This window comes from Bicyclus anynana, chromosome 13, assembly GCF_947172395.1.
Source record: "Bicyclus anynana chromosome 13, ilBicAnyn1.1, whole genome shotgun sequence".
Classification (NCBI taxonomy): Eukaryota; Metazoa; Arthropoda; class Insecta; order Lepidoptera; family Nymphalidae; genus Bicyclus; species Bicyclus anynana.
The window spans coordinates 11,900,174-12,862,172 of NC_069095.1; the positions used below are offsets into that span (position 1 = coordinate 11,900,174).

Genomic DNA, 961,999 nt, shown 5'->3' on the forward strand with positions numbered 1-961,999 from the left:
TGTATCCAAAGAGTATTATGGGACCCTTTTACTAAGACTCCTTTAAGTCGGTTCGTCTGTCGTCAAATTGTATCTCAGGAATAGTGATAGTTGGACAGCTTTCACAGATAATAACAACAACAGGACTTAAAGTAGATAGAGAAAGGTTTCCAACTTTTTCCGGCCTCTGTCTATAAAGCTGAGGCGACGCGACATGGACCTGCATTGAAGCAGCGTGGTGGATATACCACCACGCTGCTTCAATGCAGGTTGACGGGCTTCAGCGGCAGGTGATAACTGATAATGTTTCACTCTTTAACGATCTTTATTAGATCAACACCAGCGATTTATACCAAGCTATTTTAGAATCGCGCTATACACAGCACAGCGACAAGTATAGCTGTATAGGTTTATGTAAACAAGCGGTGCGTCCACTCTTCGTACACACTCAGCTAACAATCTTTCGTTACCAATAGTCCACCACGCTGGCTCAATGCGGATTGGGAGACTTCACACACGCAGATAATTCAGAAATTCTCTGGTGTGCAGGTTTCCTCACGATGTTTTCCTTCACCGTTTGAGACACGTGATATTTAATTTCTTAAAATGCACACAACTGAAAAGTTGGAGGTGCATGCCCCGGACCGGATTCGAACCCACACCCTCCGGAATCGGGGACAGAGGTCATATCCACTGGGCTATCACGGCAGTAATAAGGTAATAAGCGATTTAGTGTGCCGGTATGATGTCGTGCAGAAACCGAAAGGGGTGTGGTTTTTCATACTCCTCCTAACAAGTTAGCCCGCTTCCATCTTGGATTGCATTATCATTTTTACCATCAGGTGAGACTGTAGTCAAGGGATAACTTGTAAAGAATAATAAAAAATAAAAACATTTACTAAATTAGCTCAGTCTGATCTGGTGGTAGGTATCGGCTGATTTTTAAACTTTTATTAAGTCTTCGAAAGCCAAGATCACCTTTAGAAACTTAGACCCGCAGCGAGGCAACTCAAACTTTCTGCCCCAATGTGGCATAGACTACCATTGTCGTCTATTCCCAATTCCCACACAAAATACGTCCTTGATCAAGTATTTAGGTTAGGAAAATTACCTACTAACATGGAGGGCGGTTGATGCGACGCATATCGAGTGTCTATTGTCCGATTTATATGGTGCGACAATCAAAAACATACGCCCATAGCATTCGGATCACGCTCATGTATTCGTTCCAACATACCGTAACACGCATATGGTAACAATATAGAGTAGGTATATGATTTCTGAACGATATTATTGTATTGTCCGTGAACGTTTAGTCACAGGACGACGCGTTTGATTTCAGAACGCTCCCAGAACAGGAGCGCGCGAAAAAAAAACAAAAATATTTCGAACACTCTTTCAAATAATGGTGATCTAAATTGGCGCGCAAATATCACTTGTATTTTTTTATTAAGAGCATTTCGTATCATAGACAAATCAAACTTTCTAATACAAAAAAAACACCGCAATAAAAAACAAAACATTCAGTCTAATGACCAAGATTTTTGCTTAAATTATTCAGAAAGGCGTAATTAAATTACGCGCTGCGGTATTTTTTTTTTTCGAGTAAAATTTGTGCGCCGCAGTACTTACTCGTAATATGTTTTTCTGTATGCATTTAGTTTTAGCACGTCCGTGAGGCGTAGATATCGTCTTCTATTCGTGTAGTGTTGTACCGGTTTTTTTTTTTTAATTTTGTGAACTATGGACCGATATGTGGTGACCCGGCACTCCAAACGTAGAAGGAGCAACGATGGGATGCTCGCGAGATGGAAAAGGAAGTACGTTGGAGGTCTCCTCACCAGGCATCTGTGGCTGAGCACCGGATACGATTTGAACGTGAGTTTTAATCCGTAACCTTGACTGTTTAGATTTGTCCAATTAACGTGATAGGTATATAATTTCTTAAAATGTACATAACTGCAAAGTTTGAGGTGCGTGCCCCGGCCCGGCATTGAACCTATACCCTCCAAATCGAAGGCTATCACGGCTCATTGTAGTATTCATCATTATCATCATATCAACCGATGGACGTCCACTGCAGGACATAGGCCTTTTGTAAGGACTTCCATAGACACGATTTTGAGCCGCCTACATCCAGCGAATTCCTGCGACTCGCGTGACGTCGTCAGTGCACCTGGTAGGGTATCGACCAACACAGCGTTTTCTAGTGCGGGGTCGAAATTCCAGCACCTTGGAACCCCAACGTCCATCGGCTCTTTGAGCTGCAGCACCTGTGTTTATTTTGGTAGCTGTTCCAAGGATTCATATTCCTACATAATTTGTGCACTATAATCATACTATAATGGTCTTGCTCTCTTATTACCTTTAGATCCACAGAACATTAAATAGAGACCTTATTTTCTATTTCTTAGCCGTTAGGCCCATATAGGCACCCTAAGACTGGCGGACGAGGCTCTGGCGGTATAACCATTCGGAACTAGCTGGATTTTAGAAGTGGCACATGGCGCGGAAATATCCAGCCTTGCGAATGACCAACACGCATGCCCAGCGTTGTCATTTTTGGGCAATACCTTTATGAGGCCTATGTCCTACAGTGGACGTCCATCGGCTGTTAATGATGATGATGAATGAGGCCCATGTGTTTTAGATCCAAACATTGTGACATTATGGGGCTAATGGCTAGAGCTCTAATTTAGAGCACATTCGAAGAACTGTTAGTGCTGTAATAGGAACTACCCTCCAAATTCCAGGTTTTTACGTTTGGTTGATTCCAAGTCTATGTAAATTTCAATCGATGACTCAGATCAATTACCATAATTTGGCCACCACCAAGTGATTTAACTTGTATGATGCTACAAACTCAGACCTTATTACCTTAGGACCTGCCTCGCTACACGTTACCCCTCTGTCAAAAGTATCACGATTAACGTGTTTAGACAAACTGCGTCTATAGAATAGATGTTTCATTGTGTTAAAACATGTGTGTATTACTATTTAAAGTTATATTTGCGTGTATTGTACGAATAACTGTTAAATATTTTCGATGTGTAAATTTAGTTCGTCCCCCTCAAACAACGACAGAAAATTTTGTTGATGAATTTGAGGTAATTGGTCTGTGTTGATGATGATGATGATCGCTATCGTGAATAGCCACCGAGGCCGAAATTTGGCCGAAGGTACATTATTATTATTTTTACTAATTGTACAGAAACTAGGTATTCTAAGTATGTGTTCACTTTCTCCTATAAAGCCAGTGCCTCCGAATTCGGATCCGAGCGTTTGCCGACGTGTTTACAGACCACCGGTGCGTGACAAAACGCTTCCTTATTTAGCCAATTTGCATACCCACTTACTTGCCAGCTGTTACGAGAGTTAAGATGGTTAGATTGTGGGTGTATACTGTATAGACGAGAAGTACGTAAGATTAACAAATTGGATAAAGTCAGGTATGCCCGGTAGAATCGTCTGCTATTTTAATTAAACGTAGAGTACAGAGATATTGAAAAGATTACCTAATTAGGTTTAAAAAAGCCTGACCTACCTCATGATATGAAGTGATGAAATTATTAGATTTGAATGAAATGAAATGAAAATACACTTTATTGTACACCATAAAGAAACATACAATATAGAAAAATAATGAAAAAAAGAAATGCACAGTAGGCGAAGAAACTAATAATAAATATATAGGCTAGGGTGTACAGAAGTAATATAATATATAAGGAAGTAACATTCACGCTTAAAATAAGAAAATAGTTAAATATGTACAAAAAACTAAGAAATATCAACATACCTATATAATATACAATACGATACATATGCCATATAATACATATTGTATATTTACAATATTTATACATACATATAATACGAGTATATATACTATATACTTATACGAGTAGATTTGTTTAACAATATCGAACAAGACGTAGAAATTTCCAAAAATTGATTCAAAAATTAATAGGTAGGTAATAAAATTGACGGCAGTCGACCAAAACCAATTATTTTGCAAATGTTTACATAGGGTAGAAGAGAATTTTAGGAGATCTGTCAACAGAGGCTAATTAAACACTCATTAGGTAATTATGTTTATGTACATAATATCTACAATGTTTCTTTTTAATTTTCTCAAAAAAGTACCAGGCTAACAAAACCTGTTAGGCGGTCTTATAAATATTAACACTTTCCCTGCGGCACTGATTTTTCTGTACTTTCCTCTGGTGCGGTACGAGGTTCTTTGAACTCATACTAAAACTTTATGTAGTGCGGTACGAGGTTCATCGACCTCGTAACTCTTGAACACGTTAAACATACGAGGTCAATTGACCTCGTACCGCAGCGAATGTGTTAAACTTCAATGTTTATGTAAGCTTAGTTTTGCTACAAAACAGGCGAACGAACTTGCGTCAGACGAACTTTCTTATTACCTTCTAAAAAATAAAATATAAACTTGCCCGGTTGGTGGTTGCCACAAATAAACTGCAGGCGTCTACTATTTATAGCGCATTCAATGGAAGCGCAGTCTTTCATTGCAATTAAATCTATAAATGGCGATCTGAGATTATTTTCCTTACTCGGATCCATTGATCTATGATCTACGTTCTATATTCCCAACTGCCTATACGTATGTGTTTAAGGTCAAGGCTTTTATATAAACTGGTTTTTCTATTTAATAAATATACTTACCTCAAAAGTAAAATCGCGTTAAAGAAGATGGGTATTTTTTTATTAATTATTAATCTTGAATAACTCGTTACTAGACTTATTTCAAAATTTTCATTTTTAATTACCCAGTTTACAACATTTTCTTTCATGATTTTTGCCTTATACACTGGCGGATGTCCGCGACTTCGTCCGCATGGAAATCGATGTAAACTTTCAACCCTTATTTCACACCCATCTATTTATATTTTGAATAAAAAGTCCAATAATCATTTTACAAAACTATAACTAACATGAACGATTTATATTAAAAAAAAACTTCGACCATTTATTAACCCTTTAGAACATTATTTTTAGTGTTTTTCCAGTAGTACACATACCAATTTTTACACATGTTCTGAAGGACTTTCCATACAAACTTTCAACCCCTGTTTCACCCCTTTCTGATTTAATTTTCGCGACAAAATGTATAGCCTTCTTCGCACTATGGTCTCAAACCGTGCTAAGTTTCAATCGAATTCATTCAGTAGTTTCAGCGTGATGCCCGGTTAACATAAAATACCGACAGACAGATAAAAATTAAAAAAAAAACATTTTTGGCTTCAGTATCGATTAATAATGCCCTCCAACTAAAATTTTAAATATATTTTCAATGTACAGAATTTGACCGGTTACAGTTTTATTATAAGTATAGAGTATTGAGAGGTATAGATAGATTACAGAGGTATTTAAACTGGAGGTAGGATTGGAATCTTTATCCGGTATACACAACATTTTTTACAGGAAATTTTACAGTAAGTTGCTCTTCCTATGTAATACTTAGAAGTATGTGTCTTTATCTCACAATAATTAAGTAATTATCTACTTAAATGTTATCTCTATAATTCTGTCATTATCCAATTATGTGTTTATTATATAAGCAAAGATAATCTTACAGTTTTATCAACATGTTATGCATAATAATATAACATTCTTTCACGCTGAATCTTCTAATTTTCAACCGACTTCAAAAAGGAAGAGGTTCTTAAGTTGTTCGGTATGTTTTTCTACAGCTCGTATCTATATGTATATATTTTTATTATTATTAGAAAATTTGCGAAAGTGCCTCTCACAATTAATTTTATCGTCTCTCTATTATCTATCTATCGGTACTCTGCTATATGCTCCTATAGCATGCTGCCTACTACATAAAACAGTGAAAAGAAATAGACAAAATGTCAACCAATAGCGGCGTAGTTGTCACAGTCCCATCTCTTTCGCTCCAACGCAATGAAATAGAAAGCGTTATTTCTGTTTCTACTATTGTTGAATTTTTGTCTATTATTTCTCTTTACGAGATATTATGTCGTTGTTCATATCAATCCAAAAAAAAAGCCAAGTGCGAGTAGAACTCGCGCACGAAGGGTTCCGTAGTACCATTATTTCTAAATAAAATCGATAAAAAAATCATGTCTGTTGTATGAGAGCCCCCATGAATATTACGAGTATGTATATTTTTGGTAGGTATTTGTTGTTGACTGAAGACGTTCACTATCAGAATCTGGTAATAAACTTCATAATCATTAACATCAGATGTTATAATCTGATGAAAATAACCCGGACCGTCTCATTGAGGTATTCTCTAAGGCACGAGGATATAGCACTAACAAGTCCCGACCAAAAACCTCTTTTTTAAGACCTCGGGACACGAATCTTAGCCATGTGTTACATCGATTCTCTTTCTACAAACGTTAACGCTTCGAAAACTAACAAAATGTACGAAAATGAATCGCCAACTTGATGCCGGGACCTGTCGACAATGAATGTCATCACCATACATTTTTTCATTTTCGAAGCGATTACGTTTGTAGAAAGATAATCGATGTGGGCCACAGGCCCAGGATTTTATGATGTGATCTTCCACAACCAAAGACTCGAATCCAGGACCTCACAGACCACCGAGGGCATTGCTTTATTTATACACGCGGTATTTTAAGACCTATTGAACTGTTTATCTAACATTGACCTGAGGGTTGCAGCAATAATTATATATATAAAATCGATTAAATATTAAACTGATAACGAACGTAAATTCACGTTGTTTATCTGTCTGTCTGTCCGCTCCTTATTTAGTGTGTCGCGACGTTTAATTGATTTGCGATAAATTACCTAAATAGCAATAAGTCAGCAGTCACTCGTTACATATAATGTAATATATTATTAGGGAAAAGACAATATATATACTGCTTCGTTGGTCCAATGGTTAGACTTCCGATTTGAAATCATGAGGTCCTGGGTTCGAACCCTGGGTTTCACTATGAAATATTAAACGTTCAAATATAATATGGAGTTACGACCAACACTGCGTTTTCCATTTCTTGGATAGAAGCAGGCGTTACTTTGCGGAAGTTCATCATGATTATATAATGATTTATTTATTTTGCTATCATCCGCGAAAATTCGGCGAACCCATGCGACAACGTCACCCAGGTCCGACAAAATACTCTCTACGTACGTTTCACCCCGAAACCGGAGCATCCTCAGGAGATGTTGACTCTACAACGTGCAATTGCAAAGTCAGACTTTAAAACGTAACGTACGTAGAGAGTATTTTGTCGGACCTGGGTGACGTTGTCGCATGGGTTCGCCGAATTTTCGCGGATGATAGCAAAATAAATAAATCATTATATTTTCCATTACTATTGTAGGTTATTCAGACATAATTATTGAAAGTGACTTCACAGATGTACTGACACGTTATCAACTCATATTCGACTCATTGCTGAGATCGAGTCTCCTCTCAGAATGAAAGGGGTTAGGCCAATAGTCCACCACGCTGGCCCAATGCGGATTGGCAGACTTCACACACGCAGAGAATTAAGAAAATTCTCTTGTTTCCTCACTATGTTTTCTTTCACCGTATGAGACACGTGATATTTTAATTTCTTAAAATGCACACAACTGAAAAGTTGGAGGTGCATGACCCGGACCGGATTCGAACCCACACCTTCCGGAATCGGAGGCAGAGGTCATATCCAATGGGCTATCATATCACGGCTCTAATATGTGCTGACATAGAATACCTTTTACAAATAATTATTACTACTTTGTAGAGTCAGGTCTTGGCTTACAAAACGTGGTACGTACATAAATTCATTGAAGCTCCATAACTTAAGAACATTCAAAGCTTTTAATATCGCTCTAAGATAAAGTAAAAGCTACACCAAGGAATAGGACTTAAGTAGTAAACTTATTTGTGCGGAAAATGAGCTATTCGCTGTAAAAGTAAATTAATCAAGATTGGATCTCAAACCGTATAGGTGTATTGCATTTACGCAGGCCAAATGGTAATCAATGTTATTTTGCAATAGCCAATCTATTTTGTAGCTTATGGTATATGAAATAGTGATGAAAATAGTAAATAAATCAACCATTGCGACAGGCCAGTTCTCGTGCAAGTCAATGTTTCATACTTATAAACATTATACTGGTTTTGTGGCTTAGTTGAGTGCACAGAGTTAGAACGCAGAGTTCTGTATTTATACACTAAAATATTCACCGAAAAAATATATAATGTATAAAAATAATTAAATTAAACGCCATTTTATAGTTTCATAATCTGTGCATTAATTTTTGAAAGCAGTGATTTATAATCTGTGTTAAAATTTTAAAAGAAATTCGCGCCCAAAAATGACATTTACGAGTTAAACTTGAGTGGCTGTGACATTGTGTTAATCTGCCTAAAAAGTGACAGTTGAGCTTAAAATACTTGATATTTTAAAAAAGGAATTCTTTTTTTTAAATATTCACAGCAGTGGAGGATGAGTTAATTTTTTTTTTCAATACGAGTGCAAAGGTCGCCGGTGACATTATGCCGCAGATTTTCTTCAAAAAAGTAATGGTTGTGCGAGACCGTGGCAATTTCGAGGTAAGTGACTTTCACTTTCGGTAGTTGCTCGCTATATACAGATTATACGCCATACCATAATGTCTTTGTTTTTAAAGGTCAACCAAATTATGTTGGATTTTCTGAAATAGTTTCTACTTCTAGTGTTTGTAGTTGTAAATAAGTAAGGTAATATAGAATCTATGAAGCTTATTTATTTTCTAAGATGGAGCGATTACAATATTAATTATTATTGTACAACGAATAATTAATTTATTTTGATCTCAGTGAAAAACTAACGAATTGAAGATTCAGAACCAAACCCACATTTACTTATCATGAGTTTACCATCAAAACCAGAGCATCATCAAGGGATGTTGACTCTAAAATGGTTAGCTGCAAGACTTTAAGATTAAATCTTATACAAAAAATATAAATGCTTAGTAGTTTAATATTTTCTATTAGGTTCACTTACATAAATAAATATATTTTCTTTAAAACATCATCGCCTAACAACCCTAACCTTAGAGAAGGAACTTATATTGTTTTCGATAAATAGTTTTTTCCTTAAGTTCTTAAAGTCCAGCGTATTGTACTTTAAGTACCTATACATAATTACATTCTTAAGGCATCTTAGATATTATGTTTACTTATTGCCAGTCACTCCGTATAATGTTTCGTAGTACTTTTAAATAATTCACCAATGAAATTCCAAAACACATGTTTGGATTACAAGCAAAAAAATGTCAATAAATAGTTGAAGTGGCGTGAAAGCTATCACTCCATAGCACAAACTTTACATAACACCCAACTAACTGGTGTTTTATATCCGTGATTTGTGATTAGCATCCGGGTGAAGCCGGTAAACGTATTTAAATAAAACTAGTCTTTTGTATAATTTAATCTAGCAAAAAATACCAAGTCAAGTCTAGACATACCTTTACATAAAACACCGGCTAAGTGTTTGCGTTTCGCAGCATAGGGTTCCGCAGTTGTACTTCACTAATGCAGATTAAGAATCGTGGTTTTCTGTTGGCAGAGGACACGACAACTCTTCTACTAAGCTGTGGCCTGTGATGTGTCATCATCATCATCATCATATCAGCCGATGGACGTCCACTGCAGGACATTTTGTAGGGACTTCCAAACATCACGATACTGAGCCACCTGCATCCAGCGAATCCCTGCGACTCGCTTGATGTCCTCAGTCCACCTGGTGGGGGGTCGGCCAACACTGCGCTTATTAGTGCGGGGTCGCCATTCCAGCACTTTGGGACCCCAACGTCTATCGGCTTTTCGCACTATGTGCCCCGCCCATTGCCACTTCAGCTTCGCAACTCGTTGAGCTATGTCGGTGACTTTGGTTCTTCTGCGAATCTCCTCATTTCTGATTCGATCACGCAGAGATACTCCTAACATAGCTCGTGCCATCGCCCGCTGTGTGACTCTGAGCCTTCTTATGAGGCCCATAGTTAGCGACCAAGTCTCGGAACCATAGGTCATCACTGGCAACACGCACTGTTCCCCAACGACTGTGATGTGTGATTGTGTTGAATTTCTGTATTGTACTTCTGTACATTTTTTCACGTAACTTGGCAGAGTGGCGGTCACTTGAGTCTTAACAAAAATAGCAATTTTATATAAAGATCTGTTTGTGAAATATTTTATTATATCTTATTTTACGACTTTGTTAACATGACGTGGCGAAATAATAAAGTGTTGACTACGGAACCCTAGAAAATACCTGAGGGTAATTTCAAGTTAATAGTTTGCCTTGGGCATATGTATTATGTGCCTAGGGCTAGAAGACCAGTGATAAATATGACCTCCGATTCTGGAGGGCAAAGGTTCGAATCCGGTCCAACTATACAACTCTATATACACTTTAAGAAATTAAATATCACGTGTCTCAAACAGTAAAAGAAAAACATCGTGAGGAAGCATATCTGAGCATTTTCTTAACTCTTCGTGTGTAAAGTCTACCTTTGGGCCAGCGTTGTGGACTATTAGCTCCTCTCATTCTGAGAGGAGACTCGTGCTCGTACAACAGTGAGTCGAATATGGGTTGATAATGATGAATGATGATGAGAAGAACGTGGTGAGATATATTGATCGTACGGTCTCTTTATGGTTGTATCCTGTGACTTTGGGACTGATGGGACACTCATATAGTACCTGCCCCTATAGCCAAGTGGCACGTCGATTCTCTGTCTACGATCGCAAACGCTTCGAAAACTAGAAAAATGTATGGGAATGACAGATCTTAATCACGTGACCTGTCGATAGCAAATGTCATTCCCATACATTTTTCTAGTTTTCGAAGCGTTTGCGATCGTAGAAAGAGAATCGAAGTGCAATTTGGCTACAGGGACTGGTTGGGTATAGGTTATGGGCCATAAAATTCTGTGACTTTTAAATAAAATATTTAACAAATATATAGTAATATAAGTACTTAATGTATCTAGGCAAATGTAGCAAACGGAAATATAACTGGTCTATCTTATTTGAACCTTGCAGTTGGGCAATATTATATTATTAGCTAAATATTTAAAATCGTTTGACTCGATTCCGCTCCGACGTTGAGAATATTTAGCAATATCCTGTATTTCGAATAATACTCGTATTTCTTATAAGGCAGTTTACTTTAGCTATTAATAAGCAACGAATCAACAAATCTAGGAAATAGGTAGAAACTAAAAAGGTAAAATATTAAAAGTAAATAATACCTCATTCGTATCATATATCGTACAGTAGTTTTACCAGCTTTACTTTGCAGTAGTTTGTATTTATATACTAAACTCTTAAAATATATAATCCAGAAAAGCGTACAAATCTAGTACTTTTAGAGCCCTCGGTGACGGCTTCTTTATAAGCTGCATATACTAGAAAATACCTACAGCCATATTAAGGCTATAAGTTTGTGTCTAACCACCAATGATTTATCAATATAGATATTGTGGTTACGTTACGTGCCTCTAAACACACAACTCGACAACGACATTGTAGTAAATTTTAGGCATTATGTGTTTAAATAACATTTCGTATCGTCATCAACCCATATATGGCTCACTGCAGAGCTCGAGTCTCCTCTCAGAATAGGAGGGGTTAGGCCAATAGTCCACCACGCTGGCCCAATGCGGATTGGCAGACTTCACACACGCAGAGAATTAAGGCAATTCTCTGATATGCAGGTTTCCTCACGATGTTTTCCTTCACCGATTGAGACACGTGATATTTAATTTCTGGAAATGCACACAACTGAAAAGTTGGAGGTGCATGCCCCGGACCGGATTCGAACCCACGCCCTCCGGAATCGGAGGCAGAGGTCACATCCACTGGGCTTTCACGGCTCTAAATAAATTACATTTAATAAGCGACTAAATGAAATTAAGAAAATTATGCACATTTTTTTGTCCGTTTTGATGTGCTAGTGCCCTATAGCTTAACACGTTCGCTGCGGTACGAGGTCAATTGACCTCGTACATCTAGCGTCTTCAATAGTTGCGAGGTCGATGGACCTCGTACCACACTACAAAGTTTTTGTACGAGGTCAAAAAACCTCGTACCGCACCAGAGGAAAGTACACAAAAATTCAGTGCCGTAGCGAACTTGTTAAACATCATTGCTAACCTACGAGGGCCGACAACAGCAGTATATCTAAACCTCAGTGATTTACAAATTTTAGGACGTAGTACCTACTTTATTGCAATCTCTAATTGAGAGTTTACGCTAAAGTACCGTAAATCCATTCTGTAACAACTTGATTGTTGTTTGTGATTGCTAAATGTTGTAAATTATTTGCTTTCTGTCTTGGCTTCTTTCGTCTTTCTTTCTCAGTCGATACTAAGTAAATTTATTCAACGACTTTGAATTAATAGAACGATTACAAACCCTTAAGGCAGAGGCGTCTTTACCTATGGTACAGAGGGTGTGTTGCACCCGCGTTGCACTTCGTCTGCGTGGAACTTTCAACCCCTATTTAATCACTTTAGCGGTTGAATTTCAAAAATTCTTGAATCACATTATATTTCGTATTGTTTTTATGATTAATAATTTTTTTTTTAAATCCATATAAACTTTCATCTCCTATTTTATCCCTTTAGGGATGGAATTTATAAAAATCCTTTCATAGGGGATGCCTGTAGTAGCTTCATGCATGCAAAGTCTCAGCCTAATCGATTTAAAATTGAAAAGTTTCATACAAACTTTTATCCCCTATTTGATTTATAATATTTATTCCTTTTGGGGGTAGAATTAATCAAAATCCTTTCTTAGCGGATGCCTACGTCATAACATCTACCTGCATGCCAAATTTCAGCCCGATCCGTCCAGTGGTTTGGGCTGTGGGTTGATAGATCACTATGCCAGTCAGTCAACTTTGGGTTATATATATTTAAGTAGTGTCCTCTATACATTCACATCCTGATTTTGTTTTCTTTTTATTCTTTACAAGTTAGCCCTTGACTACAATCTCACCTGATGGTAAGTGATGATGTAATCTAAGATGGAAGCGGGCTAACTTATTAGGAGGAGAAATGAAAATCCACACTCCTTTCGGTTTCTACACGACTTCGTACCGGAACGCTAAATCGCTTGGCGGTGCGTCTTTGTCGGTAGGGTGGTAACTAGCCACGGCCGAAGCCTCCCACCAGCCAGACCTGGACAATTTAAGAAAATCTCAATCTGCCCAGCCGGGGATCGAACCCAAGACCTCCGTTAAAAAGTCCACCGAGCATACCACTGCGCCACGGAGGCCGTCAAAAAAACCGTGTTTAATAATGAAACAGTTTTCGAACTAGTGACAGAAAAACAATATACCAAGCCTTGGTCCTACGATTGGCAGTCAATAGTGGTAAACTGGTAGTGGTAATACAGTATTGAGGCCGAAGTTTCGTAATGCATATCTCACGATTTACCGAACTACACTGTTTTATTGCCATTAATCACGTCTACTTCTACTCTATTCTTGACTAATATTACTATTAATCTATTACATACCAAGAAGTTTGATAGCGCGTTTATAATACATCGTAAGTGTTACGTATTACTAATTCGTTGGAATACCTGTATTTTTTTTTTGTACTAGCTGACGCCACGCTGTTTTACCCGCGTGGTTCACGTTCCCGTAGGAATACAGGGATAATATATAGCTTATAGCCTTCCTCAATAAATGGGCTATCTAACACTGAAAGAAAGTTTTAAATCGGACCAGTAGTTCCTGAGCTTAGCGAGTTCAATCAAACAAACAAACAAACTCTTCAGCTTTATAATATTAGTATAGATACATAGTAGGTAAAGTAAATTCTAAAGAAAGCCGTAATAGCCCAGTGGATATGAACTCTGCCTCCGATTCCGAAGGGCGCGGGTTCGAATCCAGTCCAGGGCATGCACTTCCAACTTTCAGTTATGTACCTATGTGCATTTTAAGAAGTTAAATATCACATGTCTCGAACGGTCAAGGAAAAGCATCGTGAGGAAACCTGCATACCAGAAATGCAGGCAAAACTTAAAAACTGGCCAATTTTAAAGGCATTTAAATATAGTCCAATCCAATATTCAATAAAATCCCAAATTCAGAGAAAATTCAACCTTAAGGATTGTGTTTAAGGTTGAATTTGCGAATGCGGCTACTTGAATTGAGTGCCAAGAAGTTGTGTTTGGCACTCATTGATTTCAATCGCTGATTGTGCATCCACTTTTGAATAGGAGATCGATGGTTACCTCGTAACCGCATCTCCTTTTACAGCAGAATGTGACAGAACGGTGCTACTGCGCACTGTTACGCAACGGGGCCGTTCCGCTCTGTTACACAGATCGCGCGGATTCATGACAACCGTTCTAAAACAATCAATGACGACGAAACGAGAGCTTGTCATGGTCATATCTTCCTCCATCCTACCATAGATACAAAAGACATCTACGGATTTTGGATGTTGATAAAAACTTTAACGTTAAAGATATAAACTTAAAACTTCTCCAAACTACATACACGAAATTCTAATAGGTAGATACAAAATATTGCTTACCTTATTATTGTAGGAGCAGGGACTTCACTACCCTTACCCTACCCCTACCCTACGCCTACCCCTGCCCTACCACTTTTTCTAATTAATAAACTATTTAAAGTTATATAATAAAGTTATATATTATATTATATAGATTATAGATACGAGTATGTATCCAATCGTATCTATCCTCCAAAAATCTCTATAAAACATAAACTATAAGCATGTGACTCCAAGTTTTCCTATTCTATTTATAATAAACGAAATGAAAGCAACCACTCCTACTAAACCTAAAAACCACGGACTACCTACTAAGAGTAACCTTCCCTAAATAAATGTTTTTACGAGTAAGTAACGGAAACACGTCATATCGGATCAGTAGTTTTTGAGAATTTTATAAAATCGCAAACATGTATATTGTAACATATATGTACACTGTACAGTATACGAGTTGAGATCATAATCTCTTTCTATGTCTTATAAACGTGTATAGACAAATGATATTGTATACTATAGATATGTTACGTGCCTACAAAATCACCGCAAAAAGTGATCCGAATTTAGCTGCTCCACTGAGCGCACACAACTCGACTTTGATTATATTTAGGTACTATTTGTTTATACAACTTACGTCGTTTACTATCAATGAAATTAGGACAATTAGCCGCTTTTGTTCGCCTCTGTTTTGACGCGCTAGTGACATATCTCTATTATAAAATTTTTATATAGACAAACAGACAGAAATTTTATAATCAACGAATAAAGTCACGAATAAGGTATAGTTAATGTAAGATACATCATAATCTTTCTTTAGAAGATCATCAACCGCCGACGTAACAATCGTAAGACCTTTTATATTTTTTGCTCGACGACTTTTAACCTTAACTCTATTTAATTAAGTGATATAAGTATTAGTTAAATTGTTTTGAAAATATGAATTAAATGTACTTAAGTTGAAAGGTCGGCTGTGAGAATGAAGGCTTTTACGCAATAAGCTTTAAATGGTGGCTTAAGTAAAAAGCAATCAGCGATTTTATTTTTTTACATTTTTAAACTAATTCGTAGTTAACACTAAACTAGACTAAGGTTAGCCTATGTGGTTTCGCACCACGGGGTCCTGGGTTCGAATCCCAAAAGATTTCTTTTTCTAAGAAATTATTAGTTAAAATTAGTGGTGCCCCCCGAGTCTCAAAGAGCAGTTTTTGTCATCAGTCATTAAAATCTAATAGTGGTTGTTAATGACATTAACACTATCACCCGCCAATCCACATTGGAGCAACGTGTTGGGTTTAAGCTCCATATCCCCTATCTTAATCGGAGAAAGGCTTGGCCATGTAGGCCGTTAAGACTAAGACTGACAATAATGATGATGCTGTATGCTACACCGAAGAGTTAGAGAATCTCACTAATACTTTAAAAGTGAAAGTTTGTGTGTAAGTATGTATGTTTGTTCCTTCTTTGTCCTGCGGCTACTGAAGTGGGCTGGCTGGAAATTTGGAATGATAATAGATTTTACTCTGAACATAGGCTACTTTTCATTCCGGAAAAATCCTTGTTTCCCGTGGGATTTGTGAAAAACTGAATTCCACGCGGAGGAAGTCGCGGGCGTCCTGTAGTATAATAAAATACTGAAAAGGAGTTTTCGTATAGAGAATAAGTATACCAAGTTCAGACCTATCAATTTTCTGACGAGCAAAAATATGATTAGTCTACATAATTTTCACGGAGTCGCCCGCTTATAAATTTCGCCCAGTTTCCGTCTCCAGGGGTCACTAAATGGAAAGAATATTTCCCCGTTTACTCTTCCGCTAAGCTATCCGCTTTCCGCTTATGTTATAAACCGTGTTATGGGAGGTCGAATAGTGTCACGTTTGGTTATATCAAGTTACTAATACTTTAGATTTCTCTTTCGGTAACAAACAGGTGACTAAACGAATTTTGTGTGGCGCCTTTTATGAAACATCGCTGCGTGCTTACATAACTTTCCCTTTCGAGGATGATTATATAAATAATCTCCAGAGTATCATCATCATCACTCTGAGGCTCATTTAGAGGCGTTTAATACATGCAAAAGCCATTGCAGTCATAAATGTATGTATGTATGTATGTACCAATAAGTCTGTGTCTCTTTTTTTATTCTTTACACGTTAGCCCTCGATTACAATCTCACCTGATGGTAAATGATGATGCAATCTAAGATGGAAGCGAATAATTTCATCCTCCTTCTAACAAGTTAACTAACTTGTTAGGAGGAGGATGAAAATCCACACCCCTTTCGGTTTCTACACGACATTGTATCGGAACGATAAATTGCTTGGCGGTACGTCTTTGTCGGTAGGTTGTTAACTAGTCACGGCTGAAGCATCCCACCAGCCAGACCTGGATCTATTAAGAAAACCTCAATCGGCCAGCCGGGGATCGAACCCAGGACCTCCGTTTTGTAAATCCACCGCGCATACCACTGCGTCACGGAAGCCGTTTTTTTCTTATAAGAAATTCTATTCGATAAAGTGTCAAACATTATCACGCTAAGCCTACCCGCATTGAAACAGCGTGTCTGTAACGTCAACAAATTACAGTGCAAATAATAGTGCTCTGTAATTTGTTTAATTAAAAATTCTAAAAAAATGTTCATGTACACTTGAACTTGGCACTTCCAACTTCAACTCAGCAAACCAAAGGTCATGAGAGGTATTACATCGCCAGACAAATGCCTGCGGGCCGTCACGGCTTACTATTCCACCCAAAACCTCCGCGGACCTCAAGGTCTAACTAACGGAACGGATCGGACACAAAAACAATCAAGTGAAAGTGACGTTTTCACTTTATTGCACGGACTATGCTTGCATACTATTATATTTAGGCGTGTAAAATATTAATGTTTGTTTATTTAGAACTAGTAAAACCCTCGCGGTTTCACCCGATTACGAGTAGGTAGGTAGAGAACCGTGATAGAACAGTGAATATGACTCCTGCCTCCGATTCCTGTGGGTTCGGGTATCCGGTCTGGGGCATGCACCTTCTTTTCAGTTGTGTGCATTTTAAGAAATTAAATATCACGTGTCTCAAACGGTGAAGGAAAAACATCGTAAGGAAATCTGCATACCAGAGAATTTTCTTAATTTTCTGCGAGTGTGAAGTCTGCCAATCCGTATTTTGGCCAGCGTGGTGGACTATTGCCCTAACCCCTCTCATTCTGAGAGGAGACTCAAGCTCAGTAGTGAGCCGAATATGGGTTGATAGCGACGACAACGAGCAGGTCCCATTCTTGAGTGAATACGGGGAAGAAATATAGCCTATGCTAATCGCGGATAGTGATTTTTTTATTCTTTACAAGTTAGCCCCACCACCACCAAGTTTGACCACAATCTCACCTGATGGTAAGTGATGATGCAATCTAACATGGAAGCGGGCTAACTTGTTATGAGGAAGATGGAAATCCGCTCCTCTTTCGGTTTCTACACGTAACGTAACGCTAAATCGCGTTGGGTGGTGATTAAGAAAACCTCAATCGGACCAGCCGAGTATCGAGAACCCAGGGCCTCCGTCTTGTAAATCTACCGCATATATCACTGCGCCACGGAGGCCTACCATAGGTGAAAGAATTTTCAAAATCAGTTTATTAGATCCAGAGATTACCCCCTACCACTAAACAAACATTAATTACCTCTTTGTAATAGATTCTTTGTTATTTATATGCAAGAGAGAAGTATATGAAGAGAGGATTGGGTATTTATGATTTGTAACTAACTTTAAAAAGGAACTTTTTTTTCTAAATTCGGGAAACGAACCTAACTAGTTCTGACGACCACAATAATTAGATATTATCATTATCTAAATACAGGTAAATCTGCATACTCATAAACATACGTAATTAATGTACAATTTAATATTTATATAAAAAGAAAGTTTTAAGATAGCTCTCATTAAAACAAAGTTACGTAATAATTTCACATTATAAAATACTAGCCAACGTCCCACGGTTTCACACGCGTTGTCCCCATTCCCGTGAGATTACGGGAATAAAATATAGCCTATGACACTTATAAATAACGTGGTTTTCTAATCGTAAGAGAATTTTCAAAATCGGTAGATCCGGAGATTACCCCCTATAACATCACAAACTTTACTTCTTTATTATAGAATTAATATTAGTATATAAAAGAGTTGATAAGTAAAAAAAGTTTTGGTCAGAAACCGAAAAACGAACTTCAGAAAAAAAAAATATTCTGGTTTCTCGCACTATTGCCAAGTTAATTTGAGACCTGTAAATAAAAACATAATAAAATGATTTTAATGTTATTTTCACAATTGATTTATTTCAATTATTTCACGTAGATTTTTTAATATTAGTTATTGTTTTTGGTAATAACTCCTCTTGAGTCTTTATTAAGTCTGTTAAATATACGTACAAACACTTTTACGTATATTTAATTCCTTCGTAGCTATTCGCTATACAGCAACACGCCAGCATAATATTTTGATTGTACAATAATTTGTCCTCCATTTTCATTATCGTGAGAAATCATCACAATATGAAGTCTTTATTTCCTAAAACTGTGTTTTGTCTCGTTACTTCTATGCGTTTTTGATATGTTTTGCCTTTTTCACAGAAAACCGTTGCAAAATCTGTAAAATTTTTAACCTGTATGAATGAATTATCTAGCGGGCTATATTTTTACTACTAGCTGACGCCGCGCGGTTTCACTCGCGAGGTTCCCGTTCCCGTAGGAATACGGGGATAGTTTATAGCCTATAGCCTTCCTCGATAAATGGGCTATCTAACACAGAAAGAATTTTTCAAATCGGACCAGTACTTCCTGAGATTAGCGCGTTCAATCAAACAAACAAACAAACAAACTCTTCAGCTTTATAATATTAGTATAGATAATACTCCTTTTAAAATTCTTTAACCCTATTTATATTATTTACCTACGAGTACATAGATATAAAAGATAGTACACACTATCATTCATATCAATAATTGATGATTGATTGTTTTACAAAACTATAGTTACGTATTGGTATATAGTAAAATTATTGGTAGTGGCTCTACAAAATGTCTTTTTTTAAACTTGTGCTTAGCCTTAGTAGTCCAGTAATTTTAGGCATTTAAAACTCCAATCTGGGGAAAAATTCCTACTGAGCTGAATTTTTGTATACACCTTTATTACGGTGTTATTATGAAGATGTGAAAAATCGACATTACAAACGTCAAAAGGTTACGAAAATCAGTTTTTCGCAAATATTTCGCGACCTATTGCTCGGAGGTCAATAGTGGTCGTTATAAAAATAGTTCCTCATAAAATTGTCTACAAAAAATGTCTTTTGCAGTTTTTCTGTAAAATTAACGGTTTTCGGATTAAAGCGCTAATTAGGACTTCGATTGATACAGTCATATTCTGTGTTGTATTGTAGTTCATAAGGATAGGGGAGCCCATAGGGTAAGGTTGCTTAGGGCATCAAGTTACCTTAATCTGGCACTGGTAGTGGAATCTTAGAATTGGCTGACAACACTGATACAATATAGGTATGTGGAGAATAATGTGTGGGAATTACCCATACGATTACAGACGAAGGTAAAAAGCAGGCCGTTTGCAGATCCGTTATTATCATACGAGTAGCTGTGATGCAATGCACTCGTATTGGTGGAGATCACGAAATTCCTAACTATACACACGCTACTAACACATCTAACGACATTCTGTCGTGACATGGCGCGGGCCTTGGTTTATTTCCTACAGTAAACGTTGTACCTACCACAAACTGCCTGTTTGTTGATCCATAGTTAATTAATCGCAAGGCCTGGGGTTGATTAACGTTAGACTGTTGATGTATCCACGCAAGCAAACACAGGCGTCTCGACTAGGATAAGCACGAAATTTTGACGACCTCCGTGGCGCAGTGGTATGCACAGTGGATTTACAAGGAGGTTCAGTGTTAGATCCCCGGCTGGCGGTAGTTACCCTACCGGCAAAGACGTACCGCCAAGGTACGATGTCGTGTGGAAACCGAAAGGGGTGTGGATTTTCATCCTACTCCTACCAAGTCCCAACAAGTTAGCCCGCTTCCATCTTAGATTGTATTATAATTTACCGTCAGGTGAGATTGTAGTCAAGGGCTAACTTATAAAGGGTTATCTTTAGGGTATGCTATGCATGTATGTAGTTTCGAAAGAGCTTGTAAACTAAGCCTATTTGAAATAAATGAATTTTGACTTTGACTTTGATTAGAATGTAGGAGGTTTTAGTCCGTAGGCGCCGTGTATCGGTGAAGTGGGACATCGTCATCCAGGCTACCTGGATATCATCCATGAGGATATCATCCTTCTACAATAAAAAAATGTTAAGTGATGAACAATCCTACTAATATTATAAACGCGAAAGATTGTATAGATGTTTAGATGTTTGACTGAAGCGATTTGGCTGAAATTTGGAATGTAAATAGATTTTACTCTGAATTAACGCATAGGCTACTTATTATCCCGAAAAAATCCATGGTTTCCCGAGATTTGCGAAAACTAATAATTTTGATGATATGATTGTTTGTTATTCTTTCACGCCTCGACTATTGAACTGAATTAGCTGAAATTTGGTATTAAGATATATTATATTAATTAACACATAGGCTACTTTTATTCCCGAAAAATCCATGGTGCCTGAGGGATGTGTGAAAAACTAAATTCCACGCAGACGAAGTCGCGGGCGTCCTCTAGTGATTAATAAAGAAAATATTATGCTAACCTTAAAAAAGGAATGGCTTTTTATTTAATATCATTTTGGTTTCTTTAACTAATTGTTTGGGAATGGGAAAGGTATAAATAATATTTGTAAGAGGAATTTATAGTATCGGAGATCATACGAGTACATAGAGGTGCGACAACCAGTTAGAAATAACGCGCTCGCTGACCTTTCTTGTCTTTGAAGTCGGTTAAAAATGAAAGGAATTCTGCTGTATTTCTGTCAATGCGATCAACTAGTTCCAAGAAGCAGTGGCCTAGAATGCCGCTTATGTATGTATCTATTAGTGAAGTTATAGAATAATAAATATGTAACCGGATCCGTTGGTTTTCCATTTAGTTGGGTCCATGGCCCGGCGGTAACTAGAACTGGTCCCTTAAGGAAGCTTTGGTTGTTAGAAAGTGATATTTGGATCGAGTTGCCAAGTAAAGTTAATTTGTTCACAGCTTGGGGCATTGGCATAGTATGACTATATTATTTGTAAGTTAAATCAGGACGGAAGAAATTATATACGACTAAACTTTTCTAGAAATGGCTCCTTCTCGTAAACAAACCTTAATCCTAAAATATCTTTTTCATTATTTTAAAGTCAACGGTACAAATAGATGACCCGCCGGGTGTTATGAAATAAATCTTCGTCTAATCTTATAAATTAGTAGAGATTTTTGTGGCAGAGATAAATAGATATATTCTTTATTGCACAACAAAAAATATAAAACTACAATATTTATTGAGAAATAAAATAATGCTTAAAGGCGGTCTTATCGCTAATAGCGATCTCCTCCAGACAACTTGCCTTGTAAGATTGAAGCTCATTAGGATACTACTGTCAAGAGTATTTCTGCAACCAAGCAGCATTGCTGTATTTCTGCCTGAGGGGCATGGTTGCCAGTGCCTCAGGTTGAAAGACAAGGTGGTCCCGGGTTAAAATCAGGTCAGTCTCGTTCAAAGAGAGACTTATGGTCACATTGTGCATACCCCACTTAAGCTCACCGCCGATTTTCACTTGAGTTGTAATCAGGAAGCTTTGGTGTTACTGGTGATCAAGCCAGTATAAGTACTGAGATAATATGTGGATTCAGATTTCAGAGACAATTTCACATAACTTGTAAAAAAGTTTTCTTAGACCCATTAGACAATAAGTAAAGAGTGTAACTATGGTAAAATTACTTCTGCAGTAAAGGTTAACTTGTCAATAATAAACATCAAGTAAAAACGACGGTCACGTGAGTTTTTTTGTCGGAATATGCTTGCTGACTCAGCCACCCTATAAACAGATAGTCTTGGCTAAAAATGGATGAACGTAGTCACTAAAAACCCTTAAAAATAGTTTGAGTTCGGCGGAATTTGCTTTCCGAACCTAGTGATAGAGTCACTAGTCACTATTAACAAACACAACTTTAAAAGGTGCTTGTATAAAAGCCTACTTTTTTAAATAAATGAATGTGCATCTCTTTTCAAAAGATCGCATTTTAATACCGACCACAACGTTCATATAGCAGAATCATTGCAAAATATCGTCTCTCAGGTTACCGACCCATTTGCCTATAAAAATAATAGCAGCCTCTCTGTCTCGTATGCATTTCCTACAGGCTGTAATCTTCGTTCGCAAACTGCCTTGAAAATTGCCTCTCAGTGTTTGTTCGCGCGCCAGCGGAGCGCGTCGTTTGTAGCAGGCGCCATTTATAAAAAGTTTCTACGTCACGAAACCGCGTCCGAAAAATTTTTGGATCCGTGACGAAAGTTCAATTAGAGAAAATTGTATCTGGTGACAGTTTTTGTGCAGTGTTTGCAGTGTTTTACTTTTTCTGAGGATTGTTGAATCTTTTATGGTTGCATTTTGAATCAAACAATGAGGTAAGGTTTTTGATTGTTTTGTGGAAACACCTTGAATGTAATAAAACTTAAACTTAGCGCTGTAAAATATGCTTGCAATCATATGGTTTTCTAAGGCACATGATTGCTAGAATGTTAAACTACCTACTAGAAAATAAAATCTTTAAAATGGTTTAAAACTAATTTGCGGCAGAATAACATTTTGATTTAAAAAGCCACGACCGTACAGTACATTTCTTTCCCAAAAATTTCCTTGTATCAATATATGATAAAGATGATAAGCAAAATATCACCTGCCTACTTCTATGTGTTTTATAATACTGTTAGGCATTGCTGTAGTTTGGCAGCTAAGTCTAAACCGGTTATTTTGGTCGCTTAATAATAAACGAAGTTGTTCCCGTAACTGTAAATCTTTCACCGGTATAGCTTAATCATTATACAGCTTCTACTGTTTCAAGTAAAGTTACTCGTAGTTGTAGACCTTTAAAGACACGTCAATTCCTGTACTTTCGACGTAGGTTCCTATATTTCCAGGCAAGTGAAAGAATAACTAGTAAACAATTAACTTATTATTAATTTCCTTAATTGTGTTGCTATAGCCTGACTTATCTCCTTTTATCAAGTCAGAAAGCTTGTCAGCCTTGTTTTCCTATATAGGTAAGTGCGGTAATTTGGCTGTTTAGACCTTGGTGGCAAAAGATTATTAACTAGGGTAAGCATTATACAAACAAATTGAACTACTTATGTCGTAAATTCCTTCTTCAATGCAGATTATTCAGGGTAGGCGCATTTTTGCATCTATGAAGTGCACGCCACTGCCTGGTGGCTTTATAAAGTAGCAGGTTTCAAGAGTCCAGATCATCAACGGAGCATAGGTTGACAACAGAGGTCCTGGGTTTGATGTCCAGCAGTTTAGAATTTTATATTTTCTAAATTGGTTCAGGTCTGGCCTGGTGGTAGGCTATGGCTGTGGCTAGTTACCACCCTACCAGCAATGATTTAGCGTTCTGGTACGATGCTGCGTGGAAACCGTCAGAGGTTATTAACTAACTTTACTACACATTCAGATGGACGTCTACTGAAGGACATAGCATTCTGTAAGGAGTTCCAAAAATTACAGTCTACCAGGCCCCAGACCACCAAACGTTTGGGGTCTAGAGTCTCAACACATTTGACATTGAGACCCTACTTTAGCTATTTGTTCTCTAAACTTCTTTTGCTTCTGCTGTTACCATTTCAACTTCGCAACATGTCATCTTCCTAAATAGGTATAGTTTCAAAGGTGAAGTGGGTCAACGAATTTCTATTGTATTTTGTTTGATCAATTTGTTTTATATACTTTCTGACTAACAATAACTCGATATGTAGTTTTGTTGCAATTCCAATTGCTATTGTGTCTTAGATTGAATGAGCATTGTGTTCTGAAAATATTGTAGTTACACGTACACACGTACACGTAGGGACTACACGTGTATAACTGTAGCTATTGCAATTATCACTTCATGTTTAGTATTGTTTTCCTTAAAACACAATCACGGTACAAGTTCCATGTTATTTATTACCATGCTTATGATGCTTAACCTTATCGGCGTATAATTTTACAGTGATTTTTCGAAACTTCAATTTATTAAACCATTACTGGATGTTAAGTCTTTTATTATTTTAACTAGCGGACGCCCGCGACTTCGTCCGCTTTCGTCTACCCCTACCCTACCCTACCCCTACCCTACCACTACCCCAACCCTACCCAACCCCTACATCTACCCTACCCCTACCCTACCCTACCCCTACCCCCACCCTACCCTACCCCAAACCTACTCCTACCCTACCCTACCCCCATCCTACCCCTACCCCCATCCTACCCCTACCCTCCCCGTACACTATCCCTTTCCTACCCCTATCCCACCCGTACCCCTATCTCACGCCTATCCTACCCCTACACTACCACTTCCCTATCCTACCCGTACCTCTACCCTACCACTACCCTACCTCTACCCCTACCCTACCACTACCCTAAACCCGGCCCTAAACCTACCCTACCCCTACCCTACCCTGTAACTTCTCTATCTTACTCCTACCCTTAGCAAAATCGGTTCAGTCCTTCGAGAGTGGTGGTATGACCAAGAGAAATAGAGACTTCTATGCTAATAATATAAAGAGGTAAAGTTCGTGTGGTTGTAGGAGGTAATCTCTGGAACTACTGGACCAATTTGGAAAATTGTTTTACCAATAGAAAGCTACGTTATTTGCGAGTGTCATAGGCTATGTTTGATCCCAATATTCACGCGGGAACGGGAACTACGTAAATGAAAGCACCGGGCGTCATATAGCGGAATTTCTGCGTCTTTTAGAAATTTTGTATTATCTCCGAAACTATTTAAGTAATTAACATACTGTAAAGGGCAAATCTTATCTCCATAATATCCTTGTGATTATTAAATAATTTATTTTAATAAGGATTAAAGTTTAGTTGTATAAATAATGACGTAAACCTAAGTATATAAAATTAATAATTTTTAAAACACAAAAGGTACTATATCTGCTGATATATAGAAGATAGATATATGGTGTCGCGGATTTTTTTGTAGAACTTTTGAAGATACATAAAGTCTCCATACATTAATTTCAATTTTACACAATAGTTAAGGCAGCGCATGCGAATAAGTCTGTTTAAGAGGATTTTCAGTCCGACCTGTATGACAAAAACTGTGATAACTCGGCTAATATATATGATACCATAAAATATAGCCTATAGCACTCCCCGATAATGTAGCATTCTACTGGTGAAAGAATTTTTAAAATCGGACCAGTAGTTCCGAAGATTACCCCATTTAAAAAATGTGACAAACTTACAAACTTTACCTCTTTATAATATTAGTATAGAGTATAGATGAGCAGTGATAGCCCAGTAGATATGACCTCTGCCCTCGATTCCGGAGGGTGTGGGTTCGAATCCGGTCCGGGCTTAGACCCATGCACCTCCAACTTTTCAGTTGTGTGCATTTTAAGAAATTAAATATCACGTGTCTCAATCGGTGAAGGAAAACATCGTGAGGAAACCTGCATACCAGAGAATTATCTTCATTCTCAGCCAGCGTGGTGGATTATTGGCCTAATTCTCATTCTGAGAGGAGACTCGAGCTCAGCAGTGAGCCGAATATGGGTTGATGACGAATTATTTAGGACCTATTTAATTCGTACCATCATTGTAAGAAACCAGGTGGGTTTCCAATCTTATGTTATCGATCTCTAATGCTTAGACGCTCCAATGAGGGTTGATTATTATCGGAATCCGAGGCACGGATACCACCAACTTACCAAGTTTTAACTGGTTCTGATCTATCACGATCCTCTTTGCTTGACCTTCTATACCTTACTAAACATCATCAATCCAATCAACCCATAAAAAGCACGTAGAAACTGTTTAAAAGTGACCACGTTAGTCTCTATTATCGAACCATGTTGTTTACGAAGCATTTTTTTTTCATTTGACCTACAAATCTACAATAAATAACTCGGTGTAGGCAAAAAGCAATCGACTTCACCGCTACTCGATGTCCTTCGCACCTTACATTCCTATTTACTTTATGGTTCGTGAGCATTTAAGTTATTCTACTAATCATTTTGTTTAGCAATAAGCGTATTATAATTTATAATAAAAAACATTTTATTAATCCAAAAGAAGCAGTTATACATTTCCAATTATTTGACATCTCTACCACAATACCCTCATCTGTTATTTATTTGGAATATGAAATAAATGATAGAAAATATTTAAGAATCAAACGAACTTACCTTGTGAAGTTTGATATCTAATTATACGAGCGTCTTGACCGAAGATGATTAGGTTTACTAAGCAGCATGTGGCAGATTATGCTGTCCTTATCACACTTTTAAAGATTCCTATTCGATAAAAAGAATCTTTATTTAACACTGGTAACACCTCCCCATTTGCGCTCCCACGCCGACCGGTGACCATTACCACAGTAAAGATATCTTTTCTGTGCCATTACTGTCATTACGGGATTTTGTGTTGTTTGTTGAGAAATAAATGATAGAAAATATTCACTTTGACACATTGCAAAAAGGTTGCCTAGTTAAATTGCGGCCGAACACATTATTCATACAAAATCTAGTAAACTATGAGCTAGATCAAAATGCAACATAATACAGTCAAATTAAGCATAAAATGATGTTTAATGTGGTATATTAAACGACTAGTTATATCTGAGTCCCTATTGGCGTTTGCGTTGTTAATTCTGTACGGTATATTAATCATATTAGTGTACAGTTTTTATTAATTAATCAAAGAGGGAAGTAAATTAAATAAAAAAATATCATTTAATACTCACCGGGCGCAATTTCACTAGGCAACCTATTTGCAATGTGTCAATGTGAACATTTTCTATCATTTATTTCTTATCACAAATAAATAACAGATGAGGGTATATTCCTTATGACAGATCTCGTACCATTTCTTTATAATTATACCAGCGCATATCTTCGAGCTATGGAGCTATATTAGGAGTATCTCTGCGTGATCGAATCAGAAATGAGGAGATCCGCAGAAGAACCAAAGTCACCGACATAGCTCAACGAGTTGCGAAGCTGAAGTGGCAATGGGCGGGGCACATAGTTCGAAGAGCCGATGGACGTTGGGGTTCCAAAGTGCTGGAATGGCGACCCCGCACTAGTAAGCGCAGTGTTGGCCGACCCCCCACCAGGTGGACTGACGACATAAAGCGAGACGCAGGGATTCGCTGGATGTAGGTGGCTCAGTATCGTGATGTTTGAAAGTCCCTACAAAAGGCCTATGTCCTGCAGTGGACGTACATCGGCTGATATGATGATGATGATGATGATGATACCAGCGCAGATAACCGTTCAACTAACTTGCCGTGTCCTATACTTACCTAATAAAAGTAGATAGGGTATCTATGTGTTATTATCGTGGTCAATATTCCAGGAAATCACACCGCACCCGGAAAGAAAGCGTGCGGTAATGTTCAGATGTTGATCAATGCAAATGAACGGGCTGGAACTCTACCGCCCGCTGTTACAATTCGATTATGCAAAATTATTAATGGCCATACTTTTATTACTTTCATCGTAACAAATTACGTGGCTTAAAAACATCTAATCAATCAAAAAAATACACTGAATTTCTATTTAGAGTTCCTTATAACGTCTGAATAAAAAAAAAATGTACAAAATCGTCTTGCCTATTCTCTTGATGATTACTATTTTATATTGTGGCGTGAACAGAGTTTTCGTTTATGGTAAGTTTCAGTACGAAAACAATATTAAATCTTTTGTATTATCGTTCGATAAAACCTTCGTTTCGGCTGGTGGAAGGCTTCGGCCGTGGCTAGTTACCACCCTACCGACAAAGACGTACCGCGCTTGGCGGTACGTCTTTGTAATTATAAAGCTGAAGAGTTTGTTTACTTGAACACGCTAATCTCAGGAACTACTGGTCTGATTTGAAAAATTATTTCAGTGTTAGATAGCCCATTTATCGAGGAAGGTTACAAGCTCTATCTGATCGGGATATAAATACGACCCCCGTATTCCAACGAGAACGGGAACCACGCGGGTAAAGCGCGTGGCGACAGCTTGTGTACCTAAGGAAGGCGGGCATATGCCTTATAAGAAAGTACAACATACATCAAAGCCACTCCAAAAAATAGGTTAGTGATAAAGTAACCCGGTTTTGTGAAAAGGAAAAAATGTTGAAAATATCTGAAGATTTCATATCTTTAGACATTTCTTATATTATTGTTATCACTTATCAGTCACCCATCTCATGGGAACTAGAATCTCTTCATCGTTATCAAAATTATCTATCTCAACTAGATAAAAGAGGTATAGAAATTTCGTTGTTTACTTTCCAACAGAAATGTTTACACTTTGTTCGAGTTTTCATTTTCCTTTGTAAACTAACAGAGATCCGTGACTTCATCCGCGTGGAAATTACGATTTTTCACACTTAGCCATCATTCGCACGAGAGTTTTTTATGCAGTGTTGTATTTTAAATTTTGGGCGTTGGCCAAAATCGGCGCTGTGTCCTGGTATGCGCAGTGGACTTGCAAGACGGAGGTCCTGGGTTCGATCCCCGATTAGGCCGATTGAGGTTCTCTTAATTGGTTCAGGTCTGGCTGGTGGGGCTTTGGCGGTGGCTAATTACCACCCTACCGACAAAAACGTACCGCCAAGCGATTTAGCGTTCCGGTACGATGTCGTGTAGAAACCGAAATGGGTGCGGATTTTCATCCTCCTCCAAACAAATTAGCCCGCTTCTATTCATTGCATCATCACTTACAATCAAGTGAGATTGTAGTCAAGGGCTAATTTGTAAAGAATGAAAAAAAACAAAAAAAATCCATTCTTACCTTGATCTAAGCTGGGATTCCTCACCTCAATACTAAGGATTAATAAAGTAACACTCCAGCTCCAAATAAATATTTTTAGATTTTTTTTAACTATAGAGAGATTTAGATAGATTGTACTTAGAGAAAACGCCGTGTTGGTCGACCCCCCACCAGGTGGATTGACGACATCAAGCGAGTCGCAGGGATTCGCTTGATGCAGGTGGCTCAGTATCATGATATTTGGAAGTCGCTACAAAAGGCCTATGTCCCGCAGTGGACGTCCATCGGCTGATATGATTATGATAATGATGATGATAAACGAGTAGATAAAGTTTATAGTTAGAAGTTAGACATTATTTAGATTACATTAAAAATGCTTGCATCGAGACACGTTAACAAAAAAGTAGTTATAAAAAACAATATCAGATTAATTAATTAAAAGTATGTGAACCAACTATTTGTTTCAAGAAATCCGGTCTGCCGCATACCAGTGCAAAGCCTACCAACCAATCATGAATACGCAGCGCTTTGATTATAATAATTTATTATTGTTAGGTAGATAAAAATAAGTTATAACCTACATTTTTTCATACATAAGTACCCTAGATACTGCCTCCAGTATGAATAATGAATACATTGCAATGGAAATAAATAAGAATATTATTGTGTAAAATTTTTCCTGTTTTTATGACCCATTTTTTTCTATCTATGGTATCTATCAATACTTCTAATTAAAAAAACCGGACAAGGGTGAGTCGGACCGTAGACCTGAGTAGGTATAGTATAGGGTTTCAATTTCAAATTCCCTTGTTGAGTGATATTATAAAGGTTCCGTTTTTGTTTTTAGAGTTACGGAACTCTAAAAAATGTTAAACTCTAATTTAATGTCTCATAAAACTCATTAGACAAAAACTAGCACAATAATAATATCAAATATACCTTTTGAAAGTATGTTGGGCTCGTTCGATTGGTAATTTCTTCTCATAGATATATGCTTCTTTCAGTCCTTTCAAACAAAGCCTGCAGTATGCCGGGATCGCTTGATTGACTATTTATTTTCATAGATGTGTGCTTATTCTGAAGCAGTGGTGGTTTACCTTTATTTGCAACACACTGACACCACGCGGATTCACCCGGTTCCCGTTCCTGTAGGAATACGGGACTATAGTCTATAGCCTTCCTCGATAAATGGGCTATCTAACATTGAAAGAATTTTTCAAATCGGACCAGTATTTCCTGAAATTAGCGCGTTCAAGCAAACAGACAAACTCTTCAGCTTTATAATATTAGTACAGCTAAGTTGTACAATGTATTTAATAAATCGTAAAGTAAATTAAGGGGACGGCGAATATCAGTTGGCTCCGGGAGTCGTAAACCGACTTTAGAAGCGGAAAAATAAATTAGTAGACATGGTAGAGTTAGAGCATTTTGTAACATACTGCGTGTGATGGACATGGTTGTCGGTGTAATTAAGGGCACACAAGGCCTAACACTTCAAGAAACATGCATTACAAGACCTGCGACGTGTTTCTGGTATTAAAGGTGATTCTCACTTACCATCAGGTTCAGAGGTTTAACCGAGAAAAGGTAACAGCCAGAGTGACACATGGACTTTTGAATTTGTAATGTTAGCGTGTATACCTTTAACATAAAGTCTGGCAGAGCAGTTCTACCTACTTTCAACCTTGAAACAGCACAAAAACTCCATGACCTAGAGAAGTCCGACCGCGGAATGCCACGATTCAAAATAGCATCCATTACTGGTACAATACCCGACAATATACGTCAATCAGCGAGACAAAGAGGCTAACCAAGTAGGTAATTACTAATCTATATTGATGGAACCCACGGATGACTTTGAATTTAAGTTCCTGTATCTGTAAAAAAACTGCATTTTTTTATATGCTAACTTACTCATATACTGCTTTATTCGAGTGTAGAGCCAATTATGCCATATTAATATTGAAGACAAGGTTTTTACTCATGAGGAATGAGCGAAAAGAAATCTAGAATCCATCACTGAAGCTATAATTAGGACAACGCTACCTATAGTTAAGTTGAATAAAAAAAGTTTGAAAATCCCTGACATTGAGAAGATAAGAAAAGTTTGATTGAATTAAATAAGGAGATTTGATAAAAAAATATGAATAAATGCTTGGAGAGCTTGGAGGTAATTGAAGCAGAATTTATCTCACAACAAGAAGGAATAACATTCATTTCTAAATAATATCTAATAATTCATGTGACGATTATTGTATTTATTACTGGTTTTCTTGTCATCTCTTCTTAACTAAATTTCCTCGGGTCATTCCAGAAGCTTTGCGTATGATAAAAGATAAAGCGAAACGCTTTATATGAATCCTCGAAATATTAAAGACGGATGAAATCCCACTCGATGTAGGTATAATTTGCGAAGGTAAAACAAGGTACTACGAGATCAAATAGCTCCTAAACACTCTGTCCGAAATATATCCTGTAAAATACAGACAAACTAGCGACCACCCTGCGATGAAGGCTTTGTAGTTTTGCCAGGATATAGAGATATAGAACGACAATTTTGATACGGCTTACCCATCAATCATTATTATAATTTACATGGAACATATTTCCCATCAATTGTTCCACCCACAGCTGTAATAACCTATCAGATTGGTTATAGATAAATATTTAACAATGTTGTAACTTGTAAGGCGCCATTTAACGTGCTACTTAGAAAACAATTTAGAATTAGAAGGGTACAAGGACGTTCGAGATATTACATACCTTACTTGTCGGAGTTCAGAAATATAAAGTACAAAGGTACTAGCAGTCGTAAATGAGATTCTGAATAATGTATAAAAATAAGTTTAAGAGTATATTCTACCTGTATATGTTTGGAGTATATGTACGTGAGGCATATTCTTTGAAGACTGACATATGATATTCTGCAATGAATAATTCAGAGCAAGGTGCAATGAAAAAGTGGTATAGGAACGAGAAAAACAGTAACAAAATAAACATAAATAACAAAATAAGAAAGGACAGAGGAGAATATATATTAGAAAAGATTTTATTTATAAATAGATGAATGAGGGGAAAATTTAAATATAACTCAAAACAAACAGAAATTTTGAAAATGAAAGCTAACGTACGCCATTGAAGCTATTTCTGATGAGCTTGTTATTTCCAATTAGGGGGATACGGACATCCTTCACATAAAAGAGATCAATGGTAAAGATAAAAGTACAACGAACACCAAAATGTATTTCAAATTAACTAATGACTTTCATACAAAAATAACCCACATGGATGATAAAACACGTACTATAATCGCTTGTATGTTTTTGGTTTAAGTGCTTTCGTCTGATGGATGTATTAGTGAAAATGGTAATAAATTAGTCTGATTTAAATTTAATTTGAGTGAGTGATGTCCATTGTTTTTGGTTTTAAATGGCCTTAATCGTTTGTGTGGAGTAAAGGACTACCAGTCCAGTGGGTTAGTCTTTGTGGTTCGAATCAGGAGTCCTATATTCGAGTCATTCAAAAAAAATCCCAGCAGTAGCCCAGAGTTGAGAAAATAACTTAATACTAAGAGTAACTCTGGACTACGATTGCGAATTTTACTATTTTACGATGAATATTATTAATGCAAAAGTTTCTCTGTTTATTTACATTTTTTGCAGCATCTGATAAACTTTGATGACTTGTTACCTGACTGGTTACAAAAACGCTTTAAAATTCATTTATTTCAATTAGGTTTAGTTTACAAGCACTTTTGAAATGTCAAGTTATGTCATCATTTAATGGTGGTGAGTAAAATCGAATTTAAAATTAAAGATACGAAGGTTCCAAATGCGCCTTGGTCCGAGAAGAGTCCACAACAAACTCAGCCAAGTTCAGAATAGGTACCTAATTAAAAAAACATTATTTATTGTGTTTAACACCTTGAGGCACTTCAAGTTCTTGCTTGTGTTATTTACTCCCATGATTTTCGATTGCTGAACGAAAAATCTAAAAATATTTTATTTATCTAAGAAGTTCTACTTACGGCTTACCGAAAGGAAGATCCAATTTGAGTGTACTTAAAAATAGGTGCATAGAGGTGCGGCCGTGAATGAAATGCATTCGAAAGAAAAACAGATGGTGAAGACAAACAGAGGGAAGTTACTAATTAAGTTTGGGTAATTGTAGATCAGTGAAACCGAGGTGTAGTATTGACTATGACGAGTAACTACTGTTTTATGGTTAAGTTTGTTATAGGCTCATCAGACTATTAATACACGTTTAGGAAAAATACCTATATTTTTAAATTTTGCGATTTGTATCACTATTATTTTACAGTAATAAATTCCTAACAAAATCATTGTTAAACTCACTGAATATTTTTATTTTTCGCTGAAATTGAAAAGGAACGTCAGCACAACAAAATGCACAGTTAAAATATTTAGAGTGATAGTAAAAAATCTGTACAAATCTGTACACCTTACAATTACAACCAATGCCAATCAGTCTTTCGACATTCGCAATACAGCAAAAAGCTGTGCTTTTTCAAGGTTGTGCCAAATATGACAAAGTGGTGCTTGATGCTTCTACTACTTGGTTTTTAGTTTCGACATGCATTAAGGCATCAGAGAGTACAATATTAGTGTAAGGCATTGTACTAAAATGATGTAAAAATACTTTCGTCTTTCATTGCTTCATGTATCACGATTCATATTTATTTTAAAAATCGCTGCCGATATTTTCTCTTAACCTAGCTTTAGTTCAAAAAGAAAAAGCCCGTTTTGTTGCGTTTTTATCACGATATCTCGGAACTTTTTGTACCCGCCGGACACGGTTCATTAGGCCGACTTCGGCTCTGAAGGTTAACCGAAGAATGTTAATAAAAAAACTTCATTTTTTAACTCGCTGTAAGGTAATATTGTCGTGTTTTTAGAGCACGGTAATTTAGCTTTGAATGTGGCTTGTTTGTAATGTTGCCAGGTATCAGAAACACCCAATTTTCAGAGATCCTGTGATGGTTTTTCATTGTATGCTTATAACAAGCACCTCATTTTATGAACCAAGCTCTAACCAATAATGTCAAGTACGGAAGCCAATAATAGAATTTGAACCGTGCTTCAAAAGGTAGCAGATTCAGAACAGGCATTTGGACAGCGGAAGGTCGCTTGAAACCTGTTTCTTAAAGTATCAAAGTCTTTACCTCTTATAGTCTTAAATTATTTAAACAATGGAAGCATAGACTGTAACACTTTTAGCTTTTATAAAATGCTATCCATGCCCTATCCATGTCTGGCAATCGCTTATTCTCAGTCCATAATCGGTATTGTCGACTGTCCCGAATTTTCAGTATCACTCTAATCTTTATCTATACTTCATTGCCGTTTAGCAGACAATTGACAATTGAACAATTAAGCGACAAAATGTTGGAAAACAATTACATAAGAAAAAAAAACGTTATTAGAAATTACTTGAAAAATGTTCAGATTTGGATTTGTTTTATTAAGACTGTATTAGTATTATATAATATACATACAGGCAAAATGCATGTACATAGCTCCGTAAACTTATAAATGTTTTCGTCATCTAATAAAATGTTCTTTCGCAAAAACCTAGTGGGTGTCTGGATTTGAGTACTAATTTCCCATTTATGTTTACCTTCAGTGTTGAAATTTGACACGCTGTATATGGCAACATTAGGTATTCAGTGACGCGAGAATGGTGGGAATTTAGAAGTTATATGTACTGACATTGACTGTTGGCTACTCGTACTTTGATACCTTCACGAAACTCAATATAATATTATAGCTGTAACCTGTAACGGAGCTTTATTAAGGAAAACTATATTCAAGTAAAAACCACGGATTTTTCATGTTAAAATAGATTTTGCAGCCCTGGAACGATGAATCTATTTATTTTATTCTACCTACTTGTTTTTATCATCAAATAAGTTGAAAAGGAGGTATAATCAAATAATTATTAGGCAGCATTTTTCCGATATGCGTCAACGTGAATCATTATTACAAGAATTAAGTGCTGAAGTAGAAATTTGAAAGAGTACATGAAATCTATGAAATCATCAATAATCAAAACATTCGTAAATATTTCCAATAGGTCCATGCGACAACGACATTTATTATTATCATTACGTGAAGAGAATAAGACTTGTCGACCAATAGCGGCAGAATCGAAAACATCGCGCCTTCTTGCTCTTTCTCTTCATCGGTTATCTCATCACAACTTCCCAACAACCCATAGGTAAATACTAATATTAAAGAGAGGTAAAGTTTGTGGTATTATAGGGGGGTAATCTCTGGTTCTACTAAACCGATCTTGAAAATTCTTTTATCAATAGAAAGCCATGTTATTTGTTAGCTCATAGGCTATATTTTATACTCGTATTATCACGGGAACGTTAACTACGCGGGTGAAACTATAGTAGCGTCATAATTGTCTTAGTGACATAGGATATTATTTCTAGATTTTACATTAATTATGAGAGAGGTTTTTAAATTTTGAAGCTTAATGTTTATTTATGTAAAAGTTGTTATTGTAACGCAGCACGAATCCTTACACGTACAAGCAAAACAGCGTAGTTCCGTAAAAAAAACAAGGAGCGGTGTCCAGCGGGCCGTAGCGAGACGCTACTAAGACAAACACTTTCCCACGACAAATTAGGTATTTTATGTAGTAAATATCGGATTGTAGGGTTCCGTGCCACATAAATAAATAACATGAAGGTCTTTCACCTTAGATTACGTGATTCTCCGTCCATCTGTCATCATCCAACTGTCTGTCTTTTAAATATATGTCAAATGCTCACCTGGCCTTTTCACTATTTCGGTATGTTTTATCAACCTATTAAAATAAAAATCAAATAAATTGACAAAATGTTATAATTATCTACAATGGTACACACCCGTAATCACCTGATGACATTTGTTACATAGAATAACAATTTCGTACATGTCAACTAGCACACGTCAAAGATTGTGAATTAGCCTGCTGGTCTGACATAAACTATTTGTTTGTTAACCAAAAACGAAGGTTATCGTTGTTTAACAGTGGAGAAGACCCCAAATTCCATCAAACTATTTACCCCGCCTAATGCCACTTCAGCTTTGAGAAATCGTTAACTTGGTTCTGGTACATATTATGTTTTCTGTGGTTCTGCTGCGATTTCCTCCTAGCATCGCTCCATCGCCTGTTGAGCGACTCTGAAAGATCCATTATGTCGTCAATGACAGTACGTACTTTAGAAAAACTTTCGTCTTTAGTCACAGACATTGAGGAATTTTTGGCGAAAAGATGCCGCAAAATAGGTTACTCGCCTGCTGTACAAAACTAAGAAGATTTTTCGCATAGAGGCAGTTTAGATGCCTAAAAACTCTAATCACATTTTTATTTGTGAAAATAATCTCGTAATTGTAATATTTTTAACCGACTTCTTATAAAATAAAATTGTATTTTTATCACGTCACCGCAAACGCCAATCAAAAACAGTAACGTCATTCGCTACATGGCATCGATTTATGATTGGCGCTTGTGGTGACGTGATATAATCACACCACTGCACACGCCAATCACGCTGTCATCTCTATGAATGACGTCACTTGCTAATGTGTTGTGTTTCGGCGGCAAAAATTTTACGTAGATATTTTTTCATTTATAATAAATTTTTTACTGGTTATTATTGACGGGACAAAATAAAATATAGCTTATAATACTTCCATAATTCAGTTTAAACACTGTTTACAAAACAGGCAAGTAGCCTATTGAAGCTGTAGAAACTGGAGTCATTTACATTTTTTTTTACTTTTTTATTCAATAAGCAATACCAATTGTACCAGATAGTTCATCCTATATACCTACACATACATGTATATGACAGGACAAGGAGCGGTCTCCACCGGGCCGTGTCGACTCGCTTCTTTGATTCACCGTGAGTAGCTATCCCACGCCTACATCCGCGCATCGTACGGCAGGCTCATGTCTCGTACACGAGTGGCCAGTGGAGCCAGACCATAGACTCAATAAATAACTATAGCTTACACTAATACTTACGTATGGAAATTAACTATTATATGCACTTAACTACGAGTAACTTGTTCGCTCAACGGGACTCATTAGTAAGCTCAAAGTCACTCAGCGGGCGATGGAACGGGCGATGGAACTTATAATGACAACAATTTTCAGAAAACTGATTGAGTAGACTCACAGGTATCAATCAGTTATACTTATTCTATAAAGAATTGATGCCTCAATAGCTCAATGGTGAAGGGGCTGGACTCATCACCGAAAGGTCGTGCTTCGATCCCCGTCCGCTAGACTTTTGTCATGCCCGTCCCAATATACTCCTTGCCGAGTAGTTGGAGGAAAATGGGAATATTGGTCATATTAGAAACATATGACAAATATTCTGTAATTAAAACTGCCACAAGCCATGCCGCATACAGAATGGTCGCGGGTTCGATGAACCTGGGACCTGTCTAACCGGCACCTTGCATCATTAGACAGTGAAGGTGAAGTATAAGACTATAGTTTCGAGAAGCTCGGAACATAGTGATGAATTAACACTTAGTCCAAGATTGTGTATAAAATGACCTCTCTGGACAGCTGGCCTATTTCCTATTATGGTTTTTATTATCAACCCATCAAAATTAAAAACAAATCAATTGACAAAATGTACAAATTACACATACACATACAAATACACAGTACAAATGTCATCCGGTACTTACGGTGTATATCATACAGTATGTAGATGACACTTTGTTGTCCACTTCAATCAGTTGATAATAGAGACCAAATTAGTGAATTAGACCACTGGTGATAACGCTTTGGTTGTCAACAGTGGTGTTCCTAGACGTTGTTGGAGCCCTCCAGGGGATATTTCATCCGCTTGTCAAATTTCTCAAACAAATAGAGGTTAAATTCGACTCTCAGTGGCTGAATAATCCCCTGGTGGTGCCTCTACTCTCTCAACGTCTATGAATTCCACTGTAAGAGGTCCTGCAGGCGTATTCACTATCTTTGACATAAGCTGGTTGACCACGAAATTGAGATTCTATGTAACAAATAATGTCATCCGGTGCCTACTGGAGGATATCATTCAGTATGTGGATGACATTTCTCAAATTGATTTGACGTTTATTTTAATAGGTTGATAATAAAGACCAAAATCGTGAAATCCATCTGCCATCTAGTGAATTTAGAAATTTTATGTTTAATTTATTTTTAATTAACTTTTTTTATCTGTTGCAGGTAAGGATCACTTTTATCCATTTACGTACCAACTAACGTAGGACGTGAGTAAAATGACCAACGATTTTTGGATGCTCTATTCTTATTTCGAGTTTTGGCAAAGGATATGTATTCTATGCCAAAGAGCACTTTTTTATTTTTTAAGTACATGTTAGCCCTTGACTGCAATCTCACCTAATGGTAAGTGTTGATGCAATCTATGATGGAAGCGGGTTAACTTGTTAGGAGGAGGGTGAAAATCCACACCCCTTTCGGTTTCTACACGACTTCGTACCGGGATGCTAAATCGCTTGGTTTTACGCCTTTGCCGGTAGGGTGGTAACTTACATAGGTATTTTTAGCTGTCGTGAAAATAAAATAATAATTAGTATGAGTATCAACAAAACTCTTCAAAATTACTTGTATATTGTTAGTAAATAGTCACTTGCACAAGTAATTTAATTTAATAATAATTAATTAAAAAAATAACACATAATAACGATGTGTAATGTAATTATTTGAAATGCACAGCAAGAATACGCGCATCGCGGTCGACTGAATGTAAAGCAATATTTGCAAGTGTAATTAAGCGATTTACGCAAGAAAGAAGAAATTTACGCAACCCACCATCTGTCTTCGTTGTGTAATGTTGTTGATATAGACGGGACGATCTAGGCGATTCGCTTGATTCCTAGACTTTTTCATAGACCCTAGATTATAATAGTACCAACCAAATATCCCTCATATTATAGTAGCCAGTGGGCAAAAAAAACCATTGCATAATACTTATAGAGATAACACTTCGCAGATAACTTCGCAGATTTTACGGCCTCCGTGGCGCAGTGGTATGCGCGGTGGATTTACAAGACGGAGGTCCTGGGTTCGATCCCCGGCTGGGCCGACTGAGATTTTCTTAATTCAGGTCTGGCTGGTGGGAGGCTTGGGTGGGTTTTCATCCTCCTCCTAACAAGTTAGTTTCCATCTTAGATTGCATCATCACTTACCATCAGGTGAGATTGTAGTCAAGGGCTAACTTGTAAAGAATAAAAAAATAACAGTAATATTATTAACAACATATTAAAATAAACAACAAAACAATGAGTCAAAATGTCATCTACCTACTGTAACCACCAGTAGACATCGTATAATATGTCACCTAACATACCTACGTAAGAGTTAGTGAATTAACCTGCTGATAATAATAAGACTTCTCGACTTATACTCACCTTCTTGTCTGTCGACTTTCCCAGTCATATGAAGCTATTGCTCTCTCTTGCCTCCCATTTATCCTTAGAGATCTCTACCTAGTCTATGTCCACATTGTTCTTTTCTTCTAGAATCAGACTAGAGTCGTACATTTTTCCAGACATAATTTTCTTTTGATTTTCGAATTACATGACGATTCGAATAATCAGCTATTTCTGCAACCATAAACGTTTTATTATTTCTAAGTGAGACTTATATGCAAGCAAAATAAATCTTGTGAGCTTTCGTCGAAATCAGAAATGACATTAATATTCATGTAAAATTATAAGAGATTCAGAATTTCAATTAACACGTTCAGTGCCACCGACTCGCCCGGAGAGTCCACGTAAATTTTATTCCAGCGCCGTAGACTCGCCTCGCGAGTTCAATGTTTTTGCAATTTTTTTTCAAAATGCATGTGTATTTTCTGCTTAAAATAATACTGAAGACTAAATATACACTAATCTAATGAATAACGTGGTGGGCCGGGTGTGCAGACCCAGTTTATAATCGAAAGAAAATAAACTATTCTGCAATGCCTTGAACTCGCTAGGCGAGTTCACTAACATAGATTCTCAAACTTTTATAAATGAAATATATAAAAGGTAGATACTTTTATTTTCATTTTACCAAAAGTCACATTCACTCGTAAAACAACGGCGGATTGTGTTCGACACCTTGTAGGGGCTCGAATTTGGTGTTCACCAAATGGGTACTTCTAAGTTTTTGAGTCTGTCCTTGCGTTTTTGTTAAACGAACGGTGCAGAAAACACAAACTCAACTCTCGGTCTATTACTTTAAGAGTTACAACTGAAAGAGGATCCCTTCAGAGGATTGTTAAAAATTGCCGGCAAAACAAAAGGAACCGGTATTTTTTAACATGAACGCTCTGGTTAGTAAGCAATAAAAGCACTGATAACATTGTTTTTGCCAAGCTCTCATTGGTCAATCTCGAGTGAAGTGTTGTAACAAACCCGACTTTCTTTATATATAGATTAGTGTTAAGCACGACCCTTTCCTTATCGCACGCGTATATTTGTTTTTTATCATTGTGACTTGGCTTTCGATTACTGGACCTGTTGGAGTACCTACTGTTTTAACCCCTGGCAAACGTTTTCTGGACTTTGAGATTCTTGTGTTCTATGTTATTGTGTTTTGTGGTGGCCTGAAAATAAGGGTCAAAAGTTGCCGCAGCTTGACTTACACTATTTAATAAATTTCGAAAGTAATTAAAATGTAACTTTACTCAAAACATCTATACATATAATAAGAAAATCTGTTTATAAAAACAATATAAGATATCAACAATAATCAGTATTTGTAAGATTGAGAGCCACTGCATAAATTACGAAACAAACTTATACATATACTTTTTCGTTTATTTATAGTGTTTCTTGCCATTTTCTTTTTGTTAAATTACACCATATACTAGTTAATTGCTTTAAACACGTAACGTACACTGTCACGGCCACAAAAATAACAGAACATAGTTTTTACCCTAACGCAATGCCACTGAACTCGCGTGGCGAGTCGAATGATTCGTATCGCAGCGCCGGCGACTCACCTAGCGAGTCCAACGTAAAATGTAGGCGGCTCCCGAGAAAACATCGTGAAAATCGTAGCGGTAATGAAAGTGTTAATTGTCTACTAAATTACATAATCCTCGTCCATTAGTTCCGTTAATTTGTTTGTTTAGCTCCATTTAATTAATTGTAGGTAGTTCGAACCATATACGTTCGAATCCTACTAATATTATAAATTCGGATGTTTGTTTGGATGTTTGTTACTCTACAACGCCGCTTTTACTGAAGCGATTTGGCTGAAATTTGGAATTAAAATAGATTTTACACTTTTTATCCCGAAAAAATTCATGGATTCCCGAGGTTTGCGAAAACCTGACGATTTTGATGGTATGAATTTCTTTTGATAGTATCTTTCACGCCTCGGCTTTGAACCGAATTACCTAAAAATTGAAGTAGAGAAAGATTATTGTCTGGATTAACACATAGGCTACTTTTCATCCCGGAAAATTCCATTTTTCTCGCGGGATTTGTGAAAAACTAAATTCCACGCGGACGAAGTCGCGGGCGTCCGCTAGTTGCTAATATTGTCCTTAGATGCGGCTTTTATGATCTTTAGATCCTACAAAATAGTGCCCTTATAATATAATATAATAATGAATATGTAATTTCATCTGTTATTTGTTTGGGTTATGAAAGAAACTATTCACATTGACACATTGCAAATAGATTGTATAGTTTAATCACGGCCAAACACATTTTTCATACAAAATCTAGGAAACCATGAAATAGATCAAAAGCAACTTATACAGTAAAATTAAGATAAGCTAATTCAAATTGAGTACAAGTAAAAAAAAAATCGGTTGTCTATAAAGTCGGTTTACTGACGATAGTTGAACGTGACAACGTCATAAGAAAATACTGATGGAATGGTTGCATTTTTCAAAAGAAAATGTTCGTTTTTCTAAAACACTATTTAATAATCTTCATAGATCAGAATATACTTTATTTCTTGTAAAAAAGTTGACAACCTTAGAGCGAGGGAACGACGCATGACGTCATCTTTTTTCGAGTGTGCAGCCGGCTCCATCTATACTAATATAAAAAAGCTGAAGAGTTTGTTTGTTTGTTTGATTGAACGCGCTAATTTCAGGAACTATTGGTCTGATTTGAAAAATTCGTTCACTGTTAGATAGCCCATTTATCGAGGAAGGCTATAGGCTATATATTATCCCCATATTCCTACGGGAACGGTAACCACGCGGGTGAAACCGCGCGGCGTCAGCTAGTCGTATTATAAGACGTCACGTCAATACGGGATTTTTAGTACATTCTTCATTTCTGTATGTACATGCAATAACAAATCACTTCCGACAACGACAGTGAAATATTTTTCGATCGAGTAGTAATAAGCTATCCACGTAACTAGGTTACGGTACAAAGTAGATCGCGTCACTTGAATCATTAACCACGCGATACATTGATGTAAGCGGTTTTTGTCGCACTTTCTCCCGAGCACATTGTTCGGATCGAACATTGATCGAAAAACATGTGTTTCGTTAGTAAGGGCCACAAGTAAGTTACTAGCCATACAGTAGCACACTATGCTCCCGATCGAAATGTTTTTTTTTCTTTTATCGGCCACAGCGGCCAATCTCACGCCGGAGATATTATAGTGCACAAGTGTGTGCGCAAGCACAGGTGCACTCTCTTTTTCCGTAAACTCATAATCCGATGGGAACGAAGACCGATACGACCGACGGCTTTACGTGCTCTCGAGGAAATGTACCAATACCGGCAACTTCCCAACTGCAGGCTGCTATTAAGATTTTTCTTGTTAGAAAAATCGAAACTTCATTGTCCTAGCTGAACCAGCTAACCACGGGACCAATAAAACAATCACTATAAAGTGTCAGGTAGTAGTACCTGACACTTTATAGTGATTGTTTTATTGTCAGGTAAAAGTCTGTAGCCACATTCTCTTCCAACAAACGCTAACGAAAACTAAAAAATGTATGGGAATGACATATTTGATAGACAAATTGATCACGTGACTAATCGGTAAAGAATGTCATCCCTGAACGTTTTTCAGATTTCCAATTCCAAGCGTTAGCGTTTGTAGTAAGAGAATTGATCCGAGTCTCACGCCCATAGAAAGAGGTTTCATCCCTTTACATCTTTCTTAAGTCTAGAGAGAGATTGTGCGCCTAATGTGACTGATCAAACGTAGTACTTATTCATTTACGTGGCTATATTAAATGTTCATCTCAAATACAAGCTTAATATACTGTAAAAGACAACATAAACAAAAGAATCTATAGACAATAAACTCTATGTATGCTCTGATACCTACTTAGTCCAAAACTCCTAAATAATAATCTATGGCTATAGATGCCATCTTGTTTATATTGTGATAAAAAAAATTTGGGTCGGCTGAACCGATTTTAATAGGAACCTTTTACACAAGAAAATAGAGGAGATTATTGAGCAACATATCGGCTATTTTTTGTCCCGGAAAAAATTGTGAAAAACTGAATTTAACAAGGACGAAGTCGCGGGCGTAGTTTATAAATATTTAATTAGAGGTATGATTTGATACATTCTACGCATGATATCATGGTGGTGACCAAGTCGCCCGTTAAATCGTTCAGCGCGTTTGCAATTAATTTCGGAAAACAGGAACAAAAAGTTGTTGTCTAATCTTTTTTAGCGAGTTTACAAACTTTTCCCGGTATTTCCATGTCATTCATGAATCAGATTGTGTATCGTGCCAAATGGGTAGCGTGTTGCTGTACTAGAAATAGTCTTACTCACTGTCTGGAGTGACCACTGGTGCGCGATGACTATTTTGCTGGACAAAAAAAATATTTATTTGAAGGTAGGTAGGTTGGTTGCTTTTATTAGTATAAGTATACCCACAGTGTAACCAGAGTGTGTATTTACAAGCAACGTAGTAAAGCCGGTAAATTCCATTAAAAACACGTCACGCGTCTCCTTAAAAACCGCATATACTACACACTTTTTTCATAATTTGTATTTTTTTCAAAATTCAACATTAACAAGTACATTTTAATTAATTAAAAAGGGAAATTGATTAATTTCAAAATAATTTTTAGAATTTAAAAAAAAAAAAAAATCATATCGAAGGACTGCATTCGTATTTTAGTTATACTCTGATCTGTAGAACATCTAATTAATTTTATAAACTTAGTACAGCAGCAAGCAAAATTAAATTGAAGTAACGAATATGACGGCATTCCTCGACAGGTTGTCACATAAGTAACACAGATTGAAATTAGCATCATCATAACAGTAAACTATTGGACCGCTTCCTCGTGGGCATAGCTTAAGAATTTGTTTATTGACTTTATTAATAAGAAGTAAACTTTCACATGCATTATAATAATTATAATACGATATTACAATTTTTAATTAATATCCGTTTCCTCTTACACTCATTACATACTTATCTGTACGTGTGATAATATTATCGAAATATTTCCATTTAATATTATCTGTGGTATATATTTATACATAGGTATGTAATATGTATAGGTACTTACATAATACAGACCACAAAACTTTTACGTCATACGCAGCCTGTTTTTCTGATTACTTGTAAAAGCATATGCTAAGCATATATTGTAATTAATAATCCTAAATATGTTGTACTGGCTTATTGATTTAGTTTCTTTCTTTCATTTGAATTCCTGTGGAAAACTACTGTTAGAAAAGGGTCATAATCTAGTTTTTAAATACTTCGTATTATTGTATAGTATTGTTGTATGTATATATATTATATATATTACTTACTTTATTAGTGTAATGTAAAATTTAAATTAATAACATATTCGGTAATCGGTGATTCAATTATATTTAATTAATTAATCATAAATCTTAATTTATCGATTTATTCATTAAGTTACAAGTTTTAGTTTAGCATAACCATATTCTGTGAATCCTGTATAATAGGTACTTTCAAATTTATATTCCTATGTGACAACAGATATTTATAATCTATATTGAAATAATATAATGAATATTTTTAGATATTTTTAATTCACATGCAGCAAATGACTTTAAGCCGATGTAGCATTCTCTTTTTTATCATTCCTAACCAGTTCGTTACGCAATTGCCATCAGCATCCTTCGTAAAGACCTGCCTCACCATATTTGGACCAACGTAATAGTTGTAAGCAAATCTAGATAGGTGCAAGAACATATTAGTCTCTGTCCTGAGGTGAACGGACGGCATACTTCACAGAACACTGTAAAAGTAACCTTGTGTCATGATTTCTACTCTAACTGGCCGTAATTGCATCGACAGTTAGGTCTCTCACACACGGGCCACCGGTCACAACCAACAAGTAGTTTTCATACATTTTATATGGACTCGCCCACACGATTGACGCCGGTGGCCACCACATGCTACAATCATCGCTGCTCGCTTCTTGTGGCCCACACCGACCAATAAACGCCGCCACACGCCACTTGCGCGATTATGATACTGCATGTATTTTTTTTATTCTATGTATTTACAAGTTAGCCCTTGACTACAATCTCACCTGATGGTAAGTGATGATGCAGTCTAAGATGGAAACGGGCTAACTTGTTAGGAGGAGGATGAAAATCCACACTCCTTTCGGTTTCTACACGACATCATACCAGAACGCTAAATCGCTAGGCGGTACGTCTAAATATATACTGCATGTATGGGTTTAAAAAATTAGTAACCACCGACCACAAGTGTCGACCACCGGCCACAAGATGTCGCGCGCTTCAGCTATTTTTGTGGCCCCTTCTTGCTTCTTGTAGCAGCGTTTGTAGCTGTCACGTTTGGCCCGTGTGCGGCGACACTTAGAAGTTACTGCCTACTTATGCTTGAATTCCTATGGAAGGGTCAAACGCAAATTGAGCTTATAATTAAAGCCTCTATGGAGCGTTTAATTACCTCTCTATGATATATGTGAGCTACTGCTTAACGATTAATGTGTCGAAATCGAATTTTCTTAGCCTCTCCTGGCCCATGATTTTCGCTTAGTTAAACGTAGAAATAAAATGTAAAATTCAAGTTCTTGTTTAAAACTTAAGGTTTTGTTGCCTCTAATTCTTGTCTATTTGAAATCTTATACATCCATATCCAATATCCATCTATAATAATTGCTAATACGTTAATAACACATTACAAAGTAATCATTGTATGTATGTAATACGAGATATATAAATTAATACAAAAAAAAGAAACACAATTAAAGAAACATTCTCTATGACACGTAAAAATATAATTTACTTGTAATCAACAAGTGTAATGTTGAACTTTTTCATCGATTTCTAATTTCTAACAAAAAACCTATTGAAAAGCAAACTTACTGGTTATAAATATATCTACCTACTTTATTCTATATCTACTAATCGAATTCATAAAATCAATTAATATATACGAGGAGATAAATGTACATCCATCAATATAATTTATATCTAATTTAAAACCTGTTTTTTATTGAACGAAGTTCTAAATCTGTTGGGTTTTATTATGTAAGAACAAAGATACTATATCTCTTCATATTTTCGTTCTGCAGAAAACAACATAACATTACAACCTAAGTGTTATACAAGCACTTTTACATAATAACACAGAATTATAATTATCTTAATAAATTTAAATTCAAAATTCATTTTATCATTCTATTACTAATATTATAAAGAGGAAAGTCTCTGGAAAGTAATTATCAGCGAGTAACATAGGCTTTATTTTATCCCCGTATGGGGTCTGCTAGTACAAGATAATATTTAAATTTTGTCCAAAATGTGTACACGTAGCATTAGTGTGCAATGCGGAATAGCTACCTAATATCTGCGTTTCCCGTTACCTACTCACATTATCACATTACTGCAAATTCTGTAAACATTAAACATAGGTGTTTGAACTCCATAAATATAACTCTACTGTCATATAATTTGACGAAAGGAGATGGTCCATTTCAGGTCCACTCTTATACCCCGTATCATTAAAATTTTAAAAATACAAGGATTTTATTAAAATTTATTTAAGAGAATAAATCTAACTAAATAAAAAGAAATAAATAAAATAAAAACCCAAGTTTTTGAGTTATATCAAGATCTATGACATGACAATTGACAGCAAACGTCAAATCGATTAATGCATTGAAAACGTCGTCTATCCGCCATTATTACCCATAATTAATGTTGCATTTATTGGGAGATAATGAATTATTTCGAAAGAATTGAAGTAAATTCATAGATTTTTATAATCAAAAATAGTTAAAAAAATATCTTCTTTTATTTCCGCTAGGGTACAATGACTGATCCTGGGCTCCATACTATTTTGGACTTTCTAGCTTTATTACCGAGTAGGTTTGATTTCCAAACTTTTGGAACTGGGTTTTGGGTGAACTTTGCACAGGTGAACTACTGACCCGATTTCGCTGAAATTTAAAAAAAAAGTTAAAGATCCTATAAAGAATAACACATAGGCAATTTTTTGTCCCAAACTAGCTGACGCTGCGCGGTTTCACCCGCGCCCGTCAGTCCCCGTAGGAGTACAGGGATAATATATAGCCTATAGTTTCCTCGATAAATGGGCTATCTAACACTGAAATAATTTTTCAAATCGGACTAGTAGTTCCTGAGATTAGCGCGATTAGATTAGATAGCGCGTATAGATATATCCCAATTTGGTTTTGCGAAATTTACGAAAAACTAAATTCCACGCGGTCGAAGTCGCGAGCGTTCGCTAGTATTCATAATATTTTCGACGTAGAGCCCAATATAAGAACTAAGTATACGTTTGCAAGTCTTCTCTTATGTGAGATTGGTTGCCAGGAGTTTTGTGACCACTTACCATTAGGATGTCAGATCTTTATTACTCAATCCACTTGTCTCAATAACGGTCAGAGCTCGCGAATATACTTTATAGCGAGGCGCAATGATATTAAATACTGTTAGATATGTTACTAACGCATGAAAAATGTGGCGCTCAAAAGAGGAAATTTATACACAACTCAATGTTAGTTGTGGTCTACAATGAACGTTATTTAAACATATAATACCTAAATATCGTCTTCAATGTCTTGTTGTGTTTAGGAAATGTAAAAACTATATTATACATAAATATACAATGGAATCAAGACAATATTGTGCATGTGTTCACGCTCAATGTTGTAGCGTATTATTCGGATCACTTTCCGCTGTGATTTTGTATGGTCGTAACCGATCTATAGTATAAAATTATCATTGGCGAGGCGCACGTCCGGGCTGCTGGTTATGCAATTGTTATTGAACTGGCGCAACCAGTATTACTTCCTCTTGTGTTTAATTATATTATTTTATAACTGTTCAATATTCATGGACAGATAGAATGTACAGAATAGCGACCGACCGACCGACTTCCAAAAAAGACCGTTAAATGTTAGATGGTAGAGTCTCTATAGTAGGGTAATTGACTTCGTATCTTTAATATAAACATTATTACTTTAATTAATTAAGTTAAGGATTTCTTAAGAGAAGTGATAGCAAGTGGATATGACCTCTGCCTCCGATTCCGGAGGGTGTGGATTCGAATCCGGTCCGGGGCATGCACCTCCAACTTTTCAGTTGTGTGCATTTTAAGAAATTAAATATCACGTGTCTCAATCGGTGAAGGAAAACATCGTGAGGAAACCTGCATACCAGAGAATTATCTTCATTCTCTGCGTGTGTGAAGTCTGCCAATCCGCATTGGGCCAGCGTGATGGACTATAGGCCTAACCCCTCTCATTCTGAGAGGAGACTCGAGCTCAGCAGTGTGCCGAATATGGGTTGATGACGACGAAGGATTTCTTATAAAACTTAATTTAAAATTCATGTATTTTTAAAAATAATTGCAAAATAAACATGATTTTGCAAGACAGCACTTACGTTATTTGATGTAGGTCAATAACTAACCATAAACGTTAAATATTCAAAACATTAAACTTATGTATTGAATGTACTTCTTGTAACATATTTGCTCGTAACTTGAAATCGTAAAAGCATTAACTTATACACGTGTGAAATATTCTGAAAGTTAGGGTTGTCGATTTGCAAATGATCCTAACTTATAAAAGCAAATGTCACTTTGTTAGCATTATGATATTACCATCAATTATCATCGTATTATACCGTAATGCGATTTTTTTCATTTGTTACTGCAATAGATGCTCTGCTAATTTTTAACAAGATCTATATAAAGCCCAATGTAGTCATTTGAAATTAACTTATGCAACAAAACATAGCCAAAAGTAATGGACGTTTTATTTAGAATTTAACGAAATTCTTGCAGTTTTGCGATATGACGAGTATTTTACATATACCGCTATTGAATATTACTTAGGATTATAATAGGCCTCGCGCTTTTAAAAAATATCAGTCTTTTAGAGGAATTAATATCATTGAATGTTTAGGCACAGTAATAATTATAATACATATCGCGTATGGTAACCCCTTTTCATAGATTTTTGTAGGCCTTCTCGCCACGAGGAGACAAAAAGGTTATAATGGATTCATAACGACTAAAACTTCGTGGTTTTCCAACACGTCGCCTGATGACTTGGCAACAGGATAGTTTTCGCACACAACGACAATCGCTTGTGCCAACCCTAGGTCAGAGTAACGGGACACGTGGTAATTTTAACCTACTTCCTTGAAACAAATTGAAGCTTCGTGCAAAAGTAATTGGGAGGTACTAATCATTTTGGAGTATGATTTAGTGATTTACTGAGTATACTAAGTTGAGGTGACTCGCTTTAGACCATCGATTCCCAAAGTGGTGGACCCCAGGGTTCTACTAAAAATGAGGTTTCACGATACGTATGCGGGGGTCCAGGAAGATTTATCTCATTTTTCATACCGAATGGGGTGAGTTTACTAAATAAAATAATTTGTGAATTGATTGCTTCATTGTGCTGTGAGTAGCTATCAAAAATTAAAGTCGGCTGAGATAACTCACAGCACTTCAATTAATTAACTAAATATGTAATCAATTCTCACTATTTTTTTTTCATGGTAGCTGCAACGAAAATTTCCATAGGCGAATATACATTTTTTGTCGAGTTTTAGATAGAAATTTCCCAGAGAGTCCACCAGAACCTGTTAAATTAAAAAGTGGGCTATGAGAAAAAGACCCTTATTGCGTGTCTGTATTTCCTGCCAGATATAATTTTGAATAACTTCATTGCAAGAGGCAAGGAGGCAAGTGGTGAATTGGCATTTTCTAGACAAGCGCGCTCCATGTTAGAAGATTATTTGCTTTCCATCATAGAGCATAATTTGTATTCTTTTAACTACTTATATTGTTTTTCAATTTGCATTTGCTTTTTTTAATAAAATGATGAAGCAAGAAATACATACTTACTACAATACGTTGAAACTATCAATGTCAAAAATGCATAGATAAAACACACAAATTGCAGAGTTAGTTAATTATCAAATACCAAAGACAATACGTATATTGTCTTAGTAAGTGGGCATGGAATAAGTAGGTTAATCCAAAAGGGCTTTTAACAATCCCAGACAATTTGGCTTCTCTTCTTGAGACAAATTTCTGTGAAGACATAAAAGGTCATTCACGTCAGTCAATTGTCTAATTTATAGAAACGACCGAAGGGACCATAATGTAGGGTGACCAAACATCTAGATTTTGTTGTCTTTTCCTATTTTATTTTACTACCAATATAAGGAATATAATGTATTATTTAGAGTAGAATGATCATTAAAGGTTAATATATTGTTTAAGATAATGAAATAGACAGTGAACAGACAGTACTAAGAATAAATTAATTAAAACCCCTATCGTCTAAATGTACGAGCTAAGATCCAAGTGTTATAGAAGATACCCTTAGAGCGACTTTCATCTATTAGATTCAGACAGAGCTTTTGGGTTTGCCAAAGCCACACAAAGATGCTACTGCACTTTTCAAAGAGCTTCTGGCAAATACACAATTAAAAAAAAACAGAGATTAATGTTAAGTCTTGGCTGGTTTTAAGTCACTGAATTATATGGTGACTCTACGCTGAGAGGACAAATTGATGTTGACCCTGCATGCCGGAATAATTGTCAGTTAGTTACTTTTAACTGAGCTTACTCGCTGTTAAATGTAAAGCGTTTAGTAGGAATTGAGTTCTGTTAATTGGATGACTATTATTGTGTTAACTCTTCGTGACTAAACTGAAGTTAGGGTTTGTTAGTTTAATCTAAGCAAGTATTAATTTTGGGCTGTCATTGTAAATAGACATTAGTTGGTGATTTAACAACTTTTGAATAATTAGTAACTCTATAAAGCATAAAAATACTACCTAAAGAGCTGCTTAAAGATTTTCAGAATTTGTATAATTTGCTAATTCAACAAAAAGACGTATAAGTCAAACCTTACATTAGGTTAAAGTTTATATTACGCGCTACAGTTATTACACCATCTGATAGAATCTGGTAAGTCCAATATTCGGAGTAATACTTATAAACCGTTGTCTGAAAAAAGATTTCAGTAGTAATATTAACAACCCATATTTGCTCGTTGTTAAGCACGAATCTTCTCTCAGAATGAGAGGGGTTAGGTTAATTGCCCACCACGCTGGTGGCCAAATGCGGATTAGCAGACTACTTCACACACGTAAATAAATCTCAGGTATGCAGGTTTCCTCACGATAGTTTTCCTCAACCGTAACTCACGGTTTAACTCAAAAGTCACGGCTCTTAATAAAGATTTACTACTAATGAAACCTTGTTTACCTTATATTTTATCCACACATCTAATTGAAACAGAATGTTGGATTTAAGGTCTATATCAGCTACGATGGTAGATGGTGCATCAAAGAATTGGGGGATAGCTGCATCGGGATATTACTAAGACATCTAGATCATCAAAATACCTAAAACTCGTAACCTGTTTAAAATTAACATTAACCAATATGATTAATATATTTATATATTTAGCATAACACAAAGATACATGAACGACTAAACTCTTGACTGTCGGAATATTCTCACAAACATAACGAATCGCTTATTTATATTTTTGTTTTTACTTTTAAACTTATCACAAAATGTCAAAATGAATTCAGTTGAAGACAAAAGTGATTTTAAACGATTGCCATCTAGTTTTTTGTCATCCCTTTGACTACAAATGCCTGCCTATTGTAAACAAATCGGTTTCGCTCTGTAACGCTCGCCGCTGACTCGGTGTCGGGTTTTACGCTCGTTCTTCGAAAGCTGCACAAATATTCATTGAAACCTGAGCTTTGCAGTGAGTAAGCGTGCAGCGATATGACTGCGGCGTATTACGACTTGAATTACGACATTTTTTTGAAAACATACAAGTTTGGAATACTAATGATGAATTGTACAAGATTTGCAAGGCTATATTTCATGCATTCGACACATTACATGACGCAATTCTTTAGATAAATCATCTATTCTCAATGTAATTTATGGTAATTCTTTTTCATTGTAGAACAAAGCGATGTAATTTTTATTTATGATGTTATTTGCTAAAAGATCAAAAGTATCCTTGAGTACATTCCCGAGAGCAGTTTTAGGTCTCTTATCGAAAGAGTGCTGAAGAGTCTGAATATAAGTAAAAAGTAATAAATCTTGAGGCTAAAGGTAAGAATCAGTAGGTTTACCTGTTAATGATGTTGTTAGATTCTCAAAACATAATGTACACTGGTTAAGACAAAATATTATTTATTACAAATATAAATTAAGTTATATTTCGTAGCATATTATTTAAAATTATTTAGGTATGTCTATTTAGTAATTATAAAGAAAAATATCGCAGAATGCATTGAAAATGGTTATAGCAACGAAATAATTTGCTCTACTTGCAAAATACATTTGAAATGACCGTAAACATACGATCATTATTTGTTCACATCTGTTGAGCAAGCTACACTCGCAACTTCCTCTGCTTGTCTCGAACATGTGTGAGATTAACGTCAGTTTAATAGACTGTGGCATTGAGCTGAATGGAATCGATGATTATCAGGATACCTAATTACTTACCATCAACCGGTCTGGGTCTACACAATTAACAAGTTAAGCTCTTTATTATGGTTAGACGTGTTTTGCAAATTAGATCAATGATTGCTTTGAATTTCAAGATGCTCAATGATGATCAAGAAATACAAGTTTCAAGTAAAAATAAATCTTGTAAAAATTGTGAAGTTATCTGAAATGTTATTTTGGGATTACAATTTTAAGTTTTTTTACATAAAACAATTAAAAATAAAATCAAGATCCAAAACTTTATTGAATAAAAGAAACAAAATCCACAGTAAGTAAAATAAAATTATAAAATATCTCTAAGCATCATTCTCATTCATCATTCATCATTAAATGTTTGTTTTCGCGGATTTAAGGTATCTGTAATTATTTTGATAATATAAATTATCACATGAATACGTTGTTTTATGACGCTTGACTTTTAAACAAACAGACGTATTTTAATTTTTTTAGATATTATGATGTCTATAAAAGTAATGCTAGTCAAAAGCTTCCCATAGTCAGTTGTCTGTACCAACATAACGGTAATCAAAACGTGACTTCTGCATGAGATGCTATCTTGTTTAGCCGGCGACCTAATACCGGAATAATTACCACTATGTCGATGGAAAAATATGTTTCCGTACAAAGAATTCCGCAAGTAGTAACGCCATTTTTAATACCCAGTGTATAGCCTAGATTTTTTAATGATTGACTTTCACATTAATAAAAATTTTAATAAAAAAAATACAACCGACTTCAAAACCTAAAAATGTACCCGCTAAACTAAAAAGCGAAAAATAACATCATAATATGTTCTACCTGCTGATCAGTATGAAGGCGGTGCTAAGCCGGTGATGTATTAATTCAAGCCATGTGAGAATATCTTATAGATTTAGATTTTGCAGACTGTTGTTTCATGTGGTCCTGTCAGAAATGGCTTTAATTAAGACAACACCGGCTAAGCACCGCCTTCATACTGATCAGCAGGTAGAACATATTATGATGTTATTTTTCGCTTTTTAGTTTAGCGGGTACATTTTTAGGTTTTGAAGTCGGTTGTATTTTTTTTATTAAAATTTTTATTATTTTTCCATTTTTAGTGTAAAATTTCATCTCAAACGAATACATCAGACCCCTAATGACAGTCACAACCCATCTTGGTACAAAATTCTCAGCAATACAAATTAATCAAGCCCAAGCACAAGGTAGCTACCGTAAACCGTTAAGGAGTTCCCTTAATTGACCTTGGTCTTCATCATCAGACCCCTAATAACAGACACAACTCATATAGGTAGATAGTTCTCAGCAATACGAATTAATCAAGGCCAAACACAAGGTAGTTACTGTAAACTGTTAAGGAGTTCCCTTAATTGTCCTTGGTCTTCATCACCAAACCCCTAAATGACAGTCACAACCTATCTATGTGGAAAGTTCTCATTAATACAAATTAATCAAGCCCAAACACAAGGTAACTGCTGTGAATCGCCGAGGAGTTCCCTCGTCTGTTTTATGGCTCCATCATCAGATCGACTTTAAACCTTCATGAAATTGTAGTGCTTAAAAGTACTAAATGGAAAAGTATACAAACACACTAGACACCCATATAATTTTCGAAAGTTCCCCTCAATTTCTCCAGGATTCCATCATTAGATCTTGACATGATGGCAATGGGACCAAATGGGGACTATACCGTTTCAAACAAAAAAAGAATTTTTGAAATCGGTCCAGGCGTCTTTGAGTAATCGGTGTACATACATAAAAAAAAAAAAAAAAAAAAATACCGACCGAATTGAGAACCTCCTCCTTTTTGAAGTCGGTTAAAAACATATTTATCCAATAACAACTTGTGGTAACCATAATAATTAGTAAATAGCAAGTTAAGAATATTATAATTTAATTATTCGTAGTTTGAGAAAAGCTGTTTAGTATGAACCTAGCTACTATATTAAATCTAAAAAATGCAAATAGATAGGTATAAAAAATTCGTAAATTCAATCATATTTATCCATATGCCTGATGCGACCGACCATACAAATTAATAGTACATCTGTGCAAAACATTGGGAATCAAAACCCGTAAACTGTTAGGTTTAACAATATTTACAACTGACATGATCGCACAATAATCATTTAATTTTATTACCACAAACATTGATATAAACAGAGAACCTTTATAAGGACCAGAGGCAAAAAGGTCTCAATAAGACATAACTAAAGTCGTTATACTGAAAGCAACTGTATAGAATAACCGCAACCATTCATAAGTGTGTATGAGCGAGATGCAAATGGACTAATCTTTACGTGTTAGAGTGAGAGAAGTATTGCATTCCGACGGGCCGGGCGCACGGTCTCATGCGCCTATGCAACGCGGAGTTGCTAGCCTGCGACCTTTTAACCTCCCTTGAAGTTGAAGGTTAAATAAAATATTAAAACACCCCGAAGAAGGTACGCTACGTACAACACTAATAACTTGTTACTGAATAGCAGAACCCCGCGGTTTACTTGTGTAGTTCCGATTCCCGTGAGAATAAGGTGATAAAATACAGCCTATGTCTGTATGTAGCCTATATATGTATGAAGCATATGCCTCATTATGTAGCTCTCCATTATCAATATATTTTTTCAAATAGATTTAATAATTTTCTAGTTTCTTCGTTACATAACAAATACAAATCTGAACTTAATATAATATTAGGCTAAATTAAAATATTTCAATGAAGGTATGCTACGTATCAAACTGATAACTTTGCTTATGAGTAACTAGTAAAACTCCGCGGTTTCACCTGCGTAAGAATATGGGGACAAAGTGTAGCCTATGCGCTTCCTCATAATGTAGTTTTCCATTGGTGAAACATTTTTTTTAATCGGTACAGTAGTTTCTGAGCCTATTCAAACAAGGAATAAATATTGTATTAAAGAATAATTCCCCAAGATAAATTAACAAGTTAGTAATATTTTGTCGTAAAAGTGTATTGGATTCTTTAAATTGAAGCCACTTTTTCGGGTGAATAGAAAAAAGCTGGTATTATTTCGTCTCAGCTGCGTCTGCGCCGCTCACTGCTTCGCTCGCTCCGCTTGTGGTTGTGTTGTGTCAATCGCGTACGCGCATCGAATCGAAGCGGGCGTGCGTCACGCATTGCAGCCACAATACATCGGCGTTATGACGAACGATCCAAAACTATCCCCAATTCCATAACCAAATTTATGGTGTTTGTACTACAAAGTGACGTCATAGCCGAAACGAAATCTGTGTACTGGTGAAGTGTTGTGTTTTGATTTTTAAAGTGAGAACCACCGAGGGTACTTTCACTGGACTGAAAGTTTTTAAAATATTCATTCGGAGTTTCTTATTGTAAGGATGTCACAGGAATGCGGACTATGTTGAGGTAAGTCATGAAGGTTCAATAAAAAATTGTCACCTTATATGATAGAGACTGTAGAGATCGATTGTCGTCGTGTACGTTATGGATGTCATTGTTTTAATGTGGCATACATTCTTATCCTACTTTTGAGAGAAAACAATTTTACTTGTATTAATTTTGGGTCATAGGCACTTCGTCTTGACCCTTTAAGGACCAGATTTTTTTTTGTGAATGACAAACAGTACCATTTCAAGGTATACCTATTTGAAACTTGTTCAGTGAATCGTTATAATTCGATAAATGTAAAATCGTCTAAGCTTAGATCTAAAAGATTTAAGATTTGGATTACATAATTTGAATTTTTAAACTTTCTCGCTAATGCAAAAAGCCACTGAAAGGATATGGAGATTCCGAAGTTTTTAAATTTAAGAGATTGTTTTCAATAAAACCAAAATACATATACCTACATTATAAAGGGTAAGGTATAAAAAATCACAATCGAGATCAATGAATAGCCTTTTTCTGCAGTACCAAGGTTAAGTAAGTTAGTAGCCAAGTAAAATGTACACGAGAACATTATATACATTCTCTATATGTATATCTTAAGCAACGGTACAGATATCTACTAATCTAACCATTGATGTATTCATGACATCAATGTTTCTTATTAACAACAGTTCCCACGTTTGATTACCCGTTGGGTCAGCTTAAGTTCAGCTTACCGCTATGGTAGGTGCGTAAGAGTTAATCTTAGACCTGTACAGGTATACCATCAAATCATTTAATAACTCCAGGATTATTTAGGATCCCATCTTAAATCTGCAATCCGAGCGAAAGATCTGTTTGATGCTGTCGTACCCAATCTTGTCAAAGGCCTTTCCCATAGTTAGAACGGAAAGGGGAATTAATCATGTTTGAAAAATGGCTATTTTTAATAATATTTATGTTACACATAAATTACTTATTAGGTAACACAATGTGGAAAAATGTTTTTTACAAAATTCGGGTGTGTAACAAGATAAAGTTTTTAATTTGTTTTATTTAGATACACATTTAGTAACATACCTACCTAAGTAATTGGGAAGTTCATATAACAATGTAATTTTCAACAGGAAAATTGCACGTCTAAAACTAAAATTAACATTAAAGTTACAAATCATAGTAACACACAATAACAACCTAATTACCTATTTACCTCATCTCTTAATTACAAGTACAAAAAATGAACAAATGAAAAGTGATTTACCATAAATGGCTCGAAGTGAAGATTCTTCTTTAGAAACCGATCGTGTAATAATTACATGGTTTTATGAAGTCAGTGAAAAATCACGAATCATTAATATCGCTCGCAACTGTGCAACGAGACGCGTAAATCTAGTTTTTCTTCTGCACAACAATGTACCTATCAGTTATGTACAGAAAGTATACAATAGATAAGCGCTATTATAGTAAAATATAAACAATCACGGGGAACATTGTGACAAAAATAACTTTCCCTTTTTTAGTGAAATATATTATTATCTTTAAATAATATTAAATATATATATATTTTTTTATAATATGAATAGTAATAGAATTAATTAGCTCTATCTTTTTAACATGATCAATTTTAACCATTCCCTACTAACGGAGCAATTACTCCGGGCAGTGGTGAGCACTTCATAGAAACAAAAATGTACTGCCTGCTTTACGAACAAGAATTTAAGAAGGAATTAATCTCAATTTTGTATAATTTGTAGCGCTTATCCTAGTTATAAACCTCGTGCGCGCCATTGAGTCCGAATTATTAGTGGACACGACAATAGTCCAACGGGAAAACCAAAGATTTCTTGACTTTGAGTCTGTCCTCTCAACCGTAGAGCTATTGACGCATTCATTTTATATTATTTTGTAGAAAATGATAGTCTTATTTATTATTATGTATATTATATGTATATTATATATATATATATTTAAGTATATATTTAGTATTTAATTTAATAATAATTAATGTGTACAATTTTAGTGCCCCACAAGCATTAAATTTATTGAATCACTCACACATAATATAGTAAAACGGTGGAAATTGCAATTGTTTTTGATTGATTTGATTTTTATCGCGCTTAGACTGACAGACGCACTCCTTTTATATGTAAATAATACGATTACGAGTATGTAGTGATAAGTAGATATATTATCATCATAACAATATCTAATTAAAATATTGACCGTAACTGGAAGCTTTTATATTGAGAGTAGCATTTCCGTTTCCGTCGATTTCATACCAGTTTTCGTACTTTTATTGACGTCACGTCTGGCTATGTGGCGCCACCTGGCGGTGTCGGGCTCGGGAAGTTTCGTAAATCGCTGAGCGCGACTTTAGCTCATTGGCGTTTTGTTTACCGTCGAAGCAACATCTTGCAATCAGTTGGTACCCGACATTGCAAGATAAAGTGTAATAAGTGAAGTGAATTCGCTGTGAGTACTTTATATTTTATTACGTTGTAATTATTACGTTGTTACATACAACGTTAATGTAATTAACGTTAAATTATGTAAAATTTCAAATTTCATTTGAAAATAGTACGTGATCATTATTTTAACGGTTTTTCCGTTCGGATCACTACTTCATGTGTTTGAAAGTCTTGCTTTTTTGCAAATGTTTTCGTACTTGCATGTATATAATAATATTTTCTTTGTAGTGATTTTTCAACAGTTAAAATAGTATTAAAAGTGGCGGGGCCCAGCGGGCTTCCTAAAAATGTGAACTCAGAAACGTGAACGTTCTAGCAATAGACTGTTGTCTAACATATATACTACAAAACGAACGCGTGGCCAGTGGCTTTCGTTTCAAAGGAGTACATAAATTACGAATGCTCGAGGACAAGTTAGACAAAGAGTTTTTGGAAGTTACTCAACCATATTGTTACTTCAATTCAAACCGGCATTGAAAAAAGGTTCACAAATCCCGCCAGAATTTAGCACAGAAATTTTGATTAGATGTAAATTACTGGCCTTATAAATCGCCACCCCACGCAGGGGCAAGGCGTAGACACTGTTAACGTCGCTGGACACACTTGCAGTCAAATATAGGTCTAATAGATTACCGCCCCTCGCGGGGGCAAGGTATACACAGTTTTTTAACGTTCCTGGACGTATTTGCAAAACCAACTTACTGAGTAAGGTATAGAAAGTTTAGATATTCCTAGACGTATTTGCACAGTCAAATACCGGACTAATAGATTACCGCCCCTCATGGGGACGAGGTTATAGAAAGTGTTACAATTCCTAGACGTATTTCCAGTCAAATACTGAGGATCGCCGCCCCTCGCAAGGGCAAGGCACGAATAGTGTTGAAATTTCATCACGTAGAACACACAACACGGAATATACATACAATGCGCAAACGCTCATGCACAGTCATGCTTGCATGATAATTACAACCCACCCTCGCGGGGTGTTTATCTCTTTATATAAATTATTCAAATACCGGTGTCCTTGATCGCCACCATCGCGGGCGTATGCATGAAGAGTAATGTTCCATCGCGTGGAACATACAACACGGAATATACATATCTGTAATGCGCACACGTTCATGCACAGCCTTGCTTGCATGATCAATACAATCCACCCTCGCGGGGTGTTTATCAACGATGTATGGATACGAATATCTTATCTATCTATATAAATTATTCAAATACCCGTGTCGATGTCGTGTGTGTGATCGCCACCCCTCGCGAGGGGAATGCATGAAAAATGTTAAGATTCCATCGCTTGGAACACTTGCGCCGCCTTGCTTGTATGATCATTATAATCCACTCTCGCGGGGTGTTTATCAGCAATGTACAAGAGACTAATGTCCTAAAGCCCTTGCAGGCTGACTCACTATCTTTTACGTTTGCTAGTTGACATATACAAAATTGAGTTTCTATGTAAAAATGTCATTTATTGCTTACTCGTGAATATCCCACAGTAGGTAAATTATATTTTTCCGATTGATATAGGTTGATAATAAAGACCAAAATAGTGAAAACCTACTAGATTTGTAACCAATGGGGGAATCAATTACTTTGTAACAATGGCGTAAAAATCTGATGAACGAAAGCGTCAGATTAATCATCATGCGTGCATGCATGCATTAAAGCGTCATGTACATTTTGGTATAGAGGTTAAAGGCAGGAAACTTATTTTTCCGAATACATCAAAATTTTCTAAAGGTATTACTGGATGTATACAGTTTATTATTTGCAAAATTTATAACCATACTTCAGGTTTCATAAAACTTAGAAACAAACGAAAAGGTAAAACATATTATGATACCCTCCGTCACCTAGCAAATGTAGAAAAACGCATAAGCGGTAACATAAAAATTTCTATTAAAACAAAGGATTCTAAATGAATTCTTTTTCAGGGGCTCGAGGCCCATCAAGGGTATTATGTATGCTTTAAAGTTTAATGCATCCAGAAAACCTAAAGTATTTTGAGATAGACTTCATTTCAAGCGGTCTTTTTAGCCACCTTTTCACCACTTTTTTCAATGGGAGAAAATGGTGGCACCAGAAACGTACAGAGGTTATCTCCTACCGTTCTCTCGAATAACCTCGTGTTTTTCTTAATCTATATGGAACGTCGTTCCACACTCCTGTTTTGGAAGAAATATCAACAATTGTCTACTTTATGAAATACAAAGGATCATAAAAGCACCATGCTCTGTTGTTAATACTGAAGCCGGACCAATATTTAACCTCATTTCCACTTGCTAAATACGCACAGCATCAAAAACTCAGTTTGAAGAATAGACACAAGCCTACTTGCATGTGTATGTAATAAAATCCCAAAGGTGCTTCCTACGTTTTGTATACAGGGAATTGTTGGACATTACTTCCTTGTCATTTGAACTATGCATGTCTCTTTCTCAAATACTTTCTCAATGCTATCGAATTCACAGAATGTTTTGTAAGAGATATGTAGAATTAAGAATCGACAATTTTATCATTTACTAAGGAAATAATACGAAGCGTAGATGTAGACTATATCGAAAACTTGCCCGTTACCATTGAATGAATGAATGACCTTGTTTAATATAATCAGACTGCTAGCTACCTACTTCACTGACACCCTCAGCCAGTGTTTTTGTTAGTAGCAGACGCCTTTGACCACGCTTGGGCAGCGTTACTAAACATTCACCCTCTGAGGTATTCATGGTCACGAGAGGAATAGCTACTGCATTCCAATAAAAAGAAAATGTATGTCATACTACTCGTATATGCCCCTAGAATCAAGCTCACCTCCTAAGCAACATTCAATTGGACAAAATGACTGCCGTTACATATTACGGAGGAAAAGAGAAATGAGTTTAAATATAGAATATAACAGTTAAAATTGCAAAATCTTTATGTCTAGTAACCTTAATTAGACTATCACTAAGTTCACAACAGTACACAATAGTATACGCGGCAGGAACAACAAGCATGCAAAGCACATGTTATACAACATCGCCATCTTCCATACTCGGCGCTTTCATTACTGTAGCATAGAAAAAGTGATTGTGAAATAGGCTATGTCGGTGACTGATCTATTCTGATCTGACTCATTAAATAAGGTACACGTAGTCCATGATTACTTGTACATATGCCGAGATGTAACTTACGCTCAAGTTGTTTTATACGATGTGTACAGTGTGTATAGGGAATTTCCCACTTGCTTTATGGTATCGCCACCACTTACACTGATTCTCAGAGAATCATCAGAATCGGTTGACAGGAATATATTTAATAGCCTTGATAAGAGTAAGTCTTATGTCATTTGGATCTCAGATTCCGAGTGCTAGCAGTACCGATAATTCTATAGAATGAAGACAAATTTATTATAATCACGACAACGGACTTAGCAGTTACAAAACTGTTAGAGGTAGTCTTCAAGAAATATGGGAAAACCTGAAATTATTTTTAATTTCCTGTCAAAATTTAAAAATCGGCTTGTGTAGTGTTTGTCTAAAAGTAAAAGTTTTAGTACATTATATGACCTAATGTCTAAGAACTGACCCAGTTTAAGTTTCTTGAATCTTCAAGTAACCTACTTAAGAAATCAATAACTTTGCAAAGCATATCCTTAAATTCATGCCAAATTGTTAAGAAAGCCTAAAAATTCCATGCCACCAGTTTGGAATGTCAGTAACTTCTTAATAAGTTATTTTTTCAATAGTTATATTTTTGTAGGTACACTCTGAAAGGCGTGTATATGACCTAACATTACTTATTATAGGGATAACATAGTATAAAATCTGATGATTTTATTTAATTGTGGCCGCAATTTGGCTCAAAATCCGATAGAAGTATTTACTCTGGCTGGAAATTATTTGTAAATAAAATAATCACTATCATAATTTTTCTTTAGGAAATAATAAGTCTATTTCATTATTAAATAAAATAACTATCCACTACGACTAAATGCAGTAAGAATTAATATTAATTTCTTTGTAATATTTTTTTTTTTTTTTTTTAAAAACCGCCTCGCATATGGTTATAGCAGAATGAGTGAACGTCACGTAAGAAATCTTTATAACGACTATATCGGTCAGCAGTGTTTTTCCTAAATAATTTAGTGTGAATATAAATTATATGATGAAATCCCTAAAATTAAAAGTATTGAACTCCAATCCAAAAAATGTATGGTATGTTTTTAGTTCATTGATTTATTTTTGAATGTGTTGAGAGTTGGAGTCGCGAGATGAACGAAAACACGTTAAGCACTGCTAACTTTTCTATTTATTAATATTTGTAAAATATAGTAAATGGCTGATGACATATTATGACACTTGAATGTCAAAGAGTTGACAGTTTGAATAAATAATATCCACAGACAATAGATACTTATTACTGGCTACCATTGTACCGTAGACATGTATTTTTGCAACATTCCAACAAAATGGAATATTGTATTATGCACAGACACAGTAAGTCAAACTTCGTTACTAGCTTGTTCTCTAAATAAAGCCTAATCGAATTAGAGATAATATTGTTATAAAAAGTTTTATTTTAATAATCACATTGGCGAAATAATACCATAATGTGGCGTCACCAGGCGAAAACAAACAGGCTCTCAATATAAAAGCTTCCAGTTACGGTCAATATTTTAATAGCAGCGTTTTACCTGAAATAAAACGCATATTAAAATACTTACCTCACTGGAAGCTTTAAGTAATTCCTGCCTGGTGATATATTGAGCCAATGAGCTAAAGTCGCGCTCAGCGATTTACGAAACTTCCCGAGCCCGACACCGCCAGGTGGCGCCACATAGCCAGACGTGACGTCAATAAAAGTACGAAAACTGGTATGAAATCGACGGAAACGGAAATGCTACTCTCAATATAAAAGCTTCCAGTGAGGTAAGTATTTTAATATGCGTTTTATTTCAGGTAAAACGCTGCTATTTTATTCCCTATTGTATTCTTTCTTAACATGTTCGTATTTTGTGGGTTGATTTAAAAAAAAAAATAAATAAAAAAAAAAAATATAACCAAAATTTAAAAAAAAAAAATTATTTTATAATTAAATAACTAAAAGAACTAAAAAAGTAAAAAAAAACTTTAACTAGTTTCAAACCAAAGGTCCTGGATGTGTCCGCAAAAATTTAAAACTTTCAAACACCCTACATATTTTATATGATAAATTATTACTTTTTTATTTTGATTATTTTTTTGTATCATGAATAATTTAGTTTTTGGAAATTATTTAAAAATAAATATGTATTTGCGTGGACTTATTTATTTAATGCGGTTGACTTTACCATGTTGTTTATAGTTCATCATATATGTTATCTCGCATAAATTGTTAACTCTATATCACCTCAGTGATCTGTGTATTTGCTCTCATATTTATATCGTAGATAAAGTTATTATCTGATATAGACCTGTGTTAGGTATCTCTGTGTTTTTTCCCCTGTAGTGCTAAGCAAACATTGGCCTGTGAAAATGTACTTAATCTGTATGACATGAATAAAACCAACAGTGGCTTATAAAGATATTCGTCAAGGTGTATTTTTACTGACAATCACGTTAACAAAATACATCGATGTGCAGAAGATATAATCATCACTATCAACCCATATTCGGCTTACTTTTGAGCACGAGTCTCCGCTCAGAATGAGAGGAGTTACGCCAATAGCTACCCCATGCTACCCCACTACCCCATGGCGGATTGACAGACTACACTCTCGTAGAGAATTAACAAAATTCTCGAGTAAGCAGGTTGTTTTTCGTCACGATGTTTTTCCTACACCGTTACCTGATATTTAATTTCTTAAAGACCACATAACTGAGGTTGGAGGTGCCTACCCCGGACCGTATTCGAACCTACACCCTCCGGACCCTTCTACAATCGGAAGCAGAGGTCATATACCTAAAGAAACTTAATAGAACGGTAGCCTGATACACTCCATTTTATGAAGGACCACTAGCTATGCCCCGCAGTTTTACTCGCGTAAAATTATCGCGTATAAATATAGTCTAATGTTAGCCTATAGCCTTCCTCAATTAATGGACTGTCCAACACTGACAGAAATTTTCAGACAGACAGAAAAATGTATGGGAATGACATTTGCTATCGAGAGGTCACGTGATCAAGAGCTGTCATTCCCATACATCTTTCTAGTTTTCGAAGCGTTTGCGATCGTAGAAAGAGAATCGACGTGCCACTTGGCTATAGTGGCAGGTTTGGTTTCAGGTCAGTAACTAGCCGACGCCCCGTGGTTTCATCCACGTATTTCCCTATATGAAATATAGCCCATGACACTTACAAATAAGGCGGCTTTCTAGTAGTAAACGAATTTTCAAAATCGGTTCAGTGGATTCAGAGATTAACCTACAATACCACAAACTTTACTTCTTTAGTATAGAAAATATAGATAAAATGTAATAAAAGCTCTTTTAAAATCAATTTCTGATAATAACAAAAAATCAAAATCGATTAATGCAAATAATACGTATCAAACGGCGTGTGTTTCCTGTATAAAATATCAATGGCTGACCCCAAGGTTAAGAATGTCGATAGATCGTGACTTACAATTCGAAATTATACTTATTGCATGTGACGTAACGTAACGTACGAAATGCTTTGAATTGATTGGATAAATATTTGGGTTGGAGAAAAAGAAATCCGTTTTTTGAATGGTTGTGTTGAAAACCTAGTGATCGATATGTCGAGTAAGTCGTAAAAAATCGATCAAACAATTTTAGATTTATGCAGTAAAACGAAAGTTAAAATTTTATTGTCCATTTCACTCTTGTTTGTTGTTGAGATAAAGGGATGTTAATGAATGCGGATGCGGATTGGCTAACTATTTACACGTTGAGAAAATTCTCTCATGCTTTTCCTTCATCGTAAGAGACATTATATTTAATTTTTTAAAATGTACATGACTGAAAGTTGGTCATGTCCTGGACCGGATTTGAAGGCAGAGATCTTTTATTCACTGGGCTCTACTAGTAAAAATGTTTAAACAATTTCAATTAACAAAACAAAACAAAAGCATTATCCGTCGAAGAACAAATAAAACGTGCGACTTTAACACTTGCAAACGATAAATAAACTTTAACAAAGTGGTTTGTAGGAGTTTTTTGTCTCACGCTGGGAAGGGAACCATTCGCCGCCATGTGGTACAGACGTGTCGAGAACCGATGATAGATGAATACTCTCAAATGAGTTTAGGATTTAGGAAACTCATTTCGACACTTCCGCGGTTATTTACTGCTCTAAACCGTGGTCTGGCTTTTGAAGTTCGTTAAATACTTACATTTCATTGTCCGTCTATTTAAATAGCCCTGAACAATGATTATTTAATACGATAGATATGTTACGTGCCTACAAAATCACGGCAAAAAGTGATCCGAATTTAGTAACTTACCTACATTAAACATATATTTATGTATATATTATATTTTTTACATTTCCTAAACACACAACTCGACATTGTAGACAATATTTAGTAATAAGCGACTAAATAAACTTGAGAGCCGCGATAGCCAAGTGGATATGATCTCTGCCTCCGATTCCGGAGGGTGTGGGTGCGAATCCGGTCCGGAGCATGCATCTCCATCTTTTCAGTTGTGTGCTTTTTAAGAAATTAATTATCACGTGTCTCAAACGGTAAAGTAAAGCATCGTGAGGAAACCTGCATACCAGAGAATTATCTTAATTCTCTGCGTGTGTGAAGTCTGTCAATCCGCATTGGGCCAGCGTGGTGGACTATTGGCCTAACCCCTCTCATTCTGAGAGGAGACTCGAGCTCAGCAGTGAGCCGAATATGGGTTGATAATAATGATGATGATTCACTACGAGTATTGATCGTTATCAAATCAATCACGATAGTTACCTTAACCCTAAACCTTTTAGGGACATAACGATAGTTCATTGTTAAAGACAAATACCACATACCATAGTCATCATCATCGCTGTGTAGAGTCGAGGAAATGGTGTCACGAGTGACGTCACCAAGTCCTTGTTGTGCACAATGATGCCACGAAAATGCATGGGAATCGAACGTAATGACTTGTACCTGTATGTAATTACATGCAACTCATTCATTATCACTATGTTACATTGTACAAAGCGCAGTGTTGGTCGACCCCCCACCAGGTGGACTGACGACATCAAGCGAGTCGCAGGTATTCGCTGGATGCAGGCGGCTCAGTAACGTGATGTTTGGAAGTCCCTACAAAAGGCCTATGTCCTGCAGTGGACGTCCATCGGCTGACATGATGATGTTATATTGTCGCGAAGCTGAAGTGGCAATGGACAGGGCACGTAGTTCGAAGAGCCGATGGTCGTTGGAGTCCTAAGGTGTTGGAATGGCGAGCCCGCACCGGAAAGCGCAGTGTTGGTCGACCCCTACTAGCTGGAACGAAGACATGGGTTGCAGGGAGCCGCTGGATGCTGGCTCGAGACCGTTTTGTTTGGAAATCCATGCAAGAGGCTCATGTCCAGCTGTGGAGGTTCATCGGCTTATAATGATAATGATGTTACAGTTCTTCACGCGCATTTCTATATTTGTTTGTTTGTAGTAGGTAAATAAGCTCCGAAAATACTAGAACTGTAGTAATCATTCCTTCACCAGTGGAATAACATTTGACAAAAAAAAAACATTTTAAAAGTAGTGTCTCACAGTTATATTGATTTTTTAAACGACACCTATGTATATGACAGAATACATATTTTTTTATAGTAATTACTATTTTAACATATGGTCGAAATTTTCTTAGAAGTCTTATGAACAAAACAAACCCGTCTTGTCACTAAAATCACATATTTCACTTACGTTATACATAATTTCTAAAGAACAAAGTGTCTAAATCCTTTATTATACGCGTACAGTACGAATTACACCAAAAACTACACCGAATTTACGATTTATTCACATTTATTTTCTGAAAAACAAAATCACAACGAGATTAATTTGCACAGCTTAACTACGATTACGGCAATTTGACATTTCGTAACGCTAGATTGTCTATGAAAAGCAAGGATGGGTAAATAACATCGAGCGTTAACTTATCGATAAATGATAATGAATGATTCTTTAATAATTGATATGTTGTTAGTTTAAAGATGGAAAATTGATATTTTATAATCATTTTATTTTAAAAAATAGTTTTTTAATGAAAATGTTATACAATAAATATGCTCAGGTTATTCTATAGCGTAAAAGATATCTTACGAATAGTAGCATTATTCAAACACTGGTATGGATAACATTAAGTTGTAGCTGTAGAGTAATAATTATGAAGAAAAGTAAATGAGTTTTTTTTTCATGGAAACGATAAGTATTTTCGTAATAATTAACTTTTTTTCTGACTATTTTACATACCTATTTCAAAAATATACATGCAGGGCAGAGTCTACAGTTTTAGTTTATTCAAATACGGTTACCTATACTGGGTGTAAGGGGCATGCTAACGAAATCTTAATCCAGTGGTTCAGTACATGATTCTGAGTCTCTCAGCGTTGAAATTTTTTGTCGGTCTTTTCACGATATTGAAATTTTTTTTACAGTTTTTTTTAACTAATTACAGCTTAGAAGTACTTATTTCATCTATCTCAGTACGATTTTTAATAAAAATCGTCAAATCAAGATTTTTAACAAAAACTAGCAATGTAAATTTAATTTGCAAAATGCGCGCGATCAGCTGTTTTCCAAGAGGTCAAATAGGCAGGTCACGACTAATAGGTATATATACAAAGTCACAAACAAACTGCGCGACGTTGTATTGCCGACCGCCGCCGGTGCTGAGGAAAATAATTGCTATCTCTCTCTAACCTAAGCCACGCGGCGCGGTTAATAGGTATTTTCAAAATATTGAAACTTTAGGTCCTTTCGCTAGACGCTACGCTATTTTTTCTTTAGTTCGTGTTCGGCGGTCTGTTGACAAACAAACCAAAATTCAAAAACTTTTGTGTATGTTTTATGTTCTGTTAGTAGTGATTTTCTGTAACGAATACTCATACAATTGTGTCGTTTGTATTGTGTGTGTTTGTGTGTGTTGACTGAGAAGTCTTGAAATGCTTAGATCAAATCAATTCAGTACTCATGAATATCGTACCTACTACGACGACATAAAGTCTCGTAAACGAGAAACAACCTGAAGTAAGTTAACTACCTGTACCTAGTTAAAAACTTGTAAAGTATAAAAAATAGGTATTAGATAGGTAAGTGTAGCCAGCCGATTTGCTGTCGATGCGTACGTACCTACGTGTACGTACGCAGTAGATTGCGGAGCGTTGTTATCGCATTATTCGCTGTACATTGCGTGCTCAAAATTTTCAAAATCTGAATTTTCTTATTTCCGACGTAATTGGTATTTAAAATATCGTTGTGGAAACTAAATTTAACCTCTTCATGCAGTTTTCGGTATCATGTCCCTTACACCCAGTATGTACGTGGATACGTGCACACTTTTTTGAAGTATAAGCAAATCTTGGACGTTAGTACGTCCCCAAAAGATTAAAGAAAGAGACGGCCGCGTGGCGCAGTGGGTAGTGACCCTGCTTTCTGCATCCACGGCTGTGGGTTCGATTCCCACAACTGGAAAATATTTGTGTGATGAGATTGAGTGTTTTTAAGTGTCTGTGTGTATTTATACATTATATAAGTGTATATGTAGCGTATTTATACATTATATATTTATATGTAGTATATAATTGTATATTAATATTATAATATCTTATATATTATAATATATATTATAATATATATTATAATATATATATATATATTTATTCCTCCCACCGCGAGTCGCGTCGAGCGCGGCAACCGTTACACAAAAATAATCCTTACAGCATGAATTAGTATTCACGCGCGATGGCTTAGCGTATTTCATGTATAACTTTGGTGTTTCTTTACCGATTTTTATGATTCTTTTTTTATTGAATAGGTAATAATGTTAACTTTCTTCTGATCTGACTGATGAGTGTTATAAACATAAGAGTAGACAAATGTAATTAGAAAGCTCCGAACTGCTAAGCTATCGGGAGTTACACGTGTTATTGTGAGTCAACCATAAAAGATAGACATATATATGCTGTTGTGTTTTATAGATAATTTTAAGGAGAACATTTCCGTCATACATGATTTCTATGTAGCTTTGACCATTAAGGCTGTACACACGACGGAATCTTAAAAAATTTAGTAACTTCTCCCGTTTTCTCAACATTTCTCTTCACTGCTCTGCTCCTATTGATGGTAGCGTAATGAAAAGTATACTATAACCTGCCCAGGAGTATGTTGAATAATTGTACCAAGTTTCGTTAAAATCCGTCCAGTAGTTTTTGTTTCTATAAAGAACATACAGACAGACAGACAGACAGACAGACAGACAAAAATTTTACTGATTGCATTTTTGGCATCAGTATCGATCACTAATCACCCCCTGATAGTTATTTTGGAAATATATTTCATGTACAGAATTGACCTCTCTACAGATTTATTATAAGTATAGAAGATAATTATAAAAAAAAGATTACCCCATTTCTTAACCACGCGTACCCATAGGCATAAACCGTGCACCGTTCACCGTTTGTGACACGTGATATTTAATTTCTTAAAATGCACACAACCGAAAAACGTTAGTATACGTTCCCTTTTAAGATAACGTAGTATAGTAACGGATATTTTAGTTTAGGTATTTCAGTTATAACGATACCTACTTGATATCGTTCCGATGCCCGCCGTTAACTTCTCAACCCTACTGATTGTCTTTGATTCATAGTCGGCCATTATTGTTGTGTAAAAAAGTCATCTAAGAAAATTTCGACCATAGATACATGTTAGAACACTTGAGATGAATCTAACAATATCAATCAATCAATCAAAATTCATTTATTTGAAATAGGCTTAGTTTACAAGCTCTTTCGAAACGTCATAATATTAAACTTAACATAATGGTGATAATAATTATTCGAAAACTTAAAATTTAAGTTACGAGGGTTCCATACGCGCAATATCTAAATTAGTATAAGTAAATCTGTCCAGTGGTTTGGGAGTATTATAGAACTCAAAAGTAATTACAAAAATAAGAAAACTAATGTCGAACAAAGGTTATGATTCACAACACTTGTCAGGACAACTTAATTAACAAATCACTGTAACCAAAATAAGACCCTAGAATGGCAGAGAATGACCTTGAATGGAGTCACGCACTTGTGAACGATGTGTGAATCCTTTGACTGATATCAAACACTCCCCTTTTCCACTCAAGTCACTCTCCCCGCCTATCCTAAGTAACCCATAAAGAATTACACAACAAGAGATGTGGACGGCTCGAACGCCACGAACACACTGAAGTCAACACGAGATCGCGCGACGTCATATCCGTCACAGACTACTATTTCCTACACTATTTATTAAAAACAAGTAAATTTAAAAGCGGCCAAATATAAAAATTTAAAGATAACAGGAGATATAAAAATTTAAACATACTTACAATACACGCTGTTCTTGGGAGATAAAAAAGATGAGCTTATTATATGAGTAAACAGACAGTACGTGCAGCGAAAGTACTCGTATCTTGTATGGAAAATGTGAAACTACCGTCTAGCGGGACAGGCGGGTACGCAAAAAGTTACGACCATAACGTTGTTTACATCGTTAACCTACTTCTTACTTATCAGATCGCTCATACAACTAATAGCATCTCTCTGTAATCCATTAAAATGTAATTTAGTAACGATCCAAGGTAGTAACAGAACAACTAATTACTGAGCTTACCTATACCGCTATAGCTATACGTTGTTTTGTGGCTCAACTTCCTCTGATGGATACCAAAATCGAATCTAAACGTAGCAAACTTGTCTATAGCTAACTTGTCGACTTCAAAAAAGGAGTAGGTTCTCAATGCGACGCATATTTTTTTTCATGTTAGTTAGTAACCTCATAACTTCGTTATTTATTAACCAATTTTGAAAATATTTTTTTTGTTTGAAAGAGTATTCTTCCAGATAGGTCCTGTTTAATTTTCATGAGAATCGATTCAGTAGTTTTGTGTTAAAATCAAAATAATAAATAAAATAGGTGAACGAAATTGCCCATATTGTGGCGTTTGCGTTCACTAAAGCATACTAAAAACAGAAAAATAAAATCTTGTTGTTTTATGGCTACTAAAATTTAATTAAGATTCATAAACAAGTTATTCATTCCTCAATAACATTTCTTTATATTCTTGTTCATAAATATTTACACAAAATCATCATCATCATTATCAGCTCGTATCGTATCCGATGGATGTCCACTGCCGGACATAGGCCTCTAGTTGAAGGACTCCAACCAACCAAGGTCACTAGCTGTGACATGTCATCGGTCCACCAAGTTGAGGATCACGCAAAATACTCACTAATTAATTATTTTTCGACGACCGCGACTTCGTCCGCGAGGAATTACAAATCACGCAGGAACCATGGAACTTATCGGGATGAAAAGTAGCCTATGTGTTAATCCAGAGAAAAATCTATTTCCATTCCAAATTTCAGCCATATCGTTTCAGTAGCTGCAGCGAAAAGGCGGAACATACACAAACTTTTACCTTTGTAGTATTAGTGAGATTTCACTTTATTTACATTTTAATGAATCTTGATCATCATAAATAGCTCACAGCCTACCAGAGATCTTTGTCAGTTATCTAACTTCTTTTTACCAATTTTTCTGCTTAGTTAATTTTTTTTTCAGTAACTTAAAAAGGTAACTTTTTTCTCCCTACATTTAAATGTATATTGTTCTCTCAATAAAAACCCTCTTGATGTCCCTCGTGTTAAAAATCAAAAATCGGCCATTGTTTTCTCGTACATATTGTTATTAATAAAAACACGGAACATTAAACCATTAATGCTTACAATATTAAATTCTGATTCATAATTATTAAAAGAAACTCGTATAAAGATCGCTAACCCACTTTTAAAGTACCGATTGATCTTTAAGAGGTTTTTATTGAGTACGTATTTAAAACTGAGCTTTTTATGGAATCTCATTCAGTATAATGTAATACACATAAAGCGGAAGTCAATACACAATAAAGTTTGCCGGGAACTGAAGTCAATACGACGTATTTAGTGGTGGGGAGTGGGGGGATCGGGTCAATAACTCCACTCTAATTATAGTTTATGTGTTAAGTATTTATAAATACCTAGTCGCTCTACAGTTAGGATGGGCGTAGGGCTGCCAACTCTGTGAAAAGTTTTGTTTCTTATACAAAAAAAAAAAACAAAACTTGTAAAACGTTTAATAAACTTTGCGTTACGGTGAAGAAATACGCATAAGTCACTACATTTGTTTATGATGAAAATACACAAACCCTGTATTCATCTATAAAAACGGATATTGACCTAAAATTTTACCTCCCGTTTTAACACATAATTTAAACCTATCCAAGAAACCAAATGTATGTTTCACCTTGAAAGATAAATGTCTGACACACCTAATACGAACCTCGCCGCATTTATAAAGTTAAAATTTCCAAAATGCGTATTCCAAAATTTACTTCGCGTTTTAAAAATTCTTTGTCGAGGATGCTTGTAGGTACGTAAAGCAATAAACCTATATTCTAATTTTTTGCTTTCTAAAGCCTTGATGAATCATTCAGTGACCACATGAACTACAAATATTTTATAATCTGTATCAATAGGAAGTGTAATCAATAAAATAAATGAAATATTCATATAAGAATTACTCGTTTTAAACTTAGGTTATTTGTTTCATGCTTGTTTATATTTAGATGATAAATGGACCTAAAATGTACTACGTACGAGTATGCTACCTACTTTGGTTCTGATAACCCTAACAGGAAACGCATTGTCCTGCCCCTATATTGTACTCGTATGCAGCGATTGACGTAATCATTGTACTGCTGGTCTGCTGGCAGCTATAGAAATTGAAAGCTATGGTAGCAAACCTAATTTATGTTATTTTTGCCTTGTTAACATCCTCAGAGTTAATAGCAATTTGTTTCTGCATGAATCTGAAACTAAATTTGATAGGCTAAACCTTACTACTTTTCTTATGGTAGGTTTATTTTCGTTATCTGTCAAATTGTTACCTACTCTTTTTCAAATAATTGTATTATGAGGTTTTAAAGTTATTAGTCCTACTTCTAAGCTTAAATTAATTAATATTTTATAGATTTCAGCCATCACAAAACTAGTTATAAAATTAGTTCATTTGGCGAAAATCCCCTTCTAATTAGGTATTTTTAACTTATAACTTAAACAGGAAACCAGGTAATGATATAGATAGAGGTACAAATTATTATTTACAACAAATTAAGTAGGTACTATTACTAATTGATATTGTAATAGAAAATCCCCTAAAGTCTAAAGGAAGAATCGAAACAATCCTTTGCAATATTTTAGATACAAAACTGTCGAAATAAAAGAGAGTATAGCTGGTATTTTGTTATATATAGGTAGTTAACACATAGTTTAGAAATTTGCAAATTAATTATACATATATCTAGTGTAAGGTTAATTTTGCTTCATCTATATAGTTTTCTATATAATAGTTATTATAGTTTTCGTCCTAGTACTTTGCAAGTAGAACATTACGCATGCACTTCCGATAGCTTTTTATCGACTATTATTCATTAGATAATAGTATTTGAACACGTATAATTCTTGGATATTTTTTATCAAAGACATCGAACTCGAAAACGCAATATTGACACGATGACGATTTTGATCACAAGTCATCCGTTATGTTGAAATTAGATTAATATATCATCCACTCATATGATTTTATTGTGAAATTGAAGGAAATAAAATCAATTTCATTTATTTAACGTACGTAGATTATTTTAGAAACACTTTTGCAACGTTAGGTTAACGTTGCAAAAGATTAATACATTATTATCTGTATGTATAATGACTCTACTAACTGGTACAAAAAGCAGATTTTACTGAGAGTAGCCAACAAGAAATTAAGATGTTGCTGTATTTTAAAATATAGTAAATATATTGATTATTATTACCATCTACAATTTTTTTATTATTACCTAAATAGATACCTTCTTTTCTTTGTCTTGTGTAAAGATCAAAACCGTTCTAAATACTTCCAATCATCTTCGTCATTAATTATTTTTTATTTAAAAGATATAAAAATTTTTAGAAATTTCATTTTGTTGCAAACAATTGCACTTTAATTATGTATTAATAATATTTTATCCACACTCAATTCCAATTTCAGTTTCATTTTAGATGACAAAGAAGCGCAAATCAATAATGTATGAGTTAAAGATAATCATGATTTAAGAGCCGCGATGCTAATTGTGTGGCATGGTGGAAACGTGCTGTATACAAGAAATCATAATCACTTCGAGTAGTCTGTGACTCACTAACGTAATCACCTATGAAGTAATTATCTGTTCAATCGACTGAACGACTTATTACTTCGCGATGGACAAATCGTTTAAGCAGTAAAAACAACTTTAGAATCAATACAATCGAGTTAACAAAATCGTGATACAGTTAAATGTGGAACATTAGTTTCTTATCAAAAAAGGACAATTTTTAACCGATAGTGAATATAAATAAAGAGTGTAGTGATTACGATTTACTAAAAGACCAACTCAATAGAGTGTGATTTGTGAAAAATGGCGTTAATAAAGAAGTGTTTTGGATTAGTGAGTATTATACATAATTACTGTACATACTGATGCCTAATCATCTAAATAATTTCTTTAAATCTGCTTCTTAGGAACACGTAAAATAATCAATAAGAATTTCTAAAACTTATAGCTTTAAGATGTTAGTTAGAATTAAGTTTTAAGCAATATTTGGTTTTAAGCCGAAATCTTCCATTGTGTATAGAAATCTATAATTTAATTCTTTTACACATTGAATCATTGTCTCCGTGCACTCAGATTATTCTAGCATAAGTTTTATTTCGATAGAATATACATTACATACTTAAAACACATGACTCGCTCTTTTTAACTGAAACAACTCATCATTATTAGATCTCCAAAAACTACAGATACAGTTTTCTAAATGCTTACCGCCAAGCGATTTAGCGTCCCGGTATGATGTCGTGTAGAAATCGAAAGGAGTGTGAATTTTCATCCTCTTCCTACCAAGTTAGCCCGCTTTTATCTAAGATTGCATCACCATTTACCAGGTGAGGTGAAATTGTAGTCAAGGGCTAACTTGTAAATAATAAAAAAAAATGTCTTCATTAACATTTAACACCAGAATCCTCTTAACATTGTTGCAACTTTAGTGGTTTCAACAGAGATTAATAGATACAATACCTAAAGGAGCGATGGATGAAAAGTACCCTATACTTACAACTGTTATTTAAACCATTAATTAACTTGAAGATTTTTCTCTTATAAGACACAAAAAACAATATATTCTTTAAGAAACACACTTCTACCATCTATGTCTCGAATCTATAAATACATATTAACATTTCAACTTTTTTCACACCGCCCTAATAATTAAAGCACAGTAATAAAATATGGCAGTAAACGTGGGCAAAGCTTAAAAAGGCGCTTCTCGCATGGGATTCAAAATCAAATAGGTCGTCGGAACTTACAACCAGTTTGCGTTTGCCGTTATCGTCTCGACTCGACTGTGCAACCCGATCCGCCTAGATTTTATATCAAGCGATTGCTTTACATCAAAACCGGTTCTACATATCAAAAGTTTCTAGAAATCTAATCTTAGCTTGTGGTTTTGGATCTTTTAAATTTGATTTTTTCATTTATTAACACGCACATATTAGTTTCACTTAACTAACTATGTGTGTAAGAAAATCTTGGGATCTTAATTTGACCCACAGGTCTTTGATTAGGATGAAATTTTGCATACGCTCTGAGTTCTGATAACAATAGGTACATGACTATTTAAGAAACGTCATTATAAATCCAATATGACGGCCTTCCCAAAATGGCGGATAGGCTGTTAGAAATCCACCCCCATGACATGGATATCAAATGAAAGGGTTTGCTGTCAGGAATACGAAAAATGTAGTCACGTGACTTAAATCCAATATGGCGGATGTTCAAGAATGGCGGGCAGGCAATTTAAAATGGCCCAATGTTATGGGTATCAAGTTTTTTAGTTTTTTTAAACTAGTCATGTTACTTTTATATGTACAAAAATATGTTTAACTTTAACTAAATTTCGTATGTCTGTTACAAGTTCTTTATTCTGGAAGATATTATTCCTTGTAAGATCATTAATTGTACCACCAGAAAAAATTAAAAGCTTGATTTTTCGTCCGTTTTCAATTTGTGGCCATTTTCATGAATATTCTCTAGCTACCAGCTATTCTAGCTGCCTGCAATGATTTACGTACTACTAATTAAGCGTTCCGGTACGATGCCGCTCAATGATCTAGGCTTTCCACTTCTAAACACTTACAATCATTGTGAATTTCGGATCATTATTTAGCACCAAGCGAAATAGCAGTTAAGTACCTTGACATTAAATAAAAACAACTTATAACTTTCAGGATAAAAAAAATAATATAAATTACCTTTTGAAAACATTTTGAAGTTCTTTATTAAGTAGTATTCTGAAAATAAATAAAAAATAGATTTGCAATAATATGTTTAAAGGTGCATGATTTTTGACAAATCATTTTTACAAACAATACCCACGACAAAAGAAACAAAAAAATCAGTGAAACTAAAACTCAACGACTGTGAAAGAGTTGAAGCAATTTAATAACTCAAATTTTGCCGAATCTAATTCGGTATTTAAAAAAAAACACGTAAAAAACAGCAACTTCGCGGAACGTTGAATGTCACAAAGTTTGTGCTCCATCAACTATCAAGTTGTAAAAAGTGCACTGACCTTGCCTCCACAGTTTTTACACCATGATGTCATGTTGTTTGTATGTGTATACTAATACATACTATACAAATATTATAAAGCTGAAGAGTTTGTTTGTTTGATTGATTGAACGCGCTAATCTCAGAAACTACTGGTCCGATTTGAAAAATTCTTTCAGTGTTAGATAGCTCATTTATCGAGGAAGGCTATAGGCTATATAGTATTAACCCCGTATTCCTACGCGAACGGGAACCACGCGGGTAAAACCGCGCGGCGTCAGCTAGTTATGCACCTGCCAAACTTTATCGAAAGCTTCAAATGGATGTTTTAACCAATTCTATAAAATAAACATGTTTTACGCGTTTTACAGTAAAATAGGTTGAAACTAAGTTTAGTTTCTGTATTTATTTTCAAGTTAGCCCTTAACTACAATCTCACCTGATGATAAGTGATGATGCAATCTAAGATGGAAGCGGGCTAACTTGTTAGGAGGAGGATGAAAATCACACCCCTTTCGGTTTCAACACGACATCGTACCGGAATGCTAAATCGCTTGACGGTACGTCTTTGCCGGTAGGGTGGCATCTAGCCACGGTCAAGTCCCCCTGGACCGACCAGCCAGACCTGGACCAATTAAGAAAACCTCATTCGGCCCAGCCGGGGATCGAACCCAGGGTCTGTCTTGTAAATCCACCGCGCATACCACTGCACCACGGAGGCCGTCAAGTTTTGGTTTTTAATCTATACTAATATTATAAAGCTGAAGAGTTTGTTTGTTTGATTGAATGCGCTAATCTCAGGAACTACTGTTCCGAAATATTTAGTAAAGGTATTGAAATATCAATGTAACTGCACACCATACATTTCTTGCCAACACTGTATAAAATCAAAGAAACTTAATTGAATATTATAATACTCGTGTATGAAAAGTGGAAGAGACAAGGGAAAATGTTTGACGTTGTAATCTAGAAGGCTAACCTGCTGCGTAGTCATCATACAAATCAACGCGTTTCAAACCTTGATCTGGTTATTTTGTTATATCGTACTCGAAAAACCGGTAATTTTATAAAAAAAAAAAACAGTCAACAAAGAACAGCTTTATTGTGTTATTTTTGGTGAAACGTGATAAAAATTATCTGTAACTAGCTGACCAAGCAAATATTGTTTTGCCTTATAAATTTGACACATAGGGGTGTGAAAAATTGATGTTGGATGATTCTCAGACTTACCCGAAATGCACACATAATTTCATAAAAATCGGTCCAGCAGTTTCGGAGAAATGTGGTAACAAACACCGCGACACGAGAGAATTAGTAATCTAATATAGGTACATACAATATTAGAAATTAAAGTGGAAATATTTGATTGTTTGTTTGAATTGAATATGCTCTGAAACTACTGGATCGATTTAAAAAAATATTTCACTAATGGAGAGTTATATTATCTAGGAGTAACGTATATCCTCATATTCCCAAGGGAACAGGAACTACGCGGGGTTCTGTTATAGCTTTAATTTTCGATGGTTGAGAATCTGGAGATGTTGCTGACCCTTGATAACTACTACCCCCCCAAACCGAAGGTCCCGACTACAGTTTCCTACCGTACTTTCCTATTAACAAAGGTACCTAAGTGTGGTAAGCATTGGCTGACATCATCATTAACAACGCATATTCGGTTCATTGTTGAGCACGAGTCTCCTCTAAGAATAAGAGGAATTAGGCCTTAGACCACAGACTTTACACACGTAAAGAATTTAGAAAATTCTAGGTATACAGGTTTCTTCACGATGGTTTTCCTTCATCGTTTGAGACACGTAACATTTAATTTACTTAAAATGCACATAACTGCTCCGGACCGGATTCGAACCTACGCTCTCCGAGTCGAAGGCAGAGGTCATATCCACTGGGGTAACATATTCAACACAAAAAGGGCCGCATTTCATGGATTTTAAAGTCATCTAATTACTGTTTTTTCTGAAAGAACAAATGACTAATGCGGATTCTTGATGCCACGTAAAGGAATAAAGTGCAACTATTGGCAATGTCCTGCAAGATAACCTTGTGATATAACGCCAATGGATGTCGAAGCTTCTTAGAAATCCATTCGCAGTGTGAATACAAAGTCGATTGTTGAAACAATGCTGCATGGAGACGTGTCATATCTTTAACATATACTGTTCCACACATACCAACTTCTAAAATTATATTTTTCAGGCTAAGTTGATGCCTGATAGGTCATCATCATCATCATCATCGTTAACAGCCGATTATGATGCGAAATAATCATCAATAGCCACTTGACATAGGCCTCTCGCATGGACTTCCAAACAATACGGTCTCGAGTCTGATGTCCTCAGTCTATCTAGTAGGGGGTCGACCACTGCGCTTTCCGGTGCGGGGTCGCCATTCCAGCACCTTGGGACCCCAACGTCCATCAGCTCTTCGAACTATGTGCCGTGCCCATTGCCACTTTAGCTTTGCGACTCGCTGAGCGGCGTTAGTGACTTTGCTTCTTCTGCGGATCTCCTCATTCCTGATTCGATCTCGCAGAGAAACTCCGAGCATAGCTCGGTCCATCGCCCGCTGAGTAAGTTTGAGCCTTCTTACGTATTGCCGCTATCGTCAGCGACGAAGTCTCGGATCCGTACGTCATCAATGGCAACAGGCACTGTTCGAAAACTTTCGTCTTCAGGCATTGATTTTGGATGTAAAGATGTCGCAGAGTTTCCCGAACGCTGCCCAGCCGTGTTGGATTCGACATTTCACCTCTTTTTTCTCTATAAATACCTATAAAATACTCGGCAATCCCCTCGGCCCTCAGTCCTTACTCTAAGAATGCCTTTGCAGCATCCTACTAAGCAATTAGCGAAGAAACTATCATAAATTCATGTCAGAACTTAAATATTCTCAAACTGCAAAGTTGAAACACCTTTTACATGGAAATAAAAACAAATAATACCACTGCTGCTAATTTTTGATGATAATATTAAAAAACCCTTCACACAGAAACATCCTTTTTGTTTTTGTTGTTATAGAAAGGAAGTGTTAACTATAGTTTAAAAAGAATTCCTTGGAATCCCTTGGTCACAAATCCAGGGCTCTGTTCAGAGCTTTTCTCTCTACCACGCGATGGACCCGGCATCCGCACGGTGAATCCATAGAATGCTAAGATATTCGTCTCTATCTCGTATTAGCTGTAAAGTGTAGAAAAAGGAAGTTTCTAAGACATGTCAAAAGCCATTAGATACGATTTGGTGAGTTGGAACCGACTCATCAGTATATCTGTAGATGGCTTAACCCAAAACTGAAGTATTAATAATTCATAAAACATTAATACAATACGTACACCGTTGTAGTGTAGCTAATGGAAAGTGATGGACGCATTGTTAACTTGACAGACATTTTAAATTAATGCTGTTGCTTACTTGTTTAGTTTATAATTCCTCATTCGTGCTAATTATATTGAAGAATTTCATGAACTGACTCGAGTTACATTTAAAAATTTTTCAATTCATGTGCAAGGTGTAGACACGAAAACATCGTTATGTCAAACACAACAAAAATGTCAAAAAAAAATAACAACATTATGTCGTTTAATGGTACTATAACAAAATTGTTGTTCTAGAAGTATGTTCACCTAATTGGTAGTTATTATTTCCCTATAAATACTTTTATAGTTCTTATACTGTGTATTGAATTTATTAGGTTATCTTGGTCTATTTTGTATTTTTTTAAACCATGGCCAAACCTTTCGTCTATCTACTAAGTGAAGCTATAGGAGTGAACACGGCAAATAGTCCAACGGGCCGGAATCTGAACTTACCTATCGAGATTAAAATAAGTAGTCATGGAACTATAGATTAGTTTGTTTATTAGGCTAATCTCAGGACCTACTGGTCCTATTCGAAAAATTATTTCAGTGTTAGATAGCCCATTTATCGAGGAAGGCTATAGGCTATATATAATCCCCGTATTCCTACGGGAACGGGAACCACGACCACCAGTTTAAGATATTTGGAATAATCAGTACCTAAAATAATTTAATATTTTGACGCTTGATTTTGTCTCTTAAATTACAATGTTTAACACACGAACACGGAAATATACAAGCTTAGATGTTATTTTTGGCCCGTCCAGTGACCTATGTAAAATACTAGACAAAGAATGTTTTTTTTTTAAGTTTTTTATAAATTTTATAGCCGTCGACTGCGGTAAAACGTGACTAGGATCAAAACAGCTGTCTGTTTATTATAATATAGAGACAGGATCCTGCATAAAGCCGGGTACACATTTGTATCATTCGACCTATCCGATCAACGTAGATTCCATAATGAAATACAAAACTATGGTGAAATACAAAATGATTATGTGTGTATACACGTATCGTATTCTTTAGTTAGATTTGTTCCACTACAAACTACAAACTACAGTGACCAATGTCACCGACGGATCTTCGTTCTAGATTGTGGAGTGTAAAATTACTATGTAACGTCAATTTATTTTCAAAATAAGGCACACTCCAGATGTTATTGAACTTAAGACGCAATATCATCATCTTTATCAGCCGATAGATGTCCACTGCAGGTCATAGGCCTTTTCTAAGGATTTCTAAACACCACGATCTCGAACCGCAATGTCAAAACAAAAGTCATACACGGAATAAGTTTTTTTTTAAATTTGGATTTGGAGGTCACCTAGGCGACAAGTTAAAGCGTACACACCATTTGTTATTATGGTTATAATGGATGATACGGACGCTACATTCGATTGATGCAAATGTAGACACGGCTTAAGAATAGCGAAAGAATAATAAATTCCAATTTATATGGCGCTTTGTGTAAACAAACCGAGTTTATGGTTACGATGGTGCATTGCATACGTAACTTTTTTATACTAATTCTTGACAGAACAAGTATTGAAAATACTGCTAGACGAACCAAGTGACGTCTATAGCTAGTAGGTATGCGCTAAGAACGGATTTTGCGACAGGGCCGGATTAAGGAGGTCTAAAGGCGGGCGATGCCGCGGGCATCCGCTAGTGTCTTATAACTTAAGGTCAATGACCTGATTTACAAATTATTATTTTGTAGGGCGTATATTTATTAGTGCTATTACAGACAGGTGACTTTTAACCTGTTCTAATGATTACGTAACATGTGACTGTATCGTGCGGTGAATCACTGATGAATGATTAACTAGCGATCAGTGGGCGAGGCTGCTAAACGTGTTACATGCTTGCCTTCAGTGGCGTGCACAAACTCTGTGACTAGAGTATGCACTGAACTTACAAATTGTATGAAATGGAAAATTCTTTCTACAGAACAGGTTCGTAAATAGAAATCAGGCAATGCATTTTTGCATATATGAGGCGCACACTCCTTGCCTTATATATTTTTTCGGGGTGTAACACCACCAACTTTCCAACACCGGGCTGAGAAGTTTCACTGACTTATAGGAAAAATTAAAAGCTTAGTATTTTATAGCAACAACCAGGATTCGAACCCAAGACGTCGTGACCCAAACAACATAGGCTAACCACTAGACCATCGATCCAGTTACTAAATAAGTATACCTCTACGATCGATGAGTACCAATATAAGTATAAGAATACCAATGGTCCAATCTACTTTTGTACCCACTATCTACAATCTTATAACTAGGTACATTTCTTAAGCAGAAACGTAAAAAAGACGACATTTACTTTCACGGTTAAGTATGGATTTATTGACTAGTTAACTCCGAGAAGCATTCGCCATAAAAAGAACCTTGTTAATCTCGCTGAGCGCCATCAGTAATTTAATTAAACTATTTGAAAGCCTACAACATCAATTACGAAAGCGATCTTCAAAGATTATTCCCACGCGATAACGTTTTTACATTGTACGAGTACGACACGATAATCGTATCGGATAGTAAAAGCAATGCGATATATTTTTCTAAAACAATATTTTTAGTAATCATCATTATCAACCCATATTCGGCTCACTGCTGAGCTCGCGTCTCCTCTCAAAATAAGAGGAGTTAGATTAGTCCACCACGCTGGCCCAATGCGGATTGACAGACTTCACACACGCAGAGAATTAAGAAAATTCTCTGGTATGCAGGTTTCCTCACGGTGTTATTCCTTCAACGTTTAAGACACGTGACTCCCGGTCCCGATTCGAACCCACGCCCTCCGGAATCGGAGATAGAGGTCATCCAGTGAGCTATCGCGGCACTATTTTTAGTAGTATTTGAATAAATTTAGAAAGGTAAAATTAAAATTATTTTTACTTACCTTCATCTCAATTTAGTCACACATCCCGATTTCGTATTATTTGCATACAAGATGTCTTTGTCCCAAAGTGCTGGAATGCTGACCCCGCACTAGTAAGCGCAGTGTTGATCGACCCCCCACCAGGTGGACTGACGACATCAAGCGAGTCGCAAGGATTCGCTGGATGCAGGTGGCTCAGTATCGAGATGTTTGGAAGTCCCTACAAAAGGCCTATGTCCTGCAGTGGACGTCCATCGGCTGATATGATGATGATGGTCGTTATGTATTCATTTTTAGTATGGTCGTTTATATAAATACAGAATCTAATCATTCCAATCGAATGAGAAAAACATTAAAAATAATTATAAACAAGACAACTAATAGAAAAGCGTTTGAAAATAGCCTGCAAAGCTTTCCATGTAAAGGTAGACTGCTTCATTTTTCTCGCCATAAAGCGGCGGACTTTCCCCTGGAAAATGTAGTTTTTTACCACATTCCGGCGACTACAAGTGCCCACACGTAGTCGTGTATGTAGCAGAACCTGTTGCTGTTATGTGACAGCTTTTACATTTCTGTAACAGACTACCTAGCTCGTAAGTTAGCTAGTAAAAATGGTTTTTTTAACTGCCTTGTTCGTGTAATGGTTAGCCTAGATCACGAGGTCTTGTAATATCACAGAATACATCATCATAATCATCATTAGCAACCCATATTTGGCTCAATGTTGAGCACGAGACTCCTCTCAGAGAGGAGTTAGAGTTTAGACCAATAGTCCACCACGCTGACCCAATTTGAATACATAATAATACAAGTAATAGTGAGCCTTTCTTCTAAAAAAATTGCGGTACATTTTTTTTATTCTCTACAAGTTAGCCCTTGACTACAATCTCACCTAATGGTAAGTGATGATGCAATCGAAGAATCTATATAACTTGTTAGGAGTAGAATGGAAATCCACACTCTTTCATTCTTTTGTCATTAACATCTGACAGTGATCGTTAAATAGATAAACATCATCGTAATCCCGCCAACCCGCATTGGAGCACCATGGTGGGTGTAAGCTCCACATCCACTCTCTTATAAGGAGGGAAGCCTGGGCCTGTAGTAAGCCATCAAAATAGGCTGATAATGAAAACAACGCTAAAACAACAACAAAATTGAAACATACTCGTAGCTGTAAGTCTAAAATCAACATGGCAGGTGTGAAATTCAATACACTCTTTTATTTACTACGGTTGTATTGTTCGACATAAAAAAAGAATATGGATTACATTTTGTGAAGTCAACGTAACGAATCTAACAAACAAGCCTTGAGCTAACGTTTAAAGTTAAAACCAGTTTATAAAAACTGTATAGACAATCAAATAAACTTATGTACCTACATATAAAAAATGTCAACATAACCTTGTCGTGTATGATATGTTTTGACGCTACTGCTAAACCAATTTTGATGAATGTACGGGACCTTGGAGAAGTACATAGCTAACACTTTATCTGTATATCTGTGTGTATGTGTGATCACGGTAATTGCCCAAAATCATTGGCGTAAACTACTTTGTGGTTTATTGTGTGGTTTTCGCAAGATTTAGCTAGCTGGAGCAAGAGTAGCTGGAGTACATGATTTTGTTTTATTTCGGAAGTGAAAAAAACTCAGGAAACTCACTCTTCTCTAATCGAAGAGTTTGCAATTTTTTTGTCGTTAAAAACTCTAATGTTTCCTCCATTTAATACGTTTTAACTAAATTGTTTTCTTAATTTAAAGTTTGCGACTTTATTTTTTATTATTATTTTATAACTTTGTAATTGTATGTGGCCTTGTTTATTTCATATTTTTTGTACATATTTTGTTAAACGCTGTTTGTTAGTTACAAATAAATAAATAAATAAAACAACTAAGTAAAAATGTGTTAACAAATTACCTAAGAACCTACTTATTGATTTATACGGAATAAAGTCAAAGTCAATTAAAGTGAAAATTCATTTATTTTAATTAAGCTTAGTTTACAAGCACTTTCGAAACGTCAAACACGCTAGGTAATAATATTATCATGGTCATAAAAATTGGTTAATTAAAATTAAATTTACGAGGATTCCAAATGCGCCTTGGTCCAAGAAGAGCCAGCCCATGACAAAATGAGCCAGTTCAAACGAAATTTCATTTGGATTCTTAATTTTAACTTTTAATCTAACTGTTACATTTAACTTTAAGCATTAGGATTGTTACAAATGCTAAATGTTAAAATGTAACTTGTTGTGAGAACTAAGAACTCAACTACCATCACACTAACAATTACTATTCTGGGAAATTTTGCCCTTTCACATAAAAAGCTAACGACCTTTGGAGGAAACATAAAAGTTTATTAATTCCTAAAACCTCTAGCTAATGAAAACTCACTTAATAGTTAGTTTTAGAGCTCATTTAAGCAGCATTTATAGCTTTATTACTTCCTTCAAAATATTATATGGAAGTGATAATAAGTTCATTAATTTGTACCAACTGGTTTAGCGAAGAGATGTTATATCACCAGTTTTAATCATCCATGGTAAAAGAGCTGATAACTTTTCCAAACATCATGCTAATATTATAAATGCTAATATTATAAAAAAACGAAAGTTTGTGTGTGTGTAAGTATGTTTGTTACTCTTTTACGCATTACCTACAAAATCGATTTGGCTAAATTCTAGAATTGATATAAATTTTACCCTGCCTGGATAGTCTGCTAGTAGTTTTAGATTTAAACTTACTAGATTTTTGGTTATATTTAAAAATATGGCAATGGCTATTCAATATTAGTCTTTTTTTTTACTGCGCACTAGCCTAGCCTAGCCTAACTAGAAATAATCCTACATACGCCAATGATCTTAGTCATTGCATAAAACTAAAATAATTGTTTCTAAACGTTCTTGCTTAGTGAGTATGAGTCATACGTAATGGTAATTAGCGTTTCAAATTAATTACGTTAACACCTTACTACCAGTGATTTACTGACTAACCTACATTACTCGTAATGTACAAATTTGTTTTTTTATTGACTCTACCAGCAAGGTCACAGAACATAATGATGACAGTAAGGTTCTACAAAATCGCACTTGTGAAAAACTCTCTTTTCGATAACGATTCGATAAAAATATTGGCAAAACAATATAATAATATTATGTATATTGTGTTGCAATATACATCATATATTGTGCTTAACACAGAAGAAAAAGAACTACAACAGAAAAAATACACGTGAGCATACAAAGGCGGCCTTATTGCTAAAAACAGAAGAAAAAATCTAGCATTTTTATATCTTAAATTGCATATTGCAGGCATAGGTAGTTAAATTTAACTTCATTGAAGCATTAACAGAACACAAAAAAAATAACTCTTTAAATAATTTCGACTTTGCAATTAAACATAGAGTCAACATCTCTTGAGGATACTCCAATTTTAATTCTATTTAATATATCATAAATTAAATTCCTGCTATAAAGTGAAATTTTCGAAATGTTAGTCTAAGAGCAAACCAGTTTTTTACGTGAGCGAATGACATCATCACATTACCGAGTTAATTATGTAGTCGTAACAGTTTTTAAGTTAAATCTTCTCATCAAAACGCCTTTCACGCTGTCCTTTATCATATACCAGATGTTATGCAAAGAGAAAGGCGATAAAAGTCGACAAATATTATGCGTATAGCATTCAACGGCCACGCGGTGTATGTAAAATAAATATTTGCAATCAATTTTACTTTGTGATTTACGTAACTGCGTACGACTTTCGTTCGTGGTTTTTTTTTCTAATGAATTGTTAAAATTTTCTATTCACTTTGTAGTTGCAAAATAGAAAACGTTAACATACCTACCTAATACCTAAGCCACGTACGTTTATGTACACGTATTGTATTGTGTTGTGCTTCTCAGACTACGTACGTTTGTTACCCAGGAAAATCGCCGTTACAGTTCTTTTTTTAATTTAATGAATTTACTTTCTCCTTCACTTTAATTAAAAATAAACAAATGTATTAGGGCGTAATATACTATTAAAAGATATTTTTACTATAAAATAAAATGAAACTCAACCAAGTCAAAGATTTTTCATCACTTAAGAATTCGATTTTCGTTCATTTCTGCATAGGATTTCTGTTTTCATTACACAAACAAACACATATGATGATTTTTTTTTAAGTATAGCAGGAAAATATTTTTGGAATTCTAACCTAAGCAATTTTTGTTGTGTAAAATATTGTGCGAAATACGAATCACGGAAATGCCAAGTGAGTTAAATTTTACATCGAGTCCTTGTAACACAAAACTGTGTCTTATATGGTGTTTCGCGATAGGAAATACACATCAAGATCAAAGATGGGAGTTTTGTATTCATAGGTTTCCTGCCTTTCTTAAAAAAAATCCATTTTTTTTTTAATTTTTAAAAATCGATATAACTATGTACCTGTACCTGTTACATAATTAATATACTGTGTGGGGTTTATGCGAATATTAAATAACATGTAAGGCTAACTTTAAAATCTTTGCGAGCCTTGAACTCGTGACATTCGCATTATGATGTCATTTTGGTTCTCTAAATATGGTAGCTGTGATATTTTATTTTATTTTGCAGTCCACCACTTTACCTGAGTATGCTAATGGTGTCATAAAAACTCCCGTGACTAAAGGATTATTTATAAAAATATAGATATTTAATGTTATGAATCGAGTTTTACAAAGCATCCAATCAACTAATATGTAAACAAGTTTGTTAATTTAGTCTAAGAAGGTAAAAAAGGATATAAAATGAAAAAAAATCTAAAAACTGGTTCCAACGAAAAATCTAAATGCTAAATAAAAGATCTTAAGTCGGAATTCAGAATCTTGCTCTCAAGATTTGTGATTATTACCTAATCATAACACGGTTATTAGTCATTTATTTTAATGAAGCTGGATTTAAAATTAATTATTAGCTTTTGTCCTCAGCTTTGCTTGCGCGTTCACGTAATTTGTCAATCAATCAACTTACTTTCAGGCAACTACAATCTTGTAAGTCGAAGAAAAAATAAAATCAAGCACACCATCTTGATTTCTGCAAAATCGACCAAATCAAGCGACAACATCTTTTGCAGATAGTCTTTACTTGCATACTAATATTATAAAGAGGTAGTTTGTGGTATTGAAGGAGGTAATCTCTGCATCTGTAGAACCGATTATAAAGATTCTTTTACCACTATAAAGCTTCGTTATTTGTGAGTGTCAAAGGCTTTTTTTTATACCCGTATTTGCACGGGAACGGGAACTACGCGTGGAAGTAATAAAATAAATCAATTATAATATTTAGTATTTTTAATGAACTTGACAAGGATAATCACAAAAAAGTTTTAGACTTATTTGACATGTTGTTTCAGATAAAACTTTTGGTATTTATTATTGCAATGTGTCCAAAAATTCAAATTCCTTGCGAATGAAGTCAGCAACTGTAGTTTTATTATGATAATGATAATATTTCACCTAAGTGTGAACCATTCATTGTTTTCTCGATGCCGCGTTGTCAAAAATTCATGAAAGTGTGACCAAATTAGGCGATTTCATGCCTCGATTTCATGCAAAATGAGTAGCATTATAAAATATATATATACTAGCATACGCCCGCGACTTCGTCCGCGTAAATTTCGATGTCAACTTTACTACTACCCCTACCATACCCTACCACTACCCCAACCCTACCCAACCCCTACATCTACCCTACCCCTACCCTACCCTACCCTACCCCTACCCCCAGCCTACCCCAAACCTACTCCCACCCTACCCCTACTTTACCTACACCCTACCCCCATCCTACCCCTACCCCCATCCTACCCCTACCCTCAACAAACAAACATAACAATAACAAACACAACAATACATAACATAACATAACACAACAATAACAAACATACAAACAAAGTTTTCCTCTTTATAATATTAGTATAGATAAATATATATATAAATGAATACAATATATGTAAATATATATAAATATATATAAATGAATACAATATAATATGTACTTATGTTTTGCCAGTGTTTGGTTACGTTCAACATATTGACAATTGTAATTCAAATAAATTAATGTACCCTATACCTATAAAAAATGTCGTAGGTAAATCTTTCAAAACAAGTAATTCTGTAGCTTATGAGTAAGTAATGCATTTTACAAACATGTTCTTTGTAATGTTGTTGTTAGAAGAAACTAATTAATAAATATATCGTAATCGTCCTGAATAATTAATATAATATAATAGTTGACGGCCTCTGTGGCGCAGTGGTATGCGCGGTGGATTTACAAAACGGAGGTCCTGGGTTCGATCCCCAGCTGCGCTGATTGAGGTTTTCTTAACTGGTCCAGGTCTGGCTGGCGGGAGGCTTCGGCCTTGGCTAGTTACCCTACCCTACCCTACCGGCAAAGACGTACCTCCAAGCGATTTGGCGTTCCGGTACGATGCCGTGTAGAAACCGAAAGGAGTGTGGATTTTCATCCTTTTCCTAACAAGTTAGCCCGCTTCGATCTTAGATTGCATCATCACTTACCATCAGGTGAGATTGTAGTCAAGGGCTGACTTGTAAAGAATAAAAAAATAAAAAAAAATAATAATAATAATTCACGTTTTTGCACTCTAACAAACGCTTTAGCTTTATTTATACCAGCTGCGCATCGAGTATGCAGTACCTATCACTAGGGCCTAACGCACGACGATTCTCTTTCTACGATCGCTAACGCTTCAATAATCAAAAAATGTATGGTAATGACATTTGCTCTGTACAGGTTACGTGATCAAGTTATCCATCGGATCTGTCATTCCCATATTTTTTTTTTATTTTTCAAAACGTTTGCGATTGTAAAAAGAGAATCGACGTATCAGATGGCTACAGACCCTGAATAGATCTCAATCTCGTAAGGTATTGAGAAAAAAGCATTTGTGCTATTCCATACTACATAAATAGTTATTCATCTGTTGAGTTGTGGCTTTTGATTAAAAAACAAACATTCATCAAACTTTATTTTTATAATATTAGTTATACCTATATCATAAACACGTGGACGACCCAAACCGAAGAGACTAGTAATTAAAAACACAATAAACGTTATTGATCGAATTTGCTCAAGACGCTCCACATATCTATTGATTCAATATGTTCCTCATACAAACACACATAAATGACTTGTTGATACAACACAAAAGATGTAGGTCCCATCTGAAAGACATATTATAAGATACGGTTGACACAAAACGTGTGTAAGAAATGAAAAGAGGACATTACTTAAACAGTAAACTATTGTACGAGTAAATGTAAATAACATTATATTGAATTGTTTACGGGGCAAAGACTGAATTGTTTATATATTTTTTTAAGGGTATTATATTTTTCTAACGGTTTTTTTATAGTCAAACGAGTCAATGTACCTATATAATAAGAAACGGTTATGTCAGAATTTTTTACGTTGGTATGAAAAAATAAATATAATCTTTTCGTAGGCATGTGCCTGTAAAAAAAAATAAACAAAAAATATTTAATAAGCTTTCGCTATACATTTTTTCGCCTGCACACTTTTAAATATATTTTTAATGATGTATTTCCTAATTTTTAGTTCAAAATTTATGGTTGCGGAAATGTCTGCCTTTTGATGTTTAATTAACCTAAATAGACAATATTTATAATTATTATTATTAGAAATATTTAGTAATTATTGTCATATTCCTAAAACATTCATCATTCATGATTAAAAATAAATCAGCATGTCCATCCATTGACGACCATTTATTCTGAACCGAGTTTTTGACGGCTCAAGTAATCCACGGTTTATCCATGTATAAGTGCCTTGGCAATTCTGTCGACTGGCTCTTGGCCTGCAAGTAAATAGCATATCGCCTCAATTTCACCGAGCCGGAGCCAGGTGTTACGCCGACCTAAATACCTGCCAACTACACAATGCCTCAGGGCTCTTACTGCTCTACTTGCAAGTTTATTAAACTTACGTTCATATTAATAACTAATATTAAGTATATTTTAATTGAATTAAGTAAATATTTTAATTTAATTTTAATATCCGCATAAATTATTTTGTCACTAGTGCTGGTAAGGAATCATCATCATTATCAACCCATATTTGGCTAACTGCTGAGCACGAGTCTCCTCTCAAAATGAGAGGCGTTAGGCCAATAGTCCACCACGCTGACCCTCTTCGAGACACCGGGATGTAGCACCATTAATTATGCCACTCCCGGCTGAGAATTTTCTATAAATTTCAACGAAGAAAATAAAACTCAGTATACCTAACACAATTGAAAAAAAAAATACTGTGGCAGACGGACATATAATCTTCTTATAAGGGTTCCGTTTTTTCCGTTTACATTCGGGACCCTAAAAATGAATGTGGAATAAAAATCGAAAAATTTAGCACGTTCCTTTTGCAAATAAATTGATTCTAAAGCATTCGAAGTCACGGGCGCCTGCTAGTTGAAAATAAATTAAGGTTTAAAAAGGTAACAAAGAAAAATATTTCTTAAACAGCTTTTAGTCGACATTTTGAAAGAATTTTTACCTCACCTTTAAGTGGTCAGTCTGGCCAAGGATGCGGTGCGATGACCTCCATACTCGCTAACAAAGAACGCAATGTGTAAATATCTCCAACTCTGACCTTGTGATACACATTTCCATTCCGGACTAGAAGAAGAAGAAATACTTTATTGCACTCAAAAATAATTTAAAAAAAAAAACATAAAAAAAAATATTTTGGCTCACCAGCCAAAATTATTGGTGGGTGCCTTCGGCCGTTGGTGGTTACCACCCCACCGACAAAGACGTACCGCCTAGTGATTTAGCGTCACAGTACGATGTCGTGTAGAAACCGTAAGGGGTGTGGACTTTCATCCAACACCTAACAAGTTAGCCTGCTTCCTGCTAGATTGCATCATCATTTACCATCAGATGAGATTGTAGTCAATAGCTAACTTGTAAAGAATAAAAAAAACTCTAGTCTATAACTTGTCATACGTGATCGTCTAAACTAATAAACAACACACTATATACTTACATTAGATTTATCTTCATAGGTATAGTCCAGGAAATAAACTATAATAGAAAAGTTAGTTAAACTAATTTCGAGCATGTATATAGTCGTCATATAAAGTCCAGGTTTCGATGAAAACTAAATGAATGAACACTAATTGGTTTACGTAAGATTCCATTTGAATATTTACACGCAATACTGTTAATGTAACACGCTTTTTACTTTTTACATCAAGTAGATAATAGTAATGGTGATCGCATATCAGTTAAGACAAAATATACTGCTTTATTAAATGTATCTGCAAAACAGTATATAGGTGTCGTAGAGAACATACTCGTAAGTATAGAAAATTAAAATAATTTGCCACGGCTTTGATCGTGTAGAGGTAGAACTTTTCAGAAAATCCTTTATCTTTTGGTGAAACCTCATCCAGAAAATCTTATCTATTCTCTAATACATGAAGCTAGTTTAAATAATCTCTAAAATTAGATTTAAGACGATTATAAATAAACTATTTTAGGTATTAAATATTAATTAAACGCGTGCTGTAATGTGCGAACAGTTTTTAAAAAACAAACAAAGACACAAACTAGATTTGCTAGATTGGCTACAAGTCCACAACTGCCAATATACCTACAGTACTTACATCAATTGCATAGAAAATAAAAAGCGAGTGGCGTTAAATTATAGATCATAATCGTGTATCTAATTAAACATTACATGATCACGTTTACGGTTCGACAGTTATGTTCTTCGATTTCAATATATAGGCTAAATTATGCAAATTATAAACCACTAGCTAACGCCGCGCGCTTTTACCCGCGTGGTTCCCGTTCCCGTAGGAATACGGGAATAATATATAGCCTATAGCCTTCCTCGATAATTGGGCTATCTAACACTGAAATAATTTTTCAAATCGGACCAGTGGTTCCTGAGATTAGCGCGTTCAATCAATCAAACAAACAAACTCTTCAGCTTTATAATATTAGTATAGGTTTGAGTCTATCAATCATGCAGGTCCCTCTTATCTCATGGGCATAGCGCACGTGCCGTGAGCGATGGGAACTTTTAGTTCCTGCCTACTACTCGATAGTCTCCCCATTTATACCTGTTCCAGTTAAAAATAGTCTTCTGTCAAAACGGCCCAATTATTTTAAATCCTCCAAAAAAACACCTTTAAAACACGACCCTTAAATCTTCCACAGTCACGGCAGGTATAAACAGGTTCAGTGTTGACAGGGTAGACAGCTTATACTTAAAATAATATAGTATTGTTTATTTTAACGGTGTAAATATGACTTTTTATTATTCATGCTGTATATTTAGACTGCCGATAAATAGTAACACTTGTTTATTTCTTGTTTCAGGATGCCAGTTATGTAATCAACAGACGCTACACGAAGAGTAAGATGTCACCGGTCTGCCACAACTTCGTACAGAATGCGTGGAAGAAAGACTTCTGCTCGAACTGTTTTAAATCGCGCGAGGAACATGTTAAGCAGGAGAGGCCGACGGAAACCAGCAAATACTCCGTGACTCCGTTCCAGAACAGAAGCACGTTCTTCAAGAAAACTCCTTCCAGTATCCTTAAAATACACCCAAAGAAAAAAGGAAAACGAAACGTACGATTTCCCGAAGAAGTTTGTAGTGTTATAGGATACGGAGGCGATGATTGGTCAGATGGTGAAGAATTTGAAATATCAGAAGAAAATGGCGACGAAGATACCTTCCCAGACACAGAAGAAGAAAGAGAACTTCATAGAATTACAAAATCTAACACTGACTTTAACACAGTTAAAGCTAATTTACTAGGCGAATCTCTCACGAAATCGTATACCTCGTTATTATTAGGGAAAGTCCAAACTGATTCCGATGGTAAAAAGAAGACATTAATGGTGTCGGTAACCCCTTTTGGCCAGGAGAACAATGGTAAGAGTCCAAACGTAAAAACACATATTAGAAAGCCAGCCGTAATTAATTTAGCAGAACAAACAGAAGAATCCTCCAGTTATAAAACAAATATTATCTTGTCCACGTACATGAAAGAATCTGAAACTATTATAACCACAGACGGGTCTAAGCCGCCAAATGGTATTTTATGTACTGAAAAATCATTATTGGAAGAAATATCGGAAACGTTACAACAAAATAGAATAAGTACAGATCCTAATTTAGTTCAAAGCGAATGTAGTAAACCTTCTATCGTGGAAGGTAAAATGAAACAAAGTATGCAAGATGAGTGCGAAAGAAAAGAGATGTGTGAAACTAAAAAGAATAGTATTGTAAGAAAATCGCCATTAAACAAAACCCAAGAAAGACCAAAAGTGAATCTTAGTCGATCAGAGTTCAAATTTTGTAAAATAAACATTGAAAATAGTAGTGTTGACTCTGCAGTAGGCACCCTCAACTCGACGGCAAATAACTCGTTAACATCAGATGATGAAAGTTTTAGTGGACGTGCAGATTCTGATAATGAAGACAGCGGACATTTCTCAGAAGGCCACAAAATTGAAGAAACTGTTAAAATAAAAGTATTCAATGAAGATAAAAATATTAAAATGTCTCCTATTGGCCAACTACGCAAAGTAGACGGGCAAGCAAGTAACGGGTATTCTACATTCCAAAGTCCGATCATTGACATGCCGCCAATAATTCCGAAACAACCGGAAACGATATTCTCAGCTGATGGCAGTCGCGAGTTAGCGGGTGAGCCAGATGGCAGGGCAGACCCTGATGACACAAGCGAGGCACCAGCCTTACCTAGCAGCCCTGTCCCTACTATGGATCCACGACCATCATTTTTGCACGGTATGATAACCGATATAATGCCTATAAAACCGGTCCCCCCTGAAAAACCTAAACTTCCTGTCAAACCGGTTATGAAACAAAGTAAAAAGGTTACGTCACCACCGCAGGTTGTTATGCATTTGCAAACATCAAAGAAAGACGAGGAAGAAAATGGTATTAAATACTCAAATGATCACACAAAAAGTGAAATTAATGAATACCGGTCAGACTCCGTTTATTACGCGAAACCAGTGCTCACGAAACAGGACAGCGATACGTCTTTGAATAGTTTGTGCAAGCGCAAAGCACCCACACCTCCTCTGTCACCTACCGAAGAATACTCTAGTAATCTATACCAAAGAAATCCAAACGGCTTTATGAAATCAGACTCGCCTGTTGTTAGAGAAATGGAGAAGCGAGAAAGAGCCGTAATGTCTTCCTTACCGAAAAATAGATCTTTGGATGACGATAATAAAAAGGAAGTAACTCCGGAACCGGCCCCAAGAAGAAACATTTCACTATCACACGACAATCTACTCTTGGACGAAAAAAGGAAAGGCAAGATAAAGTTTTCTATAAAAAAGTTACTCCGTATCGGATCTTCCAAGGATTTGGATAAGAAAGAGCTAAGCGTTGCCCAAGTCACAAAAGTTACAGCCAAGACCGAAGAAATATACGATTTGACCCCGAAACCTAAGCCGCGTCTTGTCATCATACATCCTTTAGACATCAACGGATCAAATGTTGAAGTTGTGAAGTCGAATTGTGAAATTTCTGAGAGCTTACGTCGCTTGAGTCATGAGGATGTCTCGTCCATATACAGCGGGAGTAATTCCGCAACAGATGACGCACCAGCGAGGGTAGTCAACAAACCACCTCCTCCCCCCAGGATATCCAGCGAAGATTATAAGACTGCGACCAATGTGCCAAAACCTGCGAGACCGCCTCCTCCAAAATCGATTGCCTTGCAAAAGAAACAGAAACAACAAGCTTGGTCAAATACTCCAAAGCAGGATGACAACATTTATGCTAATTTAGGTAAGCCAGAATCAAATTTCCTTGCATCAGAATGTTGTTAATGAGTTGATCACATATTCTTTGACCCACTCGAATTCTTTTAAACACACATGAGTCATTGTCTTTCTTCATTGCAGAATAAATAAAAGTTTCGCTTGCCCATGTACTGTACAAATCAATATTCAAACACAGAGAGGGTTCGCTAATTAATATTCCATTCAAACTAAACGAGCATTTTATTCAAAATAGCTGAAACTTTGGACGCACTCAGGGTTTAAATTGCACAAACATAACTTCCTTATACAACACACACAAGTAGATTTGAATTTATTTCACAAACGCGTAATCGATATGAAATTTAATTAAGTTAACTAAAATTCTTATACTAGTAAAAATAAAACATAAAAAAACTGTATGGAGATCGTATGTTTGACGTCATATTCGTGCAAAGCTATAACTAGCACGCTCAGTGATTAGGCACGTCTCAGGGCATTAATTTATTGCATAAATCTTCCTATCATTATTTTAGTATAATCAGTAGGCACCAAGGCCACTTCAAGTGATGCGAGCCGAGCCGCAGCGCAAAAATATTGTAGGATGACTTATGCAATAAATTGCAAAACAGCCTACTCATATCACCTTTGTAAATTCATGGTTCCAATGTCCTAGTTTTTCAACTCCTAACAATTTTGAAAAAATGGGTCCAACATGGCTATTACCACGACATAAGTACTGCTATATACAAAAACTATTATTCTGCCTTTACATACTACATTACTTAACGCTAGTACCCGAGGAGGGCACGGCATAAAAAACCAAACCAATTTCACTGACAAATAAATTAGTTATAGATCGTGATTCATTGATTCCAGGAGAGATCCGATCGGCGCTGGCGCCAAGGAAACCGGAGCGGACGGCGAGTATGCGCGAACGTGAGACTCATCTCGAACTAGTCAAGCGTAGGACTTCACTGGACGATGAAAAAGATGACGTGGACGAACCACAAGAACTCGTACAAGCTACCAACGATCCTGTAATACACAGTTATGACGACGTTTACAACAACGCGAAATACGACGAAGAGAATTGTGATTCAGCCAAAAATAGTGACAGCGATTATGAATACGTGAGCCACGCGAGATCTAGCTCTCCCGAATGTGATGCAGCCATCAAAACAAGAGCAGAAGAGAGAACTGAACGGAAAGCTGAAGATACAGTGGAGTTCCCTAAATACAACTTCAGATCTTCCCTCCCATACTGCGGCAGCGAAACTGAATCTGAAATATATTCCCCGTACAGTTTCTATAGCACAGATAATATCGACAGTCCTACGAATGACGATTACCAGAATGACATGACTCCGAAGAACACTACCAACAAATTGAGAGTAAGGAAGGGAAGGAGCGTGGTGCACAAGAATCTGGAGGATAATTACGGCGCAGTGGTTATAGCTAATCACGAGGCGCTGGCGCAGGTTTTGGAACAGGTAAATTGCTTCGTGCCTTACGGCGCTTGGGAAATCGGTCTTAAGTACGTAGATTGCTTTGTTTTGATTTAAAAGCCTGTAGTCTTAAACTGTCTTATTGCGATTGTATCTACGAAGCTTTGAAATAGAATTTATATCTACCTATTCAGACTATTGTAAAAATGCTGGACTTTAGGTTGTACATTAATTTACCAACATTTTTATTAGACATTTTTTCCTCTACTTTAGATGCCTAAGAGTAGATGAGTAGTACATATTATAGAATGTTGATAGAGTTTTACATTGTAAGAAGAGGTGTTGAAGTCGTAATGTACATGACACTTCATCAAAATAAAGTTGGGCAAACAAATGAATTGAATATCAAAATGCTAGTAAAAATGCAATTACGCAACCTTACGCTGTTTATAAAAACAAAAGAAACGTTCAAATTACCTAGAATATTGTATAATTAAAAACCTTACTTGCTCATATTACAATTTTCAAGAAACACACGTAATCATTAGGTTTCTAATAATTAAATAGTTCTATGCAATTTAGGTGTAATATTTTTCATAATTTATATACGAGTAAGTACCTATATACATTAGACACTTTACTAATCATTTTTAAAGTTAGGTATTGGGTGTTTTTATAATAATCTAGGTGATGTTATTGTTACATGTTACTAAAGGCTACTTAGTATTACATTGCATTTTTCACAGTTAAGAAATATAATTAATTTCATTCTATTTAACACAGGAAATTCGGGTTATACATTAATCTTAATAATAATGGAAATCACTGAAGCATAGACAGCAATGGGGTCTTGTCTGTGATACCAGAGCACAATGCAGGACTGGAGCATTGTCTGGTATCACAATGTGGGATCACAATATACCTAACTACTTTTTTATCAAACCAACGCCTAAAAACAGAATACTTCATTGAGCAAAAAACTGCGATACTGCGCTCCTGAACTATCATCAGTATCGCCTGTATCGTCTCTTACTTAAAACACATCGAGTTCCCAAATCCTGTAAAAATGCTAAAAAGCTTACAACGAGGTGGCAAAATGAAATTTCAATAAGAGCACCCAAAATTTTACCCATTTTCAAAAACCCTTTTTTGGACAACTTGGCTAGAAAGTCTACAAAAAATACTTAGCTTCCTACGTGGCCTATTAACTCAACGTACAAACTATTTCCTAGGTCCAACAAAGTGCAGCCATGCAACCATCATTACGAGGGCTCAAGGCGTCAACGAATCTCCGTTGGAGCGACTTCACCATCCAACAAAGCAAAACCCACACCAAAGCTGGCAAGAGGTTCTTCTACCCAGCGCTGTGGAACTCTACCCAGGGTCCGGCGCATGTGACCCTGATGCTGTATAAAGAGCAGATGGTCTCGCAAATGGTCTGCCAGTCCGTTCAACCGACGACCCTCAGTTTGAATGCCATTACGGAGTTCTGTGACTTGGTGCCGCTGCAACAGTTTGGGGAGGATGGTGAAGATTTGGTACAAGGTGAGGATAAAGAATGATTCAAATTTATTATTTACACACCTTTTTTTTTAAATTTTCATAATGTTTATAAATGAAAAGTATAGGTAATGACAAAATGCTATTTATAAGCTTTTTGCGATTTAGACCATGGTATTGTTATTCCAACGGTTAGCCTATTTGGCTTTGGATCAAGAGGTCCTGGGTAGGATTCCTGAGTCAGGCTACGAAATATTGAGGTTTTCTTTGCACCACGCCAGCGTGGTGGACTATTTGGCCTAGCCCCTCTCATTCTGAGACGAGACTCGAGGTGAGCCAAATATGGGTTGATAATGACAATGATGGCTTACAATTAAACTACTGTACAATGTAAAAAAAAAATAACAAATAACTTGTATAACTTTCCAGCTACAATAGTCGTTCTGGCACACGCGCAAGTCGACACGATCCAGTCCTATGGGGAAGACCTGCACTCGACCAAAGACCAGCCCCAGAGCGACCAGATCCACGAAGCCATCTTCATGATGCTCCAACTCATCAACGGGCTGAAGTGTCTCCAAGCGCGAGGAGTGGAGGAGATCCCAGAGAGCTTGGCCTCCTTCATCGTGCTGAGAGAACTGCAGCCATCCCACGGGAGTACGCTGAATCTGCCTTCGCCTGATGATAGACTTACCTCCCTGTCTGCGCCCAAGACTAATTGTTATGGACGGCTGTGTATATTGCAAGGGTAATTTATATTTTTTACTTCTTTTCTTGAGCTTTGTTATCAATCATTTTCATCAAACTTCTTTTAACAGTTCTGTGGAGTAGATATGATTGATGTCACAATACAAAATCTACTACTAAAGTGAAAGTCGATATGCAATCTTTATCAACAAACAAATTAAAAATCAAAGTTAACCCATTTCCTCCAAAAAGAAAAGCACAATATTGATTAAATACCTACTTGTATTAAAAATTACAAGTAGGTATTAATCTATATTGGGCTTTTCTTTTTTCCAAGAAATCCTCAGGTAAAAATTCTCAGCTCGGATTTGGAAACCTAGTGTTACAGTCCCATTCCACTGAGTAAAGACGTCGCGTCGGCCTGTTCATCATCATCACATCTGATACTGTTACAGGAGTAAAAACATTATGAACCTAATTCCGACAATTCTAATTGAAGCAGCGAAGTGAGAATGAGGAGAGAGGGTCAGGTTGAAATAATCTGATAATGATGACAAAAACCCCTTTACCTAAAAATAGAATAAGCCCGCAAGAGACCTATACCTCTAAAAGTGATGCGTAAAAAGTAACAGGCAATTCTTCTTTCAGACTGACAGACGACATGAACTGCAGCAAATCAACAGACGAAGACCTCAACTCTCTGTGCAAATGTGCCACAAAAGCCACCGAAATTCTTCTGCCAGGAGACAAGCTAACGCCACTCATCAAGGAGATACTTCTAGAAGAAAGAGCAGTTTCCTTGAACCAAGCGAAATCAGTGCTAGAGTTCATGCTTTGGGCACCTTTTGACGTCGTTCAAGGGGTACCTGTCGAAGAAAGGGAACTTTCTCTACAGAGATGGTTAGATCTGGAAAGGGCAACAGTTTTACACGGTTTGGTTAGAACAAGAGTTCAACTAAATGTCTTCGAACAATTGCACTTGATGTTCTTAGTACGGTCCACTGCTAAAGCAATGTGCGACGCTTCGGTGTTACTTGAGAAAGCCAATGTTATATAAGTTGAGTTATAAAACTTGTTGAGTTATAAAACATATTGAAATAAAAAATGGTTAAACCCATGAGAATATTTTCCCATTTGACGTTTTGTTTGACACATTGCATGAACAAGCTTATAACTAAGAACCGTATACGGGCATAAACCGATGATACTCTTGTAAGTTTATCCATTTTGCTATTTCGGTGTTAACTTAAGTTGTGAGAGTAGGACAGCGCCATAGGAAGTAGAGAGAGACGGTATGCTTCTGAGTATAAGCTACGACTTACGTGTCCGACCGCTCAGAGATTGCGTTTCTGATAGGTCGTGATCGAATGGGCGATGTAACTTCAAACTGGCATACAGCGCCGTTAAACTGCGCTGATTCAAGGTCATGCCAATTGTTTGTCTTTGTAGTGATGAGACAAAAGACGAGGCAATTATACTTGAAGATGTTTGTCCCATTCAATCACGACCTGTCAGAAAAGCAATTTCTGAGCGGCCGGACATTACCAGAGATATTATATATCAAATTAATCTATGTGTGTAAAATAACAATTAGTACGTACGTACTACGCGAGAGTAAATCTATATTGGTGTAATATAAAAAGATAAATAACAATAAATTCCGGCCATTAGAAGATTTCGCATAACTTTTTGAAATTATTATGAAACGGATACCTAATTTTATAATTATTTACCTATACGTAGGTATCCCTGTATGTATAGTCGTCTAATATTGTAGTAAGTACCCGTACCTAGAAAAATTATGTTGTGACCGATTTTTCCTTAAAATAGGTCATAATATAATCTGTCATCGAAAACGCGTTGCTCGCTTAGACTAAATAGGATCTTATAATTTATGTATTATAATTTTCCTTATATTTTTGACATAAAATAGTTTTTCTTTTCTCACATCTACAAGATATTTCGAACTAAATTGGTAGTTGTAGTATTGTTTCTTTAGTCGTCAAGTGTATGATTAATACATTTAAGCTTTACTCGAATTATTTATATGTGCGTGTGTATAGCTATTTCAAATTAAATTGTATTGTTTTACAAAAGTAAAACTAGAAGTCTCTTAGTACTAAAAACCACTATTAAAATTTTCTAAATTGTCAATAAAGTTACTTCGTACCTCATAAAATTAAAAAAAAATTAAAAAAGAATGTTTTAGTCACACGCACACAAATTTATATTAAATAATTTGTTATTTATAAGATTTTATTTAAATTAGGCACCAGTAAGAAACCGATATTTATTGACGTAAAGAATTGGCACGTTTAAATATTTATTGTTATTTCATTTTACGTCATTTGTTATGAATTTCATTTTGGCCTTCACTTTTTATCAAACGACACAAAATTCTTGCCAATTTTTGCATATCGAAAAATGTATATCCGGTAACACTCGGCAAAAGTGGTAACTAAACATGGCCGATAATAAAAAAACGATTATTATCGAAAAATCGATAAAATTCGTCTACAAGCAAAACAGTGCCAATAGTATAAGCTACCTACGTCACGCACCGATTTAATTATTGGCGCGCCGATTTTTCTTTAACTTAATTAAAATGACGCGAAAATTCGTGATAAACTCAAAATCAGGGACTGATTTATATATACTCACATACGTAACCGGTGCCTTATGTATTATACACATCTAAATGTACATTTTAACACTTGTAATTTATATTACTTATAGTTATTTAGTTCTGTAAGCGATGCTACAGTTCAAATGTTTAATTCTCTATTATAAGAATTCATCGAATATAAAATAAACAAATTACATATGAACTTTTTGATTTTTATTTATAAAACGCCATGTTTGTGTTAATTTAACGTTAAAATATTCACTTGCTTTAGACAATAGACATAGGCCTCTTGTAGAACTTCCGATCACAAACATTGGTCTACCTATTTCGGGCTGGGGGGGTCGACTAACACTGATTTTTCGGGTGCGAGGTCGCATTTCCAACTCCTTGGGTTCCCCACGCCCATCGGCTCTTCAAGAATTGGCCCCGCCTACTGCCACTTCAACTTTGCCGCTCGTTGAAAATTGTAATGCGGATTGTAAAGCATAATTTTGTCACACACTGACTAACCAATGAACAATAATGGATGATCACAACTCTTGTGTTATCTACCTATCTACTTCTAGAAAACAAAACCACCAAAAATTTACCAATTTGTGATTGACATTGACCATTGATTTGACCAACAAAAATTGTTTATTGTATGCCTAAATAGTATTATAAACAACCAGGCGAAGCCGGGAAAAATCTATGGTTCCCGCGGGATTTGCGAAAAATTAATACCACGCGGACGAAGTAACGGGCGTCCGCTAGTAGTAAAATAAAACAAGACACAAAACTAATAACTATTTTTATTGTCTCTTTAAGCGTTTATTGTCTCTTTGCAATACAGAATTTTAAACAAATCTAAAACTAATTATTATATAAATAACAAATCTTAACTTTCATTTTATAGACATTTCGTCTTTAGCCAACAAACACACAGAAGCCGGAACTGAAAGATATTGGGTGAAATGTTTCATACAAAACTTGAAAGAAAGAAAGAAAAAAAACGACTTATTTGCAGTTAGCATGGAAAGTCGTCTTTACAGCAATAAAAATATTGCTAGAAATTGTAATATTACCAATAATTGATAAAAATGTATGATACCGAGTCTGTTCTGATGCGTCAAGACAATACGTCAGACAAATGTAAATCCGGCTTTATACTAGTGACATCACTGTCACCTTTAATTTTTTTGACGCTGGAAAATACGTATCCGTGAAATACGTCTACTTCTTCGTCTTGAGGATATTTATATTCTATAAGATATTTCTATAGACGGATGTTAGACCATATCTAAGATGAATCTGGGATTCAAATCGGCTATAACATAAAGCTTGAATTTGGATCGATCCGAATTTTTTATATCACATTTTCATGGATTCGGATTGGGTGCAGTAAGTGGTCTTAATATATAATAACAACATTGACCTCTTATAATGAAAGGACGCACAATCATGTCGAAAATACCATTTCAAAACTGGCCAATTTTGCTTTGACAGTTTTAGAATTATTGGTAAAGAAAATTATACCTAAAGGCCTTTAAATATAATCCAATATTCAATAAAAGCAAATTACAGCAAATTCAACCTTAAGGATTTAGTTGAATTTGCAAGTGCGACTACCTGAATTGAGTGCCAAGAAGTTGTGTTTGGCAATCATTGAGTGGGGACCGTTTTTTGGTCGCTGATTGTGCATCCACTTTTTAATAGGAGATTGATGGTAAACAAGTTAAATCACACATTATTTTCTTACCATCTTACTCATCCTTCTTAAAATAGACAATAAACGATATCAAAGCATAAAAGTATAGACATAACTTATAAACCTATGAATTGAGATTTTTTATATGATTCCTTTTTATCACTCACAATAGGTAATTTATATTATGCCTATAAAAATATAATGGGGAGCAAACTATCATAACAACCTATACATATTAAGCACAATCAAAAACAAAAATACTAAAAATATTTTTTTTTTTACATCACAGAACATTTTGTTTTGAGCGAATAAAATATATATTTCTATTTACTCAAGACGCAGTATTATTATTTTAAGTAAATTGCCATTAAATCTTCGTCACAAGTTTAAAAAATAATATGGCAATGACAAAAAAACAAAATGAGGAAAGCAATTAATAATAATCTTTTTAATATTAAAAATTTAACATAGTAAATAGCAAAAAAAAAATAATTTACATAATTTAAATGAAATTGATAAAAATTAAAAAAAAAAAAATACTTTAAATGGCACAAGTTATAAAAAAAATCGAATAAGCTATACAAACATTCTTCAAAAGGCTGAATTATTTACATAATAAAGACTTAAGTGGAATGTGCATAGTGAAAAATATGTTAATTATTATTTTATTAAAAGTCACTCACTTAAATAAACATTATTAAGCATGATACACACAGGATCATTACAAAAAAATATTATTCCTTACCTTTAAATATAAAATAAAAATTGTAAAGAGTAAAGAATGTCTTAAGTGTGTATAAATTAAAAAATGAATATAACATTTTAACTTACTTAACAAAGGATATGTCCCATTTATAATTTATAAGGTCGATATTATTTTTTACAGATAGAAGATACAAATTGCTGTTTAGAAAATAATTTTCAGAATTTTTTGAATCCGCATTAATTAGATAAATATATTTTTGTTTCACTACCTCGTCTACAAATAAAACAAACACAGACAATACAGTAAGTGTTCAAAACAGCCAATAAAAATAAGTGGAATTGATTTCATATTCCGATGTATGCTGTCAATGTCATGTAATATTGTCAAATGTCAATATGACATAAAGTAAAAAGAGATATTAGATTAATGTTGTCAGCTAATAAAAAAATTTTAATTTTTTTAATTTATTATATAATTTTATATAATAAATTTAAAAAAAATGCGGGTACCAAAAATTTATTATTTTAGGTTTTAAGCCTAAAATAATAAATTTTTTTTTATAAAAATAATTTGTTCTGCTTACTTCACACTCGGAATAAAGGCCCAGCCTCCATACAAAATTGGGACATATCCTTTCGTTTAGGCTTATCTATCTGATTTTAAAAATATAATAAAAAAATACTGCAATGTGATTATTTTACATTTCCACCGTAATTTCAGTATGTAACACTATGAAGTAGGTATTATAGTTAAGGCAGTGTATGAATTATAATTTACAGCACTTTTTAACCCACATCAGCCTGAAACTATTTTTAATCGAAATTATTACAATAAATTGTTTTATACTACTACTACTGTTTTATACTAATACTCTTAAAATAGATGAGAAAATTATAAAAAAGAAAAAAAAATCCATGAGGCTTTCAGGGATATTGCCGTCCTATTTATAGGACAGTAGGCTAATATAGATTAATCTATGTTATAACAAGATAATATACACAGAGTGTTTGTACATTGAATAAAATAGGCAATCAGATCAGGTAATTCCTCAGACCAATTATAGAAGGACCTGTATCACACTCATAGTCACAAACAAAATTGTCTGTCATTTTCTGAAGAAAACGATCTTAGATTTGGTATATATCTTATACTAAACTAGAAGTTTTGTCCGTTTTTCACACCATTCAACTACACATAAAAGTATTTTTACGGAGCTCTTTAACCGACGAACACGATTACAACTATTTAACATTGATTCTATAGAGACAGCTTTTATAATCGCATTAGATCATTGATCATTTACTTTGACAGAAAAGTAACATCTAGCGAGGCAGGTCCTATACAATAGTTGGTCTGAGGGTAATTCAGATAGTAATAAAGGAATAAAATCAAAATTTTGCATTTCTGGAACATCAGAATATTATTCAATGCACATTTATTAATATTTGTAATTATTATTATTAGTAATTATTTGTAATTTTAAAAAAATGAATAAATTTTGAAATTTATATGGCAAGAATAAAGGCTAAATAATTTATGTGAGAACTGTTTTTCGACATTTGCTGAATGCAAATGCAAGCTTGACTTGACTGAGTTATTTTAGCTTTAGATATTCTAATTCGGTCTCGGTCTAAATAAAGAAGAAACTCTTTTTGTATAATTTAACATAATAGACGCCAATAATCATATTTTTGTGTTCCTACTTAATTAAAAAAAAATCTTGACGTCTGGATACAAAAACCTACTTTTAAGCTAAAAATCCAAAAAATACACTGCGGAATCTCTGAAAAACCTAAATCGTGTGAGGTTCGTGAAAATATAACGTCTTTAGCTAAATTACAAATAGATGGTTATCGTAAAATTAAATGCTGCTACTTTCACAGAGCAAGTGCAGTATCTACACTTAAAATTGACACAACTACCGAAGGCAGTGAGATGTTATGACCCCTTTATAAGTGATTTTTGAGTCATTCAACGTAACGTAGACTCTTTTCAAGTTCAAACTTATTGTCACTTAATACAATATGACATTCTACAATTTTTTTTTTCGCGTAGTTTCAAACTTTCATATTAAAGTGCAACTCAAAATATAATATTTATCGTTATCAGTAACCTAATAGATTGATTAATAGAACTTGTAATGAAGTAGAAACAAAATTATAAAACTAATATATCATAGAATAACTTTTTTTTAAGTACGCTAAAATACGATAGTATTGTCTACAATTCAACCATCTGTATCCCAGAACTAATAACATCTCACTGACCTGACTACAACAATGTCTTCAATACTACCCAAGTCACAAATCAACATATTTACAATCCCTTGTTGAAGTAAACATATTGCGGAGGTTTTCCGTCTGTGTTCTTCATTATCTCTTCGTAACGGTCCTTCTCGAAACGTTTGATAGTGTCGATAGACAGTTTACTGAAAAAAAATACAGGTTTATTCAGTGTTACCAACTCTCAAAAATATTTATCCCCAAAGTTTGTGTCAAAATCCCCTAATATCGCCTTAATTATTGAGTTGTCACCCTAAAAACTATAAATTCATAATAATTTAGAAATAATATCTTTCAAAAGTCTTTATATTTTAATACATAAAATATTACGTCTACATTTGAAGATTCAGATTTTTTGAAATCATACACGTTGACATTGAATAAATATAACAATTTTTTTTATTGGATAATAATTGCACACGCTCTGAGTTCTGATGACAATACATGACTAGCTAAGAAACGTCATTACAAATCCAATATGGCGGCCTCCCCAAGATGGCAGACTGGTTATTTGAAATCCACCCCCATGATATGGAAATCAAATGAAAGGGTTTGCTATCAGGAATACGAAAAAAATAGTCAGGTGACATAAATCCAATGTTTGTAATTTTAGTGCGTGTTAAAAGCGTGTTTTTTAGTTTTTAAAATTATTTAAAGTTATTAATTTTGAAATTGGGTGAAAGTTCAGTTCGATTGAGATTTTCTGGTAAGGACTTAAGGGCCCCCTGAGCTTGAGGGGCACTGCACCGACTAGCCCCTGGGTAGCTACACCACTGGACTTGATATTTTATTCATTCGCAGGATACTTACCATTTTTGTGGGAAAATCGCGCAAGCTGTCGGCACCATGAATGTAAGGCTGAAAAAGAAAAAAAATATTAAAAATCTACATGGTTTTATCTAAAATTAAATCTAATTAACGATTATATACTCAGAGGCACAATTATCCGCCCACTTTAATATACTCGCGTCATATTAGACTTAAGAGCCTGCCATGTCTAGACTATTGTAAGAGTCTGTCTAGAGTATTGTATTTTGACGACCTCCGTGGCGCAGTTGTATGCGCGGTGGATTTACAAGACGGAGGTCGTTGGTTCGATCCCCAGCTGGGCCGGTCGAGGTTTTCTTAATTGGTCCAGGTCTGGCTGGTACCGCCAAGCGATTTAGCGTTCCGGTACGATACCGTGTAGAAACCGAAAGGCGTGTGGATTTTCACCTTCCTCCTGACAAGTTAGCACGCTTCCATATTAGACTGCATCATCAGTTACTATCAGGTGAGATTGTAGTCAAGGGCTAACTTGTAAAGAATAATACTAAAAAAAATAAAAAAAAAATACAGCTTCTTTACAATGGAAAATTCATCTATACCAATATTATAAAGTGGAAAGATTTGTTTGTTTGTTTGTTTGTATGTTTTGAATAGGCTCTGGAACCAATTTGAAAATTTATTTCACAGTTGGGAAGGTACACTATCCCTGAGTGCTATAGGGTATATTAACCACGCGTAAAACCGCGCGGCGTCTGCTAGTAAATAAATATATTTGGACAATACACACATTAGCATCTAGCCAATAACGTGCATAAGGTTGTTGATCAGGATATGCACTAGTGAGACAATTTAACCAAACTGGGAAAATGTGCATTTCGTTATGTATCCGCTTGCCAACGAAACTAAATAAGTGGCGACTAGGGAAATAATTTTTCAGATTACGCCATGAACAAGAAAATGTACAAAAATAACTAAAACTATTAAAGAATTTTTCTAAATTTTAAAAATAAATATCAAAAATTGCCAAACCGACGATCACCGATGCCATTTTGACTACTTCGGCTAGATAAATTATAACTATTGTCTGTTAGGAATTAGGATACAGGGTGTCCCGTAATAAATGGAAAAAACGCAAACAGTAGATACAACACCTAATTATCTAAAACTATACTATGCACAAAAATTAAGGGAGCAGAAAAAAAATCCAAATTTTTGGGGGATTTTCAACAGGCTGTAACTTATACAAAAATGGTCGTACAGCAAAAAAAAAAAGCAAATTGTAGCTCTAAGTGTTTAGTTTTTGGATCTGAGTTTGAAAATTTTTTTTTGAAAATATTTTTCGAGTAATCATAAGAAAATCACCGAAAAAAAATTTTTCGAAATTTTTTAGGTTTTTTTTTTTAATCTACGGACGTGGAAAAAATTTTTTCGACTCAACCTCCATATGGACCGGATAGCTTGTTTATTCAGATTTAATTTCGTTTTTTTTAAATCTCGATACGAGCATTTCTCGCTGAGATATCGATGTTTGAATGGAAAAAGATCATTTTGTCTTTGATTACCAATATCTCAGCAACCAATGATCGCACAGAAATTTTGAGGTTGGTTTTAAAAACTTGAATAAATTCTCTACAAGGATTCGCAATTGAATTTTGAAAAAAAATTTTTTTTCAATCATTACATGAATTTGAAAAAGCATCCAAAAAAGGGCTTTTTGTCGTTTTTTGGAAAATCTAGCGACCAATAAAAAATATTGCGGAAACCACTGACGTTAAGTGTGCCTTTTACTGTTCAATATACCCACAAAAACCCTACAAAGTTTCAATTAAATCCAGCCAACCGTTTATTTTTCCCACTTGATCGAATTTTTGAAAAAATTAAAGGAGCAAGAATGTCGCTCTGAAAATGTCATAATTTTTATCAAAAATGAAAAATTTTTTTTTTTTAATTTTTCTCTCAATTCTGTATTAGTGACTTGAAAAATTTAAGAAAAAAAAAATCGAAAATTTTTGAGAAACAAAAAAAAAATTTTTAATTTTTTTTCAATTTGCCCAAATCAAAAAAAATAAAAAAAATTACTGCCGACATTAGCGTTACCCAAAGCGTACCACGTGGAGGTTGCACGGCGGATTTACGCTTTTGTGCTTGCGCACGTGTATGTGTGTGGTTTTATCAGAGATTGAGACCCTGTGGTTCGTCACTTCCACAGTATTTTGTGACTCCAAACTCACTCTCCGAAGATGTGTGTGTGTGTGTGTGTGTGTGTGTGTGTGTGTTGTGCTAATACCGCGTATTGCCACCTCTGCTCGTGATAACAGCCCGCATTATAAAAATTATGACATTTTCAGAGCGAAATTCTTGCTCCTTTAATTTTTTCAAAAATTCGATCAAGTGGGAAAAATAAACGGTTGGCTGGATTTAATTGAAACTTTGTAGGGTTTATGTGGGTATATTGAACAGTAAAAGGCACACTTAACATCAGTGGTTTCCGCAATATTATTTATTGGTCGCTAGATTTTCCAAAAAACGACAAAAAGCCCTTTTTTGGATGCTTTTTCAAATTCATGTAATGATTGAAAAAAATTTTTTTTCAAAATTCAATTGCAAATCCTTGTAGAGAATTTATTCAAGTTTTTAAAACCAACCTCAAAATTTCTGTGCGATCATTGGTTGCTGAGATATTGGTAATCAAAGACAAAATGATCTTTTTCCATTCAAACATCGATATCTCAGCGAGAAATGCTCGTATCGAGATTTAAAAAAAAACGAAATTAAATCTGAATAAACAAGCTATCCGGTCCATATGGAGGTTGAGTCGAAAAAATTTTTTCCACGTCCGTAGATTAAAAAAAAAACCTAAAAAATTTCGAAATTTTTTTTTTCGGTGGTTTTTTATGATTACTCGAAAAATATTTTCAAACTTAGATCCAAAAACTAAACACTTAGAGCTACGATTTGCTTTTTTTTTTTGCTGTACGACCATTTTTGTATAAGTTACAGCCTGTTGAAAATCCCCCAAAAATTTGGATTTTTTTTCTGCTCCCTTAATTTTTGTGCATAGTATAATTTGAATAGGTTCCCAAAAATCCCTAGGGTGACCAAGTAATATTTTTTTTTTCAATTTTTTCTAATTAGAATCAGTTTCTTCAATGCTGTAGCTGCCGTAATTCTGATTTTAAAGATCCGATTTTTGTTAAATACTCCATCCATTAATTACTTTCCATGCTCTTAAATGAAACAGCAGTTTTAAGGTTAAATATAGTAGGTACCTACTTATGATAAAAACACTTAAATACGACGATATCTTATCAAAAACAATAATAGCTCATTCAATTATGTGTAGATTACTGAACACTGCCAAAATTATCCTTTTATCTACTTAATAGTCTATTTCCTACTGATAAACAATTAAAACTAGTTGTTTTTTCTTTACAAGTTAGCCCTTGACTACAATCTCACCTGATGGTAAGTGATGATGCAATCTAAGATGGAAGCGGGCTAACTTATTAAATCCACACCCTTTTTGGTTTCTACACGCATCGGTACCGGAACCCTACTGGCATTGACGTACCCCTAAATCGCTTAGCCGTACGTCAATGCCGGTAGGGTGGTAACTAGCCACGGCCAAAGCCATTCACCAGCCAGACGAGGTAAATCTCTTGGCCGCCGAGACTAAAAAAAATAGTTATATTAAATTACCTTAGATAATAAATATTTTATATATATGTATATTGTAGCCAATAGACCTGATATAGTGCTAGTCGATCGGTCAGTGCGTCGTGCAATAATTGTTGATATTACAGTTCCACATGACGATAATCTGGTTAAAGCCGAAAAGGAAAAAGTATCAAAATACTTGGACCTTGCTCACGAGATTACCGCCATGTGGAATGTTGAGTCAACTATTATTGTTCCGATAGTTGTTTCAGTCAATGGTCTTATAGCGAAAAGCTGCGACCAACACCTTAAGAAGCTTTCGCTTAACTGTTGGAGACGGTGCGTATTGTGAGGAGGTTCCTCACTCTGGAGCCTTGACCACCGGTTGCTTGGACACTCAAATGTCCCGCAGCGGGAGGGTGATTTTTTTTTTATAAATTTTTAATAATGTTTTGTATTTTATACTTATATTGTTAAAAATTTAAAAAAAAGAAGTAATAAATAAATAAGAGAGTAAATTTTATATATGAAAAGCATTTTTTTTTATCTTTCTCACTAAATATTTTTTGTGAAAAGGAACTTTCCTATAAGTGATCTCATCAACATCTTGAAGTTATGGGAAATATTCCCCAGCATCCTGTATATTACAACAATACAAAGAACTCACAAGATGCCGACGATGCCGGTCTGTATGCCGATGTGCGCCCACTTGATCCTCTGCATCCACGCCTTGGGCTCCAGCCTCTCCATGATGACCGGCAGCAGGAGCATGCCGGGCGCGCACATCACTATCCTGTAATACCATAGACAACTATGTCATAGACAATAAAGTGAAAAGGATTAAATCCTCAGACCAATTACCTTCTATTGGACTTATCGCACACAAAGACAACAAAATTGTCTGTCGTTTTTTGAGGGGGACGAGGTAAACTCACACATCGAAAATATTTAACTCTGTAGAGTCATTCTATCAAAAATTTGAGTATTGCCTTCGCCTTACCAAAGCATGACATGACTTTACTAGACCGACTGACGGACAATGGACTTTATTTGACCTATTTCTACATAATAAAGCAAATTATTTAATAAAAAAAATATTACTAAATGCAAAAAAGGCTAAATGCAAAAAAGCTATAATTTTTAAGATACGGAACCCTAAAAAACAGCGTCACTCCTTATCTTTGCGCTATTTAACCATATTGGATATTGGTGGAAGTCCCTACAAAAGGCCTATGTCAAGTGGACGTGTGTCGGCTAATATGATGTCGAGGACGATGACGATGACGATGACCATGACGATGACCATGACGATGACCATGACCATGACCATGACCATGACAGACAAATAGACAGCATTTAAAATTGTTCATGTTTTAGCATCTTGAAAAAAACTATAAGCACTTGAGAACGGTTACTTATTTACAAATCACAAACAAACACTTCAGCACTATTTATATCTATTGATAATGTTTGATTTGTTAGATTATTATTAATGTAACTCACCTAGAAGTGACCACTTGTGAGATTCCTTTGACGGGAGCTAATTGAGATTTGCCTATTATTTTACCATTCTCGTCGGTTACATCTAAACCTGTACAGATAATAGATATTTATTTATAAAACATTACGTTTAACTTTGTTAAGTTTTGCATATAATAGGTAATAAAGGTTTTATAAACGTAATTTACAAAAAACATTGTTTGCATATACCTACATTATACAACGTGTCCCAAAATTCAACGATAAGCGGGCGCCAAAAGATTGACCTGCTCATGAGCACTTAAGGAAAAATAATAAAAAAAATATACCTAAATTTTTTTTTTAGTTACAAAATAAATTTTAAAATTCTTTGAAAATTTACACCTTGTATGATATTTTGAACTACCGCAGCTACAATTTCTTAAATATGCTTAAGATTTTTTTTGTATCGGAACCTAAGTAGTACTACTATTCACCACAACTCTTAAAAACACCACAATGCCCGCAGTTTTTACACAAAAAAATATCAAAATATTTTTTTTCCCTCAAATTTTTAAAGATTTTTACTTTCAGTCTACTTTGACTCATGGTCTTGCAAAAAAAAGTATGAACACCGCTATGGCAAGTTATTTTCAAAGTTGACGCAACTAATCAAGATTTCAAAATAGTATAATACCCTAGGATAACTAGTCGCAAAAAAAAAATATGCGTACCATTTGTAAACAAGAACTAAATTTCTAAAATGTTTTTGCTCCTAGAAATCACTTTTACTTTATGCACAAAATGATGTGAGTCATACGTTGCAATTTCCTAGAATTTTAATGGAACGAACGATAACATTTAAAAATAAGAGAGAGAGAGAGAGAGAAAGATAGCGATAAGTATACGTTAGAGAGGGATAGACAGATGTTCTTTGTTGAATGACAATGATGCAGGTAAAGAAAATCCTGTTCCCAGCAAGTCAGTACGCTCTGCTCCTTTGTTTACTGCGCAACTTTCCGTATTCAATTGACGTGGCTCTCGTACTAACGACTTTTGGCTTTGCATTTTGGACTGGACTTAAGTGATCTGCAAACTGAACTGACCTGGCATTATTTTGGACTGTGCCTGTGTTTTGTGAATTGGACTTTTGGTGTATTTTGGACTGTTTAGCGTTATCATGCCGCAACCATACACGCCGATGGAATACGCTAACATGCATCTCATTTATGGAGAATGTCGGTGCAATGCTAACGCTGCTAGCAGATTGTATCGAGAAAGGTACCCAAACGCTCAAAGATATCCAGATTATCGGGTATTTATGAATGTGCATCAAGCGTTTTCGGAGGGTCGTTTGCCGTCAGCTAGAAGAAACGCTGGAAGACCTAGATCGGAATGCGATGAAGAAGTTCTCAATGAAATAAACATTGATTCAACTACCTCAGTGCGTGCCATAGAAGCAGCTACGGGAATCCCAAAAAGTTCAGCACATCGAATACTAAAACGTCATCGGCTACACCCATATCATTACAGACGTGTACAAACGTTACTATCACGGGACTATCCACTGCGGATCGCATTTTGCCGAGTGATGCTTCAAAAGCATCGGGAAGATCCTCAGTTCTTGGATAAAGTACTATGGTCGGATGAAACAACCTGCAAGAAAGATGGCTATTTAAATCTTCACAACCTACACAGCTGGAGCAATGAGAATCCGCACCTGATGAGAGAAGACAAATCCCAATATCAATTTAAGGTCAACTTATGGACGGGCATTTTAAATGGAAAAGTGATTGGGCCTTTTGAATTACAAGGAAACTTAGATGGGGACAGTTATTTGAACTTTTTACAAAATGATTTGCAAGAATTACTAGAAGACGTCCCCCTAAGCGACCTTCAAAATATGTGGTATCAAAATGATGGTTGCCCAGCTCACTACGCTCGTCCTGTGAGACAATACCTAGACCACGAGTATCCGGGGCGTTGGATCGGGCGACTTGGTCCTATCCTATGGCCACCCCGATCACCCGACCTAAACCCCCTGGATTTCTTTTATTGGGGTTGTCTCAAAGACAGGATCTACGCAAAACCGATTACGACATTGGACGAGCTTCGGCAAAAAATCACTCAGGCTGCGGCACATATCAATGCTAGAAGATATGCGCGAAAAATAAAACGGTCGTTTTTAAGGCGATGTCGTGCCTGTATTAATGCCGGTGGAAAACAATTCGAACATTTACTTTAATGTTGTGTAATTAAAATAACAAACACATTTTTGGAACATAGTAAAATTTATTACTAACAACAAGAACAATTAAGAAATTTGGTTCTTGTTTACAAATGGTACGCATATTTTTTTTTGTGACTAGTTATCCTAGGGTATTATACTATTTTGAAATCTTGATTAGTTGCGTCAACTTTGAAAATAACTTGCCATAGCGGTGTTCATACTTTTTTTTGCAAGACCATGAGTCAAAGTAGACTGAAAGTAAAAATCTTTAAAAATTTGAGGGAAAAAAAATATTTTGATTTTTTTTTGTGTAAAAACTGCGGGCATTGTGGTGTTTTTAAGAGTTGTGGTGAATAGTAGTACTACTTAGGTTCCGATACAAAAAAAATCTTAAGCATATTTAAGAAATTGTAGCTGCGGTAGTTCAAAATATCATACAAGGTGTAAATTTTCAAAGAATTTTAAAATTTATTTTGTAACTAAAAAAAAAATTTAGGTATATTTTTTTTATTATTTTTCCTTAAGTGCTCATGAGCAGGTCAATCTTTTGGCGCCCGCTTATCGTTGAATTTTGGGACACGTTGTATAAGTATTTATATGTAGTATACAATTTATACGATAAAATCAGCTATCTTAACACGCAATATGCTTCTTTTGAGGCTACACAGTGATGTGTGTATTGTTCAAGTATATTTATTTACTAGCAGACGCCACGCGGTTTCACCCGCATAGTTCATGTTCCCGTAGGAATACGGGTATAAAATATAGCCTATAGCTTTCGGGGATAGTGTAGCTTCCCAACAGTGAAAACATTTTTCAAATCGGTTGAGTAGTTCAGAAGCCTAATCAATGCAAACAAACAAACTATCAAATCTTTTCTCTTTATAATATTAGTATACGAGTAGATAACGGACGCCCGCGACTCTGTTCTTATAAAATTCTGTTTTGTACAAATCCCGCAGGAACCATGTTTTTTTTTTTTGGACAAAAAGCCTATGTTCTCCTCCAAAGTACAACTTATCACTATACCTTTCATCCAAATCGGTTCAGCGGTCTATCCGTCAAAAGGTAACAGACCGACAGACTTAAGTACTTTCGCATTGTACTAGACCTCCTTAATTCGTTCTTAGCAGACGTCTACTACCTAAAAACTACATCCCTGCCAAATTTCATCTTTGTACGTCAAGCGGTTTTCGAGATTTTGTGATGAATGAACCTTTCGTATTTTTATATTTAAATTTCCAAAAAAAATGGGTTTATTTATAGAAATGCATGTAAATACATCTTCTCAGCAGAAACTGTCTTGAGTTGGGTTCTGTCTTTATAAATATTTAAACTTGACGTTTCAAAAGTGCTTGTACACTAAGCCATTTTTAATTAAATGAATTTTGATTTTACATACTTGTTTTGTCTTGTGCCAAAAAATGTCACAATCTTACCTAATAATATTTCGTTTTGCCTCATTAGTGGAATGTTGACCCAGTTAGCAGCTGCCACAGCTGCGAATGGCACGAACCTCTACAAATAAATTAATAGAAAAAAATATTAAATCATAGCTTTTTACGCAATTGATTACTGTGTAGAAAGTTCTGAGACATTTGGAAATTGTGTGTGAGCATGAACTGCATTATTATTTGCATCTCGTGTCATTGAATCCCTTGCTACCCTTAGGATTCTATTATGGAAGCTAAGAATCCTACGCTTCTTATGTATACGACGTCATTTTTAATTTGTTCTTTGATAAATTTTAGTTTTGAAATATGTTTTTGACAATACGAGCCAAAACGCCTGTCGCCCATGATGGTACATATTACAAAAAATAAAAAAAATTAAAACAATACGTGATATTTAAATTATGTTTTATAAGAAATCCTTAACTTTTAATATTTGTTATCGATATATTTCGGACTCTTATTCCATGTACAACACGAAATTAATATTGTTTATATCAAATTTGATATGAGTCAACTACCCTATTAGGTGCCATAATTAGTCTGAAAGAAGAAGAAGAAGAAGAATCCCCTCTCCTATGAAACAGTGCACAATTAATGGCTTTTGCTAAATACATATAATTAGGCTGATAATGATGATGAAATAAAGATCGTACAAAAATAAACTCACAGCTAAAATGGGATTCTTAGCACGCTTCTGTATCCCAAACTTGAAGGTGAAGGCGGTAATCATGGCGGCCGACGTGGCGGAGATATAGGCCACGCCCATCTGCGTGGTGCTGAGCGGAGACGCGGCGTTGCGGTTAGTGTAGTTGACCAACGCGTTGAACGACTGGTTCACCCACTGCCAGAACACCACCGCTGTCGTCGTTCTAAAGGAGACAATCTTACTTTTAAAGAAAGACACCGCTTGGATAACGAAACAACAATAGCTAAAGGCAGTAATCATGGCGGCGGATGTGGCAGAGATATAGGCCACGCCCATCTGCGTGGTGCTGAGCGGAGACGCGGCGTTGCGGTTAGTGTAGTTGACCAACGCGTTGAACGACTGGTTCACCCACTGCCAGAACACCACCGCTGTCGTCGTTCTAAAGGAGACAATCTTACTTTTAAAGAAAGACACCGCTTGGATAACGAAACAACAATAGCTAAAGGCAGTAATCATGGCGGCGGATGTGGCAGAGATATAGGCCACGCCCATCTGCGTGGTGCTGAGCGGAGACGCGGCGTTGCGGTTAGTGTAGTTGACCAACGCGTTGAACGACTGGTTCACCCACTGCCAGAACACCACCGCTGTCGTCGTTCTAAAGGAGACAATCTTACTTTTAAAGAAAGACACCGCTTGGAAAACGAAACAACAATAGCTAAAAGCAGTAATCATGGCGGCGGACGTGGCGGAGATATAGGTCACGCCCATCTGCGTGGTGCTGAGCGGTGATGCGGCGTTGCGGTTAGTGTAGTTGACCAACGCGTTGAACGACTGGTTCACCCACTGCCAGTGGTGTTCCCGCTGTCGTCGTTCTAGGGGAGACAGTAATTTTATCATATGCTGACTTCTGACGCCATGCTAATTTCTGATGACGCGCTAGTTTCTGTTGTTGTGCTAATTTCTAATTTCTAAATTCTTCCAACAAGTGTTGCTATTTCTACTTGGCATGAGTAGGTAAAGTTGTAGCAACAGACATATACTTATGTATATAGGAGATGCTGCTTGGACAATGATACAACACTATCAGGCAGATGGCAAATACATAAGCCACGCCCATCTGCGTAGTGCTGAGCGGTGACGCGGCGTTGCGGTTAGTTTAGTTGACCAACGCGTTGAACGACTGGTTCACCCACTGCCAGAACACCACCGCTGTTGTCGTTCTTGAGAAGTCACTTTCAGAATTTATCAGCATATTATCAGAAATTACCATGGTGATACCATGCCAATTTCTGATCTAGTGAAGGATATAGATAGGACCTGAAAGCGCAATGTTGGTGGAACTCGAACTAGGTGGATCGATGATATTAAGCGAGTTGCAGGGAGCCGCTGGATGCTGGCGGCTCGAGACCGTTGTGCTTGGGAGTCCATTGCAAAAGGCCTATGTCCAATAGTGGACGTCCATCAGCTGTTAATTATGATGATTATGATATGAATAGGTGGTTTTGAAGGATATGGATGTTGTAACGGTCTATAGAGATACGAGAACGATAGATAGTGGCTAAATACCACTTGAACATTCAATAATATTGAACAATAATTAATTTATATCCGCGAAAAACCAACAAATGCTTACGGCAGTGCCACCCAGTATTGAAACGTCTCAACATAGATTTCACTCTAAAACCTGTGCCTCTGGCAGTTTTTTACATTTTGTAATATTCCCTGTGATGAAAAGACTTGGACTTGGTAATTGTGCTTCGTTTCCATGAAATTCGATTTTATGTACATAAATGAATTTCATATTCGAAATGACGTTGTCTACATATAATTCCACGTCCACTCATTTTTATGTACAATACCTACCTAAATAACAGATAAATTTCGGTGTTTTCCGCGAAAATCTAACAAATAGGCATATACAATGGACATATTATTGTGGTAACGAAATTTCCTTGACGCTTGTACTCGTACAATATTCATACAATATTCATTTACATAGTCAACAGCAAAATCAATTTTGTTGTTTATTGTAGACCTTGGTTTGTAAAACCTGCTTGACCTCGTAGACACAATGGAAACTACTTGCTTTATAATCGAGAAGTTCTAGGTTCGATTCTTTTATCTATATACTAGGTATATAATACAATACAGGTATACATAAGAATACAAAGTTTGTATATACTTGAAAAAATATTGGATTGATGTCAGTTACATTCTGTTTGTCTAAATTGATAGCACTAATCTCCGGAATTATAGTATTTGGTCCTAGATTAGCCCATTAAGCTATTTAAGCAATTGCTTAGGGCATTACGTTTAGGAGGGCACCAGAGACGAGCACAGGAAAGTTTAAGCACGGAGGACTGTATGGAGGCGGGTATGGAGTCGTGCGCGCGGGGCAATGCTACCCCCCTCCCAACCTCCGCGGACCATCGGGAGCAGTGGCGTGCACTTAATACATGCATTAAAGTACTGCATACCCTTAAGAGTTGTGTTCTTCATCATCATCATACAGATATTTCCAGTTTGCTTAACTTTGTTACTAGTGCATACCCTGATCGACAACCTTATGCACGCCACTGATCGGGATTGTTACGAACTAATTTGCCAAGCTACAGAAATCAAATGACATTTCAAATCACATACCTATACCACTGTAACATAGCACCAGTGATGAGACAACCGCCCGGCATCTGGAATGACATTCTGCCAAACACATTCTGCAGCTCCCCGCTGTCGGGGTGGAATGCTGACTCGTACAGCTGCTTGGCTCGCACCACTTGAGACAGAGGAGTGCCTGCAGGCTCTTTACCTTCTCTGGAATATTGAATAAACACTGGTTAAGTTATATTGTTTGTCTTATGTAAGTATTATCAAACCCAGTCAAGCTTCGCTTTCAATTATGTGCGCTTCTTCACTACCTACCCTACCCCTACAAAAGCTCCATACAAACTTCCACCCCCCATTTTAGGGAAGTGAGGGGTTAGACAAAAGTAGTATTAGTAGTCACTCTACATCCTTTCAACTATATCCACTTAAAGTGAAAGACAGACAGACACACACTTTCACATTTATAATATTAGTATGGATCTAACTCAGACAATATACATAAAGAACAATTCTTGCAAATAAATAATGATTTAATTTGATTTTAAAATAATAAGGATAAACCAACTTCTTCTTCTGAGGACTTCTGGAGGGCATTCCAGGCTCTAATGGCATTTTGATTTTTTAAAACAATATTTGCCAGATTTTTTAAATATAACCAATATTCCTGTTCCCCTCAAATCATTTAGAAAGATTGTACTGGTATAATCCAGTAGGAGGTGATCAAACCCATGATCTCACAGACTCTGGCATTTTGACTGTTGAGCTATTGAAGCCCTAAATGAAGACAATGAGTGTAACAACACTTTTAAAATGTAATTTCTTTTCTATTTGTTATTCTTTCTAACTAGTACACTGTATTTTTAAACTTACTTATATTTGAAATACAGCTCCTTCGCCTCGTATAGTTCTTTCTCTGGCGCCAAGGACAGCAATGGGTTGGAAATGAAAGCAAAATGCCTGAATCTGCCAGCAAATGTACTCTGGTCCCACAGGGGCTGTGTTATATCTATCCTCTTCTCAGTTGACATGATCTAAAAAGGTTTCAATATTAAATAGTGGTAAAGTGTATTAGTAATAGTGGTAAAGTGTATTAGTAATAGTGGTGAAGTGTATAAAGTGTTTTTCAGATAGCATGAGTACTGTGCCTTATGACGTTCATAATATGTACTATTATCGTAAATCACAGCAAACTTTCAACAGTGAAATGAACTGTCACCGAACCCATGCTATCTGAAAAACACTACAGTGTATAAGCAGTGGCGTGCTCAAGGATTTTAACTATGATAAGCAGTAGACGTAAAGATTGTACAACATGGAAAATTCCTTCTCCAATATAGTTCTGTAAGGACTCCACAGGGTAGGCAGTGGATGTTTGCATGTATGAAGTGCATACCACTGTGTATAAGTGTATAGGGCTACAACCCTTTCCTATGTGCACACCCACACACAAATTAGAAATTAAGGTGGAAAACGCATATCATTTCATAACTTATATATTTTAAATTATGTACGAATATGTTGGTTCATAAAATGTTATTCAAAATATATTAACTATATATAATTGTTTGAAGCTTATTAATCGAATTTATTTACAATAATTAAAGAACAAGTAAAATAAAAATATTAAGTGCTTTTGTAAATTATCAGTGATTTAAACACTAATTTTTAATTTGTTTGTTGGTAAACAGTACACATTGAGGGGGGCTGTAGTAATTTAATTGAAAATTTACTTTCGACATCTAAAGAGTTGCAGGGATTCGATGGATGCAGGCGGCTCAGGTCAGGTCAATTTAGTTCATTAAAAACAAGAATACTTTTCACACATAAGTTAATTTTAATATTGATTGTTTTATTGATTTTTTTTTTTAATATGTAAATTAGTAGCTTATACGACATTATCCGATAAACTGATTTAATTTTAATATTGATTGTTTTATTGATTTTTTTTTTTAATATGTAAATTAGTAGCTTATACGACATTATCCGATAAACTGATTTTTATTGATCTTCTGACTATGGAATTAAAGTCTTAAGTACTTTGAAGATTTACAAGTGTAAGTTGTAGGTACGAATGCTAGAAATAATTTTCCATAAGGAATTTAAACTGCACTTTTGTGTGTATCTATTTAACCGACTTCCAAAAAGGAGGAGGTTCTACGTTCGGCTGTATGTATGTTTTTTTAATATTTACCCTTCTACGTCCTTGAGTATCAAGAAATATGAGCTGTGTTATATTAGACAAAAACTCATAATTGGACGTATTAGAGACGGAATATATTATGTAAGCTTACATTAACAGGTACTTTTGAGTCTATAGAAATTATAACAAATAAATATAAATACTTACTTCCTTGTATAGTAACGTTAAAAGTAAATTTCAAATATTTAAAAATTCTTATCGTAATTATTTTAAATACGATTGCGAAGAACAAATTCGTGCCTTCACTTTGAACGATTTTCTAAAATAAAAAAAAACTGTATCTTTATCTCTGTGCCAAATGTCATATGTCAATGTCACTGTCGGTGCGGACATTGACATTTTGACGTAAAATCATTAAAAAAATCTGTGCTTTTGCGATTTTATTCTACTCATAGTCAACGGAAAATCCGGGAAAGTTGGAAGTTAGAACTGTCTTTTTGTATTTTATAGAAGAAGTGGTAACTTTCTAGTAAAAAATAGATTGAAATGTTTGTTTATAAATTAAAGCCTTATCAGCGAGCTCTTTAGAACCACATGTAAAACCTTTGTAAAACTATTAACGAATCAAAATATAAAGTGGTAATATTTGAATTTGAAATTTATAATTTGTCTATGGCAGTAAGAATATGGCGGCTGTCGCTGCAACAGCCGATATGACGATTCAAAAGAATTCACAGATTTTAGTAAATGTAGAGGAAGCTCTAGATGATCTAATTGTGGTATCTTATTGTGCAGAAGATAAAAAATTCCAAGGCGTACTTTTGGACTCGAACAAGGGGTTGGTATTGCCTCAGCAGTAGTACAGTATTGTTATCGATTATTTCTCAACCATACCATTTATTTATTAAATAAATATTTTTTACAGTAATTTACCATTCGGAGTGTACAGCCTTAATCCAGCTTTTTCGAAACAACCAGAAAATGCAGATACTAAAGACGATAAGCTACATTCCGTTAGTCAAAGATTCACCTATCAAGAGCCCCAATACGCTGTGGAGGGTTTACAAAAATCAAAAAAAACCTCTAGAAAGACGAAGCCCCAGCCTCGACAAAAGATGACAGTGCGTTTAAGGCCTAGAAAAGTATTATGTTCCAATTGCCAGGGGATTTGCAATGAAAATAGCGAAAATGTAGACGTGTCCAAGAAACGTAAATTAGATTCGGATGACGACGTCCCCAAGGACGGGTCTGAGTCATCGAAACTTGAAAAGAAGTATTTAATGGGCAGCATGTTGATTCCTAAACTGGCCAGGCTACAGCCAAGTGAAATTTCGAGTGCAATTAAAACCAAAAGTGTTTCAAAACCGATTGACAAAAGTAAAAGTGCGAAAAACATAAAGTCGTGCGACAGCTCTGAACAGGCAACCAGGGAACTCGCGTTCGTGAGTGTATCCGACAATAGTGATTTATGTGATAGAGAAGACCTTAAAGATGGTGAAAGTTCGTTTAGCAATTTATTTTCTAATGCGCGAACACTCAAAATATGTTTTGGTGAAGGTGAAGGTACTGTTGTTAAAATACCGCCTTTGAACAGCGATTATAATGAAGATTCAGGTGTTTCTTGTGATATGTCGAAACCTACCAAACCAGACTCTAAAGCTGTGAAAAAGGCATTAAAAAAAGCAAAAAAAGAAGCAAGGAAAAACAGCACCATAGAAAAGACTGTCGATATATGGATAGGTCACTCCCCTAAGCACATAGGCGCATTGTCGCCTCGTAATAATTTATCGCAAACCTCTACTAGCATAGATTTACTAGAAAAGAAGCATAAACATAAGCTTAAACATAAAAAGAAGCATAAAATACAGAAGCAGCGTGATGAGAATACATCCAAATGTGAAAGTGATATAGAGTACTTTGGTGATATTAAAAATGATTGTTTAAAGCAGAAACTGTCTATCAGTTTGCGTAGACTAAGCAGTAACTCGTATGAGCGCAGAGAACAGGATGGTTTTGACGATGGTGAGACAGAAGCTGTGCCAGACTTCCCTGCGAACAGCACAGAAGGCATTGGTGGCAAACTGTTAAGGGTTTCCCCAGGAGACATTGTTTGGGGGAAGGTAATCCTATTTTTTTTAATGAATATTTATTTATTGATTGATGATAATAACTGATATAAAAAAACTATTCAAATCAAGCTGCAAGATCGAGAAATAGAGCTAGCATGTAACACTTCCCATCCCAAGGGAAGGGATCTGGTTCCTTCTCTTGCGGGATAGAGGACATCTAACAAGAATTTGGGAAGATGCCATCCACATAACTCTGGGGTCTTGCTGGACCAGAGTTGTGGCCGACAGGCTGCAGAGGAAATAGTTGTAGGAGGCCTATGTCTGGCGACAGTCACACTATCCACATGTGATTCCATACTGACATATAACTTATCTTCATTATCAACCCAAATTCGGCTCATTGCTGAGCCGAATCTCCTTTCAGAATGAGAGGGGTTAAGCCAATAGTCCACCATGATGGCCCAATGTGGAATGGCAGACTACACACATGATTTAAATTATGAAATTTGTTTTATAGGTAGTAGGGTTTCCCTGGTGGCCAGGAAGGGTTTTAAGTGTGACACCCACGGCTAGGGCCCATGTAGCGTGGTATGCTTCAACCACCTCATCTCTAATGTCATGTGATAGCTTGAGCCCCTTCCTAGAAGACTTCAAGGTAATTTACAGTTATTAATTAAAACTGAAAGTAGTTTTCCAGTTAGTTGATTAAGCATAACATAAAGATTAATTAGATCTTTTAGCAATAGTCAAGGATCCCTAGAACATTTTGTACACTGCTGTGTAGATTACTAACAAGCTAATTTTTTGTGAGTAGCTCAATGTAGTCATCTCAATGAGAACAAAATTTTTTTATTTAAGAAAATTCTTGATTCTGTTAGCTAACTGAGTTACCAGGAAATGAAAATTTCAGAGCGTCGGTACGACATAATGGACCACGCAATCTGTAGGACAGTGTGGCTGTTAAATTAATTACTATTAATTAAGCAAGAGTATAAAAACATTTTTTTACTCTACCTTCCTCCCAACTTAATCCTCCTCAATAACAAGGTTTTATAAAAGTTGTTACTAACCAGCTGTTTTTTTTACTGTACTGTACAAAATGTTCCAGTGATCCCTGACTATAAATTTAAATGATGATAAATGGTTGTGATAGACTTGATCACACAACTCACAATGTCTACTTTATTTAATCATTAATGAATATTAATATTTTTTCAGACTCGCTTCAATAAAAAGAAAAGAGGTCCTTACAAGGAGGCTGTCAAACAAGCGACAATTGAGGCAAAGAGAATAGAATCTCTCTCAGATCCACTCGGCAGTCCCACCCATGTGACCCTGACCGTCTCACCCCACCCCATTGATGTGTTCTCATAATTATACTAAATTAAGCATCATATTAATGGTATGTGTGGTATTTTACTCTGTTTTATTAAAGGACGTCTCAATTTTATTAAGGAGGCTGGGCCTTTATTCCATGTCAAGTAAGCAGAACAAATTATTTTTATCTTAAAAGTACATGAAATATATGGCTTAAAACCTAAAATAAAAATTTATTCAGTACCTGCATTTTTTTTTTAAATTAATTAAATACAATTTCTTTCTCAGTGCGCTCATGGCGCAGTGGTGGATTTTCAAGACTAGTTTCTGGGTTCGATCCCCAGCTGGACCAATTGAAGTTCTCTTAATTGGTCCAGATCTGGTTGGTAGGAGGCTTTGGCCTTGGTTAGTTGCCACCCTGCCGGCCAAAACGTACCGCCAAGCGATATAGCGTGTGTCAAAAGGGGTGTGAATTTTCATCCTCCACCTATCAAGTTAGCCTGTTTCCATCTTAGATTGCATCACTTACCATCAGGTGAGATTGTAGGGAATAGGTTAACTTGTAAAGAATAAAAAAAAACATAGATGGACTCCATTTCAAGACACACTATTGAACTACAAAAACATTACAGAATATTAAGCTGATTTCACTAACTGCCTAAATTTTATAGGTTATTTTGTTATTATTCATCAAATTAAAATAGAGTAAAATACCCTCTTGTGTTTAGCGACTAGTAGACACTGCCGATGCAGATTGAAAAAAGATAGACAGATAAACTTCAAATTGATATTGATATTTTAAATTAAATTATTTATTTATTATTTTAAACTCACAAGTTACAAGGTATCATTGTTATAACACTTATAATTATTACTGATAAACAATTTATAATGAAAAAAAAATTACTGCCGATAAAAGTGAAATTTGGAACTTTTATTCTAAAATTTAATAATGTATAGCTACTGATGTAAGCATTTCGGTGACGCGAACGCACGAGATTTCACCCATCTAGAACCTCCTCCTTTTTGGAAGTCGGTTAAAAAAGTGTGCCAGTAGGCTTGTCGGTAGGGTTGCCAACCGTACTATAATATATAGTATTGTATTATATTTTGGGTCTGCGTACTATTAAGTGATGAAGAAATATATAGTACGCAAAAATATTATATTTTTCTACATTCATTTGCAACAGAAGAAATAAGGGTGCAGATTATCCGAACGTGTCTATTTTATTGTGTGTTTTCATTAATATTAAAATTAAATGTGAAAATCCATGTGACACTCATTTTAGACGAAAAATTTTAGAAAAATTCAAGAGATGCTAATTGCCGACAGCGTTTTTGGGTCGCATTTCAATCTAGTAGAACGCTTAACAAATATAAGACCCTTTAAAAAAGTGTCAACTAACCTATAAGCAAAATCAAGAAATGAATAATTATGTGTAGGTACATAAAGCATCCCATTTTCTGTCTATCTTTTCACTTCAGTCTGAAACTGCCGAATTAAAAACAAATTGATGTGATATTAAATGTCTGCACAAAACTCATTGACCATTAGCTTGTAAGATTATAATATTATTAATCAGCCTTTGTGGTATAGTCGGATGCAATTTTATGATGTCCAATACAAGCTGTAGTTGACCCTACGCGCAGGTCATACAAAAATCAACACGCGCTGGTTACCGTGCCGCCGCGCCCTTTCGTAACCGGTGATACCTAAAATCTTGTATAACACAGCTTCACGTACGATGTTCTAAAACGTCATAGACATTGCATCCAGCTATTAATTATATAAGTTTTGACATTTGCCATGCCTGAAAAGTTTTCTGGGAGTAATTAAAATTGGTGATTTTACATAAGATTTTAATGTGCTCGTTTTAAATTCTATCTGTTCGCGCCGCCATATTGGAAAAATGTCGTCTAAATAGTTTTTTTTTTACAATATATCCCTTACGGTGTAAGATAAAATAATGAAGGACTAAAGAAAACTTATCCATTGTTTTTGGGTTATCTTAACTCGTCAACTGCCGGTCCGCTGACAGTGGCGTAGCTAGGTGACCAAGGGCCCAACAAATAAAAAAATGGGATCCCCCCTACTATCTTAACTGGTTAGGTTTGTTTTAAAAATATCAAATATACAGAATATATTTTTAAAATGATGTGTGGCAGGTAATAACAATAATATTAAACAGTAACGACATGAAATACAATTAATACATGATGTAGGTATTGGGTTTATTTTAGCTGTCATGATTAAAGTCAGATTGCAACCTGTCATATTTATTTTGAAATAGGAGAAATTTTCAAAAATTCATTTCAATCGATATTTTCTGGGCCCCCTGAGCTTTTGGGCCCGGTACTGCCCCTAGTAACTACGCCACTGGCCGCTGATAAGTATTTGTTGACTTCCACCAACTTACCGAAGTCTTACACAATCAGGAAAAAAAAAACAACAAGTACACATAAGACATTCACATTCCACAGACTAAAAACATAGAAAGGTCTAGTGTCGTTAAAAGAATTTTTCCGAATTTGAATGTAACACTAGCCTAACTAGCTAACTCTCTCTATCTAGAAAATCCTTAAAATGCTCATATAAGATCTTATTTGAAGTTTGTGCCAGTTCTTCAGTAGAACTACTTCAGTGATTATGTCATTATGATTATCTTTTAGTACATTTTCCAAACAATCAGTATCCATTATTTATATAGTTTTGCTTGGGCTTTCAAATAGCAATAGATATAAGCAGACTTAAAAACTCAATCAAAATAAATTTATTATTTTTTGGATTTTTTACTTAAAATAGCATATTAGCAGACTTAAAAACTCAATCAAAATAAATTTATTATTTTTTGGATTTTTTCGCTATGCCTAACAGATAAACGTCGACAGTAAATTATTTCAAAATTAGAGATGAAAAGCATCTAAACTTCGATAAGTCCTTACAGTGGATACATAATTTTGATGTTTTGGTTGGGTATTCACTGACTTTCTTATGATATGAAAATAAATCGTTTATTTAGTTTCATTTTTTAACTGTTTATATTTTTGACATTAATTTTTATTGTCCTATAAAAAGTTGTATATATGTTATTTTTGTATTATAGTTTAATTTAAAACATGTTATGGCCATTCCTTTACTTATTTATTGGTTTTAAATGAAAGAAATATAATAACCAAATATTTGTATACATACTAATATTTTTTAGAATGTATTTTATGCTTACGAACTGTCACAATGTGAAATTAGAAGCTCAGTATGATATATTCACGAAATAAAATCCTTTTTCATTGAAAACCAATCAATTAGTTTATAACACATTTGTTATTTATTTTTAAGGTTTATAAATGTTTTTTTTTATATGGTAAGCTGCCACAGCAAAATACATACATAAAATTTAAATTAAAAAAACAATGTTTTCTACCAAACCTGAGATGAAAAGAGTTTTTAACCGACTTCCAAAAAGGAGGAGGTTCTACGTTCGGCTGTATGTATGTTTTTTTTTTTTTTTTTTATGTATGTCCAGCGATAATTCCGTCATTTGTGGACCGATTTTGAAAATTCTTTTTTTGTTGTGAAGGGTTTGATTCCAGGGTGGTCCCATTTTTTTCATGTCAGGATCTGATGATGGCATCCTGGAGAAATCGAGGGGAACTTTTGAAAATCGTAGAGACGGCTAGTGCGTTTGTTAGTGTTTCCATAAGGTATTTTAAACCACTACAATTTTATGAAGGTCTGGAGTTGGTCTCATGATGGAGCCGATACACAGACGATGGAACTCGTCAACGATTTACAGCAGGTACCTTTTGTTTGGGCTTAATTTATTTGTATTGATGAGAACTTTCCACCTAGATAGGTTGTGACTGTATTAAGGGTCTGATGATGAAGACGAAGGACAGTGAAGAGAACTCCTCGACGGTTCACAGTAGCTACCTTGTGTTTGGAGTTGATAAATTTGTATTGATGAGAACTTTCCACCTAGATGGGTTGTGACTGTATTAGGGGTCTGGTGAGGAAAACGAAGGATAGTTAAGGGAACTCCTCGACGGTTCACAGTAGCTACCTTGTGTTTTGACTTGATAATTTTGTATTGATGAGAACTTTCCACCTGGATAGGTTATGACTGTATTAGAGGTCTGGTGATGAAGATGAAGGAGAGTTAAGGGAACTCCTCGACGGTTCACAGTAGCTACCTTGTGTTTGGACTTGATAAATTTTATATTGATGAGAACTTTCCACCCATATGGATTGTGACTGCATAGGGGGTCTGGTGATGAAGACGGAGGACAGTCAGTTCACACTCAGTAGGTGTGCTAACACTAAAAATTAAAAAATAAAAATTTTAATAAAAAAAATTCAACCGACTTCCAACTCAAAAATTAACCTAAACTAAAAAGCAAAAAATAACATCTTACCTATGTGCTACCTTCTGATCAGTTTGAAGGCGGTGCCAATCCAGTGTCATGTTTTAATTAAAGCTGTTTCTGAAAGAACCACAGAAATTGTGTAATTTAAACGGCTTGAATTAAAACATCACTGGCTTGGCACCGCCTTCAAACTGATCAGAAGGTAGCACATAGGTAAGATGTTATTTTTTGCTTTTTAGTTTAGGTTAATTTTTGAGTTGGAAGTCGGTTGAATTTTTTTTATTAAAATTTTTATTGATAAAACAGATGTCTTTCTACTTTTGGAATACTGTTCATTTGTGGATGTTACATATGGCGTGTAAAAGAAATTATAATCTGCCTGTAAGTAGTAAGTAACAGGATTTTGAAAAAAGGTCTTTTTCACCCTCTGTATCATCTTTAAATAATGTGACAATGTATCTGTGAGGTGTTTTAGTTTACACACTATCAAGTCACTACTTAATCCAAAGGCAAATCGTCTTCCTTCCTTTTTATTATTGTTCCTTCTATTCCCGATAGAAGGAATAATAATAAATAGCTTAGGAAAGAAAGAATTGATGAAGGGAATAATGCATTTTTATGCATACAGTTTGAAACAAGTCCGAACCAATCAAACTGTGACTGACCGACCGATTTTAGTAATGGGAAAAAAACTCAAGGTTTTGGTTTAAAAACTTGGTTCTTTTTTTTAATCGGAATAAAACTTGGGTTTGCTAGTACCTTATGGTGTGCAAAAATCCAGGTCAACATCTGGTGTAAAGTCTCCTCTCGCTTAACTTAATCGTAGACTGAGAAGTAAATACTAAATAGACAATCGTTATTATTATAAATGAAAGGATATACGATTTTGACATTTTAACACCCTACACTGTACCGTTTTTTCACCTTATGTTAATTTAACTAAAACTTATATATTTTTTTTTAATTTGGGAAATCTCTTATTAATTGTTGTTTGGACCATCGTAGTGCCTGAAAAAAAAGGACGCGTGACACCAAATACCGAATCTTTAAATGCGATGGTCTTTCTGTCTATTTATTTGTCTGTCTACGACATTCTAGGTATTAGAAGTGCTTTAAATATTAAAAAAGTCTCTAACAGTGCAATGTGGGCCCGTTGGTATTCTCATTTTTTGTTTTAGTTACTAAAGTTGAAAAAATTAGGCCAAAGATATTCGATCTTTGTCGTAATTATAACTATTACAAATTATTATTTACATAATGGTTAACTAATATGAATATGGTAAGCTAATGCTACATTCAACCGTGTATCTATTATTACAGGAATTGTATTTTTAAATAAACCTAAGTGTACAGTATACTATAGTTTTCTTTAATTACCTACCTCTAAGCATAGGCATTGAATGCCATTCCACTTGGAACAAGTTTTTTTTCTAACGACTTCAAAAATGGAGGATCTTAGGTAATTTAACGCGTATATATTTTTTATGTTTGTTATCTTACAACTTTGTCATACGAGTAGGTATAATAACCAATTTTGGAAAATATGTTTTGTTTTGTTCAAAAGAATTTGTTCCAGATTGAGAGAAAAAACAATTGAATTTTCAAGAAAATGGGTTCTAATGGGGTAATTTTGTGTTAAATTTAAAATATTCAAAATAACCGAAATATGTGAGCAAAATTGTGGTGTTTACTGTCAAGTCCCAATGAACATTAAATTATGCTAAGACACTAAAAACCGAAAAAATGAAATGTTTTTATCAAAAAAATTTAACCGGGGTAGCGATGTCCCGCGCGCACGACTTCATACCCGCGTAGTCCCCCGTCGCCCGCAAGCAACAAACTTGCCAAGCTATATTTATAAATTAAAACTATTTTTTATTTACTTACGTAATATTGTAAACTATTTACGTTATATTATGAATCCTCATTTGTCCCGTGGTTGGTTCAACTATGGACAATAAGATCTAAGATTCGAATCCCGGATCAGGCCGACAATAAAATATTGGTATTTTTCTTATAAGTAGAATTTTAATAGCAGTCTGGAGTAAGGAAGTTGGCGGTGTTGGTACACCGTGCCTCGGACAGCTCGCTTAACGGTACGTTTTTGTCGGTACGGTAGTAACTAGCCACGGCCGAAGCCTCCCACCAGCCAGACCTGGACCAATTAAGAAAATCTCAATCAGCCCAGACGATCGAACCCAGGACCCAGGACCGTAAATTGTAAATCCTCCGCGCATATCACTGCGCCACGGAGGTCGTCCTGCGTCTGATCTTTCACTGGTTGTGTCGGTCTGCCGTCTCATGGAACTATGATTTGATATGGGGGAATAGAGAGTTCACCTGTGCTTGCGCACACACTTGTGCATATGTTATAATAACTTCTGCGTACATGGTTAATCTCATCGTTATCAACCCATATTCGACTCACTGTTGAGCTCGAGTCTCATAAATGACCATGGCCTGTCATGAGCATATTATTATTCAGACTAAGTCCAGTATCAATAAGCAAATAAAGGATACTGATACTTACGTATCTCTATCTACTGATACGTACGTACCTACCTAGTGACGTACATACATAACTGCATCATTCTTGTGATAAATAGATATTTTAAAGGTCATAATTATATTAAGTCGCACTTAATGACGTTGGTAAACGTAAAATTAATTACGTACGTACCTATCTATTTACTATGTTGGTAAATACTTATTCAATTTATTATGCAATATTATACGGAATATAGTAATAAATATTTCGTATCAAGTAAGCTTATATAAAAATCCTACACTATACTTAACGAATATAAAAGAATAAAATAGGTACCTATGTAGATACACCTACCTACAATAACAACATCTACCCAATCTACCCTCAGATTATTAAATTCTCTGTTCTGAGCATTTACATAGATTAATGATAATATTATGTAGCTACGTATTCAAAGTCTTGCTTGGCAAATATATTGAAATATTATCAATATGCACCGCCGTCATAAACTAGGCTGGGGCTTTTGGGCACACAAGAATTTGGGGCCCTTTTGAAAAGTAAAAAAAGCGAATTGTATTAACATGTTTTTAACTAAGGTAGGTACCTACCTACCTATGACCGTTTATTATTAGGTATTGAAATACAGTATAATAATTGATATAGTTAATATGTCATCCTAGAATCCTGCTGGTTTTTGGTTACGATTACGTTAATGGTTTCTTTTGAGATTTCTGTTGAGCATAATCTTTTATTAGGTATACCCTTAACGTCAATAATTGAAGAATACCTATTGATATTGTCAGTCCCTGGCCCCTGGGCATGGGCCCAGTTATGAAACTTTTGACACAGATAGGTATACCTTGCTTTAGCCCAATCCAAAGAATATATTACTCCAAGGAGGCCCAATCATAGAACACATTATCGAGGAAACACTTTGAACACACTTTCTGAAAATGAATTTGCATCTTTGCCTGTTTGACAATAATTGATCGTCAATGGTGTGCATGACGGTCTGCCGATACACACACGTAACGTTTCACTTGTAAGTATTTCTACCTTAATTTTATCAAATTTGTAATAAAAACAATTTCTAAAAAGAATCGATTCTTTTGACGGCAAAGCAAAAAATCGATTAAGTAATCGAATATTCTATGTATATATTCTGTGGATAGTCCAAGCGATGTGTTTGTGAGGCTGTGTAACTTAGACCATTAATTATTAATTAGTTATTAATGGTCTAAGCTGTGTAAAAATTACGCGTGTGTGTATTGCGAGTCAAATTTATAGTTGTGTGTCGTGTATTGTATGGACACAGAATATATTTAATGGTGTGAAATATTTTCGATGTTTGAGTTTACCTCGTCCCCCTCTAAAAACGGCAGACTTTTTTGTTGATGAATTTGGGTGCGAAACAAGTCCATAGTCTACTAAATAGTCAAAGCGTCCCCCTCAAAAAATGACAGACTTTTTTGTTGGTGAATTTGGGTGCGAACCACGTCCAGTTATTAATGGTCTAAGGTAAAAGCCGATAAAGCCGTATCAATTTGGCCAGTATACTATATCAACGTGATATCAACTGTCTACTCCTTTGTTATTTTTATTATAATCTGTGGTCCTTGTCAAAACTCAAAAGTCTATTTAGATTTAGCTATGATTTGAAAAACGTTTGTTTTTGAAAGTTGCGGAAACCAAAAAAATAAATAAACCAAGTTTTCCAATTAATTAATTATGAAAAGAACGTATAGATCTAAAAAAGAAACCGGCGGTGGTTTAGATCCTCGTGATGTTGTACTTGCATTGGATGAAAAGGCTTCGGCCTTTGATGCTTTCTATATACAAAATATTAAACAAACTAAGCGAGAAATGTCTATCGGAGCTTCGATGTTTGCTGCATCGAATAAAGTTCGTAAAAGGAAATATGTTAAACGGCTAAAGGACCAGGAACCTATCAGGGAGGCTAGAGAATCCACGTCGACATCTGCCTATTTAACTCCGGACAAATCTTTAAGATTAAAAAGAGCTTTGGATCCGTTTGATATGCTTCTGAATTCGCCGTCAAGTAAAGTATCTTCACAACCAGTGTTTAGTCCGATGTATGCCAAAAGGTTAGTTAATTTTGTTAAATTACTATGACAAAATGGTATGCCTTGGTAACTTGAAATCGTTAAAATTTTAGTAAAGTTTTTTATATAGTTTACAAGTTTTATTTGTTTGGAATCTAGTCCTTTTTTTATTTATTTGAAATGTGAATGTGCAAGCTGCTTTACAGGAGGATCTGACTTAGTCTATAATATAATTAATATGTATGTATATTATTTACTGAATTAACTCAATTTTGCTACAGAAATAACTGTTTGACTGTATAGTTACTATTTCTGATTGTGTAAGTGCTGTAGGCTCCTTAATGAGACTTCAGTAGTGTCAGGCTTTGAGTGAGCACAGAAGACCTCCGTTTAGAGAGCTGTTCTGGAAAGGTGTTTTGGCCTGAATGTATTAAGCTTAGAGTCCTGAAGACTTAAAAAGCCCACGTCTGAGTGATCGCATCTAATATTGGGATATAGATATATTACACTTACACACAAGACTGTATAGTGTTTTTACCCAACTACTTTCTACAAATCAAAAAGAAGTATTATGATTTTAACAGTCTTTGTATGACCTCCAAAACTTTTTTCCACATGGCTCAGGAGGCCTTTGTCCTAGGGCACAAACAGAATGTATATACAAACTCTAAATAAAGGCTTTTATTATATGTACTATTATATGTATGACCTGTAAATTTTTTTTACCTCACGCATCCTCACACATTAACACACACATTCACTTTTTATATGTTTTGGGTCACAAGTATTTTATGAATATTCAAAAACATTCATATAACACTTCTGATCCAAGATATATATAAAAGTAAATATTGACTTCTAAAGCCTCAAGGCTCAATTCATAACTCTTGTATGCATTTACTTAGTTTTTTTTCATAATTATTAAGAGAGAAGGCTATATTTAGACTTATTCAATGGATGAATGTAATGGACATTTACTTTAATAAGATGATTGATTGTCCACAAAAAACCATAAAGCTGATCTTAATATGTTTTTTAATTTAAATAATATTTGCCATGTCTTTTAAAATAGACTAATATTCCCGGTCTATTCCAAATTAGTCATAAAGACTATTAGAGTGTCTATTAGTGGGCATATAACATACCATTGGGCAGGGATTGAACCAATGACCTCTCTGTGTTGTATCTTGTCTAGCTTTACTGTGATATTGCAGCTTAATCTATTTCATCATTTAGCAAAGATACATTGAAATGTAGCTAAACAAAAATGTTTATTCTAATGAAGTGATTATTTAAAGGAAAGGCAAGTCATACAGAAAGAAGGCATCAAACAAGAAAAAGTACAACTATAATACCAGTGAATCAGGTCAGAGTACATACAACAATTGAAATTACATCTTGAAAGTGCAATATATACAGCTAATATATTGAAATACATATTCTTTATTTCAGATTCAGAAAAAGAAACTCACCAAAGCATTAGTGATGTAACACATGATGCATCAAATGTCCTCAGTTATAAATTGGATATTGTAGAGGAAAAGGTTATGCCAGCAGTCATAAATGATTCTATTAATGATATTAAAATTGAAGATTTATCTTTATTAAAAAATACAGTTAGTCCTTTGTCAATGGATCTGAAAGATAAATTTAATACCTCATTTGTGAAATCTCCTTTATGTAGTACTCCATTTAATAAAAAATATAGAGGCAAATCTATTTACAAATTTTCACCTATATCACTAAGTATTGATGATAGTGAATATGGTACAACTACAACTGAGTTTCAGAAAAGTTGCAATAACCAAGAAGATGATAGAATATATAAAATTGTTCAAAATACAACATCAATTGTATCACATGAGAACAATGTTAGTGATTCTCCAGTATTGCAGACTAAAGATGTAATTAATAAAACTAAGCTAAAAGATGTAGAAACATTTAAGCGCTATCACCATCTACTGGCATGTAAGAATATATCCCAACTAGAAAAAAGTACAGAAGAGCCTCTTCTAGGTTTCTCAAACGCAATAAGCTCAGAAAATATATTCATGCAAGCAATCAGAAAGAGATATAAAGAAATCACAGAAGACACTCACAATGATGTACAAAAAAGCCAGCCATCCAGTTTCTCGGGTGATTTGGGCATTGTAAAAAATTGTCATGGTTCATATTCAAGTAATTCTAATGATGATGATTCAACAACAGACAATTTTAAGGCTAAAAATAATCATCACGAAATTAATAAAAGCCAAAACAATATTAATCTAGAAGTCTCAATAGATCAATATAACGAAGAAAAATATAATAATGAAAATGAATCTATTCATAAAACAACAAGTCATATATCTTTAAAAGAAAACAGCATGGATCCAAATAAACAAGTAAATACTTTGGGATTTAGTCAAATAATTAGTGGTATCGGAAACGAAATTAGCATAAATGAACATTATCTTTTAGAACAAAGTGAGACTTATACTGATAAAAATAGTGTAATAGAAAATGAGAATAGTTTAGTATCAAGTCCACATCGGAAGGAATGTGATGTTTATGAAAATCAACTTAATGCAAATGAAGAAAGTACTTCAGAATTAAGTCATATATATTTAGAACAAAATAGCAATATATGTAGTGAAAAAGATAGTATTGTTGAAAATAGTAATTGTTTAACACCACAACATTTGAAGGAAAGTAATACTGAAGAAAATCAACTTCATTTAAATGAAGAAAGTATTTCAGAATTAAGTTATATATATTCAGAACAAAATAGCACTATAAGTAGTGAAAAAAATATTATCGTTGAAATCGATAATAGCTTAGCATCAGGCCCACCACTTTTGATGGAAAGTTATACTGAAGAAAGTCAACTTCATTTAAATAAAGAAAGTATTTCAGAATTAAGTCATACATATTCGGAGCGAAATAGCTCTATAAATAGTGATTATAGTTCAAAGGCAGATTCAAGTACGTCAGGCAACAGTGACTCTCATTATGAATCTTGTAATAGTGAATGTGAAATCTCAGAGATTAAAACAAATAAAAAAGAACTTGTAGTTGAACTAGAGAGACTTAATGAGTCATTAATAAGTAAATATTACACAAATAAGAATGATTCGATAAATGGTGCATTAGAAACTGAAAATATGAAAGATGCGTTGTACTGCGGTGAGATTAGTAGTAATAGTTGTTCTAACGATAATGAACGAGAAAGCACTACAAGTAACGAAGAATGTGATGTTTCACAAGAGTCATCCAATGCTGATAAAGATGTAGCTTCTATTGATGAAAACAATAAATCTGACGAAGATATATTTGATAGCTTTGTTACAAGAAGAAAGAGGAATGAAGTAACAAAAGATTCATTCATATTGTCATTCGAGAACTCTCTTACTAGTGGCAGTAGTGGCGATTATGATAAGACTGTAATTAGTAATTATAAAAATAGCTTAGGTAGCTTAAAAGAATATAGTAATAACACTCTTACGATAAGTGATGTTCAAATAGACAAGAATGGCAAAGTTGATGAAAGCCAAATTGAAAGTGAATATTTATTACAAAAAGAAAAATCTATATTAGAAACTAATACTCAGACTGAAACACCATTACCAAAAATAAAACGATCAAGTGAAGTATTAACTTCTGTTGGAACTAGAAAGAGTTCAAAATTCTTAAACAGGGTATCTTATGATAAAGAAATTGATGGAACTTCAAGAAAATCCTTAGCTGCTGGAAAAAGAACTGTAAATACTAGAAAGAGTAAACAGCAATATATATCTAGTCCCAATATTCTAGCTATTGATGAAGATAATTACTTGAGTTCAAGAAATAGTGTTGTACCTCATACTGATGTTGTAACAAGGAGAACTTCTAGGTTGTCTAGAAAAAGTAATGAAAACATAAATTCTAGTGCTCATAGGGTACCAGCACAAAATTTCGATAATCAAACATCTTATAACATAGATGATGATAAATCTGAGTTAAAACCTGGTATAGTCCTAGAGCCAGGCAAAAGATGGGAAAGATCTCTCAGTATTTTCAGACGAATGACGACATTGGGTGGTAATTTAGATCAGTCAGTTTCGGAGGAAGAAAAAATTAGCAATAAAGGGCGGATGTATCGTCAAAGTGTCATCCATACTATGGAAATTCAGGACATATCAGGTATCTTTAAAAATTACTCTGCCAAATCTCCTAGCAAAAGCCTAGGTAGGCAAAAATTTTTACCGCCTAAGCCAATGATATTAAATACTGTTAGATGTGTTACTAGCACATGAAAAATGAGGCGCTCAAAAGAGGAAATTTATACACAACTCATTAAAAGTTGTGTATAAATTTTCCAGGTCAACAATGACTGTTATTTAATAATAATAATAATGATAGATGGCACTCTAGACATCTGTCGAGCGTGTCATCGTCCTGGGGATATTGTGTCCGGGTGTTCTCACCTTGCTAACGGCGAATACTTGCATAGATATAATCAAGTAGCCAAGATAATCCACCAACAGCTTGCTCTTCAATATGACCTTATCGATTTTGAGATGCCTTACTATAGGTACGACCCAGCGTCAGTTCTTGAAAATAGCAGTGCATTGCTCTACTGGGACCGAACGATTATCACTGACAGGTATATTGTAGCCAATAGACCTGATATAGTGCTAGTCGATCGGTCAGTGCGTCGTGCAATAATTGTTGATATTACAGTTCCACATGACGATAATCTGGTTAAAGCCGAAAAGGAAAAAGTATCAAAATACTTGGACCTTGCTCACGAGATTACCGCCATGTGGAATGTTGAGTCAACTATTATTGTTCCGATAGTTGTTTCAGTCAATGGTCTTATAGCGAAAAGCTTCGACCAACACCTTAAGAAGCTTTCGCTTAACTGTTGGATCAAGAGTCGGATACAAAAGGCAGTGATTCTTGAGACGGCGCGTATTGTGAGGAGGTTCCTCACTCTGGAGCCCTGACCACCGGTTGCTTGAGCACTCAAATGTCCCGCAGCGGGAGGGTGAATTTTTTTTATAAATTTTTAATAATGTTTTGTATTTTATACTTATATTGTTAAAAATTTAAAAAAAAAGAAGTAATAAATAAATGAGAGTCGAAAACATAATGATAATACAATTAGAGAAAAAATTGTGCATGTGTGGCGTGTGCGCTCAGTGTTATTATTCAGATCACTTTTAGTGGTGATTTTGTAGGGATGTAACCAATCTATAGTATAAAATTATCATTGGCCTAGGCAGGTAAAGTAACTTTTTATTTCAAATTTCAGCTAGATGTATTCAGTAGTTTTAGCATGAATGAGTAACAAACTTCCAAACATAAATATTGGTTTATAATATGAGTAGGATTCTTTAACAATTTGTAGATTGGAAACTTTTTATTCAATAGTAAAAAAGAAGTAAAACAATTTCCAAGTCAATTTGACAACAACAGTCAAAGTTTCAGTGTAATGTCAGGTTATTTTTGCATATGATTATTTTGTTATTATTTAATTTAATATTCAAATAATAATGACTTGAAGTATGTTTCAGTATCACTACACAATGAATCAGTTAGAAGTCGATTTAGTGACATCCATTCTAAACCTAGCAGGTCTACTATTAAAATTGTGAGGGTATGTATTATTTACGTCAGTGGAATATCTATTGATAAAGGAAATCGACCATTAAGTATGGGCCCAGCACATTATAAAAAAAATAAATGAAGCAAAATCCTTGATTAAAAAAAAATCTAAATAACTAAAAATAATAATTAGAATGTTTCCAGGTGTTAAAATTATTTGAAATGTGTGTTTTCTGTTGAAATTGTGCATTTTATAATGCTTCTTGCCGAAATCTGGGTTGTGTTAAACTGGAACTAAAGCAGTCTAAAACTGATATTATTATTTTATAAATTACAATAATTGGCCATTTTAATGATTAATTCATCAAATCTGGGCCCAGAAATGTATGAAAATGGATGATTCCTTTATTGATTATGAATAAAAAACACATTTAATGTGGTGTTTGCATCTTTCCTTTTTTAATATTTTTATAATTTCATAGAAATCAAGGGATATTAATTCTTTTTAATATTTTATGAAAAACCGTTGAGACTGGGTTGTCATATTAAAAAATTACAAAATTCATTAAATATTAATATTGTTTCAGGAATCTAATGCATCCAGAATCAGTTTGTCTTCTACTTTGACATCTGAGGATTTAGGTAAGGCACATGTCAATGTCAAGTTTTATTTATTGAGTTATTTATTAACCACTAGTAACTGTTAGAGTTTTTACATTATTACAATTCGGAAATACAAATAAAAGGCTCTGCCCAATCTTATAAAACAGATTGATAAATCAGACATTGCATGCTTATTTCTGCTGTAATGATGTTTTTAAAAGCTAATTAATCTTAAAGTAGTAAAGAGACCAAACCAAGAACTAGCAAGAATATGTCAATAGATGTTGCAGTTTTTATGTAAATTATAACATAGTCTTACAGTGCTACAGTGTTGTGGCATATTATATCACTGTAGCTGCTTTATTTTATGTCCAATATTTGCACTATAATTTTGAGACTTTATTTGAATTTTTTTGAATTTGGCGGGCGATTTCAGTCTACTTTCATTAGGCAAACTGTAGTAATAAATAAATTTTATACAAAAATAAAATATTTTATTCACATAATTTCATTGGTAGAAATCTAGAATTGTTTCTGGCAACACTATTTTTAATACCACGTCGTTCCATCAAATCAACTTTTGTCTGTGGCGCAGTGCATCTCGCTCTTCATTCATTCGCGGAAGCGGACGCAGACGTTGGCGTCGCACCTTTGTCGTTAATTTTTATTTTTTGTTATTTAAATAGTTATTGCTGTATAACTATAATATTTTATAAGTGTTTTTAAGTGCTGCTATTGATAAAGCAATAGTAGGACATTGTTACGTAGTGTAAATCTTTGTGTTTTGCTCGAACTGTTTGACTGCCATTCATTATCCCTGTAACGGGATAATAGCTTGGTTTGGCCTTTGTTCCAACAAAAGTCTCTAAAGCAGAGTGCATGCATCTTTCCCTGCAATACACAGGTTAGTTTTGTTAAAAAATATTACAATTATTTTCAGGGTTTTTTGTTTGCTTGCGTAGTCTCGATTCTACGTAATCCGATTACTCATACAAGGGGAAAGTTCGCCAGTCCATTTGTCATTCACTTCCTAGTACTGTGGATGTCATTGTTGTATTGTGAAACCGTGTGATGATTTGTTTTCAGGATTTTTGACAGAAGACTGTGATGATACGGTTGTCGAGTTATCGAAACTCTCGATCATCGGCTCTGACCACGAGGTCACTGTGCTAGACAACTTTAATGATTCGTCGAATCGGATAACTACCGCGCGCGATTACGTCCTGCGACGGTGCAATCAAACAGACGTTATACTGTTTGATGAATGCTATCCAGATACGTGAGTGATTAATTTCTATTTATTTACGCACAATTTATATATAACATTACCTTGTAACACTTTACAAATGTGTGTTTTCACCAATGGGTCAAGTGAAAAGCAAGATGGTGGCATGTTAAACACATGTTATTTTTTCCATGATGATAATTTGTTTGGTGTTATATTCATTAACAATTACTTTTTTTTCTAGAATGATGTCAGGAATTGTTTGTTAAAGGTTCTTAATTATTGTAATTTGGTAATTCATTGCAAATAAGTATTTAATGAAATATTTTAACCTTATTAAGTAATAGCTCATTTATATAATTACCCTCTTATTTTCAATCATAATATAATGACTCGCAGATGACGCTAGTTACTTTACTGTGAGGGGTAGAAGTTGTATTGTGGTTTAATATAAATCAATGCTTAATTTTTATATTTTATAGCGAATATTAAGAATTATTTGCATAACATGCAAGCTGCCTTGGTTACTTTTGAGTATGCTTTCCTGCCACTATAAATAAAAATAGGGTTGACTAACTAAAGAGTGAAATAATCTTTCAATAAATTTTAAGAAATTAATAAAGTATTTAAGAATAAACTTTCTATGGCTACTTTCATCTTTAAAACTTTGTGGGGCGCTTATAACACTTACACCAAAATGGTATAATCGCCGAATATCCAGCGCCTTGCCGAATATCCTGTAGCTGGTATCCCATCTATCTGTTTCATCTCTAATAAACATGATACATTCATTCATATCACTTGTAAACTTATAATATACTCCTTTTATGCACATGTCCTATTTCACACACTCCAACCTTCTCTTTTTTTTATATTCTTTATAAGTTAGCCCTTGACTGCAATCTCATCTGATGGTAAGTGATAATGTAGTCTTAGATGGAAGCTGGCTAACTTGTTAGGAGGAGGATGAAAATTCACACCCTTTTCGGTTTCTACACAGCATCATACCGGAACACTAAATCGCTTGGCGGTATGTCTTTGCCGGTAGGGTGGTAACTAGACACGGCCGAAGCCTCCCACCAGCCAGACCAGGACCAATTTAAAAAATCTCAATATGCTCAGCCAGGGATAGAACCCAGGACCTCTGTTTTGTAAATCCACCGCACATACCACTGCGCCACGGAGGCTGTCTTCTTTGGCCTTGTCTTGTGTCCGTCCACTTGCAATGTAGTTACTGCAAGGTGTTACTGTTATATTGAATGGTTACTTCACAGGGCTCTGAAGAATTGCCGCAAGATCGGCGAGGGTGTGTACGGCGAGGTGTTCCTGTGGCGCGCTGGCGACGGCCGGGCTCGCGTGCTGAAGATTGTGCCAATCGCGGGCGACACCAAGGTCAATGGAGAGAGCCAGAAGGACTACCACGAGATTATATCGGAAATTGTAATTGCTATGTGAGTATTCACTTGTGAGACGCACGTCATTCGAAAAAAAAGATATATGTCGGAGTTTCATGTTGATAGAATAGCAACTCTGCGGGCTAATCCACCACTCACCTGATGGTAAGTGATGATGCAGTCTGAGATGGAAGCGGGCTAACTTGTTAGGAGGAGGGTGAAAATCCACACCCCTTTTCGGTTTCTACATGGCATCATACCGGAACACTAAATCGCTTGGCGGTACGTCTTTGTCGGTACGGTGGTTGGTAACTAGCCACGGCCGAAGTCTCCCACCAGCCAGACCTGGACCAATTAAGAAAATCTCAATCGGCCCAACCGGGGATCATCGAACCCAGGACCTCCGTTTTGTAAATCCACCGTGCATACCACTTTCACATTTTTTAACTACCTAAAGTGTTTTTCAGATAGCATGGGTAGGACTGTCAGGTTCAGTTCAGTCAACTGTTAAAACAAAAGTGAACTACAGGACAATGCACTGCTAATGTATCTGTATAGATAAGAGACCCTTCACACTAGTTTTTTTTGTATAATCATGTGTAATTGTCAAATATTGGCACAGACGTCGCGCTGAGAAATTCAGGAGGTCGTTAACTTCAATACAACATACAATTCACGTTTTCCCCAAATAAAAGAATTTATATATTTTATTTTATCATCAAAAAGTTTTTGTGTAAACAATTTTATTCTTTGATGCTGATTCTTTAATGTTTATTGCCTGTTTTATCTGTATCTGTTTATAAGAACAGTTTAGCATTGTTTATACATACAGATAAAGCTTTCATTTCATTATGATTAGTTCACTGATGGTTTTAGATTAATGCTCCCAGCTGGATAATTATGAATTCTACCATCTAAATCCTACAAATATTATAAATGCAAAGTTTGTATGGCTGTGTGTTACTCTTTAACGCCGCAACTACTAAACACATAACCTTTTAGGCACACTTTTCATCTCGGAAAAATCCATGGTTCCCGAGAGATTTGTGAAAAACTAAATTTCACGCGGACGAAGTCGCGGGCTTCCGCTAGTATTTATATATTTATTTATTTACACTTTCAGATTGCATTAATTTTTATATATCAATGTTGTTATAATTAAATTTATTTGTTTCAGGGAATTGAGCGCCCTACGCGCTCCCATAATAGATATTGAAAAACATTTTGATGAAGGGCAGACTAACGAAACATTGGATTTACATTGTGTAGAGAATGCCACGGATGTTTTCAATGAGGTAAGTAACTTTATACGTATATAATATTATTAGCGGGCGCCCGCGACTTCGTTTGCGTGGAATTTAGTTTTTCACAAATCCCGCGGGAACTATTGATTTTTCCGAGATCAAAAGTACATCTTTGTATGATAGTATCATATCTTTGATATGAAGTATGTGTTAATCCAGAGTAAAATTTATTTTCATTACAAATTTCAGCCAAATCGCCGCAAAATTGACAAAGTTTCATACAAATTTTCATCCCCTATTTCATCCCCTTGAGGGGTAGAATTGATCAATATCCTTTCATAGCGGATGCCTACGTCAAAAATCTACCTGCATGCCAAATTCAGCCCGATCCGTCCAGTGGTTTGGGCTGCGCGTTGATAGATCACTATGTCAGTCAGTCACCTTTGTGTTTTATATATTTAGGCTAGCAGACGCCGCGCGGTTTCACCCGCGTGGTTCCCGTTCCTGTAGGAATACGGGGATAAAATATAGCCTATAGCACTGGGGGATAATGTAGCTTCCCAATGGTGAAAGATTTTTTCAAATTGGTTCAGTAGTTTCAGAGTATTTAACGCAAACAAAAGTGACTTATTGTGTGGTGACATCAAGTCATGAAAATTATGACTTCATTTTGAAAGAATTTTGTATAAAAAATTTCGGAAACAGCGTTTTCTGTAATTTCTGCCCCTTACGATAAATTCTTACCCGCTACACACGCTCCACGAGTGGTGTGGAATATAGACGTGTCACGTTACTCGTCCTGCTCATATTCGGCTCACTGTTGAGCACGAGTCTCTTTTCATAATAAGAGGGGATAGGCCAATAGTCTACCACGCTGGCCCAATATGGATTAGCAGACTTCACACACGTAGAGAATTTAGAAAATTCTCTGGTGTGCAGATTTCCTCACGATGTGTAGTAGTTATTATAATTGCACCTTGCTAGAGTTAATATTGCGCAATGATTTCATATCCTTTCTATACAACTAGAGTATAAGATAAGAGATAAGGTTACGCGCGAACCTTACGAGCAGGCGGCGAACTTTTCATTCATTCTTTGATACTACACTAGCAGAAGCCCTGCGGTTTCACCTTTTTACCCACGTTTGACGTAGTTTTCATTCCCGTGGGAATAAGGCACACGTAGAGAATGTTACTCGCTGATAGTAGCTTCTTATAATGAAAAAATGGTTAATACTGACCAGTATACTATAAATGCTTGTACAAACAATATTTCCTTTTTGTAATATTACTAGCAGAACCTCGCTGTTTCACCCGCGCAGTTTATGTTTCCGTGAGAAAACGGGGATAAAATATGGTCTATGACACTCACAAATAACGTGCCTTTCTAGTGGTAAAAGAATTTTCAAAATAGGTTTAATAGGTCCACAGTTTACCTACCCACATAAATTACTTTTATAAAAGTTTAATTAGACTAGAACCCCATCTTGTAGGGTGTTGTACCCCCATGAAACAAACAAGTAATCAAAGTGAAAGCAAATAAGTAGAATTTTCAGGGAACATTTTTAAAAAATGTGTAGATTGTACGGTCATCGATCTTTGCCACACAAATGAAAAAAAAAAATACATTTTGATAATCCATTTCCTGGTATTATTGTATTTGTACAAACGGGAATTACTGACGGAATCTTATTGAGTGAAGTCGTCATAGTTTGAGGATGTTGTGACAGTGCTCTCTGCCAAGAAATCATTGACATTGGCAACTGAATACGATTTGAATAATTAATTTTCTGTTTCCAACTTCCTTATATACAAATCTAGTTGGTTCCCGCGACTTTGTTGCTAAGTTTATTATTAACAAGCATTATTGCAATTAACAACTTTTTTAAATACTTTCGACTTTATAATATTAAGCTAATTTTTATAACGGTCTGTCTTATTTTACTATTATTTAGTCAGTTAAAAGATAAAAAAAGCAATTTTTCTGCTATAAATTACGATTTCTTTATTTTTAGTAGTTTCGTAGACATTAGACCTACTTAACTATCGTTTAGTTTTAAAACATTAAAAAAATGCGAGTGTCTTAGTATAAAGATGAAATCGTCTATCTATCTAGAGATCTAGATTTCAATCCTCATTGCTTTTGTCGTACTGTAAGAGGAATAATAGATATGAGTAAATTAAATGATTCTTCATTAAAAAAGCCAGTCTTCTATATTAAGATAAAGCCATTGGGCCAGCGTGGTATTCGCCTAACCTCTCACATTCTAAGAGGAGACTCGAGCTCAGGAGTGAGCCGAATTTTCCAAAAAGCCGAAACCGTGGTTAATAGTCAAATCGTAAGGCAGTAAACGTGTTGGTTCAAATAGGCCAGCCCACTTCTAAAACTAAATGCTTTTAATATAGCAATACTTAAATACTGTTATCATCAAAACTATGACAAGATGTAACAAATAGATAACATTATTATCATACTTATTATTTATGACGAATCAATACAAAAACCGGCTTTGTATGTATATGTATGAAATGTGTGTCGTTAACATTCCTTTTAATTAGTGAATCATACAATACTAGCTTGTCTGTAGTTCATACAATATGGCAATGTGGAAAATTTCGCGTATTTTCTTATCTTTAAAACTGGATATCTATTTGGGAAGTTGTTATCTATTATTTAGATTTTAGGTAATATGTTCGTTTCTCACGCCTTATTGTTGGCATAATCGTCAATTTAAATTTATTTATTGGATGTCATTATTGAAAGTGTTTTTATTTTATGACAAAGAAAAGTATTAATAGATTAATAGTAAGATTGTGGAATAGGGTATGTGACGGTTTTTTTTTGTTGTGTTTAAATGTAAAACTAAAAATAAAGCATATTTGTAGAAGTAACTGCGTGGTTCCCGTTCCCGTAGGAGGTACAGGGATAATATATAGCCTATAGCCTTCCTCGATAAATGGGCTATGGACCAGTAGTTCCTGAGTTTAGCGCGTTCAACCAACCAAACAAACAAAACTCTTCAGCTTTATAATATAAGTATAGATTATTAATTCTGAAGATACAGGGACATCTTCAAAAACGCCCTATGGTATAATATACAGTTATGACGTCACAATGACGTAAAATGGTTATATTTGTATGGGCGGTTAAGATAAATTACAAATATCTTTGTATATTGTTTTGATATAGGATATTACCCGCGTGTTTCGCGTTCCCGTAGAAATACGGGAATAAAATATAGCCTATAGCACCCAAGGATAGTGTAGCATCCCAACAGTGAAAGAATTTTTCAAATCAGTTCAGTTGTTTCGGAGCTTATTCAATGCAAATAATCAAATCTTTCTTCTATAGAATATTGCTATAGGTTGACTCAATTTTCCCGAAGGTCACATAAAAATCAATGTGCTCAAAGGCAGTCTATGATAAAGGTGATTACAGTTCGTTTCATGTAGGATGGTGCGGGTGACAGTTCGTCTCACTCTTGGAAGTTTGCCGCGATTCATGATAATAGTACGTATTATGAATGTCATACAGGCAACTGTCACCGAACCCATGCTATCTGAAAAACACTTTAAAGCTACTCAACTCCATAATATATATTACTTCAATTAATGAAAAACCAAATGTTTTACTGATATTCCTGATTGACGTCAGAGTGAAACATCTGTTGAGATTATTTCGTTGAATCTGTGTTTGTCACACAGATTGGTCAGGTTTTGTGCGGAATAAATTATCCTCATGGAGTATATTGTTTATTTATTTAGTTTTATTGGATCACAAACAGATATATTTATGTTGATTCAATGATTATTACCATTGTGATTTAAAATTGTGTTTCAAGATGTGTTGTAGTAATAGGGTGTGGAAAATAAATGTTTGCTAATATAATATAGAGGTAAACTTTATTATTATTTTTATATAGAGGTAAAAAAAAAATCTTAACAAAAACTCGAACCCTGGAGGTGATGATGTTGCAACAAACTAACTACCATGCCAATGAAGTAGTTACAATGAAGTGGATAACTATCTTGTTGCAATAAATTGAACTTTGTTGTAGTGATGCCATTACAAGATAGGGTTTGATTGGTCTGGCCCATTTCTGTTATCAACTACAATGAATAATCTATTACGTACATTAGGTTAGGTATGCTGTATGAAGTACATATAATGTGTATGTTGGTTTTTCAATGTCGAGCTTACTGTTGTTCTAAACTAATATTATAAAGGGGTTAAGTTTGATTTTTTTTTACCTTGAACCTTGTACTGGACGGCTATTCTCTAACGATGTTTTGTGTAACTCGCAAGTGTGAGTTTCGAAGTCACCGCTATCTTTCTCATTCTAAAGTATCGTGTTAAACAGAGAGAAATAGAGGTGAATTCGAAACTCGCACTTGCGAATTATAAAATTATCGTTACAGAATAGCCTAGCAGCGCTCAAATTCAACCACAAAATTGTCTGTCGTTTTTTTTTGAACTCACTCATCGAAAATATTTAACCAATAAATATATTTTGTGTCCTTAAATATAAATTCAAATCGTAATACACACTCGTGTAATTTTAATACAATGCAACGTCGATTCTATAGACGCAGTTTGTATAATTCGTTCTCATATACTTTTGACAGAGGGGTAACCTCTAGCGAGGCAGGTCTTAAGGTAATTGGTCTGAGTTTGTTACGAGTAAGTTCAGATACTGTTGAAACGATTCACCATTCAAATAAGTCACTACATCATTTTTCATCGTATTTTCGTTTTTGTAATCATCTAACAGTTATTTCTACGAAATTACCTTGACTACTCCATTTTACATCAAATGACATTGATTTTTTGTTTTAATGATCATCCTAAGAACAAAAAATCACTGCCACATGAAACGTACAACAATGTACTGATGATTACTTGAGTGATACACTGATATATATTTAGTAACACAGAAATATAGTGGTTTGCGTTAAAGACATGCATGTTATTATAAGTATGCCTTTCACAATATAAATATACTTAAACAATACACACCACTATCTAGCCCCAAAGTAAGCATACAGAGCAGCTTGTGTTATGGGTACTAAGATAGTTGATATTATAATATTCATATACATTTATATACTACATATAAATACTTATATAATGTATAAATACACACAGACGCTGGAAAAAACCTATGTTCATCACACAAATATTTTCCAGTTGTGGGAATCGAACCCACGGCCGTGGATGCAGAAAGCAGGGTCACTACCCACTGCGCCACACGGCTGTCACTTCTACCTCATGAGCAGAGAATGGGGAGTGTTGATCAATCGTCAAGGAATTCCTTAACCCTACATCCTGTAGTCACAAGTTCAGGACTCTGCTCGGAATTTTTCTCTCTACCACATGAAGGACCCAGCACCCGCACTGTGAAGCCATGGAATGCTAAGATATTTGTCTCTTTCAACGATAATGATTTTTTATCATTAGTATTGTTACTCGTATTGTCACTTGCAGGTTCTAGCAGTGCGCTGCGTATACGGCAACTATCCGTCCCGCCTGCTCGACCTGTGGGAGCTTTACGACGAGTGCAAGGGCTCTGACAACGACAACCCAGCGGTGCTGCCTCCGGACCAGCAGTTCATGGTGTTGGAGTTGGCCAACGCTGGCCAGGACCTAGAGGGCTACCAGTTCCATAACGCTGAGCAGGCCTATGCTCTCTTCAAGCAGGTAAATTGTCATTCTAAGGTCCCTCGTACTCGACAATTATTGTCAAGACTCTGACGACATTACATATTTTGACAATAATTTAGTGTTAAGGGATCCACCGAGTAATGTTGCTGTTTCAGTAGTACTTTTAGTATGGTTTTAAAATCTCTTATTTTTAACCATGGTTAAATTATTTTTTAAAATATGATTTGCAATTTTCTGTAAGCCATGCTACAGATGTGCAGTTTTAACTGAATTGGATTGTTCGTTTAAATTGTATGTGTATACAATTTTAATTAACACCTTGTTCTAATCATTTTAATTTACATTTCGACTAGATAACTGTCTAGACTAGATAAGTGGTACAGTTAAAGCAGCACAAAACTTAACATCTGTAGTGTTGGTAACTTCTAATTATATTTCATTAACATAGTTTGTGGTTGGAGTGACTGGTAGAAATGACAATAAATTAAAAAAAAATAATAGAGAGAAAGATAACCCCTTTACAAGAAAGTGATGAATCAACAAACTTAATAATATGGTCTCAAGATCTGACATAGAAACATACTCTCATCTGTTATTAATTAGTGCTATGAATTAAATGATAGACAATGTTCACAGTGACACATTGCAAATAGGTTGCCTAGTTAAATTGCGGCCAAATACATTTTTCATACAAAGGAGATGGGTCTATTTGGGGCCACTCTACCCCGTATCATTAAAATGAATACAAGCAATTTTAATGAGCGCCATATTTGTTAGGTGATTTCTTGATCCTTTGACCGCATACCTGTATTTTTATTTTTGTTTTTGTGTTGTGTTTTTTGTTCCTAATTGTTTTTTATTCCAGCACAATGACTGCATGAGTGTTCAAGATGGCTGCGCGGGATGAGTGCATCTCTAGTGTCAAGTTGTTGTAATTCTTGACTAGATTTTCACTTATCCTTCGCGGTTGTCTCTGCCCGCTTTTGGTGTTCCTGTGTTTTTTTTCTCTTTACATTTTTGAAGCACGTTGATGTGTATTTTTTTTTTTGTAATTTTGTTTGTGTGTACTTTTATTTTATTTTTTGTAAAACTTTTTGTTTATGCTGTTTTTGATATTGTGTACTTACGGATTGATGTGTGAAATATTTTTAATGTGTTTTTTAGTACTTACCTTTTTTAGTTTATTTCAATGTACAAAACTCAATTTTTAATCTACAAAGCCAAACACCACTCTGTCAGAGAAAAAATTGACTTTTTAATTTTTGTTAATGAAACTAAGCCTATAGTATGTTGCCCTAAAAACTGGCTATCTATAACATGAAAATGCATTACTAATTCCAGAGATTAATATGAACTGCTGTTTATCATCCCAATTCAATTAATCTTAATTTTATTCTAACTCCACTGTTATTATAATAACCTCTTAAAAAGTATCTCAACAAGTTATTTTTCAACATAGTATTAGGTCATATTTTTTCATAATTACTAAAAAGTTGCCTAAAAAGCATTTGTTAAATAAAATAGATATAAATATAGTATAATATTCGTATATTTGTATTATAGTAGTAATACTGTAAACTTAATGAGATGGTTCCAATTTCTACCATCATTGACAACCCATATTCTGAGATTCCCATATAATGAGAGGGGTTAGGCCAATAGTCCACCACGCTGGCCCAATGCGGATTGGCAGACTTCACACACGCAGAGAATTAAGAAAATTCTCTGGTATGCAGGTCTCCTCACGATGTTTTTTCTTCACCGTTTGAGACACGTGATATTTAATTTCTTAAAATGCACACAACTGAAAAGTTGGAGGTGAATGACCTGGACCAGTTTCGAACCCTCACCATTCGGAATCGGAGGCAGAGGTCATATCCACTGGGCTATCACGGCTTCCAACTGCCACTCACTATACTGATATGTAAATCATAATTTTTATGTAATCTTTAAAGAAGTAATAAACAATTTGTTCCGCAGGTGGCTTTTGGTCTTGCGGTTGCAGAGGAGGCGTTCCAGTTCGAACATCGCGATCTTCACTGGGGCAACGTGCTCATTGCGCCCACAGAGCAGAAGGTACTTTACTTTGAAAAATTTGATTTTGAAAAACCTTTTAATTGTACACCGAGACAGAACGAATATTTTTATTGTTCCATGGATTCACTGTGCAGGTGCAGTCCGTTGCGTGGTAGAGAGAAAATCTCCGAACTCCGGGACTTATTGAATTCCTTGATAATTTATTTTATTCTTTACAAGTTAGCCCTTGACTACAATCTCACCTGATGGTAAGTGACGATGTAATCTAATGAAAGCGGGCTAACTTGTTAGGAGGAAGATGAAAATCCAAACCCCTTTCGGTTTCTACACGACATCATGCCCTAACGCTAAATCGCTTGGCGGTACGTCTTTGTCGGTAAGGTGGTAACTAGCCACGGTCAAAGCCCGACCTGGACCAATTAAGAAAACCTCAATCGGCCCAGCTGGGGATCGAATCCAGGACCTCCGTCTTGTAAATCCACTGCGCCATGGAGGCCGTCAATTTTTGAAGAAAAAATTCATATCAAGTGGTATCATAGGCCACACTTGCGCCATAGACTTGCTTGACTAACATTAAAAAAATGTTCGTTCCAGTACGCAACGTTCGTGCTGCGTGGTCGGGTGCACCGAGTAGCGAGACGCGGGGTGGCGGCCACCGTGATAGACTACTCGCTGTCCCGTCTGTCGCTGCGGCTGCCGAGCGCGGAGTCGGCGGCGTTGTACAACGACCTGAGTGCCGACGACGGGCTGTTCGACGCCGTGGGCGACTACCAGTTCTCGGTGTATCGCCTTATGAGGGACAAGCTCGGGTGAGTCATTTTTTTTTTTTTAATTCTTTACAAGTTTGCCCTTGACTACAATCTAAGATGAAAGCGGGCTAACTTGTTAGAAGAGGATGAAAATCCACACCCCTTTCGGTTTCTATACGACATTGTGCCAAATCTCTTGGCGGTACATCTTTGCCGGTAGGGTGGTATCTAGCCACGGCCGAAGCCTCTTACCAGCCAGACCTTGACTATAAAATAAATAAAATTAAAAATAGCCTTTATTCTCTGACTGCTGAATACATATGATATACCTAATACTATTACTTAATTTATACACCAGAGCAATCAGGTTGTCCCTTCGACATAGGTCCCTCCAGACTTTTTCACTCTACTCAATCTCTGGCCTTTCCTCGCCATCCTTTCGGCAGGTCATCCTCCCATCTCTTATGTGGTCGTCCTTGCCTCCTTTTCCCATTCCCATTTCTGGGGTACCATTGCATGACCTCATTGGACCATTTTTCTTTTGAGGATCTCAGCACATGTCCCGTCCAGCGCCACTTCAGCCTTTTTATTTTTTTAAAAACATCTGTAACATTTTCTTTAAACTCCACTTGTCCTTTAGCTTTATATGCAACATGCTCCTTTCCATCCCATGTTGGCATACCCTCAGCTTCTGTTGGTGGCTTTTTGTCATTCCCCAGGTTTGACATCCATAAGATAATATAGGGAGGATGCACATGTTAAATACTTTGCATTTGGTAGGCATTGGAGTGTCTTTGTTTTTCAGAATCTCTCTAAGAGACCAGACCTTGACTAATTAAGAAAATCTGCCCAGCCGGGGATCGAACCCAGGACCTCCGTTTTTGTAAATCCACAGCGCATACCACTGCGCCACAGAGGCCGTCAAATAAATATAAGGCTAAATATAAAACTAGAAAAATGTATGGGAATGACACTTGCTATCAACAGGTCACGTGATCAAGATCTGTCATTCCCATATATTTTTCTAGTTTTCGAAGCGTTTGCGATTGTAGAAAGAGATTCGACGTGCCACTTGGTTAGGGGGGCTGGTCGTTATCATTTGCATCTGGCCTTTTACCTTTAGACCGCCAACGCACTAGCAGTTAACCGCGCGGCTAGCTGCTTTTCCAAGTTGAATATGCAATAATAATAATAATAATATAAAGCATGAAAATAGATATAAAGCATGAAAATAGCGACTGAGGAAAATATAAAATAAATGCAACTGTTTGTGATTGTATAGATTTTATGGTAGACGTCTACAGATCCGCATTGTACGTATTTTACGGATCGCATCAAACTGATTGTAGTGTTCTTTGCATAGAAAGTTTTACAAGTGCGTCCACTGAGCCACATAGTACGGATTTTATTTACCGTAAAATTATAAATCCGCTTTTTGTGATGCGACCAATACGTACGATGCAGATATGTTGTCGCCTACGTTTAACCGCCACAAAATATCATATTATAATGGGCAGTAGCGGGCACTTCATACATGCATTAAAGTATTGCATACCCTAAGAGTTTTGCTCAAGTTACTAGTGCACACCCTGATCGACAACTCTATGCACGCCACTTATACTGGAAGTTAACCGCCCCCGCGGTTAACTGCTAGTGCGGCCACAAAATATCATTATACTGGGCAGTAGCGTGCACTTCATACATGTATTAAAGTACTGCATACCCTAAGAATTTTGCTCAACTTTATTACTAGTGCATACCCTGATCGACAACCCTATGCACGCCACTGATACTGGGAGTTACAAAATATCATATTATACTGGGCACCAGCGTGCGCTTCATACATGTATTAAAGTACTGCATACCCTAAGAATTTTCCTCAACTTTATTACTAGTGCATACCCTGATCGACAACCTTATGCACGCCACTGGTACTGTGAGTTAACCGCCCCCGCGGTTAACTGCTAGTGCGGTATCCAAATCGCATTGGAGCAGCGTGGTGCTGGCGGGTTTAAGCTCTAAATCCCATCTGGTAATAGAATAAGAACTAACCTATTAGAGACACAGAAAAAAACATTTTTCTTTTTAATTTTGTTACAGTAACGATTGGAAGAATTTCGAGCCATACACGAACATACTCTGGCTGCATTACATTGTGGATAAAATGATAACAGCTCTGCGCTACACCAGGACCAACACTAAGATACACAAGCACTATATTGCCAAGCTGAAGGAGATCAAGAATCGAATCCTGGACTACGGAAGCGCCGTCCAATACGTACTAACTGACAACGAACTATAGAAGAATCGAATTAAAACTATGCTAGATTAACATAAAAAAAAATTTAAATGTAATAATAAACCTCATGTAATATTTAAAATGGACGTCATTACTCTCAGTACTGTATGCGATTGTTATAGAATTATTGCTGACGCATCAAATTTTGTGAATTATTATGATGTAAATAGAAATGTTTGCTTTGATAAATTTGTTGAAGTTTTAGCTAAAGGTATTATTTACAACATTGTTGTCGCATTGGAACAATATCAACAGAAAGGGGCCTTCTTAGATATGCCTTTGTTCAAATTAAATAAATTCATGTACTATATACTAAGCTGTGATTTTATTTATTCTCTTTTTTCCTGGATCCTAAAAGAGTACCCAGTTTCATAGTTTTTTATGCCACTGTCGTGTAATGGTATGTAATGTTGTAGCAAGTGTTTTTTTGTGCAATGACAGCACGAGTGCTACAATCGCTATTTACGTGCAGTGGCATACAATAGTTTTCTGGCATGGAACTTAAAAAATTAATGTAGCACGGCACCTTTGTCTTTATGACCATTATCAAGCGACCTGTAAGAATGAATAGCTTTGTGATACTGATATGGTATGAGGTTTATAATAAAATAAATTACGAAAATGTGTGCAGTAGTAACAAAAAATACATCATCACATCTTGCCATTCAAAGCACTGTAACTGATCTGGAACTTCTGACTATGTAAAATAAGGATTTATTAGAATTTATCTCTCTCTGACCGAATTCATTTATTTCTGCACTGATCCGATCTCTGATTTAGACCCGATAAAAAAACCGAAGCTCGGACAAATTTAGGTATGCGTCTGAACTCCTTTAGTCAATGTAATAAAGGGAAAGAAGCAATAATATAAGTATATCATCTGAAGGATCAAGGAACTTCAAGGCATGTCGCTTCTCCAAAGATATAGCACTTTTCGGTAGGAGATTTACCTATTGCAAAGAGGTACGTGTTAAACACCCCGTGACCGCTCAGGGCTTGAGTCAGCTACCGGTCCACCTCCCCGTGATTTGTTTGATGCCATCTTTTTAAGTCCTTTATTAATTACCTCGTCCACGTTCCTTTCCCACTTGCGGATCATTCAGTTCTCGCAGTTCATGACTTCATGTGAACTCAATTCTTTGTCCAAGAAAGATTGCGCGCGTTCTCTTAGGAGTTTGTCTATGGGGACAAGGCCTGCTGTAACAAGTGCTGCGGCTGTTGAGATTGTTCTGTAAGTATGCCCCGGTTAAGCCTATTGTCATTCGCCTCTGTACTGCCTCTAGCTTTTTCCGGTACAGTTCGACACTCATTGCTTTTTCGTAAACTGGCGCTAGAAACTAGGGGTAGAAAACGGAGCCCTAGTTTTTAAAAAAATATCTAATCTGTGTCTACTCTCAGACCAATTATTGTATAGGATCTGCCTCGCTAGACGTTACTTTTCTGTCAAAGTATATGATCAACGATCTAATGCGATTATAAAAACTGTCTATAGTATCGATGTTAAATAGTTGTAATCGTGTTCGTCGGTTAAAGAGCTCCGTAAAAATACCTTTTTGTGTAATTGAATTGTGTAAAAAAATGGGCAAGAACTTCTAGTTTAGTACAAAATATATATCAAATCTAAGCTCGTTTTCTTCAGAAAATGACAGACAATTTTGTTCGTGACTATGAGTGCGATACAGGTCCTTCTATAATTGGTCTGAGGTGTCTACTACACATCTATTAATCTGTGGTCTACAACTCATTATTAATACTCTGTAAGCATAGATATAAGACTACTTTTTCTATGTCTACGAGTAGTCTGTGAATCTGTGATTCTCTCTGTAGTCTGTGTCATTGTCTGTGGTTTTACGTTTTTCGCACATTTATTTTTGCAATTTCCTTCGCCCGTAATAAAATACAGCAAAATAAATTTTCGCTACCAAAATTCAATTTATTTCTAGTTAGTTGTGTTACTATATAAAAGGCGCACTTACAATAGTAACGATGCTGTCCTAACTCCTAATTATTATCATATAATAGTCAAGAACAATAGTGTTAAAAGAAAACATATTTCTATGGAGATTTAATGTAATTCCTGTGTTTAAAATTGGCTAAAAACGTTTATTGTGTAAAATGCAGGGCAGTAGTGACTCACTGTCTGGTACGTTTGTAGTTTCTAATGAAATATTAATCAAGAAAGAAGGTTTAGATCGTAATTTAAGTTCATTGATATTTTCTAGTCATGACACCAAATATGGGTGGCTCGCCTGCTGTTTTACTTACTCCTGGCCGTACAAGGAACATAGCCCAGGATATGGAAGCTTTACGGCTCTCAAGACAAGATAATCCATATTTACAGGTACTTGAATACATGTACATTACTTATATAAGTTCGTGTTTAAGTGTTATGTGTTGAGTATGTAATTAACTGATGATATAACGGTTCCAGCAAGTAATGGCCAGCAGGGAAAGTTTGATAGACAGTCACGCTGAAGAATGTGAATCTGATGATACAATACTAATGTCGCAGGTAAGTCAACTATTTAATTTTTTTATTTATATTAGTAATAATGTGAGTGTGAAGGCATATTTGATGTGATTGGTGTTCGGCTACTAAACTGAAATTTAAAGCACCTTAGGGCTCCAAATAACCAAGTACAAAAACAGAACCCTCATAGGGTCACTCGTGTGTCTGTCTGTCGGCCAATTTTTTAATTTAAAATTTAAAGTGACAATGAATGTGGTAAATTAGTTACCCGTTCACCCGCGTGGTTCCTGTTACCGTAGGAATACGGGGATAATATATAGCCTATAGCCCTCTATAAATGGGCTATCTAACACTGAAATAATTTTTCAAATTGGACCAGTAGTTCCTGAGATTAGCATGTTCAAGCAAACAAACAAACTTCAGTTTTATAATATTAGTATAGATATCAAAGGATCCAAAATAATATATTATGGACTATCACTGACACCCCTTGGTTTACATACTACAAAATCTAATAAAATTCAACATTATTAGATGAAAATTCATGCATTTTCTTTTATATATAAAATTAAACGCCCAAATAATAAAGATATTTGTAATTTTGTTTGAACGCCCATAGAAATGTAACGATCAGCGAAACAACAACATCATTAATTCATACCATTTTGTATGGAGCATTTTTCAGGGATCTGCCACAAATCCCTGAAAAATGCTGCAAATCCGATCCTTTAAATCCCTTTAGCTCCAAAAGTAAGGATTGCAGATATCCTATTACTTTTAGAAAATTGCTTTACTATTAGCATCTTCTTCTTATAGTGCCTCTCCATTACTGAAGGTCGGTGGTCAGCTTTCTAAACTTTTCCTTGTCCATGGCTAGGCGGAAAAGTTCTTCGACGGTCTTTATGCCAGTCCACTCCCTTATATTTCGTAGCCAGGACTTCTTTCTTCTTCCTACACCTCTTTTGCCTGCAATCTTGCCCATCATGATGGTTTGAAGCAAACGATATCTTTTGTGTCGCAAAATATGCCCTAGATATGATATCTTCCGCTGCTTAATGGTCTTAACATATATATACTATTAGCATACTCCTAACTTATTTACAATTTAAGAAATTGTCATCATCCCTATTTCCAGGAATTTGGCAGCACAGCCTTGAGTTTTGTGGAAGATGACCCTATGACTCTCAAAGAAGTTCACGAGCATCTTATCAGATCACCTCCACCAACCAGTTGTTGGCCGCATGGTATGAATACAAAAACAATATATTTTTTTATTAAAGAAAACTAAAAAATTTTTGAAGAAACATTTCATGTCACTTGATATGCCATTTTATAAGTTTCACTATGTAATATGTAATAAAGTAGTAAATTACCACAATTACAGTTTTAAAAATTGTATTCAGACCAAAATTTGAAAATACTAAACCGATTTAAGTTAAGTTAAGCATTACAGAAGTAGAGATATATATACAATATCTAAGAAATTATAATTATTATTTGACACAATCAATTGTAGAATAAAAAAGACAATAAATATTCTATTTACCATCTAGTTCAACCATACCAGCAGTCCCTAACTACTGTAATTTAATTTGCTTATTTTCACTAATAAATCATAGCCTAACTAAAATAACCTTCTGATTAATTTTCATGAAACAATTAATTAATTTCTTTGTGATTCACATTGATATAAAAACAATCTAAGCTACCTTCTATCTAGGTCAAAGGAATTTTTTTGGACAGTAGGCAACCATGTTGCGAAAGTATCTTGGTTATTTTTATATCAATTTTCAAATTAAAACTGCCCACTTTAATACTCATCATCATCACTCTCACCAATATAGCTTGGTATAATATTGTTTGACTTTTGAATATTAAAAAAGTTAATAAGATGAACAAGAGACAGAATATAGGTTACTATTGGTGAAAGAATTTTTAAAATCAGTTCAGTAGTTTGTAAGCCTATTCTCTATAAACAAACATCATTCCTCTTTATAAATATTAGTTATTAACTCCTGTTCCCGTGGGGATAACATATAGCCTATGACACTCACTCTTAATGTGTGTCTAGTTTTCAAAATCTGTTTAGATTCCAGAGATTACCCTCTGCAATACCACGACCACGACTTCGTACACCCTTAAATCTCTTTAATCTAGCCCTTACAGTAGTATTGTTGTAAAAATGGATTACTGCTCCCATTTTCCCAACATTTCCCTTCACTGCTCTGCTCCTATTGATTGTAGCGTGATGAAAAGTTTACTATAACCTGCCCAGGAGTATGAAGAATAATTGTACCAAGTTTCACTAAAATCCGTCTAGTAGTTATATATTAGAACGAGTATCCAAAGCTGCTCTAATCTTACCAAATTTGGCTAGGCAGGGAGAACAACATGAGCAGAACGGAGAGTGTTGATGATCGTCAAGGAATTCTTTAACCCTACATCCTGTAGTCACAAGTTCAGGACTCTGCTCGGAGTTTTTCTCTCTACCACGCGATGGGCCCGGCACCCGCACGTTGAATCCATGGAATGCTAAGATATTTGTCTCTGTTTCTATAATGAACATACAGACAGACAGACAAAAATTTTACTGGTTGCATTTTTGGCATCAGTATCAATCACTAATGACCTCCTAATATTTATTTTGGAAATAAATTTCATGTACAGAGTTGACCTCTCTACAGATTTATTATAAGTATAGATATAGATGAAATAAAGTGTGCAGTTTTAATGTATACCATCCATAACTTACAATAGCATAAGATCTAACGCATATTAACATTTCTGTCGCTGCTTCGATGAAGACTCACTGTCGTTTCGTGCGTCCAGCGCTTTCGACTTCACGACCGACGCGCCGGTCTCCTATAGCGCTTACTCGGTCAATTCGCAGGAAAAGGTTACTAACATATCTTTTACTCTTGTGTTGTCCTATTTCTTGTTTCTATCTACCTGTAGTCCCAACATGCGACCAACGTCTCATGAACAAATTGGCCAATTGATGCAGAACTGGATTTCGTTCTCTTTTGTCCCAAAGCAAGCAACCAAATGAGCAATATTTCAGTTCCAGCATTATTGGTTGATTTGTCTTCAATAGATAATGTCCTAGGTTTTATCACGCATGTTAGGCTTATTAATGTTGTTATATTCCAGCTTGTATGTATTTATATTATTCACATAGTTTTGCTAAAATGGTAGTATATAGTATAGACACCAGCGTCATACATCGATCATGTCTTGAGCGTCACTTGATGACCTATGCACATTTTATTGGAAACAGTTTTATATTCATGCTATGGTACACACCGCGAGCGTCGTACGGGATTATGTTACCAAAATCGGTATCTCCATTATGGAATGGCCAGCAAGAAACCCAGACATGAATCCGATTGTACATCTATGGGATGAATTAAACAGATGTATTTTAGCAGACTCAGCAGTGGATTACAAAAATAAGAAAACTAATGTCGAACAAAGGTTATGATGCACAACATTTGTCAGGACAACTTAATTAACAAATCAAACTGTAACTATAATAAGAACGGCACAGAATGACCTTGAGTGAAGTCACGCACTTGTGAACGATATGTGTTGGGTTAAAGGATCCTTTGACTGTTAACAAACACTCCCCTTTTCCACTCAAGTCGCTCTCCCCGCCTATCCCAAGTAACCCATACGAATTACACAACAAGAGAGGTGGACGGCTCGAACGCCACGAGCACACTGAAACCGTCCGTACTGCAAATCGTTGCAACGCGGCGATAGCATGAATTTGTGCAAGAGATGAGAGATTATATCAGAAACACAGCCAGCTGCAAAATGCAATACAAGAGGAATGCAATAGAATGCCACAACAGTTGTTCATGACTCTCATCTGATTGATGAAGAACCATATGAAAGCAGTAATAAGAGCTCGGGAACGGAATACAAGTTATTAAATAATGCATATTGGTGATGTAGCAATAGCAGGGTCTACTACCCTACTATTAGGTTGAGGAAAAAGTTTCTTTGCATTTTGTATAAAAAATCAAAAGGTTTATTTTATTTTGGTTACTATTCACTTTCATGTGGGTAATGAGATGTTTATCCCGCTTCTGATTTTAGCAGAAGCTTCAAAAGTGGATTTAAAAAATAAGAAAACCAATGTTGAACAACAATTCTGACCAGTATTTCAGACAGAATTACGCAATTGAAATAACAATAATGCTTTTGCATGTCACACTGGTGTCAGAACTTTATATCGTAGCGCCATTTTAGCATTTTTTTTATTAATAAAGCTGTCAAACTTATCTACGTTACACAATGATGTTAGAAGAATAAAAGAGGTAGATAGGTTATACGCGGACCGCAAGTGGCACGTTAAAACTATGCTAATTAGCAAACCTGAACTCAATTGCCTGCCACTGTCATCTCGCCGTTGACATCGTCATTATCAACCCATATTCGGCTCACTGCTGAGCTCGAGTCTCTCAGAATGAGAGGGGTAAGGCCAATAGTCCACCACGCTGACGCCGTTGACAACGCCTCGACAATCGAATGTGGTTTATGTAACCTGTCTATCTCTATTTTCTTCTAACATCATTGATGTTAGAGATATTTTTTATAAAATCATAAAATTTTATTATAAAAAGAAAATTTTGAAGTACCTATGTTACATATTTCCTTCTTCATTGATTCAATTTCAACCGATATTTCATTTTACATTTATTGTAAAGGAAATCTTGTTAAATGTACCTACTCTGTGATGGGCATCCATTAGACAATCTTAATGTGAAATATCTTACTGTGAAAATATGAATTCCATTATTAGTGTATTTTCCTTTTTTAATTAAAAAAAATAATGCAGGAATTACTTCCGAACCGGTCTCCACGACGTGGTATAAGGAATGAGGAGAACAAAAATAACAACACTCCAAGCAGACCCAGGTCTTCCAGATCCGTGTCGCCGAGGTCACATGACTTGAGCTTATGTGGACGGCCATTGTCTTTACCGGGTAAGTTATTTAACACAACAAACAAACACATCAGTAAAAATGCCTGGCCGGTCCGGGGCATGCACCTCCAACTTTTCAGTTGTTTGCATTTTAAGAAATTAAATATCACGTGTCTCAAACGATGAAGGAAAACATCGTGAGTAAACCTGCACACCAGAGAATTTTCTTAATTCTCTGCGTGTGTAAGGTCTGCCAATCTGCATTGAGCCAGCGCGGTGGACTATTGGCCTAGCCATTAAGAGAGGAGACTCCAGCTCAGCAGTGAGCTGAATATGGGTTGAGATAAAAAAAATCAGTCATAAAATAGGGTATAAATCTCGCAAGTTACAACTTTAGACCGTGCTAGACGTGTGGCGCTGACTATAACTACAAATATTAGTCGAAAGTAAAAATTTTGTAATCTTTCGTAGCTTAATAAACAACCTGCCTGTAGCCGCGTAGCACGTCGATTCTACAGTTGCAAACGCTTCTAAAATTAAAAAAATGTATGGGAATGACATTCGTTATCGACAGATCACGTGATCAAGTTGTCGATCGAATCTGTCATCGCCATAGATTTTTTTAGTTTTCGAAGCAATAGTGATTAAGACAATCAACGTTCCATTTAGCTATGGACTAAGTGACAGAGATCTTTGATTTCGCATTTTGATTTTTTTTTAATCTAGCTTTTGTAAGTGGGTTTTTTTTTATTCTAGGTGAGAGTCATTTACGCACAGCTCTGAGTAAAAAGCCGAGCGTACAACAGACAGAAAGATTTTCCATATTACAACACCCACGACCTCTAAGAAGACCTCACACCAGCCGACGCGATGAGGACAGTGTCAAATTGGTGCAAGACTACAAATAACAGACTCCATAGAGAGTCCCTTGATAAATTTCCATAAAAATCATGATTGAAAGTAGAATACTTGTCATGGAAAAGTACCATAATAATTGCGAGTAGAATTTCTGACATGGATTTTGCTACTAAGTAAAATCTGACGTCTAACTCCGTTAAATTGGTACAGATCTCATTTTTAAGGAAAAAGAATGCTTGCCATGATATATTTGCCAGTAATATAATATTAGGTCATAATATAGTAGGATTTGTGTCATGGCAAGTATTCTAGACGTAAAATAATATGTCATAATAGAATACTTGTCACCAAGTAGAATTGTTGCAGTAGAATTCTTGTCATGAGTCATTTCCCTTTTTGTCTTGAAATACTTGCAAATAAAATTAAGCCTTAATAGCTTTGCAGTTTAGGAGCCATGCCATAAAGGTCTTGGGTTTGATCCCTGCCCAATTACCCATTGGACTGTAGTCATGCCCTACCTGACTATAGGCTTTACCTGGCTTTTTGCGTAGTCAGAAAGGGATTATTGGTTATGTTGAAAAATAACATTTTAAAAATAAATTATGAATATTTTGGATTGATGATTCAATATTGTGTTAGGTACTAATGTAAGTTTTGTCTTGTTTTAATATAATTGCTAACTCTTGCTTTAGTATCAGTGCAAGTAGAATTATTGACGTATTCAAATACTTGCAAGTAAAAAAAAAACATACATACAGCCGAACGTAGAACCTCCTCCTTTTTGGAAGTCGGTTAAAAACAGTTGACAACTTGGTGCAATTTATATTGTTAAAATGTCTGGCCGCTCAGAAATTGCGTTTCTGACAGGACGTGATCGAGGCGATGTAACGAACTGGCGTACAAGGTTGTTGAACTGCGCTGTTTCAAGGTTATGCCAACTGTTTGTCTTGGTAGTTATGACACAAAAAACGAGGCAATTGTAATTGAATGTTTGTCCCATTCGATCACGAGCTGTCAGAAACGCAATTGCTGAGCGGCTGGCTAATAATATTGTGTTGTAATAATTACTTTTGTTACTTTTACTATTACTTTTATTTGTTGTTATTTATGTCGTGCAATTATAAAAATACTATACTATGGCCTTTCTTGATGAATACTGTTTACCAACAAACAATTTAAAAATGAGGGTATAAATCACTAGTCATTTCACACCTTATAATAATTATAAATAACTTGTTCTTAAATTAATGAAAATAAATTTGATTAATAAGCTTAGAACAATTAGATATGGTTAATATATATTGTATAACATTTTATAAACAAACAATACCTAATTTAAAATAAATAAGCTATGAAATGACATGCGTTTTCTACCCTCATTTCTAATTTGTTTGTTGGTGAACAGTACTCATCAAGAAAGGCTGAAGTATAGTTTTAATAGCTTGCTTATTGTTTTATATCTACTTTGTTTTTGTTAACTACATGATTATGTTCCTCTTTTACATTCCTGCCTCTATAGCCAAGTGTCACGTCGATTCTCTTTCTACGATCGCAAACGCTTCGAAAACTAGAAAAATGTATGCGAATGATTTCGTACATTTGATATCAACAGGTCACGTGATCAAGATCTGTCATTCCCATACATTTTTCTAGTTTTCGAAGCGTTAGCGATCGTAGAAAGAGAATCGACGAACCACTTTGTTATAGGAGCTTTAGTCTTAATGGCACAAAATTAGCCATAGACAATTTGCATGCAAATATTATAAAGAAAAATACAGTCGTGTGTAATATAAGTAAAAAAAAAAACAATGTCTCGCGACATTGATGAGAGATTTTAAGGAATTGAATTTTGTCTTCAACTTAAAAGTGAGAATTAACAAAACAATTTACATTGAAAACTTATTTATATGTTATTAATTTATTGTAACTGTTGGTATATTTTAATTTTGAATGTATGAAAATTATGAATTTACCTATTGTAAAAATTGTAGGGGCTATCCATAAATGACGTCACACGATTCTGTATTTTGCTAGTGGACATCTGCGACTATGTCTGCGTAATATTCAGTCTATCACAATAGTAGAAAATTCGTATTAGAAACGATCTTCACCCATCTGTTTATTGGATGAAAAGTGTTTTTAATCAAATTTAGTAGGTTAGGTTGCCTGACAAATTCCTGGCCACACTATTATAGTATAGCTTGGCAAATTCGTTCGTAGCACTCCCAATGGTACGCGTGCGTACACGACTTAATACCCGCGCAGTCCTTTCCCCCGTCGCCCGCATATCAGAAAGGCCCTGTATTTTTTAATGCGTTCTTAAAATACGTAATTTGTTGTGTATGTTGCATTGGTTGTGCGTGAGGCGTGAGTAACATCGATGATCGATTATTGATTCCGTTAACATCGATGTAACGAAAGTTTTCGTATAGCAACATCGATATTAAAACACCGATGTTTTTCCTTTCAACATCGATGATCATCGAGCATCCCTAGTATCAAGATCACCCAGTTACTAACTCCAGGCTTCTATTAATATGTTCTCCAAAGAAAAATCATGTACCTACGCATATTATGGATGGCTCCTCATGTTTAATAATATAATGTACGAGTTTATTGTAGTAAAATAAGTAAAGGTTTTAGCCAAAAACACTTTCAATACATTCAAAGGATATATCTAAATGATTTTTACTTGGCACCTCAATGCTTAAACACATTGAGATTCATTTATATTTATAGATCCGCAAAACCTAACATTTTTAACTCCAAACGTAAGCCGCTTCTGTGACTATGTGAGCGTAAGAGCTAAGCTAATTCGCTGACGCGCACACAAGCGTACTTATCGTAGCGTAGCGATGTGTCAAGGGCTCCCATTTCGGGGCACACAGATCGGCTTATGAATGCTAAATTTATGCGCAAGATATGATTTTTAGTCACTTCAATGTGACTCGCGTCTTTGGACTTTGCAGCATTATCGGTTTTTTAACAGATACTCTTTAGAAAACTCTTCTCTGTCTACCATAGAACAGCGAAACGTCTGGAATGGTGGCAACTTTGGAGGCATACATTTATAATTCGTACAGCAAAAATACAGCACCGGATTAGCCATAGGGCGGTAGGTATAACAAAAAAAACATTCAGAGAAAATTTACTATGACGGATACGCGATTTGTTTCTTTTTTCAAACCTTAAAAGATTTACATTTGCTACAGGCCCTGCGCCAGCTCAAAATATGGAACGCCTTTCCAGATTATAATTAATGCTATAAACATGTCGAGGTGCTAGGTGATAATGATTAAGATACACTGAAACCATGTAAAAGGGTCGAAAAACTACATTCCTAAATGCTCATCTTAGAATAACAAATTATTCCTAAAATTGTAGTAAATATACTTCGCGTGTGGCAGTCCTGTTATTTTAGTAAACAAAATAAAATTAAAAAAAAAATCTGCTTGTTTATGGTCTTCGGATATTGGTCGCTCAAAATGGCTAGAATCCAGCCGAAAACCAAGTTAAAATTATTCACTTTAAGCTCCTAATTAAAAAAATATAAACTCAATTTTAAGATTTAGTATCAAGATCAGTTAGTTAATTTTGAAAAATTAATGCAAATTCTAATAAATTGTTTCATTATAATTTTAAAGGAATATAAATTCTACCAATTACGTTAGTTAATTTTAAAAATTAAAAAGTAAGATACATCAGACCACAGACTAACCATGTGGTTTTTTAAAGCGAGCTTATAAATGAGACGCATATTAAAAAGAAAGAAAATATTACGTGATTAAATATTTATGTTACAGTTATTAAATATGTTGATATTTAAAATTAATACTCATTTTTAGGAGGAATAATTTAGATGTAAGATTATTAAGGAAAGCACAATTATTTAGTAGTTGGTCACATATAAAAAATGTAAAAGAAAATGGCGAGAAACCAAGATGGCGGAACTATTAAAATATATTGTCAGTTGAGATTTTTTGAATGAAAAAATTGGTCAAGTAAATATTTTACGCGGAGATACGATAGTTTACTCGTTTTAGATTTTTTCCAAAATTTTTATTTTTGTTGTTTGAAAGCAATTATATAGTTCCGCATCTAGTGGTATAGTTAGGGACACGAATGATTAATAGATCGAATTATATATTATTGACATAGTTTGCGAATTATAGGTATATTTGCCATTCTGAAGTAAGGTTTTCTATAAATCCCGCCTGTTTTCTCTAGTTATTTTGTTTACTGCACAAATTTTGAACCAACTTCAGAATGGCAAATATATTCTATCCATGTAAGTAATTAATTGAAAAATAATAATTTACTTGCACAAACTTGACTTCCATTTCAAGATTACAGATGGGCTCAAGTATTATTGAAAATTAAATTACCATTCAAATGAATATTAATATTGAGAAATTTTAATTTTTCAACTTGTACAAGTCAAAGATTTGGCAAGTAAATCGTTACGTGTGTATACTGGATGACAATGATTATTTTATACTATAGATATGTTACGTGCCTACTAAACCACCGCAAAAAGTGATCCCAATTGAGCGACTCCACTCGATATTTATGTGAAGTTTTTACACTTCCTAAACACAACTCGACATTGTAGACAATTTTGAAGTAATACCTAAGTGTCTAAATAACTTTCGTTGTTCAATATGCGATTAAATGAAATTTGCATATTTGAATCCGTCTCAGAATTGATGTGCTAGTGCCATACCTCTAGTATAAAATATCATTGATGCGAACTGTATTAAAAATAAATGCTTCTTTATATACTACTAGCTGTCACGTACTACTAGCAGAAACGTAAAAGTCGTCAAAATCCTTTACGTGTATACTAGAACGTTGGTACAGCAGAAATCCGTTGTTTTTTTTAGAAATATACAGCGGAAAGTGTGTGGCATAGAAACCCGTTTACAAAAAACCGTTGCTTTTTACAGACATGATAGTTAAAACATATTTCTTTTTTGCTGACACTTCATTGGTTTCACACCTTACCAATACAAGCTAACTGTTTTCCGAAAGTTGAAAACCTTTACCAGTTTTTCCATCTGATGTTACTACTGATTGAAAATATCGAAACTGCGAATTTGTAATGTCATGTGATGTCTAATAGTATGTATAGAAGTTCGATTGCTTAAATTACCTGTGGTGCGTGCCATTTCTACATTCTATATTCAACATTTAGTTGAGGTCTGATTATGTTGGCTGATTGTGCCAAATTTTTTTCCAAATCATCCAGGAAGTTTTATTAAATAACACGCATATTGCACGCACTCTTTGATTTGATATCCATATCATGGGAGTGGATTTCAAACAGCCATTCCGCGATCTTGGGGAGGCCGCCATATTGGATTTGTAATGACGTTTCTTAGCTAGTCATAGTTATCAGTGCAAAATTTCATCCTAATCGAAGACCGGGAAGTGGGTAGAATTAGGATTCCAAGATTATCTTACATACATAGTTAGTTACAAGTGAAGCACATAAGCGTGTTAATAAAAAATGATAGCCAAATACCAACATAATAAATGAAGACCTCGACTAAGTGAATGTACCAAAGAAATCTTTATTGTATCTAACATTTTACTGTGTACATAAATAGTGGTTGGAGTCAACATTTAATCAATATCATTTACTACTTTATTATAGTAAATCTATTCCGGGAAGACCAAATTTGGCTTTTGAATGGCTTTGGAGTGGCAAAATGACAGACCTAGCATTTGTATGTCACCGTAAAATTGTAAATACGGTTAGATTATAATCTATCTCGCGAGATTGTGAACTGTCGAAAGATTGTAAACCGCAACATACTGCTTTAACGTGTTATTATTTGGTAGATTGGAAGGAAGAACGGTATAATCTAACGGTATTTACAATTTTATGGTGTCATATATGAACTGAAGGTTCGTTTTGTTATCTATCAACTGCCGGGAGCAAATGTTTGTTGAGTTCTGTCAGCCCGCCTAAGAGGCCGTACAGACTACTTTAGTGTTATAGTCGAGTATGAACAATTTTGCGCGGTAAATCCAAAAATTGTTCGTACTCGAGTGTCGAGTGTCGAGTCTAAAACTACTTGAACACTTGCACTCTTATTTATAAACATTGATTAGGATTTAAATCTCAAATTTCTTAAAAGGAAAGTGAACTTTCAACAGTAGCGATTAGGTCCACTTTACTTTGAAGAAAATTGAGGTTTAAATATCAATCCATGTTTTGGAATATGGGGATTGAAGGGTAAAAGAACATTCCTTCAGTTTTACACACCGTCGCGCTGTCTGACAAACGCTCTGTACACCTAACCTCTACATCCAAAGCCAAACAGATTTTCAAAAGTATAATGGACGTTAAACAAGATTCGATCAGAAATGTCAAATGACATTTGCTATCGACAGGTCACGTGATCAAGATCTGTCATTCCCATACATTTTTCTAGTTTGCGAAGCGTTTGCATTCGTAGAATCGACGTGCCGCTTGGGTACACGGGCAGTATTTATTATACACGTAGAACTTTAGAAAGAGATAAATAATTGCTCCTAAGTGTCTCCTTACAAGTAAGATAAATAAATACATAAATATCTGTATATATATCACAAAAAATATAATTTCACAAAATTCATATCCACAGAGAGGGAGGCATTATAAAAATAAAAACCCTCACTAGTGCGGCAGAATCCGATCTCCTTGAATTAATGTCTTTCATAAATATTAGCGCTAGTTCAGTTCAGTTCTTCACTCTCGAATGGATAATAAATTATTTATCTCTTTCTAAATTAGTTTATGTACCTAATATTTACCTACTGTCATGTATTTCTAATTTTTCACTTGCTCCAACCACACTGTTTTGTTGTCTTAGCTGGCCATCGCTGGACGATGTGTTAGTATTGTATAGAAATATGTATGGAAATAAATGAAACTGATAATAATCACTTTTTTTTTTAATCCTGACACCATTTTTTACATTAATAACAGTACTCATCAAGAAAGGCTGTAGACGCTGTAGTATAGTTATACATGTGTGCATAACTAGAGCCGTGAAAGACCAGTGGATTCGACCTCTGCCTCAGATTCCGGAGGGTGTGTGTGAGGGAGAGGTGTATTCGAAAATCCGCTCCGGGGCATGCACCTCCAACTTTTCAGCTAAGTGCATTTTAAGAAATTAAATATCACGTGTCTCAAACTGTGAAAAACATCGTGAAGAAACCTGCATATAGGAGAATTTTCTTGATTCTGCGTGTGTGCCACTCTGCATTGGGCCAGCGTGGTGGAATATTTGGCCTAAGCCCTCTCATTCTGAGAGGATACTCGAGTTCAGCAGTAGTCAAATAAGGGTTGATATTGATGTGCATAAATATTGCATACTATTATTATTGATATTAGATTGAAATCGATAAATTTCTTTAATAATTTTAATTTCTGATTAGGTAAAAGGTTAGAGGTTAAGGAATAATAGACAAAAAATATTTTTTTATTTATAATTTTATTAAATTAATTCTATAACTTTTTTACATATTGTAAATCATTATGTGCTTTTCTTCAATTATTACACAGAATAATGCTGCCAGACCATTCGGCAGTAGTACCTAATGTTTTGCCTCTACGATCGGACAACGATGGACTGCATTACGACTTTACAGTTATCAAACACTTAAAATATCTGCACTATACCATAGACAAGTATTAAAAAATATACGCAAGCTTTTGGTAGGAATATATGAAATAAATCTTTAGATCACTCATCACAATAAATTGTCAGGCACAGCTTGTCTTTCACATTTTCTGTAAAAAACAGCGCGTAGTATTTTAAGACTTGTCAATTTAGAGATCTCCAGGAATAAAATAATTAGACCCTTAGTACTTACCTATTGTATTTCCTTATTATGAAAAAATGTATATTTTGACTAAAATAGCTTTATGGTATATTAAAAACATTGATTACAAGATCTAGGTACGTATACTTCACAATCAAGGAAATGCAATAGATTTTACCAAATATATTATGAGGGCTGAAAATATTGCGTACCTATTTTATTAATTTTTACTTTATTACAGCTATATTTTAAGTGTTTGTTATAGCCACTCCTTATATATAATAAACATCTATAATATTGTCGAATATAAAGAAAATAGTCATTCAAAACGTTTAAATTTTTTCATCATTGTCATTCTAAAATGGACCTAATGCACCTTATCTTTTAAACTGTACGTTAGTGCAATGAATTTTTTTACAGAAAGTATCTGCTTGGCTAGATTGTTTGGACGAAGTTAAACTTTAAGATTAGAAGCATTAGATTTATTTTACGTTACAGTGTTTTGGTACTCGAAAACTTCATAAATACTAATGACCTATTTTCTTTTTACTCGGAGTAGACAAGTTCTAAAGAGTGGTGTGCAATTAAGTTTTCTGCAGTCCCACCGTCCCTTCTCGCCGCTCCCCAGCTAACTTGGTCCAAGAATATAATCTATGAATTTGTATAAAAATTTTGGTTCCAAATATTTACAATCAGTGATATATTTTTTTTACAATACCGGACTAATTTTACAATTTACAGCTCGACCAGTTGCGCGTATCTGCGGAGCGGCGAGATTTGACGGTTTATTGCAATTTTTGCTAATGCGCCAAGAGCTAGTGGGAATTTTTAGGAGACTTTTACTACAAACTAAATGTTTGTAATATAGTGTAACTTGTGACATGACTGGCTTCTCTGAGTCGAGGTAGCTTGCTAGCAAGTGGTTGAGTTTAGACTGAATCCTTAAAACTACTAACTTGATTACAAATTCACGATATTTTACAAACATCCACTTGAATAAAATCTACTGTAAATATCCCATCAGGACAAATTATTCGCTGTGACATTGAAATTGTAATAACTGTGCCATTAAAGACAGTCCAGTATATCAGGTATCAAAATTAATGTCACTAAATACGCAATTACAATTCCAATGTCACATGGCGAACTTCGTCCTTGCTCTATGGCTATAATAACACTTTTCTTATCTAATGAGGTGCGCGCGCTTACACTGCGTCGCACCAATTCTAATACCCTATCGTTACAGTGGTACACCTGTATTTTATATTGTACGTCTACGAGAGGAGGGTAGTCAGAAGATATAGCAAATCAAACACACTGTAGCAATAGGATACAGATAAAATTTAGTTAAGGAAGAGACAACACCAAAGGCAGAGCTGCACCGTAGGCTACGATCGCCCGCGCGCTTTTCATTTGTTTTTTTATCTACACTACTTTACGTAATCCGGAATCACGTAGTACTCTGACAATACCTTCTCCCTGTTTCGTGGTGATTACTGGGTGCCACGTGCATAGAGTCTTGATGTTACAGCTTTAATAGAAGTGTAGAAAAAGTCGTAATAATGAAGGAACCGCTGAACGTCCCGATTTGAAACCTTCACACAAAGTTCACTTAATGTTTAAATGCACGTTGGTTCGTTGAAATTGTATTGAAAGTGACTACTAAATATTTTGTATGAAGAGCTTCTTCCGTGGTTAAATTATTGAGAGAAACATATTATAGCACAAAATATCGACTTTAGTTTCTCTTAATAAATAATCGAATTGTAATAGCTCGTTAGACACGTATGCTCGTGGCACCCAGCTTAAAATTAACGTTTAGAATTAACATTCAAGTAGGGGCTTATACAGAATTTGTACTCTTATAGCGTCCCGTCGCCGCTTCTACCCATTTTTTTTTAAACACGGTAGCGAAACTGAACGTGGCGAAGGCTAATCACTTCGAGCTAGGATTTGCAAAGTGTTTCATTTATTTAAGACACTTTAGAGAAATTTTATACCAAAATCTTTTTTTATTTAGCGTTGTAAAATGTATCATAAGTGACCAAGCCGACTTTTAATAAATAAAACCTTTTCATACTTAAATTTTAAAATTAAACTTGCATTAAAAATTAAAAAAATGTGGAACTGACGGCGATCGAGCCCCTGTATCTTTGACTATATGTATGGAACATATTATTCCGAAATGTAGAAATTACCCTCCAGTGTGGGAAATTTATTAACTTGAAAATATATACCAAAATAGTTAAAATAGTAGGCGTGGGTATTTAATAAAATTTTATTAATATATACCATATATATACTAAGTAAGTGTAAAATTCTAAAAAGTGTACGTATGTAATTCGTAATTGAATTGTGAACTAAATTCATACAAAATTATATATGATCGACACATGAGTTTAATCGTTCATATTACGTATTTCATTACTTAATATACAAGGTTTAGTTTTATAATCAATGTTTAATAGATACAAATTAGTTACCTAAGTATTTTTTAAAAAATCTTTGTTTATAGACGTACCTAAATGTACGGTCTAAGTGCTAGCTGCAATTAATGTTTTCAAAACCCGCTAATTAACGTCACTTGGACCATACACTCCAGTATGTAGGTAACTACCTATCTAAAATTGTAAAAATGATTTGTTGTCCCATAATTTCGCTAAAACTTGAGAACGGCTTGACCAATTGAAACAAATATTTTATTTATTTTGTTTGCGGCGAACGTGGTCTATGGCAGGTTATCTTGCCATAGACCACGTTCGCACGTTAACTGACGAATCAGCTAAATATTTTTTATTTTTATTTTTTGTGGTTTAAAATTTCATGTCGCAAATATAAAACACTTTGTATCTACAGAATCCGAGTATGAATGAAGAGGCGTGCGTGAAGCGAAACACTAGTTGGTACGGTTCGAACGAAACATCGACAGAGCACTGCCTAAATATAAATAAAATAAAAAAGTATTTGTGAAACATTAAATAATTTTCGAAATAAATATATAATATAATAATATACATTTGTTTATTGACATAGTCGAGGCAGGATATAACGGACGCAGATAAGACCTCAGACATGAGAATATAGTTAGTTAGGTAGGTACACCATTGATGTACCTATATGCACAAGGTAAGGTAAGTCGGCGCACATAATGTTGGCAACTTACTCATTCTCTTTTATCCACCTAGAGAGAGATAGAGAGATAGACAATAAGATGGCGGCACTTGATTAGTTCCGATTTTGGCCACACGCAAACCTATCTTGCGCGTATTAACAGTGAGGTACAGAGAGGAATTACTGACCAAGGTAAAATGATAGACTTTAAACAGTAGTTCTAATGTATTCTTAAACAGTGACCTTCTAATGTACTTAAAGATATCTCTCTTCTAGACCTAGCATGCGGCAACGACATGACTCGTGGAGAGAAAAAAAATATTGTCAACTAACAGCGGCGCTTCGGAAATAAAGTTTTCTTTCGTCCCATCGCAACGAAAGGGAGAGCGATATTTTAATTATACGTGGCGCGCATCGTAAGCATATTGTGATTTATATTCCTTAGTCTGAGGTTAAGACAATCGAGTATCAAACTTCAGTGATGCATTGCTTGACCGACATAGACACGCAATTTACCGATTTATGAATAGAAAAATTTCAGACAGTATGTATGTACAAAATGTTTATTTCGAAATTTTAATATGCAAGTCCATATTATATTTTTTTCTAAATTTTGGCAATATTGTAATAAAACAAACGGATGATAGATATTGGCTGAAAATATGTATGGTTACGGTAAAAGTATTTGAAAGTAAAAAAAGTAAATCACTGTGATTTACTTTTTTTACTTTCATTTAGATTCCTAGCAACTATACGGTATGCGTAGATTAATTTTTGTATTGGTTAAAATATTTATCGTGCCGTTTAAACATCGGTAAATGTGCGCAAAATATTACGGCTTTTACTGGCCCAATACATTTCAATGCAACATCGAGTCGATTTACGAAATGCCATATTTCGCAAAAAGATGACATAAATATCGGGCTACAAACTTATATTACGTTGAAATCGCGCCAAAACTTTATAGTTGAAATTTATTTCAATAAAATATCTTTATAATACAGATTTAATTAATAATATGTAGACTAGATTTACTCGTTGATACAAAAGACCAATAAATTGAAATATATTCTATTATACATAATATTAAATATAACAATAATAATTAATATTCAAAATAATTATTAACAATGTGAAAATCAACACCAATAATTTTTATATGACAACTCAAAAGACTGGACTCCAGCCATGACTAATATTTTTTTTCAGTCGCAAATTATCATAAAACTGTCATAATGACAGAAGCGTTAACTTGTCAACATGGCAGTTATGTATGAGATGACCTAATGCGACCTCGGAAGCATTGCTTTGAAAAATCCTTCGTGGTCTCATCAACGTAAACTTATTTTGGCGCGAATTTCTAACGTAATATTTAGATTATGGTTTCAAATGTCAGAGGCGCCCGACGGTCATACACGGCTCAGCCGCTCGCCGATAACGCATTTATTATAAGAGATCAGACTGTCATTTCAATAATCATACGTTAATAACTATACTTATTACAACATCCATACCTAAAACAATTTACAACGCGAATTTTCAAAGAATAAAACAAAGCAACGGTGTCGGTATTACGTAACTTTAAATGGTTTAAAACTGTTTTATTTGTGGTATGATTCATCAGAAGAGTTAACCAACTGAAAAAAGAATCCGGAGCTGAAGAGCTAGTAGGTCCATTTTACTTACCAATATTTTTGAGCCCTCGTGTCTTCTTAGAGCAATAAGACGGTTTTGGGAAGATATTTTTTTTGTAATAGTACCTATTTTTTTTAGATTACTCTAACTCGAAAATTGTTATTTTTATTCAGCACTTGACTGTGATTTTATGTGCTATTAAGTGATGTTACGCATGACATGATGAAGTATTTTTCACCTCATTTCGGCTTTTCGAAGGCTTCGAAGTTATTTTACTACGCTTACAGGAGCGTGAAGTGGCAGAAATCGTCACGAAACGCAAAGGCGTCAAACAAAGTACCAGGGTAACATAGCAGGTTGATATATGCTAGTTACAATGTTTTTTTTCACACTGTACAAAGTATGTCTCTCAAAAATTTAAATTAAAAAAAAATATATATTTAAAAAAAAATCCAGTATTTTAAAATTTAGAGTTTCAAAGTGCTAGAGTAACTTTTAAGAGATTTATTATTTTACCGAAACGACGAAACGAACGAAAAACTACAATGTCTACGTAAGAATAAGGCTTGGTTCACAAAACTTTTTTTTGTTACTATTATCAATAATAATTAAAGTAACATAAAATTCGCTACTTTATTTTGAGAGCTTCGTTTTTAGACGGAGATTCGTGTAATTTATTTCTGGTCAGGTTTTAATAGCAACCATAAAAGTTACGTAATAAGTTACGAGAACCGATGCAGTAGTTGAGATTGTAATCGAGCGTAGGGGCCACTTTACAAAATGGATTTCAAACAATATGCAATGAAACCATTCACTCATCATAAAATGAATTAACAATTTATTATTATAAGATACAATAGTCATAACAAAAATATATTGTGTAATCTTCTCTAGGCGATACAGTTACCGTCACTTAAGTGAGTTGTTTTGAGGTCTACCCACACACATCAAAAGCTAAGTATAGTATACTTAGTAAGTATAGTGTACTTAGCCAGTATAGAGTACTTAGTAAGTATAGTGTACTTAGTAAGTATAGTATAGTGGAATCTACTCTGGTTTTTTGACAATGAAAAATATTAAGAAATCTTTGCTCTTTTTTAAAATTTAAAGGTTATAGGGCAGGTTGGGATTTTATACCTATATGTAGGCACGAGTACCTATAGATAATATATTGCCCGATTTTAAATGACACAAATAATTATCTACATAAGAAATTAATTTAACATTTTAAACAAAATCTATTGCCATTCTAAGTTAAAGATATTGGGATTAGTGGTAATACTAAATTAAAACTTAGTTTTTGATTTCAAGTATCATTATAATCGGATTTATAATATAGGTAAGCACATATTGCGTATTATTTTTGTGTTAGTGTTTGTACTTCAGTGTATTTTTTTCATTATATATAAATATATAGGATTAGCTCTTTTATTTTTAAATTGCAGTCTCTTTTATAAATAAATAAAATAATGATTAGAAAAGGCAATAGAAATGGCAAACTTTGAAATATTTTAAGTAATATCGCCGAGATATTATAATTGTATGAACCTTGTTATATCTGGATAGACCTTAAAGTAACATTACTTTCGTGACGTGTACTGCATCTTGCATTTGTTTTTATCAACACATTGTATTGTCCAGATTTCCATTCCATATAATATTATTTTTGGTATGTGAATGTCCACATAAATAAGAAACCATTGGAGTGAATGTGTCAATAACGAATATTATTTCAACTTTGATTGATTATTCAAGTTGTATGTAAAAATGTACAATTGTTTTTTAAGTTGAAGCAATTTTAAACATTATTGATATAACAACTAAAATTTGATTTTATTTTTACCACAACACATTAATTTAGATTTTAGAACAACTAAAATATGTTTTTTTTTATTCTAAACTATTTTTACCTGTCATCACAACTTATCGCTCTTGTTTATTGTCTATGAATGAACGCAAGATGTCACTTTCATTGCTTCATTGATACTACACCAGGTAAAAATAATTCAAAAATACAAAGTTGTTAGTAAAAGAAAAGCTAAGTTTCTACACTGGCCATTGTTATTTAAATGTCAAAAGAAAAATAAACTATTGTTTAACATATTCTATGACACATTACTCTCAGCGGCCTGTGACAATGAAATGAGATCATAAAACATTGAATATTAATACTTAACAATACGGTGTTAGTCAGCGATGTTGGACATAATTACAGAAATACATACACACGTAACTTGTACTTTTTCCTAAATATTCCTTGCCGCCATTTTTATTTTTCAATAAATTGAAAACATTAATATCTTTGGCTCATTAATAATATCTGCGGCACGATGGAAGTTATTTTGACATTTATTAAAAAATATTTTTGTAAGACTTTCAGCTTTGTTATGTATGTTTTTTTTTTATTTTTTTCATGTTTGTTACTGCATAACTTCGTCATTTATCAACCAATTTTGTTGTCGTCATTAATTAATATATTAGAAGACAAAAATATAGGAAATATTTTGATTTATCATAATTATTTTTAATATTTATAATAATTATAAAAAAATATTTAGATACTACTCCCTGGCTAGTAAGTAATTATTTTAGCCAGTTGTATTATTTTTATGTCTAATTTGGGCAATAAACTTGTAAAATTCACTGCTAAAAAGTTATAATAATAGATAACGCAGAACGCACGGATGTAGGTGCTTGAATATATTTATTTTATATCCATATTTCTACCAATGTAGCCTGTAGGTGTCGGTAAGTATATATCTGATTTTAAGGGCATATCTAAAAACTCAAATAGACAGTACCAAAGGGCATATCTAAAAACTCAAATAGACAGTACCAAAGTTTCGTGTGTACGTTCTGTAGGTTACATACTCTTTGGAAATCGTTTACGCCATTTTGAAAAGTAGCGTCCACAAAATCTATAGAGACAGTAACACAATATAAAATGAGAGGCACTGAAATCAAATACATGCGATCTATGCGATTTGTTACATAAAATTCACATTCTCATGTACCTTTATTAAATAGATGTTACAAATTTTTTTTTTTGGTGGGTTGCTATTTTTTAAAATAACCCAAACATACATTGTTTTATAATTTGACCAACACGCACAGATCTACAGCTATTTGATTATTTTTACAAGCAAAAGAAATATAAATTATATACAAAATATAAAAATGATATCTATACAACATTCGCTGAGCGACAATTATTATTAAAATTATTAATTTTTTTTTGTGAAAATCAGTAACAGTAAGTACCTAATAAGGAATTATAATTTAAATGTACATAATATTAGGTATTATTTAATTATAAACATATTATTGTAATTTTATAAACAAAAAATGTCGAATAAAACTTAATAAACAAAATGTGTTATGTTTTTGCTTCAAACTATTTGGGGCGAAAAAACAATATATTTCCCGCAAAATGTCACTATTTTAACACTTTTTAAATTTTAATAAAGCCCCTTGTGATGATTTCGTTGATTCTGGAAAGCGGGTGACGTTAATTCATCTTCTTTTTTTAAACACTTAAAAAGTCCAACTTTTAAACACCAAACGAGTCTAATGTGTTTTGTAACTTGTGATAGAAGACAAGAAAAATATGGTTGTTTTTTGGCAATTTTGTACTCGGTAATGGTCGCGGAGTGTTTGTGTGTGTGAGTGCGGAGTCACTGGGCGGCGCGGGCGGCCACGACGGCGAGTCACTCACTAACCACATTCGCCTCGGCACTCATAATAACAAAATGTCCTACGAATGTTTTGTTTCTTACGAAGATAGCCGCGCGCCGCGCACCTCTCACCTGCAACAATGCAATGAAACATGAATATTATGTTAAACCTCACCATTTGTGTCGATAAGAAAGATTTATTTTGTCAAAAGAAATAAGCGCAATGATAAATATAAATGGAAATATAGAACGTTGTCTACAATATCTATATATTTTATTAAAACTTTATTAAACTGTGACTAGATCCGTGTACTTACTTATATTGGTTCTGAATCCATCGAATCTTAGATCTTGATCACGAATCTGTCGCCGCTGTGGCCAGACACCAGTGACTCGCTGTCGCTCTGTTCACGTGTAACACTATATTCTTACCTAGACCCTGGTAAACCGCGCGCGCGCAGGCTTGCTACAATACCGCGGGCGGCCGCGCGCGACGCCCACGCCGCTGTCGCCGCTGTGGCCAGACACCAGTGACTCGCTGTCGCTCTGTTCACGTGTAACACTATATTCTTACCTAGACCCTGGTAAACCGCGCGCGCGCAGGCTTGCTACAATACCGCGGGCGGCCGCGCGCGACGCCCACGCCGCTGTCGCCGCTGTGGCCAGACACCAGTGACTCGCTGTCGCTCTGTTCACGTGTAACACTATATTCTTACCTAGACCCTGGTAAACCGCGCGCGCGCAGGCTTGCTACAATACCGCGGGCGGCCGCGCGCGACGCCCACGCCGCTGTCGCCGCTGTGGCCAGACACCAGTGACTCGCTGTCGCTCTGTTCACGTGTAACACTATATTCTTACCTAGACCCTGGTAAACCGCGCGCGCGCAGGCTTGCTACAATACCGCGGGCGGCCGTGCGCGACGCCCACGCCGCTATCGCCGCTGTGGCCAGACACCAGTGACTCGCTGTCGCTCTGTTCACGTGTAACACTATATTCTTACCTAGACCCTGGTAAACCGCGCGCGCGCAGGCTTGCTACAATACCGCGGGCGGCCGCGCGCGACGCCCACGCCGCTGTCGCCGCTGTGGCCAGACACCAGTGACTCGCTGTCGCTCTGTTCACGTGTAACACTATATTCTTACCTAGACCCTGGTAAACCGCGCGCGCGCAGGCTTGCTACAATACCGCGGGAACCGCGCGCGACGCCCACGCCGCTGTCGCCGCTGTGGCCAGACACCAGTGACTCGCTGTCGCTCTGTTCACGTGTAACACTATATTCTTACCTAGACCCTGGTAAACCGCGCGCGCGCAGGCTTGCTACAATACCGCGGGCGGCCGCGCGCGACGCCCACGCCGCTGTCGCCGCTGTGGCCAGACACCAGTGACTCGCTGTCGCTCTGTTCACGTGTAACACTATATTCTTACCTAGACCCTGGTAAACCGCGCGCGCGCAGGCTTGCTACAATACCGCGGGCGGCCGCGCGCGACGCCCACGCCGCTGTCGCCGCTGTGGCCAGACACCAGTGACTCGCTGTCGCTCTGTTCACGTGTAACACTATATTCTTACCTAGACCCTGGTAAACCGCGCGCGCGCAGGCTTGCTACAATACCGCGGGCGGCCGCGCGCGACGCCCACGCCGCTGTCGCCGCTGTGGCCAGACACCAGTGACTCGCTGTCGCTCTGTTCACGTGTAACACTATATTCTTACCTAGACCCTGGTAAACCGCGCGCGCGCAGGCTTGCTACAATACCGCGGGCGGCCGCGCGCGACGCCCACGCCGCTGTCGCCGCTGTGGCCAGACACCAGTGACTCGCTGTCGCACTGTTCACGTGTAACACTATATTCTTACCTAGACCCTGGTAAACCGCGCGCGCGCAGGCTTGCTACAATACCGCGGGCGGCCGCGCGCGACGCCCACGCCGCTGTCGCCGCTGTGGCCAGACACCAGTGACTCGCTGTCGCTCTGTTCACGTGTAACACTATATTCTTACCTAGACCCTGGTAAACCGCGCGCGCGCAGGCTTGCTACAATACCGCGGGCGGCCGCGCGCGACGCCCACGCCGCTGTCGCCGCTGTGGCCAGACACCAGTGACTCGCTGTCGCTCTGTTCACGTGTAACACTATATTCTTACCTAGACCCTGGTAAACCGCGCGCGCGCAGGCTTGCTACAATACCGCGGGCGGCCGCGCGCGACGCCCACGCCGCTGTCGCCGCTGTGGCCAGACACCAGTGACTCGCTGTCGCTCTGTTCACGTGTAACACTATATTCTTACCTAGACCCTGGTAAACCGCGCGCGCGCAGGCTTGCTACAATACCGCGGGCGGCCGCGCGCGACGCCCACGCCGCTGTCGCCGCTGTGGCCAGACACCAGTGACTCGCTGTCGCTCTGTTCACGTGTAACACTATATTCTTACCTAGACCCTGGTAAACCGCGCGCGCGCAGGCTTGCTACAATACCGCGGGCGGCCGCGCGCGACGCCCACGCCGCTGTCGCCGCTGTGGCCAGACACCAGTGACTCGCTGTCGCTCTGTTCACGTGTAACACTATATTCTTACCTAGACCCTGGTAAACCGCGCGCGCGCAGGCTTGCTACAATACCGCGGGCGGCCGCGCGCGACGCCCACGCCGCTGTCGCCGCTGTGGCCAGACACCAGTGACTCGCTGTCGCACTGTTCACGTGTAACACTATATTCTTACCTAGACCCTGGTAAACCGCGCGCGCGCAGGCTTGCTACAATACCGCGGGCGGCCGCGCGCGACGCCCACGCCGCTGTCGCCGCTGTGGCCAGACACCAGTGACTCGCTGTCGCTCTGGTTCGACGTGTAGCCGATCACGTCCACTTCGTCTGAAAAAATATAAAAACCCACGTGAATATTTTGAAAATTTACCTCTACGTTGTTTAATATAGGTGGTTGTTGACTGACATTGACTTTCGTTAAAAAGTAAAATGTAATGGCGTTAAAAAGGGGACGAAAGTCGAAAGCTTCCACAAATTTTCTCGTGGATGAAGTCGGGAGCGTCCACTTAGTATTATTAAGAGAAAAGAAAATATTTTTTGTTTATTTAAGTGTTTGAAGAGTATGAAAAAAACCTTCAAAACCATTGGACCGATTTAACATTATCAGCGAGAACCACAGGCACGGGAACGCTAACTACGCGGGTGAATCGGGGCGTCTGCTATTATAACATAAATGTGCGGTAAATCTAGATTATGAACATAAATCTAGGTTACCCTCCTATATTCACTTCGGGATGATGGAATCGATAAGTCGATCCTTGGGGAACAGCGCCTGCTCTGTGTAACCTGAGAGATGATTCGATTTTATCTCAGAGCTGATATAATCATATGCAAATATTTCGCCTTCGCTTATGATATAACACTCTCGTGGATAATAATATTACCTTGCGGCGGTTAAAATAATCGAATTTACTTTAAATAAGAAATTATTATCGTTAATTAAGAAGTTCAAAAGACAAGAAGCTAAGAAATAAGAAAAAAGACAAAACTGACAGATGCTTTACATCAAGCTCTGAAACTAAAATGGAGCTGGGCCGGCCATGTAGCGAGGTGCTCAGACCAACGCTGGACTATTAAGACCACAAAATGGATTGGTCCACAAGGAAAAAGAAACGTCGGCAGACCACAGACGACAGCCGGGAAAAGCTGGATGACAATAGCGCGGGAAAGAGAGAAATGGAAGAAATTGGAGGAGGCCTATACCCTACCAAGGGATTCCTATAAGTAATACAATTGTAAAAATGAAACAAATAACCTAAATATTACTTACATAGAATTAAGAAAATATATAATATTTTGTAATTAGGTTAAAGTTTATAGGAAATAAAAGGCTTTATTATTATTGTTATTATAATTAAGAAGTTAATTAAGGCCCAGGCTTATCCTAATCACCCGGCAAGTTACTTATATATATCTAAAAAAAACTTGATAATTTGTAATTTAATAACGAAATCATTACTTTAACAAAAAAAGTTTGCTACAACGTTTTACGATATTTTTAATTCATCTTTAATTTGTCCATATCGGGGACAGGCTAAATCGTTGATTGACGTTTTACGATATTTTATGAAGACTTATTGGTAAGGTTTGTTTGTTCGTTTTCTTGTTAGTTAAAGAAAAAAATAATACAAATTCAGTTTTTATAAAATAAGAAAGGTCTGGTTCACTCGGCTCTAAGCCTATTAGGATTATGCACATAAATCTAGCCTAGATACAACGTTATCTGCTCTCAAAGACTCAGGGACTGAATCGATAACTTAATCCCAAAGGCATAGTGTTGTAGGTTGGTAAGCAATAGGAAAGACTATCCATACTTTATTTTCTTTACTGTGGAATATGTGAGCACTGCCTTGTACCTTTTAATACATAACAATGGAAATTATGAAAAAAGTTTGTATATGCGGATGTCAAGCATACGCGTGACGTTTGACCCGTAAATATGGGTTTCACCGGCTTCATCACGCTAGTTGTAAAGACCCACTCTGTATGATCTGTGGTCTGTTCTGTGGTCAAAACAAAGTCGATAAGGCTAACGCTGAGCAGAAACTAATTTATTAATGACGCTATCAAATTTCACTTCACCTTCAACGCAAAGTTAAGTCCTCTGCAATCTCTATCAATACTAAATGAAGGTAAATTTGCGTGGCCGATTACAACTGCCTTCATAGTTAATGGAATGTTTATTGTCTAAGAACTCTGAGGTAATGCCATGAATAAGTTAAACACAGGCTTAGCAGACAGACTTTACTAGCACTTGTCCTTTTTGTTGTAATGTGATCTGTGTTAATACAATAATGAGTCTGTGGTCATCATGGCTATGAATGTATATAATATGTCTGTGGTACAGTTGAAGATCTGCAATAACAGGACTTCGATTTTTGGCGGGAATCGAGAAGCGCGATTTTAAAATTGAAAATTTTATTTAAAAGTTGGGTTGATAATGTAATAGCGCCAAGAAATATAGCGCAAAGAAGACTAAATAGTTTAATTTAGTAGTCATATACTACCTGTAGTGTATATGACTGCAAATTAACAGCCTACAGACTGTTGACATGAAAGAATTCAGTATTGTTACCGGATGTTATTAATATTCTGACAGCCGGATACAGTCTGTGACGAACACGATGTCAATATACCAACTATTGCATTGACTAGTCTAGTATTACATTAGTATCGCTTATTGAAAGTTCAGTTGGTAGCGATCAGGAAGTTAAGACTCGCATTAAAATAGCTCGAAGTACTTTTAACAAAATGGACAGTAAAAGAGGACATCAGGAAACGTACAGAAGCGTTCGAAATGTGGGCGTTTAGACGCATGCTGACTATCAGTTGGACTCACAAAGTGACGAATGCCGAAGTTCTGCGACGCGCCAATCAGGAGCGTGAACTTTTGCAGACCGTCAAGACGAGAAAAGTCGCGTATCTAGGGCACGTGCTACGAGAGATACGAGCTTCTACAGCTTATCTTGATGGGAAAAATTGCTGAGAAGAGGCGTTGGTCGAAGGAAGTCTTGGCTGAGAAACATCAGAGAGTGGGCCGGGATCGCGAGCGCCGCACAATTATTTCGCCTCGCGTAGGATAGAGACGAGTTCAAGAAACTGAATTGAATGCCAACCTTCGCTAGTCGGAGAGGCACGCTTAAAAGAAGAAGAATTAGTCAACTAATTCTTAACCACTAGTTTGTTCACTTGAGTAATGTGTAAGGTTTTGTAAATATTATTGACTAAAATGTGGTTTTTCTAGTTAAATTTATATGGAATATTACATTGTTGTACAAAATGGAATTCATAAGAACAATAATATTAACACGTCCGGCAGTATGGCCGAGTATTTAATTTAAATAAATAAAGTATTCTATGGCTGTACGGTGTAATGCCTTTGCCTTTTGGCATACAAAAAAAAGAAGGAAAAAGGGGGACGCAGGCGCGAGATATAAAATGGGAACGACGAAATTAGATTATCGATTTAATTACTAAATTACTAATCATTGAGTGTAAATGAAATATCAATGAAAATGTACGACAGTTAATGTTTACGAGATTTCATGATATTGTCAATGTCGAGATTTACTGTACCTATGGTGAAAATGGAATTAAAATGTATACATGAGAAGTTGGACTTTAATTCAATATCATTAAGTTATGGACGTCTCTTACAAATGTACACGCCCACACTAGTGATTAAGTGAATCACTAATGATTAAGTGCACGCACACACTAGTGATTAAGTGAATCTTTAGTGTGTGCGTGTACATTACACTACCCATAACTATCGTGTTGCTGCAACTACGAGTAACTCCAACAGACAGATAGTTGGAGTAAGTCAACGCCGACTAGGAATTAATGAACGTAAGTCAATACACCCATATCATGCGGCGGGGCCGACATACGAAGCGCCTCTACGTTACGTCTCATTTCCAATTTGTCCCTGAGCGCTGCCCGTCAGATGCAAGCGGGGATCAATTCACATCTCACGCTGAGATATTTACCCTAAAGCCGCTTGTTATAACATGGAATAACATTTCATTTATCTATAATAATATTAAATAGGGGTTCCCTTTTTGTACTACGTACGTTCGGAACACTAAAAGATGCAAATTTAAGGAGTTATATAATAATACTAGCGGACGCCCGCGACTTCGTCCGCCTGGAATTTAGTTTTTCACAAATCCCTCGGAAACCATGGACTTTTCCGTGATAAAAAGTAGTCTATGTGGTAATCCAGGCTATAATATATCTTAATATCATATTTCAGCTAATTCGGTTCAGTAGTTGAGGCGTGAAAGAGTAACAAACTTTCATATCACCAAAATCATCAGTTTTCGCAAATCTCGGTAAAACATGGATTTTTTCGGGATAAAAAGTAGCCTATGTGTTAATCCAAAGTAAAATCTATTTCCATTCTTGCATTATGTTATAGAGTAACAAACATCAACAACTTTCGCGTTTATAATATTAGTAGGATTTATCAATTGTCTATGATTTTTAAAAAAGGAAAGTGTTGATTTTATCTCTCTCTCTCAGCAAAACCTGACTTTCGAACCAGTGGTAGAATTTACAAATAGTGCTTTAAAATTAAGCGTAGGTACTTGAAATAAATGATTTTTTTATTAATTTAATTTTTTTAAAATGCAACTGAAAAGTTGGTGGTGCATGCCCCGGGCCGGATTCGGACCCACACCCTTCGGAATCGGAGGCAGAGGTCATATCCATTGGGCTATCACGGCTCTATTAAAACAATTACTCGAGCAGAAATAATAGTTCGCAGCAATTGAATATCTTGATATTTAGTATTTTCATCCATATTTAGATTCAGACTCCGTGTACAACAATCCGCAGAACTAATTATTACACAAACTGCTCCCTCTGCCGCGATGCCAATGCGCGCCAATTTCCTGTTGTACATGTAAATGGCCGCCAATCATACCCCCCCTACCCTCTACACCACCCCCCCCCTTCCTGCAATCCAATTGTCTATGCTCACCATTCTGGGTAACGAAATTCAATGATATATCGTCATAGATAACAAATACCTTTATTATTACTGTGATCATAGGTATTTTAATTGCATAGAAGTTTAAATTGTTTACTAATTTCATTGTTATACTGTGGAAAATGGTTGCTTAGTTTCGGTATACTGTTTTATATAGGCCAACTAGGTTAGGTTTTCTTTGTCACAATTACTAAAAATTATAAAAAAAAAAAAAATATTTTGTTGCCAGAACCATAACATACTAGTTGGACTACACTATATTTACAAAACAGAAATCAAAATGAAATGTAATTAAAAAAATAATGTAATTAAAAAAAACAACAACACTTTTAAATCGCAAAGACATCGCAAATATTTACTAATATGTTGGTAAAAATATAAATCGCTTCTATGCTTCAATAACATAATACAATAACATCTCAAAAAAGAAAATTTTATAGGAGGCTATTTTTCATTTAACTTTCAACAAATTTTCGTATAAACCTAATATGTTTTACAAGTAAATTAAAATTTATAATACTTTAAAAACACAGTACTTTTGACGCGAAAAATTTTTGAACATTTAAAAATACCTTTTGTAAAATTGTTTCTCGAAATATTACATTACTAGCTGACACCGCGCGGTTTTACCCGCGTGGTTCCCGTTCCCGTAGGAAAACGAGGACAATATATAGCAAGCCTTCCTCGATAAATGGGCTGTCTAATACTGAAAGATTTTTCAAATCAGACCAGTAGTTCCTGAGATTAGCGCGTTCAATCAATCAAACAAACAAACTCTTCAGCTTTATAATATTAGTATAGTTTATTACATTATTGAAGCAAAGTAGCAAAATACATATAGAACAACATTATGTAGGTACCTACATTGACCAAAACAAAATTCACATTGAATAAAAATCCCGAGTTAGAGATAGATACAAGTTGGATCTAAAATAGATGGCAAAAGTGATTGAAGTGTATTCAAGCGAAATCTTACAAATAGCTACCTACTTTATTGAGAGTCGTTACATTACATTTTATTCGATATATAAGAATAAAATCTTAATGTATCGACTGAGTTTTGTTCAGGTAAAATATTTTATCGGGGAAAATGGCTTCCAAATGTATTTACTGTTTAGTTGCTGTGTAGATTTTTTGTGCTAAGATTGTTGACGGCAAAATGTTTACCTTGGTTTTCTGGTTCTAACATTTGTTTTAATTTAATTTTCAAGGAGGATTTCAATGAAAGTCTTTGGGAAAATATAATTTTAAAAAGTTTATTAAAACTAGACATGAACATGAGTCGAGTTAAACCTATACCTATTTCTTTATTACATTTTAAATCATGTAAATACTGTAAAAGATACAGATCATGTAACAATCATCATCTTGCTATCAGTCTCAGGTCAAAACTCATTATTACTCAAATATGCTTTTATTTAAAGAAAAAGGGAAAGTTTATTAAATTATTTTAATAATTAAATAAACTTTATCTAATTATTATTTATGTGAATAGGCGTGTTTCACCACAAACTGCATCATTGCTTAGGCATGCATGCTAACAAGCGATTGCTAAAAAAATGCACGCAAAGTGTTTCGTTACTTATAATATGTACCTATAGACGATAGTTTGCATAGGGTTTTGCATCATCATCATCATCATCATATCATCCGATGGACGTCCAAGCAGGACATAGGCCTTTTGTAGAGACTTCCAAACATCACGATACTGAGCCGCCTGCATCCAGCGAATCCCTGCGTCTCGCTTGATGTCGTCAGTCCACCTGGTGGGGGGTCGGCCAACACTGCGCTTACTAGTGCGGGGTCGCCATTCCAGCACTTTGGGACCCCTACGTCCATCGGCTTATCGTCGGGTTTTGCTTAATATTATGTAATCCTTCTGCTTTGAACGGCTTAGTTGAAGAACACGTTAAAGAATTAACCTGATTATTATGTGCATACCTACTCGAATAATATTAACCTCCATCGGAAATCAGGGCAATATTTAAAATTTTCTTTGATTATATTAAAGAAAATATACAATTTAATCGCAAACCTAGCAACATATACCTAACTCTAAAATCATGTAACAGCGTTCTGACCACATAAAGATATCCTTCGCCAATAGATATGCTCGTAAAAAACTGCTGGCTCACAGTTTTCAAACTAAATTTCACCGGAAAATTTATTTTCAGCCGAATTTGAATGGGAAAGCAGCCTGCGTTCGCTTCAAGTGTATTAACGTATTAAACTCGGCGAGACGATATTTCGTGGCACAAAAATATATAAAATGTCTGATGCGAGATATGACTAAATATTTATATCTCGTAAAGGATTATTAGGATAGTGATATTCAACGACATTTTAAAGTATACAGGGTGGCCGGGGAGTTGACGTTCAAAGCTAAAATTTGGGGACCTTGTAACGAGGAGATGTGAATCACCCCCATGTATATTCTTACTTTGCTTAGTTTAGGAGATATAATTTTATATGATTTTTTTCTCATTGTACTGAGTACTTTTTGTATAATCAGGAGTTAACTTCAAAGTTGACCGTGCGGACCATGTGACCAGTGGGACGTCTGTAATAACTCAAGGACAGTCTGCACGCACTTAAATCTCATCATTTAATATTTAAATTGTCAAAATCTACTGCGTTTAAAATACAATTGCAATAAAATATTTTATCTTTTAAAATGCTTTAATTTATAAGTCATAAATTAAAGGTCAATTACAGAAAATAAATGCCAAAACATTTCAAAACGTAGACACGACGATTTGAATCGCCAGAACCATAGAGCTTTAAACTATAACGTGTGAATTCGAACTCCTTTACAAAAGTCACCTTTCAATAGACAAGTAAATATACAGAATAGTGTGACGGAAGTTCCTCGGAATGAAATATTGGATCGCAAAAATGCATATTCGTATCTATTGTTGGTGTGAAGGAGAAACTGCAAACACTTATTGCGTTCGACAGGAACTTTACTTCGTTGCCAAGTTGAGACAAATTGACAATAGGGACACGGCCATGTTGGAATTTACAACTCACAAACGGTTTTTGAGCTAGTGGGAATATCGAAGATACTTACGAGATAGTCAGATATGTAGTAATTTTGATTGAATGATTTAATTAGGTATTTTGAGTAATCTTAATCTTAATATATAAATGCGAAAGGTCATCATGAAATCTCGAAAACCACAAAACGTACAAAGATGAAATTTGGTACGGAGATAGTTTACATTTAGTAGACGTTTGCTAAGAACGGATTTTGCAAGAGGGTCGGATTAAGGAGGTCTAAGGGCGAACCAAGTCGCGGGCGTCCGCTAGTCCTCTTCGAACTATGTGGGGCCCGCCCATTGCCACTTCAGCTTCGCGACACGTTGAGCTATGTGGATCTCCTCATTAATGATTCGATCACGCAGAGATACTCCTAGCATAGATCGTGCCAGCGCTCCATGCTCTGTTTATTTTAGGAGTATATATGTATGTATTAAGCTGAGTTGGGTCCCTTTACTGGGTTATGCAAATTGTGTTGTGTGTCATCATTCTCTAATAAATCTTTTTTCTTTCTTTCTCTTTCTTTCTATCGCCCGCTGTGTGACTCTGAGCCTTCTAAGAGCGTCAACACATTAACCTTGCTGCTCATAAGAAGCCCATAGTTAGCGACAAAGTCTAAAGTAGATTGTGTACAACTTAATATTATTATCAAAGCTACACCGTCTTCCGAAAATAGAACCCCCATACCAGCAATACGGTATAATATAACCATACGGTCTAAGTTAAGTTTCCGACAACCCGAACTTTTCCGAACGAACTCAATCGGGCGGTATATTGCCCCAATGCGCACGTAATCCCATTACAAAACAAATACTGAACCCTAAAAACAAACTTTGGTAGCCCTAATTTTTGTATGTCCGTTGCTCGTTCTACATTATTTTTTGTGCCGGAAAAGTTAACCGCAAATTAAATTGAATGGCTTACGTAAATAGATAATTCTCTCTGATTATCGTTTTTTATTATCCTAATAGCAAACATTTTAATAGACAAATGAAGTAAAAAATAAGCTAAAATGTATGTTTTTTTCATCTAATTACGTTAAAATTACTATTTTATTACAAACATTCGTATTCTTTTATGTATGTAATTTGTTTATATTGACAGGATCAATGAGGCAGTTAAAAGTATAGTAAAGGTAACCTAAGGCAGTCAAATACTCAATAGTCTATTTGACACTGTTTTTAAATGGTCTTAAATTTCATTATCGTTCTACTAGACTGATTTTCTTTTTTATATTTTTTGTGCGACGTGATTATTCGAAAAATTATCAAATTTATTAAATTAAATTTGATACGAGTCAAGTATTGGCTACCGTACGTAAGTATGGTTCGTATATTGCATATGCTGACAAACTGTCAGTCTTACTACTATACTAATTGGTACTATATTGTACAACGAACTCACTTGTTTTAGAATTTAGATAATAATCATTATTAATTCCCTCGCTCGGTTCGAAAATAAATTAAATTATGTACTCCGACACGCTAATTTGATTTGAATAAATACGTGTCTGCTCGCGTGATTTGATTCATTATAATTAATGATTGAATCCACGTAACGTTTACGAATTAAAACGAATTAAAGTCTATTTATATATTCCAGTTTAATATTAACGGTTATCTATCCCTGAAATCAAATTTTCAGCTATGCCCGTGAACGGTGAAGAAACTGCTACACAAATATAATTCTTATGTGCGTAGATATAAAGGTTATAATAGAATCAACTCTCGTGAACAGGCCAGATTTGTGCTTTACAAAAATAATTCTTATGATACGTAAATATAGAGGCTAAATTGGAATAAAAATGCTAACACGATATTTTACCCGTTCCGATGAAAAAAAGTAAATATCATCTGCCTCGGAGATTGAAGGGAATATGAAATGCGATTTCATAATAATATATTTTATGGACTAAATATTTTTCAAAGAGCAAGTTTTAATCTCCGTATAAACCTTAGATTTATAGATACATTTTTACTCTAAGGTATGAAATGTAGATTTAAATAACTATACTTCTAACTGTACTTCTCTTGTTTAATCTATACTTATAATAAAACTGGTCGAGCTCTGAACATTTGAGATTTTACATAAACCATTTGTAACACCAAACGTTACCGTGGCATAACGGACGCCAGCACCATTTAGAATCTATACTTATAATTCGAGTTCTGTGCATTTTGTACATTTTGTACATTGAAGATATTTTGAAAACTTTTGTTGTTATTTGCATTATACAATCGATACTGAAGCTAAAATATTTTTTTTCGATTTTTTGTCTGTCGCTGAAACTACTGAATGAATTCAAATGAAACTTGGTACGGTTTAAGACCACAATACGGAAAAGGTTATAGGATTTTTAGCGAAAATAAAATAAGAAGGGGGAAATAGGGGATGAAAGTTTGTATGGAAAGTCCTTAATTTTTAAAGCTACAGTAAAAAATACGAAATATAATGGGATTCAAAAAATTTAAAATTCAAGCCCTAAAATGTTGAAATAGGGCTTGAAAGTTTACATTGATTTCCACGAGGACGAAGTCGCGGGTGTCCGCTAGTATGAGAATAAAATGACACTTTTGACGGCCTCCGTGGCGCAGTGGTATGCGCGGTGGATTTACAAAACGGAGGTCCTGGGTTCGATCCCCGGCTGGGCAGATTGAGATTTTCTTAATTAGTCCAGGTCTGGCTGGTGGGAGGCTTCGGCCGTGGCTAGTTACCACCCTACCGGCAAAGACGTACCGCCAAGCAATTTAGCGTTCCGGTACGATGCCGTGTAGAAACTGAAAGGGGTGTAGATTTTCATCCTCCTCCTAACAAGTTAGCCCGCTTCCATCTTAGACTGCATCATTACTTACCATCAGTTGAGATTGAAGTCAAGGGCTAACTTGTAAAGAATAAAAAAAAAAAACTCACAAATCACGTAGCTTTCTATCGGTAAAATAATTTTTAAAAATCGAATCAGTATATCCAAAGATTACCCTACAATCTCACCAACTAGATGGACTTTTATTTCGGGTGTCGAGTGGTTGTTTGCTGCATCTGAAGATGAAATTTATGCATCTCGGACAAGACGCTCACGGGCCGACGGGTAAATGGGTCAAACTGTTCTCCGTTTGACTATCGAGTGGGGTCAGGGCGTTCGCGCTTGTATTATTACCATCACTGACATTATAACAAGTCCAAAGGAGGAAGCTCGAATACCTGGGTCATATAATGTGAAACTCCAAATAATGTACAGAATGTACAAGATGTACAGAATTCGCACTATAAGTATAGATTCTAGATGGCGCTGGCGTCCGTTATGCCACGGTAACGTTTGTTACAAATGGTATAAGTAAAATCTCATATGGCGAATAAATGTATAGAATTCGACCAGTTTCATTATAAGTATAGATTCCCACAGGAAATGGAACTACGCGGGTGAAACCGCGCGGCGTCAGCTAGTCTCATAAAAAAATCTCGTGTGACAAGTTGTATGTCTAATAAACGATTTCTATATATTTAAATTATTTTTCACCTCATAGTTTGAATCGCTATTTTTGTATGAAACTATGTTGAACAATAGACACTTAAGCTGCGCTTTAGCGGGTTGAAAAACGTTTACTTTAACATAGTTATACCAGTGATATAAAAATTGGAATATAGTTGCACGCTTTTTTTCTTAAAATAGGAGTGCAACTAAATCACCTTCTACCGATGCCGAGAGGATAGCTGTCACCATAATCAATTTACTACCCGTTTCCCTCATAGTTAGCGAATTCTATTGTTTTTCTATTCAATTAAATTTATCGAACGTAATAGTCAGGGATCCTGTACACCTGATTACTAACAAGCTAATTTTTCGTAAGTAGCTTCATCTCGATGAGACGATCAACTTTTTTATTTACGAAAATTCTTGATTCTGGTAGCTAACTGAGTTACCAGGAAATGAAAATTTCAGAGAGTCGGGACGAGATAATGTACCATGCAATTTGTAGGGCAATCTGGTTGTTAATTTGTATAACTACTAATTAAGCAACAGTAAAAATAACAGCTGGTTAGTAACAACTTTTAATAACCTCGATATTGATACAATGGAAGGAGGGTAGTGTAACAAAAGCTATAAAGTAACTTAATAATATCACAATTGGAATATATATTAGTTGCACTGTTGTTTCAAGTAAATATATTCTAGAAAAAGGATACTGTTTCTAGTACATATATTCTAGAAACAGGAGTGCAACTAAAATCCAATCATCTGCTACGGATGCCGAGAGGATAGCTGTCACCATTATCAATTTACTACCCGTTTCCCTCATAGCCAGCGAGTCCAATTGTTTTTCTATTCAATTAAATCTCACGAACAAATTGAATTGGCGATGCTGCCGGCGTCTACCTTTTAGTCGGGATGTAAAATATTTATGGACGAGTGTGAATTATTTATGGCACAACTTTGGGCATTGTTCACACTTAGACGCATACTTTCGTATTCTCGTTTTGTTTTAAGCAATATGTAAAAGAAAATTTTCATGCTATACATATAAGTTGAATGTCTAGGTAATTCAATAATTTTAAGATCAATACATGTAGCATTAATAATGATTTTATTTGATTTATTTGATTCGTGTTATCATTAATTTACACTACACCCACAACTGCTACCCGCGTGGAAATCACTGAAATCATCCTTCAGCTTTCCATTTACCGCATTTTGCGTGAAGTTTTTTTTAGAGTAAAAAATTGCCGGCAGCGTTTTTGATAAAAATCTCCCAGGCAGCTTATCCTCCGTTGCGTCTGTCTATCTGTTCGCGATAAACTCAAAAAAACTCTAAGTTTCAGCGGTTTTCACCCATACTTAGTGGTTCATGAGGATGGTTTAAGTATGTAATTTGCAATAAGTGTCTTAAAGAAGCAGAACTTTGTATGAAAGTTAGTTCATTGAAGTTAGAAGGGTTCCACGGGGGCAAAGTCCTGGGGCGTCTGCTAGTTTATGAATAAAAAAAACAAAAGTGTATCTAAACGCAAAAGCTCCCGGCGTCGGAGATATAGTTATATTCTAGCAACTTAACGTTTAAGTGTGGTTAGTCCCCCGCAGCCGGTCGGGGCGACGTCACCTGACTCGGGGAAGACCCTATAAATCTCATCTCGATAATTTAGGATTTCTACGCAATGGAGTGTCGAGCTCGATATAATTTTAGATATTCTCAGGTTTAAATATTTCGGAATTTTGCCTCCCTTTTATTAGATGAAATATAATCTTAAGATGGAAGGATTCTTATCATTTAATTTTTATTTATGACGTCATATCCTTCATATTTATAAATTGAAAAAATATGTTCCGAAATATTTACATTGTTCTTCATATTTTTATTTATATAAATTCGACTCTTTCAAGCAAACACCACCACGTGCTTATTTACGCGGAAGAAAGTGAAACTTAATTACCCAACCCAGGACTCGAACCCTGGCCTTCATGACTGAATCCCACATAGGATAACAACTGGACCAACAAGACAACTTTGACCACAGTCTATATAAATGTTAAACAACCACAAAATAATTGATACCAATAAAGAAATCAACCGAAGAGTTACTCGTATAGATTTATGCTCCGTCCGATCGAGCCCTTACATTTTTCACGGCTCCGTCCCATAAATCCCGGGCTTCCTAGTGACGTCACGTCCCCGGGACCCCTGTCTGTGTGTGTGTCACCCACTTCCACTTAATCTCCCGAAACTCTGTTATTTATATGTTTTCCGTCGCGCAAATTATCTAGGTGCGAATCAAATTGTTATCCACCATTAGTATTGGCGATAATTAATCCAGATGGTAATAAATTAGGATGTTATCTGCTACTCGCAAAGAGCGGCGCGGTTGAGAGTTGACATGCAAAACAAAAACATTTCTATTGTATATAATTTATTTATGCTTTGTGCTTTGATGTCCTCCGTGAACTCACAATCACTATTGGAAACGATTTTCATATACGAGTACGGTTACCGGTATAAAGATTTCATAAATTATTACTGTTCTATGAATAAGAATTTATATAGCTGAGTTAGTGTTAATTAAGTATAAATTGAAGTTAAAACAGAAAGGCACATTCGATCAGCGAAAAATCTCTTTAAATAAAGAAAAAAAAAACGAAGTGCAACTTGTTTAATCTATACGTTTTTGTGTGAAACGTCCCTCGCGCACTTTTCACTTTAAGATCATATTTACACATGTGTATACAACTATACAGTAAGTCTCAATTAATAGAAAATAAGTAACTGAGTTGTAACACCACCACGTGGTTTCACCAGCGTAGTTCCCGATCCCGTGAGAAGACGGGGATAAAATATAGCCTATGACACTCACAAATAACGTGGCTTCCCATTGGTAAAAGAATTTTCAAAATCGGTTTGGTAGATCCAGAGATTAATCTCTACAACATCACAAACTATTCTTTATAATATTACTATAGATATAGATGGAAAGATATATGATAAATAGGTATTAGATATAGCTTCAATAAACAACACTGAACATATATTTTGATGAGATATACTCTGTAGGAGTCGTAGGTCGTTCTAAGATAGTAGATCTTTTAGATTTATATGGGCCAAATATCGTCTGCCCTCTGGCATACTTTCACCAAATGGCAGATCCCAAGATTTATTAGCCTGTCGAAACAATGACCTATCTATCGAGAAGATTCATATCTATATAAAAGGATCCATTATTACGCAACCGTTAAAGGAAAATGGTGATTAAGATTTGGTAGTCCAGGATAAAAATTAGTTTATTTGTTTGAAACGATATCATTATGTACTATGATAATATAACTAATATTCAAAACATTTAATTTCTAGAAATGCTAAATTAAATATTAATCAGAGCAGTGATAGCCCAGTGGATATGGTCTCCGCCTCCGATTCCGGAAGGTGTGGGTTCGAATCCGGTTCGGGGAATGCACCTCCAACTTTTAAATCGTCCATGAAAAAAACTCCTCCAAGAAATTAAATATCACGTGTCTCAAACGGTGAAGGCAAAACATCCTAAGGAAACCTGCATTCATGCAGAGAATTTATAAATAAAAAAGAATTTTCTGGATAAAAAGTAGCTAAAAGCCCTAACCCATTCACTTGCACAGTCATATTAAATCAGTACTTTTTGCGTGAAAGAACAACAAACTCCATAAATTAATCTATAGATTTGTTATGTTAAATACATAAAAAATCTAAGTTTCTAAAAAATCTAAGGTAATCAAGGGACAATGTTTAATTTAGATTTCAAGAGATTTGGAATACAGATAAACGGAACGCAGCTAAATTCAAAAGAAGAATTCTAATTTTAAAATAAGATTATCAGAATACAGTTGGGTAGTTCAAAAATAAAATCCGCAAGAGAAAATTACCAAACGTATCAGCTACGTTCTTTTTATTATATTTTACACTACCCTCCGTTTCAGTACTAAGGGTAACCTATAGAATCTAATTTGCCTTCCAATTTCAACGGAATTGAATCTCCTCACGCGTCAAATGTCTCATGAGATTCGGATTTTAGCGAGATTACACTCTGATTTTTTTCATTTCCCATCGATGTCAGTAATCAGTAATAATAATAATTAAGTTTTGAATAATAACAGGCGCTACTTGGCATTTGAATCTTAAAACCTCTTTTAAACCTTAAGGTTGCCTTTTTTGTAGGATACCACACTTATATCATGTACTATTAATGTTTCTGGCAACCACGGAGCATACATCTAACACTTTTATTTATAACTAGCTGACGCCGCGTCGTTTTACCCGCGTGGTTCCCGTTCCCGTAGGAATAGAGGGATAATATATAGCCTATAGCCTTCCTCGATAAATGGACTATCTAACACAGAAAGAATTTTTCAAATCGGACCAGTAGTTCCTGAGATTAGCGCGTTCAATCAAACAAACACACAAACTCTTCAGCTTTATAATATTAGTATAGATTGTACCTGCGTAGACAACCGTAATTTTGATACAACTTACTTACGGGGTCTATGGGGTCTATTTTAATTGAACAGTGCACCGTATTTTAAAGGCCACGGTTGACAATTACCATTAGATGTGATGAGAGTTATGCTACCTCTATCGTAATCATCAACCTAGATTGTCTACTATAGGGCCAGACTTTTTGACGGCCTTCGTGGCGCAGTGGTATGCGCGGTGGACTTACAAGACGGAGGTCCTGGGTTCGATCCCCGGCTGGGCAGGTTGAGATTTTCTTAATTTGTCCAGGTCTGGCTGGTGGGAGGCTTCGGCTGTGGCTAGTTACCACCCTACCGACAAAGACGTACCGCCAAGCGATTTAGCGTTCCGGTACGATGCCGTGTAGAAACCGAAACGGGTATGGATTTTCATCCTCCTCCTAACAAGTTAGCCCGCTTGCATCATCACTTACCATCAGGTGAGATTGTTGTCAAGGGCTAACTTGTAAAGAAAATAAAACTAAAAAAAGACTCCATCTTTTTAATAGAGGGTATAACGGCTTAGACCCACCACGCTTTTTCAGTACGGCTTAAGGGATGTAAATATTCGACTTTGCTCCGGAACTAATGGCTTACCTCACTGTCCGAGATTTGAGATGTATCACCATCAACATCCCAACTCGAAAATTCTTACTAAGAAAAGAAAAGCTAGATATTTCACAGCTGACCCAAGACTTGAATCCAGAACTTCGTGATCCAAAGCTAAATTGGGACTTGTTTACTTTGTATCGGGGTTTAAAAACTAAATATAAAATGAAATCAACTCTATGAGTCTTAAATATGTATTAGATACTTGAACTACGTACTCATAAAAAAAATGAAGCAAGGTACATATACTTTTACGTCCTTATTTCCATTTTTTTTGAAGATGCACAGTTTACGGCTTTTATCAGCGAAATTTTGCGCCTAAAAATGGATATTATGCAAAGTGCTGGCTCATCGCAAAACTTAAGAACTTTGACCTTTTTTAAATAGCTTTCATACGTAGGTAGCCACATAGAAATAGTTAGGTTACCTTTCTAAACAAAACAGCATGTATCGAACTTTACTTTGCATATGTAGTGTATCTATATAGAGAACTATGTCTCTTTTTAGCAGACTCCGCTTTGTCACTTTTTTTTTCATAGAAAATTAAATACTATTACTATTTATACTGCTAAAACTTAACTCTTTTAAGTTTTAGCAGACTCAAAAGTGATTACAAAAATAAGAAAACTAATGTCGAACGAAGTTTATGATTCACAATATTTGTCAGGACAACTTAAATAACAAATCAAACTGTAACCAAAATAAAACCCTAGAATGGCAGAGAATGACCTTGAGTGAAGTCAAGCACTTGTGAACGATGTGTGTAGGGTTAAAGGATCCTTTGACTGTTAACCAACACTCCCCTTTTTTACTCAAGTCACTCTTCCCGCCTATCCAAAGTAACCCATAAAGAATTACACAACAAGAGATGTGGACGGCTCGAACGCCACGAGCACGCCACGGTCGGGGATAGTACTACTACGTGTTTTTTGGTTCCGCCAGAGAGTATTGCTGTATCGGTGCGAAACGGTTAACGTATCGTAAAGGATGTCTTTTCTATCAGAGTCTATAATAATCCAACGATAACAAAGCGATATTTTCGTAAATATCGCTCAGATCGGGCCCTGACTTTACAGAATGCAGGGGCAGAAGCTACCGAAGAGTGCGCCGTAACCTCAACACTGTATCTGTAGCAACCCAACTCTACGCGTTAATTAAACTTTGATAGTGGCGAAGTAATTAGAACACCCCCCCTTTAGGCTTCCCCCCAACTTCCCTGATAACAGCGAAACACGGAAGGCTTATCAACACCCACCGCAATATATAAGCGGGATAATCTTTATGCTTTTCGTGAACACTGTATCGCTAAAAGCAGAACAGGGATTTTTCGCTCCCGTTGGTAATTGCATTGTTAATCAGTTACAGTGCGGTGAAACTGTTGAGGCGCCATTTTTTCAATATGGCGGCGGTAGCAAAGATGGATTCGCAAAGAGCATGTCAAAATCTATCATCATTATCATCATAATCAACCTATATTCGCCTCACTGCTGAGCTCGAGTCTTCTCTCAGAATTAGAGGGGTTAGGCAAATAGTCCACCACGCTGGCCCAATGCGGATTGGCAGGCTTCACACACTCAGAGAGTTAAGAAAATTCTCTGGTATGCAGGTTTCCTCACGATGTTTTTCCTTTCACCGTTTGAGACATGTGACATTTAATTTCTTAAAATGCACACAACTGAAAAGTTGGAGGTGCATGCACCGGACCGGGTTCGAACCCACAACATCCGGAATCGGATGCAGAGGTCATATCCACTGGGCTACCACGGCTATCAGTGAGTAACACAGGCTAAATAATTCCTATATTCCCACATCCGATAGTATGTAACTAACCTCAAAGCTTGACCCAGAATTCGAACCTAGGAGCTCAGGATCCGTTGCCGCATAGGCTAATAACTGCACCAACGAAACAGTTAACAAAGCAGTCTTTATATTAACCCAACAGGCTGAATTTGTAATAATTTTTGTTCTAAAGCCTCTATTTCGAAGACAATTTTCGCTTTTAAGCTAAAGACTTTGAAGAACGACCGACTCAACGCTTTTAGGTTAATTGGCGAGGCACAGGCGCCTTTCGCGACTCGCTTTCGACTCGTGATTTATACCTACAATAAAAACCTTTAACGCGTCGTAAAACACACGTTTGTTTGTTGTAGACGGAGGCATACTTTCGTTATATTTTTGACAATGATATATGAAACCTAAGAATGGATATATTTTTAAATGCTATAAGAATTAGCGCTTCTACTCACGCCTGATAAGCGAAGATGGCGTGCTTAGAAGGGTGTTTATTAGTCTTGACTTAGATACCTACTTATGTTGTAGTTCTTAGGGAAAACAGAAAGAGTAGATGAATCAAAACGTTGTATGCGTTTAAGGGATGTTGACTACATAAGGGAGCAGAGTGCATGATTAGACCAGAATGGCGTCTTGCCAGTTGGACATATATGGTCAAATTAATAGTAAATAGAATGTGGCGTTACATCGCGAATGTATGGGAATTATAGATCCGATAGATTCACCTGGACCTTAACAACTCGTAGATAACAAGTGTCATTCTAATATATTTTTTACCTGACTGCAAGAAGGTTTATTTGTTTGAAGTTTTTGCGATTGTAGAAAGAAACGACGTGCCTGTATATGGCTACAGGCCCAGGTCACGTTTCACTTTTTCGGACCTCTCAAGTATCCGTTAACTAAAAGAAACCTGGACAAAGTTCAATTGAAAAGTGATTCGACGCAAAAATGTTCAAGAGTAGATGGAACTCTTAAAGTTTCTAGTTTTCGCGTTTCAAAATCGACAGAAGAAGTAGCAGTCGTGCAGGCTGTACATCTTTGGATGTTAAATATCAACGATTTTTCCTATATAATAAGTTATGTTCATAAAATGGAAAACTCAATTTCCCTTTATGGCCCTTTCGCGAAATATACCAAATTAGACGCTTCCTTTGCTTCTTTTATTCACAAACAGATTGCCAGTGACGTGTACACATACGAACATACAAGGTTATTAAGTAACCGTGATTGTTGGGCCTATGTGCGACGAGCGAGGAAAATGAGGAAAGCGTACGTTTAAAGCTTTTACTTAGATTGCCCTTTTATAGAAAGTGTAGGACAAACCTTTAAAGGTAAATTGGAACTGCCTCTGTAGTTCTGTCGTTAGCCTATGTGGTTACCGATCACAAGGTCTGGGTTCCTTGAAATACTTTTTCTTAATAATACTATTCTTTCTTAATGAAAATTTTTAGTAAAAATATTAGGTTCCAGGGCCGTATTAGTGATACGGGGTCCCGGATTACAGGGGCCCCTTACGTGTAAAAGCACAATTAAGTAAAATGTAATCCATAATCTGCATAAAGACTTTCACTTCAAGAATGACAAAAATAAAAAAAAAATCTTTGTTCCTGGGTATTGGAAACATCCTGAGGTTACTTTCATATTTATTTTAAGCAAGCATATTTGTTTCCTTTTTGAGAAATTTTTACCCTTTACTGGCCCCCCCAAATAATTTTGATACAGGACAACCTAGGTTCCAAGACATTTAAAAAGACCTTAAGTAAAAATGGTCACCCTGGAGTTTGGTACAGGCTTTACGTGCTCTCTTTCTCTCTTTATTTCGTAACCCGACCCAGAATTCAAACCCAGGACCTCTGGTTCCCTAACTGTATCGGCTACATACACGAGTAACGAGACAGTTATGTCGCGTAACTCGATATAACGATTGATTCGACCGTTTTTGGGCGTCTATTTGCGCGATCGGTTCGTAACTTGGTTAGCGCGACGGAAAATGTAATTACTACCCCAAAATGCAGTTAGCGTATAACTGCGTTATAATCTATTTGTGGATAATTATCGATTTTGAAATTTTCCGTACTCCGGTTACTAGTTAAATTAATTATTGTAACGAATATTAGCTTTGTTTACATTTGCGGCTTGTGGGCGGAGGTTCCGTTCGCGTATTACGTTACGTAACAAATGTGTAAACAAATTACTGCCGAATGTTATAAATGCGAGAGTTTACATTTAACTATTTAATTGATTTACTAATGAATGATTCATTTATTTTGAGCAAAAACAGCGATGAATTCTATCAAGCCAAAAGCTCTTTTTTATTTACTTCGATACTACTTCTGTATTTTTAGGAGAGATTGATTCTACGCTATCGTAAATCAATTCGCCTTGTGGATTTTCCGCGGAATAAAACAAAAAAAATAAATATTTCTTTGTATATTTATTTATTTTAATACAGTTTACAAAGTGAAATAAACTACCGATTTTTTTTCGTCTCTCATTTATTTATTACTTCTTTTTTTTTAATTTTTAACAATATAAGTATAAAATACAAAAAAATATTATGAATGGGGATGATGACTAGGTTTAGATACGAATGAATAATAGGGAAATGTTGGGAAAACGGGAGAAGTTACTCCATTTTTACATGAATACTACTGTAAGGGCTGGAAAGAAAGGCTTTAAAGAGGTCTAAGGTCGGACGAAGTCGCGGGCATCCGCTAGTTGTAAATAAAATGAAATCGAATTGTCAAAATAAAAAACTAAAAATTCATTTGGAAATGCAAGTGTTCCTGAGGGTTATTAATATAATTTTCATAACACCACCGGCGGCTGAAACTGTTAAAAGATGAGAGATTTCGTTTTCAAAAAAACGAATCACAAGGGTGGGGGTTATTGCATTGTATTTAAGCATTTTGAGCGACGACAGCGCGGATGCGGGTGTAAAAAGAAATATTTGCATATCAATTGCATGGGGAGCGGAGTGCTCTTTGGTTTTGATACACTTTTTATATCGGAGATTTTGAATTTTCGTGCGGTGGCAAATTATGGTTATTAAACCTTGATGTGAAAGAGGGTGTTATAGTCAATCAAGTCCGTTTGGTTTAAGAGACCAAGCGTTATGTGTATAACCTGCTGATTATACACATAAAGCCGGATTTATATTTGTCTGACGTGACGTGTCGTGACTCATCAGAACAGAATGGACAATATAGTGTCATCTACATACTATAAGATATACACCGTAAGTACCGGATGACATTTGTAATTTGTATCATAGTATGTGGATGACATTTTGTCAATTAATTTTGTTTTTATTTTGATGGTTTGTTAATAAAAACCAAAATAGGCCAGCAGTTCAATCAACTGTTGTCGCCACGTTGCAACGCCGCCGCCGCATTTTAATTTACATGTTTTTGATTAGTAGATTATTAGGTTAATTATAAAATATTAAATATAAATGTATTGTATAAGTAAAATAACAATATTAATAAGATTAATATAGACTAAAAACACTTGAGTCAAATTGGCAGCACCGTCTAGTGCACTTGACAGCTTGCAGTATCGCTATTGGTTCCCGCCAAAAGCGCTGAGTCGCGATTGGCTGCCGCCAAAAGTGAATGTTGATAAAAAGAAGTATGGTGGGAGGGCGCGACGGAGACGGTCGGGACCTCCGATAATTTAGTTAGTTGAGTGTCGACTGTCGTCGAGTATACGTGTTCAAGTAAAAGTATTTCATAGTTAAACTAAAGAAGTTAGGTTGTGAAAGTGTTGTTTATAGTGTATAGTGTATCCGAAATATATAATTAAGTCAATTAAATGTAGTGATGAGTGGCTAAGGATACTGTGAAGTAATGTTGATATGGTTAAATGTTTAAATAATATAATTCTGTTTCTAAAGTGCTAGTTTTATTGAGAGTGCGATAACATCAGAAGTGGTATAAAGAACTTGTGCCCGCATAGTGAACAAAGATAATGACGTAGTTTAAAACTACCCTAAATCAGGCCAAATGTTTTTCATTTCTTTGTTATTCTAGTATGAGAGAGCACTTTTCATAAAAAAGAGGGTAACAAATTAATTGAGTATAGTACGCCGATGAGTTTTACATTACGATATTGGTAAATTCGAATGATAATAGTGTGTGAATCGTGATTTTAAGTTTAAAGTAAACCAATGAGTTTTACATTACGGTATTATTAAATTCGAATGATAATAGTGTGTGAATCGTGATTTTAAGTTTAAAGTAAACCAATGAGTTTTACATTACGGTATTATTAAATTCGAATGATAATAGTGTGTGAATCGTGATTTTAAGTTTAAAGTAAACCAATGAGTTTTACATTACGGTATTATTAAATTCGAATGATAATAGTGTGTGAATCGTGATTTTAAGTTTAAAGTAAACCAATGAGTTTTACATTACGGTATTATTAAATTCGAATGATAATAGTGTGTGAATCGTGATTTTAAGTTTAAAGTAAACCAATGAGTTTTACATTATGGTATTATTAAATTCGAATGATAATAGTGTGTGAATCGTGATTTTAAGTTTAAAGTAAACCAATGAGTTTTACATTACGATATTGGTAAATTCGAATGTTAATAGTGTGTAAATCGTGATTTTCTATCAAGTTCTAAGTATTGACGGAAACAGTTTAGAAATTGTGTTACACGGTATTCTCGTTGAAACTTTGCGTTTTAATATTATGACATGTTGCTGTATAGATTTCGTGTTAATTTAATTGCGACTTATTTTGAAATTTGATGAAAATAATTTTAATTGCAACTACCTTCAGTCAATTCTTACCGGTTTTTCTTGTGGTAACTAAGTTGGTCTTAAAACCGTAAAATGATTTTGACAATTTAATAGCAGACAGCGTCGTTGAGTTAATGTGATGTCTGTAATCAAAGTGTTTTATTACTTGTATGCCTAAACGCGTGTAACTAGGGTTGAAATTTTAATTCATTTAATATCGGAGTATAATCGTGCAAAGGTGATCTTATTGGCTTAGTATAGAAGAAATGATGAACGTGTTGATCAGTTAACGTGTGCAAATGTTATTTGACAAGTAATTCGTCGTTTGCGAGTAGAGTAATTTTAATTTAAAATCGCGATGGTTTGAACGGTGTGCGATAGTATGCCAGATCGGTGTTCGTTATCGATAAATTCAGGATAAATATTGAGTTGCGTGGCGTACGGCATTACGAAGTTAGATTGTGTCTCTTACATCTCGTTTAATTCAGTAGTAGTATACTTTGGCAACTTGGTGTTACTTGGGTCTACTGTAAGTAGACTAATTTTGCGTGACCGATGGGACAAATGTGGTAGTGACCTCTAGTGTATAATTTATGTACGGCTTAACAAATCCTGTTTCTTGTATGGGATTGTTTAATATTTCGTTCGAATTTGACAATACAAAACTTTTCATTTGGTAAAGTAAAATTTTAATTTAAGTTTGACGGCGTTTAAGTAACATGTCAGATAGGCTTAACTTTGCGGCTTGTTCAGCTTCTCTAGTATGCTAACATATTAGAGATTGTGATTAGTGCGTAGCAAAGAGTTAAAGCTTTTCACATTGAAGGTTTTTGAGCCAAAAATAATCATTGACTAGAATAGAGAACAAGTGACATAGAATGTAGATAAGTATTAGTTTCATGACATTGTGAAAATCAATTTCGATGTTGCGTTTATTTAGTTTTGATTTGAAATGAAAACTGTAATTTACCAAGTGTGATAATGAAACTGATGTTTCGGAACAATTAAAGTAATTTTTATTGACTCATTTGCTAAACATTGGTCACGGGGATGTGTTTATATTGTCACAGAGATGACAATTAGTGTTTGATCATTTAAGTCACAGCGTTGAGTTACGTGTGTGTGGGTGCACAATGTGTCTAAAATATTTGGTTTGCATTAATTAAATGCACAGAAATTTCAGTGTTGTTTAGTTACTTATTTTCTGTGTTGAGGAGTTTCAATAATTATGTAACAAAATATTTCTCGTAAACCGTTTTTAAGATACATTTGTTAGATGTGAAGATGTTACTTAGAATTTGTTTGAGTTACTTAAACAAATTGATCACACACCATGGCTGTATGGTAACAGGACATGTTTTAGTGTTTGTCGTTACTATTAATTTCTTCAGAGTGGTTCAGGAAACAATAGGCTAGCTGACTTAGCTGCAGTGTAGCTAAGACTTGAGTCTTTGAAGAAGACTATTGTTGTATGTCGGTCTTGTTAGAGTTACAAAGTTTGGGTAAAGTGAAGTATAATTCGCTAAGAGGTGATGACGATATAGTCAGTAATGTGAAAGCTGTCTATAATTGCCGTGAAAGCCATGAACGTTGTGTATGTTATTTCAGTAATGACAAACAGTTTGTTTAACTTTGTAGACTTTTATCTTGAGATATTAGAGAACGTTTAATTTAAAGTTTGGTATGATGTAGTATGTGAGTCACTTAGAGAGCGATAAAGATTGGCTTGAGGAAGCAGGTAGTCGTTGTGAATTTTGGTTACCGTATTGAAGTAGACTCATGAGTGTGAGTTGCTAGATGGAGGCAGCGTTTTGTGAGTTTTGGTTACCGGATTGAAGTAATCTTATGAGTGTGAGACGCTGTATGAAAGCAACGTTTTATGAATTGTGGTTATCGGATTGAAGTAACTTTATGAGTGTGAGTTGCTGGATGGAGGCAACGTTTTGTGAATTTCGGTTACCGGATTGAAGTAACCTTATAAGTGTGAGTTGCTGGTTGGAGGCAACGTTTTGTGAATTTTGGTTACCGGATTGAAGTAACCTTATAAGTGTGAGTTGCTGGATGGAGGCAACGTTTTGTGAATTTTGGTTACCAGATTGAAGTAACCTTATAAGTGTGAGTTGTTGGATGGAGGCAACGTTTTGTGAATTTTGGTTATCGGATTGAAGTAACCTTATAAGTGTGAGTTGCTGGATGGAGGCAACGTTTTGTGAATTTTGGTTACCGGATTGAAGTAACCTTATAAGTGTGAGTTGCTGGATGTAGGCAACGTTTTGTGAATTTTGGTTACCGGATTGAAGTACCCTTATAAGTGTGAGTTGCTGGATGGAGGCAACGTTTTGTGAATTTTGGTTACCGGATTGAAGTAACCTTATAAGTGTGAGTTGCTGGATGTAGGCAACGTTTTGTGAATTTTGGTTACCGGATTGAAGTAACCTTATTAGTGTGTGTTGCTGGATGGAGGCAACATTTTGTAAATTCGGGTTACCGAATTGAAGTAACCCTACTGCCATCTGTGTTTGACTCCCTGCCATACGATAGTTAATACTGCTTTCCATCTAATAGTATCAGCGTTATATTTGATGGCCACTGGTGTTGTCAGATGATGCTGAATTGTACTTGCTCTGATAGATTAATATTTTCAACATGGGTTTTATCTTCACTTATCTTCTTAATGTCTAGTGCATTATGCTTCGAACTTGTATGCCTGTACTTGGACGACACTTTGTAACGGTATTTATCCGTGTAAAATAAATACGTTACAATTAAAAGTTAATATTTATAGCGAGATGCAACTAGGGTTGGCCAAAGGCATCGCCTAGGGGAAGCTATGATATTAACAACTGACCGTTGATGGAACAGTTTATAATAAGCCTAAGGTTCAGGTATACAATATTAGATTTTCGTTAATCCCGTTCTTAAATTATTTCAGTGTTTTGAAAAGTATTGGTGAAGTTGACCTCTAGTTGCTGGCCGTTGATGGAATAGTAGATTGGGGGCCACTTCCTTTGTTAAATTGATTTGAGTGTTTGAAAAGTTTTGGTGGAGTGGACCTCCGGTTGCTGGCCGTTGATGGAATAGTAGATTGGGGGCCACTCTCAGAAATTATGCGATCATCAAAAGAATTTGTGAATATGACGTTCTAATATGTTGTATTGTTCTCAGCAACTGCACCAGACACAAACGCTATCCAGGGACGGATGCGTCACCAGGACGGCCGAGTGTTGTCGCCACGTTGCAACGCCGCCGCCGCATTTTAATTTACATGTTTTTGATTAGTAGATTATTAGGTTAATTATAAAATATTAAATATAAATGTATTGTATAAGTAAAATAACAATATTAATAAGATTAATATAGACTAAAAACACTTGAGTCAAATTGGCAGCACCGTCTAGTGCACTTGACAGCTTGCAGTATCGCTATTGGTTCCCGCCAAAAGCGCTGAGTCGCGATTGGCTGCCGCCAAAAGTGAATGTTGATAAAAAGAAGTATGGTGGGAGGGCGCGACGGAGACGGTCGGGACCTCCGATAATTTAGTTAGTTGAGTGTCGACTGTCGTCGAGTATACGTGTTCAAGTAAAAGTATTTCATAGTTAAACTAAAGAAGTTAGGTTGTGAAAGTGTTGTTTATAGTCTATAGTGTATAGTGTATCCGAAATATATAATTAAGTCAATTAAATGTAGTGATGAGTGGCTAAGGATACTGTGAAGTAATGTTGATATGGTTAAATGTTTAAATAATATAATTCTGTTTCTAAAGTGCTAGTTTTATTGAGAGTGCGATAACACAACTCATTGACATATCAAATGTACATTATAGAGGAAAAAGAAACATGAATTTTACATGGTGATAATTTTACAACGCCCAACGCAACCGGCAGTTAATCTCAACAGTTTACCGCCAACTATTTCAACCCCCCACTGAACCGTATTTACTGTGTCCAATATAAGAGCGTAGGAAGTTTTTCGGTTTGTCCGTGCGTCTGACAGTTAAATTGCGAAAGTTAATGCATAAATAAAAGGCAACAATACAGCCTCCGACAAAAGCCCGACGCCCTTTGGATTAAAGGCTGTATAAAGGCTGTATAACACGAGTGTAATTTTCAGGATAGTGAAAGTTTCTTTATACAAAGGTCGGTAGCTATTGCATTCCAATTTTGTTTATTTTTATTTATTTATTATTTATTTAAAACAGAACACCAACAGGTAACAATAAAATCTTACAATAAAATATAAAGAAATACATAATTTACGGCAATTATTGCAGACTCACTTATTGGTTGTCACAGTATGCACTAAGGATAAGGCCTAGTTCGCAGTTACGGCTTTTGATAACATATTCTGAGCATAATGCTTTTTTTTATTTTAGCCCTTGACTGCAGTTTCACCTGTAAGTGATGATGCAACCTAAGATGGAAGCGGACTAACTTGTTAGGTGTTGGTTGAAAATCCACATTTAATTCGGTTTCTATACGACATCGTACCGGAACGTTACATCGCTTAGCGGTACGTCTTTGCCGGTAGGGTGGTAAGCAGCCAGACCTGGACCGATTAAGAAAACCTCAATCGGTCTTGCCGGTGATCGAAACCAGGAACTCCGTCTTGTAAATCCACCGCGTATATAACGAAGCCACGAATGCTCGAGGCCGTCAAACGTAGGAGTTGTTCTTAGAGAATCTGAGGTCCAGATCTTGGTAATTTTATAAAAGGTGAAAGTTCGTCATCATGCATATTGTCTACAATGTCGAGTTGTATGTTCAGGAAGTGTAAAAACTATGTATACACGCTCAGTGTTGAAGCCTACTATTCGGATCACTTTTTGCGATGATTTTGTAGGGACGTAACCAATCTATAGTATAAAATTATCATTGGTCACTTTACGTCTCTTTATTCTATGATAAGTGTTTAAACTAAACGCTGACCTCACAATGCGTTGTATAATTATTGCGTAATTCTCGAAACTATTATCCAATTAGCTTGCGCAAGTGACCGTCGGCAAGTCGCTAAGCCGACAGAACAATCGGGGCCATTTGGGCCCCGTTCATTATGCCCCGGAATACTATTCACGGTGCAAACAATACCCAGACAATACGCGGCTTAGGGGGGAAGGGTTTAGTTGTCTAAACAATTGCGCTGATAAAGCAACGGTAGCGAAGAATTGTAAATGGATGGGTGACCGCCTTGATCCGAATACAAGCCGAGATATAGTCTAGTGAAACTAGAAGCTGTTGATCTAGATTCTAGACATATTGTGAGCGCATACAATTTGCATTACATTCACCAGCATTTGTAACAGTGGATATTCTGGTCCTTTGGCCGACGCATGCCACGTGAGGGTGCAGTGAGTAGCCGTGGTGCAAAGAAACTTATGCATCTCACACGAGATAAGTTGAGAACAGTAGTTGGCCTAGTAACAGGTCACTAAACAAACACCTTTCAATTCTAGGTATGACCGACAGTCTTCTGTGCAGAGCCTGCATGGAGGAAAACGAGACACCGCTACACGTTATGCTCAGTTGCAGAGGCGTAACGGAACAACGAGCAACCTACATTGGTTCCTCAGCGACACTCCATGAGGCTATCGGCGACCTGGGCGGCCTGCTAAGCTTCTGGAGAGAGCTCGGCTGGATGGAATAAATCCAGCGGGAACCTACACCGAGGGACCCTCGCATAACGGGAAATCACATGGCTAGGCATGGTGAGGTCCACCAGGCTACATCCAAATGCGTTGGCGTTTTTATGTGCTATCTTGCAGGTATTGGTTAAAGAGCAGATGCCACATGCATGTACTGTAAGAATGTAGATGATGCGATGCACACCATCTTCCACTGCGTAAAGTGAGAACATGAAAGACGAGAAGTTTCTGCAAAGGTGGGCGACATTAGTGTACAAAATTTGATATCTAAAATGCTGGAATCTGATAAAAATTGGAATGTGATCAGTAATTTCCTTGAGGATATTATTAAGGAAAAGGAGGAAAGACGAGGAAAATAACAAGAACTTAAGACAGACAAAAATGTTACCGTGTTATAGGTTGAAAGGCGGGTACACGGCTAACAGGGCGACAGGAGGGGTTTTTTTTAGCCGGTAGGAGTCCGGTACTACACTTTAGGGTGTCCATGAGGATTTCCCCTCCTGAGGAAGAAAAAAAAAAAAAAGGCTACATCCAAATCTGTATAGAGGCGAGCAGTAGCACTCACCACTCTCGGAGACGGAGGACGGCGAGCGCTCGGCCGTGGACACGCCGGACGAGGACTCGAGCGACGACAGCGAGTCGGTGCGCGTGGCGGGCGCGTGTACCGCGCTCTCGGCCAGCGCGCGTGCGTTGCGCGCGGCCCGCAGCTGCGCCAGTCGCCGCCGCAGGAAGCGCTGCTCGCGCGCCAGCTGCTCCCGGTGCCCCGAGTGCCGCTTCTCTCGCTCCTCCAAGCTCTGCGGACAACCGTCTCTGTCATTACCATCTGACAAAAAACGCCTTCTTGTTACCGTCTGGCGTATTCACTAATTTGGTCTTTATTAATTATTTTAACCTATTAAAATAAACATCAAAATAATAATAATAATAAAATTAATAATAAAATCTTTATTGACCAAAAATAGATACAAAAAACCATAACATTGCCTGTGGTCTCCACACTAGATTGATCTGTATCGTGGAGACCAGGTAGGATTTTCTAATGCTTTCCGTTGGACTAGGACTAATTACAAAAAGAAATACATTACAACAAAAAGGAAAGTAAAGTAAAACAGTAAGCAGAAACGTTAGATATGTGTACACAATTATTTTAGCTTGTGTACACCTATCTAACGTTTCTGCAATTAACGGAGATATCCACGAAGGGTTGAGAAAAATGAAAATATTAAGTTTGGTGAGTCTATACTGATATCTATAAATAGGGATGATAACAACAGTTTTTTTAATTGTATATAAATTAAGTGTATACTAATAGCAAAGCAATTTTGTAAAAGTAACAGGTTATCTGCGATCATACTTTCTATACTTTACTTTTTATACTTTCGGAGCTACAGGGATTTAAAGGGTCAGATTTGCGGCGTTGCCGCGGATCGCTCCATACAAAATGGCACGATTTAGTGACGTCGTTGGCTCGCTGATCGTTAGGTTTGTATGGACGTTCAAACAAAATTACTAATATCGTTGTTATTTGTGCGTTTATGTTTATAGTTCATTTATTGAAAAATGTCACATTTAATGTAAGGAAGCTAAAACTGTATGAATTTTCATCTAATTACGATAAAAAAAAATTAATACATTTTGAAATTTTATAATCTTATTTATTTTGCAAATATTCAGACAATCTTTGCTTTTTATGTATAAATCAGTTACGTCATCAACCCATATTCGGCTCACTGCTGAGCTCGAGTCTCCTCTCAGAATGAGAGGGGTTAGGCCAATAGTCCACCACGCTGGCCCAATGCGAATTGGCAGACTTCACACACGCAGAGAATTAAGATAATTCTCTGGTATGCAGGTTTCCTCACGATGTTTTCCTTCACCGATTGAGACACGTGATATTTAATTTATTAAAATGCACACAACTGAAAAATTGGAGGTGCATGCCCCGACCGGATTCGAACCCACACCCTCCGGAATCAGAGGCAGAGGTCATATCCACTGGGCTATCACGGCTTTATATAAATCAGTTAACATTGACCTTATTTATCCGAATGTATCATAAAAATCAATATATTCAAACCTAGTCATCATCCTCATTAGAATAGGTGCCAAAGACTATACAGGCAAGCTAATTCACTAACTTTGGTAGTTGTTAGTTGACTTATACGAAATTCAGATTCTATGTAACAAATGTCATCCGGTGCCTGACAACCCTTTGTGGATAATATCATACAGTAGGTAGAGAAAATTAATAATAATTAAGTTTTTTACGCAATCATGAGAGATACAAAATTTAAAGCATAAATATTAATTAATTTAAATCGGATATAATTAATATCAAAATATTTGTACGATAAACTGCAGCATTACTTGCTTTACACTGTATTTGAAACCGATGCTACGTGTAATTAAACACGAAAATTGAAACCCCTATGTTACTGGCCAAGTTCCGAACGTGTGCAGAGTTCCAATAACCCGGGAATAGTATGCACGAAAGTAGTTTGCTCAAACGTGGTTGGGCAGAATTGGTCGAATACTAATAAAGCTAAGAGCCGTGATAGCCCAGTGGATATGACCTCTGCCTCCGATTCCGGAGGGTGTGGGTTCGAATCCGGTCCGGGGCATGCACCTCCAACTTTCCTGTTGTGTGCATTTTAAGAAATTAAATATCATGTGTCTCAATCGGTGAAGGAAAACATCGTGAGGAAACCTGCACTCCAGAGAATTATCTTAATTCTCTGCGTTTGTGAAGTCTGCCAATCCGCATTGGGCCAGCGTGGTGGACTATTGGCCTTACCCCCCTCATTCTGAGAGGAGACTCGAGCTCAGCAGTGAGCCGAATATGGGTTGATGACGATGACGACGACGACTAATAAAGCTTGAATTGTATTTATTGAAGGCTTTTACCTTCATACAAAAAGTAGAATCAATTATAAAAAAAATAATATTATTGCATATTCGAAATATTGGTCACTAGCGGAAGCCCGCGACTTCGTCCGCTCTTAGACCTCTTTAATCTGGCCCTATCACAAAACTACCTTCCTGCCGAATTTCAGCTTTGTACAGCGTTTTTCGAGATTTCATGATGAATACCTTTCGCATTTATATGATAAGATATGATTGTTCTGATTATGACTTTAAAAGAGCAGTCACTTGTATCTAACAATAAAAAAGTAAAGTAAAAGTAAGTAAAGTATATAAAATAAATGTAAATGTAACATTTAAAGAAATAATATGTGAGATAAAAATTACAGTTGAAATTTATGTATATTTTATATTTATACATGTAGTATACATAAATATACTATATATATTTTTTTTTGTTGCACTATCCCGAATTTAATTACGTTAATTCCTTTATCCAAAGATTGGTAGATATTGCTATAAGCAATAAGACCGCCTTTGCACTTACTGGTTATCTATGTTTTCTTTTGTTATTTTTTATTGTTTTTGTTTTGTGCAATGAAGTATAAATAAATAAAATAATATAAATTTAGTTTGGTTTGTGGGTAGTATTGAATTCGTCCATAATTCCCGCTTGGACCGTAGCGGGCACATAATCAATCCGGTTATTAAAGCCTACCGCGGTTGCCTTTAGCCTTTATGACTGCGCTCAAATCGAAATCGGAAATGTTCATTAAACTTTGTACGGGTTGCTTCAATATTATTGGAGAATTCCGTTTTCGTATACCAAAATATAGAATGATATATGACATTCCGTAAATTGCGAAAATTGTTAGTTTTCCATAAGTTTGTTTTTTCTAAACCTAACTAACGGACGCCAGAAACTCCCAGTTTGCGTGAAATTCCGTTTTTCTCAAATCCCGCGAGGAAATTTCATTTTTTCGTGAAAAAGTAGTCTGTTTGTGTTTTAACAGCCCAGGGTATAATTTATTTCCATTTAAAATTTTAACCACATTTGTACAGTAGTATGTATAATTTTTATACCGGAAAATCCATGGCTACCATGAAATTTGTGAAATAAAGAATTTTGTCAATATACTGGTGTTAGGTTGCATAAGTAAATACGGCATAAGTTGTAGTTATCGAATACTTGCAACCTCTCATTAACAACCCATATTCGGCTCACTGTTGAGCACGAGTCTCAGAATGAGAGGTTAGGCACTAGTCCACCACGCTGGCCCAATATCCACATTGGGTCAGCGTGGTGGACTAGTGCCTAACCTCTCTGGCAGACTTCACACATGTAGAGAATTAAGAAAATTCTCAGTTATGCAAGTTTCCACACGATGTTTTTCCTGCACTGCTTGCACGTTTTATTTAATAACTGAACTACCACGGTTCTCGGCCTCTATTACACTCTTAGAAAACAACCTTACACAATACATTATGTCATGTTATAAAATGTGAGGGAACATTTATATTAAACATACAAACAAATTACGAATTCCGTTAATAAATTAAAATACACGTGTCAAACATAATAGCACACAACTAAAACATGCACCAAAAACATCGTTTAAAACGATCGTCCGTGTCATACACGGCGGTATCAACTTAATAAACGCCTAACAGCATTTTATTTAACATCATGGGATGAAAACTCGATGTCCGTCCGATGCATCTATATGCAAAAACGTGAAAAACATCGTCGCTCCGTGTCCGATCACGAGAATCGCCGGGAGGCGGTTTAAATACATTTTTTCCGCGCCACCGGCTGCTGTGACATGTGATGAGGGATACACAGACATACACCTACATCTCACCTTTATATAGAACACTAGCTATAGGTATCGGTCTTTTGCGCTGCGGCTACTGAAGCGATTTGGTTGAAAGGTGATGGTCCATTTCAAGTCCACTCTTGTACACCGTATCATTAAAGTTTTAAAAATACAAGGATCTTATTAAAATTTATTAAAGTGAATAAATGTAACTAAATAAAAAGAAATAAATAAAATTAAAACCCAAGTTTTTGAGTTATATCAAGATGGCGCCCATAGAGCATCAATGACATGACAATTGAAAGCAAACGTCAAACCGATTACTGCATTGAAAACGTCATCAATCCGCCATTCCCTTAATAGTGTTGCATTTCTTGGGAGATAATGAATATTATTTCGAAAGAATTAAAGTATATTCGTAGATTTTTATAATAAAAAAAAATAGTTAAAAAAGAAATATTTTCTTTTATTTCCGCTAGGGTAATGACTGGACCTGGGCTCCATACAATTTTGGACTGACACATAAGACACTTCCCGGAAAAATCCGTGGTTCCTGCGGGAATTTGGAAAAACTGAATTCCACGCGGACGAAGTCGCGGGCGTCTTTTATATACTCTTGTCGCTATGGCAAAGAGGTTTTTGTATTTGAAATACACCTTGTTACTTTGTCGGAACTATGATATAACTTATAATCATACTCGACTGCCTTTTATAGGTAAGATGTAGGTAAGAGAAAATATATTTTCTGAGAATTTTCGTACAAAGAGCTTCCGTAAGGCTGGCCGCACATTGGGCGTAGTGTATGGCGAAAAGGCCACGGCTGAATGAATCACAAGATATTTCATATAACATGTATTATATGAAGTATCTTGTGATTATATATAACCGGTACGAGTAGGTATAAGTTAAATTTACCTTTTTAACCGAGTTCAAAAAAAGAGGAGGTTTCTCAATTCGACCATACCATATTATATAACCATATTCCACAATACGTTTTTTCAAGTTTAATATGTGAAATATAACTATATGTGTTGAGATATAAACGGTATTATATGAAATTAATTATTGTGTTTTTCTTATAGAATAATTATTAAGTTATGGTGTTTCTCTTATAGAATAATTTTCTTTAAATATGATCTTTACTCTTACATGACTAGAACAAAATTGAATAAAATTTTGTTTCTTCATTAATTTTAATATACCAAAGAAAATAATGATTTTTTTGTTTTATTGTAACATTTTTTTATTATTTTTATTTTATTGATTTAAAAATAAGTAAGAATAAACTCGTTATTATACGTTCAGTGTTTCAACTTTCAACTTCAAAGACACACACATTTTTTGCGTCATTGAGTCGATGTGCGATGACCCTTACCGGCAAAGGAATTCTTTTAAGAAAATGAACTTATACATTTTCCCGTTTATTTAATACATAAAGAAAACATGAAATAGATCGCCGGAGACAGCGGGAGGCAGATTATAAATTGTAATACAGTATCTTCCTCCGCGTGCCTTTTATATTAACGTCTTTGTTTATAGCACACGGTGAGGGTACTTAAGGATATATTGGCGGCGCTTTTTTGGCAGAACGATGACATTTTCCGGGTATTAATAATGATATTGTTTACTTTTGTGAGACGCAAATTGTGTCTTCCGACTGTCCGATGGACGTTGGGGTCCCAAGGTCCTGGAATGGCGACTCCGCACCGGAAAGCGTGTTGGTCGACCCCCACTAGGTGGACCGAAGACATTAAGCGGGTTGCAGGGAGCCGATGGATGCTGGCGGCTCGAGACCGTTTTGTTTGGAAGTCCATGCAAGAGGCCTATGTCCAGCAGTGGACGTCCATCGGCTGACAATGATGATGATGAAGTTGTGTCCACATTTGGAGTAATGTCTCACGACCGACTTTGAGACCACAGAGGGCCTAGTGGCAGTTTGATACTGTTGCTATCGCGATAACGTAAACGGGAATTTCTAAGGAATTGAAACAGCGCCATCTAGTGGCACTACTGCACAACTGTTTCAATTCTATATAAATTCGCGTTTACGTTATCGCGATAGTAACAGTATGAAAATATTGAAAACTCCCACTAGGCACATAGCAGATAGAACGCTAAAGCTAACTCTGAGAGACAGTAACGATAAGGTGCTGATTGAGTTGAGCATTCACTTCAGAACATCGACCAATCAAAAAAATCAAAAAAAATTTTGACGGCCTCCGTGGCGCAGTGGTATGCGCGGTGGATTTACAAGACGGAGGTCCTGGGTTCGATCCCCGGCTGGGCCGACTGAAGTTTTCTTAATTGGTCTAGGTCTGGCTGATAGGAGGCTTCAGCCGTGACTAGTTACCACCCTACCGGCAAAGACGTACCGCTAAGCGATTTAGCGTTACGGTACAATGCTGGATTTTCATCCTCCTCACTTCATCACTTACCATTAGGTGAGATTGTAGTCAAGTTCTAACTTGTAAAGAATATATATATATATATATATATATATATATATATATATATATATATATAAAACCGCTGAATTATACGATGCCTCCGACTTACTTTAAAATCAGTTAACATTAATGGTATCTCGAAACAGAAATACAAAACTGTGAAGATAATCGACCCAAGAAAATAGCAAAGGACTCGCTAACGAACAACTAAACCAATATTAACCTCAAAAAAGACTCAAACTTCCGCAGATTGAGAAACTTGAAATAACCAATTAAGCGCTAACCAAGAATTTCAGATACAATGTTTAAAATTCATCACAAATTTGCATTTTATTGTAACTCAGTTTGAGGAGTTCGCGAATGTCTAGGTTTTGTTTGTTTTACTTGACTTATTGGTTGATGCCTCAAGATAATCTAAATAACTTACAACCCTATATTTTTTTATTATTTACAAAGTTAGCTATAGACTACAATCTCATCTGATGATAAGTGATGATGCAATCTAAAATGGAATGGCCAACTTGTTAGGAGAAGGATGAAAATCTACAACCCTTTCAGTTTGTTTGTATGCATTTGTAGTATTTGAACGTTTTTTTAATGTCCGTTAAAAAAATCTAGTGCGAATGAGGAAATAACGCTATGCCCGCCAATGCTCGGTTTTAACGCATCGCTTTTTTAACTATCGTGCGAATGAGGCCTTAATGTTTTCACACATATGCGTTTTTCCCAAACTGTAGAAATATGATAGTTAACTCATAAACAATATTAATTTCGTATAGTAAGTACATCGATTAAGGGTCTGAAATATACCGATTTTAATTAATAAAAGTTAAGGATTTCTTAAAAAACTTAATTTAAAAATAATGTATTTTTCAAATTTTCCAAATGTCAAAAATGCTGTCGTCCTTTTTGTGACATCACAATTTGTAAGGGATTTGTTATAGTGACGTCATGGAACAGTTGAATTATAGACCATCATGGCCGACAGGCGTTTTGACTCGTATTGTCAAAAACATATTTAAAAAACTAAAATTTTCATGTAAATACTTAACGACATTTGTCAATTTTTAAGACCATTTACAAAAAATAGTGACAACTATTGTAATATCTCACGGCATATTACAACAGAGATAAAAGATATTTCACACCGTACAACCCAAATCCGGCAACAACCAAAAATAGCGATAAGGAAATAAGAGCAATATTTGTTGTGTAGCCAAAGCTTATCGTAGTAAATCGTAATGGACGAATCAATTCGTTGCCGCGTTTTATACATTAGATACATTCGAAACATTTGATGTAGGGCTGCCATTTGTTTTTATATCATCCCCCCTTTTATGCTATGTTCCGAATTAATTAATTATTATATGAGCACTTGTGTTAAATTACCAAGGTTCAATTAAAAATTTAAAGTATACCACAAGATAAGTGTTCATTTACTTAAAAAAAAGCTTTCGTACGCTTTTAATTTAGAATTAAAGTATTAATTAACACACTTTTATAGAAAATGACATCGAGTCTATCTCGAATATATATTCTATACATCATCATTATTATCAATAGTTTTAATTTGCCAGACAAAGCTCAAAAAAAGACTCTAATAATTTCTGATAAGTTAGGTAAGGATTTTGGCTCCATTATGAGCCATTACTTAAACCATTCAGTGACTAATAAATGTTTTCCGGGGGCTAGTTTTAGTTATTTAATAAATAGCATAAGTATAGAAAATGTAGTTGGTTACTCAAATGTAATTTTGATGTTAGGGAACAGTTCAAATATTAAAAGGCATCAAATTATAAAATGTATTGAAAAGCTTTTGGTATTACATAATAGAACCAAATGTAAATTTACATTATGTGCATTTCCATACCTTAAGTCAATTGCTAAAGAAAATAAGCATATCCATAACTTGAATCTTATGTTATACAACTTGACATACCATCACAGCGATGCATTTTTTTATTTTGACATGAATAAGTTTATCTCATCTTATTCGTTGACTAAAGATAATTTATATCTGCCAAAAAAATGTAAGCAGCATGTTGCCTCTCTGTTGGCTTACAACTTAAACGAGTCAGTTACAAGTGTTGTAACACAGTCTATTGACATTAATATGACATGTAATAATAGTAGTTATGTTTCTATTGACCAGAGTACGAATGATAGTACTGTCTCAATTGTTAATTGTAATTTAACCGATCCAGTTACAAGTATTGTAACGCAGTCTTTTGACATTTTTACAACCTGTACTAATAGTACAAATATTTCTATACCTGACCGCAGTACCAATCCTGGTACTGTTACAATTGAAAATTTTTTAAACTAGAAGATACGACAACGGAGATGCACTGTAACATTAACCTTGTACACCAAAACATACAGAGCATCAACGGCAAGGAGTTAGAAGTTGAACTATTTGTAGAAAAATTCAATATACACATATTATGTATTACGGAGCATTGGCTCACTAACTCACAGCTGTCAGTTCTTAATATTAATAATTATTCATTGTCAAGTGTGTTCTTCAGAAGGGCTGGTCATGGTGGCTCCTTAATTTTCTTACATAATAACTTAAAATGTAAGGATAGAAAAGATATAGTTCGTCTTTCTGTGGAATGCATTGTTGAACTTTCTTGTGTGGAGTTGGAACAAATTATTATAGTATGCGTGTACAGACCCCCTCCTGCTGACTTTGATCAATTTGAAGAGGTAATGGAAGATGTAATGAGGCGATTGTGCACATCTTCCAAACAAATACTGATTTGCGGCGATTTTAATGTTGATATTCTAACAGAAAACTCAAAATCTGTTAGATTTCTTAACTTATTTAAATGTTTTGATTTGATGCATGCTTTTAACGAACCTACTAGGATAACCGCAACTTCAGGTACCTGTCTGGATAATATATTTTATAATTGTGTGCTTGAGAGAAAGAAGATAATAAATAAATTAAGCTCTGATCATAGTGGTCAAATAATTACTATCTTAAATAATAAAACCAATAGCAATCAATGGGTAAAGTGTAGGCCAATAACTGAAAGTAAATTAAAGCGATTCAAAAACACAATTATTTCTAAAATTCCAAGTCTTGCATTTGAAAATAATCATCCAGACATGCTCTTTGGTACACTTTTCAAGACAATAGACAGAGAGTTTAGTAAAATTTTTAACTTTAAACGCATTAATGCTAGCCAAAAATTAAAGTTTAGCGAATGGGCTACTGTAGGCATTTACAAAAGTAGAGACAAACTGTACGAGTTGTACGAGCAAAAACAATATACTCAAACGCGAACTTATTTAGATTATGTCAAAAGTTACTCAAAAATTTTCAAACGTGTTTGTATTCTTGCGAAATCGTTACACATCAAACAGAAAATAATTGAGTCTGAGAACAAGATACAAACCACCTGGAATATAATTAATAGAGAATCAGGAAAAATCAAACCGCGGGATATCAGTTTTGAATTAATTGTCAATGACAAAAAGGTAAACACTGATATCGAGGTTGTTAATGCCTTTGAAGATTTTTTCCAGAATGTTCCTATCTTGTTAACTGATTCACTAGATTCGTCTGCTACGGAAGCCCAGAGACTATTAAGAGGCAATGTTAAAGAGTGCAACGTTCTTTTTGAATTTCACCACATAACTGTATCAGACATTAAAAAATCTTTCAATTTGTTAAAATTAAAAAGAACCGGAGATCTGTGGGGCATGTCAGTGAAAGTAATATCTAATATAATTGATGTAATTGCTCCCCACTTAGCTATTATTTTTAATGAATGCGTGGATTTGGGTATCTTTCCGAACCTAATGAAACATGGCAAACTGTTACCACTTTTTAAATCAGGTGACAAAACTGATGTTAATAATTATAGACCAATTACAATACTGCCAACACTTAGTAAGGTTTTTGAAAAAATCATTTTAAATCAACTTTTAAGTCATTTTAATTTAAATAATTTATTTCACCCTGAACAGTATGGTTTTACTAAAGGTCGCAGTACAACTGATGCAGGTGCTAAACTTTTAAAACATATATATGATGCATGGGAAAATGCTAAGAATGCTATTGGTGTATTTTGTGATTTGTCCAAAGCATTCGATTGTGTTGACCATAACATTCTTTTACTTAAGTTAAGCCACTATGGCATAAAAAGTGTTGCACTTGATCTCATCGCCTCTTATCTTAGTGATAGAACACAAAAGGTATGCATAAATGATTCAAAGTCTCGCGGTTTTTCTAACACAATGGGCGTCCCACAGGGTTCAATTCTGGGTCCTTTTCTATTCCTAGTGTACATAAACGATTTACCACACCATGTTAGCGGCATCTGTGAGATAGTACTGTTTGCTGACGACACATCCCTAATTTTTAAGAGTGACAGAAGTAAAGATAATTCCGACGATGTAAACCGTGCCATATCGCATGTGTCGCGTTGGTTCACTGTTAACAACTTACTTTTAAATGCAAAGAAAACTAAATGTATTGAGTTTTCATTACCAAATGTTATAAAATTAGATAAGTCTATAATGATCAATGGTGAAACACTAGAAATAGAGAATTCCACAGTTTTCCTGGGAGTGACCTTGGATTCTAAACTTCAGTGGGGTGCTCATATAGAAAAACTGTCAGGTAAACTCAGCTCAGCTGCTTTTGCAGTGAGAAAAATAAGACAGTTTACTGATGTTGATACAGCTAGACTTGTTTATTTTGCGTACTTTCACAGCGTAATGTCTTACGGTATTTTGTTGTGGGGCAAGGCTGCTGATATACATTCTATATTTGTACTTCAAAAAAGAGCAATTCGAGCAATATATCAACTAAAATCACGCGAGTCCCTTCGTCAAAAGTTTAAAGAAATAGGCATTTTAACAGTAGCCTGTCAGTATATATATAACAGTATAGTTTATGTAAGACAAAATATTAATTTGTACAAACGAAAAGGAGATCTAAACCCACGTCTTACTAGACACGGGCATAAGTTAGTTATTTCTGCATATCGTCTCCAAAGAGTTAAAAAATCTTTTGTGGGTTTGGGTGTACTCTTCTATAACAAGATCCCCAAGACTGTGATGGACTTGCCAATGCACAACTTTAAGCAATGTGTTAAAAAACATTTACTTAGTCGAGGTTACTACACTATTGATGAGTTCCTTAACGACAAAGGTGCTTGGAGGCCATTGGATCAGCTTCCACCTTCACACAGGAAATAAAACTATAAGAAATTGTAATTTAATTGTTATCAAATGTAAATTGTAATACTGTATGACTTTTTTCAAAAGAGCAACTGTTGAGTTTCTTGCCGGTATCTTCTCAGCAAAACCTGCCTTCCGAACCGGTGGTAGAATCTTTACAAATAGTTAACTGACGTGTCAAAAGTGCTTGTAAACTGAGCCTACTTGAAATAAATGAATTTTGAATTTTTTTTTTTTTTCAACCCATATATGTCTCACTGCTAAGGTCTACTCTCAGAATGAAGGGTTAGGCCAATAGTTCACCACGCTGGCCCAATGCGGATTGGCAGACTTCACACACGCAAAATTCTCACGACATTTTCCTTCGCCTTCAAATGACTTCGAGTCTCATACATAAAACATACTTAAAAGATAGAAGATCAATTACAAGATAGAAGTTACACCTACTTTTTCAAACAAAAATACTTTTACGTAGTCAGTTAAAGAATACGGTTTTTTTCTAGATCTACCACCCCTGATGTGAAAGTAAACCCAGTGATTCTCTCTCTCGAATATTATTATGATATATACGTGAATATCCGCTACCATTACATGATAAATGTGGCACATTATTTTTTCAGGGCTGCCTCGAAATAATTTTCCAAGTGGGACAAAATAGAGACAGAGGACAATCGGCCGCGGCGGTGAGTTCTGGCAGATTTATGGAGGGGATATTTCATTCTCGGACCCCCACACCTCGGGGGCTACTATATAGGGGGTTTACTAGGTATCTACCCGATCGCACCCCGTGGCGATGCATGTGTAATTTTTGCACTTAATGCGATATCGATTCAGGGTGTTACATTATGCTTATTTTAACATTAATTCATCATAGCTGTAGCGTTGGGAAAAGCTGCAGCATTTTACTGAATATTAGTCGTATAATTGTGATTACGAATTTTTGCAACTGTTGAGTTTCTTGCCGGTTCTTCTCAGCAGAACCTGCCTTTCGAACCGGTGGTATCTTTACAATCTTTACAAATAGAAAGCCTAGTGGCAGTTTGGTACTGTAACGCCCGCGTTGACGTAAACGCGAATTTCTAAGGAATTGAAACAGCGCCATCTAGTGGCACTACTGCACAACTGTTTCAATTCCATATAACTTCGCGTTTACGTCAACGTGATAGTAACAGTATGAAAACATTGAAAACTCCCACTAGGCACACTGACGTTTCAAAAGTGTTTGTAAAGTGAGCATACTTGTAATAAATGAATTTTGAATTTTAATTATTTGCGAATGTCATTAGCTATGTTTTTATACCTGTATTTGTACGGGAAAGGGAACTACGTGGGGGTAGCTAGTTATTAATACACCAGATTTAAACCAAGTAAGAAAACACGAAATTCTAAGTTGACTTTGGCTGGGAATCGAATCCAGAAACTCTTTACTTTATAAAAACACTAGCTGACGCCGCGCCTTTTCAGGAAGGGGGCGGGATAATATATAATAGCCTTCCTCAATAAATGGGCTATCTAACACTGAAATAATTTTTCAAATTAGACCAGTAATTCATGAGATTAGCGCGTTCAAACAAACAAACTCTTCAGCTTTATAATATTAGTATAGATTTACAAAATGGTGAGTTGTCAATTCTTTTCTTTGTAGATGTAAAATGTAACATTATAGGGGACCCCCCTCCACTCAGCAATGCTTCCCAGCGACAAAACACACGCAGATAAATCGCTAATGCGCTAGTCAATTTGATAGAATACGTAATAACTCGTGTCGAGGCAATTTGGTGGGACGCGCCCGCTCGCTGACGACGCGGTGGAAAATGAAGGAAAAGCGATCACAAACGAAAGTGGAGGGAAATATAGCAGAGCTGGAAACCAAAAAAAATGCTTATTTGTTTTTTTTTTAATGTAACAAAAATTTTATTTTACTATCAGATTATCAGAGCCCCGCGGTTTCATCCACGTAGTTCGCGTTCGTAAATTTTAGAGAAAATCTCTGCTAATATAATAAAGAGCCGTGATAGCCCAGTGGATAATACCTCTGCCTCCGATTCCGGAGGATGTGGGTTCGAATCCGGTCCAGGGCATGCACCTCCAACATTTCAGTTGTGTGCATTTTAAGAATTTAAATATCACGTGTCTCAAACGGTGAAGGAAAAACATCGTGGGGAAACCTGCACACCGGAAAATTTTCTTAATTCTCTGCGTGTGTGAAGTCTGCCAATCTGCATTGGGCCAGCGTAGTGCACTAATGGAATAAGCCCTCTCATTCTGCGAGAAGACTTGAGCTCAGCAGTGAGCCGAATATGGGTTGATAATGATGATTATAAAGAGGCATTGTAAAAAAAAATGAAAATATTTTTACCATTAGAAAGCGAAGCAAGAAACGCGAATTTCTAAAGAATTGAAACAGTTGTGTGGTAGTGTCACTAGATGGCGCTGTTTTAATTGCTTAGAAAATCTACGGTTATGCGATCGTCACAGTATGAAAACATTGAAAACTCCGCCGCGTTGCAACGACTTGCGGTACGGACAGCTTCAGTGTGCTCGTGGCGTTCGAGCCGTCCATATCTCTTGTTGTGTAATTCTTTATGGGTTACTTGGGATAGGCGGGGAGAGTGACTTGAGTGGAAAAGGGGAGTGGAGTGTCAGATATCTGTCAAAGGCGCCTTTAACCCTACACTCAATGTTCACAAGTGCGTGACTTCACTCAGGGTCATTCTCTGGACTCTGGACAATTCATGACATTGCAGTGTAAACGTAGCCTACTAAGCAACCAAAAAATCAAATAATGGTTTTTCAAATCAACGCTGGGTGAATTAAATGCAACATTTTCGAAAAAACATCGCTCCCACGGGGCCATTACGATATTTATAGCCCCATAACTTGCCCCAACCTTATAATTCCGCGGCAAATTTCGCCTCTGTGAAAACAAAAATAAATCACCACGTCAATACCGCAGTGACGGAGGAAAAACATAATGTATTTTGCAAGCGAAGATTGCGAAATATTGTCTTTATATATCCGACGGTTACCGACATCGTAACAAACTGGATTATTGCTATGAATATATCAAAATAACTTTATGAACAAAGAGATAAATTACTCGTAAAGATATCAAAATGTTTCCTCTACTCAAAGTCTTTTGTACGAGTATATGCCTTCGTTCTCATAAGATATGGTTATTTTATATTCATTATTGCTTACATTATTAAGTATTTATTTATTTATTTATTTATTTATACTTTATTGCACAAAATAAAACAAAAACAATAACAAAGGAAAACATAGAAAACAAGTATGTGCAAAGGCGGTCTTATTGCTTATAGCAATATCTACCAGACAACCTTTGGATAAAGGAATTAATGTAATTAAATGCGGGATAGTGCAACAAAAAAAATATATATATAATAATAAAAATAGTATATTTATATATAATACATGTATAAATATAAAATATACATAATATATAATATAATAAATATATAAATATACCTGAGTAATAATAAATAAATTAATAAACGACTTTTAAAAGTTCCCAGTGTCTTTGAATTACGTATTTCATAAGGAAGACCATTCCAGAGAGTAATTGATGTACGTGTAAATGACTTATTATAGAACTTAGTGTGGCTATGAGGAACATGCAACCGACTGTTTGTACAAGCTCTCAAATTTTGGCGCTCAGTATTTGAGCCATGAAAAGAAAATTTCTGTTTTAAATAAGAAGGAGTGCAAGGATGATAAAGGATGGAGTATAAAAGAGACAGAATATGCAGTTTACGACGTTGTCTGATAGGAAGCCATTTCAGACGAGCACGATATTCAGATATGTGATCAAACTTGCGTAAACAGAAGATGAATCTAATACACATATTCTGAAGACGCTCAAGTTTGTTGAGCTGTTCTTCAGACAAGTCAGGATAGGAAGAGTCGGCATAGTCTAAGAGTGGAAGAATAAGAGAATGCGCTAAGGAAATTTTTGTTTTAATAGGAAGAAAATTCTTCCAACGTCTAAGGCATCCGATAGTGGCAAAAATTTTTCGGCTCACCTCAGCAATTTGTGGGCGCCAGGATAATGTATTGTCAATTAATAATCCTAAGTTTTTCACAGTCGGGCTAATGCTGACAACTGCATCGCCAAGTAGAATGGGAGGTAAACTAATCGACGCAATCTTTTCAAGTTGTTTGGAACCACCCAGTATGGCAACCTGGGACTTTTTTGGATTAACACTTAGACCGTAGGATGCACTCCAAGTATTAATTTTACTCAGATCACTATTTAGATTTTCAATAGCAGTACATATATCATAAGACGGGGCAGCAGTGTACACTTGAAGGTCGTCAGCATAAAGATGATAGGAAGAGGAAAGAAATTGAGTAATAGTGTTAATGTAAATAGCGAAAAGAAGAGGTGATAAGACGCCACCCTGTGGTACACCTGCCGTGAGTGGGCTGTACGTTGAGAATGAGCTATCTGTTTTAATACATTGCTGGCGACCGCGCAAGTAACTGTTAAACCAAGAGACAGCACTGCTAGAAATGTTAATTGACTTCAGTATGCCTAAAAGAATATCAAAATCAACAGTGTTGAACGCATTACTAAAGTCAAGTAACGCCACAACGCTGAGTAGTTGGTTGTCCATATTGTGTCTGATGTCGTCACAAACCTTCACAAGAGCAGTGACGGTACTATGTCCGGGTTGAAAACCTGATTGGTATGGGCTTAAGATGTGAAATTCAGAAAGGAAATGTTGAAGTTGCTGATGGACAATACGTTCAAGAACCTTAGAGAGGAACGGAAGAATTGAGATAGGCCGAAAATGAGAAAAAGAAGTAGGATTTTTTATTTTGGGTATAGGAATTACAAAAGCATTTTTCCATGCACAAGGAAACACACTAGAAATAAGTGAATAATTAAAAATATGACAAAGAACGTGTGTGATATTATCAAGTAAAAGAAGTAACATTTTTCGATTAATGCCATCATAACCAGCTCCACAAGTAATTTCCAAAGAAAATATTTGATTTAAAAGTTGAATTTCCTGCTTAATTTTTTTCATATAAATAATAAAAAAAACATCATACAATCTGAGAATAATAATAATCAATGAAATTGAAAATGTTAGCTTGAATCAAATATTGACCAATTTAGAACCGATTTCTTGACAATTTTGAAACTATACGGTTTGTGTGTTGTTGTAGGAACTAATTTCTGGATCTACTAAACCGATTTTGAAACGAATTGAAATTCTTCAAAAATTCAAAAGTTATTTAGCTTTAACTACAAATTATAAACACGGCTTTGACCGTGGCTGGTTACAACCGACCGATTCGATAACATTCCCGTGCGATGTCGTTTAGAAACCAAAAGATTTATATCCTACTCCTAAAAAAAATCCAAAATACAGTATCTATTTCCCACTTATATCCTTATTTGGTTCACGAAAATCATTTGGGACATTTCGCCTCGCAACAAAGATTGAAAGGCCATTTGCATGTACATTTCAGGGTGACAATGCAACTGCACACAGAACGGATTGCCAATAGGTATCGTCTCAGTGGTTCGATCTCTTACAATCGCATCTGACATGAAGTGTTTCACCGTGCAAATTGTGTTGCATTTCGGTTGCATAAAGCAGGGTTTCTCAAACTTTCGGCTCCACGAACCCCTGTTCAAATTTCAAAGTAACAGCGAACCCCTTACTAACTCAAGGCACCCAAAAGAAAAAAAAATTGACTGTTGAAGAAAATAAGGTTTTTATTTGAATAAAAGGTAGCATATAAAGTACAAAAGAAATGTCTTTGTAATATTAATGTGATGGGTGTGCTTGTTTCTTGTCGCAAATGGATTCAATGTTTTAAGTAATGTTGGACAATTTTAACCTTAATTCTGTCTTGGTATCAGTTACGTAAATATTGTTGCGAATTCCCTGCCGTCGAATGGCGAACCCCTAGGAGTTCGCGTTACCCCACTTTGAGAAACCTTGGAATAAAGGATTGTGGAGATCTCTATGCATGGAAGGTGGTCTTTCTTTAACAAAGTGATCTGCTATCAACTATATAACCCCGCGGTTTCACCCGCGTACTTCCTGTTTTCGTTACAAAACGAGGATAAAGTATAACCAGCCTATGACACTCACAAGTAAAGTGTGGTTGACTTTCTAGTGGTTGAGAACCCGTGTACCTAAATGTACATTTTATTATATGTAGGTAGGTACTCGAAAATAAAATATAAGTACCTACCTAATTTTATCCAAATCGGTGTAGTGCTTTTAGCCGTGACAGACTTACTTTTGCATTTATAATATTAACTAGCGGACGCCCGCGACTTCGTCCGCCTTTAGCCGTTCTAAGCGGACATCTACAAACTGTAAACGTCCTCCCTACCAAATTTCATTTTCGTACTTCAAGTACTGGTTATCGAGAATTTGTGATGCTCATTTATATTATATATTATCGACCGATATTATGTGTAAATTGTAATTAAATTGTTGACGCCCCCGACTTCATCCGCTTGGAATTCAGTTTTTCACAAATCCCGCGGGAACCATGCAATTTTCCGGGATGAAAATTAGCCTATGTGTTAATCCAGAGTAAAATCTATTTCTATTCCAAATTTCAGCCAAATCGCTTCAGTAGCCGCAGCGTAAAAGAGGAACAAACATACTTAATTACTTACACACAAACTTTCGCTTTTATATTGTGATTTGTTAATTTGTTTTAGTAAGATAATATTCCTGTTAGTCTCTAATTTACAATTTTATACCGCTTTTGTAAACAATACAAATGCGTTTCAAAAAATCTAAAGTTAGCTCGCTTCCATCGTAACTAGACGATGTTAGTGTGACTTGAGTTTCGATTCTATCTATACTTTTGTTAGCGACACTTGATAGCGCGTTATAAAAATCAAAAGCGCCATCTATCGACGAGAGGTGAAACTAAGACAGCATGATGTGTTCCTGCTAATGGGCATGATTGCCTATGTAATTACAGTCACGTGATTTATCATTTAACACGTTCCCTCAGGTTAGTGGACACATGGAGATATTTTTAACGAAGTACTCCTTGCTTGCACTATGAAGTGATGCTTTGTTTATATAGGAGGTAGGTATCCACTTACCATCTGCTCTGCTTAGTCCGTTAAATCTATATTTATAATAAAACTGTAACAGGTCAAATTCTGTACATTGAAGATATTTTGAAAATTTTAATTTGAGAGCATTATGTAATCGATACTGAAGTCAAAAATATTTTTTTTCGATTTTTTGTCTGTTTGTCTGTATGTTCGTTATTTGGAAATGTCCTAAATAGTTTTTGAGATTTAAATAAAACCAAACCCCTTATTATTTTTAATTAATTGGTTACTTTTGCAACTTTTGCTTCAATTTTTTGAATAATTCCGATTCCGAATCGAATAACCTCAACCATAGTTTTAGGAGAAGGAAAAATAATGATCCAGAATGACAAGACTATATGTTCTGGCGTTCTGCTCTATGGTTCTATTTATATATACCTAATTTTATTCAAATCGGTTTAGTTAATGGGTACTGATTTGTGCAGCCGTGAAAATAAACTTAAAAAAAATAACAAACCGACAACTTACTTTCGCTATTTTATATTATTATAATTATTAGGATTTAGTATTGTATTATATAGGATATGTGCCAGATAAAGCGAAAAGTAACTAAAAACCATTGTCATTCATCTAACGTAGAGTATCGATATTGTGACTATAACAACGGCTATCAAATAGCTAAATAACAAAATTTACAGATAAGTACTATTATGACCTAACCATCTGTAGCGACTAGATATCGCTAACGTGTAGTTCATTAGTTAGTTAACGAAAATAATTATGCTTTCTTCCTCTAACTTCTAAGGGGGTAAAAGAGATAGATTGGTTAGCGCATAAAGTGCCGTTTATAATTATTTGCCCTCTCAGAGTTCAAGTCAGAGCAAAATGGACTTTATGTATAAAGTTATATGGTCTTGTTTTGAGCTTTACAATATTTTATAAAATATTAGGTATTAGTTGTGTTTATGAAAAACCGATTTTACCAAAATCCGTTTATATCGATATTTAACGCAAAATCGCAAATAGCGGTTAGATATTCGTTGCCTTAAAAGACTGATAATTATCATGTCCACGTCAAGTATTATATAATATAATATATTATATAATATGATAGTACATATTTACATAAAGTCTAAACGCTTTTGAGAACAATGCGTACAAATGCGTTGTCAAAAATATCTAAGTAAAACTCGCTTCCATCTTAACATGTAACATGTTACGATGATATCTATACTTTTGTTAGCGACACTTGGTAGCGCGTTATAAAAATCAACAGTGACATCTGTCGACGAGAGGTGAAACTAAAGCAGCATTGATGTGTTCCTGCTAAAGGTATTGATTGTCTATGTAATTATAGGTTTTTTTTTTTTTTTTCTGTCTGAGTAGGTGCCGATAGCTCCCTGCGGAACCACTACGGCGTCACCGGGGGGGTTGGGCGAGCGCAGAAGCATCGCCTGATGTGACCCGAAGGCTGAAAGAAAGATAGAGGACGGAACGGCTCTCTAAGGGCGTCTCCTATGAGACTCGGACCTCGGCTTAGAAGGCCATTCTGGAGGAGGTAACCGTGACCTGAGTGAATCAGTCCGGACGCCCCCAAGATCGTGAGTTAGAAAACCCACGTCCGGGTGACGTTAAATATCGGGGACCTCGTCTTCGCCGGCGAAGACGCTGTGTAGCTTGTGATTGTGTTACCTGGGAAGCATTGTCGGTTGTTATGTCATCGTCTGGATCGTAAAGGACGTTCTTGGGACGCCTCTGCTTGCAGTTAGCGTTTAGGTTGGGAGTGTAATTTCAGGCCTCAACCACTAGTTGGTTGGGATGGATGGCAGCTCTGTCAAAATAGTTTTGAGAGAGCTGTTTCATGTACTTAGCTATTGTCGGTAATTCTAGATCTCTATGGAGGTCATTATTGCGTAAAAACCACGGCGCGCCCGTGATTTGACGCAGAAAACGATTCTGTAGCGTTTGAAGCGGCCTAAGGGTCGCTTTGGGACGGTGGGCAAACACTACACTAGCGTAGGTTAAGATCGGACGGATCGTAGTTTTATAAAGCGTTAGCTTTGAGCGGAGGGACAATTTACTTTTCTTATTTATCATAGCGTAAAGGCGGTGCATTACGTATGCGGCCTTTTTTCTCGCTTTGTTAACGTGCATGGAGAAGCTCATGCGGTTATCGAAGGTAACGCCTAGGTACTTGGCAGTACGTTGCCAGGGGATGGGTGCTCCGTAAAGGGAGACTTCTTTGAGTCCGGACTTGAGACGGGAGACCGCTTTGCCGGTGAAAAGCACGGCTGCGCTTTTCTCTGGGTTGACTTCTATACGCCAAAGGCGGAACCATTTACCTATAATGTTTACCGCCTTCTGGAGGCGGGCTCTAATGTGGACCCGGTTTACTGCCGTCGCGTACAGTGCGGTGTCGTCCGCAAACTGGGCGACGTGTACGCCCGGGTGGTCGGTGGGAATGTCGCTTGTGAAGAGCGAGTATAAAAGCGGGGAGAGCACGGAGCCCTGAGGGACTCCTGCGCGAATCTGTCTGGGTGAAGAGAGAGTGCCGTCTATACGGTACCTGAAGGTGCGGTTGGACAGAAAGCTGTGTAGCAAGCGTACCATTTTGTTTGGTACGCCGAAACGGTTTAGTTTGAATATCAAGCCTTCGTGCCAGACGCGGTCAAACGCTTTAGCTACGTCAAAGAAGAGCGCCCCGGTGGCGATGGGGTTATGAAATGTATTAAAACCGGTTAGAATGTGCTCCGTGAGGCGGTGCACTTGATGAACACATGAGTGTTTACATCGAAATCCAAACTGTTGTTTGATGAGAAGTTGCTTTTCATCGCAAATGGCTTTGAGACGATTCAAAATGATTATCTCATACACCTTGCCAATGGTGTTGAGAAGACTAATTGGGCGGTAGCTAGTCGGGAGGTTGTAATTATAGGTACGTGATTTAACATTTAACGCATTCCCTCGGGTTGGTGGACACAGGGCGACAGTTTGAAGGAGTGCTCCTTGCATTTATAGTGGGTAGGGGTCCACTTGTCATAGAAGCGGCTAGGCTTGTTATTTCTTTATAAAAGTACCTATTCGTCAAAGTTTTAACCGAATAATAGTATCTCAAGCGGCGATAAAACAGGGAACTCCGTGGAGCCGCCCAAATGTTGTTTTTTAAGATTCGTTAGTAAGTTTTTTAATGCGAAAACTTTTTTTATTACGCAACTAAGGAGAAGTGAGTCGTGAGCGGGAAATGATTTGCGGTTGATGGACGCCCGGAACTTTGCACCGTTTCCGGGAGAGAGGCTCTTTTTCAGTTGTTATGTTCTCAATTATAAGACCACAGGGTCGTACAAATAGTAATTTTTAAATTTTTTTTTATTGCCTTCGCCTCAAATTTTTTCGTCTATCTAGTGTATATATCGCATGTATGACTATCGCATGTTGCATTCGCATATCAAATTACAGCTGAGCGCGTCACTGAGTAGGAATAAAGTAAACGGCACTCGGCATAGCAGCGTGCACAGTGCACTTCATACATGCATTAAAGCTCATCATAACCTAACCAATGATTTGTTATGATGTTTGACCAATGATCCAAAGCACTTTCTCCCAGTTTATTTAAATTATCCTACTAGTGCATACCCTGATCAATAACCTTATGCACGCCACTGATAGCAGCCGACGCCAATAAGTGTACCCATAGTTTCATTTGCATCGTGATTTTTGTAAATTGAGCATTTTACGTTTTAAAGAAAACCTTTATGAATTTTAGAATACTTTATGAATTTGATTAGTATTTCAGACTTTGATTACAAACTTGTGTGATCTACCACACTTATGTTCATAGGCATGAACATAATTGACCCGTTTTACTTGCGGTTTTGCTCACTTTTTCATGTATAACATGAAAGTTACCATTTTTATTTTGCTTATCTATCTTCTTATTAACAACCTTTGTCAATTTTTTTAATGGACTTTTAAAACTTTTAAAAGTCATCGTTCTCGGGAATAGAATTTTTATATTATGGTAAAAGAGTACTTATTGCCTGTTTTATGCAAACAGGGGTGATTATATTTTTATGTCTACTCTTAACTTTGGCGCTTGACGTGTACGGCGTTTGTTGGATGGATTTGTGTTTTGGACCAGAAATTGGATTAAGGCTCGATCATGTCCGATAACGGGTGTTTACTTTGCTTGTTTATTTTGCTGACGCTACCTGAATGATATTATTATTATTATTGTCAGTTTTGTGGACGTTAACTGGCATTGTGTTATTTGTGTTGAACATAAAAGGGTACGTGATAAAACAAAAATTAAGTATGAAAGTCATAAAAGATTTTTTCCTTTTTATAGTCTGAATAGTTGTTTATTCATTCAAATAATCTTGAATGAATAAACTTAACCGTAGCAGAGTTCGACGCCTAGTTGACGGTGAGGCGATATGGATAGGATGCCTTAGTAGATATAATTGCATGTTCCCGACAAGTATATAAGTTGCCGACGTCGCCAGTTATTTGCGGTGCCGTGTGGCAGAACTAAAGTAAGCCAGCATGCACCGCTGGCTCAAGCGCTGCGCCTGCTCAATGATCTCACTAGTAAAAATTTAGAGATTGACATTTGTCACACTCCTGTCTATCAGATTGTAAATAAAATAAAATTGTTATTAGAATAGATTTTATGTATATGACATTTTTAATTTTGTTTTTTGAATAGTTAATTTTGATTGTTATTATTATTATTATTATTATTATTATTTTTTTTTTTTGTTTTGTGTATTTTAATTGTTGACTATTATTATTAATTTATTTGAATTGTTTAATTTTAATGTATTTGAATTGGTTAATATTAATTTATTCTTAATTTTTAATTTGATTGAATTTGAATTTATTATTTTTAATTTTTTTTTTTTTTTTGCTTAATATTCATTTTGTAATTTAAGATTTATTGTCGTAATTATTATTCCAAATTGCTCAATCAGATTGTTTCTCTGGGCACTTGTCATGTATATAAATAAATAAATAAATAAATAATAATGTGCTATGACCTTTACTGTCAGCGTATCTTTATCTTCAATAATAACAATGCCTTTAATTGCGATTCCTCGGCCGCGGCGCGGTTATGGCTACAATTCACAACTCGCGCGATAGCAGGAACCCGGCCATTTGTATGGCGACCAGCGTTTCTGTGCAGTCAGAGACATTTCTAATAAATTCATACAAAATACTGAATAAAAACAACGCTTGCACGTTTTGAAACCAGAGCATCCTCAGAACTTGAATATTTAGTGTTACCTATGTCGAAGACCAAAACATAGACTTCGAGGCGCCAGCACCTGAGGGATGCAGCTGCGTCTTGAAAAAGTGACAAGCAACCTATTTAAAGATTACCTAGAACCTTGCATTTACATTGACACTTCGCTAGCAACTGCGAGCTAGTGAACACGCATTTCAGTTAATATCGGGTTTAGTCTTTGTTTTTATGAAATGTAATGTCCTTGTAAGGGAAAAGAGTAGAAGCTGTTTGTTCATTTGTTTGTTAGTTTGTCCTATGTGGAAATTGTATAGAGCTCTGAAATAATCTGAAAAACACGTGTGATCCTATATTAGTTTATTTATTATTATTAAATATTTAAATTTATCACAGAAGAGACAATTATTCAGTGTTCATTTCATTTACGAGGTGGGTTAAAAAAATGCAGGCAGGCAGTGTTTCAGTGTTAAACGCCACCACTGTCCAAACTTTTTTAAACTAATTATAAAATTGACTACTGTTTTATAAAAGGCTGACAAATTTCAAGGCTTATTTCATGAGGTATGTGTATATGCAATGCATAAATAAAAATTATAAGCTTTTACACGTTACAAGACAAAGTACCCTACTTATTTGTGTTTCTCAGTGTTTTGTAATATTTCCCTTGTTATCTCTAAAAGTATACTTATTTTATTTTGTACTAGCTGACGCCCCGGTTCACCCGCGTAGTTCCCGTTCCCGTGGGATAAGGGGATAAAACATAGCCACAAATATTCACAAATGACCAGCTGGCCTATTCACTATATTGATCTTTATTATTAACTTGTTAAAATAAACATCAAATCAATTGATAAAATGTCATCTACATACTGTATGCTATCCACCAGTAAGCACCGGATGACATTAATTACATAAAATCTCAAATTCGTAAATATCAACTAGCATACGTCAAAGAATTAGCCTGCTAGCTTTTCTATTGGTAAAAAATCCAGATTACCCCCTACAACCTCACAATTTTAATCTCTTTATAATTTATTTATTTATTATGTTTGCTTATTTATTTATTTATTATTTATTTATTTATTATTTTTACATAGTTTTACACATACAAAAAAAACAACTTATTAACTAACATGCTTAGCTTATGCAAAATCGTATTAAAGCAAACATTGCTTGCAAAACCACTTTTATCTAATAATGTTACAAAACAAATTACTTATATTTTACAACTTAATTATAAATCTAATGTATCCCAATTAAAAGCAAAAAAAAAATGAAATATGTAATATGTATCTTAAACTATATAATCAAAAATTAAAAATTAAAAGATAAAACTAAACAATAAATGGTGAAAAAACAAGGTAACTAATAAAACAAGCCAGTCATACTTGGCTAACCAGGTTACTAATGATTAACCTACGAAAAGTGTTTGGCGAATTTAAATTGACATCCAGTGAACCACTAAGCTTATTATACTGTTTACATAGCCGAGGGAAGATTTAGTTGGTAAATATAAGTATAGATAGATTAGATCCCTCTTAGCTTGCCCGCATGGTCACCCTACGGACAGGGCGATTTCCCCTGGATATTAATGACGGTATCGCCATTGTGTTGATATTAATTTACGCGGAGCAGACAATGGATAGTGTTTGTTTTATATCACTCCCCGGTGAGGACTGCCGGGTATTGCTGGCCTATTGCCGGGTATTGCCGAGCTGTTGCCGGGTATTGCTGAGCTGTTGCCGGGTTATTGCTCGATACTTGCTGTGCTCTCTTCGCAGAGCAATTTCTTCGGTCTACTTCTTTCTCATACTCGTGGTAAAGTAATAAGTACTTAGCATTTTTTATTTACAGTGTAAACTCTATTAGAACAATCTTTCGCTACTTCAGGAGTCAAACTTAGTAAGGTCATCTGACCTGACTGACCATTGCATAAGTAATTATTTTAGTATATATCTATTTGCAATCAAGTACATGATATAGGCGAAATGTTGCTAAAAACTTCTGCTAGTATAAATGGCGACACTAAAGGGACTGTACATTTTATAGCGTTATAGAGAGTGGTCGTTATATGGAAAGGAGAAATATGTATCAGTAAAACTTTTCCGTCAATACACAGTGATTATCTTATACTAACCATGTTTACTATTTGAAAGTTTGTGAGCAACTATTATTATGATAACGTATTAAGACCATGACTTCTACTTATTAGTCATGATCAACAGCAGAGTATACGTGCAATCCCAATTTGTAAACAAAAAAAACGAATTTCTTAGATATGTTAGTCGAGTTTATTAGTTTATTACGGGCTAGGATAATAAAACGACAAAAGAACGTTCACAGTTGTGTGATTTACACTAATTTTGGCAACAAATAACAAAAAAAGGTACTTTTATTTAAATTGTTGACGTTAAAGAGAGTGGGTGTAACGCTATATAGAGTGAATGGGAAGTAAGCTAAGCCAAACAAAGCCATGTGATGTCGACGCTTTAGGGAGTTTAGCGTCAAATCGAGTGTCGTTATTAAAAATAGACAGCATTTATAAATTTCGTTTATTTATACAAATGATTTTATAAAAGCATAATATTAAAACTTTAAAAAGCATTTGAGTTTATAGCTTTTTTACCAGTGAGCTTTTTACGATTAAAGTGCTTATGAAAAAATAAAAGCACTTTGCATTTTTATTTATCATCAAAAAATACTTTAGTTGCATTACCATAAAACTGTCGCCGTATAAAATATAGGAACGATTTCGCAACGTAGTAAAAGGTAAAAAGGTGGACATACATTTAATACTGCTAGACTAGTGATGTTTTTATAGAAATTAAGAGTGTGCAATATGTAATTTGGTGGTTACAAATGGTTCTGGATCTCAGATTCTGGAAAAGTTAGGAGCCTGATATTTGGGTAAATGATATTTCAAAGTGTTAGCTTCGTTATGACTATACAAAATACACAATTTGTAAAACTTTTCTCGATAGTTTATTTTTTTGAAAAATACATGTTTTGCTTTCTATCTCAAGAAAAGCAAACTTATTTTCTTAAATTTTTGTTTTGTATAGAAAATTAGGTATATATCTTGAACATGGCCATTTTGTTTTTCGTTATGTTGTTTAATTTACTTGCAATTAGGTAAAAATGGTTTTGGCGCTCACGTCATAAAATTTGCATCGCGCGTCAGTCGCTCCGTGCTTTTCACTCACGTGAAAGTCATAATTCGGCGTCTCGTTTGCGCTTCGAATTTTATCCATATCGTACCGACGCGCTGCGCGCTCTTAACGATACAAGTAGATGGTCCACCAGATGGTAAGTGATCATCGTTTATACAGAGTGTCCAATACAGTACAGGATGATAGCTAGGCCTACTAAAATAACGAAATATATATATGATAGCCGAAAATTACGGTTATCAAGTTATATTGTATTTTCTATAAAATACAAAAATCTTTACTTTCAGTGCAATTTAGTCGTACCATATGCTTGTTAATTAATTATTATACCACTTGTTAATTATTATACCATCAACCTCCCAATGAAAAATTTCACTGAAAATTAGAAGAAAGGAAAACTCAGTATCTCCGGCCCAGGATACTTCTCTGGACGAGCTTTCTCACAAAAAGCAGAACATATTTGCCATGTCTATAAAATATGACCAATATTTCTGTTCCCCTCCGATAAACCGGATAAGACTGTGTTAGGCTACGACCAGAGATGCGGGGATCGAATCACAACATCTCAGTGACGATCCCGGCCCCTTTACCACTGAGCTATGAGGTTTCTTTCTCCGAGACTTTGGTCTTGACTTGTTTGAGGTAGCAATCACTAATGTTAAGTGTCTTACAATTTAAAAACGTTTTTATTTCTTTACTTTTGACGACCTCCGTGGCGCAGTGGTGAGCGCGGTAGATTTACAAGACGGAGGTCCTGGGTTCGATCCCCAGCTGGGCCGATTGAGATTTTCTTAATTGGTCCAGGTCTAGCTGGTGGGAGGCTTTGGCCGTGGCTAGTTACCACCCTACCGACAAAGACGTACCGCCAAGCGATTTAGCGTTCCGGTACGATGTCGTGTAGAAACCGAAAGGGGTGTGGATTTTAATCCTCCTCCTAACAAGTTAGCCCGCTTCCATCTTAGATTGCATCATCACTTACCATCAGGTGAGATTGTAATCAAGGGCTAAGTAACTTGTAAATAATAATAAAAAAAAAAATACACTTCTAAAATTTACTACTATTTATTACAATGTTCTGATATGAAATCTATTAATATTATAATCTTTACCGCCGGTTATCGAGTTATAGCGAGTGTAGACAGTAAACCGATTCGCGCCGCGTCTAACAAGTGGCTCCGTTATTTATTATCCCCACTCGTCATAAATTTTCATCGATAGTTATCGGCGGACGCACCTCGTAAACATGACGCACTAAACTGTTAGGGTTGTCATTAATCGATAAACGAGATATTTGGAAAAGCTTGGTGGAATAATATAAATTTTAATAAAAAAAATACAACCGACTTCAAAACCTAAAAACGAAAAAGTGAAAAATAACATCATAATATGTTCTACCTGCTGATCAGTATGAAGGCGGTGCGAAGCCGGTGATGTATTAATTCAAGCCATGTGAGAATATCTTATAGATTTAGATTTTGCAGACAGTGTTGTTTCATGTGGTCCTGTCAGAAATGACTTAAATTAAGACGACACCGGCTAAGCACCGCCTTCATACTGATCAGCAGGTAGAACATATTATGTAGTTATTTTTCACTTTTTCGTTTTTAGGTTTTGAAGTCGGTTGTATTTTTTTTATTAAAATTTATATTATTTTTCCATTTTTAGTGTAAAATTTCATCTTAAACGAATACATCAGACCCCTAATGACAGTCACAACCCATCTTGGTACAAATATCTCAGCAATACAAATTAATCAAACCCAAGCACAAGGTAGCTACCGTAAACCGTTAAGGGGTTCCCTTAATTGACCTTGGTCTTCATCATCAGACCCCTAATAACAGACACAACTCATCTAGGTCGAAAGTTCTCGGCAATGCGAATTAATCAAGGCTAAACACAAGGTAGTTAATGTAAACTGTTAAGGAGTTCCCTTAATTGTCCTTGGTCTACATCACCAAACCCCTAAATGACAGTCACAACCTATCTATGTGGAAAGTTCTCATTAATACAAATTAATCAAGCCCAAACACAAGGTAACTGCTGTACATCGCCGAGGAGTTCCCTCGTCTGTTTTATGGCTCCATCATCAGATCGATTTCAAACCTTCATGAAATTGTAGTGCTTAAAAGTACTAAATGGAAAAGTATACGAACACACTAGACATCCATATAATTTTCGAAAGTTCCCCTCAATTTCTCCAGGATTCCATCATCAGATCTTGACATGATGGCAATGGGACCAAATGGAGACTATACCGTTTCAAACAAAAAAGAATTTTTGAAATCGGTCCAGGCGTCTTTGAGTAATCGGTGTACATACATAAAAAAAAAAAAAATACCGACCGAATTGAGAACCTCCTCCTTTTTGAAGTCGGTTAAAAATGGGGATGATGACTAGGTTTGAATATATTGATTTTAATAATACATTCGGGTAATAAGGTCAATGTTATACATAAAAAGCAAAGACTGACTGGATATTTGCAAAATAAATAAGATTATAACATTTCAAAATCTATTAAAAATCGTTTATCGTGCCACGGGTTGCTCAATACGCTCGTATTGATGACGTCTTAATTATGATTGATTTTGAAATTTTAAATATTTTAAAATGTTATTTATTTTACAAATATCCCTACAATCTTTGTTTTTTGTGTTTTAGTTAGTTAATATTGACCATATTTATTCGAATGTCTCATAAAAATCAATATATTCAAACCTAGTCATCATCCCCATTGCTGTTGACAGCCCTACACTGTTACGTGCCACTTCGGGCCACTATCGCTTTTCAATCGATACTTTACGATCAAAATCCTGAGGAGGTTCAATTAAGGTCTCTGTGTCACTGTTTAGGATTATTTGTATCAAAGAAAGGTTTGTTCACGGTCATACCGGTTAAATTTCGCAAGATTATGTCAAAACTAATCACCATCATAATTAACAACCCATATTCGGCTCACTGTTGAGCACCAGTCTCCTCTCAGAATGAGAGTGGTTATATACTAATACTAATAGTCCACCACACTGGCCCAATGCGGATTGGTAGACTTCTCACACGCAGAGAATTAAGAAAACTCTCAGGTGTGCTAGTTTCCTCACGATGTTTTCCTTCACAGTTTGAGATATATTTAATTTTCTAAAATGCATATACACGGCTCACTGTTGAGCACGAGTCTAACTAATCTAACTGAAAAGTTGAATGTCTAGGAAGAATTAAAGGCAGAGATCATAATTCCGGTCCGGTAAAATATCCGGTCACGGATCACGCTCAAAATAAGATTATTATTTTACAAATAATAATTAGGTATCAGATTTTAATGTAAATGATCGGTATGATGATCTGCTGGTGTATTTTTAAAGGAGATGGTCCATTTCAAGTCCACTCTTGTACCCCGTATCATTAAAATTTAAAAAATACAAGGATTGTAATAAATTTATTCAAGTGAATAAATCTAACTAAATAAAAAGAAATAAATAAATCAAATTCCAAGATATTGAGTTTTATCTAGATGGCGCCCATACACAACTATGACATGACAATTGACAGCAAACGTCAAATCGATTACTGCATTGAAAACGTCATCTATCCGCCATTATTACCCTTATATGTTGCATTTCTTGGGAGATAATGATTATTATTTCGAAAGAATTAAAGTAAATTCGTAGATTTGTATAACTAGTTAAAAAAATATCTTCTTTTATTTCCGCTAGGGTACAATGACTGATCCTGGGCTCCATACAATTTTGGACCATCTCTTAAAAATATTGATTAAAGCCACCGTCAACACAAATTGTCCGCAAATCCGGTTTGATTATACGAATATATTTGGAGCATTGAATGTCGCTCAAACCTCCCCATTGACAAACTAATTGTATTAATACCATTTAAACGAACCTTTGACGACTGTGGCTTAAAATAACCCCAAATGTCACGTCTAGTTACGAGTTAATGAATTGAAATTGTATTCCTAATTCCTATTGTTTAATATAATTATGTTTGTTTTACCAGATTATTTTTAGACTACATGTAAAAGTATTGTAAAAGATCCTTAAATTTTTTCCATTTTTCGTAGTTTAGGAAAAATTAAGTAACGTAATCAGGGCATCATCCTTTTTTTAATTCTTTACAAGTTAGCTCTTGGTTAAAGTTAACTCTTTTGGTAGGAGGAGGATGAAAATCCACACCCATTTCATACCCACACGACATCGTACCGGAACTAAATCGCTTGGTGGTACGTCTTTGTTGGTAGGATGGTAACAAGCCACGGCCATAACCTCCCACCAGCCATACTTGGACCAATTAAAAAAACCTCAATTGGCCCAGCTGGGGAACGAATTCGAACTCAGGACCTCGGTCTTGTAAATACGCCATGCATACCACTGCGCCACGGAGACCGTCAAAATCTGAATGATGCCTTGCGTTGAAATTTACTTAGCTTCGGATAACACTACGAGTAGGTATAACTTACGTAACGACATCTCACACACACAGACAGACAGGACAGACGCAATAGGCCCTGGGTTTAATCTTTACCCGTCATCGTTCACAAGTGCGTGACTTCACTCAAGGTCATTCTCTGCCATTCCAGGGTCTTATATTGGTTACAGTTTGATTTGTTAATTAATTTGTCCTGACAAATGTTGTGAATCATGTTTGATATTAGTTTTCTTATTTTTGTAATCACTTTTGAGTCTGCTAAAACTTAAAAGACTGGACTTAGGTATTTAAGTTTTCATGAAAAAAAAGTGAAAAAGCGGCATCTAGATAAACACAAGTCCGCGAGTGTGAAGCAGAAAACATAGGCTATCGATGTCCCCGGCCTCTAATTACGCCGGGATCGTGTTCACGCGAAGGGTTGCACTCGAGGCGCCCCGGGGTTCATTACGAGGGTTATTAATAACGGCATCGATCCCGCAGACCAGACGGACTGGCAAGGGTTGAAAAGTTCTCTTTTTAAAAAAGAAAGAAAAATTAAAACACTTCCTTCGGAGAATCCTATGTAATGAATGTTGTAAAATGTACGGTCTATAGTTATTTTATTCAATACGGTATTTGATGATGCTAAGCGGACAGCCCTTTGTGTAAAGTAAATTAAATAGAGTACATAATAACAGAAAAATAAGGTTAATTGCTAGTTTCTAAACTAATATTATAATATTACCCATTATAAATACGTAAGTTTTGATTTTTCGTTTGTTTTATGCTTTGAAACTTTTTAAAATTTCCGACCGATTTTAAAATTTCTTTCACTAATGGAAACCTACATTATTTCCGATTAATATAAAGTCTATATTGCATCCTCATATTCCCATGGGAATAAGAACTACGTGGTACGTGGGACTGTGAGGTTTGCTAATATTTAGTAAAATAAAAAGATTTTCAACTAATGAGCACATTTTTGCAGAATTACTAGAAAACGATATTTCAATCAAGTGGCAAACTCGTCGGTGAATATTCATGCGGTTTATTTGTTGTCAGACGCACCGAACTCTGGAAGATGGCTGCAAGATGGATGCAAGATGGATGCAAGTAAAACGCGCCATCGCCATGGTCCGTTACTTTTATACTTTAGTTCGATTCACCATGAATCTTACGTAGTAGAAGTATGATCAGCACGGCTATTCTCCAACTCGCAAGTGTGAGTTTTGAATTCATCGCTATCTTTCTCATTCTAAAGTATCGTGTTAAACAGAGAGAGATAGGGGTAAATTCGTTATAAAGATATCGTTACAGAATAGCCTAGCAGTACCTATGGTTATGAATAAATACTCTGTTCATGGACCCAAAGATACATGAAAACGGTAAAAAAGCGTTGATAAATTATTTAGAATTATGAAATTAAATATCACGTGTCTCAAACGGTGAAGGAAAAACATATCCGAAGAAGGCAGGAAACCTGCATACCAGAGAATTTTCTTAATTTTCTGCGTGTGTGAAGTCTGCCAATCCGCATTGGGCCTGCGTGGTGGACTATTGGCCTAACCCTTCTCATTCTGAGAGGAGACTCGAGCTCGGCAGTGAACTGAATATGCATTAATAACAACAATTATGTGAAAAACCGTTCACCATACAATCCGTTACTTATTAAACATTTACAGATTAACAGTAATTTATAAACATATTTTTATTTTGTTAACGCTCCTTCAAGCAACTATCAACCTCCTGTCTAAACTTAGTGCTACAATCAAATCCAAACAGTCTTCCGAAAATAGAACATCTATACATTCAATCAATGAAACATATCTCCACAGTTAGCACGGATACTTATCCGATTCGCAAGCCACGCCTTTCTCTTATATTAATCACCAGTATAATTAACCTCTAGGTCGGTGGAGCCAGGCCTGGACCTCGGCCGGCAATAAATATCATCCCGCTGTAATTAGAGGCCGGGAAAAGAAATGGCCTCGCTGCCTATCTAGACCTACGGGTTGCAAGGAATATTTGGCCCGTTTACTAAATGTTTGCGGCTGTATATTTCTTATACTTTACTAGTGGATCTCCGCAGCTTTGTTAACGTGCAATTCTGTTGATCTTTGTTACTTTCTTAAACCATATATATTTATTTTCTTTTTTTCGATTGGTTGTCTGGAAGAGATCGCTCATTAGCGATAAGGCCGCCAATTGTACATTAGTTTTCAAGTTAATTTCTTGCCTGTTATTATTATTTTTGGTGTACAATAAAGTATATTTCATTCATTCATTCATTCATTAATTCATTTATTTCATTCATCCATTCATTTCATTCATTCATTCATTTCATTTATTCATTCATTCATATTTCTAATGCAACACACGATTATGTTTATCGTTAAGTCTGGCGTGAGTTTGTTTATGCGGATGTCAAGGGGACGCGTGATGTTTGTTTATTTTTTATGGGTTTCAGCGGCTTCACTACGCTGCTTGTAAAGGCTTACTCTATGTGATCTTTACTCTGTGTATAAAGCCTCAATAGCTCAACGATAAGAGCGATCGGACTCATCACCGATGTCGTACCCACTCTTAATACAGTCTTTCCCGACTAGTTGGAGGGAAATGGGAATGTTGGTCATATTTAAAAGATATGTCAAATATTCTTTTTTTTTTTAAAAAAAAAAAGCTATAAAAGACTGGCACCGAGTGAGGCCACAGTTAATCTAAGTGAACCAGCGAGTAAAACATTACAATTAGCCTACGGTACTTTCGTATGGTACGTATGGGCAGGATAATGTACATACTATTACGACGATCAGGCCATTCGTCCATTAGTATTTCCAATACAATAACAAATCAAATCCTTCACAGACGTATAAATGGCCTGCCGTGAGTCAAAACAGTATCCGGGCTCTATTTCACACTGGCGTATTTTTTTGCGCGTCGTTTTAGCACATGCGCTTACACGCGCGTTACATTACGCGCTTCAGAAAAACCGGACACGCGTAAACGGGCATGTTTCGGCGTGATCGCTCGAACCGGTGATGTCGTGTCAGTATCAACATAACATATAAGCTAACTATAGGCCTTATTAGAAGGCTCAAAGTCATTCAGCGGGCGATGGAGCGAATATGCTTGGGGTTTCTCTGCGTGATGAATCAAAAATGAGGAGATCCGCAGACGAACTAAAGTCACTGATATAGTTCAGCGAGTCGCGAAGCTGAAGTGGCAATGGGCAGGCCACATAGTTCGAAGAGCCGATGGGCGTTGGGGTCCCAAGGTGCTGGAATGGCGACCCGCACCGGAAAGCGCAGTGTTGGTCGACCCCCCACTAGGTGGACCGAAGACATCAAACGGGTTGCAGGGCAGGTGCTGGATGCTGGCGGCTCGAGACTGTTTTGTTTGGAAGTCCATGCATGAGGCCTATGTCCAGCAGTAGACGTCCATCGGCTGATAATGATGGTAAACAAGCTTAGAAGCGCGTCAAAGTCCGTACGAGTTGACCGTGTGCAATAACGCGCCTATACCTCATACGCGCGTATTAAACGCTAGTCTGAAACCGCTTTCAGCATCGGAAAATGTCGCGTTCAATTACATGCGGGCAGAGCGGCGTCACATATTGAATTTCAGCTAAGCCCGTCGGCCGCTGCCCGGAGCGCCGCTCTCATTAGTTTAATGAATGGCTTAAACCATTTCACCGAGGATATCAGCAACGCTGTGTCGTATATGTGATTGTAAGTTATACTCGTGTGGTGTTCTTCATTATAATAATAATAATAAGCCTGTTTATTTCCAATCCAAATAAAAATAACATAACGTACAAGCAATTTTTAAACTTAAAAACTAACATAATATTATAAACAAACAGAAAAAAAATGCATTAATATATTAATTGCTGTCGCTTTCTTCGTTACCATTGATCGGAACCCCTTCTCGGGTAAAGGCCTCCTCCAGCTTTTTCCAGACCTCTCTGTCTTTAGCTTTCTTTATCCAATCATTTCCTGCTATTGTTCGTATAGCATCTATCCACCTTTTTTTGGGGCGCCCTCTTCTCCTTTTTCCAGTTGGTCCTTCCCATACAGTTGTCTTTAAAGTCCATCTTTTGTCCGTGTATCTTGCTATATGACCTGGCCACCTCCACTTCTGCTTTAGAGCATATTGTAAGGCATCTATAACTTTTGTTTTACGTCTTATGTGTACGCTCCTGACTTTTTGTATTCTTCTTACTTTCATTAATCAGTGTTCTTCATTATTATTATGATTTTCAGGTATCAGCAAGATTCGGTGTCCCAGCAATTTGCCAAGTGGAGACCCTTTTCAGTTGTAACTTAAAGTTCAAAGTCTACTAGTGTCACACATTGGCGTCCCAAAATGCTGGAAAGAGGACACTACAACGAAAAGCGCATGCATTGGAGGGAGCAGGCAACTCAAGAAGTCGTCAAGATGATGATGATGATGATGGTGATGATGATGATTATGATGATAGATTACATGAATCTCTTAGCATCGCAACTGGAGAGCTGTTATTTTTAACTATTCATTATGTACATAATTTGTGTACATGTCTAAAAATCGCAAAGACATTTTCTTTGATATTTTTATACAATTAATAAATAAATATTAGACGTAGGTAATAAAAGCTTGTTTATATAAATATTGTTTACGTAATTTTACTGAGAATTTATTTGCTCGTGTATTTCTCCGTATGGAAGGACATTATATATCCCACTAATGATGTAGTTATTTCATCGGGAGTTGCCTTCGATAAATAGGGGCTTGTTATTGATAAATTACGTCTAGTTATGAAGGAAAATGATGCTTCTATTTCATATATCATAAATTATGTTCTGAGAGGTACAATAATAAATATAATGAAGAAAAAAACATGCACATTAAACCATGAAGATGTTTTCATCAAAGATTTTATACTATAACTAGCTGACGCCACGCGATTTTACCCGCGTGGTTCCCGTTCCCGTAGAAATACGGGAATTATATATAGCCTATAGCCTTCCTCGATAAATGGGCTATCTAACACTGAAGGAATTTTTCAAATCGGACCAGTGGTCCCTTAGACTTGCGCGTTGAATCAAACAAACAAACAAACTCTTCAGCTTTATATATTAAGTATAGATATAGATATAGAAAGAAGTATAGACATAGATCTTCTTTTCTTCATTGTCACAACGCATTGAGATCGAATAGCATGTCAGCCACGACACGAATTTCGTCATGTGGATGTTTTACTGTGACCACAACGCGTTGTGAGCTATTTTTTCGCTCACTGAACGTTTTCGATCTTTGAGCCCAATATATATACATAAATAAACACAAAACACAAAATGCAAGTAAACACAAAACTGTGCATGTGTGCGCTCAGTGGGGTAGCTAAATTCGGATCACTTTTTGTCGTGATTTTGTTGGCACGTAACATATCTGTAGTATAAAATATCGTTGGTTTTCATAATACCTCTCATATATATAGTATATATAGTATATGTAGTAGTAGTAGTAGTAGTAGTAGTAGTATAGGATTATGTACTCATAATATACATAGTATTGGAATGAAGAAAATATCACAACATAATACATAGATTATTACGTGTTGCAGTTTCATAGAGATTATAATTTATAATCAACTAGCGGATGCCCGCGACTTCGTTCGCGTGAAACTCGATGTAAACTTTCAAATACCTCTACCCTACCCCTACCCTACCCCTACCCTACCCTTACTCTACCCCTACCCTACCCCTACCCTACCCCTACTCAACCCCTACCCTACGCCTACCCTACCCTACCCTACCCTACCCCTACCCTACCCTACCCTACCCCTACCCTACCCCTACCCTACCCCTACCCTACCCGTACTCTACCCTACCTCTACCTTACGTTGAAATTTTTCCTGAATTTTCTTTGCTATAAACCTCACGGAGCCTGAGACCTTTCCAACGAATGCAAAACCGTGGAAATCGGTTCGTGCGTTCTGGAGTTATAGCGTCAGGAAGGAAAACCCGACTTATTTTTATATATTAGAAGATAACACACACAAAATTTCAGTAGTATAGTCATAAATAAATAATCTGTTCCTGGGCCTAAGACAATAAAGAAATGCTTGTAAAAACAAATGTTGCTACCTCATTGTTGTTTATTCCGCTAATCGTTACGCAGCAGAGTTTGTGGTTAACAAAAATAATTATAAATCTTGGGCCCTTTAGCCCAAAAGGCTAATAAATTCCCGTAGAAGCAAGATTTACTATTTCCTCACCCTTGCACCTACCGTGGAGGTAGACGGTAGGGTGGTTGAGTCTAACTTACCCACCTTTTATCCGCATCTTAGTGTTTCTTTATGATTACAGTTAGTATATTGATACAGGAATAGTTATTTATGCGCTAATTACGTGCAGTGGCATACAATAGTTTTCTACGACCATGAGAAAAGAATTAACAAAACTTACTAAGTAATATATAATTGGGGTTGGGTAGCCTCCTCGGCTTTTGTATCAGTGGGGTCTCTTAGATTTGTCTTTTAGAAGGAAGCTTGAATTTTTGTAGAATTGGCTACAATATGGAATTAAAAAAAAACATTGTAGCACGGTTAAATATGGGTTGTTAATGATGCCGGGGTAAGACATAAGATTTCGAGATCGTGAGTTGAAAAACCCACGTCGCGGTGACGAGGATCGAGGATCTTCGCCGGCGAAGACCCTGTTGTAATTTGTGTTTGTGTTGCCTGGGAATCGTTGTTGGTTTTCTTAGTGCATTGTCACTTAATGACTTAACATCAAGAGAGACTCGCATAAGCCAGGCGTTAAATCTATACTAATATTATAAAGCTGAAGAGTTTGTTTCTTTGTTTGAAGGCGCTAATCTCAAGAATTAATGGTCCGATTTGAAAAATTCTTTCAGTGTTAGATAGCCCATTTATCGAGGAAGGCTGTAGGCTATATATTATCCTCGTATTCTTACGGGATTGAGAACCACGCGGGTGAAACCGCGCGGCGTTAGCTAGTCGTTAATCTATACTTATAATAAATCTGTAGAGAGGTCAATTCTGTACATGAAATAATATTTCCAAAATAACTATCAGGGGGTGATTATTGGTCGATACTGATGCCAAAAATGCAATCAGTAAAATTTTTATCTGTCTGTCCGTCAGTCTGTATGTTCTTTATAGAAACAAAAACTGCTCGACGGATTTTAACGAAACTTGGTACAATTATTCTTCATACTCCTGGGCAGGTTATAGTATACTTTTCATCACGCTGCGATCAATAGGAGCAGAGCAGTGAAGGGAAATGTTGGGAAAACGGGAGAAGTTACTCCATTTTTTAAGCTTCCGTCGCGTGTGCAGTCTTTAATGGGTAGGGTAGGGTAGGGGTAGGGTAGGCGTAGATAAAAGTTTACATCTACTTTCACGCGGACGAAGTCGCGGGCGTCCGTTAATAAATTAAATAAAATAAAAAAGCAAAAACATGTATCCTATACGAAGTCAGCATTAATATGACATGCGAAGGGCATTTGCGATATATATAAGAGCAAAAGGTTCTGTACAATATCTTGGCAAGGGTACGTAATACAATTATTTTCTTTCCGAAATACTGTAAAAATGATCAAGTTAATGTAAGAAACCAGCGTCTAATTGAATATAATACCATTTGTTTCGTATTATACGGATACATTAGTACGAGTAAAATAATCTTTTCCCCGTTTGTTAACCACAATATATTAAACTACTAGCGGACGCCCGCGACTTCGTCCGCGTGGAATTCAGCTTTTCACAAATCCCGCTGGAACGATGGATTTTTCGGGATGAGTACTTCATAACCTTACAGAAATAGGACTATAGCCATAACAGGCACGTCGATTCTCATTCTACAATCGCAAACGCTTCGAAAAAAAAAAAAAATATGGGAATGACATTTGCTATCGACAGGACAGGTGATCGAGTTATCGAACGGATCTGTCATTAGCATACATTTTTTTAGTTTTCCAAGCGTTAGCGTTTGTAGAAAAAGAATCCACATGGCTACAGGGTCTGGTGTTTTGTAGCTACATGAAATCTATATCCTCAACATTTATAATATTAGCATGAATATACAATTAGATCACACTAATAATATAAAGGCGAAAGTTTGTGTGTAAGTTTGTTCCTCGAACATTCGAAATGGAAATAGATTTTACTCTGGATTAACATGTAGGCTTTCCTTTCCACATTAGACTTTTCATTCCGGAAAAATCTATGGTTCCCGCGGGATTTGTGAAAAACAGAATTCCATGCAGACGAAGTCGCGGGCGTCCGCTAGACTACCATAAAATTAAATTGAATGCGATCCGTCCGACACTTAGGATGTGGATGTGTGGACGAATATCTTTATACGGAATGTTTAATTATTACGAAGCTAATGAGCTCGCGCTTATCAGATGTCGCGATGTTTCATTGTAATTGCTCGTTTTATTTAGTGGTTATGGAGACATTCATTCCGCTGACCATGTCGTTCTGCGTGATGGAGAACACGCGAATACGAGCTTGAATACGTGAGGAACTGTGACTTTTGACGGTGTAGTCTTTGTTTATTTTATGCCGGATATTCATGGTTGCATACTGTACTTATCTATGGTATGGTTATGGGTTGATAACTCTTGCAAAACGACAGAGACCATCAAATGCTTTCAGAACCAAAGATTTTATACTATTAGACATGTCCCCAGCGATGATGATGAGGCGGACAAAGATGGCTAATTGTCTTAATTTCATCTAGTCGCATAGTAAACAACGAAAGTTATTTATACTAATAATACCTAAATATTGTCTACAATGTCAAGTTGTGTGTTCAGGAAGTGTAAAAACTATATATATAATGTAAGTAAATACAAAATTGTGCATGTGTGCGATCAGTGGAGTAGATAAATTCGGATCGCTTTTCAGTGGTTTTATAGGCATTCGTCATTAAACATAAAACTTTACATTCAGATAAAGTTATGAAAAAGGCTCATGTTTGAACTTTATTCATAGGTATACGAATGTTGTCAAAGGAAGTCTGTCTATTAACGCTAAATGCTTTTAGTCCTTTAAGGCTATCAATGGTATAAGTATTTAAGTAAACCCATTTGGTGTTTTGCTGTGCACAAAATTGTGATGGGATGAAAGTTCCATTATATGAAAATATGTACCTTAATAAACAACAAATAATAAGCATATTTTGCTTAAATAATCACGAAACTGAATGGGCGGGGCATATAGTTCTATGAGCTGATGGACATTGGGGTCCAAGGTGCTGGAATGGCGACCCCGCAGTAGAAAGCGCAGTGTTGGTCGACCCCGCACCAGGTGGACTGACGACATCAAGCGAGTCGCAGGGATTCGCTGGATGCAAGCGGCTCAGGATCATGATGTTGGGCAGTCCCTACAAAAGACCTATGTCCTGCAGTGGACGTCCATTGGCTGATATGATGAAAGAGGCCATTTGCAGATAAAAAATATCTTGAACAAAGAAAATATATTTTAAAAAGGCACTATCAGAGCGAATTCACAAATAGTAGGCACCATTTTGTTTATTATATCATAGCACCCAACTCCCAGTCATATGTAACTCTAACTGCCGGCTTTTTGGGTCATTTGTAAAGCGTTCCCAGACCCAAAATATTAAGTTCCACAATATTCGGTCATAAAGTCCGAATATAGCTGTGCGGAATACACGACAGAGGGCGTCCGTGGCATGAATGATGGCCGGACGCAGGATACGGCGGCATTCGTCACCGCTTTGTGAACGGCATCACAGCTGTACAACCGGCGAAACACCGAAACTGTACACACAACTATCGCCTCTATATCTCCACCCTTTGCTGCTATATTACTGTGCATGTATTTCCTGTATGCTTTGCTGAGTGTACCTGAAAACTCGCAGTATTTACCTTTGTGCGCCGTTCGTATGGCTGGCGCGTCAAAGACTATATTTGTTCGTCCTCTCTAGGGGGCATATGAAAAGGTAGGACATACTTGTAGGCTGTATGCTTATGTTGTGATGTTATGAAGTGACTTTGTGTGTGTTAATTACTTACAAAATCCATATAGAACTTTAGTACCTCTTTACTAGCTCGCCTGGGTAAGTATTTTCTTCTACCATTTACCTTCTGTTTGTCGATCTGAGGGGATTCTGAAGGATCTAAAGGGTAGGAGAAGGGATGCTTACAGGCACAAAAGGCTTAATAACCCTTTGTGTCAGTTCGATGTACGTAGAGTAGTACACATCACACTATAAAGGACTATACCCAGTCCTAACTCGGAATTTTGCGGAAAATGTAAATGTACTAAAAATATCCAATTTTTAAATAATTCTTTTTTATTAAACCATTTTTACTGTTAAACTCCGGAATAAAAATCTGCCAAAAAAAGTAATTCAATCCATTACGGTATTTCCTCGTAACAGACATTGTTTAATTATTTTTAAAAAACCTTATTTCGACTTTGGGTTCGAGCCCTTTAAAGCGTTTTTATTCCATTTTAATCACTTTAGGTTCAAAATAGCTAGAATCCAGACCTGCGAAGTCCGATCAAAATGTAAAAGTAACTGTCATAACACTGTCAAAACATGTAATAGAGACCTCGGAGTAATTTGAAAATAATAAAATCACGCTTGTTGTAATGTAATGCGATACATTAAAACAAATACGTGTGTATTTACGCGTGCCAAGGGCCTGTGTATTTACAAAAGGCCAATCACGACGCTTTATATTTATCTATTTTATTCTTGATAAACTGCTTACTTAACCTTAAAATTAAACTTCAACTTAGATTTATTTTTATACCCCTAGTTATAAAGGGTTAATAGATAATATTTGTTTAATGGTACAAAAAATCCAATAAAATGATATATAATATGTTGTTGCAAATTAATTTTTTTTAGTGGGTTAAACTTCTATACATTGTCTGGCATTGTCCTTTCATGCTTCTTCTTCGTGTTAGGTAAGGATAAAGAGAATTCTTTTAATGTTTCAAAATTTTGACAATTTTTTTTATTACGATATATCTTTCTAGGATGACAGAATCCAACTCAGATATACCAGTTAGTAGTAACTGGCTATTGTAAAAGAATGAAGCAAAAGTAGTATTCCATTTTCAATAGTAAAATTTTCAATGACTTCACAAAAATCTTTTAAATGACCGAATCTATAAGTTAATATCTTAATTAATTCACAAAGAGCTACTAAGTCTGATTAAGTATACGCCACGGCACCACCACATAACTTGTTCCAACAAGTTTACTAAAACTGAACGCTACCACAGTTCTAATCCTCTTTAGACAAGTTGCTGGAACTTCGCCTTAGACTACAGCGATGAGTTGCATACAGCTAATTCGCAACTTTTGTTTATTACTCGACTATCCCACTGTGGTGTAATTTGAATAAGGGCACACATGCTTCGTATACATTATGGAAGAGCCTGCTATAGCCAGATGCACCGCATTTTAAGTATTTCTGTGTCTACTGTACAAGTCATTTATTGATATTTATGTTTTAAATCTAGTATATCTATCTAAATATCATACTAACAGACCCGGTCACGGTGACTTATGTGCACTTCTTTCCTATCCCTACCATACACTACTCTACTCCTACTCCCACCCTACCCCATCCTACCCCTAACCTATCCCTACCCTACCCTATTCCTGAAATATTTTTTTACATAAAATGTAATTAATGAAGAATCGCTTTCATGCGATTTTGTGCAAATTTCACACAAACCATCTACTAAATCGTACGAACAAAGCCTAAACATTTGGTTTGGATAAGTAAGCCCTTATTTTTTGTGTTATTAAATGACAACTAAAAGTGGCATTGATTTTTATATATATAGATTATGTTAATATTTTGTGTCCATAAATGATCTAGGCCTGTCTAAATAAATAAATGAATTTTATGAAGGCTGAATATTTGTTTCAGCTCATTCCTCAAGTAAGTACGGTAACGGTAATGCGTATATTTTGAAAAGTATTCCATCCCATATGCTATTCCGTAAAAAATATCAAAAAATGCATTTTTTAACTGGCTGGTGGGATGCTTCGACCGTGGCTAGTTACCACCCTACCGGCAAAGACGTACCGCCAAACAATTTAGCTTTCCGGTACGATGCCGTGTTGAAATGAAACCGAAAAGGTGTGGATGTTCATCATACTCATATCAAGTTAGACCGCTTTCATCTTAGATTGCATCATTACTTACCATCAGGTGAGATTGTTGTAAAAATACTCAATAGGAACGTGAATACAACCAATAAATTAAAAGTATTATAAATTTGTAACAGTACTAAACACAGATATTAACTAGCGAACAAATCAAACGAAGCTGCAGGCGAGCTCATTACAAGTACGTGTCAATAGCAGCCTTCGTACCGGCAGGGGAGGGGGGAGGAAGTGGTGGTCCGGAAACGGCGGCGGCCGGAAACGCAGGAGCCCTTTGCCGCGCTTTGTTTGCCAAAGGTTACCCAACCCTGGCAAGGCCTCACTGTTGCCGGTTTTCTTTTTGCGAATGTTTAATTTTTAAAGATTCCTTCCAAGGAATTCTTTCTTCTTAACTGATATTTTAAAAAGAGAAATTCGACTTATTGTTTGTTTATTACGAGTATGACTTATTGTAAAAATTTCAACTGATTTTCTATATCCGAGTATTCTTGCCAATATCCACGTGGGCAAGAATACTCGGATATAGAAAACAAGTTGATTATATTGTTGATCATATTATTATAAGGATAGGTCAGTTTATGTTTCGTATTGTATTCTTTCTCATGTATAAGTGAAGTCTATATTATACTTGTAACTTATAAAATATGTTGTTAGTATTACTCGGCATTTAGGAATACTAAAATAAAGAAAATATAATATCTAAATACAACTTGTTATTCATTATTATTCTAAGAATCAAAAAAGATCTTGTTATAATTTTGGATCTTAACATTTTTTTTTGATGCAATATAGGCTTGCGCTTGACTACAATTAAGCCTGATGGAAGAATTATTGCGGTTTAAGTTGGAGCGTGCTTACCTAGAAGATGCCTATTCACTCTTGCTTTGAAGGTGTTTAAATTATAAGTGTCAGGAAACACAAACACGAATGTTATTGCGATACAAGTAATATTGTTTTTATCTTAACCTTAAATTGGTTTGGTTTGGTTGAATAGTCAAAAACACATGTTTTTTGTAATCAGATAAATAGATAGTCTAAGCACATACCTTTATAAACCTTTTCGCTTTTGTCAATAATCCTAATGTGGTGTGTCGGGACGCTTCTGGGCCAAGGGGGACCATGTCCTTGAGCTTCTCCAAGCAGCTTCTGAGATGTGCTCTTCTGTAACAACAGAACATAAGCATTGAAACACGAACATATTTCAATGTAATCTTGTTGAATATAGTATGGGAGCACGCAGTTCATTTTCGGTTATACTAAAGTGCTGGAATGGCGACCCCGCACTAGAAAGCGAAGTGTTGGTCGACCCCCCACCAGGTGGACTGACGACATCGAGCGAGTCGCAGGGATTCGCTGGATGCAGGTGGCTCAGTATCGTGATGTTTGAAAGCCTCTACAAAAGGCCTATGTCCTGCAGTGGACATAGGCTATAGAAAAATAATAAAAAAAATTCGTTGTAGCTATAGAAAGTCTTCTCGACAAGCCAAGCTTTCAATTTACTTTTAAAAGTATTAATATTCGTTATATTTTTTATATTTTGTGGAATCCTATTAAAAACTTCTGGACCCATCCCTGTTACTGTCTTTGACGCTTTCTTTATCTGTGATATTTGCTTACAAGTATATTGGGGTATCGCATTCGCAAGTTACTTAATTCCAAACGCATATCCGGGGCAACAAGCCAGTGCAAAACGCTGACTAGATATTTCTACTGGGATTGAACCAAAAAGCTCCCAGCTAACGGTGTTTGAAATGCAAAAGCGTAATTTGCATAACCAGTACAAGTTGACGGATGCCTTTGCCAACTTCTCTCCGGTGTCAACGGGTTATCTCTATAACTTGACTACTTCGTATGTGTCTAGAATATCTAGCTTTCTATATCTGAGAAACGGTATGAAGGCTGTTTTGAAGGTTTTTATAAGTTTTGCAATAAAGCTACTTAAAAATAATTTATTCTAGCATTTTACTGGTCATACGACGTGTTTTTTTCTTTTTTTTTTAATAAATAATGCATAAAAATCACGAGAAATAAAAAATCTATAGCATAGTTTCTCACAATTAGACGAATAATTAACTTAAGAAAATCCATTTATTAGTTATTATTCAGATTAGAGATTAGAAACATATAGACAAACAAACAATTAAAATTAATTATTTAGTGTTCCGCTGTTATTTTTTTAAACGTGAAATTTAGGTTTATGTCAATTCGCTTTTTACTTTGTAAGGTAAGTGATATTTTCATCTCAGAAAAATGTGTTTTAATAAATTGTTTTTACTACACTTAATAGACGACGCACTTTATTAAGTTTGATTAATAAAACCGCATTAAAAGGCCTTTTTATGGTGTCTCAAGTATAGTGCTAGTGCAAGCTAGATATCTAGCTAGCGTCTGATTTATAGCCGTATGTGTCTAGACCCGTCTCGCTTAACTTGTGACGTTTTAAAATTAATTTAGTCGTAGTTTAATCATGTAGATTTACTAGATAATACTAAGTAATATTTATAGCATATTATTTTATAACCATCTGTATAATAACTTTGGACTTGTAACGCACTCAAATTCACCAACAAAATTGTCTGTCGTTTTTTTGAGGGGGACGAGGTAAGTTCACACATCAAAAATATTTAACACCAATAAATATATCATGTGTCCTTATACTACACACAACTATAAATATTAATCGTCACACACACATGTGTAATTTTATCACAATGATACGTCGATACTATATCAGGTGAGGTTCTAGTCAACGGCTAACTTATAAGAATCGCATCAAACGGATTTATAAATTAACGGTAGATAAAATTCGTTCAATGCGAACCGTACGATGCGCATCGGTGGATTTGTATAACTTTTTACACAAAGAATACTAAAATCTATTTGATGCTATGCCTACGATCCGGATCAGTGGACGCCTACGTTTAACCTGAGGCGTAGGTGGCAACATCATATGCCTGTCACAACACATTACATCATAGTCTCTCTGACTATTCAATTTGCAGTGTTGATGCGAATGTCATAGACCCTCCAGTACACAAAGAGCCCATTGTACAAAGCTGACAGCTTCGTATCAGGTTATCGCCATTAGAGCATTATGTAATTCAATAATGCTGTCTTAGAGAATTACGAGTATATTATCGGATCAGGTTTTGACGGTTAGCGTTGAGAATGTCTTGCTTGTAACAGCGAGGTCGCAGGTTCGATTTCAATCTTAGCTTAGGACAATTTTGGATTTGTACGGTTTAATATTTTTAATTGTTTAAACTTTGCTCTGCTGGCCTATTCACTAATTTGGTCATTATTCATTATTCTCAACTCATATTCGACTCACTGCTGAGCTCGAGGCTCCTCTCAGAATTAGAGGGGTTAGGGACTTCACACACGCAGAGATAAATAATACTTTGTTTAAACATTTAATTTCAAAACATAAAAAAGATGTCTGCCTGATGAGCTATCTAAAACATAAAAAGTTTTTCAAGTAATACGATCCAAAATGTCTGAAACATTCTGAATGTATGTTATGTACATTGTCAGGAAGATCGTTTATTCATCGTGATGTTATTCTGAGAGTTAGAGACAAAGCGGGGAGAGAGAAAAATATTAATGCCGACAAAAAAGAACAAGAAACGAGTGCGGGTCGGTGAAACGGACGTAGGGAAAAACCCGCCTTCTCTTACAAAAAAATTATGAAAAACAAAGTATAGCGGTTCGTTGTATAATTAAAGAGATAGTGGAAAGTTTTTGGAAGGCACTCGGCTATTTAAGCCTCAATATGCTATTTCTAACCAACATTGTGATAAGTGATAATTAGTTTTTAGAAATTAATCTATACTAATATTAAGCTGAAGAGTTTTTTTTATTTGTTTGGTTGAACGCGCTAACCTCAGGAACTACTGGTCCGATTTGAAAAATTCTTTCAGTGTTAGATAACCCATTTATCAAGGAAGATTATAGGCTATATATAATCCCCGTATTTATATGGGAACGGGAACCACTCGAGTGAAATCGCGCGGCATCAGCTAGTTATGAACCTCAACCTGCATACCTGAGAATTTTCTTAATTATCTACGTGTGTGAAGTCTGCCAATCCGCATTAGGCCAGCGTATTGGTCTAAAACCTAACCCCTCTCATTCTGAGAGGAGTCTCGTGCTGAATAGTGAGCCGAATATGGGTTTTTAATGATGATGATGATGTATATATAGTCATACAAGTACGTCAATGGAGTTTGTCTACCGTAAAATTAAAAATCCGTTTGATGCGATGCTTTCAAACGTACGATGCGGATATGTGGACGCCTACCATAAATCGCAGCTACATTTCTGAGACTACATGTATCCATAATGGCATCTAGCCGACACCGAAGCATCTTACCAAGCAAAAGTCATATCAAAGCTGAGCTATTGTGAGATACGGGCAAATTTATCAAGTACCACTTCAAAATTTTCCATCTACCCTCCGCCTATTACAGCGGGTGTATTTTTATAAAGGTGCTTCTAACAAATTGAATTAACAAGTATATCGCTAATTGGTGGAATTAAACGAGTTTTCCCGAAGGAAAATACGGCTTTTCACAATTAGAAAGAATTAAGTTATCCAGGGCTCGCTAATATTTTGTTATTACAAAATTCTATTTGGGAATTTTCTTTTTTATAAATATCTCTGTTATATTTTGCGCCGCGTTTTATGAGAGGGATTATTTTACAGAATGTTCAAGTGATATTAAAAATAAAAAAATCAAATATCTTATTTTTTTTTTATTCTTTACAAGTTAGCCCTTGACTACAATCTCACCTGATGGTAAGTGATGATGCAGTCTAAGATGGAAGCGGGCTAACTTGTTAGGAAGAGGATGAAGGAATCCATACCCCTTTTCGGTTTCTACACGACATCGTATCGGAACGCTAAATCGCTTGGCGGTACGTCTTTGTCGGTAGGGTGGTAACTAACCACGGTCGAAGCCTCCCACCAGCCAGACCTGGACCAATTAAGAAAATCTTATGTAAACTGTTTGTTTAGAGCAGTGGACCTTATTGTGACAAGTAACAAGATTTATTTCCATTTTAGATTGCATCGTTAGATTTCGACGGCCTTCGTAGCGTTGTGCTAAGCGCGATGCATATACAAGATGGAGGTCCTTGGTTCTTGGCTTGGTTTCTCGGCTAACATTAGGTGAGATTGTAGTCAAGGGCTAACTTATAAAAAATATAAAAAAAAGAAACAAGATGAGGGTCCTGGGTTCGATCCCCGGCTGGTTTGATTGAGGTTTTCTTAATTTGTCCAGAGTTTGTAGAAACCGAAAGGGGTGACTCCTCCTAACAAGTTAGCCCGCTTCCATCTTAGATTGCATCATTACTTAACATCAGGTGAGACTGTAGTCAAGGGCTAACTTGTACAATAAAAAAAGATATAATACTAACCAATATAATGAGATTTTGGAATATAAGAATAAAGTTTGACACGAATAAATTGGATAAGGTCAAAGTTCCCGCAAGTTGCAGCGACATGACAAGAACTAATGCGTGCAATCAGCCACGAGAGTGAATTATTTACTTGGAGTTTGGTGACAATGTCCAGTTATTTACTTTTATTTAACTGCCTCTATGGTTCAGTGGTTAGCCCGTGTGGTTTAGGATGAGTTCCGAAGTTTGAATCCTGGATCAGGCTGTGAAGTGTTTAGTTTTTCTTTCTTAAGCCAGCACGGGTTGGGAAAATCGGTGGTGTTGTAGACACTCGTGTCTCAGATAGCACGATAAAGGTAGGCGTCCACAGATCTGCATCGTACGTATCGGACGTATCGCATTAAGAGTGTGCAATATGTAATTTGGTGGTTACAAATGGTTCTGGAGATTCTGCAAAAGTTAGGAGCCTGATATTTGGGTAAATGATATTTCAAAGTGTAGCTTCAACACTACACACACTGACTATACAAAATACACAATTTGTAAAACTTTTCACGATAGTTTATTTTTTTTAAACTACATTAGTTGCTCACATTTTGCTTTCAATCTCAGGAAAAGCAAACTTATTTTCTTAAATTTTTGTTTTGTATAGAAAATTAGGTATATATCTTGAACATGGTCATTTTGTTTTTCGTTATGTTGTTTAATTTACTTACAATTAGGTAAAAATGGTTTTGGCGCTTACGTCATAAAATTTGCGTCGCGCGTCAATCGCTCCGTGCTTTTCACTCACGTGAAAGTCATAATTCGGCGTCTCGCTTGCGCTTCGAATTTTATCCATATCGTACCGACATGCTGCGCGCTCTTAAAAGTATTTTTAATTATACGGTAGATTCGTGCGATCCGTACGATGCGGATCAGTGGACGCACTTGTATGACATTCTATACAAAGAATACTAAGATATGTAGGTTGTAGATCTGTGTATGGCTACCATACTAGTACAATATTTTTATTAGGTCTATAGTTTAACTCATTTTAGTTCCTTTTTGGTTATTTATTATTAAGTTTATTTTTCAGTTTAATGTCAGTTTAGGTATTAGTTTAGATTATAAGGTTGTGTTGGCTGTGTTCGTGGCGTTACCCAATCTGTGGTTCCAACTGAAAATCAGCGCTACGTGTCCAAATTCAAATGGTCACGTAGCATTATGCTGAGCTGGGGCCATTTTCTGGGTTATGCCACACATCCTGGGTACAGGGTATTGTCCTGGATGTCCTGGTGTACTGGAGATATTGTGATGTGTGGCATAAATAAATAAACGCATTTTTCTTTGTTTCTTTCTATAAGCCGTAATGATCTTAATCATTAAGATTTGACAGTGATTGTTAAGAATACCGCAAACCCGCATCTAAACAGCTCGGTGGAATTAAACTCCATAGTTAACGCGAAAGTTTTTTTTATCGACATTCGCTAAAAAATTATTATCTTTAGAAATGATATATCGCTGAAAAATCCCATTAAGATGTGATCAACTTTGTCTGCGTGTATTCTGTAGGTACGGACGGAATAAAAAATAAGCAAGTAATTTTTCTCCGCGGCTAAGAGAAAAGAAAACCAGCTCGGCAATTTATCACTTTTTTGTACTTTTACCGAGGAAACTCCACGTTGGCGATTTCGGAACTTGAAAGCTAGTTGTAACCTGGTTTTATTTGGCTATTAAGAGTACATGTGGTGGGGATTGTAAAAGTAAAGTATCTGAAATACAAAATAATAATAAAAAAGTGGTGTCTATGTCAGTCTTATGACGTACTAGCTGACGCCACGCGGTTTCACTCGCGTGGTTCCCGTTCCCGTTAGAATACGGGGATAATATATAGCCTGTAGCCTTCCTCGATAAATGGACTATCTAACACTAAAAAAAAATTTCAAATTGGACCAGTAGTTCCTGAGAATAGCGCGTTCAATCAAACAAACAAACAAACTCTTCAGCTATATAATATTAGTATAGATGAAACGCGTATGCAGCTGAGCTCTCATTCGTACAAGAGTTTATTTAACGGACGTTAAAAAAAGCGTTCAAATATACTAGAAGTTAAATGAAAGTCTATTTCCAATGCCCGAAATTGAAAATGAAACACTGCTCGAAAAAAAAAACGTCGTGTTTTATAAACGCTGTCGTGTGAACATATACTTGGAAATGCATTTGTTGTATTTGAACGTATGAGAGCCTTTTTAATAGACGTTAAAAGGGCTCTCTATATTAACTAATTAATACGCAAAAAACAAAGATTATTAAATTTCAAAATCCATTAAACAAATAACAAAGATATTTATATTTTCGGTTGAACTCTCATACAAATCTAACGATCACTAACTGATCAACATCGTCATCAACGACGTCATTGATTCGTACCGTTTTATATGAAGCGTTTTTCAGTGATCCGTAGCAGTGCCACAAATCCCTGTAGCTCCTAGAGTAACGATCGCAGACACCCTGTTACTTCTACGAAATTGCTTTACTATTAGCGTACTCTTAATTTTTAGGCAATTTAAAAAAAAAATCATCATCCCTATTCTTGTCGTCGCTACCCGCCCTATTCAGTCAGGTAAGCGTTTTAAACGTTGGAAGGACACACTCGTGGACTATATTGTTATCAGAGAGCCGCCGCGGTTTACGACGCCCGTAAATTACGTACGAGTGGAAACTCGTAAAAAAGTCGTCAAACGTAAATTGGGCGCACTCCGCTATGATAATGCCGGCAATCGGCGTAATTAGGCCGGCTACTGGTTACGTCGGATCCGACCGCAGAGCCGTCTTTATCAGCGAATTTTGAACGTAAAAACTGTTCGTCGGATACTTTTTTTTTATTTATTGCTGAGAATTTTGGAGCAGACGTTTTCGATTTTGTTATACGTTATAAGTTTCTAAATGCAATTATACGTATGTTACGGTACGTAGTTCCCATTCTAGTAAGAGTATGGGGTTTTTTTTTTTTATTCTTTACAAGTTAGCCCTTGACTACAATCTCACCTGATGGTAAGTGACGATGCAGTCCAAGAAGGAAGCGGGCTAACTTGTTAGGAGGAGGATGAAAATCCACACCCCTTTCGGTTTCTACACGGCATCGTACCGGAACGCTACATCGCTTGGCGGTACGTCTTTGCCGGTAGGGTGGTAACTAGCCACGGCCGAAGCCTCCCAGCCAGACCTGGACAAATTAATAAAATCTCAATCTGCCTAGCTGGGGATCGAACCCAGGACCTCCGTCTTGTAAATCCACCGCGCATCTTGTAAATCCACCACTGCGCCACGGAGGCCGTCAAAATGAAAAAATGGGGATAACATAAGTCAATGTTAATTGAACAACAGCTGGCCTATTTCCTATTTTGGTTTTTATTATCAACTCATCAAAATAAAAAAAAAACAAATCAATCGACAAAATGTCATCCACATACTATGATACAAATTACAAATGTCATCCGGTACTTACGGTGTATATCATTTAATGTAGATGACAATTTGTTATTCACTTCAATAAGTTGATAATAAAGACCAAAATAGTTAATTAGGCCACAGGTATCTAGTACTAGAGAAGATGGGGGTCCAACCGTTTCAAACATTAGCCAAAAAGAAATACAGAGTATATAATTTCACATACATTTAGTGAGAGCTGTTAATTGAAGCTGTTAATTTAAAATTACATATTGGCACTTTACATTTCATTTGACAGTTCGTTTCACTCTTGAAAGTTTGCCGCGATTCACGATAATAGTACATATTATGAACGTCATAAAGGCGACTGTCACCATACCCATGCTATCTGAAAACCATTATAATTGTGTTGTATCTACGAGTATGTGGATAATTGGAATAAAATTTTGTAAATCAGCCGAAAACTACACATACATATCAGACGTAGGTAAGCGTAAACCCCTCCAACATAATTCACTGCCATTTAATTCCAAATATCGTATTTTAGCTGTGCGACCGTTTTATTGGTAGTTAGTGAGTGAATGAGTTCGCTAATTGCAATTACAGAGTAGATGCAGCGCTGCACAGCGTATGTATCATGGGTGATACATACAAGAAACGAATACGTAATCATACTACACCATGCATCATGGGTTAATAATCCATATTCGGCTGACTGTTGAGCACGAGTCTCCTCTCAAAATGGATGCTCTCACCATGCTGGCCCAATGCGGCTTAGCAATTTCACACACGTAGAGAATTAAGAAAATTGTCAGGTAGGTAGGTTTCCTCGCGATGTTTTTTCCTTTACCGTTTGAGACAAGTAATGTTAAATTTTTGAAAATGCATGAAAAGTTGGAGGTGCATGCCACGGTCTGGTTTCGAACGAACGCCCTCCATTTGGAGGGCGTTCGTTCGATGGCAGAGGTGATACATATTATGTATGCCTACCAGTATCATTATAATAATAGGTGTATATAAATCAGATCAATGAGCAGACCTTAGTTGAACGTTGGGATCCAAAAGTGCTGGAAAACGCATTGTTGGTCGACAGACTAAAGAAAGAAAAGAAAGGAAGAAAAAAACATTTATTTCCAACATTGTGCCACATTTAACCCCCTAACACTACTGTAGTGCCTGATATTCAAACTACTTAGTTACTACTACATCAGAACACCACTATGTCATATGCTGCATATACTTAGCAATTATTGGACATACAGCGCTGATTTTCAGCTGATAACCTCGAACCAGGTGACACCACGGAAATGCGTAGTCACATAGTGAAATAAAACTAAACCTAAAAGGAAAAAAAAGCAAACTAAAATAAATGTTAAATTCAAACTAAAAATACATGATATGATAATAATTAATGTTACTAATCTAAAGTGTTGTGTTAAATTTTGTGTTGTAAATTATACAACACAAAATTTAACTACAAAATAAAAGTAAAGACTAGGTAGACAACATAAAATTGGGTTGCAAGGAAACGCTGGATGCTGGCGGCTTAACATCGTATATACCAGAGTATATGGATTCGATTTCAACTCGATACCTCCACGCGTTCGGGAGTTTAAGGTTTTGACAGGCGGACACTAGCTGTTCCTATTACGGTTCCGTTTACTTACTTTTGAGGAACAGAACGCTAATAATACCTCAATGGTCTAGAGTTTTTCCTAAAGTCCGAAGAAGTCCTAGAGTTCGAATTCTAATACATAACAATACAGCACCGACATACAAATAGTTACCTTAGTTTGTAACAAAAGGTTATTTTTACAACACAAAGTGGGGACAGGGGGGGAGGCAGTTAATTCTACGCGCATGTATTTTATTTGTTATTGTCACGAACCAGTAATGGCGGCCGTACGGGTGGTCGTAAAAAATTCGGACAAAAGTTAGCGATTGCGATAACGAGCCTTTACATCGTTACGAATACGACGCGGATAATGTAAACGGGATTTACGATTCCGAAAATAAAGGAGAGTGAGAAAACATGAGAACTCTAACTGTACCTTCTCTATCTCCAAATTTTTTTACGACCTGTTTGGTGTAACAATTGTTTTACGATCCTACGACGTACCCATTGGATTTGATTTCAGATTATACATTCGTGGTTAACAACCCATATACGGCTCACTGCTGAGCTCGAGTCTCCTCTCAGAATGAGAGGGGTTAGGCCAATCCACCACGCTGGCCCAATGCGGATTGGCAGACTTCACACACGCAGAGAATTAAGAAATTCTCTGGTGTGCAGGTTTCCTCATGATGTTTTCCTTCACCGATTGAGACACGTGATATTTTATTTCTTAAAATGCACACAACTGAAAAGTTGGAGGTGCATGACCCGGACCGGATTCGAACCCAAACCCTTCGAAATTGGAGGCAGAGGTCATATCCACTGGGCTATCATGCCACGATTTTTTTGGTACTTTTTTTTTTTATTTATTTTACCAGTAGGTACTCCCGGGACTCAAAGTTAATAGCGATATTCTGTTTTTCACAAATTTACCATGAATTTATCTGGGATATAAAGAATCTATGTGTCATCAAGAATAATTTCTATCAAGTGTTTCATTATCGTAAAACTAGCTGACGCAACGCGGTTTCACCTGCGTGATTTCCGTTCCCGTAGGAATACGGGGATAAAATATAGCCTATAGCCTTCCCCGATAAATGGGCTATCTAGCACTAAAATAATTTTCAAATCGAACCAATAATTCCAGAGATTAGCGAATTAAATCAAACAAACAAACTCTTCAGCTTTATAATATTAGTATAGAATATGGCAGGAGTTCACAGATCCGCATCGTACGGATTTTATCTACCGTACGATGCGGATCTAAATAAAAAATCCGTTTGATCCGATACGTACGATGCAGATCAGTGACCATTCAGCCATTAAAAAGCTAGTTTTAGGGTTCCGTAGTCCACAAGAGACCATGTTTATATTACGGACCAAGCAGATGGCCCACCTGATGGTAAGTGGAAAACAATCGCCTATAAACAGAGCAACACTTCACAGGGAATGCAAGTCTTAGGGTATGCAGTTTGACAACCTCTCTTGCGCAGTCGGCGGTACTATGGATTTCAACAGGGAGGTCCTGGGTTTGTTTCCCAGCTCTGGTCAGGATTATATAAAAGTGGTAGGTATTCGTAGGCACCAGCTGTGGCTAGTTACCACCTTACCGGCAATGACGTACCGCCAAGCGACTTAGCGTTCTGGTACGACGTCGAGTAGAAAACATTAGAGGTAAAATAAGCTTGTACCTCTTCCAAGTAAGCTCGCTCCATCTTAGACTGCATCGTCACTTAATATTAGGTGAGCTCGTAATCAAGGGTTAACTTGTCATCTTATACTTATAATAAATCTATAGAGAGGTAAATTCTGTACATGAAATATATTTCCAAAATAACTACCGATGATTAGTAATCGATACTGATGCCAAAAATGCAATCAGTAAAGTTTTTGTCTGTCTGTCTGCATGTTCTTCATTATAGAAACAAAAACTACTCGACGGATTTTAACGAAACTTGGTACAATTGTTCTTCATACTCCTGGGCAGGTAACAGTATACTTCTCATCACGCTATGATTAATAGGAGCAGCGCAGTGAAGGGAAACGTTGGGAAAACGGTAGAAGTTACTCCATTTTTACAGCAATACTACTAAAGGGCTGGATTGAAGCGGTCTAAGGGTGGACGAAGTCGCGGGCGTCCACTCGTTAAATAATAAAAAAAACAACACGTCTTACAATGTGCAACCACGCTTAATTAATGTACATTGAACTGCAGGCATCAATATCTACACAGGTGTTGCATATAAAGTTATATGGCGCTTAAAATATGCGAAATTCACAATACACCGATATCCCCCATACAGTTTTTAACTCATAGCGGACATGCAGACAGGTTGCTGATAGCAATTCATATGCAAACCAGATACGTTTCCCGCCCTTCAACGTCAATGTCCAACTGAAAGCCGCGCCCGCATCGAATAACGCATGCTTGTATGCACAGATTATGTTTGATACACCCTCAATGGGAAAATATGTTGTTATTTTTTTCAAGTTCAGACGCTCAAAAGCAATTGTTCTGCATGTTATCCACTCGTATGAGTCCTTTTGAATGCCCGCATGTACTCGTAAAAATGCATGCGAAAGTTTGATTACTATCTCTATTTTTTTTTTTTTTTATTCTTTACAAGTTAGCCCTTGACTACAATCTCACCTGATGCTAAGTGATGATGCAGTCTAAGATGGAAGCGGGCTAACTTGTTAGGAGAAGGATGAAAATCCACACCCCTTTCGGTTTCTACACGGCATCGTACCGGAACGCTAAATCGCTTGGCGGTACGTCTTTGCCGGTAGGGTGGTAACTAGCCACGGCCGAAGCCTCCCACCAGCCAGACCTGGACAAATTAAGAAAATCTCAATCTGCCCAGCCAGGGATCGAACCCAGGACCTCCGTCCACTGCACCACTGCGTCACGGAGGCCGTCAAAAGCCGTCTATTATTCTTTTACTAAAACAAAGTTTACTTTTAAAACGAGTATTTTGACATACGCTATTATGAGGCTAGATTTACTGCACTGTCCTGCAGGCTTATTCACTACTAGCTGACGCCGCACGGTTTTACCCGCGTGGTTCCCGTTCCCGTAGAAATACGGAAATAATATATGCCTATAGCCTTCCTCGATAAATTGTCTATCTAACACTGAAATAATTTTTCAAATCGGACTAGTAGTTCTTGAGATTAGCGCGTTCAATCAAACAAACAAACAAACTCTTCAGCTTTATAATATTAGTATAGATATTTGACGTATGCTTGTTGACATGAGATTATATGTAAAAATGTCAACTGGTGCTTACTGGTGTATATCACACAGTAGATTAATGACAATTTGTCAATTGGTTTGATGTTTATTATAAACTAGCAGATGCCCGCGACTTCGTCCGCGTGAAAATCGATGTTCATTTTCGACCCCGTCGCCCCTTCTAATTATATTTTCGTATGTTTTATATATAAAAATTACAAAATCACAACCACCGGCCGAAGGCCGGTGTACAATAAAGTGCGCGTTTTTTGTGCTTGGGTAAAATGCAAAGTCGTAGCTATCGTCGGAGGCCCTATCCAACCCCCGGCGTGCAATTAATTGTGTCTGCGTAAAATGCCCAGCCGTAGTTACGGTCGAAGGCTGTAATACAAACTTCCGGCCGAAGGCCGGGCCACAATACGTTTTCCGTTTTTTGTGCATCGGAAAAATGTCCAGCCGTAGCCACGATCAGAGGCCATATTACAAACCCTCGGCCGAAGGCCACGCTTTTTTGTTTTGCTTGGGTAAAATACTCAGCCGTAGTCAAGGTCGAAGGCCGTATCATACACTCCCGGCCGAAGGCCACGCGTTCCGTTTTTTGTGTTTGGGTAAAATGTCCAGCCGTAGTTACGGTCCAAGGCTGTATCACAAACTCCCGGCCGAAGGCGGGGCCACAATACGTTTTCCGTTTTTTGTGCGTCGGAAAAATGCCCAGCCGTAGCCACGATCAGAGGCCATATTACAAACCCCCGGCCGAAGGCCACGCTTTTTTTTTTGCTCTTGTAAAATACTCAGCCGTAGTCAAGGTCGAAGGCTGTATCATACACTCCCGGCCGAGGGCCACGCGATCCGTTTTTTTTAGCTTGGGTAAAATACCTAGCCGTATTCAAGGTCGAAGGCTGTATCATACACTCCCGGCCGAAGGCCACGCGATCCGTTTTTTTTTGCTTGGGTAAAATACCCAGCCGTATTCAAGGTCGAAGGCTGTATTATACACTCCCGGCCGAAAGCCACGCGATCCGTTTTTTTTTGCTTGGGTAAAATACCCAGCCGTAGTCAAGGTCGAAGGCTGTATCATACACTCCTGGCCGAAGGCCACGCGATCCGTTTTTTTTTGCTTGGGTAAAATACCCAGCCGTAGTCAAGGTCGAAGGCTGTATCATACACTCCCGGCCGAAGGCCACGCGATCCGTTTTTTTTTGCTTGGGTAAAATACCCAGCCGTAGTCAAGGTCGAAGGCTGCATCATACACTCCCGGCCGAAGGCCACGCGATCCGTTTTTTTTTGCTTGGGTAAAATACCCAGCCGTAGTCAAGGTCGAAGGCTGTATCATACACTCCCGGCCGAAGGCCACGCGATCCGTTTTTTTTTGCTTGGGTAAAATACCCAGCCGTAGTCAAGGTCGAAGGCTGTATCATACACTCCCGGCCGAAGGCCACGCGATCCGTTTTTTTTTGCTTGGGTAAAATACCCAGCCGTAGTCAAGGTCGAAGGCTGTATCATACACTCCCGGCCGAAGGCTACGCGATCCGTTTTTTTTTTGCTTGGGTAAAATACCCAGCCGTAGTCAAGGTCGAAGGCTGTATCATACACTCCCGGCCGAAGGCCACGCGTTCCGTTTTTTGTGTTTGGGTAAAAAAAATGCCCAGCCGTAGTCACGGTCGAAGGCTGTATCAAAAACCCCTTGCCGAAGGCCGGGCTACAATACAGTGCGCGAAGGCCCTATCACAAACTCCCGCCCGAAGGCCGGGCCACAATACGTTTTCCGTTTTTTGTGCATCGGAAAAATGTCCAGCCGTAGCCACGATCAGAGGCCATATTACAAAACCCCGGCCGAAGGCCGCGCTTTTTTTTTTGCTTGGGTAAAATGCCCAGCCGTAGTCACGGTCGAAGGCTGTATCAAAAACCCCCTGCCGAAGGCCGGGCTACAATACAGTGCGCGAAGGCCCTATCACAAACTCCCGGCCGAAGGCCAGGCCACAATACGTTTTCCGTTTTTTGTGCATCGGAAAAATGCCCAGCCGTAGCCACGATCAGAGGCCATATTACAAACCCCCGGCCGAAAGCCGCGCTTTTTTTTGTTTGGGTAAAATACCCAGCCGTAGTCACGATCGAAGGCTGTATCATAAACTCCCGGCCGAAGGCCGCGCGTTCCGATTTTTGTGCTTGAGTAAAATGCCCTGCCGTAGTCACGGTCAAATAATCACAAACTCCCGGCCGAATGCCGGTCTATAATAAAGTTTAAAGCGCGTTTTTTGTGCTTGGGTAAATTGACCAGGAAAAGAGGAGGACTTTTCGTACAAACTTTCAACCCCTATTTCACCCCCTACTGATTTTATTTTCGATATAAAAAGTATTCTATAACCTGCTCCGTATTATGCCGTGCCGTTATTATATACCGTGCTAAGTTTTATTTGAATTCATTCAGTACTTTCAGTGTGATGACCGGTCAACAAAAAAAAAGGGACAACAGACAGAAAAATAATCGAAAAAAAATATTTTTGGCTTCAATATCGATTGTATAATGCCCTATGATAATTTATTTTTTAACTAATCAAAAAGTTCTGTAATTTGACCTGTTACAGTTTTATTATAAGTATAGAGTATAGATAAGTATTTATTAGCTATTGCGCCAAATTCGTGCTCTTTTTATAGTAATAAATTTTGCATAACATTAAACGATAAAAAAGTAGACAATGTGACTATTTAAACACAAAAAGGATTATTCAGTTTGAACCTGAACTTTTAAGTAGTTCCTGAGATTAGTTTCGCGCGTTCAACCAAATAAACAAACAAATTGGTCAGTTAAGTATAGAATATGTGCCTCAATATCGATATTACACAGTTTTAGTGGAAAACTCGTTTCTCCAAATAACGCCTGCAAATCAATTTGAGCAATCCGGTTTTTTTAAGATAACTTTTTTTCTATCTGTCCGATTTTAATGAAACAAAGCCTATATGTTGCCTTGAACTTTGCTTAATCTATTTGTGAAATCCGCGTCAAAATCCGTTCAGTAGAACCAGAGAATAGCGCAAACATACAGACAGAAGGACAAACAGACAGACAGACAGACAGACAGACAGATAGACAGACAGATAGACAGACAGACAGACAGACAGACAGACAGACAGACAGACAGGCAAAAAAATCAAAAAAAATATTTTTGTATTCCATTGCCCTAACTTGATTTTAGTTAAATTTGGTCAAAGTACAGACACTCGATTTCTACTCTTTTATTATAGTATAGTATAGATATATAGATAGATAGATATATGCTGTCGCGACAGTTGTTGTACATTATTTTATTCTAACATCAATAGTTTTTGCAGCGCACGCTGGTAAAGAAATACTTGGAGAAGGTTGAAAAGGTTTATTGTAAGTAAGGTTAGGTCCGATGACAAATTGGCAAGTTACAACCGTCTCGTGCGCATGTTGGTTGAGAGTGAGGTCATTTCACGGTCGAGTGAATGACGCTGCTGTATTTGCAACCCCTTGGCCTTTTGAATAGCAATCACAATGTTTGAGGGCATTAGCAGACTTTTGGGAAGGCGCGAACACACGCCATGTACACCTTGGGTTACATTATTGGAGTTTCAGGAAGGATCCCTAATCTTTTTGAAAATAAAATATAGCCTATAGCCTTCCTCGATAAATGGGCTGTCTATCACTGAAAGTATTTTTCAAATCGGACCAGTAGTTCCCGAGATTAGCGCGTTCAATCAAACAAACAAACAAACAAACAAACAAACAAACAAACTCTTCCGCTTTATAATATTAGTATAGATAGTGGCATATAAATTGTGCATAGAAGGAAAGAATTGAAATATTTAATTGGAGGTTGGTTTTTTTGTTGAACTATCGCAAAATAATATACGACAGAACTTTAGCATAGATCGTAACGTGATGTTATAAAGTTTATGACACTCATAGATAACGTGGCTTTGTATTAGTAAAAGAATTTTTAAAATCGGTACAGTAGATCCGCATATTACTCTTACAACCTCACAAATACACAAACTTTACCTCTTTATTGATAGTAAAGATGAAAAAGTGTGTTTAATGTGATATGAAAAAAAAAACCAAAACACTTGTAAAAAAAGAAAGAATATTTCCATATTTTCAGAGAATGTCTTTCGATATTAGTTTCCCAACTTATATTTCCATATTACAAGTTTATACAGAAAACCATTACAGCCAGGTCTGGCACTGAAGCCGCGTAAGCACTTTATTTACGACGTGTTTTAAGAAATTCACTATATTGCCGCCATTTTGAAATAACAACGACTCAAAATGGCGGAGAATATTTCATGGCGGCAATTCCCTTGTTTACATTAAGGTGACAATTCGTGCACTTACATTTACACAGCACAGCGATTTATAATATTTCTTTTTCCGCGTTTTGTTTGGTTCCACTTACTTGCTGGGGTCTATATCTATTTATATAAATCCATATTAACTGGAGCATTATCATTATCATTAACAACGCATATTAGGCTTACTGTCGACCACGAGTCTCCTCGCAGAATGAGAAGGATTAGGCTAATGATCCACCAAACTGGCTTAATGCTGATTGGCAGACTTCACACATGTAGATTAATTGAGAAAACTATCAGGTATGCAGGTATCCTTCCGGTGTTTATCCTTCTACGTTTTGAGACATGTCATATTTAATTTCTTAAAACTGAAAAGTTGGAGGTGCATGCCCCGGACCGAATTCGAACCTACGCCCTCTGAATTGGAGGCAGAGGATCTATTTATCTATAGATATCCACTGCGTTATCACAGCATACTGAGACACTATCTATTTTTCCCGTCTTTTATTCGTTTAATATAAGTCACTTTCAGAACGTATACTAGTATATTACACAATGTTGTATGAAAACTATTACTTGAACCATTTGAAACTTATTCAAATCTCCTTCTCAAGAAAAAGAGATAAAACTCTTTTACGCTTCAAATAAAACGAACATAACTTTCATTTTACATTCAAAAGAGTTTTATTAACAAAAACAGCGGTATATCAATGTTGCAAGTAGTTTAATTTACCTCCCCCGTATGTTTAAATAAAACAGTTCGACCATAATTCCTGAGCGCATCTGCATTTTTGTCTGCACGTTTTTATGTTTACATGGCGATGTATTGTAACATTGAGCTGCGAATATGAGAGTAGATATGGCACGATTTCTTTCACGAAGCTTTCACGTAATTGCTTAACTGAACTTGATGATCATCTAAATTAGAAGGTTTAACATTTGAATATAAGGTTCAAAGAATATAAAGACAATTTATTTTTTAAAAGAAGATACGTTCAATAATCACTCGAAATTAAATCATTTTATCGAGATTCTCTAGTCGTAGTAAGTAATCTTCCAGGCAAGTTCAATTCAAGTTATATAGTAGACTGCATCTTCACTGAACAGCGTATTTACAGCCAAATGCTTACTTATGTGCTTATATGTATAACACGTGTAAGTGAGTGGTGGTGTGAAAAACATCGAGTGAAACATCTCTACCGAGAAGAGTGTTCTATGCACTGTATGCTCAAACACAGGCATTTAACTCGTGAACGTGAATATAAAAGAAATCGTGAGTGAAATTTTTGTTATAAGACCCTGTGGTCCGCTACAGTGAAAAGTCGTCAAGTAAGACTTCTCTACCGACAAGAGTGTTCTATGCACTATACGCTCAAACACAAGCGGTACTCGTGATATATACGTTAATTATGCGCCGCCTCATTTACATTTAATGTTTTTAATAGTTGCGACGTGAAAAATGAGATTTTGACTGCAGAACAGTGGGAAATTATGTTAATGTTTAATTTAAATTTTAACACAATCTGCTTGTAATATAACGTGGCATATTTTTTAATACGTTATTTTTATTTATTTGTCCAATGATAAGAAGACTTTTTTGATGACTGATGAACGAGTTAACTCATAATTAAACACATCGCACATCAAATACGACATCCGCCAATGACGTCGAAAACCAAATTTCGAGTTATTGTAAACATAAGTGGTATCAAATGTCGCTTATCCGCCGTTCTCTGTTTGGCTGATGCACTATCGTGCGTCTCGATAAATAAAATGTGTAGCTAAATGCTACGACATACTTCGCTACGGGTTACGAACTTCGTCTACGGTTACGTGCTACGATCAAGGCTACGATATTACTACTGTGGAAGTTTGAGTTTCTCGCTAGAAAGCTATTAAACGCACATATAAATGTCTATTAGGAAGATTTATATGATTGAAAAAGTTTTTTACACTAGCGCGATATTCACTCGTATGAAGCAACAGACATTATCGAAAGTGACAGAAAATTACATGTCTCTTTAATTCAGCTGGCCTAATTCACAATTTTGGTCTTTATTATCAACCTATTAAAATAAACATCCAATCAATTAAAATTGCCATCTGTATACCGAATGATATCCAACAGTAAGCATCTGATGATATTTCTTACATAGAATCTTAATTTCGTATATGTCAACTAGCATACGTCAAACATATGACTTAGCTTGCTGAAAATACATACAATGTACGAGTGCTAAAGTTTGGTGCCACATACATACAGACATACATAGCTATTCAACTTATGACCTCTTTTTGCTTCGGGTGATATAAAGAAGAGAATAGAGACATAACTTATTAACAAAGTCCTTAGACACGAGTAAACTTTGCTTGCAAATACAATACCCGGTTCTTGGTACTTTCTAAGAACTGTAGTACCATGTTTGTTTACGAGAAATTTTCTAAGGTTATATTGAACTTAAGCTAGGACGGTAAGAGATTAGCGTAAACTTACGACTTGGCTACTATTGGGCACCTGTGCTTCTATACGAGTACGTGTGGGTTCGATTATATCGATAATCCGCTGGAACTTATCGATCGATATGTATGGTAAATACATATCGATATAGTCAAATATACGTATATCAAAAAATTTCGAAACCATGAAACGAAAGAAATTATACCTAACTACCTACAATGTTAGAACGCTATCATCACAAGAACGAATAGGTAACAAAATGGCGAGGACCGCCAGGCAATCCAATCCAGGCAATCTGACAAACTGCTGTTGTATAGGTAGACCCTACATTCGCCGCAATGGAAACAAAGTTAGTAAAAATAACAATCCTTGGAAGAGGCCTTCACCTAAAAGGGGTTCCTAATATAAAAATAAATAAGTTATAAATGGTACATTGTAAATATTTTCCTTTCTTTGTCTGTTTAAAAAAAAATCTTTTTTTAAAATAACGTACCAAATTGTAAATTCTATTTAGGAAATAAAACGCTTTTTTATTTTATTTTTATTTTATTTATTTATGTATGGTAAGGATATTATATATCCTTTATTCTTTTCTATATCTTGTGTTCTGTCAGTTCTGCGATCTTGTTGAGTGTTATTTACTATCTCACTTTCTGTCTAGATGAGTATCTCAATATGAAGTAAGCCGCTGATTCCGAAACTTGGGAGGAACTTTGGAATTTATATATTTTTTAATATTAGCTATAACGTCATGCGGGACATTGCTGAAAATCAGCGCTATTATGCTTCTATGTAATGTATGTATGTATTCTATATGATGAGCTGTACATCATTAGGGTAGGGAATAACTGTCTGTAACTCCTACATTTGAATAAATTTATTTTCTTTCTTTCTTCTTTACATTATTTTCATTTATTTCAATTAGGCTTCGTTTACAAACATTTTTGAAACGTCATGTAATAATATTATTTATTATATTAATTAGATAATGGTTAAAATAAGTAATCGAAAACTTAACGTTAATGTTACGAGGGTTCCATTTATCCATGTATTCCATGTGGACGCGTTTATTCTTTTTTGTGTATCACCATTTTACAAATTTATCTAGAACTAAGTTTACAATCGCATATTGCAATTGAATACCAAGCTTCTGATGATAAGTTTTTCTTTTGGAATAAGAAGAACTTATCATCAGAATTTCATCAGCCGTTGAACGTCCACTGCTGGACATTGGTCTCTTGCATGGACCTCCAAGCACAACGATCTCGAGCCGCCAGCATCCAGCGACTCCCTGCAACCAGCTTGATATCCTCGGTCCACCTATTGGGGGGTCGACCAACACTGCGCTTTCTGGTGCCGGGTCGCCATTCCAGCACTTTGGGACCCCAATGACCATCGGCTCTTCGAACTATGTGGCCTGCCCACTGCCACTTCAGCTTCGTGACTCGCTGAGCTATGTGAGTGACTTTGGTTCGTTTGCGGATCTCCTCATTCCTGATTCGATCACGCAGAGAAACTCCAAGCATAGCTCGCTCCATCGCCCGCTGAGTTACTTTGAGCCTTTTAATAAGGCCCATAGTCAGTCCGAGACTTGGTCGCTGACTGACGAAGAATATACCTAAGTGTATTTGCGACAGTATTGTCGCAAGTATGCGCTGAGCTACGGATGGAGTTTTCAAGCAGAGCAGAGCAAGTTTAGGCTTGTACGTGGTAAAAGGTAAGTCACCGGAGTTATCTTAACTTCAGGAAAGCCCTGCAACTTCGTTCGCTGTTCGCTGCTCGACCATTCTCTTTATATAAATACCAAGTTTTATTGTCTGCAGTTTCTATAGCTTGCATTTTGAGGCGTCGTATTATATTTTAGTTTTTGAAATGGTTTTGCTTTAGGTATTATAAACGCGTTTTATTGCGATAACTGACTGACTGATATATCAATCTACTAACATTATCACGTACTACAATAGCGCTAGTATTGTGTGTGGACCAATTTTAAACAAACGTTTTTTTTCTTTCATCTTTTTCTATATCCTGTAAGAATATCAACATATTGTTTTTTTAATCTTTATTCAGAAGCTTTATCACAGAGTGATACTGTTGCTCCCAATATATTGTTATAGTTGGACAATTGAGGTTTTGGAAACTTCCATTGGCTACCTTAATTACCTATGGCAATTAAATTCATAAAATTAAATATAATGATAGTAAATATTGTAAAAAATGCTTTAAATATAGCAACTGTTGAATTTTTTACCGACTTTTTTCGCAATATCAGCCTTCCGAACTGGTGGTAGAATCTTTACAAATAGGTAATCTTGACGTTACCTAATGCGGTCTACAGATCTGCAGTTTTACCTGAACTGTTCAGTAAAAACGTCCATTTGTAGTTATTATATATACTCATGGACGATAACGTGAACAAAGTGACCTTAAGACGTAATAGTTTGTGAAAGACTAAGATTAAATTATTGGACCTAATCTTAGTATAATAATAATATATTATAAGTTTAGGTTAAAGTTAAATTACTAATTAGTCACACAAGATCATAATTTTATGAAGTACCAAATTGGGTACTTTACAACAGAGAAAAAAAAATTGTAGTTATTCTAACAATAGTGATTGAAATTATGAGATAAAACTGTACAGATAAACTGAAAGACTGTAGACCGCATAGCCTACTTGAAATGAACAAGTTTTGATGATGAGCAGTGATAGCCCAGTGGATATGACCTCTGCCTCCGATTCCGGAGGGTGTGGGTTCGAATCCGGTCCGGGGCATGCACCTCCAACTTTTCAGTTGTGTGCATTTTAAGAAATTAAATATCACGTGTCTCAATCGGTGAAGGAAAACATCGTGAGGAAACCTGCATACCAGAGAATTATCTTCATTCTCTGCGTGTGTGAAGTCTGCCAATCCGCATTGGGCCAGCGTGGTGGACTATTGGCCTAACCCCTCTCATTCTGAGAGGAGACTTGAGCTCAGCAGTGAGCCGAATATGGGTTGATGACGACGACGATGATGATTCTTGTTTTTTTGAAAATTATTGCTTATATCAGAAGCCACATAATATGGCCTATTTATGTCACAAATACCCTTGCAGCAGCTACAGGATGCTCCAATTCCGCCTGTGATGCAATATCCGCCGGCGACTGTTTGCGATGCGTTTTTCGTTTGAAGTGAGATTGATTCGGACACGGCGGGTAACGAAAGCTCATTTCCTTTGGCGAGGTACATACACTAAAATTATCAGTATATCTAGTATACATCAGTGTCTTAGCCTAGTTAGACTAGTAAGTTATATCTCAGCTGTGCGCGTTTGGGACCCTCAAAAGTTTTAGTTTTAAGTTTATTTATTACTTTAATTATCACCACTACTTAATAATAATATAAAAAATATTTATTAATTGATTATGAAACACGGCTAAAACTCACGTGATATTAGGTCGGAGTATGCCCGACTAGTTTCGAAGCCATACGGGGCCCTTAGTCATGAGCTGGTTCTTGCATCGCGGCACGATCCAAACTGCGAAGCGGCTGCGCGACGCGCTGCTGCACGCATTGCGCGCGCGGAGAGGGGTTCAGTGGTGGGGAGTGAAGGTTCCGTTACACTCTCCGACGGTTCATTAATGTCATCTTCATTAGACTCGTCTTCTTGTAAGCAAACCGAACTAACGCTATCTTGTTCCAAGTTTGTTGTATGTGACAATGAAAGAAATAGCGGTTTCTACGCTGTGGGCGTGATCCCGATTAAAATTCGGGTGATTCGATTAAAATTTCTATGGCAAATAAAATTTGACAGGGAGGTAGATTATAGTTGAAAGATGTCCGCTAAGAACGGATTTTGCGAGGGCGCCAAATCAAAAAAGTCTAACGACACACGAAGTCGCGGGCGTCGCTAGTAGCACCTAACCGTAATACCTACGCTGTGGGAAACATTTTTCCCCCCGGCACCAGTTTTCCGTGCAGAATTTTCCGCCAACTAACGAATTACAACAGTTCGACTTCGCAAAGGTCAATACCGACCGCTCCGTTAATTTAACTTCATAGGAAATTGGATTCAGTGCCAACGAGTCAAACAAATTGAAATATTAGGGTTACGCGGCGGAGGGGCGGGTACGGAACCCGGGGACGGCGGCTATCTTTGAAGTATTATTAACTTTAATTAACAAGACTTGCTGGAGATCGTTCTTCAGTTTGTTTCTTTCAGTTTCAATTTTTTAATTGCAAAATATCTAATATACATACTATTCTAATATACATACTTATTATTCTTGTTTTTTAATTGGAAATGTTCACTTATTAGGGTTCTTTATCCAGAGGATAAAACATGACCCTATTACTAAGATCAAGAAAGAAAGAAAGAAAAAAAATATCTTTATTGCTACCATTATGCCACACATCACAATTATCGTAGAATAATAAATACCCTGCGATATGTGGCATAACCTAGAAAAAGGTCCCAGCTCAGCATATTGCTGTATGCTCCCCAAATGCAAAAAAAGCATACAGCGCTGATTTTTAGCTAGGACCCCGTTCCCAGTGCCACCACGAAAACAGGCAACATAAACCCGTATTTAAAGCTTTTAACTACATTAAAACTTATAACTAGCTTTAACTACATAAAAACTTATAACTTATTAAACTAGTGTCCATTCAAAAAGTGTCCGCCTGTCACCAGCTGGCCTATTCATTAATTTGGTCTAACTTAACAATCTATTAAATTAAACATCAAATCAATTGAGAAATGTCATCTACTGTATGATATCCACGAAGGGTTGTCAATAGGCACCAGATGACATTCGTTACATAGGATTTCAATTTCGTATATGTCAAATAACATAAGTCAAAGTTTGAAATTCTCACAGGTGATGTGTTTCTGATGACGCTATAACAACAATATAAATCGTAGGCTAACTTAACTTAGAATTATACTAGGTATATGAACTTACGAAACTGTAGCTTTAATAAATGAATACACAAATCTGTCACTCATATCGAAATTGGTGCGTAAGTAAATTCATTTATTATTAAACGAAAGCCTGTGGCAGCCAGACCTTTTTCATTTTACAAAAGTTGAAAATATGTCAGTCCTTGCTCGTACTATAGATAAGTAACGGTGAAGCTCGGACCGAGGCAATTTTCGGAGGTAGCAGATTTCAAGGGTTATCCTACAATTAGTACGAGTTTAAATAGTTTATGTATGTTTTTCCAGCTAATATACCTACTTATCAGTCACATAGCTTCACAACAAGTTTCTAAAAACACCGCAAAAGATCAGTTCTAATTTTTTTATTAAACTATAATATACATTTTTAACTTTTATTAATGTAACTTAACGGTGTGACATTTCTCGATTGAGTGAAATATAGAAGGTCTGGCTACCTCAGGCCCCATTGTTAAAGGCCAAAGCCGCGAAGTGTCATTTATCTAACTGTTTATGTTTACGTACGCACAGGGTAAACAGAAAGCACTCAGCCCTTAGCAGCGATATTGATTTTAACGCTAAGGTATTATTATTTATTCATTGACTCACTGATTCCACTACACTGTTACACTGGGGGATAATTACACCGAGGAAAGTATGGTGATGTTGTTAAAGATAGTATTTATCAAAATGTTCAATACTATAAAAGTCTGGTGGCGCCTTCTAATACATAGGTAGTTTTACTACTCCTAAAAGAAGGTTCCAAACTCGCATTAATTTATGTAAATTTAGAAAGTGAAATAAACGATTTTTATAAACGATCATATTAAAAAAAAAAACAAAATGATGGCAATGGGACCAAATGGGGACTATACCGTTTCAAACAAAAAAAGAATTTTTGAAATCGGTCCAGGCGTCTTTGAGTAATCGGTGTACATACATAAAAATTGAGAACCTCCTCCTTTTTGAAGTCGGTTAAAATGAGGTTTAATTAAATTCTTCTTTATGGCTTTCACTTGTGCCAACTGGACACAGTTTACCTCACCAGTAAAAAACAGTTGCTATGTTTAGAAGTGAATGATGATAAGGTGCGTTTCTTATTAAAAATCTCAATAGCTCAGCGGTAAAAAGGCCATATTTTGTACCGAGAGGTCATGGGTTCGAATCATCAGTCTTTTCTGCGAATTGAAGGGGCACGGGAATATGTGTCATATTCAAAATACCTATATGACAATGAGTCTTTAAAAAAGTGTGGTGTAACTTATTAAGGCTTTTCCAGGAAAGTATATAAAACAGCATTGCTGTATGAAGTGTCGGTGAAATTACACTCAAATGTTTTGAAGCTTACGCTTCAGGTCGACGGACGCAAGACAGTAAAGTAAGTCTATTTAAAGGCCAGAGGGCCTAATGGCAGTTTGATATTGTGACGATCGCGTTAACGTAAACGCGAATTTCCAAGGAATTGAAACAGCGCCATCTAGTGGCACTAATGCACAACTGTTTCAATTCCATATATCCGTTTACGTTAACGCAATAGTAACAGTATGAAAATATTGAAAACTCCCAGAGGCCACCCTTCATAGAAGAGATATGGAGCTGCAGGCCTATTCTGTAACGATGTCTTGTATAAATCGCAAATGCGAGTTTCGAATTCACCTCTATCTCTCTCTATCTAACACGATACTATAGAAAGAGAAAAATAGAGGTGATTTCGACACTCGCACTTGCAAGATACACATAACATCGTTCCAGAATAGCTCTCCCGATGCTCACTTCAGCTCATTCACTATGTTGCTCCAATACGAGTTTGCAGGCTCAGGATTTAAATAGTTTTGGAGATGGCAACATATAAACGATCTCCATTAGTAAATACGTAAATCACAATCGGCCTGAAAACTTAGCCGATTCGCTTAACGCCGGGTTTAAATCGGCTCAATTTCAACTGCGAACAGAACTTTGCATGTTAACAAACTTTTATAATGAATGAAGTTAAACACCAATTTGTGTCATTAGTAATAACCTTCTACACACGCTGTCTTGGGGATTGGAGGAATGGGAGTTTTCTCTTGTAAGTACCTACGTAAGTACTTACGGGAAGTTACGGGACTATTCTACGTCTTTAGATCTTAAACGTGGATACATATACAGGGTGTCCCGTAAATATTACGATATACTCTACAGATTGATAGCTGATATTAAGACCTACTAAAATAACGCATATGTTAGCCGAAATGTTACGGTTTTTAAGTTATATTGATTTTTCTTCAAAATACAAAAATCACTACCATCAGTGCAATTTAGTCGCAATTTGTGCTGAAAAATTACTTAAACGTACATGGCAATTATTTTTAAATAGTAGTTTTAAGTATGAAAGTTTAATTTTTTCTACCGCAAAGAAAGATTATTCCAAAAGACGGAACTTTTTCATGTTTATCGATGTTTTTTCATGTACATTTAATGGTCACATTGAAAAAAACAGTGTACTATTAAAAGCGTTATTTAGCTATCACTCTGTAGAGTATGTTAACGCAACATCCTGTATAACTATTTCAAACGTTTCACGGCTAAACTGCTGAATCGATTTAAATAAAATAGACGATTTAAATTGGTAAAAAGAAAAATTGTACTTTTAGAAAAATAAAGACGAATTCGAAAATCACACTGTATAACTGAAGAAAACATTCTTAAAAAATTGCTGCGAGATGCGAAATTATCAATGTCAAGGGCAGAATCGATCTACCATCTTTCATTTTATGATGACATCGCTTTTTTTCTTGGAAGTCATACGACGTTCTGTTAATTTATAAAATTCTATGACCGGTTCCGTTCTTAGGTAATTTATTAGTTCTTTTTTTTTAATTTTTAACAATATCACTATAAATATAAAATACAAAACACTATTAAAAATTTATGAAAAAAAAATCAACCCCATCGCTGCGGGACATTTGAGTGCCCAAGCAACGGGCGGTCAGGGCTCCAGAGTGAGGAACCTCCTCACAATACGCGCCGTCTCAAGAATCACTGGCTTTTGTATCCGACTCTTGATCCAACAGTTAAGCGAAAGCTTCTTAAGGTGTTGGTCGAAGCTTTTCGCTATAAGACCATTGACTGAAACAACTATCGGAACAATAATAGTTGACTCAACATTCCACATGGCGGTAATCTCGTGAGCAAGGTCCAATTATTTTGATACTTTTTCCTTTTGTACTAAAAGAATCACAGATTTTTATTGAAACGTATACAGTTGGCAGCATACTATTTACGTCATCCTAATAACGCTCTTATAACATTTATAATAACAGCTACAATTGGTTGAATTTTATTTGAGCATGGGCAGAAGCCATTAGGATGATTTCCACACAATTGCGCTCAAATATCAAGCGTAATGCAAGCTGTCATGAAGCATTACGTTATCGACGCGTGTCGGTTCTCTGTACTCTTTGTTTGGATGCTTTTATTCACATTCAAATTTCATTGTTCCCAAAAATGTTCTAAGGATCAAAGCCAAGCCTCATTTCAAGAAGGTTTGTCCATGCTTCCACTAAAGGTAAGCAGCCAATTGTGAACTTTGGGCCGTGGTTTTGTAAATTAGCATGTTTCAGTCTTCTAGGCTTGCCATAAGGCATCATGGCAGCCAGCCTATGATGAATCTATACTAATATTATGGACCTCAAAAAAGGCTCAGAGTCACACAGCGGGTGATAGAACTAGCTATGCTAGGAGTCTTATCTTAGTGATAGAACACAAAAGGTATGCATAAATGATTCAAAGTCTCGCGGTTTTTCTAACACAATGGGCGTCCCACAGGGTTCAATTCTGGGTCCTTTTCTATTCCTAGTGTACATAAACGATTTACCACACCATGTTAGCGGCATCTGTGAGATAGTACTGTTTGCTGACGACACATCCCTAATTTTTAAGAGTGACAGAAGTAAAGATAATTCCGACGATGTAAACCGTGCCATATCGCATGTGTCGCATTGGTTCACTGTTAACAACTTACTTTTAAATGCAAAGAAAACTAAATGTATTGAGTTTTCATTACCAAATGTTATAAAATTAGATAAGTCTATAATGATCAATGGTGAAACACTAGAAATAGAGAATTCCACAGTTTTCCTGGGAGTGACCTTGGATTCTAAACTTCAGTGGGGTGCTCATATAGAAAAACTGTCAGGTAAACTCAGCTCAGCTGCTTTTGCAGTGAGAAAAATAAGACAGTTTACTGATGTTGATACAGCTAGACTTGTTTATTTTGCGTACTTTCACAGCGTAATGTCTTACGGTATTTTGTTGTGGGGCAAGGCTGCTGATATACATTCTATATTTGTACTTCAAAAAAGAGCAATTCGAGCAATATATCAACTAAAATCACGCGAGTCCCTTCGTCAAAAGTTTAAAGAAATAGGCATTTTAACAGTAGCCTGTCAGTATATATATAACAGTATAGTTTATGTGAGACAAAATATTAATTTGTACAAACGAAAAGGAGATGTAAACCCACGTCTTACTAGACACGGGCATAAGTTAGTTATTTCTGCATATCGTCTCCAAAGAGTTAAAAAATCTTTTGTGGGTTTGGGTGTACTCTTCTATAACAAGATCCCCAAGACTGTGATGGACTTGCCAATGCACAACTTTAAGCAATGTGTTAAAAACATTTACTTAGTCGAGGTTACTACACTATTGATGAGTTCCTTAACGACAAAGGTGCTTGGAGACCATTGGATCAGCTTCCACCTTCACACAGGAAATAAAACTATAAGAAATTGTAATTTAATTGTTATCAAATGTAAATTGTAATACTGTATGACTTTTTCAAAAGAGCAACTGTTGAGTTTCTTGCCGGTATCTTCTCAGCAGAACCTGCCTTCCGAACCGGTGGTAGAATCTTTACAAATAGTCAACTGACGTGTCAAAAGTGCTTGTAAACTGAGCCTACTTGAAATAAATGAATTTTGAATTTTGAATTTTGAATTTTGAGTATCTCTGTGAGATCGATTTAGAAATGAGGAGATCCGCAGAAGAACCAAAGTCACCTACAAAGCTCAACGTGTCGCGAAGCTGAAGTGGCAATGGACGGGGCATATAGTTTCGATGGACGTTGGGGTCTCAAAGTGCTGGAATGGCGACCCCACACTAGAAGGCGAAGTGTTGGTCGACCCCCCACCAGGTGAACTGACGACATCAAGCTAGTCGCAGGGATACGCTGGAACAACAAAAGGTCTATGTCCTGCAGTGTCGTCTTTCGGCTGATATGATTATGATGATGATGATGATGATATGATAATACTATAACAAGATAAAGTTTGTGGTGTTGTAGGGGGGAATATCTGGGACTACTGAACTGATTTTAAAAAATATTTTATCACTAGAAAGTCAAATTATTTCTGAGTGTCATAAGCTCCTACTAATATTATAAACGCGAAGTTTGGATGAATGTTCGTTTGGATGTTTGTTACTCTTTATCGCCGCAACTACTGAACCGATTTGGCTGAACTTTGGAATGGAAATAGATTTTACTCTCAATTAATACATAGGCTACTTTTCATCCCGGAAAATTTTTGGTTCCCGAGGGATTAGTGAAAAACTAAATTCCAAGCAGTAGTCGCGGACGTTCGCTAGTAAGCTATATTTTACCCCCGTATTCTCACGGCAACGGGAACTACGCAGGTGAAAACGCGAGCGGCGACTAATACAAAATATGTATATACAAGTATCGATCAAAATATGTATATACGATCATCATCATCATCATCATCATCATTATCAATTCATATTCAATTCATATTCGGCTCACTGCCGAGCTGCGAACCAGCGCCACAGCTCGCTGTGGCATCGTGCTGAGGTGGATACCTTCTTTGTCCACGACCATATAGATTTATGTATATTCTGTTTGTTTCTTTTATTACTTGTGTGTGAAAAAATAAAAATATATTCTATTCTATTATCTATACTTATAATAAATCTGTAGAGAGGTCAATTCTGTACATGAAATATATTTCCAAAATAACTATCAGGGGGTGATTAGTGATCGATACTGATGCCAAAAATGCAATCAGTAAAATTTTTGTCTGTCTGTCTGTCTGTCTGTCTGTATGTTCTTTATAGAAACAAAAACTACTGGACGGATTTTAACGAAACTTGGTACAATTATTCTACATACTCCTGGGCAGGTTATAGTATACTTTTCATTACGCTACGATCAATAGGAGCAGAGCAGTGAAGAGAAATGTTGAGAAAACGGGAGAAGTTACTCAATTTTTAAGCTTCCGTCTTCGCGTGTACAGCCTCAATGGTTAAAGCTACATAGAAATCATGTATGACGGAAATGTTCTCCTTAAAATTATCTATAAAAACACAACAGCATATATATGTCTATCTTTTATGGTTGACTCACAATAACACGTGTAACTCCCGATAGCTTAGCAGTTCGGAGCTTTCTAATTATATTTGTCTACTTTTATGTTTATAACACTCATCACTCATCCCTAATAAGAAAGTTAACATTATTACCTATTCAAGGGTAGGGGTAGTGTAGGGTAGGGGTAGGGCAGGGGTAGAGTAGGGGTAGGGTTGGGATAGGGTAGGGTAGGGTAGAGGTAGGTTAGGGTAGGGTAGAATAGGGATAGTTGAAAGTTTACAACGACTTTCACGCGGACGAAGTCGCGGGCGTCCGCTAGTATTCTAATATAAAAGTAAAATTTTATAAACGTATTTATTATAATAAACCATCAAGTATATATTAATCTTTCGACAAATTGTAATGATATTCCTCAAAGCCTGTTCACTAAGAGCTTGTATTAGCATGACAAATCAGTTTAAACGTAATGTGGAAAACGTAGGGAAAGTTATTTCCTTAAGCGGCAACTTCACGGGCCATTTGCGGCGCCTTCATAAATAACATCCCATCGCACTACTCCTGACGCGTTTAGCATGTTCACTTTCTTATCTTCACTTTTATACTCACTATCGAGAGATGTGATAGCCCGTGATACCTTTGCCTACGATTACGGAGGGTGTGAGTTCGAATCCGGTCTGGAGAAAACCTCCAACTTTTCAGTGTACATTTTAAGAAATTAAATATCACGTGTCTCAAACGGTGAAAACATCGTGAGGAAATTATGAATTTTATTTAAAATGGTTCCGTCGTGACCACGATCCATGCAACTGGGTCGAAATATCGACATTAAAAATCTCGTCGTTTTATCATGGTATGTACCCGTTTAAATAAAATTCATAATGAACAACAACGAAATAAGTTTAAAATCGTGAGGAAACCTACATACCAGAGAATTTTTTTAATTCTCTGCCTGTGTGTAGTCTGCCAATCCGCATTAGACTAGCGTGGTGGACTATTGGCCTAACCCCTCTCATTCTGAGAAGAAACTCGAGCTCAGCATTGAGCTGAATATGGGTTGATAACGACGTATAGAGACATGTAAGCCGTATACCTACGAGAGAGCTCAAACTTCAAGGGGCATAGATTTAACTTGAATCTCTGTAACAAACACCTGGCACATAATTATATTCTACTTTACACGCGCTCACAAAGCTTCACCGCAATGTGCCATTATATCATTATCAACATTTGTATCGTTCAAAGTTAAAATCCTGTTAACCCTGTTTGTTACCACAACTTCGCCATTTCTTAACCAATTTTAGAAATTCTTTTTTTGTTTGAAAGAGTATACTTTCAGATTGGTCACATTTAATTTTCATGAAAATCGGTTCAGTAATTTTGTGTTAAAATGAAAACAACGAAAGTTCCCGTAATGTTCCCGCCAAGCGCAAAAGTACGGGCCATTTCCGGTCTTTACACCGCCTTCAAAGTGACCAGAAGGTAGCACATACGATGTTATTTTTCACTTTTTAGTTTATTTTTGTGATTTTGAAGTCAGTTCAATTTTTTTGTTAAAAATATTTTATTTATTAGATACGTGCCTACATCACAAAAAGTGATCCGAACTCAGCTACTCCACTGAGAACACACATGCCCATTTTTATATTTATTTACATTTTATATTTATGTATTTAAATATGAGGCTTAGGAAGTGTAACATATAATAAATGTATGCAACTTACAAGCACTGCGTGCGGAGTGCGGGCGCGGGGAAACGAAACAGAAGTCGTACCACACTTGCGTTCCGTGACGTGGTGCGGGGAAGACGCATACTGTGTAACTGCATAGTGTTTTATTCTAACCTAACTTATTACGGCCATAAGAGTAACCTGTACAGGAAGATAGCAGATTTAAAGAGTCCAGAGCTTCTATGGCCTTCGTGGCACAGTGGTATGCGTGGTGGAGTTACAAGACGGAGGTGCTGCATTCGATCCCCAGCTGGGCCGATTGTGTTTTCTTAATTGTGGCCAACCCTACTACAAAGCGATTTAGCGTTCCGGTACGATGTCGTGTAGCCGATAGGGGTGTGGATTTTCATCCTACTCCTAACAAGTTAATTCGATTCTATTTTAAATTGCATCATCACTTACCATCAAGTGATTGTAGTCAATGGCTAACTTGTAAAGAATAAAAAAAAAGTCAATACATATATTTTACTAAAATGTTGACAAACCTATAACAGAGTACCTACTTAAAATTCAGACAAAATATTGTTGTTTAATGCAAATTGCTTACACGCTTGACTGCTATCTCACATGACGTTAAGTGATGACGAAGTCTAATATTCTATAGTTTACTTGAACGTGGTTGAATATATCACAAGTTTGTTCAACCTTTACACCTGACTGGGTTCTAGGCGCCATGATAACGGAATGCTAATTCGCGGCTGTACTTTGTTGCCTACGAAGCTGCCTACGCCAGACCAGCCCCCCTAGCCAAGTGGCAAGTCGATTCTCCTTCTACGATCGCTAACGGCCTCCGTGGCGTAGTGGTATGCGCAGTGGACTTACAAGACGGAGGTCCTGGGTTCGATCCCCGGCTGGGCTGATTGAGGTTTTCTTAATTGGTCCAGGTCTGGCTGGTGGAAGGCATCGGCCGTGGCTAGTTACCACCCTACCGACAAAGACGTACCGCCAAGCGATTTAGCGTTCCGGTACGATGTCGTGTAGAAACCGAAAGGGGTGTGGATTGTCATCCTACTCCTAACAAGTTAGCCCGCTTCCATCTTAGATTGCATCATCACTTACCATCAGGTGAGATTGTAGTCAAGGGCTAACTTCTACAGAATAAAAAAAAAAAAATAACTCTTCGAAAACTAGAAAAATGTATGGGAAACAGTCTGTACACACGTGAATATTTACCTTAGTGAGTTAATTGTATTTCTCATATAAGCGAATTTAATGTAATTATTTTGAGATAAATAAAGATCTTAAACCAGGAATGACATTTGCTATCGATAGGTCACGTGATCAAGATCTGTCACTCCCATACATTTTTCTAGTAATTAATTAATTAATTAATTTCTGCTCTAAGATCCAATTTATATCTTTATCAAATTGTACACTTAATCTACACTAAATCGATTTAGTGGTATAACCTTGAAAAGGTAACAGATAGAGTTTCGTATTTAGAATATTAGTATGGATTATCGTATTTATTTCCTTTCTTAAGTTTTTTCTACACATTTATTTAGTTGTAAAACATCATTTTTCACCCTGTTCATATCCCAGTATTATAAATTCGGATGTAACTGGTCTAAGTCGTGTATCCCACTTGAAAAGCTTGTGTCTCATAAGGCCGATGTTCCATTTGAGGAGGAGGAGGAGACAGAGAGAGAACTTTATTATATATTCTAAATTTGTATATTTTAAGTAACCTTAATTTACAAGCACTTTAGAAGAAATATTGTCTATTACAAGTGAAACTTTACTAGACGACCTAAAATGCAGGTTTTGATAGTACTTAAATATTGTAGTAGGTACAATATTGTAATAAGACATTATAGGGTTTTACCACGCTATTCCTATAATTCCTATGCTCAAAAACGCAAGATGTACGAGACAAAGTCATGGAAAACGGTTTTTTTTTGTCGTCTAAAATCCCATAAACATAGTGTTACGTACTACAGTCCGATGATTTGGAATGAGACACCTGATGACTCTTGTGAGACTTCAGTCAGTCATCAGATGTCATTTGACAGCCGCGTGGCGCAGTGGGTAGTGACCCAGCTTTCTGCATCCACGGCCGTGGGTTCGATTCTCACAACTGGAAAATATTTGTGTGATGAGCATGGGTGTTTTCCAGTGTCTGTGTGTATTTATACATTATATAAGTATTTATATGTAGTATATAATTGTATATTAATATTATAATATCAACTATCTTAGCACCCATAACACAAGCTACTCTGTATGCTTACTTTGGGGCTAGATAGTGATGTGTATTGTTTAAATATATTTATTATTTATTTATTTATATTATAAGGGTGTGATGTACCTACCTACTCCTTAACACTAGTTTATTAAAAAATTTATAAAAAAGGGATGAGTAGTGCTTACTAAAAGTTGTTACCAACCAGATGTTTTTTTTGTACTGTTGTTTAATTATTAATAGCCACAATGTCCTACAAATTGCGTAGTACCTACATTAACTCATTACGCTCAGAAATTTTCATTACTTGGTAACCCACTTAGCTATTACAATCAAGAATTTCCGTAAATATAAAAGTTGAGAGTCTCAACAAGATGAAGTTAGTCACGAAAAATTAACTTGATGGTAATCAATTGTAAAAATGCTTCACGGATCCTGGGCAATAGCAAACATAACTTTGTATAAATAGAAAAATTCTTTGACTTATGTCTAGGACCTACTAACCAAGGAAATAAATATTTTTATAGCTTGGTATTTTCCCTCTGTTAGCTTAGCTTGCTTGCAATATTCCGTGGAAGGCAACCTTGCGTTAAAGTCGCTTCAAGTACTCGTGTTTTGGTGCCTAGGCTCGCATTTGTTTCAATAAAACTATATAAAGCACGCCACAGTTGGCCGCTTGCGAGATTTTTCTTCATGATCATACTTGGCTTTGAGAATTTATTTATGGTGGCCAAGTGCTCTAAAGATTTAACTTTTAAAAAAGCATTCTGTGTTGTGTTGTACAACTTTATTGATTGTATTGTGTGTGAGTCAGGTGAGGAACGCGTAGCTGAGTCCATGTTGGTTTCTTTTTTTTCTCTACAAGTTAGCCCTTGACTACAATCTCATCTGATGGTAAGTGATAATGCAATCTAAGATGGAAGCTAGAAGGAAGGGCTAACTTGTTAGAAGGAGGATGAAAATCTACACCCCTTTCGGCGATTAGCCCTTGACTACAACCTCATCGGATGGTAAGTGATAATGCAATCTAAGATGGAAGCGGGCTAACCTGTTAGGAGGAGGATGAAAATCTACACTCCTTTCGGCGGCATCATTTCTACACATCATACCGAAACGATAAATCGTTTGGTGGTACGTCTTTGCCAGTATGGTGGTAACTAGCTACGGCCGAAGTCTCCCACCAGCCAGACCTGGACCTATTAAGAAAACCTCAATCGATTTAGATTATCGATTAGATTCTGCATAGCAGCATAATATACGTATGTTTACTTTTAGTAAACATGACCTACAATATTTCGTGATAGTCTAGTGGATATGACCTCTGCCTCCCATTCCGGAGGGCGGTTCAAACCAGGTCCGTCCAACTTTTCAGTTATGTGCATTTTAAGAAATTAAATATCACATGTCTCAAACGGTGAAGGAAAAACATGCATACGTGAGAATTTTCTTAATTCGTGGTTGATTAAGACCTAACCCCTCTCATTCTGAGAGGAGACTCGTGCTCAACAGTGAGCCGATTATGGGTTATCAATGACAATGATAAGTACACATTAAAGATATATAGATAGAGAAAAACTTGCCATCTACTAAAGTAAAATAAAAGAAAGCATTCTTCAAGTAATTTGGAGCAGATTTTTCCGTCGACCAACCTCCTTTTACAGTACGTCTAATGCAGTTTCATTTCATTACTGTGACAAAAGAGAGTCTCACTAGAGAGAGTCGCTTGTGGATGTCCGTAATTTCAGCTTTATATTTAAGCTTAGTTAGCGTTAAACTATTTACAGACACACTTAAACTTAAGAAACGTTTGTTCAGCGCTTTATGGCACGAATGAATGAGTGAATGAACGAACTGAGTGATCGCTCAATTACAGTTATTGTAAGTTGATCGACTAAATCGCAGAGTAAACTAATAGGTATAGTGATATATGAGACCCCACACTGATCCAACTTAATGATCCAACTAATAAATTAGACACCGATCGCATCAGAATTCCGGTTCCCTTATGACTAGATGTTCAGTTAAAAAGTTGTCCGACTAAATTGTCAATCAATCAATCATTATCAACCCATATTCGGCGGAGCACGAATCTCTTCTCAGAATGAGAGGGGTTAGGCCAATAGTCCACCACGCTGGCCCAATGCGGAATGGCAGACTTCACACACGCAGCGAATTAAGAAAATTCTCTGGTATGCATATTTTCTCATGATGTTTTCCTTTACCGTTTGAGACACCGTTTAATTTTCTTTAAATGCATACAACTGAAAAGTTCGAGGTGCATGCCCCGGACCGGATTCGAACCCACTGCCCTCCGGAATTAGAGGCTAAAGGCTATCACGTATCTCGCTTTTTAATAGTTTCATCTATTTAAAAACATGTTTTTAAAGACTGTGGTTTGACAGGTAACCGGTTCCAGATATTTTCAATTATAAGATGTATTTCTTTGTATTTGGTACAGGATATCATGATAAACCCATTCCGCAGTCGCTAGAAACTTAGCTCCATGTCATCTCTTCCTTATTCGTGTTTTTGAATGGGTATTTACGTAGATGGTATAGGTAGACTGGTGCCTGGTGACTCATATTAATCCAAAAAAATATATAAAAAAATACGCTTAATTAAGTAGCTAGCGATATGGTGAAATTATACCGAAAGAAATATAAAAAATACGCTTAATACTTGGACGGTTTAGGGTTTGGAAAGTTAAAACCTTCTATCTCTCAAAGCCACCTTGAATTAATTACTGTACTGGACTTATATAGTAGGAACATTGTTTGACAAACTTACAGCCATTGTAGTAAAATGGAGATATACATATAACAAGCACTCCTAACTCAAGAGTTGCTCTCTCAAATATATGCAAAACGAATATCACAGGATTATTTCGACCCGTCGTATAAAATTTTAAACGAGTCACAAATAAAATTCAAAAGCTAACGCCGATCTCTAAAGCCAGTTTTATTTCATTACGTCGGACAAAAGACTTTTTTCACAAGAAAGACTTTCCACCCGAGGTCTATAATGCCCGCTTTAAATTAAGGGTTTAAACTATTTACAGACTTACTTAAGGCTAAGAAACCTTTGCTTTGACTTGCGCATGGGGGATTTAAATAGTGAATGTAAGGCTGACCCTTTCACAATGAATTACAGTTCAGCTTTAAACTTTTTAGTATTACATTGATGTAATTTTTAACGAGGTCTCTCTGACGAACTAATTATGTACAAACTCAAAACTTAAACAGACTTTTACAAGCTCCTTTGAAAGCTCGTAAATGTTTTTACTTAAAATGGTTTCAAATATTTATAACTTCGTATTTAAATTTTATTATAGTTTTTAAGTGAACAATTTAAAAAGTTTTTAAACAAGGGATTGTTAGATAGTCATTTAAAAGTTAATATAATGTTAACACGAACTGTTGGTTACATTTAAAAATGAATTGCTAGTTATTCTCGGGAATATTATACAATGGCTTGACTGATTTTTATTATTTAAAAATATTTTACCAAATACGTCAAAGATGCATTACACTAAAAGCGAAAATAATATGCAAAAGTTCATTATTTTTTTGGTAACACCTTCAAACCGATCAATACAAAGGCCCGATCGGCTGGATCGATTAAGGTTTTCTTAATTAGTCCAGGTCTGATTGGTGACACGTTTTGGCCGTGGCTAGTTACCACCCTACCGACAAAGACGTACTGCCAAGCGATTTAGCGTACCTGTACTGTGTCGTGTAGAAACCAAAAGGGGTGTGGATTGTCATCCTCCTCCTAACAAGTTAGCACGCTTCCATCGTAGATTGCATCATCATTTACCATCAGGTGATATTGTAGCCAAGGGCTAACTTGTAAGATTAAAAAAAAGTAAAGGATTTTTTTTTAAATCGGTTCAGCGTAACAAACATGCTCACATTCATAGTAAGATGTTACAACGTCCGTGCTAAGTTATCAGGCAAGAGATAATGGCCGCCTCTCACACCGCACTGTAATTGGAGTCGTCCAGACGCTCAGATTTATCTCCGCTCGCTCGCTCGGAACAATTTGCGATGCTCCGCAATGTGATAAACTTACGCCATGTTTTAATTCTGCGAGCGTTTTAATGCTTTCCAACTATAAGCGTTTCTCATTCAAACTTGTTACAGTTTTGATTATTTTGGTGGTCCGTATGGTGGTTTGGTTCAAAATTTATCTTTTTTCCCTAACAAATAAAATCAAAAATCATTTATTTCAAGTAGGCTCAGTTTACAAGCACTTTTGACACGTCAGTTGACTATTTGTAAAGATTCTACCACCGGTTCGGAAGGCAGGTTCTGCTGAGAAGATACCGGCAAGAAACTCAACAGTTGCTCTTTTGAAAAAGTCATACAGTATTATAATTTACAATTGATAACAATTACTGTTTACATTTCTTATAGTTTTACTTCCTGTGTGAAGGTGGATGCTGATCCAACGGCCTCCGGGCATCTTTATCATTAAGGAACTCATCAATGTTGTAGTAACCCTCGACTAAGTAAATGTTTTTTAACACATTGCTTAAAGCTATGCATTGGCAGGTCCATCACAGTTTTGGGGATCTTATTATAGAAGAGTACACCCAAACCTACAAAAGATTTTTTTACTCTTTGGAACAAAATGTTGTAAGCACACTTGACACTATTTAGAAAATGATTTGTACTAGCTGACGCCCTGATCATATTAAGGAAAGGAGAAATATTTGTAATAGTTGGATACGCCGTCTGCCCTGCTATTCCTGGACACAGAGCAGTGCATTATATAATTTCCATGCATGTTATAGAAAGTTGAGCACTTTCCAAATTAAAATATTGTTGAAAGCTTTTGAACTGAACTTTTGCTTAGTGGTTAATTACTGTGAGGGATTATCAGAAAATGTTCACTAATGCACTCTTTATTTTAACCTCTTTCTTTGTTATAAAAAGCCTAACTGTTCTTACTTACCATCGATCGTAGATCGTTAGATGGGCCTCAAAGCGTCGCGGAATTGTCATTGGTTTCGCACATTGAGTACATGATCACTCGTAACACATTTCTCTTTAAACATGTTGTGGCTTGTATTTTTACACTTCCAAAATGAACACGAAGGGATTAAAACAGTTAATATTTTATTAAGTCCAGTGTTACGTACTAAGATAAGATGTGCGTGCACGTCTTTGGGTAATTACATAAAATTGAGTGTTTTTTAATATGGAGGGGCTCATCTAACGATTTATATCGATGTTACTTACCATACTTGACTGTTCATAGTGACCGCTTTACAGGTGAAAATCTAGTTTTGAGACGTACCTGAAAATAAGACAAAAACAAATTTATTAAATAAGTTAAGTCTTCCACTATAACTATTTTTTGCAACATGGATTACAAACATCAGTTATAATTTGAAAAAAAAAACATTTTGTTTTTTTCTGTGTTTCGGTGTGCAATATAGTGTATTTTCATTTCATCCGAACACGTTTTACTATACAGGATGCTCTGAAGTATTTCCTATAACTTTAACCTTTTGACTCCTAAATGGACGACCGGTCGCCCATCGTATCCGTTACATGAAATGTAAAAAAATATAAAGTAAATTAAGGGCAATAGGCGAGCACAGTATCATGCTCCGCGCGATAGAGGAATATAAAGATTTTTTAAATGGCTCACAACGGTAGATTAAAACAGCATTCCTTGACTGTCGGCTTCTTCAACGCAGACGGGCTTTTCGATAAAATAATCGCGGGCAGCAAATGGTTAAGGTGTTGACGAGTCCACTTATAGAGTCCAATCACATAACTAAAATTTTTTTAACAAAAAAAAAAATAAAACTTTTTATTTTTTCATACAAAGTAATTAAAATAATTTCGACTATCCATGTAACACACGCCTTTATCCTTTCATATTAACATACGTAAAACTTGGCTACGTCATAATTTTAGAATAAATAAAAATATAAGGAACACATTTTAAGGTCTAATTACAAAAAAAATATTATTTTTTTAACGTATATTTCTTGAACATTTTTAATTAATTTTCGGTAAAGAATATAACCCCAGAGTTATAGCAAATACTCCCCAGCATCCTGTATATACATGAAAAATATTCAAGTATATAGTTAGTCGAAGTAATCTAACAATCTCATTCCCAGATATACAGAAGATTATACAATTCCTATACCAACACGGAAGCACCGAACAGTCAATACCAAAACTTCTGCCACACGTACCCACTCGGTGCCACTTCAGATAACAAGTGTTCGGGCGGGAATCGAAGCTGGGAAGTCACGTACTGTACTCCTAACGACCACTCAGAAGCGCTGCTCTCTTACATTAGCATCTAAATGGATTTCGATACGATGTTCCTGGGAATTTAGGTAATAGACCGATCTGTGTTACATACGCCATTATTATTCGAGATTTCTACTAGTAAAACGGCTAGAACGCAGAACTAACCATAGAGAAAATATTAGAATACTAGCGACTTCGTCCGCGTGGAATTTAGTTTTTCACAAATCCCTCGGGAACCATGGATTTTTCCAGGATAAAAAGTAGCCTATGTGTTAATTCATGCTTTAATATATCTCAATACCAAATTTTAGCTAATTCGGTTAAGTAGTCAAGGCGTGAAAGAGTAACAAACATTCATATATATATATATATATATATATATATATATATATTTGACGGCCTCCGTGGCTCAGTGGTATGCGCAGTGGATTTACAAGACGGAGGTCAAATCAAATCAAAAATCATTTATTTCAAGTAGGCTCAGTTTACAAGCACTTTTGACACGTCAGTTGACTATTTGTAAAGATTCTACCACCGGTTCGGAAGGCAGATTCTGCTGAAAAGAAACCGACAAGAAACTTAACAGTAGCTCTTTAAAAAAAATCATACAATAATATTATAATTACAATTGATGACAACATTACAATTTCTTATAGTTTTACTTCCTGTGTGAAGGTGTAAGCTGATCCAACGGCCTCCAAGCAACTTTATCCACAGATAAAATGTTAGAATATAATAAAGAGATTAGTGTGGTGTATTTTTGTTTTTCTTTTTATTAACTTAAGAATTTTTGCCATATCTTTTACGAGTATGAGCCTATTCAGACCTAGCACAGATCTCTCTACTTTTGAAGAGGGGATCTCAAAATAGGTGTTGAGGTCTAAATCGTCCTTTTTTAACTGCTTTAGAAAAAGGAGGAGGTTCTCAATTCGATGCGTATGTTTTTTTTCATTTTAATTTAGTTTTTTTCATTTTAACACAAAATTACTAAACCGAATGCTAGGATACACTAAAAATAGAAAAATAAAATCTTTTTAACAAAAAAATTGAACCGACTTCAAAATCACAAAAATAAACTAAAAAGCGAAAAAAAATAAGCGCCTTTAGAGTGATCAGAAGGTAGCACATACGATGTTATTTTTCACTTTTAAGTTTATTTTTGAGTATTTGAAGTCGGTTAAATTTTTTTGTTAAAAAGATTTTATTCGTATCAGAGGCTTATGCAATCGGACAATTAAGACAGCCGATCACCCGATGTTAAGTGACTCCCGAAAAAGTGACAGTGATCAAAACTACCATGATGAGTTTATTCGGGTATTATTCATTACCTTTATTAAGAATTCGTAATAATTAAAAGTTCGTAACTGAATAAAATATTTGTTAAGCCACTTTCACATTATCAATATGTTAAGCCCATGACGTCACATTATAGGAGCTAAATATACATTTTATTTGTGAAAGCATAATATATCAAAAGGATTATCATAATCGGCTCACGCGTATTATTACGGCGCCGCCACTGACCGGTGCCGCCTTTGTGATAATGCGATATTTATGGTTTTCCAAAAGTCACCATTTACCAGATTTTCGTGTCTTTATTGCTTTTCAATGGATTTTTATAGTCGATTATGTATGGACGGATGGATCTAAATATTTTTCACTCCTATTCTCAGAAGTTTGTCAAAAATCGGACATGACCTGATACTTGTATCAAGCTTTAGAAGAAATAGTATAAATTACTAGTAGACGCCGCGCGGTTTCACCCACGTGGTTTACGTTTCCGCAGGAATACAGAGATAAAATATAACTTATAGCCTTTCTCGATAAATGGGCTATCTAACACTGAAATAATTTTTCAAATCGGACCAGTAGTTCTTGAGATTAGCGCGTTCAATCCAACAAACAAACAAACTCTTCAGCTTTATAATATTAGTATAGATTATTTTTAACAGACTTCCAAAAAGGAGGAGGTTCTACGTTCGGCTGTATGTATGTTTTTTTTATGTATGTCCAGCGATAATTCGTTCATTTATGGACCGATTTTGAAAATTGTTTTTTGTTTAGAAGGGTTTACTTTCAGGGTGGTCCCATTTTTTTTTATAGGTTCTGTTTGTTTTATACTCTTGTCTGTTACATTGTTTTTTAGGCAAAAAACGTATAAATTGTCGGGAAAGTTTTATAGTCGTAACTTCTTCTATGTTCTTCGAGTTCTTATAGAGGTTATTATCAATTATAAATTATCGTGTCGTTAAGCTTGTAAATTAAACAATTTGCGTTACCCTAGTTTATAAAATAATTACATTCAGTGTACATAATATGAGTTTGTAAGTGGTTCAAATAAATAAATATGTTTGTTTTAGATACGTTAAAGATACAGAAGTCCAATTAGTTTGCTGGTGGGAAAATAATTATGTACCGGAATGACCCTTTGGTTATTTTGTATACAAATTTTTGAATAATGGAGTAGTAGTAGAGCTTGCAAGGAAGCTAACATAAATCACTTGGAAGTTACTAGAAAAGAAAGAAAGAAAGAAAGATTTTTATTTGGCAAAACACAAAAAAGGAAATCATAAAACATAAATACAATAGAAAAGTATTAATATTACTATGAAATTTTGTGAGTGCCCAGCTATCCGAACTAGTTAAAAATTGTATCTCGGAAAGCTGGGACTTCCCAGTTATAATACAACTAGACACGCAAAATAGAGACTGTAATTGATATTATAGATATATTGAATACGGACGACCAGTCTGTCTCTACCTTTATTTGTCCTACATTCTAAATGCTTTGATCATTTTAGGTGCTATTTTAGTACGACCTTTACGCCCTGTTAGATTCACAGAATATACGTAAAGGATTATAGGTATCCTATCGATGGGCTTTACTATTTAACAATTACTAGCTCTTTCTTGTATGCCCTTGTGGTTGCACAAGATTTTTGACTAGGGTATGCGTAAAAAATTACAATTCTTTCTCCACTGTAAGGTCCTTAGGGTAGGTCTAGTATTTTTGTTACCATGAAGTACACTGTTTTTATACCTCTTGATGATAATTTACGATGCATTACATGGTAAGTACGTAGCAATCATTGCAAGCAACGTTATCATTTAAAAAGCTCACAAGTACTGTGAGCTCATAGTATATTTCTGAATTTTCTTTCTATTAAGTGGTGGTGGTAAGATAATGTTGTATGGGGACTGTAAAGGTATCAAGCTACAGCTATTAAATTGATTTTTGTACAAAAAACGTTTTACATTTCATTTCGTTTTCGACATTTCAGATTCCAATAGCTAATGTGTAATGCAATTCTACATTAATGTCTCCTAAGGCTAAGGCCTAGTGCAATATGTAATTTGGTGGTTACAAATGGTTCTGGATCTCAGATTCTGAAAAAGTTAGGAGCCTGATATTTGGGTAAATGATATTTCAAAGTGTTAGCTTCGTTATGACTATACAAAATACACAATTTGTAAAACTTTTCTCGATAGTTTATTTTTTGAAAGTCATAATTCGGCGTCTCGTTTGCGCTTCGAATTTTATCCATATCGTACCGACGCGCTGCGCGCTCTTAAGCATCTATATAAAGTAAGAAGGAATTTTCAGGAATTCTACGTTGTTTAGCAAACTCTCACAGACATACGATAATTTATAAACATGGTTCTATGTTCCGCTCTTACATTTTTTTCCTTATATTTACCACTAATGTCTTGCGAAAACAAAAGGCCTATAACTATTTTTCTTTGGATGAACTCGTCTCCTTGCAGCTTGTATCAATAAAATACCGAATTTATCAAAAATTTTTACCAAAAAGGTGTTTATTTTACTGTTGCTTAATGAATAGTTTTACAATTTAACAGCCATATTGTCCAAATTGCGAGGTAAGTCATCACGTTTCTATGCTCGGAAATTTTTACTACCCAGTAATCCTGTTAGCTACCAGAATCAAGAATTTTCGTAAATATAAAATTTGAGCGTTTCATCAAGTTGAAGCTACTCACGGAAAATCAACTTGATAGTTATCAATTGTCACAATATTCCCCGGATTCTTGACTATTAGACTCTATTATTATATTAGACTAGCTGACGGCCCGCGGTTTCACCCGCGTTATTTCCGTTTCCGCAGGAAAACTTAAGCTTTATGATATTCTTCTTCTTCTTCTTCTTTGTCGTTACACTCTTGACAGAGTGGTGGTGGTCGTCATTTGGGTGTGGTGGCAAGCCTCACTATCCGTCGCCATTCCTCTCGTAAGTATAGATTATTTTCTTATAACCATGACTCTCATCACTCACATATTTGTGTCTCACGACACAGATCTAATAGTGACGTTGTCATAAAACTGACTGGAAGTTTCCTACAAAACAAACTCTTTGCCAATTAACCGTTTCCACAGCCGGCCGTGATTTATAATCTCAGTTGACTGGCGGAATTTAGCCTTCCAAAAATTAACCTTTGCGAATTAGACACCGACGAATTGTGCCAAGAATTTTAATATCATATTCAAAAACAACGTTCATATTTCATTTCATAAGCGAATATGTCCCAGGCGACAGACGAGAGAGAATAAATTCGTCAAAAACAAGTCTTTTAATCCGTTTCATAAACGAAGACATGTTTGCTTTAATTGCATAATACTTTGTGAAGTAAGTTTTGTGTAATAATCATCCATCATCAACAACCCATATTCGGAACACTTTTGAGGACGGCTCTCCTCTCAGAATGAGAGGGGTTAGGCTAATAGTCCACCACGCTGGCCCAATTGGCAGACTTCACACACGAAATAAGAAAATTCTCAGGGAGGTTTCCACACGATATTTTTTCTTCACGTAATATTTAATTTCATAAAATGCACATCAAAAGTTGATCATGATAATTAGAAAATGTAATTTATTATGAAACACGTCTAAAACTCACGTCATATCGACTAGTTAGTACCCGACGAGTAGGGATCATGACTAAGGGCCCCGTATGGGTTCGAAACTAGTCGGGCATACTCCAACGTCGTGTTACTAGAATGTTAGCCGTGTTTCATTATCAATTAATATGAATAACACTCTTTCTAAACAAAGCTCATTAGTAAAGCGGTAAACACATGGATCTTTTAAAGTCGTTATTGTTATGCTGGGGCCACATTAGCTGAATTTGGCGAATGCGTTATCGCAACGTATAGACGAGTGGTTCGTCGAATTGCGATGAATTCGCGCGAACAGGCTTATCGCGGATATGTAGGTAAAATGGCAGCTTCAAAGGAAGCTTGAGGTTAGGGAACAAGTTTATTTCTAATGTAATTTTTGTAACATTTTAGTAATAGAAATATAGGCTTTTATAAACAAAGAATCTCAAATGATAGTAGAAAAAATTATATAGCTTTACAAGATGTTATTATTACATTTCAATTAACTTAAACTAAAAGTCTATGGTTCAGAGATAATTTAGCTTATCACTTATGTATAATATATAAGTAGGTCAATAGTCTACCACGCTAGCCCAATCGGCAGACTTCACACACGCATAGAATTAAGAAAATCTGGTATACAGGTTTCCTCACGATGTTTTTCCTTCACCGTTATGAGTTAAATTGCACACAACTGAAAAGTTGTATTGGTTGGACCGGATTAGAACCCACACCCTCCGGAATTTTAGGCACACGTCATACCCACAGCTCTATAGTGCATACCCTAGTTAAAAGCCTTGTGCACGCAACGATAAAGGGCGCAGTAGTCGAATCCCTCGGACGCTGAGCGTTAATTAAGATAACTCGGACGGGGGAACTAAATTTGTTTTAACAAATTGCTCCAACGGCCTTCAGAGATAAATCTTAAATGTGCTAATGATTTTCGGAACAAAATCTTATGGCGGGCGAATTTCTTTTTCTGAAATCGTAATGAACTGTCTAGAGAATTGGTCGGCTAATTTAAGTTTGCGAGTCGGCATTGGCTTGACTTGACTTTATTAATTTCTTTTGGTATTTTTGTACAGAACAAAATAGTATTTTTTGACGAAGTTTGTAATGACTTGGTTTATAACAGATAGGGTTTCGACCCAAGCATGTAATTAATTTATCATCACAAGTTAGCCCTTGACTACAATCTTACCTGATGGTAAGTGATGATGCAATCTAAAATGGAAGCAGTCTAACTTTTTAGGAGTAAGATAAAATCCACACTCCTTTCAGTTTCTACACGACATCTTACCGGAAAGCTAAATACTTGACGGTACGTCTTTGCCAGAGAAGAGCGGAGAAGGTTTCCAACTCACATGTATTTATGTAATTTTAGAAACTGATATAAACGATTTTCATTATTTTTTTAGGTTAGGCACTGGACCAACAAGGCAGTATAAGTCGATATTAATTAATTAATAAACGAATACCGGGCCGACCGCAAACCGGCAGCTAAATGAAAAGCTATAAAAGTCAGTTTCCTTGTAATTTGAGCGGCCAGTAATTACAGACAGAAGGCAACGTTCACGACGAGGCGGATAATGAGTCGCCGTGAGCATGAGCGTACAAGGAACTGAGCTATGATAAATCACATTCTTATTATGTTATATTAAAACTAAGACAAATATTCGTTATCAACCCATGTTCGGCTCACTGTTGAGCTCGAGTATCTAATAGTCCGCCACACTGGCTCAATGCGGATTGGCAGACTTCACACACGCAGATAATTAAGAAAATTCTCTGTCTTCACCGTTTGAGACACGTGATATTTAATTTCTTAAAATGCACACAACTGAAACGTTGGAGTTGCATGTCCCGGATCGGATTCGTATCCATGCCCTCCGGAATCGGAGGTAGAGATTATATCCACTGTGCTATTATGGTCACAAATGTTAATAATTACTAATGAAAATAACACTTGGACTGGTCCTTGCTCACGATATTTCCGCCAATTGGAATGTTAAGGCAACTGTTTAAGTTCCGATAGTTTCATTCGATGGTGTTATAGCGAAAAGCTTCGAGAACACCTGCTTGATTGATGGACCAAGGGGTAGTGTAGAAGGCACCCTTGTGACCGCGCGTCTAGTGCTAGGTTTTTAGAAGAGGTTTTTTATTCTGAACCTTGACCGCCGGTTGCTTAAGCAAGTAAAAGTCAAAAATTTGCATTCTGTCTGATTTGCAACTAGCTCGTTTTAATGGGTCCATATGAAGCTAAATATCTATGTCTTTTTGTATATCAGTGTTAGAAAAAAAGACCTTGGTAGCTCGTTTATGACATAAAAGCACCTACTCCTTTCAACCCACAGTCAGACGAAACATTAAGTTGGGTGGCGTGAAATTGCACACCCCAGCACAGAGACATGTCATCAAAAGTTGTCTAATTCCGTTGACAGCATCAAAAATGTGCGAAATTTACAATTTGGCTGATTAGGAGCTAGCTCGTTTCTTTTTGATCGGCACTGTTGGAAAAAAGAAACTCAAGATGACACAATAATAAAATTCACAGTCACACGAAACATTGAATTGGGTGGCGTTAAATTGCACAGAGACAAAAGTTGCCTAATTCCGTTGGCAGCGTCAAAAATGTGCGAAAATTGCATTTTCATTGATTTCCAACTAGCTCGTTTTAATGGGTCCATATGAGGCTAAATATCTACGTCTTTTTGTATATCAGTGTTAGAAAAAAGACCTTGGTAGCTCGTATAAGACATAAAAGCACCTACTCCTTTCATCCCACAGTCACACGAAACATTAAGTTGGGTGGCGTGAAATTGCACACCCCAGCACAGAGACATGTCATCAAAAGTTGCCTAATTCCGTTGGCAGCGTCAAAAATCCGCGTAATTTGCATTCTGGCTGATTTGCAACTAGCTCGTTTCAAAGGGTCGGCGGGGGGGTGCGGCGAGGGGCGGGAGTGACCCCGTTACGCTGAGTGCACATTGGTGACGTTCAAATGGGTGTATTTTTTGTGGGAAATGTAATACTGACTGACTGACTCGTGAAATCTGTGATTTAAATTTCGAATGTACCTTATGTTTATCTTGTTAGCTGAACGTATATTGTAGAAAATCTTTCTGAGAAATTTTTTAATGCCAACCCGCATTACCTCCCATCTCTAATGAGACGGGAGGCCTTCTGGTCTATTCACTATTTTGGTCTTTATTATCAACATATTAAAATAAACATTTACATTTACATACTGTATGATATCCACCAGTAAGCACCGGATGACATTGTTACATAGAATCTCAAATAAGTATATGTCATCTACCATATGTCAAAGATAGTGAATTAGCCTGCTGAGTGTGCCGTTAAAATAGTCTTATAATGATGAAGGGATGATGATGATGGTCAAATAGGGGTTGAAATATTTGATCAAGTTCTGTGATTTTTCAAGTTAAAATTAGCAATGTAATGGGGTTAAAAAATGGGATGAAAATGTACCATGATTTTTCCAGGAGTTGCGATCGTTCACTGGCTTGGATATAAAATGCCTCCAGAACTTCTACATCACACATAGTGCCTATTTATTTGTGAAGTACTAACGCTGTGCTACTGTACACAAATGTGTCGTCATCAACACATATTCGGCTCACTGCTGAGCTCGAGTCTCCTCTCAGAATGAGAGGGGTAAGGCCAATAGCTACTCTACCATGCTGGCCCAATGCGGATTGGAAGACTTCACACACGCAGAGAATTAAGATAATTCTCTGGTATGCAGATTTCTTCACGATGTTTTCTTTCACCGATTGAGACACGTGATATTTAATTTCTTAAAATGCACACAACTGAAAAGTTGGAGGTACACAAATGTGTACAGATAATAATTTACACGGAAACGCGAATAAATAAAAAAACCCCCAATGTACACTTGCCCCCGACGTAAGCGTGGCCCCACAAGACGATTGCACCCGCCGGCTTTTATCCCCGGGCCCCATTTAAATTCATCGGGACATTTCGCCGGCTTTGTCTCGGCGTAACATCGCGATTTTAATCACTTAGTCCGGCGTCGCGCGACGCGTCGCTACTGTATCTTTCAAAAGCCGGCCCTTTAAGGGCGCTTACTGACGGCGCGTGGTAAAAAACGCAAAATACTCTTACATTAAAGTACAGAATAATCGGACGAACAATATTTTGTAATAATATATTTATATTTTATTTCTTGATCTCGGAATCGATGGATGACTTTTTCTAGAAAATGATAAACTTTGTATAAAAATAATTTTGCATTTTTTTTAAATATGATCATTATTCCCTGTCCCCTTTAAGTAGCTGTAAGATTGAGTGGAGAAGGAGAGTGTTAGTTAACTGTCAAGGATATCCTTAAGCCTACACCCTTTGGTCCTGGGCTCTGCTCGGAGATTTTCTCTTTGCTGCACCCGCACAGTGAATCCACGGAATGCTAAGATAATTCATCTCACTGTTATGAGTGGGTATAATGTCAGTCTAAAGGGTGGGGTCCGAACTAAATACTTTTTGTGTTGAGTCTGGGCATGTTTGAGAAGAGAGAGGCTCTCTAAAATAGTTATTTATGCCACTGTTCTGTAATGAGGGCCATAAAAATAGTAATTAATAATTATAGCATAGTTTACCCGTGTGGTAATGAATATTACGATATAACGATAAACGACCTGTTGGAACGAATAGCTTTGTTATATGGTTTCAGGTTTTATATTGAGTAGATTATGAAATGGGAGTAGAGAAACATATTTTTAAAAGTATTTATCATTTAGTACTAGTGGTGCTATTTCGTAAATCATAAGATGTGTAAGGTAAGCTTGTTATTTTGTAGTATATTTAATGGTAGCACGAATTTAAAAAAAATATATTATATTGTATGCACGGTCACCCATTATTCTGTTAAACATTGCTATAAGTGCAAAGAGATAGCAGACACGTGCTTACACAACGCGTTTGTGACGGGCGTGAGTAGCCGCCCTAACAGCGACATTTCAAGCAAGCCTTTAATGGCGACCTTTTTTTAAAAAAGCCAAAAATCACGCCACCTTAATATTTCTCACAGCGTTTTTGGGCGAAACGAGGTTGCCTTTAGTTGATTCGGTCGTTTTTTTAATTACAGCCGCGTTTCAGCTTTTCCTCGCGTTGCTTTTCAGGCACCTATTAAGAACGTTATTAAAATTAAAATCGGGCTGTGCGCCTACATATATGCTCTTCGTTTGTTAGGTGGAACTAAATTTAATTTAACGCAAATTGTTTTCAAAAATTCACCTCCAAACGAGCGGGTATTTTGCGTTTGTCGTTTGGTCGTTTAACGGTAGATGACCTTATAAAACGGGTAAATTAAATTTATGAAAAGAATATCGTATATATTTCATATTTACATATATACAATTACGAAGTTAATGAATAGTTTATAAAAGTAATTTTAGCCAGGCAGGTACCAATGAAGACTGAATAAAAGCGATGAATATTGCTTATGCGTAACCGGTCTATTAATACTCGAATTTCACCTTATTTTGCACTCAATAATTCGCACGCAAACGTGGTAGGAGAACAGTTAATATCTGTACCTACCTTTTTACTCTCTACTCAAACATAAATAACTACTTATTACAAAATTATCAACATAGTTATCAGTTTATTTTGACGCTCCACTGGCCTATTTTGAGGCCAGGCTTCCTTGCTTGTGGAGGAGGAGGAGGAGAGTAATAATAATCGTTTATTTGCAAGAATTATTGTTCTTTACTACTTTCATCTAAATTAATAGTATGTAAATATTATACGTGGTGAAAAAGAAAAAATACAAACAATCACAATTACCAAAATAAATGAAATGAAATTACAAAAAAAAAACCACCAACAGTCATAATTACTAAATTTAATGAAAAATAAAATAAAGTTACAATTGCAATTTAATACACAAAATAAAAGTATATAGGGAGTTAGGGAGGGAGTAGCGATCATTATAAAATAAAATATCATCATAATCAACCCATATTCGGCTCACTGCTGAGCTCGAGTCTGCTTTCAGAATGAGAGGGGTTAGGCGAATAGTCCACCACGCTGGCCCAATGCGGATTGGCAGACTTCACACGTGCAGAGAATTAAGAAAATTATCTGGTATGCAGGTTTCCTCAGGATGGTTTTTTCTTCACCGTTTGAGACACGTGATATTTAATTTCTTAAAATGCACACAACTGAAAAGTTAAATGACAATTTCTCCTCCCGAAAAAGACGCGAGCGACTGCTAGTAGACTTTATATATGGAACCTACTTCAATTGAATTAATAAGATAGTGAATAATAAGATTAATGAGGGTAGTTGCATTTGATCAGATCGCCCGTCTGTCGGAGCCCTTACAAGTGCACAGAATCAATCGCGGGCACGTAATCGGCTCGCACGCGCGATTAGGTGCGCTTTACATGCCCGCGCCATAACTCGCAACTATTTTATGTAATGACTATTTTTAAATACGAATATAAATGTTGCATGATCACAGACTGCCCAAAACTGCCTTTTGTTTTTAAATTGGAAGTTTTTAATTTAAAAAATAACTTTTGTTTTAAATTATTATCATCATTAACAACCCATAATAAGAGGAGTTAGGTATTAGTCCACCACGCTGGCCCAATGCGGAGTGGCAGACTTCAAACACGCAGAAAATTAAGAAAATTCTTAGGTGTGCAGGTTTCCCCACGATGTTTTTCTTTCACCGGACCGGCCGCTACTACTGAAGCGATTTGGCTGAAATTTGGAATGGAAATAGATTTTACTCTGGATTACCTACTACTTTTTATGCCGAAAAAAATATGGTTTTCCGAGATTTGCGAAAACTGATGATTTTGATGATATGAATGTTTGTTACTCTTTCACGCCTCGACTACGGAACCGAATTAGCTCAAATTTGGTATTGAGATATATTATAGCCTGGATTAACAAATAGGCTACTTTATATCCCAGAAAAAATCATGATTCCCGAGGGATTCGTGAAAACTAAATTTCAAGTGGACGAAGTCGCGGGCGTCCTTTAGTCATTATTAAAATGAAGTAGTAGTTCCTGCTCTAACTGCCAACTTAACTGTTATGTCGAGCCGTCAAAATAATAATGTCCCGGAAACTCCGTCAAACCGTTTATATCATCATAATCGAGTTCATCACGCCGCATTAGAGCGCGCGTTAAAATACTACGTAAGCGGACAACCACTAATGAAAATAAAGACGCCTTCACACGAAACGCGGCGGCGACGCGACTTTAAACAGTAATACAAGTTGAAGCATCTAGAAAACTTAAAAGTAAAGTAAAAAATAAAAACTAATTTACGTAACTGTCTGAACTAAAATGAATATTTTTTTTTAAATAAGTATTAGGGTAATTGATCAAAAAATACAATAATTTTATAAAACGTTGAGAAGTATGTAATAAAATATATCCACTATGATCACCGTTATAACATTACCATGTCAATGAAATCTATTTACATATAGTGATTATATCAGTTCGCAAAATGCAAAATGTTTGGGCATGCAATTGTAAGCGATCCTCTAACACCGAGAAAAAATTTTGAGCGCGCGCTTTTTTACTTAATTTTGTGTGTGGGTACGCAACTAGAAGTTCTTATTTCAACTGAGAGTTAAAATAACGAAATGGACATTCTATGTATAAATGTCATCCGGTACTTGCTGGTGGATTTCACAGAATAGCTAAATGACATATTGGAAATTGATTTGATGTTTATTTTAATAGGTTGATAATACCAAAATGATGAGTAAGCCAGAAGGTGAAAAGCGGAAAACAGCCCATAACGACAAGTCTATTAAAACGTCGCTTCAAAAGCTGTCAATGTGAACAGCCCTAAGTGGTAATAGATGCTGAAGCTTCTATTCACATATTATCGTAGCGAGTTCATTAGTGACGGCTTATGACGTCAAACTTGACAGCTCCAGACAAGCATGGCGCGGGAAATAAATGACAGTTGTATCACTCACAATGCATACACGGATATAATTAATTATCTAATCTAATCTTATTTTAAGAGGATTATAGAGATTTTTTGTTTGTTTGTTTGTTACACTTTAATATAAATTAAATCTATCTTTACAAACAAATTCGACCGATATTTCCCTATTAAAAAGCTACAGCTTTATATTTTATCCCGTACTAGCTGACGCCGCGCGGTTTTACCCACGTGGTTTTTGCTCTCGTAGGAATACAGGAACAAATTATAGCCTACAGCCTTCCTCGGTAAATGGGCTATCTAACACTGAAAGAATTTTTCAAATCGTACTAGTAGTTCATGAGATTAGCGCGTTCAATCAAACTAACAAACAAACTCTTCAGCTTTATAATATTAGTATAGATTCCTAAAGCGACGGGAACTATGCGGGTGTCAATTAATATTTATTGACTTCTAATAAAATAAATTATTATAAAGTGATACGGAACCACAGTTCTTTTGAATCTTCTACTGCTACTTCCGCTATTTCCCTACTTTTCACTGCAAGGGTGTAATAATCTCTCGGGCGAAATTACGCAATTACAGCCGCATTTCAAATTGCCCGGCAACACAGTTCCACAGAAGTATTGTGTATTTACGGTTTTATGACGTTAACCAGTGTATTTTAGTTTTGAAACAAAATATACACTACGATTTAGACTGAAAAGTACCATCATATGAGATTTTCAAAATTTCTGTAACTGTTTAAGTAAAAGTTGATTTTATAACGTTATTTTATTGTTAAATCCCATAACTTAAATATTTAATCAGTTTTAAAGCAATTTTATATCATTTTCCTCAAAAAAAAAATGGCATATAGGAGCTTGTGAGACTCCACGTCCACAGTAGTGTTAAGAAAAAATAACGTCCACACTTAAAGGTTATAATTAAAGGTAGGTACTGTTACACATGCTCTAAAATAGCATGCTAAAAACGTGCTGTTAAGTATGCTCCATACGAGCTTAGCATCAGTTTACATTTGGTTGCAATAAGCATGCTATTTTTAAGTATGCTCCTGAATAAGCATGCTCAAAGCAAACATACCAATTACACATGCTAATTTGTATAGTATCGTGTTAGACAGTGAAAGATGAAGGTGAAGAGAATACAGAATAGCAATGCTGATCGACTAGCATACTCAATAAGCAAACCAGTTCAGTAGCATACTCATAAATCGCACGACTGTTAATTCTTGAGCAAGCTCGAAATAGGCATGCTCATTATTTGCAATGTTGCGATGCACATACTAATAAGTAGCAACTGCTCAATAGTAGCATGCTTTCGTGCTTGAAATGAGCATGTGTAACAGTAGCTTTAAGTTACGATGGTCCAAACTTCGCCTTGTATTGTTTATTATAGTAACATCGCCTAGATAACCCAGATATAGTATAGCTATAGCGCCGCATACGGAACAGTATAAAGTAGTTATAGCGCGCCTAAGCCCAAAGCAAACGGTCTCGCTGCGGACTATTTGCGCACGTGCCCCCAGACTATCACGTAGAGCGCCCGAACATGCTCTGAAATATGGATCAGCTGTTTGTTTGTTTGTACAGCCATTTTGTAAACGAATTCGCTTCAATCTTACGAGAGTATTGTATTGAATGTAGCGAGGTTTTATTTTTATATAGATAAATCGTCATTTATCTATATTTTTCATTTCTACATGCATTTTTAGAAATTAAATATCACGTGTCTCAAACGTGAAGGAAAAACATCGTGAGGAAACAAACATACCAGATAATTTTCTTCATTCTCTGTGTGTGTGAAGTCTGCCAACCCGCATTGGGCCAGCGAGGTGGACTATTGGCCTAACTCTTCTCTTTCTGAGAGGAGATTCGAGCTCGAATGCGACGAATAATGGAATGGTCACACCGCATTGGAAAGCGCAGAGTTGGTCGAACCCCCCGTTAGGTGTATCGAGGATTAATTGGGTTACAGGATGCTGGCTCGATATTGGTGGCAATTGAAAGTCCATATTTTTCCGTTTTTGCCACTTTGTACACTGATTCTTCGCTCCTATTGGTCGTAGGGTGATGATATATAGCCTATAATGGACTAATTAACACAAAAATAATTTTCCAAAATTGTATTATAGATGCCATATTTTTTAAATATGACCAATATTCCAATTCTAAGAGAGGGTACGACAATTATATCAACGGGTCGGGATCGAACCACCATCCCGGTTATGAGTCCAACCGCTTTTACCGTTGAGCTATTGAGGCTCTATTCGAACCAACAGTTCCTGAGATTAACGAGTTCAAATTAACAACCAACCAAACAAATAAACTATTCCGCTTTATAACATTACTATAAATAAGTATGCTCAAACGTAGTGCCTCTGCATGAAACTTATCTCGTAAATTTAACTTAGCTATACCGCACATGTTTAGTGTGCAATCACCCTTATTATTCAGCCTTACTCAATACTTGCAGCTCAATGCCGAACATTGAAGCCGCAAAAATGTTAAATGGACATCGCGGGGTGGGGTCACACTGTTAGCAGAATGTGAAATATTTTATTATTTTGGTTCAGAGTTATACTAAACCAATACTTACGGCGCCTATTCGTAACAAACAAACAAATCTTACCTCTTTATGATATTTTTTTTGTTTTTGTTTAAAATAATATTTGCCATATTTTTTATAATATGACTAATATTTCCATTCCCCTCCAATTAGTCGGGAAAGACTGTGCTAGGTGTGGGTACGACAATATACCAACGGGGCGGGGATCAAACCACCACCTCTCGGTGATGAGTCCAACCACTCTTACCGTTGAGCTATTGAGACTCTATATTAGTTTACTCGTAAATGAATCAATACTCACTAAGAGTGTAATAAAATCAGCGGTATATTGAACCAAAAATTCACAATAACGCTAGACTATAATTAAAGCAGACATTTGTGAGATTGAATCTATAAAATAAACACACAATCATAGCGTGAGCTTCCATTCCACGTCCAATGACGAGACATGAACGCAACCGCAGATGTAATTACGGCCTGTCACTGCACAATCGCATTGCAAACTTCTATTAGAAGATCCGCTCACAATCGCACCGCAATCTAAGCGATATTAGAAATAGCGGGTAGTCAGAGCAGTTGAAACGGCGAGTTTATAGAGGTCCGTAACTTCACGGGCATCGTGCGGTCGCTCCCAACCATTCCGAGTGCTAGGGCTTACAGAATGCCAATATTACGTGGCTTGACCCTGACTGTACTGCGTGTGTTAGCCCTTTACGTCCGGCCTAGCAACTAATATAAAGTTATTGGACGTTTATTGTAAACTAGCGGACCCGCGACTTCGTCCGCGCGGAATTCAGTTTTTCACAATTTCCGCGGGAACCATGGATCTTTCCGGGATGAAAAGTATGTGTTAATCCAGAGTAAAATCTATTTCTATTATATTATAAATTTCAACCAAATCGCTTCAGTAGCCGCAGCGTAAAGAAAGAACAAACATACTTACACACTTATACACTTTCACACTTACACACAAACTTTTGCCTTTATAATATTAGTGTGATAGTGTGATATTAGTGTGATACTAACTATACTAAGTGATTGATTATTATTGCTCGTGGAGGCATTTTGAACCGTCTCTATAGCTTGGCAAGTTTGTTTATGACACTCACATGATATGCGGGCGACGGGTCTGTTAATGATGATGATGATGATGATGATGATGATGATGATGATGATGATGATGATGATGATGATGATGATCTAAAAATAAGTTCACGAATGGGACCTAAATTACCCAAAAAACAATCAGATACAATAAACCCCGCTGACACTGAGACCAAACACTAAATCCAAATTGAAATAACTGGTGTTCGTAATCCAGAAGGCTGAATTAACTGCATAGTGGACTGCGTTCCGTGACTTAAGCGATGGCCACACAGCGTCCATTCGCTTCTTTTCTATAAGCGAATAGTTCAGCAGAGACCTAGCTTTCCGTGACGTGTAAATGAATAGCCCACTAGAGACCAAGCTCTCCGTAATAAATCAGCGAATAGCCCAAGGCCTTTTTCATCAAGAAAAGAGGCTTTTTGTGTTGTATTAACGAAAAATCTAACAAATTTAGGTGGCTTTAAGTACCGAGTTAACGTATAGTCTATCCAGCAGTGACAAAACATATCAAGTCAGTAAATAGCGTAGATTGGCTCCTGTACGTGCCACAGGAATAACCCAGCCGAGGCCCATGACTTAGACGAAGACGACATGACAGTACCGAGCTAGCAAAAAGCCCAATTAGATTGTAGATCTAGACGCCCAAAAAACGTCCTTTACGATGCTGACTATGACATAACGAACGACAATGCTTCCCAGGCAGCACAAACACAAGCTACACAGCGTCTTCGCCGGCGAAGACGAGGTCCCCGATATCTGACGTCACCCAGACGTAGGTTTTTTAACTCACGATCTCGGGGGCGCCCGGACTGATACACTTAGGCCAAAACACCCTTCCCGAACGGCCCTCTAAGCCGCGGTCCGAGTCTCAGAGGAGACGCCCTTAGAGAGTCGTTCCACCCATCTATTCTACATCTGCCTTCGTGCCCCATCAGGCTTCTGCGCTCACCCAAACCCCCCAGTGATGCCGCTGAAGTCCCTTAAGGAGCCTACTAGTAAAGCATCGAGTCGACATGGAAAGCATTACTAGACCCGATAAGACAATGGTTTTAAGTGTTTTGGAGTTAGAAAAAGACATGACCACTTCTATGACATACAACACCCACACATTCAAGCGTATGTGTGGGTGTTGTATGTATATTAATACACGTATTCATCTTTTTAACATAAAAATGGAACCGACTTCAAAGGCGTATTTCAGATATTTTGATTTTAACACAAAACTACTAAACCGATTTTCAAGAAAATTAAATGGGGCCAATCTGGAAGAGTACTTTTTTAAACAAAAAAAGAATTTTTAAAATTATGTAACAAATGACAAAGTTATGAGGTAACAAACATTAAACAAAAACATTCGCGTCGAATTGAGAACCTTCTTTTTTAAGTCGGTTATAAATAAAGAAACTTTTTAAACTCAATAAGAATCAAAAACCGTCTCGGCACAGTAGATATAATAAGGTCTCGGCTTAAGAATAGTCGAAACTATTGAGTCTTTACAAGTTAGCTTTGTAAGAGCACAGAACATTAGTCATAACAGAGGATGAATGGAGCCGCCTAATATTAATTATCGTCTTTTAGTCACGTTCTCGTTTCCGGTGCTGTTCCACAAATTAAATGTATGTTCCTTGTTTAAGCTTAGGATCATAGACATCCGAAGGTTTTGGGGTACCGTAAGCAAAACACCAAATTAATTCTATAAAAATCCATATTGAAATTGTATAGTTTAGTTGAAGTAAGCGAACACATAAAAAACAGACATAAATTTATCTACATTCTATACCTATCTATACTTATAATAACACTGTTCGAATTCTTTACATTTATTCCCAATTTGAGATTTAACTTATACCATTTGTAACACTAAACGTTACCGTGGCATAGAGTACTACTAGCGCCATCTAGAATCTATACAATACGAATTCTGTACATTTTGTACATTCTGTAACATTGTATGTTTGCCGACGCCAGAATATTTTATAATTTGCAGATTATTTCGCTATCGTGAGATCGCGAATTGCGTCTTTTTGGTCCCGTATCCGAAATAGTCGTAATGAAATCCTCAGTGTATGCTCCGAGTATCCTGAAAACTCTATTCTATTTTACATACATTGATACTTTCTTTGTTTATCAAGTGTAAAACTAAGAGGGAAATAACGTTGTATTCAAATAAAATAATTGTTAGGCCAGCGCCGGACCGAGGTAAATTTTAGAATGGAGCGAGATCCAATTATGGCGCCTTTCGCGCACGTAAATTCATCACACAAATTTCTTTTCGATCTTGTCTTTACCATTTCGGCGCCCCCTAGGATTTGGCGCTTGGAGCGACCGCTCCTTTCGCCGTATGGACTCCGTCCCTGTGTTAGGCAAATTAATTTAGATACTAAGTATTTTTAATTAAGTACAATATTGAAATACGAAAATATTTTATGTGGTCTGTACCTACTTTTGTTATTTGATCCAGGCCTGTAAATAAAGTGACTAAGCTTAAAAATAATTGATTTCTTTTGTAGTCTGAAAGTTAAATCATTTAAGTTCCTTTGTCTGGCTTTTAATATGAATCATTTAATGTCTACTCCATTTCATTCCTGTTCATATCGCGTTAGTTTAAATAAAATATAATATTAACATTATAAAAATATGAAGCATTTTCATATTATAAAATACCGAATTTCAAAAACGAGTTAAAAATAAATAAACATTGAAAATGGCGTTGAAAACGCGCGCGAATCCAACCTTATTAATTTACAACCGCACCTCACCGCACCTTCAACGTGTAACGTATACATTGCCCGCCGAGAACAAGTCACGCGGTAACACATTAACGACCAGCCAGCAATGTACATGTGTGTTCAGTGTTCGCACCATTTACCTAACTCGTATAATCGCGTCGAGTCGCGGGGGTAATGGAGCGTAAACGAGATACCATCGACCCAAAATGCCTTCCTCTCCAGAGGGAGACGCCATACGTAGCGTTTCGTACCGGACCGCTGGGACCATAATTGTTATTGTCCATAATTGTGCATTATGGTCAATTCTGAGGATTTAATAGAGCTATGTATTTCAAAATAAAGCAATACCTTGCACGAATTATATAATTGTGCCTTAACGGAACGATTAAAAGTTCTATATTAGCGGGCTACCAGATGCCCGAGACTTCGTCTTTTTTTTCTTTATTTTAATCTCCGCTTCGTCGCTGTTGGTATGTCGATAAATGGATTATTTAACACAAAAATATTATAACTAGTAGTTACTGAGCTCTTTAGCTTTATAATATTAAGTATAGATAACAATCGCCGCACTAAAGTCGATTTTTTCAACAGGTTGTTTTAGAAAAGCTCAAGACGATTAAGATTAAGAAAAGCCAATTATAAATACCAAAAATATATTCATCATGATGATAGGAGGCTATAGGGCTGTTTATGAATAAAGTCTTACCAAATAAACTGAAATAGATTTTTTAAGAAATAAATAGTCTATTCGTAGGCGAGTCATTCGACGACATCGACCTGAATCCGCTATATTCATCCTGCTTGCACTTCATGACGCCCCATACGCGCGAAGGGAGCAACAATCGTAATTAGTGAAGTTCGCTATCGATAGCTCAAGTTGGAGAGATCGATATCATTATCGAGTGTTGTAATGGATTTTGAGGAAGGAAATGCAAAGTTTTGCAGGTGTTATTAACTTATTTCCCCTCTGCGTGAAACATAAGGAAATCGGTTCAACTCTAAATAGAATTTATTAGTAGGTAGGTAGATATCGGAAGTTATTTTGATGAATTCATGAAAATCGTTGGTCAAGTGATCAAATCGTATGTTGAATCGGATCTTGAGGTCCTGAGTTCGAATCTTGGTCAGGCTCCGAAACATTGTACTTTCCTGTCTACTGCCAACATACGTCGTGAGACCTAACTAGAAAGCTGAAAAATTGTATATTAATGATTACGTCTATAGTGATCAAAAAATAAATTAAAAAAAAGTATTTTGGGCCTACAACATTTGACGGCCTCCGTGGCACAGTGGTATGCGCGGTGGATTTACAAGACGGAGGTCCTGGGTTCGATCCCCGGCTGGGCAGATTGAGATTTTCTTAATTTGTCCAGGTCTGGCTGGTGGGAGGCTTCGGCCGTGGCTAATTACAAACCTACCGGCAAAGACGTACTGCCAAGCGATTTAGCGTTCCGGTACGATGCCGTGTAGAAACCGAAATGGGTGTGGATTTTCATCCTCCTCCTAACAAGTTAGCCCGCTTCCATCTTAGACTGCATCATCACTTACCATCAGGTGAGATTGTAGCCAAGGGCCAACTTGTAAAGAATAAAAAAAAAAAAAAACCCAACTGGTGAGTATATTTGCAGGCCGATTTTCATCAAACACGTCTAAGAACTCAACTTTAACTCAACTCAACTCAAGAATAAGTCAACTTTAATACAAAAATAAAAATCGCTTCATCCGTTCGGGAGTTCTGGCACAGACAGACAGACACGTCAAACTTATAACACCCCTCATTTTGCGTCAGGGGTTACAAAATGAATAAAATTACATCTCATGTATGAAAAATTGACGATCTGGAATTTTGTAAACTCCTACATACCAAAGCAACAATGGTCCAAACTCTATAATTCTATATCATGCGAGATGTTGTTAAGCACATAGGAGGATCATAAAAAATACGATTTTACATAAAAACAATGGTCACTCAAACGTTAAAAAGTAACGAGACACAGTAACAACAGTTTGTATGACATCTTGTAAAGTCCTCATGAAACCATCCATACAAAAATATAATAAACCGGTCAAGCGCGTGGCCACGCACTGTGTAGGGTTCCTTAGATTAGGTTAGCATTTTAATCGCTTATGCAATGCCGATAACGATACCCCACACCATGTTATAACAAAAAAATCATCCTAATGATGCAGGGAAATAACCCCCATTTTTTTAATTTTTACCTCTTCATAGACGTAATTAATTAATATACATACTCATATGGGATAAGACGATATAAAAATCATCCTTATGTTGCAGGGAAGGAAATCCAAAATACTTTTTTAATTTTTTTTTTTTAATTTTCAGCTTCCATGTTTTAACAGACTTGAGAGTTGTCTTACTGGCAACTTCATCTTTTTAACTAACAACGGAATTAGTATGCAATTTTCGAGTTAAAATTCGGACTGACGGACATGGCGAAACTATAAGTGTTCCTTGTAGATTACGGAACCCTAAAGGTGTATGGAAACAATGAAACTGCGCGCGCCCTCTCGAGCCGGACCCTCACTCTGTTTTGACTCTGTTTACAGTCAGTGATTCTGAATTTGTACTGATGCGTGTTTAACGAGCTCTCTTAATACAAGTACTAGCGAACCCACGCGATTTCACCCGTGTTGAAAAATAAATACGTGTATAAAATATAGTCTACATTACTTGTTAATAATGTTGCTTTACATTAGTGAAAAAAAAACGGTTGTCTGTAAGGCGGTTTACTGACGATAGTTGAACGTGACAACGTTATTAAGAAAAAGTTCGTTTTTATAAAATACTGTTTAATACTCTTCAAACACTAGAATATACTTTATTTCTTGTAAAAAAAGTTGGCAACACTAGAGCGAGGAAAAGACGCATAACGTCATCTTTTTTCGACTGTGCAACCGGCTCCATAGTATTATAAGACGTTGTCACGTCAAAAAATCTAAAATAAGTTTAGTGGTATAGACTTGAAAAGCTAACAAATAAACTCGCATTTGCGTATAATATTTCTAAAGGCTGCTCGCGATTTAATCCACGTAATTCCTGTTCCCATGGGAATACAGGCGTAAGGTGAAGCTCATGTTACTGGCTGATAACGTAGTTTTCCATTGGTGAGAGAGTTTTTAACCTTCCTTGTCCTAACCTCGAAGAGACTCGTACACAGCTGTGTACGAGTCTCTTCTTAGACACTCATCTAAGAAGAGACTCGTACACAGCAGTTAGTCGAATATGGGTTGATAAAGAAGAATAATATATCTATACTATAAAATATCGTTGCTTACACGTAAGCTTTAAGTTCAGATAGTACGAACACTTAGCTTAGTAGCAGTAAGCTAAGATGTCCTCGTATTTGCCATATCGTTAGCGATATAGAAGGCCGTTTAACGTCCATTACGGGAACACATTTGAGAGGCGGTACACTCGTACAGATTAAAATTCGGGGCGGGTAATGACGTCACGCGCCATTAGCCGCCCGGGCATTCGCCGTTCAGCAATTATTGCAGCTGTGTGTACGGAGACAGCGTCACAGTGTAGTAAAAGCCTACTATCTACTGTCATTTATACATTTGGATTTTGTTAAAAGCACAGTGTTGGTCGACCCCCCACCAGGTGGACTGACGACATCAAGCGAGTCGCAGGGATTCGCTGGATGCAGGAGCCTCAGTATCGTGATGTTTGGATGTCCCTACAAAAGGCCTATGTCTTGCAGTGGACGTCCATCGGCTGAGATGATTATGATGATGATGACAGATATAAGAAGTGTTTGCTTATGTTTTTTTTAGTCTTTACAAGTTAGGCCTTGACTACAATCTCACCTGATGGTAAGCGATGATGTAATCTAAGATGGAAGCGGGCTAACTTGTTCGGAGTTGGATGAAAATCCACACCCCTTTCCGTAAATAGCGTGGCGGTACGTCTTTTGCCGGTAGGGTGGTAACTAGCCACGGCTGAAGCCTCCCACCAGCCAAACCTGAGCCAATTAAGAAAACCTCAATCGGCCCAGCCGGGGATCGAACCCAGGACCTCCGTCTTGTAAATCCGAAGCGTATACCGCTGCGCCACGGAGGCCGTCAAAGTTGTATATCTGTCTAACCAAAGAAACCAAATAAAACACTACTACACCAAAAGAAAGTCACCTAAATCACCGATATAGCTAAACGAGTCGCAAAGTTGAAGTGGCAATGGGCGGGGCACATAGTTCGAAGCGCCGATGGACGTTGGGATCCCAAGGTGCTGGAATGGCGTTTCACTCGCACATAAGTCTCCTTTATTACAAAAAAAAAATCGCTTTATCAGTTCGGGAGGTATGGCGCCACAGATACACTGACAGACAGACACGTCAAGTCTATAACACCCCTCTTTAAGTCACTAAGTTAACCTACCCCTATGGGTGAAATTTGTTTCTTAAGTGAATAAAATGGTAAAAAAAATATAGTATCGGAAAACACGTTTAAACCTACTTTAAAATGCACTCTAAAGTTCGCCATCGATCCAATAATTTATTTATTTAGCTTGCGTGCAGATCCACGACGGATTAAACTGCACATTGGGGGTAGGGGGTAGGGGTGTATAAATATATAAATGATGCTAGTTACCCATATCCCGCTTAAGGATTTCTTTTCGGAGGCTTCTTGTCGCTCTTGTAAAAAAGGGGGAAGGCTAATAAAACGTTTATTTCAATTTCTTGATTTCACCATCATATAATATTAGCGATTCTTTTGATAGTTAACACATAATTTCACATTATTTCAACGTAACACGATTATTATTTGTAAGTCAAAATAAACATTAAATTCGTAATAAAATCTGACCCTTTAAATTGCCTGTAGCTCCGAAAGTAATGATCGCAGATACCCTGTTACTTTTACAAAATTGCTTTACTATTAGCATACTCTTAATTTATATACAATTTAAAAAACTGTCATCATCCCCATTGGGCCAGCGTGGCGTTAAGGATGATGATGATGGAGCGGGATAAATCTGTGATATAGCTACATGTAGCTAGTGCCCACTGTATCTATGACACGTAGCCAGGCGGGTCATATCTGCCCACAATTAGAGCCGGGCGGAGCGGATAATTCCGCTATAATCCCCCGTCCCGACCGACGGAACACTTCTCCGAATTGATTTGATCTGAAACTTGTAAGCTTACGATACTCCCGTTGGCGACAGGGATGCCGCAAAAATATACTATTCTATTTTTTTTTATTGAGAATGAATACAATAAGAAACTTAAGCTTGTTTATCCTAATAACTATACAAATCATGCCCATGCATGCATGCATCATGGCTGCATTTCCGCGCTGGACAGCCAGGCTGATCCTTTGCGCAAAAAAAGATGCCGTGTAGAATCCGAAAGGGGTGTGGATTTTCATCCTCCTCCTAACAAGTTAGCCCGTTTCCGTTTAGTCTCCATAATCACTTACCATCAGGTGAGATTGTAGTCAAGGGCTAACTTGTAAAGAATAAAAAATAAATCCTTTCTGTCACCAGTCGAGGCAACTAGCCGCGGTGAAATGATTCGGTGAAATTTTTTGGCACTGCGACTCCATGGCCCAAGGGTCTCCACGGCAAAGGCATTTGTAACTCTCAGTCAGAGAGGCATACTTGAACCACTCACCGGTTTCAGTTTTTTCTGCTGCGGCTCCCGGTCTTGATTCTGTCTCCCTGATTTGACACGGTGCTAATGTGTCCCACATTAGAGCCCGCCCCATTTTTTTAAATATTTCTTTAGAAATATACCTAACTTAAGTCTGAGTTTGATCATGTAACGAGATTTAAATCAGACTAAATATACTTAATAATAAACAAAAAAAGTTACATCTATTGTCTTGATCAACGCAGAGAGATCAAATCAGAGTTACATTTCATACATACATAGTTTTGTTATATAAAATAATTTTATACGATTTGTGGATTTATAAAAGTGTTTGTGTGTGCGTGTGTGTGTATTTATGTGTGTATGTCATTCATCATCATCATCAAATCAAGAAGACAGAGTACCCTATTAACCTCATAAACACCCTCGGAACTCATGGCGTTTGCTCAATTCGCATGTGTGAAAAACTAAAGTTCTCTGGTAGCCCTGTTTGAGGAAAATGTTGGATTTCACCATTTTTCTGCTTCGTTTCTTATATTTCGTGTTATTCTACGGAAGTGCGCCGTTAGTCTGAGAATTCATTATAATGTAAGCCTCTTACGGAGGGACGCAAGTGAGAATATTTTAATAATATATAAATAAATCGATTTTGATTCCAACTTATGTTGGACACTTCTATCCATTGATTAATGTTTTGTTATAGAGGAGCAAACAATCAACAAACAATACATAACACAGGATATAAGCTTATTTTGGGGCTAAGTAAATGTGTATTGTGTGAGTAAGTATATTTATCCTATCCTACTAATATTATAAACGCGAATGTTTGTATGGATGTTTGGATGAATGTTTGGATGTTTGGATGAATGTTTGGATGTTTGGATGTTTGTTTCTCTATAACGCCGCTACTACTGAAGCGATTTAGCTGAAATTTGAATGAAAATAGATTTTACTCTGGATTAACACATATGCTACTTTTTATCCCGAAAAAATCCATGGTTTCCCGAGATTTGCGACAACTGATGATTTTGATGAAATTAATGTTTGTTACTCTTTCACGCCTCAACTACCGAACCGAAATAGCTGAAATTTGGCACTAAGATATATTATAGCCTGGATTAACACATAGACTACTTTCTATCCCGGAAAAATCTATGGTTACCGAGGGATTTGTGAAAAAAACGATGTTTTCCTTCGCCGTTTGAGACACGTGATATTTAATTTCTTAAAATGCACACAACTGAAAAGTTGGAGGTGCATGCCCGAGACCGGATTCGAACCCACACCCTCAGGAATCGGAGGCAGAGGTCATATCCACTGGGCTATCACGGCCAATTACGGCAATTAGCATTAGCAGTCACATGTTATTTGCTACCAAATGATATACACCACAGAATTCAAATTCAAAATTCATTTATTTCTAGTAGGCTCAGTTTACAAGCACATGCATTGGCAATATAATCCTCTGTATATATCACTTAGCAGCAAATAACATACGACTGCTAAGTACCATTAATTGGCAAGAGAAACTCAATGGTAAGGGGTATGTCAGATCCACAGAAGCATTAGGTGTATAATATATATCCACAGACGTCTTCATTATACCAGTTGCGTTGCGCTCCAGGCGGGTTCCTTTTGATACTAAAGACAGCTTACTCCTATTATATTTCCTTGAATTCGACATGCCAGTCTCATACAAGGGTATTACATCACTAAAACCTATACGTTAGATCATACTCTACTATGATGAGCCACTGTATAGAGTAGTAGTATCTACTAAGCTTTTAGTATAGTTGCAAAAATACCTTTTAATAAGGCCTAATACCAGCTGAGACTTCGATTCGGTGTGCGTGGGTTTGAATCCAGACAGGGCATGTAGCTACTTTTGAGTTATGTGCATTTTAAGAAATTAAATATCACTTATCTCAAATGGTGAAGGAAAAACATCGTAAGGAAACCTGCATACCAGAGAATTTTCCTTAATTCTCTATGTGTATGTATTCTGCCAATTTTGAAAATTGGGCCTACGTGGTGGGCTATTGGCCTAACCCCTCTTATTCCGAGAGGAGACTTGCTCAGCAGTGAGCCGAATATGGGTTGATAATGATGATAGCAAAAACTTGGTACTGCCCTGCACCCAGCGGTTTCCCTTGTGTAGATATATCCCGTAGTTACATGTATCTATATTTTGAACGTTTAATAGCCAAACAGTTACCGGTATCTAAACTAGACTTATAATAATTATAATTAGCGTTGAACCTTCAATAGCTAAACAGTTACCGGCGTCTAAACTAAACTTATAATAATTAAAATTAACATTTTAACATTAGAGTAAGAAATTCTTACTCTAAGTTTGTTAATAAACCGTACAATGCCATAAAGAAGAGGAGTTATGGAGCTTAAACCTACCACACTGCAAATTGTAAAAAGGTCATCCAAACTAGATGAGTATACTTTGAGAAAATTACAAAAATACTTAATATTTTTATCAATATTTTAATATTGTTTTCTATATATTTTTATTTGTTGAGCGAATAAAATATACGTACTAGAAATTGTTATTCTAAGTTTTATAGTCGACTGTACAAGGCCAGGCCTCCCTCCACATAGAAGAGGAGTTATGGAGCTTATACCCACCACACTGCAAATTGTAAAAAGGTCATCCAAACTAGATGCATACTTTTTGAGAAAATTACAAAAATACTTAATATTTTTATCAATATTTTAAATTTTTTGTGCTGAGTAAATAAAACATACGTACCTATGTGTCAATAATACAGGACTACCGTTTTTAAAGTCGATTAAACCTTTCCTTTTGGCTTTGATATAGTAAAAAAAAACAATCTTCTGGCTACGCATCTCTGCTACGAACAAAGTCGATGTCTTATAAACTAGAAGGGCTAGAAACTTTTTGAGCAATAAATCACTGCGCACCGCTTTTACCACTTAAAAGCGAGTCCAATGCAGTAAACTACCGCCGATAAATTCATCTAAAGAGTTTCACATTCACGGAATTACATTTAGGCAGAGACCGCACGTTCATTAATATCCAAGTTTGAAATAAGAGTTTGCATTCCACCTATTATTAGTTGCAAATTCACGGACTTACATTTTGGCAGATACCACACGTTCATCTCCAAGTTTGAAATAAGAGTGTGCATTCCACCTATGACAATTAGTTGTCATAGATAATGAACGTGATAAGATAAATTGGATATAATTGTGAGTTGTTATCGTAGGTAGCATAAAAAAAAAATTATAAAAAAAATTCAACCGACTTTAAAACATAAGACGTAACGTAAAAAACGTAAAATAACATTATATTATGTTCTACCTACTGATCAGTTTCAAGGTGGTGCTAACCCGATGATGTGTTAATTCAAGCTATGTAAGAATATCATAAAGATATAGGTTTTCAGAGAGTGTTCTTTTAGTAACAGCATATATTAACACGACACTGGCTTAGCACCTTTGGCTACAAAAGATCTTCTAGCGTTATTTTTAGGTTTGGCGATCATAGAAGCTTCAAAAGGTCCTAAGAAGGCTAAATGAAGAAAGTAAGAGTTGTTCCTCCAATCGCTCCTGTTATCCATGGTTAAAATTTATGACTACTTAATTTATATCGGGTCTGCCACACGCTCGAGGCATGGGAAGTAGCGTGGGAAGAAAGCAGAGACGTAGCGCAGCCATTTGCACGCCCTGCCGCATGTCATGCCGCTCGTCCTGCCCATCGCTTCCTATTTTGTCGGTTTTGAGCACGAGTCAGAGAAAAAGTATGTCGCGGTTAATTGCACGAGTAGAATAGTGTGAGTAAACAGCGCGGACAGTATCAAGAGAAGCAAAGTGTGGCTACGACATAAAATACGGAGTCTAGCTAAACATAAGTCCGTGTTCACACTAGTCCGTCACCACGCGGTCGTAAATCGCGGTCCGTTCACCGCAGCGCAGAATTAACATAATAAAAAGGGCGAGCATTCATACTTCGGGCAATAAATAAAGTTTTATGGGCACCGCTCTAATGCGCCCGAAAGCGCGCGAAAGGACAGCCCGTGATTTCGTGCGGTTCACACTGGCCCTTTGTGCGTGCGTGTTATATACCTCAGCGGTATAGTGGTTAACTTTTTTAACTTCGTGAGGTGCCATAAACTTATAACAGATAGATAACGTGTAGTCGCAGGATTCGTAAGCCGTTTTGTGTGCCCCGAAATGGGAGCCCTTGACGCATCGTTGCACAACGATAAGCCCCTACATTCTGTATAGTTGATGGGACATCGCTCGTTTCCATGGCAACGTCGTTGTTATTGGCATTTTATTTTTGGCATCCCATAAAAATAAAGTTCAAATTGTATTATAACTTGTTATAGGCCAATATTACATAGACGAGTATAAAGAGCAAAAATCGATCTCCAGTACGCTTGTGTGCGTGTCGGCGAGTGTAATTAGCTTAGCTCTTACACTCACATAGTCACAGATGTGGCATACGTTTGGAGTGAATAATTGTTGTGTTGCGGGTCTATAGGTTATTAGTCTAAGTGAGGTACTTCGTTCCTGAGCCTCCTAGCTCGGTGATCCACCGTGTCCAGAGCAGCAAGCTGGTATTTAGCTGATCCATCCTATAAATGGGAGAAGTCCAGTATTCCATGCACGAACGCACCTGAGCTTGGTATAGAGTAAGAAGCTGTTCCAGCGTAATTAGCACGTGAAAATAATTGTTATAAAATTCATAATTATCACCTTAACCCATCGACCTTATAACCTCACCAATGTTTGTACGAAGAGATTTTTGAGGGCAGAATCATTCCACTAGACGAGGTGTTAGCTAATTTGGAAAAATCTACTGTAATAAAAATAAACCATTATTAAAGTGTTTTTCAGATAGCATGGGTACGGTGACAGTCGCCTGTACTGTATGTATACCAACGTATTATTATCGTGAATCGCGGCTAACTTTCAAGAGTGAAACGAACGAATCACCTGCACCATCCTCACGAAACGAACTATAGACTTAAATTACCAAATTGATCCTCGAACGATGACTCGAAGTCGGCAGCACAACTAAATTACAATAAATAACTAAAAACGGAACAGTACCGATAATATCTACATTACTTAAAAAAAAAGTTAAAAGCAGGCACTTTAGTAGCAGACTGGTAAAAAATCCACTAGGTATTTGTCACTTGGTACAAATGAGTCATTTAAGAACCTTAACAAGCACCCGACCGCCTTCCTTATATCTCAAAGTCAAACCTCACGATAGCCACTTCACAGTTCACAGGATAATAGCCTGTATTTCTTTATAAACACGTTCCAGAATAGCGTCCACTAATTTGCAATGTGAGCCCTATTTGAACAACCGCACCGTACTTACACGAACATGAATTAAATTTGTGCATGCCAAAATAGTTCGTACTGCATTCACTTAAGTGCTTGAATAGTTTGTTGTAATTCGACGTATGTAAACTTTGGTGTGTGATCGACCGTACGAAAGAGGAATTTTGTGTCAGGGTTGTCAAAATTAGGTTTTAATTTTCTCTCTTACTAAAATGTACATTTTTAAGTGGTGAAGAAATAAAATAAACTATTATGTTATTTTTAAAGAGATCTACAAGTTTTTGTTTTTAATTTACATAAGTCTTTTTAACATGACTAAGTAATAATATTTTTCTGCGTGATCGAATCATGAATGAGGAGATCCGCAGACGAACCAAAGTAACTGTCATAGCTCAGCGAGTCGCGAAGCTGAAGTGGCAATAGGCAAGCCACATAGTTCGAAGAGTCGATGGACGTTGGGGTCAAAAAGGTGCTTTATGGCGACCATGCACTGGAAAGTGCAGTGTCGGTCGATCCTTCACAAGGTGGACCGAGGATATCAAGCGGGTTTCAGGGAGCCGCTGGATGCTGGTGGCTCGAGACCGTTGTGCTTGGAGGTACATGCAAGAGGCCTATATCCAGCAGTGGACGTCTATCGGCTGATAAGTAATGTTATTATTCTTTTTGACGGCCGCGTGGCGCAGTGGGTAGTGACCCTGCTTTCTGCATCCACGGCCGTGGGTTCGATTCCCACAACTGGAAAATATTTGTGTGATGAGCATGGGTGTTTTCCAGTGTCTGTGTGTATTTTTACATTATAAAAGTATTTATATGTAGTATATAATTGTATATTAATATTATAATATTAACTATCTTAGCACCCATAACACAAGCTACTCTGTATGCTTACTTTAGGGCTAGATAGTGATGTGTATTGTTTAAGTATATATATATATATATATATATATATATATATTCTACCAACGAAGCGAAAAGCTTGTTCGCATAAACGCGAGTTATCACAGCCGTGCCGTCGAGTAGCGTGTTGTAAGTATGTCTACAGCCTTATCGTTTCCTTCGGGAGTTGGCGCGCGGTGGAAACTTGTATCGAATAAGTTGTTGCCGAAGATTTAACAAAGGATTACATGGTTATTTGTCTTTTGCAGACATTTCGTTCGTGTTGGTATTGTGCGTTTTTGCAAGGAAATTCATTATATTACGGTTACACCTAACTTTGGACGACTTGAGGAATTTAATTTGGCATATAAAAGTAGATTTACAATATATTATAGCAAGGGTGGTAATGCAAAATAGTATTAGCAAATTATTATCATTTTTATTCTTTACAAATTAGCCCTTGACTACAATCTCACCTGATGTTAAGTGATGATGCAATCTGAGATGGAAGCGAGCTAACTTGTTAGGAGGATGAAAATCCACAACCAAGCGGTTTCTACACGACATCTTACCGGAACTCTAAATCGCTTAGTGGTACATCTTTGCCAGAAGGGTGCCACTAACTAGCCACGGCCATAGTCTCCCACCAGCCAGACCAGGGCCAATTAAGAAAACTTCTGTCCAAATCTGCCCAGCCGGGAATCGAACCCAGGACCTCCGTATTGTAAATCAACCGCGAGTAGTAGTAGATACTCTACTGCCATGTTTATGTTTTGCCCTCGTAGTAAGTTTATTTTTAAGTTTTCGTCTAATTATTATCACCATTATCTTATAATATTAGTATTAAAAGTGCTTGTAAACTAAGCCTAATTGAAATAAATGAATATTGACTATTTGACTGTTGACTTTATTTGATGCCTAACAAGATTAAGATTAAAATTCCGGTCTGAAGGGTTGCCAAGTACTGTAAATGAGCCTCTGTGAACTGATTCTCTGTTTACTATACAAGCAGATGGTCCACTTTATACTATAAAGTGGACCATCTGCTTGGTCCTTCTTTGTGATTTCATTATCATCATATTAGCCGATGGACGACCACTGCAGAACATAGGTCTAGTGTACTTCCAAACATCACGATCCTGAGCCGCCTGCATCCAGGAAATCCCTGCGACTCGCTTGATGTCGTCAGTCCACCTGATGGGGGGTCGGCCATCACTGCGCTTTCTAGTACGGGGTCGCCATTTCAGAACTTTAGGACCCCAACGTCCATTCCAGGCTCTTCGAACTATGTGTCACTTCTGTGATTTACATTTCCTTACATACAGTACACCGTTATTAGAAAACCGGTTAACGGTTATTTAGTATCATATGTAATACATACTCGTACTGATATACATACCTATACAGTGAAACCTCTCCATATTGTTATATTTCACTTTTAAATTTAAATTACATTTATTCAGTCAAAAATGCATGTTCATTTTGTAACCAGAACAAACAGTACCTTTTTACATTATTAAAATCAATCAATCAATCAATCAATCAATTTTTATTTCGCCAGAATATGTTACATTTACATGTATCAAAAAAGGTATCATAAAAAAAATTATGAGAATTAAAGTCAGAAACTAAAAATTAAATCTTCAGAATAAATTGCATGATTTATTACCGCGTGACAGCCCTAAGGGTGGGGCGATACGTTTCTTCTACACACAATTTGCGGAATTTCCACATCCGCTCCGAACAATTCCCGGGCGGGCCGCGCGGAGGTCCAATGGAAATCTATATCGGGTGGTATTTGCGCCTCTAAATGTCTCAATACATACAGATCGTTGTCTCAATACCACGAATAAGAGAAAAAAACCGCAACCACACCCTACTTTGTTGTGTAGGTTTCGATTGTACTTATTCTGGGTAAGTTTTTAATTTGTATTTTTTATGTTTACTTTTAGTGAAGAATCTTATAAGTAACTAATACCCGTTTCCGTGGTAATACAGGGATAAAATACAGCCTTTGACACTCACAAATAACGTGGCTTTCTAGAATTTTCAAAATCGGTTCAGCATATTTTTTTTTTTAATTTTATAAAAAGAATATTTGCCATAGCATTTATAATATGATTGAAAGATTAGACAAAACAAGGTAAGGCAAAAAATATAAAGACAAAATAGCCGGAGTAAGGGCAATCTTCAAACATGCACTGGCCTAGAAAGTTTCCATTTTATAAGCTATGTAAACACAGAATAAATAATGATCCAGAATGAGTACACTTTACTTTACAAGCGGCGTGGTGAAGCCGGTGAAATCCATAAAAAACATACGTCATGCGTTTGCTTGAGATCTGCATACATACAAAGTTTTTTCAAAATTTGTATTTCAAGATTTAACACTAACTTCAATTACGTAAATTGATACCATAATAGACTGATAATCAATAATTACCTATAAAAAAATATTTCATCTCATTTTTTTAATTTTTGTGAACAGTTTTAAAAATATTTTTAAAACATAAAACGCCACTTTTTTGAATAATATGGAAAATTACTGATGTGCTTTGTGTCGTACTGACTTGAGTATGTATTCGTTTTTGGATTTTGTATTTGGAACGGCTACGACACCGTCGTTTTCTGTGCTCTCTCGTCGTTATCAACCCATATACGGCTCACTGCTGTGCTCGAGTCTCCTCTCAGAATGAGAGGGGTTAAGCCAATAGTCCGCCACGCTGGCCCAATGCGGATTGGCAGACTTCACACACGCAGAGAATTAAGAAATTCTCTATGTGCAGGTTTCCTCACGATGTTTTCCTTCACCGTTTGAGATACGTGATATTTAGTTTCTTTCTGTGTTCTCTGTCTGCTATGTAAAGTATACAAATACATTCATGTTTGCTTGTCTGTCACAATTTCTTCTAAAAGTATACTTTTGTTATCCATATTTTATATCATCAACGTTCTACAGTCGTATGTATAAATAGTAGTATAATTTCATGTACATTACATGTTTAATTGTGTATACCACAGGGAACCAACCGTTTGATCAAAGTTTTTTAATTACGATTCCGCGCTAAGTATATTTATTAATAGAGGGAGTGAGGCACGAGCATCATAATTAACAAAATTAATACTGAAGATAAAACGAAGCTAATTAAAATCGAGCGACATCTGTGCCCCACTTGGTAAATCTGGGGAAGTGAATTCCTTCAAGGGTTGTAAACGGGATAGATTATTGGCAATGTCTAGACGCAATTGTAGCCGGCAGGTCGCTTTTACTATAAACTAAATAAAAATGCTTTAGTTCTAGCACCAGTGTTTGTACAAGACGAATAAGCTCCAACTTGTATCACTTAGGAATTCCTCTGATTTCCATCCAAATCATAATTCCTCATCTTTACAAATAAGACTTCTTAAAAGCAAGATTAATTTTCTAGACAAGTGCGTTCTTATCATCTTATATTGAATGATGTGAATGATTATTGCTGAAACTTTTTTGTACCTTGAAAATTTTAGCGAAATTTCCGGTTGCGCTGCTATTGGTTGATACATAGAGGTAGGCTTTTGATTATTGCTCATCACGAGGAGCGTTATTTGGTCGCTTATTATGTAGATAGCAAAATTTCCGGCTGCGTTGCTATTGGTTGACACATAGAGGTTGCCATTTGACTATTGCTCATCACGAGGTGCGTTATTGGTTCGAATATTATGTAGATAGCGAAATTTTCGGTTGCGCTACTATTGGTTAATACATAGAGGTTGACATTTGACTATTGCTCATTAAAAAACCATTAATATATTGGTAACATTGTTGCAAATATCCACTCAAAATGCTTCAAATTTATAAGATAAAAAGAAAAATTATTACTTGCTCGCTTTGCTTTAACGTTATTTCAGCAATACGCAATTTATATAGCCCGTTTCCGACCCGCCTTAAGGAATACATTTTTTTTTATAATATCTAAGGCATTTTCCAAAGGTGGCGAAAATAATTGGACAGCAGAATATTACATCAAAGGAATTCAAACAAAGTAGCGAAAAACATTTTTCGTTACAAAAAAAGAGGTCTCAATAGTAATTTTAAATATTCACTCCGTTAAACAAGTTCCGAAGAGGGATGGTAATTTTTGTTTTTGGAATTTGGAAAATTTTTAATTGGGGTTGTATTTTAAATTACATAACATTCGTTTTTTATATAATAATCTGTCCTCTATATTTACTGGCAGTATTTAAAGTACTAGCGGACGCCCGTGATTTTGTCCGCGTGGAATTTAGTTTTTCGCAAATCTCTCGGGAACCATGGATTTTTCCGGGATAAAAAGTAGCCTATGTGTTAATCTGAGCAACATCTATTACCATTCCAATTTTCAGCCAAATCGGTTCAGTAGTTGCGGCGTTAAAGAGTAACAAACATCCAAAGAAACATCCATACAAACTTTCGCGTTTATAATATTAGTAAGTAGTAGCCGTGATAGCCCAGTGGATATATGAACTCTGCCTCCAATTCCGGAGGGTGTGGGTTCGATCCGGTCCAGGGCATGCACCTCCAACTTTTGCGGTTATGTGCATTTTAAGAAATTAAATATCACGTATCTCCAACGGTGAAGGAAAACATCGTGAGGAAACCTGAATACTAGAGAAATTTCTTATTTCTCTGCGTGTGTGAAGTCTGCCAATCCGCATTGGGCCAGCGTGGTGGACTATTGGCCTAACCCCTCTCATTCTCTCAGAGAGGAGACTCGGGCTCAGCAGTGAACCGAATATGGGTTGTTGATGATGATGATGATGAATATTAGTAAGATAGTTCAGTGGAAAAGCCGTGGCCCAGTGGATATGACCTGTGACTTCGATTCAGAGAGCGTTGGTTCAAATCCGGTCCGGAGCATGCACCACCAAATTTTCAGTTATTGTGCATTTTAAGAAATTAAATATCAGTTGTCTCAAACGGTGAAGGAAAAACATCGTGAGAAAACCTGCATACCTAAGAATTTTCTTAATTCTCTATGTGTGTGAAGTCTGCCAATCCGCATTTGGCCAGGGTTTATCCTGATTGTGTAAGTGCCGTAGGCTCCTTAATGGTACCATGGGTTACCAGGAGTTTTGACGCAGAAGCATCGCCTGATGGGGCCCGAAGGCAGAAGCAGAAGATGTGGGTCGAACGACTTTCTAAGGACGTCTCCTCTGAGACTCGGACCTCAGCTTAGAGGGCCATTCTGGAAGTGTGTTTTTGCCTTAGTGTATCAGTCCGGGTGCCCCCGTTGGCCAGCGTGGTGGACAAGTCTAACCCCTGATTCTGAGAGGAGACTTGTGCTTAATAGTGAGCTAAACGCGCATTGAAACAGCAGGTCTAAGCTTCATATCCCTACACGTAAGGAGGCAATGTAGTAGGCTGAAAATAATGAGATTTGTAACAACTATTTAACAAAATTATGCCTGGTTGTGCAGCGTTGCAAGAACCAGCTCATGACTAAGGACCCCGTATGGGTTCAAAACTAGTCGGGCATACTCCGTCGTTGTATCACATGAGTTTTAGCTGTTTCACAATAAATTGACATGTATTGTTATTTATTTACATACATAATACGATATAGACTATTTAAAACTAAGCCAAACCATCCCAAACTTGGGGAGTCTTATTATCATGTAATTGCTGGAGATGTAAGTATAATTATAGAGGGAGGGAGGAAACTTTGGGGGGTGGTTATTTGCTCGAATTGTTGGGCTATTATTATACAATAGCAGAACGGCACCAAGTTTATCGGACTTACGTATTTACTTGTTTAATTGATTACATAAGGTTATTGTAGGTATTAGGTAAGTTTGGAATGTCCTTGTTTACTTTTAAGGTCAGATTCCAACTCATTTAGGGAGTTAAGATCATTAAGGTACCTAGACCATGAACAATAAACCACTGTGCTATGAATGAACACTTAATCCTACACAACAAGGAATGTGGACGGCTCGAACGCCACGAGAATTCTGAAGTACGACGAGCGCTATAAATTGAAAGTCGTTTCCGCCAACCGATCGCTACCCCTCTCTAACTCCCTACTCTTTACGGAAACAAGTCGCGCCACCTAGCGTCGGCACGAGTCAACACGAGATCAAGCGACGTCATATCCATCTCAGACTACCTACTATACTATAAAAATCTATACTAGTAAAATATCTTCATGGTAAAATAAATGTATAATAGCAACCCAGAGTCGTCAGTAGGTACAGGTCTCCGTGCTCTCGGAGATCACGTAATGATGTCGGGTTCTTGGCTTTATGTCTTCCCTGTGGTGTCGGTTTGCCGTTCCATTCCTATGGAATAGAGCAAAGAAAGAAAAAGTGCACATGTGGCATGTACATAGTTCTGCACTAGAATACACAACACATGTGCAATAGGTATTCTCTACATGAGATTAGATTTGATAAAATCGATTGTTTTAGTTTTTAGGGTTCCGAACGTACGGAACCCTAATTTTTTTGTAAAATAGCATTTGCCGTATCTTTTAAATGTGACCAATATTACCATTCCCGTCGTTATAGTCGGGAAAGACTGTATTAGGAATGGGTATAATAACTCGACAAAAGGCTACGCCCAATCTGGGTATCCATAACTTGCATTATGTAATAAAATGTAAATTGTATAATTATTATTATATCGTATAATGTAATGTGTGGTATTGCTTGATTATTAAATAAATAAAATAAATAATACGGGTACGACAATAGACGGGGCGAGAATCGAACCACCACCCCTCGGAGATGAGTCCGACCGCTCTTACCGTTGAGCTATAAAGGCGTTTTCCAATCATTTCTTATATTGTAACCTGTGGCTTACCGTGCCCATAATTCGGCCGACCGTGGGAACGATGATTGGGCATAATTCGAGAAGGCTTTCCTATTATTTTTTTATGAACGCTTTTTGAAAGTCACTCCCGAGTTAAGAGACGGTAGCAGGGTTGGCAACGACGAGTAAAATAATAAAATCTACGGAGATTTTTTTGTCAATTGACATAATTACTTAGACAATGCTTTTGTTATTAGAAAATCTTTATGCATCATGTGATTAGTTATAATTACGATTAGGTACATGTAATAAATTATCTTATTAACTAAGTTAAATAAATAAATAAAATAGGTTCTCTAATAATGGGTATATGTATAAATAAATAGGCATATTCTATTATGTAATCAGAATAATTAGCAAATATTAAAAAAAAATTGACATAATTATATACTACCTACCTTACCTTTAAGAAATTAAATATCACGTGTCTCAAACGGTGAAGGAAAACATCGTGAGAAAACCTGCATACCAGAGAATTATCTTAATTCTCTGCGTGTGTGAAGTCTGCCAATCCGCATTGGGCCAGCGTGGTGGACTATTGGCCTAACCCCTTTCATTCTGAGAGGAAACTCAAGCTCAGCAGGGAGCCGAATGTGGGTTGATGACGGCGACGACCTTACCTTTATTCAAAAAATCTTTTTTTCCCGAAGATTAGAAAAAAACCTACACGCTGGCAACTATAACTAATATTTTCCCATGAAAGCTGTTTTTCTACTAGATAAACAAAGCATATAAGCAACGATGCGTTAAATAAATTCATAACTCACACAAATCGCTAAAAATTAATCAAAAAGTATTCCCATACCCTGAAGTTTGTGACGGACGGTATATTCGTAACGTTCGCGTAAAAATGACGTCACCCTAACACCATTAATAACCCGAAAGCATCTTCCAAACGTCACACCACCTATTTCGCGGTGAAATAATCGCGTGGCAACCCTAGCGGGGTTATTTTTGTGGAGTGACTTGCATAGAGCGAGCATTTGTTTGAAAGTGAAATGAGTATTAACTTGAGCTTCAAATAACCCAATACACGAACGAACCATTTTAATAGATAATGAGTAATTGGAGCAGCATGGTGGGTTTAAGCTCCAAATCCCTTTTTTTATAATGATACTACCGGACGTCCGCGTGGAATTTAGTTTTTCATAAATCCCGCGAGAACCATGGATTTTTTCGGGATGAAAAGTACACATAGGGTATGTGTTAATCCAGAGTAAAATCTATTGTCATTCCAAATTTCAGTCAAATCGCTTCTGTAGTAGCGGAGTTAAAGAGTAACAAACATCTAAATAAACATACATTCATACAAACTTTCGCGTTTATAATAATGATACTCACATATAACGTGGCTTACTAATAGTAAAAGAATTTTTAAAATTCGTTCAGTACACCACAAACTTTACCTCTTTAAAATATTTGTATAGATTATATGTATTATTTTGTTTCCTTTGGTACTAAGCAAATAAACAACTAAATTATCTTATACATAAAATTCTTATATTCCTCATAAACAGCTTGACCGATTCTTATGAAATGCATATTCAGTAGGTTTGAGAATCGGCCAACACAATTTTCAAACCCCTTAACCCTCGGAGAGGGTAGGGGTAGGCTAGAGTAGGGTAGGGGTAGGGTAGAGATAGAGTAGGGGTAGGGTAGGGGTAGTGTGGGGGTAGGGTATGGTAGATGTAGGAAAGAAATTCACATAAGTCAAAGCGAAGCTTGACCGAGTCCGCTAGTAATAATTGTTATAAAATATACAGTTATAATTTTAATTAATTACTGAATTATTTATATTCCCCTCTTTATTGGTAGTAGGTACAAATGCAAGTCTAATCTACTAAAATCTGCCAAGTCACGCAGCGCTAATGTTATTGACCCACTGAGATGGAACCTTCGTGATTCCGTAAGGCTGTATTGCAACATCGGGTTTCAATGAAGGTGCCTATAATTTTATACTTCATTTAAAACTTAATAGGTTGCTGATGATGATTATTGGGACTTACTAACATTTATTAGGGTTAAAGAATCATGGATAACCCTTAAATTTTGATCTGTAATAGTGTTTCTAAAGAGTGTGCAATATGTAATTTGGTGGTTACAAATGGTTCTGGATCTCAGATTCTGGAAAAGTTAGGAGCCTGATATTTGGGTAAATGATATTTCAAAGTGTTAGCTTCGTTATGACTATACAAAATACACAATTTGTAAAACTTTTCTCTATAGTTAATTTTTTTGAAAAATACATGTTTTGCTCACATTTTTCTTTCAATCTCAGGAAAAGCAAACTTATTTTCTTAAATTTTTGTTTTGTATAGAAAATTAGGTATATATCTTGAACATGGCCATTTTGTTTTTCGTTATGTTGTTTAATTTACTTGCAATTAGGTAAAAATGGTTTTAGCGCTCACGTCATAAAATTTGCGTCGCGCGTCAATCGCTCCGTGCTTTTCACTCACGTGAAAGTCATAATTCGGCGTCTCGGTTGCGCTTTGATTTTATCCATATCGTACCGACGTGCTGCGCGCTCTTAAGGGTTGCCACAAGCTAAATGACTTGTGCCTGGGTTTTTTATACAAGATAGGCTGTCATTTGACCATGATGCTACTGTAATACTGATACTACATGATACTACTGTAAGGGCTGGATTAAAAAGGTCTAAGGGCGGACGAAGACGCGAGCGTCCGCTAGTAAAAAATAAGAAAAAGCGTAAAAAAATAGTATAGTTTCAAATTTACTAAAAATAGTTTATCTTTGACGTAGCAGATTTTTTTCTTAGAATCTATTTTTTTTTTTTTAGAATAGAAGTGTTCAATCTAGAAATGGACCACTGATAAAGACCTCCAGATTCTGAGAAAAGAGATATTTATAGAAAAAAATTAAAGTAAGATATAACAAGAGATTCTAGGAAAAGCAAACAATCTTCGAATATTTCAAAAACAAAGGAATAAACAAACGATCAGGATAACGGAAAATTGCCAAAGCACGTTGTCCTAAAAACGGTGAATTTACTTTTTCTACAAAACACCGCCGGCATATTCAATCAGATTGAGGACTGTAGTGTAAGAGTCAACCAACATTATTTCTATATATTTTAACTACCTAAACTATTGTAATAAAATACTACTTGCAAACAAGAAGTCTCCGATGTGCAGGTTTCTTCACCATGTTTTTCCTTCACCGTTTGAGACACATGATATTTAGTTTCTTACAATGCACACTACTAACTAAAAAGTTGGAGAATTTTCTGATTCTCTGCGTGTGAAGTCTAACAATACGCATTGGGCCAGCAATGTGGAATAATGGCCTAACCCCTCTCATTCTGAGAGGAGACTCGAGCTCAGCAGTGAGCCGAATATGGGTTGAAACAGAATTAAACAAATATTAGGTACTAGTTCCAACTGTTAACAATTGAAACTAGTACCTTGACGTTTTTAAATTAAAGGCAAAAAAATGATGGAACAACGAAATGGATAAATAAACAGATAATCTTAAATATCAGATTTGCAAAATAGAAATACATAGAAATGCAAAATAAAAATTCTTTCACAGTTGAGGAGCCCCTAAAACTCAGTCAGTAAGGGTTTACCAAAGATAAAACAAAGTGATAATTCGGTGGCTAGCTCTCAGACTACACGTACTGCCGGTAACAACGGAAAAGTGTCTCTTTCGGTGTAAATATGAATAATATTCCAATTTCCGTGCCGCATAAAAAACTCGTATGCAGTCGGACAGTAGTAAATATCCAAAATTTAGAGTGGATTTAAATCCCGGCTTGCGTAACGCGGTGAACGACGTCCAGCGAGAGCTTTTATATCCGACGATTACGACATATCGTATACTTATCTTTATCATCATCATCATCATCATCGTCATCATCATCATCGACGATGATGCCGATGAAACGTTTAAATATTCATAACTATTTTTATCACCATCTTTACATTGTAAGCCCATTTCTCTGTTATCTTTAAGAATTGCATAAAAGTATATAAGTAGACGTTATATGACACTATTTTGGATATTTTTTTTCTGTCTGAGTAGGTGCCGATAGCTCCCTACGGCGTCACCGGAGGGTTTTGGATATATTGATAAAGTTCATTCATCAATCAATCAATCAAAAATTGTCGGACAAAATTGCCATCAACGTATAATTTTTTTTTGTTTTGTTTTGTTTGTAAATAATGTAAAATTCACGCTGATTTAAACAGTAGATTGTGTTATGTTTTTTCTGTATAGTAACAACCATTGTAACCCACAATGCAGCAAATAAATTATTTTTATTATCAGTAAACCTTTATGTATATTTTTTAAAATAACCTTCTTTGAAAATTAAACATTCAGTGTGCCTAGTGGGAGTTTTCAATATTTTCATACTGTTACTATCGCGTTGACGTAAACGCAAATTTATATGGAATTGAAACAGTTGAGTCACTCGATGGCGCTGTTTTAATTCCTCAGAAATTCGCGTTTACGTTACGTGACAGTAACAGTATCAAACTTCCACTAGGCCTTCAGATCAAAAACTGCTATAGGTAAGTCGTATGTTGTAAAATCCTTCATTGTTTCGTCCATATGAAGCGAAATATTGGTTCAGATCGATCGCGCGGCCATTGACACCGTAGTGTCAATCTAATGTTTGATGCAGCGCCGACACTACACAGGAAATAGACCACATACTGTTTTTTTATTACCTTCACAATACAAATCGTATCAATCAAAATATTCGATAGAGATTTTATTGGATGTAACTACTCACTTGTAGTATATTATGTATTCTGTGGTATTACACATGTTTACCTATTATCGCCAAGTACCTCGTAGGTTAACTGGTTATAGCCCATGTGGGCTTTGTTAAATCACATAGTGCTGGGTTCGAGTTTTCGGTAAATCGTTAGTTTTCTTTTTTCCATGAAATTGTCAGAAATAATCTCATTTTCAGTTTGTTTGTTTACCTTCTTGTCTCGAAAACGAGTGCTGATGCTCTCAGTCATTACCATTAGCATCTGATTGATTGTTACAGTATTAAACATTATCACTCTCAGACACCATGTCGATTTGAAGCGGCGTAATGGGTTTAGGCTCCATATCCCCTCCTATAAGTAACGAAAGCTGGGAAAAGGAATACTGTCTGTACTGGTAAAATATTGTAAGGGTGAACCCTCACCTTGGGGGTTACACACAACGAGTAAAAAAAATATCCATGCTTTAGTACCTTACCCTTTATACCCTAAAAATATTATTCAAGATTTTATTATATGACTTTCATTGTAAGCTTAAGCTACAGCTTTCTTGTAGTAATAGTCTCTTTTTTAGAATTTAAACTATCGTGAGTGTTATTCATATTAATTGATTATGAAACACGGCTTAAACTCACGTGATATTAGGTCGGAGTATGCCCGACTAGTTTTGAACCCATACGGAGCTCTTGGTCATGAGCTGGTTCTTGCATCGCGGCACGATCCAAGATTTAATCGGGATCATGGATGGTTGCTGCCCACAGCGTGTAAATCGCTACTTCTTTCATTGTCACATACAACAAACTTGGAACAAGATAGCGTTAGTTCGGTTTGCTTACAAGAAGACGAGTCTAATGAAGATGACATTAATGAACCGTCGGAGAGTGTAACGGAACCTTCACTCCCCACCACTCAACCCCTCTCCGCGCGCGCAATACGTGCAGCAGCGCGTCGCGCAGCCGCTTCGCAGTTGGATCGTGCCGCGATGCAAAAACCAGCTCATGACTAAGGACCCCGTATGAGTTCGAAACTAGTCGGGTATACTCCGACCTAATATCACGTGAGTTTTAGCCGTGTTTAATCAATTAATAGTCTCTTAGCTAAATCGCAGACAGACGAACCTAGCTATACGGATTCCTTGTTGACTGCGGAACCCTAAACGCTATCTGTGAACATGTTCAGTCACACAAGCATCGATAGATAGCCGCGCACGTGCCGCAACCAGCCACAGCGCCGGTTGCGGTTGACGATACTTGGCAACCTTTTGTTTTTCATTTCCCATGCGACTGAGCGTGGTGAATATTTTTGCATACTGTATAGCATAACTCTTTGAACAATGAGAAAATATTTATCTAGTATAAGGCATTGTTTCATTCATCATCATCGTATCAGCCGATGGACGTCCACTGCAGAACATAGGCCTTTTATAGGGACTTCCAAACATCACGATACTGAGCCACCTGTATCCAGCGAATACGCGCGACTCGCTTGATGTCGTCAGTCCATCTGGTGGGGGGTCGAACAACACTGCGCTTACTAGTGCGGGGTCACCATTCCAGCACTTTGGGACCCCAAAGCCCATCGGCTCTTCGAACTATGTGCTTCGCCCATTGCCACTTCAGCTTCGCAACTCGTTGAGCTATGTCTGTGACTTTCTTCTGCAGACCTCCTCATTTCTGATTCGATCACGCAGAGATACTCCTAACATAGCTCGTTTCATCGCCCGCTGTGTGACTCTGACCCTTCTTATGAGTCCATGTGTTTTCATGTACGACAAAACAACCTCCGTAGCGCAGTGGTATGCGCAGTGGATTAACAATACGGAGGTACTGGGTTCGATCCCGACTGGACGGATTGAGATTTTCTTAATTGGTCCAAGTCTGGATGGTGGGAGGCTTTGGCAGTATCTAGTTATCACCCTACCGACAAAGAGGTACCGCCAAGCGACTTAGCGTTCCGGTACGATGTCGTGTAGAAACCGAAAGGGGTGTGGATTATCATCGTACTCCTAACAAAATAGGGCGCTTCGATTTTCATTATCCATCACTTACCGTTACCATCAGATGCGATTGTAGTCAAGGGGTTAACTTTGAAATAATATTAAAAAGATTTTTTTTTTCAATATACCGACCGCACCGCACCGACTGTATATGGTCTAATGTGATTATGCCAGGAACACGTCTATTTTACTCATATGTACATGTGAGGTACACATATATCTAATGGGTGCGACCACGGCTCTACCGTGACCATTTTTGTTTCTATGCATTTCTCTATTTCAATCTGAAATATTTTCTTGTTTAGTTCTTTTTAGACCCCTTTTTACGTAGTCGGGTTATAGTTTTTAAACTTTATTTTTTTTTTTTAAATGTCAAGATTGACTATTTTGTAAAGAGATGGACGGCAGGTTCTGCTGAGAAGAGCCAGTAAAAAAATGAACAGTTGTTTTTTTCAAGAAATCATACACTAGTGTAGGGGCTGACGCAGCGCTTAGTTTAACCACAGTAGATATAACAAGCAGTATAATAACTCGGCCGTATTTTTGTAATAAATACCTACAGCCGCGCGGTACGTAAACATGTGATAGGGCTGTCCGCTTTCAGCATTTTAATTACATTTGCCAACTTTGTGTTTCCATTTAGTTATGTGATTGTAAATATATTTTTTTTTAAATAAATAAATAAAATACTTTGTAAATTGTAGTAAAATAGGAAGTGATCAATAAAATGCGTGTTGTTTTTTGATTGGTAGATTTAAATAAGGCTGATACTAATCAATGATCTTGAAGGACCTTCATATATTTATTTTGGTGATGCCATCTAGGTATTACCACCACACTAGGTGACCAAATAATAAAAAATCGGTCAAGTGCGTGTCGGGCCACGCGCAGTGTAGGGTTCCGTAGATTATGTTAGCACTTTAATCCCTTATGTAATGCACAAAAATACCTATAACGATACCCCCACACTATAGAATAGACGATAAAAATTGATCCTGACTTGGCATGTAGGGAAAGAACTACAAAAAACAAATTGAGATTGACCGGGTTCGCTAGTAGTTTAATAAAAAAATCTGGATAGGAATATTAATATCAGCTGGCTCTTTACTCTTTTTATTCAAATACATTAAAGTATGAGCAACACAATAATGTTGTTAAATTCAAACAACTTCTTTACTTAACTTCTTTATTACATTAAAATACACGTATACAAAACATACATGTCATAAGATTTAAATCTATGTATTACATAATAATCAAAGAAAACAACCTAAATGAAGAAGTTAATAAATAATCATTTAATAATACTATATTACCGTTTACGTCATTTACCTATTTACACAATTTTATCATTGAAGCATTTATTTATATATATATATTTTAAATTATGCCTTTAGAATACAAAATATTAATCAAACTTTATAAAAATAATAACTTTTTTCCTAGTCGTCATAATTAAAAAATTCCAATACACTGCGTTCGTCACCGCGGCACAGTCGCGACTGTCTTCACCCCACGATCACCCCACGTACGAGGTACGTAGGTATAGCTCGCGTTTCGACCTTTAGTATGAAGTCCACCTACTGGTTATACTGTGGTTTAACCGCCATGTAATGCGAGTATCCGGGAATTGTATGAATCAGTCCTTACTGTACCGGCTACGCATAAGACATATACAATAAAATTCACAGTAATTGAACATAAAAGGACTCTTATTTCTCACCCCGCCAGGTCAATCGAATACGCTGATCGTTATTGTGGATTACCAACAACATTCAACATTGGCATCCAACACTAGACGCGGCGAAGAATCCTTGTAGGACTGGATATTTTAAAAGTTTATTCCGAGTGACCTGTACGCATATATTATTAAACTTATATTTAGCGGTGTCATATCAAAAGGACAGATCTAGGGGACGCGCTTATAAATTGTGAAAGGGACGGAAATAGCGGATGGTGAAATGGTCCGGATGTGATATATGGCGCGAATATGACTTCGCCTCTCTTCGTGCGGTGGCTGAGCGAACTGGGAACTGAAGTTGAAACTTATGGCAACCTACTGTAGCCCCAGTAGACAAGTGGCACGACGATTCTCTTTCTACGATCGCAAACGCTTCGAAAACTAGAACGGGTACATACCACTATAAAACGACGAGATTTTTAATGTCGATATTTCGACCCAGTTGCATGGATCGTGGTCGCGACGGGACTGAAGTTGCGAAATGCGAAGTTGACATCAGCTGTTCGGGGCAGAATCGATCTACCCTCTTTCTAGTTGATCACGTGACTTGTCGATAGCAGAATGTCATTCCCATACATTTTTCTAGTTTTTGAAGCGTTTGCGATCATAGAAAAAGAATCGATGTGCCACTAGGCTACAGGGGCAGTGCTGAAGACAGAGAGCCCGTGAACCCTAGACCTTCGTCATTTATAAAAGCTGAAAGTTTGTCAGGTCATGCTCCCACCATAAGTAGGTAATAGCAGGTTTTAAAGATCCAGACCTTCTAAGTATAAAGCGTAATTTTTTCCTGTTTTCCTCGAATATGAGAAATTATATCCCCAGTCGACAGTCAATTAGCTTCGCAGCAACCTTTCGAAAAACACTATTTAATTTGAAACTTCAAGGGTCTCTAGCGAAGGGTTGCCATGAAGCCAAGTGTCTGGCATATGGGGATATAATTTCTCATATTATGCCAAAGAAAACAGGAAAAAAATACACTTTATACTTAGACGGTTGAGGGTCTGGAATCTGGATCCAATCTTTTGGTTTTTCTTTTTAAGTTAATATGTATGTTTTGTTTTAATTTATTCACCTTTTATTTACTTTTCTTCTTTATTCCATGATGTGTTTATTTGTAAATAATTACTACACTTATATTGAATTACTAGCGGACGCCCGCGACTTCGTCCGCGTGGATTCTGTTTTTCACAAATCCCACGGGAGCCATGGACTTTTCCAGGATGAAAAGTAGCCTATGTGTTAATGCAGAGTAAACTTACACACAAACTTTCGCTTTTATAATATTAGTGTGATTATTTAGTTAAATTTTATTATTTGAGTTCGTTTATGTGATTGAAAATAAACCTAACAAATAAATAAATAATAAATAAATGAACCCTAAACCTGTCGTATCTGAATCCAGCCTCTAACCGTAAAGCTACTATGGCTCTAATTGTAAACAACAAATCCTACTTGAACCTTAATCTATACTAATATATAAAGCTGAAGAGTTTGTTTGTTTGTTTGATTGAACGCGCTAATCTCAGGAACTACTGGTCCGATTTGAAAAATTCTTTCAGTGTTAGATAGCCCATTTATCGAGGAAGGCTAAAGACTATACATTATACCCGTAATCTTACAGGAACGAGAACCACGCGGGTAAAACCGCGCGGCGTCAGCTAGTACCGTAAGATCTTCCCTTTATAAACACATATCTACAATTATAAAACATGTCAGTTAAATAATCTCACACGCCTCAGCATCCGATCCGTACGATTTATCTAAAGCGACCCAGATTAATTCCCCCGGGGGTGTGCAGAGGGGGTCGATCGGGGTAATCCCAGTCACGAAATGTAAAGTCATCGCTAATCCGCTAATAAGACTCTTCCAACACTACTTTGTTGCCCCCGTGCTAGAGATTAAACTCTATTTGTTTGTTCTACTAATATTGACTTACCCGTAGTCTAGGAGTTATATTCTTTTAACTAGCTCTTATCGGCATTGAGTTAGCATTAATTAATTGCATCTTTGCTGTGTTAAATTTGGAGGATATATCTACTTATATGGTTATTAATACCAATAGATGCACATTACGCATCAGGTTGTTTGACGGCCTCGGTGGCGCAGTAGTTGTGCGCGGTGGACTTACAATTCGGAGGTCCTGGGTTCGATCTCTGGCTGGGCCGATTGAGATTTTCGTAATTGGACCAGGTCTGGCTGGTGGGTTGGCTGACGCGATTTAGCGTTCCGGTACGATGTGGTGTAGAAACCTAAAGGGGTGGGGATTTTCATCCTCCTCCTAACAAGTTAGTCCGCTTCCATCTTCGATTGCATCATCACATACCATCTGGTGAGATTGTTGTCAAGGACTAACTTGTAAAGATTAAAAAAAAAATATCTGGTGTGTAATTTTGTTTAATATTGTAATAATATTATTTTTATTTCAAAGTCACATAGAAGTATCAATATGCTAAAAAAACATTGGATAGAAGCAGGCGTTACTTTGCGGAAGTTCATCATGATTATATAATGATTTATTTAATTTTGCTATCCTTCACCAAAAGCCGACGAACCCATGCGACAACGTCACCCAGGTCCGACAAAATACTCTCTACGTACGTTTCACCCCGAAACCGGAGCATCCGGAGTATTTTGTAGGTCCTGGGTTGTCTCATGGGTTCGTCGGTTTTTCGCGGAAGATAGCAAAATAAACAAATCATTATATAATGCTAAAAAACAACACGTGAAACGCCAGACAAAATATTTCATTTGTAGGCGGCGTTTAAACATGATTGTTTTTGTATAAAATATCCTTTAACGAAATTTAAAGTAAAACTCCAAGTTAACACAAACAGAACCAGTCGTCGTGTTACAAGATTTATTACAAATTCCTCGAAAATAAGATTTCCACGTCCGATTCCGGTCACCAAGTTGGCAAGGGCGACCACGAAGCCCTGCAGGAGCCAAGTTATCCAAGCACCCGTTCGTGTGCCAAGTTGTTTAAAAGGGTGCGCTATTGATATAGGAAATACTAAAATTGTTACCATTCAATCTTTTGGAAAAAAACTGCATGTTGTTATAATTTAAATTAAGAGTAAGATTTAAAAGAATAATAAAATGTAAATTTTAAATAAATAAAAAAAATATAAAAAATACACACCATATAATAGAGCAATCAAATCTATACTAATATTATAAACCTGAAGAATTTGTTTGTTTGTTTGATTGAACGCGCTAATCTCAGGAACTACTGGTCCAATTTGCAAAATTCTTTCGGTGTTAGATAGCCCATTTATCGAGGAAGGCTATAGGCTATTTATATATTTATAGGCCATATTCCTACGGGAACGGGAACCACGCGGGTGAAACCGCGCGGCGTCAGCTAGTTCAATATAAACAATATTAATTTCGTGTAGTAGGTACATGGCATAAGGTTCCGAAATATATCGATATTAATTAACAAAAGTTAAGGATTTCTGAAAAAACGTAATTTAAATATCACGTATATTTTTAAAATTTCCAAACGTCAAAGACGCTGTTGTTCATTTTGTGACGTCACATTATTGTTATAGGTTTTATTTTATCCCCGTATTCTTAGAGGAACGGGAACTACGAGGAAGTGTTAAACAATTGGTTTCAACCAATTAACCTAATAGACATCGTTGAGGGATAAGGGTAACTTTGCATGGTTAGTGAGTTCCGTAAATGAGGAGATTCGCAGACGATACAAAGTGACTGACATAGCTCAGTGAATCGCAAAGCTTATGAGGCAATGGGTAGTTCGAAGAGCCGATGGACGTTGGGGTCCCAAGGTGCTGGGATAACGACCCCGCACCGTAAAGTGCAGTGTTTGTCGACCCTACCGCTAGGTGCTTGAAGCTCGAGACCGTTGTGCTTGGAAGTCCATGCGAGAGGCCTATGTCCAGCAGTGGACGTCCATCAGCTGTTAATGATTATGATGAACAATTTATTTACTTTTCCCAGACAGTTCTACATCCATTGTCTATGGTTTCGTATATCAACGGTCTGAAGTAAAAACGGTTTTAAATAAAATACCTAGCAAGTGGAAATTAGCTGTCCGTCTGTCGTGAATTCGCTTTATTTGCGAAGCCTATTTAATTCCAAGTGAAATAAAAGTGACTCGAAGTTTGTAAAGGACTGGCGATAATTAAATACACGAAAGGATAAAATGTTGACACGGCAGTTCTTGAAACAAAGTATTAACAGACCTTTTCTGTTATGTATAGAACCACTTATGTATTATGTACCTTCTACCTACCTTCTATAATATATTTCTCTTCGCATTTATATAAATGTGAAAGAGAAATACCATATTTTTAATAAAACTAGTAGAATTCTATACATCTTATATTCACAATTTGAGATTTTACTTATACTATTTGTAACAACAAACGTTAGCGTGGCATAAAGGAAGCCAGCGCCATCTAGAATCTATACTTATAATACGAATTCTATACATTTTTTACATTCTGTACATTGAAGATATTTTAATTTTTTTTTGTTAGGGGCATTACATAATCGATACTGAAGTTAAAAATATTTTTTTTTCGATTTTTTGTCTATCTGTCCCTGTTTTTTTTTGTTATTCGGGAATCATGAATGACACTACTGAATGAATTCAAATGAAACTTGGTACGGTTTAAGACCATAATACGGAGGAGATTATAGGATAGACTTTTTAGAGTAGGCAGGGCATTTTTGCATCTATGGTGTGCACGCCATTGCCTGGGATCCATTAATTTACAACTTTGTAGCTTACACCTAAATTTTAGTGGCTTATACGCTTTATACTTATAAAATCCGTTCTGTACTTTCGGAGATATAATAATTTATTTATTTTGCTATCATCCGCGAAAAACCGACGAATCCATGCGACCACGTCACCCAGGTCCGACAAAATACTCTCTACGTACGTCTCACCCCGAAACCTGAGCTGATCATCACATGTGATGATGAAAAGCGGTGTAGTGACTCATCATTTAAATTATACACTGAGATACATAATAACCCTGCAGCTCAGTATATACATACAATTAATACCAAAAGGTGTCCCCAAAATAAATCAACTATTTTTTTTCTTTCATTTTTTTTCTTTAAAAATTAGCCCTTGATTACAATCTCACCTGATGGCAAGATATGCAATCAAAGACGAAAGCAGACTATACGATACAAAATAGTTACATTTATGTAGAGTTGACAAAGTATTTATTTGCAAAGCAATTTCAATACAATAGTGTTCGGTCGAATCCGTACAAAGTTAACATCCTGCGAGTGCTTAGTTTCCCTTTGATGTGTTGTAGAGGGTTCCGCACCACCCTACATATATCCCAATACCCTACACCAATAATGTATCAATTTGTCTCGACAACCTAGCGCCTTCATTAATCATTAAATCCATAATTTTACCAATAATTTAATACTACTTAAAATCCCGTTGGTGTGACGACCTTATACATGTAGCTGGAAAACAGTGGAGGTTCATGGCAAAGGACAGAAATAAGTGGAAGGAATTGGGGGAGGCCTATACCCTATGAGGGATCCTTATAATTTTAAAAGAAGTTAATCTAATACTACAAAGAAAAATAAATAAATAAAACAATGTATTTCTAAAACTAACAAACTAAATAATGTTAACATTAAATGTACTAACACTAGATTTCGCTTTCTCTGTCCCTATATCCCTATGTATGCTTAAATCTTTAAAACTACGTTTGGCGCTAGTCTTGATGCTTGCTTTAATACTTTTACTTGGGAATAAGACGCCTGTAGGTTATAGCATAATATATATTCCACAAATTAATAGTACATAAGTAATGGAGGCGGTGAAATAATAATATATAGTTATAAGTATAATTCAGGCTGTTGTTTTGATATCAGCCGCTTGTCTGTACCACCCAAAATAGTCATGACGGCCCGATTCTACCCCTGCGCACCTCCGGTGCGCAGCCAGGCAGAATCGTGTTCTAAATTCGAAACATGCGATGAGACAGCCAGTCTTATGTAAAGTGAACTCCTTGGCTCGCCACACCACCCCCCTGCGGAGAGAGAAAAAGAGCAACAAGAGAAAAATTTAAAACAAAACAAAAAAAATCTATTTACATTGGAAAGGAACTGTGAAACGAACTCTACGACCTGATCGAGTGGTAACCGCTGGTGACAATAGTTCGGGTTGATCAGGCTGTAACACGAAGGCTGGTTTTAGGCGATCAATGGTAACGGAGATGGGTTTTCCTTTTGATTCGATCTTAAAATATTTCTCGCTTCGTTCCAATACCTTAAAGGGACCCATGTAAGGCTGCTGTAATGCGGATTTTGATACGGTTTTTTTTAAATAGATACTGTGATTAAAGGAAAGGTATATATGTATAATAACATCCATTAAATAGTGAAAAAATACTGTTATTTTGATGTTTCTAATGTGATGTTAGATGAAAATTACAGTTTTTCGCTTACATTGTATAAGCTGACTGAACCATATGAGATTTATCAAAATAACGTATTAAGTATTGTACATGTGGAAAAGGTCTACAGAAAACTGCGCTATTATATATGTCTATCTCTTATGGATATTCCACAATAATATTTTTTTTCCTTTACATTTTACGACAAATAATTTTCGAAGCGATTTTAACTAATACAGCGTTAATCCTTATCCAATTATATCTGCCGGATCGGCAGATATAATTGGACCAGCGTGGTGGACAATTGGCCTAACCCCTCTCATTCTGAGAGGAGACTCGTGCTCAGCAGTAAGCCGAATATGGGTTGATAATGTCGACGAGGATTGAAGCAATATTTTAAGTTTAACCACATCCAGTTAACAAGTATCACAACACATAAAAAATCAATTTATAAACATCAAGTCGTAATGCATAATGCTTGGGGCGCTTTGATGAAGATAAATATTGACGTAACGTAGCGTAACGTAGCGCAGCTCGCTCACGCTGACGAAGAGGTTTCGCTTTGATGTGAGGGAATGTATGCATTGACTTACGTGGTGGTTGCTTATACAGCCTTTGTTTAACATCATGTTACTTTTAAAAAGTGTGTGAGGCGTAGACAGAAAATTAAATAGACAAGTAATTGGTGTGCTGTTATAGGTCACACTGTTTTGTAACGTCTAAATCGTACATTTTATGATTTACAAAGACAATATTTCCAACAACATATTTTTGAAATTGATTAAGTATTACTAGCTTCAATTGTAGGCTGAAATTTCGTTTTCACAATATTGTTATTTTAAATTTGTTTAATAAAAGCATAAAAAATCAATTGCTAGTTAAAACTCTTGTTTGGACCACAGTTGTGCCTGAAAACCGACATGTATCATGACGCCAATTTGCTTAATTTAATTATGAATCGCTTAGTCTCTCTGTTTGTTATTACAAAGTCCACGCATACGTTCCCTTTTTAGAGGGAATGCGATGGATATTCTCTGTCTATTTACCGTCTACGCCTCTACGGTAGTTGAAAGTAATTAACCTTTTACGTCCACTGTGTCGGTCTAAACTTTTCCTGACTTTCCCTCACAAACATTAGCGCGGTTCACATTCGCTCGTGGATTCATAGAAATACGTCATAAACATTTGTCATTGAACACATTGTCGACCAATAGCCGCAGAAACGAAAATAGCTTTAGAGAGTGAGAGAGAGACGTATGTATGTAACATGTCTTCTCTCGGCTTTAGCGAGCTATCTCGTAGCGTGAATAGATCACAGACAAATATTAACTTATAGACAAAAAGGAACAAAACAGTTAATATAGTAGTTACTTATAGTTATACTAAAGAGAAATTCAAATTAAAATGTCGCTAGTAAAGGGCGAGTTTAGATAACAGCGCACAGCGCGAGTCTCTGCCAAGCTATTTCCATAAACAAGGCTGCCACTAGCGGTTACCTATCAGTGTTACAACTTATCCCAGTTGGGGAAGCTATGGGTAAAACTTGGCCATACCACTAATTCATACTAATTTTAGATGTAGTAGCTTTTTGTGACAGATATCATCTAGCATGTCTGGTATGCGACCAAGGACATTTCCTGTGACGAGAAATAGACAAAATGTCAAATAGACATCATATGTTGCTCCCTGATAATGTAGCTTTTGAAGGCCTCCGTAGCGCAGTGATATGCACAGTTACAAGACGAAGGTCCTGGGTTCAATCCGGCTTGGCCGATTGAAGTTTTGTTAATTGCTAAATTGAAACAAACGCGGTTTCAACACAAAAAAAATGTAACTTAAAAAAATCACTGGTACCTACCTCTTTACGTATTTTTCAAAACACATACATACACTATCGATTTCTAAACTTGCCAAGGACAAAGTAAATTGATAAAAGTTAATTACTTGTATTCCAAAGCTCTTGCCTACCAAGACATACTTGTAAATACTATTTATTTATTACCTACCAATTGTACATTAAACATTCACTATAAAAGTCTTCTCAGAATTATCTAGGTTCAGTAATTAACTCTTAATTAATTCTAATTCAGTAAAAGGTTTCCAGCTAGTAACGGCGAATTTCTGTTGAAAAGAATAACAGAATTCGTTAAGTTTTATTTACTTTTTATTTAGAACTTTTATTTTGCTTTAGATGGCTCGCTTATTTTATTTTTATTTCTTAGGGATAGTTAACATTTACATATTATTTCTTAAATCTAAAAGTAAACGTAAAAATAGTTTAAACATGTAAACAACAATACTATCCACGAATACACATACGAAAATAATGGCGTCACAAAATACACAAACAAATCTATTACAAAAAAAAAAACAAACAAACATAAATCTATATAAAAAAAAGAGAGAATTATAACAATAATAATTAAAAATACAATGAAACACAAATAGGTAAGAAAAAAAAAAGTAATAATAATTATAATAAGAGATCTAATAATAAGAATTAAGACACTATTACTACTCAGGTACTTAATTTTTGAAGAGTGATTGAGATGGCCTTTTTATATTGGGGTTCGGACAAGGCAAATACGTCCACATCGTCATCGTCGTATTTATTATTTATCAGCTTCTTGTATATAAGGGTTTCGCAAAAATGTATCTGTTATTTGATCTACATATTATCTGGCACTAGCTGATGCCGCGCAGTTTGACCCGCGTGGTTTCCGTTCCCGTAGGAATACGGGGATAATATATAGCCCATAGTCTTCCTCGATAAATGGGCTATCTAACACTGAATTTTTTTTAAAATCGGACCCCTAGTTCTTGAGATAAGCGCGTTCAATCAAACAAACAAACTCTTTAGTTTTATAATATAAGTATATATTTTGTTAGTCTACAGATCGTAAATAGTGAGTCCTAGAAAGTTAGCTATGAATTTTCAAGTAAATGACCGTGATTGGGAAATTGGTAGTGGTGGGTCATTAGACAAAACATAATCACCATAAATATAACACATTAACACGCTTTGGTGCTACGTGGTGGGTTTAAGACCTATCTCGTGCATTATCTCAGACCAATAATAGAAGGACCTCGCACTCATAGTCACGAATAAAATTGTCCGTCATTTTCTGAGGAAAACGAGCTTAGATTTGGTATATATCTTAAACTAAACTAGAAGTTTTTGGCCGTTTTTTATACAATTCAATTACACAAAAAGGTATTTTTACGGAGCTCTTTAACCGACGAACACGATTACAACTATTTAACATCGATTCTATAGAGACAGTTTTTATAATCGCATTGATCGTTGATCATATACTTTGACAGAATAAAAATTTTAATAAAAAAATTCAACCGACTTCCAAGTCAACAATAACTTTAACTAAAAAGCAAAAAATAACATCCTACCTATGTGCTACCTTCTGATCAGTTTGAAGGCGGTGCCAAGCCAGTGATGTTTTAATTAAACACGTTTTAACTACAAAATTTCTGTGGTTCTTTCAGAAACAGCTTTAATTAAAACACGACACTGGCTTGGCACCGCCTTCAAACTGATCAGAAGGTAGCACATAGGTAGGATGTTATTTTTTGCTTTTTAGCTAAAGTTATTGTTGACTTGGAAGTCGGTTGAATTTTTTTTATTAAAATTTTTATTTTTTTATTTTTAGTGTTAGCATACCTACTTCGTGTGTACAGTCACAACCTATCTAAGTGGAAAGTTCTTATCAATACAAAATTATCAAGTCCAAACACAAGGTAGCTACTGTGAGCCGTCGAGGAGTTCTCTTCACTGTGCTTCGTCTTCATCACCAGACCCTTAATACAGTCACAATCCATCTAGGTGGAAAGTTCTCATCAATACAAATTTATCAAGTCCAAACACAAGGTAGCTACTGTGAACCGTCGAGGAGTTCTCTTCACTGTCCCTCGTCTTCATCATCAGACCCTTAATACAGTCACAATTCATCTAGGTGGAAAGTTCTCATCAACACAAATTTATCAAGTCCAAACACAAGGTAGCTACTGTGAACCGTCGAGGAGTTCTCTTCACTGTCCATCGTCTTCATCACCAGACCCTTAATACAGCCACAATCCATATAGGTGGAAAGTTCTCATCAATACAAATTTATCAAGTCCAAACACGAGGTAGCTACTGTGAACCGTCGAGGAGTTCTCTTCACTGTCCCTCGACTTCATCACCAGACCCTTAATACAGTCACAACCCATATAGGTGGAAAGTACTCATCAATACAAATTAATCAAGCCCAAACAAAAGGTGACTGCTGTAAATCGTTGACGAGTTCCATCGTCTGTGTTTCGGCTCCATCATCAGACCAACTCCAAACCTTCATAAAGTTGTAGTGGTTTAAAATACCTTATGGAAACACTAACAAACGCACTAGCCCTCTCTACAACTTTTGAAAGTTCCCCTCAATTTCTCCAGGATGCCATCATCAGATCCTGACATGAAAAAAATGGGACCACCCTGGAAGTAAACCCTTCAAAACATAAAAAGAATTTTCAAAATCGGTCCATAATTGACGGAATTATCGCTGGACATACATAAAAAAAAAAAAAAAAAAAAAAAAAAAAAAAAAAAAAAAAAAAAAAAAAAAAAACATACATACAGCCGAACGTAGAACCTCCTCCTTTTTGGAAGTCGGTTAAAAATAACGTCTAGCGAGGCAGGTCCTATACAATAATTGGTCTGAATACATTATAAATTGGTTTTTGATGATTTTTCATCAAATCAGATAATATCGCCGGCGTTATTAATATAATATCTGTTTGCTGAAACACAGATTAACAATATATCTCAGATAAAAATGGTAATATAATATATTTATCTTAATATATAAATGTAAAAGGTCTGAAAACCACTTTACGTACAAAGAAATTTGGTAGAGAGGTAGCTTACAGTTAGTAGACATCTGCTAAGAAAAAAAAGGGCCGGAATAAGGAATGAATGAATGATATTTTATTCATGAAAATGTAGGTTTAACATGATGGTACATTTATAGAATTGAGCCTTTATACATTTTACCATAACTGGTGTATGAATTATCTTAAATAATTAAATACATTTTTAGGAGGTCTAAGGGCGGACGAAGTCGCGGACGTCCGCTAGTTCAGTCATATTTATCCATATGCATATATTTTACAGGGTTAGTACTGTATGAAGTTTGACATAGAGGTAGGAACACCTTAAAGGCATAATTTTATAGTTAGATGCCCGAAGCAACGGGATCAACGCGGGCGAAGCCACAGCGCAGAGCTAGTGTATAAATAAATAATGTGTATCGGCTGGCAGTAATCAAAGTTAAAGCCATTACAGGCGTGTCATTTAAACGCGCCGTTACTGAATATTTGATGCAAATCGTTTGGCACACGCGCCAGCTATGACGTGACACGCGGCCTGTAATGGAGACTGTACACTTGATAAAAAAACGCGGATCTATAATACACTAGCCGACGCTTCGCGGTTTTACCCACATAGTTCCCGTTCCTGTGAGAATACAAATATGACACTGAAGTATAGTCTACCGGACATCCGCAACTTTAACCGGCCTTATACCTCCTTAACTCGACCATGTCGCAAAATTCTGAAGAGGTGCGCCTCGTTATTTCTATATTCCGGTCTTTAGAGTTGCTGATGTAATAAAATTTATATTAGGCTTAACATTACTACCTTTGATATACATTCACCAATATTGAACAACCAATTAATAAAAAGTTGGTATCGTCGTCGTCATCAACCCATATTCGGCTCACTGCTGAGCTCGAGTCTCCTCTCAGAATGAGAGGGATAAGGCCAATAGTCCACCACGCTGGCCCAATGCGGATTGGCAGACTTCACACACGCAAAGAATTATGAAATTCTCCGGTGTGCAGGTTTCCTCACGATGTTTTCCTTCACCGTTTAAGACACGTGATATTTAATTTCTTAAAATGCACACAAATGAAAAGTTGCAGGTGCATGCCCCGGACCGGATTCGAACGCACACCCTCCGGAATCGGAGGCAGAGGTCATATCCACTGGGCTATCACGGCTCCAAAAAGTTCATAGCAACATTAAAACAATTGACGCCGGGATAGCGCCAATGTATCAGCTCCTTTACAACGAACCGCCACGTTATTATACGTACGAATATAGAGATGTAGCGTTTTTATTTATAAAGGCACCCACTCCATTATCATTGTCACACAATGTAGCAGTTTTTAATTATAATTAACATTGCTCGGCATCCGCGCCAGAATGACATACTCGTATAATAAATGACGAACCCTCACTCTATTTGGTATTCGTTCCTGGGGTCCTGGGTTTGATTTAGTTTGATTTATTTTTTATGAATTTATAATTTTCAATTCGAATGAAAGAAAAAACGTTTATTCTTTAATGCTTATGCATTATTGTAGTGTCTGATGAAATCAATAATAAAATTTATTTTATTCTGTTTTGTAGTGTTTTTTGTTAGCTATAATTACAAAAAATACTAAAAACAGAACAGTACTAAAAATATAACTAAAAATACCAAATAGATCATCTGTCAAAATTTCTGTTTATCTATCACGGTTCCTGAGATACAGCCAGGTGACAGACCGACGGACAGCGGAGTCTCATTAACAGGGTCCCATTTTACCCTTTAGTTACGGAACCCTAAAAAAAGTGCAACAGTATATTAACTCCCAACATTCCGTCTGCGGCACGGAACGTCGGTGAACACTCGTGGAAACGCGAAAAGCAATTAAAATACTGTAACAGTAGAAGCTTGTTAGTTGCCAGTGTTGTAACTACCCCCTCCTACCCCCTTACCCCCCTACACCCTATCAACGGGACTCATTTTAAAATACCCCCACAATACGCTGGGAAGGGCCTTGAAAAAGAAAGACACGTTTATTACAAGGTCAGGTTTATTGTACGTTGTTTCGCGGAGGTTTTTTTTTTCACCCCTCACGAAAGAGGTGAGAGGGACAAGGAGGGGTGTTATTAGTTCGACATGTAACTATGTGACTGTCTGATAAACTGACTGACTTGTTAACTAATGGTAATTAATAGTGTGTGTAATTTTTCACTACTTCAAGGTTTTTCGAAACCTTGTATACTATAAACAAGTATTTGGAAATGTAATTTTGTAACATTTGCAATAGTCACTAGTAGACCTTGTAACTAAATAAATAAATATTTAACCCCGATGTAAAAAAGAGGGTGTTCGAAGGTTGAAATGTTTGCCTGTATATCTGTGTGTTTGTCTGTGGTATCGTAGCCTCTTAGCTTAGAAGATTTGGACCGATTATAATACAGTATTTATTTCTTATTGAAAGCTAACATGACCGAGATGGCTCTTAGCTATAAGCGATGACGATCCGTTAAGCCAAAGATGTCTGCGTTTTTGTTATTATAGAAAATAATTCCGACATTAAAGTCTAAAGTTGAATCAGCTGTATACGGAGATTTTCAAAACTTGAAATTTTACATACATACATTATTTTTCCGAAAACTTTAGTATAGATTTCATCATCATTTCCTTACCCTCATCTCACTTAAGTGGAGTCGGAAAAATATGTAAATTTTTTCCATTCGTCTCTATTACACACAATCCAACCATCTCTTCTTTGGCCTTCCTCTCCTCTTATGTCCTTCCACTTGCACATTCAACATTTTTCTAGTAATATGACTTTCCTCTCTATGCTAACGTCACTAGTGAGTGGCGGCAATTTTCCAAATCCAAAAACAAAATTTCCAATAATACACTATAATCTTTGAGTGGCGGTTCGAAAAAAACCCACAACTCTAAGGATTCTTAAGGAGGGTTGACGTCAGGCAGGCGGTAGGTCACAAAAATTACTAGCCAAAACATTTAAAATAAAAAATATGTCAAAACCTTAGTATAGACAAACCCCCGAAATTCAATAAATAATACCACGACAATAATACGATTTATTCTGAAGTGAGGAACATTTGAAACCCCCAGTATTTGCCGACAGCAATCCGCGCTAAGTATTCTCCGGTTACAGATGAAACTCGCGAGAGAACCGTTTGTTCAAGTAATGCTTGAGTCAACATCCACGCGTTACCCTGGAAAAACTACCAACATAATTATACTGGCTGATGCCGCGCGGTTTCATCCGCGTGGTTCACGTTCCCGTAGAAATATGAGGATAATATATACCGCCTTCCTCGATAAATAGGCTATCTAACACTGAAAGAATTTTTCAAATCGGACCAGTAGTTCCGGATATTAGCGCGTTCAACTAAATAAACAAACAAACTCTTCAGCTTTATAATATTAGTATAGATATAGATTTCTAACGAGCTGGTGTCGAAAGCGTGCGATAAAAAATGGACTTAACCAGATGGCCACTAACTTTGGTCTACTATAACCACCTAACATATGAATATATGCTAATATTATAAAGCTGAAGAGTTTGTTCGTTTGTTTGCTTGAACGCGCTAATCTCAGGAACATTTTCTAGCGAAGGGTATATAAGGGTCTGCAATTGGAGACATGATTCCTTATAATATTCCAAACTACAAAAATTCCATTATCATTGATAGATCTTTTTTTTTAACAAGTTAGCCCTTGACTACAATCTCACCTGATGGTAAGTGATGATGCAGTCTAAGATGGAAGCGGGCTAACTTGTTAGGAGGAGGATGAAATCCACACCCCTTTCGGTTTCTACACGGCATCGTACCGGAACGCTAAATCGCTTGGCGGTACGTCTTTGTCAGTAGGGTGGTAACTAGCCACGGCCGAAGCCTCCCACCAGCCAGACCTGGACAAATTAATAAAATCTCAACCTGCCCAGCCGGGGATCGAACCCAGGACCTCTGTCTTGTAAATTCACCGCGCATACCATTGCGCCACGGAGGCCGTCAAAACCAATATATCGAAACCAATATATCCGTTTAGGAGTTACAATGTGACAAGACACATACAAGTATTACACACACAGTACAAACACACTTTAGTGGTTTAAAAACTACGGCTACACGCACAAAAAACCCCACGCGTTTGCCGAAGTAATGCTCGAGTAAACATTCGCGCTTGCGTTTACTGTTATCCGGGTAAGGGAACCCTCCTCCCCCACTCCCCGCGGGCATGGACTCCCCCGGGCACGTCTTTATAGGTGTCAATAAACAAGGCTTCCCAAAACTGCGCGTGAAAGAAATGTACGATCGAAACTGGCCAACGTTTTTCACAAAAAAATCAAGCTTTTTTTTCATACACAGGTTTAGGTTTACCAATTGTAAACCTAAACTGTACTCTCACCATCTGGCCTATTCACTATTTTACCTACCTATAATCTATTAAAATAAACATCAAATCAATTGACAAAATGTCATTTACATGCTTTGTGATATCCTCTAGTAAGCACCGGATGTAATTTTTAGGTTGACGGCCTCCGTGGCACCGATAGTTACCACCCTACCGGCAAAGACGTACCGCCAAGCGATTTAGCGTTCCAGTATGATGCCGTGTAGAAACCGAAAGGAGTGTAGATTTTCATTCTCCTCCTAACAAGTTAGCCCGCTTCTATCTTAGATTGCATCATCACTTACCATCAGGTGAGATTGCAGTCAAGTGCTAACTTGTAAAGAATAAAAAAAATGGTAGAATCTCAATTTCGTACCTATATGTCAACTAGCATAATTAACATGAAATTAATAACAAACACATGCGCATTGCACAAAGCGCAGCGTTGGTTTTTATTCAAAAGTTAGCCCTTGACTACAATCTTACCTGATGGTAAGTGATGATGCAATCTAAGATGGAAGCGGGCTAACTTGTTAGATCCTTCTAACAAGTTAGCCCGAAAATCCACACCCCTTTCGGTTTCTATACGGCATCGTACCGGAACGGCAGAAGTGGGGAAGAATAACCGACTGTCTGAAAATATAAATAAATAAATATAAATAAATATACTTAAACAATACACATCACTATCTAGCCCCAAAGTAAGCATACAGAGTAGCTTGTGTTATGGGTGCTAAGATAGTTGATATTATAATATTAATATACAATTATATACTACATATAAATACTTATATAATGTATAAATACACACAGAAACTGGAAAACACCCATGCACATCACACAAATATTTTCCAGTTGTGGGAATCGAACCCACGGCCGTGGATGCAGTAGGCAGGGTCACTACCCACTGCGCCACGCATATATTCGAGTGGGGTCTCAAATGCAAACGCACTGAAAGAGAATATGGATGACTTGTTTCAAAATTTTAAATTTCATGTTATAAAAGCAAAAAGCAAAAAAATGGAAGCAATTTTGGCATTCAAGATTTAACTCATGTACATAAAGTAACAGATCTAGTAGATAAAATAGTAGCTAGCTAGTACTCGTAGATAAAAGGTTACAATAGGAAATACCTAAATCTCAACATTTTTGATTCAAAAACACAAAGCGCAATGCATTTTCGCATTCAAATCAAATAAGAGCAGCGATCCAGGGAACATTGCTAATCCATTTACAGAGTACACCGTGCCAGCGCTCACCGTGCCAGCGCTCACGTGCCATTGTCGGCCAGACGTGCCAAGGGGCGTGCCATGCCTATGTACCACTATATCGACATAACACACAAACTGAATGAAGTAAAATTCATACATTGAATTACTACGTACGGATCATAAAATATACATATGAGATCACGAATCATAAGAATATACAATCTAATCTATATATCTGTTTATATAATTATTTAATATGTTATCTAAGTTTAATATATCATTTACTTTTTCTTAATAATATGTGTAAATACACCCATACATTATTATTATTATTATTCGTATTTATTTTCTCTTTTTTGATTGGTTCTCTGGAAGATATCGCTCATTAGCGATAAGGGCGCTAATTGTACATCCGTTTTCTAAGTTAATTTCTTGCTAGTTATTTTTTTTGTGTACATTCATTGTGTAGGTATATTATATAAAGAGGCGAGATTTATGTTTTCGTACAAGTAAACTCAAAAACTATTACAACGATTTGAAAAGCTCTTTCAGAAATAGATAGCTACATTATCAGTGAATCACATAAGCTTATTTTATATTAGCGACTTCGTACGCGTGAATTCTGTTTATTAGAAATCCCACGCGAACCATATACTTTTCGAGATAAAAATATGCATATGTGTTGCTACATATTCTCCTCTGTCTTCCAGAAAAGTCATTAAAATCAATTCTGCCCTTTCAGAGATTAGCCCGGAGAAACGGAAAACTAATATACTTAATAGACAGATGTAAAAAAAACTCTATCTCTTTTATCTCAACTCAACGTGAGACAAATTGTCGTCGAATGTAAAAAAAATACTCCTAAATATGTTGTCAGCTATATATCCGCCCAGAAGGCTTAACTTTTTCAAAAAGACATCGTTTATCTTCCTCTCAACAATAAATCTCTAAAAAAACTAGTTGAAACAAAACTTCGTATAGTATAAAAAGCAACGCTTCATTGGAAATGAAGCGACTCTTCTATTCAGAAAACTATTGGACCACTCGGTCCTATAAATATCATAATTAAAGTATATGTTTATTCTTCATTTATTTTTACACCACATGGAAATTTTAATACAGAGAATAACGTACGATTCTACTAAGAAATACAAGCTAGAAACTCAACAGTATTTTTTTTCTTAACAATCCGCATCAATTATAATTCAATTGTGTGTGAGTGCGTGTGTGAAAATAAGGTCTATTGTTTCTAAGCATCATTGTTAGGAATACAGTTTGATTTTTTGCAAACTATTTAGACATACGCATGCTGCATATATACAGATCCATTTACATAACTTAATTAATTACTTCATAGTAATTAATTAATTACTTCATAGTAATTAATTAAGTCCACATTATTACTCTATTTTAAAAATTTCTGACAACTTAGTCGCCGAGAAATTCGATGTATGGTTAAAAAACTTTCGTCTTTCCAGTTTTATTGAATGAACTAAATATAAACATAAATAGCGTACTTTAACACACTTTGAAGATTAAAGTAAATGGACAGACAAACAGAAATAACCTATTGTATTTTCTACCTCTTCCACACAAATTTATTTTATTTAGATATTGTAATCAATGTATCCAAACATGAGATGTTTAAGTATCATAGTTAAGGGGGCCAAGTTTAAAGAGTCTACAATTCGACATAGATTAGATAGATATCTTAGACATCTTCTCGTAGCCATGTCGCTTGGCGTATGAATAAAAAGCTCGAGAAAGCCGAAGCTAAGCGAGCGGATGAGCGGAATGAGCGAAATGAGCGAGCGATCGATTAGCCGACGAGCGAATGATCAATCACAATCCGGAACGCGACGCGATTTTGTAGTACTCGAGGAAATGGAATAACAATTTGAAGTAAAAATATAGGGAACGCTCCATTGATTCACATTACTAGAAGAGCTGATTGTTATAAAGCTCGGGGTATATTCGTTCGCTGTCGTTATCAACCAATATACGGCTCACTGCTGAGCTCGAGTCTCATCTCAGAATGAGAGGGGTTAGACCAATAGTCCACCACGCTGGCCCAATACGGATTGGCAGACTTCAAACACGCAGAGAATTAAGAAATACTCTGGCGTGCGGGTTTCCTCACGATATTTTTCTTCACCGTTTGAGGCACGTGATATTTAATTTCTTAAAATGCACACAACTGAAAAGTTGGAGGTGCACGCCCCGGACCGGATTCGAACCCACACCCTCCGGAATTGGAGGCAGAGGTTAATTCTCTGCATGTGTGAAGTCTGCCAATCGCATTGGGCAAGCGTGGTGGACCTAACCCTTCTTATTCTGAGAGGAGACTCGAGCTCTGCAGTGATCCGAATATGGGTTGATAACGTATAGATATAGATAAGCTCGCACTTGACCATCATCTCACCTGATTGTAAGTGCATGACCTTACGTAGAACGCGCTTATTTAGAAGACACCTATTCACATATAGCAAATATTATTATTTTTTAAATAAAAAAGGAAAATAAAAGAAAGCATCTATAATCCCAAACATCCACTGGGAGCATCAAAAACTTCAAGAGTTGTTTATGCTAAACAACAAAAAGAAGTAAAGTTCGCCATACTCCCACTGGGAAGCATAGGAGCGGCTTTTTAATGAAATCAGGTGGAAACTCGGCTTCAGTTTTCCGTAGTTAGGATCAGTTGAACTACAGTTAAGTGAATACCTTCAGTAGTTTTAGATTGCTGTGGTAACCAACACTTATCTATAATAATATTATGAAGAGGTAAAGTTTATGGCTTTGTGAGGTTGTATGGAGTAATCTCTGGTGATATCTACTGAAGCAATGTTGAAAATTCTTTCACAAATAGAAAACCTTCTTTATTTGTGAGTGTTATAGGCTATATTTTAACCGTAAACCGTATATTCACGGGAACGCAAACTATGCGGGTGAAACCGAAAAATCCATGGTTTCCCGAGATTTGCGAAAACTGATGATTTTGATGATATGAATGTTTGTTACTCTTTCACGCCTCGACAACTGAACTGAATTAGCTGAAATTTGGTATTAAGATATCTTATAGCCTGGATTAACACATAGGCTACTTTTTATCACGGAAATATCCATGGTTTCCGAGAGAGTTGTGAAAAACTAAATTCCACGCGGACGAAGTCGCGGGCGTCCGCTAGTAATATTATAAAAGTAAACTTTGTAAGTTTTGAGTATAGGCGAAAGTCTTTAATATTATTTCAAAATTTTTGCGCTTTTTACTATCTACTATCCTTGTGTACTAAAAACTTGTTACTCTTAGATCTTCATAATTTCACAAAGTTGAAATATTTGTGAAAGATTTTGTGTCCCTCAGTAGAGAGCAATGGATCACGATAACTTTTGGAAGTGACAGGTTTTAAAGATCCAGAACTCCTTACGCTAGTAAATAAAACGTAAATAAAGTAAATGTTCTTTGAAATTCATCTAAGAACGTCACTGGCAAACCAGCATGCAAATCCAAATCGGTTCACCCGTTTTACGGTGTCACAGGCATAACTTACACATTTAGCTTTCAATTATCATCCCTCTATTTTGTCAAGGGGTTAAAAAACTAGGAACAATATAGCAAGATACAACGTGTAGTGTGAATATTTTAAAACGCCGCCGCGGTGTCTCGGTGGGAGGCAGCCGCTTCGGAAAAAGGCTTCTCAGGTGCGAATGACGTTGTCTCTTATTATGAAATTCTTTTCAAGTTTATTGTTGGAGGTACAAATAGAATTGTCGGGGTGTCGGGTGAGGTTTATTACGAAATGCATATTCCGCGTCTACCCTCGTTTTACATTTTTCACGAAATACCTCATGGACTTATGGTACAGTCACATAACCATTTTCATATTTAAATAGGCGACAATTTTTGAAATTAAACTTTCTCCATTATCTCTACATTCTTCGTCCATTTATCAGTGTGCCTAGTGGGAGTTTTCGATATTTTCCTATTGTTACTATCGCGTTAACGTAAACGAACGAACGAATTTATATGGAAATAACACAGTTGTGCAGTAGTGCCACTAGATGGCGCTGTTTCAATTCCATAGTAATTCACGTTTACGTTAACGCGATAGTAACAGTATCAAACTGCCACCGGGTCCTCAGAAAAGCCAGCAAAATGACGCTTGGCATAGCAGTCAAGGCGGTGCCCCTAGTTTCACTTGAATCATGATTTCATATGTGCTGAACCCAGTCTAAATATAAATGGTCTCGGCTGAATACTTACAAAACTGAAACTATGGTCCAAACTTATAAAACTGTTGGCCTACCTGAAACAATTACAAATCAAAATTAATTTTATAATATATTGTCATAGATACTTTTATATATTAGTGTAATAAAAAACTACTATTTACTCTATTCGAGTATGTAGAAATTTTAGTATTTTTTTTCCTAGTAGTAGAGTATAGTGACTTTAAAATGTAGAAAAAATGTACAAATCAGATAAATAGTTTTGTGTAATAGGCAGATAAAAAAATCTTAAATTATTGATATTAAAATACCATTTACCTTTGATCATACTTGACGAAATTAAATTACAAAAACGCCTTTAAAAAATGGAAAACCAAAATACAAAACAATTTCATAACTTCAAGTTACTAAGTTATACGTAATCGTAGACTTTAGTATAACATAAAAAAACGTTTCATTCTGGAATTCATGATACAATTGACCCATCCGTTTGTTACTCAAATAAACCATAAAGAAAAATCCCAAGAAAATCTACAAAAGACAAATCACGGCCGTGAAACTACTGAAACAGTAGTGGGAATACGTCATAAATTTTATTGTAATTTTACATTACCCCATGCAAGAAAAACAAGGGCCGGCGAATAAATCAATCTGGTAAATGATATCAACATGGGAATGGGGTTATTAGGCGTCGCCCGTTACATTGGACGTGATGGATTGGGGAGGATGATGAATAGGCTTCGTACAGACTGCGCGTTTTAAACGCTCACTGATAGAAGTGTCTTACTAAGTTACTGATTTAGTTTCATTTTCTACAATGATAGTTGTTGCATACGGGTGATCCAAATAATATTTTTAACCTCGATAGTACAACGGTAAGTGGGTCCGACTCAAATCTGAGGTCTACTAGATTTTGAGTCCGCTGAATTATGTCGAAACCATTATAAACTTTTTGATTAGTTGGACAGGAACACGGGAAAATCGTGCATATTTTTCATTGCTGTGTTCTGATCTAAAGATATGCTTTTCTATGAAATTCGAGATACATTAGGCTTGTCTTAGGTCAACGGGTACAGAGCTTGTAGCCCAATGGCAAGTCGATTCTGTTTGTACCATCGCAAACGCTTCGAATATTAATGAATGACATTAAGGAATGACATACATTATCGACAGATGACGGGGTCAAGTTTTCAATCGGATCTGTAGTAGTCATCTATTTTTTTACTTTTCGAAGCGTTAGCGTTTGTAGAAAAAGAATCAACGTGGCACAGAGATACTATTTGACAATACTGATATGAATGAATCCGTTACATTAGTTGCCCATACTAGAGCAAAATCTGAGGGGAGACTCGAGCTCAGCAGTGAGCCGAATATGGGTTGATGACGACGACGACGACGACGACGACTAGAGCAACTAATGCAACGGATTGCAAATGGGCCAAAAATGTTGTGTCTACTATTACTATAATCAATATATTCTGGGAAATCTGCTTGGCTTTGGGTATCATGTAAGAAGACATACCAAGCGCGTTTGTGTCTATAAACTGAAGGAGTGTTTGTACTGTGAACACACACACCACACACACATTGTCTGTACACCTTTTCACTACATCAAAATGAAACGGACTTCCCGGCAAAGAATGACTATAAAAAATTTAGCCTCAAGCGTTTAACACGCTCGTCCGTTCTAGCCCTAACAAGAACTTCAATAGTTCTAGTTGTTTCAAGACATAAGTTTTACGACTTCATCTGTCTAATGTAATGAATACTAACATTGACGTCGGTCCGTCTGTTTATACGATGTCTATTGCCTTCTGCATCTTTTTTTTACAACTTATTATTGAAGGGGTGGTGACTGGTGTTTGGTGATATACCGTTAGATGTGTTTTTCTATTTGAAAATTTGCGTTTGTTTATTCTTGAACGAAAGTTACTGTTATCACACACTGATTATTTGCCCATCATCATCATCATCATCATCATCATCATCATCTTCATCCATCATCATCATCATTATCAGCAGATGTATGTCCACTACTAAACATACGCCGCAAGGACGATCCACACTTTAGCGATTCTAATAACAAACGACGGCGGCCTTTGACGTCCTCCGTGGCGTAGTGGTATGCGGGGTGGATTTACAACGGTCCTGGGTTCAATCCGGCTGGGCCGATTGAGATTTTCTTAATTATTTTTTAAAGAATATTTGCCATATCTTTTATAATATTAGACCAACGGGGTGAGGATTGAACCACCACCTCTCGATGATGAGTCCAACCGCTGTTACCGTTGAGCTATTAAGGCTTTAATTGGTCCAGATCTGGCTGGTGGAAGGCTTCGGCCGTGGCTAGTTACCATCCTACCGGCAAAGACGTACAGCCAAGTAATTTAGCGTTCCAGTACGATGTCGTGTAGAAACCGAAAGGGGTGTGGATTTTCATACTCCTCTAATAAGCCCGCTTCCATCTTAGATTGCATCATCACTTACCATGAGGTGAGATTGTATGGCTAACTTGTAAATAATAAAAAAAAAAAACTGGAGCGAATCGTTTGGTGTGGGTCATCTGAATGTCAACGTCGTAGGGATACCATGTACGATGTCTTGCTGTTGAAATGAAATGAAATGAAAATGTCCTTTATTGTACCTACACCACAAAGAAACATACAATACAGAAAAATAATGGAAAAAAAGAAAATGCACAATAGGCTGTTCTGTGGTAGAAAGTAGAAGGAAGAACAAGATCTTAGAATTCCTGAGCACACTCGCCAAAGTATATACGGTGCTGCAAAGTTTACCACATACAGCCAGTTTCTTCATGTAAAGCTAAAGTAAAAGTAGTAAGTAGTAAAGAAGACTTTATTTTTCAGTAAATAAGACCGTCACTTTTGATTTATGACGTTACTTTATAAAAATAAAAATAATAAAAGTAGTTTATTTCAGTAACAATAATCAGTAAGAAATAATAAATGGCTAGAGTCTTCTTTTAAGAGTTGTAAACTCCTGTGACAGAAGACTCCGCTCTTCCATAACAAGCAGTAATACAATTTTTTAAATTAATCATAGTGGGTAAAAATAAAACTAATAAAAACATGTGTATGTGTGTGTGTCGTGTGTGTGTGTGTGTGTGTGTGTGTGTGTGTGTGTGTGTGTGTGTGTGTGTGTGTGTGTGTGTGTGTGTGTGTGTGTGTGTGTGTGGAACTTTGACTGTTACTTACGATGATGAAACTGGCAGTTAGACTGCACACTGCATGTTCATATTATAAGACTAGAGTATAGCTTTTAGGATCACACCTCATTAATAACATAATAGAGTGCTTCGTATCGCAGATGTGCCCGCCGCTAAATTAATTTAGCGGTAATAAATTCGTACGGGAATTATGAAGGCAGTATAAATTACGGGGGCTTTGTCCAAGGTGAGATTAAGTTTGGAGGCAGATGAGTTATGACTCTCTTTTTATTAGCTCGCGTCACGCTTTTGTGGGGTAAAGGGCTTTTTGTTTTAAAGTTTTCTTTTTGTTACTGCAATAATTTATATTGTAACTAGCGGACGCCCGCGACTTGTAACTTCAGACTTTATGATACTAAAAAATATTAGTGTGTTTGTTGTGGGATCTTCTCGGACCAAGGCGCGTTTGGAACCCTCGTAACTTTAAATTTAAGTTTTCGAATAATTTTTATCACCATTATCTTAAGTTTAATATTATTATCTGACGTATCGAAAGAGCTTGTAAACTATTTGAAATAAATGAATTTTGACTTTGACTAAATTTTATTTATTTTACTCTGTCTGTTTGTTTGAATAGAAGATAAAGGTTATTGAGAAACATATATGCTACGTTTTATACCAGGAAAAAATATGGTTCCCGCGGGATTACTGAAAAACTGAACTCACGCGAACGAAGTTGTTATAAAATAACTATAGCCGACGTCGCGCGGATTTACCCGCGTGGTTCCCGTTCCCGTAAGAATACGGAGATATATATAGCGTTCCTCGATAAATGGGCTATCTAACACTGAAAGAATTTTTCAAATCGGACCAGTAGATCCTGAGATTAGCGCGTTTAAGCAAGCAAACAAACAAACTCTTCAGTTTTTACCACGATATACCTTATAAGTAAAAGGCAAAACTTAAAATTCCGGATTGAGCGTTCCAAAAACTCACCTTGCAAAATGCTCGTCACAAAAACCTTGAGTTTATAACAAAAATACCCATATGACCCCTCTTCTATTAACCTCCCACGTACTATAAGATTATCTCGTACTACAATAATGCAATGTGACTCAGGATCTGTTCGTATTGTAAATCTGCAAGTCATCATTACTCGTTCAACAGGAGCACAAAATAGCGCGTATTTTCTGAACGGTTGAATTTTCCTCTATTGAAGATCACGAGTGAATTCTTGGCGTTAAAGTGTTTATATTCTTCTCTGAATTCCTCGTTTAAGTGTATTGTTTATGCCTATTCTTTTCTGAATTGCTCTTTGATATAGGTGTGAAGTAAAAGTAATGAGTATCACCTTAATCGGTCTAGAAATTCAGATTCTGTTTTTTTATTCGGACGTAAGGGATTGGATAGAAGCAGGCTTTACTTTGCGGAAGTTCATCATGATAATAATAGATAATAATTTATTTATTTTGTTGTCAACCGCGAAAAGCAGACGAACCCATAAGACAACGTCACCCAGGTTCGACAAAATACTCTCTACGTACGTTTCACCCCGAAACCGGAGCATCCTCAGGAGATATCATATATAATCATCTCTGCAACGTGCAATTGCACGTAGAAAGTGTTTTTTTGGACCGACGGTGACGTTGTCGCATGGATTCGTCGGATTTTAGCGGATGATACCAAATTTCAGCTAATTCGATTAAGTAGTCGAGGCGTGAAAGAGTAACAAACATTCAAATCATTAAAATCATCAGATTTCGCAAATATCGGGAAACCATGGATTTTTTCGAGATAAAAAGTAGCCTATGCTTATAAGTAGCTTTAATCCAGAGTAAAATCCATTTCCATTTCAAATTTTAGCCAAATCGCTTCAGTAGTAGCGGCGTTAAAGAGTTACAAACATCCAAACATCCATACAATTTTTCGCGTTTATAATATTAGTAGGATAGGATTTGTGTGTAAACTGCAACACAAGCCGAAATACCTCGCGCTCTTACATATTCGGTAACAACCCCTATTTTTGTTCAACAACATCTAGAGGCGATCTCTATCCGAGCGGTGCAAGGCCGCGTGACGTCATCGCTGCATGCAACAAGGGTTGATGCTTGAAAACAACCCTACAGTTTATCATAAAATACCTACTTGAAAAAATGTATAACCATATCTTTTTAATATGACCAACTAGCGGACGCCCAAGACTTCGTTCGCATAAAAGTCTGTTTTTTATTAATCCCGCGGTAACCAAGGTCCAATTTATACCTATTTATACCAAATTTAAACGAAATAGGTTTAGTGACTTAGCTTTCACATTTATAATATTATTGCGGATTAGTATAGATATTCTTATTCCCCTCCAAATAGTCGGAATCGGAAGACCGTGTTAGGAGTGATTACGACAATATCCCCGCAGACGGGGTTTGAACCACGACCTAGCGGTGAAGAGTCTGGACCCCTTTACCGTTAAGCTATTGATACTATGACATCCTTCTTGAATTTGTGGTTAATTGTAGCTTCAGAAAAAGAGATAAGTCCCATACTGTACAATAAAAATTTCAAAACTAACAACAAACAAACCAAAAATCTAAACCTCTGTATATAATTAGTTAAGATCATCACAAAACATATATGGTAGACAGCCCTGCAAACGTCGCGTGGCTGCACCAATATAACGATATTGGGGCATTGAATAAATCTCCATTATTTATTGCTTTCTTGTGCATAAAGTCAAGGCCGATTTACTGCTCTACAGTCAGACGATTTATTCTTTAAACAATAAACCAGTTTTGTAACAACAATCATCGTCAGTATAGCATTCCAGTTTAATGGCCCACTAGAAAGAAAGAAAAAAAAATACATTTCACTGAGAGCCGTGATAGCCCAGTGGATATGAACTCTGCCTCCGATTGAAAACACCATTGATTCCAAACGGTGAAGAAAAACATCGCGAGGGAACCTGCATACCTACCAGAGAATCTGCGTGTGTGAAGTCTGCCAATCCGCTTTGGGCCAGCGTGGTGGACCCATTGGCCAAACCCCTCTCATTCTGAGAGGAGGCTCGAGCTCAGTAGTGAGCCGAATATGCGGGAACGCGCTAATCTCAGGGACTACTGGTCCGGATTGAAAAATTATTTCTTGTTAGATAGACCGTATCTAACACAGAAATAATCGTACATAAGTCGAGCCGTCATGCACGCAGCGACCAATACACGACTAGTTATAATCGTGAGTGCTGCAGAAACGTGAGAATAATTGATCGTCAATGGCGTGCATTAGACGATGCACGTCTTTCAACGCTGCACCACTGTGCCGGTCAGAGTGTGGTGTTAGGTTTATTTTCGTTACGGAATTTCTTGATTCGGTCGCGCTAAAAGCCCGCGATAAAAGCTGATTAAAAACTACATACAGTAGGTAAACAAAATCTGCTATAATAAACATTAAAAAAAAAAGAAAATATTAAAAGGCTAAGGTCAGTCGTCATTCTAAGCATACGTGGCTCGAAGGGGAAATAAATTAAAGCTTTTTTTAAATGTCACTCGTTTGAACAGATGCGTGGAACGGCCTCGACATTGACATTGAGCTGACGCTACTATTGGCTTTAAACTCGATTCATTATCACTTTGTATTTTGGTTTTAGGGTTCCGTACCCAAAGAGTAAACGGGACCTTATCAACTAAGACTTCGCTGTGCATCCGTCCAGGCTGAAATGTGATAGTTATACGGTTGAAATTATCAGATGAGATGTATTTCTTTTTTTTTTTTAAAGCAGATAGGCTCGCGTTTGACCATGATCTAACCTGATGGTAAGTGTAGATACAGTCTAAGATGGGACATGCTTGCCTAGAAGGTTCTGTTGCCGCTATAACCATAAATGGCACCTGAACTAGGTCCTAACTGAAAATCAGTGCTGCATACTTTTTTTTTGGATAGGAAGTATCTAGCAAAATGCTGAGTTAGGGCCTTTTTCTAGGTTTTGCCACATATTGCAGGGCGTTCTTCTTTTTTTGTTTTAGCTATAAGTTATATATTTAAAATTTATTATTGTAATGTGCGGCACTGCCTAAAAAGAAAGATATTTCTTTCTTTCTTTCTAAATACTAAGAGGGGTCCTATGTAACAAACGTAATATTTTGCCTTTTTTTATATACGTACGGAATTAGTACGGAATCCTTCTAAATGGTACGGAACTTTTAAATTGGCTCTGAGATGGCATAATCTATTGTTGATTAAAAAAATATTTTTCCACATGGTGAAGGGAAATAACGAAGTCTTCAGTTTGAAATCGATCATGCGCTTGTTATTTAAGTAATGTAAGGTATATCTAAACTAATATTGGAGGTAAGATTTGATTGTTTATTGTTTATTTGTTTGTTACGAGTACTAGTAGTATGATTTTAATAACTGTATCACCATTAGAAAGCTACTTTTTCACCGAGTAGCATAGGCTTTATTATATCTCTGTATTACCATAGTAAAGGGATCTACGCGGGTAAAACTATAAAATAGTTATTTAAGCCACTTTCATGTAATGAGTTGGTTATTGTTCATTTTTGATCAATGAAGCTAAGATGAATTAAACAATAGACAGGACGAGTGTTAATAAACAATACCAAACGTAAGAATGAATAGCTTTGTGATATGATTTGGTGTTATATTTAGTAGATTACGAAAAAATAATATATAAGAGTATTTTCTATTTCATTCGTGAAACTAAGGTCACCTGTCAAACTTTCTACGTACGCACGTCTTAAACAAAAATTAATTGAAGTATTTTCGAATGTCGCTTGTTAGAACAGATGTATGTAGTGACCTCGACATTGACATTGGAATTGTCGCTACTATTATCACCAAACTCGATAATTTATCATTTTCATCACTCGATAGCGAGATATATAATATGTGATCGATTGTTATTGGTAACTTTAAAGTAAATATCACGGTAAATCCGTGATATTTAAATCAAATAAATAAATCCGTGGTATTCGAGATAACGATTACATCACTTGACCGCTGGTGGTAATACAATGTCATAATCACTACACATTGGATTATGGTAATGATGATTAGTTAGGTTATTCACTAACTCGGTGTCTATCAGAAGATATATTAAGCAGAGCTATTTATTAGTATGTTTTACATTGCAAGTTTATTAATTGATAGAAGAAAATATGCCATTGCTTATCGTAAACTGAAAATCAAAAAATATCAAAAGTTTGATGGATTTTGTTTTGTGAGAGCGACAGAGTTAACGATTTACCCAGCTGTTTAAACTCAAAGACATTAGGAACATTACTTAAAATCTCAAAAACAAAATTACTTAACTCAAAATCACAAAAACAAAATTATTTCTTCTAAGATGTTCAGGCCCGTCTTATATGTTTTCTGCTTTTTATAACGCTCAAAGATATGTGTAACCGTTTCTATTCAATTTTAAAATAGCAATCGTTTACATAGTTGCGGCTGTAGTGACCTCGACATTGACATTGAGCATCGACGTTTGACGACTACTATTTATCAATCTCGATACATTTTCACGTTCGACGATTGTGATTTTGATAACATTTAAAATCACGATCGGACAATACACATATATTTAGTATATATATGATATATATACTGTATGATGTATTCTGTTACTACGATTTAAGTAGGATTTTTAAATGCATACATAAATACGAATATCATCTTGCTTACATTATCACTCACAAATCAGAATTATATTGATTTCATTTTTGAATTATATTGATTTCATTTTCATTTTTGAATTATATTGTTTCATCATCATCATTATCAACCCATATTCGGCTCACTGCTGAACTCGAGTCTCCTCTCAGAATGAGAGGGGTTAGGCCAGTAGTCCACCACGCTGGCCCAATGCGGATTGGCAGACTTCACACACGAAGAGAATTAAGAAAATTCACTGGTATGCAGGTTTCCTCACGATGTTTTTCCTTCACCGGTTGAGACACGTGATATCTAATTGCTTAAAATGCACACAACTGAAAAGTTGGAGGTGCATGTCCCAGACCGGATTCGAACCCACACCCTCCTTTCCAATGTATAACTTCTAATAGCTGAAGAAACTATAATATATCAGTGAAATATCCAAATAGTAGTTATTTATACTAAGAGAAGACTTAATTGCTGTAACCACTTCGATAGATTGATAGGCTTTGATAGATTAGTCAATTAATCCATAGTCAGAACATTATGCACTACACTCTTTCTATTTGCGTCCTGTACGTATTTATTATCGTATATGTTTTATCGTAAATGGATCCGTGCTCGTAATCGATACGGTTCGAACACTATTCAATTACGATCTTAAGATACGAGCGTGTTTATGTTTAACAACTCGCTCGGCTATTTATAATCGCCATTCAAGCGAGTTTCCACAGTAGTGGCTAGTGTTTATTTTGATTGAGATTTGAAGGACATTTCAATGTTATGTAATAATAATTCATTAGGTGTGCAGATTATCAAACTATGTATTACTCTACTAGTGGATATCCGTGACTTAACTCGTAAAGGAAACCCTAATTTACGACAATATTCAATATAGGTATTTGTCATTATGTATATGTTCATATGTATATTACGCGTTAGTAAAATTTCAGTTGATACCTACTTAAAAGCTCGATAACACTTTCATACCAAGAACCACTCCCGATTTATTTCTTTCTTAAAAATTCTAAAAGGGTATTTATTTATTAAAGTAAACCTATAGGCTATATTTATTTAAAACATCTTAGACTTTAAACTTTTCTTCGTCTAGCATTAATTCATCAGTCATACATAGGTAATAGAGCCGTGATAGCCCAGTGTATATGACATCTGCCTCCGACTCCGGAGGGTGTAGGTTCGAATCCGGTCCGGGGCATATACCTTCAACTTTTCAGTTGTGTGCATTTTAAAATATCAAATAAGCACGTTACTCAAACGGTGCAGGAAAAATATCGCGAAGATTAAGATTTAATTCTCTGCATGTGTGAAGTCTGCTAATCCGCATTGGGCCAGCGTAGTGGACTATTTGGCCTAACTCTTCTCATTCTGAGAGGAGACTCGAGCTCAGCAGTGAGCCAACTATGAGTTGATAAAGATGATATGATGATATCAATAGCAATAAGTTTTCGTGGGCATATCGGAATAAAATTATCCGCTACTCTAAATAAAATACAAACTTATATATTTTTATCAGCCGAACTTCATCCACGTGAGTCTGAAATTCAGTTTTTCAAAAATCCCACGGAAAGAATAATTTTTTCCAGGATAAAAAGTAGATTGTACCAAACTCCAACCATACCAAATTTCAGCAAAATCCATTCTAGTATTTTCGTATGTAAGTGTATCAAACATCTATACCAACCGTCCAATATATATTAGTAAAATATACCTAGATGCATAGCATTGTGCAATTATAATAAATACAAGGCTATAAACAATATTTATTTCTTTAATAGAAATATTAATAAGACATCGGCATCAATAAAATTATTATTAAGGTAGGTGCGAATACGTGCATCGTACCACGTCGCAGCGAATGCAGTATATGACGATCTGACCTTGAATAACATACTGTACTGTACTATAAACTATACTAGATATAACTAGCTCGCGGCTTAGTCACTGCGAACATCTGATGTTTATTCTATGAATTATAAAATGCATGTGTATTTTATCAATTGTCTTCTAAATGGAAAAATACTGGCTAGTGCGTGTGCCACTTTTCTAGATATTTCTGTTATTAGCAGGCTATATTAAATAACCCATTACAGGGCCTGTTTGTCTGTCCTTGTAGTTTCTGAACCGTACTTTCTGTAGGTAGTAAAGTAAAACTTGACGTTTTAAAATTGCTTGTAAACTAAGCCTTGAAAAAAATGGATTTCGATTATGTTTTTTTACTATTATTAATCTTTAAAGGTTCGGTTTAAAGATATTTGTTTTATCCAAAAAAGAACGTACTGTTCACTTAACTTAGAGTTAACATATCGTCATTTTTGCAGACAGCATGCATTATTGTAACAAAATTTAAATTACATTGTTTTTTCAATACTTTGTCCAAGTTTGTGAGGATGTAGGATTTAATCGATTTCTTGAATGCTTTTATGTTACCTTTTAAAGGTTACCTTGACTACATCTCACCTGATGATAACTGATGATGCAATATAAGATGAAAGCAGGCTAACTTGTTATGAGGGGGGTGAAAATCCACACCCCTTGTTTTTACGACACAGTACCGGAACGCTACAGCGCTTGGCGGTACACTTTTGTCAATAGGGTGGTAACTATTCACGGCCGAAGTTAGACCTGCATCAATTAAGAAAACCTTAATTTAGCCCAGTCTGGGATCGAACTCAAGACCTCCGTCTTGTAAATCTACCGCGCATACCACTGCGAAATGGAGGCCGTCAAAATAAAACTGGTTTTGACGATATGGGGCTTAGACCCATTAAGCTTCAAGCTACTTATAATGAGAAAATTTAATATCAAACTCAAAAAGGCCCAGACCTTTGTCTTAGTATAAGGGGGAGGAGAAGCGATCTGAAGGTAAGTTCTATTATGATGCTTCGGTTTCAGGGTGACACGTGGACTACATACATTTAGAGGACTGTCATATGGTAGACCTTATCGTAGGGATTCATCAGGTTTTCGGGGGAAAATAGCAAAGTAAATTTGTCACTATTTATAATAAACCTCCGCATAACGCCTACTTCTATTCAATACATCGGCTTGGCTTCAACAACATGAATCAAGTTATCGAAGTTAATCTATATACATATAAAAGAAAATGGGGTTTGTTACAACACTTATAACTCGAGCTGTGCTGGACCGATTTGGCTTAAAATTGGTAAAGAGGTAGCTGAGAACCAGGAAAAGGACATAGGATACTCAGGGTTGGGTGGGAGTAGAATATAATAGGGGTAGGGAATGAGTCAAAGCTAAGCTTGACCGGGTCCACTAGTAATAAGTAACATAAAATTCTTTATTAATATCAATTAATACAGGTAGTTCTCTCGGAGATATAACATTGCAATTAATACAAATCTAGTTTCCTTAGCGACTATATTTATTAAGGAAAACAGTACACGTAATGTACACAAATATTAAACATAATAAACATATTATGTTTACCGATAGCGTTTATCACTGCTAGCCAACAAGAAAGTAATATATTACACCTATTTACTGTGTGCTATCTATAATCAGAGGCACAAATATCCGCCCACTTTAATATACTCGTGTCACATTAAAGAGGGCGGATAATTGTGCCTCTGGGTATATAAATATCATTCGTGCTAAACAAATATTATATAAATATACACTCGTATTAGATGATACCTACTTGAGGTAAGCATAGAAACAGAAATATACCCGTAATTGTAAAATATAATTTTAAAAGCCCACCAACCCGCATTTTAGCAGCGTGGTGTGTCTGAGCTCCGTATCACCTCTACTGTAAGAAAGAATCAACTTATATCAATAGCTAGTTAACGCAACGACCATCATTGTAAAGTTAGCCATTGTTGGTCAATTATTCTCGCGTTTCAGCGAAGACGTTTCATAAGTCGAGCCGTCATGCACGCAGCGACCAATACACGATCAGTTAAAGTCGTGGGTGCTGCAGAAACGTGAGAATAATTGATCGTCAATGGCGTGCATAACTTCCACCAAATTGCGTTTTACGTTTCATAACATTAGGAATGTACCGTTCTATATAAAGAAATGTATATTTGGGATTTGAGTTAAGCTAAGGAGTTTTAATAAATAAACCAACATGTGTTTATGTTAAATATATATTGAGTTTTTAAGGAGTCAAAGGTGGCTCTAAATGTTTCGTTTAAAGATAAATTTGGCGTTCGCTCAAATTTGGCTGATACGCTACCGCGTATCCAACACGCTGCGTAGTGTACCTGTAATATTTTTTTTTTCTCTTTATTTGGTCTACCAACAGACATACAAATAATACAATTATTAAACATAAATATTATGGGGTGTAAGGGGGAGGCTAGTACCAGTCTGTCTCCCCAATTGTCAACCTCACCTGCTCGTGGTGCACCCTGCAGATGGACCGACGAGGCTCTGGCGACCGGCGAATGGCGGTATATCCATTCCCACAGGCTAGATTAAGAAATGCCTCAGGCCGGTGTCGGGCAGCAGCGACATCGGCGCGAATAATCTAGCACTGCGCTGACCAACCCGCATGCCCAGCGTGGTCAGTATCGGGCAAAACTTTGTATGGATCGAACAAATATAACACAGCCCCTAGTCCCCGGCAGCCCCGCTATTCCTGGCTCTGGCAGCGGTTACGGTAACGGCGGGGCAAGGGGTGTTAAGAATCTCCGGCAGAGATTCCGCTGCCAACCCCGACGACTCCGAGACTTGGTCGCTAACTATGGGCCTCATAAGAAGGCTCAGAGTCACACAGCGAGCGATGGAACGAGCTATGTTAGGAGTATCTCTGCGTGATCGAATCAGAAATGAGGAGATCCGCAGAAGAACCAAAGTCACCGACATAGCTCAACGAGTTGCGAAGCTGAAGTGGCAATGGGCGGGGCACATAGTGCGAAGAGCCGATGGACGTTGGGGTCCCAAAGTGCTGGAATGGCGACCCCGCACTAGTAAGCGCAGTGTTGGCCGACCCCCCACCAGGTGGACTGACGACATCAAGCGAGTCGCAGGGATTCGCTGGATGCAGTTGGCTCAGTATCGTGATGTTTGGAAGTCCCTACAAAAGGCCTATGTCCTGCAGTGGACGTCCATCGGCTATATGATGATAAACATAAATGCAAGGAGCAGAAAGATAAAATGCAAATCTAATTAAAGGTAAACACCGCATGCAACTGTCTAAATTCCGTAATAAGTAAAGTCTTTACTAATATTATAAAAAGGTAAAGTTTGTGGTATTGTAGAGGTAATCTCTGGATCTACTGAACCAATTTTGAAAATTCTTTTACCACTAGAAAGCCCAGTTATTTGTTTTTGTATTTGATCCACGTATTCTCACGAGAACGTGAACTACGCGGGGCGTTCGCTAGTATACTTTTGGTCTTGGTATTAAGATATCTGTGAATCCATTTGTATAGGGAACAGTATTTTCAGTTGTTCATCTTGGGAACAAAAACAAGGAGCCGCAATAAATTGGCCGGTGTAATTGAGGGGCGGGGCAGTAAGGGGCTATGCATTATGCCCCGTTACATTACCTACGAGATGAAGGGCGACCGCTCGTGGCCCTAAAACTTATGTTTGTGTAACTACCCACATTGCCCATTAGTACTATCGTTTGTTCTGTCTAAATGTTATAAGTTATGTAATACTTTTATTTACGTAATAATTTCGAAGAAGGTGTGTAGCAGTAGCGAAGACTGAAATTTTCTAGTAGGTAACCTCTTTTTTTTTTTATTCTTTACAAGTTAGCCCTTGACTACAATCTCACCTGATGGTAAGTGATGATGCAGTCTAAGATGGAAGCGGGCTAACTTGTTAGGAGGAGGATGAAAATCCACACCCCTTTTCGGTTTCTACACGGCATCGTACCGGAACGCTAAATCGCTTGGCGGTACGTCTTTGCCGGTAGGGTGGTAACTAGCCACGGCCGAAGCCTCCCACCAGCCAGACCTGGACAAATTAAGAAAATCTCAATCTGTCCAGCCGGGAATCGAACCCAGGACCTCCGTTTTGTAAATCCACAGCGCATACCACTGCGCCACGGAGGCCGTTACAACCTCATGTGTTACTTAGAGATATTAATATGAAGTTACTGCTTTTTAGTTGCGCGAAGGCGTTTAAAGATTGTAGAAAGGTTGTTGTAATTTTAAATACCTATTTCGAGCATATAACAGTACATTATGATATAAGTGCGGTAGGTTGAAAATTACAGCCGAGGCGATATTGAAATAGTAAGGAAGCAGAGGCTGCAATTGTCAAAGCGCACGTATGTCATACGACGTTTTATAACACATCTGTGAGGAAACACACTTTGAACACACTTTCTGAAAATTAATTTGCATCTTTGCCTGTTTTCCATAGGATGACATAAAAATGTCATCGTGACAAAACAAAACATATCATATCATTGTCATTTTTGCACAGATAGCGAAGTGCGTGCGTTTTTTTTTTCGGCAAATGCACCAAACACAGCCAGTATTATTAATAAAGGAAATTAATATTTTGTGTTTCTGTAACAAATTTATTGTTGTCATTTATTGTCAAAATTATTACAATGATAGTTAAGTATTTATTTATAATATTTTATCTCACAAAGTTAATTTTGTTCATAAAATGTTAAGCACTTTTTCTGACAAAAAAAACTCTTTGCTAATATTATTGATCATCTAAATCAGCTGATAAAGGTTTTATATACATATATTTTGCACAAAACCACTAACGCAACTAGCAGCGTGACGGCGTTCACGGAAGTGATTTGCCTATTTGCACTATCGCTGTCGTAACAACTTTATACAAATACCTCCTTAATATAATACCACCTTTACTCGAGGAACTCGTAACATTATGGTAGGAGCATAGTATGACATACTCTCCACCTTCACACAATGTAGTATATATGGCTAGAGCAGTCTCTTAGTCCATAGTTATAACTAATGATCAGTGACCCAGCAACCTTTAGGATCGTGTATCCGGTCGACCCTCGCGCTCGGCGTTTCCGCGAACCGTTTCCACGAAGCCATGTAAATATAGAATCGGAATGGAAAAATGAATTTGCGCTTCCAATGAAAATCATAAACCGAGCCTCGGTTTCTGTTTACAGAGCCTCCGACTGAGCCATAGTGCGCAATGCTGCTATGTTTGAATAGAGAATTGAAATTTATTTATAACGTCGAGAGGAAAATAGTGCCATATTATTGTAGTGCATTTTTAACCGACCTCAAAAAAAGATGGAGGTTCTCAGTTCGTATGTTTTTTGTTTTTTTCGACGGCCTCCGTGGCGCAGCGATATGCGCGGTGGTCCTGGGTTCGATCCCCGGCTGGGCAGATTGAGAGTTTCTTAATTTGTCCAGGTCTGGCTTGTGGAAGGCTTCGGCCGTGGCTATTTACCACCCTACCGGTAAAGACGTGCCGCCAAGCGATTTAGCGTTCCGGTACTAGGCCGTGTAGAAACCGAAAGGGGTGTGGATTTTGATCCTCCTCCTAACAAGTTAGCCCGCTTCCATCTTAGACTGCATCATCACTTACCATCAGGTGAGATTGTAGTCAAGGGCTAATGTGTAAAGAATAAAAAAAAAAATGTTTGATACCTCATAACTTCGTCATTTAACCAATTTTGAATATTCTTTTTTTTTATTTGAAAGAGGATACTTTCAGATTGGTCCCATTTTATTTTTATGAACAAAGAAAAGGAAACATAGTTATCTTTTTCTCAGGAACTAGGTGGTATCACAAACCGTCGGTCTCGGTCAATATAATCAAAATCTAATAGCAGTCATGATTTAGCTTAACTTTAGCCCTAAGACCAACCTACATTGAAGCAGCGTGGTAGGTTCATATCTTGTCAACCTTCGTGGCGCGGTGGATTTACAAGACGGAGGTCCTGGGTTCGTTCCACGGCTAGGCCGAATGAAGTTTTCTTAACTGGTCGCTAATTACCACCCTACCGGCAAAAACGTACCGCCAAGCGATTTAGCGTTCCGGTACGATGTCATGTAGAACTCATACCATACTCATGTCATTCCATGGCGAGCACTACGTCAAATGGTTTTCAAGATATTGTGATGAGTGACTTTTCGCTTTTATATAATTATGTAGATACAGTGTTATGTAGATACAGTATCACAAAAACAGCCTTAGTTCACCCTTCCCCACGTCTCTCACTCTTTTACACTCGCACTCAATTATTTCTGTCCACTCAACTGAAATAATACGATATTTTTTTACAGTTACAATGGTTCCAGTAATACGAGAGTCGTTAATTTTTTTTCGAGAGCCAGTGGATTTTATTTACGAGGTGCTTAATAAGTTTCATTTTCATTTATTTATTTGTCACTTGATTACTATGAGTTATGATACTGTTAAGTTGATGATGAGTTAAGTTATGATGATGATGTTAATAATACGAGAGAATGATTAAAATAAAGTATACAAAAGTGTTGAAAATCTTGTAATGCAGCATCTGTACTCTTATTAGAAAGCTGAAGAGTTCGTTTATTTGGTTGAAAACGCTAATCTCAGGAACTACAAGTCCGATTTGAAAAATTATTTCAGTGTCAAATAGCCCACTTATCGAGGAAGGCTATATATTGTCCCCATATTCCTACGGGAACGGGAACCACGCGGGTAAAACCGCGCGGCGTCAGCTAGTCTTAAAATGTAGAATTTGTTAGATAATGTTCGGTGTTGGATTTAAGACAGACATACTCTCCTAATTACGAAAGAAATACGACAGAATTTTAAAAAAATAAAAAAGAATTATGAAATTTGGCGTATTTTATCAATCACTCTTTGAAAATTTTCCACAGTCTCTCGAGCAAATGGATTTCGTTACTGCACGTAGTTATTAGTGATTTCCGGCGAAATATTGGAAAATGTGATAAAGATTTTTTTTTTCACTTAATTAAAGGGATTTCCACTAATGATCTGCTATAGCTGCTTCAACCGAAAAAGTATATTATCTTTTTTTGTTTTATTAATTATTTACTAAAACCTTTTTTACGTACTTCGTTAATACAATGTTAGTAAATATATGGTCCTTCTAAATAGATGCTACTTCTTGTACTACAAATACTTGTACTAATATCTATACCATTTGGCAGCCGCATGGTGGGCAGTGACTGCTTTCTGCATCGACGGTTGTGGGTTCGATTCCCAAAACTAGAAAATATTTGTGTAATGAACATGAACGGGTGTTTTCCAGTGTCTACAACGGTGTTTTATACAACTCGCAAGATCGAGTTTTCAATTCATCTATATCTCTCTCTGTTTAACACGATACGAATACGATTTTTTTATTCTTTACAAGTTACCCCTTGACTACAATCTCACCTGATGGTAAGTGATGATGCAATCTAAGATGGAAGCGAGCTTGCTAGGAGTAGGATGAAATCCACACCCCTTTCGGTTTCTACACGACATCATACCGGAACAGTAAATCGCTTGGCGGTACGTCTTTATACGTCTAGGGTGGTAATTAGCCACGGCCAAAGCCTCCCAGCCGATCCTGGACCAATTAAGAAAAACTCAATCGGTCCACCCGGGAATCGGACCCAGGAACTCCATCTTGTAGGTCCACCGCGCATACCACCGCGCCACGGAGGCTGTCGAAACCTAACTGTCGACGAATTAAAAATTTGTACCCCGGCACCACCATTTTAGTACGGCACTAGGTTTTTCGACATTTATTTTTAGAAAGAAAGAAAGAAAGAAAATTATTTTATTTGGACACACACACACAATACACAAAAGACAACAAATACCTAAAACAAAAGACAGAAATTTTAAAAATATAGTAAACTAATAATTTAAAGATATTAAACTAATGATTAAATTAAATCCAAAAAAAAAAAATGATGTGTGTGGTACCAAAATGGTCTCCACTCAGCATGTGCTACGCTAGTGATGAATGCACCAGCGTAGCGCTGGTCTTCCGTGGAGCCATGTGGTGACGCGGGCGGAAACAACAAGAAGAAGTGTTACTAATTGATAATTAATAATAAGAACATAATAAATAATTATATATATATACCTTTATAATTATATTTATATATATATATATATATATATATATATATATATATAGTGTGTTAAATAAATTATTAGTAGTTGTCAGTGAGAAATATAATATAGAGTAGAAATAAATAAAATTAAATTTTTAATCATCTATAACACTACAAAGCCGTACATTAATAATTAGTCGTAATTCATCATTTGTACCTGAAAAATTCCATTAACTCGCGTACTCACCTGTACTGCCCAGAAGTGACGGCATAGTGCTCACAGGTATTTTCAGATATACCTTGTAACAGCCTTCTAAGCATTATTCACGTTGTTTCATTTCACAGGTAAATTTTTTTTCAAGGGCTTGTAGTCTATTATACTTGCAGTCTCGTTTTAAATTAAAAAAGTCGTTTTAATGATATTTAAAATAAATGACACACGAGTCGAGTACATATTCCTTTAAGGCTTCTAAGTCGGCATGGTGATTAGACAAGCGCGCACCAAATCGATTCGCTTCCGGCCGATATGAACAAGTCGTTACTCTTTACGCACTACTCTGATGTAGGCTTTGCGCTAATCTTGTGCTATAGCCTGTTATACCTTTGCCTCTTTTTAACTGCCTCATTGGTCCCTAGTTGGTTCAGCTACGGAAAATGAGGTCCAGGGTTCAAATCCCAAAAAAAAAATTAGGTTATTGGGATGTTTCTTATAAGAAATCTCCTCATAAGTCACCCATAATTTGAAATTCAATATTATTATTGTTTTTATATTATTGTAAAATTTTATAAAATTTAAATATATCTACTTCGACGACCTCCGTGGCGCAGTGGCATGCGCGGTAGTTTTACAAGACTGAGGTCCTGGGTTCGATCATCGCTATTGAGGTTTTCTTAATCGGCCCAGGTCTAGCTGGTGGGAGGCTTTGGCCGTGACTAATTACCACCCTACCGACAATGACGTACCGCCAAGCGGTTTAGCGTTCCGGTACGACGTCATGTAGAAACCGAAAGGGGTGTGGATTTCATCCTACTCCTAACAAATTAGCCCGCTTCCATCTTAGATTGCATCATCGCTTACCATCAGGTGAGATTGTAGTCAAGGGCTAACTTATAAATAATAAAAAAGCAGCTTATTTGTAATTTTCGTAGGGCTAATACAAAGGTACTCGTAAGTATTAAGACTAGTAATAATTAAGGTGATGATATTAGGTATGTCAAGGAAAATAGAAAAAAAAGATACGCATTGTACTTGGACGGTTAATGGTCTGGACTCTTGAAACGTATTACCTCGTATATATCGAATTGTTGCAATTACTATGGACCGTTTCTGGTGCTACAAACCTTACACGTAAATTGGAAAAAAAAAAAACATTTTTTTCAGGGTTCCGAACGTATTCTTCGTTAAAGTTCTTTTTAACTGATTTAAAAAAGGAGGAGATTCTCAATTCGGTTGGTATTTTTTTTTATGTATGTACACCGATTACTCGAAGACGCCTGGACTGATTTCAATAATTCTTTTTTTGCTTGAAACGGTATACTCCCCATTTGGTCCCATTGCCATCATGTCAAGACTTGATGATGGAATCCTGGAGAAATTGAGGGGAACTTTCAAAAATTACCACCGCCTTTATACTGATCAGCAGGTAGAACATATTATGATGTTATTTTTTGCTTTTTAGTTTACTGGGTACGTTTTTAGGTTTTGAAATCGGTTGTATTTTTTTTAATAAAATTTTATTATGAATATTTTAGAAGAATTTAATAGTAAAAAATACTAAAAACGTAACTCCAACACAACACACAAGGAAAATGTGGAATCGTCACAAACGATTATGCAAATGCATTAGCTGCAAGCATTGTCTCCGACACGTGAACTGGATCGACACGCCAATTGCGCCGGCATGCCTTTTGTGTAAAGCAATCTGACTCTTAATTATGTACAATAGAGTCTATTATTGAGTAAAAGAAATTGTTACCATGATCTCGATCAGGTACAAGTTATGTACTTTATTAAGTAGTGGCTAGTTAATTGTTGCAAATATTTTTTTTTATGTGAATATATTTATAAAGTTGCTTTAAACTGTTTTGCTGCGAGTTGTGTGTTCAGGAACTGTAAAACTATATCGTATCGTATCGTTATCAACCCACATTCGGCTCACTGCTGAGCTCGAGTCTGCTCTCAGAATGAGAGAGGTTAGGCTAATATTCAACCACGCTGGCCCAATGCGGATTGGTCGACTTCACACACGCAGAGAATTAAGAAAATTTTCTGGTATGCAGGTTTCCTCACGATGTTTTTCCTTCAGCCCTGTGGCTATGACCTCTGCTTCCGGAGGATGTAGATTCGAATCCGGTCCGGAGTATGCTCCAACTTTTCAGTTGTGTGCATTTTAAGAAATTAAATATCACGTGTCTCAAACGGTGAAGGAAAATCATCGTGCGGGAATCGACATACCTGAGATTTTCTTAATTCTCTACGTGTGTAAAGTCTGCCAATCCACATTAGGTGGTAAGGCCTAACCCCTCTCATTCTGAGAAGAGACTCGTGCTCAGCTTAGCTGTATATCTATAGTAATATTATAAAGCTGAAGAGTTTGTTTGTTTGTTTGTTTGATTGAACGCGCTAATCTGAGGAACTGCTGGTCCGATATGAAAAATTCTTTTAGTGTTAGATAACCCATTTATTGAGGAAGGCTATAGGCTATATTATCCCCGTATTTCTACGAGAACGGGAACCACGCGAGTGAAACCGCGCGACGCCAGCTAGTGGGTTGACAATGATGTTAATGATGAAGGTTCAAGGAAGGCAAGGTCTATTTTGACCGCACCAACGATGTTTTATTCTATTTAAAGAATCTGTAAGTGTGTTTACCAATCAGGTACAGTAGGGTGGCGTGCGGTATAGTGTGGTATTTTCACCGCGAGATGGGTATCGTTTTAATTATAGATACAAACTAATGTTTATTTTACGGCGGTAATAATACATTTATGTTTTACTTTGATGGGGTGTGGTTTAGAACCGTGGTTTGTTTGTAGCATACAATTGGGAATTTTGAAAGGGAATATTATTTATATTTAGTGAAAGTGCGAGTTTAAATTTATATATTTTAGAATTTAAACTATCGTGAGTGTTATTCATATTAATTGATTATGAAACACGGCTAAAACTCACGTGATATTACGTCGGAGTATGCCCGACTAGTTTCGAACCCATACGGGCCCTTAGTCATGAGCTGCTTCTTGCATAGCGGCACGATCCAAACTGACCAGCTTATGACTAAGGGCCCTGTATGGGTTCGAAACTATTCGGCCATACTCCGACCTAATATTACGTGAGTTTTAGCCGTGTTTCATAATCAATTAATATTTTATATATTTCAAGAAAGCACCGTTGTTAGGTAGTTGACTTTTTTATGTTTACTCTAGGATTAGAACTCTGTCCAATGGGCGCGGATTGAATTCATGCCGTCCCTTGGCTGGACATTCGTCATGTATGTCATGTAACTGAGAACCTAAGTTTAAAATTCCACGCTGGGTTTGTTTTAGTTACAATTCGATTTGTTAATTATGTTGTGTTTTCTAACTTTTGTAATCCACTTCTGAGTCTGCTAAAAATACCTAATATTCTTGTTTCTAAAAAACAAAGCGATTCGCTTTACAGCACGATATCCAATTACACACAGAAAATTTTCCAAAAGAAAAATACAACAACGAGAACAATTATATGAAAATACGTACATACAAACATTCGTGCAACATCAATGTTTAGCCACGCTAACAGCATTTCTCAAATGTTTCTTCAAAAAGCGCAAAAAAAGAAATACAAATAAGGAAAATACCATTATTACTTGCACGCAAAAAAGTGTACACGAAAACTTGGTAAAAATTAAACAAACGGCTTGCATTTCCGCCGTTTTGCTTTAAAAAGCGCATTCGGTGCTTCGCTAAAGAGCAATGAAATGTTTGCTCGGTATTTATTCGACGCGCTTTGCATCGCATTAAACTGTTCGCCGTTTAGGTAGCTCCTGTGTGAACGAGGAAGCGGTTTTGAAAATGTGAAATTCCCTCACTTTTCAATATTTATAATACTAACTTTTTTATTTAAAAGTTATTATCTTTGTGATATAAGATATCTGTTGAAAAGCGAGCGGTATTTCTGCCGTCTAAACGATTTAGTTGGGGTCCCAAGGGAGCCGCTGGATGCTCGCGGCTCAAGACTGTTTTGTTTGGAAGTTCATGCAAGAGGCCTATGTCCAGCAGTGGACGTCATATTTTGACTCCTAAATGGACGATCGTATCCGTTACGTGACATGTAAATAAGCAATAGGCGAGCACAGTATCATGCTCCGCGCGATTGAGGAATATAAAGATTTTTTAAATGGCTCACAACGGTAGATTAAAACCGCATTCCCTGACTGTCGGCTTCTTCAACGCAGACGGGCTTTTCAATAAAATACTCGCGGGCAGCGAATCGTTAATGATGATGATGATGATGAAACGATTTAGTTGGAGGCTTAAAACCTGTGCCCTGAATTGTTATGCTCAGGGAATACAGTATGAAGTTCACAGTAGTTAGTAATAAAAGTAGTACCTATCTATGTACTCAAGAAAACATTCAAAAACGAAATCATGTCTGTTAAAAAACAGGCAAATAAATTTTATTCTAGCTCGGATGATAACAATATGAATAGCTGAAAATTTAATTTTGTCTGCAATTTTTTACTCTCTTCATATCTAGTTAACACTAATAGTATCATACTCGTATTACCATCGCTTTATGTAGAGATCTTAAAGAACATACATGCGTACTTATATCTCATACATAACAAGATAAAATAATACACAAACATAATTACGTAGTGGCGGATTAAGTAGATAAAGGTCAAGTCAAATTTAAACTTACTAGTAAGTTTTTTTCAATTATTTTACAATTCAACTTTAATCAATCAAATCAAATCCGCCCCCGCTTGCGCTTATGCTCGAGTTAACCATTATTGGAAAGCGACGAAAACACGTAGTAGTAAGAAGTAGTATCTATAGCTAAATATTTCAACCGCAAAGCCTCCGTGCAAGCCTTCACTATGTGTCTCTGATTAGCCACTCCACTGCATCGCTGCTAGCTATTTGAAGTGCTTGCGAGTTACTACTGGTTCACGATTGGAAAATGGAAGTATATCTCTACTAATTTTTATTCAGGACGAAGGTTAAATGTTTTTTATGAATTAGATTTTGGAAAAAGTGGGATGGATTTTTTTCTAAATTGGGTTTTGTCTGTTGATAGATAGGAAGGAAACTGGAATTTAAATTAAAAACAAACAACCTCATAATGTAGCGGAATACCAGCAAACTACATCGTCAGTTAGAATCAGCTATTCCGTAACGATGTTTTTGTAACTCAACAGTGTGCGTCTCGAATTCACCTCTATCTCTCTCTGTCTAACTCGTTACTATAGAAAGAGAAAGATAGAAGTGAATTCGACACAAATTCTATAAAATTTTATACTAAAGTACCACTTCTCATTACTTTAAATACTAGTGCTCCTAACCGAGCTCACAAGCTGGTGTACCTAAATTACATAACGACATTCATTGTTAAAAATAGGGGGATCGCAACAAAAAGACCTCTAAAGTGCACATAATTAAAAAAAGACTGAAGGACTATCAAAAATGTTACGCAGGCTCATACAAAAATATAACAAAAAGAAATAATTAATGTTTTGCTATTGTCCTCTTTGACTAAAGTTACCTTTTAATATAAAATTTTAGTTAAATTAGGAAAAAAATTTTAAAATTTGACCAACAATTAGTCTTTAGTAACAGCAATCATTATAGTTTAATGAAACAATCAAATTCAAAAACACAAACTCCTTAAGAATCGACTACGAGTAACTCATTTGAAAAAATAATTTATAGACATGACAAAATTTTAACTGCAGGGATATTCAGTAACAATTTATTTTAAGTTAATGTATGTACTTATGTAATGTAAACAAATAATAATTTTCCCAAACAAAATGAAAAATGCACACGTTTTGCCCAATCTGTTTTATTATTTTGGTTATTTATCGAGGTCTGTCTAGTTGTATATATATTTTATGTGTCAAATTTTTGCCACCTAATGCTCCAGGGAGGAATTGCCCATTGGTTGGAAACTCCTGATAGATAGACTCGTAGAATTTAAACTACCGTTATCGAATCGATAGTACAGATAGACTCGATTCGATCGATGCATCTAAAAAAACGAGAACAAATGGTAGCCCAGGTGCGGCAATGCAATGTAATATCGAAGTGCACATTTATTATTGGCCGTACAACAACTCCGCACCACAATGGAGTCGGGATGGATAATATCAAATTATTTCCTCCGCCCGCCGCCGTGCCTCTGTGGAGCTTCCTTTTGTGTTTTACGTGTGCCACACACACATGTGTCTTATCTATCTATTTTATGTGTATTTGTTGTTTTGTAATTGTGTTAGATTTATTTTAAGTGCGTCTGTGTTATTGGCTGTCTTATTCGTCGGTGGATCATCATCTGGAAATGAGATTGCGCTTTTCTGTACAGTTTTCTCGTCACTGTAGCTTCGGATCTTTATTTTGGGTTTTACGTGTGCCATCACACACACACGTGTCTTGTCTATCTGCTGTTTGCGTGTTGTTTTGTAATTTTGTTAGCGTCTGGCTTATTCGGTGACGGATCATGGATTATCAAATTGTGTGTCGAAATAAAGAATTTATATCTTCGATTGGAACTTATAGCGAACTATCACTGCTGGACATAGCAAGAGGCCTATGTCCAGCAGTGATAGAAAACGGTCTCGAGCCGCCAGCATCCAGCGGCTCCCTGCAACCCGCTTGATGTCTTCGGTCCACCTAGTGGGGGTCGACCAACACTGCGCTTTCCGGTGCGGTCACCTTGGGACCCCAACGTCCATCGACTCTTTGAACTATGTGGCCTGCCCACTGCCACTTCAGCTTCGCGACTCGCTGAGCTATATCAGTGACTTTAGTTCGTTTGCGGATCTCCTCATTTCTGATTCGATCACGCAGAGAAACCCCAAGCTTAGCTCGCTCCATCGCCCGCTGAGTGACTTTGAGCCTTCTTATTAGGCCCATAGTTAGCGACGAGTTAGTTTTAGTTAAATATTTTTGAAATTATGAGATAAAAAGTTTTGTTTTAGATACATTATTTTAGGCAGCGATGTAACTCTGTGTTGTAGCGAACCCTGGGACACAGTGTAAGTTTTCAACGTCCAACCATTATTTATGGTTGAACTTCCACAAAGTTAGACGTCGAAGCGAGTGCTGGATTTAGCCGAGCTATTTCCGATCAGGTATTCCAGCGACGTGACCTTGACATTATCGTCAACATGTTTCCATGTGGCTAACGCTGTCATTCAAGTCCTTAACAAAGTAATGAAGAGGACACAATTACGCATTTTTTTTTAAATTGTAGTACAAAAATCTTACGATAGTGTTATGGATTATTCAGACAATAAAAAAGCTTGGTATTGAAGCACTATACGATTGTGAGAGATGTGATAGCCCAGTGGATATCGAAGGCAGAAGATACGACTTCTGCCTTCGATTCGGAGGGTGTAGGTTCGAATCCGGTCAGGGGCACCTCTAACTCTTCAGTCATGTGCAAATTAAGAAATTAAATATACAATATACAAATTAAGAAATTAAATATACAAACACTTCTAAAACGTCAGGTACGAGAAATAATGGTGATAATAATTGGAAAACTTAAAATTAAAGTTACGAGGATTCCAAGGGCGCCTTGTTCTGAGAAGAGCACACAACAGGTTTATTTTTTGTTTCCCTATCACCATTTTCCAAATTTATCTAGAACTAAGTAGCTACGCAATCGTATCATTATCAACCCATATTCGGTTCACAGCTGGACTCGAGTCTCCTCTCAGAATGAGAGGGGTTAGGCCAGTAGTCCACCACGCTGACCCAATGCGGATTGGCAGACTTCACACACGCAGATAATAAAGAAAATTCTCTGGTATGCAGGTTTCTTCACGATGTTTTCCTTCACCGTTTGAGACACGTGATATTTAATTTCTTAAAATGCACACAACCAAAATGTTGGAGGTGCATGCCCCGGACCGGATTCTAATCCACACTCTCCGGAATCGGAGGCAGAGGTCATATCCACTGGGCTATCACGGACCCACTTACTACCTTAATTGAATACATAAAAATCAGAAGACCTGCATGCTCATTGGAAAAGAGATCCTCCGCTCCGTTACGAAAAAGTTTTGAAAATGAGTTTTAAATCACAGTCAACCCTGTAACAGTATCAACTTACTAAGCCTAACTTCCAAAGTACAGGCATTATTTACGAGTAAACTTTCTCAAAGTTAGAACATACACCGAGCAACGAAGCGCGCGCTAGATTTAGCCGAACTATTTCAGATCGGCTATTTGTGAGGCGGCCTTGACATTGACGTCATGTTGTTCTGAGTATTACAATGTAGAGAAGAGAGAGAGTTATGTAAGCGTATTATAATTAACGAGCGGACGCGGAATTAAGATTTTCAGCGGTAACCATGGATTTTTCCTAAATCAAAAGCCTATGTGTTAATCCAGAGTAAAATCTATTTTCATTCCAAAAGAGATGGTCCAAAATTGTATGGAGTTCAGGATCAGTCATTGTACGCTGGCGGAAATTAAAGAAAATATTTTTTTTTAACTATTTTTGATTATACAGATCTAGGAATTTACTTTAATTCGTTCGAAATAATATGCATTCTCTTACAAGAAATGCAACACCAGTATGGGTAATAATGGCGGATAGATGACGTTTTCAATGCAGTACACGATTTGACGTTTGCTGTCAATTTTCATGTCATAGTTGCTCTAACGGCGCCATCTTGATTTATCTCAAAAACTTGGGTTTTAATTTTATTTATTTCTTTTTATTTAGTTACGATTTATTCACTTATTTAGATTTTTATAAAATCCTTGTATTTTTTAAATTTTACTGATAAGGGTACAAGAGTGGACCTGAAATGGACCATCTCCTTTCAGCCAAATCGCGTCAGTAGCCGTAGTGCAAAGGAGCTACAAACATACATACTCACACACGAACTTTCGCCTTTAATATTAGTGTGATTTAAAAAACAATGTTGTGTTATAACGTCTTTGTTGGTCTATAGTATGCGCATTATCATCTGAGTCGTCCGGTCATAAAAGTCAAAAAAGATAGGAATGTGCAGCGCGCCTACCTGCGCACCCTAATTATCGATAAACGGCTACCTGCGCACGTGCTAATGATGAGTCAATAATGATTTGGACGATTCTGATTGGTCGGTTTCTAATGTAATTGCATTGCGTATTTTTTTTGCTATAAATGTGTTTACTGCAATTAAATAAATACATTCATGTGTTACTCGTTGCGCACTATGGATACTAATATATAATAAATTTGGCAGAAGACGAAGATTCTGATGATGAAGACTCAGATGAAGATTAATTTTATTTAGTTAATAATTATATAATATGAAATATGTATTATATTAAATCAAATATTGTTAATTTTTTTAATTTTGTGAACAAGATACGATAATAAACTTTACTTATCGATAATATGTCTTTCATTGTTACACCCTTCACTAGACGGCTCCATAAGACCCATAAGTGCAAGCGAGATAGATATAGAGAAATGATTTATGGCCCTAAGACTCAGTTGTTAATGCTATTAGTATAGTAGCTAATTTGTTCAACATCGAATTTTGAAGTTATTGTATTTAGGAAGTTGATGTTGTTATACGTATATTTGCCACAACTGTTTAGATTACTTATCCGTTAATTGTTTAGTGATAACAAAGAGGAATATTAGTTGTAGTGGCTACACATACATGATACTTACACTACAACTACTGCAACGATATATCATACTATGGATAGGTATGTTGCGTGCCTACGAAATCACCGCAAAAAGTGATCCGCTCTTAACTACTTCATTGAATACACACATGCACAATTTTGTGTTTACTTGCCATATATGGTTTACTTGACGTTATAGACAATATTTAGGTATTATTTGTTTAAAAATCTTTCGTTGTTTACTATGCGACTAAATGAAATGAAGACTACATTTGTTCGCCTCAGTTTCGACGCGTCAGTAACATATCTAATTGTATAAAATCTTTGACCTACAGTCATTCTATTGAAATTGAATGCCATACACGAATGTCATCGCATAACACATTCAGACATCGCTGGGTAGTCTTAGAGAGAGATTATTAAAGATAATAAATCAGTCTGGTGTGTACTCATTTATTACGTAACTACTAACTCTATACAAAGATCTAATCTTCAAAATGTAACAAGCTGTTACATTTTGTTGGTTAATAGGTTAATATATTAGTCTTCCAAGAGTTAACTAACTAAACTAAAGACGAAATGTAGGTATTAAGTACCATTATCCTCCAAATAAGCGAAAGATAGGGGGACCGAACCCAAAATCTTTCAGATTTTGTCCAGCCTCTAAAACCAAGGAGCTCTCGTTGCTAAATTGACACCTAATAAAGGAAGGCAAGTAAAACGTTGGGAGCATGATTTTAAGAAGGTCGCTGGTCCCGAATGGATGAGAATGGCAAGGGACAGAGAAAAGTGGAGATCGATATACAAGCTGCTAACTAATTAAGAACTATATAAATGTAAATAACCGGCAGTAATAAAGGCTTATTTTATTTTTTATTACTGATAGTTATGACAGTCAAAATATCCTAAACCCTACAAACAATGCAATTATACTTAAATATACGTAACCCTAAAATAGAACATACACTGGACAGTGGCTTGTAGAAATCATTTATGGAATTTGGGATTTTATTATCAAATAAAATTAAATTAAATTACTTAATATATTTTATCTCTACAATGTAATATTATTATTATTATTAGCAACGCCCTGACAGGGCCCCTTTGTGACATGCATGCTAAGCATATGTATTAGTTTGTAAGTGCGTGGATGTTAAGTAAAAATAAATAAATAATTAAATGGCCCAAGAAGAGCATACAGCTAACTTAGGTTTGTTTTTGTTTATAACGATTTTACTATATTCGAGTCGAGTTGTAAAAACATTCTAACAGATTAGAGCCGGCCGTGGCGCAGTGGTATGTGCGCTGGATTTACAAGACGGAGGTCCTGGGTTCGATCCCCGGCTGGACCGATTGAGGTTTTCTAAATTGGACCAGATCTGGTGGGAGGCGTACAAAGACGTACCGCCAAGCGATTTACCGTTCCGGTACGATGTCGTGTAAAAATCGAAAGGGGTGTGGATTTTCATCTTTCGCATAATAAGTTAGCCCGCGTCCAAATTAGATTGCATCATCACTTTTGAGATTGTAGTCACGGTATAACTTGTAAAAAATAAAAAAAATAAATAAAATTTTAAAACTTTTGTGTTCGAAGCTTTATAAATTGGCATAGTATGGTCGCAGCCTAACGTCGGCCTTGACATTGTGCGTCACGCCTCGCCGAGCCACTCCCGCGCACCGTCCCACCCTGCGCAGAGCAGGCAAACGTAGACGCTGCATTAGTTTGCATTAATCACCCGATTACGTAACCTTGTGTTTATTACTTGTGATAGCGTGTTCTCAACCTATATGTAATTAATCCATACTAATCACACTAATATTATAAAGACGAAAGTTTGTTTGTAAGTGTGAAAGTGTGTAAGAAGGTTTGTTCCTCTTTTACGCTGCGGCTACTGAAGCGATTTGGCTGAAATTTGGAATGAAAATAGATTTTACTCTGAATTAACACATAGGCTACTTTTCATCGCGGAAAAATTCATGGTTCCCGCGGGATTGGTGTAAAACTGAATTCCACGCGGACGAAGTCGCGGGCGTCCGCTATTATTATTATTATTATATATGCGAAAGTCCATTTGTCTGTTTTTTCACGGTTAAACCGCTAAACTTATTGAGATGATTTTTTGTATAATGATAAACGGGACCTTGGAATAGATCAAATCAAAAAATCAAAATCAAAAATCATTTATTTCAAGTAGGCTCAGTTTACAAGCACTTTTGACACGTCAGTTGACTATTTGTAAAGATTCTACCACCGGTTCGGAAGGCAGGTTCTGCTGAGAAGATACCGGCAAGAAACTCAACAGTTGCTCTTTTGAAAAAGTCATACAGTATTATAATTTACAATTGATAACAATTACTGTTTACATTTCTTATACTTTTACTTTCTGTGTGAAGGTGGAAGCTGATCCAACGGCCTCCAAGCATCTTTATCATTAAGGAACTCATCAATGTTGTAGTACCCTCGACTAAGTAAATGTTTTTTAACACATTGCTTAAAGCTATGCATTGGCAGGTCCATCACAGTCTTGGGGATCTTATTATAGAAGAGTACACCCAAACCTACAAAAGATTTTTTTACTCTTTGGAGACGATATGCAGAATTAACTAACTTATGCCCGTGTCTACTAAGACGTGGGTTTAAATCTCCTTTTCGTTTGTACTTTTCGTTTGAACTTAAGGTACTTTTTATTCTTGTATTACTTGTTTCTGCGGGATTTCTAAAAAACTAATTTTCACGGAAACGGAGTCGCAGGCTAATATTTATATGCTTTGAGATTTGAGGGATGGATGTTACATACAAAATAGCTACATTCAACATGTGTATGTTTTCATAACTTGACAGTGTGAGCTTCGATTTCGTCTCTGTCTTTTCTATAGTACAGTGTTAGACGGAGAGAGAGAGGGAAATATAACAATAAAATATAGAAATAACGTAAACAATACATGGCAAATTACAATTATATTAATTACAATTTAATAATTCTTGTTATGTTAGTGAAATACCCGTATTTTGCTAATAGAAAAATAAATTAAGGCTGGAACGGCTGAAAATTTTAAATTAACAATATTCATTGGAAGTTGTTATTCCAGTTATTTGTCAATAGATGGCGTTAGTCAACTTGTATTAATGATCGACTTCTATAATGAGGATTATAGAAGTCTCTATCTGTCAGCTGCTCTGCGGCAGTCCCCAGAGGAGCAAGGTCGCGGTTTGACCGTCATGCGATCGGTATTGTATTGCGAGGTACCATAATAACTCACTCTACTATCCTTAACGCAAGCTCAAATACAAAATCTATACTAGGAACTAGGAACTGGTCTGATTTAAAAAAATATTAATAAATCAAATATACATAAAATCAACCGAGTGGATCAAAGTATGTGGATTTAGCTACTATATAATAGAAATTTGGAACTACATGATAAACTTTCGACATACGTGAATGGGTGTAGTCACGGGCGACAGCAAGTATCTCGTAAAACCAATGAAATAAAAACTTTCACCGTAAAAATGTACGGGCGAACAAGAAAAAGTTAAAATATAAAAATCGTTGCAATAAATAACAAAGTGTGAAAGACATTCAGATGGGATAAAATTTTAGCACCATCCGAGCTTATCACCACAGACTAGAGGAAAAGATCGGTTCTTTTATGCCAAAAACTAATGTAAACAAAACATTTATCCCAACTTCCCAAAAATATAAATAACGTAAACCCCATAAAAATTGGATCATCAATTTTTGAGTTTATAGCATTTGTTTTTGAATGTCAATTACTATTATTATTGAACAAGAAAATCGAAATTAAATAAGAAATGAGAATCTTAACCAAAGAGATCTTAACTAAATTAAGAGTAGGTATCATTTAAAACATAATTTATAAACGTTTTGTTAATGCAAAAAACCATAAGAAAAAAGATTTAGGTATAAGCTTACAAAAGCTTGAAAAATAAGAAAAACGTTTTAGGTATATTAGCTTAGGTTAATCGTTTACGGTTAAAGATGAAAATTTTGCTGTAGTTTTATATTTTTAAATCTGTTATTTATTTTTATTCTCTTAGACCTTAGACCATATTTTGATCTGTACTTCTAATAGCTTTCTTTGTTTGAAGATAACACATTTAAAGTATTTGTTAGTCAGTTTTCTGATATAGTCTTTACTTTTAAAACAAAAACTAATTTTTCTGAGCTCTATTTCAAAGGCAACTTTACAGGGCAGAGTTCCGTGATCCGTCTACGTGTTTCCCTTAGTCTGAGCTTATGGGATAGTAAAATAAAAATATCTCCATTAATATATATGGGATTTGGAAAAAAAATGATTGCAACGAGTACCAATATAGTTTTACGAGACAGTTTCCGGGATAGATTTCGATCAAGCTGAACAACGTTTTAGTTGCCTTTCCATAGACCAAGAGCTACGTCACATACGGCCGTATATTTATAAGAAATTGTGTCGAGAACACACAGTATAAAGTCGTTAACAATTTACTATACATTTGACAAATGTATAATAAATTAAAGGACATGTCTCAAAATGGGCCTTTAATATTTATAATTTGTAAGCAGGTTGATAGTATTTTTTACGGATAGAAGATACAAATTGCTGTTGAGAAAATATTTTTTTAGAATTTTTGGAAGCCGCATTAATTAGATAAATATTTTATCTTGTCTACAAATTAAACATAGACAATACAGTAACAGTGTTCTAAACAGCCACTATAAACATCTGGAATTGGTGTAACCTGTCAATGTCATGTAATATTGTCAAATGTCAATAAGACATTTAAAAAGAAACATTAAATCTTAAATTGCTTTAAAAACGCCTTAAAAGAACACTAATAAGCGAAGATCACTGACAATCTGTCAGGGTGTGAGTTACAAGCATGTTGCCATAATAAAAATGTTTAATTAATGTTTATATTTATGTTCTTTTAAGATAAAAAATAATTTGTTCTGCTTAGTTGACACTCGGAATGAAGGCCCATCCTCCCTACAAAATTGTAGGTACTCTTGTAAAATGAACTCACGCGTGTTTACTAGTGTTTGTACAAGTGCTCACCAACAAGGTGGTGACCCGCTCTTTGACTATAGCAGTTCGCGTTTGGAAACGTTTTACGAGCTATACAGAGAGGCTGTTTTACGATTCGTCAGCGAAGGCGCCTCGTCCTCCTTCAGCCGGTGCTCACGACTCAGGAGCGTAGATTTTATTGTACTTTAATACACATCAAACGGACGATAAATTAAATGTGCCTACTTATTGATATTTAATATCCCTACATTGACCAAAACGTAATCAATACTTAAATTTATTTATTTACTAGCGCCGCGCGGTTTTACCCGCGTGGTTCCCGTTTCCGTAGGAATACGGAAATAATATATAGCCGTTCTTGTTACACCCCACTTTAGAGAGCATGTTAATCATTCATCAACATAAACATCCCATATATTACCATCGTCGTTAATATCAACCTAAGCCCGCCAACTCGCATAGGAGCAGCGTGGTGGGTCTTAGCTCCAGATCCCTTCTCCTATAAGGACAGAGGAGTGGCCTTGTAGTAAACAGTAAAAATTAATAGTTATTGTCCGCACAATGGTCAAAATGTTTAGGCACATTGGTCACTTTTATCACAGTGGTTATTTTTTTCTACAACCATTTCGTAATCTACCTACTCAATATAAAACCTCAAACCATATCACAGATCTATTCATTCCTTCAGGTTGTTTGTTCATTTTGCCACACGAGTAAGCCATGCTACAATGATTTTTTTTTATTTTTATAGTTCCATGGCAGTAGCTCCAAAAAAATTGTTAGATACTCCAGTGAGCGCACGACATTTGTGCAATTTCGTGTTTACTTACATTATTTATTTATGTATTGTATATAGTTAATGCACTTCCAGCCCCCCCTAGCCAAGTGGCACGTCGATTCTCTTTCTACGATTGCTTACGCTTCGAAAACTAGAAAGATGTATGGGAATAACATTTGCTATCGACAGGTCACGTGATCAAGAGCTGTCATTGCCATATATTTTTCTAGTTTTCGAAGCGTTTGCGATCGTAGAAAGAGAATCGACGTGCCACTTGGTTAGGGGGGCTGAACACACAACTCGACATTGTAGACAATATTTGGGTATTATTTGTTTAAATAATACCCAAATATTTATTATGCGATTATATGAACTTATGGCAATTAGCAAAGTTTTTTCACCTCAGTTTCGACGCGCCTGGTGACCTATCTAATAGTATAAAATCTTTGCAGTTAATAGTAATTGGTACAGATAACTAGACACTATAAACATCCAAGCTAATTACTCTGATTGTATACAGTTACAGTTACGTAAACAAACGTATTTTCCTAATTGGAAGGAATAACATATCAACACACTTGAAACTCTATCTTCGTAGCAAATGGCGTAACAGAAACTTGCTAACTTTGCAGATGAGTTTTGAGTCGTAAATGTTACGGAAGCGCGGATTTATGATTAGGGGTAGGGGGTAGGTGGAGGGGGGGCGCCTCGACAACTCTTACACAATATTTGATAGCTGGGGAGTTTCGAGGGACATTTTTAAGTCATTATGCTAATAAGCTCAAGTCATTAAATGCCTCGACAGACATGGTAGCCCAGCGGATATGACCTCTGCTCAAGCTTGGGCTCAAATAGTCCACGCTGGCCCAATGCGGATTGGCAGACTTCACACACACTTGGTATGCAGGTTTCCTCACAATGTTTTTCCTTCACCGTTTGAGACACGTGGTATTTAATTTCTTAAAATGCACACAACTGAAAAGTTTGAGGTGCATGCCCTGGACTGGATTCGAACCCACACCCTCCGGAATCGGAGGCAGAGGACATATCCACTGGGCTATCACGGCTCTATCTCCATACGTCTACAGTAAAGTAATCACACTAATATTACCAAGGCGAAAGTTTGTGTGTATGTTTGTTCCTCCTTTACGCTGCGGCTACTGAACCTATTTGGCTGAAATTTGGATGGAAATAGATTTTACTCTGGATTAATACATAGGCGTTACTTTTCATCTCGGAAAAATCCGGTTCTCGCGGATTTTTGAAAACTGCATTCCACGCAGACGAAGTCACGGGTGTCCGCTAGTTATTAATAAAAACTCCGCGGTTTCACACCTGTTCCCATTCCTGTGGAAACACAGGGATAAACTATAGCTTATGTTACTCCCTGATAATGTAGCTATCCATTGCTTAGCAAACAGGAGGAATTACAGGATTATGTGGCGGAGTTTTCACTTCTTTAGTGAATGAAATTTCCTAGTAATCTTCATAGATTTCGTTATTTAGGTACATACTACAGTAGTTTTGTAAACTAGTTAATGCAAAAAAATATTTTCTTTTTGTTTTTATTTTTATTTTATTTCCTCATTTCATGTTTCAATTATTAGACTCGTAGATTGTTAGATATAAGGCTTATCATTATTGTGTATGTGTGTGTGTGTTTTATTTATACCTTTTAATTTTATATTGTTGCTTAATTTGTTGAAACACTTTTATTTGTTTAGCGTAATCCTATTATTTAGCATATTAATTCAAGGTTGTTTGTTTTTAATTTAAAGGTAATATAGCATATTGTCACTGTGGCTATGTATATCCGTGGTGTCACCTGGATCGAGGTAGCAGCTGAAAATCAGCGCCGCTTGGCCAAGTACTTTGCTTGGTTTATGCGGCACAATGCTGAGCTGTTACCTTTTTTCAAGGTTGTGCCAAACATAACGAAGTGGTTTTTGATGCTTCAACTACTTTAGTTTTGATTTTCAATTGATCAGGTGGTTGAAGCATCAGACACAACAATAGTGCTTAATTAGGCATTGTGGTGTATGGCACAATTTTTTAAATAAATGTTTTTTCTTTCTTTCTTTCTTCATTGGTGAAAGAATTTTTCAAATTGGTCCAGTATGTACTTTTTGAGTTTACAATAATCTTTTTAACATAAAAATGGAATCGACTTCAAAGACGCGTTTCAGTAATTTTGATTTTATTTTAACACAAAATTACTAAACCAAATTTCATGAAAATTAAATAAGATCAATCTGGAAGTATTAATTAAGTATTAGTAGTACTCTTTCAAATAAAAAAAGAATTTTTAAAATTGATTAGTAAATGACGAAGTTATGAGGTAACAAACATTGAAAAAAGACATATGTCTCAATTTTTTTTTTGTTCGCAAATTGAGAAAACCTTCCTTTTTTGAAGTCGGTTAACTATACTAATCCTTCCTCTTTTTGTAGATATTATTATAATAATTTGTTATATTTACTATTATGTTAAATTGGTATTAGTAGCCGTTTTCAACTGCATTTTCACTAGCGGTCCATAACCGCCGGATACTTTGCCATCTCGCTGTATGTAATTTACGAGCAAAAGCGTTAGTTGGGGCATAAATTCACGGAACGTATTGGAACAGTTCCCCGAAGCGAGGTGTACGCAACTTTAATTCCTCCAAAACCCATTACTCAAAGCGAATTATTAAGAAAACGTAACTGCAGTGGCGGTAATTTATAATGGCGGACATATTTTTTTTATTATGTTTTTATGTAACTGTGCATTTTAACATCCAAGTTTCGAAAGTTGTTAATTAATTTTCAAGATTTTGTTTAACTTGCTTTGTTTGTATGGGTGAATCGAAATATAAAATTTACTCGTTTAAAAATAAATTTCTGTTTGAAATTTTGTTTTGCACAAATGCCGCTGAAACTAAAAATATTAAAAATGTTTATTTATTAAATATAATATGTATATATTCTAAATTTCATCTAAATCGGTTCAATAGTTACGACGTCAAGTATCAAATATACACCTACACACAAACTTACACTTTTATATTACTGTAAATAGCAGCGCCCTTCCATTTCACCGCGAAGTTTTCTCGTAGGAATGACGCAATAAAATATAGCTTAATGTTACTCAATGATAATGTAGCTTACCATTGGTGAAAGAATTTTGAGAATCAACTTAGTGGTTTAGGCGTAACAAACAAACAAATAAAATCACATTTGCATTTAAAATATTAGTGAGAAAGAATACAATGGTAACTTCAGCTTACTTATCCTAATAACTACAAATCATGCCCACGTGGAATGGTGAAAAGAATACTGGCTGCATTTTCGCGCTGGGCAGACAGGCTGATCCTTTGCGCAAAAAATGAGCCAGCCCTTTAATCACCAGAAGTTAGGACAGTGTGATATTAACACCCCGATCCCAACGCTGATTGTATATCTAGACACCCAAAAGACATCCTTTACGGTCCTAACGATGACATAAAGAAACGGTAAATCTTCCCAGGCAACACAAACACAAGCTACACAGCGTCTTTGCTGGCGAAGACGAGGTCCCCGATATCTGATGTCACCCAGACGTGAGCTTTTTAACTCACGATCTCGAGGGCGCCTGGACTGATGCACTCAAGCCAAAACACCCTTCCTAAATGGCCCTATAAGCCGAGGTTCGTGTCTCAGAGGAGACACCCTTAGAGAGTCGTTTCGCCCATCTACTCTGCCTTCGAGCCCCATCAGGCAATGCTTCTGTGCTCGCCCAGACCCCGTCAGTGACGCCGCTGAGGTCCCACTAGGATAATAAAATCAATTTAAGAACCTTAATAGCAAACCAAGGCACTTAACCGCGTCATTGATCGAGAAATAAATCGTCGAAAGGTGTTTAACTATTAACTCTTGATGAATGATAAAATGATTTATTAGAATCTAATATCGGAGGGAATAGCGATCGTCAGCGTCATATCAGTTGGTTATTTACGCGTTACGACACTTTGATTGGCTCATAAACATTTTATGTCGACTGTCGATATCGGGACGACTTGATTTGTCGTTACGCTCAGACCAGACGTTGTGATTGGTGCGATTGTTTTGACAATCGGGATCGAGTTGCTTAGCAGAGCAAAGATTATAATGATGATCTTATTGTGACGCAGTGGCGTAGCGTGTCTTGGAGGGGCCCTGTATCAAAATACATCGAAGGGCATATAGTTTTCTCACAAAAGAAACAAAAATGCTAAAACTATGACATTGACTTAACCTATTAAATAGGATGTTTCCAACATTGGATTGGGCGCATGCTTAACCCGGGCACAGAAAACGTAATATGTCGGGAAAAAACTCATTTTTTTTTACTTTTGTCATTTCAAAGTGAAAACTTTATGGTTTTTTTTCGAGAAGCACCCGATAATGTGAGATTGTGGATTAAAATTTACTAATTTTTCTACTCATTTTACTAATTGACTAACCTTCACTAAACCTAAATCGTAAGGGACCTAGGGTCGGGGGACCCGTATTATTGATTCGGCTGATACAGCGGTAGCTACGCCCCTGGATACGTACTTAAGTGTACTATGATTAGTTGAAAATTCTTATTTTATTAAAAAGTAGTTAATTAACTTTTTTAATAATTTTTTCAACAATATTACATATTATAATTATCTTGATATAAGTGAATTGATATGTCAATACAATCGGACCGGACGTTGTAATTTGTGCGATTGTTTTGTCAATCGGGATCGAGTTGCTTATGTTTAGCCGAGCAAAAATTGCAATGTACAAAATGGTTATGAACACGTCTTGTTATTTTAACGTACCTACTTGTGCTATTGATTAGTTGACGTTTGATTTTTTTATCAAATTGATTGTAAAGTTAAGGATTCACATATTATTGGAAGTAAAAAGTAACTTAATAACTTCTTTAATTACTATCAATTTTCAACAATATTACATTTAAATAATGTTGTAATTGGTGCGATTGTTTAGACAATCGGAATCGACTTGTTTTAGCTGACTAGAGCGAACAATTTTTTTAAAAGGAACACTTCAAAGTTCTTTCAGAATTTCTTATAATAAAGAATATTTGTAATACCTTTTTCATAACGACCAATATTCCCGATCCCCTTGAATTAGCCGGAAATAATATGAGAGATGACCCATTACCTCTCGGTCTGAATCCGGTTTTACCACAGAGCTATTGAGGCATAATAATATTGGGCAAAGAGCCTTCGATAGCCAACATTTTTAGGCAGAAAGTAAGGCCTATGCAAGGCATTACCCACTGTACTAAACTAGAAATATATCACACAAGAACTTGGAACATAACCCTGAATCGGTAGTTGAGTAAAAAGCAAAACACATAAAATACATGCCAATCATGACGTCACTGCTCATTTACATCGTTAGTCATTTGACCCGTGTCCGGGGTCAACGACCGGCGACAATAGTATCGCCGATTAATTTACGTGAAGCGCGTTAATTCGGAGGGAATCGGATGCGCGGGCGCAGCGTCCACCACGAAGCGAAGCTTTAGCAACCAGCGAAGCGAATTTTTGCTTAACCATCGATATGCTTAGCATGCAATCAGCGACATTCTCATAAAGAGAAATAGACAAAATGGCGGCGGAGTTTCCCCTGTCCCATCTCTTTCGTCCCAACGCAATGAACGAGATAGCGATGTTTCCAGTTGCGCCACTATTGGTTGAAGTTTGTCTTTTTTGTCTTCACGTGATATTTCGTTGGGCGTATGTTAGGTCTACAGACGTGATTGCAGTCATGCGCCAGCTTATATAATTTGAAATAAATTAAGTACTAGCGGACCCGATCAAGCTTTACTTTGACTTATGTGAACTTCTTCCCTACGCCTAACCTACTTTACTCCCACCCTACCTCTACCCTGAGTAGATACTGTACGAAAAAAAGTCTTTTTCAAAGTAAAGTTACCCTCAAACTTTATTTTAGAATTTTTCAAACAGTAAGATACTTATCGATACTTGGTGGAAATAGTGGTAGGGTATGTTTCCCAACATCTCAATTCAGTATTTCAATAATTTTGTAGTTTTGGACATGCAAAGCTTTGTAATATTTATGTAGGTGTGTTACTTTACTATATAACCATAAAATTATAATAGTGTTGATTGTTTTTACAGTTATGTCTCACAACCATTATTTAATTCTCTATTTAACCATTAAAATATAAATAAATAAAAGGAGAATTCCAAAACAAACGTCTTAATGTTGGAAAATGAATTTCAATTCTAAAATATTTTTTTAGAGTTTCAAAAGCTTTTCATAAGCGATAGCTTCGCTCGCAGTGGATTTTGCGCGTGCTAACTGGATTTGTTAACCATAGGTTCAACTACGGTCACAGCTGGGCTAACCGGTTGCTGTGTAGGCTCTAAGTACCTACTAGCGTTCGCCAAATACGAACAGTATAATACCTACTGATGCTTGTAAACCCTGAAGGAGATCAAGTTTTTCTTATCTATACTTATAATAAAACTGGTCGAATTCTGTATATTTATTCGCAATTTGAGATTTTACTTATACCATTTGTTATCGTGACCAACACCAAACGTTACCGTGGCATAACTGATGTCAGCGCCATCTAGAATCTATACTTATAATACGAATTCTGTACATTTTCTTTACATTGAAGATATTTTGAAAATTTTTGTTGGGGGGCATTATATAATCGATACTGAAGCTTAAAATATTTTATTTTTATTTTTTGTCTGTCTGTCTGTCCGTGTTTTTTTGTTATTCGGACATTACGCTGAAACTACTGAATGAATTTAAATGAAACTAGGCACGGTTAAAGATCATAATACGGAGAAGGTTATAAGATACTTTTTATTGCGAAAATAAAATAAAAAGGGGGTGAAATAGGGTTTGAAAGTTTGTATGGAAAATCCTTCATTTTTAAAGTTACAGTTTTAAATTTTTTTTCACAAATCATGAAAAAAATACGAAATATAATGTGATTCAAAAATGTTTAATATTAAACCTCTTAAGTGGTGAAATAGGGCTTGAAAGTTTACATTGATTTCCATTAGTATAACATCAATTAGACACGACACGGTATTGACTCGCGAAGAACACGCGGTGTCTATCAAAATATAAGTCTGTGGTGCAAACTTACATATCGACACGTACTAGCGATGCAAATCATACCTGAAATGATAGAAATTGCATTAAGTAGTCTGCAAAACAGCCAACAATTATACTTAGATTAGATTATTAATTATACATCCGTGCCATGATGGCCCAGTGGATATGACCTCTGCCTCCGATCCCGGAGGGTGTGGGTTCGAATCCAGTCCGGGGCATGCACTTCCAACTTTTCAGCTGTGTACATTTTAGGAAATTAAATATCACGTGTCTCAAACGGTGAAGGAAAACATCGTGAGGAAACCTGCATACCAGAGAATTTTCTTAATTCTCTGCGTGTGTGAAGTCCGCCAATCCGCATTGGGCCAGCGTGGTGGACTATTGGCCTAATCCCTCTCATTCTGAGAGGAGACTCGAGCTCAGCAGTGAGCCTAATATGGGTTGATAACGACGAATTATACATCCATATGTAATTCGTAAACAACATATGTTGTTAGTTATATTTTTAACCATTATCAACAATCAGAGATCACACAAACAGTGGCGTGCGTAAGATTTCAAGTAGGGTAGGCACTACTAGGTATACACGAAATGAGAAAAAAATGTTACATAGCCTAAACAGGACTCGCTCAGGACGAAGGCAGAAAGCCTAACAATATTCCTTTACCACACTATAACTTATATTATATACTATTCTATTGATAATATAATATTTTCATCTCAACTTCCAATAACCCTGAGTGCTAGTTTTTATTAGAATACGTGCCCATCTGCCTCCCGTTCCGCGCTCGCATTATATGAAAGCTTAGAAAATGTGGGTAGCTATACAAAAATTTCTAAGGATGCATAAAATTGAGTAGATTACTTAGATATTACTTTACTAGGCTTTCGTTTTGTTAATACTAAAAATGTACATTAAATTAGAAAACGTGCATGGGAAAATTCTCTAAGAAGAAAATGTTAGAACGCCCGACAATCCGCATCGGATCAGCGTAATCAGTAAAAGCATTAAATCTTTACACGATTGAATCAGTAGATATAAATCAAAAAGGTGAGTAGATCTATATCTTTAAAGAATCGCATCAAATAGATCGTAGATAGATAGAAACAAACGACATAGCTCAACGAGTGGCAAAACTGAAGCTACTGGCAAAAGACATACGTAGCTCGAAGAACCATCAGATCAACGGCAAAAGGTTAGCAGACCCCCTACATCTCGCAAAGAAATAATAACAAAGGCGACAGGCGAAGTTTTGTTTCGATGTCCCTACAAAAGCCCATATCCTACAAAAAGTCTAGCAGTGCTTCGTCCATCAGATCTGATATGATTATAATAATAATATTCGGATCACTGCTGAGCTCGAATCTCCTCTAAAAATGAGAGGGGTTAGGCCTTAGTCCACCACGCTGGCACAATGCGGATTGGCAGACTTCACACACACAGAGAATTAAGAAAATTCTCAGGTATGCAGGTTTCCTCAGTGTTTTTCTTCACCGTTAATTTCTTAAAATGCACACAACTGAGAAGTTGTATGCATTTTTAAAAATTAAATATAAGGAGGTGCATGCCCCGGACCGGATTAGAACCTACACCCTCCGGAATCCCCTGGGTTATCATTGATCCTATCCTGATTATAATAATGAATGTGGGTAATTACACATGCTTTAAGTATGCTTGCGAAGTTCCTCGTCGACTAATTGTTTAATCGTATTGCTGCCGTCGTTGTGAGCGGACGTCCTACTGCAAAGTTAAAACTATAATGATTATCGAATCCCCCTGATCTTTAGTAAAATATTGCAACCTACTTTTCAATACTTCACAGCTGCAATATAAAACTATCGCGAGTGGAAAGGGTGTCGACGAGACACAAATTTCCATAAGTTATGCGCCTGCCTTCGAATCTCCATTATCAAATTACTGGCTGGCTTCCACCGGTTCACGGTTCATGTAATACAACTAGGCTCTGACCACACTAGCGACTTTTTCCCGATTTCCAAAGTAAAGTTGTTTTTCTTTTTTTTTACACTAAACTCAGCGTTTTCCGCAATCACGCCTGACGGTAAGTGATAATGCAGCGTGATAGTGGAACGTGTTTTACAAGAAGGTTTTAGGTGTCTGTTATAATATTCTACAACTAGTGAAATAATAGTCCTATGGCCCAAATGAAAAACGAAACCTAAGGGGTATGGATTTTCATCTCTCTAACTCCTACGCTTCCATCTTACTCGTTATCAAATTTAAATATGGGGGCCCAAATTTAAATTTGATAACGAGTAAGATGGAAGCAAAGGGTAAAGATTTCTGACGAAATAAACAAAAATGCACACTTATAATAAATATGACAGTGACTTAACCTATGTAGGATATATCCAATTTTTGGGCGCAAGCTTAACCAGCGAAAAAAAGAGATTGTGGATTACCTACATTTTACTATTTTTTGCTTTCACACGTAAGGGGCCCCTGTAGTCCGGGGGTAGGGTAGCTAAGCCCCTGGATTGATCATCACTTACTTACCATCAGGTGCGATTCCAGTCAAGGGTTAATAAAAAAAATCTGTTTCAAAATCAAAATCAAAATCAAAAATCATTTATTTCAAGTAGGCTCAGTTTACAAGCACTTTTGACACGTCAGTTGACTATTTGTAAAGAATCTACCACCGGTTCGGAAGGCAGGTTCTGCTGAGAAGATACCGGCAAGAAACTCAACAGTTGCTCTTTTGAAAAAGTCATACAGTATTATAATTTACAATTAATAACAATTACTGTTTACATTTCTTATAGTTTTACTTTCTGTGTGAAGGTGGAAGCTGATCCAACGGCCTCCAAGCATCTTTATCATTAAGGAACTCATCAATGTTGTAGTACCCTCGACTAAGTAAATGTTTTTTAACACATTGCTTAAAGCTATGCATTGGCAGGTCCATCACAGTCTTGGGGATCTTATTATAGAAGAGTACACCCAAACCTACAAAAGATTTTCTTACTCTTTGGAGACGATATGCAGAAATAACTAACTTATGCCCGTGTCTAGTAAGACGTGGGTTTAAATCTCCTTTTCGTTTGTACAAATTAATATTTTGTCTTACATATACTATACTGTTATATATATATATGTTTTATACAAATCCCGCGAGAACCACGGATTTTTGGAAAAATACCAATTTTCATTCAAATCAGATCAGCAGTTTTGCCATAAAAATGTAACAGACAGACAGACTTACGCATTTATTACATTAGTATGGATATGACAAAAAAAATATTTCGTATTACTATTTGCTATAACCGCTCATCTCTGCAGTAGAACCTCTTTCTCATTTTTCGCCCCACGTAACTCCACTTACAATATGTCTAATACAAACTAGAACGATATTTCAAGGGAATCACTTTCCTGAATTATGAAAATGGCGTGGATGGCCTAAGGATGGTATAAATTATTCTCTTAGGCAACGGTCACACTGTGCGCGTAGCTCCCAGCTTTAGGTAGTGCGATTTCTTATTTTATGAAACTACTAGCGGACGAATTCAGTTTTTCACAAATCCCGCGGGAACCATGGATTTTTCCGGGATGAAAAGTAGCCTATGTGTTAATCCTGAGTAAAATCTATTTCCATTCCAAATTTCAGCCAAATCGCTTCAGTAGCCGCAGCGTAAAAGAGGAACAAACATACTTACACACAAACTTTCGCCTTTATAATAATAGTATGATACTACTCTATTAAAATTGGTTATGCAAAAAGCAAGCACTCGCAAAGTCCTGGGTTCCTATCGGGTAAAGTCGGGCTTTGAAATATTGTGTTTTTGAACAAATCTTACGAAAAATTTAATCGGGTGATACGAACAGACGTTCAGGGAGAGGGAATTTTTACTTCAATCGTGTGGTTTAAAGCACACTCGTTTTTAGAGTTCCGTTGTCAAATAAACTAGTCTAGTCTATAATTATGCTGTGTCTGTCTGTGTGAAATAATATGTTCAATATTTTTTTTCTTAGTCAACTCTTATAATTTCGTCATGTGTGTCTGTCTGAAATATTTTTTTTTAATTGGTTTTCGTTTTTCAAGGAAATTCTCAATGGCAGTACGAAATAAGTGGTGTAATACCTCCGTGCCTTGGAGAGCACGTTTAACCATCGATTAGATACTATTAAATTTACACTGCCTGTACTGAACACTCCTTACGAACCCGTCTTGGAAAAGTAAATTTCAACTTTGTACAATCAGTATGTATAATGCATACACTAGTCAAACACCTTGTGGACACCACTGACTCTAAGCTTACCAAATCGGATTTAAGCAGCGTGGTATTTTTCCTAAATCCCATTTTTTAGAGCACTCTACAGGAGAGGTTTATTAAATACAGGCTGATGTCGATTTGGATCCATAAAAAATAAAATACAGCACAAAAGATAAAAAGTTAGTCACTTTCGAACCCCGTCCCCTCGCTGAATCACTTCACTGTCGTTTTAAATTACGAAAAGATGTCCATAAATTATTTTCGAAAAATGTCTCCCAACAACGCTGAGAGGGATCAGTTGTATTCATAAATAATATATCGGAAACGTACTTTGAACTTTCTAAATTACTATCTGACGCCGTGCGGTTTCACCCACGTGGTTCCCGTTCCCGTAGGAATACATGAATAATATATAGTATATAGCCTTCCTCGATAAATGGGCTATCTAACACAGAAAGAATTTTACAAATCGGACCAGTAATTCCAGAGATTAGCGCGTTCAATCAAACAAACAAACTCTTCAGCTTTATAATATTAGTATATATTAACAGCTGTAGAACATCTATTACTATATTTAACAAAAAATTAAACATTATATTAAAAGCTATTGATGCTTCATCATCATCATAATTTTTATCAACCGATGGACGTCATCCACTGCTGGACAATATATCTCTTGCATGGACTTCCAAATACAACGGCATCGAGCCGCCAGAATCCAGCGGCTCCCAGCAACTCGCTTGATGTCTTCGATTGACCTAGTGAAGGGTAGTTTTTATGTGGTGACAAAGTGAGCGACGAAGCGTCGAAAGGAATGAGTATATAAGAGGAAGTCTGAAGGTGGCTCCAGTGACAGAAAAATAGTAGTAGGTTAGCTTGGTATGGACATGTAATGCGTAGAGAGGAAAGTCATATTACTAGAAAAATGTTGAATGTGCAAGTGGAAGGACATAAAAGAAGAGGAAGGCCAAAGAAGAGATGGTTGGATTGTGTGAAATAGGACATGTGTGTAAAAGGAGTGGATGATGAGTTGACGAGTAATAGAGACGAATGGAAAAGATTGACATATTTTACCGACCCCACTTAAGTGGGATAAGGGTAAGGAGATGATGATGATGATGATGAAAGTGAGCGACGATGCAGCAAAGACTGCTTGGTTGGTAATATATTCAGCTCACTGCTGAGCACGAGTCTCCTCTCAGAATGAGAACGGTTAGGCCAATAGTCCACCTCGCTGGCCCAATGCGATTTGGCAGACTTCACACACGCAGATAATTAAGAAAAGTCTCTGATAAGCAGGTTTCCTCACAATGTTTTTCCTTCACCGTTTGAAACACGTGAAACTTCTTAAAAAGCACTTAACTAAAAAGTCGGAGGTGCATGCCCCGGACCGGTTTCGAACCTACACCCTCCGGAATCGGAGACAAAGGTCATACCACTGGGCTATCACGGCTCTTAAATGGTTTCGATTAACTCTCAGTAAAAAGACTTGATCTTTACAAATGAACGTTACTTTCATGTCGTAATTTGTTCACCCGCTCCGTACACTACGGCGATCATTTTGGAGCTGAAAATAAATTATTTAGCGTGTTTTATTCTTATTTCATTATCCACCCAAGGGACGAAAAACGGGAAGTAAGAACGTAATTAATCAATTGCCTCTCACTTTGAAATTCTCAGAAGCAATCTTCGAAATTGCGAGAAAATTGCCGAAATTATCCAATTAAAAGTTAATAATATCGAAGATTGATTATTTGGAATAACAAAAACAATTTTTGGTACAAACAAAACGTTCTATTGTACCTGTAAATGTACCTTTATTTTTCTTTTTTTATTCTTTACAAGTTAGCCCCTGACTACAATCTCACCTGATGGCAAGTGATGATACAATCTAAGATAAAAGCGGGCTAACTTGTTAGGAGGAGGATAAAAATCCACACTTTCCCTCTCGGTTTCTACACGACATCATACCGGAACGCTAAATCACATGTCGGTAGGGTGGTAACTAGCCACGGCCGAAGCCTCCCACCAACCAGGCATGGACCAATTAAGAAAAACTCAATCGGCCCAGCCGGGGATCGAACCCAGGACCTCCGTCTTGTAAATCCACCGCGCATACCACTGCACCACGGAGGAGAATATATATAGGTTATTGTTAATATATATAGGTTTGTATAACACAAATTCTAAGCATGTAGCTATTTTTAAATTAACATTAAGTGAAATAACTTTCTTCTCTCGAGAAACATATCTATTAAATCTAATTTTGTACTTAAAGTGGTCTCTAATCATAATTCTGTTCGAAAACATCTGAATGAGATATAATTCCGTCGAAGCAATAACAGCAATTAGATATTATTGTCTCTAATGAGACGTCCTAGAGAGCCGCTCGAAAATCTCAGCAACTCTCTGAAATTATACTTACTTATTTGTATTGGGGGTTAAGTCTGCGATAAATTGCTTGCGGAGGCGGCGATGTTATTCATGCCGCTTTATTGACTTCCAAGTAAATATTATCTTAATATTAATATTTACTCGAGAAAATATTACATCCTAACTAATATTGGTAAATGCGAATTTGTTTATAGCGCTTTCACGCCTAAACCATTAAACGGATTTTAAAAATCCTTTCACTGGTGGAAAGCTACATTATCAGCGAGTAGCATAAGTAATATTTTTATACCTGTTTTCCCAAAGGAACGATAACTACAGTAAGTTTCTTTGTGACCCTTACTCACTTACGCGACTAAGCCGATTAAGTATAAAAATTCTGTCTCTAATAAAAAAAATATAATCTACTAGCGGACGCCCGCGACTTCGTCCGCGTGGAATTTAGTTTTTCACAGAGAACCATGGATTCTTCCGGGATAAAAAGTAGTCTATGTGTTCATTCAGACTATAATCTATCTCTACTTCAAATTTCAGGATTAGGTTCAGTAGCCGAGGAACAAACGCTCATGCCATCAAAATTATCAGGTTTGGCAAATCTCGGGAATCTTTTCGGGATAAAAAGTATTGGTTAATGCAGAGTAAAATCTATTTCCATTCCAAATTTCAGCCAAATCGGTTTAGTACTTGCGGCGCTAAAGAGTAACAAACACCCAAACATACATTCAAACATCCATACAAACTTTCGCGTTTGTAATATTAGTAGGATTGTAATTTGTAACAAATAAACAAACGAAAAATGGAATCTATAATATTAGTTTACGAGTTGATAAATAAGCTCACGTATCTTTGAAAATCAATATAAAATAACTATAGCAGGATTATGGTGAAATCACAGTTTTGATCAATTGGCTACACCATTACATGGACAGACCAACGTTATCGTAATCCATGGCAAATCCAGTGTTTTGTTGTGATACTGAACTTTTTATACTAGTCTTTTTTTTAACCGACTTCAAAAAAGGAGGAGGAGGTTCTCAATTCGACTGTATGTTTTTTTTTTTAGTTGATCCGCATTAATTTTATTTTTGATGCCGGCGACTTCGTCCGCCTGAATTTCAGTTTTTTCGTAGTTCCATGGGATAAACTGTCTCTAATCTTAATTTCAGCCAAATCTATTGCGTAATTTTTGCGTAAAAGAGTAACAAACATCCATCCATACAAACTAACATGTTTATCTATACTCTATACTAATATTACAAAGCTGAAGAGTTTGTTTGTTTGTTTGATTGAACTAATCTCTGGAACTAGGTCCGATTTGAAAAATTCTTTCAGTGTTAGATAGCCCATTTATCGAGGAAGGCTATAGGCTATATATTAACCGTATTCCTACGGGAACATTAACCACGCGGGGGAAACCGCGCCGCGTCAGGTAGTTTATAATATTAGTGGAATATTATGTCTACGATAGCCCAGCGGATATGACATCTACCTTCGATTCCGACGGCGTATGTTCGAATCCGGTCCGGGGTATGTATTTCCAACTTTTCAGTTATGGGCATTTATTACGTGCTTCAAAACTTGAAGGCAAAAACATCGTGAGGAAACCGGTACCTGAGAATTTTCTTAATTCTCGTATGTGAAGTATTGGTGGTCTATTAGCCTAACCCTTTCATTCTGAGAGGAAACTCGTGCTCAATAGTGATCCAAATATGGATCATTAACCAATGAATGATTATGTCATGAACCTACTTTTATGATAATGAAATACGTGCGCATTTTGTAATATACGAATAGATAGATGGTATAATGAACGCCGGTGGCGCTAGGTCAACTGAATTGCCTGATATGAGGCTTTATTACGTGTTACGTAAATTTATTGGACGACCTCCTTGGTTACCCGACACTGAATCAAAACTTGTTTCCTTTTATTCTAGATAGGTGCCTTTGATGATGGTAAGTGTGGGTATAGGCTAATATGGGACACGCTTGTCTGTTAGAGATGACTATTCAGCCCCCTAGCCAATACGTGGCACGTCAATTCTCTTTCTACGATCGCTAACGCCTCGAAAACTAGAAAAATGTATGGGAATGACAGATCTTGATCACGTGACCTGTCGATAGCAAATGTCATTCCCATACATCTTTCTAGTTACTCACATGCAGATGAGATTTTCCTAATTGGTTCAGGTCTGGCTGGTCTGGCTGGCCGAGGTTAGTTAAAACCCTACCAGCAAAGACGTACCGCAAAGCGATTTATCGTTCCGATACGATGTCGTGTAGTAACCGAAATCGGTTGTGGATTTTCATCCTCCTTCTAACAAGTTCGCCAGCTTCCATCTTAGACTGCATCACTTACCATCAGGTGAGATTGTAGTCAACGGCTAACTTGCAAAGAATAAAAAAAAAATTCAAGCAGAACAAGGGAGTTAATTTTTAGGTTAGACGATATTACCCATCACGAAACCCTTATTTAAGAACGCGTCATTTTCTTCCCCGCTGCTCATCGAAGTTCGGTTAGTTAGCCGAACTTCAAAGTGTTATTATCCCTTACATCCCGTCCTAATTAGAGCACGGTGACCCGAAATATTTTAATGTTGATTAAGCGATCGACTGCGGCTGCCCGAAACTCGCCGCCTGCCCTAATGCCTTCAGATATTAATAGTTTGATTAATTTTGTCCTAAGCCCTCACTGTGAACAATATTTTGTTTGTATTTGGGACTTTGGCGGCCACTTATGTGCAGTTAGTGATGTCAAAGATTAATTTGTTCATTAAAAAGTTCATTTTGTTTGTTAGAAAAACAATATTTTTTTAAGGTCGTGTGGCGTTGTGGGTGGTGACCCTGCATTTTGCATCCACAGCCGTGGGTTCGATTCCCAAAACTGGAAAATATTTGTGTGATGTACATGGGTGTTTTCCAGTGTCTGGTTGTATTTATAAGTATTTATATTTAATAACGAAGATACTTGTGATTTTTTTTGAACGCCCATACAAAAACGATCTCTCTCAGCGACGACGTCATTCTTTCGTGTCATTTAATAAGGAACATTTATTTGTGATCCGTGGCAGCGCCGACAAATTGACCCTTTCAAAAAGTTCCGAAAGTAATAATCGTAGATACCCTGTTACTTCTACAAAATTGCTTTAATATTAGCATAGGTACTCTTAATTTATATGCCCCGGTCCGGTGCATGCACCTCCAACTTTTCAGTTGTGTGCATTTTAAGAAATTAAATATCACGTGTCTCAAACGGTGAAGGAAAACATCGTGAGGAAACCTGCATACCAGATGTGAAGTCTGCCAATCTGCATTGGGCCAGCGTGGACCTGCCGAGTGTGTCGGCCTAACCCTTCTCATTCTGAGAGGAGACTCGAGCTCAGCAGTGAGCCGAATACGGATTGATAATGATGATGATGATGATGACTATTATGCCAGTGACCATACTTCTAAGATCGGAATACTTCTTGGTAGCGAAAAAAGCGCTGTGGCGATATTTCCCGGATGAGCTCTCTGTCTTTCTGTATCAAAAAAATCTCTATTTTTGTAATGAAGTAAACAGATTTACTAATTACTAGTAAGCGCAGTGTCGGTCGACCCCCCACCAGGTGGACTGACGACATCAAACGACTCGCAAGGATCCGCTGGATGTAGGTACAGTATCGTGATGTTTGGAAGTCCCTACAAAAGGCCTATGTACTGCAATGGACGTCCATCGGCTGATATGATGATGATGATGATGATGAGCTTTCTGTCTTTCTGTATCACAACTCTATGTATAGAAATAAACAGATTTTGATTTTGATTTATTACAGTCAATTGAATTAGTACAAAACCGCGAGCACGGAGTGAAGCGGTATAATAAAGCGAGTGTCGAACTCGGCTCGCATAGAGCGGTGGCGCGCTGAGTAATTGCCGGCCGATGCGATATGACAGTCACTAGGAGAGCAGCGAATTGGTTCAGACACTTCAAATTATGTTGCGGAGAGGTAGCGCATACAGGAGCTTACTGGATTTCAACTTCAACTCGAGCTGAAAATTTTCTTTATCTACTCTTATATACATATATAGAGAGCCGTGATAGCCCAGTGGATATGACCTCTGCCTCCGATTCCGGAGTGTGTGGTCCGAGGCATGCACCTCTAACTTTTCAATTGTGTGCATTTTAAGAAATTAAATATAACGTGTCTTAAATGGTGAAGGAAAAACAGCGTGAGAAAACCTGCATACCAGAGAATTTTCTTAATTCTCTGCGTGTGTGAAGTCTGCCAATGCGCGTTGGGCTAGCTTGGTGGACTATTGGCCTAACCCCTCTTGTTCTGAGAGGAGACTCGAGCTCAGCAGTGAGCCGAATATGGGTTGATAATGATGATGATGATGATATACATACTAGCTGACGCCGAGCGGTTTCACACACGTGGTTCCCGTTCCCATAGGAATACAGTTAATATATAGCCTATAGCCTTCCTCGATAAATGGGCTATCTAACACTGATAGAATTTTTCAAATCGGACCTGAGATTAGCGCGTTCAAGCAAACAAAAAAACAAACAAACTCTTTAGCTTTATAATATTAGTATAGGTTACAATATTAGTTAGTAGTACTACTTAGCAGGGGCGATGGTTCCTAACAACTCGATTCTTATCGTGTTACCTTTTAAAAATTGTAAGAGCAATACGTACACAGTCTATTGTACTATGTACGTCCGTATACCGTATACTTAGTCTAAAACACATTCAGACTAAAAAACCACATGAACGGGTTACCTACTAAAAATTTCAGCCTTCGCTACTGCTACTTATTTGGACTAGCACTAGCTTAGCTTATTGTGGTTTCGAATCTAGGGTCAGACTATATCAATAATAGACTATAAACTATAGACATGTTACGTCCCTACAAAATTACCGCAAAAAGTGATCCGAATTTAATTACACCACTGATCACACATTTGCACAATTTTGTGTAACTTCCATACGGTGAAGGAAAAACGTTGTAAGGAAACCTGAATACTTGAAAATTTTCTTAATTTTCTACGTGTGTGAAGTCTGCCAATCCGCATTTTACCAGCGTGGTAGACTAAAAGCCTATCCTCTCTCTTTCTGAAAGGAGACTCGTGCTCAATAGTGAGCCATATATGGGTAGAGGCCTAACTCCTCTCATTCTGAGAGGAGACTTATGCAAAAGCGACCCATATATGGGTTGTTACAAAGCTAATTTTGTGCAATTTTTTTATAGAAATCAAGTTTATAAAATATAACAATAATTATAAAAAAAAATCCGTTTATAACAATAATATAGACGCAAATACACATTTACTTATACTAATGAGACTTTCAGAAAACAAAAGGTTTACAATAGTAAAAGTGCATGAAAATTCGCGAAAAACCCCCGCATACGAAAACATCCGTGCAATCTTCCGTTCAGAGTAAATTAATTATATTTTCTTCCTTCCGGAAAAATACATTGCGCGAAAAACAAGCTCGAGTCACAAAACTCTTTTCATTTTGTTTTTTAATTTAATACAAGATGGAGGGCGATCCAAGATGGCGGATTGCAGTAAACAAGCTGAAATGATGACTGCCACGGCAGCGTGATGGAGCACGATAGGATGTAATTCTGTAAACACATAACAAGATATTGCAGTTTTTAGAGAAAACATCGTTGAAATTGAAAATATTAGACGACGTTATGTCTACAATCACAAAAGCTTTGCTTAGTTTTTACGAATATTTCCCCAAAAACAAAGATGTTTATAACAATGTGTAGAACGTAGATTGGTTTTATACGCGATCTAAAAGTGACACTTAGCGAAAATCGCGCTTTTTAAAAATACAGGGTGCTTTTCCATAACTTCAAGGTGTTCACGAGACCACTTAAAGGAACCGAACTGCATACATAAGCTATGAATAGTCCGGTCAAATTAAACCAAAAAATAAGAGTAACGTTACCTAAATTCCCACCAAGCTGAAAATCGGTAAGATTGTATAAGATATCATTAAAAACAAAATTTGAAAGTTCCCCATCTTTCCCCTGTAAGGAAAAAAAATACTTAAGGTCAAAGGTTAACAAAATGAGTTTTTCGCAATTTTCAGCAAAACGGTAAGTTTTATCATAAAAATACCTTAGACAAAATTGTAGATCATAAAATTATCTACAAAAAATTTATTAATACTTTTTTTTTCTACGAGCCACCGTTTTGAGATATAACGATTCAAAAAGTTGTAAAAGTTGTAATCGTCTTAATATGCACACGTATTTTTGCTGAAATTGTTTTAAAGGTATTTTACTGAAAATCTCGAAAAACTAATTTTTTTGACCTTTGACATTTAATAAAATTTTTTCCTTACAGGGGAAAGATGGGAAGCTTTCAGATTTTATTTTTAATGATATTTTAAATAATATTACCGATATTCAGCTTGGTGGGAATTTAAGTAACTTCGAATGTCTAAATTATCCAGACTAGAAATGTATGTATGGTATGGTTATAAAATATATTAACCATATCTAATTGTTCTAAGCTTATTAATCAAATTTATTTTCATTAATTTAAGAACAAGTTAATTATAAATATTATTAGGTCTGAAATGACTAGTGATTTATACCCTCATTTTTAATTTGTTTGTTGGTAAACAGTACTCATCAAGAAAGGCCTTTATCTATCTATGTCTACGTACGTACAAACTACGCCATTAAAGAATGCTTGCTTATATGAGACTAATTTTAATCTATTTACAAAAGAATTATCTATTCACGTACGTCATCAACCCATATTCGGCTCACTGCTGAGCTCGAGTCTCCTCTCAGAATTAGAGGGGTAATGCCATTAGTCCACCACGCTGGCCCAATGCGGATTGGCAGACTTCACACACGCAGAGAATTAAGATAATTCTCTGGTATGCAGGTTTCCTCACGATGTTTTCCTTCGCCGATTGAGACACGTGATATTTAATTTCTTAAAATGCACACAACTGAATAGTTGGAGGTGCATGCCCCTTACCGGATTCGAACCCACACCCGCCGGAATCGGAGGCAGAGGTCATATCCACTGGGCTATCACGGCTCACTATTTACTCCGAAGATATTCATTTTAGAACAGATGTTCCTTGAACATTTTGAATTAATTTTTGTTATAGAATATAACCCTGGAGTTATGGGAAACACAAAACACCCGAGCAAACTGTATAATATATCTAATAAACTGTATAATATAACTGTATAATATATTAACATGAAGGTTAAGTATATTAAATTTGGGAAAAAAGGACATGATTTGACTAATCTCAATTTAGTGCAATCTGTGCGGTTTGATGAACCTCCTCCCACTATTAATATTTCTTTTTCAACGTTCGAAAACAAGCAAGTAAATCTACTGCATCCAAAATCATTATAGTCGCAGAAATCGTACAAATATCTAACCCATCTCTCAAATTACAGTGCCATAATCGTTACGGCAAATGATTGCCAAAGCGGGGATTCTCTTAGATCTGGTATCTTCGCCCGTCAGGGTCCCACGTCGTAAATCAGAGGCTGATATTGATGGCGGACCACCTTCCATTGCAGCAATGAGAGGATTTATGTTGCAGCCAAGTCTGGGATTCCACAATATTGCTCGGGTTACGTAACCTATGCAGGCTACTTACTTGCACTATTTCCTATACCTAATCTAAATTGAAGAAAATTAATGTTTTTATTTGACTATAAGATAACAAAAATCAAAATTCATTTATTTGAAGTAAGCTCAGTTTACAAGCACTTTTGATACGTCAGTTGACTATATGTAAAGATTCTACCACCGGTTCGGAAAGCAGATTCTGCTGAGAAGAAACCGGCAAGAAACTCAACAGTTGCTCTTTTTAAAAATATCATACAATATTACCTATAATATAAAATTGATGACAACATTACAATTTCTTATAGTTTTACTTTTTGTGTGAAGGTGGAAGCTGATCCAACGGCCTCCAAGCATCTTTATCATTAACTCATCGATGGTGTAGTACCCTCGACTAAGCAAATGTTTTTTAACACATTGCTTAAAGCTATGCATTGGCAGGTCCATCACATAAAGTACCAAAAGAAATTTCTTTGTAATATTAATTTGATGGGTGTGCTTGTCGCATATAGATTCAATGTTAGGAGTAATTTTGGACAATTTTAACCTTTATTCTGACTCGGTATCAGTTATCAAGCCACGTAAATTTTGTCGCGAACCCCCTGCCGTCAAATGGCGAACCCCTATGGGTTCGCGTACCCCACTTTGAGAAGCCCTGATCTATACTTATTAATATTATAAAGAAAATTGTTGAAAAAAAGAGGGAAATTTGATTGTTTGTTTGTATGTTTTGAATAGGCTCTGGATCTACTTAACCGATTTGAAAAATTCTTTCACAGTTGGAAAGCTACACTATCCCTGAGTGCTATATGCTATATTTTATCATATCGTATTGCTACGGGAACGGGAACCACGCGGGTGAAACCGCGCGACGTCTGCTGGTAATATTATAAAGAAGTAAAATCTGAGTGTTAGTTTAAAATTACGCAACCGATTTAACCACACGATGTTACGTTACAAGTGTTAGTTTAAAATTTCGTAACCGATTTTACACGTTACACGTCGACAACCAGCGGCGGATAAGGGTTTTATTTTGTAACTTTGGAACCCTCCCATTCCATTACGTTACGCTCAAATCGTCAGATTTTCGAAATGCACACCTTTTAGCTATCAACTCACCTACCTTATCATAATCTGACGTGCTGGTTGAGTATTTCTGAAGTTAGTTTTTTTTTTGGTTGTTACTACGTATACAATACGTACCCACCAATATTAAAGGCTCACACTTGGTGGAGGTACTGAACAACGTGCAAGGTATACTCCCTTATGTTCATCTGCTGCGCTCGAATAACTGCAAAAATCCCCTCTTCGACTCTCCTACTTGCCTCTTTTGTAAACAGTGTTTAAACTGAACTCTGGAAGTATTATAAGCTATATTTTATTTTGTACCGTCAATAATAACCAGTAAAAAATTTAATATAAATGAAAAAATATCTACGTAAAATTGTTTCCGCCGAAACACAACACATTAGCAAGTGACGTCATTCATAGAGATAACAGCGTGATTGGCGATGCCTTGTAGCGAATGACGTCACAGTTTATGATTGGCGTTTGCTAAAAATATTACAATTACGAGATTATTTTCACAAATAAAAATGTTATTTGAGTTTCTAGGCATCTGAACTGCCTATATGCAAATAATCTTCTTAGTTTCTTACAGCAGGCGAGTAGCCTATTACAGAAACTCATTAGAGCTTCACCGCCTCTAAATATTATGATAGATGATACAAAGTAATTTCTTTCAAGCTTTTTTAATATTCCAGGAGCCATCAAATACGCTCCGAAGTTTGTTATTCAACCAAACAAAATGCCGATATTCGGGTATTTGGGTAGCTGGCATACCTCCATATATATTATGTACACACAATACGGTAAATGAATAGAGACATAGTGACAGACATAGTGTCTGGTCTTAACAATGAGCCCTCATTCGCACGAGAGTTTGTTAAAAAAAACTCTCGTGCGAATGAGGGTTTAATGTAATCACTGAAAACTGAATTTTTCTAATTAAAGACGAATTAGAAACTAAAAACGCATTTTCTACATTTTTTGTTTTTTTTTTTATTTTTTGATTTCACTTCAAGTATTATCAATATTATATGGTAATTTTTTTTTGCGAGCACATTTAAATTAATTGACTATTTACATTAGTATTTATACGTTGGCACATGATGTTTTCCAACAGTATCATTGCAAGAGAAATTTGAAATATACAATTAGTTGTATCTTAAAAAAGGGTAAGAGGTAAAATACACATTTGGTATTTTTTTCACACATATTGTTATGTATGTGTGTAGTATATGGTTTATCAATGTAATTATAGGCGAATCTATTTTATATAATAAGTATCTTTTATATAATGATTTATTTATTTTTATATCCTCCGCGAAAAGCCGACGAACCCGAAACCTTTGCAATTGCTCGTAGAGTCAACATCTCCTGAGGATGCTCCGGTTTGGGGTGAAACGTACGTAGAGAGTATTTTGTCGGACCTGGGTGACGTTGTCGCATGGATGTCGCGGATGATAGCAAAATAAATAAATCATTATATAATCGTGATGATCTTCCGCAAAGTAACGCCTGCTTCTATCCAATATTTAAGTACCTTTTACCTAAAGTACATTTTTCTTTTACGTAAATTTTTTTTAATATAATTTTATACATAATTTTATAATTAAAATTTTAATAAAATTTGGACTGCACAATGTCTTTCGGGTCTACTATTTTAGAATAAATTGCCTAGTTTCACAGACAAAGTCAAGGGCAGAAGATCGTGTTAGTTCAATCCCCTGTTATTAAACCCCTAAGCCGGCTTTAATTAAACTGACGGTTTTGCCTATTTTAAGCTTAAATTTTTCATAGCAAATAAACGATACGTTTTTGAAAGGGCAAATTGGTATTTACTTTATTTTTTAACTCGTTTTTTATAAAAATATTAAATCCTGTAATATTAAAAAATGCATACCATTACGTATACCATTAAGTATACAAAAGTTCAGTCCAATTAGCTGTCAGGAAGTGTAATGATTCTAATATTTAAACCACACAAACCTACAAATAAAGTAAAATATATACCTAGCCAGCGGCGAAGAGTCCATACAAGCCGATTCCCTTAAAAATCCATACAATATATTCATTATTGTATGGATTTGTATTATGTAATATGGTATTGGATATATGTGAAACCATATGACGCTGTATGAATTTCCTTTTTTTTGGGCTACCTTCGACAATATTCCAACCTTCACCACTGCACCAATACCTACATAAAAGCTTATAATACTTAAGTCTCTTTAAGTCAAGAAAACAGTTCTTGAGAAGAAAATGCTAAAATAACTATAAGTGGTAGGTAATAAAGTGGATACAATGGAAAGCTTTGAAGAATGTTCTATAACATTACACTTTGTATTGTTCAGCGCAGAGCGCGTGGGATGGCTCCTTATAGTATTAAATTTCTTTGAATATTTCAATATACAAAAGCTAATAGTTGATGTTTCTGATCTTTTATATAAGAGTACTTATAATAAGTATAAAACAAGTCTGGATTTCTACGAATAAAACTTTTAGAATAAGAGTAAAACAGTCTCGCGGAAAATCTAAGGAGTCAAACTGTTATAAAACAAATTAGTTATAAATTTTAGTCATAAATAAATTACAAGCAATTCGATACGATACCCATGCCGTGATAGCCCAGTGGATATGACCTCTGCCTCCGATTCCGGAGGGTGTGGGTGGTTCAAATCCAGACCGTGGCATGACCTCCAACTTTTCAGTTATGTGCTTTGTAAGAAATTAAATATCACGTGTCTCAAACGGTCAAAGGAAAAACATCGTGAATTTTCTTAATTCTCTGCGTGTGTGAAGTCTGCCAATCCGCATTGGACCAGCGTGGTGGACTATTGGCCTAACCCCTCTCATTCTGAGAGGAGACTCGAGCTCAGCAGTGAGTCGAATATAGGTTGATAATGATGATGCGTGAATAAAAAAAATACAAAACAGCTGTCTTGAGGCGTCCGTAATTTTGGATTTAAAATGACGTCGCATAGACCATCACTGTGCTTGCATAACTATTGCCTTTGAATGAACATACAAACTAGAACCTTGGAACCCCTACGACTTACGGCCCTTTTTCTGTGCCCCGTCCACACCTTTTTTAGTTAAGCGACTCATTGAGCTATGTCGGTAACATTGGTTCTTCTGATTCGATCACGCAAAGATGCTCCAAGTATAACTTGCTCCATCGTCCTTGAATGAGTCAGCTATGAGTGAATTAGCCAGCAAAAATAGTTGTATCTATTACAGAAACAATCAAAACATTATACTATACATTGGAGCGGGCTGGTATACATTAAAAACAAAGTGACATGTTTAACACGCCAATGCGGCCATGAATTATGATCTCGTCCCCAAGCACCGGGCACGCTTTAAACAAAGATAAAACGTAGAAAATAGACGGAGTGTTCGTTAATAAACATAAAAAGTGAGTGCATCCATAATTTTTTTTTGTACTAGGTAATTAAATATGCAGATATTAATAAATCTATACTAATATTATAAAGCTGAAAAGTTTATTTGTTTGTTTGTTTGTTTGATTTAACGCGCTAATCTCAGGAACTACTGGGCCGATTGGAAAAATTCTTTTAGTGTTAGATAGTCCATTTATCGAGGAAGGCTATAGGCTATATATTATCCCGCTATTCCCATGGGAACGGGAACCACGCGGGTGAAACCGCGCGGCATCAGCTAGTATTTAATATTTTTGATAAACAATCAAAGAAATTCCAAATGTTGCTATGCTACTCGTATATGCTGAATGTTTATGGTCATCATATGTTTCAGAATACTTACTCCTTTAGTTCTTGATCAGATTTCAGTAAGTATTGTGATAAAACGATTTTAGTAAAACACGGGCATAGAAATTAATACTTACATATTATAAAGAAGTAAGATTTTTTGTTTGTTCGTTACGAACTCAATAACTACTAAAACGATTAAAAAAAGTCTTTCACCATTAGAAAGCTTCATTGTCACCGAGTAACATAAGCTATTTGATATCCCTGAATCTGATCTTACTACGAACGAATTATAATTTCTGCGTTAAATAATATTTAGTTAGATAAATATTACTGTTTTAGTTGGTGTATTAAAATAATAAATATTTCTGCGTTGGTTATTATATCAGCAGCAGTGTGTAAGTGCCATGATTGTGTACTGTCTATTTTTTCCCTGTAGTCTGTGGCTGAACCTCATAAATAAAATATTCACGTTCCTATTCGCTGCACTAGTTATTTTCTTGTCGTTTTAATTTCCTGTCGTAATGTATTTTTGATTTTTGTTCTGATTGTATTGGATCGTGTTTTCATGTTTTGTACACAATTATATTGTGTACAATGCACAAAAAAACGCTTTTTTAATGCCTACCACGACATCCTTCAAACAGTATGTTACAGCAATGCTTATTGACAGCATACCTATATATATACTCCACGAACTAGCTTTGCGAAAGCAAAAGCGGTATTCTATAAGTATTGTATATTCTACTAAAATATAATTTAAAATGTTGTAATTTCTGACACTGAATTTAATCAGACAGTCTTTTTATTGTAATAAAAAACGCCAAATTCTCCAAAAAATATCTTAGCTTTCATACAAATCAAAAATTCGATACATTAGTTATTTTTTTTAATAATATGCTTTACGGCTCTGGGTTCTAGCCCTTTTGAGCCCTGAAGCTACGATACCACAGACATACACACCGATATGTCAAACTTATGACTCCTTTTTTATAACTTACTGCTTATAAGGCAACAAATATTTCAACGGTATAGAAAAGAAATAAAATATTGCCAAATTTCACAGAACGCCAAATGTCACCGAGTTTCCACACAGCGTGTGCAAAGATTACTCTTGCTAAGCTGAGGGAGGAAAACGCTTCGTGATTCGCCCGACGTGCGGTACTTACCTGAAACAAAGAGAAATATTTTATAAGTTACGTGAGGGTAGACTGTATGGAGATTCCATGTTGTAAATATAAAAAACAGGACACTCATATGTAGGTCCCTTGAGATTTCATTCCTAATGTATTGTATTTTTTATTTTTCTATCGGCTAAAATACATTCTGTACGCCAAAGCTAATCACCAATTTTTTTAAAAAAACTTAGACCCACCACGCTGCTTCAATGACAGTTGGCGGATTTTTGACTTTTAACCGACTTGAAAAAGGAGGAGGTTCTAAATTTGATTGGTATGTTTTTAGAATTTAAACTATCGTGAGTATTATTCATATTAATTGATTATGGAATACCTCTAAAACTCACGTGATATAAGGTCGGAGTATGCCCTACTAGTTTCGAACTGATACGGGGCCCTTAGTCATGAGCTGGTACCTGCATCGCGGCACGATCCAAACTATGGTATGTTTTTTTCAACAACCATTAACACAATTTAATGTTAGTGACCAACCGCTTAACGTGGTCTCCAAAGCATGGGTGTAATACCAGCAACTACCCAATTCAGTACTGAAAATTATAACTGAAAACTCAGAAGAATGACAAGCTCAGTGCTTCATTGCAATCAATCAATCATTTATTTTTGCAAGAGCATGGTTCTTCACTAGCAATTGTTGCCCACATATCCTGCCACAGTTCAGGTGCAAAATAAGAAATACAATAGCCTATAGGAATCAAACCCACTACCTCCAGATCCGTAGCTACATAATATACTAACCACTAGACACACACACTAATAGAAATATCCCAAAAAAAAATAACTTATTAGTTTAAGAGTTGTTTAGTTGGTGTCCCGAAAATTGATCATAAATCTGGGGTCATGGTCACCCTACAAAAGCTGTGTCTGTCTGACGATTGATACACGCGTCTCATTCAAGCATCGTCACGTGGGGAACGCGTTAAGCAAATGTATGTGGGACGAGTCCATTTATAAGGCACGTAAAAGGTTGCGTTTCCTTTTTTTGGTTTTGTTTCTTCAAAACAAACATGACAATACTATACGTTTGTTATATCTGTTCGTCATCAGTGATATGCATAAAGTTCTTAATTAGGATAAGCACTAAACGTACAAATTGTATAATTCAATAGCTCAACTGTGACCACCGAGGTGATGATTCGATCCCCACCCCGTGTCGTGCCCACTGCTAACTACTATAGTGGTAAAAAACTACAGTATTTTCCGACTAGTAGAAGAGAAATGTCAATATTGTTCATTTTAAAAAAAGCTTGATGTCGTCAGGCTAGTGCGTATGTCGACATAGCACAACGAGTCGCGAAGCTGAAGTTCAAAGAGCCGATAGACGTTGGGGTCTCAAGGTGCTGGAACTCTTTAGCTCGAGGTTTAAATTCACCTCTCTGTCTAACACGATACTATAACAGGAGAAAGATAGAGGCGAATTCAAACTTCACACTTGCCAGATATGCAAAGCAGATTAGCCCTACAGAGCACAGCCATGCTTGTTACATTGTTAAGAGAATTTTACGCGAACGAACACGTGGCAATCCGCTAGTAATACATAATCAAAGCCCAGCCGAGCAATACGTTCAGTAATCACTTCATTTACAATCAATTTAAAAATAAAATATCGTAAACATAACACTTCAGGTTTAACCCGTCACAGCACACGCGTGGTACAGTTCACCAGTTGTCACGTTAATAGAGCAGCGAACAAAGCGTGATTGCTATCGATCGCTCTACCCCGCGGCGACGGGCTAAGGGCCCTACCCGCTACCTGCACATACGGGTAGCTGTGTCGGTAGGTAGTTACAGCTACCCATGGATCTATGTTTATCTAGATACCGCAATATTTAGCCGTGCTTGATATTGTGCATTGTATTTATTCTGTCACTCTTCTGTTTTATATATCTTATTTAAATATCGTCAATTACTCGACAACCAATATGGGATGTTTTTGGACCGTATATAATAACTATTTTATAGTTTGTAGTCGTTGGCTTGTTCTAGCAAATGTACCTTTGATAGATTTCAACATATTTATAATGTATTTTAACCGGATCTCTTATTTATGTTTTACTCAGTACAATTTTAATAAATTTAAATTTCACTTATTAGTTATAAGCAACATGTTTTTATTTAAATAATACAACATTTTTATTTTTATTTGTATGTTGATTTTTTGTTGTTGAGATTGTTTTTTTTATATTCAATAATATCGGTTGGCCCATCTCAATGTAAGTTATATCAATTATGTTTGAATATCACTAAACACTCAAACGTAATTAATCTTTAATAACCAAATATTTCCTGGGTTAAATTTCTTTGGGTTATGCGGCATCTAGTTAAATATAACTCCGTGGTCCATGTAACTACCAATCGTCCCTTGTCCAACTTAAAATGTTCACACTCATTGAACTTTGTAGTTAACTACAGTTCGAATACTTACGAAATTCGAAGCTTAAACTTGATTCTATATACAATTGCGTAATTGTTCTGGTTATAAACAGTCCTAATTATATTGTTAAATAATGATGACAAAAAAAAAGTCTGACTGAATTAATTGTTGTGGGCACATAGACAAAATTAAGTTAGGAATCCTCGTAGATTTGATTTTTAAGTTTTCCTTATAACCATTATTATACTAATGTAGAAAATTAGAACTATGATTTGATATTTCAAAATTGATGTGTTGCTTACTTAGACCATTGCTTACAATAAAATATATTATACATAATTTGTCAATCAATTTGTACTGAAAATAAAAAAAAAATGTTTGTGATAACATTACATATGTAGTAACAACAATAATCAATAACTATGAGTATGCAAAAAAACTGTTTAAAGTAAAATAATATATTATTTTTCTGATGCATAAAATATTTGGAACTATATGCTGACGTCACAAACACTTCACAAAAGAGATTTTATTAACTGATTAATTAAATTAATTCTCTATAGAGTACCCATATTGCGTGGATAAAAGCGTTGGAAATATTAAATAGGATATTTAAAAGGATGTAGGTATTAAAGCGATGTCGTGAGTGTGGTTTGCCTAAACAGCCAAAAACACGAGGTTGTTGAAAAAATAAAAAGAACAAGAAAGAGGGTAGATCGATTCTGCCCCTAACAGCTGACTTCACTTCTCATCTCGCAACTTCAGTCCCGTCGTGTCCACGATCCATGCAACTGGGTCGATATATCGACATTAAAAATCTCGTCTTTTAATCGTGGTATGTACCCGTTTAAATAACATTTACAATATGAAAAGTTAAAAAAGATTTTCTATATTTATGTGAAATAATGCTTTAATGTTTAACCATCATGGAAATCTTGAAAACAAGGCATTATAGACATGGTGGAATCCACTACAATATTCAAAGATTGTCACCAAAGGATACTTGGTTCTACAGTGTCGAGTGCAGAAAAACTACAGTGTGCAAGAAGTACATTTCTTAATATATGACAGTACACTCGCATACTGTTATTAACAAGACGCAATGAAGTTAAAAGTAACAATACAGGGTTTACGTTTTTTGACGGTGGATACATTTTTATTCCACTCACCATTTTAATTTTTTTATAACACTGTACAAAATAAATTGAAAGTGTTAAGTTGCTTAAAATTAACGTAACGAGGTATTCAAAACGCACCTAGCATACCGCATACGTATTGGTTCCTTAGGTATACAAATTTCAATGACATCCCTCATTTAAATTCATCCATATAACAAGCGTGCATAAGTTAGAACAGCTTAGTCCTTACTGGCAACCCTTCATGTCAGCTGGGACACAAGTGGCCCCAACACCCCAGTGGCAGCGCTGTTTACAGTGCCATTCGCGCCCGCCCGCTCGCAACAACGGCTGGGTCAATTCGACCAGCTTGTAAAGTGCAGGGTTATTAGGGTACCCCATAGCAATATTAAATTGTAAAAATTTCATTTACCAATAAGTAAATGAGAGACGTGACCCATTGTATATGACCTCTGCCTTCGATTCGGAAGGAGTAGGTTCGAATCCGGTCCGGGGCATGCACCTCCAACTTTTCAGTTATGTGCATTTTAAGAAATTACATATCACTTAAACCTGCATACCTGAGAATTTTCTTAATTCTCTGCGTATGTTAAGTCTGAACATCGGGCCAGCGTGGTATTCTGAGAGGAGACTCGTGCTCAATAGTGAGTCGAATATAGGTTGTTAATATGGATGATGAATAAGTTAACGCTTGGTTGCAATGTATTTTTATAGTTGAAGGAATAAGCAAATGGTGTTAAGTAAAAAATCATTCTATACAAAGCAATACTTACCAGTTGGCGTAATATTATCATCACTCTCTGTTTTTCCAACGCAATAAAGAGAAGAAATATACCAATTGATAGTTTACGAGGCATCTATATAGCCCACGTTTTGAACCTAATGATTCTAAGCGTAAATTAATCATAGGTTAGTATGTTGGTAGTTGGTAGGCGTCGGTCGTGGCTACCACCTTACCAAGAAAGACGTACCTCCAATCCATTTAGTGTTACGGTATGAAGTCCTAGTATCCGAGTACATACAGGTTGAATTGTACCACCATTTTAGACTAGTGAGATCACAGCCAAGAGCTAACTTTTCATTAATAACGAAATGTATTACGATTATGTAAGTTTATGTCTACGGAACCATTTATAAATACGTCCGGATCGCGCCTAACTTTTTTTTTGGTAAATGCACTCTTAAAGAGCTCCCCGTCGTGCTTTAAATATTAAACGGGCATCGGGTCGCCATTTTGCTTTCTACCTTTTAAGTCTTTACATGCACGGTATTATGGCCTAGCGTTATCGAATATGTAATCGATAGCTATTATTTTGAACGAATAACCGGTTTCTATCGTTAATAATGCAATCCTTTGTCTTGTACTATGTTGGGTAGTCCTTTTGACTTTCATATTCAGGTACAGTTCTATATTATCAGTGTTATCAATGTTCATAGGGATTGTATTATGTGGCTTGCACAAGGGTTTAACTAGAGTAGGCAATATTTTTATTAAGCAGTTAAATTACGGGGTAGCTACACTCCCAGGTCTGGAATCGAAATGCCATCGATAAAGGAAAAAACCGGCTTGTTGTGGCCTCTTCTCGGACCAAAGCGCATTTGGAACCCTCGTAACCTTAATTTTAAGCTTTCGATTAATTATTATCACCATTATCTTATAATATTATCACCTAACGTTTCGAGTGCTTGTAAACTAAGCATAATTGAAATAAATGAATTTTGAGTATTGATACTGAAGCAATAATCAATTGAAAAAGTTTCATCTACATACTGTGTGATATCCACCAGTAAACACCGGATGACATTTGTTACATAGAATCTCAATTTCGTATAATATGTCTAGTTTGTCCAAGATAGTGAATTAGCCTGCTGGTCGAACTACCGACCGATTTGAATGTCATCGTTATAGAATTTGGCAATAAAATCCTACGCCAGAAAAGCATCGTGAATCTTAGATTTAAATCCTCTTCTTTTTAAAGATAGAGCTAACCGACATTCAGCATTTCAGGGGATCATTATAAAACATACATACAACCGATCATCAAACCTCCTTTTTGGAAAACGGTTAAAAACAGACTTAAGATGATGATGATGATTTTGTATTAAAAAACTAGAGGACTCCCCGCGGTTTCCACCGCATAGTTTCCATAGAATATAGAAATAAAATGTTGCTCAAATTACTCGCTGATAACGTAGCTTTCCATTGGCAAAAGAATTTTTATATTCGGTATAGTGCCTTAGCTGTGAAAACGTAAAAACGAAATATGGAAATGTTTATGAAAAACTATTGTAAAATACGCATTAAGTTAACACATTGAATAACATGATGTTACAATGTGAAATTGCAAACGAACTATTGTAGCTAAATGACTTATTATCACGCAGAATGTAATTTATTATTCTCGTATATGGATTTCCATCTTCGAAGAAACTGTTGTCTGTTGAAATTACAATATTTATAAAGACTGTTTCTTGAAATGTGTGTATGTGCAGTTATGGATTTCGTCACAGGCCAATGTCACTGTAATAATTTGTCTTTTATAACCGACTTCAAAAAAAAGGAGGTTCTGTATTCGATGCGTATGTTTTTTACCTCATAACTTCGTCATTTCTTAACTGATTTTGAAAAATTATATTTTTATAATGGTTGCATTTAATTTTCATGAAAATCGGTTCAGTAGTTTTGTGTTAAAATGAAAATAACGAAATTTCCCATACAGTGGCGTTATCGTTCGTCTTCTTAACAAAAAAAAATTAAACGACCCCAAAATCACAAAAATAAACTAAAAAGCGTAAAATAACAACATATGTGCTACCTTCTGGTCACCTTTTTCAGTATAAAAATATTTATGAATCTAATAAACATTGGTAACATTGCAACAAATTGAAACTAAATGGCTTTCATCACGCGTCGAGTGTACCAGTAAAAACTTAGTAGCATTTTTTATTTTGTAAACAAAATTTTTAATATTATAAAAATTAAATGCCCGCTAAGGCTAAAATTAATATTTCGTTATTATTAAATCTATCCATCTATATCCACCATATAGAAGACATCAAGCGGGTTGCAGGGAGCCGCTGGATGCTGGCGGCAGAGGCACAGAAAACATATTATGTACAAGACAGAAGTTTTTGGTATTGTAGGGGTAATCTCTGGATCTACAAAACCGATTTTGAAAATTCTTTTAACACTAGAAAGCCACATTATTTGTGACAGGCTATATTATATCCCCGTAAACCCACGGGAACGGGAACTACGTGAGTGAAACCGCGGGTTGTCAGCTAACTGATAAATTGTTTGTAAAAGTAAAATGTTTTATATCTTCATGTAACATCGCAACTAATTGTTGAAACTAAAATTCACTCGCGCGAGTGTGGCAGTAAAAATTTAATGTATTTTCTTGTTTTTGTAAACAAGAGTCTTTGTGACATTCATGTTTTTTTATTTAGCTGTCATTGTGGTATATTACTGCATTATGACGTCCGAGCTGTATAGATAACTTCTGGAGCTGGGTTTCCCTACATTTTTGTACGGATCCCACTTTTATTTTAATAACTAATTGACGCCGCGCGGTTTCTCATAGGAATACGGGGATAATATACAGCCTTCCTCGATAAATGGGCTATCTAACACTGAAAGAATTTTTCAAATCGGACCAGTAGGTAGTTCCTGAGATTAGCGCGCTCAATCAATCAATCAAACAAACAAACAAACTCTTCAGCTTTATAATATTAGTATAGATTTTCTCATCATCATATTTTCACTGGCATGCAAGGCTTCTCTCCCTATAGGAAAGAGGGTATAGAGCCTGGTAACTCTATAAATTATCAGAATATCAAAGGCTTAATGTTATTTTGGAAGTGTACCGGTTCCAGGCTACTATGTACTAAGAAACTACTACCTATCTACTATAATTAAAAAAAAAACTTGAAATTTCGTTGCCCGACCCAATAAGCTGTAATGTTATAAATAATAATGGATAGATATTCAAACCAGAAGAGCTTTTAGTTCAAGTTTATATAAAACGACGAAATCATTGTTATCCTAATTAATTTCACGTTCTATTCATGATCATCATCATCATATCAGCCGATGGACGTCCACTGCAGGACATAGGCCTTTTGTAGGGACTTCCAAACATCACGATACTGAGTCACCTGCATTCAGCGAATACCTGCAACTCGCTTGTTGTCAGACCACCTGGTGGGGGGTCGACCAACACTGCGCTTTGGCACCTCAACGTCCAACGACTCTTCGAACTATGTGCCCCGCCCATTGTCACTTCAGCTTCGCAACTCTTTCGGTGTCGTGACTTTGGTTCTTCTGCGGATCTCCTCATTTCTGATTCGATCACGCAGAGATACTCCTAACATAGCTCGTTCCATCGCCCGCTGTGTGTATACGAAATATAATGTAATTATATGGGGCTTTAAAGTATACATTGATTTCCACGCGGACGAGGTCACGGGCGTCCGCTAGTCTACATATAAATCGTAACCAAGTGGCGACCCTCCCACCAATCTATTTGTTACTATTTACATAGGACCACTCATTACCCGATTCCGTTCTGTCGAGAGAACGTTCGAACGTCGTTCGAAGTTAATCGACTATCCCGAGATACCGGACCGAGTATTTACTTAATGTCTTGTACAAGTAACTAATAACGCTATACTTCCATCATTATCGGCTTTAACGGCCTACTAGCCAGGCCTTCTTTATAAGAAGAGAGAGGATCAGGGTCGTACCGCTGTATCAATGATACGGGGTCTCCGGATTACAGGGACCCCTTACGTGTAAAAGCTAAAAGATGGTCAGGATCAGTCACTGTACCCTGGCGGTAAAGAAATTTTTTTTTTTAACTATTGTTGATTATACAAATTTACGAATTCACTTTGATTCTTTTTAAATAATATTCATTCTCTCCCAAGAAATGTCACACTAATATGGGTAATAATGGATGATTGATGACGTTTTCAATGCAGAAGTCGATTTGAGGTTTGCTGTCAATTGTCATGTCATAGTTGATTTAAGGGCGCCATCTTGTTATTAATTAAAAAACTTGGGTTTTAATTTTATTTATTTCTTTTTATTTACTAATTAATTACTTATTTAGATTTTAATAAAATCCTTGTATTTTTAAAATTTTAATGTTATGGGGTACAAGAGTGAATCTGAAATGGACCGTCTCCTTTGTAAAAAGTAATCTACAATATTAGTCTACCTTATTAGTTAGTGCTTCCCGGGACAAAAAACATAAAAAAGCTGCAGAAATGTCAAAAATAAAAAAGCAATACTTTGTGGTGAAAGAATTAGGGTAGAGTAAATCAAAAATTATAGAGATTTTTTTGTGATTTGCTGCTCGGCCCTTTTAATGCACGCTACACCACTGAGAGGATATGGAGCTAAAACCCACCACGTTGCTAGAATGATGCTCCAGGATAATAAAATCCTTAATGAACACTATCAGATGTTAATGATAATGATCATGGCTTAACTATCCTTCAAAAGCTACTGCAAATTCAAAATGTAACTATTCCGTTTGTTTTATCACTTTAATTAACTGCACTACCAATCACCATAAAACTTTAACATTTTGTATTTTTAGATTAACTTTCCGCCATTAACCATAAAACAAAGTATTGTTCCCGAGGGATAGAAAAGTATTTTTTGGACTTTTCGTAGGTAACTACATATATTTTCATCATAAGCCCTTTTAATAGCCTATTACACGCCAGCCCCCCTAGCCTAGTGGTATGACGATTCTCTTTCTACGATCGCTAACGCTTCGAAAACTAGAAAGATGAAGTATGATCAAGATCTGTTATTCCTGTACATTTTTTTTTTTTATTCTTTACAAGTTAGCCCTTGACTACAATCTCACCTGATGGTAAGTGATGATGCAATCCAAGATGGAAGCGGACTAAATTGTTAGGAGGAGGATGAAAATCCACACCCCTTTCGGTTTCTACACGGCATCGTACCGGAACGCTAAATCGCTTGGCGGTACGTCTTTGCCGGTAGAGTGGTAACTAGCCACGGCCGAAGCCTCCCACCAGCCAGACCTGGACAAATTAGGAAAATCTCAATCTGCCCAGCCGGGGATCGAACCCAGGACCTCCGTTTTGTAAATCCACCGCGCACACCACTGCGCCACGGAGGCCGTTTTTCTAGTTTTCGAAGCGTTAGCGATCGTAGAAAGAGAATCGACATGCCACTTGGCTAGGAGGGCTGGTCTCTTTAGCTACATTTTATATCGGAAAAGTCCATGGCTCCCGAGGGAACTGTGAAAAACTGAAATCCAATTCGCGGGCGTTCGCTAGTTAACTATACATTAAGTAAACTATACATTAACTATACATTAAGGTCTGTTTCGGATAATTTTAAGGTACTATTAGGAAGTTATTCCAAACCTCTTACAGCGACCGCAATTCGGAATATTCCATTATATACTAAAGGGGGGAGAGAGGGTAAAGAGATAAGTTTGGATTCAGTGCTTATCATACAAACTAATTGACTCCTCAGTCGCTGTCGCCGCCAGGAGGCAAAGTTTCATTATTTTTGTAATATAATTTACTCGGAAGGAGCCGGACGAGTACTTAAGGCTGACAGTTAGAACTTCTGCGTAAGTAGCTACTTTGTGTCAGGAACTGATTAAGGAGGAATTATTTTATTACTTGTTTAAGACCAATTAATAACTTGTTTGTTTGTTTGAGGCAGGCATTGGCTGAGGTTAGTTGCCACTTGTCGCCCTCCCTGCAAATACGTATTAAGTAATTTAGCTTTCATTTATAATAAAATTTACTTATGCAGAATAATGATAATTCTTCCGCACAGAAACCGTTAGAGGTATGGGTAAAACTTTGTACCTCTTCCAAGTGAAACTTGGGTCTGTAAAATAATCTTCGTTATCAACCCATATTCGGCTCACTGCTGAGCTCGAGTCTCCTCTCAGAATGAGAGGGGTTAGGCCAATAGTCCACCACGCTGGCCCAATGCGGATTGGCAGACTTCACACACGCAGAAAATTAGGAAGATTCTCTGGTATATAGGTTTCCTCACGATGTTTTCCTTCACCGTTTGAGACACGTGATATCTAATTTCTTAAAACGCACACAACTGAAAAGTTGGAGGTGCATGCCCCGGACCGGATTCGAATCCCCACCCTCCAGAATCGAAAGCAGGGGTCATGTCCACTGGGCTATCACGGTTTTTAATCTACTACTAAATCAAACAATTACTAATTTTATTAATTAGCTCACATAGTAAGTGACGTAGTTATCACAATAATAACTGATCAAGAATATTCCTAATTCACTATCTTTGACGTATGCTAGTTGGCATACATACTAAATTGCGATTCTATGTAAAGGTAATGTGTTACACATGTTCTAAAACAGCATGCTTAAAACGTGCTATTGAGTATGCTCCATATGAATATGCTTATCATCACAGCATTCAATCAATTGGCGACAAACACAAAGTTACGGAACTTGCGTCGTTAGCCCAAGGTACGGTAACGGGCCATTCCGAATATCAATCGCGCTATAACAGTATGTAAACGACACATCTTTTCCCAACTTTTCTCGGTTTTTCCATAATTTGAAAACAGTTTTGTATTAATTTTAATACGATATACGAGTGTGAAGTCAATGGGGTGTAAGGGTTTCAGTATTAGGGGATGTGGCGCAAAGTTCTCTTTAAAATAACTTATGAGTATACGAGAAAAGCAATAAACTATGGAGCCGTGATGGCCCAGTGGATATGACCTCTGCCTCCGATTTCGGAGGGTGTGGGTTCCGAGAGGAGACTCGAGCTCACGCTGGCCCAATGCGGATTGGCAGACTTCACACACGCAGAGAATTAAGATAATTCTCTGGTATGCAGGCTTCCTCACGGTGTTTTCCTTCACCGATTGAGTCACGTGATAAAGTTGGAGGTGCATGCCCCGGACCGGATTCGAACCTACGCTGGAATCGGAATCGGAAACAGAGGTCACATCCACTGAGCTATAACTGACTCAAGTAGGACTGATTACGACCTTTAATTAGTATTAGTAGTGTAAGTAAAGTGCCCTAGTCAAAACCCTTTTGCACACTAGTGATCCTGCTAAGTATTGCTTGGTTATAGTTTTTTTTTTAAATCTTTAATGTAAAACTCATACTTTAGGAAAAAAACGCAATCCAAAAACTTTTTGAGTTTTTGAGCCACTCCAATGGCGATGTACTCAAGTTAAGCTTGTTAGGTTGCTCATCTCATAGTCTAAAGTCTAAATATTTCCTAGATTTCCTGTACTATTATGTGCATTTTAAGAACTTAAATATGAGGTGTCTCAAACAGTGTGGCTATGGTAGCTATAGAGAGATACTCGTATGTCATAAAGACATATTATATCTCTGTATAGCCATGTCATAATTATTGCTAGCGTCTCCCGATCTATAATAAAATATTAGTAGAATTTCAGTATGTGCATCTACAAGCAACTCATATGATATTTATCGCTGGCGTCTCTTAAGCTATTTTCGTTGACTTTCACCGTGTCACAGAGGTGAACCCAACCGCTCTAAATATAAAAGTTAATGCGAAACTTCCACTGTAAGTCCACTCGATAACACAGAAATAAGCGTGACCTTAGCGCACTGCAGGTCGGCCATAGACTATAGAGAGCTATAGAGTATATTGTTAATTGTGTTGGTTAACTAAGCAGATTTTTCAGAATCAAATCAAATCAAAATCAAAATTCATTTATTTAAATTAGGCTTAGTTTACAAGCACTTTTGAAAGGTCAGGTATATGTCAAAATTTAATTTAATCTAATGGTGGTAATAATAGACGAAAACTTAAAATTAAAGTTACGAGGGTTCCAAACGCGCCTTGGTCCGAGAAGAGCCCACAACAAACTCAGTCAAGGTTTACTTTTTTGTTTACCACCATTTTACAAAGTTATTTAAAACTAAGCACACAGTCGTATAATACATTTTAACACCAAGCTTTTTTATCATTTATATACTCGTTAACACTATAATAAGACTTTACTAAAAGCTTGGGTTTAATAAACACTTTGAACTTTTTGAGAGACGATCGTACGATAGACTTTAAATGGCATTCATGGATGAAGGCACTTCTAAGCAAACCTTGTATCGTCATCAAAGGATTCGCTGGATGCAGGCGTCTCAGTATCGTGATGATTGGAAGTCCGTTCAGAAGGCCTATGTCCTGCAGTGGATGTCCATCTGATATGATGATGATGAAGGGTAAAGGCCTCCGCCAGCAAAGCATACGTAACCAAACACAAAAGCTAAAATAAATTATACTTCAATTTTCAATGGTTTCCTATTTCCAATAGAATTCTTCGCGTACTACAAAGTTATTGTCACAAAAACTCTTACGTCCCAACAAGTTTTAGATAAAGACGTCCTCGAAGTGGGCCACCGTTTCCAATAAAATATACCTCTCAATAGATAGGTCTTAGGGCCTCCATCGCCCGAACAATGTCTAACGCCGGCTTACAAAGAATCAATATTTCCTCAAGGCCCGGCCTTTTTTCTTTTTCTTCTTTTCAACCGTTTTCGGTTAGGTACTGTTTCAATTTCATTCTATTTACAACGACGTTACGTATTTTTTTTTTAATTTTACCGACTTTCTATCCTACTTCCTACTAATATTATAAACCCGAAAGTATGTATGGATGTTTGGATGTATGTTGTATTTTATTCTGGATTGACACGTAGGCTACTTTTTATCCCGAAAAAATCCATGGTTTCCCGAGATATGCGAAAACTGTTGATTTTGATGATATGAATGTTTGTTTTTCTTTTACGCCTCGACTACAGAACCGAATTAGCTGATATTTGGTATTAAGATATATTATAACCTGGATTAACACATAGGCTACTTTTTATCCCGAAAAAATCCATGGTTCCCTAGGGATTTGTGAAAAACTAAATTCCACGCTGACGAAGTTGCGGGCGTCCGCTAGTAACTCAATATATGAAATGATTTATATGTTTACAATATTATTTACCACTTTACAGACGTAATGAACAAAATTTGAATACATAGGTACTAAATACGCTCACTGCTGAGCTCGAGTCTCCTCTCAGAATGAGTGTTAGGCCAATAGTCCACGCTGGCCCAAAGCTGATTGGCAGACTACACACACGCAGACAATTACAATTACAAAATTACAATTAAGAAAATTCTCTGGTATGCAGGTTTCCTCACGATGTTTTCCTTCATCGTTTGAGAAACGTAATATTTAGTTTCTTAAAATGCACACAACTGAAAAGTTGGAGGTGCATGCCCCGGACCGGATTCGAACCCATTAGCATTGAATTTCCATTAAACCGACTTTGATTAAATTTTGTATGCTTATAGATAAATTGGATCCTGGGACAGTACATAGGGTTCTTTTTATCCCGGAAATATACATGGTTCCCTTGGGATTTGTAAAAAGCAGAATTTTACGCAGACAGAGTTGCGCTCGTGCACTAGCATCAAATTAACGAAGTAAGCGGCGTCTAGCTAAACACAAGTCCGTGCCAACAACTGGCAAGTTAGCGAGATATGAAATACCGTCCCCATTTATGAAATACGCGGGTCATCAATTATTCGGCGGCTGATCCTGCAACTTAAGTCGTTAGCCACTCATTAGTTGCTCTCTGCTACTGGGTACAGTGGCGCGCACAAGGCGATTGACTAGGGAAGGCACTATTATGTACAAATAGTATCTACAAAAAGATCTTCACTGAGTGCCGTGATAGCCCAGTGTATATGACTTCTGCATTTATTTAATAAGATTATTCAGCTTAATGTCAAAAATCAGCTATATTAAATCATATATTTGAATATCGATTTAATTTAAATATAATCCATTATTCTCCCTTCGCTTTGTCGCTGTATTGACAGCACGCGTTTGCAAAGACATATACATTTGAAAAGTTAGATGAGTATGAAAATAATGAAATCAGTTTATTTTCTCTGTTGACCAATGTTATTATTTTATAAGATTTAAGTACATTATTCATTTCTGTATCGTTCTGAAAGTTTACCAAATGTGGACCCAACTTTGGCCTTTGTAACATTTAAACGGTTAATATGTTCTGTGTTATTTTGTATACGTATTCTAATGAATACAATGTAGTGTTGCAACTAATTTCATAAGCTGAATGGTTTTCATCACGCTCCGAGTGTGGCAGTAAAAATTTAATGCCTCCTAATTTCGGACGGCGAAGTTATCGCGAATAGAAACGCTTCTAGCTATGTGCAGCGAATACAATGTGTGTGAATAGTTCTTTGTGTTTAGTCAATTACGTGCGGTCGTAAAAGGCTCTTTTATTACTGTATTTAGATGACTTTTAACGTTTTTGTTACGTAATCCATGTAATATGTAACAAGGTCGGGTTAAAACGAAAGGACACGATGTTTTACAATACTGTAAGTTAGTACCGTCGAATCCAACTCGGCTGGGCTGCATTCGGGAAACTTCGCGACATCTTTTCGTCCGAAATTCCTCAGTGCCTGAAGACAAAAGTCTTCGAACAGTGCGTGTTGCCAGTGATGACCTATGGTTCCGAGACTTGGTCGCTAACTATGGGCCTGATAAGAAGGCTCAGAGTCACACAGCGGGCGATGGAACGAGCTATGTTAGGAGTATCTCTGCGTGATCGAATCAGAAATGAGGAGATCCGCAGAAGAACCAAAGTCACAGACATAGCTCAACGAGTTGCGAAGCTGAAGTGGCAATGGGCGGGGCACATAGTTCGAAGAGCCGATGGACGTTGGGGTCCCAAAGTGCTGAAATGGCGACCCCGCACTAGTAAGCGCAGTGTAGGCCGACCCCCCACTAGGTGGACTGACGACATCAAGCGAGTCGCAGGGAATCGCTGGATGCAGATGGCTCAGTATCGTGATGTTTGGAAGTCCCTACAAAAGGCCCTGCAGTGGAAGTCCATCGGCTGATATGATGATGATGATGATGATGAAGTTAGTACGTGTCTTCTTCTTCAGGTGCCTCTTCAGGTCCGAATGAAGATCGGCGGTCAGCTTTCTAAAATTGTCCTTGTGCTGGGCGGAAAACTTCTTCGACTGTTTATGCCAGTCTATCTATCTATATCTATACTAATATATAAAGCTGAAGAGTTTGTTTGTTTGTTTGATTGGACGCGCTAATCTCAGGTCCTACTGGTCCGATTTGAAAAATTCTTTCAGTGTTAGATAGCCCATTTATCAAGGAAGGCTATAGGCTATATATTATTCCCGTATTCCACGAGAACCACGCGGGTTAGACCGCGTGGCGACAGCTAGTTTCCTTAAATTTCGAGACCAGGACTTCTTCCTTCTACGTTATATGTATACTTCTATATCTATACTAATATTATAAAGAGGTAAAGTTTGTGTTGTTAATCTCTGGATCTACTGAACCGATTTTGAAAATTCTTTTCTCATTACAAAGCCACGTTATTCGTAAGTGTCTCAGACTATATTTTGTCCCAGTGTTCTCACTGAAAAGGGAACTTTTTAACTGAAACAGCGGGGCGTCGGCTGGTTTATTTATCAATAAACTTGTCATTCCTTAATGCTGATTTGTCACTTATTGTAACAAACGTTAATTATTTAGATACCAATATACTCACGAACGTACATAAGCGGAAACTAAAGAATTATTTTTTGGGACAGCCTGTGTAGCGTCGCAGCACCGGTTCACTCACACTTTTATTTAACTACCCTATAATGATTATTCTTGGTATTTATCCTCTTCTGTTTGTTAATCTGTTTATTTATCTTCTTCTGTTTGTTAATAATGTTCTGTTTGTTCCTAAATATTGTATTATGCAATAATAACCAGTGCACAGTAAAACTAACTGTGATTTGTGTTGCACTATGGTTAGGCTTAATTTCAATGTGTTGTTTGTTGAATAATAAATAAATAAATAAATAAATAAATAAATAAATAAATAAATAATTTAGACTTTTCTGTTACCTATGATGGAAAAAATATTTGACATAAAGGTCGTTAATTTAGCTAAATTCATAACTGTAGAAGTATTTTACATTTTTTTTATATTTTAACTTAGAAGCAATACTTATACAATTTATCCAGCACGTTTTCGAAATCTGTATCTACATATTTTCATAGTTTATTCATCATCATCATCATTATCAACCCATATACGGCTCACTGCTGAGCTCGAGTCTCCTCTCAGAATCGAATCAGGAGTGAGCCGTATATGGGTTGATAACGACGAGGGTAGACCAGGGCCGAGGATGGGCATACCTTTTTAAAAACAAAATTGTAAAATTGTTACCAAGTGGCGAACAAGGACGTTTCGCGGGTTCAATGAACTCGCGGCGCCTTATAAAGCAAGCAGTTTACCGCGCGTCTATGACAGTTAACGGTGTATCTCTATTAGGATTAGAGATAAACCGAGCCGGCCTATAAAACTGCACGAAGGACAAAGCCTTTGCCGACTACCTAATATCAGGGAAATAAACTCAAAAATCAAAGTAAAAGTCAAAGTCAAAAGATAAGAATAAAGATAATCTTTTTGAAAATAATTCAACCGACATCAAACAAATTACAACGACGTAAAAGTTTGTTTGTTTGTTTGTTTGTAACACTTTCACGCCTAAACTATTACTGATTTAAAAAATCTTTCACTAAGTAACGCAGGGTATATATTATTTCCATATTCCCACGGGAACGGGAATTACGTGGGTGAAAAGGCGAGGAGCCCACGTGTACATAAATATTAAGTTAACAAAATATAATTCTTGTTTTTTAAAAAAAGTGATATCTCTAAAAAATTCCTTTTTCTATTTTGTACCTCTCCAAATGCTAATTATTTTAAAATCCGTTGTAGAGTCCAATTACTTAATTAATCCTTTTTAGTTTTCATTTGGCCTTAATTAACCTAAAAGGCTGTCTGTAAAATATGTTCCCTAATTAGTTATAGACTTTGGTTAGACATTGCAGACTGAGCTTTGCAAAATAAAGAAATGAAGCTACTGTTACACATGCTCATTTCAAGCATACGAAAGCATGCTACTATTAAGCAGTTGCTACTTATTAGCATGTGTATCGCAACATTGCTAATAATGAGCATGCTTTTTTCGAGCTTGCTCAAGAATCATCAGTCGTGCGATTTATGAGCATGCTAATTGCTGCGCAGGTGGAAGGGGCGTGATTTTAGCGCGTCTGAACAGATTTGCTTATTGAGCATGCTAGACGATCAGCATTGCTATTCTGTATTCGCTTCACCTTTATCTCTCCCTGTCTAACACGATACTATAGACAGAGAGCGATAGATACAAATTAGCATGTGTAATTATTGGAATGTTTGCTTTGAGCATGGTAATTCAGGACCATACTTAAAAATAGCATGCTTATTGGTAGCAAATGTATATTTAATTTAGTAGCTTATTAAACAACAAAAGTTATTAAAACAAATAATACCTAAATATTGTCTACAATGTCAAATATATACATAAATATATAATGTGCGGAAACACAAAATTGTTCATGTGTGCGTTTAGTAACTAAATACGGATCACTTTGTGCGGTGATTTTGTAGCCATGTAACTTGTCTATAGTATTAAATATCGTCGATTTTAATCCTATTATGACATCCTCCATACAATAATACAAGTTTGCACGCTTGAATACGAGACCAACGTGGTTACCTCTCCACGTTTGCGGTTTTTAATGAATGAAAGATTAAGTGAATGATTATCGTTTATTCTTAAAATGCGTAATGAATGCGGAGTTACGCAGTGGTTAGTAAAAACGCAGTGAACGCGTTAAAAATGTATTTTAAGTACACACAGCATGAATGGAGAAGAACGATAGTGATTGAACTAATTCCATATCCGATTGCCTATATCTAATTGGGGTCTAATTTTTTTTATTAATCTTTACAGGTTAGCCTTTATCTACAATCTCACCTGATGGTAAGTGATGATGCAATCTATGATGGAAACGGGCTAACTTGTTAAGAGTAGGATGAAATCCACACTCCTTTCGGTTTCTACACGAAATAGTACCGGAACGCTAAATCGCTTGGCGGTACGTCTTTGTCGGTAGGGTGGTAACTAGCCACGGCCGAAGCCAAGTGTAATTAGTATTACACTCTCGATCAAGTCTTCAATATTCTCTTTCAGTGCGCTTTCATTTGAGACCCCACTCGAGTATATTTGCAGACATTCAGTAATTCTTCCCCACTTTCACAACTTTTAAACGGCTCAACCGATTTTCATCAAACATGTCTAAGAACTCACACTTAAACTCGCACATAAGTCACCTTTTGTACAAAAAAAACCTAAATTGAAATCGCTTCATCTGTTTGGGAGCTATGGTGTCATAGACAGACTGACATACACGTGAATAACACCCCTCTTTTTGCGTCTCGGGTTAAAGAGCCCTATTGTGATAGGATTGATCAGAACAAAATCTGTATTAATATTATAAAGCTGAAGAGTTTCTTTGTTTGATTGAACGCGCTAATCTCAGGAACTACTGGTCCAATTTGAAAAATTCTTTCAGTGTTAGATAGCCCATTTATCGAGGAAGGCTATAAGCTATAAATTATCCCCATATTCCTACGGGAACGGGAACCACACGGGTAAAACCGCGCGGTGTCCGCTAGTGTGAAGATAAAATCTCCGCGTTTTGAATGCGAACTGCGAAGTTACGCAGTGGTTGGTAAAAACAAAGTGAACACGCTAAAAATGTATACCGCGGCCTTTGCGCGCCGCTTTCGAGCGGTGAGATACGCGCGGTCGTTGACCCCGCGCACGCGCAGGCGGTATATATAGCCGTGACGTCACTTGTTTATCGCCGTACGCAAGGTTACACGCCACGAGTGCGCCACGCCGCGCGAACGAATCTTTATGTAACGCCCGAATGGTGCGAACAGTTCAAATCAGCATGTCCACTTGTTCGGAAAATGTTCGTTGGCTCGGCGAGATCAGCAAGCAAGTCATTTTTAATGATTTTAAACTTATTTCGTGTTTGTTCATTATGAATATTATTTAAACGGGTACATACCACGATAAAACGAAGAGATTTTTAACAGCCACAAACGCGAGATTGTTGAAAAAAGAAAAAAACCTAGAAATATACATACAGGGTAGATCGATTCTGCCCCTAACAGCTGATGTCAACTTCTCATCTCGCAACTTCAGTCCATGTTATACATTGCAAACCAAAGATTTATTCTATTAGACATGTCACTAGTTGAAACTAAGGCGTTCAAAGGTGGCTAATTGTCTTCATTTCATTTGGTGGCATATTAAACAACGAAAGTTATTTAAACAAATAATACCTGAATATTATCTACAATGTCGGGCTGTGTTTTCAGGAAGTGAAAAAACTATATGAATATAAATATATAATGTAAGTAAACATAAAATTGTGCATGTGTGCACTCAGCTAAATTCAGATCACTTTTTGCGGTCATTTTGTAGGCACGTGTATCTAACAAAATAAAATCTTTGTTTACAAGTAGGTATGTTATACTTAATTCAAAGTGATATATTGTAAATTTTGTTATACATTGCAAACGCATTCAAACCGTATTATATAAACTGCGCAGTGACACATACTAAGTCAAGAATAAACTGTTTAAGATAAAAACAACTAGGTCAGGGATGTCCGGATTAAAAGTTAAAACGTCGTATGACGATTGGAGTAATTTCTTACGCATTGCATAACGCCGATACGTAATGGTTATATTCATTTTTATCCGAACAAGAATGTCTGTCTATATCTATGATGATAAGGAAGGGTGACAGTTTGATCAATGTCAAATATGACTCATATTTACCCGACTAAAGAAAAGACATAAAAAATTAAATAAAAAAATTCAACCGACTTCCAATTCAAAAATTAACTTAAACTATAAAGCAAAAATAACATCTTACCTAAATGCCACATTCTGATCAGTTTGAAGGCGGTGCCAAACCAGTGATGTTTTAATTAAACCCGTTTAAACTACAATTTTCCTGAAGTTCTTTCAGAAACAGCTTTAATTAAATCACGACATTGGGAACGTAGAACCTCCTCCTTTTTGAAAGTCGGTTAAAAAAAGGGTTATGTTAGGCTAGTTGACACTTTTTAAAAGGGTCTTATATTGTATCAATATCGTTCTGCTTTTTTTTTTTTTTTTATTCTAAGAGAAAGAATACAATAAGGAACTTAAGCTAACTTATCCTAATAACTATACAAATCATGCCCACGTGGAATGGTGGCAAGAATACTGGCTGCATTTCCGCGCTGGACAGCCAGGCTGATCCTTTGCGCAAAAAATGAGCCAGCCCTTCTGTCACCGAACAGTTACACACAGTAAGTACAGTTCTGCTTGAGTGAAAAAAAATATCATATTTTTTTGGGACATGATAATATTTTTTTTAAATATTGTTTTGACAATATGAGCCACGCTATCCAACGTGGTGATTTTGACGTTTAGAAAAATTAATAAAATAACATAATTTTTATAATTTATCTTCTCTCCTATAAAAAAAAGGAGTCGGTAAAACGCTAAAAAGGTTGACAGTGATAATTATTAGCAACCCAAAAATAGTTCAATGAATTTTTTTTTATTCTTTACAAGTTAGCCCTTTACTACAATCTCAGCTGATGGTAAGTGATGATGCAATCTAAGATGGAAGCGGGCTAACTTGTAAGGAGGACGATGAAAATCCGGTTCGATTCCCCGCTGGGCTGATTAAAAGGTGTCCTTAATTGGTCCAGGTATGGCTGGTTGGAGACTTCGGCTGTGGCTAAATACCACTTTACCGGCAAAGACGTACCGCCCAGCGATTTAGAGTTCCGGTACGATGTCGTTACAAGTTAGCCCACATCCATTTTAGATAGCGCCATCACTTACCATCAAGTGAGATTGTAGTTAACTAACTTGTAAAGAATAAGAAAAAGACTTAAAATCTACGTCTCAGATTGAAGAACACAAGGCAGGCTTTGTTAGATAATCCTTGTATGCCCTGCAAACTTTACTGTTACGAGTAACATACGATATTTGCCACTTACCATTAGGTTGACTATATGCTAGGTCAAGTACAGAATAGGTATATAGAAAAACACGTTGGACTATAACACCTCCCTGGCACAAGAGGTAAAAAACCACACGAAAGTTCAGAGTAAAATGCAAGGGTAAAGCTAAAAAATGAAGCCAAACACAAAATAAAGTTCAACGAATAAAAAAGCACCGATACACGAGTAACTCGATGCTCTTGTACATAAAATGAAAACTGAATAAATCTCACTATTTGGAAAGTTAGAAAATAGAGGAAAAATTTTAATTAAAACTTCAATGAAAGTTTTTATAAATAAAAAAAGCCGGGAAAACAAACAGTTCTGTTTTTCAATTCGAAACGTAGGCGGTCGCCCTTAGGCTGTTATATTTTTAGGCCCGATTGAATCCATTATTTACAAAACTTGAATAAAATATCGCCCGTAGCAACAAAAACTGGCCTGTAGTTTGTAGCTCAGGTACCTGTACAATTCATATGATATCGAAATATCGCTACATTTTTCTATTTTTTAATTGACTTCAAAAAAAGGAGGAGGTTCTCAATTCGAGCCTGTTTTTTTTGTATGTATGTTACTTTATTACTCGAAGGCTACTAGACCGATTTGAATTAAGTATATTTTTTTTGTTAGCAAGGATATACTCTCCAGGTGGCCCCATTTTTTCATGTCAGGGTCTGATGAAGGGATCCTGGAGAAATCGAGGGGAACTTTCAAAAATCGTAAGGGCGACTATAGCGTCTCTTAATATTTTTATTAAGCATTTTAAATATACAATTTGATGAAGGTCTGGAGTCGATCTGATGATGAAGACAAAGGACAGGTAATGGAACTTCTCAACGGTTTATTGACATATAGTATTTATCTTTCTTCCAGGTAATTGACAGTAGCAGCCCATAGTTAGTTTATACATACGTGCCTCGGTGAGCACGTCAAACTGGAGTTTCGCACTAACATTCCAAATCCGGCTGCATGGAGTTGGGAAGTCACTGAGGATATTTTAAAAGAAAAAGAAGCTCAATATTTGAATTCCGACCCAGGACTCGAACCCAAAACCTAATGGTCCAAAGTCACATACGTTAACCACTAAACAAATGCAATAAGCTTATAGTCTAGCAAAAAAAATCAAAAGAAACAACTACTGAAAACGTAATTACACAATCAGGTCACTTTATACCAAAGCACGTGTCAGGGATTCATTCACCCGGGACTCCCAGCTGTTCCCCGGGCGTCGACCGAGTGACGTCACGACCCCCCGGTCACCCTCCACCCTCCAAAGCCACCCCCGCGGCCCTAAAGGACAATTATTTGCAGGATACCATTCATCAAACCCGGAAAACTGACGATGTATCGCGATTTTCTGCGTAAAATCGAGCCCTGATTGTATAACAGGAGGTCTCCCAGGCAGTGGGGTTTTGGAATTACTTTATGTTGATAATAAATAACGCCTTCCTCTGAAAATCTACTGATTAGTGTTTTATTGCATTACGGCCGTTTTCAATAACCTATCTATCCGCCATTTCATTACTAAAGTTAAGAAAATCTATCTTTTTGTTCTTAATCTGATTTTCAATGACCTACTGACAGATAGCTTGAATAAGTAAAGATAGTTTGACTGTCTGTGATAATCGAGGATAGCTATCTATCCGTAATTTTGGGTAGGTTATTAAAAATGGCCGTTAGTCTGTTTCGTTGGCTTAAAAACTTCTGAACAGAACCTCCTTTCCGTATCGGTGGTAGACTTTACAAATAGTCTAACTTGACAATTCAAAAGAGCTACTTGGTATAAATGGATTTTGAATTTTAATAATTAAGCCCAATAGCTCTACGGTTAAAGGGCTAGGTTCATTAATATAAAATTGAAAATTTGGAAACTCCCGAAAGTCATGAAATTATTAATCACACTCTCGATCAAATCAACAATATTCTCTTTTTTAAGTCAATAATTAATCAAATTAAGTCAATCATTTCGTGTACATTTGAGTATATTTGCAGACATTTGGTTATTCTTCCCCGCTTTCACCCTTTCACCAGAACTTTTAAACGGCTTAACCGATTTTCATCAAACTTGTCTAAGAACTCACACAAGTCACCTTTCATACAAAAAAAATATTAAATTCAAATCGCTTCATCCTTTCGGGAGTTATGGTGCCACAGACAGACTGACAGACAGATACGTCAAACTTATAACACCCGTTTGCGTCTAGGATTAAAAAGAGAGGTCCAAGATTTGATCTCGAGACTATTGTCGAAACCGCTCCTAATACAAACTTTTAATTAAAGGAGAAAAGGGAATAATGGTCATATAAAAATTACATGACTAAGTAATATTATTATTTTTATTAAACAAATAAAGTTTATGACAAAAAATATTGATATTAAATATAATTGTAACGCGGCGTAGCAAACCATCTGTGTCACAGTATAATATTACCACGCAAATGCGCCTAAAACATTAAATTCATAATTAAATCCGGGCGGACAAAGGAAAATCCGCTTTTCTTTTCGAATACGCATTCAATTTCCAAAAAAAACGCCCTTTAAGTGGGGTTTTAGCATCGCGTTACCATTATCCCGGGCCATCTAGAGATACAAACGACGCTAAATGTACCACCGTTTGTAAAACTGGTAAAATGTTCGTCACCCATCACCCATGTATATCTAATTCAGGGGTAACAAACAATTGTCGGATATGGTAGACTTGGTAGTAGGGATGATGACAGTTTTTAAATTGTATATAAATTAAGAGTATGCTAAAAGTAAAGCAATTTTGTAAAAGTAACAGGGTATCTGCGATCATTACTTTCAGAGCTACAGGGATTTAAAGGGTCAGATCTGCGGCGCTGCCACGGATCCCTAAAAAACGCTCCATACAAAAAGGTACGAATTAATGACGTCACTTCATTCTGATAGGAGAACCGTGCTCAACAGTGATCCGAATATGGTTTGTTAATGATAAATGATGAGACCCTAATCCCGCCAACCCGCAATGAACCAACACGATGGGTCTAAACTTCATATCCTCTCTCCTATAAGGAAGTAGGCTAGCCAGTGATACGTTAAAAATGGACTGTTAATGATGAAGGCGCCTTTGGACCTATCTTAACTTTAATTTTAAGTTTTCGACTTTAATTATCACCATTATCAATTTATTCAACATTTATTATTTCACTCCATTGACCTGACGTTTCAAAAAGGGTGTGGATTTTCATCCTCCTCCTAACAAGTTAGCCCGCTTCCATCTTAGACTGCATCATCAATTACCATCAAGTGAGATTGTAGTCAGGGGCTAACTTGTAATTCGAACCTAGGAACTCACAGACGTCAATCCCTCCAATGAACTACTAAGGTTTATGCTAGTAATGTAGGCACTATGTTGTAACAGTTGTCTGACCTTAATTCTTATTTGTTCGTCGTATCACAAAACTAAACAAGTGAATTAAACTCTTTATTAAAGAGCCCCTCAAGCGCTCCGCCCGTTTATGATAATCCTCTTGCCCTATATTTATTTATTTATTTATTTATTTATTTATTTATTTATTTATTTATTTATTTATTTATTTATTTATTTATTTATTTATTTATTTATTTATTTATTTATTTATTTATTTGGTCCACCAGTGACTGTCGCAGCATTCACACAAATACAATCTAAAAAAAAACACAAACACAAGGCTCTGCACAATCAAATGAAGGTAGACACGGCATGCACATTTCCGTAATATTAAAATAAATTGACGATTACATTAAATCAGTTTACATAAGAAAAAAAAATACATTTATAACAAGAAAAGGAAACATTTTACAACTACTATTTGAATATACTATATAATACAAAAAATAAAATGGAATTGGTAAAAACAAAAAGAAAAATTAGTTTAGCAAATCTAGCAAAACTAACTTGCGATATATCCTTGGTGAGTTTGTGGATATCTATAGACCGACTAAGTGCGTTATATAATTTATATTAAACAACTAGCTCTGAGACGTGGTTTTAACCGCAGTTGCTAAGCGTTTTTTTATTTTATTATAGTCTATAGATCCCAGATAGCCCCAAAGTGATCAAAGGTTTACGGGAGACTTTTGTAACAAAAAAAGTGTGTGTCAGCTGAGACGAACGAATGGTGTTTACTCTTCCAAATTGACTGACTAAATATCTGTTGCCTCGCAGCGTACACTATGTACCTACGTCTCAAAACTCACGCCTGAAAAGGTGCGCAGAATAGGTTGCGCACAAAAAACGTAACGCTGTCATTCGTTCATCGAATTTTACTGCCCATATTTTTTTCATTCGTTCGTTATCAACCCATATTCAGCTCACTGCTGACCTCGAGTCTCCTCTCAGAATGAGAGGGGTTAGGCCAATAGTCCACCACGCTGGCCCAATGCGGATTGGCAGACTTCACACACGCAGAGAATTAAGAAAATTCTCTGGTATGCAGGCTTCCTCACGATGTTTTCCTTCACCGTTTGAGACACGTGCTATTTAACTTCTTAAATTGCAAACAACTGAAAAGTTGAAAGTGCATGCCCAGGAGCGGATTCGAACCCACACCCTCCGGAATCGGAGGCAGAAGTCATATCCACTAGGCTATCCCGGCTCTCATATTTTATTGATACCGGGGGCTATATCTGAAAAATCGATTCTTAAAGAGTAAACCCCAAATATGGTGGTTCACGGTTCGTAAGCGAGGATCCATGCAATTTTATCTAGTTTCATAATGAATGGGCCATTTTTTTTAATAAAACAAGTAGGAATTTTTTGAATCCTTATGCTGTGAGTAAGATTTTTTGATTGGTCAAATTTGCTGTTTTGTATCCACTCACAGCACAATAAATTGATGAATTCAGCAATCAATTCTCACTTTTTCTAGAAACTGACAATTTTGTTGGTAATTTGTTTGGAACTGAGCCGCAAAGTGTCTATAGTTAGATATACATAATTGTTTTTGTCGAAATTTCAGAAATGGTAGAAATATAGCTACAAGAGGTCTACCGGAGTCAGCTAGATTTCCAAGGTGGTCTATGAGAAAAAATACTTTGGGAACCTCTGCTATAGAGCGAGAGCCAGACAAGGACAAGGTTTTTAACTAAGGTATGCACATACAAACCTCAATAAAGCCTCAATAGCTCAACGGTAAGAGCGGTCGGACTTATCACCGAGGGGTGGTGGTTCAATCCTCACCCCGTTGGTCTATTGTTGTACCCACTCCTAGCACAGTCTTTTCCGACTAGTTGGAGGGGAATGGGAATATTGGTCATATTTAAAAAGATATGGCAAATATTCTTTTTTAAAAAAAAAAACTGTACAAAAGTCCTCAAGGTAGGTATTTTTTGCATCTATGCAGTGTACGCCACAGATGTGAGACTTCATAACACTCGAGGTTTATCTTAAGCGTAACTAACTAGAACTACTATGTATTCTGTGACTAAACTAAAAAAGTAAACTAAGCTAACAATACGCACTACAGTGTAGCTGTACTGTATACGTCGTATCATGGAAAAGGAACATTGACAATCTATAAACAATCGCTTTATTTTGAGCAGAGATTAATTCATGATTTCTTTGAAAACAAATAATTAAATATCAATAATTTTATTAATCATAGTACCTACCCGTTCAAATATATCGTTAAAAGCCTTAGAATTTTTACATTAACATTTATTAAACGCGATCTTTTCTGTAATGTTCAATATTGGTCTATTGTTTCAGATAGAATTCAAATGAGCTTGTGAACTAAGCCTCAATGAAATAAATGAATTTCGACTTTGACTTCGATATTCAAGCGCAAATGTTGCTCTTTGATTACAAAAAAAAAAATAGTACGCATTTACATAAATTACCAACTTGAAAAAATTGCACTAATTACCTATATAATAACAATAATGAATAATATATTGTGATATGATTTATGTTTATTATACTATAAATCCTTACGCATATTAAACATGCGTGTTACGCTTTCACGGCTTAACTATTCATCCGATCATCATGTTTTGCATACAAGTTGTCAGTGATATATGAAAAATAGGAATACTGGATATAGAACAATAAATATAAATTCATAAGTTTTAATAAAAAATGCATGTCTATTCCTTTAAAGATTTATTTATCTACTACAACTGTTTATGAATAACTGCTTATGTATATTTTCAAGCAACAAGTCAGGCTTCGGTAGACATATTATTATAAATTAAAATAAAACTCTTATTTAAAATACTAGTAACCTAAAATATTAAAATAACATGTACATATTTTATAATAAATAGTAATATTATAAAATATGTACTAGTAAAACATCAGCATCACCTTAAAAAAATAAGTTATTGCGAAATAGAGTTACTTCACTATACTTTACTAGTTGTATTAGTTTTCAATTTCCATACTAACTAGCTATATTCACAGAAATATAGCTAATTACTTTTACTAAGAAAAATTACCTTTCATTTACCTTAACATAACATAAAGGCTTGTCGAAAATCTTATCAAGCTTATCACTTCATTCTATAGCACTGCTTAGGTTAACGAATATTGCTCTTTTCGCATGACGCCAACTATACCAGTCTATTATTAGGTGCGCGTGAACCGTTACCTGGGCCGCGTTAAAGCACTTTCCGGCACACTTGCTGTTGCCAACCAGACTTGTTCACGCCTATTTTACACAAATTACAAAAAAAATACTCTTTTAACATTGTATACACCAGCGTGATATGACCTTTGCCTTCGATTCCGAGACCGTAGGTTCGAATCCGGTTTGGGGCATGCTTTACTATTTATGAGTATTTTAAGAAATTAAATATGTGTAAAGTCTGCAAATTCATTCATTGGACCAGCGTGGGAGACTATTACCACCTATACTATACCTAAAATACCAATTCCCCAAACACCTAAAGACCTTCGCCCAATTAGCATTTTACCGTGCTTCTCAAAAATACTAGAAAAAGTAGTGCACTTGCAGGTTTCAGCATACGTAGAGAAGCGGAAAATTTTGCCGGAGTATCAGTCCGGGTTTAGGGCTGGTCGTGGTACAGTGACGGCTCTGTTGGATGTCACAGACAACATACTTACATCGCAGGATGCGGGTATGTGTACTGTTCTTGTGCTTCTCGATTTTTCTCGAGCATTTGACAGTATCAATGTTGCACTCTTATTATCAAAGTTGTCATATTATGGGTTTGATATTGATACTGTTAAATGGTTTGATAGTTATCTCAGTAACAGGACACAGTTTGTGGAAATAGCATATGATGATGGCAGTAAACGGCGTTCAACATCTACGTTAGTACCTAGAGGTGTACCACAAGGTTCGGTTTTGGGTCCGCTTCTCTTCATTATATATTGTGCGGATATAATCCAGCAGATTAAAAACTGCAAGTACCATCTGTATGCTGATGACCTGCAACTGTACTATTCCTGTAAGCCGGAAGATGTTGATAAAGCCGTTAATTTGATTAATGAGGACCTTGATCGAATAGCAGACTGGTCTGAGTGTAATTCTCTTGTCCTTAACCCTTCAAAGTCAAAATTCATTTTATTTGGTACAATTAAACAATTGCATAAAGTCAATTTGGAGCATGTCAATATTTCCATTAGGGGTAACATTTTGGAGCGAGTTTTCCAAGCACGTAATTTAGGTCTACTTATGGATTCTGGCCTTAGGTTTGAGGATCATGTGGCAGAGGTAGTTCGAAATTGTTTTTATCGGCTAAAAATCATTTATAAGGTCCGTGATTACCTCTCTCAGGAACTACGTATAAAATTGGTCGAATCTTTGGTATTGTCAAAGCTTAACTATGCAGATGTTGTATTTGGTCCTCGACTTCTGTGTAGAACCAAGCGCTTAATACAACGAGTACAAAATGCTTGTGCTCGTTTCTGTTTTAATGTCCCGCCAAGAACTCATATTACTCCATTTTTGAACCATCATAGTTTGTTAAAGATGAGAACTAGAAGAAAGTTACATTTGGCGTGTTTACTGTTTGGAGTTATTAAGGAGGGTAAACCACTGTATCTTCTTCATAAACTCACTTGGGCGGCTGATGATGAAACCGTGCGTCGCAGCTGCCGACATCAATTTCGGGTTCCCCCTCACCGTACTGCCGCGTTTAGAGGGTCATTTACATACTCCGCTACTAAATGCTGGAATAATATTCCCCCACCAATAAAAAAAATCAAGTCTAAATTTAAATTTAAAAAATTATTGAACCGATTTCTCCTCGACAAACAGATGGAATTCCAGCATCATGTGGCGGAGTTTTCTTTCTTATAGCAAATATTTATATATTATACTATGTGTAACTTATATGTGTAATCAATATTATATTTAATAATGTACAAATTTAGTAATTATTCATTCATATTACATTTTTATATAAATATTCTTTTTCTTTTTTTTATTTATTATGTAGTTATAGTAAGTAAATATAATAATAATAGTATAGTAGGTAAATTTAAACTTGGGAATAAATTTGATTGTTGGTTTTAATACTGTAGGTACTTTAATGTTATATAATTTTTCTTTTTGTTCTTTTTTATATGTTTTAAACTAGTTATAAGTTTTAATTTGGTTTTGCTTTAAATATAGGTTTATGTTGCCTGTTTTCATGGTGGCACTTAGAACTGGGTCCTAGCTGAAAATCAGCGCTGTATGTTCTTTGTTTATGGGGAGCATACAGCAATATGCTGAGCTAGGACCTTTTTCTAGGTTATGCCACATATCGCAGGGTATTATTCTTAAATAATTGTGGTGTGTGGCATAATGTAGTAATAAATATATTTTCTTTCTTTCTTTCTTTCTATTAGTACTCACTCTGAGTGGAGGCTCGTGCTCAACAGCGAGCCGAATGAATGAAGATGCCTATTCATTTTTGACTCGGAAGATACTCATGTTATAGATATAGGGAAAACGGAAACTGAAAGATCATTATAACCGAAAGGGGTGTGGTTTTAATTCTCCTCTTAACCTGTTTCCATCTAAGATTGAATAATCACTTACCATCAGGTGTAGTCAAGGACTAACTTTTAAAGAATATAAAAAAATATGTGGCATGAGTAGATCCGCAGAAGAACCAAAGTCACCGACAAAGCTCAACGAGTTGCGGAGCTGAAGTTGGCAATGGGCGGGGCACATAGTTCGAAGAGCCGATGGACGTTGGGGTCCCAAAGTGCTGGAATGGCGACCCCGAACTAGAAAGCGCAGTGTTGGTTGACCCCCACCAGGTGAACTGACGACATCGCTGGATGCAGGTGGCTCAGTATCGTGATGTTTGGAAGTCCCTACAAAAGGCCTATGGCCTGCAGTGGACGTCCATCGGCTGATATGATATGATATGATGATGATGGCTTTGAGTCTTTGCTTATTACTCACAAATAATCCGGCCCTGAATAAGTCGTTTCTTAATATTAGAAGCGTATGACTTTGTGTACAAAACAGACTTCAGCAGGATCATACCTACGCAGTTCAAGGCCTTAAGTCAACTTCGTTATGTAAGTCCAGTCTCTGTACCTAATACTCACAGATATTCCGGCTTGAATAGCGGGACAGAACAAGTGCACGTGCACCCACAAAAGACTGTTCGCCGATTCGTGTAACAGTTCGTAGAACAAAAGCCTCAGCGCTTCGCCGCGCTATTTGATTAGAACCTCCCGCGTAACGACGTTACGTTGAGTTGAGTCCCTCTCCCGTGAGGCGACGTCATTATGTGATTGAGTTGAGGCCTTTCTGGTGCGCTTTGTTTAATTATCAACCGCACTTTGCTTATTGTCTCTTGGAGTAATAACAGTTAGTGTGGTATGATAATGTTTTTTTTTTTTAATTCCATTTGTTGCCATCGGCGAATGTTTTGTTGTGGTATAACTTACATCGTGGGTTCAATTTCTAGACTATTTTAGTTTATCTATCATTTATTTATTTGTCCTTTTTTAATCTTATAACCATGTTAATAAAATACAAAACACTATTAATAATTTATAAAAACAAATTCAACCCTCCCGCTGCGGGACCTATTTAACTACCCAAGCAACCGGTAGTAAGGTTTCCAGAGTGAGGAACCTCCTCACAATACGCTCTGTCTCAAGAATAACTGCCTTCTGTATCCGACCAGTTTAGTTAAGTTAAAGTCGAAGCTTATCGCTATAAGACCATTGACTGAAACGACTATCGGAATAATAATATTATTATTCAGCGCAAATGTAGTATAGTCTAAGTGTCTTTGCCGGTAGGGTGTTAACTAGTCACGGCCGAAGCTTACCACCAGACAACAAAGTGATAGAATATTGACGGCCTCCGTGGCGCAGTGGTAGGTATGTGTGTGGATTTACAAGACGGAGGTCCTGGGTTTCCCGGCTGGGCCGATTGAGGTTTTTGATCCAGGTCTGGCTGGGTTACCACCCTACCGACAAAGATGTGTCGTGTAGAATTCGAAAGGAGTGTGGATTTCATCCTCCTCCTAACAAGTTAGCCCGCTTCCATCTTGGATTGCATCATCAATTACCATCAGGTGAGATTGTATTCAAGGGCTAACTTATAGGGAATAAAAAAAAAATAGGTTTCTTTATCTGTCAACAGAATTCTCAAGAAATCGATCTAAGCAAGTACAGTTCACAGAAAAACGTATTAAATCGAGAAAGATGTTTTAAATTACATATACGCTTAGCCCGGCCTTGCGCAGTGAAATGAAAACCTTATTAAAGTCGGCGGCTTTGCTCCATTGTTGGGCTGTTGAATGGCCCGGCGCTGCGCGTGACAGATATTGCTTATTGCTCAATCTGTACAATTTTCCCTACACGAACACAATTAGGTTAGATATGAGTATCTAACCTAATTGTGATATTTTAAAATGTGGCTTCTGTGATGTGACGTTATCATTTCAACATCATTATCAACTTATATTGGGCTCACTGCTGACTGTGGCTCACGAATCTCCTCTCAGTATGAGAGGTGTTAGGCCAATAGCCTACCATGCTGACCCAATGAGAATTGGCAGACTTCACACACGTAGAGAATTAAGAAAAATTCTCAAGTATGCAGGTTTCCTCACGATGTTTTTCCTACACCGAAAACTCAGAAAAGCATGCATCGTAATGCTTTTCTGAGTTTCAAACTGTATACAAAATGCGGTCCTCTAATCATGTACACTCAGTACCTCACAATGCCTGGTCTCTATGATATTTTGGTGATAAGTAAAATCGATATTTCGAATTGAAGGGTTACAAGCGTGCCTTGGTGCTGTAAAGCAACTCTGCTTCATAGGGCAGCGTCACAAAGGTCGTCAGACCTCACACGGCACCTCACAGCATCAAACAAGCAACAATGACAGCGCTCACAAAAACGCTTGCCCGCGGTAATTGGCTCAGTGTGCGGACCTATGATGTGGCAACACTGCCTTATAGGGCAGCATCACAAAGGTCGTCAGACCTCACAGAGCACCTCACAGTACCAAACAAGCAACAATGACAGCGCTCACAAAAACTCTTGCCCGCGGTAATGAGCTCAGTGCGCGGACCTATGATTTGGCAACTCTGCCTCATAGGGCAGCGTCACAAAGGTCGTCAGACCTCACAGAGCACCTCACAGTACCAAACAAGCAACAATGACAGCGCTCACAAAAACTCTTGCCCGCGGTAATGAGCTCAGTGCGCGGACCTATGATTTGGCAACTCTGCCTCATAGGGCAGCGTCACAAAGGTCGTCAGACCTCACAGAGCACCTCACAGTACCAAACAAGCAACAATGACAGCGCTCACAAAAACTCTTGCCCGCGGTAATGAGCTCAGTGCGCGGACCTATGATTTGGCAACTCTGCCTCATAGGGCAGCGTCACAAAGGTCGTCAGACCTCACAGAGCACCTCACAGTACCAAACAAGCAACAATGACAGCGCTCACAAAAACTCTTGCCCGCGGTAATGAGCTCAGTGCGCGGACCTATGATTTGGCAACTCTGCCTCATAGGGCAGCGTCACAAAGGTCGTCAGACCTCACAGAGCACCTCACAGTATCAAACAAGCAACAATGACAGAGCTCACAAAAACGCCTGCCCGCGGTAATTGGCTCAGTGCGCGGACGTATGATTTGGCAACTCTGCCTCATAGGGCAGCGTCACAAAGGTCGTCAGACCTCACAGAGCACCTCACAGTATCAAACAAGCAACAATGACAGAGCTCACAAAAACGCCTGCCCGCGGTAATTGGCTCAGTGCGCGGACGTATGATTTGGCAACTCTGCCTCATAGGGCAGCGTCACAAAGGTCGTCAGACCTCACAGAGCACCTCACAGTATCAAACAAGCAACAATGACAGCGCTCACAAAAACGCCTGCCCGCGGTAATTGGCTCAGTGCGCGGACGTATGATTTGGCAACTCTGCCTCATAGGGCAGCGTCACAAAGGTCGTCAGACCTCACAGAGCACCTCACAGTATCAAACAAGCAACAATGACAGAGCTCACAAAAACGCTTGCCCGCGGTAATTGGCTCAGTGCGCGGACGGCGCTGCGTCCGTTTCACACGACTATAAAATAGAAATCGCACACTTTTTGCATTGTAACGGTTGACGTCCATTGGATGTTACTTTGGTTTACTATCGGATACCCGTCACTTCGTCCGCGTAAACCCTTGACAAAGTTCTACTTCTTCTTCTTATAGTGCCTCTCCATTACTGAAGGTTGGCGGTCAGATCAGATCTTTTCCTTGTCCTTTATGTTTCGTATTTTACGTTCCTTGCCACCCCCTTATGTTACGTAGCCAGGACATCTTTCTTCTTCAAGACAACGTTGTGTATGGTATTTGTTTGTTGCAAAATTATTTTAAAACTATGACATCTCCGAAGATATTTACTGTAAGCAAATTATGTCAAGGGCAATTTTGTTCAATACTCTATACTTGTGATGAAAATAGTAGGTACTTTTAATAACTAAGCAATATCATGTCTAAAAGCATTTTAACAAATTATGTATTTTTTATATTTTATTTGAATTCGGTATACATTAGGTGGTTTTCTTTACAAATACTCAACCTTAATGTTTCAAAAGTGCTTGTAAACTAAACTTAATTGAAATAAATGAATGTTGAATTTTATACGCTTACTTTGGGCCTAACTAGTTATGTATATATTGTGTAAGAATATTTATATGTATTTATTTAAATAATATGCTAATAAAGATAAATAAAAGTGCTTCGTAGAACAGTGGAAGTACACCTTAATACAATTGCATGAATATACACGCACTATGAAAAGTAATATAAATTCCTTTTTGCATGGTTAGGTAACTTGTTTTATGAAAAGTTTTACTTACAATTAGTAAGTATGTATAATGTAAATTAATAATTAACTAATTCGAGAACTAATGATTACTATTACCTTGCAATAAAATTAAATACTTTAAAAATTAATTAAGTAATAATTACTGAAGCGTTTAACATTATATAGTATTTTTGTTGTTTCGACGGCCTTTTGTTCGAATATTGGCTATTCATGGCCTAATAGCTCAACGGTTACAACGCCAAATACTATTGCGTGAGATCTAAGATTCGATTTTTAAATCCACCTGATTACATTAATATCCCACTCACTATCGTGATGGCTTTCCATTATACTAAACTGGAAAACCTATAACAAAACGAGTGATAATTATTGGATAGAAGCAGGCGTTACTTTGCGGAAGTTCATCATGATTATATAAAGATTTATTTATTTTGCTATCATCCGCGAAAATTCGGCGAACCCATGCGACAACGTCACCCAGGTCCGACAAAATACTCTCTACGTACGTTGTAGAGTCAACATCTCCTGAGGATGCTCCGGTTTCGGGGTGAGACGTACGTAGAGAGTATTTTGTCGGACCTGGGTGACGTTGTCGCATGGGTTCGCCGAATTTTCGCGGATGATAGCAAAATAAATAAATCATTATATAATCGAGTGATAATTGTTAAAGTGTTCATTTTCATGACCCGACGTAGAAAGAAGGGTGTCTGTCTGTCCATCTGTTTGTTCGTGACAAACTCGAAAACTTTTGAACGGATTTTCATGCGGTTTTTACCAATAGAGTGATTCATGGGGATATATATTAATTATCTCGATATTTCGCAGGCGTCCGCTAGTATGCAATGAAATAAATTTATCTTTATATACAGGGTGCTCAGGAGTATTTCCTATTATATTCTTTAAGGAAAATTAATTGAAAATGTCTAAAGAACGTGTGTTTTAAAATGAATATTTTTGGAGTAAAAAATATTTCTTTTGTAAGTAGATCTTAAATTGTGTCCTACATCGCATTCTTATATTATGACCTAGCCAAACTTATTCATTGATAAATATCATGAAGTAGCTTACTAGTGAAGTGCGGAGTGCCAGCTGCAATATCTCGTCGATATTGACAGTCTTACCACTACGATTTTAAAATCTATACTAATATTATAAAGCTGAAGAGTTTGTTTGTTTGTTTGCATCAGCTAGTGCAAGGATAGATAAAGACGTGTGTTACATGGATAATCAGAATTATTTTAATTACTTTGTATGAAAACATAAAAAGTTTTTTTTTAGTAAAAAAAAAGTAGTTATACAGTTCGGCTCCTATAAGTGGATTTGTCAACACCTTGAAGTTATGGGAAATTCTTCCTAGCACCCTGTACCCATAAATATACATATAGTATTGGCGCGTTTAAACCCTCGTAACTTTAAATTTTAAGTTTTCGACTATTATTACCACCATTAGATTAAATTAAATTATGACATATTCTTGACCTTTCAAAAGTGCTTGTAAAGTAAGCCTAATTAAAATAAATGAATTTTTAATGTTATAATGGAATTAAACACAAAATTATGCATGTGTGCGCTTAGTGGTGTAGCTGAAATCACTTTTTGCGGTGATTTTGTGGACACGTAACATATCTATAGTATAAAATATCATCGAGTGATTATAAGCGGGTAGTATTATGTACATCGCATGTGGTACACATATCGCCAACCTCAATACGCGCTGTCGAGGCACCGCGCCTCGGCAACACGCAATGATGCAACTTGTAATTAATCTTTTGATTTGCAAAGCAATCGCTATTTCATTATTGTTTTAGTAATCCATTCGTGAAAAGGAGGATATTTGACATGCAAGTGTTTATGTACATTTTAGTAGTAGAAGACTTTTTGTGACAGCGTTCATTCGGGGAAGTTCTACAGCAATGCTTTTTATATCACAGCAAGCAGCATTTCTGTGATATGCCTTAGTTTGATGGACATAGGGCGTCACTTTGTAGGACGTGATCCTCACACAGCAGCCTTCATTCGGGGATGTACTACAGCCATTTTAGTAGTAGAAGAACTTTTTGTGACAGCGTGTTCAGGGAAGTACTACAGCCATGTTTTTTTCTGTATAACACAGTAAGCAGCATTGCTGTGATATGCCTTAGTTTGATGGACATAGGGCGTCACTTTGTAAGACGTGATCCGTGCATGCTCTGTATACCTTACACTTACTATCAGCTACTGTATTCAGTAACTTTAGTAGATATACTTACACAAAAATTACCAATTCGCTATTGTTAGTAATCCCTGAGTTATATGATTTCGTATTCACCATTAACTTATTGCTAACTGATCAAAATTAGAAAGAAAAGAAAGAAAGAAAGAGATCTTTATTTTTAGGCAGTGCCACACATTACAATAATAAATCCTAAATATATAGCTTATAGCTAGAGCAAAATTTTTAAAATAAATTTTAAATTTTTTAATTTATATCTATAATTTTTAATTTTAAAATTACTAACTAATGAGCATAGGTAATTATTAAGTGCTACTACATATTATAGTGATATAAGATTATGGGTAAAAAATGTCATCATAATGACAATCCTTAGTGGATATCATAGAATAGCTAGTGGATATTGTCCAGTTCATATTGTGATCTTCATTAACAATGGGCTTTACGGAATATGAAAAATGCGGATGTTATTGATTTGATCTTAATTATATAAGGTGGCTAAAATCACCAAAGTTAGTCAATGGTTAATTTCATTACAGACTACATATAAAACAATGAAATTAAGTGGGACTTTTACCGTAAATTATCTCATTTTCACATAATTATTGTCGTTACATAATTTCTTACACACAGATTACGTTAAAAGTTGTGGGGTCCAAAACACTCGGTTTATTATCGCTTATAATAAATTTTATTACAATTTAATTATATCTTTTACGACTGTTGTGATAATAGTGTGAGATAATGTGACGCGAACGAATCGCGCGGTTTGATAATAGCCCCCGGGGTCAATGGCCGTTCAAACAATGCTTATCGTAAATTATATAGTTTGTTTTTCACCCATCTGTATCATTTGTGTGTGTTTGATTGCGAACGTCGTTTTACGTATCTATATATTTTCTTTTTTTTAACCGACTTCAAAAATAGGAGGTGGTTCTCAATTCTTTTATATGTTTTATTTTTATAAATTTGCTTACCTTTACTTGTGTTGTTTTGAAGTTCAAAGTTTGTCTGTGCTTCTTTTATACTAATATTATAAAGAGGGAAAAGTAAAGGTTGTAGGGGGTAATTTTTGAACTAAACTGATTTTAAAAATTCTTTTACTACTAGAAAGGCACGTTATTTATGAGTGTCATTGTCTATATTTTATCCCCGTATTCTCACAGGAACGGGAACTACGCGGGTGAAACCGCGGGGCTTCGGTATATTTGTAAGAGGATACATAATTAGGGAAAAAGATAATAAGCTACCATACGTAAATGCGGACATCGTAATTAAGTTGTGTTTGAAGTTATGGGTAAAGTAAACAATCTCGATAGAATTATTTGAGACCGCGTCGACCCTAATGTATATTACAAATTCAAACAAACACACACACATAAATATGTGTATTTATGTATGTGTTACATTACTCATACACTATATTTTAACCTTAAACTAATAACGTTGTTTTACGTACATCTATGAAATTTTCATTCATTAGTAATTATAATATTTCCATAAGCTGATGATTTTGTGCAGGACGAAGTTCCATGGAAGTAGTCGCCTGGGCTATTCTGTAACGATGTCTTTACGGAACACTATTGCGAGTTTCGAAATTAACTCTCTCTGTATCTAATACGATACTATAGAATAAGAAACATAGAGGTGAATTCGAAATTCGTCTTGCGAGTCATACAAAACTTCGTCACAGAATGGCCGTGCTGCTTTCTGTGCTACACAGAGCTGACTGAATGCTGTGAATTTTACATCTTTTTTCTTCCTGCTTTTAAAACTTGCCTACCATTTGCTATTTTCTTAGTTCAATCACGATAATCAACTACAAATATATTTCTATTATGTACGCTGTCTATCAGCTAGTCACAAAATTAATGCAATCTCGCCATTCTCCTTTATACACTTGAATTATCAAAAAGAGTAACTGCCATATTTTATTTTGCAAAGTGATTGAATAGTAAATCTGTAGGTGTGATAATTTTTAGTTTTTTTTTATTGATTTTTTTAATTTTCTGCTTACTATGTATGTGATGAATTATTCGTATTAACTATTCTTAACATTCCTAACGTAAAAATTTACTTGAACTAATTTGTTATCTTAAATAGCCTTATTATTGTATCATTTTTATGTATGTACTAAAATACCCATTATTAACATATACCTGAATTTACAACGAAACAAGCTAAATTGTATTGAATTTCGAACTGAACTGGAACACTGACATTACTATAGCGAAGCCCTGCAAGAGCGCACCCTGTATAAAGGTACGTCACACAAATATATTCTCGAGATCCCAACTAACGCGTGTTTGAAGTAACGGGTCAAAGTAACCAATTACGATAGAATTGTTTGAACGGTCGTCGACCCCGCGGGCTATTATGAAATCGCACGTCCAACGTTGTATTCGCATAATTATTGCTAAACGCGCAATGTGTACCATCGCATCACCCTTTATATGTATTTTGAGAATAGCTCCTGTGTATAGTTTCTGGAATTTGGGACTATTAGTGAGTTTTCCGTGAGAGTGTCATAATTAGCACTTATTTCAATTCTATTTTTCTTTTCAATTCAGTTTAAACAAGCTATGGTTAAGCTAACATGATACTCGGTCCGTGAAGCTTGAGAACCTTTTTTGTGATAAATAGGCTTGAGTACAATTAAGCTTGCTGGAATGCTATGATTTAGTCTAAGTTGGTGCAGATTTGTATAGAAATGCCACTAATTTTCAGGATTTTAGATTGTAGTAGGCAGGAAACCGAAAAACAATAAAGCACTTTATATCGCCATTCAATACGTTGTACTGCTCTGTGGTAGAAATACAAAATCAGAAAATTTGAGGAGAAATATATATTTGCTATCGATAGGTCACGTGATCAAGATCTGTAATTCCCATACATTTTTCTAGTTTTCGAAGCGTTTGCGATCGTAGAGAGAATCGACGTGCTTCTTGGCTACAGGGGCTGAGTTAGCGCTGCAGGCACATGGACGTATTGGGTGGTGAGTGGCTAGCATTATAGGTGATGGTTTTTTACATACTATAAGGTAAGCCATAAAAGGAAGAACTCTTATTATTTTTTTTTATTTTTTATTTTTTTATTCCTTACAAGTTAGCCCTTGACTTTAATCTCACCTGATGGTAAGTGATGATGCAGTCTAAGATGGAAGCGGGCTAACTTGCTAGGAGGAGGATGAAAATCCACACTCCTTTCGGTTTTTACACGACATCGTACCGGAACGCTAAATCGCTTGGCGGTACATCTTTGTCGGTAGGGTGGTAACTAGCCACGGCCGAAGCCTCCCACCAGCCAGACCTGGACCAATTAAGAAAACCTCAATCGGCCCAGCCGGGGATCGAACCCAGGATCTCCGTTTTGTAAATCCACTGCGCATACCACTGCGCCACGGAGGCCGTCAAATTAATAATATTTGTAGCAGGCTTAAGACGTCGGTAACTCTCTCGCTTATCCTGTCGAATCCCGATCCCGCAGCACGCAGCGCTGAAGTAACGGGTCAAAGCAAACAATTACGCCAGCGTCACGTCAAGCGGTCGGTGACCCGGCGGCTATTACCGAACCGTACGCATCCGCCGTGCGATATTATTTGCATATTTAATGCGATTCGAAACTCGCGACTCGCGACGCCACCGGTGCGGTGACAAACGGATCTACGTGGGAGTTTACTATCCTACTGATGTTGTACAACCAAGTACAACTGTTATTATAAAACCGGCAAGTGCGAGTCGGTGACGGTTCCGTACTTTGAAGGTTTACTTGATACTAGACTTTTCAGATTTTCCCTATACTTGGAGTATTAGATTAGTGGGTATTGACGGTATTGTACTTTCCTTCCTAACTGTAGCTCAACGGGAAACTACTCTATAAATTTTGATTCCCTTGAGTATCGTTTTTTGCGACATAAACGGCCGATTTTCCTAAAGTTTGGTTTTCACAGCTTCGAAGGACTAGAGACTGTAGACCTAAGTATATTTTGGTTTTAAATTCAACTCGGTACCTTCACGTATTCGGAATTCCTTTATCTTAGGAATTTGACGGCCTCCGTGGCGCAGTGGTATGCGCGGTGGATTTACAAGATTTCCTGGGTTCGATCCCCGGCTGGGCAGATTGAGATTTTCTTCATTTGTCCAGGTCTGGCTGGTGGGAGGCTTCGGCCTTGGCTAGTTACCACCCTACCGGCAAAGACGTACCGCCAAGCGATTTAGCGTTCCGGTACGATGCCGTGTAGAAACCGAAAGGTGTGTGGATTTTCATCCTCCTCCTAACAAGTTAGCCCGCTTTCATCTTAGACTGCATCATCACTTACCATCAGGTGAAATTGTAGTCAAGGGCTAACTTGTAAAGAATATAAAAAAAAAAATAATCTTAGGAATACGGTATTCCTAAGATAAAGGTTATATTTAGCCCCCAACGCAAAAGGAGGGGTGTTATAAATTTAACGAGTCTGTCTGTATGTGGGACCATAGTTACCGAAAGGAATAAGCGATTTAATAATTTAGTTTTTTTTTTATGTTATAGGTGACTTATGTAAGAGTGTTCTTAGACATGTTTGCTGAAAATCAGTTGAGCCGTTTAAAAATTGTGGGGGGCGAAAGAGAGATACTCGTGTAGGGTCTCAAGTGAAAAGGTACTGAAAGAAAATGCTGAATGTTGGTGACTTTTATTTTTTTTTGACTTGATCGAGAGTGTAATTAATAATTGAGAGGGAGAGATTAATAATTTCATGACCTTCGGCGGTTTTTCAAAATTTCTTTCAGTTTTGGTAGCTCAAGTTTAAAATTCAACACTCGCAAAAAAACGGACTTTACTCTCCTAAAGAATAGACAACTATTACAACAGGCATTTCTTCACTTAATAAAAACAATAATTTAAATTATCCCATTAACATTTAAAAGATTCATAATTTAAAAAAAAAAAAAATCATTCCAATTTCGATTCCGTTTAAAATTATGAGTTATCGAATGCGCTATCGATTGGAAATATTGGAATCGGAATAAATAAAACTGTTCAATATTCATAACTAAGTTAGAATATTAACACTGAAATTCGCTCTTATATCTATGAAGATAAAGATCATAAACAAAAATCGATATTAATTCGATTATCGATATAATTCAATCACTACGTAATAGATTAAGATTTATGTCATCCGGTAATCTAATTCTAAGCCAAACTGATCCGTCGCTTTATATCTGTATTTGGGTCATTGACCTGTTGAAGGTTAGTTATAATTATGCAATTAACAGCTGCCATATTTGAAAAGCTAGACTAAGGCTGCTTACAGACGATACGTTAACGACACGATTTTGTTTTAACCTTTAGATACCGACGTGCCATTTTAGTTACTTATGTACCGACACATGGACTGAAAGGCATCTCGCAATCTTTTTTTTTTTAATTTTTGAACAGTCAAGGTGTCTGTCAGACCACACGTCGGTACTTAAAGGTTAAGAAGGAAACATATTCATCTATTTATACAACAACACTTAAACAGAGTCTACATCTAAAGTGCACATAAGTAAGGCAACAAAATATTTCGGCGTGAAAAGAAAAAAAAAATATTACCAAATTAATGGAATGCCAAATATCACCGAGTTTCCTCACAGCGTGTGCAAAGATACTCTTGCTGAGCTGTGGGAGGTAAACGCTTTGTGATTCGCCTGACGAGCGGTACTTACCTGAAATAAAGAGATACATTGTTTTATAAGTTACATAATGGTAAACTGCTTAAAGATATCCGGAAATAAAATAGTTTAGACGTTTTTTTTAATATAACTAATATTCCATATTCCTTCATCTAAATAAAACTGTATTGCTAGAAGAGGGTGCGTCAATTTATCGTGAATCTATTGACGAATCGGATCTTTCGTCCGATGCCTTAACCAAGCGATTGAGGCTTAATCTAAATACTACTATAAGGTTTTATGTTTTAAATTTGTAATTGCGTTAAACAATCGCTCAGTCTACGATCGGCCTTAACGAATTAGACAATTAGTTGTCCAAATACAAGAGTGTTTAATATTTATACACGATCTTTATCTTCGACGCGGCGCCATGTCAATATGACTCATGAAATATATTATTTCATTCTATTAACTCCTTCTCTACATAAGTAAGCACTCAAATGGTTCAATGGTTAGTCTATTTGAATTGGATTACGAGGACCTCGTGTTCTGACAGGTTCGAATCCTGAGTCGAGTCATATAATACTAATGAGCTTTTATTTCTTCTAAGACGTATCCAGTTAAATTTCTGAGCCTGGAGTTGGGAAGTTATTAGGTATATAATTTATATGATATAAAAGCTTGTCGCGGGATTTACTTGTCTTGATAAACAAGAAAATTAAATAACTTAATGTGATTGTTTTGAAAACTATTAAAATTTTCAAACTAAGAAAATACGAGTATTCAAAGCGACAAGCTTTTATGTCACTTATGTTGTATAATGACTTTAGTCGATAAGAAGTTTTAAAGTAAAAAAATATTTCTTTTCATTTTAGCGCATTCAAATCAAAGCTTGTTTTTAAAAAGTTTTTTACTTTGAATTTATTTACAAGCTTTTATTTATCTCTCGATTTCATTTGATTTTGAAACAAATATCTTCTAACAATTGAGCGGTTTAAAAGTAGGTATACAAGTTCAGTTTGGATAACCATGCAGGTTAACTTTGTGACGTCATTTTAAATCTAACATGGCGGCATATCTATGATTTTCTCAACAACAACTGATCTGACTTGGACGATATTTTCGATATTTAAGTGCACGTTTTTCAGTAGGTTTTCATTAGTTTGGTTTTCAGTAAAAGTCGCATTACCCCCGACTTGCCGTAATGACTGGAATCGGGCAGAATTCATGAAAGGGCTTATTGCTATTCGCTTTTTGCCGTCGTAATGGGCTCCGAAATCAATTAATTCCCCAACATGGCGCCGTACGGCAATTAACGTTAAGATTCACAAATAAATTGCTGCTGTTAAATAAACGTAAATAAAATACATGTACCTACTAACGTTATATCATTTTTTATTTATCGCAAAATATAATTTTAACTCTACATGTGCCTTATACACACAGAAAACATATGTACAAGTACTTATACTTGTAAATGAATAGTAGCCATTTTGATTTCTGATGGCTCGGCTCGACATTAGAAACGTTTTGACGTTAGAATGATTACCCCGTTCCAAAATAGACCCATGCACAAATTGTCAAAATTTTGTAAAAACAATCAATAGTGGGGAAATCGAAAATATCCTTCTCTCTTTTGTTGCCATGGGACGATAGAGAGCTATATTTTTGATTCCATCATCGTTTTACGTCGTTATGTCGGCACTAAATATTATGTCATTAAGGCATCCTAGGCCTACTGGTGTTCATGGCAGTCATTGATTAAAAAAATAGAATCAACTTTTTTTTTACCCGCGAGCTTTTTTTTTACTGATTTTAAGAACGTGATTTGCTATAAAATATAGCAAATCACGTTCTTAAAATCAGTCGCTGGAAATAGCCGCAGGTGCGACCATTTGTATTGGTTTTCTAGGGGCATAAATTCACGCGATTAAAAACCACAGCGGTTTTACCGTAGTGCGGCCTAGGCCTAAGTGTCGGTTAGAGCAAACCAACGCAAACGCAAACAACAAACGCCTCTGTGCGTTTTCTCAGCGCAGATACTAATATTTGCGCTTTCCACTCTAACGCGCGGGACTTGAATTCGATTCGGTACTGCACTCTTGAGAACCTCGACCATGGCTTTTATTTTCAAAGTGACAGCAATAGTTAGCGAAAGACTAAGATGAAGGTATTGGATGTTATCTTAGTATAATATCATATTATTTATAATTTTAGGTTTAAAGTTAAATTAATAATTAGTCACATAAGAAGCCTAAATCGTAACTATTATGAAGTGCCAAATTCGTACTTTACAACGGAAAAATAATCCTGACGTAATGATGTGATAATCGTATTTCAAAAACGCTTGTAAATTTAGTCTAATTGAACAAAATTAATTTTGATTTTGACTTTCACTTTAACGATTGTCGTCGTTATCAATCCATATTCGGCCCACTGCTGAGCTCGATCCTCCTCTCAGAATGAGAGGGGTTATGCCAATAGTCCACCACGCCGACCCAATGAAGATTGGCAGACTTCACACACACAGATAATTAAGAAAATTCTCAGATATGCAGGTTTCCTCACATTTAATAAATATTATAAAGACGAAAGTTTGCGTATATGTGTGTGTATAAATGTATATGTTTGTTCCCCCTTTACGCTATGGCTACTGAAGAGATTTAGCTGAAATTGTAAATGGAAATAGATTTTACTCATAGGCTACTTTTCATCCCGGAAAAATCCATGGTATCCGCGGGATTTGAGAAAAACTGAATTACACGCGGACGAAGTCGCGGAAGTCCGCTAGTATACTATATTAAGTACTAGAAATATGAAGTTAAGAATGTTAATAAATCACAGATTAACAGCCATATAGGTCGTCAAAAATCTACCACATCAAAAAATGCCTCATAATGGCGTTCCATCAGGGGTGATTACAATCGATAAAAACATTTCTAATGGAAAATGTGATTTTATTCACGACAACAACAAAAAAAGCTGTTGCCAAGATTCAACAGATTCATTTTAAAATATCTCCTTCATTTTTAATTAAGTACTTGTGAATATAAATACAAGCAAACAAGTTCTAGCTTTTTTAACAAGTTTCCATTTCAATAAGAGCAAGTTCAAATAACAATCGCATGAAAACAAAGCAATTCATGGAAGATTTATTTTTCAAATAAACTTCTATTCAACATCAGCTAACAATCATTTTAAAACAAAATCGTTCGAGAGAGGATGTTTTTGTTTATTCTCTCACATAATTCTAATTTTCCTTCTGTTTTATTTTGTACCTATACTTTTAAAAAATTGTTCATAGATATAGTAACCTGGCAGAGTATATTGTATGATTCTTCTCAGACTGTTTGAAATTGGAATCTTATAGCTTTAAGCCTAACCTAACCTAACCTAAGACAATAGCCCGTAATAATTTGGTGTTGTGTCCGACCTATTGAGTATACAATGTTTTGCATCTATAACGATCACTATCAATTGTTTGACCACCGAGGCATTAGGATGTTAGGATGTACCACCACCAAATCACACATAGTTTCATCGTTATCAACCCATATTCGGCACTGCTGAGCTCGAGTCTCCTCTCAGAATGAGAGAGGTTAGGCCAAATAGTCTACCACGTTGGACCTATATGGAATGGCAGACTTCACACACGCAGAGAATTAAGAAAATTCTCAGGTCTGCAGGTTTCCTCAAATGTTTTTCCTTCGCCGTTTGAGACACGTGATATTTAATTTCTTAAAATGCACATAACTGAAAAGTTGGAGATGCATGTCCAAGACCGGATTCGAACCTACACCCTCCAGAACCGCAGGCAGAAGACATATCTACTATCATGGCTTGTAGTATCTACCTACTCACAATTTTAAAACATTTTGATGAATCGAGAAAAAATTCAACGAAATCAATAGAGACAACCGATTCTTCAAAAGAGCAATCGAAAAAGGATTAAGCTGACGTCGCATCTTTGAATTCAACTGCGATTGCGCTATTGCGTATTGTGACGAGATTCCTACTGGTCACAAAAACGGTTAATGACGGGACTTTAAGTGAAACGGAAAAGAAAGAATAAAGTTTATATGACTATTTACAGCTTTACATTTAGGTAGTTTCTATTGTAGTGTCAGATACTTAGCCGTAATAACCACTCTACATTATTAGTATACTCTTTGACCAATATAGGTATGACCCAAATATGACCCATATCCACCTCTGTTTGCAACAGGAGCACGTACCCGCGGTACCGTTAAAAGTATCAAACTGTTAAATTCGATTTCTATGGTTGCAACAAATAGGTACTAATATCTAAAACCACTCTTCATTATTATCAAATCCATTGAACAAAATAAATATGACCCAAATTCACCTATGACTGCAGAAGGAGGGCGTAATCGTAGTACCGTCAAAAAGTATCAAACTCATCTGTTACATAAGATTTCTATAGTTGCTTCAAATGAGTGGTAATCTCTGAAACCACTCTCCATTATTATTAGCATACCCATTGACCAATATGAACATGACCCAAATATGACCCAAATCCATTGCTTCCCCTGACTCTGCACCAGGAGCGTGTATATGCGGTACAGTTAGAAAGTATCGTACGCAATATGTGCCGCGCGCACGCATCGCGTCATGAATAGAAATCGCTCACTTCTGTGCCGAGGGCGTGGTCGCACTTTGCGCTGATTCTCCAATCCTTTACTATTATGAAACTTGCCAATGTGCAACTACAATGTAAACATACATACATGCAAATACAGCTTATAATTCTGTATATGGTTAAACAAGCTATAACAGTTTAGAATAACACTTTGTTATATTAGCCAAGATGATATAATTATGTGTCACAACAAAAAACAAAGGGACTTTATAAAAAAATAACATCGAAATAAGGCTGTGGTGCCTTATCTATAATAATTATAATTTATTTTTCAAATTGTGGGTTACAAACAGATCTTACAATAATAGTATGATTTCCAACACAATTTTAATCTAGGCTGTGTATATGTGTCACGTAAGACTTGTATATTCTATAATACATATTCTAAAACAATGTCCTCCGCCGCGTCTTTACCAAAAGATAAAATGATTCATGAGGAAGGTTATAATATAATGTAATTTGTTAATATTTTATGTGAATTGATTGAAATATAGCGATAATTATTGGTAGATTCGGATAAAGTCAAGCCTTCTTGAGATTTTACAGAAATTGATGCCGAATTCCTTAGCGATATAACATAAACATGTATTGGTGAAATTTATTCCTCTTTTATTAGTCTACAAAAAAGTCCGCGATGGCAAATAGCTATATTTTAAAGATGACTTAATAAACCCATTTTATATTTGCAAATATAAATATATTTTTACATCTACGCTGCCACTGTGGCCACGCCTCATTTGTTCGGGGACAGTTTTCTCCGGCGTACGGTAGGGCCGTAATGGCAGCCGTATAAAAGCAACACCGAGTATCAAACTCATCTGAATTTGGCTACAAGAGCGCGTTGATGGCACAACACTCTGAATACGTTTACTGGAGCAAAGTGGTATTTACAACATACAATTAATGATTTAGAAATATTCAAAATTATTGTTGTAAAATAAACGCCACGGAGGCTGTCTAGTTGTAAAATACCTATGTATCCATTAAAAATTTATGTACATATTTATTTATTATAATATTATATATGCAATTATGTATTGAAATAATATATAGTATAATATTTTTTATTAGGTCTATAGTTTAACTCATTTTAGTTCTTTTTAGTTATTTATTATTAAGTCTATTTTTCAGTTTAATGACATTGTAGGTATTAGTTTAGATTATAAGGTTGTGTTGGCTGTGTTCGTGGTTCCAACTGAAAATCAGCGCTACGTGTCCAAATTCAAATGGTCACGTAGCATTGTGCTGAGCTGGGGCCATTTTCTGGGTTATGCCACACATCGCAGGGTATTGTCCTGGATGTCATGGTGTACTGCAGATATTGTGATGTGTGGCATAATTTCGAAATAAACGCATTTTTCTTTCTTATATATTTTTTGACAATTATTTGATACTTACTTAGAATAAAATAGACATTCCCTGAGTTACAAGTTCTTATTTAAAATCATTAAAATCGTCAAGCATCATAACACGTAATTGATATAATAAATAATCAATATTAAGAATGTAGTACCGCTGGAAATAGGAGCTTCTCACTAACTTTTAAGCCTGTAAGGTACGCTTGGATGGACAGTTTTCGTTATCTAGTTAAACTTAAGGGTCGCCATTGACGGTCAATTATTCTCACGTTTCTGAAAAGCAAACGGCAGTACCCACGCGGCATACTATACCAGTCATGTGACCAACACACGATCAATTATAGTCGTGGGTGCTACAGAAACGTGAGAATAATTGACCGTTTGTGGCTAGCATAAGTCCGCGGCGACAACCCTAGCATAGAGATAGACGGGCAAATACCTACTCGTGTGCGCAGTTCAATGACCTATTTACGAGAGGAGTCCCAAACGCTAATTGGACCGTTTGTGTGGGCCAAATTAATGGATTTACAACGGGTTTTTTTCTAATTTAAAAAGTTACAATTAGGCGTGGGATACGGCGCTTTTGGAAGCCCTGCTGTGTAAATACGAATTGATTAATTATGGAAATTATCTAATATAATTAAAACTATCAGCAATGATATTTTTATACTATAGATAGGTTACGTCCCTATAAAATCACCACAAAAAGTGATCCGAATTTAGCTACGCCACTGAGCGCACACATGCACAATTTTGTCTTTAATTCCATTAATATTTGTGTATAAATAGTTTTTACACTTTCTGAACACATTATTCGACATTGTAGACAATATTTAGGTTAGGTTAGGTTATTTGGTTAAATAACGTTCGTTGTTTAATATGCGACTAAATGAAATTAAGTCAATGTTCCACATTTGTCCAACTCAGTTTTGATGCGCTAGTGCCTCTAGTATAAAATATCATTTACCAGAAGCCCATTTTTAACGGCGGCCAGAGGCAGGAGAATTTGGTTAGACCCAACACGCTGCTCTAATTCGGATGGGCGGGGCTTGTGATAATTGTTGATTAGATATAAAGATTACCATCAGATTTTAATGATAATATGTGGGGCAAACTGCGTGTAACACCACCAAATTCCCAACTCCGGGTTAAGAATTTCTAGGAAGAAAGATAAACTCAATATTTCTTTGCCGACCGTGGACTCGAACACGGGACATTGCAATCCAAAGGCTAACTATTGGATCAACGTGGCAATTCAAGTACCAAATACCTAAGTGCTCGGAAATCCTTTCACTAGTCTACTGAAATAAATAGACTATTTAACATAATATGCTCGATTAGTTTAAGCAAGCCTTAACAAGCAGTTAAAAATTAACTTAACTTATGACACGCAAACGTTAGCCAACGGTTCATAGAATTATATAAAACCAAGATTAGTGGCGGAATTCAAGACATTTTACTGCATACACCAAGAGTCAATCAACTAGTTTATTCGATGTAAATATACATAATTAATTAATTCTATCACTTTAACAAAAGTTTAGATAGTAAGTATCTATCTAATAAAGCTACAAAAATTTAAGATATGCCGATAAAAAGGCAATATTTTAAACAGGAAAAGCTCTATTTTAAAAGTTATGTCTGTGTGTTTTTCTCTTTCTTGTGCGTTTTCACTAAAGTACGCTTATAACGAAACTAATCTCATTACGAAAATATTATGTTAATTTTTGTTGTAATGAGGTTAGACGCAAAGAAAAAATATCTGAAAAATCAGCATTGTTTTTCAATAATACATTATAATTCGATACCTACAATAAATATATACTAACGTCAATCGACTATTTCCAATACAAGCTATTGAAAGTAAACATACGTGTATTACAACATTTTTTTTATTTTTATTTATTATGAAGTCATACATAAAAACTTATGACAAATTAAACATAACATGCATTGAAAAATAATTTATACTACATTGTACACCCCACTTACAGGCTAACTCAACATGCGTTTACTTCTAGACAATTCTTAATTTACCATTAAAAAATAAAACAATAATTAAATCTACCTACCAATCTAAAAAAAGCTAAAAGAATTAAATAATAATGGGAATTAACAATTACAAATTACATGTTATTGAAAATATCCGGGTTTGCTATTTTAAAAAAACATTTAAGAAATTATCGTCGCTAGATTAGGTAACTATAAGTTAGCTTTTCAGTGACATTTTCAATGGAATACAACATTCGAGTAAGCTGTACACACGCTCTTAGACTATAACACACGGAGCATTCACCTCACGATCGTAATGTGAGGTAATGAGTTTGTACGTCACGCGCAAGATTTACCTCCGATTTTGTGTTTTTACTATAAAATACAGATGGCGCTAAGATAAAAATACCTGACAAGTGTGAATCGGACTCGCCCACCGAGGGTTCCGTACAAAGTAGGTACCTAGTTATTACGTACTTTAAGTAAAGCCTATATTTTTTATAGTTTAATCACAAATGTAATGTTTTTAGATATCTTCCTAATACTTGGAGACTGGAGTATTAGACGGTATTACTTGTCTTTCATAGTTCGTAGTCAACGACAAGCATTGAATACATTTTGATTCCTTTGATAGTCTCGATATATTATATCGAGGCTTTTAGCGACATAAAAGGCAATTTAAGAATATTTTGATTTTTAGAACTTTAAGTTTCATTTTTACAGCTTCTATGGACGGCAGACCTGAATAAATAATTTTAATTCAACTCGATAGACATAGATAGATGTCTTGACAGACAGACGGATGGACAGACTATATCTGATAGTCCCAAAACCAGGAACAAATGTGGTATGTCATTCCCTCCCAAATGCCTAATTTCAGCCTAAAAATACGTTACTGAATAAACTTTTTGTAGAGACCTAACAAATGAACTAACTAAAAATGGCTATGTACTTAGTCTGTACGCCGTAGAAGTAGGTGCGAGAGGATTACCAGCAAAATCTCTCTATAACTTGCTTAAAGACCTTGGCCTCTCTAGTAGTGCAGCTAGTTCTACATTAGAACGAGTATCCAAAGCTGCTCTAACAGGATCTTACCAAATTTGGATAGGTAGGGAGAACAACACGAGCAGTGAAGGGGAGCGTTGATCGATCGTCAAGGAATTCCTTAACCCTACATCCAGTAGTCACAAGTCCTGGACTTTGCTTGGTGTTTTTCTCTCTACCACGCGATAGACCAGGCACCTGCACGGTGAATCCATGGTATGCTAAGATATTCGTCTCATAGAAGCAAATTTAAAAACGTACTCACGTAAACAGAGCGACAGTTGAAACAAAGAACAATAATAGTCGAGACCCCGTACAATTGCGCCCGTTTAGATAAAAACGTGACTTCGTATGACGCGTGTATCGCTGCTATATATCTACACAGACTCCACGAGCAGCCACTTACAATATTAAAAGAAAATTTCACTATTTATAAAGCAAACTATATCTTATATATATATTTTTCGTTGTGTACATTAAAAAAAAAATTCACGTGTCTCAAACAATGAAGGACAATTTAAGGACTATTGGCCTAACTCCTCTCATTCTCAGGAGACTCGAGCTCAGCAGTGAGCCGAATATGAGTTGATAATGACGATGATAAACTGGTATCGTTAACGAGGTCACCTAAAGTTGCTAACATTGCAACTTCATTGTGTTCGAAAATAATAATTGACGAAGTGGCTATGCATATACAAAATTACCAATCTTGATGTATGAAATTTTGATCTTTTGGTCCTTTTTTCATTCCAGTATGAGAGGAAAAAGAAACGAAAAAAAAATTAAATCGGTCAAGCCATTATCATTTCAAAAGAGTTCATGTCACAAACAATTCATTTTGCGCGTCGTACGAAAAGTTATTAAACTTAAATAAGGTTTATTCCCTGGACATTACCTGTATAGAGTTTTTTAATCCAGCACATAAACGAAATATATTGCTAACCAGGCGTCAAGTATTCAAGATTAAAGTATTAAATAACGTAAGGTCAATGAACCACAGGGCAAGGTAACCCTTGTATCAAACAGGCAACGGTCACGTACAGGTACGAGTAGGTAAACGGTATTCATTACATGAATGGTCAACTCTAAGGCTTAACTGGGTGACCTTAGCATGTGAATGTACTTTTGATTCGTTATTACTTGTGATTGTTATAAATCACAGTTTTACCTCACTACTTGGCAGAGGCGATGGTTCCTAACAACCCGATTCCTTTCGAGTTACCTTTTAAAATCCACGAGTTTTACGAACGCAAAAAATCTAACGAATCTTAGTCTTCGCTACTGCTACCTTATTATTATTAAGTATTAGCAGTCGCCCGTGGCTTTACCTTAGTAGTTTCCGTTCCCATTGGAATACGGGGATAAAACATAGCCTATGATGCTCGCAAATAACGTGACTTTCTATTGGTAAAAGAATTCGATTCGCGGGGTATCTGTTAGGTATTGTTCTTGAAACTAGCAATCGGTCAAAGACATTGGATTTGGTGCCGATACGATAACAAAGATAAGCTTCAAGTCACTTGTGTGAGATTCGTTGACTTTTGAGCGTGAGTGCACTAAAATTTGTACATTTAAAATTTTATTCTTCAATTTCCAAAATTATTTTATCTCAATTGTAGAATTAAATTATCTAAATATTACATTACACACTACTGTTAAGCTAAACTGCTTCATTGGTTCCGGTTTTAGCTGTTTTTTTTTATTCTTTACAGTTAGCCCTTGACTACAATCTCACCTGATGGTAAGTGATGATGCAGTCTAAGATGGAATCGAGCTAACTTGTTAGGAGGAGGATGAAAATCCACACCCCTTTCGGTTTCTACACGGCATCGTACCGGAACGCTAAATCGCTTGGCGGTACGTCTTTGCCGGTAGGGTGGTAACTAGCCACGGCCGAAGCCTCCCACCAGCCAGACCTGGACAAATTAAGAAAACCTCAATCTGCCCAGCCGGGGATCGAACCCAGGACCTCCGTTTTGTAAATCCACCGCGCATACCCCTGCGCCACGGAGGTCGTCAAAGGTGGTTCAGCTACAGAAAATGAGGTCCAGGGTTCGAATCCCGAGTCAAGCCAAAAAAAAATGTTATTGCGATTTTTCTTAAAAGATAATTCTTATTCGCGATGGTATGAGCAGTAAATTTACAAGACGGAGGTCCTGGGTTCGATCTCCAGCTGGGCCGATTGAGGTTTTCTTAATCGGTCCAGGTGTGGCTGGAGGGAGGCTTCGACCGTGGCTTGTTACCACCATACCGGCAAAGACGTACCGCCAAGCGATTTAACGTTCCAGTACCATGTCGTCTGAAAAATAAAAGATGTGTGGATTTTCATCCTCCTCCGAACAAATTAGCCAGCTTCCATCTTAGATTGTATCATCACTCACCATCAAGTGAGATCGTAGTCAAGGGGTAACTTGTAAAGAAAAAAAAACATCTGATAGTGATCGGTGGCTATCAAAGAACATAGTCAGAACAAAGTCGAAAGTCCAGAAAGTCAAAATACTACGGAGCTGAAATATTTTTGTTTCCAAGCAACTTAGCAACAGATTAAAAATAGATAAGTTATTTAAAAAGCCTTTACCCCATGACTAATTGTTGAAAAAAAAAAAAAACTCTCAGCTATAACTAGGAAACTCTGCAAGGGATTCGGTAGGTACCTCAATACAATTAAAAATAAACCTTATTATGATGTGCGTTAGGTTGAAAATTGTTTACGCGCGACGCGTGTATTGTCGGTTTCAATGTAATGCATTCAAGCGGCCTTCGCCGGTCGTCGCGCAGTCTAATAGCGGCGCGATTGCGTAACTACCTACCGTGCACGTTACTTGTATACGTATACGTATACGTATACGTATTACGTACGTACGTAGAGTATCGTTTCTGTAACTCTATTTACAAGATGTAATTTGTCATTTCATCATCATCATCATCATCTGTAGAGAGATTTAGGAACGATGTTTTTATATCTTGCTAGTGCGAATTTCACCTATATTTCTCTCTGTCTAACACGATACTACACAATGACAAAGATAGAGGTGAATTTAGCACTTGCGAGTTATACAAACCTTCGGGACAAATATCACTATCGGCAAAGATTTTATAGCCGACGCCCGCGACTTCGTCCGCGTGAAACTCGATGTAAACTTTCAACTACCCCTATCCTACCCCTACCCTACCCCTAGCCTACCCCTACCCCTACCCTACTCCTACCTACCCCTACCATACTTTTCTGGTTGATTTTTCACACCTTGTGTCCGAAAAACCCAAATATCTTACGGAACCCTATTTATTTTCAAAATAAAATTACATATTTAATTACATAAATTACATTCAAAATAAAAAAACATACAAACAAAGTTTTACTCTTTATATAATTAGTATAGATATGTCACTAACATTGTTGTTGTTACGTGCATCAAAATTACCGAAAAAAGTGATCCAAAAGCGACTCTACTGAGACATTTTACTCTACTGAGCGCACACATGCACAATTTTGTATATTTACTTTACTTTACATTATATATCTATGTAAGTATATATAGTTTTTACACTTTCTGAACACACAACTCGACATTGTAGACAATATTTATAACTTTAGGTTATATTTTGTTTTTAAATAACTTTCGTTATTTACTGTGCGACTAAATGAAATTAAGGCGATTAAATTAAAAAAAATCTCAATCTATTATGGGATAGTTTGTGTGCCAGCGGCGAAGAGTCCATACAGGACTATTTCCTACGGGTTACTTTTTAAAAATCCATACATAGGTGCCACCATATTAATTATTGTAATGAATATGTATTAAGTATGTATGAGAAACCGGAGCTTAACATGTGGTATGAATTTCCTTTGGGACGGCTTACCTTCGTTAAAATTCCATTCTTCGCCACTGTTGATTGGTAACATGTAAATGAATTGACGAACTGTCTTATTCATGCACTGTTAGAAAATGGATTTTATCATCTCATTTCATCATTTTGACTTGATTTTTTTAAGCTGCCTGTTTACATAATAATCTTTCGAGATTGTCATTACGCGTACTAACAACACCTACGTATACATTCCAATCTTACCTTTATTGTTTAAATCGTAAGTACCACTTTCCTTTGAGCATTAATTCGATAATAATAAGAATCGTGTCACACACAACAGTTCGTGGAAATTCGTGATGATATCTTTCCATCATGTATTTACGTGTGTGTGTGATGCGCGCATGTGTGATATAGACGTGATAATGGCAACGGGATGTGATAACGTCTGCAGCATGCGCCTAGACTAAATATACCTAATCATTTACAGTGTTTTATCAGGCACGACCTTTTTTCACTCAATTATTTATACTAGCTGACCGTCTAAAAGTTTTCCTTCTAAAAGTTAGCGTCGACTGATCCACATCGTACGAATCGGACGCATCGCATCAAACGGATTTTAGTATTCTTTGGACGCACTTGTATGACTTTCTATACAAAGAATACTAAAATCTATTTGATAGGATTTTATGTACTTACTGTAAAATTAATCCGTTTGATGCGATACGTATGATGCGTATCTGTGGACGATTCCATTACTCCGACATTTGACAACTTCTCTGGCACATTTGGTAATGGTTCGAAGATACTAAGTGTATCATTAATTTGTCTTCGATTCCCAGCTGTATACAGGACTGCATGTCAACAGACTGCAGACTATTGACATGTTACAATTCAGTGTTGTTACCGGATGTTATCAATATTTTGACAGACGGATACAGTCTGTGACACGTGGTCGTGGCGAACATGATGTCAATATACCAACTATTGCAGTAACTAGTGTATAAATACAAGCCTCTCGTGATGGTGAGGCTTATTCTAGTATTACAGCGATAGCAATACGGTACTAAGCAGATACAGTAGTCAATTAGATGAAAGTAATTAATTGAGTGATCAAATTAGGGATTAAGAAAATCACCATTGTGTACGTGTACAATAAATGTAATGTACAATTATTGTACATTACACCAGCTCATCAGCAACTTTTTAAAACTGACTCTGGAGTCATTTGGTATGCATCGGCCGTGGCTAGTTACTAAGCGATCTAACTTACCGTCATGATGCCGCTTAGAAATTGTCAGATGTAAATGAGGAATTAACTAGTATATTTATAATCTTAAATATCACGTGACTCAAACTGTGAAGGAAAACATTGTGAGGAAACTGGCATACCTGAGAATTTTCTTAATTCTCTGCGTGTGTGAAGTCTGCCAATCCGCATTAAGCCAGTGTGGTGGTCTAAAGCCTAACCCCTCACATTCTGAGAGGAAACTCGTGCTTAGAAGTGACCTGAATAGGGGTTGTTAATGATGATAATGACGATGATGTTGATGATGATGATGATGATGATGATGATGATGATGATGATGATGATGATGATGATGATGAACACTGCAGTGTCATTGATTGTGTTTAGAACCAACGATTCAATGTTGTTTTCTGAGTTACAAAGCGTATGGCCATAGTCAAAACAGTTACTAATTTATAGAAGTTGAAATCACAAGCGTTCCCTAAATATTATTCATTATAGTTTACAAAAATTAAACATATTTCTAAAAAAAAATCGTGTAATTTCCCTCATAATAAATTATTTTTCAAATTTCCGCACTCGCGCCAAAATTAATAGCCACTTAATCATTTCTGTACAAAAGTCAACCCGGTGTCAGAAGTAACCCCAAAAGGAATTAATTATGGAGACAGCAATGCTGTTTCCATAGGACTGTTTAATGAAAGTCCCGAAAATGCAAATGTTTTGATTGTCTCGTCAAAAAACAAAATGAGCATTTGACGTTCACTGGAATCCGAGGCGACGTAATTGAATCAGCCTGAGCTACGCGGCGACCCCTTGCTTTGATTGCTTCCATATATATTTTACTAGCGGATGCCTCCTTAATCCGGCCCTTTCGCAAAATCCGTTCTTAGTCTACTACCTATGAACTACCTCCCTGCCAAATTTCAACTTTGTACGTCAAACGGTTTTTGAGATGTCGTGATGATATAGACCTGTCGCATGAAGACTAGCGGACCCGGTCAAGCTTCGCTTTGACTTTTGTGCACTTCTTCCCTACCCCTACCTTACCCCTACTCTCTCTAGGTAACTCTCCGTAAGAACCATCCTCGTATTTTCTAAAAAAAGAATTAGCGAAATCGGTTCAGCCGTTCTCAAGATTTGCGCTTAGGAAGATTCAAGATAATTTTTTGCATAGCAGATACGAATCGTTTGTATGGACGAAAAAAAAATTTTTAGTCTTTTTAAATTCCCCCTCATTTCCCTCTCATTCTGTGAGGAGACTCGTGCTCAACAGTGAGCCGAATGGGTTGGTCAATTATAAGTGGACGTCCAAAAATTATTGAATTCTATTTTTATCATAATCTACTAGTTTATATAAAAATGTCAGGTGTTGTGATCGCAACGGATCGAACGATTTAATTTATTTTTTAACCGACTTCAAAAAAAGGTGGAGGTTTCTCAATTCGACCGTAGGTGTATATTATATTTTTTTTGTATATTTAATAATCAGGTCATAGAGATAATGCGTCGCAGGCATGTATTTCACCCTTCTACCCCCATTTCTATATTTCGATTTACGTATTTACGTATAAAAATGGCAGGACAACATTCGTAGGGCCATTTAGTTACATAAAATGTGTGGATTTTGTTGTTTATAACGATCAAATCGTTATAAACAACAATCGTTATAAACAACAAAATCACTAACTATTTAAGATATACCTAAATATAGTTCAGCCATTTGCCGATACTAATTGTTATTATTATTTTAATAAAAAAAAGAAAAATTAAAAAAAAAAGTATTTTTATAAACTTATTTGACACATTTTTAAATGTACTCATAATGTAAACAAATCACCAATAAAGTCTTTTTATTTTTATTTAATTTTTTATTTTATAAATATAGTTACCCAAATCTTGCAGCCATTCCGAATAGTCTGATTAGGTAAACGTCCGCTCGTAACCAAAGACTATCTAGACGAGTAAATGTTCAATCGTAACCAAAGACTATGTACCTCGATGTGCACGTACCCAAACCCAAACATCCGAACACGTATGTGACCGATGACAATCGGAAATAAATCTCGGTGAATAATTCAACGCTCGCTTTAATTAAACGTTGGCCCCGCCCGATCCAACTCAACTAGGTACCTACAGTTGATAAAATTCAACGGAAAATACGTTCAGGGATGAAATCAATTATTAAAAACAGCCTTTGTGGTCTACTCTAATATTTATTGCAAATGTTTGTTCTACAAAAATAATAAAGTAGCAATTTAACAAGAAATAGTATTATGATAGTTGACACTTGTTTTTAAATGCTCATAAATTGATCATTATCGTTCTACTAGATTCTTGGGCTGTCTGGTGGCTTATATTTCAATCAATCAATCAATTTATTTATTTGCAGATACATGCATTATATGCATGCATGCAAGCTGTGATAGCCCAGTGGATATGACCTCTGCCGACGATTCCGGAGGGTGTGGGTTCGAATTCGGCCCGGGGCAAGCACCTCCAACTTTTCAGTTGTGTGCATTTTAAGAAATTAAATATCACGTGTCTCAATCGGTGAAGGAAAACATCGTGAGGAAACCTGCATACCAGAGAATTATCTTAACTCTCTGCGTGTGTGAAGTCTGCCAATCCGCATTGGGCCAGCGTGGTGGACTACTGGCCTAACCCCTCTCATTCTGAGAGGAGACTCGAGCTCAGCAGTGAGCCGAATATGGGTTGATGACGACATGCATTATTACATATAATGGTGGTCGGTAGATGTAGATGTTAATTGTATCTTGCCAATTTGGCATGCAAATTATTTATTAAGTATTTAATGATTCAAATGACAATTTCACCATTTATAATTATATTATATTCAACTGTTTCATGACGTCACATCAACAAATTATTTAGTACATTTAGACGTTTAGTACAGCAAGTAACATTGTAACTTCACAAATTTCTTGGATAACTTGTAAATTGAACATAAGTGAAATTTGAACTTGACTACAATCTCACCTCTCACCAGCCAAACTTGGACCAACTAAGAAAACCTCAGTCGGACCAGTCGTGGATCGAACCCAGGACTTCCGTCTTGTAAATCCACCGCGCATACCATTGCGCCACATATTTAGTTGATTATAAAAAAAACCCAATTTTTATATGTTTAAAAAATATCTAAAAAAAAATATTTTTTCTATATTAAAAATATACCTATCCTTGTCAAACGGTTGAGCGGTTTTAGAATGATAGAAACACCATAATGACGTGGGACCCTCCTATCTTAACACTGTCAGAGCACTACAAGTATATCACCGGCACGCAAGGCAGCCGCGGACCCTTTGCAACAGTCGAGGAAAGATATCCGTAGCATCACCAGTAATTAAGAAGCGACCCACAGCTCCGACCATAGATCTCTTCATAAGAAGGGATTAGAAGTGGCACACTTGTGACGAATCCATATCTGTCAAAACTCAAAAGATTTTTTTGAAAGATTAAGATTAAGTCAGATTTTTATCACACTAATATTATAAAGACGATGTGTGTGTGTAAGTAAATTTATTTTGTTATTTTTTTTAAAAATTTGCATGCTATTTGGTAGCAGATTGTATGCCAACATTTATTGTACCAAGATCTGTATTTAACAATTTGCAAATAAAGAATTATTAATGTATATAAGTATGTATTTCACGCTGCAACTACTGAGCCGATTTGGCTATAACTTGAAATAAATAATAATAAATAAATAGAGATAGATTATAGGTACCCTAGATTAACACATAGGCTACTTTTTTCCTAAAAAAATAATAATTCTCACGGGATTTGGACTAGTTTTTTCCTAAAAACATTATAATTCCCACGGGATTTGTGACAAACAGAATCTGACGCGAATAGCGTCCGCTAATAATTTTAGAAAAGCTAAAAGTTTAGCTCATCAATATTCTAACTCCATAGTTATATACACACTCCGCTGTTAAAAACGTAAGAAGAAGAGATGAAAACTTACAAATATTGAGTGAACCATACCATAAGTATATACCGCATTTACTATGGCAAAATGAAGATTAGGACTATATATATTATCGCATTAATTATTGTAAATTTCAATTACTTTGCTTAAATTCAATAACTTTGCTTCCTTTTGTTAACAACAACTGCGTTGGTATATGTCTGCGACACTGATCTCTAGGTACGTATGTATATGGCATTTCTATTGTTTTACTTCGAAGATGTCTATGGGCCAACCGTCCCTTGGGAAACACCCCGCTTACATAATTTCTCGTAACTGCATAATCGATAACGTGACGCTCTCGTGTCGTCTAGACGTTGACACGATAACTCTCCGCATCGGATTGCGTTTGGAGTACGCTTGCGGTACGCTGCAGCCGAAAGAGGGCGCTTGAGTGGTTTGGGGCCAGTATAGCTTGTCAAAGCGCCTTATGCCTGGGCCAGGGCAACAAGATTCAAATCTTGAAAAGTCCTTCTTTAATAAGTTTGACGGCCTCCGTGGCGCAGTGGTTTGCGCGGTGGCTTCACAAAACGGAGGTCCTGGGTTCGATCCCCGGCTGGACAGATTGAGATTTTCTTAATTTGTCCAGGTCTGGCTGGTGGGAGGCTTCGGCCTTGGCTAGTTACCACCCTACCGGCAAAGACGTACCGCCAAGCGATTTAGCGTTCCGGTACGATGCCGTGTAGAAACCGAAAGGAGTGTGGATTTTCATCCTCCTCCTAACAAGTTAGCCCGCTTCCATCTTAGACTGCATCATCACTTACCATCAGGTGAGATTGTAGTCAAGGGCTAACTTGTAAAGAATAAAAAAAAAAAAAGTTTACCAGTTAAAACTAGGTACGTTGTATCAAATACTAGCGAACACCTTTACCTATGTAAACCTTCCTGTTGAATTACACCAACTATTGCTAAAGACTTCAGTAAAAGTAGAAGTAAAAAAACGTGGGAAAAGACTGATTTATACTTACTATGCTAAGATTTATAATAAACAAAACTTAAGACAGCAATTGTTGTAGGTGTATGGTTTTGTGAAAAAAGCATCCTTACGATGTACCTACGATCAAAATCTGATAAGCCAATATCTAAAATAATAGTCATCAATTTTTATTACGATATAATATCATTCTATATACGTCATTCTAGCTAAATTATCCGTCGGAGATTTTGATTTTTTTTATTATTTGATCAACCCATAATCGGCTCACTGCTGAGCTCGAGTCTCCTCTCAGAATGAGAGGGGTTAGGCCAATAGTCCACCACGCTAACCCAATGCGGATTGGCAGACTTTACATACGCAGATTACGAAAATTCTTTGGTATGCAGGTTTCCTCACGATGTTTTTCCTTCACCGTTAGAGACACGTGATATTTAATTTCTTAAAATGCACACAACTGAAAAGTTGGAGGTGCATGCCCCGGACCGGATTCGAACCCACACCCTCCGGAATCGGGGGCAGAGGTCGTATCCACTGGGCTATCACGGCTTTATCGGAGAGTTTACACATTTGTAAATGAAGCTTACGATTACGCGTAACACATAATATACTAAGAGCTATAATTTTATTTGCACAGCGCTGACACTCGCATAGCTCTAAAGGAAAGAGCGTACAGATGCAAAAGTTCATCTGGCCGTAATCCGCGGCAGCGTCGAGCATTTAATTGACAATGAATGTGACAGAGTACGCACGGGGGCCGGGGGGCTAACGGAGCGAGTCTCCGCTAATGGGGTCAACGAAATTGAGAAAAGTGAAACGGTGGGGTCCTACCGACATCGCCGACCCTCGTCCGGACATGTCGATACGAAGAGTCCTAAACGGTGAATAGAGAGAGTCGGTCTATCAATCGCTGGACGTTTCCCTTGCCGAAATTAGTCGTAAAACCGGAATTAATGAGGATATTTGTAGGCCCATACGTGATCTGAGGCACGAGCATTGATTTACTACGTACTAGAGAAGATATTACTTATCGCTACTTGCGGATGACTCCCGATAGTCTAATGCTGAAAAAGCCAACTAAAATTAATGTCCTTAATGCAAAGTTATGGAAAAGATAAGCGGCGGGACTATGCAAATACTCTCTTGAAATTTTCATGCGTTTTTTCAACTGCGGTGATATCGCTGCACTTGTCATTAGTTTCTTACAAGCTTACAATCTTAAGCAAAACGTAAAAGCACCATGTAGTTCTCGACGTTTACGACGGTTGGCAAGAAGAGAATATTCTATAAGCAACCTAGTACTGCTTAATTTAATAATATGGGTCGACTGAACTCGTTACGTTTTTGCGCTGCAGCACTTTATTAAGCTTACAATACTTCAATCAGCCAATCGTGTGCTAGAATTTATCGACAAATAGCGGCTGAATCGAAAATATATCTCTCTCTCTTTCAATGCGATGGGACAAGATCGACAATGTTATTTTCAAGAGATATCTCGTGGCGCGCATCTTAGTCATATTTATGTTAGGCAGGAACACCTCTAGTATGTAGAACATAGTAAGTCAATGGGCACGAGTCAATGAGGCAATCCGAGCCGATGCTACGCTCGTGAACGTCTCTGAAGAAGTATAAATAATTAATTAGCCGTGCCCCCAGGGGGACGTCACCCACATCAAACCCGTGACATTTTAATGGCCTTTTAAACGCAGAGCAACGCGAACGTGCCTCGTTGGATTCATGCTAAATATGAACACGGCGAAGGAGATAGGGTAATTATTTCCGCCTTATAATATTCTAAAGCACACATCTGTTACGATTTTTCTTCTGAATGTGTAATTGCCGTAGGCTCTTTAATGGGACTCCTCAGCGGCGTCATCGGGGAATTTACGCGAGCGCAGAAACATCATCGAAGTAGATAAGGATGACATGGGGCAGTACGATTCTCTAAAGACGTCTGGTGTGAGACGATGGCTTATTTTTTTAAAGAATATTTGCTATATCTTTTAAATATGAGCAATATTCCTATTCCCCTCTAACTAATCGGGAAAGACTATTAGGAGTGGATACGACAATAGACCAACGGGGCGGATCGAACCACCACCCCTCGGTGATGAGTCCGACCGCTCCTACCGTTAAGCTATTGAGGTTCTTAAGTGAAAGTGTGTGGAAAACATACCTGAATATCCTGATTCATCAGGCCACATATACGAGTATATAGGTATATCACCGGTTTGAACAGCCTATTACAATTTAGAAAACATTACGAAGAATCATTCCTTGCCGTTAAAGTATATAGGAGAGGTTGTTACATATGCCCACAGTACTCCAAATGCACACTAACTTGTCTATTTCCTATTTTGGTCTTTATTATCAACCCATCAAAATAAAAAACAAATCAATCGACGAAATGTCATCCACATACTACGATACAAATTACAAATATCCTGTGCTTACGGTGGATATCATATAGTATGTAAATGACACTTTGTTGTCCACTTCAATCTATACTAATATTATAAAGCTGAAAAGTTTGTTTGTTTTGAACGCGCTAATCTCAGGAACTACTGATCCGATTTGAAAAATTCTTTCAGTGTTAGATAGCCCATTTATCGAGGAAGGCTATAGGCTATATATTATCCCCGTATTCCTACCTGAACGGGAACCACGCGGGTAAAACCGCGCGGCGTCAGCTAGCAGGTTGAATAAAGTACCTAAATAGGCCGTCTGACCAAAAAAAAACTTATGACCTCTCGCATCAGTTGATAACCGACTAAAGCAGTGACATGAACTGCGCACCCAATCACGGTCTAACAGATGTCTCCGCAAGTTGCCCGCTATTGAATTATACGGCAGTCGGGATGGCGTACGCCAAAGTTTAATCTCTCGAGCTTATTATTCAAATAGGCATCTCGGCCAGCGACGGCACGTATGTCGCCCTCGGCTCGGCCTACAACTTCGTTACCGTGCTTATTATCAATTCCACCTTATCTTACATTAGTGTTCAACTAATCGTTCTTCAAAATTCAAGCTATTTGTATTGACACAAATTGTTTTTTTTTTAAAATTCTTTACAAGTTAGTCCTTGGCTACAATCTCACCTGATGGTAAGTGATGATGCAATCAAAGATGGAAGCGGGCTAACTTGTTAGGAAGAGGATGAAAATCCACACTCCTTTCGGTTTCTACCACGGCATCGTACTGGAACGCTAAATCGCTTGGCGGTACGTCTTTGTCGGTAGGGTGGTAACTAGCCACGAATTTACTTTCTTCTCAATGATAATTTTATACTATACGGTTACGCCCCTACAAAATCAGAACATAAAGTGATCCGAATTTAGCTACACTACTAAGCGCACACATGCACAGTTTTCTCTTTAATTTCATTATATATTTATGTATGCAGTAAAGAGCTGGAATGGCGACCCCGCACTAGTAAGCGCAGTGTTGGCCGACCCCCCACCAGGTGGACTGACGACATCAAGCGAGTTGCAGGGATCCGCTGGATGCAGGTGGCTCAGTATCGTGATGTTTGGAAGTCCCTACAAAAGGCCTATGTCCTGCAGTGGATATCGGCTGATATGATGATGATGACTGAGCGCACACATGCATGGTTTTCTCTTTAATTCCGTTATATATTTATGTATATATATTTTTACACTTCCTGAACACACAACTCGACATAGTAGACAATATTTAGGTACCTAGTATTTGTTTAAATAACGTTCGTTGTTTAATAAGCAGCTGAATGAAATTCAGTCAATTTTCCACATTTGTCCGCCTCAATTTTGATGCCCTAGTGCCCCATTTCTAGTATAAAATGTCATTGTTTCTTCTACTAATATTATATAGGCAGCAATTGGGAAGACACCGTTTCCTAAGAAATTAAAATTTTAAAAAAATATTTCTTATTCTTATTAAATTATAGAGTAGCTGGAACGTCCTTTGCCAAAGTTTAATCTTTCGGAATTATTATTCAAATAGGCTATATCTCGGCCAGCTACGGCATATGTCGCCCACGGCGTGAGCTACAACTTCGTTACCGTGTTTATTATCAATTACACCTTATCGTGCATCATTTGTACACACTGAAACACGTTTCCATATCTAATCGTGGGCTATCATTCTATCACTTTCACGTAAACGACATTCGATTAATTAGTTCTTAGTTCTTCCCGCTAGTACTAAGTTATTAGTACTAATAATACCATCCAAACGACACCTTAATGACTCTGCTGAAAACAACGCCCCGACGGCCTCCGTGGCGCAGTGGTATGCGCGGTGGATTTACAAGACGGAGGTCCTGGGTCCCCGATCCCCGGCTGGCCAGATTGAGATTTCTTAATTTGTCCAGGTCTGGCTGGTGGGAGGCTTCGGCCGTGGCTAGTTACCACCCTACCGGCAAAGACGTACCGCCAAGCGATTTAGCGTTCCGGTACGATGCCGTGTAGAAACCGAAAGGGGTGTGGATTTTCATCCTCCTCCTAACAAGTTAGCCCGCTTCCATCTTAGACTGCATCATCACTTACCATCAGGTGAGATGGACTCTTTAAGGATCACATCACTTTACGTGTATCTTAAATTAACTTTCTTTCTTTCTTTCTAATCAAACGAAGGCAATTGACTGGTTAAATAAAATCTTGAGAAGTCGCTTCTTGTCACACGAATTAACAAAACACTATAATTATTCTTCTCTTAGTTTACTTCGACGAATTAAAAAGAATTCTTGTAACCAAATGATACAACACAGTTCAAGAAGGGTTTATCAAACCAACCCCTTCAAAAAATCAACCCTAACTTTTCCGTGTGCGACCCCAACGAGCGTTAATTGAGCAAAAATCGAAAACGTCAAAGCTCGGCGTAGACTTTATGCAAATTCGCCAAAATTGACTTTGGTGGCAAAAGAGTTAATTTTTTTTCTACCGCTTTCGAAGCGATTGTTTGAACAGGGTAATTAGGAGAGTCACGTGGCGTCGAAGGCGAAACTTTGGAGAGACGACCAACTTGACTCATACCTCCGCACCCAATCTGCTACCCTGGTACATTGGTAGGTATTCACTTAAAAGCTGAATACTTTACTGCTAAATGAATGCTGTTTGTTACGCAGAATCCTTTTAAACTCCTTGGTTATTGTGTGACATTAACTTAACCAATTTCATTTTAACGAAATTTACTTTACATTTTAATACATCTTCTAGTAGAGAGGTAGTTTCTACTCGTAAAATAAGGTTCCACACTCGCATGTCAATTTTGAAACTGAAATAAACGATTTTTTTTTATTTTACACATTAATTTACATATTTTAAAGCAAATTAATAAAGTCAGTTATGTCGTCGATTGTGTCTCGTTGACAAGTTCTAAGAAAACTAACGAAAAGCAATGTTTTTTGCTAAAAGAAGAAAAGCAATTAACTAAGTAGATTTAACCTTGCAAGATTCAAATGGGATCGTTAACCCATTAAGGCACTTTTGCGCAAAACAAACACCGTTTTATCGTTCGCAGATTTGCGCTTAATTTTGCACAATGATGATGAAAGATAGTTGTCGAGTGTGGAGTACGACACAAACTGGTGGATATGGCGGTACCGTTAGAATGAACTGCGCGACCCGCCCTGGACTAACTGCCTGTACTTGCCGGTAGGGCGACCATAATACAGTAAAAGAGTGGAAAAGTATTGAATAAAATTACCGAAAAATTATTCCAAATCTACTAAATTTTCGCTACTCTAGTCGATCTTGAATCTACGAGCAAAAGTTATGATACAGCAAAAAAATGTGGAAACATAAAAGTAGGTACAATATTTGTTTAATCAATAAATCAAGCAAGACGACATATGGCGCGACAGCGATTATAGCATATTATTATCAATTTCAATTTGAAACTGAGATTTTTTGAAAAAAAAAGCATGTATAACTTTTTTAGTTGAGCTGAAAACTTGCACACGACCAAATTAAGTAATCGCATTGAACCAACTGAGAATAAAGCTATTCACGTAATCTATAAAACTACAATACATCTCGAAGTCTAAAATAAATTAAATAAAAATATTATATTCCTAATTTTATTAATAACATCCAAACAAAGGGCATTATTTATAAAATGTAAATCGTTACGAGTAAGCTCTTTAAGCTGGATAATTCCCGTTTCAAGATTAACAAAAACATTGAAATAATACCTTCGTCCATTCGGTTTCCATTTCCCCCGTTGCTTAAGAAATAAGCCGCTAATTACCACCTCAGTCTCGAGAGTCTATCGTGCCGGCTTAATTACCTTGGACGCATTAAAAAAATCACCATCAAAGCCCTCAGACGGCTCTGATTAAGGAACATTGTCCGGGGAGCGGAGTGATCCGTAAGCCTCCTTCGATAGCAACGCGGAATCCTATAATTCCTATTTTTACCATAATAGCAACTCTATTTAAAGAGCGATAGGGCCGTTTAATGGGGTATTACAACCCTTTTTTTGAAAAGTATCTCAATTTCAACGTGATGTTATATTAGCAAGTACCTAAACTTTGTAGAAGGTTACAACAATGTTGAGGTACTAGCTAATGCATTTTGTTCACGAAGTTGGAACATACTCGTATATAACACATATTAAAAAAACGTTTGTACTTAAATTGTAAAATTCGATTCATAGTTCATTTATCCTAGTCCTAATATTATTAATTCGAATCTGACTTTGTTTGCTTATTATGCAATCACGTCTAAACCAGTGAACGGATTTTGAAAATTCTTTCACCAAGCTACATTATCAGCGAGTAACATAGGCTCTCCATATATTCCCACAGGGGTGGGAACTACAACGGTAAAGTTCTTTGGTATAAAATCCAAATATATTCATTACCAGCTGACGCCGTGCTGTTTCACCCGCGTGGTTCCTGTTCCCGTAGGAATATGGGGATAAAATATAGCTTGTAGCCTTCCTCGATAAATGAGCTATCTAACTCTCAAAGAATGTTTTAAATCGGACCAGTAGTTTCTGAGATTAGTGCGTTCAAGCAAACAAACTTTTCAGCTTTATAATATTAGTATAGATATTTTTTCAACACCAACTTAAACGTTTCACTACGATCTCTCTTGTTAATAAGTGCTTAGGTAAGTTAGGAATGTCCAAAAAGATACGAAACACATATTCACCCTACCCGTGAGTTGTAAGGAACATGTTTGTCGCTAAGTATTGTTGTAGTGTAACTTTACTGTTCGCTATAAACTTTTTACCGTCACTCTGTTGCCAGTAAATGGTACACGTCTCATAGCCAGACACTAAAACTGTGCCTGCCTCATGAACTGAGTGTTATTGGACTTCTATACACTACTATATTTACTACTGACCTATTAATAACTGTAAAATACGCGACATTTTGAAAAAACTAAATATTTCAGATTTTTATGGGGTTTTCGTAATTTATGTATATTTTTCACTAGCTGACACCGCGCGGTTTTACCCGCGTGGTTCCTGTTCCCGTAGGAATACAGGGATAATATATAGCCTATAGCCTTCCTCGATAAATGTGCTATCTAACACTAAAACACTTTTTTTAAATCGGACCAGTATTTCCTGAGATTAGCGCGTTCAATGAAACAAACTCTTCAGCTTTATAATATTAGTATAGATTTTTAGAATATAATTGAAAATGGTTAGTTTTTTTTAATAATTGATAGAAATTAATACGTAATAGTACATTATGATATACGTACGGTAAGTTGAAAATTACAGCCGAAGCGATATTGCAAGCTCGAGCCGTAGGCGAGAGCTTTAATAAGGAAGCAGAGGCTATAATTATCAAAGCGCACGTATGTCATACGACGTTTTATAACACGACAATAGACCAATGGGGCGGGGATCGAACCACCGTCCCCTCGGTGATGAGTCCGACTGCTCACACCGTTGAGCGATTGAGGCTCTGAGTTAATAAAATAAAACTAATAGTACTATTCAAAATCCATACTTAAGATTCAAACAGGCGTGGTGGAATCCCCTCTACAATTTCACTTGTAATTTGTATCAGACATCGTTTGGCACGCCTTTTTCAAGTACTTCTAACAATAAAGACTTGAATAAATAAAGATGAATAGTCAGAAGTAAATCAATAAGTATCAATGCATTACTGTGTCATTATGGTGCATTTGTTAACTTATCTGGCTTAGGATCACATGGTCATGGATTCAAATCTTAGATTGATTTAGAAAAATTAAGCTTTTCTTAAAACAAAGTCTAAAGCCCAAAGTTGGGAAGTTGAAAGTGTTATACCTATAGGGAGATAGGGGTATTATCAACATTATAACCCTATGCTGTAAAGTGTGGGGGTGGACTTTCCTTGGGATCCCAATGTCCATCGGCTCTATGAATTGCGCCTCGTCTATTGCCCCTTCAGCATCGCTACATCTATTGTGGATGACTTTAGTTGTTCTGCGGATCGTGTCATTACTGATTCGATCACGCAGAAACATTCCGAGCACTCGCTCCATCGCCCGCTAAGTGACTCAGTCTGAAGCCAACTTATAGAAGGCTCAGAGTCACACAGCAGGCGATGGAACGAGCTATGCTCGGAGTATCTTTGTGTGAACGAATCAGAAATGAGGAGATCCGCAGAAGAACCAAAATCACCGACATAGCTCATCGTGTCGCAAAGCTGAAGTGGCAATGGGTGGGGCACATAGTTCGAAGAGCCGATGGCCGTTGGGGTCCCAAGGTGCTGGAATGGCGGCCTTGCACCAGTAAGCGCTGCGTTGGGCGTCCCCCACCTGGTGGACTGACGACATCAAGCGAGTCGCAGGTATTCGCTGGATGCAGGCGGCTCGGGATCGTAATGTTTGGAAGTCCCTACAAAAAGCCTATATCCTGCAGTGGACTGAAATGATGATGATGATGATGAGTTTCGTTAATGGTATCAAGAAGAATGGGATATTTTAGTTTTATAAAAAACCACCAAGCTCTAGCCATCACACCACAAATCGAAGTAAACTTTAACTACATACGAGTAAAGTTGCAGACATTTACTATAAGCTGTTATAATTTTATTCGTCTCGGTAGTGTAGGTGACAATTTGTCATGTATAAACCATAATGTATGTTTTATCGCTTACCCTCCGTTTGTGCGATTATAGACTCTAATCTTTGAATCGTAAAGTCGATAATCCCGCAAGACAAAGTAGGGTAAATATATAAAGCGTGGTATTGTCGTGTTTGTGGCATAATGGACAAATAATGCGCACGTCGCCCATTATAATGTTATTTGGCAGCGAACAATAATTGTTGAGGTGGAATTGTTTTCGGGCCTAAGCGAGTTGCCAGGTGACTTTTTATAGCACTAGTTGACGAGGCCTATGATATTAATCGCCACTTAATTTCAGTTAAGGTCACTCAAGTATTCAATAAATTAAAAAAATACACAATGAACAATTAACCAGCCAGCGACGAAACCTAGACCCATAAAAAATCCCTCGGGTCTCAACATGTAAGTTTCATATCGATTGTCTTTCTCCAAACGGCTTACGCTACGTAAACTATTATGGATATGACATCCGAGATGGGTTGATCACGTGAACTATAGATAACGACTGCTATTCGCGTATTTTTTTTTATTTTCCAAAGCGTAAGCATTTGTAGAAAGAGATCGATATGTAACATGGCTGGCCCTGAACATCCTCAAGAAATATAGACTTTATCATCCAATGGTAATAGTTTTTTTTTGTTGCGTTTCGTCTTCGGCCATTTTAGATCTTCACGCATGTGCTTTCTGTTAGCATATGCGCGACTTCAAAGGTACCCAAATTACTTCTAGTGTGCCTATAAAGAGAGATGATTGAGAAATCAAGCGAATTTGAAAAGCTCCCTCGATTTCTCAAGGATTCTTATAATGGGACCATCTTCAACAAATATTTTTTTTAATTCACAACAATAAACATTAATATCTGTGAACATACAACAATACATACAACCTAACATATAGATTTCAATAACATTAGGGCTGCAGACTAAATCACGTCACAAATTCCTGTACGTTGCAACTTTGAACATTGTGAACACAAAATTGGCAGAGCGCATTCCGCCTCGGCTCGAGCCCGTCCAATTATTTAAAGAATGATTCGCTATCACCAATTGGCACGGCGCGAGGAAATAGTGATATAATACTTTGGTGTTGCGCCGAAAATGCCATTCCAACTTTCTGTATTGATGTACGAGTGGATATGGCTTGTGTTTAACCCGAAGTTAAATCTATTTTATTACAAGCATCTATTTGGCTTGCCAATGGAACGAGCTATGCTCTGATTATCTCGTGATCGAATCAGATTCAGAAGAACCAAAGTCAACGACATAGATCAATGAGTCGCAAACCTGAATTGGCAATGGGTGGGACACAGAATTCGAAGAGCTGAAGGATGTTGGGGTCCCAAGGAACTGGAATAGCCATAAAATGTCATTCCTTTCTGTATTCATGTAGATATTACTTGTTTTTAAAATAAAATAGATTTAACTTCGAATGTATTTTATTTATTACAAGCATCTATTTGGCTTACCAATCGAATGAGCTATATGGTCGTAGTATCTCTGAGTGATCGAATCAGAAATGAGGTGCTCTGTTGAACCAAAATCACTGACATAGATCAATTAGAAACAAAGGATCCCAAGGTCCCAGAATGAATGCGCACTAGAAAGTGCAGTGTTGGGCGACCTTTCACCTTGGGACGTGAATTGATGACATCAAGCGAGTTGCTGGGGGTCGCTTGATGCAGGAGGCTGATGATCGTGGTGTTAGAAAGTAAAGTTCCTAAAAAGGTTGTCCTACAGTTGATGTCCATTATCTGATATGATGATGAATTTAATAACATGATGATACTAAAACTAAGATGGAAACATATTTTTGTCTCTGGCTTTTCTGTTTTTTTTTCAATAGCATAAAAAATATTATGAAAATATAGTATGTTGTATTAAATACAATCAGATCACTACCAAATATTATTTTCTATTTGTATCAATACAATCAAGACTTCGCCGTCCCTTGAGGCGTGAAGGTTTTTAATTAAGTAATGTTGCTACAATACGAGGAAAAACATAACCTTACAGTTTGTTTTTCATTTATAAATGTTCTTATAAACAATACAGAATAAACAAACTGATACAAGGATAGATTTTTCTTTTAAGATAATTTGACTCAGACAAATTATTGTATAGGACCTGCCTCGCTAAACGTTACTTTTCTGTCAAAGTATATGATCAACGATCTAATGCGATTATAAAAACTGTCTCTATAGAATCGATGTTAAATAGTTGTAATCGTGTTCGTCGGTTAAAGAGCTCCGTAAAAATACCTTTTTGTGTAATTAAATTGTGTAAAAGTTTAGTATAAGATATATACAAAATCTAAGCTCGTTTTCCTCAGAAAATGACAGACAACTTTGTTCGTGACTATGAGTGCGATACAGGTCCTTCTATAATTGGTCTGAGTAATTTGACAATATGTCTAACATTTAAATTGGTAGATTATTTAAGGATTTTTGGATATACTCGAGATCAGCAGATGAAGATAAGGAAGGATATCTTGCATGTTGTTAAGTACTTCCACCAATTATGAGTATAATATTGGTGATTAAGTTTAAGGCAAACCAAAAAACAACTTCAAAAATACTTACTCAAGCAACACGTCAAATGCGAGTAATGTAGTTAACCAGTAGTTAATCAAAAGCTGAAAGTAAAAGAATCGAACACCTTGTTCTCAAGCCACGAATGCGGTTAAAGTTTTACTGAGAATTACTCAATAATATAAATATATAAATAATAATATTAAATCAAATCAAATCAAATCAAGAATCATTTATTTCAAGTAGGCTCAGAAATAAACGTTATTTCAGCCTGACTCAAGACTCGAACCCAGTACCCAGGAAGCATAAAATAACCACTGAACCATCGAAGCAGTTAGCTACATAAGAAGTGTAATTATACAACAAGACGAGAGCAAGTAACAATTATAAATTCAACAAAGTTGCACGGCTCTCAACACGTCGCGCCTTTCAAACTCGGCTACTATTTTGAAGCTTTAAGCACTGAAGGGTCGCCATTTTTCTCGGAGCTTTTTATTTGCTTGCTCTTGCATCGAAAATTACAAAATATTTTCACAGGATTACCGCTGCCAATTAAAAGGGTTAACATCCTATTCTAATAGATACGAGTACATTTAAAGGTTTTATCCAAAAAATTACATCATCTACTCCGAAAGAAAACGGATCCAGGGATACTAAAAATTAATGAATGAATGTTGTGCAGTAAAAACTACCAAGCGATTCGATTCCGTTTAGCACAGGAACATAAACCATAGGACAAAGTTCGTTTTTATGTAGGATGCGGGTGACAGATCACGACAATTATAAACGTCATTCGACGACAGTGAACGTCATACGTATTATGAACGTCATACGTCACCGTACTCATGCTATCTGAAAAATACTTTAGCCGATTTAGCGGTTTAGTACGATTTGTCTAGATACCACGAGTAGGTACCTAATCCTTCTTCAAAGTAAAGTGAACTTTAACAGTAGTGATTAGGTCTACTTTACTTTGAAGAAAATAGAGGTTTAGATCTGAGGTTAGGGCTTGATTCATGTTTAAGTTTAAGTACATACTAATGAAGTTAGAAAACCTTCCATTGTCGAACACTAAATTAGTCTTTTTTTTATTCTTTACAAGTTAGCCCTTGATTACAATTTCACCTGATGGTAAGTGATAATGCAATCTAAATGGAAGCGGGCTAACTTGTTAGGAGGAGGAATCCAAACCCCTTTCGTTCTACACGACATCGTACCGGAACGCTTAATCGCTTGGCGATAAACTAGCCACGGCCAAAGCCTCCCACCAGGCCTAGCCCAATTAAGAAAACCTCAATCGGCCTAGCTGGGGATTGAACCCAGGACCTCCGTCTTGTAAATCCACCGCGCACACCACTGCGCCACGGATGCCGTCCAAAAGTCTGATCAGAAAACTGCTACGTCATAATCTTTAGCGGTTGTCACGGTAGTCTGCGATCACGTATAATTCGGGGCCGACGCGTTCGTTCCCAAAGCCGCAGATTCCGATCGGCCGCGTACGGATATAAAGTTATTTTTATGTGTGAAGTTGAACGTTTGCGCCTACGTAAATAACCACAGGTGCTTTAAACATTTTATGAACCAATAAATAATACCGCTGCTTACCATAAAGCGTTGTGCAGAATGTGGGAAACGGACGCGCGTTTTGCTCAAACATTTAACTTGAGAACTTATAGTAGAGTAAATACAAATAGACAAAGTTGAAGTTTACATTTAAATGGTTTTAAATTAAAACTATGAAATAAACGAAAATAGTTTTATTTAATTGTCCATAAATACATAATACTCAAAGTACATTTAAATAAAAAAGTAAATGATGATAATGGTTATTACATAACAAATATTATAGTGGTTGATATTATAAAAATTTTTATAAAGTTACGTACAGTACCTAATCAATACTCAGTACATGTAAACACAATTTAAGTATCTATATGTGATTTCTGCGAAATGGGATATCATAGGACTCGCAGAAGTTAAAAAGGTAGGATACACCATCGAAGAACATAAAAACCACTTACTTTGTTATATAGGAGAAACAAAGGGACTTAATGGCGTAGGCTTCCTTATAAAGAAATCATTAAAAGGCAACATAGTAGGATTTCTGGGTATTTCAGAGAGAGTCGCCTTACTAAAACTAAACTTCAAGGAGGGTCCACTATCATTAATTCAAGTGTATTCTCCTACCGAAAGTGCATGTGAAGAAGAAATCACAAAATTCTACAATGACTTAACAGAAGCGCAAGAACTGGCTGATAAAAACAGGCTAATCATCGGCGATTTCAATGCCAAAATCGGACAACCTAAACCACACGAAATTTTTATAATGGGCAAATATGGTTATGGCACACGGAACGCCAGAGGCGAACGCCTAATACAATATGCACAAGAGAACAACTTGGCAGTGATGAATACATACTTTAAGAAGAAACCTTCCAGAAGGTGGACATGGATATCACCAGATCATAAAACAAAAAACGAAATTGACTTTATAATGAGCCCCAACCCAAATACTGTAACAAATGTAGAAGTTTTGAACAAAATAAGCTTTCCGTCTGATCACAGGATTGTAAGAAGCACAATAAAAATTCAAAAACCTAAACTTAACAGAAGATCATTTAAATCCGTGCCCAACAAATTGAAGAGCACAAAAGAAAAAAGCAGTTATTTAGAGAACTTGAAAAAGATCCTACCAAGGTTGCAAGAATTTGTAAAGGAAAACAAGACTGTACAATCCTTTAGTGACAAACTGGAAGATGCAATTACAAAAAGTCTCAAAAGTGATGAAAAAGTAAGTAACATGCACAGAGAAAAGATCATTAGTGAAGACTCACAAAACTTGATCTGTAGAAGAACTGAACTTATGTTTACGAAGAAAAAGTCTAAAGAAATGAGAGAGGAACTGAAAATGCTGTTCAAACAATCCAACAGATCAATCAAACGTGATTATGCCAACCATAGAACAGAAATAATAGAGAAAAACATGTCTACTTTCCGAAGTTCAAAAAGAGCTTTCAAAGAACTATCTACACACAAGAATTGGATACAAAGCTTGAATAGTGACATGGGCGAAAACAAAAATAGGGAAGATATAATAAAATGTGCCACAGCGTTTTATACTTCTCTTTATAAAGGTCCACCACAGGATGCCGAAAATGATAATAATGATAATACAACTGGAGAAAATGCAGGAGAAACTCCATTAGATCCAATAACGGAAGGAGAAATAATGACTCAAATCAAACGACTAAAATCTGAGAAGAGCCCAGGAGATGATAACATCACAAACGAAGCCATAAAAGTCGGAGCGACAATTCTAGCCCCATATCTGGCGGTCTTCTTCAACTTAGTTCTGGGAAAAGAGCAAGTACCATCACAATGGAGCAAATCTAACATAATATTATTATATAAAAAAGGAAACCCACGTGACATCGGAAATTATAGGCCTATCAGCTTGCTATCAACAATATATAAACTCTTTTCATCAATCATCTTGAGAAGAATAGCACCAGATATTGACAGTAATCAGCCAATAGAACAAGCGGGTTTTCGTCCACACTACTCAACGATAGACCATATACATACCTTGGAACAAGTAATAGAGAAATTCAAAGAATTCAATAAACCGCTGTACATAGCTTTTGTGGACTACTCCAAAGCGTTTGATAGCATAGTACACCCATCTATTTGGACAGCTCTAAGAAACAATGACATAAATGAAACATATATAAATGTCATTAAAAACATCTATTCTAAAAGTGTAAGCAGAGTAAAACTGGAAAAACTAGGGGAGGAGTTCGCAATTGAAAGAGGCGTACGGCAGGGAGACCCGCTGTCCCCAAAGCTATTCATAGCTGTACTTCAAGACATTTTCAAAAAGATTGATTGGAAGAATAATGGCATATGGATATTAAATAGAAACTTAACACACCTAAGGTTCGCAGATGACATTGTTCTTTTTAGCGAATCCGCGAAAAGTCTAGAAGCAATGCTCCAAGGATTAAACTCAGAAAGTAAAAAGATCGGCTTGCACATGAACGCATCCAAAACTAAGATAATGACAAACAGCCATAGGAAACCAATTACAGTAGAGGAAAGACCAATAGATTACGTGGATGAATATATTTACCTAGGTAAATCTGTGTCTTTCGATCCAAACAGTAATGAAAACGAAATAGACAGACGAATAAGTACGGCTTGGAAGAAATACTGGGCCCTAAAAGAAATTCTAAAAGGGAACTATAGCCTTACTATAAAAAAGATTATAATGGATTCTTGCATTCTCCCGAGCCTAACTTACGCTAGTCAGACATGGATCTACACAGAAAAAGTAAAAAACAAAATTTCATCATGTCAACATGCTATGGAACGCAGCATATTGAAATTGAGGAGGATACAAAAAACAAGAAACGTAGACATCCGAATGAAAACTAAATTAACAGATGCGCTTCTTTTTAGTTTAAAACAAAAATGGAACTGGGCAGGTCACTTATCAAGATATAAAGATAAGAGATGGACTTACCAAACAACTAAATGGCAAGGCCCAATTGGCAAAAGAAATGTAGGAAGACAGAAAAAGAGATGGGTCGATGATATAATAAAAACAGCAGGAAAAAACTGGATGCATATGGCCAAAGATAGGGAAAAATGGAAAAAGATGGAGGAGGCTTTTACCCATAGGGGGCCACATAACAAAATAACAGAATTACTTTAAAATTTATTGTAACATTTTATGTATTGTAAAACTGTTAAGTGGAAATAAAGCTATAATAATAATAATAATAATGTGATTTCTATATAACTGTGTTTTTCAAGATATTTACATGATACAAAAACATATCAAAGCTTTTTATAAATTTTTGTCTGTCTGTCTTTCTGTTTTTCCGGGCTAATCTCTTTTAATTTAACGGGTTTTAATGTGACTTGCACTGGAAAATAGAGGAGGCTAAAAGGCTACTTGTTATTCCGGAAAAATCCATGGTACTCGCGGTATTCATGAACATGACATGATCTTACATGATGAATGATGTTGATTACATGTAATCATCATGAGCATGATGATTACATGTAATCAACAGGTGTAAATTCGCAATAAACAGATCGCGCGATTAATGCACCTATGTGTCTCGTGCCTTATATGACTGGTACTTTGTATGAGACCGTTATCTAACACGAAATATTCCAAAAATCGGTTAGCATCGAGCTTGCGGCATTAAAACTTGAGCTTTTACATTAAAGTAAGTCTGTTTGTCACGGCATGTAAATTATTAGTTTTTAAACATATTTGCGGACTGTTTCATTGTGTCATAGAAGGTTTAACTTGGATAAATTAAAGCAGATAAATGTCTCCCTCGTTGTTCCAATGGTTAGCCTATGTCACTTCGTATCACTAGGCCTGGGTTCGAGTCCTGAGTCGAGCTGTAAAAGACTGAATTTCTACTTTTAACAGTGGATTTCATAGACGTTGTAGGGGCACACCCAGGGGATCATTCAGCCGCTGAGTATCGAATTTAACCTCTATTTGTTTGAAAATTTGACTCAGCGGATGAATGATCCCCTGGGGGTACCCCTAGAAAGTCTATGACTGTAACAAATTCTTAATAAAAAATCCCAGTTCAGAGTTCTAGGGAAGTAGACCTCTGAGAGCATGTTAAGCCATCGGACCCGGATCGGATCTCAAACATCTGATAGTGAATGTAAAAGCGTTTATTATTATCATTAACAACCCATATTCATCACTGTTGAGCACGAGTCTACTCTCAGAATGAGAGGGATTTGGCCACGCTGGCCCAATGCGGATTGGCAGACTTCACACACGCAGAGAATTAAGAAAATTCTCTGGTATGCAGGTTTCCTCACGATGTTTTCCTGAATCCCGCGGGAATCATAAAAACTAACTAAGTAATTGAAAGGTAAAGAGGTAATGAAAGTTTTGACATGTAACCAATAATAACCACACTTACATGACATGATCTTACATGATGAATGATGTTGATTACATGTATTCATCATGATCATGGTGATAACATGTACCTACAGCTACAGCTGTAAAATCGCGATAAATAATAAAATCGATGATTTCTTCACCGTTTGAAACGTGATCTTTAATTTAATTACAGTTTATTTTTATCATTATAATTCTAATCAGGACTTGAAAACATGTACCTTATGATTTTAAACAAATCAACTACAACCAACGACCAAAAATAAATACCACTTTAATCTTTAAGCACAGGATCACGTTCACAAAATACCTCGAGCCCAGGTATTTAATATATAGTTTTTTAATATTTAAACGTAGAATTCAGTCCACAATATTCAGAGATATAGAGTAAAATTGTTCGCAAATATTCGTCAATAAAAGTTAACGCTCAAAGGCTGCATAGCTCGCAGCGAGTCGACCATGAAGTCGGGCTGCACAAAAATGCGCCCCGGCAGCAATGCTGCTTTCAGTATCTGTAAAAACTGCCCAAGTGCGAAACGGACTCGCAGACTTAGGGTTCTGTGAAAAATTGTAGTTATCAATAGGTATACCCGGGATTTGTGGAACAAAGGACATGTCTTAATTTTGTATGGAGGCTGGGTCTTTATTCCAAGTGTCAACTAAGCAGAACAAATTATTTTTATCGTAAAAGAACATAAAATATAGGGTTTCAAAACTCAAAGTAATTTTTTTTTTGGAGCCAGCATTTTTTTTTAATTAATTAAACAAAATGTATTTTTTTCAATAGCTGACAACATTAATTAAGAATTAACACACACCTTGACAGATTGTCAGTAATTTTCGCGTAGTAGTAGTAGAAAAATTCATGGTTCCCGAGGGATTTGTGAAAAGCAAAATTCCACGCGGACGAAGTCGCGGGCGTCCGCTAGTATTAGTTTATATGGATTACCTAACATATTAAAGCGAGTTGCTGTAACATGAAGGACATCAGTGTCACCCAGGCCGACCTGCTGTATAGAAATAATCTATTTTAGTGATTCATGGCGTAACCTTAGCCGAGCCAAGTTCAAGCCTGCAGTACGAAGGAAACACGCGCGTTACATAACCACCCAACTAAATCAAAGCCCCTATAGCTGAGCGGTAAGGATATCACCAAGAGGTATTGGGTTCGATCCTCGTTGGACTATTGTAAACTGTCGTATCCACTGCTAACACAATCTTTTCCGACTATTTTGCATGCTCCTACTATAGATAGAGCTAACTAAGTAAGACTTTGTGGCTAGGACTTTGACGACTGGCGAATTTTTTTTATTCTTAACAAGTTAGCCCATGACTACAATCTCAACTGATGGTAAGTGATGATGCAGTCTAAGATGGGAGTGGGCTAACTTGTTAGGAGGAAGATGAAAATCCACACCCGTTTCGGTTTCTATCGGCATCCTACAGGAACGCTAAATCGCTTGGCGGTACGTCTTTGCCGGTAGGGTGGTAACTAGCCACGGCTGAAGCCTTCCGCTAGCCAAAAAATAATGAAAACCTAAACATTTTATTTTGACCTTTGCAACCTGCTGCATATAAAAAAATATAAGTAAATACTTTTCGCGCGAATCTTCTAACCAAAACACAAAAATCACTTCACTTTTTGTTTGTTTCGTGTTGATTCGAATTGAGTTCTATGTTTGAAACGTGGAACTCAATTCGAAACCGTTTCAGCGGATCATTAAAAAACACACGCGTCTTCAAAAATAAACAAAGATGAAGTGGACCGTCGGTAAACCGGCACGAAAGGGGTGAGTAGGTACGTGACAACCCATATATCATGCCCAGTAACCGTCATGACAATGGAAAAATATCCCTCCCTCAGGTGCCGTTATCCTTGAATATATCATTTAATTCATTACCGCAATATAAAGCCGAATTCCACTTAAACTGAGCTATAAACCTCAGCCTATGCTAAGTTACGCATAACTTAAACTATCGAGAATATTTTTATAATCATTATTTATTGCGAAAAAAAATGTCCTTTTCAGTAGTATGAACGACGTTTCTTTTTCGCAATAAAGAGTTATGTTTGAATTATTTCCACATTATATTTAAAACATTTTGACTAATATTCCCCTTTCAAGTAGGTAAGCGAAATGCCTTTAATGGGAATGGGTACCTATGGCCTCTAGGTTTTTTGATCAACAATAACTTAACGGACGTTGCCCGTTAAACAAATTGTTATAGCCATTTTTAATAATTTTTTTACAGATTTACATTAAGTAAAAACTGAAAAATAATACAAAAAAAAATGAAGCAATTTTCATTTCGTTACAATTTCGTATCATTTCAATTTTAACGTGTTAAATCAACCCCAAAAGTATCGCTTCAAAAAACAATTGTAGAATTTAATGCGAATTAATGCATTTACAAAAAATACAGTAGTAAAAGAGTACAGCTATTGATTATCATAAACGATAACCTAGCGATTTTGTTGCTTGCTAGACAAAGCATCAGCTTCGCTTCGCGCAGTTCTGGAGTACCAGCCTTAACACTGGTCAACGGCTGTCGTCGCCGCGATAGCCATTCAAATCCAGACGTTAATTAATGAGTTTTATGTACTGAGGCTTTTTATCTCTCCGCTTGTTGGATATTATCCGTCGGATGGTTAAGGCTCACACGGTGACTGGCTTAGTTCATTAGTTTGAAGGCTCTGCGGATCTTGAAATAATCATTTTCTTTTAATATTTACCAATTTATAAAAAATAACCAATATTTGACCAATATTCGTTCCTCTCCAACTTATCGGAAAAGACTTTTATAGCTTGGCACACTCCCGATGCCCCGCGCGCACTACTTCATACCCGCGCAGTCCTTCCCACTGCCCCGTGCGCACGACCTCACACCCGCGCAGTGATTTCCCCCCGTCGCCCGCATATCATGGGAGTGTCATTAACGAACTTGGCAAGCTATATGAGTGGGTACGATAACGGTCCAGCGGGCGGGAATCGAAACACAACCTCCACTAAGTACACCATTACCAGCTTATTTCAATGGCCCATCAGAGAACCACGTACCTTATAGAGGGAAAAAAGATGCGATCCAGAAACAAGGGGTTGATTCACTTATGTTTTGCTTAAAAACTATTTTAACTTCCCACTAGTTACTTAATGGAAAGACATTGATGTCAGCCCGTTTTCTAAAAATGGAGTTTTTGTCTAATCTCGACGTTTTGAGTTCCTAATAGGAAGCTATTATTTCTCTTATGTTTTAAAGTAGATACTTTGCTATTCGTGGGAAAAACTAGTGCAACAAATCATAGATATAAAGATTCCTAATTTACAAATATCGTAATTAAATATAATGATTTATTAATTATCCTCATCATCGTATTTTGATAAATATAGCAATTTTTATCACAGAGTAAATATCATACAGAGTGAGTCTTTACAAGCAGCGTGGTAAAGCCGCTGAAGCCCATAAAAAAACAAACGTCGCGAGTCTCCTTGACATCCACTTATGCAAATGTTTTTCATAATTAGTATTTCAAAAATTTAATCCTAACAACAATTACGTAAATTAATATAATAATCAATAATTACCAATAAAAAAATACTTTATCTTATTTCTTTAGTTTTTGTGAACAGTTTATAAAATGTTAAAAACATAAGACGCCGTTTTTCTTGAATAATATTGAAAGTTACTGACGCGACGCTTCGTGACGTACTGACTCGAGAATGTATTCGTTTTCGAATTCTGTATTTGGCGGGGCTACGACACCGTCGTGTTCCGTGCGGCTCCATCTGCCTATTATTGATTAATCTGTGTATTTTGATATATTTATCAAGATGGCACATACATGGCACATACATACATGGCATAAATATACCTATGCCCGCAAACCAGTCTCTCCATCACTAAAGATGCGACATAGAACAACGAGTAGGAATTTATTTTACGAGCAGTATTATAATCAGAGTAGAAAGCTATATAAATATCTGTGACAGCCATACTCGGCTGTATAACTTACACCGCCATAGAACCGAACAACGGAACTATTACTTACACCCGTTGATATATCGCAAACCATAGATACAACCCTAGACACGATATACCAACCGGACTGAAAATTTATAATAAAAATTTATTAGAAGAAAGAGTAGTAGAATAGAGAGTAGCTTAGTATTTCATAGTATCGAACCCAGAACCTCGTAATCCATAGAGACATAACGAACCATAGGACTTCATATACGATTTTAACCTCTATACATTATTTTCTTTAAGTACTAATATTTTAAAGAGGTAAAGTGCTATTTTAGAGGGTAATCTACTGAACCTATTTTGAAGCTTATTTTACTACTAGAAAGCCACGTTATTTGTGAATGTCATAGGCTATATTTTATCTCCATATTCTCGCGGGAATGGCAACCACCCGGGTGTTACCACGAGGCATCGGCTAGTCTATACTAATATTATAAAGAGGAAACTTTGTTTGTATGTTTGTTTGTTTGATTGTAATGAATAGGCTCAAAAACTACTGGACCGATTTTAAAAATTCTTTCGTCATTCGAAAGCTACATTATCCACAAGTAGCATAGGTTAAATTTTATTTTGGACAAAAATAGGTTTCCGTAAGATATTTGGGTTTTTCGGACACAAGGTGTAAAAAATCTACCAGAAAAGTAGGGTAGTAGTAGGTAAGAGTAGGGTAGGGGTAGGCTAGGGGTAGGGTCGAGTTTCAAGCGGACGAAGTCGCGGGCGTCGGCGAGTATACAATAAAAATGAACAAACGGCATCTAGCTAAACACAAGTCCGCATATCGTTGTTACGTATATCGGGGGTCACAACCCATAAACAAAGCGTCGGATCATAATTCTGCTGAGATACAGCGGGGTCATTCGTGACCCCGTTTTTTCCTGTTTATAGCGTGGACCCCACCATTTGTTACACATTGGATACCTCACCTTGAACAACACGGACCAAGTGGAATATTAAACGGCTTGGAGCTATAAATTCCAGAACGTACTGCGTTTACGTGATCACTGAACTTAAAGGTCATATTCCTATCGCACAAACCAATCTGCGCCTATCATATTTCACTGTGAGGTTTTAATTGCTTGCGAATAAATTTGATCTTTAAAAGAAAATTAACAAAATGTTTTCATTAAAATTAGCCTTTTTTATGTTCTAAATAAAAATTCATTTGTTCAAATAAGCTACTTAGATACTTTAATTGATTCAGGTCTATTCGCTAATTTGGAGTGTTTTAAAAAAATAAGGCAACCTATCAAATTAGACATTAGTTTAGGTACTTACAAGTTTGCGTTTACTTTACTTTCCACTTTTATGAAAAATACAAAATAAATTCAGTTGAGTATCAACTAAATTTTTTTAATATTAATGTTAATATTTTTTTTTATTTTATTCTTTACAAGTTAGCCCTTGAATACAATCTCACCTGATGGTAAGTGGTGGTGCAATCTAAATCTAAATTGGAAGCGGACTAACTTGTTAAGAGGTGGATGAAAATCCACACCCCTTTCGGTTAAATATGAATAGAGATAATAAAATCCAGGATCTTTCAGTTATGAAGGAATACTATGTATCTCGCCCTTAATACATTTACTCATAATTTTTATTAAATCATTAACTGTGCCTCGCAGTTTCACTCGCTTACAATCATTGCGTACATATAGCTTTCCTTAGGTTATCCAACATTGAAAAAATTTCCCTTTCAACGGAGTATTTTCTGTGATTACATGAACAAACTCTATAGATTAATATTGGTATAGATTTTTTACCTGCACAAGGTAACATTTAATTTTGTTTTACTAAGGTTTAGTAACAAAACTAAAAATCCACATATTTACACAGTGGTTCAGTAAAAACAAAGACTTAATACCCACATTAACGAAAGTAAAAAGTTTTAAAATTTCAGTTAAAACCGCTCGGAGATAGTTACACAAGTTAGTAACACGCCACAGTATTCGTCTCAACCTATATACAGTAACGTTGAGTGAATTTGGGGGAAACCGCGTACCGAAGTGCGCCCTAAAAGGGCTCGGGGTACGAGAGGAACCGGAAAATCCGGGAACAACCCTACCGGGGCTGATGATTGAGTGCGCGGCGCGCAGCGGCATTCATTACGCGAGACTCACTGAGCATTATTCGACAGCGTACCTCCTGTAAGTACATAGTCGCCTGGTACTTTCAGCGGATAAATGAGTTCAAATTGTGCGGTAAAGTTTCAAATTCTACTGCTAGGTACCTGTATTATTTACTATATCTGTAGCGAAGACTGAAATTTTGTCGTAGTTAACCTGTTTTTAATGGTTTTTAGTAAGAATGTGTTTTTGGCTAAATACATTAAATTATGTACGATAAACTCGTGGATTTTTAAAAGGTAACTCGATAGGAATCGGGTTGTTAGGAACCATCGCCCCAGGTACTTCAACTGGGTTGAGTTCTAAATATATGTATTTAGAACTCAACCCAACAACTTGTAAATAGATATACATATCTACATTCTGCTTCTGTAGTTCTAGTAAAACTAAAGAAATTATTATCGGTTTCTTATGACAGACTTATTTAAGCACCAGCAGACGCCTAGACGAAGTAGTTTCAGAGCCTATTCAATGCAAACAAATAAACACACAATATTTTTTTTTTCCTCTTTTTATTATTAGTATATAGATTATACGACAACGTTAATCCTCTAAGTAGTAATGCTACATTCTACTTTCTTTCTTTTATCACGTTTTGCGTTTATTCATATGAATATGAATAAACGCAAAACGTGATAAAGATTCTCTTGTAGACTATGTACTCTACAAGAGAACAATGTGTAAATTCGTGTACACGCAAGGTTATAACAAACGCATAAACAAATATGCTTTCCCTAGAACAACCCTGGACTTCGCAATCCATAGCCGTACTACTAGGTACAAGGTATAAATATTGCTAGGCGAAGGGTTAAACTTTCATAAAATCTTATCTTTATAGCGGATAATTTGGCAGATCTCCTGTTACGTTGTTTATGATACAACCTGCTCGCGCGGCCCATTGCAGGTGAACTTGGCTCCCACCCAAAACCCATCATACGTACCGGATTAGGCCGGGTTCAGAAGGTCGTACAACGCCGCACGATTTACCAATTTTATACACGAAACACGACCATTGAAGGCGAAAAAGCTAGTAATCATAACATTAAATCAAGGTTAAAGGGTAGAATGAAATTAGAAAGTATCTAGGAACCCGTGCACTACTGTCCTATATTTTGGACTGGCTTTTTACTTGTTTGTAGAGCCAAGATGAATATATATACAAAACTAATAAAATGCTATAAATACGAAAAATATGGCCAATGTTATAAAAACACAACCGGCATGCATGGACGCGTTTTAAAAGCCAAGTTTACACTAACAGGTTATAAAGGGATCTTTACGAGTCATAGTCCATAGAGAGCCACAATTGAACATCTATCTCAAAATCTATTAAAATTACAGAAACATTATATTAATATAGACTTTTTTTTACTTCTAAGACAAGTTATCTTTTGACTGCGATCTCACCTGGGGTGTGAGTCCGATATTTTATACTCGTCGATGTAATAATTACCTTTTATAAGATTTTGAACTTTATTTTTATAGGATTACAAAAATAAAATGTCACTAACAAGGCACTAAATAACTAACTAACAAGGCCGCTGCGGGACATATGAGGCACTCGAATGCGTCCAACAGGAGCGTTGAATTTTTGATAGATATTGTCAAAATTTAAAAAATAAATAAATGAGAGAAAAAAATATCAATCGTCACCGCAGCAGCGGATGAGTCGATGTGTAACTACCCTTAAAAGTTCAATTGGAGTGTGGCTAGCTACTATTTCACAGTTTGCGCGAATACAATTTTGGCTATTACATTGTAAACAACAGTTACATAACGTTCAGTGGACAGTGGATGTGAGATCACATCTAAAAGGCAATAGAGGTTTCTCTACATACCTATGTGTTACTTAGGAGACTACTAACGGAACAAGTAAGCCCAGCTCTAGACTATTAATTGGCTCAGTTGTTTTATAAAAATAATTGAACTGAAACTCGAATTGAGAACCTCCTTTTTTGAAATTGATTAAACAATAAAAGTTGACATTTTGACATTTAAGTAAAAGTATTCCATTACCACAATGTTTTTATCTCTCAAAGAATTTGCCTAATAATGTACAAAAATGTCAACCAGGCTGAATAATCATTAATCATAGACTGCTTTGAGGTATTATGAGTATTTTCCAAAAAAAGTATACATATTTGTACAAAAATTGTATACTATTGTATAAAATATCGTTGTATTTGTATACCTATGTATTTGTACATTATCAACTAGAAATACCGATTTATATCTATAGATAGAAAAACAAAATAACGTCATAAATAGTTTTTGCACCTTACCTATAAAATCAGAATACATATATATATTGTTTTTATAAATTAAAGGAATGAGGCGGCATTTTCGATGAAAACTCCCAGGCGGCTTGATCGATTTTCTAAAATACTTCCAACGATTATCGTTATATTCAACCTATTTATACAATGCCTTGACAAATTTCATATTAACTTACGTAAACTTTCCTCATGAATCACTCTATATATTGATGTAATTCGTTATCAACCCATAATCGGCAGTGCTGAGCTCGAGTCTCCTCTCAGAATGAGTTAAGCCAATGGTCCACGACGCTGGCCCAATGCGGATTGGCAGACTTCACACACGTGTTTTCCTTCACCGTTTGAGACACATGATATCTAATTTCTTAAATTGGTGTAAACCGCATGAAAACCCGTTCAATAGTTTTCAAGTTTATCGTGAAAATCCAGACAGCACTTGAAGATTTCGAACGTTCGACGTATCGCTTTTGTGTATACCCGCTCCAACATCTAAACGACTTTAAATCGTCGCGGAAACTGTGTATTGATACGCTAATAAGCAATAAACAGTCGAATAACCAATAAACAGTTGCATCGACATTGATAAATACATTTAGCATTGTATTAACATTACAATACCTACCGGTGAGTCACATTCTCCACCGGGTCAAATAATAGCCGATAGCTTCGACTACGGCTCCTCGATCACGTAGCTACTTGGTTACCGATGCTTGTCGTTTGATTGCGTATTTATTTTTACCGGTGAGACGATTTTGATGTCGCATTTTGACCGTGATTCCATTTATTTTCGAAGTTTGAACTTTGTTTATATAATTTTTACACAGAAACTAAAGTGAAAGAACTGCCCTGCTCCGTGATAGCCAATGGATATGACCTCTGCCTCCGATTTTGGAGGATGTGGGTTCGAATCCGATCCAGGGCATGCACCTCCAACTTTTCAGTTGTCTGCATTTCAAGACATTAAACATCAGGTATCTCAAACGGTGAAGGAAAAACATCGTGAGGAAACCTGCATACCAGAGAATTTTCTTAATTCTCTGCGTGTGTGAAGTCTGCCAATCCGCATTGGGCTAGTGTGGTGGACTATTGCTCTAAATCCTTTCATTCTGAGAGGAGACTCGAGGTCAGCAATGAAATATGGGTTGATAATGATGAAAGTTTGCGGTGCTGTAGGGGTTTATCTCTGAATCTACTGAACTGATTTATAGCACTAGAAAGCCACATTATTTGCGAGTATTATAGGCTATATTTCATCCCCTTACTCACGGGAACGGGAACTATGAGGGTGAAACCGTCGGCTAGTTATTATAACTAAAAATCTAGACAAGTTGCCGAGTTAAAAGGTATTGAAAAACATTTTTAAATAGTAAAAAAGTTTATAAAGCGCATGTTTTATCTTGCAAATGTTATCTCATCTCACAGCATCCCCTATTGAGCCGTTCAGAGCTCAGAGCGTGTAATGCAGATATTACCTATCTACCCTCTTTTCTTTTTAAAACACTTTAAACAGCTTAAAATCTTCGTACGACGTGCACCGACGCGACGTTCACAAGATTTTTTACTAATTTAATATTATTGAGGGCAGGCATAAGTTTGAACTTTATTTATATCTTTTTACACAGTATCCTGCTACTAAGTAGGTACAAATTGTAAAAAATGGGTTGGCAGTGCGTTTTTGAACTTACTATAAATGGATAATATTAAATGATGAATGATGCATCTTTAAGATGAGAGTGAATATAGGTCGTGGTCGTGGTGAATTTATGGAATGCCTTTTCGGCTTCCGTTTTTCCTATCAGCAACAACTTCAGTATGATCAAGTCAAGTGTGAAGAGGAACCTTAGAGGATAGACTTACCCCCGCTTTAGTTACGAGTATAGTAGCCACAGAAAACATATGTGTATAGCCCAGGACCCGTGGAGCAACTGATTTAATTTTCCGTCAAGCTAAGCTTCCGTGAGTAACTTTTATATTTACAAAAGTTCTTGATTCTGGTAGTTACCAGGTAATAAAATAAATAATTCTGAGCGTTGGAAATAATGTACCACGCAATTCGTAGGACATTGTGGCTGTTATGTTGTATAACTACTAATTAAGCAACAGTAAAAAAAACATCTGGTTAATAACAACTCTTGCCTCCTCGCTATTTGTATCAATAACGAGGTTATTAAAAATAAATCAATTGTAAAAATGCTCTACGGATCCTGGACTATTAAGTATCATCATCATCATCATATCAGCTGATGGACGTCCACTGTGGAGCATAGGCCTTTTGTAGGGACTTTAAAACATCACGATACTGAGCCACCTGCATCCAGCGAATCCCTGCGACTCGCTTGATATCGTCAGTCCACCTGGTGGGGGTCGACCAACACTGCGTTTACTAGTGCGGGGTCGCCATTCCAGCACTTTAGGACCCCAACGCCCATCGGCCCCGCCCATTGCCATTGCCGTTGAGCTATGTCGGTGTCTTTGTTATTTTTCACCCATTTCATCATTGATCTCCTCATTTTTGATTCGATCTCGCAGAGATACTCCTAACATAGATCGTTTCATCGCCCGCCGTGTGGGCCTTCTTATGAGGCCCATAGTTAGCGACCAAGTCTCGGAACCATAGGTCATCACTGGCAACACGAAGACTTTTGTCTTCAGGCACTGAGAAATTTCGGACGAAAAGATGTCGCGAAGTTTCCCGAATGCAGCCCAGCCGAGTTGGATTCGGCGGTTCACCTCACAAAACTCACTAATAGATACAGGATGATCAGCAAATACAAAATGCAAATGTCGGTACAAATGTAATAGACCAAAAACCAATACTGCATTCACGGAATTAGTTTTGCCGAGGTCTCTCTCCATCTAATTTATGAGGCCAATACATTTGTCGGTGGAACGTGCCTCATTACCTCAGCCTGTGGAGTCGAGAGAATTTATTTTTTTTATTTAAATTTTATTTAAATTAGAGTATCCAATTCCGTAACACCTGTTCTGTGGCGCTGTACAGAATTGTGTGTCGAATTGGATTTGGAAGTGATTTTCGCCGCGGTAATGATGCAAGATGTTTCCATTTCAAATTGAATTTACTGAGAGTTCCAATATATTGAATTAGTTTCGACTGACTAAATTAATTTATGTTATTTAGTCACTTAGCAACTGGGGTGTGATTCCGCTATTTTGTACTCGTCGATGTAATATTCGCCTTCAAGTGTTTTTTTTTAATTTGAACTTTATTTCTATGGGATGTCTAAAATACTATGAATTGACATGGAAATGGGCGAGATCACTTCGATGTAACTTTACAGAATGCAGGGTCATCTTTGCAATAAAAACTAGTAAACTGTAAGCAAGAAGGAAAGAAACTAAATTTATTGAAATTGTTACTATTGACAGCATCTCTGCCTGTAACTCTAAGCAGAAAAACTATAATTATTATGCTTTACTAGCCGACGCCACGCGGTTTCACCCGCGTGGTTCCTGTTGCTGTAGGAATACGGGAACAATATATAGCTTATAGCCTTCCTCGATAAATGGGCTATCTAACAGTCAAACAATTTTTGAAATCGGACCAGTACTTCCTGAGATAAGCGCGTTCAACCAAACAAACAAACAAACTCTTTAGCTTTATAATATTGGTATAGATAAAATTGATTTATTGGCTTATTATTCAAATAAAATGAATTTAAAATGTTTGAACTTTGTCCTTGTGCAACATACGTACACTCCAAAGTACATAACAACTGCATGACAAAGTGTAATTGAATTAAGTGTTCTTATCATAAGCAAAATCGTTAGTCAGCTAACTCTTTGATAAAATTACTGAATAAGGCATAGCACAGACGTAGAGACTTTTTCGTCGGCATTTGGTTATTCCTTGCACGCCCTGCGAAGGGTTTACTGAATTATAAGCTATAGTTTTCCACTCAACATCAGTATCTATACTAATACTATAAAGCTGAAGAGTTTGTTTGTTTGTTTGAATGCGCTAAACTCAGGAACTACTGGTTCGATTTAAAAATTATTTCAGTGCTAGATAGCCCATTTATCGAGGAAGGCTATAGGCTATATATTATCCCCGTATTACTACGGGAACGGCCACCATGCGGGTGAAACCACGCGGCATCAGCTAGTGTTTTTATAAATCGACAGAGTAATTCTGTAATTTATCTGTATCTCTCTCTGTCCAACATTACACTTATTTGGAAGTGGTACACTTGGCGATACGTTTTGCCGTTAGGATGGTAACTAGGCTCTGCACGCCTTAAAACAAGGCAAATACTAACCAATTTAGAAAATATAAAATCCTAAAGAGATCAGAGCTGAGAGTCGAAAGACTCTGTTAGAGCAGTATTACCAAATGCGCTAGAGAAGTCGTGAAAATTGGTTGATTGATTGCAGCTATGCTTGCTGGAAGCCTTAGGCGTTCTAGACTAAACAATGTTTTCCTATGTTCTACGAGTATGATGCAATAAGTATGTAATATGTGCTGATAAATGTATAGGCATGGACGTTGCTAAGTTGTGGTGACACATTATTTACCCGTGATTTATAGTTTTTTTTTATTTATTTACTAGCAGTTGCCACGCGGTTTCACCTGCGTAGTTCCCGTTCTGGTAGGAATACGGGGATAAATATTGTCCATAGCACACGGGGATAGTTTAACTTTCCAACAGTGAAACAGGTTTAGGTTTCGGAGACTACCGGCAAAGACGTACCGCCAAGCGATTTAGCGTTCCGGTACGATGCCGTGTAGAAACCAAAAGGGGTGTGGATTTTCATCCTCCTCCTAACAAGTTAGCTCGATTCCATCTTAGACTGCATCATCACTTACCATCAGGTGAGATTGTAGTCAAGGGCTAACTTGTAAAGAATAAAATAAAAAATAAATAAAAGACTATTCAATGCAAACAAACAAACAAATGTTTCCTCTTTATAATGTTAGTATAGATGTATTACGGTTATTATCTTTTATTTAAAACAACAGTCACCATTACTTTTTTTGGTAATATATGCAATTGGTAATATAAGGAATAAGAATATCATAATCAAGAAGATTATGATATTCTTATTCCAATTAGCCGGAAAAGACTGTGTTATGAGTGATCCTGCAATCTGATAATAAAAGTTGTAATATGGTTAGGCACATTTACCTCAAACTTTCAATTAAACCAACAAACACTAATTATTCACTACTTACTCTTTACAAGTCAGCCCTTGACTACAATCTCACCTGATGGTAAGTGATGATGCAATGTAAGATTAAAGCGGGCTAACTTTATTAGGAGGAGGGTGAAAATCCACACCCCTTTCGGTTTGGATACAACATCGTATCGGAACGCTGAACAGTGAAAAAAAATTAACTTAGTAACAACGAAGGATGGGCCACTGAAGTACAATCACCTTATAACTTGTAACTTATCGACAATAGCCCTCCACGTCATCCGATTGCCATACCTACTTGCTGTAAGCTACACGACCTAGCGAGCCTACAGTTCACAATTGAAATTAAAAATTAGGGAAACCTCAGAGAGGGTTTTTTTTTTTTTATTTATTTGTCCTTTTTTTTAAATACAAAACACTTTAAATTTTTATAAAATAAATTCAGCGCTCCCGCTGCGGGACATTTGGGTACCCAGTCGGTGGCAGGGCTCCAGAGTGAGGAATCTCCTCACAATACGCGCCGTCTAAAGAATCACTGCCTGTTGTATCCGACCCTCGATCCAACAGTTAAGCGAAAGCTATTAAGATATTTATTAAAGCGCTTAAAAACTTGCAGTAAAAACTATGACAGAATTTTGGAAGAATAACGACTTTTAGAAATTCTTCCCATCATAATAGAGAAATGCCTGTTGTTTAGTTGTTATAATGTCTATTTAACGTGTAAATTTTTCAAAGTAATTTTCTGTTTTAGCCGACTTCAAAAAAAAGAATGAGGTTCTCAATTGGATGCGTATGTTTTTTTTTAATATTCGCCTCTTAATATTAATAATTTTAATTAATTGTTAATATATCTTTCTCCAAAAATTTCACTACGACATTGTATAGCAAATAGGATAAGTTAGCATAAGTATTCTATTCTACACTTAACAGTATGGATTGATGAACTAATGTATTATTAAAGTAAATAAAAAAAAAATACTTGAAACTCAATACAATACTTAAATTTAAAGTATTGTATTGAGTTTCAAGTATTTTTTTATTATTTTGACAGTATGGATTAGTTAGCATTCATTTCGGAACTGTACACTTGTTAAGCGACGAACATAATTAGCAGTATGATAAAAATGCTAACAAGATGGTTCCATCAGTAAGCGTGTAGGTTATGGTTTTTAGCCTCGTTTCCTTAACTGTAGTCTGTAGTTTACATAGATAAAACTACTTTGTGGATAAACAACGGGTTCGCTTTGTTTTGACTCCTTATCGGCTGTACTTAACTACTTTTTTACTTAATTAGGTAGTTTACTAAATGTAGATTAGTCCTTCACGATATCGACAGAATTTCTCTTTTTACCTAACTGATGGCAATGAGCGACGTAGTTCGAAGAGCCGATGGAAGTTGGGGTCCCAAGGTGCTGGAATGTCGACCCCACACCAGAAAGCGCAGTGTTGGCCGACCCCCCACTAGGTGGACCGAAGACATCAAGCGGGTTGCAGGGAGCCGCTGGATTCTCGCGGCTCGAGACCGTTTTGTTTGGAAGTCCATGCAAGAGGCCTATGTCCAGCAGTGGACGTCCATCGGCTGTTGATGATGATGATGATGATGATGACCCAACTGAAGAAGTGTGTAATAAACAAATTCATGCCAAATTGAAAAATTTTGGAAACCTCCTTGAAGAAATTGCTTCTTTATTATAATAACTCACAGTCGACGTTGAATTCCTAATGATTACACGTACCTTTTAGCATATAATTTGATATACCACTTGAAATTAAGTTTTTCACAAATCTTATAAGAACCATGGAATAAAAAAGTAGTCTAGGAGTTAATCCAGGGTATATCCTAGTGTGATATGGGCCAATTATTTTTAATCATGACAATATAATCGTTCCCTCTAGCTACAAAGCAAATTTTGTTTTTTTTTTTTCATTCTTTACAAGTTAGCTCTTGATTATAATCTCACCTGATGGTAAATGATGATGTAACAGTTAGTTAACGTTAGTTATGAATGGATTTTGCGATAGGGCCGGATTAAGGAGGTCTAAAGCCTTTCGCAAGTTTGTATAAAAGTCTTGAAATTTGGCAGGGAGGTGTTATGTATAAAACATACGAAAATATAAATCGCAGGCGTCCACTAGTAACGTATAATTGTACCGCGTTATCAAAAGTCGCAGGCGTCCACTAGTAACGTATAATTGAACCGCGTTATCAAATGTCGCAGGCGTCCACTAGTAACGTACAATTGAACCGCGTTATCAAATGTCGCAGGCGTCCACTAGTAACGTATAATTGAACCGCGTTATCAAATGTCGCAGGCGTCCACTAGTAACGTATAATTGAACCGCGTTATCAAATGTCGCAGGCGTCCACTAGTAACGTACAATTGAACCGCGTTATCAAATGTCGCAGGCGTCCACTAGTAACGTATAATTGAACCGCGTTATCAAATGTCGCAGGCGTCCACTAGTAACGTATAATTGAACCGCGTTATCAAAAGTCGCAGGCGTCCACTAGTAACGTATAATTGAACCGCGTTATCAAAAGTCGCAGGCGTCCACTAGTAACGTATAATTGAACCGCGTTATCAAAAGTCGCAGGCGTCCACTAGTAACGTATAATTGAACCGCGTTATCAAAAGTCGCAGGCGTCCACTAGTAACGTATAATTGAACCGCGTTATCAAAAGTCGCAGGCGTCCACTAGTAACGTATAATTGAACCGCGTTATCAAAAGTCGCAGGCGTCCACTAGTAACGTATAATTGAACCGCGTTATCAAAAGTCGCAGGCGTCCACTAGTAACGTATAATTGAACCGCGTTATCAAAAGTCGCAGGCGTCCACTAGTAACGTATAATTGAACCGCGTTATCAAAAGTCGCAGGCGTCCACTAATAACGTATAATTGAACCGCGTTATCAAAAGTCGCAGGCGTCCACTAGTAACGTATAATTGAACCGCGTTATCAAAAGTCGCAGGCGTCCACTAGTAACGTATAATTGAACCGCGTTATCACCTTATCACCTGACTGGAACCTTCTGGACACGCACTAGTTGGCCATCACAAAGGCTCGGCACAACAAATAAGGATGCTATAATCATGTTGTCCGGGTTGTCTCACGAAAAGCTTTGTTAACAAGAAAAATATACAAGCCATTTTACTTCACGCAAGGAATGCGAATCACGGCATTCGCTGGCAGTTTTATTAAACGGATCAACTTAAGCCTCTCACACACTGACGGCTGCGTCTATGAATTAAACGTTTCGTCAAACTCTATTGCTGGAATATCAGTGTAAAAGGTCTTTAAAGCCTTAGTTCGGCCTTATCGCCGCCGCTTCGCAGTTTGGATCGGGCCGCGTTGCAAGAACCAGCTCATGACTAAGGGCCCCGTATGGGTTCGAAACTAGTCGGGCATACTCCGACCTCTAATATCACGTGAGTTTTAGCCGTGTTTCAATCAATTAATTGGAAAAAACAGTTCAATTCTAGTTCAATTTAAGTCATCGTCGTCATCAACCCATATTCGGCTCACTGCTGAGCTCGAGTCTCCTCTCAGAATGAGAGGGGTAAGGCCAATAGTCCACCACACTGGCCCAATGCGGATTGGCAGACTTCACACACGCAGAGAATTAAGGTAATTCTCTGGTATGCAGGTTTCCTCACGATGTTTTCCTTCACCGATTGAGACACGTGATATTTAATTTCTTAAAATGCACACAACTGAAAAGTTGGAGGTGCATGCCCCGGACCGGATTCGAACCCACACCCTCCGGAATCGGAGGCAGAGGTCATATCCACTGGGCTATCAATTTAAGTACACTTTCACATTTCAAAAATACGTAATGCTTCATTAAACACCTCGCGCGCATTATGTATAGAAATATAAAAAAAAACTCCAGTCAACTGAGTTTGTATCGCAGAAACGCAAAGTTACAAAAGTGAAAAGTAAAAAAAATGCTCGCTATGACAAAAATATGACACAACGTTCCGCCAACTTGTAATAAGTTAGAACATGGCAAGCGTAAGAGACTTCTTTGTTAACTTATAAAGCTACGGACTCACGAGTATTAGCTTTTGTCGCAGTTTCTCGTATTCATAAATCAACTCGTGTGATATTACGTAACACCTTTATTTACTTTTCATTTCTTTGTCGGTATGTAGATAGAATTAATTGTTTTGTGATGAAGAAGCAATGTACGCTTTACAAAATGAATAGACACGGAAAGGTGTATGAAATTACTTCTTTACAAGTTAGCTCTTGACACATATGTTTTCTGAAAGATGTATTACTTTACCTGTATTTATTTTATTCCTTACAAGTTAGCTCTTGATTACAACCTAACCTGATGGTAAGTGATAATGTAATCTACGATAGAAGCAGGCTAACTTGTTAGAGGGAGGAATTTCCACACTCCATTCGGTTTCTACCCGACATCGTACCGGAACGCTAAATCTACTTAGCAGTACCTCTGTGCCGGTTGGTTGGTACCTAACCACGGCCGAAGCCTCCCATCAGCCATACCCTGGACCAATTAAGAAAACTTTACATGTATTTATGTACTTATCATAGAACAAAGTCATCCTCTAGATAACGTCTATCAATCGCTATAAGTGCTAAACCGATTTTCACATGGCTTACTTCTTTTTTCTCTATTGTAAAATACCAATTTGGTACTTCATAAAATTACGATCTAGCCTACTTATGTGACTAATTAGTAATTTAACTATAACCTAAACTTATAATATATTATTATTATACTAAGATAATGTCCAATAACTTAAACTTAGTCTTTCCCTAACTATTACGTCTTGGCTTACTAATAGCTAGTGATTCATGAGGAGGGTTTAGGTATATGGTACGTCAAGGTATTGTGTAAATTGGCTGTAATATGACAATAATTGTTGGAATTAAGCTAAGTGTCGGAATTCTTCGAAGATAGAAAGGAAAGCTTTGTAATAATTACTTTAATGATATAGTAAGGGAGTAAAGGGGAGGCTAATAGCCAGTCAGCCTCCCCAACTGTCAACCTCACCTACACGTGACCCTGCAGACTGACCGACGAGGCTCTGGCGACAGACTAATGACGGTATAACAATTTCCGAAGACTAGACTATCGGGTGTAACGACACCGGTGCGAATAGTCTTTAGCCCTGTGATGACCAACCGTCCAACCCATGGTATCATTCATCATTAACAACTCATAATCGGCTGTTGAGCACGAGTCTCCTCCCAGAATGGGAGGGGTTAGGCCTTAGTCTACCATGCTGGTCAAATGCGGATTGGCAGGCTTCACACACACAGAGAATTATGTAAATTCTCAGGTATGCAGGTTTTCTTACGATGTCGGAGACTCGAGCTCAGCAGTAAGCCGAATATGGGTTAATAATGATGATGATGATGAATGACACCATCCACGCATGAGCACATAGCCCTACACGCGCAAAAACTGTAAGTTAGCGAAACATCAGCAAACCGCGAACAGCGATGAAGTTGAGGGTAGGATGAAACAAAAAGTTTCAAGCGCCCATATTAAATTATACCAGCATCTAGACTCAGAGTTCGTACGAATGATATTACAATGAGATTCCCGAGGGTAGTCTGATATTATTTCCCGTTAGACAATTTTTTTCTCAAAGATATATTTCAAAATATTAAAATAAGGAAACGAATAGAAATAGAATGTAATATTTTACAAGATAAGTAGACTGTTTGACGCCTCCGTGGCGCAGTGGTATGCGCAGTGGACTCACAAGACGGAGGTCCTGAGTTCGATCCCCGGCTGGGCTGATTGAGGTTTTCTTAATTGGTCCAGGTCTGACTGGTGGGAGGCTTCGGCCGTGGCTAGTTACCACCCTACCGAAAAAGACGTACCGCCAAGCGATTTAGCGTTCCGATACGATGTAGTGTAGAAACCGAAAGGGGTGTGGATTGTCATCCTACTCCTAACAAGTTAGCCCGCTTCCATCTTAGATTGCATCATCACTTACCATCAGGTGAGATTGTAGTCAAGGGCTAACTTCTGCAGAATAAAAAAAAATAGACACCGAAGCTAGGCGATAGAAATAAACATAACAGTTGTGCGAGTACTTACTAACCTTAGATCCGAATTAGAATCGACCTTCACCTATCTGTTTAATAGATGAAAAGTGTTTTTATCAAAGTGCCTATTACGAGTAGTACCTAGTAGTTTCCTGTCCAAACTAAAATTATAATAATAAATAGCGATATATTTTTTAGTAGAGCTAGGATTTTCGTGGACTGGCCAGAATTTTTTTAGACAATTCAATATGTTTTTAACATACTAAAAACACTTTATCTATACTAATATTATATAGAGGAAAACTTTGTTTGTATGTTTGTTTGTTTGTTTGTAATGAATAGGCTCAAAAACTACTGGACCTATTTTAAAAATTCTTTTACCATTCGAAAGCTACATTATCCACAAGTAACATAGGCTATATTTAATTTAGGAAAAAAATAGGGTTCCGTTAGGATATTTGGGTTTTTTGGACACAAGGTGTAAAAAATCAACCAAAAGGAACTAGATGTAGGGGTAGGGTAGGGGTAGGGTAGGGGTAAGGTAGGAGGGGTAGGGTAGGAGTAGAGGTAGGGGTAGGATAGGGGTAGTTGAAAGTTTACTTCGAGTTTCACGCGGACGAAGTCGCGGGCGTCTGCTAGTATCCAATAAACAGTTATCTAATATCAGGATCTTCTACACTTTGGTATTACTTATTTTCTTGTCAGGGAGGAAAAAAATCCCTTCGGACTTCTGCCGGCTAGTCAGCAGGATAGCTAGAAGCATGTCTAACTTGCACGGACTAAAAATAACCTCCCCTGTACTCCAAGGTCAGCACGGAACCTCTTTGCATTTCTCCGTGCTGATAAGTTTTACTAACTTTTTCCAACTGAGCCTAATACTGGAACCATCAACATAATCCATTACACACCAAACTAACCAAAGAAGATGTTAATGTATTGGCTGATGTATATTATACCTACCGATTAGTACTGCCATATATGGCTGAATGTTAAATCTCTCAATCCATTAAAAACCAGTATGCAGAAGCGGCCATATAGGGACGTCTCAACAGGTAACGTACATCTACGAACCCGTCCTACTTCGATAAGTCAGTGTAAACATGTTCTTTTTCTATTTTTACCTACTCCTTGGTTGACGCTTTGGCCACACTGAACTAAAGGGCTATTCTGTAGGTCTATCATGCGACCAACGACATGTTTCCTGAAGAGAAATAGAAAAATATCGACCAATAGCGGCGCAACCTAAAATATCGCTATCCCTTTCATTGCGTTGGGATTGGGACAACTCCGCTGCTATAGCTTCAGTTAAGTCGTTGGTAGCACGTTAGGCCTATTGTAGATGAAAATGAAAATGAATTTTATTCGTTTTATAAACATTACATTACATAGGCTGAGACCTTCTTTTAAGTGAAAACCTGTGTCAGAAGGTCTCGCTCTCGCTAGTAATTAATATATTATTATAAGGAAAAAAACACATCAACAAACATGAAGTGAAAATGGGGTACATAAGTGTGTGTGTTCGCGTGTGTGTGTGTGAATTAGTGGCATTCCTTTCCCTTGTTTTATTTTAATTTATTTAACAATCTTTGGGAGATCTTCGCTTTGATCATAGTCAAGCCCTTTCAAAAATTCACTCACATGTAGATGTTTTATACCTCGACAGTATGAGCTTCAAATTCGTCTCTCTCTGCTTATTGAAGTTACAATAAGACATAGAGAGATAGAGCTTGAGACTCACAGTGGTGATTGATGAGTTATAAAAACGACGTTACAGAATAGCGCTACAGCAGGCTTATTCACTATCTTTGACGTCTGCTAGTTGACATACGAAATTGAGATTTTATGTACAAATTAAATTCGGTGCCTTGCTGGTGGATATCATATAGTACGTAGAACACATATTTGATGTTTATTTCTATAGGTTGAAAAAATGAAGAAAGTTGGAGGAGGCCTTTGCCAACAGTGGCATACAGATAGACAGAGGGATATTAACGCAAAACCAATAATTAAGTGTGTAATAGAGTGTAAGGAATTAAATATAATATATAAGTAAAAAAGTCAGTAATAGAATACTTAAGATAGATAGGTAATAATGTTAACTGTAACACTGTCTGAATAAAAGGCTATTATTATTATTATTTATAGGTTGATAATAAATACCAAAATAGTGAATAGGCCAGCAAGTCTCATCTTATTGACGTCACATGTATAGCATCTGAATCCCGATAAATAAAATCATGAAATGCATGTAAATAATGTATTGCTTTGACCGCTGATCCTTGAAAGAAAAAAAGAAAGAAAAAATCTTTATTACAGCATTATGCCACACAACACAACTTGCTCTTACCTATTATCATATAATATTATAATATAATATTGTCATATTATATAATATGTCAGGACAATATCCTGCGATGTGTGACATAACCCAATAAAGGGTCCCAACTCAGCATAATGTTACATACTCTTTAAATAAAAAGAGCATGGAGCGCTGTTAGTTCCTTCGAGAATATTTTTTTATCGGAGCACCCTACCGACCATGGACTATCATTTAGTCCCAGGATTTCAGAATGACATTTCAACCACCAAACTATAGAGAAAGTTGATATTTCTAATTCACTACACATGACTCTCGCCCACATCAACTAATATAGTCATAAAGTAAACACTAAAAAACCAAGGAGGCGCCATTCAAAAGCCATAAGCTTTCTATACAGCTCGAATACTACCCACGCTACCTGTGACGTCCCACGCTAAATTTTGAACTTAATGATTTGTCTAGAAACATGGTTATTGACATGCAGATTAGGTGTATCTGAAGTTTATTTGTTTATTAATATCATCGAAAAGTGATCCCTTGATTGCGATCTCAATTGCTATTAACTAAGTGAAAATGAAGTCAAAATATAGTACCGGGCTTATTTTTAAGATGCAGATTACCGCAAAGTATAGAATACATCAACGGTCGAAGCCTGAGACCAGAGCAAAGCCAATTTAGAAAATTCAAAATTTTAAATTAAGCCACATTGTGTGTTCACCCCAAGACTTACGTGTATCTGTGTGCCTAGTGGCAGTTTGATACTGTTACTATCGCGTTGACGTAAACGCGAATTTATATGGAAGTGAAACAGTTGTGCAGTAGTGCCACTAGATGGCGCTATTTCAATTCCTTAGAATTTCGCGTTTACGTTAACACGATAGTAACAGAATCAAACTGCCACTAGGCCCTCAGATGACATTAGTGACAAATAGATCGTGCAAATAAATATCTAAACTTGCATCTTACCTATTACTATAGAAGTAAAAATGTCAGCTCTTAAGCTAAAAATATTAACGATCGAACAGAGAAACCTCCTCATTTTTTGAAGATTTTGGAAAATAGAACATGCCATTTATAATAGTGCGTAGAAATATAAACGCGAACTAATATTATAAACGCGAACGTTTGTATGGATGTTTCGATGTATGTTTGGATGTTTGTTACTCTTTAACGCCGCAACTACTAAGCCGATTTGGCTGAAATTTGGAATAGAAATATATTATACTCTGGATTTACACATAGACTACTTTTTATCCCGAAAAATCCTTGGATTCACGAGGTCTACGAAACCCTTATGATTTTTGATGTTATGAGTGTTTGTTGCTCTTTCACGCCTCGGCTACTGAACCGAATCGCCTGAAATTTGAAGTAGACAGATTATAGTCTGGATTAACACATAGACTACTTTTCATTCCGAAAAAATCCATGGATCCCGAGGGATTTGTGAAAAAGTAAATTCCACGACGAAGTCTCGGGCGTCCGCTAGTACATACATACGTTCGAAACACATAACTCCCCTCCTAGCGCAGTCGAGTAAAAAGAGAAGTTGTTAACGTATGATTACTTATGGCCACTTAGTACGTGATGAAAATGCAACATTACAATAAATTAAAGTAGCGTGAGAGAGGCGCATAACAGCCAAACGCAAATGGTCTCAGATGATGTGTACTTAAATATAACGGGCATTAAAGTGTTATATACTTACCCACTCCTCCAAGTAGAGCGTGTCGCGAAAGTAGTTTTTTTTTTAGGTACTGCGATCTCTAGTTATGATAGACACAGTCTAGCGCGCTTTGGCCGTCAAATCTAGGCCCACAATCTTTTATCGGCCTCGTAACTCTTAGACTATATTTTTTTTCCAAATATGACCCTCCTAATCTTAAGAAAAGACTTCGCCAATAAGTTATAGTAATCCTAGGAACAAATTCTACAATGCATTGTGTGCTATAGGAATTAATTTTACAATGCACTGTGTGCTATCTGCAGAAAAGTAGCCCTTAGTCTAAGTCTAAGTCATATTTATCATCGCATCATCATTATCAACCCATATTCGGCTCACTGCCGAGCTCGAGTCTCCTCTGAGAATGAGAGGGGTAGGCCAGTAGTCTACCACGCTGGCCCAATGCGGATTGGCAGACTTCACACACACAGAGAATTAAGAAAATTCTCTGGTATGCAGGTTTCATCACGATGATTTCCTTCACCGATTGAGACACGTGATATTTAATTTCTTAAAATACAAACAACTGAAAAGTTAGAGGTGCATGCCCCGGACCAGATTCGAACCCACACCCTCCAGAATCGGAGGCAGAGGTCATGTCCACTAGGCTATCACGGCATCGCATTATTACTATCAATAATGACAGTTAATAGTTTATATTAGCCAGAAGTGTTATAATCAATACTTGCAATATACTTTTTGCCATATTAAATTTGACTAAAATACTTTTCATCAAATAAACACATGGGTGAAGGTCGTTTCAAATTCAGATTTTCTATTTTGTAGTCTCTTGTTTCTTTACCACTGGTACAATAAATGTTAAATTCAACATTGTTCGATTTTAATGGATTAATGAATAAAATATCTGTGAAATGTTCGAGTAAGACATAAATAAATGGAATTTTGCGGAAAAGAAATAGCAGTTACCAACACGAAATACAACTTTGTACGTATCGCATCACGTGGCAAGCGAGGCACGTGAAAAGCGTTTGCGAGGCGTTATAACTAGGGTTGCCACTCGTACTTTGTTATAAAGTATTTTTTTGTATTGTAAGTACTTTCGAGTAATCGCGTAGTCTTTATGACAAAAATAAACTACGCGAATATACTTTATTTTTCAAAATTGAGAATTTGGCGATCTGAGGAGAAAGAAACAAAACTTCTTTGAATTTAATATAAAAATTACTGGATACTTATTTACTCAAATAAATAGGTAGAAACCCCGGCAAGTAAGTTGACGAAGAAAAAGTAAATTAATAATTATTCACCAAAGTCCTAACCACTGCGAGTACCAAGTACATTAAAGATATCAAATAATCCAAAAATAGTACGTAATTTTATTGTCGTCAACGTGTTGCTATAGTTGCTCATCCATACGTCGCTATCATCTGAAAAGTGTGTTTAAGCGCATAGTCAATATTCATTTATTTCTATTAGATTCATAGGTCAACTTATAGGCCGCGTACTATACCTAAGGAAAGGTATTTAACAAAAACAAAATTATTTGCCAAAATGTATTTGTATATATCGAAAAATGTTGTTCAGTCTATGTGAAATAATAATTAATCGTACTTTAGTTTGTAATAATTTACTCGTTTCTTCCCATAATAACCAAATGTAATTTATTTTTAATATGAAGGTGACAACCCTAGCAAACTACCAGATTGCGTATACCGTATACGTAGTTGCGCACATCATTGTTTACGAGTAAACGCCAATTGTTGTGGCAACACGAGTCTAGCTGTCTGCTTAGAGAATGTTCTTTGTGGTAGAGTTTCCATAGCGTCTGACGCTTTCTAAGATGGATGCGCGTTCCATTGAAGCGAACGTAAAAGATGTATATTTTACCGTGAAATCGTATTCATCGCTTGTATAGTGGGAGGTCATTCAGTTGACTAAATTTGCAGCAACAATCACCTTAGATGTATGGTGCTATAATTAGTGTAAAGCTGTTTTTTTTTATTCTTTACAAGTTAGCCCTTGACTATTATAATCTCACCCGATGGTCAGTGATGGTGCAATCTAAGATGGAAGCGGGCTAACTTGGTAAGAGGATGAAAATCCACACCCCTTTCGGTTTCTACACGGTATCATACCGTACGTACATCGTACGTCCATCGGCTCTTCGAACTATGTGGCCTGCCCATTATCAGTTTCGCGACTCGCTGTGTCAGTCACTTGGTTCGTCTGCGGATCTCCGCATTGATCTTGTTCGCTGACTATGGGCCTTATTAGAAGGTTCAAAGTCACTCAGCAGGCGACATCTACATTTAATATTTTTCTCATCCTCCATAATATTATGAACGACAGCCCTTCTACAAAAACTAAAAAAATATATATGAATGACATTCCCATTGATATTACATCACATCACATCACATGACTTATCGACAACAAATATCATTCCCATATGTTTTTTTTAGTTTCGAATCCTTAGCGATTGTTATAATAGAGAATAGATAGGTATGTACCATGGCCAGCGCCTCGATTAGCCGCCATGCCCGACATATTCGGTCGTGCGGACATTATTATTATAAAAAATGTCGATGTACCAAAAAAAGTGCAATGTTTACGAAATGTTGCCGCGATGTATCTGGTCCGGTTTGCCTTGACTTTAGGCGCGCAAAGCCGTCGGCGACCGCTGGCCATGCCGCTTGTATTGATACTATGAAGTAGGGTGACCACGATGTTTGGATTACTTAACATGGTACAGTAATTAACTGCAAACGCGAGCTTATGACAACTATAATAAGGCGAAGGTTTTCGGACATCTGCAAAGAGGACCCCTCTACGAGTTTCCTAGGTTGATCTTAGAAGTCGGAAAAAGGGCACAAGGACGGCAGAGACGTAAATGGGTGGACGATATTAAGGAGTGGACCAAGAGTAATTACAGCCAGCTGAAAATTATGTCAAGTGATCGGAAAAGTTTTCTCCATCAGACCGCCAAACTTCAGTTTGTAGAAGGCACCTGATGATGATGATGATGAGTAATTAACAAGGCCGCATACCTTAGCCCCTAACTGGCCAGTGAGTTTATGACTGGCCAGACTGGCCATTTCTGAGACGTTGTTTTCCAATTTAGAATGATGTAGTCGACTACACTAAACCACTAAACGCCAGACCTCATATTGTTTAGTTCTTCAATTCATATATGTAATATTGTTTTATCCAGTAATATACGGAATTTAAGTGTTATTTATGTTGTGTTATTTTATTTCTAAGTTACGATAGTGATAATAAACGGAACAAGGCTCCCAGAGCACCTCTATATAAAAATAACATGAAACATGATATTTAAAGTAACTAACTAATATTGTAGAGCGAAAGCCTATGATGGCCAGAGTTTCGTTATTTTAGTGGCCAGGCACTCAGTTTAAAAGGGCAACACAACGAAAACCACTGTTATCAACGATCTTTTGCGGGAGGATTGCCAGCATCATCAGATATTGATTCTACACTACGATGTTCAACTGTAAACACAAATAATCATATTACACGCTTGTTTATATGGTGCTTGACTAGACAATACCCTCCACGACTCCTCGAGTCCCCAGGCGACGCTACAGAATTACACGAATTGACATTAAATTAATCTAATGTAAGTAATTAAAAACTACATACTTAGCAACTACAAACAACCAGTTAATAGTGCACCATTTAACCAAAATTAACGTTATAAATATAACAGTTATTTAATATACTAATAAAATGAAATTTATTTCAATTCGGCTTAGTTTACAAGCACTTTTGAAACGTCAAGTCACAACTTGACGTTTTAGAAGAATCCACAAGAAACTCAGACAAGGTTTATTTTTTTTGTTTAACACCATTTTAAAAATGTGTCTATTACAGTTCAACACCAGTAATAAAATTATAGATTAATTAATTACCTAATTAATTAATTATTTACCTAATTAATTAATTATTTACCTAATTAATTAATTAATTACCTAATTAATTAATAGGAATCAAACACGGTAGCTGCAACGTGGTGAGCCTACTCGACAGTCGAAACCGCAAGTGAACGGACTGCATCGTGCTCACGCGGCGGCCTTGCCTTTTTTCGCGCCAAAATATCCAGTAGCCGATGAAGCGATGACGTCACTCCGTTATTGTGTAAACTAATAGTAACATCGCCGGCGGGAGATTGCCAAATAGTTTTTTATCTACACTCATATTATAAAGAGGAAAGATCTTGTTCGTTTGTGTTAAATAGGCTCTGAATAAGAAATCGCAAACTTTCAAGAGTGAAACGAACTGTCACCCGCACCATCCTACATGAAAGGAACGGTAGAATGGTAGGGAAAAGAAGCCTGGCTTTTCCAGACAGAAGACAGGAGATTTGAAACTTAGACTCACAACATTACTTCAATGCGGGTTGGCGAGAAAAACACGCAAATGTGCCCCGAGCCGTAGGCGAGGCACATAGGCACATATGCGTAATGACGTACATTACGATATTGAAATTGATGATATAAGAACTTTACGAGCAAATCTATACTAATATTATAAAGCTGAAGAGTTTATTTGCTTGAACGCGCTAATCTCAGGAACTAGTGGTCCGATTTGAAAAATTCTTTCAGTGTTAGATAGCCCATTTATCAAGTAAGGCTATAGGCTATATTTTATCCCCGTATTCATACTGGAACGGGAACCACGCGGGTGAAACCGCGTCTACTAGTGTGTTATAAAAGAACTTATCCAGGATTCTTTAATCTTTAATCTCCGAAATAAACGATTTTGCGAACGAAGTCGCAGACAAGACTAGTGTAACAATAGATATGCCTTAGGGGCAGGTAATCCATGACCGAGTCTTGCACAATATACACGACTTTATGTAAGTCTATTTAAACATAACAAAAACGAGATACAGGGAAGCAGCCTGCAGCGAACTGACAATAAAACATCATGGGATTTTATATTCTCTTAATGTAATGTAACCCATAAAACGGGAAAACTATTACGTGTTACATTTCGAAGGGTTTCTCTGCGGGCATATTTTTAAAGAATATCATTTCTTGTAAATATTTTCCTTACCCTACCATACAGGGGATGACTCATCCTACCCCTACCTTACCCTACTCTGCCTCTAACCTACTCCTACCATACCCCTACCCTACCCTAATAAGCAACTGAAGCTTAATGAATGGAGTAACTTCTCCCGTTTTCCCAACATTTCCCTTCACTGCTCTGCTCCTATTTATCGTAGCGTGATGAAAAATATACTATAACCTGCCCAGGAGTATGAAAAATAATTGAACCAAGTTTCGTTAAAATCCGTTGAGTAGTTTTTGTTTCTATATCGAACATACAGACAGACAGACAACATTTTACTGATTGCATTTTTGGCATCAGTATCGATCACTAATCACTCCCTGATAGTTATTTTGGAAATATATTTCATGTACAGAATTGACCTCTCTACAGATTTATTATAAGTATAGATAAGTTAGCCCTTGACTACAGCCTCACCTTACCACCTCGGTGGTAAGTGATGATGCAATCTAAGATGGAAGCGGGCTGACTTGTTAGGTGGAGGATGAAAATCCACACCCCCTTTCGGTTTCTACACGACGTACTGGAGCGCTAAATCACTTGTCGATAGGGTGGTAACTAGCCACGGCCGAAGCCTCCCACCAGCCAGACCTGGACCAATTAAGAAGACCTCAATTTTCTTTACCTTTTTACATTACATTCACATTAACCATAATAATAATCAACTTTGAACGACTAAAATAACTTGAAACTTTATATTACTGCATACTTTTTATGCTAATAACGCGATTGCATTTTTTATAATTAATGTAAAAGAGGTGAAAAGGTCATTTGGTACAACGGGTTAATTATGTAGAGTTGAAAGTTCAATCAATTAGTTAGTATTTAACATTTCCATATGCACAACTGCATGTTACACATTTAGAGATAAAACTTAACTAAACATTGTGATAAGAGGTCTGATTATACCACAGCGCTGTCTGGCGTTATATAAATAATAACATCAATACCACAATAACACACATTTTATTACTGTTTAAGCCAATCGATTCTCAATGATTATTTCATACTGTAGATATGTTACGTGCCAACAAATTCATGCTAAAAATAATCCCAACTTCACTCATTTCCCTGACTCCACTGAGCGCACACAAGAATATTTGCCATATCTTTTTTTTTAAATATGACCAATATTCCCCTCCAACTAGTCGGGAAAGACTGTATTAGGAGTGGGTACGACAATAGACGTGATATGACCTCTGCCTCCGATTCCGGATGGTGTGGGTTCGAATTCGGTCCGGGGCATGCAACTCCAACTTTTCAGTTGTGTGCATTTTAAGAAATTAAATATCACGTGTCTCAGTGAAGGAAAACATCGTGAGGAAACCTGCATACCAGAGAATTTTCTTAATTCTCTGCGTGTGTGAAGTCTGCCAATCCGCATTGGGCCAGCGTGGTGGACTATTGGCCTAATCCCTCTCATTCTGAGAGGAGACTCGAGCTCAGCAGTGAGCCGAACATGGGTTGATGACGAACGACAATAGACCAACGTGGCGGGGATCGAACCACTACCCCTCTGATTGAATTTAATTCACTTGAATTTGTTCTCATTTTTATTTTTTTTTTATGTTAGGTGTGGCGTCACACGGGTCTCAGCTGAAAATCAGCGCCGTGTGTTATGCTTGTATATAGTACACGGCATATGCTGAGCTGTACACCCTTTCTTTTTTAAGGGTTACAGACAGACATGCTGTTTTTAGTTAAGGATACTGTTTGTAACTTTTAAATTTGAATAAATTTATTTTCTTTCTTTCTTTCTTTCTTCTTTCCTCGGTGAAGAGTCCGACCGCTCTTACCGTTGAGCTATTGAGGCTCTATCTTGTTTATATCCATTTCTATATTTATAGTTTTTACATTTCCTAAGCACCTCTCGACATTGTAGACAATATTTAGGTATTATGTATTTAAATAACTTTCGTTGTTTAATAAGCGACTAAATGAAATTAAGACAATTATGCACATTTGTCCGCCTCAGTTCTGATGCGCTAGTGACATATGTATACTAATATTATAAAGCTGAAGAGTTTGTTTGTTTGTTTGATTGAACGCGCTAATCTCAGGAACTACTGGTCCGATTTGAAAAATTCTTTCAGTGTTAGATATCCCATTTATCGAGGAATAAGGATATATTGTCCCCGTATTTCTACGGGAACGGGAAATACGCGGGTGAAACCGCGCGGCGTCAGCTAGTCTATAGTATAAAATATCATTGCTGTAACTAACTATTACAACTTTCTGATTTATTTATTCATACTTTTAGACCTTCTAGTATTAAGGTTGAGTTTATTTATTTATAGATACTAGTAGGTAGACACCGATTTCAATATCAAAATATGATTATATACCCTGTATTGCCTTATTAAGATTTTGTACATATTTTGAATTGCGAAATAAAATAAGAAATATAAAAATAAAGGGAACTCTAGAAGTACTGAACGTATCAGATATAGATTACATTTCTAGTTGGATTGCTTAGCTCTAACTCTATGTATTACTACTCTATACTACTTACTCTATGTATTACTAGTTTATTATGTTGCTAACATAGTGTAGAGTGCGCGCAAGATAAGTCTACCCGCCACTGGCTGCGCGAGTATGTTGCCAGCGTTAGTGATCTCTTTTACTCGCCAAGAGATAAATAGTAGAGATGCGCCGACTATGACTTTTGCCGATTAGCCGACTAGCCGATTAGTCGGTTGCAAAGATGCCGACTAATCGGCCGATTAGTCGTCAATGCCGATCACGGGTCGGGGATTTCCGTAAAGCTATGTTTAGGTACAGCTAATTTAAGCGCAAGTCGCTTGCGAGTGTGTCGATGTGTTTTTCTTAATTTTCGTTTGCGCGTAATGGCGAGCAAACGAAGGATTATAATATTCAAAAAAAGAATCCAGAGTGTCACGTTTTCCCTTGAGTGTACGAGTGGTAAAAAAAATTCTGCCGTACTCAACCAAATTTGTCATGTCACTACAGCGTAGGAAATGCTAAGTATAAAAAAACCTTAATTTGGCAATACCAATCAATAACTCTGCAGATGTAAAATTAATATTATATTAAAGAGTTGATTTAAAATTTAATCATGACAAAAATAAAATCTTTAGTAAAGATGTGTTTTCTTACTCAATACATAATTGAGTAACAACTTATTATTGGGAAATAAATACAAAATAATAAGCCGACTAGTCAGCTTTACCGACTAGTCGGTGACTTTGCCGATTAGTCGGCTTTACCGACTAGTCGGCAAATAGTTGGCGCATCACTACGCCACGTTATTTATGTGTTATATGCTATATTTTATCCCCGTAATCTCACGGGAACGGGAACTACAAGGGTGAAACCGCGGGGCGACGACGGCTAGTATACAATAAAAATATGCCGGACGTCATTCAACCTTAGTCGATTTTTGTCTAACAAAATCTACAACATCACAATTTTTATTTACATAAAACTAAGATCAATTTAGATAAACCTAATTAAGACCTTAAGCTTGGTGTATAAGGTCTGAATTAGGTCAGAACTGACAGCATATCTACGAGTACAGTTCAGTGTTAACATCACAGATTAAAGAATAACAGGCAGATAGAGCGCACGAAATACGACAGTGTCGTAGGCGCTCCAAATACAAAATAAAAAAACGAATACATTCTCGAATCAGTACGACACGAAGCGTCGCTGCAGTAATATTTTCAATATTATTCAAGAAAAATGGCGTCTTACTTTTTTAAATATTTTAATTTTAACTGAACACAAAAATTAAAGTAATAAGATGGAGAATTTTTTATTGGTTATTGATTATTATATTAATTTACGTAATTGTTGTTAATGTTAAATTTTGAAAAACAAATAATGAAAAGAGTTTCTATACGCGGATTTCAAGGAGATGCGTGTCGTTTGTTTTGGATTCAATAAGCTGCTTGTAAAGGCTCATTCTGGATCATCTTTATTCTGTGGTTAACATCAAGTGGCGAATGTTTCTGAAGCTCTCAGCTGTCATCTCTCCAGCAGCCAACGTCGGCTATATTGTTTGAAACTTGTTTATAAGCTTATAAATTCCAGGGCGGTGGGGTGGGCATCCCTCTACGCGAGGGGGTAGGTCTGACTTGATTACAGCTATTGTCTTCAAAATCCGCGTTTGCTTCACTAGTGCCTTTGTCACCGCGCGACTGTTAATTGGAGGAATGAAAAATTTCTCAATACCTCTTCTGTTCTGTATATTTACATTGGGTGAGTGAAAACGGTTTTGCAGAAGCCTTCAATGAATTCTATTCCTATAACTCCCAGTGGAGGTTCTTGAAAGTTTACAAGCTAAAAGGAGAATGTCCTTACAATGTCGGCCCAGGGAACCCAGGTATACCCCCATATAAAAGTATATGGAGATGATAATATGATGTATAATTTGGGATCTGGTTTTTTTTTATTATTATTTACAAGTTAGCCCTTGACTACAATCTCACCTGATTGTAAGTGATGATGCAGTCTAAGATGGAAACGGGCTTATTTGTTATAAGAAGGATGAAAATCCACACCCCTTTTGGTTTCTACACGACATCGTATCGGAACGCTAGATCGCTTGGCGTTAGGTCTTTGTCGGTAGGGTGGTAACAAACCGCGACCGAAGCCTCCCACCAACCAGAATGGTTAATTAATTTGCTTAATAAAAGTATGTTTCTTGAATTAAAATACATTTTTTTATCACTCTTCTAGGGCGAAATGTTCGCTGGTGTACCAAAGCGGCGAAGTAACATTGGAAGCTGTATAATTTATTTTGTATATTATTTTTGTTACCAATAAGCTTAATAAATAAGGAAAAGAACAAACAAACCAATCATAAGTCTTCAAAAAAACGCAAAACTCAGGTTGTATGGCCAACGATCTTGGCTTGTCCCCGTTGTAGACAACTCTATACTAATATTATAAAGCTAAAGAGTTTGTTTGAAAAATTCTTTCAGTGTTCGATAGCCCATTTATCGAGGACGGCTATAGGCTATATATTATCCCCATATTTCTACGGCTAGGCAAAGATAAATTAAAAATGTAAAACGTTGTAGCAAACTTTTTTTGATAAAGTATAAGATTTCATTATTAAATTACAATTATCAAGATTTTTTTGGATATAAGTAAACTGCCGGGTGGTTAGGGTAGGTTAGGGGAGAAGGAAAAACATCGTGAGGAAACCTGCACACCTGAGAATTTCCTTATATCTCTACGTGTGTGGAATCTACTAATCCGCATTGGGCCAGCGTGGTGCACTATTGGCCTCAGCCCTCACATTCAGAGAGGAGACTCGTGCTCAGCAGTGAGTCGAATGTGGGTTGCCTATATCATAGTAAAATATCCATTATCCTTTTTCTTTCTAACATGACCCCATGATAATAGTCAACAGGCGGGGTCCGAAACAAAGACCTCTCATCAATCTTTAGGTGGAAGATATAAAGAATAACCGAGCTTCAAGTTTCATAAGCCATTATCTGTTGTTATCCAAACAAAAGGTGATTTTAATAAAATAATAGTGTCCATTTAGTGTATTACAGCGCGACACTGTCTAGCCTTGTGCGTGACACTGGACACCGCGTCACAACTCCATTAGACACACAATAAGAGTCGGTGCCATATATTGTTAGATCACTTTCCACTAACTATGACACGTATTGTGTATGAGATACACTGTAAGCTAATGAACTATAGAAAGCTATTTTTAACCGACTCGAGCGAAAGGAAGTTATGTTTCATTCAAATTATCATCATCATTCATTGTCATCATCATCTCCTTTCCCTTATGTCAGTCTAATAAAATATGTCAATCTTTACCATTCGTCTCTATTACTCGTCAACTCATCAGTCCTCCTTGTCCTCTTTCACACACTCTAGCCATCTCTTTATCATTTATATTAATCATCATCATTAACAACATATTCGGCTCACTGTTGAGCACGAGTCTCCTTTCATAATGAGAAGAGTTAGGCTAATGGTCCAGCACGCTGGCCTACTCATGATTGGCAGACTTCATACGCGAAGAGAATTAAGCAAATTCTCTGGTGTACAGGTCCTCACGACGTTTTGCTTTCACCGAATGAGACACTTAACTGAGAAATTGGAGGTGCATGCCCCAGACCGTATTCGAACTTACGCCCTCCGATTCGAAGACAGGGGTCATATTCACTGAGCTCTTACGGCTCAACCTTTTGTTTTGCTGGAATGGCGACCCCTAGGTTGACCGACGACATCAAGCGAGTTACAGAGAGCCGCTGGGTGCTTGTGGCTCAAGACCATGGTGTCGTTACAAGAAACCAATGTCCAGCAGGACATCGGCTGATAACTCAGACTAATTAAATAAGGACTAGTATTTCCTTATTTAATTCTTACCAACTTTTCTACCAGGAGATTTTTGAGATAGACGAGCTACCAATAATTAATTAAATACTGATAGGTGTGTTGCGCGTGAAAAATGAGGCGCTCAAAAGAGGAAATTTATAGACAACTCAATGTTAGTTGGGGTTAAAACAACGAACATTATTTAAACAAATAAAACGTAAATATTGTGTACAATGTCGAGTTGTGTGTTCAGGAAGTGTAAAAATAAATATATTATAGTGAAATTAAAGACAAAATTCTACATGTGTGCGTTTAGTGTTGTAGCCTATTATTCGGATCACTTTTTGCGATGATTTCGTAGGGACGTAACCGATCTATGGTATACAATAGGGATGATGACAGTTTTTTAAATTGTATATAAATTAAGAGTATGCTAATAGTAAAGCAATTTCGTAAAAGTAACAGGGACTCTGCGATCATTACTTTCGGAGCTACAGGGATTTAAAGGGTCAGATTTGCGGCGCTGCCGCGGATACCTGAAAAGCGCCCCATACAAAATGGCACGAACTAATGACGTCGTAGGTAATGTAATGATCGTTAGATTTGTATATGCATTCAAACAAAATTACTAATATATTTGTTATTTATGCGTTTATGTTTATAGTTCATATATTAAAAAATGTCACACTTAATGTAAGGAAGCTAAAACTGTATGAATTTTCATCTAATTACGATAAAAGATTTTTAATAGGTTTTGAAGTTTTATAATCTCATTTATTTTGCAAATATCCAGACAATCTTTGCTTTTTATGTATAAATTAGTTAACATTGACCTTATTTACCCGAATGTATCATAAAAATCAATATATTCAAACCTAGTCATCATCCCCATTATCATTGTCAACTACCCAATGGCCATACGTTAGGTATGAACGCGTCTTTATTGCAAAATTTCCTAAATGCACATAGTCAAGTACGTCACTACGCGGTAACTCCGCCGAGTTACATAACCCGATGAGGTAATGTTGTCATCTATACAGTATGGTGTAAATTGACTGCTATTAAAATAACTTGGATTACATAACGGCTCGACAGACTGTTGGAGTTATCTTCGTTAACCTCAGGTTTAAACTATTATTTTAAAGGACAATGTTCTCTTTGTTAATAACTAGCGGACGCCCGCGACTTCGTCCACCCTTAGACCTCTTTAATCCAGCACAAAAATGGAGTAACTTTTCCCGTTTTCCCACCATTTCCCTTCGAAGGGGGTGCCAGGTTATCAGAATCAGAATTGGTTCATAACCGACAAAGTTGTGCACGAAAGCGCCACAGTATGGGCAATTTCATTAATTTATTTCAGTTATTTTCATTTTAACACAAAATTACTTAACGGATTTTCATGAAAATTAAATGGGACCAATCTGGAAGTATACTTTTCAAACAAAAAAAGAATTTTCAAAATTCGTTAATAAATAACAATGGTATGAAGTAACAAACATAAAAAAAAACATACGCGTCGAATTGAGATCCTCCTCCTTTTTTTGAAGTCGGTTAAAAAGGCTTATTCTAGCGTCAAGATGCTGTAGAATATTATAATACCTATAGTCAATAGTCATCCATGCACACAAAATTGAAATCCAATTAGATAACAACAATTTTGAAATCTGTTAGGTAATTAAATTATTATTAACTATCGATACACTCTTTGTTATTAGTAATTAGGCTATTTAAAGTCCATTTTGTACGATGAATCTATACTAATATTATAAAGCTGAAGAGTTTGTTTGTTTGAAGTTGAACGCCCTAATCTCGGGAACTACGGGTCCGATTACATTACTTTATAAACACAAAATTGCGCATGTGTGAGTGAGCTTCAGTACACCTTTTTACGGTGATTTTGTTGGCACTCAACATATCTAATAGTAGGTATCGTTGGTCGCCGTGTTGTTATGGTATCTCGTGGCATCTCACCTCTCGTGGTGACAATGTGTACTGCGCATAGTTCAACTTACAGGCCACTACCTATAGGGTTGCCAGGTCGCCGAAATTAAAAGCCGGACAGTCCAGACAGTTTGGCCTGGCATTTGGGTAAAAAGGCCAGAGAGCCTACATTATTGAGGGTTTTGTGTACATTAGTATTAATAGGTAAGACAATTTATTTTCTGTAAAATCAAGCATTCATGATTTTGTACCCACACACTCGTCGTTCGCTCGTTTGCTAAATATAAAGCCTAACAAAAGCCGGACAAGCCGGACACCGTTTATTTCAACCGGACATGGAATAGAAAATCCGGAATACTATGTCTGGTTTTATCCGGACACCTGGCAACACTACTAGGTAACTATATTGAAGAAAAAAATATATCATAACAGCCAATGACGTAACTCAGCAGACTGCCAAATGGGTTACAACGGGCTGTCAGCGGTATCATTACGATCTGCATTCATTCCTTCGACACGAGGCTCTGCCAAGGTCACCGCTCTACACCATGGAACCAAATATTTTTTATCCAACAATTATTTCTTTAAAGAATATTTGACTTATCTTTATCAAATATGACTAAAATTTCCCATTCCACACTAACTATTCGGAAAAAATTGTTGGGAATTGGTACTTTTTTTAATTCTTTACAAGTTAGAACTTGACTTAAATCTCACCTGATGAAAAGTGATAATGCAATTTATTTGCTTCTACACTAATTATTTGGTTTCTACTTTTAATACGTTTACGTTATTTAACTAATTTATTTGGTTCCTACACGACATCGTAAAGGAACGCTGTTGAACTATTGCGGTTTTTGAATTTTTTAGCTTTGACTATGTCTTTATCGAACAAATTGCAACTGCAACAAATAGACTGCTAACACTGACAATCCTAACTAATCTTCTTTAATATATGAAAGCATCACGAAATATCGAAAACCGCTTACACTTAAGACGTACAAATTGTGAGATTTGGCAGAGAGGTAGTTTTTATTTTTTTAGTCCTAAGGGCGGACGAACAGTCGTTTTTACACATCGTCGTCGAGTCGTTTTTTTACACATTCGCATATATAACTAATACTAGCGGACTGTCGTCCGCTAGTATTAGTTATATATGCGAATGTGAATTTATTTTTTTGTTACGCTTTCGATCACTAACCCAATATCAAAAGTTTTCTCACCAATTAAAATATAGCTACTATATTTGTCACCATTTAAAATATATTTTTAATATCGTTTAAACCTTATTTAATGTAAAAGTTTTCGGTTACAAAAAATATAATTGTTTGACCAAAGTTAGGGTGTCTATCTTTAAGAAGAAAAATTAGGGACAAGCAGCATCGCAGAAGATTGAAAATCACATTGTTATTTCTACTTAGATATTGACAGATTACATTTTTAATGTAGACTGCCACAATTTTAAAATTAAATATCAAAAAACGTAAAAAATAAATTACAAAAATGCTGCATTATGGAAAACTTAAGTCCAATATTTAACTGTGTAATTTTGCACTTTTTTTTATTTAATCAGTTTATTGGAAAATTACAGAGCTTCGTATTTTTTTTCTGCAGAGATTTTTTTCGTATTTTTTTCAAAGATACATAAGCTAATATATTTCATGTATCTTTTTTTAGCTAGTTACGAAATCTGAACAACCATTACACCCTTATCTCCGAAACCGAAAAGCATGACGAGGGTACTAAAAAGTCAAATTTTTACAGACTTAGCACCTAAATGAAAATTGTAATTATTGTTTGACAATAATAATACAATCAGCCAAATAATATATAAATATAAAACAATCTAAATATACAAAACAAAATCGGTTTAGATGGTTAGCTTAGGTTGTGCACTTTATAATACCACAACAGCTAAACAATGGAATAAGATTAAATTTGGCAAACACATTAACTATAATAACACACAGACTACTTTTTAACGACATTTTTACGAAAACGGGATCTACAATAGTGAAATTACATAGCTAGATTAAATAAAATTAGGAAAACTGTGACGATTTTGAAACCTGTGCAATTAAATCGACTTCATTTGATAAAAGTTACAACTAAAATGTGAGTTTTAAAATCATGCATCTAACGTATGCATAAATGAAAAGAATCATCCAACCCTTTACACGGGTCGCCGTTTGGCAAGGTCATCGGTAACGCGTGCCGGCTTGCCGCATGCTGCAGCTAAACGAACTCATTACTTTGGTTAAGCAGCAATTTTAAACCTAAAATAAGCCATATAAAGCTTATCTTAGCCTCCCACGAATATTATAACATTAGTAACAGTAAAGCATATACTTGTGTTATTATTAGCCAAGGCAAATGATGCTTAAGTTTTATTGTAAAGAGTTCTGCAGTTCATTTGATCAATAAATATAATTATTTTTTTACATTACAACAACAGCAGATATATTTGCAGACATTTTGATCAATAAATCTGATTTCGTCGACACTTTTAACGTTACTCATGAAACCAAAATCGTAAGGATTTTATGATGGTGTTTGTTCAAATCACACAAAAATAAGCCCGACGGGACAGTAATAATAAAATTCAAGATAGGAGAGGAATATCCGAGAAAATATTTATGTGTTGATTAAAATTTCATTTAACTTACAGATTACAACAGTTAAGTTGCTAAGAATGATAAATAATTGGCGGTATAATTGTTTGAATTGTTTTCAACTGAATACAATGCTGGCGATCTACAATGCGATCTTTCCCTTTGCTCAAGTAGCACTGCGCTTTGCCAAGGTCATTGTGACAAACAGCCGGTAAGGCACGCTACAAATGTTTTATAGACTACTATTAAATTTTGTGTTAATATTTTTTATCCAATGATGTAGGAAATTTATCTAATGTAGCAATTTATCTATAATATAGGTACCATAACTAGTGAAGTAGATATAAATATATCTAACACCAACGCAATTTTTGATACAACTTGAACATGTTCATAAAGTTAAATTAGAAAGATAAGTGATGAGGTAAAGGTGTTGGCTAGCACGGTTCGTAATTTCGAACACTCGTATTGATAGATGAACAAAACTGGATCAAACTGAACAATTTAATTTATTATTTTCCCTAAGAATCTACGTAAATTTTAATTCTTAAAGTACTACAAATAATCACGAATACATTACGTTAGATTTTACAGTATAAAATTAAATTTGATGAAAAGTAATTTGAATTTAAACACTAAGACACAATTTAGATTCCCTTATAACATTTAGATTCAATAGTTTATAAGCAATCGGCTTATGATATGCATAATAAAAATAGAAGTACTCGGAACGTTACAACACCAATAACTAAATTTTTGGTAACAATGTGTCGTTTAATTAAGAAGAATATAAAAGAGTACATTAAATTAGGGCATTTATATAGATATTTTTTTATATTGGTCGATAGGCAATGGCAACAATTAAGTGATAAATTGTTAAGCATTGGAGTCTATACTAGATACAGAAATCCAATGCTAAAAAGCAGAAATCTAGCAAGCAATGACTAGAGATAGTAACAGTATAAGTGATAAATTGTTAAGCATTGGAACGTAGAAATCCAATGCTAAAAGTCGAAAGGCTTGAAATCTTACAGCATATTGCTAAGGTCACATAAGACATGTGCGATGGTAAGGTGTATAATCAATGATGCCTATTATTGAAACGTTCAAAACGCCTCGCTTATAAATCATGACACTGATTTAATGATTTTTGGAGCCACAATTTCTAATGTTGACCTTGAATATTAGTAATACTTGTTTTTTTACTTTTAAAGTAAATTGTTGTTTTAAAACTGAGAGCAGTAGAATCTAACTGAGGTCAAATTTCTCTCTGCGTTTTCTAGCCAGTGGAAAATTGTACCTTACGAGCTAAACCGGGTTTAATGTTATCTGATTATAAACAAAGACATGAGAAACATGTAGCGGAATCAAAACCCCTACATGTTAAGCTTATAAACGAGTGTATTTAGTGTGTAATACAATCTAGGACTCACCTGTTCTTTTCCAACTCGTTATGAGTGGTCCTGGAACAGAAAACAGACATTTGTAAATGCCCGGCACTTCACAACAACACTGTTTCACCACTGATAGCTCACTACTAGTTCTCACAACACTGGCACTGCTCTCACCTGCTGCCCTGCGATTTCTTCGTCTTAGGCCGCCTGCCTCCTGCACGCGACTCTTCATACGCCGGCAAACTCGACGCGTATCCGTGCTCCGATTCTGCAACGAAAAAAACTGCAATTCCGTCAAAATCAGCTGATTACGGCAAAGCAAAAATAGAACGGGAGCCATGTTGACGTGTGCGAACAGTGCACCCGATTGACAATTCAAACAAAGAAAACCCAACTCACCTCTGTCTCGCCTCTCGATGTATTCCGCGGCTTGGATCAGGTCAGCAATACTCATATTTATAAAATCCCGGCTAGACACTGGTGTTCACGAACGTCACACGACTTTATTCGATTAAAAACTATAAATAAAAGTGTTCGCGTCCGCTCCGAGACTCACGACTGCATTTACCGACGTCAAAAACACACTAGGCGACTCGGGACGCGCGACCGTGTATCGTGCCTCGTCATTCGTCGGCCGCCGTCGCCTCCGCTCGGCCGGCCAATCGGGATCGCGCAGTGCCCACAATAAAATACCTGGGTCAATCACGTGAACTTTGTGTTTCCAAACAAAACATTTTTTTTTCTATGCGCTTCGTGCAGGGTTCGCGACGTGCGATGATTCATTTATTCATATTAATTTCACAAAGTACGCTACGATTATGATAATTAACTAATAGCACTGACGCATATTAAGACGCTTTCTATTCTGTAATCTTTAAACTCAATGTCACAGCTAGGTGATTGTTGTGACATCTTATCGTGTTATCAGGTCATTTCTAGATAACGCTTCAAAAAGTTATGTCATTTGTTTGTTTACTAAAGTAGAGGCAAAATGATAGGAATTAGGGGAAAAAAACAAGTTGTATACATCTGTGAAACGCTTTTAATATTTAATATACTCAAACATAGTTTTAAAGTGTTATTTAATATTATTAACATGTGAACGCGAGCGAACAGCACCGGCAGCAGGTGCTTGCGAGGTTCCTTGAACAAAGGAGAGCCAAAATTAATATATATCACCGATTTCTAATTGGAATCTTATTAGAATAAATACTAAAAACTCGCTTTAGCATTTCAAGGCACAAGATATTAACATGTATATTATCTCAAGTAATTGAAGACGTTTAACTATTAGGGCAATGTTATTTATTTGTTTAGCCTAATTACGTCAAACTGTCCTACAAAAAAAGAACGTAAATATAAATTTTTGCGTCAGTACACAAATACCACAAATATAGAAATATTTTTAAAAACATACATTTTTTTAATTTCTTCGTTGGGTATGGTTAATTCATAATATCTATTAATAACAAAAAAAGACTCGTACTGAAACATCAAAAAAATATTTATATTAAGAATTTACCCATTGCTTCCTAAACCCTTATAATTCATAGTCACCCTAACATTTTAATTAAGGGTATTAATGCCATGTTTAATACTAAATAAATTGAGAATTATAGAAATGTTTTCTAACATCACCCACTTGTTATAAACTAGACCCGCGACTTTGTCCAAGTAGAATTGTTTTTTATACCTTTTGTACTTACACTTAATTTGACTAAAAATACAAAAAAAAATTGAAAATAAAATACGTGGGGCACTCGAGGACTGCCACGGTATTATTGCATAGCATTTTTTATCAACGTATGCAATTATAATAATTTATTTATTTAATTTATGCAGTTTGTTTTTTGTTAGAAAAGAATAACAAATAAATAAAACAGTGATGCATTAACTAAAGCAGATTAAATCATAAAGTTTTAGGATACAAAGACAGTTCTTTCCCGTGGTTTCTCTCTTTAATATGACGCGAGTATTAAAGTGGGCGGATAATTGTGCCTCTGAATATAATTAGGAGACAATGAAAATTCAGTTTTATATTTGTCAGTATTCCCTTGAACTTTGCATTTTTTTGTTAAATATATATTTTTTTTTTTATGTATGACCACACATGTACCACAATCTAACAATAAATGAATTCTTTTTCAATTGAATTTACTTAAAAATAAATTAATTACAATATAGTGCGAGATCCGGCATAATAAATATATACCCTCATCTGTTATTTAATTAGGATAAGAAATAAATGTTAGAAAATATTCACATTGCACATAGGTTGCTTAAATAAATTGCGACCGGATATAGTACGATTATTAATTCCAATCAATAAAATTACATTTCAGTGACAGTTGCACTTGTAATTTTATAATTAATATAATTATGTAATTATAACTTGTACTATAGTTAAAATGCATATATTTGAATAGTAAACTGATTAAGCCGTGATAGCCCACTGGATATGACCTCTGCCTCCGATTTCGGAGGGTGTGGGTTCGAATCCGGTCCGGGGCATGCACCTCCAACTTTTCGGTTGTGTGCATTTTAAGAAATTAAATATCACGTGTCTCAATCGGTGAAGGAAAACATCGTGAGGAAACCTGCATACCAGAGAATTTCTTAATTTTCTGCGTATGTGAAGTCTGCCAATCCGCATTGGGCCAGCGTGGAGGACTATTGGCCTAACCCCTCTCATTCTGAGAGGAGACTCGAGCTCAGCAGTGAGCCGTATATGGGTTGATAACGACGACGACGACGATATCCAAAAGAATTGAAAAAGTAAAGGTTGCCTGCTCTCACACTGCAACTGTGAAATTGCCAGATATAAACAGTTATATGATGTTATTTGGTATATAAATATTTTTCTCATCTGTTATTTAGTCGTCTAAAATGTCAAATTAAAGCGTATTTTATGCTTGATTTAACTTTATTAGGTTGCCTTTGTTCATGGTTTTCTAGATTTTGTATTAAAAATGTGTTTCGCTGCATTTTAAGGCAACCTATTTTCAATGTGTCACTGTGAACATTAACTATCTCAGATTTCATAGCACTAATGAATAACAGATGAGGGTATATATTTCTAATGCCGGATCTTAGACCAATAGTAGAGGAGCCGAAGAGGGGATTTTTGCAGTTACTCGAGCGCGGCAGATGAACATAAGGTACTATACCTTGCACGTTGTTGAGTACCTCCACCAAGTATGAGCCCTTAATATTGGTGCAATTAAATTAAGGGGTGGTGGTTCCATCCCCGCCATGTTGGACTATTGTCGTACCCACTTTTAATACAGTCTTTCCCGACTAGTTGAAGGGGAATGGAAATATTGGTCATATTAAAAATATATGGCAAATATTCTTTAAAAAAAAAAACTATCTTTAGAAATACTCAACCAGCACGTCAGATTGAGATAAGGTAGGCGAGTTACTAGCTAAAAGGTGTCCATTTCGAAAATCTGTCGATTTGAGCGTAACGTAATGGAATGGGAGGGATCCAAAGTGACAAAATAAAACCCTTATATTACTATTATCGAGCCACGATTGCGGTTTTGTTTTTACTTATTTTGAATAAAATAATCTCCTGAATAATCGCTCGTTTCCTGATGATTTCAGTTAGCCGAAGTAATTAAAATTGTCTTTAAAGTCTGTAGTTTTTCCCCACCGCTAAAAGCGTTAAAAGTATATAACCATTCATTCTTTCTGTCATCTAATCTATCAAATCTAAATGATTCCAATGAAGCTGTAGTAACTGCAAATTTAGGATCCCGGGCTCCCCTACTACAACAAGCTTAATTTGGAAACACACTTACAGTCAATATCCTCACTCTTCTGTAGTATTGGCTGAAGAGTTTCACCATGTTGCTCAAGAAGTTGCAAATCATGTGCGGTCGGAACTCGCAACAGCTGTTGTAAATCTCCGAGTATTCTCGCACTTCAACGGCGTTCGTGAGGAGGGACGGCAGCCCCATGATGTATGTGAATATGAGGCTCCATTCGTCCTGAGAACAAATAAAGATTATGAATAAAAATAAAAATTCAAGAAAGTCAGTCAAGCAGTACAAGCGCACAGCCTTACAATGGGGATGATGACTGGATATTTGCAAAATAAATAAGATTATAAAATTTCAAAATTTATTAATTTTTTTTATCGTTAAAATTCATACAGTTACAGTTTTAGCTTCCTTACATTAAATGTGACATTTTTCAATAAATGAACTATAAACATAAACGCACAAATAACAAAGATATTAGTAATTTTGTTTGAACGCCCATACAAACCTAACGATCAGCGAGCCAACGACGTCACTAAATCGTGCCATTTTGTATGAAGCGTTTTTCAGGGATCCGCGGTAGCGCCGCAAATCTGACCCTTTGAATCCCTGTAGCTCCGAAAGTAATGATCGCAGATACCCTGTTACTTTTACAAAATTGCTTTGCTATTAGTATACTCTTAATTTATATACAATTTAAAAAAACTGTCATCATCCCTATTACAACTATGAATCGTCGTCTTCATCACCGTCATCGTCGGACGAATCGCACCATACGACGACGGCAACAACAACAACAACAACACCAGTAAGAAGACCGCGAGTTACCACTACCAATATGCTTGCTTATTATTATTGTATTTATAGGCTTTGGCTGATGCGCCTATTGTTACAAGTTCCTCGATTACAGGTGGTATTAAGATTCATTATTTAGGTTATTGTAGAGGGGAGGTTGACGACCTCCGTGGCGCAGTGGTATGCGCGGTGAATTAACAAGACGGAGGTCCTGGGTTCGATCCCCGGCTGGGCAGATTGAGATTTTCTTAATTGGTCCAGGTCTGGCTGGTGGGAGGCTTCGGCCGTGGCTAGTTACCACCCTACCGACAAAGACGTACCGCCAAGCGATTTAGCGTTCCGGTACGATGTCGTGTAGAAACCAAAAAGGGGTGTGGATTTTCATCCTCCTCCTAACAAGTTAGCCCGCTTCCATCTTAGACTGCATCATCACTTACCATCAGGTGAGATTGTAGTCAAGGGCTAACTTGTAAAGAATAAAAAAAAAGGTTTGAGTGTCGGTATAAATAAGAGGATAAATTAAATAAACAGGGGTTAAAAGTTTGTATGGAAAGACCTTCATATTTGAAGTTACTTTTCTAAAATTTGGTACATGCACTAACACAAAAATACTAAAAATATAAATATATAAATATACCCATTTTAGAGGTACAATTTTGAAAAATCTTGAATGGCATATTCAAGATTTTTCAAAATTGTACACCTAAATGGGGTAAAATTTTTTTTCTAATATAAGCCGTTCATGTTTTGAATTACAGTTTTGTAAAATGATTAATGGAGTATTTTTTATACTTAAACATGCGAAAATATAAATAGAAGGGAAGGAAATAGGGGTTGAAAGTTTACAATTAAAAAATAAATTGTCTGAAATTTTATAATCTTATTTTATAAACATCCAAACATCTTAGTTTTTTATGTATTAATTAGTTAATATTCTAAAGTCTCAATAGGCAATAGGCAAATAAGGCAAAACTATTGACCTTATTTACCTGCATGTCTCATAAAAATCATTATATTGAAACCTTGTTATCCTATTGATAAAATATTTTATTTGTTTTATAAAAAGGATTTATAATTCAGAAAAAATTGTCCCACTGCATGCAACCAATGACTAAGAGAAATAAGTTTCCCATCTCTCATATATCATATCATAACTCTCCCATTAAGATAAATAGACAAAATGTCAACCAATTGAGTAGTCCCGGACGCATCTTTCATCCCAATGCAACAAATGCTATATGGAGTGATATTTCCGGTTCTGCTGCTATTGGCGACATTTGTCTATTTCGCTTCTCCAGATAAACATTTGGGCGCATGTTAGGCCTAATGGTCTAAGGTTCCATAAAATTCATAAAATTCAAAAACATAAAAATTCATTTGTTTCAATTAGGCTTAGTTAGCATATTGTTGAATTGATGCTTAAAATACAATATAAGTAATTGAAGTTAGGCTAAATTCTAACATTTGACACAAAAACTATCAGGGCTGCTTAAAGAAACAGAGCCTGTAGAAATGTGGCGCGTCAATTCTGTTTCTACAAACGCTTCCCATAGTTTTTATTAGTTTCGAAGCGTTAACGATTGTAGAAAGAGAATCGACATGCCACAATGGCTACGGGCACAGTTTATTAAAAATATCTATAGAACTTACCTCATCAGTTAATAGTGATAAATCAGTATTTTCTAAGCTAGGAAGGGCCGGATAAGTTCCCTCATCCACTTTCTCTTTGAAAGTCCGCAAAATGGTTTCCAGTCGTGCACAATTGTACAGAATAAAGGCAGCCCCTGAAATTATAAAGCTAAAGTAAAATAAACCAGCCAAATGAGAAAATTATGTGTGTAAGTCATGACATGAAATGAACTGTAGTTTACAAGCACTTTGAAACATCAATTCTGACTATTTGTAAAGACTCTACCACCGGTTTAGAAGGCAGATTCTTCTGAGAATTGCCAGCAATAAACTCTACAGTTGCTCTTTTAAAAACTCCTACACTTCACAATTGTTATTTACAATTTCTTTTACTATTTTTTCTTGTGGAAGGTGGAAGCTGATCAAATGACATCCAAGCATACATCTATTTATCATAGCAGACGCCGCATCGTTTCACCCGCGTGGTTCTGTTCCATTCCCGTAGGAACCTAGATTAAAAAAGCTTGCTTCTGTTTTGGTATTGAGTAAATTACTATAATTACTTGATAAAACACAGTTACTCTGAAATCAAAGACAGACACATCAATTTTATTTATATATATTGATGACATAAAATAACATACCTTTACTATTACCAGCAGCAGCAGATTCAAAGTGTATTTTAACAGGACTAGAACACTTGATCTGCAGCAGCTCAAACGTGACGGCAGACTCTCCCAGGTGAGCTATGAACTCCTTCCACTTCTCCTCACTCGTCACTCTTAGCCCATACTTGTGTTGAGCAATCAGAGTCAGCTCTTCTTGTCTTAATCTGAAATGAGAATTCCTGTTTTCAACACGCTGACTTCCCTTCTGCAGCTGTGACATGATGTTGGTATAAACCTCGCCAATTATAGTGGTATAATATGATTCAATATATTTTGGACAAATACAGACATCGCTACCATACTACAGCTTTTCTTGATGAGTACTGTTTACCAACAAAGAAATTAGAAATGTAAAAATATGAGATTGTAGTATAGTCCCAAATGGTTGGCAGTATGGCACAGTGGGTCACCCTGCTTTCTACATCTGAACATAGAACCTTTTTGTTCTTATGTCCAATCTTTATGAAGCAGTTTAAAACTTGCTTCAGTCTTAGCTTAGTATATATCTGTGAAAGTACATGAAAATTGGCTTTTTTTTAGGTTTTGTTTTTTAATTCTCAGGAAATACATATTATTATTTTGTGTTGAGGGATTTGGTAGGGAGGGGGAGGGGTGTGGGTAAATCCTCCCCCATCTGCATGTGAGTGATACTGAGCCTTTTGTTTTCTCAAGAAAGTCAAAATTATATTAAAAGAAAATAGACTTCAGTAAAGCTCATATACAGAGTAAGTACTCTTGTTTAGTGCCAGGCAACAGTGCTACAGTACTAACTAAAGTTTATTGTATATATGCACAGTTATTAAAATCAATTTCCTGATAATACAAAAACATTAGCATACATCTACATATATGAGGATACAATGGCCCCCTTGGTCTTTCTATTGCTAAAGCACTAGGTTTAGCATTCTATGTACAGTGCTCACCACAGATGTTTATGTTTGTGAAGTTAGCGGAATGCGGAATGAGTATGCACATTCATACAGACGCACAGTAATTTGTTGCTAACTTCACAAACACAATATCTTGCTGCGGGCACTGTACTATGATAATAACAATCACAAAAGTTACCTTATGTATTCAGATGCTGTTATAGAGGTCTCCTTCAGCCCCGTCCTGGCATTGAGTACTGTGCCACAAAACACTGGCTCCACATCATCAGATGCAATATTTAAATCTAAATATTTATAACCAGACCTCCATGTCACAACTATAATTAATTTCTGTACTAGAGGGTAGGTATAGATCAGGTACAAATTTCTTACAACATCCCTCAAACACTTCAACCTCAGATATGCTAGACAATCAGAATCAGTGCAGTAAGGGTCAATTTTTACCACTGTAGTGTCCGCGCTCATTCTTTTTAAAACTTTCTTATGGTTTTTCACAGCAACCTTGAATCCTATAGAAATGGCGCTTTGCCGGTCTACAAATAAATGTATTCGTTTTTTTATTTCAATAGCTTTCACTATTGGTATGGCCCAATCTTTCGACGTGTTTATCAAATCTGCAATATCTTTGTTAACACATTGCAACAGTGTTCCATCAATACGCTTCAATTGTTCTTCGGTCAAAAAGTCTTGCCACGGTTTCGCAGTGTTGAGAAAACTGAAATCACCTTGCGTCGTTAAGTTATTGGTGTGTTTCTTCACCAACAGACCTATTGTACACTCTTCATCCGACACTAAATAGTTGTAAAGATTGTGCACAACTTCTTGTAATTCATCACGCAGCACTTTAACTTTTACCTCGCAAACATTTATAATGGATGAATCAGAATCGCACATGGTACTGTTTTTAACTGGTATTATTTTATACATTTTTAATTCTTAAGCAATACAGACACTCACTTAAACTTATGCATATGCATGCAGCATGGAAAATCCATAAATTCAATCAAAGCATTATCATTTTATAAATAATCACATTTTGTTGATTTGACTTTTTTTTTGTGGTATTTTTATTTTTTTTCTCTTCCCATTCTCATATTGACATTGACACAAATTAATAAATCTACGATTACTGTCATTAGGTCACAGATATTTGACCTACTAATGAAAATAATGAAATATAACTTTTGATCTTATTGATATGATTAGGTAATTAAAAATGTAAAAAACATCAACTGTTGAATTCAGAAAAATTACTAATTTGTTAATTAACCATTAAGTAATTGTATTAAAGGAGTGTTTGAATTTAACAGAATAATTACGTAACTATTCATATCCGAACGCTTAAATTAGCTGACGACGACATGACGTTGACATTCGTTTGTCAGAGTGACAGCACGACGGACAGTGCGACTACGAGTTGCGAGCTCGCGAAAGTTTAGCAAAATTTTTAATTTAAATTGAAAATTCAGTACTGGCCAAACTTGGTTGCATATAATAACTTATAATATGTGATAGAGTAACAATGGCGCGACCATACGTACGTTTTGTCTTAATATATTTAGTATATCACCTGACAGAGGTCTCCGGCCACGACCACTTGCTCGACGGCATATATTGCGGTAAAGCGAACTGCTACGAGGTCTTGGGAGTTACAAGAGAGGCGACCAAAAATGAAATCGCCAAAAACTACAGACAATTGGCGAAGAAGTTTCACCCGGACATGCATAGAGGCGAAAAGGAGAAACAAGAAGCGGGAGAAAAATTTAAAGAGATAGCGACCGCGTACGAGATACTGCGAGATGAGGAAGAGAGAGCCGACTACGACTACATGTTGGACAACCCTCAAGAGTACTACGCCCACTACTACAGGTACTACAGACGCCGTATGGCACCCAAGGTGGACGTGAGAATCGTCGTAGCCGTGACTATCACCATCATATCCATTATACAGTACTACAGTGCGTGGTCGAAATACGACACGGCCATTACATACTTCATGACAGTCCCCAAGTACAGGAATAGAGCTCTAGAGATTGCCAAAGCGGAAACTAAAGAATCTCAAAGTAGAAAAACTAAGAAAACTAAGGCCCAGTTGAAACTCGAGCAGGACATGTTAATAAGACAAGTTATAGAGGAGAACATGGATATAAAAGGTGCATATGCTAAACCAGAGATCACTGACATATTGTGGATACAATTGATAATATTTCCTTACACTGCAGCCTGCTATATCTATTGGCATTTAAGATGGTTGTGGAAATTCACTATATTAAAACAACCATATGGTATGGAAGAAAAACTGCATATAATAAGAAAGTATTTAAAGGTTGGTAAACAACAGTTTGATGCTATGGAAGACAAGGAAGTGCAGGAGTTCCTAGACGAGGAGCTCTGGATACGAGAGAACTTTGAAGTTTGGAAGAGCAGAAAAGACGAGGAAACCAAAAAAGCTCTAGCAGAGAACAACAAATACAAACAGTACCGTCGGTACATCAAACAGCATGGAGTTGGAAGGATGACCTTTGACGACTCATGATAAAATAAGTTGTTTTGTTTAATAATATTTTATTTATGAAATAGTGTTATTTTATCAAGTTGAGTGAGATTTTTGTGTGGTTTATATATCATTACAGTACATTATCTGTGAAGCTATAAAATATTCTCTATCTGTTAATAACTTACCATGACTGACAATTGGGACAAACCCTTTGAACGTACAAGAACCAAACATATAAGAGTGATTTTTGTCTGTTCTGTCTAGCTAATAGGATGCCAAGTGAATTAAAAAAATACATATTTTTATAATAGTTAACTACAAAATCTGGACATGACATATGGTCCCCATTTTATTAACCGACTTTAAAAGAAAGAAAGATTTTTTTTATTCAGTCAGTAAAACTCCACAATATTGAAACAAAAACAAACATTAAATGAAGACAATTAAGAAGCACACTGACCAATTAAATGTTTCTCACTCTTCACTTACTTTATACATAAGGATGTTCCATGTTCCTCTATATCATTGGTTCCCAAAGTGGTCTAGGTGGACCCCCTCAAAAGACTCAACAGCAGGGGTCCATGTTGTTGTAACAAAAAAATGGGGGTTCACGGTTTGTAAGTGGAGGTCCATGAAATTGTATCTAGTTTCATCCTGATTGGGGCGTTTTCTAAATAAAATAAGTGAGAATTCCTACCTAGTAAAAAGAGTACTAAAAACTGATAATTTTGTTGTTAATTAGAATGGAGCTGAGCCGCAACACAAATTTCCATAGTTAGATATATATGATTTTTCCAGTGGCGTGCACAAGGCTTTTAGCTAGGGCAGGCTCTGTAAGTTCAAATTTATGCATCTATGAAGTGCGCGCCACTGGATTTTGTAAACTTTGGGAAATGGTCGAAATGTAGCTGCAGTGCAGGCGGTCTATCGGAACTAGCTAGATTTCGCAACTGGTCTATGAGAAAAAATACTCTGCCCGAAATAAGTCGGATAAGAAAAAACTTTCCAGTGGTCCACTAAGTTTCCAGTAATCACCAAGTAATTAAATGATTTTTTTCGGTGTTAAATTATATTAAACCAGCCAAACATTTCACATTTTATATTGTTTGTGTTAATTTAATTATAACTACTACTAATATATACTAATAAAATCATTTTCATAGTAATGGTCATAAAAATCATAGAAATTACATGAATTTATGATCCTAATAAATATTTCACACGTTTTTTCTTTTACAACTACTTAGCAATAGCAATAAAAAGTAACTTAAGTGACATTACCCAAGTACTTAAATATATTCTGTTCATTGTTTGAAAAATGTCATGATAAGCTCAAATATGACCAACTTTTGGGTTTTACTTTTACTCTTGTAATGCCAGAGCAAATGCACATGCTTGCACTGAAAATAACAGATACCACAGAGAGCCAATTTTACACATGCCCTTGTCCCTAATGCCTTCATAGTGCATATAGTTAATCATCATAATATTATGTAATAGGGATGATGACAGTTTTTTAAATTGAATATAAATTAAGAGTATGCTAATAGTAAAGCAATTTTGTAAAAGTAACAAGGTATCTGCGATCATTACTTCCGGAGCTACAGATTACAGGATTTAAAGGGTCAGATTTGCGGCTCTGCCGCGAATCTCTGAAAAACGCCCCATACAAAATGGTACGAACTTATGACGTCGTAGGCAATTAATTAATGATCGTTAGATTTGTATAGGCGTTTAAACAAAATTACTAATATCTTTGTTATTTCTGCGTTTATGTTTATAGTTCATATATTAAAAAATGTCACATTTAATATAAGAAAGCTAAAACTATATGAATTTTTATCTAATTACGATAAGCTCATGACTAAGGGCCCCGTATGGGTTCGAAACTAGTCGGGCATACTCCGACGTAATATCACGTGAGTTTTAGCCGTGTTTCATAATCATTTAATATGAATAACACTCACGATAGTTTAAATTCTAAAATAATTACGATAAAGTATTTTTAATATATTTTGAAATTTTATAATCTTATTTATTTTGCAAATATCCAGTCAATCTTTGCTTTTTATGTATAAATTAGTTAACATTGACCTTATTTACCCGAATTTATTATAAAAATCAATATATTCAAACCTAGTCATCATCCCCATTGGTTCAAAGTGCGTTAAATCCTAGTGTTAAGCTCTCTACAAAGTCACCACTGCTCATATTCTGAACATTGATTGGTTGTACAATACTATGTAATTATTTTCATTATTTTTTAAAAATTAAAACGAATGAAGTTTACTCATTCAGATCGACTGTCTAAATATATAGGTGTAAGTAGCCCCGTAGCATTTACCATGTATGTCTCAATACCTACGCCTGAAAAGTGATAAGTGCGCAACCGAAGAGCAGCAAGCCGCGACGTGCGCTAGGGCGCGCCCGCACGGTGAAAGGTGCGCAGAAAAAAACGTAACGCCGTCATTTGTTCATCGAATTTTACTGCACATATTTTTTTAATTTTCATTAAAAATCGATTCTTAAGGAGTAAACTCCAATAACTGTATATAGACATTTTCTTCACTTGACTGCCTTTTAGTTCAACAGACTATTATTAATGTACCTATTTATAATATTTATTTTTGTTCAACCATGTTATTGTAATGATAGGAAAATAATATAATATAAATAAAACAATTTCGTATACAATTTGTTATTTATTTACTTTGTATCTCTATTCATTTCAACATGTAGTTACTACAATGGTATAATCCACACATACATCATTTACAGTCATCACAAATGGCAATTCGGTAAGGCATTATAATGGTAGGCGTCCACAGATCCGTATCGGACGCATCGCATCAAACGGATCGTAGTATTCTTTGTATAGAAGTCACGCACGTGCGTCCACTGATTCGCATCGTACGGATCGCACGACTGTACGATAAAATTAAAAATTGTTTCAGATCAATAATAATACGATGCGGATATGTGGACGCCCGTCTTAAGGAAGCTCCTAACACCACACAACCATTCAGTGACATGACAGTCAATAAATATTGCGACATTGTTATTAATGCAAGTCTGTCTGTCTGTTACCTTTAATTGCTAAACAAACTGCTAAACCGATTTCAATGAACTTGAGTATGTAAGTATAAAAGATTAATTGGACCTTAACTTGATTGACCATTGGCTTGACAATGGTCCCCGGGGAATCCCACGTCACTTGTGAAAGTTGATGTCGTCAGATATGCTTCATCATTATCAGCATATTTAAATGACCTACCACAGGCTTCCTTACAGAGAGGATTTGGAGCATAAACCCACAACGCTACTGCAATGCAAGTTGGCGGGACACTTAGATACAATTCCAGATGTTAATGATAAATACCGAGACCGACATCTTAACATACCATAAACTTCCCCATTTAATGAATGTCTTAATGGCAAACATGATTGAAGGGCAGAAGTGTAAATGTAAATATGTACTCGTAAGTAATAGCTGAATAGGTCTGAAGCTTTTACTTGTATTTTTTTTATTTTAATATTCCTTACAAGTTAGCGGGAAATCTCACCTGACAGTAAGTAATGATACAATCTAAGATGGAAGTGGAGTAAGTTAGGCGTAGGATGAAAATCCAATTGGTTTCTACACGACTTAGTATCCGAACGCTTAATGGCTTGGTGGTGCGTCTTTACCGGTAAGGTGGTAGCTAGTTACGGTCGAAGCCTGACCTGCACCAATTAAGAAAACCTCAATCGGCCCAGTCCGGGATCGAATTCAGGACCTGAGACTTGTAATTCCACCGCGCTTACCACTGCGGAGGCCGTCAATATGCTGAAATAGATAAGGTACGGCACGGTCACATGCATGTCACTGTAGGGTTGTGCGAGAAGGAGCGAGGCCACGGAAACAGAACAAGGCCTTTAGCCAAGTGGCACATCGATTCTGTTTCTACAAACGCTAACGCTTCGAAAACTAGAAAAACTTATTGGAATGACAGATCCGATCGAAAACTTGATCACGTGACCTTTCGCTAGCAACTGTCATTCCCATGATTTTTTTTAAATTTCGAAGCGTTACCGTTTGTAAAAAGAATATCGACGTTCCACTTGGCTACACAGGCCCAGTGCTTTCGTCTGTGAACCGTTTGACGCAAACACATCTGGTATTTAACACTTCAAGGCAATTAAAAAACCTGTAATAATATTTGCTTTGACACCGAATCCAATATCGTCATTATTTTCGTGTGTTATAAGAATTGTAATTTGTTCGTGAGGAAGCCTGCTTACCTGAGAGTTTTCTTAATTCTCTACGTCTGCCAATACGCATTGGACCTGTGCGTGGTGGACTAAATCTAAGCCTTCTCAGTCTGAGAGGAGACTCTGTTCTTAGTTCTGAGATTCTATTCTTATCATCATCATCATAATCAACCCATATTCGGCTCACTGCTGAAGTCTCCTTTCAGAATGAGAGGGGTTAAACTAATAGTCCACCACGCTGGTCCAATGCGGAATTAATAATATTCGCAGGCATACAGGTTTCCTCTTAATGTTCCTTCACCGTTTGAGCCTCGTCATAGTTAATTTCTTAAAATGCACACATGTATGAAGGTACATACTTTAATTAAGAATTAGCAACAATTATTTAACACTGACTTAAAAGCAAATATTTATTACAGGTTAATATCATATGAACAATCATCACAAACCGGGAGACATCCTAGTCTGTGTACATTGGACAAACTAATTTTCGATGGTATGAAAAAAAACTGCAAAAGCTCGTAAAATTGTAAGTAGGTATAACGAGGCGAGATAAAAATCTTTTTAATATAAAATTTAACCGACTTCAAAGTAGAGTATCTTTGAAGTCATCATGATGAACTTCCGCACAGTAACGCCTGCTTCTATCCAAAAAAAAAAAAAAATCCAAAAAATCCAAAAAGGAGTCTATTTGTTTACATTATTTATCTCTCCTCGTTAAACATACTATATTAATTTCAATATCTTCACTTTTATTTGTTATGGCTCCTATACACAGCCGGTCTTGATAGACGAGTACAAGGAGTGTAAAATATCCTGAATACGAAAAAAAATCGTCTGTCTTTATTGTCGGATTACTGACGATAGTTGAGCGTGACAACGTCATAATAAATACTGATGGAATGGTTGCATTTTTGAAAAGAAAATGTCCGTTTTTCTAAAATACTGTTTAATAATCTTCATAGACCAGAATATACTTTATTTCTTGTAAAAAAAGTTGGCAACCCTAGAGCGAGGGAACGACGCATGACGTCATCTTTTTTCGAATATATAGCCGGCTCCATCAAATTATAAGACGTTGTCACGTCGAAAGTTTGCAAGATGATCTAAATCATGATCATTCTTTGGATTTTTATCCAGAAAACTGTCTCAGCGAGATTCTAAACACAATAATATACAAATATGCCTTACAACACACTCGACATTGTCTAATCATCTATCATGGCCGACAGTGTAAATGAGCCATTTAAAATAACAATCCATATATTCTCTGTACATTTATGATAACTTATAATCATCCAGCATGTCTGATAGTGTATAGGAGCCATTAAAAATTTTACTAGTCCAATGTTGCCACTTTACAAAAAAATATATAATCATATCGAGATCCATATTTTGATGCTCATTTGAGGCATAAATGACATCAATGATACTTAATAATAATGTTTTCATATTGACAAATCAATTATTATTTTGCAATGGCAGTGCATTTATTTTTATTCAAATCAACGATTATTTTTTATGAGGGTCGAAGAATATACTCTTGATACGGAAAAAAGCTTTTTTACCATAGAAAAATATATCAGAGAAAAGGAATAATTTTAACACAATTAATAAAATTAAATAATAAAAAAACACAGTAAATAAGCAACTTTTTCCGGATCAAAAACTCATATAATTGGAATGTTAATATTATCATTATGAAACGAATCCTCTATTTTCTATCAAAAAAAATCGTCAAAAATATGTTATGTATAATATGTAATGTATATTTTATTTATTTTTTGTTCTATAAATTTTATTTTGACATGTAATGTGGGGTAGGCATATATGTATGTACTTACTAAGACTCTTATGTACTTACTCGAAATTTATTATGCATTATGAAAAAATATAAGTATACATTGGTACACAAAAAAAAAAACATTATTGTATATTATGTATGTCCTATGATTGATATATCGTCTTTTTATTTATTATAAAATTCATAACATGTATGATTTCAATTCAGTACAGTCAGCAAAAAACGTAATAGGCTCAATAAAATATTATTAAAATTATTATGATTTAAATTTTCCTTAACCTTCAAAAATATCATGCAGACTGTACTTTATTTTTTCAGTATAGCCTATATTTGTTATTGTATTTTATGTTTACACATTGTATATAGTATTTTATTGTACGGATAGAATTTGAAATTATTGGCGTTCATGTGATACTTTAAATATTTTTTTTTAATTTTTGGTTTCTTTGTCATATTTTGTGCGTCCGAATATAAGCAACATTATGATTGATACAGTATAATATTTTAGAATGTGGCAATTGTGTTATATTAGAATTTTGAGAATCCATTACCTGTGGTTTTTGCGAAGCGCAGTTACAATCACAGCCAAAAATGAAATTCCATGAATGATTAGTGTTAAAATTTACCTTCAACTTTCCCAAACACTAGTGAGGGCTATAATAAAGGCGTGATAATACCAATGCGATTGCAACTGCGGCCCGCAATAAACCACGCTGTAATATATCGACTAGGTAAGTAATAATGAACATCTTTATATCATACAATAATTAAACCGATTTACTTTGTAAATACATTCAGTTCCCTTTGTAACATCTAAAATTCTTATTTACACTCAAATCTCATAAGGACACCACAAATGGCTTTGATCATAATCAAAGAGCATCAGTAACCAAGTTCCATACTTCATTTACTATTTCAAAATTTAGCTCTTTAGCTCTTCGACTATATGAACCCATAGAACACCAAATGGCGACATTGCTATTTCAATCTCGCTCAGTTAGATGTGAGCAAGATTATTATGTTATTATTTTTATACTTCGATTTTATGTACCGGTACAGTCAGCAAAAAAAAATCATTTACGCTATTGAATTTTATTTTTTTTACAGGCTATACTGCATCGATACAAAAATCGATTGGAATGTGACAGAAAATTATTATCGACAATTAGATTTTCTTTGTCTATCTATATAAAGACTATACACAAAATAATGGTTCTCATATTTGCTTCATTGTGACCATTGTCTGCATTTCCAGATCAATATGCACAGTTAACAATAAGAGTATTTTCATACTAGCGTTTTCGGGGCGTAGGCGTTTGTCAAGCGTTCCACGAACGCCTGCCTGCACCAGTATAAAACGCGTTACATAACACTGTGAAACTTGTATATACTCTAAAGTTAACTTTTCCCAAAAGTCAACTCGTTAGAAGTACAAATTACAAAATAATTCTCATGTTTATTTGTTACAGAGGACTGTTAAGGTGTTGCCAGTAAAATGTGCTTTATTAATTTATTATTTTTACTTATACATGCAATACCATACAATACATTTAATTGGTTGATCATATGGAATGATTTATTACATTCTGTGTATTTTTGTATTAAAAGTAACTTTTATGGTTTCCAAAATTTTACTGTCAACAAAAAAACAGTCCATATTACATGATATAGTACATTGAAGCTAACTTTGGACTCGCATTAAATACATGACGTCATATAAAATCATAATCAAAAAATATTTAGATTGAGATTTTTTTGCACTCTGTACAATCATATAAAATTTATTAACGAAAAACATTACTATCCTTCTTGGATTATACATAGTTATTTTCAATTCATGTATTTTCTCCGTTTGTAACAAAATAGCTGACTTCTATAAAAACATGTCTCGTCTATGACATGTTTTCGTATCAAATCCATTAGCTAAGTCTTGTTACGAATTTTGAACAAGTCCAGTGGAACGAAATAGACAATGTAAATGAAATTGTTAAATGCCTGCGAGAGAAAAGACAACCGTGTTTTTCGGCCTCTTTCGACGAGATCCCTATAAGTACTCGTAAATACACGTACGAAAATGCGATACGATTCGTAGTACAAAAAAATCTAATTACGACAAAAAAAAGACTAGTATAATCCACAAAACAATAAATTCGAGATCATAATTTATTTAGATTAAATACATTAGAATTATTCACCAGCATATATAATAAACAATAAAACGTATAATTGTTCAAGTTTAAAGAGTCAGCGACGTGCACTTCATATATGAATAAAACACTGCATATAGTCTAGGAGCTCTGTATAATCTAGCTAACAAATCAACACAGTCAAAATATTCGGGCTTATATGCAATATTTTACTCTTTTAGGCAATCAAAAACAGTCAAAATAAAAAAAAAAATGAAAAGTAAAAATAGGAAATTTCTAATCATAAAAACAAATTCAAATCTGTGCATAACTCTTGGACTCGGCTGGTGTTTGCACATGGTGTACTTCCTTAACGCTTACCCTTTTGTGAACCCTGTGCACGCCACTGCTTTAATATAAAAATAAAATAGGCACAGATAATGCAACTCAACTTAGCCAATGGATACAAGCGTTCAATCACAAAATATATCAATTAATCACCAGCTACAATCGAATTCGAACTTTACACCACATATGAATACAGTCTAATTTACCTCAGCACAGATAAATCTTCAGTACAAATGGCCCTTATGTCCACACCATAAGGTTGATAATACACTCGCGATCGCTAGTCCTCACAAAGTATACTAATAAATCTTCAAACAAAACTCGATCGAATTCGAACTTTACACCATCTATGAATACAGTCTAATTTACCTCGGCACAGATAAATCTTCAGTTCGAATAGCCCTTATGTCCACGACGCAGTATGATGCACTGGCGATCGCTTATTCTCACAAAGTATACCAATAAATCTCCAAACCAAACTCAATCGATTTCGAACTTTACACCATCAATGAATACAGTCTAATTTACCTCGACACAGGTAAATCTTCAGTTCGAATGGCCCTTATGTCCGCGGCATAAGGTGTATAATGCACTAGCGGTCGCGTCGCCTCGGCCGCACCGCTAGATGCAGAGCTTGCCCTCAAACTGGTGTTTCGTGGTCGGTTTCGTCGATGCGTCCCAAACGCCACGCGTTCGGGTCTGTAGCTGGAAAAAAAAACAAATCTTTTTGAGTTTTGTTTACCCTGTAATTATAAAATTATATTAGGGATAAATTACGTCACACGATTGAACCCGTCTCCGTCTTGTCACATTTAACCGGCTTAAAAAAAACGAGGAGGTCAATTCAACATTAAGTTTTTTTTTTTATGTTTGTTACCTCATAAATTTGCCATTTATTAACCAATTTTAAAAATATTTTTTTTGTTTAAAAAAGTATACTTCCAGATTGTTTCCAGTTTATTTTTACGTAAATCGGTTCAGTAATATTGTGGCGTTTACGGATACCATTGTAGAACTAAACAAAAAAAAAGAAAAATAGTATCTTTTTAACAAAAAAATTTAACTGCCTTCAAAGATGAATCGAAAATGACATCGTCCTTTCTATTGATCGGTTTGAAGCCGGTGCTATGCCAAATAGGCTCTTAAAGTTTATCTTTTGGTTAATTTTTTATGTTAAAAATATTTTTTTTGTTCTCCTCCCACAGTAGTGAGGTCACATGATTGTAATGTTACTTGTAGAAATTATTAAGAGCACTTCCGAAATTTAAAAACCGTCGTCTGATGAATTTTGGTACAAGAATAGTATGGACCATTGGAAAAAGACAAATTAGAATTTACAACGATGAAAATAAGGTTCAAAATTGTACATCAATTAAGAATAATTATAGAACTGGGTGAGCTAAATTATTATCATGATATGACCTTCATGAGTTGAAAAATGCGAATAATTAAGAATATTTATTTCGTATTCAGCAAAATTCCCATAAAATGTACAAATAAACACAATCAAAGCTTACATTTAAACATTTAGCGTTTAAAACAGACATTATATAACATCAAAAGCTGAATACATTTATGAAAAAACAAATTATAAATATGTGCTTTAGTGCTATGGCGTGCCTATGTGTTTGATTTGGATAGAAATTAGGCAAAAATAACATAAAACTGTTGGATTTAAGGTAAAATATATTTCGGGGTAGGTAGTGTTTATTGCTTGTATGTAGTGCGCGCCACTGTCGACACTTTAACATTCAACTTGCTTTTTGTGAAAACTTTTGGTAAAAAATAATTGTATTTTTTTTTATTTTTGCAGCTTTTTTGTGCACACATAAATAGTGCTATCCAGTACTTCACAGATTAAAAAGACTTTTTTATTAAAAAAAAAACAAAGCAAAAAATTTACCTGAATTTTGTCGGTCGTCCAAACATGCTTTGGGATTGGATTCTTAGGAATAAGGATTTTACAGGATACCGTTATTTATTAATTCTTTAATTAATATTATTATTCAAGTTATAAAGCTTTATATAAACCTTACCTAAACCTTAAAAAATATACTTGGAGTGAAGGTAACAAGATTTTTAAAGCATCGTGGTGTACGGCCAAGATATACCAAACTTGTTCAGTCGCTTTGTCATTTACAACATTTGTTAATATAATTGAATAAGATAACATATAGATAAAAATTAATTAAGTCACAATTAAAAGAACAAAAAAAAATTAAAAAAAAAAAAAGAATATATAACTTGCCACTTTTTGTTTTATTGTCACAATCGTTTAAGATAAAACGAGGTCATTCACAGCTTTTCCATAATTAACTATTATAATTTATATTCCTCTCTCGGTCGCACACAATTGCTATAATTGATTATTTTGTCGAGGAATTAATTATTACCCATCATTATACAAGTGTTAAAAGTAATTTAAAACAAAAAGCAAGTTGAATTTTTTATTACGTAGTACCTATGTGTATGATGAAAGACATTTTCGTTGTCATTCGATGCTTGTGACTTGAGCGAGTTACTTGCAACAGTTAGCACATACAAAACGACTGGCAAACCAAACACGAACCAAATTAAATGCGCATTTATATTATGCCCCAAACTTCTAGTCCGCTCTGAAGTTGCAACCCTCGCAACTGCGCAGCCATTACAACCCCACTGGGAACATGATTCACAACGGACTCGAAGTTTTGAGCATACCATACTTCTTTCGTTTAAAAATGCATTATGTTTGTCTTTGGTTCACCCTTTAATGGTCATTAAGACAAAGACTAAGCCAAGCATGATTATCTCGACCAATTTCATGACATAAATATCATACAATACATAATAATATAATTATAACCCTAATATAGTAAACTAGTTAAGACCGACTATTTAGCATTCAATATATTGACTCAGAAATTTTCTTTTGTACTAGCAAAAGAAAACTTCTAATTCAAACTCGTAAGTAAAACAAAATAATGAAAAAAGTAAAAAAAAAAAATAACTGTTGCTTTTGGAATCGACTAATAAATTCAATTAATTAATCGTTCACAAAACTACAGTCAATTAGCGTAACTGTTAAGGGAGTGAGTCACAAACCCTTTTAAATCAATTGGTTCAGTTAATTAATTAAATCATCTCGATCAGTAATTAAATTAAGTAATTGGTAATTTAATCATTTAAAATCGTTAAATAATAAAATAATGATATTTAAATAATTCGAGCAATCATTTAGTAACTTGATAACTACCTCGATGATACTAAAAAAAACAACACAAAAATATACTAAAAATAACCCTCGACGAGACATTTTTAAAACGTAAGACTAACATTTGTGCATTATAAGTTTTACTTATTATTAAATGTGAAAAAATACCATTAAATTTTAATCACTTAAATATCTAACGATTTATTAATTCCAAAAATACTGATTTATATGCAAATGTACTTATTTTCAATACTTGCTAATATCAATACTATAAAAATATGACACGTTTTTGTGAATATAATTATGTATATTATATACGCGTAATCATGAAAACAAAATAAAACGGACATGAGAAATCGTCGGGGAATGTCCAACCAATTTCGGATGCAACGTGATTTCTTAGTCATTGTCAATTGTGTCATTTGCAAAACGAAACCGACGTATTGGTTCGAAGCTAGTCGGCCAAACACCAACAAAATTATTCTTCTTGTATATTGATCCGTTTAATTTTGTTTACACTAAAAAACTACAAAGCTTTTTTTGTGTTTTAATGATTAGTATACGTATAGGTGAATATTTAACACAAAAAAAATGAAAGACGGAAAGGAAATGAAGCGAATAGGAATATCACGAGGCAAAATTGAGCAAAAACCTTACCAGTGCTACCTATAAAAGCGAACCTATCAGATACATTTCGAGATTTTGAAAACTTAATTTATTAATTAAAATATTTACAGTTTTAATTCGTGATCGAATTGTTAATAAAAAGGGACGGATTAAAGGTGTTCAAATTTTTTAAAATTCAATCTTATCTTTTTTAAAAATGATTTTTTTTAATGAAATATTAATTTCTTTTCTCAGTCCGTCCGTCCGTATGTTAATTGATTTTCGACTTTATTTTAAAGCCAGCAATATCAATAATACTTTGATAGTATTAGGGACCCGTTCGGTCTGTGGGCCAGTGGTATTTTACCAGTCCTGCCACCCTATAGTTACACCATTACGTAACAAACATACTAAACGTAGCACTCAAAAACAGTAATTTACCTTCGTATACAATGGATTCGATTTCAATTGTACACAATATGTTTAGTACCTCCCTTATACTTCAAGAGGGGTGTACTATTCTAATCATCTATTAATTAAAACCTTATTAAAGCTTTTTTACTGATTACAGTGCTGTATGTACTGCGCAAAATGTTAGTATGTGCGCACAGTGCGTGTTTTTTTCCTCTAAAGGTTTTAAAAAATCCGCTACAGGCAGCACCAGGGGTAGGTACAAATTGACATATGACCGTCAAATAATAAAAAAAAAACATTGGAATGGATGGTGATTTCGATAGAAAAATCAACACATTTATATTTTAATTTTTAATGGTACTACCCCTAGTGGATTTTATTAATACCTTTAGAGGAAACAAGCTCATTGGACGGCAATATGTTATTTTTTCGGAACAAATATGTTTAATGCATCTTAGGTCTACTCATCACTCTTTATTGCACTACTACAACGCGTAATACATCAGACGTTGAGAACCATGAATATACAGCTTTAAAAAAGTATTAACTCAAACGTGATAAGCGTGAATATACGATAAATATAAATAAATGGCAAAATAATGTGAAATATAAAGTCATACGATACGATAAATGAAGGGGATGATTTGAGAGGATTGAAAGGGGGTATAAAAGGGGGGGTAACAATGAAGGGGGTAGGGGTATCCGTCGCTCAGCACGCGTGGGACGGCGTCGGTCGCAGCAGCGGCGCGCTCTCGCCTGCACCATACACACGTTACGACAACAAGCGACGACGCGCGATGCCTCATCAGTGCGTTGCGTCGCGTCGTCGTTGCGGATCAAAGTATGCCACTACTGCGTTGCGTTGGCGGACGACGGCAAGAAGCTGACGCATACAGTCAGTCTCAACAATGTATGTCACCGTAAAATTGTAAACAACGTTAGATTATAATCTATCTCGCGAGATTGTGATCTGTAGATAGACTGTGAACTACAACATACTGCTTCCAATTTAACGTATTATTATTATACGGTAGATGTTTGTGAGTTCACAAATAAAAAAATACCACTCCACTCAAGTTCCGATTCTCAGGAGTATGTATGGAGTTCACAATCTATCGACAGTTCACAATCTTGCGAGATAGATTATAAACTAACGGTATTTATAATTTTACAGTGACATACATAAAAACAAATGAGCACAATCCATCGTCCGCTGAAACGCTTTAAGGACTCACACAACACCATTTCGGGTCTGGCATGAGTCATCCTTTAATGTGGCATATCATTTTAAATATATGAAAAACGACGCAGCGAAGATATTGCGACGCAACGCGTTAATGAGATCGCTCTTAGATCTTGTCCAGAAAGGGCGAATGCGCCGCGAATCTTGCATACGCGTTGGCGAGACTACCACATTGCGTCCAAAAGCATCACGCGAAATCTAAATGCGCTGTAGTTTAGGCGTATTAAACACGTGTTTGTACTAAGAAAATGCATGTCCAACAATGCCATCGTCTTGCATTATACTATATATAGATATATTTAGTTACAAATTGCTAGCATGTTAGTAGTACGCTCCTTTTGGACGCAACGTACGCACGTAAGACGCGCGAAAGATTCACGGCAACTCGACATTTGTGGAAAAAATCTTACAACAAATAAACAGCCCTTGTCGTCTCTGCAATTTCAAAACATAGCAAGTGACACCAAATTAAACAGAGATGAATCCTCAACTTGTAGAATCATTAAAGCCCATTTGCAGGTCTAACAATGCAGAATGCATTGTTAAAAAGGTCAATATCCATAATCCAATATCAACCCTTTGCCATGTTTTAAATTTGCACAATCGATCTACACTGAATCTGTGACACAGAAATGGGGAAACAAAGCAAGAGCATCGCTCCGTAGGTACTGCAAGTTAAAGTAACAAGGAGGAGACTACATTTAAAAAAACTTTATGTTATCTCACATAACTTGTTGAATCATTTGGTTTTTGGGATAGTTCAAGGGTATGTTAGTTGGCCTCTTAGATAGTTTGATTGCTACATTTACCAATATCTATATGTGATGATGGTATTTATAGATAGATCATGTTACAGTGCAGAATTAGACTGAATCAGACATAGAGTTCCCTTGTTTTGTTTAATTAGGGAATACAATAATATTTGGTTAGCTTGCTACTAACCAAATAAAATCATTTACCAAAATACTATGTCTAACAACTCATAGATGGATTACATACAGATATGTTATAAAAAAACATTCATACATAGATATAACATGCGCATATAGACCCAACACTAATAAGAACACATGCAATACTTTGTTATGAGAAAAGCATATTTTTACTAAAATTTGTATAAATCTATCTTGATTTATCATATGTTTAAAAATACCAAAACTACCGACCAATATAAAAAAGAAACCACTTAAATAAATATTACTAAACAATAATATAACTTTACATCTTTTTACTAAACAATGAAATCCTTAAATGGGTTAATAACTTTCTCTTTAAATAAATAAAGCTTCAAAGCAATCTACATATACTAGTATTAAAGTCTTTACATACTAATCTAACAAACCACCAGACAAATCTGTACCTTCAAACAAAACTAACTCGTAGTTATTCTCAAAAGGATACCAAAGGTCATTTACGGAACTAAGAAATAGGAAAGGCCCCAATACAGTCCCTAGAGAGAACCCTTTATTTACGACCGACTTGGTCTTGTGCACTCAACTACGTTTACTTTGCGATTTTAATTTATTATTGAGAGTTCATATAAAACGTATGAATTCAACGTTTTATATTACGAACGTTGATGTGCATCCAACATTTCTATATAAAGCTAATTTTAAAGTACCAACTTGGTACTTCTTTAAAATTATTTATCTATTGGTCTATTGCTTAAAATTGTTGAAAATCTTTATAATGCCTTCATAAAACTTTAAACAGAAAACTATAGCTGATCCTTCAAACAATTGATTGCTATTTTTAAAAAGCATTTTGATAGTCTAATCCAGGCAATTTTTACTTATCTCGGAACTAAAATATAGATAGAAGATCAAAAATAATGCTAACTATTGAAAACACTGATACGATTCAATTCGCATCATAATTTAATACCAATCATAATGCTGAAATACAAACCGGCACGTCCTCTGCTAATCAAATTGTTCGAAAAAACGTAAGGAAGCAAACTAAAAACTAACAGTGCCCGCGTAGCTTCCATGTTTTAAATATTAATAAATATACAAATGTATACAATGGAATTGGTAAATATTACATAACATTTACACTCTGCCAATACTAGCAATAATTTTGCTGGATTTCCACTTCCCACCACCAAATCTAACATAACTAAGGGTATAACCAGAATGAAACCTTTTCACAAATCGTTCCATTCCCAAAATTGCAGCGAATGTTATGTGCTGCTGCTACTGATACACACAATCCTCATCTCATCGTACCTTGCAACTGTCGGTTGAGCAGTGCAGTGATGCCGGGTCCGTCGCCGGCTTTCTTCACCACCAGCATCGGCTTGTCCTCGCCCTCCTCGTAACTGTTGGGGAGGTGGCCGTTGCTCACCGACATCGTTTCGCTCACCTGAAATAATTATAAATCATCATTATTATTATTAACAACACATATTCGGATCACTGTTAAACACAAGTCTGAAATCTCAGAATGAGAGGGATTAGGCCAATAGTCAACCACGCTGGCCCCATGCGGATTGGCAAACTTCAGATACGTAGAGAATTAAGAAAATTCTCAGATAAGAAGGTTGTTTTTCCGTAACCGTTTGAGGTACAGGCATCGTCATTTCACACCAGAACAGATCGCAGTCAAGGGCTAATTTGTCGTTAAATAAAATAAAAAAAAAGCTGACCTGCATCAGTTTATGAACAACGTCCCGACCCAGTATGTGATCGAACACCGCCTGCAGGAAGCCGTCCGACATGATCGAAAGCTTTAGTTTGTCGCGGTGCCACACCAGCACTCGTGACTCCTCCATCGCCATTATTGACACCTGGAATTTGCAGCGTTTTATGAGGATTAATATTATCATAAATATGAAATGTCGCCGAAGAACCAAAAGTTACCGACATAGCTCAACAAGACAGTGACAATGGGCGGAGCACATAGTTCGAAGAGCCTATGGAATGGTGACCCCGCACTGGCATATAATTATGTCCTAGACGAAATAAATATGGGATATGAATAAAATACAGAGACAGGCGAATTATCGAGCGTCAGACTTATTCCTTTTCTTGTATTACCTCTATCCATCACGATTAACAGCAAAAATTTTAAGTGTATTGTATTATATATATGGGAAGCAGAATTTAGTGTATTATATATATGGGAAGCAGAATTCTGGTACAAGTAAGCTATAGAATACATACAGAAATTCAATTAAATAAAAATAAAAACAATAATAACTTTTCAGTTGTCGAATAAGAACGAAAAATTTTAATGTAAACCTACTTGGGATGATGGGAAACATAAAACAACCCTTTCAATAATCTACAATTTAATTATCAAATTCCTGGACTTTTGTCAAATACAAACTATCGCCAAAATAAAACCGTGTTACACTCTATTTTTACTATAGCTATAGAATGTAGCCAAAGATTTGATTGCTTTGCATTTTTTAAATCTCTACGGGGGAGGAATCCGCCTTTCCCTACCTCTTGGCGACTCCCTTGCCCATAATTGACATTTGCCAAAAGCCTCAAATATAAATAAGCCAACCATGCGTACATACCTGAAAAAATTCATCAGTCGATACGCCAAACCACTCCGGCGAGTCTAAGAAGTGGTGTGGGAACACAATGTGGAGTGCGCGCTGGTTCTGGGACACCACCAGCCTGAAAACACAAGGAATGGCGCATTAAACAACTGAATCTTTGACTTTAAAGTATTGCATATTGTTGAGTACCCACACCAAATATGAGCTTTGTCTTCATCTAATTTGATGGGTACGTTTTTTGGCATCTTAATAAAAAACAACTTCTGAAATAGAAATTGTCAAAGGAATTGCTAGTATAATCTTGTTAAAGATTGTTTAGTGTAAGTTAGTTTATTAGAGACTCGACTTCCCAATTTTAAATTACGCACTTCAGTCTTCACTCTTGAAGCTTAAAGCCTACGCATCTACACGATTTACAAGTCTCGTGTTTTATTTCAACGCGTCACCCCCTGGGGTTTGGACCTTCCAAAATCCACCACATAACTTGTACTCTTCCAAGTAAGTTCGCTCCTTGTTAGACTGTATCGTAATTCATAACTAAACAACACGTGAGATCAGTCAAGTCTACTCCCATACCACGCGCACATACATGGCATTCGCCACAATAAACAAACAATAGGTGTACTGAAACAAAGTTTAATACGCGCTAAGACTGTGTTAATTAAACCGGGGGACAAGCCGAAAGGTCAACTAAACTGGGCTAAAACATTAATTTCTCCGTTTTCCGTTGAATACAGAACAAAACAACAAACAATAGGTGTGCGGGTGTGCCTATTTTAGCTGCGTTGTTTTTATTTTACGTGGATTTGTAGAAAAGTTCTGATTTTGTATGTTTTAGAACGAGAGCCTGTGATAGAAAGAGCGCGCACTTCATAGATGTACTGCCAACCCTAAGGAGTTTTAATGTGGCATGTCATATATAAGTACTAACATTTTAAAGAGGTAAAGTTTGTGGTTTTTCAGGGGGTTATCTAGACCTACTAAACCGATTTTAAAAATTCGTTTACCACTATAAAGTCACGTTATTTGTGAGTGTTATAGGCTATATTTGTTATCACCGTGTTGAAACGACTTGCGGTACGGACGGCTTTAGTGTGCTCATGGCGTTCGAGCCGCCCACATCTCTTGTTGTGTAATTCTTTATGGGTTACTTGGGATAGGCGGGGAGAGTGACTTGCGTGAAAAAGGGGAGTGTTTGTTAACAGTCAAAGTATTCTCACAGGAACAGGATCTAGGCGGGTGAAACCACCACAGGGTCGACGCTGCGACGTCGCAACGTAACGCCACACTGATGGGGTATCGCTCTTAAGTGCCGAAATGAACTTTGCGCGAACTTGTCCATATCAAATAACACGTCGTAGTCGCATCATTAACCCCGCGCCGCCTTATCATAACCTTTACTCCATTGTACTCGCGAGCGATAGCGAAGGTCACAGTTTAATGGATTCCCTGCGCCCGTAACCTGAAACGACGCATCTTCGACGCTATTATAAGAAATTGGATACTTCACTGACGACAACGTCGTAACTCATATTGAATTACTGTTAGTACCACTAGTTACTGTATTAAATAGGTAATGACGATACGCTGACTTTGAATACCTAATAGTGGGTACTTAGAACAAGTGGTTTTTTTAGAGAAAATCTCTTACAAGAAACTTTAGTAGCACAAACAGCGTGAGTTTTTCAGTTAGAGTAAGCACGAGGCTTTAAATCTTTCTTTAATGCCGGTCATAAAAACCTTTGGGGGTAGACATTGTGTTTATGGACAACTATATTGATTGCACACCATTAACTACTTAGCAGCATACAGTTGTCTGTATTGATACGAGTACATTTAATAATCAAACGGTCAAACCAAACGTCTACGTCAAACCGTCGATGTTATAACATACCCTGCATTCTGTAAAGTTACAGCGATGTGACATCGTTCATTTCCATAGCAACGTCGTTGTTAGTGACATTTTATTTTTGGCATTCTAAAGAAATAAAGTTCAAATTCTAATAAAACTTGTAAAAAACATCGTCGAGTATAAAATAGCGGAATCACACCACCAATCTCTCTTCGACTATTTTAGTTAATAGTTCTTCTTTTAGGATATAGCATGCACCATATTTATCACCTGCGTAGATAGATTGCCTTATTGTTTATGTATATTGTTTGCAGGCAAACAAGCAATCGGGTTGAAGTGAGCAAAGGTCAACTCAAGATCCTTTAAGTAAAGTCAATCACCTAAGTTAACAGTAGTACGAGTACGTACGAGTATCTCAGTCAAAGATCTGTTAGCTGAAACTATACATTGATGATAATTAGTCGATAACTTACAATTAAAGCCATGACTACATTATCTGAATCATGACTTTTCTATAGCAGATTTTTATAGCAATTATAGGCTATTGAAACTTTTATCCGATTGTGATGTACTGTTCTAATAAAAGTGTACGTATTGACGTCAGCTCCCCACTCCCGCCCGTACACTTCGCATCTGTCAGCGGTGGCGTGCGGTGGTCACCGTCAATGCGTGCACAGTAACTGCTTACTGATTGTTTATATTAAAGCCCTGTTCCCTACAAAGTAGTGGACATCACACCGATCCCAAGTGCAAGCAAGTGCACCAACACTCGTAAGTTGTGTAAAAGTTTGGCAGCTTGTCAATTGCTGGCTAGCGTAAACACAGACCTTGGCCTGGTGGTGAAAAATGCCGGATGCAAGACAACTGAATAAAGACCGAGGTAATTAAATAATTGCGGATCAGCATCATCCATCGATTTAATATGATTTAAAACCTACTTTAAAAAAAGGAGGAACTACTCTATTCGGCAGAGGTGATATCCACTGGGCTATCACATCTCATAGCTTTCATAGTAGCCAATAGTAAAACAGATCCTATAAAAATCCGCAACCTTCCGAAACACTCAGTCGGGTCTGATTAAAGCCGATTAGGATGGGCTTCTATCGTATTCATTTACATGATGTATTTGTAAGGTTTCATTAAACGCGTCATATTCACTCCCTCGGCTCTTGGCCTTCTGTCCCAGTCTAGACTACATATACTCTGAGCGATAGCAATCAGTAGAAAAGCCAAAAATCAAAAAGTCTGGTACAATGTCAACATTACACATTGCTGATACATATTCGAAATATATAAAAAACTAGCGCATGCCCGCAGCTTTGTCTTCGTGAAATTATTTTTTATCTCGAATACAGCGAGAACCATGGCATTTTCTAGAATCAAAAGTAGCCTGTATGTTGCTCAATAACCTTCTCTATCTGACAGTGAATCAGTGTCCTATGTAATTGTTCAGCCGATCCAAGGATTAGCCCAGACAAACAAACAGACAGACTGACAAAAAATTATAAAAAGCTTGAATGATGGTAGTGTAGTACCATACCTGATGACGAGTAACTTAGATTTCCACGCAAAACGAAGTCGTGGGCTTTTGCTCATAATTTCAAATGTTATATTTTAAGACAAGTAAACATAAACCTGTGTATATTTTTAATTATTACTGACAATTTATTACTTGACTATAACCCCATCTAATGGTAAGTGATGATACAATCTAAGATGGAAGCGGGCTAACTTGCTAGGAGTATAGGAGTAGGGTGAAAATCCGCACCCTTTTCGGTTTCTACACAGCATCGCATGTACTGCCAAGCACTTGGCAGTACATCTTTACCAGCAGGGTTACGGCCTTAGGTAACTACGGCTGAAGTCTCTCACCAGCCTGACCAATTAAGAAAACCTCAATCAGCCCAGCCGGGGATCAAACCCAGGACCTCAGTCTTGTAAATCGACCGCGCATACCACTGCGCCACGGATGCCGTCAAAATAAATATTCTCTCGTAGAAGGTTAAACGCCCCACATGTCAGACTGCCATACATTACAGTGAACGCCTACATTAATCATCCCACTAGGTATAAACGTATCTTCGTATTAAATACATTGAGTAATCGTTGGCTAAATTCTCTCTCCAATTTTACATCGTTAGTGGAGTTATCTAACAATTTTAAGCTCGTCTCTCTAGAACGTATCAGTCTATCTATCTAGATTCTAGATAGATAAATTGAAATAAATTTACGACCGGTGTCACCACCGTCGGATAGGTGTCGGATAATTTAACCATAAGTTTTTTGTTATTCTATGATAACCATATGTTTTTGTTGTTCTATGACTCAGACTAATTAGATAAAGACCTGCCTCGCAAGACATTATTTTTCTGTCAAAGTATATGATCAACGATCTTATGCGATTATGAACACTGACTCTAAAAAAATCGATGTTTCATAGTTTACAATCGTGTCCGTTGGTTAAATACCTCCGTAAAAATACATTTTTGTGTACTTAAATGGTGTAAAAAACGAACAAAACCTGCTAGTTTAGTATAAGATATGTATGAAATCTAAGCTCGTTTTCCTTAGAAAATGGCAGAAAATTGTGTTCGTGAATTTGGGTGCGATACTAGTCCTTATGTATTTAGTCTGAGTTCTATGATAAGTAACCCATTGACTGCGATATCACCTGATGTTAAACGACGGGGCAGTCTAAGAAACAAGCGCGTTTACCCCATCGAGTTTGAGCTCGTATGATATGTTTTAATGAGTACTTTGTCTGTAGATGGTATCATGGGTTTGATAATAGAGCTGGAAGGTGGCCTTAGGAAGTCAGTGATAAAACGACACAATACCATCTTGTTTGGGCTCGTTCTATTTGTCTTGACGAATACTGTGGGCCTAAACCAAGTAACAGGTAACCAGAATTAATGATGAAGCTGGGTAGGAACTCCGTTACAAAGCTTGTTTTAAAACATGTTTTTTCTTTATTTATATTCCAACGCATAATAATCTTACACCGCTTAATAAGTTTAAGAGAGTTTTTACCTCAGCAGTGCGCAATTTATATTTTATATCAGTTTTTACAGCGAAGCTATTTAAAAGTTTGTCGTCGGCGGAGCATAAGACATTAGCTAAGAGACCATTTGCCCTTATAGCCATTCTTGTTAACAGAATTATACCTCGCGCAAGTAATTGCTCGTTTGTAGGCGTTCTCGTGTTTACGAGGATTCCGCTTGACATGGCACTGATTGTTTTACTTGCTCCTAATTAACCTTTTGCAGGAATTACTGAATTAATGGGCGTTCACAATTTCTCTGCCGTTTTTATTTATTTTTGTGCTGTGATATTTCTGAGATATTTTGAAGGTACCCACGATATCTCTCTATGATTTGACATCCTCTCTGGTTTTTTCAATAGACTGACTATTAGTGTGATGTTATGATGAAAAATGGATATTCTTAAAATTCTTTTAAGCAATGAAACTTATACATAGCATTTGTCCATATACCCGACACCAAAGGGGGTAGGGAACAAAAGAATAGACAAGTAAACCTCCTGGCAACATGCAGGAAGAGAAGCATGCATAGTAATCTGCATGCTTTTCTAAGTTCAAAACTGTAAACAGAAAGCAGTCCTCGAATTATGCACTCAATACCTCACCGCGCCTGCTGGGCATAAGCATTAGATCAATTGAGAAATATCATCTACCTACTGTATAATATCCACCAGAAGGCACCGGATGACATTTATTACAGAGAATCTCAATTTCAAACATGTCAACTAGCATACGTCAAAGATAGTGAATTAGCCTGCTGGTCTGATACACAACACGCAATTATCATGTCATGTTATTGACAGCTATCGTCCGTGATTAACAAATAAAGCAAAGACGATCTAGAATACGATAAAAAAATCTATTCAATGCCATCTTAGTCTACAGCAAGTCCCGTTCCGCTAATCCAATCAAGGAGATCAAAAGCTTCATTACCCAGTTCATTAGAAAACCCGTAAAAGGAAAGGGTGTGGTCGAATGCCGGGCCAAATCAAGTGTTTGTATTCAAGGTGGTAGAATGTTTACTATATTGGCAACGCGTTAGTATACTAGTTTACTTGGGTGGTCTCTTTATACATTTTATATTTTGGTTAGAGTCAGAGACCCAAAAACATTTTATACTATGCACATGTTACGTGCCTACAAAATAACCGCAAAAAGTGAGCTGAATTCAGCTGAGCCACTGAGCGCATACATGCACAATTTTGTGTTTAATTCCAACAGTTTTTAAAGTTCCTAAGCACATAACTCGACATTGTATATTTTGGTATTATTTGTTTAAATAACTTTCGTTGTTTACTATGCGACTCAATGAAATTAAGACAATTAGCCACTTTTGTTCGCCTCTATTTTGATGCGTTAGTGACATATCTCTATTACAAAATATTTGATTGTAACTATATGCAAAGTTTAGTAACAAAGCGTTAGGTTATAGCGTAGGTAGGTAAGGGGCGGATAAACTGAATTACACGCATACTGAGAGTAAATAGCGGGTGTCCGCTAGTCAAAAAAAAAACTGCTAAAGCGACTTAAGCTCAAATAGCTCAAAACAGCGGCTAAACTCTGCGACACAACTGCAGTTTTCTGGATCACTTAGAACTTCTAGTTTAAAATGGAACACAAAACCAAAGAGGTCTCACAAGAATTCATCTAACCAGTGCAAATGACCAAAGCACACGGCTCGAGTCGGTAATGTAAGAACAGTCTTCATTAAGACCTTGAGAGCGGCTACAAAGGCCCCTTGTGATGAGAGCTCTCTCAGCCTCGCCCTGCGACGTCTGACAGGCGTGCCTTTTTAGCTTCACTCTAATTGTCTGTCAAATATTACTATTTATATGTGATATATTCTAGATTTTTGAAGTGGCGTGTTGTAGACTGTGAAGAGTTGAGTGTGCGGTGGTTTTGAACTTTTTGTTGCGCTTGTCTACAATAAAGTCTGATAGAAAGCGTTAATGCGGTCTAAGTTGGAGCGCGCTTAACAAGAAGATGCCTATTTACTCTTTCTTTGAAGGTGTTTAAATGTTTAGTGTCAGGAAACACAAATGCCGGAAGGAAGATGCCATCGTTTGCGGTGTCTTGCTGTTCTGTGGTAGAAAGGAGAAGGAGGAACTAGTTGGTATAGTTCCTGAGCACATTCACTAAATCGGGCAAAATACCGACAGTCAAGCTACATTGAGACACAGTTGCAAAGTCTGCAATTTCCTGTACTAACGGTTCACTATCAATGATCCTTCTATCACGGCGATCTATCGAGTCTAATGCTTCAAGCTGATATTTTGCAGGACGATCCCAGAGGTGACTGCAGTACTCCATACAAGATCTGACCTGAGCCTGGTAAAGGGTGAGATTTTGGGGTGTGCAGTACCGCTCGACCTTATTGAGAATTCCCAGTTTTTTGGCTGCAATTTCAGCTTTAGATTCGATGCATTTCTCGAAATTGAGGTTGCATCAGATGGTGATACCTAAAAGCTCAACGTGATCGCTAATTGGAACAGCTATACTCTGGAAAGTAGGAGCCAAGGTGAAAGGGCTCTTTTTTGCAGTAAATAGACACGCCGGAGTCTTGGTACCTTTGAAATTAACCAAACACACAAAAACAATAAAAATTAGGATTCTGGATTTTGCCGGGAGGTTAATTTGGTCCATTTTTTTATACTTGTTATAGAATAAGTTTCTATACTAAGTTTATTTTTTATTAGTTTGTATTTCGACATCTGTCAAATGGAATTGTAAGAAAACAAAGGATTAAATAAACAGTCTTATATCACGCAATGGTCTTTTATTACATGGTGGCAGCGGTGGGATCCAAACCGAGTTAATTTATTTACGGATGTTTGTATACTAATGCAAATATGGAACACGCGAGGCCTCCAGCGGAACTAGTGTTGGAAGGCGGTCCGGTGAGCCGAGCCGACGCGTGGCGTAAATGGTACAGGCAGTTCAATGTATTTTTAAAGGCATCAGGGGTTCACAAAGAAAGTGCAGATGTCCAGGCGAGTCTACTAATTAATCTTGTAGGACCTGATGGATACGATATATATTCAACCTTCAAATTTATAGAAAAAGAAAGTCAAGATGACATAGAGGTATTGGTAGCGAAGTTTAATGAACATTTTTGCATTAAGCAAAATACGACCATGTCCAGATATCGTTTTTTTACAAGGAATCAAGAAGTCGGCGAAAATGTGGACGGCTACGTCACAGGTTTGCGACTACTAGCTCAACGCTGTGAGTTCGAGCAACTGGAAGAAGGATTGATAAGAGACCGGATCGTGTGTGGTATTTGTGACAGTACAGTGAGAGATAGATTGCTCAGAACGGATGACTTGACCTTGGAGAAGGCTATAAAGATTTGTCACGCGAATGAAATATCACTGACGGAGGGCAAGCAAATTGAAGTCGCTAAAACTGCAGAGTATACGGCCGGCGCGGCGGTGGATGCAGTGTACAGGGCGCGAGCGCGCGCGCCGGGCGGGGCAGCCGGCTCGAGCGGCCGGGGCGCCGGGCACAGCGCTGCGCGCCGCATGTACATCGATGAGCCGGGTCGTCGGCTCGATGCTCGGCTGAGCGCGTATAGTGATGTAAAGTGCGTGTCGTGCGGTATTGGTCATAATGACCAAGATCGGTGTCCAGCTAGATTCGCGACGTGCTTTCGGTGTTTCCAGAGGGGTCATTTTAAAAAGTGTTGCGTGAGAGCTAATAAAAAAGTGCTTGAAGTGAACGAGGAAATAACTATCAATGATCCATTGTACGTATCTGTCTTGAATGGTGATAAATGTAAAGACAGTAAGTGGTTTGAAACATTGTTTTTATGTAAAAACGGTATGTCAGAAAACTTTAAGTTAGATTCTGGGTCGGACTTAAATATATTATCGCTTAAGACTTTTGAAAGATTAGGATATTCTACAAATGATTTAAAACACTGTGACCTACGAGCTCAGTCATTTTGTGGCAATTTAATTACAAAAAAACAGGTTGTCTGTTGTTGTTCGGAGGATTTTCATCTTAATCATCAATTAGTTGGACTCAGATCAAAAAGCGCGCGAATTTTACATCCTACCGACAAAGACGTATCACCGATTTAGCGTTTCGGCACGATGTCGAGTAGAAACCGAAAGGGGTGTGGATTAGAATAGCCCGCTTTAATCTTAGAATGCATCATCACTTACCATCAGGTGAGATTGTAGTCAAGGGCTAATTTGTAAAGATTAAAAAAAAACATATGTGTGTATGTCGTGAAAATAAGTGATCCGCTCAGTGCACCAAGGTCCTGCATACGGTACCGACTGCGACTACCGGTTGTGGTTACGTAAGGCGAGGCCTACGACTCGCGAATGAGGCGAGTGACTTTTGCTTTCAACGGCTCAACCGGCTTCATTCACAAAAAGCACGGTCGTCTCCTTTGACGCAGTGATGTGCACAAGGAATTCAATTAGAGTAGTCATTATATGTACAGATTATACAGAACAGAAAATTAAAGCCAGGCAGAACATTTATGCATCTAGAAGACGCCTGCAGAACGCAACATTAAAATTAATAGTTTTTAACATATTCCACAAGAAAAATGTTTTATAAAAGTAGTCTGCTGATGTGTAAACCATTAACATTTTGATATTCAACTGAATAATCTATCTCTATTTAAAATTTCAGCCAAATCGGTTCAGTAGCAACGGCGTAAAGCTGACACAGAAACTTTCGCCTTTACAATGCATGCCACTGCCATAAATAATTTAAGTTAGATTCATAAGAAAGCTGTACAACATTTTTAATTAACATGACAAACGTTGATAAGTCCAGAACGTTGAAATTTCTCTTAGGAGGAACAACTCCAACTCGTACTTCTGATACCATTGTCGGAATTAATAAATCATCTGCGAACAAACCCCAGAGAGTAGATAAAACAAACCGTTGTTAGACACAAAACAGACACGGCAAAGCTGCTGCACGCGCGTAACCATAGAAATCCTAATAATGAAGCAATAGAAATGGCTTGTACGCGTTTGTAATTTATTTACGACTAGTGGACCCGGTCAAGCTTCGCTTTGACTTATGTGCACTTCTTCCCTATCCCTACTCTACACTAATCTACCCCTACCCCTTGACTCTTAAACGTTTGTATGGGAAATAGAAAAGGGTTGTTTTTATGGTTTTCCCGGCAATTATTCTAATTTTTCTCACCTTTTAAACCTTCCCTATACCTCTACGAACATTTGAAGACCAAGATAAGATAAATCCGTTTAGCCGTTCTCGAGTTTTAGCGAGACTAACGAACAGCAATTCATTTATATATATATATAGATAAGCAAGCGCTTGCTGGTACAAGCGTAGTGTATTGCATCTAGACTGTGGAGTGCATTACACTCCACAGTCTAAGTACAAGATAACCGTCCTTGTTACTCATAGTTTTACCATACGCTGCTAATAGTAAGTTTTTTATTATCTTTTAATTTGAAAGTACTTTGATTAGTAATTATAACTAGTTGTGACGTCACCCGGGTCTCAGCTGAAAATCGGCGCTGGGAATTGGTTTTTTGCAATGAACGGCTAATGCTGTTCCCCTTCTGTTCGGTTTCACAGACAGTCATACTGGTTGTACTGTAATCATACTGGTGGTCATACAGGTGTACTGTTTGTGACTCTAAAAATTAATAAACATATTTTCTTTCTTTTCTTTACTAGCGAATGCGCGCGTCTCCGTTCGTGTGAAGTTCTGTTTTTTTTACAAATCCCGCGGGAACTAGACTATTCTGGGATAAAATACCTATGCTACTTCAAGATCCTATTTATCTTTATACCAAATTTCATTTGGATGTTCAGTTTACTAAACATATTTACTTTCGCATTTATAACATTAGTTTATGGATTGCAGAACACGCCATTTCTATTGCCTTGTAATCAAGATGTCTATGGGTGTATCCATTCATGGGTTCCCACCTTAAAAGTCACACGGACCGTTTTAACGAGCCAGTCGATTCGCTTCCCGATTTTCCCTTAACGGTGCTAGTTGGTGATGCAACGTTTTTGTGTTCATAAATACTCCCATAAACAAACGCACAGAATGACATGTTCCGTGTAATGTTGTCTAAACAAAAAGAACACCGTTGGTACGGATACAAATCCGTTTCAACCGCGCATATACCGTTCCTATGGGAATAAGGTAACCTTTGTACTATTCCAAATTATAATCTACTAGCAGACGCCCGCGACTTTGTCTTCTAGAAAATTTATGTAAAATTTGATAGTACTTTGACTATTTTTATAGACGATAATATTGTAGATACGCCATCACGGACTTTTTTGTAAATCTATATCCCGCCATTCATAGTTTTAATATTTCGATGCAGAATTTCTATGAAAACTTGATGAGAGATGTGAGCTTTCAACGCTTTCAATCAATCAAATTACATAAAACTCAATGTAGTGAAAATCACGTAATAATTCGAAATTATAGCAAACAGACAGACGCGCCGGAGGACTTTAATATGCTATGTATCTAGCAATAGCACCTACTATAAATGATGAAAAATTAAGATGAACCACTCTCCATACATTGTCCATGCAAAAACGTTAATGCGTCACAACGAAACTCTTACCTTTGGGCAAATTGTAATGTCTAGATTAATTATAAATTTTATTTTTGATCTTATAATGTGTAATGATTATCATAACATCTCACATAATACCTATGAATACGCTATTTCCTAGATTTCTGTTGATAACATTCAATATAAAAATTGTAAAGTAATTTTAGCACATTTATATTATTGGGTATTTTAGTATTTTTCATTTCATCTGGGGCAATTTTGGGTCATCTCCTTTCATTTAGACCAGTCCAGCAGTTCTGATAACTCATTAACAAACATCATTCATTGAAATGTATGCATAATTATACTTTGACCACTCATAACTGATATCAAGAAAATCAAAATGGCGTCATCTGAGAAATTGCCTACTAACGCAGGAAGAGCCAACTGTAATCATCTGACAAACAAATAAAATTATACACACTCTGGTCGAGTTCAGTCAATGACATCATACTCGTAGCTAGGCTGTCTTTATCATGTTAGGTTAATTCTCCACTTAACCGGAAATAATTCCGAAAACATTAATCATTACTTGTTATTCCTTAGAATAAAATTTCTTGGAATTAAGTAATTCATCAATCAATACTTTTGAAGCATCATTACATTGTTTTTAAAGACATATTTTTAAAGGATGACAAATATTTCAATTCCCCTCTAATCAGTCGTAACTTTAAACTAACTACGAGAGTCTTAAACGCTGCTATTAAACTATAGCAAAAAACTCGGAAATTTTGGTACAGAAAAAATATTTATACGAAAATTACAATTTACATATTTTACATTTCGGTAACCTGAACCATAACAAAGTTAACCCATGGAGGCACGTGTCTTTCAAAACATTTAAAAATACAACAAAAAAAAAATACTTTAGTACCCGATCTGGCAGAGCCTGTCGACGCTGCTACGATTCCATTAAAGAAAGAAGAAGAAGAAAAAGAAAGAAACATGCACAATCAAAAAAAGAAAAAATAAACGGAACTTAGCAATGTGTATCTGTAAGTAAGAGCCAACCCATTTAATACGTGTCCAAGTTAGCCTGTAATAATACTTTGTCGAGTAGGGAGCGAGCCGCTCGCACAAGTTATATGCAAGGGTTTATTTGCAGCACTCGCGCCAGATGCTGTGTCAGGAGATGTGAATCACTCGCGAACAACGCACTATTACTCGTATACTGTGTACGGTTAACTGGAACGTAAGTTATATTTGCAACAAGTTACCATGGCATTTAAATGTTATAGTGTGAGTAATCTTACGCACATTTATACAATGCTAGGGTTTTACACTGGCAATAAGACACGCATGGCTATCAGGTCCTCGATTTCTCATGTCAGCCGGACATGGATCAATCAGAGTCTTCCATGATACTGTAGTTGAAACCCAGTTGTAATTTGCGGAAGAAGACGCGGGCGTCCGTTAGTCACGGTACAAACTCCCGTATTTCTTGAGTCAACCAGAACCAGACAGTATAATGGAATCGGATATTAAGACATTCTTATCCTTTCAAGGCACCCAGGAAACTCAAGGAGCACACGGTGTGTCTTGCAACTCGTGGAACCTGCAATAAGCCACCACCTCTCGGTTTCTTTCATCAAGAAGGCAACATTGAAATCCAGTTGTAACTAACTGACAGAAGACTGCTGTAAATCAGCCATTCCGCTCACAAACCCTAACGTCTTTCATCGAGGTAAGCGTTGGACACATCTTTAGTGAACTATACTGTTCCCCTACAATCTTCTCGAATTCGGCCTTGACTTTGGCAGAAAATCTACCGGTGAAGCTTGCCTATTAGAAAACTGTATCTACGATTAATGTCCATTTCATTGGCGCGCTAATCATTAGAACTGTAATAATTATTTTTGTATATTAAGACAGTCATGAGGAATGACACAACTTACTTTAAAAGGGGAAAGTGGGAATAGGTGTAGAATCTTTTTATTAATTGTTCATTATTAATCGAAGAGTAAAGATAATACGCGCGGTCGCAGTCGCGGGCGTCCGTTAGTCACGGTATAAATCCCCTACTTCTCGAGTCAGCCAGACAATATAATGAAATCGGATATTAAATTCGCTTTGTAACACGCAATCCTTTCTCGCCAAATGAAGGCTTAGCTTCGCTAAATCGGAAAGATGTTATCAAGACGCTGAATTGTAAGCACGAGTACATATATGAAAATCTAATAGTAACTACCAGTAGAGCCATTTGTGACCGAAATCGTTTAGGGAAGTACATAATTAATTCTGCCACCATCACCGTTTTTCAGTGTAAAAGGAGGTTGCCAGTGTTTCTACTTAATTACAGCTAAAGGCTTCTATTGTTGCTGGAATCATAGACGATTTATCAGAGTTTTTAAAGATTTTTCGCTGCGGAGATAATCTTAGTTATCAGTTTGTCGAGCAAAGAACAGCATTACATCACATACTATTATCGAAGTTGTTCCTTGAATGCACCACGAAATTGATACTCTATCTATTTGAATCAGTAGCAAATTTCAGTAGCAGTAGCTACGCATTTCTAAAATTACTGAAAATCAAAATGTGCTTTTTAAAAAGCTTAGTAACTCTCAAAAAGCGATGGTTAAGGATGCTATCGAAGTATTTCTTGGAGGACACATCATGAAAACTGTAGAAAAAACATGACAAAATGATCGTACTGTTTATTCTGTCACAAAACCTATCTACAACAAAGGTTACATAATTATCAAGAGAAGCTAATACGGCGTATTCATTTTTACAAGCTAATTGCTCGCACACACGTACGAATTAGCTGTACAAACATTACCGCATTACGTTTGTAGTAATTTATCAGTGTCATGCTACATACATCTGCAGGCTTCATTGAACACTGTATTACATTTCAATGAGTACAGTTTTTTATCCGTCATCGCGGTATCATGTGTAATCAATTATTCCGTTTGTGGACCTGTTATAAATTTATTAATTACTGTGTTATTGCGGTCTCCTCCTGCGATAATAAACGATGATGCAGACTAAAATGGTTAGTGTGTTTTTGTTCTGAGGTTCAACGGGTTTGCCTATAGGGTAGTAAAACTGGCCACGGCCAAAGCTTTTACGGCCATTTATTAGTTTAAAATCTTCATGCACATTCTCATGGCAAGAGATCTAAACATAGCCGCAGACCTAAACCAAGTTAATTCTTGGCTAATGCCATTGATATTCCGCGTGATTTTCTTTTTTTCACGTCGAATTTCAATGAAATTAATTTATGAATACACGAACTGTCCTTTTAAATAAATTTGAAAAATAGGTTTTAAGAAAATGAGCAATAAGGTAGACGTAGAGTATCGATGATAATAAAGGCATTTAATTGGGCGCAAGCAATGCTCCTGCTATAACAGTTTGTAAAGAAAATAATGGACCGTTATTAAGAACAAAAGACTCGAGCACATCATTAATATAAGAGAGCTGATAGTTTTCCCCCATTGAATAAACAAAAGCTCCCATTATAAAGTAGACAAAGTTCCACAGGATGTTGTTATAGGGGTTGAACGTGTGACACTTGTAATCTCACAATTTTAAATCACGTCGTAAAGTGCACTCGAACAATAATCTTTTGTTATTAATAAACAAAATTCATAAAGATTATCAAGAAATAACGAGATTCAAGGACTCGTAAGTTAAAAACTGTTGTTGTTTTACGATTAACACGCAAAATAATACAGAAAACAAAGCAATTTGTGCTAAAATTTGATGATGACTCGGTATAAATTATAAACTGAAAGTTAAAAAACCTCCTCCATTTTGAGGTCTTGCTGTTATTGAATAAAAACCGAGGATAATGCCAATTGTATTTCTGTGGGTATATATCCCAGTTTACGATTTCGGCACAATTTAAGTTAATCTAACTATCGAAAAACCGATAAATTACAAAATTAATTACAAAACAACACTTAATTTGTTAAATAACACGCAGTCCAAACGCGCGTAAACATCGAAACAAGGTAGACTCCAATGGAGATTATCCATTGGAGTCTACGCTCGTTTGCTATATTGCTAGACGCTATTCAATTAGATGATACCATAGTAAACTGATACAGATAAAAAAATATTATATGGCACAGATATGCCTGTAAACCTGGATACTGATAAAGAAGTGCTGTCGACGGTTGCAAGAATTTGAGATGTTGATATGGCATTAAGAAAAATGCTTAAAAATCTCTTGGAATCACTTTCCCATAAATGCTCAAGTTCCGGAAAGAGTAATTTGCAAGCGCGATGTTAACTGTAATGAGGCAGAGGCAGAAAGTTGCATTTTTCGGATATCTACACAGAGGGAGTGGTGATTATTTAACGCCGAAAATAACTTCGATAGCTAGACAGGACTGTAAAAGATCTAACTGGTGGTACACAGGACAAGGAACAGAGCAGGATATCTCACTTTTCTCTTCCGTGTCCACGAGGACGCAAATAATACAATTGCGATAAACAGTTCAATTTCTGATTCAAAGAAAAACATTAGCGAACGCACTGCGGTTAAACCGCGGCTGATAAAAACCGCAAATATTATATTGCCGCGTGGTAATCGTACAATAATTTCCACCCTATTGAGTTCTATGGTCAGTTTTATACTTCACGGTTCGACGTTTGTTGGCTTTTGCGACTGATACAAAATAACTCAGGGTAGAAAAGAGAATAGGCCCTTTTGCCTTCAACCTTTTGCTGGAACTATACATAGTTCATCGCGATAGAACACTATGGTGGTCATCGTGTAGAAGACGTAGTTGCGTCTGCTTATGGTAGCGATGGTTATAAGATAGCGTCGTTGTCGGTTTTTCGACCGCATATCAAAGAACAGTGGACCAATGATGGTCATATGCATCTACACTACATATGGCCTACTGTCAGTGTTTTTAATGAAAATTCACTTAATTAAACCTGTTGCGCTGGACAGATATTTATTTATTTATCTTATTATATGAAGGTCACGGATCCCGGTGCAATTACAGCTTACCGCTTAACATCTATGCCTCATGTTGTCGTGTCCCCTCATTCTGTAAAGTTACAGCGCTGTGACGTGGTCCATTTCCATGGAAACTTCGTTGTTAATAACAGTTTAGTTTTGGCATCCCATGAAAATACAATTTCATCGACAAGTGTGAATTCGCGGAATCGCACCCCTGGTCAGCGCTGTTTGTGCGACGTGTTCTTACCATATTTTTTGAGGTGTTGCTCTGTTATACGTGATGATCTTCAATCCGCATGTTCTATCAAATGTGTACTTAAAAAAATGGAATTTCTTTATTTTCAATATACTCACTTCCCGGACAACACCAGGGAGAGGCTGTCCACCTTGGTGACCTTCTCGTGCGCGTACAGCTCGTGACACTTGAGGTGTCGCACGTTCCTCATGCACATGAGCACGCGCCGGAACTGGCGCCGCGACACACGCAGCGGCTTAAACAGCGCTATGTACACCTGGAACAAGCATACACATCGTTTTAGCAATGATGTGCACAAGGTTTTCAACTAAAGTGAGTTATGCAACTAAAATGAGTGGTATGCAGTGGTTCTCAACAGAAAGGTCGAATCCCAGCTCGGATCAGTTTAGGGTTTTATAATTTCTGGCTCAGTCCTGGCCTGGTGGTAATTTAGCGTTCGGGTACGATGTCGTGTAGATACCGGAAGGGGTGGGGAAATGTATCCTACTCCTATCAAGTTAGCCTGCTTTCATCTTAGATTGTATCATCACTTATCATCAGGTGAGATTGCAGTCATTTCGTCGTTACCTTTAAAGTTAAAAATTGTCACCCAAAGCATGTCAACCCGCATTGCAACAGCTTGGTGGATCTAAAAGCCACTACCCCCTCTCTTATAAGCAGGGCTGGCCCTTCAATGAACCATAAAATAGACGTGGATAGAGAAAATTGACAATGTCGATAGAGAAAAGCGTAACTATTCAGTAATTCGGTAAAGGAAGGAAAACCACAAGCCTGGTATTTTGGCTTCCAATTTTTGTTTGTCTAGTTATGTTTACGATTACAGGAAAATAAGGTGAACTGTATAGGTATTTAGATGACCAAAATAATAAGGAATTTCCCCTTATTTTACTAACCAAATTTTTCTGTTTACGTAACCAACCCAATACCCATATTAGTACAGCGAATTACCAACTCATTAAAGTCTACGTGTGGTTAATAAATTAGTAATATACATTTAAGCTTTGTCATTATTATTTTTGTTGTAAAAACATTTCGAGAACAATCATTATCAGCTGATGTTTAGATCCATCATGCTGCTTCAATGGGAGCATAGAGTGTATAAAGTTTGGCTTTTTAACAATCGTGTAACGATAGTTAGATAGATAGTGTTCATTATAATAACCGGGACCGTTGGCGTATGGCAGGCGTCCACAGATCCGCACCGTAGGTACATATTGGACTCATCGCATCAAACGGATTTTGTATTCTTTGTATATACCATAGAAAGTCATACAAGTGCGTCCACTAATTTGCATCGAACGGATTTTATCTACCAAAAAATTAAAAATCCGTTTGATGCGATGCGTCCGATACGCACGATGCGGATCTGTGCCTACCAATAATATGCTTTCGCAGGCATGGGATTTTACACCATCAACGTCCCAATCTTCGGTTGAGAATTTTACTGACAATGTCTTAACATGAAACAGAGAGGTATTTTGAAAATATCTTTGGTAAAAAAATGATCATCAATCACTGATATGTGGTTCCAGCAAAAATCAGGGTTACATGACCTACATTAAAAGGTCATGTAGCATTATGCTGAGCTTGGGATATTTTCTGGGTTATGCCACACATCGCAGGGCATTGTCCTGGATGGCCTGGTGTATCGGAGAGGTTGTGATGTGTGGCATTTTTTCAAAATAAATGCCCTATTCTTCCTTTCTAACCGTAAACATTTTTTTCTTCTAGTGTCGACTTCTCTGGACAGATTCCAAAATTGCTTGTCTTTGGCAGATTCATATGGAAATCGTTACCCAATCATTCGTCAATACTGTTACCAAACTACCAGCTTGAAGCATTGCGACAGATTTAACGGGCTCGAATAAATTAGCATTGTCAGGGAGATGTAGCTGCTACTCTTTGAACTTTACCGACCGCTACACGGTTTCGCCCGTTTAAGAAAATTTAAGTTTTTTTCCTCTATCCCTCAGGAAAAGTATTTTCCTGGATGTTACTACTGTTTTCCTAATGGCCTCCAAGCTGGGAACAGTTTTCATGGAATAACATAATACCATATCGGCCCAAAACTTGTACAATATTTGACAATGTTGCTTTATACAATGTTAAGATAGCTGGTGGGTTGAGGAGTACTCGACTACTTGTAGCATCACACTACATACATAATGTGTTTTTTTCATTACATATTTGAGAAGATATGTAAGTAATGAAAAAAAATCAGCCATTTCTGCGAGAATAAATATTTACCAGGTTGCAGTTAACCCCATGTCTTGAAGAAAAAGAAAAGTCAGCTGAAAATTATATTGTATACTGAAATGGCATAAATCGCTGATAAAGCAGCTTTCCATTGGTGAAAGAATTTTTAAAATCAGTTTAGTATGGGTGAGAAATCGTAAACAAACAAAGAACCAAGAAAACGGAATTTCACATAATAATACCTAATGTGGAAGAATACAATAAGCAACTTAAGCTAACTTATCCTAATAACTATACAAATCATGCCCACGTGGAATGGTGGCAAGAATACTGGCTGCATTTCCGCGCTGGACAGCCAGGCTGATCCTTTGCGCAAAAAATGACCCAGCCCTTCTGTCACCAGTCGAGGCAACTAGCCGCGGTGAAATGGTACGGAAAAATTTTTTGGCACTGCGACTCCATGGCCCAAGGGTCTCCACGGCAAAAGGTACAAATATGTAACTCTCTGTCAGAGAGGCATACAACCTAATGTTATATAAATATCAAATTTCTTCAGTTTCAGTCAGTTTACTAGAGGTTCAATAACAATAATCAATTCGCAATTGTTTTACCAAGAAAAAGAGTAATTTTATATTTTTTATCAGATAATGCAAAAAAGAAACGTTCACAACAGATTACTGGATGACATGAATATTACACAAGATTACAGAACACCTTGAAACACGCCGGCATATTAGCGAGAGACGCCCGGTTAATGAATGCATTCTCAACTTCACTCGTGTAATATGTACGTAGCCTCTCCATGCCATGATTGTCTCTTCACAAGGTCGCAGGGCGTTCCTATGACCTTGTATGTGAACATATTTAATACTAGCGGAAACCTGCAACATCATCGGCTTAAAACCTTTGCACTAAAACTAACAGACCAAGCAAATGTTTTGCCTTATTTTTGGGGTGGATAACCACCACCTATCACCTCTCAGGGGTATGAAAAATAACTGATTGAATGGCAAACCTACTGAATATGAAAAAAATCTATACTAATATTATAAAGCTGAAGCGTTTGTTTGTTTGATTGGACGCTAAGCTAATCTCAGGAACCACTTGGTCTGATTTGAAAAATTCTTTCAGTATTAGATAGCCCATTTATCGAGGAAGGCTCTAGGCTATATATTATTCTCGTATTCCTACGGGAACAGGAACTACGCGTGTGAAACCGCGCGGCGTCAGCTACTATGTCATAAGAATCGGGGCAGATTGGTAAAATGCACTGATACACGAGATTTTATTATATTAGATACTCGTAGGTGAGCCAACTTAATAACAACTAAACAGACAAACATAATTACTGTCTTGTTGTTGTCTGTGTTGACTTTTGATACACGATTGTTGGGTAACTTTAAAACCGTTTAAGCTTCGCTTTTGAAAGTTCTTCAAAGGGACAGTTTCGCCTATTGTTGCCCAATTTTCACTAACGCTCCTTTCCTATTCATAGTATCTAGCCTTTCTCGATATATGAACTATCCAACAAAAATATAAACGCGTTCAACCAAACAAACAAACTCTACAGCTTAATATATGTATAATTCTAGTAAGTACAACTCGACGTGGTATTTTTATTTGGCTTGAAAAATTAAAATGTTGCAGATTTTCCACAATAAAAACCTAGTTGCAATGGTTTATTTCATCAAACAATATGTTTCACATTCTCCAAGTCCATAGAGAATCCAAACACGTGTAATTTATTTATTCACTCTGTAGGTTATTTATTAAAGGTGCCAATCCAGTGTCATCTTTTAATTAAAGCTGTTTCTGAAAGAATTACAAAAATTCTGTAGTTTAAACGAGTTTGATTGAAACATCGCTGGCTAGGCACCGCCTTCAAACTGATCAGAAGATAACACATAGGTGAGATGTTATTTTTTGCTTTTTAGTTTAAGTAAATGTTTGAGTTGGAAGTCGGTTGAATTTTTTTATTAAAATTTTTTGCATTTACATCCAGGCCAAACTCTACCAACCAACCTACGAACCAACGTAAAGGCCTGCAAGAGCCTGCATTTTAGAATGGCTGAAAATTTGCCAGCCATTGTGGCATTGAAATTGCAGTGAAACAGTAGCAGGTTTCAAGGATCCAGACCCTTAACCGTCCAAATAAAGCGTATTTTTTACGTTTTTTTTCTCGGCATAATGTCTAAAATCATGTACCCAATTGCTAGTCATATAGCGTCGTGGCAACCCTTCCAAAAACACCGTTAATATTTTTTTACGAGAACTTTAATGGTCTCTCTCTGTAGCGAATAATTGCTACAAAGCTAAGCAAAGTGTCTGGCGGCTGGAGGAATGTTCCCTTCTTGAAGGATCCCTCATGATATCCTTGAGAAAATATCAAAAAAAAAATTCTTTACAAGTTAGCCCTTGACCGCAATTTCACCTGATGGTAAGTGATGATGCAATCCAAGATGGAAGCGGCTAACTTGTTATGATGAAAATCCACACCCCTTTCGATATCTACACGACAACCGGAATGCAAAATCGTTTGGCGGTAGGATAATAACCAGCCACGGCCGAATACCAGCCAGACCTGTACTAATTAAGAAAACCTCAATCGGCCCAGCCAGGGATCGAACTCAGGACCTCCGTCTTGTAAATCAACCGCGCATACCACTGCGCCACGGAGGCCGTCAAACAGCAAACAAAAGTAACAAACACTTCACTGACGTCACTAAGCAGATTGTTTAAATAGCACATTACCCAGATTTTTAAAAGCATTGGTGTCAATGCGACGCTACAGTTTAAAAACTTTAAACAATGGTTCTTTTTTTAGAGAGTTCGCCATATTGTTCGTCGCTATTGTTTGATTTGCTACACGGCAAACATTTAAACGCAAAATTGGAACGCACCCCAATGTTTACGTTATTTTTTTTCTAATAGTGTAATAGCCAGAGGCTGTGCCGGAGGCTTTAGAGTGGGATCGAAGTGACGTCACCGGGTTTTAGATGCCGAAGCATCGCCTGATGAAGCCCGAAGGTTGAAGAAAAATGGGTGGAACGACTCTTTAGAGGCGACTCCTCTGAGAGTCGGACCTCGGCTTAGGGGGCCGTTCAGGATTATTTACGTCAGGTCAACACAATATTATACTTGCACGGTCAAGATTTAGCTGTTTCTAGCTACTAGAAATTATATAAGGGTTATAGATTATGGTGGCGTTGCAAAGGGTTGCCAATTGCCGTTTAGAAAATTCTGGCGATAAAAACATGATTTCATAAATTTCATAATACGCCCCCCCCCCCATTTTCTTTTCTTTTCTTTAAATATCATTAACTAGCGGACGCCCGTGAGATTTAGTTTTTCACAAATCCGTCGGGAACTATGGATTTTCCGGGATTAAAAGTAGCCTATGTGTTAAATCTATTTCCATTGCAAATATTTCAACAAATTTCGGCCAAATCGGTTCAGTAGTTGCGGCTTTAAAGAGTAACAAACATACAAACTTTAGCGTTTATAATATTAGTAGGATAGGATTAATCTATGTGAGTTAACATGCCATTGATTTTTGGACAACAGAATGTATATACCAAAGGTCGTCAGACATTACGCTCACGATCAAGGACCTCCTCATTCCAGGCAAAGTATTTTAAATTGTGTCTCAACACAATTCGATACAAAAATGAAAGGTAGATACTTCGACTTTGACTTCAATACCATTTGGGGCGATCATTAAAACGGTAAACCAATATATTGCCGGTAACACATGACTTGACACTGTTTATGAAATAAACTAACAAAAGGAAATAATTGACCCGCTCGCTATTACATTGATGTTAAAAAGAGAAATAGTAAGACAAATTTATGTGGACTATTTTAGCAATTTCAAATTGTAGGTGCCTCAAACTAAAATTATAAAAGCGAATTGTAAGGATTTTAAGAGATCTGATAGCCCAGTGGATATGACCTCTGCCTTCGATTCAGAGGGCGTAGGTTCGAATCTGGTCCGGGGCATAACTTTTCAGTTATATGCATTTAAGAAATTATTTGTCTCAAACGGTGAAGGAAAAACATCTTGAGTAAACCATGCATATCTGAGAATTTTCTTAATTTTCTAGTGTGAAGTCTGCCAATCCACATTGGGCCAGCGTGGTGGACTAAAGCCTAACCCCTTTCATTCTGAGAGGAGAATTGTGCTCAATATGTAGCCGAACATGGGTTGTTAATGATTATGATGAGGGTTTTTGTTATCTCGCTCGAGAAAAATCGGTAAATTAATACGTTTCATAATACAACATTCAACATTTATTGAAGTCGGTTATAAATCAATGTGAATGAACGACGAACCAAAAACAAGTGGGGAGTGAACAACACGAACCAAATCACGGCGGACAACTTCCGATATTGGGGCATTGCGTTTGGGTGCAACACCTTGTGGCAATCAATACCATGCCACGTAACCCTGCCATAGACTGCGGGCATTGTAGGTTATCTATACCACTCTATACTCTATACTTAACATTATAAAGGGGTAAAGTTTGTGGTATTGTATCCCTGGATCTACTGAATCCAGTTTGAAAATTCTTTTACCACAAGAATGCTACGTTATTTGTGTTAGGTACATCCTACTAATATTATAAACGCGAAAGTTTGTATGGACGTTTGTTACTCTTTAACGCCGCTACTACTGAAGCGATTTGGCTGAAATTTGGAATGGAAATAGATTTTACTCTGGATTAACACATAGGCTACTTTTTATCCCGAAAAAATCCATGGTTTCCCGAGATTTGCAGATAAAGAATCTACAAAGTTTATTATTTGCAATATTTCCAAGTGAACTAGAATGTGATGATTATGATTTTTAAAACCACATGAAGTGAACCCATCTCGACATGGATTATACTTGTAGTAATAATCAGTAAGACTTAAAGCCTACGGCCTATGTCCAACAGTAGACCTCAATCGGCTGATAATGATGATGATAATTATGATGATGATGATGATGATGATGATGAAGACTTAAAGTTGTGTTCTTCCGGTTCATAATTTAATTTTAGTTTAATTCCGCTCACAACTTACTAGTTGATATTATAAGATGAATTGACTATAGCACCTAATAGAAAATGTTATGTAATAATAAAATATAACAGTTTAAAAAACTAAAAAAACAAGCAAACCCTTTGATTTGATATCCATATCATGGGGGTGGATTTCAAACAGCCAGTCCGCCATCATAGGGAGGCCGCCATATTGGATTTGTAATGACGTTTAGCTAGTCATGTATTGTCATCAGAACTCAGAGCGTGTGCAAAATTTCATCCTAATCGAAGACCGGGAAGTGGGTCAAATTAAGATTCCAAGATTATCTTACATACAAGTGAAGCTAATAGGTATAAGCGTGTTAACCTAACTTCACTTATTCATATATTATAGCTATACGTTTGCTAATTACATACTTGAAGTTGGATCTACCAAAAACCACTCCGGACAACACGGTATTAAAGTTTGGCTCGCGGTGCAAATCAGAGCACAGGTAACATGAATTAGTGAACGAGGTCATCCGTGATGTATGCGCCTTGTGAGCCTATACAGAACCACTGATAAGGACAAGCGGATGGAATAGGGATGATGACAGTTTTTTTTTAATTGTATATAAATTAGGAGTATGCTAATGATAAACCAATTTTGTAAAAGTAACAGGGTATTCGCGATCATTACTTTAGAAACTACAGGGATTTAAAGGGTCATATTTGCGACACTGCCATGGATCCCTGAAAAACGCTCCGTACGCGAATAATGCACTAATTAATGACGTCGTTGGTCATAATGATCGTTAGATTTGTATGGGCGTTCAAACAAAATTACTAATATTTTTATTATAAATTAGTTAATATTTACCCAAATTGACCTTATTTACCCAAATGTCTCATAAAAATCAATATATTGAAACCTAGTCATCATCCCTATTATAATACAAAGTGCAAAATTATAAGCTAAAATCATCGACCATCAAATTGAAATACAAAATTCGTTTATTTCAAGTAGGCTCTAGTGAAAAGAGTCGACAAGAAAATCATCAGTTTCTGTTTAAAAATAGTAACGATTCTTCACACTTAATAATTATTATTAATAATAGATAAAAAAATATTCCGCGAAAAGCTGATTCTCCGGTTTCGGGGTAAACGTACGTAGAGAGTATTTTGTCGGACGTGGGTGACGTTGTCGCATGTCGGCTTTTCGCCGATATAAAGATAAAAAAAATTATCTATTCATGATGAACTTCCGCAAAGTAACGCCTGCTTCTAACCAATAATTATTATTATTGCAGAAATGTTGATTTAGCAAGTGGAAGGACACAAGAGGAGAGGAAGGACAAAGAAGATATGGTTGAAGTGTGTGAAAGAGGACAATAGTGCAAAGGGAGTGGATGGTGAGTTGACGAGTAATAGAGAGACGATGATTGCATAAAATTATTAAATCTTCTTGTGTGAAAAAGAAAGCCGATCCAATTGCCTAAATCTTTATCATTAATAAATTCATCAATTGTATAATTAATTAGCGGCGTCCGCGACTTCGTCCGCCCTTAGACTTTCTTAATACGGCCCTATCGCAAAATTCGTTCTTAGCGGGTACCTACTAAGTATAGACTACCTCCCTGCCAAATTTCATTTTTGTACGACTTTTCGTGATTTTCGAGATTTCGTGATTTTCGACCTTTCACATTTATATATTGTGATAACTTAGTGTGATAAATGTATTTGTATAATAAAATAAGCTTGGTGTGTTTTAGTACATTATTATTTAATGCACTGGTCGGTTTAAATCTGTCAGAGTTATAGAAGAACACACCCGACCCTACGAAGGTTTGTTGTACTATAGTGGTGTTAGCTGACAGAACCAATTAGCATAAGCTAATGTCAAACTTTTAATATAATAGATCCTGTGAATGACATTCTGGCATCAACAACCTTTAAACTTATCCATAAATTAGTAGACCTACTAGTCTACAGATTGTTCTACTAAACACAAACAAGGGTTCATAATGAAATCTATTGAAAACCCTCAAAGAGGTACGACCTCTAACTACTTAATTCTTTACATGAAAGTGAAATAATACAGTCGACTTTTTAACCGTTTCAGCGTATCAGAATTGACATTATCGTTTTCCAAATCGGACAATTGTGTTTTCCAACACAATCCACCCAGTTTCTTTATCATTTAAATACGGGCCGGGGGTAATACGGTCTGGATAAGTTACTTTTCATTTAGGTACAATAACAAAAGAGGAACAAAGTTAAATTGATTTTAAATCAAAACTTAACTTTTAAGCACAATATGAACTAATTAAATAAAAAACATTGTAGATAGAAGAATTAATTACATACATAATCCACCAGTATAGTCTTTCTGTATGTTGGTGTAGCATCATTGTTTGACTGACAATAATAATGCAAGGAAATTCATTAATTGAGAAATTGATTGAGAGAGACGACCTTTTTTATAGACTAAGATCCGTATTAGAAACGAACTTCACCCATCTGTTTATTTGATGAAAAGTGTTTTATATGAAATGTAGTACGTTAAAAAATATATTGCGGGTAGGTTGCCAAAAATTTTACTCGCCAAACTTGACCATCATTGACTATCATTAATAATAGCTTGACCTGTTTTGAGACACTCACAAAATGTTTTTCAACGTACTAAATTTGACATAAAATACTGTTCATCCATTAAACAGATGGGTGAAGGTCGTTTCTAATAAATACGGATCTTAGACTATGAGAAACGACCTTAACCTATGTCATTTTATTAGTATCTTTAAAAATATCTTTTTGTCAACTTTTATACTAGTAGTAGGATTAGTTTTCATGTATTACTAATATCAAAATATATTCTGTATGAACCAAAAGCCAAAAACGTAGTTGCAACCAAATAACCTAACAACATCGAAATATAGTTTAAGGCTAGAACTAAGTATAATAATCTAGGACATGATTCATGTGAACCAACCGTTAAGGTTTGGTACAAAAGTAATAATTACAAAATTAATTTAAATCATCACCACTAAAATAAAATAACAACAAAGTATCACGCTAAATATTACGTCACCAAAAGTGAGTTTATCGCACCTCGGCGTAATCTTAAAAACGACGGCAGAACACCGCAATTTAAAACTTCAAAACAATGGATTGCATTTTTTTTCAAAGAGTTCGCCATATTGTTCGTCCCATTTCGCAGTACACACCGGAGCCAAGTCACCGACGGACAAAAAACTGGAGCATGCCACTTCACTTCAAATCTATACGTTTCAATACGCCTTTTAGACTTACATGAAAGCGCTTTGTGACTACTGTACTGAACTTGTTGGAGAACACTGCAAAAAACCCTCTGTTTACCCCTAGATTAACATAGAACTGAATTTTTCGTAACACCATGAAGTTACGAACCGGTACCCAGAAAAGACACACTCAAACTTAATATTGAATAATTGGTTTTCCACTCAAGATCAAATCACTCATCTATTTGTTCCGTCAATTAGAATAAAAGAATTGTGTCACGGACGTCCGCGTCTACTTTCGTCAGAAAAATCCCATGTGTAATCTATCTCCATAACAAATTTCAGCCAAATCGTTTCAGTAATCGGCGTGAAGAAGTAACAAGCACCTTTTCACACAACATAGGAAACGCTAAAGTTAATGCTTTACATCCCTGCCTTAACACAAACTTTCGCCTTTATAATATTAGTGTTACAGCAAAATGAAGCGAACAATTATGTACAACAAGATATCCTTCTATTCTAAAGTAACGGAATCAAAACTGATCCACAAAGAAGAGTAAACAAATCTAGTATAACCTAAAGACACGAGATGTAGACGCACACAATATGGTATCCAATAAACCGGCAGCAGGGCTCGAACAGCAGTTATTGCCTCCATCCATCTTACTCTGCCCACTGATTGATGTACTATCAACCCGGATAGCTCTCAAATTGATCGCGAGAGATATTTAGCACTTGTCACTTGCCACGCCAAATAAGGAAGCACTTGGGGACGTGAACAGAACGATATTTCAAACACAATGGCTATAATATTTCACGTGAATATTGAAAGCAGTAGTTATGCACATGACATTTAGTCTTGTCAACTGTTCACGAACATAAACGATGTTTAAAATTTATGCAACTCATGCGGTTCGATGGCGGATTTATTTTTGGAAACTGCTTAATTAATTCTTGTTTGTGGTTGAAGTTCGACCAATTGTATTTCATTTCATTGGGTAAAGTATTTTGTACCCTAATTCTCAGAATCTTTTTAATCTAAATTAATATTAAAAATACTAATGCGGTAAAGTATGCGAGCTTGTTTGTTTTTGTGTTTGTGAGCCTGTGAGGTAGAAGGTAATCTCTGGATCTACTGACCGTGGTTCGAAAATTCTTTCACCAATAGAAAGCCACGTGGTAAATCCATAAGCTATAATTCCTATAATCCCTATAGAAACAGAATGAAGTAGACGTGTTGTCAAACAATACTATGTCAATGTATAAAGGTGTAAGCACAGTAGATAAAAATATAAAACATTTAATCCGATATTCCAGGAGGCCAAAGTAAGTGATATCTAAAATTAATCTTCAATCACTTCATTTATGGAAACCTTATGGCTGAAATCAATTTCCCAAATGTAAAGTAGTCGATCGCTTTTCCGCTAATCGATTTCCCGGGACGCGTCTAATCTATCCAACGACGACAAGCAGATCGTTTAGTCGAATAATTGAATGAAATCAATTCCCCCGATGCCATTAACAAAGGTTTGTGTTTAAATTCATGTTAAGAACTTTCCAAGTGCTCACTTGCCTTCTATTTTAAATCCCAGTCGCAAACAGCCTTAATTATAAACATGGATTAGGATTGAAACCTCTCTAAATCTTAATCCATGTTTATGTGTATGGAAGAAAGGGTTTAAAGTTTAATGCATATGTATGTCTGCGTAGCCAGCTTACAATATGGTACTCTTTAAGTCAAGGGTAAAAGGCACATTCTAGCCAAATGCGTTGCCCCAACGGCGTCTCGGTGTAGCGCGTAATACTCCCAAATAGACCCGTGCTTTTGGCAATAGGTACCTACGTCATATTATGTACGCCGTTAAAGTCCGGCTGCTCAGAGATTACGTTTCTGTCACCTGTCAATGTCAACGTCAATGAGGGAGATAATGTCAATGTCAATGAGATATTTACATATCTTTTATTAACCTTATAATAGACGCATTATTTATGGGCTAAAATTATTAACATCAATTACTTAATCAATTGACAAACATATTAATTAATTCAGGAGACATTGACAGGTGTCAGAAACGCAATCTCTGAGAGGCTGGACTTTAGTTAAACAATTGAGCATCCGGAATTATCGAAATTATGAATTTTAACTTGCTTACTAAAGCCAAAGAGCTATGGAACGAAGCATAACTAATATCAAAAAATTCACAAAATCCGTCACTCCATCATCAGGCAGAAAACAAAAATAATCGACGCCCTAACCTTCGCACTTAAAGCCAAATGGAAATGGGCCGGACATGTCGCTCGACTCACAGATGACCGTTGGACTGTCAGAATAACGAAATGGCCGGGACCTAAAGGATCACGAGGCAGAGGCAGACCACGTTATCGGTGGGTCGACGACATCATAAATTTTACCGGCAAAAACTGGCTACTGAAGGCAAAAGACCGATCAAAATGGCAGCACCTGGAGGAGGCCTTCACCGTAAAGGGTTCTTCTTTTAAATAAAAGGGAAGATATAATAAATAAACATTTTAAAATTGTAAAATTACTTAATGTATCAATTAACAAATTAAAATACTTATTACCTAATTAATTGTAAATAAGAAGAAATAAAAGGCTTTTTTATTTTTTATTTTTTTATTTATTTATTTTACTAAAGCCAAGCCCCAGTAAGTGGTATATTAGAGTTAACGAAAATATTATCAAAGATCATCACCAAGTTTCGACTACAGGATATTTATTCCCAACTTGGCGATGTTTGACATCATCATCATCTGATAGTGATATAATTAAACATTATCACCTTTAGCTCGCCAACCCGAATTAGAGCACAGTGGTCTAAGTTCTAAGCCACCTCACTATATCACAGCGTTAGCTTTTAGCGATGTCTGTTCTGTGCCTCATATAGTCTAAGATCTGTATTAGAAATGACTTCCACCCATCACTTCAATTGATGAAGTGTCATAAATAAAATTTAATACGTTAAAAAATATATTGCGAGTAGATTGCCTCTAAAACTCCTGGACAAACTATAATATTTATAATTAATGATAGTTAATAATAGTTTAGCCTGGAAATTTTTAGGCAAGCTACTGGCAATATATTTTTTAACGTACTAAATTTCATATAAAACACCTTTCATCCATTAAACAGATGGGTAAAGGTCGTTTCTAATGCGGACCTTCTACTTATATTTAACAACGATAGCCTGGTCCAATGAACCATTAAAAAAGTGACAAGCTCAAAAAGAATAGAATTCAAGACTTGAAGCAAATTAAAACAAAAGATAATTCCAGCCTCGAGCCACAAAGTATTAATAAATATGTTCTAAAGCACTTATCCAAGAACTCTTGGTCTATTATTCAACAGTATTTACATTTATCGCGATATTATTCAACAGTATTTATATTTATCACGATATTATTCAACGGTATTTATTAGACAATTCAATGAACAACTACAGCTGCAAATGTTGCCCTAGGCGCTAGAACAATACATTGACTAATGGGTAACGTGTGACCATTTATTTTTTGGTCAGAGAGACATCTGCGAATTAATAAAAAGAAAAAAATCAAGAAAAAAATAATGAAAGCACTTATTACAAATAATTAAGTAGAATTAAATGAATTACTTACTAAGTCGCAGTACAGAAGAGTGATTTCTAAATAGTATTTTTGTGTATTTTTCAGTTGTTTAACCAATATAAATAGGATTTTTTTTCTTGCGAACGGAAGAGGAATTTGCGCCGCTGCAAAATAAACTTCGTTATATATCTATAATAACGGGACAATTTTACCCCCACTGGGGACTCAACACAGACCGAAAGCGAGACTGTCCCGGCCAAAACGACATATATAGTCACATTACTAAACTATGAAGTATACCGTTGGCGATTGAATGCAAACCATTTCTTCGTTATGCCATAATTAGTTATACAGCTTACGGTTTCATTGTAGCAATTAGCCGGAATTCCTGTGACAAATGCAACCGTATTTTATACGGTGTCAATGTGGAATCCGAAATCAATCACTATCAGTGGTGTGCACAGCGATTCCGACTGCGGTAAGCACTACACCACATCTCAACTAGGAGGTGGTAAAAAAGTTAAACACACTCGTGCCTTGGAGAGCTCGTTAAGCCGTCGTTCCTGGTCATTATCATTAACATTCGAGTGGCCGTTAATTTAACCCTAATCCCGCCAACCTGTATTGGAGCAGAGTGGGCGTGAGTGGGTCAAAGCTCCATATCCCTTCTCCTATAAGGAGGGACACCTGGCCCTAAAGTGGGAAGTTAAAAATAGGCTGATAATGGTAGAATCGTTTGATCTATTGAATATCTATTATATATCGAGTTATTCTATAACAGAAATAAGTTAACCATACAAAAAAATAAAAGAAAAACCTTTTTTAAACAAGCTTTTATTTATCGCTCTAAAAAGAAGAAAATATCTTATTCTTTAAAAAAAATAACTATCAACTTATAACCGAATAATAATATACAATTATTATAACAGAATAATAATATACAATTTAAAATCATAACATACATACATTGCAAGTTAAATAAAAGCTTTTAATATGTTCGCACCTTCCACCCCGACACCGGAGCATCCTCAGGAGATAATGACTCCGCAGCACTCAATTAGCAAACTAAATTTCTTGTTAATTACATGTCACGGCATACCGAGCTGTGACACATGCTCCCATCAATGTTTAATTACGTTTATAACGAAATTAATCTGATAAGGGTGATGATACATCAATATTTTATTTATATTTGTACTACAAACTTTGTAGTGCAAATGATGATGTACCTATCTAAGCTACCGTCATACTTATAAAAGAACTACCTGGCGCCGCGCGGTTTCACCCGTTTGGTTCCTGTTCCCGTAGGAATACGGATATAATATATAGCCTATAGTCTTCCTCGATAAATGGGCTATCTAACACTGAAAGATTTTTTTAAATCGGCCCAGTGGTTCCTGAGATTAGCGCGTTCAAACAAACAAACTCTTCAGCTTTATAATATTAGTATAGAAGTATAGATATCCGAATTAGAACCGTATGTTTTATGGGTGAAAAATGCTTTATATCAAATTTTGTACTTAAAAAAATATATTGCGAGTAATTTGCATAAAAACTACCTGGCAAAACTGTTTGTGTGTATTAACCATTATTAACTATCATAAAAGATAGTTTGGCTAGGAGTTTTGCGCAATATTTTTTAACATACTAAATTTGATATAAAACCCTTTTCATACATTAAACAGATGGGTGAAGGTCGTTTCTAATACGGATTTTCGACAATTACTTTTAAAACGAAATTAATCTTAAGAGGGTAATGATATATTAAGTAGGTATTAATACTACAAATTTTGTAGTGCAAATGGTGGAGTACCAACATAAGCTACTAGCAAAGACATGAATTATATAAGTTTTATTATTATAATTATATAAGAATTATTTAAGTATTACTTACTTAAAATAAAGTTACTGTGATGCACGATTTACCTACGTCCGTTCATTAATATTGATAATTGTTATTTGTAACCTTTTAACCAATTTATTTTAACTCTATAATTGGTTACAGTTAAGTGGACTGAATGGATCCAATCAATTTATCATACGGTTATACACCTAAACAATAAATACTCGGAATTTTGGAGTACCGTAAGGTTAATCGATACCAGATGATTGAGAACTCTATGTGTACAGAACCCTTATACGGTAAAATGAACCATTCTAATATTATCCGACACTTTTTAGTGTATCTACGAGTATTTATCCATTACAGGCAATTTTAACGAACATGGTTCGAACGAACATTTTTAATTTACAAATTTTGTTTAGGCAAGGCATGAAAAAGTCAATTAACAAATAAAAAGTTAATTATAGTTATGCCGGATTTCAGACTTGGACCCATCACGCTACATCAATACAGGGTGACGGGCTTACGTTAAATTTTGACTCTGAAAAGATCACTATCGCCAAAGGCTTAACTCAAGGCTCGGAGATGTTACACCATCAATTTTCCAACTATGTACTACCTACTACAGCGAATTCATCAGAAAAAATCGAATATTTCATGGTTTCGAACCTAAGACCTCACAATTCGTAGCCACACAGGCTAACCACTTATTAGACTTCTTAAACCCAATTCGTCGAACAGCACGCATTCCATAGCGTCAGGTAAAAATAAAAGGAAAACAAAAAACCGAAAAGGTACAATACATCTATTCACAGCAGGATTGGTTATGGTCAATTTGCGTTTTTGCCATCGTTTAATATTGAATGCGCCCATACAGGCACGTAACGACGTAGGTGTGGCAAACCGAAGAAATTATAGAAAGAGAGCATGACATAGCCAGACTTGCTACATTTTATAAACGCTGAAACTCAGACCGTGTTTAGAAAGAAAAAAATGTTTATTGCCATACACTACAATGCCTAAGTAAGCACTATTGCAGTGTCTGATGCTTCAGCCACCTGGATATATGAAAATCTAAACTGAAGTAGTTTAGGTAAGTGCTGTAGCCGATTATGGAAGTTGGATTGCTGTGACTTTGTAAACTAGCAGGTTTTAACAGTCCAGATTCTCATTTGTTCAAATATAGAGGGCATAGAGCCCAACAAAACCACCTTCAGGGCTCAAAGACATTGAAAAAATAAAAACGTTCTACGAATCCTGGGCTATGACATTTCGAAAGTGCTTGTAAACAAAGCCTATATTTACTACTGATTTTTTGCGACGTGAAAGAAGAATTCTCATTTGCTCAACCATGTGTTGTTCACAAACTTACAGCCTTCATAAAATGTGGTAATTCTGCCTATCGCAGGCTTGGTCCATTATACAGTTTTTGCTTCGAAACATTGGGTATTGAAAATTAGTTTTTTTACGTGTACGCTCCATTAAATCCATCCACTACGTTATCGTTAACAGTTTTTAATACTACTTTAGAAAGTGGACGGTTTAAAATTGTTTCCTTAAAAATTAAACGTACGGCAGTTTGTCAGCCAAGGTTAAAACATCAACGCAACGACAATACGAGCCATACATACACCTATTATTTCTAAAATCTTAATTAATAAATCAAACTTAATGAGATGTAAGATGTGATTAAACATAGTTCGACTCCGCACTACAAAGCACAGTGTTGGTCGATTCCTCACCAGGTGGACTGACGACATGATCCAGGGATTCGTTGGATGCAGGCGGCTTAGTATCGTGATGTTTGGAAATTCCTACAAAAGGCCTGTCCGTCGGCTGATATGATGATGATCGTGATGATCATTTGTACATGTTTATTAGGAATAGACTCCGTTAAGGACCGATTTTAAAAATTCTTTCATCTATTAGAATGGAGGGGACATAACGTCTCTCTATGTTTCTAACTAGCTGACGCCGCCCAATTTCAGTTGCCTGCGTTGTGCCTTCCTCGATAAATGGGCTATCTAACACTGAAAGAATTTTTCAAATCCGACCAGTAGTTTCTGAGATTAACGCGTTCAAACAAACAAACAAATAAACTCTTTAGCTTTATAATATTAGTATAGATAGGGACTAGAACCTCGGCTTAGATGGAATTTAGGACCAATAGATACATGTTACGCATACCAAGATTTTTTACTTTTTTATTTTATTTTTATTTATTTATTTACAAACTTACACTAAAATTAAAGAGATACTTATATATATTATTATTATTATCTTTCTACAAACGCTTCGAAAACTACAAAATGTATGGGAGAGAAATATCCGATTGACAGGTTGATCACGTGACCTATCCATAACGAATGTCATCCGCATACATGTTTTTGCTTACGAAGTTTAAGTTAACGTTTTTTGACAGTGAATTGAGGTGCAACTTGGCTAACAGACTCAGTTCTGATGCTCCGATGACCGTATTAACAGTGGAACTCATACACGTTGTGGGTGCGCCCCCAGGGAATCATCCATCTGCTGAGTGTCGAATTTAAACTCTATGCGTGTGAGAATTCGACACACAGCGAGTGAATGGTCCCCTGGGGGTGTCCCAGCAACGTCTATGAATCCACTGTAAGAAGTTAGAATACAAGTGACATAAAAATCTGAGGGACGTTAGGTGCTAAAGCCACTTGTTTAAGGGGTTGCTAACGACAGCAAAATGCCATCAAGTTACAAAAGACTTTGCGAGGCTTTGATATAAGACAAGCGTTCCAATAAGTTCGACCTACTTTAAATTATTATCAAGATATTGATTAAAAAACTTTCTTCACTGTTCACCAATTAAGGTAACTTCGTAAATATCTCTAAGCTTCCATTTTTCCAATACTTGAGCTATAAGATACTGAGTTTTATTGCTTCTAAACAATTTTCAGTTAAAACTCTCAGCTCAGAGTTGGAAATTTTTTTTTTTTTTTTTAATATATTTGCCATATTTTTTAAATATGACCAATATTCCCATTCCCCTCTAACTAGTCGGGAAAGACTGTATTAGGAGTGGGTACGACAATAGACCAACGGGGCGGCGATCGAACCAACACCCCTCGATGGTGAGTCCGACCGCTCTTACCGTTGAGCTATTGAGGCTCTTTGTTGGTTGGTGTGTGGTGTTGGTGGTGTTATACTTACACCCCAGTGCCGATTAGAGTTAAGCCGGTCCCGGTCGTTTTTGTCATTAATACTGATAGTGGTTGGAAAAAAAACTTTATCACCCTACCCACATCGGAGCAGCGTGGTGGGTAAAAGCTACATATCCCCGCTCGTATAAGAGGAGAGGAGCCCTATAGTGGGCTGTTATAATCTATCTATATATATATATAAAAGAAAGTCGTGTTAGTTACTCCAATTATAACTCAAGAACGGCTGAACCGATTTAGCTGAAAATTGGCATGGAGGTAGTTTCCAGGAGAAGGACACAGGATACTTTTTATAAAAAATAAAAGTCGGGTTTTCCTTCCTGACGCTATAACTCCAGAACGCACGAAACGATTTCCACGGTTTTGCATTCGTTGCTTGGTTCGGTCGGTCTCGGGCTCTGTGAGATGTATAGCAAAGAAAATTCAGGAAAAATTTCAACGTAGGGGTAGGGTAGGGGTAGGGTAGAGGTAGTTGAAAGTTTACATCGAGTTTCACGCGGACGAAATCGCGAGCGTCCGCTAGTAGCTGATAAAGATGAATCGTAACACAACAAAGCTGCTTCGATATATACAAAAGGCAGTACTTTCGTGGAACAATGTTTCAGAGCACACTACTACTAGGTAGTAAAAACATACAGATCAACATGAGAACCTACTCATTTTTGAAGTCGGTTAAAAACGGTTTGTTTACAGTTCACTTTATAACGCAAATAAAGCTGGCTTAAAAACTAGGTGACCAAAGTTTACGAACTTTTAATGAGACCCCATTGGACTTCTCAGTTCCTCGCCAAACGGGAAATGACCTCACGCAAGTCGGTCAAAAAGTTCAAATAAATCCACGTATAAACATAAAGAATTATTGACAAAAGTATACTTTTACGTAAAATCAACCCGTATTCGGCTCACTGCTGAGCTCGAGTCTCCTCTGAGAATGAGAGGGGTTAGGCCAAAAGTCCTCCACGCTGGCCCAATGCGGATTGGCAGACTTTACACACGCAGATAATTAAGAAAATTCTCTGGTATGCAGGTTTCCTTACGATGTTTTCCTTCACCGTTTGAGACACGTGATATTTAATTTCTTAAAATACACACAACTGAAAAATTGGAGGTCGGAATCTGAGGCAGAAGTCATATCCACTGGGCTATCACGGCTCACATTACGTTACGTTAAATAATTACTCGTTATTTATAAATTCTATTTTTTTATTCTAATTTTAACACAAAATTACTAAACCGATTTTCGTGAAAATTAAATGGAATCTGGAAGTATACTTTTTCGAAAAAGAAAAAAAAACATACGCTTCAAATTGAGAACGCCCTCCTTTTTTTAAGTCGGTTATAAATCCTGTATAAATATCATTAATGTTCAATGTATTCGCCTCAATTCACAGCAGCACTCATTATAACGACACGTGCCGTGAACAGCAAAATGTCAGCGTGTTTTAATTTAATTATTATCATTACTTATGAGCCGTGATAGCCCCGTGGATATGACCTCTACCGGTCCAGGGCATGCACCTCTAACTTTTAAGTTATGTGTATTTCACGACTTAACTTACCTACTTATTATTGCTTACAAGCCTATTAGCCTAACCCCTCGCATTCAGAGAGGAGACTCGTGCTCAACAGTGAGAAATATGGGTTGTTAATAATGATTATCTATTATTAACAACCCAGATTCGGCATTGCAAAAGCTAAATCACAAAAATACTTTAAAACATATTGTAGACTAATTAAGTATTTGTACTAAATATATCAAACGAAACACCACGTTGAAACATCTTTGACTGTACGTAGTGACTACGACCTCATAAAACATAACATTGCAGGGGCGATGGTACCTTACAACCCGATTCCTATTGGTTTACCTTTTAATGAAAACCAAGGAGTTTTACAAATGTTAATAAGTGAACGTACTTTAATAATTACTCAGATAATTGTCGATACTCATTGTGACTCAGCCAAAAACACATTCAGACTAAAAACACATTAACGGGTTACCTACTAGTAAATTTCAGTCTTCGCCAGTGTAACATTGTGCTATTAGTAATCGACATAACCCGCAAACGTTACTCAGTGACAGAGAGAGAATGGGGATGATGACTAGGTTTGAATATTTTGATTTTTATGATACATTCGGGTAAATAGGGTCAATGTTAATTAACTTATACATAAAAAGCAAAGATTGTCTGGATATTTGCAAAATAAATGAGATTATAAAATTTCAAAATCTATTAAAAATATTTTATCGTAATTAGATGAAAATTCATACCTACAGTTTTAGCTTCCTTACATTAAATGTGACATTTTTTAATAAATGAACTATAAGCATAAACGCACAAATAACAAAGATATTAGTAATTTTGTTTGAACGCGCATACAAATCTAACGATCATTACATTGGCTATGACGTCATTAGTTCGAGCCATTTTGTATGGGGCGTTTTTCAGGGATCCGCGGCAGCGCCGCAAATCTGACTCTTTAAATCCCTGTAGCTCCGAAAGTAATGATCGCAGATACCCTGTTCCTTTTACAAAATTGCTTTACTATTAGTATACTCTTAAGTTATATACAATTTAAAAAACTGTCATCATCCCTATTACATCACAATAATAACCAGAACATGAGTTGTGACGTCACACTCGCTGTCCCACTGACCCCGTGTTGAGTGCGACCACTCGTGGCACATTGATAAAGGACCGGGACTTACTATACTCCCAGTGGCGTGCACTAGGTCATCAACTAGGGTGGTTACTCCCTCATCATCATTATCAGCTTATATTAACGCTACAGAACGAGCTTCCTTTTATAGGTGAGAGCTTATGGAGATTTGACTCACCACTATACTCCCACTGGCGAACACTAGGCTATCAATTAGGGTATCTACCCTAATCATCATTATCATTGCTTTAAACGCTACAGGGCGAAGCCTACTGGCCAAGCTGCCTTCCATATAGGTGAACGCAAATGGAGATTAAACCCACTGCGGCTGCTCTAATATGGGCTGTTGGGCTTAGGATGATAATATCAGACTCTTATAAAACTACTATCAGATGTTATAGACCGGGACAGACCGCCGACGTGATCTCAAGGAATCCCAAGGCAGGGATCATCAACTAATCCGGTCTGAGGATTTATACTGGAAATTCCTTAAAAGAAAGATAATCCGATGTCACATAAGCTCACTGGACCAACGAGGCACTTAAAATGAAAAATACAATCAAAATATAATAAAACTAATAGAAGTAACAGTAAATAAAACTAATAAAAGTAACAGCTGTGTGCATTTTAAGAAATTAAATGTCACGTATCTCAAACCGTGAAGGGAAAACCTAACCCTAATAGGCCTAACCCCTCTCATTCTGAGAGAAAACTCGAGCTCAGCAGTGAACCGAATATGGGTTGATAACGAACGAAAATAAAAGTAGTTTGTTTCTCAAAGGTTGAAATATTGTAACAAATAAGGATTATAATACTTCCTATCAATGTATTGCAAATGTTTTGCGGAGTTATATCATAAATATCCAATACCGAGGTGTGACGTCAGAAGGAGTTAAGACGGGGTTAGTAGGATAGTGGGCCACTACTGGTTATGATGAATGGAGCGCGGTCTTTACTCTATGTACCTACTTATGTACGTACTAGTCGACGCCCGCGACTTCGTTAACGTGAAATTGTATCGCTCCCGCGGGAACCTTGGACTTTTCCGGGATATAATATATTTTATGTTCTGCCCCAAAGTCCAATTTATCTCTATACCAAATTTCATTCAAATCGGTTAAGCGGTACGGCCGTGAACAGACAGAGAGACATACTTATTTTCGCATTTATAATATTAGTATAGATTATTGGCTGAAGCCAACAAGTCAGCTCGCGTGAAATTTTGTTTTTCACAAAGCCTACGAACCATAAAACTATAAAAAACAGGCAAGCTCAGCAAAACCAAGCAATGGGGATGATGACTAGGTGTGAATAATTGTTGAAATAAATATTGATTTTTATGACACATACCCGAATGTGTCATAAAAATCAATATATTCAATAGGGTTAATGTTAACTACTTTATACATAAAAAACAAAGGTTTTCTGGATATTTGCAAAATAAATGAGATTATAAAATTTCAAAATCTATTAAAAATCTTTTATCGTAATTAGATGAAAATTCATACAGTTTTAGCTTCCTTACATTAAATGTGACATTTTTTAATATTTGAACTATAAATATAAACTCACAAATAACAAATATATTTGTTATTTTAAGACATTAACGCCCATACAAATCTAACGATCATTCATTACCTACAACGTCATTAGTTCGTGTCATTTTGTATGGGGCGTTTTTCAGGGATCCGTGGCAGCACCGCAAATCTGACCCTTTAAATCCCTGTAGCTCCGAAAGTAATGATCGCAGATACCCTGTTCCTTTTACAAAATTGCTTTACTATTAGCATACTCTTAATTTATTTACAATTTAAAAAACTGTCATCATTCCTATTCGGAAAGTACGGAACCCGCGGCGGGCGAGTTCGACTCGTACTTTCCGATTTTTAATAAGTAACAATTTGCAGCAGTTGGAAATCTGGTTTTTAAATACAAATAAACAAACAAATCTAGTTTTCGGCGTTATAATAATAGCGTCTAAAATGATATTATTCTTTAAATTTGTGTTTGGCTATGTAATATTTTAGACCTCTCCTATAAGAAGGGAGCCCTGGCACTATAGTAGGCTGTTAAAATAGGCTTTTATGTTTTGTTTTTTTCTTTACAAGTTAACCCTTGACTACAATCTAATCTGATAAATGATTATGCAATCTAAAATGGAAGTTACCTTGTTAGGAGAAGGATGAAAATCCACACCCCTTTCAGTTTCTACACGACATCGTACCAGAACGCTAAATCGCTTCGCGGTACACCTTTGCCGGTAGCCAGACCCAGTTGGGGATCGAACACAGGACGACCGTCTTGAAATCCACCGCGCATACCACTTTGCCACGGAGGCCGTCAAAGACTGATAATGATGTAATGTATTATCATCATTATGATCACAGTAATAACTGGTCAGAACCATTCAAATCTTCTCAAAGGGGGGAAAAAATGAGCCGAAATCAAAATTATCAACACAAGCACAGAATTAAGCACCAGTGAATGGCGTCGTGAATCCTCAGACCGCTTTCAAAGTAATAATTTGAGCGTCGCAAATTACAGCATCATTTCTGTGCCTGCGAGATACTTTGGCGCGGCATGAAAGAAATAAAATTCCCTTTCGTCTTTGTTACAAGTATGAATCAGCAGTGAATATAAAATTACGTTATCAACCCATATATACCCTCATATTCCGAAGGGTGTGGGTTTGAATCCGGTCCGGGCATGAGAAGAGACTCGAGTTCAGCAGTGTACCAGATAATTTTCTCAGTTCTCTGCGTGTGAAGTCTACCAATCCGCATTGGGCAAGCGTGGTGGATTATAGGCCTAACCCTTCTCATTCTGAGAAGAGACTTGAGCTCAAGGGAAGTTTTAGGCCTATAATCCACCACGCTGGCCCAATGCGGATTGGCAGACTTCACACACGCAGAGAATTGAGAAAATTATCTGTAGGTATCCTCGCGATGTTTTCCTTCACCGTTTGAGAAACGTGATATTTAATTTCTTAAAATGCACACAATTGAAAAGTTGGAGGTGCATGCCCGGACCGGATTAGAACCCACACCCTTCGGAATCTGAGGCAAACGTCATACCCACTGGGCTATCACGGCTCATAAAAATATTTTTTTTACTATCGGAAAATAAAATATAGGTACGTATTAAGTTATTTTTATTAATATGTATGACGCTTAACGAGCTTTGGCTGGTAGGAGGCTTCGGCTGTGGTTACCACCCTACCGGCAAAGACGTACCGCCAAGCGATTTAGCATTCCGGTACGATGCCGTGTAAAAACCGAAAGGGGTGTGGATTTTCATCCTCCTCCTATTAAGTTAGCCCGCTTCCATCTTAGATTGCATCCATTACCTTCAAGTGAGATTGTAGTCAAGGGTTGACTTGTAAAAAATATCACTCACTCTACTATTAACCTAGAGAAAACACATCGAATCTAGCCTTAATGTTAACATTATACAAATGTTTATTAACCGACTTCAAAAAGGAGGAGGTTCTCAATTCGGTCGGTATTTTTTTTTTTTTTTTTTTATGTATGTACACCGATTACTCAAAGACGCCTGGACCGATTTCAAAAATTCTTTTTTTGTTTGAAACGGTATAGTCCCCATTTGGTCCCATTGCCATCATGACAAGATCTGATGATGGAATCCTGGAGAAATTGAGGGGAACTTTCGAAAATTATATGGATGTCTAGTGTGTTCGTAAACTTTTCCATTTAGTAACTTTAAGAAATACAAAATTATGAAGGTTTAAAATCGATCTGATGATGGAGTCACAAAACAGACGAGGGAACTCCTTGGCGATTTACAGCAGTTACCTTGTGTTTGGGCTTGATTAATTTGTATTAATGAGAACTTTCCACATAGATAAGTTGTGACTGTCATTTAGGGGTTTGGTGATGAAGACCAAGTACAATTAAGGGAACTCCTTAACAGTTTACCGTAACTACCTTGTGTTTAGCCTTGATTAATTCGTATTGCTGAGAACTTTTTACCTAGATGAGTTGTGTCTGTTATTATGGGTCTGATGATGAAGACCAAGGTCAATGAAGGGAACCCCTTGACGGTTTACGGTAGCTACCTTGTGCTTGGGCTTGATTAATTTGTATTGCTGAGAATTTTGTACCAAGATGGGTTGTGACTGTCATTAGGGGTCTGATGTATTCGTTTGAGATGAAATTTTACACTAAAAATTGAAAAATAATAAAAATTTTAATAAAAAAAATACAACCGACTTTAAAACCTAAAAACGTACCCACTAAACTAAAAAGCGAAAAATAACATCATAATATGTTCTACCTGCTGATCAGTATGAAGTCGGTGCTTAGCCGGTGTTGTCTTAATTTAAGCCATTTCTGACAGGACCACATGAAATAACACTGTCTGCAAAATCTAAATCTATAAGATATGCTCACATGGCTTGAATTAATACATCACCGGCTTAGCACCGACTTCATACTGATCAGCAGGTAGAACATATTATGATGTTATTTTTCGCTTTTTAGTTTAGTGGGTACGTTTTTAGGTTTTGAAGTCGGTTGTATTTTTTTTATTATTTCCCACTTCCCCTTATCGGTGTGGGCAAACCAAAAATAACGAAAAGTTTACGTAAACGCCATAAATCGGTATGAGAAACGTGAAGCGACTTGATAAAGGCGAAAGCTGGAACATTTTCGGGAGGTTTGCCAAAAATAATACAGCCACTATGATATACAGAAAAACTTGCTGAAAATTTGAATTCTTGGACAAAATTGACTTTATTATTATTATATACTTACTGGCTGACTCAGCATATGTTCTTCTAGCATGTACATTAAAAGTCTCAATAGGTCAACGGTAAAGGGGCCAGACTCAATACCGAGTACCGGGCGGGGGTCGTAAGTTCGATCCCCGCCCGCTGGACTATTGTCGTAGCTATTTCGACACATGGTAGGCATAGTAGGTAGATAGTCCACAGATCCGCATCGTACGTATCGGACACATCGCATTCTTCTTCTTCTACGATGCGGATCAGTGGACACCTGACATTAAGGTACTGTTACACATGATTTAAAAGAGCATGCTAAAAACGTGCTACTAAGTATGCTCCATAAGAACATGCTTATCATCAGTTTACATTTGCTGGCAATAAGCATGCTATTTTTAAGTATGCTCCTGAATAAGCATGCTCAAAGCGAACATTCCAATTACACATGCTAATTTGTATCTATCGCTCTCTATTTATAGTATCGTGTTAGACAGGGAAAGATGAAGGTAAAGAGAATACAGAATAGCAATGCTGATCGACTAGCATACTCAATAAGCAAACCTGTTCAGACGCGCTAAAACACCCCTTCCACCCGCCCAGCAAGTAGCATGATCATAAATCGCACGACTGTTGATTCTAGAGCAAGCTCGAAATAAGCATGCTCATTATTAGCAATGTTGCGATACACATGCTAATAAGTAGCAACTGCTCAATAGTAGCATGCTTTCGTTCATGACTTAAATATTCTTTAAAAATAACGGGTCTCTAATTTGAGACACGATATAATGAGTCAGTTTTAACCAACTTCAACAATCAACAACATATTCATTTACAAAGCTATGCCCTTTAAGAACTTGAGTAAAATACGTAAATATAATTCGAATCGATTCGTAAATATAAAGTACAACATAGGTAAATATGGAGTTTTGTTTGTTTACTATGCTTCAACTTGTACCTAATAATGCTATTATAGACTATCTGAATCTTTAACTACGAACGGGGTTGTGAGTATAAATATGACGTCATTGATCAATTCAAAAGCCAAAAATATGTTAGAAGAATATTATTTTGAACAATTCCAAAAACGTCAACCTACGATAACCTCATTTTATGAAGGCTAAATGTTTGACAACCATACTCGTACGTTAAGGGAGTTCAGGCCGTAGAAGGTAGCAAGAATCAGGGATCATCCATAATTGTTCAAGTATAGACAACAGACAAAGACGTACCGCCAAGCCATTTAGCGTTCCGGTACGATGTCGTGTAGAAACCGAAACCGAAATTTTCATCCTCCTCCGAACAAGTCAGCCCGCTTTTATCTTAGATTGCATCATCACTTACCATCGGGTGAGATTGTAGTCAAGGGCTAACTCGTAAAAAATATTAAAAAAATAGGTATTTAATGATACGAAATGATTATTTTATACTGATACAAGATATCATGAGAAACCATGTTCTCAATCAACAGTCACTTCGTGGCAACCCTTTGCTAGTTTAATCTTTAACGGTGTGTTTGCAGGTTGCCACGAATACACTGTTCGAAGTTACTGGATTGGTCAGACAAACAATCGAAGTACTCGATTTATGTTGCATTTTCAACTGTAAGTGAATCTTGGCATCGCTACGCTTATCTGAGAAAATGCTCTTGATACATAAACAGACAGAGAATAAAGTGATAATATTAGGATTTTTTTTGAGATAAGGTATCCTTCAACTTTAATTTTCTTTCTACTTTCAAAATAGTACTGTTATCGACGCGCTGCAACGACTTGCGGTACGGATGGCTTCAGTGTGCTCGTGGCTTTATGGGTTACTTGGATAGGCGGGGAGAGTGACTTGAGTGGAAAAGGTTTGTTATTTTTTTTTTTTTTTATTCTTTACAAGTTAGCCCTTGATTACCTGGACCCTGAAGCTGGGGATCGAACCCAGGACCTCCGTCTTGTAAATCTACCGCGCTCACCACTGAGCCACGGAGGTGGCTAACAGACAAAGGTACTTTTAACCCTACACACAACGTTCATAAGTGCGTGACATCATTCAAGGTCATTCTCTGCCATTCTAGGGTCTTATTACAGTTTTAATGTTTTTATTTTTAATTTTTGGTTTGTTAATTAAGTTGTCCTGACAAATGTTGTAAATTATAACCTCTGTTCGACATTAGTTTTCTCATTTTTGTAATCACTTTTGAGTCTGCTAAAAGTACGTCAGAAAGAAGTCACATTGGCGCGCATTTATTCGACATCTTACACTATTTACCACGTAAAGCTGTAAAGGCGCAACTTTACGATCGCATTTTATTGCCGCAGACGAATTTGGGATAATCGATCTCGTGTTTATTGGCACACGCGTACAATCAGCATGACATGGACCTTCATGTTTGTGATAAAATCGATTAATTCCACGTTTAATGACTGATATCGATAACGCTTATCGTGTTATGGTGGTCAATGCCTTCGTAAAGGCTATTTACCTATCTCTCACTATTATTAAAATTATTAATTACACTCTCGATCAATTACAAGTCATCGATATTCTCTTTCAGTGCGCTTTCATTTGAGACGATACATCGAATATAGTTGCAGACATTCGGCTATTCTTTCACACTTTCATCCTCACAACTTTTAAACGGCTCAACCGATTTTCATCAAACATGTCTAAGAATACTCGCCCACAAGTCAGCTTTAACACAAAAAAAACTTGTATATTTTAAAGGAATATAACATCTTTGTCAAAATTACAAATATCTCTTAAGTAACAGAATAAAAATAAAATTAATAGATTGTAAATTAACTTAAGGACTATAAAATACCAGTAAGTATAATACACGCAGTATTCTGACCATCCACAAAAAATAACTTATGCAACATCCACGTATCGTAACATTCGTGTAGAACTGTGGAAATGATGGAACAAATTGAAGTGCGATTTTATACGGCGCTCGTATCTGGTGAAATCTATAAAATTAAAACATATGGACATTGGCGAATGCCCGCGACTCCATTCGCGTGAAATTCATCAGAAATCCCGCAGATACCATGACTTCTCCAGGATAAAAAGAAGCCCAAGTAATAGTAGTTTTATCTTCGTAATAATATCTCAAACGATGAAGGAAAATCATCGTGAGGAAACCACCATACTAGGAAATTTAAATTTTCTTAATACTTTGCGTGTGTAAAGTCTGCCAATCCGCATTAGGCCAGCGTGATGGACTATTGGCCCAACCCCTCTCATTCTGAGAGGAGACTCGAGCTCAGCAGTGAGCCGAATATGGGTTGATAATGATGATGACTCCAATTTGATAAAATGATCTTGACAGGCAAACATACTAACCAGACTGACTAACAACAAACCGTACCGAATATCGAAAATTGACATATAAAGACGGAATTGGGCAGGGAGGTAGTTCATAGTTAGGTAGTAGACGTCCACTAAAAACGTATTTTGCGACAGGGCCAGATTGAGGATGTCCAAAGGCTCTTTCAAGTTTAAACGAAAGTAGATAGAAAAACAATTTCCAGGGATTTCCAACGGACGAAGTCGCGGGCGTCCGCTAGTTTATAATTAGTACAACAGTATGCATGTGGTGAAGTGAACCGGTTTGATTCCTCAAATTTCAGTGTAATCAGATCCGCATAATTTAACACCTTCCGTCTGTCCAGGGTCCAACTTGACCCAGCCATAACCTGTATCACAGGTGTTTTACAATATAACGGTAAAATCAAACTTGAGATCGGTCAATACGGTCATTGAGTGAGTTTTTGCTCTAAAATGGGAGACCTTTTTTAAATCCCATCCTAAAAAAGAGATTTTTTTATCTACAAGTTAACCCTTGACTACAATCTCACTTAATGATAAATGATGACGCAATCTTTGATGTAAGCGGGCTAAATGTTAGGAGGAGGATGAAAATCGACACTCCTTTCGGTTTCTACACGACATCGTACCGAAACGCTAAATATCTTGGCGGTATGACTTTTCCGGTAGGGTGGTTACGGCCAAAGCCTCCCTCCAACCATACCTGGACCAATTAGGAAAACCTCAATCGGCTCTGCCGGGGATCGAACGCGGGACCTCCGTCTTGTAAATCCACCGTAACGCATAACACTGCGCCACGGATGCGCAATAGACATAACTCATTATAGGAAATTTGTAAAAAAAGATACATGATAGCAGTGGATATAACCTCTGGCTTGGTTTCGGAGGGCGTAGCTTGGAATCCGGTCCCGGGCATGCACCTCTAACTTTTCAGTTGTGTGCATTTTAAGAAATTAAATATCACGTGTCTCAAACGGTGAAGGAAAAACATCGTGAGAAAACCTGCATACCAGAGAATTTTCTTAATCGGAATTCGAAGCTTAATCTTAACCTTTAGCTTCTTTTCTTAAGCTTAATCATCGAAGAAGATTCTCAATCCCAATAGTTACTGGTAGATATTTATTACTTCAACATCAATAGCTTTAATAACAACCTACATAAGTACTTTAAATGATAAATACTCTGCTAATCTACTTAAAACTAATCGTTTTATATTAGCCCAAACTAGGCCACGACCTGACCAATACACTGGCACCTGCACTACTCGCCTATAGTATAATCGAGTCTAAACAAAATTCAACCCGCGCGTAAAACCATTTACTGCAGGATATTAAACTATATCTTGGCGAGGAAACGGCAAATCCGTTGACTTTATGGAAATAGTAATGCCGGCCACTGACGATCAAGTAAACTCACATGCATTGACAGCCGATAAAACAGATCGTGTGTTGATCGCAATGTGCATGTTCCACGATTTCCGTGGCGCAGTGGTATGCGCGGTGGATTTACAAGACGGAAGGTCTAGGTTCGATCCCCGGCTGGGCTGATTGAAGATTTCTTAATTGGTCCAGTTCTGGCTAATGGGAGGCTTCGGCCGTCACTAGTTACCACCTTACCGGCAAAGACGTACCGCCAAAAGATTTAGCGTTCTGGTACGAAGCCGTTTAGAAACGGAAAGGGGTGTGGATTTTTCATCCTCCCCCAAACAAGTTAGCCCGTTTTCATCTTGGATTGCATCATCACTTACCATTAGGTGAGATTGTAGTCAAGGGCTAACTTGTAAAGAATAAAAAAAATGTCATCATGCCGATCGCGACCAACACATCAGTTTTATCGGACGTCATGCCGCCGCTGCAGGCATGTGAGTTTACTTGATCTTCAGTTACTGACATACAAGTATAGAAACGCAATAGAAATGGCGTACGACTTCGCACTATAAAGACCTGTGTTGACGGATACTTGACTATAGAGTATAGAGTGCCAAGGCAACGCTACACAATGAGACAATAATAGATTAGGTAGCTTAATAGGGGTTATTAAAACATAAGTACATTTTATAAAACGAACGAAGTGATTGACAAGATTGCCATGTTATCAAGTTATGCATGTTTTACTCTACTTTATCTAATCGCATGCAATAAGTAGTTATTATAGCAATAAAACACTTAATGCAAACATAGATGCGCGTAGTTTGTCATAGATATTATAGACCTCTTTATGTGGAACACTTTTACAATTGATTACTATCAAGATAATTTTCCATGTGTAGCTTCAACTTGATGAGACGCTCAACTTTTATATTTACGAAAAATCTTGACTCTGGTAGCTAGCTGGGTTACCGGCCCACCGAGATAATGTACCACGCAATTTGTAGGACATAAACGAATGCATGTGAACGAAATGCGTATGTTGAGATGGATGTGTGGTGTGACAAAAATAGATAAAATAAGGAATGAGTCTATAAAAGGTGGCGCTAGTGACAGAAAAAATGAGGAGTAGAAGGTTAGCTTGGTATGAACATGGAGGAAAGTCATATTACTAGAAAAATGTTGAATGTGCAAGTGGAAGGACATAAGAGGAGAGGAAGGCCAAAGAAGAGATGGTTGGATTGTGTGAAAGAGGACATGTGTGTTAAAGGAGTGGATGTTGAGTTGACGAGTAATAGAGACGAATGGAAAAGATTGACATATTTTTCCGACCCCACTTAAGTGGGATAAGGGTAAGGAGATGATGGTGTGGTTGTTAAGGGCGTCTCCTCCGAGACTCGGACCGTGGCTTAGAGAGTCGTTCGGGAAGGGTGTTTTGGCCTGAGTGTATCAGTCCGGGCGCCCCGATATCGTAAAATAAAAAACCTAATATCTGGGACCTCGTCTCCGCCGGCGAAAACGCTGTGTTTGTGTTGCATGTCTTGAATTTGTGTGTTTGTGGTGTATAAATGTTATTTGTGCGACATGAGTGTGGGGGATAATACATAAATAGGGGAAATCGAGAGAACTGATACGACGTTCTAGTGCAATCAGTATGTTTTGTAAACCTATGGTGTTTCTTAACAAAAAGCGAACTCCTCCGTGGGAATACAATATAGCCAATGTTACTCGCTTATAATTTAGTTTTGCATAGTTGAAAGAATTTTTAAAAATCGGTTTAGCGGCTTAACACGTAACAAACAAACTTATGTAAGCACTTTTGCATTTATAATGTTACAATGGAAAAGCAATTTCACGCTTATTCACCATCACGTGTGGGTCTTACAAAGCTTTTGAATCAGAGTAACGTAATCTATTCATTCGGCTGCTAAAGCAATTAGCGCATAGGCGAGAGTCGCTCGGAGAAACAATTAGTTCTACTGCAACAATATTTGTCGTGGAACTTGGGCAATAGGCTTCGATGCAAGAACTGAGGGTTCAAGTAACGAGATTTTAGTGAATCGTTTAGTTAAGTCGCGGCCTTTTAAGTATTTTAGTACGAACGATTTTTGGGCGATAAATCCAAAAATTCCCTGACCTCTAAGAGCGATCACTGGGGTGGGGTTCTGGCTAGAGAGGAGAAATCAGTAGTAGTATTTCCCTAGAAATGCTAAATGTACTTATTAGATATACAAATAAACTATCGACGTTGGACTTAAAGTAAAAAAAATATTCGTAGTAACCCGAATATCCCAGTGTGGGCCGCGACTTTGTGATTATTAGGTACCTAATTGCTTTTAAAAAACATCGTGGTAGACATTAATGTTACTCGTATCTTGTACATATGTTTTCTAGTAAGTATTAAGAAATCGTCTAAAACAGCTTATTTATTTATTAATATTACTAGCTGACGCCGCGCGGTTTTACTCGCGTGGTGTCCCTGTTCCCTGTAGGAATACGGAGATAATATATAGCCTTCCTCGATAAATGGGCTATCTAACACTGAGAGAATTTTTCAAATCGGACCAGTAGTTCCTGAGATTAGCGCATTCAAGCAAACAAACTCTTCAGATTTATAATATTAGTATAGATGTCAAGTGCCTCTTTAGACGATCATTTAGTTTAAATAACTATGCACAGTAATTCTATCAGATTTTACATAAAAATGTTAAAGAATCTTTAAACTTGGACCAAGTCCTGTAGCAAAGGCCTCAATTGCGCACACAGTAAGCCCCGCCGTATCTATCGACTTTCGAAACCAATATGATTCATTGTTGAACCAAACGTCTGTTGCCAATATTGTGATGCAGATGCCATCTTTGTTATTTGGGCTCATATCTCGAGAGCGTTTTGTTTACATGAGTTGGAAACTCAAGAGCAAAACAATTTCATGTGGGGTTTTTTTTGTTAGTTAAAATAATGGTAACTAACAGGCAAACATAAGGTGACGGCGCCAATGACCGACAGATTAGGAAAAAAATAAAATTTAAAATTCCAAACTAAATATATTATGTTACGCTCAAAACGTCAGACTTTCGAAATGCACAACTTTTACCTATCAAATCCTTACCTACCTTATCTTAATCTGACGTGCTGGTTGAGTATTTCTGAAGTCAATATGCTATAAGCTTTTCCTACCTTTAGCCACTTATTTTAGCTGCAAATAGTCATCAACTGAGTATATTCCCCTCCAACATTCATTTGGGAAGGGATCACTGAAGTCTGCAAGTGCCTGAAGCCAAGCTTTCTTTGCATTCAACATCACAATTTTTTTACTCATTCATATTCATTCATATCATTAAATAACAATAATCATAATTTTATCACCTGATATTATGTGACAATGCAATCAAGTCAGTAACATTACTGGAATGCAGCTTTGAACTTTAATTTTAATTGTATAATGCATTACACTGGAGTAGGTTTTTGTCTTGGTGGTAAGTCATTGACTATAGAACAGTATTTAATTACAGATAAATCAACATTGAATATCGTCCCTTAGCTAACAACACCGCTCAAGTCGAAAATTGGCGGTATTTACATTTTGATGTCATTGGATGAAGCTGCGCATTGCGCGTCGAACCATTGGTCTCATGAAATAGATTTCAGAAAATCAGAAGCCGTAATTCAAAAAATAGTAACAGCGCTCAAGTCCGTTGGCGTCGCAACACCGCACAAGTCGTTAGGCTGTCATACTTTTCGCGCGAAAATACTTTAATGCAATACCTTAACTTACCTTATCAGCCGATAGACGTCCACTGCTGGACATAGGCCTCTTGCATTTAATGCAATAATTCCAATTATTTATTTTAGATTTGAATAAAAAAGATAACACTAGTTCTTCTGACACCAAAGTATGCAATTCTCTTACTAAATATGAAACTATTGCAACACCAATAAATAATCAAAACTTTGGGGAGTCCATAAAAAGTATTATAAGTAGCCAGGATAATGTAAACACTATATTTGACCAGAACATTCGTCATCAACCCATATTCGGCTCACTGCTGAGTTCAAGTCTCCTCTCAGAATGAGAGGGATTAGGCCAATAGTCCACCACGCTGGCCCAATGCGGATTGGCAGACTTCACACACGTAGAGAATTAGATAATTCTCTGGTATGCAGGTTTCCTCACGATGTTTTCCTTCACCGATTGAGACACGTGATACTTAATTTCTTAAAATGCACACAACTAAAAAGTTGGACGTGCATGCCCCTGACCGGATTCGAACCCACACCCTCCGGAATCGGAGGCAGAGGTCATATCCACTGGGCTATCACAGCTCTAGACTATTATTACTAATTATGACTAATATTGAAAACATTGACATTCACAATCTACAAGTTGTAGAAAAAGTCGGTGATGACTTCTTTGATCTGCAACATATACCACCCGAATTTGCTACAGTAACCATCGAGTATCTTCAGCCTTCTGCATTGAATGTAGCCAATATCTCGGTAGAAAGTGAGAACGTTGTACAAGAGCTACGAAATATTGACATCAAAGCTTTTGCTAGGAATACTCAAGATCCAATTTCGGATATAGTAATTAACACAGATACTCAATCACTAACAAAGTGGTCATATTCAGTGATGTTCCTTATCACGGTGATTTGTTAAGTCATAAAAAACTACAGAACAAGGCGTCAAAAGATCGAAATGAATATAAACGCAATATAAATAAAGAATTACGGATGAAAGGTGAAAATTATTTAGGATAAGCACAGAAGAGAACAGACAGAAAAGCAAAGATTAATGAAACATTTAAAGTGAAACAAGACGTATTTAAGCCTGCAAGATACATAAAACCACCGTGCACTTCCGTGCAGAAATCCAGGAAAAATTTAAGACCATGTCATCAAACATGTTGAAAAGTTTTTAGCAGATCTTCCAAAGATGCCGACGCATGACATTATTTTTGAAACTCAATCTGAGCCTATTCCACCCAAAGAAAGATCAATGCGACGCTTGTTGCAGTCATAAAGCTGAAAATAACCTTAAGCAATTGATCTCAACAATGTGATTCTTAAGATTTAAGTTAAGATGCCTTTGTTATAAAGAATGTTAATTTTCTTGAAATATTTCTTAATAAAAGCTTTTATTTGCAAATCATCTTTTAATACCTTGATCCATAACATTTTCACAAACAACACCGCCTAAATCTAATAAAATATCAGTCAACACCGCTCAAGTCATAAAATAAAAGTTAAAATAAAGTAAATCGTTAAAATAAGTATAAATAATTATTTCTTTACCGGTAACTAAAGAATGTATTAAGTAGCACAGAAAAAAACCAGATATTTTTTAAAATATACAGTTTTTTACGTCTCCTGTAAAGTTAGTAAAAATGACTTGAGCGGTGTTGTAAGCTAAGGGACGATATATACTAAAATTATGAAGCTGAAGAGTTTGTTTGTTTGTTTGATTGAACGCGCTAATCTCAGGAACTACTTCTCTGATTTGAAAAATTCTCTCAGTGTGAGATAGCCCACTTATCGAGGAAGGCTATAGGCTATATATTATACCTGTATTCCTCCGGGAACGGGAACCATGCGAGTGAAACAGCGCGGCGTCAGCTAGTAAGTATATAAAAATGAATCCATAAATCCCTTGGTCACACTTTCACGCGTGAACAGCTGGACCGATATCACTATTTTTTTTTGCTATGTGTTTGTTATTGTCAGGAGAAGGTTCATAAGACAGAAAATATTTAAAAAATGCGCGGAAAATTAGAATAAAGGGTAGGGGTAGTTGATCAAGTTTCACGCGGACGAAGTCGCGGGCGTCTGCTAGTTCTTAAATATATGTCAATAATAACTAACTAAACTGGTAATTGAATTCCAGATATCAAGTTATAATGTGATACATGCAAAATAGTGCTTGAGAGCACATATATACAGTAGCAGAAGAGTTTGAGCCCTACATCAGAACACTGATTGTATGGATAATAGATTAATATCTAATGTTTTGTTTGCTAACAATTCCTAACTCACAAGCTTCAACAAGATTACAATTTTTTATTTTTATTTTTTAGATAATAGTGACAAATAATATAATTTCTGGTAATGATAATAATCTAATCATATCTAATTTAGACTACAATATAAATTATATACAATTACTACTGAAATCTTCAAGAAAATAGATAACAAAATGAATAAAAAAATAGCTCAAGTGTCTGGCATTTGGTCATCTTTATGGTTGTCATTTGGTTTAACATCTTTAGGTAAGTGATGCTGTGATATCCTAGTGGATATGACCTTTGCCTCTGATTTTGGAGGGTGTGGGATTAAATTCAATGCGGGGCATGCACCTTTAAATTTTCAGTTATGTGCATTTTAAGAAATTAAATATCATGTGTCTTGAACAATGAAGGAAAAACATAGTGAGTAAACCTGCATACCAGAGAAGTTTCTTAATTCTCTGCGTGTGTGAAGTCTGCCAATCTGCATTGGGCCAGCGTAGTGGACTATTGATCTAACCCTCTCATTTTGAGAGGAGACTTGAGCTCAGCAGTGAGCCGAATATAGGTTGAATGAAGTGTTGATGTTGTTGGAAATTTTGGATAAATTAGATAACAATAATCTAGGAAAATGAGTTCCTCAAAATAGTGACATCACTATCTACACTATTTTAAAGAGGCAAAATATATTTTTGTATGTAAGAAATAAACTTGAGTGTTTTCCAGTGTCTGTGTGTATTTATACATTATATAAGTATTTATATGTAGTATATAATTGTATATTAATATTATAATATCAACTATCTTAGCACCCATAACACAAGCTACTCTGTGTGCTTACTTTGGGGCTAGATAGTGATGTGTATTGTTTAAGTATATTTATTTTATTTATTATTTATTATTAAACTGGTTTGAAAAATTCTTTCACTAACTACATTATTTAAGAAGTAACATAGGTTCTATTTAACCCTGTATTTATAAGGGTATGGGAATTGTTGGTGAAACTGTGAAGTTTTGCTACTAATATTACCACATCACATCACACTAATATTATCAATGCAAACGTTTGTGTGTGTAAGTGTGTATGAATGTTTGTTCATCCTTTACGCAGCAGCTAATTTAGAGATTTGACTGAAATTTGGAATGGAAATAGATTTTACTCTGGATTAACACAGACTACTTTCATCCCAGAAAAATCCATGGTTCCCAAGGGATTTGTGATAAACTGAAATCCACAGGGACAGTCGCATGTGTCAGCTATTAAAAATATGAATTAATGATAAAACTCACCTCTTCAATGTCCTTATGGAACCTGATGGGCCGCAACAAGTAAAACTGCACAGAGAAGTACACAAAGTTTATGACAACAAACACACTGTTCCACACAACAGCGTCCAAGTAGCACTCTATGCTCCACGCCCACAGACCAGAGCAGGCGCAGCCCAGGATCAGAGCCACGCGGAGCCACACCAGCCCACTCGGGGTGTGGGGAGCAAGGAAAGATAACAGGTAGAACACATTGGCTGCTTGGAAAAATATATGGTTGATCGGACGCCACTTGGGGCAGTGGTTCAAATAAAGGTCCCACATCGAAGGCCGCTCCTGGATCGTCACGTTCACGAAGTCGTTGACGACAGCGGGCCTGGTCGCCTCCAACAGGCCCATGGTGGTGGACGTCGTCTCTACGTCACTCCCCGTCGTCGGCGTCTCCGTGGTGACATTCTGCAAGCCAGTAATCATCCCTATCGCTAAGGCACTGACGAACAACATAGCCCCACCGAACAAAATCCCGGTCCACTTCACACATCGATATTTTCTCGAAGACGTCGTGCATTGGCGCGCTATTTTTTATTTATTTTTATCTCACTGGAGTAGGATTGTTATTATTATTTTTATTATGTTTCAGTAACATGAAGATATTGAACTATTTACACAATTTTGCGAGGTTTGTGATTTTATTTTTTCACTACAAAATAAAACTACTAAAAAATAATGCGTCCACATAAAAACACTTGTTATAAAATAACACCGATGAGGTAACGCAAAATTAGTTTAATTTAAACGCAGGTCAATAAATGCGGTCAATAGTTCAAATTAAAATATTAGGAAACACTAAACAGTAAAGCAAACAATCGAAGCCTGCGAAATGCGAATGCGAATTGCGGAATGACAGTTTGACAGGTCGTCCGTCGACGGCGAAGGAGTTGACATAACTTGTCAATGTAAATCTCTTATCTATGGAAATGTTCATGTAAATACACAGATATAAGTATTTTTCTAAAATAATGACAATAATGACCATTAGGCCTTTTGACTCTAAAAACATTAGAAAGACAAAGAACTTCTGCGCGGGCTTTATGTCCTAGTTCAGACTACATTATTATTTTAGTCGAGTATGAACGATTTCTGGATTTATTGCCCAAAAAAAATAGGCATAGAGCCCGCGCAGAAGTTCTTGGCCTTATAATGATTTGTGGTCATCATCATCATCATCATCATCATTTTCAGCCGATGGACGTCCACTGCTGGACATAGGCCTCTTGCATGGACCTCCAAGTATAACGATCTCGAGCCGCCAGCATCCAGCAGTTTCCTGCAATCCGCTTGATGTCCTCTGTCCACCTAGTGGGGGGTCGACCAACACTGCGCTTTCCGGTGCGGGGTCGCCATTCCAACACCTTGGGACCCCAACGTCCATCGGCTCTTCGAACTATGTGGCCTGCCCATTGCCACTTCAGCTTCGCGACTCGCGAAGAGTCAGGGTGACTGTGGTCATTGGGCTCAAAAAGGCAAGAACTCAAGGCCGTAAAGCCAGTCCATTGAAAACAATGAAGATTTGTGGTCACTTGTCAAATTTAAATTTCAAATTCAAAGAAAGTTGAAGTTTTTCATATTTATTATCTGTATTCTGTGATTGTTTTGGTTTGCTTGATTGGCGGGCACATTTTTTACAAATAAAAATCTTTAACAAAACAAGTCCATTTATAAACCAAAATATGTGAAATGCGATACTCGATCATGGCTATACCTTGTGAAATGTTACTTCACCCGGAACTTCTAACAAACGAGCAGCTAATACAGATAATTCAAGAGGTATCAACCGTGTCCGTCAATTCAGAATAGCTCGCAATTCCATCTATTTTTTGTCTTATTATGTAATTGTATTTCATTTTAGAGACATTTGCGTGTACAAAATCTGCACAGAATGGCGCGAGATGAGCTACTAGACTTGTTTCATCAGTTTTGTGTGCCATACGGCCAGAGAAAGTATAAAGATTCTGGGAGACGGAAACTGCTAAATAAAGGCAGGCAGCCAAGTCCAGAGCCAGTTGTAACGTTGAACACGTTCAATATCAATAAAGAGAGTAGAAAGTCCCTCCACTCGCCTTGTGAGAGACTCAAGCCACCGCCAGACATACTGTCCTGTCATATGAAGAGGATAAAGTTAGATAATAAGCTACAAAACAGTAAAAGTCCGTGTTTCGACGTAAATGTACATAAAAGGAAGATGTCTGTTGATGATGTAAGTTAATTATGTAATTTAAGCCTCAGTAACTCAATTGCTTGCTAACTACATTATCTGACAGCATCATATCCATAGTAATATTCAGTTTGTAGCGTAACAATAAGTTGACAACACAATTGTAAGTCCCACATGTCATGCACACATGGAAGCTAACCACTTAACTAGAATATACTTATCACTAACCCAATGCATTTTGTAAAATGTAAAATTAGTTTAACTGTTCATAAATAGAAATCAGTAAGCATGCGTTTCTTTGCACATTTATCCACACATAGCAAAAGAGTAACAGGCTATTTTATCTCCATATTCTCATCTGAATGGTTACTATGCAAGTGAAACAGCATATTTCTGTTAGGGTTCATTTACACGAGCACAAGCAACTCTACCAACGACCGCATCGCCGACTGAAGTCTACTGCCGCCGAGACCAGTTGTCAGTAGCAGCTGCCGCTCATGTAAATGAACGCTTAGCATAAAAAAAAGTAACAGAAAGCTATTTCACTTTTTCTTAATGACATGATGATTTGTATTTATTTGCATACCGGAACTTAGTTCCAAATGCATAAAATACATAATGTTTTATTGTAAGATTCTTTATTTACTGTTTTCAGGTATCCCCAATGATGGAGTGTTCTCCGCCTAAAAAAGAGAGGAAACTTATAACATGGCCCTAGAATAATTTTCATTTGATAATTTAGAAGTATCCAAGTATATCAAAGTCCAACTCCATACATGCCTACAAAAGGACAATGAACTGAATGAATTTTGTCATCTGTATCTGTACATTTTTATCCACTTTCATCTTCCATTGCAATTTTGAAACAAAAAAATTGCAATGGGTTCAAACACCTTTTCTACACAAATTACACAATATCATTTGTTTTGCTATTGGTCAACATTATATTTGCTATAAGTCAACATTTGTCTGACTCTCTTCTATCTATATTTATGACATCCTGAAATATTGTCTTGGTTATCTCAGGCTTACAAGGCAGGTCTGGTTTTTACAAAGATTGAAATTAATTTGTTCTACAAATATTATAAACGTGAAACTTTGTATGGATGTTTGTTTGTTTGTTACTATTTTACGACATTACTACTAAAGCTATTAGGCTGCAATTTGGAATGGAATTTTACTCTGGATAAACCCATAGGCTATTTTTCAATCCAGAAAAATCCATGGTTCCTACAGGAATTGGGAAAAACTGAATTCCACGTGGACAAAGTCGCGGGCGACAAATTTATTTATGTAATAGGCAAGTCACAATAAATATAACAAGTCACAAAAAAGTTGTTTCATGTGACTGAATATTTTTGATGAACAATAAAAATCTAAAAAATTCAGACATATTACTCAAACATACAATTTCTTGTAAATACATTAGATTTAAGATTATAAGATGTATATGATGGAGTGGATTGCTTTTAGGTATCTCTTTTTATCTGACCTTGTGAATTTTTCAATAAAGTTAATTTTTATACTTTAGTTATTTGCTGTCATTGTGAACTTATATTTTAATTCAGTCCCTTGTACGATAATATTAAAAACATTGCTACATTTTTAAATGACTTTAAAAACAGGAGGATGTTTCTCAATTCAACCGTATATATTTTTTTCTTGTACATGTATAGAGAAAAGTGACACTAAGTGTAAATTTTACCTTCCACAATTTATACTAATATTATAAAGCTGAAGAGTTTGTTTGTTTGGTTGAACGTGCTAATCTAAGGAACTACTGGTCCAATTTGAAAAATTATTTCAGTGTTAGATAGCCCATTTATCAAGGAAGGCTATATATTATCCATGATGATTATGGCTCCATGTGGGACCACTACGGCGTCACCGGGGGGTTTGGGCGAGCGCAGAAGCATCGCCTGATGAAACCCGAAGGCTGAAATAAAGATAGAGGACGGAACAACTCTCTAAGGGCGTCTCCTATGAGACTCGGACCTCGGCTCAGAGAGCCATCCATTGTGCATGAAGGAGTTTTGTCGGGAAAAATCTTAGGCTCTTATTCTCATTGATTTGCTGCATTTAAGAGTTATATTGCATAAAGTAAAATGCATTTTATTTAATACAGTTCTGTAAATGTGCACAAGTGAAGTGGGAATAATCAAGAGAATGTTTTAAGATCGCTTTATGTAACTAATTCGATATTCTCGCCTTAAAAAGTTTTGCTAAAGTTGCCTTCACCTTCATAAAGCTTAACAAGACTTAAAGGCCAGATATTATTTTCTACCCTACACCTACACCCTCCATACTTGTAAAAAAATCTCTTACATTAAATACTTTATTTAATTTGTTATCTATTCAAAAAATATGATTAGAATTCATAATAATGTTTATTTATAAGTAAGATTAAAAGTCTTAAAAGTGTTCGTTTTACAAATTAATTGCATAACCTTTTAGTAGGCAAATGTACATAAATGTAATGTTACAAACTAATAATAATAAATAAGTCTAATTTTTATTAATTAATTGTGGCACTGGGTTTTGAAATTAAAATATATTTTAAGAAATATGACTGTTTTTATACTTTATAATTTTTTATTTTTATAATTTTATACACGCGCGCAGATATAAATGAGTGTAGTATCTATGGAGTGAACTGTCTGTTCAGGTTTTTTATTAATACTAATTTTTAACGGAAATGAGGTTTTATAATTTCAAAAAGTTACATAAATTAGTGTCAAAGTTGTGTCAGATTATTATGAGATTATCTTTTATTAAAGTTAGTTATTTATTAAAATAAAATAACATAGCTTTAAATTTATACAGAGGTTTAACTTTATAGTTACGAGTCTGTATACAGTAGAAATGACTGACCCGGTTCCACGGAGCGCCAAGTCCATTAAGAGCAGACTAGACACCATACACCAAAGCTTTGATCCATCCAAACAAAGTCTATTCAAAGTCCAATCACATTTCTTAGTAGCGTCGAACAAACTCGACAAAGTTACCCGAAGAGTGATAGCACCGTACGCGCAAATAGAGAGGAAAGGTCTGAAGAAGAAAGAGTTAAAAGAGGGACCGTATTTGGATATCAATAGGTTTAACGTGTTTCTAGAGGAAACTGTTGATCTAGACGCTTTGCTGTTTGAGACTGCTAATGTTTTGAAAACTGTTACTAACAGTTGTGGTAAGTATTTATCATTGCTATTACCTATGCATCCAATTTTGGACATAGGTCCATAGGCGTATTTAGGCGTATTTTATTTATCTATATAACATAAATAATCCTAATAAACCTAGATACGCCAATGCATAGGTCTTGTCTCTCTTGTTGTAGAGGTCAACTGTGTCTCTTACTGGCTTATGCCTTCTACCCTCAGATAGCCGTCGTCTATATCTGTTACCCAGAGGGTTTACTAGCTCTCTGTCTATACTAGCTTCGCTTACTTTGTGACTTCGACTACATGACGATGTGTGTATATTAAAGTCATTCTCGATGTGCACTGTTTACCAACAAACAGATTAAAAAATATAAGACCACCCTGGAAGTATACCTACCCTTCCAAACAAAAATCGGTCTTTCAAAAAAACTTTTTAAAATCGGTCCACAAATGACGGAAATATCGCTGGACATACATAAAAAAAAACATACAACCTCCTCCTTTTTGGAGGATATATCATCTTATCTTTTTCTCTTCACTTCATGCATTCTAAGTCTGCGAAGTCAAAATCCTTAACAAATTGTTTATTCCAGGTGTTTTCGTTTATATTGTAAACAAGCTGAAGAATGAGATAGTACTGATGACTCAAAACACGCACAATCCCAATCGTCATGAAGTCAACATACCCATAGGTTGGTGGAAACTGCAATAAGTTATATATATTATAAATAAAGTATCAGGTACTGCTACAATTTATTTTATTAAACTATATAATTTTCAAAGATACAGTACAATTAATATTGGTTCTAAGTGATAACGCCTGTTCAAAAATAATAGCAATTGGGCACCTATTATGCCACAGAAATCTTATACTAGGCGTTACTTAAAAAATAAACTAGGCGTATATAGGTATACTAGGCATTACTAAAAAAAGGTCACCACCGACGACGCTTATCGTAAAAAAATACTTATTTTAATTTGGTAATTTCAAATATAAACACCTCAAAAGTAAAAGGGAAAAATATAAAATACAGATTTGCAATTTTTAGTAGGCATCAGTACAAATTAATTTCAATAATGGCGTTTAGATGGTAAACTTCCCCGGGTCAGCTAAGGTAGAGTGATAACAAACTTACTTTTTCAGAGGAAGGAAAAATAGTAGCAGCACACGTAGCAGCAACCAAGGAGTACTTGCTTATACCGGATGTGCAACGCGACCACCGCTTCGCCGAGGGTCTGCGGTGGATCGACGCGAAGGTCGCGCTCTGCATGCCCGTGGTGAAACCTGACGGGGACTGTTACGCGGTGCTCGAACTGTACCGGACACGTGCCGAGCCATATGATAATGTGAGTTAACTACATATTTAAAGATAAAACGCCTGGTAAACTTGTGTAAACTTGGCAAATGTGTTGATGGCAATTTTAGATAGATACAGATGCCCTGCCAGCATTGCCCCGTTGATCACTGTACCAATGGGGCAATAACCACTGGGTTAGCGTATGTGACTTCGAATCATGATACCCTTGCATTTGAGTACTGGATCAGGCTATGTGCTGATGATGCAAATTAAAAACAATCAAAGTAATTCCAGGCCTTAGCTTAGTTAATAAGAAAATAAGACGTTTTGTAAGAGTCCTAGGGACATGACTACATAGGAATAAAAGCCAGCTAGGTGAAGTAACCAGGATAGTTTTTATTCAGTACAGGGGGCAGTACGGGGGTAAAAAGAAAATGAAGGTACGACGTCTATTAGTTCCTGAGCTGTATGCTGGTTTTCAGAATGCACTGTATACAGTGGTGAGTGTAGCGTGCTGGGCTGGTGCGGCTGTGCACCAGGCTCAAGAGCGGGTCACTCTTCAACGAACCGCGCATCTCAACCAGGAGCTGCGGACGTTGCTGCAGAACTACTTCTGTGACCTAGCCTCCATTGATACCATGCTTACGGATATGCTGGTGAAATTTATTATTTTAATTATTATTTTAGACAAATCTTTTACTATTGGATTTAAGACTTGTGTTATTTATGCACAGCATTGTTGATTATCCACTGAAAGTGCTGTACTGGCGCTCAAGCAAACTGTGAGATATGGACAGGAAATTTCCAATCTGTGCGATTGTTTTTTTGATAGCATTTAATCTTGTTTATTATGAGAAATTGTGTATAAAATTAGAAAGCCTAAATATTGGTAAGTATATTGAAATTTTAGTACAGTTCAGAAACAAAATAAACAAGCAGTGTCAATTGGTGTCTATTCGGACGATGACTTGCTGGGTTATGTAGTTAGAAAACGTGAATTAACATATCTATTTAATGTCTACAATAGTCAGCTGACTGAAGAACTGTGTAGTGGATACAGTAAAATCGGATGCTTAATTTTTTTTCGCGCGCACTCGTCCCTATACAGTACGTAAATAAGCGATCTTAAATATGACGAGTATTATTTTATAGTCGAGGCGTGAAAGCTTAACAAACAGACAAATTCAGCTGCGTACTTATAATGTTTATTAGGATTATTTATTGTAGGCAGTAGTGAAGTCGTTTATAGGTGCCATGCGCAGCAGCTTCTACATACTGGACCGCGACCACGTTGGTGACCATGTGTTGGCCGACATGTGGGACGACGGCTGGACCAGCGAGAAGTCTAACATACCAAAGAAGAAAATCAAAGTCAAGTTAGTATTGACGAAAAAAGTTTTATAAGCGACCGCCAACATATGAGTAACATGACGCTAAGTTTAATAATGAGTAATGTTTGATTCTGTAACGATTACTATCTGATGTTAATGATAATGACCGGGGCTGACAGTTTAAAATTTTGTTCATGGCGTTGGGGACCAAACTTGTAACAAACTTTCCAACTCTAGCTAAACTAGCTGTGCAATGTTTATCAACAAATAAATTAAAAACGAAGGTAGAAAGCGCTTGGAATTTTATACCTAATTTATTTTAAAGATATTAGACTCGGTTAAGACGTAGCTCTCTAATGGTGAAAGAATTTTTAAAATTGGTGAAGTAAATTATGAGTTAAATCGTACAAACATCAAAACAGCCCGCTTTAATATTAGTTCAGACAAATATTTGATAATTTGTGCTTGTTAGAGGTTAAGGTTAAAAATATTTTCAGTTTAAGTCTAGAGCCTACTCCGGCAGAACTAGTCGCGAAAACAGGCACATCTCTGAACGTTTGTGATGCTTACAAAGACCCTCGATTCTCAAAAGAGATAGACCCCACTACCGGCACGGTTGTCCGATCCTGCCTGGTCTCCCCCATTTTGGATAAGACTGGCGTTATTGGTAAGATTAATTTTTTTCAATAACACGACAATTAGTACGACAATAATACTATCGCAGTAAAAGCCGTGATGGCCCAGTAAATAATAAGCCTATGCCTCCGATCCCGGAGGGCGTAGATTGAAACCAGTCCGGGGCATGCACCTCCAACTTTTCAGTTATGTGCATTTTAAGAAAATAAATGTCTCGTGTCTATAACGATGAAGGGAAAACATCGTGAGGAAACCTGTATACCTGAGAATTTTCTTAATTCTCTACGTGTGTGAAATCTGCCAATCCGTATAAGACCAGTGTGGTGGACTATTGGCCTAATCGCTCTCATTCTGAGAAGAGACTCGTGCTCAGAAGTGAGCCGAATATGAGTTGATAAAGATGAAACCACTGGATTTGGACTTCTCTCCAAAAAGCCTATTACAGTAGCTGATCCATTGGCTGTTGTGATGATGATAACGAATTCAACTTCTTATTTTAACTCTGCTAAAATGTCGGACGTAGCAATCATGATAAAATTTATTTTCTAAATAGCATAAGGCTGCTGGCATTGTAATTTTTAAGATTTTGTTACCTTGCAGGTATAGTCCAATTGACTAATAAGACAAACGCACAACCGTTTAATGCAGAAGACGAGAAAATATTTGAAGTATTTACAAGTTACTGCTCACTGATCGTGCACTTTTATAACATGCAGCAGAAAAAGAAATATTATGTGCGTAAAAAAGGCATTTTCGAAAAGTCATTTAATATATCGATATAAAAACCTTATTTTTTTCAGGAAAACCTCAACAAAGTTTACAGTGATTTAATGAATTTACATTTATCTCCATGTAGACACGATATGGATGAAATTATGGAAACGAATGGAGTCATTTTGCCGCCAAATAATTTTAAAAGGTACATAATATCATCATCCTCATCTATACATACCGTTTCAATCACCTGCCATACTTAATGCTTATAGTATAACTCTTTTAGTATTTTTATGAGAGGTAATGTTTCTTTTCATTAATAATAAGATAGATAGATATTATTTTATATTATATTATATTAGATAGTTTGAAATATTTTCCTTTCTTTCCTTGTACAGTAAATCTATACAGGAGTACACTTTAATCAATTAAAAATATAACTTTAGCTACGACTACCACATAAGCGAAGGCAGCAAAGAAGACATGCCAGGTCTCATCTGCTACATGTTTGTGGATATATTTGCGGACAAAAACTTCGAGAGGCAGAACTTGGCGGACTTCACTCTGACCATCCTACAATGCTACAGAAACAACCCGTACCATAACGCCGAGCATGCCTTTTGTTTCACTCATACGCTCTATTTGATATTGGCCAGTAATTCTGGATATTTTGACTTCGTTGAAGTAAGAACGATTTTGAATTTGGATATATTTACTTACGTAATTCAAATTAAGTGTGTTTTAATGTCCTGGGACGGGTTATCAGGTATTGAGTATTACCTATTTCTTAAAAAAATAATCCCAGCGCAAGTGTGTACTTCATTATTCTTTCAAGTTACAACCACTTTGGCTGTTTCATCGATCTTTACTAATATCATAAGAAGAAAAGATTTGATAGCTAGTTTGTTGCATTAAAACTGACTTGAAACTACTAGTCCGAATGGAAAATTTCTTTCACCAATCGAAAATTACATTATTATTAATGAGTAAAGTAGATTATATTTTATCCCTGTATTCCCAAAGTAATGTGAACTACACGCATGAAACCGCAGGGTTCTGCTAGATGCTAGATTAGCTATTATAAAAACATAAATTAGACTCATTATGATTAATCTAAAATACCATTTATTTTCAGACAGCTGCTTTAATGATAGCAGGGTTGTGCCATGACCTAGACCACCCTGGGTTCAACAATAACTTTCTGGCTTTGTGCAAACATCCTCTGTCACAAATGTACAAATCATCTATGCTAGAATATCATCACTACTTCTTGGCGAAAAAGATCATCGAGGTAACATTTCGTCCTTGGAATTAAACTTTTTAAGTCCTAAAAATGTCTATTAAAATACTGTTGGTTGTATTCAGGATAAGAATTTACTCAGCAAGCTATCTATAGCTGATCGTGACCGAATATTGCAAGAGATTAAATACAACATTCTTTGCACAGACCTCGCAGTATATTTTCAGGTAAGTATAGACTCCGTCAAGTAAGTTGAGCCAAAATGACAGTTATCTGCGCAGGTCAATTATAAACTAGAGTGTTAGACGCATCATCCGTGATTGACCGGTAGATTAACGATATCAAATAGTTGAAAATTTCGTACGTCGCTGACACGAACATGTGTTACTTAAATTTACGAAAACCGGAATAAACAAAAGATTACGCATCCTACACATCACAACTTAGTAACACCTGATGACATTTATTTCGTATAAAAATACTAAATTTTAAACAATTAGTTACATTGGTATGCATTATGGCTTAATTTTGTAACTCGGTGTTAACAATTACTTTTAATTTAAATAAAATAAAACAATAAAAGCGCCTGCCTTAAAAACACAGCAATGCAACTAAAGAAATTTTTTGCTAAAAAGGCGCAAAGGAGGTACTAAACTATTACTTTAATACATTATTATTATAGTAGGTAATCATTTTGTACCTTCCCAGCATTACATAAACATTATGCGATTTTCGATACTATTACAACAGTAGAGTAGGTGCGCCTGCCTAAAATTTAAATGCGTTTAAATGTACTTAGAACATTTAAACTTTGTAGTTTGTTGTTAAAACCTAGATATATTATACTCTTTGGTTTGTTGGGCAATCACTACACTATATTATTATATTTTTCATGCTTCAGATAAGAGCTCAGCTTACGCCAATTTTGACTGAACGTGCTTTCGACTGGACCAACAGCTGCCATCGTCGACTTTTAAAGGTAGGTAACATTTATTTTATAGGTAAGTAAGGTACAAAGGGTGCTTAATTTATCTTCAGACCTTCGTGTTCGTGAAGAAAAAGTTTACGACAATTGTCTCGCGGGTGTCCGATAGTAAGTACCTACTCGTATCTATAATCTATAATAATATTATAAAGAGGAAAACTTTGTTTGTATGTTTGTTTGTTTGTTTGTTGCATTGTAATGAATAGGCTCAAAAACTACTGGACCGATTTTAAAAATTCTTTCACCATTCGAAAGCTACATTATCCACAAGTAACATACGCTTAATTTTATTTTGAAAAAAAATAGGGTTCCGTAAGATATTTGGGTTTTTCGGACACAAGGTGTAAAAAATCAACCAGAAAAGTAGGGTAGGGGTAGGTAGGGGTAGGGTAGGGGTAGGATAGGGGTAGTTGAAAGTTTACATCGAGTTTCACGCGGACGAAGTCGCGGGCGCCGGCTAGTTATTTATAAAAGCTAAACCTATTTATGTTTGACAGGGTCATACAGGCTCTTATTGGCTCGCTACACTATGCCCCTAGTGCTGCTCTTCGACCACACTACCTTTCTGCCTCTTTTCCTCGCTACTTCCCATGTCAGTCGTAATGTCTGTGGCAGACCTATAATTAATTCTATAATATACCTATCATGATTTTGATGTAGGTACCTATCTGTCGGTGAAGTTCCAGGAACAGTCTTATTACCTAGGACATCAGGTGGAAAGGCGCAGCACAGACGGCCTTCGTGGCGCATTGGTTTTACAAGGTGGAGGTCCTGGGTTCAAACCACGGCTGGGCCGGTTTTTTTTAATTGGTCCAGGTCTGGCTGGTGGGAGGCTTCGGCCGTGGCCAGTTTCCACCCTACCGGAGTACAAACCGAAAGAAGTGTGAAAACAGGACAAGGCAGTGTGATATTCCTGCGCTTACTTACTTTCGGTTCACTTATTTTTTGATTTTCGTTTTGTTTCAGGGCATTTTGATGACAACCAGCGATTTATCCGGCTGTTGTAAACCATTTGGAGTATCCAAAACAATCGCCGAAGATGTTTATGAAGAGTTCTATAATCAAGTACGTCCGTTACACCTATTTGTTACATCAATTGTATTCGATACCTAACGTAAGGCCCATAAAATTGCATTCGGGCCCCACCAGGCGATAATTGGAAAGGGTTGCTTTACGACGCAATTAAGGGTCTGGCAACTGGAGACACTATTTCTTATATCTCGTAGAAAATTGCAAAAAATTACATTTTATACTCTTGACAATTGAGGAATCTACCTACTAGCTTCCAAAATCGCCCCCATGACCCAATCTCAGAACCGTGCAGACTACTTTAGTATTTTAGTCGAGTATGAACAACGTTTTGGCAAGTCGTTTAGTCGTCTACTCGACTAAAATGCTAAAGTATCTATCTACCTAGTCTGAACTAGGCCTCATTCTCTGTTCTTCTCCAAGTGATTTGCTGTTCATTATGTTTTATTTATTCAATAAATGCAACAGTCCAGCAGTAGGTACTTAATGTCTTTTCTTTTACCTCGGGACTCCATAAACTCACTAACACTTGGCTCTATTTTTATTCTTCGTACTCGTACCGCCATACGACGACAGCGGAGGTTTTGGGCGGAGCATCGCCTGATGAGACCCGAAGGCTGAAATAAAGATAGAGGACGGAACGACTCTCTAAGGGCGTCTCTTATGGAACTCGGACCTCGGTGTAGAACGCCATTCCGTAGGGGGTAACCGTGACCTGTTCCCAGGGGGACAAGGAGCGCGCGCTGGGCTACACGCCGCTCAGCATGATGGACCGGCGCCGCAGCGTCAACCAGCCGGCCGAGCAGATCCAGTTCCTGTCCGTGGTGGTGCTGCCGTGCGTCATGCTGCTGCAGAACCTGTTCCCCAACACCAGCCCGCTCACCGACAACTGCAGGTATCCCCCGCACACCTCCCTCCCACCCGCACTCGTCTCTAGCGTCTGACTATAGTCGATACTAGCGGACGCCCGCGACTTCATCCGCGTGAAAGGCGATGTAAACTTTCAACTACTCCTACCCTACCTATTAATGCCCGAAATTAATAATCAATCCTAATCCGTTTTTTCCTATCTAAGATTGATATATCAATCCATTTCTTATATAAAGCATACCAATAAGCTATCCTCGGATAGAGTTTGCAGTCTTAAAAATCAATCTATCATTGGGAGGACGGATCATAGATTAGAGATGGCCTCTGTGTGAAAATGTCAACAATCTAAGATTGATTTAAATCTTTGATTGGAGATACATTAATAATTTCAGGCGTAAGGCTGCACACGCGGCGGAAGTTTAAAAAATGGAGTAACTTCTCCGGTTTTTCCAACATTTCCCTTCACTGCTCTGCTCCTATTGATCGTAGCATGATGAAAAGTATACTTACTATAACCTGCCCAGATATGAAGAATAATTGTACCAAGTTTCGTTAAAATCCGTCGAGTAGTTTTTGTTTCTATAACGAACACACAGACAGATAGACAGACAAAAATTTTACTGATTGCATTTTTGGCCTCAGTATCGATCACTAATCACCCCGTGATAGTTATTTTGGAAATATATTTCATGTACTAAATTGACCTCTCTACAAATTTATTATACATGTATTTAGATATAGGTAGATGTATTTATCGACCTTTTAGAAAAACGCAAGAACAATGGCACGAGGAAATAGAAATGCGCGGACAAAAGTTGTGGAGACTGGACGACTCTATGCAGACGACCGGACGAAATCGCACCGGGAACAAACTTGACAGCGAGTAGACGTTGTGTTTTATTTCATAAATAAATATTTTATTGAAAAAAAAAAGGATTTTAAATTATTTTTTTAAAGCAAACGTTATTTGTTACACTCTTAAATACGTACGAGTACTTATGACACCTTATACCTAAATTAAATATTAATTTTTTTAAGTCTGGCATGTTAGTTATTAACACTTCCATGATATGCGGGCGATGGGGGGAAAGACTGCGCGTGTGAAATCGTGTGTACGGAGCATTCAGTCGTGGGGTTTTCATTCATCGCTACACGCCTCCCAGCCCGCGCGGACCATCGGGATTGTTACGAACGAAGTTGCCAAGTTATAGACAGATTTTAAAAATTCTTTCATGAATGGATAAGTTACACACTGGAGCTATTGTTTCCAAAAACGTGCATGGCCCGAACCGGATTCGAACCTATACCCTCCGGAATCGGAGGCCGTTTCCACTAGGCTATCACGGCTTATACACACGTTTTGAGTAGTTATTTTTAATTATTAAAAAATAATTAATACACACCTTTTGATTTTACTGTTTTTATTTAGGAATATTTATTACTTGGATAGTGATAATGTAACACCGGCCTGAGTCATCAGTTCATATTTTATTAAACTCTGCACATTATTGCTAATAACTCCACCCCGGTTCCATATAAAATAAAACTAAAACTAATTTACATCTATATTATAGACTTTTAACATCAGTTGTTTTGCATCGCAACACATTTTTTTTATTTTATAATATGGCAACTTTATACTTGGTAAATATAATAGATTCTAGAACGTGCTATAGACAATACAAACACCTGTCATATATTAGTAAGCTCCAAATATTGACCTCTAGAGTTTCTAACTTGATTAGGACGAGGCATTATTTGCGAAAGTTGATTTAAATTTTGATAAATAAATAAACACTTCAAAATAAAATAACTTTACCAAGTATAACTGCCATAATTTTATTATCATTTCATAATTCTGTGTAGAGCATCTTATAACACTACCCACTGAGTAATAATAATAATAATTAATTTATTACATTAATACACAATAAATACACTCGATATAATTTTAAAACTTAAGGATGAATAAAACAATGAGATTTATACGTATAACATACACGTTAGCATAGACTAAAGACAAAGAAGCACACACGTCGAGTTTAGAACTCCTTTTTCAAAATGTTTGTTAAAAAGATGGGACGGCGCCCTATTATTAAAAACTTCTTTTATGCCGAATAATAATATAAATAATATTATAAGCAGCGACACCTGCGCGAGAAATCTACAGTTCGTTTCACTCTTGAATTTGATTGAACGCGATTCACGATAATAGTGCGTATTATGAACGTCATACAGGAGACGGTCACCGTACCCCTGCTATCTGAATAACACGCACGCATTCAAGCGCACGGATTCGCTGGATGCGGGCGGCTCAGGATCGTGATGTTAGGAAGTCCCTACAAAAGGCCTATGTCCTGCAGTGGACGTCTATCGGCTGATATGATGACTAATGACAGAGAGCGAGTGATGTGTTATATTTGTTTCCATCTCTGCATAAGAACTATGTAAATTATTTCCACTTGCGCTAGTTTTGGTTTTTTGAAGGAATGTGATGGATGCTTTCCATCTGTCTATTTACTTCTCTGTCTACTGTAAGATCTTTAACTTCAGTCATTCCAGAAGCACTGTGTGAGTATGTTGTGTTAGGTAAAAGTCATAAAGACCCCTACTCATATAACTTGGTATAAAATGTGTAGCTCCGGTTTACATAGTGAATTACAAGTGTGATAAACGAAACTTTTTACATACAATATTAAAAAAAAAAAACATTGTCCATAGATTAAGTCGTCATGACAGGTTCATTGTCAAAGATACCGTGTTCGTTCTTAGAATTTTTAATCAACTTTCAAAATGGAGGATGTATGTTTTTTGTGAAAGTCTCATTTCTCACAGAAAAAAAAGTTTCGCTTCCTCAAATATTCATGACAACAAATGATATTATAATATTAACAAATGATATTTTAATATCAAATGATATTAAATATGTAACATGGAATTTATTTATTGCAACAAAAATATTTAAAATGGCAAAGATTAAAAAAGATCATTATTATGAATGAACAATCATATTATTATAACAGATTATTAATATTGCTTAATTTTAAAACATAAGATCTATTTGCTTAGAAATAGCCATAAATAAAATAGAGCATTATGATTTTATAAATTAATTTTCTCATAAATTATTGTGGGCATATTTGTATACACTTTTGGCCATTTCTAAACAAATGAAATAATAACTTCCTTAGCTTCTTTGTTCTAAAAAACATTTTAGTTACCATAGACTACTTTTTTATTTACTTTATGGCAGGTGGTGATTATTTTTAGTTTTTTTTTTTTTAATTTTTCCTTTATTTGTATGGAATGGAGTGCAAAAATTTTGCGATTGTGATTTTTTTATTGAAAAATATTGTTTATCTTGCCTTTTTTATTCCATTTTTCTTTACGGAATTATTATAACTTGGCACGATCTTTGAAACGATTCTCTTACAATCAGTCGCGAAATAAATTCTAATTATATTTTAGCCACTATAGTATGGACTACATCGTAAACTCCAAATTCCATGCAATTTTGCAAGGTCATTGATTAAAAAGTGAAGACATATTGTACCCATTATTGAAGGATTATGATAGTAATAAGGCAACACTGAATGAAGTATTCAGTGTGCACTTACAAAATGGGATTTAACTGAACGTGAAGATAAAAAATATTTGGAAATTAAAATTAAGGAAGAACCCATAGTATTTATAGTAAAAAGTTAATTACAATGTCCGGGACCAACGGCTTAACATACTCTCCGAGGCAACAAGGTTGTAGGTAAAACCTACTAACTAACCCAACTTGGGATTGTAAATTTTCATTGAGATTTTCTAGGAAGTTAGAACTAACTTCAGATCGTAATTTTTTTTGAGAATTTCTCGGTAGATAGAAAAGCTCAATATTTCATAGCTTGACCCAGGATACGAAACCAGCTGGCCTATTCATTAATTTGGTCTTTATTAACAACATAGTATAACCCTTCTTGCAGTCGGGTAAAAATAAACACCAAATCAAATGTCATCTACCTATTGTATGATATCGACCAGTAGGCACTGGATGACATTTGTTACCTACATAGATATGTCAATTAACATACGTCAAAGTTAGTGAATAAGCCTGCTGGACTAATCGACACCATCATTGTGTGTGTTAATAAAAGAAATATAAGTCGCTAGTCGCGTCCACTAGTAAATAAATAAATACAAGTAATTTATCAAATTGTTAGAGCGATGTCCCATTATAGTATGCGCATTATCATCTGAGTCGTCCGGTCATAAAAGTCAAAAAAGATAGGAATGTGCAGCGCGCCTACCTGCGCACCCTAATTATCGATAAACGGCTACCTGCGCACGTGCTAATGATGAGTCAATAATGATTTGGACGATTCTGATTGGTCGGTTTCTAATGTAATTGCATTGCGTATTTTTTTTGCTATAAATGTGTTTACTGCAATTAAATAAATACATTCATGTGTTACTCGTTGCGCACTATGGATACTAATATATAATAAATTTGGCAGAAGACGAAGATTCTGATGATGAAGACTCAGATGAAGATTAATTTTATTTAGTTAATAATTATATAATATGAAATATGTATTATATTAAATCAAATATTGTTAATTTTTTTAATTTTGTGAACAAGATACGATAATAAACTTTACTTATCGATAATATGTCTTTCATTGTTACACCCTTCACTAGACGGCTCCATAAGACCCATAAGTGCAAGCGAGATAGATATAGAGAAATGATTTATGGCCCTAAGACTCAGTTGTTAATGCTATTAGTATAGGCGTTGCCTTTCCAACGTCTTGCACTGCGACGTCGTGCGTCAACGCAACTCAAGTTAGCATACAATGTGTTGATCCGTTGCGACGACGCAACGTATTGCACAAATGAGACACAATTTGCACAATTTATCCTATACCTAGTCGATTCGATTACAGTCGAGAAGAGAATCGTTTTAGAGTACAGTCGAGAAGAGAATTGTTTTAGAGTACAGTCGAGTAGAGAATCGCTTTAGAGTACAGTCGAGTAGAGAATCGTTTTAGATCAGCCATATGTCTCGTTAGCAGTGGTTGCGGGTGGGTTATGTGTTCCGTATCTTGCCGGGCACGTAGCTCTTGTCTATGGTGGGGTCCTGCAGGAACATGTGCAGGCAACGCTCGTTCTGCGCCAGGGGGTGGCCGGCGATTTTGTTTATGAACACTTCCAGTCCTGGAAATTTAAAAAAAAAAATACGAAATTAGAAACATACTGGAAGGACCCTAACTCATTATCAACCTATATTCAGCTTACTGCTGAGCTCGAGTCTCCTCTCAGAATGAAAGGGGTTAGGCCAATAGTCCACCACGCAGGCCCAATGCGAATTGGCAGACTTCACACATGTGGAGAATTGAAAAAAATCTCTGTTATGCAGGTTTCCTGACGATGTTTTTCCTTCACCGTTTGAGACACGTGATATTTATTTTCTTAAAATGCACACAACTGAAAAGTTGGAGGTGCATGCCCCGGACCAGATCGTACCCACACCCTTCGGAATCGGAGGCAGAGGTCATATCCACTGGGCTATCACGGCTCACTTTCACGGCGACTCGTCTTATCTGTACTAATATAATAAAGTTTGTGGTATTATATATAATCTCTGGATCTACTGAACCGATTCTTATACCACTAGAAAGCCACGTTATTTGTGAGTGTCTCAGGCTATACTTTATCCCTGTATTCTCACAGGACCGGGAACTACGTAGGTGAAACCGCGGGGTGTCGGCTAGTATAGTGATAATTACAAAGTCCAAAAATGTTCAAACCCGCCTACTATCATTGGAGCAGCATGGTGGTTAAAATCCATAACAACCCTCTCCTAAAACAGTGGGTCATTAAAATGGTAATGATGATGATACTCCGCCAGATGACATATGTACTACGTCACATATGTATCGCGCATTGATAGTAAATGACGTGTATCACAAGTGAGTCACTCGGTATGTATCTACAGAGTACAGACAAAAGTGTTCGTGACTCACAAAAGGGAAAATCGGACAACCAATAAAAATATTAGCGCATTGAACCTTGAATTGAACAAATATTGGAAACAGATTAATTTTAACAGCTCATTCTATAAAAAAATAAATACACTTTGTATTTTTATATCACCCTAATATTTATAAAGTCTGTTATACTTTCACATTGTAACTACTTAACCAATAAGGTTGTATGAATGGAGATAAATCCTAATATATAAATGGGAAAAGTCACGAAATCTCGAAAACCCACTTGACGTACAAAGATGAAATTTGGTAGAGAGGTAGTTTATAGTCAGTAGACGTCAACTAAGAATGGATTTTGCAAGAGGGCCGGATTATGGAGCGGAGCGGAGAGAGTCCAAGGGCGGACGGGGCGGACGAAGTCGCAGGCGTCCGCTAGTTACCTATAATCTGGATTAACACACTGATTTTTTATCCCAGATAAAGTCATGGAACCACGGCATATGTCAAAAATTTACTTTCATGTAGTAAGCTTGAAGCAGATCATACATAAGGAAAAAAGGTAGGCGTTATAATTAGGGATTTCCACGCGGACAAAACCGCGGTCGTTCGCTAGGTAATTATATATGGGTAATTCAGTTAAAAAATGTAAATATTTATATGTAAATGTGCCCCGCCCATTGCCTCTTCAGCTTCGCGACACGTTGAGCTATGTCGGTGACTTTGGTTCTTCAGCGGATCTCCTCATTTCTGATTCGATCACGCAGAGATACTCCTAACATAGCTCGTTCCGTCGCCCGCTGTGTGACTCTGAGCCTTTTTATGAGGCCCATAGTTCGAAGAACCGATGGACGTTAGTGTCCCAAGGTTCTGGAATGGCGACCCCGCACTAGAAAGCGCAGTATTGGTCGACCCCCCACAGTCGCAGGGATTCGCTGGATGCAGGTGGCTCAGTATCGTGATGTTTGGAAGTCCCTACAAAAGGCCTATGTCCTGCAGTGGACGTCCATCAGCTGATGTGATGATGATGATGTAAATACACAACAAAAAATACAAGCTAGCTAATTGTGATTGATTATTATGATCATATCTCATGGGGAGTGTAGATTTGTATTGCAACCTAAAAGTGTGTAGATGAGGAATATTTTCAGAAAATTAACCACCACCCCTTGGTGATGAGGCTGACTGAGTCAGACCAACCAGACTCTTACTGTTGAGCTATCGAGGCTATAAATGTCTTGTTTTAAAGATCAATGCACTATGTAATCTAAAGAGGAAAGATTTGATTGTATGTTTGTTTGAAATGAATAGGCTCTCAAACTACTGAACCGATTTGAAAAAATATTTCACTGTTGGGAAGCTTATCCAGAGTGATATAGGTTATATTTTAGCCCCATATTCCCACAGAAACGGGAAACATGCAGGTGAAACCGCGTGGAGTCTGCTAGTTAGCTAAAATAGTGATTTTGTGTATACTACAAGTATATTACTTATAGCCTTCAACTGTTTTTACGTTCTTATAATACATACAGTTATGTGGTTAATTCATAAGTCATTAACAGTTTTTTTATGCTAGAAGCAGCAAAAATGTTTTGTTCTGCGACTCAAGTATGGAATTCTGCACGCGAATTTTAAGATTTCATGTAAGTACTCTTGAGCATCATGAGGGATCCAAAAGCATGAGAGGGAAATAAATTTGCTGCCTTGCACAACACAAAAAGGCATTTCATCTCTCATCATTTACAACCCATATTCGGCTCACTGTTGAGCACGAGCCTCCTCTCAGAATGAGAGGGGCTACTGACCAAATGTGGAGGGGCTACACTCACATAGTACAGTATAGTTTTAGTTTTACATCTCTAATACTATAAAAAACTTTTACTAACAGCTTTACTCAACTCGTCTTATCTGTACTAATATAATAAAGTTTGTGGTATTATATATAATCTCTGGATCTACTGAACCGATTCTTATACCACTAGAAAGCCACGTTATTTGTGAGTGTCTCAGGCTATACTTTATCCCTGTATTCTCACAGGACCGGGAACTACGTAGGTGAAACCGCGGGGTGTCGGCTAGTATAGTGATAATTACAAAGTCCAAAAATGTTCAAACCCGCCTACTATCATTGGAGCAGCATGGTGGTTAAAATCCATAACAACCCTCTCCTAAAACAGTGGGTCATTAAAATGGTAATGATGATGATACTCCGCCAGATGACATATGTACTACGTCACATATGTATCGCGCATTGATAGTAAATGACGTGTATCACAAGTGAGTCACTCGGTATGTATCTACAGAGTACAGACAAAAGTGTTCGTGACTCACAAAAGGGAAAATCGGACAACCAATAAAAATATTAGCGCATTGAACCTTGAATTGAACAAATATTGGAAACAGATTAATTTTAACAGCTCATTCTATAAAAAAATAAATACACTTTGTATTTTTATATCACCCTAATATTTATAAAGTCTGTTATACTTTCACATTGTAACTACTTAACCAATAAGGTTGTATGAATGGAGATAAATCCTAATATATAAATGGGAAAAGTCACGAAATCTCGAAAACCCACTTGACGTACAAAGATGAAATTTGGTAGAGAGGTAGTTTATAGTCAGTAGACGTCAACTAAGAATGGATTTTGCAAGAGGGCCGGATTATGGAGCGGAGCGGAGAGAGTCCAAGGGCGGACGGGGCGGACGAAGTCGCAGGCGTCCGCTAGTTACCTATAATCTGGATTAACACACTGATTTTTTATCCCAGATAAAGTCATGGAACCACGGCATATGTCAAAAATTTACTTTCATGTAGTAAGCTTGAAGCAGATCATACATAAGGAAAAAAGGTAGGCGTTATAATTAGGGATTTCCACGCGGACAAAACCGCGGTCGTTCGCTAGGTAATTATATATGGGTAATTCAGTTAAAAAATGTAAATATTTATATGTAAATGTGCCCCGCCCATTGCCTCTTCAGCTTCGCGACACGTTGAGCTATGTCGGTGACTTTGGTTCTTCAGCGGATCTCCTCATTTCTGATTCGATCACGCAGAGATACTCCTAACATAGCTCGTTCCGTCGCCCGCTGTGTGACTCTGAGCCTTTTTATGAGGCCCATAGTTCGAAGAACCGATGGACGTTAGTGTCCCAAGGTTCTGGAATGGCGACCCCGCACTAGAAAGCGCAGTATTGGTCGACCCCCCACAGTCGCAGGGATTCGCTGGATGCAGGTGGCTCAGTATCGTGATGTTTGGAAGTCCCTACAAAAGGCCTATGTCCTGCAGTGGACGTCCATCAGCTGATGTGATGATGATGATGTAAATACACAACAAAAAATACAAGCTAGCTAATTGTGATTGATTATTATGATCATATCTCATGGGGAGTGTAGATTTGTATTGCAACCTAAAAGTGTGTAGATGAGGAATATTTTCAGAAAATTAACCACCACCCCTTGGTGATGAGGCTGACTGAGTCAGACCAACCAGACTCTTACTGTTGAGCTATCGAGGCTATAAATGTCTTGTTTTAAAGATCAATGCACTATGTAATCTAAAGAGGAAAGATTTGATTGTATGTTTGTTTGAAATGAATAGGCTCTCAAACTACTGAACCGATTTGAAAAAATATTTCACTGTTGGGAAGCTTATCCAGAGTGATATAGGTTATATTTTAGCCCCATATTCCCACAGAAACGGGAAACATGCAGGTGAAACCGCGTGGAGTCTGCTAGTTAGCTAAAATAGTGATTTTGTGTATACTACAAGTATATTACTTATAGCCTTCAACTGTTTTTACGTTCTTATAATACATACAGTTATGTGGTTAATTCATAAGTCATTAACAGTTTTTTTATGCTAGAAGCAGCAAAAATGTTTTGTTCTGCGACTCAAGTATGGAATTCTGCACGCGAATTTTAAGATTTCATGTAAGTACTCTTGAGCATCATGAGGGATCCAAAAGCATGAGAGGGAAATAAATTTGCTGCCTTGCACAACACAAAAAGGCATTTCATCTCTCATCATTTACAACCCATATTCGGCTCACTGTTGAGCACGAGCCTCCTCTCAGAATGAGAGGGGCTACTGACCAAATGTGGAGGGGCTACACTCACATAGTACAGTATAGTTTTAGTTTTACATCTCTAATACTATAAAAAACTTTTACTAACAGCTTTACTCAACAAATTGTAAGGTTTTAATAACATAAATGTATTAGCATTAACATAATATTTATGATTGGATTAAGTATTCAATAAATGTAAACATGTACTACACACAAGGTAGACTAGCAAGTATAATACATACCACTTTACTTGAATCATGCATTTTTTAGTAATACACATTACTGACTAACTAGTTTTACACAGAGTATAAATAGTTAAAGTTTATATCTTTAAATGTTGTGTTGTTCAGGGCTGCCACTCAGCTAAGTGCCTGTCTGAGGATATGATTTCTCATATAAGTAATTCTCGCTTAATACTTGGACTATGCACATTGCACTTAGTTTGAAGGGGGCACATTGGGGTCCCAAGGTTCTGGAATGGTGACCCCACACTAGAAAACACAGTCTTGGTCGACCCCCCACCAGGTGGACTTGCGACATCAAGTGAGTCACAGGGATTCCCTGGATGCAAGCAGCTTAGGATTGTGATGTTTGGAAGTCCCTACAAAAGGCCTATGTCCTTCTGTGGACGTTCATTGGCTGATATGATGATGATGACTTTGACTATTGAATATTTGAACCTGTTAACTTCCAAAGCCACAATGATATATGAATGAATACCATAACACTATGGTTGCCTAAATGCCTACTATACTTATCTATGGTAATTTAGCAACATTTATTACTATATTCTATTTTGCACCAAAATCCAAATGTTCCTATGAAGTTTACTCATTAAGTCATTAACTTACAAGAATATTTCAAGTAATTTTTTAGTCTCAAGTATCGAATAGATTTACGATGGTATACAAAGAAGAATCAGTCAACAAACTGAATAAAGTTTGAAATAATTTACCTTTTCTACGGTCTTCAATGAATTCTTCTTCAAAAATGCCATCATCCCCTCTAAATGGTAGCTGTCTCTTTAACGCTTTACCAGGTAGGGGTGGTACTACTATCTGAAATAAAATTACTTATTTTAACATCCAAACTAATATATTGTGAATATATGCAAAAGTAAGTCTGTTAGTCTGTTACCTTTTCAAAGGTAAACCCTTTATGATGAATTTAGGTACACTGATAAACAGTACCTTGGATCAGAACATATAGCCCAAGAGCCCACGACAGCCAGACCTTCGTTATTTTATAAAAGTTGAAAGTTTCTCTGTAGATGTCTCCTGTACAGGTAAGAACGACCAGCGACTATAAAGTTTGGGTTGTGGTTACCTGGGCAGGTAACAGGTAGTAAAGGTGTATAAAATAGTACTTGAAATTCGTTAAAGTATAAAGCTCAATTTTTTAATATTTCCTTCGGGATAACTTTAAAAATCTCGTCATCCATTGCCGGACACTTATGACAGTTGCTACCCCCTGCCAGACACCCCTAAACTTTAATAAATTATAATTATACTTTCGTTATAGTATAAAAGCTAAATTTTATATATGTTACTTGGGGACTTATAAAAAGATGTTACCCCAATAGCCGGACAGTTTTCGTGGTTTTTACATCTTGCCAGACACATCGAAAGTCCACTATAGGTGCGAGCGCGAATGCTTAGTCGATTACTATTTTTAGTGAAATAGGTGATTTTGTAAATATTATGTTTATGTTAAATTTTTTTCATTAATAATATATAAGAATTAAGGAAAACAAACAGCAATAGTCATACAACTAAAATATAGATTGTACTCGTAGAGAGAACGCCAATAAATCTAATTAGAATGCGCCATCTAGTGATCACGGTATATAACTTTTTTAACTGAAATGAGAGTTGCGTATCTATCTCAATATATATTGTATCATCTATGGATGGTGCGCAGTAAAAGAACGCACTCGACTAAGCGCTCTATCTCACTCGCACCTACTTGAACAGTTGTTACCCCGCACTCGCACCTATAGTGGACTTTCGATGTGTCTGGCAAGATGTAAAAACCACGAAAACTGTCCGGCTATTGGGGTAACATCTTTTTATAAGTCCCCAAGTAACATATATAAAATTTAGCTTTTATACTATAACGAAAGTATAATTATAATTTATTAAAGTTTAGGGGTGTCTGGCAGGGGGTAGCAACTGTCATAAGTGTCCGGCAATGGATGACGAGATTTTTAAAATTATCCCGAAGGAAATATTAAAAAATTGAGCTTTATACTTTAACGAATTTCAAGTACTATTTTATACACCTTTACTACCTGTTACCTGCCCAGGTAACCACAACCCAAACTTTATAGTCGCTGGTCATTCTTACCTGTACAGGAGACATCTACAGAGAAACTTACAACTTTTATAAAATAACGAAGGTCTGGCTGTCGTGGGCTCTTGCTCTAATAGGTCATAGGCTACTTTTATAGTCTAGAACTATAGAAAAAGATTTGTGAAAAAAGTATTTCACAAAAACAGAGTTGCAGCTTTCTGTTACTCTGTAATAAATATTTGCTGTCTCATTGATCAACTAGTTAGCCTAACTAAAAAAAAAATAATTGAAGTAATGTCATATTGTTACATGATACATGTTAAATTGTCTACTTGCACAATGTAAAATTAAAGCTTAACAAACCAATATAAAGTAGCACTAAATTACTCTTTCATAAGGAAGAGACTCCAATAAGACTAATATGTATTCTAAAAGATAATGAGATCATTTATCTACATATCTCTCACATTTGTTTTAAAGCCCACATAAAGAGAGAGAGATATATCATGTATGTTATTTATTTAACTTGGCCAGGTAAAAAGACCAGGAAGTTTATTGGACAAAAGAAAAATCTATAGACAAAATTATCTTGCATTCTTGGTAATAAAGATTTTATGATTCACTTAGGCTAGAGTAATTAGAATGTTTCTACAATAAAAAACACTAATCATATATTATTTTAACAAGCAAATGTTTTTGTTATTCAAGGTTTTGAAACTTCCTTATGGTAAACCACTTTTCCTCATGAGAAACATTTCAAATGCAATGCTTAGTTTTGATAAGGAAAACTGTTACACCAAAAATAGGAAGAGATATTTATTCAATAATTTAATTAATCACCAGTTATTCATTCGTTTGTAATGATTCTCTTCACTGAAAATAAGGTTAAAATTTTAAATCAGATAGATTTCAATTTAGTGGGATATTTTCCAATATATGGTTGTCAAACTGTTTACATATTTAGATAAGTAAAATAAATATGTACCAAAACATCAAAAATATTAATTTGAGTTATTGATCAATTATTAAAATTGGTATAGTATGCAACAAAGTCCAATCAGAACATGACGCTTATGGATACATAAAATATGGAACTATATCTCAGGAGGGCCATAATAGCTACAGTTTGGAGTTTGGCAATTTCAGAGCAGATGTTTGTCACATACTATAAAACCATTGAGTTATAATGTTTATGCCTTTATGCCATGTCAGGAGAATAGTGACACAAAAAGATTATCACAGATATGAAACTCCTGTTTATCAAAAACATTTTGGTAACAAAATTATCCACAGGAGTGAATCAATAATATGTTAACAACATTATTTTGAACGCTGATTATTCGGCAGTAATAACGGCATATGTTTTATTCAAGTGATAACGCAACAATTCGCCCTATCAGTGCACTCACCTTGCTATCTCTCTCCAATTCGTTTCTGAGCCATTCAAAATCACTGTACCGCCTTCTCACGCTCGACTCTTTTACTTTGAACACTGGCAAATTGGTCTGCAAGCAGGAAGCAGTATTTATGAGCTATTATCAAACAATCGACGCTTGGGCTAGTGATATGGCACGAGATCCGCCCACCACAAAAACTAATAGCTACACATCGATGTAGCGTGACCGTTTAATCCAATTATCCCTTTAAGGCACTGACGGCATCCTGCCTTACTTACCCTCATGCGAACTTCGTAATCGGTATAACGTTTTTTCCCAACACCCATCGTCACAGGGTTCACCACGTCGATCTCCAGGAAGTTCGCCGGCGCCGCGTACGCGTCGTCCAGAGTTTGTTTTTTAACATTTAAGCGCCTTGTAGCGTCGGCTGTTGTGTCCTCAGCCATCATATCTCTTTTATAAAACAAACAATCGCGAACTTAATTTAAAGACGGTACAGTAATCAAAAGCAAAGCAAATGAATTTGACAAATTGACATCTATGGCATTTTGACGTTTAGAATTTGATACATAGTTTTACGATGCGTTCAATTAAAGACGGCTCTCGGCATTGAGTGCTTGTCATAGAGTAGTATAATACATTGGTGCTTGTGCTGCTCGGATCGGAGGAGTTGAACTAGTCTGTGGTTCAGTGTTGCACCTATTTAACTGATAAGCTTCTACCATTTTAGTAATTACATACCTACCTACTCAACAATTTAAGCCCGGGCAATTTAACACCTAAAAATACCTAAAATATGTATAAAGTTACATTCCCATACGGCTAAAATTAAGTAAAATCGTTTAACATGAATAAAAATAAAATTTAAAAAGTCCTCATCAGTCAGGCACATGGATTTTTTTTACGATTTTTAGTAAGTCTTTTCATAAAATAAACTCAGACAAAAATTGTAGATCTACAAAAAATGTAACAATACTTTTTTTTCATGAAAGCCATCGTTTCTGAGATTTTTAATTTGCATACTCATGCTGTTTTTCATTTATCTACGAAGGTAACGTGCTAAGTAGTTATTCAAGACATGTTCAAGACCATTCAATATTTCAGTTTTTAAATTAATAAAACAAAACGAGGTGCCACAATAACCTTTATTGTAATTTACACACGATATTTATTATTATATATATTTAATATATTATTCTTAAATGTACACTTTACATAAACTGACTCATAGGGTCTTCCTCTCTTCGCCTCTTCATCATGTACGCCTCCATTTCCTCTTCAGTGGGTTCTTTGACCTGCATCATACTGTTGTAAGGACGTTTTCTTTCGTCTACAGACAACAAGTAATCTGCGTGCTTCTGTTTTCTTTCCTCCATTTCCAGCGCCTGCGTGAAATTATAAAGTATGAGTCACACTAATATTATAAAGGTTTGAATGTGGAAATGTGTGTTTTGGAAGAGAGATAGAGTGTACCCTGGATGATAAAGGCTTCTTTCATCCAGGACAAATCCAAAATTCCCTCGGGATTCAAGATCAAAAAACGCGCTAGTGTGAAATAAATTTGTATTTATTTTCCGCTTTGTATTTTACATTCCAGAAGTTAGCTTGTTCACGGAAGTTAGATTGTTCGCGCCAACAATTAGCAGGGTTATTATGTATCTCAGTACATTTTTCATCATATTTTCGTTTCTGCAATCATCTAACATTGTTTTTACAACGGAATTACATAATAATTATATTTATTTTACGTAAAGTTACATTAGTATAATAGTGGTAATAGCAAGTAGTAACGTTATTCTAACAAAAAAACGCATATTTACGCAATTTCGTTAAAATATTCATATTAAATGATCGTTAAAACAAAAAATCACTGTTATATGATGTTAAATGGCGTAGTCAAGGTCATTTCGTAGAAATAACTATGTTAGATGATCATAAAAACGAAAATACGATGAAAAACGATGTAGTCAAACATTATTTAAATGGTACACTGAAATACATAATAAGGCCGCAGATCGTTTTAGTTCAGTTCTTATTATTCATAGTGTTGCTATACTTATTACGTTTACTACTAAATAAAGAAACGTAAATCAACATTTTTGTTTGGTACATACCTTCTTGAGTTTGTCCTCCTCGCGCTTTTCCTTCTTAAGTTCTTTCTTTTTCTTCTTCTTTGCCTTCTTTTTGTTCTTCTTTTTCTTGCTTTTCTTCTCCGTTTTACTGCGAGTGTCAGGCTCAGAGTCTGATGAGCTGCTCTCAGAACTGGAATCTGATGACGATGAGGATTTTTCGGACTTCTCTGTAACAAAAAAATAACTATTACAATAAATAATAAACTAAAATTACCTATCTTAGTTCACAGATATGTCAAGAAGTCTCTCTTGTCCAAGTCCAGCGTCATTTTAAGACTAGCCATTTACAATTTACTAAAATATCTGAATTAGTTAGCTTTTTACAGAAAATAAAGATTTTTCGCTGACTGATTTCAAAGTAAATCAAAATATAAAAGTATACTATACCATCTTTTCTATCCTGTTTTTGTGTTATTGCCTCTGGTACATCCATCACGACCGATTTACCAGCTTCGCCGACACAGTATGACATCTAGAAAAAAACATCATGTTTTTTTTTAAACACACCACCCAACAGGCTAACTCACTAACTTCGAAATTGAGATTCTATGTATATGTCATCGGTGCCTACTGACAACTCTTTGTGGATATCATAAAGTAGGTAGATGACATTTTTCAGTTTAATAGGTTGTTGATAAAGACCAAATTAGTGAATAGGCCAGCAGTAATCTACATTACTGGTTCGCCATATTCGATTTAGAGAACGGCACATAAATAACCATTACATAATCAATACAGGGATTTTATTGACAATAAAATAAATAAAGTAAATTAATAAATAGAGCTAAAGAAATTGAGTCCAAAATTTACTAGAGTCAACTACACTTGAATTTTGTACTATAATTAAAATTAACACAATTATCATACAGCTATTATTGTTTAATATTTTATGTTTTCAATTAATGTAAAATGTACTAGGCTTTGGTTTCATAGAATTTTGGACTGTATCCTTTAATTTTTTTTTCTTTATTCTTTCCCGCAGGGAAAAGGCAAAGGTATTACACCATACAGCCATGTCTCTTTTAAGCATAATTACTTAGGGATACCCATTCAAAAATTTAGTACATAGTAAGATAGTACTTAAACATTGCAAATTAATTAAAAAGTTATAAAAAGCACGTACCTTTATAAATGAGTGGCAACATTTGTATCCCCACTGGCCGTCCCTCCAGTACGAGCCCCACACGGAGGTGTGATTGTTTATGAGCACATCCTCGTCGTATTTACTCCTGAAATCATTATTTATTTTTAATACTGACGAAATTTGACAATTATTTGTAAATAAAAAAAAATAGCTTAACTTAAGGTTTTTACTGTTGAAAAAATCCTTTAAGTTTTTGGTAGCTTATATGATAATTTAGTTATCCCTCTCCCTAAAGAATAAATGAACATTAAGCGATGTGTTTGTTTTAGTTTATGTAAAAATAAATGTGTGTGTATTGCTCTTCATATTTATAGTTGTGCGTAGTGTAGGGACACAGAATACTTATTGATGTTAAATATTTTCGATGCGTGTTTGTCGTCCCCCTCAAAAAATTACAGTCAATTTTGTTGATGTATGTGAGTGTTATACTGGTCCTTTTCAATTGGTCTGAGGCTATTAATGATGATGATTGATCTAATGAAATAGGCTAGTTGACTCCTTTTTTATTGTTCTTAAATAGCTCATCATCGTGAAATTACAAGTTTTTAATATGTTTTTAAACAATACGAGCCTAAACGCCTGACGGCCATGACAGTCTGTATTTCAACTGTAACTCTTACAACTCCCAAGAAATGCAACATTATTATGGGTAATAATGGCGGATTGATGACGTTTTCAATGCAGTGATCGATTTGACGTTTGCTGTCAATTGTCATATCATAGTTGCTTTAAGGGCGCCATCTTGAAATATCTCCAAAAAATGGGTTTTAATTTTATTTATTTCTTTTTATTTAGTTACATTTATTCAGTTGCATAAATTTTAATAAAATCCTTGTATATTTTATTTTTTAATGATTCGGGGTACAAGAGTGGACCTGAAATGGACCATCTCCTTTGATATGATTCAACTTTTTTTTTTTCGTGTTGAGTAAGTGCCGATGGCTCCATGTGGGACCACTACGGCGTCACCGGGGGGTTTGGGCGAGCGCAGAAGCATCGCCTGATGAGACCCGAAGGCTGAAATAAAGATAGAGGACGGAACGGCTCTCCAAGGGCGTCTCCTATGAGACTCGGACCTCGGCTTAGAGGGCCATTCGGGATGGTGTAACCGTGACCTGATTGAATCAGTCCGGAGTTAGAAAACCCACGTCCGGGTGACGTTAGATATCGGGGACCTCGTCTTCGCCGGCGAAGACGCTGTGTTGCTTGTGATTGTGTTGCCCGGGAAGCATTGTCGGTCGTCATGTCGTCGTCTGGATCGTAAAGGACGTTTTTGGGACGCCTCTGCTTGAAGTTAGCATTAAGGTTGGGAGTGTAGTTGCAGGCCTCAACCCTCAGACTAAATACATAAGGACTAGTATCACACCCAAATTCACAAACAAAATTTTCTGCCATTTTCTAAGGAAAACGAGGTTAGATTTCATACATATCTTATACTAAACTAGCAGTTTTTGTTAGTTTTTTACACCATTTAACTACACAAAAAGGTATTTTTACGAAGGTTTTTAACCGACGGACACGATTGTAAAATATGAAACATCGATTCTATAGAGACAGTGTTTATAATCGCATAAGATCGTTGTTCATATACTTTGACAGAAAAATAATGTATTGCGAGGCAGGTCTAATTAATGGCTCCACGGAAGATCAGCGCGGTATCCTTACGGACACTGCAATATGCTGAGTGGTGACCCTTTTAGGATCACATCATGCAAGTTGCAATGTATTTAATTTATTGTTTTTTTTCTCTCTTTTCTTTGTATGATGTGTATTCTGAATAAACTTTTCTTTCTTTCTTTCTTATTTAATCTGAGCCTCAACCACTAGTTGGTTGGGATGCAACCACGCCATAGTGCAAAGGTGTTATCGCGACTCACTTGGCGAGCTGCTTCTCGGCGGCGCCGGCGCGCGTGCCGTCGCGGTTGTACTGCACGAACACCTCGCTCTGCGCCAGCAGCAGCTCGCGCGGCGGCGCCTGCAGGTGCTCCGCGCCGCCGTACTTGTCCAGCACCGACTGCTTCACCTGCGCGCCCGCACCATAGGTGTATAGCAGAGCCGTGACAGCCCAGTGGATAGAGTGCTTAGTATATCACTATATACCTAATGTATAGGTATCATCATCATCATCATCATATCAGCCGATGGACGTCCACTGCAGGACATAGGCCTTTTGTAGGGACTTCCAAACTGCATCCAGCGAATGTCTGCGACTCGCTTGATGTCGTCAGTCCACCTGGTGGGGGGTCGGCCAACACTGCGCTTACTAGTGCGGGGTCGCCATTCCAGCACTTTGGGACCCCAACGTCCATCGGCTCTTCGAACTATGTGCCCCGCCCATTGCCACTTCAGCTTCGCAACTCGTTGAGCTATGTCGGTGACTTTGGTTCTTCTACGGATCTCTTCATTTCTGATTCGATCACGCAGAGATACTCCTAACATAGCCGAGCTATGTTAGGAGTATCTCTGTATAGGTATAGATAGGTATAGTAAAACAAATTGTCAAATACCCAATAGGGATGATGACAGTTTTTTAGATAGGCTAACTGACACTTTTTTTTTATAATGTTCCTAAATAGTTCTACTAAATTTTTTTTCATACTTTTTTGAGATGTGATAATTTTAGTGTTTAAATGTGTTTTTGAGAATACGAGCCTTTCGGCCATGACGTCACTATAACAAATCCCTAAAAAACGAGTGAGTGTGAGTGTCGAGTGGCAGTTTTCAATGTTTTCATAGTATGGCGATCGCGTAAACGTAAACGCGAATTTATAAGGAATTGAAACAGTTGTGCAGTAGTGCCACTAGATAGCGATGTTTCAATTCCTTAGAACTACGCGTTTACGTTGACGCGACTCAGAGCGTTTGTCAAAAATATCAGTTAGTCGCCCGTGAAACGGACGAAGTTCTCACAGTGGATACCATACCTGCGTCTTGAACTGGTCCTTCTTCTCCTCGTACTGGCGCTGCAGCATCTGCAGCTTGGTGGGCTCGGCCAGCAGGTGCACGTCCAGCCCCTTGGCGTGCGCCTCCCACGCGAACAGCTGCGCCGTGGCGTGCGAGCGCGTGTCGCCCGTGAAACGGACGAAGTTCTCACCGGCGTACTCCGACCTGGGGAGACCATCGGTGTCAGATCAACCACACTGTACTGATATGATAGAGCTTAGCATACGAGTGTCATTAAGGCTTATACCTTACGTGCATACGTCACATGGTTAACATCAGATCCACCACACTGTACCGATACCTGTTGGCAAGCTTAGTAACATAGTTCTATTCTATGGAATAAAGCTGCATAACGTGTTTTATCACTGATGGGACTGGAGTGCTGGAAATATTCTTACGTACGAAATATAATAATATGTCACATTAATGTTAGTTTCTCCATTTTTAGTTTTTGAAATATTATTTTTATTTCTGTGTTCTAAAAATTTTTATTCTAAGTCTCTTTTCCTTTTCTGTTATTTGTGTTTTTCCTTGGTTTTGTTTTTCTTTAATTTGTTAAATTAATAATAGTTAAAATAAGCATGTTGTGACTACCTATAAGTAGATTTACAATTATACCTCTATTAATTTAGTTCTTGTTAATCTTCTTCTTCTTCTTCAATATATGTCTACTTACAAATTAAACGTTACTCCATCTTTTAGTAACTACAAGTTTTTTTATGCCATTCAACTACACAAACCGGCATTTTAGGGAGCTCTTTACACGATGAAAACGATTACAACAATGAAAAATCGATCAACAGTTTTTATAAACGCGTTAGATCATTGATTCTTGATCTTTGACAGATGGGTAACGGTTTACGAGGCAGGTCCTTTCTTTTTAATGGTCTAAGCATGGATGGGACAGTGATGTGGTGTTGTCATGAAAAATATTATTTCATACGAAATTAATACTAAAATGCATAATGTATGTCACAATACAAGGATAGAATGACAACATAGTGTTTATGTAAAAAAAAATTGCCATAACTTTATCTTTATTATCGCTTGACTACAATCTCACCTAATGGCAAGTGATGATGCAGTATGACTTGTTAGGAGGATGATGAAAATTCACACTCCATTATGTTTCTATAGGACATCGTACCGGAACGCTAAATCGCTTTACGGTATGTCTGCCGGTATGATGGTAAGTCTATTTCTTCTTCAGTCGTCAAAACTTGATACTTACTCAGCAGCCTCAGGTATGGGGTTGTCCCTCATGGAGCGAGTCTTGGGGTCGTAGTACGCAGAGTTGATGTCCAAGTTGCGCAGATACTTGGCGGTGTCCTCGCGGATACGCAGGTTACGCACTGTTATACGCTGCTTGGAGTCCACCTGGAGAATCAATCTATACTTATATAAATCTGTAGAGAGGTCAATTCTGTGCATGAAATATATTTCCAAAATAACTATCAGGGGGTGATCGATACTGATGCCAAAAATGCAATCAGTTAAATTTTTGTCTGTCTGTATGTTTGTTATAGAAACAAAAACTACTTGACGGATTTTAACTTGGTACAATTATTCTTCACACTCTTTATTACATATAGTATACTTTTCATCACGCTACGATCAATAGGAGCAGAGCAGAGAAGGGAAATGTTTGAAAAACGGGCGAAGTTACTCCATTTTTTAAGCTTCCTTCACTTGTGCAGCCTTAATGGGTAGGGTAGGATAAGATAGAATAGGGTAGGGTAGAGGTAGTTGAAAGTTTACATCGATTTTCACGCGGACGTAGTCGCGGGCGGGCTAGTACATACATATAAATATACGTGTCTGTGAAAAATCAAAAAACACTTTTAAAATCGATGTCTGTCCATCTGTTTGTTTGTCCGGGCTAATCTGTAAAACAGTTGGACTGATTTTAATGGGACTTTAACTAGCAGATAGAGGAAGTTATTGTGCAACATATAGACTTCTTTTTATCCCGGTAAATTCATGGTTCCCGCAGTTTATGCGGTTTATTTTATTCCATATTCAATGGGAACTAAACGGGTGTAACCTTTGGCTAATTACAAACCTTAATTATAAAATCTAAAATTTTAGCTGAGAAAATAATAATTGGAAATCCAAAAATTGGAAAAAAATAAATGTATGGTTTGCTATAGTTAAATAATAATTAGAATATTGTTAGCAGCAATAACATAATTACTAATTACCTTGGTACCCGGCATGTCCACTTCATCCACATACTTGTCTTCATCCTCTCCCTCCAGTTCATCTTCTTCTGTGGCTGTGGGGTCTGCAACAGTCCATTTGTAATATTTTTTTTATAATTTGAAAAATTAAACTAGCAGAATGCTTACAGTTCAGTCACAAAAGGCTTAAATCATTTTACCTGATTGCAAGAACGCTTATGTTTTTCGTGCCTATGTTGGATTTATATAATGTTTTTTAATACCTCATATGTTCCATCCGTTGAATGGATTTACCCTCTCTATAACTTGCTTAAAGACCTTGGCCTCTCTAGAAGTGCAGCTAGTTCTATATTAGAATGAGTATCGAAAGCTACTCTAATAGGATCTTACCAAATTTGGATAGGCAGGGAGAACAACACGAGCAGAGAAGGGAAGTGTTGATCGATCGTCAAGGAATTCCTTAACTCTACATCCAGTAGTCACAAGTCCTGGACTTTGCTTGGTGTTTTTCTCTCTACCACGCGATGGACCCGCACCTGCACGGTGAATCCATGGAATGCTAAGATATTTGTCTCTAGTAGCCCAAATGTTCTTAAATAGGTGCCTTTTCAGTACGAGTTGATTTTGAGCTACTTACGTTAAAAGTTAGCATAGTTTGCAAACCTTGTTCTAATCTCTTGGCTCTCAGTTCCCGCTTAGCCTCTTCCACCTTCTGGTACTCCTCGATGATGGCTTTGTGCTGCGCAGGGTCGTAGCCATTCCACCTGTCACGCTTGCCGTCGTAGCTTAGGTTCAGATCCGGTTGGCTGAACTCATCGGGAGCTATGCCTGCATTTGTGAACTTTGCACCAATCTGAAGGAGATATTGTTTATTAGAACATTATAATTATTAAATTGTAAGATAGAGCAGCAGAAAAAAAAAAAAAACTATTAATAAAAAAAAAGAAAAAATTGTATTACTAATTTGTATGAAATAAATAAAGACTTTATTATTATTATTATTATTATTTATTATTAAGATAGAGCAATATACAAAAACCAAATGCCCGCGACTTCACCTATGTGGAAGCGTCTGATCCTTCTAACTTCAAATAATTCTGGCATTTCCACCAATTATTGCCATTATTTCAACCACAGAGATTTTAGCGTTATTTGTTCTGTGTTTTCAACAAATTAACACAAAACCTTGATAAATTATATTAAACAATCCATATGAATGAATCATAAGAGTATTATCTAGCAATTGGTGAAAACCCCATGAAAGTCTGTTCCACTAAAAGTTGTCGCTTTTTGTTCAATGTATTTTGAGTTTTTGACGAACAGATACAGAACAGAACAGTTAGACTGTATTAATAATAATATCAATATCAAATTAATTAAAAAAAGAAAAACAACCATGCCTTTGCTTTTTAAGCGACTTCAAAAACGGACGTAGTTTTCAATTCAACGCGTATTTCTTTTTCATAAAAATTATAGTGAAATATTTACACAGAAGATGACATGTGCTGAATTTTCCTTTATTGTATGCAAATGACTACAGGCAGCAATAACCACATAAAATAAATAGGCTGCATGATATTTATCTCGCCATATAATAAAATAATGGACTGTTTTGTTATATATAACCTTAAGGGGTCACATTTGATTACATTCATAGAAATTTCTTACTTTTCTGGGCCTCTCCAAGCAGTCCTTTTTGTTGTGAGTCATTGCACCGCAGTTCTCGCAGGCACCCTTCCTGTATTTTGTTGCTGAACTTGCCTAAAATAATTTATTTTTATTAATATTAATTACAGAAGCCTGCATAGCTCTTACCCTGTACCTGTCTGATATTGGGGATAAAATATAACATGGTACTTTATAAAGATGGAGCTCCCTAATGGTAAAATAAAATTTAAAATAGGTTAGTAGCTTTTGAGTTCAACATCTGAGAACAATTTTTTTTTTATAAACGCATTAGATCCTTGATCATATATGCTCACCACGGATCTTTATGTTTGTGAAGTTAGCTGCAGAAAGAGAATGCACATTTTGTATGCTGGGGTGCATACGCACGGTGCCCGTGCAGTTTGTACCGTTATTGATTCACTGCACATTAATTGTAGTTGCTAACATCACAAACACAATATCTCATGGTGGGCACTGTATTTTGACAGAAAAGTAACATCTAATGAGGCAAGTCCTTATGAAATTATTCTGAGATCAGAGAGGACAGAAGTAGCACATACTTTAAAACATAAGTCCAACAATACTTACAGTGACTCCTTTGTTGTAATATAAATCAAGTTTAGTGAATTGGGCCTCTCTGTCTTCTTGCGGCCTCTGATGCTTGAGTGTTGGGCCTGAGGTGCCATAGTACCACGGTGCCGACGATATGTACTGTGGAATGTGGGGGTTTATATCCTTGCCTGAAATTAAACCAATTGTTAATGCAATATGCAACAGATAAATCAGTCAATCCATCTATTTTTTTAAAAACCTAATCTCAAAGAAACAATTTAAGTCTTTTTTTTATCTCATGGGAACATGGGATTTATTATGGCTTAAAGTTTTTCTGTACCTTTCTATGTGTTTTCAAACAATGTATTTGTTAACTGTATAATATGACATGCACATACAATCGACAAGTCATAAAGCTCTGTTATTAGCTAATAACATCTTAAGGGTTACAAGGAGCCATAAGAAGACTATATCCAGCGGTGAACGTCCTTCGGCTGATAATGATAATAAAGTAAGTTTATATAGTAGTTAAAGCATACTTTGAATACAGTACTGTATCTAGTCAATATTTTGGGAATCTTTGAACTCTTAGAAACAGAAATGTAAGCTTATTGACGCCAGTAAAGTGCATGTGTCCAAGAGTCTTGTGAGTTCAACACCAGTAAACCAAATAGACAAACAAGTCTTACCAGTTTCATCGACAGCCGCGGGTGCGGTACCAGCCTTTCTAGCCTCCTCCAACTCTTTCGCCTTCCGCCAATCCTCTCGAGATTTCTTTTTAGGCTCATCGTCTTCTTCCACAGTGTCATCTTTGTTACGTAGAATTTGCGACACAGCCACTCTTGTGTTAGTCGCCATTTTTATATTTACTTTTGTTATTTGTCATATATGTATCATTTAACAATACTCGCTTAAAATTAGGAAATAACGTATCGTAGCTATTATTTCTTCAAAGATTATTACAAACTCATAAACTCATGAAGGTAAAACCCATGTTTTGACTTTTGTGTTACTGTCAAAACAAAATGTCAGATGCTGTCAATGTCTTCATTTGTCGTCTGTGGTCAATGTGGTCAACCACAGATTATTAGATACTTTTTCTTTTTTTTCTCGAAATAGGGAGAAATGGCCTTCCCCGGTCCAGACCTCCCCTAATTGTAAAAGTAACAGGGTATCTGCGACCTTACACTGCGATATTACTTTGACGGCCTCCGTGGTGGATTTACAAAACGGAGGTCCTGGGTTCGATCCTCGGCTGGGCTGATTGAGATTTTCTTAATTGGTCCAGGTCTAGCTGGTGGGAGTCTTCGGCCGTGGCTAGTTACCACCCTACCGACAAAGACGTACCGCCAAGCGATTTAGCGTTCCGGTACGATGCCGTGTAGAAACCGAAAAGGGGTGTGGATTTTCATCCTCCTCCTAACAAGTTAGCCCGCTTCCATCTTAGACTGCATCATCACTTACCATCAGGTGAGCTTCTAGTCAAGGGCTAACTTGTAAAGAATAAAAAAAAAAACTTTCGCAGCTTCGGAGGGATTTAAAGGGGTCAGATTTGCGGCGCTGCCGCGGATCCCTGAAAAACGCCCCATACAAAATAGTACGTTTTAATAACGTCGTAGGTGCATAATGATTAAATTTGTATGGGCGGTCTAACAAAATTACTAATATCTTTGTTATTTGTGCGTTTATGTTTATATTTCATATATTAAAAATGTCACATTTAATGTAAGGAAGCTAAAACTGTGTGAATTTTCATCTAATTACGTTAAAAGATATTTAATAATTTCTATTTTTTTTTATTAATTAATCTAATTTATTATGCAAATATCCAGACAATTTTTGCTTTTTATGTACAAACTATCGGACTCGGTCAAGCTTCGCTTTGACTTACGCCTACCCCTACCCTACCCCTTTTTCTTTGCTATAAACCTCACGGAGCCCGAGACCTTTCCAACGAATGCAAAACCGTGGTAATCATTTCGTCCGTTCTGGAGCTATAGCGTCAGGAAGGAAAACCAGACTTATTTTTATATAGTAGAATTAGTTAACACTGACCTTATTTACCCGAATGTATCATAAAAATCAATATATTCAAACCTAGTCATGTCTATGTTTTTAATGAAACTACTTTTTCCATTTTTATATATAAATTTATTAAAGTATTACAATGATATATATATATATAAATTACATTAATTAAAACTTTATGGTTATTGATCTCTCTTCTGATTTACAGCTTGCGTCGAGCCCTAGGACGATGGTAGGAAGGTCGTTGGATGTGCACTTTGTCAGTGCTGTCTCCCGTCTCAGCCACAGTCTCCTCCAGGGGCTCTGCCCGGGGAGTGAACAACTTTCTGCGGCTACGTGTTACACTGAAAATACAGTCAGAAAAATACTATTGTCAGTATAGATTTACGATTCGGTACAAGTTATCAGTATAGTCAACAAGAGCTTTTTAGATAATTTTTTTTCATAGATGTAGACAATTTTTTAAATATTTTTTTCATTTTAATTAATTTAAGAAAAAGAAACAAATTATCTATGATTTTTCTATCTATGGTTGAGATGTCATTCGATTCGGAATCGCATGTAGAGTTATTTTTTTTATGATCATAGTCAAGGATCCGTAGAGCATTTTTAACACTAACAAGTTAATTTTTCTTGAGTAGGTGAGTAGGTTCATCTCAATGAGACGATCAACTTTTTTATTTACGAAAATTCTTGATTCTGGTAGCTAACTGAGTTACCAGGAACGGAAAATTTTTGAGCGTCGGAACGAGATAATTTATCACGCAATTTGTTGGACATTGTGGCTGTTAAGTTGTATAACTATTAATTAATCAACAGTAAAAAAAGAACATCTGGTTATTAACAACTCTTGTTACACTACCCTCCTCCCAACTTGTACATTATGATATAACTGCGGTAATTTGAAAATTACAGCCGAGGCGATATTGCATTATATATTTGCTTTTTATAAGGATTATATTGCTATAATAAGGATGCAGAGGCTGTAGTTATCAAAGCGCACGTATGTCATACGATGTTTTATAACATATTTGCGAGGAAACACACTTTGACCACACTATCTGAAAATGAATTTGCATCTTTGCCTGTTTTCCATAAGATAACATTTTGATACGCTTGTCATTTTTGCACAGATTGTTATTACTAACAAAGTAAATATTTTCGCGTTTCTGATACATATAAATAGCTGAGATTTAGTGTCAAAATTATTAAAATTAAAAATTAAATGGCTTTTTATTATATTTTATCTGACAAAGTTAATTTTATTAATAAAATGTGGGGCACTTTTCTGTCATAAAAACTCTTTGTCAAGATTTAAAAAGTACCGTTCGTTTTTAAACGGATGACAAAGGTTTTATATTATACTAGCGGACGCCGGCGACTTCGTCCGCGTGAAACCCTACCCCTACCCTACCCCGACCCTACCCTACCCTACCCCTATCCTACCCCTACCCTACCCCTACCCTACCCTATCCTTAGCCTACCACAACGCTACCCCTACCCTAACACTACCCTACCACGCAATGGCGACGGAAGCTTAAAAAATGGTGTAACTTCTCCCGTTTTCTCAACATTTCCCTTCACTGCTCTGCTCCTATTGATTGTAGCGTGATGAAAAGTATACTATAACCTGCCCAGGAGTATGTAGAATAATTGTACTAAGTTTTGTTAAAATCCGTCGAGTAGTTTTTGTTTCTATAACAAACATACCACGCGACGGAAGCTTAAAAAATTGAGTAACTTCTCCCGTTTTCCCAACATTTCCCTTCACTGCTCTGCTCCTATTGATCATAGCGTGATGAAAAGTATACTATAACCTGCTCAGGAGTATGAAGAATAATTGTACCAAGTTTCGTTAAAATACGTCCAGTAGTTTTTGTTTTTATAAAGAACATACAGACAGACAGACAAGACAAAAATTTTACTGATTGCATTTTTGGCATCAGTATCGAGTACTAATCACCCCCTGATAGTTATTTTGGAAATATATTTCATGTACAGAATTGACCTCTTTACAGATTTATTATAAGTATAGATTACGTGCATTTTACTTTACATTACCGCACATGTGCGTAATGAGATACATTACGATATTGAAATTGGTAAAATAAGCGATACTTTACGATCAAATGTGTTATAAAAGTTGTTACTAACCAGCTGTTTTTTGTCAAATAAAAAACTAATTACCTTTTTGCCTGAGAGAGAGTGAGCGGCATTACAGGAGAATTTTCTTGATTTTCTACTTTTTCAGGCGTTGGCATGTCCTTCGTCATTTTCACTGGCGCTGGGATATCCATTGTGACATCAGAGAACTCAGACTGCAGATTCACTATGTCTTTTAAAGTATCTTTTCCATCATTGTCCTCTGAATTAGTCTTATTTCTACGTAATCTTAAATTCATTCTTGGTGGTTTTGATTTACTCTCACATTTAGAATGACTTTCCAAAAGTACTTCTTCTTCCAATAATTTGTTCCTTCTTGATTTTCTTTCCGTTTTTGGTATTTCTACCTTGGTTTTATTTCGCAAATTATACTTTACATTTTCTATTTCAGAGTTCTCATTAGTGTCATCCTTAATATCATCTTGGGAAACTAATAGATCGAATTCCGTAGCTCTTGGTGCTGTGATGTCTTTAAATATATTTTCAAATTCTACAGTTGTATTGTTTTTACTACTGTTAGTCAGTTCAGAAGTATCGTTAGTCATTACTTCAACTGGAGTTGTGATACTCTCATTACTATGAGCTACGATTTCTGTTTTAGATTTTTCTTTTACTAAATTATTAATATTTTTAATTTCAGGAGAACTGTCTTTAATGTTGTCAACTGCGGCTTCTTTTTTTGAACTCTTTATTTCTAAATCATCTGTATCATTAGTGCAATTTGTTTTAGTTACTTTAATAGAATCTGTATTAATGTCATTTGTGTTTGATGTCACAATCTTGTCGTCAGAATTATTATTTACATTTTTTGCAAAGATAATATGAGTTTGAACATTATCGTTTTTGATTCCAGGAGAATCTAATTCTTCAAAAATGTCAAGAGAGTCATGAGCTTTTGAAGAAAGTTCTGTTTTAGGTTGTATACTTTTTACTAATAACTTCTTAATCATACTAGGTTCATGGTCATTTGGTGTCGTTTTCGATAGTGACGGTAAATCATTTACTATTTCTTCTGTTTGTTTAATTTTGGTCGTCATTTCAGTTTTTGCATCGATATTTTCGAAGAAACGCTTTTTGTCTTTGATTTGTATTTGACTATCCTTATGTTTAATTCCCATGGCAGCAATTTCGCTACATTTTTTATTATCGCCTTCGTCAAAGTACTTTCTTGACTCTTTATTGTGTTTAATATAATAAAACTCTTTAGTCATTCTCTCTTTGTCAGTCTCATTTACATTTGTTTCCATCTCCAAACGTTCAAACTGTACCAATGATTCATTGCACACTGATGATTGTTTTAAAGAACCCATCATCTTACTAACGTATGCATTAGGTAATATATTGTGTGTGCTACGTTTATCATTTTGTGTTTCTGATTTTAAAGTGATTTCGGGCATATTATCTTTTAATGAATCCACAGTTTCATTATTTTTCTTTACAGATTTACTTTTTTGTTTCTGTTGATCTAAATGAATATCGTGAACATTATCAAAGCTTGTAGAAGTGTCATCTTTACGTGTATTTAGAGTAGGGTCGTCTTGTTGTTGAAACTCATCAGAAATAGCTTCAGAGGGTACACAATAGGTTTCACGGCTGAGAAGTCGCTTTGCTTTGTTAATATCCTTTTCAGCATGTTTTATTGTGACAACCTGTGTTAGTAATAAGTCATTTTGAGCTTCATTGTGAACAGGTGGCACACAATAAGTATCCCGACTGAGAGGTCGTTGCGTTTTAGTAAATTCTTCATTGTTTGTTGCAATTTCTCCATTTTCAGAAACATTAAAATCTTCGGAGTTTGGCACACAATATGTTTCCCGACTCAATGGTCGTTGCGGTTTAAGTATTTCTTGCCCTTGATATTTTGTTTCAATAGGTTCTTTTGTTAAATCATTTTTACTATTACTTAAAACATCTGGAAGCACACAATACTTTTCACGACTAAGAGACGTTTTATTGGTGGGGTTTTCTTGATTGTCTGTTATACCAATTTGTTTTTGGAATGTACAGCTTGCAGACATGTTAACTTCCGGATTTGGCACGCAATAAGTTTCGCGACTATGAGGTCGTTGTGCTTTGCTAATTTGTTGATCTTTGTTATTTATTGCAGCATCTTGCGATTTATCGTTTGCAGAAGCATCAAGATATTCAGAAGTTGTTGTACTATGAGATTCAAGAGTCAGATCTCGCTGTGTTTTAGTGATTTCTATATCATTTACTTGATCAACAATGTATGTACATCGAGAAACGGCACTTGCTTTTTTGACTGTGGCTATAATTTCGTTATCATACATAATACTTCCATCACTGTCATTAGATCTAGTAGGGCTGTTTACATTTTTACCATCAGTACTATCATTTAATTTATCATCATTATCAATCAAATCATCATCTTCTTCATTAATATTAGGTTCAATGATAAAACTATTTCCATTCAAAATCATACTTTGTCTTATAATTCTAGAACGATTTATATCTTCCTTAGTGAATGTCGGTTCTAGGCTTTCGGTGTTTGTATCATCTTCGAAATCACTGTCATCACTATCAGTTAGTGATACGACATCTTCATTTTCTTCTGAACTTGTGTCAGTATTTGCTGAAATCATTGGAAATACATAAATATACAAGACTATTTTGTTTGTTAAGGGTGATTACTGAAAGTACTAAATCAGTTTTGATTTTATTGACAGATTGCACAAATCAAATAACACATGAATTTACTATTTCGAGCGATAGTTTTACTATTCGCGGCAATTTACTTGTGTCAAATTTCATCAAAAATCCGTCCATTTACTAAACTGAGTAACAAACATGCTTACTTTAATATTTACAACATAAGTGTGCTAAACAACCGGTGATAGGCGGAAATTAAATTAGGTTTAGAATGGAAATTTGATAAGGGATCAATGATAGGATTTTCAACAATATACATATTCCAGCCTGCCTTACTGGTCCTCCTGTGGTTAGCCAATATGGTTTCGGATGACTAGGTCCTGAGTTTGAATCTCGGGGTATAAGACACTGAGTTACTTTATTCTAAGAAATTTTCAGTATTTCAGCCCAGAGTTGGGAAGCTGGTGGAGCTCACATTAATATCATTGTGTGTCAAAATTTGTGTGTGTATGTTTGTCCCTCCTTTAAGCTGCTGCTACTGAAGCGATTTGGCTGAAATTTGGAATGGATATAGATTTTACTCTGGATTAACACACAGGCTACTTTTCATCCCGGAAAAGGCCATGATTCTTGGGGGATTTGTAAAAAACTGAATTCCACGCGGTCGAAGTCGCGGGCGTCCGCTAGTACTCCCATACAAAAAACATCAAATTTTTTCTTTTTTTTATAATATGACCAATATTCCCATTACCCTCCAACTAGTCGGGAAAGACTGTGTTAAGAGTGGGCACGACAATAGACCGGGGCGGGGATCGAACCACCACCCCTCGGTGATGAGTCCGACCGCTCTTACCGTTGAGCTATTGAGGCATTTATTTAACATTATAACCCTAATCCCACCCAGTGGCGATCACAGGATTTTCAACAAGGGTAGGCATGAAAATCCGTTGCAGATTGAATACTGACCATCTCTCTCTTCGATGCACGCTCTCAGATGTTGCATCTCCTGCTCAAGTCTCTCTCGTGCTAAACGTTCAGCAGACAGGTTTTCCTGTACAATATTATTTATTTATATATACTTTGCATGCCCCAGACCAGATTCGAGCCTACACCCTCAGAGGCAGAGGTCACTGGGCTATCACCTCTCATTCTGAGAGGAGACTCGAGCTCGGCAGTGAGCCGAATATGGGTTGATAAAGATGATGAATGATGTATACTTCATTTGCACACCATAATGACAAAATAACACCATCGACCTCTTATAATAAAAGAACGCACAATAATGTAGAAATTTTTCACTTAAAAACTGGCCTATTTTGCTTTGACAGTTTTAGAATTATTGGTAAAGAAAAATATTTAGGCCTTGAAATATAGTCCAATATTCAATAAAACTCCAGATTCAGAGCAAATTAAACCTTAAGTATTGAGTTTAAGGTTGAATTTGCAAATGCGAATACTTGAATTGAGTGCCAAGAAGTTGTGTTTGGCTCTCATTGAGTGGGGACGTTTTTCGGTCGCTTATTGTGTTTCCACTTTTTAATAGGAGATCGATGAACAAAACATATTATCATGAAGATATCAGCATACAAAAGGCGGCCTTATCGCAATGTAGCGATATCTTCCAGGCAATCTTTGTTTAGGAAAACATAAGGATATATTTTTTTATAATTCTTTACAAGTTAGCCATTAAATACAATCTCACCTGATGGTAAGTGATGATGCAATCTAAGATGGAAGCGGGCTAACTTGTTAGCAGAAGGATGAAAATCCACACACCTTTCTTTTTCTACACGACATCGTACCGAGACGCTAAATCGCATGGCGGTACGTAATTAGCCACGGTCGAAACCTCCCACCATCCAGACTGGACCAATTAAGAAAACCTCAATCGGTCCAGCCGGGAATCGAACCCAGGACCTCCGTCTTATAAATCCACCGCGCATATCACTGCGCCACGGAGTTGAAAATATGATTTTTCATTGGTCAAAAAAAGGTTTAGATAAAAGTGTTATAATTTACCTCTAGTATGGCGCGTTCTTTCATAAGCTCAGTGATCTGAAATGAAATATTGTTTCTTTTTTTGTATTATTATGTAATTACGTTGTTACCAAACTAAAAACACCAAAACATACCACCAAACTACTAAATACGTAAGTTTTATTTTATAATCCACTTTGTAGAAGAGTAACTCACGTTTCTTGAAAAAAAAAAGGGAAAAGCCTCTTTTTTTAGAAATTGGTACATTTTTGCCCCACATGATACTGGGGATGATGACTAGGTATGAATATATTGATTTTTATGATAAATTCGGATAAACAAGTTCAATGTTAACTAATTTATTATGAGTAACGTAAGCTTATAGAAAAGTCGTATTATAGTGTCAATGATTACGTAAACGACAAAATTGCTTGCAAATGAAATGTATTACATGACAGGCTACTTATATAATATACTTATATAATATATGGTGATAAACTACAAAAGCATAAACCTGGCTGAGTTTGTTGTGGGCTCTTCTCGGACCAAGGCGCGTTTGGAACCCTCGTAACTTTAATTTTAAGTTTTCGAATAATTATTATCACCATTATCTTAAGTTTAATATTATTACCTGATACCTGATATACCTGATATTTCGAAAGAGCTTGTAAACTAAGCCTATTTGAAATAAATGAATTTTGACTTTGGCTTTTAATAAACGTAACTGTATAAATAAATGGCTTACCTGGTTCTCTAATAGCTTAACACAATCGTCCGTCACAGTGGACTGAGTCACTGAAGCCTGTCTACTTTCATATTCTTCGGCCATTTCATCCATCTGTGAAATTACATATAGTTAATTTTTTTTGTTTTTTTATTCTTTACAAGTTAGCCCTTGACTACAATCTCACCTTATGGTAAGTGATGGTGCAATCTAAGATGGAAGCGGGCTAACTTGTTAGGCGGAGGATGAAAATCCACACCTCTTTCGGTTTCTACACGGCATCGTACCGGAAATTACGTAATACCTAAATTGCTTGGCGGTACGTCTTTGCCGGTAGAGTGGTAACTACCCACGGCCGAAGCCTCTCACCAGCCAGACCTAGACCTGGATAAGAAAACCTCAATCGGCCCAGCCGAGGATCGATCCCAGGACCTCCGTCATGTAAGTCCACCGCGCATATCACTGCGCCACAGAGGCCGTTAAATTACTCTTTTACGGTACATTATATCTTATCTATACTAATATTATAAAGCTGAAGAGTTTGTTTGTTTGTTTGAACGCGTTAATCTCAGGAACTACTGGTCCGATTTAAAAAATTCTTTCAGTGTTAGATAGCCCATTTATCGAGGAATTCTATAGGCTTATAGTATCCTCGTATTCCTACGGGAACGGGAACCACGCGGTTGAAACCGCGCCGCGTCAGCTAGTTCTATAATATTTATACCTTATCCTGCAGTGCTTTTAGTTGGCCTTCGTAATAGTCTGTATACATCTCCTTGGTCTCTTCTTTAATTTCCCACAAGTTTTTCGAGTTAGCAGCCTGTACTTCGTCCATAGTGGCTTTTAGTTCATCGTAGCGAACCTGCGCTCTGTAAAAACAACATCAAAATCGTTATGGTGTCCTAAATTGTAAGTGTTTTTGTCTCCATACATGGATACATAGAGCATTTATCATCAGCGAATTTTAATAGAGCTAGCACTACTTACAGGAGAGGGAATATGGAGTTTGGACCCACCACGCTGTTTTAATGAGTGTTGGTGGGTATAGGGCGATACTGTTAAATTCTATCAGATGAGCGACAGGGTTCGGAACCACAAGTCTTTGCTATTGTATAATCATCAAAAAAAATCTCAGAATGAGAGGGGTTACGCCTTAATCCACCACGCTGGCCTAATGTGAATTGGAAAATTACACACACATAGAAAATTAAGGAAATTTTCAGGTATGCAGGTTTCTTCACGATGTTTCTTCTGAACCGTGTGAGACACGTGATATTTAATTTCTTTAAATGCACACAACAATATTGTAAAGTTCATGGCAAATTATAGTCTGGCAAGTTCGTTGATGACACTCCCATGATATGCGGGCGACGGAGGGAAAGACTACGCGGGTGAAAATCGTGCGTGCGGAGAAGTGACGTCCATCCGTGGGTTTTCACTCATCGCTGCACGCCGCCCGACCCGCGCGTACCATCGGGAGTGTTATGAACGCAGTTGCCAAGCTATAGGCAGTGGCGTGCACAAGGTTTTTAACTAGGGTATGCACTATAGGTACAAATTGAACAAAACGGAAAATTCCTCCTCCAATACAGGTATTTAACAGCGGCGAAGAGTTCATACAAGCCGATTCCTTCCGGGTTACCTTTAAAACCAATTCATTGTTGTACTGTATCTAGATATATGAGAAACCACAGTTTGTATCACGCTATAAGAATTTCCATTTCTTTGGGACGGTTTACCTTCATCTAATATCCATCCTTCGCCACTGGTATTTAATGAATCCTCAGGGTATGCATTGCGTTTATGCATATATGAAGTGTACGCTACTGGCTATAAGTGAGTTTAGAAATTGTTTTGCACCTTTTGTATTTTTTTTTTGTATTATTTCATTTTATAATATTAAATTCCTAGGTTACCTTAGTTTTAATTATCTTATTAAGATTAGATTTAGCAGTTACTTTTAAATAATAACTAGAATAATGAGCGTCAACTCGCCAACAAACTGCCTGTACAGTTTGGCGATCGATATGTAAAATAATTGTTATATTTTATCAATAAAATAAATTAAAAAAAAAAAAAAGTTCTTAAATAAAAGCACTTACTGTTTCAATTCAAACAGTAGTCTTTCATTCTCTGACCGGAGCTTCATCATTTCGTAACTGTTGTGTCCCAAAATAGAGTCTTGAATGCTTTGAGTACTTTCCAATGTGCTCGGGTACTCTGATGTTGTGTCGTTGATCTCTGTTGCAAAATAAATTATTTAATGATTTATTTATTATTATAAAAAATACATAAACCAATAATAATTATTTACGAACTATGTATTTTTAATTAAAAGTTACAATATTATTATTACGCATAACTAAAAATAAAAATAAATAATAAAGCCATTTATTCTCAAATCTCTTCACGTTTCATTTTAGTTAGTATGAAAAAATATATATATATATATATATATATATACTTAATTAATGTTAGTTGGTTGGTTGGTTACCAAAGCCACCAAGATCCGGCTCGTAAAAACTCTTGTTTTCCCCATTTTCTTATACGCAGCAGAGACATGGACTTTGCGACAAGTCGAGAAAAAAAAGATAGATGCTCTGGAGATGTGGTGTTGGAGACGAATGCTGGGAATCTCCTGGACTGAGTTCCGCACCAACGTCTCTATACTGCAAGAACTCGACATAAAACAACGTCTCTCGACATTAGTACACAGTCGCATTCTTCAGTTCTTTGGACATGTCTCCCGGCGAGGGAATGATTGTATCGAACGCCTTGTTGTGCAAGGGAAGGTGGAGGGAACTAGGCCACGCGGAAGGTCACCCATGCGATGGACCGACCAGATTAAATCTGCTGTAGGCGGTCCCTTACATGTACGCGACTCACTACACAAAGGGAGAAGTGGCGAATGCTCGTGAGGCGTATTACATCTGCCTCCAACACGTCCTAAAGACCACGACCGCTCTGTCAAGAGCGCTGCGACAAAGAAGAAGAAAAAGTTGGTGAGTATGTTAACAATATCTATGAGATTAGAGCCCCTTCTCGGGTAAAGGCCTCCTCCAATCTTTTTCATGATTCCTTTTCCTTTGCTGTTCTCATCCACTCCTTCGCGACAGTTTTAATGATGTCGTCAGTCCACCGTTTGTTTGGTCTGCCAACATTCCTTTTACCTTGTGGTCCTGTCCACCTTGTACATTGTAAGGTCCACCTGTCATCGGCGAAACGTGATATGTGACCGGCCCACTGCCACTTTAGTGTCAATGCATAACTAAGTGTACCTATATTATTAGATCTGAGGGGTGCTTTGACACCCACTCTAGGTTAGTCTGTGTCGTAGGTGTCATGAAAATATATTAGTATATAAAACACATTGCCTTCTTATCTCACAGTAAGTCTAATAGGCTAGTTGACACTTTTTAAATGGTCTTAAATAGATCATTATCGTTTTATTAGACTGAATTTTTTTTTCATATTTTTTTGAGATGTGATTACATGAAAATTTTAGTTTTAAAATATGTTTTTACAATACGAACCAAAACGCCTGTCGACCATGACGGTCTATATTTCAACTGTTTCATGACGTCACTATGATAAATCCCATACAAATTGAACGGTTGACAAAAATATTAGTTAACATTAATGGCTTCCATGCCAGGAAGATGTGAAGGCGCAAGGGTGTCAAAATTAAAAATTGTATATTTGTATATACCCATAGAAACCTATATAATTTGTATATATACATAGAAATATGATTACATACTAATAAGTAAAACTTATAAATGTTTTTTGTATCTAAAGTACCCTAGTTCACACTAAATAATAGATGCCACTGCATATTTCTCAAACTCTTTCTGCTTAAGTAACACAAACTTCTTTAATCTCTGACAGAAACTAAATTTGGTCTGAGACTCGCGAATTGGTGGCGGAATGTTGTTCCAGTGCTCCTAATGCATTAAGGTACCTTGGACTAAAAGTGTCTGGGCGGCTTACAGACGGTGAAACTATACCAGCCTTTCTTGATGAGTACTGTTTACCAACAAACAAATTGAAAATGAGGGTATAAGTCACTAGTCACTTCACACCTAATAATAATTATAATTAACTTGTTCTTATATTAATGAAAATAAATTTGATTAATAAGCTTAGAACAATGAGATATGGTTAATATATTTTATATCACATTTTATAAACAAACCATACATAATTTAAAATAAATAATAGTATTAATTTTATTTATTTTAAACTTAATGTCATTAAATTTTTAATTTAATTAATTAAACAATAAACATTTGTATACGTATTAATGGTGAAACATTGTTACCTAATACATAAGAACATCTTTGTATAACTAAATGTAATGTTTCTTGCAAATAAATGATTCTTATTCTTATAAGTTATGAAACGACAAGCATTTTCTACCTTCATTTCTAATTTGTTTGTTGGTAAACGGTACATATCAAGGATAGCACGGTGTATTTTTTTTTATTTTTATTTTATTGTACAAAATACAAAAAGTGTTATATAATTAGGTACATAAAAAGCCATCCTCATAAACTTGACGTTTTTGTGAGTTGTGATGTTAATTTGTTATATAAAATAAACTTACCTAACTTAACTTACATTACTTATGTGTACATAAGGGACATAATTAGGCACCATATTTTATAATGCCTAAGTATGTCCCCTAGCGAAGTGCATCTGCGAACCCTCCCCTCCCGTTCGAGATGCACCCTTAACATATTTTACCAATTTTTTTTTGGTTAAGTTAATATCCAGTCCTGGCAAATTGTTCAATATATGTGGCACCATATAGTCTTTGGTGCGCTTACCATAAGATGTCGCGTATAAGATGTCATAACGTCAAAAATCAACAGCTCACGTATATCTTTGGCGACTGCAGCAAGTTGCAACACGTGGCGCGTCTCGTTGGCGTACTCGGGGGCGGGGTTGACCGTCACCACCATGCTGACCGCCTCGCCGCGCGTGCCGGACAGACCAGAGCCCAGCAGCCGAGTCAGCTTCGACTCCCTGACACACACGGGATTATATACAGGGTGCTTGAGTATTCCCCATAACTTTAAGGTGTTGACGTGTCCACATAAACAAGTCAAACTGCCTAACAATTTTTTTTAACTAAAAATAGAAAAATTTTTATACAGAGTAATTCAAATAATGTCGACTATCCATGTAACACACACCTATCCTTGCATTTTAAATGCGTAATCGTAGTGGTAAGACGCTAATTCATGATATTTATCAATGAATAAGTTTGGCTAGGTCATAATATAAGGATGCGTTGCATAACGCGTGACGATGCGTAACTAGTGTAAAGATGGGTACAGATTGGTGCAATGCAACATGTAATGTAATATTCTGCGTACATTGCATGTTCCCTGCTGCCTTGGACGTGTGGCGCGCGCGGTACGCGCATTGACTACGAATCATTCGAGAACATCTGTTCCCGCATTTCGTAACAAACACTAGCCCTCGTCACACGTGTTATTTTCTTTGTTTAATTTCCGATTTCGTCCCACGCATCTTTCTTTAAATTTTGTTTAAAAAAGTTTTCATTTTGAGGGTTCCATAAAACTTCTCTTGTTCTGTATTCCTCTATCAATAAATATCTAAAAGTGACTCCTCATCACTCCACGCACCCTCTTTCACCGCCATGATCATTGCGCATGCGAACGAAACGAACGACCGTCCACGGCTCAGTCCTGCGCACACTCCGCGCCCTTTTGTGTTTGTACCGAAAACCGACAAATCTCGGATCGAACCGCGCACGAGTTGTAACGCTCGGAGCGTGCGCGACCCAGGCGCAGTTCGTGCGCGCGAGGCGTCCAAACCACGAGCATTCGTGATACATTGCAGCAATGTGGACGTCAAATTCTTGCACTGCATGTTGCACTGCACCAATCTGTACCCATCTAGAGTCCTGGGGTCAGGCCATGGCAAGCCGCGCTCACCTGTACGGCACGACGGCAGCGACGTTCCGCTTCCGGCGCAGCGTGCGCAGGCAGCGCTCGAGCACGTGCAGCGACGAGTTGATGGCGCGCGACTCCTGCATGCGCGCGCCCGTGTTGCGCGTACGCGACGCGCGCTCGCACCCCGCCAGGTCGCACAAGCGCACGTGCGCGCTGCGCATGCCGCTCTCTGACAAATAAAAACGTCATATGTTACTTTTAAATGTTGAGTTAGAAAATATTTATATCCTATCTATACACTTGCGCAAAACCTCATTGCACGCATGCTAACAGACGAGGAGGAATGGAGGAAGTACTCGCAGATGCTGAGAGCTATCATGATAAGGAGAGAGGAAAGATAACGGGCCGAAAAGAAAGAGACAGAGATGTGAAAAATAGAAAGTCAGTACGAAGAAATGCTTTGCGGTTCCGTACTGACCGGCAGATACGAAAAAAAAAATCTATACACTTATAATAAATCTGTAGAGAGGTCAATTCCAAAATAACTATCAGGAGGTGATTATTTATCGATACTGATGCCAAAAATGCAATCAGTATAATTTTTGTCTATCTGTCTGTATGTTCGTTATAGAAACAAAAACTACTCGACAGATTTTAACGAAACTTGGAACAATTATTCCTTATACTCCTGGGCAGGTTAGTATACTTTTTATCAAGCTACGATCAATAGGAGCAGAGCAATGAAGGGAAATAATGGGAAAACGGGAAAAGTTATTCCATTGTTACAGCGACACTACTGTAAGGGCTGGATTAAAGAGGTCTAAGGGCGGACGAAGTCGCGGGCGTCCGCTAGTCTAAAATAAATAACAGATGAGAGTAGGTATATATATTTTTTTGCCGGATCTTGTACTATAACGGTGAATGTGCAAGCAAGCGAAACTGCTGCATGAAGGAAATAATTCAATTTAAAAAATAATATCGAACGCCCGCAACATCGCCGGCGTAGAATTCAGCATATCACAAATGACGCGGAAACCACGGATGTTTTCGTTTAAAAATCTATTAACATTCAAAATTTCAGCTGAACCCTTAGCCTCAGCGCAATGGAGAAACCAACATACATACATACAAATTTTTGCCTTTATAATATTAGTGTGAAGTATCACCCGATGTAGTCACTATGGCAGACTCTGGATGACCTTAGTACCATGCTTAACGACGTGTAGGCCTAATAAAAATTTTAATAAAAAAAATTCAACCGACTTCCAACTCAAAAATAAACCTAAACTAAAAAGCAAAAAATAACATCTTAACTATGTGCTACCTTCTGATCAGTTTGAAGGCGGTGCCAATCCAGTGACATGTTTTAATTAAAGCCGTTTCTGAAAGAACCACAGAAATTGTGTAATTTAAACGGCTTGAATTAAAACATCACTGGCTTGGCACCGCCTTCAAACTGATCAGAAGGTAGCACATAGTTAAGATGTTATTTTTTGCTTTTTAGTTTAGGTTAATTTTTGAGTTGGAAGTCGGTTGAATTTTTTTTATTAAAATTTTTATTTTTAAATTCTTAGTGTTAGCACACCTACTGAGTGTGAACAAAAATTAATGAGCAATTAGTTGAAACGTTATTTTCTTATGATAAGTATCTAAGTCCTACAATCCCAATTTTAAAAATACTACCTTAACTCATATACTAAATTTCACTACCCCTTTATCCACACGTAATATGAATATTCAGAAAAACGTGAAAGGTGACTGTCCTCCGTCTTCATCACCAGACTCCCTGTGCAGTCACAATCCATATGGGTGGAAAGTTCTCATCAATACAAATTTATCAAGTCCAAACACAAGGTAGCTACTGTGAACCGTTGAGTAGTTCTCTTAACTCTCCTTCGTCTTCATCATCAGACCCTTAATACAGTCACAACCCATCTAGGTGGAAAGTTCTCATCAATACAAATAAATGAAGCCCAAACAAAAGGTACCTGCCGTAAATCGTTGACGAGTTCCATCGTCTGTGTATCGGCTCCATCATCAGACCAACTCCAGACCTTCATAAAATTGTAGTGGTTTAAAATACCATATGGAAACACTAACAAACGCACTAGCCGTCCCTACGATTTTCGAAAGTTCCCCTCGATTTCTCCAGGATGCCATCATCAGATCCTGACATGAAAAAATGGGACTACCCTGGAATCAAACCCTTCAAAACAAAAAAAGAATTTTCAAAATCGGTCCACAAATGACGGAATTATCGCTGGACATACATAAAAAAAAAAAAAAAGTCACTCAGCGGGTGATGGAGCGAGGATACTTGGAGTTTCTCTGCGCGATCGAATAAGGAATGAGGAGATCTGCAGACGAAACAGTCACTGACATAGCTCAGCGAGACGCGAAGCTGAAGTGGCAATGGGCAGGCCACATAGTTCGAATAGCCGATGGACGTTGGGGTCCCAAGCGCACCGGAAATCGCAGTGTTGGTCGACCCCCCTAAAGGTGGACCGAGGATATCAGCGGGTTGCAGGGAGCCGCTGGATGCTGGCAGCTCGAGACTGTTGTGCTTGGAGGTCCATGCAAGAGGCCGATGTCTGTAAGGTAAGGTAGGTCTGTAAGGTAAGGTAGGTATCACCTGTCTCCGTCAGCATGGTGATGGTGAAGATGCAGTGCGAGCGAGACGACTGCGCGTGTATGCCGGTGGCGGCCACCTGCAGGTTGTGCTTGCCGGCCACCATGACGTCGTACGCCTCCTCGCCAGACCGAACGAATGCTTGCGTTGCTCCCTGGAAGGTACACAATACATGCTTAAAAAAAAACTTTTGGAAAATCCCTTAAGAATCGATTTTTCATATATAGGCGCCGGTATAAAAAAAAAAATCTACCCATATACTGCTCACTGCCGAGCTCGATGGCTGAGAGTCTCCTCTCAGAATGAGAGGGGTTAGGTCAATAGTCCACCACGCTGGCCCAATGCGGATTGGCAGACTTCACACACGCAAAGAATTAAGAAATTCTCTGGTGTGCAGGTTTCTTCACGATGTTTTTCCTGCACCCTTTGAGCCACGTGATATTTAATTTCTTAAAATGCACACAACTGAAAAGTTGGAGATGCATGCCCCGGACTGGATTTGAACCCACACCCTCCGGAATCGGAGGCAGAGGTCATATTCAATGGGCTATCACGGCTCTTCATATTATTTTATATGGGTTGATAACGATGAAAAAAATTTGGGCAGTAAAATTCGATGAACGAATGACAGCGTTACGTTTTTTGTGCACAGCCTTTCATCGTGCTCTGCCAACAACAACATACACATGCCTGCGGTTATCGTTACTTTACCAAGCGCTTTCTAGCAGTTACTAAACAGAATTACACATCAGCTAGGCGATTCTCTAATGATGTTTTGTATAAGTCTCTAGTACCGAGTTTCAAATTCATAATAGTACTGGTATTATTTGGTCACATTGAAATAAAAAAATACCTTTTTAATAAGTTTTAGTCAAAGTTACCTTGACATAGACATTGCCACTGCTATCTTCTCGTATAGCAAGTTTGTTTGCATGCCTTCGGTCGCCCGGTACCAGAAGGTCATATATGGATTCATTATAAATTTCTATGAATGACACCTATAAACAAAAGACAGATAATCATCATCATTAATAACCCATATTCAGCTCACTGTTGAGCACGAGTCTTCTCTCAGAATGAGAGGGCTTAGGCCTTAGTCCACCACGCTGGCCCAATGCGGATTGGCAGACTTCACACACGCAGAGAATTAAGAAAATTCTCTGGTATGCAAGTTTCCTCACGATGTTGTCCTTCTCCGTTTGAGACACGTGATATTTAATTTCTTAAAATGCACACAACTGAAAAGTTGGAGGTGTATGCCTGGGACCGGATTCGAACCCACACCCTCCGGAATCAGAGGCAGAGGTCATAACCACTGGGCTATCACAGCCCTTGCAGTAAGCCGTTAAAATATTCTTATTTCTTATAGGATAGGTATAGAATACCACCACGCTGCTCTAATGCGGGTTTGCGGGTCAAAAGTCTGCTCGCCCGATGCAGATTGGCAGACTTCACATTTGTAGAGAATTATGAAAATGTTCAGGTATGCAGGTTTCCTCACAATGTTTTTTCTTCACTGTTTGAGACATGTGATATTTAATTTCTTAAAATACCAGCTGTTTTTTTACTGGTGCTTAATTAATAAATTAATAGTTATATAATTACAGCAACAGCCACAATGCCCTACAAATTGCGTGGTACATTAGCTCATTCCAACACACAGAAATTTTCATTTTCTGGTAACTCAGTTAGCTACCAGAATCAAGAATTTTCGTAAATAAAAAAGTTGATCGTCTCATCTTGTTATTACATAGGTGTACAAAATGTTCTAGGGATCCCTGACAAATTTACTACCATTTATAACTTTAGAACAGCTGGATATTTTGGGATGAAATTTGATACAGAGATGTCTCTGAGATATACTGTTTGTCAGCAGAAATAAGACACTACTACTACCTAGCATAATATATAGTATAAATAAGGTAGTACATCCCTGGACACTATGCCACAAACAGATCTACTGCTACCAAACAACACAATCATACTTACCCAGACATAATGTCTCTGTATTTTTGTTAAGTCTACATTACTGCTAGTCAGATTTTGCCCAAGCTGGATGCTCATACGTTTGTATTTGTCCCTCACGGGAGCTGATAGCTGCCTCAGTCTTTTTACCCACTGAAATTTACAGTATACAATAGACTCAATGACTATACTAAAGCTAAGTGGAATGGTTAAAAACAAAAAAATTTAAAATGAAGGTAGAAAATAAATGTCATTTCATACCTAATTTCAAATTAAGTATTGTTTTCTTTATAAATTGTTATTCAAAACATATTGACTATATCTAAGCTTAATACTGAAATTAAAATTAATATTATGATATCAAACCAACTACCATCTTAATAAGTATGTTTGTGAATATAATAAACATTAGCTTTAGTATAGACTAATTGTTGACACAGCATTCAGTGTGCCTAGTGGGAGTTTTCAATATTATCATTCTGATACTATCGCGTTAACGTAAACGCGAATTTCTAAGGAATTGAAACAGCACCATCTCGTGACACTGCTGCACAACTATTTCAATTCCATACGAATTCGCGTTTACGATAATGCGATAGTAACAGTATGAAAATATTGAAAAATTTCCAAGGAATTGAAAACATTGAAAACTCCCATTAGGCACACAGAAGATATAATATATAATAGTAATAATTGTATTAATTGAAAATAAAGATGACTGAATTAATGAAATAATAAATAGGTACTTGTGATTTTTTTATCAATAATGAGCCATTACAAACTGCATCCAAACTAAAGTAGATCATGGAACTATTTATAAACATCTTTCTTTATCAATTCTGAAATAATTGGCTCTGAGGTTGTAAATTTTATAATTAAATAATCAGTTCTTAGGTAGGAAATTCAAAATCAAGTGCCAATTAACATTGTCAGATGATTTTCAGGGAGCATAAGATTTGTTGTTATTCAACACACTATTGTCTGCCTGATTGTTGTCAAAAGCCTGATTGGTGGTTCAAAATTTTGGCTGACTCACCATTAATTAAATAAACACAGTAAGCAGTGTTGGTATTTTTTACACAAAACAATATATTTCACTGCCTCAACGGTATGCTGGGTAGTTTTACATGACAGAAGCAAAGTTTTGCATCTACACTATCATGTTTAATTAACATGGATCAACTTCACAAGTGGATTGGGGTGTAACAACTAGCAAATAAGCCTCAATAGCTCAATGGTAAGAGCGGTTGGACTAATCACTGGAGGTGGTTCGATTCCCGCCCCATTGGTCTATTTTCGTTCCCACTACTAGCACAGTCTTTCCCAACTAGTTGCAGGGGAATGGGAATATTGGTTATACTAAAAAAGATATGCCAAATATTCTTTAAAAAAAAATAATGTGAAAAATTCACAAAACCTTTAACTCGTAGTCCTGTTCTGTACAACTCAGTGTTTCAGCTCCTCTTTCACCAGGTTTATATAGTGGTTGCTGTGCAGCGTCTACCAGTTTGAATACATACTCTAAAGACCTGGGCACTAAACCGGGAGCTGTAACCGTTCCCATTAAGGTGAAGGTTTTTCCAGAACCAGAAGCACCATAAGTTAAGAGTGTGAAACTACTTCCATCAGGTAACTTTTTAAGGTTGTTCTTGACGACTTGTTCAAATATATCCTGAAAAAATAATGGGAAGAAATGCACGAAGTCAAAGAGAGTCCAGGTCTGCTAGTCAGCAAAAAAAAACAAGTTTGTCTTTGATTGATGTTCATCTTGCGTTTTCAAGAATGTAATTATTAAAATTAGTTGTAATTATAGCTGACCACCACAGTAAAAGACTGCAAGGCAGACAGAATTTTAAAGTTTCAACTAATATTTAAATGTTTCCTTTGTTGGTATATTAACACATAGACAAAAATTAGGTTATATATTTAAACCTGGTCGCTAACTGTGGCCCTCATGAAAAGGCTCAAAGTCACTAAACATGTGATGGAGCGAGCTATGTTCAGAGTTTTTCTGTGTGACAGAAATGAGGAGATCAGCAGAAGAACCAAACTCACTGACATAGCTCAGTGAGTTGCAAAGCTGAAGTGGCAATGGGCAGTGCACATAGTTCGAAGAGCTGATAAACGTTGGGGTCCTGAAGTGCTGGAAAGACTACCTACTAGGTGGACCGAAGACATGAAACGAGTTGCAGGGAGCCTCTGAATGCTGGCGGCTTGCGACCGTTTTGTTTGGAAGTCCATGCAAGAGGCCTATGTCCAGCAGTAGACGTCCATCGACTGTTCATGATAATGATGATGAATTTGTCAATTATTTAAATTTTTATGGCTTAGAAATAAAACTTACTGTTTGATCAGATTGGGGCCCAAAAATATGCGTAAACGTATACAGTTTGGACACATTATGCTGTGTACGTCTCCCGTGACCGGCGGTTGTTGTATCCAAAGAAGTTATCAAAGACCGCTCTGAACGCACTTCGTACAAGTTACTGTGTTGATTGCACGGCTTCAGCCTTAAATAAACTTGCACTAATTCCGCTTCATCACAATCAGAATCCTCCAGAAGGTCATAGAGATTCTTTCCATAGGTAGGTCTAGGCCTCAAGTAAGGATTCGTAATAAGTGGCTGTCTGGCCTCTATAAAAGAGGGTATATCCCTTTTAGTCACATCGTCGCAGGAATTTCTTGGACTCGACATGATTATTTTTTTTGTAACACAATAATCGCAACATCAAATTAACTAATCCTTTTTTTCATTATTCAAATCGAACTGACAAAAGCAATGCTAATCACAAATTAAATTCAAAATTCAAATGAAGTCAACGGTGAACGCATAGAGCATAGAGTATGACTGGCTTTACAGGGGTTCTGGGTTCTCATCATTTTAAAGATTACCTCAGAATCCTCCTTGTCAAAGTGCTATAAAGAGCTATCATATAGAGGTGTACGAACCAACGAGGCATTTTTGATAATCATCGTAGGCTTTATGTTATTCCCATGTTTTCACGGGAATGGGATATTTGTTAGTGAAACCACGGGTTTCTGCTAGTCTAATGTAAGTCTATAGTTTTGGTTTGTCTATGACTAGACATAACTAGACGCTGGCAAAGTCTAAAAATTAATTTTGGCAGGCGTGTGAGATGCCTGTATCGTTATTTGTAACTTTGGAACGTGAACGTGAAAATGTGTATCATTCGTTCATTTACTGTAATCTGTACAGGGTAGTCTATGGTTCTTCTTCTTTCAATCAATCAATCAGTCAAATTTACAAATGTCGGAAGAGTGCTTGTGTTTAATGAAACATTTGTTTATTTTTCTATTTTACACAAAATTAAACCTGTGCCAAAACATAAATGATGTCAAAGCAGTCCCAATAGTATAATTAATTTATTGTTGTAGTTACCGTTTATTGTTATCGGGTCGTTTAATTGATGTAGTAAATAATTTGTGAAGATGTGATTTATTTTGTAATTTTGGCTTTGTGCCATCGTGTTTTTTCGAGAAATGGGTAAAATGAAGTTCTGTTTAACCGTACTACTCCTAGTAGCGGAGGGTGCGCTCGGATTTTGCCCGTCGTTGTGTTCGTGTAAAGGAAATCGGTCTGGTGATGGGGTGACCGATACTCAGCCTAAGGAACTCTTGAAGTTGGCTTGCGGCGGCAGCCCAGTTCAGATCACTGAGCTGAAAGAAATAGATCTGAGCAAACTTTGGATGGACGTAGTGAGCTTGTAAGTCATCATTTCAGTTTTGTAATGGCCCACAAGCAAGAATCAATAAACATTCTGTGAACAACAGGTGTTGTTCTGCCAACTGTTTATGTGGTCGTTTGCAACCAAATAAACTGATGTATTATTAGAATCTTAGATGTACAGAACCAAACACAATGTATTAAGTTTCCTTCAACTTTGTAAATTGGAATATTTGGCTATCATTTATTATGCTATTTGTACTGCTTTTCAATGTATCAGCTCCTGTACCAGCACCTGCTGTACACCCCACGTCACAGTGTATTGTAGGCATGAAGTCAAGTATAAACATATAATATAAGTATGTTAAAATAACTCTTAAATTAATGGGCAACTAAAACTCTGAAGAATTCAATTTTTTAGGACAACTTTTTTCCTTACAATGTATGTTGATGAAACACAGCATAATTGATTGTCTACATTGCTTGACTTAATTATTAAAAGCAGTCTTTTCAATATTTAGTATGAACAGATAGACAAAAAGGAATTCTAAAAATTTGGTTTTGTTTCTCTTCTTCTATTGACCTAATTAAATTTTTGGTAATTAAATTAAACTATTATACAACTACATTGGTTTGAGGTACTCTTGACCTGGTTGAGAATGACCTGAATCTGGTCCAGGAATGTGCACCTTGGCCTTTTCCTCTTACACTCATCTAATAAACCACTAGCAGACACTCACATAGTTCCTGTTTCCACAGGAATACAGAGATAAAACAGCATGTCACTCACAAATAATGTGGCTTTAAAAAAATAGAGCCGTGATAGCCCAGTGGATATGACCTCTGCCTCCGATTCCGGGGGGTGTGGGTTCGAATCTGGTCCGGGGCATGCACCTCCAACTTTTCAGTTGTGTGCATTTTAAGAAATTAAATATCACATGTCTCAATCGGTGAAGGAAAACATCGTGAGGAAACCTGCATACCAGAGAATTATCTTAATTCTCTGCGTGTGTGAAGTCTGCCAATCCGCATTGGGCCAGCATGGTGGACTATTGGCCTAACCCCTCTCATTCTGAGAGGAGACTCGAGCTCAGCAGTGAGCCGAATATGGGTTGATGACGAGATTAGTAAAATAATTTTCAAAATTGGTTTAATTGATCCTGTGATTAACCTCACATACTTTATCTATACTAATATTATAAAGAGGAAAGATTTGATTGTTTGTTGGCATTGAATAGGCCCTAAAACTACTGTACTGTTTTGAAAAATTCTTTCACTGTTGGGAAGCTCCACTATCCCCGAGTGCTATAATAATATTTTATCACCATGTTCCTACAGGAACAGGAACCACATGAGTGAAACTGTGTGGCGTCTCTAACCTTACCTTTCTTGATTTTTGGTGGTGGGAGGCTTCAGCTGTGGCTAGTTACCACCCTACTGACAAAGACGTACCGCCAAGCGATTTAGCGTTCCGGTACGATGTCATGTAGAAACCAAAAGGAGTGTGGATTTTCATTCTCCTCCTAACAAGTTAGTCCGCTTCCATCGTAGATTGCATCATCACTTACCATCGGGTGAGGTTGTAGTCAAGGGCTAACTTGTAAAGAATAAAAAAAAAAAGTCTCAACATCATCAATAATCATTCTCATATGACACTATTTCTTAATTTCTCATTTATTGACACTGCATTCATACTCATCAATGCTCTTATCTCTGCTGTCTTTTTATTACTTTTATGCCTCTCCTGCCATACCCTACTTTCACTTCTTTTATCTTTAGCTGGTCACTAAAACTTTCAGTACAAACTTGAGATTGGGATGCTGAATTCTTTTTTTCTTTATTTAAAGAGATTTTTCACTGAGCGAATATGCCTCTCTGTTTTAGCTTAAATTTAAACTTAATTATACTACACTAATACATCTATAAAAATTCTTATTCATAGAATGGTAAGGAAATATTTTCATAGGGGATGCCTATTGGCTTTGGCTATAGGTTTGATTTCCATGACTGGAAAATATTTGTGAAGAACATGGATGTTTTCCAGTGTGTTGGTGTTATATGTATTTATGTATACTTAATATACTATGTATTTGTCATATTTACTAGATGTTTTATTACCTGTAATACAAGTTATGCTAACTTTGAGGCTAGATGGCAATGTATTGTCCTATTATATATTTATTGATTGTTTGTTTCATTTTTTCAGAAATCTCTCTGGAAATGCAATCTCCACTCTATCGAGAGAGCTTCATCTTCCAAATTTACAAAAGTTGTAAGTATTGTCTGCTCTAGACATCTAGATTTTTATCACAATACAAAATGGTGTCAATTAGATAAAGTGGTATATTATAATAATTTATAACACATATAAGTAATTAATTATTATCATTAATTGTTTTATATTGAATCTTTTATTTTATTAAACTAAATAGTTATTCTTATAGATGAAAATTTTTGTGTCTGTGTGCGTGCTTGCATGCTTGCTTGCGTATGTGTGTGTGTGTGTGTTTGTGGTCAACATTTCGTCTTCAATAACACATTCTCTAGAGAAGTATCAAGGAACAAATCTAATTAAAGTTATTTACTGTTTGTTGAATATCAGCTTTTTTAACAATGTGTGCTAGATTCATAACCTTAAGTGTTACAATGATATACTTGTAATGTGACACAGTGCCATGAATATTGGTGTAAAATATAACTATATTATGCTGTTTGCAGGGATCTGAGCAGGAACCAGATATCGCTGATTGAGTCTGATGCGTTCTACAATATGACATCATTACAACGCCTGGATCTGTCGTACAACCAGATCAATAACATTTACAAGGACATGTTCAAGAGTCTGATTAATCTTGAGAGGTTGATTTTATCCCAGAATCATATAACAGTGCTGACTGTGGGTACTTTTGACTTTCTAGTGGGTTTGAAACAATTGTGAGTATCATCATTATTATTAGAAATTAAAATGGATTGTATAAAAAACTGAATTTGTTGTATAAAAAAAATATTTTGAACTGTATAGTGTATGCTTCCTAAATTGAAATAAAGAAGAAGAGACATTATTAAGAGTATATATTAACACTTAACATTCAGGCAATACTTATTAACATTGACTAAAATTACTTCAAAGTAAAGTGAACTTTAAATAGTAGTGATTAAATTCACATTATTAAATATGGTCATGTAAATTTAAAGTTTATTGGTGTCTTAAATTAGAGATGTGAGTAGTAGTAATTAATAGACATGCTAATTAGAAATGAATCCATGTTCAGTGAATGTTTTTAAATTTCACGTAATATAGTCAAATGTCAACACACTAGCCCAATACAAACATGAAAAAATAAGTCCTTAAATGTGCCTTAAAAATGCCTTAGAGTAGTGTGAGTAGAATAAAGAATAATTAAATTTTTACTTGTTACAGAGACATAACAGACAACCCACTGATTTGTGATTGTGAATTGTTATGGGTCGGAGATTGGTCCAGAAACACAAGTGTCAAGCTTGTTGGCAGCCCTAAATGTGCCTTCCCTGAGAATATGGTGAACAAAACTGTGCGCAAATTGAGAATATTCCTCGACCTATCAGCATGTGGGAGTGTTTTGCCATCAAACACCTTGATAGTTAAACCAAATCACGACCAAGTGGTCTTCGAAGGAGATGCATTAAAACTAACCTGCAGCGCTCCCTTTGCATCTGTTGTTGCTAAATATGAGTTAAAATGGGATCATCCGATGCTTGAGATATGTGACGTTAACATCACAAATACAGATATGCAGGAGGAGGGGATCGCTGAGAGTTCTGTGTTCTTTCCAAACATAAGTTCATACCACATGGGGAATTGGACTTGTATGTACAATGACCAGAATCATATTAGACACAATTACACAGTACAGATATTGGTATTGTCGAAGCAGACCCAGTATTGCAAGACGGATCACACTATGGGGAACAAAGGACTTTATTCCTGGCCACAGTTATTGCTAAATCACACAGCTACAGTTCCTTGTAGAAGCGGCGATGGTGTTGCATACAGATATTGCAATGCAAACGCAACATGGAGTCCGGCAAATACAACTCAGTGTTCCTACATCAGCAATATAACGAAATTATTGCAGCAATTTGCGTTGCTCAATGTGAGTTTGGTGCAGTATTCTGCATTGAATGCAACAGAACGGTTGGCTATGCTTATACAGGAGAAGACATATCCTTTGGCGGAGATTTCTGATGCTGACGACGTCATGTTCATAGCACGGGCAATAAGGAACTATATGCAGCACATATCAGAGGAGACAAATTTAGGTAATGTCTGAATTTAAAATGTTGTATATCTATCTAATTGTAATAATGCACTTTGACATATATTAATGATGGTATTCCTTCAATGTTCGTAGGTTCAAAACTTTTGGATGTTATCAGTTCTGCCATGAACATATCAGCTCCGGTGATGACTCGAGCAGAGACACTGTATGGGTCATGCACCGACATGGCCAAGGCTGCTGAAGAGATATCTATGTACACTAGAAATGTTGAGGCGCACAAGGTAAAAAATTAAATAATAATTTAATGTAATACAGTAATGTAACATTATAAAGAAGAAAAATTTGCATTTTTGTATGTAAGTAACAAACAAACTAACAAACTACTGGACTTATTTGAAAAATTTTTTCACCAATAGAAAGCTAAATTATTGCAGGGAGTAACAGGGTATATTGTCCCTGTATGGCAATTTGCAGGACTTCGGCAGGTTCTGCTTGGTCAGCAATAAAATTGATGATTACCAATTTTGTTACTAGCAAATATGAGAAATAGCATAGCTGATTTTTCATAAAGTCATAGCTCATTAGAGCCACCTGGCAGTCGAACAGCCTCGCCAAGACTTTGAGCAACCATTAGTTGAATGCGCAAACAGATCTTAAGACTGCAATTGTAGAAAACTTTTCTCATTTTATTAAAAGTACTTTGTACTAATTCAATGCAAGACTTAACTTCCTGATTGCTGCTCCAAGTTTCATTAACCCACATACCCAAATAATTTTTATTTGCATACTCTCTCCACTTTTTGGCCTGCTACGATAATTTAAAGGTTATCAATACAGTGTTTTGATTTAACCATGAATGCTTGGTCTCAAGTTAGTTACTTGGTCTTAGTTGTGTGGATTTTAAGAAATTAAATATCACGTGTTTCAATCGGTGAAGGAAAACATCGTGAGGAAATCTACCTAAATTACTAAACCGTGCATACCAGAGAATTATCTTAATTCTCTGCGTGTGTGAAGTCTGCCAATCCGCATTGGGCCAGCGTGGTGGACTATCGGCCTAACCCCTCTCATTTTGAGAGGAGACTCGAGCTCAGCAGTGAGCCGAATATGGGTTGATGACGACGACGCTTGGTCTCAACTATGCAATGGATTTGAATATTAAGCAGATTCTTTAAAAAAAAACTTGCAGATAAATATGGCAGTAGATCGATTCCCGGTGCGCGAAGGCTTCGGCGGGGTGACGTGCGTGTGGTACAGCGAAGTGCACGGGGCGGCGCCGCGCCTGCACTGCTCCACCACCAACCGCACCGTGGCGCCGCTGCTCACCGTCACCGACTCGCTCATACACGCCAGCGTGCAGGTAAACACGGCAGTAGAGCGCTTCAGTGGGTGACGTGCGTGTGGTACAGCGAAGTGCACGGAGCGGCGCCGCGCCTGCACTGCTCCACCACCAACCGCACCGTGGCGCCGCTGCTCACCGTCACCGACTCGCTCATACACGCCAGCGTGCAGGTAAACACGGCAGTAGAGCGCTTCAGTGGGTGACGTGCGTGTGGTACAGCGAAGTGCACGGGGCGGCGCCGCGCCTGCACTGCTCCACCACCAACCGCACCGTGGCGCCGCTGCTCACCGTCACCGACTCGCTCATACACGCCAGCGTGCAGGTAAACACGGCAGTAGAGCGCTTCAGTGGGTGACGTGCGTGTGGTACAGCGAAGTGCACGGAGCGGCGCCGCGCCTGCACTGCTCCACCACCAACCGCACCGTGGCGCCGCTGCTCACCGTCACCGACTCGCTCATACACGCCAGCGTGCAGGTAAACACGGCAGTAGAGCGCTTCAGTGGGTGACGTGCGTGTGGTACAGCGAAGTGCACGGGGCGGCGCCGCGCCTGCACTGCTCCACCACCAACCGCACCGTGGCGCCGCTGCTCACCGTCACCGACTCGCTCATACACGCCAGCGTGCAGGTAAACACGGCAGTAGAGCGCTTCAGTGGGTGACGTGCGTGTGGTACAGCGAAGTGCACGGGGCGGCGCCGCGCCTGCACTGCTCCACCACCAACCGCACCGTGGCGCCGCTGCTCACCGTCACCGACTCGCTCATACACGCCAGCGTGCAGGTAAACACGGCAGTAGAGCGCTTCAGTGGGTGACGTGCGTGTGGTACAGCGAAGTGCACGGGGCGGCGCCGCGCCTGCACTGCTCCACCACCAACCGCACCGTGGCGCCGCTGCTCACCGTCACCGACTCGCTCATACACGCCAGCGTGCAGGTAAACACGGCAGTAGAGCGCTTCAGTGGGTGACGTGCGTGTGGTACAGCGAAGTGCACGGGGCGGCGCCGCGCCTGCACTGCTCCACCACCAACCGCACCGTGGCGCCGCTGCTCACCGTCACCGACTCGCTCATACACGCCAGCGTGCAGGTAAACACGGCAGTAGAGCGCTTCAGTGGGTGACGTGCGTGTGGTACAGCGAAGTGCACGGGGCGGCGCCGCGCCTGCACTGCTCTACCACCAACCGCACCGTGGCGCCGCTGCTCACCGTCACCGATTCGCTCATACACGCCAGCGTGCAGGTAAACGAGCGAGCCTCAATAGCTCAACGGTAAGAGCGGTCGGACTCATCACCGAGGGGTGGTGGTTCGATCCCCGCCCCGTTGGTTTATTGTCGTACCCACTGCTAGCACAGTCTTTCCCGACTAGTTGGAGGGGAATGGGAATATTGGTCATATTTAAAAAGATATGGTAAATATTCTTTAAAAAAAAAAAACACGCCTGTGAATAACCAACTGAGTCCTCGTTCGCGTGGTACAGGGAGGAGGGAGGGGGTAATATATAAGAGGTTTACTGAGCAAGCAATGGGAAATAATATCCATTAATAATATAATATCCCATAATATAGAATAATATTTTTAATATTAAGATAATTCATTCTAACATTTTCTAAAGTAAAGCTTGCTTCCAAACGCGCTACTGAGACAAATAAATTTCTATCTTTTCATTATTTATTATTCCGTTCCAGATACCACAATCATTTCTATACAGCACGACAGAGTGCGGGACGGTGCTGCAAATGCAGCAACACGACCTGGTGGTGTCGGTGTACGAGGTGGCCACACTGTTCCCTCTGCTGCCCGTAGTGGACGACGGGCCGATGCGCGGACACCGCTCCAAGGATTACTACGGACGGAGCACGAAGAGGGAAGATATGAACATGGAGATCACTTCGCCTGTCATTGGATTTCAGTTAGGTAAGTCCTTATGACATCTTTCGTCCAAAATTCCTCAGTGCCTGACGAAGTCTTCGAACGGTGGGTATTGCCAGTGATGACATAAGACATAAGACGGATCCGAGACTATGGACGTCTCGGATGGGCCGAAGGTCAAATTAAGATCTAATTTTGACTACCAAAATTCCTCAGTGCTTGACGAAGTCTTGAAACGGTTGCCAGTGATGACATAAGACGGATCCGAGACTATGGACCTCTCGGATGGGCCGAAGGTCAAATTAAGGTCTAATTTTGACTATTATTTATGTAGTATTTATAGTATTTTAATAAAGATACTTGGACTTAAGAAAAGACAAAACTATTATCTGCCTTGTTAAGTCTTATGTTTGGGTTCGAGTCTTGGTTATGAATTATGGATCATTTCATTCAATCATTATTATCAGTAGTAGTTCAAAAATTCGTGTTGTGACCCTCTGCACTTATGAAAACGCGTAAACCTGGTCTCAATCATTATCATTGCCATGTGAGAGTGACCAAAAGTGGTTTATTTAGCTCATAAATCCCATTCGTATACGAGAGCGACCCATATAGTGGTCTTTTCAAATAGTCTTGAAGATGATGACTATTAAGAGCGCGCAGCGCGTCGGTACGATATGGATAAAAATCGAAGCGCAAACGAGACGCCGAATTATGACTTTCACGTGAGTGAAAAGCACGGAGCGATTGACGCGCGACGCAAATTTTATGACGTGAGCGCCAAAACCATTTTTACCTAATTGCAAGTAAATTAAACAACATAACGGCCATGTTCAAGATATACACCTAATTTTCTATACAAAACAAAAATTTAAGATAATAAGTTTGCTTTTCCTGAGATTGAAAGCAAAATGTGAGCAAAACATGTATTTTTCAAAAAAATAAACTATCGAGAGTATTTTGTGTAGTTATAACGAAGCTAACACTTTGAAATAACATTTACCTAAATATCAGGTTCTTAACTTTTCCAGATTCTGAGATCCAGAACCATCTGTAACCACCAAATTATATATTGCACACTCTTAATGATATTTATCGTGTTCCAGCGAACGCTTCGCTCCGCGGCGAGTTGCTGGAGCCCATCATAGCGACGGTGCGCGGGCGCTCCATGGGCGGCGTGGATGGGCGCGCGGCCACCTGGGACCCGCGCACCAGGCGCTGGACTGACAACGCGTCCGGTGAGACATTCTCAGCTACAATATCATAGAATTCTTTATCTAGTCAAGAGAAAGAAAGCCGCCTTGGTCATTCTTTTTTTTTATTTTTAAGTTAGCCCTTGAATACAATCTCACCTGATGGTAAGTGATGATGTAATCTAAGATGGAAGCGGACTAACTTGTTAGGAGGAGGATGAAAATCCACACTCCTTTCGGTTTCTACACGACATTGTACCGGCGATACATCTTTGTCGGTAGGGTGGTAACTAGCCACGGCCGAAGCCTCCCACCAGCTAGACCTGGAGCAATTAAGAAAACCTCAATCAGCCCAGCCGGGGATCGAACCCAGGACCTCCGTCATCAAATCCACCGCGCATACCACTGCGCCACGGAGGCCGTCTTTCGCTCTATCTTAACGAAAGAGTGGCTTTTTTCCTTTTTATTTATATATTTCTTCGCAAATTTATGTAACTTAATTTTTAATTTGTTCAACTATTAATTTTAAATATTAGTACGACCTATCCTTTGTGCATGATGTACCTTTCAGTAAAATTATGTGTTTTGTATTATTTAAGACAATTTAGTTCCATTTACATATGATTTTGTTGGTGATCCAAATAAATAAATAAAGAAAGAGCGATATATCCGGTTTGGTGGTCGACAATATACCTATGTCTTTATGAGATATATGCGTACAATGTTTATTGCTGCACATTGAAGAACACATTCAGACTTTTACCGCTTGATTTTTGTGAGTGAGAACATAGAGAGTGGAAATTTAGGGGAAAGAAACTCAGAGGAGGGCATTGCAAGGCACTTGTGTGTACACTACAACTAACTAATACAGTGATATAGAATAGCGCTCCTATCAGTAGCGCTATTCACTAACGATGTTTTTATAACTCGACTGCAAGAGCTTCGAATTCGTATCTATCGCTCTCTGTCTTTAGTATCATGTTAGACAGAAAGGGATGAAAACTATTTACAAACTCACATTGTTGAGTTAGCATTGTTACAGAATAGCACCACTGATCTTCCTACATAGACCTGAGTCGCTCACCTTTTCAACGACACTTACATATGACTTAAATATAAGCCTCAACGTATTGTTTCAGATTGCAAAGTGTCCCACGTGGTATCAGAAATGATAATAATGACCTGCACAAAGTTGGCCTACGTAGGCTTACTCCAGAACGTCGAGACCGGGATATACGGCGCAAGGACTGACGGGGCCCGCTTCAAGGTCTCCCACCCAGCCATCTACGTCGGCAGCCTCATACTCATCGGCAGTGTAAGTTGCGCTACCTTGACCTACATCATGTGTTACCCAGCTATACAGATGGCGAAGAAGTCCAAACACGCCCTCATCAACACCTGGATAGCCATTGGACTGCTCTGCTTCTTGTATACTTTGGGAATCTACCAAACTGAGGATGTGAAGCTCTGCCAGATTTTGGGACTTTTGATACACTATCTGTCGCTTTCGTGCTTGTTGTGGATGTGCGTATCTGCCAGTAATATGTATAAATGGGTGACAAAAACGCACAATCCCGTGAGGACGCCGGAGGATGATATCCCACCAGATGTTCCTATACAGAAACCTATATTGGGGTTGTATTTAGTCGGTTGGGGTATATCGTTGATAGTGTGCGGGATATCCGGGGCGGTCAACATGAAGGACTACGCCGGGTATTCTCAGTGCTTTTTGAGCACGGCGCCCGCTTTGAGCGCTTTATTTATACCGGCAGGTATATTGCTCATGTTTCTCCTGATTCTGTTCCTACTTATACGGTGTACTATAAGGAGTATGAATGTTCAGTTGTCAGAGGGGACGCAGGCCACAGAAAACGTTGATTTGGAAATGTGGGAGCCGAATCAGGCGAACGAACCCGAAAGGAGGAGTTTAAAATCGACGGTAGATTCAGAAATCGATGACGTCGAACACACTCCAATAATACAATTGCGTGCTCAAGTAATTGTCCTGTGTCTGTACGTGTCCGTCTGGTCGTGCGGAGCGATCACTGTGTACAGACCTTTACCGGCGTATCTTCCTTACCAAGAAGACATTTGTAGTATAATATACGCCGTGTGTGCGACAGTTTTGGGCACTTTCATTCTGTTCTTCTATGGAATAGCTCGGAGCGACGTTAGAGCACAGTGGTCGATGATGCACTGCTACCTTCAATCTAGTAAACAGTGCTGTAGAAATAGAAGCGTGTTCGATACTAATCAGCAGAATCTTCCGACTAATCCCACCAATACGACGTCTCCGCAACACATACCCAACGATAACAGATCGGGGTCTGGCAGTAGAAGCTCCAACAGAACAAATACAAAGACAAATAACAGCGGAACGTACAAGGCGGGCGCCGATTTAAACGGCCAGACGTTGCCGAAAGATCTTAAAAATACAAACGGCAAGACTCCCAATATAAATCTGGTGGTGCTGCACAGGCAACAATACAGATCGAACAATTCCATGATGACGTACCCGGAGTCGGGAACTGTAGGTCCCGAAATCTTTTATAATCCGAACCAAATGAACGTCGCAAAGAAGTTTTTTAAGAAACAAAAACAACATATGAAGAGAAACTGTCTCGAGTTGCCCTTGAGGCGGGACTTCGACGACGATTCTCACGTCTCCCTACCGTTGCCGAGCAAAGAAGCTTACAACGGCGTCGCCAGTTTTCTCAACGCCGGTACTAAAGTCAACAACACGAACCAACACGTGGAGCGAGTGAACAACGGTATAAAGGAATCGAGAAACGCCGGCAACCCAAACTTGCTGGAGGACGAATCAAAAGACAATTTCAAAAGCTATTCAACAGATCGCAAGTCGTGGGCCAAGAGCGACGACCCGAAAATTGGGAGAGCGCAAATAATGAACATTTACACGAACGTGCCTGAAACCCAAGTGCCTCAACACCAAGTTATTAAAGCCAACGTTCAGAAAAGCCTGAACGGTCAAAGGAACAGCGTTTCAGAAGAGTGTTTGCAGAGTCACGCGAGCGAACACCCTGAAATGCGAACGATATCGCAGCAGTGCAGCTTGGAGTACAGCTCGGCTTCAGAAATTGCGATGCCCCACACGTGTTCAGATCAGACCCTGAACACGCATTCAGAGATGACGTCTTTCCAAGAAACCCACAGTGCCTTATGTTCGACGAACGAAATAACCGACACGGAGAGTTTCGGCCAGTACATAGATTACCTCCAGCCTAACAAAGGTAATGAGAACAAGGACACGATAGATAAATCGTTGCAGGATATATCAGAGGAGTGCACTATGAACAGCGAAGACGTCAACAGATCGAGCTCCTCGCATCATTTGGATGCGGGTTTGGGAGAAATGGATAATTTATTACAAAATCCTGACGATGAAATCGAAGGGTCCAAAGACAAAATAGACGACGACAAAGAGACGTTCTTCATGGCGAAGACTACGTACGATTTCGAGACCTGCAGCACCAATGCTAGCGAACAGGGTTTCGAGAACGAAAGCGATATATACTGTCCTAATTATCAAATGTCTGAAGTCAGCATACGGAGTCACGGCTTGTACGCGCCGTCGCCATCGTCGATGTGTCCCAATGAGATCAGCTTCAGCAACGAAGACGTTTCAACAATGGAGAGCCAGTATGTGAACTACGACCCGGGGTGGCGGAAAACGGTGAAAAACAACCCCAAATTAGGGAAATACGTGCCGACGCCCGCGTTGAGTTGTCCCGAAGTTAACCGCGATAGTAGTCCGCTGTCCTTTGCGAGTGAATTGGATGAACTATACACACAAATAACGAGTAGAGACAAAGATAGGACGGCGCGGAAAGACCACGGTCTCGATGTGACTGTAAACAGTGATGTTACGTTGAAGCCAGACAGTGATAGTTGTGTGAGTGAAGCGGTCTCAGATGTAGAGGGGAAAGGGGAAACGACTGTTTGAACTGGAACTTTACGTATATATTTTCTTGTAGAAATTGTTCTTGTTCTAAAGAAATGTTTCTATTCTATACATATTGTCTATGTAAAATAATAAGTTTTAGTGATGTTCTCTACATAACTGTGAACTCGAGATAAATGATGTTTTGTATATTTTTAAAAACTCTTGATAGTTTTTTTTATATAATTATACACAAAAATATTGCATAATGAGATTAACATTCATACGTTCGTTTATATAATAGCAAAAGGTAAACCCCACGTAAACAATGGAAGTAAAGTTACTACTGTATAGACTAAACTGCGGTAGCCGAGCAAAATTGCGCAGACTAAATGACGATAACTAAGTTCAAATTTCACAGACTAAATAACAATAGCTAAGGTAAAATTTCGCGGACTAAAAATGGTAATTGAGTTAGCGTTTCGACGTCTTAACGATTTAAGCGCAGACTAAACGATGTTAGCTGAGCTGTTGGCATTTCCAACGATTGTAGCTGAGTTAACATTTCGGAGACTAAACGATGGTAACTGAGTTGGCATTTCCGAGACTAAACGATGGTAGCTGAGTTAGCATTTCCGAGACTAAACGATGGTAGCTGAGTTGGCATTTCCAACGATTGCAGCTGAGTTAACATTTTGGAGACTAAACGATGGTAGCTGAGTTAGCATTTCCGAAACTAAACGATGGTAGCTGAGTTTGCATTTTCAAAGATTGTAGTTGTTGAGTTAACATTTCGGAAGCTAAACGATGGTATAGTAGCTATTTCACAGCACACAGAATGACAGGTGACAGTGTTTATGTTTTTGTAGTCTTGCGTCGTACAAGAACAGATAGCCATCCTTAGATATGTCCTTCTAAAGTCATAATTAAAATCTCAATATGAAATATTTATGGTCGTTATATAAAAATATATCTTCTGAAACTGCCATTTATATAAGTATACCAATATTTACGTAGTGGAGTGTATATGTAGAGAATTTTAGATTTTAAACTAACGCGAGTGTTTTACATAATACTGAAATAGATATATATGGGATAATAGGAATATGTTTTTATTAGTTTTATGAACTTGCATAACAACGCGGCGTAAAAATATCTTTAGCTTTGGTTGTTACAAGTCACAGGTTAATGATATAGTATCGACAAAAGCTCCAAATGAAGCTCGGAATGAAGAATGAGAATGATTGATTGATTGAGAATTGATCAAGGATCTTCTCATTTGTTTCTTTTCTTCTAAAAAATGACAATTTGATGGATTAAAAACTAGTCGGGTAAATTCACGCAAGTCGAACCATTTATATATTTTGGTATTATAGAGCCATTGTAAGCTGAATTTTGTATAATTCTAGGTTTAATTTGTAATTTATATGTACAGTTATTTTGTAAGTTTTTGTAAATCGGTCTGACATGAAACTCGGTCGCTCTGAATAAGTTTTAAAATATATACATTAAATTTTAAATTATAAATTTATTTTAAAATTTTGTATGCCCCGCGTTTTATAAACACTCTGTATACTTATAGAATATAGATCTATATACTTTTTCAATAAATGACCTGTCAAATGAATAAAGTGGAACTTTATTTTTACATTTCACTTATAGAGATTAGCATAAACTGAAAAATACTCTTCAGCTTATATAGCGTATAGATTTTCCTATTTTAACATTAGTTGTCACAAAACTTTCCTAATTGAACAGACCAACAAATTTTAAAATAAATATTTTTGAACTACTAAATGACGCTATAAATAGACGTAGAAAGTAATAAATCAAAAATGTATATTATAATATACATGAAATTATTGTGTTATACTCTAAGACATATATTATATCAGTCAGTCAGTTGAAAGTCGTTTTGATTAGATGTCTTTTGTTGGGTTAGTTTAAAAATGTCAAGAAACATTGTTTCCAAACCAAAAACATTATTCTAGCACTTGCCAACATAAAATACATTATTTTATTTATATTATTATCATTGTTTGGCAATAAATTCTATGTATATTATATTTTGAATATAAAATAATTACTCCAATTTTTAATAATAATTATTTGATCTCGAATAATATTATTTATTGTAAATATTTAATAATAAGTACCTACATACAACTATTATATTTTTTAACAATTGGAAGGTTTTAAATTAGTCATTTAAATTGTTTTATCCAGAGTTATCCTTTTCGATAGTTCACCTTAAGTTAATGTTTCTTATTTTAAAGAGGCAAGTTATACTATTTTTCGGATGAGTAAAATACAATTTTATGGATTTTAAGTTTAGAGCCACTGTATTAAAATTGCCTGTCATTATTATTAATATCAAAAATTACAATAAAACCAAATTGTACAATAAAACTAAATAACAGCATTTTAAAGTAAAAAATCCACTATATTGTAATTTGGTAAAGTGTGATTTGTACATAGTGATTATGTCAAAAAAGCTGTATCGTATGGTAGCATTCGTATGGTCGCTGGATTTTAATTTCTTTCAGCATAGTGTTATAAGGTTGCAAATAGTCTTGTCAAAATCTGAAAGACCGCCTAAAATTTTTAAAAATAAGTGAAAAGTATTAGATTTAAATTAAATATAACTCAATATTGTAAATGTGCCAAAATATATAAAGTGTTGCTAATTGATATTAATGAATATTTTGTTATCTTAAGCTCCGGTATCCACAGTATTCGAAAACCTGTAATATTTAAATTCATCTTAATAAGTACGATTAAAAACTGGAAGGTTTATTACACTCAAATGTTTTATAACCTATAAGCATTTCATTTCTCGTATCGCATATCTAACTTGGGAGGAATATCTTGTGGTCAAGGCTTAAGTTGTAAAACATAAAAAAATCTATTATGTTACAGGTATTCAATCAGTTTTTACCTACTTACTCTATTTTTTATTAAAAAAAAATTGCAAATAAATTTTATTTACTTATTTTTTTAATAATCATTGAAGGTATTTATTTTAATTATAAATTCATTTGTCAGGCTAAGATCTTTCCTACAAAAAACCTTGTTTCATATCTTTTCTAGTCCGTGAATTTTGTGTTTAAAATCACTATCCTTTTTGTTTTATTATCAAATATAAATAATGAAGAAGTTGTTATTATATTAAACTGTAGATACATTTTGTAAGCTGAAATATAAAAGAGTGTCTAGTATTTTCTGTGAAAATCGATCCTTTTACCGGATCCCTTGCTTCTTGTAGCATCGACTGTATATATCTGTGTAAGATAATTTTTCTTTTGTTAATAGTTTCTAAAGAATGTGATATATTATGTACATTTTATACAATTCTTCCAGACTACATTAAGGATACGACAAAGTTGAAATGTTGTCTATAACATATCTTTTTAGGTCCTGGATTCGAATGGCTATGAAATTTATAATTTTTCAAGAATGTTATGTAAATTTAATTATATAAGCTACATAAAGGTACAGAAAACATTTTTTGTATATATGTATAGCAAAATTTCATATAAGGTCTTAAATCTGCCTTTGTCACTAAATGTCTACTTTGTATAAAAATTCTTAATTAATGTTGTCAGCTAATGAAAAAAATACATTTTATTTAATTAATTTAAAAAAATGCGCGTTTCTAATTTTTTTTTATTTTCGGTTTTAAGCCCTATATTTTATGTTCTTGTAAGATAAAAATAATTTGTTCTGCTTAGTTGACACTCGGAGTAAAGGCCCAGCCTCCATACAAAATTGGTACATGTCCTTTGTATACAATACAAATAATGAATATAATATCTGTAATTTTTCTGGTATTCAAATCAAGCCCCTGGTGATTATAATTTTGAAGTTGATGAAGCTCTAATGTTACTTCTTTTGAAAACTGTTTTTTTATATAAAATCTTAATACAATTACTGTAGTAGACGTGTATTAAAATGGACTATTTATTAATAAAGTCCTATGTATAGTTTTATCGAGTTATAGACAGAAATATCCTTTGTCGTATCGTTATTGTTGTCATTTTAGGGTCTATCCACATTTATCGGTAGTAATAAGTAACTCTAATGGTTTTCTTTAGATCTGTGACAATTAAAACAGAGTTAAATCATCAATTTCTCAAGTCATCAATTTACTATTTATCAAAGTTTTCTTTTTGCACAAGATATCTCACACGAGTATCGAGTTGACGGTCTTCGTGGCGCAGTGGGAGGTCCTGGGTTCGATCCCCGGCTGGGTTGGTTGAGATTTTCTTAATTGGTCCAGGGCTGGCTGGTGGGAGGCTTCGGCCGTGGCTAGTTACCACCCTACCAGCAAACACATACCACCACGATACACGATGTCGTGTAGAAACCGAAATGGGTGTAGATTTTCATCCTTCTAGCCCGCTTCCATCTTAGATTGCATCCATCCACTTACCATCAGGTGAGATTGCAATCAAGGGCTAACTTGCAAAGAAAAAAAAAGACATTGTCTACTAATAGCAGTCTAAATTACAAATCGAAATCGAATTTGAAATCGAAAATTTCGTTTTCGTTTTCGTTGCGATGGGATGAAAGACAACAATTTTGATGCACCACCATTGGACGACATTTGTCTTTTTCTCTACATGATACAAGTATATAAACTTCATAAAGAGCGTTACTATTTCCACCGTTAATTTAATATAAACATTTGTAAGCCTTATTAAATTGCTAAGGTATATGTGGCTAGACCTTTGTCGTTCAGCTATTCACAAATTTCTAAACTAAATCGACAAAATAGAGCTATCCTTATCATTATGATAGTTATGGAGAAGGACACTATTAGTTGATGAATTCATTGTCATTTTAGTGTAGAAATGTGTGCAGCCGAATTTTTATCATAGTAGCGCGAGTAGTTCGCAGACTTTTTAAATGTTTGGAAATATATTGATACTTGTGAATATATTATATGAATAAATAGTGAAAATTTATAAAACAGTTAGCTTTTTGTGAGCATATTGCGTAATAAAAAAGGGCATTTTGCACAATTATCAATGAAGTTTTATTTATTTTGGAATTAAAACTTAAGTTCTATAATGCTTATCTGCTGAAATTATTTTTCTATTTCAGTAATAAGACGAACGAGTAGGTATTTAATAGAGTTCTCCAGTATATAGGGTGCTCAGGAGTATTTCCCACAACAAGGTGTTGACAAGTCCACTTGTAGGAGTCGAACTGCATAACTATATTTTTTTTAATTAAAAAAACCTTTTTATGTTTTTATACAAAGTAATTCAACTTAATCCGACAGTCCATGTAACACACACCTTTAACTATCCTTGCATTTTAAAATATGTATAGGTAATCGTGGTGGTAAGACTGTCGATATCGACTATATGTTGCAACTGGCACTCCGTACTTCACTAGTAAGCTACTTCATGGTATTTATCAATGAATAACTTTGGCTAGGTCATAACAAAAGAAATACTGTATGACTTTTTCAAAAGAGCAACTGCTGAGTTTTTTGCCGGTATCTTCTCAGCAGAACCTGCCTTCCGAACCGGTGGTAGAATCTTTACAAATAGTCAACTGACGTGTCAAAAGTGCTTGTAAACTGAGCCTACTTGAAATAAATGATTTTTGATTTTATTTGATTTGATAGTTTTTACTCCGAAAATATTCATTTCAGAACACGTTCCTTAGACATTTTTAATTAATTTTCCTTATAATATAACCCTAGAGTTACGGGAAATGCTCCCGAGCACCCTGTAGATCGACTTTAAAGAATAATATGCAATAACTTCATCGTCATCATCAGCCGATGAGCGTCTATGAAGGATTTTCAAACAACATCGGCTTTCTGCAACCCGCTTCATGACCACGTTCCACCTAGTAGAGCGTCGACCATCACTGTGCTTTCCGGTGCGGGGTCGTCATTCCAGCACCTTGAGACCCCAACTCCATCGGCTCTACGAAAGATGCTGTACCTACCTACCTATAATATGAGTTTGATGGCTGGATGGATAATTTTGACCGATAATCAAAGTTCAGAAAAGTAGATCAATAATTTGATTTTATCTAAACGCACCCTTAGGTAAAAAGATGTTATTGTAGGTATGTTTAAATCAATTGAACGTTCGGCGATTAGCAATGCATAGATCAAAGATCATGGGGGTCACATATCGTGATAAGGCGTCCGAGGTGCATTCATATCGGATGTTTTTTGATGACCTTACCTACGCGCATTATATAGCTTTGCTTTAAAAATGTCTCCGAAAATACACTTCTCTAGGTAGGTAGATAGGTATAAACGTAAGTTGACCTTGTCGCACTCACAGTAACGCGTTTTCGGGTGTTAGTAACGTGTCATACGCATAACGCAACCATGGCGTTATTTTTTTAATTATTTAACGGAGCACGCGTCTAACACTTTTGTTTATAATTGTATCTGCACAGACAACTGGCATTTTTGTTCAACTAAATAGCCGGGATATATATACCTACCCCTACCTACCCATAAATTCTAAACTAAAAACATTAGAAATACCTTCTATTACCAAAAATAAATTAGTAGCAGTCCCATAATATCTACGTAAAATACGTAATCCACCACACAGCACGCTGTTGAATCGTGGGTTGATTTGATATAGCTCGTCTTAATTAATGTAGTAACAGTCATTTCTAATTAACACTACATCAATCACGATCGTTATATACTGTAGGTCTATTGAGGTCAATTCTTTGCATACTTTAAAATGTCATCGAAGTATCATTGCGACGATAAAAATGTTGTTTATGCAATTAAGTATGTGATAAATGTATTTAATATGAGTGATATGGTTTGTATTCAGAAAATACTAACTTGTATCATTGCACTTTCAAACTACCCGTCTCGTTGATCATGAGGTGAGGGTTTAAAGGTCGTAGCTCATTAGAGCCACCCGGACCCGATCCGCACCACCTCGTCGCTTGGCGTCAGGCAGTGAACTTTGCGCGGTCAACGAATTTTCGAGTAGTATTTCACGCGAGGCAAGCATGCCATCATCGAGTAGTCCACTCGCAGTACGCGCGTGGACACCTCGCGAGCGAGGCCATTCGATGATGGTACGGCGTTCATATAGTGAGCGCGTGAGCCGTGGGGCGGTAATCCGGCCATCTTGCAAAATCCGTTCTTAATTGACCTCTGCTATCTCTAAACTACTTCCCTGCCAAAGGAGAATGCCAGATCCTGACCCAGTCCTAACTTAGAAATTTGCGGAAAATGTAAATGTACTAAATATCCAACTTTTAAATAATTATTTTTCAAAAAACCATTTTTTCTATTAAACTCCGAAATAGAAATCTGCCAAAAAAAGTAATTAAATCCATTTCGTTATTTCCTCGTAGCAGACATTGTCTACTTATTTTTTAAAACCTTATTTCGTCTTTGGGGTCTAGCCCTTTAAAGCGTTTTTATTCCATTTTAGTCACTTTAGGTTCGAAATGGCTAGAATCCAGAGCTGCGAAGTCTGATAAAAATGTAAAAATAAACTGTCATAACATTGTCAAACTGTCAGAACACGTAACACCTCGAATTAATTTGAAAATAATAAAATCACGCTTGTTTTAATGTATTGCATGTGCCTGTGTATTTACAAAAAAAAACAATCGTCGTTATTGGTTTTTTGTAAATGCACAGGCACTTGGCTGTATATCTATCTGTTTCATAATAAACTGCACATACTTAACCTTAAAATCAAACTTCAACTTAGATTTATTTTTATATCCCTAGTTTTGAAGGGTTAAAAGGTAATATTTGTTTAATAGTACAAAAAATCCAATAAAATGATATATAATACATTGTTGCAAATCATTTTTTTTAGTGGGTCAAACTTCTATACATTATCTGGCATTGTCCTTTCCTTTGTACATCTAGCGGTTTTTGAGATTTTGTGATTAATGACTTTTCGCATTTATATATAAAAAGAGCAAAGAGTTAAGTGTTTGTTTGCGTTGAATATGCTCCGGAACTACTGAACTGATTTGAAAAATTCTTTCACTGTTGGTAAGATACATTATCCTCGAGTGGTATAGGCTAAATTTTATCCTCGTATTCCAACGGAAACGGAAAATACGTGGGTGAAACCGTTTGCTGTTGTGTAAATAAAAACAAATTGCTATACAAAATAATATAATTTTATTTCTCCACTATATTAAACTATAGTAGGTTTAAAATTATTTACATCAAATATAAAAATTACAAATAATTAGTATGTTAATATAAAACTAATATTCGTATCTTCAATATAAACTGGGGCCGCGAGACAATAAAAAATAAAATATAGCGTATATAATCGTATGTAAATATGGCAAAAAAAAATATTTATATGGCAACATTTTAACAATTAATACAACAAAATCCTTGATTGACAAAATCTGTTACAAAAATGCTACACAACTAACATATACTTATAAATAATTTATAATCTCATGTTTTTATTTACAGCGAAAAATCAGTCTATTTTAGCACCTTCGAAATATGGATGCGAATTCGCCTATTTCTGACGTATTTATACTAGAAATATAAATAGGAATAGACAACATGAATAGTACATAGACACTAGACAATGTAAGTGAAGGTGAAAATAAATAATACAATTTACCAAATTGTAAATATTAAAATAATTGAGAGTTAAAAGTTAAAAGAGTATTATTGAGTCAGTAGCAGTTGATTTATTTTTACATTTACTTTTTGTAACGAATCGAGACACGCGGCAGCGCGCCAAGCCAAATTTAAGCTAAGCGAATGGTTTTTTTTTAAATTACTGACTACTGAACTAACAGATAATATAGATATTTGATGGTCCTTTCAAGTTCAGCATCCGACCTGCATAGCCTCCTCTGAATAGAATCACTATACGCATCAAAGTTTACATAGTGTCAATAAAAGTCTTAGAGGCGAGGCGATACTGGTTCGTTGCCGGGTGGCTCTAATGAGTTATGACCTTAATGCACCGATAGCCAGACCAATATATTGATGCTACTCGATATAGGACGAGATCCGGCATAAGAAATATATACCCTCATCTATTATTTGTTTGGGATATGAAATAACCGATAGGTATCCTCATTGACACATTGCAAAATGGTTGCCCAGTAAAATTGTGGATTACGTAGTTAAATTTATTATTTTACTTCCCTCATTGGTTAATAAAAAAAATCGTACACTATTTAAAGAATACACCCAATAGAATTAAAAAACGTAAAGTTGCCTGCTCTCAAACTGCAATTGTGGGGTTGCCAGATATAAACAGTTGAGTCAAATAAAAGAATGTTTTTTAGATTTTGTATATAAAATGTGTCTGGCTGCAATTTCACTAGGAAACCTATTTGCAAACACTGTCAATATTAACTATCATTTATTTATTATCACTTACTAATAACAGATGAGAGTATATATTTGTAATGTGGGATCTTAGACTAATAACTAAGCATAACTTATAAAATCTAATGAGTAATGATCACGCATTGGCTGGTAGAGCCAGTCGCGCGGTGAGCTCCCGCCCTCTGTCGGCCACTGCCCCCAGGACTCTGCCCATCAAGCCCCGGGACACCACTTCCTCGGTGGCCTTTTGTTTACCTAGAATGAGCATTTTCTTAAATACTAGTACCCTATCGGCAAAGACGTACGAGATACCAAGCAAGTTCCGGTACGATGTCGTGTAAAAACCGAAAGAAGTGTGGATTTTCATTCTCCTCCTAACAAGTTAGCCCTCTTAGATTGCATGATCGCTTACCATCAGGTGAGATTGTAGTCAAAGGCTAACTTGATCTTAAAGAACAAAAAAAAAGTGTGTGTCAGCTCCGAGGCCCGAATGGAGCTTACTCTTTCAGATCGACTGTTTAAATAGGTGTATGTTGCCCCGCAGCATACACTATGTACGTCTCAATACTTACGTCTGAAAAGTGAAACTGAATTTTACTGCTCATATTTTTTTCATACCGGGGGATATATAAAAAAAAACCGCTTCTTGAGGAGTAAACTCAAAAAAATTAAAAAAAAAAACAGATGGGTGAAGGCCGTTTCTTATATGGATCTTAGACTATTATGTATAAAGGAAAATATATTAGAATCTTTCACACATTATAATTGTTATAAAGTACAGAAATGCCTCACCCACGAAGAAGTCCAGCACCATACCCGGCAGGTCTTTGTCCCCCGGGCCTGGTGAGGTGACCAGCCTCAGCGCGGGACTGACGCAGAACTGCGCGCTCGCCACCAGCTGTGCTGCACTGTCTCGTGACCCCACCAACAGGCCCCGGACCTGGATCTTGTGTTCTGGGTGGATACGGTACCAGGCTGCACCTGCGTGTATTAAATGTTAAACGTTCGAAATTCGAATATTTCTCCACGCTCGCGGGTAAAGAAAGATTTTGCGCTTTAATTACAAGCTGCAAAGAAAGGCTTTGTAGGGGTTCTTAAGACACGGGCTAATCTAGTTTAAGGGTCATGCCATTGTAAAATCTACTGCATATTTTTTTAAATAAAACAATCCTTATTTTGAGTAAAATTACTAAAAAAATACAATTTGTTTTCATGAATCTAACTAAGGCTGATTAGACTCAATTCTTGTGACTCAAGTGTTCTTTCGAATGACTTGACTCAGTCAGACTTTGTCAGTGACAGCAGACATGAGTGTTTCTTAGATATGTGTCAGATTTGAGTCAACGGAACCTCACCGTAAAGCCACCGCTGATACTTTTTCTTCGTTCTGGTAAAGTTCCCTTATAAAGCAGATGGTGGCATTTCATTAGTGGGTATTCTTATATTACCTCTGTGGGCAACACCACGTTGCTGTCGACTATTGGCGCTTGGGGCTACTGGAGCGTCGTGGAGCGAGCATATTGGCAGCTCTGTGCCCGGCTGCCAATGACGACATGCCAACATTGGCCTAATTCACTATTTTGGTCTTGGATGACATTTTGTCAATTGATTAGTTTTTAATTTTGATGGGTTGATAATAAAAACCATAATAGGGAATAGGCCAGCAGATCGCTGTCGTCAAGCGTTGTTGGTACGATTGGCAAAACACCAATCAAGAATGCGCTGCGGTCAGTGACGCGCTTCAATGAGTGCGCCATCATCGAATACTGTTGGCAGTGCCGATTGAAGCAACCAATGGGGAGCTCCGAAGATTGGTTCCGCGGAGTTAGTACGCGATCTTGAAAATGACTTTAAAAAGAGACGTTCGTTGTGTCGCAGGGATATTTTGATTATGCAAGTCTCCATGTTTTAAGCCTCACTGTAAAATTAAATCTAGTATAAAAAAATTGGAATTCATGTGTGAAGGTGGTTACTTCACCTCTGACATAGTTGAGCGCGCCGCTCCAGTCGCGCGCGCGCGAGCTCGCCCACTGCGTGCCGTCCTGTAGCGCGCCCTCAGCTAGCCAGCGCTCGGGGAAGTGCGGCCACTGAAAGATATACTATTATGTCTATATCCTAGCCTTACCAAGGACATGGATATTTTACGAAAAGGAGATCTAAACCCTAGTTAAATCTTATCGTCTTCAAAGAGTAAACAAATCTTTCGTAGTGTGTCTATAGCAAGATCCCCAAGACCACAGAACAGACAACGCTAAAAGTGTTAGCTTTTAGCGTTGTCTGTTCTGTGGTCTAAAGCTAACGCTTTTAGCAATAGAAGTAGCAAGGGGGCGTGGTCCGCGTACACCCGGGTGTGCGGAACAACGCAAGCGTGTCCGCTCATGTACTAGCAGTCTTGTTTTGTTCTGTGACAAAAGGAATAAATAATATTCAACTCTAAAGTAAGGGTGACATATTTCATTTTTCACTAAATTTTAAACTGCCATTTAGACCACTTCCCTGGGTACGTTGGTTTCAATATGAAGAATTGGCACTTTATAAATCTAGTTACCTCTTATATCTGTGCCCAAGACAGTTAGGGACCTACCGATGCATAAGTTTAAAACAATGACACCGTCGTGTTCCGTACGTTCTATCTGCCTATTATTGATTAATCTGTTGTGTACCTGTATGAAGTGCGTGGAGCCGAGGCAGAAGGCGGCGGGCGGGTGCTGCCAGTACAGGTTGGGATGAGGCGCGGCTATCACGGCAAACTTGCTGACCAGCGCGCCATGGCAGTGCACCAAGTACCTGATACCAGAACACGTTGATCTATCTAGTTTATGGCTGGTTTAAGGGTCAGACCAGTTATTGTATAGGATCTGCCTCGTTAGTCGTTACTTTTCTGTCAAAGTATATGATCAACGATCTAATGCGATTATAAAAACTGTCTCTATATAATCGATGTTAAATAGTTGTAATCGTGTTCGTCGGTTAAAGAGCTCCGTAAAAATACCTTTTTGTGTAATTGAATGGTGTAAAAAACGGGCACAAACTTCTAGTTTAGTATAAGATATATAGCAAATCTAAGCTCGTTTTCCTCAGAAAATGACAGACAATTTTGTTCGTGACTATGAGTGCTAACCAGGTCCTTCTATAATTGGTCTGAGGTTTAAGGTTATGGTTATGGATTCTTGTCACCACAGAACGTTAACTCTAGAATTCTAGATGTCATTATGTCATTGATATCCATAGAACTTGCACGAGCGTTATAAGTCTTCATTCGCTTGGCTAGGGTATGGAATTCTCTCCCGATGTCTGTGTTCTTGATTCTTTCAACATGGGCATGCCTAGTCAAATTTTAGACCACACCTGCACTTAACATGAGGTCGGAGGAAGATTGTAATTAAACGCGAGCTTATTAAAAAAATATGTAAGTGGAGTTCTATAGAGAACAGCGGAGTAGGTATTGGACTATAAACCTAGACGGTTAGGAATTTCGATAAATTTAAATTGAGCAGTTTATTTTTTACCACTTAGATACTTTATCTTCAAGTTATCAAAATTTGTTAGAGATTTGTTCGGAAAATAACAAAATATACTTGTGTTGGTAGTTGGTCCTCTGTCCAATCATATAATTCTCCGAAACTATCATATTACGCTGCCAGCCTACCCAAGCGAAGCGAGGCAGCGGAGCCGAGAAACGGAGAAATATTAACCAATAGGATTGCGCAAAATCTCCGCTCCTCATAAGTGGACAGGGACTTGCGAGGTAGTTTAAAAATTCACATCCCACAAAACTGGTAAGCGGAGCGGGGATTCATGTGCGGGGAAGCGAAGCGGATAAGTTTCATTGGGAAGTCACTTCGCTCCGCAGCCTCGCTCCGCTTCGGTGGACTCATTATTCCGTTTCTCCGCTACGCTCCTCGCTCCGCTTTGGTGGACAGGCAGCCTTAGGATGATAAAAGCGTGTTAAGTAGCGCAGTCGGGATTATGAAAGCGTGTATCGAATTAAAACCAATTTAATATTATCAACAACTATCAAGTATTATAGTATAAGAGACAGCTGCACTTATTATTAATTTTATTAAGCATTAAATATATCTATGATTTGAATTCATTTAACACAATATAGAAAAAATATTGAGCTATCCATTCGCTTAGAACATAACGTTATGCTTTTCTGTCTGTAAAGACTACTAACAGGTTAGAAAGCAGAGTCTAATGAAAAGAATCAAAAACAAACTTAGCAGATCTTAAAAAAACATCTTCGTGTGTTTAAGCCAGCAGGGTAATTATAAAGTTAATCGTCTGACGTTCTAGAAAGCTACGCGAGCGCCGTGGTTTAAGTATCCACAGATGAGATGATATATATAGAAATTACCAGTAAAATAATGGTTTAAAATCCATTCCCGTTGCAGACGTCCCAGGTAATCACTAAAACGTGAATTCAGACCACGATTAAAGGGGCGTTAGGACTGTGCCTGACTGACTATATCAGTTAGTCCCTCGTCTCTTAGGCCTGGTTCAGACTACTTTAGCATTTTAGTCGAGTGGCATACTAAACTACTTGCTACCGTCTAAAAATCTTTCATACTCGACTAAAATACTTAAGTAGTGCGAACTAGGCGTTAAAGCTGAGTATCATAGAAGACTCCCTAAAATTCCCTACATTCTTCTAGCCCTTAGACTTTACTCTTACTGAGATTTTACTCCAATTTTTCATCATTTAACCTACTGTACCGATGCTGCTGTTATTGTATTAAAAAGCAGCAGAAAAAAACTAGTTGTGTTGTATGATAATGTATAAATGAAAACAAGACTCATTAGCTGATCTCTTGAACTATACTCCAATAGTTTCACCGTCTGGTGACATACAAAGTGTTCAAGGCATGTCTGTGATGTGAACCAAGAACTTTGGAATTCAAAGGCGCTGATAACACTATAATCGTGTGTTGTAACTCATAACTGATTAATTATTACTATCTGCGCTTATAAAAAACTTGTATAGGTAATTATGGTGTCATTAACCTACATGATTGTTAAGATTTATTTCAAAAACTAATTGAGGTAATATGGAACAGAAGCAGACTTTATCTACTTTTCTGAATTACATCTTTAGCGACCTTATACAACATTTAGGCATAAACAACAGCATCAGACAAAGACAGGCAAGCAGTCGAGAAGACAAAAGGTAAAATGTCGACCAAATGCGGTATAGATGTCCTAGTTCCATCTCTTTCGTTCCAATATAATGAAAAAGATGTGTTTCGGGTTGCGCCGCCATTGGTTGAAATTGGCTATTTTTCTCAACAAAAGTGTTTTTCAGATAGCATGGGTAGGGTGACAGTCACCTGTATGACGTTCATAATACATGCTATTATCGTGAATCGCGGCAAATTTTCGAGGGTGAAACGAACTGTCACCCGCACCATCCTACATGAAACAAACTGTAATATTACACAACTAGAATAGTAGTAATCTTGTTCAAATGGCGCGTGTGACAGGCCTAAAGGCTACTATTGAGGATTTCTTGCAAGAGGACTCAATATTTTATAGCCTAAACCAGTGAAACCCAGGATATCATAATACGAAGCTGTACCTATAGGCTAACTACTGTACTAGAAAGGCAGACTTCAAAATCAATTAATCATTAATGGTTAATTATGGATTTACTTTCCAGTTTCTACTCACCAGGTCATCATACCACCAATGCCAAAGCCAATCACCATTGCTGGATTACTATCTGAAGCCCCAAGAGCCAGCAACAAAGCTCTTAACTCCTCCACGGCTCTCGGTGGGGATAGATCACTCCTCCCACCTCCTTCACTGCCTCCAGTTCCTCTTAGATCCAGAGTTATCACGTGATGACCAGTCTCAGCTAGACGTCTGACGACTGCAGCCCATCTGGGCACCCACAGATCACCAGTGTCAGGCGCATCTCCAAGTATTAGAACTTTCTTGCCGCTTTTAACACCAGTTTCAACATAATGATATTTGACTCCCTAAAAATTTATTGCAATTATTTTATGGCACACCATTAATAGTATTATATTATATTTGATTGGATATCGACATTTGCAAATTATTATTTAAATATTTCAATGGTGGTAGAGATATGTATGTGGCTTGAACCATATTTATCTTGATGATATGTAGTACATCATAGGATTTGTTATCCATACTAACATTCGTCATCATCAACCCATATTCGGCTCACTGCTGAGCTCGAGTCTCCTCTCAGAATGAGAGGGGTTATGCCAATAGTCCACCACGCTGGCTCAATGGGGATTGGCAGACTTCACACACGCAGAGAATTAAGATAATTCTCTGGTATGCAGGTTTCCTCACGATGTTTTCCTTTACCGATTGAGACACGTGATATTTAATTTTTTAAAATGCTCACAACTGAAAAGTTGGAAGTGCATGCCACGGACCGGATTCAAACCCACACCCTCCGGAATTAGAGGCAGAGGTCATATCCACTGGGCTATCACGGCTTCCATTCATACTAACATTATCCTTAGCAAAAGCAACATTTCTGTTTGTTACATTTCACTGCTAAAACACTGAACCAATTTTGATAAATTTTCACATACAGATAAATTAGGCTTTCGAGCAGACCATATGCTACATTTTATTCTGAAAATTATCGTTTTTTGTGTAAAATAACAGTTTAATTTTATTTATAAACTAACAGACACCATACAGTTTCACCCTCCTAGTTCCCATTCCTGACAGAAGACAGAGATACAATATACCTATTGCCTTAGACTAGCTAAGGCAATCACAAATAAAATGGCTTTCTATGGGTAAAAGAATTTTCAAAATTGGTTGAGTAGATCCAGAGATCCCTTCAATCTCACAAACTTTCATCATCACCATCATATCAGCCGATGGACGTCCAATGCAGGACATAGGCCTTTTGTAGGAATCCCTGCGACTTGCTTGATGTTGTCAGTACACCCTGGTGGACAAACTTTACCTCTCTAAAAAAATTGTATAGATAAAATTCAATAAACGACATACATTGTACCTACGCTACATAGACTAGACGATCACTGTCATTCACATGGCTCACGGAACTGACAGAAGATTATATGAAAACCTGTCAAATAGTTGCTCCCAGCTTAGCATTGGGAACATCTTTTATGCGCCGTTTTCATGAAATGTAAATGCAGTCTATTTAATATAATATTGTTGATTTCAATGTAGGATAACAATTAATGACAATATTCTTAGGATTAATAATTATTATCAGATATTAGTAATTAATGACTGGGTCAGACTGAATGACTGTTTCTGACAAATTCTTTACAGAAAAATATTTATTTTGATTAATAACCTAGGGTTAACCCTAGACCCAAAACTGGAACCTTATGATCTGCAGGTGAATAAGTTAGTCACTAATAATTCAAAAGTAAACTACCCAATTGAAAATTACGCTCAGGAAACTATAAAGTAAATAATAAATATAAATGAACTAAAAAGTGGGTATTTTATAAAAAATATGTTTAACACCATATACTTAACACTCTACTGGACAAGTTAGTTCATTCTTTAACATTTAATTAAATTTATTTTAATTACAGTATATATATATTTGTTTTGTTTGCTTTTATAGTACCTACCATTATTTTGATGTAACAATGTATGCCGATGGAGGAATCCACTGTAAGTTCGACAGGCGGATAGTTCTTGGATAGTTTTCTCCGGTGCCCTTTCCATAACCTTCGAACCGCTAAATTTATTATCTGCCATAGGCCTAAAAAAGCACATCTTAACACTAATTTCACAGCTTCCCAGCCTGCTACAACTTCTAACACTTTATCACTTTGCACACCCATTTATAACTTATTAATACATTCATTAAATCAAATAGGTATGTATCAGTCTACGCGTGCGCTCTATGCATTTGATGAATTTATACTTAGTTGTAAAGAGTAAAGCACTTTAAACCCTAGTTAATTCTTATCAGTTTTTATCAATAATTCGAAGTTCGAACGAAACGGATGTTGTGATTTGGTTGTGTTGTGTTTTGTTGCCTTTGACACTTGGCAGTTTGACAGCATAATTAAATCTGTGGTACCAGTTACGACGATGTCAATGTCAAATTAAACGGGGTCTAACTATTTTAACTAATCTGTGGTCTGACTTTTTATATTTTGATACTATTATCGAATTCGTAAATATATGCAGATAAATAAAAAATGAATATTAGCATTTAACACTATTATTATTCCTACTATGAATCAAAAATCGCGTCCTCTCTGAAAAGGCGGTATACCTACTGTCTTTAAGTAACGTATAAAAACATTCTTGCTGATAATCGATGATCTTCCGTTATCTTAGGTAGGTTATTGAAAACGGTCGTAATATTTTATCAATTACGGATCTACTGAGCCTATAACATGTCGTATTTTAATCTCTAAAGGGTTATAAGAGACAAAAGCGACATAAATAAAAGCATGGAATAATAATATAATTTGACCGAACAGAAGATGTCTACTCTCAAGGATTTTAAAAACAAATTAAGGTTGCGAGACAGGGCACTCAAGACGTAAGTAAGACCATAATGACAAACTCTGAAAGGGCAAGTCACGGTGGCTAACGATGGGCTAACGAGTGTCCAGTCATAACGTTTAAATCTGCTCGGATGCGAGGGTCAACGCCTACGGTGTTGTAAAAGCAATAAGTTTACTATGGTTAAGGTGGTGAAGAATTGCCTATTGCATGACGAGCTTTATTCCTAGTACTCGCACGTTCCTACTGATACCGGTTGAAACTAAGGTAGCTCTCAACAATAGCAACTATTTGCTACGTGGAGGGGATATGGAAATTATAATTGTCAATTCATATCAATAGATGGCGCTAGTAGTTTAATACCACGTTGTTTTAAAACTCTTACTCAAAAAGGTTCTTTCAAGCGAGACTTTTCGTTTCGATTCACCTAAACGAAATATTTTCTTTACTTAAAGAAATCTAGGTAGGTACTAGATAAATGAATAAATAGTTACGTAGGCACCAGCTAGCTGCCTAGTACCCAAACCTATCAAATTCAAATTCAAAATTCAAAACTTATCGAAAACTTTATCCTTAAAAAAATTATAATGTACCTATATAAAAAATTATAATATAATAACCAAATGAAATGTTTTTCAGATAACATGGGTACGGTGACAGTCGCCTGTATGACGTTCTTAATTCATAGGTACTATTATCGTGATCCCGGCAAACTTTCAAGAGTGAAACGAACTGTCACCCGCACCATCCTACATGAAACGAACTGTAGTACAATATTCTGTAGATTATACAACAAAAAATTTAGTCTACTCAGAACTTTTGGGTTTTTATGACCACTTTACTTATATTAAGCAGGCGGTTGGGGTTCTCATAAGTTTTAAATTTTTCGTATTTTTTTCTTTTCACCTAATCATAGACACAAAAACTTTTTTATTAATGGCCGCCAAGTACCAAGAAGATATCCTACGGAGTATATAACATTACATTTAGAGTACCGTACTGGGTGTTACATAAGGGCCGGGGACGCGATTGTGATGTAAATGTCGCGCCGGGCGACACGGACCCGCCCAGCGCCGTCGTGAGATGATTAATAATCGACAGGGGGCGCTGCTGGGCTGAGATTACTCTTTTTAGCCGATTGTCTAAGCAGGAAAGAAGTATTTCTATCTAAATAAGTATCTAGGATATAAAATCGTGTCACAGCTTACTCGTCCGAAACGACTTGGCCGATTTTGATTAAGTTTTAAAAGCAAGTATTTTCTTTATTAACTAGGTATCTTTCATACACGTAAGTAATAAGTATGATTTAGGGGTATGAAAAATAGATAAAAGAATAATTGAAATTAAAACATGCAGCGTAAAAAATATACCTAGGTAGCTACCTACTATAATAGTTGGGTAACATATTATCTGCTGAAAGACGAAAGTAGATATCGATATAATACTGGAAACATAGTAAGCATTTTGCGTAACAAGATATACCTAATTGCTTGAACTCTAAACTTCTTTTGCAATTACATAAATTACAAAAATTAAAGTAGGGTACTTTAATTTTTTTATTTAATCAATTCATCAATTTATTTATTTGCAGATACATGCATTATACATATATACAGGTGGTAGATGTAGATGGTAAATGTATCTTGCCAATTTGGCATGCAAATTATTTATCAAGTATTTAATGATTCAACTGACAATTTCACCATTTAAAAATTACATCTTTACATTATTTTATAAGTAAAAAAATTATAATTATATTTCTAAAAATAGTTAGTGTGTACATTTTAAATAAGTAATATTTAATTATAAAAGGAAAATATTAAACATAGATTTTGTTTTTATTAACATAGATTAGGTACCTATTTGTATTTATTATCTTTAGATTAATTTAAAATTAGAATTTATCTATGGTATTAAATTGAAATTTTTTATCTAACACGTAGGTAGGTAGATATTAGACAAGATTAGAGTAATTTGTAACTTGAATAGAGCGTCTCTGAATACGAGCCATCTGAGAGCTAAAACGTGCCGCAGTATCCGTAGTTGAGAGCTCCCCTCGTAGATTAATGATAGAAGATGTCTACCCTACCCACTGTAACGATAAGTACACCTACGAGTATGTACCTACTGGGGTACGCACCTATAGGAGAGTGTGCCTAAAGGTGTATGTATCTACATGACTCTATACCACAGCTTTTCTTAATGAGTACTGTTTACCAACAAACAAATTAAAAACGAGCGGGTAGGTATATTATATCACTAGTCATTTCACATCTAATAATAATTATAATTAACTTGTTCTTATTATATAATGATTTATTTATTTTGCTATCATCCGCGAAAATTCGGCGAACCCATGCGACAACGTCACCCAGGTCCGACAAAATACTCTCTACGTACGTTTCACCCCGAAACCGGAGCATCCTCAGGAGATGTTGACTCTACAACGTGCAATTGCAATAAATCATTATATAATCATGATGAACTTCCGCAAAGTAACGCCTGCTTCTATCCAATAACTTGTTCTTAATTTAATAAAAAAAATTTGATTAATAAGCTTAAAACAATTAGATATGGTTAATATATTTTATAAACAAACCATACATAATTTTAAAATAAATAAGTTATGAAATGACATGCGTTTCCTACTTTCATTTCTAAGTCTTTTGTTAGTAAACAGTATTCATTAAGAATGGCTGTAGTATAGTGTCTTAGCAAAGAGCTTCATTTTCCTAGCAATCACAAGGCGCGTGAGGTTTTTTTTGCTTGTTTTTTATTATGATGAATTTGTTTATTATAACTGGTGATAATATAAACGAATTAATTTCTTGAATTATACTAGTCAGATTGTACTTACATCGATTCAACCCTATTCGGCTCACTGCTGAGTTCGAATCTCCTTTCAGAATGAGAGAGGTTAGGCCAGTAGTCCACAACGCTGGCCCAATGCGGATTGGCAGGATACAGGTTTGTTCACGATGTTTTCTTTCACCGTTTGAGACACGTGATATTTAACTTCTTAAAATGCACATAACTGAAAAGCTGGAGGTGCATGCCCTGGATCGGATAGGAACCTACGCCCTTAGAATCGAAGGTAGAGGTATTCACTGGGCTATCACGACTCAGATATTCGTAAGTATGTAAAAAAATAAGATGTGATTGCCATCCACTTGTTTTTAAATTCTTTACAAGTTAGCCCTTGACTACAATCTCACCTGGCAAGTGACGATGCAATCTAAGATGGAAACGGGCTAACTTGGAGGATGAAAACCCACACCCCTTTAGATTTCTACACGACATAGTACCGGGACGCTAAATCGCTTAAAGTCTTTGTCGGTAGGGTGGTAACTTGCCACGGCTGAAGCCTCCACCAGCCAGACCTGGACCAATTAAGAAAACCTCAATCGGCCTAGCCGGGGATCGTTCCAGGACCTCCGTCTTGTAAATCCACGCGCCACGGAGGTCGTTAAAATTAATTTTTCACTACTCTTGCTCAAAAACATTGTCATATTACCACTCCACGGCGGAGCTAAACAGGCATATTAGCCTCTAGGGGCTAAAGTAATTTTGTTTTTTAATTATTGTCTGTTACGAGTACTAGCCAAGTACTAGCCTACTGTATAACTAAGGAGGTTTTATTCGTAAATAGAATCATCCGGTAAGGCCCTTCTTCTTCTTCTTTTGGCTATATGGCTCCGCGCGTCGAGCGATTGAGCCAGAGTTCGAAACATCCAAAGTTGTAGCATTTTGTACCTACATTTTATTTTTCAAATAAAATAAAACATTGTATACTGTACCGAGTTATTTTATGTTCTCGCAATCGTAGTGAAAAGTATTGTGTAACACGCGGGGCTAAGCCCATTATAAACTCGGTTTCTATTTAGGCTAAAAATACCTCGTTTAAAATGGGTTTTTAGCCCCTTGTATAACAATCTACTATTTATACCTATGTAAAAAGTTATGCACTTTTCAACCAGCCGGCATGTACTCGTCGAGCACCAGTCACCACAGACCCACATCTGCCGTCAGCTTTGACGCCACACGAAATCATGTTTGAAAGCGTTCGTTAATCTCATAAAAGCTTTGAATTTCAAACCGTAATGGAGATATTTATCAAATTATTCGACATAAAGAGCCAGGTACGCGGTGTCGTGTGACAGACCATTCTGTAATGTGAAGCCGGGGTGCATTGCTATATAAGTATAGAGCAATCAGCGTAAACCACTGCCTTGTTGGTCTTGTGGTAAGGCTCCGAAATTCGAGGCATGAGGTTTTAGATTTGAGTCTAAGTTATTGATTTTTTCTTTCTTCTAAGAAATTCCTAATGATAGAACGATTTTGTAAAGAATAGTAGATTGTTATACAAGGGGTTAAAAATACCCATTATATACGAGGTATTTTTAGGGCCTGAGACGTAAGTTAGGGCCGCCTAAATAGAAACCGAGTATATAATGGGTTTAGCCCCACGTGTTACACTCTGCTTTTCACTACGATTGCGAGAAAATAAAATAGTTTAGTTCAATATTCAATGATTTATTTAACTGAAAATTAAATGTACAAAGTCTACAATTTTGTATATTATGGGAGATGCTTTTACTCGGTAACATAATTTCCGACTACTGAATAACGAGTGTATGAGGTAAACGTGGGAGATAATAGTTTTTAAAAACTCCTTTCGTAAGTAAATCCATTTGTTGTTGTTTTTTTCACTTATTCATTTTTTCGTAGGTAAGTATTTAAGTAAATGCGTCTGGACTTTGATGGTAACAGATTGAAAATTTCATCCATCTCCAAATTAGGATCACCATTCTCAGTAGATGAAGGCACTAATAACAATTAATGTTGAAATATATGAAAGTTACAGTCACAAATTTACAATCATTTTCTGAAATAAATCAAGTATGTATTATTTGTTTTTTTAAATTCTCGCTTTTTAATTTTATTTTTTTCACATGAGAAAAAGGCAAAGGTATTACCGTAAAGGATGTCCCATGTCTTCAATAAAAATTAAATAAAAAAATGAACGCATTCCACAGACAAGAACGCTGCATTTATTTCCAATTTAAAGTTTTTTATTTATTTTTCAAAACAATCAGAGCCTTACCTATAATGATTCAATTTTCGATTAAAACCTCCTCCGTTTTATAGTAGGCTAGTACTCGTAACAGATAAGAATTAAAAAAACAAATTTACTTTAGCCCCTAGAGGCTAATAATATGCTTGTTTAGCCCCGCTGTGGAGTGGTAATATGCCAGTGTTTTTGAGCAAGAGTAGTAAAAAATCTATTTGCTTTGTAGTGTTACTTTTAATAATAGTTAGACACATGTTAAAAAGATAAACAAAATTTAAAAACAAATACATTATCGAGTCAGTACGACACGGAGTGTCACATCAGTAATTTTCAATATTATTCAAGAATAATGGCGTCTAAATATTTTAAAAACTGTTTAAAAATCCTCAATGTATTCTCAGGACCTGCAACCACTGACCACAAGGAGAGTGGGGTAGGTATCCATCTTTGCGAGCATAAGGCTTAATTTTTATACCTATGTAAAAAGTTTTAATCATAAGGCCACACACTCACGACCCTCTCGTAATTTGTTAGTATCAATATTAGTCCTATAGGTATACTTTAAAATTATGCCGTGTTTATAATAAGGTATTATAATAAAAATTTTAATAAATACAAATACAACCAACTTCAAAACCTAAAAACTTACCATAAACTATAGTAACTAAACTAAAAAGCGAAAAAAAAACAACATAACATTATTATGTTCTACCTGCTGATTAGTTTGAAGACGGTGCTAAGCAGGTGAGTACCGAAAGAGGTATGGTTTTTCATCCTCCTCCTAACAAGTTAACACGCTTCCATCTTAAATTGCATCATCACTTACCATCATGTGAGATTGTAGTCTAGGACACACTTGTAAAAAATAAAAAACACATGATTTTTGAGTGATTTTATACTATTTACGTAACGCACGTATCAGAAGCTCTCAAAAGGAATAATTTAACCGTTTTTGCCATATGTTTCATTGATGCTCCGCTCTGGTTGTAGCACGACGTAAGTAGGGCAATGATATTAAATACTGTAATAAAAGGTCGTTCAAGTATATCTATGTACTAAATCTTTCTCGATAAATGGATAGAATACAAAAATATTTTTTCCATTCGAACCTAAACTCTTACTTGATTGTAGTGAAGCTCAACACTAATAAAAATAATGTATAGATACAAGGGGCTAAAAAGACCCATTTTATACGAGGTATTTTTGGGGCCGCTAAATAGAGACAGAGTTATAATGGGTTTTGCCCCGCGTATTAGGTACACTATACTTTGCAAATACATTACCAATGCAAGAAAATAAAATAATTCAGTATTCAATGTTTAATTTTAATAAAAAATTAAATGTATACCTACCCTTCCACAAACACTACAATTTACGCTGCATTTAGTTTTATTTTCAAAATTTTATCATATAATCCGGACTTTACTTAAAAGTATGATGAATCGATTTACCAATATGACCTTCGTTTTGGGACATTATTTTACGAAATAAACCTTATTTTAGTCCTTAGAGTCTGAAATGGTCGTTTAGCCCCGTTGTGGAACGATAGTAGACAGCATTTTTGAGAAAATATTTCTTCCACAAATAACTACTAATAAAAGGTAGTACTTATCCCGATATTGTTTATGGTTTACTTAAAGTACTTGTACCTTTCTAGATGTAAATAAATTAAAAATAAATTAACAATACGTAGAAATGCACTAGAAACGACTCGATAATTTTGTCGTTAATTACCTTAATATTAAATAATCATTAGGTTTTTCAGTTTTTAACGTTTTAACTTGTTTGTCGTGTTTAAGGTATGTTTAATGGCCATTCTCGGCTAATTGGAAAGTTATTTTATAATGCCGAATAAGGAGTTACCTATCTTTTATTACTTATTGGTTTTTAGGGTTCCGTAAAGGAAAAAATCGTGCACGTCTCGAGACGCTCGACAGAAGTGATAACTCAAACAAATTGCCTTATTTAATTGAATCTGATGAATATTTTTGAATTATCATCATCATATCATGTTTTTCAGATAGCATGGGTATGGTGACAGTCACCTGTACGACGTTCATTATACGTACTATTATCGTGAATGGCGGCAAACTTTCAAGAGTGAAACGAACTGTCAACGTACCCATGCTATCTGAAAAACGCTTTAGGTAAGTATATGTAACAAATTATGAAAAACAAACGGACGTCCGCGAATTCAGCTTCTTACAAATCCCGCGGGAACCACGGATTCTTACGGGATGAAAGTAGCCTATGTGTTAATCCAGAGTAAATCTATATCCATTCCAAATTTCAGCCAAATCGCTTCGCTAATGACAAAAGTTTCATACAAAATTTCATCCCCTATTTTATCCCCTTTCTTAGCGGATGCCTACGTCATAACATCTACCTGCATGCCAAATATTAGCCTGATCCGTCTAGTGGTTTTATATATTTAGAAGTTTATATAAGCGGATGTCAAGGAGACGCTTGACGTTTGTTTTTATAGGTTTCACCGGCTTCACCACGCTGCTTGTAAGGACTCATTCTGGATTTATTCTTTATTCTGTGTAGATTTTGAAATTTTATACTTAGTCTTATGTATTTTGCAAATATCCAGATATTTTTTACGTACCTATTACCTCATTTATCCGAATGTCGCATAAAAATCAATACTTATATTCAAAGCTATCCACCATCCTCATTAAAATAGTTTACAATTAGTAACTATGATGTGATCATAAAAGTTCTCCGCTCACCATATTGCTGTATCCGTGAGTCCTCACTGACTGACGGTGCTGATCTTCCGTGAAGACATTAAGCCGTTTCGTTTGGAACTCTCGCAGGCTCATAATGCTGTCAGTCTGTCAAAACCTTTTATCTCGGAAACGTGTGGAGTAGGTATCTACTTAACGTCTTAATACCTACCTTCCTACAAGTAGGTATGTACATGGAATATCTGTAACCTGTCTAATAGGCTAAGCAAATATGTACGGAACTCTGGTTGACCGAGTCTAACTCATACTTGTCTGGTTTTTGTATTTGATGAACTTTTGCCTTCTGATGCGTTTACTTGCTTACAGCCTGTTTCAACAAACAGTAAACACTACCAGGTAAGCAAACGGTCGTTGAATAAATGTTATGGGTGATAGAGAATTATGGATGCAATCCGAATTAATGCCAGATATTTATCTTTACAAGGAATGCATTGCATTGCAAAAATATTGTCGTCAATATGAATACATATTCATATTGACGACAATATTTTTATAGTTTACCTACTCAGTTTGTAACGAATTTCATTTATTGAAATGCCCGGAGAATTCAAATTTAGAATCAATCAACATGCAGTTCCATTATTTCCTGAAATTTCACTATCCAATAAAAGAATCCACCGCCAATCATGTCCACCAGTCAAGTCAAGACGTGAACGAAAATTAAAATCGGCAAAAATCACGCCACAGAAAATCCGAGCACGTTCGAAAATGTAAAAACCAACTTCATATGACAGAATGCGCTGGGATGGGTGGGACGGTTGACTTTATTTTTTTTTTACTTTTTTTTCGGCTCCGCAATCCAGCATTAGCATGCGCCCCGACGGCCGGTAACCACGTTACGTCCTTCGTCTGACTGCATTACACGAGGGCACAATAGCGGCCACTCGTTACGTACTTGACTGTATAACTTCGTTTGTGCTTGCGAACCCTCGTCGGGACGTTTGCTATGTAGCGAAGTGGACGTGTGAGCGTACTTTGATAACTCACGATGAGTTTGTTATTGCTTATCTGACAGTGTGATTTAAGTTTAATAGAAGTTGCTTGGATTGCAGGAAAATAAACACTTTGTAGGCGGTAGTCAGAAAGGAACTGACTTGTAATCACACTAATATTGTAAAGTTCGTAAGCTTGTATATTTAGTACTCATTTACGCCACAATGGTTGAACCGATTTGGCTGAAATTTTGTATGTAACTAGGTAATACAGTGTTACATAACATTACTTACTTTTTATCCTTAAAAATTCATGGTTTTCACAGCATTTGCATGTGACAAACTTAAATGCGGACGAAGACACGGAGATCAACTAGTATGCTAATATTGAAGTAGACTTCTTCCTCACGCTTCACTGAAGGCTTAAATCGATAGTCTTTATTCAGATGTGACAATCCATTAATAAAATAAATAAATAAATATCATATTTTTTTATAGTAGTTGGTAACTTGCCAACTTATTACCTATATGCCAACATAAACTAAAATTAAGTATCCTACGGTATTTATTAGGTAGGTATACCTACCTACTAACCTAACTATTAAGCTACGGTCAAATAGGTAGTATGTATGTAGCCTAAATCGAGGTCACAATCAAAATGGTATAGGTAACATTACGAGTAGCTGCCAGAGCTTCTACATAATGGGGATGATGACTAGGTTTGAATATATTGATTTTTATGATACATTCGGGTAAAAAGGGTCAATGTTAAGTAATTTATACATAAAAAGCAAAGATTGTCTGGATATTTGCAAAATAAATGAGATTATAAAATTTCAAAAACTATTAAAAATATTTTATCGTAATTAGATGAAAATTCATACAGTTTTAGCTTCCTTACATTAAATGTGACATTTTTTAATATATGAACTATGAGCATAAACGCACAAATAATAAAGATATTAGTAATTTTATTTGAACGCCCATACAAATCTAACGATCATTACATTGCCTATGACGTCATTATTTCGAGCCATTTTGTATGGGGCGTTTTTCAGGGATCCGCGGCAGCGCCGCAAATCTGACTCTTTAAATCCCTGTAGCTCCGAAAGTGATGATCGCAGATACCCTGTTCCTTTTACAAAATTGCTTTGCTATTAGTATACTCTTTATTTATATACAATTTAAGAAACTGTCATCATCCCTAGGTGTCTAACATAGTATGTACTGAAACTTCTAAGACTTTTTGGGTACCTACTTACCTACAGCTCAAAATATAAAATGATTACTAAAACATGTCCAATAACATCAAGTGTTAACAATCCAGCATTTTGATTTCCATTGAGGGTGCGTCAAGCGAAACGAGAACAGCTCGCAATACCTATTATGGCGCCCCTACGAAAAGATTCATTTAAAATGTTATTTTACACCCCGCCTTATGTACCTATTTCTTTTGTATCCACGCTATTATGTGAAAATGAAATTGTAATAAATTACAAAAAAGCGTTCTACAGGACTTTGAACTTTATTCCTTTGCCAGTGAAAAAAAAAATATTGTCTATAGCAATTACAGCGGGTGATGCGACGCCATTTTGAACAATTTTAGGGTGAATTGCATGTGACTGTTATTGAGGAGCTTTTTATACCTACAATGAGTGGTTACTTTACAAGAAAAACATTTTGAACTACTTAGTTATGCTATTGTAGCTAACATTATTCAAAAATGAAATACGAACGGGCTGTATGGTCACCGATCTTTGCCTGATCGTTAAGGCTAGGGGACACTGGGGGAAAAAGTCAGCTACCACGCTATTTTTAAAATGTTCTAAACGCGTACTTACCTAAAATTATTGCTTTAAATAAAGACTAACTGTAGTTAGGTACGTTCGCAGGGAAACAAGGTAACAAGCAGATGTCAGTCTTGTAAATAGCTTCGTTAGGCAACACTGCAGACAATTATACCTTCCAGTGTGCTCAAGAACCCTAACAAAATATTAAACTCTCTGGCTTATTATAGGACTCAAAAGGTGATTACAAATATAAGAAAAGTAATGTCGAACAAAGGTTATGATTCACAACACTTGTCAGGACAACTTAATTAACAAATCAAACTGTAACCAAAAAAGAGCCTAGAATGGCAGACAATGACCTTGAGTGGAGTCACGTACTTGTGAACGATGTGTGTAGGGTTAAAGGATCCTTTGACTGATATCAAACACTCCCCTTTTCCACTCAAGTCACTCTCCCCGTCTATCCCAAGTAACCCATAAAGAATTACACAACAAGAGATGTGGACGGCTCGAACGCCACGAGCACACTGAAGCCAACACGAGATCGAGCGACGTCATATCCGTCACAGACTACTATTTCCAACACTAAACGGCGATAACATTCGGCCATCCTGGTGGCGCATCCGTCCCTGGATCGCGTCCGCGTCTGGTGCAGTTGCGTTTACGCTGACAACTTGAGCGTGTACAAACCACTATTGAAGGTCGTGTATGACTCATTTTTAATCGAATGAGTGTGTATGGGCCTTGTATATCTAGGGTTATGTACCTATAGTTCAAGTCACCATTGTATGTAAGGTCGTGTATGACTTATTTTTATCGAAAAATGGCAGTAGGGTTACTTAATACGGTAACCAAAATTCACAAATTTCAAACAGTTATAAGTTGCAATTATTAACACAAAATCTATACGGCAACATTTCACGTCTTGTCATAATACTAAAATGCAAAATTTCACCGAGAACACCGTGAAACACAATTTCTAAACAATTTGTGTTAATACCGTCAATACTTAAAATTTGGAATCACGATTCGCACACTATTGATATTCGAATTTAACTTTACCGTAATGTAAAACTCATCGGTGTACTTTATTCAATTAATTTATTACCCTCTTTTATAAAAAATGCTCTCATACCATATTAACAAAAAAATGTAATACGATTGGCCTGAACTAGGGTAGTTTTAAATTACGTCGTTATCTTTATTCACTATGTGGGCACAAGTTCTTTATCGCACTTCTGATATTATAGGACTCAAAAGGTGATTACAAATATAAGAAAAGTAATGTCGAACAAAGGTTATGATTCACAACACTTGTCAGGACAACTTAATTAACAAATCAAACTGTAACCAAAAAAGAGCCTAGAATGGCAGATAATGACCTTGAGTGGAGTCACGTACTTGTGAACGATGTGTGTAGGGTTAAAGGATCCTTTGACTGATATCAAACACTCCCCTTTTCCACTCAAGTCACTCTCCCCGTCTATCCCAAGTAACCCATAAAGAATTACACAACAAGAGATGTGGACGGCTCGAACGCCACGAGCACACTGAAGCCAACACGAGATCGAGCGACGTCATATCCGTCACAGACTACTATTTCCAACACTAAACGGCGATAACAGGCTGTTCACGGGATTTGTCTGAGGTAGGTACTTGCTTAGGTGGTATTACCTAAGCAAGTACCTACCTCAGACAAATCGTACGTACGTACTATAGATATGAGTAAGTAGGGTAGACTGGGCACAGATGTGACACTTTTCACTTGACCTACAGTAATTTTGCTGTAAAAAATTTAAAAAATACGTGTTATTTATTGTAAAGGGAATATTATCTTCCATTATACATATATAGTTGTGGGCTCTTCTTCTTTAATTTTAAGTTTTCGACTAACTATTATCACCATTATTTTATTTATTACCTGACGTTTGTAAACAAAGCCTAATTGAAATAAACGAATTTTGATTTGATTTGATTTTTAAATACTAAAATTCCATGCGTACAAAGGTCAATTCATAGGAACAAAAAAAAGAAAATGTCACAACCTAGGTACCAAATGTTACGTTTTATTATTTATAACATACAACTTCAACTAATACCTACAACATGGATACCTATAGTTCTCTCAATCTAAGCTAGGTAGGTAGTTATATCTACAATTTCAAAAAGGTGAAAATTATGAGTGCATTTCTCTCGGCACTAACGAAGTCAATTTGCGACTCGTAATGAAGTGCTGCAGCAGTTTCGCTGCGATTAATTCACGCCATTTTTGTGATGCGAAAAATTGCTCCTCCCAGTGCACTAATTACAAGTACCTAGATATCTATTGGAGAGTCCGGATCAAGTTCTTGACGTGTAAATAAAATGAAAAAAAAATAAAACAATAAAAGAAAATAAATAATAAATAAATATACTAAACAATACACATCACTATCTAGCCCCAAAGTAAGCATACAGAGTAGCTTGTGTTATGGGTGCTAAGATAGTTGATATTATAATATTAATATACAATTATATAGTACATATAAATACTTATATAATGTATAAATACACACAGAACTGGAAAACACCCATGCTCATCACACAAATTTTTTCCAGTTGTGGGAATCGAACCCACGGCCGTGGATGCAGAAAGCATTGTCACTACCCACTGCGCTACGCGGCCGTCATACGACTTTATTACGAGTGAAATCATATATATCTTCTATGTATATTATATATGATTGCAAAATATATATGATTTCCTGGTTTTTTTCATCAGAATTCAATTATTGTCATTATTACCAACGTATTTTAACAGCCCAATACAGAGACAGGCCTCCTTTCTTACAGAATAAAAGATCCAGTTCAGCTTTACAATACTAAACCTCAAACGTGAAACCTTTGTCACCTATTATCTATGAACTTATCTAAGCGTGAAACACTAATAATTTATAAAACGTAGAATAGGTAATATTACTCGTAATTATTGTAGGTCATAAAAAAGGGACTAGACTAAACTAGAAAGCTTGATTACTGCAGTATTTAGGTACGAATAGGTAGAGGAAACTAACTATAGGTACCTACCTACTTTATTACGGACAAAAATTGACTTTGTTAGCGCACAGCAAGCGGGGATGCGTTCAGTTTTATTATTTTTTGTGTTTAGTAAATAGGGGACGAAAATTTTCGAAAGACTGAGCATTTATGTCATACGCTGATAGATTTTTAAGGCTTTATTTACATAATAATATTATTATGAAGAGAAATGTGTTTATTAATGAATTTGGAATGGATATTATGTAGATATTTATATTTTGGATTAAACACATGAGCTCTTTTCATCCTTTTTTGATCCCGTTCTTCTTCCTTTTGTTTCCCCGTGGGATTTTTGAAAAACTATAGAGTAACGGAGTCGCGGGCGTTATATCTAAAGCTAGGAGCCAGAAGTCTAGCAACTTAAGTCCACCGAACTGCCATAAGGTGGGTAGGCGGGCTTATGGTGAATTGCTTATTGCTTTAAAAATAATTTATATAAATACCTAACTCAACAGGCATTCTACAGTGTAAATGAGTGTTTAAGTTGATATTATTGTTATTTTCATACATATTTTAATTGTAAAGATGTAAATTTTAAATGATGAAATTGTCATTTGAATCATTAAATACTTAATAAATAATTATCATGCCTAATTGGCAAGATACATTTACTATCTACATCTACCGACCACCTGTATGATTGATAGATTGAAAAAAAAAAGTTTGGCTATGTACCTACCTATGTATAGAGTTATCTATGGTCATTATAAGCAACGAGACTAACGGTTAAAGGTGTACAAGTTCTCCGAGGCACGGAGGTATTGCAATATCACCTCCAACTTCTCCACTCTGCTACTGGGATATTGGTGATTCGGAAAACAAACAAAATGATATTAAGCATCTTAATTCAATCATCATATTTATTTGTTTTATATCGCTTATTTCTAACATCGTAGGTAATTACATAAATAGGCAGATGCGTTCCTAAATATTATTTTATCAAGAGCTGGGGCCCGTAAGTAGGTGCACCCAATAAAAATATTAAAACGTCCCGTCATAATTCTAAATCATACAAAAGCTTGTCTAAAAAAACAAACATGATAATTTTGGTCGAGCACCCCAATTAAATATTCAGCACGTCATCTCGACGCAATCAGATGACGACGAGGATATTCAAACTTTATTTTAGTGACAGATAGGATTACAACGGCTAAGTCAACGGTTTTGTGCATAAGACTATAAAACCAAGAAACTTTAGAGGTACCTACACTAAAAAGCAATATTTGTTTGCTATTTATTTACCTAAAATTAAAATTAATATAAGTACTTGTAGGCAATATTGTAGTAGCAATATTAGAGGAGGCCTATCTGTAATAATCTTAATGCTTATAATACAATGAATTTGTGAAATAATAATCAATAATTCAGTACCTACCTATTTATCTAAATGTTGTGCAAGGAGTTACTTTGCAGAAGTTTATCTAATAATAATAATTTATTTATTTCGTTACCTACTCTCATCAAAAAATCAACGAATCCAAGTCACCCAAATCAGATAAAAATATCCTCGAAGCGTTGGCCTATGGGTACTACAACTAAAATCTAAAATTAAAACTAAAAAAATCGTGAAAGCGGAGCGTCCTTAGGAGATTTTGACTCTATAATATTTAATAACGAAATCAAAATATATACAGCAACATATTTACATTTCATAATAACTAGGTACCTTATTTTGACCTATCTTTTTACCTACCTACTGACAATAAATATTGCCTCTCTAAGGCTAACATCTGTCTAGGTACTTACTGTGGTCATCTAATAGCCGCTCTATACTAAAGGTGAATCGTATATCTCACTTGCGGGTCCAGTTGTAAAAACAACGCAGCATCCCGCTCGCTATGACAGGCGTCCTCTGCTGCGCACTAAAAAGAGCTGCGAGATAAAGGACGAACGTGACCGCGCACAATAGGACATTGTCCGCCCAAGTAGCCACGTACTGACCGGTCAACCGTTCTAACAAAGGAGTTAGAATAACACAGATTTTTTTTGTTGATATAGATATCTCTGTGAGATTTTCTAGTGAGTACCACCAGTTTATAACGAAATTTGAAGGAGACGCTTAAATTTTTATCAATAAAAGCTTTTGTATGGACAATAATTACTGTCTATTATTACCTACACTGTTCACTGAAATAGAGATAAATCATAGATACATACACAACATACATATACAGTATACACAAATAAACTGACACACACATCTAATTAAATACCTACCTGTAATAGTAGTAAATATTGGTCAAAAAACATATTTGTTTTGGAATAGGTCGCTGCTTGTGCCTGGAATTAGTTCAAGATTAGAATAGATTTTTTTTAGTATTATTTTTTTATATTATTTACATTGGTTTATAGTTCCATATAATTATAATAGGTATATCTGACAATAAGTAGGTATACAAGTTTTCCTCAAAACATACATTTATCACGTCATTAAGACTTATCGTTGATGAACTATGAACATGATTATTCAAATGTAACATTGCTAAACTAGCCCCGCTCTACCCTATCATGGAATATTTTTCAGAATACATTGACTTCCAAGGTACAGTTTACGTAGGTAGGAACCTACGTGTATGGCTCGGCATACTATAAATTAAATTTTTGCTTCAATTCAAGCCGTCATGTTTATACATCGCGAGCAACACACGATCAGTTTTACTGGACGTCACCGAATGCCAGCAGCGCTGTAGGCATATGGATATAGCGGATCGTGGTAGGCTAGCGTTAGAGTAGAAGTCAGGGAAGTACCTAAATATCTAAGTAAGCACGTAACCTAGGTAGGTACTCATTTAGTATTTTTCATTTTATTTAGATTGTATGAACGTTTGTAGGTAGGCACATGCTAAGAATTTATTAATTATGGCTTTTGTATTCAGTGGTTCAGTTCAGTTTTTAAATTTGGTTTAAATTGTCCGTCTCAACTTTCATTAGCTTAACTCTAGACGAGCTTTCGTTTTTTGATGTAAGGAACCAAGTTAGCAAATAGTCCAGCCAGTCTGGTAGCTTACTGATACGTACTTAAATGGTACTGTGGGGTTTTTGTTACATACTTTATAGAGTCATGTCCTAAACTGATAGCAATAGGAAATAAACACACAGTGGGTGTTTCGTAGGTGTTGGTGTAATACTACGGGCGGGGTCGCCGCTAGCCAATCCTGTAACTGATACCACACTTCTTCTCCATCACACACACGCTAAAACACACCGTAACAACATAACACAAAGCTCAAAATCCCTCCGCCGTTTCACCACCTTTGTAAATGATACCCCTAGTTCTTCTATTGTAGTCCAAGGAAAAATGGAACTTGTTATGTTGGTGGTAAGTTTTAAATTTGCTGTTTGATGCGATGTAATTGATACGATTGGACTCAATTGGTGTTTGTTGGGTAATTTATGTGCTTATGTATTTTGGGTGTTCTGATAGCCTCTGTAGATACTTACGTACTTACCTTTTTTATACGAAATAAGATTTTGTCTGTGCGCGCAAACAGCGAAAAGAAAACACAGACAAAACTTCATCCATGATGGTGGTTATGTGTGTGATTAGTTATTCCTGTTGCTGAAAAGTAAACGAAAATCTTCGTAAAAGCCTATCCGAATTTCAGATTAGACTAATAATTCTTTATAATTTAGTAGAAATTTTAAAAATTTAGAAAGAAATTATAGTTTTAAAAATGGTATTGGGTAGGACCAACTACTGAGATTTATCTACTGATCAAGAGATTACCTTCTAAATAGGAACTATATAAGTAGGTAGATAAGTTTTACCTAGGTAGATACCTACCTAAGTTTGTCAGTCAAGGAATTCTGGCTGTCCAAAAAAAAGGTTAACTAAGTTCCTGTTCCTAACATAACCTAACGATCACTACCAGATATTAATAATAATATTTTTGTTGGAGCTGTCAACCCTATATATTCAGACAACATAATCAACGTATCTAAACAGATATCCAAATTTGCATTCCCTCCTTAAAACGTAGTAAAACATCTTTATTTAATGGCGGCAACGTAACAATACATTCGAGTCTTAACAAAAAAGTCGTTACTCTAAACGTGAAATGCTATCAATCAGACATTTTCATCGACCTTAAACAAATCCACGAAAAAAAAAGACTCAAAATAAAAAAGTATGGCGCACCTGACATACCGGAAGTCATTACTAAATAGACGGACACAACGGTCGATACCGCCCCACTCTCCCCGAAATTACTTACTACAAAATTATTTTAAAATTCGCTAAAAATCACCCCAACCCTTATCATGTACGTATAAGGTCGAATATACCCCGAGTATCACTATTTTCAACGGCTATAATAATATTGTGGATTTGTATTAAAAAAGGACTGACGACACCCCTATTGAACTGTATCTTTTGTTACGATCTCCCGAGAGATTGCTTTAGAGCATTCAAAATGTCTCCGATAAGGATTTTTTGTCGTCTAATATTTGGCTTAGACTAAGTAATTTCCGGTAAAGGTAGGTGCTATGTAGTATAAATATATATTGCAGTATAAGTACGTTGCTGTTTTAATAATTCAGTGACCATTATTTAGCTATAGGTATTAATAAATTATTGAGATATTATGATTACTTTAGATAAGAAAGTAGTAATAGATGGTTCCATTGAACTCTTAACGTTTCACATTTTCTAAATGACAGTACAACTGTACATCAACTGCGACTGTTGTTTACCTATACATATATAATATCAACTTAACAGACTATTAATCTGCATTTTAATATTAGAACTTGAAAGAAAATGTTTACTTATTAAATAATTCAATTAACCTTTGTATTAAAACCTTTGTTTTTTTGTCGAATTTGCAACAACAACAACAAATACCTAATATTATGCTATTATATAGAATAGCAACAAAGTTAGACAAAATTAAAATAAAGACTCGTATTGATTATTAGTACCTATTCTGTGGTGAAAGGACAAATTATAATTTCGAATGAAACGATGTTAAATATTTATACCAAATGCACTTTTTGCGATGCACTTTAGGATAATATTGTTAGGTAGAATCAGTGTACCAATCGTATATGCTATGACACTATAGGATTATGTCAAAGCTAAGGAATATGGCGGTATTTAACGAGCACAGTCTGTCAACCCTCTGTATGCAGTGCGCCTCTCAGGCCCGTGTCAAGTAGCGAGGGCTCCAACCCGTTCCCGCTTATTAACTTACCAAAACCAACAATCGTGATTAAATCGCGCGTGAACTAATAAAATAATAAGACTCGTTGGCGTCTAACGCTTGGCGTAAGATGTTGATTACATGATGATATCAAAATAATAATTACGTAAGTAGACATAATAAATAAAAAATGTTGCATTTCTTCTTCGCCTATATTTTTTGACTTCGCCGCAGAGATTGTTACTGGTGAAACTTTAGCTTATAACTTTTAAAACACTTCGGATTTCACATTTTTAAATTAGTGTAAAGCTGCTCTGGTTACTAAGCTTCAGTCGGGGCTAGTCACCACCTTAAAAAGACGTTCATAAAGCTTTACTCAATCTAATCCGAATGAAAAAAAAAATATTTAAATATCCTCTAGGGATATTTAAATAATATTTTTTTACACACGTTTTATTAGTGCGTAATACTGTATACCTATTATATCTATGACTACAAGATGTAATACATTATTAACTTCACTTTGACCACCTTTCTACTTTCACCGACGGTACTTATTTATTCGTAATTCAAACTATTTATTGATCACTTAAAAAAAAATAATCACCATTAAGTAAAGATAAATAAATGGCTATAAAGACAAATAGTTGGATTTCACCCACACATTAATGTGAACAATGACGTAATGTTTTCTGTTTTATTGCTATGTTCAGAATATTATTTTTAAATACTGTAACTCAACTGCATCAGCATGTAACACCAGCTTAACCTCCAGGGGGTACGGGGAAGGGGGCATAAATTTCATTACAATTAGCCGTCGCTGCGTATGAATAATTCATCGGGGGCCGGAGCGACCCGCGCAAACAGCGAAGGGTTGGTTCACCAGATGACCAGTTTAAGGTCTCTGTTTGCCAGAATTACGGTGCTCAGCCAGTTTGCCGTCCGTTCATTAAAATCAACTGCAATCAACACAGTTTAGATTTGCGCAAAGCAAATGATCAACAATTATTTTCGCGAATCGGTATTTGTTTCCCGCTATTCGCGTTTCTAATTACCTAGGCACGAATTAATTATGTATTTTGTGGTTTCCATTTGTTTTCATCGATCTAATCAACCATCTCCCTTAACATCCAAAATTGTAACATCTTGTACATTTAATTTTTAATTAAAATAAAACATTGAATACTGTACTGAATTATTTTATTTTCTCGCAATCGTAGTGAAAAGTATAGTGTAACACGCAGGGCTAAACCCATTATAGACTCGGTTTCTATTTAGCGGTCCTCGCCTTACGGCTCGTGCCCTATAAATACCTCTTATATAATGGGTCGTTTTAGCCCCTTGTATAACAATCTACTATTAACTTTTGTCTGATAAAGTGCAAATTGTACCTAATGTGTTTCACTTTTTATTTACCTATCGCTATATTAAAATGAAACAGTTGAGTCAATAATTTGGGCTTTATTTCGGTAGGCGCCGGCAGCGAGGGGGTTGGTAACCGCATATCGAATGTTGGTGCTATATTTACCAGTCACAACGTGTTGACACCGCCTGGCAGTTCATCTGAGAGACAGTGCATGCAGACGTGCGATCACCTCGCGACCTCGCCTCTTGGGTTACTTGCCGTGTGGTACAAGTAATAAACTTATAGAAAATTATTAAACACGGGTTAAACTCACGTGACACGTCGGAATGTCCCGATTAATTTAGTTTTAATAGTGTTTTATAGTAAATTAATATAAATAACACTGACTATAGTTAAAATTTCTTGAAGTTATGGAAACTTGATTGGCCAAAGTGGTACCCAGGTGTATAAATGTGTGTTTGTTTTACAAACAAACTTATGGAAATTGATAAAACACGGCTAAAACTTACGTAATACAACGTCGGTGTATGCCTGACTAGTTTAGTTTTAGTAGTGTTTTATATTTAATTAATATATAAATACTAAAACTCATGTAACACAACGTTGGAGTGTCCCGACTTTTTTAGTTTTAGTAGTGTATCATAGTAAATTAATATGAATAACACTCACGATAGCTCAAATTCTGTAAAATTATGAAAATTTGATTATCCCAAGTGGTACTCAGGTGTGTAAATAATTGTTTTAATGTTAATGCTGTTTGTTTTCTACATGAATTTAAAAAATAAGCTCATACATACCTACTACCTGTAGCTACTTACCTAATCCATACTTAATATTATAAATTTGAAATTAAGTAAGTCTGTCTGTCTGTTACCTTTTCACGGCTAAACCACTGAGCTAATTTGGTTGAAATTTGCTATGGAGATAAATCGGATCTTCGACCCTGGAACACAACAGTTGCTAATTTTTATCCCAGAAAAATCCATGGATATCTCATCATGGATGTAAAAAAACAGAATTTCAAGCGTACGGAGTCGCGGGCGTCCGCTGCTTGTCTATATCCGCTACCTCTTGTGCTTTGAGGCGGTGTTTCAGCGCTGTCCTGACGAGCGCCAACTGGTGACGCGCGGCGCCTCGGCATCCGCTTTTACTCGCACCATCCGCAGCCTGTAACATAACTCGTACACTAAATTAATCCGTAAATAGACATGATTTTCATGGTTATGGAATTTATAATCATGATCATCAAATGTCATCAAAGTAATCGAAATACTAATTAAGGCGTAGTACATATAATTTTAAGCCTAATTCGACGACCCACTACAGGCGTTGGCAAGACATACCTAGCTTTATTGTCCAACAAAAGCCGAGTTGAAGTATAGCTTTTTTAGTAGGTATTTAGTTTTTAGTATTGAGTATTTTCTCCCTTCATAGTATATATAGAGCTAAGACGCAACACCTTCTCCAATGCAGCAGTAAAGAGCCCTGATAGCCCAGTGGATGTGACCTCTGCCTCCGATTCCAATAGGGTGTGGGTACGAATCCGATCCGGAGCATGCACCTCCAGCTTTTCAGTTGTGTGCATTTTAAGAAATCACGTGTCTCAAACGGTGAAGGAAAAACATCGTGAGGAAACTGCGGAACTGCATACAGAGAATATTCATAATTCTTTGCGTGTGTGAAGTCTGCCAATCCGCGTTGGGCCAGCGTGGTGGACTACTGGAATAACCGCTCTCATTCTGAGAGAAGACCTGAACTCAGCAGTGAGCAGAATATGGGTTGATAACGAATAATACTTACTTGTATATGGGTATAGACTAAGTGCATTCTGCTATCCATAGACCCCTTCACTCAAGCTTTAAAGTTCTGAGAAAGGAAAAAAAAGCTTCTTCAATATTGTAATATCATCTGGCCATAAAAAAGTGGCGCCTGCGCATGGGAACTGGAGGAATTTTCATAACATTTAAATGGATACCGTAACGTTATACTGTGGTGGTTTTTGCATGGTTTTTGTATGGCAGAGGAAGTGGTTTGATGTTTGTTTAGGCTCAACGTGTAATGGAGAAAAATGCTTTTTGCGCCCAGCGCAAATATTGTCGTGGCAATTTTTTTTTTTTGGGATAATGCGGCCAATCTCATTGAGGAGTTAAATACTACTGATTTTTAATCTTTTTTGGAGTTCCAAACGTACGTAACCTACGCCTTCCAGAATCGGAGGCAGAGGTCATATCCATTGGGCTATCACGGCTCACGATGAAAAAGGCGTAGGCTTAGGTTCGAATCCGGTCCGGGGCATGCACCTCCAACTTTTCAGTTGTGTGCATTTTAAGAAATTAAATATCACGTGACTCAAACTGTGAAGGAAAACATCGTGAGGAAACCTGCATACCAGAAAATTTTCTTAATTCTCTGCGTGTGTGAAGTCGGCCAATCCGCATTGGGCCAGTGTGGTGGACTATTGGCCTAACCCCTCTAGTCATTCATCTCATTCATTACGAAAGGAGACTCGAGCTCAGCAGTGAGCCGAATATGGGTTGACAACGACGAACGTACATAGTACAAAAATGGAACCCTTATAATGTCACTCGCGCACATTTTATTAGTAGATCATATTATTTTCAGCACTCTCCGGAATAGGAGGCAGAGGTCATATCCGATAAGCTATTACGGCTTAAATTAAGACATAAAAACCGATGAAAAAGGTTGTTTGAATTCGTTTAAAAAAAACATTGAAAACGGCAATTACATCATCGTTGTCCATCATAAATAAGCATGTAGGTTATCTGCAAAGTAGGAACGTAAATAAATATCTAATTATAAAAAGGAATAACTTGTATGAAAATGCGCGCAAAAAGTGCATACAATTCATTTATAACGGTCGCGAATACAAACGGCACAATGATAATTACGTTCCACCCTCAAATATATAAATGATCATCGTTTCCAAGTTCGCGACGCAAAAACTTAATCTGTATTTAATTAAAAGGAAGTGCTGGAATGAAGACATCTCGGGTCATAATAACGTGTACAGACACGTCCGACTTGTAGCCCGACTTGCTTTCCAACCTATCTATACTAATACTACTGGGCCGACTTGAAACATTCGTTTATTCGTTAGATAGCCCATTTATCAAGGAAGGCTATAGGCTATAGGTATATTATTATCCCCGTATTCCTACGGGAACGGGAACCACGTGTATTTAAATATAAAACCATTGTTTTGTATTTTAAAAGAGCAACATTTAGAACGGTGCAAGGAGCACAACCGTATCTGCATCGTAAGTATGAAGACGTACGTCCTGAAGAAAATATGAGAAAATTACATGGTCGACTGACGGTCTGGAATCTGAACCTTTGTAACCTGGTACATCCAAAAGCCTCTATGGCCCTAATCTCCATATTTGCTTACCGTACTTTCTTATGATAAGAACATGGTAATAAATTTTCAACTTTTGTAATATAATCATAAATATAATCCAACATTGTGTTTGTCGTTGATTATATATACGTATCGAAAGTGTCTGTTCTTTAGATGTATGTGAATGAAGAACATAACAATAACCTTGTACTCATAATACTAACCAAAATTAAATATTTTATTGAGATCAATTTCCTTCAAACAAACATAAAATACTTATTCTAGTATTTCCTGTTAATCGGTTTACCATTCTCTAAGTGCTCCAACCTTTTCCATTCTGATTTATCATGAGCCACTCCGTTCCACATCACTCCTGCCACTTCTCTGACATCATCATCCCATCCTGTACCTCTTTTGCCTTCTATAGGATACCATCTTCCTTTCTTCCATTCATCTTTCAAGGTTTGCTAAAAGTTGGATTATAAATCAGAAACGCCGGTCGGTTCTGTCTGTAGATCAAGGCTTTAATTATACGTAGAGAGGTGCGGGTTGCGGGTTCCGGGACGGGGGTGTAATGGTCGGGGTCACATGACCCGGTTACCACCTGTCAAGCTTCAGCTATGGTTGTACGAGGAATCTGGTTTCTCTCTGCCATGGTCTCTACGGAATTTGACAAGCTATTCCTTAATTGTAGAGAGAGTTAATAAAAATATAGGAATCTTATGAACAACGCAATAGAAATGGCTTATTGTATATACCTATCTGTCCTGGCTCTAGAGTTACTAGTTAGCCCTTGACTTGACTGTCTCACTTAATATTAAGTGACGTTGCAGTCTATGATGGAACCGAACTTTCTTGAAATAGGTGTAGGTACAAGTTTGATCAATTCAATTTAATCTTCGTTTAAAAAACATCTTCGTTTAAACTTTATAAATCGGACTCATCAAAGATTTACGGCTTTGCCGGCTGAGTAGCCATGGACGATGCGTACCAGCAGACCAGACCTTAACTAATTTAGAAAACGTATAACTGGGATCCAGAGAGGTCGTCCAAAATCTTAAATAAATAGCTTTTAAACCGAATTAAATAAAAAAAGAGTTTCTCAATTCGATGCGTGTTTTTTTTAATTACTTCATATTCGTAGTTAAAAAAAAAAGAGTCTTCGCCCGTGGCTTTGTTTGCGTTAATGTCGTCATCGTTGGAGGAGAAAGGGAATCTTGGTGATGTCTTATAAAATATTGTGATTTTTTTTTTCATTTTTTTTTATAAAAATGAAAAAACGAAAATATTTAATTTTTTTAAATGCAATTTTTCCAACCTCACGTTCATCATAATAACATGGTAAACAGACAATAGATACCTATATATACTTTTTGTATTATGAAGTGGCATCGTCCATTTCTGAAGTAGGTTCAAAACCAAACACAAACGAATAGCCACCGGTCTGTCATCTTGTGTCATTGATATTATATGGAAACCAAAGATACACCACATTGTTTAATAAAGATGTTGCTTTTTAATTGCCTTGAGAAAGTAAAACATTACATGGCTCAACGAGTCGCGAAGCTGAACTGGTAATGGGCGGAGCACATAGTTCGAAGAGCCGATGGACATTGGAGTCCCAAGGTGTTGAAATCGTAATGTTTAGAAGTCCTTACAAAAGGCCTATGTCCTGCAGTGGACGTCCATCGGCTGATATGATGAAGTTAATGAACTGAAACCTTACCTGGAAAATATGCATTTAAATAACAAAATCATACCTATCTATATCGGATGTTTTTTTTTTATTCTTTACAAGTTAGCCCTTGACTACAATCTCACCTGTTGGTAAGTGATGATGTAATCTAAGATGGAAGCGGGCTAACTTGTTAGGAGGAGGATGAAAATCCACACCCCTTTAGGTTTGTACACGACATCGTACCGGAATGCTAAATCGTTTGGCGGTACGTCTTTGTCGGTAGGGTGGTAACTAGCCACGGCTGAAGCCTCCCACCAGCCAGACCTGGACTAAAGTAAGAAAACCTCAATCGGCCCAGCCGGGGATCGAACCCAGGACCTCCGTCTTGTAAATCCACCGCATACGGCCTCCATGGCGCATTGGTATGCGTATTTGAGTTTTAGAGAAAATAGCAGATTACAAAACATAGTAGGTATACCTACACACCTACACCTACAACGGATGCTAGGTTAGAGACAAACAATAATTTATACATTTTCTGTTATGTGAAAAATTTTGTAAAATAAATTATGATTTACCTACTAGCGGACGCCTAGTTAACGTGTGCCATTTCAAACAATAGTCTGAGAAGTTAATTCAGGTCACGGTTACACCCTCCCGAATGGCTCTCTAAGTCGAGGTCCGAGTCTCATAGGAGACGCCCTTAGAGAGTTGTTCCGTCCTCTATCTTTATTTCAGCCTTCGGGTCTCACCAGGCGATGCTTCTGCGCTCGCCCAAACCCTCCGGTGACGCCGTAGTGGTCACATGGAGCCATCGGGACTTACTCAACACGAAAAAAAAAGAAGTTAGTGTGCCCCCGCCTGCGCTTTCTCAGTAGCCTGTTCCGCGCGGGACATTTGAATTTGATTTTAAAATCGGGACGTCTGGCATCGGTGATATAGATATTTCCTGAGTTTTTGATATCAATGACGTGTTGACAAAAGTTTTTGTCTGTAATTTCTGTTTGTCCTGGTGTAGGCATACAATATACAGTATACAGCTAGTTCTCTGTTCTGTAGCTGACGGCTGTGTGTTTGCACGCAGGCGCCTCGCCCGGGGAAGGAATATTGTTTTAAAATCGATCCCGTAACTCGAGCCGTTTCATATTTGCTTAGTTTTAAACGACACGTTGACAGGGATGCTTCGCGAACGCAGGGTTGGCAAAAGTATTACTTTCTTTATTTTTAACTAGCTGACGCCGCAGTTTTCACCCGCGTTGTTTCAGTTCCCGTGGGAATACGGGGATAATATATAGCCTATATACTTCCTTGATAAATGGGCTATCTAACACTGAAATAATTTTTAAATCGGACCAGTAGTTCCTGAGATTAGCGCGGTCAAGCAAACGAACAAACACACTCTTCAGCTTTATAACATGAATACAGATTCATCATTAACTAACTATCTGGTACACATCGTATTTGTCAACTTACGAGTATGTAGTGACGGACAAGCCCAATGTCCGCTAATATACATAATAGTAGTCATAATATCATATCAACAAACATGGCAAATTCTCCTTTAAAGAGAGAGGCCTGGCCCTGTAATAGGTTGTCAAATAGGCTGATAAGAAGTTAGCTTCAGTTTCTTATTGAATTGATTATTCATCATTATCAACCCATATTCGACTCACTGCAGAGTCTCCTCTCAGAATGAGAGCGGTTAGGCCAGTAGTCCACGCTGGCCCAATGCGGATTGGCAGACTTCACACACGCAGAGAATTAAGAAAATTTTCTGATATGCAGGTTTCCTCACGATGTTTTTCCTTAACCGTTTGAGACACGTGATATTTATTTTTTAAAAAATGCACACAACTGAAAAGTTGGAGGTGCATGCCCCGGACCGGATCGAGCCCACACCCTCCGGAATCGGAGGCAGAGGTCATATCCACTGGGCAATCACGGCTCTTAATTATTATAAATTAAAAAAAAATTGTTATTTTCCGAAGTGACAACCCTGTGCGTCGTAGTGTATAGAAATGTGAGCCGCGGTTATAAGTAGTTGTTTAAAAACATCTCGGCGCAAACACGCGGTCGCGTCCGTCGATGACGTCACCATACACGGACAGGCGTATTCGCTTATTAACCGACTTCCAAAAAGGAGGAGGTTCTACGTTCGGCTGTATGTATGTTTTTTTTTTACAAATAAACATTTTCAGGCTTCAAGCATATTCGCTTATTTTGATAAAACAAAAAAAACATTTGAAAGTTGATTTACTCGATTGCTGTATTTTTTTCGCATGTTATTTATGACCTAAACTGTTAGATATAGGTAGGTACCTATATTAATATGTCTAGTTTATTAGAGTGATATAATTAGTTTACGAATACGTTTTACGCAGTCGGGTTTTGTTATTTTGAAATTGTCTCATAAAAAACTTATTTGTTCTCAAATTGTAATTTGCCATACCTAATACTGTTTCTTCTGTACACATTTTAATAACAATTTGTCTCGGAAATTACCATCTACGAGTACATATTATGTAAGTATAGCTTCTTTACTCATAATAGTTAAAATCAAAAAATCAAAATCAAAAATAATTTATTTCAAGTAGGCTCAGTTTACAAGCACTTTTGACACGTCAGTTGACTATTTGTGAAGATTCTACCACCGGTCGGAAGGCAGGTCCTGCTGAGAAGAAACCGGCAAGAAACTCAACAGTTGCTCTTTTTATAAAATCATACAGTATTATAATTTACAATTTATGATAACATTACAATTTCTTATAGTTATGAATGAATTATTTTAGAATGGCTGATTGATTGAACTAATTCGTTTTTTCCCAAGATTTCGGACACATTGCAAAAAGAAGTAAAATTTAAGAAAATTATACAGAATTTAAGAAAACGTTAGATAACTGAATAACGACCTACTTTAAGAAAGTTACTTACTAAATAGAAGGAAAGACACAAGAGATATAATCTGGTATAGCACATAGGCCATATTATATACCGACATTGACAACAAATACGCGGGTGAAACCGCAGAGCACAGCTGGTCTATGGATAAACATAGTGCAGAGTAGACACATTACAATAAAAAGCCAGCAGCTAACGTTAAGAGTAATTCGTTCCCATCGTACATTACACCTAAAATTACAGGACATTCATCACTTTGAGAATTACGGATTGACCTTTTAATATCGCGCGATTGCGCGATTACCGCGGACGCGACAAAAACAGACGCGCGGAAAAACAATCAAAAGGCGCCGACGGCTCGGATCAGACGCGCCGATTCGCGACAATTATACCGCGGCCACGGGTTTGACATATAAGCGACACCAATCACCATCATAATCTTAACGTAGTACACAAACTCACGAGGTTGTCTTTATTGTATTGCTAGGGCTCGTATTTGGAAGTCCTCAGGGTTAATTAATTAATTAATAAAAATAATTAAGTACGTTAATTAATTAATTAATCCCACCGTTGGCGGAAATTATCACTGGAAATTATCACATTATCGTGATTTTACGTAATTAAATTCATGGTCTATTTCCAACGCCCAAAATTTAAAACGCAACACTGCTCGATAAAAAAGCGTCGAGTTTTAAAAACGCTGTCGTGTGAACGTATACTTGGGAATGCATTTGTTGTATTTAAACGCTTTTCTAACGTTCGTTAAAAAAATCTCTCGTGCGAATGAGGACTGACAAAGCTATACTCAGGCTCGTCTGTGAAGATAATAATAATAACTATTCAAATTTTCTTGTAATGTTTTTGTTGATTTTTGAGTTTGTATTTATATCATTTATTATTTCTCTCATTTATTTATTATTTCTTTTTTTTTAAATTTTTAACAATATAAGTATAATAAAATACAAAACATTATTAAAAATTTATAAAAAAAAATTCACCCTCCCGCTGCGGGACATTTGAGTGTCCAAGCAACCGGTGGTCAGGGCTCCAGAGTGAGGAACCTCCTCACAATACGCGCCGTCTCAAGAATCACTGCCTTTTGTATCCGACTCTTGATCCAACAGTTAAGCGAAAGCTTCTTAAGATGTTGGTCGAAGCTTTTCGCTATAAGACCATTGACTGAAACAACTATCGGAACAATAATAGTTGACTCAACATTCCACATGGCGGTAATCTCGTGAGCAAGGTCCAAGTATTTTGATACTTTTTCCTTTTCGGCTTTAACCAGATTATCGTCATGTGGAACAGTAATATCAACAATTATTGCACGACGCACTGACCGATCGACTAGCACTATATCAGGTCTATTGGCTACAATATACCTGTCAGTGATAATCGTTCGGTCCCAGTAAAGCAATGCACTGCTATTTTCAAGAACTGACGCTGGGTCGTACCTATAGTAAGGCATCTCAAAATCGATAAGGCCATATTGAAGAGCAAGCTGTTGGTGGATTATCTTGGCTACTTGATTATGTCTGTGCAAGTATTCGCCGTTAGCAAGGTGAGAACACCCGGACACAATATGCCTGAGGGACTCCCCAGGACGATGACACGCTCGACAGATGTCTAGAGTGCCATCTTTCATAATGTGTTTCCGGTAGTTTCTCGTCTTTATAACTTCGTCCATAATTGCACAGACAAAACCCTCGGTTTCCCCAAAGAGGTCACCGAATTGCAACCAAGATACAGATGTTATTTGATCTACATCCGGCCCAGTAAGGGCCTTGTAGAATCGTCCATGCAACTCCTTGCTCTTCCATATTGCCACACGATCTGAGTTACTGATTACTATAGGCTTGCGCCAGTTCTCTTTGCCTAGGGATAGCGGGGTAAGTCCCTTATCCACTGCAACGACATCCTGATACATACTCACATTCATCTTGAGAAAATGATCTCTGAGATTGCACACCTCACGATTATGGAGGTTCCTGGCGTTTAAGAAGCCACGTCCTCCACACTTGCGTGGGAGGTACAATCTCATTACAGATGAACGGGGGTGATGCATCCGGTATGACGTCAGCAGTTTACGGACTTTACAGTCCAGGGAATCCAGTTCGGTTTGAGTCCACTTTAGAATGCCAAAAGTGTATATGAGTAAGGGCATGACCCAGCTATTAAAGGCACGCACCTTGTTACCGCCTGATAAAAGACTTTTTAGGACTTTTTTCAGGCGGCCAAAGAAGCGTTCCTTCACTACCTGTTTCATATTCCCTGCCTCAATACAAAGTGCTTCTGTCATTCCAAGGTATTTATAGGTCTCGCCTTCAAGGAGTGATCTGAGAATGACAGTTTCTGAAATAACTATATTCTCGGAGCTCACTATCCTTCCTCGCTCTACATTGATGACCGCACACTTGTCTACACCAAATTCCATCCTTATGTCATTGCTAAAGGTTTGAGTAATCTTCAGCAATGACACTAGGTCTGTACGCTTTGATGCATACAGCTTGAGGTCATCCATGTAAAGCAAGTGAGATATGAGCTCACCACCCCTGCGAAGGCGAAAGCCTAGCCCTGAATCCCGCAGTAAAGTACTGAGAGGATTAAGGGCTAGACAAAACCATAAAGGGCTCAAACTATCGCCCTGGAAAATACCTCGCCTAATCCCTATCAGTTCATTCGATTCAGAACACTCAGAAGCGCCTGGGTGACGAAGAACTGTCATCCACTGTCCCATACATGACTCAAGAAAAGAGCATAGTGTTGTATCGACCTTGTACAACCGCATGACCTCCATGAGCCATGAATGAGGCACCGAATCATAGGCCTTCTTGTAGTCTATCCAAGCAGCCGTGAGATTTTTTCTGTTTCGCCGAACCTGTTGGCAAATAGCAGTGTCTATGAGGAGAAGTTCCTTTGTACCACGAGACCGGGCCTTACATCCATTCTGTGTTGGGGCCAAAATATGATTTGCATTTATATGCATCGTTAATTTTGATGACAGAATGGATGTAAGGAGCTTATAGATGGTGGGTAAGCATGTTATCGGTCGGTAGTTTTTGGGGTCTGTGGTACTTCCGGATTTGTGTAGCAGGAACGTGACACCAGTTGTTAAAAATGCCGGTAGCGATCCAGTGTCAATGGCATTTTGAAATTGCACTGCCAAGATAGAATGGGCGCTACGAAACCATTTTAACCAGAAGTTGTGCAATCCGTCCGGTCCTGGGCATTTCCAGTTTGACGCCGGACGAATTGCACAACTTACATTTTCTGTAGTAATGGATATCGGAATCATTTTTTCCACCATTGCACACTCTTCCTTGACAGTACTCATCCAATCGCCTTCAGTGTGGCCTACGGGGGCCGACCAGATGCTACGCCAGAAATCTGACATAGCATCAGAAGTCGGAGGTTCCCCATCTGTCACACAGACACTGGATCGTTCCCAGTTCCTGTACACTTTCCGTTGGTCACTTTGGAAGATCCTATTCTGATTATACCGGTCAATACGCTCTTTATAACGCCTAATGCGTTGTGCCCATGCATAGACTTTCTGCTTCAAGAAGTCGATGCGTTCGGTGACACAAGCTAAGTACTGGAACGGACGTGTGTCAGTCCCAGCAAAAGCCTGAGTCACAAATCGCATAACTCTAGGACGATTGTTGCCCTCCTTGAAGCAGATTAGCTTAGCTATGAGAGTTCTAGTCAGAGTGATACGCCTTTCGATTCTGGTCCGCCAAGCTGGTGCTTGACCCGTCCTCTGCGGAGCCGTGCGTGGTTCAGGGAATTTGACACCCGCAATACGACACGCCGCAACGGCTCCACAGAATAGAATCGAATGCGTATCACTTAGGTCCTCAGATGTTACGAGATATTCACCTAAAATCTGATCTAGAACCCCCACTAACGCCATATTTCGTCTATGTACAGGCAAACGAGGCAATTTTGGTCTTAAATTAAGAGGCATGTACCTATATGTCATAATAGAATCCTCCAAAGTTCTCCTCAATTGCTCATAATTCTGGCTACTTACTTGCATATCGATACCATCCTGTAGCACCTCTGGGATGTTGGTTTGCATTGTTTGCTGAGGTAAGCTACGGATGGTATCGATTTGTACTGAAGTAGAGCGCAGTCGTTCAAGGTTAGCTTCATCCAGCAGATGACGTCGCTGGATTGCTCGCACCTGATCCGATAGTCGCTGCGCAGTCACGATCACTGTTGGCTCAAGAGTCTGAAACATAGACAACATCCTTGACCGGTACGCAGTAAGGTTAGTTCCCCCCTCTGTTGCCCCATAGTACGCACGCATGACGCTCTCATTGAGTGGACGAGACCATCTCATGCGGCGCACTATACCACCGGTAGCGGGAGCACTCACTGGAGCCCGCAGCTCCACTTGCCCCAAGCTCTCCGGTAGTATATCGTCGTCACTCTGCTGCTGGTATTGTTGCTGTTGTTGTTGCCGCCGCCGTGTGGTGACACCCCGATGAGTCCCCCGAACCGGAGTGGGTGTCACATCCCCCGCAGATGTTGGCGGGGTTTTAAATTCCTCCGGCGACGACGGCGATGATGACGACGATTCATAGTTCTTGATTTGTGCGCTCGTTCTGCCGCCTCCACGTCGCATGTTTTATCTTATTTGGGTTCATTGTATTATTCACTTGTTATATTGATGATAATTTCTATTTTATTTGAATTATTTATTGTATTTCTTTAAATTATTAAAATTATATTTAGTTGAGTGGAAAAAAACATGTCATTCCCGACGGGTGGCAGGTGTCATATCATATTTTATTATTATTATTATAATGATCAGGGTAAGCATTAAGCAGTATCAATCTTAAATAGTTACCAAAAAAGAATTAAGGCTTAAAAAAATCAAGCCTACCTTAGGTAAGTATAGTATCCGTTATAAGTTTGATTGTATGAGTCGACATTTCCTGAAGAGCTGTTTAATGGTGGTAATCATCACAACACCCGTGTCTAATGTTTCTATAGCTCCATCATTCGTATCATTTGTTTTGTCACCTGCTTGTCGTTGTCGCTTATGCAACGAATCCGTGGCCCAACAATTACTCCCCCGTACGCTAGGAAACTCATTTTCCAAAGACTACCCGAGCCGAGGACTTATTACACCGCCGCCAAAATGCATTTGCGCCCTACCAATCTTTCATACAGCCTTAACCCATTGCAATACGATCTATAATCCTTCAGCTATCCAACAAAGTGACTGCATTACGGAAAATGTAACTTCATGCCGCGACAAACATTAAAATCTACCTGAGTATAAACGATACATCAATCTCTATCACCTATTACAATGCAATAAGGTTTATTTTAGTGTACAATGTATCGTTTAAGGGTGTACAGTGTGTTTGGTAACGTAATCCGCGTTTCGAATCGCGTGTCAATCATCGCGCGATCGAGCGCTGACAAAGGAAAAATCCTTTTAGAACGCGAAATAACTCGCGCCTGATCAAAGTGCTGGCGTCGCCTTAAACTTGGCTCCTGTTGAGCTAATTTACGCTTCCAATTCTTTACCTACTAACGTAATGTTTGTTGTGGCTAAGTCAAATTAACCAACTTTGCTAAACCCTCTAAAATTCAAATCTTAGCACACACGTATTAGTTACTAGCGGGAGCGACTTCGTCCGCGTGGAATTCAGTTTTTAACAAATCCCGCGGGACCCTTGTATTTTTCTTGGATGAAAAGTAGTTTTTTTGTTAATCCAGGGAACTATCCATTTTCGTTTTAAATTTCAGCCAAATCGGTTAAGGCGGCTTTTAACTATAAAATACATCCATAGAAACTTTCCCGTTATTATTAGGACTAGGATACGTGTGTGCTACGATTGTATCAAATCAAATCAAAAACCAACTTTTTAGCATTGATAGTTTAAAGAAATTAAATATGTCACAAACCGTGAAGGAAAAATGTCGTGAGGAAACCTGTAAATCTGAGAATTTTCTGAATTGTCTACGTGTGTGAAGTCTACCAATCTGCACTGTGCCAGCGTGGTGTACTAGCCTTACCCTCTTTCTGAGAGGAGACTCCTGCTTAACAGTTAGCCGAATATTGGTTGTTAATGATGATGATGATGATATCTAAATTGAATTACCTGTCATCTTAACACAGAAAAAAGTACAATAACTATATAAATGTATAAAAAAAAATCGATATTACCTACCGCAGTGTTCTAATTCTAGTAGTTACCTACCTCTGGTTTGTAGTAGTTAGTAGACTTAAAGTGCGTACCACGACATATTTCGAGACGAGAGTATTACAAATATAGACCAATAGCCCAATAGGTAGCAGAGGGAAAATATTGCTGTCTCTCTTTTATTGCATGGTACGAAAGACATGACATTACGAGAAAATATGTATGTTTCTCATCACGAGATAATTATGTCGTTGCCGCCTGATCTACTAGTACCTTTTTGGCTCGTGGGAGGCTTCGGCCGTGGCTAGTTACCACCCTACCGGCAAAGACGTACCGCCAAGCGATTTAGCGTTCCGGTACGATGCCGTGTAGAAACCGAAAGGGGTGTGGATTTTCATCCTCCTGCTAACAAGTTAGCCCGCTTCCATCTTAGACTGCATCATCACTTACCATCAGGTGAGATTGCAGTCAAGGGCTAACTTGTAAAGAATATAAAAAAAAAAAACCTACGAGGAGAAACTACTGAAACCGCGAATGAAACCGTGGGGCACTACCAGTACTGTAATGAAACCGGTTAACCATATTAATCAAAAAACGATTTACACTCCCTTATGAAGATTATTTTGATAGTTACATAAAAGTCTACGAATAGAAGACGTTGAATGTCAGAATGTGACCTCTGTGCGCGTTGCGTAAGCAAGGTATACGAACAACCAGAAATCGTCCCATTCACTTTCCTCCGCACAATCGAATGCGTCGACGCGAAGACCCCTCAATCAGCCCCAGAGCGAGAAACATTCCTACTAATTTCACCTTCCAATTTGCAGATCATCTTTCTCTGCGCAGGGTTGTCAAGGTTGTATTCTTGACTGCAAAAAAATTCAATTCACAAGTAAGAGAAGTTGCGTCAGCGTTGCGTCGACGGTGCGCTGACGTTCAGTCGTTTTACATATTAAAAATCATAGTGTTCACAGTTTGCACTGCGTCGACGCAACGCTCACACGACTGAGCTGCAACCAGTGACGTGCATAAGTACTAAGAAGACAACTCTTAGGGTATGCAGTACTTTGATGCACGTATGAAATGCACGCAACTGGCTGCAACCCTAGAGACGAAGCGGGAGCGCACTGTTGCTTGTGCGTTGATAGGGAGAATACACGCAAGCTCCGATCCATGGTTTCTACTAAACTGAGCGATGTGCTTACAAAATGCTTGCAATCATAACTTGCAATGATAGCTTCGTAGTAACGCTGCGATGGTGCAGAAGAACCTCCTTGTCAGGGGAGCAAGGGGAAACGTTTCTTCCTCGGTAGGTTTTTTTCAAGAAAGATTAAAAATTCTGATTACAGAATCAGAAATTGTATTCTCTTGACTACAATTTATTGTGCCTGACAGAAAACAGTAATATGGTACGTTGGAGCACACTTACATAGAAGATTACATATTCACTCTTGCTTTAAAGGTGTTTAAATTGTAGTGTCAAGAAACACAAACACAGTGCACTGCTGACGACACCAGAAAAATCGTCTGCCGAGCAGCGTGCCACAAATTAGGGGGGCGAGAAATGGGCAATTGGGCAACCCTAATCTTTGCAGAAAATACGCGCATACAATTCGGTGCGCTTTGACAGTGCGCACAATCGCTGAGCGCATAATACTGCGCTTCCTTGCTCCGTTTCCTTCTCACAATGGCGCTTTATTTTAGCGCTTTGTTTGTGGAGTAGTCGCGCATTATATGCTCATTTGGGGCTGCATTGTGGCTGACGCGCGGGCCATCCGGCGGCGGCGATCAATTAGCCGAGCCGCCTCATCGGCATTCGGTGTACTTCTGAATAGCTTCGGCTTATAATGTCCTCGTGGGCTAATATTTCACCAGGAGGTTAGTTACTTACATGCCTTTTCTGTGTTCACAAACACTGGTGAACCTTTTGATTATAACCTTACTTTTGGACTAGTAAGGTCTTTGCGATCACTGACTAATGCTTCCGATATTGTCTCGTTTGTCATCATCATCATATCAGCCGATGAACGTCCACTGCAGGACATAGGCCTTTTGTAGGGACTTCCAAACATCACGATACTGAGCCACCTGCATCCAGCGAATCCCTGCAACTCGCTTGATGTCGTCAGTCCACCTGGTGGGGGGTCGGCCAACACTGCGCTTACTATTGCGGGGTCGCCATTCCAGCACTTTGGGACCCCAACATCCATCGGCTCTTCAAACTATGTGCCCCGCCCATTGCCATTTCAGCTTCGCAACTCGTTGAGCTATGTCGGTGACTTTGGTTCTTCTGCGAATCTCCTCATTTCTGATTCGATCACGCAGAGATACTGCATCGTTCTTTCATCTGATGTCTCGTTCAGCAAGTAGTAATTATGACTCAGGGTCGTTATTAGGTTTGGGGTTTAAGTCGGGTTATGAATTCATTCTAATTTTTGACTGGCATTTGGGGATATTTTGTGACTGTGTTGACACGCGAGGTATCTGGTGGCAGCGATCAAATAACCGAGCCGCCTGATCGGTATTGGGTGCACTTCTGAATAGATAATAATATTATGTCCTCGAGGGCTAGTATTTCATCACACTATACACGCATAGGTGAATAATATATAGACTTTTGGGCTAATAATGAAACAAAAAGAAAAACTTACGAACAGTGCGTTGCCAGTGATCACTTACGAATCTGAGACTTGGTCACTCAAAGGCGTTGGAGCAAGCTATGCTTGGGGTTTCTCTGCGTGACCGAATCAGAAATGAGGAGATACACAGAAGAACCAGTCACTGACATAGCTCAGCGAGTCGCGAAACTGAAACGGAAATAGCCAGGGCACATAGTTCGAAGAGCCGTTGGACATTCGGGTCCCAAGATGCTGGAATGGTGACCTTGGACCGAGAAAGCGCACAAATATATAATCCTAATTTGACTCGAGATGGAAATCGATCCAAAAATATCTATTGAAAACTATTACCAACTGCGACAAAGAGGTTTTCAAAAATCGCTTTGCTTTTAAAGAAATTCTGAGTAGCAGCCTAGTTTTTTGGAACTCTCTCGCAAAGTCTAATAAACTGAGATCTTAGACTATAGTCTAGTAGACTATAGACTGAGATCGAATTATACATGCATTCTATCTATCTAAGTTAGTGCGTTTCACTTTTTTTGCTTTACCAAAAATACAAATTGTCATCTCCGTGGAGCATACCGCCCAAACAATATCGTCTAATGTTCTCAAATTACAAACGAGATACATTTTACCCGTTTATTCTATTACACTAAATCCATAATAGCTGTTGAACGGTGCATTGATACTGTTACACTACCCCTGTCACCCCTTGCCCCGTGTTGCCCCTCGATGCTCACCCCCTTCCACCCCGCTAGGGTTAATGTTAACAAGCTACAAAGTACGGAGTCACGTGGCCCGTCATCAGGCGCCTTTGTGTACCGGCGGCGGAGTTAGCCGACGGTTGACGTTTTCGATAATCGCTAGCGAAAAAGAAAATATACCAGTATGCAGTCGAATAGAACCTCGTCCGTTTCCAACTAGTCAGAAAAGACTGTGTTAGGGGGTAACGGCGGTGATCGAACCTCTGGATGATGGCCTTTTTAACCGACTTCAAAAAAGAAGGAGGTCATTATATAGATGTAGGATTTTCAGACAGTTCTCTCAGAAACGGCTGTAATTAACACAACACTATCTTGTTACCGCCTTCAAACTGATCTGCACATACGATGTTATATTTCGCTTTTTAGTTAAGTAAAAACATTTTTATAATTTTGAAGTCAGTTGCATTTTTTTATTAATTTTTTCATTGCTGTGAAGCTTTGATTCTATAAAGTTACTTTAGTCGGTTAGAAAGACTCATAATTTCTCGGTCTTTCTAACTTAAGAAACTTTGGTAACGAAGGCTCATCGGTATCGAAGCGTTATCTAACGTAAAATTGCAAACTATGGAGCACAGTAAAAGTCTGTCGGTTTTCTTTGAGATTAATTTAGGAGCGTGTGCCCAGGAACTTTTTGATCTAAAGCTCTTCCTTTGCCCTTTTATTATGGTTTGTAAGGCATCGTAGTAATCTCCATCTATACCCATATTAAATCATTGTTTTAAGGATTACTATAACGTTTGGTCTTTTTACAAAATTATTATCAAATGAAATGAAAGATTTCACCGATTGCGGGCGTAGTTAAAAAAATGTATTAATACTAGTATACGGTAGGTAAAATTAAATTTTTTCCCAGTCTAAGTGGACGGGGTGAGCTACTAATTTAACTTGTACGAAATTAGCATTGCTTTAGTGTTTGGGATAGCTATATTCGCTATAGCTAGCGACTCCAGTAGCGAGCGTGCGCTAGGGGCGGTGTAATTGGCGAATTAGCGAGGCGTCCTGATCAAAGGATTCGATTTGTTGCTTTTTGATAATGTGATAAGTTTCGCGCACCATTAGTAGGGGAGACGATCTCCTACTGTGAATATTTGAGTTGATTTTTTTTTTATATTATCAATAAGTAGCAGATTTTTATGCATTCGGTTTGTATGACAGGCATCTGCACCTATTTATTTATCTACCTATGGTAAGTGCTTGACTTGGCTGTTAAACTTTCATTTATACTAATAGTATAAAGAGGTAAAGTTTGTGGTATTTTAGGGGGTAATCTTTGGATCTACTAAAACGATTATGAAAAGTTTACTGACCGAATATAAATAAAAATAATTTTCTTTCTTTCAAAAATTTTTCTACCACTAGAAAGCCACGTTGCTTGCAATTGTCTACTAGGGCTATAGTCTGGTGGTATTGATGACACTCCCATGATAGGCGGGCGAAGGGGGGAAAGACTGCGCGGGTGTGAAATCGTGCGTGCATGCAGTCGTGGGATGTTTATTTATCGCTACTTGTCCCCCCGGCCCGCGCGGACCATCGGGAGTGTTACGAACGAAGTTGACAAGCCATGGTTTATCCCAGTATTTTCACGGTAACGAGAATTACGCGGCTGAAACCGTGGGGCTATCTTTTATAAAATTATTTACTAGCAAACCGCCCTGCGGTTTCACCCACGTAGTTCCTGTTCCTATGGGAATACGAAGATAAAACATAGCCTGTGAAAATAACGTAGCTTTTTATTGGTAAAGAATTTTTAAAATCAGTTTAGTAGACCCAGAGGTTAGGTACCCCCTACAACACCACAAACTTTACCTCTTTGTAATCTAAATCTAAATGTATAGGTACCAGCGGCAAAGAGTTCACGCAAGCCGGTTCCCACCGGGTTACCTTTAAAAATTCATGCATTTTCATTGTACCTAGTATTGTATCTACGTATATGAGAAACCGGAGTTTATATCACGCTATATGAAATTCTTTTTCTTTGGGACGACTTCCATCCATCGAAACTTGTAGGTCCATACCTAAAAATGCGAAAGGTCACTCATGAAATATCGATAACCGCTGGACGTATAGAATGATGAAAGGCAGGGAGGTAGTTTATAGTTATGAGACGTCCGCTAAGAAAGGTTTTTGCAATAGGGCCAGATTAAGCAGATCCAAGGGCGGACGAAGTGAGGTTTCGCTAGTATTCCAGCTTCCAGCTTCCGTTTTTCCTACCACCTACAACATGGGTATATTCAAGTCAAGAGCGAATAGGCATCTTCTAGGCAAGCGCGTTCCACTATAGGCTGAATCATCGCTTACTGTCAAGCATGATTGCTGCCAAGCGTATATATCTATTTTTGTTTTGTATAGAAAATTAGGTATATATCTTGAACATGGCCATTTTTCGTTATGTTCTTTAATTTACAATTTACTTACTTTATTTAATTTACAATGTTGTTTGTTTAATTTTGCAATTAGGTAAAAATGGTTTTGGCGCTCATGTCATAAAATTTGCGTCGCGCTTTTCACTCACGTGAAAGTCATAATTCGGCGTCTCGGTTGCGCTTCGAATTTTATCCAGATCGTACCGACGCGCTGCGCGTTCTTAAGCCCTGCGAAATAATATTTGTTATAGCTTATATAATCTAAAAAAAAAAGTATAGACTATGGTCTGGCCATCACACGCTCTAGTCTACTAATCAATTAACCCGCTATGAACTCAAGTTCACACGTCAGTAAGCCGTTCCAATAACAGCGCATACTAACTGCCCCGTCCAACGTTTACCAACTAATGTTTATTTGATCAATACAAAAAAGCAACTCGACCGTTTCCCATCCATTCTGTTCGTCCGTCTGTCCGTCTTCGACAATTAGGTACCGATCCGCTCAGCCACAATGGCGTAAATAAACTGATGGTAAACGGAAGCTTCTTAAATTGTTTTCTAAACATTTCGGTTGTTAGTTACGAGGTTGGGGATTGGTAGGGTGGCCATGGCTTTTGGAGCCCAAGTTGGGAGGAAATGACCCGTTTAACCATTTTGATTTTAGAATTGAGTTTACTTTACTTGTCACCATTAATTTAAAATGCAAAATTTTATTTATAAAATCAAAAACCTGTAAAATAATAGATATGCCCAATGACATCATATTGAAGTTAGTCAAAAGATAAGTCGTGATTTCAGATAACGAATGAGTATAACGAATGAGTACATAATTATTATAATCACTCAAAAAACATACCTCTAAGTGGATTAATAATAAGGTTTGATTGGACTAGTACAAAAAATTCTAAAACGATTGTAAGTCTTCATCTAACATCAACGAATGATTATTTTATTTACTGATATTTGAAGTATCATTATATAAAAACTCTCTATCATTATATTAAATAACAACTCTCTAAAAATTTATTTATCAAAATATTTTGTTTGGATTGGAGTCTACAGTTTACAAAGAAACAAAAAATAGCTTCTTTAGAGGGTAAAGGTCGGTTACCTATATACATGAATAGTGTGCTTTTAGAAAGTATATGTTTAATAGTAGCTTCTTTGGGATGTAAGATTACATAGCGAGTGTCGAACAAAGCTGCTCATATAAAATTATTATCAACGAATTTCACATGGTAAGTGTCACATAATTATAATTAAACTTAACTTGGTAAGTTCGTTTGATTTTTTAAATATTCTCAAAATGACAGCAGGGCAAAATAGATGATCCGTCGAAATCTCGAAGTGTGGTTACTCTGGTGCATGATGGCAGCACAAAGGATTGACGGCTACCGACGCGGCGCGGCGATTATTTTATGTTATTTTAGTTTATTTTATTGGAGTCGTATTTGCCTCTATTGTGGATGCATTCATCGTTGACAGGACTTAACGGGGATGAGTGGCGAGTTTTTTACTGAGCGTCTAACGAGCCCGGGACTTTAACGTTTTACTGTCCACGGGCTGTTTCAGTAGTTTGTGTGTGTCATTACAAGATACTGTTTAGGCTGCCTGTCCACCAAAGCGGAGCGAGGCAGCGGAGAAATGGACTAATGCGGAGCGGAGTTGCATACTGTGTCTGTCCACCGGAGAGGAGCGTGGCTGCGGAGCAGAGTGAGAAAGTAGTGTGATGCCGAGTTGCAGACGTAATTCATCGCTTTGAACTGTTTTTATATAAATTTTTAAACTAGCTCGCAAGTCCCTGTCTACTGAGGAGGAGCTGAGAATTTTGCGATTCTATTGGTTAATATTTCTCCGCTTCTCGGCTCCGCTGCCTCGCTCCGCTTCGGTGGACTAGCCTTAGACTTAGCCTTTAGCTTTAGCTCGTATTGCTACTATTACTACTACTACTTTTATTAAAGAACTGTTTAGATTCGGCATGTAATGAGGTCCTGGGTCGGGCTATGAAATGTTGTGTTTTAATGTCTTATCATTTTTCTTCACCTCCTACAACGGAGACCTGGCTTGTCCTTCAATTAGATTGATAATGACGAGAATGTAACACTACTAACATCTCAATTAAATAAAGGAGGTTATTGCTCTACATTTATAAGCTATTTTTCATCCCCGAAAAATTCATGGTTCCCGTGGGGTTTCTGAAAAACAATACACGCGGATGAATTCGCGGGCGTCCGCTAGTCTTTCACACAATAAGGTACCAGGATACAATAAGTTGATAGGAGTATATCACGGGTATGTAGTGAGGATATGTACAGTCGGCGCGGAAGGCGGTGCCACAGATTGGCGTATCCTGCGCACAATGAGGATGCGATCAGCTACATTGGCTGCGGCGGATGCCTCGCCGTGTGTCAATCTTTATTGCTGACCACTGTCCGGCAGCTTCCTACCTACTTACCTACCGGGATGGCGTGTTGTGTACCTACCAATATACTTACCTACACCAATTTTATACTATTAAGATACCTTACGTGCCTACAAAATCATCGTCGTGCCTCCTCTGCCTCCAGCTATTTTTTTTATTCTTTACAAGTTAGCCCTTGACTACAATCTCACCTGATGGTAAGAGATGATGCAATCTAAGATGGAAGCGGGCTAACTTGTTAGGAGCAGGATGAAAATCCACACCCCTTTCGGTTCCTACACGACATCGTAAAGCTATATCGCTTGGCTGTACGTCTTTCGACGATTACGATCTGGACCAATTAAGAAAAACTTAATTCACTCAGCCGGGGATCGAACCCAGGACCTCCTTCTTGCTAATTCACCGCGCGTACCACTGCGCTATGGGGGCCGTCAAAAGAGTATTGAGCAAGACAGTGTGGTAGGGTGAATATTTATAAATATACACAATATTTAAATTGTGCCAGGGTGTGACAAAGATTTAATACTATAGATAAGTTACATGTCTACAAAATCACCGCAAAAAGTGATCCGAATTTAGCTACTCCACTGAGCGCACACATGCATAATTTTGTGTTTACTTACATTATTTATTTATGTATATTATAGTTTGTACACTTCCTGAACACACAATTCGTTAATGTACACAATATATAAGTATTACCTATTGTTTAAGTTGTTAACTGTGCGACAAAATTAAATTAAGATAATTAGCCATTGTTCGTCTCAGTCACAGAAAAGATATTACAACCAGTAGTTGGACTTCATACTAGAGGTCGAAACGCGAGCTATACCTACGCTCCTTGAACATGGGGTGATCGTAGGGTGAAGACAGTCGCGACTGTGCCGCGGTGACGAACGAACGCACGGTGTATTAACAGAGTAAAGTGTATTAATAGTATTAGATTTTTTTAATTATGACCAGTAGGAAATACTGTGCCGTTTTTGGATGCATGAATTCAAAATTATCCCATCCAGAGATAACTTTTTTTAAGTTACCTGGAAACTCTGAAAGGTTAACTTTAAAATAAATTTACTTATTAGTAGGTAGGTACATAATCTTGTATTTTTTAATGGATAAGGTATTTCCTTTTATCTCCAGAATAAAGGTAGGTATCTGGATTAGTAAATAAAGTGAATAGAGTAAAGGAAAGTGATTGACACGATTGAAATATGTAGCTATAAGCGGTTCATGAATCACGATACAGTAGGTACGATAAGCTTGTATTAAAACCTCGACTGCTTGTACAATGTATTGTATGACTGTGCTCGGATCATTTGTGTTTTGTTACCCGACTGCGGCGAAGCCCAAAGGAGGAGTATGTGTTTGAATGTTATGACTTGTTGTTGTATGCGGGCGACGGGAGGAAAGGACTGCGCGGGTGTGAAGTCGTACGCGCTGGGCATCGTTACCCCCCTCCCGGACCGCGCCGACCTTCGGGAGTATTACGAACAAATTTGCCAAGCACACATACTGATAAATGATATGTCATTAGACTCGTCTAGATAGGCCGAGTGTCACTGGGTAACTTAGTTCTTAAAAAATCAATATGGCGGATTTTATGCACTTTAATGTGCAAGCTCATAAAACTTTTGCTCAGCTTGGCATTGGTGACAAGAATTTTAACCGACTTCCAAAAAGAATCGTATCGTATTTACAGCGATATTTCCGTCATTTGTAAACCGTTTCTTTTTTGTTTGGATGAATATTCTTTCAGGTTAGTCCCATTTTTTTCATGTCAGGATCTGATAATGGCATCCTAGAGAAATCTAGGGGAACTATCGTATCGTAGGGACAATTAGTGCGTTTGTTCATTGTTTCATTATCTATTTTAAATCACTACAATTTCATGAAGGTATTTATCTTTTTTTTTATTTGTTCACGTAGTGTGGAGGTAATACCTAGATGGCATCACCGAAATAAATATGTTTAAGAATACGACCAATCCTTCAAGATCATTGACGTAGTATCAGCCTTAATTAAATCAACCAATCAAAAAACACGCATTTTTATTTATCACTTCCCATTTTACTACAATTTACAAAGTATTTTATTTGTTTATATAAAAAAAGTTTATTTACAATCACAAAACTAAGTGGAAACACAAAGTTAGCAAATGTAATTAAATTGCTGCATGCGGGCAGCCCTATGACATGTTTACGTACCGCGCGGCTGTAGGTATTTATTTCAAAAATACGGCCGAGTTATTATACTGCTTGTAATATCTTTACTGTGTCTCAGTTTCGATGCGCTAGTGTCATTTCTATAGTATAAAATCTTTGCCTACCTACATTTGAGCCATTAATGTCAGTAATTATTTTATACTGGCGGACGCTCTCTTCGTACGCGTGAAAATTAGTTTTTCACAAATACCGCGGGAACGATGGATTTTTCCGAGATAAAAAGCAGCTTATAACAATAATCTCTCTATTTTAATGTGGAAGTCCTATTAAAATACGTCAATTAATCGTTCCGAAGATTAGCATGGACAAAAAACAAAAGTTTTGAAAAAAGCTCGTTTTTTTTTTGGTACCTATCGTGTAATTATCACTTGAGAATCAGAAGACATTTATTTTGAAATCATAAATAGGCGCTTCAATTTTCTTTCTAAGTATTGATTTGCTTTTCTTACATAAGTACACCTTTTCACAATTTTAATTCATATTACTATAAAGGTCCAAATTTTTTATATTGTTATCTTGATTGTAACAAAAGTAAATTCCCTATCGTATCGGAACGGCGTAAATATTTTAACAAGACGGGAAGCCAAATTATTTAAAAGAAAGAAAAACAATTTAAGCTGACAGAAGCTCATTGAACAGCGAAACGTATTCAAATATCTGAAATTGTTGACAAATTAAGTTCCCTACCCGGACTTGAACTCCCTTACCACTTGAGAGCGCGACTCTCCAAAATTGTGTTAAGCGCAACCTTATTTTTACCATCCATATAAAATATTATGACCTCTACGCCCACGACATAAAGCTGCAATTTCAATGGAATCTATTTTCTAACAGCATTGATAAAGTTGTCTTAATATGCGAAGGGACGGGACAGAGATGTTCGTTTTACTAGTTACTCAATTAGGCCCTTTGTATTTGTTTATCAGAGTTTGTATAGCATCAGACAGGGATAAAACTATGTCTTACATCGTGCCAGAAAGGGATGCAGCGTGTAAAGTAATTTGAGACAGTTCTTTTCACGCGTAATACGTTCCTATTTTGAATAGCAACACGAACTGGCGGGAAATGCATTTAGAATTTGTTCTTTTTTTTCTTTTTAAACGTAATGGCGTAGGTTTTGTTTGATTTGATACGTTCGGAAAGTTAATGCTGTTGATGGGTTTTGTAACGTTTAATGTTTTGATTGATTTGTTTTTAGACGTTTGATATCAGATAAATTATATCTTCAACTCGGTGATCTAAAATAAAATAGATCTAGTTGGGAAGTCAGCTCACTCCGGTAATTTAGTTTAAAAATTAGATTAAAATAAAAACAAAATAATTAACTGTTCCGTGGTTCTAATATTCTAGGCTATAAGCCGACTCTGTTCGTAGTATTTAACAAGGGAATAGTTTTCACTTAAAACTTAGTTTTTAACGGAAAACTGATTTTAACCTACTTTTTAAGTTTTTAATTAGGCATGAGCCTTGATTAATGCCAATGCCTCCAACACCATGGTCTGGCACCAAGTGCAACGGCTCTCTGTAACCCGTTTAATGTCATCGGTTCACTTAGGGGGTCGACAACACTGCACATTCCGTTGCGAGGTCGCCAGCACCTTGGGACCCCATTGTCTGCCATACTTATTACTTACTATAGAAAATACATTAAGCTACTCAAATACATGTATGACATTACAACAGTTAAAGAACTGTTTCGTATGATTTGATTTGGAAACAAATCAATCAGAACATGGCGATCAATGGAGCGGCGAAGTATCAAACTATAAAGAGTATCGTTCGTATTGATGTGACGTCATCAGTGACGTCGTTCACCCTCCAGCGAGATTGAGCAAACACGAGCTGACTGCGATCAAGAGACAAACAGTGATGGACGGTTTTATGTCAACGCTTGCTTTCAATCAATTCTTGTTACTGTTCAAATTACTTGTTATCTACTTGTACAACCAATGCCTGTTTATAGGAGAATTGCAACTTAGCCTATCCAGAGTTTTAATAAATAGTGCAACGTAGAAAGCTGATTGTAGCATATTTACTCAATCAATTACATTTCAAAATCAGTCAAATAAAACATTGCATTTGTATGCGGTTATTATTTTTGTGTTTTATTATTCAAACTAAAATTAAGTTACCTTCAAATAGGTAGGCTTCTTCACGAGCACTTTCAAAAAGTCAAGTTTATATATTACTGAGATAACAACTGTTGCCATAAGAGACCACAAGCTCATATAAATATTATAGGGCTAACAAATAACATGACATTGCTCTTTTAAAAGAAAAGTAGGTACAAAAATGATATAATAAACAAATTTTTCTGTTTATGTCATTATGTCTTGATTACAGCAATATATGAATCTTTGCCATTAGAAAGTCACCAATGGGCTTTCACACAGTAAATATAATATGGTTGTTGACACATTATTTTAATTTTTATAAATTCTATTTAAAACCTGTTGAACCAAATTATAAAATACAAGTAGGTATGTAGTACTCAATTTTACAAATGACATTAATTTTAAGTATAGACCATATTATGCAATAACATAATACGGTTAACTCTGAGGGTAGTAATAAAAAAATTAAACTGGTTGCATAAAGCCATCCCGTAACGTTCAACCCCACAAAGGCCACCTCGCGAGGCACAGTAATGAACTCTTTCTACAGAGCGACTCTGCTAGGGTAGCTTCCCTTCGAGTTATTGACTTTAAAATCATACGCGGAGAAAACTTTACCCGAATCTCGGGATTTAATGCGTTAAGTTACGTTCCTTACATGGCAAAAAGCCCATCATTCTTTCAGCACGATTAAAGTAACTTCTTTAGCTCTCCCTCTCAACGTCCGTTTACACTTTTCGTAACGCATTAACTTCGATAAGAAGTTTTATTTGAAAAATGTTTCATAACCATTGAAAGAAGTACGACGTACTAACCTTTGTACTCTCTACTTCGGTCCCTGATAGCCCAGTGGATATGACCTCTGCCTCCGATTCCGGAGGGTGTGGATTCGAATCCGGTCCGGGGCATGCACCTCTAACTTTTCAGTTGTGTGCATTTTAAGAAATTAAATATCACGTGTCTCAAACAGTGAAAGAAAAACATCACGAGAAAACCTGCATACCAGAGAATTTTCTTAATTCTCTGCGTGTGTGAAGTCTGCCAATGCGCTTTGGGTCAGCGTGGTGGTCCCACAAGAGGAGAGGAGTGGATGATGATGAATGATAGTTTTGGCGCAATGTATTTTATAATGTACGACTAAATTTGATATAAAGCACTATTGATCCATTAAACAGATGGGTGAAGATCGTTTCTAATACCGATCTTAGACTATAATATACTCGTAGTAAACAATAACTTTGAATTTGTAATGGTTATGATCTATCTATTTGTTCGGTTAACCATTACCTATAGTATGCGCATTATCATCTGAGTCGTCCGGTCATAAAAGTCAAAAAAGATAGGAATGTGCAGCGCGCCTACCTGCGCACCCTAATTATCGATAAACGGCTACCTGCGCACGTGCTAATGATGAGTCAATAATGATTTGGACGATTCTGATTGGTCGGTTTCTAATGTAATTGCATTGCGTATTTTTTTTGCTATAAATGTGTTTACTGCAATTAAATAAATACATTCATGTGTTACTCGTTGCGCACTATGGATACTAATATATAATAAATTTGGCAGAAGACGAAGATTCTGATGATGAAGACTCAGATGAAGATTAATTTTATTTAGTTAATAATTATATAATATGAAATATGTATTATATTAAATCAAATATTGTTAATTTTTTTAATTTTGTGAACAAGATACGATAATAAACTTTACTTATCGATAATATGTCTTTCATTGTTACACCCTTCACTAGACGGCTCCATAAGACCCATAAGTGCAAGCGAGATAGATATAGAGAAATGATTTATGGCCCTAAGACTCAGTTGTTAATGCTATTAGTATAGTACCTATTGAATCAATACAAAAATTAATATAGGTTATTAATTATAATCTATATTACTTAAGTGCCTACTTGTAATTTTTACGCCAGGGTACACTAAACAAAAAACAAATGAAATAATTTAATATTGTCACCCAAAAATTCCCACGTGAAACCACAAGCACTCAATATGGAAACAAAATCGTACCGAAGTAACATGAACTAACAGTTTAATAGAGAATGGCTTCTACTTGATCTTTGTTGTTTGCAAAATACACTCTAATGGGGGCCTTTTATCTTTAAAAGCTTGACGACCCCTCCAAGGCCCCTCCAGACCCCTTCAGGCCTCTCGATTAGTCAAGGGTTGTGTTAAATTATAAAATGGTTACTTATAAACGCTTTGGTAATACTTTGGTGGGAATTGGTGACTTGTGATTTTGATTCGCGCTTTGTTTTCGAATCCTTTATGGATTTTGAGTTTTTGACTTTGCATTTTCAATCGAGGGCCCTCAGTAGTTTCGTTTTTGAGTGAGCACCACAAAGGGGGCTTTTTTTAATGATTTATTTTGTTTTAGAAATTAAACGCGCAATTATTGTAAGTAATTTGCAATGTGTGAATTTTCCAGCCAGGTGGCGTCTTACAAGTAGGTCTTTTGAATTGCCTTTTAGATTTCGAGTAACTTTGTAAGCGAAGAATTTTTAATTTTGTATAGGCAAGTAGAGTACCGGCATTACTTTGTAGTTTTTTTTTAATAGACTAGTTTTTCTAGAGTGAAAGGTGCGCGTGTTAACTTTTGTAAAGAAATAAATTTATTGAGAATTAATTAAAGATTTTTAATAGTTAAAACATTTAACATTACTGTGGGTGTGGTTAATTCTAAAATTATGAAGATTGTATTTTTTTATTTCTACGCTTTCATTGTTCATAATAAATTAAAAATCTGCCTGAGTAAACTAAAGAATAAAACTTAACAACTCAAAAGACAGAACCAAGTTTTACCTACGGAAGAAACTGGACCGGGCTGGTTCTTTAATTTCTACTTACTTTTCTTCAGTTTACACACACAAACGTGTTTGTCCTGTCACAGTACATTTAATGCCAAATCATTTTTCCAAAATATATTTTATGTCTATATTTACTATCAGAACAGGTACTTTTGAGGAGAAAGGGGAATAGAGGTCACGTTGAAAATCATAGTTAATTATTATTATTATATAATGTACGTACAATTTAGACAAATATTCCTGTTCCTATTCTATATTATTGACTTAACTAATTTTGATAATAGTAGTTTTTTTTTTATTCTTTACAAGTTAGCCCTTGACTACAATCTCACCTGATGGTAAGTGATGATGCAGTCTAAGATGGAAGCGGGCTAACTTGTTAGGAGGAGGATGAAAATCCACACCCCTTTCGGTTTCTACACGGCATCGTACCGGATCGCTAAATCGCTTGGCGGTACGTCTTTGCCGGTAGGATGGTAACTAGCCACGTCCGAAGCCTCCCTCCCAGCCAGACCTGGACAAATTAAGAAAATCTCAATCTGCCCAGCCGGGGATCGAACCCAGGACCTCCGTTTTGTAAATCCACCGCGCATACCACTGCGCCACGGAGGCCGTCAAAATATTATTTATTCTATGTAACCTACCAAACTCTAGGTAAATTCCTTATTCTTTTCTTACTATTTTATAAATTATGTAAATGGAAAAATAACTAACGTGCTCTCTTAAGTGTAACACAGATTATCAATCTGGGTATTTATATTAGTACGAGTGGGTATCTCTAAAAAGTTTACAAGTTTTTCTGTCGTGTACGTGGAAGTTGTAGATCATACATTGCCCTGCTACCAGCGTACTTGTGTAGTAATTATGGTAATGAGACAATACAAAGTACCGTGCCAGCATGCTATACGTGGCTGCTTTTGAGCCGGTTTTGCATGCTACGTTTGTTTTATTGTTATGACATAGAATGAGGCACACATGCGACATTTTAGTTGGATTATTTCGGGTGTCAAACGTTGTTTTTACTTCTTTTGCTCAAAAAGTCTATCACTGGTACGTTGTAGTGTACCAGAGGGTATTAAAAGTGAAATTAACACGTTCGCTGCGGCACTGTACTTTACACTGGTGCGTTACGAGGTTTCTTGACCTCATACTAAAACTTTATGTGGTGTGGTACGAGGTCCGTCGACCTCTTAACTCTTGAAGAAGCTGGACTTACGTGGTCAATTGACCTCGTACCGCTGCAAACGTGTTAAAAATGTTTCCAAATAATTTAAAACAGTGATACAGTCGGTGGGATAAACGAATAGTCCTACTCTAAGTATCCTATGCCCGTCTCCTGGTTTCAAGCTACCTCCCCACCAATTTTCAGCCATATCGGTTCTGCCATTCTAGAGTTGAATGGCGACTAGGAAACAATTTTATAATACTTAATTTTTTAACTCTTCATATCTTTTGAATTAAATGTCCGAATTTAATAATTCAAAGAGATAAATAAAGCACTCGGGGATAGTGTAGTGTTCCCAACAGTGAAAGAATTCTTAAAATCGGCTTAGTGGAGCCTTGAATTGGGTCCGAAACTACAGCAAACAAACATACAATCAAATCTTTCTCTTTACAATAATAGTATAAATGTATTGTGCTAGATATTTTGTCGCGTGATTCTTAACTGCAAGTGTGAGCGTGTTGTATAGTTTATAACCTTTATTGGAAAATTATGAATATTGACTGATTGTGATTTAAGTGATATAAAACTTGATGAATTGCATCGCGCGATGTAAATCATCCGTGAATATCTTAATGGAGCCATCAGGAATCTTTGATAAAAACATATAAGTTTTCTCTCCCTTTCACATAGTTTATGTATGTACCTACCAGTATTTCCTTATTCCATACATGCAAGGTACGTTATTCTTAGCATTTTTAATTGAAGCAGGAGCTATTTTTCGGAGTTCATTATGAATGATAAATGCTTTTTTGCTATTTCCCTATTTCCTATTTTGCTATTTCCCTACAATGTACATGTATTAACGAGACTTAGGGACAACGACTTCGTAGTATAGTGATTTCGTAGATCCAATCCCTGACTGTGTGTATTGTACATGATCAGTTCTCTTTTTCCTTCAACAAGTTCAAAGGACAACAGGCACCAAATTATAAAAACTATACCCAGGTCGTACATAATATATTTAATGTAGTGGAATATATAGAATAAAGACTCGAGTTTACAGTAATAATGGTCGCATTATTGCGGGAATCGAACCGACAACTTTGGTTACAGAAGTCAGGGTCACTACCCACTGCGGTACTTGGTTATCAAATAATGGTTCAAGTAATAACATTAAAGCTGTTACGAGTATGTTACATCATCTCACATTAGCATCGGCCATATATTGACTTGTATTTTTTTCTCTCACAGTATTTTTTTTAAAGAATATTTGCCATATCTTTTTTTTATATATCCAATATTCTTTTTCCCCCTCCAACTAGTCGAGAAAGATCGTATTAGGAGTGGGTACGACAATAGACCAACGGGGCAGGGATCGAACCACCACCTCTCAGTGATAGTTCGACTGCTCTTACCGTTGAGCCATTGAGGCTCTTTACAAGTGCTATCTTTTTTTTTTATTCTTTACAAGTTAGCCCTTGACTACAATCTCACCGGAGGGTAAGTGATGATGTAGTCTTAGATGGAAGCGGGTTAACTTGTTAGGAGGAGGATGAAAACCCACACTCCTTTCGGTTTCTACACGGCATCGTACCGGAACACGAAATCACTTGGCGGTACGTCTTTGCCGGTAGGGTGGTAACTAGCCACGGCCGAAGCCTCCCGCCAGCCAGACCTGGACCAATTAAGAAAATCTCAATCTGCCCAGCCGGGGATCGAACCCAGGACCTCCGTTTTGTAAATCCACCGCGCATACCACTGCGCCACGGAGGCCGACAATATCTATAATGAAAGGGGCTAAGTTCCTACTCGACATCGTACCGGATCGCTGAATCGTTTGGCAATACGTCTTTGCCGGTAGGGTTTTTTAATAAAATCGAGGCTTATGAATGACGTCATAAATTCGCACTAAGGCATAGAATGTATAACAGTACGCTACTAAAGTGATCTCGTGGTTAGCTCATCTAGTCCCAGTTCGTGTGGTACAACAGTCCCCTCTCTCCTCCGACGGAGCGTGTAGCGTGAAACATCGGGTTATAATATTATAGTGTCTCGCGGTGCGCGGCTAATTGTTATGGGAGTGGGTGTCCGGTTGCCCACCGGGGAATTGGTTGTTATGCTAAATCATATTTTATTAGGAGATTACAACTTATAGGTACATCAAAATATTAAGCTAATAATAAACTAATATATTTTTTTTTGTAAAGAGGAGACGAATATCTTAGCATTCCATGGATTCAACGTGCAGGTGCCGGGTCCATCGCGTGGTAGAGAGAAAAACACCAAGCAAATTCCAGGACTTGTGACTACTGGATGTAGGGTTAAGGAATTCCTTGATAATCGATCAACACTCCCCGTTCTCTGCTCGTGTTGTTTTCCGTGCCTATCCAAATTTGGTTAGATCCTATTAGAGCAGCTTTGGATACTCGTTCTAATATAGAACTAGCCTCAATCCTTTTTGAGCTCTAGATACTGAAAGGCTTATAGCTTTACGTATAATTTAGAGTACTCTATCATGACGACGTGAGTAGGTAAAGACCCCTATCCAGGAGCACCTTGCATCCAACCAACTAGTGCCTTGCTGTTCCTATTGCCTCACCACACGTATGGCAAGATTTTTCAGTGGCTTTCCCCCATCGTACTAAGTTGCCATAATATTAGAAAATACGTGAATTTCCCAATTAAAAATTCCAAAATATTTTATATGTAGGTAACATACGTCGTCGTCTTATTTTAATAGACACTAAACTCACTCTAGAAAACTTACTAATTTTAGTATAAGAATTGTGGTCACTAGCCAATATTTTCCTGCCACTAATCCGCACTGTACCTAGTCTATCGACTGATTGCAGATCAAACCTAGAATTTTTTTTAATGAATCCCTGGCCCTGGAATGAGCCTATAAATATCTGATTGGCTGATCATTGATGATGATTTAAACACAGTAATTCCAAAATGAATCAAAAAATTCGAGTAAAACTTTAAAATAAGTTATAAATAATTCCCACACTTAGAACCCACACTTTTTTTATATCTAGTACACATGTTTTGATGCAAATAAATGTTTTGAATTTGAATTTGAACTACTAATATAAAAATATTTATAGTTCACACAGAAGGTACAACTTAACTAAATTGACTTAAATTAAAACTAATACTTAAAAATAATTATCATTTGGTAAGGGTGCCCATCACGCAGGCAGCATTACCTCGTTGAATTCCGATTTAATATACCTAATTAATATTTATTGATTTTCTATATTAGACAACATCACATTGCGGCGACTCTAACGCAATATGCCGCATTAAAAACACAATACAGGGTGCTCCGGGAGGCGGAATAACGTGATAATGAGCGACTCTATCAGCATTGCAATTAAAATTAGTCGTATTTTTGACGGGCGGCGGCCTAACGACGTTTGCCGCGCCGCTGCAGGCGACTTTGTGTTACGTTTGTCGTAGTTATTTCATTTTGTACGTTTTATTTTGAGACTAATGAATTATGTCAAGCTTACCTTTTCTTTTCTTGTGCTGATTTTGTTTGGTTTTTTTAATTCAAACAATTATTGCATTGTTTTTATAGAGGGTGTTATTAAATGTTTGCATTGTGCATTGTCAATGTTAAATACAGGGCCAAGTCTCTCCCTTTGCCTTTAGACAGTGGCATAACCATAAGGTTTTTAACTAGGGTATGCACTATAACTATGTATTCTGTGGTCCAACGTAGGTTTGTGTTGAACTGGTGAACTGAATTAAATGGGACTTTTACTGGAAGATAGAAAAGGTTAGAGCAACATATAGACTACTTTTTTACCCGGGAGATTTGTGAAAAACTGAATTCCACGTCGACCGCTAGTAGTAAATATTTTAGAGCTCGACACAGGACTCGACCTCAGGACGTTATGATCCGAAGCAGTGGTGTGCAGGTTGTCGATCAGGGTAAGAAAAATTAACCAAACTGGGAAAAATCTTCATTTAACGAGCATGAAGAAAGCAACTTTTAAGGTTATAATACAGTACCTAGTAACTGATCGTTTGAATAGTACACTGAGATACATAATAGGGCCGCTGATGGTAAGTGATGATGCAATCTAAGATGGAAGTAGGCTAACTTATGCACCTCCAACTTTTCAGTAGAGTGCATTTTAAGAAAATTAAATATCACGTGTCTCAAACGGTGAAGGAAAACATCGTGAAGAAACCTGCATACCTGAGAATATTCTCTGCGTGTGTGAAGTCTGTTAATCCGCATTGGACCAGCGTGGTGAATTATTGGCCTAACACCTCTCATTCTGAGAGGAGACTCGAGCTCAGCAGTTAGCCGAATATGGGTTGTAACGACGAGACAACTCACCAGGCATCCTTATAGATAGATTAATCTCAATACAAACCCATACGTACTTACACCCTGAGACGTAACGGAACACAATCCGATTACACTGTAATTCACCCCCCAAAACCTCATTATTCCCGACCCAAATAACGTCGAATATCACGTAAATGAGTCCTTTGTGAGACATGAACGTTTAAATTACACTTACCCGGGTCTCAGGGCTTCAGGCCTCAGGGCAGCAATTACAGCGAAGCTTCTCTGTTGCGACTCCTTCCTGAAAACCAGAGATAACTCGATTTTTGGCGAACTTTATAGCTACTGATGGCAAAGGCCTTGTCAGCATAAGCCTGTTAATTTTAATAAGTGGTTTACTTAATTTGGGGCTCTGTTTGTACGCCACTAGATTGTGCACACGATTTTGTCTGCATAGTAATGTTTTTTATTCAAGGTTTGGGGATTTTTATAAAATTGTTTGTCCTTTACAAACAATGGGTCCCGTAATAGCTTGACATACGCTATAGAATGATGGCTGACAGCAAGGCCTTTACGGTTTTTAAGTCTTCAATGCAATTTATTTTTTGTAAAATTACATAAGTATAAGACTTTTTACGGAGGTCCCCGGCTGGGCAGATTGAGATTTTCTTAATTTGTCCAGGTCTGGCTGGTGGGAGGCTTCGGCCGTGGCTAGTTACCACCCTACCGGCAAAGACGTACCGCCAAGCGATTTAGCGTTCCGGTACGATGCCGTGTAGAAACCGAAAGGGGTGTGGATTTTCATCCTCTTCCTTAACAAGTTAGCCCGCTTCCATCTTAGACTGCATCATCACTTACCATCAGGTGAGATTGTGGTCAAGGGCTAAAGAACAAAAAAAAAAACTTGATGTTTCTATCGGATATTATTTTTAAATATCTACGTAAGTACATAATTGTTTGCACTAAGGAAACTTTCATTTCTTCTACTACGAAGTAAGTTTTACCAAAAAAACATGTGTTCATTTTTTTTCATGTTACACGAATATTTATAAATTGAAGTTTTACAGAATAGGAAAATTTAAACTTTTACGATTTTAAAAATTTTCATGAGGCATACTCGCTAGCAAGTCTGGAATAGCTTGGAAGGAAAATTGTCGATGGTAATGAATACGTTATACATTCATAATTTCCCTTTCTCCATACTGAATTTTCTTTCTGCTAATACATTTTCAGCTTGTGTAAAATTTTTTAACCCTGAGTCGGGAAGTTGGTGGTTAAAGCATTGGTCCTGGTCATTATTATTAACATCTTAGAGTGGTTTCAAAGAAAAATTAACATTAATCCCGTCAACCCGCGTTGAAACAGCGTGGTGGGCTTAAAATCCATATCACCTCTCCTATTAGTACAGAGGCCTGGCCCTGTAGTGGACCATTAAAATAGATAATAGATAGATAGATATTCTTTCACAAAGACAAATGCAAGTGAAATAAAACCATATTAAGAAGAGATCAGCATACAAAAGGCGGCCTTATCGCTAGGTAGCGATTTCTTCCGAGGACATCAGCAGGTGGCGTAAAACAAAAATAACCATAGTATTAGTAATGATGATGAGAGGAGACTCGTGCTCAGCAGGGAGTCGAATATGGGTTGATAATGATGATGATGAATTTATCCCTTGGCCGAACGACTAGTAGGTACGGAGTTGGTATAATGGATGACATAACACGACTATGACCTGTTTTAAAACTAATGACCATTGTCGGTAGAGGGCGCTGTCGAGTCGAGGGGCTCGTTAGCGAGTTGTCACAGGCGGCAGCGGCGACGGCGTTCAAACATTTTGAATTTCGTTCAAACTTCTCTTTTTAGGAAATATTCCAAATTATAATTGCACGTAATGCACCGAATTTTGCATTTTTAAGAACAAAATTTTAATAAAAAAAAAATTCAACCGACTTCAAAAACATAAAACATACTGACTAAACTAAAAAGTGAAAATAACACCATACTAAGGTCTATGTATCATATTGTTCCAACTGATGATCAGTTTGAAGGCGTGAAAAAACATACAGATGAATTGAGAACCTCCTCCTTTTTTGAAGTCGGTTAAAAAATAGCCCTTTTCGGTCCAGTGGTTAGCTTACATAGCTTCGGATCAGTGGCGTGCATTTCATACATAGGTATATTGATTTTCGTCGTATTTTCGTTTTTGTGGTCATCGTACATAGTAATTTCTACGCTGTTTTACACCAAATGGCAATGATGTTTTGTTTTAACAATCGTCTAACATGAATATTTCAACAAAATTACGTAAATACTAGATTTTTTGTTAAAATAACGTTAATACTTGCTACTTCCACTGCGTAACATTAGTATACTAATGTGATGCAAAAATACTAAAATTTTACCTAAAATTAAGTAAAAATACTAAAATTTTAATAATTTAATACTAAAATAACGATAATTATGTAATTTCATTGAAAAAACGTTAGCCAATCGCAAAAAAAATCAAAAATACGAATAAAACGACTTAGTGACTGATTGAGTACACCGAGATACATAATAACCCTGCCGGTGCGATTGTAGTAAAAAAAAAATCGTTAAAAAGGTAAACTTTGTCCGAACGTAAGGTAAACGTCTTTGCTATGTATTAAGTATCAAGTTTTATAAAAGAAAAATAAATAAAATATCAAATCAAAATTAAAAATGTATTTATAGACGCATTGTTTCCAATTTATATCAATTTGATGCGAATTTGTCGTTTCCATCTCATATCCCATTCAATGTCGGTTCCAAAATAAGGCAGGCATGGGACAATCAAAATTGCGTTCTACCTTCACTGAGATTCAATAAAGATAATACAATATGACGGCGGGCCTGGGGGGCCTTTATGCACGCAATAACCATTGCCCGGCCGCGGGTACTGTAACTTTTCGATATACCCGCATATTTATTTAATACAATCCAAGGTTATCAGTCGGATCAAGGTCAGGCGGTTAACCTGACCATGGGTGCCACAAGCCGTGTGATTCCCTCACAATCGTGGCAGTATTGCACAGCAGCATTGGTGACTTTGAGCCGTGTTAGCCCAGTGGATTCCGGAGGTCGTAGGTTCGAATCCGGTCCGAGGCATGCACCTCCAACTTTTCAGTTGTGTGCATTTTAAGATTTTAAATATCACGTCTCTCAAACGGTGAAGGAAAACATCGTGAGGAAACCTGCACACCAGAGAATTTTTTTAATTCTCTGCTTGTGTGAAGTCTGCCAATCCGCATTGGACCAGCGTGGTGGACTATTGGACTAACCCCTCTAATTCTGAGAGTAGACTCGAGCTCAGCAGTGAGCCGATTATGGGTTGATAATGAAGGTTATCAGCTGAAAATCAGCGCTGTATGTCCAATATTTGCATGGTACATGCAGCACAATGCTGAGCTGAATCCTTTTTCAAGATTGTGCCAAATATGACACAGTGGTGTTCTGATGCTTAGACTATAGCCAAGCTATGGTATGTTCGTTGATGACACTTCCATGATATGCGGGCAACGGGGGAAGGACTGCGCGGGTGTGAAGTCGTGCGCGCGGGGCATTACTACTTTAAGTATCAGGCACTAAAATAGTGTTAAGGGGCACAAATGTGGAACAATTTTTGAAATAAATGTTTTTACTTCTTAACACTCCAAAGCTAATTTGAAGTATTAAAAAATCGTGCCTTACTGTAGCCCTGCCTCCTTGGTCCAATATCCTCTTTGTAGCCTATGTTACTTCGGTTAGGGTCCTGGGTACGAGTCCCGTGTCAGGCTATATTCGTTCCAATAAATTCAGAGAGTTCGTTAATCGGTCCGGAGCCTTTAGCCAAGTTGCACTTCGATTCTCTTTCTACATACGCTAACGCTTCAAAAACTAGAAAAATGTATGTGAATGGCAAATCCATCGAAAACTGGGTCACGTGACCAGTCAATAGCAAATGTCATTAGCATACATTTTTGAATTTTCGAAACGTTTACGATCGTAGAAAGAAAATCGACATGCCACTTGGTTACACGGGCTGCTTATTATTTTTAATATAGAATGATATATTTTTTTTTTATTCTTTACAAGTTAGCCCTTGACTACAATCTCACCTGATGGTAAGTGATGATGCAGTCTAAAATGGAAGCGGGCTAACTTGTTAGGAGGAGGATGAAAATCCACACCCCTTTCGGTTCTATACGGCATCGTACCGGAACGCTAAATCGCTTGGCGGTACGTCTTTGCCGGTAGGGTGGTAACTAGCCACGGCCGAAGCCTCCCACCAGCCAGACCAGGACAAATTAAGAAAATCTCAATCTGCCCAGCCTGGGATCGAACCCAGGACCTCCATCTTGTAAATCCAATGCGCATACCACTGCGCCACGGAGGCCGTCAGATGAAGAATGATAATTGTTACAAAATAATCTTAGTCCTTAAAGTTTCTTTTTTTCTTTTCTTTCTATTCTAAAACTGCTAACCTGTTACAGAGCATCGTGGTATATGCGTGGCGGTGCTTCCTCAGAGCTAGCTCGAGAAGACATCAACTTCTTCACATTTCCTGATTTTTTCAACTTTAGGCGGCCTTTCTAGTCTGACACTAGCAAAAAAAAAATACCATGCCTATTGCAAATAATAATTAATAGAAGAGTCAGGAAACGTCGAGAGCTCTCAATACAAAGAGCAAGTGACACAAGTGCTAATCATTGACCCGGGGACGGAAATAGAGGTGACAATTGATCGGCACTTGACTAATTAATATCAGTTTGACTGACGCGTCAAAAAAGACAAAAGTATGTGTGTCAGTTAGTTTATTTGACCTCTCTGTGTGAGTCCTAGTGACTATTTACTACTTTAGGCTTTAAAATTGACTTAGAATAGGTATGCAAGACAAAAATTATAAATAAACGCATCTTATACATATATTGTTAAAAATGTTTACGTATTTTAGTAATAAACTTTTTTTGCAGAAAAAGAAAATATGTAACGAAAATTCCTGTATTAAACAATTCTAAATCACGAAAAATAATTAGAATCATTACCTAAAGTAAAGTTTTGGGTCCAGCAATCAAAACAATGAAAGAAAAACATACATACAGCCGAACGTAGAACCTTCCTTTCGGTTAAAAATGGTCGGTCCCCATTACTAAACATTTTTCTTTTTTCTAAAGAAAATAAAATTATCGAGTTATTCGAGCTGTTCACGAGCAAAACATTTGGCGATTCACATTCGTAGATATTTTATTTTTATAAATAGAAAAATGTGTCGTTTCTAGGGATTTTCTACTGCCTTAAATCGTCGAAGCTTAAATTACAAGAAACTTTGTTAAGTTTGTATTTAATAGGTTTGCCATTACCTTTTACGATATTGTCTAAAATATTTATTAAAGCCTCACTTGAAAATTCTCAGACTTATGTTGAAAAATAATTCGTTTGCAATAATTTCTTTTTATATCAGGCATTCGCTAGTAAAAATTTATAATAACATTTATAGAATGCATTTTTTAAAATATATTTTATAGAATAACATAAATAAGTTTCTTAATATACTGGGAATTCATAATTTTGTAATAGACTTAACCCTTACACTGCGCTGGTGTTTTTCTGTAACATTTTTGCCTGTTCCTTAGAAAATATGTAACTTTTATTTTTAATTAATGTGGATGGTTTTGCACATGAATATTGATAAAAATTATAAAAAACTTGTATCGTTGTAATGAAGAATTCGATGACACGTATTAATAAGGTTTACTGTATTTCTAAACTGAATAAGTAGATATTCGTAGTCATTAGTGAATAATATTGTAATGTATAACATAATTAAACTGTTGTCACAAATATGCAAAAACGGGCCTGGTGTGGGCATTAATACTTATTAGAATTTTATTTTGGATTTTACGACATTTTTTGTATTACCTAATATACATAATATGTGTTCCGTTGCATTGTCTTTATCGTTCACAGTGAGCCATCACTATGCTGACGTGTCAGAAAATTTGCTGTTTATCATAAATGACACGTACAAGTATGGCTAATGAGGGAGGTGCTTTTTATAATATTTAAATAATAGGTGTATTCTCAAATGACGTAAATTACTTAAGTACTGAATTTTAATCAAGACAATGTTCATTAAGTAATCTGGAGCTGCCTAGTTGATATTGTAAATAAAATATAAATACAAACATTATTTAAATATTACTAAATAACAGCTGTGCTTCGGATCACGAGGTCCTGCGTTCGAGTCCTAGGTCGAAATATGTTTTTTTTAATTCTTTACAAGGTAGTCCTTGACTGCAATCTCACCTGATGGTAAGTGATGATGATCTAAGGTGGAAGCAGGCTAACTTGTTATGAGGGGGATGAAAATCCACTCTCCTTTCGGTTACTACGACATCGTACCGGAACACTAAATTGCTTGCCGTCTTTGTCGGTAACTAGCCACGGCCGAAGCCTCCCACCTGCCAAAATTGAGCTATAAATATTAAGTTATTCTTACTTGAAAAAAAATTTCATGCATGTTCATGTTATTTCTATACATCTGATAGGATCGCAATCAAATCATACATCATCATCAGCCCGCCAACCCGCATTGCAGCAACGTGGTGAGGTCTCAGATAAGATAAAGAGAAGGCCTGGCCCTATAGTAGGTAATTGAAATAGGCTATTGATAATTTAACTACTGACGTATGCGGCTTTGTCCGTGTTTATTGTGTTTTTTAAAAAACTGTGAATTCATAATATCTATCAAAAGGTAAGACTATATGGAGAAACATAATATACCTGGTAGTTTTTAACTAAGCATTTCTGAGCCATCTGCTTGATCTATCAGTTATTATTACAAAAAAGGTAAACTGTCTTATTTGTTACACTAATGTCTATAAAATGAGTAAACAATTGAACTTACGCCAGTAATAAATGATTATGGTATAGGTTAATTATTATTTGCGGAATGCTTAGAAAATACCACGACAAATACGGCATGTAATTTTAACAAGAGTTTTGACGAGCTATTTACATTCAATTACTAATTAAAACATTGCTAATTAATACGACACAACTTCTTCATGCGTTAATAATGGTTTTTTATGCATAGATAATAAAACTTATATGTATAGTTTTAGTTTTTACTATAATACACATTATTTATATTTCAGCACATTAAAATAAAAGCTTGTTTTTGAATTTATTACATAAGACACTCTAATAAAATGAGTTATTAAAAATTTAATTTAATTTAATTGTGTTTACATAGACACAGTATCTACTTGGAAAATACCGATTTGAATTTACTCCTGGGACTCCAGTCATCTAGCAATAATCATGTGAAGAATTTGTTCTGAAAAAAATCTTCGAACCTCTCCTCATCGGTTTTATTTTTCTCGTCTAACGCATGGTGCGAGTAACCAGAGCCTGTAGCGATTTGGCACGTCGATTCTCTTTCTACAAACGCTAACGCTTCGAAAACTAACAAAATGTATGGGAATGACAGATCAGATCGACAACTTGATCATGTGACATGTCAATCATAAATGTTTTCCACCTATACATTTTTAAATTTTCGAAGTGTTATCGTTTGTAAAAAGAGAATCGACGTGCCAAATGGCTACAGACCCTAGTTACTCCCATCATGAGTTAGACGAGAAAAATAAAACTGATGAGGAAAGGTTTAAATTTTTTTTTCAATAAAAATTTCTTCACATGATCAATTTATTAGCTAAACCGTGGACGTGATGAATTATGAAGAATCATTAAGGGGTTTCTTATTGACTACGGGTCCCTAAACAGGAATAAAACATTGTCAAATTTAAATAATCATAAATTCTGTTGTGCGATTCAACCCGTAATTACCGAATGGCATGGTATAAAATGAAGTATTAAAAAAGCTCGTATCGGTGCAACACGCTCGATATCAATCTGGGTGGATTTATACCCAAACGATCCGCCTTCGATATATCACTGCTAACCACCTATACGTGTATCGGATCGGTTCTTATCTGTTTTCCTGCCTTCGTTTTTGACACTGTGGTGTGTTAATATAGTTTAAACTTCTTGGTAAAAATGGCTAAAGGTTTGAAAACGGAATTGATTCAAGTAACGTTGCAGATAGAGAATGAATGAACGTTTATTATAACCGTTATCAGTTATATGCCTACCGTTCCTTAGCTTGATTCCTAGCTAGAAAGAATCTGATAGTGTCATAATACGCACAAATAACGAATTAATGAATTTTTTCTTTATTTTACACCAAAATAATGATAAATTGTAACAAACAAGATGGAAAAGAATCTTTCACTACAGTAAGAAAATCAAATCTGTTTATTAAAGATTTTTTTATGACATATAATAAATATACCGTACACACGCAGTTGTAGTTAAACGGGACTTGGAGCAAGTTAAAGGCTTTGTTACATTGAAATCAGACGTAAGAAATTAAAGTTATCCAAAAACGCATTACATACGAAAGAATTTCCTTGTATCTAGTAGTATTCGTATCCCAAAAGGTACGTTAGTCTGGAAAAGCACTACCGCTATGCTTTTTTCTGCCACCAAGCTTAGTCGCTTGATTCCGAAGTTTAGTTTCCCTAGAAATTAGGCACAGGACGCTACATACATGCAAGCAGATTTTTTTTACAGACACAGCTATAATAGAATCTACATAAAATAAAATAAATAAAAACAATGTAAAAATTCGTTCGTATTCGCGTTACGATTTAAATATATCGCAAAATAGGCAATCCAACACGATAAATTTAAAACCATCATTAATTACACTAAAGTGCTTTTAAAACCCAATTAATAGGTTAAATATGGTTCAAAAGGCATTAACATTCGTCTCACTAGCCCAGACATTGTACGAGCGAGACAGAATGATCGATATCGACAGTTTAAACACAGTAGTAAGGCTGTAAGACACCCGACGGCAATTAACTCGGAAATGCCATACATTTGAACATTGCCCTGTAATTTCGCCCGCCAAGGTGTTAATAAGGCCACGGGTTGCGCTCGAGGGTTAAACGTTTTTATTTGCGTCGTATATTGATTTGTATCTTTGTATTTAGTTAACAACTTGGAATATACTGCTTTTATAATATTTATTTAGTTAGTTTATTTGTATCATTAACAGATACTAGGATTATTTATTTATTGTATATAAAATGTTGGTGCTTAGCGAATCATAGGCTAACCACTGGTGCGCTAACTGTGCTGCTAACAGTGGTCACAAGGCCATGGGTTTGAAGTTCTTAGGTTAGGTTTCTTAGCGCTATAGTCAAGCGATTAGGTAGGTTTTATTTTAGACAAGTTAGCTCTTGATGGTAAGTGATGATGCACTCTAAGATGAAAGTGAGCTAACTTGTTAGAGGAGCATGAAAATCCACATAACCTTCAGTTTCTACACGACATCGTGCCGCTAAATCGGTTGGCGGTACGATGCCGATAATTAGCCGTCGGCCGAAGCCTTTAACCAGCCAGATCTGGACCAATAAGAAAACCTCAATCAGTCCTGCTGGGGATAGAACTCAGGACTTTTTTCAGATCTTGTAAATCCACCATACCACTTCGATGTTACCTATCGCTATGTGTACCATGCCAAACACGTTTTCCAAACTATGTGTACACAGAAGTCTTTGGATCTTTACATATGATAAATCATTGGGGGTAGGTGAATTTTCATCCCTCCGCCCCTGTAACTGAAAAACGTGTTCCGTGCGACGAATGCGTAATGCGGGTAGTCTGACAATCTTTTATTGAAATCTTATAGATTTCTTGTTTGTGTAAATACCATTATTTTTATTATTTCAATAAAAACGGCTGCCTTGGCCCAGTGGTGTGTGCGGTAGATTTATTTGACGGAGGTCCTGAGTTCGATCCCCGTGCTGGGCCTAGTTACTACCCTACGGGCAAAGACGTACCGTAAAGCGATTTAGCGTTCCGGTACGATGTCGTGTATAAACTAAGTCATCATACCAACCATAATAGGTACCATACAATATGGCAGGTATGTTAACCTTTGAAATTCGTCCAAATCCACCACAGTCTAAACTTCTTAATGGGCTACCGCTAGTAGCATGGTTAGCATGGTTATCCACTGGGCTAACCATGCTACTAGCGATACAAATCGAAGATTCAATCAATTCGGAGGCTCAAATCCGGCCCGGCACATGCTCCTCCAAGTTTTACCACGTGATAATAATAATTATTTATTTATTTTCTTAACTAAACATGGGTTACATTTGTTATAAAATTAAATATACAATTGATCGATCCAAACATGTGTTGCCTTTATAGGCGTGCAAAATATTTATGAAATGTGTCAATGGAACAATACCTTACAAAAAAAACAAAATTACAATACAAAAAAACAATATAAGAGAAAGTCATGTCATAATTTTTAAAAATGTCAATTATTACAATTAGTCAAATTTTAGTTGAGAAAAGTCTTTATAGTTATAAATATTTGCATAAATTAATTTATTAAAAATATAATTTTTGAATTAATTCGTGTCTCAAACGGTGAATGAAAAATCGTTGGGAAACTGGCATACCTGAGAATTTTCTTAATTTTCTACGTGTGTGAAATCTTTCAATTCACATTGGACCAGCCTGGTGGACTATTGACCTAATCCCTGTCATTCTGGGTGGTGGGGGAGACTCGCGCTCAACAGTAAGCCCAATATGGGTTGCTACTGATGAGATGAGTAGGCTGACAAACTTGCAGTCTTCATAAAATGTGATTCCAATATGTAATGAAATAAGGAACAAAGTTTCATATATAATCCAGTCAAATAAGACTTTGAAGGTCTGAACTATTTTTGCTGTAAAACTCACCGTTTAGCTGATAAACGCGAAAAAACTATTACCTAAAAAAAAAAAAAATTTCACCATCAATAATTTTTTTTGCACAAAGGGGATTGTGATGAGGACTTTTCATTATTCATTTATAACAGTATTCTGTACATTAATACAAATTTTTAGCTCTATGGGAATTATTGTAACCTTACTTCTATTTTAAGGACTAATTTGACTGGATTAATATACTTCTATTTTAAGGACTAATTTGACTGGATTAATATTCGTAATTATCATAAGATGACTGCAAACGTCAATACTTTTTACGATTCTTTAAAAAAAAGCTCAGAATTGTGCGAACACATCGTTTGACGGTTAAATTAACCGCTCGCGGTGAATTTTTATTGTCTGTCTGTCAGTTCCAGTCGCTCGCAGCTGAAAAACTGCGCCGTGCGCTGAATACGTGATAAAGTGACAAATCGTCTACGGTGAAACGCGCCCGCGTATACCTAATAGGGAATAATGCCTCGCTGGATCAGTGGTTAACTTATAAAAATTTCAGACCCCTAAAAAAATCCCATCTCACTTATTTACCCCTTATCAGTTCTATACCTGGCATCGACATATTTTCCAATTCTTATAATGTCTTAAAAAAAAAACTCACCGATCATCTGTCGGTGAGTTCTTCCCCATAATAATTAAGTTAGGTTATATCTGTTATTTTGTTCCTTGTGTGATATTTGTCTGTTTACATGTTTTTTAGTTTTTAGTGAATGTTGTGTGCACTTGTCATAGATGTACGTATAAATCAATGTGAGCTAGTTATATATTATTTGTGTATGTCTCTATACGTATATTGTAAGTGTACGTAAATAAATAAATAAATAAATAAATACCCCCTAAATCTAGGGGGAAAACCCCTAAGTTGGGAACCCTGACTTTACTTTATTTTTTTTTTAATATTAATTTGCTCTTTCTTCTTTGTTCATTTTTGCTTTCTTTATTTGTTTTATTTTTTGTGTTAATTGTAGTTTATATTGTTTTATAGTGTGTTTTTTTTAATTATATCCTAAGTATTTCTGTGTCTACTGTACAAGCCAGTTATTGATGTTTATGTTTTAAATCTGTATTTCATGTATATCTATTTTATATCATATTATGTAAATTATTTTGTGTGCATAAATGTTGCTGTTTAAATAAATAAAATAAATTAACTTATACGGTGTTCAAAGCTACAAAATAATAGGTACACTTGTAATCTCTATTCTCGAGCCGCGAAGATTTTTTTCATTTTGAAGAAAATAACTTCCCAAAAACCGCTAATATTGTCTAACAATTTCAGTAAGCCGAAGTCATACAAATGTTTTTTAAAGTCTGCAGTTTTTTTCAAAACCGCTGAAAACGAATAAAGTATTGAACCATTTATTCTTCCCATCATATAATCTAATCAATCCCCATCTCGCTTTAATAACTGCAAATTTAGCATCTCTGGCTCCCCTCCTATTACATTACATACATGTTGCATTTAGATTTCGGTAACTACACAAGCCCCATAGATCTTTAAAGGTTGATTTTTTTCGTAATTGGAAATCAATTACGAATAACAAACCTATCACGTATGGTATCTATCGGCTGTAGTAATATTCCACTATATTCGAACTTTCTGTGTGTTGTTTTGTTGCTCTAATTGATTGTTATTGTGGACTGACTCACCCGTCCATAATTGCTTGCTAATGGATGACAAGGTGTTCCTATTACAAAAACATGAAAAAACACTAATTGACCCCGTGACTATGTCTGCGAGGATTTAAAAAACATTCGTGCTTGGATTAGTAATATGACGGCCGCTTGGCTCAGTGGGTAGTGACCCTGCTTTCTTCATCCACGGCCGTGGGTTCTATTCCAACGGCTGGAAAATTTTTGTGTGATGAGCATGGGTTCCAGTATCTGTGTGTATTTATACATTATTGAGGTACCTACTTTATTTAATCCGTGCAAAATTATTTTCCTCCCTGCAAAAGATAGCCACATCCGCTGGTATCTTGAAGTGTTGATATCTGTTAAATATCTGAGATTATACAAATAACTTTTTTTATGGGGACATCCTCATGGGTACCTTGTCACTACGGGGGGTCATGAAGGTTATGTCGGACTTCAACCGACTAAAACCCCACGGTGTTCTGCCTCGTCGCCTCATGACTGAGCTATCGAAAAGAGAAAATACTAACCTAATTTATAGCCCAGTGGATAAGTCATATGACCTTTGCCTCCGATTCCGGAGGGTGTGGGTTCGAATCCGGTCATGGGCATGCACCTCCAACTTAATATTAAATATCACGTATCTCAAACGGTGAAGGAAAACATCGTGAGGAAACCTGCATACCAGAGAATTCTCTTAATTCTCTGCGTGTGTGAAGTCTGCCAATCCGCATTGGGCCAGCGTGGTGGACTATTGGCCTAAACCCTCTCATTCTGAGAGGAGACTCGAGCCCAACATTGAGCTGAATATGGGTTGGTAATGAAGAATCTAATTTGGATATACAATCATCATCCAATACATAAGTACCTATATGAATAAAAAAAATATAATTTCTGACTGTCTATTATTTCAAGATAACTGTGTTTTCTAAAGTGAATAGTTATTTACACGATACTAAAACACAAACATTTTGAAAACTTTGTCTGTCTTTGTGTCTCTCTGTTAACCGTTTGTCCTGTCTAATCTTTGGAACCTGAACCTATTTTAATGGGACTTCCATTGGAAGTTGAGGAGGTGGTTATTGAGCAACATATATATACATACATATGTGCAAGTGGAAGGTCATAAGAGGAGAGGAAGGCCAAAGAAGAGATGGTTGGATTGTGTGAAAGAGGACATGTGTGTAAAAGGAGTGGATGATGAGTTGACGAGTAATAGAAACGAATGGAAAAGATTGACATATTTTTCCGACCCCACTTAAGTGGGATAAGGGTAAGGAGATGATGATGATGATGATATATACATACATATACCAACATATATTTTCCATATTCCGGGAAAATCTCTGGTTCATGGAATTTGTAAAAAAAAATCAGTTGTCTGTAAAGTCGGTTTACTGACGATATTTGAATGTGAAAACGTCATAAGAAAATACTGATGGAATGGTTGCAACTTGCATTTTTCAAAAGAAAAGGTTCGTTTTTCTAAAATACTGTTTAATAATCTTCAAAGACAAAGTAAAAAAAGTTGGCGCATGACGTCATCTTTTTTCGAGTGTGCAGCCGGCTCCATTGAATTATAAGACGTTGACACGTCAAAAATTTAATTTTACGTGGACCAAGTCGCGGGCGTCCGCTAGTCACAAATAAAGTCATTACACTATTTCCGCCCAAACAAATGTATCACGAGCCAAAGTTGAAGGCGGTTGCCATAAAACGTCTCTCTGCTCGTAATTACCGGCCATTAAAACAAAAACACGGCCGCCCAGTCACACGGAACCCTAAATTATGACACCGCTTTATGAAGATCGTATAATATTTAGACATGATAGATTGTGGTGAGAAAGTAGTCATTACGGATCTCGTCTAATATTTTTTATATCACCTTGATGATAAATAAGTACTTAGTTGTATTTTTTTTTTCATAGATATCATAATTACCTACGAAGCAATAGAAGTACACCAACAAAATTATCGTTGCAACAAACGACGTCTACACTCTCGCTGTATAAGAAGTTATCACTGATACCACAGAGTAACCAGAGCGAGTCTTTAGAAGAAACGTACCTACCTACTGAAGCTGGTGAAACCACAGATATAAGAGAAAACTAATAACTGTAATTAGTTAAGTGTTGACATATAATTATATAAATGTTATGTGTGCCTATTGTTTATATGCATATCAGAATTCTTTAATATGTGTTATTTTATGTTTTAACGTTTAATATGTGTATTGTTGGCGTGCTTTATATAAATTAAAAAAAAAACTAGATTTATAAAGTGTCAATTCTTTGTATTGAAACCAGCGTACCCAGGGGGGGCGTAAATGGCTGTTTAATATTTAGTGAAAAATTAAATATGTCACCCTTACTTTAGAGTTGAATATTATTTATTCCTTATGTCACAAAACAAAACAAGACTGCTAGTACATGCGTGGACACACTTGCGATGTTCCGCACACCCGGGTGTACGCGGGCCACGCCCCCTTGCTACTTCTATTGCTAAAAGCGTTAGCTTTTAGCGTTGTCTGTTCTGTGGGTGAAACCCATTAAAAAAAAAAACAAACTGTGGAATCCATTCTGTGGAAAGGAAAGAAAATATAAATTGTGCCACACTTAACACTATTGTAGTGTTTGATAACAGACCACTTTGACAAATCAAAACCAAAAGTAGTGTAAGCATCAGGTGGCCAATAGGCCATAGTGAAGAGGTACACTATTTTTGTCTTTATTATCAACCTAAAAATAAACATCAAATCAATTGAGAAATGTCTTTCGTATATGTCAACTAGTATAGTATACGTTAATGATAGTAAATCAGCTTGCAGAACATCACTATGTCAAGTATGAAGGGCATGGCCAATTCGTTCCGGCAATTATTGTCACATAAAAAGTTATAGACTACAAACCCTTGGAAAAAATGTACCTGTAAAATGAACCAATGTGAATAACGCTTAGAAGACTGTTACTATATCAGAAAATAACTCTGAGCACTATGCCGTCACTTATGAGCGGTACAGGTGAGTACGTGAGTAACTGGAATATCTGGGGTACAAACGAGCAATAGGGATGATGACAGTTTTTTAAATTGTATATAAATTAAGAGTATGCTAATAGTAAAGCAATTTTGTAAAAGGAACAGGATATCTACGATCATTACTTTCGGAGCTACAGGAATTTAAAGGGTCAGATTTGCGGCGCTGCCGCGGATCCCGAAAACGCCCCATACCAAATGACACGAACTAATGACGTCGTAGGTAACTGATCGTTAGATTTGTATGTGCGTTCAAACAAAATTACTAATATCTTTGTTATTTGTGCGTTTATGTTTATAGTTCACATATTAAAGAATGTTCATCTAATTTCGATAAAAGATTTTTATCAATTTTGAAATTTTATAACTTCATTTATTTTGCAAATATCCAAACAATCTTTACTTTTTATGTATAAACTAGTTAACATTGACCCTATTCACCCTAATGTATCATAAAAATCAATATATACAGACCTAGTCATCATCCCCATTGAATCTCAGAAATGACGGCATAGTGCTCGAGTTATTTCCTGATACAGTAACAACCTTCTAAGCGTTATTAACGTTGAGTTCATTTCACAGGTTAATTTTGTACATGGGCTTGTAGTCTATTAGATGTTGTTGTCAATTTGAGGGATCGTATAGTGCTGTCAGCTGGCCTGTGCTCTAATTTGTTTGACATTTTTAATTGTTTTTCATAAAAGGTATGCTATACTTTACGAGATATTTTTTAGTCAATAAATGAAGTTACAAATGTTAAACTGATAATTGCGACACTAGATGACAGTTTTTTTTTTAATTGTATAAAAATTAAGGGTATGCTAATCATCATCATTATCAACCCATATTCGGCTCACTGCTGAGCTTGAGTCTCCTCTCAGAATGAGAGGGGTTAGGCCAAGGCTCCACCACGCTGGCCCAATGAGGATTGGCAGACTTCACACATGTAGAGAATTGGGAAAATTTTCAGGAATGAGGTTTCCTCACGATGTTTTTGCTTCACCGTTTGAGGTCATATCCACTGGGCTATCACGGCTCTAGTAATTTTATAGATTGGATCTAATAACAAAGTGTCGAGTAAAACATTAATAAGGTTGTATCGATTTCCACACAAAGAAGGCTTTAAAGGCAGCGGTAGACGCCCCTCTTATTTATTGTTAGCGAGATAACGAAATGTGTTCATTAGCGAATATTTCACCGCAAACTATACAACTATAGTCCTTATTATGAAATTTATTAATTATCATAATTTATGATGAGATCTGTTAGTTATTGTTAAGTAATTAGCATGCATGCATTACCGTGCATCATCGACTGTATCAGCACTTACCACCAGGTAAGATTGCAGTCCAGGGCTAACTTGTAAAGAATAAAAAAAAAAACATTTACAGGGCAATTGAATGATGGTTTTAAATCTACAAATCCAGGCAGAATGAACTGAACACTGCTGAAAACTTCATAAGGCTGTGCAGTAATTATCCCACGCTATCTACCTCTCACATGTGACAGCAAGACAGTGAGTAATTATACTCGGTTCTTACTAGCGGCGAATCTGGAGCGATTAACACTTCTTAGCTTTTTACCCGCCAACCAATCGCGGACGCCATCTTGTGTAATTACGATACGCGGCTAAAATGGCCGCTCAACATGGCGGTGTTTATTCACGAGTTTTTGCGTCGAATTTGTCATACTCGGCAGTTGAAACGTGTTATTATACGGCTATCGTGATGTATTTGGATTTCATAAATAAGCTCTGATACGTCGGTGTTTTGACAGGGTTGTCAATTGTTATCATAATTTAGGGAACCAATTGAAAACATGTACACTAACACTAATGTAAAAGAAAATCTTATTCAATGATACCAATAATTGTTAGGCGACTGATACTTACTAAATATTGTTAGGACTTAGGATTGTAGGCTTAGGCTGTAGGTATGCTCTGCTCATCGAGATATGCCAGTGAAGGACCAGTCGGAAAAAACAAACTTTGATAGTTTAAATTGTTTATAACACATTTGGTCGTAAAGTATCTCTTATTTCAACAATTGCAATATTGTAATGTATCTCATTACGCACATGTGCCGTAATGTACCTAAAGTAAAATGCACATGTGCTTTAATGTAGTATACAACCTTTATCATCCGTCTAAAAACGAACGGTACTTTTTTAAACCTTAGCAAAAAGTTTTTATGTCAGAAGAGTGCTCAACATATATGTATAACTGAATAAAATTAACTTTGTGAGATAAAATATAATAAATAAACATTTCTTCTTTCATTTTAATAATTTTGACAATAAATTACAACCATTTATCTGTAACAGAAACACAAAAATATTAATTTACTTTTATTAGTAAATACTGGCTGTTTTTGGTGCATTTGCCTAAAAAAACGGCTAGAAACGGTTCAAATTAAAAAGCCGAATTAAAATCTACTTATAGATACTACTTCTATCTGAAAGTATTCCATTCGCACTAATTTTTCAATAAAGTAGTTTTAAAATTAAAACGCTTTATCAAAACCTTATAAAAAATCGAAATCTTCGTATCAGGCAATCTTCGTATACTTTTATACTATAGGTCGGTTACGTCCCTACAAAATCACCGCAAAAAGTGATCCGAATAATAGGCTACAAAACTGAGTGCACATATGCACATTTTTGTCTTTAATTCCATTATTTATTTGTATATAGTACCTATACATAGTTTTTACACTTCCTGAACACACAACTTGTAGACGACATTTAGATATTATTTGTTTAAACAACGTTCGTTGTTGACAACCACTAACATTCAGATGTGGAAATTTCCTCTTTTGAGCGCCTCATTTTTCATGACAGTATTTAATATCATTGGTATCAGGTATATGCAGTGGCAGCGAATGTTATACAATATTTTCTAAGCGGCTACCTAATCCAGGCGGCTGGCATAATGGTATTAAAACAAAAATGCATCGGAATTATCCGGTAAAAAGCCGCCCGATACGACCGGGGCCCGATTATGTCATTACACGGGCGTCTCGGGAAAAAATTAAAGGGTATTTTAGTATGCGATGATACAGTGCAATTAAATGCGGACAAGATGGCTCCACAAGCGCGCGGGCGCATAGCCGACATAGCCTCTTTGCGGCTACCGACGGTCGAATGTTCGGAGCGCTTTTTGCTTTAATTGGACTTCAGTTAGTGATTGACTATGGGTTATTTTCGTACCATTATTAATGCGAGTGATAGTTTGCACTGATGCTATTTGCTTTCAAATGCCTGGGTGATTGAGTGGTGGTTATAGCTTGTAGTTAAGGCTGTAAAGAGAACGAAATATTTGTTACCTGAACTAACGTTTATTACAGAACTTTTTAACTGTTTCGAGGACTGGTTCATGTACATTGTACACTTGCTTATATTTTACAAATCGTGTATGTACTTTGGTTCCAATTACGGGCTGATTTCCCAGAAGAAAGAAAAACTTAATATTTTATTTGGTGACCTATCCACAAATTTTACGTTATAATATCAGTACAGATGGCTTAGTAAAGGTACAGAAATGATGTGGAGTTGAAGCACAGTGTATAAGTGATAATCGCAATTTTAATAATTAATCATTAAAAAAACGTTAGTCCGGGATCAGTAGAACATTTTTTATAACTGATTAGTAATAACTTTTGATAAACTTCCCTCCTCCCAACTAGTATTAATGACGAGGTTATTAAAAGCTGTTACTAACCAGCTATTTCCTTTTTTAGTTATCAACCCATATTCGGCTCACTGCTGAGCTCGAGTCTCCTCTGAGAATGAGAGGGGTTAGCCGATAGTCCACCACGCTGGCAATGCGCATTGGCAGACTTCACACACGCAGAGAATTAAGAAAATTCTCTGGTATGCAGGTTTCCTTACGATGTTTTCCTTCACCGTTTGAGTCACGTGATATTTAATTTCTTAAAATGCACACAACTGAAAAGTTGGAGGTGCATGCGGACCGGATACGAACCCACACCCTCTGGAATCGGAGGCAAAGGTCATATCCACTGGGGTATCACGGCTCTTGCGTTTTTTTTACTGCTGCTTAATTAATAGTTATACAACTTAACAGCCACAATGTCCTACAAATTGCGTAGTAGGTACATTATCTCGTTCTGACGCTCAGAAATTTTTATTTCCTGGTAACTCAGCTAGCATCCAGAATCAAGAATTTTCGTAAATAAAAAAGTTGATCGTCTTATCGAGATGAAGCTACTCACGAAAAATAACCTTGATAGTAATCAGTTGTAAAAAATGTTCTACGGATCCCTGACTATGTATAGTTCTCAGTTTTGCCTACACACGAATGATTTACAGTAAAGTACTGTGCAGTTTAGACTGCAGGTCTGTAGCCTGCATAAAGATAAGACTTAGGACCTCCTTAGGATGCATGATGGACTATATTTGACCACATTCGCCCTAATACGGCAAATTATAACATACTAGCCCACGGGGTTTCACCCGCGTAGTTCTCGTAAGAATACAGGGATGAAATAGAGCATGATACTCACAAATAATGTGGCTTACTAGTGGTAAAACAACTTTCAAAATGGGTTCGGTAGATCCAGAGATTACCCCCTACAATACCTACCACAAAATTTACCTCTTTATAATCTTTAATAAATAAATGCGAAAGGTCATTCATTACGAAATCTCGAAAACCACTTGATGTACAAAGCTGAAATTCGACAGAGAGGTAGTTTATAGTTAGTAGGTATCCACTAAGAACGGATTTTGCGATAGGGCCGGATTAAAGAAGTCTAAGGGCGGAAGAAGTCGCGGACGCCCGCTTAGAAGTATTTTGATAAATCATTACTTATCTAGTATTTTTTACCACTTCCCTAATAAAATATCAACGTATTTAATACTTCGTTAAAATATACATAGATATAGTAGGTTCCTAACACCTGTACATAAATGGACCTTCGGTATCAGAGTAGTACGTTTATAGCCGCGGATGATTTGTGATGTGTCGGGCATATTCACTGAAATGTCTTCATTATGATTTTATCGCGTATTCATCGAGAAAGCCGCATAGCAAGTGGACTATTATGTCTTTTTACGGAGACAATAAGTGACGCCTGTAGCACTTATTAATGACTTATGGCCATGATGAGTTTTTTTTTATCGCACGACAAATTAGTGATGCGATCTCACCTGGTAACAGTTTGATGGTATAGCGCTGGCTTCGGGTATTTTTATTTCATAGTAATATTTGATGGAACAAGCAGATGGTTCATTTACTAGACACGGGCATAAGTTAGTTACTTCTGCATATCGTCTCCAAAGAGTAAAAAAATCTTTTGTTGGTTTGGGTGTACTCTTCTATAAAAAGATCCCCAAGACTGTGATGGACCTGCCAATGCATAGCTTTAAGCAATGTGTTAAAAACATTTGCTTAGTCGAGGTTACTACACCATCGATGAGTTCCTTAATGATAAAGTTGCTTGGAGGCCGTTGGATCAGCTTCCACCTTCACAAAGGAAGTAAAACTATAAGAAATTGTAATGTTGTCATCAGTTGTAATTATAATATTATTGTATAATTTTTTTTTAAAAGAGCAACTGTTGAGTTTCTTGCCGGTTTCTTCTCAGCAGAATCTGCCTTCCGAACCGGTGGTAGAATCTTTACAAATAGTCAACTGACGTATCAAAAGTGCTTGTATACCTACTGAGCCTACTTGAAATAAATGAATTTTTGATTTTTTGTTTTTTTATTATAGTACCCATACATTGTGTGCATTTTAAGAAATTAAATTTCACGTATTTCAAACGGTGAAGGAAAACATCGTGAGGAAACTTGCATATTGGACAATTTTTGTAATAGAGCGTGTGTGAAGTCTGCCAATCCGCATTGGGTCAGCGTGGTGGACTATTGGCCTAACCCTTTCATTCTAAGAGGAGACTCGAGCTCAGCAGTGAGCCGAATGTGGGTTGATAACGACGACCAAGGTTTTAACTAGGGTAGGCACTAGACATACAAATTATATAGATAAACTGGAAAAAATCTACTTGTCCCCAGGATAGGCAATGCATCGCTTGGAGTATATATCTACGTGATCGAACCAGAAACGAGCAAAAGAGAACTTTTTTTTATAAAAAAAGAATATTTGCCATATATTTTTTATGCCAATATTCCCCTTCCCAAGTAGGTAGTCGGAAATAAATAAAAAATAATAAATACATTTACCATCTACATCTACCGACCACCTGTATATATAATGCATGTTTCTGCAAATAAATAAATTGATTGATTGATTGATTAATTGAAAGACTGTATTAGGAGTGGATACGACAATAGACCAACGGGGCGGGGATCGAACTACCACCCTTCGAAAATGAGTCCAACCTCTGTTACCGTTCAGCTATTGACTTCAGTTCGAAGAGCCGATGTTGTGATCCCAATATGCTGGAATGGCGACCCTGCAACGTAGGTATATCGCAGTTGTCCCCTGAGGTGAACCGTTGGCATCAAGTGAGTTAGTGTTCATTTACACGAGCGGCAGCTGCTACCGACGACTGCAGTCGACTGCCGTTGGCTGCCGCCGAGACGTCGCTGACTGCAGTCGACGACCGCCGTCAACTGCCGCCGAGACGTCCTCGACGTCGTCCTGGTGTTTGGAAGTCCGTACATGTATGTCTAGCTGAAGTGGCTGTGATATTGATGTCGATACGACAAAATTATGAACGTGGGAAAGCGGTGGGACGTTTTTCTTCCAAGCCATCTTCCAGACTTTTGTGCGTCCGATAACAATTGATATGCTCCCTGGAAATTGTCTAATATGGTCACCGGTTTAATTTAAATTTTACTGTTAAAACAGGGAACGATTTTATACTACGTTACGTGTCTACAAAATCATAGCAAACATGGATTCAAATTTAGCTACAGAGCGCACACATGCTCAATTTTGTTTTTTCTTAGGTACATTATATATTTAAGTACTTGTGTATAGTGTTTACATTTTCTGAACAGACAAATCGACATTGTAGACAATATTTAGGTATTATTTATTTAAATAACTTTTGTTGTTTACTATGCGACTAAATTGAATTAATTATTAGGAACATTGTTCGCTTTAGTTTTGACGCGCTAGTAACTTATCCAATAGTAAGTATGAAATCTTTGGCTGTGATAAACATTTTTCGTCTATTAAGCTAGCATGTTTTCCATGCTGATAATTTGTCTCTAATTACACACCAATTGGTTGCAAGACAGCAATTACGTAGAGGGGGAAGTAATTGCCCGTCCTAAGACTACGTCAACGTCAGTCACGACACGTCAGTCAGGCTATGTTCACATTATGGTTATATAGCCTGTTCAGTAGGCCACGACATATTTCAAGACGAGAGAAATACAAATATCGGCCAATAGCGGCCGAACCGGAAATTAGCTTGCGTACAATCGCAACGAAAGATAACGATATTTACGTTTCGGACGCTATTGGTCGACAAAAAATCATTTTGAATTTACGTAATATGTTGTGGAAATAAATGAATATTGACTATTGACTATTGATGAAATTGACATGGACTAATTACAATTCAGTGTCAATGGCATCTTGAAATTGCATACTAGTAGACATGATGGAATGTAGACAACGGAAACTTTTTAACACAAGCTTGTAGAATCCATCCGTACTGGGTAGATCCAGTTAGCAGTCAGCTGAATTGTGCAACTTAAATTGTACGTTTTGATCTTTATCGGAATAGAAATGTAGCTGATTATTATCTATAATTCTTACAATAGGCTTTATACATATATAAAACACAAAAGCTAAAACTTATAATGGTATTTTTACTGTTTCTATCAATAAACAATATAATTAAAAGGACTAGATCAGAGGTTCCCAAACTCTTTTTTACTCACAAGCCACTTTTATTTTTTTTAATTCTTTATAAGCTAGCCCTTACCTACTACTACAATCTCACTTGATGGTAAGTGATGATACAATCTAAAATGGAAGTCGTCTTTGTCGGTAGGGTGGTAACTAGCCGCGGCCAAAGCCTCCCTGACCTCACCAGCCAGACTTGGACCAATTAAGAAAACCTCAATCGGCCAAGCCGGGGTTCGAATCCAGGACCTCCGTCTTGTAAATCCACCGCGCACACCACTGCGCCACGGAGGCCGTCAAATATACCAAATCAAAGCTTGTTTTCCGCAGAACATGACAGATAATTTGGGTGTGATACTGGTCTTTCTATAATTGGTCTGAGTCTGTATTCGACCCTTGATGTAATAATCAAGCGAAAGCTGCTGGTTCCTTTAGTCCTAGTGTAAAGAACTTCGTTCGAAAAAAATGATACATATAAAATTACTAACAAATTATACTCGTTAATTCCTAGCCTAAATCACTCTGGTTCATCTGTCAAATCCTGGTTCATCTGTCAAAGAGTAATTACGTACAGCTTGCTCGCTCGAATTATAAAACGAAAATATCGTATCACGTCGAGTCGATACCTGTTTGTTTATGTGCTTAACGATTAATTACACGGTGCACTGGCTAATGGGTTTGTGGCTGACAAAACTGACAAAATATGTCTAACTGGACACGTTTTGTCAGTTTTGTCTAAAGCTTTCACGTGTGTGAAAAAAGTAAATGAGATAAGCGCATCATAATTTGTACTTGTACCTAATGTATTCAATTTCGTATTGAAAAAAAAAGAAAGAAAATATTTTTATTGTTACATTAGTAAATATGTACATTAGTAAAAACGACTGCATTAGTAAATTTAACCAAGTAGGCAAATATTGTAAAACATTTTGAAGAAAAAGTTGGAATGTGGAATGTACCTACCTTAAAATTCTTTTCTTGTAATGAAAATTCAGCACCTCATACATTTTTACCAGCAACTCTGTAAATACAAGTAGACGTAAGTTTTATATTCATTTACGAATCTCGATAAGTGTACAAGTTTTACAAATGATGATACCTACACTTCAGCTCCATATACTTATTGTTTTTAACAAAACAATATTATAAAATCTTTTTCTTTTTCTTAATGAAAGAAAAATAATTATGCATTGCATTGAAAGACTTCTTCTACAAAACAAATAATGTTTATTTATAAAAAAAAACATACATACAGCCGAACATAGAACCTCCTTCTTTTCGGAAGTCTGTTAAACATAGTATTACACCTTCAATTGTAATTTATTCCTTTAACTTTAAAATCTTACACATTAAAATCTACAGCATTAAAAAAACTTGAAAAAACTGAAAAATTCGAAAACTTGGTCTCATCCTAGAGATTTTTCAAAACTATTCATATTGGTTTTAGTTAATTAGATGGTGTATCTACCTACCATTTTCTTTTTCCAACCGGAGCATCCTCAGGAGATGTTGACTCTACAACGTGCAATTGCAAAGTACGTTGTACGCTGTACGTTGTTGTTGCACGTTGTAGAGTCAACATCTCCTGAGGATGCTCCGGTTTCGGGGTGAAACGTACGTTGAGAGTATTCGGAGTCCAGTTTTTTCGCACCTGGGTGACGTTGTCGCATGGGTTCGTCGACTTTTCACGGATGATAGCAAAATAAATAAATCATTATATAATCATGATGAACTTCCGCAAAGTAACGCCTGCTTCTATCCAATATTTAACAATTAATTACGGGACACACTATAAATTAAGTAAACACTGTATAGTCGAGGTAGCAAGACAATCGATGGTAGACCCCGTATTGCACTTCTAACTTCGCACTATTTCACCGAGAGAGATAATATCAATGAGATATTTAAACATATTTTATTAACTTTAATAATAGTCATCATTATCAACCCATATACGGCTAACTGCTGAACCCGAGTCTCCTCTCATCTCCTCTCTGAATGAGAGGGGTTAGACCAATAGTCCACCACGCTGGCCCAATGCGAATTGGCAGACTTCACACACGCAGATAATTAAGAAAGTTTTTTAAAAAAAATTCCTCACGATGATTTTCCTTCACCGTTTGAGACACGTGATATCCAATTTCTTAAAATGCACACAACTGAAAAGTTGGAGGTGAATCCCCGGACCGTATTCGAACCCGCACCCTCCGGAATCGAAGGCAAAGGTCATATCCACTGGGCTATCACGGCTCAATGCTGCAATGGCTTAATAATGAGTAATTACGTTAAAAATTTAATAAATATACCAACTTACAATGAACATATTAATTTTGGGCAAAAATTATTAATTTAACTAACAAATATAAAAAGGTGATTGTAACAAAGAAAGCAAACTGTTACAAAATATTGTATATTTTTCTACAGCAAAAGGTAATTTAGTAAAATAAACATTGCAACCGTATTGATTGCGCTAATGATAAATTGTAAGTCGTAATTAGTAATTTTACCGCGTACCAACCTCGCTTCACTGGCCACGGAGCGATCGACCCGGGCTACTGGATACACAAAAAATACATATCGCATATAACAATGTAAAGGCTTAGAAAAACTAAGTATATTGTATATAATTATGTATGAGTTAAATATTAGTATGTCAAGAACAGTGCAAATGGAATTCCGATTGCAATTTTTGTTAATAGCCCACGATTTTACAATCAATAACTATTTTTTCAATCAACAGGCATATTTCTATTTGCATTGTTTGCATTTGGATGTCGTAATACGTTGACATTAAGCGTGGCGTGCATTTGCACAAATGCTCTGCGTACCCTGAGAACTCATCACGAACTAGTATTGGAGAAAGAATTTTCCATTTATAAGAATAAAGATTTTAAATTAAGTATTTTATGTTACATGTAGTGCCTACCTTTGTTTAAAATCTTGTCATGCTAATTAAAAATATTTTTTATACCTACTAGTTAAAAATATAGTAATCCTGGTTTAAAAATCTTGTCAATCTAGTTAAAAATCTTCTACGAGTAATCCTAGTTAAAAATCTTGTATTTCCAAGTTGAAAATTTTGTAATCCTGGTTAAAAAAACCTTTTAATCTTAGTTAAAAATCTTGTAATATATGTTAAAAATCTTGTAGTCGTAGTTAAAATTCTTGTAATCCTAATTAAAAATATTGTAATCCTAGTTAAAAATCCTGTAATTCTAGTTTTAAAAAATCTCGTGATCCTCGATGCAATGCGTTCCTCGTGGAGCACGTAAAGCTAACGGTTCCCGTCATTACCGATCTGTGACAGTGATCGTTTCAAAGTCAACCATCATTATTATAGTCAACCCTGCAACCTCTGCATGAGAGGAGGGTGGTGGATCTAAGCTCCAAATCTTCAAGTAAGGTTCAGATTCAGGATAAAGGCGAATTTGAGGATAACTGCTGATGTTTAAGTTAAATAAAATTATTAAAAAGTAAGAGTATGTCCTTAGAAGTTATACCAAGCTGATTCGATAAAACAAGGTAAAATTTCATTATGAAAATTGCTGAGCTAATAAATATGAAACTTTACCATTTACATAATTTACTGACATTCACAACATCTACTTAGTTAGGTTAAGATCAATCAGATGTTTTAAGTTTTAATAGAGTTAGGAAAAAAAGTAAGTGCTTGTAATTAAATAAAGCCGACGCGAGAATACAAGCGTTTTTATAAGCTGAGCGATTTAAAAAATCTATCCCAAAAGTGAGGCATGTTTCTGTGTATATTTATTATAATATTCTTGAAAAATATAGAATGCTAGCAGACGCCTCGCGGTTTCACTCTCGTGGTTCCTGTTCCCGTAGGAACACGGGGATAAAAAATTTTATTACAATATATAAAAAAAAAGATTTTCTATTTTCTAAATTGGCTAATGTCTGATCTGGTGGTAGACATTGGCCGTGGCTAGCTACCACCCTACCGGCAAATACGTACCTACATTGAATATAAAAAAGATGTTAATTATGATCGTAATTGAACGGCTTTTTGTTAAACGATTCCTTCCAACATCTAGATATCCGTGTCCTTCCGCTGTTTCGCATTCATCGACGAATTTTTTACCTTCGAATATACATAGGTACATTTCATCATTCTCAACCTCCTGTGTCGCTCTCATAGTCACGAACAAAATTGTCTGTCATTTTCTGAGGAAAACGAGCTTAGATTTGATATATATCTTATACTAAACTAGTAGTTTTTGCCCGTTTTTTACACAATTCAACAACACAAAAAGGTATTTTTACGGAGCTCTTTAACCGACAAACACGATTACAACTATTTAACATCGTTTCTATAGAGACAGTTTTTATAATCGCATTAGATCTTTGATCATATACTTTGACAGAAAAGTAACGTCTAGCGAGGCAGGTCCTATACAATAATTGGTCTGAGTTCTCAACCCATATTCGGCTCACTGCTGAGCTCGAGTCTCCTCTTAGAATGAGAGGGGTTAGGCCAATAGTTCACCACGCTGGCCCAATGTGCATTGGCAGACGTCACACACGCAGATAATTAAGAAAATTCTCTAGTATGCAGGTTTCCTCACGATGTTTTCCTTCACCGTTTTTTTTGAGACACGTGATATTTAATTTCTTAAAATGCACACAACTGAAAAGTTGGAGGTGTATGCCCCAGACCGTATTCGAACCCGCCCTCCGGAATCGGAGGCAGAGGTCATATCCGCTGGGCTATTACGGCTTAATCGGAGGCAGAGGTCATATCATATGTACATTTACAACTATAGAATGCCAAAATCAACACGTCGCTAACAACGATGTTGCTGAAAACGAACATCACACTGCTGTAACTTTACAGAATCGCTCTACCGGCAAAGACGTACCGCCAGGCGATTTAGCGTTCCGGTACGATGCCGTGTAGAAACCGAAAGGGGTGTGGATTTTCATCCTCCTCCTAACAAGTTAGCCCGCTTCCATCTTAGACTGCATCATCACTTAATATCAGGTGAGATTGTAGTCAAGGGCTAACTTGTAAAGAATAAAAAAAAAAAAAAAAAAAAAAAAAAAAAAAAGAATCGCTCTGCAGGACTGCCTAGCGCTTGTCAGAAAACGCTATCAGTGCGACCGCAAGTGAAGCTGAATTAAAAAGGTGGCGAGTTTCACATGATACTAGCGGCCTGCAGGCGACGCGCCGCGCATGTATAATACGAGTAGCTATTTATTATGTATCTTTACACTCTGTTTGAACAGACGTAAAGACTCGCTCACACTGACGCCTTGGATTTGCGTGTATGCCTACATGAGATTTTTTGAGAGTTTAACTTTTTAATAACTTTTTAGTCATCATCATCATCACCATTATCATCAGACTATTTTAAACGCCCACTACAGAGTCAGACCCCCATTCTTATAGGGGAGGGGACATGAAGCTTAGACCCACCACGCTGTTCCAATGCGAATTGACAGTAATAATGTTAAATTAATTAACGATCACTCAGATGTTAATGATAATGACCGGTACAGACGGCTTAACGTGCTCTACACCACACCTTGCCAACTCCGGATAGAGAATTTCTAATGAAAAGTTTTTAAGAGAATGAATAACACCATGTTTTTCGGTGAGATATTCCAGTACCTTGGGACCCCTCCATCGGCTTTTCGAATTATATGATCGGCCAATCCCAAGCTCTTATTTCTGTAGGCCTTTAGACGGATTTATAGAAAGAGACAAGAGAACAATGCAGCAGGAATCGATCGTAGATCGTGAGATGGGCCTCAAGCCGTCGCGGAATTGTCATTGGTTTCGCACATTGAGTACGGCATCACTCATAACACATTTCTTTTACACACATTTTTATTTATGTTGTGGCTTGGATTTTTTTACACTTCCAAAATGAACACGAAGGCATAATTAAGGGATTAAATAAGAAAAAACAGTAAATATTTTTATAAGTCCACGTCCACTCACAGCATGCGCTTGTTACGTACTAAGATAAGATGTGCGTGCACGTCTTTGGGTAATAACATAAAATTGTGCGTTCTTTACTATGGAGGAGCCCATCTAACGATTTATATCGATGGCAGCAGGCGCAAGTTCGGACGCAAATAAAACGTACCAATGTGCGCGCAGCTTTATGTTGTTTTGTTCACGGTAACTGTATTGGTGAAATGTTACATTATACAAGTAATAACGAAGTTACAACACTATTCGCTATTTATAACTCCGTATAGTTTAAAAAAATCTTTTATTCATTTTATTGACTAGTCAGACCTGGCTGCGATCACTTCATGTTAAGTGATGATGCACGTCTTAAGCAGAAACGATAGCATTCCGCAGCCTAATTGACTAACTTTGACGTATGCTAGTTAGATATACGAAATTGAGATTCTATGTAAAAAATGTCACCCGGTGCCTATTGACAACCTTTCGTGGATATCATACAGTAGGTAGATGACATTTCTCAATTGATTTGATGTTTATTTTAATAGGTTGTTAATAAAAACCAAATGAGTATAAGATAAAAGTTAATGTAATGATTAAATACAATTTTTGTTATATATTTATGCCATTATTATTTTTTTCAGTCTATTTGCGGCCTAGGACTAAGCCTCGTTCATTATAGGGGAGGATATATAGGACCAAGACTCACCACGCGGTTCTAATGCGCGTTGACTCTATAACGATCACTATCCGAATTCCCAGATGACGTAACGTACTCGTTGAGGCACGGTGGAGATACTCCTCTCCCGGGATCGGTGGCAGGGGATATATCCACTGGGCTATCATACCAGAGAATTAACCTGCATAACAGAGAATTTTCTTAATTCTCTACGTGTGTGAAGTCTGCCAATCCGCATTGGGCCAGCGCGGTGGATTATTTGGCCTGACTCGAGCTCAGCAGTGAGTCGAATATGGGTTGATAACCATAGGCTATATTATATTCCCGTATTCCAACGAGAACGGGAATCACGCGGGTGAAATGTATAAATAAATAAATGAGAAAAGTAAGTAATAATAATAAAGGTATAAAGAAATTCTTGTCCATATAACTTAAATGTTAGAATCTCACTTCTAAAACAGCTCTTTAGAACACTCCCCGTTATTTGTTATACGCTATTTCAGAAATTCAATTAGTACTGCGCCTTATAGCGAGTTAGGCAATAGAGCGGTAAGGCTATCTTGTAATGCTTGCCTATTCGATAATGATTTACCTCCGTTACAATGGTGACCTCTAAAACTAGGGTTGCCAAACGTTACAATGGTGACCTCTACAACTAGGGTTGCCAATATTTCTGCAACAAAATATTTTTTTTTCAGGCAAAGATCTAACCGACGAATCCAAGCGACTACGTCACTCAGATCTGACAGAATACTTTTGCACGTTTTACCTTGAAACCCATATTCGGTTCGCTAATTGAGCATGAGTCACTTCAGAAAGAGAGGGGCTTAGGCTAATAGTCCACCACGCTGGCCGAATGCGGATTAGCAGACTTCACACTCAGAGTATTAAGAAAATTCTCATGTATGCAAGTTTCCTCAGAATGCTTTTCCCTCACAGTTTGAGACACGTGATATTTATTTCGTAACGCACATACGTAACTGAAAAGTTGGAAGTGCATGCCCTGAAACGGGATTCGAACCTACTACCACTTGGAAGTTCTTATAAATCTAGCAGTGGATATAAATCATCTAATAATGATGAATGATGATATTTAAATCATGTGTCTATGTTACGAAATAACCTGTCATTGATAAAAATTCATCATTTCATCATTATCAACCCATATTCGGCTCACTGGTGAGCTCGAGTCTCCTCTCAGAATGAGAAGGGTTAAGCCAATAGTCCACCACGCTGGCCCTATGCGGATTGTCAGACTGCACACACGCAGAGAATTAAGATAAAAAAAAGATAAAAATTACCAATTGCAATATAATCACCACCCGATCTACGCAAGTATTGAATATACCTATACTTTGTAATATTTATTGCTAGAGATGCATAAATCCTCATATTGATTGAAAGAAAGGTGAAGTCATTCTCTATTGAATTATGTGATTACGTTTAACTTTTGCGTGTATTAAATCTTTCTGTTTATTAACTTTGCACACGAGCAAAATTGTAAATTGAAATGATATTTCATTCAATCAATTCATCAATAAAGGTCACCTATCAAGAATGTAAGTATATTATAATGCGTCTTTTTTTACTCGAGGATAAAAAACGTAAAGATGTTGTGAATTGAAACTTTCCATTCTATTCCTAGGCTACTCTACTCCATGTCAGGATGTCTATATCTATACTTATAATAAAACTGTAGCAGGTCAAATTCTGTACATTGAAGATATTTTGAAAATTTCTAATGGACGGCAATCGATACTGAAGACAAAAATATTTTTTTTCGATTGTCTGTCTGTCCGTATTTTATGTTTACCGGGCATCATGTTGAAATTACAGAATGAATTCAAATGAAGCTGGGCACGATTTCAGACCATAATACGGAAAAGGTTTGAAGTTACTTTTTATTGTGAAAATAAAATAATAAGGGGGTAAAATAGGGGTTGAAAGTTTGTATGGAAAGTCCTTCATTTTTAGAGTTACAGTTTTTGTTACAGTATGAACAAAAATTTGTTCATAATAAATCATAAAAAAAATTCGAAATATAGTGTGATTCAAAAATTTTTAAATTCAACCCCTAAAGTGGTGAAATAGGGAAAGTTTACATTGATTTCCACGGGGACGAAGTCGCGGGCGTCCGCTAGTTAATAATAATAACTACCTAATAAGGTTCCATTTCTTGTCAAACCAGCAGAGTGCAGACCTATTCACTAACTTTGAGTAACTGTAGTGGATATACCTACACGAAAATTACCAACTAGCTATTGTTATTGATTATTTCATAATAAATCAAAATCACCAAAAAGACTTAATTAGAATTAACAGAAAGACGAATCAGTCTAAAACTGATATTATTTAATACTATATCAGTTTTGACTGGTTTAATTTAAAAGTTCATTCATCAAACCTGCTGGCTTATTCACCATTTTGAAATGTCATCTACCTATTATGAGATATCCACCAGTAGGCACCGGATGACATTTGTTACATAGAATTTCAATTTCGTTTTTAAATATATCAACTACAACTAGCTTACGTCATACGTCAAAGATAGTGAATAAGCCTGCTGAATCCGGTAAAAAAATGGGGTTTTCTTTGTCATTAAAAAAATAAATTTATTTCAAAATTGAATTCTTTTAATTAATTAATGCATCTTATTTTTGCCATGCTTTACCCTGTGGTTGAAGATCAATCGTTGAAATTGTCCTTACCCGATACTAGATGATTAACCTTTAAGAAAAATATTTATTAAACATTCCTCAATATTTTATACCCAGCAGCATTACGAACATTCTATAAACCACCAGTAGATCTGCATTGTTTAAAGTTTAATGAAAATTGTAACTTTTTCCGACATTCGCCGGAGACAAAAATATCTGAGATCGATCGAAATTTCATTTACCCGCTACGGAATTGGAAGATCCGTGACTTTTACTGCTATGACATTAAGGTCTATTTTGTTCCATTCAAAGGTAGCTACCGTACCAGCAACGGCTAATTCAGGCGTGCTCCTTTTATTTATGTCTTCATACGCACCGCCGATAGCCCCTAATTACGCCGCCGACGCAAAAACACTAATCGCACATCGTTTGCCCTTAAATCATACGAAACATCTTATCTAACTAACCCATTACGGCAAATATCAACTTTATATCCATAAACATTAGATGCCTTTTCATGTAAAACTTTGTGCATATACAACGTTTAGTTTTGAGACTGTATCTTGAAATTGTCACCATAATGTCTTTTATCTCGTCTCCTCTATTCCCCGAGAATGGTCGTTTACAAAAGGTAACTCGGTTGCTTTTACAATCCTATTATCATATAGCATTTTTCTTTACATTATCCACAACATTGCTGTCAATAGATAATAAACTTTACTGTTTATGATGAGAGTGCATTTTCAAATGTCTTTTCGATTGGAGATGTATCCTTTTGGATAGTGAACGGTAGTTGCTCATGAGAAGCGTTAATGAGCACAGAGTCTACAGATTCCTCGGCAGCAATGTCAGTGTATCGGCTTTTGTCGGCGCGATACGACTTTTTACGATGATCAGTGATAACAATGAGCGGTGTTAAGAAAAGACGCGAAATCCTAAAGAGATAATAAGAAGCGAGATAATGGCCTGTTAATTAATTAATGTGGTGTGCAGCGCTGTCTGCAGGCGGTTACGGCAACGCGTTCACGATTGCGATCTGCGAACGTCTCGAGATGGAAATAACTATGAGTCCTTACTGGAACTGTACTTTACTGAGTGTAGGACATTCCACAATAAGTAAGCTAAAAGGTTTGGTCGGTAGGTTTCTGATAACGAAGTCCTGGGTTTAGGTTTGAGTCCTAGAATGAAATGGTTGTCTATGAAATACATAATTATGAAGAAATTGTCAATAAAATTTCTTAGCCCGCATTTAGGTGGTACTCACCCCGTAAGACTATAAGAATTTGTTTGTGACCGATACGGAATTATCATCGTAAAACCTCATTGGAGCAGCGTCATGGGTTAAAGCTCCATATCCAAGCTTGGCTCTGTAATAGGCTGATAACGATTAAAGCTTTAGCGTCAAAAGCTCCACAATTGACCAATATGACAGAACAAACGTCTCAACTGTATGATTTACCAAATTAATTTATTAGCCTGATCGCAACTGGCTCCATGAACCGAATATAAATCTCGGAGGTCTAAGTAGGATTCGATTTCCCCGTTGGACTATTGTGATACTTAGATAGTCCAAAAACAAAATTATCGTACCTAGGAGATCGTAGTCAAAATCCAAAAAAAAAAACATTCATTAATTCATGTTGGCTTAGTTTAGAAGCTCTTTTGAAACGTCAAGTTTGGAGATTTGTAAAGAGTCACCACCAGTTCGGAAGGCAGTTCTGCTGAGAAGTCCCGGCAGTCAAGGCCTAACTTGTTATTTAATAAAAAATAGGTACGAAAAGCAAAATTCGATTAAGTTACCATCAGAAGTCATCGACCGACAAGTTACCATATAGGTGCATTGCAAAAAAGTTCCGCACAACTTCGGACAATAATTGTAGGTCAATTTACAAGAAATAATTACTCGTGCCCAAAATAACGTTTATCACGTATCGGATGGAGTTATTTCATATGGGAACAGGTCTGTATGGATACCTGGCTTTTAATTGTAATTGTAACGGCTGCAAACTTGAAATTACAGATCGGGAGATTGGTAATTTGTGTAATGGCCTGTTAATGTCTCACTGGGCTGTCCTGCTTTGGGGAGATTTAATCAAATGTTTTACTTTTAAATTTGTTACTTTTTTGGTATATTTATGTGTCGGTCCGTCTATTTGTCATTTCTTAACGTTTAAACGGCTTTTGGGTAACTCTGTTTCTTTAAAGTTTCTCTGCATGATCAGAAATGAGGAGTCATTTCTAAATTGATTAAGCAATGATATTCATAAATTACCTCATACTTACTTTTAATTGTAAGATTGTGATAATGAACTGAATGCGTGTGTGAGTTTAAACTAAGTTTTGCTGTAGGTTTTTCTATCTTTATTCTGTAGATAAATTGTCAACACACTTTGTTATTTGTAAGTACATAATTAAAAATGCAAGGTTGTGGCAAAAAAACTAAATTTATTGAACAGAAAAGAAGTTGTGATGCTAATAGAAGAAAGAATTATGTTTTCTTATCTATACATCATAATATGTCACTTGTTAGTCTGTGTTGAATTAATTCAGCTAAAGAGTCAAGAGTGTTCGCTCCCCGCGGCTCTGGCGTACAGCTGGCTCGGGTTCATTATAAATTTATCACGCAATTATGCGTTCGTATCATTTTATAATACTTTGCGTAAGACAAATTAACTTTATTTTGCTTGCAAGTTTGGGTTACATCATTTTCAGTAAATAAACTGAGTTTGACGGCCTCCGTGGCACAGTGGTATGCGCGGTGGACTTACAAGACGGAGGTCCTGGGTTCGATCGCTGTGCAGATTGAGATTTTCTTAATTTGTCCAGGTCTGGCTGGTGGGTGGCTTCGGCCGTGGCTAGTTACCACCCTACCGGCAAAGACGTACCGCCAAACGATTTAGCGTTCCGGTACGATGCCTTATAAATACCGAAAAGGGTGTGAATTTTCATACTTCTCCTAGCCCGGTTCCATCTTGGACTGCATCATCACTTACCATCAGGTGAGATTGTAGTCAAGGGCTAACTTGTAAAGAATAAAAAAAATGGGTGCAATAATAGCTTAAGAACTATAAGTTAAGTCGCCTGTCTATCGTACTTTTACCGGATTTACTTTGGAGTTACAGAAAATAAAAGAGAGCAAAGAAACCTTACAATCTAATCGTAGTTCCTTGTAGCTCCTTTCCCATTCTGCCACAGACCAGCAAGACGCCGTGAAATATGGCATTCTTTTGTTCTACTGTAAACTCTAAAATGTAGCAAATCAATTATAAAAATAAATGATAAATAAATAAAAAATGAAGAACTAGATTTGTTAATAAGAAAAACAGTGCATTTTTTTTTAATATAACAACCTAAGTTTAATTTAATTTAATTTTAATTGTGTCTTTACAAATTGTTGTACGCCAGAAATGGTCAAATGCATAATTTTCTGTGTATTTTCAACAAATAAATGAATATGAATAAAACAAAACGAGAGATATAATGGAATTCCTACGATTTTCCCACCAAAAACTCTATCTACTTCATATACTCACAGCCAGGGTCGTATTATGAAAGGTGTCGATACCACAAAGCCATAACACAATTAATCAAGCTCGCAGCGAACACGAACACGGCGCGAGCGCTGCAAAGATATCATAATTAAGTTGCGCGGCGTGTTCAAATTAAATTATGTTCGAATTAAACGTTACGGCCGCTATAAATCGGCGTGCGCAGGCGCCGCTGTTACGCGCACCGGTGATATATTATCGCACGCCGCTGGACGTGCGGACTAAGGTACAAGATAGGGGGAAAAGTTGCTCTTGTTATGGCTTGACAAAATTCCATTCCATCTAGAACTTATAATAAAACTGTAACAGGTACATTTTTTACATTCTGTACATTAAAGATATTTTGAAAATTTTTGTCGGGGGGCATTATGTAATCGACACTGAAGCTAAAAATATTGCTTTTTTTGTTATTCGGGTATCACGCTGAAACTACTGAATGAATTCAAATGAAACTTGCCACGGTTTAAGACCATATTACGGAAAAGGTTATAGGATACTCTTTATTGCGAAAATAAAATGAAAAGGGGGTGAAATAGGGCTTGAAAGTTTGTATGGAAAGTCCTTTATTTTTAGAGTTATAGCTTTGAAAATTTGTTCATAAATCATGAAAAAAATACGAAATATAATGTAATTCAAAGTGAAACTTAAAGTGGTGAAATAGGGCTTGAAAGTTTACATTGATTTCCACGCGGACGAAGTCGCGGGCGTCCGCTAGTTTGTGAATATAACCTTCAACGAAATAAACTTTACAAGGAAAAATACATTTAAATGCAATTTAAATAAACTGCATGAACAGTTGTTTTTGAGACAATTGGGGACGTACCAAACATATAAAATACACTTAACAATATTTGTATATACAAAGTCACTATTGTCTCCTTAATATCTCATTTATGTGGGGTCGGCTTGGGGTCGGCAAAACAATATGTCAATTCTATTCTTTTGAATCATTCGTCAATTTGTCATCCACTCATTTAATTACCTCCTTTCACACACTTCAACCATCGCTTCTATGGCCTTTTTCTCCTCTTGTATCCTTCCACTTGCAATTCCATCATTCATCCGGTAATACCTGACTTCTCTGACTCCAATTTTAGACTTCTCCATATATTTTTACACTAGCTGATGTCGCGCGGTTTCACCCACGTGGTTCTCGTTCCCGTAAGAGTACGGGGATAATATATAGCTTATGGCCTTCCTCGATAAATGGGCTATCTAACACTGAAAGAATTTTTCAAATTAGACCAGTAGTTCCCGAAATCAGCACGTTCAATCAAACATATAAACAAACAAACTCTTCAGCTTTATATATTAGTATAGATATAGATTATTTTTTTAATTACATACCTACTAAACATAATTTTTAAAGAGTGTATACAAAAATTTTGTAATAAAAATTACAATTCGAATAGCTTCTAACTTGAGCCCAAAACAGAATATAAAATACGTATATAACTGAATCCGCAACGCTCTTGCATTTAGCCGCCATATTTGTCTTGTTGTTCCGAATCAATAGCCGACACGGGGTAATGGTTTCTGAAATCTTGTGAAACTTAATAGATCGACGATTTATACTTGGAAAATTGAGCACCCGTGAGGGTAGCCGAGGAAGTCCCCGGATCGGCTTCAGTATACTCGTGGCGTTCGAGCCGTCCACATTTCTTGTTATGTAATTCTTTATGGGTTGAGGTAGGGTAGGGTTGGGTACCCTAGAAACGGTAAACGGAGTAGAGGACGTCAGTCAACGAGACGGGTAGACGATATGAAATTAACTGCAGGTAACCACTGGAGGAGGGTAGCACATAACAGTACGGAGTGGAAAAGACTGGAGGAGGCCTATGCCAAAAGGCACTCCGAATTACTCGACGTAATATAATATATATGTGTATTACTCAACTTGTATATTCGGAATAAAGGGCTTATTATTAATATTATAATTCTTTATGGGTTACTTGGGTGGAAAAGGGGAGTGTTGATTAACAGCCAAGGGCGCTCTTAACCCGACACACAACGTTCACAAGTGCGTGATTCCACTCAAGGTCATTCGTTTCCATTCTAGGGTACATATCAGCACATTGAAACTTCTTTTGTCGGAGTTTTATAAAATAATATTTCACCCCCCAAAGATTAGAATAGGCCGCTCAGCACTTTTTTGTACTTTAAGAATTCGCACAAGAGTATTTTTAACGGACGTTAAATAAGCGTTCTAATATAGCATGAAGTTAAATGAAGGTCTATTTTCAACGCTCATAATTAAAAATGCAACACTGCTTGATAAAAAGCGACGTCTTGAAACGCTCTCGTGTGAAAATATAGATAATTGGGAATGCATTTGTTGTATTTGAGGAGGAAAACGAAGTGCAGGACGTCCTAAATCCCGTTGGTGTGATGACGTTATACTACGTCATCACACCAACTTATACGTGTAAGCTGGAAGACAATGGACTATAATGGCAAAAGACAGAAACAAGTGGAAGGAACTGGGGGAGGCCTGTACCCTATGAGGGATCCTTGTAATTTAAAAAGTGTTATATATAAAAAAATCTATTTTTAAGATAACTAATGTAAATATTAAATATACTAACACTACACACGCTTGAACGCTTTTTTAACAGACGTTAAAAAAGTCAAATAGTACCTATGAAGTTAAATGAAGGTCTATCTCGAACGCCTAAAATTGAAAATGCAACACTACTCGACAATAAAGCGTCGTGTTTTAAAAACTCCGTCTTGTGAACATACTTGGGAATGCATTTGATGTATTTGAACGCTTTTTTAAGAGCGCGCAGCGCGTTGGTACGATATGGATAAAATTCGAAGCGCTAACGAGACGCCGAATTATGACTTTCACGTGAGTGAAAAGCACGGAGCGATTGACGCGCGACGCAAATTTTAAGACGTGAGCGCCAAAACCATTTTTACCTAATTGCAAGTAAATTAAACAACATAACGAAAAATAAAATGACCGTGTTCAAGATATATACCTAATTTTCTATACAAAACAAAAATTTAAGAAAATAAGTTTGCTTTTCCTGAGATTGAAAGCAAAATGTGAGCAAAACATGTATTTTTCAAAAAAAGAGTCTCGAGAAAAGTTTTACAAATTGTGTATTTTGTATAGTCATAACGAAGCTAATACTTTGAAATATCATTTACCCAAATATCAAGCTCCTAACTTTTCCAGAATCTGAGATCCAGAACCATTTGTAACCACCAAATTACATATTGCACACTCTTAACGTCCGTTAAAAAGGGTCTCGTGCGAAAGAGGGCTTACGTTCCGTTTTCCGTTTACGTCTCTCAATTTGAAAACACCAACCATTCTTGTTGTTTAGGTTGACCTTTGATTAACAATTTCTAGTTCACAATGTAATTATTAGTGTCGCAGTCTTTGTTGTAATTACAAGTGTTTTAAGTAATTTTTATTGTTGACAAGTTAATTTGACGATATCACCTTTTTCCTACTGCGGTCTCAACTGATGGTAAGTGGTGATTCGGTTTTTTTATAAATAATTGTTGACAGAACAAGCACATGGTTCTTTGATGTTGTTGACAAATGTCGCTAATTACATTAGGTATGCGGTTTTTCAACTAAAAAGTTAATATATACATGTTCTAGGTTCGTTTCACCGGCTGCATTAGCTAATATCAATAAAAATAAAGCAAAAAGTGTTTATTTAGAACACGTGTCACAATACCTTAATAGTATTGTAATGTCTAGGTCTTCAAACACTAGGCTATAATGTCAAGACGAAATCATATTTTTTTTCTGATTGTGTAAGTGACGTAAGGTTTGTATTCTGTGCCGTAGGCTTCTTATTGGGACCAGAGTGACGTCACGGAGACGCAAAGGCATCGTCTGCTGGGTTGAAGGTCATAGGCGTATGTAGCGGGGGGGCAGGGTGATCCGTGCCCACCCTGGAATGGACCTGTGCCTACCCTAGCATTCTGGGCTACCGATAAGGAATTCTATTAGGAATTATGATACTTATAATAGACTTGATATAGGGGGCCAGGCCCACCATAGGAAATAATCCTAGATATGCCAATGATGAAGGTTGAAGATGTAGAAAAACAAAGGTTGGAACCTAAATAATAATGAAAAAAAATGGCCTGTTAAATAATAATAAAAAAATAGGCCGTGAAAATAGGCGGTCATTATTAATCCATCATCATCACGAAATCTCAAAACCACTTGATGTACAAAGATAAAATTTGGCAGGGAGGTAGTTTATAGTTAGTAGGTATCTGTTAAGAATTGAGGCTGGATTAAGGAAGTCTAAGGGCAGACAAAGTCGCGGGCGTCCGCTATTATTCTATATTTTGATGAAAGTGATCACCATCATTATCAACCCATATTCGGCTCACTGCTGAGCTCGAGTCTCCTCTCAGAATGAGGAGTTAGGCCATAGTCCACCACGCTGGCCTGATGCGGCTTGGCGGACTTCATACACGCAGATAATTAAGAAAATTCTCCGGTATGCAGGTTTCCTCACGATGTTTTTCCTTCACTGTTTGAGACACGTGATATTTAATTTCTTAAAATGCACTCAACTGGAAAGTTGGAGGTGTATGCCCCGGGCCGGATTCGAACCCACACCCTCCGGAATCGGAGGCAGAGGTCATATCCACTGGGCTATCACGGCACGGCATCATTCGATGCAGGACAAAAAAGTTAATAGGGCTATTGTTCCGCAAATTGTCATTTCAAATGTCAGCGTTTAGGGTTGCCTCTAGCACTAACCGAATTACAAAGAAAATAGCGTTTGTTGACTTACGATTTTGTTTATCGATATTTAAAAAAAATCACACGTGGATTTTTCAGTTCAGTTCAGTTTCAGTTAAGTTTAGGAGAACTTAAACCTGCTGCCGTATACTTGTAAGAAAGGGAAGCCAGACTGAATAGTACTGTAACGCGTTACGTTACGAAACGGTTTACTCTCCCATAAGAAGTTATATCTTCAAAAAAGGTGAAGATTACATCAACCATGATTTAAGTGCGAGCTACAACCCTACTCGTTTATGCGTCAATAAAACAATTTGAATTTACCTAGTTTCAATAAAAATTGATCTTATAGCTTATAATCCGGTAGATACAGAAAAAAACAGTCAAGTGCGAGTTGCACTTACGCAAAAAGAGTCCCGCATCATCACATGTTTGATTATTTTTTTTATAGGGACTTTCAAACAAGAAATACAGTAATGATATTGTATATTTTTTGCAAACTACTTAGAAGTGGATTACAAAAATAAGAAAACCAATGTCGAACAAAGATTATGATTTACAATATTTGTCAGGACAACTTAATTAACAAAATAAACTGTAACCAAAATAGGACCCTAGAATGGCAGGGAATGACCTTGAGTGGAGTCACGCACTTGTGAACGTCGTGTGTAGAGTTAAGGACGTCCTTTACGGTTAACCAACACACCCTTTTTCCTCTCAAGTCACTCTCTCCGCTTATCCCAAGTATCCATAAAGAATTACGCAACAAGAAATTTAGAATGTGGACGACTCGAACGCCACGAGCGTACTGAAGGGGACAGTACGACGAGCGCCTTATATCGCAAATCGTTCCCGCCAACAGCAGTGTGGTAGTACTTCCTTGAACGAGCTTTGTCACAAAAAGCTCTAAACTGATAACTAAATTGGACTACTGGGTTAGGTCGGTAACTTACGAGTATTTCATGGATCTCCTCATTTTAAATACGATTACGTATAGATTATTATAAGGCTCAAAGTCACTTAGCGGGCGATGGAGCGAGAGATACGAACTAAAGTCATTGACATAGCTCAGCCAGTCATGAAGCTGACGTGGCATTGGAAGGCCACATAGTTCAAAGAGCTGATGGACGTTGGGGCCCCGCACCGGAAAGCGCAGAGCTAGTCGACCCCCCACTAGGTGGACCGAGGACAGTGGATTGCTGAATGCTGCTCGAGACCGTTGTGTTTGGTAGTCTATACAAGAGGCCTATCTCCAATAGTGGACGTCTATTGGCTGGTAATGATGATGATATATCATAGATACATACATACAACTGCTTACATTGAAGACCACGGACTACTTCGGCTGAAGACTCATTACGAACCGATACTGGAGAAGAAATTTATAATTTTTTAAATTTGACGGTATACTTAGTGCATACTCTTGTTAAAACATTGTGCACGCCACTGGATCCTACTGTAAGCATTAAGTACAGTAGCCAGTTAAGGATTTTGAACCGAGGTAGCTTTGGAAGCTAGGTCTCTATTTCTCCAGTCAGCAGACCTTTAACTTTGTGGCAACCATTTGCTTGAGAGACCCTTAAAGTTCCGTTAAAAAAAAGTTAAAGGTTTGCTGCGTTTTTGGACTTGTATTCCTTGACAGGGTTCAATATAATCCGCATAATGTCCTAAAATGTATATCTGGCTAACGGAGGCCCTTGTCTGTATAGGGACCGTTTTTATTTACGTTCGAGTTACGATACCCTAAAAACTAACCGAATCAACAATTCAAAAAGGGTTTTTAGAAATATCTTTCTAACGAGGCAATTATATCATTGTTAATTGTCTGCAATTATTGCAAACAATAGAGTCGTCGTTCTAGAATATCTTCTACATTGTCTCTTAGATTTACGTGTTTCCATATAAAAACGAAATATAAATGTTTCATGATTTAGACTTTTTGTCATGGGAAACAATGGCTTAGTTGAAGGATCAGTTACTTATGATCGGAAAATTTAGGAAATATTAGGTATTAATTGGGTAAGACCAGCCATCATCATAGAAAAATACCGACATATTCGGATTGGTTTATCGGATCTTCATCTATACTAATATTATAAAGAGGTAAAGTTTGTAAGTTTGTAAGTTTGTCACATTTTTAAAATGGGGTAATCTTCGGAACTACTGGTCCGATTTTAAAAATTCTTTCACCAGTAGAATGCTACATTATCGGGGAGTGCTATAGGCTATATTTTATATAGGTATCATATATATTAGCCGAGTAATCACAGTTTTTGTCATACAGGTCGGACTGAAAATCCTCTTAAACAGACTTATTCGCATGCGCTGCCTTAACTATTGTGTAAAATTAAATTAATGTATGGAGACTTTATGTATCTTTAAAAGTTCTACAAAATAAGTCCGCGACACCATATATCTATCTTCTATATATTAGCAGATATAGTACCTTTTGTGTTTTAAAAAATATTAATTATATATACTTAGGTTTACGTCATTATTTATACAACTAAACTTTAATCCTTATTAAAATAAATTATTTAATAATCACAAGGATATTATGGAGATAAGATTTGCCCTTCACAGTATGTTAATTACTTAAATAGTTTCGGAGATAATACAAAATTTCTAAAAGACGCAGAAATTCCGCTATATGACGCCCGGCGCTTTCATTTACGTAGTTCCCGTTTCCGTGTGAATATGGGGATCAAACATAGCCTATGACACTCGCAAATAACGTGGCTTTCTATTGGTAAAACAATTTTCCAAATCGGTCCAGTAGATCCAGAGATTACGTCCTACAACCACACGAACTTTACCTCTTTATATTATTAGCATAGAAGTCTCTATTTCTCTTGGTCATACCACCACTCTCGAAGGACTGGACCGATTTTGCTAAGGGTAGGAGTAAGATAGAGAAGTTACAGGGTAGGGTAGGGTACGGGTAGGGAAGCGTAGGGGTAGGGTAGGTTTAGGGCCGGGTTTAGGGTAGTGGTAGGGGTAGAGGTAGGGTAGTGGTAGGGTAGAGGTACGGGTAGTATAGGGAAGTCGTAGGGTAGGGGTAGGATAGGCGTGAGATAAGGGTACGGGTGGGATAGGGGTAGGAAAGGGATAGGGTACGGTGAGGGTAGGGGTAGGATGGGGGTAGGGTGTAGGTAAGGTAGGGGTAGGTTAGGGGTAGGTTTGGGGTAGGGTAGGGGTAGGGGTAGTAGTAAAGTTTACATCGAAATTTACGCGGACGAAGTCGCGGGCGTCCGCTAGTAGTATAATAATACCTTAGAACAATGTAGATTAGGACATTTGCAGCAAATGATCCTATATCTTTGGTGTAGCCTTACCAGCTTACCTTACCTTATCAGCCGATAGACGTCCACTGCTGGACATAGGCCTCCTGCATGGACCTCCAAACACAACGGTCTCGAGCCGCCAGAATCCAACGCTCTCTGCAACCCGCTTGATATCCTCTGTCCTCTTAGTGGGGGGTCGACCTACACTGCGTTCTCCAGTGCGGGGTCGCCATTTCGGCACCTTGGGACCCCAACGTCCATCGGCTCTTCGAACTATGTGGCTTGCCCATTGTCACTTCAGCTTCGCGACTCGCTGAGCTATGTCAGTGACCTTGGTTCGTCTGCAGGTCTCCTCATTCCTGATTCGATCGCGCAGAGAAACTCCAAGCATGGCTCGCTTCATCGCCCGCTGAGTGACTTTGAGCCTTCTAATAAGGGTAATAAAAGTAAAACAGTTCTTCTTGGTATAGCAATTGAGCGAAATTACTGTCTTATAGCAAATGATAGTACCTACCATACATAGTCGTTCGTCGTTATTAATCCATATTCGGCTCACTGTTGAGCTCGAGTCTCCTCTCAGAATAAGAGAAGTTAGGCCTTAGTCCACCACGCTGATCCAATGCGGATTGGCAGACTTCACACAAGCAGAGAATTAAGAAAATTCTCTGGTATGCAGGTTTGATCACGATCTTTCCTTCACCGTTTGAGACACGTGATATTTAATTTCTTAAAACTGAAAAGTTGGAGCCCCGGACCGGATTCGAAATCGGAATCGGAGGCAGAGATCATATCCACTGGGCTAGGCTCTCCATACATAGTAGTAGGTAGATATTGTTGTTGCAGCAAATGACCTTATAAGATCTATACTATACTCGTAGCTGAGGTTCCGTAAGGTAACTGCTACACTCTGGGACAGTGGCTACCCGCTCGGCGGCTGTAAAAGGCGCCGCGCGTAATTAAGTGCTTCCACCATATTAGCGGTCATCTCGCCAGATCATCGCGCGGCCAATGTTAATTGTTAACTAGCTACGAGTACGTGCCTCCACAAGCGTCGGGACACACTGTGCGAACGTTCAATCAACTGTATAACTATATATACAGTAGGGTAATTCCAGGATAGATGCCCCAGTGGGATAGATGACTTGATTTTTATTTCACTATGTTAGGAGCACTGAAGGAGTTAAATTTTACTGTAAGTAACGAGTCCTCCCCCTGCAAACCTTAGTGTCGGGAGGAATTTCGACCGGAGTGCATGCGCTTCGTCTGTGTGAGTAAAAATGTTCCACGGTGAGACGACAAAAGGCGCCAAAATAAGATTCGTAAATACTTTCAACAGTGTATTTTTTCTCTCACTTATAATGTCAATTTTTTTTCTATTTGTCTGCTTGCATTGAAGATTAGCCTATGTAAACTGATAGATTTTATAGTAATTGAAACTCAACTTTTGTTTTTATTGATAAGGGCATCTATTCCCTACAAAAAGTATAGTTGCCCCGTTTTTTATTAGGATAGATGCCTCTAAGGGCAACTATCCCCAACTGTTTATTATATGTGTTGTGTTGTTGCAGGAGAGCAAAATGCCTCGTAAATATAAAAGGAAACAGGGTGTTGTCCCTCGTACTGTAACCTAGACCGAAGACAGTATGCTAGCAGCATTTGAAGAGATGAAAAAGGGAGAGAAAGGCGTAAATCAGGTTTCTAGAATATAAGGAATACCATCTAAAATATTAAGACAAAGATTTGCCAAATTCTTATTTTCAAAGTTACTGTATGTGTACTGTTGTTTTAAATTTGAGTTACTTTTACTTTGTATTGTATTGCATCATATCATTGTAGTTACTGTCTGGCATAATTATTACTGAAAAAATTATATACATCAAGCATTTATTTTTATTTGTTTTATGAAAAACATCCTGTAATAACAAAAAACGACTCGTGGCTCTTACATTCAAGTTAGGAGAAGCTGGATTTCCGCTGGACCGAACAGCAATTCGTCAGTTAGCATACCAGTTTGCTTAAAAGCTACAGCTAAAGCATAACTTTGACAAAGATGGCCAAGAAATGAAAATGAAAGTTATATAAAACACCATAAAGACTGATTATAATAATATAATTGTTTGATTTCAGAACAAACCAATTACAATGTTCAAACTAAGTCACCAATCCCCACTAAGGGCACCTATCCTCAGAAGTTTTTTCATGATAAGTCTTCTATCCGCCACAGTAGGCGTCTATCCCATTAAAAAATTACAATTTACACGAAATCTACACAGTCTATATCAGAACGATTCAGATAATATAGAACATTAAGAAATATATTTAATATCTCCCAAAGAACGCAATGCTCTAAGATTATAAAATTCGGAGTTATTTAGCATTTTCGAAAAGTGGGGCATCTATCCTGGACTTACCCTACTGTATGCTTAAAAACTATATAACACATTATTTGGCGACCGATTGGTGCAGTGGGCAGCAAGAGAGTCGCAAGCCTATTGGAGACAAGTTGATATTATGGAGGATGAGAGAAATACGAGTATAAATTTAAAATAAGTGATAATTGAAACTTGCCGTATGCGTGAGAGAAAGGGAAGCCAGACAGAGTGGCACCGTAACGCGTAACGTTACGAAGATGTTTAATCTCCCATAAGAAGTTATAACTTCAAAAAGTTACATGTTCTTGACTATTTGACTATTTTATATACAGTGTAAGTTTTCTGTGTGACGCACAACATTTACTTGGAAGTTATATTAGAATTTTTAGCCGTAAAGCCTCCCGTCCGCGGCGGCTTTCAAATAGGTACTCTATGTTACGAGGCGGCTTATACCTCGTGTCAACAATAGTCACGTATACTTTGCTGAGAGTCTGTGTCGTCCGTGTTTAGCGCCAGCAGGCTGCCGTAAAGCCTCATTCCGCGGCGGCTATCAGATACTCTTTGTTACGAGGCATCTTAAACCTCATATCAACAGTAGTTACATATAGTTTGCTGTGAGTTTCTGTCGTCCGTGTGTAGCGCCAGCAGGCAGCCGTCAAGCCTCACATCCGCGGCTGTTATTAGATAGATACTCTTCGTTATGAGGCGGCTTATACCTCATGTCAACATTAGTTACATATAGTTTGCTGCGAGTCTGAGTCGTCCGTGTGTAGCACCAGCAGGCAGCCGTAAAGCCTCACGTTCGTGGCGGCTATCAGATACTCTTTGTTACGAGGCATCTTAAACCTCATGTCAACGTTAGTTACATATAGTTTGCTGTAAGTTTGTGACGTCCGTGTGTAGTGTTAGCAGGCAGCCGTAAAGCCTCCCGTCCTCGGCTATCAGATACTCTTTGTTACGAGGCGGCTTACACCTCGTGTCAAAGGGCTAAGATAAGGCAGCGCTGCCGAGTGCACCACTCATTACTTCCAGCGGAATTGTTTACTATTTGTTCTAGCCTTCTACAGATACGTACAGCTTATTAAAATTGGTATCTACATAGAGAAACAGCTTGTTAAAATTAGTAACTGTACAACTTAGATGTGGATAGGATTTTATTGATATCCCAATTTGACTTTTCCTGTTTATAACGGAAAATATTTTGCAAATATTTATTTTTTGTCTAAATAAATGAAATTGAACTGCTTCGTTAGTCTAGTGGTTAAATCTATGTGGTTTCGGATCATGAGGTCGAGGTTCGAGGCCTGTGTTGGGCTCTAAATAACTAAGGAAGAGAAAAATTAAAAAGTCTGATACCGGAGTTGCGAAATTGGTTTCTTCTCGATAAGCATGCTAAGCCTATTATTGATTCTGATAGTGATCTTTAAAGGAGCCAACATCACCCGAAGTCCGTTAATCTGCATGAGAGGCATGGTGGTCTAAGCTCCATATTCCTCTTCTTATACAGGATGTTGCGGAGTATTTGCCATAACTTCAAAGTGTGGGCAAATCCACTTATAGGAGCCAAACTTCATAACTAAAAAAAACTGTTTTTATACAAAGTAATTAAAATAATTCCAACTATCCATGTAACACACGCCTTTATCTATCCTTGCATTTTAAAATACGTAGGTAATTGTAGTGGTAAGACTGTCGATATCGACGACATGTTGCAACCGACACTCCGCACTTCACTAGTAAGCTACTTCATAATATGTATCAATGAATAAGTTTGGCTAGGTCATAATATAAGGTACACAATTTAAGATCTATTTACAAAACAAATATTTTTTATTACGAAAATATTAATTTTAGAACACATTTTCCTTGGATATTTTTAATTATTTTCTTTAAAGAATATAACCCTAGAGTTATAGGAAATACTCTCAAACACCCTGTAGATGGTTGGAGGCCTGCCCAGTGGTGGGTCTGATAATGACTATTAATTAACTAACGGCGTTCACTAAACAAGGCATTATGGACGCGAGCGCATTGGTGTGCACAACATACATACGAAAATGCACTGCATACCCACACCTACTACCATGAGGAGTAGAATATTCCATTTGGTATAATATAAGGACACAAGAGGAGAGGAAGGCCACGAATGGTTGGCGTGTGTGAAAGAGGACATATGTGTAAAGAGCGTGGATGATGAGTTGACGAGTAATGTACGAATGGAGGAGATTGAGATATTTTACTGACTACCCTAGTTAAGACTCCAGTGCACGCCACAGCGCAGGCGAAGTCGCGGGCGGCGCTGAGTACGCTGCAGCTACGGTCGAACAATCTTACGCTCAGCTCTCCGATGTTTTTGCAGAGTATCTTTGCTTGCCAATTAATGTTCTTACCGGCCCACATCGTAACGGTCTCGCGGACAGGGTTGCCACGTTGAGTTTTTTCATCAAATGCTAATATTGAGAATCTTAATATATAAGTGCGAAAGGTCATTCATCACGAAATTTCGAAATCGAGATTTGACAGGCAGGTATGTTTAAAGTTAGTAGAACGGATTTTGCGACAGGGCCGGATTAAGGAGGATAGACGGCGGATGAAGTCGCGGGCGTCCGCTAGTTCAGTATAGGAGATGTTTGATGGTGAAGATGGTTTCATACAAATTTGCTCTCTTAAGTATTTGTGTAATATTGTTTATGTATTAGGATGTAAATTATTCGTATGTATGTGTATTACTAATACTATGGTTATTTTTGTTTTACGCCACCTGCTGATGTCCTTATGTTTTCCTAAACCGCAGGTTGCCTGGAATAAATCGCTACTTAGCGATAAGGCCGCCTTTTGTATGATGATCTCTTCTTAATATGTTTTTATTTCACTTGTATTTGTCTTTGTGGTGTGAAAATAAAGAATATCTATCTATCTCTCTTGATTATTTTATTTCAGTAAGAAAAATATATAAATTAATAATTTTTAATCGACAATCATCATAGTCGTCGTCGTGGGAATATGGGCATATGTTACTGGGTGAAGATGTAGTATTTTTATATCGGTAGAGTAGTTTTCCGAGCTTAGCTTTTATTAAAAAAATCTATATTGGTCATCTTTATTTTCAAGAACAGAATTGCTTGTTTAAATATGAGTAATTACAATAAAAATTACATAAATTCCAATATACATACATTAAATACTAATATAATTCAGAAATTGCGATCTTAGACTTTATTTATACTTCATCGGGCTGTGGCAACCCTAGCGCAATTAAAATAAAAAATATCCCCAACATGAAACTGGCGCAGAGCAACTGCGCAGCGCAGGCAGACAGATATGCGAATAAATTGCTAATCGAATGCACATAGCAATTGCAATGCGATACATCTACAATACAATAGTAGGAGTGCCCACGGTGCTAAGTGTAGATTTACTCGCGCTTGGGATGAGAACTATTAGATTTAGTAGATTTAACGAGAGAAAGACTAAATGCGTACCTATATATTTACTAACCGGCATCAAAAGAAAGAATCATTCATCTTTACCGGATGCGGTAAAGAATCTTCTAAAAGATACCAATATACTCACGAACGTACATAAGCGGAATCTAAAGAATTATTTTTTGGGACAGCCTGTGTAGCGTCGCAGCACCGGTTCACTCACACTTTTATTTAACTACCCTATAATGATTATTCTTGGTATTTATCCTCTTCTGTTTGTTAATCTGTTGCGACGTCATATCCGTCACTGGCTACTACTTCCAACACTAAACGGCGATAACATTATCTTCTGTTTGTTAATAATGTTCTGTTTGTTCCTAAATATTGTATTATGCAATAATAACCAGTGTACAGTAAAACTAACTGTGGTTTGTGTTGCACTATGGTTAGGCTTAATTTCAATGTGTTGTTTGTTGAATAATAAATAAATAAATAAATAAAAAAAAGAAGGAGGTTCTTTTTTATATCTGCTTCCAGTGGTAGGGAATAAAGTATAATTTTTAAATACAATTTTTGTTACTTCGGCTTGCAAAAATGGCTGAAAATAGTTTTTTCTTGTTACTCTGGGATTTTTTTTCTACAAAATAAAAAAAATACAGGCTCGTGGCTTTAAAATATAACCTTAGGTCAAGCTCAAATCGTCAGATTTTTAAATGCTCACTCTTTAATTATTAACGTATTAAATCACCTTACCTTAATCTGACGTGCTGGTTGTGTGTTCATGAAGTTTGGTTTTTTTTCTGTTAAAGTAGGTCGTATTAAGGGGCTTATAGTTGGTGGAGGTACTCAACAACGTGCTGCAATTCAAGGCTCCCTTATATTCATCTGCCGTGCTCGAGTAAATCCCAAAATATTCTCTTCGGCTCGTCTACTACAATATATAACAATAAATATCATTCCTATTATACTAAATGCAATGAGCCATTGCATATTTATGTATACCATGTCCAGATTGAATTGCGCTATTTGGTAAATAAACAAACCCTTTTGTCGATGCCAAACTTTCATAACAGTTTTCAGAACCATCAAACTATTAAAACACGCACAAACACTTTGTTCTTTACAATCCACCTATGGAGAATCATACAAACGTAACATTTTTTTAATTTACACAGGGTTTAATCAAAATTTTTAGAAATAAACGAAATTAAACACGAAATTATGCACACAGATTACATTTAAATGTTAATTTGACGTTTCGTCTCTCTAAGGTTGTGCCAAGTAAAATTGTCACCACAGATTAAAAATGAACGATTTACCGATTGTAAATATCGAATGTATTCCGTTCAGTATCGATATCGTAATTGAGTAATTTGAATAAAGTAATTTTTTCATAGCGCTGTTTAGTTAGTTACGTACTTATATGTTAAAAAAAGATAATGCGTTAACAAGTACTGCCTAAATTTTTTAGTACTCTTTTAATTTATAACAAACAGATACAAGTGAAAAAAATGTTATTTGATAGGTATTAATTAATATGCAACAGAAAGAGGTAGATAGTTAATATCGCGCGTATTTTGACTGTGTGATTAGTGTTGCCAACTTAGAAGTGAGTTTTTAAGTAAAGTGATTTTTTTACAATTGATATAAAATTCGATTAGTAGTAGTTAATTCTCGATATAGTTCATCAACGGCCCATCTCTAGAATGACGTCACAACTAATGTCAGTGATGAATACGGCCATATTTGTTTACATAATTTTGCAATTCTAAAAAAATGAAGTTTAAGTAAGTATAGTAATTATTTATATAAGTGGGTGTAATAAATTTAATTACCTGAGAGTGGGTGTAATATCTACAATTTCCGCACTAATTATAATAATTAATTAAATAACACCAAAGTATTTTTTTTTTCATTATAAATAGTCCAGGAACCGGGGAATATTTTTTACAATTCATTATTACTTTCAGACATCGTCGAATTGTCAAAGTAAAGAGTGGGTGATTGTCAAAGTGCAGACAGACACAAAACTATTGTAAGTTGGCCGAGTATCGAATGAGTAAATTCTTCTTCTTCTTAAGCGTTCTTTGACTATTAATGTAGTTGTACAACTTTTTAATTGCATGTAATCGAAAGTGATTCTTGAATCTGATACGATCAGTGTCCGATTAATAATGGGGCTACAGACCTGCAGCTTTAATTGTACAGTTCGATAATTTCGACTGGTTATAAAAAAAGCAAGGGAAACAGCGCGAAGAAATGCCAAGCGGTTCTGTGCTGACCACGGATCGCAAGGGAGGTTATACTTCGGCTGTGCAAGTCGGACATACCCTGCCTACAAAACGGTAGAAGCCCGGAGGGATGTTTTACCACCCCGATAAAATAAAAGTTCGACTGTTCAGTTAAAACTGTGCAGGTATTTTTTTTTTATTTAATAATCAAGCAATACCACACATATTAAATTATACATTATAATAATAATTATACAAGTTACATTTTATTATATACTGCACCGACATAGCTCAACGAGTTGCGAAGCTGAAGTGGCAATGAGCGGGGCACATAGTTCAAAGAGCCGATGAACGTTGGGGTCCCAAAGTGCTGGAATGGCGACCCCGCACTAGTAAGCGCAGTGTTTGCCGACCCCACACCAGGTGGACTGACGACATCAAGCAAATCGCAGGGATTTGCTGGATGCAGGTGGCTCAGTATCGTGATGTTTGGAAGTCCCTACAAAAGGTATATGTCCTGCAGTGGACGTCCATCGGCTGATATGATGATGATGATGATGATGATATACTGCAAGTTATGGATACCCAGTTTTTTCGAGTGAGTGATAGGGAGACCAATTATATTTTTTGTTTTATTTATCATTCATGTACTCATTTTCTACCAGAAAGTCCCTTAATTTATTTTTGAAAGCAATATCTTTCTCCTCATTACGTATATGGTGTGTAGGTTACTGTTTTTTATTGACATTGCGTAAGGTAACGCAGGTTTGTTGGACGATTTAGTTGGAGAAGATGTGCTTCTAGCATTATGTCACTATACCTATTTGTATACTCGGCGATGTCTTCGCCTTGCATTTGTATGTCTGCGGGAGCTTTAAGCGAAAGCCCTCGACGTCCGTCAAAGTCCGCGGCAGACAAATTTTGAGGCGATTCAATTTATCCGCGCCGCAATATACGTCGGCGCCCCGCGGGGCGTCCAACAACTCAATGCTGTAACTACTTAGACTTGTCCAGAAGGGGCGAATTCGTCGCGAATCGTATCGCGCGAATTCTACAGACATCAATACATCGCGTACTGTTATACAAAATTCCTCCCCAAATGCTCGCGCGTAATACGCGCCTTGTGGACGCAACGGTCGCGCGTAATACGCGCGAGAGAATCGCGGCGAATTCGCGCTTTCTGGACAAGGTCTTACACTGCAACGGTCAAGAGCGAGTCGCTAAACACTTCCAAAATTTTTGGTGGCCTCCGCAGCGCAGTGGTATGATTTACAAGAGGTCCTGGTCCTAGGTTCCCCTGCTGGGCCGATTGAGGTTTTCTTAATTGGTCCAGGTCTGGCTGGTGGGAGGTTTCAGCCGTGGCTACCGACAAAATATGAACATGTAAACTATACATGTCCATCAACCCATATTCGGCTTACTGCTGAGCTTGAGTCTCCTCTAAGATTGAGAAGCGTTAAGCCAAATACTCCACCACGCTAGCCTAATGCGGATTGGCAGACTTCACAGACGCAAAGAATTAAGAAAATTCTCAGGCGTGCAGGTTTCCTCACGCTGTTTTTCCTTCACCGTTTGAGACACGTGATATTTAATTTCTTAAAATACACATAACTGAAAAGTTTGAGGTACATGCCCCGGACCGGATTCGAACCTATGCACCCTCCGGATTGGAGGTTATATCCACTGGTCTATCACGGCTCTAAACATGTAACATGTACCTACAGTATATGCATCTATCTACATCGTTAATAGCATTAGATGGGACCGTAGACCATGGCTCACTAGTCAGTGAATAAAAAAAAAGCTTTATATTCTGTGGATCCCTAATACCTTAGTACTTAGTAGACTTTCTAGTAGAACTATTAACTAGAAGTAGTACTAAGTGACTAAGTGACGATGTAGTCTAAGGTAGAAGCACAAAAGAGGTTATAGAGGAACCTAAGATGGTTTTTACCGGTACGCTGAATCGCTTGGCGGTACGTCTCTGCTCATAGGTGACTAGCCACGGCCGAAGCCAAAAAATAGTAAATTCTAATCTGCTGGGAATCAAACTCAGGACCTCTCCACAGCACTACCAACTGCGGCAGATAGGTCGTCAAAGTACAGGTACCTACAAAAAATAAAAAATAACACCCGTCAAAAATTGTTACGTAATCAGGCACCCCTACGTCACCGTGGATAACTGAGATTTCGGAAACACCTATTTGAATATTCAATTTTATCTAACTGACTTTCTAAGCATACAATTTTCATGTCCACAAACACCGAGTTTTCATCTCTTTTTCCCAAAAGCATTATCCAATGTGTGGAAAAGTGATGGAGAACGGTGAAAATTTCTTCAAAGAATCCCAAAAGGATCAAGAAGGGTCGAGTGGACGTTTCGTATGAAAAGTTAATGCGCTATTTAGTCTTGATATTTGCTTTGAGGATTTTGCCGATGTTAATATTTGATTTACTGTAACCCGTGGTAATCAGTCACGAACTGAGTTTCAATTGTTTTGTGTTTCAAGCCGTCATAAATATGTTATGGTGGAGTTGACCGATTCCGAGATTTTACGAAACGTAATTTCGGAACGACTTGTTATCAACCGACAAGCGAGCGGAATAGTACAAGATCCAGCATAAGGAATTTATTTATTTATTTGGTATAAGAAATAAATTATAGAAAATATTTACACTGACACATTGTAACTTGATTGCTTAGTAAAACTGCACTCGGTGAATATTAAATGATTAAATTTATTTATTCTACTTCTTGTTAAGTTTATTTAGGCTTCAAAAATGTCGTAAAACTCAGGCTGTATGGTCAGCGATCTTTGCTTGTCTGCGTTAAGGACAAATTAAAAATGTCGTTAAACGTTGTAGCAATTTCTTTTCATAAAGTAATGATTTCATTTTTCTAGATTTATGTAAATTGCCGGGTTGTTAGGGTAGGCCAGGGTCAGATGGACATTCCCTTTTCGTCAGTTGTTGTAATTTGAGTGTCGACTAAGGACTGTTTTCTCATGACATTCTATAGAAAAAGCAAACTATTGTTAGATATAACTAGGCCAGGAACGTAGAGCCAACCAAAAGAGGAAAGAAAATATAAGAATTATAGTCTGTGGTGTAAAAAATGCCGGTCATGTTTTTATTTTGGTAATTAATTAATTGTCTTGATTATTGTTTTCTCTTGCTGTTTATTTAATTATTTTAACACTTCTTTATTGTAAGACTATAATTTAAAAATTATATTTTTATTGGATAGAAGAGAAAGAATTTGACTTAGACTTTACCATATAACAGATCATACCATAGATAATGAAACTACAGTCTATTGTCTGGTAATGACAATACAGTGAACATGCGAAGGGCTCGCAAGGTGCCAATATTTACATTTCACTTGAATGCCGCCAAACGCGCAACAATGCGTCTAAAGGGCATCCATTACTGCGAGAGCTAAGACAATGTCCCGTCAACCCTCGCACGCTCCACTTCGTTATAGTACAAGAGCCCACCCCATAAACTCTGCTCCAGTCCACTTGACTCTGAACGTTGACGATTGATGAATGGTGATAAACCTGGCTGAGTTTGTTGTGGGCTCTTCTCGGACCAAGGCGCGTTTGGAACCATAATAAATTTAATTTGAAGTTTCCGACTAATTATTATCATCATTATCGTATAATATTAATACATAAAATGGCGTCTTATGTTTTTAAATATTTTCAAAACTGTTTACAAAAGCTAAAGAAATAAGATGGAGTATTTTTATTGGCATGTATTGATTATTATAATAATTTACGTCATTGTTGTTACTTTGAAATACAAATTATAAAAAAAAATTGTATATGCGGTTGTCAAAGAGACGCGTGACGTTTGCTTTTTTATGGGTTTCATCGGTTCAAGTATGTTGCTTGTAAAGACTCACTCTAGTTACTCTGTGCAGGCACCTGTGAAAATTCAAATCTGTCAGTGAATTGTAACTACCACCGATGCGAAAAACGTATTATGTCGAGAAAAGCGGGCAAAATACTCCCATTTATGCCTTACATTTATGCCTCATTACATAATTTAAGACTTGCCTGCCTTTATAACTTGTTTGTGAGTTATTACGGACATTATATACTATGCACAAAAATTAAGGGAGCAGAAAAAAAATCCAAATTTTTGGGGGATTTTCAACAGGCTGTAACTTATACAAAAATGGTTGTACAGCAAAAAAAAAAAAAGCAAATTGTAGCTCTAAGTGTTTAGTTTTTGGATCTGAGTTTGAAAATTTTTTTTTGAAAATATTTTTCGAGTAATCATAAGAAAACCACCGAAAAAAAAAATTTTCGAAATTTTTTTGGATTTTTTATTAATCTACGGACGTGGAAAAAAGTTTTTCGACTCAACCTCCATATGTACCGGATAGCTTGTTTATTCAGATTTAATTTCGTTTTTTTTAAATCTCGATACGAGCATTTCTCGCTGAGATATCGATGTTTGAATGGAAAAAGATCATTTTGTCTTTGATTACCAATATCTCAGCAACCAATGATTGCACAGAAATTTTGAGGTTGGTTTTAAAAACTTGAATAAATTCTCTACAAGGATTAGCAATTGAATTTTGAAAAAAAATTTTTTTTTCAATCATTACATGAATTTGAAAAAGCATCCAAAAAAGGGCTTTCTGTCGTATTTTGGAAAATCAAGCGCCCAATCAAAAATATTGCGGAAACCACTAACGTTAAGTGTGCCTTTTACTGTTCAATATACCCACAAAAACCCTACAAAGTTTCAATTCAATCCAGCCAACCGTTTTTTTTTTCCCACTTGATCGAATTTTTGGAAAAAATTAAAGGAGCAAGAATTTCGCTCTGAAAATGTCATAATTTTTATAATGTGGGCTGTTATCAGGAGCAGAGGTGGGAATACGCGGTATTAGCACAACACACACACACACACACACACACACACACACACACACACACACACACACACACACACACACACACACACATTTTTTGTTTCTCAAAAATTTTTTCATGTCACTAATACAGAATTGAGAGAAAAAAAATTTTTTTTTTCAATTATGATAAAAATTATGACATTTTCATAGCGAAATTCTTGCTCCTTTAATTTTTTCAAAAATTCGATCAAGTGGGAAAAAAAACGGTTGGCTGGATTGAATTGAAACTTTGTAGGGTTTTTGTGGGTATATTGAACAGTAAAAGGCACACTTAACGTCAGTGGTTTCCGCAATATTTTTGATTGGGCGCTTGATTTTCCAAAAAACGACAGAAACCCCTTTTTGGATGCTTTCTCAAATTCATGTAATGATTGAAAAAAATTTTTTTTTTCAAAATTCAATTGCCAATTCTTGTAGAGAATTTATTCAAATTTTTAAAACCAACCTCAAAATTTCTGTGCGATCATTGGTTGCTGAGATATTGGTAATCAAAGACAAAATGATCTTTTTCCATTCAAACATCGATATCTCAGCGAGAAATGCTCGTATCGAGATTTAAAATAAACGAAATTAAATCTGAATAAACAAGCTATCCGGTACATATGGAGGTTGAGTCGAAAAACTTTTTTCCACGTCCGTAGATTAATAAAAAAACCAAAAAAATTTCGAAAATTTTTTTTTCGGTGGTTTTCTTATGATTACTCGAAAAATATTTTCAAAAAAAAAATTTCAAACTCAGATCCAAAAACTAAACACTTAGAGCTACAATTTGCTTTTTGTTTTTTGCTGTACGATCATTTTTGTATAAGTTACAGCCTGTTGAAAATCCCCCAAAAATTTGGATTTTTTTTCTGCTCCCTTAATTTTTGTGCATAGTGTAGATAGTCTTGATTTATAACTCCAAACTCAAAAACTACATCTAATATGTCTATGGTTCAATCCCTGGCCATTGGAATAATGACAAATCCACTCCTATCCTAATAATGGATACTTTACACGACTGTAAAACATATGAAAAATATCCTCAAAATCATAAAAAAGACATGAATCAAAACTCAAAATAATTGATTTATTAAATGCTTTCAAACTTTAATCTACATACCTCGTTTAAATAATAATTATTCCACAATTCTAGTCATAAATAATAATAAAATAAATAACTTTTTATTTCGGTTTACACCATAGTATTGAAAATTAATCTAGAAGAATTACAGTAAGACAAGTAACAATTTTTATCTTAAAAACTATGTTAGTATAGTAGTTGGGCTGCTCATCCTCTCCTATATTGACCCTAGGATGCTGTTATGGCTATCGCGAAGACGTTGCAGGCGTGAAGCTGCCTTCTTACGCATGATACCATGGAAACCATCAGTCCGGCAAAACAAGTAATATGAACGACCCGTCGTCCATCCAGCAATTAGTAAAACACCAAACTCTACAAACATGAAATCTAAGAGCGTCAAACCCCACACTACTTCCCTAACTATGTCTATTACATCCAGATAAATACTTTTGTCGGTGGTCTCTTACGTTATTTGTTTTTGTTCATACAAAGGACTTAACTAATGTTTATTTTTAACATGTGCTTTTATTGATAAATGCAGTGAACTTTAATATTTCACTATAACTTTAATATAATTTTCTTTTAACCAACGATTTTAAATACCTTTGTAAGTTAGTTTAATTAACTCGTAAATAGTCACTTGAACATTTTATAGTAGAATCGAGGTAGGTATTCTATTATAAAAATAATACATACATAGATATAGTTTTGCTCGTGTTTGTTATCAAAGTCCTCCGAAACGGCTGGACCGATTTTTATGAAATTTAGTGTGCTTATCGGGTATGTCGGTATCGACCAACATCAAGTTTTCATAACCCAAGTCAACAATTTATAAGGTCAGCTACTTTTTTATTATTTAAATATATTTTATGCACATGTAAAAACAATATTTAAAGTAAAAATTCAAATATAAAATATATTTATACGACTGACCATTGTATTACATCACACTTACAAAACAAACAAAACACATTTACAAAAAGGAGGTCCTGGGTCGATCCCCGGCTGGGCAGATTGAGAGAAGCGATTTGGCTGAAACTTGAAATGGAAATAGATTTTACTCTGGATTAAAACAAAGGCTACTTTTCATCCCGGAAAAATACATAGTTCCCGCGGGATATGTGAAAAACTGAATTCCATGCAAACGAAGTCGCAGCGTCTGCTATTATTTAATATTTTTTATTGTTAAAACATTTTTACAGTTTCCCAACCATTCTGGAGTCAATATTCAGATAATGACTTCGAAACCGCAGCATGCTCCAGGATACTGAGAAGAAGTGAAACATATGATGGTTTTCCATCGGAAGTAGGTGTTTGGAATTCGTCAGTTTTTCGCGAAGAATAGCAAATAAATCAATCATCATCGTTACCAGGTAATTTCCAGAAAAACACCTTCTATTGAATATTCAAGTTTTAACGTCGAATCTCACACTGTTTTGTGCATGCGATATCGCGTGAAAAGGTGTCAGAAGTTTTCTCTTCACCTGTCGATAAGAGAAAATACTTCTTAGTATGGGAAAAGTTCAAACTCAACTAAACATTTTCATTATTTAAAACCAGCCCAACTCTTGTCATGTCACGTTTACATGCTGACTCGTAAATTTGATTATTATTATTATAACATATTGAGAGCCGTGATAGCCCAGTGGATATGACCTCTACCTCCGATTCCGGAGGGTGTGGATTCGAATCCGGTCCGGGGCATGCACCTCCAACTTTTCAGTTGTGTGCATTTTAAGAAATTAAATATCACGTGTTTCAATCGGTGAAGAAAAACATCGTGAGGAAACCTGCATACCAGAGAATTATCTTAATTCTCTGCGCGTGTGAAGTCTGCCAATCCGCATTGGGCCAGCGTGGTGAACTATTGGCCTTATCCCTCTCATTCTGAGAGGAGACTCGAGCTCAGCGGTGAGCCGAATATGGGTTGATGACGACGACGATTATAACATAAGTTGTATAGTGGTCGCGAAGTTAACGAATGTTCGTTAACTTTACACTAAAGCTATGAGCGTTCCAACGTGCCTGCGGTCTTTTATTATCACCATCTTACAGTAGGTAGTAGGTAGGTAGTGCCTGTTATAATTTTTTTTATATAAACTAAATTAAGCAATTGGTTAAACGCGCTTGCCTACAAAATACCTATTTATTATCTTTGTCTTTTGAATAACAATTAAGAGTAAAAATCATTAACAACCCATATTCGGTTCACTGTTGAGCACGGGCCTCCTCTCAGAATGACAGGGGTTAGGCCTTAGTCAACCATACTGCCCCAATGCGGATTAGCACACTTCACACACCTAGAGAATTAATAAAATTCTCAGGTATGAAGGTTTTCTCACGATGTTTTCCTTCGCCGTTTGAGACACGTGACATTCGGACTGCATTCGTAAAACGCACGTAACTGAAATATTGGAGGTGCATGCCCCGGACCGGATTTGAACCCACGCCCTCCGAATTAAAGGCAGAGGGTATCCACTGGGCTATCAGAGTAATACGTAATACTATTACTATCCTATAAATAAACGAATATTGTGTGATTACGACACTAATCTAACGGACAAGAATTGAATCTTCAAGACATTTTTGGGAAAAATAATTCAATAGGGATGATGACAGTTTTTTAAATTGTATATAAATTAAGAGATTGCTAATAGTAAAGCAATCTTGTAAAAGAAACAGGGTATCTGCGATCATTACTTTCTGAGCTACAGGGATTTAAAGGGTCAGATTTGCGGCGCTGACGCGGATCCCTGAAAAACGCCCCATACAAAATGGCACGAACTAATGACGTCGTAGGCAATGTAGTGATCGTTAGATTTGTATGTGCGTTCAAACAAAATTACTAATATCTTTGTTATTTGTGCGTTTATGTTTATAGTTCACATATTAAAAAATGTCACATTTAATGTAAGGAAGCTAAAACTGTAAGAATTTTCATCTAATTACAATAAAAGATTTTTAATAGATTTTGAATTTTTATATATCTAATTTATTTTGCAAATATCCAGTCAATCCTTGCTTTTTATGTATAAATTAGTTAACATTGACCTTATTTACCCGAATGTATCATAAAAATCAATATATTCAAACCTAGTCATCATCCCCATTATTTTAAAAAATAAGCAAATACACCAAGATTGCTCTGCACAGATTTAATGTAAGATTTTTCTATAAGCTTGTTTGACAATCAAAATCGATATCAAACATCGATTAGCTCGCCAATCGACCGCTTATTGTGTTTGCCGTGTCCACTAAAGGTCAATCAGACGGACGTCACTTCCGACAATACCCAACACTAATCCGTGACGAAGTGCTCCAAGAATTGCTCCCTCTAACCAAATAGAGGGTGCCAGCAAACCTGCTACCACGACACTAGAACTCCATCGATAACATCTCGCTCTTTGTTACCCAGTGTAAATCAAACAGAGATAGATGTAGGGGTAAATTTTCGTTGTGATCTGCAAATGTGTCGTGGTACGGAGGAGGGCAAGGGTCATAGAATTAACTGTGAACATAGATTAATCGATTTCTCGACAGTTGTTGTGGTAGATTCGTTTCTAGTGATTTTTACGGGTCACTGGTTCTTTTTGTGACGATTTCACGAGTCATTTAATTCATTTGGATTCTATTGTAATTTTTACTTGGTGTGATAATTATACATTTATTGATGGCTTGAATTATGGGGTTCATTATAGTTAGATACTAATAACAAAAGTTCCTGCTTTCTTAGTAAAGTGGGTATGATATTTTTTAAATCCTGACGTAACAAGTGTTATAAGTATGACGTGTCTGTCTGTTAGTTTGTCAGTCTGTCTGTCTATCTGTCTGTCTGTGGCACCATAGCTCCCGAACGGATGAAGCGATTTCAATTTAGTTTATTACTATAAAAAATGATTTATGTGCGAGTATTGTTAGACATGTTTGATGAAAATCGGTTAAGCCATTTAAAAGTTGTGGGGGGTGAAAGTGGGGAAGAAAAGTCGAATGTCTGCAAATACACTCGAGTGGGGTCTCAAATGAAACGTTATGAAAGAAGATATTGATGACATTATCAAAAGTGTTAAAGTGTCATCAATATTCTATTAATATATTAAGTCCATTAATTTCATGACATACGGGGATTTTCAAAATTTTCAATTATAAGTTAATAAAAGGAGACTCTGCCTTCCGAACCATTCCAAGCGGTCGAAGTCCATAAACTGAAACTCTAAAAGTAGATTTTAAATTAAGTAGTTTAATATAGAATTCTTTATGTTATACTGATTAGGGTACGATAGGGCTGACATATATTTTGTAAAATAAATGTCCTTAAAAAAATTCAAGATTAAAAAAAAAAAACTGAAACTCAAAATGCTCTTCATTTCGCAAAGTGATGGTGCTTTAATTAATAATTATTCTATAATTCTATATTAGTCGCTGAATAGTGAATAATATCAGCAGTCAGAAACTATTTTGCCGACCACACTGTCCCACAATCAAAGGCATAACAAAGTCGTTACGCCAATGAGTGCGAACTCTGTTTCTATGCACGCAGTTGTCATTGTGCTTCTATGGTTCAGATCATCTCGCCACCTGGGCAGCTATTCACGCTCGCTACATTGATTCAAGAGTCGATCGAACAGTCATCTCAACCGCAGATGTGGTCTAAGCTACGAGCGATTAGACTCTTTTAAGGTACCTACAGTTCGTTTCATGTAGGATGGTATGGGTGACAGTTCGTTTCACTCTTGAAAGTTTGTCGCGATTTACGTTAATAGTACTATGAACGTCATACAGGTGACTGTCACCGTGAAAATTGCTATAAACTAAGCTTTATAGTTTTCTGTGCAGAGAGAAAAAATCCCTTTGGTCTGAAGAAGCCGGTAGGAAGGTCTGGCTATCAGGTAATAAAAAAGCTTTATAGACAACAACAACGACGAAAATATCAAAAGAATACGCTTTACGTACGTACCTACTACTTAGACGATTGAGGGACAAGGTAGATCTTTTGACCGCTTTTCAAAAGCACCATAAATCATGACCTATCAACTTCACAGCTTCAGACAGATCAGACTTATCTATTGTAAGTAACATGGGCTGACAAACATTTTTATAAAATCACAAAGGCTGTGTCCACAATCCACATACAGGTCTAAGTTCTAAACATACGCATACTACATGAAAGTATACTTTATGCTTAAACACAATACAATACTCTTTAGAAAGAAATAGCGTTGCTGCTTGACTGTAGGAATAAAATTAACACTCCCTCAGAGTTTAGTTACAAGCCTGCCACCAATATTTCTTAACATGAGTTCCTATTCACCAAGTTTGTTTCAAACACGCCGTTGCTTATAACTTGGGACAAACGATCGCAATATTAACTGTCTGTGGCAAGAATGGCAAGCTTGATTAATCGTGGCATAGAGCAGGTGAGGCCACTGCATGTGGCTATATTATGTTAATTGCGCGCCTTATCCGCCATTCGCCATCGCCATTGTGGACTGTATTGACACCTTCGCTGTCTATTATTTGACACGTCAATTTGAATGCGACTTCATCACATTTAGATAGATATTCATGAATACTTGGAATGTGTGAAGAGGAGGAAAACATCTTGAAATTCATAACAAATGAGTAAGACTATCCGGATCATTTGTATTATTTATTAAAAAAATATTTATTAATCACACACACACACTTTATGATATTAAAATATTATGTATTCAAAATTCAAATTTCATTTATTTCAAGTAGGCTCAGTTTACAAGCGCTTCTGACAGTTGCTGTTTAAAAAAAACATACAATATTATAATTTACAATTGATGACAACATTACAATTTCTTATAGTTTTACTTCCAGTGTGAAGGTGGAAGCTGATCCAAAGACCTCCAAGCATCTTTATCATTGAGGAACTTATCAATGGTGTAGTAACCTCGAATAAGTAAATGTTTTTTGACACATTGTTTAAAGCTATGAATTGGCAGGTCCATCACAATGTAATAATAGAATATAGATAAAACATTACCCAGTAGATACCTATAGAAAGCCATAGACGTGATAGCCCAGAACATTCAAAGAAATTAAATATCACGTATCTCAAACGGTAAAGGAAAAACACCTTGAGGAAACCTGCATACCTACCTGAGAATTTTTATAATTCCCTACGTGTGCGAAGTCTGCCAATACGCGTTGGGCCAGCGTGGTGGACTATCACCCTAACTCCTCTCAATCTGAGAGAAGATTCGTGGTCAACAGTGAATCGAATATGGGTTGTTAATGGTTGAAACTTAAAAACGATTCGAGTAACACGTTCTAATAGCTAGAGAGACACGAATTTGACGAGAAAATTTCCTTCGATGCCTACTATGTATCTTTCAAAAGCTAAAAAGCTCATATAAAGCTTTAACTCAATAATGAGTCGTCAGTAGTTCTGTAACAAGAGGCACCGCGGCCGCTTACACAACAAATTGTGCGTCACATCAACAATCGCTAATCCCTTTACACCACATTAATACGAATCAACACAAAAAACCACGACAAGAATGAGTTGGTTTCTAAGTCACTGGTTCCTTACATTTTTTTTTGTACGAGTTTTATAACCAGGATTTTCATTGTATTTATTTTATAATTTTTGTTAGATGAAGTGGATACATTATTATGCCATAGTTTCGTGTAGTTTCGTTATATTGGCTGATAGACGTCCACTGCTGGCTTTTATAGGGACTTTCAAATACCACGGTTCTAAGCTGCCTGTAAGCTATGTTCTTTGTAAAACTCGCTCTATTATATGAAATGATGTCCTGAATTAGGCAGGTGTAGTTCACAGTTACTGAGTATTTAATTTCAAGTAAAAACTTTCTTTCAGCTTAGAAGTCATAGAATATGTTTTAAAAAATTTAAATAGTGTATGTTTATTTGTAATGAAAAAAAAACATAAATAAATTAATGAGTGATGAATATGCAACACAAAGAAGCCCCTGCTCCTATAAACTTTATTTAAATATTTTTGGAAAAACGATCTTTAAAATTTTATTTATAGAAAATAACAACAAAACCCCAAGATTTGAACCCTCAGGATAACCAATGGATTAATGTGCCAGTCGACTCGGGGACGGTAATATTACGATTATAATTTTTCGCCCCTAATTAAGGATCTCTAAAATCGTCTCAATCCATCAATGTCCAGGTGAAAAGAAAGACTCGGATCGTTTCCGCTCTTAAGACGCTGAGTGACATTTGATAGCGGAGGCAGCGCGGAGGCGTGTTAGCGCTAAGCGTATTCAAAATTCAATTAGTTCGTCACAATACGCGGCTGGTCTAAGTGTACCCTGACTGCCTGACTGATCGCTCACAACGTCATATTAAACACACGTCTCTTCAGTCGATCATGACTCGATCACGTCATGTACCTATAGATACTGTAACTAGGGTGCGATTCTGCTATTTTACAGTCGACGAACTTTTCGTCTATACTCCGCACCATGCAATAAGTCCCGTAGACTCGTCGCTAATGTCTTAATGGTGCGTGGTCATTTGGTAATTTCGGTCTTATTGTCATTTGTGTAAGGCGCTGTCTATTTTAATCAATTTCGTGGCGCGGAGCCTATAATACGTCTTATTCGAATTTTAACTGTAGGTATGTTTATAAAATGTCGCAGTCAATAATTAAAAAAAATAAAAACTCGACTGCCTAACCTGCTCGCACCTAGTCATTCGCCTCGCGTCTTTTGTATAGCGATTAATAGATAACATTTTTCTAATTGTAGGTTTTTTAATATGGCAATGATATACCATTTTGAAATACTCTTGATGAGCCCTTGAATTTGATACACATATCGTAATATTCGAAAAAGAAAAGTTTTTTTCACCTCGAATCGTCTAGCATATATAGCATCTCACAGACGTCGTGTTGGTTTTTTTTAACTTCACCTATCTAAGAACATTTAGGTTATTAAGACAAATATAACGATATCTCAATTGAGTAAAACCATTCAGTGGTTTGGAAGATTAGGTAATAAAGAATATTACATCCATACATAGGTAAGAATATTACTTACATACAAGATACGCGCGAAAAACATAACCCTTTTTGCAGCCGGGTAAAAATTAAAATGTACTTTTTCGTCACTAACAACGAAGTTGCCTTAGAAGTGAACTATGTCATGTCGCTGTAACTTTACGGAATGCCGAGCATATTTGGCATTAACTCTGGACCTCTAAATTAATCTAGCTAATTAAACAGGTTTATAACCACTGGAAAGGGAAATCAACGTTGAGCATTCACACGTCACAGGTGGAGCTAATCGTCCACGACAACTTTGGTCCGGAATGGTTTCTGAAGGTCCCGACTCCCGAGTCACATCAGCTATCTCCAAGTGTGTAAGCGGATGATTGATTTTCTTTTGCAGTGCTTGTAATTTTATACTCTTGCTTAGGCAGTGATTGGATGACGTAATTGTGTGAGGTAGTCTAAGTAGTCAGCTGCGTTCTAGATGCATCTTGTGAATGGCGGATTCCGTGTCAAGCTTGCTAGCTTCACATACTCCTTCATATAGTCACTATCTAGAGAAGTTAGTGCTTCTAACTTGCACCACAGTTTCAGAGGAACCCAACACTACTGTAATATCAATTATTTGTGGTAACGTTAAACGATTCAACACTCGTACTAATTATTTTATTTACCCACCTCCGTCCTTTGTCCCGATCAATGCCCAACCTTCGTTCAATTACTGAATGAACGGTCTCATGTGAACGAATGAAATATAATACGCGAATAATGCCGGCTAATGTGCAAAACCATCTGAAATGCGACACTGAAATACGCCTGATTGTTCATTAGGCTTTATGAGGGGCCCGTTTTGTCCGAAGACAGGATAAATAGCGTAGGTTAATGCTTCGTTTTCAATCCTTTATTGTGTTTTTTACTAATAGTTGACGGAAGCAGATGGTTTACCTTATATTACCTATTTAGGCACTGTTTATATCCATACCCTTGCCTTTAAACTTAAATGATAGGACGATCATTGGATGATGCTAGTGTACCTAATTGAAGGCAAAACTAGATAACACCAATTTTTTATTATAATATTATTAAACATCAATTTGTGTTTAACTAGATAACAAGTTAACAGCGGCGAAGAGTCCATACGTACAGGTCGATTCCCGTATGATTTTTTAAAAGGTAACCCGACCTTTAAAAAAACATACGTACCTACATATTGTAATGACAATATTCATTATTGTAATGAACTAGTAGACGCCGTGTGGTTTCCGTTCCCGTAGGACTACGGGGATAAAATATAGCCTATAGCCTTCCTCGATAAATAGGCTATCTAACACTGATAGAATTTTTCAAATCGGACCAGTAGTTCCTGAGCGCGTTCAATCAAACAAACAAACAAACGAACAAACTCTTCAGCTTTATAATATTAGTATAGATTAGTATAGATATGAATGAATGTATGAAAAACCGGAGTTGATATCAAGCGATATGAATTTCCTTTTCTTTGGGACGGCTTACCTTCGTCAAAATTCCATCTATCGCGACTACAAGTTAGCCGTAAGATTTAGTTAAGAGATTAATCAATATGTTACGGAACTAAGTAAGAACCTGTCATAGCACACAACATATCTGCACACGTTTTATATAGTTTGTAAAAAATTCAATTAGTAGATACCTTCCGGTTATCAAGTATAGACAACTGCAACAAAAAGTTTGACACTATTACCTCTTTACATTTAGATAACACTTTAATTTCCTGTAGGCAATTATTTACCACGTCGTTGGTCCAGTGATAAGCCTATTAGACGTCTGATCATAAGGTCCTAGCTTCGATTCCTGGGTTGTCGTTAACCTACTAAGCTTTTCCTTCTTATATGTACGGGAAGGAAGAGAGTATAGAGCCTCTTTCTTTTAAATGTTGCAAGGAGGTGGCGTAGTGCAGAACTTCATCATCATTATCAACTCATATTTAGCTCACTGCTGAGCTCGAGTCTCCTCTTAGAATGAGAGGGGTTAGGCCAATAGTCCACCACGCTGGCCCAATGCGGATTTTCAGACTCACGCAGAGAATTAAGAAAATTCTCAGCCATGCAGGTTTCCTCACGATGTTTTCCTTCGCCGTTTGAGACACGTGATATTTAATTTCATAAATTGCACACAACTGAAAAGTGGAGTTGCATGTCCCGGACCGGATTCGAACCCACACTCTCCGGAATCGGAGGCAGAGGTCATATCCACTAGGCTATCAAGGCTTTCAACGTAAATGTGATTAATTTTCGGAAGTTGAAGATTGTATAATCTCTGATAGACTGACAGTCATTAAACACTCTAACATTATCACCGTAAGCCCACCAACCTACATTGAAGCTGCTAGCGTGGTGGGTCTAAGCACACAAGAAACAGACTAGACCAATAATGATGAAATCGATGAGGTAATTAGTTATAGTGCCAATAGAAACCAATACTCATTGTTGTTCCAACACATTTCACCAACAATTCGCTACATCTCTTTGATTTCTCGCCCAATTAGTAAGAAAAACACTGGCTGTACTAAACAATACAAGACAATGACGTATTATTTCGATTTAGCTTCCAAAATAATATGACAGTGCCCATTGGTTTCACGCCTTTCAATAAACACACTAATTCCAGAATAATTCCAATTGAAATTATACTTTCATCCATTATTATTAAGGTTTACAATCGATTGATCTCTAATGGTACTAAAGACATTCTATATTCAATAATAGTTATAGATTTCTCAACTCAATAACATGTATGATACATTGAAAATGTTGTTGACATAAAACAAATCATATCGCGTTACAATAAAGTTTAAATTTGCTTGACAATGGAAAAGCTTTAGATGAGTTAGCTGTTAGGAGTGTTGTAGGAACAGTAGGAGGCTTATTATAGCAAAGAAAGGCCCGTGAGAAGAAAGAGTGTATTTGACAATCGTCTGACCGCCGCTTTGTCTGTATGATTGACCGATGGGTGTTATGATTGCTCGCCGCAATAATACGGAAAAATAAGGACCGACTGAATGGAAAAATGAATCTATTATGAAACACGAGATCATAATTGTGACCATTCGTTCTTGTAGCGAAAAAGTATTACACAATTTCGATGTAATTTGTTAATGTCAGTGCTGACTCACGTGATTGTATAATGGCAGCCACTGACGATCAAGTGAGCTCATATGCCTGAAGCACTAAGGATTTGACAGTCGAAACACTGATCAGTTTTACTTGATCGTCAGTGGCTTACATAAGAGCCTGCGATTGTCAGACTTATCTCACTTCATGAATGCTGAAAATTCGTCAGTCTATTCTCCTACGATAGGTAGGTGAGACTAGCACTGTCCCGCAGTTTCACCGGCGTAGATCGTGTACGAGTACCTAGGTATGTAAAAAAATCTCACTATCACAATAACTAATATTATTAATATTATACTTATAAGTATAAGTTTATGTGTAATTGTGTGTGTGTGTAAGTGTGTATTTTTTTTTAAACTTTACAATTTAGCCCTTGAGTACAATCTCACCTGATGGTAAGTGATGATGCAGTCTATGATGGAAGCGGGCTAACTTGTTCGGAGAAGGATGAAAATCCACACCCCTTTCTACACGGCATCGTACCGGAACGCTAAATCGCTTGGCGGTACGTCTTTGCCGGTAGGGTGGTAACTAGCCACGGCCGAAGCCTCCCACCAGCCAAAATGATGTTTCCTCTTTTGCGCAGCGGCTACCGAAGCGATTTGGCTGAAATTTGTAATAGAAATAGGTTTTACTCTGGATTAGCACATAGGCAAATTTTCACCCCAGAAAAATTCATGGTTCCCGCGGGAATTTTGAATAACTGAATTCAACACCGACGAAGTCTCGGGTACCTACCTATGTTATAAAATTTTAGTTACAAACCATATGTATCTATATCTTTATACTTATAATAAAACTGTAGCAGGTTTTTTTTTAATAATAATAATAATAATAATAATTTATTTGCCAAATTGTGGGTTACAAATAGATCTTACAATAATGGTATGATTTCCAACACAATTTACCGAGTAAATCAGCGTGCAAATTTTTTTGGTTGGGGTTTCGTTGGGGGACATTATATAATCGATACTTTCGATTCGATTTTTTGTCAGTCTTTCCATTTTTCGGGCATCACCCTGAAACTACGGAATTAATTTAAATGAAACTTTTACTCGATTTGAGACCATAAAATAAGAAGGGGTGTGAAATAGGGGTTGAAAGTTTGTATGGAAAGTTCTTCATTTTTGAAGTTACAGGTTCATAAATCACAAAAAATATACAAAATATAATGTGATTAAATTTTTTTTTAAATTCAAACTATAAAGTGGTGATATAGGGATGCGGACGAAGTCGCGGGCCTCCGCTAGTCTTGTAATATTACACACACATACATACATTACATGTACATTTGTAATACAACAACAATCTAATGACGGACCGTGTGAACCAATTCCATTGATAACTGAAGCTATAGATCGAATAGAATGGCCTTAGCCTTGTGATATATTGATTGATACTCGTAGATCATAAATTATAATAAGTATACATGTAATCATAATCCAATATATCAGTCATTAGGTTATTAGTTAGACGCTGTAAGGGCCAGGCTTAATAAAACACAGGTTTACTAGTTAAAAACGGCTTAAAACGGGAACGTATATGGTGACGCTTAGGCGCTTGGCGTAAAAGTCGTTTATTTTATTTAAAAAGGCTGTCAAAGTATGACGCATGCTGTCACCATATACGCTCCGTTTTGCCTCTTTATTAGAAGGCACAGATTAACAAAAAATAGTGGCATTTGCGTCGCTAACACACTCCACCCCAGTGCTGGGTCCAGCACTCTAACCCAGTCGGCGGAATATGCGACGCGTATTATCGGCCTCTGAAGCGGACGGAGTGCCGCTCACGTCCCGTACCAGCAGGCGGCCGTGCCCGCCACACTGCCCCACATCGATGACGGCGAGGAGCCTTGCCTCTCTTGCCACGTTCGGGTCGCCGGTGAAACATGACTCGTTGGCCCACTAGGGCCTCAAATGTGCAGGGTAGCCACTGCTGCCTGCTGCGGTGACGGTGGTCCAAGCTTTCAGACATTCCGTTTATCGGAATATTTGATGAGGTAGTACCTGTAACAAGCTGGTTAGTGTTTTGAGCTACAACAGATTTCGCGGGTCGAGTCCATGCTAAATCAGAGAATACGTCATAATAATTGTCTTCCAGGTTCATGTCTGCCATCAAGTTAAGTGCCTGCTCTGTGGGTACCTGTATTTTAAATTTTTCTTTTAACTAATTTTGTGCTCCACCCCAGTGTAGGCTACAATAAGGCACAGAGCTTTGTTTAGCATCGTAATCCATGACGATAAAATTACAAATTACAGACACCGAGTTAATGTGATCATTCATTTGCAGCAGTTGCTGTCCGTCGTAAGTCGAGGAAAGTAATTTTTCTTTTGTTATTATAATTTTTAATTTTCCTATTTTTACGTTGTTGTTACGGTCATCAAAACATTTAAAACATAGTACGTATGACGGTATTAAAAGAATCTCCACGCGCGACGTATCAGTGCCGATAAGTTTATTGTTCATTAAAATTACGTTGTCGCTAAAAACATCAAATTGAAGCGTTCTCAATGCGTACGCGCTGCTGTTCAGTGCACGGACGGTTGGTGTCGGTGCATAGTTTACTGTCTCAATCGACCGCGGTATCTCTCGCTCTCGTCCCGGCACATCGATGCTGCACATTTGTGTATGCGATTTTGGTCTGTCAGTCGTTCTGCTAAAAAGTTCAAATTGCTTTACCATTTCGCTATAGCATTCGATCGTATTGGTGTCTATTACGTAGCGCACATCTGTGACATTTCTATGTCCGCGTAATCCCACTCGTTCGGCGAGGTGCGACCAACTTAGCAAAACAGTTTTCTCATTACTAAGTGAAGCGGCTGTTGTCTCCGTTCCCGTCGGCCTGTTTATTTTAACGTTTATAATATTAGTTTTTGATTGTTTACATGTATTGACATGTATTGTTTCGGTGCTCGGTCTAATGCTCAGTTCGTTTCTACCGGTGTAATTTTCTGTTTTCTTTTCCTTGTAGTCGAATGTGTAGTCGAATAACAAACAGGCATTGATCCTTGATCATTGGCTTAGTGCAATAGTTATTTTTGCTACATACCGTTGCCGAGCAAGTGCTTAATAAGTGCGTTGTTGTTATTAAGCGTTCATTTTGTAATATCATATTATTATAATATTTACTCACGACCTTTGTGGGATATTTATCTTTATTTTTACTCGTAATGTCTTTCGTCGGTAACTTAGACAACACGGCCGATGTAGAATGAGTAACTTTCATGATTTTTAGGTGTTCTTCAGTGTCACCTATGTACTGGACTTTGGTGCTGCCCGTGTATGCAGGTAGGTTTTCCTTGGTGCTGATATTGCTAAGCTTAGCGTCGGATGCGTTGTGGTTGGAGTTGGCTGTACCATTAAGTGCGCTAGTCAACACTCGAACAGTCCCATCAGTGCCACCGTCTGTAGCGGCGGGCGTGCACAGCTCGCCTAAACGTGAACCATAATGCTGGTCGAGCTGCGCTGACTGTTTGTGTTGCCTAGGCTGCAACCAACTACCTACACTATCCTTAAAAGTACGCACCTTATGCTCCTTTGATAGCGGACTGTATTTTTCTTTTTCTAGTGCCGCAATATCAGCTTGCAACCTTTTCTCAATTAGTTGCATATCGATGCGGGCTTTCGCTTCCGCTGCCGCTAGTTCCAACTGTGTTTTCTTCGCAAGGTAGGCTGCTGCGCTTAGCTTTCTAGACCTACTTGTCCTCCTGTGCGTAGAAGCTCCATCCGGTGCCACTGCGTGGCTGCTAGTGACTTTGCCACTGGTGCATGCTTCTAGCTGGTCTAGAAGTCGTTTTGTTCCTTCCTCTGTCATGAGCGCCTGGTTACCTGTTAGTGCTGCCCTTGCAGCTCGCTGGATCTGCTCCTGCTCCGTTAGCTGCTGTTTTTCAACAGAGCTCCATCGGTTCACCATAATTGGCGGTGGAGTATGGAACATACCACAATGATCCGACTCGAAGACCAATTTGTAAGGGCCAGGCTTAATAAAACACAGGTTTACTAGTTAAAAACGGCTTAAAACGGGAACGTATATGGTGACGCTTAGGCGCTTGGCGTAAAAGCCGTTTATCTATATCTATACTAATATTATAAAGAGGTAAAGTTTGTAAGTTTGTAAGTTTGTCACATTTTTTAAATGGGGTAATCTTCGGAACTACTGGTCCGATTTTAAAAATTCTTTCACCAGTAGAATGCTACATTATCGGGGAGTGCTATAGACTATATTTTATATTGGTGTCATATATATTAGCCGAGTTATCACAGTTTTTGTCATACAAGTCGGAGTGAAAATCCTCTTAAACAGAGTTATTCGCATGCGCTGCCTTAACTATTGTGTAAAATTGAAATTAATGTATGGAGACTTTATGTATATTTAAAAGTTCTACAAAAAAGTCCGGGACACCATATATCTATCTTCTATATATTAGCAGATATAGTACCTTTTGTGTTTTAAAAATTATTAATTTTATATACTTAGGTTTACGTTATTATTTATACAACTAAACTTTAATCATTATTAAAATAAATTATTTAATAATCACAAGGATATTATGGAGATAAGATTTGCCCTTTACAGTATGTTAATTACTTAAATAGTTTCGGAGATAATAAGAAAATTCCAAAAGACGCAGAAATTGCGCTATTTGACGCTTTCATTTACGTAGTTCCCGTTCCCGTGTGAATATGGGGATCAAACATAGCCTATGACACTCGCAAATAACGTAGCTTTCTATTGGTAAAACAATTTTCCAAATCGGTCCAGTAGATCAAGAGATTACCTCCTACAACCACATGAACTTTACCTCTTTATATTATTAGCATAGAAGTCTCTATTTCTCTTGGTCATACCACCACTCTCGAAGGACTGGACCGATTTTGCTAAGGGTAGCAGTAAGATAGAGAAGTTACAGGGGTAGTTTAGGGGTAGGGTAGGTTTAGGGCCGGGTTTAGGGTAGTGGTAGGGTAGGGGTAGAGGTAGGGTAGTGGTAGGGTAGAGGTACGGGTAGGATAGGGAAGTGGTAGGGTAGGGGTAGGATAGGCGTGGGATAGGGGTACGGGTGGGATAGGGGTAGGAAAGGGATAGGGTACGGGGAGGGTAGGGGTAGGATAGGGGTAGGGGTAGGGGTAGGATGGGGGTAGGGGTAGGGTAGGGTAAGGTAGGGGTAGGGTAGATGTAGGGGTTGGGTAGGGTAGGGTAGGGTTGGGGTAGTGGTAGGGTAGGGGAGTAGTAAAGTTGAGATCGAAATTTACGCGGACGAAGTCGCGGGCGCCCGCTAGTTTTATTTAAAAAGGCTGTCAAAGTATGACGCATGCTGTCACCATATACGCTCCGTTTTGCCTCTTTATTAGAAGGCACAGATTAACAAAAAATAGTGGCATATGCGTCGCTAACAGACGCCATATTGTGACAATGAAATCAGCGAATTTCTATAATAAAATTATAATGTTACACGCAATGCCCGCCAAAATTTTAACCCTCCCCTGCTGGTTACCCCTCTAATCTCCCTACTGCTTTGGGTTTGGGTTTTTGGGTTCGATAGTCTACTAAAAGTTAATGTAGTACTTATTTACACCTGCCACACACGATCAATTTTAACGTCAAGTCTATATTTTATAGTCAAGTCTTGGGGTGAACTTGACCGTATGTGGCTGGCGTTAGATATCCCGCTCTAAATTCACTATATTTGATGTAGGTATGCTAGTTGACTTATTATACGATTTTTTTGTTAATAAATTACTAACGCAACAAGCAGCGTGACGGTGTTCACGCTGCCTAACAAAGAACTGAACTCAAGTCATCAAATACCCTCTTATATATACCATCTCTGTTGCAACAACTTCGCGCAAATACCTCCTTTACAAAATAATATAAATAATAAATGTTTATACCACTCATGCTAGAGAAACTTGTAACATTTTCTCAATTGATTTTCGATGTTTATTTTAATAGGTAGATAATAAAGATTTAGATAATAATAATTAGTGAATAGGCCAGCTGTTTCTAGTTTCGACGCTATGGATCCAGTGTAACGTACTATCCTACTTAATACTAATATTATAAACGCGAAAGTTTGTATGGATGTTTGGATGTTTGTTACTCTATAACGCCGCTACTACTGAAGCGATTTAGCTGAAATTTGGAATGGAAATAGATTTTACTCTTACTTTTATCCCGAAATAATCCATGGTTTCCCGAGATTTGCGAAAACTGATGATTTTGATGATATGAATGTTTGTTACTCTTTCACGCCTCAACTACTGGATCGAATTAGCTGAAATTTGGTATTAAGATATATTATAGCCTGGATTAACACATAGACTACTTTTTATCCCGGAAAAATCCATGGTTCCCGAGGGATTTGTGAAAAACTAAATTCCACGCGGGCGTCCGCTAGTCATTAACAATCCAGGTACATCCATCGGTATTCTTGAGTTCTTGACTTTGAGAATATGGAAAAGTCTATTTGCATGCTTTGTTTGTTTCTGAATAACGTTCAATTTTCTCCCTCAAATTTAAGACCCCTACCTGTCGGTTTATGACGCAACACTTTGTAATGAACCCATTGTGCAAAAAATTAAAATGTCCAACCATTAGGGGAGGCTACACTTGACGTAGGTAACTGTCAAATGTCAGCGTTCTCACTTTCTGCCTTGTGTGTATGTAAGTAAGTAGTGTATGTAAGTAGAGACATATGTCATTTATGGTTTATTTTTTAAAGTGCTGAGGGCCAGGAGTTGAGTGTGTATAATATGAAGAGTCATCATCCTCAATATCTGATATTGATCCTTTTTTTTTTATTTTTTTATTCCTTACAAGTTAGCCATTGACTACAATCTCAAGTGATGATGCAATCTAAGGCTGATGATATATAATAATAATGTCAAAGTTCTGTGTGTCAAACAGTAACAAATGTTTTTTTTTTCTGATTGTGTTGGTTTACCTCAGCAGCGTCACCAGGAGGTTTGGGCGAGCGCATGAAACATCGCCTGATAGGGTTTGAAGACAGAAGCAGAGTGGATGGGCGGAACGAATTTCTAAGGGCGTCTCCTCTGAGACTCGGCTTAGTGTGCCGTTCGGGAAGGGTGTTTTGGCCTGAGTGTATCAGTCCAGGTGTCCCCAAGATCGTGAGTTAAGACCACGTCCGGGTGACGTCAGATCTCGGGGACCTCGTCTTCGCCGGCAATGACACTGTGTAGCTTGTTTTGTGTTGCCTGGAAAGCATTGTCGTTCGTTATCTCATCGTTGTCAAGTCGTTGTTTGTGCGTCTAGATCTACAATCGGTGTTGCAATAGGGGGTGTAGTAATAATCATTTAACAAGTCCTACCTATATTGCCGGGTCTCCTCAGGTGTGTCCTGACCCTTAGTGCGGGACGATAAGTATGACACATTATTGGCGACGTCACATCACAGTAATGCACCCCAGTAATACAACGCCCATTCAGAAGCTGGCCACAAACGACGCCGACAAATATCTGTGCTCATGGTACAAAAAGAATATAATGTATCGCTGTTTTGCTTCACATGACACTAGCGGACGCCCGCAACTTCGTCTGCATAGTATATTTAATATAGTCGCAAAATCCCTTCTTAGCGGACGTGTAATAACTATAAACTGACGGCCTCCGTGGCGCAGTGGTATGCGCATTGGATTTACAAGACGGAGGTCCTGGGTTCGATCCCCGGCTGGGCAGATTGAGATTTTCTTAATTTGTCCAGGTCTGGCTGGTGGGAGGCTTCGGCCGTGGCTAGTTACCACCCTACCGGCAAAGACGTACCGCCAAGCGATTTAGCGTTCCGGTACGATGCCGTGTAGAAACCGAAAGGGGTGTGGATTTTCATCCTCCTCCTAACAAGTTAGCCCGCTTCCATCTTAGACTGCATCATCACTTACCATCAGGTGAGATTGTAGTCAAGGCCTAACTTGTAAAGAATAAAAAAAAAAAAAAACTGCCTCCCTGCCCAATTTCATCTTTACACGTCATAGACCAGGCGCTGTGATGTAGTGAGTTTACATAAACCGGAGATTGCATTCTGTTAACAGTTTTGAATTCAGAAAAACATACTTAATACGATTCTGCATGTTGCCAGGAGGTCCTCCCTTTCGCTAATTAAAGAGTCACTCAAACAAGAAGAAGAGGTAGAATTGGTTTTAAGTCGAACTTTAATTATCACTATAACATAACTCCGGATATATCCACTGGGCTATCACGGCTAAACGACACGGGTGTGGGTTCGAATCCGGCCCAGGGCATGCACATCCAACTTTTCAGTTATATGCATTTTAAGAAATTAAATCTCAAACGATGAAGGAAATACATCTTGAGGAAACCTGCATACCTAAGAATTTTCTCTGCGTGAGTAAAGTCTGCCAATCCTTTGGGCCAGCGTGGTGGACTATTGGCATAACCCCTCTCATTCTGAGAGGAGACTCGAGCTCAGCAGTCAGCCAAATATGGGTTGATAATGATGATTACATAACTACTGTGGGTCGTGATCAATTTGACTTTAATTTTCACAACTGAAGAACAACACAAATTAAAACTATTATAAATCATTTCACGGAAGAACTAAAACACCCAGTAGGTATTATAGTAGATGATCTGAAAGTGCAGGTTTCAAATCTAGACCAACCATTTTCAAACACGTTTAGCGTAATTGTCCAATAATTGTAATATCTATCATCTTACTTACTAGAAACCATTAGCGTCTGTTTTTAGGGATCCGTACCAAATAACCCTCATCAACTATAATACCTAATGCTTAGAAAATTCATTGTTGTTGAAAAGAAAAGTTATCGTTATTTTTTGCTTGACATTAACAAAAAATGAAACGAAATAATTCAATTATGATGAAGTTATTTTTTGTTAAGTAGTTTCTGGTTGATATATAAAGCCTCCAAAGTTTATGTCTGAAATTGAGCACTGCAGATGTATTTTTCGAATTGTATTAAATACTTGTAGTACTATTATGTTAAGTCGGTACAAAGTGTTAAAATCTTGTAACGGTACGGATAATTTGGCCGGTATTTTTTCTACAGCAACACATTAAGATCTCAAAGCACACATAAATCGTCCTTCTCTCCAACGCTCGTGAATACAAAGTTAAAATAAAATTACCTATCGTACGGAACCCGTCGTGTTTTACTATCGCTCGCACTTGACCGGTTTTTTGCTACAGCCGAGCGAACGGAGTACCGTCGCACGTTTACATCTCACAGCGCCAATAAATCATTCTCCTCTCCGACGCCCGCCCCCTGATTTAATATTGTCATAATAATAAAAACGCGCGTTAACGCGACCCGCGCATATAATATAATACGGTGTAGAAGCGTCAATTTTTTAATTTCTATTTGAAATGACCTACTATAGAGTTTAGTATAACTTCCTATTTATAAATACGACGCAAAGTTTTAGATCTTTGACTCTTTGGACTGAATGGTGCTGGGCGGACAAATGACAACCTGTTATTTTTATGAAGGGAGTTTTATTTTGTATTGTTGTGTTAAAATTATTTTTGCTGGTCAAAATATTTAAAGATGTTTAATTGGTTTTGAATGAGAACCGCATTGGTTTAAAACACCAATGTGGTTCTCCTTCCCGTAGGAATACAGGGTTAAAAAATAACATATGACACACATGAACCGTGGCTAGTGTTGAACGAATTTTCAAAATCGGATTAGCAGATCCGGAGATTACCCACTATGACCTCATAAACTTTACCTGTTAATATTTTTACCTCTAAATAAATACAATCAAACAAAAAAATAAAAAATCAACCATTTCCTCTATAATATTAGGTATAAATATGTATATTTAAGTATTTCATTTATTTTTTGTTACAAAAGACCATTCAAGAAGAAGGACATTTCTCACATGCACTGTGCACGTAAATTTTAAAATTTTGTTTTGGACATTTAACAGTTTTGAAAAAAAAATATTTATCACATATAATTAATGTACCTATAACATATTACAACTATGTACAGAACTTAAGAACTTGAAAGAATAAGAAATAACCTTACAGACATAACTTATATAACCCTTCCTTACACTGTAATTATTCAATTATGTCTTATAAAACGGCTGGTTAAAATTACAAATAGCGTATAAATTATTACAACAAAAGTGGAAACTCTGTCACAATTCACAAGTTAACATTGTATGCTTTACATATGAGCACATATAAGGAGCGAAGCAAGACTAAGCATAGACTGATAAGGAAATAGACAAGGCGTTCTGGTGTTAAAAGATTTTTATTTTAACATCACTATAAATTAAATAAACACTACGCTAACAATACCACCTATTTATTTTTTGTAAATCTATACTAATATTGTAAAGACTAAATTTGAAGAAGGTATTCAAAACTAAATGTAAATTTGAAGGCTGAATAGCTCAGTGGTAAAGCGGTCAGACTCGTCATCGAGAGGTAGTGGTCCGATCCCCCACCGCTGTACTTTTCTCGTACTCACTCTTAACGTAACTCTTCCCCGAATAATTATCGGAGGGGAACGGCAAAAATTGACATATTTAAAAGATATGTATATTTTGTAAGAATGTTGCGATTCGCTTTGTCTCGTATCTTTACAGAGTCTACGCAAAGTTTATTTTTGAGGAAATGGGATAGTCGCTGTCTATTCGTCTATTTACTTCTCTGTCCACGTCTTTACATTAGAGCACATATATGGAGTAAACGCATCACTTAGAGTGCGCACAGTGACATATCTGCCAAGTTAATCTATGTCCACGATTGCTCCTACACGTTTTATGCCTGATGACCTTTTTTGTGCTACTCCGGTGTATCTCTTGACACCTGCGCGATAGCAACTTTAATTTGCCGTAGGGTGGTGAATGTTGGAACATTAATAACACTTAGTGTCGTCGCGGCGGTCTCTGGGACCGCTCGTAATTAGGGGTTAAAATTGATACGTTAACCCGTATGAGAATGAGATGATATCGATTCTAAATGTGAAGAAGACTTCCGATTTTCAATTTAGATTGCGGGAATTGCTTGTCGCTTGCTGTGGACGCGTGCTCGGCCGATTGTGAAGTAGATTGGGATCGACATTGCGATACTGGGAATGCGTTAATAGAGATCTCAAAGTTACAACTGTTTGTTTTAATAGTGATGGGAAATGGTGCCAAGTTCTGGTTTTATTTTACCTATTTTTATTTATTTATTTTATGATTTTATACGTCTTTCGGTTTTGCCACTCTGAATTGGTCTACATAGAATTCTTCTTCGAATAAACTATTTTTCTCTGCGTACGAGTTCGATAAAATATTTGATAAAAATTAGCTTATAAAAATATTAAATGATTATTAGGTGATCCGCGTAAAACAGACAGACAAAGTGTAAGTATCTCTTTTATGGCCTCATTAATTATTTTTTTAATTCATTAATTGCAAATCTAAAAACAGGTCTTTATGTAAAAAAAATTAGTTACACTAATAAATATAATTATTTCCTAAAAAATATTCAAACATACAATACAATAAGTATTAAAAGTGTTGCAGCATTTTAAATATGTACCTTTTTAATAATTTATTAGAATTTATAGTTGTTTATGTTTTTCTATAGAAAAATTAACCGTAAACAAGCATAACTTTAGTTATTTTGTTTTGTTTCTGGTTAATCATTAAACCTAATAAAGTTGCTCTTGTTGCAAGTCATATTATTCATGAATTTCATAATGACAAAGGTGCTTGGAGGCTTTTATCTATACACAAAAACTAATATTAGGTAATTTTGTGGAAGTCAACCATAATTAACATGATACATGACAAATAAGCAAGTAAGAAGGTATAGGTGAAAGATAGGTTTGAAAGTTTATTGATACTTCACTTAAAAACTCAGCAGTTGCAATATTAGTAATTAAAAAGCATTCAAATATAAATACCTAAAGATACCGGCGACTTAATTTAAAAAACAAAGACGAGCATTGTTAATCAACTACAAGTTTCATCGGGCTTTGAAATTAACAAAACGAGATTGCAAAGATAGCAATAGGAAATGAACAAAAGCCAAATCATCAGTTAATTAATCAAAAACGGAATAACACTGAGCTAAAAATAAATCAAAAGTCCGACTCTCTTCAATATCAGTCACAAATAAAAGTCAGGTGTGGCAAATCGACATACGTCTGTGTTAAATTTTCCATCAGAGGTTCGCAACATCAATCAGATCCGTCGAAAATCTGATATCATCTATAAAAATTATGGCCGGTCCATTTGTGCCTTTGGGAATGTGGGGGGAATGTTGCGGTCGACAACATGTATCAAATTTGATACACAGCCTCGTTACACGCCCGAGGTAAAAACTTGGGATGCGTTTCCAACGTGTGGTCCAAGGCGTAAGATGAAGCAGGGATACGAGTATCATCGTTCATCATTATCAACCTTTTTCAAATTAGTGTTAAGAAAGGAAGCCTTTGCCATATTGTTATAGACAATATGGCAAAGGCTTCCATTGCGCCATTGCGAGTTTAGTGATAATGACCGGTATCTCAGACCAATTATCATAGGACCTGCCACTCTAGACGTTACCTCTCTGTCTATAGAATCGATGTTTCATTGTTTATAAATTACACGTGTATGTATTACGATTTAAATGTTGTATTTTGGTGCTATTGGTGTTAAAATTTCGATTTCGAATCGATTGTAAGTATACCTTGTCCACCTCAAAAAACGACAGACAATTTTGTCGGTGAATTTGAGTGCGATACAACTCCAAAGGACTGCGACGCTATAAACGATTTTCTCATGGTAAAAACCAAGGCATGAATAGGCAGCATAACATCACCAACCTTACAACTCCGGATTACAATTGAGAATTTTTTTATACGAAACAAACATTATTATATAATTTGACCTAGGAATAGAATAGAACCTCAAGTGTCATACACAAACAGGTAGACTACTAGAAAACACATATTCTGAGAAATTATCTTAACACCAATTTATCTTATCAAGTGAATGTAAGATTTAGTGTGTTATACAAACCAAACTAATAGGTAAGAACCAAATCGAACCAAACCATCAATTCCAAACGGGGACCAGAACAGCCAAAGGTTAGAAAATTGTGTAACAACATTAACATCCACATCAACAACATCTCGCAGATGTAGTTAAGTCGTCGGTACCGATCACACTCTTAATATAAGAAACCGCAAAGAGTGTTGATAACCTCGAAATCCAAAATATTAGAGAGAAAGTTCTTGACTTCCAGTGAATAATTAACAACGATGATTTAAAGATATCTGCAGTCACAATGAAGTGTTGGATGACCCCCTACGAGTACGAGTAGATCGACCACAAGCTGGTTGCATGGAGCTCACGGTTCACTTGTCTCTTATAACTCGTGATGCTAAAAGTCCGAGTTCGTTTTTCGCCAGTCGCTTATGCCTTGTGGCACCAGCCACGCTAATGACAACTTTGGGAAAAGCGTTTAAGGCTGCGGTGGTGTCATTCGCCACGCCGCGCCGCCGTGTGACTGGACATATCTGACGCGGATTCCAGACGTTTGGAATACATGAAAACTTTGTAGCATACAAAAGAACCAGTTCAAATAAACCGGTTCTTAATGACAAGGATTCATGGAAGCAATCAGCTTCGCTTTCTGCTCACAATGTAGAATAATAAAATAAGGAAGTTGTTAAAATTGTTGATTTTTTTAAATAATCCTGAAGATTTGTAGGTATAAGGAGTGTAAATCTTCTGTAATATACTGACCAAGCTTACAACCTGTATAAACCTGAGCCGCTTGCATCCAGCGAATCCCCGCGACTCTCTTGATGTCGTCAGTCCACCTGGTGGGGGGTCGAAAATAATGGTTTTTTAGTGGCTGTTGGACTAAAAATTAACACTACAAAAACAGTTTATATTAGATGTACCTATAGTCATATCAGCCGTGATAGCCCAGTGGATATGACATCTGCCTCCGATTCCGGAGGGTGTGGGTTTGATTCCGGTCCGGGGCATACACCAACTTTTCAGTTATGTGCATTTTAAGAAATTAAATATCACGTGTCTCAAATGGTGAAGGAAAAACATCGTGAGGTAATCTGCATACCAGAGAATTTTCTTAATTCTCTGTCTGCCAATCCGCATTTGACCCGCGTGGTGTATTAAGGCCTATACCCTCTCATTCTGAGAGGAGACGAGCTCAGCAGTGAGCCGAATATGGGTTGTTAATGAATGAATGAATAGTCATACTTCCGTGCATCGTCAAAGTTGTCAAATGACTAATCGCTTGATGATATGCTGGTTTTCCCAATGTGTGTGACCTGTCATTACATGTAACCTGTAAGGTTAACTTGCAAGTCTAATGGATTCCTAAGACTAGTGCAAAAAAGCGATATGTTAGTGGTTAGGAGTGACGCTGTATTATGTTCTAATGAATTCTAAATGTCTGTGAACGTCGCGGGAACGATGATCTCAGACGCGAGCGTTTCCGACACCAATTAGCGGTTTCTAGCTATTGTGCAAGACACTAGCACATTATGGGAATCTAAACACTGCTATTGTGTATGCTTTTAGTGTTAGACCGGTGTATGATATAGTTTACTGCCTTGTTGATCCAGTAGTTATGTGGTTTCGGATCACAAGGTCTAGGTTCGAATCCTGAGTCAGTCTATGAGATACTAAGTTTTTGTTTCTTTTAAGAGATTTTCAGTTGGTGATGTTATAAGGTGCCTCGGAGAGCATGTTTGTGACCATAGACAGGACTTGTGACCTTGAGAGTAAGTTTAGAATGCATCAACAATCACATTCTCCACTCGACATGTTCTCCATGCCCACACTAAACAATAATTACAACACAAAATATTATTGCAAAAAATCACAAACGCGACTGGCAGCGTGACGGCGTCGACGCTGCCTAACAAACAACTGAGCTGAAGTCATCAAATACTCAATTATTTATACCAACACTGATACCTCCCAATCCCTCCCTCTATAATAACATAAAATCGAGGAACTTGTAACACGTTGCCAGCAGCAGAGGACATGCGCATTGTGACCAAGCGATTAAAGAAGCTGAGGAAGTTGCTTTCACTCTTAAAAAGAGCATAGAATAAATTATCTGGTGAATAGAGTGGTTGTTGAATACTTTACCGTCGTCCAGGTGTTGTTTATGATTTTTTTTCTCCACCCAACACACACTGTGAAATAATTTGCATTCTTCAAAAGTTCTGAATATTCACTAATATTCACACCTATACAAACGAAAGAACACGCATATATAGAACAGACGTCTTTAAGGTCTGCTGAAGTCTTTAATTTATTAGTTAGTTGTCAATCGAATTGTTAGTTTTTAACCCTAGACTTAAAAAGTTATGGGCGCCTTTGCATGCATTGCATGAATTATAAAAATGGAATCGGTAGTAAAAAAAGAATTAAATGGTGCCATTTTTTTAACTACATAACTAAAACAGACGGCGTATTTTACACCAGATGTGCGTCTACCATGTTAATAATAAGTTAATGTATCTAAAGAGTAAAATAATTACGCAACTATTCCAAGTTAACATACGTAAGTTTGCACGTCATTTTTTTTCACTTTACACGCAAAATGGCGATAATCGCTAACACTTTATACTATCCTCGAGTAGGCAGATGTAAGCAACATGTTTCTTGTTGTCTGCTCTATTTATAACTGGTAATCTGATCATTTGTTGTCTAGTTAATTTACGACGTAATTTAATGTTTATAACTAGCAGACGCCGCACGGTTTCACCCGCATGGTTCCCGTTCCCGTAGGAATACGAGGATAATGTATAGCCTATAGCCTTCCTCGATAAATGGGCTATCTAACACTGAAAGAATTTTTCAAATCAGACAAGTAGTTCCTAAGATTAGCGCGTTCAATCATCAAGTTATTTAAAATTAGTTTTTATTTATTTTAATCGGTTCAACTTTACTAAAGATTCTTTCTTTTCTTTTAAGCTTTCAAATGACGTTTCAAGTCTGATATGCTAGTCAAAGTCGCGGGCGTCTGCTAGTAATTTAATAATCGTTACAAAACAAATTATTAACCCACATCCACTCATCGGAACAGTCTGGTGGGTCTATTATCTAAATATCTCCTATGAGACATCATGTATCCAGCAGTTAAAGCAATTGGGTAGCCAAAAATACCGCCTGATTGACAATGGATACATAGTAAGTGGTCGATTGTATCACACAGGCCGCTGCAACCCGATCCGCCTTTGTGGTCGCCGAACATAAAGACGTACATTAATTAATGAGGCACACCCGGAGTTAAGCGGCTTCTCCTTTTGGACTATTCACGGACTGTTCTTACCAATTCAATATTCATTACTTGGTAATTATACTTGAAACAAAGTATCGAAGTGTAGTAATTTTTTAGGGTATCCGTATCTTCCTCATAAGGAAAAATCGGGACACTTATTGGTCACACTACGGGACACTTTGTTCTCTGTCTGTTTGGTCTATCAATACCATTTATCTCGTAGAGTTTTCGAGTTCAAATTAAAACCATATACCTACTCTGGTCTATAGTCACTAGAAGCTGTGAAAAAATACGGCCTTTTACCAATCTATACTAATATTATAAAGCTGAAGAGTTTGTTTGTTTCTTTGTTTGTTTGATTGAACGCGTTAATCTCAGGAAATACTAAAACGATTTGAAAAATTCTTTCATAGTTAACCTAGAAAATACTATGAAAATTGGCAAGTAAGTAATATCATTTCATAATACAGATACCTAGATATATTAAAAACCTTACATTTATAACTAAATCACACAAAAAAAACAACTTATTCTTGATGTACCTAAATCTTTGCCTAAGGAACGCCAATCCTTTTGAATATTGAGTTAACCGTATCTAGTTTAGAGCCTAGTCCTTAAGTCAAGATTCAGGATACCCGTATAGCAATACCACAGAAAACATTACCACATAAATACTGCCCCAATTTTAAATAAAAAAAGAATATTTGCCATATTTTTATATAGTATGACTAATATTCCCTCCAACTAGTCGGGAAAGACTGCTAGGAAGGGGTCCGACAATAGACCAACGGGGCGGGGATCGAACCACTTTACCGTTGAGCTATTGAGGCTTTAAACCATACCCTAAGCCTAATCCCTTGGATGATGTCGCCGAGGACTATGCGACTATATAACTTTGTAATTAAAATATACCATTGCAATGTAGAATGGCATGCTAAGTATTCTTCGATGGAACTGATAACCCTTCATGAGTTATTATGCTTAGATACACATACGGATATGCGCAAACAGTTTAATAAACAAGATGCTTATCAGACTACCAACTTTAGTATGATTATATTCATCATTCATACTAGCGAGTAGGTCGGTATTTTTTTTAATGGCTAAAAACCGCGGTTTTGCTAACTTCGTTTAAGCTACATATTTCTTAGCTTGACTTAAAAAAATCTTGTCTGTTTGAATTTAACTTTCGACCATTTAAAATTACATCGTCAATTAACATCAGGTAAGATCGCAATATACATAATTATGTATTCTGTGTCGCAGTTAAAGCTTAACTTGTTGAACAAAAAACAAGTTCGTCAAAGTCGATCGCTCTAACTGAACAGCTTCGTTGGTCCAGCCTATGTAGACTGAACGAGTGCTATAATGACTAATTACGTGCAGAGGCATACTACATCATTTTCTACGAACATGATTAAAACCTGCCCCTATAGCCAAGTGGAAGTTGGATTCTCTTTCTACGATCGCAAATGCTTCGAAAACTAGAATGTATGGGAATGATATTTACTATCGATAGGTCACGTGATCAAGATCTGTCATTCCCATGCGTTTGCAATCGTAGAAAGAGAATCGACTTGGCTACAGGGCCTGGTTTCGTTGGACCTAGAACTGGACAATAATGTTATCTTATATCTAACTAGTAGATGTTTAAGAACGGATTTTGCAACAGGGCCGGATTAAAGAGGCAGACGAAGTCACAGGCGTCCCCTAGTGTATTACTATAAGAAGTGATAATAGAAAAATAGTTATGCAAACATAAATTGCGTGCATTAAATAGACAAATGTTTGCGCGGCGTGCCTTATCTATCTAATTCTATAAGCTGTAACGCAATTACGAGTTCTCTGTTGTCTCATTTGTACTGCAGGTGGCGCTGTCAGCGGTTAATTGCGGAACGGAATAATTAAAACTATGTACCTACTTCATATTACCTATGACGATCATATCACCACTCTTAACTTATTAACAAAAGCTTCAATAGCTTAACGGTTAGAGTGGTCAGACTCAGAGGGGTGGTGGTTCGATCCCCGCCCGTTGGTCTATTGTCGTAATTAGTAACGTAGCAGAACATGGCGATAGGGTATTTTCTTTCCGAACCATTTTCCACACTCCGGTGAATTCGACATTATATGACCTCTGAAATTTGTCCGAATCATCATCATCATTATCAACCCATATTCGGCTCACTGCTGAGCTGAGCCAATAGTCCACCACGCTAGCCCAATGCGGATTGGCAGACTTCACACACGCAGAGAATTAAGAAAATTCTCTGGTATGCAGGTTTCCTCACAATGATACCCCTGTGGACATGACCTGTGCCTCCGATTCCAGAGGGTGTGGGTTCGAATACGGTCCGAGGCATGCCTCCAACTTTTCAGTTGTGTGCATTTTAAGAAATTAAATATCACGTGTCTCAAACGGTGAAGGAAAATTACCGTGCAAAAGCCTGCATACCTGAGAATTTTCTTTATTATCTGCGTGTGTTATGTCTGCCAATCCGCATTGGGCCAGCGTGGTGGACTATTGGCCTAACACGTCTCATTCTGAGAGGAGACTCGCACTCAGCAGTGAGCCGAATATGGATAATGATGAATGCCGATCTTATTGTCATTTGTGTAAGGCGCTCATGTCAATTTTAGTTCAGCTTTTAGCTGCGGGACTTCTTTTGTGTCGCGGAGTCTAATGTTATTAAGAGTGTGCAATATGTAATTTGGTGGTTATAAATGGTTCTGGATCTCAGATTCTGGAAAAGTTAGGAGCCTGATATTTGGGTAAATGATATTTCAAAGTGTTAGCTTTGTTATGACTATGCAAAATACACAATTTGTAAAACTTTTCTCGATAGTTTATTTTTTTGAAAAATACAAAATACATACAAGCAAAATGTGAGCAAAACTCACATTTTGCTTTCAATCTCAGAAAAAGCAAACTTATTTTCTTAAATTTTTGTTTTGTATAGAAAATTAGGTATATATCTTGAACATGGCCATTTTGTTTTTCATTATGTTGTTTAATTTACTTGCAATTAGGTAAAAATGGTTTTGGCGCTCACGTCATAAAATTTGCGTCGCGCGTCAATTGCTCCGTGCTTTTCACTCACGTGAAAGTCATAATTCGGCGTCTCGTTTGCGCTTCGAATTTTATCCATATCGAACCGACGCGCTGCGCGCTCTTAAATCTTAATATATTTATATGCTAAACATTAAGGTTTGCAACGTTGTGAACAAGTCCAAGTGGATTTGAAAAAATGTATCAGCTGCTAAATAAATAGTTTAATTACTTAATTGATTCCACTATAATTATTTACAGTGTTGCCAGCGTATTTTGTATTACTGTTAATTGGCGTACTGAATTATGTGGGCATGGAACAAGAAGCTTTGTATGTCACCTCATTATCATACTATGGCATAGGTATAAATAACTTCAAACATAAATATTATACAATTTGTTGACTTATAATTTATTGATTATGTTGTACCTAACATTCTGCGATGGTCACATTTATTTCGTTTTTTAGAAGCTGATAATTTGTCCACCCTTAGTCCTCTTTAATCCAGCCCTTACAGTATCGCTGTAAAAATGGAGTACTTCTCCCGTTTTCCCAACATTTCCCTTCACTGCTCTGCTCCTATTGATCGTAGCGTGATGAAAAGTATACTATACCTTACCTGCCCAGGAGTATGAAGAATAATAAATTGTACCAAGTCTCGTTAAAACCCGTCGAGTAGTTTTTGTTTCTATAACGAACATACGGACAGACAGACAAAAATTTTCCTGCTTGCATGTTTGGCATATGTATCGATCACTAATCACCCCTGTTATTTATTTTGGAAATATATCTCATGTACAGAATTGACCTCTCTACAGATTTATTATAAGTATGGATTATATTAATTTACGTTATTGTTGTTAGTGTTCAATTTTGTACTACAAATTATGAAAAAAGCTTGTACAAGTATATGCGGATGTCAAGGAGACGCGTGACGTTTGTGTTTTTATGGGTTTCACCGACTTCACTACGCTGCTTGTAAATGTCACCCTTATTGCGTCAACAATTACATTAAAAAGTGCTCTATTTATGGATAATAGTTTTACACGTAACTACATTCGCAGTTATGCCTAGACAAACTACTACAGACATTTAGCGTGCCAGACACGTGCCGTGGCAGACAAAATAGTATTCTTCTATACAGTGTTTATTGACGAATTTATATCTATCGTAACGCAACCGCGCAGACGTTGACAGACACGGGCCGCGCTCGGCCAGTATTTTGAATATTTTGTCTGTGCGGTTCATGTCTGTAGAGTCCTTTTCATTAAACCTAAACTAAAATTGCCAGCGCCTTACACAAATGACAATAAGACCGCCATTACCAAATGACAATGAGTGCCATTAATACATTAGCGCCGCGTCTGGTAGACTTCTTTCATGAAAAGGACTTTACGTGTCTCTAGTTACCTGCTGGTCAGTGAATAGACGGTGTCTGCCATGCTACTTGTCTGTGACGCACTGTTTCTGTAGATATTAACGGACATTTATTCACTACCTTTGACTTTGACACACATAGGTATCTATACGAAGTTCAGATTCTATTTAACAAATGTTATCCGGTGCTAGTAGATATCATACAGTAGACATTTTTCAATTGATTTAATGTTTTAATAGGTTGATAATAAAGACCAAAAGTTTTTTTTTTATAATTTTTTAATAATGTTTTGTATTTTATACTTATATTGTTAAGAAGTAATAAATAAATGAGAGTACCAAAATAGTGATTAGGCCAGCTAAACACACTCATGCTAGCTATTTTATTTTAATAAAATACTTACAAGGTATAGCTACCCCGTGGTGCACTAAGGCCTAACTCTCTCATTGTGATAGGAGACTAGTGCTCAACAGTGAGCCGAATAAGGATTGTTAATGATAATGATTATAGTGGCTTGGCCTTAATACTGGCCCACTGCAAGATGCTCAGACCCATCATACTGCCCCAATGCTGGTTGGTGGAGTAGGTACTGATTCCTCATAATATCACGGCCTACTGCAAAACCACGCTTCTTCTAAAAGAGACTGATTTAGCAAAGGACTGACCAGGATCAGAGCTATGTTAGAATTTACTAAACCGGGAATCGAACCTGGTTAATTATTAAACTGGACAGCTTACTGTAGGTACATGTATATAGCGCTATTATTCTTTTTATGCGACACTGTTTATATAACAAGACTAGCTGACGCCGCGCGGTTTCACCCGCGTGGTTCCCGTTCCCGTAAGAATATCTAAAAATATAATATATAGCCTATAGCCTTCCTTGATAAATGGGCTATCTAACACTAAAAGAAATTTTTAAATTGGTCTCGTAGTTTCTGAGATTAGCGCGTTCAATCAAACAAACTTTTTAGCTTTATAATATTAGTATAGATAATTCTTACACCATAGACGTGTTTATTAGTTTAAAAGTTTTACACTAGTTTTTGTCTGCGTCAATTAAATTTTTCCTGTAAGCAAGTAATTACAATGATTGCACCACAGACAAATTCTTACGAGCTATGAAAGATAGCTTGTCTATGGAAGATAATATGACAAATGAATATACTTAATAAAAACGCATTAGGAGTCCACCTGACATTTTATAGGTATAATTTTATTTTACGTACTATTAAAAACCAGTTTATGTTTTATATTTATAGTAATGATTGACAGAACAAGCAGTTAGCTCACCTTATGTTAAGTGACCATCGCCTATTATAGACAGGCTGACGACTTTTTGCCGACCACCGTGGCGAAGTGGTATGCACGGTGGATTTACAAGACGGAGGTCCTGGATTCGATCCCCAGAATGAACCAATTGAGGTTTTCTTAATTGGTGCTAGTCTGGCTGGGTGGGAGGCTTCGGTCGTGGCTAGTTACTACCCTACTAGCAAAGACGCACCGTTAAGCGATTTAGCGTTCCGGTACGATGGCATGTAGAAACCGAAAGGGGTGTGGATTTTCAGCTTCCTCCTAACAAGTCAGCCCGCTTCCATCTTAGATTGCATCATCACTTACCATCAGGTGAGATTGTAGTTAACGGTTAACTTGTAAAGAATAAGAAAAAGACAGTTTACAGTCAATAAATTCTGGGTTCGAAGCCCGGTTTACACCCGATGGCCACCTTCAGCGCATATTGGGAGGCTCCGGGATCTCACTTGAACTCGCCGGTGCCTCCGTTGCACTACGCTTCTAGTGCTCGTCTAAGAGTAAGAATATTTTTGTTTCTCTTTTTTGATATCATGTATAGCAGCTTGTGCCACTAAGCTGCTATCTTCATATTATAAGCAACCAGAGCCCCTACTCTGGCCGCTTGCGACTCCGAATTCCCAACTCAAAGGACTATTCATCATTATCAACCCATATTCGGCTCGCTGCTGAGCTTGAGTCTCCTCTCAGAATGAGAGGGGTTAGCCCATTACTCTCCACGTACTCCACGCTGGCCCAATCGGATTGGCAGACTTCACACACACAGAGAATTAAGAAAAGTCTCCGGTGTGCAGGTTTCCTCACGATGGACTATTACTGTTGATTAAATATACCTACTTATTAAACAGACAAACAGCAAAGAAGATTACATGTTGCAATGCACCGGTAGGGCAGTAACCCGACACTGGCTGGTGTGGGTCGCGCCGACCGCCCGCGCGCGGCTGACCGCAGTAGTGGGTATTATTAATTAAACGGTTAATAAACGGCAGTTTTGTACTATAACGCTCAATTAGCTCCGCGAAATAAGATACCCTGAACTTTATTTTTGTGGTAAAGAGGTTTTTGCGACAAGTTCTCGGTGGTTTGTTGACGTTCGTTATAGGTTATAGGCCTTAAAAATGATGTTTCAATGTTTTTGTACATTTTTATGTCGCCTCCGATAGGGTAAAATCATGTTTCCAATTGGAATTTTAAATTATTTAATTGTACCTTGGCCTTGGTCTGTCTGAACGATAAACATTCGTGATATGTTTACAGATATTTTATTTATTAATAATAATTGATGATAATGATGTATTATAATGATTTTTAAACGGTACAAAAAGTCACGAGTGTTGAAAATAACAACAAAATTAAGTTGTTACAATAAAATTAAACTTTTATCATTTAGTTGCATGTACTCGGGAAGTGTCGATGTCGGAAAATATTTATTAATCACGTCCGTAGGACTTATGTACCACCTGTTCCTCGGAAAAGACACTAGTGTCCCTCAGGTGATGCTAAACGAGCGACAATGCCGAGTCGCAGGCGGTGGTTAACATGACCATGGGTGCCACAAGCAGTGCGATTCCCTCACAATCGTGGCAGTATTGCACAGCAGCATTGGCGATTCCAGAGTGTGTGGGTTTGAATCCGGTCCGGGGCATGCACCTCCAACTTTTCAGTTGTGTTCGTTTTAAGAAATTAAACATCACGTGTCTCAAACGGTGACGGAAAAACATCGTGAGGAAACCTGCACACCGTAGACTTTTCTTAATTCTCTGCTTGTGTGAAGTCTGCCAACCCGCATTGGGCCAGCGTGGTGGACTAAGGCCTAACCCCTCTCATTCTGAGAGGAGACTTGAGCTCAGCAGTGAGACGAATATGGGTTGATTGGTGAGTTTTGGTCGGAAGGGATGATGCTAACGTAATTACGAAGAAACGGAGCTTTAAAAATCTACGAATATGCCTCCAGGGACTTTATGATACTTGTTAGACACCCAGCGCACTTTTCAAGACATTTGCTCTGCCCAATGTCCATCAGTCAATGGTTTTTGCCTGACAACATTTATTTGCTTTTTTCGTCAATTATTATTATTATAACAAAAATATTAAAAAGTAATACGCAGCGGCGTGCGCAAGGTTTTAACTAGGGTAGGTAAGGCACTATCCGTATAAATTAAAAATCCCTTCTCCAATTCAATGATAGGCAGGGAATCTATTCTACATGTATAAAGTGCACGCCACTGATAATATGGAGTTAATAACTGGTAAACTCCTAAGTAGGTAAGTAAGTGGTTAATAATAAATGAATACAGAATGGACGGGGGTTCATTGAGGCGCTGTCAGACTTTAGCAAGAACAAAACTCCACAATGCCGTATCAAGTTGCCCCAAACTACGAAAAACGCACTTTCTGCCCGCTCCGCGCTTGCCGTTTCGCGGTTTAAACACTCGGTAATGTGTGCCCCAAAGAATAAGAGACAGAGTTTTTAAATCATATTATGGAAAATCAAGAAGCAGAACCACGTTACTTCACTAGTTATGTTATCAATAATTCAAACGGTAAAATCTCATGCGACGTCGAGACAGAAAAGTAAAAGAGTTATTTAATAATATTATAAAAGCGAAAGTTTTTATGGATGTTACTTACTCTTTAACACTGTAACTACTAAAACGATTTGGCTGTAATTAAATCGAAGATCAACACATAGGCTACTATTTATTCCGCAAATATCGATGGTATTCGCGAGATTTGCGAAACGAACATAATTTGCGAACGAAGTCGCAGGTACGTCCGCGAGTAGATTTATAATTAATGTTTGAAAAATAATGACAAATTAAAACGTATTTAAACGCAAGACACCAATAGCGTCACAAGGTTCATAGTTGCTTATCGTGAGTTACCCATAGCTGTTTAGGCTGACAAACTCTCAGCGTTTACAAAATATTGGTCTAGCCTAATATGGCCATATACAATTGTCTATAATGCTCTTAGGCCATATTAGACCGTTTCCAAATTTGCTAACCACTTTATTACTTTATTGTTGTATATCTATTAAGGTTAATTGTAATACAGATTCCAATTCAATCTTAGACAAAATGCTTGCTAGATCCTTATAGATTCTGCCTATACTAAATAAGTAGGAGCGTCACAAAAAATTAAATAAAATGTGTATCAGCTCCAACGCACGAATAGAGTTTACTCTTTCATATAGACTGTCTAAATAGGCGTATACTGTCTCGCAGCATGTACGTCTCAATACCTAAGCCTGAAAAGAGAAAGGTGCGCATAATAGGTTGCGCACAAAAAACGTAACGCTGTCATTCGTTCATCGAATTTAACTGCCCATTATATTTTTTTCATACCGGGGGCTATATATGAAAAACCGATTTTTAAAGAGTAAACTCCAAAAACCCACTTATAATACGAAAATAAATGAAAGCTCAGTATATTTGAAACAAACAAATATTTTTTTTATTTTTATTATTTATTTCATAATGTAATGAAAAAATATGATTTGACTAGCGCTGACAAAAAGAACTTCACTAGTTTTAGTGAAGCTCTTTCCCGCTCTCGCTTCCGCTAGTAACTTGCGACGTCGTAACACAATACAGGTCGGACTCCAGACCCGTACCCTAATTTCGCAGCTCATTACCCAATCTGTGGGCCTTCGGCCGAGGATGCCTCGGTGCTGCGGTAATCTCTTCTGCGCTTGTGTAGCGTAAACGCGTATCGGTTACTGTAATTATAATATTGCTTACACGTTTAAAAATCGCGGAGATGCCGCTTGATTGGGTTACACGGCGAATCTGCCAGCCGCCGCGAATACGCCGCGTGACTTAGGACTGGGCCACATGAGCGACATGCATTTTTTTATGTGCGGTGTAGTCTACAATTCAGAAAATACTTCCATAAGAACAAGAAAGTGTGTATTTTGAAGGAAAGAAAAATAGTTTTATTTGAATACTTACTAGCAGACACCACGCGGTTTCACCGGCGTGGTTCCCGTTCCCATAGGAATACGGGGATATAATATAGCCTATAAAATATATCTCTATATAATCTTTTAAAAATAGATCATGCAGCGCTGATTCACAACTGGTACCGCAGGTGCCGCCACTTTATAGATAACAAACATACAAACAAAGTTTTCCTCTTTATAATATTAGTATAGATCTAATCTAAGACTTTAAAGTTAGAAGCACTTTTTGAGTAAAATCGTGTTTTTTCAAAGAAATAACTAATACGTAATAAATAGACTTTAACAAAGCAAAACTTACATACTCTAACATAAATATCATATATTGTTTATTATAAAGTTTCGTAAAGTCATTTGCATGTACCTACTCCTCAGAATGAGCCACCCGACCCAATGCGGATTGGGAGAATTAAAAACATTTTCAGGTATCGATATTTTTTCTTCGCCATTTGAGACATGTGATACCTAATTTCCGGAAAATGCAGACAACTGGAAAATTGGAGGAGCATTCTCCCGACCGGTTGGAACATACGCCCTCCGAATCGAAGACATAAATCATATGCACTGGACTATCAGAGCGACTACAACGTGGAAATTTTGCGACAATTGCTAGTATGTTTCAATCCTAAACGTAAACTTTATATTGTACTTGGGCTATATGTTATCCAATCCATATTATCCAAGTTTTTCTATTGTTATTGCTTAAATATTTACAAAGAAACCGCGCAAAGTATCAAATGTCGATACGGTTCGGTGCGGTTTAGTATAATACCAGTACCCACGGACATAATTTGTTAATAGACGTGTAATAGATATTTTTTGGACATTCACCGAGGTACCGATTGTGATATTGCACGGTAGATTGGGTAAAGAACAAGTATATTGCCTTGGCGGACGCCTCGCGGTTTCACCCGCGTAGTTCCCGTTCCCGTGAGAATATACAGGTAAAATATAACCTTTGTTACTTGCTTATAATGTAACTATTTGTTAAAAAAAAGAAGAAAGGCTCTCGGTCTCTGTCTGATCGATAAAGAGTCAAGAGTCACATCTAAGCCAGTTACCGTGGTGGAGGTAAACTTTAGTCTCTCTTTAATAAGGCAGGATACCTAGCTCTTTTAAAAGCAAGATTTAACCGATTTCAAAAAGGAGGAGGTTCTCAATTTGACCGGTATTTTGTAAGACAACGTTTATCTATACTAATACTAGAGGAAGCCCGCAAATTCGTCCGCCTTTAGACCTCTTTAATCAGGCCCTCTTGCAAAATCCGTTCAGAGCGGATACCTACTGACTGTATAGACTACCTCCCTGCCAAATTTCATCTTTGTATATCGAACGGTTTTCGAGATATCGTGATGACCTTTCGCATTTATATTTAAAGATTATAAAGTGGTAAAGTTTATTGTATTGTAGGGGTAATCTCTGGATTTACTGAATCGATTTTGAAAATTATCTTACCACTAGAAAGGCACGGTATTTGTGAGTGTCATAGGCTATATTTATACGCGAGTAAAGCCGCGGGGCGTGAGCTAGCGATGGAACAAAATTAAAATTAGTCGACACATGGTAAGTTACATGAGATAATATTGGTTGGATATCTTCCTTAGCGTCTTGAGTTACCCGATATCATGAAGGTTCAGTTCAGATGCCCTGTGGATGTCCTGCGAGCCAATTAGGCGGAACAGTGTAAGCGATACTGAGCGCTACCACCGTGCTCTGGCCTCGATATATGATACACTTTGAGTACAACAAGAGACAAAAAAATTGGACAATAATGTATTAAATAAATTTATTAAAAACTATCAAAAACTGTATTTCACGTAGGTAAATAAATAAACTCGGCATGAAATGTTTTTCACAAATTCCGCGGGAATCATGGAAGTCAGGAAATAAAAAGCCCATGTTCTGCTCCAAGGTCCAATTTATCTATACCTAAGCGGTTAGGCCGTGAAAAGTAAAAAATAAACAGACATTTGCATTTATAATATTAGTATGGATTTGGATATTTACGCGTTCTAATTCTTACCTACATTGCATTTTACATTGCAAACTTTAAATACTGTTTTTGACTGCTACGCTTAGCTTGACAACTATTGCATAGGCTACTCTTGCATATGCCTTAGAAAGCTGAAAATGAACATAATAATGAGATTATAAAGAATCCCCACCGATCCCATATGTACAAAAAATTACGCAAGTTAAAACTACATAAACGTCAGTAATTTTAGATTTTCTAAACAAAGAACCATTTTTATTTTTATCATAAAACTGACAGACAAAATATATTAAAAGCTGCACCTATTAAATTGCACGTACGTGTACACAACTAATGAAGCAAATATAATGCGAGACAGTTAAAAAAATGTGCAAAATGCAAATCGGTGCCACGGCGAGCGGCTCGGGTTGCAGCCCGGTGTGGAGACACCGCCCGCCCAATACGAGCGCGCCTTTTTGTTTGTGCACGCTTTTTGTACACTCAGTGGAAAGTTTTAATATGTATTGGCTGGTGGGAGGCTTTGGCCGTGGCTAGTTAGCACCCCACCGACAAAGAAAGACGTCGTGTAGAAACCGAAAGGATTTTCATCTTCCTCCTAAAAAGTTAGCTCGCTTCTATCTTAGATTGCATCATCACTTACCATGTGTGATTGTAGTCAAGGGTTTACTTGTAAAGAATAAAAAAAAATGTATCATTATCATGAATCGGGATCATGGATGGTTGCTGCCCACAGCGTGGAAACCACTATTTCTTTCATTGTCACATACAACAAACTTGGAACAAGATAGCGTTAGTTCGGTTTGCTTACAAGAAGACGAGTCTAATGAAGATGACATTAATGAACCGTCGGAGAGTGTAACGAAACCTTCACTCCCCACCACTGAATCCCTCTCCGCGCGCGCAATGCGTGCAGCAGCGCGTCGCGCAGCCGCTTCGTAGTTTGGATATACACTGTAATCTTTGGTTTGGATCGTGCCGCGATGCAAGAACCAGCTCATGACTAGTCGGGCATACTCCGACCTAATATCACGTGAGTTTTAGCAGTGTTTCATAATCAATTAATATGAATAATACTCACGATGGTTTAAATTCTAGGAATGTAACAGATATACAAACATAATTATATATTAGTATGGATACTACTTAAAAATAAGCAGTAGTAAGATTATGTAAATATTTTCTTCTTCATCAGGGTGCTTGATTAAATCCTCTCAGTCATTAAGCACATTAATTGACAAAAGGACACAGCGCAATGAGCGAGTCCCGGCACGCACTCACAACGAATTAATGTCAATACAAACAAATCGCTCACCGACCAATGTCAGAGGAATTATCTCCAAGTGGCCGACGTCGCGCGCAATTATATTACAACACTATGTGTCAAATGGGACACAGCCTAATGTGATCGCAGGGGTAGGAGTTTTTTAATATGTATAGAAGTATATGAGTTTAATTAACGTTTGATTAACGTTGTTCTATTCTACGCTGCATGAGGTGATTCCACCGTTGTTGGTCGACTATATGTCTTTCTCTCGTTATATGGTCATGTCATATAACAAAGTTCGGACGTTGGGGCTGCTGGAATGGCGACCCCACTCTAGAAAGCGCAGCGTTGATCGACTTCCCACCAGGTGGACTGACGACATCAAGCGAGTCGCAGGGATGCAGGCGGCTCAGGATCGTGATGTTTGGAAGTCCCTACAAAAGGCTTGTGTCCTGCAGTGGATTCCATCGGCTGGCATGGTAATTATGTGGTTATCCTAAACTTACAGGTTTCGGGCTAAGAATATCAAGATTTATATCTTTAAAAGAAGTCTCAGTAAAAATTTTCAACCCGGAGTTACTTGTGCATACATATATGTTTTTTGTGCCGGTATTTAAAACGTTAAGCCAGTCTTGGTAATTCGTTACCAACACAGACAACCACATACTTACCACCCAGAGGGTAGCATGTTTAGGATTAAACAAACCCTCTATAAATAAAAATGAATGAAAAAAAAATCATAACCCTAAGCCGCCGACCCGCATTAGAGCAGCGTGGCGAACAGAACTCATTCGAGGAAACTGATTTTACTACTGATTTTGAAAAATCTTTTACTAATGGAAAGCTACATTATCAGCGAGCAATTTAAGCTATATTTTTATCCCCATATTTTCACAGGAAACCAAGAAACAGCAATTTTTCTCTAGTATCTGATACCCTACCTAAAGTAAAGCATCTATTTACAGAGTACTTCTTTCAAAAGTACTTTAAAAAACTACAAATAGTACTTTAAACATGTTTGGATTTGAAAGTACGCACCTCATCCTTGTCCTACTTATTTTGTTACACTGTGCCACTAAAACTGTCATTTCGGACGAACTAATTAAGCCGCGGAGGCGTGGGGCCCGGGGCGGACGAGAAACATAAACACGACTGTTTATATTGACAGATTGAGATGCCCCCCAACAGCCCTACAAATCGGGTTTTAATTTTTTAGACTGACAACACTAAAAAAGTAGACCGAGAGATGGACGTCAGATTTAGTAACGGTGTAATAAATTGAATTGTGTTAATAAATTGAATAGTTTTTGGTATACTTACAATAATATTTATTTTCACAAATGCGACTTCATATACATTTGTTAAAGTTCTTTTCATCATCTTATTATCAGTTTATGCTCAAAAATTCAAAGTTATATTTTTTTTAAAACAATACCTTTCATGCATTACAATTTTACATTATGATTAAGTCTAAATGTCTAATATTAGCTTTATATATTTAATAGTTGTAATTCACTTTAGTTAATTCTGATATAGTTGTTATGCTAAGCAGTAAAATTGATTTTTACGGCGAGTGAGATTCGGTATAGAATAAAAATATTGAATTAAGAATTCCAAAGTTAAAAGAATTTATAAAAGGAGTTTTAAAGTTTAGGCATCAAAGCAAAAACCAATTTTCGCGTTTACGAAATAAGTAAGTATACCTATATTCTTTTATTTGGCACCCTACCAAGGGTGATAAATTTTGTTAAGTATATTATTATTAATTTAATTTACTACATTAACTGTATAGATTTACCTAGTTAATTTATTTCAATGTATGGCTATTTTAATAGTTATAATACCTTTTGTGTTTTAATAAATATTAGTCGTTATTTTATTTTTTATTTTTCAAAATGTCAAATAAAGGGTTAATCCCATTAAACTACAGATAGAAGGTTTCAGTCGACTTATACTAGTTAGCAGCGACGTATATTTAGTCATGGGTTAAAAGCGGTGGTCTCCGGGTGTATGTATATACAGTGGGAAGGTCGGGATGCGCGTCATTTATTTTAATTTGTCTCTGCGTGACACGCGCGACGCCGGGCACTAATTGAGCGTTGGGGTACATTGATGCTGAGCTGTGTACCCTTTTAGTTTATTTTTTTATTATATGACAAGTTAGCTCATGACTGCGATCTGACTGACGAGTGGGCTAACTTGGAAGAGGTAGTTTATTGTAACCATACCTCGGACGGTTTCTACGCGGCATAGTACAGCATCTATAAATCGCTTGGCGGTGCGTTTTTACCCGTAGGTTGGTAACTAAACACGGCCGAAGCCTTCCGTTAGACCAGACCATATCCAATTAAAAAAAATCAATTATCTATTGAACTGCAGCTCTAACAAATGCGCCAGAACGCCAGAGATGTCGTCAAAAAAAATTAACAAGGTTGTTTTAATTTTTTTTTACGTAATAATGTACGGGATAGCTAAACATTTATTAAGATTGGATATAGGAAAAAGGTTCTACATAATCAAGTTGTTGGTTATGTCCCATAGTTTAACTAACTTTTAAAAGCCTCAATAACTTAACGGTACAAGCGGTCGGACTCATCACCGTTGGTCTGTTGTCGTACCCACTTCTAGTACAGTCTTTCCCGACTAGTTGGAGGGGAATGGGAATATTGGTCATAATATACAAAAAAATATGGCAAATATTCTTTAAAAAAAAACTTTGAATCATCTTCGTTATCAAACTATTGCAACGACCCACTATGACAAGCAGACTAACAGAACCTCGCAGTTTCATTTGCGTAGTTGCCATTCTCATGGAAATACTAAAATAATACTGATGTTACTACCTGATAATGTAGATTTCTATTGGTGAAAGAATTTTTAAAATCGGTTCAGTAGTTTTGAAATTATTCTTAATATACAAAAATGAAAATCTTTTCTCTTTATATTAAATATTGACTGTAGAATTTATATGGAGCTTAGACCCACCACTCCAATGCAGAAGGACGCAATTTTCTTTATGTACTTAGGTTGATGGACACAGGGTGGTGATCAATTTCAGCAAGTGGGATTTGAATTTATAATAAAAAAACTCACAAGTAAATTAAACATACGTAGGAGGAAGCAACAAAAATGATAATCTTTATTTCATCAATACCCAATCTTGATTTAAAAAAAAACAGTTGTAAGTAAAAAAGAGAAATTCACACGGACAGACGTTCGTTATTTTTCAATAAGTATCTTTTATACGAAGATACTGAATAACACACGTTAAAAAAATATAATTATTACAACATTGCAAACATCGAAGGCTCTTGAGATGAAATGCATTCACAACACAAACAGTGCGCCAACAACAAAACAACAAAACCCCAGTAAAGGCCACCGTCTATTGTGTGGAGTGTTGTCGGGAAGGGTTGAGTGCTTAATGATATGAAACACATTGATGTGCACTTCTTAAGGCTGCTGCGTTAGGGGGCAGTTTCACTAAGAAGACAACATTTATATTTAAAATTAATTTATAGCTAAAATTAGAAGAAACAAATTTCTGCCGTAATGAAAGAAAATAAATTCTTATTGTTTATTTGTTAGCACTATGTTATCATTTTTACTATTCTTGTACGCTCAAACTGAAATGTATTGTATTAGCCTATAAGTTTCACATAAGTGAATAAGTGTATTCTTTGTGAAATAATAAATATTTTAAACCCAATAAATATTACCTCGAATAATAGAATAAAAAGTTCAAAAATAAACGGTTTACCCAAGACAGTGGTTCTGTTTGTCTTAAAAGCCATGACGAGTTAACGTTTTTTTTGAAGGCTTTTTTGTATAAAACATAAACGGTGAACGATGAAAATTGGGATTTCAAGGTGCTGAATGGCGACCCCGCGCAGTGTTGGTTGACCTCCCACTAGGTGGACCGAGAACATCAAGCGGGTTAGGGAGCCGCTGGATGCTGGCGGTTAGAGACCGTTGTGTTTGGAAGTGCATGCAAGAGGTAGTGGACGTCCATCTATAAATAATAATGATGATGATGGTGACACAACGGCGACTTCAAACCAGGATATAATTCATAGCCCCGTTAAATAATTACGGTTCCAAAGAAGTAGTTCAAACTTATGGATAACGTATACTATTTACATTCTACAGCATTTATAAATGTCGGGAAACAATTGCCTTTTTCTTCCGGTATTTTTAACTTACAGTAAAACGATGAAGTAGACATGTAAAAAGTACAATTTATTCATACTCTCTAAATATGTAACACGAACGGGCCTTTGAGGCTTCGAATGTAGATACGCCATAGGTAGAGCCGACACTGCTAAGAGTGACAGTTTAAAGGTCACGAATGAAAGCTAAATTTAGGTCTCTAACGTCAATTACCGACATATGTCAAGTCGTAACGTTTAAGCCATAAAACATTCGATTGACTTGCCAAAGCAAGGATATATTAGGTTCCGTTAACATTGTCACCTTTGAGAAAAAGCCACGCTTTGTAATTTAAGTATTTCTATAGTCTCTCACAAGTTCGCCGTAGTGGAATGTGACCTTTATAATTTTATATCATCTTTTTACAAAACGGCGGCCACTCGACAAGGTTATTTTTCAAATAACAATAAATATACTTGTAAAGGATGATTTTATAAAGGAAAATGGCGGACGCGCGGTGTAATGGGCTTAGAAGATAAATGCTTATGATTATGCTCTTTGAATGGGCAACATGTTTTTCTTTGCATGGCCCCCAATGACAAGACGGTTTTGTATTAATGACTAAATAATGATTGTAGGTATATACCTAGTTACCTAGGTACCTAGTACTCGAAATCTAAGTTAGTATAATTTTGTTTTATGTAACTTATATAGTAAAGATATACTTGGGTCTCAAATAAAAGCGCACTAATAAATAATATTGATGACTTGATCGAAAGTGCAATTAATGATTTCATTACCTACGGGGGATTTTCTAAATTTTCAATTTTATGTGGGTTAGGAGAAATTAAAGCTTTGACACACCACACAGAAAGATGTTTTGGTTACTGTTAGGTTTTCTCCAAGAACCCTTTCAAGGATACGTCATGTATAAACATAAAAATACATAGGTATGTGTAATATTTGACTTTTATTTTTGTTACTTAATGTTATAGACTAAACAAACATAATATTAATAAAATATACCGGACGATAGTATCACCCCTCTATGTGGGGTGACCATAATATCCTAAGGCTTGTAAAAAGGCATTATGCGATGCAATTAATTAATATTTATTTATTAATTAGGTATCGATGATACTTAATTAGTTTATGGGTTGATAAAATGCATAAATTATCTTTAGTAAAGAGAACTTGTATAGGTACTAGAAATTAATGATTTTAATTTACATTGATTAGTAATTTATATTCTTTTATTTACGACGAAGTAATGTTGCACTTCGATAACTCTGTTGAATTTTTTTAGTATTTAATGAGACATTATATCTATTCATATTTTATTCAAAATTCCAAACTTTTGAAACATCAAGTTTGACTATTTGTAGAACAATACCCGGTACATGGTAGTATATCTCGAAACCTCCGAACCTGTGTACGAAACGAAAGGTTTCGAGATTTATTGTTTCGAAAAAATAATTAGAACAATATTATATTCATGTAACAATGACAACGTATTGTATTGAACGATGTGTTGTGTTAAAACGAACTATCTCTCGTTGATGTCTTTTTCAAGAGTCTCTTTAATTCATTAACAAATTCTTATAATAGAGCAAGTTTGCAGTAGCTATAAATTATAAAGATAAAACATTTGTTTGTTTGTTTACATTGAATAGGCTCCGAAACTACTGAACCTATTTGAAAATTTCTTTCACTGCTGGGAAGATACATTCCCGAGTGCTACAGGCTATATTTTATCACCGGTTTTCTACGGAAACGGGAACTACGCGAGTGAAACCGCGTGGCGTTTGCTAGTATAATATTAAGTGTGGAAAGTTACGGTAGAGTAATTAAATGAAATTTGAACCGAGGTGGCTTTTAAAGGTATTTTAACAGACCAGATCGTCAAAGTGAAACTAAGTGATTAATAACTGGGTACATTATTTCTCATATATTATGGAGGAAAATATTTAAAGAATGCGCTTTATATAATACTTTAATGGTTGCGGGTCCAGACCCTTGCAACCTCCCAAACCTCCGTGTCTAAATTTCATTTAGGATCTTGGTCTGTTAGCCCTAACTATAATCTCTCCTGATAGTGTGTGATGATGCAATCTCAGATAGAAGCGGGTCAACTGGATAGGAGGAGGATGAAAATCCACACCCCTTTCGGTTTCTACACGACATCAACCAGTTACCACCCTACCGGTAAAGACGTACCGACAAGCTATACCGCTTGGCGATACGTCTTTACCGGTAAGGTGGTAACTATAGTCACCGCCGAAGCCTCCCAGCAGCCAGACTTATACCAACTAAGAATACGATCAGAGTTTCCTTAGTACGATCCCCGAACCCAGGACCTCCGTCTTGTAAATCCATCAAAAAGGTGCATAGGAAAAGTCCACAAGTTGCAGCTCGCGTGGTGACCGGTGGCAAGAATCCGCAAGTCACCGCAGCCATGTGGCGACGTCAGAACTGAGGCGCGCATTTTTTACAACAATCGCCTCGCTCATTAGACTGTAATTCATAACGGTCGCACTTTTTGCCGCGAGGGTCAGGTGCTACGAAATTATAATTTTACCCACTTGTGCGCAAAAACAATGTTACCGCCCCGCGATGACCTAGCTTGATCGTAATGATTGCTTTCTATTAATTTGTTTTATGATTATCAGCCTATTTTTAATGGACTGTAAGTCACATACATCCTTTTCCTTATATAGTATTTAGAGATTAAATTCACCACGCAGCTCACACGCGGGTTGGTGAACTTAGCGTTATAATGATTGATTCTAACGGTAACTATAAAATTTTCCGGAAAACACGACTGTGCTATCCAAGGCATACCTTGTAAATGTAACTTCAGCCGCGACTTTGTCCGCGTGGCAGTAGTTCTTCACAAATTCCTCGGGAACCATGTATTTTTCCAGGATTAAAAGTAGCCTATGTGTTAGTCCAGAGTAAAATCAATTTCCATTCCAAATTTCAGCCAAATCGGTTCACTAGCCAAGGCGTGAAAGAGTAACAAACATTCATACCATCAAAATCATCAGGTTTTCGCAAATCTTGAAAATCCATGGATTTTTCGAGATAAAAAGTAGCCCATGTGTTAATCTAGAGTAAAATCTATTTCCATTAAAAATTTCAGTCAAATCGGTTCAGTAGTTACATCAAAACAAACATACATCCATACAAACTTTCGCGTTTATAATATTAGTAGGGTATCTATCATATGTTACTAAGAATTTCTTGAAAAAAAGAAAAGAAGAAATTCATAGATTGACTCAGGATTCGAACCGACGACCTCATGATAAGAAGCCGCATAGGCTAACGACCGGACCATCAAGACAATAGCTACGCGAGGGTCAGGTGCTACACAATAACTTTACTCACTAGTGCGCAAAAACAATGTAACCGCCCCTTGCGATGACCTAGGTTGATGATAATGACCTCTTTCTATTAATGTGTTTGTAGATTACTGTTTAATTAGCCTTTCTTTCTGTTTTTGGCATTATTGTAAGTATGTGGGAGGTCCAGGTTTCCTAACCTGTGCAGTGCATTTTATAAATGCAAAAATACCGTGAGGAACCATTAGTTTATCATTATTTTCAATGTTGTGCCTATTTGGATTTTTTTTTATTCTCTACAAGTTAGCCCTTGACTACAATCTCACCTGATGGTATGTGATGATGCAATCTAAGATGGAAGCTGTACACGACATCGTACCGGAACGCTAAATCGCTTGGCGGTACGTCTTTGTCGGTAGGGTGGCAACTAGCGAAGCCTCCCACCAGTCAGACCTGGACCAATTATGAAATCCTCAATCGGCCCAGTCGGGGATCGAACCCAGGACCTCCGTCTTGTAAATCCACCGCGCACACATGGAGGCCGTCAAAATATATGGATAGTCTAGTAGTAGGTACAAGGTTGGTCAACCTGCATTGGAGAGGTATAATGGTACTTAGTTCCATATCCCCTCTTATATAAATAGAATAAGAAATAGAAAAGCCTAGCCCTTGCAGTAAGCCGTTAAAATATTCTTATTTCTTATAGGATATAGAACACCACCTAATGCGGGTTTGCGGGTCAAAAGTCAAAGATCAAAGACAAAATTCATTTATTTCAAATAGGCTTAGTTTACAAGCTCTTTCGAAACGTCAGGTAATAATTTTAAACTTAAGATAATGGTGATAATAATTATTCGAAAACTTAAATTTAAAGTTACGAGTGTTCTAGGGGTTAGTATGATAATGTTGAATAACTATTCAACGATCAGATGTTATTGATAACGACCGGGACCAGGGGCTTTAAGTGCTCTCCGAAGAACGGTAATATGACAAACTTCCTATAGGTAATAACTTTGGTCTAACCTTGGATTGATTTGGCGACAGGCAAACTATGATGGTAGGGGTGGATTTACCAGCAGGATAAGTAAGCTGGAGCCTAAGTCAGCAGGTTTTAGAAGAGAGGCAAATTTGGCTTAAACAGTCTCACAGAACAAAAGAAAATTTTACTTTAGATAATTTTAATATTTCAATCCTATTGTACGTATCTATGTAGGTACTGTAAAGTTGTAATGTATTTATAACTGTAAGGGAAAGTTCCAATTTTGTAGACAGAAAACAATTAATTATATTGAATGCGAACTAAAAAAAAGCACATTGGCTGCATAGGCGAATGCCCACCAGCCCATACAATGTCGGTCTCGGGAACCCAGGTATTATCATCCCCCTACAAAAGTATACGGAGATGATAATATGATGTATAACTAAGAATTTCGTTAAATAATTGGCTTATTAAAAGCATGTTTCTTGAATAAAATTAACAAAGTAATGATTAAATTATTAAATTAGAAGTAAATTGTCGGGTTGTTAGGGTAGGTGTTAGGGTAGGCCTGGGCCGGGGATGGGCATTCCCCTTTGTAAATTCGCCACTGTATGATGGTAGTAATTTGGTAATTGACTTTTGGTCTTGCCTTGCCCAGGTGGTTGTGGCATCAGGCACTACAATAGTGCTGAGGCATTGAGGTGACAATTTTAAAATAAATGGTTATTCTTTCTTTCTTTCTTTCCCTAGACGAGCTAGGTACGTCTCAAGTTAAATCTATTATTTCTTATTTGTTATGATAACTGAGCTTCAGGTAAAAACTAGAGACACTCGCACCTATATCAAATATATCAGTCAATTTTAAAACAAAATTAATCCCTTCAAAATAAAGACGACAGCAAAATATTCTTTATCCGGAACAGTTTAACGCTCGTATCGACTACCAACTCATTGTCACACAAAGGCCCTAAGTGACAAACAAACACACATAACCCACCTCCTCAACCCGCGGCCGACTCATGACACATGACACGGGTCTTAGTTATGACTAATAAATATAATACTTGCCCAAGAATGGGTCAAGCTTGTATTAGTAAGTAAGTATTGTTATCTGATATTCTAGAATATGTAGACCTCTATCAATAGATAGATAAATATTCTTTATTTGCACACCACAAAAACAAATACAAGTGAAATAAAAACATATTAAGAAGAGATCAGCATACAAGAGGCGACCTTATCGCTAAGTAGCGATTTCTTCCAGGCAACCTTCGGTTTAGGAAAACTTAAGGACATCAGCAGGTGGCGTAAAACAAATATAACCGTAGTATTAGTAACACACATACATACAAATAATTTACATCCTAATACATAAACAATATTACACAAATACCTACAGTAATGAATAAAATACATATCAAAATATACTAATAAATACATTATAAATTCATATTGAAGAGAAACAATAGATACTGATCGTCCTTACTGCACCAGATAGTGAGTCTTTACGGCATTTTTATAAATGTCCAGTGACTTTGATTGCCAATCAAATATCAATGTAGAACCTTAATAAAAAAAACCTAGCTTCAGTAGGTATACTACCTATTGATCCCTTTTCAAGAGGTTCATCGATTATTATTCATTCCAAGAAGTCCCATCAGTCATCACTAATTAAAAAAAAATCCTTTACTCCTGCATTTAAAAAAAGAACAAACAACTTTTTATAACTCCATCAATAGAAATCGATATTAAAAGTTAAAACACTGAAGCGGCGAAAACAACCGAATCATCGCCGCGTGATATGTTTTTAGAAAAACGAAATAGATCCCAGCGTGGCGTAATTACGCCCTTAATAATTACAATGGGCCGAATGGAATCAATCGGCCGTCATTTACTGACGTTTCAATCAACATAGCATTGTTTGTATTATATGTTTAATATCCCTAGATTGTGTTACCGATATACGGGTTTTTGTCTGCGGCGCGATGACCGGCGGTTTCGGCCGATACGTCTTCATGTCTCGTATTGAGACGTCTTATAATTTGTTATTGAGTATCGCTGGACGGACGGCGGAATTGAAAAACATGTTTTAAAGGAGGTTACCCGTTGATATTGTTATGTCCAAGATTTACCTTTTTACAGGGTTTTATTATTATTTGTAGTAGTGTACGTCATTATTTAATAATTATTTTGTTTTAAGCTTTACATTGAACCTGATTATAGTATGCGCATTATCATCTGAGTCGTCCGGTCATAAAAGTCAAAAAAGATAGGAATGTGCAGCGCGCCTACCTGCGCACCCTAATTATCGATAAACGGCTACCTGCGCACGTGCTAATGATGAGTCAATAATGATTTGGACGATTCTGATTGGTCGGTTTCTAATGTAATTGCATTGCGTATTTTTTTTGCTATAAATGTGTTTACTGCAATTAAATAAATACATTCATGTGTTACTCGTTGCGCACTATGGATACTAATATATAATAAATTTGGCAGAAGACGAAGATTCTGATGATGAAGACTCAGATGAAGATTAATTTTATTTAGTTAATAATTATATAATATGAAATATGTATTATATTAAATCAAATATTGTTAATTTTTTTAATTTTGTGAACAAGATACGATAATAAACTTTACTTATCGATAATATGTCTTTCATTGTTACACCCTTCACTAGACGGCTCCATAAGACCCATAAGTGCAAGCGAGATAGATATAGAGAAATGATTTATGGCCCTAAGACTCAGTTGTTAATGCTATTAGTATAGTCACCTACATTAACCATAGATACTTGCAACTTAAAGACACTTTATCGATAAACTATAGCAATCATAAGAATATTGTTAGTCTGGATCACATCTTCGAAGCTAAATTAGAAACATATTTTTCGTATAAAATTGCTCATAATTTTATCATCATCAGATCAATGTTATACTGACATTACCCATTACACACATAAGAAATAATTTAAGCTTCTGTTATTCTCTACTAAGTATATTAATGGCTGTTACACTACGTCATCGTTTACCACAACTGCCATGACGCTGATTGTAAGTAAACGCTTTCATATACCTATTATAAAGTAAAAAAACTTCAAACAATTAATACTTTCCACAGTGTCTAAAGTCTCACGGATCAGCTGACTTTTTAATAGTTGTGTTATTCACAACAAAATAAATATTTTCTAGTACAATTAGGAATAATAATACATCTTCACTTAATATAATATTCTTCATATGTACCTATGTTTTAAGTCTTTTACCTATTGTCCAACATTCTGTATAAACTGCAGACTATCTTTGGTTATGTATATCAGTGTTATATTTTATTTCTTTACTTTAAGATAGCCTCGGTTTAATTCGAAAAGTCAATTTTATCTTCGACGTCTATCTGAGGATATAATTTTATATTTTAGAATAATGTTTATTTATCTAAATTAATATATTCGCTAAACTTTGACGTAATATTAGCAATGATATGACATGATGGTAATTAATCAAAAAAATACAAGTTTCAGTAATCACAGGGATGTAAGCATAATGTATATAATTACAACAAAAATAACATAACTCAGGCGTCTGTTTGTCTGTTCGCGATAAATTCAAAACTACGTACTGAACAGATTTTATGATAGATATAATGATTTATGACGAAGAACACAGGTAATTTGTCAATGTTTTTTTTTAATTGGTTGAAATACGATGATGATGACAATTTATCGAATTGATAGTGAAGGAAAAAGTCAAGAGGCATTGGAGCTTTCGTCGTAAACACAGTGTAATCCCTATTTTAAAGATGTACGAAATAGTAGGTACGCGATGGCTTGACATATCTATATTTTTAAGGATAGCTTACTAGACTACTATGTTCTATCTAAAAACAGCCACGTGCGATGAAAGCTTACACCGATATCTCACAGCCAATGTCGCAAACAACCGTTAGTTGTAGAAAAAATAAAAACTTAGTTCATAAAACTTCATGGTATTCTGTTCATTCTGATTCATCTTCAAGAACTTTTAATTAACACGTCACAGAATGCCGTAAGAAAATCACCAACTGAAAAAGGTATAATCGGTAGGTAGGTACTTATATCAAAGTCAATATTAATTGACGTAGATCAAGTGGTTATAACCTATATAGATTGATTGATCCAGGAAACAGAAAAAGAAAACAAAACACTGCCGCATAATCTAAACCATAGACATTTAATCTCTGACAAACAAGTAAGCCGCGCCGGTGCCGATTCTGTCCAAACAGTTATTACTACAAATGGTTATACAGCTTTTTCAAACCATCCGTGTAGCAGCTAGGAAAACTTATAAATTACAGCGATTATATCAACTATTGCACATAAATAATGCCACTTACTTACTCCTTATTCGCGGCGTGATAGATAAATCGCTGATGCTTATGGTAATCGGGTAAAAACTGGTAGAATAGGTCATTTTGAAATTGAATTCTCCTTAAAAACTGGCAACAAATTTATTACCTGCCACCTTTAAGTAGTAATGGTGTAAAAACTTTGATGCAATTATTATTTTTCCGGTGGAAGAATTGAGAAATTGTCGACGTGTATGGTCAAAATGGTCGATATTTTATATGGAGGTACAACAAAAAGCTAGTTAAGAATAAAGATGCATGGAAACAATTGGCGGTACTTTCATCTGCGCACGAGATCAAATAATTTATCCATTTACCATGTTAGTTAATGCTAAGTTATCGCCCTTGTTAGTAAAATTTACTTTCCTGAGCTGTTTCACTATTTTTATCGCATTAGTACAATACTTATGCATTACACTATTTTTAACTCGTATTTTTATTTTATTTTTATTTGTCAGCATAATATATTTAGGTACGTTTGAATGTGCAAAAGTTCAAGTTCAGCTTTTTACTCATTGAAAGCTTTAAATTGTCAGTTACATCAATAAACATCTAATCATGTTAATGTCAAAACTTTCTTTAATAAAGATGTTAAAACTTTTAGCGCCTACCCAACCCAAAATACCCCGCAACTATCTACTTTGAAAGTTATTTTTTGTATTTTGTTTATATTTTACTAGCGGACGCCCGCAACTTCGTCCACGTGGAATTCAGTTTTTCACACGTCCCGAAAGAACCATAGATTTTTTCGGGATGAAAAGTAGCCTATGTGTTAATCGAAAGTTAAATTTATTTCAATGCCAAATTTCAGCTAAATCGCTACAATAGCCGCAGCGTAAAAATATACTTACACACACACAAACTTTGGGCTTCCCTTAATATACCCTATTGAAATCGCCTTATATTTGAAGCGTATAATCTTAAAAGAACTAATCAAAAAAAAGAAGAATAAGAAAAAGATGCTGAAATAGAGTGAAAAATAAATCGCTTCAAAATTTTACAAGACGGTACAGATCGCAAGCCATATTTATCTGAACAAGAAAAATACAAGATGTATCTGTCAAAGGTACAACTATCAATCAATATAAAGTTACGTCTTCATCACCAGCCGAGGTATGATCTGGAATAGTTGAAACAATCGCAGAGATAACATCTCGGGCGAGCCGACGGCTCAGCTTGACCTCGGCAGATTGATTTGGGTCTTCGGTTTGGGTTGCCTAATACACTTTAATCGGAACTCGATGGACGTCTTATTTGGGTCCGTGTGACTTGATATCACGATTTGGGATGTGGGTTTTTTTATTGATATTGAATCATGTTTGCTTTGTCAGAGATAATGTGACGAGGTATTAATTGAAATTATCGTTTTGCTAGGATTTCTTGAACGTGGGGATTTGTTTTTGACAAAGTCTAGATTGATTACTGGTCCTTCGAAATACTTTGGTTTTGGAGTGAAAAGTGTGTATTAGAGTTTGGCACTTGATTTTTTTAGTTTTTCGCGTACTGTACTTATGAAATTCCGCTTTAACAATTCCGTCATACAATATTTAACCGTTAACGCAAAGGACGCTCTTAAAATTAATATTGTTTCCTGTGTTTAGCACATTTTTCATTGATTGATCAATTGATTGGTTGCGCTTTTATTGATCTAAAAATGGCATCTATAAGCGATGTTATATCACTGAAGTAGCGTGCACTTCACAGATGCAAAAATCTTCAGCCTACTCTAAGGATTCAATACAAACCTATAATTAACCACAGAATACATATTTTGACAAGGAATTTCCAATTTTTACTTATAGTGCATACCTACCCTAGTTAAAAACCTTATGCACGCCACTGCTAAAAAAAGTTACATCTTGAAAATATCTTAAAGGCAATACCTACAATTCCTGTTGATAGGACCTACGAAAAGAGAGTGTTCCTATTTCTAATAGCAGTTTAACTTTAGCTGCCTTAAATGTTAATACTATTGTCCTTTGACCTAAGACATGGATTACACTATTCTTATTTTAACTAAATTATATCAGTAAATACTAATTTGTCAAATCAATTCAATCAAAATTAATTGACCATCAAAATTCTAGATTACCTTTTTCGCGAATTTTCTCATTTCTCAGACACATCAAATCTGCTGCAACGATACCAGATATCGGGCGATCAGTATTTATACTGGACGTCGACGGTGTCAGTTTATCGGTGTCAGACACTGACAGACACGTCGATCGAGAAGGTTTGATAATCACTTAATGTGCCCTCGACTGTTTAGAGAAGTATGCCCAGTGCATTTTACAGTGTACCCATATAAAGGGAATCGAGTTGTAGACAAATTGTTCAACATTCCAAATGTAATACTCGTATGTTTTCAAATAAACATGGTTATTATGGTTAAAGCGTTGTTATTCTGCATTTTTCCCTCAAGTGAGTTAGAATCTTGTCCACTTCTTTTTTTCCTATGCCTTCCTTGTACCGCAGTATACGTGCATTACTTCAAGAAGGATCACTATCACGCTTCGCTATTAGCTTTCTGGCAATCCCATTCGTCTCTCACGCGTTGTGCCATAATATTGTGTAGCATTTTCACGCCCTTAGCCCTTGCTTCCTTGCTATATTGCACTAGGTTTGCTTTCTCTAGAGAGAAGAAGAGTAGAGTCTTGTCCACTGCAATGACGTATTTATTTATATTCATCCTGAAAAATTATGTTAATCGTTTCATATTCCTTCCATTCCATGATCTGTAACAATTGCTTCTGACATTCCAGGGTATTAATGGGTTTCCACTACAGTTTGTTTCATGTGCGGACGGTGCGGGTGATAGTTCGTTTCACTCTTTGCAAGTTTGCTTTGAAAGTTTGCTGTGATTCACGATAATAGTACGTATTATGAACGTCATACAGGAGACTGTCACCGTACCCATGCTTTCTGAAAAACACATAATATCTGAGAGTGTAAGTTTCTAAAAATTCTCAAACCTCACAATTCTGCTTCGCTCTTCAAGTTTCAAGTTTCAATGCCTTTATTATTCCTTACATTACTAAAATTTAACAATGTTTACAGTTAAGAAGAAGAGAAGAGTTTACGTTAATGTATCTGTTTTAAAAAAAAAATCTGCTTCGCTCTACATTGATAAATTGTCCAGCTGAAAGGCAAATAACCGATAGGCAGTCAGAATAAGATAGGAGTGAACTTTGTATGATTGCTATATTAATAACTAAAAATGAAATTTTACCATTCCAGGCAATTAATTAACAGAAGTGTCAGGAAACGTCGAGAGCTCTCAACACTAGTGGCGCAAGTGCCAATCGTTGACCGGAGGACAGATGACAGGATCATTTGACCGACACTAATCAAGTATTAATTAGATTAAGTCTTGGAAACTTGACTGTTTTTCCCAACGACATTTAATGGTTTTTCCTCACATTTGATGGAAGAAACAGATAACAGAATGTAGAAACGTGACAGCCCATTGGACATGACCTCTGCCTTAGAGGAGAGCGTAGCTTCGAATCCGGGCTGGGGTATGCACCTCCAACTTTTCAGTTATGTGTAAAATCACGTGTCTCAAACTGTGAAGGAAAACCATCGTGATGAAACCTGCATACCAGGGGATTTAGCGTTCCGGTACGATGCCTAGTAGAAACCGGAAGGGGTGTGAATTTTCATCCTATTCCTAAAAGTTAAGCCCGATTTGATCTTAGATTGCGTCATCACTTAAAGTCAGGTGAGATTCTTAGATCATGATTCTTAGATGCTTAGTCAAGGGCGAACTTGTAAAGAATAAAAAAGGTGACATCACGAGTCCAGCTAAATCTGTAGAATGACTCATTACCGAAACCATTTAATCCAAAAACTACAATTTTCGAATTCGAATGAAAAGATGTCCTAACTGCCATCTCACCTGATGTTAAGTGACATCACCGATCCAGCAGAATCTGTAGAATGCGGGACCTTCCACTTATCGTGCTAATGGTGAGAATGGAGCGCTCTCACGGAATGTCCCGCCACGTAATGAGCGCCAGCGCCGGCGCCGGGCAAACCGCACCGTCATCGTCGGCACCCGGCGCCCGGCGCCTCGCCCCAGTTAACTGATCGGTTGGACAAACAACCTGTTGGTACAGTGGTTCACTCATTGTGATTCGGGTTCATCAGACTGTAGAGCTGTGTGCAACTTTCAAGATTCATTACATTATAGCAGTGGTTCCCGCCCCTGTAGGAATATTGAGATAAAATATAGCCTATTGCACCCGGGGATAGTGCAGCTCATAGTGAAAGAATTTTTCAAATCGGAATCGAAATCAGTAGTTCCAGAGCCTATCCAAAACATACAAACAAACAATCAAATCTTTTCTGAATATATACGAGCACAGAAGGGGAGTGTTGATCGATCGTCCAATCAAATCAAATCAAATCAAAAATGATTTATTTTAAGTAGGCCCAGTTTACAAGCACTTTTGACACGTCAGTTGACTATTTGTAGTACTGCCTTCCGAACCGGTGGTAGATTCTACCACCGGTTCTGCTAAGAAGATACCGGCAAGAAACTCAACAGTTGCTCTTTTGAAAAAGTCATCCAGTATTATAATTTACAATTGATAACAATTACTGTTTAGTGTTTACATTTCTTATAGTTTTACTTCCTGTGTGAAGGTGGAAGCTGATCCAGCGGAATCCAAGCATCTTTATCGTCAAGGAATTCCTTAACCCTATATCCAGTAGTCACAAGTCCTGGACTTTGCTTGGTGTTTTACTCTCTACCATGTGATAGACCCGGCACCTGCACGGTGAATCCATGGAATGGTAACATATTCGTCTCTCTGAGTATAGTTAAATACATTATCATTCATCATCATTATAGTCACGGATCCGAAGGTTATGGCTGGCAACACGCACTGTTCGAAGATTTTCGTCTTCAAGCAGTGAGGAATTTTGGACGTGAAGATGTCGCGGAGTTTCCCGAACGCTGCCCAACCGAGCTGGATTCGAAGGTTCACCTCATACTCGAAATTGGACCTACATAACTTAAATACATATTTACAAAATAAACAATTTTACGTAACTTATAACACAGTCACTTTCAGAGTTAGTTAGTTAGTTGTACGCTTAGACCTTTTAATCTATGTATTTTAAGGTTTCAACTATAGATAGCCTAGGTAATGTGTACCAGCAGCTAGTCTAGATAGACTATATCTGAGACAGTGTTCAACTTACCAACCTTGTCCAAGTAATCTACTGCAACAAACCACCAAACTGCCCAAACCTTTACATATCTAAAAAAAAAACAAAATCTGCCTTTGTATGCGTAACCCAAGTATAAATATTGTGACAAAATTTACATTAGAGAGTGACGTAGGTACTTACACATAATGAAGTCGCTTAAGCCGCAGTTAATCTAAAACCTCGCAAATCTCTGCTAATCCCGCCTTGCTACAACCGTCTGGTGAATTCACACGCGTGTCTAACTTCTAATTTTATATACCTTCCTCCTTGATGGTTCACGTAATATAATTTGTGTGATTAATGCCTTTTAAGGCTTTTAATAAGGGAGGTTTCCGAATACAAAGATAGTTTATTTCTAGGCAAACTGCTTTTTATTTAATTATTATTCTACAAAACACATTTCAATTAGATAAGCCTAACAATAGTGCAAACCACAGTTGGTTTTACTACATAATACAATATTATGTAATAATAAATATTGTATTATTACATAATACAATATTTAAGAACAAAAGTAATTAACTAACTAACTAACTGTGCACTTTGCCTGCCATATTTACAATATTTTCCTAAAACGAAACTGGATACCTACCTATGCCTACTTTTAACACATTCTTGGCAACTAATTTAAAGGAAAATAATGGTCACATGTACATTTTTTTCTGTAGAAAAAAAACGAAACCATTTTTAAGTAAAGTAGCAACCCATCAAAAGAACATCTGACAATTTCACACAAGTTTTTTCACCACGCGTCGGACAAAACACAAAAACAGAAGGGAGACTCATTACGTACTCTAATACGAACACAGATACTATCAAAAACACAGACGGAATGTGACATTGACAACTGAGTTACACGTGGGATATTCTCATGTTGTCCTAACCACGCGTTAGCTTTAACGTGAATTTAGCATTCTATATTGTAGTAGTCTGTAGTCCTAACTAAGCAACTTCATCTTTGTCGCTACACTCTTGACTCGTGTTCTTCATTTAGGTGTGGTGACAAGCCTCACTTTTGCTTTTTTCCTCGAGGAGGAAAAGAACCCTGCGGACTCCTGCCTGTCGACATGTCCGATTTACCTCCTCTGTACTCTAAAGTTGCCTCACCGTCTCTTAATTTTCTCTCTGCCTCTTCTCATTTTTTCTCTAATCTCTCGTCTCCTCATTGTTATCATTTTGTGGTTCGATTTCTAGCTCCGGAGGGGCGCCAAGGAACTTTCGAATTAGTTCCTTCTTCACATTGTACGTAGTTAATGTCTTTCGATTTGTACTAAGCGTTTCGGTTCTTCGTTCCTGAACCGCACTGCGAAGTTATGAAATGCCCTTCTAGCTTCCGATTTCTCTATCACCTACAACATGGGTATCTTCAAGTAAAGAGAAACTTTTAGGTAAGTGCGTTTCACCATAGGCTGCGTTATCAATTACTATCAGTATATTATAATTTCAGAGTGGTTCAGGCATGATTGCAGTTAAGCACTCACCTTAATAATGTTAAAAAAAACTCTGATTTTATAAAAAAAAAAAATATTTTTCTGTATAGTCTGTTATTACAAAATGACATTGAATTAAAGCCAAAGGCCACCTTGCGGCTCATTAACACAAATGGATTCGCGAGTCGCGCACCAACAATAAAAATCGCATTTACAAACAAAAAACACGTTGATTGATGACACGATGGCAGTTCACAACTGCCTACTGCCACTGACGCAGTGCTTACTGCCAACTGCCACTGCCACTGCCTATTGGAAGACGACGCCTGGGGCAGTATATTACGATTGCATTTCTAATAGTTTTTATTGATATTAGTCATCATCATAATGATTTTATAGCTAAACGGTGGGCACGCTATACGTGTCACTTGATTATAAGTGATTTCTGTCCCCCATAGATAATTTGCAACACCGTCATTGCTAATGCGTCCCATCCAGTGATGTGCACTAAGTGTTTAACTAGAGTATACACTTTAGTTTGTACATCCAAGCCTCAATAGCTCAACGGTAAGAGCGGTCGGATTTATCACCGAGGGGTGATGGTTCGATTCCCGACCCGTTGGTCTATTGTCATACCCACTCCTAGCACAGTCTTCCCCGTCTAGTTAGAGGTGAATGGGAATATTGGTCATATTAAAAAATAAATGGCAAATATTAAAAAAAAATCAGCCGATGGACGTCCTCTACAGGACATAGGCCTTTTGTAGGGACTTCCTAATATACGATCCTGAGCCGCCTGCATCCAGCGAATGCCTGCGACTCGCTGGATATCGTTAGTCGACCAACACTGCGCTTTCTAGTATGGGGTGCAAAAACTTTAATTTATTGACATTTTTTGTCACCCAAGAACGTATCCCCTTTAAAATACCATTCCATATTAGTTTCAGTATTTACAAAAAGTATCCCCTGCGAATTAAGAGCTTTTACTGTATTTATAAGATACTAGCGGACGGCCGTGACTTCGTCCGCCCTAAGACCTCCTTAATCCGGACCTACAGCAAAATCCTTTCATAGCGGATCTCTACTATTTTACCTACTTACACCCTTGCCAAATTTCATCTTTGTACGTATATGTCACGCGGTTTTCGAGTTTTCCTGATGAATGACCGTTTGCATTTATATGAGCTAACTACTTAGGTGCTCTTTCAAAAAAAATAACAAAATCAATATACATTGTGACCTATTGTTATTCAACCTACTTAAGAAGAGTCTCCCTGATGACACAACCGTTGTGACGAAGTGCTGAGGTGTAAAAGTTTTTCACTTATCAAGTTTGCGGGCAGAAACAATAACAGGGGCCGGTCCCAGGGGCCCAGGGGGTCGAGGGGCCCGTCGGTGTATTGATTCGATTTACATCCTGCGAGATATGGCTATCAACTTCTTAATGCTTTCTTTATAATAATAGGTTTCCTATGATCGATTCCCTTTTTTTTTTATTCTTTTACAAGTTAGCCCTTGACTACAATCTCACCTGATGGTAAGTGATGATGCAGTCAAAGATGAAAGCGGGCTAACTTGTTAGGAGGAGGATGTAGAAAATCCACACCCCTTTCGGTTTCTACACGGCATCGTACCGGAATGCTAAATCGCTTGGCGGTACGTCTTTGTCGGTAGGGTGGTAACTAGCCACGGCCGAAGCCTCCCATCAGCCAGACCTGGACAAATTAAGAAAATCTCAATCTGCCCAGCCGGGGATCGAACCCAGGACCTCCGTTTTGTAAATCCACCGCGCATACCACTGCGCCACGGAGGCCGTCAAAAGGCCCAGGGCCGTCGTTCCCTGGACCGTTTGAGGTTTTCTTAATTGATCCAGGTCTCGCTAGTGCGGGAGGCTTCGGCATGGACAGTTACCCCTACCGGCAAAGACGTACCACCAAGCGATTTAGCGGTCCGGTACGATGTCGTGAAGAAAACGAAAGGGGTGTGGATTTTCGTCCTCCTTCTTACAAGTTAGCCCGCTTCCATCTAAGACTGCATCGTCACTTAACATCAGATGAGATCGCAGGACAAGTGCGAGTAGAACTCGCGTCACGAGGGTTCTAGAAGTTGTTAATCTATCATGCTTTTGACATAGGGTAGGCACAGATCGAGTGCAACGAGTGGGCACTCTAGATATGCTAGCGACGCTATTTATCTACATATCTATTTAATAATAATATCATAATTTGTTTGAATAAAGCTTGTTGATATAAATAAATATATTATATAATACCTCTACAATCTCGCGCGAGCGGCGAGACGAACCGCGAGGCGAAGTGCAGGGCCAGTGTGTAAACAGTGTGCCTAGTGGGAGTTTTCAATATTTTCATACTGTCACTATCGCGTTGACGTAAACGCGAATTTATATGGAATTGAAACAGTTGTGCACTAGTGACACAAGATGGCGCTGTTTCAATTCCTTAGAAATTCACGTTTACGTTAACGCGATAGTAACAGTATCAAACTGCCACTAGGGCCTCTGTGCGCTCGTAGTTCGCCTCGCTACTCGATGAGTCATTTTCGCGAGATGCGAGGCGAGGTACGAGACGATGAATGAGGCGCGAGTGTAACTGAGCTATAAGGATTACATTGGATGTAATGATTTTAAACTTATTTCGTGGTTGTTCATTATGAATGTTATATAAACGGGTACATACCACGATAAAACGACGAGAAAAATTCAATCGGGAAGATGGTTTCAAACTAGCCAGCGAGTGGAACCCGGTCGTAGAATTGTGCAAACCAAGAGGGCGCCGCGATACGCATAATAACAAAAGCGATATCATGAGTGTGGTTTGCCTAAACAGCCAAAAACGCGAGGTTGTTGAAAAAAGAAAAAGAACGAGAAAGAGGGTAGATCGATTCTGCCCCTAACAGCTGACTTCACTTCTCATCTCGCAACTTCAGTTCCGTCATGACCACGATCCATGCAACTGGGTCGAAATATCGACATTAAAAATCTCGTCGTTTTATCGTGGTATGTACCCGTTTATATAACATTTACATTGGATGTAGTTTAAAGTAGATGTCCGCTAAGTACTTACTTAGTCAATCAAATGGCCGGTATTTAGGCTGTTAACCAAATTGCCAGTTCGTGTACTTCTGAAGGTCTATACAATCTTACCTTGTGTACCAAACCGTCACCTTGAATGTACAGGCCATCATGGTTACCTCATTATCGCAGTCATTTCGGATATTTGTTATGCTAGCCACTCACCATTCAAAAAGTCCATAATATCAGCCACTGACGATCAAATAAGTCACATGCTGTGTTAAACACGATCAGTTATCGGATGTCCTTCAGTTTGCGTTGCAATTGGATGGTAAGTGACTAGCATTTATGACGTTGAATTTTACAATTACTTTATTAATCCTGTTTTTCTAAAGGTATCTATTCATCTACATAAGTCTAGTGCTTACTCAGATTACAAAACTTGTGTTCACTACTAAACACACACACTAGTAATAATTAAAGGTGCCTAACTGTAACACTGTAAATATCTAATCAAAACTCAATATTCTTAACTCAAAACACAGATCTAGAGAACTAGATTATCGCCAAAAAGGTAACCGGGTCGGAGCGGAGGCAGATAACAGTGTCACGGGAGGCTGGGTAGGATAGGAGGGATGGTAAGGGTAGAAGCACACTTTTATTGTGTAGCAAACACAAATATAATGTAACTAGTCGATGCCGATGTCGAGACCTGTGATAGCCCAGTGAATATGGCCTCTGCTTCCGGTATTCGGAGGGTTCGAATCCGCTCTGGGGCATGCACCTCCAACTTTCAGTTGTGTGCATTTTTAAGAAATTAAATATCACGTGTCTCAACAGTGATGGAAAAAAATCGTGAGGAAACCTGTGTGTGTGAAGTCTGCCAATCCGCATTGGACCAGCGTAGTGGACTGTTGGCCTAACACGTCTCATGAGAGGAGACACGAGCTCAGCAGTGAGCTGAATATGAGTTGATAATGAAGTCGATGCTCTAAGGTTTTACATATGTATGGAATACAATGAAGAAAGAGAGGATATGGAAAACGGTGAGAAAAAAGAAAAATAGTAAGAAGGCTTGAAGGTATTTCGGTTCCTTGCTGAACTTGGATTCTAGAGTTCTTTTAGTACGTGTGTAAATCGAACATAGCTTGGCGATAGGCTAAGCTCTACTTTATAATCATTTACGTCAATTTTATTTACAATATATATTTTTTTTAATTGAGAAAGAATACAATAGGAACTTAAGCTACTTACTACGTACTTGTAACTTATCATAACGTTACAAATCATGCCCACGTGAAATAGTGGCAAGAATACTGTATGCATTTCCGCGCTGGATAGCCAGGCTCATCCTTTGCGCAAAAAATAATGCAATTCACGTTCGATCATAGATCGTTAGATGGGCCCCGAAGCGTCACGGAACTGTCATTGGTTTCGCAAATACTTACGAATGAAAAGTAACAACTTTCTCATTATATTCGTGTTGCGTCTTGTATTTTTGCACTTACAAAATGATCACGAAGGCGTACCTAATTAAGTCACAGCATTGTATTTGTTGCATACTAAGTTAAGATGTGCGTGCACGTCTTTGAGTAATGACATAACATTGTGCGTTCTTTAATATGGAGCGGCCCATCTAACGATTTATATCGATGCAATTCACATTTTCATAAGTACAATTACCTAGTTACTTACTAAGTATTATGAAAATAACTTCCACTTAATATCAGGTGACCCATCCAATTGTTCGTTCAACTATACGTATAAAAACAGAGCCCTCGACAGTCGTGTAAAAACGACAGATCCCACGTACCTACATGCAAAAACTGAAGAATTAGAAATAGCTATTGATCGTAATCATGTTGAATACCTAATTGCTACGAAGGTACTTTACACATGGACTAGGTAAAGTGTGTACGGTTCTGGAGATAATAGGTCCAACAGAATATTTAATGAGTGGTAAATTTGATACTATAGATCAGTTATGTCCCTATAAAATCCGAAACCGACCGAAAAAGTGATCTGGTTATTAGGCTACAAAACTGAGCGCACGTATGCACAATTTTAACCTTAATTACATTATTTATATACAGTTTTTACACTTCCTGAACACACAAATCGACATTATAGATACTGACATAGAGATGTGGAAATTTCAGCTGTTGAGCGCCTCATTTTTCATGACCTGGTAACACATCTAACAGTATTTAACATCATTGGGTAACCCAGCATTCTGCATCCACGGCCGTGGTTTTGATTTCTACAAATAGAAAAAAAATATTTGGTGATGTACATGGATGTTTTCCATCCAATCCCTTCGGCCCTTGGCGGCTGAAACACTACAGCTGCTTGGCACTAGAAAATACCACGGTTTAGATACGTCGTGGTAGATATATCGGACAGGCTGTTTTACAAACTACTGCTAAAGGTACCTTTAAGTGACGATCAAAATCAAAAAATCTAATTTAAAGTATATACTTTTGAAACGTCATGGTTGGCTATTTGTAATGTTGACTATCCGCGACGTAGTGCACGGCATATGCTGAGCTATACACCTTTTCTTTTTAAGGGTTACAGGGTTACAGACAGACATGCTGTCATTGAGGGTACTGCATTACATTCGAATAAATTTATTTTTCATTACTCTTGCTCAAAAACACTGTCATATCACAGAAAACATATGCACGACATATTACCACTCCACTGCGGGGCTAATCAAGCATTTTAGCCTCTAGGGACTAAAGTTATTTTTTGTTTTTTTAATTTTTGTCTGTTATGAGTACTAGTAATAAATAAAACGAAAAAGGTTTAACTCGTAAATAGTTTTATAACGAAGGAGGTTTTTTTCGTAAATAGATCATCATAGGTGGGTACGTAATATTTGAGGCTCTTCTATTTAGCGTCCCTCGCCAAACGGCTCGTGCCCTAAAAATACCTCGTATATAGTAGGTCTTTTAGCCCCTTGTATAACAATCTACTATTTATTATGTTCCCAGTCAGTCTCCAGCAGAATGGTAACAGAATGATGGCGGGCGCGCGTCAATTTTTGTCCAATCTCGGGGATTTCCGGCGCCGGCGCTGCTTCCGCGCGGAAACGAACCTGCGACCCGCCGCGTTCACTGCGCGATTGGATTGTGCAGCAGGGACGCGCGACAATTTAATTAAATGAGTCATTTATTGTGATAAATTGACACATTATCGTAAGTACCCAAATAAAAACCTCGTAACACAGTGCAAGTTGAGAGATTTTGAGTATTTTTCACTATATTTGGTAGGTAGGTACGTGAATAGGGGAATAATATGTTGCAAACAATTTTTTTGTTGTACCCTGTTTCATCTACCTACCCACATCTTTTAATAGTGATTTAAGTAGTTAGTATGAAAGTAATATATATATTAGCAGAACAATGATTGCCGGTTTAGCTATGTAAAATCTGCCCTTATAGTCCAAACATACCATCACAATTATGTTTGATGTAACTTAATTGCTACTGTCTTTTTTATTTTAAATACTCGTGTCTTTGTAATTGTTGTACGCCAGAAATGGTCGAATACATAATTTTACTGTGTGTATTCTCAACAAATAAATGAATAAAATGAATGGTTAGCAGGCACTTCATAGATACAAAAATGCACTGCTTACCCTTGAGGTATTCCGAATCTGTATTGAAGAAGGAATTTTCTATTTTGTACAATTTGTATGTAAAGTGCATACCCTAGTTATAAGCCTTCTGCACGCAACTGCATATGCCACTACTGATTACGTGGTCCTGGGTTCGAATTCTGGGTCGGGTTTTTACAATATTGAGCTCTTCTTTCTTCAAAGAAACGCTGAGCTTTTTTAACGTACGTCAAAAAAGCGTTCATATGCAACAATTAATGCATTCCCAAGTATTTCACACGACAGCGTTTTTAAAACACGAGTTTTTTTCGAACAGTGTTGCATTTTCAATTTTGGCCGTTGGGAATAGACCTTATTTAGCTTTATACTATATTGAAACTCTTTTTAACGGTCCTTAAAATAACTCACGTGTGAATGAGGGCGTTGGAGTGGGTACATCAAACATTCAGCCGGTGGGATTGAACCACAAACTCTCGATGATGAGTCCGCTCACTTTGCCGTTGAGCTATTGAGGATACTTACTCATATTTTGAAATAACTGTTTTACTTTTTAAAGTTTTGAATAACAATACCATTAGGAGAACAGGTAGAATTTCCTGCAAATTGACTGTTATGGTCGTACTCCCCTGACATTTATTATAATTATAAAAATTATCGTTGCATCCATATATCCTGTCCAGGCCGGTATTAAGTCATAAGCAAGATGATAAAAACCTTATTAAATTCAATGAGCTGCAATGAGGTTTAGGGGTCTCGTCACACTTAGTCGCAAAATGCGCACTTTGGGAAACGGTTGACTTAAACATTAATTTTCAACTAATAGATTGAAATATGTATTTTGTTAATTAATAGACAGCGTGCTTGTTATAAAAATCCACATAATATATTCTCTGCCACTCGAGGGTTTATGGGTTACATTCTTAGTGGGAATTGTTAGATCTAACAGGCTTTCATTCAATAATTGTGTTATGCTCATTACAGCCGCTTCTGATGTCAAACCCCGTTTCTCCGATATATACAATAGCATAGCGCTGAATAATGTTATAATTAATCACAATTAGTAAAATAATTAAATAGCTTAATTGCGCATTTAAATTTTTTTTTTTATACCTATATAAAAAACAATATTCTATAAACTACATAGCGTCACCAATATATTATATAATTTTAAGCAAACTGAATGGCTAATGATCATAAAAGTAATATTTTAAGAAACTAACTTTATTTAGATCAAAGTTAATTATATTATACTAATTAAATACCATAAACTCTCGTTTATGGAATTCAGTAATCTATTACCTTACCATACAAACCTTTTTTGTGCATTAGTAACGCTTCTCATGCTGTAAATATTTGACGAGTGATTAGCATGTTTATTTTCACACTATTATAGCTGTAAAAATCGCTATTTTAACAAAAACGAACAAATCTAAAAGCATCAATGCGATCCAACATAAGATATCGCAAAGATTACAATCAAACATAAATATTGAGAACCAGCGTTGCTGCGTGTGAAGAGACCCATTGTCGACCTTTCCCGTGAATAATTCCGCGATTATGAAGCACAAGTAGGTGGACAAAAAGCCCTCCATTACACTACTCGCAGTGCACTACACAACACTAGCGGCACTACATTGTTCTGTATAATTCTGTGCTGTTTTTGTTGCAGCTCTTCGCGGTTGGGGACACATGGCCGGGTACATTTGAAGGCTGCGGACCTCCGTACCACGTACCAGACAATTGTACCATTGTACCTACGGACCACCGTACCACTATACCAGATCTCATCAGTGTTGAATCAGATGAATCTTTTCAGAATATTCAATTACCTACTGCCTAGCTTAATTTGTGGATCATCATTAACAACCCATGTTCGGTTCACAGTTGAGCAAGAGTCTCCTCTCAAAATGAGAGGGGTTAGGCTAATAGTCCACCACAGGCCCAATGCAGATTGGCAGACTAAACACACATGCATGTATGCAGGTTTCCTCACGATGTTTTTCCTTCACCGTTTGAGACACCTGATATTTAATTTCTTAAAGTGCACTTAACTTAAAAGTTAAAAGGTGCATGGCCCGGACCGGATTCGAACTTACGCCCTCCGAATCGAAGGCAGAGGTTATATCCACTGGGCTATCACGTCTCATTGGATACCTTGAAGAAAATGGAGAGGTTGAAGATCATGAATATTGGGATCATGTATCTTTATGTTAAGAGCCTGTCGTAGCCAGAACTTCGTAGCTTTATAAAAATTGAAAGTGTATTTTCGAAGCTGAAGTGGCAATGGGCAGGCCACATAGTTCGATGGACGATGGGGTCCCAAGGTGCTGGAATGGCGACCCCGCACCGGAAAGGACAGTGTTGGTTGACCTCCCACTAGGTGGACCGAGGACATCAAGCGGATTGCAGGAAACCGCTGGATGCTAGCGGCTCGAGATCGTTATGCTTAGAGGTCCATGCAAGAGGCCAATGTCCAGCAGTGACCTCAATCGGCTGATAATGATGATGATATCAGCTATCATCCTGTAGAGTATGTCGTACCATTTACGGGACACCATGTATAAAGTTAAGACCGTGTACATTAGTAGTAGTATGTATGATCCAGACCCTCAAGCATCCAAGTATAAAGAGATTTTTTTAAATATATTTTCAACGGTGTATGATGTAAAATCTTGTCGACATAGTCGACAAACAGCTTTCTGGCAACCCTTCGCTAATAGATTTCTCTAAAAATATAATTTTAAAATATTTAACGGTGTTTCTGGAATGTGTTTTGTATTTGGAAAATTTAAATCACAAGCTCTAAAGCAAGACAAATGTTATTTTTTCGATAATTATCTTCGTTATCAATTTTTTTTAACGTATACAGACTAGGTACAATCCAGCGGGTACAGACAGGTACATAATACAAATGATAATAAAATTACAAGTACACTACGTCGTAGCGACGTACATCTGAGTTTAGTAAAATGGCAGTAAATAATCCACCATGCGAGTTATCGCAACGTTAATTAGTTAAGTTAATTTGTTCTTTTTACTGTTTTTCAGTTGCAAAGCTTAATTGTAACAATAAAGCTACAGCTACTGCTACTATCTTTGTGTATTAATTAATTTATTTATGTAACTAGTTGTTAATTATATAATTACGATTTCTTCAGAGCAGTTGGGAGACTACAATCTCACCTGTTGGTAAGTGATGATGCAATCTAAGATGGAAGCGGACTAACTTGTTAAGGGTAGGATGAAAATCCACGACCCTTTCGGCTTATACGACATCGTACCGGAACGCTAAATCGCTTGGCGGTACGTCTTTGCAGGTATTATGATAACTAGCCACAGCCAAAGTCTCCCACCAGCCAGACCTGCTAGCCTATTCACTATTTTGGTCTTTATTAGCAACCTATAAATTAACATGAAATTAATTGAGAAATGTCATCTACCTACTGTATGATATCCACCAGTAGGCACCGAATGACATTTGTTACGTAGAATCTCAATTACGAAAATGAGAACTAGTACGAGTAGACATCAAAAACAGCCTGCAGGAGCAATTTAGAAAACTTCAATCTGCCCAGCCGGGGATCGAACTCGAACCCCGCAATCAACTGCGCCACGGAGGCCGTCAAAGCTGTAGCCAGGAAGCTACTCGCATATATTGGTAGTAGCAGCAGAGATTCCGATGTTGTAGCATCTAAATCAGACATGCTTTACAGTCGCCATGTGATATTTTAAGAAACCGATCAAGAATATGAATTCAATAGGAAATTACCCGACGATTTCACGAAGTGGGCAATAAATTATTCCTCAAACATTCCCAAACGAAAAAAGCGTGCGAATTGGAAACTGAATCTATCACCTTTAGATTCCAATACGAAGTTCCTCGGGGGCCAACGAGGCGTGAAATTTAATGTAATTTGAACCGGTCCTAACAAGTTTTTAATGGTTTTAACTACATTTTGTAATTAGCTGCATTATACCCTTAGCCCTCATTCGCACAAGAGTTTTTTCGTCGTCGTCGTTATCAACCCATATACGGCTCACTGCTGAGCTCGAGGCACCTCTCAGAATGAGAGGGGTAAGGCCAATAGTCCACCACGCAGGCCCAATGCGGATTGGTAGACGTCACACACACAGAGAATTAAGAAATTCTCTGGCGTGCAGGTTTCCTCACGATGTTTTCCTTCACCGTTTGAGACACGTGATATTTAATTTCTTAAGATGCACACAACTTAAAAGTTGGTGGTTCATGCCCCGGACCGGATTCGAACCCACATTCTCTGGAATTGGAGGCACAGGTCATATCCACTGGGCTATCACGTCTCTCCTGGGCTATCACGTTTCTCACGTCGTCTTAACAAAAAACTAGCGTTAAAAAAACTCTCGTGCGAATGAGGACTTACTAGTGTGCGGAGCCGCGGAGGACGCGACTTAAAATGCACATAAATTTCCCTTCAGTCATGTTTATTGCGTAATTTAAATATATAATAAACAACGCAAAAAAATACATTATATTATAATATGTAATTGCCTAATTTATAGTAATTACTTAATTTTAATTTATAGCAGATGCCTCATAGCGTATATACCTAACTTTAACAAAAAATAATTATATGGGTATTTATAGTAGGTTTGCTAAACTACCTAACTATAAATAAGATAACCTTTACTAGGGCATGAAAACCAGCCAAGTGCATGTAGGGTTCCGTAGATTTAATAATTAATCATAAACATTCTCAGTTTACATTTGTAGGAAAGAAATCCCAAAAAAGTATTTTTTTTTATTTTCTTTTTGCCGCCTTAAAGACGTTATTCATAGCCTTGTGGACTACGGAACGCTAAAACGACAGTCCTACATAATGAGTGAATAAGAACGATATATATTATAGAACTAGAACTTGTAGTCCATGACTTCATTAACATGGAATTCGATATTTTTCTGATAACAATCAATTACATGACTTTTTGTATCCATAATTAGAGTTATTTTTAAATACATTGGCATAACTAGAACAAAGCAAGCAAGTTCTATTTAAAACGGGTATCCAAAGCTGCTCTACTAGGGTCTTACCAAATTTGGCTAGGCAGGGAGAGCAACACGAATAGAGAAGGTGACGGTTAACATGCTAAGAAGACCTCCTTAACCCTACATCTGTGGTGACAGCTCCCAGATTCTGTGTTATGACTAAACACTGTATCTAAAAACACCAATTCCTGAAAATTTGCCGCTCTGCTCGATGTCTTTCTGTCACACGTTGGATTAGGGTACCTACTCGCACGGTGAGTCCATGGAATGATGATCACTTTGAAAGCGGTGCCAACACAGTGATGCATTGACTCAAGCCGTTTAAAGTGTAAGGATTTTCAGACGGTTCTTTCCCGTCCCGTGTTCTTTCAAAAACAGGTTTGGTTAATACGCCATGCTTGGCACCATCTTCAAAGTGATCTGAAGGTAGCACATACCTTCAGATCACTTGGAATTTTTTTATTAATTGATTATGAAACACGGCTAAAACTCACGTGATATTAGGTCGGAGTATACCCGACTAGTTTCGAACCCATACGGGGCCCTCATGCAAGAACCAGCTCATGACTAAGGGCCCCGTATGGGTTCGAAACTAGTCGGGCATACTCCGACGTAATATCACGTGAGTTTTAGCCGTGTTTCATAATCAATAAATATGAATAACACTCACGATAGTTTAAATTCTAAAATAGAATTTTTTTGTTAAAAAGATTTTATGTGAGTTTTCCAGACGAACTTTATTCCCACTGTACCTATTCATCCCTTGAAAATTTCTTATTGCAAAAATGTATGTTCTTTTAAAGGATTATCAAAATTGGTTCAGCAGTTGAACGCCAAGCATACACTTGACGTTTTAACGACTATGTCCAACACGCATTTCCTGAGTCCTATTTATTGCCTGAACTAAACTACAATACATATTAATGTTATATTTTCTTAGGAAGCGCATATTTAGGAATACATTATCATTAATACATTGTTTTAACATTGTTCTTTATACATTAATTCAACCATTACCCACTTATTGAGGACATTTGAACATAAAACATTTATTTACCTATGAATTATGTTGTCTGTTTTGTATTTTATTAACATTGTGCCAACTTAGTACTTATTTTACTTAATTATCGCCTATGATACAGTTACACTTGGGATACCTAAGGAACACTTCTTACAAGTTTACCTACCATAGAAGTTATGCCTCATGCCATCTGTAAATACGGCGACAATCATGCCTCAAGATCTATACTAATATTATAAAGCTGAAGTTCGTTTGTTTGTTTTAACGAACGCGCTAATCTCAGGAACTACTGGTCTGATTTGAAAAAATCTGTCAGTGTTAGATATCCCATTTATCGAGGAAGGTTATAGGCTATATATTATTCCCGTATTCTTACGGGAACGGGAACCACGCGGGTGAAACTGCACAGCGTCAGCTATAGTCGGGATGAGCACAAGATCATAGTTCCGAGCTGTTGTATCTAAAGGATGTCGTGATTAACAGCCCATATTCGGCTCACTGCTGAGCACGAGTATCCCCTCAGAATGAGAGACTTCACCTAGAGAATTAAGAAAATTCTCAGTCATACAGGTTTACTTATGACGTTTTTCCTTCACCGTTTAACACACTTTATAGGTGTTTAACTTCTCAAAATGCTCATAACTGCAAAGTTGGATGTGCATGCCCCGGGCCAGATTCGAACCTACGCCCTCCGAATCGAAGGCAAAGGTCATATCGACTGGGCTATCACGCCTCTATATCCACTGCGAGTGTATAAGGATGTCATAATGGTCGCAAACCTCCGCAGAGGATGGCTCTTACATGAAGAATCTCTACAAGATAAGAGTAGGCATATGTAATATAGACTCGTAGATAAAAATTAGTAATAAATATTCAATCGACGCTGCAGCTCCGAGGCAGGGCGGCAGGATATTGCGCCCTCATTGCTGGTATTAATATATCGCTTGCAGACATCGCTCGACCCCAACAGTGTCTGTTGACACCGCAAACACTCCGTCTTTAATTGTACTGGCGGAAAGATTATAGTGCTCACACTAGACGTAACAAAGCCTAAGTGGAGTGTGCTGTCTATTCAGAATAGGTATCTACAGTCGGTAATGAAATAATTATCTGAGTGAAGAAAATTCTTTCATTCATGCTAACTCTTCTAATTCTAATTGCTTGGCAACTTCGCTCGTAACACTCTCAAAAGAGTACAAAGAGCCGATGGACTTTGGGGTCCCAAGGTTCTGGAATGGTGAACAGTGTTGGTGCACTAGGTGGACGGACAACATCAAGTGAGTCGCAGGGATTCGCTGGATCCAGGCGGCTCAGGATCGTGATGTTTTAAAGTCCCTACAAAGGAAATCCGAAAGGGCCTATGTCCTGCAGTGGACGTCAGTCGCCTGATAAGATGATGATGAGGTATATTTTCAAGTATTCGGATCGGATGCAATGAGTAGGTATAGGTAACCGCTCTTATACGTTCAGACCATGCATTTGGTGAACTACCATTATTATTATTTTGTAGCTTTGAGAATTTTGGTCTAAGATTATGTAGGAAAATGTTTAGGAAACCTTTAAATATGCCTAAACATGCTGATTTCTTGCCGATCTTTTTTTAATCTTTACAATTTAGCCCTTGACTATAATCTCACCTGGTGGTAAGTGATGATGATGGTGGACTAGGATGGACTAACTTGTTAGGAGAAGGATGAAAATCCTCAAAGCTCATTTTCTACACGACATCGTATCGGAACGCTGAATCGCTTGGCGGTACGTCTTTGCCGATTCTGGTGGAACTAGCCACGACTGAAGCCTCCCACCAGTCAAACCTGAACCAGTTAAGAAAATCTCAGTCGGCCCAACCGGTGATCGAATCCAGTTGTTTTGTAAATCTACCGCGCATACCACTGCGCCACGGAGGTCGTCTTTTCTATCTTCGAACTGTTTCACGGCTAACAAAACAGTTGTCAGTAATATGTTTCGACTGTTGAACGTTCGTAAAGAACACTTTATCTAAATAGATTGAAATGCGTAAAACAAGATTGGAGAGTCTGCGGTCTCCCCTCGCAGACTCAATCGCGATTATTGAGTTGCTCTCTGCGCCCCTCAAATCACTTTGGGTAGAGGGTTGTGCTCACTTTTTGCGCTCTCACAACATTCTGACATTGTTTTATCATTGTTTTAGCATTTCCGAACGTTTAGATAGGATTCAGTTCTCAGTGGAGGGCTCTTTGTTAATGGACTAATTTATTTTTAACTAGCCCTCGACTTCATACGTGACTTCATACGGGAGCCGTGCATTTTTCCGGAATAAAAGTAGCCTTTAAGATGCTCAATAACCTCTCTGATCTTCCAGTGTTCCTATCCAGTTCCTATTAAAATATGTTCAGCCGTTTTATAGTTTAACTCAGTTATTTGATTTATTACAAATTTTAATTGATTTATTTCAAGTAGCCATAAAAAGTCGGTGAGTATAAATAGTGACTTGAGTATTTACCAACATTTCGGAAAGCTGATTTTGCCGCGAAAAACTGACAAGAAACTGAAGTAGCTTTTTTTTAATAAGTTATTAGGTGTACAGAAAAAAACAGAGCCGATTATTTTTTTAAATCTGTGTCATTATCGGCCTTACCGTGATCAACTAGATAGGTACCTAGTATTTTTCCTATTAAACAAAAAGATAATGTTTAATACAATATTGTAGCGCATCGATCCCTGGACCTTTCGTATTTAAACACAATCTCTTACTACTGAGCCTTTAGATATATTAATCAGGGATGTCGTAGCTCACCCACTGCCCCAGTGCCGCAGGCTGCATGTTATTAGGTCTTTGAGGGCGACTCCGGCAGGACGCAGTCATAATCCCGGCATTAATATGAAAAAAAGAAACCATAGGGTAAGTCCAGGATAGATGCCCCAGTGGGATAGATGACTTGATTTTTATTTCACTATGTTAGGAGCACTGTAGGAGTTAAATTTTACTGTAAGTAACGTTTCCTCCCCCTGCAAACCTTAGTGTCGGGAGGAATTTCGACCGGAGTGCATACGCTTCGTCTGTGTGAGTAAAAATGTTCCGCGATGAGACGACAAAAGGCGCCAAAATAAGATTCGTAAGTACTTTCAACAGTGTATTTTTTCTCTCGCTTATAATGTCAATTTTTTTTCTATTTGTCTGCTTGCATTGAAGATTAGCCTATGTAAACTGATAGATTTTATAGTAATTGAAATTCAACTTTTGTTTTTATTGATAAGGGCATCTATCCCCTACAAAAAGTATAGTTGCCCCGTTTTTTATTAGGATAGATGCCCCTAAGGGCAACTATCCCCAACTGTTTATTAGAAGTGTTGTGTTGTTGCAGGAGAGCAAAATGCCTCGTAAATATAAAAGGAAACAGGGTGTTGTCCCTCGTACTGTAACCTAGACCGAAGACAGTATGCTAGCAGCGTTTGAAGAAATGAAAAAGGGAGAGAAAGGCGTAAATCAGATTTCTAGAATATAAGGAATACCATCTAAAATATTAAGACGAAGATTTGCCATTAACAGCAATTCTTATTTTCAAAGTTACTGTATCTGTACTGTTGTTTTAAATTTGAATTACTTTTACTTTGTATTGTATTGCATCATATCATTGTAGTAACTGTCTGGCATAATTATTACTGAAAAAAATTATATACATCCAGCATTTATTTTTATTTGTTTTATGAAAACATGCTGTAATAACAACAAACGACTCGTGGCTCTTACATTCAAATTAGGAGAAGCTGGATTTCCGCTGGACCGAACAGCAATACGTCAGTTAGCATACCAGTTATATAAAACACCATAAACACTGATTATATTAATATAGTTGTTTGATTTCAGAACAAACCAATTACAATGTTCAAACTAAGTCGCCAATCCCCACTAAGGGCACCTATCCTAAGACGTTTTTTCATGATAAGTCTTCTATCCGCCACAGTAGGCGTCTATCCCATTTTTTAGGGGTCCACAAAATTACAATTTACACAAAATCTACACAGTCTATATAAGAACGATTCAGATAATATAGAACACTAATAAATATATTTAATATCTCCCAAAGAACGCATTGCTCTAAGTTTATAAAATTCGGAGTTATTTAGCATTTTCGAAAAGTGGGGCATCTATCCTGGACTTACCCTAAGTAATTAGGGATAAAAATGGCGTTTAAGATCAAAAAAAAAATAGTGTAAATAATATTTAGTTACTTTATTTGTATGATTTTTTTTTCAAAAGACTGTTGAGTCTCTTTCTAAGAGATCCGATAGTAGAGTCTTTATAAATAGTCAAACTTGACGTTTCAAAAGTGCTTGTAAAGTAAACCTACTTGAAATAAATTAATTTAGAATTTTACATGTTCATGCTCTAACATTCAGACATTAACCATGCATAAAGTCGCAAGAAGCTGAAATATAACATGAAGTCATGAGAGATCATTATGGTGAAACTCTCAAGTCAAGTCTCCATCAATCCAATGTGTGTAACTCAGAATACAGTGTATGTTTATTAATCAAAGACAGCGCGCATTTTCAAAGACAACAGTGAAATACGCATTTGTAACGCTGGATCCGTATGAAAATAGTGAAATCAGCTTATTTTCCCTGTTAGCAAATGGAGTAATGTAGTAAAAAATACAAGATTTTTAGTACATTTTTCATTTCTGTATCGTTCTGTAGCCCAATTTCGGACTTTATCATCCAATATTTGACCCTCATATATAATAGGACAGGTTAAATAAAGGTATGCACAGGATGTCTTAGTATTATTTCAGTTCAAAGATTAAATATCGAGGGTGAAGGTAACATAAGCTCCTTTAACCTTTAAAAATAAAATCACTTAACCAAAATATGCAATGGTCATTTAGTTACTAAGCCTTAAACCCTTTATCTGAATGATAGTTAAGGTATTTTTAAGCGTCATCTTCCGGCTTAACCGGCTTAAAATATGCAAGTGCAGATTAAAAATTGCTTATAGACAGGATGTGTTGGTAGAAATAGGAATTAGGCATTAATCATATTGAAGCCTCATCTGACCCCTCTGACACAGTGGTATACTCTATATTCTGATAATAGCCGACGCCTCGCGAAATTACTTATTACAGTCACAAATAACTTGGATTTTTAATGGTATAAGAATTTTCTAAATTGGTTCAGTAGATTCAGAGATTAGCTCTTTATAATATTAGTATAAATAAGGACCTATTTATTAGGCTCACTTTATCATCTCGAGGTACACTGCTCGACATACGAGTTGGCCTTTTTTAGGGACTTAACGAGAAGAAGAAAGAAGTCCTGGCTACGAAACATAACGGAGTGGACAGTCGAAGAACTTTTCCGCCTAACCATGAACAAGGAAAAGTTTAGAGAGCTGACCGCTGACCTTTATTAATAGAGAGGCGGTCTAAGAAGAAGGGACTTAACACCACGGGTCTACGCCTTTGATTACCGCCGCCAGTACCTACCGCAAATACAGTAGCAGTATGTTTTATATTGTCTAAAAGAAGATCAATCAACATTGCACTTTTTGGTGCAAGGTCGCCGTTCCAACATCTTGGGACCTAAACCAATATTGTACTCTCTGAGCTATGTCGGTAACATTGGTTCTTCTGCGGATGTCCTCATTTCTAATTCGATCAAGCATCCATATGTACGAGTATGTACACAGAATACATATGTACAAGTACTTGAACTTCGTTCATAACTCGTTCCATCGCCCGTTGAGTGACTTTGCTTTGTTATATGTGAGAAACAAGAGCAAGACTACAAAATCCCATTTTAATTATATTTTCAGTTTAAAATGTTCAATTTTGGAAATGAAAACAATTTAATACGTTGAAATAGTCAAGGAGCTAATGTTAATAAGCCCTGTGTTATGAAAACATTAGAGGCTAAGGTGAGGGCACTGGCAACAAAGGCGTAGGTGTCAATCCAGGGGCGGCCGCGCAATAAACTTGTTGTGAGAAGCAACACTCGACACCCCTACAGCACCCCTGCTTCTGTGCTGTGGCTTAAATTAAACGCTTCAATTGAAGAAAATAAATTTAAGAAAGTGATTGCGTAGCTTTTACATTTAAAACTGTCTTTTTACAAAAGAGGCCTGCGTATTCGATCAGTTTTTGCAGCCAAAAAATATTTTTTTACCTTTTTGTGCATATTTTTCCTGCAACTATAAAATATAATTAAAAATATGTAAAAGAATAATGTTGTAAGCACAACAGGTACCCAAGAACTTGTACTCGTACTTTTGTTGTGCTTCTGTATAATATGTTGTGAATTATAATTATTTCTCTAGAAAGTGTTGTGCAATTCAATTCAGCAATTCTATGCTGTAAATATTGATTAACAGAAGTGTGGTATTCTACATTTATCTACGTATCTACTATCTACGTAATTTTAAACACCTGAAATTGACGAGCTGAGCAGCAGCAACGAACTGTTGCCGTAGAGCCGTGGCGGGGCCGTGGGTGGTTAAAATGGAGGAATGTTCCTGGAATAATCACAGTAGACCACAGTATACAGTAGGTGCGACCACGGCTCTAGGTACCGTGACCATTTTTGTACCTATGCATTTCTCTATTTTGATTTTAAATATTTGTTAATCGGGTTATAATTTTTAAGCTTTATTTTTTTTCTAGTTGACATTGGGGTCTTCATCCAGTAGTTTCATAGAACTGAAAAAAAACACATTATATAATTTTGAATTTGATATTTCTTTCGCTCGTAACTTGCACCACGCGAGGTCCGTTTTCAATTAACCGCTATTTGTCAAAGAGTGTAGAACCTCGAGGAGGTCCGTGTTTTTCCAGTTGATAGCAACAACTCTCCGGGGACAGGGAGCGACGGGCGACGGCGTAGTGTTACCAAACTGCGGACCAATTTGGGTAATTGGTGACCAATTTTTGGATAAAGTTTCAATTACCGACGTATTTGCCGTCGTGTATTTGTCATGGATTCTGAAGGTCTATAATTACTGACCTTGATGACGGATTACTAGAAAGGTAACCTTTTTGTTTATGGCTATGCTTATTGAAAGGTATACTTTCAGATTACTTTTTTACTTGCCTTAACGTTTGTGTTTTCATCTTTAGGCTATGTATAAGTGATAGTCAAAATAATTTTATCGAGTCTTACCTACCTACCTACTTCATTCATATTTTCGCTGTTTTATAACGGGATTTCAGGATTTGAGGATATCAGGATGATGTGTGTTTTCACATTGAAATTACTTAATAAAAAAAAGAATATTTGCTATATCTTTTTAATAGATATTAGTCATATTCCTATAGAAATACTGTGTTAGGAGTGGGTACTAGAATAGTCCAGCGAGCAGAAAATGAACATTTCGACGAGAGTACTACTATTAGGTACTATTTGCCGTTTGCAAAAGAGGCTTATTTTTGTCTCTATCTTATTATTATATAATGATGAACTTCCGCAAAGTAACGCCTGCTTCTATCCAATATCTATCTTATTAATCAATTCACCATCGGTCTCCAGAAAGACTAAAGCGTGGACTGGAAAACTTTCAGTTTGTATAAAATATCTAATTCTTTCTTACTTACCAGTTACTTTGTCAGTTAGTTTGCAGGCCTTTTAGCGTCTTTGGATATCTATACCTATAGGTCAATGATATATGTTGATATATAACCTGCATATCAGAGAATTTTCTTAATTCTCTGTGTGTGTGAAGTCTGCCAATCCGTATTTGGCCAGCGTGGTGACTATTGGCCTAAACCCTTTCATTCTGAGAGGAGACTCGAGCTCAGTAGTGAGCCGAATATGGGTTGATAATGATGATGATAATGACTTTTATTTATCTGTCTGCTCTGTCTGTCTGTGTTTCGTATAATATTCGACACGTATAATTTGAGCACCTTCAAGGCAAGAGTGGATAGGAATCTTCTAGGGAAGTACGCTTCATCTTGGACCTTATTATTGCTTTCCATCAGGCATGATTGTAGTCAACATAAAAAAAAACAACCTCCAAGTTGCATCTGACAATTTTTAGAAGAAATCTCAATTATTAATTTTATAAGTCTCAATAATTTTTATACCTACTGCAATATTTAAAAACTCGAACTTTGGACTTTTTTTTTATACTCTACAAGTTAGCCCTTGACTACAATCTCACCTGGTGGTAAGTGATGATCCAATCTAAGATGAAAGCAGGTTAACATGTTTGGAGTAGGATGAAATCCACACCCCTTTCGGTTTCTACACATCGTACCGGAACGCTAAATCGCTTGGCGGTACGTCTTTGTCGGTAGGGTGGTAACTAGCCACGGCCGAAGCCTCCCACCAGCCAGACCTGGACCAATTAAAAAACCCTCAATCGGCCCATCCGGGGATCGAACCCAGGACCTCCGTCTTGTAAATCCACCGCGCATACTACTGCGCCACGGAGGAAAACTTAATGATACAAAGTTTATAAATAGGCTAACCGATGGACCAGTTGAATTGAGGTACATAGGCTTACATTTTAAATTACCTGCTCGTTGAATGAGAATAAACTCAATATATTGTTGAACAGTAACAAAAACAGAAGTAACATTTGTATAACATTAGATAACATTTTCGCGTGTTTGGGCCGAAATGATGGATTACCAAAACACAACAAAATGACGTAATTAATCATAATATCCCACTTCGGCCCCCGGGCGGCAACCCGGAAACTAATTATCTAAAAAATTGGTGCTGGAGGGTGCTTGAACACGTCCTTATCAAAACACTGGAACTTGGTAAGTTTTATTAGACATTCATCGTTAATAACCCATATTCGGCTCACTGTTGAACACGAGTCTCAATTGTCTGAATTGGAAAACTTCACACACGTAGAGAATTAAGAAAATTGTCATGGTTTGAGAGTGAAATATTTAACTGAAAAGTTGGAGGTGCATATCTCAGCCAAAACTCGACCCTACACTCTCACATCGAAGGTCATATCCACTAGGCTATTACGTCTCCTGCTGACTTATTAGACATTAATCCAAACAAACTTGCCATAAACTAACCTTTACGCTTAAAAAAATCAATTTTAACGAACAAAGAGTCGGTGGAGACTTTTCACAATTTCCCTAATCTTCATGACTTTTGAACTTCTTGAGAATGTATATGAACGTCCACTTTAACCGAGCGAACATTACCATTTGCATTGTTATAGGACGTCTTCGAGCGGCGCAAGACCTATCCTATATCAATGCCCTTTAGAAGAAATTTGAGAGTATAAAATATATAGGTATCCCTTTATTCTTATTTTTCGCAGAAAACCCACCAATATAATATTATAACCCAACCTGTAACATTCCCTATTCACCCAGGCTTCCCCTACCTTGAACTCCGGAAACATCCTGAAAAAAAACTTTACGATGTTTACAAAGTTTTCTGTAATTGATTACTCCAAATACAGTCATATGATCAAAAAATAAACAAATCTCCGCATTATAAAGTAACTAGCCTATCATTATCAATAGTTTATCATTAAGTAAACATTCATACCTATACATAATAATCCATACAAAGCTGTACTACTAACACTGTAAGTTAAGTCAAAAAAAAAGCCTCCCAAAGTCGACACTTTTTACGAGCATTCATTAGAAATCTGTAAGGCGCCTAACCGTTCAGACAGGCGTCAGCACATAAAAATAAACACACGAACCACATTTAAACTGTCTAACAGATTTAATCGTGTATCTCTAAAGAGTTTGTCAACCAATAAAAACAAAAAAGGTTCAATAGAACTTTGTTTTTTTTTTCGTCTAGTTTGAAATAAGAATGAAACGGTTGAGAGCTGTCAAATTGTATGACAGCGGCGGCGGGAACCCGATACGTCAATAGGCCTACAGATAAAAAATCATTTGATTGTATACTTTACTTTATTAAGAAGTTATAGTTATACCTATAGTTTACAATTTAATTCAGTAATTTTTTCAATATAATAAACACGTTTATTGTATGAATGATATTTAAACGGGTACATACCACGATAAAACGACGAGATTTTTATTGTCGATATTATTTATTTGAAATAAGTTTAAAATCATTACGTTTATTGTATGTGATTTAAAATAATAGTTGTATGTGATTTAAAATACATCGATATAATATGTTTTTGATCAACTTAAAGTGTACTTTTTATCCCACTTACTTAATTACTTTTTACGGTTCCAGCGGGATTTGTAAAAAACTGAATTTCACATGGACGAAGTCGCGGGCGTCTGTCTGTCTTTTATAATTTTAACGATGTTTATAAAACACAAAATATAAAGCAAACATTAAAAAATAAAATCATCCAACCCTCCCGTTGCGGGGCTTTTGAGTGTCCATGCAACCGGCGGTCAGGGCTCCAGAATGGGGAACCTCGTCACAAAACGCATCATCTGAATTACCTACTGCCTTCTGTATCCGACCCTTGCTCCAACAGTCAAGCGAAAGCTTCCTATAGTGTTGGTCGAAGCTTTTCACTTTAATATCATTGATTAAACGACTATCGTAACAAGTGCTTTGCTTGCTTGAGCTTTTAATTGCTTAAGGCATTCAAATGCCCCGTAGCGGGAGGCTGGAAATTTGAAAAAAAAGTGTAAATAAAAAAAATTTAAATATAAGTATGCATAGACTTCATCCACGTAGTTTCATAGATTCGAAGCTGGAAAATTGGTTTTCTATCACAGATAATACTTACGCACAATATATAGATACTTATAATGTATTCTACACCGCACCGGAAAACGCAGTGTTGGTCGACCCTCCACTATGTGGACTGAGGACATCAAGCGGGTTGCAGGGAGCCGCTGGATGCTGGCGGCTCGAGACCGTTTTGTTTGGAAGTCCATGCAAGAGGCCTATGTCCAGCAGTGGACGTCCATCGGCTATTATTGATGACGATGATGAATGTATTTTAGAGACGTGATATCCTCTGCCTTCGATTTGGAGGGCGTAGGTTCAAATCTGGTCCAGGGCATGCACCTCTAAATTTTCAGTTATCTACGTGCATTATAAGAAATTAAATATCACGTGTCTCAAACGGTGAAGGGAAAACATCGCGAGGAACCTGAATACCTGAGAATTTTCTTAATTCTTAATGTATGTGAAATATGACTTAAATTCTAAGAGGAGACTTGTGCTCAATAGCTGAATGTGAAATAACAATATTATTGTAAAATAGTATAGGAAACTTTGGGTTTTTAAGGTGGTAAACGTTCGATTCGAAAAGCTGTTCGAAGTTGATAGTTCGAAGTTTTACTGGAAATCCTAAGGATTTACCGCAGTTCGGATATTTACAGTAACATAAACATTAAGTACAGCTACTAATACTTATAAAAAATTAAGTTTAATTTCTATGAACGGTCAGTTAATCACTAATCAAGTTAATCACTGCGTATAGAGATCTGCATCCTTAAAATAAATCCCTAATTAATTTAATTTGTGCCGTACACAGCAATGGCGTGTGTGTAAGAACCAAGAACACAGACTAATGTCATTGCTATAAAGCGCGCCGCTAATTAACTGATTTACATAGATCGGTGGCCACGAAGGATTTACATTACATATAAGTACGATGCGATGACATCGCTAAATCAATAGCAGAATGCTACTAATTTATTATGAAACAACGGCTAAAACTCACATGATACGATGTCGGAGTATGCCAACCAATACGAGGTCCTTAGTCATGAGCTGGTTCTTGTAACGCGGCACGATCCGGTAGTGCGGCATACTCCGAACTTGGAGTATGTATAACTTGGACTTATGATGTCCTTGTTGTATGAACTTGGAGTATACTTAATACGAACCTGTACTGGAATTTTGCGTTAATACAATTTGTACAGCCGTGATAGCCCAGTGGATTTGATCTCTGCCTTGGATTCGTAAGGGTTCGAATCCGGTCCGGGGCTATCTGAGAATTTTCTTATTTCTTTACGTGTCTGAGGTCTGCCAATCCGCATTGGGCCAGCGTGGTGCCAACCTAATCACCCTCATTCTGAGAGGAGGCTCGTGATCCGAATATAGGTTGTTAATGATGTTGATGATACAATATATTAACTATAGTGCATACCCTGATTAAAAATCTTGTGCATGCCACTGCCTGGCATAACCCTAAACCGACTACAAAGCCAAAGGATTATGTTTTTCCAGCATATGAATGAAGTCAACGTACTCCTGTTCTAGTGATAATCTATACCAGTGGTTCCCAAACTTGATTGAGCTCCAACCTACATAACAATAACTGCCCAAGTTATGACCATATCTAGCCTATTCTCTTGTCTGTGTTTATTTCCGGTTCGAAAGGAAGGTTGCTGAGAAGAGCAGGCAATACATACAACAGTTTCTCTTTTAAAGTCATCATTATTTACAATGTTCATAGATAAGCATATATCACATCGATCGTAGATCGTTAGATGGGCCTCAAAGTGTCGCGGAATTGTCATTGGTTTCACACATTGAGTACGTCATCACTCGTAACACTTTAATAATGTTGTGGCTTGTGTTTTTACACTTCCAAAATGAACACGATACATAATTAGGGATTAAAATAAGAAAACACAGTAAATATTTTTTTAAGTCCACATCCACTCACAGCATGCACTTGTTACGTACTAAGATAAGATGTACGTGCACGTCATTTGGTTATGACATAAAATTGTGCGTTCTTTAAGATGGAGGGGCCCATCTAACGATTTATATCGATGATATATCATGAAATATTTGAACACCACGGTCTTTCATGTAGTAGGAGCACTGGCTGTATTTCCTATGAAAAATGTGTTTGGGCGCAATTTAATTAGGCAACCTATGTGCAATGGATCACTGTAAACATTATCTCTTATGTATTTTATAGCACTAATAAATAACAGATGAGGGTATATATTTCTAATGCCGGATCTTAGTCTATAGACCATTGTATCTATAAACTGTATCTACGGTCATTTTGATTCAACTTACTTGCCGAGGTCTATACTTATCTAAATTTCCCACACTCCCCGGTAGGTAAGTAGTCGCGATGGGCCCCTAAGTGGTCTGTCCGCAGATTTCCTTAAGCGTTCAATTACAGAGAACTCATTATTCATTTAGGGATACTCGAAGTCCTTATAAGCGGAGTGACTCGAACACGCGGCGGACCGCATTTTTTGACCAAAGCTCCTTTGCCTAACAAATGAAGCTGAATGTACTTACCTGTTAATAATTATGCTACTTAATTTAAATGTGACTTTGTACAGTATAATTTTGTACATTTTTTATGTACTTTTATTTATTTTATTTTATGTATTTATTATTCTACAAAATACATATTTAAATTAAGCCTGACCATAGTGCAACATAAACCACATTGGTTTTACTGTTTGTACACCAACAATGGCGTAATAGTACATTATGATATAAGTGCTGTAAGTTGAAAATTACAGCCGAGGCGCTATTGCAGAGAGAGAGAGCTATATAGTAAGGAAGCAGATGCTGTAATTATCAAAGAGCACGTATGCCATATGACGCTTAATACCAATTTTCAACTTACCGATGATATAAGTATCATAATGTACTATTACATCCTAAAATAGCTATAGGGATTAAAAAATAAAAATAAATTTAATGATTCTTCTTCTTCTTTATTTATTTATACCTACTACCTATCTTTGTTTAATTTATTAAGCTTTTTGATTTCGTATAATGTTAATAGACAACTTTTTGCATTTCTATTAATTATAGAGGATTTCTAACAGAAATAATACAAAGTGATTGTTTATGAATATAATTTTATTAACAATTTTATTTTAATGACTGTACTGTATCATATTTACAATTTTACGATCATTTAATATATATAATATCATACATTTTTACAAGTCTCTCACGAGTCTAAACCTAAGTCTATACATTATGCTAGATCAATTTTATTATGCACAAAACAATAAGGCAAAACTGCTTTAAAACAATTTAATAAAGAATTTATTTTACAATTTTCCGCGAAAATATGACAAATGTTGCAAAATATTTTTTATTTCTCAGAAAAACGCAGTATAAATAAGCGGAAAATGGAAAAATAAATTTATTAATTATTGTACATTAACTTCTGCAAAGTGCTAAACGTTTCGCCAAATATATAAGTCAGTATCTACAAATGAAAATTACAAAAATGCTGTAATACACTTAATTACCCAAAAATGTACCTACACAAGTAGTTACACGTCTTGATATATTATCACTAAGTTGATTCAATTAGATTTGTGATTTAAGAAAAACACAAAACAAACAGTAGATATATAATTAGTTATACCTATTATGTACGAAAAACGCAAAACTCTTAATTTTTGGACAGTTCTTTGCGAGGTGGATGTAAAAATAGGCCTACAAAATTCTTAATACACACTAGTTGAAAGAATTTACCTAACAGAATTAAAGGTTGCCTGCTTTCAAACTGCAACTTTGGAGTTGCCAGATGTAAACAGTTTAGTTGTTATTTATACAACATCATCAATTATTTTGCCGTCTAATGTCAAATGCTTAATTTAAGTATATTAAGTTGCCTTTGATCTAGTTCATAGTTTCTAGTTTTTATATGAAAAATGCGTATGGCCGCAATTTATTTAGGCAACCTATTTGCAATATAATTTATTTTATCCACTAATAAATAACAGATGAGATGATGTATAATATTTCTGATGCCGGTTCTTAGATCATATTAAATTATTGTGCAGTGGACACAGTGTTAATGGCAGTAAAAAAAAAGCTTATTAATTACACCTGATTGTATAAATGTTTATATCTGAAGCAGTTGTTACTAATAACGTAAATAAAATGAATTACATTCAGGAAAATCTAGATTAACAAAAAATAACGGAAATCCAGATTAGTTCAACCATTGAGCTGTTATTAAGAATTTGACACACAAAATAGTCATTAGGTTTTATGAAATTTTCCAATTTTCTTACTTTTTTTTTTGGTCAACAGGTTTGCGCTTGACTACAATAACAACTGATGGAAAGCAATGATGAGAATGGGATCTATGTCCTCCTTAGATAAATTAAAAAAAATAATGATCGAATCGGTAGTCATTCTCAAGATATAGCGTGAAGGAAGACAGATTCATTTTTGGTTTGTATCTGAAAAAAAAATGTTTTTTTCAATATTTTCCTCGCAGTTCTTACTTTTTTTTCTATCTATACTTATACTTGTGCGTTAATCGCTTTCAGGATCAGGTATACAAAAATTTTCAATATTTTTTAAAAGCTACGAGTAGTGCAAAAAAGATTTTCAACTCTTACATTTTGTACTTTACTTATGGCTTACGAATCTTATGATTTATAAGCCTTAAAGCCTAAATCCGAGAGCCGTGATAGCCCAGTGGATTTGACCTCTGCCTTCGATTCGGGATGCAACTCCAACTTTTCAGTTGTGTGCATTTTAAGAAATTGAATTTTACGTGTGAAGTAAAAACATCGTGAGGAAACATGCATACCTGAGAATTTTCTTAATTCTCTACGTGTACGAAGTCTGACAATCTGCATTGGGCCAGCGTGGTGAACTATTGGCCTAACCCCTCTCATTCTGAGAGGACACTCGTGCTCAGCAGTGAGCCGAAAATGGATTGATAACAAAGCCTAAATCTAACCTTAAGTATAAATTCGAATGTTTGAATTCGAATAGAAAATAGGCTACTTTTATCCAGAGGTTCCCACTAAAGCGGCATAGCTACACCTATGCTGCTAGAAACCGAGGGGAAATAACTTCAATAAAACAAAAATAACTTCTCCTTTCCCTACATCTTCGTTACCTCTCTCCCTTGTAAGGAGACATTATAATGACAGGCTTGCTCGTTAATTAGTAATTCAATTAATCCACGTTCGGTTTTGTATTGATGTTTGTTTTGTAATTGTTAATTATACGTTTAACTCAATTATGTCCGTAGGGTTTTTTTATTAATTTACAAGTGCCCATGACTTCGTCCACGTTGAAAAGAATGTTAAACACATTATCTTCACCACCATATCTATTGATGAAAATCATAACCAGTTTAAATGTACTTCCTAATGAAAACTTTCTTTAGGCACACTAAGTTTGTTGTTTAATATTTTGTTTAAGTTCAAGCAAGTTATGAGCTCGAGGTTTTCGTCAAACGCAAGCAAAGATATAATTAAAAAGTCGTTTATTTTGAAAAGGTTTACTTTTCAGGCATTAATAATGTGTAATAAGTTTGCAGTAGTTTTCAGGTATTAATAATGTATAACAGTTTTTGTAGTGAATCTATTACCGGGATGAAGGCCATATCTACTGAGAAAAACCGGTTAGAAATTCAGCGGTCAATTTACTGTGTTTTCTCAAGTGCTTATAAGTATACGCAGTTGAGAAAACTTTAGTGTAAATAACTATTTAGGTACACTAAAACAATAGGTATCAAGCTTTCTTTTTTTTCGTCTGTCTGTTTGTCCGGTCTGATCTTTGGAAAAGGTTATTAAGCAAAATATTAGGTTATTTTGTATCCCGGAAATATCCATAATTCCGGCGGGTTTTGTGAAAAACTTAATCTCTCGCGAACGGAGCCGCGGCAATCCATTAGTGCAAGATAATTCAATGTAATATTACTAGATAGGTCTATGATTCTACCGATTTTACACGAGACCTGCTGATCGCTAACTATAGGCCTCATAGGTATTGTATAGGCTCAGAGTCACTCGGAGTATGCGTAATCGAATCAGAAGTAAGGAGATTTTCAAAAGAACCAAAGTTATCATCAATCGTCATATCACAACAAGCTGTGAAGCTGAAGTTTCACTAGGCAGGGCAACCCATGGATGATGGGGTCCCGAGATGGTAGAATAGCCACCCCGCACCAGAAAGCGCAATTACGGCTGACCCTTCACTTGGTGGACATAAAGCTGGTTACAGGGAGTCGCTGGATGCTGGCGGTTTGAATTTGAAAAAAAAGATGTCCTTATAAGAGCCATATATATGTCCAGCAGTGAACGTCCATCGGCTGATAATAATGATAATGATGATGACAAATTTTAAGACAATCATTAGTAAGGATTAAATATCAGGAGTGTGGTTATGCCATGGATTTATACTGACATTTACGTACTGACATATTTTTTAATATTTATGTCAATCAAATTGCCTTGTACTCGTCACATAGGTATCTGCCTATTTTGCAAACGTGGGCTGAACAATGGAGTATAAATAAAATTTAGTAATTAATGTGTAGGCTGATATGTTCGTTAAGTTAGGTATCTACTTTATATTTAATTGTGTTGCGTTTAAGGTAAAGTAGGTAGCTTTGGCTGATGGGAGGCTTCGGCCGTGGCTAGTTACCACCCTACCGACAAAGACGTACCGCCAAGCGATTTAGCGTTCCAGTACGATGTCGAGTAGAAACCGAAAGGGGTGTGGATTATTATCCTCCTCTTAATAAGTTAGTGCGCTTCCTCCTTAGATTGCATCATCACTTACCATCAGGTGAGATTGTAGTCTAACTAACTTGTAAAGAATCAATCAGTTATCAATGATTTAGCGGCTGGAAGGTCCATGACGTTTCGACTTTCTGCCCTTGATTGCTGATATTAGCAGATCATAGGTACATAAGTAACTATTATGTACAAGTTATATTGGGAAAAATCGCGCGTTTCACTAAGGTATCGATACTGTACAATAATCAAAATAAGTTGATTACTTCTTTCAATTATTACAAAATAGATCTCCCCAGTCACCAGTCTTCGTGGTAGCTCTTCGAAAAACAACGTTTAAAGTGTCTCTAGCAAAAAATTGCCACTAAGGGCAATGTGCAAGCGCTTGGTGAGTAATTATAAATGCATCTTTGTAGTATTAGTAATTATAAATACAACCTCACAAATCGACCACAATCAAAACTTCATACCATCGTATACGTTTATCTATAGTAAGACCATGAACTGAATAACTTTCATTTCCCAAATAACGTACGAGTAGCTCTCATTATTATGCCTATAGACTTTTTATATATTTTATAATTGTTCCTAGGTATCTACTAATTATATAGCTTGTTTATAACCTGAAACGTAATTACAATAATAGGTAAGCTTGTGTAATATAATGTATTGCACCTTCCCGCTCTTTCTTCGCAAGTTCTCTCGTCAGGGGTTGCCTGGTAGAGATTACTTATAGTAATAAGGCCGCCTTTGCATGCTAAGTTTAATTTATGTTTTTTTTTTTAATTTATAATTGTATTTTTGTGTGCAATAAAGTATTTCTTCTTCTTCTTCTTGTGTTGTGAAAAATAAATGTATGATACATATTTGTAACAATTAAATAATCTATACTTTTAATAAGCCTGTAACAGGTTTAATTCTGTAGTATACATTCATAATACATTGAAGATATTTTGAAAATGTTTGTTGGAGGGCATTCTATTATCGTCTGCCTGAAAATTTTTTATCCGTCTGTCTGTATGTCCATCTTTTTGTTGATCGGGCATCGCGCTGAAACTACTGAATTAATTCAACTGAAACTTGGCACGAATTAAGACTACAAAACGATGAAGTATACTTTTTGTCGCGAAAATATAATCAGAAGTGGGTGAAATAGTGGTTGAAAGTGGTAGAAGGTCACATTTAAGTGTAAATTGGTATGTGTAAGTACTACAAGAAAAATAATAAAATAATGTAATTCAATATTGTTCAACATTCTACCCCTAAAGGATCATAAACGGGTTGAAGTTTTTTTTAATATATAAATCGTTCCTGTTTTGAGTCAGTGGACTATTTATTATTGAACAGAAAACCCAGGAATACAATATTATTATTATTAGTGTTTGTGGACTACGAAAAAGCTTTTGACTCTATCGAAAGCTGGGTAGTTCTCGATTCATTGCAGCGATGCCAGGTCGATCGGCGATATAAACAAGTGTTGAAATGATTGCACGATACTGCAACAATGACCGACTAAGTTCAAGCCCGTCTCATACATCCAAAGCATAAGTGCTTTATGTTATGAGTCTACAAATTCAAAGAGGAGTAAGACAGGGAGGTGTCATATCCCCGAATCTCTTTACTAGTGCTCTCGAAGATGTGTTCAAGGTTTTGGATTAAAAATGTCGTGTCAACATAAACGGAGAATAAATTTCACACTTGCGTTTTATATGCGAGTAGGTAATATTGGTAGGATTCGCTGCAAGAAATTGAGGAAATACTGACCGATCTTAACCATTCTTCCAGACGAGTGGGCTTAATGAGGAATATGGATAAACTCAAAACTATCCTCGAGAAAAAAATAAATAGATGAATTAGGGGTTGAAAGTAATTTAAACGCGGACGAAGTCCCGGGCGTCCGCTATATATAATATAATTTACCGCTCGATTATAATAAACCGCAAGTGCGATTGCCAATATTGCTTTTCTATTAATATTTAAACAAATTAAATCATAAGTTATTAAGAATTCTATTGTTTAAAATAATTATTAATTTATTACCTGTGATTTAAATGTAGGTAATGTAAATTTATGTATCAAACCCATTTAATAGAAACTAAGCTATTAAACTAAATAACTAATAATATTTAATGTGCGTGACACAGTAGGTAAATGTTGATTATTTACCCACTTGTTGATTGGAAAATTCCGTCAACAGCTTCTTGGTGTTTTTCTTTTTACTTTGTTCTATTAAATCAATAGATTGTCAATAATTGGGACCGTTTTGCAAAATTATGTTTATTTAAATTTTAATTATCGAGTTTATTTGCATGAAGACAATCATTATTATAGTTTTGCGTTGCGTTTTTTTCCTCTAAATGCTTGTTAATTTTTCGTTTTAAGCAATTAATTATTTATTCATAATATTTAGCATTCATTTAACTTAAAACTGTTATTGTTATTCATCTAGAATTAGATAAAACTGAATCTGTTTGTAATTTTAAACTGTTTAAAATTAGTCTGTTTGTAATTTTAAATTAACAGCTTCTCATTAAGTTATTTATGCCACTGACATGTAACGAGGGCTAAATGGAACTAGTACTACAATTAGCACGAGTTCTACAATGGGTAATTAATTAAGTGCAGTGGCATACAATATTTTTTCTAAGACCATGACAATTGGCATGGCCTCCCAATGATGTTAAATACTGTTAGATTTGTTACTAGGTCATGAAAAGTGAGGCGCTCAAAAGAGGTAATTTCCACATCTCAAAGTTAAAGTTATTTAAACAAATAATACCTAAATATCGTCTGCATTGTCGAGAAATGTGTTCAAGAAGTGTAAAAACTATACGCACATAAATAAATAATGGAACTAAAGACAAATTTGTGCATTTGTGCGCTCAGTTTTGTAGCCTATTATTATTCGGATCACTTTTGGCGGTGATTTTGTAGGGACGCAACCGATCTATAGAATAAAATTATCATTTTGGCGTCCTAGATTTAGTCTCGGTGTGGCCTTCTACAGTATCTCATATATGGAAGCCTGAATTTTTGTAGCCAATGCCATGGAACTATTTAAAAATTTATAAAAATGTCATTTTATCACGGCTTACCCGTGTGATAATAAATATTACCTACCAAACGACCTGTAAGATGAATAGCTTTTCGATATGGTTTGAGATTTTATATTGAGTAGGTATAATAAGGTAGAAAAAGTACAATTTAATTAATAATAAATATTAATTTGTGGTATTATAATGTATTTTATATTCATCATTTCCCTTTAGACATATTTTAATTTTTCTTTTATACACCTACATATTTGTTATTTTTTTTTCGTTTTCACATGATATTGTAAAACATTTGCTTTTATGTTCGTTATTTAGCTTTAATTTATTCCTACCTACTAACTGTTTAATAACACAATTGGTGTAACGAAGGTGAAAATTCTAAATGATATATAAATTATTATTCAAATTAATTATGTATTTAAAAAAAAACATAGTAGCAAGTACTTTGCATGTCAAATAAGCAAGATACCTACATTACCATTTTCATTACCACTTGTCTACTCCTACTACCTACTACCTATCTGCAAATAAATAAACAATAATTAATCGATTCAAATCATTTTGATTCGTAGGTATTTTTATTAGGTTATTTCAGAAGCGTCAAGTTTATCTGTTTGTAGTAGTTCCACCACCGGTTCAAAAAGTAGATTCTACAGAGTTCATACATTTTTTTTGTTTTTCTAATAAATGTACCTACCTACTTTGGTTTTTACTTGGTCGGATTGGTCGGCATGAAAATTTTAGAAAACTTCACAAGGTTTTTGTGCGAAAATGTAAATAGAAGGGGGTGAAATAGGGGTTGACAGTACCAGGACAGTTCTCGGGCGTCCGCTAATTAATTTTTTTTTTTAAATATTTTAAGAAGGTTCCTAATGTTTGTGATGTTCTAGGGGGTAATCTCTGGATCTATTAAACCGATAGAAAGCCACGTTATTTGCGAGTGTCTATACACGGGAACAGGAACTACGCGGGAGAAACCGCGGAGCATCTGTTTTTAACAGATAAAGAGCAAAGAAGAGTCACAGAATACACGTAGAGTTACTAATACAAGTAGAGCTCGAGACTAAAATTGACTTATCAAAAAAGCTCGCAAATTATGTCAACATATGAATTACAATTTCTACAAGTACCCACAAATCACACAAAATCCATGATAACGATCTGCAACGTCCGTCGCGTGATGAACGTCAATCTGACACGCGATACAAGAGGCGAGATAATTAGTACAAGTAATTTGTAATTTAATATGTGAATGTAATAATGGCTCTATTTGCTATGTATACCAAGAGGAAAATTCCTACAAATCGCGTTCGGTCGCACTAGCTATAGGTATTTCATGTCGATTCTTTTTCTACAATCGCTAATGCTTCGAAGATTGAAAAAAATGTAGATATGGCAATGAATAGGTTGACCAGGTTTTCTTTTTTTATTTTTATTCTTATCTCCTCCTTTCCTTCCTGGTACCGCAGTACCCAGGTTGACCAGGTGACCTATCCATATCATTCATTAACATATTTCTTTAGTTTGGAAGAGTTAACAAGAGATGATGACAGTTTTTTAAATTGTATATAAATTAAGAGTATACTAATAGCAAAGCAATTTTGTAAAAGTAACAAGGTATCTGCGATCATTACTTTCGGAGCTACAGGGATTTAAAGGGTCAGTTTCGCGGCGCTGTCGCGGATCCCTGAAAAACGCTCCATACAAAATGGCACGATTTAGTGACGTCGTTGGCTCGCTGATCGTTAGGTTTGTATGGGCGTTCAAACAAAATTACTAATATCTTTGTTATTTGTGCGTTTATGTTTATAGTTCATTTATTGAAAAATGTCACATTTAATGTAAGGAAGCTAAAACTGTATGAATTTTCATCTAATTACGATAAAAAAGATTTAATGATTTTGAAATTTTAAAATCGATTATAATCGATTAATTATAATTACGATAAAAAAAATTAAAAGATTTTGAAATTTTAAAATCTTATTTATTTTGCAAATATCCAGTCAATCTTTGCTTTTTATGTATAAATTAGTTAACTATAACCTTATTTACCCGAATGTATCATAAAAATCAATATATTCAAACCTAGTCATCATCCCCATTATTGAAACATCGACATCGACACAGTACATACCTACTAGTAAATAGAAGTACAAGTACCAAGTTAGTTCGTTAGTTCTATTCTTATTTGTAGGAAGGTACTTGGTATGACGAGATGTGTCGCAAAGAGCAGCCCCTCTAGCCAGGTTACCTACAACTACTATTAACTTAACGCTTCGAAAATAACGAACGTATGGGGATGACATTTGTTGTCGATAAGTCACGAGATCAACTTATCAATCGGGTATGTCATTCCCATATATTTTTTTTTGTTTTCGAAGCGTTAGAGTTTGTAGAAAAAGAATTGATGTATATCTTGGCCATAAACCCAGGCTAGAGAGGCTGCTCTTTGTGATAGAGCTCGTTGTACGAAGTATCTTCCTAGTTTTGTAACTAAGGTAAAAGCTATGGTACCAACTTTGAGTGGTAAGTACTTTTTATGTACCTACAATTCTATGACAGTAGAATTAAGCAATGCATAGCTATGGGGGGATAACCCGAACATTTTTTTTTAATTTTTCCCCCATAAGGTGAAAAATACCTATTTGACTATAGGTAAGTAATGTGACCAATTTTACACATTTTGTCGGACACTTTTAAAACACAGAAGGTTCTCTTTACCTCTAAGCTCTACCTCCCTAAAATAGTGAGTTGAAAATAGTGAATAAAAACACCTTTAAATTAAAAAAAATAACTAATTATTATTCAGTATCATTAATTATTTTATCAGCCGATGGATGTCCACCGCTGAACATAAGCCTCTTTGAACTTTCAAAAATCACGAACTTATTTAGATTAGGAATCGAGAAGACTGAAACGGGTTTACCTAAATTGGTTTACCTACCTAAAAAAAAATATATATCACGAATAGACAAGAAGTTAAAAATAGAGTTCGTTTTTTGTAACCTCTATACAGCACCAACTTTTGGTAATTTAATTCAAAGAACATACCCATATCTACCCTACTCTCCTATCATATTTTTTTTGAAAAAAAAAATACATTTAATTTTAAAAATGTTACAATTTACCCCATACCATTTTAACACATCATTTAAATCGTATTTGTTATTACGTTCAAGACCCTGTACATCAAGTAGCTGCAGCGACTCAATCAATCGGAAGTAATTTAAATATATAATTGAAAGGTGCAATAAAAACGCTATTATCTGTGCAAGAAAAACAATCAGCGAGGATGTAATAACTCTTGATTAGACGTAATCAAACTATCATTGCGCTGCAGTAATTGTACGTTATCGACTCTACAAGTGATAAAGACGAGGAAAATTACACTCTAACTTGATACAACAGACCTATAACTTGTATAGTTTTTACTTAACTGCCCATCTATAATATAGGTTTTTGAAAATGTCTTGACTAGTTACCAATGTATGAATGTACTCTTATCTTGAGCAGATACGATATTAGTAGGTACCTACTATGGATAAATGGAAGTTGCGACACGGTTTATACTAGTGCAACTTCCATCACATTAATTATTTGGATTTACACATTTAACTTTTTGGATTAAGTATATTAAATAAGCATGTAACTTAAAGTAATAAAGCTATTGTTTATTGTTATTTATTTATAATGCATCAAAAGTAAACACTTATCTTTAAGAAACAATAGGCCTATTTGTTAACTGGGTGCTGAAGTTTCTAAATTTTGTCGGGAAAAAATATTCTGTATCAAATACATTAATTCAAATGACTATAATTTTTTATAAGACACGACCTACTCACGTACCTACTTACCTTATATTGTAATTATTTTCAAATACATGTGTTACTAAATTAATCACCTACCTAGAAAGTATACCTACTTGAAAATTTTCATATTTAATTTCTTTTTATTAGAATGTAGCCGTGTAGCCTTATTTTCTTTATTTTAATATGATAATCAATAATAGATTTAACACAAATAGGCAGGTACTAGCATATTATATTACAGCATTTTTGTAAAATACAGGTAGATTTACAAATAAATAAACGGCTTCCAATATATTTATAGTGCCGATCAAGGTCAAACTCTAATAATATAATAATTATTAGTTGAGTGATTTGTTCTACCTAAAAAAGGGACCTTTGGTAGGGACACCATTATTTAAAATTTTTAGGTAAAATCCCATTGGTTCATTACCATGTTCTAAATTACCTTAGCGTTCACGCTTAACATAGGTAATTTAGATATTTTTTGATAATAATTGAAACTATAGAAGGCCTGTGCTTATAAAACTAAAGTTACACAAAATTTCCATCTTACCACGCCTAAAAATCCGTCCACGATAAGACAATTGTTAGATAGAGAAACTTTGAAGGACGTGATCCTAAAATTTCTCTATGTTCTACTTTTAGAGCTAAATTTGTTAGAGCTACAATTTGCAATTTTAATGAATTATACACATTTCCATAATAATTAATATATCGTTGAATATGTTTTGTAATAGCACAACCCTTCACTTTATAGTCAATTAAGCGTGACAGGACAATGGCCCTAAGGTTCTCAATTACAAATAGCTTCGGATTTTTCTGCCGGCACAAATAAGTTGAATATGTTGTTTAATAATGAAAATATCATAAAAGGTACTTACTCAACTGAGTTAAAACATTGATTGGCACTATAAATGACAGCCTAATTACCGGTAAAATCTTACTGGCAACAAACCGAAGTAATACGTCAGGTACAAACCTTCAATACTTCCGTAATATAAAATTCTATACGACAAACATAATTACGAGTATCTACAAGTTCTAATATATTACAACTAAAAAATTTGATATGATAAATAAATTCTTCGTAGGAAAACTCGGTAGCATAAAAATTTCGGTAAATGCTTCGGGAAGGCATAAAATATAATCTTATCTAAGATAAATAAACGGTACATTTAATAAATAATCTATATATCTACCTACTGACCCTTGCGGGGGCGAGGATGTGCCACCGAAAATAAAAACTAAAATCTGCAACCCTGTCGTAACCTCTCTCTGCGAATCTAACGAGCAACATAATCGATTACAAGTCGAAAGGCGATTCACTAAATCGGTACATACCTGTGATGGCGCCCATCACTTCGAGCACTGCTTAACACTCAACGACAATTATTATACCAGCGAACTTTACAACGCCTCAACTTCACGTCACCAGGCGCCTGATCTACTCGAAATAGTCTTTATTGCAACCACTGAGTCGTCCGTCGGACGACGCGCGTCATTGATTTATCACCGTATTTACACTATCAGTCTGTGACGGCTACTCCTCGTCGACGTTGATCTCCGAGTCGGCGGAGTCTTCGTCGTACGTCGACGAGGATGCGAACCCTCTGCCCAGCACGGCGGAGCGGTTCTTGGCGGCGGCCGCTCGGTCTCTTTGCCGTCGGTTTTTGAACCAGTTGCCGACTTGCGTCGGCGTCAGACCCGTCGCCGCCGCCAATTCCCTCTTCTTCGTCGGGTTCGGGTAGGGATCTTGGAGGTACCATTCTCGGAGTAGAGATCGCGTCCGCTCCTTGAAACAGTGCGTCTTCTGCTCGCCGTCCCAGATCGTCCTCGGGAGCGGGAACTTCTTCCGCACGCGGTACTTGTCGACGGGGCCCAGCGGACGGCCGCGCAGGCGCTCAGCCTCCTGGTAGTGCGCCTCCAGCCACAGCGCTTGCAGCTTGGCGTGGCTGGAGCGCTGGAAGCGGTGGCGCTCGAGGATGGCGTACAGCTCGCGGTGGCGGCCGGCGTGGAAGGCGACGACGGCGCGCGCGCGCAGCACGGCTTCGCAGCGCTCCAGCTCGGCCACGTTGGGGTGCGCCACGGGCAGCGACCACAAGAAGCGCGCCAGGCGCTCCACGTCGCCGCTCTCCTCCAGCGTCTCGCACACGGTGGCCACCTGCGCGGCGCTGAAGCTCAGCGTGGGCAGCGGCAGCAGCGGCGTGGGCGCCGCCAGCTCCAGCGCGCCCAGCGTCAGCGGCGGAGGCTCGCACGCGGGCTCGGCGCGGTCGGGCGCGGCGGACCCGCGGTGCGCCTCCAGGATGCGCGCGTGCAGCGCCGCCGTCGTGGACTCGTCCCAGGAGCCGCGCATCGGTGCGAGTGTGCGCGCCGGAGTCGCGCGCCGTTTGAGCCGGGCCGCGGCGCGCCGGCGGCCGGGGGCGGGGGCCCGCGCCGTCTATTGGCTATCGGTTACGCGGCGCGCGGCGCGGCGGCCAATCGCGCGCGGCCTCCGCCCGGGGGCCGGATAGCTTTCAACCGCGCCGCGGCGCGTATCCGGCGGGCGCGTTTAACGGGCGACGGGGCGCGGCCCCCCCGCGCCGCCATGATCCGTCACGCACACCGCGGCGCCCCCCGCCCCGCACCCCGCGCCGCCACAGACCAGCTCGCCGAGAGCTCATTTACACTCTGTACCGAGCACTGAATATCTTTTTGATAAGAGCAGTCATTTTGGTACCGTTCACAATATTTTCTGTATAATGTAACAAATATGCCTGTCAAATAATTATAATTATTTATGTTTGGGAAATGAAACTAGAACCTCCTAAAACTCAAACAACTCAAACAAAGTTATGTAGCTACTAAATCCAAATGTTCACAATTACCCTGTTTCGATATTCATATTTACCCAATCCTAAAATAGAGCAGGATATCATAGTCACCATACTGTAACTTTTGTATGTTCCCACTGACTAAACTTTTGAATAATATTGAAATGATCAAATATATTTTTAAATAAGCAACGTACGATATTCAGGAAATACTTTCCTTCCTTCGATTTCTAGAAAATAAGTTAGGTTACTTAGTAGAACCTACTTGAGGCGAAAAATGAATAAGCAACTTAAAGTTTTCATGGGTCAAGCAAAAGAAGAGTGGTGGGCGACAACCCCAGGTGGGCAGGCAGCCTAAAGGCTCCGGCGGCGCTAGATTACCCCGCAGCCTGCAATTAACAGCCTCCATACATCCGGGTGGGTTACGCTTTTATTTGCGGCGCGATCGATGCATCTGTAAAGTTGCCGGTTAATCCTCTTCGCTTCGTATGTTTAATTAACGGCTGGCTGACGGCTGATATGTGATCAATTATTTACTCTACACGCCTATATTGTGTTCATTTTTAAGAATATAATTCATTTATGTACCTATACATACCTATAGTATAATGTAGGTAGGTATTAAATACGAGTATCAATTGATTGATTTATTTTTGAAAGCTTTGTTTACGAAAACTTTTGCAAAATAGACAGCAAATAATTGGAAATCTGAATGATCCTTTTTGTATAGTAAATCGGACTAATATTAAGGTGAAAGTAGCTAGTCCCCCCTTTGTGCTGCGGCTACTAAAGCAATCTGGCTAAAATTTAGAATAGTAATAGATTTTACTCTGGATTAACATATAGGCAAGGCTACTTATCATCCCGGAAAAGTCTATGGTTCTCACGGGGTTTTTGAAAAACTGAATTCCCCGCGGATAAATATTATGAAGAAATCTCTATCCAAGCACACTGATTTGTAAATTAGAAACTGACTTATGAAAATAGTAGTTAGGTAAGGTATTCACAAGTAGGTAGATTTATTCTGTCTATTATCCTATTAATTATTCTTAACAAACAATTCGTATAGTTAAAAAGTTATTTTGGCATTAGACACCTGTCTCAAAATACTTAATATTTTTCTAGATTATGCCCCATATCGCAGGGTATTTATTATTCTTAGATTGTGGCATAATGTACCTAACAATAAAGATATTTTCTTTCTTTCTAATAAATCAGGTAGGAGCGTACCTATAATTACTCACTACCGTAAATTAAAATATCCCTATTGAATTACTAATATGTAGAGTAGGTATACGTAGGTAAGAGTAGTAAATAACTAATTTGCAATTACTTATTAAGTATACCTATCAAATATCAAAACCGTTCACCGTATAAGTGAATTTATATAAAGTTTCTCGAAGTGACGTTCCAGCTACAGCGAGCGGCGAGATTTCACCGTGAAAGCCTTTCCACAGTATTAAGTTATTGAACGGCAAACCACACCCCGTGGAACTCGACCCCCCCTACGCTACCCTCCCAGGGGGGTTGTACGGTACAGATTACGTCAGTGTTGTGCAAATGTTTTTTTGTAAAGTTACCCGGCTGACTGTCGGGCCAATGGATTAGAAAAAATGATGTTTGAACTGATGTTTTTATACCAACCAACCAACCAACGTATCGTGTTAGTGATGGACTATAGAGCCTGTGGCAGCAAGACATACCACATTTAATGAAAAGTCAATAATTAAAAAAATAAATAAAAAAACCCGACTGCCTAATCTGCACTTAGTCATCCGCCTTGCGTATTTAGTATAGCGATTATTAATGTCATTTCTTCCAAGTGTAGGTTTTTTTTTTAATATGGCCATGGTATACCATTTTGAAATCCTCTTAATGAGCCATTGAATTTGATACCTATATAGCATTATTTGATTTTTTTTTTTCACCTCGAGTCTATAGCGTCTCAAATTCGTCGTGTTCGAAAAAGATAACCCTTCCTTAACTCTATTTCTATTTTAAATTTCAGCCAAATCGGGTAACAAACATCCAAACATAAGTATATCCATACAAACTTTCGTATTAGTAGGATTATGCCCCCAGTCGCAGGTCACTAAGGTTCGAGGCAACCCTTTCTAAAAACACCGTTATATATAAAATTTTAAGGGTCTAAAGGTAAAGCGACACGCTTCCTCGTGATAGATACCCCTTAGAAAATACCAAAAAAAATCTTGGACAGTTGAGGATCTAGAATTGAAACCCTGCTATTTTCGAAACCATCATGATTCATACCCTCATAATTGGACGAATTTTCTACACGACATCGAATCTACTCTAAATCGCTTGGCGGTCCGACTTTTCCGGTAGGCTGGTAACTAGCCACGGCTGAAGCCTCCCACCAGCCAGACCTGGGCCAATTAGGAAAACGTCAATCAGCTCAGCCTGGGATCAAACCCAGGATCTCCGTGTTGTAAATCCACCGCGTATACCACTTCGCCACGAAGGTTTCTGCTAGTCGGAAAATAAAGTAGCAAACTCTAAGTAAAGCCGATCATTAATTCATAAGGTTTGAGAAGACTTCAAGTTTTCAACTTATTGAGTTTTAGCTCGGGGGCTGGCAAGCAAGTAGGTACCTAATGAAAAAGTTTTGAGCATATTTAAATACAAAGAAAATCTTCTTTGCTATCGGAACTCGTTGCTTCTTTATTTTTGTTTTTTTTAGATTTTTATTTGACAATCGTTGGCGCAGTTAACATAGCTTTAAAATATTGTATATATATAAATAGTTTCTACCTCTCTAATAAATTGATTGTGGTAGCATTTTGAAAAATTTAAAAATAGTAATAAAAAAAACATACATAGGTACAGCCGAACGTAGAACCTCCTCCTTTTTGGAAGTCGGTTTATTATGAAAACGAGTGGATATTCCGTTACAGAACATGGAATTTCAAGAAACTTCTGCTTATTCTGTTGGGTATAACTGTAAGCTGACCAATATTTTTGGCCGCAGAAACTATTTTTACGTACCTTTACATACATCTTAGTTACCATTCCCGTCTGAATACGGGAAATTACGACTTTAATCAACACTGTCATCATCATCATCATCATATCAGCCAATGGACTTCCACTGCAGGACCTACACCTTTTGTAGGGACTTCCAAACATCACGATACTGAGCCACCTGCATCCAGCGAATGCCTGCGACTCGCTTGATGAAGGTAGTGATGAAGAATTTTTTTAATTTGATTAGTGGTTTAGGCGTAAAAGAGTAACAAACAAACAAACTCGCATTTAACTTTATTATGTAGTTACTTTTTTTAAATATCTCTTTTGTAGATCAATACTTTATCTAAGAAGATATGTAGGTAGGTAATATCCCATTTATAAATCATAGAAATAGAAAATAGAATCTCTCCTCCCCCCTCCTCCTAAGATTGAGTCAGGCAAACAAAGATAACCCCCTATATCGACCGCACCCCCTCCCCAGCGAACAGAAGGCTGCATGCGATCCGAGCTCGCTCCCGGGGAGGATATACGAGCCACTTGGGAAACTGGACTTGGACCATTTACTTTCTTGTAACTTCGCCTTTACTCTCTCTACCTCTTATCTCTCTATTGTTATTTTTCTATCATTTATTTATATGTCCTTTTTTAATTTTTAACCATGTCAATACAAAACACTATGAAAAATTAAAAAAAAATCGATTCCCTGCTACAGGACTTTTAAGTGCTCAAACAACCGGGCGGTAGGAACCTTCTAACAATACGCGCCGTCTCAAGAATCACTGCCTTCTGTATCCGACCCTTGGTCCAGCAGTTAAGCAAAAGCTTCTTATGGTGTTGGTCGAAGCTTTTCGCTAAAAGACCATTGATTGAAACGACTATCGGAATAATACTTGATTCACTAATACTCAATTCGGAATAATACTTAACATTCCACATAGCGGTAATCTCGTGAGCGAGGTCCAAGTATTTTGATATTTTCCTTTTCGGTTTTAACCAGATTATCGTCATGTGGACGTCACGACGCATTGACCGATTGACTAGCCCTATATCAGGTCTTTTGGCAACAATATACAATAATTTTTCAAATCAGTGCAGAAGTTCTAGAGTTTATTCAATGCAAACAAACATATACAATCAAATCTTTCCTCTTATATTATTTTCTCGTATAGATATAATGTAAGCTATTTTGATCTTTTGAACTCTACAGACAGTTGTAGTTAAGCACTCAGTAACTCAGTAATTAAAAAAGACATCTGATTAGTACTTAACAACTTTTGGTAAACTACCCTCCTGTAACTACCAATATCGAGGTTATTAAAATTTGTTAATAACCAGCTGTTTATTTTACTGATGCTTAATAATTAATATTATATAATTGGTTCATCGGCTTTTCGCGGATGATTGCAACATAAATAATTTTTTATCTATTCATGATGATGAACTTCCGCAAAGTAACGCCTGCTTCTATCCAATATTTAATAGTTATACAACTTAACAGTCACAATGTCCTACAAATTGCGTGGTACATTATCTCATTCCGACGCTCAGAATTTTTTTTACTTACCTGGTAACCCAGTTAGCTACCATATACCATACTATTTATATAAAACTAGCGGACGCCCGCGACTTCGTCCGCGTGGAATTCAGTATCACAAATCCCGCGGGAACCGTGGATTTTTTGCGGGATGAAAAGTAGCCTATGTGTTAATCCAGAGTAATTTCTAATCTATTTCCATTCCGAATTTCAGCCAAATTGCTTCTTTAGCCGCAGCGTAAAAGAGGAACCAACATACGTACACACTTACACACAAACTTTCGCCTTTATAATATTTGTAGGATAGGATAGGAAGTAGGAACTAGGAAGTAGGATTTGAGCGTCTCATCAAGATGAAGCTACTCACAGATAATTAATTTGATAGTAATCACTTGTAAAAATGCTCCACGGATCCTTGGCTATTTCGATTTAGGTGCCACTTTAAAAGATCGCGCATAACTCATCTACATTTTTATTAGATGCTTCACCTGCAACCAATACCACTCAACCTGCGCGCAAAACAACATCAAACTTTTACAAATCACCCGCACTCATGCCAGAGACATCTGACGGCAGTAAAACGAAACACTTGACGTATTATCCATTGTTCCTCACACCAAAATGCGCGCAAACACCGAAACGTGCGTTATAACTTACCTTTATCGGCATAGGAACCATTTTACCGCACCGTTGAGCAAAGTAAACGCAGTGGCGCAGGAATACTATGTTGCAACAGTAGCCTCAGAGATTTTACTTTCAAAATCACAAAATGTCAAAATGGCGTATTGTATTAAGTGTGGGAGCTGGTAAACATTTTATATCAGGTGAGCCCATATATTCTTACAAAGCTGATGCAAAAAAAAAAAACAAAATGTCTATTTTATTAAATTATTACTTAACTACTAAAACACACTTAATGGAATTCATAGACCATTGGATCATTCAGCCGTTGAATGTGGAATTTAGCCTCTATTTGTTTGAAAATTTGACACTGTGTCCTCACCTCAAGTGGGTGAATGATCCCCTGGGGATGCCCCTACAACGTTTATGAATTCCACTGTAAGACATCAGCCACATGCATTCTATAAAGCCTGTGCTGTGACATCGTTCGTTTCCATGGCAAGGCGACATTTTAATTTTCACATATTTTAAACGTAAAGTTCAAATTCGAATAAGACGTGTTATTGGCGCAAGATTCATCGACGAGTGTAAAACAAAAGAATCACATTCCAGTGTATAATTTACATCTGATGTGATAACCTATCATAGTGATAATGATAACTCTCACTATGATTAGCCTATAACTCTCACTAGAGCAGCTTAGTGAGACTAAGCTTCTGATTCCAACTTCTACATGGAATGTAGGATATATAGAATAGTGAGAGGATAGCCATGGTCAAAAGCCACATAAAGAGATAATTACATCTTATTATATAAATGCGAAAGGTCCGTTCATTCATCACAAAATCTCGAAAATCGCTTGACGTACAAAGATGAAATTGGGCAGGGAAGTGGTCTATAGTTAGTAGGTATCCGTTAAAAACGGATTTTGTGAAAGGACAAGATTGAAGAGGTCTAAATGCTCTCGCAAGTTTGTATGAAAGTTCGTCATTTGGCAGAGAGGTGGTTTATAGTTTGTAGACGTCCGTTACAAATCAATTTTGTGGCAGGGCCGGATTAAGGAGGTCTAAAGAGTCTCACAAGTTTGAATGAAAGTCCTCCATTTTTAACCGACTTCAAAAAGGAGGAGGTTCTCAATTCGGTCGGTATTTTTTTTTTTTTTTTTATGTATGTACACCGATTACTCAAAGACGCCTGGACCGATTTCAAAAATTCTTTTTTTGTTTGAAACGGTATAGTCCCCATTTGGTCCCATTGCCATCATGACAAGATCTGATGATGGAATCCTGGAGAAATTGAGGGGAACTTTCGAAAATTATATGGGTGTCTAGTGTGTTTGTAAACTTTTCCATTTAGTACCTTTGAGAAATACAAAATTATGAAGGTTTAAAATCGATCTGATGATGGAGTCATAAAACAGACGAGGGAACTCCTTGGCGATTTACAGCAGTTACCTTGTGTTTGGGCTTGATTAATTTGTATTAATGAGAACTTTCCACATAGATAGGTTGTGACTGTCATTTAGGGGTTTGGTGATGAAGACCAAGGACAATTAAGGAAACTCCTTAACAGTTTACAGTAACTACCTTGTGTTTGGCCTTGATTAATTCGTATTGCTGAGAACTTTCTACCTAGATGAGTTGTGTCTGTTATTAGGGGTCTGATGATGAAGACCAAGGTCAATGAAGGGAACCCCTTGACGGATTACGGTAGCTACCTTGTGCTTGGGCTTGATTAATTTGTATTGCTGAGAATTTTGTACCAAGATGGGTTGTGACTGTCATTAGGGGTCTGATGTATTCGTTTGAGATGAAATTTTACACTAAAAATTGAAAAATAATAAAAATTTTAATAAAAAAAATACAACCGACTTCAAAACCTAAAAACGTACCCACTAAACTAAAAAGCGAAAAATAACATCATAATATGTTCTACCTGCTGATCAGTATGAAGTCGGTGCTTAGCCGGTGTTGTCTTAATTTAAGCCATTTCTGACAGGACCACATGAAACAACACTGTCTGCAAAATCTAAATCTATAAGATATGCTCACATGGCTTGAATTAATACATCACCGGCTTAGCACCGCCTTCATACTGATCAGCAGGTAGAACATATTATGATGTTATTTTTCGCTTTTTAGTTTAGTGGGTACGTTTTTAGGTTTTGAAGTCGGTTGTATTTTTTTTATTAAAATTTTTGTATGCTACAAACTTGAAATTTGGCAGAGAGGTAGATATATAATTAACAGTTAGTAAATGTTTGCTGTAAATGGGTTTTGTTGTAGAAAGTTTACACCGATTTTTACGCGGACGAAGTCACGGGTAGCGCTAGTAATATTATAATTAATAGCAGTTTCTGAAACAAACATTTTTACACGCCTTTGTTTCACCTTTATCGGCTACTAGTTCACCGGCTCTCGGCGTACGTCGATATCTTGTGCCGTTTTATTTCTCTCAACTGTTAGATCTGAACTCTTCATTCTCGGAAATGAGGAAATCTGAATGGTCTTTTGTTTGGGCGACAGGCGACACCGAAATAACGTGAACTGCGGAAACTTTCTATTGTTATAGTGTTTACTTTGTTGATGCATCATCTCGTCTGTAGGTTTATGATTAAACTAGCGGACGCCCGCGACTTCGTTCGCGTGGAATTCAGTTTATTACAAATCCGGCGGGAACCGTGGATTTTCCGGGATGAAAAGTAGCCTATATATGATTTCAGAGTAAAATCTATTTCCATTTCAAAATTCAGCCAAATCGCTTCAGTAGCCGCAGCGTAAAAGAGGAACAAACATACTTACACACTTACACACACTTTCGCCTTTATAATATTAAATGTATTGCAAGTTTTTTTTTTAATAATATTATTATGGTGCAACGCATATTAGAGCACCCTTTATTTTTAAAAATGATAAAGGGGACATTAGTTGACAATCTTTCACACACACAATACTGTTATATACACGTATATATCTAAAATAAGCCTATGAGTTAAAAAAAGAAAGAAAGAAAAATATTTTAATTCGGTCAGCAAAAACTTAAAACTAAGCTTTTACATTATACTAGCGGACACCCGCGAATTCGTTCGCTCTTAGACCTTCTTAATCCGGCCCTCTCACAAAATCCGTTCTTAGTGGACGTCTACTACCTATAAACTACATCCCTGGCAAATTTCAACTTAGTAAGTCAAGCGGTTTCGAGAAATCCTGATAAATGACCTTAATATATTTAAGATAAAAAATGAAAAAAAAATACTCTGACCAGACAAAAGTCTCTCACTCAGCATAAAGCTGCAGCTAGCTGCAGCGCTGGTGTTCTCTGGAAACCTTTAGAAGTTAAGCCACATGTACTTTTATAAAACCACACCCTTCACACTGGAACACAAGAGTGATGTTTGCCAACAGAACTGAGCATGGTAATAGTCCAAGCCGCTCACCGGCGTTCTACTGTACCAGCGCCAAAGAGTCTATATAGGCCGATTCCCGCTATTTAAAAAATCCATATCCTTCGCCACTGCTGTGTAGGCACGTATAAGCTCTGTAACATACAGTCTTCTACTAAAAGCTTTGCTAAAAGATATGAAAAAGCTGCTCATTGTTTATCCATATAAACAATATACGTCACGCATCCCTTAAACGTGACGGGGTGCGGAGTGGTGCGTGCGGGGGTGGACAACAACTTTGATGTCCGCGGTGGCCTATTGAAACGCATTTAGCGTTATTTCATGTCCGATTACATTTAAGGTTAAGGTTTCACTGCGCGATAACTGCTCGCTTGTCTATCGCTTGATTATTGAAGGGTTTTTTTAATCTTTACAAGTTAGCCCTTGACTACAATCTCACCTGATGATAAGTGATGATGCAATATAAGATTTGGGCTAACTTATTAAGAGGAGAATGAAAATCCACACCCATATTGGTTTTTACACTACATCGTACCGAAACGCTAAATAGCTTGGCGGTTCGTTTTTACTGGTAGGGTGGTAACTACGGCCGCAGCCTCCCACGAGCCAGACCTGGACCAATTATCAAACATCAATCGAACCCATGATCTCCGTCTTGCAAATCCACTGCGCATACCACTGCGCCACGGAGGCCGTCAAAGTTAGAGAGAGGAACATCTGTATGAAAAATGTACCTCAAAGTCTCATCCACTTCACGATTAAAAAGCTAGATATAACGCCGAGAGTTCATGGGTTTGATACCCGTTCTTTGAACTATTATTTTCATCAACTTAATCTTGAAAGAGAAAACTACTATAATTATTGCCCACTCATATACATATAGGTATGGCAAATATTGGTCAATGGTCATTTTCAAAATAGTGAAGCAAATAATATTTAGAAAATGCGTTAAATTAAGGAGGCACTACCGTAGCTCAAGTATAAATCTATAATCATTTTCACTCTACATTAATTAAACACTGAAATTCAACAACAATTATTGTTAAGTTTGTAGTATAATTTGACATTTTGACTTTTACACACACTTGATGCAGTTTTCATAATAAGGTTTCTTCATATAATAATATAATGCTGTAATAAAGATTTTTTCTTTCTTTCTTTCTTTCATATAACGTTCTTGCAGCGGAATGTTTATAGCAGTGATATTATCGCTTCCACTGCAGGTACGACCCCAACCTGGCCGGTCGATTCGACCGCGGGTCGCTAACTAACCGTGCTCGAAGGGTTACAGTCTGTCATCATTCGGGTTTCATTTTTGGTATTCTTGTTACCCAGTCGGGCGGCTGATAGTCTTTTGATTGCGGCGGGATAGGGTTACATCGCACGGGTTGACTTTAAATCGAGATATTGCCTTGTAGAACGTAGATTGGAACGTTGCGTTGATAATGAAATGCGAAAAATTTGAATTATTTTATAGAAACAAAAGAAAAAATTGTTTATTGAATAACATTGTTGGCCTCCGTGGCGCAGTTATAGCGCGGTGGATTTACAAAACGGAGGTCCTGGGTTCGATCCCCGGCTGGGCAGATTGAGATTTTCTTAATTGGTCCAGGTTCGGCCATGGCTAGTTACCACCCTACCGGCAAAGACGTACCGCCAAGCGATTAAGCGTTCCGGTACGATGCCGCGTAGAAACCGAAAGGAGTGTGAATTTTATATTCTCCTCCAAACAAGTTAGCCCGCTTCTATCTTAGACTGCATCATCACTTAGATACCATCAGGTGAGATTGTAGTCAAGGGCTAACTTGGAAAGAATAAAAAAAACATAAGTAAAATAAATTCATCTAATTTAATTTTAATATTAAAAAACAGCAGTATTTTCCATTTTCCAATAAACTCAAACTAGAACTCGATAGGTTCGACTTGTTTAGTTTATCCAGTTCCTATTTCCGAGTTCCTTCCATGGACATTATAAATGCTGGAAATACTTACTAAGGGTAGATATGGAAATAATCCAACAAACCCAAACCTTCGGCCTAATACTTTTCACGTAGGTAGCGTGGTGGATTAGCCTAAGCCCTCTCATTCTAAGAGGAGACTCGTGCTCAGCAGTGAGTCGAATATGGGTAGATAATTATGTATATAATCTCAAAATGAAATGTGCATGAGTAAAAAACCAAGAGTTACTTTTTGTACCGAGTATACTCCATAAATCAAAACACGACTGAGTAAAACGTAATGAGGAAAATGAACCGGAAAATAATATAGGTACCCACTTACCCCATTCTAATCCCACAACTGATCATCATCAACATTATCAGCCGATGGACGTCCACTGCTGGACGTAGGCCACTTGCATGGACTTCCAAACAAAACGGTCTCGAGCCGCGAGCATCCAGCGGCTCCCTGCAATCCGCCAACACAGCGCTTTCCGTTTGCTATTGGTGCGCCTATATAGAAACCGAGCTTATAATGGGTTTAGCCCCACGTGTTACACTCTGCTTTTCACTACGATTGCGAGATAATAAAATAGTTTAGTACAATATTGAATGATTTATTTTAATTGAAAATTAAATGTACAAAGTCTACAATTTTGGATATTAAGGGAGATGCTTTTACCCAGTAACATAATTTCCGACTACTGTGAAGATGACTAATGAGTATGTGAGGTAAACGTGGGAGATAATAGTTTAAAAAACTCCTTTCGTAAGTGAATCCATTCGTTGTTGTTTTCTCCACTTTACCTAGGTAGGTATTTAAGTAAATGCGCCTCGACTTTGATAATAACAGATTGAAAATTTCATCCATCTTAAAATTCAAAATTCATTTATTTCAAGTAGGCTCAGTTTACAAGCACTTTTGACACGTCAGTTGACTATTTGTAAAGATTCTACCACCGGTTCGGAAGGCAGGTTCTGCTGAGAAGATACCGGCAAGAAACTCAACAGTTGCTCTTTTGAAAAAGTCATACAGTATTACAATTTACATTTGATAACAATTAAATTACAATTTCTTATAGTTTTATTTCCTGTGTGAAGGTGGAAGCTAATCCAATGGCCTCCAAGCACCTTTGTCGTTAAGGAACTCATCAATAGTATAGTAACCTCGACTAAGTAAATGTTTTTTAACACATTGCTTAAAGTTGTGCATTGGCAAGTCCATCACAGTCTCCAAATACTTGTGCTGGAATGTGTCAAACTATTTAGGAATGCATCAATAGTTGCAAGCCCATTCATAGCGCCTCTGTGAGCCATCAGAGCCGCAGCGGCTCATGCAGCATGAGCCATTGTACCAGAACACCCGCAAGGGGCATTTGACTCGATGGTGGCCTTCCGCCGTTACGCGCTGGATTGTTATCACCCTCCATTGAGCTGTGTAAGTCATGAGCTTAAGCGGAATTGAAAGAACTTTATTTTTTTAATAAATAACAAACAGAACCTCGCGGATTCCTGTGATAGCCTGTGTTAATGCCTGATAATGTAGCTTTCTATTAGTGAACGAATTTATCAAAACGGTCCAGAAATTTTTGAGTTTACTCGTTACATACAAAACTACAAATCCTTCTTCTTTATAACATTAGTGTAATTTTTTTTTTTTGCGACGTCACGTTAATTTTTAAAAATCCCTTTTTACTTATATACCTAAGGGTTTCAGATCAAGCATCTATTGGAACAGCTTAAGGTTTTTTAGGCAATGATTGCCACGAAGCCATAAGTGTCTGGTGGCTAGGGACATATTTTTTTATAAAATCTAATAGAAAATATGTATAAGTATATGCTATACATACATGTATTGAGCCGTGATAGCCCAGTAGACTGGGCTGACTATTTAAATAATGAACTGTATGACCTCTGCCTGCGATTCGGAGGGCGTAGAGTCGAAACCAGTCTGGGGTATGCACCTCCAACTTTTCAGTATGTTCATTTTAATAAATTAAATATCACGTGTATTAAACGGTGAAGGAAAAACATCGTGAGGGACCCTGCAGATTTTTCTTAATTATCTACGTGTGAGAAGTCTGCCAATTGGGCTAGCGTGGTGGACTATTGGCCTAACCTCTCTCATTCTGAGAGGAGACTCGTGCTGCAAACATGTTAATGATGAATATTTTGTGTAAAAGCTCACACCTTGCCCCATACACCAACACCATACAATTCCCATGGGCTTTGTTCGCAGCAGTTTAGCGAAAGCAATTTCGTGTTTTACAGCCGCCTGCAGATATGAACCGCGATAGCTAAATGGAAGCCATTTCAACACGCCGTGAATTATACGACTGCTCTCTTGTAGCACGTAACTGGGAGCAGTAAACACGTAAACTTGCCTTAACCGACTACGATGAACAAAAGGAAGGGTTATGATATTTTATTTTAGGAAGGGTTATTCTCAGGATCCATGGAACATTTTTACAATTGATTACTACCAATTTTCCGTGAGTAGCTTTATCTTGATGAGACGCTCATCTTTTTTATTTACGATAATTCTTGATTCTGGTAGCTAACTGGGTTACCAGGTAATAAACAATTCTGAGTGTCGTAATGAGATAATGTACCACGCAATTTGTAGGATTGTGGCGGTTAAGTAGTATACCTATTAATTAAGCTACAGTAAAAAAGCAGCAGGTTGGTAATAACTTTTAATTACCTCGTTATTGATACAAGTTGGGAGGAGGGTAGTTTACTAAAAGTTGTTACTAACCAGATGTTATTTTTTACTGTTGTGTCGTAATAGTTATACAACTTAACAGTCACAATGTCCTACAAATTGCGTGGTACATTATCTCGTTTCGGCGCTCAGAAAGTTTTATTTCCTGGTAACCCAGTTAGCTACCAGAATCAAGAATTTTCGTAAATAAAAAAGTTGATCGTCTCATCGAGATGAGTTGAGAAGTAAGTAATCAGTTGTAAAAATGTTCTACGATTCCCGGACTCCAAAGATTTCCCTAAACGTACCTACTTTGTAATAAAAACAAATACCTTAAATAAAATAATTTGTTTGTTTGTTGCATATTTATGAAAAAGCAATCCATGTTAAGCCTTTCGCTCCCTCAGTATGTGCCTTCATTAAAAACATATTTTACAGGGAAGCTCGGGGTTCATTTACAAAAGGTGCTTGGCATCTCTGTGCTGTGGAGCAGGTACCGCGTATATCACGTTGTGATTGGTTTATGTGACGCGCCACTACAAAGTTCCACCATAGTCTTGCAATATGTAGACCCGGCAAGGCAACATTATTTTGGAAAATTCGCCATAAGGTCCATGTCTCAAATCCACAGGTTTCCCACCAAAAGATCTAAGACAAGAACTGATTAAAGAGAGAGATAACACTCGGATAATGTATGAACGAATTAGTAATGCAAGATCTCCTCAGAAGAATCAAAGTTGGCACACAATATATAATATGATAATCGTCCATTTGATGATTGTTGGAATAATAAGAATGTACAATTTATCCAGAAACCGTATGAATAAAATTCATTCTTTCTGTATAAATAGCCAATTCGAATTTCGATCATAGTTGGTTACGTTAGTTTGGTCAAGAAGAAGTCAAGAACTACATTACTACAGAAATGATGTTAAGTTCTTATTATTTAATGAATATAGTTTATAAAGACATTCATTGGAAAGCGGTCATCCAGGCGTTTCGTAAAAATAGAGGTCCTTCAAGGATCTATACTTGGACCATTTCTTTTTCTCATTTATATTAATGACCGTCTTTATCTTGCAGGACACAGGTGATAAGAATGTACTACCATACTAAACTTCTCTGTCCCTCTTAAGCCGTATACGAGTAGGTATAAATGTTAACTGTTAGGTAACTTTCATATATACCTAATTCCTTTGTTCTTGTCTGTAGTTTAAATATAACAAAGCCTCAATATCTTCACAGTTAAAGAGTCGTATCTGGAAATGTCCAGAGTTCGATAGCCAGTCGTAGCTGCGAAATCATTCTCCCTGTTAATAAAGATTTTTTGCATATTTGGTATAGCCTATGTCACCCGGGCTATCATTACATTCTTTTGACACCTTGTTCAGTTAAATCGATTCAGTAGCTCTACGGTGTAACGTATACGCATACATAGTCTGCCAAAATCATTACTCTCTCTTTCTCGCCGTAATCGGGTAAAAAAGATCTCTTGTCTGTCTACACATGTTTGTAAGTCTGTCTGTGCGAGCGAGGCCGCGCCCGCGCACATGAATCACCGGTAACTGCGCGGTTTGCGCGACGCCGGGAGACCGCGGCTAGTCGTTTACGACATGGGCCGCCATTGTGGGCCGCTAATGGCTTGTCTCGTCTGTCTGTCACTCTGACAGCAGGCTCGCCACCTTCATGCATGTAGGTCAACGGACGTTACTCTTAGGCCCCCGGAGATCTGACGTCACCCAGACGTGGGCTTTTTAACTCACGATCTCGGGGGCGCCCGGACTGATACACTCAGAACACCCTTCCCGATCGGCCCTCTAAGCTGAGGTCTCAGAGGAGACGCCCTTTGAGAGTTCCGCCCATCTACTCTGCTTCCGTCTCAATCGGTTAAGGAAAACATCGTATCATCATCATTAGCAACCCAATTTCGGCTCACTGTTGAGCACAAGTCTCCTCTTAATATGAGAGGGGTTAGGCCAATAGTCAACCACGATAGCCCAATCCGGATTGGCAGATTTTACACACAGAGAGTTTATGAAAATTCTCAGGTTTCCTCACGATGTTTTTCCTTCGCCGTTGGTGACACTTGTGTTGTGACATTCCTTAAAATACACATAATTGAAAAGTTGCATGCAGCATGTCCCGGATCGGATACGAACTTATGCCTTACGAATGGAAGGCAGAGGCCATATCCGCTAGGCTATCACTTAATATATATATTAAATTAAATTCTTATTAAATATATATTAAATTCTTGTGAAAACAGAATTTAGCTTTTGTACAATGCATGTCTATTGTCTAATCACCAAAAAGTGATTCATCGTTCCGGTGCAATGCCGGGAAAAAATCATTGCTTATAGGTATTAAGTATACATGGGTAGCTTCATTAAACAAAAAAAAATAATATCCAATAACCATGTAGGAATATCCTCCAGCAAAATATTATTCAATCGCTAACTTTGTAGAGCCTGTGAGAACCACACTTTCGCGATTTTATAGCAGACTAGCCGATGACGCGCAGTTTTACCGGCGTTGTTCCCGTTTCCGTGAGGATACGGGAATAAAATGTAGCGTATGACATCACAAATAACTTGGCTTTTTAGTGGTAAAAAAATTTTCAAAATCGGTTTAGTAGATCCAGAGATTATCCCCCTGCAACTCCATAAACTTTACCTTTTAATAATATTAGTATAGAATGCCTCCTCCTACCATATTTAAGTAGTAGATATTGGTTAGGAGGTAGCAATTTTCAAGGATATAAAGCCTCAACCGATTAAGTTTATACGTCATATTTCACGGCATTATTTTAAAATGACGTCCTAAAATGATTTCATATCATTTACTAACTTTTAAAAATATTATTAAACATCAAACTTCAAGAGTTGTTTAATGGTATACTCCGATGATAGTCTTCTTGACCGGACGAAGCAAAAGTGCTTGAAAACTAAGCCTTCTGGAAATTAATAAATTATGAATTGACTTTGCCTTTAATTATTGGCCTTTAATGATTTTTTTTATTTTATGAACTTTGACTGCGATCTTACCTGATGTTAAATAACGATGCAGTCAAAGATGGCAGCGGGCTTGTGAGAGGTGCAAGTTTATTTTCCCCATACTTGTGACCGCTGTACGCGGCATCGTACCAGAACGCTAATTCACTAGGCGGTATGTCTTTGCCCATATGGTGGTAACTAGTCACAGCCAAAACCTTTACCATACGTATCTAGTGTCTAGAGACATGATGGAGCCACATCAGTTCTCACTCCTGCCGTAATTGCTTATGGTAAGAGACTAGAATCATAAGCAGACAAGCTTTCAGCTCTTATAAAAAGAAGGTCTGGTCATGACAGACTCTTAGTCCACTAGTTAGTAATATAATAAAAACAATTAACAACGTATTTCAATTGTAAACACAGAAAAAGTTTCAATGCAATTTTCACATTAAAAAGAAATAAAAGAGGAATGGAAAAAATGCTAGACAGCCATATCGAGTCACAGCAATCCATAATAAAAATAACACTGTTATTTAAAATCAAAATTTTCCGCGCCTTGCCTGCGTGGTATTCAGTGAAACAAAGTTCATGGTGTCTGCAGACTATAAAATAACAATTAGAATTTACATTCTGTTGGCTTTTCGTTGAAGTAATAAAATAAAATTACACTTTGTTGTTGTGCTATTTTACAAGTTATAAAGAAAGCAATAGTTGAAAAAAGAAAAAAAATTGTAATATTTATGAAATTAAAATAAAATATTGACGAGGATAGATATTTTGACTTGCAAGTAAAAATATCTACGAACCAGCAGGGCTAGCACGGGCAAGGGAGAAATTTATCCACGGGGAGAGGATAAAACGTTTATCCCCCACACTCGTTTTATCCACTCACCGCGCATGGGCACGCCGGTGGATATAATATCCCCGGTGGATAAACGGAGGTAAAGACTTGTCAACCCATTTGTATATATCTTATAAATTGGCATTAGGTATATTAATAGTCCGAAATAAACGTAAATTTGATAATATTTGGTTATTTTGTGCATATTATTTATCTGTTTTCTGTTGGCATTGTTTTGTTTGGTGATTGTTTTTTGCGGTGGTTTGTAGTAGGTATCTATAGTATCTATCATACTAGCGGACCCGGTCAAGCTTCGTTGTGACATAAGTGCACTTATTCTCTATCCCTACTCTACCCTTCTTTACCTCTACCCCTACCCTACCCCTGCCCTACCCCTACCCTACCCCTGCCCTACCCCTGCACTACTCTACCCCCACCCCACCCCCCACCCCTACCCCACCCCTACCCTACCCCACCCCTACCCCACCCCCCACCCCTACCCCACCCTACCCTACCCTACCCCACCCATACCCCACCCCTACACAACCCCTACCCCACCCCTACCCCACCCTACCCTACCCCTACCCTACCCCTACCCTACCCCTACCCTACCCCTACCCCACCCCATATTGCGAAGCAATTGTTAAAGACCAATATATGCGAGACATAATTGTTTTTTTAAGTAAAGTTTTATCCCCACATCAACTTCACAGGGATAAATTTATCGCGTTTAAATGTCAAAAGTCCCAAAGTATATCATTTTATCCACTCCATATGCCATAGTCGAGGAAAAGATCTCCACGCGTAATGTCAATCGGGGATTAATTTGTCTTTCCCTTGTGGCCATGCTATGACGGGTGGATTTATATCCTTAGTCAGTGGATATAATTGGTGGATAAAAATTTTATCCCTTGCCCATGCTAGCCCGGCAGTAGGAATATTATTATGAATATCGACCTACGTCTTAGTTTTACGATATGGCGTTACGACTTACGAGATAATATATTCAAATAATATTGCATTTAAATATGACTTTTTTAATTTTTTGTTAAAAAGTAAGTTTTTTTTATAATATAACAATCACTTTGCCCACCAACCCTCAAGCAGGTCTAAGTTCCAATTCCCCTCTCGTATGAAACCTGGCTTTGAAATAAATAAATCAATTTAGAACTATGAATAAATAGACAAAATAGCTATAAAGCAGTATACAGTTTCCGTGTAGGGCGCCCAATTATTTCGCAGCATCAGCTAAATGCATAGCAGTGGTAAATATACCGCGAGATATTTGACGCCGTACGACGTGGTCGATTCACTGTGTCCATTCTACTTTTATTTACGTTACAAATCACATATATTACACAAAGCTTATTAAACAACGAGAGGACACACCCGCGACTTTGTTCACGTGAAATTCAGTTTTTCACATATCCCGCGGGAGTCGAAGATTTTTTCGGGATAAAAAGAATCCAATGAAAGTTCCATTAAAATCAGTTCTGTTCAATCTGGGCTAACTAATCTTTGGAACGACCAAAGATTAGTTAGCCCAGATAAACAGAAAGACAAAATGATATGTAAAATAATAATATCTCTTACCAAATTTTTAAAAAAGCTTGTTTGTGTTTTGGTATCGTGTAACTATAAGCATTCAGAAAACACGGTTATTTTAAAATCGCAGACACTCAAATTTTATTTATATCTACTTATTCATAAAATAGATCAACGAAAAAGTGAGGTTTTTATGTTTAACATGCATATTCTGTGTCTGTCTTTGATCTAATTTCACTAGTATACGTGCCTAGATTTGAGTATACTATAGGGAAATCTTAACTACAGTTCGTACAGTTACACTCGTTACAGGATGGTGAGTGTGACAGTTCGTTTCACTCTTAATTAAAACTTAAATAGTATTGTTAATAATCAAATAAGTCCTTAATCAAATTACGTACTTTTTTCATTCTTGCACTGATTTAAATAATAATAATGAGTAATAGAGACGAATGGAAAAGATTGACATTTTTTTCCGACCCCACTTAAGTGGGATAAGGGTAAGGAGATGATGATGATGATGCACTGATTTAAATAAAATGTAACGAACAAAATTAACGACTTATACAAACTTTTAGTCAGTCATAGCCCAGTGGATATGACCTCTGCCTCCGATTCCGCGGGGTGTGGGTTCGAATCCAGTCCGGGGCATGCACCTCCAATTTTCAGTTGTGTGCATTTTAAGAAATTAAATATCACGTGTCTCAAACGGTGAAGGAAAACATCGTGAGGAAACCTGCATACCTGAGAATTTTCTTAATTCTCTGCGTGTGTGAAGTATGCCAATCCGCATTGGGCCAGCGCGGTGGACTATTGGCCCAACCCCTCTCATTCTGAGAGGAGACTCGAGCTCAGCAGTGAGCCGAATATGGGTTGACAGCGAACTTTCAACCCCTATCTCACAGGCTTCTATTTTCATTTTATTCGAACATCAAATAGAGAATTTAAGAATATACTTTTGAGCAGTTATACCTAACCCCAATAATGAGCATTTACCCCTATTACAAAGTTAAAACACAATCCGAGAAATTCCCGGTTCGACATAAAACCCGTATCGTGTCCAACAAAGAAGCCGCGCACTCTCTGCTCCGAGCTCGGTATTAGCATTCAATAACCCGTAATCTCTGGAACACGGAAAATGAGGCTTACATCCTCCTCCCGCTGAATTGGGAAGCTTAATACTTATAATATACTAGCATTGCTTCGCGGTTTTACTCGCCTGTAATTTTATGAGCCTATGTTCACTTCCGGAACATTTCTACTGGCCTACATGCGATCAAGGGAAGAGAAATAGGCAAAATATCGTCCAATGGCGGCGGAGTAGTCCCAGTCTTTTGTCCCAAGCCAATGAAAGAGATGGCGGTATGACCGGTTGTCCCGCCATCGTTTGAAATTTGTCTATTTCTCTTTTCGGGAATATCTCGTTGGTCGTATTAGCGCCACAGGATTCATAAGCATACGCACAAACTTAGTGTACGTTCATACGTCGTACGGATATAAAATACATAACTAATTTTTAAATTAAGTTTTCTATAAATTCTCAACTTTTATTATTTGATATGCATATATTTCGGACCCCTATTCCATGTATTACACGACATTAATATTGTTTATATGAAATTTGATATGAGTCAACAACCCTAACTCTGGGAAGTATGAAACCCGTATAGCCCGCTCAGAACTCGGTCCCAGGAATTGGCACAGGCTAACCTGTGGACCAACACTGACATACGTCTCTAGCTTACAATTGACTGAGCCGTGATAGCCCAGTGGATATGACCTCTGCCTTCGATTGCGGAGGGTGTGTGTTTGAATCCGGTCCATACATGCACCTCCAAATTTTCAGTTGTGTGCATTTTAAGAAATAAATATCACGTGTCTCAAACTGCATACGTGTGAATTTTCTTTATTCTCTATGTGTGTGAAGTCTGGTCAATCAGCTTTGGGCCAGGCGTGGTAGAATATTAACCTACCTTTCATTCTGAGAAGAGACTCTGCTCTGCAGTGAGCCGAATATGGGTTGATAATGAAAACTATATATTATCGCCCGCCCAGGACTCGATCCCAGGACAGCCTGTGGCCTAACGCGGTCATAAGTCCATAGCCTACAATTTGGTTACAATAACCGCGGTACCGTCAGCTGTCAACTGTCACTCTGCAGTCGGATTTGCCCCCTATTTCTCACCCTCGTCGTGTGTCTCATTCACTCGCAACGCAACAGACAGAGACAGAGCGTGTAAAAGTTTCGGATGATGTAAATGTAGCCATTGCGAGCGATTTTCTCATGTTATTGTTTTGTTTCGGAGTTTGGTTTAACTCGGGAATAGATTTAGAATGAGTAGCCAAATATAAATAAATAAAAAATATTTTTATTTAATTATGGATAACTATTTTTTTTTATTCTCTACAAGCTTGCCCTTGACTACAATCTCACCTGATGTTAAGTGATGATGCAGTCTAAGATGGAAGCGGGCTAACTTGTTAGGAGTAGGATGAAATCCACACTACTTTCGGTTTCTACACGACATCGTACCGGTATGCTAAATCGCTTGGCGGTACGTTTTTGTCGGTAGGGTGGTAACTAGCCACGGCCAAAGCCTCCCACCAGCCAGATCTGAACCAATTAAGAAAACTTCAATCGGTCCAGCCGGGGATCGAACCCAGGACCTTGTAAATCCACCGCGCACACCACTGCGCCACTGAGGCCGTCAAAATATAGTACCTACGTTGATACCGCGCTAATTTAGGTTATTATAGTTTACCTAACTTCACCGTTAGAGACACGTGATATTAAATTTCTTAAAATACACACAACTGAGAAGTTGGAGGTGCATGCCCCTGACCGTCTCAAACGGTGAAGGAAAACATTGTAAGGAAACCTACCTGAGAATTTTCTTAATTTTCTTCGTGTGTGAAGTCTGTCAATGCGCACAGGGCCAGCGTGGTGGACTAATGCCTAACTCCTCTCATTTTTAGAGGAGACTCTTGCTCAGCAGTGAGCCGAATATGGGTTGATAATGATGATGATACCTTACTACTTACTTCTATATGATGGATCGGTTGATCGGTAGATTTTGGCTGGTGGGAGGCTTCTGCCGTGGCTAGTTACCACCCTTCCGGCAAAGACGTACCTACCACTAAGCAATTTAAACAGAAACTACGCGTGTTTGTTTGTTTGAACACGCTAATCTCAAGAACTGCTACAGAACTACAAAAATTAAATTTTACCGATTTGAAAAATTCTTTTAGTGTTAGATAGCCCATTTATCGAGGAAGGCTATAGGGTATATTTTACCCCAGTATTGTACGGGAACGTGAACCACGCGGAATAAACCGCGCGGAGTCAGCTAGTAATATTATAAATACGTAAGTAAGTAGGTATGTCTGTCGGTCTGTCCGCGATCAAGCAAAAGACCCACTTTGAAAAATATAACCATTTGGCGTATCTACATAAAGACCTAAATTTAATGTAGGTAGGTATCCACATACAAACATACATAAATACTCTTAAAGGATTTTGATATATTTCCCATCAAAAATATTCACCCCATTACCACCAACTTTACAAATTAATCATCAAATAATGGATTTTAGACATTGCGAGGGGATTTACTAGTATCACATTCTGTACAAAAACTACTGATTCAAAACACAACCTTATTGCTATCAATTTAAAGTATACCTATTTTCTTATGAAACATTTTTACAATGTTATATTTGCAGTTGAAAATAGATTACGTTACAAAATTCACTCGTATTCCATTACTTTAGGGTTCAATTTTATACGAATAGCGTTTTTTGAAGCGCAAAATACAGCACGATATCGATACTAATTCATACATATGCAAAAAGTAGCTTCTATTACAATGAGCATAAGATTCAAATTAGCATTAAATATACAATAGGTTTCCCAGCATACATGGGGTAAAGCTAATCGCTTGTGGGAGCTTTCATACTAAGCTCATCGGTTTACTAAAATAATGTTTATGTTTACCCAAAGCTTATATTTGCCATAGGGTTGGAATTAAAACCATAAACCTATGGGATTTTGACCCCACGTACGTATGGTGTTAAAAACACCCCTACTGAAAGTAATGTTTTTTCAAAACAATGTGTAGGAGTTATACCTACTTACTTACAGAGTTAGGATAAAATATACTAATCCTCCAGTAATCCGCATCTGTGATGGCCCAATGGATATGCCTCAGAATCCGGAGAGTGTAGGTTCGAATCCGGTCCGGGGCATGCACCTCCAAATTTTCAGTTAAACCTGCATACCAGAGAATTTTCTTAATTCTCTGCGTGTGTGAAGTCTGCCAATCCGCATTGGGCCAGCGTGGAGGACTATTAGCCTAACCCCTCTCATTCTGAGAGGAGACTCGTGCTCAACAGTGAGCCGAATATGGGTTGTTAATGATGAATCTTCCTTCAGTATAATGATTTTATGACATACTTACTAAATGCCTCGTTGGACCAATGGTTATGGTAGCCATGGGACCACTTCAGGAGTATACACATTCAAAGAAAAAAAAATTGGTTTAGTCATTTTGACTATCCCATATTTATTGTAGTAAAGGCGTGAAAACGCAACAAACAAACATACATTTCGCATGTATAAGTATGACTTAGGATTATTCCGCGAAAACCAAACAAAGACGGTTTAAAACCTCAAAATACAATTTAAACAAGATCACCGGAGCGTTTAGCGCACACAAAACTAATGACCACTGAGACACCTCACGCCTCACGCCTCACACCTCATGAGAGCTGATCTTTGTCACTTTACACTTAAAAGGCTGCATTGACACATGCTCAAAGGAATACGTCCAAGAGCTGTAGTCTGGCCCAATGTAAAGACGTAAGCGATTATTACAAATCACCATCTTGTATTGGTTGGAAAGCTTAAATCTAATTTCTCAAGGCTCTTTCCGCACTACTATTCATTCATACTATTTTACAATATGTACGACTTAATTGTTGGTAATAACAATATTGTATTGGTGGCATGGCATGTAAAGTGATTTTATAAAAGCAGTGTCAACTAATATTGATACCATAAATTAGGTACGGTAGGCAACTATGAAAGGAGACCGATTCATATATTTCTGTGCCCCGAGTTTATAAATGAACAGTTACAGTGTCCAAATTAGTGTATGTAATTCATTGAATGTTATTCAATGAATTACACTAATTTGTTATACAGTTTTTAGATTTGTTTAATTTCAGTTTTATTGGCAGTTCAAGTATCAAGATGATATTGTCAAGTACCTACATTATAAAATGCACGATTTCAACAAAAACACATTATTTCAAAACAACATTAACATCTGTGAATTCTAATAATTTTTGGTGATTCTCATTTACTATAAAACAAAGAATATTTCGTCTATTTTTCTGTAACGAGCTGGGCCTAAAATGGTCTTTGAACCGCGGCGGTTTAAAGAATTTCAATCGACAAACTTTCAGTATGTATCAAATGTCTCATCACAAGCTTAGACCAATAATTCCATCGTCAAATCCGCTACATCCTCCCACATACGCCGCGTCTAGCTCACGTCCGCGACGATTCCTATAAGCGGATTATCCGCACACACCGACGCCTCCGCGACCGATCGATCCATTATATCCGCGATTATCCCCGCACCCATTGTGACCACGTGGATCCAGATACATTATCTCTGCAGAATCTGGGCTTAAGTTTCTTTTTAGGTCGCTCCAATTATTTGTGCCACCTTTCTGAAAAATACGACACTATAGATTTAGATAGACAACGTTGTACAATAGTAATAAAGACATTTTTTTACACAAAAATCAGTATGGTTTTTGATGTTTTTACGGATAGATAGGTATACATTGAGAAATGTTCATGTTTAAGTCTTTAGGTCTACTTTACAAATAAGTATTGTATTGGTTTGTATATATTTTCAAAAAAGATGCATTAAACCCTTTTCGGAATGTATATTCCTAAATTTCCGGAACTCATCACTATTTACCTTTATTTATTAAGTATAGCTAACATTAAATTCTTCTCTCATCCCTTCAAAAGCAACAAAAAGTATCTCATCATCTTCTCCATCTATTTCTGCAACAAAAAATCATCAAAACTTGTTCAGAGATACATTCGTAAAAAGTTATTTTGGGAGGTATTTATTATTGGCTAACAAAAGGTTTCTACGCCTATTTAGAATTTCTCTATGCGTATGTTTGACAACAAAATCCACCTTAACGGCTGGACCAATTTGGATGAAATTTTGTGTAGGTATGTGTTATGATAGTTTGAACATAAAATTATACTTAGTAGATGGCATCGTGATTGCTTTTATTGAATAACAAGACAGACGAGACAAAGTTAGGACAGTACAATATCTGTCGGTTATGTAGAGAGTGTATTAGAAAATGAAGATATCGAATATCAAACGTAGGTCGGTCGTACTTGGTATGAGATCAATATAATATCCCAACAATAGTCGGAAAAGATTAAAATAGAAATACTTCATCTGTTGAAGACCATATTCTTTAATTCATCAGGACAAATATCTATTGTGGTCAAATCAACGAAGCCCAAAGTTTCGAGTTACGAAATTTGATTCCTCGGATTATACTTACTAAGAAATAATATGACCAAATACTTATGTCAAAATTTTTTTACTGCTTATATTTCATCAGTTGTATAACGTTGCTTTACTGGAAGATTTTGGGTTGGGTTCTCGACCAGTCTTTAATTAACAAATGTACGAGTAGAATTGTTTTCTCTTCATTGTAATTATTTTTTGTTTTCTTGTAAAAATGTGTAAGGAAGAAAAATATACAATTTTTTTATCTTTCATTTATTTATTACTTCTTTTTTTTTAATTTTTAACAATATAAGTATAAAAACAAAACATTATTAAAAATTTATAAAAAAAATTCACCCTCCCGCTGCGGGACATTTGAGTGCCCAAGCAACCGGTTTGAGTGTCCAAGCAACCGGATATACAAATTTTATTCTTATGGAACAAATAATTGGGAAAATTGTGCAGAAAATATAAATTATGATATTGCATATGATAAAGTTAAAATTAGGAATTGAATTATTTCAACGATCGATCTAACAGCTATTATGTTACTTCAGTAATTACGTTTAATTTATATTAACAGTTACAGAAAGGAAAAAGTAAATAACGAAAAAAAACACAATAAGAAAATGTCAATAATGTGAAAATAGTCAAATGTTAATTCAAAGTAAGGTTAATTTTGTTAAGGCTTTTGTACAACAAGTATCAAATTAAATGTAATATTTGGGCACATTTCAGGCACATGAAAGGACAAAAATGACACATGTGGTGACATTCTACTTTCAAGCGGACGAAGTTGCAGGCGCCCACTAGCTCGTATATACGAAGTAGTTACATACCATTAGTTATTGTATCGGCAATGTCGAAGGGACGCCTCATTGTTCACTGACGTCTCGCTGGGCCGCCCGGGGGACATGCAGTTAATAAATCTAATTACGGAAATGGTTTCCGTTGCGACGTGCTCAGTGTTGCACCCGTGCTCGACTGAGTACGCTGTTGTTTTGGCCCAATCGGAACTGCTTTCATTTTCACAAATTTTACATTTTGAATACTACTTAGGATGAGACTCAGCAGCATTCAACATGTGAAAAAACAGAATTTACTGAATTAAACTAGCATGGGAATTGGTTAAGTAGATCTTGCCTTCTAACCGATGTAGTAAGTAAGTTACTCGTACTATGTACCTACAAACCTACTTGATTAACCAAATAAATATGTTGTACCAATTTTGACCCATTTCATTACAAGGAACTTGAATACTTTTACCTTTCAACAATTATTCTAAATAGGAGTTACACTATTGAAGGAGCATTTTGGCTACGTTTTTTTTCATAAAAATCTCTATTGCACTATAAACAAAAACACAGGAAAATCTAATGCTAAGATTGATGCATGTTCTATCAGTTATACTTTTTGTTAATGTATAACAATTCAATGCTAACGAATATCATCTCACAAAATGTACTCTCATCTGTATTACAGAAGCAGCAGGGCGTGTCACACACAATACATGACTAAACTGTCA

The 961,999-nt window shown here is 36.7% G+C and overlaps 17 protein-coding genes and 2 long non-coding RNA genes across 31 annotated transcripts; 9 read left to right on the plus strand and 10 right to left on the minus strand.

The window, feature by feature from the left end:
* The first annotated feature begins 1,700 nt into the window (after positions 1-1,700).
* On the plus strand, positions 1,701-103,659 carry LOC112051719 (uncharacterized). 5 transcript variants are annotated; one of them, XM_024090494.2, is made up of 6 exons: positions 1,701-1,857; positions 94,767-97,224; positions 98,079-98,689; positions 99,877-100,189; positions 100,574-100,892; positions 101,480-103,659. In XM_024090494.2, the coding sequence occupies exons 1-6, from the start codon at positions 1,723-1,725 to the stop codon at positions 101,886-101,888; spliced, it is 4,245 nt and encodes a 1,414-aa protein (XP_023946262.2). In that variant the 5' UTR covers positions 1,701-1,722; the 3' UTR covers positions 101,889-103,659. The 5 variants fall into 5 exon arrangements, with proteins under 5 accessions (XP_023946262.2, XP_023946261.2, XP_023946263.2 ...); XM_024090493.2 differs by having other exon boundaries at positions 1,702-1,857; positions 98,076-98,689; XM_024090495.2 differs by lacking the exon at positions 1,701-1,857 and adding an exon at positions 8,134-8,551 and having other exon boundaries at positions 98,076-98,689.
* A 573-nt stretch (positions 103,660-104,232) lies between these two features.
* On the minus strand, positions 104,233-123,457 carry LOC112051729 (sideroflexin-2). The gene is made up of 9 exons (XM_052885107.1): positions 123,300-123,457; positions 121,823-121,983; positions 120,989-121,159; positions 118,367-119,000; positions 117,685-117,763; positions 114,061-114,148; positions 113,225-113,350; positions 108,943-108,990; positions 104,233-108,278 (listed from the first exon to the last, which is right to left on the minus strand). The coding sequence occupies exons 2-9, from the start codon at positions 121,978-121,980 to the stop codon at positions 108,167-108,169; spliced, it is 1,416 nt and encodes a 471-aa protein (XP_052741067.1). The 5' UTR covers positions 121,981-121,983; positions 123,300-123,457; the 3' UTR covers positions 104,233-108,166.
* Positions 123,458-123,759: 302 nt separating this feature from the next.
* LOC112051718 (PWWP domain-containing protein 2A) lies at positions 123,760-132,198 on the plus strand. Its single transcript, XM_052885106.1, has 4 exons — positions 123,760-123,930; positions 124,018-125,212; positions 125,679-125,816; positions 126,380-132,198. Exons 1-4 carry the CDS (start codon positions 123,779-123,781, stop codon positions 126,533-126,535), a joined length of 1,641 nt encoding a protein of 546 aa, XP_052741066.1. The 5' UTR covers positions 123,760-123,778; the 3' UTR covers positions 126,536-132,198.
* Positions 132,199-134,985: 2,787 nt separating this feature from the next.
* Positions 134,986-156,490, plus strand: LOC112053041 (uncharacterized). Its single transcript, XM_024092309.2, has 12 exons — positions 134,986-135,436; positions 136,693-136,760; positions 136,847-139,555; positions 140,932-141,014; positions 141,550-141,604; positions 142,652-142,844; positions 144,065-144,241; positions 145,362-145,479; positions 150,913-151,125; positions 153,070-153,165; positions 153,721-153,935; positions 155,976-156,490. Exons 1-12 carry the CDS (start codon positions 135,060-135,062, stop codon positions 156,175-156,177), a joined length of 4,506 nt encoding a protein of 1,501 aa, XP_023948077.2. The 5' UTR covers positions 134,986-135,059; the 3' UTR covers positions 156,178-156,490.
* Positions 156,491-157,997: 1,507 nt separating this feature from the next.
* Positions 157,998-166,241, plus strand: LOC112053042 (uncharacterized). The gene is made up of 7 exons (XM_024092310.2): positions 157,998-158,317; positions 158,397-158,515; positions 158,606-158,686; positions 159,780-159,888; positions 161,449-161,540; positions 163,488-163,635; positions 164,331-166,241. The coding sequence occupies exons 1-7, from the start codon at positions 158,290-158,292 to the stop codon at positions 164,480-164,482; spliced, it is 729 nt and encodes a 242-aa protein (XP_023948078.1). The 5' UTR covers positions 157,998-158,289; the 3' UTR covers positions 164,483-166,241.
* A 5,656-nt stretch (positions 166,242-171,897) lies between these two features.
* LOC128198696 (uncharacterized) lies at positions 171,898-181,844 on the minus strand. Its single transcript, XR_008251397.1, has 2 exons — positions 181,100-181,844; positions 171,898-180,799 (listed from the first exon to the last, which is right to left on the minus strand). It is a non-coding gene; the product is annotated as an uncharacterized LOC128198696 (long non-coding RNA).
* Positions 181,845-183,342: 1,498 nt separating this feature from the next.
* On the minus strand, positions 183,343-548,348 carry LOC112049412 (max dimerization protein 1-like). 2 transcript variants are annotated; one of them, XM_052885199.1, is made up of 6 exons: positions 548,147-548,348; positions 547,922-548,015; positions 547,787-547,816; positions 257,409-257,523; positions 212,539-212,767; positions 183,343-183,519 (listed from the first exon to the last, which is right to left on the minus strand). In XM_052885199.1, exons 1-6 carry the CDS (start codon positions 548,199-548,201, stop codon positions 183,371-183,373), a joined length of 672 nt encoding a protein of 223 aa, XP_052741159.1. In that variant the 5' UTR covers positions 548,202-548,348; the 3' UTR covers positions 183,343-183,370. The 2 variants fall into 2 exon arrangements, with proteins under 2 accessions (XP_052741159.1, XP_052741158.1); XM_052885198.1 differs by having other exon boundaries at positions 183,345-183,519; positions 547,922-548,030; positions 548,147-548,343.
* Positions 548,349-548,707: 359 nt separating this feature from the next.
* On the minus strand, positions 548,708-556,609 carry LOC112049392 (arginine--tRNA ligase). Its single transcript, XM_024087260.2, has 5 exons — positions 555,672-556,609; positions 554,580-554,767; positions 553,957-554,090; positions 551,551-551,739; positions 548,708-548,890 (listed from the first exon to the last, which is right to left on the minus strand). Exons 1-5 carry the CDS (start codon positions 556,418-556,420, stop codon positions 548,723-548,725), a joined length of 1,428 nt encoding a protein of 475 aa, XP_023943028.2. The 5' UTR covers positions 556,421-556,609; the 3' UTR covers positions 548,708-548,722.
* A 242-nt stretch (positions 556,610-556,851) lies between these two features.
* Positions 556,852-560,684, plus strand: LOC112049393 (dnaJ homolog subfamily C member 25 homolog). Its single transcript, XM_024087261.2, has one exon. It carries the CDS (start codon positions 557,016-557,018, stop codon positions 558,027-558,029), a length of 1,014 nt encoding a protein of 337 aa, XP_023943029.2. The 5' UTR covers positions 556,852-557,015; the 3' UTR covers positions 558,030-560,684.
* Positions 560,680-631,556, minus strand: LOC112049401 (blood vessel epicardial substance). 2 transcript variants are annotated; one of them, XR_002887086.2, is made up of 7 exons: positions 630,587-631,555; positions 592,235-592,392; positions 575,502-575,604; positions 574,623-574,763; positions 574,204-574,339; positions 568,423-571,488; positions 560,680-567,224 (listed from the first exon to the last, which is right to left on the minus strand). XR_002887086.2 is itself a non-coding variant. In XM_024087272.2 (6 exons), exons 1-6 carry the CDS (start codon positions 631,064-631,066, stop codon positions 567,160-567,162), a joined length of 1,083 nt encoding a protein of 360 aa, XP_023943040.1. In that variant the 5' UTR covers positions 631,067-631,556; the 3' UTR covers positions 560,680-567,159. The 2 variants fall into 2 exon arrangements, 1 of the variants encoding a protein (XP_023943040.1); XM_024087272.2 differs by lacking the exon at positions 568,423-571,488 and having other exon boundaries at positions 630,587-631,556.
* On the plus strand, positions 583,418-645,305 carry LOC112049413 (cAMP and cAMP-inhibited cGMP 3',5'-cyclic phosphodiesterase 10A). 6 transcript variants are annotated; one of them, XM_052885196.1, is made up of 16 exons: positions 583,848-583,961; positions 584,041-584,123; positions 636,529-636,627; positions 637,080-637,282; positions 637,716-637,889; positions 638,461-638,609; positions 639,062-639,231; positions 639,801-639,934; positions 640,001-640,119; positions 640,361-640,598; positions 641,050-641,205; positions 641,280-641,381; positions 642,056-642,133; positions 643,106-643,204; positions 643,894-644,063; positions 644,805-644,981. In XM_052885196.1, exons 2-16 carry the CDS (start codon positions 584,114-584,116, stop codon positions 644,923-644,925), a joined length of 2,022 nt encoding a protein of 673 aa, XP_052741156.1. In that variant the 5' UTR covers positions 583,848-583,961; positions 584,041-584,113; the 3' UTR covers positions 644,926-644,981. The 6 variants fall into 6 exon arrangements, with proteins under 6 accessions (XP_052741154.1, XP_052741153.1, XP_052741156.1 ...); XM_052885197.1 differs by having other exon boundaries at positions 583,849-583,961; positions 584,041-584,161; XM_052885193.1 differs by having other exon boundaries at positions 583,420-584,161; positions 644,805-644,985.
* Positions 632,189-635,343, plus strand: LOC112049402 (ashwin). Its single transcript, XM_024087273.2, has 3 exons — positions 632,189-632,389; positions 632,472-632,819; positions 633,433-635,343. The coding sequence occupies exons 1-3, from the start codon at positions 632,300-632,302 to the stop codon at positions 633,493-633,495; spliced, it is 501 nt and encodes a 166-aa protein (XP_023943041.2). The 5' UTR covers positions 632,189-632,299; the 3' UTR covers positions 633,496-635,343.
* A 137-nt stretch (positions 645,306-645,442) lies between the features above and the next one.
* On the minus strand, positions 645,443-658,393 carry LOC112049399 (sorting nexin-12). Its single transcript, XM_024087270.2, has 4 exons — positions 658,050-658,393; positions 657,784-657,879; positions 655,038-655,140; positions 645,443-649,240 (listed from the first exon to the last, which is right to left on the minus strand). The coding sequence occupies exons 1-4, from the start codon at positions 658,218-658,220 to the stop codon at positions 649,113-649,115; spliced, it is 498 nt and encodes a 165-aa protein (XP_023943038.1). The 5' UTR covers positions 658,221-658,393; the 3' UTR covers positions 645,443-649,112.
* A 509-nt stretch (positions 658,394-658,902) lies between these two features.
* Positions 658,903-669,407, minus strand: LOC112049406 (pre-mRNA-splicing factor Slu7). The gene is made up of 12 exons (XM_024087279.2): positions 669,080-669,407; positions 668,427-668,578; positions 667,839-667,931; positions 666,834-667,023; positions 666,192-666,274; positions 665,222-665,367; positions 663,972-664,155; positions 662,925-663,070; positions 661,027-661,132; positions 660,291-660,375; positions 659,886-660,070; positions 658,903-659,156 (listed from the first exon to the last, which is right to left on the minus strand). Exons 1-12 carry the CDS (start codon positions 669,246-669,248, stop codon positions 658,983-658,985), a joined length of 1,713 nt encoding a protein of 570 aa, XP_023943047.1. The 5' UTR covers positions 669,249-669,407; the 3' UTR covers positions 658,903-658,982.
* Positions 669,408-670,518: 1,111 nt separating this feature from the next.
* On the minus strand, positions 670,519-691,228 carry LOC112049403 (kinesin-like protein KIF20B). Its single transcript, XM_024087274.2, has 14 exons — positions 690,755-691,228; positions 689,828-690,082; positions 688,435-688,563; positions 687,327-687,443; positions 686,449-686,599; positions 683,859-684,045; positions 682,772-682,920; positions 679,995-680,133; positions 678,617-678,761; positions 677,914-678,006; positions 677,211-677,246; positions 676,158-676,242; positions 672,606-675,174; positions 670,519-670,762 (listed from the first exon to the last, which is right to left on the minus strand). The coding sequence occupies exons 1-14, from the start codon at positions 691,103-691,105 to the stop codon at positions 670,621-670,623; spliced, it is 4,548 nt and encodes a 1,515-aa protein (XP_023943042.2). The 5' UTR covers positions 691,106-691,228; the 3' UTR covers positions 670,519-670,620.
* A 414-nt stretch (positions 691,229-691,642) lies between these two features.
* On the plus strand, positions 691,643-709,681 carry LOC112049405 (adhesion G protein-coupled receptor A3). Its single transcript, XM_024087277.2, has 9 exons — positions 691,643-692,135; positions 694,302-694,367; positions 694,814-695,029; positions 695,517-696,394; positions 696,487-696,635; positions 697,544-697,714; positions 699,377-699,605; positions 700,667-700,798; positions 701,893-709,681. Exons 1-9 carry the CDS (start codon positions 691,912-691,914, stop codon positions 704,715-704,717), a joined length of 4,890 nt encoding a protein of 1,629 aa, XP_023943045.2. The 5' UTR covers positions 691,643-691,911; the 3' UTR covers positions 704,718-709,681.
* A 3,106-nt stretch (positions 709,682-712,787) lies between these two features.
* On the minus strand, positions 712,788-722,021 carry LOC112049407 (epoxide hydrolase 4). 2 transcript variants are annotated; one of them, XM_052885013.1, is made up of 6 exons: positions 721,602-722,021; positions 719,665-719,975; positions 716,658-716,781; positions 715,973-716,081; positions 714,787-714,969; positions 712,788-714,249 (listed from the first exon to the last, which is right to left on the minus strand). In XM_052885013.1, exons 1-6 carry the CDS (start codon positions 721,815-721,817, stop codon positions 714,131-714,133), a joined length of 1,062 nt encoding a protein of 353 aa, XP_052740973.1. In that variant the 5' UTR covers positions 721,818-722,021; the 3' UTR covers positions 712,788-714,130. The 2 variants fall into 2 exon arrangements, with proteins under 2 accessions (XP_052740973.1, XP_023943048.2); XM_024087280.2 differs by having other exon boundaries at positions 714,787-714,975.
* A 100,860-nt stretch (positions 722,022-822,881) lies between these two features.
* Positions 822,882-823,563, plus strand: LOC128198665 (uncharacterized). The gene is made up of 2 exons (XR_008251382.1): positions 822,882-823,036; positions 823,286-823,563. It is a non-coding gene; the product is annotated as an uncharacterized LOC128198665 (long non-coding RNA).
* Positions 823,564-930,697: 107,134 nt separating this feature from the next.
* LOC112044525 (homeobox protein SIX6-like) lies at positions 930,698-934,935 on the minus strand. Its single transcript, XM_024080404.2, has one exon. The coding sequence runs from the start codon at positions 934,895-934,897 to the stop codon at positions 934,085-934,087; it is 813 nt and encodes a 270-aa protein (XP_023936172.1). The 5' UTR covers positions 934,898-934,935; the 3' UTR covers positions 930,698-934,084.
* Between the last annotated feature and the right edge of the window lie 27,064 nt (positions 934,936-961,999).

What these genes read in the sequence shown, in the direction of transcription:
- LOC112051719 (XM_024090493.2), top strand. Translation starts at nt 1,723, where the DNA reads ATGGACCGATATGTGGTGACCCGGCACTCCAAACGTAGAAGGAGCAAC. An exon ending in GCACCGGATACGATTTGAAC is followed by an intron (nt 1,858 to 94,766) that starts GTGAGTTTTAAT and finishes TTCTTGTTTCAG; the next exon opens with GATGCCAGTTATGTAATCAA. An exon ending in TGGTGAAGATTTGGTACAAG is followed by an intron (nt 100,190 to 100,573) that starts GTGAGGATAAAG and finishes ATAACTTTCCAG; the next exon opens with CTACAATAGTCGTTCTGGCA.
- LOC112051729 (XM_052885107.1), bottom strand. Translation starts at nt 121,980, where the DNA reads ATGTCAACTGAGAAGAGGATAGATATAACACAGCCCCTGTGGGACCAG. An exon ending in CTAAGAATCCCATTTTAGCT is followed by an intron (nt 117,764 to 118,366) that starts GTGAGTTTATTT and finishes ATTTATTTGTAG; the next exon opens with AGGTTCGTGCCATTCGCAGC. An exon ending in GCAAAACGAAATATTATTAG is followed by an intron (nt 114,149 to 117,684) that starts GTAAGATTGTGA and finishes TTATCTGTACAG; the next exon opens with GTTTAGATGTAACCGACGAG.
- LOC112051718 (XM_052885106.1), top strand. Translation starts at nt 123,779, where the DNA reads ATGGCGGCTGTCGCTGCAACAGCCGATATGACGATTCAAAAGAATTCA. An exon ending in CTTTTGGACTCGAACAAGGG is followed by an intron (nt 123,931 to 124,017) that starts GTTGGTATTGCC and finishes TATTTTTTACAG; the next exon opens with TAATTTACCATTCGGAGTGT. An exon ending in GAGACATTGTTTGGGGGAAG is followed by an intron (nt 125,213 to 125,678) that starts GTAATCCTATTT and finishes TTTGTTTTATAG; the next exon opens with GTAGTAGGGTTTCCCTGGTG.
- LOC112053041 (XM_024092309.2), top strand. Translation starts at nt 135,060, where the DNA reads ATGAAAAGAACGTATAGATCTAAAAAAGAAACCGGCGGTGGTTTAGAT. An exon ending in TCGGAAATTGTAATTGCTAT is followed by an intron (nt 144,242 to 145,361) that starts GTGAGTATTCAC and finishes TATTTGTTTCAG; the next exon opens with GGAATTGAGCGCCCTACGCG. An exon ending in TTGCGCCCACAGAGCAGAAG is followed by an intron (nt 153,166 to 153,720) that starts GTACTTTACTTT and finishes TGTTCGTTCCAG; the next exon opens with TACGCAACGTTCGTGCTGCG.
- LOC112053042 (XM_024092310.2), top strand. Translation starts at nt 158,290, where the DNA reads ATGCAGGGCAGTAGTGACTCACTGTCTG. An exon ending in AAGATAATCCATATTTACAG is followed by an intron (nt 158,516 to 158,605) that starts GTACTTGAATAC and finishes TAACGGTTCCAG; the next exon opens with CAAGTAATGGCCAGCAGGGA. An exon ending in ATACAATACTAATGTCGCAG is followed by an intron (nt 158,687 to 159,779) that starts GTAAGTCAACTA and finishes CCCTATTTCCAG; the next exon opens with GAATTTGGCAGCACAGCCTT.
- LOC112049412 (XM_052885198.1), bottom strand. Translation starts at nt 548,201, where the DNA reads ATGAGTATTGCTGACCTGATCCAAGCCGCGGAATACATCGAGAGGCGA. An exon ending in CATCGAGAGGCGAGACAGAG is followed by an intron (nt 548,031 to 548,146) that starts GTGAGTTGGGTT and finishes ACGGAATTGCAG; the next exon opens with TTTTTTTCGTTGCAGAATCG. An exon ending in AACGAGTTGGAAAAGAACAG is followed by an intron (nt 257,524 to 547,786) that starts GTGAGTCCTAGA and finishes CTGTTGTTACAG; the next exon opens with AAGAGCACATCTCAGAAGCT.
- LOC112049392 (XM_024087260.2), bottom strand. Translation starts at nt 556,420, where the DNA reads ATGTATAAAATAATACCAGTTAAAAACAGTACCATGTGCGATTCTGAT. An exon ending in TGCTGCTGGTAATAGTAAAG is followed by an intron (nt 554,091 to 554,579) that starts GTATGTTATTTT and finishes TTATAATTTCAG; the next exon opens with GGGCTGCCTTTATTCTGTAC. An exon ending in TATCACTATTAACTGATGAG is followed by an intron (nt 551,740 to 553,956) that starts GTAAGTTCTATA and finishes ATTTGTTCTCAG; the next exon opens with GACGAATGGAGCCTCATATT.
- LOC112049393 (XM_024087261.2), top strand. Translation starts at nt 557,016, where the DNA reads ATGGCGCGACCATACGTACGTTTTGTCTTAATATATTTAGTATATCAC.
- LOC112049413 (XM_052885193.1), top strand. Translation starts at nt 583,513, where the DNA reads ATGTCCAGATATCGTTTTTTTACAAGGAATCAAGAAGTCGGCGAAAAT. An exon ending in CCGCCAAATAATTTTAAAAG is followed by an intron (nt 640,120 to 640,360) that starts GTACATAATATC and finishes ATATAACTTTAG; the next exon opens with CTACGACTACCACATAAGCG. An exon ending in TGGCGAAAAAGATCATCGAG is followed by an intron (nt 641,206 to 641,279) that starts GTAACATTTCGT and finishes GGTTGTATTCAG; the next exon opens with GATAAGAATTTACTCAGCAA.
- LOC112049401 (XM_024087272.2), bottom strand. Translation starts at nt 631,066, where the DNA reads ATGTTGTTCGTCAGTGCCTTAGCGATAGGGATGATTACTGGCTTGCAG. An exon ending in TCCATAAGGACATTGAAGAG is followed by an intron (nt 592,393 to 630,586) that starts GTGAGTTTTATC and finishes TGCTTGTTCCAG; the next exon opens with GTGTACATAGCGCTGTTTAA. An exon ending in GCTCAACCGACAGTTGCAAG is followed by an intron (nt 567,225 to 574,203) that starts GTACGATGAGAT and finishes TTTTTTTTCCAG; the next exon opens with CTACAGACCCGAACGCGTGG.
- LOC112049402 (XM_024087273.2), top strand. Translation starts at nt 632,300, where the DNA reads ATGCGATACTCGATCATGGCTATACCTTGTGAAATGTTACTTCACCCG. An exon ending in TAATACAGATAATTCAAGAG is followed by an intron (nt 632,390 to 632,471) that starts GTATCAACCGTG and finishes ATTTCATTTTAG; the next exon opens with AGACATTTGCGTGTACAAAA. An exon ending in GGAAGATGTCTGTTGATGAT is followed by an intron (nt 632,820 to 633,432) that starts GTAAGTTAATTA and finishes TACTGTTTTCAG; the next exon opens with GTATCCCCAATGATGGAGTG.
- LOC112049399 (XM_024087270.2), bottom strand. Translation starts at nt 658,220, where the DNA reads ATGATGGCTGAGGACACAACAGCCGACGCTACAAGGCGCTTAAATGTT. An exon ending in AATTGGAGAGAGATAGCAAG is followed by an intron (nt 655,141 to 657,783) that starts GTGAGTGCACTG and finishes ATTTTATTTCAG; the next exon opens with ATAGTAGTACCACCCCTACC. An exon ending in CATTGAAGACCGTAGAAAAG is followed by an intron (nt 649,241 to 655,037) that starts GTAAATTATTTC and finishes TTAAATTTCCAG; the next exon opens with GACTGGAAGTGTTCATAAAC.
- LOC112049406 (XM_024087279.2), bottom strand. Translation starts at nt 669,248, where the DNA reads ATGGCGACTAACACAAGAGTGGCTGTGTCGCAAATTCTACGTAACAAA. An exon ending in GCTTGGAGAGGCCCAGAAAA is followed by an intron (nt 667,024 to 667,838) that starts GTAAGAAATTTC and finishes TATCTCCTTCAG; the next exon opens with ATTGGTGCAAAGTTCACAAA. An exon ending in AGGACCAGTTCAAGACGCAG is followed by an intron (nt 663,071 to 663,971) that starts GTATGGTATCCA and finishes GCGGGCGCGCAG; the next exon opens with GTGAAGCAGTCGGTGCTGGA.
- LOC112049403 (XM_024087274.2), bottom strand. Translation starts at nt 691,105, where the DNA reads ATGTCGAGTCCAAGAAATTCCTGCGACGATGTGACTAAAAGGGATATA. An exon ending in TACAGAGACATTATGTCTGG is followed by an intron (nt 687,444 to 688,434) that starts GTAAGTATGATT and finishes TTTTGTTTATAG; the next exon opens with GTGTCATTCATAGAAATTTA. An exon ending in GTGGCAATGTCTATGTCAAG is followed by an intron (nt 686,600 to 687,326) that starts GTAACTTTGACT and finishes TGTACCTTCCAG; the next exon opens with GGAGCAACGCAAGCATTCGT.
- LOC112049405 (XM_024087277.2), top strand. Translation starts at nt 691,912, where the DNA reads ATGGGTAAAATGAAGTTCTGTTTAACCGTACTACTCCTAGTAGCGGAG. An exon ending in TCATACACGCCAGCGTGCAG is followed by an intron (nt 697,715 to 699,376) that starts GTAAACACGGCA and finishes ATTCCGTTCCAG; the next exon opens with ATACCACAATCATTTCTATA. An exon ending in CTGGACTGACAACGCGTCCG is followed by an intron (nt 700,799 to 701,892) that starts GTGAGACATTCT and finishes GTATTGTTTCAG; the next exon opens with ATTGCAAAGTGTCCCACGTG.
- LOC112049407 (XM_024087280.2), bottom strand. Translation starts at nt 721,817, where the DNA reads ATGGGTGTGCAAAGTGATAAAGTGTTAGAAGTTGTAGCAGGCTGGGAA. An exon ending in ATTGTTACATCAAAATAATG is followed by an intron (nt 719,976 to 721,601) that starts GTAGGTACTATA and finishes ATAAATTTTTAG; the next exon opens with GGAGTCAAATATCATTATGT. An exon ending in GGTGCTGGACTTCTTCGTGG is followed by an intron (nt 714,250 to 714,786) that starts GTGAGGCATTTC and finishes TGCTCATTCTAG; the next exon opens with GTAAACAAAAGGCCACCGAG.
- LOC112044525 (XM_024080404.2), bottom strand. Translation starts at nt 934,897, where the DNA reads ATGCGCGGCTCCTGGGACGAGTCCACGACGGCGGCGCTGCACGCGCGC.